This window comes from Kogia breviceps, chromosome 6 (genome assembly GCF_026419965.1).
Source record: "Kogia breviceps isolate mKogBre1 chromosome 6, mKogBre1 haplotype 1, whole genome shotgun sequence".
In the NCBI taxonomy this organism is placed as follows: Eukaryota; Metazoa; Chordata; class Mammalia; order Artiodactyla; family Physeteridae; genus Kogia; species Kogia breviceps.
The window spans coordinates 22,840,845-23,994,277 of NC_081315.1; the positions used below are offsets into that span (position 1 = coordinate 22,840,845).

The 1,153,433-nt window shown below is 38.0% G+C and overlaps 2 protein-coding genes and 4 pseudogenes across 15 annotated transcripts; 4 read left to right on the forward strand and 2 right to left on the reverse strand.

The window, feature by feature from the left end:
• Nucleotides 1-159,378: 159,378 nt before the first annotated feature.
• INPP4B (inositol polyphosphate-4-phosphatase type II B) lies at nt 159,379-896,420 on the reverse strand. 13 transcript variants are annotated; one of them, XM_067035581.1, is made up of 27 exons: nt 896,095-896,420; nt 895,694-895,805; nt 765,705-765,767; nt 541,430-541,495; nt 513,205-513,416; nt 510,721-510,765; nt 483,474-483,592; nt 481,339-481,455; nt 405,194-405,244; nt 395,442-395,521; nt 365,152-365,263; nt 354,694-354,766; nt 343,697-343,844; nt 325,923-326,053; nt 325,435-325,539; nt 312,967-313,075; nt 295,853-296,030; nt 284,985-285,188; nt 268,430-268,589; nt 249,250-249,422; nt 247,807-247,930; nt 246,624-246,741; nt 240,390-240,530; nt 239,143-239,240; nt 209,018-209,130; nt 204,671-204,825; nt 159,379-159,703 (listed from the first exon to the last, which is right to left on the reverse strand). In XM_067035581.1, exons 5-27 carry the CDS (start codon nt 513,299-513,301, stop codon nt 159,571-159,573), a joined length of 2,784 nt encoding a protein of 927 aa, XP_066891682.1. In that variant the 5' UTR covers nt 513,302-513,416; nt 541,430-541,495; nt 765,705-765,767; nt 895,694-895,805; nt 896,095-896,420; the 3' UTR covers nt 159,379-159,570. The 13 variants fall into 13 exon arrangements, with proteins under 13 accessions (XP_066891682.1, XP_058922743.1, XP_066891689.1 ...); XM_067035580.1 differs by lacking the exon at nt 159,379-159,703 and adding an exon at nt 160,373-161,141 and having other exon boundaries at nt 896,095-896,385; XM_059066758.2 differs by lacking the exon at nt 159,379-159,703 and adding an exon at nt 160,870-161,138 and having other exon boundaries at nt 896,095-896,373.
• On the reverse strand, nt 380,556-381,118 carry LOC131758551 (large ribosomal subunit protein uL18 pseudogene; annotated as a pseudogene).
• Nucleotides 896,421-912,693: 16,273 nt separating the features above from the next.
• LOC136794372 (tigger transposable element-derived protein 1-like) lies at nt 912,694-923,352 on the forward strand (annotated as a pseudogene).
• Nucleotides 923,353-1,075,328: 151,976 nt separating this feature from the next.
• Nucleotides 1,075,329-1,076,892, forward strand: LOC136794373 (uncharacterized; annotated as a pseudogene).
• Nucleotides 1,076,893-1,076,950: 58 nt separating this feature from the next.
• Nucleotides 1,076,951-1,085,481, forward strand: LOC136794374 (uncharacterized; annotated as a pseudogene).
• USP38 (ubiquitin specific peptidase 38) lies at nt 1,085,074-1,116,978 on the forward strand. 2 transcript variants are annotated; one of them, XM_059066752.2, is made up of 10 exons: nt 1,085,074-1,086,301; nt 1,087,835-1,087,970; nt 1,094,211-1,094,340; nt 1,096,060-1,096,161; nt 1,100,795-1,100,953; nt 1,103,084-1,103,277; nt 1,106,193-1,106,286; nt 1,108,855-1,108,961; nt 1,110,146-1,111,505; nt 1,115,752-1,116,978. In XM_059066752.2, the coding sequence occupies exons 1-10, from the start codon at nt 1,085,620-1,085,622 to the stop codon at nt 1,115,911-1,115,913; spliced, it is 3,126 nt and encodes a 1,041-aa protein (XP_058922735.1). In that variant the 5' UTR covers nt 1,085,074-1,085,619; the 3' UTR covers nt 1,115,914-1,116,978. The 2 variants fall into 2 exon arrangements, with proteins under 2 accessions (XP_058922735.1, XP_066891680.1); XM_067035579.1 differs by having other exon boundaries at nt 1,110,353-1,111,505.
• The last annotated feature ends 36,455 nt before the right edge of the window (nt 1,116,979-1,153,433 follow it).

Consider the following 1,153,433-nt stretch of genomic DNA (forward strand, 5'->3'; position numbering starts at 1 on the left):
GTTTTTACCTTGCTCCTTCATCTGCTGTGTGTTTCTCTGTCTTCTCATTTTGCTTAACTTACTGTGTTTGGGGTCTCCTTTTCACAGGCTTCAGGTTCGTAGTTCCCATTGTTTTTGGTGTCTGTCCCCAGTGGCTAAGGTTGGTTCAGTGAGTTGTGTAGTCTTCCTGGTAGAGGAGACTAGTGACTGTTCTGGCGGATGAGCCTGGATCTTGTCTTTCTGGTGGGTAGGTCCACATCTGGTGGTGTGTTTTGGGGTGTCTGTGGCCTTATTATTATTTTAGGCAGCCTCTCTGCTAATGGGTGGGGTTGTGTTCCTGTCTTGCTAGTTGTTTGGCATAGGGTGTCCAGCACTGTAGCTTGCTGGTCGTTGAGTGGAGCTGGATCTTGGCATTGACATGGAGATCTCTGGGAGGTGTTTTGTGGACCAATGTTCTGAACTTGGCTCTCGCACCTCACAGGCACAGCCCTGATGCCTGGCTGGAGCACCAAGAGGCTGTCATACACATGTCTCAGAATGAAAGGAAAAAAAAGAAAGCAAGAAGAAAGAAAGCAAGAAGAATATAAAATTAAATGTTATTAAAATAAAAAATAATTATTAAGAAAAATTTTGAAATGTAGTTTAAAAAAAAGCAAAAAAGAACCAAAAAAAAATGTGGAGAGCAACCAAACCAAAAAACTAATCCTCCACCAATGGTAACAAGCACTAAAAACTATACTAAAAAAAAACACCAAAAACAAATAGGCAGACAGAACCCTTGGACAAATGTTAAAGCAAAGCTATGCAGACAAAATCACACACAGAAGCATACACAACACAGTCACAAAAAGAGAAAAAGGGAAAAATACATATTTATTTGTTGCTCCCAAAGTCCTCCTCCTCAATTTAGGATGATTCATTGTGTCTTCAAGTATTCCACAGATGCAGGGTACATCAAGTTGATTGTGGAGATTTAATCCACTGCTCCTGAGGCTGCATGGAGAGATTTCCCTTTCTCTTTTTTGTCCACACAGTTCCTGGGGTTCAGCTTTGGATTTGGCCCGCCTCTGCATGTAAGTCACCTGAGGGCATCTATTCTTCGCTCAGACAGGAAAGGGTTAAAGGAGCAGCTGATTCGGGGGCTCTGGCTCACTCAAGCCGGGGGGCGAGGTAGGGGTTTGGAATATGGGGGAGCCTGTGTCCGCAGAGGCCAACGTGACATTGCAGCAGCCTGAGGTGTGCCATGTGTTCTCCCAGGGAATTTGTCCCTGGATCACCGGACCCTGGTGGTGGCGGGCTGCACAGGCTCCCGGGAGGGGAGGTGTGGATAGTGACCTGTGCTCGCACACAGTCTTCTTGGTGGCTGCAGCAGCAGCCTTAGCATCTCATGCCCGTCTCTGTTGTCCGCACTGATACCAAGGCTTGTGCCTGTCTCTGGAGCTACTTTAAGTGGCACTCTTAATCTCCTCTCCTGGTGCACCAGGAAACAAAGAGGCAAGAAAAATTCTGGTGCCTCTTCGGCATCTCCAGACTTTTTCTGGGACTCCCTCCTGGCCAGCTGTGGTGCACTAGCCCCCTTCAGGCTGTGTTCATGAAGCCAACCCTGGTCCTCTCCATGGAATCTGACCTCCGAAGCCGGAGCCTCAGCTCCCAGCCCACACCTGCCCCGGCCGGTGAGCAGACAAACCTCTCAGGCTGGTGAGTGCTGGTTGGCACCGATCCTTTGTGCAGGAATCTCTCCGCTTTGCCCTCTACACTCCTGTTGCTGCACTCTCCTCCATGGCTCTGAAGCTTCCCCCCCTCCCACCCCCCGTCTCCACCAGTGAAGGGTTCCTAGTGTGTGGAAATCTTTCCTCCTTCACAGCTCCCTTCCAGAGGTGCAGGTCCAGTCCCTATTCTTTTGTCGCTGATTTTACTTTTTTCTTTTGCCCTACCCAGGTACATGGGGAGTTTCTTGCCTCTTGGCAGGTCTGAGGTCTTCTGCCAGCGTTCAGTAAGTGTGCTGTAGGAGTTGTTCCACAGGTATCTGTATTTCTGATGTATTTGTGGGGAGGAAGGTGACCTCCACGTCTCACTCCTCTGCCATCTTGAAGCTCCCTCTGAATTTTTGTTATGCTAGGGTTCATCAAGCTGTTTCATCCTTATTGTTATAGTTAATGATATATCAAAATTCTATTTCTGGTACCAATTTATGCTGTGTTGGCAACTGGAGAATGAAACAGCAATGTAGAGAACAGGCAAAATTGATTTTTATCCATCTTCTTTGAATTCCAGTAAATGTTTGCCAAATGTGCTTTTCTGTTTCAACCAAACTAAATATTAGTGTTATTTCTCTCGACTATTAATTATTTTATTTCTATGAGTCAAGAATTTCTTAAAGCACAACAGTGCTTTTCATTTGCTAATTTTGTACACTGCAACTTTACTGAATTCATTGATTCAGTTATACTTATACATGTATCTATTCTTTTCCCCTTTAGGTTGTTACATAATATTGAACCCACAGTTTAGTTTTTGTATTTTTCAAGTTAGGATTTCAGTCTGTATTTTTTTTATTGGAGTATAACTGCTTTACAATGTTGTGTTCGTTTCTGCTGTACAATGAAGTGCATCAGCTCTATGTATACATATATCCCCTCCCCATTGGCCCTCCCTCCCATCCCCCCACCCATCACTACTATTTCCTTGTCTAAACGAGAAATGTTTTGTTCCTGCACTGTTTTCCTACTTTCATTTATTTGCCCGTCTCTAAACTTCCTTAAGAGGATTATTCTGAATTATTTGTCTGATAGTTCATAGATCTTCATTTCTTTAGAGTTTATTGGAACTTCAGTAGTTTCCTCTGGAGGTGTCATATTTACCTGATTTTTCATGGTCTTTGATTCCTTAATTTAGCATCTGTGCATTTGAGTAATCTGGCTCCTTTTCCAGATTGTACAGGTTGCTTTGGCAGAGACAGTGCTTCACCAGTCATCTCAGTTTGGATTTCTGGGTGTGTCTGCTGGTAATCTCCTTAAGCAGGTGGGATCTGTTATTATGGTCTATTTTGGGGCAAGGCAACTGAGCTTTGAGGATTGGGCTTGATGTGAGGTGCCACTGGCTGAGAGCAGTTGGATAGGACTACTCACTGGTTTCCTACCCAGGTGAGGCTGTAGGATGGACTCTGCAGTTGCCTGAATTCTCTGGTCAGTCTTACTAGAAGGTCAGGAATGGATACTATTTTCAATAATTGATGGGGCTATGAATTAGTTTCACTGCCCTAGTAGGGCAGCAGGATGGGACCCAGGGCATGTATAGCTTATTGTTTAGGGACCCAAATAAGGCCAAAATATGCACTGAATTACCTAGTCAGGTGAGGCCACTAGCTTTGCTCTGCAGATGGGGGAAGCCAACGGCTGTGCTGTCTGTTCAAGTGCCACTGTACATAGGCTACTGAATGGGCTCTGCACTTTCTTATATGCTCTGGTTAGGTTCCCTGGTAGGACAGGCTGAAGGACCATGAATTAGATTCCTTGCCAGGACACAGTGGGAGAAGCAGCTCTAAAGCTAGTAAAGCTCTTCATTTGTTGTCTTAACTCAAGCCAACCAACACCCCAAGTTTCCTGACAGAGCAGGACCAATGGCTTTGTTCTGCAAAGCCAGCTCTGCCCACCTGCCTCTTGGCTCAAGTGTCACTGGGCTGCACAATTTCCAGGAGTTGTCTCCAGCTCTTCTGGTCGGGTGGGATCAGAAGATACTATCCACAGTGGGTGGAACTATATCTCAGCTCCTTTGCCTGGGTGGGAGGGGGAGGCTATTCTCAATAAAATGAAATATTTTTAAGCTTTTATTTTATTTTTTTCCCTAGCTTTTCTATTGATGGAGAATAGAAAAATATGTCACAAAGAAAGAAAACTACAGGCCAATATCACTGATGAACATAGATGCAAAAATCCTCAACAAAATACTACCAAACAGAATCCAACAGCACATTAAAAGGATCATACACCATGATCAAGTGGGGTTTATCCCAGGAATGCAAGGATTTTTCACTATATGCAAATCAATCAACGTGATACACCATATTAACAAACTGAAGGAGAAAAACCATATGATCATCTCAATAGATGCAGAAAAAGCTTTCAACAAAATTCAACACCTATTTATGATAAAAACCTTCCAGAAAGTAGGCATAGAGGGAACTTACCTCAACATAATAAGCCCATATATGACAAACCCCCAGCCAACATCGTTCTCAATGGTGAAAAACTGAAACCATTTCCACTAAGATCAAGAACAAGACAAGATTGTCTACTCTCACCACTATTATTCAACATAGTTTTGGAAGTTTTAGCCACAGCAATCAGAGCAGAAAAAAAGTAAAAGGAATCCAAACTGGAAAAGAAGTAAAGCTGTCACTGTTTGCAGGTGGCATGATACTATACATAGAGAATTCTAAAGGTGCTACCAAAAGACTACTAGAGCTAATCAATGAATTTGGTGAAGTAGCAGGATACAAAATTAATGCACAGAAATCTCTTGCTTTCCTATACACTAATGAAAAATGCACCATTTTTAACTGGAAGTTTCCAATCCAGTCCTTAGACAACAGTTACCCTCCCAGCAGTGCTGTTGGGATGGAGGAAGAAAAAACATAATGGCTGTCACATTACCAAGAACCATAATTATCACATTATATAACCAATATTGTCACATTATCAATAACCATAATTATCACATTACATAACCAATATTATCACATTACCAAGAACAATTTATAGTGACTGGTAATCTATTCTGGTTATATAAGCACAGAGTGGGTTTAAAATTTGGTATTTTCCAATGCTCAAAATTAGAATTCCTCCCACATTAGTTACTTAATATGGATAACTTCAGCTGATCTTAAGAAACTCAAGGCATAGATGTGCATCTTCTTAAAGCATTCTTAGCTAACTTAAGAAAAAAAGTAATCACATAAAACAATCTAAATTTTATTTTTTATGCTTGTATTCTTAACAAATTAGTCTCTCATTTGTGCTTCAAAATTTTCCCATCTTGAACTGTTCTCCTTAATTAACCAGCTCAATGTTATTTGCCTAGACTGGTATGCTGTGTTTATGTCTCACCTGCCCTAAATGCTGAAGGTATTTGTCTTATATTACATATAATAAAGAAAGCACTAATTCATAGACCTAGGACCTCAAATAGTAAAAGCAAGCCTAATAAAAATCAGGTTTACAGCTCAAAGTCATATTGATGAATTATATTCTTACCTTTTCTTAATTTCAGATAAAGAAGAAGAGTTATGAGAGACTATTATTTGTACACTCTCCCTGGCAATAAGCGGAAAGGCCTAGAAGGCAGAGGACATGGAAATACGAAGAGAACCAATACATAATTTGTGAGCCCAGAGATTTTAAAACCCAATCACAAGCCTAGTTTTATAGACTCTCATTCTTTATCTTAGAACAGAGAATCAATGAGATTATTTTATTTTGCTGCTTGTTGCTGTTGTTGTGAGAAGGGCCTTATTTGTTTTGATGTGTTACTGTTTCTATCCATCAAAGTCAATGTTCCCTAAGTTCAAACTGACATATGATATACAAATCAAGGAATGTGATTGATCCCTCTCCTCCTCCCACCCACACAAATACTGATAATACATTTTTTTCTCTTTCATCTGTGTGTTATATATCAGGCTTAGTGTAAGCTCTCTGCATTCATACGTGAGCCATGATTAACGTATGCATGTCATGTATAAATATTTTGCCCAGAAGAAATACCATTTCCATAGAGATTTGGTTCAATGCTTCTGAATGTGTCTGATGACTAAAGTTCATCTTCAGTGAATAATATATTATGCAAGGTAAACTTTAGCTTTACTGAAAAGTCCCCTACTTGTATAATCTACCTGAGGCAACATAGAAGAAAAGTTAATGAATCATTAATAAGGAGTCCTGATTTTGTCCTATATTTTATTTCTTTAATCCTGGATTTCAAAGTTAGTTAACTATTAGAAAAATTAAAGAGGAAATTGTTACACAGAAGCAGAATTGAAAATTATACCTTTAGGTTTTACAAACTGTGTCAACATTCTCAGAATGTTATCATCAGAGAATCCAGGGTCACCCTCCAGCTGGCTTGTCCTCATCATCATTATCATTAGGGAATTCCCTCCATCAATCATATTGTAACCTCATTTGTTGAAAACCTACTGTGTGTGAACATTATGCCAGGTGCTGCAGTTATGGCTGTGAATAAGATCGCCATAATCTCAGCCCTCATGGAGTTTACATTCCAGCAGGAAAGTCATATTATCAAAATAATCACTTGAGTGCCTATTCAGGTATTTTCAGTTCTATGAAGGGTACCAGGCAAGCACATGAAGAGAAGAACTGATGCATTTAAGATGTCAGAGAGGGCTTCCCTGGTGGCGCAGTGGTTGAGAGTCCGCCTGCCGATGCAGGGGACACGGGTTCGTGCCCCGGTCTGGGAAGATCCCACGTGCCGCAGAGCGGCTGGGCCCGTGAGCCATGGCCGCTGAGCCTGCGCATCCAGAGCCTGTGCTCCACAACGGGAGAGGCCACAACAGTGAGAGGCTCGCGTACCACACACACACACAAAAAAAACCAAAAAAAAAAAGATGTCAGAGAGCTTCTTTGAGACAGTGATATCTGAGCTCTGCTACGAATTATAAAGAGTCAATCAGATAGATAGCCTCACAAACCTTCAGTCAGGAAGGATGACGGCAAGTTCAAAGAGCAGAAGAAAAGCCAGAGTGTCTAAAGTTGGAGAAAGCCCTGAAAGAAGTTGATAAGTATCAACTGGTCTCATAGGCTCTGATAAAGATTTTTCTTAATACTCCAAAAAAAAGAGACTCTTATTCTGATATGTGTAAAAAAAATATAGGTGGCATTGCTTCTGCCATTTAGACAAGAGTTGTAGTCAACATCTCCTTACCACTAAATGCCAGCATAATAAAATTATTTCTGATAACATCATCTTACATGGGCCTCATGATTGCAGTCATTTAATGAATTCCTTGCAACACCTAATAGAAATAAACTTTAGCAAGTAATTATTTGTTCACTGTCCAAAACAAGAAACCTGTTTGCAGTACTTATGACTTGAGAGGCCAACGTCATGAAGATTAACATATATGTCCAGAATTGGGATCTGAGGACAGTCAGAACTGACCTGTAGTCCAAATTTGAACAGCGGGAACGACTTTCTAAATCACTCTTTAATGAGAACTATTTGATAAAAGGGAGGCCATTCATTCTCATTAAGAAAAATGGGGTAGAGGAAAGCACCAGGATATAATGATAGTGCGACAGCGCACAGTGAAAACGGGAAGTGGAAATAGGCAAGATAGGCATGACCAGGTGGAGAGAGAGAAAGCTTCAAAAGCACAATTTCACTAACGTAATAAGGGACTCATGGGATCAGGCTATACAATGGCTTAGAAGAGATAAAAGCTGACTTTTTTTAAGGAGATGATAAGAAAGAAGCAACGTCTCTGAATCTTAGTGACAACTCAGAGCCTAAAGGTGAGACAAGAACATCAGTACAGTGACAAGTACCATCTTTGCAAGGATTTTAAAGATCATGGTCATCAGCCAGGTTCAGTTTCCTGAGTTGATTTAATAAAGTCAAAGCCCCCCACCCCAGTGTTTCAATGGATGCTGCTCTCTTGAGGGCACATGGAGGCTGATGCAAGTAATAAGGATCCTCTTACACATTCATGGTTCTTAAATGTTCACAAAGCACTTTTATCTATATTATTTTTTTTGATAAGCGTTTCCATCCCTCATGGGTATAGATGAAGAGAGGCAGACCTGTTTGCTTATGTTTCTGATATGTAAGAAACCAAAAAAACACAAAGAAATCAGCTAAAAATGTTGTCCACATTCAGCTGTGTATTTTTCTATGCCCTATTGTCTTTAGATTTCCTTTCAAAGAATCATGAGCATAATACTTGGGGTGGAAAATTATTTGTTGTTAAGGAAAGCAAAACAGAGTTTAAGCAGGTATTTTTATTCCATATTTTGATTATTTTTTCTTCACACAATTCTATTCTGGTGTTTTGTTTGCTTTGCCCAGATGGCAAATGTGCCATTAAGTTTATTCAGCCTGAATTGATTATCTTTTTATAGTAAAAGAAAATCCCCTCCTTTTGACAAGTAAGATGTTTGTGCGGTATTTATGAATAAATAGAGGCAGCTGTTATAAGCAGCATTATTAATAGCATTGCTTGAAACATCTCATCGGAAAAGAAATCCACTCTTCAATATAATGTAAGCTCTTGGTGTCCCAGAGTTTATTAAAGAGTGAAAACCACAGACCTGTTATCCACACCACAGCGTAATAAGAAAAATATCACACTTTCTATAAAAGAGGCACTCAATTCGAACTGCAGACATAGGGCAGTACTCTTTGAAGTGGTTATTGTCTTTGCTGGTCACTTGGGCCTGATTTTTCAGTGCTTCACAGGTTAACAGTGTGGGGCTCACCCAAGAGGCTCTCCTTGGAAACAGAAAGTTAACAGCAGCCCCAGACTTCATTTAAATGGTCACAGTGATGCTATTTCCTGCTTTTCAGTTGAATGGCTTCTTGATGGGTGATATGGTCATCGTAAAAAGGATTTTTCCCTCTACAATGACCATTTATAATTTTTCCCTTCTACTCAGTAAGACTGAGTAGGTTTGCAAAGCCTAAGAACCCTTTCTCCTCACAGGTCTTCTGAGTTCTATGCCAGAAAAGGTAAGACAAAGTATAACCCTTTATCACCACAATGAGATCATAACTCTCCAAGGCATCTGACTGGGCTTTAGAATTTCCCTATTGGAAGGAACTTGCTTTCCCAGGAAGCCATACTTTTTTCTCAGCAGAGCCAACTTGTCCCTAAGGATTCATTTCATTTCTTAGTCATCTTTGTTTTATCTTCAACAACAAACATCAACTGTGCTCAAGGGAATGAATATTTGCAAGCAGTGTACGGAGGACCAGGTATAGAAGCCCCAGGTATAGGCCTCGAGTGGGTGCATTGTCTTTAGAGAACTGAGAAACAGTAATCAAACTGAAAGTCTGTCTGCCTTTATGATCACGATGTGCAGGTGATTCTAAACAATGCCAGTGGTAGAATACCCTTCCTTGAAAAAAAAGCTTATTTGTAAGTCTATGTCTTAAACAATTGTTTAGGTTATAATTTTTAATAATATGTATGTAATCTGCAAATTAGCTCATATTTACTACTTATCCTTTAATAAGCATTGCATTGCATTTTACATGGAAGTTAGTTTGAAGACCTCAGTTCCATGGCTGGCCACCAACCCTAGTGGATTCAGTTGACCCTGACTTCTAAAGAGTTCAGCCTTTTTCACACAGTTGGTGCTTTCACTGCTCTGGCCTTGCATGATTATTCTTTAAATAGATTGAAATAAATAATGGTAACACAGTGATTGGAAAGATTAAGAAACCATACCTTAACTCAATTTTGATTTGTGTCTAACATTTAAAACTAAACAAGAGAGCAAACCATGAGATGTAATAGTTTAGCAAATTCAGATTTTAGTTCATTCATGAAACTTTACCGAATGTAGATTTAAATTAATTAAGTAGTTGTAGTTTTTTTCTCCAGACCCTTAGAGGTACTTAAACTTATTTATAATATTTTTGTGAAAATAGCAACTGGTTCATAATTATTCTGAATTTTGTAAAGAAATTTATGTGAGCAATCCATACCAACATGAAATTACCTTGACAGTGAATCCTCTTCTAGGGGCACTGGTGGTGAGTAAGAGAGAGAAAACTATTAGCAAAATTCAAAACCAACAAGGATTTTTTTTAACAGAGAAGAGAAAGGCACCAGTAAAAGCAAAGTAAGACTAGACAAAGGCACTAATAAAGACTTGGGCAAGACCAAAACTGTATTAAAGAAGAGAGGATGGATGATAAACTATTTTTATATAATTACTTGTCCAGAATTGGTTCTGCGTGACTTGAGAGTTACTCTGGTTAGGAAGGAAGTGGATCTCTTTAGAATAAAAACAAACTTTTCCTTGAAGTCCAAGGAAAAGGCAAAAAGGACAAAGGATTGAGTCAACACTTGATGAGTTTATGGCTTTAGAAATATTTACAAAATCTTGAAAAAGTATTGAGAACTTGGACAGCTTATTCAAACTAAAAAAATGATTTGTTTTCTTTTTGCTGCAGACTTACAGTTAATAAGACAAAAGCTGAAATATCCAGCTTTATAACCAGTTAGAGGATTACAAGGTTATTGAAATTAAGTTTTTGAAAACATAATTGAAATTATATCCAAAAGTCTAAGAACAAGATATCTGAACATCATTGTAGAAAAACATGTATATCAATATGGAAAATCTTGACTTTGGGACTGAAACTCCAAATAACTATGGATAAAGTTCATTGAGAAGAAATGAATAATGAGGGAAATAAGTGGAAACAAAATATCTAGGAAAATCCATTGTGTCCATGTTAAATGAGTTAAAGAAAATGTTCTGCCAATTTCTAGGAATGTGTATATGGCTCAGTTTATGTAATTATATTGTTGCTAATTGAAAGAGTAGACTTTTTTTCTTCTGCTATGGTTTTTCACTTTCAAACTCATTATACTGCTTTGATGTCTCTATTACCTTAAATGCCTCTCAAAGTCATATTTAAATTGGAGTCTACAGATAACCAGTTTGTCCCTGAGTGAGTTTCCAGTGATCTCTAACCCTCAGAAAATAAATCTAAGGTGTATCAGTGTGCAATACTGTTTTTCAGGAGCGGGTCCATAGTTTTCATCAGAATTAGTAGAGTGTTCCATGAATCAAAAGGTTTTAAGACTGCCTCTCTAGGAATCCCTTTTTCTCCCTATCAAGTCAAAGGGTCAGGCAGTGTTGTATCTTGTAAAACTTGCATTTGTACTTTAATGTACATCTCAGGATCTTGTTAAAATGCAAATTCTGACTCATTAGCTCCCAGGAGCTGTGATGCTGTTGGTTCATGGATCATACTTTGAGAAACAAGGGTTTGACATCAGAGAGCTTTTGCCTCTGAGCTGTTCCAGGAGACCACCGCCATTACTGAATGGACACCACCCAGAGAGACATGGAACCAGGTGTGGCCTCAGTCACCTGAGCCCTGACAAGCTGCCTAACCATGCTGAGTCTATTTTCTCATCTCTAAAAAGGCAATAATGATATTATTAGACTACCAGGATGGTTGTGAGTTAAATTAGATGCTGACTGCAGTTCTTGGTACAGAATATATACAAAATAACTTTCTTCTCTTCCCCCTTCCCCCCAACACTTTGTAGTTTCCTTTTACTCTAGTGAGGTGATTACTTAAGAGTTATCATCAACAAATCTGAGGATAACCGCAGGGTGAAAATAGATACAATATTACAGAATTTCCTTGAAAGAGTTCTATTTCAATGCCCCCAGTCTCAAGCAGAATTAGAATTCTAGTGTTTTCTACCTATAAAATTTCACCAGTAAACTGCCAAAACAAATTGTCTATTTGTTGTGGTTTTGGCTTAGCAACAGGTTGCCCTGGGGAATGCTGCCTTTAAGCCAGTTTGACCACTGCCTTCTCCCCCTATTCCAACTTCAGCACTATTTGCATCAGTTATATTGGTTAATTGTCACTTATTACAGCGAATACTGTAATATTCTCAAATTCTTATCATTTCTCTTGCTCATTTTCACGCTATTCTATCTGCTAGATTTCACCTATCTCACTGCTACTGAATGTAATTGCTTACATTATTTATGTTAATTATTGATTTAATGTATGACCCCGGTTACTCATCTTATTTTCTGTCCTTCTCAGGTTGTCAAGAATCAAATATATCTAAGTTGCATTGTATCACAAGTCCCAAGAGTCAGGTGAAGCTGGGGCTTAAATGCTTTGGAATAGGTCAAAGTTATTCTTTTTTGTAGTTAATTCACTACCCTCGCTAATGAATGATTTCATATTCTCATCATTAAGCTACAAAGGCAGGACAATTTGGTAACTACTTTTTTTATTAGCAAAGTAACAAGGTTGTGATGAACATGAAACACATTAATTTGACTTACTATCAAATTCCTACCATTGATAAAGTCTCTGAGATGGTAGTGAACAAAAGTGGTAGAAAACAAAGAATCTAATCTATAATTTTTCAATTCTTTAAGTTGCCACATAAAAAGAAACCACAGTATAAAAAATGGAGAGAAAGACTGTTGTGTTATTCTTGAAGACTATTAGGCTCAAGGTTACCAGCCAAGGATAATTCTTGTTAAATTCTTCCATTACCACCTAATCCTGTTTATGTCAAGAACACCTTTAATAGAATGTCACTTCAAATCACTGAAATACAGAGACAGGCACTGTAATTTAAATTAGCTACAAAATGAATACCCTTTCCACAGGGACCCCTGAGCTAGCAAGTACATAAGTGACAATGCATGTTGCCTCTGAGATCTCCCTAGAAGCCACAGCCATTAACTTGATGGATACCGTCCCCCCAAAAAGGTCCCTTCTTTTTTTCTGGGACATAGGTCGGAGGGTTCTCCTCCTTTCTGAAGGAGGTTTTGGGTACTTATCCAGGAAAATAATTGTGGTTTCTAGCACTATTGTTTAATTTTAGTCTCTATCTAAAGAGGGAGGATTTGACTTATCTATGCAATTCCTGAGTGTTAGTTCCGCGGTGCAGGTGTTTTGATGTTCACAAGGGACTTTGGCTATCTTCAGTGAATAGTGTAATTGCATGAGAGGAACTTTCCAAATTCTTGACTGCCCAGATGTAATTTAAGAGATCTGTACTAGCTTCTTTAATACTGCACTGGCCATAATATATACATGTATGGTCTTGTATGTGGTTGGCCATTGGCAGTTAGAGACAAAAAAATACAACAGAGTAAAATTCATTGATAGGTCCTCAAAGAAACAATGTGAAGAATAAATCTCTAAAAATGAAACCCCTTATGGGAAAATCATATGATTTTTCAGTAACTCAATTATCACATTGATAAAGCAAAGATGTAAACTGTTGACTATTACCTTTGATGACAAGAACAAACCCAATGATTGCTCTTAGCCGTAAATTGGGACAGTGGAATGGTCTTTGATTCTAGAAATAATTGACATTTATGGAAACCATTGTTAGGATGGCTAATAGAATTTATTTCATTGTCAACAAATTCCCATGGCAAATTTACCATCTGTTAGGTAACTTACCATTAGACGTACTTTGCAAATGCAAAACCACAACAGCATTTTCACTTGGTCTCCATCATGTGTAATACAGAACTTTGAGTGTCATAACTGAGTGTTCCACCTTCCAGAACTACCCGGACACCAAAGAGGATGAGATGGGGGGATTCCCTAGTGGTGCAGTGGTTGAGAGTCCGCCTGCAAATGCAGGGGACGCGGGTTCGTGCCCCGGTCCGGGAAGATCCCACATGCCTCGGAGCGGCTGGGCCCGTGAGCCATGGCCGCTGAGCCTGCGCGTCCGGAGCCTGTGCTCCGCAATGGGAGAGGCCACAACAGTGAGAGGCCCGTGTACCGCAAAAAAAAAAAAAAAAAAAAAAAAAGGATGAGATGGGAAATGGGGATGCAGAGTCACATTTCCACCTGTGTCTAATACAGTAGAGTACGGAATGGTAGTGCACTGTAAGATATATCTTTTTAAAAAAATTTGCTCTAATTTCTTATTTTGAAAAGTTTCAAATATAAAGAATCATTACAAGAATATTACAATGAATATTCACTTCCATCACCTAGATTCTCTAATTTTTTCACATTGTCATATTTGCTACATTCTCTTTTTATTTTTTGATTTCTCCTTTTTATTCTTTTCTGAATCTTAGTTGCTGATATATATCTCTTTACCCCTAAGTATTTCAACGTGTATCTCTTTTTTTCCCCATATTTTTAAACATCGTTATTGGAGTATAATTGCTTTACATTGTTGTGTAAGTTTCTGCTGTTTAACAAAGTGAATCAGCTATACATGCACATATATCCCCATACCACCCCCTCTTGTATCTTCCTCCCACCCTCCCTATCCCACCCCTCTAGGTGGTCACAAAGCACGAGCTGATCTCCCTGTGTTATGTGGCTGCTTCTCACTAGCTATCTACTTTATATTTGGTAGTGTGTATATGTCCGTGCCACTCTCTCACTTCCTCCCAGCTTACCCTTCCCCCTCCCCATGTCCTCAAGTCCATTCTCTATGTCTATGTCTTTATTCCTGTCCTGCCCCTAGGTTCTTCAGAACATTTTTTTTTTTTTTTAGATTCCATATATATGTGTTAGCATATGGTATTTTTCTTTCTCCTTCTGACTTACTTCACTCTGTATGACAAATTCTAGGTCCGTCCATCTCACTGCAAATAACTGAATTTCGTTTCTTTTTATGGTTTAGTGATATTCCATTGTATATATGTGCCAAATCTTCTTTATCCATTCCTTTGTCAATGGACACTTAGGTTGCTTCCATGTCCTGGCTATTGTAAATAGTGCTGCAATGAACAATGTGGTACATGACTCTTTTTGAATTATGCTTTTCTTAAGGTATATGCCCAGTAGTGGGATTGCTGGCTTGTATGGTAGTTCTATTTGTAGTTTTTAAGGAACCTCCATACTGTTCTCCATAGTGGCTGTATCAATTTACGTTGCCACCAAAAGTGCAAGAGGGTTCCCTTTTCTCCACACCCTCTCCAGCATTTATTGTTTGTAGATATTTTGATGATGGCCCTTCTGAACAGTGTGAGGTGATACCTAATTGTAGTTTCGATTTGCATTTCTCTAATGATTAGTGATGTTGAGCATCCTTTCATGTGTTTGTTGGCAATCTGTATATCTTCTTTAGAGAAGTGTCTATTTATGTCTTCTGCCCATTTTTGGATTGGGTTGTTTGTTTTTTGATATTGAGCTGCATGAGCTGCTTGTAAATTTTGGAGATTAATCCTTTGTCAGTTGCTTCATTTGCAAATATTATTTCCCATTCTAAAGGTTGTCTTTTCATCTTGTTTATGGTTTCCTTTGCTGTGCAAAAGCTTTTGAGTTTCATTAGGTCCCATTTGCTTATTTTTGTTTTTATTTGCATTTCTCTAGGAGGTGGGTCAAAAAGGATCTTGCTATTATTTATGTCATTGAGTGTACTGCCTATGTTTTCCACAAAGGGTTTTATAGTGTCTGGCCTTACATTTAGGTCTTTAATCTATTTTGAGTTTATTTTTGTGTATGGTGTCAGGGATTGTTCTAATTTCATTCTTTTACACATAGCTGTCCAGTTTTCCCAGCACCACTTATTGAAGAAGCTGTCTTTTCTCCACTGTATATTCTTGCCTCTTTATCAAATAAAAGGTGATCACATGTGCATGGGTTTATCTCTGGGGTTTCTATCCTGTTCCATTGATCCATATTTCTGTTTTTGTGACAGTACCATACTGTCTTGATTACTGTAGGTTTGTAATATAGTCTGAAGTCAGGGAGCCTGATTCCTCCAGCTTCGTTCTTCTTTCTCAATATTGCTTCGGCTATTCGGGTTCTTTTGTGTTTCCATACAAATTGTGCAATTTTTTGTTCTAATTCTGTGAAAAATGCCATTGGTGCTTTGATAAGGATTGCACTGGATCTGTAGATTGCTCTGGGTAGTATAGTCATTTTTACACTGTTGAATCTTCCAGTCTAAGAACATGGTATATCTCTCCATATGTTTGTGCCATCCTTAATTTCTTTCATCAGTGTCGTATAGCTTTCTGTATACAGGTCTTTTGTATCCTTAGGTAGGTGTATTCCTAGGTATTTTATTCTTTTAGTTGCAGTGGTAAATGGGAGTGTTTCCTTAATTTCTCTTTCAGATATTTCATAATTAGTGAACCATGCTAAAACTCACTAATGAAGCACAATTTTAAAAATTCACATATGGAAGTGGAAAAGGGTATGTGCATTTGTCTCACTGCAACTCCCTGGGTTGCCATCAGGAGGCCTGTACTAGTTACATATGTCAAAGTGCCCCTACAGATCTTGAAGGCATAGGCCATAAGGATAAGAATATGGCAGAAGGCAATGTTGGCAGACCTCATTTTGAGAAATGGAAGTCCTTTCACAGAGTTCTTCCTTTCTGTGCCAACCATGAGTTCTTGTAAATATGTTGCTGGTTGCTGAGGAGTATTGGGGATAAGCATTTTGCATCTGACCTCTACACTGGTCAAGGCAATCTCACCGCAGCTACCATTTGGTTAGATTTAATGTTGGAAGCAGGAGTCCATTTGAGAGATATTGGCAAAAAACAGCATTGAACAGATTCAGATATTCTGTATATTTTCAACCAGAACATAAAACTCTCTGTCTCCCCGGCCATTCTCTATATTTCATCAACAGACGGTGCCACAGTCGATTGCTGTGCTCTTGCACCAGCATATAAAATCTAAAGCAGCTATCCAAGGGTGCATTAAACATAAAACGCCTGAGTCATTCTGTCTTACATGGAAACGTATGGGAATCTTTGCTTCCTAATAAAGAAAACAGTGGGGGTGGAGGCAGTCACCATGGGCTTAATCTGAATCACAAAGCTTCCAGACTCGGCAAACAGCTTGAAATGTGCAACAGTTTAGGTTGTTAATTTTCAAGTAAAATGGAATTTTGGAGGGAGAGTATTCATTTTCCCCAAATTTCCAAAAGCTCAATTCCTCATTGGCCCCCAAAACCCAGATGATCTCCTCAGCTTAATATTAAGCTTCTTTAGACAATATTGTATTAATCGTGCTCAGTGCACACTTTGTTTCTCTGAAGACTAAGTCCAGTTTACTCCCAAATTTTAGCCAACCTCCCACCAAAGAAAGGTCCAGAATGAAGGTGCTTGATTTCATCTTCCCAAGTGAAACATTTTAAGAGTCAGTCTGAGGGGAATGAGGCCATTTGGCTCTATCACTGAACTAAACTGTATTTGGAATGGGGGACAGAAATGCACGAACAAAGAGCAAGTGCTTTGAAACTGGGATGATTCTTAAATTCTGGAGGTTCTTTGCTTGCTTTAGAGACAATTGAACCCGTGGCATCATGTTCATGGAACTGTATTTGAGTAGTTGCATGGTGAGCTACACTGTTTCTACTTGGAGAAGTGTGGAGAATGGAAAGAATACTTTTGCCTTCAGAGATGTAAACTTAGGGAAGTTTATCCTCTGTGAATTTATGCAAGCTCAATATTAAAACCATGGTTTAGAGAATGGAGCTGATTTGTACATGTTGACCTCTCTCCCTCCCTCTTTTTCTTCCTTCCTTTCCCCTTTTCCCCCTCCTTCCCTTCCTTCCTTCCTCCCATCCTTTCTTCCTCTCTCCCTCCCTCCCTTTTTTCCTTCCTTCCCTTTCTCCTTTCGTCTGCCCTTCCTTCTATCCTTCCTTCTGTAGTAATTAAAGACCACTAAGATGTCCTATTGCTGCTTGCTGCTGTTGGCAAATCATTGAGATCTTCAAACGGTTCCAACCTAATGGTCCAAAATTCCATTCGTCACTAAAACCAGAATAAAACTTGAGGGTTTCTAGTCCAAATCCCCTATCTTTGAAGGTCTAGACATAAATCTCATTTGATGGTATTATTTACTATGTTCTAGTTCTAAGTATTGAGAAGCAGTTTATTTTCATGTCGGTAGTCATATAATCAGTGCCCTCTAATGAAATAGAAAAATTTTATTCTTTCCTTCAATCTTCATAATAATGAGCTCCAAACAATTGGACCTCAGGAACACATTTAGTCAGAAAGAAAGTGCAATTCTAAGTTGGAGTATGGAAAATGTAGGCTGAAATTGAAAAGATTATTTCTATCATAAATATTATTTAACTATTACAAATATTATTTAACTCTTATAAATCCTTAGGAACTGACTTATAGCAGATAGTTTTATTTTTCCTGAAGGCATATACTCCTTATTCTACCCACTCGTCAACTACCTGCATTTTCTAGGTCATCCATGCCCGTCCTTGATGGCAATACCAACATTGTTCAGTTCCGTTTATGAGAATTCAGTGGATGGCAGCACAAGTTCAAGCTATAAACAATGGAAAGAAGAGAACAGAAGATAATGCAGATAATGGGCTTTCATGGCATGGCTCTGATGCACATTGTGACCCAACAAATAGTTTTCTTTCATGCATTTGAGGTTTACATTCCAATTACCAAAAGGTTGGTCTTTCTCCATTTCAGGTGGGTAAATGCCAAGGCCCCCTCTTGAGATAGGATATATAAACCATCAGTTTCTTGTGAATGACTTTAAGGGAGTGAAATGAATGTTTCACAGCTTTCTTGGGCAGGTTAACCATCAAGCGAATAAATTGATTGAACAGTTATTGGACTTTGACAAAGTGATCGGTCCATCTGCTTGATGGTCAGACATGTATGCTCTGGAATGAAGAGTATCATGATCTATATCTAAATTAATGTTATGATAAGGTACTTTCATTGTTTACAGTATAAATTCATCACAAATAAATCCTTAATGATGACATGTGCACCTCTGTTAGCATAAGAAGCTTAAAAATGGCCAAAGCATCTTGTCTCAGAGATTTTTGTTTTTCAAGGTACAGAAAATTCCAATAAATTATGAATCCCGAAGAAAGAAATAATATTCATAATTCATGATTTTCATTCACCTTTGGTCCCATATGTGTAAGTCATATTTTTTTTTTGGAAAGGAGATTGAAATAAAGAGGGACAATATGCTAATCAGTAGTTCCAAGATAGTTCTTGTGTGTTTGAATTCCTACAAAGCTGTAAATGTTTCATTTGCATTAAAAATATGCTATGTTAAAATTTTTTTAACTTCTAAATGTAGATGGCCCAATCATTGTTGAAGGATTCAAAGGACTTGTATGATACTCTAATGTTATCAATGTAAATTATGCAGATATTACTATGTGTAGGAAAGGCAGTGTTTTCTACTTAAAAATGTATGTCTCATTCAAATGTGTATTTTAAGGTCATGCTCTAATATTGCTGAGATCTTTTAAATTCCTAAGTTCTTAAGAAATTAGTCTAGGTCAAAAGGGAGACTATGAAAGTTTCAAGGTACTAGCAATGTTCTCAGGGGAAGAACTAATGTGTAAAGCTAAGCATGATATGATAAATCAGGGCAGTAACTCTAAGTAGAAGACAGAAAAGAGACCTCAGGAACAATGCAAAAGACGGCTAGTCTGTAGGAAGGATAAAATAGGAAATTATGATAACGTAACTGGAAAAGTTAGCTAGTTTGTTCAGACTGTAGATATGTAGACATGTTACATGGTAAGGATCTTTTCCTGCTTCTTACTGTGGATAAGAAAAACAAGGGAAAGTATGAATGAAGACATGTATAGAATGAGGCATGTTCCTTTTTTTTTTTTTTTTAAAGAAGAGGTTGAGGATAGGAGTTTATTTATTTATTTATTTTTGGCTGTATTGGGTCTTCATTTCTGTGCGAGGGCCTTCTCTAGTTGTGGCAAACGGGGGTCACTCTTCATTGTGGTACGCGGGCCCCTCACTATCGCAGCCTCTCTTGTTGCAGAGCACAGGCTCCAGACGCGCAGGCTCAGTAGTTGTGGCTCACGGGCCTAGTTGCTCCGCGGCATGTGGGATCCTCCCAGACCAGGGCTCGAACCCGTGTCTCCCGCATCGGCAGGCGGACTCTCAACCACTGCGCCACCAGGGAAGCCCGAGGCATGTTCCTTTTCTCTATTATATAAAAGGGTTAAAACAGATATAATGGAAAGTCCCCAATTTTTCCTTTGTCTCTTCTCTTTTTTCTTTCTTTTATCTTTTCCTTTCTTGTTTTTCGCTGCCTCCATAAACTCCACCTCATATTTTGCTCAACCAGCAAACTAAAAGGCTTGCAAAAACGGTTCTGGGAGAGGCCCACTATGACAGGTTTTGGGATGGAATCCCACACACAGTCCTGAGCACAAGTCCAAAACTCAGAAAGCTTCCAGCTGCAAGTTTCACAGCACTTAAAAGACAAAACTGGGGCTTCCCTGGTGGCGCAGTGGTTGAGAGTCCGCCTGCCGATGCAGGGGACACGGGTTCGTGCCCCGGCCCGGGAGGATCCCACGTGCCGCGGAGCGGCTGGGCCCGTGAGCCACGGCCGCTGAGCCTGCGCGTCCGGAGCCTGTGCTCCGCAACGGGAGAGGCCACAACAGTGAGAGGCCCGCGTAGCACAAAAAAAAAAAAAGACAAAACTGCCGCCAGAGCCACACCACAGGCACAGGTGTCCCCATCTTGTCCTCACCTTCTAAAGCTCCAACCTGCTTCCACTTGGGAAGTTACCCATCTTCGGGTGTTCCTCGATCCTTGTCCTCTGAATAAAGCCTTTAATCTTGGTCTGAGTCACATTTTTTTTTTTTTTTTCCTAAAGAATAGTCTATTTATGTCGCTGACAAATGGAAGTCAATGAAAACATATAAACACACTCCTTGAATGGAATTCAATACCAGGCCTGCTGTGAAGAATCAAAGAAATGCGTAAGATACCTATGCCTTAAGAAGGTTTTAGTTACAAACTAAAAGATTGAAGGAGTGTGGTTTTTCCTCAAGCCTGGGGATATAAATTGAATACATCGGCTCCCTAATTACGAATAAGCACACCCTGACCATCATGTCTGGTCTAATGCAAATAGAATTAAGCAAAAGGTTATATTTATATAAAGGAAACCATCAGGGAGTGGAAATTACAGTATTCTCCTTTACTCAGGTAAACATCCCTCGGGGTGGGGGGCTGCTAACCCAGCTAAAACAGTTCCTTTCAACATCTGCCAGATACCTCTATTTAGAGGCAACAAACCTAGCAAGAGATAGAGACTGTTATCAAACTATATAAATATTTTTCCTCACTGTTGCTTGGTTAGACCATCATTTAGCTCTCTTCATTACAAAATCCTTTAAAGTTTTAAAAAAATACATATGGTTCTTTAGATTCAAGGCACCATAATATTGGCATATTTATACCCTTGTGACCCTCATTCCAGGGCTTCATGAAGCTCACGAGTTTCTAAAGAGCTTGGAAACCTCTAGGTTGTGTTAGAAATAAATTCTTACTTCTCATAAAAACATGTGTCTGTATCCTTTAGGCATGTAGGCCTATTTCTAACCAGTTTAACTCATATTATCTAGAGAAATAAAAAGGAAGATTCCACGATACACTGAGATATACATACTTAGGAATTCATTTGGAAAGTAATTATGAGAATAAGGTTTGTCTATGCATTCTGTTGTAAGTCAGCATTGATTAAGCAATTCCACATGGCTACTTATAATTAAGGGTTCCAGTTTGGCTGTATCCTAAGAGGTCCTGGAGAGTAAGTAGGAAATGAAAGAACATTTAAATGAAATGTATTTTATTAAGGTATGGATTTTTTTTCCATTTGTAGGTTTACACTTCATTTGCTATAGAAAATTAAAGTTTTAACCTAATTTAGGTGAGATAGTGAACTACAAAGAACTAATAAAGACAGATTTCTAATTCACCTCTAATTTTGGAAAAGTATTGGTGGCATCGATTCTATATCAGACTACACCAGGACATCATGAACGAAGAAATGTTTCTCTCCTTATATTACTGTGGTGATTTTGGTCCTGGCTGACATTACGGCAACCTCCAAAGCCGTAAGAGGGGGGGAACACATATTGAGGGAGTGTTTTGTGCCACGTACAATTTAAGGGATGTTTTTCTATAATCCTTAAACAGCATTAAGAAGTAGGGGGGGCTTCCCTGGTGGCGCTAGTGGTTGAGAATCCGCCTGCCGATGCAGGGGAGGCGGGTTCGTGCCCCGGTCGGGGAAGATCCCACGTGCCACGCAGAGCGGCTGGGCCCGTGAGCCATGGCCGCTGAGCCTGCGCGTCCGGAGCCTGTGCTCCGCAGCGGGAGGGGCCCCAACAATGAGAGGCCCGCGTACCACACACACACAAAAAAAGAAGTAGGCATTATAATCTTGAAAACATGATGCTTAGAAAGGCTAAATAACTCATCCCAGGGAAGAAAACTTACAGTTATAAAAATCAACACTGTAAACTAAGTCTTTTTTATTTAGGCACTAGTTTGACAATGACAAGATTAAGTCTCTTGAAATGTGTATTCTGGATTTCCTATTGTTTTAGCTCTCATTATTTGATGCATATATGCAAAATTGTAATTATAGTAACACGTGCAGTTATAATTATACCATATAGTTATAGTAGTATGCATATTAAACTTGTAACTTCCCCTAAGTGATAGAAAATTACTTCTCATGTTAAATCCACAACGGGTAGCCCTGAGTGTCAGGTAGGTCTTCTAGTGACGATCCATCATCAGGCTTCTTCCTTCCATCTTACTGCTCGACCATCCTCAGCACTTGCCTTCCGAGATTTCCCTGTTAGCTGCTTCAAGATGGCAGGAGGGGAAGAAGCAGGAGAGGCGTTTTCTCTTTGATAAAGTTGGTCCACTTTTTTTTTTTTTTTTTTCCGGTACGCGGGCCTCTCGCTGTTGTGGCCCCTCCCATTGCGGAGCACAGGCTCCGGACGCGCAGGCGCAGCGGCCATGGCTCACGGGCCCAGCCGCCCCGCGGCACGTGGGATCTTCCCGGGCCGGGGCACGAACCCGTGTCCCCTGCATCGGCAGGCGGATTCTCAACCACTGCGCCACCAGGGAAGCCCTCTGCCGTTGTTTAAAGGTGGAGTGAGGCACGATGATTCTGCTCCCAAGGTAAGTCCCACAAATCACTGCCATTTCACCTTTAGTCCCATTAATCCTTCATTTCTGCTAAGGGTCTCTCTCCCTCTCGACCAGAGGGCTATTAAATATACCTTTGGTAACATGGACATGGACCACAGGAAGCCTCCAGAAAGGTTGTCCCCCTGATTGCTCGGACTCCAAAACAGTAGGAAGAGTTTTGGTAGCGACAGGATAGAAGCGTGTGTGCGTGTGTGTGTGTGTGTGTGCGTGTGTGTTTAGGTGGGTTTACGGGGCTAAGGTTGGCAGTCAGAGGAAGTAAGGAAACAAGTTCGTGATGTATTCTTTTTTTCTTCTTTTTTATTTTTGCGGTACGCGGGCCTCTCACTGTTGTGGCCTCTCCCATTGCGGAGCGCAGGCTCCGGACGCGCAGGCTCAGCGGCCATGGCTCACGGGCCTAGCCGCTCTGCGGCACGTGGGATCTTCCCGGACCGGGAACCCGCGTCCCCTGCATCGGCAGGCGGACTCTCAACCACTGCGCCACCAGGGAAGCCCTGGTCCACTTTTTATTAGCCATTTAAGTGTGCAATTCACTGGCATTGATTATATTTACAATGTTGTGAAATCCTCACCACTATTTCCAAATTTGTTAAAAACTATTTTTAAAGGGTTGTAAAAAAACCAGAAAGAATATGCAACAGACTATACGTTGCTCTCTATGGCTAAAATATCTACTACCCGGGGCTTTACATAAAAAGTTTGCTAATGTTTGCTCTAGACATAAGGAGCTGTCAAAAACAAATGCCCTTGTGACCAAAAGACTCCAAATATCAGATCCACCTCTCCTGTGTACCCTGGGTAGTGTTTGTTTGTTTGCTTTAGAAAAGGCTATTTTTTAAGAGCGGTTATATATTCCCAGCAGAAATGAGAGAGTGGTACAGAGGTTTCCCCTATACCCCCTCTCTCCACAAGTGCATAACCTCCTCCCTTGTTGACATCTCCCAGCAGAGGAGTACATTTGTTAGGATTGTTGAACCTACATCAACACTTTGTAATCACCCCAAATCCATAATTTACCCTAGGGTTCACTCTTGGTATTGCACATTCTATGGGTTTGGACAAACGTATAATGACATGTATTCATCATTATGTTATAGTATCACAGAGAGTATTTAAAATTAACTATATATCCAAAACCGGTAGGTGCAGCCAAAAGAGCACTCAGAGAAAGACTCATACATCTAAATGCATTCACTAGCAAATAAAACCTGGAGAACAGTACGCTTTGTTTTAGTCTCAGAACACTAGAAAAGGAGCAGAAAAATCACCATCCTTTTCTGAGTAGAATGGTACAATTAGATAATGATAAAAGCAGAGGACTTTCAGTTAAAGTAGTGGAAAACAAAGTTATTCAGACAAACCTCATACTGCTTACAGCTAAAAAAGCTGCATAAATCACTTTATGAATCTTCTTGAAAAGTATAAAATAATTGACACCCAAGTAAGAAATTATCAGAAAAAAAGTTGAAGGGAAAACAAAACAGGGATTCCAGAAATAAAGGCAGAACCCAGAAGTTTTTTTGCTTTATGAATATTTGCCATTTCTAAAAATTTAAACTTTGTGTTTAGGTCCATGAAGTTTAAAGGAGGCAAAATAGACTTCAAAGCCCAGGGTCTGCATAAGATGGGGAGTGTAATGTGTATTTTAGGGTAGACTTTCCCCATAATAAGTTGTTACACAGTAAAAAACAAGACAGACCTCTTAAGTAAGCCAACGTTTATAGTCTGGGGAGAACGGGAAACTCAAGCCTGAACTTGGTGTAAAACTGTCCTGCCTAGTAACACCTTCAGGGAACTTTGTAAAACATTTGTAAATCCTCTTCAGATAAAGCCTCCTTTTCCTAGACCTCAAATCATTTCTCCAAATAATTTTTAAGTACAATGAGCAGTACAAACTTAGAGATATCTCAGCATTTCAGAGCACAAGATTTTATGAGCAAGAACCAACTGACAAAAATAGAACGGAAAGTATTTGTAGCATACAGAACAGAAAATAGATTATGGTTCAGAATATCAGAATTTACAAATCAATATGGAAAAGATTGTTTTTTTAAAAAAGAAAAATACAAATAAGCCATTCACAAAAAAATACCAAATTGCCAATATAAGCACATGAAAAAGATATTTAACATATTTAATTACAAAAATGCAAATTGAAACACAATATTCTTTTCTTCATTAGCTTGGGGAGAGTTTTAAAATATTGATAATAGATTGGTAAAGTGTTCAGAAAATTAGCATTCTCAGACACTATTGGTGATGCTGAATATTGCTATTTTAAAAGTGCATTTGCCAATACCTATTAGAGTTTAAAATGTATATATGGCACAATTTCATTTCTGAATTTTTTTTCTCTACATATTCACACCAAAGTATGCCAAGGTGATTATATAAACATTATTTGAACTATTGTATATAAAAGACAAAACTAGAACCACCCAGATATTCATAATAAGAGAATGGTCAGATCTATCATTTTACGCCTGTTCAATAGTATTCTAAAGAAGTCATAAGAAAGAAGGAGGTAGACCTGGATGTCTTAATATGCAAGGAAACCAGAGCTTCTTTAATATGAAAAAACAAGCAAGGAGCCAGAGATTAATTATAGTATGAAACAAAAATTTGTGTACATTTTTAACCTGTAGTATATCTATTCTGTAGATGAGTACATGAAAAATGTTAACTGTGGTCACCTTTGGGGAGAAAAACTAGGAGTCTGAGTGAGAAGGACAACTTTTACTTATTGTTTTATTGTTCTGTTTGGTTTTCTTTCATATATGTGTGTGTATATATATATATATATATACATATATGTTTTATTTTAAATAATTAAAACACTTACTTTAAACAATTGTTTTAAAATTTAGTTCTTAAATTGTTTAATAACATAATTTAAAAATAAAATTTAAAATACATTTATTTATGTAAAACAATTTATTTAAAACAATTAAAACCCTAATAAGATCATGATTAAGTGAGAATGTTTCTTTCACACCATCTTCCTGACCTTTCCTCCCCTCCCCTCACTCTTTGAAGTGCTCCTCCCTTTCTCCCTGACTGCTTTCCCTGCAGCCGCTCCCATAAAGGAGGTCAGGCTCCCTGCTGCACAGCTCTGTGGAGATAAACCCAAGCAAGTGTCTCTCCATCCTTCAGGCTCTTTGAGCTCTTTGGGGACAGAAATAAAAGAGCTCGGAGTCTGTAATAGTTCTTGAAATTCCTTTTTTCACTGCAAGCCTGTGATCAGGTTTATAGTGAAATATTCACAGAAATCTCAGGTGAGCAAATGCTTAATGTTTTTCCTCAGGAAACAAGAGTAGAGCTTTTTAATTGTTCAGCCAATGGAAAGTATACAATCTGCTTATTCAAAATTTTTATATTCTCCCCAGTGACTAGGCCTTCAATCTGCTCTGTTAATTTTTATTGGCTCCTAATTTGAATTTTATCTCAGTTTTTTTAAGGTTATAGTTTTACTTCTTTTTATCAAGAAAACTATACAAATGTTCCTAGGATGAGTTAGAAATTAATTTTGTGAATTTTGAAAAATTATTAAGGTATTGTCTCCTTTTAGATTTTCTTTGTTTTTAACGTGAGGATTTTTCCCTTTAAAATCTACTTTTGCAAAACCAGGGTTTATCTCTTTTCTGTCTGAGTGAAATCATATGGTGACTATAATTTAATTCTGGTAAGCAAGAAAAAGACTACCATACACTCAAATCAGCAATCTGGTCCCGTCCTACAGCCCTCCCCCGAAATAACTCCCTTTTCAGCCTTATGCCTGTGGGTGTGGTATTCTGATTTTCACTGTTACCACTTACAGCATTGGGCTCCAGTGGTGCAAAAACAGTTTCCCAAAAGATTTCCAAACTCAATCCATCCTTCAGTAATTACATTTGTAGATAATGGAAAAGAAATCATTAACTGAGAGTGCTTTAAATCATAATTAATTGCACATGCAAATGCACTGCTAAATTTGGATGCTCAATTAGATAGCTAATTGCATTGAAAATGAAAGTGTGCCCTTAAATTGATGACTGTAGGCCCTGGTACACCTGTGTGCATCCTTGCACTTAAACAGGTCTCCTTCCTTGATACAATTGTCCTATGGAAAGGGGAAAAAAAAGTACCACCTGCAGAGAGTGGAGCATGTAACCAATCATAGCCGTCACACAATTTACATCTGTAATACAGACAGTCTATTTTAAACCAGATCCTCTGAGATGAAGCACTATTGGGATTCCAGGAGTTTTAGGGCTCTCTAAAAACATTTTACACATAAAGGAAATGTGTTTATCCAATAGTTCATTCTTTGAAAACACAGGAGACATTTGCTCATGAGCCTTTAACTCCTGTAACATTTAGTACCTTGAAGCTCTGAGATAAGAAACTAGTGGTTAAATTGGAACATTTAAATTATTACTGCTTTAATAGACATGCTGTCTTATACTTGTATAGCAATGACAATATGATATGTTACATACATTTGCTCATCCTATCATAACTGCATGAGGTAAGTAGGAAATGTACAACTATCTACATGTCATGCACAGGAAAATATGATTCAGAGAAGTGAAGTGATTTTTTTTTCCCCAGAAAGTCAATAACAGGAGAGAAACTGCTCTGTCTTAAGACAGTCTGGTGGTCTTTCATGAAAATAGTAGTGAGTGCTAAAAATACACTTGGTGAAGTAAATAAGCCTAAAATCTCTAGCACTCTGAGATAAGTTTGAAACTTTTTAGATGACTTTGTAAATTAAATCATAGGCAACCTTAAGAGCAAAAGTAGTGTGTTAGGCGGAATAATGGCCCCCCTAAAGATATGCATGTGAAACCCCTGAACCTGTGAATATGCCGGGTTGTATTGAAAAGGGGAATTAAGGTTGCTAATCAGCTGATCTTGAAACGGGACCTGAAATATAATAGGTCCTGGATTATATGATGGGCCCAATGTAATCATATGAGTCCTTAAAAATGGAAGACGGAGATGAAAGAGAAGAGTCAGAGACAGATATGACTATGGCAGAAAGGCACAGGCAGATGAAATACTGGTGGCTTTGAAGATGGAGAAGGAAACTGTGAACCAGGGAATGTAGGTGGCCTCTAGGAGAGAGAAGAGGAAAGGGCATCCTTTCTCCCCTCAAGCCACCAGAAAGCAACACAGCCCTGCTGACACCTTGATGTTAGCCCAGTGACATCTGTGCCAGACTCTGATCTCCGGAATTGTAAGATACAAATTTGTGCTGTTTTAAGCCAGTTACCTTGTGGTAATTCGTTATGGCAGCAAATAGAAAACGAATACAAACTGTGTCTAAAATGTACACAGCTAAACTGCAAATGCTTGTAGAATAAATGAAAGATGTCTCCTAAGTGTTGTGACTCTAGCAGGGTGACATAACTACACATGGCATTTGCCTCTCAACCCATCTCACTCCATTAGTTCTCAGAAAACATTCCTGACCTTTTTCTGAGCATTTACTCTCATTTACTGAAATCACCGGTTAGAGGAGATTCACAAGCTCTTGGTTTGCAAAGACAATTGTTTCTATTTTTCATTTTATCCAAATAAGCCTTGCCAGACTCTGTCAGTGGAGGTCCACGGCATGTTGAAATAAACTATTTTGATGGCTGACTCTCTAACTCTCTTTTAAACATCAAATGCAGTATTTTGGATTGATTTCTCACTTATTCTTGAGAGACACTAAACATAATGTGACATAAAATTTGCTTGACGATAAGTGGGGTAAAAGAGCTGTGATTTGGTTTTAGTTAGGTTGAATTGCACCTTGAAATTAATGGCTGTGTTCCAACAATCATTGCTGGAGTAAAACTTGGACAAAAATAGAATTTCATTGATTCTAAGACAAGTTTTCATATTTCAACATATTAGAAACCAACGTTCACCATAGAATCAATGGTATCTTACCATTATTCCCAGCCAGGTGGGTGTGCACAACTTGTTCATAACTTCTTTTTTGTCATCACTTCCATTAACTTACTGATATGTACATTGGATCCTACTGCAGGTGAAGTATAATTGGCATTGAATGGCAAGTTGGTATGTAAGCAGAAAGAGACAGAAACAGTACAGCAGGGCGTGAATTTTCTCTTAGTGACACAAATATTCATTGCTGGTGGAATAACTAAATTATAGATTTTTTTTGCAGAGCACCAACCAACGATTTAAAAAATAAAATACTGACAAATAATGAAGCTGTATTATATTTTCCAAATGAGATATGTGCAAAAGGATTGTCTATTAGATTCTAAGCAATGTAATTGAAGTTAGAAGAAATTGACAAGTCCCTCAGAAGAGATGAAAGAAATTTCAAGGCAATGAGAGTCTAGCGTGACTAATTCATGAATTGTGCAGGACATTCATTAAAGCATTTTCTCATTATTTTATCAGCAGCATTCTTTTTTCCTAGTAGTACAATCACTGATATTTCAAATTAGGTAAAAAATAACAAGTACAGAAATGAAGGAACAAGATGGGTGATTTATTTTATATTTTGCTCTTGCAGTTCGATACGGAGGCAATTTAGAATAATAGAATATGGAAAAGAAAAATGTAACTTTTCTGAGCCTTTATTTTGATCTATAAAACGAGATAGTAACATTCACTGAGAACTGTGATGCAAGGATTAAATTAGTTTTTCATCTGCTTCTCTTTCCCTATAGCCAAAGGGAATGTTTATAGGTCAATCGTGGGACAACTTCCAAGGATTTAGAGTCGAAGGATAGGAATTCAACTTCTGGCTCTGCCTCTCACAGTGTGATCTTACACTTGTAAGCTAAATTCTCACTTCCTGTGGCAGTCAGCCTCCAAGATGACTCTCCGTGAGCCCTTGTGTAATCCCCTCCCTCACTGAAGCAGGTTTCGTCTGTGTGACCAGCGGTGTCTGACAGCAATGATGTTAGATCACTTTCAAGATTAGGCTATAAAGACAGTGGCTTCTGCCTTAGGCAGTGAGTGCTGTGGGAGAAGCCTTCTTCCTTGTTTTGAGGATACTCAAGACAATTCTGTGGAGAAGCCTCCATGGCAAGAAACTTGAGACTTCCAGACAACAGCCACCAGGGATCGGAGGGCTCCAGCCAATAGCCGTTGGAGTGAGTCTTCTCCGAAGTAGAGCCCGGAATTCCAGTCAAAGCTTTACAGCACGGTGCAGCCTCGGGTGGTTGGAACCTTGTGGAAGCTCTGAGTCGGAATCATCCAGCTAAGCTGCTGTGGCATTCCTGACTCTCAGAAACAGTGAGATAATCCTTGTTTGTTGTTTCAATACAATAAGTTTTGAGGTAATTTTTTATACAGTAATAAATAACTAGCACAGTCTCTTATCTAAAAAAACAAATGAGAATAATACCCACTTCTTAAGAGTTTTGGGTGGATCAAAAGAGAGCATGTTGTAAACTATAAATTATCAATACAATGCTAATTACTGTGATTATTTCACATGTCCATTTACCACACCTTGGGGAACCTGGATGCTCTTAAGTTTCCCCCTAATTCTAAATAAGCCACTAAGAAGTATTGCGTTGGGGGTCCTGCACTACCCTCAGGTTCAGTGATTTGCTAGAAGGACTCAGAGAACTCAGATGTTGTTATACTCATAGTTATAGTTTATTATAGTGAAAGGATACAGATTAAAAAGAGCAAAGGTAGGGCTTCCCCGGTGGCGCAGTGGTTGATAATCCGCCTGCCGATGCAGGGGACATGGGTTCGTGCCCCGGTCCGGGAGGATCCCACGTGCTGCGGAGCGGCTGGGCCCGTGAGCCATGGCCGCTGAGCCTGCGCGTCCGGAGCCTGTGCTCCGCAACGGGAGAGGCCACAGCAGTGAGAGGCCCGTGTACCACACACACACAAAAAAGAGCAAAGGTGGAAGGTGTGTAAGGCAGTCTAGCAGAGCCAGCATGACTAAGCGCGAGCAACAGAGCTCAAGGGTCACAGCCAAAGGAATAAGTCCAATGTGGGGTCAGGTGTGTTCTTCTCTGTTACAATTTCCAGACCCCTCTTTCTTGGTCTGCTGACAAGCCCGCGTGCCTGATGTCTGCAAGATTCTCATTGCATATGAGTAAATGAGGATTTTGATTTGCACCAAACTATAGAGGGACCTGATCTTATATCTTGAGACAATCAACTTCGTATCTGAAGGTTTATTTCCTCTGTCTCTATTTATTTCCTCTGACCTCTCCTGTCCTTAGGCTGGTTGGTATCTGTGAAGGATTTTATATTAGGGTGAGGAAACTGGCTTACAGCCAGAGGCCCTACGTTGCCCCCACATAAAACTTATTTATAAACGGGAATCGCTTGTCCACCTTCTGGATTCCTGTTCCACAAGCATAGCCTTTATATCACACGTTTCTTCTGCCTCTAGCCACAAAAATCCCTTTCGTGAACTACACAAAGAACACAAGGTTATCCCCATAAGCCACGTTTATATGTGGATGTAGAAAGAGGTGAGGTAGAGACGGATTGGTGCAGCTCCTGTCCAGCCTGAACGAAACCTCCCAAGCAGCCGCATCACTCATAGGTCTGGAGGATGGACGGGCTGCCTGCCTGTAGGAGGAGGTCCAATGTCCATGGTGCTGCGTGCCCGTCAGAGGTCCACCTTCTGCCGACTGTTCCAGAGGGGCAATCCCTTCCAGTGTTTTTGTTCAAGAAATTTTAAAACAACTGCAGTAGTTTTGGTAGATGAGCAATAACAATACAAGGGTCTTCAGATGGCTTAAAATGAAACATACCATCTGTTGGAAAGATGTGGCCACTTTGAGTTTCTAGAGTGCCCTTGAGGATCCAATTTTAAGAGCTCAGCTCATCTTCCCTAGATGCATGCTTCATCTGAAGTTGTGCACTTAGCTACTGGGTCACTGTTTCAGACACAGGTATGCTTTCCTCTCCCTGATAATATACCCTCTCTGATACTCCCAAAGTTCTTAGGAGAACAATTCTTAAAATTCCAAGTGATTCAATGCTTGATTTGAGTTACAGCACGGAAGCAAGATACTGGGATGAATTGACTTTACTCCTCACCTTATCTTAGCAGAATGCAACGCCCAGAAATACATGGCAAAACTCAATCACCAAAGCTGTAAAGGAAAGCTCTGATACTTGAGAAGGAAGAAAACAGTTGCCAGATAGATGGTTAAGAGGCTTGGTTAGAGTCAGCACATGTCCTGGTTATAAACAGATCCTTCTGTTTATAATTATGGCCTTGGAATGATTATTAAAAGCACCTTTTTGTGTCTAAAAAGTATTCTGGTTTGGATGATAAATTATATGGTGACCTTTAGCTTAATTGGCAGGTGGTCCCTCATGGTCACCCTCAGAGAACTGGAAAGCAGGTGGAGGGCTCCAAGGAGAAGCAGAGGTGTGTGATCCAGAAGTCCCTTGAATGCCTCAGGAAGGGGTATTAGGCAAGTGCATTCAAAACTGCAGAAAGAATAAGAATTCTGACTGAGAAGACACTATTAAATGGAGTAATTAGGAGGTCACCGGTGACTTCCAGGGAGCAGCTTTTGAGCAAAGCAGAGGCAGAGGTTGCAATTTCACTGGAAAGGGAAGTGAGTCAGAGGTTCTGCACTGGCCACTTACTCTTCAGCAAAATGTGATGGTTACAAGAAGGAAAGGAATTAAAAATGGGGCAATTGCATGAATGAACTGATCCTACAAAAAGAGCAAGGGAAATGCAAAAGGCTCTTAAACACATGAAAAAATGCTTAACATAAAAAGGTAATTGAAGTTACAATTATGCTGCAATATCATTTTTTAACCGTCACATTGGCAATGGTGAAAGGAAAGAGGCATATCACTGGGGGTAGAGAATAAATTATTATAGTCTGAATGGAGGGTGGCTTGACAATATGTAGGAATATATAAAATGAATGTTCCATTTGACCTAGAAATTTCTACTTTCAGAAAAGCTCCTACAGATATTCTTGCATAAGTACAGAATGACTTTATATGAGGATACTTATTATAGAATTCTTTATAACATCAAAATATTGGAAATAACCTAATGTCTTTCAATAGGGAAAGGGATAAATATAACAGAAAAATGCTGAGTGCTTACAATCTGACACCATTTTAAGTGTTTTATTTGTATGATTTTATTTCCTCTCAATAAAGCTGTGAGCTCAGATGACTCTTATCCTCCTTTTATAGATGAAGAAACTGAGGCACAGAGAGGCAAGTAACTTGCCCAGGGCAATACAGCTAGTAAGTGGTAGATCTGGGATTTGAACTCAGAGCTTACTCTCAGAACCACTGTTATAGATGTGCCTTGGTCTATAAAAGAATGAGGTCTTTTCCCTGAGTCCTGCCAGAGTGATCTGGGATCAGACCCTGCTTGGGTCAGAGGCCAAGGCTGTCCTTGAGATTTCTGGATAAGGAAAACCAGGAGACACAAGGTCATTTGAGATATAGGTCAGTGTCCACAGAGAAAGGCATCTAAATAGTTATTTCTTCTGTTTCACACTATCCACAATCACATCTGCTGTTAACAATATAGGTGAAGGTGGCTGTGAGTGTAAGAGGCTGAAAGAATAAAGAATAGTTGCAGTATTTTTCTCATGATTCCTTATTTATAAAAGGATATGGTTCATGTCTCTGAGGACAGTTTGGAGAAATTTTTGCCTATTCTCTCATATCAAACCCGGAGCAAAGAGTGTCTATTTCAGTAGAATAAAAATGTTTCATTCAAAAAATAAAAATAAAAAAAGAATGAGGTCCTTTAATGTTGGTCTTTAACAAAATGAGATAGACCTACATGTACTTATATAAAATAAGCTCCAAAGCAAGGTTTTAAATGAAAAGAGGATGGTGCAAAACACTGTGTTTAATATGTTATCATTAGTCTGGAAAAATATATTTATGCTTGTCTATACATAGATTCCTTCCGTAAGACTGTACAAGAAACGGGGTTTTCTCTGAGAAGACAGTTGGTGGCTGAAAGACAGAGGACAGAGGCAGGAGAAGACTTAGGTTTTACTGTATACTCCTTTGTATCTTTTGGATTTTATGCCATGTGTTTCCATTACTTCTTCTAATTAATATTTAGAAGTGAAAAGTAAATAAAGGTGATACAAAAACAATAAAATAAAGTATAGGTAATAATGACAAGATGTAGGGGATAATTGATAAAACCTCGGCTGGAAGGTGGTAAAAAGGCTTAAATTGTTGTGTTTAGGAAAAGGACAAGGGCTTAAAGAAAGCGAACACGTTGGGGCAACATCAGGCTTTATAGAAATACCACTACATTTAAAAAACTGGGTAAAAAACACCTAACATGACCTCGCCCCTCTTAACAAATGTTTAAGTATACTGTATAATGTTGTTAACTACATGCACATTTTGGTACAGTAGATTTCTAGAACTTGTTCATCTTGCACGACTGAAACTCTACCCCCATTTGTATTAGTCAGTTCAGGCTTCTGTAACAAAAATACATTCGACTGGATGGCTTGACCAGCAGACATTTATTTTCTCATAGCTGTAGAGGCTGGGAGTCCAAGAACAGGGAGCAAAGCATTGTGGGTTTCTGGTGAGGACTTCACTCCTGGCTTATAGATGGCTGCCATCTTACTCTGTGCTCATATGACTTCTTTTTCTCAGGGGAAGGGCAGAGAGAGAGACAGAGACTGAGACAGAGACAGAGCAAACTCTCTGGTGTCTCTTCTTAGATGGCACTAATCTCATCGGATTAGAGCTCTACTCTAATGCCCTCATTTAACCTTAATCACCTGCTTAAAAGTCCTACCTCCCATACAGTCACATAGGGGATTAGGGCTTCACCATATGAATTTTCTTTGGGGGGGAATGAAATTCAGTCCATAGCACCACTGAACAGTAACTCTCCATTTCTCCCTCCCCTCAGCACCTGGCAACCACCATTCTACTTTCTTCTTCTATGAGTTTGACTACCATAGATAGTACCTCATATAAGTGGAATCATGCAGTATCTGTCTGTGACTGGCTTATTTCACTTAGTAAAATGTCCTCGAGTTTCACCATGTTGTATTATATGACAAGATTTCTTTCTTTCTTCTTGAGGCCAATAATACTCCAGTGTTTGTCTATGAGATATTTTGTTTGTCCATTCATCTCTCTACGGACATGTAGGTTGTTTCCATACCTTGGCTATTATGAATAATGCTGCAATGAAAATGGATGTGTTTCCTCTTGACTTGTGCATGTAAATTTCCAATTCGAGGGGTTTGCTGATTTCTTTTTCAGGAGCTCATACTCTCTTGATCCCTCTGGTGTCTGTCTGTACTGCAGTTACAAAAGTACAATATTCTGTATTTGTCGATACATTTACCTTTAATGCGGGTTTTCTGAAGCTGCTGCAAGCTGTCCAGCTTTTTGTTCTCAGTGGTCCCTAGGCTTCTACAATATGCCAGGTCCCATCAATTCTTTGAACTGGGAGAGACAGAAATTAGTCCCTTCCGCAGTCCCCCAAAAAAGTCAGAACACGTGTTCTAACTCTTTCTCTCCAGGGAGGAGCTGGGAGTTGGTTTTTTTTTTTTCCCCCGATCTTCCACAGTGAACCAGGGGCAGGAGCTATAGTGGGCGAGTCGGTGTTAGTCGATACTTTTGTTCTTAGCTTCCCAGCCTGACACCCTTTCCTTTCAGCTCTTAGATTCAGGCAAGAGAGAAACCAGCTCCTTGGGCGGCCCCCTGAAAAGTCGGCATGTTGGATGTATGTTTTAGTCTTGTTTCCTTCCCCATGGAGAAAGGAGGAGCTGAGAGTTTTTTCCCCAAAGTGCTGCGCTGAGCTTGTGGGAGGGACAATGGTAAGTGGGGGCCATGAATTTTCCTGCTGGAATTGATGTGGCTTGTTTCACACTCACCTGGGATGTAGGTGCCTCTTAACTGTTTTCTGGAGTTCTCACAAAGGGAATTGGTCTGTGTGTTGTTATTGGATCGGTGTCTCTGTGGAAGGATCTGGGGCTTCCTACTCTGCCATCTGGCTAATGTCATCCTCAAATATCTCCATATTTTGATTAACAGGTAAAAGTTGTGCTGAAATGAATCTACATCCTAATGTGTGACACAGAACTTTGAACAGCTTAGTCCAGGAGACCTGCTGCAAAAAATATAGTTTGGAAAAGTCCCAGTGTGACATCAGATGGTCACCAATGAAAGATCTTGTTTTCTGGAAAATTTTACAACTTTGCCTTACTATCTTATGAAGAGGAAAATAACTCAGCCTGGAATAAACCCTTCTATTCCAACAATAATACTGTTTGGAAGGGTCATCATTAAACGGGCCATTAACAGTGGATGCTTTTATAAAGACTGGAAATGCTGTGGTACTGTGGTGGTGATTGTCTGTAATACATGTTTTCTTTTAAATGTTGTTTGGATCTCATAATTCTTTTTTAAGTTTGCTGCCAAAAATTCTAAGAAGAAGAATGAAATAAATACAAAATGTTGAGAAGGAATGACTGTCCTAGCCCTGGCTTTTGCACAAGGAGAATCCTTAATAGTGATAAGGATATTTTAAAGTTGAAGAGAAAAGTCGTTAAGTCAAAGGAAACAAAACAAACAACTGGAAATAGCAGGTGGGACGAAGGGCCATATCCCTTAATTTTTTTGATGCATCAGAACTGAGGGTTGGGAGAATGTTCATTTCAAAAATTATTAGAAGTTAGGGGGAAATGAGTTTCCTAAATCTTTTTCAAATAAACGTGTTCCAGTAGCATAGGGGTTCCAGAGAGCAGAGGGCAAGTGGTCCTGAAGTGTACTTAAAAGAGCAAGGGATAAATTGATGTGAAAAGAAGGAAGTGGTGATAGTTAAGAATGAGATCACCAAATGTAAAAGCAAAGTGGAAAAACTAGCTACTTGGAGCTAATAACTGTGGACCGTGAATTGGTAGAGGTTAGAGGCTGGGTGAAGCTAAATAGATAGAATTGCTGAGTAGTTGAAGATTTTTTACAGCTATATGTGTGAAATTAACTAATCCCAAGGTACCCATCTGAAATATTGCTGCTCAAAGATTTACAACTCAGGTGCTCACTTCTTAGTACTTAAGACTTCTTGGGCTTTCATAATGGTGATGGTGATGGGGCAAGCTGACAGAAACTTGAATTTCTTTCTTTCTTTTTTTTTTTCCAAAAGTAGAAATAATACTGAAGAACTCTTCTGACCTGGTCTACCTGTTTTAGGATTAAACCTGGACCTCACCCTCAGCCTTCTCAATTAAGGCTGCCTCCCAGCCACCTTGATATTGAAGCTCCCTCCACGATAGCCACCTCCAAAGCTGTGAAGCCAGTTCAGAGAAGAGAGCTTTCTCTTTTCACCCTCCCAGGCTTCCAGGCCTCAAAGAATAATGATGAGGTGCTTGGTAAAATTTTTACTCATAAAAAGAATATAACTACATTATAGAACTTCTGAAAAACAGAGGAAACAATACCTCTGATTCAGCTATAATCTACCATCTTAAGAGAATCAGTGATGTAATTTTGGTATATTTTTTATGGACATTCATGATCTTAAATATTTTGATCATACAGTGAATTTAGTCTGTGCTTGGCTTTTTTATGTATTAAGTTATGGCTATCATTTTTCCACGATTGCATAAAATTTCCTTTATTTACCAGTCTTTAACAGTTCTCTAGCAATTACGCACTTTTCCGGATTTTTTACTTCTGTTAATATTACCACTGAATATCTTTGTATGAAACACTTTTCTATATGTTAGGTTATTTCTGTAGGGCAGTATCTCATATGTGGTTTATTATGCTTAAAAAAGTATAAAACAGCGTCATTTAAAAATCTTATTAGTGGGACTTCCGTGGTGGTGCAGTGGTTAAGAATCCACCTGCTAATGCAGGGGACGTGGGTTCGAGCCCTGGTCCGGGAAGATCCCACATGCCGTGGAGCAACTAAGCCCATGTGCCACAACTACTGAGCCTGCGTTCTAAAGCCCATGAGCCACAACTACTGAGCCCGCGTGCCACAATTACTGAAGCCCGCGTGCCTAGAGCCTGTGCTCTGCAACAAGAGAAGCCACTGCAATGAGAAGCCTGTGCACCACAACAAAGAGTAGTCTCCGCTCACCACAACTAGAGAAAGACGGCGTGCAGCAACAAAGACCCAATACAGCCAAAAATAAATAAATAAATAAATTTATTTTAAAAAATCTTATCGGTGACTTTGTAAACACTTTAGGCAGTTTTAAAAAAATCACTCTCTCTCTATCTGAGGTTGGCATTTTAATGCCATTTATGGATAGGGAATCTTAAGCTTAGAGAGGGGAACCAACTTACTCAAGATCATACATTGGCAGATGGATGAAACTGGGTATGAACCCAAAGCAGAGAACCAGGAATAAGGAGCTAAAATTTGCAACCCAGTAAAGAAGGTGAGCATGGAGTTTGCTGTTGAGATCTGCAGTTTCAATTCTTTGTGAAGTAAAAAAGCAGCCTTTTGACTGTAGGCCCATTCTGTTTTGTGTGGGGAACCTAATAGATTCTATATGACTCTAACAGCAAAAGAATCATATCAAAGCATTCATTTTGGGCTTCCCTGGTGGCGCAGTGGTTGAGAGTCCGCCGGCCGATGCAGGAGACGCGGGTTCGTGCCCTGGTCCGGGAGGATCCCACATGCCGCGGAGCAACTAAGCCCGTGAGCCATGGCCGCTGAGCCTGTGCGTCCGGAGCCTGTGCTCCGCAACGGGAGAGGCCACAGCGGTGAGAGGCCCGCATACCGCAAAAAAAAAAAAAAGCATTCATTTTACCATTCATTCCTTTAGACTAAGGAAAGATTGTGCGTGATATTGATAGCTGAAATAGACACTTTATGCTTTTAGGTAGCTTTCATTATTGGTTTAATGGATGACCATATATTTCCATATATTTCAAACCAAAAGCTTTAAGGACTGCATCTCAGACTTACTTAATTTGCTGATATCCTTTTTAATCATACATATCCTAGAGATGTATTTCCCTGTAGAATTAAACTTCTGCTAATAAATTGAACTAACTAATATGTATAGATTTTCACAATTGAATTCAATTAGCTTAAAAATTAAATTGTCATGGTCAAATTAAGTAAAAATGTTCAAAAATTGTGTAGCCTAAAAAATGATGTATCTACCCTTAAATGGAGGCCTCATCAAATGAATATGGATAGATAAATCAAAATTCCAGCAGTACGTTATAGATAGAGAACAAAACTACCCAAGTTTTTTTTTTTCCTATAGAAACTGTTATCTGTGCTTTAATCACAAAGCTAAGTCAACTCTTACCCAGGAATCTGTCTGATCCTTTTAATCTCTAACAAGTATTCTTTACATTAGTGATGAGTCCAAAAATATGATCTGAAACCAAGCTTATAGAGGTTCATTATTTTCTGATTTCTTAGATGGATTCACCAGAAGCAGACTGAAATTCAATCCTATGAAAAGCATTTCAGAAGTATCTGCAGTGAACTGAAATAATATGGGAGGAATGAAAAAAAAAAAATCATTCACTAGAAAAAGAAAGAAGAGGCTTTTAAAATCCTAACAGGAAAATATCCTGCTGTTACCTAAGAAATGGATCATTAAGCTGTCTCACTAGAAGGTGAAGCGATTCCTTCATCTTTCTATAACACGTGTGCCTAAGTTAGACATTTTTTTCTTTAGCAGATCTGAAGTAATCTGTTGAAATTTAGAAGAGACTAAGATTTCTCTCTTGATACTGTTTGCTAGCTTTTTTCTCAGGTGCCTCTCCTTCAGTATCCTTGCTTGAGATTTTTATAAGACTGTAAACACCGAGGAACAAAGTGGAAAGAGAAGGAATCCATAATACTTATGAATGTTTAGATTAAAATATATATCTTATATCAAATACGGTGAAAAGTCTTTGCTATCTAAAGTGGATACATAGCCAATGTCCCTTTATAAAAATCAATGTATTCTGCAAAAGAGCTTTGCCAATGCCTTGAACTCATAGTTAACAGACTTGACTGAACACAATGGGTTTGACTTTGTCATTTCAGAGCTGCGCTTGTATATTCAGAAATAGAGCTGGTGGTGTAATTGGAACAGATCACATAGGTTTGTATTGTTGGAGTGAGAGGCAAGACCTGCAGGTTCTTGAAGGAAGGGTGGGAATCAAGCTGACTATAGGCCAAGCACAAGAAGACATATCACAGCAGGAACGATAATCCAAGTGGGAAATTCTCTTCCATCTTTAGCCAGCCTAATAAATATAAGGCCAGTAATGGAGAAGGGTGAGCATGGAAAACAAAGAAGAAATGACAGCTTCTGTGCTGTCCGCTGAGTTAATGTTAACTTGTTTATTTGGAGTTGATTAGACTTGTCGGCCCAATGTTGAGTTTTAATGATTACATGCTTATATAAGAACTAGGTTTATATAATATATATTCAGGTATAAATCATGCTAAAAAAGACAAGATACTTCATCAGATTCAAAACCGAGGCCCCCTAAGCCAACCACAAGAGATAGAGAAATCATTTCTGTCACAATAAATACAGGTAAAAATCCAAGCTTAATGTCAGGAACTAACTGGGAGTGAAAGATAGATGCTGTTTCCTTTTCCTGCACTCAGTCTAATCATTGAAGAAGCTTCACCACTCACAAACAATCAGGTTGGGTAAGACGTTTACAAATCCATGGTCCTTAAGCCCAAAGCCATCCCACATTATTGGACTGTTAGTGGTGACACTGATGAAGCATTATTGCTTGAGCGCATAGTTTTGTTTGTTTCCATGAAGGTTTTGTATAGAGGAGCCTCTGTGTTAAACTATACAACAATGGATATCAATATTACTTAAATTTTAGTGAAATGGGGAAGGGAGGAAGGGAATAAATTTTACACTTAGCTACTCGGCCAAGTGTAGGGTTAATTTTTATCCCAAGTGTGTCCATTCTTGTTTTCTGAGAATAAGATGCTGTAGACAGAAGTAGAAGTGCAGGATGTCAATTGGTACAGTTCCTGTGAAGGCCGAAGGGGAGAGAGAGGAGAGAGAGAGACAGAAGTAGGCAGAGAGAGCCCTCAAATGACACTCAGGTATGATGCTTGTCAAAGGAGGAAGGAAAGGAAGGATTGGGTAAGAAGAGTCTCAGACTGCAGTGTATCTCCAAGAAAGTCTAGGCCAGGCCAATGAGGAGCCTCAGGGCAACGTTTGTTGCTTAGAAGAGTCCCATATCAAGGAGAAACGTACCCCAGCTATGATCATTCATTAGCTGGGAGAAGCCAGGTAACTCAGGACCTAAGTGAGAACACTTCAGTGAATCCCAAGGGTGTGGCCACTGGATCACTCTTGAAGGGAAATCATATACCTCCAGGATCACCATACCCCTTCCATCTACCTTGAACTATGAATCCATCCCCTTCCATCTATTTCCTTGAACTTGGTTAAGTCCAGAACAGAGATGAAAAATTTATAGTAAAGCTTTCCCTGTGTGCCATGAAAGACATCACTAATCAATCAGTGTAATCTTTCCTGATGAGCTCAGACGCAGACACATGATTCTTCTCAACACAGCTCCCCGGAAAGCCACTATAATAGATTTGACATGTGAGATAAAACTTAACTGCTACTTCCAGTTAGGTCTCTGATCTTCCTCTATACATAGAAGCAAGGATATAAGGATAGGAGCAGCATGAAATGGTACAAAATGAAATTTGGGTTTCACATGTGGATGCTCTGCTGGACATATGCACATTTTCAGTAACTCTCTTTTTAAAAATATTTACTGAAGTATAGTTGATTTACAATATTGCGTTAGTTTCAGGTGCACAGCAAAGTGATTCAATTATATATATACATATATATATATAAATATATATATGTATTCTTTTTCAGATTCTTTTCTGTTATAGGTTATTGGAAGAAAACCTATAATGATAGGGATATCATGATAATGATAGTTCCCTGTGCTACACAGTAGGTCCTTGTTAGTTACTTATTTTATGTATAGCGGTATGTATATGTTGATCCCAAACTCCTAATTTATCCACCCCCCCTTCCCCTTTAGTAACCATAAAATAAGTCTGTTTTCTATGTCTGCAAGTCTATTTCCTTTTTCAGTAACTCTCTATATGACTTCTCTCAAAAAATATACACACTACACTGAAAAATATATACATGTATATATATACGCACATATATACATGCAAATACATATATATTTTTTCGATCAAGGAAGCTAAATTAATGATTAGATTATTTCATATTTTTAGTATACCCACACACTTTTGCTAGACAAAGTCTTCAACTTCTAAACTACATTTTTTCTCACATATATAAGTGGTTTCCGTTTTTTTGTTGTTGTTGTTGTTGTTTTTGCGGTACGCGGGCCTCTCACCGTTGCAGCCCCTCCCAATGCGGAGCACAGGCTCCGGACGCGCAGGCGCAGCGGCCATGGCTCACGGGCCCAGCCGCTCCGCGGCACGTGGGATCTTCCCGGACCGGGGCACGAACCCGCGTCCCCTGCACCAGAAGGCGGACTCTCAACCACTGCGCCACCAGGGAAGCTCGGTTTCTGTATTTCTGAGGTGAGACAAAGCTGCCTACTTTTCCTACTTTTGCCAGCCCCAAAGCTTTGCTGACACTGCACTTCTTGGCGTATTTGTGTGCGTGGTTGCAAGCACAATTGGAAGCAAGTCGGCGATGACTGCCTCAGGTTTGCAGCCTTCTATAGAGTACTTGGCATAATCTTGACATTATGGATATTATTCTTTAATGCAAAAATGGTATAATACCATTACGGTGGAGATCAAATTGGATTTTGCCCATCCACTTCTAACATCTCTTTGAAATTTTTCATTTGCTCAAGCTCCCACTGGTTGGGGGGAAAAAAAAATTCCCTGGAGTGGGAGCTCTCTAAAGAGTTATGCTTATGTATTAAGTTCTTGCCACTGGGCAAATCTCCTGACCCAGAAAGATTTACTCTAAAACTTTTATAAATAATCCCCATCCCTTTTATTATACTCTCTGCATTCTAATTACATTTTTAAGAACGGAGAGCACACATTTGATTGCCAGTATTCTTATGAGATGCAGCTGGTTTAACCTGAGCTGAGAAAATCTCCCATTGCCCTGCTCAATATTTTTTCCCTAAAATCTTTATCGGTGTGTCAAGTCCAATTTATAAGTCCTGATTTGACTGGATTTTTGAAAGGAAGAGGAGTTGGCAATAGTGAATTACTCATTTATGACTCAGTGTGGGGTTATTCTGAAACACCGTGAGGTTCAAGCAGAGCCAGGGATGTGGGCTGAACACCAGTTTCAACTGGGTTATCTGAGACGGGCCGAAGCACGACTTCTTGGCACAAAGATACTGATAAAACAGAATCAGTGCAATATTTGCTCTGGTCGTTGCATGCAAACCGATTAAGTTTCTGTGTGTCACCAGCAAGTTTGCTGTAGAGGTGCCAGATTTGTGTCAAGGCTTCTTGTGTGGCATATCTAGGAGTACAGGGGAGAGTGGGGAGGCGGGAGCTGTCTGTTGAGAGGAGTTAGTGCCTGAGGTCTTCAATAATCCTGCTCTGTGGTCTGCCCCCTTCCCTGTGTATCCACTTGGCATTTGTGAATTACATAGAAGGTGGAGAGGCTCCGACGATGGGAAAAGGACAAAGATCTGGATTTTGTTTTAAACTAGGCTTGAAATATACAGACACACGTTCAATGTTGGGTTAAGTGGCTTTCTTATTCGATAGCAACCAGATTACAGAAGAGGCCTTGGAGAACTCTTAGAAAGAGATCTCCATAGTGGAGAAGGAAATTTTACACACAGAGCCAGGCCCTATGACAGACCCCAAACTGTAAAAAGATTGGTTTCAGATATGTCTCCAGATACCGTATAAACAGGGGTATGCGGTCTGTACAGACACAAAAGGACCCACCCTTAGGAGAGCCCCGCACTTGGTTTAGGGGTCTGCTGTCACTGTTTTAAAATGCTTGACACTTTTGAACAAGATGCTCTGTGTATTCATTTTGCACTGAGCCTCACAAATTATGTAGTAGTTCTGAGGGCAGCCCTTCCCCTAGGTCCCTCCCCAGTTCCCATCTATTTGAAAGAGGCCTTCACTTGCTGCCATAAGAACTTTTTCTGTCTTACACTGAGCCTAAACTTGTCAATGTCTTTGACTTTCATTTCTAAGAGGAGAAAAATGTAATAATCTGCCAACACAAAGTAAGAAAGTAGGTTCGAGAATCTTGGATTGAGCCTAAGCTTGGATAAAGTATGAAACAATCGAATCTTTAGATCCCCAGGGGGAGGCATGGCTGGTAAAAGAATGTCTAGAGAACTGGCACCTCACAAACATTTTCAACCTGAAGATTTAGCGTCTATAGATATAGTCTGATCCAGACTTAGTTCACGTCTGGTCAAAGTCTGTACATAATGCTTTAGTTTGCACTGTCACCCAGCTGTCTCTCTTGGTTCTTCAGTATTCTTTGTTTAGCTGTTCTAAAACTAGGGCTGTCTAAATCGCTTAGTTTCGTACACGCGTTTCAATGCCACGAATTAATCTGAAGTAACCAGAATCCATATTCCTCCTCCCTTCCAGCTTCACTTTTGGCATTGACAGGAACAGTTATACAATGAATAATTATATAAATCTTGAATCAAATTGAAAATACTTTTTTATTATGTCTTTGTAAAAATTAAGCCAGGTGAAAATGTTGATCTAAGATTTTTCAGTGGAATGATGTTACACATCAAGGGTACCTAGTGCAGTCACCAGCTGTGAAATATTTCTTTTGAAGGAGAGACATTATTGAGAACATGAAAGTAAGTCTAAGGGAAGCACCCACAATGGTGTCAGGATCAGAAGAAAAATTGCAGCAGCTGTGAAATGAGAAGCACCTGCGTAGTCACATGGATAACGATCCTTTGCACGAATTCCATCTTTAAAATCACCAAATAGTGTAAACATAAAATTCCTCTAACATTGTTTCATGAAAAAACACTCCTTTAATATTTTAGACTTTAGATGAGTAGATGAGCATGCAAATTTTGGATATTGTGTTAGAGCTTTGTAAAATATTGTGTTTATTTTTTTATTGCTTGAGATGAAAGACAAAGAAAGCAAGGGATGTTCAACGTAAATCAGAATCTTATTTAAAAGAGCAAGGTTAAAGTCTGTATAAAGTATTTGAGAAACTGTCTACAGATGGATGTTTTCATTTTCCCCCAAATTATCTTCTGCTTTTTTCAAAGCCTATAAGGTAGGAATGGAGATTATAAGAACAATTTGCAGAAATTCACTCTTAAATCCTTTCTCTTGCCTTCTTAGGCTCCTTAGGGAGAAGTTCTTGTGTTGGAGAGAGTATTTCCAAGAATTTAATTGTGTTTCTTAGCATAAAATCAGACCCTTCTGAAACACTTCAGGACAATTAGCAAATTGTCGTCCATTTTCTTCTTCTGCACTGGCCTCCAGGGAAAAATGGAGAACTGTCACAGTGGTAATTGCAGGCATTCTTTTGCCTTTACCTTTTCCCACTGATTCCTAATCCAAGCTTCATGCAAATACAGTTTTAGGGTTTATAGAAAAAGAGCAAAATTTAACTTCAAAGAGCCAAACTTATTTTCCGGTTCCGTGGTTTCCTCCCTCTCGGTATTTTATATGGGAACTGATTTCCACTTCATACCCCTGAGAAGGAGTATTATCATATCATCATGAAGAACTAAATTAGCTCATATTATCTCTGAGCCAAGAGTCTGTGGTTGGCCAATTGGAATTTATCCTTGCAGATCTAAGAGCTTGAGCTGCCCTGGAACAGTGAAGCCAGGCAGCAAACCAAGAGTTACCTAGTGTCTCTCCTGAGGACTGAAAAAATGACTATCATTCAGGTCCTAATAAAGAGAAGGGTGATTTCAGGCCAAATGACATTAGCACAGTGATCTGAATCTTTTATAATTAATTATTACTTCCAAGCACAAATGCACTTGAGAAAGGTCAATGTCCCTCACTTTTCAGCTGTCATCATTAGCTATAGCTCTAGCTGTAAAGGCCTTGTGAAGTGGCGGTAGCTTACTGGGGGCTCAAGCCTCTCCCTGGGGAAGTAGCACGATAATTATCACCTCCAGATGTTCCTTTGAGAAGCCTGTTTATCTTCTCCCTTCTTTCCCAACAAATTTCAGTTTCTCTGTCTAGATTCTGTTTGGGCCAGTGAGTGAAGCACAGGGGCCAGAAGTAGCATTACTTTCAAGCCAGCAAAGTGTGCAGATACAGGAAACACAGCAGGTCCGAGACTGCTATTATCTTTAAACAGGATGGCAAGTTAGACCAGCTTGCAAGGTTGACCCTTGGCACACCTGAGACCTTGGATTTGGGGAGGATACCCACCATTCCCAGAACTGTGCCTGAAATGTTTATATAAATAATGTGGATTATACTGGACACCTGCTTTGTTTTGGGGCATCTGAAATTTTGGCATGTGCTAGACAAAGGGTGCCTAGGTGACTAGCCCCCAATGAAAGCCTTGGGTACTGAGTCTCTAATGAGCTTCACTGGTAGACAGCATCTCACACATGCTGCTGGAGGAATTAAGTGAATCTTATGTGGGTCTTCTAGGAGAGGACTCTTGGAAGCTTGTGCCTTGTTTCCTCCAGATTTTGTCCCACGTGCCTTATCCTTTGCTGATTTGGCTTTGCATCCTTTCATAGTCTTCATAACCATGAACACAGCTATATGCTGAGTCCTGTGAGTCCTCCTAATGAATCATGAGACCTGGGAGTGGTCTTGGGGACCCCTCAAAACACAAGGTGTAATAAAAAGGATGCTCACCCCACTTCGAACCTAGACTTTAAAGTCTTAAGATGTATTTTTTTTATCTCTTGCTATCACTTCAGATAACCTCTAGAACAATATAAGCGCAATGTGGTTTCTGAGCTATTCCAATGTAATCTTGGAAATAAGTCACCATTGTTTATTCTATATTTAAATTAGTTATTTTCATAATAGTTACTGTACTTTAGTCAAATTGGATATTGTGGCAGCTTTTATTTTTAAAGTTATCTTATGAAACAATTATTTTCTCAGTAATCCAGTAGTTTCTGGAGTGCTATACAAAATGACTTGGGGTTTTGACTTAATTATTTCCCTGGAGAAGAACTTCGAGTTGAATTTTCTGAAAAATAGAAATAAAATATTATATCTGAGAAAATATTAGAGAAAAGAAGCTGTAACACTTCTAGGACACTTGTGTGTATGTTGTCTGATATAAAGAACAATAGCTTTAGGTGGTTGTATTAAGCATTATGTCAGATTATGTCAATATCCTTTAGAAATTCTTCAGATGTCCACAAATATTACTTAAAGTTTTAGTAAAATTTAAGTTCATAGGATGGGTGAGGGATATTAGATTAAGTTGGTTATACAGCAAGTGAGGGACAAAAGGGGGAAAATGAGATTTATCCTAAGAATAGACCACAACCCAATTTTTCTCCACCCATGGACATCTTACATTCATGGGCACAAGAATATCAATAGACTGAAGCAAAGGCAGAGGCTCCTGTGTGTATAAATGCAAATCTAGGCCATCTTGCTAACTCACAGTGCCAGAATCAAAGTCCCGTTTCTACAAGACTAACTCCTCCAGAGTGGATTATTTCTGCTACATATAAACAGTATTGTGCTTCAACCCTCTTCTAAACAGAACTCTATCCAGCTCATTAACTACAGTCAATGTGTTTATAGACTTGGGATTTGAAGCCAGATAACAAATATGCTTACTAACCATATGAAGTGACTTAGACCACACTGATTTTTTTTTTGTTGTTGTTGTTGTTGTTGTACGCGGGCCTCTCACTGTCGCGGCCTCTCCCGTTGCGGAGCACAGGCTCCGGACGCGCAGGCTCAGCGGCCATGGCTCACGGGCCCAGCCGCTCTCCAGCATGTGGGATCTTCCTGGACCGGGGCACGAACCCGTGTCCCCTGCATCGGCAGGCGGATTCTCAACCACTGCGCCACCAGGGAAGCCCCACACTGATTATTTTTTAAGTCTTGTTTTTATAATCTATAAAAAGAGAATGACACCACCTAATGCACAGGGCTATAGGAATATTCAGATGAGAAACAATATGTAAGTACAGGACCTACACACTGTTCCTGAAATATTGTGATTAGATAAATGGTAGAAATGGTAGAAATTCTATCCCTTATTGTTTGAGAGAGCTATAGCCTTTGACAGACAGATGGTCAAGGAAGCATAAATAAATAAGTAAAATACTTATCTATTCAACTCACTCTAGAGCAATGAATTAGAGTTTCCCATGTAAGGAGTAGTTTGATTGAAAAATTCATGGTTTGGAATTCAAAGCACCTCCTCTCATCACTTGTGATTTGAAGCTTGTTTTTTTCCACTGCATGTTTTATGTTAACAGCATGGCATGTTTCTCCTGTTTAATAACCACATGGGTCTCCACTCAACCTTATTTCAGTGAAAAAAAGAAAACCTACTTCTTTGTTATTCTTCCACTCCATGAGTGATGTCAAGACACCTTGTATTCTGTATTTCAAGTCAGACCAAAATGGAGAAAACCCATCCAGTCATTTTCTGGGAATGTAGTAACAAATTAATGGGTAGATGTAAACTTCTTTTCACTTACATTGGAGATAATAACGATAGACAATATATTGACAATACTTCGTGTGCTTGATGTCATTGGTACCCAAAAACAATGTGGTCCACAGTATGGATTTAAAAATTTCTTCTGAGGGCTTCCCTGGTGGCACAGTGGTTGAGAGTCTGCCTGCCGATGCAGGGGACACGGGTTCGTGCCCCAGTCCGGGAAGATCCCACATGCCTCGGAGCGGCTGGGCCCATGAGCCATGCCCGCTGAGCCTGTGCGTCCGGAGCCTGTGCTCCACAACAGGAGAGGCCACAACAGTGAGAGGCCTGCATACCGAAAAAAAAAAAAAAAAAAAAAATTTCTTCTGAAAATTCATATACCCTATAAAGATGTTTGAGGATAGAAAATTTTCAAAAGAAGGCAAGCTTTGGATAATTGAATTAGAGCAAGTAAGAGTTAAGTAATAAAGGGAAAGGTGCTGTGGGAAGGCTGGCAAGTTAATTGAAAGTCAGAATATACATTTCCTAGCACTGTCATGGGAATGTGAAAGAAAAGAACTGGAGGTACATGAAACCAAAGAGAAAAGTCCAATTTGCTCTTAAGAGAGATGCAAGGAAGTTGATCAGACACTGAGTAAACCAGACTTATCCCTTCCATAGGCCTCTTGAACCCCTGCCATGTCTAACGATGTGTGGTGCCTTGAAGCACCATGTTGACATTGCCAAGCTATTGTTGACATTGCTTCCTCAACCCTATCTGTCTGCTTAACAAGGATGTGCTCAGCGTTGAAGACTCAACTCGTATTATTCTCTCTATGTAGACTTTCTGACATCAATCCGGGTCAAACTGATCAGAAATTCCTTTGGATCTCCTCTGTACTCAATAATTATTTAGATCACAGTACCCATAACATGCTACTGCATTTGTTTTTTCATGTGGCTCTTTTCTTCTTGTAGATTATAATCTTCTTATGGGCTAAGAACCTAATTCATCTTCGTATGTGCCTGACACAAAAATATACTTTTGATTCATGGCCAATTGCATGAATAAATGCAATGAAAAAGGAAGGAGACAAGGAATGAAATGAAACAAGGAATGCAAAGGATCTCATAAATTTAATAAAATGATAGAAAAGTCGTGGTTTTTTTCACCTAAGTTTAAGTTAAGGGCCAAAGAAATTTCTCCTTTCAGACCAGTGTTCAGAATGACTGATTACAAGAAGATTCAAAACACAAAATATGAATTTTTTTTATCACTAAAGTGTTTATAGAGAAACTGCCAGCCAGGGGCCTGAGCATCACTGTGAATATAAATAACAAAAGTAAAACTCAAATCCTGGAATTCACATTTTTTTAACAGAAAAAACTTTCAAACTGAAGAAAATTCTCAGACCTTTCAGTTGAAAAGTCCAAAAATCTGATGAACACATACACTAAAGTTTGGCAGGAGGTTAGAAGACATTTTGCTTTCCTCAAGGCCACAATTAGCCCCTGGAGTGTTACCTTAGTGTACTCTACTTCTTTCACTTTTTAATTTTTTCACTCTGAAGTTATGTTCCAGGCATCAGTGATTTTCCAAGATATTAAAGTGTAGGCTTGGCAGTCATGGTTCCCAAGGCCATCAGAACTCTGCACTCCAGTATCAATCACATGAGAAGTTTATTGGCACCAAGACCCTTTCTAATAATATAATACTGAAGAGAAAATGCTTCTTAATGAATCTGAGCCAAAGCTGGCAGTTAGTTTTGAAGCAAACAATTTCAGCAGATTCATTATAAATAATTATCAATTTTGAAGCTATGGTATTAAGGCCTACCATTGGGCATACCCTAACATATGTATTTGCTAGCCATTGAGACTTTGGAAGTTTTAATAACTAGCCATCACCTGCTCTTATTAGACAGTCCTCAAGATCAGACTTGTTGTTTAACTCTTTGTGAAGCTGTCAAACTCTGGTTTTCTAAAGTAAAACTAGAACAAATATTTTAAGTTTAAAGACTGTCTCTCTCTCTCTCTCTTAGATATAGCAGAATCACACTTTAATTAAAACAACATTAAAAATGTGCATAGAAACATATGGATTATGTTGCTATCTATAAGTTTTCATATTTGTCTATAAAAAATTTGAAGTATAGTTGATTTAAAATGTGTTAGTTTCAGGTGTAAAGCATAGTGATTCATATATATATATGGATATATATATATTTTTTTCAGATTCTTTTCCCTTATAGGTTATTACAAACTATTGACTATAATTCCCAGTGCTACACAGTAGGTCCTTGTTGGTTATCTGTTTATGTATAGTAGTGTGTATATGTTAATCCCAAACTCCTAATTTATCCCTCCTCCCCTTTCCCTTTTGATAACCATAAGTATGCTTTCTATGTCTGTGGGTCTATTTCTGTTTTGTAAATAAGTTCATTTGTATCTTTTTTTTAAGATTCCACATATATGTGATATCATATGATACTTAAGACTATCTCTTTATTTACCACCCCACATGAACATTCTATGTAACTGAACTAGAAAAGATAGGGGAAATGTATATTTATTCAATTCAGATATGCCCACATTAAATAACTATTCAATGTCAGAAAGTGTGCTGCTGACAAAGTGATATAAAGATGAATATTACCCAGTTTCTGCTCTCAAGAACATGCAAATAGTGACTGAGAAAGGCAAAGATGAAACATCGAGTGAAATGTAGAGCCAAAGCAAGAAAGAAAATGGTAACTTTAGAGTTATAACTATTTTTATAGGGGTTCAAATAAACAAATTCTCATCAATTTGGAGATGAAGGAAAGGTGATGGATAGTCCATGGAAAATGTGAGACAAAAGTTGAGAGAAAAGAAAGATTTGAAAAGTCAAAAGAGACTTTCAAAAATAGAAAATAATGAGCACAGAGGCTGGGAACTATGGGGTGGAATTCACAGCAGTTCACTTTGGATGAACCATGAGAATTTGAGGGCTGAAAGAAGGAAAGACTGGAAAGATGGGCTTTATCACACTGGAGAAAACACCAAGTTGAAAGCAGAGGAAGGTGCATTTATCTGAGTAACCAAAAGGGATTTTTGATGGTTTTTGAGAAAACTAATTATAGGTAATAACATGATCAAAGTTGCATTTAGAAAGATTAATTTAAAATTGGAATCACTGGACAGTGAGAAGGCAACTGTAAAAGTCAAGAAAAAACCTAATGAAAGTCTGAACTTGGTATTTGAAAGTAAAATTGGGAAGGAGGTAATTCCCCTACACAACAGTAGACACAGCAGCAGAGGAATCTAATATTTGTAAAATTATTGGCTGTAGACATTGAGGATAAGAAAGGAATCAAAGATCATTTCAAGATTTTATTTCATTCATAATAATGGTAACATTAACAGAAGTAGGACAAGGGGAAAGTCCAGTGTGGAATAGGATAGATGTGATATTAAATTGGATTTTGGATGTGTTGATTTTGTTATCAAGTTGGGTCATTTAGGTGAGAGTCTCTAAAAGTTTATAAGATATGTGGGAAGGAATTTTTAAAGCACTCAGGGTAGAAATAAAAATCTGTGTTCATAGACCTGCCAGTAATAAAACTATGGGAATTGATAAGTTCACCAAAGGAAAAGTTTAGTGAAAGAAGAGAAGCCGCAAAAAAGGAACTTTGGACAAGTAAGCAACATGGAAGAACAGATGGGTAATATTAAGCAGAGAAATGGAAAAACTAAAAAAAGTAAAAAGGGAATGCTAGAAATCAAAAACACTGTAACAGAAATGAAAGTACCTTTGTTGAGCTCATCAGTAGACTGGACACAGCCAAGAAAAATAATCAGTGAGCTTGAAAATAGATTATTAAGAACTTAGCAAAATTAAATACAAAAAGAAAAAAAAGAATTAAAAAAAGAAACCCAAATCAAAAAAACGAAACCCAGAACAGCCAAGAACTGAGCAATTTCAAAAGGCATAAAAATCTATAATTGGGATGTAAGAAGGAGGAGAAAGAAAGAATGAAGCAACAGAAATATCTGAAGTTATATGACCAAGAATTTTCCAAAGTAAATAACAAAAAACAATCCACAGTTCCAGGAAGCTCAGATAATAACAACATGAAAAATACCCAAATATCTACATGAAGGCATATCTTATTCAGACTGCAGAAAATTAAGACAAAGAGAAAAACTTGAAAGAATTCTGGGGTGGGGAACCTTATCCACCAAGATGAAGAATAAAAATTACCATCAACATCTTATCAGAAATCACACAAATAAAAAGAGAGAGGAGTGAAATATTTGAAGTGTTGAAAAATAACCCACTAACCTAGAATCCTACACTGAGCAAAAATAAGCATCATATCTAAAGAAGAGGGCTTCCTGGTGGCTCAGTGGTTGAGAGTCTGCCTGCCGATGCACGGGACATGGGTTCGTGCCCCAGTCTGAGAAGATCCCACATGCCGCAGAGCAGCTGGGCTCATGAGCCATGGCAGCTGAGCCTCTGTGTCCGGAGCCTGTGCTCCACAACGGGAGAGGCCACAGCAGTGAGAGGCCCGCATAGCAAAAATAATAATAATAAGAAGAAGAACTACAAAAACAAACTGAAAATGGTTAACAAAGTCAATAAATACATACCTATCAATAATTAATTACTTTAAATATAAATGGGATAAGTATGACAGTTGAAAGGTTTATATGTTCCTATGTATGTTCTTACAAAAGACTCACTTGAGATCTCAAGACACAGATTGATAGTGAGGGAATAGAAAAAGGTATTTCATGCAAATGGCAATGAAAAGAAGCTGGGGTAACGATACTTATATCAGACAAAATAGATTTAGAACAAAAATGGTTATGAGACAAAGAAGGACATTATATAATGATAAAAGGATTACCCCAACAAGATGCTATAACCCAACAAAGGGGCACCTAAATACATAAAACAAATATTAACATACATAAATGGAGAAATTGACAGTAATACATAATATTGGGGAACTTTAACACCCCACTTACATCAATGAACAGATCACCCAGACAGAAAATCAATAAGAAAACACTGGATTTAGGACTTCCCTGGTGGCACAGTGGGTAAGAATCCACCTGCCAATGTAGGGGACACACGTTTGAAACCTGGTCCAGGAAGATCCCACATGCTGTGGAACAACTAAGCCCATGCACCACAACTGCTGAGCCTGTGCTCTAGAGCCCACAAGCCACAACTACTGAGCCCACATGCCACAACTACAGAAGCCCATACACCTAGAGCCTGTGCTCCACAAGAGAAGCCACTGCAATGAGAAGCCCATGCACTGCAATTAAGAGTAGCCCCTGCTTGCCACAACTAGAGAAAGCCCACATGCAGCAACGAAGACCCAACTCATCCAAAAATAAATAAATTTATATTTAAAAAAAAGAAAACAATGGACTTAAATGACTCATTAGACCAAGTGGAGATATATATATATAGAGAGAGAGAACATTGTATCCAAAACCTGCAGAACACATTCTTTTCAGGTGCACATGGAACACTCTCCAGGATAGATCACGTGCTAAGCCACAAAATAAGTCTCAGTAAATTTAAGAAGATTGAAATCATAGTAAGCATCTTTTCCTATCACAACTCTATGAGACTAGAAATCAACTACAAGGAAATAAAGCAAAAACCACAAACACATAGAGGCCAAACAACATGATACTAAACAACAAATGGGTAATTGAAGAATCAAAGAGGAAATCCAAAAATACCTGGGGACAATGAAAACAGAAACACAATGATCCAAAAGCTATGGGACACAGCAAAAGCAGCTCTAGGAGAGAACTTTATATTGATGCAAGTCTAGATTAGGAAACAAAAAATACAGCTAATGAAACTAGAAAAAGAAAAACAAAAAAACCCTAAAGTTAGTAGAGGAAAGAAATAATAAAAATCAGAGTGGAAATAAATAAAATAGAGACTAAAATAACAATAGAAATGATCCATAAAACTAAGAACCAGTTCTCTGAAAAAATAAAGTTGATAAACCTTTAGCCACATTTATCAAAAGAAAGAGACTCAAATAAATCAAACCAGAAATGAAAGAGAAGTTACAAGTGATACCACAGAAATACAAATTGATCATAAGAAATTATAATCAATTATACACCAATAAAACAGACAAACTAGAAGAAATGGATAAATTACTAGAGATGTACAATTTCCCAAGCCTGAATCAGGAAGAAATAGAAACTATGAACAGACTGATTACCAGTAATCAACTTGAATAAGTAATAAAAAATAAAATTCCTAGCAAACAAAACCCAGTACCAGAAGGCTTCACAGGTGAATTCTACCAAACATCTCAAGAAGAGTTAACACCTATCCTTCTCAAACTATTCCAAAACTTTTTGAACTCATTCCACAAAGCCAGCACCTTCCTGACACCAAACCAGACAAATTGTACCATTTAAAAAAAGAAAATTTTAAGCTAATATCACTGAGGAATTTAGATGCAAAAATCCTCAATAAAATGCTAGAAAACTGAATTCAACAATAAATTAAAAGTATTATACACCATGATCAAGTGGGATTTATTCCAGGGCTACAAGTGTTGTTCAGTACCTGAAAATCAATCAATGTGATATACCACATTAATGAATATAAAGAATTGAAAAGAATAAAAATCTTATGATTATTTCAATAGATGCAGAAAAACATTTGAAAAAATTCAACATTCATTTATGAAAAAAACTCTCAATAAAGTGGGTATAGAGGAAACATCTTAACATAATAAAAGCCATATATGACAAACTCACAGCTAACATCATATGCAATGGTGAAAAGCTGAAAGCACTTCCTCTAAGATTAGGAACAAAACAAAAATATCTACTCTCACCACTTTTATTCAACATAGTATTGGAAGTCCTAGCCACAGCAATAAGATGCAAAACAAATAAATAAAAGGAATCCAAATTAGAAAGGATGAAGTAAAATTGGCTCTGATTGCAGATGACTTGATACTATATTTAGAAAATCTGTAGACTCCACCAAAATAGTATTAGAACTCATCCATGAATTCAGTGAAGTTACAGAATACAGAAATCTGTTTTATTTCTATAAACTAATAATGATCTATTAGAGATATAAATTAAGAAAGCAATCCCTTTTATAAGTGCATCAAAAAGAAAAAAAGTACCTAGGAACAAATCAAAGTAAGGAAGGGAAATACTCATACTCTGAAAACTATAAGACGATGAAAGAAATTGAAGATGACACAAACAAATGGAAAGACATACAGTGCTTATGGATTGAAGAATTAATATTGTTAAAATGAACATACTACCCAATGCAATGTACAGATTCAATGTAATCCCTATCAAAATACTAATGGTATTTTTCACAGAACTAAAACCAATAATTCTAAAATTTGTATGGAAACACAAAAGACCCCAAATAACCAAAGCAATCTTGAGAAAGGAGAGCAGAGCTGGAAGTGTGATGCTCCCTGATTTCAAAGTATACTACAAAGTTACAGTAATCAAAATAGTATGCTACTGGCAGACAGAAAGACACATAGATCAATGGAACAGAATTTCTTTAAAATAAAGTTTATTTTAAGAAGAAAATTAACTTTGTGGCAATATCTATCTGCTTAGAGACAGAAGAGACTCCAGGCACAATTTTTGGTCAATAGAATCACCTCACTATTTAAGAAATGGATGTTTAAACAACTAAAAGAGAGAAATAAGTAGCCAATGAATCAAATGAACAACATTATTGCTGTGATATAAGTTCAAAGAAGAAGGATTCTGTCTGCTCATATGAGAAAAAAAGTTATGTAAGATAGCATCTGAATCATCTGACCTTATCAAGTTCCTGATCTCCTTTGCTTTAGTTTCCTCATCTGTAAAATGGGAATAAACAATAACATTGCTCTCATATGAGTGTTAGGAGGACTAATGAGTTAATACTGAAGAGTACTTAGAACGTTGTCTGGCAGAGACAATTCATCACCATCATTAAATTAGTTGTGAAATACAAACATGAATGTGTGAGTTATTATGTGTGGAATCTTCCCTGGTGTCTTTAAGTGAGATTGCTTCCCTAAAGACCTCGAGCTTCTGTTGGGCACTTTTGACAGCCAAGGGTTGTGTATAATCCTGTGAGGAACAAGCAAAAATGGGGGAGTTTGGGGTGTTGTGATATCCTATGTTCCTCTGTGCAGTTGCTATTATGTTTTTTGATATTTTTTTTTCTGCTTTTGCTTTGGGATCTGTTATTTCCAAGAGGAAGAAGAAAACCAAATACAATACAAATAAGCTTCAGGTTGGGTTAAACTATCAAGGGACAAAAGTATCCTTCTGACAGTAACACAAGGAGGTGTGAATTTTTTATCGAATTTTCTCTCTCTGCTCTCAGAAGGGGACAAAGCTTAAAAGGACATCTTTTATTCAGGGCATGATAGCTGTTCTCCAAAGCTGAGCTATTTGTGTAACGTCTCTTTCCAGTTGTCACTTTCCATTGTGTCAGCTTGGCATTAGCTGAAAGAATCACTTAAACCATCTAATAAAAACATTCACACATTGAATTAGGTAACTTTAAGGTGTCTTCCAATTCTAAGATTCTATGATTTTAGCTAATGAAGGTAATGTTGAGAAAAATCTATTAAGTTTTATGTTCCTGTGATAGTAACTGGGGTCATTTTTCAGACAATTACAATTACTGTCACAAATAGGAAAACAAATCCTTATATCCATTAATGCTGAGATCTAATATTCTGAGGAATCACTTAACATTTTCTTTTTGTTTGAATGCCTTTTCTTTTTTTTTAACATCTTTATTGGAGTATAATTGCTTTACAATGGTGTGCTACTTTCTGCTTTATAACAAAGTGAATCAGCTATACATATACACATATCCCCATATCTCTTCCCTCTTGCATATCCCTCCCTCCCACCCTCCATTTCCCACCCCTCTAGGTGGTCACAAAGCACTGAGCTGATCTCCCTGTGCTATGTGGCTGTTTCCCACTAGCTATCTATTTTACATTTGGTAGTGTATATATGTCAGTGCCACTCCCTCACTTTGTCCCACTTTACCTTTCCACCTCCCCTTGTCCTCAAGTCCATTCTCTAGTAGTTCTGCATCTTTCTTCCCATCCTTCCCCTAGGTTCTTCATGATCTTTTTTTTTTCAGATTCCATATATATGTGTTAGTGTACAGTATTTGTTTTTCTCTTTCTGACTTACTTCACTCTGTATGACAGACTCTAGGTCCATCCATCTCACTACAAATAACTCAAATTAGTTTCTTTTTATGGCTGAGTAATATTCCACTGTATATATGTGCCATATCTTCTTTATCCATTCATCTGTTGATGGACACTTAGGTTACTTCCATGTCCTGCATATTGTAAATACAGCTGCAATGAACATTGGGTACATGACTCTTTTTGAATTATGGTTTTCTCAGGGTATATGCCCAGTAGTGGGATTTCTGAGTCATATGGTAGTTCTATTTTTAGTTTTTTAAGGAACCTCCATAATGTTCTTCATAGTGCCTGTATCAATTTACATTGCCACCAACAGTGCAAGAGGGTTCCCTTTTCTCCACACCCTCTCCAGCATTTATTGTTTGTAGATTTTTTGATGATGGCCATTCTGAGTGGTGTGAGATATCTCATTGTAGTTTTGATTTGCATTTCTCTAATGATTAATGATGTTGAGCATTCTTTCAGATGTTTTTGGAAATCTGTATATCTTTTTTGGAGAAATGTCTATTTAGGTCTTCTGCCCATTTTTGGATTGGGTTGTTGTTTTTTGATATTGAGCTGCATGAGCCGCTTGTAAATTTTGGAGATTAATCCTTTGTCAGTTGCTTCATTTGCAAATATTTTCTCCCATTCTGAGGGTTGTCTTTCTTCTTGTTTATGTTTTCCTTTGCTGTGCAAAAGCTTTTAACTTTCATTAGGTCCCATTTGTTTATTTTTGTTTTTATTTCCATTTCTCTAGGAGATCGGTCAGAAAGGACCTTGCTGCGATTAATGTCATAGAGTGTTCTGCCTAGGTTTTCCTCTAAGCGTTTGATAGTGTCTGGCCTTACATTTAGGTCTTTAATCCATTTTCAGTTTATTTTTGTGTATGGTGTTAGGGAGTGTTCTAATTTCATTCTTTTACATGTAGCTGTCCAGTTTTCCCAGCACCACTCATTGAAGAGGCAGTCTTTTCTCCATTGTATATTCTTGCCTCTTTTATCAAAGATAAGGTGACCTTATGTGCATGGGGTTATCTCTGGCGTTTCTATCATGTTCCATTGATCTATATGGCTGTTTTTGTGTCAGTATTGTACTGTCTAGATTACTGTAGCTTTGTAGTATAGTCTGAAGTCAGGGAGCCTGTTTCCTCCAGCTCCGTTTTTCTTTCTCAAGATTGCTTTGGCTATTCAGGGTCTGTTGTGTTTCCATACAGATTGTGAAATTTTTTGTTCTAATTCTGTGAAAAGTGCCAGTGGTAGTTTGATAGAGATTGCATTGAATCTGTAGATTGCTTTGGGTTGTATAGTCATTTTCACAATGTTGATTCTTCCAATCCAAGAACATGGTATATCTCTCCATCTATTTGTATCATGTTTAATTTCTTTCATCAGTGTCTTATAGTTTTCTGCATACATGTCTTTCATCTTCTTAGGTAGGTTTATTCCTAGGTATTTTATTCTTTTTGTTGCAATGGTAAATGGGAGTGTTTCCTTAATTTCACTTTCAGATATTTCATCATTAGTGTATAGGATTGCAAGAGATTTCTGTGCATTAATTTTTTTATCCTGCTACTTTACCAAATTCATTGATTAGCTCTAGTAGTTTTCTGGTAACATCTTTCGGATTCTCTATGTATAGTCTCATGTCATCTGCAAACACTGACAGCTTTACTTCTTTTCCAGTTTGGATTCCTTTTATTTCTTTTTCTTCTCTGTTTGCTATGGCTAAAACTTCCAAAACTATAATAGTGGTGAGAGTGGGCAACCTTGTCTTGTTCCTGATCATAGTGGAAATAGTTTCAGATTTTCACCGTTGAAGATGATGTTGGCTGTGGGTTTGTCATATATGGCCTTTATTATGTTGAGATAAGTTCCCTCTATGACTATTTTATGGAGGGTTTTTTTTTATCATAAATGGGTGTTGAATTTTGTCTAAAGCTTTTTCTGCATCTATTGAGATGATCATATGATTTTTATTCTTCAGTTTGTTAATATGGTGTATCACATTGACTGATTTGCGTATATTGAAGAATCCTTGCATTCCTGGGATAAAACCCACTTGGTCATGGTGTATGATCCTTTTAATATGCTGTTGGATTCTGTTTGCTAGTATTTTGTTGAGGATTTTTACATCTATGTTCATCAGTGATATTAGCCTGTAGGTCTCTTTCTTTGTGACATCTTTGTCTGGTTTTGGTATCAGGGTGATGGTGGCTTCTTGGGAGTGTTCCTTGCTCTGCTATATTTTGGAAGAGTTTGAGAAGGATAGGTGTTAGCTCTTCTCTAAATGTTTGATAGAATTCACCTGTGAAGCCATCTGGAACTGGGCTTTTGTTTTTTGGAAGATTTTTCATCACAGTTTCAATTTCAGTGCTTGTGATTGGTCAGTTTATATTTTCTATTCTTCCTGGTTTAGTCTTGGAAGGTTGTACTTTTCTAAGGATTTTTCCATTTCTTCCAGGTTGTCCATTTTATTGGCATATAGTTGCTTGTAGTAATCTCTCATGATGCTTTGTATTTCTGCAGTGTTGGTTGATACTTCTCCTTTTTCATTTCTAATTCTATTGATTTGAGTCTTCTCACTTTTTTTCTTGATGAGTCTGGCTAATGGTTTATCAATTTTGTTTATCTTCTCAAAGAAAAAGCATTTAGTTTTATTGATCTTTGTTATTCCTTCATTTCTTTTCATTTATTTCTTATCTGATCTTTATGATCTTTCCTTCTGCTAACTTTGGGATTTTCTTGTTCTTCATTCTCTAACTGCTTTAGGTGTAAGATTAGGTTGTTTACTTGAGATGTCTCTTGTTTCTGAAGGTAGGATTGTATTGCTATAAACTTTGCTCTTAGAACTGCTTTTGCTGCATCCCATAGGTTTTGGGTCGTCGTGTTTTCATTGTCATTTGTCTCTAAGTATTTTTTGATTTCCTCTTTGATTTCTTCAGTGATCTCTTGGTTATTAAGTAGTGTATTGTTTAGCCTCCATATGTTTGTATTTTTTACAGATTTTTTTCTGTAATTCATATCTAGTCTCATAGCATTGTGGTTAGAAGAGATACTTGATACAATTTCAATTTTTTTAAATTTACCAAAGCTTGATTTGTGACCCAATATATGATCTATCCTGGAGAATGTTCCATGAGCAGTTGAGAAGAAAGTGTATTCTGCTGTTTTTGGTTGGAATGTCCTATAAATATCAATTAATTCCATCTTTTTTAATGTGTCATTTAAAGCTTGTGTTTCCTTATTTATTTTCATTTTGAATGATCTTTCCATTGGTGAAAGTAGAGTGTTAAAGTCCCCTACTATGATTGTGTTACTGTCAATTTCCCCTTTTATGGCTATTAGTATTTGCCTTATGTATTGAGGGGGTCCTATGTTGGTTGCATAAATATTTTCAATTGTTGTATCTTCTTTTTGGATTGATCTTTTGATCATTATGTAGTGTCCTTTTTTGTCTCTTGTAATAGTCTTTGTTTTAAAGTCTATTTTGTCTGATATGATAATTGCTACTCCATCTTTCTTTTGATTTCCATTTTCATGGAATATCTTTTTCCATCCCCTCACTTTCAGTCTGTATGTGTCCCTATGTCTGAAGTGGGCCTCTTGTAGACAACATATATATATGTCCTCTTTTTGTATCAATTCAGCCAGTCTATATATTTTGTTTGGATCATTTAATCCATTTACGCTTAAGGTAATTATTGATATGTATGTTCCTCTTACCATTTTCTTAATTGTTCTGTGTTTGTTATTGTAGGTCATTTCCTTCTCTTGTGTTTCCTGACTAGAGAAGTTCCTCTACCATTTGTTGTAAAGCTGGGTTCATGGTGCTGAATTCTCTTATCTTTGCTTGTTTGTAGAGGTTTTAATTTCTCCATCAATTCTGAATGAGATCCTTGCTGGGTAGAGTAATCTTGGTTGTAGGTTTTTCCCTTTCATCGCTTTAAATATGTCCTGCCACTCACTTCTGGCTTGCAGAGTTTCTGCTGAAAGATCAGCTGTTAACCTTATGGGATTCCCTTGTGTGTTATTTGTTGTTTTTCCCTTGCTGCTTTTTCTTTGTATTTACTTTTTGATAGTTTGATTAATATGTGTCTTGGCGTGTTTCTCCTTGGATTTATCCTGTATGGACTCTCTGTGCTTCCTGGAATTGATTAACTATTTCCTTTCCCATATTAGGGAAGTTTTCAACTATAATCTCTTCAAATATTTTCTCAGTCCCTTTCTTTTTCTCTTCTTCTTATGGGACACCTATAATTTGAATGTTGGTGCATTTAATGTTACCCCAGAAGTCTCTGAGACTGTCCTCAATTCTTTTCATTCTTTTTTCTTTATTCTGCTCTGCAGTAGTTATTTCCCCTATTTTATCTTCCAGGTCACTTATCCATTTTTCTGCCTCAGTTATTCTGCTATGGATCCCTTCTAGAGAATTTTAAATTTCATTTATTGTGTTGTTTTTCATTGTTTTTCAGTCTTTAGTTCTTCTAGGTCCTTCTTGAATGTTTCTTGTATTATCTCCATTCTATTGCCAAGATTTTGGATCATCTTTACAATCATTATTCTGAATTCTTTTTCAGGTAGACTGCCTATTTCCTCTTCATTTGTTAGGTCTGGTGGGTTTTTACCTTGCTCCTTCATCTGCTGTGTGTTTTTCTGTCTTCTCATTTTGCTTAACCTACTATGTTTGGGGTCTCCTTTTTGCAGACTGCAGGTTTGTAGTTCCCACTGTTTTTGGTGTCTGCCCCCAGTGGCTAAGGTTGGTTCAGTGGGTTGTGTATGCTTCCTGGTGCAGAGGACTATTGCCTGTGTTCTGGTCAATGAGGCTGGGTCTTGTCTTTTGGGTGGGCAGGTCCACATCTGGTGTTGTGTTTTGGTGTGTCTGTGACCTTATGATGATTTTAGGCAGCCTCTCTGCTAATGGGTGGTGTTGTGTTCCTATCTTGCTAGTTGTTTGGCATAGGGTGTCCAGCACTGTAGCTTGCTGGTCGTTGAGTGGAGCTGGCTCTTTGTGTTGAGATGGAGAACTCGGGGGATTTTTGCTGTTTGATATTACGTGGGGCTTGGAGGTCTCTGGTGGACCAATGTCCTGAACTCAGCTCTCCCACCTCAGAGGCACAGCCCTGATGCTCAGCTGGAGCACCAAGACCCTGTCACCCATACGGCTCAGAATAAAAGTGAGAAAAAAAGAAAGAAAGAAAAACAAATTAAAACAAAACAAAATAAAGTTATTAAAATAAAGATAATTAGTAAAAATAAAAATATATTTTAAGTAATAAAAAAAGAAAGAAAAAAGAGAGCAACCACCCCAAAAAACAAATCCACCAATGATTATAAGCACTAAAAACTATACTAAAACAAACAAACAAAAAAGAAAAGACAGAACCCTAGGACAAATGGTAAAAGCAAAGCTATACAGACAAAATCACACACAGAGTCATACACATGCACTCACAAAAAGAGAAAGAGGGAAAAAATATATATATTGTCGCTCCCAAATTCCACTGCCTCTATTTGGGATGATTAGTTTTCTATTCAGGTATTCCACAGATGCAGGGTACATCAAATTGATTGTGGAGATTTAATCTGCTGCTTCTGAGGCCGCTGGGAGAGATTTCCCTTTCTCTTCTTTGTTCGCACAGTTCCTGGGGTTCAGCATTAGATTGGCCCCGCCTCTTTGTGTAGGTCATCTGAGGGCATCTGTTCCTGCCCAGACAGGATGGGGTTAAAGGAGCAGCTGATTCGGACAATCTGGCTCACTCAGGCCGAGGGGGAGGTAGGGGTATGGATGTGGGCGAGCCTGTGGCAGCAGAGGCTGGCGTGATGTTGCACCAACCTGAGGTGTGCCGCATTCCCCCTGGGGAAGTTGTCCCTGGGTCACGGGACCCTGGCAGTGGCAGGCTGCACAGGTTCTCGGGAGGGGAGGTGTGGATAGTGACCTGTGCTTGCGCACAGGCTTCTTGGTGGCTGTAGCAGCAGCCTTAGCATCTCATGCCCTTCTCTGGGGTCCACGCTGATAGTTGTGGCTCACGCCCATCTCTGGAGCTCCTTTAAGCGGCGCTCTGAATCCCCCCGCACACCAAGAAACAAAGAGGGAAGAAAAAGTCTCTTGTCTCTTCGGCAGGTCCAGACTTTTCCCAGACTCCCTCCCAGCTAGCTGTCATGAACTCGCCCCTTTCAGGCTGTGTTCACACATCCAACCCCAGTCCTCTCCCTGGGATCTGACCTCCGAAGCCCAAGCCTCATCTCCTAGCCCCTGCCTGCCCTGGCGGGAGAGCAGACAAGCCTCTCGTGCTGGTGAGTGCTGATCGGCACTGATCCTCTGTGCGGGATCTCTCTGCTTTGCCCTCCACACCCCTGTGGCTGTGCTGTCCTCTGTGGCTCCGAAGCTTCTCCCCTCCTCCACCCACAGTCTCCGCCCGTGAAGAGGCTTCCTAGTGTGTGGAGACCTTTCCTTCTTCACAGCTCCCTCCCACTGGTGCAGGTCCCATCGCTATTCTTTTGTCATGTTTTTTCTTTTGCCCTACCCAGGTATGTGGGGAGTTTCTTGCCTTTTGGCAGGTCTGAGGTCTTCTGCCAGCGTTCAGTAGGTGTTCTGTAGGGGTTGTTCTACATGTAGGTGTATTTCTGATGTATTTGTGGGGAGGAAGATGATCTCCACGTCTTACTCTCCTGCCATCTTGAAGCTCCTCCAATGCCTTTTCTCAATGTTAGAGTACTATTTGATGCTTGGAGGAGAAAGATTTTTGCAGGGCAGTTGGTAATTTTGAGGATTTAAATACAAAATATAAATACGTATGCATATATATGTATGCATTGTATATATATTATACATATATATTAGCTGTAAGAGGAAAAATAGCAATAATACATCTATTGATCATCATTAACTCTCTTAAGATGAGAATGATGATTAATTGTTGTTCCTCCATGAGTCCAGGGCATGAGAAAATAATTATTAACAAACCATTGGAGATGTCACTTTAGTACATGAAAAAGAAATTTCCGGGAGTGTAATGACATTGAAATGAGTGCCAATGTAGAGATAATTTGCCTTAGAGATAATTTGAATTTGTAATGGATGTCCTGCTAATTGGATGTTTCCTGCATGGCCAGATGAGAATTTAGAGGATGGGCTGATTGTTCCATCAACAATTTAAGATTTATTCAAATACCTGTCAACATCCAAACTGAAACAGCTGTTATAAATCTTTTGCAAATAGACCCATATATAAATAAGATAAACATAGTTTCAGTTAAAAATAATGTCACATACAAATATGTCATAATTTTTTATGGTTTCTCATTTTTTCCAACTGTCACCATATCAGCATGGAAAATACAGATATATTTATATAAAAGCTTGTTGTCGTTTGGGCCTATGTGATTTTTTTTTTTTTTTTTTACTAATTAATTAGGTAATCCCATAAACACATCTTGATCCCCTCTGTATCCTGGGTATTTGATACTGAAAATAGAGCAATGAAGAAATCATTCAGTAGCCTTGGCTTTAGGGAGCTTACAGTTTAGCAAAGGGATGAGGCTAAGAAACAAACCCTATGTATGCAATGTTTTTTTCCTGTACATACATACCTATGATAAAGTTTAATTTATAGGCACAGTAAAAGATGAACAACAGTAAATAACAAAATAGAATAATATACTGTCATAAAAGTTGTCTGAATGTGGTCTGTCTCTCTCAAAATATCTTATTGTACAAATGTAATGCTTTTTTCATCTTAAACTATGCACTTATGCACTGATTGTAATGTTTGTGGTTTGAAGTGCTACAGCAAAACTATAACACAAATTTATTTTTCCTTCCTCACAATTTCACAGTTAGAAGGCCTCTTATTGTAGATCTTAGCAACCTCAGCATACAATTGTTTTTTCTTGCCTTGTTAAATTGAGAACTTTCATTTTTTCACTTAAAGGAAGCGCAGTTTCTCTTTGGCATATCTGAATTGCCAGCATCACTACTCTTGTGCTTTGGGGCCATTGTTAAGTAAAATAAGGGTCACTTGAACACCAGCACTGTGATAACAATGCTTTGACAGTTGATCTGATAACCAAGATGGTGACTAAAAGTGACTAATACTCTGGATACAGGGTGACTCATGTGACAGGTGGGTCAGAGCGGGAGGGCGGGAGATTTCATCACACTACTCAGAATGGTGCACAATTTACAATGAATGAATTGTTTATTTCTGGAATTTTCCATTTAATATTTTTGGACTGTGTTTGACCATGGTAACTGCAATCACAGAAAGTGAAACCGCGGAGAAAGGAAACTACTCTAACTGGAAGGCGGACACTGCCGATAACTGAGATGAGAAAGACTATAACGGGAATTCATTTAGAAGGAAGTTCTCAAGGGCAGTTTTGGACATTTTAAATTGAAGATGCCTATTCGTGGATGAAAGAAGTTCAGGGAGAGGAACAGAATTTTTGGTCCAGGATCACATTTAAAACTGTGATATTAAATGAGATGAAATTACCTAGGTGATAAGTAGAAAATAGACAGTTTCCTGGGGCACCGATGCATTAAGAGATCAGAGAGAGGAGGAAGAAGTGTGAGCCAGGGAGGTAGGACAAAAACAGATGAGGTATGCTGAGAGTGAAGAGGAGGAACTGATCGCCTGCAGCAAACGCTGCTGGCTGGTCAAGTTCGACAACGATGACAAATTAATCATTGGATTTAGCACATTGTAGGAAATTGGCGACTTTGCTAAAAACAGCTTTGGTAGAATAGTAAGGATGAAAGATTAATTGGAAAAGATTTAAAAGAGATTTTAAATTTGCAACTCTATGGTTACTATTTATTAACTCAAAATCATTTAAAAATTGTCAGAAGGTAGGCTACAAAAAATTGTAAGTGGGAAAATAATCACTATAAGTGATGCATATTAATTAATAACCATCTACCAGCTAGACATATGCTGAGAAAATAGTTGGGATAGATATGAAACTGCAGACCGGAAAAACAAGGCAAAACTGTAACTAGTAGAATTCACACTATTGATGTATGTTGGCCAAAGAGTTCTGTTTATATTGTATAGAATGAAGCAGGGTCTAATATTAGCATGGGATATGGAAGAAAATTAATCTACTGACATTGGCTTGAAGCAGCATTTCAAAATTTTCCCAGATTGAGCTGTGTTTGAAAGTTGAGATTATAACCAGCAAAGAGTTATACTGACATCTTTGCATACTTCTAGAAAACACTGAGAACACTACTATATATAAAATAGATAACTAATAAGAACCTACTGTATAGCACAGGGAACTCTACTCAATAGTCTGTAATGACCTATATGGGAAAAGAATCTAAAAAGAGTGGATATATGTATATGTATAACTGGTTCACTTTGCTGTACAGCAGAAATTAATACAACATTGTAAATCAACTATACTTCAATAAAAATAAATAAATAAATAAATAATCACTTAGGAAGAAAAACACTGAGAAAGCCAGCTTTATATTTGGAACGACATACATGCCCCACAAAAAATATTTATGAGAAATTTATACAATAATGTTCTACTTAAATATGGCAAAAATCAAAATTAACAATGTTCAAGAGACAAAATCAAATCGACAGACATTTACTGAGTATTTGCTATTATGAAAGGCAATGTGGTGATGTCTTGTGGAATACAAAAATCATATGGTATGTCCCATATTTTGCTTTTAATGACCTTAAAGTTTATTTGAAAAGAAAAAGGGGGAGAAAGGGCTAAATGCTAAATGACTCTGTGTGATTTAAAAATTAGTGAAAGAGAAAAATCCAATAGCTGTCATAAGGTAGCATATGATTAATAACATGATCGAGGAGGCCTTCGTTATTATAGAATGCTTTGAAAGGGCAGTGATTGACTCAATTTAGTAGGCTTTATAAAATAGGTCAAATTGTGTTCTCTTATTAGACACAGTTACTCTCCTGATACTCAACATCAACTAAGGGAAACATACGAACAAAAATTTCAACAGAACTGCTAACTGATCATATAAAGGTATATGATTAGAGCTAAACAGCAGATAACTTTATTAAGAAGATTCAGGATTGGTTTAATAGACCCAGAGCTTTGAACTGAGTTTTGAAAAACAGATAACATCTAGAAAGGTAAACCAGAGAACAGAGATAAAAATAGCCCCAAGTTTTTTTACAGGACTCCACACAAAAGTAAGTATTGAATATTTGTAGAGAATAAGACTTCATTGGAAAGATATGATAAAATAAATGTTGTAGTATTATTTTATGTTGTCAGTAATACACCAAAATAGTATTAAATTCTGTTGTCAGTAATACACCAAAAAGAGGAGAGACTTAGAACACCAGATTAACAGTATGTGTCTTTAATTAAATATTGCACAAATTCCAAATATATTGATAAACATTATGTTTGGCTACTTCAATAAAGATGTCTACATATTTACAAAAATTTAAAACAATCAAGTGCTATGTTTGCCATATACTAGGTGGCACCCTACTTAAATTACAAATATGATATTTAGGAACTAATAATTATGTCTGCATTGCTACCTTTCCAAACTAATATGTTATTCAAAGTATAATTTTTAAAAAGTTAAAATCATGAATGACATAAATATATAGTGAAAACATGTCAAATATACTTAACTCATTAATGAGGGAACCAGTAAAATAATGAAGCTACATCAAAAAGCATCAGAGATTTATACAGTCAACTTAGAATGGCATGTTGAAATAACTTGAAGTTAGACATAAAACTGGTTAATGTCCTACAGGGCAATAAAATAGTAACCTTTTCTATCAGATAACAATTGTTTGCATCTCTAACAGAAAACTCTCTGAGAACAAACAGACAAAATCTCTGGTTAAAACCTTGTTAGAGTAAACGTATAATTGCACAGGCCTAATCATGGGTTAAGTAGTGAATCAACTTAAGCATACCATATAGAGAAATAATTTTGGGGTGGGTCTATTAGGCAATGCTCCAGTGTGACATTGAAAAGGCATGCAATCACCCTCTTCCCTTATTTACAAATAATATTAGGGTAGGGTTTTTTTTTTGACAGACTTTCCTTGTGATCATAAATAATCATCAGAGATTATACTGTTTATCACAAAAGGCTGGTCTCATGTTTCATCTATATAGATTTGGCAAGAAGCTTTAAGTAACATATGTACATATCCTTTCTAAATGGTCTTCTAATCTAGAGTTATATAAACCTGGAAGACTACTAAATCCACAGAATTTAACTGTGTGGAGATTTCATTAAAAATGTAAGAATGAACTTTTAAAAGCTTCCAATATTTAACTTTCTTTTTCAAGTTATGAACCAAACACAAGAGGTTCATCTCCACCAAGTTTTGCTTGCAGTACAGGTAATGTTGATGAATTCTTTGCTCCTTGAGATCTTCACAATCTGCTGAGCTTCCTGAACTGTCAGGAAATGACCTTCCTTAATATCTGTAAGGCAAGGATCCTATTTTTAGACCAGTATCCTGGAGGGGCTATGTAGACATTGGTCATATGAAAGGTACAACCCCTTTTCCTTAATTGTGGGCTTTTTAATGTGTGAATAAATAAGATTTAGTCTCAAATATGACACTCTAGCCATATCCTTGATTGTACAACTGATTTGCTTAATTATACTCTGGTTAAAAAAAAAGAACACAATCTTAGTAGATCTATGTAAATTATTATATTGTCATGAAAACTAGAGATTCAGTAACTGCTCCTGTCCACTGATAGGTAGATCAGTGAGAAAAAGATAGCATTTTTTAAAAGTATTATTTCAATTTGCAAAAACATTAATAGAAATTGCTTGCTCATATAGCTATCAGAAAGTAGTTCATTGAAAAATATTACCAACAATATTCCAAAATGAATAACCACAATTAAATTTTCCTCATCAGTTCATTCAGTCCTACTTAGTCAATTATTTTTCCATTGGATCTTGGTCAGCAGTCTGGTTTCATAAAGTTGTATGATTCTTGATTAAAAAGAGCTCTTGACATTTTAAATCAGTCTCCTGTCTAAATGATGTTGGCTTAGAAGCCTTTACTCAAAATCCTTTCCCTTGAAGTATCAGTGAATAGTACAGTCTTTCTCTGATGCTCTAAGAACATGCTTCTTTATTGAGGACCACAGTTCTAGACTGTAGCTTATAAGGAGCCTTTGGGCAAACATGAGAGAAAAGTATAAACCATCTGTTGATGATAAGACTAAATGACAGTGATTAATTTATTAGAGTAGAACATTATGAGATTTAACGGGAATAATATTCTCTGTTGGGTCATAATATATAATGATATCTTAAGGATGGATTTGATCCAGGTTTCCTCTGTGGGTCAAACATACTATGAACTATAAGGGCATTGCCTCAATCCCGGAGCCTTCCAATTCTTTCTGTAATGTGGATAAGTCCTGAAACAAATTTGTATTAATTGTATTTTCCTGTATGAAAGTAACTTAGGGAAGGTATAGTTTTTCCTGATTTGACACCTATTCCCAACAGCTCTTACAATAGTGTTAAGCTAATTAAGAAATGCTGAGCACATCAAACAACTTAATTATTACTAGTATTCCTCCTTTAATAAGATGAAAGAAGAATCTTTGTAGGTACCTAGGGACCTCTGAAAAATCCCACACATTATTTATGTATTAAAGATATCTTGAAAAAAATTTTTTTCTGAATATAGGATCTGATTTTAGAAGGGCAAAATCAAAAGAATCATTAAAGGAGATGAGACACTGGGTTAAGAGAGGAACATAAGTGTCTAAAAAAATGGTTATAGCCTGGCTACCTAGTAAACACAATGTCAAAAAAATATTTTAAAACAGATAGAGCAAAAGGTAACCTAATTAACCTAATTGTAAGGTAACCTAATTAACCTATTTGTAAGATCCCTTCCCTCTTTCAGAAGTAATTTTTGTTCTTTGGTTTTTTTAAAAAAAAATAATCAAGGGCATTACAAAGACAACAGAACAAAAAATTATTCTGATGAGCTACAGAGTCTCTGCTGCCTGAAAATTATGTAAAAGCTAAAGAGTGACCTTTTATTATTTCTTAAGAGGAGCTGAATACTTCAAGATCAATTTTAGCAGAGAGAAAATCTGAATTCTGGTATTGCATTAGTATAATATTTGACAGTAAAGAACTCATAAACCTTCTCTCCTCCCTGTGAACAAACCCATCCAAACTGCCCCAACACATTGCATTGCTTCTTTTCAGACACAGCCTTTTGGGTATTATAGTCCAAGTCAAAGAAAATTCACTTTCTTTAAACAACTTGCCATAGCCACTCAAATTTTGTCATCCACTATAGTCTTTCATATTCTAGAATAAACTGACACTTTATTTTAGGACAAAACTATTCTCTAGTTCCTTTAAAAAATACAAAAATATATACCATTACCTTGTATATACAAGTTGTATTTATTTTCTGTCAGTTTTCTGCATAGATTCTCATCCATCCATGTTAATTGCCACTTTTAACCAAAGTACCAAGTTCTGCTTCACAGCAAAAATGAGAAGTACGTAATTGAGAACTCTCTTATATAAGCATTTTGGCAGATCAGAAAAGTCCATGAGCACACATTATAAAACCTCTAAAATCACATTCCTTTACACTCTTACAGTGGCAGAAAAAAAGATGTTTATTAACACATCTGAAAGGTATAGACACTATAATATTTTACAATAAACCTTATCCTTGATCAAATTTTCATTGTTCTATGTTTCTTATAATCTATGTCTATGAACAATGGTTATCTATTAAGTAATTGATATTAATCGAGGTCTTAAATTTAACTAATCTCTTAAAAATTTTGTTTAAGTTGACCAAAAAAAAAAAACCCCACAATAATTTGTTCTGTTTATTTATTTATGTCTTTTTTTTAAACTAAGGTATAGTTGATGTACAATATGTACAATATGTTTCAGGTGTGCAACAAAGTGATGCACAATTTTTCAAGGTTATATTCCATTTATAGTTATTATAAAATATTGGCTATATTCTCTGTGTTATACAATATATCTTTGTATTGTATAAACCAGGGGTCCCCAACCCCTGGGCCGTGGACAGGTACTGGTCAGCAGCCTGTTAGGAACCGGGCCGCACAGCAGGAGGTGAGCGGCAGGTGAGAGAGCAAAGCTTCATCGGCTGCTCCCCATCGCTCCGCGTTGCCCGCATTACTTCCCCCAACCCCGTCCATGGAAAAATTTTCTTCCATGAAACTGGTCCCTGGTGCCAAAAAGGTTGGGGACTGCTGGCATAAACAATCATTATTTATATTTAAAAGTTTGCCTGAATTATAATTCAATTAATTGAACACATAATTATACATATTTTATAATTTAAAAATTAATATGGAAGAATATTAGTTAATCTGGGCAATAAACTAATATAGACTTTTAGGACATTCATATTAGCAGCCTCTTCATGAGAAAACAAACCAAAACCTAAAAACAACTGTTTTTTCATTTACTTTACTCTGATTAAAGTTAGGAAAAATACATAGAGCTGTTTTTAAACCCCCAAAGAGCCAACTGTCTCATTTTCCCAAGGCTTCATTTTGAGCATATAAACTTGAACCCTTATATAAAAACACTTCTGAGCAAAGTTTTGTGTTTTTTTTTTTTTTTTTCCCCTGAGACAAGTTTTATTTTTCCCTTTGAAAGCTTGGGATTCCTCATTTGAAGCACAGGACACAGAAGATTGTTGAGTAACTGTTTTCTCAATTCTCTCAAGGATGGTGCATAGCTAATACCATTGTGGGTATAACAGAGAGAAGCTAATAAATTACATGCAGAGGATGACTTAGAGAATTAAGGTTTAATCTCTGTTGTACAGGGAGGACTCATAAGAGCACATACAAAGAAACAGAACTTTTACTTTTTTCTGGAAATTCTTGTGCTTTTAAATATTTATATAAACCTTATGTTTTATGATATTCTTTCAATGGCAGAACACAACACAATGACACTCAGATGAAAAATAGAATTCTTTGTTACTTATAGTTCCAAACAAAAGAAACCTGCCAGGGTGGGAGGGTGAAGCTGGGGTGAAGTGAGAGTAGCATCAACGTATGTACACTACTGAATGTAAAATAGTTGGCTGGTGGGAAGCAGCAGCATAGCACAGTGAGATTGGCTGGGTGCGTTGCAATGACCTAGAGGGGTGGGACAGGGTGGGTTGGAGGGAGGCTCAAGAGGGAGGGGATATGGGGACATGTGTTTGCATATGACTGATTCTCTTTGTTGTGCAACAGAAACTAACAGAGTATTGTGAAGCAATTATACTCCAATAAAGATCTATTAAAAGAAAAAGAGAGAGAGAAAGCTGCCAGGCAGGCCACACAGGAGGTTGCACCTAGGGACAGATGAAGCAAGCTGGAGCTGTATGAGGAAGCTTAAATATGGCAACCCTGGTGGAGTTACATAGGTTTCACAGACTCCCTGTGGGTTGGCTAATTTGAATAATTTTGGCAGCATTTGGTACATAGAGGTTGTCCCTAGTTGTCTGGTACCCGGCCCCAGAGTGATTAGGAATGACGTATAGTGACCTGGAGTTTGAAAGCCCCATGAGGGAAGTTGTGGCTGTGTAGACTTAACCAGCAGCTCAAAAAGGGGAACTGCCTGGCTTCTAGCCAGGACCTCAAAACTGGAATACGGTAGCATTAAAAAAATAAAATAGGGCTTCCCTGGTGGCACAGTGGTTGAGAGTCTGCCTGCCGATGCAGGGGACACAGGTTCGTGCCCCGGTCCGGGAAGACCCCACATGCCGTGGAGCGGCTGGGCCCGTGAGCCATGGCCGCTGAGCCTGCATGTCCGGAGCCTGTGCTCCGCAACGGGAAAGGCCACAACAGTGAAAGAGGCCTGCGTACTGCAAAAAATAAAATAAAATGAAATGAAATACAAATAAAAACAAATGACATTATACCTTATTTGTTTCTATAATCCAATCAGAACCAAAGATCTCTAATTTAAGATAATTTGTAATCCTGCTTATTAATACACTTTGAAAATAAGACAATATTTCAAATATTCCACACAATAAGAGGGAAAGAATTTTCTCAATTATTGGCAGATGGATACACAGGTAATGTCTTAGCTCAGGCTGCTATAGCAAAAAACATAGACTGGTGGCTTAAACAGCAGATATTTATTTCTCACAGTTCTGGACAATGGATGTCTAAGGTCAGGGCTTCAGCATGGCTGGGTTCCAGTGAGGGCTCTCTTCCTGGCTTGCAAAAGACCACCTTCTCCCTGTGTCCCCACCTGGCAGAGGAGAGCAATCTCTGTGGTGTCTCTTCTTATAAGGGCACTAATTCTATCATAAGGTCCCCACCCTCATGACCTAATCTAACTCTAATTACCTCCCAAAGCCTAATTTCCAAACACCATCACCTTGGGAGTTAGAGCTTCAACATCTGAATTTGGGGGGGAAACAATTCAGTCCATAGACAGCATGCAACTTCAGATCAACATCAGCCATAGGTCAAAAGTAAATGCAGGGCACAAAATCTCACTGGTTCTGATCCCAAAATCTCAAAAATGATGTCCTATAAGCATGACATAATCTCTTAATTGAAATAAGTTTAAATATAGACAAGTATACTATGCAGGGAAAAAATTAGCACAGTAGGCTTGATGTTGCACAATTCTAACATTTCTTTAGAAGGGCCTGCTTGTGGGGTTGACCTTGGCCTCACATGGGAATTTGGCTTTTGGAATGTTCCCTTCTTTATTACTTGATAAAGCTGTTTTGTATGCTTGGGGCCTGAATTCTGCTGTATCAGTCTGCCTAGGTTTGTAAAAATGTGGTTTATGATGAACACCTGCTTTCCTTCTTGGTGTCTGGGATTTTGGTAATTGTGGCTGGTAGTACAGGTGCGGAGTATTTGCATGACCAGCTTCCAACAAAAACTCTCAGCTCTGTCTATTATGCAGGCTTCCCTAAGCAGAAAGACTTCATACACATTGCCTCAGTTCATAGCTGAAGGAAGAAGCATGTTCTGTGCAACCCTGGCTGGGAAGAGCTTTGGAAGTTGCGTCTGGACCCTCCAAACCCCGTTGGGTGAGTCTTTTTTACTCGCTGGCTTTGCTTTGTGTCTCTTCACTGTAAGAAAACATAGCCATGAGTACAATTAAGACCCTGAGTCCCATGAGTCCTAGTGAATCGTTGAACATGTGGGTGGTCAGGGGACACTTAAAACATATAAATGGAAGGCTACAAACCAGATTTCCTGTAGTTTCTCACTTTTAAAGAATAGATGCCCAACATTTCAGTAGAGATCACAAAACTGGATTCCTAAATATTGTTGCCACTTACAGGGAATAACTTATTGACTTTTTGCAAACCAGAACCAGAACCAAAGTTATCCATGAACCAGAAATAAAAACAAAACAGCTCAGGGAAAAACAGGGTAAAATAAGTCAGTAAATGTAAGTTTCTATTGCCACTTTTGATTCACTCTGGAGGAGCAAACCAAGATATGCATAAAGTTGCTTCAAGCGTCACTTGAAGAACAAGTTCATATAATTCATAGGAAAAGTCCTGCTGAAATAAGTGTTCTGAGCAAAGCAAAACTAGTTAATGCCCTACAGGGTAATAAAATCATAATCTTTCTAGTTATCTTTTCTAACTGATAGAAATTATTTATATCTCTTCCAGACAGAAATTAACATGTAATTTGACACCATCTGGGCCTTAATCAGTGACTCAAACAAAGGTACATCCCTATAAAATGATATAATTCTTAGGTACATGGGTTAGGCAATGCTCCACCATGATGTTATAAAGAAGCACCGTCATCCTTTTGTTCTATTTTGAAGTTTTAGGTAATTTTTATCAAAGTGATAAAAACTCTATTGGTAATAAACAGTTGTATATAGTATCCTGCAGGGTATACATGGTTATAATTGGAAAACATACTTCAATCAGAAATAAAATTTACTCATGCAATCTTAATTCTAACATTGATAACTTATGACAAAAGGTCATTTGACTCATTCTACTGAATTAATTATATTTATGAAAAGATTGTGCTATACAGATACCGTAGTAACACCAGAATAAAATAATGGGTAATATATTTTTCCGTGGGGACGTATCACACTGTATTCATTTTAATTAAACCAGTGGAAGAGACGTGTGCTTCTTTGAGGTATGAAGTATCATGGAAAAGGGTTCTTCCATAGGCTGAGAATCGTAGCCTTTTAAAACTTTCAGTGAATTAATGGAGATAGTTACTATATACTATTAACAATTGATACTGTAGTCTGCAATACCTAAGTCATGCTGCCATCTGATTCCTAAAAAATGAAAGTAACTTTCTTTATTTTGTGTGGTACGCGGGCCTCTCACGATCGCGGCCTCTCCCGTTGCGGAGCACAGGCTCCGGACGCGCAGGCTCAGCGGCCATGGCTCACGGGCCCAGCCGCTCCGCGGCACGTGGGATCTTCCGGGACCGGGGCACGAACCCGCGTCCCCTGCATCGGCAGGCAGATTCTCAACCACTGCGCCACCAGGGAAGCCCTGAAAGTAACTTTCAATGAGTACACGCTGGGTAAGATCAAGTTGGATGTCCCAGAAGGAAGGAGGGGTTAATGAATAGGTTTGACAAGAAGAAGGGCAAATGCATTGTGGAAGAAAACTTGATAAAATAAATAGGCTTATCTAATATTTATGAGCCTATTTCATAACACCCCTAGAAACTGAATTGAAGTCTAATAAACTGAAAAAAATACTCTTTGCCTTTCACTGCATCAGATGACAGAGAATCATGCCTGTGAAATGAAGCGTTCATTATATTTGAGCTTGCAAGGAGATTGATATTACTCTTGTTAATTTCTACACCGATTTAAGGACTAGTCTTACCTTCCACATTTCACAGAAGAGCACTGACTATTTCTCAGAAAACCCTTGCACTGATAATGATTAGAGGCTGCTTTTCTCATAATTCCTATAAACATAATCAGGCCACCATGTTTGCAAGAGTAACACAAACAATCACAAATCCAAGTCTCAATTAATGGAAAGCTAACAGGAAAGAAATATTTGACAGAAATCCCAGAGTCAAGAGAAAAGCAGAAAACGAGAACTGGGGACAAGCAATGTAATTGTTTCTGTCTCAAAAGATGAAAAGCCTGAACCTTTAAAAACAGCTTGCAATTAGAATTATTTTTCACTCTTAAGTATTCAATAGGGAAAACAACAGTTATGCCAATGCTGTGACCTTTGAAAAGGGCTTGTAGTTTTCTGGGAGCTGCTATGGCTGGTTAATAGAAATGAGATATGGTCCAAGTTGCTAAAATGCTAAAATCACATAAAGAAAAGGAGGTATAACCTGAAAATCCTTCTTGGACTTTAAGGGACTTTCTCTCCCTCCATTCCAAGGAACAGAGGGACAGCCCATGTGCCAATATTGATAACACAAACTCTTCTTTACATGGTTCTCTGGGCCTGGCTCCTTCAGTAAGCTTCTCTGGTGGTCACCCCAGGGATGCCAGACCTGAAACTATGGGCAGTTGTTTTCTTTCTGCAAAATTTTACTTCACTGGGGGAATAGCTCCCACGTTAATTTGCCTCAAACATCACTCATGTTAGGCTGGAGTATTTAATGAAACTGTATTAAAGGCTTAATAATAATAATAATAATGATAAGAATAATAATAATGGACTCTTTACATAAAAAATTTAAAACTGGATATCAGGTAGTACTAGTTCCATAATTTTATACCAATACCCATTCCTAGAGTGTTTCTTTCTGTGGGTCTTTTTTCTCAGTTCTCAACTTGTTGGTAGTTTCCATGTCTCACTCATCTTAACTAAAAACTAGGAAGACAATAATGACAACAATGAAGTCTTTTTTTTTTTTTTTGAACAGCTCTTAATCCAAAGCCTTAAATAGTTTTATCTGGCCCCAAGCCAAGATATAAAAATATTAAAATTAAGGTCAATATTCAGTTGACACGTCCCAGGCCTATGCTATTCAACAACTCAGTTTGAAGCATAATATTTGTGTTGTTTTACTAGACTCACAACTTTTAAATATCTTGGTCTAATGCTTAGCCTTTTTGATATTTTGCCAGTACAGAGTTTTCCCAGGAAAATATTTTATCAACGTGGTTCCTTCCAATATAAAAAAGGATCTCCCCAGGGTAAATTTTTAGTTTATCCCTGAAGTGCTGAAATTGTCTGTGATCCCTAAAATGACAACCCCTATAGCTTTGCTAATTTGAATATTGAAGATCACCTCCAAAAAATCAGTGGGACATTTTGTACAAATAGGTGCTCAAGTCTTTATGATGAAAAGGGGAAAAGAGGGTTGCTCTCGAATTTTTAGTGGCCATTTTAGTAAATGACTGTTATGCAAAGATTTTTTTAAAATAAAAAGACAAGCCACAGATTGGCAGAAAATATTTGGAAATTACATATCCAACACAGGACTAATGTCTAGAATATGATATGAATATCTAGAATATGACAACTCAACAGTGAAAAGTCAAATAATTCAGTTAAAAATAGAGCAAAAGTCTTGAAGATTCATTTCATCACAGAGGACAAATAGATGGCAAAAAATCACATTAAAAAGTTGTTCACTATCATTAGCCCCTGGAGAAATGAAAAATAAAACCACAATGAGAATCTCTAAACACCTATCAGAATGGCTAAAATAGAAACAGTGAGAACACCAAATGCTGGTGAGGATGTGGAGAAACTGGATCAGTCACACGTTGGTGGGAACATAAAATGGCATAAGCTACTCTGAAAAATAATTTGGCAGTTTCTTTAAAAAAAACAAAACAAATGTACAATTACCATATAACCTAGAAATTGTACTTCAGGGCATTTATCTGAGACAAATGGAAACATATTCATGCAAAAACCTGTCCATGAATGTTTATGACAGCTTTATCTGTAATAGCTAAAAGCTGCTAACAGATGTCCTTCAACAGATAAATGGTTAAGCAAACTGTAAAATATCCAAACCATGGAATTCTATTCAGCAATAAAAGGGAATGAACTACTGATACATGTGACAATCTGTACGAATCTCCAAAGAGTTATGATGAGTGAAAAAAAAGGCCAGTCTTAAAAAGTTACATTCTGTATGATTCCACTTATCTAACATTCTTAAAATTACAAAATTATAGAAATGAAGAAAAGATTAGTAGTTACCAGGAGTTAAGGAGGGGGGTGGAGATGGGAAGGAACGGGGTATAGCTATAATATGGAACTTTGAGGGATTTTTGTAGTGATGGAAATATCTTTACTGTAATGATCTCAACTGTATCAATATCAATTTCCTAGTTGTGATATTGTCCTGTAGTCTGCAAGATGTTACCGTAAGGGGAAACTGGACAAAGGGCCCTTGGGATCTCTCTGTATTATTTCTTAACAACTGCATGTGAATATATAATCATGTCAAAATTAAAAGTTTAATTTAAAAACTATGGTGCAACATTCCTTTTTAAGATAGTTTCCAAGGTCCAGGTTCCCACTAAAATGTTGAACCAGCAAGACTGTTGGCTTTCTCCCCCAAGGTCAATCCCTGAGCAACTATGGGGGGAAACAAAGAAAAAAAAATGTATAAAGTGATTTAAAATCTCCTGGTGTGACAAGAATTAGTTTGAAGCCTTGTGTAGGTATGTGGTTTTTACCTGGGGAAAGAAATAGCCAGATGAGACTGTGGGAGGATAAAATTTCAAGGAACTCTTGGAGTTCTGCTTTTGTTTCTGTCCTGACATTGCCTAGGGACAAACAGTGCCCGTCTCTGCACCTGCTGCTACTCAAGGCTCCAGTTGAGCTGTCATCAAAAGTAAATTCATGCGAGATAAGAAGGCTTGTGCAGTGAGCATCAGATTTAAAAAAAAAAAAAAGAGGAAGAGCTAATTTTAGATAGTCACTTTCCAACACCTCCCTTTCCAAATTTTCCAAGGGCTGGTGAATTGCAATTTAAAGAGGCACTTCTTCTAATACATTTATCTGTGGGAAATAAAGGAATTATTTGGGGTGACTTAAGAGTGCTTAGTTGTTTTATTTTTCTTTAAACCCTACAGCTCATCAACCCTTCATTCCATGAGCTCATTGGGGCTCACTGGACTGGAGATGGCTTTGCCCCCACATGTACCACCTGACAGTGTAGTCAGTACCACAATGGGAAAATGAGCTCACAGGACAAAATAATAAAACTTTTGAAGACTCCAAGTATTAAGAAGAAAAGCAACATACTGCATTAAAGATTCCATTAAAGCAAAAATACAGAAACGAAAGAACCAAGACTTTAAAATTAGACTAATAAACATATGAAAAGAGGTAAGGGATGATATTAGCAATATTAAACGAGAATTAATTTTAAAAATCTAGATATTTAAGTTATAAAACATAAAATTATTAGAATAGAGTCACAGAGAAATAAACTTCAACCCCTCCCCCCAAATATGAAATCCCTCAGTCTAAAAGACCCTAAAAGGCCAAATAAAAGAATTAAGGAAAAACTCATACTTTGCCACACTAAAATGGTATGTTTGAATATCAAAGACAAAAAGAAAATTTTCAGAGCTGACAGAAGCAAAAGATCACATATAAAGGAATAAGAATTGGGTTGATAATATTTTTTTCACAAAAAAATTGATATGAGGAAACAATAAAATACTCTTTTCAAAACTATTCATGAGAAGGTTATAAAAACAAGAATGTGACATATGGCTAAACTCTTGACTAAAGACTTAAAGACATTTAATTTTATTCTGAAAATAAACATGAGGTTACTAGAGCAAAGATCAGAGTTATTACTTAAGGTAATAACTGTGCCCATTCCCCTGTGTCTCATACCCCACGGGCTGTGCCTGAGGGCCAGCTATCACCTTGCACATATGGGGGTGCAGAGGAGGAACCCTGAAATTATTAATTTGGGAGTTTATTTGGATTAGCTGATCATCAACCACCTTTTCTTCTTAGAGAGGGAGATAAACTTAATCTCCCTAATGTAAACAAAATTTTCTTGGAAGAGAAGTGGAAAGTCCCTGGGTTATTACCTTTTAGACTGTATAAAAACCTCTCTAGGGGAAAAATACAACAATCATCCCAGCTTACAACTCTTAAAATGTCTCCCTGGTGTTGTGGTTTATCCCGCTTTGAAATGTAAGCACATATCTCTAAGCAGGTAAATCTCCACAGAGTTCTTTTGCTATCTATTCAGCCATCTTTAGAATATCAAGGTTTGTCCTTTAACCAAGGACTCTGTTTTCTTCACTCAGAATCCCTAGCCATTCAGAAACATGAAAATATTTACTTCTTGACAACTGTCATTCAAATATAGGGACATGATAAAAATATTCTCTGACTTATGATTTTGGATAAATTACATCAAAAAGAGAAAAAAGCAAATCCAAGAAACACTATAAGGGATATATGAAAAAAATACAGCCAAAACCTTGTTAAAATTAATATTCTTACTAAACCCCCCAAAAGAGGAAATAAGTTTATAATAACTGAAAAATGAAAGACTAGAGAATATGAAAGAGGGATTAAAGTGGTGCATAACTACCAAAAAGTGCAAGAGTTTGCTAAAATTCTTGCCATTAAAAAAAGTACCAGTGAAAAAGAAAGAAAAATAAACTTAGATACAATAGGAAAAACTTTAAAGTGACAGAAACAGATACAAATCCATCAATGTTTACAGTAAATGTAAACAGATTACAAAACATATTGACAGAATGGATAAGGAAGCAAAAGAACATTCAAAGAATGAGAGAGAAGATAAATAACAAGACACATCAGACAAATATCCATTAAAAGAAAGCTTGTGTAGCTAAATTAATATCAGATAAAATGCATGTTAATATATGAAGTACTTGTTAAAGATTGAGTATCATTATCCAATGATAAAAATTTCCATGAAGTAAGAAGCTCCAGCAATTTAAAACATGATTCTCCTAATTTTAAAAAACCTGAAATATAATTAAGGGAGAAATGGATAAATCCATCATCATGGATTTCAACATATTGTTCTCAATTGATAGATAAACCACAGAAAATAATCAGGAACAACATGATTATCAAATTTGAACGAGTACACATATGTCCAATTTTGCAACCAACAATTAAAGAATGCATATATCTCTCAAGCATATATGGCAGGTTTCTTATGACATTTTATCATAAAGGAAATGAACACAATACATTTCAAGGATACCATAGATATTACACAGATCATGAGCTCTAAAGACAATATAATTAAGTTAGAAGTTATTTTTCAAAAGATGAAAGAAAAATATTTTCCCATATATTTGAAGTTTTTTTTTTTTTTAACATCTTTATTGGAGTATAATTGTTTTACAATAGTGTGTTAGTTTTCCCTCTACAACAAACTGAATCAGTTATACATACACACATGCTCCCACATCTCCTCCCTCTTGCATCACCCTCTCTCCCACCCTCCCTATCCCACCCCCCCAGGCGGTCACAAAGCACAGAGGTGATCTCCCTGTGCTATGCAGCAGCTTCCCACCAGCTATCTAATTTACATTTGATAGTGTATATATGTCCCTGCCACTCCCCCACTTCGTCACAGCCCCCCCCTCCCCCTCCCCATATCCTCAAGTCCATGCTCGAGTAAGTCTGTGTTTTATTCCCGTCCTACCACTAATCTCTTCATGACATTTTTTTCCCTTAGAGTCCATATATATGTGTTAGCATACGGTATTTGTTTTTCTCCTTCTGACTTACTTCACTCTGTATGACAGACTCCAGGTCCATCCACCTCATTATAAATAACTCAGTTTCATTTCTTTTTATGGCTGAGTAATATTCCATTGTATATATGTGCCACATCTTCTTTATCCATTCATCTGTTGATGGACACTTAGGTTGCTTCCATGTCCTGGCTATTGTAAATAGAGCTGCAATGAACATTTTGGTACATGAGTCTTTTTGAATTATGGTTTTCTCAGGGTATATGCCCAGTAGTGGGATTGCTGGGTCGTATGGTAGTTCTATTTGTAGTTTTTTAAGGAACCTCCATACTGTTCTCCATAGCGGCTGTATCAATTTACATTCCCACCAGCAGTGCAAGAGGGTTCCCTTTTCTCCACACCCTCTCCAGCATTTATTGTTTCTAGAGTTTTTGATGATGGCCAATCTGACCGGTGTGAGATGATATCTCATTGTAGTTTTGATTTGCATTTCTCTAATGATTAATGATGTTGAGCATTCTTTCATGTGTTTGTTAGCAATCTGTATATCTTCTTTGGAGAAATGTCTATTTAGTTCTTCTGCCCATTTTTGGATTGGGTTGTTTGTTTTTTTGTTATTGAGCTGCATGAGTTGCTTATAAATTTTGGAAATTAATCCTTTGTCAGTTGCTTCATTTGCAAATATTTTCTCCCATTCTGAGGGTTGTCTTTTGTTCTTGTTTATGGTATCCTTTGCTGTGCAAAAGCTTTTAAGTTTCATTAGGTCCCATTTGTTTATTTGTGTTTTTATTTCCATTTCTCTAGGAGATGGGTCAAAAAGGATCTTGCTGTGATTTATGTCGTATAGTGTTCTGCCTATGTTTTCCTCTAAGAGTTTGATAGTGTCTGGCCTTACATTTAGGTCTTTAACCCATGTTGAGTTTATTTTTGTGTGTGGTGTTAGGGATTGTTCTAATTTCATACTTTTACATGTAGCTGTCCAGATTTCCCAGCACCACTTATTGAAGAGGCTGTCTTTTCTCCACTGTATATCCTTCCCTCCTTTATCAAAGATAAGGTGACCATATGTGTGTGGGTTTATCTCTGGGCTCTCTATCCTGTTCCATTGATCTATATTTCTGTTTTTGTGCCAGTACCATATTGTCTTGATTACTGTAGCCTTGTAGTAGAGTCTGAAGTCAGGGAGCCTAATTCCTCCAGCTCCATTTCTCGTTCTCAAGATTGCTTTGGCTATTCGGGGTCTTTTGTGTTTCCATACAAATTGTGAAATTTTTTGTTCTAGTTCTGTAAAAAATGCCAGTGGTAATTTGATAGGGATTGCATTGAATCGGTAGATTGCTTTGGGTAGTATAGTCATTTTCACAATGTTGATTCTTCCAATCCAAGAACATGGTATATTTCTCCACCTATTTGTATCATCTTTAATTTCTTTCATCAGTGTCTTATAGTTTTCTGCATACACGTCTTTTGTCTCCTTAGGTAGGTTTATTCCTAGATATTTTATTCTTTTTGTTGCAATGGTAAATGGGAGTGTTTTCTTAATTTCACTCTCAGATTTTTCATCATTAGTGTATAAGAATGCCAGAGATTTCTGTGCATTAATTTTGTATCCTGCAACTTTACCAAATTCATTGATTAGCTCTAGTAGTTTTCTGGTAGCATCCTTAGGATTCTCTATGTATAGTATCATGTCATCTGCAAACAGTGACAGCTTTACTTCTTCTTTTCCTATTTGGATTCCTTTTATTTCTTTTTCTTCTCTGATTGCTATGGCTAGAACTTCCAAAACTATGTTGAATAAGAGTGGTGAGAGTGGGCAACCTTGTCTTGTTCCTGATCTTAGTGGAAATGGTTTCAGTTTTTCACCATTGAGAATTATACTAGCTGTGGGTTTGTCATATATGGCCTTTATTATGTTGAGGAAAGTTCCCTGTATGCCTACTTTCTGCAAGGTTTTTATCATAAATGAGTGTTGAATTTTGTCAAAAGCTTTCTCTGCATCTATTGAGATGATCATATGGTTTTTCTCCTTCAGTTTGTTGATATGGTGTATCACGTTGATTGATTTGCGTATATTGAAGAATCCTTGCATTCCTGGGATAAACCCCACTTGATCATGGTGTATGATCCTTTTACATAATAAATGAAAGCTTAAGAGAAAAAAATAATTCCTACGATTGTATGATAATAGAAGATAATTTCAGCTTATAAAGCAAACCCTATGAGTTGTGGTCAAATTGATCCTTTGAGAGGGATTTATAGTCTTAAATATTAATATTAGAAAAGATGAAATATTCAAATTCGTTGTCCTAAGGTGTATTTTAAGAATTTAGAAAATGAGTCAACCAAAGAAAAAGGAAAAAGAAAAAGATGATAAAAATGAGTTGTGATTAATGAAAACAATGGTTCTATTTTAACTAGAATTTGATTATAAAGAAAACACATCAAATAGAAGGTAACAGTGACCTAAAAGAAAGAAAGAGCTTTTCTCTCAACCTTCCTCTTATTCAGGAAAATTGATTCCATTTCTCCCTTTTCCTCAATGTTAACTCTACCCTCCACTTCTGGGGTCTTCGGCCATGCCACCCTGTGACAAAGAGTGAAATCGTGGAAGGTCAGGGGCACCCACCCACAGAACTCCTGTGGGAATCACTCCTGTGAGTGTTTAATTTGCCCATGCACTGCCTCACCTTTGCAGAGAAAAATGAAGTTTGGAGAAATCAGAAGCTATTAAACACAGGTCCTCAAAAGGCTGGGTACATGCTGGTGCTGAGCCGTTTGGCAAAGGAGTAGTGATGTACATTGTCTTACTTCAGGCTTTCCAGCAATATACTCTCACCCCATCACTGAGCAAGATTCTAAAACTCCCCAAAGAGCAGAACTTGTTTGGTGGGGACAGAAAAAAGATTTTAGCTTAGATTTCCATATCTTTAATTTGTGTTAAATCTAACCACTGGCAGACTTCCTTATTTTCCACCCTGTTATTCCATTGCATGGTTCAGTAGCTCTGACTTAACCCTGACACCCTGATTATGGTCATGTGAACGCTGGCTCCTACTGCTGTTTATAAGTGTCCTGTTCTGCGTTGGGTCCAAATGTCCGAAACAGTCTCACATTGTTGGGGTAGGGAGGAATGTATCTGTCCGTGTGTATGTATGTATATGTATATATACATATATATGCATATGTATATATTTAGGTATGTGTATATGTATATACATATATATATATATATGTCCATGCCACCAGAATTTATGCAGTTATGTTACAGAAGACATTTTATCTATGCAACAGGTGAATACAGTTAGTTATTATATGCTTTATTATAAAAAAATTCTAAGATACATTGAAAAATTAATTCCTTTTTTTTAACAACAGTAAATAAGATAAAGCGTTAGGTGTCATAGAGCTTACATTCTAGTTGTGAAGACAGGCAATCTTTCTGTCTATAAAATCATAGGCCTAAAAATAAAACTGTGCATGGGGAGTTTCTCCACCAACCTATATGCTTCAGAAATAGCCTTGTTATTTATCTAAGACATGGATTAAATCACGAGGGTGGGAAAAGGTAGTATCATATCCTCTATTTATAATTGTGAGCATGTTAATATTTTGTATTGACAAAATGCCGAGTGAAACAGAGCAGTTCTCTTTTTAATTCATTCCCTGAGCTGATGAATTATGAATATGAATTGAGGGGCTTGTCTTATGATACTAATGCTCTATCTCAAAGAAGCAAGTGAAAAAGCTTTGACCTTTGGGAACACAATGAATTCATAGAAAACCAGTCTTCCACGAGTCCACCCTGAAAAGTGCACACTTATCTACACACCACAGAGAGGAGCTACTCTTGACTCAAATAATCGCCATGTCTCTCTCATGAAAATTGTGGAACTATTCTTGGACTTTAAAAGAGTCCAGTTGTGTGAAAAGAGGCAGAGGAAGCTACAAAAGCGTTTAGATTGGACCCTTCAAGTAGAGATATTTTTTCATGAGTGCAAGTGGAACATCAAACAAGAACACTGCAAGTATATAGGATGCTGGCAGTTGCAGAATCTGATTCTGGATGCTCTTGTCCTTAAATTATATATAATTGCTTTCATAAAGTTAGTCAATTTGAATTCTCTAGGATACTTTATTCTTTCTTGCCAGTCCCTCTATGGAATATTCATTCCTGTCCCTGGATTAGAACTTTGGTAAATTCCATAGCTTTCCCAATCACTCTCAGATGATAAAAGTCTCTCTCTCTCTCTCTCTCTTTTATTTTTTTGTTTTGTTTTTAGGTACTAGAAAGTCTAATCAGGGTGAATGATCACATCCATCAAGTCTTTGCTCAAATGTTATCTTCCTTGACCATCTTAATTACCTTTTCAAATCTCCTTTCCATCTCAGCAGTCCATATTCTCCTTTGTGCTGGATTTTTCCTGCCTTTCAATAAATAATTTACTGATTTTATTTATTTTCTGTATCCTTCACTAGTAAGTTCTTTGAATGCAAGGATTTTTTTCCTTTTCTTTTCCTGTGTGTGTGTGTTTTTACTGATTTATTCTTTGAACCTAAAAATGTGGTGAGCACATTTTACGCACTCACTCGAGGCACATTTGTTAAAAGAGAGAGTGAATCAGAAATCCAAATTCTCATCTATTTTAGTGAAAGCTTTTCTCCTCTCCCAGCGTGGGCTTGCCTAAATAAAGCAGGACACACCCCCCCACTTTCCCCCACTTATCAGCTGCTAATTGTAGACGGTAGAGGCAAGATGTGGGGTAACAGAATATAATATGAACTGTGGTTGTAATTTGTCATCAGGGACAATTTCATTACAATTGCACAGTTTGCTAATACTTTCCTTTGTGGGATGGTTTTGTGGGTCCTTGCGAGATTCCACCTTGTTCAGATTCTCTCACCTCCTTAACGTAGGTGAATGCCTTATCTGGCAGGCTGCTGGTGACATTACTGAGCTTCTACAGCCAAATGTTTTATTTGCTGTATTTTAAATTAAAATGAGTGTGTATAACAAGTGAAATAGTTACATAACATAAAGGTTCATAAAAGCAAAACAAAACCACTTTCTTCATCCCCCAATTCCACCAGATAATCAATGTTAATAACCTTTTTCTGTAACTTTCTCCTTGTTCATACATATAAATATAAGCATACATACAAATATGAGATCTATTTTTTGTGTGTTTACTTTTACTTAATTAAAATCACGCTCTGCTCATTACATTGATAAATTGTACATATCATGGCTCTAGTTTTTTTTCTAATGTCTCTATTCAGATACAATCAGTAGACTGAACAAGCATGATTAAGGACATAAACACACTTTGCTGTTGGTCTCTTTTTCTCACTTTTCTTTTAACATTTATTTAGAGGGTTTAATCTTTCCTTGCCCCTGGATGAAAACTGAGGTCACTTTTAACTCTCAAATGCAGACTCAATTAGATAAATATAGTTTTCATCCGTAGATACAAATAAGATATTCAGACTTGATTTAACATTAAAATCTTCATCCCTTTCCCACTTGGATCTACCTAAATAGTTTGCTTTAATGAACGTTTTGAATCCAGATGGAATTATTGCAAATCATGTGAGAAAGAGATTCACCTTTACTTCCTTTCACAATGATACCTACCTACTTGTAGACAGCATGTATTAAACAAAGTCTTACCCTTCCTACTCAAATGAAATAACTTTTTCCTCTTTTTGTTCATGCTGCATTTTCAAATATGTAAGATTGATTTACAGATTTTTCTGCCGTTTTCCTTTGATCTATTTCTCTATCCCCATGCCAATATTAACACAATTAAAATGACTCTATCACATGGTCAAATAGCAGGTAAAGCAAAACTTTTCCCTTCTCTATTCCTCGTTGTCCTACTTTTCTTGGTTTATCTCTGGCATTTAGATTTCCTCATTAAATAATCGGATCCAATCCTTCACCTCTCTCATCCTTCTGTTGGCATTCTGATGGAAATTGCTTTACATTTATTTATTAATTTGGGGAAATTTAATATTATGATATCAAAAATTTCTATTTAATAACATGGAATGACTTTCCAATTCTTCAGATTTTGTTTTATTTTCATCAGTAGTATTTTATAGTTTTAAATTTATAGGTCTGATATGTTTCTTATTAAATTAAGCCCTAAGCCTATATGGTTTTTGTTGCTAGTGTGAATATTATTTTCATTTCTAGTTCTAGGAGTTTATACCTATAGAGAAAACTCTATTGATTTTTGTATACTTATACCAGCCATATAACATACTTCTTTGATCAATCCTGGAAGTTTTTGTATCTCTTAACTGTTACACAATTAAACTATTGTTTAAAAAAATAATAATAAAATAATTTTCTCTCTTCCAATGTTTTATACATTTTAAAAAATCTTATTTCATTTGTTAATACCTCTGAGATATCAGTAGCAAGCCTTCCTGATGACTGGTTTACAATTTTAATTGAGATAGTTTCAGTTTTGCTCTTTAGAATGACTTGATGTTAGTTTTTGGTAAAAAAAAATCTTTGCAATATTTAAGTGACATTCTGTTTTTCTCAGAATTTTCACTGAGAATGACTGCTAAATTTTATCAAATGCTTTCTCAGCATCCATTGTTCTGATCACATCATTTCTCTCCCTTAATTTGTTGATGTAATAAGTTCTCTGAAAAGATTTCATGATAATTGTACTACCTTTGCATTGTGAAATAAGCCTTTTTTACTCATTGTGCATTACTATTTTGATACACTGCTGGAGTCTCCTTGCTAATATTTACTTGGAATTCTTGCATCTATATTAAATAATAAGACCAATATGTTTTGGGGGGATCAGCTTTTGATATTAAAGTTGTTCTGGTTTTATAAAATTTCTTGGTGACATTTACATTCTTTTATTGCTTGGGAAAACTTAAATAATAATGGAAATGTATATTAATTAAAGCTTCGATGGAAGACAGGTGTGAAACTACCTAGTTTGGGGCCTCTTATATCGGTATATCTGTAATGACATTTTCGATCTTGTCTATGATAATTAATATATTTAAGTTAGATAACTTAAATTTCACTAAGAAATCATTCATTTTCTGTAGGTTTTCAAATTTGTTGTTATAGAGTTCCATGGAGAATTATCTTAATTTTACTTTAATTTCCCCTTTTTCTGTGATTATGTCTCATTTTGCTTTTCTAATCTTGTATATTTCCTAGTTTTTCCTTACTCAGGCTTATAAAGGGTGACTCAATTTTGTTTCCAGTTTTATTGAGATATAATTAATGCACAGCACTGTATAAGTTTAAGGTGTATAGCATAATAATTTGACTTACAAATGACTACCACAATAAGTTTAGCGAACATCAATCATCTCATATAGATACAAAAGAAAAGAAAACAATTTTTTTCCTTGTGACAAGAACTCTTAGGATCTACTCTCTTAACAACTTTCATATGTAACACATGTATATGCTCGTATGCAACAGCAGTGTTAATTATATTTATCATGATGTACATGACATCCCTGGCACTTATTTATCTCACACTGGACGTTTGTACCTTTTGATCGCCTTCATGCAACTCCCCCTCCCCCCCCAGCCTCACCTCCGGTAACCACAAATCTGATCTCTTTTTCTGGGTTTGTTTGTTTGTTTGTTTGAAGTATAACTGACCTACAACCCTATGTTGGTTCCTGGTGTACAACACAGTGATTCAGTGTTTCTACCCATTACAAAATGATCACCAATGTAAGTCGAATTACCATCTGAGGGTGACTTTAATTTTTAAATAATTTTCAAAGAATTGATCTGGTATTTATTATTTCTACTTTTGCTATCTTATTAATTTCAGATTTTATTTTATTATTTTCCTCTCCTTCTTTCCTTTGCATTATTATGTTGCATGTTATCTAATGAAAATACTTAAGGTAGATATCCAGAGAGGTATTTATCATCTATTTATCTGCCTAGCCCCTTTGGCACCATTCCTATATTTGAGAAGTCTCTGAATTAGAAGACACTTCAAATTAGAGTTAAAATTATAGCTTATATCCAGCCTCTCTTGCTGCAAGGGTGCAAGCAGATGACATAGATTTTACCTATTAGAATTACCTAAATGAGAATCTAATTTAGCAGATACTGATGTTAAATACATTCATGGCATGGACTCCTTCCTGGTGAGGATGACCTGAAAAGATGTTTTATAAGATTTAAAGGTCCTTTTGATGGCAGGATAAAACACAGTGACCCTCAGAGAGATGAAAGGCAGAACGCTTTGTTACGTACAGCTCCAAATGGGAGAAGGCTGCCACGCAAGCGGACCAAGTAACAGCAAACTGGAACTGTAGGAGCAGGCTTATTATGGAATGGGGTGAGGATAGATTGGTTTCCTGGACTTCCTGGGCATCAACTAATCTGAATAATTACACAGGCTCTGCGGCATTGAGGGATGTCAAGTTGTTTGATACCTGGTCCAGGGGCAATTGGTAAGTTCTGCCTCATGATCCCAGAGAATGGGAGCCCAAGAAGGGAAGTGGTGGAGTTAGGGACTTAACAAACTGCCCCAAAAAGGGAAATTGAGAGTTTTTAGTCACAACCTCAATACCGGGTCAAGACAGCCCCTGTACAATATTATATTACAACCAGAAGCATCAGGTTTCCAGCTCATCAGTGACATGGGTGGATGTGGAAGATTTCAGGTTTAAACTTGGGAGTCTCTACCCTTTGACAGAGTGAACAGGGTTTTACTGGAGAAGCCCAGTGGTGTAATTTGAGGGTCAGATTGTGTGTCCTCCAAACCTGACTCTCTGGGCCTCGTAGAGATTCTCAGAGCTATCCTTGGGAATAGTAATAGTCTGGGTAATAACATTAGTCTGGGTTCTCCATTTATAAATAAAGAGTTTTATAATAAAGAATCAGCTCCCACAGTTATACAGGCGGGCAAGTTGCAATATCTGCATGATATGTCAGAAAGCTTGGAGACCCAGGAGAGCCAATGGTTTTGTTCCAATCTGAGGCCAAAGGCCCGAGAACCAGCAGAGTCAATGGTGTAATTCCAGTCTCAATGGTGTAATTCAAGCAGGTTGGAGACCCAGAAAGAGCCAGTGTATCAGTTTGAGTCTGAAAGCAGGAAATAAACCAGTGTTCCTATTCAAAGGCAGTCAGGCAGAAAGGATTCTCTCTTACTTGTGGGAAGGTCAGCTTTTTGTTCTATTCAGGCATTCAACTGATTGGACGAGGCTCACCCACATTGGAAAGTGCAATACGCTTGACTTTGTCTACCATTTAAATGTTAATCTCATCCAAGAACACCTTTAGCAAAACACCTAGAATGATGTTTGACCAGATATCTGGGCACCCCATGGCCCAGTGAAGTTGACACATAAAACTAGCCATCACAGTGCTTTTATATATTTATTTTCTATTTACTAGAGTAGATTCTGTGAATTTTTATGATTCCCACTCAAAATCTTGACTGATAAAAGTACAGTTTTATTTTAATTTTAATCTTTCATCTTTAATAATGCAAGTATTTAGGTCTAATGTTATGTATTTTTCTATGAAAAGAGCTTTTGATAGGTCCACTAGAGTTTTGTAATAACCATTCCTCCTTTATATTTTTTGATAATTTGTCCTTTTAGGTTTAAATAATCTTTGATTCAACCACTATCTCAAAGTTAATTTTCTAATTTTTATGTAATAAAAGTTCCCCCCCTTAAATTTATACCCTCAGGATATATATAAGATTTATACTTTTCTAAATTTAAGGTTTATTGTTTTTAAGTTGGTAAACAGGATTTTTAGATGTTCAATGAACATACACAAAATACTTTTTACTCAAGTTAAAGTTCTATAAATAACTAGTAGATTTGACAGTTGAGTGTTATTACTTATTACATATAAAATCTGTTCTATTTTTTAAAAAGTATATTGACATCTATTTTTAGTAAGTCCCCTTTGTTTTTTAAATAGTTTTAATTTTATATTTGTATAGGACTATTTCAGATTTATGCTCTTTTTTTCATAAACATTGCTTTTCATAGTTACACAATTTCCCTCTTTATTCTGGTAAGTGAATATAACCTTAAACTCTTCCCTATATGATATTAATATAGCCACTCTTGCTTTTTTTGTGGTTGCAACTACATTTGAATAATATCTCTTTTACCGTCTCTAATTTCAACTCAGATTTAATACTTTGTCCTCTATAAACAGCATACTTTTTAAAAAAATTTAAATATTACTGTCTGCCCTATTAAAGGGTAATACTTTACTTGATTTTATTTATTTCACTTTACTTGTATGTATTAATACATGATATATTAATTTATTATTTTCTTTTCCCCTTATTTCTAATAATTCCATCAATTTACTTATCTCTTTTGTCCTTGTTTATGTTTTCCATTCCATCAAAATTTGTGTCTTTTCTGGTATTCATACAAATTTTTCTAGTATGACTTTAAAAAGACAAAACTAATAATTCCACCCAGGATACTTTCCCATTTCCTTCTTGCTCTGTCTCCCCACTCCCCTTCTTTTTTGGTCCTATGCACCCAATGTCACAATTTTGCTGAGTCAGCTTTGTGGTTTGAGGTTCAGACATTTAAAAAATTTCTCTTGCAGTTTCTCACATATATTTTAAGAATTCCTATTTAAGTCAGAAAGAGTTAGATCAAAAGCCTGTGATTCCCACAGAATTCACAGAATCCATGTAGACCAGAACAGGAAGCTAGGACAAGTGCAAAGGTGCAGCAGGGTGGGTTGCAATAGCTGTCCTAAAGCACTACACTTCTTATACATTTCAACCCTGCTTCTTGAGGGGAAGTGGATGGAGTTTCTGATAGATCCTGTCCGTGGAGTATAAAGGCAGGAGCATGTATCTATAGCCACAGAGATTTGCACTCAAATTACTCCTCTGCCACATCTTACGGGGTGCTATCAGGCAGTCACCAGCCTCCAGAGCTTCAGTTTCCTATTTGTGGAAGTGAAATGTGATTACCATCTCACAGGGTTGCTATGAAAACAGAGAAGACCACAGACCTCTGAGGTGGGTATTATTAGGTACTCCAGTGACATTTGAGTCTCCATCTTTCCCTTCCCCAGAACTGTGTGATGATATTTGCCTTAAGACGGTCAGACTGATTTGAAATTCAAACCTCACATCCCTCCTGCTGGGAAGACAAGCAATTGAAAAATAACACCTCTCCCTTCAGCCAAGCATGTGTGTTTCCATTTTTGTGTGGAGTTTCCGTCTTTATCCAGACACACATACAGAGTTGGAAGCACCTTGAAGTGGCAGGTTTGTGTCTTGCAAAGATCTTCTTTTGGCTTTGATAGGCAGATACTTTTTGGCTTACCTCTTCCTAATAAGCGATGTTTATAAATCTCCAGAGCTTTAGATTTGAACCCAAGATCTAGTCAACTGCAACGTAAAACAAAACTCAAGGTAGCTAAGGGAAAAGAAATTAAGTTTTGATGAATCTCGTATCTTTGAGTATCTCTAGGCAATGCTAACCTCCTTACAGAATGATTTACTGCCTAACACGTCAGCTTGGGAAATACATACATTTTCAGCTCAAAAGGACGTTTATAGAGCAAGAGGACCGCTCTGCCTCCAGAAACAGCTTTCTAACACTGTTACTACCTAAGTCTCTCTACTTCTGTCCCCCCCTTCTTGGACCTCAGGTTTTCAATTTTATTTTTCTGGACATATGTTAAATAAAAGCTCATTTCTCAAATGTAATTCATCAAACAGCCTTTGGTAAACTTCACCTAACAGGTTATTGATGGAAACACTCTTTGTTCCTCATCCAAAGGAAAGAGATGCTATATTTTGGTTAACCTTATGTTCGTTGTAATTTAGATAAATACAAAATTTTTTTAAACTTTGAAGCACACAACGTTGTATGAGAATCACCTCCTCACAGTTAACTCTGTGATCTTTATCTGGGTACAGAATTGGGATAACCCCATGTAAGGGTGCAGTTATCCTCAGAGTGGTTCCCAGACAAGCATTATCAGCATCACCTGAATCTTTTTAGAAATGCAAATTTTCAGATTCCACCAGAGACCTACTGAGTTAGAAACCCCAAAGTCTGTGTTTTCAAACCCCACCCCACCCCCGGTGATCATGATGTATCTGAAAGTTTGATTAGATTAGAGACAAATCATCACATTTCTACAGTTTAGGTTAAAATAAATGAAAAGTGCATACAAAGCAACAAACATATTGGCTGGCACATGGAAGGGGCTCAAAAATGTTAGGTAGGAGCCTTGTTAATGAAAATCATATAGAGATCCTACATGTCTCCTTTTACACATCCCGGGTTGGGACTCTGATTTAAGCCAACGCAATGGAGAATGTTAACCATTATTTCACCAATTAGTTTATTAAGTGTCGATCATACAGACGGCAAGAATCCAGGGATCCTTGACAGGAGAACAGTGTCTGCAGTAAGAATTCTAGTCACTACTCGAACTGTGTTCCCCAATTCTAGAATTAAAGTTATTTGTGCCTCTCTACCTAAGAAGTCAGCAGTTTGGGAAATCAACTGGAATTCTCTGTCAAAAGAATGGTCCTTACCGTTTGGGAAATTGTAGTTCCTTCTGAAAATGTAGCAAATAATTAAAAGGCAGTTTTGGGCATATTTCTAGGAGAAAATAAATTGCAGCCTTTTATTGAAGGGCTGAAGAAGCATTAGCTTATGAGCGGGAGATAGCTTTCTGTCACCTTGCTACTGGTGATTTACCCTCAAACCGCTGGCTTAGGGGTTTGACATGTTAACTAGTCTCTTCCAGTCTCATTAGCTTGATGATGGTATGGGAATTAGTCCTTTGAATGCTGCATTTCTTGACTTACTGGATACTGATGGTGGAGGGCCAATTAGCTCCACCTGGGTGGTTTTGAGGATATGCACCCCCCCCCCCCCCGCACACACACCAACCCCCAGCACGGGATTTAGACAACAGAAAATAGAGACTAAAATACTTCATTTGTTTTTCCATCTCTGCTTTAAATTTTGGTAGTCTTCAAACTGGATATTTCTCCCTAGGAACGTATAGAGAAAAACAAATGAATGGACAAATTGTTTTCCTAGTCATGAAGCTTTTTAAAGTCTTCATAAGAAAACAGTACTTTTCTTCTACCCATTTTTCTTCCGACACTCCCTCCATCCCCTTTCCTCATATTCTTTTTTCCTCTGAGAGCCCCTGACAGTTTTAAAGATTTTACAATAAAGGAAGAAATTATATCCTTTATGCCATTCAAACATTCCCTCCATCTACAGAAGTACAGGAGTGAGGCTTACTTCATCACAAACATGGGTAAGTAGGCAGTGTGTATATAAAATAAGAGGGGAAAAACGTAGGAGTGTCAGAAGCTTGCCTTACCTGTAATTCAGACTTGGCCATCTCTGCTTGTGAAAGAACACCTAGGGAAGAAAGAAAATGTCACTTCTAATAAAGCCTGTTATTTACAAAGAAAATCCTGTAGGGACAACCCCCCACCACCACCACCCGTGGGTCTGGCAGGAGTGAATGTGATTTCTTAATTTTCTCACTAGTTTTGAAGAGCGATCACTTGAGTCATTCCTACAAAGGGATCTTTTAGGATTAAAATGGGCACGATTTTTCAGAATCCTGCCTGCATTTTCCACATCTGTGACTAGACTTTATCTCACCGAAATCTGAGACTGTTAAAGACAGTTTGCTCCCTCACTGTCTGAGGCAACCCCTATAGCTTCAGGGGTAAAAATCTGGTTGAGTTCCACTCTGATAATAGCAAATTGTTTCTTGTAGAATCTGAAATCTTCTGGACTCCATTGTCTGTAGGGAAAGCTTAGTCGCTCTCATTTTAGCAGCTTCCCCGAGCCAACCGCTTCTGACAGGTTTCAGCTAAAAGATGGAGGACCACACCCAGCAGTGAGTAGACTCTGGAAGCAAAAGGGAAAGCGAGTAACTCTTGGATTGAATTGTTTCCTTTCTGATATCACATTTGTTACCTACATGTACCATTATAGTTGCCAAAGTACGTCAAGCAGCCCTGTAGACCTGGGTATTTACCTCCATAGGGACAAAACAATTAGTTTAGAACTCCACATCTCTCAAAAATGATGTTTTTCCAAAGTTCACTGTCACTTCCTTTACTCAGATTTCCATCATCTGTAGTTTGCTTGGCATCACAAAATGCTGTCTTAATGGATCTATAGGACTCTTTCAGTGGTTCTCAAACTCAAGTGGGAACAAAATGTCACTGCAGGAGCAGAGTCCTGGATCTTATGCCCAGAGAGTGCATTCTCAACAAACACCAAGGAAGTGCTGATATAAGATAAACTATATTTTGATAAAATTACTAACTCCATCTCCCTCGGTCTATTCTTCCTACAGTGCCTGAGCACTCACTCTATAGTGCAAACTTGAGGATGTCAGTCTCCACTAAAAATATAGTTGATAATGTCCCAATGCCTTGAAGAATAAACCCAGACCCTGAGTTAGCAATAGTACATATATTTGTACATACATTTGTCTGATAATTTTTCCAGGAAAAAAAAATCTTCATATTATAAAGCACATATACTACTACAAAATAAAGAAATGACAGATGTGGAAATCTTTACAGAGAAAAATGTAAGTAGGAAAAATAAGCTGAAGCCAAGAGTGAGAGTAATACCCATTTGAGATATACCCAGAGAAGCCCTGTACAATTGCCATGAGTGGGCCCCAAATTTGGTTCTAAATGGTCTAGCAGAAAATGCAACGAGACATACGTGATTGGCTAAATAAGTCACAGTTTTCTAGAAGGGACAAATATATCTAGTTAATGAGGAGAACCATGACTTGTCTTGATATTGAGACCAGAGAGAATTTGTTCTTGTGGGGCCTGAGAAAGTAGACACCTTGCAGTATAATGAAGAATATCCTTAGGATATATATAGTAATAGGTTTCCTAGGGCTGTTTCTTATGTTCCTATGTGTTGATCAGTGGTATTACACCTGACATGAAGCACAGTTCTATAAACACCTTAGGTGTTTGCCCTTCTGGCTTAATCAAAGGATATATTTTAAAGTATCTAGAGGAAATCTCTACAAAATTTACTAGGAGTAGGGCATGACTCAGCAATTTTTACTTAACAATCACCCTTGCTTCTTGCCAGCTCCAATTATAATTCTTGGTAAACAACTCATGTAACTAACCTTGCAATTTTTGACTTTATAAGTATCCCCCCTTTTGTAGTCTGATGGAACACAATTCAAGTGCTCCTTGAATCTGTGTCTCCTGGGCCGCAGTCCTAACAAACCCCAGATAAGCATCTTTTTAGTTCAATCAGGTCTTGATTTCTAAAATTATGGTTAACAGATGCATGTGTTTATCCAAGTTGTCTTTAATCTATACCATTTGGGTCATTAGTTAGCATCTTAAAGTGTACTCATAAATAATTGACACTATAGAGTTAGATATTTAGCACTTCATATATTGTTGTTTGAATCTATACCAGAGAGTTTGTAAATCAGCATAAAGGATGGTTGAAAAAAATTTTTTTCATGAAATCAGTGCATCTCAACATAGGTGGTGAGTTATGACAATTTCAAAAGGCCACACTGTAGTATAGGATTAAAAACCTGGCACTTCTGTTGACTAAAGTAATATAATTGGTGGAGCATTTAAATTCTAGAGACCATTGGTCTCATACCCCTCTACATTTTGGGAGCTGGCTAGTCCTGCTAACAGAAGATGTATGTTTCTACCTTCAAAGTGGAACTTTCATCCAATGTCAAGGGCAGAGAGTGGTACTTGCCTAAGCCCTAAGAACAAGCTGTATTATTCTTTTGTCCCTACTTGTCAATAAATGTTCCCACATTCAACAGAATTTAGTCTAAGATTTGTTTTCATCCTAATATGCCATCTGGTAGGATAATAGAGGGAGGGAGGAGTTATAGGCCTTACTTATCCCTAATCAACCAAAGGCTACTAGCTATTTACCCAAAGAACCAAACTTCACTGATGGGCAAAATTGACTAAGGAGAGTTTGTAACATCATCTTAGTTGGACCCTTCCTTCCCTGAGTATCCCAAATGGTGCACTCTATTTCTACTCCAATTTCTATCTTGTTTTTAATCCCATTAGATGAATAATTATAACTTGTCTTACATCACAACAATCTTTCTTGACCTTTTAACACTTATAACCTATCAATACCATGAAGATTTTGTTGAACTTACTAAAAAATAGATTTAAAAAAATTTACAAATATAATGGAATGCAACATTACGTATGCTTTTTAAAAACTCTACAAATTATTACTATTCCCAACACATTTACTTATTATGTTAGAGATCTTCAATCTAACTTTAGAATCCCAGCTAGATTTACACACACACACACACACACACACACACTCATGCATTTCCTGACAAATTCTGAGCCTCTGTGGAATATCTTACTCATGCATGTACAGCAAGTAGCTAGAAATAGGTCTTATATATACAAGATGAGCAATAAATATCTGTTCAATGAGTAACTGACAGAAATAACATGGGAGAATATATTTGTGTCATTGGACTCTTCCAGTCATTATCAAGAAACAAAGAGTTGATTCATACTGAAGACATTTTCAGAAGACTCAGTGAACCAACTTGTAGGCTGGTTCATTGAACCAACATGTCTGTGAGCCATCATTCTTTTCTTCCTTTGGTTTTCTTTGCGGCCATTGGGATCTTTGCAAAATAGTTTACATGCTTTCTTTTTCGCAAAATTTCTGGCTGGATTCACCTAAGATTTGCAGTATTTTGTGTGTTTTGTAAACCAAAATCCTAGCTAAAGCTGAGATGGACTTCCTATTACAAGTTGATCTTACCAGACTAGTAAATGCTGTATAATCAATAAGTTTGCCAAATGTGTGTTATTCAGGTGACTAGGTCTAGTGCAGGCAATCAGCAGATAAAGTAAAGCAACTGATGCCACAGCCTTTTAATTTAGAAGGTTGTCGTGAGTACGAAAAAGAAGGGGAAAGGGGGAGGAGAATAGTGGGCTGAAATTAGACTGTAGTATGTTAATTGAATGATTAGTATCTTGAAATATCTCAAATGAGCAACTGAGTGAAATCAGTTAATCAGAGCGTTGCTATACATGCGGTGGTTTTCAAGCTTAGCTACTTTGAAAAGACCTGATATTCCCACTGCATCCTAGAAAATTATAGCATAACCTCAGCAACCCAGGCACTGGTATTATTTTTTAACTCTCCAGATGATTCCAAGGTACAGCAAAGGTTTCAACCACTACTGTTATTGAAATTGACCTAAATGGCAAAACCCTGGACTTGGAGAAAAGCATATGGTGGTGGTGAGCATATACACTGAGCAACATATAGAATGGCTTTGATATCATTCCTCAAAAGGTTGAAATCTCTCATGTGTGGGTTATGACAGGAGCTGAATTTGCAAACCCTATTAATGGTAAACTGTTTATATGAGAGAGTTTATCTGGTTTAGGATGAGAAAAAGAAAATGATCTGGTTTAGGATTCAAAGAGGGAAAGCATAGAAGCTGAGTTAGATATCTCAAAGGACGCAAGAGTCCCCTTCCCCTTCCGGAGGAAGCAGAGTGACTTTTTTTCCAGACAGCCAGGTATAAGAGAAAAGACAGCAGATGTAGTTTGCATTGAATAAAGATCACACAACGTCCTTAATCACCACCTTTCCTTTTTATGGAGTTTTTAAGTTATTGTTTTTAAGTTATTTCATCATTTGTAATCAGAGCCTGAAACAGATGCTAAAGGTTTAGTTTAAGATGATATGTGTATCTTATAACAACCTCCAATATGCTCTCCAAGGACTATTTACTTTCCATATTCCATAAATTCAGTACAAGGGAATTTATTCTTAAAAGCATTTGAGGTAAATTAAACACAAATGAATGCAACTTTCTTTAGAGATAACATTTAGTGGAGTTATTACAGGGCTCACTGTGTCTGCTTTCAGTGGGCATTGGCCTTAATGACTTTGTTGAACCAGCTTCCATTTCCTTGCTTATATGATTTAAAGTGCTCTTACAACTGTTTTGTGCTTAGGAGTTTTGCTACCAATATACGGCAATCATAATTTGGCTTTCTTTCTTGCTATTTCTCTCTTTTTAAATTTTTTCAAAACAAAATTAGTATCTAAGTGAAAAATATTTATAGTTTCAATACCAAGGGTAATGGTAAAATTCTGAGATTTTTGTGTATACTAAACATTCTTTTTTTCTTTTTCTTTTTTGTTTTGTTTTTTATTTTATTTTTTGGCAGTACGCGGGCCTCTTATTGTTGTGGCCTCTCCCGTTGCGGAGCACAGGCTCCGGACGCGCAGGCTCAGCGGCCATGGCTCACGGGCCCAGCCGCTTTGTGGCATGTGGGATCTTCCCGGACCGGGGCACGAACCCGTGTCCCCTGCATTGGCAGGCAGACTCTAAACCACTGCGCCAGCAGGGAAGCCCCATTCTTTTTTTCTGAAGGTAGGAGTTAGGGATTAGAATCAGGAATCTGTAATATAAAATCCCCCCATCCACATACAAGTCGCTCAGTTTACCATGTGAGGTGTCCACATCGTAGGAGCCAGTCCTCAGGAAATGATGGTTATGTACGTGAATAAGAAGTGTACACAATGAACAGGGGGAGGGACATACACACTGCATCCTCTAGATGAATCAGAGAACAACACATATTCAGAAGGTATAACACTGTGGGTTCCTTTGGGGAAAGGGACCCAGACCCGAAATCTGCGTGGAGATTCAAAGACAATTTTAGTCTGATCTGTAATTCTTTGGATTTTTACAAAGAAATGAGGTACATGTATTTGTGTAACTAAAGATGGGTTTTACAACAAGGAGAAGACCAAAAGGAAATAACATTTAAAAAAGAAATAAAAAGAAAAATGCAACAGGGAAATTAGAATCCATCAGCAAATGACTAAATTATAGTCTTCAATAACAGGTAAGGACATGAAAACCAAAGGGATCTCAAGAATTAATCAACAAGAGGCAGAATTCAACAACTTAAACTAAAAGGAATTTTTGAAAGGACAATCTAATTTTACTTCAAAAAATAAACAAAATACTGGGTAACAGGAATTTTGATTCAAACACCAATTTTAAACTTTTTACTTAATTATTTTTATTTATTTATTTTTGTACAATGGAACAGTCAGTCTGTGACACTTCATGGGCGCTTCATTGGTCTTCTAATCAGAATCAGCTCTTGGTGCTTGAGATTTTCCCTTAAAGTTAAGACATGCTATTCAGAATATTGGTGAAATTTTCATTAGTTTTTCAAGCTCTACATACACTTTTCACACCATAAGTTATATAAGGTATATATACACTTCTGCTCTCCTTGCCTTCTGAAAAAAAATTGAATGAGCAGATTATCTCCCCAAAGTGGATAGCTTTATTATTTTATATTGAAGTCATTCTTTTACTGACATTTTATCCAAATGTATCCCAACATTAAAGAAAATAGTGACTCTGCTTTATTTAATAAAGCAACATTTACTGGATTTATAGGAAGTATGGGGTGTTATGGACTCAGATATGTCCCCCCCAAATTAATTTGTTAACACCTAAACCCTCAAAGTGACTATATTTGGAGATAGGGTATATAGAAGCTAATTAAGGTTAGATGAGTCCATAATGGTAGGGTTCTACTGATAGGATTAGTGACCTTAAAGAGGTGGAGGGGAGAGAGATCTGTGGATGCCCAAAGGAGATGTCATGTGAGCAAAAAGGGAGAAAGCAGCCACTTACAAGCCAAGAGTAGGGGTCTTATATTGAAATCTACCCTTCCAGCATCTTGATCTTGGACTTCCCAACCTCCATAACTCTGAGAAAAAAATGTCTGTTGTTTAAGGCACCCAGTGTATGGTATTTTGTACAGCAGCTCAAGGAGACTAATGCATGAAGATCCTACTCTTTTCTGTCACTAGGAAAAAGATATCTGGTCTTTGCCAAAACTCATTTCTCTCCATGGAGTGGCTTGAATAGTGACCATCCTCCCCACCTCTGCCAAGATATGTTCATACCCTAATCCTTAGAACCTATAAGTATTACCTTATATGACAAAAGAGTAAATATTACCTTATATGGTCACAGGTGTCATTAAGTTAAGGATCTTGGAGGAGATTATCTGGACCTATCTGGTTGGTGCCTAAATACCATCAGAAATGTCCTTATAGGAAAGAGGCAAGGGAGATAAGATAGACAGAAGAGGAGAAGGCAGGGTGACCATGGAGGCAGAGACGGGGGTGACATAGTCACAGGTCAAGTCCTACAGCTAGCCACCAGAAGCTGGAAGAGGCAAAGAACTACCTGGCAGCCTCCAAAGGGAGTGAGGCTTTGCCAGTTCATTGATTTTGGACTTCCCCCAAACTGTAGGAGATTAGATTTCTGATTTCAGCCACCCAATTAGTGGTAATTTGTGGTAACAGCCACAGGAAACTAGTGCACCCCACTTCAGTTTGTGGATCCATCTTCAGTGAACCTATGGTTACTCTCTAGGACTAATGCCAAATTTGGGGGGGGTACATTTAAAACTCTCAGGTTAAACAGCGTGTATGTGCATGTGTATGTGTGTGACATAAACACACATAGGTCTTAAAACATTTGTGAAGTCTTTGTCAACTTTCCTTTACATAGAAATTAGTGTTTACCATTCTAATGATGTACTGTTAGAGATATTCTCATTAAAATCAAGAATAAAACAAGGATTCTAGCTATAACCTCCATCTCTAAGATTTTTCTAAAACTCATCTGAAATACATGAAAATAAAATAAGAATAAAAAATGAGGTTACCTATTGAACAGGAGGAGGAAAATAATTGTATGCAACTGATATGACTTGTTCACTTAAAATTTTAAGTGAAAATTTTAAAAAGGAGGCAATTAAGAATATATTTAAACATATCAACTATAACCAATTAAAATCAAATTGTAAGTCACAATAAAATGTTGACAAAATTTAGAATAACCATTTTAAGAACTATATAACACACATGAAAAAGAACTACAACTTTATTGAATGTGTAGAGAGAGACACATACCATGTTTCTTGATGGCAAAACAATATTTTAAAGAAATAAATTCCTCCCAAATTAACATTTGGGTTAAATGTAATTCTAATCAAACCTAGCTAGATTTATTTAGACTTTAACACCATATCCATTTTAAAGAATAAAAAAGAAAGGCTAATATAAAAAAGAAAGACCAGTATTAGAAAGATTGAAAATCAAACCTGAATAATACTGCTAAAAATCAACATATCAATAATACAAAATAGATTACCATATAATTCATAATAATTTTGTTTGTGATAAAGGAAACATCAGCAGGAGGACTAGTCATCAAATGGTGGAAGGACTAGTCATCAAATAGTCGGTGGACAATAGATGGTTATTTATAAAATTATAACATTTGGTTTTTAGTTCATACCATATATCAAAATAAATTTTATATGTTTATATCAAAAATAATATTATAAAATTCTATACATAATTTATATGAATATTCTTCTGACCTCTGGATAGAGGAGGAATAGAATAGAGGAGGACTTCCCAAACATACAAGGTATTTTTTTTAAATAATAAAGGAAAATCTTCATATTTTACTACATAAAAATAAAAGGTTTGTTCATAATAACATCGATGAAAATGAAAAGGCAATTTTAGGACAATATTTATTATAAACATGACAGGTATAGATTTTATCCTTAATTATGTGATGGAGTTGTTATTTTTGCCCTTGTTAATTCCTATTTCCAATTAGTGGCACTGCACCTACATACTCAGCCATGAATCTTGAAGTCATAGAGAGTAAAGAGAGATATTCTATAGAGAGAGAATATGTGCACCCCTTCTGGCTCAAGGCATTATGAGAATGACAAAGAAAGTACAAGTAGAGAAGGAAGATAGACTTGTTAATGATTGATCACTTTCCCCCACCCTCTCCCCAAATCCCTTGAGTCTACTTCTTGGAGAGCTAATTTTAAACATTCAAAAAGTTAAGGAGTAGACCATATGAAGAGAGGCTCACCTCCTCATATACCACTAGGGGTCCCGTAACTGCAGTACCCCAGGAGAGGATTTACACGTGGCTGCTTCCACCATTATGCTGGAACGATGGCTCAGAACTGCCATTTGACAGTAACAAAGAGCCTCAAGAAGTGCTTCCTACACCACCCTATGCATGTCAAGCAAGGGACCCAGGGGTGCCCATATGCCTGTTGAAAGGGCAAAGAGTTACCTGGATCTGGTCAATGAGGCTATGGTAGGCAAGCATTTGGAAACCAGGAGCAAATGGCCAGAATCAGGGACTCCTGTGAAGGATGCCAACACATGAAGCTCAAACTGCTTAATGGGAACCCCACTGCACTCAGCAGGCACTGGTCCCAGGAAGAAACAGCCTCACCACTTTTAAGTGGAGACTGGAGGAAGCTGGGAAGTCAGGGCCAGTCTGAGGACTCCATCCCCTCTGATGCTGTGAGATGAAAGAAGATAGAGTTGGGAAAGAAGACAGAAGGGAAAATGACTTGTGAAGATCACAGTACTTGTAGGTAACATAAGGGGCTTATGATCTCTTTCAGTATCTGTAACGTGAACACATTTCTGGCTTAATTACATGTGCTGCCTACCTGTGTATTTCTAAAGACAAAAGCATTTCTCTCCTGGAAAGTGAGTCACTGAGGGTTTGGAGTGAGAGATAGACCCCTTGTGATTACCTTCTTTCTATTTTACTCCTCTGTCCCCTCTTTTCCTCATGTCTCTTGTCCAGAAGGGAAGATTCTTTCATCCTCTTTGTCATAGTCTCCTATGCTACAGCAACAAGCTTCCTGGATTAGCTCCCATATAAAGGACAAAGATGGGAATTCTCTCCAAAATCCATGGAATAAACATTTGGTTCTACATCCTCCAGGTGTATTTAACTGGGAAACTTGGGGGTGTGATTTGAAAAAAAAATAGGGATCTCTGAGAATGAAAATAATTTGACTTACTAGCTTCTAAATATTATCTCCATTAAAGATAGACTCAGAGAACTCACACCAATGGATAAGAATCCCCTCAAAAATCAGAAAAAGCTGAGCAAGAAAGTCTCAAAGGAAGAAGTAAACCTATTAAATAACATTTAAGTTCACAAGTAATCAAAGGTGTACACATTTAAAAGCACGAAAACATTAAATTTGCAATTAAAGGAAGATAGTTCCCAATGTGGGAGAAAATGCTCTGAAAGTTTTTTTTGTTTGTTTTGTTTTTTGTAGTACGCGGGCCTCTCACTGTTGTGGCCTCTCCCGTTGCGGAGCACAGGCTCCGGACGCTGCAGGCGCAGCGGCCATGGTTCACGGGCCCCGCCGCTCCGCGGCATGTGGGATCTTCCTGGACCGGGGCACGAACCCGTGTCCCCTGCATCGGCAGGCGGATTCTCAACCACCGCGCCACCAGGGAAGCCCCTCTGAAAGTATTTTTATGTAATACTGCTGGCAACAATAATTTGTTCATAATTTTCACAAAACGATTTAGCAGTAACTTTTGTATTCTCCATCTCCTTAGATCGTGTGTTTTTTATCTTAAGATAATAAATATGCTTTTAGACAAAGCTAAGTAACTCTGCCTGGCATCAATCGCTGTTGACGGTGGTTGCCTTTGTGGGGTTAGTGAATCTTCTACCTGGTATTTCATATTATCCTTATCTGCATCCACCAGACATTTATATCAGTAGCCAAAGACAGGCAGCCAAAGTGACAGGGGTGTTGTTCTAGGCCTTTTAAGTAGCTCTAATTTGTCTGCTTCGACTAAAATTCTGTGTAGTTTTATTTCAAATATATGTGAATTGCCAAACACAAAACAAATGAAAACACTGAGTTAAAAATAAGAATAGTAAAATTATTTTTCAAAGAAAATTTCAAGTTAGCAAGTGAATGAACGGTAACAAATGGACAAAATCTTTTCCTTAAAGATACAGCGATGTGCGGCACATATAAAAGTTCATGAAGCAACTTTGTAAAAGAACCTAACAATAACAGTGACATGAAAAATTAGCAAAATGAAGATAAAATCCCAGATTAAGGTGGCAAATGTTCAAGTGAATCACTGTCTCCTCTGACAGGTGACTTCCTAGGGACTGCATTAGCATCTCAGAAAAGCAAACAGGCCTCCCTTCTTTCTTCAATTCCATGGTGCGTTTTTCACCAGGGAATTGGTACAAAGGTATCCTCACACAAATAAAGAATAAAGGATTCAGGACTATCTTCAGACCTTTAACCTTTTCCCATAAAAGTTGAGCTCTCTCTCTCTCCATATATATATGTATAGAATAATTAAAATTAATTAAAATTCAAAAAATACGTTTTCCCTGGGCTCTGAATTGAAACTAATGAAAGGGGCCCTATAAAAAGAAGTGTTTTGTAAAATATGACCAAGAGAACTCTTGTTCCAAAGATGGATTCCTTTTATTTTAAATGAAGAAGTATTTTTAATTTTCAGTTCTGTTTTTCTATAAATCATTAAAATCTTTGCTTCTCTAGTGTAGGATTTTACTGAAGAAGAGAGTGAGACTGATAAAATATTTTCTTGTCAAACTTGAGAAATATTTGCCATGAATCTGTAATGTACAGGATTAGTAGAAGAGGATACTGGCAATCATGTCAACACCTTTATTTTACCAGTGAGAGCTCAGAGGCTCGGGAAGCACAAGCCACTCTTTGGAGGTCACACAGTTAGTCAATGCCAAGACAAGATCTGACCAGAGCTTGTGACTAACTCATTCGATTGCATCACTAGACTAGAGATATCTACTATGCAGCTAGGACAATGTCTTCTCTTTCATTTTTCAGATCATCAGGCAATGATGTGCGTATTACACATGACTTTAAGATGAGTCTACTGAAAGGGAGGTTAAAGGGCATGGGTAGTGTTCCAAGCCATATGGTCCTCTTTGGTTTCTCCAATTTTCTGTCCTAAGACCACTGATTTGTCGTGATGCCTGTTACTTGAAGAATCTGATGCTGTTTGTAACTTTATATCTTATACAAGCTTGTCATGTAATTCCACAGAATGAAAAAACATTTCAAGTAAACTCAAATCTTTCTGTGGCTTTTTCTCAGCACACATCACTTAACACCTTTACCCAAGATAATACATATAAAAGGGCTTAACTCCGTGCCCACTGAACAGATATAAATCCAGCTGATTGATGAGAATATGCATTTATTTTATAAATCTGATTCTTCTTCCAGTCGTCCTGGGACTTTGGAATCTTCCATGGTATTTATAATCCAGACCAGGAAATTCTTACAATATAACTTTTAAAATTCCAGAAGGGTGGGAAAATTATTTTATTTTTACTGACACATCCCAAGCACCTACAACAGTCCCAGGCACAGTGTGGACTCTCAAAATATAATTCCAGATGAACCAATAGATGAGTGTAAGCAGAGGAGCTATGCATGTGTAAACCATGAGTACAGCTCTGATGCTTGAAGTCCAAGTTAACAGAAGAAGCAGCTGTTCAGGATGGGGAAGATGGAACTTATTGCTTAGCAGCCAGAAGTCTGATTAAGAAACACAGTTTGGGGCTTTCCTGTTGGCACAGTGGTTGAGAGTCCACCTGCTGATGCAGCGGACACGGGTTCGTGCCCCAGTCTGGGAAGATCCCACATGCCACGGAGCGGCTGGGCCCGTGAGCCAGGGCCACTGAGCCTGTGCGTCCAGAGCCTGTGCTCCGCAATGGGAGAGGCCACTTTCAGTGTTAGGGGAATATAGGAAGATGAGAAATGTTAGGAAGGATTTCTATGATGTTGCTTCAATTATGAGAATTTTTCAGATTAATTCCTATTCCAGTCGAGATGATGTGTCAAATTTGGGGCTGAATTTTTAATGGATACTATTTTAAGAAGAATTGAATAACACTGGTCTCAAAACCAACAATACATTTGCTACAGGTTCATTGACTTGAGCTCCCATGGATCTTGGACAGTTTTTCTATCAGCTGGACCAGTTTTTTCTTTCCTTTCCTTTTTTTTTTTTTCTTTAAAGGAATTCCTTAAGGAACAGAGATATCATCTTTTTTCTTAAATGGTATTTAACTTATCAATGTGAATCAGATTATTTAGAAATTAACTTTAATGAGTAATAGTTCCAGATCCTTGCCTTAAGATAATTTTAAAAGTAATGACTATATTTACTAAACTAATGTGAATTACTTGAGTTAATTAGAAGCCTTATTAACAGATAGTATTAGGAAAAATTCCTAATTTCAATAAAGTTTTCTAAGCACTAATTTTGGTTTTGGCCAAAACTTTTGAGATTTTAATGATGAGAATACGACCTGTGTTTTGGATCTTTATAAAAGTAATGTTTGGGGGCTTCCCTGGTGGTGCAGTGGTTAAGAATCTGCTTGCCAATGCAAGGGACATGGGTTTGAGCGCTGGTCCAGGAGGATCCCACGTGCCGCGGAGCAACTAAGCCCGTGCACCACAACCACTGAGCCTGAGCTCTAGAGCCCGCGAGCCACAACTACTGAGCCCACGTGCCAGAACTACTGAAGCCTGCGCCCCTAGAGCCTGTGCTCCGCAACAAGAGATGCCACGACAATGAGAAGCACGCGCACCGCAATGAAGGGTAGCCCCCGCTCACTGCAACTAAGGAAAGCTTGTGCACAGCAACGAAGACCCAAAACAGCCAAAAATAAATAAATAAATTTATATTTTAAAAAAGTAATGTTGTATAGATCAAGGCTGCCCATGGAAATAGAATGTGGGCTATTGAAACTATTACATAATTTTATTTTATTTTATTTTTTTATTTTTATTTATTTATTTATTTATTTTTTTTGGTATACAGGCCTCACTGTTGTGGCCTCTCCCGTTTGCGGAGCACAGGCTCCGGACGCACAGGCTCCGCGGCCATGGCTCACGGGCCCAGCCGCTCCACGGCATGTGGGATCTTCCCGGACCGGGGCACGAACCCGTGTCCCCTGCATCGGCAGGCGGATTCTCAACCACTGCGCCACCAAGGAAGCCCCATTACATAATTTTAAATTTTCTAGTAGCCACTTTAAAAAAAGATGAAATGGATTTTTATAACATATTTTATTTAACCCAAATACCTAAAATATTATTATTTCAATAGGTAATCAATATAAAATCTATTTCTATTTGTCCAGGCTATTATAACAAAATACTACAGACTGGTGGCATATAAACAATAGGAATGTATTTCTCACCATTCTGGAGGCTGAACTCTGATATCAGGTTGCCAGCATGGTTGAGTGAGGGCCTTCTTCCAGGTCTTTGTATCCTCAGATGATGGAACGGGTGAGGAAGCTCTGTGGAGTCTCTTTAATAAAGGCACTAATCCCATTCTTGAGGACTCCACCCTCCGCATACCATTACATTGGGCATTAGGATTACAACATAGGAATTTGGGGAGTACACATTCAGACCATAGCTCTATTAATGAAATATTTTCTATTTTTTAGTCCTAAGTCTTTAAAATCTCCCTTTGGACAAGTCACTAAGGCCACATAAGGCTGGTGGTGACAGTTGTGGGCAGCAGTGGTCAAGAGGTTGAAAGATTTTGGAGTCTGACAGTTCTGGATATAAATCCTGGTTCAAGCATTTATTAACTATGAGTCATTGAAAACATGTAAACATTCCAAGTGCCAGTTCCAGCAACTATAAAATGGGAGTAATTTATAGCTTGACTATTTTTATGAAGATTAGAAATAATATATAAAAAACATCTACTACAGTGCTGGGAACTCAGGAGCTATTACTTCCTGAAGAACCTGAAGTTTCAATGCTTCAAACATAATTTCTACTAAATGAAGCTGCTATTACCGTCATCACTTTTTCCCTTGGAAATTGCAGAAAAATTCTCTTAGCTTAACTTTCTTCACCAAGAAGCCAATTTTGTACTGATACGTGGACTGAAGGTCCTGACTGTGGACCATCTGGAAAGTGACCTTATTAATTAGCACACAATACGAGAGATAATACTGTTGTCACTAACTGTTAAATATGCATTTATCATAAGGAAGCTCACCTGCATTACAGATCACAAGAAAAGTGGCAGGAGGTATGTTCATTTTGGGTGTGTTATCTCTATCGAAAGGCAAACAATACCTTGGTAAAATCATACAATTCATTCTGGAATATATTAAAACATTTCTATTGCTCTGAAAATTCATTTCCTCTTGTTCCAATTCACATCCATACCTCAATTGTTTCAGTCTAGATAGATAAGCCTGATTCTTCTGGCCATTACTCTTAAGGATATCCTCAAGGAGACCAATTCTGGGTTTCTTTGGAAAAAGACAGTGAACTTATATTTCTAGAAATGGTGGGAGAAGACTGGAGACAAAGAGGCTGAAGATTTAGTTTGAAAACATGGTGGCAAAAGAAAGCACATTTTCTAGTCATACTCGAACACATGTTGACTTGGTCTACATTATAGAATACTAACACAGTCAATAAAATTGAATATTTTATAATACCTTTTAAAGCTTGCAAAGTGTTCTCATGCTAATAATTAGGAACTTTCTCTTAGGAGAAAATAGAATTATAGAATCATATGATTGATTGGAAATCTGAGCTATTCTATCTTCGTCACTTTATAGGTAAGATCCAGAGAAACGGAGCGACTGATCCAGAAGCAAAGTGTTAGCTGGGGACAGAGACAGAGTGTAAACCCGAGTAGTCTGACTCTTAATCCAGGACTCCTGTTAGGGTTCAGGGCAAGTCGTCCCCAAATATGACAAAGTGGCATATTGATTATTTAGAACTAAGGTTTCTTAAGAAACGGCCAGTGCAAGAAAACTCTGACTCTCCTTTGTCCCCAGAAAGCAGGACATAAAACCTCCCATGTGAAAAATACCCTCCCTGCACCAGGAGGGTACGGAGACATCCTTATTACTAGAGACAGGGAATTCAGGGCCCAGAAGGTTGAGTAAACAAACTCTGCCTGGATTCTTCACTTATTAAGCACCCAAACCTAAGTTTCCTTGCCTTGTCAATTCCTTACAAATGTATTGTTTCTTTGTCTAAAAAAGTATAAAAGCTGCCTGCCTTGGTCACTGCTTAGGTCCTATATCTATGAGACCTCGGTATGTACAAAATTAAATTTGATTTTCTCCTGTTAATCTTTCTTGTGTCAATTTAACTATCAGACCAGCCAAAAAAAAAAACCCCAAAAGCATAGGGGGAAATTGTCCCTCCCCCCAACACCTCTAAGGAAAATGATACACAAGCTGGGGTGGGAGATAGTTGAGTAGAATAAAAAGGGTGTTTCTTGACACTTTATCTCTTTGGCTGAATGTGTTCACATATAATGAAGTAAAGAAAATAATTAAGTTACACTTTATTCTCCAGAACTAGAAAGCTTCAAACTGAGCTATGGAAAATATGGGCATTTTGAGGGGGAGGGGTGTGATATATTCAAATAATTATCTCAATTCTGTGCTTTATTTTGACTAGAGATGCCATTGTCATATTTTCAGTGTGACTTTCATTTTCAATTGTTTTGTTATTCATGGATCATGGGCGGAGAAAGACAAGTTCTTATTACTGAAGCATCTCTAGGAAATTCTTCTGGGCAATTAAGCAACCATTTCCTCCCTCGTGAATTGCTGTAAAGCCACAATGCTTAGCAAATGGATTAGATGAACACTGGTTAAGAAAATAACCAGCTGGCATTTTGGATGTCTCACAAGGAACATGTACTTCTCTATATTGTTACTTTATTCTGAGATTCACAGATTTATGAGTGACCTGTGAAGGGGTTGCAGAAGCCACTTCACACCTTGCTCTGAGATGAAGGTATTGCTTGGTCTGGCTATAGGGGTGCCCCTGTTGTCCCTCTGCCTGGGGTCCCATTGTGCTTCTTGTATACAGGGGTCATTCCAAGTTATAGGAAATTTATTTTTCCAAAGAAAATGACAAGTGACTGTAGAAGAGTTTCAGTGCCTTAAAGCTAAGAAGTGGAATACATTTAAAACAAAAATTAAGATGCATATATGCTTCATTTTATAATAACCTATAAGTGAAGAGAACCTGAAAAAGAAAAAAAAATATAGATAGATAGATAGATAGATATCTGAATCACTATGCTGTACACCTGAAATTAACATGATATTGTAAATCAACTATACTTCAATTTAAAAAATTTTTAAAAAACAGAAAAAATATTTTAAAATAAAATAAAAATAAAATGTATATATGCTAAAAAGTACAAAAGGAAAAGTTATATAGAGAAAACTCTTATTTAACTCTTAAGGCTGATAGAATGAAATGGAAGATTAAGTCTGATGTCAGTGGTGGCTTTTTATCCTGCTGGTAGCAAAATCAAGGCCGACGTGGGTAGTCAAAGTACAGTAAATGCCCATAGGTCAACCAGCATTGCATGTCCTCACTAGGAAAATTAATGAGGTGGAAAAATGTTAAGGTTTCAGAAGATATTTCTTCTTAGTTCCATAGGCATTCACCAAATTTCAATTTTCTTATATGATGGCATTGTCTCTATGAGCAGCTATTTCTTTCATTATTGTTGACAGTATCTCTCAGCCATATTCTCTATTTCATATCAATACTTCAGCAGTGCTTATTTGATCCCTTTTTGGGTTCTCTAGGTCACCTGCCAATCCTATCCTCTTGATTAGTAGAATTAGAGTGGGTCAGAATTAGATTTTGTAGATGCACTATCCCTCCACAGCATTACTTTGTCTTTTTAAGCTATAAGACTGGATCACTAAGCCTCCTTGTTGATTTAGCCCTTCCCAAGATTCTGGGGCTCCTTTTGCCTGTAGAGAAAGAGGAAACATAAGAATATCAATGTCAAGAGCCCTTTAGGGTCCGTACCAAGCCTCTCTGATTCTTTCACTAATTCTAGGTCCTGAGTGTGGCAAAGACTGGCTAACCTCTCAACAAAGCCCCATTTTCCTCCTCCCGGACCCACAGCTAGATCACATTGGCCATTATCTCTGGCTGGTGTTCTCTTTCCCAGCTGGCTTTGGCCACGCCACCGAGGTATGTGTGATTGGAGTTTTGTGTGTCCCTTACATCCCTGTCCCATGAAAGCCTCTTACTCATGGTCCCTTCATTCAATTTCTCGTCCCTTGACTGCTTATGCAGAAACGCATGACAATCTTGAAATCTTCATGATAAAACTGACGATCTTAAGACGGAAAGAGTATCTGCTTCTGAATCATTGTTTGAAGGAGAGACACTCATCAATCAGTAACATTCATTTAAAACTTAAGTGAAAAATAAAGTTCCATGATGAAAACCCACTAATATCTGGTGCTTTATATATTACAGTGGCTATAATTGCCTTATATAAAACTGTGACATCCATACTCCTGCAATAAATTCCAGTCTTAATAGCATGGTTCCTGCCTTGCCCCTGTTTACTGACCCTAAATCTCAGTTGCTCTTTGGGGCCCCGCCTTCTTTCTCAGTCCTTCCAGAGAAGCTGAGCTGTGCTCTGGAAACATTTCCATGTAACAGGTATTGGATAGCCCTGCTGGTGTTAGAATCAGCTAGAACTAGGTGTCTTCTCACCCAGACACACACTTCTGGAGTGCTCTCAGCTCATTCAGGATTCGACTGTACACTCTGCCCTCTGGGTTCTTTTTTCCACATGCCCAACTCTAGAGACTGTTATAGCATCCCCAGCTCCAGGGATGACCATCTTCTTGTGGCCATGTAAGCATTTTACATTTTTAAGGTTTTCTTGCTGTGGAAAAAAATAGATTCATGTTGTGCTTTAAAATTAAGCTGGCAGAATTACTTATTTTAACTAAAAAATAACATATACAAGTAAGTCTTTCATATAGTTTTCAAAATGGAAAAAAATTAAAATCTTTTAAGTGATGGAATAAATTATGATACATTGAATGAAATCAATAATACATTAATTCCAATAATACATTGAATTAAATAATCGGCATTAAATCACCATAAGATTAGTGAGGAGATTTCAGCTTCCTAAAACAAACGATTACAAAATTAAGTGAACGAACACAATTCTCTCTAATAAACATCGTAATAAATAAAGTTTCCTCTAACAAACATTTATGTTTCCAACATTACAGTTTGTGGCTAAGCCCCCATGTCTGTGTACAAAGGCTCCTGGAACTGGTACCCTTGCTAGTCCAGATACATTGAATCTGGACTGACCTCATAAACACTACAGAATGCAGCAGAAACGATGCTTCATAACTTCCACGTCTAGGTCATAAGAAGCCTTACAGCATCTGCCTTGTTTTCTTGAAACACATGTGCTAGGAGAGGCCAATCACAAAGTAAGAAGTCTAACTACCAGGAGACCCTCTTTTCCTCTTATGTGAGGAAGCCCTTACCTGGCCATGTGTAAGGGCCAGTGGAGCAAGACAGCTGATCTTGGATTTCAGCTGAGGTGCCAGGCTTGTTAGTATGTCATGGTGGACATCCAGCCCCAGCCATCCTCTGACTGCAACCACATGAGAGATGTGAGGCAAGAACTGCCCAACTGAGCCCAGTCAATGCAAAGAATCATGATGAATAATATAAACTGCTTCAAGTCACTGAGTTTCGAGGTGGTTTTGTTACACAGAATACAGGACAATGGTTCTTTTAAATTATGAAAGCAAACTTACACAGTTCTTTACCTTTTTCAGTACATGCTAGTGTATGTATTCCTCCTCTCTACGTGAGTTCAGAATAAATTGGAAAAAGAAAAAAATAAAGCAGCAAATGGAGGCCAGTATATCACCATTAATATTCACAAAGCCAAAGGTGGAGATTCTGTGGGAGTCAAGTGAATTTCATGACACTTAACAGCTAGTTAGAACTATGTACCCTTCCATGGGCAACTGGACCCGGGCAACTAGCTCCACCTGGAGGGGAATTCCTGGGTAAGATTCACAGCACAGAAAACAGGAGCTAACTTGTGGGTAGGTTCACTTCCAAGAAGAACAAAAGGCATTTGTTCTTCCCAAATTACCAGTCAGATAAATCACTTAGCTCATCTAGGGTGAGGTCAGTAAAAGGGCAAAGAGGGTCCAAGAGTTGCACCAATTTACTCACCTCCACATGGGAAGGTGTACTAGGAGGGGGGAAAATGTTTCCCTTGATCAGGAGACAGATTTGACAAAAACTGGCTATGAATTAAGCATAGATATAAGTGAAATTTTTGACATAAAAGTATGTGAATACTTTCTCATTGTCTCTATTTTCCCTTTAAGCAGAATAGGCGCTAAATCAGTGCTTTACACTCTCAAAATCACCTGTGACAACTTCTTCATTGAAATTTTCTAGTTAAATACCTTTGAAACTTGCGCCTATGATTTTATTTATAATTTTATCCAATGCAACACCCAAAATCTGGGGCTCATCAATTTTGCTTGGAAAATTAGATTTTCCTAGGGCAAGGAGAATGTAAAATTTAACTAGGTGGTCCCTGGAACGGCACGAGTACAGATGATTTACTAGAGTCATTTAAGAAATTGAGACTCGCTATATATTTGTTCCCTAGGTTGTAAGCTTCAAAAAATTATGTGAAAATTAAAATTTTGTGTCATTGACAACTGACCCAAATACATATTAAACACTACCCAACAGTAAGTACACATCAATCTTTGTGGAGGAAGAAAGATAAGAATGATAAAAGCTTTTCAAGGATACCCATAGCCTTGAAGATAGAACTAGGGCAGTTTCCATTTTACATATGCCCGTGATTAATATGCATTTAAAGGAAGGGTACTGTCTCTGCTCTCAAACTGTTTGTATGGCAATTTTGTCCTTGATTTTCATCCTTATCACAGCTTTGATCAGCTCTTTACATTAACTAGCAAACTTCTTTCAAGCTGTAGTTTTATTTAACACACTGTAGGTTTATTTAACTTCCCATAGCTGTCTTTTACTCAACAATAGAGTTATATTTCATCGCATAAATGACTGCTCTGATAGTTCTCTCATTCCCTTATGGAGGCAGGAAATGTAACATTACTGACATGGTCTGAAGTTAGAAAGGATAGTTAAGGACCAACTACTTACAGCTTGAGTATAACTTTTACTGCTCCCAGGCTAAGCATAAAAACGGATCAGTGAAAGCTTCTTCAGTGGTAGTTAAAAAAAAAAAAAAGACTGAGTCATGATGCCTAAACAGCTCTGGGATCTGGGAACAGGGATAAGAATGACCTTCTAGACCCTGGTACCACCATGGGCCAGATTATATGGTGATAAATGTCTTAGAAATGGTGAGATGGACAAATCAAACTACTGCCATGTGCAGACACATTGAACAGTAACCCAAGTCTTTGGGCAACGAACCCTGGAGGAGACACAGAGTTATTGTAAAAAGTCCATGAATTCTCATGTGTACTAAACACTTCCTGTGTGCTAAATAGTTAGAATGACATGCATGCATTTAACTTAAAAAAATGTAGCTCCCTACTTGATTAATAAATATATTTAAACCTTTTTACAGTTTTTAAAATGTATATTTTTTATCGTTTATATAAATATTTATATTTATTATATAAATATTTATATTATACTTTTTCTCAATCAAGGAATTCTAAAATCCAGCTGTGACAGGTTAAGAATCTAGGAAACCATTTATTGAGAGGCAGGAAAAAGTCTTCATACTTAAAAGTATTTACATTTTCTTCCTAACTTTTAGCATACTGTTTATTCCCAGCTCTTTCACATCCATAGAACAGGTTAACACTCTGTGCAAAACAAGCACATTTTTCTTCAGAGGGAGAATTGTGTGACTCAGCACCATTAAACTAGAAATGAAGGCTTTAAGGTGAAAAAGTTATCTTTACAATTTCCAGGCCAACCAGGAACCAACCTGTGTGATCTCACTTGAGTCTGCAGGAAGGAGGTGTGTCTATTTGGGACAATCTGTAGGTAGAGGGAAAAAAAAAAAATGCATCAAGACTTCCAAGAGACCCTCAAGAGCTGATTCGCACTCTTGGCTGCATCAGAACCACCAGGGGAGTTTTTACAACTGCGGACACTCAGGCTGCACATACGGTCAATTACATGGGAAGCCAGGGGTGGGGGGCTGAGAGAGGACAGAGAACCAGGCATCAGTCCTTTTTACAGCTTCTGAGTGATTTCAGTGTGCTCCCAGGGCTGGCGCTGGCAGCTCTCCGGGTCCTACGGAGATTTCATCAGCTCCTTACATTATGTGGTGCCTGACAGGCTCCTCAAACAGAAGCCAAGCGTAAAGAGTTCACAACTGCAGCCTGTTACTCAATCTATCTAGTCTCTCGAGAGACAGGATAACAGGATTTGTTGATTTGGCTTGAGGAGTTGTTACGGTCTCTGAGGAAATACTAAGCGCCTCTCACCATGTTTCCATAATCACTCTGCCTAGGCTTGATTTCAAACATGTTCCCATTATTTTACCTTGAATCAGATATGGTGCACCTGATCTAAATCAGATTTAGAGAGGTGGAGAGAAGATGGCGGAAGAGTAAGACGCGGAGATCACCTTCCTCCCCACAAAGACATCAGAAATACACCTACACGTGGAACTGCTCCTACAGAACACCCACCGAACGCTGGCAGAAGACCTCGGACCCCCCAAAACGTAAGAAACTCCCCCGCATACCTGGGTAGGGCAAAAGAAAAAAGAAAAAAACACAGACAAAGAATAGGGACGGGACCTGCGCCAGTGGGAGGGAGCTGTGAAGTTGGAAAGGTTTCCACACACTAGAAGCCCCTTCGCGGGCGGAGACTGGGGTTGGGGGGGAATGGGGAAGCTTTGGAGCCGCGGAGGAGAGCGCAGTAACAGGGTGCGGAGGGCAAAGCGGGGAGATTCCCGCACAGAGGACCGGTGCCGACCGGCACTCACCAGCCCGAGAGGCTTGTCTGCTCAGCCGCCGGGGCGGGCGGGGGCTGGGAGCTGAGGCTCGGGCTTCGGAGGTCGGATCGCAGGGAGAGGGCTGGGGCTGGCGGCGTGAACACAGCCTGAAGGGGTTAGTGCGCCACGGCTAGCCGGGAGGGAGTCCGGGAAAAGGTCTGGAGCTGCCGAAGAGACAAGAGACTTTTTCTTGCCTCTTTGTTAACTGGTGCAAGAGGAGAGGGGATTAAGCGCACCAGGTAAAGGAGCTCCAGAAACGGGCGCGAGCCGCGGCTGTCGGCGGGGACAGCAGAGACAGGTGTGGGACACTAGGGCTGCTGCTGCCGCCACCAAGAGGCCTGTGTGCGAGCACAGGTCACTCTCCACACCTCCCCTCCTGGGAGCCCGTGCAGCCCGCCACTGCCGGGGTCCCGGGATCCAGGGACAGCTTCCCCGGGAGAACGTGCGGCGCGCCTCGGGCTGGTGCAGCGGCACGCTGGCCTCTGCCACCGCAGGCTCGCCCCACATCCGTGCCCCTCCCTTCCCCCCGGCCTGTGCCAGAGCCCCCGAATCAGCTGCTCCTTTAACCCCATCCTGTCTGAGCGAAGGGCAGACGCCCTCGGACGACCTACGTGCACAGGCGGGGCCAAGTCCAAAGCTGAACCCCAGGAGCTGTGCGAACAAAGAGGAGAGGGGGATCTCTCTCCCAGCAGCCTCAGAAGCGGCGGATCAAAGCTCCACAATCAACTTGAAGTGCCCTGCATCTGTGGAAAACCTGAATAGACAGCGAAATATCCCAAGTTGAGGAGGTGGACTTTGGGAGCAAGATATATTACTATTTTCCCCTTTTTTCTTTTTGTGAGTGTGTATGTGTGTGCTGCTGTATGAGATTTTGTCTGTATAGCTTTGCTTTCACCATTTGTCCTAGGGTTCTGAACGACCCGTATTTTTTTAAATAAAATTTTTCTTCTTAATAATTATTTTTAATTTCAATAACTATATTTTGTACTACTTTATTTTGTCTTCTTTTCTTCCTTTCTTCCTTCCTTCCTCCCTTTCTTCCTCTCTTCCTTCCTTCCTTTCTTGCTTTTCCTTCCTTCTTTCCTTCCTTCCTCCCTCCCTCCCTTCCTCCCTCCTTTCCTTCCTCCTTTCCTTTCCTTTCCTTTCCTTTCCTTTCCTTTCCTTTCCTTTCCTTTCCTTTCCTTTCCTTTCCTTTCCTTTCCTTTCCTTTCCTTTCCTTTCCTTTCCTTTCCTTTCCACCTTTTATTTTGAGCCGTGTGGATTAAAGGCTCTTGGCGCTCCAGCCAGGCGTCAAGGCTGTGTCTCTGAGGCGGGAAAACCAACCTCAGGACACAGGTCCACAACAGACCTCCCAGCTCCACACAATATCAAATGGAGAAAATCTCCCAGAGATCTCCATCTCAACACCAAGACCCAGCTTCATTCAAGGACCAGCAATGTACAGTGCTGGACACACTATGCCCAACAAATAGCAAGACAGGACTACAACCCCATCCATTAGCAGAGAGGCTGCCTAAAATCATAATAAGGCTACCAACATCCCCAAACACACCACCAGACATGGACCTGCCCACCAGAAAGACATGATCCAGCCTCATCCACCAGAACATAGGCACTAGTCCCCCCAACCAGGAAACCTACTCAACCCACTGAACCAACCTTAGCCACTGGGGACAGTCACCAAAAACAATGGGAACTATGAACCTGCAGCCTGCAAAAAGGAGACCCCAAACACAGTAAGATAAGCAAAATGAGAAGACAGAAAAACACACAGCAGATGAAGGAGCAAGATAAAAACACACCAGACCTAACAAATGAAGAGGAAATAGGAAGTCTGCCTGAAAAAGGATTCAGAATAATGATAGTAAAGATGATCCAAAATCTTGGAAATAGAATAGACAAATTGCAAGAAACATTTAACAAGGACCTAGAAGAAATAAAGAGGAAGCAAGCAATGATGAGCAACACAATAAATGAAATTAAGAATACTCTAGATGGGATCAATAGCAGAATAACTGAGGCAGAAGAATGGATAAGTGACCTGGAATATAAAATAGTGGAAATAACTACTGCAGAGCAGAATAAAGAAAAAAGAATGAAAAGAACTGAGGACAGTCTCAGAGACCTCTGGGACAACATTAACTGCACCAGCATTCGAATTATAGGGGTCCCAGAAGAAGAAGAGAAGAAGAAAGGGACCGAGAAAATATTTGAAGACATTATAGTTGAAAACTTCCCTAATATAGGAAACGAAATAGTCAATCAAGTCCAGGAAGCACAGAGAGTCCCATACAGGATAATCCCAAGGATAAACACGCCGAGACACATAATAATCAAACTGTCAAAGAACTGTCAAAGAAAACATATTAAAAGCAGCAAGGGAAAAACAACAAATAATACACAAGGGAATCCCCATAAGGCTAACATATGATCTTTCAGCAGAAACTCTACAAGCCAGAAGGGAGTGGCAGGACATATTTAAAGTGATGAAGGAAAAAAAACTACAACCAAGATTACTCTACCCAGCAAGGATATCATTCAGATTTGATGGAGAAATTAAAACCTTTACAGACAAGCAAAGGCTGAGAGAGTTCAGCACCACCAAACCAGCTTTACAACAAATGCTAAAGGAACTTCTCTAGGCAAGAAACACAAGAGAAGGAAAAGACCTACAAGAACAAACCCAGAACAATTAAGTAAATAGTAATAGGAACATACATATCGATAATTACCTTAAATGTAAATGGATTAAATGCTCCCACCAAAAGACACAGACTGGCTGAATGGATACAAAAACAAGACCCATATATATACTGTCTACAAGAGACCCACTTCAGACCTAGGGACACATACACACTGAAAGTGAGGGGATGGAAAAAAATATTCCATGCAAATGGAAATCAGAAGAAAGCTGGAGTAGCAGTTCTCATGTCAGACAAAATAGACTTTAAAATAAAAACTATTACAAGAGACAAAGAAGGACACTGCATAGTGATCAAGGCATCAATCCATGAAGAAGATATAACAATTGTAAATATTTATGCCCCTAACATAGGAGCACCTCAATACATAAGGCAAATACTAACAGCCATAAAAGGGGAAATTAACTGTAACACAATCATAGTAGGGGACTTTAACACCCCACTTTTGCCAAAGGACAGATCATCCAAAATGAAAATAAATAAGGGAACACAAGCTTTAAATGATACATTACACAAGATGGACTTAATTGATATTTATAGGACATTCCATCCAAAAACAACAGAATACACATTTTTCTCAAGTGCTCATGGAACATTCTCCAGGATAGATCATATATTGGGTCACAAATCTAGCCTTGGTAAATTCAAGAAAATTGAAATTGTATCAACTATGTTTTCCAACCACAATGCTATCAGAGTAGATATCAATTACAGGAAAAGATCTGTAAAAAATACAAACACATGGAGGCTAAACAATACACTACTTAATAACGAAGTGATCACTGAAGAAATCAAAGAGGAAATCAAAAAATACTTAGAAACAAATGAAAATGGAGACACAATGACCCAAAGCCTATGGGATGCAGCAAAAGCAGTTCTAAGAGGGAATTTTATAGCAATGCAGTCCTACCTTAAGAAACAGGAAACATCTCAAATAAACAACCTAACTTTGCACCTAAAGCAATTAGAGAAAAGAACAAAAAACCCCCAAATTTAGCAGAAGGAAAGAAATCATAAAGATCAGATCAGAAATAAATGAAAAAGAAATGAAGGAAACAATAGCAAAGATCAATAAAAGTAAAAGCTGGTTCTTTGAGAAGATAAATAAAATTGATAAACCATTAGCCTGACTCATCAAGAAAAGAAGGGAGAAGACTCAAATCAATAGAATTAGAAATGAAAAAGGAGACGTAACAACTGACACTGCAGAAATACAAAAGATTATTAGAGATTACTACAAGTAACTATATGCCAATAAAATGGACAACCTGGAAGTAATGGACAAAATCTTAGAAATGCACAACCTGCCAAGACTGAACCAGGAAGAAATAGAAAATATGAACAGACCAATCACAAGCACTGAAATTGAAACTGTGATTCAAAATCTTCCAACAAAGAAAAGCCTAGGACCAAATGGCTTCACAGGCGAATTCTATCAAACATTTAGAGAAGAGCTAATACCTATCCTTCTCAAACTCTTCCAAAAGATAACAGGGAGGAACACTCCCAAACTCATTCTATGAGGCCACCATAACCCTGATACCAAAACCAGACAAAGACGTCACAAAGAAAGAAAACTATAGGCCAATATCACTGATGAACATAGATGCAAAAATCCTCAACAAAATACTAGCAAACAGAATCCAAGAGCACATTAAAAGGATCATACACCATGATCAAGTGGGGTTTATTCCAGGAATGCAAGGATTCTTCAATATACGCAAATAAATCAACGTGATACACCATATCGACAAACTGAAGAAGAAAAACCATATGATCATCTCAATAGATGCAGAGAAAGCTTTTGACAAAATTCAACACCCATTTATGATAAAAACCCTGCAGAAAGTAGGCATAGAGGGACCTTTCCTCAACATAATAAAGGCCATATATGACAAACCCACAGCCAGCATCGTATATGTATATGTATATATATGTACATATATATATGTATATATATGTATATGTATAGCTGATTCACTTTGTTGTAAAGCAGAAAATAACACACCATTGTAAAGCAATTATACTCCAATAAAGATGTTTAAAAAAAAAATCAGATTTACAGCCTGATCTAACTCTGCTGCTACATGGACTATGGTTTTATTTTTAAGGCTTCTCTAACAAACTCATTGAACTATTGCATTACCTCATTGTGTGTGTCTGGGGGGATTGTTTTTCTCCTGTTTCCAGCAATTATTTCATTGGAGTACAACCCAATTGCCTGGAAATGGTGGTAGAATCCAATTTCAATAAGTATTTAATGAGTACTCACTGTATGCAAGGCGTACTGTTATATGCACAGGAGAAAATGCATACTGTTATATGCATTGAGTTATGATGACAGGACTCTTCCTTTTAAGGTAGTCCCACTGTAATCAGGGTGACCAAAATGTATAAGTCAGATAAAGTAAAATACATTGAAATGCATTCTCATTCGTTTTTTTTTTTTTTTTTTTTTTTGGCTGCATTGGGTCTTTGTTGCTATGCGCAGGCTTTCTCTAGTTGTGGCGAGCGGAGGCTACTCTTTGTTTTGGTGCGCCGTCTTCTCATTGCAGTGGCTTCTCTTGCTGAGGTGCACGGGCTTCAGTAGTTGTGGCTCATGGGCTCTAGAGTGCAGGCTCAGTAGTTGTGGCTTACGGGCTCTAGGCACGTGGGCTTCAGTAGTTGTGGCACACGGGCTTAGTTGCTCCACAGCATGTGGGACCTTCCTGCACCAGGGCTCGAACCCATTTCCCCTGCATTGGCAGGTGGATTCTTAACCACTGTGCCACCAGGGAAGCCCCTCTTATTCGTTTAATAAAGACGTTTTGTGAAAAGAAAAGAGTAACTTCTGTGGAAAGGAGGAAGAAACAGGACACAAGTTATGGTGACAACTGAACTTAGTCATTTAAACACTGTAAGTTTTTTTCTGATTTATGAATATACATTGAAAAAAGTTGGAAATATAGAAGGTGTAAAGAAGAGAAATAAAATATTACTAGTAATCCCACAATCCAGTTAAAACAGATATATTTAATTTATATACATGAATATGTATATACATATGTGTGAGTGTACATTGTTATATATATGTTTACATATCATATATGCAGGTATACATACATTACACATTGGTATATATTTATACATATACATATGTGCATATATATAGTATATTTGAATGCATACTTTTTGTGTGTTATATATATATGTATGCTCATTTATATATGTACTTAAATATTGATGCATTGCACATTCATATACACGACAGCCGTATTTGAGAGGAGCTGAATAATGACACCCCTCTTCCTTGCCCAGGTTCTTAAATCAGTTGAGAAATAAAGAATAGAAGGTGAAGGCTATAATAATTCTGCTGATAAAGACTAAGTCAGAAAACATAGCTTTGCGTGAAAAACCAAAGGGCCAGCTAATTGAAGTCCAAAATTATGCACTTACCCACTCGACCACAGGAAATTTTGGACCTGGGGAGACCAAGTTCCACTAATGGATGCCTTTGCCCTTGAGGAGCAGAGTAGAATTTAAGTCCCTGTAAGTAGGCTGGCTCTCCAAAAGGAGAAAAGTATTAGCCAAGTTTAGTCTTTATAAATGTACAGATATATGTAATTATTATGAAATATATATGTAATGACATTACATATACTATTCTGTAACATATGTGTAATTACAAATATATATGATGGATTCAACCTAGTACAAAATACATTCTCAAGAAGTTAGCCATTATTATTCTAATTTTCAAGCCAAATTATGTCTAGCTATGTTGTCCTATACGGGTTATCAGAAGTTTTGCAATGAGATTAGATGGTAACAGTATAATACTCCAATAATAAAATGCATAAAGACTTATTCATAAAATTCCAACAATAAAGATGCCTTAACTTTACCCCTAAGCCCTCTGCCAATATTAAATTTCTAGGGAGAAATTAAAGTTCAAAGAATAAATATTCTTGCAAGTCAAATCCAAAGGAAATAAGGCTCAAAATCAAATCCCTTTGACTTAAAAAAAATAAAAAGTCCAAAAGCCAACCTTCCCAATTTGTAATTCTGTTCAGCTCTGTCAGAGGAGTTTACCACAAACGAGCAGAGCTGGTTTTTGTTTTGTTTTTCTCATCAGCTACAACCTGGGACGGGTGTGGATCTTTTAGGGCCTCAGAAATTCTTAGCTCACTGTCAAGACACATCATTCTCACTCTAATAGGACCCTTTAAAATAAGACTCAAAAAGTAACCCTAATCCTACACCCACTAAATTTACAATATAAGCCAAACCCTCACCCCTAGAGCAGTGATCCATGGTAACAATCCTGTTCCGTAAACTCAGTGCATAGTGTTGTGAAAGGCCATCCACACTGGTATCTGAGGAAGAAAGGCAGATGGTAGATGGTAACCATCTTGGCTTCAGCTTGCCTGCATTGCTGGCCAGTCTACTTTTCTGGAATCCACACCCTGTAAATGTAAGTGGTAGGAATCAGCCAGCAAATGATTAATTCTGTCACTATGAATTTACCATATGTGGGGCAGGGGACATTCCAGAAGCCTAACATCTTCTTAGGAGGGTGGCCTTGAGATGATGCTGCCATCTTTGTTTGCAATGGCAGCAGCCCTCCGCACATCCTTTCTTTCTCACCCAACATATTCAAACCCTCTTAACTTCCTTTTTATAAGCATTTCAGTCCTGAGGATGAGCCTTATTGTTAGTACTGACTCCTAGGTCTTCTGTGAGGAATTTTGTGCCTGTGTATAGTGGCACCCTTCCTTTGCCTCTCTTTTTTAAAAAAATAATAAATGTTAATCATTTATTCATTCAACAAACATTTACTGAGTACCTACTGAGTACCTTTGCCTCTTGGAATGGAGTTAATTTAGCTTAAAAAAAACCCCTGCCTCTTAGAAGAGGATTTCACCTTACAGCCACATTTGTTTCAGCTGAAAAAGCACCCTCAAAATTTCTCAACTGAAGCTGCTATTGAGGCTGTTGTGAGGCAGGTGCCCTGAGGTCCCAGTGGGGACAGATGTCCCAGCCATATGGTCCTCTGATGTCCAGACAATCTCCTTCTTTTCCATCCCATAAATCCCCTGGCTGCTGTGATACCCACATGCTCAGCTACAATAATTATTTTGAAACTTGCCCAAACGTCCTTTTCTATTTTCATTTTCTATATTGAGCTTTTGGACCAGACACACAATTAAAGGTCAAGTGCTCCACAGTCTCAACGTGTACCGTGAAGGCAGAATGGAGCACTACCTCCTGCCACTTAAGCCTCAGCCACATGATATTTGAATGTTTCCTAGCTAGAAGCTCCTTAGTGTTCTGTGTCTCACGTGTAACTTTGCTGACTGGCCATGTCTATGCAGGTAACAGTCCACTTTAGCCTGGCCAGTGATGGCAGGCCAAGCTGTGTATGTACCACTATCAACTACAGCCGCCTGCAGTCTGAGGCCTTAGCACCTGCCAAAGGCATAGCTTTTGAGGCCCTCACGTTGCACTACAAGTTTAAGGTCAAACTGCAGCAACCTGTACTCTGAGGCCATCTGTTCTGGCTAAAGGCCCATGCCTTTGGCCCTATCTCCACAGAAATTCTTTTAGAGTCAGAACACAACACGTTGCAGGCACCTGGCAAAGCCCAAAATACCTAGTGACTAATGCTTCTGGACTCTTAGCTGCTGTCAGCAGTTCAAAGCTAACTTTGCAAGGTAAAAACCTACCTTTGGCCTCGTATAAACTCTACCAACCAGCAATGTCAAAATTCCCTGCCTCCTAGACATTAAAGACTAAGGTTGCATCAGAAGTTTCTTCCACAGGAAATTTGCTTTCCAAACTCTTCTTATCTGCTTTCTCAATGTTCTCAGTCATCAAATATGGGGTTCAAATAAACATATATAAAATTTAAATATATACATATAATTAAATATATACCTATATCACAGAATACACATTTCTCACACTATGAGCTACAATTAGTAACATAAAAGAAATATCTGATATATATATATGTTTTTCTTTTATATGTCATATTTGTTTTATTAAACTTTATTAAATTGAATATATATAATACCCAATTTAGTAAAAATACATACAATACATATATGTTTAACTCAATATTTTAATAAATAAAACAAATATCTGATATATATTTAAAAGACATATATACATATCAGGTATTTATTTTATTTATTTTACAAAATTGAGATCATACTATATAGAGAATTATGTACTCTGTGTTCAGACATCTAAAGTACTTTGAAAAATGTTTCCTAATATCATTATTTCAGTGAAAAAAATCAAAATATTTTAGATCACAATACCCCATGAACGTGGTGAAAACACCAAATAATATAGTAAAGCTTGATGAAAAGGTACAGGCTTTTCCCCAGCCTCCAGTTTGGCTATATACAGACAGCCATGTTTAATTCTTTCAGCTATTTCTTTTAGTTATTTTTAATTGAGATATAATTGATACATAATATTATATTAGTTTTAGATATACATGATTGGCTATTTATATATAAATGATCACCACAATAAGTCTAGTTAACATCTGTCACCTCACATAGTTACAATTTTTTGTTTTCTTATGATAAGAAGCTTTAATTAGCAATTTAATTAAATTGCTACTCTCTTAGCAATTTTCAAATATACAATAACAGTATTATTAGTTGTAATCACCACGTTATACATTACATCCAGGACTTAATTGTTTTATAACTGGAAGTTTGTGCCTTTTGATTCTTAGCTGATTCTTTCTGCTTTTTTCCATATCTCTGAATGCTGTCTTGTATGCTATTATTCAATTATTCAATTTTAGAAATTATTTACGCTTTTGTCTCTTAAACCACCAACTTCCTAGTATAGTTAAATCACTATATTTAATTAAATCAATAAACTATGTAAATGTAGCTTACTTGAAAGCCAGATAGTTTATTCTTTGGCAGCTTTTTCATTTATCAAGAGTTTCTTATTTCCTTTTTTGTCCATTATGTCTCTTTATGCAAACAGTGTATTTAAACTGTTTAGCTTATCAGACATTCTACAGAGTGTTTGTTTTACTGACTTTCGTCTGGGACACTCTTTCCCTTACCTGTCATCTGGACAAGTCACTTTTTAGGATAGCTTTGAGGTGGTCATCATGGGATTTCATCTTGGGAAGGAGATCTTTCCTGGAACTTATCTTTGCCTTTCTTGAATTACTTAGTTGTCTTGCTAGAGCAAAGAGTGTGATGGAAGTGATATTTCTGAAAACTTGTATCTAAAAATGTGCTTATTCCAAACATTTGACTGAATATTTGTCTAGACATAGAATTCTCATCCTACATCTTCCTCTTTCAGATCTCTGAAAGTTTTGCTCCATGACTATCTTGCATCCGTGTTATTGCTGAGAAGGCTGATACCAATTTGATCACTCCCCTGTCGATGACATATCTATTTCCCTCTGGAAATTATTAGGACCTTGGCTTTTTTTCTTCCTTTGGTACCAAAATCACACAAATACTTGTCTAGAAAACAGACTTCTTCATACATTTATTTGGCATTTAGAAGGTGTTTTCAATCTGGAGACATGTCCTTCAACTCCAGCAAATTCTCTTGAATTGATTCTGTGATATTCTATAATGTTCTCTTCTTCTCTCATTAGAAATTGCTATCAATCAAATCACTATTGATTCTTTGTTATTTAATAAACAATTTAAAAAACGAGGTACAGTTGCTTGGTTTGTATTCTCAATCACCTTGGGTCTCATAGAAATAAACTCCTAACTGTTCCTTGAGGGTTGAATTTTCAGACCTTCTTTTAGGCAAGATCACAGAACCAGCAGCTAGATTTCTCTGAGAGATCATGTGGAGACCAACCTCTTTATTTCGTGGGTGTAGACATCTGGATAAATAGGTACGTTTTCCAAGATCTTACAGCCAGTTAGTGGCAGAGCCTGGATTAGATCGAATGATTCTCATTTCCTAGCTGGGTTCTTTTTCCATTGCATAATATTTTTCTTGACTGTCACAGCTCAGTGGCTTGAAGCAGAAATTCGCATATCTTAAGTTCAAACATGATGTGTATGATTTCCAAAGGAAATTCTAGGGACTGTAATAAAAACTTACAAACAAAAAGTGGAGAAGGGCTACTGAGATGTCAAAAACTGAGGATATCCCTCAGAGTAGTGAGTTTTCACCTACCCTCCTGCAATTTGGTTATGCTGACCAGACCTTCTACAACTGTTGATGAAGCCATTTGCTAAGATACACAGTGGTCATGGTATGTATTTAATATTAAAACATAACATTGCTTTCTTGGAAATGATTATCAAGAAGTATTTAAATTATGTAAAATTTTTAATGCATGTCAGAAATGTGTAGTAGAGCAAGGGCCTTAGAATAAGCATGAAGACTGAACTGTGGTGTTAAAGAAAACCCCAAATGGAGCCACAGTCTGAGTATCCAACCACCCACTGCCTTGTAACCCAAACTTAAACTGTCCTGATTTCCCTGAAATGCTGACTCTGATCTCGACCAAAACTCAAGCTTTCTCTCAAGCAGCTTCCTAGACAATCAGCTACAAACAAGCTTATGCAGTGCTACTACCCTAAAAGGAATGTAAGCTTCTAGTAACCAATCACAATAGAAAACAATGTACCTCTTCATTCACGCTTTGTAAACTGAGAGCATAGCACTTTGGGTTTTGAAGTCTCCCTGTTTGCAGTTTGTTTCTCGTTCAATAAAATATTCATATCAACTAAAGCTCTCCACATTTTCTTTTGACAGTTTCTACTCTACCTACTAGGTATTCCACTATGGACAAGTCAGTTAAACTCTGCGAGTTTCCTTGTTAGTAAAATGTGGAATTGATGATAAGATTTATTAGAATCTTCTAAACATTGGGTGAAATTATGCATAAAAATGAGCTAGCATAGTGACTGGTACATGGAACACACTCATAAAAATTTGTTAAATCAATGAATGTTAGCTTATGTTGTCATACAAACTTCCCATAAGATTTCCTGTGCATATAATTATTTGATAAATATGTCCAGTAAATGTTAAAGGGTCTGGGGAACTTTGTTGACATGCAAAGTTGCTGACAAGTAGTATGACTTCAGTTGACTTGCTTATAAGCTAGTAAGAAAAAAAAGTTGCAAATGACTAATTCAAACTGAGAGACTAATATAGGATATATGTCATTTTTGATATTGTAAGGTTAGAACATTTTGCACTAAGCTAGAGTGGTGTCTTCACTGAATAAAAATGATTTTTTTTCTCCAACTTTATATTCACAAGATTGTGGAATGTATATATACTCAAAACATACTGTAATAAATGTTCATCAGTGATAAAGACAAATGTTTAAATGTATGATGTAGGAGCTGCTCAATATTCATTCAGAAAATTCATTCAACTGATCATTCGTTCAACTCATTTTTCATTTACTGCTTGTATTTTATTGAGTTTCAAATCAGTAATACTGAGACTCTGAAGAGAAAGTCATTGCCCCGATGCTAGCAGTCTTACCTCCATTACCTAATTCATTTGGAAAAATAGGGAAGAGTACAGGAAATTAGAACAGAGGGAGGTGAATGTTCCTTGCTGTTGCTGTGTACTTAGATTAGTCCCTCTGCTTCTAAGAACTATAGCAAGGATATAAACCAGCACTGTCCAATAGAAATAAAATACAAACCATGTGTGTAATTTCAAATGCTCTAGTAGCCACATTAAAACAAGTAAAAAGAAATAGGTGAAATTAACTTTAATAATATATCTTAACCTCAGCTTTTCAAAATATTACCATTTCAACATGTAACTGATACTAAGGTTATTCATGAGATTATTTATATTCTTTTTCTTATACCAAGTCTTTGATATCTGATGTGTATTTTGCACTTACAATGTACCTCAATTTGGACTAGCCATATTTCAAGTGCTCAGCAGGCTCATGTGAGTAGTGGCTATCATATTAGTGCAGATACGGGGTTTGGGATGTGGACATATCTTCTTGGAGGTCATTATTTCTACCCACTACATTGCCTTAGAGCCTCTATAAGGAATGCAGCTCCACTAACACCTTGCTTTTAACCCAGTGATACCCATTTTGAACTTCTGACCTCCAATATTGATACTGTAAGATAATAAATTTGTCTTATTTTAAGTAAGTTTGTGATAAAGTGTGGTAATGTGATAATAGGTGTAGCCATGTGAAACTATTAGAATTTATTTCAAATCCTGTTTCCTCCAGCCAGTGGTCTTTTTTTGAAACCACTGAGTGAGAAGGACATTAATAATCTACTAGTAGGGAAGACATGAAGGTATCCTCCTGATGAATGAAATTCTGGTTTGGAGCTAGAGAACAAAGTGAGAGTTCTAAAATCAAGTAATTGATTCAGGAATGATAATAATCTCAGACACTTGCAGTAAAAGTTGCAGCATAGTCTGGACTAAAAGTCGGTTAGTCAGTATATTGTGTCTTCTGATAGACTTCTGTATCCAGCCATTATTGTGCTAAAGCAGAAAATAGCCCAAGTCTGAGACTTTCTGAAGAATGGCACCAATGAATTTGATTAATTAGGAAAATTACAAGGGAAAGAAAGGAAGGGAGGAAGGGAGGGAGGGAGGGAGGGTGGAAGGAAGGAAGAGAAACTGAATCTGTGAAAATTCAGAATTCATCAGAATAGTAACCCAAAGATCAAGTAGCTATGTCACATGACCCCAAGCCTGCTAAATAATGAGAAGCAATGTAGACCTGGGATCATATGATATCAAACTTTTAAGCCTATAAAACAGCATTAAAATAAAGAACATGTAGGTGGTGCTTTCTAGAAAGGTAAGCTAGGCCTCATTTGTAGTGTTTTTCATATCAGTATCAGATGGGTTGCTTAATTCATTTTTGTTGAAAATAGTGTAACAAAACTCCTTGGGATACACATTTTCTGTGTTGATAAATTTCCTAGTGTCAATTGCTACAGAAAGTATATTAAAATAATTGAGTTTAAGGTATAATTAAGAATTTGCAATAGGAATCTAAGACAATTAATAAGACCCTAGAACTCAAATATCTACTCTTTTTCAGATTGTGGGGAACATTAGGTTAGAGACAACAGATAAGAAGGAACTTGGTGTTCCTATTGTCACTTGGTAATTGTTGAGAGTTACCAAGCAAGAGAGCAGAAAGGACATCATCAGACGGGGCAAGCCAATTGGCCACTCTAAGGGGAGGCCAGATAAACAGAAAGAGATTCAAAGGAATTTATTGTCAATACATCTCTAATAATCCATAAAATGATAAACAAAGAAACAAAATTGTGGACAGAATTACCATTAATATATATAGTAATTGTTTTGAGGGAATACAACATTTTAAGGTAGAATAAAGTTAATTTGTACATCTTGAAAATACCGTAAAGAAATGAACGTAAGTTTTCTCTAATAAGCTTCTTTCTAAAGTGGAAAAAAAAATTGGATTAAGATTTTTACTTTATGAAATGTTTAAAGACAAAGTGTTTACATATTGATATTCATTGGCTACTCCCCAAAATACGCTTTAAAAGCTTCCTAAGATAAAGATTAGAATGTCCAACTCTGTCTTTCCTGACTTTGCTTACCAAAGATATATAAGCTTGCTATATAGCAGTGACAATTTTTTCAACCTAAGTATATTTCAATCAGAAGCACAGAGTGTAAAATGAAGAAAACTTTAGTCACATTTATTGTGATGCAAATAAACAAACCATTGGATACAAGCAAAGTTTATAAGAAGATGTTGTAATAGCACATATTTTCTGGTTTATTTTGTTGCACAAGCATCAGTATTCTTCAGATGTGATTTGGGGAGATGTTTTCAAATTTGTCAGAGCATCCTAAATTTGTGTCTTGATAAGACTGATCCAACAATAGTCTATTTCTGCCAAAACTCAGCTCTTTATTGCAAAGACAAATCCATTCAATTTATTTACGCAAGTGTCAGCATGGGCACATAGAAGGCAGAAATGGAAAATTCCATCTCTCATTCAGTGTAGCAACAAAAGCTGTGGATTATTCACCTTTCTTTTTATATCAAGGTAAATACATATTTTTCTGGTTTTTTTCTTCCAGTATTATTAGAATTTTACCACATTTTCCACTTCTAAAGCCAGAAATGTATTTTAAGTCTTGGTATTTCCCTAATTGAACTATTTATGCCAACATATGCATAGTTTCTTCATTTCTTCTATAAATATCAGTTCATTTAGTTTTCAGCTGATTGACTGAGGTGGATAGAATAATGGCTACTGACACAGGTTTAGAAAGAGATAAGTAAATGGCCTGAAATAGTAGGCAGGAATTTCAGGATTCAAATCTGTATCTGGCTAACTCCAAAGCCATCTACTTTCTATCAAATGACGATGAGTTTACCTCCATTGCAGTTTCCTTCATTTCTTATAATCATTGAAGTTTAGATGAAAATTTTTGTTTATTGAAGAAATTTACTTTCACCTCAAATATTTCAAAATTCCTGAGTGTAACATACCCTACAGTTATATTTTATAGTTCTTATAGTCTTGCATAGTGCATACGATTAAACTCAACACGTTATCTTTTTCTTCTAGCCGGTGGGAACTGAGAATGGCCATAACGTTGAGAAGAAGAGTACTTAAACTATGGTAAGAATGGACTATATTTTCATCATTTTGTAACTTTCATTAACTCAGAAATATGGAAATGCTTGCATACGATATCATGTCTGCTGAAGCCAATTATCTTGGTCTTCAAAATAAGTTATGACAATGTCAGTACTTAAGGCATTTTCAAAATTATTATTATTTGTTTAGTCATCTCCTTCCCTCTTTTTTTGACTGTCCATAAATTGTGACGGGCTGCCTTTCAACTCTTTTGATTTAAATGCTCACTAACTTATGTGGGAAAATGAAAATGTTTCCAATAAGGAAGCCAGTTTATTAGGTAAAGCATGCCATCTTGTTTTTGAAATTCCACAAAAATGGGAACACTAATTACAACTTAATCCATTTTGGCCTTAACGGAAGAGAGTATTTTCTGTCAAAGAAAACTGTTTCCCAGTCACTACAGGAATTCAGTCTTCTACCCTAAATTTGTCTCTACTATTTAACGTTTTGCCCTCTAAGCAATGTGTTGGAACAAATATCAGAAGAGATAATTTTTGTTCAAATACTTTCAGGAAAATGATGAAGCATAATTTGGAAAGGAAAGAAATGAATCTATGCTGTTGCAAAGGCCGAGGTTGCTTTTGCACAATTATATAGTCTGAGCAATTTAAATGGAGAGACCATTTGTCAAAAAGTCAACATTCGACATGCTTAAACATTTCCTATTAAGTCTGGTTAACCCTATTAGCTACTTGAATGGAAATAAAAAGCACCTATGTTCACATGAAGCCAAGAAAAGTGAGAGTCACTCTACATAAAAGGTCCTTTGAATGCATTGGTGCCTTAAACCTTTCACATAATTGAAAATAATTAGGCCTGCCTATGAAGTCATTGTCATAATACAAATTTGGCTGGGAACTAATGAAATCAGCTGTGCACTGTATAACTATTTAACTGATTTTTTGTTTGATTAATTGACAAATCAAACAAATTACAGAGATGGGAAAATTGACTTTAAAATTTTACATTGACATATGCTCTGAAGTCTTTCTGATAAGTCCATTATGGTATAAAATATATCTATTGAAATGAAAGATATTAAGTAGACAGCTTATCCTTCACAGTGGGTGCTGCTGGCCTAAGAAACAGAAAAAGAAATGTGTGACTTAGAACTGAATGTCCGATCCACAAATCCAGAGGGATTATCAGATGAGAGGCATTTCCGATTTTAAAGATGGTATTATTATAAATAAGTCACAAGCATATACTTTAGCAAATAAGTTATCTCACACACTAAATGGCAACCGCATTTAAGGTGCTGAGGATAAGGGTGAAGTCCTCTATAGCATGAGCCCTATAATGCTGCTTAATAAAAACAATCAATGAATTGGAATCGAGACCTGCTGTAATATGTGGATTGATTAAACTTGGCTGCAGGTTAATCAATGCAACTGGAAACATCCTGGGGTGATTATTTGAATATATGTACAACAAAGAAATCTGGTCGAATGTCAGTAGGTGCGTAGACAGTATGGTGCTATTTTAAGAGCAAGCAAAGTAATAGGCTGGATGTCACGGGATACAGCCCATAGGTAACTTACCTGGCTTGGGAAAGGAGTAACACAGAAGAAGGCCAACTAATAAGGTAGAAGAAATTATAGGGTTACATAATTGTCATTTTGCAACCCCTAATGATATTACTGGTCCAGGTACAGATGATCACCTAAAACAATGAGGTGAGTGGTTGATGGGGAACATGAAAAATTGCAAATATAACCCTTTTGTGAATATCTCTGGCTTGCAAAGGGGGAAAATCACTTTACAACAAAACAACCAGTCTGTCAGTCCCTCAGTCCAATGTTGAATCTGAGCAAATACCCATGGCTGCTCAACCAGAAAATGAGTTTTCGGCTGTGATACAATGTAGTATTCAGCATTGCTTATTATGTATACTTACCCCCCCAAATAGTTCTAATTTCTGGTTTATAGGAATCACAGGGGGTGGAGCAAGAAGCTAGACAATGAGAGAGCTTAGAAAACTCTCATTGTGAAAGTCTGGGCAGGATATGGCAGTGCTTTCATCTTTGCTTCTGGAAAATTTTTGGAATAAACAAACAGTGAGGTTTTGAAGATATTGACATTACGGAACCATTTAAGCTGAAGTAAAGGGTTTCTTCAAGACCTATCTTACCTCAACTCTCTCATTTTACAGATAAGCAAAGCTAAGTTCAAAAGTCACCGAAGCTAGTAATAACCAATCAGCATTAGCATTATACCTGAGCCTAGTGTTCTTTGCACAGCCTCATGTGATTCTCCAGGGGCGTGGTGGTACCTCACCAAGTACTATGTTCCCCACCACTGCAGAGGTTGCGGGGAAAGCTGAAGGGAAATTTGCAAATAATGCTACAGAGAAAATGAAACAGCAAACTTGTGCCTGCATTAGGTGAACATCTTTAAGGTCTTCTCTGAGAGTGCATAGTTTTATGAGTAGTTCACAGTTGGATCTAGCAAAGTTTAGAAGAGTAATTTAGGAATCCCATCCCCATGTATACTCTTACTCTTAGGAGTAATTTTTGCACAGGGAGTAATTTTAAGAAATGGCTGACCACCATGGACAATTTCATGAAATGGGGAACTTCTTTTAGCTCCTTGGGAATGGATAAAGAAAGCATTACTATTGTTTATTTTTCATTAGCTTCTGATAATAGTCACATAGAAAAATGCATTTCTGTTCTGCTGTCAAACTCAACTATGTAATCACTTCAGCTGTTCTTTTTTTATGAAGAAGAAGAAATATCACATTCAAAATATTTGCAATTAATCTATAACACAGCAGCTACACATTGTGCTTAGGTAAAACGGCAAAACGGATATTAGTAATCATTGCACTCACTTCTGCAATGACCTTTGGAACTGCTTTGTACTCATGCATGCTGGGTAGCTCTCGTTCCCAAATGGAGTTAAAACAAAAGGTCCCAGGTCAACATATTCCTCATCAGGCTAATGAGAATCAGTAGCAAAGCTGTGTCGTGTGTGGCTTTAAAATGTTAAAAATGGTTTTAACAGATTAGGTCTTGAGTTTCCTCATGAGAAGATTATAGCCTTTTAAAGCAAACTGTTGTAAGACATGGCCTTTTAAACCATGCTGGTAAATCAATAGCCCAACAATTTTATTCTCTGTCTTTCACTGCAAGTGTATTGAAGATCTGTCCTCAAGAAAGCACTCTGAGAAGTGGTTCTTATACCCATGGAGTAGAGGAGTATAGTATTGATCTGTTTATTAAGAGAAGGAATAGAGCCTAAGAAATTTGGATATAGGCCTACCTTTCATTTTCTGCACCCAGCAAAATGGAACAGAATAAGCTAAATAAAACCACAAACCACAACCACAATAAAAACTTATTTTCGACCTTAACTATATTCCTCTCATTTTATGTTACGCTATAACTGTGATACAGTTCCCATAGGTGAAATGCTATTAAACAATAACATCTTTCTAAGGCAACCAGGGCAGGAAAAAAGAAAACCCAAAACATGAGTATTCTACAGTCAGAGACTGAATAGATTTCTGCCCTACTTCCCTTTACAAACCCAGTAAGTAATGTGCCACACTCAGAACAAAGAACAATATTGGAGGTTAAGCCTTTGGAATTGTAGATCCTACTCTGCCACTTATTTAAAATGAGACTACTAGCAATTTGTTGTTTTTATTTTCAAAGTCATCCTGATCATACATATAATGATAATTCCTATTTAATATCTATCTCTAATGTGCCAAGAACATGTTGTTTGTTATTCCATTTAATCCTCACTACTACTCCATGACATAGAAATCATCTTCGTTTAACAGATGAGGAATCGGAGATTTTGCTTTGGCAAAGTATCCTTGTTCACACAGTGGGAAAGTGGAAAATCGGGATTTGACTTCAACACTAACTGACTCCAAAGTTTATGTTATTTTTGCCATACCACAGTCTTATTTCCTTAAGAAATTAGATGAGGAGTAGTAAATAAATGGGCTAGATTCTACTTTATTTTAACTCTTAAGAAAGTGTCAATATTGTTTACTTTTTATTTTAAGATCTTAGCATGGTATAAATTAATACCTTAGACTATACTTGAAATACAGTGAGAAAGAACTTACTAAATAGGTTGTATGGAATTTTAAATAAACAAAACATCTTCTCCAAATCTTTGATATTCATTTATACTAGAAAAATATTCTTCCATCACGGTAATGTTAGCTTAAGTCTATAGTCTAGGTGTAGTCGAGTGCGCTAATCAGTACTCACTCCAGGGAAGGTAAGCTAGTATTTCATCAAAAGGATGTATTCCAGATGTGGCCAACACAAGGTTCAGCTCTAGTTATGAATGTTCAATATCGCAATTTTCTTAAGTTGTGGAACAGGTGTTAGAGATTATGTTTCTTTGGTGAAATGAATGGTGTTGAAGAACTGTGGATAGGCTGAAACACCACAGGGGAAGGTGCGTGGATAAGATACAAGAATCTAGACTAGCCTTCATCCCTGACCCAGAGAATTGACTACCTTGATCTCACTCCTTAATGGTCCTGTGTTTAGCCAGATTTTTGATCACATGACTCAGATTAATACGATTAGCTGGAATATGGTCACATTTGCCTTGAGGTAAACTTTTTATGTCAAGTTTTTGTCAGACCCCCAAGGGACTCTTTAGGCATACAAAAGGGCTTGTGCCCGTGCCCTTGTTTCATACCTGCTGGCAACTAAATATCTGTATGTGTGACAGAAGTCAGTCTGAGAGTTGCTTTTATTTTAACGATGCAGGGGAAGGAAAGACATATTTTCTCACCCACCTCTAACTATTAGAAGTCACTAATATTTATCAAAAGGCATCTAATAGTTGTAGGTGGACAACTTGGCTTAGATCAGTTCAAGACAGATATTATTCATCTCCATGTATTATATGAGCATCAAGTGTCCCATTACCTGGAATGATCGTTATTCCTTCACCATTATCACCTTCCTACCACCAAAAGGGAATGCTAGAGGTCAGGCAGGGTGCTCTTGTATCATTTCAAAACTTGGTTTTGGGTGCACTTGGACTTTGCACAGGTCTCTGGAGAGATTGAAAAGTTACTTGGCTGCCTGAAGACATTTCCATCTACATAACATAGAACCAGGCCTCCAAATGGTCCAACTAATTCTTATTCTCTTAAAACAAGGGCTCAATCCAGAACCAAAGACCAGAATAAATAAATATCCTAAGATTCAGGAGCTACTCCTTCAAAGTATTCAAGGTTGGTAGCAATATCTCATAAAAATTGTCAGGTATGTTCTCTCAATAATCCTTGAACATGGCTTTCTAAGACAGTGTGTGGTCATTAAATCCAGAAGAAATTACCCTCCCCATTTCCTACCTCATGGTGGTAGAGAAAAGAAGAAAATCACCGTGGCCTCTTGTGATAGGAAATTTAGTTAGGTTGATAGATAGGCCTGGTATTGAGATGGGGATTCTGAGCTCCATGGAAAGAAATAATGTGAGCAGTTTTACCATAACAAAGCTTACAGCAGATGAAATCTAACATGATAGAAAATAGTATTTAGTAAGTGTGTACTTAAACCACTATTTCACAAATAGGATTCCTACCTAAAATTTCTGATCTGGATGACATTTGACAAAAGAATGAATCTAGGACACATTCTTTATTTAGAATGATATACACTTTTTATTATTTTTTATTTTCAAATCTCTAAATGTAAATGACTTCCCTCCTAAAGGCAGATATTTCCCTGGTGGTACAGGGGTGAAGACAGTGTATCAGTTCTTAAGTCACAGTGAGTTAAGCAGCTTTATGTAATGAATCCCAATTCATGTGCAGAGAGAAGGGTTGTAAAAGGCTGTTTCAATGGAAAAGCTCTGTAACTTTTCAGTTTCTCTCTCACATAGACTGTCTGAGATGGACTCCTCACTTCCGAGGCTGCTTACAGCTTGGTTACTTCCGACGTGTAAGGGAATTTGGGAGGAGGCTGTAGAGTAGTTGGGAACAAAAAGACGTTCTGGACTCAGACTTGGGGGCAACTCTCATATTTATCTCTCACTAATATAATAACAATATCTACCTCATACCCTTACCAACCAGGGTTCTTGGCCTCCTTAATCAATAGAGATGGATCAGAGGCCAGACAAGAAATTCAGGCAATGCTTTATGGGGGCCCCCGCTGCAGCAGGGTGGGGAGCGAGAACAAACAACAGGTTTCCTCACTTGCTCGCTCGCTGGGGCCGGGGGGGAAGGTTGTTCTTTATATGCGGTGAGGGTAGGGGTGTGTCCGGGGTCAGGCTGGAGGGGTGGCTTAGCTGTTTTGCCCACCTCTTAGGTGTGTTGTGTTCAGGGGTCCCACGCAGTACCCTCTGCTTTTGCTCCTGGCTCTTCAAAAGTGGTAGTTGGGTTTTTGGTCTCTTTGTATCTTTTGTCCAGAATTTGTCCGAACTGAGCATGCGGGCAGTTATTTTCAGTCCCATATAGTGTCTTTGTATTTTGTTGCTTGAGGAGAGGTGTGTCCAGGTGCTAGCACTGCAGCAGTGCAGCACTGCAGCAGTGCAGCACTGCAGCAAAGGGTCCCGGGTCCCAGCCTGTCTCAATACAGTTTGAGGACTGATAATCATCGCCATAAAGCATGTAGCTCAATGCCTGGCACGTAGTAGGCAATCGGTGTTTACGATAAACAGATATCCAGATTTCTTATTCAAATTCCTTTAAAAACAGATATCTCCTACTTTTCTATCTCATCTACTGGGATTTTCACAATTTTTTTTTTTTTTGTGTGTGTGTGTGTGGTCACTGCTAAATCACATTATGGTCGCTAACCCTCCATGGTGTGTGCTTTTGTTGAAAGCCTCAGTGAGGCAGGTGGAGTACAAAGAGCATTGGCTTGGAGTCGGAAATCCTGGTTTGAATTCTAGCTATGTGACTGACAACAGACTGCTTCACTTTTCTGAGCTGTATTGCCTCACCTTACAGTGTTGTTCAGAAAGTTAAGTGAAGTAAAGTATAACAAAGTGCCTATCACGGAGCCAGCATGTAACAGATGCTCAACCAATAAGAATTGAGTCTCCCCATCTAAGGTATATATTCTGGAGCAGTAAGAAATATGATACGGACTCTTCTCCTTCTCCATATGTAGCTCATCGGTCGGCACATCCTTGGTGTCTACCTAATTATTAAATATTCCCAGAGTTCATGAGTAAAATGTATATCCAACTATACTTCACTGTGTGATAAAAGACCTGAGTATGTGAATTTGATTGTTTTCTCACTGAAATGTCTGAAATGCTCTTCTGTACCTTAGAAGGATGCTGTTTTCTTTGTTAATGATGTCCAAACAAATACAATGTTAAAAATAAATTGCAGGGAAGCACAGTGGGAAATGAAATTTACCAGGTGGAAGATCAAGAGGAATTAAGTGCCAAAGCTCTAGCCCATATGTCTGTAAAATTGATTTGACTTAATAAGTTTAATGCAAATAGAGCTGTATTCTTTGGGATGTGTGAATACACACACACACACACACATTTTTTAACTGTATGAGCCCATCTTGCTGCTGTCCATTTGGAATTCTCATGAATAAATAAATATAAATAGGTTGTTTTCAGTTTTAAAAATCAGCTTTTTATCTGAAATTTAAAACTGAGCATAAATGAATATATGAACACATAGACTTTAAAGAACATGATAAATTGAGGCTTGCCCAAAGACAGCTCATGGCTGCCATATTCTTCTTGATAAAAGTACAGTATCTCTTATCTCATCTTCTTGATTAAACCTGTTTATTTTTTACCATTCCTGTAAATCATTTTGTTGCAACCACTGCTAGATTGAAAGCATGGAGCTGCTAGTAATCACGCCAGCTTTTCACTCCAAAGCTTTGCTGGCTGATTTGGTGTAAAATGTTTTAGTCTGTTCTCCTAGCTAACCCTGTATATATTTCAGGATTCAACTTCGGTATCCTCCAGCAAGCTTTCCTTTATTTTTTCTTCCTCTTCAGGACAAACGAAATGTCCTTCCCTTGTACTCTTAAATCACTCCATATAATTTTTAAATTGTAGCTTTCTTGTCTGTCTTATCCACTACATTGTGAAACCTTGTTTATTCTTTGGTCCAATCCCCTGCCACAATGCCCAGCACATAAGAAATTCTCATTAGATACTTGTTCAACTGAAGTGAATCGATTAATGGACCAGTTTGTGTAAATAAGTTTAATCCAAAGTGATTGCCAAGTGTCCACTAGTCTGAGAAGAATGCTTCTTCATGTACAGTTTCCTGGAGGAAGCACTGGTATTAAGAAAGTAAATTCTGACTTGTGTTGCAGTGGTAGTTTTCCATCACTCTGATATCTGGGAGAACGATACGTTTACTCAACTCACGAGGATTGTAACATGCAACTCCCAGAGGTTTGAGTTCAAGGATGAGAGCTCTTTAGGCACATGATGAGTTCCACTCCAGTGTTTCTGGTTTTCTGCTTTGCAAAATAAAAATAATGATTATGCCTTCCTTCCTCACAGAAGGGACCAGGATACTTGCCCTGCCCAATCAGACAAATAAAGATGATTTCTAAATTGATTATAGCTCATCCTCTCTGAGAGGGTCTTTTACTTACCTGATGGTCCCAATTATCAATATGGTAAATCTATAAAACAAAGGTGGAAATAACAGATGATTTTAGAACTATGATTTGGTAATAATGCATAAAACGTGGTTAAGAGGATAGAATGCTAGCACAGGTAAAAATAAAACTCCTAGTTAGTAGAAGTTCAATATACAATAGGATTTCGTTCATTTAGGATAGCAGACATCTTAAGGACATTGGTAGTTATCTTGTAGAGCTAAAATAAGAGGATATGTTTTTATTCCTTTTTAGGACACTGAAAAATCAGAAAACAATTTTACTTGGTCAAATTAACATAGATTACATCTTTTAAAAACAGCATGCAAAAAGGAATTCACAATGCAACTAATAATATCTTACCCATAAATGATACCCAAGATCCAAGGGATCTAGATCTTTTAAAATACTATATTCTTTCAAGAAAACGAATCATTCCTTTCTGTGTGTTTTGGATTTAAAAAGGAGGAAACTAAGCAAGAGAGACAGAACATTTTCTGACATAAGAACACTAGAAAGCCAATAGGAGAATTAACCTATTTCATAGTTTTACTACTTTAATATCTGAGAGTCCCTCTCTAAAATGTTTATTTAGAAATTACACTCAGAACAAAGAGCAGTTAAAGCAAGAATGGATTCCATTTTTGATGGACTATTATCTTTTCAGATACAATACACACATCATTTTAGGCAGATGGCTCTCTGTCCAAGACCAAAGAAACAAGCGGACCAAAAAACCCCCCAAAACTAGGAAAAATATTCTATCAACCCTATATTGAAAATAACTTTACAGAGAGATGCAATTCTATAAGCGGTACTCGGGAGAAAAAGATGTAGCAATGTTAAAAACAATATGACAGTCCCTAGTAGAGTCGCTTATGCTAAGCCCCACATCGCTAAACCGGGATTTAACGTAATCACAGTTTTGGCTCCCCCAGAAATGAAATCTTACACCAATTAATCAGGAATCGTCTGATCAGTCCTAGTGAGGTCATTTGCCTGATAGACTCCCGTCAACTCCGAAAGGAAAGTAACCTTGCAACAAGCAACACACTTTCTGCCTAGAGTAACTTCCTTGTTTCCGCTCCTGTCTGCCTCTAAGTCTGTCATTTTGTACAGCCCCTCAGAGCTCCTTTCTATCTGCTAGGTGGGATGCTGCCCCATTCATGAATCACTGAACAAAGCTAATAAGATCTTTAAAATTTACTCAGTTGAATTTTGTTTTTTAATAGTTTTTTTGTTGCCCTTTTCTCGTTTAAGAAGAAATATATTTTAATTGATACCTTAGCACCGACGCAGCCTTCTCAACTCATTAAGCAGTTATTGAATGCCTATAATGTATTAAAATTGATATCGAAGTCCGTGTTGAGCTTTCTAGGTAGTTAAAATTGTATTATGTAAGTGAATAACCTCTCTTTGCTAATCTCACTGACTCTGTATTTAATGGCACAGCAGCAGGTGCTTTTTAGCTTTCTTGATGGTTTAATTTATTGTCTTCCAATCTTTTTTCTAGTGCACCATCTGTGAGCAAAATCAATTGCACATTCCAGGTAGTTTTCTTTTTTTCTCTTCTTTAGGATTCATTATACGTCTTAATATATTAAAAACGTTTTTTTGGTAGTCTCTTATTGGTTTCTGGTTCCAAGGTATTAAGAGTCAGACAATGTGTTCACTTGCTTACATTTATCTCTGTGCTTTTCCAACCCTTGCCCAGAACATTTTTAGCATTTGGTCTAAGCCAATCTAAAGATTTTAAACTATTATATATGTAACATGGGAGAAATTTGAATTAATTTATACAGAAGAGCTTTTTACAGTCCTCTCAGTTGTAAATGTTAGACGCTTATATTCTTTCAAATGAAAAAAAAATCACGCTAAAAAAGATATTAGTGTAGAAACAATGTAAAGACAGAAAAACTGAATGTGTGTTTTTCTTAAACACATAGAGTTAAAGTCTAATTTCTACTGTCATCCCTCAGGTATAGAACAAAACATTTAATATCCTTTCAGTTTTCTCCCTCAGAAGAATATTCTAGGAAGTAATAATTTCAAGAAATGCCTCAAAATATTTTCTTTTATTATTTTTATGAGAAAGGTAGATTGTTCTCATAAGTCATATTTTTACATTAAGAATTTGAAAAAGCATATTTAAACTATTTGTTTTCTCTCAGGCATTTGTATCTGATCTCTTGCATCAGCCTCTCCCTAAAATATTTTGAAAATATATTTACTAAAAAGATTTACTGAAGAGAGAAATAATTCAAATAAAATACTCACACATAATCTTCTTAGATGTTCTGTTTTTAAAAACGTGAGTCATAAAGGTTGTGCTAGAAAACAAAATCACTTAATCTATTATCCATTATCACGTTACACAGTTTTAAACCAATAATTCCAATATTTTTAAGGGAGATTTTCGGGAATTAATATAGTATCTCCTTTTCCTGTCCACGTTCTGAACAAATTAGGAGGTAGACAATGAGTAAGGTGTCAGAGATAAAGAGAGAAGCACTGATTTTTTTTTTTTTTCTAAATTTTGAGGTAATGTTAGACTTACAGAAGAGTTGTCAAGATCGTACAGAGTTCCCATACAACCTCACTTAACTCCTCCTACTGTTAACATCTTACACAACCATTGGTACAATATTATTAACTAAACTTGGACTTTATTTACATTTCCCAGTTGCTGTTCCAGGATCCAATCCAGGATCCCACACTGCATTTAGTCATCATGTCTAGTCACCTCCTCTGTCACAGTCCTCAGTGTTTCTTTGTAACTCATGACTTGGGCAGTTTGAAAAGTACTGGCTAGGTATTTTGTGATTATCCATTAATTTGGGTCTACCTGATAGTTTTTCATTATTAGACTGAGTTTGTGGGTTTGGGGAGTACCAGAGAGGCAATTTGCCCATACAACAGATTGTACATGAGATTGATATATTTTATTACTAGTGACCGTGAGAGTAACTGTTAATGGTGACTTTCTACTACGCCCTTCTACATCCATCAATTGGAATTCTCTGTAAGGCTCAGTTGCCTCTTCTCCCTCATTTATTTATTGATGCAATCATTTCTTTTTATCTCATACTTATTTTATTCTGTGGCTTATAATCCAATATTATCATTATTTATTTTGTGTTTCTAATTGTTCCAACTGTGGCCATTGGGGGTTGGTTCAGGTTGGCCTTTGTGTTCTTTTGATATCTTCCCGTTGTGTTTTGTTTTGACTTTTTTTTTTTTTTAAACTTGTTTATTTTGTCTTTACTTTCTGACACCTCAAGATGATCTAGATTCAGCTGTACTTCCTCTGCCCCTACCCTGGCATAAACCATCTATTCAAGTAATCTTGGTTCCTTTTATTGGAAAATGGAATTCTGAAACCAATGTCTAGGTGCTAGGTGTGCTCATTGCTACTGGTGTGTGACTTCTTGTAGGTCCTCTTAGTGCATAGAGCTAAGAAATGTATGTATGCATACCTTTCCAGGTATATACACAAATCTGTATTTCTGTATCCACCTACCTCTGTGTGTGTATATGTGTTTATATGCATATGTGTATATGTATATACGTTGATACAGATATATACATAAAACATGAATTTATACTGATATTTCTGATTCCAATCTACCACCACAGGGGGACTTATTTTATCCTTCTTCTTTCCTTATTTGTAACTATCTTCTCAGGGAGAAACCTGGCTCTCACCATCTACAAAATAATTATTTATTTGTTCAACCACAGTTTTGTGGATACTTCGGGGATGGCTTTCTTGCCACCAGAGGGTTCCTAAATGAATCAGAACGGAATACTAAATAAGTCCAAGCTGTCTATATTTCACTCTCAATTTTATTTTCCAAGTTAGATCCATCCATATTGCCCAAAATGGCATGAGATTCTGTAATAAGAATAAAAAACAGCGTAAAAGTGAGCCAATATAAAATGGAGACAAATAAAGATGCCAACAATTACTTCCATGATTAAATTCCAGGGGAGATTTAAAATCTGCAAACTAAATCCTCTTGTAAGTTACAATACTAAGACGTCAAAATCTAGAGGAATTTTAAGGTGAAAATTCAAATTATCTTGTCCCTATGAGTTACAAATACAGGGCAATTCAGGACTTCACCAATTCATTACATGCTCAGTTTCAGCCTGAGGGGTTTTTGCATCTGGGAAGAATTGCAGTTTCTTCAGCAGCTGCAGTCTAAACTGTTCTGGCACCGGCATATTTCTTTCACAGCTCCAGAAGTCGTATTAGTTTAATGCCAAATCTCTTAGAGTCTCAATTTTAAAGCATCCAAAGAACTAGTGGCCGATACATATACAGTTGTCAGTGGCCTGCCCTTGATTGAAAAGCAAGCTAACTCCCTGGCCCAAAGTCAGAATTCAGTATTCAGTGTTGCCAAAGACCTTACAGGAACTCAAATGGCATTTAAAGAAGAAAAGATAGATGGTGAAAATCTAGATTTTAGTCCAACCAGCCTGCCCATCTGGAGTTCATGATCTACAAAGTTAAACTCAATTAGAGGTATTCTTCTTGTAAAGAGTAGTTAACCAGATCTGAATACAAAATGACTACATCTGGGCAAAAATTTACTGCTGTATCCTTTCTCCTCTCTCAGAGAATAACGTTTGAGACATTGCTCTAGTTTCACAATTGTATTTACTTTTAAATAGACTTCATGTTTTAGAGCGGTTTTAGATTCCTGGCAACATTGAGGGGTGGTTACAGAGATTTCCCAGATGCCTCCTGGCCCCCGCACATGCACAGCCTTTCCCACTGTAGACATCCTCCGCCAGAGTGGTCCATTTGGTACACTGACACATCATTAGCACTCCAAGACCATGGTTCACGTTAGAGTTTACCCTTGGTGTTGTACATTTTGAGCATTGTGACATATGTACAGTGGCCACAGAACAGTTTCAGTGCCTCCAAATCCTCTGTGCTCTCAACTTCCTCCCTAACTCCTGGCAGCCACTTATCTTTTAACTATATCCATAGTTTTACATGTTCCAGAATATCATATAGCAGAAAGCATACAGCATGTACCCTTTCCAGATTGGCTTCTTTCACTTAGTAATACGCATTACTCCAAGTTTTTATTTGGCTTGATGGCTCATTTCTCTTTAGTGTTACGTTTTCTCCATTTTATATAGATTATGGATTTTGACAAATGCATAGAGTACTCATATACTACCGCAATCAAGATGTAGTATAGTTCAATCACCTCCAAAAATTTCCTCATGCTATCTTTTGCGGTCAAGCCCTCTTCTCACATACAATTCTTGGCAACCACTGACCTGTCCTCTCTTCCTGTACTTTGCCAAAGTGCCTTGAACCATAAAGGATGCGGTCTTTTGGGTCTGACTCTTTTGTACTTAGCACAATGACTTTGAGATTCATCAATATTGCTGTGCAGGGAAATAGTGCAGTTTTTGTGTGTTGTTGAGTAGTGTTACAATGTGTGGATGTGCCACAGTGTCTTTATTGGTTCAGCGGTTGAAGGACATTTGAATTGTATCCAGGTTTTGCAGTTATAAAGTTTCTATAAACTTTGTATACAGGTTTCTTTGTGAACATACTTTTTTTTTTGGTGGTACGCGGGCCTCTCACTGCTGTGGCCTGTCCCGTTGCGGAGCACAGGTTCCGGACGCGCAGGCTCAGCGGCCACGGCTCACGGGCCCAGCCGCTCCGCGGCACGTGGGATCTTCCCGGACCGGGGCACAAACCCGCGTCCCCTGCATCGTCAGGCGGACTCTCAACCACTGCGCCACCAGGGAAGCCCGTGAACATACATTTTATTTCTCTTGGGTAAATGCCTAAGAATGAGATAGTTGGATTATGTAGTAAACTTATGTTAACCTTATAGGAAACTGTCAAACTGTTTTCCAAAGAGGTCATACCATTTTGTATTCCCACCAGCAGCAACATGAGAGTATCCCAGTACTCCACGTACTCTAGTATCTCATGGTGGTTTTAATTTGCATTTCTCTAGTGAAGAATAATGTTGAGCATCTTTTTGTGTAATTATATGCCATCAGGTAGCTCCTTGGTAAGTTGCTTATTCAAATCTTTTGCTCATGATTTTTTAAATTGAGTAGTTTGTTTTCTTATTGTTGTGTATTAAGAGTTACTTATATTTTTAGGTACCAATCCTTTGTTAGTTATATGATGTACACATATTTTCCCTCAGTCTGTGTCTAGGCTTTTCCTTCTCTTAACAATGTTAAGTGCAGTGCAAAAGTTTCTAATCAATAATATTTAATTTATCAATTCTTTTAATTTAATGATTTGTTTTTGTGGTGTAATATATGAGAATTCTTTGCCTAACCCAAAGTCAAAAATATTTTCCCCTATATTTTATCTAGAAGTTTAATAATATTATGTGTTACACTTACATTTTGAGTGAATTGTTGTATAAAGTTTAAAGTATTCATGAAAGTTTACTTTTTGTCTGCACATCCAATTGTTCCAACACCATTTGTTGAAAAAATTCTTGTATTAATTGACTTAACTTTGTACCTTTGTAAATGGTACTTTTATTGCATTTAAATTGATTGTTAGAAATACAGTTAATTTTTGTACATTGACCCTGTGTTCTGCAACCTTGGTAAAGTCATTTTTTACTTCTAGTTTTTATATAGATTCCACTGGATTTTCTACATAGTTGATCACGTTGCTTGCACATAAAGATGGTTTAACACCTTCTTTCATAATTGGGTGACTTTATTTTTCTTGCCTATTGATCTGCTAGAAACTTCAGTAAAATTTTCAGAAGTGGTGAGAGCAGACATCTTTGCCTTGTTCCTGATCTCAGAGGAAAAGAATTCAACCTTTTACCATTAAGCAATGTGCCCACTGTAGATTTTGTGTAGATGCTCTTTATCAGTTGAGGAGTTTCTCTTGTACTCCTAGTTTTCCAATAGTTTTATTTTTTAGGGATGAATTATGCATTCTGTCAAATGATATATGAGATGATCATATAGCTTTTCTCTTCTAAGTTTGTTAATGTGATGAATTATACCGGTTCATTTTCGAATGTGAAACCAGGTTATTCCTGTGATAAATCCCACTTGTTGAATTTGGTTTGCTAAAATTCTGTTTAGAACTTTTCTATCACTTTACGAGTGATATTGGTCAGCAGTTGTTTTTCTGTGTAATGTCTCGTTTTGATATCAGAATAATATTGGCCTCATGAAATGAGTTGGGAAATACTCCCTCCTATTCAATTTTCTAAAAGAAAATGTCATATCTAAAGATAGGTAAATATCAGAAAAGAAGATAGAGGCTAACCTATGCGTATCCACACACACCAATCAAAAAAGTCACTGCATGAATAACAATTTGTGCAAATGTGTAATGAAAGACCACAGATATTTTCCTAGAGGGTGTTGCTCGCTGAAAAACGTGAAACAAAAGTGAAAGGAGGTTTAGCCCTCTATTTTATTTCTCTTTAAAAGCAAATCAGCTCAAGCCCATACAAGTCAGGGACCTCTGAAATAAAAACATATCCCAGAGGCAATGGGTTCACTTTGCTTTCAGGTGGGTGTTCTCCTTGTTCATTAAGCAAACAAGGGAAAGGCATAGAGAGAGTTACGCTATCTTCTGTTTACGTGGGGGGAAATGGAAAATAGAAAATAACCATGAACTGATTCACTCAGGTTTAATGGCACATCCAGACCCCATTAGATCTCTTGCCTCTCACCTTAGTGTTATAGTTGTTTCTTCAGTTATATTTATTTCAGTGAAATTGCTTTTCATTTTTATCTTACTAGTGACCTTAGAATCTATCTCCAAAATAAAATGCAATTTTACAGTAAAGTAATTCTTATCAAAAGCAGGCTGCTTTTACTATAATCCAAACTCTTAATGTTAAGGCTCCTGAAGGCTTGGTCTCAGGCTTTTTTCTCACCACACTCACTCCCCAGATGAAATGGAGGTCCATTTTCCTCATCTCTTTCTGTGAGACATAAGCTGAAAATACCACATACGCCTGAACTGGCAGGGACTTTCTGGAAAATTAAACTAAGACAGAGGAAAGAACAGTCAAAAAAAGAAAAAAATCCATGTTTGGGGGTGGGTAGAGCAAGAGATAGAGAGATAGAGATGAGAAAGAGAGAGGGAGAGATGGAGAGAGAATTGAAATCATCACTTAAAGATTTAAACATCAGACAGCAGATGTGCCTATAACTCAACTCCTGTTCTTTTTCAGTTTGAGTCAAGAAATTGCCTTTTCGTTTAAGCTAGTTTTTTGTCACTTTCAGCCAACAAGTGCTGACTACTATTCTGAGTGTTTCTATTCATTTACTCATGCTGACAGCTTACACTGCTCTTCTGGTCCCACTTTAGACTCTTCTCTGAACCCTAGATTCACCTCCATGAATTCCATACTTGAATTTTGGCTTTGATTGGAGGATTTCAGTGGCTGAACTTACCATGTTCAAAGCCAAACAATTGGTTTCCCTCAGTCCTACTCTTGTCTCCTTCTTCTGCCTTCTTGCCTCTCAGTGTGTTACCACTCCTTTTCAGTGACTCAAGTAAGAAATGAAACTTACCTTAATTACTTGACCCCCCCACTTTCCCCCACTGGCAACCCCTCAGCAAGACCTGCCATTCTTACTCCCTAAATGCTACAGGAGTCACTCTCTCTACTTTTCGTTTTTACTCTCTCATCCCAGTCCAACACCACCTCTCAATGTATTGCAGTATCCTTCCAACTATCTCACACTTTCAGCTTTGGTTTCCTATAATCCAGCCTCTGCACAGCACCGGGAGTGAGCCTTTAAAAATATAAACTAAGTCACTTTGATCCCCTGCATGGGAACCTTGTAATTGCTTCTAATTACACATAAAATAAAATTTAAATCCTTTCTCCTGGTCTTAAAAAACTTCTGATAACTTTAATATCATCTCTCGCCAAGCCCCATACTCTGTGTTCCTGGTACTGGCTTCACACACACCGTCCCTGTTTGTCCCTTACCTTCTTTTAGTTGGATGATTATCTTCCTTTACAGCTTGACCACCTTGTCTAAATCACCATGATTCTCTGCCAAAACCCTTAGATCGTTTACTTCATACCATACCGGATAAGTAATAATTAGTTATTTGTTATTTAGTTGGCTTTATTTTTGTCTGTCTCCACAAGTAGCCTGGACTGTGAACTTCATGAATTTAAGAACAATGCCTCTTGTCTACCACTAAACACCTGGTATCTAACTGCCTGCCAGTTACACAGACACTCCAAGTATCTTTTGAATGAATCAAAGAATAAAAGAAATATACAAATGAATGAATGAATGACACAGTGTATACTACGGAAGAATTAGAATAGTGGAGACTAATTCCATTTAGAGGTATATGGGAAGATTTCTTTGGAATAAGAAGCAAATGAGTTCAACTTTGAGCAATAACTTTTGGAGTGATGGGACGAAAGGAAATAGCCTGAGAGAAAACTTGGAAGAAAATCTGGGTGTCTGAGTGTGTCTGAGTGTGTGCGTGTGTGTGTGTTTAAGGGACACACACGTATGCAAACTCCTAGTGCGTGTACGTATGGAGGATAGAACTAGAGGAGATAGAAAATAAGCCTTGAAAGAGAAGATAAGGCCAAATGGTGGATTTCATTTAGTTTAGAACCATAGTTATGAGGGTAATAAAGGATGCATGTGCATGTGAAGAAAATAGCTGTGGCAATGAAAGGGCAAAGTAACAGATCTGAGGGATATGAAGGTAATATTGACAGACCTTAGTGGCAAATAGAGTATTGTATGTCGACAGAGATAGGAGAGTTAAAGCTAATTCAAGCTTGTGAACCTGTGTGACTAGGGCATGGATTCTGTTAGCAGAGATAGGAATCCTAGGAGGGCTGTGTGTAAATTGGGAGGAGGGCAATGAAATTATGAATATCTTAAAACATATAGAGAAATAGCCAGCAGATACTTGGAAAGGTGGTGCTGGGTCCCAGCTGAAAAAAAATCAAAGATAAATAAGTTAATCAGCAACAACTACCACAAAGAAATATATTGAATATGTCCTATAGGCTGAGGGTATCAGCCAGAGTTCAGTGCAGGAAATGGAACCCAGTCATTTTTAGCAGAAAATAATTTAGTACATATAATATGGGAATTTGGTGTTCATGCAAGCATTAGAAAGGATAGAGGAACTTCGTGTCAGAAATGGACTCTTACCAGGCTTCTGACCTCAAGCTCCTCTGATCCAGTTTGCAGGAACTACTATTGCTGCCCCCAGGTTAAGAAAATGCTGCTGCTATGGCTTCCACCGTGCTGAAGTCACAGCCAGCACCACTAGCAAGCTGCAGAATTGACAATGCGCAGGGAAATCCAGCTGGTTGCTGCTTACCCTCTACTTGGATTATGCCTGTGTGCCCACCTGGGTGCACAAGGGGTAAACACTTCCTGCCCCTTGCCGTCTTCCTCCTGCCTTCCAAATATGGAGTAGGTGGGTCTCGATGGCAGAACCTAGAGGATATCCTGAACGGTCGTGGTAAGAGTGCTGAGGAAATGTAGTTTTTAGTTATCCAGCCCTTATGTGCCAGGGAGTGGGGCTTCAGGAGCCTTAACCACAGTGGGAACGGAGGCTGAGGGCCAACAGAGAAGAACCTGCATGACGAGCATGGGGCAAAGGGCCGAACATACATTTTCTCACTCACTTTTATCAAGAAATATTGTCATATCATTACCCTCGTTTTACAGATAACAATGGGAGGCCATGGAAACATTGAGTAACTTGACATATGTCCGCATCTAATGGAGTGGGCGAAACAGATTTGCACCCAGGCATTCTGACTCAAAAGCCCACATTGTTTGGCCCTGGAGTTTTCTCCTTAGAAATAACAGTTGAAGACCTCAAAAGACAGGATATTGAATGAGAAAAGTCGAATACTGAGTCTAGACTTTTGGGTAATTCCTAAATGTAAGAAGCAAGCAAAGGAAGCAGAAACAGCAGTTAAGTGCAGCACACTCAAATTCAAAAGGGGTGAACTATCACCAAGGAGGTGCTGGTTTATGGTCAGTTGGTTTGAAAACTGAGACGTCATCACCCTAGGCAAGAAGCAGATCATTATCCTCATTTCTATTGTTTAATTCTGAAAGGAAGGGCTATCGTCATAACCTCACATGGCTTAGGCTAGAAGGGAGCTTTTAGGAGCTGAGTATCACATTCTTGGTATTCTACCCAAGTGTGCTCTCCTCTCTCATTTTACCTTTTAGGTAAAAGTCATTTAAAAATCTGTTCTTGGGCCACCCTTCTTCATCAGGATCATTGAGAGAACAGAGAACTCAGTTTCCGTTGTTATAGGGAGCCACAGGATCACGCCCATGTGGTGGCTACTTGGGCTTGACATGCTCCAACTACACCCATCCACCCTCTCGATTCCCCGCTCTGGAGAGATCAAATTATAGCTCTGGAACAAATTTTCTGAGTCCCTTGTACTCTGACTTTGTGTGCGTATGTCACTTACGACACTCAAGAAACTTTTGCATGGATGTTTAAGACAGAAGAGTACTCTTACCTCACTCAGGCTGCTATACTGCTTAATAGCAGGCAGCATTTTGCTATAATTCACTATGCATTGTTTCCCCATGGGGTTACCTCCAGCATTGTTCCTGCTCAGATGTAGAAAGACACATTAGTATGAACATATACTGATAATGATGATGTTACAGAAGAATTTCTTGCTGCAGGATCAGATATGTTCTTGAAATTCTCCAGATGGCAAATCTTCTTTCTTTCTTTACGTGCAATCAAGAGACTCATTTGGTTAATTTTTTTTTCTTTTTTTTTTTTTTGCTACAAGATCAAATTAAAACTCCTTGGGATTTACCTTCTACTGTCAACTACTATAATGAATTATAATTGATCAGATCCAAAGAGCCAATAAGGAAAAGTTATCTCATGTGCTCAAATGACTAATATAATCAGGATTACAAAGATTAGTGATTTACCCAGAGTTGAAGCATTGACATCTGGTTCTTGCATCTTTTAAAATTATGGTTGATTTTGGTCCCACAGAATAGCAACCCTGAAAGATGCATTCTGCTAGTAAATATGAGACTAATCGACCATCAATGTAAAATTTGCACGGTAATTGTAGTTCATCGGAAAATTAGTCTATTCTCTGAGATATTGTTTAGGCTATCCTACTGTTATTGTAATTAATTTTTAGATATCGCTACATTGACAAAAATGAAAAAAATGTATAATTTGACATTTGAAATGAAAAAGACAGAAACATAAAAAATAAAAATCACATTTATTTAAACAAAAATATACACACAGTGTACAATGAATATGGTTTACACAGAACAGTAAAACAAAATGATATTTTATCAAATACCAATATAAAATGATCTAACCTATTTGTGCCTCATTTCCTGGGACTATACATTATTGGTTGATCTAGAATATGCATTTAACATTAAAACAAATGCCAATGTTTCAGATAAGTACCGCAAGAATCTGAAAATCAGATATTAGGTTAAATAAAATAATAAAATCTTCATATGAGTATATGTGTACAAAGGATTGCACATGTGCCATAAAATGGGAGTGTCTATACATTTACAGACACTTGGAGCCTGCCTTTTAAAAGTTTGAAAGCTCTTTGACATGAAATGGTTTTTAATATTAATAGCAATATAAAAGCATCAAAAGAACTATATAGATAATAGAGCAATTTTGCCAATATTTGAGTCAATATTGCCTGCTAGTCAATAAAACTGCACCAGGTCATCATTAAAGATGTACTGCTGAGTTGTGACCTTTTATGGCCTTGGAGTAATTTTGCTGATTTTAGGAAGATTGTGAATGTATTCATACCGTGTGTGAAAGTGCAACATCTTAAAAGAATGGTTTATCAGGCAACATCGCTCGTATTAGGTCTTCTCTCCTTGAATGTTCAGTCTCTCTGGGTACTATACTTAACTGTGAATCTTGTTTTCCTTTTCAAATTTAAAATTCTAAATATTCATGCCATCTATAAAAGGTCAAGCTCAGGAGAGTCGATGGCATGTACATTTTTAAAGTTAATATGACTTTACAATTTTTTCCTACCTCCTTGTTACTAATAGCCTGATATGATTTCTTTGACATCAGAAATGTTTTAAGACTTCCCCTTACTTGCTTAGAGATACAATTAAAAGAGTGATTAATGTACACTATGACTCAGAAAGGAAAAAATCCAAATTTCTACCTTACCTTTATACCTAATTGGCCTGCCATATTTTATCTAAAACATTAACTGTATTTTTCTGTTCTTAAAGACAGTCTTTGCTAGAGATAGCATCTGTTTGGAAAGTTCTAACTTAAATCTTCCGAAAGAAACAAAAGATCTAATACATCAGTACTTTGTTTATAAAGCAATGAAACATAAATATGGGGGGAAAAAAGCATAGCTCTTGCCGATTACAGCTGGGCTAAATGAATGTGAATCTGTGAATTCACCTGAAATTGTCAATCCACTATACAACTCTCAGCAAATCATTCTCTTCAGCAGCACATAATTTGTGAAGCCTCCAGCTATTTGGGATGTCTTGTGCTCAATATGTTTCCTTCCCTCTTGCAACTGCGGATCGGTTTTTTCTCAGACCAGTTTCTTAAATGGTGATAAAAGTTAATTTATTTCCCAAAAGATTACAAAAGGTGTATTGAACTAAACCATTGATAGACCATCCTGGTTGGAAATCAAACACCTAAAACATCTGTGTGATTCAGTATGCTGCCAGAGTTTAATCTCACAGCTTGGCTTTCAATTGAGCTATATTTATTAGAATCTGGGCATGGTAATATGTTACCGTTTTTCTTCTTTTAGCTAATGCTAAAATGATAAACTTAAAAATGGATACTGAAGCACATTTTTAGTGATACTCTAATTAGGCTAACATTTCCCTGAATTTAGTCTGAAGTTGTTATCACGTACACTAAAGCTGCATTGCTGAGGTTTCTCTTGCAGAACATCATAGAGAGAGACGTTTTTAAACCACATCGTTATGATTAAATGATTGAATTATGAATAAAATATAAACATCAAATATTACTTATAGTCTAATAGGAGTCTTTAAAGAGGGTAAAAACCAAATCAAAATTGTAGCCATCTGAAGATGAGTGATTGCATTTTATATCATTTTAGTAATTTAATACTGCTTCCCATTATTGGTTATTTTCTGGAGAAAAAGTGATGGCGGCATTCAGTTATATGCTGGTAATTGTTTGACAACTGGCTTTCCAGGAGTTAAAAGTATGGGTTGGTAGCATTTGGCAGTTTCTGTGGTGTAACTCCCACTGTGGTCAATTTCAAGCTACGGGATGTGATGTTACTAAATGTGGGGTCCGGAAGAGAGAGAGGCACAGTTAGCAGGTTATAATACTGTGTTTCCACTGGACAGATACAATTGACATAAACAACCTCAAGAGCAGAGGCCAATAGTAAAATGTACTAAAACAATTAGGAATTGGTAAGTTTTGATTATTACTTTTGTTTTTAATAAAATCTATTCAACTGTATTTTATAGTTTAGTATTTAATGATGGCTGTGTTTTCACAACCGGCTTAGAGAATTTAATGATCAGCTATCATGAGTCAGCATGAGCCACTTTTCAGCACACTACTGTTATCCTCCTCTTGGCACGTATCAAACTTGACATTGGAGGGGGTTTGATTTGCTTGGGAAGAAAAGCATGGCTCTACACAAACCTTTTTATTTTCCACCGTCTTATTCTGTGCAAAATACTATACTTAGCTGAGAGAAAAAAAAAAGGGACGTATCCTTCATTCAGATGCTAGCTTTTAAGCCTTCACGTTTCCTCAGAAGAAGAGGTGTTAGTCTTATAAAGTAAGGACTCGAGGTTAGTTACCTGGGCTCCTGCTCTAACCGGGTGGTGGGTCATGTCAGTACAATTTGTAAGCAGGATCAGATGGTTGCTCTGACTCCCTGGGTTACTGGATTGACCAAACTATTTACATCAAAGGATTGTTTGGGCAGAGTGTAGACAAAACCCAATGCAATATTTACAAGAAAGAAACAACCACACAAGAAATAAATGAATGGGTGCATCTGAAATGTGGGTCTGCTTCAATAAACTATTTCAAACTTTAATGTTCAGCTGTTTTGTAGAACATTTTCAGGCTCTGGATCTTTGGTCACTGGGTCAGACATAATTAGAATTGCACCTTCCCTTGTTTTGAAATATGTTTTCTGTAGGCCTTTGTAAATAGCAAATACAGAATTTTTATCTACATTTGAGGATATCAGAGGGCAAACATGTTTTTGAACCAAAAAAATTATCTCGTTTGGAAATGTGACTTTCTTGGTTCAGTTTCTGACTCAACGTGATCCTTTAAAATAGAATGATTGGTGCATCTTTTAAATGAAAATGAAGATAGAAAAGCATGACTGAGCCTGTGTTTGTACAAAAGAGATTTAAAAACTTTTTGTTTAATATTTCTCCTTTGACTTAGAAAGCGTTAATAATTTAAGAAATGATGAAGTCGTTTTCCAAGGATACTTGGAATACCTCTCAGGAAAGGAGTAACATTGTCAATATGAAACAAACATTTTCTGGATGAAATCCACTTTTAGAAGTGTGCACAAATATACGCTACCAATAGGGAAATGCAGATGATTATGCTAATAATAAATGAGAACTTACATGCATTTGTATTACAGTCAGCTCTACTCTTTTAGAACTTTTATATTAGTACTTAATAAAAATGAAAAAGGCCTTTGAAATGTCTTCCCCACATAGAAAACTCTACTGTTGGCTTTCTAGTTAATATTTTTTTTTCCATATTTGAGTCAAGAGGTTTCATTTTAAAAAATACAAACAAAAAACTATTGTTTATAAGAATATTTACAAGATGATAAATCATTTATCTTGGAACTCAGACTACCATCTGATATACTGAATGAGGCTTCATAGTTATTCAAGGAAACCTCTGTCATTCCCACCTCTGTACCTTAAATCCAGTGGGATAATGAAAAGAATCACAAATGCTACCATTTTCAAGTGAAATTGAACAATTCAAAGATTATATTTACTCAGTGAAATGAGGAATGAGGCATAAAGGAGAACACCAAGAAAACCTGTCCATGAATAGATCCACGGTACACGGCATCTTTTTATGAAAAAGGCTGTAAATAGTTTGACACCTGCCTCAAGTATAATGCCCACAAGTCCTTAACTAAAATAATAGATTGATAATTCTAGCATTAAAAGCCCCAAAGGGTTATCTAAAATGCAGTAATTTGAAAAACCTAATATGAGCCTAGAGATATGTTTGGAATCCTTATTTCAACAGGCAGCTTCGTGGAGGAGCTATTACATCAGCTATGGAAAGCCCCTAAGATCATCCATTGGATGTGGTCACAGCTAAGAAGTGTCAGTGTAACAGGCCTCTGGCATTTCCAAGGGAGATTTATGCTCTGGATGGCATGTTCCTCTGATGAGAAAGGAAAAAGAATAGATTCTTAAAATTTGGAGGAAAAAAATCTTGTTTGTTCAGACCCTTATACTCCAAGCTTCAATTCCAGCAATAAATGCCAATTTCTATTTAACTAACTAGCATTCTTCCCAAATTTTCATGTATATATTTAGTGTGGCAATTTAGAGAACAGACAAGCCACAAGCTAAGAAGGTAAGAAGAGATTGTAACCAGGGTTCTAAAATTATCTAGCTGGGTAATTGGGGGTATATCTTCCTTGTGCTTTAATTTAGCCATTTATAATGGTGTTATACATGATGATCTCCAAGGCAACTTCTGATTTGGAGTTTTGGAAAACTTGCAGTGTTATTTTACTAAGTAAGGGCAAATTTGAAATTCCATTTAAGAGAAATAATTGTTTTGGTGGCCTATGTTTTAAAAGGTTTATTCACGTACACTAATCTATGCTAGACAATGCATACTTACACCATCTACATTCTATACCAAGATGACTGCTAGAAAACACCTCAAAGATATTTTACAGTTCTTCATGAACTTGACTACATAAAGTTCAGGCTGATGGGGCCATCGAACCTAAGTCAGAGTTTTGAGAAGACACTACGCTTTTGAAAAGTATTTTTACTGCTTAACTAACACTGTCCATCTACGTGTTTAGGAGGACCTGTCATACCTCCACTGGATGACAAAAGTCCTTACAAGCACACATAAACTGCTTCTGTAGTCAAAATCATGAGTTAACGCTCCCTAGTTTCAAGTAACTAGAAAAATATTTTTTAAAGCCCACAGATGGGCTCTCAGGTTATTTGTGAGAAAGGCTGTGGAATAATATCTCAAAGTCTCTCTTCCCTTTCCACTCGATCATAGCTTTGGAGTGGAGAATGCCACTCTCTGAATCACCCCCAGGTCCCCTGTAGCGACCTAGGTTTTCTCAGGATGTCTTTCATTAGAATACCCCATGAATGAAGTGTACACTTTCTGAGCTGATCTCAACCAGCGAGAATCAATACAAGCTTAGAACTAGAAACGCGATATGATTTAAGGTTTGTTTAATGGATTTCTTTCGGAGTCATATGCTGATAACTACTTCAAGTAATTCCTAGATTTGGGCAAATATCCCCGATCACCTCCCTCCACAAATTCATGACAATGAAAGCGTAAAAAAGGTAGAGATTATCCAGCGGAAGCAGATTTGTGTTCCTGTTTATTTACATGTTGGTAAACTTAGGTGTCAGCTTTTCCATAAGTCCCCTCTGGAGGTCGGTAGTACTTGGGGAAAGCCATCAGCTGTAGCATGTTGAAAGCATACTTCCTGCATTTGATATTCTTCAGTACATTTTCTATGCGGCAGCCTTCTCTGGTGAAAGGGGAAAAAGGACAACTTCATGAAACACAGAATAAATAAATATGCTTTATTTGTCCAATGCAGAGTTGCAGCAACAGTCCAAGTAAAAATAACAAAGATTCAACTCTACATTTTTTTTTTTTTTCACAAATGATGATACATCTTACAAAATTAAATCCTAGGCCAGGCCCAATACCATTATTGCCCTCAGAAAAAAGATGAGTAGAGTCCCTTTGCTCTTAACATCTATTTAAGGTTTAATAAACTCTTTAAATATAATTTGCTCCACAATACAGCTTCATTTTCATCTCATAAATATATCTGCCTTTTTATAACTTTTCCACAAATGAATTTCTCAGTCTCTTTAAAACACATGAACATCTATACATAGCCCTAAGGATGTAGGTTCTAGGAATAAGGCATTTAATTTATTAAGTCTGGCCATATAGATTTTTAAAGGAAAGTTTCATCTCTATTTGACTGCATTATTTTAGCTGTGCAACGAAGAGGAAAATGGCTTTCCAGACAGCCTGATCCAAGTCTCAGCTTTACCAAGAGGAGCGCTTGTGTACAGACAGTACAAAAGTCACAGGTGCTGAAAATGGGGCATCGAGACACAAACAAGACTTTGTTAAAAAGAATAGAAAAGTACTCTGAGAGCCAAATCAACCCAAACCATGGTTACAAACGGGTTCATTTAATTACAAAACATAAATAGCCATTCTCTCCAGAAAGTTACTTGACAGAAAAGGGTTAATTGCAGGAAAGAAATCACAGAACTAACAGGTTAAGATATCAAACAGATGATTCTATCAGCTGATGGCGACAATGAGATCGGCACAGTGGAAATCAAGTCTGGAACCTCCCACATCTCTGGGACTTGTCTCAGGGTTTCAGGGTTTGTGCAAATTCAGTCTTAATTTCTTTAAATAAATTTAATGGGAAGAGGAAGTAGGAGATGCAGAACGTCAAGCTTTCAGGATTCTGTTCTTTGTCTTATGCCAAAGACAGGAATTTAAAATTTCTTCTTGAGCTAGTTAACAGAGGGAAACACTTCTCCATGAACAAAAGAGCAAAATAATTCACTTAATGCATAGTACTTCTTCTTTTTTTTTTAGATTTTAGGAAAAACACATAAAACACTTACAATTCAAACATTTGTTTGTTTTTTTTTTTTTAAATTCTGTGACTCTGAAAATGTAGAAATTACAGCATTGTCCCCATAATTTAAAGTCCATTGTCGGTTGTAGAAAAGAAAAGAGTACAACATAAAACTTATTGGTATTTGGCTAAAAGTAATGCAAGACTTAAAATAAGCCACACAACTAGCAGGTGTGAGCTGACAAGCAGCAAGGCGACGGGATAGAAGTGTCGAGAAGTTGGCTTGTTATCAGTTAGACAGCCTGTTTCAGGATCATCAGATTCATTCAGTGCTCCCTGGGTTTGTCTGCTGTTAAACGGGGGGTGGGGGGTGGGGAGTTAGGGGAGAAAAGAAAATAGTACAGCGTTCACACAGTAAAGAAACTCAACCTTAAATATCCTGAAATACAACACATTATCTTATATAATACAGCAGTTTCAGATGAAGCTTTTATGCTAAATAGCCCCAAATGCATCCTGCGTATTTTTTCGAACTGGGCTTTTGTGCAAAAAGGAAGAGAGAAATGCTATGATGATATTCACATGGGTTGAATATGTATATGCACAAGGAAGAATCAGAGAAGCATAACGGGGCCAACAGACAAGGCTACATGAATAAAACTAAAATATGGATCAGCCCATAAAAATAATCTGATAAGTACATCTTTGGAAAGTGAAATGAGAAACAGTATGTAGTGAAGGAAATGGACGTGTCTGGCACATTTAAACAAACTGTCTATTGTTACTGTACCTATATAACGTATTTAAAGTTATAAAAATGATTTATGGAAATGGCTTGGTATTGAAAATGAATGAAACATCTGACATGTCATCCTTGCCAGCCATAAGACTAGTTTAACAAAACCCGACTCAGCACCCTTTCATTGGTTCAGCTCATAAATTATGTTGTCCTGCTCATCTTCCTAAAATGAAGGTAAATCTATCTCCTATGGACTCCAGATCTGAAAAGAGATCCATATTTACAGAGTACATGTTGAAAAATGATTCTAAATTTCCAGGTTGTGTATTTTCCGTAAAAGTGAAAAATAAGCATTTGTAATTGGGCTTAAAAGCACTTCCAATTACGGCACATCTGAAATATGCCATACTGATGTAAGTTGAAAATACAAATTCTTTTCTGTGGTATAGTTCATCAGTATTCAGAGTATTCAGAATTTCAGTCACTCTCAGCTGTCAAGGAGGTTTTGATCTCTGTCAGCTCCTCTGGGTTTTGAGGCAGAAAACCAGCTGTTGCTTGGTCTATGAACAGGGCTGTATATGCAGAGGTACCTTCTACACAAGCCCCTTAGCATCCGTGACCCCCTTTCAACCAGTTGCAGCTTCTGAAAACCTCCTACGCAGAGACTTTTGACCTGGTGTCGACCACATCCAGTGGTCACATGTGGACCAACAGCAGTCGTAATTATTTCAAACAGCGATCTTAGTTTAAAACACCAAATCAATCCCACTGGGCTGGGCTCTGGTGCTTCCTTGTTGTTCGGTTAAGACCTAAGGACTATGGAGCCAGTGTCAAAGTGAAATAGAATATTATCTGGAAAATGAGTGGTTTATTGAGTGAAAGGGAGGGCTGCATAATTCCTATTGTCAGTTGTACTTGGTTACTTGTTTAACTTTCTACTGTTTACTAGGTAGGAAACATGCAGTAGATTTTAAAGTATGGATACCTTTGAATGTGACTAAGAAAAGCTTCCTCATCCAATATTATTTCTCTAATATCATCTTCACTAACACTCCCTCCTGTCCATTATTAAGATGAAGGTTATCTGTAGCAAATCTTAAGTTTGTTAAAACCTCAGTTCCTTTCCTGGTTAAGAGAGAAGTACAGAGTCTCCTATATCATTTATCTATCTATCTATCTATCTATTTATCATCTATCATAATATAACTATTACATTCTGATTACAAATTTAGGTTAAATATTAACCACAATCTATCAATAATAGTATAGAAATACTCTTTCTTTCCCAGTGCGACCACCTGTAGATAGGCTCTGGCTGAGGAACAGACAACTGGCCGACCAGTAAGTTGAAAGGATCTTGTAACCGTCCTTACTCCAAATACAGGGGACTCATTCATACCAGATGGCTTTTTTTCCCTACAACTGCCAGAGCACATTTAATATTTTCCAGGTCTGCTTGTTGAATATGCCTTCCAAGTGCAAGTGCTACATTAAAAGATTTTTTTTTGAGGGGCAGTCTTATAATTGAATTAATTTGTTGCTTACTAACTGCAATCTCTGGAGATTAGAATAATATATTAAAAATGCCTCTGACATAGTCATTCTATTATTCAGCTGAAATTTGAAAGCAACGTAGCCTACAAGCCTGCCACAGCACATAGAGCTTGAGGCCCTGACTATGTCACCGAGTGGACACAGGCGCTCTTGGGGCTGCTTCCTTGTTTCCTGCTAAGAACAGCACAAATGGTTATTTCTTCAGGGCCACAGATGAATTTTTCAGCACTCTGCTAGTGTAAATGCAAAGGATGTACTAAGTAATAATATTAGTAATTTCCTCCCTGGGAGATTATGACAAATAATTAATTAGTGGCTGTCTTGCACGGTACCCCGATAATCCAAGGTCATTAGTTTTAGCCATCACTGACTGGTAGATCACCATGGAAGCAAATCACAATGCTGTCTCCACTGAAAATGTGACATGATCTGACATTTAAGGGCAGTTACTGAATCTGCAGGATAGAAGATGATTTTTTTTTCCTTCAAAGACCTGCCAAAGCAATCACTTAAAATAGAAACAAGTAAAAGGAAACGTCTCACTCTTAAACACATCACTGCCTACACAAGGAGACATTTCCTTAAATAAAACCCAACGTGCATGACTTGATGATATTTGCTTATTTCCCCCTCTTTTCTGTCAGCAACTACTGCTGTATCCTAGATCACAAGTCCTCCATTATAGGTATCCTCTCAAATCATTCAGACCTCTAAAGATAAAAGTTAGAATCCTCCTATCTCCCTCTGCTGGGTAATTATTCATGAATAGTATTGTTATTTGATAGTTTATTCCTTTAACCACTACAGCTCTTCAAGCTCCCCCAAAGGAAAATTACCGGTTAAAACTGAATTGAAAAATCTTTCCTCCTGATGAGAAAGCTGATTTCCTTCCATGCTAAAATGAGACTGTTTCACGTTTCATTACATCCAAGTTCGGAGCTATAGGCATACCATCTTGAAATGCTGAGCCAAGATTTTAGAGCCAGTATCTTACAGAACTTTATTTGAGTCTATATTCATCTGATAAATCGATCTTAATAGAGCATCATGTTTCAGGCTCTAGAATGTTGGATTGTATCAGATTTTAAACTGGCAGATCTGTGTAAAAATGAATATAATGTAGGTCTTTATCAATAAGAGCTTTGAGAGTGGTACCTACATCATAAAATCAGAAATTCTTCAGATGTAGAGTGACTTTCAAAAGTCTTCAAGTTGAATTACACATTTCATAGATGAGAAAACAAATTTAAAGGCCTTGCCTGGGCTTCTACAACAGCAAGTTGCAAAAAAGGATCCTGAATATGTAGTTTGCTTGGTTCACAGTTTGCTTAAGTGATAAAAAATAAGGGACGAATTTTTTGTTTTCAGTTTAGATCAAGGTCCAGTGTGAAATTTAATGACTCAAAATACTCTTAGATGTCAAATTATCTACCAAAACTTTCCAAAAATTTAATTTATACTTAGAATATTGAAAGTATATTTCTAGGACTTTTGAAAAATACTGTGCAGCTGTTTAAACAGAGGGGACATTTTAATAAAAGAATATCAAGGTTGGGATAAGTTCCACTGGCTTAGAATCAAGATTATCCTTGGTCGCCACTGAATCACCAGCAACATTTAAAATGATTTCTTCATTTTAACTGAATTTCAGAATCTAATTCAAAATACATTAGGTCAACCACAGGAAAAGCCCCTAAATTAAGAAATTACTTAGAAGACATAAGACTATGTCACTGCTTGGAATGTCCAGGACATAGAGTGCTTCCAATAATCATAGACAAGTTTGCTACAAAAGAAAGAGCAGTATTATGCAAAATAGCACTCAGAAGAAGAAGTCCTCCCCCTAGGGCACTGCATGCACTTCTGGATATGACAGTCTAAGGGGAGGGCTACTGTGAACTAGAGGGTACCAGAGCATGGTCACCAGGAAAATGATAGTGGGCTTGGGAACCTGGCAAATCAGAAAAGACCGAAGGCTACGGGAATGAGAAGAATTCCAGTGGCTTAGAGAACAGGAACATTTATCGTTAAGTGGTTGTTGATTTCAGATAGTCAAAGATTCATAGTTTAAAGTCTGGGCAACTTGCAAATCCATGGAAGTGTTTGAAGGAAGGAAAGAGATCTCTCATGTATCATATCCAGTCATGTGATAGCTGCTTTACAGATATTATCTCTTCATTCCTTACAAACAGTCCAACTGGTTAGAATTATTATCTCCACAGGAGAAAAAGGATTATAAAACCCGTGCAAGTAGCAGACAGGGAATTTTTATCTTTGTCTGTCAAATGGAAAAGCCATATTCCTTCTACTTTATGATTGTGATCCTTTGAGCACAGATTTCTTGCTACCTCTCAGAAACTGGCAGGTGTGATTTCTTGCTAGTTGCTAGATTAGATTAAGCAACTTCTAAAATTACTTTCATCTCTACCTTCCTGTGATTCTTTGATTCTGTTAAAACATAACTGCGCACTCTAGAGATGCATATTTTTTCTACTAATAGAATAGGTGACAGTTCAATAAGAAATAGGGTATGGGGCAAAAATGAAAGAAGGCAAAGCATGTTGACACTGTATTTAATCTCTAAAGTGGTTCTTGCTCATTCTTAGCTATTTTCAGAATTTAAAAAAAAAAAAGTGACATATTTCATTGTTTAATTCTCCCCAGTATCATTTTTACATCCTTCTTCCAATTTTAGTCTTTTAGTTTTACAGAGTGCCTGGAAAATAGGAATATCTTCTTGTCAGAAGAAGCAAGGCTCCAAGTAGTGACACTTTCAGATAATATTTCACATTGCTTTGAAAAGAAAGTGCAGCTGCCCAGAAAAACAACTTAAGAAAAGATTGATGAAGGTGTTTTATAAAACACTTTAAAAAGGAAAAAAGAGAGAGAGAGAGAATGAATGAATCTGAAGTATAATTGCTTCCATCAGACCATTTTCAGAGAATTGATTCCAGTTTTGATCTTTGAATTTTAACAAGGAGAATACTTGGATGAGGTCCAGAAAGAAATATCATAAATGATGAAAGGGCTAAAGAAAAACGCGTATGAGGAAGTGTTTAAGGTTAACTTTGTTTCGATAAAAGAAGGCTAAATGAGATGTGACTGCTATATTTAAGTGTATGTAAGACAGTGGTAAAATAATTTTTGAGGTATTAAATTGTGTTTTGCTCTCTTATAGTTTAGGCCATAGCATAAAGCATGTGTCTCAGGGATTTTAGCAATGCTGAAAGCAAGTGCTGTCTGAACTACATAGATTTATTGTTCTTTAGTCTTACGACAGAGAATATGAGGTGTCCATTGAGGGGGCAAAAGGATCTTTGAGGGTTGAAAGAGAAAAGAGAGGGAAAGGGAGAAGGAAAGGGAGGGAGGGAGGGACAGAGAGGGAGAGAGGGAGGGAGGGAGGGAGGGAGGGAGGGAGGGAGAGAGAGAGAGAGAGAGAGAGAGAGAGAGAGAGAGAGAGAGAGAGAGAGAGAGAGAGAGAGAAACAGTGGGGAGAAGACAAAGGGACAAAAGTTGGTGCCTGGAGGGTGAATCCCTGTGCATTGTTCTGTGTCTGTGCCTGGGGGGGGGGATGGGCACGGTATGGAGGGCCACAAGATGCATCTAGGGAGGCTCTCCCTAAGTCACTGGTCCACCTTGCCAAAGGTTCCCTTGTCTTGAGCTTAGCTTGGCTGTAAGGAAATGAAGGGGCTTAAAGATACCATAATGAATAGGAAATGGTCACATCAGCAGCTGATGACAGATACCGACAAGCCTTCCAGGAGTTTCAGTGCAAGATAAGACCCGTGGCAAGAGGAAAGCTCAAAATAATAGAGACTGACTTTCCACCAGCCTGGCTGGACAGGAGCTGAAATGTGGAATGAAGTTTGTTTAAGGAAACTATTTTAAAAGTAAACAAAACCAAACCATATACCTTAGTTCGTAAACAGGTAAATAGGGTGCTTCTACAAAGCAATAAGTACTTAGATGTGGATATATACCTATAACTCATTTTCTATTTCCCATGCAGTGTTATTTGCCTTTCTTTGTACAAGAGCTCCTACAGGATGACTTAGTTTTAATGGCTTCAAAATAACAGTCAGAGAGAAGAAACCAGACTAGTCGCTAAAACATTCTGTAAATGTGTTTGTGGTTAAAGTACTTAAAAATATAAACAACCCTTGTCTCACTGCTCTAGTTTGGCACTCTCCCGGATTGGGGAGAACTTTTATACCCCAGTGAAGAGGAAAGTAACAAGCAAAAATATAAGACTTCTGATTCCATTCTTGATAAGTACCAGGCAGAGGATAATGAGGTAAATCCATCGAAAGCCAGATTTCCTGGTGGGGCTGTCCCTAGCTCCCAAATAAAAATAAAAGTCCATATATGCTTGTGTTATTATGAAAGTAGCTTGGGAAAGTAGCGGGTATCAGTAACAACAGATACCCATTTGGAACGTGTAACTGGAAAGAACATCAGCCCAGCTTCCCAACATCTATTTGATTTTCAGTCTTCCCTTTTAAAGGGAGAATGTTAAGATCTACCCAATAGGATTATTGAGAGATAATATAAAGGCACCTGCACCTACCACATTCCCAACAATAGATATAAGTAAATAGGTAAATTAAGAAGTTCCCTCTCTAGCCCTCCTTTTGTTAAATCTCAGTTTCCGTGCAGACAAGAAGTACCTTGACGAGATGTGCAGCTGCCCAGTCCCAGATCTTTCTCCTCTAGTTCTCTCTAATGCTGAAGTGCCCCCAGGATTTAGGACAGCACACTTTACCTGCCTGCACTATATATACTGCCCTTAGGCAGTATATAAGTCAACCAGCCCCACGACTTAACTATCATTGTATGATGATGAATCTTAAATTTCTCTCTCTACTGTACACCTCTTCTCTGAATTACAGACACATATATTGCATCTTCACTTGGATACCTAACAGACATTTTTAGGTAATGAAGCATGGCCGAATATGCCACCCCCAAATATGCCACGTTGGCCTGAGGATTATTTTGAGCTAAAGGCACTTGAAAAAACAGCAGGTGCAGGGAGAGTACTCTGACCTCCCCTTTTCTTCCTGAAAGCAAGAGATAAAATTCCCGCGTGAAAGATGCCCTCTCTCTACCAGCAGGAAAGAAACATTCTTATCACCAGATACGGGGAGTCAATGCTGAGAGAACTCTATACAACAGACCTAGATGAAAGAATTCTTACCTTCCTTTAGCACCACACTCCGTGTCCCCCAATATTTCAGTTATTTCTCCACAATTGCTTTTCTTTGTTCAACCTAGTATAAAAGTATTTCGGTTTTGACACTTCTTCGGGTCTTCGTTTTCTGGTGAGGATTGCCATGTATATGTAAAATGTGTATGCTTTTCTCTCATTAATCTGTCTTAGGGCAGTTTAATTCTCAGGCCCAGCCAGAGACCCTTAAGAGGGCAGAGGGAAGGTTTTACCTTCAGTCCAGTTTCAAGGTCACATCTTAACTTGAGTCCGCCTCCTCTGCCACCATTCCACATCGGCTCCTCCTTTCCTTCGCAACACAGAAAATGACACTCACCCACTCTCAGACATTCATGTTAAGCACCTCAGTTCTCCCTGATTCTTCTGCCCTCTTTACACCCCACAGCTATCCATCCATCCATCCATCCATCCATCCATCCATCCATCCATCCACCCACCAATCGGACCACTTGGCAGCATCTCTACCGCTGCGACCTGCCTGTGACCCTCCGTCATCTTGCTTGTACTAACAGAAACCGTTTTCCTGCCTTCACCACTCTTGCTCCTCTATTAAGTTTCAGTAAATCCTGATGTACCCATTTAGACAAATGGCAAAGCAACCAATGCACTCTTCTGGTCGTATCCTGAAACCATTTCCCAAAGAGCTTTCACAGCATGAAAATCCAGCTGCACCTCAGTCTCCCATAGGGAGCCAGGCTTGTCAAAATAGCAGCGGTGCTTATCCATCTGCAAGGAGATGGAGATATTTTCAACTGCTCAGCACTGAGACGAAGCTCCTGAATCCTAAAGAAGAAGTTCAGCTATATCTTCTTTCGCCACAATCTCTTGGGTTTCTCAATCCCCTCCCATCCCTGCCATTTCTATGGGATTCCAGTCAGCGAGGTAAATCCTGCCAACCTTTTTCAGTGGCGAACTCCTGTTCTGGGTTTTCCTTGTTGCATCTGAAATGGATGGAGTTGAGTACGGACCAGTATCCACATCACCACAGCAGTATCAGTATTATTACACATTCACTTCCACCCCATCTTGGAATTGGACATGCCAAAAGAATCAGTTTAGAGTTTTTGCCCCTGGAATTGTCATTATCTTCTCTAGCAGGATAGGGTCTCTCTCTTTCTCCCCCTTTCAACCTTTTCCCATTTCTATCCCCAGCTCTCCCTTTATTACCACCATCCCAAGCAAATAGCACATTGCTACAATTTATTTTATCAACTTCTGGAAGTCAAGGCTTATGAAAATCGTTGTGAAAGAGAATAAGAGACATGCAAGAATCTTAGAGTGTAGTTTTTGGATACAACAAGTGCATGGCTTAAAAACAACAGTTACACAACTGTTAAACAATGACAGACTATAACATATAAAATCCACCAAGAAGGAAGAACCCCAAGGTGTAACTCAAAGTACTTTTTACATATATTATCACTAATATCTGTTGCAGGGATTCAACGATCAGGGAAGGCTTCTTAGAGAAATAAACTTTTGTGATGGATGATGAAGGCCAAATAGAATTTCAATAGTTAGAAATTGGATGGGGTTGAGGGGATGTAAAGAACATGGAAAGGCATGGAAACAGGAAAATGTCAGATGCACTTGGGAATGACCCACAGTCTGCTTTGGTTGTAATGGGGCAGCAGGAAATAGCAAAAGCAGGAATATTAAAATTAGGATACTTTCTATTTTTGTAGCTTATCTATTTTAGACATTTTCTAAAATAAACACATATTTTGTGATAAGAAATTCAACTACACTGTTTTAAAATGATATGGGGCTATGTGGCAAATGTTTGTGTCATCGGTAAAAACTCAGAATTCTCTAAATGGTGGGTGGACAAACACTGAGGATTCGTGAGCAATGGAGTGGTGTGATTAGCTTCGTCCAGAGCCTAGTGGTGTGATTAGCTACGTCCAGCGCCTAGTGGTGTGATTAGCTACGTCCAGCGCCTAGTGGTGTGATTAGCTACGTCCAGCGCCTAGCCGCAGTAGGCAGGATGGCTTGAGCCATCCTTTTATTCCAGAGGTGGAATAAACCAGAGACATGGAGACCATTAGGAGGCTATTAAAATAGTCAAGGCAAGGAATGATCAGAGCTTGAACTTGGAGTGCAGGAGAAGGGTGAGGAAGTTACAGGTTCTAAAACAGAAATAATTTGAAAAGTAGACTATCTATTAAGAGTTTGGGTAGGCGAAGATCAGGGAGAGAAAGTAAAAAATATATATATGTTCAGGTTTTAGGGGGAAATACATTCTGGTCAAATATGCTCTTTTTAAAAAATTTATTTTTATTTTTTTATTGAATGAAAGATTCTTTAAGTTCTATAGTGCTTTACAGTTTTCAAAAGCTTCCCACACATGATTTCATATAATCCTGTAATAACCTTTTTTTCCCTCTACCCCTATATTGCCCCTCCCTCCTTCCCTCTCCCAACTGGTAACCGCTAGTGTGTTCTCCATATCTGTGAATCTGCTGTGACTCTGCTTCTTTTTTGTTTTAATCACTAGTTGGTTGTATTTTTTAGAATCCACATATAAGTGATATCACACACTATTTGTCTTCCTCTGTCTGACTTATTTCATGAAGCAAAATGCCCTCCAAGTCCATCCATGTTGTTGCAAATGGCAGAATTTCATACTGCTTTATGGTTGAGTAATATTCCATTGTGTGTATATGTATATATACATAGTACATATACACACACCACATCTTCTTTATCTATTCGTCTGTTGATGGACACTTAGGTTGCTTCCATGCCTTGGAAATTGTAAATAATGCTGCTTAAATATACTGTGTTTGATACTAGACATTTATAATAAAAGGTAGGTCTAGGCAGGATCTATACCATACATTTGGAATTTTCCGGCAAAAAGTGGGCTAATTAGATGAACTCACCCATGTAGAGAGTATATGATGAGCAGAGATGAGGGCTGAGGGTAAAACTCTGGGGAATGCCTGCATTTGTAAGGCCTTTAAGGAAGGAGCAAGACAACAGACAGCAACGTAAGAAAACAGGCACAGATTCAAAGAAAGAGGATGTAACCAATGTGTCCGCTGGAGCACAGAGGTTGCAAAGTAACTAAAGGTCACTGGACTCCATAATTATGTGACTTGTAGCCTTTGACTTTCAGTAGAATTTTAGAAACAGAAATTAGTTTATAATCAACTGATAAAGGAACAGCAAAGAATGGGAGGCAGCATATTATTCTATTTTAACTACTGTGCCCAGAGCCTTGATGGTGAAAGGAAGGAAGAAGAAAGACAGCACAGAGCCTCGAAGAGTCAAAAGGACTGATGAAACTGTTTTGGGATATGTGAAGTGAATATGCTTGGAGGGACAGAGGAAAGAGAATATGGGGGAGATTCAAGAAAATGGGATAGTTGGTCATCTCTTTGCTTTTCAGGAAAAAAATAGATATTTATGGGTTGAGGACTAGCTACAAAATAGAGAGCTTTCAATGTTTATCAAAAAGTCCCTACTAAGTAGGAATCTGCAAATCAAAGCATTTCCGGACTCATCTGAATATGGAATGGAAGGTAAACATAACCTAATTAGAAGCTTCATCTCTTTCCCCTTTGTGACACAATCAGACCTTTTCACAATATATTATCAGTGCTTTAGTAAACAAATAAAGCCAAGATTGACTTTCTGATCACCTAACCATTCATGCCACAATACCGAATGCCACAACTAGAACATCTACGCTTCTGGCAGTGTGGTTGGAGTAACATCTTTGCATACAGTTTTGAAGCCCAATGTCATGTAAGTCCCAAGAGTTTACACTTTACATTCACATACAAATTTCAGTGTATATTTCTCCTGAACTGATGCCTTTCCATATGGCTCTTTGGAATGAAGCCTTTCCATGATCATATAAACATAAAAATTAGAAGCATTTTATCAACACATATGACTATCAAATTGACTATACTAACTAGTATGCATTGTTCTGCTTCCTTTTTAATTTCTAATACTGCTAATGACCTGTAATTATCCATCACTTGATTTTGTATCCAACATGTTATTTTCTGATTATGGCCACTGGGAAGGCCTTACAACTGGCTTACCAGAACTTCAGTACCTCGCTGGAGCTAATACATGATATTAAAAGACATCCAGCTATCTTCTACTGATACAGATGGATGCTTCCTCTTGTTTTTCTGTTCAGTCTGGGTATTTCTTTTCCTTTTTAAAATTGGTTTGGTACTAATCTAAGTTATAAGCAATTGGCCATGGATCTTGATTAATTTCCCTTTGTGACCTATACCTCTCAAGCCCCTCTAAGGATATAGAATACAATGCCATGAGAATAATATTTCCTAAGATATTTGTGATGAAATGAGTTGGGAAAATGCTGAGTTAAAAACTCAAACAGGACTCTTTATTTACATATTTATCCAGGGAATATTTTTTGAGTACCAGCTTTGTGCCTTGAATAGTTTGAACTGACTACAATCTAAGAATAAAAAGAAAGAGGAAGGGGCAGTGATATAGAAAAAGTTTATGGATCCTGAAATGACCGAGGCCCCAAAATTCCTGGCTAAAGAAATTGAACATTACTCTTTACATAGTGGGTGTCACATGACTGAAGTTGAACTTCAGGAAAAACTCTTGGGGAGGAATGTGTAAAATAGATTAGAAGGTGAGGGACTAGAGAAAAGAGCAATTAAGAGCCTACTGCAGTGGTCCAGGTAAAAAGTAATAAAGGTCTGGAGTAAAGCAAAATAAATACAAATGAATGAGAGACTATATATATGATAGATGGGGAGGTGGGGTGAATCAACATCTTGAACCTGCCCTATAAGAATGATAGACAGAGGTAGCAATTATAAATCATAAGACCTAGGAGAGAGTATTTTATCTCAGATACAGTTTTTTTCCTTCTCTGTCTGCTTTTGTAACTACACTGATGCAGACAATCAAATTGAGTCTAACAGAGCCATTATTTCTGTCACTTGCAACCATTTTCTGCAATAATTCTTGAAATGGCTGTGCTGTTTGCCAAACAGATGGCTATCGAGGAGAGTACAAAATATCACTCTGAGCCAACCATAGTAATGGCTTCGAGTCAAATTTCTGATTAAAATTAAAAATGTGTCAGTAGTTTCATTCCAGTAGAACCAAAAGAATTCTAAGGGCACCAAAATTTCCTTTTCCATCCATTTGGTTTGTGCTTTCTTCCACATCCGTCAGAAATCGTATTCTGTATCAACTCCCTTCTGTTCAATTAAGACACAGAGACACAGAGCTTAGAAAAAAGGGTCTTTTCTCCTACTTTCCTCTTGTTTAGGCTCCCTCTGAATTGCTTAAAGCTTTTCTTCAACTCAGATTGTTGGAGCTAGAAGGGAACCTTAGAGATCACCTTGTCCAACCCGTTCATTTTTCAGATGAGGAAACAGAGGCCTCCAGAGGAGGACCAGGAACTCATAAGTAGTCCACAGGGTGCAGAGCTGGGCTTGTGTGCAGAACAATTAGATTAATGAGATTCTTCAGTTCTCACACAGTGAAACAGAATGTCCTCTCACACCCCATCCCTAACAGAGAGGAAGGAGCCCTTTTCTCATTCCTCAAGCTTTATACACTGTGAGGACAAGGTGTCTGGCACCTTGTTTTGGGGAAATGCCCCCGGGGCTTGGGAGGGAACAGAGCTGGAGACGGTCCATATATGACTCACTGTGATCTCACTGTTCCTCAGAAATCCCTATGGTACTTCGGTTCCTTTTTCTGGATAATTATGGCATAAAATTAGCCTTTCTGAACCTGTCACTGTGGCAGCTGCTGTTCCAACTTATAAACCACTGAGAATTCCAGGAAGGAAGAAAACTAATGGATGGGTTCCTGTAACAGTCATTCATAAAGCATCAACTAAGCTCACAGAAAGTTAATAATAAAGGTTACCACTTATTGAGTGCTGACTATTTCACGAATGCCAATCACTTAACCCTAATGATCCCCTTTAACCTTTACACCACTTCTGTGATGTAGGTACAGGGATTCATTTTGCAAATGGGACAACTTAGAGACATTAGGTGGAATATCCAAACTTACACTGGTAATAGAGGTAGAGCCAGAATTTGAATCTGGTTCCTTCTGACTCCTAAGTCTGTGCTCTTAATAACTGTGATACACTTTCCTTTTCTACATTCTGCGTTGTGCCAGAAACTATGTAGATTATAGTACTTGTGTACATGGCCTTACAGTCTACCCAGGGCAGCCCAACATACCCAGAATTATTAGAGAAAAACGTGTAGTATTGCCATACAAGAAATAAAGGTTTTTTAAAAAATTTTACCAGTGTATTATAAAGGATAATAAAATGATAACATAATATAGGATATTTCACATGCTACAATATGAATGAAATATATGATAATGAAGATGATAATCCGATGAAGAGGTAATAGGGTGAGGTCCAGAGGGTCCCCAGCACAGGAGTTTTTGTTCCTCATGGAACTGGGGTGTGTCACCTTCCCAGCATTTGGATGTGTTCACCAGTCTGGAAGTTGATCAAATCTCTTTGTTCAAGAGTTTTTATAGAGCTTAATTTCCAGCCGCTCCCCCTCCCAATCCTCTATTCTGTTGGTCTTTCTGATGACCAACCCCATCTTGATGCTATTTAGGGGCTCCAGTCTCAGAAATCTCATTAGCATAAACGCCTATGTGCTCAAAAGGGATCTCTTTTTCTCTTTTTAAACTTTTAATTTTATATTATATAGAATTTGAAAAAGAATAGATACATGTATATGTATAACTGAATCACTTTGTTGTACACCTGAAACTAATACAACGTTGTTAGTCGACTATACTCCAATATAAAATGAAATAAAGGTTTTGAATCTAAAGAGTTCTCAGTGTGGGCTTAGGCTTAGGGTGACCACACATTCCAGTGAGCCTGGGATAGCCCTAGTGTATGCCGCCTGAGTGAGATGGAGGGAAGGAGAGAGGACTTCTAGGTATTAACACAGAAAAAAAGAGAAAAAAAGATAGAGGCAAGGATTTGTGGTGTTTGTTATGTTTGTTACATGTTTGCTGAATGAGAGTGTAGGGGCATGTATTTATGTAAACACACGGTGAAAAGATGAGGGAGAGAAACATGGCATGGTCCAACGAAGAGAGGAGGAGGAGATGAAATGACACTACAAGATTATATGTTTCTACACGCTATACTTGGGTTTTAGAAAAATTAGTTTGAAAATACTATGCAGGGTAGATTGAAGTAGAGAGATTGGAAGAAGAAAAACCAAGAGAGCATATTGAAGTAATCACGGTGTGAGGCAAATACGAAAAGACCAGGGTGGCAGAGAGAACCTGTCAAAGCCAAAGACATGTTGAAGGGAAGAAATGGCAGAATTTCAGTCAACAAATAATTAATTAAGCCTTACATCACTGTTCATGATTATATTGGTCCCAACTTCTACATGCCATCCTCATGGGCAGTGAGAGAACCATGCATGATCGCCTATAGCACACTCATGATGCTATACACAGGTACTATAATCTACATAGTCTAAGGGGCAGCAAGTTGAAATAATGGCACACGCTACCCAAAGTTTTTATACTCATTAAAAAAAATAAGTGATGGGAGAATTGTATCACATAGCACAGAAAGTAGAGGCAAACTGAACTGCTTTCACATGCAATTTAACTTCAGCAAACCAGTATCATGTCATACAAAAGGAATTAGGCTAACTCAAATTTTGTTGGTTTTGTTCTGTGTAATTTGTATATTTGTTTTGGCTGTATAGTTGTGTAAGTGCTAAAGGCACAAGGAGTTCATACCTGGTTTTATGTTTGGCTGTATGTTAGTAACATACTAAAAATAGTTTATGTCAGAAAGGAAAGTATATAATAATTCTCTCTTCTTAAAGAGGTCAACACATGACTCAAGTATGAGACCTAGATCTAATACAAATATGATTGTTTTTTACATCTCTGGCTTTGACGAGGAAGGAGTTATCAGTGATGTTCAACTAACTGTTTAAGTGGCCTGATGGATGGGAGTCAAATGACAATGGGCTAGGAAGAAAATATGGGATTAAAAAGCAACAGCAGCAGTTGAGACCATATCAAGAAGTGTATATTATGTATGACAGGTTCTGAAGGAAAACCATAAACTAAAGCAATACAAGCAGTAAAACCAATTATATAAGCTATGATTGGTACTCAAGACTTAGTACAGTGTTGCACTTAGCTAAAATATGAGTTTTGTGGTTATGTGGTGAATATTAAATATATTTCTTTCCAGAAAGGTGAATATATCAATAGGCAGGAATTAATTTTATGGTCAAATTAATAAATGACAATTTGAAAGATTCATTAAAAGGTAAAGTCTTAAGAAATATGGAAGACAATCCAGGTGAAGTATCGAATTACCTCAAATCACAAATCAGTTAACAAAATGTCCATGGATCATATCCATGTGCCATTGATTTAGGAGCTGATTTTATGACTTTTAGTCAGGTTGTTGAGCTCCAGAGCCACATGGCTAAAATACTGACTTTCATTCTTTTAATTCCTTCCTCTAAATAAAAGCAAATAATTCATTGAAAGGCAGTTGCCAAGACATTGGTTAGGGGATCATGGACACCTGACTTCGTATAAATAAAATCCCAAAGTTAATCTAGGTATGAACTAAGATTCTTATAGTGAAACAAGAAGCTAAAATTTATCAGGACGCTTATCCTTCGGTTTTAGAGAATTGTATCCTAATGGATTACATTTTAGTAAAACAGGAATTAGCTGTCGCTCTCATTACTTCCCAATGGAGAAAGATTAATAAAAAGCAAACAGCTGATTGAAAGCCAGAATACAGATTATTAGCCTATGGATTCCTATTTCTATAAATTATTAGGTTTTTAAAAAAAATTCCCGGTAGATAGCACTGTACATATTATATAGTGATTCTACATTTCTTTATAGCACTCTGCTCATATACTGTTAAGACAATCCTGGGTTTGAATCTGTCTTTGCCTCTTGCTACCTGTATCACTTGGACAAGCTACTTAATTTTGCTAAACTTTAGTTCTGTCATCTTTAAGACGAAGATGATAATATTGTCACATACAGGTTAATATGAAAGTTAAGTACGCACATATACATAAACAAACACGTACACGTATAGTATATTTAGCATACCAAACATATATTATGTGCTCAATAAATGGTAGATATAATTATTGGTGTCATTATATATATTGCAAATTATTTATTGGATAAATGGCAATGAAATAATCTACAAGATCTTTTACTAATGGCTAATGAAAAACATACAATGTAACAAAGAATCATCTCTATGAAAGTTGCAGTGCACAGTAATGATTTTAAGAAAAGAGTATTTAAGAATTATTTCAAATAATACTTTGTTCTAATGATTTATACATTCTAACAATGCATATTGTATTACTCTCTCTCAATATTTTTCTAAACTTTACAAATACAAATTTGATGGGCTGTTGGACAGTTTGATTCTTTTGAACTAAAAGATATTTTATTTGTAGAATATTGCTTGCTTGCTTTTATTATTACACGTTACGGTGTTTCTCTTATGTTTCTAGTGCATGTTTAATTTAACCATATATAACAAAAGAACTGAATGAATCTTATAATGAAAAAAATGAATCTTATAATTCATTGTAGTCTACCTGAAATAACCATTTAATTCTGATGATTTTTTTTTTAACATCTTTATTGGAGTATAATTGCTTTACAATGGTGTGTTCGTTTCTGCTGCATAACAAAGTGAATCAGCTATTCGCTTTCCTCTTTCTGACTTACTTCACTCTGTATGACTAGGTCCACCTCACTACAAATAATGTTTTGCTATAATACTTTCAATCAAAAATCATTAATATATATTTGGATTTTTGTTCAAATATTTATACCTTGAATAATTATAAGTATTCAATTTAGATAATGATAATTAGAGAGGTTGGATGCATACTAAGTTATTAAAATGCATAATGGTTTCTAAAGAGAAATGATGTTGCTCTTTTATCAGTAAACTAGTTCATTTATTCCCTAGGAATTACTTATTTAAAATTTGTTTCTCCAGAAATTGCTACCTGATTACTTAAGTATAACCCATGTTCTTCCATGTTAATAAATATAAACTAAAGTAATCACATATAGGTATAAATTAAACACAGAGGTTTCTTTTTCTTCTCTCTACTTCTCCTTTAAAAGGTACATATTTATAAAATAACATTAATTCTCTGAAAACTCCTACAGTCAAAGAATACATTGAATACTTTAATTAAATATCATTTTGAAAATAATGCCTTTATCTTATCTATTGGCCAAAATTTACAGTGCTTAAATTGCCTAGTTTCTTAAGACAGAATTTCCCATAGTGTGTCCATAGGACTTCAATATATAAATGTGTTGGGGGCTTTTGGGAGCCAGAAACATGCTAGTTCTTGGACGTGAACAGGTGTTTCTCAGGAGGTCACTTCGTAATTTTTTGTTAAAGTGTGTGCAAAGGACAGAGTGCTTCAAGGACCCAGGGGTTGGGAGGAAAAGGGCTGTGGTGAAGGAAAAGGCCAGGAAATGAGTGATCACATGACAGGTCACTGACATGTTCTTAAGCACATAGAAGGGGACTGATCAGATGTGTGTTTCAACGTCAATATGAATTCTATACAGAGGATGAGTTTCTGGAAGGCATTCTGGGGAGGGAATTTTGTGAGAAATGGTAATGCCTGATCCAAAGCAGATGCTCAGTAGATGCCAACATTCTGTGTTATTAACAGAAAGGAAATCTGGGTGTTTCTAGACACTGGTGATAGCAGTGCCAACCTTGGTATCTGATTAAGAAACATGAGAGATCCTGACTCATATTCTTTGTCCCAGTGGCAGGCCACCACATTCTCACCTCAAGAAAAGTTAAAATTGTACCTGTAGTCATGGACCAGCTTCTCAAAAAATACTTTAGATATGCTTGAATGTTTAACTCAGAATCTACCCACATCTTTCAATCTCTAAGAAATCATGGAGAAGATAACCTACATGTAGAAAATGGTGGGATGATAGTGAGTTGCTAATTAGCAATCTCTCTACCAGAGAGTAAAAATGATACAATAAGAACCCCAACTCAGGTCTTTCTTGTGTCGATTTTTGTTTAGCCGGTGACATAAACTCCAGCAACCATTCCCTCATCTAGTGGAGGCTTAACTTATTCCTACTTGAATTCTGGCTTATTAAATGCATAAGTAGGCACAATCATTCATCCATGTTCCCAAAATGTAATTCACTGCTTTAGTAATAGAATACTAAATGATGCCTATGACAGCCAAAGGAATGAATGTGTCTTCCTAAAAGCCTAAATGGTGTTAGGGAACGATTTGGACACTGGGGAGATCTCTTCTTCTTTTTAAGAAATATTCTATAATTCTAATCAACGTATTGCTAAATGCACTTAGTGATATACATCATCAACCTTTGGCTTCATGTGTTTTCTTCAGATAACTTTTGCTGACATTTTATGCATTAATTTAGAAACTCCTGATGGAAATGTAGCTCTACAGGTCATTTAAAAAAATACTCTGATCATGCTATCATGCTGTTCCGTCATCCTGATATAGAAAGTAAAATACAACAAAACCTGCTGGCTGCCCTGTGGTCAGTGTAATAATCTGGGGAGCCCAACAGTCCATTTTTCATCTATTTCTGCAAAAGTGAATGCCTTCAGTGTAGTATCTGGAAACACTGCTACTGTATCTGAGCACTTTTATATGCACGTATGAGATAATCACTGCTGCAGGTTCAAGTCCATTGCAGTCTCATTTCAAGTTCCAGCTGGGAATTAAACTAAAATTGAGACTGAAATGGGTTTTGTTATCCTTATTGTGCCGCTTAGAGGAAGATGGTTCATGATGATAGAGAGAGTGATTGCCTCTGGGTCTGAGAACACAGAGTTTGACATAGTTCACTATATACACACATACAATAAACTAAAAATCAGATTATTCCACTGATAGTCCAGAGAGTCCCTTTTTTTTTTTCTTTTATTGAGAACTAACTTAATTGTGGGTGTCTGCTTGCCTGTATTAAGGATCTGCAACATTTATTTTAATATTTTTCCAATCTATTACTAAAACTAGTGCTGTGATTATAGGAGGCTGGGTAGTCACAAAGGATTCCTAAATCATGCTTAAATATATCCACAGACAGATAATGACATTGTCGAGTATTAAGTATTTGGGAAATGGAGATAACAACGTACATAAGTGACAATCTTTATTACGCACTGTCTGTAAAATAGGAATAGACGACGGTCTTTATATCTGTGTTACTTTTTTCCAGAATGATCTGCTATACTGAATTTGCATGCATGCTTCCCAATCATCTAATTTTAACTATAATCACTAGCTGAAGATTGCTTACTAAGCATTTTGTGACATAAGAGTGACCAAGTATATACATGTGTGTATAAGATCCTATTCACTAGTTTGAACTTTTTAGATTCTTGACTTGGCCTCATTATTTCAATTAATATTGTTTGTGGACCCACTCTGTGCATCTGTAATCCCAAAGTCACAGGAATCATGGAGCTAACTATTACGTATCCATTTTCAATAGCACAGTGCATTAACGTTGGATTGATAGTTAAATAGACCACTATTAATAATGACAATCACAGATTGCTAAGAAGCACCTAAAAAAAGATTTAAACTCTGCATTCCTTCTTGTCATTTATAATGATACACACAACTTTGAGGTACAAATGAACTCTGGACTTTTCATATGGAAGAGCCTATGGTAAATACAACCATCAACCCCAAATTCATAAAGTAAAGCAGGTCTTTGTCAAATAGGGAAGTTATTTTCTATCTTCCATCTGATTCTCATATATACTTTAAAGCTGATGAGATAATGCCTATTAAATTCTTGAAAATAGCACAAGCAAATAGCAGAAAGGAGGCAATTAATCTACCCACCTGTGTCCCATTCACAAACGATTTAAAAATAAACATTACTCTATCACTGGGCTATTATTTCTCAGATCGTGCTTTTAAATTTTTTTTCCTTAGAACATCTTTGAGGAAGCTATTTCAGGTCCAATTTGCTCTCTATTCCAACAGCCTACAATAGTTCAAGAGACTAGTTACCTTCTAGTCCAATATTATGTTTAATGCACTGCAGAATTCATATACCACTCTCGCCTAACAATTATGATGAGATACTCAAGAGCAAGAAGGGTTTGAGATTTTTAAAAAGAGAATAGAAAAACTAAAATGAAATTCTATTTTGCAGAAGTAATATTTTTAATAAAATTGAAAAAACTTAGTCTAGTGTTACAGCAAATGGGGAGGGTTCTTGCACAAAAATTCAATTATGATTATCTATTGCAAACTGTCTGGCTCTAACACAAGCTTCTCCTCATTCTTGGAATAAAGGATGGAGGTGAATTTGAGTAGTAATGATGTTTACAAGAATTGAAAGGAGGTCATCTAAAACTGAATCTAATAGGAGAAATTAGGTTTTGGTTTGTATCACAGATTTCTAGCCCAGATATACTGTCTTGGCTGCCTCAGTCTGATGAAGCCACTTATAAAGGGGGAAGGTGCAGGTGGGTTAAAAATCATGGAGAAAACCTATGTATTTGCAGAGGGATAGGGGCTCCTAAACCTGGATACTTATAAAACTCATATTTCTAGTTTTTCTAAGGTCATTGCTTTCTCAGAAGTCATAGCTTGATAAAATAATCTACTTTTATATTTACTGTCAATACGTGCCAATCTTAGGTCTCCAGTAAAAGATGCTGAAAATTCGACAGTAATCAATAGCTTTTTTTCTTAAGAAACGTCAATGTCTCTTGTGGGTGAAATATGTTCTTTCTTAATTACCTGTCTCATAATAATACCAAGGTCACCTTCTCTCTGAAGCCCCGACATTATCCCACACTCCCCTCCCCTCACCTCTCTGGGAATTAACTGCTCCCTTAACTGCTTTTCCAAAAGCAGTTTATACACAATATCATAAAAACTTAATCCACCATTATTTATTTGCATGTGATTCTCTCCCAAAAGGCTTTGAAGATTTTCGAGGACAAGAAACACATCCTATTCATATATATATATATATAATCTTTAACATGAAGCATTATGCTCAGTAAATAATATGCACTCAAAAATTGCTTTCTTCTTTGATAGAAGAGCGCACTCAGAAGCCTCAATTCCTTATAGTTAATGGCTTCTGCCATAGTGGAATAATGACCTGGAATAAAATGAAATCCTTTGGTAGGAACAATGAATAGGGTTCTGGTCAACCAAGAACAGCCTATGTAAGCCCTGTGCTGCAGAAAGAAACAGAGCAAAGAAGTAGGTCATCATCAGGCTGTAAATTTGCCTTTTGTGGTGGTAAACAGACCTTGAGGGAGACGTGGCGTGGCTCCAGCCCACCAACGGCACAAAATTGAGCTAGCTCAGCAGTCTGACTGTCCACTTCACTTTCCCCGCTTCGTACTTTGGGTGGGCTCTTATGAGAAAAAGGAACAATGCAGGTCCCTTGTAACTGCACCTCCTCACTGATATCCTGTTCTCCTTGACATCATTGCCCTGCTTGTTCAGTGGGGAACTGAAGTGAACTTGAACCAAGTCCAAATTGTCTATTTCACTACCTTGCAAACTTGGTTAAGACTTTGTCGTCTGGTTAGGCAAACAATCAACCACAAATTGGTTCCAGAGTCATTACATGCTATGTACACATGATAAAGTTTTGGTTTTGCACCTTGCACGATTTTTCAATGTAGGTGTTTCACTGTGCCCAAAAAGACTGTCTCTATGAAATTTCTCGTTTAAATATTCATTTGTTTACTTATTTACATAGATGTTTGGTTAAAGAGCCCTTAAATTACCTATTAATTAGATATCATTGTTTAGAAATATGTTCTGTTATAAAACTCAGCCCCATTTCTTAAATCATAGAAAATATATAATGTGGCCACCGTACTTATTTGGGCCACCATGCTTATCTCATGGGTAAGGTTAACAAGAATAAAAATATACACATTTAAATTTCATCACAAAATATCAATTATCCCAGTAGAGCTTGGGAGAAAGCTTGTTAGGCAGCAGTATATATTACTAAGGACTACATGTTTCAATTTATTACACAGTGAGACAAAATTCTTTTATAAAGGTCATGAAGTTTATGGATCCAGGAACAAAGAGCTAAATATAGATTAAGAGAGACAGCCTAGGCTCTTAGAAGCACGGGCCTGGAGTCAGATGGCCTCATACAGCATGCTAGCCTCGAGGCATTGAACAAGTCACTTAGCCCCTCTGGGGCTGTTTCCTCATTTTAAGACTTAATCCTTAGGTTTAAAATAAGGTTTGGGGAAGTTAGTATTTGTCAAGTGCTTAGAAAAGTGCCTGGTACATAGTCAGCATTATATAAAGGAAGGAAGAAAGAAGGAAGGAAGGAAGGGAAGGAGGGAGGGAGGGAGAGAGGGAGGGAGGGATATGCAGACCTTTGTCCTATTTTACTCTGTGTTCGTATTACCTTCAGAACATGGTGTTTAATGCTGTTTGTAGTTATTTATGAAGGGCATAAAGACAAAGAGTGCATTGAGAGATGGTGGCAATCTATTCTAGGAAGGAGAAGGAGTGGCATGTAATTTTACCTCTTAAAGGGATTTAAACAATTAAGCAGAACATGGCAACCATCTTCAAATACTTGAGGGTTGACAAAATGTAGGAGATACTGACTTACTCTGTGTTGATCTAGGCAGATGAGTGGATTAGTGACTGGAAGTTCTAGGGTGACAGAGTTCAGCTTAACATGAAGGTACATTTTATAAAACGTATAGCTGTCCGACTGTGGAATGGGTTGATACACAAAGTGACAACCTCCCTCCTATTGGAAATGCACAAGTAAAAGTTAGCTGATAATCTGTCAGGGATGTTGTATAAAGAATTCCTGCCTTGGTTGGCAGGGTCACTAGGTAATCTCTAAATTCCTTTCCAAATGTTTCAGTCTTAAAATATCACTAATATAAAAAGTTACAAGTGCCCAGAAATGAGGTGGTTTGAAAACTGACTTTTAGGAGAATAACAATCAAGGCTTGAAAAATAATATTTTATTCTGTACCAAAAGCTTGTGGTCCTTCACCAACCCATGAGCAAAGTAAGTACTCTGGCATATTTGGGGGAAGGTGACGTGTCAACATATGGTTAGTTTCCTTTTCTCAATTTGTCTCATTTTGACAAGATAACACGATGGAATTTTTTTTTTTTTTTTTTTTACTTAATATTAAACATAGATGTTGAAAGAGTAGTGTAAGAATGGGTATATCACAAGTCATAATGATTGGGTCATCTGAATCAAGGTATAATTTACACACAAGATCAAATTAGGTCTAAGCGAAGCAAATATTAAATAATTTATATACATATATATACACATATATTGCTCAATATCTATACCTTTGGCCTCAAAAGCAAGTCAAAGAGTAATATTAAAAAAGTTCATTGCAATTTACTTTTTTGTTTTAGTTATTTTATTCGGGTCATAAGTCTTACAAGGGTGCCAAATTCATTTTGAAAAAGAAAAAAAAGTGGCATTATTCTCTGAAGTAGATTTAGACTATTTCCTCAAACACGGGGATCTAACGTTGCCCCAGTCATTTCTGTGTAAATTCTCACTGTTGCTCAGAGAAGAGCATCTTCTCACAGTGGAATCAGTTCAGGCTCAAGAAAGGAAGGTCCTGTTCTACTCCAGCATGCCTGCTCTTGCAAACCATCACGTTACATTCAAGTACAGAACCTTCCACTGAAGAACCTTCCACTGAAAAACCTTCCACCAAACTTAATTAAAGGGCTGGTATAGACTTAAGTACAATATCTAGATTAAGAAATAATTACTTTATTAGCCTATATTCACCTACCTAAGATTTTGCCAAGTTTTGGACTAGAAGATACCTAGCTTCCCTTTCCACATGGATTCAACAGAAAAACATATTCTAGACCTCAGGTATATATCTTGATATATGGAAAAATACAATGTTGATGATACTTGTTCAGATTCTTCAATAAAATTTTTGACCTAAGTTGAAATAAGTTGCTCTTAGGTACCTTGGTACTAATAGAGATATAAGGCCACACGAGGGTAATGGCACAAAAAGTTTCTTTTTATTTTTTATTTTATTATTTTTTATTTTTTTTAATGTCTTTATTTGAGTATAACTGTTTTACAATAGTGTGTTAGTTTCTCCTTTACAACAAAGTGAATCAGTTATACATATACATATGTTCCCATATCTCTTCCCTCTTGTGTCTCCCTCCCTCCCACCCTCCCTATCCCACCCCTCTAGGTGGTCACAAAGCACAGAGGTGAACTCCCTGTGCTATGCTGCAGCTTCCCACTAGCTATCTAATTTACATTTGATAGTGTGTATAGGTCCCTGCCACTCTCTCACATCGTCACAGCTTACCCTTCCCCCTCCCCATATCCTGAAGTCCATGCTCTAGTAGGTCTGTGTTTTATTCCCATCCTACCACTAATCTCTTCATGACATTTTTTTTTTTTTTTAGATTCCATATATATGTGTTAGCATACGGTATTTGTTTTTATCCTTCTGACTTACTTCACTCTGTATGACAGACTCCAGGTCTATCCACCTCATTACAAATAACTCAGTTTCATTTCTTTTTATGGCTGAGTAATATTCCATTGTATATATGTGCCACATCTTCCTTATCCATTCATCTGTTGATGGACACTTAGGTTGCTTCCATGTCCTGGCTATCATAAATAGAGCTGCAATAAACATTTTGGTACATGACTCTTTTTGAATTATGGTTTTCTCAGGGTATATGCCCAGTAGTGGGATTGCGGGGTCATATGGTAGTTCTATTTGTAGTTTTTTAAGGAACCTCCATACTGTTCTCCATAGTGGCTGTATCAATTTACATTCCCATCAACAGTGCAAGAGTGTTCCCTTTTCTCCACACCCTCTCCAGCATTTATTGTTTGTAGAGTTTTTGATGATGGCCAATCTGACCGGTGTGAGATGATATCTCATTGTAGTTTTGATTTGCATTTCTCTAATGATTAATGATGTTGAGCATTCTTTCATGTGTTTGTTGGCTATCTGTATATCTTCTTTGGAGAAATGTCTATTTAGTTCTTCTGCCCATTTTTGGATTGGGTTGTTTGTTTTTTTGTTATTGAGCTGCATGAGTTGCTTATAAATTTTGGATATTAATCCTTTGTCAGTTGCTTCATTTGCAAATATTTTCTCCCATTCTGAGGCTTGTCTTTTGGTCTTGTTTATGGTATCCTTTGCTGTGCAAAAGCTTTTAAGTTTCATTAGATCCCATTTGTTTATTTTTGTTTTTATTTCCATTTCTCTAGGAGATGGGTCAAAAAGGATCTTGCTATGATTGATGTCATAGAGTGTTCTGCCTATGTTTTCCTCTAAGAGTTTGATAGTGTCAGGCCTTACATTTAGGTCTTTAACCCATTTTGAGTTTATTTTTGTGTATGGTGTTAGGGAGTGTTCTAATTTCATACTTCTACAGGTAGCTGTCCAGTTTTCCCAGCACCACTTATTGAAGAGGCTGTCTTTTCTCCACTGTGTATCCTTCCCTCCTTTATCAAAGATAAGGTGACCATATGTGTGTGTGTTTATCTCTGGGCTTTCTATCTTGTTCCATTGATCTATATTTCTGTTTTTGTGCCAGTACCATACTGTCTTGATTACTGTGGCCTTGTAGTATAGTCTGAAGTCAGGGAGCCTGATTCCTCCAGCTCCATTTTTCGTTCTCAAGATTGCTTTGGCTATTCGGGGTCTTTTGTGTTTCCATACAAATTGTGAAATTCTTTGTTCTAGTTCTGTAAAAAATGCCTGTGGTAATTTGATAGGGATTGCATTGAATCTGTAGATTGCTTTGGGTAATAGAGTCATTTTCACTATGTTGATTCTTCCAATCCAAGAACATGGTATATTTCTCCACCTATTTGTATCATCTTTAATTTCTTTCATCAGTGTCTTATAGTTTTCTGCATACAAGTCTTTTGTCTCCTTAGGTAGGTTTATTCCTAGATATTTTATTCTTTTTGTTGCAATGGTAAATGGGAGTGTTTTCTTAATTTCCCTCTCAGATTTTTCATCATTAGTGTATAAGAATGCCAGAGATTTCTGTGCATTAATTTTGTATCCTGCTACTTTACCAAATTCATTGATTAGTTCTAGTAGTTTTCTGGTAGCATCCTTAGTATTCTCTATGTATAGTATCATGTCATCTGCAAACAGTGACAGCTTTACTTCTTCTTTTCCTATTTGGATTCCTTTTATTTCTTTATTTTCTCTGATTGCTGTGGCTAGAACTTCCAAAACTAGGTTGAATAAGAGTGGTGAGAGTGGGCAACCTTGTCTTGTTCCTGATCTTAGTGGAAATGGTTTCAGTTTTTCACCATTGAGAACAATGCTGGCTGTGGGTTTGTCATATATGGCCTTTATTATATTGAGGAAAGTTCCCTCTATGCCTACTTTCTGCAGGGTTTTTATCATAAATGGGTGTTGAATTTTGTCAAAAGCTTTCTCTGCATCTATTGAGATGATCATATGGTTTTTCTTCTTCAGTTTGTCAATATGGTGTATCATGTTGATTTATTAGCGTATATTGAAGAATCCTTGCATTCCTGGAATAAACCCCACTTGATCATGTTGTATGATCCTTTTAATGTGCTCTTGGATTCTGTTTGCTAGTACTTTGTTGAGGATTTTTGCATCTATGTTCATCAGTGATATTGGCCTGTAGTTTTCTTTCTCTGTGACGTCTTTGTCTGGTTTTGGTATCAGGGTTATGGTGGCCTCATAGAATGAGTTTGGGAGTGTTCCTCCCTGTTATCTTTTGGAAGAGTTTGAGAAGGATAGGTATTAGCTCTTCTCTAAATGTTTGATAGAATTCGCCTGTGAAGCCATCTGGTCCTAGGCTTTTCTTTGTTGGCAGATTTTGAATCACAGTTTCAATTTCAGTGCTTGTGATTGGTCTGTTCATATTTTCTATTTCTTCCTGGTTCAGTCTCGGCAGGTTGTGCATTTCTAAGATTTTGTCCATTACTTCCAGGTTGTCCATTTTATTGGCATACAGTTACTTGTAGTAATCTCTAGTAATCTTTTGTATTTCTGCAGTGTCAGTTGTTACGTCTCCTTTTTCATTTCTAATTCTATTGATTTGAGTCTTCTCCCTTCTTTTCTTGATGAGTCAGGCTAATGGTTTATCAATTTTATTTATCTTCTCAAAGAACCAGCTTTTACTTTTATTGATCTTTGCTATTGTTTCCTTCATTTCTTTTTCATTTATTTCTGATCTGATCTTTATGATTTCTTTCCTTCTACTAAATTTGGGGGTTTTTTGTTCTTTTCTCTCATTGCTTTAGGTGCAAAGTTAGGTTGTTTATTTGAGATGTTTCCTGTTTCTTAAGGTAGGACTGCATTGCTATAAACTTCCCTCTTAGAACTGCTTTTGCTGCATCCCATAGGCTTTGGGTCATTGTGTCTCCATTTTCATTTGTTTCTAAGTATTTTTTGATTTCCTTTTTGATTTCTTCAGTGATCACTTCGTTATTAAGTAGTGTATTGTTTAGCCTCCATGTGTTTGTATTTTTTACAGATCTTTTCCTGTAATTGATATCTACTCTGATAGCATTGTGGTTGGAAAAGATAGTTGATACAATTTCAATTTTCTTGAATTTACCAAGGCTAGATTTGTGACCCAATATATGATCTATCCTGGAGAATGTTCCATGAGCACTTGAGAAAAATGTGTATTCTGTTGTTTTTGGATGGAATGTCCTATAAATATCAAGTAAATCCATCTTGTATAATGTATCATTTAAAGCTTGTGTTTCCTTACTTATTTTCATTTTGGATGATCTGTCCATTGGTGACAGTGGGGTGTTAAAGTCCCCTACTATGATTGTGTTACTGTCGATTTCCCCTTTTATGGCTGTTAGTATTTGCCTTATGTATTGAGGTGCGCCTATGTTGGGTGCATAAATATTTACAATTGTTATATCTTCTTCATGGATCGATCCCTTGATCATTATGTAGTGTCCTTCTTTGTCTCTTGTAATAGTTTTTATTTTAAAGTCTATTTTGTCTGATATGAGAATTGCTACTCCAGCTTTCTTCTGATTTCCATTTGCATGGAATATCTTTTTCCATCCCCTCACTTTCAGCCTGTAAGTGTCCCTAGGTCTGAAGTGGGTCTCTTGTAGACAGCATATATATGGGTCCTGTTTTTGTATCCATTCAGCCAGTCTGTGTCTTTTGGTGGGAGCATTTAATCCATTTACATTTAAGATAATTATTGATATGTGCATTCCTATTACCATTTACTTAATTGTTTTGGGTTGTTCTTGTAGGTCTTTTCCTTCTCTTATGTTTCTTGCTTAGAGAAGTTCCTTTAGCATTTGTTGTAAAGCTGAACTCTCTCAGCTTTTGCTTGTCTGTAAAGGTTTTAATTTCTCCATCAAATCTGAATGAGATCCTTGCTGGGTAGAGTAATCTTGGTTGTAGGTTTTTTTCCTTCATCACTTTAAATATGTCCTGCCACTCCCTTCTGGCTTGTAGAGTTTCTGCTGAAAGATCAGATGTTAGCCTTATGGGGATTCCCTTGTGTGTTATTTGTTGTTTTTCCCTTGCTGCTTTTAATATGTTTTCTTTGTATTTAATTTTTGACAGTTTGATTATTATGTGTCTCGGCGTGTTTATCCTTGGGTTTATCCTGTATGGGACTCTGTGCTTCCTGGACTTGGTTGACTATTTCCTTTCCTATATTAGGGAAGTTTTCAACTATAATCTCTTCAAATATTTTCTCAGTCCCTTTCTTTTTCTCTTCTTCTTCTGGGACCCCTATGATTCGAATGTTGGTGCGTTTAATGTTGTCCCAGAGATCTCTGAGACTGTCCTCAGTTCTTTTCATTCTTTTTTCTTTCTTCTGCTCTGCAGTAGTTATTTCCACTATTTTATCTTCCAGGTCACTTATCCGTCCTTCTGCCTCCGTTATTCTGCTACTGATCCTGTCTAGAGTATTTTTCATTTCATTTATTGTGTTGCTCATCGTTACTTGCTTCCTCTTTATCTCTTCTAGGTCCTTGTTAACTGTTTCTTGCAATTTGTCTATTCTATTTCCAAGATTTTGCATCATCTTCACCATCATTATTCTAAATTCTCTTTCAGGTAGATTGGCTATTACCTCTTCATTTGTTAGGTCTGGTGTGTTTTTATCTTGTTCCTTCATCTGCTGTGTGTTTTTCTGTCTTCTCATTTTGCTTATCTTACTGTGTTTGGGGTCTCCCTTTTGCTGGTTGCAGGTTCGTATTTCTATCTATTTTTGGTGGCTGTCCCCAGTGGCTGAGGTTGGTTCAGTGGGTTGAGCAGGTTTCCTGGTTGGGGGGACCAGTGCCCCTGTTCTGGTGGATGAGGCTGGATCCCGTCTCCCTGGTGGGCAGGTCCACGTCTGGGGGCGTGTATGGGGATGTCGGTAGCCTTACTGTGATTCTAGGCAGCCTCTCTGCTAATGGATGGGGCTGTAGACCTGTCTCGCTCTTTGTTGGGTATAGGGTGTCCAGCACTGTTCGTTGCTGGTCCTTGAGTGAATCTGGGTCTTGGTGTTGAGATGGAGATCTCAGGGAGATATTCGCTGTTTGATATTACGTGGAGCTGAGAGGTCTCTTGTGGACCAGTGTCCTGAGGTTAGTTCTCCCACCTCAGAGACACAGCCTTGACACCTGGCTGGAGTGCCAAGAGCCTTTTGGGAGGTCTGAGGTCTTCTGCCAGCGTTCGGTGGGTGTTCTATAGGAGCAGTTCCACGTGTAGATGTATTTCTGATGTCTCTGTGAGGAGGAAGGTGATCCCCCCGTCTTACTCTTCCGCCATCTTCTCCTTGTTGGCCAAAAGGTTTCTTTTATATGTGAATAAGAATGCTGCCTCAGTAGTCGTCATTTATTTATTTTTTGGAAGGGCATGGCAAGAATATCAGATTGCCAAGCATTTTCCTTTGGAGCAGAGGTCAACGTCTATGAGGAGTACAGACTATCTTCCTTGTAGCAACTTTCTCTTTTAGCTGCCGAGGAAAATACTGAGTCCAGATGATCTGAGCGAGCAGAAAGCCTGCCTCTGTAGGGGAGAGAAAGCTCTTCCTGACTGGAAGACCCCTACCATCCACCCTGGCCGAGGGGTCCATGAGACATGAAAGTTGACATATGCCTTTACTTCATCGAACCTTACATGAATCAGAAAGCTTATTTTCTCCCCTATCTTCCACCCACATAGGTCCAGATTCTTTCAAGATCTTTTAGTTTTGCTTTTTCTTGATTGTGATAAAATGAATTAAATCAAAATTTTGCTTCCATTACTAATCAAACTCCAGGAGGAAATTAGCAGAGTTCATCAACATACTAGCGAAATGTGCTAATACCATTTTAACATTTAGTTGGAGATAAGGATATTCAAAGGGCAATTACTAACTTTTAAATTACACTTAAAATTTAAAAAATACACACACATAAATTCATTTTTCATTAGCACTAATCTATCAACAGCCCCAAATTCTTAAATCTTTTTAAAATATGGGATAGTTCTCATTTTCCTTTCGTCCCAGAGTCCATACCAAGATTGTTAGTGTTTCCTTCTTTTGTTATTCAAGGGATGTGAGCGAAGGTGGCAAAAAACACACAGACACATTTATCATAAAACTATATAAAGCAGATTGCAAAAAAACCCATGACTTTCTTTTACCTTGCCGTAAATAGAAACAAAATAGTTTCCATTTTCCATTATGATCTGAAACCGTAACCTCAGTAACATAAGGTTTTAATTTATAAAGGAACATCAAGGATTGCCCTTTGGGGAGGTTATAACAGACTACATGAATATCAAATAATATTACTTTCTAAAAATAGATTTATTTAGCCCCCAAATAAAGCTTCATGATTTAGACTTAATTTCCAATTATGTAGGGCATCTATACTCTTGTTCAGGAACCACACAATTTATTAGCAACTTTAAAATTATTAACATGTGCAATAAAATCATATTTATGTAATCCAACCCCAGAGGAAAAAGATTAAACTCAGTAAATGCTTGTTGGAGTTTGGGCTTTCCACACATTTCTCACGTTGTCAAGCTGAACCCATGGCAAGTCTACACAGCTGCCGCAGTTGCCTTTTGACTTTATGACCATGTAATATTTGATCACATGGGCCTTGCATATATGTATGTGAGATTTTTGTTTTCTTATAGAAAAAATGGTTTTCCTTTTTTTATAGGGATTGGAGATCAGTAGGAGTTTTCAATAAATGTATCTATTTCAAGAGCAGCTGCTGTAAAATCTATTCATTCTTGTGAAGAGGAAGGCATTTGCCCCCTCCTTTTCTGGCAAGAATAATTTCTCTTGACAGCTCTAATATGCCTTTTTCTCACTTTTGTTCTAGTCTTTCCAAGAGAAAAAACATCTTCATCACAAAATCAAAAAAACCCTATCTGTTACAAAGATTCCATCTCTGAATTTGTTATAAAATTAAATTAGGGAACAGAAACTGAACAGCAGATGATATCTACTGTATTTCTATTTTCTAGCGCAAGACAGCAGTCAAGGTGATTTTCAAACTCTGAAGCATACAAAAATATCATGTCATTATTTTCTCAAATAGTTGAGAAGACAGACATCACTTTGAATACACGAAAATTCAGTTCTTATGTGTAAGAGACTAGATTTTTTTTTTCTGCTGTTAGAAAAAACTCCAAATCAGTATTATTCAACTTGATTTGATGAGTGCTAAGAGCAGATTTAGGAAAAGCCTTGAGCCTAGCAGGTAGGGAATGCTTTATGTGATTTTATTCTTAAGTATTCATATCCCACCTTGTTTTAAAAGGAATTTAAGACAGTCTAAATGGATACATAAAATTTAGTAAGATATCAAGAATGGATTGTGGAAAAGAGTTATATCAGGGCAAGGGTTATGTCATAAAACTGAACTAGGAATGAAGCCACTATATTAAAAAAGAAAGAGGTTATTAAAGAATGCTATACATTTGAAGTGCTGAGAACACTTACGTTACTAATTTTCAGTTGAAAATACCATAAGTCAAAAATGCGTTTAATACATCTAACCTACAGATCATTATAGCTTAGCCTAGACTACCTTAAACACACTCAGAACAATTACATTAACCTACAGTTGCACAAAAATCATCTAACACAAAGCTTATTTTATACAGCCTTGAATATCTCATATAAGTGATTAAATACTGTACTGAAAAACAGAATGGCTCTAAGTGTATCAGTGGTTTCCCCTCATGATCCTGTGGCTGAATGGCAGCTGTGGCTGCCCCGCCAGGATCACGAGAGAGTGTCTGTGCTGCATATCACTAGCCCTGGGAAAAGAGCGAAATTCCAAGTACAGTTTCTACTCAATGCGTATTCCTTTTGCACCATTGTAAAGTCCCCAAATCCTAAGACAAACCATCTGAAGCCAGGGACTGTCTGTACTTACTTCACCTGACATCCTGCTCTCCACTCAGCTGTCTCGATGGTTAGATTTTAGAGGATTCAGTGCAGTGAAATCCCCAAAACAATGCTGTGATACTTGAGAAATATCACATGTGACTTGTTACTACTAATCGGCTACCAGTTTTGTAAACGATATGTTTTATAAATGACACCCTTGATCCCTATAAAGATGTCATTCACATAAATTCTGATGGGCTCAATGAATGGAAGAGAATGTGGTGTAATTGTGCATAATATATTTTGCCCATAGAACCTGAGATCATTATCCTCGGGTATAAATGTATTACACTGGGCATTTGAACTTCTTTGTCATCTGAGATTTTCTGATCAGGAGAACAGTCTGCAGTATTTTAGCTGCTTTTCCATAAACTCTATTGCCTCTCAGCCCAGTTTTCATTAGACAGTAGCCTGTGAAGACTTTCAGTTTGTGACCCTGGGCTAGAGACTGGAGCCCTACAATCAAAATTCAGGTTAGAAGGAGGATTGAAACCCTTTTAATGACAGTGTTTACCTGAGTATAGTAAGCTCTTTGATGAAGACAGGAATTTTTACGCGGTACACTGACAATGCATTGCTTTGTAATAGCTTGGGATTTATTCTCACGTGCATTAGGACAAACATAACAATTGTATGAATTCACGAACATCCCTGCCCAGGTCACGGCTAAAACGAATGATTGTTCACGTGACACTTGTGGAAAAAACCCTTTAGGTGGTTAAATGAATGACCGAGATTGGGGAAGTACTATTGTATGGGAACAGAATGCCCTAACAAACTTGTAAACTTTAAAAGCAAACAGAATCTGAGATAGAACTACGATATTTGTTCCACATCCACATGTTCAATTCCGAGTTGTTTCTCTCCTTGAACATGCCTTTGAAGTTCAACGATATGAGGCTACAGCACCAGCTTCCTTGAGGCTTGTGTCTCACCCTTCTGGGAGCATAGATAAACTTGCTGGGTTTTGGCTTAACTGCTCTGCACACATCATTCAGGCCTGGGCTGCCTGCACCTCTGGCTTCTCTAATGAGAACAAGCCCTTTCTAGGACTAGTTCCTGCTGTACCTCATTTTCCAAGTGCAAAGGCATCAATCGTCTCCCTAATCACCTACAGGTTTTTGTTGTGTCTCAGCTGGAAGTTTCCTTCCCTTGTCTAAAGTGGAGTTCAGAAAAGTCTCATCACATCACAGGCTCCTGTCAAAACACTGCATTTCTCTTTCCAAATCCGACAGACCCTTCTGTCCTATTTCACTGTGCTTTCATTTTTAAAGAAAATAAACATAACAAATAAAATATTTTTATATATAAAAATATAAAAATATATTTTTAAAAACTACCACTGCTGAAACCCTCTTTTCTAAAACTTAAACACCATAAACCAGTGCCTTATAAAGTCACATTTTAAAAAGTCACAGTTATATGTAAACCCTCAGTATATGAAGCAATAAAGATCAGCTACCAAAGGTGGAAACCAAGATGGCCAATCAGTGTTTAGAAAGATGTCCAATATCACTTATTATTGAGAAAATACAAATTAAGCCAAAATAGCACTTTTTACCCATTAGATTGGTAAAAATTCTTATCATACAAATATTGGGGCTTGTGGAAGAATGGGAGCATGTGTGAGTGGCTTGTGGGATATAAAATAGTATAGCTATTTTGAAGGGCAATCTGGTAGCATCTAGTAAAATTGAAAATATAAATACCACCCATTCCACTTATACGCTTATGTACCCTCATACTTGTGTTCATAGTTATACATGTGACTATGTCTATTACACTGATGCTTATAGTACCAAAATATCAGAAACAACCTAAATTCAATAGGGGAATAGGTAAATTGTGGTCTATTCATACAAAGGAATACCAAACAGCTATTAAAAGGGGAGAACTAGACCTTGTATATAACCTTAGATCTCAAAAACATGATATCAGCTGAAGAATGTGAGTCATTGAAGGTGACACACACTATGAGACCATAGTTATGGAAATGAAAACACCCAACGCATATGATGAATTAATAAATAATATTCTTAGCCTTAACCACTTAGATATTCCTAGTCAAGACCTCCTAACTCTTCCTTGCTTTTTACCTAAATTGTACTCATCCTCAAGACACAGTTCAAATCCTACCTCCCTCAGGACCACCCAACCCACAATGATTCCTTTTCTCCTCTGATCCACTCTAATAATAATAGTTTTAGGCATGTGACCTCATCTATCTCATATTCTCATTGTGGGGATTAATAAAGGTTCCTCGCATAGGATGTTTCATGTAGTTCTTAGTGCATAGCAAGAACTCACTGACTCTTAGTTGCTTTTATTATTACAAGTTCATGTCTCCCTTTGCTTAGCCTAGTACATTGCCATGGTAGATATTCAATAAATGTTTACATTTGACTATGAATATGATGGTGACATGTTTCTGCTAATGATTACATTTGCCCAGGTCATTTCCTGAGGTGGGGTCCTGGCTCATTATTTACTGGATATTCAGTAAAGTCTGTGGGCATTCAAGAGTTGGACATTCCCAAGTTCCCCTGGCTGAGTGCTGAAGCACTGCTCTCTGGGGACCACAGATGAGCACTAACCTCCTATTCCAGGCTCAGCTGCTCCTAGATTCCCCTGAAGTTATTAGTTGAGCTCTAGCAAAGCTGACAGACCTTCTAGCCCAAAGTCACTGAAGGAGTTTAAGCCTTTTAGAAAACAGGTATTAATCCTGGGATTTTTCTTTTAAGATCTTGAACACCAGGAAAATTCCTCAATTTCAGGAGTCTCAGAGGAGGCACTTTTAGACAAACATGGGACAGGAAAGGTTAAGTAGGGTAGGTAAAAATGGGGAAAGCATGGAGAACAGGGTAACACTTATTAAGCATAACACCTATTATCCACCGGGCATAGAGAATTCAAATAGGTGATGTCATTTAACACAACACCTACAGGAGAGAGAGAGAGAGAGAGAGAGAGAGAGAGAGAGAGAGGGAGAGAGAGAGAGACATAGTTACTCCTGGTTTACAGATGAGGAAACTGAGGCCTAGAGATTCATTAACTTAAAAGCGGCACAGAAAATAATTGCTGGAATAAGGATTTAATCCCAGGTCTTCTTGACTTTAAAAACCCGTGTTTGTGGCAGAAGTTAAATCTATTGAAATTACATTCATTTACATTTTATTTCATTAAATTAAATGAAAAGTACATATTCCATACACTTATATGTCTAGGTCCTCAGTTAATAATTTGAGGAACTGAGAGAAGTGACTTATTTGGAAAGGTGTGTCTAAAGCTTGTACCGGCTCTGAATGATAAGCTCCATACTTATAGGGTCTCAAGTCACTAGTACTTGAAAACAAAGTTAAATACCAAACAAATTAGGGAAAAGAAACAGATCTCAAAACTACTACTTTTTAGTAGCAAAATAATCTGACACACATAAATGTATGAAGAAGATAGCCTAAAATTAGCACATACATTTTGTTCAGGAAGTTGAAAGTTTTTTTGTAGGTCATTCTTTGATTTCTCTAGTAAGAACAGTTCTTTTGTGGTGGTTCATCTGTAGATATCTTGTTAAGAGATATTTGCTGTAACATGATTTCTATAGAAGCAGACTCTCTGCAGCATCTTTCACCTTACCAGCAGCTGAAGCAACAACATCCTAAGTGGGGTAAGTTTTCACGTAATTATTAACATGCCTAAGAAGACGGTGACTTCATCAGGGCTTATTACTGTTACTTGTCACAGATGCGGACTGAAATAATGCAGCAAACACACCACTGAAACTCTCAAGGGAAGAGATAAGACTAAGTGATAATGGAGAAAATGCTCTCACTTGTGCTGTTCTACATAAACACATCCCTTTCCAACAGTCAAGAGACAACTAAAAGCTTCAGTTACTTATGTCTGCAGTGCTTCTTATTCACTTCAATATTTGAAATGGGGGATAATATGAAATAATGGGAGCTCTTCTCCGACTAGTACAATCAAAAGTAAAAAAAAAAAAAGCCAAAGTGGAAACGAGACTAAGGAAAGAAGGAAGACATGTTTCTATTTGAACACAAATGACCTTTGTGACTCAAAAACTAATCCCACAGAGGGATACTTAAAGGAGTAAGTCATGAGAAATAAAACCTATACTGACATCAGTTGATTAAGGTCACTTATTTATAAAGCAGAACATTTCATAAGTTACACTCCCGGACACATAAACTTCATGTTGAGAATATGACGTTCAGCAGGATAATAAAACTCAATAAGGCTGATGGGCCTTTTAATCCCTCTCTTGCGAATTAAATATTTACTAAAATAGAATGATTAAAGCCCTGTATCTTAAGGGTGATAAATAGGTTGTATGCTGAAGCATACCCTGATTAGTCTTACTAATGGCATACCAACTATCTTAACTTTAAAGAGCCATTATAGAATGACAGATTGAAGAATAATGTAACATAAGGAAAATAAAAGTTACAGACAGACAACTAAGCAATATGGTGTCACACTGCTACACTGTATATACACAGAATCCTAGAGTTCCGCTTAAGGGAAAATAACAGTGCACTGGTATTTTCATTTTCATTTACTTTTTAGTGGCAATTAAATTTCCTGACATAATTAGTTTTTGATAAAACATAACATTTTATAATCCAGTCAAATTTTATTATTTTTCAATCCAATCCCAATCACCTATTAATCAAATATGTTTGAAAGTCCCTACTAAATATGCTTTTGGCAAACGCATTGTGACAAGATGGCTCTTAGCATTCAATGGTGACTCCATAAGAAACAACTGAGTGCTGATACTGAATGCATTCTCCCTTTCTTTTTAAAAATAAAAATCTGCCAATTATTCAGCCACCATTTCATAAATTCCTGCCACAGATGATCAAGGGAGAATTTGGCGATACACATACACTTCAAAACTCAAAGAAAGGATAGTTATACCAGGCTTATAGACATACCACAAAGCCATTAAAATCAATTACTGAATGGTGGCTGCTTTAAATGAGGCAGACTTTAGTTAAGCAGTTCTCAACCCTGGCTCTATCCCAGAACCTAGTCTGTGGTGGGACTCCTGTGAGAATCATTGTTTTGGTCTTATAACATAGGCAACCACTAAGAGTTCCTTACAGAGCCAGACCTACCCACTCCTTGCCAACTTGCTAATCTGAAGAGGATCTTGTGCCATTTCAGTCAAACAGACTGTCACTAGCAGCATGTGTCGGAAGTGTGAAGCTATAAGTGATACTGGATATGTAAGAAAAGAGAGAGTCTGAAATTTTAAAAAACTGTACAGAGGGTATTAATGACAAGTTGAAATTATGATAGAGTAATCATGGTTCAGGCATACAAAAATGCAGTCAAGCAGCCATTGAGGACCTGGTCTCCAACAAGTCTCTACACCACTGGGAACCTGAACTTCCTTTGAGCTGTACCGGACCCAAGGACACCCCTAGCTGTGTTCAGAACAATACCTGCCAGCTGCAACCTATGGGCTAAGGTCTTCCACTGTAACTATGCAACCATTTGGGATCCCAACCAATACTCACTTAACAAGCACCCTGACTCTTGCCAGCCCCAATTATAATTCTTGATAAACAACTCATGTAACTAACTGTAACCTTGTGGGGTTTTGCCTTTATAAGCCTCCCCCATTTTGTAGTCTGGTAGAACACAATTCAAATGCTTGTTGAATCTGTGTCTCCCCGGCTGCAGCCCTAAACAAACACCTTTTAATTTCATGTCTGTTTCTAAAATTTTGGTTGACAGGTTCAGATTATGCGTTAAGGTAGATTGTTTGTGGCCTGTTTGTTTTTGAATTTGAGTTGAAACCTCTCCAAAACTTTCACTTTCATCTTCTGGAACTTTTGCTTATAAATATGTCACAACTGAGCAATAATTTCATTTGCTTATTTCCAAATGCCCATGTATGCACAAAACTTCCTTATAGGACTTGAACATTTGAGAAAACTATGTTATTCATTCACTCACTCATTGAATATTTATTGAGAACCTACTATAACTAGGCATTATTCTAGGTACTGATAATTAAAATACAGCAGTGAACAACATAACAAAAGTCCCCACTCTCATGAACCTTATTCTGGTGAGGGGACGTCTGAACAAGCAGGTAGATGAAGCTTTATTTCTTTTTATCTATAACATTTCTCTCATCCATAAATAATTTGAAAATTTAACAGATATAAGCACTATACAGTAGAAAAATTTAATATAGATAAGGAGAAAACTAAAACTACAAACACAACATTGATATTATAACCTCGGTGAACTTTTAAAAATATCCAGAGTAAATAGCCTGAAAGGTGATTAGAATAATTCAAAGATAAACTGCAACTGATGTCAAATAAAATAAAAAACTTTAATACATTTAAAAACATAAAAATCAAGCTCCTTTAAAACACTAGCTTTTATTTATTTATTTATTTTTTAATCCAGTGTGTGTCCTGGAATATTTGTAAAGTTCTTAAAAATTCTGGATCCCTGGATCCACCTCAATGATAAACTGCACAGGGTCCAAATATATGTCATTTTTTAATGTCCCAGAAACAGCCACTGTCTGGAGGCTGGGACTGTCCATCAGAGGGCAGAGCAAAGAGTTCTGCAAATCCTCTTCTTCCTCCCAAAACCATGACACTGAAAAATATTGTCAAAACCAACCATTTCCGGACCCTAATAATAAGCCAAAGACAAGCAACAAGTGGAAAAGAGTTTCTTCTTGGAAAACTGCTGACTGGCAGGTAAGAAGAGGGCGAGTCTGTGGTCTTTCTGCCTGGGGCTGCTCCCACCCTGCCCCTCTCAGTTAAACGTCTACCAGGGAGAGGCTGCCATGGAAACTGGAAACTTTGCTGCCCCAGGGTCTGAGTGCATTGGAAGTGAAGAGTAGAAAAGCCTACTCGCAGGCACTGTCTGAAGCATTAGAGTCCTTGGAGGCAAACAGATGCTGACTGCCAACCTCACAGCTGGCCTGAGCCTGTACTCTCACTTGGGCCACTCCCCACACCAGTGGACTAGCCATGAATGTAATGGGAAATGAGATCCTGGACATGAGAGAACCATGGAGGACTGATCAATTTCCATACATCCTGGGTTGACCAGTAGGATCTAATAGGGCCTGGTGTAAAGAAAAGCCAGGATGGATAAGAAAACTCCTGAATTTGAACATGTTTCCCAGTCCCTACAAAGATATATCAGCAGAGGTTGAAAGCCTTACTGGATTGAACTGTTTGAGCACAACTTCTGGCTAATCACTGACTGACCACTGACCTACAGAGACCCAAGTGCAACCCTAGGAAACAAGGCTTAGACATAAAAGTAAGAACTGAACTACTATCTCAGAACATAATTGAAAATACAATTTTAAAAACAGATGAAAATGTTGCTACACGGTTCTGAAAAACAGAAGGCAGCAGAATGAATTCCTATTTGGACTGTTCTTTGTTTATTCAACCACTATTTATATTTATTTCAATCTGGACCAGACACTGTGCTCAAATGCCCAGATACAACAGTGAACATGATAGATAAGGTAGAAATTAAAGAGTTAACATTCTAGAACTAGAGTTTGTTCTTCAAGGTCTCAGGATTAGGATTTGGGCAGACCACTCTGGTCTTGCATACAGTCTCCAATTTCTGAAAGTACATGGTTCTTATGACTCATATGACTTACATAATATTTTAACTAACAGATGTGCAGTAGTCAAATACATAACCAAATAATTATGGGATTGACATATATACACTAATATGTATAAAACAGATAGTTAATAAAAAACTGTTGTATAAAAAATAAATAAATAAAATTTATAAAAAAAACAACTAAGGGAAACAACAAGGTCCTACTGTATAGCACAGGATAAAAAATGTAACTAAGGCATCTGTGTTTTAGTGCTGGCTCTAGTATTTTCTGAGTAGTCTTTGCTGAAACACTCTGTAGAGCTCAGTTTCATTATTCATAAGGTGAAGCAGGTTTGACTAAATTTTTTTTTTAATTAATTAATTTATCTATTTTTGGCTGTGTTGGGTCTTCGTTTCTGTGCGAGGGCTTTCTCTAGTTGTGGCAAGCGGGGGCCACTCACTATCGCGGCCTCTCTTGTTGCGGAGCATAGGCTCCAGATCCGCAGGCTCAGTAGTTGTGGCTCACGGGCCTAGTTGCTCTGTGGCATGTGGGATCCTCCCAGAGCAGGGCTCTAACCCGTGTCCCCTGCATTAGTAGGCAGATTCTCAACCAGTGCGCCACCAGGGAAGCCCTTGACTAAATTTTTAAGGTGACTCCTTGATCTCAGATTCTATGATTATTTGTAAGGGCATACAATGATACACATTAACATAGAAAATACTTATAAGAAACCTATCCAGGCTTACTTTAATGAATGCAATCCATCCATAATTAACACAGCATTTGTAAACACATGCACAGTTTCAAAGTGGTATTTAAAGAGCTTATTTTCTTAAATAGATAAAAAATTGTATTTGAAAGCTTATTTACAAGATTTTAATATATGATATTGGAGTCAAACCGTATGTCATAATATATTCAAAAAAATACGAGGCTCATAATTGCCTAGACTTGATTGTTTCAGGAAGATCGTGACCTTTGATATTTGTTTTCTTAACAAATATCATAGAGTGATCACTGTGTCTCAAACATTGATCTAATCACTTTACACATATCAATTCATTTAATCCTGGAGACATTCCTAAGAAGGGCTACTATTACTAGCATGTCTATTTTTACACAAGAGAAGACTGAGGCACCAAGACTTGACTAACTTGCCTCAGGCACTAAGAGGCAGGATGAGATTAACTTCCTCTTGGCTGCTAAGTGGCATGTGGCCTGGATTCAAACTCAGGTCAGCTGGCTCAGAAGTGGCATCCTCTCATCTACTCTGCCCTGTGGCCAGAGGCTACAGGCCTATGGGCTTGTGATGTAAGACAGTACCCAAAAAGGGAAAGGACATCAGTTATTCAAGACAATAACATGTCTATTTCCCTTAAACACATGCACGCACAAACACACACACACGCATACACACACATGGACAAGCCCTCACACTCTCATGCAGCCCTCACATAGACACAAAACCAAAGGATAAATCTGGCAGATTTGAAATTTCACTAGAGTAGTGGGGATATGGAAGTTAAGATCTTTAGGGTTTTTGGATTCAATTTCTAGTGCCTTACTTTTATTTCACAATCCCAAACTAAATCCTCATAAATGTTATGTCATTAGCAAATGTGTTGTATTTATAATGTCAGGTCCATACAACCTTTATGCTATTCCAAAATACGTAGTTTTATAGTTCAACATATATATGACGGATACGCCCTTTATTTACGTATTGGAAAAAATTACCTTTCTAATTTAAGGGTCCTCTCTTGCCCCTACCTTAAATAAACAAGTAACAGTTTCACCTTTCAGATACTTTATGCTGGTTGAATCATTTTAGCCCTCTAGGGTTTCTGGCCTGTAACATCATGTGCTCTGCCCTCTTCACCTGGCATCTTTGTTCCATCCATAGTGACATTTGTACTTTTAAAATGCACATTAGAAGATTTTATACTCAGATTCTGAACCTTCCCTGTGAGTGTTGAGAGATTATTATTGAAAAAAGTCTTTTATGACAACCAAACATGTTTCGTATGGCTGAGATGCTCATGTCAGGCCTTGAAGATATCCTCATACATTTATCCAAAATTATGATAGAACTCCACCGAACAACGAAAATGCCAAGAGACATGAAATGGGGTAAAAGAGAGGACTTCAGAACCCTCTCATTAGCGGGGAAAACATACAGCATAGAAGGAACGCAGGCAAGCATCACCCTCGCCATGGAAAGACTGTAGCAGTTAAAAGAAAAGTGGAGCTAATGACATGCCAGATAAGAAGCAGCCCTCTCAGAGCATCACATGACATTCCTTTCTGGGATCAGGGAGCCTGTCTCATGTTTCCTGTTGTGCTTCTGAGTCGGTCTTTGTGGCAAAGAGACAAGTTTGCTAAAGTTTTTAATTAACGTATGTCCTTGCCGGCAGATGTTGTGAATGAGGCACTTTTTCCTTCCTATTATGGCTTAGACTTTAGATTTAATTACTGTGGAAATGAATCAAGAAACATGACTTCAGGCAGAACATTTTAAATGTCAGCAGAGTAACCGTATTAATTCTCAATCGTAAAGGATCCGTGTAATCCCATCTTTATTATGAGTGATGTGAAAATAATTTTAGGAAGGAGGTTAAAGATAGGAAGACCCTTCAAGCCATGGGAAGATCACCTGTTAGTTGCCATTTTTTGGATAGTTGCTTTGTTTTCAAAACGACTTAGTTTTATTTTGTGCACACACATAACGACTTGTATGAAAAGGGACTATGCTCTTCAAGTGTTATATGTGAAAGGACCGGAGCCCTTCAACTTAAGTCTAAATGTATTATGAAATATATCCTCCATTCAGATGATCAAAATCTGGCCACATTTTTTCTCTTGCTTAAAATGAGTATTCACTTAAAATTATGTTATCTCTCATGTCATCGGCTCTAAGCCATGGAAATGCAGTGAAGTAACTAAACATTTAGTCCTCCGGTAAAATACGTATTTGGAAACAAAAAACAAACCCAAACCTTAAAATGACCTAAAAGAAACAATGAGGTCCTATTATAGAGCACAGGGAACTATATGCAATATCCCGTGATAAATGATAATGAAAAGGAATATAAAAAAGTATATATATTTATAACGAAATCACTTTGCTGTACGGCAGAAATTAACAAATATTGTAAATCAACTCTACTTCAATAAATTTTTTTTTAAAAAAAGAAAGAAAGTTGAAGACATGGGATACCTTCTCATACAATCCAGTGCTCGGATAAAGAAGTCCTTGTGTAACTGGTGTTCATCCCTCAAGATTGAGCATTGTTCAAGCGTCACTGACATCGACGTCCTGTCTTTGGCACTTTTACAACAGGTGAAACGAATGCCATTTAGTTTGCGACAAATCTGTAACAGACATATACACAGTGTATTGTTTATTTGCAGATTACTCTAAAGTGTCAGCGTCCTCTAGACACTTCTGGTCTAAACCCACCAAATTTATGTTAATTTATGAAAGTTAACTGGTTCAATCTGCTATGGAATGGAAAAATAGTACCTTTCATTTCAAAAGCTGGTGGAATACATTTAATTTATTTAACTCTTTGTACATGAGGTGTGCGGCTGTTGAAGGCATATAAGATGGTAAATATCCAGCAGAGGCAGCAATGCTCCCTGAGAGGGGATCTAAGCTGCAGGGGATAATGATAATCACAGCTCAGAAGCAATATCTTAATAGTGAAGGGGAAAAAAAAAAAAAATCTGTATTTCCCGGATCAGCCACTCGATTTGAATCTTACATAGCTAATACCTTCTTACTATATATTTAAAATAACCTTTACTAATCTCTGCTGGATGTTACGAGATTTCAAACATCCACATGGTGCCAAGTGAAACCGATAAGGAAACCATTCAATGCAACTGATAAGGACACCCAAAATGGCCACTGTAATTGCATATCTACTGTGCACCAGGTATAATGCTAATAAATTTCATATAGATTTGCTCTTTTAATTTAACTGCACATGAACCCTGGAGGAAGGTATATTAATCTCATTTTACAGATGAGGAAATTGAGGTTGAGATAGGTAAGGTGACTTAGGCACAACAGAGCAGAGCCAGGATGCTGATATAAGTCTACCTAACAAGGACAAAGTCTTTAACTTCTGTCCTGTTCTGTTTCTCTCTATAATTCTTTCTTGTTGTTATTCTGATGTAAGCCAGGAGAAGAATCTGTAAGTAGCAATAATTTATGGTCTCACTGCTATACGGTTAACAGGTGAATCACTCCATTCTTTTCTCCTCCCTAGTCCATGTTAACGCATCAACAATGTTCGTCAATATGCACTTAAGATACATCTACTCTGATGAAATACAGGCCTGCTTTATTATCTGCCATGAGGAGGCTGCTTTGAAGAGAGGATATAATAATACAGTTTATCAAGGGTTTTTATCAGGATTTAATTGTGATTCTGATACTTAGCTTAGGATTTACAAGTCCTTATTAGCCCTTAGGTACTTTCTCACTATCTTCAATGTAAGTGACTAGAGAAATGTGAGAGCATGATTTCAATATGTAATCTATTTTTTTTCTTGTAGAAAACACTAACGCATTTAACTAAATAGTATTTCAAAAATTTTAATATAACAAAGACTTGACTATATTTATAGTAACAAAATACAGACCTCAATGGTCACTTATGAGAGGTGAATTTTTTTTTTTTTTTTGGCGGTACGCGGGCCTGTCACCACTGTGGCCTCTCCCGTTGCGGAGCACAGGCTCCGGGCGCGCAGGCTCAACGGTCACGGCTCACGGGCCCAGCCGCTCCACGGCACGTGGGATCCTCCCGGACCGGGGCACGAACCCGCGTCCCCTGCATCGGCAGGCGGACTCTCAACCACTGCGCCACCAGGGAAGCCCGAGAGGTGATTTTTAAAAAGAATGAATATTCTTTAAAATGCATTGTCACAATTGTATGCAACTATCCTACTAAGGATATTTCATGTTACAAATTTAAAATCAAGAGGAACCTGGGGTGGGCTTCCCTGGTGGTGCAGTGGTTAAGAATCCACCCACCAATGCAGGGGACATGGGTTCAATCCCTGGTCTGGGAAGATCCCACATGCTGCAGAGCAACCAAGCCTGTGTGCCACAACTACTGAGCCTGTGCTCTAGAGCCCATGAGCCACAACTGTTGAGCCCACGTGCCACAACTACTGAAGCCTACGCACCTAGAGCCTGTGCTCCGCAACAAGAGAAGTCACCACAATGAGAAGCCCGCGCACCGCAACGAAGAGTAGCCCCCACTCGCTGCAACCAGAGAAAAGCCCACGTGCAGCAATGAAGACCCAATGCAGCCAAAAAGAAAAGAAAATAATAAAATAAATAAACTTATTTTAAAAAAAGAAGCTGGGGGCTTCCCTGGTGGCGCAGTGGTTGAGAATCCGCCTGCCGATGCAGGAGACACGGGTTCGTGCCCTGGTCTGGGAGGATCCCACATGCCGCGGAGTGACTAAGCCCGTGAGCCATGGCCGCTGGGCCTGAGCGTCCGGAGCCTGTGCTCCGCAACGGGAGAGGCCACAACAGTGAGAGGCCCGCATACCGCAAAAAAAAAAAAAAAAAAAAAAAAAAAAAGAAGCTGGGGCAATTCCATCAAAGAAGACAGGTTGGGTCTTGGTTTCTGTATTTCACAACTCTTTTGAACTATATGAGCTTAATTTAACATTAGCTTACTTTGGTATTTGGTCTTTTTAAATTCTCATTTTCATTTTTTAAAATTCATTCAAGATAAAACCAAATAGCATTACATTTTTCAATTAGAATGTAAAACATTAACAAAAGCAGTATTTCATTAATCATCTTAAAGAAGAGAGGATAATAAAACAGAGACAGAAATACAAACCTTTTGGAAAATGTCAAAGGGAATTTCTATATTTCTTTAAGAGTAATACCAAGGTCCCTGGTTTACAAAGAGGATATTGAAACTCATGTATCACCCTATAGACATGCTATTAATAATAAAGTCAATATTCCTACAGAATGCCAAATTTACACACTATGGGTGCTATATATTTATCAAGGCAAGTAATCACCCCTTCAATGAATTCGATGGTAAGTTGTGAGTAAGCCATATTTGGTTGGTATATACATTTCAAAAAAAATTTCAGAAACGTAGGTTTTATGGGAATTTTAAAAATATATTCAAATGAGAAAACTACATATACTAGAGAAAACATACATTTGTGGTTCTACCTGTGCATCCTTCATTTGTCAATTTACATGACTGCACGATATGTGTATAATGACATATGTATATGTTCCTAAGTTGTCAGATGGCCTTGGGAAATGATCAAACTATGTTTGTGCTATCATGTCATTAGTAATATAGCAAAAATAACTTACGACCTGTCTTTGTGAAATTTTTGTGAGAATTAGCAACCATAGTAGTCTTTGAAGGTATATAGAGCAGACACAGGAGAAAGAACTATTAAAAACAACCTTCATGTAATGTAGTATGATGCTAAATGGGACCAGTGTAAATGAGCTGCCTGAAAGCAACGTTTCATATTGTTACCTTTGATGTTCTTCCCTGGGGCTCCAAGAGGGCATGAAGGGAAACTAAAGCAGCTTTCCTCTGCCTTGCTCTTGGTAAATTATTGTATGTAGACTCATGGTAAATTATCCATTCCTTTTTCCCAGAAGAGAGTAAGTAATATTAGATTATAATTGAAGCACTGGCAGTAGGGGGAAAGGCTTTGTTTTAAATGCTATTGATAGAGAATGAATAGCACATGTGAGAAGATCTGTTACACTCAACTCCAAATTACAAGAGCAATCCTGTTCAGTAAGTTCAAACGTGGCATTCATCAAAAAGATCTCCAATGTTTGCCTTTCCTGATGAAAAGGTCCCTTCCTAGGGAAAGGATCTCTGGGTCTGAATGTTTAACAAAACTCATATGAGCTATACCTGAACGGTTGCCAGATTAGAGCTTAAAAATTATAGGCATGATTTTCTCCCTCAACCTTGTAGAAACCTGGGGGACGGAAAGCAGGCAGATCTTCTACCCTGAGGGTGCCATTAAATGAGAAAGAAGCATACAAAATATAGCTCATTACCCTAAGAGCAATACATCAGTAATAAATTCTATGCCAATATCTAAATTGACAAATGCATTTACAAGCTCATTAACAAAACAATATGTCCAGGAGCCTTACTGAGGCTGTGAGTCAGAGATCTGATAACCACTTTCTGTTGAAACCATATGTCTCTAGACCAGCACTTCAAAACCCTGACTGACATGGGCTATAGACATTGCAACATGCAATATGAAGAAATCAAGTGAAGACACTTGATTTTAACCTCAAATACATCCCGAATTTATAAGAAAAGCCAATGAGTAAGATTCTTTCTCATTGAATACATCTTCTTCTATCTTGTGTTCTTGTTTATCGATAGACTAGATGCCTAATCTCCTGGATAATGGAGAATGACATCTGGTAGCCCAAAGTGCAGAGGTTGGACCCTACATAGCAGATACCCGATAATGCTTGCTGATCATCATGGTGACAGGAAATACCATTTGACAGGAGAGTGCCTACCGTTGCAGCCAGCCACATGATTTCTACATTCTTTCTCTTTTTGGCTTGAATATTTTGATGGAGATTTTCTAGTAATCCTTTTAAATCATTTTGTTCTTGAAAATGTGAAATGTCTGAAAAACAAAAAAGGAGGGAAAAGAAAGGAAACCTTATTAGTATTAAGCTGCCCATGGAGTTTTCCTTAATATATTTGCAAATGTAATTTCCATAACAACAAATGCCATTTGGGACAGAGAGTATCTGAGGATAATCATACTTATTAATCCTTCTGGTTTTATTCTTTACTTAGAAATATGCCTCAGTTTCCCTCATTCCTTATTGTGTGTAACTGGGTTAATGTCAATGGGTGATATAACACTCACCAAGAAGGGGACTGTTTTAATAACAAAGGCCGCCTCATTTCAACCAAAGTAGAGGATGTGGATGAAACATGAGATACAACGTTCCATTGTTGGCTACTGAGCAGCTAGTCTGAATCATGAGACTATATCAAACTGAACATCTCAGAGGTGGAATTGGAAAGTTCAACCAAAACACATGAAGTCAGTTTCTACACAGCAAGATTCCTCAAACTAGGCAATATTGACATTTTGGACTGGCTAACACTTGGTTGTAGGGAGTAGGCCTATATTCTGCATTGTGGGATGTTAAGCAGCATCCCTGACCTCTCCCATTTAGAAGCCAGTAGTATCCTTCCCATTGTGACAATCAAAAATATCTCCAGATATTGCCAAATGTTCCTTGGGGGGCAAAGTCTATCCTGTTTGAGAACAAGTGCTATTAAGGAGCACAGGTATGGCTGGAAATAGGAACAACGCAAGAGGCGATAGTTAATTAATTATATGAGATAATTGGGAAGGGAGCAAGAAGTGACTGATTGCTCAGATCTCTACACACTCATAACTAGAGCATGGGTAATCAATGGCATATGGTTTATATTAAAACCTAAGGCAATGCACACTATGACACCAGTATTCCTGAGACTCAGTGAGATAGGATTCGAGATTAGAATATAGAGATGGAAATAAAAAGTCTAAGAGAGTGGTTGGGTTAGTACCGTACAGTATGAAAATACACTCTACTGTGGAAGCCACAAACTGACGGATGAAGAACTCCTGAGAGCTTTAATTGACGCTAAAAACAGGAGAAAATACATAAGAACAACATGGACTATACGTAGGCTATCCAGTTACATTGAAGAAATAGATGATCTGTTCCTGAATCAGATCACACACACACACACACACACACACAAATGACACAAATAAGCTTTAATCATAATGAAGCTTGGCACTTTCCAAAATGGTACCAGATGTTTCATTTTATTAGAATAATATATCTGAGTAGCTCTTAACTCTAGCTCCAGAGAGTAGAGGAAATATCCTAATGAACTGTACTAGCAATCTGTATCTACTAAAGAATGGAAGTGGTTGGTAAAATGGAACTGAGCATTGAAAACAATTATATATCATCTTGAATTTCCTGTCCACAGAATAGAAGAAGGTCAGGTACAATCCAGATTCATACCTTGTTTTAGGGAGATGAGATTCAAAATATTCATGATCCTACTTTATTAGTTCCTAAATGGGAAAACTGTTAAACATCAAATTTTTACCGTGTAACTAGAGATGATTTTTTTTTTTTAAATTTTTTGGCCACACTGCGCACCATGTAGGATCTTAGTTCCCTGACCAGAGATTGAACCCATGCCCCCTCCATTGGAAGCGTGGAGCCTTGACCACTTTACTACCAGGGAAGTCCCATTGATTCTCTTAAGAAAGAGAAGCTTTCTCTAAAGACATTGCCTTGCTAGGCAGGAGACTGATACACAGAGATTTTAACAGGACACAGCCCAAGGATAAAGGGAAGGAGGCATAATGTAGAATGCCTTGAAAAGAATTGCAAAGCCAGCTCAGGACTCTATAGCTAATTGAAGAAAGTAAGGACAATAACGGTGCCTTTTAATTGATACTTTTAGCGCACAAGGAATAAGTCAGATCTGCCATCACTGCCCTTAATGTTGATAAATGGCAACCAAAACAAAACCCCAAACAATACATGACTTAGAATAATAAGCAGCAATTTAAAATTGTGTACAGGTATATCATTGACAGAGAAAGTGTCCTTGACATTGTTGAAAGGAAAAACTGGTCATATTAATAAATGAATTTATTGGTGTAACATTGGGTGTGTGTGCCTGCACTTGTGTGCATGCTTACCTCTCTCTCTATGTGAATGCAGGCAGAGCAAGACATCGGTTTAGATGCTAACAGTGCTCCTCTTCAGGTTGTGGGATTTAGGGTGATTTTTCAACTGCCTTTTAAGGAATTTTTAATTTAATATTGGAGTATAGTTGATTAACAATGTCGTGTTGGTTTCAGGTATACAGCAAAGTAATGCAGTTATACATATATGTGTATCTATTCTTTTTCAAATTCTTTTCTAATTTAGGTATTACAAAATACTGAGCAGAGTTCCCTGTGCTATACAGTAGGTCCTTGTTGGTTATCTATTTTAAATATAACAGTGTGTACATGTCAATCCCAAACTCCCAATCTATCCCTTCCTCACTGCCTTTTTATGTCATTTGAGACACAATAAATATGTTTATTTTGTTTTAAAATAATAGTTATTTTAAGAGCAAGGGAGAACAGAGTACATATGTATAAGACAAGGAAAAAAACACCCGAATTCTTATGATACAAAGACCTGACCTCCAAATTTCCATGGTCTGGTAGGGTGGGATAGATTTTTTACACCATTATTAACTGTGGTCAAGTGTACCGTGGGCTATGATACAAGACAGTAAAAATGATAATAGGGACCTAAGAAAAGGAGTGGCCAATTCAATGAAGAATAGTTGAGTATGGAAATGTTTCTAGTAAAGGTAATGCTTTGTGTCTAGAGAGAGTATTTGAGGCCAAGAGAAAAATGTCAGCAAAGGCATGGACACAGCAGGCAGTACTATGGAAACAGGAAGCTTTTAGTTCACCATGTCCTTGGAGGGCACAGTCCTAGAGGCAAGAATTATGAAGAGTCTATTCTGCTATTTTGGGATATCTAGGCTTCCTCCTAAAAATGGGAGCACCTGGTGAATTTTAATTATGGACCTAACCATATCCGAGAGGTCCCCGAGACTTTTTAAATTCACCTGGTAAAAATGACTTTCAAATATTTTTAAAAGCAATACAGAAGAAGAATTTTACTTTATACAATGTCCCGTAGCAGTTATGCACACTCATCCCTTTGTAACAAAAATTGTATGAAATATTTACCCTGAGTGTGTTCACTGCACCCTGAATATATTTTGTTCTATTCCATGTTGCTTTCTTTTGAATGTTGGCCCCAACCCACTAAATTGATTTAACACCTATGTAGGGTCAACATAAAAAACTTGCAAAGCACTGATCTAGGGCAACCCCATGTCCAAGATGCTTAGGTGACTTTTTCACAAGGTTCATAGTCAAACGGTCAAATCAAAAATCTAGTCTCCCAAGTCCTATGCCAGTAATTTCCCTCAAATCTGTATTAGTGTCTTCACATTGGTGGCTGATCCAAAAAATAATTCCAGTATTAACACAATGGACCAGCTTCTTCAGAATTCTGAGGATTCAGAACAAAGCATAATAATTTTTCAAAATAATTTAGTTTTGTAGTTGACATGGAAATTTTAAAATCAGCCATTTTAAACAGACTACAATGTTCCTAAAATAAGTCAAACAAATGGCCATCCTTTGCTCATTTTTATCTACATAAAGATAGTGCTTTCAGATACACAGAAATGATGTCCCATAGAAATTTCACCCCTTCTCCCCATGGCATGCTTTTTAGAAGGAAGTTAATTGATGTTCTTAAAATTTTCAAGCCACTGTTTCTATTTCTGTAACGAGAAAACTTCATTTTATTCAGTCCATCACTATGATTGCTGCCATTTCTTTTCAGCCCGACAAAAATCCTGTAGGCCACAGAAATTCTGTGGTTCTGGAAAGTCTGGTTCTGGAAAGAAGTAGCATTAGTAACGACTAAATAGGTGAGATTTCAAGATATAATGATAGATCCTGATATAGCAACTGTAAATCATGGTATACACAGAACATGGATTGGTTTTGTTACTGAACTAAACTTAGGTCTGCCCACCCATGAGCAGTAAAGCGAATCTACTGACACTGGCTTGTAGTGAAGGAAAGTGCAGTGTTTACTGCAGGGCAACAAGCAAGGAGTCCTGGTTACCTAGTGCTCAAACTCCCTGATGGACTTCAGCAAAGCATTTTTAAAGACAAGGTGAGGAAGTGGAGTCCCAGGGTATGTGATCAGCTCACGCACAATTCTCTGATTGGCTGATGGTGATGTAACAGGGCAGTGTCACAGGGGTTAATATGATCAACCCTTAGGTGCTGGTAGGTCTGGGGGCTACATGCTCATGGTCATCAAGTAGGTAACTTCTTCTGTTTGGTGGTGGTTTTAGCATCTGCAAAACAGCTCCGGAAATGTGCATCAGAGACTGTTATCTGTGTACTTCAGAGAGGAGCTAAAGCAGAGGATATGGGGGAGGGGTCTCTTGGGAAGGCCCCGTAGGGTTCTGCTCAGTAACCGGTTTAGATTTAGAATGAGTTTCTTCAAATGAAAATATGGCCAATAAGTCTTGCTTCTGGTACTCACTCCTGCATTACTCTAGGACCGAACTTAGAGAGCGCAATTGAATCTCTATGCTTATCTCCATAAACGTATTCTTGTTTTCCAGTGGGGTTCATGAAAGTAATCAGAAGGTAAAAGGTATAAGAATATACACTGCATTATTGCTTATGATATTAAACAGCAGCAAAAATCTAAATGATGATAATCTGTCATACATATGTATATATATTTATGACATGGAATATTATATAATAGGTAAAATGAATAAACATGCTAGATGTATGAGCATGGATTCTTACTAAAAACTATGTTGAGCAAAAAAAAAATGATTCATACAAGATAACAGCAATAATATAAAGTTAAATGTGCAAACCTGTACCATATTTTTTATGGATACACACATACAAAGGAAAAATATGTATGAGAACATAAAATACCAAATTCAGGATACTGATTTTTTTCTCAGAGAAGGGAAGGTGAGGGGTGGGAACCAAAAAGGGTATGAAGGGAGTTTCCACTATGTCTACAAATATTTGTTTCTCACAAAATTTCTGAGACTGGGTGATGGGTTCCAAAGTGCTTGTATTTTATGACCTGTTCTTTCTCTGTTTGGAACTTTCATAATTCTTTGTAAAGAAAGCACTGAGCCAAGATTCCAGGAAAATGATTACTAATGCCAAATCCGTCCCTGCTTCGACGTGTGATCATAGCAAGCCACTTAACCCTCTGTCCCTATTTTCTCAACACCAAAGTGAGGACTTGCAGTGGAAAACAATGAATAAAAGTCTTGGCAGAAGAGTCTACATTATTCAGTTCTGTGTCAACTCTGAAAAACAGAGGAAGACATTCACAGTTCTTAAGAAGAGTTCATAGCCTCAGATAGAAAGCCTACTTTCTCAGGGAAAAGTCCCAATTTATCCAAAGTAAGAGATATTCTCTCACACAGGCACAGGTGCACACACATGATCCCAAACATTCAGAAAGCCAGTGACTGTTCTCCCACCACACCTTGCTGGAAGAGAACAGCCAAGTTCAGAGTCACTTTGTAGTAGCTGTTTTTTCCTTGTTTTGTCAAATGGTATTTCTTTAACAACGGCAGCTCTAAGTATGACATTGGCCTGACTCAAAGGCAGGGTGCTGACCAGTGAACAGGAATGGGACCATGAACTCTCGGCTCATTGAAGTATGATGCTAATGAGGCCAAGGCAATAGCTCCATCACCTCATGGTCAAATGATTTTATATTGTCAGAGATGTTCCAAGATGAAATAGAAATTACAGCCGCCTTCCCATCACCTATTCCACCTATTTCCCAGTGGGGAACGGGCACAACAATTACAGGGATCAATTACACCCCCATTATGAAGTCAAGCGGCATAATTCCATCCCCTTTGAAATCAGGACTAGTTCAGGGATGAGCATCTAAATCTAAGCCAATCAGAACTTGACTTTGACCTCAGAAATTGTTTCAGGGTTATGTAAGTGACCTATGCTGTTCCAGCTGAGTGAGGCTCAGGACTCTGTAAAGTAGAAGGGGAGGAAAGCTCTTTTTATCTCTTTGCTTGAGCATGCAGTTGAGCATGGGAATAACTGCTCAGGCCAGCAAGACTTTCTTCATGAAGGAACTAGATATAGGATAAAGTCAACACTAAGAGTCATGACATAAGGCAGAGAAGTGTCTTCTCAGTACTGGGAAGCCATAGACCAACCCTCTCTTAACTGGTTGCCTGCCTTACTGCTGAAATTTTCAATTTTGTTAATTGATGCCAGTTTGAGTCAGGGTTTCTGTCACTTGCAACCAAAAGCATTCTAAGGTAAACATCTGATTATATAGGCATTTTAAACACTGATCAGCCATATTGCAAATGTGTACTGTTGCTTTAGAGGTGAGGAATCACAAATAAGGAAGAGTACTTATGGAAAGCATCCCATTAATCACTTCTTTTTTTATTATTTTTTTACACCTTTATTAGATTATAATTGTTTTACAATGCTGTTAGCTTCTGCTGTACACAGAGTGAATCAACTATATGTATACATATATCCCCTCCCTCCAGAGCCTCCCTCCCACCCTCCCCATCCCACGCCTCTAGGTTGTCACAAAGCACAGAGCTGATCTCTCTGTGCTATACAGTGGCTTCCCACTAGCTATCTATTTTCCACATGGTAGTGTAGATATGTCAAGGCTACTCTCTCAATTTGTCCCAGCCTCCCCTTCCCCCGCTCCGTGTCTACAAGTCCATTCTACAGTGATGGTTTTAAAACATAGCCCCATGTTCTTTGACACTCCTTCTATAAAGAAGGTGGAGTCTTTGTACCTTCATCTGGAAGCTAGGTGGGCTTGTGACCATGTTGATTAATGGCAGACATGATGCTACATGACTTTGGATGCCAGGTCATAAATGACTATGAAGCTTTTGCCTTATTCTCTTGGAACTTTGCTGTCTGTATGATCTCTTTTGGGATATTCCCTATAAGAACCCATGTACTATGCTCGGAGAAGCCCAAGTCACATGGAAGGTCCTATTTAGGTACTCTGGTCAACAGTTTTAGCTGAGCCTAGCCTTTGAGTTATCCTAGCCCAGTGGTCAGAATGTGAGTGCAGAGGCCAGAAGATGACTCCAGTTCCCAGTCACTTAAGGGATACCAGCCATTCTTCTTTCCAACTGAGGTCCCAGATATCCTGGAGTGGAGACAAACTTCCCTACCCTTCCTGTCTGAATAACTAACCCACAGAATCTGTAAGCATATATAAAATGATTCTAATTTTATATCAGTAAACATGGGATAATTTGTTATCTAGCAATAAATTACCAGAACAACTACAGTTAAAAAAAAAAACAAACAAAAAAACAAACAAACATGAAGGGCCTGTTCTTCTAAGTATGATAAAATGAACATATGAAGAACAAAGTTTTCACAGTCCACTCTGGTTAGTACTACATTCTGTAATATCAAATCTTTTCTTTAATTAATTCTGAAACAATTATACTTAAATGCACTAACAAACAAATGCAATTAGGTGAAAGCCATTGAGATGTCTTAAAATTGGATATTATGCTCTTTTAGAGGCTGTAAAATCTCGAAAATTATAAAACAAAAAGCCCCAATGACACCAGCTTTACTTAAATTTGATTTACAATTTACAAAAAAGGCAGTATCAGAAATCAAATATCAAATTCCCAATCTGAGCAGAGCTGAAAAATATTTTTGGCCTGTACATTTTCACTGTTTCCTCTTAAATACATTTCAAAGTTGCATCACCCATAGCAAAGGAAAGGATGAACTTCAAAACTAATTGTTAAAATATATTCAAAATAATGTGTTAACAATTTGTTTAGAATTTCCTCACTATTGCACTTTGAAGGCCATGGGACTTGGTGTGTAGGGAGAAGAGTAGAATTATAACCCATTAATATTTTTTCCTATTTTCATTTTTTCAAATAAATCATTCATTATTTAATTTCAGAATCTCCAAACAATTTAGAGTCATGTCAAAGGTTGGGAGATGGATTGTAGGCAGATGACTCTCAAAAATTTAAGTTCTACTCTCAAGATATTGAGATATTTTTATTAACAGAAAATAGAAAATTTGAGTAGGGGCTTTATACAAATCCCCAGGTCAGTCTTTCTGTTAGCCTGGTTGCACTGCTTGGATTATTTTTTGCCTGCTTTTAAGTGGCCTGGATCCTTAGCACTGAGGAGAGTTGGATGTTCCCCTTTCTTCCTTCCAGCTCAATTTCTAAGTCCTTGCATTTTAGGGCAATAGCAAGAAAATACCTGTTGAGAGCACATACTACACACAAAAGTCTGAGGACCAAAGAAAGCATAGATTTCTCAAAGCTTAGGACTGAGAGAGAAGCAGCTTTTGGGATAATTCCAGCACCTCACCTCCCTGCCCATGTAAGAGCCAGGCAGCCTGTGAAATATACCAAGGTCAAATGGCAGGCCAGAGAAGTAGACCCATAATAAGGCCTTCTCCAAAGAAGGGTTCACCTCTTCCATGGCCCTCCATTTTTGATAATGCAGAAGGAACTGACTCCAAAACTGCCAGAATAATGGCCAAAGAAAAGGGGAGACAGTTGAGAAGAATGGGTTTTTCTCCAATGGTCTCTGGATTACCTCTTTAGGCTCTTGGAGGCAAGTAAGAATGAGATCTTGAAACAGACTCACAGACTTAGAGAAAGAACTTATGGCTACAGGGGACTTCCCTGGCAGTCCAGTGGTTAAGACTTTGCCTTCCAGTGCAGGGGGTGCGGGTTCAATCCCTGGTTGGGGAGCTAAGACCCCACATGCCTCGCGGCCAAAAAACCGAAACATAAAACAGAAGCAATATTATAAAAAATTCAATAAAAGACTGAAAAACAATGGTCCACATCAAAAGACAAATCTTAAAAAAAAAAGAACTTATGGTTACCAGCGGGGAAGGCTTGGGGGTTGGGACAGATTGGGAGTTTGGGACTGATATGTACATACTGCTGTATTTAAAACAGATAACCAACATGTTGCTCAATATTCTGTAATAACCTAAATGGGAAAAGAATTTGAAAAATAATAGATACATGTATATGTATAACTGAATCACTTTGCCGTACATTAACACAACTTTGTTAATCAACTATGCTCCAATACAAAATAAAAATTAAAAAAAAGAATGAGATCTTTAATGCTTCATACTATATAGAATAAAATAAATAACTCCTGAGGTATTTAAAAAGTTATAAATGAGGTAAAATAGAGGAAGATGATATGGAACTAAAGATGCTTTAGAAGACTCCAAAATGAAGAGAAAAGGAGTATTAAGATTATATGTCCTACCTTTTTTTTCATTCATATAGCTCCTTTTATTGGCTTTAAGTGACCTCCAGTTTGATAGTCTAGGATTCTCATACATTTATAATTTGTTGATAGCAACAAAATGTATTAATCTATGTGTGTTGCCATATTTCCCTTTTCTGATGTGTCTGATAAAGATAATTTTATCTTTGAGTCTTCAATATTTCCCCCTTACCTGACTTCAGAGAAGAGTTGTGCTTTATCTGGAGTTTTGTTCTGCAGAAGCGGAATCGTGAAGAAAGAAAGGTGGACGGGGACGTGGACTGGAATGAAACAGAAGGCCTTGCACTCATGGTTTTGGGAAAGGCGGAATGGTAAGTAAATAGTGAGATTGTGTCTGGGAGAGTGATGTGCTCAATCAATGAGTGACTTAAACATTTGGAAAAAAGGATTTAAAAAGTAAAATAATGAGTTGTCACTTGTCTCCTCTTTGATGTTTAATTGAAAGTTGGAACTAATTTTTAGTTACTTTTAATTGTTGGGCTGTTTACTGGATGCGGTACTATCCTGAAACTGAATTCATAGGAGACTGGTATTAATTCAGGTCAAATTTAGATATTTATTTCCAAAAGGGAAGAAGAGTCCTAAGATTTCTAATATCCACCTCATTCCTCACTGTGCGGCCAGTTCCAAAGAGTGATGACTTTGTTAGGCAGGAGGTAGATGGGCTCCAGGCTGGGCATTTACAACTAGCTTCCTGTTTACATTTCCTGAGGAAGGAGGCAGGTGGGCTCTAGGCTAGATATTTACAACCTGCCTCCTGCTTCCACTTTGAGATGGAAATTACAACAGGAACAGCGTAAATAGCTGGACTGTGTTTCCTGTGGACACTTTAAGATAACAGTCATGGCAGGGACAGAGAGGGGCTAAACCCTGTTTGAGTAAAAGATGAAGAGGTCATGTGTTTCCCATACTTGGAGCAAAGGGAGACACTGCACCTTGGGAGCTTCTTGGGGGTCAGAAAGGAGGGGGCACCGCCCCAAAATACGTGATGCCAAGGCCCCCCATAGGCCTGTGGGCTGGAATCCATCTGTGAAAAAAGTTGTGCACACGTGCTGGGGAGGTCCTAGGGCAGGTCAGGTGTGGAAAAAGAAACCAGATAATTGGCCAAAGGTGAACAAAGACCCGGAAGAACTGCCCTGTAGAAATGATTTAACCACCTCTTTACTGCATTCCTCCTCATTAGGGGGATGCCCTCAGCTTTTCTCTCCTGGTGTGTATCTCTGCCTCGCTTCTCTCTTAACTAAACAAACTGTTCCTCTGTGTGCTCTCCCACTGTTGTACCATGTCTCTAATAATAAACTTTGTACCTGTTTCTACAGTTTTTGCCTCCTTGAGAAATGCATTTCTCAATGGGGGTAAGAGCCAGGGGAACCTTGTTCCTAGCCTCTAGCCCCTGGTGGACTTGCGGCTAGGATTCCTCGTTTCCATCCAGGCTACCCAGGTCCAATTCCTGGGCAGGAAACTAAGATCTCGCTTCATGCCACCACTCTATGCTGCCTATCCAAGATCAATTTCAGGAGCTCATCTCTATGTGGGTGTTCCAAAAAGAAAACTGTGCTTTTTTTGAAAGATTATCAGAGAAGCAGTGACTATATTAAAAAAATCATTAAGAGTAATATAGGTAGGTATTTGAAGGGTTACAGACAAGACTGAGAAGGAAAGAGGCTGTTGACTGGAGAAGAGAGGCAGGTTAGTTCAAACCACAGAAAGAGCTTTATAGGACTTCCCTGGTGGTCCAGTGGTTAAAACTTCCCTTTCCAATGCAGGGGGTGCAGGTGTGATCCCTGGTTGGGGAGCTAAGATCCCACATGCCTCGCGGGCAAAAAACCAAAACATAAAGCAGAAGTAATATTGTAACAAATTCAATAAAGACTTAAAAAACAAAAAGAAAGAGCTTTACAATCAAATTTAACTGGATCAATGTGTGTATACAAGAGAAATAGAACTCCCTTGAGAAGCTCAAAGCACATACAACCATCTCACTAATGTTCTTATCTTATCCATCTCACTAATGTTCATAAGTGTGGTGTGACAACTTATCAGGAAACTGACACTGGAAATATTAACTTCCTTTCTCCAGTGAGATAAGGGTAGATGAAGTACAGGTACATATGTATTAATTATTGCCATTTAGCTGATAATGAAATGGAGGCACTCAGAGCATCAAATGATTCACCTAAGTGAACTTTCAATTGAATTCATATCTTTTGTTTTCATGCTATTCTGTCCATACTAACTAGACGGGTTTACTGGAAGTCCAGCCAATCTTCAGTGAGTGATGAGGTCTAAAGAAAGGAGAGCCCCAGTGAGAAGGAAAGAACATAGAAAAATGGAAGGATGACTAAAAGGCTGGAAATCTGAGTTTTTACCCACATAAACTTGAGAATAGGGTTGATACATCTAATTTGTGAGGGCCATGAAGTAACATAGAAGATGCAGAGATAAATGCTGAGTTGAACAGGGAGTTGGCCATTTGTATGTGTGTATGAGAGTATATGTGTCTATCTTTGTTACTTGTAGTGTTGTTTGTATTTGTTGCTGCGATTCAGAGTATAAGTTAATGGACACTAAAAGTCTATGTATGTGGTTTAATGTGCACATAGAAAATTAAGATTTAGTATTGTCTAGTATCACTTTTCTTTTCAAACAGACACAGGAGTGCTTCAAAAGACATATCAAATTTAAAAATTATCTTAATCTTTATCAACATTAAAAATTTCAACAGGTAAGTACGTCGGAGTTTCTCTGCAATGAGTTGAAAATAAATTTTAAATTTAGAAGATCAGAGTCCTTAGACAGCAATGGAAGAGTTGTGGCATAAAAGTGAAAAGCACACTTAACTGGGAGTCAGCAAATATAGAATTTATCCCTGTTCTCCCACTAGCTGCATGTGTGAATTTAACAAAATCTATCCTGGATCCCAAACCCCTCATAACAAATTATAGGGTTAAACTAGATCAGTGTTTCTTAAACTATGTCCTGAGGAACACTTATTTAACAAGATGCTAATGAATATTTTATGGGGTTTTTTTTGGTGGTTCTATAATGTAATAAAAATGCTATTTTAAACAAAATTAATGTATAGGCAGTGTAGATTAGGGTTGGGAAACTATGGCTTGCAAACTAAACCCAGTCAATTCTGTGTTTTTATAAATACAGTTTCATTAGAATTCAGCCAAGTTCATTAATTTACATATTGTTAATGGCTTATTTTGCACTTCAGTAGCAGAGTCCAGAAGTTGTGACAGATCACATGGCCTTCGAAATCTGAATTATTTACTTTCTGATCCTTTACATAAAATGATTGCTGGCTATGCTATAGATCTTCTCAAAACTTTCAGTGTGATAACGTGAATTCCAAAATCATTTGACTATAGAATTCTTTCATTGCCCAACAATTATTAGCAGAAAGAGTGTTCTTTGGAATTCTTTAGATTAGATTATTTCCAAGATCCAATTGTTCTCTGATTCTTCAAAACATCGAACTAAACAAATGACCCAATCTATCCCATTCATTCAACAAATATTTATGGAGTATAAGCTATTTGCCAGACAATGTTTTTGTTTATTGGTAAATAAAGTCAACAAATAGACAGGAGACTTGTTCTCATGAAGCTTATGTTCTGATCAGGAGTTATAACCAAGCAAGGTGCGTGATAGGTGTTGTGGAGAAAAATAAAGCAAGAAGGGGACCAGGGCACCGGAGATTGCAATTTTAAAGGGGGTGGTCAAGAAAGGCCTTACTGAGAAAGTGACATTTGGAGAAAGACTTAAAGGAGGTAAGTGATCCTTATGGGGGGAAGCATTTACGGCAGAGGAAACAGCCAATGAAAAAGTCCTAAGAAACAGCAAGAGGTCATTGTGGGACAGAGTGAAGCAAGGGAGGAAGGGAAGGACATGGAGAGGGAGAGACACACAGAGAGAGACAGAAGAGAGTGGAGTCAAAAGATCCGATTTTTTTTGCCAGATTATGGGGACCCTTAGAGACCATTGTAACAATTTAGATTATTATTCTGCAATAAAAATAGGGGGTTATTGGAAGATTTTGAAGAGTGACATGATTCGATTTTCATTTTTAAAGGTCACTTTGGCTGTTGTGATCAAAAAAGCCTACTGAATGAGGTTGAGAGAGGAAACAAAGAGACGGGGAGAAGGTTTTGCCATAATCTGGAAGCAAGAATAACAAGGATTTGCACAGAGTGGTAGCAATACAGGTGGACAGAGCTGATCATACATTTCGAAAATACAGCCAATGAAATCTTCTGATGGACTGAAAATGGGGTGTGAAAAAAAGAGAAGAGTCAAGGGTGACTCCCATTTTTTTCTGAAACTAAAAATTAGAAATGATAAAAACTGAAATGGGGAAGATAGTGGGAAGAATAAATTTTTAGGGGCACATCAGGAAGAGAGTTTGAGGTGTTGAGCAGGATATATAAATTTAGGGAAGAGAGATGGGCTGGTGACGCAGGTATGGAGGTGGATAATTAAAGGATGGTGTTTAAAGCAATGAGGCGTTCAACAAGGGAGCGGAATAGACATCCATGGACTAAATCCTGGTACCCTCAGCATTTGGAGGTCAGAAAGATAATGTGAAATCAGTAATGGAGGTTGAAACGCAGCAGCCAGGGGGCCAGGAGTAATCCCAGAAGAGTAGGGTGATGGCCTGGAAGACCAGTGATGAAAGAGGGAAAAAATAACCATCTCAAACCTATTACTAGATCAAGTAGGATGAGGACAGAGAACTGAGCATTGGCTTTAACAGGTAGAAAACCTGATAAAACCAGTTCCACTGAAGTTATGTGGACCAAAGGCTTACTAGAGCATCTGACTAGAAAAATGCAGGGAGAAAAATTGAAGACAGTGACCTTCGAATTCCACTTTTGTCTGCTTTTTGGGGGAACATTTCCAACTTTCAGGAAGTCCTACATGATAACATATTTTTCCTGTGTACTGACAATCCCCTTTACTCATCTTTTTATATGTCTACGCAATGTCAAACATATGGATAACATGTGAAAAATTCCTCAGCCATCGGAATGTTTCCAAATACACATAGTTTGAAACAAAATAAGCAAAATATTTGGATGAATAACAGGATTTTTCATTTGTCTATCTGGATGTCTACATAGTATCAAAGTTGAGATGTCTGTAAAACAGAAATTATTACCAAATAAATTATGTAATAGTAATTTATAGTTCCTATTGGAAGGATTGGCACATGTTAAGAAAATTCTTATATCTTCTGTCATTTTATATCCTTAAGATTGTTAAAAATACCAAAATAATCTATAGTATTCAGATTATTCTTTGTGTTTAGGAAACTTAGACACATGGATTTAGCTTGACATAATAAATCAAGGTAATCTCACATTGAACAGAATCATGATTACAGCTAGTTGCTTTATATATACATTTCACTCAGGTCTCCAAATGTTTGTTAAACAACAAATAAAAGATAGTACAGTTTTACTATTCTGAAAAATTTTCACTTCCTTTTACATTCATGTCTAGAGTACTAATGAAATGCAAAACACAGATTTACAATTTGATAGCTAAATCTATAACATTGTACAAATTAAGCTAGTGGTTCTCAAATCTTATCATGCAGCGAACTCCCTGGGAGGGGGCTTGTCAAAACACAAACTGCTGACCCCACAACCACATACGGATTTCTCTGAAATGACTCGTATGGATAAAAAATGAGGAGAGGTGCTGAGTGGCAAAGGGGTAAATTGTGCTGGTCAACGCGGATTTGCTCTCATATCTACCAGAACCCTTCCCCATTCCGCTCTTGATCGCAGGTAGCCTCATTTCCCAGGCTACTGGCTGCCCTCTGATTTACAATTAAGTTTGGGCAATGAGGATTAAGAGGGAGATTAAATGCAAGGAAGAAACCAGTAGCTAGTATATTTCTCTCTCAGTCTCTCTGTTTCTTCCACTGTCTCTGGAATTGGTTGTAGGGCAACTTCTCTGTCCATGGTCCCAGCTTCTGCTGGACAGTCCCCACCAAGAACCTAGATGGGGGTGGGGGAAGGACAGCTTTTGTGCTCTGGTGCCAGGACATCCAACTCAGGTCTCTTCCGGACCTGGGTTAGCTACTGCTAGTTTCCTGCTATTTATTGCTAAACGCTGGGTGGCTACATCACCCTGGTTAATTTCTCCCAAATTTCTTCATGTTTATCTCCAATACTCTGCAGGAATTTCCTAGAATGCTCATTTGCATGACTGGGTTCTGACTACTGTGGCTGCTAAGAATTTGGCATTATTTTTCAATTCACCACAGGACAGTCTAGGCTAGCATATCCTTTCTAATTCAGACACCCTGTCTCTACCCGATTCTGTTGCAGGTTAATCATAGCCTGACTTCACCCCCAAAATTTATAGACAGTAGAAAGGCAGCAGAGATAAAAGAGATATCGGGAAGAGGGAGACAAGTAATGGGGGAAGGGTCTAACAGTGCTTTTTGGCACCCACAGCTGAACCTCAGTTGACAGAATAAAACCGTAGCCTCTGATGTCACTGTTCTGTGAATGTTGAGAGGCTGGCCTCATGTTAAGAAAGGGTCTCTCTATATAAATGTGTACCTTTCAGAGGAAATCTAGTATTAGCACGTGTGGGTAGAAAGGTAATAATTTAGAAATTTACTTTGAAACCTGGGAAACAGTTAACCTGTATCAGAAAGTCCCTTTGCTAATCAGAAACACTCAGATCGTTGACTTTTAGTAAGTTGTGCCTGTGCGCGTGCGCACGTGTGTGTGTGCGCGCGCGTGCAGTCATATGTCTGCGCATGTGTTTGTTTATGTCTTTTGAGATATTTGCCTTACCTCATTTCCTTACTTTATAAATTCAAGTCATTTCCAGAGCCTACTAAGGACTGGGGAGCCAGGCTCAGTTTAGGTGGTAGTCTAAGGACAGAGGGCTCTGAAAAGCAGGGACAAGAAACACCCACCATACATAGCTTAGCTTATTCTACGAAGTGAAAGCAACATGTCCAAACTCATGGTGGCAGCAAGCCACGCTGTGAGTGTCAACACACGTGGGCTCCAACTGTAGGTAAATAAGCAGTAAGTGATTGAATATTCGGAGGCAGCGTTCTTTGTTTATGGAGCATTGCCCGTCTATGCGGCACATGGAGCTGATGCTGTCAGTACTGATTTTATCGCACACTTTCTGGTCTGCAACAGAGCTCATAAAATTACCACTAACTGAAGCGAATATCCATTTAAGTAGTCTTAATTTTCATTGATAAACAGAGCAAATGTGGTGCAATTCTTTTCTCTGATATATGCTCAATATTCCAAGAACTGATTTACATGCCGCTCCTTGGTGATTTTATCCATTTGTAACACAAGATACCTGTTAGCATGTGACAGTGACTGCACTCCCACGCTCCCTGGCATCGAACAGTGTGGAAAGTCCAACGGTGTGATAGGTTAAAGACGTTTGCCAAGACCTAGGGCTGATTTCTTCCAGAGCACAATATGTGTTATAAACGTTGTAACTAGTTCTTTCTCAGCAATAGTCTGATGTGTATCAATTTGTAAATTCATTTCATATGAAGTACAATTATGAATGATATCTTGGTAGTTCCAGTCTTTTCATTCCTTCTAGAAATAAAATCCAATAACCTCATTCAAGGAAGTATTACCACATACTTGTTCTAGAAAGATTATCTTGATTTACTAGAGAGCTGTCTTAAGGTTGAAAAACTGGTTAAATTTTCAACGGCAATATTTTTAAAAGACCAAGTATTAGATATAAGGAATGAGTTGATCTATTCTCTGATCTAACAAAAGCCCATTTTAGATATTCAACATTGTATTCATAGTCAAGCTTTTCTTTTTCATCTATTTCTGGGAAATCCTCTCATCTGAAGGTTTTCCTTTTCCCAGTGGAGTCCTGTTAACTTTTTTTATATTTCACATTATTTTGAGTTTTAATATTTATTATAATTTTCTTTCTAATTTTATCTTCAACTACACCAGCTTTGCTCCTTTGGTCTATTTTTCAATGAGAGATCAGATAAATCAAAATACTAAAAATAAAAAATGTTAACTGAAAATCTAAATTCAAAGGGCACAAAATTAAATTGCACCCTGTTAACTAAATCTTAGCTCAGCAAAAGTGTGCATCAGACAGTAGGGCATGCATGCAAAGCTGTTATGAATTATAGTTAAATAATTATGTTAAAAGAACTTGATAAGATATCAAGGAAAACCATGATTGATCTGATTTTGAAAGTTAGTACGGTGGATGTGAACAAAATCTTTCTTCAAGGCTTTTTCCTCTGAAGCCATCAAAGGACCATGGGAGACCTGACGACATTGGTGGACCAGAAGGGGTATATGAAGATCAAGCCAGAACTACTCTTTGGACTCTTTTCAAACTCTTTATGCTCAGAACATCAATCTTAAAGAACTAACTGTGACCTTTGGTTGGAATTCTTCAGGTGTTAAAGGGCTTCAGCTAGGCAGGGCAGATTTCTTTTTCTAAAAGCCAGAATACTACCCTTTCCCTTTCAGCTAAGGTTCTGGCTCTGCATCATATGGGAGGCCTGTCCTCTGCTCTCTCTCGGGGCCTCTCACAGGCTTTCTGGTTAGTTCCAGGGGCCTCATCATTGTACTCGTCTCCAGAACCTCTTGGCAGGGTCAAGGGTATGTGCTTAGCCCCTAGCCACCATCTGGCAATTTCAACCAGTCTTTATAATTTCGCTCTCTCTTTGGAAACGAAACCAAAGAAAAACAAAGGGGAAAAACCTCACCTGATACTTGCTTTTAGCTTACTTTCTCATTTCTCTGTCTGTATTCACTTTAACTTTCCTAAGGGGTGGCTTTCACTCTGTTTCTCTACTTGTACAACACGAGTTCTCTCCTTGAATGCCTTTGATGTGGTTTCATCCCATGCTTTTATTAAAACTACTCCATCAAATGTCATCAAAGACTCTTAAACACCAAATCCAACAGCTTCTCTTTAATTCTCATGCTTCTTTCTTCATCAACACATTTGTTATTCTTGCTCACCTTCTCCTGGTTGATCTTCTTCTTATTTAGCTATAGTGATGTTCGACGACCCTCAAACTCTAATCATTTCTCCAGTTTTTTGTGGGTTCCTTAGTCCTCCTTTCCCCATACTTATGGATAATCTCCCCCTATGATGTATTTTTTCTCATTTCCTATGTGGAATACATGGAAAATTATTTAAACAATTCCTCTAAAATTAATTATCGATAAAATATTAGCTTCTTATCCTAGTCTCTTATTTCTAAGAATGGAAAGAATGCATAGAAACTTTTCTTTTTCTCATTGCAGAAGTGAAATCTGTGGCAATGCATCACCACACAATGAATGTCAAAAACGATCAAGGAGAAACTAACACTTTTTGAACAACAAAAGCAACAGAAACAAGACCAAATTATTCACAGAAAGGATCAATACTACAGAATAGCAACCAGTATTCTGGAAAGAGATTTAGAGTTAAGGTAGATTATTCCTTGATCACACTGAGTCATTAAAGTGTAAGCTATTAGAAGCAGAGACTGTATCCTATTCATCTTTCATCATCCATAGCAATGGGCACAGAGTTTTGCACATAATACGATCTCTACCAATGTCTGCTAAATTGAATGGGAAACTTCCAGCAACAATGGCCAAAAAAAAAAAAAAAAAAGCAGGATGATATATGACAACTATATTTTACTTACCCTCATCACAAACCTAAGATATTTTCTAAAAAATATTTTGTGTGCGATCGTTATGCTACAGTTGATGAAATATTATATGTAAGACAGGGATATCAAATATTGTGGAGATAGTTGATAACAGCTCACAAAATGTTGCCTGATTTTCCTTCATAGCTTACACGCTAGACAGCCCACCCTTATAGTACTCACATAGGAGCCAATAAACGGTAGCATTCCAATAGAACCGTATGAAAATATCTTTCTCCTTTGTTTTGGAAAAAGGACAAGAGAAGGGCATTATTATCACAAAGAGAAATGAGAGATTGGAGATTATAAATTGACACTTCGTCAGCTAAAGGGGAAAGAAAGAAGCATTTCATCCACCAAAGTCAGGAGCCCCGAATTATGTATGAGATGCGATAGTGACTCTAAACCGTGGAGCAGTTTGCACTAGTGATTTACAGCAGTACTTTATTTGATTTTACTTTGCTAACCCAACATTGAAGTGTCTTAATGCTTTAGGTGGGTACAAAAGGGGCCTTGAAAGGTTTCTGAGATCATCAAACCCATCTGGAAGATCAGAGCCAGAAGAGAGAGAAACACTCATACCTGCCCCACGGGAGTTTCGCCCGTTGATCAAAGGGGCCAGTGAATATCACTGGCAGGGCCTGAGGGGAAGCAGCTCCTGATGATTTACTGTGCCTTACAGTCAGGGCAGTGAGATAACTACTGTCTGAAAGCTGCATCACTAAGCCAAGAAAATGTGAAGGGAGAAATCCACAACACACAGTACTCAGAGCAAACAGACGTCCCAGTCATCAATAGCTCTGTTTGATACCAATTTCAGACATTATATATTTCTTGCTTCAGAAGACGTTTCAGCAAAGATTTACAGGAAAGGGATCACCCGTTCTTGGGTTCCTCCTCTGTAACAGGTACTTCTCAGCTCTAGATCCCATGAATCCTCCAAAAAAGGGAGAGAGGGAGAGAGAGAGGGAGAGAGAGAGAGGCCATCTCAACCTACCAAGCCTCCCACTAATGACCTTTCTGCAGATACAAGGAATATGGGGTTGGAGGATAGTAATACTTGAATTTGATTGAATATTTCTTCCAAATGAACTTGAGATTTTCAAAAACATTAGTCTACAAATCACCAGACTATGTTGAACACACTGAAAGGAAATGAGGTACTGTTATTTGGCAACTTTAATTTTACTCCCCTCCCCATTACTAACTCCTAAGGGGTAAGTGCCCAGTAAAGCCTACAGAGGTATTAGATAAAAGGAGTCCATGTGTGTAGACTGCTGAATTGAGACTATCAATTGAATCTACTACATATTTAACAGAATTAGAGAATCTTTGGGGAAGAATTAATGTTTTAGACCATAAAAGCTATGTATAAGAAGAATAAACAGAAAGATGATACCTATTTGATTGGGAGTGAATATATAGGCTAAAATGATTTATTCATTAAATCCTGGTATTGCAAAAGTAGGGGACATCCCTAAGTTTAAAAAAAAATCTTTTGGGAAGAAAGGAAAATTTTTTATTTAAAACATGTAGAATTTGACTAGGTCATAAATCATTAAAAAAAGGGTGAGTAAATTAATGGACAGGACATCAAAAATGGATGAATAAGTGAAAGTAATATATTTAGAGGGTTAACTTAGCCTTTTAACACTGCTACAAATTATCCCTTGATTTCACTGTGAAAGAAAAATAGTAGATTATATGGATTATATGTATGATTCCACATAGTAGTTTTTCCCTCCTTAACAAATAGCCTAACCCTTATTCCCACTCTTAATAAAGCTTTTAGGTACCTCCTTGAATGGAGTGCAACCCAGTGATGCTTTAGGTTACAATATTTCTGCATGAGGAAAAACCCTACATATGTTGGTATAATTTCATAGATATGGTTTGGACTTTTGTTATGGAAAATAACCACAGTCATATCATACCTTCATTCTGTGCCAAATCTATGATAGTGTTGTCTCAAAAATATGTTGACATAACAGGAAACAAAATATCAGGAAGAATTCAGTCTGTTAAGAAAACTCATTTCAACTAATGAAATAAAATTGATTTGATGCAAAAGTACATCCTGTTTTCAAGCATGAGATATATTTATATATTTCTAAAACAGCTATATTTAATTAGCAATAATTTATATGAGGTCTCATGTTCTTCCAATTTTTAAAACTTACACTCCCATGAAGAGTTTCAATGACTTGAATGTAGGGATTACTTTGTATTTCATATATCAGAAATACTTCAACAATTACTTATACATATTTCTTTTTAGGTGTATAATTGTTTATGTGTAGTATTGAAATCTTTCATAGACTTTGCCAACAAACTACTTTTTAATATAATGTATGTTTTGATTAAGGATGGCACAGCATTGGCTCTCAAACACTAGTATGGATCAGAAATCACCTGGAAGGCTTACTAAAACAGATTACAGGGCAAGTTCAATAGACCTGTGGAGGGCCCTGAGAATGTCCATTGCTAACAGATTTCCAGGTGTCACGGATGCTGCTGGTCCAGGGACCTCACTTTGAAAGGACCCATATGAAGAGAAATCAAGTTGTTTATAAAAATTATGGGAATTACTTCCAAATTACAAGTAACTGTAAGAAAATTATCCACCAACAAGTCACTGGGAGAGCCTTTTCCAGAAGCATGGAGTGACACTTTGTCTTCAGGAACAAGTGTTATTTTATTTTATTTTGTGGTGGCATGTGGGATCATAGTTCTCTGACCAGGGATCGATGCTGTGCCCTTGGTAGTGAAAGCTTGGAGTCCTAACCACTGGACCACCAGGATATTTCCAGGAAAAGGATGGTGGGAAGCCTGGGTGAAGAAAAGAAGATGAACACAAGAACCAGATTCAAATTACCTGTACTCTTTGAACCCTATTAGGTGAAGCCAGAGTGAGGCCTTCACATAATGACATTGAACTGCCTGTTTTCTAAAAGGAAGACCAATAGAAAGATTAAAGAAAAATTCCTGTTTTCTACAGGGTCTTGGTGCTCTGGTCAGGTGTAAGGCGTGTGCCTCTGAGGTGGGAGAGCTGAGTTCAGGACATTGGTCCACCAGAGACCTCCTGACTCCATGTAATATAAAACAGCAAAAGCTCTCCCAGAGATCTCCATCTCAACACTAAGACCCAGCTCCACTCAACGACCAGCAAGCTACAGTGCTGGACAACCCTATGCCAAACAAGTAGCAAGACAGGAACACAACCCCACCCATTATCAGAGAGGCCGCCTAAAATCATAATAAGGTCACAGACACCCCAAAACACACCACCGGATGCGGTACTGCCCACCAGAAAGAAAAGAATCAGCCTCATCCACCAGAATACAAGCACCAGTCCCCTCTACCAGGAAACTTAAACAACACACTGAACCAACCTTAGCCACTGGGGGCAGACACCAAAAGCAACTGGAACTACGAACCTGCAGCCTGCAAAATGGAGACCCCAAACACAGTAAGTTAAGCAAAATGAGAAGACAGAGAAACACAGCAGGTGTAGGAGCAAAGTAAAAACCCACCAGACCAAACAAATGAAGAGGAAATAGGCAGTCTACCTGAAAAAGAATTCAGAATAATGATAGTAAAGATGATCCAAAATCTTGGAAATAGAATGGAGAAAATACAAGATTCGTTTGACAAGGACCTAGAAGAACTGAACAGCAAAAAACAATGATGAACAACACAATAAATGAAATTAAAAATTCTCTAGAAGGAATCAATAGCAGAATAACTGACGCAGAAGAATGGTAAAGTGACCTGGAAGATAAAATAGTGGAAACAACTGCAGCAGAGCAGAATAAAGAAGAAAGAATGAAAAGAATCGAGGACAGCCTCAGAGCCCTCTGGGACAACATTAAATGCACCAACATTTGAATTATAGGGGTCCCAGAAGAAGAAGAGAAAAAGAAAGGGACTGAGAAAATATTTAAAGAGATTATACTTGAAAATTTCCTTAATATGGGAAAGGAAATAATCAAGTCCAGGAAGCGCAGAGTCCCATACAGGATAAATCCAAGGAGAAACACACCAAGACATATTAATCAAACTATCAAAAATTAAGTACAAAGAAAAAATATGAAAAGCAGCAAGGGAAAAACAACAATTAAAATACAAGGGAATCCCCATAAGGTTAATAGCTGATCTTTCAGCAGAAACTCTGCAAGCCAGAAGGGAGTGGCAGGACATATTTAAAGTGATGAAAGTGAAAACTCTACAACCAAGATTATTCTGCCCAGCAAGGATCTCATTCAGATTCAATGGAGAAATTAAAATCTTTACAGACAAACAAAAGTTAAGAGAATTCAGCACCATGAAACCAGCTTTACAAGAAATGCTAAAGAAACTTCTCTAGGCAGGAAACACAAGAGGAGGAAAAGACCTACAATAACAATCCCCAAACAATTAAGAAAATGGTAATAGGAACATACATATCGATAATTACCCTAAATGTAAATGGATTAAATGCTCCAACCAACAGACAGAGACTGGCTGAATGGATACAAAAACAAAACCCGTATATATACTGTCTACAAGAGACCCACTTCAGACCCAGGGACACATACAGACTGAAAGTGAGGGGATGGATAAAGATATTCCATACAAATGGAAATCAAAAGAAAGCTGGAGTAGCAATTCTCATATCAGACAAAATCGACCTAAAAGTAAAGACTATTACAAGAAGCAAAGAATTACACTACATAACGATCAAGGGATCAATCCAAGAAGAAGATATAACAATTGTAAATATTTATCCACCCAACATAGGAGCACCTCAATACATAAGGCAAATGCTACCAGTCATAAAAGGGGAAATTGACAGCAACACAATCATAGTAGGGGACTTTAACACTCCACTTTCACCAATGGACAGATCATCCAAAATGAAAATAAATAAGGAAACACAAGCTTTAAATGACACATTAAACAAGATGGACTTAATTGATATTTATAGGATGTTCCATCCAAAAACAACAGAATTCATTTTCTTCTCAAGTGCTCAAAGAACATTCTCCAGGATAGATCATATCTTGGGTCACAAATCAAGCCTTGGTAAATTTAAGGAAATTGAAATCATATCAAGTATCTTTTCTAACCACAATGCTATGAGACTAGATATCAATTACAGGAAAAAACTTGTAGAAAATAAAAATACATGGAGGCTAAACAATCCACTACTTAATAACCAAGAGATTACTGAAGAAATCAAAGGGGAAATAAAAAAATAACTAGAAACAAATGACAATGAAAACACAACAGCCCAAAACCAATGGGATGCAGCAAAAGCAGTTCTAAGAGGGAAGTTTATAGCAATACAATGCTACCTCAAGAAACAAGAAACATCGCAAATAAACAACCTAACCTTACACCTAAAGCAATTAGAGAAAGAAGGAAAAAAAAAAAACCCAAAGTTGGGCAGAAGGAAAGAAATCATAAAGATCAGATCAGAAATAAATGAAAAAGAAATGAAGGAAACAATAGCAAAGATCAATAAAAGTAAAAGCTGGTTCTTTGAGAAGATAAATAAAATTGATAAACCATAAGCCAGACTCATCAAGAAAAAAAGGGAGAAGACTCAAATCAATAGAATTAGAAATGAAAGAGGAGATGTAACAACTGACTCTGCAGAAATACAAAAGATTATTAGAGATTACTACAAGCAACTCTATGCCAATAAACTGGACAACCTGGAAGAAATGGACAAATTCTTAGAAATGCACAACCTGCCAAGACTGAACCAGGAAGAAATAGAAAATATGAACAGACCAATCACAAGCACTGAAATTGAAACTGTGATTCAAAATCTTCCAACAAACAAAAGCCCAGGACCAGATGGCTTCACAGGCGAATTCTATCAAACATTTAGAGAAGAGCTAACACCTATCCTTCTCAAACTCTTCCAAAAGATAGCAGAGGGAGGAACACTCCCAAACTCATTCTATGAGGCCACCATCACCCTGATACCAAAACCAGACAAAGACGTCACAAAGAAAGAAAACTACAGGCCAATATCACTGATGAACATAGATGCAAAAATCCTCAACAAAATACTAGCAAACAGAATCCAACAGCACATTAAAAGGATCATACACCATGATCAAGTGGGGTTTATGCCAGGAATGCAAGGATTCTTCAATATACGCAAATCAATCAACGTGATACACCATATCAACAAACTGAAGGAGAAAAACCATATCATCATCTCAATAGATGCAGAGAAAGCTTTTGACAAAATTCAACACCCATTTATGATAAAAACCCTGCAGAAAGTAGGCATAGAGGGAACTTTCCTCAATATAATAAAGGCCATATATGACAAACCCACAGCCAGCATTGTTCTCAATGGTGAAAAACTGAAACCATTTCCACTAAGATCAGGAACAAGACAAGGTTGCCCACTCTCACCACTCTTATTCAACCTAGTTTTGGAAGTTCTAGCCACAGCAATTAGAGAAAATAAAGAAATAAAAGGAATCCAAATCGGAAAAGAAGAAGTAAAGCTGTCACTGTTTGCAGATGACATGATACTATACATAGAGAATACTAAGGATGCTACCATAAAACTACTAGAACTAATCAATGAATTTGGTAAAGTAGCAGGATACAAAATGAATGCACAGAAATCTCTGGCATTCTTATACACTAATGATGAAAAATCTGAGAGGGAAATTAAGAAAACACTCCCATTTACCATTGCAACAAAAAGAATAAAATATCTAGGAATAAACCTACCTAAGGAGACAAAAGACTTGTATGCAGAAAACTATAAGACACTGATGAAAGAAATTAAAGATGATACAAATAGGTGGAGAAATATACCATGTTCTTGGATTGGAAGAATCAATATTGTGAAAATGACTCTATTACCCAAAGCAATCTACAGATTCAATGCAATCCCTATCAAATTACCACTGGCATTTTTTACAGAACTAGAACAAAGAATTTCACAATTTGTATGGAAACACAAAAAACCCCGAATAGCCAAAGCAATCTTGAGAACGAAAAATGGAGCTGGAGGAATCAGGCTCCCTGACTTCAGACTATACTACAAGGCCACAGTAATCAAGACAGTATGGTACTGGCACAAAAAAAGAAATATTGATCAATGGAACAGGATAGAAAGCCCAGAGATAAACCCACACACATATGGTCACCTTATCTTTGATAAAGGAGGGAAGGATACACAGTGGAGAAAAGACAGCCTCTTCAATAAGTGGTGCTGGGAAAACTAGACAGCTACCTGTAGAAGTATGAAATTAGAACACTCCCTAACACCATACACAAAAATAAACTCAACATGGGTTAAAGACCTAAATGTAAGGCCAGACACTATCAAACTCTTAGAGGAAAACATAGGCAGAACACTCTATGACATAAATCACAGCAAGATCCTTTTTGACCCATCTCCTAGAGAAATGGAAATAAAAACAAAAATAAACAAATGGGATCTAATGAAACTTAAAAGCTTTTGCACAGCAAAGGATACCATAAACAAGACCAAAAGACAACCCTCAGAATGGGAAAAAATATTTGCAAATGAAGCAACTGACAAAGGATTAATATCCAAAATTTATAAGCAACTCATGCAGCTCAATAACAAAAAAACAAACAACCCAATCCAAAAATGGGCAGAACTAAATAGACATTTCTCCAAAGAAGATATACAGATTGCCAACAAACACATGAAAGAATGCTCAACATCATTAATCATTAGAGAAATGCAAATCAAAACTACAATGAGATATCATCTCACACTGGTCAGATTGGCCATCATCAAAAACTCTAGAAACAATAAATGCTGGAGAGGGTGTGGAGAAAAGGGAACACTCTTGCACTGCTGGTGGGAATGTAAAGTGATACAGCCACTATGGAGAACAGTATGGAGGTTCCTTAAAAAACTACAAATAGAACTACCATACGACCCAGCAATCCCACTACTGGGCATATACCCTGAGAAAACCATAATTCAAAAAGAGTCATGTACCAAAATGTTTATTGCTGCTCTATTTACGATAGCTAGGACATGGAAGCAACCTAAGTGTCCATCAACAGATGAATGGATAAAGAAGATGTGGCACATATGTACAATGGAATATTACTCAGCCATAAAAAGAAATGAAACTGAGTTATTTGTAATGAGGTGGATAGACCTGGAGTCTGTCATACAGAGTGAAGTAAGTCAGAAGGATAAAAACAAATACCGTATGCTAACACATATATATGGAATCTAAAAAAAAAAAAATGTCATGAAGAGATTAGTGGTAGGATGGGAATAAAACACAGACCTACTAGAGCATGGACTTGAGGATATGGGGAGGGGGAAGGGTAAGCTGTGACGAAGTGAGAGAGTGGCAGGGACACATATACACTACCAAATGTAAATTAGATAGCTAGTGGGAAGCTGCAGCATAGCACAGGGAGTTCACCTCTGTGCTTTGTGACCACCTAGAGGGGTGGGATAGGGAGGGTGGGAGGGAGGGTGACACAAGAGGGAAGAGATATGGGAACATATGTATATGTATAACTGATTCACTTTGTTGTAAAGGAGAAACTAACACACTATTGTAAAACAGTTATACTCAAATAAAGATGTTAAAAAAAAAAAAAAACCCTTTTGCACAGAAAAGGAAACCATAAACAAGACAAAAAGATGACCCTCAGAATGGGAGAAAATATTTGCAAATGAAGCAACTGACAAAGGATTAATCTCCAAAATTTACAAACAGCTCATGCAGCTCAATATGAAAAAAACAAACAACCCAATCCAAAAATGGGCAGAAGACCTAAAAAGACACTTCTCCAAAGAAGATATACACATTACCAACAAACACATGAAAGGATGCTCAACATCACCAATCATTAGAGAAATGCAAATCAAAAGTACAATGAGGTATCACCTCACAATCAGTCAGAATGGCCATCATTCAATATCTACAAACGATAAATGGTGGAGAGGGTGTGGAGAAAAGGGAACCAACCCTCTTGCACTGTTGGTGGGAATGTAAATTGATACAGCCACTATGGAGTATGGAGTTTCCTTAAAAAAACTAAAAATAGAACTACCATATGACCCAGCAATCTCACTATTGGGCATATACCCTTAGAAAACCATATTTCAAAAAGAGTCATGTACCCCAATGTTCATTGCAGCTCTATTTACAATAGCCAGGACATGGAAGCAACCTAAGTGTCCATCAACAGATGAATGGATAAAGAAGATATGGCACATATACACAGTGGAGTATTACTCAGCCATATACAGAAATGAAACTTGAGTTATTTGCAGTGAGGTGGATGGACCTAGAATCTGTCATACAGAGTGAAGTAAGTCAGAAAGAGAAAAACAAATATCGTATGCTAACACATATATATGGAATCTAAAAAAAAAAAAAACTGGTTATGAAGAACCTAGGGGCAGGACACGAATAAAGATACAGACGTAGAGAATGGACTTGATGACACAGGGAGGGGGAAGGGTAAGCTGGGACGATGTGAGAGAGTGGCATGGACATATATACACTGCTGAATGTAAAGTAGATAGCTAGTGGGAAGCAGCCACAAAGCACAAGGAAATCAGCTCCATGTTTTGTGACCACCTAGGGGGGTGGGATAGTGAGGGTGGGAGGGAGATGCAAGAGGGAGGAGATATGGGGATATATGTATATGAATAGCTGATTCACTTTGTTATAAAGCAGAAACTAACACAACATTGTAAAGCAATTATACTCCAATAAAGATGTTTAAAATAATAATAAAAAATGATCCACCAACGTCCACGTTATAATAAACTTTTCCCATAATTACTAACGCAAAGTAGTTTTTTTTAATATTATTAACCTTCCGAGTAATTAACAAATTTAAAATTCATAAGTACGCTGGCTGCCAAAGAATCTCTCTGTACTTAATTTCATTTTGGCTTTAAAAGTATTTTATTTGAAATAAAATATAAAAGTGGCAGTAAAATTTTCTAACTATAAAAACACACGGACGTGTGCTTATGCCACTGTAATATTTTGAAGCAAGGTAACTGTGTTATAAAAAGACCTAAGTACTCTGCTACCTAAGATATTTCAAACTAAGTATCAGAATACAGATCAGTGAACAAATTGCTAATGAATAGATGACAGGTAGAGTTTTATTACAGCTTTTGGTAACAAATATTAAGATATTTCGTACCTTATTCAAACCTAGTTTCTTATTGTGAATATCTAAGTATCTCAACTTATTTCTTTATAGTACTTACGGATGAGCTCCAAATACATTCTTGATTCTCTAATTTTGCACTGCTCAAATATGTGCTTAATTTTGTGGGAAAAAGGAGGGCAGAACTGAACAATGGCACAAAACAAAACAAAAAACCAAAATCTAAAACAGAGTTCTATAGGCTTATGCCCCAACATTTTCACATAAATATTGCAATAAGTATATTCAATAATTTGTTCCTTAATTTATCACTTTTTATTACCTGTAAAATTTATATTCTATCGGACATATATATGCATAAATAGCAAATATATAAACCTATACACACACACATATATATGTGAGAGAGATATCTGATGTAGCTTATAAATCAGAAAACTAAATCCTTATTAAAGTTTTTTACATGGTTAAGAATTCTAAAAAAATTTCTGTTGGACTCAATTGAGATTGCTAATTATAAGTTCCTTATTTTTGACTTCTGGCATTTTCTAGTGGCACTGAAATTAACATCCTGGCATGAGCAGCAGGACACACTTGAGTGTAATCAGGGCAGCAAGGCAGGTGTCGGCCAGGCCGCCTTGGCAATCAGTCTTGGCGCAGACAATCTCAAAATCACTCTCACATTCCCACACCATGCTTTATTCCTCCATTGACCTCTATGTCTGACCTCTCCCGAAGAATTATAATCAAGAAATTATTATTGTTGCTTTTGTTGGAACTTGTATACTTACAATCAGGAGGCATCTTTTCCATAAATACCGTGTAATATTCTTTTAGAAGTTCAAAATTTTCCTGATTAATACTTTCTTGCAAAGAGACATCTCCAAACCTAAACATAGAAAAAAGAGAATAGTTATGGGTTAGAAAATAGCACCCGAAAGTTACTTTTTAAAATCTTTCTTTTTTTAATAGGTGGCAATAGTTTTGTAAGGAAGGAGTCTCTATTTTCTAAGCAACATTGTGCAAAAGTCATTTCAACTATGTTCCAGTCTCCACTGGCCCTGACTCCACCAATCCCTATGGACACACCAAAATATTCTCAGTCATCAAATGTGAACCTGAATGAAATATGCAATCTAAAACACCAACCCCGTGCCTCTGCATAATTGATACTCGGTTAATGTTAGTCTCCCTGCCTCTGCAGGGCTATATCTCTAAAGACCTAAAAACTCTTCCTTCTCTCTTTTTATCCCTCCTATATTCCTCTTCACCAATGACAGCTTGAGGAGAGGTTCAGAAGACCGGGATTGAACATTGGGCTGCATACAGTTTTAAACACACTGTCAACTGCTGTAGGCACATGTAGAGTATGTAGGGAATCATGTAAGATGCAAAAGTAATTCCTTTGTCTGCTCAAAGCATTTTTGACAGTTGCTTATGCGATCACATATAATCATCTGTCATTTAACTGAGAAAATTATTATGAAAAGATGTGTTGTCATCCTCCAATAACAATTATTTTAGTAAATAAATTTTAAAAATTATTTAAATAAATAAATTTTAAAAAGTATTTAAATAAATAAATTTTAAAAATTAAAAGTTTTTTGAATAAATTAAATAAATTATTTTAGCAAATAAAACAAAAGGAAAAAATAGCGTGTTTTATTAGGTCCAGAAAATTTGGACACAATTAGCAGAGTTTACAATGTTGAAATACATTTAAGCACAAAAAATTCTAAAATTTGATACACACATGTAGGTATTTGGAGACATGAAGAAAGTTAATCCATGTGAATATTTTGGTATTGATACCAATAATTTCCTTGTTATTTTGCCATATTTAAATTTGATGTGGGCCAGGAATCCTTAAATATGAATAATTCTGCTTGCCAGATCAAATAACTTTGTACTGATAAAAAGGAAAATGCTTCCCATGAATCTAATTTCTATGTGCAGGAACACGTGGAATTATTCAGCATATCCATAACAATTAAACAAACAAAAAAAATCAAGTACCAACCTTATATCTGAAGCTTACCTCTCAGCAAGAGTTTGCTGTTCATTGATTCCAACATTAAAAAGTACTGGATACACATGAAGCAATTGTCCTTCTTTAATCTGCAGAGGCAGCGACTCAAACATTCTGCCTGGAAGCTTCACCTCCACCACATAGTGTTCACTGGGGAAACAGGAGGGCAAAGAGAAGCAGCATTGCTTTATTTCATTCAATTTTATGTTACTTTAGATTCATAGGAACGAAACAATAAAACAGTTGGAATATAGCAGTGATTTAGGTTTTGGGCTTCTATCTGCTTATTTTCTTTTATTAATTCATTTGATAATCATTTCATTCACTTCACTATTAAATTACTTGGCATAGAGTCATTTACATTTATCTCCATTACTCTGAGGTTTTTTAGGAAAGGAAGAATATTTTAGTGCATCTTCGTATAAAAGGGCCATGTGCATAAGAGCTTCAATATTTGTTTTCTTGATTTAATTATTTAAAAACCCAGTCTCAAGAATAAGAAAAGCAATTTAATGATGGATTTTTTAATATAGTGAAACTAATGAACCAAATCATTTATACATTTTTTAGCATGGCCTAATTGTTATTATTGATGAACCTCCATTTGTGATGACCTGATGGAAATGTAATGGTTTCATTATTTAACATGTAACCTTTCGGCTTTCCTGATCATTTTGCAACATTAACGTATCACCAGAGCATTTTTTCTTTGGAGATTTCCATTAAAAATTACCCCTAATGTTTAGTGTTGAAAATTTAAATTAGGATTCACAAAATAGGGTCAATAAGAATAGCTGCTTGTAGATTCTGAAACTTGATATCTTCTGATCCAGTGTGAATTGATTAAAGAAATGTCAAGTTTCACCTGGAATTTAGGAAAATCCATGTGTTTCCTGAACTATATAGAGTGCTGGTGTTGTAATATGTGTATGGGGTAACGAAGAACAGGTCAATTAGAGAGTCTCTGTGAAAATCTTTTCAGTTTCTCTAGTATAATAATATCGATACGTACTCTGGATACTTGACAGTGAGACTTGTTTCTTACTTCAGCTTTGAACTACAGAATCTGGAAATACCATCAATACAGCAAGTAGGGATGTTAGCACTACCTTCAGAGGATGGACACTTTATTTTTCTTCTTAAAATTGCTCTAAGTGCCCTTTACAATAGCCTGGCTAACAGAAGGCTGATGTTTATTTCAAAATTTTCAGGAATATGAGAAGATTCAATGAGCCAAGCCTGCATTTAAAGATTTCTCTGAAGGTAAAATATTATACACATTCTCTATGATAACTTTTTTTTAAAATTGAAGTATAGCTGATATACAATGTTGTGTTTCAGGTGTACAGCAAAGTGATTATTCTTTTTCAGACTTTTTCCATTATAGGTTATTACAAGATACTGAATAGTTCCCTGTGCTATACAGTAGGTCAATGTTATTTATTTTTTATATAGTAGTGTGTATCTGTTAATTCCATCCTTCCAGTTTACAAATAGCATTATTTCATTCTTTTTTACAGCTAATATTCCATTGTATATATGTACCGCATCTTCCTTATTCATTCATCTGTCAGTGGGCTTTTAGGTTGCTTCCATGTCTTGGTTGTTGTAAATAGTGCTGCTATGAACACTGGGGTGCATGTATCTTTTTGAATTAGAGGTTTCATTTTTTTCCAGAGATATGCTCAGGAGTAGGCTTGCTGGATCATATGATAACTCCTACTTTTAGTTTTTTAAGGAACCTCCATACTGTTCTCCATAGTGGCTGCACCAATTTATATTCCCACCAACAGTGTAGGAGGGTTCCCTTTTCTCCACACCCTCTCTAGCATTTATTATTTGTAGACTTCTTTTTTTTTTTTTAACATCTTTATTTGAGTATAACTGTTTCACAATAGTGTGTTAGTTTCTCCTTTACAACAAAGTGAATCAGTTATACATATACATATGTTCCCATAACTCTTCCCTCTTGTGTCACCCTCCCTCCCACCCTCCCTGTAGACTTCTTGATGATGGCCATTCTGACTGGTTGTGAGGTGATACCTCATTGCAGTTTTGATCTACATCTCTCTAATAATTAGCAAGGCTGAGCATCTTTTCATGTACCTGTTGGCCATCTGTATGTCTTCTCTGGAGAAATGTCTATTTAGGTCTATTGCCCATTTTTTGATTGTTTTTCTTTTTTGATATTGAGCTGTATGAACTGTTAGTATATTTTGGAAATTAATCCCTTCTCAGTTGCACCGTTTGCAAATATTTTCTCCCATTCTGTTTGTTGTCTTTTTGTTTTGTTTATGGTTTCCTTTGCTGTGCAAAAGCCTTTAAGTTTAATTAGGTCCCATTTGTTTATTTTTGCTTTTGTTTTCATTACTCTAGGGGACAGATCCAAAAAAATATTGCAATTTATGTCAAGAGTGTTCTGCCCGGGCTTCCCTGGTGGCGCAGTGGTTGGGAGTCCGCCTGCCGATGCAGGGGACACGGGTTCGTGCCCCGGTCCGGGAGGATCCCACGTGCCGCGGAGCGGCTGGGCCCGTGAGCCATGGCCGCTGAGCCTGCGCGTCCGGAGTCTGTGCTCCGCAACGGGAAAGGCCACAACAGTGAGAGGCCTGTGTACCGCAAAAAAAAAAAAAAAAAAAAAAAAAAAAAAAAAAAAAAAAAAAAAAAGAGTGTTCTGCCCTATGTTTTCCTCTAGGAGTTTTATAGTATCCAGTCTTACATTTAGGTCTTTAATCCATTTTGAGTTTATTTTTGTAAACTCAACGAATGTTCTAATTTCATTCTTTTATATGCAGCTGCCCAGTTTTCCCAGCACCCCTTATTAATCAGACTATCTTTTCTCCATTCTATATTCTTGCCTCCTTTGTGGTAGGTTTAATGACCATAAGTGTGTAGGTTTATTTCTGGACTTTCTATATGATAACATTTTGTCATCTCTTTTAAAATATAATTGACATAGACTCATCGTTTGAAGTGTATAATTCAGAGTTTCAGCAAATGTATAGAGTTGTGCAATCATGACCATAATGCAGTTTCAGGACATTTCCATCGCCTTAAAAAAATCCCTCATGCCTGTTTGATTCAAACCCCCACCCCACTGCCAGCCCCAGGAAGCCACTGATCTGTTTCTCTCTCTACAGGTTTTACTTTTCTACATATTTAATATAAGTGAAATCATACAATATGCAGTCTTTTGTGTCTAGCTTTCTTCATTTAGCGTGACTTTGAAGTCACATATGTTGTAGCATGCTGAATAGTGTTCTATTGTATAGATATACCACATTTTGTCTATGCATTCAAGTTGATGAACACTCAGATTACTTTATGATTTTGGATGTTCTGAATAACGCTGCTAGTTTTATGTGGACATATGGTTTTTGTGTGGACATATGGTTTTATTTCCTCTTGGGTATGTACTGAAGAGTCGTATAGCAATTTTTAAGTTAAACTTTTTAAGCAGCTGCCCAACTGTTTCCAAAGTGGCGGCACCACAAGTAATGAAGGAGGATTCCACATTTTCCATATCCTTGCCAACACTTGTTACTGCCTGACTTTTTGATTATGGTGATTCTACTGTGAGTGAAGTGGTGTCTAATTCTGGTTTTAATTTGCAGTCTCCTAATGACTAATTATTTGAGTATGTTTTCATGTGCGTATAAGCCATTCATATATCTTATTTGGTAAAATATCTATTCAAATTCTCTGCCCATTTTTAAATTATATATATTTTTTTCATTATTGAGTTGTAAGATGTCTTTTTATACTCTGAATACAAGTCTTTTATCAGATATATGATTTGCATATAGTTTCTCCCAATCTGTGGCTTGTCTATTCATTACTTAATGGTATTTTTGATGCTTAAAAGTTTATAATTTTTATTAAATCCTATTTATCAAATCATTTATTTTATGAATCTAGATTTTTGAGTCATATCTAAGAGCTCTTTACCTAAATTAACTTACAAAAATTTTCTCCTAGAAGTTTCATAATTTTAGCTCTTATATTTAGACCTATGATCCATTGTGAGTTAATGTTTGTGTATGATCTAAATTGATGTTCTAAATTCTTTCTTCATATAGATAATCTATTGTCAAAGCAACATTTTTTGAAGAGACTCTCCACTCTCCATTGAATTGCTTTGGCACCTTTGTTGAAAAGCCATTGAACTTAAAGATAATAGTTTATATCTGGACTTTAAATTTTGTTCCATTGATCTCCATATATACATATGTGTGTATATACATATATATATATATATACTTATATATAAGTAGATATAAATATATATATACTTATGCCAGTACTATGCAGTCTTGATTATTGTAGTTTTCTATTAACTTTTTAAATCAATAAGTAAAATTCTCCAACTTTGTTCTCCTTACATAGAATTGTTTTTTGGTATTCTGGATCCTTTGCAGTTTCATATAAATTTTAGGTTTAGCTTGCCAATTTCTGCCAAGCTTTAGACGGTGATTGCATTGAATCTATAGATCAATTCGTGGAGAATTGCCATCTAAACAATATTGAGCATTCTAATCTGTGAACATGTACTGTCTTTCCATTTACTGGATCTTATTAATTTCTCTAAGCTTATTTTATGTGTTCTGTGTACAACTGTTAGAAAGCTTTGCTAAATTTAGTCTGATGTAGTTATTACTTTTGATGCTATTGTGAATGGAATTGTTATCCAATCACCACTGTTTCTAACAAGTTTTCAGGAGTGTGCTTTTTTCTCTTCTCTGGTGCAAATCAAGTCAACCCCCTCTGGTAGCAGACTTGGTTTTCATGGCCTGCTCCACCCTAGTGAAACTGTGCTGACAGAGCTGGGGGTGATAGGAGCAACTTTTGGCAAAAACACCACACACTCCAACTGACTTATCCAATATTCAGTAATTTTTCATGAATAATTACTTCTAAATTTGTGTGTGTGCAAATTAAGTCCTTAGTCGTAAGCTGGTTGTTTTAGAAAATTATATCCAATGGTAATGTTGCTTTCTGGAAAGAGGATTTTCCAAGTTGCTCACTTGGCTACTCCAGAAGTCTCACTCCCAACTGTATGATAGCTTTTGAATTTAGATACAGCCTAAAGAACTCCCTCAGAAAAAGCATCTGTACTCTGTCTATATCAAATGGCCTGGTAAGCTTCCCTTATAAATTGTGATAAAAGTATCAGTTTTCCACTTTTTGTAATAATCTTCACAGTAATACAAAGTGGTACTATTTTCTAGGTGTGTGTATGAGCAATTTTATTCCTCTTTCTTCCAATGAATGGCAAATTAAGCATTAGTCTACAGATGAAATATTTAGTTTTACGAGGATGTATTTTTTTCTTTATGTATAAGAAACAGTTACCTTTCATTCAATCATGTGTTTCTAGGCATCCTTCACACAAAATGTTAAGTAATTATATGTTTACTATAGATAAGAAAACAAGTTTAGTGTGAACTTTTATACTTAAGTCTCTTCTCCATCTCCCTCTAGCATGAAAAGGGCTCTCTCTTTAGTAAATTCATGTTTTTTCACTGTGATCTGAGACTGTTTCAAATTTCAAATATCCTCATGCAGCACTTTAAAGTGTTAATGCCAGAATGGTTAAAATTTGGAGGACTTCTGATTAAAATAATTTGCCTATAGGATGTAATTCTTCTATTAGAGGTCTATTCTACATACCATCATTTTTCTTAATTATTTCTAATATTTTGCCCATTATACACTGACCTTCAAAACTATTTATTTAAAACCATTCTCAGAAATCTTAGTCTGGCAGTGAATTGTCAAAAATAATTAAGAAAAATGGTGGTATGTGCCCCTGACATAGGAACATACCTTTTCTAAAATGTTGCTGCTTTTAATACCAATAATTTAATACCAAGTCATCTCAAGAATTATGACACTATTAACCAAATGATTCCAGCAAAAGTAAAAACATCCAGAGCTTTAGATTAGATAGTAATAAGGATAAAAATGTTTTTCTCATGCCTGCTATTATTTTGAATTTCTCATATTTCATAGGGGAGCCTTACCCTACTTACCTCACTATAGTACGATTTACAAATATTCATGAGACTTTTATGAGTTTTTCAAGATCTTCCCCTGTCATGTCACCTACATTTATTTTTCACCCAAAAGGAAAAGAGAACAAAAGAAACATTTCCAAACCAAACCTTAATTCTCCTTGGCTCCTTTGTCAGCGGTTAATTAAAAGTATCAAACAAAGCTTGGTCTTAGGAAATGAACACCACTTACCGCCTTCCTGTTATAACTGGCAAGACATCATTGGATGTGGCTTCAGTTATTTTAAAAGCGACTTTCTTCAAATCTGAAATACCAACGGCCATGTCCTCCAGCATTCCAATTTCCTCACCTAAACAAGGGCAAAGGAGCCTAGTTACAAACATACTATTTGAAGAAAGTCACTTTGTATTCCACCTCCCTGCTGGAATTTGTTCTAACAGTTTGGTGAATGAGTTTCTGGAGGCAGTGAATCCATTCTCAATACGTTTTCCTGAGTCTGAAGGTTTTCATCAGTGAAACAAGAACCATTTAGACTCCAGCTGTCCACATACCCTTTGAGGGAAGGAAAGAGGAATGCCTTTGCTGGAAGGTTAGAGAGAAGTTTTAATTCTTTTATGGCACGAAGTATCATGCAGATCTCTTTCCCTTGGCAGGACTGACATTTGATTTCTAGAAATAATAGAGATGGCTGAATTGAAGGTCACTGAACCAAGCTCATGCCAGTTTTATATCTTAATACACTGACAAATAAAACCTCAGAAGGAGGTAAATAAATAAGATTCTAGATCAGTCCTGCACAACAGAAATATAACGTGAGCCACATATATAATTTTAAATTTCCTGGTAATCATCTTTGTAAAGAGTAAAATTTTTAAAGGTGAAATTAACTTTAATAATCTGTTTTCCTTGAGCCTGATAGTTCCAAAATAACATTTCAGCTGTAAATCAATATACTATGATTATTCATTAATTATTAATATAAAACTCTTTTTTCACTAGTCTTTGAAACCTGGTGTGCACGTTGAGTAGTTATTGATTTGGACTAGATACATTTCACGTGCTTAATTGCCACACCAACCTATGTATTGAACAGGGCAGCTCTAGACATTACAGAGTTGGGACTTGAAAAATCCAGTCATTGAAACTAGGTTGGCAAAAGCCTTTATTTAAAAAGCCAGATGGCTGCTCAGGACTCCTCTGTGAAATAATCTATAATTCCATTTTCAAAACATAATGAGAGTAAAAGCACAGTGACAAGGAAAATGAATACAAAGAACTAAAAATTATATTCTTTCTCTAATGCTTGATGCAAGAAAGGTTTACTACTCATTTTTATATTTAACTGAAGAATCTATGGATCACATATCTTTATGAATAGGAATGTTATTTTAACATGGACTAAAGCAATACTTACTATATGTACTTAGAAGTCCTTCATATTGTACTATCAATCCCACCGTGTGAAGCTGCTCAAGAAAGCCAGGGTCATACAAACTTGTGTGCAATTTGATGATAAAACCACAGACCAATCCAGCAAGCTAAAAATAAAAAAATAAAAAAATTGAAGAAATTACTGGGTCAGCAAACTTTAATTTAAAAATATATGTCTTTGAGACATCACAGACATAATTAGAAATTTTCAAGCATATGTAACAAAATTATAGCTATTTATACATCCATTTTGAACTCCGTTGACTGCGTTTACTCTAGTATGGCTTGGGGAAGGCAGCATTGTGAAATGGGAAAGACCATGGACTCGGAATCTGCAAATCCTGTCCCCCCCATTTCTAAGCAGTAAAACCATAAAAAGTTATTTAAGACTTCCAAATCTTTCTGTTCTTATCTTTTACACACGGAAAATAGAGATAATAGTTCTCATTTTGCAGAGTCATTGAAAGGACACAATGGAGAAATGTGTATAAGGCAGAGTATAATGCCTGACACTTAGCTCCGTTTGCTACTGGGTCATGCATGAAATGGGGGGACAAGAGATATTTTGGGTAAAACATTCCCTTTGTCTGGAAGGTTTAGAAGGAGAGGTTTCTGTCTCTGTCCTTCCACGTGTCTGTCTATACAACTCAATCATGGTGGTGGAGGCAGGAGGGGAGAAGGAGCACAGCCATTGTGATGGAGGCCAACCTTGATGTCATGGGCTGGGGTTGGGTGCAGGCAAAGGAGGTGGTCCTGTCAAACCTCCCATTCAAGACTATGGCCTGGTGAACTTATTTTATAAACACCAAAAACGAGATCATTATGAAGTCCTGTCCTGGGATTCATGAGAGAGCTGTATAAATAAGGGGTTGCAAACAGATCCCTTTTGCCAGTCCTGGCTGCCATCTGCACTGTGCACGGTGTGGAGAGCCCTGGGCATAATATGAGGACAGGATGGGGGACCCTTTCCTTCACAGACTCTTTGCCCTGTGAAACAGCACGGACATTTCAGAGACTTGGCCACCTCTTTGCTGAAATAAATACTTCAGGTCTCAGACACTGTTTCCATTCGGCTTGTATTTATTATGAGTAAGAAAAACTGGGTACTAAACTTTAAGAAAAGAATCCCTTTAAAAAGAAAATTGCCAAAGGACCTATGGTATAGCACAGGAAACTCTGCTCAAAATTATGTAACAACCTCAATGGGAAAAGAATTTGCAAAAGAATAGATATATATGTACATATAACTGAATCACTTTGCTGTACACCTGAAACTATCACAACATTGTTAATCAACTATATGCCAATATAAAATAAAAAGATTAAAAAAAAAGAAAACTGTCAAAAAAAGACGTCTATCTTCACCCAAGGATACTATTTGACAACCCATCACTGTGCTGGGCTCACAAGATCAAGAGGCACCTACTGCTTGGCTGAAGACGACGTCTCTTCTTAGCGTCAGCATCAAACACTGGGGAAGGCTGTAGGCAAGCTCCTGAAGGAGCACGAACGTCAGGGACTGCTTGGCTCGATTCACCACTTCTCCCATGCAGTCCTTCAGGGTCAGGATGAGGGGATACAACTGTTCATACCAGTCCTCTGCGGGGTGGATGGGGCATAAGAACAGCAGGATAGATGAAGGAAGGTCTTGGAAGATAGAACCAATTTATTTATTTTTTCAGTGAAGTTCTACACATTATTAAGGAGTCACAAAGATTAGATTTAAAGATCTCTGATTCCAATCTCTCCTCTGAACTCCAGGTGTCTATTACCAGCCACCCACTTGGGTGTATGTAACTCATCTATAGTAGAAGACTTCTCTTCTCTACTCATCTCTAATCTGTGCATTGCCTGTATCTTAGTGGATGGTGCCACCAAACTCTTCCTATGCGGGAAACAATTTCCTGGACTTCTTCTACAGTCTCCACATTTACTGGGTCATTAAATCAGTTCTACCACCATAGTAAGCCATCAAACACTCATCTTCCCCCTTGCCCTCTCCCACCATCATTTATCTATCTCCTTCGGACCACTTTCTATTCCGCTCCATAACTGACCCCTCTTCCTCCAGTCATACTCTACTCGAATCCTTTCTCAACAGAGTTGATAGAGGGGGCTTTCTAATCAGTTTGAATCCCATCACTCACTCTTTCACTTCCTTAACTTAAACTATTTTAAACACACCAAAACATTCAGAACAAAGTCCCAAAGCATGACAGACCCTGCATTATCTGACCTCTGCCTATGTGTTCAGTCTCATCTCTCAGAACTTTTTCACTTGCAGCCTTGAGTCCTAGGTGAGCTGAACAACACGGATTTCCCCAAACCTGTTCTCTCTCATCTCAGTGTCTTTGCAAATCCTATCTCCAATCCTGGAGCACCTTCCCCCTACATATCTTCCTGACAAACACTGTATCTTCTCTGCAGACTCAACTCAGGGTTTCTCTCTTCCAGTAAGTCTTCTTGATTTTCCCCTTAATCCCCTCCTCCCCCCATCCCTGTTTACTAAAAGTTTGCATTACAGCTCCTTGCTCTTACTGTTCTAGAGCAATCCATGCTGTTCTGCAAGAAAGGGAGCTCACTGAGGATGAGAAATTTCTGCTTTAAAAACTGAATTTCCAGAAGCTAGCATAGCAGATATTCAGTTTTTAATTGAATGAGTAAAGTTATAATAAATATAACAAAAGTCTTTTAAGATATAGACATGTAAGAGAAAATCAAGTTTTTGACAATATTTGGAATTCGAATAGCTTTCCTTCAAATCAGGATACAAAATTGAAACCATCTGTGCTTTTTGTATGTCTAGAAATTTAACATGTTTCAATTATATAATTATGACTTTGGTGTGTGAAATAGAAACAAGTTATATTCTATTTCAGTTTATTTGGAAATCAAACCCCTGACAAATGTCAAACATTATAAATTCCAGACTGTATGCTATTCCATTAATATATAAATAAATTAACTGTAGTGGGAAAAATATAAATATGATTTAAAAGAAATGAGTGAATGTTGAAAAATTAATTATGAATCAAGACCTAAAATGGTATGACCTTCTCAGTTTACAAAAGTGAATGATGTGAAAGGTCAATAATCAGTTAAAACCTTGAAAGAGTTATAGGTAGTGATGAAAAGAACTGTAATCACTATTGTACCATATCTATTGTCACTTACTTATTTTATGTTGTGGTGAAATAGATTAGATGAAATAAACCAAAATGAGTGAAAGGACAATTAATGGTCCCAACTCAATAAAAAGACATGCTCCTGTTAATATTCCATATAAATGCTTATGTGATGCTATAATGCAAAATACATTAGGAATATTAGGAGTTCTTATTTTAAAATATTGTAGAATTAAGTGTTATGATAGGAATAAAAAAAAACACTAGAGAAAGGGGAATTCAATGAAGGCCTATTAAATCTGTAATCATTTAATAAAAGGAATCACTGTGGGCAGCCTAGGATGAGATTTGAACCATGGTTCAAGTGAAACACGCATTCGGTGACTATTGATTTTTATGTCATTAGTAGCTGTAAAAAGGGCAAACGGAGGTACATTAGACTTATTTTCAGAATAAAAGACACGTCAGTAGACACGAAGAAGGAATATTCGATATTCCTATTGTTTTCATATTTACATTCTTTTATCTCCCATTCTCTCCTACTCTCTTATTTAATTATTGTTCTCAATATGAATGTGCACACACGCACACACACACACACACAGAAAATAAATATCTCAATAAATTGACCCAGATGTAGATCTTAAAAGATAACAGACTGAAAACCTATTTTGTTTTGTGCTGAGGTCTGCAGAGATGAATTTCTACTGAAGAATTCTCCAACATAAAATAAAGCCTGGGTGCAGTAGGTGGCGCTGTTTTATCAGGCTGAAGTAGAACTACTTGGTCACTTACTCCATTCAGATAACTGATTTATATACTCTTTTATATATTTACATAGTTCCCAAACAGCAGGTACGTGTTGTATGGGCACTTTGCATCCTACTCTCCTGTGTCAAGTGGTCAATAACCTGGCCAAAAGTGTAATAGGCTCTTTCTATTAGGAAATGAAAAATTAACTTAATTTTTTTCCTTGGAAGATACTAAGTGACAGCTCAAATTAAATATAGCTGATGGTTTTCTTGAAGATCTTTAAAAGAGGAATCTTCACAGATTTCTTCATTAGCATCAGGATAATTTCTTTACTCACTTCTAAACCTATCTTCACACTTATTTAACCATTTGACTCAATCAGAAATTACAATATTAAAAAAGAGACAGAGAGATCACCTGATTTCTAGTCCTTCTAGAATAAAACTGAGGACCTGGAAAAATAAATACACTGAAATTCTAAATCTAGGAGTGCTGTTAGGTATTTGTCTGACACTAGCAATATTCCAGTGTCTCTTTATTATAATTATATATACTTTTTATGGCTAAAAGTTAAGGAAAATGACAACATAAGAAAACATTAATGATGAATGAGAAAATTACAAGTTGGTGAGCAAGGTAGAATGGCTTAAAGATAGTAATAAGCTTCCTATAAAGAAGCATACTTGAGGGTGGGATAGGGAGGGTGGGAGGGAGGGTGACACAAGAGGGAAGAGATATGGGAACATATGTATATGTATAACTGATTCACTTTGTTGTAAAGGAGAAACTAACACACTATTGTAAAACAGTTATACTCAAAGATGTTTAAAAAAAAAAGAAGCATACTTGAGAAAGCTAAAAATACATTTTTTTTTTCCTAGAAAAAAAGCAATTTAAGTTCAGCAGATAAAGGAAAACCTCACTGGCAAATAAATGCAAATTGTGATGGCTTCAGGTTTTGTTCCCTGTTAATATTCACTCAGTAGGGGCTTCCCTGGTGGCGCAGTGGTTGAGAGTCCGCCTGTCGATGCAGGGGACGCGGGTTCGTGCCCCGGTCCGGGAGGATCCCACATCCCACATGCCACATGCCACATGCCGCGGAGCCCAAATAAAATATTCACTCAGTGTAAATCTCAGGTTCTGAAATAAACACAATGGAGTGTGACAGGCCAAAGTAGTCAGTTCATAAACAGCCTTTTTGCTCCAATGAGCATTCCAAATCACTCTCACAAAGGCAAAAGAAATGCTTTAGTTTTCTCTTTACAAATACTTTTGGGGACAACAAAAAAAGCTGTAGCCCCTGACCGTCCTGAGACCACTGTCATATCCCTCTCAGCTTCCTGTCTCTCCATACTTACAATGTACATGGGGTTTATTTTGTCCTGATGGGAAAACCATTTCCTGGGAGGGATAAAGATGGTGTTCGTTCTGCATTTTCTAGTCCAAGGAAGAAATCTTGAAATGCACACATCCACTCTTCTGAGTTTAGTTTCCTCACGTTTCAACTGAGATTTTACACGCACGCACGCACGCACACACACACACACACACACACACACACACACTACCGATATAGCCACCGCACCTACACCTCTCACAAAAGCTAACTGGCCCAGCAGGCACTGAAGTGCCCACATCGTTGATTCTATCCCCTGGGCTCCTTTTAGTGACAGGGGAAAATATGAAGAGAATGTTTTAGTGTCTCTATAAAAACTTGCTGAAACTCCTTAACCCTGAGACCAAGAAGCAGAGTCTTTCCTCAGGAAAGCATAAAATGCATGTGGCTTTGCTGAGCTTTTCCTGAGCTTTGTGAAGTGTGCTGGAAGGCATCCAAGCACAGCCTGTTTTCCAGCCCTTTACTCGTTTCTCTAACGTATTCGAGTGAATTCACTGAAGGATTCAAAGAACGACTGCCGGGCACCCCCCCACCTCCTCCACACACCATCTATTTCCTGCACAGGGTGTTCACGTCCTCTGAGCTCAATGGCTCTTAGGTTGCCCGGGAGAAAAATAAAAGAGCCAAATACCAACCAATGGTAGCAGAGCATAATGCTTTCTTTCCAATTTCTGAGCCATTTTCTTCTCAGGTGCTTGGTCTCGTTCTCTCATTTAAGATAATGAACTTCACGGAAGCTTGTAGCCATTGTTATTTTTGTTATCACCACTTTTTAGACATGGGGGTGGCGGGAAGAAAAACTCACAGCTTGCATGCTCATTAAACTTTACGCAAGGAGATAAGAGAAGAAATGAGCCTGGCTCTTAGGATTCGCCTAAGTTAAGAAGATGATGAACTGTGAAGTCAAGCAATTAGAATGGCCTTTAAGGAGGGTGATAAAATTTCCAAGGTTCTGAGAGGAACAGAGACCCATCCCACAGCTGACAGGGTTTTTATAGGATGCCCAAACCTCAGGTAGCATAGAACTGGAAGTGAGTTCAAGGTGGGGGGCTGGGAGCGGGTATATCATATCCCTGCCCATAGAGTCCTTGTTGGTTTTGAAGAGCCTATGTCCTCCGTCAACCTAGAGATGGCTACCTATGTGCCCCTCTGTCTTTTGGGTACAGTTTTACAATGTGAACATCAGCGCTCGGAGGGGTTAACTATTAATAAGTCTTCCTCTCCAGATACCTTCTAGCTGGACTCCTTTGTATACTACACATGGCCAACTTTGGTCATAGACTCTAGACACCGGCCACAGGAGGCCTCCAAATATCAGCCGTATCCCTGAGATAGAGGACACAGAAATGAGGCTAATCCAGACAACAGATGAGTAATCAGGGAAAGAAAAGCACCCGCTGAGGCTGGGCTGCCTAGAATGACTTCCTTGGCCTCTCATAATGACCGCCTCCAAGTCTTCCTAACTCCTTGCCCATCTTTACAATCTGGTCTAGGAATTTAAAAAACAAACAAACAAACCTGTATTTATCTTTCTTTAAAAAATGCTAACCTGTCTTCCTTATATCAATTTCCCCTCTTTTTTCACTGCCATCATGAGAAATACATTCGTCCTTCAGTATCCATGGAGGATTGGTTCCAGGAACTCTTGCAAATACCAAAAACCAAGGATGCTCAAGTCCCTTCTATAAAATGGCATAGCACCATCACCCCTCCGTATCCACGGGTTCCACCATCACCCCTCCATATCCACGGGTTCCACCATCATCCCTCCGCATCCACGGTTTCCACCATCACCCCTCCATATCCACGGGTTCCACCATCACCCCTCCATATCCACGGGTTCCACCATCACCCCTCCATATCCACGGGTTCCACCATCACCCCTCCATATCCACGGGTTCCACCATCACCCCTCCGTATCCACGGGTTCCACCATCACCCCTCCGTATCCACGGGTTCCACCATCACCCCTCCGTATCCACGGGCTCCACCATCACCCCTCCGCATCCACGGGTTCCACCATCACCCCTCCGCATCCACGGGTTCCACATCTGGGATTCAACCAACTGTGGATGAGGAACCTGCAGATACAGAGGGCCAACTGTATCCTTATTCGTTAAACAAATAGAGCCTCGTCAATGTGAGGTCCTATGGTTGATCCTAATATTAAAACTCATGGCCCCTACCATCAAGGAGCTTAAAATACAGAACCCATAAGCTAACTGGAGGAGGTTAGAAGTGGGACTGGAGGGGAGAGGGGAAGGGACTGAGATGACTTTAAGGACTTAGAAAAGGCGGGAATAAAGGGGAAGTAAGTGTCGAGACTGAAGCCATAGGAAAAACCAATGGAAGACCAGGTGGGCAGTCACCATGGTAGGCATAGGGAGATAAGTAGGGGTGGGGAGAGAAAAAGGAAGGTGCAGAGTTTGGGTGAGCAGAGAGTCAAAAGCTAAGAAGCAAGGCCAAATCTGGAAATAATGGGTATCAGGTAGGGCAAGGTTAATGATAAGCGTGGGAGGAAGATCACATATAAATGTTGTACCTTCCTTTGCATCTATTAGGAGCAGTCTTAAAGGCTCCAAGGGTATTCACACAAAAGACAAACGTGTATCTTCAAATGTTATCCTCGCAGTGTCCAGTGAACTATGATCCAAGGTAAGTGACTGATCTTGGCACCTTCCAGTTGTATGAGAAATGAGTCGACTGCTCAACTCGACAAACTGCTAGGAGAACAAAGGCAACTTTTCTCATGTCAAGGGAACCTTATTTGTTTAAGTCCTGCCAGTCTGAGAACAATGTCATAAAACTTTCCAGTCTTGCTCTTAGAAAAACAGCAAAGGAAATGCATCAACTGATATCCTGCTTAAACTTCTCATTTCATAGCACAACGTTGAAAGCCTTAAGTAAATTCTGCTAAGACAGTTTCCAGGAACTAAATCCATTAATCAAACAAGTTCTGCATTGGTTGCAGCACAAAAGTTTTGAATCAGAGTTTACATTGGACCGGGAAGAGTCACATATTCACATTCCTTGAGCTTCTTTTGCCTTTTGGTCTAAAAAAATCTGTAACCTCAGGACTCTGACCTACAAACACGCTGAGCTTTTAAGAATAAGTGCGTAGGTCATAGGTCATCGAGCAACCTAAAATCACCAATACATCTACATCAGTCAGCTCTTGTCATTTAACTTTTGTCCAGTATCTAAGATTGAGAAAAGAGGGGTGGTGGGTATTGAGTTGATGAAAGCCTGATTAGAGCACAGGCACCAAGAGGGGAAAGGGAGATACATATCTACCCTGCAGCAAACTAGGTGAGTGTAGTAGTTCAAGGCCAGTAAAGTTCAAGGCCAGTGGAATACAGTGCATCCTTTTAAAAATTATTTCTACAAATCCAACAAAGCCTCATGTAAACAGATTCAACTTATAAGTGCTGAGTAAGTAGGCAAGTAACCAAACATAACATAAACAGTACCATTTCTCACTCTATTCCATAATTATATGCCCCACAGTTCCCACATGGGATATATGAATCTTTTTTCTTTGCCTATCCCAGTTTCTCTGTGGGAGTGAGTATCATCAGATTTATAAGAACACTAAATAATATTTCAATTGTAATTATGAATACTTGGCAATTCTTAATTTCTGCATAAGGTACAATTCCATAGTAAACTTTTTTTTTTTTTTTTTTTTTTTTTGCGGTACGCGGGCCTCTCACTGTTGTGGCCTCTTCCGTTGTGGACTGCAGGCTCAGCGGCCATGGCTCACGGGCCCAGCCGCTCCGCAACATATGGGATCCTCCCAGACCGGGGCACGAACCCATGTCCCTTGCATCGGCAGGCGGACTCACAACCATTGCGCCACCAGGGAAGCCCTCCATAGTAAACTTTTAAGAGATACCGATGGGATTGATTTTCATGAAGTTATCTCATCATACTGCTAATTTGTGTCTGATAAAAGTTAACATTTTGTTCAAAGGGTGATAGCAAAAAATTATCTGTACAGAGTTAAGATTAGAGATGCTTCTTCCTGGAAAGAACAGAAGCAGTGCAGCATCGTGGTTGAGGGGACAGGCTCTCAACTCAGACCACCAGGGTTGGAATCCAGGCGCTGCCACTAGACTTGGCATGAAAGTGCACAGGTAACTTCAACTCTCTACTTTTTCATCCAGTCAATGTGTGGAATTACTCCTATGAGTGTTGCAAGAGTGAAATAATAAAGGCAGTATCTTAAAAACAAGTTTTAGCACATATTAAGTCACCCCAAATTGTTAGCTATATCTTTAGAAAAATGGAAGCAAATATAAAGTCATTTCGACATGTGACCCAATGTCTGTCCACTCATCAGCACTTATTTCTTATGCTCTTCCTTCTCTCCTATTTCTGAGGATGACTATTTGTTCTACAGGTAAGACCAGCTCCTCTATCTGTACACCGGGTCTCACCCCCTCACTGCTGAAGAGTATCACTCAAGCAATCCTCTCCCCTGCTTCTGACATCATCAATATTTCCTTTGTTACTGGATCATTCTCGTTAGCACACACACGGTTATCTCCCCATCTTTAAAAAATAACCCTCTCTTGACCCTACTTCACGCTATAGCTTCCACCCTATTTTTTCTGCTTCCTTTCACAGTGTAAGTCCTCAAAGAGTTGTCCATACATGCTGTCTCCAGTTCCTTTTCTTCCTTTTCCTCTTAATTCTCTTCACTGGGGCTTTAATCCCTATCTATTCAAGTAAAGCTACTCTCATCAGTGTCACCAGTGGCTTCCATGCTGCTAAACCAGTCACTTCTCAGTCGTCATTTCACTTGACCTCCCAGCAGCATTGGGCATGTTGGTCACTCCTTCATGGAACACTTTCTAACCCTGGATTTCAGGATATCATGCTTGGTGGTCACTTCTAAACCAGTGGCCACTCCTTATCCAACTTTGATGCTGGCTCCTGACTTGTTAACATTGAGCTGTCCCCATTTGTAATCTGTAGGTCATTTCCCTGTTCTCTGAACACTCAATTCTTTGCTGACATTATTCAGTTTCATGGCTTTAAGTACCATCTATATGGTGGCAATTCCCAAATTTAGATCATTTATCTAAACCTCTCTCCTGAAGTTCAGATTTTTATATCTAACTGCATACTTGATATTTCCGTGTAAACTTAACATGTTCAAAGTGAACATGTTTCTGTTCCTGACCACAAAACTGGTTCTATCCAGAGTCCTCCCCAACCAGTCCATGGCCACCCATCCTTCCAGTTGCACAGGCCAAAAATTGTCCAGTGATTCTGGACTCCTCCCTTTTTTTCTCAATCTCCCATCCAAACTATCAGAAAACTCTGTTGGCACCACCTTCAAAGTAAGTACAGAGCCCAGCTACCTTTCATCATCTCCACTGTGCTTTCTTATTAGTCCAGGCCACCATCATGTCTCACCTAGAGAATTATGTTCTAGGATTGGATTCTATTGGATTCTAACTATTGGATTCTAACTGGTCTATACCTGGTTCTACTCTTTCCATCTACAGTCTAATCTCAACATAACAGCCTGGATGTTAAAATCTAAGTCAAATCAGGTTAATCCTCTGCTCAAAACCCTCCAATTACCTCTTGATTTTCTCAGAGTAATAGCCAAAGTCAATACAAAGAGCCTGCATAATCCTTCCCCCACAAGTTACCTCTAAATTCATCTTCTACTCTTTCCTCTTCACTTTCTCTGTTCAAACCAAACCAGCTTCTTTGCTGTTTCCTGATCACGGAAGGCATAGTTATGCCTCAAGGTTTTTGCATTAGTTGTTTTTTTTTTTTCAATGCCTCAAATATCCTTACCCCAGGTATCCACATGGCTCACTTTCTTACCTCCTTGTGTCTTTGTTCAAACATCAACTTCTCAGTGAAGCTTGCACTGACTACTAAACTTCAACAATATTCCAAAACGTTTTTACTTCGCTCTATATTATTCCAAAGCATTTGCCACTGTTAACATATTAGGTGATGCCCTTATTTCTTATGTTACTTTTTTATGTCGAGAGACGTAAAAAGAATACAAACTTCAGGATGTCAGGTGTTTTGTATGTTTTGTTCATTATTGTATCCCAGTGTCTAGAATAGTGCCTGTACAGTAGATGCTCAACTAAAATATGTTGAATGACTGAAAGGAAAGAAAAAAAAAGTCACTGTAGGGGCTTCCCTGGTGGCGCAGTGGTTGAGAATCCGCCTGCCGATGCAGGGGACACGGGTTCGTGCCCCGGTCCGGGAAGATCCCACATGCCACGGAGCAGCTGGGCCCATGAGCCATGGCCGCTGAGCCTAGGCGTCCAGAGCCTGTGCTCCACAACGGGAGAGGCCACAACAGTGAGAGGCCTGCATACCACCAAAAAAAAAAAAAAAAAAAAAAAAAAAAAATCACTTTAAAAATAATGTAACATCTTTATTATCTTAAAACTTCAGAACTGGAAGAGACCTTAAAAATTTGCAGATGATCTGTATTTTACCCACAAAGAAAGTGAGGTCCAGATAATTTAAGCAATGTGCCAAAGGTCATGCAGCCAAATTAGTAAACTGTGGACTTGCCAAGTATCTTGGCTCTGGGTCAAGTGTTGTTTTGTTACATCATAATTCACAGCACAATTTTTAAGGGAAACAACATTCATTTTCTGATAAGACTAAATGTTCAACAATGTCATAGGGTACAATTATTATTGGAATTCTAAGTTTATAATAAAACTCTGTCAACTTTTATTTTTTACAAAGTTTTAATTTTAACTTGTAAGTGTATTTTAAAAGTTGTCTCACCTGCTGACCTGTGAGTTTAAAAAAGCCTCATTCATTGATGTTTCTTTCCCAATGGAATTCTAAACATTCAGGTGTAGAAATTCATGGACTCCAGGAATATTAAGGAATGTTAAGGAAGTTCCGAGGATATAATGATTTTCAAGCATGTATGCATAAATATGCACGTACACTGAAGATAGTCAATAATACCAAGAAAACCTAAGCATTTCTTGTCTGGTAGCAGTTATAGATCAAGGTGACTACGCATTGGACTCTACTTGCCAAGAATCATGTTAGGCTCTGGAGATTCAAGAGCAAATAAAAAATACTTGGCATATTTTCTCACAGAGCCAAGACTAGTAGGGGAGATAACATTTAAAACAGCATTACCAATAAATCAGAGATACAGAGGCTGCAAACTAGTGGCCCATGAACAGCTCCATTTGGCCCTCAAGTGTATTTTATTTGGCCTTCCTCACATTGTAATAATTTTAAAAAATCTATTATCAACCTTTAAAAAATTGGGATATTTTATATAAAAATTCAGAGTCACCTGAAAAATCAGAAGATGTGGTAAATAACTTTAGGTCCAGATTCCCCCATGGGAATGACTGGCTAGAGCTGTAGTGGTGGCCCTCTTTGTAGGGACATTTTCTTCCTAGTTTGCTCCAGTGTCCATCCGTTTCACCTGACTCATTCATGTTAACCTGCACGATGACCGTAGGCCTTTGTACTTACAACCTTTGTAGAAAGCATGATTCCATCATGTGAGGAAGCCAGTGAAAAATAAAATTGTGAGACTTTTGTTCAAAAAGCAGTAAACAAGCTTTTTTTTCTTTCTTCCTCAGTGGTATCTCTCTCGGCCCGTCACGGTGATTTCTATTTACTCTTTCATGTCATAGTCCTTTGGGTATGGGGATGCTTGTGTGCAGAGCTTCAAAGGCACCCAGACTGACCCTGACTCTCCAGCACTCACGCCCTGGTCCCTCAGCAGGTGAGGGTGGGAATGGGAGATGGTCACTGGACGGGACAAGGATGGGGAAGCTAGGCAGGCACTGGAGAACCAGGGAGACAGAACTGGAGATGAACCAAGTCTCCAAGTCCCAGGCATAGCCTTCTTTGCCCATTATTTATTTACAACACAAAGCTAACACTATTAAAAAAGGCAAGATGGTGACCATAGAGCATTAAACCCAGAGCAAAAGGTCCTGCTGACTGAGGAATTCTGCGCACTTGCAAGTGGTCCTCCACTTGTAACACCAGCTCCGGTCTGAAAGATCAGAAAAGGTGCCCCAGAAGATGTGGAGACTGAGCCTGTGGACAGTAGAGATGGGCAAACCTTTGAAAGCCTGGCATTGAAAAGCACAAGGTGAGCTCTTCAAAGAATCCAGTGTGGCTGGATCAGGAAGGTTGAGGTAGGGTGACATGAAAAAGATGGCAAAGCACTTGAAGAGGCAAGTGGGAGTCTGGGAATTTAGGGCCTTGTAAGATAAGGAGAAAATGTAACCAACAAGTGAAGCATTAGCTATGACTACCTGGGAAATCATTCATCAAGATATTAAGAGCAAACATAAAGGCAAGTAAACACACATGCAAAACTGCTCTTAAAATTTAAGCATTCCTTGTCCAACAGTTATTCTGCAGACCCAGTTCTTTTTGACAAATTCAATCAGGGATCACTTTGCCTGGAAGGGAGGCAGGGATGGAAAGCTTAGCAAAGTGCATGTCACAGAAATGCGAGTGCAGCCAGTTTTAACTATTAAGGTGACTATTTCCTCTCTTTTCCCTCGTTTGGTCTCCAAGGTGCATTTGATTTTCGTCCCTTGGTGCTTCCTACTCCTCAGCTGAGGGCAATCTCCACACCCCAAGGCTCTGTATTAGGGATTGTGCTCATTTTTTCCCATTCTTTCTCTTTTCATTTTATCCAGTTTCATCTATCTATCTGCTGAAGACTCCCAAATGGATACTTCCTCTTCCACTTTCTTTATCTTGTAGATGCTGTCTTTGGAAAAATCTCTGTGTATCTCCTTTCAAATACAAGTTGCTCACCCACCAGACTGCAAGAATACGACAATGACTAAATGTGTTTCTAGATACAGTGCCTGGCATAGAATAGATGCTCAAATAATATCTATCAATTAAATGAAAGGATCTTCCTCTTTGTCTTCCAACTAACATGTATTTGGTATGTCTCTTCCATAAGACTTAATGCCATGAACTGTTTTAGATATATTTAGATATAATTGTGTTAACTGAATAATTGTTCTATTCATTAATTATTTCAGGTGTATTAGGAAGATAGCTACTCTGGCCAACCAAAAATAAAGATAGAAAAAAGATTTGCTAAAATATGTGATTTGCTAAAACCTTGGATTTGTCCCTATTTGGAGTATGGGGGGTGTTTTTTCAGACGACTGATCTTTGGCATTCACTAGTCATGGATAATTGGTGATAAATTACTGATAACTTCTTGGTAGTTACCGGACAATTGTGTTAACTGGAGGCAGGCAGTGATAAAGTAAAAGATGTGGGGGGAAAATAAATTCTCAGATCCCAAGGCATGTGCCTGCAAGTTAGAAGAAAATTATGAATTGGGGAAGAATGTGAAAATCAAGGAACATGAAACTAACCAGTGGTACGTGAACTAATTCTGTGATCTCCAGGGATGTTTATCTCCTTTGTATGAGGAAGTAGTGATGACTTGAAGCCAGCATGGGCTCATTTGGGAAACTTATGGCATAGGAACTTCATCTCATTTTTGATAGGGCTTACAGCTGGGTAGATTAGAAAAACATATTCAATGACATAGGGTATTTGGCCTTTCACAGGGCATTTCATGACACCTGTGAGAAAAACAGAGAAATACAGGCCATGCAATAACACAAATGGGTCAATACATAGCCGAGTCAACACACATCCCCAAAGAGTAGTGATTAACAAGTGTATTTCAATGCATACAATTCTTTTTAGTAATATGCCTCAAGGACATATATTTAATCTCTGTTTTCCCATCATTTTTATCTGTTACTTCTGTGAGTGGACAGGAAGTGTTTCCAAGATGTGAATAAAATAAACCTGAGTAGGGCAGTAGATATGATGGATGAAAGAAACAGGTATTTATTAGCATGTACTCAAAAGTGTACTATATTACTGTTGTGGGTTTAGACACCAATCTCTTCAGGAGAATTGAGATAGACTGTGTATTAATCTCCTCGTGCTCCTAATATTTCACAATGTCTAGCACAGAGTGGTGCTTAAATATTACTTGAATTTTGAGAAGCCTGAAGGATAGGTCCAATTTAGCACGGTTTATGGATTTCAGTGAAGTTAATAGTAAGATATGACTGTCAAAATAGCAAATGTAAACTTAGATATCAATAATAGAATAGTATCTAAAAGTAGAGAAGTGGTCCTCCTGTGTTACTCTGCACTTGATGCTAAACCTTTGAAAAATGACCAAAACAGTGGCAATTCAAAAAAATAACATGATGGTTGCTTTCAGATATGTTAGGCTATAATGTGCAAAAAGGAAAGTAAATTTGTTCTGTTTGTTGCAAATGATTAGATCTGGGCTAGTGGGTAAAATTAAAGAAAACATATTTAGATCAACATCTGGAGTATGCCATTTTAGGACATAAAAAAAGGTTTTCTATCAGTGGAGATGTGTATCACAGGCTAGGGGAAAATTGGCAGATACTACAGATAAGCGTCTTAACATAATTTAGGAGGTTTAATTACATAATCCTTAAGGGCACATTAAAATCTAAGATTCTAAATTCACTGGTTTTATCGTTGGGTTCTCAATTTATTATGAAAGTGAAAGCATGTGGTACTGCACATACAGAAGATGCTTATAAGTATGTTTAAGTGTTCAAAAAAATAAAAGGACAATCTTGTTTATTAAGAAAATATATGAATATATAAAGCCATGGGAGTTTGGAACAGTTAATCTATTATTTGTGCTCAGAACAGTAGAGAAAGTTTTACTTCTCTCAGCACTATTTGTAGTAAGTCCAAAATTTATGAGGTAAGATACACTGCCAAATCCTGGATCTAAAACAAACAAAAAAACCTTCAAAACTACAGGTTTAAAACATTATTAAATTGATACAGTGTAAAAAGAAAAATCTGCAACTTGAAAAGAGAAATATCTGCAGGTTATAGAAGAACATAAAAAAGTGAATAAATGTAGCAACAATTCAGAAGACCATCTGTTTAACCAACAAAGAAACACCAATTATGGTTATAATGTAAAAATAAAATGATGGTAAAGAAAGAAAAAGTGACTGTCTAAAGGTTAATTATGAGATTTCAAAATGCATACCGGGGTTTCCCTGGTGACGCAGTGGTTGAGAATCCACTACCAATTCAGGGCACATGGGTTCGAGCCCTGGTCCAGGAAGATCCCACATGCCATGGAGCAACTAAGCCCGTGCACCACAGTTACTGAGCCTGCGTTCTAGAGCCCGTGAGCCACAGCTACTGAGCCTGTGTGCCACAACTACTGAAGCCCCCGCACCTAGAGCCCATGCCCCGCAACAAGAGAAGCCACTACAATGAGAAGCCCGCACGCTGCAACAAAGAGTAGCCCCCACTAGCTGCAACTAGAGAAAGCCCGCGCGCAGCAGCAGAGACCCAATGCAGCAAAAAATAAATAAATAAAATTAAAAAAAAAATGTACCCCAATATAAAACACAATAGTCAAAAGCATATGAACAAAATTTGACTAAATCCACTGATTAATTGATCAGAAATTAATCAAAATTAGTGTATTGACTAAAATTGATTAAAAATATCAGCAGAACTTAATTATAAGGAAAAACGAATCAAATGTGAGGAAAAGAATCATTAATAAATGCTGTGACAACAAATCTCTATCAGAATTTAGCATCTTATATAGAACAATGAACTCTAGATGACTCAAATCACTCACTGAGTCAATTTATTAATTAACTATAAAAGGAAAAGAATGTAATGATTTTCCACCCCAGCTATGGACTGGGGATAAATCTGGTGCTATTGAAGAAATGGATTTAATTACCAAAATACATTTTTGAAATATAGTATTAAGTTATATAATGTCAAGTCACAAATAATCAGAAATTACAATATGTTTTTTTCACCCCAAATGGCATGAAATCTGTGAAAATATTTAAGGCTGGGAAGTTAAAAGAGTGTTTACAGGTACTGCTGGTAAGAGTACCTATTGTTGTTACACAGAACCATCAAAATGTCCCTACCCACCCAAATGTTGGTTTCTAAACGCTATTCTCCAGTAAAAGAAACCAGGGTTCCTTGGACAATAGCTGGACCTAGAGTTGGGGCAAATACAGATCAGACTAGAGTAAGTCTCTCATGATACCAGAGAATAAGGGAGTGAATCAAAAAGTAAGAAAGTAAGTAAGAAAGTATGTAGCCTGTAGCAGAAGAAGCTGTCAAAAGGCCACTGAGAGCTCCCAAGAGCTAACTCTAGAACAATTGGAGCCCAAAATAAATAATAACACTATTGATTTATAAACCAAAGAATAAAATTATTCACAAGTCCACACTGCTATAAGCAAGTAATTGTATAAATACCTACATTGGAGAGAAGGGGTAACTCTTCCTTACAAGATAATTCCACTTGTAGCAATCTAACTTTGGGGACAATTTCTGAGATGTAGTTAAAGATTTACATATTCAAAGATGCTTAAATGTTAATTGCAGCATTATTATAATAATTAAATATCTAAAATAATGGTTTCTCTTCTGACGAATTAGTTTATAGTCATTATAATCTCATTATTTCCAGAGAATATTTATCAGGAAATACTCATAATATAATGACATGCAGGATATCAAGAAGTATATCTATATTTATATTGTGCACTCCAGTTTGGTTACTCTGTGTGTGTGTGTGTATGTGTGTGTGTGTATGTGTGTGTGTGTGTGTGTGTGAGTGTGTGTGTGTGTGTGTAAACACAAGATATGCTCAAATGTCTGATGGAAATAAAATAAAAATCGTATGCAATCCTATTTGTTTTCCTTCTAAAATTTTTAAAATTAATATTTCTAATAAAATTTTAAAATACAGGTAAATTGAGGCACATATCATCAGTGAATGTATATCTCAAATATCTTTGTCTGAAATAGTTTGGGGGGAGTAGTATAGGTAAATACGTGACTTTAGGTTGTTTGCTTTATATTAGTTCAGAAAGCCACTATGTATTAATCTCTTTACTGCATTATTTTATAGGTAGAAACTGAAAGTGATTTTTCCCTAACTTGAGGAAGATTAAAATAAGAATAATAAGCATTATTATTTTTATTATTTAATATAAAGGTTTTATTAAATAACTGACTGAGCTAATCAATCCCACTCCAAATATGCAGTAACCTCCATGATATATTTTAAGTATACCTGACCACACACTCATTTGTAAGATGTCTATTTATCTTTGGTAAGTATCCTCTATTATGTACCACTATCCTTGCCAAAACATGCGTACTATACACAATCGTCTAACACATAACATGTTAACAAAAGATTTAACTTAGAATTATTTGATAATATTATATTGAATAATTTTCAGACCAAAGTATAGATCTTATTTTGTACATTTAAATAGTGTCTTGTCTCCTAAAAATGTTTCTAACACAAAAAAGAATGGATGAAATAATCATGGATAATAAAATAGAAATAATAAAATCAGTTACAGGGCATTGTGTTGTAATTTGACTCTAACCATCTACAAAGCTGATCAAGTTGTGAATTCTACTTTGGGAGCAAATTCCACCTGGTTTTAGACTATATCCAAACAATGCTTTACATTCAAATGAAGGTGATTCATCTAATTTTACAGATGATTTATCTACCAAATGTTTTAACCTTTTAACTGGAAACTTTGATCTCACAGATACAATCTTCTGGTAAAATATAAGATATGAATAAACACATAATTTCAAATACTTTGGAACTCCTTTCTTATCAATGAGAAGTTTTTGGGAACATGAAAACAAAAAGATGTGGCAAAATTCAGTATCCCTTAATCTCTTAATCTTACTCGCTAAAAATTATTATGCCTTGAACACCCATCAATGGACAAAACAAGTCACTAATATGGATTCTGCTTCTTTACCTCATTTTCCAGAGCACAGCACAGTGTCTGGCTCACCACTGATGGTCAATAAATATTCAATTTAAGAAAATTGAAGTATACTAGTTCCTTTTGACATAAGTTATGACAGCCTTTCATTTTGATTCATGTAAAGTTATGGACCTGGACTAGTTTCATTAATAAAACTGATATTATTTTTAAAACATTACAGAAAATCAGAAAAAAAACGGATACTATTTTTTTTTAAAACCCCATATACAGTTAGATCAAGTAGAACATAAAGAAAACCACTGTAAACTTTCCACCTACGTAAACGTACTCTAGAGGATTAGGACCATCTACAGTAAGCGAACTTTAGGAAGCCATTGTTTACAAAAGTGATTTGGAAATGGTTCTACTGTTAATCAGGTGATGAAAGATTGATGTTTCCCATAATTAAACTCCTGATGAAAATGTAAGTAATGAAAAATCAGGAAAACAAATTGAGAAAACAAATTTAATTTGATAAGCATCCATATTTTATTATGACTCATTTTCCTTAAGGAAAAGGAAAAGCAGATTTTGGAAGAAGAGGGTACTTTTTCTTTTCAAACACTTAAGCATCTAGCTGGGACCGCTCTAAGAGCAGTTCTTACTATCATAGAGAAATGCAGGTATCTGTCTTAGTTTTTGTTGTCAAAATTAATTAAATTAATGAAAAATTTTAACAAAAAGCCATTTATAGGGATGCAACTGTAGTGAAAATTTTAATTATCATGTTTGCTCATCAATAAGCCATACATTTGAAAGTATTCCCCTCTGTGTGTGTGTGTGTGTGTGTGTGTGTGTGTGTGTGTGTATGTCTATCTACAGAGACATAGACACCCACATGAGTATACATATGTATGCATCTGTGTGTGTGTGTGTGTGTACATGTACATATATCCATGAAAGTCTAGACCCTGTGAAAATATGTCTTTGGAATAACACATAAAAACATTCTTCTTATACAGAATTAAAACTTCTTATATGTTTTTGAAATAATTCACAAAATGACTCCTCAGAATAAGGCAAGGAACATTTTTATCATACTGACTTCTTTTCAGGAACCATTCTGAGATACTGTGTCCTGAGATCCCTCAAAGTTTCTAAGCGTTTTCAGATGCTTGTTTTTCTTCCTAATACAATTTTGGAGGAATGTGTAAAAGTAGATTAAACTATGTCAGACTCTTTAAAAGAAAACACTGTTCTCCTTTCCAGAGGGCTTTTATGTAGCAAAAACAAAACAAAAACGAGCATTACAAGCAGTTCCGAAAACACAACTGAGATGCAATTTGATAAATAGCCTTCCACCACCCCAGCCAGAGCGGTAGAAAAGCACACTATCAGCCCTTTCATCTAAGGCACTGTTGACTCCTCTTTTTCGATCTCATTGTATCTTGGCTTCCTCATTTTGGTAACTCGTCAATGACTGGAAAAAAAATGATTCCTTACCCTGTGGATGAGTTATGACGGAGTCCCCGAGAGAATGGCCCTTTTCTCCATCTTTGCCGCTGCCATCGTCTCCTTCACCGCTGCCGTCTCTTTCAATCAGTCTATCCACCATAGCAATAATGCAGTTCAGGCTCTTGCCCACGTGGGCCCACACCCTATCCTGAAAAGAGCGTGAATATCACTACACGTTTTTATTGCAAAACCGAGATCAGGCAAAATCAGATGAATCCATCTGAGAACAGCAGGTAGAGGAACAAAGCATAACAAAGCAGACTGAGCAGCTCTAATACCCCCATGAATGTGGCCAAATTATGGATAGACAAGAAATCTACTTTCTCCGAATAAAGAATAATTTAAGTGTTGTGAATCTTTTAATTTAGTCCATTATTTTTCCGCTGTCATAAGCAATGATGAACTACTGTATGGCATGAATCAATAATTGAGCATCAATTATGACATTTCACACTGGAGATGTCTATTTTCTTTATCAATACTTAGTAAGAAAGCAGAGATACACCAATATTTTTAAAAAATAACCGCCGCTTGCATTCAAACTTCTTATTTTTATTTTTTAAAGTTTTAAAATATTTATTTGGCTGCTCTGGCTGTTAGTTGCAGCATGTGGGATCTAGTTCCCTGACCAGGGCTCGAACCCAGGCCCCCTGCATTGGGAGCGCAGAGTCTTAACCACTGGACCAACAGGGAAGTCCCCCTATTTCTCTTTTTATTGTGATAATATATGCATAATGGTAAACTTGACCATTTTAACCATTTTTAAGGGTACAGTTCAGCGGCATTAAGTACATTCACATCGTTGTACAGCCATCACCACCATCCATCTCCAGGAATTTTTCATCTTCCCAAACTGAAATTTTGTACCGTGAAAACATGAACTTCCCATTCTTCCTTCTCCCGGTCCCTGGCAACCACCATTCTACTTTCTGTCTCTAAGGATTTGACTGTTCTAGGTATTAGAAGTTCTCAAACTGTGATCTTCAGATCACTTCTAACAGAATGACCTAGAGAATTAACATGCAGATCCCTGGGTGCCACAAGCCAATCAGAACAGTTTGGGATTAACATATACACACTACTATATATAAAATAGATAATCAACAAGGACCTACTGTATAGCACAGGGAACTCTATTCAATATTCTCTAATAACCTATATGGGAAAAGAATCTGAAAAAGAACAGATATATGTATAACTGAACCACTTTGCTGTACACCTGAAACTAACAACATTGTAAAGCAAGTATACTCCAATAGAAAATAAAAATTAAATTTTAAAAAAAAGAACCATTGAGAACTCTAAATTGAAATTTCGAGAAGCTCTTCAGGTGCTTCTGACCACACTAAGTATGAGAATTTCTACTCAATATTATGGGCTTCATCTACATAATAAGTCACTTTGGCTGATGTACGCCTAAGCAGCAGCCCCTACCACTAGGGAGCCTCTAGGTCACCGGTCACTAACCTTCCTAGTTCTGATTAGCAACCATTTCTGTCAAGGACAACACATAACACTGAATTTTTTTTTTTTTAAAGATGTTGGGGGTAGGAGTTTATTAATTAATTAATTTATTTCTGCTGTGTTGGCTCTTCGTTTCTGTGCGAGGGCTTTCTCTAGTTGCGGCCAGCAGGGCCCACTCTTCATCGCGGTACGCGGGCCTCTCACTATCGCGGCCTCTCCCGTTGCGGAGCACGGGCTCCAGACGCGCAGGCTCAGTAGTTGTGGCCCACGGGCCTAGTTGCTCCGCGGCACGTGGGATCTTCCAAGGCCAGGGCTCGAACCCGTGTCCCCTGCATGAGCAGGCAGATTCTCAAACACTGCGCCACCAGGGAAGCCCCAACACTGAATTTTTTGTCATAAGAATTTCCATTTTTAAGAATAAAAATTTGGGGGCTTCCCTGGTGGCGCCGTGGTTGGGAGTCCGCCTGCCGATGCAGGGGACACGGGTTCGTGCCGCGGTCCGGGAAGATCCCACATGCCAAGGAGTGGCTGGGCCCGTGAGCCATGGCCGCTGAGCCTGCGCGTCCGGAGCCTGTGCTCCGCAATGCGAGAGGACACAACAGTGAGAGGCCTGCGTACCGCAAAAAAAATTAAAAAAAAAAAAAAGTAAAAATTTTAATACAGTTATCATCGTGGTAGCCAATCATTCCTGGCTTCCCTTCTTGCTTCTCTTTCCACATCTTTCAGATGGAGGCACTGACTCCCTATCTGTGACGTTAATGTTGTGAATCCACCTGATTGGGTCACAGGATACCCAGATATTTGGCCAAACGGGTGTGTCTGTGAGAGCATTTCCGGATAAAATTAGCATTTGAATTGGTGGACTCAATAAAGCCTTTTGCCCCCTTCCCCCGAATAAGGGTGGGCATCGTCGAATCCACTGACAACCAGAAGGGAACAAAAAGGTAGAGGAAAGAGAAATTTGACCCTTTCTGCTTAATTGTTTGATCTGGGACATCAATCTTCTGCCCTCCGTGCTCTTGATTCTCAGGCTTTTAAGCCCGGACTGGAATCTACACCATTGGCTCCCCTGGTTCTCAGGACCTCAGATTCAGACTGAACTACACCTTCAGCTTTCCTGGGTCTCCAGCTTGCAGATGGCAGATCGTGGGACTTCTCAGTCTCCAAAATTGTGTGAGTTAATTCCTTATAATAAATCGTAATAAAACTCTTCATATATATAAATAATTTCCTATTGGTTCTGTTTTTTTCTGGAGAACCCTCTCTAATACATCACTGCATATGAACCAAATGGAGTCTTAGTGCTTTTCCTGAATCTTGCCATAAAGGAATCTTTCAGTAGGTGTTTTCTCTGTAACAGAGCTATTTCAGGCATTTAGAATAGCGCTTAGTGCAAAGATAATATGCAATTATACTACTTTCTTAGAGGTTTATATTTTTTTTTACTGAAACGTATATCTTTAGCTAAATTAATTGTGTTAGTTTATAAACATATAAACTACTTTTGGGTAGGAGTAATCTAGGAAGAAAGAACTACATTTGAATTTAAATTATGTGGTGGTTGTCTTGTAAAGACTGAGTTAAGTTGAATAATTCAACCATATTAAACCAAATATGGGAGTGTACAGATATGCATACTAAAGCTGAGGCGGAAAGAGGGTTTAGTAGAAAAACAGCACATCCAAAGTTACAAAAGGTAAGTTTGAGGTCCGCCTATGTGACATGCTACCTATGATACCTTGGGAAAACCACTTCATTTCGGAGGACCTACAGTTGGTAAATCTACAGTTTAGAATGATAATTCTTGCCCTGCTTACCTCACCATGCTGCAGTGAGAGCCAAATGACATGGTATCTATGAAAGTGCTTGGTAAAATTATTGCAGTTTGGCAAAATCACGTCCTATCCTTGCTGGCTTTCCTAAATGAATCAAGCTTGCTTTTTATAACCCTGTAATCTTGAGTATAAAGTATGCTATTAATCACAAGTAATCATAACAATTTTCCCCTAAAGGAAGATCTCCTTTCCGCCAAAGAATTAAAAGCACTTTTCCTCTGCTATTAATTAAAGCAATCATATCCATAAATTACATCATTCTCTGCCTATTGTCTGAGAAAATGAGGTAGAAACCTCTGACACCTAAAATGCTCATTACTTCCAGGAGGAAATGCTGGAGAATGGCAAGCAAGCTGAGGACGTGACATCACTCATTGGAATTTGGTGAGGAGCTTAGAATCCAGACCATATAACCAAACTAACTGGCTCCCATTCTGAATATGCCTTAATCACCACCATCACCTGCATCTTTCAGGTTCCTAAATTGAAAAAATGAAGCAACTCTCTAGCTAATACCGGGAATAAACTCTACTACTGAGGGGAAAAAGGGGAGAAGTTTTCTCTTAATTTTCCAGATTAGCTTTGTATAGGAGATAGGTTTTCAACTCTCTTCCTGTTGCCCACGTTGAAAGGAACTTATTTTGATCAAAGACGAGTAGTGTTGCACACTGTCTTTCTCGTGTAAAGGCCTATAAGGGATGGCTCAACTGCTTTTAATCACATCTTTGAAGAAAGTGAACATAAGGGTATATAAGAGGATGATTTTACATTCTACTCCTATACATTGTTCTTCTTCCTTCATAGATACCTCGGGTTACAGGATTCCACTGGGAGAAAAAGTAACCTTTGCAGTCAGTAGACGGATCTTCATTGGCATGAGGAGCAAAGTCAAGCATGTTCACTGACCAAAACCAGCAATCATATAGTAAAGGGTTATGTGGTAAATGGTAGCAAAACATTTAAGTCATGAAAATGCTTGCAGGACACATGAGCTGGGAGTATGTTTGTTGGGGGTGAGAAACAGAGCAGTTTCTCATGCAACACTAATACATGATTCATGCATAATCAAAGACTCTATTGGAGGCACAGTCAGCAGCAGACCCCCAGCAGACTCATTCTGTTCTTTATCTTCTGGAGATCAGATCCTGCCGAGCTAGTGGTGAGAGAACACTGAACTTTGCCAGACACTGCTTCCTTCTCTTTTATGGCATCAACAAAGTAAAGTCACTGATTTACTTTTCTGTCTCTCACATTAGACAATGACTTATTTGAGAGCTGTGCCCTCACTACACTGCAGAAGGCCTGGAAGAAAGGCAGAGAGAGAGAGAGAAAGAGGGAGCAAAGGATGCAGGGGGAGAGAGAGGACTCCAACCCAAAGGCAGATTGAGGGTTGCTATTTATATTCAACTGGTTTATGACCATTAGCTAACTTAACTCTCAAAAACGATCACATAAGGTCAATATTATTGACTTAGTTTTTTAGAGATGAGGAAACTTCAGGTAAGAGATGTTGAATAACATTCAATATCAAAATGGTAGACTAGAAATTCCATTTTGATTCCAAAGGCTTGATTCTTCCCCTATAGTTTCCCACAGCATTCTGGTACCCAGTAGGAATTGCTCTTCATGAAATTACTAGAACTTTGGGGCAAAGCCAGACAGAGGAAGGTTGGGGAGAGGGAGCCCAGGAAGGGCCAGGTGTAGGTGTGTGTCACCTCACAGGAGTAAGATTAGGTTTTGGTTATCTGACATTTGAAAATTATCCCGATGGCAAATTCTGAACTAAGAGATTACTCCAGAAAAAGGACAGACTCACCCCATGTACCCTTAACTCTGAAAACAACAGTATCATGTAATCACGGATGGAGCAATCACTTGGCTAACGGATCAATCAGCTTGGGTCAAAGGACGTAAGTGGCCAGTATTAATAGAGGACAGCGTTAGCATCAAGGCCCCAGATCCATTCATCAGCCTGGGATATAAAACAGGGAGTGCGTTACAGGGAGGAAAGGTGATAATTCACTTTGTAGGAGATAATTATGAATTATTTTTAATTCCAAGCAAGATATTTTGGAGTTAGGATGCTAAAAATGGGTAGGCAAAGATTCTTGAAGATGTACCTCAAATATCTGATTTCTATCCTAAACAAGCCACTTTCTGTAGTATCTCTGTGAAAACATATGCACAGAGGAAACTAACCAGCAAAACTCCATTCTCATTCTGATGATTTTTTATTCATGAGGTCAGTGCATTTAGGAGATACTCAACTTTCTTCCCTACTAAAATCACGAAGAGGAAAGGCTGCTTAGTGGGGGGGAGAAGACAATCAAAGCATAAGAATGTGGCTACACTACATGGTGCATCCAACCCCTCCCTCCCCTTTTCAGGCCAGGGAAGAATGATCAGTCTCCAGATTCTGTTTAGCCCCTCAGCCACATGAAAGGTTTAGAAACAAAAACAAAACAACCACCAAATAAAACAACACAACAACAACCTATCAGAAAAGAAGACTGCTGGGCTGTCTCCCTGCTCCCCATCCCCCCCAAATAGCAGTCATTAGCTTGCTATTGAAGGAAGTATTGGAAAATTGGTGGGTTAAAGTCGAACCTTTATTAAATGGAGCTTAATGTTGTCCTTGACCTTAATACAAGACAACTTCTTGAAGGTAAAGTGACTATCAACTTTTGCTCAGCAATGAGGGCAAAAGTCAGTGGGAAATGAGCAATATTTATTCCATTCTGAGTCAGGTGCTGATCTTGGTTCTTATTTACTTCTGGGTTAGGGACCTAGCTAACATGCAGGTCAAACCCAGTGGCAATAGATGCACACGTTTGATGGATGTAGCCAGGAGTAGCCGGGGGGCCATTACACCTGGCAGAGTGAGCCGTGAGGGCAGGGAATATGGTGCTTACTCAGCAGTTCACACATTTATGAGCTTGGTGGCATCAAGAGACATCCTGACTGCTTTGGATCAGCAGTTAACTTAAAAAAAAAAAAAAAAAAAGGTTCAGCAATGCTTAGCTGATCAACTTTTCTAGGGACAACTTTTGATCAGCAAGCATGTAAAGGCTAAACCAGAGCTGATGTGAGGGCCCTGTTGTATCTTTATCTCCATGCACAATTTGTCACTTGTCATTCCCAATTTCTGAACACTTTGATTAGAGCCAGTTAGTAAATTAACAAGGCCAATCTCATCTTTAAAAAGAAGCTTCAGTCTATCTTTGAGTTGACTGAGAGCAATTTGCACTATACTGGCCTGGTTCCTCCACACTGCAAACCTTTGCTCTTTCCATAGCTTGAGAGCTCTGCTCTCTGAATCCTAACGTTACCCAGACTTTTAGGTGAAAGGAGTTGTACATAAAATACTTTACAGTACAAATGGGCACACGTATGGCCCAAGCTGCATAAGACACACATACCTGCACACACACATATAAACATACACATATATCATGTCCACTAAAAATAGCCAGATATGTGACATCCATCAGAAGTAAGTGAGATTCCCCAACCTTTGCTTCTTATTGGTCCTCCTGCTTAATTTCATCCACCTGCTCATGTAAAAGTCCCTGAGCTTGGTTTCCCAAAGAACACACTGCTGTCCTCACTCTGAAATTCAGTTCCTAGTTACACGAGTGGGCTCAGATGGTCAGCCACTGTTTCTCCAGCAGTGACCGCTCCACGGTCCCCGGTTTGGATCTTGCCCAGACCTATACGATTAGCTCTCACATGATCAGGTCTACACTTCATCTTCATCATCACACTCATGCCATCACTCCTCTGATCAAAAGCAGGCTTAGTACTGCAGCAAGTATTCACTCTCTCTCAGCCTAGAGGCACCTCGGTACTTGGGTCGACCTAGATAATTCTACCTATTTCTCCTGAGTCTTCAAAATGAAAGCTTCACCCAGGTCAGTCTCTTTGCTGTCCTAGAAACATGCTGCTGATTAGCTCAACATATATTCTCTGGGCATCTGCTCCTTGCCTGCTGAGTGCTGAACATCAAAGATATGAAGGAAACCTTGGAGGAACTAATATTTCTAACTTGAAATATACTGCTTTATAGGCTTCAAGTGCCCTTCTCCCCTACCTTCCATCAATCCAAATTCTCACCCTTTCAAGTCTCACCATTTCCAAGAACTATTCATGCTACTCTCTCTTTGCTTAACTTTTATTTTCTTTCTAATAGACAGTGGGCTCTATGAGGGAAATGCCTATTATTTATTAATCCTTTTATCCTCAGGTCATAGTACTTACCAGGTGATAGTAAATAAAAGAATGAATAAAGGAAGGAAGGAAGGAAGAAGGAAGGAAGGAAGGAAGGAAGGAAGAAAAATAAAGGAAGGAAGAAATGGTTTTGTCATCTTCTTCAAACTTCATGTAACTTCTCTCATTTCTTTTGACACTGTTAATGTGTATCACATAACCACCTCTGCTCTGGGAATACCTTTCAATAGTATCTCTGTTTGTTTTATGAGTGCAGGCCATTCACTTGAATTAGATGATATGGCTGTTGAGGTCAGGATCCATTTTTGATGCTTAATTTGTTTTCCCCCAAGTACCTATAGCACTGCTTCACATTATTGATGCTTAATTAACATTTGTTGATTGACTTAATAGCCTGCTACTTAGGAGTAAAAATAAATTAAGATACAACTATAAGAAGTATTAGCACATGTATGTTCAAATTGAAGTTAGAATTAAGCTCATATTCTGAATGGTTGAGTTCACCCTAATATGTGTCACATCAAGCTAAAGCTTTCAATTCAGTGAAAATATGAAATAAAGCTTTTGTTTAATAAGTAAAAGTAAATCACTGATTGACTAAAGCTTTTAATTTTAAATTGCTAATTGCATGTCAGCCACATACCATCAAATAGTCGTACAACTGGTTGAATTATATGACGTTAGTGAGCATGCTGCATGCAACCAATTTCCAGGCTTGATTTTTGTTTTCACTGAATGTACCCTGATATAGCAAGACAACAGTCTGCCTGTATAGACCTCGGCATTTCTTTTAACTATTCATTAAATTCGGTGTATTCAAAAATTTCTACTTAGAAATAATATCTCACTATTCACATCAAAATGTATTAAAGTTTAAGGGCATTTGATTTAAATGTAATCATAAATTTCTAAAGTGTGTGTATGCAAGTTTGCATAATCATTATATACAGGCATATCAAACTATCTGACACTGAACCAGGCATTGTAACAATCAGCAAAGTATCCAAGGGATGATGGGATCCATTATAAAACCACAGGAAAATCACCATTACATGAATAAGAAGAAAATATCTCTGTTAAAAACACTAATTTGTGTTGGAAGATGAATTGCTGATTCAGCAAATCCATCTGTTCACTTATTCTGACTAATTATGAAAAACACATTGAACTGGTATGTATAAAACACTGTATTGGGTGCCATAAAACAGGGGGCTGAAGGTGAATGTATTAATTACATGTGGGAAAAATCTAGAAATTGGTAGGATTTCATGAATACGCATGCCCATAAAGGTCTCCTTTGGGGTTGCTTTTTTTTATTTATTAAAAAAAAATTTTAACATCTTTATTGGAATAGAACATTTGTGCATTTTGACAGTTGTGAACTTTGCCTAATCACCTTTTGTGGACTTTAATATCAGATAAGTATTCGGAGCACATTTCTCCTGGGTGAAATGGACTGGAGAAGGTCAGGAGGGTTTCCCATCCATCAGGAAAACAGATGCCAGAACACTTGCCATTGCCATACAGGGAACAACTGGCCTAATTCTCCCTGTCCTTTCTGATGGGGAAAGTGGATGCTTTCAATGTCCCCTCCTCATAGCAAGATTAACAAAACCAGGCAACCCTATTAGGCGTGACGTAGGAAGGAAAAGGAAAGAGCTGGGACAAGGGGAAAATAGTTGCTTCCAATTCATATCTGCCGGTAAACATCTGAAATTATTTCTGTGTAACCAGGCCCTTTGTAATCGGCACATGAATAATCAAATAAAATGAAAATCACCACCACTAGGTTTCTGGAAGCTGCTGGAGGCCTTAACTCAACATGTTCTTAACTTTGGTCATCTCTGATGATGTTCTGTGTCCATCCTGAATTTTCACCACTTTCTATGTTTGAACAGAATTGTGAAGATGACTTGAACACTCACCTCAGAGTTGATTATGACTCTGGGAAATATCCACTAAGGAGAGAGGGATTTAACTGGGTACTTTTGATTGGAAGAGAGAAAGAAAATCCTCCAAAAAATTCATGAATTCTAATGGAGGAAAAGGTACCTGACATGGTGCAGAGTTATATTAAATTTAATTAATCCATGTTTCCAGCCAAATAAGAAGGTAGACAAGAATAATAACTTGAGGGCTTCCCTGGTGGCGCAGTGGTTGAGAGTCCGCCTGCCGATGCAGGGGACACGGGTTCATGCCCCGGTCCGGGAAGATCCCACATGCCGCGGAGCAACTGAGCCCGTGAGCCATGGCCGCTGGGCCTGCACGTCCGGAGCCTGTGCTCCGCAACGGGAGAGGCCACAACAGTGAGACGCCCGCGTACCACAAAAAAAAAAAAAAAAAAAAAGAATAATAACTTGAGGGGAAATTTCAAAGTCATTAATTTATTCTACAGATGAGTATTGGGTACCTTGTATGTGAAAGTGCTCTGCACATACACACAAAAGTGAGCACGACATTGTCTTTGCCCTTTAGGAGTTTATAAAGTTGACGAGCATATGGAAGAAACAGACATATAAACAACTGATTATAATTCAGCGTTCACGAGGCTGTGTGATCATGGGATGCAAGAATAATGCTTTACTATACAAAATGTTTTGGAGTTGAATGCATCCATACATCTCTATCTGTGTATCAATAACAGAAAATTTGAAAATAAATGGCCATATTTTAGTGGACGTTTTACCGATTCACGTAACTAAGTCATAAGGTATTGCTTTAGAAAACATAAATCACCGATTAGTATCTAGTTGTCTATAAGAATTCATTACTTTAAAAAAATGAGAATGATTTATTTCCTTCTTATTAAGCTAAGGTCAATGGTTTCACATAGCATAATTCTAGCCAGTCAGAGAACTGAACAGAATTGCTTTGGAATATAAATTTGCATAGGTACCTCTGCATTATGCATGACCTTAACTATTTTCCCTAGAGGTAAGGTCTAAGATGGAGACGATCTGGCAAGAGAAGTTGAGAATACAGATCACTGCAGATTGTTTGTGGAGGAGGAAACTGGCTAGATAAGTTTTGTCCTTAACAGTTAGTAATATTTTGCAGACATGTAGGCTCACTGCTACCAATGTTGACAATATAAATAGCTCTATCAATACGCCTGTCAAACTGAAACATTCATATTTGTTCTATACATCATTAGAGAAAGGTGTAGTAGAAAATGAACCGTGAGAATTTGGTAAAGAACATACCAGAAAGATGTAAGTCTTATTCCAAAATTCAATCTTTGGGAATACTGAGTTACAGAGGAACCACAGTTTTTTTCAGGTTGTACAGAGACTTTATTCAAAGGATGTCTGACATAAGTATTACTGAATTTGTGCTATTGTTTCTATAAGCTATGAAATTACTGAAAATGTATATGGATTCATGTGAACCCTCTATTGTGCTTATGTGACATAAACACACTTTGCCATAATAATACATAGCAAATGTTCTCCTAGCTTAAGAATGGAAACTAATTTTAAATCTGATTTACATTTACAACATGAAGAAGGGAAATTAAGTGGCTAATCTGGATGCTGAATCGTTGCCTGATATACAAATGTAGCTCAACTAAAAAATGGGTTCGGGATATGGCTAAATAATAACAACAGTTTTCTTAGTCCTGCACCTTGCTGGAATGGATCAGAATATAAAAGATCACAAGTGTATCTTTTTTCTTTAACAATTACTGAATGAGGGTAGGCAGATTTAGCCCCAAACCCGTCAGTGTAGTAATGTTGAAGTTAAATCATAGTGTTCTAGAGAACAGCATAATTACTGGAAGCCACAAAAACTGGGTCAATTTAATACTTTGGTTGGATGACATGCCTTCACATTTTGGACAAACTAATCTTGGAATCCCAGCTGTTGGAAGCATCTGTTGTAGAGATGTAGCGACAGAAAAGCAGTATGTCATCTTTACCAGCTAAAAGATGAAGAATGCGATATTAGTCTATTTCTTTGCACAGATTGTCATAAAATCCCAATATTCCCCTGGGGTTTAGATGTTTACTAACTTTTCACGAAAATAAACCTTTAAAGCTCTCAATTACTTACTAAGTAAAATTCAGCAAATAACAGACTTTTTTTGGGTCAGTGATCATTTTAGTTTCAATCTCTTCCTTATTGACTAGATAATTATTGTCCAGATTCACATGTCATCAATTTGGCCAACAAACAAGCTGAACAGAGAAAGAACCTTCTCACACTGATAGAGAGTTAAGAGAGATTCTCCTGACCTCCAAAAGAAAGGTGTTTTATAGGCATCAGCTCAGTAGAACTCAAGAGTAATTTACTAACATGAACTTACTTTCCAAATATTCATTATTAGAAGCTAAATGCAGTTGTTCAGGTTAGGTAGTTGTTAAACCTACAGTCCCTACCAGAAATTAAATAAAACAGATTTTGTAAAATGGAACTACTTTAACCCTATGTGCAAACCTAAATCAACCTACGTGATCAGAGAATATTTTTGTATGTCACAGAAACCCAATTAAATTACCTGTTATTATTTCAGGAAGTTGACAAGACTTGTAATCAGTGCTGAAACTTTTCTAACACTTAATTAACTAAGAAAAGTGGTACACAAAATTATGTTTCCAATTCATTTAATAGCACAGTCTCTAAAGGCATTTCTAATTGGCTACATTTTCTTTGGATTTACTCAACTTTTCAAAGTTAGATAAAGATTTGAAAATAATGTTAAATGGTTATGACTTTGGTGAATTTTTTTAAATAAGGGCTTTCCATTTCTTAACAAAGGGATATTTGTAATAGAAAGTGGTTGCTAAGGAATGTCAATTTTAAAATGTTATATGACAATCAAACTTGGTTATTGTTTGCAAATAGAGTAAAATTATATTAGGAGAAGAGAGTTAGAAGTAACTTTTCTGAGTGGGAAAGATTTTCCTTGTAATTGTGATAAATTTATAAGAGCATTTATATGCTTTCTAGAAATAGTGGGTTCTGGAAGAAATTCAGAAATTGTATGAAAGGAGATAAAGAGGAAGATGTGGATCATTATTACCCTACCCTAACCAAAAATCCCTGGGAAACTGAGAAGGCACTCGTGCATCAACTGGAAAAAAAAATCAGGCAGACTTTTTCCTACCAAGGTGTTCCCAAGTGAATGACTGAAGGTGAGCCAGCATCCATGCAGACTCCTACTGGAATACTGGCTGGCCCTCACAAGCACTGGAATTTCTTATTTTTTTCAAATGTTGATAATAAGCAACTCCACCCACTTTCTTTGGTGCCTATTTGAAACTTTCACCACTCTCCTCAGCCTGTCCTCTCTGCCCTCTTCTGAACATGGTTCTGCTTTAATGATAAAAGAAGTCATGCAGGTTAGTATCTAAAATACAAAAAGAACTCATATAACTCAATAGCCAAAACCAAAACAAAACACATAATTAAAAAATAGGCAGAGGAACTTAACAGACATTTTTCCAAAGAAGATACAAAAAAGGTGCTCGACATCACTAATCATCAAGGAAATGCAAATCAAAACCACAATGAGAGACACCCCACACCTGTTAGAACAGCTGTCATCAAACACATAGTAAGTAGATAACAAGTGCTGGCGAGGATGTGGAGAAAAGGGAACCCATGTGCACCGTTGGTAGGAATGTAAATTGGTGCAGCCATTATGGAAAACAGTATGAGGGTTCCTGCAAAAATTAAAAATAGAACCACCTTATAATCCAGCAATTCCATTTCTGGGTAGATATTGGAAAGAAACAAAATCACTGTCTCAGAGATATCTGCACCACCATGTTCATTGCAGCATTATTTATAATAGTTAAGATATGGAAACAACCTAAGTGTCCATCGACAAATGCATGAATAAAGAAAATGTGATGTGTATATATATACATATATATGTGTGTGTGTATATATATATATATATATATTATTCAGCCACAAAAAAGAAGGAAATTCTGCTGTTTGCACCAACATGGATGGGTCTTGAGGGCATTATGCTAAGTGAAATAAGTCAGACAAAGAAAGACAGATACCATGATCTCACTTACACACAGAATTTAAAAAATACAAACTCATAGAAACAGAGAGTACATTGGTTGTTGCCAGAGGTGAGGAGGGGGAGACAAAATGGGTGAAGTTGGTCAAAAGGTACAAACTTCCAGTTACGAGATAAATAAGCCCTAGGGATGTAACGTACAATATGGTAACTATAGTCAACAACACTGGACTGTATATTTGAAAGTTGCTAAGAGAATGGGTCTCAGAGTTTTCATCCTAAGAAAAGAAAATTGTAATCCTATGAGGTGATGGATGTTTAAATATATTGTGGGGATTATATATATGTATAAAATCATTTTGTTGTACACCTTACACTAATGCAGTGTTATATGTCAGTTACAGCTCAATAAACCTGGAGAAAAATATTTCAAACAAAGAAGCCATCCAGGCCCACGCGCCCTCACAAAAGTAAAATCCATTTTTACACCTTCCCTGCAGTCTCAGCTGAGGAACACACTTCTGCCCAGGACTTGTCCTCCACCTGCCTGCTTGAATTGATCATCTTCTCTTCTTTGCAAGGACCTTGTTCTATCAGCAATAGCCTCTCAGTCTCTTAGCCTCTTACATGGCTCTTGGAGTAATAAACACAGTCAATTTCATGACCTTTAAACCAAAACAAGTAAGCAACTAACACACACACACACACACACACACACACACACACACACACACACACACACACAAAACCTATGTCAGCTAAAGTGTTCCTGTCTAAAGGGTCACCTCATCTTCTTTCTCACATTTAAATCTCAGGAATTACTTCTGGAGATCCCACCCTGACCACCAGACTCCCACTTCATCCTGTGTATAATCCTAAATTGCACTGTCATTGTCATTGGTGTCTCTAGAGCTCTGAATAGGTCATGGAGCCCTCACAGCTGTGGGCGAGTCACCTGTTTCCCCAGCATGCGGCACTGTGACCCAGGCAGAACCAGGGCTCAGTAACACCCACCGCACCAAATGCTTCACCACAGACCTCAACTCACCATGTCTCCTACTTCCTCCCTCTTTTCCCATCACAAAAAGTTTCTGTATTTAAAATGTTAATCTGAAGTCACATTAGCAGAGCCAACCTTTTTCCACCTGTCTCTCTCCACCCCTATCACAACATTTTAACTATTTATTAACATATATTTATCTACCACTAGACTCTGAGCTCTAAAACCTAATGATCTAACTTATCTTCCCTTTTGGAGCATCTGTGGATACAGAAGTTCTCAAAAGTTATCTAAAAGGAGGGAGGGAAGGAGAGGGGTGACTGGAGCCACAGGAGGAGGGTGAGGTGTGGGAGTGTGTTTGCATAACACAATAGGGTGAAAATTATGAAAACAAAAGATACCCAGTTCCAAAACTCTCCCTGGACTTAATAGAAAAATGGCAATCATTAGTCCAAAAGTTTACCGTATGCTTATTTAAATGAAATACAAGTTCTCTATCTACCCTAACTCTTTCAAATTCACATTCTGAATTTATGATCTACCCCATTTCCCCATTTATCTCAAGGAGTAGTATTGATCCTCATAATAAGATTATATAATTTACATATCTTAAACAAGAAAACATACAGCGATAATATTAAAGTAATACAAGGCATTGGCCTGGGCTTTTCCAGGTCATGGGCATTATCACACTGGCAAAGCATTTATCTTAGGACCACACTAAGAGCTAAACAGAAGAGGTGCTGTTATTTTCACTTTACAGTTGAAAAAAATTGAACTTCAGAGAGGTTAAGAGGTATGCATGCCTTGGAGCTATGAATAAATTGAAGGAGAAGGTGACGGTAAAAGGAAGAAATATTAGATTTGCTCTTTTGAAAATGATGCAGTGGGAGAAAGGCAATCTTAATCAGCAACAACAAATACTTATTCAGCATTTACCTCACGGAGCCCAGCTCTGTCTTTCCTGTGATAGAAATTTTATCAAAAGAAAGAGCAGGTATCACTTCACAGCGCTTCAGACAGCAATTTTTTTGAGAGGCCTGAGCCTTTCAAATAATTTACTACCCAAACACTTTTAAATTTAGGGTGGCAGGAAAAGTAATCGTTAACTATTTAACATCTAATACAGCTAGCATACTACATCATTTTCTTGGTTTAACATATGATACAGTAAAGCATTTCCTTCTCTCTGTGTGTGTGTGTGTGTGTGTGAGGTGCATATATTTCAAAAGGTTCTTGGATAATGAATATGCATTGATTCAGGAAAAACACACTGTTCCCTCTCACCCAGAGAGAGAAACCTTGATTTTCTCCTGTCTTATTTTGCCCACCTATAGTTCCTATCACCATGTTGGCTTCTTTGGTTTATGTGTCTTTACTAGTTATTTTTTCAGATGCTTTTATGTGGCCATTCTCCTGCCAATTTTAGAGCCACCTGGAGCAACATCTTTTTTAAAAAAAATACTAGAACCCATGAACAAGAAGGATTTAAGAGATCTTTGTGTCCACTGCCATATAAATGTTAACACTTTTTCAAGTGTGTCCAGAATTTACACGCTGGATTGCATCAATGAAAATACTTGTTACATCTAAGTAGTAGATTATGGATGATTATTGACTCATTTTCTAAAAAACAATTTTAATGGTTCATATTACCTTGGCAATAACTAAGGAAAAGTATTGATATTATAGAGTCTTGCAATTGTGGCATCCTTGCTTTGATGACATTTCTTGGAGATATTTATTCTTTGACTGCATTACATGTATATAAAATATATATAATGTATATGTTATATATAGAAGCTATTTGATAGCAAATAGGTTTTCACGTCAAGTAAATGTGATCAGGAATAAAACTTTCCTTTTATCATTTGCCCCTGAGGAAAAAGGTAACCTATTTATTCACAATCTGTATTATGACTGCTTTCCGACTTGTTTTCATGAAAAGCAGAGATTTTTTTTTTTCTTCACATTCTTGCTTTACTTTTCCGGACTAGACACAGAGAGGCAGGCTTTGTAAAACAAAATTAAAAAACTTACCCACTCTTCCTCATCGTACTCCGAATGATGCGGTATGGAGTCCTGCCTTCTCATCGGCGGGGGTGCGTCCTGGGAGCTGCTCTCCTCTGTGCTGTTCTTAGGAGAGGGTGGCTTCTTAAGGACACCTCCTGGCCTGGCAGTGTAAAGTGCTAAAAGGGCACTTCTGACCAGCTGATCCTTGAAGGCATGTACGAAAAGCTCTGTCTGGAAAGAAATTGACAGGGATTCAGCACAGAGCTTTGAAAAGGTCAGTGGCAGATTTGCTAGCACTGAAGTGGTGTGGATGGTGGAAAAAGTGCAGGCAACAGAGAGAGAAAATGATTCATACGTATCAATGGAACATAGTTTGGTTTGGGTTTCCGCCAAGGCCTTGAGTCCTATTCTAAAGTTAATGCTGAGGTTCTATATGCATTATAAACTCCATCTGTCTCCTCAGCTCACTCTCTTTTAGTTCCAGATCCTGTCTTTGGAGATGTATTTCACTGGGGACTATCATTTGAACACCATTTCCCTGCTGGGCCTTTCAAGTAATTCCAAATACACCTTTAAAGAAAATGTGATCAGACTATGTTTATTTTGTATTTTAAACAGAGTTAAAGGCTAAAGAATGACATATCTCTTAAAAAAAAAAATAGAGGCAGGAGACCTTTTTTTCTTTTTAGCATCATGGACAGATTTCAGCAGTAGAGATGACATAGGCAGTCTTCCCCATGAAAACATTTGGCTTTTATTCCCCATTACTACCCTCTAAACTGTCTCCTCCACCAAATGGTTTCAGTAACGTTCAGCGTTAACGAGGTTACTATGAAACTTGCCATGTAGGTTTTACAAGCTGGTGGTAAACACCTCGTAAGTACTATCATAATGATGGCTTTCCAACAATAAAGAACTTTACAGCTGTACTCTGCAATTTCCTGATGAAATGTTTAATGGCTTCACCGTGTTATACACTGCAGGGTGCAGTAATTGATTTTCTGTATTATAGTACACTTCACATACACATGGTCTACCAATCTGTTCAAAGAGTAGAGAAGTAACTCAAGCACTGACCCACATTGTTAACATATTTATGCTTTGTAACCTGTTGGGAAGGGGCCCTTTAACCCATAGCATTCTTTTGAATCACAGATCACTGACTGAGACACTCCTGGATATAATGCTGTCTTCACCAATGCTGTAACTCAAGGTAATCATTTATTGGCGCTCTCTCAATATGGAGTCAGCAGTGCCATGCTCAATAATTGTTACTAAATTGTCTCTGAATCTCCCTGTGGTGAGTGTGGACAATTACAGAAAACCAGTTAAACCAAGTGCAAAACAAGCACCTAATTAATAAGACCCTGTCATATCTGCATAGTTATATCTTTGCAATGGATCGTGAAATTCTAGAGCTAGCGGGAGTTGAGTGCACCTCTTCACTAACCAGATAAAAAACTACGAGAAAAGTGTGATGATCTGTTCTAGGGCAGACTGCTGATTGGCAGCACGAAGGGAACAGAGTCAAAGTTTTCTAACAAATTCAGTAGTGTTTCCCCTTACTCCACACCGTCCACCATGACCCTCAGCCTCAATCCTTCTTCCTCCCCTTCTTCTCTAACTCTGGCTGCCCATGTATTCTGAACATCTACCAGCTCTCATAGTTAATTGTGTCCGCAATTGCTGATGTTAACTCTCTGCCCTGTGAAATTTTAATGGATGTTTTAAACACTCTTTTAATCTGTTAGTCATATTGAAGGCACTTTGAAGGTAAGCAGACAAGAAATATGGTAAAAAGAGGATATATTAGAATAAGAGGTTGGAAAATATTTTTATAATAACTAAGAAAATAAAAATAAGGCAGAGCTTTTTAAATTAAAAGAATGGATGAGGGCTTCCCTGGTGGCGCAGTGGTTGAGAGTCCGCCTGCCGATGTGGGGGACACGGGTTCGTGCCCCGGTCCGGGAGGATCCCACATGCCGTGGAGCGGCTGGGCCCGTGAGCCGTGGCCGCTGGGCCTGGGCGTCCGGAGCCTGTGCTCCGCAACGGGAGAGGCCACAACAGTGAGGCCCGCATACCACAAAAAAAAAAAAAAAAAGAATGGATGAAAAAGTTGGCTAGACAGTACAAGTCAGTATAGTTATAGCAAAATGGGGGAACATGCTGTTTACATAGTTTTCCAGAGAGCATGGATGTGTCTGTCAATGTGAATTTACTTCCACTCAGCTTAACCTAACTCTTTCTTTCTTGATAGTTTCAATAAATTCTTTTGATTTATTTTTGGAGCAAAACAGCTTGACTTCTTTGACTTCCTGCTACTACAGCTCCAGTCTCCGTAACACTCACTAATTACTATGTAGCTGAATACGATTCATACCCAATGAAATTTCCTATGGTTCCTGTAATCACCACTATTTCTTCCCATAGCACGCACACATAGAGTTTCCTCTTAATTTACTCAAATCTCATTTGGGTTGCTTTAGCACCAAAGACATGGGAGATAATACAGTAGATTCTTGCAGTTTTACAACCTAGAATTTTGGGGGAGGGTACCTGAATATAAAGCACAAAGTCTTAAACAAGCACAATAAAAGCTGATCTTCTACTTTGTGTGTATACTTAAACATGTACCTGACTCCTTGGAAACTCTCTGGATCACCCAGATCCTGTACATAGAATCGTATTCTCTTAGAAAATAGCAAAATATTCCATTGCAATTTCCATCTGACTTGGAAAAAAAATCTTAATTTTCTTGACCGGTATTACTTGGTAAATGTAGACCAATATAGACCCAGGTGATTTACCATCAAAATAAATCAGCTTGAAGAGATTAATGTAGTCACACAATCCCAACACATCTGTATGTTGCTGTCCTTACAGCTGAGATAACACCAGGGAAGTTAAGCATCAGGGAAGGAGATGACCATGTCTCTTTGAGCTGCCTACTGACGCAGAGTTCTGAAAGCCTTTTTCCTTTTCTTACTTAGCTCCAACTATAATACACGAAAGAAGAAAAGCTAACGAAATATTATTGTAAGCGTAGGCAAAGCAATTAATTTAAAATATCAGTGTAAGATTATAATAAAAAAGCATAAACTCTGAACCCAAGGCAGATCTATTTCATTTGTTCTATATTTTAAAAAGAAAAAGAAAATGTTTTCTTGCCTTTCTGCCATTTGTCCAATTCATATGCTCATACAAGTATCCTTCAAAGTAACACACAGAATTATCTGCAAGTACAAAACTACTAAAAATTACTTCTCCTGGGGATACATTTCCTCGTATCCTGAATACTAATGCCAGAGGGATAGTTAGAATATGTTCACTTAAAAACACTCTTTTAAACTAGAGAACTCAACAAATTAAGCAAAGTCCCATTCTATTTAGAATTTCCTTAGAGTCACTGAAAAAATGCAAGGCCATGCCTAATCTCACCTGCAACACAAAATACCATAAACAAGTAATTATCATTTTAGTAGTCATGTATATGACCAAAAAAGATTCCTGCTTATTTTAAAATTTGATATGCTTTCATCATTTCATAGTGTTATACTTGACATTATACATTGATATGTGTTTAACATTCCCTAAAGCAAAGAACATTGAACTTTCAGCCAGGAGAGTTACCTGACATCTGGGCAGCTTATATAAATTATCCACTTGACCTTGGCTAAATCACATAACAACTGTTCCCCAGTATGTACAAAATTACAATGCCTATCTGTGAAACCCTTATGGGAGTTCACTGAAAACTGTAAAGTGTACACTTCTATTTATGCTTCTCTTTCTTGACTGACCTTTTCAGCTTCTGCTGTTGACTCATAATCCCCTGCTCACTCAAAATGTGGTAAGTGGACCCCAAGGGACTGTAAACCACATTCTTAAAAGCATTTTTCCATTGGTGATGTAACCCCTTCTTCCATAACTTCAAGTATCATTTTTTATTATGCCAATGTCTTCAAAATCCATTTCTGCTTACCTCCTGAATCAGCATGGTCAAGGGTTTCCATCTGCAAGCTTTCTGAGAAGTCCCAGCCCGATCTCAAGTTTTTCAAATAAATGTTTTCTTCCCTGTTTTCCATCTGAGTGGTATCATTACTACTCAGCAACTCTGAGTCCAAACGTCTGGATCATTTTCAGTAATACTTATTTTCTGGGTTAGTGATCAATTTCTAGTAGTTAGATATTTTCAATAATTTCAAAGATTGACCCTTATGTTATATCCCCACAGCTAATCCTAGTTAATATCCTTTCTGCATTCCATGTTGATATTTCTGTAGTCTTCTTACTGGTTGATTTACTTTTCTTTAACTCTTCTTTTTTCAGGATGTTATCCAAGGTCACCAACACTAAAATGTTGACTTCTTGGTCCCATCTCAGAACTACTGAATCAGAATTTGTATTTCCTCAAGCTCCCCGAAAGCATTACTGATATTGTGATGCCCAATAGTTCAAATCTCTCTGTCCTTACTCAGCCTAGTTATGGCTCTGAGGATGGTCTTCACAAAGGAAGCCTCCAGGCCTTCCGTCCTCAACAACCTTCTCAGTACCTACAGAACAGACCTTCTCTTGGGTAAATAACTAGGAGTGAGATGGATAGCTCATATATATATCTTTTAACTTTATAAGACACCGATGAACTGTTTTTCAAGCTGTCAACAATTGTGTACCCATTAGTGATAGATGAAAGTTCCACTTATTCCATATCCTTCCTAACTTTTCCTATGCTCAGCCCTTTCGATTTTTAGCTATTCCAGTGGGCGGTTAGTGGCACCTCATTTTAGTTTAAATTTGCATTTCCCTAATAACAAATAATGATGAGTATCTTTTCATGTGCTTATTTGCCATCTGTCTTTTTTGGTAAAATGTCTTTTCAATTCTTTTGCTCATTTTTAATTGTTTTATCGTTCAGTTGTAAGAATATACATTCTGACACAAGTCCTTTGTCAGGTACCTATTTTACGCATATTTTCTCCTAGTCTATGACTTGCCTTTTCAATTTCTTAATAGTGTCTTCTGAAAACTTTAATGAAAGTTTTTAATTTTGAAAGTTTTTAATTTTGAAGAAGTCTTACATATCATTTTTGTTTGTTTGTTTCATGCTTTTGGTGTTCTAAGAAATTTTTGCCTAACCCAAGATGACAAAAATTTTCTCCTATGTTGTATTCTAGATGTTTATTTATTTATCTGTTTGTTTTTTTCTTTTAGCTTGTATATTAAGGTCTATGATCCATTTTTAATCCATTTTTATATAAGTGTGAGGTAAACATAAGGAAAGGTTTATTCTGCATATGGATATCCAATTGTTCCTGCACTGTATGTTAAAAAGATATCCTTTCCCCAATGATTTCCTTTGCACTTTTGTCTAAATTTATTAAACACATATGTATGGGTCTATTTCTAGATTCTGTATTCTATTCTGTTGCTCTATATATCTGTGCTTACACTAATATGTTACAAACCATGCAATGAATATTATTTTTGTTTTAAAAGAGTAAATAAGTTTAAGTAAATTAAACTTTTGATTTTTAAAATTCTGCCCACATACATACCATTTCTGGCACTCTTTATTCTTTTGTGTAGATCCAAAATTTCCATGGTATCATTTCCTTCTGTATGAAGGATCATTTCCTTTAAAATGTGTCATAGCACAAGTCTGGTATGAAATCTCACAGTTTTTGTCTAAAATGGTCTTTATTTTACCTTTATTTTTGAGGGACATCTTCTCTAGATATGGAAAGTAACTTTTTATGTATGTCAGTATTTGGAAGATGTTACTCAATTATCTTATGGTTTGCATAGTGTCTAATAAGAAGCCTTTTACAATTCTCATTTGTGTTCCTCTGCACATAATGTGCCTTTTTTTAATTCTTTATTTTTCTGGTTGTTCACAATTTTCTCTTTACCTCTGTTTTTCAGCAATTTAATATCTGTTTCTTTCTTTTTTTAAATATTTACTCTGCTGGAGTACATTTTGCTTCTTGGATCTGTAGTTTCATTGTTTCATCAAATTTTGAAAATTTTGGTCATCATTTCTGCAAATATTTTTCTGTCCCCCTCTTCTTTTATTCTAGGACTCTAATTATATGTATGTTAGATTTCTTGGTAGTGTTCTGTAAGTCATTCATGCTCTGTTTTATCATTTTCAGTTATTTTTCTCTTTGTGCTTCATTTAATTATTTTCTAATACTATGTTTGCAAGTTCACTATGTATTCTTTGGAAGTGACCAATCTGCTAATTCCACCCAGTGCATATTTTTATTTCAGAAATTATATTTCACTTTTCTTTGAGTTCTATGTGATTCTTTTTTAAATTTTCCTTTTTTCCTCCTCATCCTTTTTATATGTTTCTTTGCTTTCATAAGTATGTGAGCATATTTATAAGTGCCATGTTAAGGTTCTTATCTACTAACTGCATCATCTCTGTCATTTCTGGGTCTGTTTCTATTGCTTAATTCTTCTTCTAGTTACGGGTTATATTTTCCTGCTTCATTGCATGCTTGGTATATGCTTGTTGAATGCCGGGAGCATTTTGAGTTTACATTCGTATTGCTATATTTTATTGTATTCTTTTAAAAAATGTTGGGTTTTGTTTTGGTATGAAGTTAAGTTACTTCACACCAGAAGGACTCAGTAAGATCATTTCAAACCTTATTTTTAAGCCTTGTTAGAGTGAATCAAGAGCAGCCTTTAATCTAGGACTAAGTTAACCCCACTACTAGGGCCATGCCCTTCTGAGGGCTCTATGTATGACAAAGTCTTCTCACTTTGCTGGTCAGGAGATAAATCATTCTGAGTCCTGTATGACCACTGGGACTTATTTTGTATGCTTATTTCTCGTACTTATTTCTCTGGATTTTGATAGTTTATTCACAGGCATATGCAAATCAGTACTCAGGTAAAGATTTCAAAGCACCCATTTACAGATGTCCAAGGCTCTTTCTGTATGCAGCTCAATCCTTTTTGGTACTCTGCTCTGCAAATTTTAGCCATCTTGGCTTTTCCTGAACTCCACTTTCTGTCTCCTCAACTTGAGAAGTTGCTATTTGGCTTCTCCCTCCTTGTGGTACAGCCTGGAAACTGCCTCCAGGAAGAAACTAGGCAATTATAAGGTCACATAGTTTGTCATCTTCCTATGCTGCCTATTTTCCAATGCCTAAAAAACATTATTTTATACATTTTGTCTAGCTGTCTTTTTGTCATTTGAGAGGATTCATATTAACCTATCATGGCCAGAAACAGAAGTTCTAATTCCATGTATTTTATGTATAAGTATCGTTCTTAATATTATTTTACTTTCTTACCTTCATTTTCCTTGTTTTTAATATTCTAATAAACACAGTTTTGTTTTTAGATAACAGTACTTATTTTACCAATTAAATATTTACCATATGAGGGAGACTAAGAAAAGAAGAAACATAAGTTCTAATCCTGAAATTTCACCTTCATTTACCCTAGTTACTTTCAAGTTCCCTTAGAATTTAGTATGTATGTATGTATGTGTGTATATGTAGACATACACTTTCACCAACTATAAAAAACAAACGAAAACTCATTGAATTCTTCTACTCAGTTTGGGATTGAGAGAGTAGTGGAAGTGAATAAACAATAAGAAATTCCTTCTCAGTACCTAAGTAATCAACATAACCAACGTTCTGTATATATCTTCAACTTCTTAGCATACTGACTTTCTGGTATTGTTATTAAGGAAAATGGAACATTTCTTAAGAAAATCCTGAGTTAAGTTTTAGAATGGAATGCTTGTTTCTTTCTTTGAATACAGCAGAATGCTTTGGTATACTATGTTAAGGTTGAAAAGATACTAGGAATTGGAAGGTATTGGGTTTTCTCAAATATATTGTGAGCAAAGCCTCTAATATTTGCGACCAAATCCTTTTCTGTTGTTGTTTACCATTTCACAATTGCCGTATTGTGAAATAGTCCATGCTTTTAATTTCTTAGACTGTAAAATTAAGGACCATGTCTGTGTAGTATCATACAGCATTGAGTACAATACCACACACAATTAGGTGCTCAATACTGCTTTGTGATGAGCATACTAATAATGACTTTCTAAACAAGGTCTATCAATTTCTATGGAGTGGAGGCTATGATGGGCATTTGAAACTAATGTCACACATATATCTGAGTAATGAGATACATGCCTACATTTGTGTCCTTACGTTTTCATTTTGAATTTCTTTACGTTACTTTTCTTTCTCTCTCTCTCTCCTTTTTTTTTGGTCACAGTATTGTATAATTTTAGTCTAGAAAACAGGAAAATGCATTTTTTTAATGTTAAAAATTTGGCTTATGCTTTGTTTTCTCTGTTGGGATTAGTTATGTAAAGTCGGAGTTTGTCTTTTGCTATAAACCTACATCATAACATTAAATAATTCTTTAAATATTTTCATAAACTAATATGCAGCAAACAAATCCAGTTATCCTTCAGAAGATTCTTTAAGAACTATTAAAAAAAATAGAACAACTTAATTGAGGTTGTGCACATTAAGATATGAAAAATTTATAGTAAATTTTATTGTAAAATTTCAGTTATGTCCTATGCATGAGTTCCTAAGAAAACAACTCAAGAACTTATTTTCCAAACATGTCAGTTCAGATTCATGAAAAGAAACAAGGCGACTATCAATGAAGAAAAGACCTATTCTGTAATCCACAGTGTGCAAGTCCCTGATCTTAAACATGAAATGCTTTTAAGTTAAATCTTGCTAATATTAAATTACACTAAAATTTAAACTGCCACTAAAATTATTTATCTTTTATGCTAGATTCATGGATCATAGTTTATTTTAAACCATGAGCTAGTAACTATCTTCATACACTATACAAAACTCTGTTAACTTAGATAGTTCTTTGAAATTCTGGGCATGAACTCTTAAAGAAATGCATGGCTTGCAAATTTAACTTTTAAAAATCCTTGTGATTTCAACTGTTGACAGATTTCTTGGTAGACGAAGCTTGTCTACTCAGTAACAAACAAACAAAAAAAAAAAATAGGGAAAAAAGTTGGAGCAATGCTGAATTAAAGGAAGAGAAAATACATGCCCTGTCGTGCCCGCAAATCACTGCAGCAAGATGTGAAGGATGTATGAAATGACAAATCCCTGTCCAATGCACAGGCAGAATATAAATACTGCTCTGAAATCACCACAGTGATGTTCTATTTGCTAGAATTTTCTGTTTAGGTGAACCCAGGAAAACTTCACCTCACCTACAAATTCAAAAAAGAAATGAACCAAAAAGAAATTCTATTATTTTACTGTATGCGACACCCTCCTCTTTTTTTTCCTTTTTCTTAGCCATAACATATTCATTGACTATTAGACGTATTCATTGACTATTAGAATACTTAAGTATTGTTGAGAAGTTTGTGTAACAATTTTTTTTTAATTTTTAAAAAAGGAAATATCAAAACATATATTGCATGGAGGATACCAGAAAGGGTTTCCATTCTGGAGTCAACCAGACCTGGGTCTGAGCCCTAGTTTTGGTTGAATCCTGGGTTTGACTTTAGTTGCATGACTTTGCACATTTCTTAAACTTCTCTGAGCTTCAATCTTTTGCTTTGTGAAATGGAGATAACATGAACCCACAGTTTGAAGGTTAAATGAAATAACCTAAGTCAGTGAAGTCACTAGCAAAATATTTGACAACGTACGTAGTTGTAAAATTTGGGTCCATTTTTTCCTCCCTTTTCTTGATGGAGGTACCTGTTCTGGCATGGAAGGAAGGTTGCATTTTGAACTGGAAGTCTTGGGTTTTGATTTTTCACTTTTTAATTTATTAGACAATTCACTTGACCTTTCTGAATACATATTAGCTATTTTTTCTGAAAATATATACTGGTTATATCCTATGAGAAAAATATGTGAAAATGTAGACTTTAAAATGTCAAATAAGGGCAAGGCATTATTATTATTATAAATTAACATATCTGAGTCAAAAATATATACAGATACAGTATTCAGGTTTCTATGAATCTGTTCTTCAGGGACGCAAAGAACCACACTGTTATCTTGTTCTAAAATGTTACCGTGAAAATTGTCTTTGGTCAGTTTCTTCAAGGGCATATTCATTGGAAGCGTCTCATAATAACTTTCAAGATGTCCTCAGAACGCAGAGGTTACGAATGAGTGTACTGGAATTGGACTCCAGGATACTTGACTTTGCATTTCTATTCAAGCTGCAATTTGACTTTTTCTATCTTGGTTCTCTCCATATCATTCAGATGCCTTAATTCATTATTGAAATTGATGCTGAGTATTTACCCCATGCCAGACTACCATTCCTCTTTACATATACAAATGTAAGTAACCTTTGGAAAAATTAAGACCTAGGTCCTACTACATTTCAAACAATAACTAATACTTTCGGAAATTTTTAGAACCTTCTCCCAGTTGATAAGGTTACAGAAAGTAAACTGAGGCACAGGAATTACCCCATGTCTCTGATAGGATCCACATCAAAGTTCTGCTCTCAAATGAAGTGACATTCTGACTCAAAGGTATAGCTTCGTATGCATAAAAATTAGGTGATCACCAGAGAAAATCATGTTCAAAATCTAATTTAATTCACTTAATACAACCAGGAGCCAAAGAAAATGAAGGATGTCAAGGAAAAGAGAAAATATACCTCAACCAGTAATAGGTTTCGTTTCCTACCAGGAAAAAAAAAAAATTAATGTTCAGTAAAATTTGAAAAGAGAATGAGGCCAATTCATTTTGATCCTGTGGCAATACTTTGAAGCTTACTTTTTAACCTAGTCTATTTTACATTTCCAGATGTTATGAAAGGCAATGTATGCAGAAAGCAGTACCAACGGGGATATGGGTATTTCATTTTCCCCACTGCAGTGATGATTTGGATCTTACTTTTTCTGAAAGCATCTTTAAAGAATTCTTCAAGCTGTCTGGAGAATGCTGGCGGGCGGAATTAAGCAGTAGGTCTGCATGGGTTGCTATAAGAGGTTGTAGTTGATTGATGTTGCTGAGCACTTCTTTTGCTTTGGCTGTGTTTTCAGGTGAATAGTAAATAAACTGGTATCCAGTACTGCAACAACAAACAGAAAGGCAAGTTACACAACGAGCAGAAAGACTTTTCAGCACTTAGTACCAGATGGCAAATGCTAAACAGAACTCCAAAGAGCATTACTTCCTATTGAACAGATAAGAACTATTCTAAGAGATTTTTATGATAGCCGAAGAGTGTTTAAAATCAAATGACCAAGATATTTTGTAAGACGAGGTGAAATAAATCCAGTCCTTGCTCAATCACTAGGAAGATTCTTCATGATTACATATGTCAAGTATTGGTATTCAAAACAAATTAGTGTTGATATTATTAATAATTATTAGTGAACTTGAGGTCACACAGTACATAGAGAAAAGTCTGAGTCTTTATATTTAGGCCAATATGCATATAGATCCTGGCTGTACCACTTACTAGCTGGGTGATCTTGGGCAGCCTTTAGCTTCCTCATCAGGAAAGTGGGAATAATTATGCAAACAGTTCGAAGAGGTGGGTAAGATTGGTCATCATTCATGTGACTTGCCTGACACAGAGCAAGCATTTAATAATTACTGTGTATATTTTTCCGCAAGATACTCAGGGCAGGGGGCATAAATTTTAACAGCTGAGAAATGGGGAGAATATAAATTAATGCCAAGTGGGCATATGGAGAATTTTATTGGATAGAAAAGGGACATGACGGCATAAAAATTCCATTATGCTACCTTTTTTATCACCTTTTTTGTTCCCCTTGTGGTCTCTCATTTGACTTGTAAAAATACCTAAAACTGATTACAAATGAAAGAATGACTGACTTTTATAGTCATCATTTAGGAGTTGGTCAAGCATGTTATGGATGTAAGGATTCCATGGAATGAAGGAGTCTTTGGCCAGGTTTATTAGGAAAAACAAAAGAGGCATTCCAGCAGGGAAAGAAGTAAAACAGCAAAACATCACTCAAAGAAAAAGAAGAGAGTGGCCATGGATGGTGCATTTACATAGTGGGTGCAACACTTGGTTATATCCCTTTATATCCAATCATCAATGCTTTTTTCATAGTATCTTTGAAACCAAGTCCCCCCAGAACAAAGTTCCCTTACTGAGAACTTTGCTGATGATTAATTATGATTAATTATTAATCAATTATAATTTATGATTAATGTCTCTGTCCAGAACTTTATTCCCTTTCTTGTCTCCTCTGACCTCAATCTTGTGCTCATCGACCAGTCAGATGACTAAAATTGCTGTTGTCGATATCATTAACTTACAAACTCAGGTTGTTTCTCCAGGGCAGGATGAGCTAACAGGACCCCAAGCCATGGCCACCTAGTCTGAGAATCATAAACCAGTTATCCTGACTCCCCAAACTATGATTAAGGATTAAGGACTATCACAAGGGGTTGATTAATCCCGGCCCCCTTTTTTTCCCCTTTAAAAAAATCTCCAACTCAAAGACCAAGACGGATTGGACCTGAGGCTTGCCTCCCCCTCCCTTGCTTGGTGCCCTGCAATAAATCTTCACTTTGCTGTCAGAGTTTGGCTTTCTGACCCGTGGGCACATGAGCCCTTTGCTGGGTTTCACCTTGCAACCTGTGATGAGTATTTACTGACTCTTTTCTTTACATTTACCAGCTAAGTGATTAACATTCCCATAATTCCATTTCTTATTTTGAAATATTAGCATCCAATAAGACACATTAACATCCGGAAAGCACTCTCCCCTTGACACATTAACATCCGGAAAGCACTCTCCCCTTGACACATTAACATCCGGAAAGCACTCTCCCCTTGCCTTGACACGAATGATTTTCAGCGCAAAGTATCGGTTTCTTCAGGGAGACAATATAATAAATATTTCTATTATCTTATTTATTTTTTCACAATTATTTTTTTAAATGACCTTGGTGCTTGGACTATTCAGGAGATAGGACAAGAAGTTGATGAATGAGGGATACAGGTGTCTAAAAGCTAAGAAACACATTGCTCTCCTGTGACACTGATGACAAGTCACTCTTAATTCTGTACTTGTAGATTTTTTTAAATTTCAGAAGCAGGAGCTTAAAAATAAAACATACCACTTATTTTAATGCAAACTGAAGCAAATGACAAGTAACAATGGCGAGGAGGAGAACGAAAACAATAGTCCAGGCCAATTATCTCTGTCTCTTCCTGGATCATCTGATCTCCTGTGGGACTGTGCTGAGGCCTTTAACAAAAATCATGAACTGGGATGTCCCCCTAATCATCTGTACTCAGACTGGATACAAAATTCAATCCACTGCAGTCTTTAGTAAATCAAACAACTCCATGTTATTTCCACAAAGAAAATGATTATCTAAAGATACTGACATATCCACACTACTATATACAAAATAGGTAATCAACAAGGACCTACTGTATAGCACAGGGAACTATACTCAGTATTTTGTAATAACCTACAAGGGAAAAGAATATGTGTATGTGTGTGTGTGTGTGTGTGTGTGTGTGTGTGTGTGTGTAACTGAATCACTTTGCTGTACACCTGAAACTAACACATTGTAAATTAATTATACTTCAATAAAAAATAAAATGAATAAAAATATTGATGTGTCACCAGGGTGGAGATGAGGTTTAATACCCAGCACTTTTTACAGCTGAGAATATGACTTACTAAGGACTAGACACAGAAAGCAGCCTGTGAGGGCTGCTCTGTGGCCCCTTTTCACTGCTCTGCTCTTCTGTTGTTATAATTTGCTTTCTGGTTTCATCTTATGGGGATGCATAGGCCTCCCATGGCTTAGCTCTGGGAAAGCTAGAGCTCTCAAGGCCAGCGCGATCTTCCCTCCTTCTCTCCACAGATCTGTCCTCTTTCTGAGTGTGTCATTCCTGGCCTCTCACATTTTCACTCCTATGCCCTTTTTTTTGACTCCTCTTTTTCACCTTCCTTCTGGATTCACATCGTACTTCCCTGGCAGTTCAGTGTTACTTTATTCCTGACAATTATCTACTTTCATTAATTCTTCATACATATTTCCTACTCTGCAAATTCCCTGAGTCTCCTCTCCTTTGGGGGAAATACACTGCCAAGATTTATTTCTTACACCTTCTTTCCTTACACCCTAATTCAGTGGTGCTCAAATTTTAATAGGCATAAGACTCACTCGGGAATGAGGTCGGGGCCTGGGTATTTTTAACAACGACTGCAGGTGCCCTGGCAACACCCAGAGATTCCCGCTGTAGTAGGTTGTAGTCTTCGTAACAAGCATCTCAGGAAATCCTGATGCAGGTGGACAGCTGAGCACTTTTAGAAATATCCTCTGCCACTGTTTTGACTGTGAGTTGCCCTCTACACCTCTGACCACACTACACAATGACTCCGATAAAAGTTCTTTATTCTAAGTTTCTTATTCTTACCTCATTCTCATTTTCATAATGCCTTCTATAAGGCTACTTTTGCACTCCATCTTTTTTTTTTTTTTTTACAATTCTCTGCATTATTAGTCATCTATTTATTTATTTATTTAAATTGAAGTATAGTTGATTTACAATGTGTTAATTTCTGCTGTACAGCAAAGTGATTCAGTTACACATATGGATATTCTTTTTCATACTCTTTTCCATTATGGTTTATTACAGGATATTGAATATAGTTCCTGTGCTATACAGTAGGACCTTGTTGTTTACCCATCCTATATATACTAGTTTGCATCTGCTAACCCCAAACTCCCACTCCATCCCTCCCCCACCCCACTTCTGCCTTGGCAACTACAAGTCTGTTCTCTAGGTCTATGAGTCTCTTTCTGTTGTACCTCATCTTTATATTCAGCACAAATTGCTTTGGTTCACTTCTCATTACCAGTATCGCCCCCATCATCCTTTCATCTTTTTCCTCCCAACATACTCTCCACCCTCTTCTTCTTCTTCCCCAATACATTCTTCAAGCACCATCATGGGACCTAACCATAACTCCTGCCCCCCTGTTCCTGAGTCAGTTTCTATTTGAGAAGAGTTATGTAGCAGGCATTGGTTCTCCTGGTTAAGCCTTTTAATGATGAGCATCTTACCTAGGGAGGCTGAAAGATTCATTTTCCACAATAAGAGCCAATGTTGGTGTCCAGGATGAAACAGTACGGTATGGTATGGTACCACCCACAAAATAATTTTAAGTATACATAAATTTCATCTATGTATTCAGTGCCTTACTCTTTAAACATGTCATATATATGGACAGTTAGAGCTTTTTAAATAGAAAGTTATGAGTATAATTTAATTATTGAGATAAAAAGAATATTGTTAAACTCTGTTTTATAGTGGTCTGAAATTTAAACTGAATCCAAACACTTGAATCAACTATCAATCAGGCAAAAGCAGAAGAAAGACAAAATATTTGCTTGGACAAAGAATATTTTATAGGAGATAAATAATATAGCAAATCACAGACAATAAAAATTGAAATTAGTGTCATAATATTTTTATATTGATGAAACAGTGAATGAAAGTATATATGTATGTAGGTCTATTTATACACTTTAATATATATTTATTTAAATTATTTAATATCCAGTTAATTAGCATATACACATACCCATACTCATATGTTCATGTGCATATTGTTACTACCAGAGGTATCGTTTTTGAGATATTTCACATAGTGAAATAATATTCATAAACTCTAATTGATATCCAAACTATGATTAAAACAATGATATATGTTCTTGTGTGTATATCCCACCTCAGTCACTTCTTGCTGGTCCTCCCTCCTTATTTCTCCTCTAGTGTTCCTTTCTTTTATCTACATGTCCTTCCTAAGTACTCTCATTTAATCTTGTGGTTTAAAAACCTCAGTTATGCTAATGATTTTCGAATTTCTTCATCTCCAGCCTAGACTTTTCCCTGAACTCCATTAAAAGCAAAAGCTCTCCTCTTGACAGTTCCAACTTATCATGTTCCAAACTGAGCTCCTGATCTGCTCCCCATTTTCTACTACCAGCTCCTTCTATCCTCTTCCCCATCATAGTTCCCACCAAGCTCATTAGATGTGGCCAATGCCTCTTCTCTTCCTCTCCTAATTTTTGCCCAATTTTTCAGAAAATTCTGCCTTTTTTTTCCCAAACATATGCAGAATCCAACCACGTATTTCCACACTCACGGAACCATGCTGGTGCAAGCCACCATCGTCTACTGCCAGGATTATTACAGTAGCTTCAACCTGGCCTCCCACCTCTGTCCATACTCTGAGACATTGAAATCCTTGACTTGTGCTTAGTTGGATGGGGGCGGGAAGCAGGCAAGGAGAGAGAAATAAAGCAGTTCTTTCTTAGTCCCCTGCCCACACCCCAAATCCAAGGACTTGCTCCATTTATCTGTGCCTTCCTTCTCCCAGGCCACTCCTTAACCCATTTGCTCAACCAAGCTACTATTTTGGCAAATGGAGTCATGGAAGAATACAGATGAGAGATGATGGGGAGGAAGGATGGAAAAGAGAAGGAAAACAGAGGGAGATGGGGCATGGGCAGACTAGGGTTGATGAGCTCAGGATAAACATGCTGTGGAGTGATGTGCGTCACTCCACAGCAGAAATAAATCTCCAGAGAAAAATCTAAGGACTATTTCCTCTTCTTTTTTTTCCCCCCTACTCGAGCACTACTTGTAAAAAAAAAAGGATTTCTTGAATCCAGAGGGAGGGACAGGTGTGCTTTCAGTTCTGAGAAGAAAACCATGTGGATAATAAATGAAAATTTACAGCTTAGTGCACTTGAATATACCCTTCTGGCTTCACAGGGTTTAACAATGTGCTTCATGAAATTGTAGAAGGTAAAAAAAAACATACAGTTCTGCTTTCCCCCATGCGTCCTCTCTTTTTGTTTTTTGTTTTTTGTTTTTTTGCTTAGAAGTGTGGCTTAGAAAAAAAAAACTTAAAGGAAACCAATATTTGTTTTGTTTACCTCCTATGGATTTCACTTGTATAAATTGAGTTAATTAATTAGTTAATTAATCTAAACTTAAATTGAGGTTTGTCTCAGAAACTACTCTTTCTAAAAATATTGGTTTCTTGGAAATTTTAGAATCAGCATTTTGAACAAAGCTTGACTCTCTTGTTTATTAGCTCTGTGACAGGTAATGCTAATTAAAGGGGAAAAACCTAAAATTCATTTCATTTCGGCTCAACTTGCCCTCAAAGAAAATTTCCCTATTGGTTCTGGTCACACTGTCTCCTATGATCATCCCACTTTTCAGTTTGAAAGTTCTTATCTGCGATTTTTTGACCATTAGAACGTATATATATATATATATATATGTATGTATATGTATATATATAATCCTTTCCTTCGTCCTATTCTTGCTCTAACAAAAGGTTCCCAGACACTATTATATGACAAAGTCCAATTAGTTTTCACTTCCTTCCGTGGCCTATTCCCATTTATCCATGGTTTCACTTGCCCTGATTTCCTCTGCCAACTTCCAAGAGTCTGGTAGATCTATTTCTGCCTAGTTTGGCTTCTGGTATTTTCATGCTCACTTCTCTGTGCAGATGTGATGGAGTAACACCCAAACCAGGTCCCCTGATTCCCTCCCATCCAAAAAATTTCTCAACTCCATCCTGGACCTCATTCATTCACACATCTAATTAAAGTACAGAGTAATATAAGGTCTAAGAATAGAAACAATTCCCAAATAAAACTGCAAGGTAAATATTCCCCTGACTGCAAATGGGCCTGAGGGATATTTTTAGAGGTGATGGAAGTGTCCTAAAATTGGCTTGTGATGAGGATCACATAACTCTATAAATTAACTAACATTCACTGAACCATACACTCAAAAAAATAGGTCAGTTGCACATTATTCTATACAAGTAGAGTAGAATGCTGGTTCCCAGCGTCTGGGGGCATGGGAAATGGGGAGATATTGGTCAAGAGGTACAAAGTTTCATTTGCCCAAGATGTATATGTTCTGGAGATCTAATGTACAGCCTGGTGACTAACAATGACGTATTAATGGTAACTATGTGAGATGATGGATAGGCTGATTAGCTTGATTGTGATGCTTATTTCATAATGTATACATATATCAAAACATCAAGTTATACACCTTGAATATATACAACTTTCATTTGTCAATTATACCTCAATAAAGCTGCAGGAAACAAGCAAGTGTTCCCAGCATATGATATTGTAGTGCTGGTGATTATGATTCTGGGATAAGAATACAAGGAAACAGAAGGTATATTTAGGACCCATTTTATTTTTTTCCCTGTTAAATCTGATACTTTTATGGAGGGTCTCTAAAAAAGCCAATAATTTATACTGTAGATTATTATTACACTAATAATCCAAGTCTCTCTCATTTTAATAGTTAATAATTATTAGATGTATAATATGGGCCTAGAATTACACTAATTTCTTTTCAGAGATTATTTTATTTAGTCATGAGAACAACTCTCTGAACAAAAAATATTATTCCATTACATAGATTTAGGAATTGAAGACTCAGTAGGTTAAGTAACTTGATCTAGAACATACAACTACTACAACTGGTAGAACCAAGATTCAAATGCAGGTCTTTATTAATACACAGTTTGAACTCTTAACTGTGTTTTACTATTTTATGAACATGATATTGATCCATTAGAGATTTGAAAAAATTACAATCCCATAACTAACACAGGAAACATCTTTAATTTAGTAAAATAATGGTAGGTACAGCATATAAATATTAAAACAAAATATAATTGAAGAAGTTCTCATCTTCTAATTAAAACAAAGCTCATTAGAGAAGATGTATGATTCTGTTTTATAACACAGATTAGACATAAGAAAGAATTTGAAAATCATCTCACCATAAACTGCTTGCAACAAATATTTAACGACTGCTATTCAGTCAATGCACTGAGAAAAGCAAAAGGCTGGAGTTAGCCAGCAAGATGATCACGGGATGAGTGTGATGATGCTTGTTCTCTAAATGCTACAGCCAGGGCTGGTAGCAGAGAAGAAGAAAAAGGGGGACAAATAGCTGCTTCCCACAAGTCCTTGCGAATCTAAGGCTCTATATTGTTAATATATGCAAAAATCGCCCAGGTAGCCATAGTTTCAGAGTTTGTTTACTAACCACTCAGTACTATAGCTCTTTACATTCCCGAGAGCTCAGACCTTCATTTAAGAGCAATGTAAAAGGATGTCACATTGCATCCAAATTTCCTAGGCATTTTGTTGTTGGAGATTTTTTTTCATGATACGTAGTTTTCCATATTTGCTGGAAGTAGAAGGGGCAAAAGGGCTTTACAAAGACATTTTTCTTATTCTACAACTAGGAGACATAGAAAACAAAAAGGAAAGTCCTAAAGAAAATAGAACTCTGTATCTATCTCTACCACTCTAAGTTAACTCGTTATCCTTTCCAAAACATTCACCAATACCTGTCCTCTGTGTATACATAATTTCTTGTTTTATTACAAGTACCTCTTTATCTATACCTCTAGATACCTCATAATCCACATACTAATTAAAGTGACTACATAGTGTTCCACTGTAGTGATGCAGAATAAGCTTGCTTAATCATTCATTCAAGATGTTTCTAAAATTTTACCATTATGAATAGAATCTCTGAATACCTGAAATATTTTTTAAAATTATTTTTATTATATATAATTCCTAAATAAGTGGTTTTCCTGGGGTGTATTTAGGAAAGCTGTAGATAGAGAATCAATAAGGCCAGAGTCTTAAAAATGTTTTACTATTTTCTTTAGCAGATTAAAATAGTAACTGATCTAGTGAAAATTACCACATCAATTCATTCATTCTTTTTTGTAGTACAGATAAAGTAATTTACTTTGAAAATTATATTCTCATAAAGGCCCAGAAAGGGTCAAATGCATCAACTTAAAAAAAATTTCTATCTGGTGGGTAGCAAAAATCAATTCTTAGAAAGGTTATCCATAAACTAACATCATTCATTCATTAACAGCATACACATTTCGTGTTGAAAATCTATTGATTGTATGAGGATGAATACATATAGAAGACCTTGAGACTGGGCACCGAAGTCTGATTTTCCAGCTCTGTTATTAGCTGTATGAGCGATTCAGTCTTTGAAACTCATTATTCTCATTGATAAAATAAATAGGGGAATTTGTAATCTGAGATTCCCTGTAAGTTCTAAGATCTAAGATTCTTGAATGCAAAAAAAGGCAGACTCAGATAGCTTTCTTGTTTCCCAAAACTTCTTTTCATATTGAATATAGACAACTGATCTTATTAAGTAAACATGGTAAACACAGGGTGTATTTCCTGTGTTCCCTTTCCTCGTGAATTTTCCACTTACCCAGTTATATTAACCAGAAACCTGAGTCCTTCAACCTTGCTCAGTCCCTCAAGTCCTCATCCAATTGGATTTAAATCCTGTAAAAAATGTCCTTAAATCTTCTTGAACTCCATACTCACCCATCTCCTCTCACCAGCACTATTATAATAGCCTAATTGTATGCCCTTTGTGCTCTCCACATAGTAACTCAAAAGGCGCCTCTGATCATGTTAATACCCAGATAAGAACCTGTCAATGAGTCCTCTTAGCCTAGCCTAGCCTATAGGATGAGAAGCCAGGACTTGACACAGCAAACAAGGGTCCTTCAGATTTGGTTCCCATCCTTTAACCCTTCTCTCTCTCCCTCTCATTCTCTCTGTCTATCTATCTGTCCCTTCTGTCTCTCTGTCTCTGTCTCTCTGCCTCTCTCTCTTTCTCCCAGCTGCTCTATGTTGCTTGAGTTCCTAAGCCAAGGTGCAATAAATGGCACCACCCTGCCCACGTGTGCTGCCTGGGAGTCTTCCTAGACAGCTCTGGATTTTTACCTCCTACTCCAAACAGACACACAAAGTCCAAACAATTGCCAAGTCCTTTAAAATATCTCTGTAACTGATCCCCTTCCCTACATCTGTGCTTAAACCATCCTAAGCCAACCCACCTTTCTTCAGCAGAAGCACTGCAATAACTACTTACTTACGCAAGCCTCTTCTATAGTTTGCTATAGATTCTACATTTTAACTCCTAATATTCCTATTGATTAACTTTTTCTTCTGAGCTAAAACCAGAAGTCACATCTTAATAATTGTGTGAAATTAAAACATTTAATTGTAAAGTCCAATTATCCAAATTATCTTCCTGAGAGTGATGATACACTTAATATGTCTTTCCTCAAAAATCTCAAGATTATAACCATTCTTTCTAACAATCTAATGATTTCAACAGAAGTCAGCCACGTCCACAGTGCAGATAAGGAAACTAAAGGGTAAAAGCTCAGTGGTTTTCTGACATCACACAGTTAAGATTATGTATTTTATCATTTTCAGACAATGTTCTCTACCGAATTTATTATCACTCTAAATTCTAGGATCATTTAGCAAACTTGTTTTCATTTACAATTAAAGTCATTTTCTTTAAAGGAAAGATTCAATTTTTAAGCAGTTTGAACTGTTACACTTGACACAGTGCTTCTTGCTGCAGATTATACTTTGCTTCACAAGCTTTTGGGTAGGTGATTGGAAGAATGTTGCTAACTTTTAAACGTTAAAGTCACCACTGCATTAGTAATATTGAACTGGATTTTAGGTTGGCTATTCTTATAAAAATCATCAGCTTTCCTCTATCAGAACACATAAAGGTATATTTTCACTTCCTAGTGCGGCGCAAGCAAACACAAACATTCTAATAGCTGACAAATGGCTGTCTGAAAGCCTACAAGACATTTTCCATAAATGCCCCTATGTTTCTGTCACCTAATTCCAACACAATGATCTCTTTAGGCTGAGCAATTTGTTCATCCTTTCACTCCTCTGACAGACAATGCTTTCACTTCTTTTATTTACTTCTTCATATACTTAGTCATTCAAGGAACACTTATCAAGTTAGTTCCTGGGGATACAGACACAGTCCATGCCCCCAGAGTACACAGTCTAGAGGAGAAGAGAGGCAATTAGGTATGTTTGTACACGGGAGGCTAAAAGCAGATGTGGCTTTGCAAAGGAGTTGGAGAAGACTTCAGGGAAAAAAAAAAAAAAAAGACTTCAAGGCAGACCTGAAACTGAAGAACTTTGGTCTGGTTCACCGTGGAGGGTGGTATGTGAGGAGAAGATGATGGTGTGAGTAGAGAAATATGAAGCTGGAGAAAAAGTCAGGGTCAGATGACACATGAATATCTCATGCACCTCGTGCTTTATTCTCCAGGCAAGAGGCAGCTACGAACTGTTTAACATGATGAAATCACAAGATTGTACTTGCCTCTTAGAGATATTATTCCAGCTAAGGTGAGGAAAACGGATGAGATGAGAGCCAGCCTGGAGGATGAAGAGTGATTAAGAGATTTGGCAGTAGCCCATTTAAAAAATGGTGATTCTATGGGTTAGGATTATCCTAAACCACAATTGATTATTGAAATGAACGAATTCCTGAGACATAAGAAGGTAGAAGTGACGGAACTGATTTTTTTTTTCCCTGGGAAGTGGTAGCAAGGGAAGAAAAGTAGTCAAGGATTTGCAAGCTTCAAAGTCGAACATCTAGATGGTTGTGGTGTCTTAATTAAGAAAAACAATCCCCAAGAGAAGTTTGAGGATAAGGGGATGAGAGATGACTGAATATGTCGACTTTGAGGTGTTTGGATGATACCATTAGCGTGGAGCTGTCTACTAAATGGTGGTAAATACATGTCTGAATCTCAAGAGCCATGCCTGGGCTTAGCACAGAGATGGTGTACGAAGCCTAGTACTTAAGAATATGCAGGCTCAAGGACTTCCTGTGTAGCACAGGGAACTATATTCAATATCTTGTAATAACCTATAATGGAAAAGAATCTGAGAAAGAATATATATGTTTATATATACATATATATGCATATATATGTATAACTGAATCACTTTGCTGTATACCTGAAACACTGTAAATCAGCTATACTTCAATAAAAAATGTTAAAAAGAATATGTGGGCAATTAGGCATATTATGCACATTAATACAACTTTTTTGGAAGGCAGTATGACAGCATCTCTAAAGTATAACCGGGCTTCCCTGGTGGCGCAGTGGTTGAGAATCTGCCTGCCGATACAGGGGACACGGGTTCGTGCCCCGGTCCGGGAAGATCCCACATGCCGCGGAGCGGCTGGGCCCGTGAGCCATGGCCGCTCAGCCTGCGCGTCCGGAGCCTGTGCTCCGCAATGGGAGAGGCCACAACAGTGAGAGGCCCGTGTACCGCAAAGAAAAAATAAAAAAATTAAAAAAAAAAATAAAGTATAACCACTTCAACTAAGAAATTCCACTTTTAGGAATTTTATCAAAAAGAAACACACATTTGCAAAAACATAAGAATAAGAATAAGGGTTTACCTTGCAAACACAGAGTTATTACAAATAATAGGAATTAACTAAATGCCCATCAATATTGTATTGGTTAGATAATTCTGCTACATTCAATCAATGAAACCCTACTTAGCTTTTAGAAAAAAATTGAGATCTAAATGTATTGAAATTAAATGTTGTCAGAACATTTTTTTGAGTAAAAAAATACTTGTTTACATATTTCATATAAATAATAGCTGATATCTATTAAGCCCTCATTATGTGCCAGGTACCATTATGAATGTTTGGTGTACATGAAGTCATAAAATCTTCGGAACAATCCTATGAGGTAACGCAATATTATTTCTGTGTCACGAGTGAGGAAACTACAGTACAGAGGGGTGAGGTAATTTGACTAATGTCACAATGCCAGTAAGTGCCCAAACCAGGATTCAAATCCATACAAGGTGTAGAGTCTACGAATTATCTGAGATGAGAGTTTCTGCCTTGCCCCAGAATGGAGGCCAGAAAAAGTAAACTGAATTATAGGAAAGTCAAGAACATGACATTCTCATGACCTGAGTTTGTGTGGACAGAGTCCTGATCACTGAAAACTCAAAGAGTTGGATAGCTAGAAAAAATTGCATAGGGAAATGCATTAAGCTGTTTAGATTGGTTTACTCTGGGGAAGGAGAATGGAAAAGGCAGACTTTTCACTTTAAGTGCTTCTTTATTCTTTGAATTTGTGTGCTAGAAGCAAATATTTTGTTTTGTATAGTTAAAAAGAGAAGGAAGTAGGAGAAAAACTGCATTACGAATTCATTTAGGATGATATGCGACTTAGCAAGAATCCTTTCATTCCCTTATATTACATTTAGTTTAATGCTTTGCAAGTGTCATCATTTAGTTTGTAAAGTATGTCCAAGACTCAGCCGGGCTATTTAATTGAAGTATTTTATTCTCTCCTGACTCCACGCTATAGAGGTTGTAAGAGGTAAAACCCACCTATTCTTGAAAATTTGTTGTTGTGCACAGGGGGCTGCACAGAGAAAAGTGCACATTGATGAGAAAAGCCTGGTACACAGTTTTGGCAGACCTAGTGTTGTATTTGCTCAAACATGAACTGAGCTGAAATCTAAGAGTGGCCAAGGAGAAACTGACTCACCGGAAGAAGAAAATATACCTCCAAGGAATCAAGTTATAATCAACACAAAAATTAAATTGCTATCTCCTTGGAAATGATATGTTGTCAACTACTGGACACAGTTCAAAAGAAAAAAAAAGGAATGAACAGGGCTTTTATTCACACTTCTTATTTCTATAGCGTCTGTATGATTTTATTATACTTTTAAAATTTCTTTATTTTTTGGTGTTATAAAGTGTTTTATTCCAAAAAGGAAAAATGTATTTGAAAGTGAACAGGAGATGAATTTTAGCTATAACTTGTAAGACTGATATTATTAAATATAGTAGCTTTGTTGTATTGGGTATGACTTCCAAAAACCAAAAACACATAAGGATTTTTAAATGGAGAGCACTCAATTTATATACTTTGAAGAATTAGTCATTTTAAGCCATTTTGAATTTTTAAATTTATAATAGAAAAAAAACATAAGATGTAGATTACATGTGGAAAAACAAACTGGAAGCAACTGTACCAATATGATCCCAGTAACTGTCTTGTTGAGGAGGGAGGTTATGGGTGATTTTAACCTCCTACTTTTGACTTTTCTACATTTGCCAATAAACATTTACAAAATTGGAAAACTGTCAATAGAAAGCAATATATTAAAAATATATATCACTAAAAGATAGAAAGTATTTCTATTTAAAAGATATATGACATGAGACATGGATTTATACAGAGTTATGATCTCAGATTCTAAACTGCTCTACCAGTGAGTGACAAGCTAAATTTCTGAGAAAAACCCAGAGATCAAGGTAGAGACATGGAAAGACCTCCAAGTAGGGGGAAAAAAAAATTGGCTCTCAAAAATCAAATCATGGATGCAGTCTTATTGCTTTCAATGAATACATTTGAATCACTCATTCCCTTTCATAAAAGAAATGAAAATCTTTGTCTTAAGCATGAAAGTGAAGGGTTTGAAAACAAATATACTTGTAACCGCTGCCTAGTCTGCTAATATGTTACTGGAGAAAGTACATAAAAAGAACAGTTGGAAAACTCTGACCGTTTTGCTTAGATATCTCAGCTTTATACCACTAATGAAAAATATTAATTTATGTTTTAAACCCCGCCCCCCCAATTAAGCAGTGGTTAGTGATACTGTCTGATGAATATATTTCAGAGGTAGTGGTATGATTTTGCATCCAGTTCTCCCATTTGTGGTTTATTGGATTCTTGCTACACTATAGGCTACAGAGAACTTCCTTCCCTGACGTGGTATTTCTCCTTTTACTCAAGAAACTTCCTATTTATAATAGAGAATTGGGAAACTTCTATTCATATTTCTCCTTACAATAATAAGGAAATTTTCCTTAGAAATTGTATAACCATTGTGACTGTATAACCCTTGATCTCATTAAAAAGTAAGGCTGGTTTGTTTAACTCTTTGTGTTGTTTTACTTTTCTTCGGAAAATTCCCCCCAATTCTAGTACGACTCAAGTGTTGTAAGCTCAAGGACCGCCTATAACACTTCTATTGGTAAATTTTAGTTTGTTTTCCTTATGATTTTTCCAAATGATTTTTTTCTCTCTTCCATTTGAAATTTCGGGGTAGTCAATCTTGATTATGGGACCAGATTGAGGGGGTGGTAGGTGTGGAGGGAAAACCATTGTAGATACTCAAGGCAGGCATTTGACACTAGGATCTCTTGCAGGGAGTCAGCTCTGAGTTCGTCCCTAATGAACAGCTAGATCATAAGGAATTACTGTTCTCCAGGAGTGAACACTGCCCCTCATTGGCTTTTTTTCTTCTTTACAAAGGCTCTTGGTTTTCATGAGGTGCCTCTCCATCTCAGCGAAAGGGCTGTGCTTTCAGGTCATGATCTTACTCAGTGAAAGTTCTGGCTGAATCTGAGGTTCCTGCTGAAATCACAAATGATCAAAGCCGGCAAAGTATGTGTTGTTGTGGTAGATTTTCCCTTTCTTTTACGAAATACTGGAAGTAAAGAATTGATTCATATTTTGAGGGAGGAGTCCACAAGCTTTCAAATAGTGCCTAGGTGAATCACTGAATCCAGAAACACATAACTGTTTGATGAACAAGTATACATGGGAAAAAGTACATATATTTATATATATATATATGTGTATGTAAAACTGAATCACTTTGCTGTACACCTGAAACTAATACAACATTGTAAATCAACTATACTCCAATAAAAATTTTTAAATGATTAAAATGGTAAATTTATATGTTACCTATATTTTACTACAACAAAAAAAGCTTAAAAAAATTTAAAAAACAAACAAAAAAACCCCAAATAATATATTAGTAATTAGAGTTTTGGTTCGCCTAGAAAAGTCTCATGTCTAAAGCATGAAAAGCTCGATAATATGCTCGGTTTTATTCAACCACGTTACCCAGGCCCAAGTTTTCCCAAATCAAAACGCTTACAGCTTTATCCCCATCTTTGGTTCCATTTTGTAACAATTTAATGAGTTGGGGATTCTTTAAAGAAAAATTTCCAATAAGCAAGATGTAATGCTTTTCCTCTGTATTGCAACAAATATTCCTTTATGTAGATTTTCTTTCCTCCTGATAGATACTAATTGAGGTTCTATACATTTTTCAAGTTTAGCTCATCTGAGTCACTATTCCTGTTTCTAGACTCCACACCTTTCACCTGTCTTCTCCCAGCATTATTCACTTACATCTATATCAGTGGTTCTCAACCCTGGCCACACATCAGTCTCACCTGGGAAGCTTTTAAAACTTACCAATGCCTGGGCTCCATTCCCAGAACAGACTTTATAAGTCTGGGGTGATATCCTGGCATAGATAAAATATTTTAAAGCTCCAAAGGTGATTCTAATGTGCAGCCAAGGTTGAGCCTGTATTCCACTCTTATTCTCATTTCAGTAAAGGTATAGCATCCCTTTCCCCATGCGGTCTGTCACTGAACTGATTTCCAACCTCCATGAATTACATACAAGGTGCCTCTCCCCTCAGAGCCCCTAGCTGGAACTCTGACATCCACTCCCTGTTGAAATAATAAGGCAAAAGAACCACTTTCTGCAGCCAAAGGGTCTGGGGGAAGGATGTGACAATTAAAGGATAACCTGAGAGAGTTTCTATGTGGTAATGGGACAGTTATTTATGATGATTATGGTGATGCTTACTCTAATCTACACCTGTGATACAACCCCATAGAACTATATACCCTGCCCACCAAGAAACCAAAACCAAAACTAAAAACAAAAAAAAACTAAAGAAATCTTAATAAGGAGGTAGCTGAGTTAATAATATTGTATCAGTACATAGACAATTTCTTTAAAACAAGAAAGACAAATATATATATATGCATTGCTAGTTTATACGTTTATATAACAGTATATCAGTTACACAATTCTAACTTATTTTTAATACTTTCTTCCTGAATAGGCTGGAGATGTCAAGAACTATTCATTGTGATGGACCAAGCTTCTTTATCCTAACCTGGTATACGAACTTCCCCAAAGAGAAGATAAATATCATTAATGCATCCTGTCATCACTTACTTTCTTCTTTCCGTTTCAAATCTATGGAGTAGTTTCCGAAGACCACCATTCTTAAATCCCTGAAAATGCGCAGCTGGGGCTCCCACGGTGATGACATCGTAGAGAGCATCTGGAACAGGAATGGACGAGGAGATGAACACTTTGCAAACATTTATCTCCAACATGCTGTTTGCATTGAAGCCTACACACTGTGGGAAGTTTGAGAAATTATTCTGTTTGGTTTTGCAGGAATAAAACTGAACTTACAACTCAAGGCGGCAAGAGGAGCTAATCAATCTTTCTAAAAGCCACCTGTGCACCTAAACAAGTTATAATATTTCCCTGATTTGTGACTACATCTTAATTATATGGTACTGTGTAGAACAGTATGTTCTCTCATTCTTCTATACACTTACTGAGATAACATGTTAATTGGTCTTTTGTGTATTTGACTTTATTGAGTTTTGCATTATTTAATTTGTAATCATATTGAAATTCAACAATAATGAACAATCTTTCAACCAAAAGTTGTCGAGAAAAGAACCAAAATATTAATGCATTTTGACTCAAGGGCAGAACAGTAATAGTGCATTTTAAAAATCTATACATAGTAGTTTCCTGCCTGTATATACTAAATCTTACACAATTTTAAATGCATGCAATTGAATTTTGCAATTTCCTTAGGTGACATAGAAAGAATATACAAAATGTCTCTTGATCTATTTTCCAGTGAGATACTTTGATTTTTTTAAATAAAAAATCCATACATTTAAATTGAAACTCAATCCTTTGATCTTCAAAGCCATCAAGTTTGATACATATTAAATTTACCACTTCAAAACAAGCCATCATTTTTATATTCTAATGAAAAGTATCCCCATAAGAAGGAAGACAAAGTGAATGCCCTCTTGTTAAACTACATTTTATTTGAGAAACCTAATTTCATAGTAGATCCTCTTCAAACTGATTTTGGTATAGACACCTTGGTTGTTATTCTGATCTCATTTACAGGGAAAACATAAATTATTTTATTAGCTTCAGGTAAAAACCATAACTTCTTCACAGTGGTTCAATCCAAATGCACCTGAAATAGTTTTTCTTTTTTTTTTTTTTAATAAAATGTCTTAAATTGAAAAGACTTCAGCTGCACTCAGAGAACTCAAGGTCACAAAAAAACAGAAATACAACCCAAACCAAATGGTTAGTAAGGCAGATACTGAACAATCACTTAATGGATTGCTGGAGTGGTGAGCTCTTGTTCTTTTAAAAAGTCACTAACCAACTAGAAGTCATCTTTTCCTAAAATAGCAACACATTAGACTGGTGTGAAATTTTCAGATTTTGTAGTCCAGGGAATTTTAGCCCAGGGCTAAGAAGAGGGTTTTAAGGTGTCCAGGGATGGATGGTGAATTGTATTGGTGCATCTGTTCTACTTCATGGAAAGGGGTCACAGCTTTCTTGAACAGTCATGAGATCACCCAAAAGGGGCCAACTAAAGACTTGTCTACCTGCGTTTATCTGACGAGAAACCTGAGGATCTTGTGAAGTTACCTGCTTTGTCTTAAGTCCCAAAGACGTTATACCCAGGGCCTTCTAACTTCTAACCCAGGGATGGAGAACCAGTGATTTAAGTTATTGACTGGACCCTGAGTCCCTGGCTCTGGATCCCAGCTCTGCCATGTATAAGTTGTGCAGCATTGGGAAAACTACTAACCCTTTCTATGTCTCAGCTCCTCAGCTAGAAAATGGAGTGGAAAGTAGTAAAAAGAGGTTAGCATTCAGTAAGTATTGTCTATGATTATTTTCCCTATAAATTGGAAATATAAATATTTATATAAATATTTTATTTATTATTTTATTTATTATTATATTTTAATTTATTTTTATTAATTTTAAAATTTATTATTATATTTTTATTATATTTATTCATTATAAATAAATTTTTATTTATTATTTTATTTAAATTTTTATTTCTATAAATAAATATAAATATTTTCCCTATAAATTCCCTATTAATTGGAAGTAATCCTACCAATTAAGCAAAGAAAGCTAATATTTTAACTTTTGCTTATTTCTCCATAAAAATAAACTTTTCAGTCTGAAAAGGAAAGTGATTCTGAGGCTCAGTCTTCTGAATAAGATCATTCCTGTGTTAATCTAAACTAAATACAAAAAAAAATCATCATGATGTTGTAATTAAATACTTTGCATTTCTGCTAAAACCTGGGTGACCAGCAATACCAACAATATACCAAAGTGACTATAAACTGTATCCACATGTCCCATCAAGCCCAAATTAAATGCATTCCTAACTCAATTTTCAAAAAAAGCTGTCTATGGACTTTCGTTGGATCCAAAAAACCTTGTAGCCTCTCCAACACCACCCAGCAAGAGGGGAAGGATGAGGGAAGTGGAAACCTGAGTGAAGAAAGCAGTCTTAATTGATGGAGATTAAAATGACTTGATTATGCAAAATTTGCAAAACCATTTGTCTTTCTCTGTCTGGCTTAGTTCACTTAGTATGATAATCTCTAGGTCTGTCTATATTGCTGCAAATGGCATTATTTCATTCTTTTTTATGGCTGGATAATATTCTATTGTTCTGACTTTTCTTGCTCTTCTTCTCTGGTTCCCTGTGACCCATGTAGATACTTCATTCCTTTAAGTCTTCCAGTAAAGTCCTCAAGACCTGAAGATCATTCCCAGTTTCTGTCTTTCCCTCAACATTATATCTGATCAGTTCTAAAAACTCCGCTACCAAAATTTTATTCTCTCTCATACATGTTAAACATCTTTACCTTAATTTTGATCTTCCTCATGTCTTGTCAAGATTCCTACTACCTCTTCAGTCCTAGCCTCTCTGCATTCACAATGCAGTGGATTGCTTCTCCTATATGGGTGGCCATTCAATCACTCTGCCCAAAACACAGGCTTTGAGACTTACACCTCTCCTCATATCTTTCAAATATAAATAGAAGAACATTCAAATGTCTCAGCATCATGCATGTTTTAAGTGCTCAGTAAATGTCAACAAATAGATAAACAAATATTTTGAGGGAAAGTTCAGTTTGTCATGTTTGTCTTCAGATCATACATGGAATTACTATTCTTAGCTGAAGAATAAAAATTTTAGATACACTATTCAGAAACAAATACATTAGAACCTGGAATATATGTATATATATTCTCCAGGGTATGGGAATGAATATATATCCATTCATGAATCACATTCTGTAGAATAACAGAGAGCTTACGATTATCACATGCAAAAGAATGAAATTAGACCCTTATAGCAAGCACAAAAAATCAACTCAAAAAGGATTGAAGATTTAAACATAAGATGTAAAGTTGTAAAAGTCCTAGGAAAAAAACATAGGGAAAAGGTTTCATGAAATTGGTCTTAACAATTATTTCATAGAAATGACACAAAAAGCACAAGCAATGAAAACAGAAATAAACAAGTGGGACAACATCAAACTAAAAAGCTTCTGCATGGCCAAGGAAACAATCAGTAGAGTGAAATGGAAATACACAGAATTAGGAGAAAATATTTTCGAATCATATGTCTGATGAGAGATTAATTTCCAAAATATGTAAGGAACTCCTACAACTCAATAGTAAAAAAAAATTAATAACCTGCTTAAAAAATGGGCTAATGACTTGAATAGACATTTTGCCAAGAAGACATAAAAATGGCGAACAGGTAAATAAAAAAATGGTAAATGTCATTAATCATCAGGAAAACACAAATCAAAACCACAATGACATATCACCTCACATTTATAAAATAGCTCTTATAAAAAAAAAAAAAAAGACAAGTGTTGGCCATGATGTGGAGAAATTGGAACCCTTGCACACTGTTGTTGGTGGGATGCAAAATGATGCAGCTGCTATGGAAAACAGTATGGAGGTTCCTCAAAAAATTAAAAATACAACTATTATATGATCCAGCAGCCCCACTTCTGGGTATTTATACAAAAGAATTAAAATCAAGATCTTGAAGAGATATTAGCACTCCTGTGTTCATTGCAGCACTAATTATAATAGCCAAGACATGGAAATAGCTTAAATGTCCGTTAACAGGTACATGAATAAAGGAAATGTGCTGTATACATACAATGGAATACTATTCAGCCTTAAAAAAGAAGGAAATTCTGCAATATATGACAGCATATATAAACCTTGAGGATATTATGCTAAGAGAAATAAGCCAGGCACAGAAAGACAAATACTGCATGACTGCACTTATATGAGGTATCTAAAATAGTCAGTGCATGGTATCAGAAAGTATGTTAAGTTAATATGTATTACTTGATGTTAACTGCAATTCATTGGTCAAGGTGATATCTGCCACTTCCTAGAGTTGATTCTTCACTGTAAAGTTACTAAATATTTGAAGGGACATACTTTAAGATTATGCAAATCTCCTGTTTCTGTTTAAACTGGTACCCATTAATTTTAGCAACCACTGATGAACTTTGCCTGTGACAATTATTACTGTTCAAAAGGTAACCTTCCACTTCCCTCATTCTTGCCAAATTTATTAATTGGAATTCTTCTGGAAGGAATAGATGACCTTCTTCTTAATTCATTTGTTTATTCAGTTATTTATTAACATCAGTATGAGTATTTTATTCTTTGATTCATAATCCAACCCTAGCTTTATGTTTAAATCATTCCATCTTTGTCCACTGGGAGCTCCTTCAGAATGGCTCCTGTATCACTTATTTTCCCCTTCTGTTTTTTGTTTTGTCTTATTTTATTTTATTTTGCTTTTTTGGTTTTTGGACACTTCCTTACTTTCTAGAGCCACAAGATACTCCAGACTCATATTTTCCCTGCTGCAGCCTTGGAATCAACTAGCTTTCCAAGGAACCCTAGTTCTTTTTATTGGAGAATGGTATTCAGAAATCAATTACTATGAGCAATTACACTCATTGCTACTGCTTTCAATCCCTTTCAGTAGCTAGAGCTAGAAAATATATGTATGTGTACTAACCTGTGCACACACATCTATATTTATCCATCTAACTATTGCTCTATCTATACTGTACTAACAACAACAAAAACCATGAGTCAATGCTGTTACCTTTGACTTCAATTCAGCCCCACAAGATTCCTTCTAGCCTTCCTTCCTTATTTCTACCCTCTCTCCCTGACATTGAGAAACTTGACTCTCCCTATCCACATATTTAAATATATGGTCAATCCTAGTGAAAAATCAAACAGCTTCGGAATTGTTAACCCTACCTCTGTCAGAAAAAAAAAAATTTAACGAATATACAGTGTTTGTAGTGTTTTTAAATTTAGCATTACAATATCTAGTCCTTTCCAAAGTTTACATAGGCCAGGTCCTTTCTTTCCCAATCTTTTCAGTAAATTATCATTTTTATAATTATCTTTACCATTAATTATCATTTTAAACAAGATAACAAAAGTAAGTTAATAGAAGCAGGTTGGAAATATGAAATTCTATGGAAAACTTACACAAGAATTAGTAGTACAACAATCACAATTTGAAAAAAATAAGACTAGAAAGGGAGCCAATGTGCAGGTACCAAGAAGTAAAATATAGAAGCATTCCCCAAATATTCTTCACTTTTGGACTTCATAGAACACATTTCAAATAAGCAAGTAGAAAATAGTACTACTGTGGTTCAGCAGAGCTAGAAGTGCAGCATCTTATCTATATTCCAGAAGCCATGTCTCCCCTTTCCCAAGCCATAATATCCTCCCAAGCCAACCATAATATCCCATTAAGTATCAAGAGGTCTTCTCTGCAGGGACACTAGAGTTTCTGTCTGGATACTGAAAGAGCAAATAAGGTCTCTCTTTTGCCTCTCTCACTTTTCTCTGTTGTCTTTTGATTTTACCCATCTTGATTAGAACCATTTCTCAAAAAGCTGGGATCTTTATGTCCACATTTTACAGAGGTTCAAAGAGCTTAGGCTTAAATAGTGTTCGCACATTTGAGGTTCAAAGAGTTACTCTGAAGTATTAACTTTTAAATATTGATTACTGTGATATTGTGATTTATAATATGAAATAAATATTTGGTCTTCATCCCCTTTTCTGGCACAGAGTTCCCCAAACCCCGGGAATTTCCAAAGTGTTGAGAGCCACAAAGGTGTCTTCTGTTAGGTTAATGAGGTGACTTTTGGACTGAACCTAAGGATGGGGGCTGGTGGCCAGTGAAACCAACCATGAGATTAGAGGGTTGAAACTTTCAGTCCTTTCTCCCTTGACTCCCCCGCCTACAGAAGAGGGGCTGAAGATGAGTTCAATCCCAATGGCCAATTATTTTATCAATATTGCCTGTGTAATGAAGCCTCCATAAAAACCCAAGAGGACAGGGTTTGGAAAGCTTCCAGGTTGGTGAACACGTGGAGGTGCTGGGGGAACTCAGAGAGCATGAAAGCTCCACGCCCTTTCTCCATACCTTGCCCTATGCATCTGTTGCATCTGACTTTTCCTGAGTTCTCTCCTTTTATAATAAACAGTAATCTAGCAAGTAAAATGTTTTTTCTGAGTTTTGTGAGTCTCTCTAGCGAATTAATCAAATCCAAGGAAGGGGGTGTGGGAACCTCTGATTTATAGCCAGTTGGTCAGAAGTATGGGTAACTACTTGGAATTTCAATTGGCATCCGAAGTTGAGGGCAGTCTTGTGGGGCTGAGCCTTTAACCTGTGGAATCTGATGCTGTCTCTGGGAAAATAATGTTAGAATTGAGTTGAATTGTAGGACACCTAGTTTGTGGCTCTGGAGATTTGGACAAATGAGGGTGGGGGAAATCACCTCCCCACAATCATAAATAACTAAAGAGTGGTTCTGATGAAAACAGTTAGAAAGTAGCTGCTGAACTCTATTCTCAGAATTTATATGATTTTAAGCAAATGAAAACAGCTTTGTTCTTCAGCTATTAGGTATTTTTGGTTTATCATATAATCTGAAATAAGAACATACTGTGTACACCTGTATAATACCTAATTTTAATTGAGACAGTTTCTGTCACAATTAACATTGATCACCAATATTTTTAAGTATCAGCATTCTTTATGGAAATCACAAAAATCACAAGACTCCAGGGAGTCTTAAAAGTTTGCAACTGTTATTTGATAATTATCTGTTACCAATACCATAGTACTGGAACAGCTAGGTTTATCTCTTTTGGCCCCTTCATCCTTGAATTTCCCTTGCAATTACTATATAAATAGTAGATAGATCTATGTACACCAAGGGAATTATTTTTTGGTCTCTTAGTTTAGTTAATGAAGAATGGTATACATTTACCATACCATACTCATTCTTGGCTACAGCAGTCGTACTCCTTAAAATCTAGTTAGAATTAACTGTAATTGACTGTTTTCCTCTAGAAGAAGTCAGATATACCAAAAAAAATCAATAAAAAATTAAAATTCTAAGACAACAATCTGATCAGTGATATTTGTCTCATTTTAAAATTTCTTCATTTTATCCTGCTGTTTAAATTATGTATCTTTGTGACATGAATAGCCCTTAACTTTCAGATTTTTGGTACTCAGACAATTATAAAAATCTAAGTGGGCATTTTATTTTAAAGAAAAGTCAAGCAAAATAAGTGTAAAGTCTTTTTCTCTTTTTTTAAAAAAATATAATATGCCTCTCTTCTTTCTTTGATATTTTATACTTCAAAAATTCCTTGGCTTTGTGAAAATGGCATCATATACACCACATGAGGAAAGTGGAGTTCAAACTGTTGAGTCTTGTCAAACTAAAGATACCAGGTTGGTTTGAAATCTAATAGTAGGGCTGCCTCATAGCCTTTTAAAAGCCATTTAATAATAGAAATGAGATAGTCTATTTTTTCTCAGAAGATCTCTTTAAAATTCCTACAACTATAAAAAGAGTGCTGATGAAAACAAAATGTAGACATGCTGATCTCATTTCAAGGAAAAATTTAAGCATAAGCCCTGACTTTAAAATGACTCAAAAAATGACTTCGACGTGAATCTCAAGACAACAGGGAATTCTAAGGGAAATCTGTTTCAAAATAGTCCAAGCAGGTTGGCATGATGATTAAACCCATCTAAAAGGTAATTGCGCTTCACTGATGAGGTGATACACCTGAACTCTTGAGACACAGAAATCAGGGAGATCTCAAGAGCTCCTCTTGTTTCCCCCTTCCTTCTGTGTAGAGATTAGAAGACGAAGGGGCAGAGAGGTTAGCTGACTCATCCATATTAAACAGTAAATCCTGGCCGATCTTGCACTTGATTACAGCCACAGCTTTATGATATAATATAGTAGGTTCTTTCTTTTTTTTTCCCTTTCTTTCCTTCCCTTTCCTTCTTCCCTCCCTCCTTCCTTCCCTTTTCTCTCTTTTCTATGTACTATATGCTATAATATATATATATGTATAAAACATACAAACTAACTTAAACATAGAATAACATCACAAGAATCCATACTGTATAATATTCACAACTGTTTTTCTATGAAAGTAAAATATACTGGAGAGGGAAACTGTCTTCTTAATTTCAGAGATTTGTGTTTTTGTTGTCACTGCTTCTAAGATCTCTATTGCGGTAGGGATTCTATTTGTTGCATTTAAGTAATGGACAAGGATGAAAAATTAACTTAATGGGTCTGGGGGCACCTGAAGTTAAATGAAGGTTATTTCATTTGTCAGTATGAGACATGACATCATAGTTCTGCTGTTACTTGTTTCAAGAGCTGGACATTAGCCTTGTCTTTGGTGAATCTGCCTGCTACTGTTTGCAAAGCTACCTCTCCATGTATAAGAGACATATTAATCAAATGTGGATAGATGCAATTTACTAATGGTAAGAATGAAAATAGATGTAGACTACATCCAAATAACTCACCAGTGAAAAACCAAGGCTTGGCCAATCTTACTTGCATCATTACCCGGAAGAATGTTGTCTGTAATTCAGCTAAACATTCAATTCAGTAACCATGGATCTTAAATACATTTAACTTGATTCATTTAATCTGCTAAATATATGGTATATAAGCAAGTAGAAAATCAGATTGACTACCATCTAACTTTTTTTTTTTTTTTTTGCGATACGCGGGCCTCTCACTGTTGTGGCCTCTCCCATTGTGGAGCACAGGCTCCGGATGCGCAGGCCCAGCGGCCATGGCTCACGGGCCCAGCCGCTCCCCGGCATGTGGGATCCTCCTGGACCGGGGCACGAACCCGTATTCCCTGCATGTGCAGGCGGACTCTCAACCACTGCGCCACCAGGGAAGCCCTACCATCTAACTTTTAACCATTTTATTTTTCAAGTAAAGAAAATCAAAGCTCAGAAAGGTTATCAACTTGGTCAAAGCTCAGAAAGGTTATCAAGTTGGTCAAAATTTTTTTTAAAAAAGTAAGGGGTAGAGTCCCCCAAATTCAGTCAAGATTTTATTTTCTATTATAATACATAGTTGGTGATATAGTCTATAAACACCTACTTTAACTGAATTTCAATTTAAAATAACAGTTAAACTTCTAAAAGCTTAAATATTTTAAAAACATATATTTAATATTATACATAGGACATGCATATCATGCATGTATATATATATATATATATATATATATATATATATATATATATATATATAAATATGTGAGTAGCCTTGGGGAAAGAAACCAGCATGTAATAGAATTCAGTACTTTCGAATTAATTCTTGGCTGTTAGACTCTCTAGTCCTTTCCCCCATTTACTCCTTAAGCCTTCAAAGAAAGGAATCAGTCTTTCCAAAAACTATGTCAAAAACCCTCTAGTTGATGAGTTGTACCCTAGTTCTGTAACTTCAAGATATTGCTTTTCTCTCTACTGTGTGATATTTGTCATCACAAATAAGAAATTCTTTTATATATCCCATTATGGGTTGAATGTGCCCCCACTCAACAAAGATATCTTAGAATATGACCTTATTGGGAAATAAGGCTTTTACAGATGCGATCAAGTTGCAATAAGGTCATTAGTGCTGGTCCTAATCCAACATGACCTAATCCAAAATGTCCTTAATGGGGAAATTTGGACACAGAAACAGACACAGAGAAGATGGTGTAAAGGCATAAAGGGGAACGACATGCAAAGACGGAGGACCTGTGGGATGCACCAACCAACCAAAGAAAACTAAAGTTGCAGAAAAACCGTAAGAAGCTAGGTATGGAAGGAGACAAGGAAGGAATCCCCTATCAGTTTCAGAGGATGCACTCCTCTGCCAACACCTCGATTTTAGACTTCTAGCCTCCAGACTGTGAAGCATTGCATTTCTGTTGCTTATGACTCCCACTTGGTGATACTAGGAATTATGGTGGCTCTAGGAAACTGATACATATCCCACTAAACTAATTAGAAGAAATTTTGTTTGCTTTTCTAAATATCTTTCTTTTAGTTGCCAGTTTCTTCCTTTTACATTGGAGAAACAAAAACTAAATGCTTTGTATCATCCCAGTTCACTCTAGTCTATTTTCAGAAATTGCCTTAGAAAAAAGAGCATAATGTAAACGGTTCTTTTGTTTTCAAGAAATAAGTATAAAGTAAAAGGCCACATAGAAAATAATTTCTCTTTGTGTGGTGGATGTATTTTAAGGATCATCACCAGATATTTCAATGTACATTTAAAATATAAATTCCTATCAATTTGGCTTCAACAAACTATCTGGTTTGATGATACTGCTACCCATCCATGGCTGTAACCTGATTAGTCACAATAGTTGCATGTGATGATTTTTCCAAAATGCCTCTCTAACTCATCTTTTCTCTAAATCCAGCTATTTCTTTAGTTCAAGATTTCAGTGTCTCTTAATAGGCTCTTAACTGATTACTTTCCTCCAATTTTAACAGTCCTGATAAAACTGACAGATCTGTTTTGTTCCCGTGATGGCAAATGCCACATGTATCAAAACAACTATTATTGTTCATTCTATGTGTTTTACATGGTCTAGTTCACTTAATCAGGAAGGAAAAGACAGTGCTTAGAAAGATTAAATAACAGGCTTAAGGTCATATATAAAGTAGTAAAGCTGAAATTCTGTTCTACTCCAAAATATATAAACTTTTTACTATATCATAAAAGTCTCTTCATATAGGCCATTAGGAAAAAAAAAAAGTTACGCTGGTTGTCAGATAGCTTTTGAATGTTGCAGCTTCTTTATGACCTTGGTTTTGATGATTTTTTAAAACCATTAGATATTGTTATGTTCAAACTATTAACAGACACAGTGTTCAGGGAAGAATTCCTGAAAGCCTTAGGCCAATCCATCTCATTTTTAATTCAGTTGACATAATTTTTGGTGAACAGGATGCAAGTGAAAATTTCAGATAGTTGATAAGGGTTACCAAAGATAATACAATTATAAATCAGAATGATTTTAACTACACTGGAACTTATACGTTCGCTAGTTGTGTATACACAATCAGTATGCACCAACTTGAAAAATTTACTTTTTCTGATTATAACACTTCAGATAATTTTAAAACAGAGATTTTATTTTAATTTTCTAAAACCTCTAACCCCTAACCTGTAGCCTCATCATGACAATGGCTACAAAATTGGGTGTTAGAATGCTTCTTTAGATTTATCTGTGTATGTTTGTATGTATATGTTGATAGACTCAGCATACAGGATTTGATGATCTAAAGTAACTTTTAGCTTCCTAGGAAGATGAGTATGCATAGAATGACCATAACATTTATGATTCAGAGAGACCTTTGTGATGGAAAGGATGTGGAGGGCATCATTAACAAAGACGCTGGACAAACAGGCATAGTATGGGACTTTTGCTGATAAATAGGGCAGGTGGTCACCCTAAATATGCACAAAATTGATACAGCAATAAGTTAAAGAAAAGGGAGATGAGAAGAGTATTTAAAATATATTTTACTGAGAAATGGCAAGGAATTACTTGAGTGGCAATGAATTCAACTCCATATCATTCACTCTAGAACTATTCAGGTATGTTATGAAAATCTATCCGTATTTTCTTGAAAAATGCCTCTCACAACCAAGTACATCAAAATACTGTAGCACCTTCTATCTGATAAACCCGCTTCTCATAGGGAAGTGGGTGATTCTGGTGATAGCCACCACCAAGTCAGAGAAACAGCACACGAGTCCATCTTTGGACTTTGGTTTCTCAGGATAGGCACAAAATGAACCGGTCTTGTTTTTCTTTTTCTCTAATTCAAACAGTAGCACAATGGGGAGATATTAGGCACCGCTGCTGATACTTAATAAAGCTAATACTCATTTTGCATAGTCACCCGTAACTCAATTCAGGGGCCATATTTACAAAGCACTGCCCAGAAACACAGCAACAAAAATGTAATGGTTTCTTTTGTAGTATCTAGGGTCATTATCAGCTTCAATTGTTTCATCTTCATCTTTATATAACTGCTAAAATTTCTAATTCTACCAATAGTCAAGCCTTTTAAAGAAGTACACACTAACATAATTTGCCCATTTGAAAAAGAATACTATATACTACCTTTCAAGTGAGGGCTGTGTACGTGCATTCTTTGCAGATGTAGATTTATCGGAACAAATTCTAAAGTTTTCTCTCCTTTGCTGCTGCTTGATTTGAAAGAGGACCCTAGGTGGAAAAAAAAAAATTAAACATCATTAGTAAATAAATAGTGTGTGTGTGTGTGTGTGTTGAAAAGTACATTTGACATAGAAAAATGTTGTAAGAATTTCAGAAAGAAAAACATATTCTGTATGAGTTGCTTTTCTTCTCAGAAATTTAATTTTAAAAAATTCTCAGTTATCCCTATAATGATACCATGAGGTAAAATAGTGCAATTTTTTCTTCTTTGTTTTTCATGCCAAGATGCTAGAGTTGTAAATAAAAGCTTTCTGCTTTTTTAAAATTAAATCTTGACTTTTCTATGTCTACAACAACAGTATTTATTATTGTTTTCACATAACATACATGAAATTCATTTCAGTTTGAATATGTAGTCATTGATTTCACACCTGTTTCCTTGCTGAGTTCGGTCAGAATGTCTTGGTACATATTCACCATTTGATCACAGTGAGTAAGGACATTGTTTCGTAGATTGTCCCAGTGTGGAGAAAGCTCACCAAGTTCTTTTAGCTCCTGGTTTCTGTTAAGAATGAAAAAGAAGAGAAAATACTTATTTTGGTCTTAAACCCACAGACACAAAATGCTTAATCAGGGTTGCCAAACTAATTGATTCATCACCCCTTTCAGGAAAGCTCTGTGCTTATTAGGAAAAAAAAAATCATTTTGACACAAAGGAAGAAGTGACTAGGTTAGGCCACACAAACATTATAAGTCCTGTATGTCAAAGAGCAAAAAAAAAAAGTTTAAATTTATTGATAAAAATTTCACAAAGATGGCAAAGACTTATTATCCTTGATATAAATAGAGGCCATTCAGTTAAAACAAAACAAAACGCTAAACCTCAATAGAGAGATAGCTAAGTTCTAGGCTTTGCCTATCCCAAATGAAATAATTTGGAAAGGGTTATCTGACTGTGAAGGAAACACAAGCTAATCACGTAATCTAGTTTATATATAATATAGCTGTAATCTTTCTAAAGCCCATAAATAGTAATGATCAGGTATGATTTTATTGGTCTCAATTTCTCCTGAGGACAATTGAAGTAAATACTGTATGCCTATATTTTGTCCCCTCTTTATCAAAAGAAGAGCTAATCAAGATCTAGGTTTTAATTATTAACTTTAATTCTCTACCCTTTAGCCATGTTAATTTAAGTCATCAGAATGCCTTTTTAAATTATAATGATAAATGGTTTGATATGCTTCTTGGTTAGATTTCTCATTCATTTCTATAACCTTTTACCAACAACATTTTCATGAGGCAGTTTAACCAGCAATAATGAAACTTCTTTGCTATTTTGGCTGTGAAACATGCTAAATATCAAGCTAATAAATTCAGAATATGTAGAATCTTTAACATCCTGTTAAATTCAAGAATAATGGATGGTGTGCAACAATGTGACTTGCTTTCAAGTGCTTGTAGCTGCCTCTGTTTGGTTTCAACGGGAATGTGATACAGTATTGCCGTATCTTCCATCTGAGGTCTTCACAATTTTTGTGAACATTAATCTCATTCTCAACTTTTCCATAGATTAACTTTCATCAGACAACATTCATGGAAGAAATTAATCAATGGACAATGGGAGTAAAGGAAATTCATGACCAAAGGGGGGTTAGGAGAGAAACTTGAAGAGTTGGGAAGTCAAGTTCTCTGTGTGGACTCAGATGGCAGGGTATTCAAATTCAGGACGAAACAACAACCACCAAAACAAACAGATAATTCCAAAATCTGGACATATCAAGTCTAGAAGAATCTGGGCAATTAGGTCAAATCTGAGGTAGAGAGCAAATGTGATATGTCAACTTAATATGTAAGATTTTGGGTTTTACTTTCAATATACGGTTATAATAGAAATCTTAACTAGGTATTACTGTTTCACACTAATAAACGCACCATGGGTTTACAATTCATGTTGTCTCTGAATTCCTATCAGAAATAATAATTACAAGGGAGGTGGTGATGGAGGGGACGGTAAGAGTGAAGGCCCTGACTACAGTGTGGAATACTGGGGTGGAGTACACCTCCCCGCCCGAGAGGAGTCCGACAAAGTGTGATCAGAAAATCTTAGTGTTCTGTAGCGAGTGACTTGAAGGAAGCCAGGAGGAATCTATAAACTGGGGTTTAAAATTCATTACACTCCTCCAATATGTCAAAACTTAAATACAGGGGCTTCCCTGGTGGCGAAGTCGTTGAGAGTCCGCCTGCCGATGCAGGGGACGCGGGTTCGTGCCCCGGTCCGGGAAGATCCCACGTACCGCGGAGCGGCTGGACCCGTGAGCCATGGCCGCTGAGCCTGCGCGTCCGGAGCCTGTGCTCCGCAACGGGAGAGGCCACGACAGTGAGGGGCCCGCGTACAGCAAAAAAAAAAAAAAAAAAAAAAAACTTAAATACAGGAAAAACTAGACGAAACCTGGCATTCACTGCTTTTTTGTTCTAAGAGAGGACATTAAACAGATACACATTCTGAAAGGGACAAACAGCATAAGGTTCCTCCGCATTAAAAAAGTTCAGGGACTTCCCTGGTGGTTCAGTGGTTAAGACTTTGCCTTCCAATGCAGGGGGTGCGGGTTCGATCCCTAGTCGGGGAGCTATGATCCCACATGCCTTGCGGCCAAAAAACCAAAGCATACAACGGAAGGAATATTGTAACAAATTCAATAAAGACTTTAAAAATGGTCCACGTCAAAAAAAGTCTTTTTTTAAAAAAAGTTCAAATATAGGAGAACTATAGAATAAAGGTATAATAAACTAGAGTAGTGAAAAAGGTGTGAAACAAAATGGGGCAGAGTAAGAAAGTAACTTTTTAGAAAACGAAAGAAATTAATTACATTAATACATTAAAATAGAGAAGATAATTGGCTGCATCAAAATCAGTAAACTTTTCAATCAGGAAGGCTAGGGCTGTTTGTATTATATTTTGATTTGTCACTCAGTAAACAAAAACTTTAGCATCTAAGAGCCTTGTTTTATATCTCCATCCAGGTTCTCTGGAAGGCAGGGCCTGAGATCAAGCAATCCCAGGTCAGTCAGAGGAAGGTAAGAAGGGAAGTGCTGAAGGGAAAAAGCGAAAACAGGCGTAACGTGGTTCGTTATCAAGTGGGGCAGAACCTCACAAGAAAACACAGCTGGTTAGGTGGCCATGTGGAATGACTCCAGAGAAGTCACACGGAATCTCTGCACCTTGGAACAGATTGTTAGATGGAGGAAAATGCATTTATATGCCAGTTCCTTACCATCCACTCTATTTCACTGGTAAAGATTCATCCGATGGGACTTTAGCTCCTCTGTACTTCTAGTTATGCAATCTGTCTCCTCCAGGCAGCCACTGGGGTGGGGGGGTCAATATTCCAGTGGGGACAGAACTTTCCTGGGTCTGGTAAAATATAGGTGCCAAATCCACTTTGGATATTTCCGTGGCAGATGCCACTAGGTGCATGATAATGGCTGGTCTTCAACTTGAGGGAGACTGATAAGCTGGTGGCATCAGGAGATAAGGTGACAATGGTGGCACCAGTTGGGCTTCTCCATTGAGCCAAGTGGTCAAAACTTGAAGACACATTCCAGTTAAGCCAGCACAGAAAAGCACATAAACTGAGCCCAGGAGGGGCTCTCCATTGAGCAGGTGGTCAAAACCTGAAGACGTGTTGGGGGTGAGCGGGCATAGGAAAGCACAAAAACGGGGCCCAGGACAGGCACTTCTTGCACAATTCCGATCCATTTATGAAATCCAGATAGCATATAAGACAACATTCTTCATCTTCTGCAAGAGGGAAGTTCAAGTACAGTCCTTCAATTGCAACTTCCCAAAGATTTAAAGAGAAGTAGAGAACCAAGCACAATAGTCAATACTCCAGCTGATTCTGGGGGCCGTAACTGGTGATATTCATCATTCTACCACTCATTTCAAATTTGCTTCCTACTCCACTGGCATTTCTGGAGTGCTGCCTTGTGAGGTCACCTAGACCTTAATCTGAAGACATTAGGCTCTTAGTTTCCTTGCTTTTATGGAATTTTAGTTGTAGCAATTTCCCATGCACTTCTGGCCATGGAACACCTCTGAGTTGTAGATATATTTCTCTTTGCTCAGCAGCCCTACTTCTCCATGGTGATGAGCACAGTATCTCTTACTATATTTGCTGGTCCATTTAGTCAGGAATGTATGGTAGTCAGATCACACATGAAGTCAACCACAACTTCCAGTTAAGTGGGACTCTTAATGGGTCCCCTGACAGAACGCCTCTCCCCATACTCCAAGAACCAGGATTCTAACTGGCAAAGTCTAAGGCTGTAGGGAAAGAAAGCGCAGATCCCCAAAAGTGGGGCACTGTGATTGATTATAAAGGCTAACCCTTTCTTCTAGAGGTGGTTATTTTAGCTATAGCGGGCACAACATCCTATACCAGCTGTTGGTTTAGCATATAAACTTCATCCTGAAGGATAGTAGCCCAAACCTAAGTTTTTTTACCCAAGCTGGTACCTTAGCTGAGTCTTCCTTCCATGGTTAATATTATTCCACTGTTCTATCAGGTCTGTGGCTTTTGGGTGGAGGGGCATGTGGTGGTTACAAACTCATGTCGCACCTCGTTTTACGTAGCACTTGTCCTTTGGTTGGAGCAATGTTATGTGGGACACCAGATCATTCTGTAAGCCATCAGATGGGGGTGCCAGCAGTGGCACTGTGAGCAGAAAAGGGAAACACATATTCAGACTATGTTTCATGTCCCCAGGATAAATTGCTGCCCTTTCCAAGGTCAAAGGGATGCAATGTAATTGATCTGCCACCAAATAGCTGCTGGGTCTCCCTCAAGGAATGGTACCATATTCGTGTCCATTGCCAATCTATTTCTGGCATTTAACATTTAGCAGTGACAGTAGCTATATCAGCCTTGGAGAGGGAGGCCATGCCTTTAGGTCCATGTATAACCCCTGTTTCTGCCACCAAGGCCATTCTCTTCATGGGTCTATTTCACAAACTCTGGAGTGTCCAAGAAAGGAGTCTGGCTAATCTATGGGCAGGTGATAATGTTCTCTGGTCATAACGAGTATTTGCTTTCTGATGGGCATGGCTCAGGCACACTTGTGCTCACTAAGCCCACCTACATACCCTTGCCCATACTCCTTGAATCCAATCTTCTAGTCTTATTTCTTCCAGGTCCGTGAAGCCATTCACTTTGCTAAACTTGATATATATCCATACCTCGGGCCATCTCTCCCTCTAAATGATTAACAATCATACTGTTTCTCAGATCTCCCCACTGGATGGATTTTCTTCATTATTGCCCTTAAGGTCCACCCAACACATCAGGCTGACCCATCTTTTTAAGAGTTTGTGTGTTTTCTTCTTCCATGAGTTAATCAGAATGTGAGAGAAGCACCATAAGATAGAGGTACTAACATGAGGTCAGTGATATGAGACTCTGGGACAGCTCTTTACGAAATAAGCTCATACCTCCTGGATCTGCTTAAGTCTAGTTCCGAATGTCTCACTCCCACCACACAGAACATTGCTCCTACATCCTACAATGGGAGCACAGGTAGTACCCAGTTCACAAGGGGCAGATCTAGGCCCAGAGTCATTCTGTGTCTCATCATCAGGGGTTTAGTCTCTAACTAGGGCCCAGTATCACACTGGGATGATGCAGGAGCCACCAGTACATTTCAGAACCCTAAAGGTCTGCACTGAAACAATCCTACCTGAATTTGCTGAAGCCTCCACAGGGCAGCATTGTTTCTCACCATGGATACGTACAGGCCCATTGTTTAATCTCATGTACCCAAGGGCTGGCAACACAGGAACTTTGGAAATGTTCCTCTTCCTTGGGCTCTATTTGACACACTCTGCTTCTCCATTAATGGTTACATATACACACACACACACACACACACACACACACACATATATATATATATACACGATATTTTTGATAAATATGATATATGACTTTCATATATATTTATGACATATATATGACTTTTATATACATAAAGTCTGAATGGTATATGCATCAGAAATATAGTTCAAATCACAGCAATTATTTATGTACATAGATGAAGAAGGTCTTGTTTGTGTATGTATATGTATGTGCTATATTCCTGATTTCCCCCATTATTTGTCATTGAACCAACATATGTTAAAGGTGGGGCAACCATATGTGCCAGTTTACACCTGTTACTCCATTGTAATTATCAGCACCTCTTTCATTTGCAAAATATCCCTTTAAATGACCCAAGTTTTAGGATATCAGAATTAACATATCCTTTTTGATATAGTAAAAGAAAACAACAACTACAAACTCAGAATGTCACGGCTGGAAGGAAATTTAGGAAACAATTTGAAATCTCTTGCTTCACAGATGGAGGCATCTAAATAAAACTGCTTGTTAATCTCAGAGTCACTAGAAAACCATAAGCCTTTTAGACTATAATTCTATACCAACTCTTTCCTCACCCCATAAGATTCTCCACTGTAAGAATAAAGAAATAAAAAACAAATGAACAAAATTACAAACAATAAACACAGTGCCTTGTTTATGAAGGTACTCAATGAACATATAGGGAGTGAAGGGGTGTAGAACCTGGAGCTATTGACTTCTAGAATCACATTTATAAACCTTCATGTACTTTTAACTTTAAACCTGAACAAAGGGTAAGTTATAAGTTGAGATTTTTTACTTCTGTATCTTTCAGTTCAAATGGCATGGCTACTACGCATGCAGTAATAATCTCTAAAATATGTTCAAGTGCATAGTGGTGTCTAGTATTCTGAGACACATAGATAATGGCCCCTGTGGTCCAGTCTGCATGTTGCCACTTTGATCTAAACAGAAATCTGGCATCAACATTATAATTAAACAGTTACACATCTTTACTAAATCTTTGGTGTGAATGGAAAAAGTGATGAGCTGTGTAAATGCATTTTTAATCCATAGAAAAATATTTTTTAAAACATTCCGCTATCTATTAACATTATCATTTTACTCACAGTAACAACAGCTTCTGCTTTCAAAAGCTGTCTCCTTCAATTGCTACCTTATAACAATGACAATGAATATTTCTCTCTGGAAAATCCACTGCCCTGCTAAACACACACAATCTCTTATGAATTCCCTACCTTACTCTCACTAAAGTTCTATTTTTAAAACAGATTTTCTAGCTTGTCTCTAACTCTTTCTCATTCTCCAAGACTCCAATAGGTAGGCACAGGAAGTTGAAAAGAAAAGACTGAATATTCAAATACTAATAAGCTTAGGCCGCTTACACATTAAAGTTCTTTTGGCACTTACAGCCATCCATCCACTTGCACTTTGCTACCTACAAAAATAAAAGGCAAATCATATAAAATATGTCTCCAAAGGAGACAGGTGATTGCTAAGGCCTACTTGAGAAGTATCTAATGCTCTATGGTTCTTGACATTTCAACTGTAAAGACTGACATTCTTGATACTTGATGAAATATTCATACAGATCTCTGGAAATAACCTGATAGTGTACTTTTTGCCTTTATGGTTTGTTTCATCTTACCTTGTTTAAATATTTCAAAAATACATGCTTTTTCTCTTTAGGAAAATTGCAAGTTCCTGGAGGTTATTATGACCCTCTGAACCTTCCATAATGTGAAACACACTACTAAGTATAACATGTTTGAAACACAGACTATTAAATAACATGAAGAGAAAATGAGACTGAAAAAAAAAAAAAAAAACCCAAATGACTCTTGAAGAGTAAAAAGAAATAACTGAACACGAAATGAGTCATAGAGAAACTGAAAGGGAAATAGCCAAAGCTGCTTTACAGCTTTCACATATAATGCATGAAACACTAGAAAGATTATTAAATAGGTAAATGTTTTTTAAACTTCATTACTTACACCCCTGGGGCTGTCATGGCTAGAAGGACAGCGAGGGTGCTGGGCAACAGGGAAACCAAGTAAGCAAACTGGCATCGGACCCTTTTCCTTATTCTAGCCATCCATCCACCTGCTCTAACTGAATCTCCCTAATTAATACTGGAATTCTCAGTACAGAGCTGTAAACAGTTTCTACTGCTAAAAAATAAAGCTAGGTTTAAGACTACCAAAATAGAACCTAGTTCAAAGAGGAAAAAGTTTAGCATCTACTTAAAGCCTCTATTTAAAAGTAGTTTCAAAGCCTGATGACGATGTATTCAAGGGGGGGAATTCCAACATGGGGAAAACTTTGCTCTGAGTCTGTGAGTTACAGAGACTTGTCTTGTTTATCGTCTTGTCCTACCACAGTCCTTTGTCCATAGAAAGGGTTCCATGTAGGCCTGTTAACTGAATGAAAGATTTGCTTGAAGACTGCAATTCTTAGATTTTCCTGAAATTCGAGATAAAGTCAAAATATAAGCTAACCCCAAAGTAGAATGCTGAGCTCTGCCCCAGTTAAAATGGATACGTGCAATACATAAATGAGTCACTGTTGAGTCTTCTAACCTTATATGGTTGAGATCTGTAGCCCTAGTTTGGTTATGTCTTCCTCAAGGATAGAGAAAGATTTGAAATGTATCTTCATATGGCATCTCTTACTGTGATGGTTAATATTACGTGTCAACTTAGCTAGACCACAGGGTGTCAGATATTTGGTGCAATGTGATTGCTGGTGTTTCTATAAGGGTGTTTTGGATGAGATTAACATTTAAATCTATTGACTGAGTAAAGCAGACTGTCCTCCCTACATTGCGTGGGCTTCATCCAATCAGTTGAAGGCTTGAATAGAGCAAAAAGGCTGACCATCCCCTGACCAAAAGAGAACTCCTCCTGCCAGGCTGACTTTGAGCTGGGACACCGGCTTTTCCTGGGTCTCAAGCCTGCTGGCCTTCGGACTAAAACTACACCATAGTCTTTCCTAGGTCTCCAGCTTGCTGACTCACCCTGAAGATCTGAGGATGAGTACACACACACATACACACCTTACTAGTTCTGTTTCTCTAGAGAATCCTGAGTAATACACTAACTATGTAGAGATTCCATCAGAAAGCTTTCTTTCTGCTTGGTGCAAAAGAAGTTGGGGGTGGTGGTGAGATGGAAACATCTAGAATATAGTTTAGGCTCTTCCATGAACTTTTATCTCTCCCACTACCTTTTACAAATACTCTGACTTCTTCAAAAGAAAAATAACCATAGAAATGCTCAGCTTGTCTAAGGGACATACACAAGAAATCTCTCGTCCTGAGGCCAAAGCGCCACATGTGAGCACCTAACTTATTAGAAGTGTAAACCCAGAATAATCAACTTTTAAAAATCTGGTTATGTGAATTCAAAAATTCCTGAAATTACGAAAAGTAATTATTGTAAGAAAGAGTGCCCAAGAGTAACAGTTAATTCATTTACAAGAATAGTAAGACCAAATAGCCTGATAAAAATTTATCTACCAAAGGATACATACCAATAAGAAAGACATTAAAATGTTATTTGAAATTGTTATTATCTAAGCAAATAGAAGTATTTTCCTACAATGAGCTGTACAATACCATTTTGTAGAATAAAAATGGCTACACAATTTAAATAGAGTCTTTTCGTAGTTATCACACTCTAAAACTACATGTGGGTGTACTCGCGTGGCAAGTTTAAGAGCCAAATGGCTTTCATTCGTTAAGCTAAATTAGACCTTAAGACAAACCTGAAAGAAGCCATAAAAATTTATCCATTAGGAAAAACAATTAAATATGAAATAGTCAATGAAGTGTAGACTCCATAAATGACCGGTGGGTGGCTTCATTTCATAAAGTGGCTGGGTGACACCATAAAACTGAACAAAATTCAACTACATGTCAAGTTTCACAGTATTTGCAACCCACAATTCAAACTGTCTGTGCTTTAACCCGTAGAGGGATAAAAACTGCAACGCATAAATCACAGGCTTTTTTAAAAATGCATTTTTGTAAATGACAACGTGGGTAATGTTGCAAATCCATGAGCCACTATTTCACTGGAGAAAGTGACTGGATATTCTGAGTGGTCATTGACTCTGATTTTCATGTGACATTAAAATAAGCAGCTGTTGTACTATGCACTCAAGGTTTCAAGTTTATATGCAAAGACTAAGCATTGGAACACGGTAACTACAGGGATTAGTTGTAATCACAGAATCTGTGTGTATCTGATAGACAGCCAGATTCTATCATTTAAATTTAGGTAGCTGCGTTAGAAAAACAATGAGGAATGATAAGTATGTCTTATTCCATCCTGAGAGTCTATTTGCTGCTCCTGATAAAGGTGATTTGGTGTTTATTTACTTCCACATAACATCTTCTTTACCCTTCAAAGTTTGTCAAACATGGTCATTTATTATTTTAATATGTTGAAGCTCCGTGTTCCATTTATGCTTAAAATGGTGGCGTGTTTATATGAAGTTTCTCCTAAATCCACGTATACTAATATATGTCTTTTTATTTTGGGTAGCCATGAAAATTACTCACTGTACCAGAAAGGCTACTAAGGCAAGAACATATGCTCACACTGTTACCCTTTTTCATTATTCATGCCCATACTTTTAGAAAGTGCAAACGTTTGTGAGTATCACCCCTTTGAATTCTCACTACTGCATCTGGAGTGCAGATGTCACCCAGTTCAGTTTCATAGGCCGACAGAATTCAAGAAGCTCTCAAAGTTCTGGCAGTAGTGCTCTTTGGGGAACACCGTAAGGCTTTCCAGGTATTCAAGGTTACTTTTGTATAGAATGGGTCTCTTTTCTTATTCGTAAAACACTCCTCAGATATAATTGTCCCAGAGCCCGACTAAACAAAATTAAAAATTCAGTCTCACTAGGCACATTTCAAGTGCTCGATAGCTACATGGCTGTCAGAGTAGTCAGTGCAGTACAGAACATTTCCATCATCGTGGAAAGTTCTAGTGAACAACATCGCTCTGGACAAATGGGAAGAAAATCAGTGAGAAGTAAAGTGACTTATTTGATGCCATATTGTTAGGAAGTGGCAGAATCAAGACATGTGCCGAGGTCTTGTGAATGCAAATCTTATTCTCTTTTTTAGTTTAATTTCTGGTGAGTATGATTTCTCTTAAGCAAGTATCCTTCAATAGGAGGACAAGATCGGAATCTCCCATCTGAGGGACTCATCTGTATGTAAATTCCACCCAGGTCAACAAAGAGCCAGTGCAAATATTTTGCTCAAGTGTGCACTTACCGGACAGCCTTGGCTACCATAATTGCTGGAATCTCAAACAACAAAACAAAATTCTTACGTATTTTCTATTCCTTTAACAAGTATTTAGCAGTGCTGATTATCCTTATTCATGCCAGGCACTATAATAAGAACTTTATAAATATTCACTCATTCTATATGCATAACAGCCCAAGGAAGTTGGTATTATTATGACCATCCTTATTTTTTAAATGAGGAAACTGAGACTCAGGGAAGATAAGTAATTTACCCAAAGTTATCCAGGTAGTGAGTAGCAGAGTTGGTACGAAGCCCAGGAGGTGCCCATGCTTTAAACTACTATGCTAGATAGACTCTCCATTAGGAACACAGCACAATCTCACTCTCACTAGAAATCACATCAAGAACATATATCTTGATACTATCAGCCTGAGGAAAAAAACAAAATAAAACCCTTCTGCTTTTGCAGACAAGGGTAAAGCTTGATGTCAGCCCTCTTATTCTTTACATTAAATTCCAACGAGCAGGAAGAAAGGGGGATTGTATGTTACTAGACCTCTTTAAAATTAGAGACGCTACTGCTAGTTATCCTAGATCAGTGCTGTCCAATAGACTCTCTGTGTCATGGTGATGTTCCAAAGCTGTGCTATTTAATTACAATGGTTACTAGCCATGTGTGACTACTGCACACTTAAAACGTGACTAAGGTGATGGAGAAACGAAATTTTAACTTTCAGTTCATTTTAACAAATTTTAACTTAAGTTTCAATGGCCACATGGAGCCAGCAGCGTCTGTATTTAATAGCAAAGACCTCGATGGTTCAATTAAGAGCCAAAGAGGGCCCCTTTTCTTCTTCTAAACCTTGTGCTTGCCTACTATGCCCTACATCAAAGAACGATAACGTATCTATTCAGTCATGCAGGTCAGAATGCTGAAGTTAATTCTGCATGCCTTACCTCCAGAGATAATCCATCACCAAACTCTGCTCGTCCTAAAACATCCCAAATGTTTGTACATTTCCCCATTTCCCCCCAACCACCATGGTCTAAGTCACCATCATTGTTAGCCCAGACAAACGCAACATCCCCTAAATTGTCTTCTCCCTCCACGCTTGCTTCCCTTTTTCGAAGTGTAATCATCTCATTCTCTTCATGCAATTTCAGTTGTTCTTGGGAAAAGACTACATTCCTGAGAGCTTGTTATATGCCAGGTATTATGCTAGATTCCAGGAATAGTACAATAAGAACATTGACAAGTTCCTCCTTTTCTGTGTCCCAGAAGGTCCTAACTAATCTGAAGTCTGAAGCCTGACTATCATTCCAAAATCACTGTCTCAGCTCTAAATACACCAGCTTTGTGAGAGAAGTCCATTTTTCTGTCCACTGGGAATTTGTAGTACCATATAATAAACGTATCTATGAGGTATGCTAGGTTAGAAAACTAAAGGAGATTACAAATAAATTATAGGCTCGGTTTTCTGACTGAAACACTATCAACATTCAGCTAAGATGAAAAATAACAACAATAATAGTTTTGATATAATGGGTGTCTACTGTGTATATGATTCTTTACATAAGTGGTAAGAGTGGTTTCCACACATTAAAGGCCTATGTACATATGCACCAGGCATTTTTCAATAGCTCATTTTAAACCTCACAATAACCTTGTGCATTTATTATTTAATCCCTTCTTTACAGTTGAGGAAACTGAATTATGGCAGTTAGTTAAATTGTGCCATGCCCATAGCTATTAAGTAGACTTGGGAGAGCCAGGTTTCAAACCCAGAGCTGCACTTACATACACACACACCCCAAATCCCATAGCCATAAGTGCTAGAGTCTCCTGATTGTTCACTTAATGACTACAGTAGCCCTGTAGGACAAATGATAATATTATTATCTAAAAAGTAGAAAAAAATTGAAAATTGAGAAATTGTGTAATTTTCTAAAAATCATAAGTACGTATCAAATGGCAGATAAAGAGGTTTTGGACTCAGGTTGATAATTATTCCAATTCCGTGTTTTTATCATCACAGCATGCACTCTCTCCTACTCAATCCACGTGAAATAAAGAATCCTGGCACAATGGAGAAATATGCTTCTGAATGAGCTTTGCCTTATGTGTTCCTGTGGGGCTATTGTAATAACCAAACAGCAAAATAAAACACATATTTCTATCGCCAGCTTGGTGATACTAAGCGCTCTACAGGACATCTCATTAAATGATACCAAGAATCTATAATGATGAACTTAATGGCACACAGCATCTGCCCTCAATACTAGGAGTTGGTAGGGCCAATGCACTCTTTCCATGATAAATAATATACAGCATGGTATTCCAACTGTCCATCAATGTTACATGAAGAAAAATGAACAGAAGAAATAACACTCATCAGGTTTGAGTCAACAGTGGAGTCCCAATGGGATATTTTTTTATGCATCACTTTTGGATCGTTAGGACTTAAGATTTTCCTCAGAGAAAGCAAACGAGAGATAGAAAGAAACACAAAGAGAAACAAAATGGAAGAGATAGAACAGTATAAAAAAATCTACAAAATTCATCATTTTGAGGTTTATTCAGTATCTACGAGACCTAAACAGGATAGCTGACTCCCTATTACTTTTCCCACTAATCAATGTTTCTTTAAGGTCATTGAAGATTTTCAGTGCGCCTTTATCTAAGAATGCAAATGTCAGTAGAAATCTCAAAAGTCATGTGCTTCAGCCAGGCCAAAATAAACAAGGAGTAAGATGAGGCTGGAGATGTTGGTAGACAGGAGCCCTTACTTGAGTTGTAGGCCATGTGAAGGGGAAACCTCGTCTGGTGATAAATTTTGAAAAAAGATCTCACCACATTCAACGGACAGGTTGGCTCACTGTGTGGTAAAATCCTACTGAACAGCTTTTTGTACAGTGAGGATATTTTTGAAATAGAATTTATATGAATATATTCTAGTTCTAGTTCATAATTCCTAGTATATACTTTTAACATTTTTTAAGTGGCACTCCTGTAGCATTATTGGTTTGAAATAATATGAACCTTTTTGAATGTAATAGTCACAAAACGCTTTAAGATAAGGTGCAAGGTCAGAAAATTAAGTATCTTCCTCATTTCTTTCAAACTAGGTATATTGCTTAGAAAACCCATTTAACAGTATATGGTAATATTTAAGTCAGGATGTAGAACATGTCTCTGAAATGTAACTCTGTGCAGCAACTAGGCTTTCAACCTGGGATTTCAAAGTATCTTACTATTTTTTTGCATATATAAGAATATACTGCATTCAAGAAATAGATTTAAGACTAGATAGATAGACAGATAGACAGATAGATACACTTATCATAGGTCTGTAATATAGCTCTAAAAATGAAGAATATAGAATATTTGAAATATATAGTACTGAACAAAACAGTGTCTTCACTGACATAAAATATTTTATCATCATGAATTTAGTATATGTACGATATTTACAAACACTAATATCTAAGAGAAAGCATTCACATTCTCTAAAAGAAGTGCTAGCAAGACTTTTATTTAAACTTTCTATGTCCCAAATTCTATTACATTTTCCCTACTAAAGGGCTTGGTTCATATGTTTATATTTTCTTTACAAGATTGTTCCTCTGCCTGGTACACACAAATATTTATGTCTTATATAAAACCTAAGGACATCTTAAAGTTAATTGTTATAAATTATTCTTATCCTTTCTTTTAGACTCCCAAAATTATATTCAAGGAAGTTTCTCTACTTCCTCACCCCTGGGACCAATGAAGAAAAATATATAGAGAGAAATGAAGCAGGAGGAAAAGAGAAAAATACATGATATAAATCAAACTAATTTTGTCCTGGGGAGTTTTATGGACCATGAGGTTCATTGTCACTGAAATACTTCATTTCTTTAAAACTTTTGTACCATAATAAGTTTTCAAACATCATACTATAATGTAGAAAAGTATATGTTTTGATAAAACCAAACACCCTAGGGCCACCCAAGCCTCCCATCTAAACATATATGTGTGCACACCATCATATAATATGGTATGTGTAGCTGCCATGGAGCTTCAACGCCACAAGTTCCATCATTTCTTCTATTAACTAATATATTTCAATGTTGACTAAGCAAAGCAACCTTTTTTTTTTAAACATCTTTATTGGAGTATAATTGCTTTACAATGGTGTGTTAGTTTCTGCTTTATAACAAAGTGAATCAGTTATACATATACATATATCCCCATATCTCTTCCCTCTTGCATCTCCCTCCCTCCCACCCTCCCTATTCCACTCCTCTAGGTGGTCACAACGCACTGAGCTGATCTCCCTGTGCTATGCAGCTGCTTCCCACTAGCTATCTATTTTACATTTGGTAGTGTATATATGTCCATGACACTCTCTCACTTTGTCCCAGCTTACCCTTCCCCCTCCCCATATCCTCAAGTCGATGCTCTAGTAGGTCTGCATCTTTATTCCTGTCTTGCCCCTAGGTTCTTCATGACCATTTTTTGTTTGTTTTTTAGATTCCATATATATGTGTTAGCATACGGTATTTGTTTTTCTCTTTCTGACTTACTTCACTCTGTATGACAGACTCTAGGTCCATCCACCTCACTACAAATCACTCAATTTCGTTTCTTTTTATGGCTGAGTAATATTCCATTGTACATATGTGCCACATCTTCTTTATCCATTCATCTGTTGATGGACACTTAGGTTGCCTCCATGTCCTGGCTATTGTAAATAGAGCTGCAATGAACATTGTGGTGCATGACTCTTTTTGAATTATGTTTTTCTCAGGGTATATGCCCAGTAGTGGGATTGCTGGGTCATATGGTAGTTCTATTTTTAGTTTTTTAAAGAACCTCCATACTCTTCTCCATAGTAGCTGTATCAGTTTGCATTCCCACCAACAGTGCAAGAGGGTTCCCTTTTCTCCTCACCTTCTCCAGCATTTATTGTTTGTAAATTTTTTGATCATGGCCATTCTGACCAGTGTGAGGTGATACCTCAGAATGGGAGAAAATATTTGCAAATGAAGCAACTGACAAAGGATTAATCTCCAAAATTTACAAGCAGTTCATGCAGCTCAATATCAAAAAAACAAACAACCCAATCCAAAAATGGGCAGAAGACGTAAATACACATTTCTCCAAAGAAGATATACAGATTGCCAACAAACACATGAAAGAATGCTCAACATCATTAATCATTAGAGAAATGCAAATCAAAACTACAAAGCAAACTTTTGAAGTAGTACAAAATCTGAAGAAAATACTCAATGTAAACAAAATACGTGGCAACACTAAAACAAGCTATAAAAATTTTATAAGTGGTAGTTTAGCAAGACCTACATAACTTGCCTGCATGCAACCCAAGGTGAAGGACTGTAAAGCCTATGGCATTATAAACACAGGCAAAAATACACATAAACACACACACACACAGACACACACACACACAGACACACACACACACACCCCTTCTATGTATTTAGGATCTCTGAGCTGTCTTCAACATGTACTCTTCCTTTTCTCTCCATTGCACTAACTCTACCAGTTGTCTTTTCCTCCCCATCCTTCAAGGAGGCTAGATCAAAGAACTGGGCTAGGGCTTCCCCGGTGGCGCAGTGGTTGAGAGTCCGCCTGCCGATGCAGGGGACACGGGTTCGTGCCCCGGTCCGGGAAGATCCCACATGCCACGGAGCGGCTGGGCCTGTGAGCCATGGCCGCTAAGCCTGTGTGTCCGGAGCCTGTGCTCCGCAACAGGAGAGGCCACAACAGTGAGAGTCCCGCATACCACAAAAAAAAAAAAAAAAAGAACTGGGCTACTTTATAATGCCACTAGGTATCACGATTATAGAATCATTTAGTAATCTTCTCAGAAGCGAGGTGTTATACTGATACTTGGTAAGCAGGACCTCCCCCTCTTCCCTTCCCAACACGGACCTCCCCCTCTTCCCTTCCCAACACATAATTCCAGCATAGCACTCAAGGGGTTATACATTAACGTTGTCTCCTTGATACTCCTGCTGGAAATCTGCACATTTATAACATTTTTAATCAGATTATGTGAGTCTGCAATGTGAACCATGGATCTTTTTCTTTTTTATTTATATTTTAATTGAAGAATTGTTAATTTATAATGTGTTAATTTCTCGTGTACAGGAAAGTGATGTAGTTATACATATACGTATATATTCTTTTTCAGATTCTTTTCCATTATAGGTTATTACAAGATATTGAGTATATTTCCCTGAGCTATACAGTAGGTCATTGTTGTTTACCTGTTTTATATATAGTAGTGTGTAGCAGTCATATGTAAAAAGTAAAAAGTTATCATATTTTAGATTCCACATGATATCACTGATATGTGGAACCTAAAATATAACACAAATGAACCTACCTTTGAAACAGAGTCATGGACATAGAGAACAGTCTGGTGGTTGCCAAGGGGGAGGGGTTTGAGGAAGGGATGGAGTGGGAGTTTGGGGTTAGCAGATGTAAGCTTTTATATATAGAATGGATAAACAACAAGGTCCTACTGTATAGCACAGGGAACTATATTCAATATCCTGTGATAAACCATAATGAAAAAGAATATAAAAAATGCATATAATATCTATAACTGAATCACTCTGCTGTATAGCAGAAATTAACAAGACATTGTAAATCAGCTATACTTCAATAAAAAATAAAATTAAAAAAAGTAAAAGTAAAAATAGAAGCACATAAAATTAATAACATATTGTATTCAACCCCAGTATAGCCAAAATGTTAACATTTCATTATGAAATCAGTCTTTTTTTGTTTGTGTGCTACGAATTCAAAATCTGGTATTTATACTACACTTGGCAGAACATCTCAAAGTGGAGTAATCACATTTCAAGGGATTAATAGTCATACAGGACTAGGAGCCATCATACTGCACGATGCAGATCTAGATTTTTATGTTATCATCATACTTTAAGAAAAACTGTTTTATAAAAAAAAAATTAATGTAAGAGACAATCATAAATCACTTTCTCTTACCTACACAAATCTTCTTTGATTTGAAGAGAGATCAATTCCTTAGGAATATGAAAAGAAAGTATGCTCTCTGACATTTGCTCCCGGATTCGCATCCACTTATTGTCAGATGTGGGAAATCTATATAATTTACACACTGGGTTCTTTAACACTGGAAAAGAGAAAAAAATAAAGTTAATAGTTAAATGATAAAGACATGCACTTTAGATAAAGATCAATGAACAAAATCATTAATCAGGCTACCATTCTAATATCTGATCAAAATTCGTTATCATAATCCATAGTGTAACTGAGTTTCTAAGAATTTTCTCCTTATATCTTATTTTTTTCAGTAGCTTCTGGGATATAGTCTTTATTAAATTAAAAAGTGATACATCAAATTCCAATTCATAAATGTGGCTACTATGGTTCTCTGACATACCACCTATTAATTCTTTTTCCTTCTAAAGATTTTCTTAAAGTATATGTATTTATAAATATAGATGAAAATATATGGATTTATACACCATACATGCTTTGAAAAGAATACATTTCTGGATTTCTTCCAATCACTCTCAGTCAACTTTACCCACTTATATAGTAGGTGACAACTGATATGTTATATTAGAGGTTTTAAATGACCCTACTACCAAAAGTGACTTTTTTCTTAAATGTCAGACAGGTTCATTCCTTGGCTTAAGATCTATTACAATTCAAATATTATTCATACTTTAGTGTCAGTAAGTCAATAACACTTTCTTAAAACCATATATTATCAGAAGCAGGACAGGGAGACTATGAACAAGCTGAATATTTGGGATGGGTGACAGTGATTAGGGGAGAAATAACATGGTCATGTCATCAAGGATTTTAAAAGATTTAAAGAAAAAGTGTAAGGCTAGCTATTAAGATAATACTTGATACATTTTTTGTGAGGCCAGCATTCCTACCACACTACCAAGCCCTATATTTCAGGGCAGGATTTTATTTCCATTGGATAATGAATATAAGAGACACATATCAAAGCTTAATGGATAATAAAATATCAGGTCAATCACCAGTCCAGTATCTATGATTATTTGGCTCCAGTTTACCAATGAAGCTGATTAAAAAGAGAATTTGATATTGAAGTGGATGTAAGACTTTAAATAACGCCCAGCCTGGTATGTGGTCCAAGTCTCTTCAACGTATGGAATAAAATACCTTCCTCATTTTAGGGTTCTATAAGGCTGTGTCTCATTCATTACTTGGAAAATATAAATATAAATATATTTCTGAGCATTAAAATGAGGAACTATTCATCCATTCTGCAACTATCATTCTCAGAGGTCCAGTCTGACAATTATCATTATCAGAATTGATACTAAATAGGAAAACATTATTTCAAACATCTCATTCTTTAACAACCTGATTCAAAGCTCCCGGCACACTTATCTACCCCTTACAAGAATTAGCTAGAATGTTCACTTTTTGAAAGCATCAATAGAAGCAAGAAGACGATAGAATATTTTCAGGATGTTGAGAGACAATATTTTTAATCTAAAGTCGTATGTCTAAAGGATTATGTTTTTGCCATAAACATGACCTTTAAGTTTTATCAATTAGATTTTATCACAGATCCATATATAAGGCTAATTATACTTATTTTCTTTCTCTTTCTAATGAGGTATAAAGGTATAATTGACATATAACATTATATTAGCTCCAGGTATAGAATGTAATGATTCACTATTTGTATATATTGTGAAATGATTATCATAATAAGTCTTGTTAACTTATGTCACCATACATTGTCACAAATTTTTTCTTGTGATGAGAACTTTAAAAATCTCTCTTAGGAACTTTCAAATATGCAATACATTATTATTAACTACAGTCACCAACGTGTACATTACATCCCCATTGCTTATTTATTTTATAATTGAAAATTTATACCTTTTGACACCCCTCACCTGTTCCACCCACCCCCATCCCCTGTCTCAGGCAACCACGAATTAGTTCTCTATATCTATGAGTTCTTTTTTTATTTGTTATGTTTTATTTTGTTTCTGCCTTTAGATTCTACATATAAGTGAGTTCATACAGTATCTGTCTTTCTCTGTCTGATATTTCACTTATCATAATGCCCTCAAGGTCCCTCCATGTTGTCACAAATGGCAAGATTTCATTCTTTTTTATGGCTGAATAATATTCCGTGTGTGTGTGTGTGTGTGTGTGTGTGTGTGTGTGTGTGTGTGTATCACATTTTCTTTATCCATTTGTCAGTGGAAACTTAGGGTGTTTCCACATCTTGGCTATTGAAAATAATACCGCAATGAACAATGGGATGCATATATCTTTCTGAATTAGTGTTTTCATTTTCTTTGGATAAATACCCAAAAGTGGAATTGCTGGATCATATGGTAGTTCTAGTTTTAGTTTTTGGAGGAATCTCCATATTGTTTTCCATAGTGGCTGCACCAATTTACATTCCCACCAACTGTGCACGAGGGTTCCCTTTTCTCCACTTCCTTGCCAATAACACTTGGTATTTCTTGTATTTTTGATATCCATTCTAACAGATGTGAGGTGATATCTCATTGTGGTTTTGATTTGCATTTCCCTCATGATTAGTGATGTTGAGTAACTTTTCATGTACCTGTTGGACATCTGTGTGTCTTCTTTGGAAAAATGTCTATTCAGATCCTCTTCCCATTTTTAATCAGAATGTTTTTTTTTTGCTGTTACTGAGTTGTATGAGTTCTTTATATATTTTGGATATTAGCCCTTAACAGATGTATTTTCTTTTATATGAAATATAGAAACTTACAGCCAGTGAAAGAAACTATGATATTTCATTCATCTTTAAAGTGACAATGTTTTATAGATATAAGAATTTTACTATAACCTCTGTTGCCCTATCTCTAGAGGTGGAGAAGAAAAACAATGTATGTATAGAATTCAATATATTGTAAGTCAGGTTAAACCATTTATGGGATCTCAGGAATTCTAATATAGCTAACATGATCAGAAATATAAATGCATCCTTTTATAGTAAGACAGAAACAGTCTCTGTTTCTTTTTTTTCTGTGAAATGTCTACATTTTTCCTTAGTAACCTAAGTAAATATTCAATTGCTTGGGTTATCTATACTTAGTATATGCACTGCTTTTTAACCTCTGCTTTTTTTTTTTTTTCAGGATTACACAGAATCTTTGTATCTCCCAAACCACTGTTAAAAACCCTTAGATTTTTCTTGCCTTTAATAAAACAATAATATTTTAGAAAATTTGTATTTTTAATTAAGTTGAAAAATATGATATTCTTTATTTTATCTGTTATCACAAAACTAGTCTTTCAACTTTTGATTTTACTGTTTTCATTTTACTGCTTTTCAGTGTATTCTAAATATAAATCTTTGTTGAAATAGAGTGGTAGAAATCAAGGACAGTGTGATTAATGAGCTCCAGAACTATCCTCTGACCACGAGAAACACAACATCCAGGACCCTGTGGGAATGCTGCTGTCTTTTTAAGGAAAGCACTTGGGGCAAATAATAAACAAAAAAATCAGGCCACATGATCTAACTGCCTCGAAAATTCCCAATAATGTCTCCTATCCAACTTTCATGCTATAGGTTCTAATCTTTTGAAACTCACGGATCTCTAAACATTAGTATTTAACTGTACACAGTTATTAGGATCTCAATGTAGACATAGTGGAATCCACTTTACAACCAAGTCTGATGCAGTAGCATTGCTTATTGAACACTTACTACGTATAAAGCAAGAACACTTACTGTTTCTCAAAATGCCATATAATGGATTATGACTTAGAAAATAAAAAATATATATATGGCCTGACTTTTAATTACCATGAAATTTGTTCCAATGGCTACAAACAGACCAGATAAGATTTTCTCAACTCAAAATTTTGCTGGGTTCATAGTGAGGAGATTTCTGCCATCCTCATATAAAAGAAAGGCAAGGTATCCATGTATCAAATATTGAACAGTGGGCCATAAATGATGAATGCTTTTGTCGTTTTATAAATGCTTCTCCCCTATAGCAGAGATAGAGTTTCAACAATTCTGCACACATACTCCACCTGTGTAAATCAGCCCACCACTTTCAGCTCTGGCTTTCCACTGATGTCAAGTATTTCTTCATGTAGGAGATGCATTTCTGACCATACAATACGCTCAACTCTGCAAAAGCAACTATCTAACTTATCTATTATAAGTTCTTTTTAAAGAGAGCCTTGTGTGTATTATCTTCATTTTTTTCCCACTGGTTTTGCCAAAACAATTGCTAAAAATATCATGTGACAGATTCTACCAAGGGAAAAGTAGTGAAGAGATTTTGGACACCACCACAGTCTTAATAATGACTTAATAAGGATAAAGTTCTAAGATGGTCCAGATATGAATACATTCCCACTGAGATGCACCCTCTAAGGTGAACACAGGGACAGAAAGTAAATGACAGATTCTTTTTCTCCTAAATTTGCAACACAACTCATATTTCCATATCATTTATTCCAGACACTGTAAAAGGCCTTTTTGATACGGCAGCACACCACCTGCCTTTCCAGCAATTGTGAAAGCCAAGTGCTCCAGTTCTGAATTATCAAAGTAAAGATGCCAAGGAAATGTTCAACAAAGCCAAAACATAGACAACACATTAAAAAAGGATGGCTGTTCAAGCAACCTGGGGCAGAAAAGATAAACCAGAGTGATATTATAGGGATGATCTTCTCTTTTCTGTGTCTGTGTTGGGGACATCAGTGGATTAGACAAGGAATTTTGGAAATCTGTATTCAGGGTTGAGGGGGTCATCAAAATGCCAAAACACTTAAGATTGTCTTTAATACAGTTCTCCAGAATAAGCTCATCTGTGATTATCTTCATGCAATTTCTTGCTTTCAGGAAGTGGTAGATGTCACATATTTAAATGGAATCTGACTTCATTGGCTTCAAGCTTTGCAAAATCATTATTTTAATGTACTGTAGATTCTTGTAGAGAATCTATTTGTTCTATAGTTTTTAATTATGCAGTTGTTTAATAGTTTCATCATTCAGCCGAATGTACATGCATTGCCTATTCTCCAAATGCTACATTACACTTAGTAAAGATAAGTCTGTGTAAGCCAATTAGATAATGACATTCTCTCATTTGTAGTTGAAAATATCTTAGATTTAGATACATTCATCTTAAATGTAGATTGGCTCTTTTTAAGATTAGATGAGAACTAAAAATCCTAAATAGAAATCACTAAAGACTATCCTAAGCAAGGCTTAGAAAAGAGAAAGTAAGAAAGCATGACAGGAGCTCAGAAAACACAGCAGAGAAAGATCTCTTTTAAAATAATAAAGATGAAACAAACTATTAAAAAAATAAATTCCCCCAGAATTTTAAATTACTTTTCTTTCGGTGTGTTACAAAATCTAAATTATGCTATTGTTTGTGCTGTTTTTAAAGGAACAAAAAATAAGAAGAGAAATAGGATGTAAGCTGAGTCAGACAAAGTGCTGCTTTCCTAGTCTAGCCAAACTCACAAGCTCTTGGCCTTCCTCTTCAATTCAAGGCCAAGAACAAGAAAAACTATTACAGATGTAAAATAAAACATAAAGATAATATTTGTGGGGATTTAGTCTCCAACTGGTGAAAACTGGTGAGTTCAATGTGTAGAATTCGGAGTTTTGGTTTGGCGTCTTCAGAAAAGAGATTTGCTTCATTCACTCTAGTTTGAATGATTTTCCCTGTTCATTCTAATTCAGTCATTAAAGGACACATCTACAAAAGTGTCCTTTTCTGGTTCATATTTCATGCTGAGCAGTCTGGAACGACCTGCAGTTCATGGAACTCAAGTCGTTTCTTGCCAATTTGCCTCTGTTCAAGGTATTCCCTGCACCTCAAAGGAACGCTTCTTTTTCCTGGCTACACATAATCATCCTATAAACTCAGCTCAGTAAGCACCTCTTCCAGGAAGCCCTTCTTGACTTCCCCCTGCTCCCTCCCTACAGCCGCCTCTCTTTTGTACTCCGCATCCCCATCTCTATCATGGTTCCTACCAGTTGTGCTATAATTGTCTGTTTACTGCTCTGTGTCACCCATTAGAAGGTAAACTTGTGAAGGCCATGACTGTGCTGTTTTCTTTGTCCTCGTTTTCTCTCCTGCACCTAGCACAGTGCCCAGTGTAAGCAAACATTCCACAGAAATGAGCTTAAACCTTACACCTCAGATGTTTTTCGTCATTACTTTCCCTAATAGATGAACAGTTAGGGCCCTGACAACTGTGTAAATTGAGAGGGGAAAATGCAAGAGGTAAGGACATAACTAAAAACCTCACTTCAAGAGAAAGCACAGGCATCAGAATGAAAGAAGGAAAACCACAGCCGAGAGAAAGCGCTCCTCACATTTGTCCACAAGATGTTAACCCGTTGACTATATCCTCTTCTTGCCTTTATTTTTCTTCTAGTTTATCTAAGGTGGGCAGTGCAGGGGGTAATAAACTTACAACAGGAAGACAGCTGAAGTATTTAAAGGTGTCTAAGAGATGATTTCTTTGATTACTAGGCAGTGAAATTCACTCTTCCACTGAAGCTACTTAACACCATGAACATGTTAATACACAGTAATGAAAACATATGAAAATTCCAAAAGAGCAAGGTTAATGGTGTGAACTAAGAATGCCACCTTCCATATTAGTAAACAAAGGATGCTGCGGCCATCCAGTCATCACATTACAGCCTCCCAGAGGGAGATCCCTGAGGGAACGTGGGATGGAAGCAAAGAACGCCTGCCATCTAGCTGTCAACTGCTATAGCCACCCTGCTGGCACACCCTGAAGACACTCAGGGTAAGAAAATGCAGGATACTGGCCCCAGATAGCTGAGGTGCACATCAAAGTTACGATCTCAACGAGCCCAGACTTTGCATCTTCCCATACATAGAAAAGCGCTAATTTCATTAACTTGAGATGTCTGGTTTTCTTTAATGACCAATAATCTGTGGATGTTCCGACTACCTGCCCTTTGTTGCAAAAACTCTTATGTATCTTGGCTTCTGCCTCGCCTCTTTGGAGCAGTTCCTCAGAGTGATCTGAGACTCCTAGCTCCGGGGGCTTGAAGTCCTAAGAATATCCGCCAAATAAAACATAACTCAACTTTTAGGTTGTGTGTGTGCGTTTGGTTTTTTTTTTTTTTTTCAGTAGACAATGGACTCCATTGGATTTGTTAAAACAGCAAAGGGCAAAGAAATCTGGTAAGTAAGTATAAAGGACAAAGGGCTAATGTTATAAGCCAAGATGGTCCCATATTTTACACATCATAGAGTTATAAATACAAGGGCAAAATCTATTTAAACTAGTATGGAGAAAATACAACAGAGATATCTTTGTTAGCATAAACTGATATGATCTAAAATTTGACTAGGTGGTTGATTTAGTACCTCATGAATGAAAAGAAAAAACGGGGAAAATGGGATTTGTTTTTTGGCTGGAAATCCTCAGGACTCCAAATGACTATAGAGGGAAATATTTTTCAATGTCTCTCAGAATATCTCCTAAAATACTGTCATGCCTTGCTTTACATGAGGTGGTAGTGAGGAGAATGTCACCCAATATTCAGTTCAGCTGTGTGGTATTGTGAAAGGCAGTTAAAATCTATGGTGCCGGTCTTCCCTGGTGGCGCAGTGGTTGAGAGTCCACCTGCCGATGCAGGGGACGCGGGTTCGTGCCCCGGTCCGGGAGGATCCCACATGCCGCGCAATGGCTGGGCCCGTGAGCCATGGCCGCTGAGCCTGCGTGTCCGGAGCCTGTGGTCCCCAACGGGAGAGGCCACAACAATGAGAGGCCCGCGTACCGCAAAAAAAAAAAAAAATCTATGGTGCCATATGAGGCAGGAAAAAACTTAAAATGAGAATTTCATAGTAATTTTTAGGGAGAGTAATAAATTCTTTTATTTCAAGAGTGCTTGATATTAAGACCACCAGAGCACATTTGTTCTTGTTCCGTTGTAGGCAAGGCACCTCTCAGTTGATGAGACTTAGTAGGACACCCAACTCTGTGACCAGAGAAGAGACTCTGCTGTCTACACTTCCATCTGTTCAAAATAACTTCCCCTACCCCCATGCCCCAAACAATACCTCAACAACAAACAGTGCTAAGTGTTTTCACTACCATTTGCTTACATGAATAAACCAATAATTAAACGGGTAAGTCTATTATTTTAACAACTTTATTTGATGAACTACAGAATTATAAAATTAAGCAAAATGAGAACCTCACAATTCTAATATTGTACCTTCTAGTGCTTTCCTGTTTCAGAGAATATAAAAGCCAACAGCGGAAAGGGATTTGTTTTCTCCTGTAACTAAGGTATTTATATATCCTTTTTATGGAATTGTAAATTCTGCCCCCTCTCCTCCTCCTCATCTCTTTTCTCTTCCTGCCCTCATCTCCCCAGGCTCCCAACATATACATTCAACTTGAGAGGCAAACAGGGCATGAAAAAGGTGAGGCCCGAGGGGGAAGAGCTTTTTCTTTGTAGTCTCACAATAGATAAGTGAATTTCCCAAGTCATGCATTAAACCTCTAGAGATATAAATAGAATAATCAGGAGCAGCTATGAGCTATGACATCCTCTTGCACTCACTCAGTAAGAACTTCATCACTCACTTGATACTGGCAAGTTCCACATAATACATGAATACAGAGACTTGAGAAGAATGTCAATAACTCCCTTCACCTAAAGATTTTGAAAAAATACCAGATGGGAATATAGTGGATTAATTCCAAGGTTGCTGAGTTTAGACAGATAAATAAATAGAACAAAAGACCAAGGTACACACAGACCAAAGTCATAGGCACATAGTCTAGCTACATATGCTATACGTGCACAACACACTTAGAACAGAAACATTTCATATATAGCACTTAGTTGTACTTTAAAATAACTTTTTTAAAAAAAAACTAGCTTTTATAACATTTGCCTGTCGTTTAGCCTTGTCTCTGCCTGATATAAGGCTCATAGAAAGTATTTGTGGCAAATATATTCTAGGCGCTTCCGGATTGCCTGGACTAAGGATATTGAGAAATATCATCGGAGCTAAGTGGAGAATCACCACCGAAACTGTCACCTCCAGGAAAAGGGAAAAGCAGTAATCAATCATCTTTCACTCCACTGAGTATATTTAAATTGCAGAATGCAGCTGCTTCCATCACTTCCAGGTCACTTTTTGTCATATTACAGTTCATATGTTAGGAATTGTACCGTAGTAACTTGGAAGAGTTAGTACGCTTCCAAGATTCATGCCTTGCAGATTTTATGGCACAAGAATTAGGAGGTGCAGATTTACTTTTCACTATGTTCCCTTTGTCTCTTCTTCCTTAGGTGATATATTTTCTGACTCCGGAAGCCATTTTTCTCTTTCTCTTTGAAATTTATATTAAACCAATCAGTTTTTTTAAATGGCATTTCTCTTTGTGGGCATAAAAAATTACAAGGTTCACATGAGTGAGTCACTTAAAAAGTGTCTTATAATTACAGTGTAGATGATTCTGATGATAATTTGATTCATTCAAACTGCATTTAACATGAATGTAGTATCTCCAACATTCACTTTTATTTCTCAAAATTGACATCTGGTAAATAGATTATCTGGATATATTGAAATAAAGGACTAAAGGTTTGGTCAACTTTCAGGTGAAAAAAATATATGTGAGGAAGACCCTTTGAGGATACATTAGTTATTTTATCCACATGGATAACTTATAAAGTACTTTATGGTACATGGCTGGTCTAGCTGTCCAGGTCGCCCATTCACTGTTTAATGAATGTCCCTCCTGGTATTACATCCTTAATAAAAATTTTAAAAAATCATGTCACTTGGTCATAGGTTGAGAAGCAGCTGCTCTTCTTTGGTTTAATCCTTCATTCTAATAAGTACATTTAATGGTTTTTTTATTGCTATATTTTATTTTGAGTTCTTTGAGTCAAAAGGTTGCCTGTCTTTCTCCATCCCGTGGCTTCCTGCAGGGGAAAATTGCTAATAGTTTAGGGGTAATGTATTAGTAAGCCTTTGAAGTTTGTATCACTCATTAATCTGATTATCATGCTATCCATGTCACTGTTGAAATGTACAACATAGAAGGCTAGAAAAATATTAAGGTTTATTCTATCGTTACACCAACTTTTTAATTAATGGCTTTTTAGTAATAGCATGACCTGTTAATGAAGAGCAAAGTCCTTGTGATTAAAACTGGATTTAAATTCTGGACCTGCTATTCACTAGGTAGTGACCTTGAGCAATTTCCTCATCTGTAAAATGGAGATAATAATACTGCCTTCTTCACAGCACACATAGCACACATCAGAAAGCAAGGTAAGGCAAGGCATATGAGTGGCATCTTGCCTGCCACTTATTTGCCATTATTATCACTACTGGTAACATAATTTATGTTATCAGTCAAAAATCAGTTCCATAATTTATAGATAAATATTCTCGCATATTTTGTAATTTTACCAGATGTCTCAAAGTCATCATTTATCACATTGTTTAGTTCCTTGTTGAAATTCAAATATATTACTATAAGTAACACTATACACACACACACACACACACACACACACATATGTGTACACACACACTCAGGAATGTACAAATGTGTATACGAATTTTTCCTACTGAATCCATATACATACTGTTTCAACAACTTCATTAAAAGTAATAAACTAAAACTCAAACTAATTAAGAGCTTGACATTTCTAATACTCTCTCTTCTAATATCCCATTTCAGATGATACAAAATCCAATAGCTAAAAGGAATTTGTTTTGCCATACAGCCAGATATATACATGTATTTATATATATTATATATCTTTCTTACAGAATTGTCAAGTCTAACACCACTCCGCTGACTCCCATGATTACCAATATGGTTCTGTAAGAATGCTGCTCAGATTCAGTATTGAGTTCACAGAAGAATAAAATGTATGTTCATATGAAATGAATGTAAGTTTCCAAACCTGAGGTACATACCTGCGTTCAAAAAAGGTAGGTTATCTTTTCTGCTCACACTTTCTGGGGCTGTACATTCACACACCAGTGCACACTAAGAAGGAATAAAAGAGAAAAGAAAACATATTTGAAAATGATCAAATAAGAAATGAGATTCTTTTTTTTATTTGCAAAACATGAGGCCATGCACACAGTTTCAAAAAGTTCTGAACAAACATTTTTGTAAAACTATTTTTAGCTTTATCTTTACAATGAACCTTGTTTAACTTGTGATTATTTACTTACATTTATATATAATATGATTATATTATACAATTATAGACTACATTTCAGTTCCAGTTAAAGACTACTTAGGAAACAAAGTTTGTACTTTCTTTGTGGAAAAGGATTATCCGCATGCTAGAGATAGGCTCCTCCTATAGCAAATCACCTATGACAAGCTGAATGGCTTTGTATTTCTGTTGCCTGGGTTGATTTTCGATCAGTAAAAAGCAAATTATCTTCTGGCATTTAAGTAAAGCAACTTTAAATAAAAAATAAAATATGTTACAGCAACTAATTTCATAAGGCAAAAAGAGATGCTTGTTTCTGGCGAAATGATGCAAACACTTGCTCATAAAGTATGAGGATACTTTATAAATAAGCTGATGTCTGATTTATGAAAAAGCAATTTATAAATAAGTGGATCCAGAGATCATGGATCTATTAATCCATGATAAATAGATTCAGCTCACGATCCTTTACAGCACCGACACTTCTCTGGACAGAAGGAGAGAAGAGAGACACAGACAGCACCTTGCCATGTTCCTAATGAGTAAACCATAGGTGGGAGATACTATCTCAGATAAGCCATCCCTAAGCATGGGACTCTGCTTCAACCTCCTATGCAACTGTAACTAACAGAGGAAGCAAAACTTTTCTGGCCCCAGAGAGACTGACAAGAAACCTATATTCACATAGACAGAGACCAGTAATTATTTCTTCAGATGACTTTCCTTTTACCTCTAGCAACCGCCCACCGCCCGGCCCCAGAGAAGAAAAAGGAGGCCTGGGAGAAAGAGGAAAGTAAATTTTTAGAGCAAATACATCAGACATAAACAAACAAATGCAAACAAAAACAAAACAAACAGACAAAACCCCAGAAAGTTCTCTGGGTGAAGAGTTCTAAGGGAAACAGCCATCCTTCTCTAGCAAGCATGGTGTTGTCAAGAGTCTCCAAGGGCCCAGACTGCCCTCCCTAGTAGGATGTATCAGAATTGCCTGCGCTAGTTCCCAACTGTTCTAACTATCTGTGACCCACCTCCGTTCCTTCTCCGGGGAGTGCCCCCCTCCTTGAGATTCACCACCACCGAGGTCACTGTTCATGATAGAATGTATTATGTTCCTGAAGCATTTTGAGAAGGAAGACAAATGACTTAAAACATTGATTTAAATGTTACTTTCTGTAATCTTTTTTTTTGCGGTACGCAGGCCTTTCACTGCTGTGGCCTCTCTCCCGTCGCGGAGCACGTGCTCCGGACGCGCAGGCTCAGCGGCCATGGCTCACGGGCCCAGCCGCTCCGCCGCATGTGGGATCTTCCTGGATCGGGACACGAACCCGTGTCTCCTGCATCGGCAGGTGGACTCTCAACCACTGCGTCACCAGGGGAAGCCCTTTCTGTATTCTTAAAGCCCACTACTCATTCCTCTATCATGACATTCATCACATTACTCAGGAAATTTCTTGATGGAGAAAAATGTGCTTTCATACTTTCTTTAGTGCTTATATTGAGATCCTAGTTTACCGAAAAAATGAATAACTGCAAACAGCTCTTACAACTTTATGTTCTCTAAATCATTTTCCCCACCAACCAAAAGTCAGAGGTGATCCCTTCTTTTAATCCACAGCTATTTTGGAGATGTACTTCCCAAATCACTGCAGCAATGTGCAAGGATGCTTGGACATACTTAAAATTCTTTATTTCTCTTACTTGCAACGTTTTCTCGACTTCTTTCAGCCTACATAGGGATGTTAAAGTAATCTTTTGTAAACATCATGTTCGTCATATCAATGTTCTGTTCTAGAATGTATATAATGGTTATTTACGGTCCAATCAAATCCAATATTCTCAGACTGGTCCTCAAATCCTTTCATGCTTTGTCCCTGACATCCTTCCACATAATAACTTGGTATACAGCTCTAAGTCATCTTCCTTGCCCAAAGAAGATCATCATCTACAATATAACTTATAGGAATGGTTTAGACTAAAGCTTTTTAGTGAAGAAGTCCATAATTCACAGAGATCAGGCTATTACCCTGAGAAACTGCTTCCCTTTATGGAGGCAACCCTGCCTCTTTGAAATCAAAGATAACTTTCTGTTTCCTAACAAAAGGCCCGTTTTATTCCACCAAATGAATAGAGACATATGACTTTTATATATTCATATCTTCCATTCACACTGGAAGGCTGATATTTAGGACAATTTTAAACTAATATTCTTACATTGTATTTTACAACTCTACTATTCAGAATGCTCTCAAGATTTAAATCCATGGAACATAAACAGAAAATATCCAATAAATATTTACTAAATTAATAAATATTTTCATATTTGGACTCAGCAATTATTTTCTTCAATTGTTTCCTGAGTGTACCTTTTCTGTCTCTTTATTTAGACTGAAAGTTTTCAAAGCCAAGAACCTTATTTCTTATTTCCTTAGGTCGTTTTTATTTTACTGTTTAAAGTTTTTTTTTTTACATTGACCTTAGAATCTTTTTTTTTTTTTTTTTTTTTTTTTTTTTTGCGGTACGCGGGCCCTTCACTGCTGTGGCCTCTCCCGTTGCGGAGCACAGGCTCCGGATGCGCAGGCCCAGCGGCCATGGCTCACGGGCCCAGCCGCTCCGCGGCATGTGGGATCCTCCCAGACCAGGGCACGAACCCATGACCCCTGCATCGGCAGACGGACTCTCAACCACTGCGCTACCAGGAAGCCCACACTAGAATCTTTTTGCACTGTGCTGATTGCTACAGAGAATGCAAAGATGGACATGATGTGGAATCTGTGCTTAAGAAGCTTCAGCTATTTCTGTTCATTGCTATTATTGTGATGGATATTTGCAGCATTACACACTTACATGGTGTGTGCTCTCAATGTAATAACTTTACATTTGTGATTCTGAGCAGGAATAACAAACATCACATGCTTTTTGTACCAGATGTAGCGCCATAAGCCTATTGATTTTGATTAATAGTTTAAAAAGTGTCATTTGATGGTACGTGTGGCCAAGCAGACGAAACATATGATATGTAAAATTCTTGGAGCTAAATGATTTTGACTCTCAGCTAACATATCAATTTGCCATGCACTGATCTAGAAAATTAGCAATATTGTATGAACAATAATCATAAAGCTCTGTATGAATCCATCAAGACCAACACTTCATAGCCAAGTACTTTCACATCTGTTGATTTATTCCATCAATCACGCTTTGCAAAGTTTGGCCTGAAGTCTCCTGTCCCTGATAACTTTTGTCTTTGCGCCCTTTGAAGCATCTAGCACAGGGCGAAGACAACTTTATTTTCATATTAATACTAAAATATTATTTGTCTGTTTCCTTCTCTTTTTCTTTGGGGGGGCGTGTGGCTTGGGGGATTTTAGGTCCCCGACCAGGGATTGAACCCAAGCCCTTGGAAGTGAAAGCATAGAGTCCTAACCACTGGATCGCCAGGGAATTCCTGTCTGTTTCCCTCTCTCTTATAAGCATACGGTAGAATTTTCTAGAAGCTACATGACACAATCATTTGACAGTTAATGGTATGTGTGCTTATGTACTCTTCTGTTTTAAACGTTTCTTGTTTGAGTTTCTAATATGATAAATGTCTACAGATATAATCCAAATAAGCAAAATCTCTAATACAGTAAATATCAATAGATAACATCCACATAAATATAAATTTGAAGAGTGTAAAATATGAGAATTGCTATGCTTTTGTGATCTCATTCAGTCTCATGGTTTAAATACCATCCAAATATCATTTGATGACTCACAAATATATAATTCTAGCTTGGACATCTCACCTGAATTCTGACTTGAACCTCCAACTGCTTAGATATATCCATACTTGGATGTCTAAGAGGAATGTCAAATGTAATATCTCAAAATCTCCTGTCTTCCTCCAACTGCTACTCTCAGTGTTGTTTTTTTTAATATATGTATATATATCTTCATTGGAGTATAACTGCTTTACAATGTTGTGTTAGTTTCTGCTGCACAACAAAGTGAATCAGCTATATGTGTACATATATCCCCATATCCCCTCCCTCTTGCATCTCCCTCCCACCCTCCCTATCCCACCCATCTAGGTGGTCACAAAGCACCGAGCTGATCTCCCTGTGTTATGCTGCTGCTTCCCACTAGCTATCTATTTTACACTTGGTAGTGTACATATGTCCATGCCACTCTCTCACTTCGTCCCAGCTTACCCTTCCCCCTCCCTGTGTCCTCAAGTCCATTCTCTATGCCTGCATCTTTATTCCTGCCCTGCTACTAGGTTCATCAGTGTCGTTTCTTTAGATTCCATATATGTCCATTAGCATATGGTATTTGTTTTTCTCTTTCTGACTTACTTCACTCTGTATGACAGACTCTAGGTCCATCCAGCTTATTACAAATAACTCAGTTTCATTTCTTTTTATGGCTGAGTAATATTCCATTGTATATATGTGCCACATCTTCTTTATCCATTCATCTGCTGATGGACACTTAAGTTGCTTCCACGTTCTGGCTATTTTAAATAGAGCTGCAATGAACATTGTGGTACATGACTCTTTTTGAATTATGGTTTTCTCAGGGTATATACCCAGCAATGGGATTGCTGGGTCATATGGTAGTTCTATTTTTAGTTTTTTAAGGAACCTCCATACTGTTCTGCATAGGACTGTATCAATTTACATTCCCACCAACAGTGCAAGAGGGTTCCCTTTTCTCCACACCTTCTCCAGCATTTATTGTTTGTAGATTTTTTGATGATGGCCATTCTGAGAAGTGTGAGGTGATGCCTCATTGTGGTTTTGATTTGCGTGTTTCTAATGGTTAGTGATTGAGTATCTTTTCATGTGTTCGTTGGCCATCTGTATGTCTACTTTGGAGAAGTGTCCATTTGTTTCTGTGAAAATGGTAGTTCTATTTTTTGCTAGCCTTTCACCCTGGAGTCTGGCCACGTCTCCACTTTCTCCATCAGTCACACCCTGATCCAGCTCATCTGCACTTCTCCCCTGAAACTTCATAATAATCAGACTCCATTCTTCTGTCCTTGCCTCCTTTCATGCCCTAGTCGACACAGCAGCCGTAACAGTCCTCTTAAACATGAATCAGATTTCATACCTATACTCACAGCTCCTCAACTGTCTTTACACATAGCCCAGAGTCTAACACCTTCATGGGAGTCGGTCTTCCCTGCCCCATGAACCTCTGTCCTCAACTCCTACCACTCTGCTCCTTGACCCCTCAGTTCCAACCACACTGGCCTCCTTGCTGCTCCTTCAACACCGCAAGCATCTTGTCTCCTCAAGACCTTTGCTCTTGCTATTCACTCTGTCTACAATTCCTATTCCTTTCAGATATCCACGTCTTGTTCCCTTCTTTCTTGCATGTTTCAGCTCAAATATCACATTACCAGTGAATCTATCCTTGACCATCCAGTTTAAAAAGGCCATAGCCCAGCACTCTCTAGTCCTTGCACTCTGTCTTATTTTTCCTATAGAACACAGCACCATCGGATCAACAGTATATTACTTTCTTTTATACTGTTACTTCCCCAGAAGGTGGCATCCGTGTCTATTTGGTTCATTGCTGAATACCCAGAAACTAGTCCAATGCCTAGAACATAGAAGGTAGTGTTGTTTGATGAACAAATGATGAGTATTATATGCCTTTTAATATTCTATGAAGATAAGTAGGGCCTGTTATATAATTTTCAACTTTTATATTTAGGGTAGATAAAGGGAGGAAACCTTTGGAGGCTGGTCCTTAGCTACACAAGGACTCTAGTTTTTCCCTGATTAAGTCTGATGAAAGTCCACTTAAAACACCTCTTCAAAGTATGGGGTCAAAATAACCTAAGGGCAGCAGGTCATCAAAAGACTAGCTGGGTTAGGTTCACAGTCAAAGGGAGACATATTATTACTCCACTTATACCATTTTTGCCATGGTCATAAGTAAGGCATTTTCCTTCTTTTTGAAAAAAATCACTACCACTTTGATCATTAGAACTCTGCAACGTTAAAATATAATATAGACATTAAACAAAAGGGGAAGACAAGGCAGGAGCTGGGTTTAATCAGCCTCACCAGAGGATTGTTAACCCCCCTGCCCTAACAAGAAGGCCGGGCATCTCTGGGGCAGGCAAAGTGGTGAACTAGGCTCTCTCAGTTGATCCTGTTGGCTTTTACTTACATGAGTTTTCTCATCTGTCACCTGACTTGATGATTTTGTTTCCTGGTTCTCCTTTCCTTGGTAGCATTTTTTCTTGACTACTTATTTCAAAGGTTTTTTAAAATTTAATTTCTTCCTCTTTCCTTCATAATCCTACACTCTTCACTACATCTTTATTACATGCTTTATTTATTGACTGGTCAGTTTGTACAGTGCTATATGTAGCCAAGTATTTTCCCTTCTTGGAGACAATTTTGGATTTAATTCCTTCAAAGTAAAATTGACTTCATTTATTCACTCATTCATTTTTCTCATGTCAGACTCTGCTCTGGGAGCTGAGGGTTAAAGAGAGGACAAAATAGACAAATATCTTGCCCTTAGGAAGTTTAATTCTAATGAGGGAAATAAACAATATATGAGATAAACTAAAAAGATATATAATGTTGGACAGTGATAAGTACTAAGGACAAAAATAATGCAGAAAAGAGAGACAGTTTTGGGTAGGCATTGCAATTTTAGATATTGTGGCAGAGAAGTCTTCGGTGAGAAAGTGATTTTGTATAAAGATCAGAGGAAGTGAAGGAGTGAAGCACAGCTGCTGGGAAAAATGTTTCACGGGTAGACTGAATAACAAAGTTGAAGAACCCAATTTGGAAATATACATGGACTGTTCAAGGAGCATCAAAGAAGATAATCTGACTGGACTGAAATGAACAAAAATGAAGAGTAGAGGAGGAGGTGAAGGACATGAAGGGGGCCAACACTTAGAGGACTTTAAGTGAGAATTTGGGTTTATAGTTTCAGGAAGATGAGAGGCCATTGGAGGAATGACAACTTCCACATTACATTTTACTAAGTGCTGTGCTGAAAACGGACTATGACGGTGTTGGGGGGAGGTCAGGGAAGGAGGATGGAGGGAGGCAGGGAGACGTTTAAGCGACTACTGCAAAAATCTAGGTGATAGACAATGTTGGTTATAGTGAAGGGCTCACGAGTTACTGGGTTCTAGATTATTCAGAAGTCAAAATCAACAGGATTTGCTGACATACTGACTGTAGGTATGAGAGGAAGAAAGGAGTCAAAGATGACCCCAAAATTTAAAAAATAGAAGTTTGGTATACCTAACGTGATATTTCACCTATTATGTTAGCTTTGTAAAAGGACCATGTTCGTAGGCCTTTTGTGAATTTTTCTTTCTACTGCTATGTGATTTTAACATGCCTGTGTTCTATTTCTATGTATGTATATATGAAATAGAAGTTTGAACCAGTATAATATGGTGAATGACCCTCTGTACAATCTTCCCTTGATAAAAAATGCATAATAATACGGTTTTAGGAAACAAGTAAGTAAATGTATGTGAGAGGAAAGAGTTTGGCTTTTCATTTATATTTTATTCCATGCTCTGGAGGTAATGTAAGAGTCAAGATTAAAGTGTAATATTTTGTATCGGGGTATTGTTATGAACTGAACTGTGTTCCTCAGAATCATATGTTGAAGTCCCAATGTCCCATGTAACTGTATTTGGAGACAAGACGTTAACGGAGGTAATTAAGGTTAAATGAGGTCATAAGAGTAGGACCCTAATGCTAGGGCTGGTGTCCTTTACAAGAAGAGGAGAAGACACCAGAGTTCACTCTCTCTCTCCCTCTCTCTCTCTGCGCATCTGTGCCAAGGAAAAGCCTTGTGAAGACACAGCAAGAAATCTGGAAGCCAGGAAGAGAACATTCACCAGGAACTGAATCATCTGACACCATGATCTGGGACTTCGTAGCCTTTCAGAACTGTGAGAAAATAAATTTCCATTGTTTAAGTCTATGGTATTTTATTATGACATCCCAAGCTGATAAACATAGGTATGACTCTTTTAGCTGCTCCTTATAAATGAGAGATAGCATGTGTCACTCAATACATGACTATGGTTTTAAGAGTAGTTCCATTTCTTTCTCCCCCATTCACACAAAGCAGTGAGAGGGATGTTGTTTTAGGGATAACCTCCATTTCAGTTACTTTGTCTTTTCATATATTTCAGCCATTGACTAACTTCAGGACTTAAATCGCTATTAGTAACAGACTGTGTTAATACACTTCACAGAGATTCTAATTTAGCAGATCTGCAAAAGGGTCCCCACATTTGAATTTCTAACAAACACCTCTGACGATTCTGACTAAACTTTGAAAAACACCAAGATAAAGTTATTTCCACATAACTCTTCGAAATATCATGCATAGTGGACCTTATTACATGTCCTTCATGACTGTTCCTAGGGATTGCTAGTAGGGTTTATAGTAACTCTATAAAAGACTTCACAAGAGGTCAAGGTTTACTAAGAATCCAAATAGGACAGAGCTAAAACCAACACTGCTTGATGGGTTTACCATTTTAGTACACTTATGACTCCTACAAGGTACTTGCTGACACTACCACCGCCTATTTCAAGAACGGCTCAGTTAAGTCTTTATTTTTAAGTTCACATTACTAAGTCAGAAACATTATGTACGACTTTGATGGGGCATATTCCTGGGTGTCAAGTTCTCCATTTATGAAAAGAATATGATTCAATTTGTGCTACCCCATAATAGCAACGTTATAAAGGAGTCAAGGGGTGAGCCAGCTTTGAGAAAAATAAAGAGGTGGTTGGTAATAGACTGGGAACAGGGAAAGCAGGCCTGCTTTGAGATGGGAAGTGTTTTAGCTCCTGGTCTCCTAGCGCATGCCCTTAGTTCATTCTATCCCCATCTCCCACACCCTCCCCACCTTCTTAGCTTACAAATCCTCCCTCCTTAATCTTAGTACGTATAAGCATCTATGTGGTGGTAACTAATAGGTGTCTTACGTAGAATTCCAAAACTAACAAGGGTTGAATGACAGAACCTAGCCACAAGACAATAATCTTAAATACACACATCCTAAGACGATCTGCTGCATGACATCACCATGGCCCTGACATTTGCAAGCAACCTGATTCAAACATTGGACCTCACTGGAATGTGTTCGTGGCCTGGAATATATTCTGAGGGATAGTAGGGAACAGAGAAGAATGAGGCTTGGGGAAGCGGTAAGACCCTAGCCTATGCTGGGCAAGAACAATATTTTTTTGAAAGGCAGTTTAGATTTTATTTTACTTTTTTTGGTAAAGTTAATGATTTGTTAAGTGTTAGATAAGCACTGCACCGTCTCCCATGTAGATGTACCAGAAATTAAAATACGCTCCCAGATAAGCGACACTAAGCCAGAAAATAGGTCACAATAGACCTTGTCATTAAAAAAATGCTCATTTATGAAAAGGTAGGCATTCTAGTACACAAACAAATTCATTTCCCTGGGGAAAAAAAAACTATTAGCAGTTTGTAAATCTGTCCCCTGTGTCTCAGTAAAACAGGCAATCACATTCCTAAGACAGAACTTTAGACTAATATTTATATCAAGTCTCTCTCTTAAAGAAAAGAAAGTAGAAAACAAGTAAAAGCCCTGGATATTGATAATATTGGGGTTTTATCCTGGCCTTCAAGGAAGCTGCTTCGCTTCCAGCTGGCATCGCTCCTCAAGCAGAGCTCCCCCTCCACCGTTTACTACTTCCTGCTTCTCTCTCTGCAATTTCATAAGGCACCGAGTTGTTAAATCTGTCCTCCTTCACGTAAAAACGAAATCCAAATTCAAATTGCATCTCTTTCCAAAGAGAATTTCGAGAGCGGAGAAGTGGTTACTTTTGGCAATAGGCCTTCCAGAATCTTCCGTGCATCTCACATAGGGTTAATTACGGCAGGATGCAACAGTGATCAATACTTTTTTTCGAACTGAGAAGAGGCTGTGTCCACATGGGAGCCAGCTATGAAGAGAATGATGTTTTGAATGGTGCATGGCTTTGCACAGTTCCATACAAATAGGCTGTCGGGTTACGAGGATGAGATACACTTACGGTACTCCCATTCCAAAGCTGATTTCTCATTTAGCTTTGGAATAATGAGATTTCATACCCCACAGAGGTAGTGGCAATCCAGGCAGCTGGCAAAGCTGATCGTTTCTAATTTAATCTGTGCAGTGAGCTGACTGGGACCCTACCTTTTGTCCCTGCACATCTGTCGTGATGTGGTCGGCTTCCCCATCCTCAATCTCCCCCATCTTCACGACACTGACTTGTATGGTGCCAACAACCTTGCCACCATCTGAAGTTCTGCAATCAAAAATAAAGGAAGCGGAAAGGTAAGAATCGTCTTTTCCCTGAAAGTATGTCCAAACATGTTTGTTTCTGAAAACCACTAACACCGCTCTTTACCTGCGTTGGTTGTAATAAACAAATCTGCTTAAAATACATTGAAACCTGTTACTAGAATCACGAATTGGTGTGGGAAGTGCACGAAGCTACCTCATGAAGGTTAAACCATCTCACGGCTCTCGTGAGTAGCCGCCAAGATCATGGATCCATGCCCTGTTTGGTAACCCCATGTCCCTACAACGGCATCAGCCATGGCTCCTCTGTACCAATCGCATGGGGTACTGTGCTCATCTATTACAGAAACTACAGCTGAATAAAACAGAAGAGAGTACAAATAACCCTACATTCCTCTATGACCCGGCCATCAGCTCTTACATCCGATTTTGTGCCTTTTCATTTTTCTTTCTCAGAGACCAGGTAAAGAAGATTCTCTCCCAGCAAACATCAGAAAATCACAGTACATGAAGACAGAAATTAACCACTGAGATCATTTAGGATGACCCATTACTTTTTCAGATAAAGAAACTGAGATTCAAGAAGATAGAAAGACTCATCCATGGAAACAAACTGGCAAAGCCAGAAACCCAGGTTTTTATCTTCTTTAAGTCTGTTGGTCATTGAACAACTCTCCTCAACTTAATGATGATGAAAATTTTATTATTAAGATTTTCATCATCATCACTGTCATCAACCTACAAATTTTATGGCTGACAATAATAATGAAAACCCAAAATAAAATTAACCACCACCATCCTTTAAGATTCTCAAATTTTCTTTTCTGGGCAAGAAAATATACAGAATAAATGTTGGCATCATGTCATGGGAACACTGTAATACATAATGATATTCTTCCCTTGCACCTTTTTTTAAAGATAGGTAGCAAGTCACCCATTGGTATGGGGTGTTGCTGTAACCTATATCTAAGCCTAATTGACCAAGCAACACTTCATCTTCTTTATTTCGTCATTTCTTTTTCTTTTTGAAAAAAAAATCTTTTTATTATGGAAATTTCCAAAAACACATCAAATTAGAGGTGAGTACAGTGAATCTCCACATACCCATCACCACCCACCTTCAACAATCCCCAGCATTCTGCCTTTCTTGTTTCATCCATCCACTGGCCCTTCCCCAACTTTTTTTTTTTAACATTATTGGAGTATAATTGCTTTACAATGTTGTATTCGTTTCTGCTTTATAACAAAGTGAATCAGCTATACATATATATATGTCCCCATATTCCCTCCCTCTTGCGTCTCCCTCCCACCCTCCCTATCCCACCCCTCTAGATGGACACAAAGCACCACGGTGATCTCCCTGTGCTATGCGGCTGCTTCCCACTAGCTATCTATTTTACATTTGGTAGTGTATATATGTCCTGCCACTCTCTCACTTCGTTCCAGCTTACCCTTCCCCCTCCCCATATCCTTAAGTCCATTCTCCATGTCTGCATCTTTATTCCTGTGCTGCCCCTAGGTTCTTTATAACCATTTTTTTCTTTTTTCTTTTTTTTTTAGATTCCATATATATGTGTTAGCATATGGTATTTGTTTTTATCTTTCTGACTTACTTCACTCTGTATGACAGACTGTAGGTCCATCCACCTCACTACAAATAACTCAATTTCATTTCTTTTTATGACGGAGTAATATTCCATTATATATATGTGCCACATCTTCTTTATCCATTCATCTGTTGATGGACACTTAGGTTGTTTCCATATCCTGGTTATTGTAAATAGTGCTGCAATGAACATTGTGGTACTTGGCTCTTCTTGAATTATGGTTTTCTCAGGGTATATGCCCAGTAGTGGGATTGCTGGGTCATATGGTAGTTCTATTTTTAGTTTTTTAAGGAAACTCCATACTGTTCTCCATAGTGGCTGTACCAATTTACATTCCTACCAACAGTGCAAGAGGGTTCCCTTTTCTCCACACTCTCTCCAGCATTTATTGTTTGTAGATTTTTTGGTGATGGCCATTCTGATTGGTATGGGGTGATACCTCATTGTAGTTTTGATTTGCATTTCTCTAATGATTAGTGATATTGAGCATTCTTTCAAGTTTTTGTTGGCAATCTGTATATCTTCTTTGGAGAAATGTCTATTTAGGTCTTCTCCATTTTTGGATTGGGTTGTCTTTTTGATATTGAGCTGCATGAGCTGCTTGTAAATTTTGGAGATTAATCCTTTGTCAGTTGCTTCATTTTTTAAATTTGTGTTTAACTTTAATCTGAATATGACCGGTGTCTTTCAACCAATTCCTTCAAAATGTCACTATTTTATTACTGGAGGTGTCAGAAAACAGGAATAGGAAAATTAGTATAAGTAGTTTACTAAAATGCTAATTAAAACAATGAATAAGTTAGGTGAAAAGGAAAGCCAATTGTTACCAGATCATAGGAAGCTTTTTCTCAAAATATATAAAGTACAAATTTAAATATATCTTTTGAATTATGCTTTTTTTTTTTTTTTTTTTTTTTTTTTTTGCGGTATGCGGGCCTCTCACTGCTGTGGCCTCTCCCGTTGCAGAGCACAGGCTCCGGACGCGCAGGCCCAGCGGCCATGGCCCACGGGCCCAGCCGCTCCGCAGCACGTGGGATCCTCCCGGACCAGGGCACGAACCCGTGTCCCCTGCATCGGCAGGCGGACTCCCAACCACTGCGCCACCAGGGAAGCCCTTGAATTATGCTTTTAAGAAAACCGAAATAGAAAAACCCTGGTGACATATACATAGCTAATGTCATAATGTAATAAAATAAAGATTACGTACATAGAAAAATACAAGTGGTTTACCTAAATAGTATATTAAGGTTCTTACTAAAATATAAAATAAAATGCTTCTTGGTGATTTTTAAGTCAGTGTAAATCATAATATTGACTCAATTATTTTAAATTGACATAGAAAACTTAAGCATTCATTACAAAGAAGATGTGTATACAGATGACAGTATAATCTATGATTTTGTAAAAGACTACATTAGTTTCAATTCTGGGATGATTTTAATAATTATACCATTTTCCTACTTGAAAATGATGTAATAACTTGTCATAAGTCATGATTTGACATATCTCTGTACAATTCTTTAGTACCTGATAGTGAAATAGATATTTTAATAAAAGCCCTGGTTCTACTCACAGGTTTTTCTAGAAGTTTGCAGACTTCTTTTTCCCCCAGACTGATACTCAATAACAAAGACACCTTTTTCTTCTCATAGGCATTGTTTAAAATTTTTGCTGGAGCAAACTGAGCTTAATTTCTAGGTATACAAAGCTTAGGTATAACGTTTCAAATTTTTTCATTGACTAAACCAAATAATCTGATAATGATTTGAATGAGAGGATAGATTTCTCACACCCTCTCCCAGGACTGGGTAATAAACCAAGACATGAAATAATAGTTAAAAGTGTGAACTCAGGAGTTTGAGTTATCTGCTAGTTTCATGACCTTGGACAAGGAACTTAACCAGGTGAAACTTTGTAAAATGGAGATGATAATTTTGTTGTAAGGATTGCATTGTGACACGATTTATGTAAAGTTCTCAGCACAATGACTTACACAAAATAAGTGCTTCTTCCTACCCCTGCTTCATCCCATTAGTAGTAGTAGCAGTATCAACAGAATTGCTATTGTCATTAATGTATTATATTTCATTCAATTCTCTTTAGAAATTTTACTAAAATGGGCATCTAAGACTATAGCAAAAGATTATAGGATTTCAGGACACATGCATTTCAAGAGTGATTAAGTGCTCATTAGAGGTACAAAGACTTAGTAATGACCGATGATGTTATAAAGCTTACATTCCTATAAGTGCAAAGAATACAAGTTTATAACCCGTTACAATACAAAGTGAACCTTTCAAAGTGCCAAAGGTAGATGAAGAAGCAATGCACCATGGGAGTATGCGAGTAAGCTTCCGAACTATGGCTTTATTTTTTCCCTTTAAAAAAGCTTCTGGTTGCTTTTTAAATACAGGCATATCTTGTTTTATTGTGCTTTGCTTTTTTGGAGCTTCACAGATATTGTCTTTGTTTTTCGCAAAATTGAACGTTCGTGGGAACCCTACGTTGAGCAAGTCTATCAGTGCCATCCTTTCCAAAAGCATTTGCTCACTGTGTCTCTGTCACATGAGATATAGGTACACTAGAGAGATTCTAAAACCTTTTTTTTTTTTTTTTTCACAAACCATTTTGGATGAGAATCTCTGAGTACCCTAAATCATGCTTCTTCACCTGAGATTTGTGGGAGACAGAATGGGGAATTCAGGTTATAAACTTAAGAACTAAATACAAGACACCCAAGATCATGGGTCATCCTGTCAGTGAACTGCAATGTGGAATGTAGAAGCCATTTCCTATTTATTCTGTAACAATTTACAACCCACAGAGCATGGATATTCAACACTTCTCTTCAATCAGGACAGTCACAACGGAAATACCTATTTCATGTTTCCAAAGGCTGTTTTCAAAGGTGATTTCAAAGAATTTTAGAAAAAAATCATTCTTAAGTGATGAACGATGCTTTCAATTAATCACCCATCAAGTTCAGGAGACTACTACTAATTGCTTAACCATTATTCATCACCAAAATTCGACTAACGTTTATTTAATAGAAATTCATCCTCTCTGCATGGGAGATACATTGAAGAGACTTCTAGGCTAGGAATCAAAAAAGCAACACTCCATCCAGCTCAGCTGCTCACTAGCTATGTGAGCAACAACATACTGCTTCAGTTCCCTGCATGTCAGTTTCTGTTACCACAAAACAAAGAGTTGGTCTTTGACAGTTATCATATTAGCACTCAAGCTTCATGCTCTGACATGGTTGGAATCCATCAGGTGATCTCATCATAGGCTATCATGGGCTGATACAGCCTTGGGGAAAATCTTGGGCACACCCTAGCCTCTTCTCCTCACTCCCCACCTTCCCCTCCAACCTTTCCCCCAAACAAATGAAGCAAACAAAATGCATGCCAAACCTAGAAAGTAACTTTAACACTTACAGTCAAATACAAGGGCTAGTTTTCCTTATAGTATCCACAGTATACGTACATATTTTACTGCCATTACGGCACTGCATCTTGGCACTTTCACAAGGATACAAATTTGACTGAACTAAGAAACAAAAGAGGTCTTCGTACACTTTCCTAGCAATTTATATGGCGGTAAGAACAGGCTGCAGTAATAAATAACTATCTCAATCTATAGGAAGAACAACAACAAAAAAAACTATGTCATTTCACTCTCTTGCCAGGTCATTACCATTGCTTAATGCAGAGAGCTATAAGAGAAGTAAAAGATGAACAGTTCATGGCAGCCACATTATTTCAATCACAACATCAAGTTCCTATTTCCCTCAGTAGATACACTTAAATATTTAACCATGCCAACAAGATGGAAGGCAGAGAAAGGGAAAATTTCAGCAACGCAAATCTACACTTCCTTATCACTTAGTTTTTCGGCATGCATAATACATTAGTGATTAAGTTTCTTTAAAATCTTCCTTTAAAATAACTCCCCTGGGACTTCCCTGGTGATCCAGTGGTTAAGACTTCGCCTTCCAATGCAGGGGATGAGGTTCGATCCCTGGTCGGGGAGCTAAGATCCCACATGCCTTGCAGCCAAAACACCAAAAACATAAAACAGAAGCAATATTGTAACAAATTCAATAAAGACTTTTAAAATGGTCCACATCAAAAAAAATCTTAAAAAAATAAATTAATTAAATAAAATAACTCCTCTAACGCTTCGTAATGAAATATTCAATTTCACATGCTAAAACATACAAACATTTTAGAAGACTGAAGGAAAAGGGATGTGAAACAGTCTTCTAACAAAAGACAACTTAATGACACTTTTCCTCTAAACTTCTTCATCACCTACTCTACCATCCTTAGTAGAGCAAAAAGAAAAAAAAAAAAAATCCTATGGAAATGTTAAAGAGCAACATGTAAATACCTCCTCTATTTTTGGAAATACCACAGAGATACAAACGACTCTGTAAACATCCAGGAGAAAATCATCATTAGCACTGTCAGTCTTTGTGAATATAAAGTAGTCTTGGGGCTAAGCACAGGGATCATCATATGGGAGACATGCCTGGCATTAAACCCATCTAGACATGTAACTGGGAAATGAAAATCTCACCTGGACAGAAATATAAGCAAAGGCCATAAGTAAATGAGTGCCACTAACTAACTAACTAAGTGCATTCTGACTCTTTCTGGTGAATACATTTACCTGGCAGTGCTAGATTTACTTTGGCCTCAGAGAAGTGAGAGTTCTACTTGAGTATGTATGCCTGAACACACCTCTATTGTGGCTTAACTTCACAAATTTCAGAAGCCATATGATACTTTCAAACTAATATTCAAATAAAACTTTTCAGTAGTTCTTAATATTATACCTTACACACTCGAAGCTTTAGTCTTTTGTTTTCTCCTCTTTTCTCATTATAAACTTGTCTTCAGAAATTCTATCCATTATTATGGGATTCAATTATCCCATCTTTGAGGATCTACCACAAACCTATATTTCCTACTCTGACCTGATTTCCTATTCCAGAACTCCAAATTCCTTTCCTCCTGATATAATTTTACATTCTATAAGCTTGAAACCTAACTCGTCCTTTTCCCTAACCCCAGCTCACATCAGTAGCATATCATTCTCCAAAGACCAAAACCACAGAATATTCCATCTCTACCAGTGCCTTGTCCCTACCATCCAATAAGTCATCAAGCGCTACTGATACTTCCTGTATAATGCCCCTTACAAGTGTCCCTTCCCAATGGTAACATCCCAATTAGTTTCACCAACTTTCTTTCATTACACTTGAAGAACCTACTTCCCATCTTCCAGAATATTTCTCTTCCATCCCGTCCATGTCAAGTTTTCTTCTTAAGACCTGCTATCACTATTTTATTTTATTTTCTCTGTCAAAATTCCTTAGACATTGCCTGATGCCTACCAAGAGAGTTTGAAGTGTAGACTGTCTTTTAAGACTTGTCCGGGGTTATGGACAACTCAGTATTTTTGGTTCAAACCAGATCCATGTCATCACACACCGGTAAATAATGGAGCATGGTTTAGTGGAAAGCACAGTGAACTTTGAGTGACAAAAGTCCTTGGTTACAGTGTTCGCTCTTCATAATAAACAACTATGTGATCATGAGAGGGCAATTCAGCCTCTATTAAGATCTATGAGCTATAAAATATGAAGGTAGTAAACCATTCTACTTATCTCACAAGATTTATGTATCCAAAATTAAAATATCTTAAAGTTTAAATATAAAAATGCTTTTGTGGGCACTGCCTGGCAGTCCAGTGGTTAGGACTCTCACTGCCGCACTCTCGCTGCCACGGCCGGGTTCAATCCCTGCTCAGGGAACTAAGATCCTGCAAGCGTGGCAAGAAAAAAAAAAAAAAAAAAAAAGCTTTTGTGTATGGTAATGAGTACAACTGTTATACCATCCTGGACACAAAGTTCCAAGAGCACATCATAGATACGTTGACTACCAGTTTTTCAGACTAACTGGCTTGTAGATTCCTCTTTACTGCTGAAAACAGTACTATCAAAATATGAGTAACTGCCTCAATACAAATAAGCTAAAGAAATTTTTCCCTCCTCATGACTCTATTAAATATACATATATATGTAGTGAGTTGTATTTGGAAACGATTCAATGCTAAATGTAAAATATAAACTATCTCTTTGTTATTCAAATATACATTTTTACTGAAATATAATTGCCATATAGCAGTATATTAGTTTTGGGTATACAGCACAGTGATTCTATAATGGTGTGCATTACGAAATGATCATCACAATAAGTCTAGTTAACATCTATCACCATACACAGTTACAAAAAACTTTTTTCTTGTGATGATAACTTTTTTTTTTTTTTTTGCTTTACGCGGGCCTCTCACTGCTGTGACGGCTCACGGGCCCAGCCGCTCCGCGGCACGTGGGATCTTCCCGGACCGGGGCACGAACCCGCGTCCCCTGCATCGGCAGGCGGACTCTCAACCACTGCGCCACCAGGGAAGCCCTGATGATAACTTTTAAGATCTACTTTCTTAGCAACTTTCAAATTAACTATAGTTATAAATGTAGGTCATCTATTCAGTGATCTGAGGAACCAGGGTGATGAAGGCTCTGCCATATTCACCTTGTGGCATCTAAGGTCTCCAAACAGCGGAAGGGGGTAATAGCAGGGAGGAACTCTTATTGGACAGACCCAGAACCGGTGTGCTTTCCTCTCTTTACAATCCAGTGGCCAGAGCTCGGTTATATGGCCACCCCTATCGAATTTGGCGGGTCGGGGGGTGGGGGAATAGACATTTAAAATAGGGCAAAGACTGCAAATCTTAGTCCCCCTCCTCTTCTTGGGCACACGGCTAGATGACATTTCCAGCTCCCTAAACAATTAAAACTATCTCTTGAAATGTAAGAAATATCCATCTCTTTAAATGTTAAGATATACCTCAACAGCAAGGTGGGAAAACATCTTGGCATCTTGTAAATGTCCTTGTCAGGATTCACAGGCCAAAATCACATTCAAGTTAACAGGTCACCATCATCTGCCCTTTGGTAGATAAGATCCTGCAAGTAAGACAGAGGAAGCATACTCTACCCTCTTGCACCCACTGGTTGAAGCTATAATACCTGGACAGAATGCACACAGCAGCTCTTTGAGGACTCAAAGTAAACACTGCTGGGCATACTGCGGAAGAAGATTAGAATTTTAAATGCCACTGAACCAGCAATTAGTTTACCATTTTGTTCTCCTCTCGTATCTCATTATCTAGACTCAAAACAGCCCCAAGCCCAGAGACGGTCATGGCATAGACAAAGATAGCTCCAGGAGAAACTCTCTGGTTCTGGCTCAAAGAACAGAAAAGAGGTCTCCTAATACTCAGAAGAATGATGAAATCACTTTTCTGTTTCCCACTCTTGTGTCTCAGCCCCCAAGCAATCCAGCGGTGGCAGCAACAAAAGTGACAGCTCAGAGGAAGTGCAGTAGCCTAAAATTATGAGGAAGGGAAAGTTTCCTCTGATTGGACCTGTGATCCCAAGGGCATGGGATGAATGCCCTTTACTTCTCTCTTTTTCTCTCTCTCTTCTCCTACCTCTTGGCCCCAGAAGAGGGTGCAGTTGCATGGCAGAGAAGGGAAAATCAAACCCCAGCTTTCTGAATGAAGGGTCTTTTGTTCTTTTCCTTCCAGGAAAGCCACAGGAAATGGGAATATGCCAGAGAGAGTGTAGTGAGGAAGGAGCTCAGGAAGGGACTTCTCAATGTCGTTCATGGACTTCTGGGCTTACCTCAAGCTGTGCATGCAAGGATCTAAACCACATATCAGATACTCTGAGAAATAATCTATGGACTACACCATCCCCCAGGTCCCAGACTGTCACCTGGGTGACAAACTCGAAGGACAGATAAGAATAACACTACAAAAGTTTTGAAAACAGAAGTGATATTGAAACTACAAAGTTTCACAAGACACATGGTTAGCATACAAATAGGTAGCAATTAGAAACTGAAATTTAAAAAATATATATATTTATCATTTATAGTAAGTCCAAAACAAAGTACTTAGCTATAGATCTAACAAAAATGTGCAAGATCTATATGCTGAAAACTGTTAAGTGTTAATGGAAGAAATCAAAAAAGGTCTAAATAAATGGTGAGATATACTGTGCTCATATACTGGAAGCCTCAAGTTTATAAAGATGTCGCTTTTTCCTAAATTGATCTACAGATTTAAGGCAATACCAATTAAAATCCCAGCAAGATTTTTTGTAGATAATGACAAGTTGATTCAAAAAGTTATAAAGAAAGGCAGAGTAAACGCAATGGCCCAAGTACTATTCAGAAAGAAGAACAAGAGTGGAGAAATGGCATCTACTGATTTTTAAGACTTGCTGTAAATCTATAGTAATCAAAACTGTGGTATTGACAAAGGGACAGCTATATTGATAAATGAAACAGAATACAGAGACAATATGGCCAACTGCTCAGGACACAGTTACAGTCAATGAAATGGAAAAAGAGTAGTCCTTTCAGCAAGTGGTACTGCAACAATTAGACAGCCATTTGGGGAAAAAATGAAATTTTACTTAAACTTCACAACTGAAACAAAAGTTAAAATGGTTCATAGACCTAAATGTAAAACATAAAAATATAAAAATTTTAAAGGAAGCCACAGGAGAAAAGTTCTTCATGAACTGGCCTTCGTCAAATTGTTCTTAAATATGATACCAAAAGCATGATCTGAAGAAGAAAAAAAATTGATAAATTGAACTTCATCAAAATTGACAACTTTTGCTTTGTTAAAGACACAATGAGTGAAAAGACAGGCTACTGACTGGAAGAAAACATTTACAAATCATGTTTCTGACAAAGAACTTGCACCCCAAATACATAAAGAGCCCTCAAAACTCAACTGCAAGAAAATGAACAACATAATAAATAAAAGGGCAAAGTCGAAGAGATGTGTCTCAGAAGAGGATATGCAGATAACAAAGAGACCATGGAAAATTGTTCAACATCACTGTCCATTAGGGAAATGAAAATTAAAAGCATTATGAGATGTCACGCTATATTTGACAATGTCTGGTGAGAATGCAGGGCCATTGAAACTCTCAGACACTGCTGGTGGGGAAAACAGCACAGCAGTTTTGTAGGGCCTCAACTATACTTACACCCCTACTTCCCTATCGATACTTTTGAGCTTTAAGCTTTTTCGCTGGCAATAAGATAATGGAATGTCCCCGCCCTGGGCAGAAACCGCTCCGAGCAAACAAGTATGGCGGGGGATGAAACCTCAGCAAACCAGTATGGCGGGTGATAAGAATGATTAAGCCAGAGTTTAAAGGTCGCCCTAGCCAACCATAACTCATGTGACTCAACCCCCACTCCGGTAAATGTAAAGTAGGCATCCAACAGCTAACCAATCAAGGAACTAGAGCCAAGACCCCCACTCCGGTAAATGTAAAGCAGGCATCCAACAGCTAACCAATCAAGGAACTAGAGCCAAGTCCCCACTCCGGTCCAGGAACAAACAAACCAATGAGGAAAAAACCCTTGATATATCCACACTTTGCATAATGAAAACTATAAAATGTATGTAATTCCGCTTGGGGGGGTTCCTCTTCGGCCTCCTGCGTGAGGACCAAGGAACCCCGGTGCACCGGCTCCTAATAAACCTCTTGCGTGTTGCAGCGACTCTCGACTCTTGGCGGTTCTTGGGCGAGCTGGGACCCCTCAGAGACCGTTCAGGTATAACAGTTTCTGATAGATTTCAACACACACTTACCATATGACTCAGAGATTCCAATCCTAGGTATTTACCCTAAAGAAATGAAAACTTAGGATCACAGAAAAACCTACACAGGAATATTTTAGCAGCTCCATTCATAATCACTCTAAACTGGAAACAACCAAAATATACTTTCATAGGAATGGTTCAACAAACTGTTTGTTGTGGTACAGTAGCACAGAGTGCAACGCAGCAATTGAAAAACAAAACCTGTTATTGATATGCACAAACCTTGATGAAGTTCAAAGGCATTAGACTGAATAAATGAAGCCAGTCTCAGGAGGATCTGCAACTGATGAGTCAATGACTTTCTCAAAAAGCATTTCTCTGTGGTGATGGAGAACTCACATCTTGGGTGTCAGAGGTCGGTGTGGGTGGAGGCATACATCAAAGGGGCAGCAGGTGGGAATTTCTCTGTGGAGATGCAAGAGCTCTGTATCCTGACTGCAGTGGTGGTTACAAGAATCTATACATGTGTTAAAAGTCACAGAACTGCACAGCAATAAAAAGTCACTGTTTACTGAATGTAATTTCCAAAATAGAATAAATGAGAAAAGATACAGACATTTTCGATGATAATGAATGGATAACAAACTATTAGCTATTTAATCTGAGAAAACAAAACCAAATGACTGAAAGGTTATTGGCTTCCATGTGAACAGAACCTTCTAACTGCTGGCAACATTGATTTGTAATGGTAGAGTCAAAGTGTCAATTTATCCCATGCTTTATGCTTTCAAAATATCTGCTGACATAGAAATGCCATATGCGAGAGGAAAATGTTCCACCTGAACAAGGTGGGGGAGGGTATTTCATCAGCGATTGGAGAGAAAAATGCTCTTGCAGGAGGGGCAATGAATTTCCCAAGCCCATGACTCATTCATGGGATAAAACAACTAGCCACCCATGTCTGAACTGACTCACGTTTAGACCTACAAGAGAAACTATTGCTAAGGCTTTTTGTTAATTTATTCTATTCTATTTTATTGTTTGAATTTTAAGAGAAAGAAAAATGTTGAAAGGAAAAGAGCACTGTATACATTAAGCAGAGACCATTGGAAGAGGAAGAGAATAGTAGCAAGAAAGGAATTATAGGAGGTTATACATAAATGGCCGGGGAAACATGACTTAATGCTGACATTTTTTAAAAGCAAAAAATATGGACATTTTTAAGACCAAGTATAAACAGTCTTGATAGACAGCTAAGTGAACATTTTTTTCTTACTAAAAATGGACATGCTCCGACAGCAGAAACTCTTTACGAGAATAGTTTGCAAATGTCAAAAAATAAATCAAAATATTCTAGGCTACTATGAAAACATTCTACTAAAGATAACAGGCATGGAGGATTAGAGGATTTAATTATTAAATTATTAATATCAAATACTAGTCTATATTTACTATTGAAGTTTTGAATTATTTTTATTTTTGCTGGATTTTTGTGCTGTTCAGTTCTATGTAAATTTCTTAATAGTAGGAAATAATGCAAAGGGATTTTTTTAAAGCTAGCATTAAAAGATGAAAGTTAAAAAAAAAAAATCAAAGTTATCCAGTGTATGAACATAACCTTAGAGTATAATGTATTTCAAACCTGTGTGATAAGAAATTCACTAAGTTTTAAATTGCACAGTGAGGCATGTACTCTGAAACCAAACAGTTATTAAGTGCCTCTATTTTTCTGCTTAATTGCGTTTAGATTTGTTTTAAATTCTTCAGGTATTGAGTTATAAAATCTTGTGGTTTTTCAAATATTTTTTTCTCCATTCTCCTTTAATATGACAACATTTTTCATGAAAAAAGTCTCCAAAATTATAAATTTCCATAGAACTATAACAAGGTCAAAATAACGGAAAATGTTAATTCACTTACAAACATGTATTAAGCACCTACCATGTTGGAAGCACTGCTCCATGTACCAGAATACAACAGAGAACAACACAAAAATCCCTGTCCTCATGGAGCTTGAATTCTCACGGTAAACAAATAAATGATACAGATACGATAAGTTCCATGGAGAAAACTTAAGCAAGGTAGGTGAGTGCTGGGTGGGGCTTCTACTTTATAGTCTCTCTCTATATAATGACTACCTATATATGTATATGTATTAGGAAAGGCTTCTCTAATATGATGCCATTTGAACTAATACCTAAAGGAAGGAAAAAGGTGAGCCATATATCTTTCTTAGGGGAAGGTCTTTTCAGGCAGAAGAAGCAGATGGTCCAAAGGTCTTGCAGAGGAACATGGTCCCCATATTCAAGGAAGAGCAAAGACCCCATTGTGGCTAAAGCTGGGTAGGTGGGGAGAAAAGACTAGAAGACTAAGTCAGAGAGGCATGTATTAATTTTATATTGCTGCATAATGAAGGACCACAGACCCAGTAACTTACAAAACCACCCATTTACTATCTCACAGTTTCTACAGATCAGAAGCCAGGCCAGGTCCTCTACTCAGGACTGGAGCCAAGATGTAGGCTGAGCCACACTCCCACATGGAAACTCTAGGGAAGAACCTACTTCCTAGCTCATTCAGGTTGTTAGTGGCATTGATTGCCTTGCGGCTGTCTGACGAAGGTCTCCGTTGTCTTGTTCATCGCACAGCAGGTATGAAGAGTAACCACTTGACAGGGCTGCAGGGGAGACAGCCAGCTTCCCGTTAAACAAAGAGAAATGACTGAGGATAGGGGACGGGGCTGAGGAGGAAGCTCAAGGATCAGAATGGAGTCAGGGAGCGGAAGGCAGCAGGGCCACAGTAGGGAGGGGACAAACAGGTAAAATGATGGGCGGCCATGCGGATGAAAGATGACCTAGGAATCCAGGCTTCCTGCGTGGTCACCAATCACCGGAAAATGAGTCACAGTTATTGCTACAATAAGGAAACTCAGTTTAGGTAGGCAAAATATGCCGGGCAGACAGGGCAGCGGTAATTTTAAAATACTCTAAAGACCTGAAAGTTCCCATTTTCAGATTTTAACTTGTTCTGCTAACAGTCTTAACAATGCGTTACTAAATCATCTGGTAATTATTTTTGAGGTCAAAATGGGACTGATTCACTGTTAAAGGAGTCTAGATAGAACAATAAAGATTTCTACAGACCTTTTCTTTTGTTAAAAGGAAGAAAAGTAATTAACGCAAAGTTCAAGACACCTGCTATATGGAAACAGTATACTGCTTGTATTCATGTTAAATAGATTCTGAAGATCAGCGGGAATAAATCAGATGTCCTATACCAGCTTTGCATAAAGTACATGAGAAAGCAATTACTTGTTCTCTGAATATCGCCCTTTTAAAACATTAAGATTTCATTATAAGAAGAAAGTATATCTATTAGTAATTAAAGGTCTTTATTGCATCATTTTTTTAAAAATCCATATAAGAAAACAAACGTATTTTGGTATTTGGCAGGCTGATGTGCTAACGGGAAGGAGAAAGACGGTAAAAATTAAAAGTCATGGGATTAAAATTTTCAGTTCAGGAGTGATTGCTATATATCCTTTTGTAAATATTTGAGAACTGAATTGAAGTTTGTATATACCAAATAAAAATTTCACCAGCTTTCAATAACCTTGGATGCAGCTATTTTCTCTTTTATTCTACGATAAATTCCTCAGATCTCAATATTAGGAATGAATAAAATCAGAGAATGCTTAGAACGGAAAGTAAGGTTAAGTATCAGCCAATTCATTCTGTAGAAACTGAAGCCCAGAGAGGTCAAGTGAAAGGCTTACAGCCGCCTCATAGGTCAACAGCAGTGCTGATATTTGTCAGAGAACAGTAGAAACCAGAAGTCCACACCTGATTTTTTATAAAATTTATTTCTGAAAACCAAAAGATGAAATTGTGGTAACTTTTAAATGTATTTATTTTTAGCTTCTTCGCCAATAAGTTGATTGTCCTTATCTGAAAAATCTTCATAGGAATGCGGTGTTTCGGCTCAACCCTCACTAGCCCACTCTAAAGCTTGGAGGAATCTTGCTTTCTGAGCTGCCTGATCTTCTGAGCAAGAGACATTTGCAATAGTTCCACCTCTTCTTTTTAACTTTTTTCTTAGGTGTCTTCTCATAGATTGGATTCTCTCATACAGCAGCATGAACTTTCTTGCACATCTCTTCGGTGTCTGGAGTTACCTTCATTGTGTGCGGAGTGAATTTTTTCCTGTAAGCATCACCATCTCCTTCCATATATAATCTGCAATGTTTTGATCCCTGATGTTCTTCCAAAGTACTTATGCCTTGAATTCCTTGTTTTCTGAACCATAACCAGGGAATCGTTTGGTTCTGTGAGGGATGGAAAAGCTTCTTTCCACAGCTCTCTTCAGGGCCCCCGAAACTTTATTTCCAGTGGTAGTTCAGGTGTGAACTGAATCCAAATACAAAGTACCTTCACACTATATTTTGTAAGTTCATGAGTATAAGCTGCATTGACTATCATAGCCTCTTCAACACAGGCATAAGCAATCTGGCAAATGATCTCTCTGCTGGTTACATGAACTATCATCCCATATTTGAGTGTGCCGTATTTATTTTTATCCTGGATTGCTAAGCATTTCCAAGCATACCAATCGGTTTTACCCTCTCTCCTCCTTCTAAAGTTCACTTGCCATCTTTTGAAGTAGGCCTTATTCTTGACAACTTTAACTCCATCCCGTGAAGCAGAGACGCATACCTGTGGCTCACCACAGACGTACAGCAATGGTGGTAACTTTTATAATTTAATTCTTACTGCTAACAATGAGAAAACACAGTCAATGTAAGAGGAATGTGATTTTAAAGTGTAATCAAAAACTCTATCAGAATCTAATAACTCTTTGCTCAGGCTGTTATAAAATACCATAGTCTGAGTGGCTTAAACAACAGAAACTTAATTTCTCACAGATCTGGAGGTTAGAAGCCCATGATCAGGGTGCCAGCAAGGTCAGATTCTGGTGAGAAACCTCCTCCTGAATTGCAGACAGCTGCCTTCTCCCTGTGTCCTCAGATGGCAAGGAGAGAGCAAGCTCTCTGGTGGCTCTTCTTATAAGGGCACTAATCCCATCATGAGGGCCCCACTCTCATGACCTCGTCTAACTCCAATTAATTCCCAAAGTCCCCATCTTCAAATAACATCACAGTGGCGTTTAGGGCCTCAACAGATACATTTGGGGGATACAAATATTCAGTCCGTAACCCTCCTAAAACCTCAAACTTTAAAAATTAGCATAGTATTTGTTTCAAGAACCAGTGGAGATTCAAGGAAAGAAGAGATGGCATGAAAGAAAGAGGGAGAAAATATTTTTTCCCACTAAAGTATAAAGAGATTCTTAAAATCTGCCTCATGAATTCATAATTTAAGCTCATCTCAGTGGCATTATTATCATTAGTAGTCAGATGAAGAAATTTAAGGAAAGTAATTACCTTCTGGTGACAGTAATGGAACTCAAACTTCCTCCAGTGTTACAATCACAGGCCAATCCTTAAAGTACTTGAAAGGCATATCACTTGGTCAGAGAAGCAATTCACGCTTCCTAGTACTAGAAGTAAGTTTCCATAGCCAAGAAATTTATTGTTATTTGGTGGTCTGCCCAACAAACAAGCAAACCTCAAAACTGTTAGAGTCTCTCTCTCCTACTTACTGTGTAGGTCCCTGGAAAATCCTCAATTTGATTCTAGATAAGAGAAAAATAATCTCCACTAGACACCATTTCTAAGTTTAGGATTGAACCTTAAACCTGCTTTGAATTCGAGAGACTGCATTGATGATGGGGAAGATTAAAATAAAATAAAATTCAAGTTATCTGCTCTGGTCTTAGATGGATGGATGAGGATTAGACCAAGTTTATTATGGCAACCTAAGTTTGTTTTCAGCAATCAATTTTTATATTAAGTTCTAAAGGAATGTGTTTACTTTCCAATTTATATGTGTGAACATCAGAAAGAAGCAACATACAGCATGTATCTACAAGCAAAACTGGTCATTTCATCTGCTTGTCATAAGGTAATATATGCCAAGTAGCACTTAGATCAAGTCTAATTAAACCTGCATTCAATGATTTCAATTGATTTTTAAATCTACTTTCCCTGTAAGATGGTAAACTGTCCCATAATGTAATAAATTCATCAGTGCCACACAATGTATAAAGACTAATCTTTAATTACCTAACATTTTCTGTCAAACTCGAATAAGCTTGAGTACATTGATCAAGGGACCCAATGGGTCACCAACAGGCTGAGCCCATTGCTAGAAGCAACCAGCCCCTATTGTGGCACAGCACTGAGAAAAACAATGTGGTTATATTGGTATTTAAAGTAAGTATTTTAAGTAAGTAAAGCAAAATAAACGTGTCTGTTCTCTTCTCCGTCTTATTCTACATCTTTTTATCTTTGATCTGACCCTTCTCTTCTGCCTTCTTAAAATCTTTCATGATATGACTTTGTATATTTTCTAGTTTTCCTACCTTCCATTATACAATTGCACTTGTCTTCCTTTTCCTGACTCAGTTCTTTATCTTCCTGAAGTCTTATTGCAAACAATTTCATTCAACCACACTTTTACTATGAGGCACCATGCTACACCACAGAACAACAGACATCAGTGAATTTCACTTAATGGAGTAGGGTGGAAAAATCCTAGGCTAGAGCATGCTATTAGGGGAATACATTGTTTAGGGGCAGGTAACTTTCTACAGTTCCTCAAGGATGGTACCTCCAACACAGCTCACTCATATATATTAAGTAGAACTGACAACGTGTAAATGAAAAAGCAAAGCCAAACCTCACTAGGAACACAGTTAAGAATAGTGACCTTCTGGTGACGATTAAGCCTGTGTTAGCTGCAGCAGGAATAATGAGTCCTGACCTGCTTCTTCAAAAGCTTGATGATAGGAAAATGGTCAATTTGGTCTTAGGAAATTGAGGAGCCTGGGTAGGGGATAGTGATCAGCCCTTTTCACTGACATGCCTGGAGACTATCGCCTCTCAGTTCCTAATGAGAATAAGTATGGAGAATACTAGGGACTTCAGATGGGTGAGACCATCCCAGGCAAGGGATAACAAAAGATGAAGGGAAAATAATCGGACTTCAGTGTGGGGAAGAATCTTAGGAGCACCATCTACACCTACGGACACTGTTCTCTTGCTGGTTGAGGTTGAAACTGAGCTCAAAACCCTGAGAAGAGGGGTTTCCAAAGAACTACAGAGACTCTGACTCCACCTCTAGAAAGCGTTATGTGCACATAAGCCACTATAAATGACACAGGAAGTGATGATCAACGTCAAGGGTTACGTGTGTGGTTGCAGATGAAGCTGAGAAAGCAGACTTACTATCTTGTATCTCTTGGCTGAGGTTTTTGCACCCTTATTTTCATGTGAATGTTCATTTGGGTGCAGGGACAGGAAGACATATAAATTTAAAGCAGAAAAAGAGCTTTAGATGAGATCAGATGAGAACTGTAGAAAACATGAGCTGGAAATGGATGCTGCGATTTCTAACTTGGGCTATAGTTAGGGCACCTAATGCTTCTGAATTTAACCAAGAAAGGACAAGCACCAAAGGGCAGAACCTTCAGGAGAAGATCTAAATTCAGTTCAGGGTGGTTATAATATTAAGTGATTGTGAAAATAAGTGTGTGTCCACTTATGCAATCTGTCAATGACTATAAAAAAATAAAGCATGTATTTTGTCACTCCTTTCCCCTTTCCACATATTCTGTACAAATCTCACAAATGGGTGTCTATACAGTCCGTGGCATGGCTGTAAAATGCCACACGGTTGGCAATGCCTGTGGACAGGGAGCGGGGGGTGGGAGAAACAGGGCTGGGTAACGGCATGTGGATGGGGCAGAATGTGTGCAGGTGCAGGGTGTGTGTATAGGATGAGGGTTCATTTGGATGAAGACCACAGGCCTGCCTACAGAGGTGTCTGTTCGAGAAAATGCTCGTGGTGGGGAAAAGTGGATGAACACATATAGAGAGTGTCTCATACATTTCTCTGGAAAATACTTGGTTGTTTATATTGTTCAAAATCAGCATTTTCTCAACTATGCAGCTGCTTTTCTTGGAACACAGTGTCTGCCTGATAAGCTGTTAAAGAAAGCTTTCCAGAAAGAAAGCTCCTTGGGTTCAAATTAGTTAGGGAAAAGCTGTAGGCGACATTGCCTCTGAGAGTCCTAGAAGGACTTGAGGACTTAATGAAGGCTCTGAGAAATCCTACAATAAGGTCACCCTCTTCACTTTTTTTTTTTTTTTTGCAGTACTTGGGCCTCTCACTGTTGCGGCCTCTCCCGCTGCGGAGCACAGGCCCCGGACGCGCAGGCCCAGCAGCCACGGCTCACGGGCCCAGCCGCTCCGCAGCACGTGGGATCCTCCCGGACCGGGGCACGAACCTGCGTCGCCCGCATCGGCAGGCGGACTCTCAACCGCTGCGCCACCAGGGAAGCCCCTCTTCACTTTTTTGAATATAACATTTTCAAACTTACTGGACATAAAACTCCTTCACTCAAAGAACACATACTAATAGCTGAAGGGATACCAGCGTTCCAAATAACATTCTTCGGACAAAGCTGATATAAATGTGTCCAGAGCAGCAGAAATACAGGGTGATAATGAAGAAAGCGACTTTGGTAAATATGGGCAAATCCTATACAACATTTTCAGGGCAAATATAATTCCTTGCAGGCCTAATCATTCCTGCAAATTATCTTCAAAGCTAAATTAGCTCTCAAACTTCTTAAGCAGGTAGGTCTGTGTAGCGATATTAACTTTATGTGATCTGCATTTTAAAAGAGGGAAGAGCTCAGGCTTTTCTCTACAAATTGAGGAGCTACTGAAGTGTACTCTAAGTGTGCGCTGTCCCTTCAGTGACTGAAAACTCTAATTTGCAATCTGACAAATATGACATATTTTGAATAATGCAAACTAAGGAAGTGCTAATCGGTTTCCATGGTCACACCTCCCGCCCCATGAAAATGGATTAGGAACATAAAGAAAAATGCAGACTACACCACTGTAGAGCCATTTAAATTATAAATGAAAGGCGGTCTAGTTGGATGAAATGGGGAATCATGAAACTGATGAGGATGATAATTTTAAAAACACATGACGAGCATGATGGGCACATGCTTTGCATCAGGTACTGTTTCAGATGGGTTGGGTACCATTTGTCTAATTCTCACCTGGGAACAACAAAAACAACATCAAAATACCATCGGCTGGGCTTCCCTGGTGGTACAGTGGTTGAGAGTCTGCCTGCCGATGCAGGGGACGGGGGTTCGTGCCCTGGTCCGGGAGGATCCCACATGCCGCGGAGCAACTAAGCCCGTGAGCCATGGCCGCTGGGCCTGCGCGTCCGGAGCCTGTGCTCCGCCACGGGAGAGGCCACGACAGTGAGAGGCCCGCGTACCGCAAAAACAAACAAACAAACAAAAATCTAAGGCTAGAGAAGCTAATCAAAAAAGGAAAAGAATAATAAAAATTACAGCCAACATTTATTGAGCACTTACTATGTGTCAGGAACTGTTAAAAACATTTCACGTTAGTAATTCATGTGAGCTGAGGCTGTGAGATGGGCGCCACTGTCATCCCCTTTTCACAGCTAAGAAAACTGAGTCTCAGAGTAATCAATCATCCTGCTGGATAATAAAAAAGCCAGTATTTGGGTTCAGGCATGTCTCTAAATCCCATACACTTTCTATTTCTCTACTGTCCTAAGCCCATGATATGTGTATGCTTTGCATTCTCTGATTTTATAATAAATTAATGTCATTTTAGTAGCTATTACAAAGTGGCTCACGTTAGAGCCTTTGATAATTTTAGACGGTCTTGTTCCTAAATGACACTGACATAGTTATATATAAGAACAGAATCAAGGGCTTCCCTGGTGGCGCAGTGATTGAGAATCTGCCTGCCGATGCAGGGGACACGGGTTCGTGCCCCGGTCCGTGAAGATCCTACATGCCGCGGAGCGGCTGGGCCCGTGAGCCATGGCCGCTGAGCCTGCGCATCCGGAGCCTGTGCTCCGCAACGGGAGAGGCCACAGCAGTGAGAGGCCCGCGTACCGCAAAAAAAAAAAAAAAAAAAAAAAAAAAAAAAAAAAAAAAAAAAAAAAGAACAGAATCAGTTTTAGAAGCAAAGAGTTCTGCTTTTGATGTTTCCCTGCCTTTTCACAGACCAGTCCTGAGAAACATCACTTGAATTTATTTCTGTAGACAGTTTATTACAGATTCGGCAAGAACATGCATCTGTAAACCCTAAAAGCAATTGACACTCTGTGTCACTTTTACGAATATCTGTCCTGATTTCAATGCTATGTTGCTAAAATTTCAAGTCAAAGCAAATTAGAGATTTTTCCCAACTCTACCAGAATGCTGCCTGTTTCAACCAAACAAATGCTTTCCCTATGTCTCATGCTGGTATCTGCCATTTGATAAGAAGCCAAATCTGGTGTCAGTGTGATTAAAGCCAGAACTTGGGTTTCAAGGAAGCATCCGTTCCTCAGATAATAAAAATGTTATGTCCAGATCAAAGGTTAAATCAACCTCTCTGCCATTGCCCAATTTAGAGAATTGTGGATGTCACATTTTAAGAAAGACCTACAACAAACTCAGCAAACTAAACAAAACATTAAGTGACGGGTGAAGGAATTAGTAAGTTTAATGCAAGAAGCAATCTTTATAGAGTGTTTTTCTCTAATGCATGGCAATGCATGGAACTTCACTGCATTTATTAATTGCCCAGAATCACCCTGGGAGGGAGGTCATTACTATTTCCGTTAACAGATTTTAGAGAATAGACAACATGCCTGGGGTGACACAGCTGGGACTTGAACCCGAATCTGGTAGAAAAGTCTGGTGCTCTTTCTACTACATTACATTCCTTGCTGAATAAAAAAAGGAGAGAAGATTTAAAGTTGGGCAAGAAAGCTGCTTTTGGGACTTCCCTGGTGGAGCAGTGGTTGGGAATCTACCTGCCAGTGCAGGGGACACGGGTTCGAGCCCTGGTCTGGGAGGATCCCACATGCCGCGGAGCGGCTGGGCCCGTGAGCCATGGCCGCTGAGCCTGCGCGTTCAGAGCCTGTGCTCTGCAACGGGAGAGGCCAAGACAGTGAGAGGCCCGCGCACCGCGATGAAGAGTGGCCCCTGCTCGCCGCAACTAGAGAAAGCCCTCGCACAGAAACGAAGACCCAACACAGCCAAAAAAAAAAATCTGCTTTCAACTGCGATCATAAAGAAAAGGTATGAGACTTATTCTACTTAACACTGTGAAGGAGAGCTGGGAATGTGGCAAGAAGATAAAGTATGGGATAAAATAGGAACACTTTGCTAACACTGACCTGTTGGAAAATGGGAAAGACGTATGGCCTCCTAAGTTTGATTTCCAGGTCACTAAAGGGGTCCAAGAAGAAGCTAAAGTGTCAAGATCTCTTCTGGTCTGTAAACTTATTTAATCCTAAAATTCTAAACAAAATATATATTCTCTAAGAACGCTTCTTCTCTTCTAGTTTCCATCCTGTCCCAGCGGTGTGACCTTAGAAAGTTATACTGCTACTTTTTCTAGGCAAGGGTGTTAGAAGATTCAGTAAGGTAAGACATTTGAAACATTTAATCCATCATAAACCTCAAATCGTGTTAGTTACCTCTTCCTATGTGTCTATGAGGTCCGAGTCAGTGTCAGGAGGAGCTTCCTGTTTTAGTTTTGAATTATGCCAAAAGCATGGTGAATAGAGCATTCCAGAGATTCGAGGCTTTCCCCATATGTGTGCATCTGGATCAAGCATGAGTGAGCATTGACGTGCATGTTTTCTTGCTGTTCACTCCCAAAGGAAAAGAATGCAGTGTTCTTTTTCATTGTTTTCAGCAGTTAGGATGGGCATTTTTAGAAAATTCTAGGCAAAAGCATCAAGTTAGCTTTTACATGACATCCTTATCCTCGAACTTTTCCACGAGTGCATTTAATAAAGTTTAGTACTATTCTGTGTGTGTTTGTTTTTCTTTTTTTCTTTTTTTTTTTTTTGTGGTACGCGGGCCTCTCCCTGCCGTGGCCTCTCCCGTTGCGGAGCGCAGGCTCCAGATGCGCAGGCTCAGCGGCCATGGCTCACGGGCCCAGCCGCTCCGCGGCATGTGGGATCTTCCCAGACCGGGGCACGAACCCGTGTCCCCTGCATCGGCAGGCGGACTCTCAACCACTGTGCCACCAGGAAAGCCCCACTATTCTGTTTTATAATTAATCACTGATATGCTATTTTCTCTTAAAGCAGGTTTTTTGGCCACCAGTCAATGTCTACTGCCCTTATGTAATATAGAAAATGTTTTAGACATGTATAAAACTTAGTGTGGTGGAACCAGCAGAACTTTCTGCTGTAATCCTACTTTCTGATACCTAGAAAAACTAACTGGAAGTGACTTTTAAAGGAGAATAAAACATATTCAAAACATATTCAAGATGCTTGGATGTGATTTTTTAAAAGCATCTCTGAAGTCCAAGTAAATATAAGAAAATATGTTGTTGTCACACATACAATTTTAAAGACGGTATCTGGTGCTTAAAGTAAGCATTATTTGCATGCAGGAAAAGAGTTGCGGTAGGAAACGAAAAAACAAAGTTTAATTCCATTTTAAGTGAAAAATAAATTTATCAGTTAAAACTGTTATTGTCAATCTACGGCCAAGTTCGGTCTTGGGTTACTGTGGGGATTCACATGCATTTGAGCATTCCAGGAACAAACATTCTGGTCCACTGACCTATGGCCTACAGAATGGGCCTTTGCTCCCAACCTGTGAAATGCTAGTGACAATTTCATTTTTTTTTTTTTTATTGCTCTGAGTATGCTGGTGTAGAAAACTGTGTGTCAGAGCCTAAGGAACCTCTCCTTAATATTGCTCCCAGCTCTTAAATTAAGAACATGCCTTTGGGAGATTCAGTTAAAAATATGTGGGATTTTTTTTTTTTGTCTTTCTTCTGTTTTTAGAAATAAAATGGAAGTGCGTGTTTGTGCCTGTGTGTGTGTGTGTGTGTGTGTGTGTGTGTGTGTGTGTGTGTGTGTGTGTAAGGAGGTTAAATTAAGCAAAACACCAAAAAACAAAATCAAACAAACCTTAAGACTCCATAATTTGGATCTTACCTTCTCTAAACACACACATTTGACAATAATGGAAAATAAATAGTCAAGTTTGGAAAAAAGCAAAATAATCGTAAAGGAATATAAATGTACAAACATACCTATCCATACAATCCATGAGGTATTTGCATGAATATGTACACATATAAAATATTACATAAAATAGGACAAATTTAAAAACAGTAGAAATTCATTGTTTGTTTCTTGCAGAGCCCCTCCCATACATCTGTATATTATAAAACATAACATCATATGTCTGTCTAGGATCATTGGAGTCTTATGTTGTACGTTTCACGACAGCACTACTATAAATGTGGCAGATGTAATAAATGAAAAGGAAACATAAATTCTCTTTTTATGGATAAATTCTTATACATCTGCATTCAAGAAAATTTGGTCACATCCACTATGATAAAATTATATAAATGCTTGCTTAATTTGGGGGGGATTACATGTGGAAGGTTACAAAAGAAATAACAGAGCAGTTGCTAAGATTAGCTGAATGTTTCTGTGGCAAGGCAATGTGACCTACACTGAAATAAATGTGAATTCTAAGTAAGGTTTTCAGCCTTTCAAGCAAATCACAATCTATCACTCACTATTACTCTGAAAGTTACTTGTCTCAGATATATTCTAAAGCTTAGACTGCATTATATTCACTAATTTAGGTGGATTCCACTCGGAAATAAATGGTACCAGGTTCATATTTAGCATCCATAAAAATATAAGTCATCATCATGAATCAAAATATCAACAAATAATTATTGAACCTCTCTACTATGTCACAGGCATATAAAATTGAATTTTAAGATTAAAACATTAATAAAAAGTAATTGGGCTTCCCTGGTGGCGCAGTGGTTGAGAATCCGCCTGCCGATGCAGGAGACACGGGTTCGTGCCCTGGTCCGGGAAGATCCCACATGCCGCGGAGTAACTAAGCCCGTGAGCCATGGCCGCTGGGCCTGTGCGTCCGGAGCCTGTGCTCCGCAGCGGGAGAGGTCACAACAGTGAGAGGCCCGCATACCGCAAAAAAAAAAAAAAAAAAAAAAAAAAAAAAAAAAAAAAAAAGTAATTGAGGCCCCTAAAACTCTCCAAAAGATAGACTATAAATGGAGAAGAAAGCAAAGATGCTATGAGATCATTAGCTTCCTATCAGGCAGGAAAATAAAAGCAGAAGCAGCTCTGGAGTCAGACTCAACTGAATTCTAATCCTGCTTGTACAGTTAGTACCTGTGGAATCTTAGACAAGTTGCTATAAAACTGGGATGATAAAGCTGCAGGCATTAAATGATATAGTGCAGGAGAAGCACCCAACATACCCCTTGCATGCTAGTAGATGATCAATAAATAACAAGATTTTTCATTAACAGTGTTATTAGTAATATCAACTGCAAAATGTTAACTCTGTTACTATTTTAAAAATTTGGTAAAGAACCTATTACTACAGTTAGCATATGAAAAATTCGTGATAAATGCTTGCTGAATGAACAGTCGCTGAATGAAGTCCGAACTGTGTGGAGATAGGCAACAAAGGTCAGACAAGGTCAAAGCACTTCTATCTGTCTCAGTTCTTCTGAGAAGGATTTCCAGAAAAAGAATTTTTTTTTTTTTTTTTTTTTTTGGTGGTACATGGGCCTCTCACTGCTGTGGCCTCTCCCTTTGCGGGGCACAGGCTCCGGACGCGCAGGCTCAGCGGCCACGGCTCACAGGCCCAGCCGCTCCGCGGTATGTGGGATCTTCCCAGACCGGGGCACGAACCCGTGTCCCCTGCATCCGCAGACGGATTCTCAAGCACTGCGCCACCAGGGAAGCCCCAGCGAAAGAATTTTTATCCCTGCCTCTTTTTCTGCCTTTGTGATTGTTTGACTACTTAAGAGTACCGTAATTTTTCCCCTGATCTCTAGCGCCATTGCCAGAGAAAGATCTGCTTCTCCCTTCTGTAATGAAATAAGACAGTATTATATTGTTCTAAATTTCTGCTTGTTATGATTCCAAGAGACTCAGGTCAGGTTGGTAGAACAAATAATTGTTAGGTGCTTGGGCAGTAAACCAGGCTCAGGGCCATGGTTCTGGGGTGAGAAGAGATTCCCTTTTTTTTTTTTTTCCTTAGTCTCCATTTCCCCTTAACCTAGCAGGCAGGTTCTCACTTTCTGCCATGATGGCTAATATTTCTGAGTTCTCCATGGCCATTAACACTCATTAGGTCTTCATTCGCTATAAATCCAGGCACTGTGGTGAAATCAATGTGGAAGACGCCTTGAACGAGCGGTCCTGGACCTCAGCCCTTGCTTTGTTCTGCCATTACCAAGTCACGTGACACAGGACATGTTTTAACTAGATCTCGGTTTTCCCCTTGGTCAATGGGGACAAAAAGTGAGTCATGAAGAGCGCCGGATTTGTAGTCAGAAACGTGTGGCTTCACGCCCTGGCTTTCTTATGTTAAGAGCATTGTAACTTTGTGCCAATTACTTAACTGCTCTCTATACCTCAGTTCCTTAGTTTATAAAATGACAAAAGTAATAACAGCATATGCTGATAAGGGTCAGTGAAACAACATCTCTAACATACTCATCAGAGCATAAAACACGTAGTGTCTCATAGTATCTTCCTCCTTTCTCCACCTCCTCCTTCCTTCTCTTCTCATTATTGTTACTATTATGGTACTATTAACCAGTATCTTCCATGTCTGCAATTGTCATCTGCTATACAAGAACCTTAGCTTGTTTACAGTACAGTATGGAAGTCAGGAATAGATAGTCATGAGCTAGAAAATGAAACAGAAAGTATGATTCAGATCTAAAGGAAGTCAGAGTAGACAGGAACTACCAAATGTAAACTAGCAAAACAAAGCAGATGTCACATAAAGGTACAAGGGTGAATACTAAATAAAGACACCGATTGGGATACTAGAACACTTGGACAGAAATGTAGTGGCTCTGCATTTAAATGGAGATGAGTTACGTAAGCGGGAACCACTTTCTATACCGGAGGCATTCTCCCCAATACATGCAAACCAATTTTAGCCTACAATTTCAAAAATGCACTGTACCATATTTCATGAAATTTGAGTCTAAGTCTATAAATAAGACACACACTTCTTGCCCTTTTAAGTGTTTTGTGGAAAGTGAAGATTCAACTCAAACTCAAAAATTCCAGTCCACAGCACACATAGGACAGGCCACATTAAACTATGGTACTCCATGGAACTAGTTTGAGAGTTTGAAATCTGACTTATCTGATAAGAAGCAACGCAAAGGGACGGTGAACACAAACAAAACTAGACAGATTCTGGGAAGGCTCACCATCCAAGAACGGTGCCGACAAATACACCCTTACCCTTATTTCTGTGAATTTGTTTTACAGAAATCTGAGCTTTCTATTCTTTAAAAATTATGACCTGAATATAAAAGGAATAAAAGTCAGCTATTGTCAGTGCAAAGGAATAGTAAGAACAAAACTAATCACAAAAAAAATGCTTCTTATCCCTGATCTAACGTTTTTCTGACTCAGTACCTCAGAGGTTGCCGAGTCAGTGGAAACAAGGTAAATTACAACAGACGGAAAAACACGAAGCATCAGAAATCAGCAGGTTATGATAAACCTATAATGTGTCTTGTTCATAGGGAGAGAAATCTACCAACTTGGCAAAGCACAAAAAGGGAAACAAATATTAACCTTGCCATTGCAAAATTGGCTTTCAAAAATTATTTTTTCTAGAAAAGGCCATGCTTTGTTTTTAAATTCGGTTTCCTTTTATACAATCAAAATCAAATAAATAAGAATCAGGAGTATTAAAATCAAAAGTGGAAATGTGTCTTGATTTCCTCTAAATCTGGAATTCTTATATTCCTTTTGCCTTCTAAGTGTAGTACTCTAAACTAGATCTTTCTGTTCCTATACTTCCTCTAATTGTGTGTGTTCATGTATTTTCATTTCGCTAAGGATTTCTGGGTCCCTTATATCTGTTTCAAAGCCAGTGTCTAAATGTTGTGCAGAGGGCACGTTAACATAATTGTTAATGACAGTTATGATACAATCAATACTGCAGTTTGTGATCAGCAAGGTGAGAAATAAAGTACCATGCAACTTATATAGAAAACATGCGACCTGCTGGTGGTTCTCAGCAAGCTCAAAGTCTGACATCTTATATCATGAATCCAGGGGCACTTGGGTCAAATCTAACTGCCATGCTAGGTGGGTAATAGATATCTTCTAGGATACCAGTGACAGATAGACATTTTAGCTGGCACTTACACACTTCCAACAGAAAATAAACAGCAACATTTTATTGAGAATAACACTACAAAACTATAAAGATTTTTAAATGCCGTCCCAAATGAAATGCAACAACAAAAAAATTGACAGCCCAAAGGAAGCCAAAACGATGACAGCCTCAGTAGAACCCTTCAACACTTATTTTTCGGCATGAACATGTGTTACTTTAAATTATTTTATACCATCTCTTAAGTCAAAATGCGAAACTGTAAGGATCAGGAAAAGATCAGACAGGAGACAGCCAGCAGTACAGATTCCACCATAAACCATGACATCTACCCTGAAATAAATTGGTTATAATGGGTCCTTAGGGGCTGGGCAGAGGGCAAACAAACTTGACACACTGTCTGTTCCCTGACAATGGTCTCTCTACATTTCATCAAAAGAAGAGCATCTTAAGGTTTACAAACAACGTTCTCTACAATTTTTATATTCATTTATACTATATAAATATTGTAAGTCAGTGTTTTCCATGTATCCATAATTTTAAAGTTATTATACAGTTAGAAAATAACATACTATTTTTCTAATCTATAATGAAGTTAAAAAGAAATGATTATTCTATTTAATACTCTTTTTAGTGTGAAAACATGGTGCAGTTCCTAAAGACTGTTGTGTCATCTGTATCAAAACAGATTGTACTCATACAAAAGCATCCCTGATCTGCTGTCTGTTGCAATGGGTCTGTTTTAACTTATACTTTATTTTTTAAACTTACACTTTATATTTAATAGTATAGCAGCTAAATAAACTTTAAAAAAAAGAGGATAATCAGCTTACCCTTTATTATCATAAATCTGCAAGTTGCCTCTAACAAACATATTTCAAACCTAGAAACTCACTTGATTTAAAAAGTAACATTTTGATAAGTAACAGAAATATTATTTAGTAACATGCCCATCATTTCTATTTACTTTCTTACTCTTCAAGAATTTTATCACCTTATTTCTTGAAGTTTCATGTCAAGTTTCAGCACTTACTTTTTATTTTATATTGAAGTATAGTTGCTTACAATATTATATTGGCTTCAGGTGTACAATACTGTGATTTGATATTTTTACAGATTATGCACCATACAAAGCTATTATATTATTATTGGCTATATTCCCCTGCTGTACATTACATCCCTGTGACTTATATATTACATAACTAGTAGTTTGTACTGCTTAATCTCCTTTACCTTTTTGTCCATTCCCCATCCCTAACCCTCTGGCCACCACTAGTTTGTTAATAATGTCATTTTTTCCCCTACAAGAGCTGATTAACTTTTGACCATGTGAAACACAGACTTGAATATGAGCCTGAATAATTGCTGTTTCCCTGTAACTTGTTGCAGAGGAGAACATAAGCTGTTTGAGAGTTGACATCCAAACATCTGCAAGAATTGTGACTTTCAAACGCAACCAGCCTTCAATAAATATCACAGGCTGTGAAATTTGACAGCATTGAGACCCACCTCAGGCTCAGGCTCAGCACTTGCTCCTTGGACTTCAGTAGATCCCCGACTTTAAAACTGGCATAGCCCAGAAAGCTTCGCTGAAAATAAGAAAGAATGGTTTCCATTAACTTCTGAGGCTCTCCGTATTTTGTGCCACAGCAATCACACAAAATTAGTCTTCAGAAGAGTGAAATGTTAAATCTATTAGCCTGACAAATATTTCATTGACAGAAATACAACCATCAGTAATAGATATCCACTTCATGGGGCGAGGTTGAGGGATGCAAATGCATCCTTCTCATTACAAACAGAGATGAATAGCTAGGAAAATAACAAAATGTCTAACACAGAAGCCAGGACTTTTCCATGAACACATTTTCTCCCCATATGAAAACTGGGATAAAAGAAAAGATGACAGACTTTTAATATTTACCAACGCCGTCCTTGTTCTTGTTAGAATTCCTCAAGTCATGGGCAGCAACAACTTTGTATTCCAGATATGAGCAAATCGTTAGTTGGAGCTATTTTTATGTGGGATTCTGTGCAAGTTATAAATAGAAATGCTACATTTCTCCCCCATCACAGCAATGTTTAAAAGTATTTGTTTCCTTTGTTATTTCTACACTAGCATGGAACAATTTCACTCCAACACACAAAAAAGAATGGTACTTATTCAATTACATTTTCTAAAATTACTTTTTTAACCTATCATACTGGCTGTTGACTATCTATGAATATATATCTATCTTCTACACTCTCTGACTCATAATATAAAAGAATAAAACACTAAATTGGTTTTTCTTTTCCAGGATAAATATCTTTCATCTCTTTTTAATATTCCTGGCTGCTTGTGATTTTAAAGTCACAATATTATGGGATACCATAAATAAGATTTCTCATTCTCTTTTCAAGGTCAAGACGTAAACATGAAAATATCAGTATCAAACCCATATTATTACCTATACCATTGCTGCCTAACACACTGTAATACTTTACAAGACGTTTACACTACATCTTCCAGAACATTCTCTCTTCATAGGTCTGTTGCCAGCCTGCCCTAGAATGAGATGCTGGACTTAAGTCAACTGGTTCTTTTCAGAGGAAAGTGTGCAGTGATTCCATACATAAGAGGCTGCATCTACACAGAGTGATCCTTGGGCATAGAGAAGACAAGCTTCAGGTCAGAATTCTTCTCCTTCTTTTCAAAGTTCTAACTTAGAAGAACTGGTTCAAAAGTCTTAAAGGCAAACATTTGAAATACAACTCGGTTGTAAGTTGGAGATGCCTATATGTTAGTAATGATAAAACCTAATTAATTCACTTGAAACTCGAAGAAGTGGTTTAGATACCAAGTCACCAAATTGGGGATCATAGAAGATTAAATTATTAGGTGAAGAATGTTATGTGAAAACAGAAGATTTGTGGAAACAAAACTGTGATGACATGAGTGCTGAGAGTGAATCAAGGCAGAGAAGAATTCCAAGAGCTGTATGAACAAAGCTAAAATTACTGACTTTTCAGTAAGGGGTAGAGAGTGTCTAGGAGAGACCCAGCTGAACAAAAGCACTTATGAAACCTCAGCAGATAACCTACTAGGACGTCCCTGTATAAAAGGGCTCCCCTTCTCCACACTGCTCGTCTCCATTCCTTATCCTATTGTATTTTTTCTATTGTCACTTAAATATTATGTATTTAATTGCTTATTCTGTCCTCCCCTCAAAATAAAAATTGAGATTGGAAGATCCACAACGAGCTTTGTTTTCTGGTAACCTCCCACTGTCTGACACATATTAGGTGTGTGAGAAATAGTAACTGACAATAAATGAATGAATGAATGGCATAGACACTAGCTTTCAAGTAATTTATTCTATGAGATATAAAAGAAACACTCCTGCAGATATTTATAAACCATTATAATTCACTGAACTGTGGGAAATCAAAACAATTTTTTAGCTTGCAGCTTGTATACCATGGTAGTGAATTTCACTTTAGCGTTTTGTATTTTAAAGAGATGTCTTGCTTGTTACTCTTTCACCAGTAATTAGGGTTATTAATTTAAATTCTACCCCTCACTCATTATCCTCACTTGAAGAAAATGCTCAACCCATCAGAAATGTCATGGTGCCCCCAAATTTCAAGTTATTTCTTCTCTTTGCCTTTTGAGCTTTGTGAAGGAAGGGATGGTTTTAGAATTAAGAAAACAAACTGCACATGCCATGAATGTTAGTGTGGTCTTTTCAGCAATAGAAGCAGCAGATGTCCCAGACGGGAATGTAGCAACCAGAGACAGGTGGAGGGGCTATTTTCAGACATGCGCCCCAGACACACCAGCAGGCACAGCTGCCAGTAGTCTGTGAGCACAAGTCATTGAATGTCTCTCCTGCCCACCGGGCCGGGAGCTCCTGTGGAAGCAGGACCTTGGCTCGTCCGTCTTCTGGCTCAGCCCATTGTCCGGAACAGAGAGGCTGCATGCTACGCCCACTGCTGCACTGTGAGTGTTTGCAGTGTGCCAAAAAAGGCTGCCTGTGAGTCAACCTTTTCCATCACAACTGTCAGCCACGTGCTTAATCTCCAAGGATATTATCCTTTGAGAGAGAGCTTACAGAAATCATACAATCCATTATCAATCAACTTAGGTAATGGCATTATGAAAGGGTGTCAAACCAGAGGAAGTTTTATTTATTCTAAAGATACTTTTTAAATTTATTCTAAAAATAACTGTACGTGAGGACTACATGTTGCATAAAATGCATTTAATAAAATCCCTCAGTTTAAAGACATTGCCTCATTGTTTCACAGTGCAATACCAAACAATGGACTTGCCTATACTCTTACTTTCTAGCAGGTTTTTATGTGTTTGCTTCACCTCAAGTATAAATAAAACTAGCACACCCCTGAAAGTGGAAAACATGTCATTCATTTAGATGAAGATTCACTGGACTCCTGGTCAAAGAATGAATGAGAGAGAAAACAGTCTTCTCTATTATGAAACGTGAATTCCCATGGAGGGAAAAGAGCACACGATGCTAGTGCACAAGAATAACTTAATATAGAGTTATTTTATCTTTACTGTCACTTTAATCATAATCATAGAATTTAAGAAAATTATTTCAAAAACTCTGTTTATATTCCAAATGTAACTCAGGGAATAATGTTTTCATCTCTCCTTCGGTATTGTTTCTAAAATTCTCATCTTCAAGGTTTTAAACTGGGAGCTCCAGTATCAGGGGAAAATTTTAAAACAAAGAAGAAAAAAAAAATTAAAGTGTCACTAGAGTTGCAGGTCTGAAGTGTAGTTCTAAATCCATGATTATGTCCCAAAATGGAAATCTGGGCAATTAAATCACTTCTCCCAGCCCTAGGCTGGCTGTCCACTGATGGCCACTGTCTAGCTCTGTTTGTCTGTCTTCTCTCTCACAAAGCTGGGACTTGGACAAATTACTCCACCATACTGGGCCTTAGTTTCTGGATGAAAAAGTTGCATATGATAACTGTATCTTTCTCATAGTTATTGTTATGAGAATTAAAGTAATCCAGGCCAAGCACTTAGTACATTGCTGGGAAAATAGGAAGCACTGTATAAATATTAGCTTGCATAGTACTTAAGGAAAATATGCCCAGAAGTCAGATGATTTAAACATAAGTCCACTTCAAATACTTTTTGGAAAAGGCAGAGTATTTTAAAAAAACAAAAAAAAGTCTATGAGAAATTCCTATTATAAAAAAGAAAAATTATGTTTAAAAATAAAAGTAGGATTCAGGGAAATAGAAACTAAAATAAATTCTAGTGAAAAAAAAAGATATGAAAGTTATGTGGTCCTTTACAGTTCTTAGTGTTGAGCACATGTTACCTATGATTCCTTATAGCTCAAATTTTTATTAGATCATGTGGAATGTTTATCAGTGGGCAAGAAATGTCTGAATGAAATAACAAACATCAAAACTTGTTAAGACATGGCCAGTCTGTAGATGAAGAGACAGGAACCCATGGGAGTTAACTGGCTTACACCTGGTCACAGAACTAGTTAATATGCAGAAGCCAAGCTAGAATCCAGGTTTCTTGCTTTGCAGTCCAGAATTCTTTCATGTCCCTCACGCTGTGCCTCATTTTCAGGACAGGTGGCAATTCCCTTTCCTTCTGACGGGCTCTCTGCCTGCACTCTGTGCGGCTCTGACCTTTCTTGCCTGCTCATGACAATGCAACCCTCAGCATTATCATTCGGGTGCAGGCACCCAAAGCAGGTGATCATTAAATTGCTAGATGCACAATTTCAATCACTCACCTGGCTGGAGAGTGATATCAGGCAGGGTGGCGAATGCAGGGCACCTGTCTCAATCCCTGGCTCTGCTCTATGGGGAGCGTACAAATAAACCGCTGCCCTGGCGGGGGCTCAGCACAAGTCACAGACATCCAGAATGCTCAGCAGGGTTGCATATCTGCCTGAAGCAGGTCCTCAATGGTCTCGTTCCCCTGGTACTACACAAGGATCCAGAGGAAGTACTCCCCCATACACATACCTCCATCACCTATGTTTACCTCACAAAGCCTTTATTCAAAGTTTAGGTTTCCTTTTTACTACAATTTTCATGGATCTCCCAAGTTTTTCCAAGTACTGTCCAGAGCTGCATTATCCAGCATGAGCCCTAGTTTGTGGCTATTGTGAGTTGAGTTGTGTTCTAAGTGTAAACACAAATCAGATTTATAAGATGTGATATGAAAAATGGAGTGTGAAATATATCATTACTGATTTCTGAATTGATTACATTTTGAAATAATTTTACATATATTGAGTTAATAAGATATTACAACAAATTTCACCTGTTTTCTTGTTACTCTTTTAAAAGCATGGGCTGCTAGACAATTTTAAATTACATATGTGGCATGCATTACATTTCTAGTAGTCGGTGTTTTTTTTTTATTTTTAATTTTTATTGGAGTATAGTTGCTTTACAATGTTAGTTTCTGCCATACAGCAAAGTGAACCAGTCATACGTATACATATATCCCCTCTTTTTTAGATTTCCTTCCAATTTAGGTCACCACAGAGCGCTCAGTAGAGTTCCCTGTGCTATACAGTAGGTTCTCATGAGTTATCTATTTTATACATAGCAGTGTATATACGTCAACCCCAATTTCCCAATTCATCCTCCCTCCCCACTTGGTATCCATAAGTTTGTTCTCTACATCTGTGTCTCTATTTCTGCTTTACAAATAAGTTCATCTGTACGATTTTTCTAGATTCCACATATAAGCGATATTATACAATATTTGTTTTTCTCTTTTTGACTTACTTCACTCTGTATGACAGTTTCTAGAAGACAGTGCTGGTTTTTGAGAGTAAATGAAGATATCCATAATACTCTGACCTATTCTCATAAAACTATATACTGGAACTGTGGTGTAGGTTTTAAAAGGTCTTTGAAGACCAGAAGTTTATGTTGTGAGGCAGGCTGATACACAGCATCTCCTGCACATAACTTACAGGATGGGCCCTTTTTCATATTTTTGTACAGGTACTTTTTCCTCCCTCTCTACCCTAACAGACATGGTTGTGTGGTTTCTCACTCTATAGGAAGGGACAGAGGGTACATGAACTATATGCGCTGAAAAAATACATCACAAAGAAAAAAGAACTGAGAGAATATCTATTACAACTTGATGAACAGTCCAAAGAACACATTAAAATGCAATTTAGGGCAAAGTCATATATTATAATATTACATCTTTACTATGAATATACCTCACAAGGTCTCAGAGCACAGATTGGTATCTGCTTGACTAAGTCATCAACAAAGGTGTGGTTTCATCTAATAGATGCTGCTGAAGAATGCAAAGAAATGTATGGAACATATTTGAAAGATTTATAATAAAAAATTTTAGCTCATTTTTAAAATTGGAGTACTTAGTGGCTAGAGTCCTTGGCACATTGCAATGGCAGAGCCATTACCTGCTCTGTGTTCTTGGCCAAGCACTTCAATTCTCTAGAAATCTTTTCAGTGCCCAAAAAAATATTTTGGAGGAGTGATGAGATGTATATTAACCAGTGGTACTTCACAGCTGCTCAAGGCGTGACAATTTTTCTCTATCCAGAATATCATGTACTCTGAGGGTGTTAGAAAAGCCAAGGCATGCTGACTTGTTCTTATTTAGACTCATTCTTATCATGCTTGAGATTTAGTTTGGTGATATAATTGCCATTTTGTTGATTTCTGATGTGTCGTGAAATGTACTCGATTCTTACCATGTTATTGCAATTATTTTTAGACACCCCCTCCCTTTTTATTCTGGTGGTTCTAAAAAAATATAAGATGGTTGGCAAACCAAAATCATGGTATGCCTCCTAAAGCATTCAATACATATATCATGATTTGCTAATTTCCGGGCACAGAGCTAGGGCTATTAAAGTAAACAGAATATACATGATCTTTGCAATCATGGAGTTAAACATCTAGTAGGAGAGTGGAGACACTACTAACATCTAATACCCATTCTGCCCAGTTTGCATTAGTAATAGCATCTTGATTTTGTTTAAATGGGAATTGTATCCCGATTCCCTTCTACCCAGGGACTCTGATCTTCTCAGTGATTATGTAAGTGGTGGGACAGTGGGCCCTCTGTACCATGGGATGCAGAACCACTCATATAAAACCCGCAGATATGCAAAGCCAACTGTAAGAGACTTGAGCATCCATGGATTTGGGTATCCGAGGAGGATCCTGAAACCAATCCCCTGAGGATATTGAGGAATGACTGTATACCAATTGAGTTTTCCTTTCCAGAATTGAAGGAACAGGATGAGCTGCTCAGAACCTTTTCAATTTGGAATGTGATACCTGGAGGTGTAATGGTCAGACTGTACAACACTTTAAGAAAGGAGAAGCAGGACAATGGACAGAGCCTGGTTGCTTTAAGTCATTTTGAGTAGCCGGAGCCTTGGGCAATTTCCCCATGACTTTTTTTAACAAGAAGAACAAGCCTCTTACCTACTCTTCATCCAGTTACTTGCTTCTGAATGCGTTCCTAACTGATACAATAGGCATGTCGGAGAATGCCCATTGAGAAGTTTCTTTGGGTCCAGGAATTATAGATGAGTCTTTGTCAAAGATGAGGACACAAGATAACAAATGTTCCACATTATAAGTTCAGAAAACCTCATCACAGTGCCTCAAAGGAGCCAGTTTAGAGAAACTGGCCTATTAGTAACCACAACACAGCCAGTTCATATAAAGGTAGTGCTGGAAGAGAGAGGTCAGAATTTGGGAAGGATACAATTTAGGAAATGAAGCAGATCTCTCTCTTCATTAGCCTCAGGAAGACATCTCTATCTCCAATGCCAAAACCAAAGCCATGGGAGTATGGACCCAAAACATGACTTATGAAGCTTGAAGGTGTCCAAACCATCTCTACCTCTGCTGTGTTGGGAACTGGTGATTGTGTCTCCTTTGAGAATCATTGGTTATCTAGTACCCGATGCTGCTGGGGCTCATAGAAACGGTCAGAAGAGACTTAGTTCAGCCAGAACCAGATCCCCCATGATGGAAAAGTATACAATGGGAAGGGGCTTCAAGGCCACCAGCAATACCTATATTTGTGCTCAGAGGAGAGCCAGCATTTCACTCTTCCAAAAAGAGAACTCAGGCAGCATTATGCTGAGAAGCATCAAAACCAGCATAAAGGGCACCACACCTCATGGTGGGCAAACACAGAAGGAACCTACCCTTTCCTTTCTCCTGAGCAGCTGAGCAATGAGAGGAGGAAAGGGGAGAATGTGTGAGAATGGACCATTCCCCCTCCCCCCACCACAAGTTGCTAGAAGCACAGAGATGTCTACAGCCTGTAGCGGGAAATGGTGGAGGAGACGGTGGAAGAGAATATTTTAAAACCAGAGAAGAGACACAAGTTTTAAAATGAATAAGATGCATTCCATTCCAAGAACTTGAATGAGAGAAAAACTAGGGGCGCAATTCAGACAATTAGGCCAAGATGTCATTAAAATCTCAAGCAAGGGGGATTGAACACAGAGAAATTGTGGGAGTCAGCAGTTGGAGGAAAATAATTAAACCAGCTCATCTTTCTTGAACCTCAAAAAATAAATGGGAATTTTTTTTAAAACAATGATTAACTTATTAAGAGTTATAAATTTCATTCTTTTTTTTTTTTTTTTTGCCATTTGCAGCAACATGGATGGACTCGGAGGGCATTATGCTAAGTGAAATAAGTCAGACAAAGAAAGACAAATACTGTATGATATCACTTATATGTGAAATGTAAAAAACACAACAAACTAGTGAATAAATCAAAAAAGAAGCAGACTCACGGATACACTGAACAAACTACTGGGCATTAGTGGGGAGAGGGAAGGGGGAGGAGCAAAATAGGGGTGGGGGCAAAAGGGTTATTATGGGATTATATGAAATCATGTGTGTGAAACGTTTGAAAATTGTAAAGCATTATAGATTTTTTATTTTTTAATTTAAAAAAAGAGTTACAAATTTCAGAAGGCCTTACATGATATGAAGGCACTGTCAAGGGTGTGAGGACGGCTTGCACTGGTGGCTCTAGTTTGAAGGAGGACGCCTGAGTGGTCGTAGGCCAAAGGCCTGTGACCCGAGTCCTGAGCTGGGAGAGAGCACCAGTGGGCAGCCAGGCAAGGAGACTGCATGTGTCCTGCAGGGAGAGAGGCCTGAGGCTGGAAGGACTCGCTGGTTCCTTGGGAGAAACTCTAGAAGCCCAGGTAGTCTTGGCACCAAGATTGGCGGTGGAAGTGAGAGCAGCACAAGAGGCTGAGGGGACTGGCAGGAAACAAAGCATGAAGACTCATTTAAGTCAAAGAGAGTTATTCAGCCTGTTCCAGGAAGAAACGAGAAGGCTGCGTTCGGCATGAGAGAGCACGAAGTACCTTTTTCCTTCCCCTACGCTGAGAGATGCAGAGATCGCTGACTCACTTCTCAGTCAATGCATGGCATGCTTTCTGGACGGCTCCCTTGGCCGGTCGGGATGGCAGCTGTTGCCAAAGAGGAAATGAATGCTACCTAGTACAGGGCTCCCCACAGCCACCGGAAGAAGGTTGCCAACTGCCTGTAGGATTTCAGGGAATTTCAAATAGGCCTTTCAGTTGGCAGGGCCTCTTAGACTCAACTTACTTCTGGACTTTTTCCACCTTTCTGAATGCAAGATCCCAGGGCCCAGCCTGCTGGGCTATTCTTCAGGAACCTCCATTGCCTTCTCTAAACTTGTCTAAGCAAAATTGCCTGTTACCCTCTTGCTCTCCCAACTTTTAAAAGCTTGAGATGCAGCAGGAAAACCTCAGCTGGATTTCCCGGCACTGGGCTGCACTTCGGCGGCAGCTTCTGTTTCAACCTGCCCTACAGTGTTGAAGCGGCTGAATGCAGAAAACGTCACAGTCCCACGGCTAGTGAGCCTTCTGCGTCCTTGCGGAAGGGGTCGAGCTCACACCTGCAATTTCCCAGCCTCCTTTTGGTCCAGGAATGTTGGCTCCGGATCACATCTCAGTTACCTGCAGGGCAATTTCTAGACTCCTCTCTAGCCAGCTGAACTAAATAAGAATTCACTTGAGGATGATTTTCAGGAGATAAGGAATGAAGTCCATGCAATTCCGCAAATATGTGACCGTGTCTCCTTGCATGGTCACACCCTATTAGTTTAACTCAATTTTATTTGTCAGCTAGAAGGCAGGAGGCCAGAGAAAACCCAAATGATTAGCTTAGAAGTGATGTGTGTGCCTTTTGGAAACAAAAGAAACACTTACCCCAACCTCTGGCGGGGGATCCTTATGTTCAGGGAGGACACTGGTTCTAACCTGAGGAGAAAAACAAACATTTTCTGTATGACTTTGGAGTAGAAACCAATGCAGAAGCTTCACACAGGTGCTGTTTGCAATTTCCCTCATCTGGCGTCAATTCAGACTCTGTGGTTAATCATTACTTAAGGTACCTGTGTATGACATCCACTGTGGGCAACGACGACGCTATCCTTTTCTAGTTCCTGAACTTCCTGAGGTTCTTAAGTAGACAGCTCATCCCATCACTTCTTGTGAAATACAGAGATATCTGGGCTTTATGTGAATCACTTTTAATCCCCTTGAAAAGCAAAGCTCATTCAACATTCCAGGGAAAGGACAGAGTTGGCATAGAAAATGTCATTCCATGAATGCTTATAAATATTTATTCTCTTTTAGGATATCTCACTCTCTTGAGAATTCTGGGTCATATTGTGATATACCATCATCTAGATTCCTTTGAAAATTAATTCTCAGTTGTGGGAGAGGATAATAGTGTAAAATAATTAGTCATTTGGGGAAGCTTTTCATATGTTTAAAAAGCATTCCAGGTGAAAAATCAACTCCTTAGATGATAAGTAGACATATTTCTTCTAGTGGGCAGTGATCCTCACCCCTGGCTGTACATTAGAATTACCTGGGGGCCTTTCAGACTACCTGTGCTCTTTCCTGTCCATGGATATTGACCCTAATGTATAGTTACGAGTCTATGACTCTCTATTTAAGAAAAAAGATATTTCTGATAAAAAGTCACAATTATCTTTCTCACTTAAGAAAAAGCCAGTAAAAGCAGGAAGAAAACATAAAACCTAAATCTAGTATATCTAAATTTGAAGTAAGGATGACATAAACAAGTTAAATGAATACACAGCAACAAACAAGAACACTGTGTTTAACTGGAGAGCAGAGGGCCACGGGGAGGGATGGGAGAGAGGAACCCAGGAACATATAATGCATCAACATTTTAGGGGGTCATTTTAACAAAATCCCTTTGGAGATGCAGCAAGGGCGATCATACTTCGTTTCTTTATGACAGATCCAGCATTATCACTTGCACAATTTGTCAGTCCTTATGACTCAAAATTGTTCACCATTATTTTGTCACACAAAATGATGACAGGAGAGATCCCAACAGAGTAAACAAAACAATTTACAGAACATGCTCAGCTCAGGATTTCATGACAAAGAGTTCACTGTTTAAGAGCATTTCCAGGTTGGTAGCTGCATGAATGTTCTTTGGTCCAGAATGTTCAGAGGTACCCTTCAGTCTCATAATCTGGAAATCATTAGCTGGCCTCAAAGGATGAGGAAGCTTGGAAACTATATATTAATACATAGTACACTGTAATGGACCATATAGTGTGTGTGTGTGTGTGTGTGTACACACATAGACTATATAAATACAATGTGTGTGTGTGTGGTGTGTGTATAGACTATACACATAGCATGTGTATATACACACACACTATATACATATATACACATGTATACTAGAATAAATTATATACATAGTGAATAAATTATATATATAGTGAATAAATATTCACATACATGCAACTCATACACACGTATATATGTGTATATTTATACATCATTTTAAGAAAATATTTGATATCTAAATAATATTACCCAAAAGGATATATATAGTATATGTATATATACATATATAGACTATATACATAGTGTGTGTATATACACACACTATATACGTATATACATATATATCAGAATGAACTACATATATAGGTAATATTCACATACATGCAAATTATACACACATGTATATATGTGTATATTTATATATCATCTTAAGAAAATATTTGACATCCAAATAATAGCATCCAAAAGGATATATAAATACAGTATGTGTGCATATATATACATATATGTATATATTTATATAGACTATACACAGTGTGTGTATATACATAACACTATATACATATATACCAGAATGAACTATATATACAGTGAATAAATATTCACATACATGCAACTCATACACTAATGTATATGTGTGTATTTATATATCATTTTAAGAAAATATTTGACATCCAAATAACACTATCCAAAGGGATATGCTTGAATTTATAAATAAAGTGAAAGAAGTCCGAAACTGTTAAACATATGTAGGACTGCATATAGTGTGTGTAGACTATGCAATCTAATGTTGGACAAAGGTAGAATAATAGTGACAATTCCTGCAATACAGTCATTTAAACTCCTAAATTTAAATTGATTTTATCAGTATAACATTTATTTCTTAAATGTTAAATAAATATGAATAAACTGTATAGAAAAAAAGATTTTTAACACAAAGGGTGTATACTATGAACAAGTTTAAAGATATTCACAGACTGCTTTGCCGTATCCAGTGTGTGCATGTGTGTGTGTTTGTGTGTGAAGGAGAGAGAGAGAATGAATTTCACTTTACATAATAAAAGTATTTTTGAAAAGTACGTGTACATCACATTTTATTAAATCATGACATGTTTAAATCACTAGCAGAGCTCTTGATTTAGAGGAACTGAAAGACAAAATTATAAATCAATTTTAAATTGTAGAAAGTCAAATTTTTATAGGAAGTATTTGTTTAAATCAGCATGTATGTACAGTTCTAAAACCTTTATATTTAAGCATCGATGATGCTTTTCTTGCGTATCATACAACCCTCTTCACAGTGAACACAAACTAGGTGGCAAACACTAGGTTTGCCAGTGAATAAGGTCCCATTCCTTCTCTTCGGGACTTCAGAGTCTGGTGGGCAGGACAAATGTATGAATAATCCAGGACAATGTCGTAAATTCTATAATGGAAATGTGAGCATTCTCCTGTCTGCATTCAGAGTGAAGAGTAACTAGTTCAGCGTGTAAGTGTCCGGAAAGGCTTCACAAAAGAGGTGGTCTGGGTTTTGAACAATGCGTAAGAGTTCTAGGTAAAGAAGGACGCGACAAAGCAAGCAAGGTGTTATGTATCAGGCGCGCAGCATGGAGTCGTAAAAGGCCATCTGTGTTTGGAAAAGAGTGAGTATTCTGATGATGCTATAACATGGGGGCCTCTAGGGAGGTGACAAAAGCTGACTGTGTTTGGGGAGAGAGGTTGGGGGCCGTCTGTTGTAGAGGTCCATCTATCATGTTATGGAATCGGAGCTGTACGCAATTTCTAGGAAATCTAGCGAGGCGTTCAAGTAGAGGAGTGACGTGATCGGAGCCCCTTGAACCATCCCAACTCTGGCCAGAATCTCATGTCGGGAGAATTACTTAACCTCTTTATGCCAGTTGCCCTTTGCCTTTATGTCAGCTATCCTTAACAGGGGGTTAATAAGAGACCCCATAAGTTGTCACGAGTATGACATCTTTTCAGCACTTAGAACAGTACTTAACACAGAGAGGGAAGGAGGGGGGAAGTGAGAGAGAAAGGGAAGGAGGAAGAGAGGAAGTGTGTGGGGGGAAACAAGAAAGAAGACAAGAGAGAGAGAGCCAAGAGATGACAGAGGAAAGGTGGGAAGAAGCAGAGAGACAGGGAGACAAGACCAGAGGGAGGAATACATCACTGAAAAAAAAAAAAAAAACACATAAATAAACCCTGGATAGATTTAGCTGAGACCTCTTGGTGAGAAAGGGATGAAGCAATGGCTGTCACTTTAGCATCTGGAATATTCCAGTTCATCGGCAATGTCACGCCTCTTGAGATTTACTGGTCTTCCTTAGGAATTCATTTTCCCTTTTTTGGTCTTATTAGCAGTTCTTCTCCCTGTTTTTCTTCACCACACCCCTCCCTGTCCCCTGTCCCTTCCTGGAAGATAAGAATGTCTGCCTGACTACACATTTAGAGTTCTTATAACTTCCTTTTGTCTGGATTTTATGATATCAAATAAAGCAAGAAAGATCAATTACTAGAAGAGGTCATGTAGAAAATTATATATTCCGTCTTGAATATTTCTTAAGGCTCCTGTAAAACAAATTCATTTCCTTCTCTATCGACTTCATAAGCTCAACATTCCATGCACTAAATTTACCCTGAAGAAAAAGAAAAAGAAAAAAACCAAAGGAAAAGCAGGTAGCATATAATGAGTGACACTCTTTCATCAAATCCTTATAGATTCGTTCATAAACTTCGTTTCCAAGCAAGAGGCTACTTGGGCTACCACTGCAGTGGCTGAACACAGCACTCCAGTCCATGGGGGACAACTTATTAAAAGAGTCACCCTTGCTACAAAGAGCCTGGGCACAGCTACCCAGAGCCGGGGAGGAGGGTGATTGCTGTATTTTTCATAGGTGAGTGTTGCTAGGATACCGTTGGGTAAGCAGATCCACAGAAGGGGAGGCCGTGCCGCCATGATGCTGTGCACCAGGGTGTCCAGGCCTGGACCTCACTGGTAGGTGAGGAAGGAGCAACCTTCCCCTGAAAGGCGGAGTGGAAGATTTTGGCAATAGTGAAGGAATACCTTGGCGGCAGGGAGAAAGCCCAGATTCTTTCCTCAGACTACTGTCATATCTGGTAAGATCTCTGATAAAGAATGTGTCATTGAAACACATCCCTTTTTTCTAATAAATGCGTTACTCTTATTCTTTGTGTATCTCAAATTAAAATATACAATATCATCACATTTACTTGCTCCACTTAGAATGAGATATAGAATTGCCTTAATATTCAGACACATGGAAATCTGACTGCAACAGAAATGTTTAGCCCTCTTGCGCAACATGAATTTTTGCAGAGGAAGCTGCTCAGTCAGGAGTACATTTCCTAGGATGCCTTGTATTGACAGATAACCAGGTAACTAGTTCCTATCGATGAAATATACGTATGAGTGATGTTTGCCGCATCTGGATTTTTCAGAAGTGGATCTAGAATGCCCTCTCCATTGTCTCTGTAGGTGACTGCAGAGCTGCACCTGGGTCCCAGAATGACCACATAAAAGAAAGCCATCCACCATCCATCACTACCAGTATTGGGCTATCAAATGATTGGTTAGCTATCTAGTGCTGTGTATAAAATAGCAACAAACTTAGCTGTTTAAAACAACATTCACTTATTAGTTCCCAGGCTGTATGTCAGAGGTCCACGCCTGGTATGGCCGGGCTCTCCCATCCAGTCCTACATGCAAGGCTCAAATCAAGGTGGAAGCTGGCCACATCCTCATCTGAAAACTTGTCTAAGGAAAGGTCAGCTGCCAGCTCCCGCAGGCTGTTAGCAGAACTCAGTTCCTTGCAGCTCTAGCACTGAGGTCCCTATTATCTTGATGGCTGTCAGCTGGAGGCTGCTATAAACTGTTGGAGGTGGCCCTCGTTCCTTGCCGTGTGGCCTCCTCCATCTTCAAATCCAGCAATAAAGAATCTCATTTGCATCAAACCTTCTTGCACTTCAGATCTTCAGATTATGCAAAACATGTACAACATGGGGTGGTACCTTGGGGCCATCTCAGAAGTCTGTCCACCACAATGATAAGAGCTAAACGTCCATTGTGCTAAGACATTGAATTTGGATGTTTACATTTGTTTCAGTGGCCAGCATAACTTAGACCTCCCATTGGTTGTATATGAAATTTTGAATTCAATTTATGGCTATGAAGAAATGAAGCAAAATAGGTCATATTAAATCCTAATTCAGTATTTTAATGTCAACAAACATGCATTAACTACTTATTATGACCCAGTCACTATTATAAACACTGGCAATCTCAGAGATTAAGAAGACATCGTATTCCTATAGGCAATACTAACAACATGGTTAAGAGTCAAAATATGCAATAATAATTGTTAAGCATTTTCAACTGTCTAAAACCTATCAGCCACTCAGATATTGATTTTCCAACTGTGGATGGAAAAAATGATCCATGCGCAAATGCCAACAATTTAGACCACAGAATATTACAGATGGAAGGGGTCTTAGAGCTAACCTAGAAAACTACCTACGCAATGTGAAATTTTTACCTGAAATATGCCTGAGAAGTACATTTAAAATTTCTCCTTGAACATGTTTAATCTCTAATTTACTATCTCACTAATTAGTATGGTAGAGATAGTGTTACAAACTCACATACCCAAAGGCTCCAAGCAGGTTAAATTAATGAAAGAAGTGAACTGTGTGTAAGAGACAACAGGGATTGTAGAAAACTCTGGCAAAGTAGAAATCACATTCCCAGTCTATAAGGAGCAGCAACTATCTAGCTCCAGATGATAAAAAAATTCCCGAGAAAAATTTCTTCAACTATCAACTGTGGGTAAATCCTACTTCCTTTGCAGGTGGGCTGTGATCAGCATTTACTTACTTTTACCAGAAATGGGCCTGGTAAATGAGGTGGGTGGTCAAAGCAGGTCCAGTACTATTTTACTAAAAATAAATAAACAAATAAAAGTGCTACCCTAAAACAGTTGTTCTTCATTTTGACAACACATTGGAATCATCCGGCATAATTTTAATGCCAATTTCCAGGTCACGTTCTAGAATAATTACATCAGAATCTCTGAGGGAAGGGTCTGTTCCAGCATCCGTGTTTTTTAATGCTCACTCCCCACTTGATTCCAATGTGTAGCCAAAGTTCAGAACTACTGCTCTAAAATAAATGAGCTTTTTTGAGTGTGGGCCTCATAAACTAACTCCAAATCCTATACAAGTTCACAAAAATGCACTGTGCAATGGTCAAGTGATAGAATAAGTCTTCCTTTGGAAAAGAGGTTTTTTTTTTAAAGTTAACAGAATGTCAGAGCTGGAAGTGATCTTAAACTTTATTTATTGGGCAATTTTTCTTAAACTCCAGTGTACACACTCATCACCTACTGGTCTATAGCTGGTCAGGAGGATGGTCTGAGGACTGTCCCCTAGAAGCTTCTTATAGAAATGCAGAATCTCAGGCTCATTCCAGACATACTGAATCAAGAGTCTTCATTTCATCAAGGTTCCCATGTAATTCATACGCTTGTTTATGGTCTGGTCTAGAGTACTTACGAGTGAAACAGGTCACAGATGAGAATGGTAGATATTCATTTGCACCTAAACACGCTTAAGTAAGGAATGGGATTTATTCTTCTGGTTATGAAGGTAATTAGTAATTTTTTTAATGTCAAACATCTGTAGAGCTCCAGATCATATTTTCTTTCAGACATGTCTTTCCTTTGTTATGCTTTGTTACATCATGTTATGGGGAAGGGGTTGTCATCAAGTCAGGGATTGATTTGGGACCGAGCTAGTCTGGAATTCTAGTAAGACTCGGTGTTGTAGGCTGAATCTCCACTTCCCCAATCCCTCTACCCCCAATCTCACACTCCCCCAGTCCCAAATTCATATGTTGAAGCCCTAAGCACCAGTACCTCAGAATGTGACTATCATTGGAGACAGGGTGATTAATTTAAAATGAGGCCACTAGGATGCGGCACTCATGCAATAGGACCTATAACTTGACGAGAAAAGGAAGAGACACCAGGGGTGCAAACACAAAGGGAGGACCATGTGAAGAGGCAGCAGGAGGGTGGCCATCTGCAAGCCAAGGAGAGAAGCTTCAGAAGACCTCATCCCTGCCAACACCTTGATCTTGGACTTCCAGAGTCCAGAAATGTGAGAAAATAAATTTCCGTTGTTAAAGCCGCTCAGTCTGTGGCACTTTTTCTTAGCAGCCTTAGCAAACTAAGACACTCAGTCTACCTGCGTTGTAGGGTGTGGCCTTCTGTAACTTTCAGCTGAGAGCCTAACTGGTCTTTGCTTCTCAATCCTTGAAAGGATGCTGGAGATCCTTAGATGTCTCAGTGTACCGCTTTTGTACTGGGCCTCAGCTTCAACATCTGGCAAATGTCTTTAGAGACAGACCAGCCATGAGTTTGAGTCCCTTCTGTTCTCTAAGTTTGTCACTTCAGCTACACATGAAAACCAAAATCTCTGCTGAGTTCTGGGCCTGGCAGCTGTCACCTTGCGTTTAGCAAAGACAGATACTCGGACTTCTAGCTACAGAGAGAATCTGTAATCGCCCCCAGGTGAGAAATGGCTTTTTAGTCCCTCATTGTCAATTCAACACTCCCTCTAGGGCTGTGGAACATGCCTGGTTTGGGTTCCTTTCCCTGGTTTGCTAAACGCTGTGAAACCGTGGGAGGTTTCACTCTGTTTTATATAAGCTTTTGGCCTGGTTCTTTCACCTCCTGTCAAGGTCAGGATTCAGCGATTCTCTTCTGAGAAAAAGGGCCCATTGATTTGAGGTCCCTGAAGTCTCAGTTTCTCAGTCCATCCAACACAACGGCTGAAAGCTCTGCTACTTTCTCTTCTTCTGAGGAACAGCAGCCCCGTGTCCAGGTAAATGCCTGTTCTTCAACCTACCTTCAGAATCACCAAATGCCCGAAGAGGAAAACTCCACAGGCTCCTGATGGCTCCACTCTGAAACGCCCTCCTTTCTCTGGAATTTTAATTTCTCGTGTTGTTATTACTGTCACAGCTTGATGATGTTTTCAATCGTGATTTTGATAACACGTTCGGCTTGTTTCTAGGTGGCATCAGAGGTAGCATGGCTCGTTTCAACTGCCACATCCTACCCCAACCAACCTCTGTAATATCTGAAAGTTATCGTGAAGCTGAGGGATCTTCCAAACGCGATTAAGAGACAAACAATGATGCTCAGCAGAATGTAGTAGTTAAATATGACTGGAGAGGGGAAAAGGTGTCATCACATGTTGGGCTGTCTGTTAAGTCTTCGATACACCAGTTACAAATGGATAACTACAGGTAGTTCTCTTCATAAAAGCAGAGTTAACCCCGAAGCCTGAGCACTATCTAAAAATAATCCAATAATTAATTGAGTGTGATGTGCTATCTTGATCTTTACTAGGTAAATGTGATCACCTTTCACATGTCAAAATATATCATGCAAATGATATACACAAGAACATTCTAGAGATTCCCAAGCCAAATGAGATCACATTAAGAAAAGTGTAAGCACTCTTAGTTTGGATGCATCTAACCGTAGGAGTTTTCCATTTCTCTAAGGCAATGATGTTCACACCACAGCCCTCTGGTCACATCGGTCCCTTTATGTTTAATTGGTGGCCCTTTAAGACTACTAATTTCACTATATGAATGCACCATTATACTAAATTCTACCAGTCATATAGGAGTCATGTGGTTCTTTAAGTTAATGGTGACAGCAAATGTGGCTCCAGAGTCACATAACTCTGGATATCCCTGCCGTTACCCACATTTTATTCCATTTCCCTTTCCAACTCTTACAGAGATCAATTACAGGCAGGTGAAAAAATACTGAAGAGCAAAAATATCTTTAGACATTCCCTTCCTTTGTCAGAGAGTCACTGAAAGATACAGGCGCTACTGAAAATAAGAGATGCTAAAACTGAGGTCTAGTTTTCATGAAGTCAAAGAGGTCTCTCTATCTCTGTTCTGAGCATAAACTCTTCTGTCTTTCATACTCTTTACTTCTGGATCCTCCCGAAAGGGACACTAGACTGGGAAAAGCAGCACTGGTCAGACCCCATCAGGTATCTTACACCACATCTCAGAGTCAAGTCTTGTCCTGGGCACTTACCTAAAACAAATAGGACAAACGTCCAAAGAGCTGTACAATTTAAAACCAAATTTTTTTTTCAGTGTTAAGAGATATTTAGCTATTTTTAAAACTGAGGTAAAGAATAAAGGAACTCTCCGCACTGCAGAAACAGAATCTAAAAAATGTGTTTTAGAGGCACTGAAGACTTTAACTAATAATTTGCTAAACAGCTGCTCATTATAAGTTGAGAATTCTATTCCTGCTGACTTCCAAAGCCTCACATGAGAATATTATTAACATTTCAATACACAGAGCATTCGACTCAAATAGCATGTATCCATGTTAATATATTTGGGTCAGGTTAAACCTCCGTTACTGCTTTCATTCCCCTTCCTCTATTTCTCCACAACTCCAATATACAAAAGTAACTGCACCATCATTCTGAAAAATGGAAAGAGTCAATGGGAACTGATCTCTTGATCCCAGCACTAGACCTGGGTTGAATATGTGCTACCCTAGAAAGAAATAATACAAACTTATAGTTGATAAATAAGGATAATGGAATCAAAGGAAATAACTATACTTCCTTCACCTATGGGTTAATTATTTCATAGGCACATGCATTAATTTTTTTACTTGTATTATCTCACTCAATTCCTATAGTTCTGTGTTGTATTATTCTTGTTTGGCCCATTTTACAGATGAGAGAGAACTCAGTTTCAGAAAACTGGAGTAATTTGCTCACTTCAATATCAAGTTACAGATCAGACATGAAATGGTCTGCTTTCAAAGTCTGCACCCCTTCCACGGTTGTGTGCCTTTCTGAGCCCACGCTGGTGGTGACTTTAATTGTCTTCCCTAGGGCTGCTTAATGAGTTTTAAAAACCAAAAATCTACTGGCCTCAGGGAATAGAAACAGACACAATTTATCACATTGCCAGACGCAAAGACACCATCCTTAACGTATTAACAGTCTCCAATTAACACAACAGTCATGAGTTAATGAACGAGCCTTTAGACAGAGAACAGTAATATCAACACAAGCACATGTCTATTACTCTGTTGCTCAGTGAAAGTCATTAGTCCCAGTACTGTAAGGCTAAATAATTTCTAGGTAGCTTTAAAACAAAATTATTGTGATATCACTTAGTATTTTAAGAGATCGTTTACAACCCAGGCTTTTGTAACCCTAGGCAAAAGAAGATCACCAAGCCCTGGGTAAAGATCAATTGATTTATATAATCAACCCACAAAGCATTTTTTTTTGACAAATTGGAATATAACAGTGTATACCAGTGCAGAGGGAATGCACTTTTGATGCAGCTATCGGATGAAGTGCTGTGTTCGTCTTCAGGCAAAACTGGGATAATTCAACAGCTCTATTCTATCATCACCCTAGGTTCTTTCTCTATGGAATTCCACCAAAGCATCTAATAATTTATTCCATCATTGGGTCTGAGCACTGGCTGCACTTGAGAACCACCTGGAGAAGCTTTAAAAATTCTGAGGCATTATTTACACTCCTTTAAATAACGCATTTCTAATCACTCAGAGTTTTCGCTGCTCTCTCTTCTCATTTACTCTTCAAAGCAACCTTATGAGAAAACTGAGGCTCACACTTTCAGTACCTTTCAACCTGCTTGAAAACAAAACGTCAAGATAAGTAACTTTCTTCCCAGGTTACGTGGCTAGTATGTCAAAGAGCCAACGTCTCGACCGGAATCTTCTGTATTCCCAAACAAATGCTTCCAACACCACCGTTCGCGTTGCCTGCAGCTCGGGCTGAAAGGATAGCACACTTCCACTACAGTGGACTGAAGACAATGTGGGCAAATTGAAACAAAGCTCGCAGTTTCCCCGCGGGGGGGAAATGTGACTGTGGCATCTCAAACAGGAACCAAGGATGGCGCTTCTCAAAGAAACGTTATCATGCAGCGGTCAGGGTCTACTGCAGGACGCTCTCAGGGTTGTCTTAAAAGAGCAAAGGCGTTAAACTGAATGCTGCGAGCTCTTCCTAGGAAGGTAATACTGATGAAGAACCCTGCCTACGTAGAAAAATGTATGTAACGTTTCTGAAGATTGATTTCCAAAATTGGGGACACGATCTCATTAAGTTGAGGGCACCTCGTACTTTAACAGACCAGGTGCATACTGAATCCTGTGACATGTGAGTAGCAGCTGGGACACGAAATGCCTGCAGTTTAGGTCTTACACAAACCCCAGATCAGCAGTTCTCTAATGGGGTCCAGTCAAGGGATCTGCAAGGTCAACACCATTTTCATAATATTCTAAGACAGTACTTTACTTTTTACTCTCATTCTTTCACAAATGTACAGTTGAGTTCTCCAGATGCTACAAGAATTGTGATTTGCCTACAGACTGAGGCATGACAGTGCAGTTCTCCCCTATTAATCGCACATTAAAGAGACTTACACACATGTAAAACAACGCCACTGCCTCAGTATATTTTTTTTTAGTTTTCCAAAATACAATTTATTTTCAAAAGCATGTAGTATATACGTTAACATACAATGGGTTTATTATTTGCTACTGTAAGTGAATTAATAAATAGTTTTAAATTTTCTGAGTTTTCATTTCTAATGTAAACATCCATGGTCATTAAAACCTACATAAAAGCCCTTTGGGATTTGAGACAGCATTTAAGAATGCAAAAGAATCCTGAGACCAAAGGTTTGAGAAATACTGCTTCTTCCTCAACATCTGAGACTTGTGTTTCACACTATTTCACAATCTTACCATTGTTAACAAGATTTTTGCTGTAGAATCGCTTTCAGAGATGGATGTGATGTTTACTACATGAACCTACTAATCCAGCCGATCTGAATCCCTATGGTTGCTTTAATTTGCATTTCTCCCATCTCCCTGATGCCTTTGCCTATATTGATCTTCTGTCATTCTAAGTATGAGGGACATGGTTGTGGACAAAGAATAATCACTTCATAGACTTACATTCTCGCAACAAGAAGAGATGGAAAAATATCAAAATGGGTAAATTAGTAAGTATGCATGGAAGTAAAATAAGGTAATGGAATAAAGTGTTAATCGGATGGGGGTATTTTACATATAATGGTGAGGGTGAATTTCTCTGAGCAGGTGACTTTGATTAAGACCTGCTAAAGAAGAGAAGCCAGTTCAGAGGAAGATAAGGGGGAACAGTGTTGCGGGCCAAAGCAACGTCAAGTGCAAAGGCCCTGAGGTCACAGTGTCTGAAAAAAGTAGCTGAAGGAGGAAGAAAGAAGAGGGAGGTAGATTCAAAGGGAGGGCTCTGGGAGACTAGAGTCCTCATTCTAATTACAATGGGAAAGTCATTGAGGGTTTCGAGCCAAGAAGTGATGTGATCTTTTTCATGCTTTAAAAATACTACTCTGATTTTATATGGAGGACAGACTGCAGAAGGTCAAGAGTGGAAAGGGTGAACAATTAGGAGTCATTTGCAAATTAGAGTTTTATTACCATCACTTTACTTTTCTAGTGTCAGGCTCAAGCTAAGTATTTAGAATTTAGAAGGATAATCATTAGGTTGCCTTGAGTCATTTAATTCATTTCTGAATATTTACAGGAAGCACATTGATACTGACAGAGAAATAAAGTTAGTATATAAATTCCCTGTATATGTAATTACATTAATCTTTGAGGATAATAATGCTCAACTATCATAAGAATATTTGTGGATGGGGGCTTCCCTGGTGGCGCAGTGGTTGAGAGCCCGCCTGCCTATGCAGGGGACACGGGTTCATGCCCCGGTCCGGGAAGATCCCACATGCCGCGGAGCGGCTGGGCCCGTGAGCCATGGCTGCTGAGCCTGCGCGTCCGGAGCCTGTGCTCCGCAACAGGAGAGGCCACGACAGTGAGAGGCCCGCGGACCACAAAAAAAAAAAAAGAATATTTGTGGATGAATAATTATTGAAATACATTTAGTACTAAATAAAAAATGTACTATTTACATCCTATTTACATTATGGACATTAAAGAACAGCACAGCTCTTGAAATAGAAGAATCTTCAGAAGAAGCATGCTACCTTAAAAGCGTGAAGGACCTCAGTTCCCTGATAATAAAATTATAAACTAACTGAGTGATAACATAATTATAATTACTAAAGAAACCCCTATGAATAGGATTGTTTATTAATGGATTCAGCGCTTCTGGCAGGTACCTGTGACAGTAGAATTTAGAAAATATCTTTATTGTTTCATCTTTGCATTTGAACCATATCAGCAAGCAGTGATTCAAAGGCCCATGAACAGCAAATAATGATGGATGGACAGAAGCTCATAAAAGGGAAGAACAGCACCTTTAATTTTGAAACCAAACCCCTTCTTTCCAGCACAAGATACCTATTAACAGGACTTCTGAAAAGCATCTTTCCACATACACATGATTTTGCACATCATAGGGCCTGACTTAAAATATACCTTGGAGGAGTTTAGGATTAATATATATACACTACTATATATAAAACAGATAATCAACAAGGACCTACTGCATAGCACAGGGAACTCTACTCAATATTTTGTAATAACCTAAATGGGAAAAACATCTGAAAAAGAATAGATATATGTATCTGTATAACTGAATCACTTTGCTGCACACCTGAAGCTAACACAACATTGTAAATCAACTATACTTTAATATAAGGTAAAATTTAAAAAAAATATACCTTGGAACTCCAGCTCTGGATTTTTTAAGTTAAAGCTGTGGAACCTTCTTCATCTGCACTGGAGCTGCCTGTGAAATGGCTCTTTCATTTTCTAATCAAAGTTTTTCTGTCTGTTTTAACCAAAGACATACACATCCGTATGCACGCATACTTGCATTCAGTAAAGCAATTTGATTAAAACTATAACTGTTCAACAAAGGTCAAAGTATTCCTATTCCTTCAAACCATTCAGAGCTTTAAAAATATATCTTCGCAGACGTCTAAGGAATTTACTGTCTCAAGGAGACATTTAAAACCTAGAATCTTAACGCTGAAAACTCTTAAACAGTTGGAGTGTTTCCGCCATTTATAATGCACGTTTGTGCTTAAAATGAGTTCACACTTGGTAGTTTTGCTGCCTCAGCGCGTAGAGAGGCAGGCTAATTGAAGCTAATGAGTTCAGGCACTTAAGAAAGAACCGTTTAAAACTAACAGCACTAAGGTAAGTCCACTCACAGGGACAACAGGGGCATTTCCATAAATTCTTTTTATCAAAAGTTGTGCTTTCACCTTTCCTACTTCTTAAAGTGAATTTTCCTTTGATACTGTCAGGAAGAAACTTGCAAACATTCTCAGATAAGGGTGCTCCTTCTTGGCACTGGACGAGACCACAGGTGAGGAAATCCAGGGACTTTAGTCATACTGGATAGCATTCTGCCTTTAAGAGCAGCGGGGTGCCACTGAAGGTCTAACAACTGGTTCTCAGAGGTTGAGGATGGGAGGAGAAGCTACGACTTATAGAGGGTGCCAAGTTCGGTGGTGAACATACTCTCACCCTGGCCCGCTAAAAGCTACCACTTGGGATAACTGATCCTGTAGTTGGGAAGAGGTGTGGGCGATCAGCTCTCTGGGGCTGACGGAAGCAGGCTCTGGCACCCCACCGTGGGGTCATGGCAGAGAAGTCGGCACAGCAGAGGTTCTTGGGACACAGGTCAACTGAGACCTCAGTGTGCCGTGAGCCTGACTACAGCCAGCTCGGGCAACTATTCCAGGAAGAGCTGAGTGTAATAACCACTATATTACCATTAATAATTTGAAAGTAAAATCATTCTTAGTCTCATATCACAGGGAATAAAACCATATCTCAGAAGCCAACGATTTTTTTTCTTTTTTTTTTTAATTGAAGTAGAGTTGATTTACAATGTCGTGTTAGTTTCAGGTGTACAGCACAGTGATTCAGTCCTCTCTCTCTCTCTCTTTCTCTCTCTCTCTCTCTCTCTCTCTCTCTCTCTCTCTCTATATATATATATATATATATATATGTTTTCAGATTATTTTCTTCTAGGCTATTACAAAAATACTGAGTACATTTCCCTGCGTGATACCATAGGTCCTTGTTGTTTCATATTTTTTATGTAGTAGTGTGTATCTGTTAATCCCAAGCTCCTAATTTATCCCTCCCCCTCCTTTCCCCTTTGGTTACCATAAATTTGTTTTCTATGTCTGAGAAACCAATGATTTTAATCAAGTTTAAACTCAGGGGAACGCAAATATCCGTCTAAGAGGTGACCAGTTCTATCTATTCAATCAGATTCCCAGTAGCTGCTGAGAAATTCTTTTAAAATCAGTGGAAACTTTGGCCATGGGAAAGATGCAGAAACACACAAAGAATCTGGCTGACCAGAATTGGTCTCATGACATATCTGGGCTCCAGGGTCAGTTTTAAGTGCCCTGGTAGCTAGTATTGGGATGCTACAAAATGTTCTCTATCTTTAGAACCTCTGATTGTAAACTTTACAGGCCACAGACCATGTTATGTATTAGTATTCAGGAAAGTATTTTTACTGAAATGTACCACAAAGTTGGGAAAAAACCCTAAGGTTGTCAGTATGTGTCCTAGTCCATAAACAGGCTTATTCAAATCTAGGACTTTTATTAGAGTCTAAACTCTTAGGAAAATCTTCCATTAAGGAATTTTTTAACAGTTGTTTCAATTAAGCAAGCAAAAATTTCTTTAAGGGAATTAACCATGCCAATAGTTTTGCCTCCTTAAGATAATCTAAATTTTAGAACAGCTGTCTTGTACAAGTTTTATTTCACAGCTTATTCCAAACCAAGGTATACAATATGACAGTTTGTACTTATATTATCATGTTTCAGGGACTTCAGACAATTTTATATTTAAAAAAAAAAGAAATTTACAGCACCATGAGACTTTGTTTTTGGCTTTTTTTCACTTTCTTTAAAATAAAAAGGCAGGTAAATATGGCTGGACACTTAGTGCAGGTTTTGTAATAACAGATTAGTAGCCTTCACAGGCATATCAATATTCATAAAAAGACCTCGGAACAGAAGAGTATTAAATGCTATTCTTAAAGCAAAAGAGAAATATTTCTCAACGTCCTTGAGAAATGAATAGGAAATCTTATTAAAGGCGAAAAAGAACACTTATAGTAAGGAAATTTAAGAAATAGAAAAAAAGGCAGATCATATTTGTCATCACAAACACCCACTTCAGAGTGTTCTATCATTTATGAGCTAAGGGGCCTTGGGGCTAGAAAAGACATTAAAAATAATTTAATCCAGCAACTTGAAAATTTGCAAAATAAAACAAAATTTAATTTTTCCAGCTTTACTGAGGTATAACTGACCAATAAAAATTATACATATTTAAAGTATACACTGTGATGATTTGATATATATTGTGAAATGATTACTGCACTCGGGCTAATTAACACATCCATCACCTCATTTTGGTTACTTTTTTTTTTGAGTGTGGTGAGAGCACTTATGATGAACTCTTGGTAACTTTCAAGTATGCTAGAGGGTAGTGTTAATTACAGCCACCATGCTGTGCATTACATCCCCGGAACTTCATCTTATAACTGGAAGTGGGTCCCCTTTGATCAACATCTCCCCGGTCTCACAATCAGCTCAGAACAAAATTAGGCCTAAGCCCAATGTTTCATGTTTCCTTTAAAAACGTATAAAATCGCAGACAAGTAGCCACAATGAAAACTTTGAAACACGGAGACAGATTATGGGGACCATCTCAGGTGCCTCCTGAGTATCCTGTCTGGTTGGATCAGCTGGGGCCATACCTTTGTCCTCTGTGTTCCTGCTCCTCAAAGCCAGGTTGTTGGACGAGCAGCATTGGGGTCCTTTAGGAGCTTGTTAGAAATGCAGAATCTTAGGTCCTGCCCCAGACTGTAAATTAGAATCTGCATTTCACAAGGTCCTCAGGTGATCCCTGAGTGCATTAAGGTTTGACAAACCGAGACCGAAATAATGCATTCTTCCAAAATGGAGGAGAGGTTGTTAAATGACCAAATCTTTCCTCTCCATCTTTTAGTTTTCAAATTTTTTTGTAGAAATCAAGAAGGCTGGAAAATCATAGTACATTTAGCTGAAATATATAAAGATATATGATGTTACATTACAATAAAGTTCTCATATATAAGAGAAAAGGATTTGTACATATACACTCTAAAATTCAACAGCATAACTGCATGATCTTGTGGTTATTACAGGTACTAAATTCACCTGTTTTTTGTTTGGTTTTGTTCTGTGTTTTAATGCATACTGCATTGAGGCAGTTGGTGAGCTGCCTTTAAATACAGAACGGATAAATTCTCTAGGGAGCAACCACACCTATGGCAACCGCTCCCCTGAAATCCCACTACAAGTTTGGCCTCCTAAGACCTCCCAAGGATGATGCCTGTAACAGTCTGATTAATGCTCTGTCTGCTGCTTCCTGGGAAAAAATGCAGGAAAAAAAAAGTCTCTCTAAGGATCCAAGAATTCCCAAAGCAGCTGGAGGAGTTATAAAAAGAATGGCATCCGACCATTTCCATGGGAGCTTCTTCCCTTCTCCCATTTTCTTTATTAATAGTAACTCAGATTAAACCTTTCAGCAGCAAAACCAAAAAATTCTAGTGAACTGGTTCCTAATGTTTGCTTGGGGTACAGGATGCTTCTCTTCTCCAGCTTCAGCTCTGGTCCTGTTCATTATTTTTAGTCCAAAATACCTTGTGTTAACTCCTCACCTCATCTATCTTACTCTTTAGAATTCAGCTGTTAACAGCAGCACTGATTTTCTTCCTCACAACACCAGGTTTCTCACAAATACCTTAAAAATGACTTTGCTTTCATATGCCAGAAGTGAAGAAATATGCAAATCTAATGGACATTTACTATATATTCAAATTTTTTGTTATGCTAGTCATGTTAACTTCTCAGCCCCTAAAATAGTGCCTTCAGGGAGATCAGGGCTCAGTGCTTTGTGACCACCTAGAGGGCTGGGATGGGGGGGTGGGAGGGAGCCACAAGAGGGAGGAGTTATGGGGATATATGTATACGTATAGCTGATTCACTTAGTTATACAGCAGCAACTAACACAACATAGTAAAGCAATTATACTCCAATAAAGATGTTAAATAAATAAATAAAAATAATGCATTTAAATACCCTTGAGAGACAGGCAGGATCAATCATCATACTGTAGAACATGGAGAATGGAGAGTCAATTGACTTTTTAAAAGTCATTAATCTATTCTTAGCAGAAAGAAAACTGCATAATCTTATGTGTATAGTTTAATATGTACAGATTAACACCTGTGTAACCACCACCTGTGGAAGAAATGCAACTTAGCTGGTAGAAAACCTCCTTTTTGAGCCTCTTCCTCAATACACCCACTACCTTTTCCACCAAAGATAACCATTGTCCGTTTGTAATGATTTCCTTTTTCTTCCTTAAGAGTATTACCACTAGAGAATGCATGCCTAAACAAAAAAATGTGGGTTTTCTTTTTACCTACATTTTCACTTAATATAAAATACATAAATACTTTATAAATCCCTTTGTGTTGCTTTGTTTACTCAACCATTTTTTTGAGATTTATCCAAACTGTTGCATACAGCTAAGGTTCATTTATTTTCATTGCCAGATAGCAATTTATTGTATGACTATACTACAATTTATTTACCCCTATTACTCTTGATGAATATTTGGATTATTTCCAGGTATTGGCTGGGATGAACTGCTGCTGTGAAATTCTTCACGCATATTCTGGAACACACGTGCAAATCACCTTCTAGGATAATTACTCGGCAGAATTGCTGGGTCTTTCGAGATCACACCTTTCACTGAACTAGAATGCTAAATTGTGTTTCAAAATGGTTATAGCATTTACCTCCAACTGTATGAAAATCTCACATCTTTATCGATAATTGAAATGATTCGATCTTTAAATTTTTGGCCAACAGCTAATACGTAATTATATCTCATCATAGTTTTAATTAACATTTCTCTGTTTAGTGAGGCTGAATCCCAAATGTTTATTGGTCATTGGAATTTTCTCTTTGGTGAAGTGCTGGTCCAAATCTTTTGCCTTTTTTCCCTATAATTATTTGCCTTATTTTTATTGATTTGTAGGTGTCCTTTATAGATTTTATATATACAATGGATCTTAATCCTTTGTAATTTATAAGTGTTGCAAACGTTTCCTCCCCTCTATAACTTGTCTTTTCATGGCATCTGTTCCACCTGACTCTTTTAAATGTTCATTTTTGAAAGCATTATGACAAGGTGAGGAAAAAGGAATATATAAACATACACGTCTAAAAGACATCTCAAGGATGTATCTAATAGCATTATCTCCAATTTTGCATTCTGGAAGCAATGTGTCAGCACTTATGTACCTGCTTTCAACTCTGTCATCCTAAAGTTGCCTATGTGTCACTTTGCAAATGCCTTCAGGACTCTCCATATGTGTCTGAAACCTTCCCTGCCATAGAGCCCAACACCTAGATACTGACCCATATATAACAAACACTCTAATTTAAAAAAATCCAGTTGATTAAGTGCCACATGACAGACTAGCCATCCAATTGTCCGAGGAGTTTATAATTAAAGGCAATTTTGCAAGAAAATAACTGCCCTGCATATAGAAATCTGCTCCTTTGCCTTGACGTAGGCCCTACTTATGAGTGAGTTGTTATTTTTCCTGCCTTTCAAATTCAAAAAAGTAAGGCTGTCAAAGCCTTAATGCCTCATAAGTACTAAGTATTTGCTATTAATTTATTATGATTATCACAAGCCATTAAAAAAAAAAACAAAAACCTTGCATTTCAAGATCCTAGTTTCCATATGTTGGAATTTGTGTCAACTGTGCCAGATATTATTTGTTCCTCCACCCTTTCCCCCTTGGTCATCTGCACCTGGGGGCTGGGCTCTGTGGAAGACATGAAGGGACTTCCTTGTCCTCTGGCTTTTAGCTGGGTTCTCATGGTGGGGACCCTGGCGGCAGGCTGGAGGGCCCAGAGGGGGAAAGGGAGGTTAGGAAATGACCTTGGCTTCCTTCCTGTGAGGTAGCTTCTGGTGGCTGTGTCCCTTGACCAAACTGGCTGTGAATGAAAAACACTGCCTACCATATCCATAAACAAAGGCTGTTGCAGCCATCAAGCCATCACATTACAGCTGCCTGGAGGGTGAGCCCCGAGGGAGCTCAGGATGGAGACAAATGGGTTGCAGGACTGCCACTGCTAAGCCCTCCACCAAAGCGGCCACCCCCGACTGTGTACCCTGAGGGGATTCCGGATGGGGAAAAGCAAGATTCTGGCCCCAGACAGTGAGGTGTCTACCCGAGGAATGATTTCAGCGAGCCCAGACTCTTGCACCTTCCCATACATAGAAAAGGTTACATTCCTTAACTTGAGCTACCTGTTTTTCTTTAATTAACACTAAGCTTTTGATTCCGACTCCTGGTCTTTGCTGCAAAAGCTCCTATATATCCTGGCTCCCCGCTTGCCTCTTTAGAACAGTCTCTCAGAGGTATCTGAGATGCTGTGTCCTGGGCTTGACCTCCTCAGAATGTCCGCCGAATAAAACATAATTCGCAACTTTTAGGCTGTACAATTTTCTTCCAGTCGACCTGACCTTCTCTACTCAAGTCTCTCTTTCTGTTTTTCGGAAACCCTTTCCCGCCTTGTTTCTTTCAGGCCTAGGAATGGTAACTGCTCGACCATTATTAAACTAGTTTACTGCACTACTCTTTGTGGTTCCACTTTGCAAATAGTCTCTTTGTAAATAAACCCTCCTGGAATTATCTTAATTTGCGAGTGCCATATGTGTTTCCTATTGCGACTATGACTGACACAGACTTAATAGTCATGCTCGTGTGCAAAAAGAGAAGCAAAACAAAGCATTAAGGTATAGTCCTGTAAGTGCTGCTTTCCTGGGCTCCTGTCTAAAGCACATAGAAACACAAATACGCTTTCCTTTCTTTCTTTCTTTCTTTTTTTTGAGTACTCTTTTCTATGGAGCTAACGGAAGACTCAAGGAACACAAAAATTATGTTGGGCCTTGGGAATATAATAAATAATGAAGGACAACAATTATTCTCCCCCTTGGAAGGATGGGTTTTTTTAAACAGGACTAGGTTGTAGACCCCAATCATTATCTGCTAGCTGGATAGCGTTCAGGGGTTTGGTGAAAAGCACTTCCCTCACACAACAACTCTTTACACCCTCTTGCTTACCGCATTCATTCTCACCTCCACATTTAGTGAAGGGAAGTGAATTATGCTTCAAGTGACCCCCATACATCCTGGATTTGAACTTCATTCAGAGTTTGTTTGTTTTCCTTACTGTTTTTTTCTCTTTCCCTAAAGAAAAAAGGCAGTTCCATTGAGGCTTATTTATCTATTCCCCATTGCACAGATTTCTTACTTTCTCATGCTTTGATATAATATTAAATAACAAAAATTTCTCCTCTTATCCGTAGTTCATGCAAAACGAAAAAGCAATTACTAAACTGGAAAGAAAGGAACAAGTTATAATTAGCTACACGAATAAATACCTCAGGATGCTACAAAGAAATACTTTTATTTCTCAGCTACAAGGCTGTCTTCTTAAGGAAAAGCCTTATTATTTATGTACTTTAGAAATGAAAGTCTCTCCATATACACACTACTACATAGAAAATAGATAACGAATAAGGACCAACTGTATAGCATAGGGAACCCTACTCAATACTCTGTAATGACCTACGTGGGAAAAGAAACTAAAAGAGTGGATATATGTATATGTATAACTGATTCACTTTGTTGTACAGCAGAAACTAACACAACACTGTAAATCAATAATACTTCAATAAAAATTAATAAAAAAAGAAATGAAAGTCTCTCAAACGAGGGTATATTTAATAACACAAAAAGCACATCAGGGCTTCCCTGGTGGCGCAGTGGTTGAGAATCTGCCTGCTAATGCAGGGGACACGGGTTCGAGCCCTGGTCTGGGAGGATCCCACATGCCGCGGAGCAACTAGGCCCGTGAGCCACAACTGCTAAGCCTGCGCGCCTGGAGCCTGTGCTCCGCAACAAGAGAGGATACAACAGTGAGAGGCCAGCGTACCACCAAAAAAAAAAAAAAAAAAAGCACATCAAACGGAGGAGAGATTTTCTTAACTGAAATTACTAACTGTAAATTCATAAGGTGTAGTAGCTGGTAAAGAGAGGAGCAGAGGGGGGCCTTTTCCTACCTGTTAACCTATAGGAAAGGCTTGAAAAAGACAGGAAGGCTTAGTTTGAGGATCCCTTATTTCCCAACTTCCTAGATGCTGTAGCACGTAGCAGAGGCAACAGTAGATAGGAGAGGGAGCCACTACATGAGTAAGAATCTTGCCCTTCCTTAAAAACACGACCCCACGTGGGGTCCTTCCCTCTATCCTGCCAGTGCGGAGGGGCCTTGGGAGCTATGCTTCCTGTCTGTTAGCCATCAGTGCGACTAAACAGGAAGCGATCTGAAGGTTCCCTAAAGCAGGCATCAAATCATGGAGGAATTTTTTTCTAATAGGTCTTTACATACCACCTGGAGAGGAAAAGAGAACTGCAGCTCTTTTGTTCTCTCATCTCCAGTCCTAAAAAATACCAGGACAGCTAAAAATTCACAGTCACAACCTCACACTCCAGGAACTTAAAGTGCAGTTCATAATGCATTTGCCATTATTTTACTGGAGCTTCTGATGATAAAATTTAAGTTACACTTTTTAAACAGGAAAACACTCTACAGGTTCTACTGTGCTTACTAGTGAATATATAAATACACTTATTTGACTGGAAAAGCCACTTTCATCTCTCCCTTGACCTCACTGATTACTTTTTGAAAGCAACAATTGCTCTCTTTAAGTCAATGCTATTTGGTACCTAATTCAACACTACATTTATTATTTCTAAACAGGTATGATAAAACATACACATTTTATTTTAAGGAGTAGATCGGGATTAAGAATGTCCCCAAATGTAGAAATTACATCACTTAAGTTATACTTTATGCAAGTAATCAAAGTATATGCAGACAATAATTTTATACAGTTGTGTTTTATTTCTTTTGGATCCTATGTAGATGGGAAAATATGGTAGTAATGCATGGACATTTAAGTCGATAACATCTAGCTCTGAATCCCAGTAGCTGTGTGACCTTGGTTAATTTACTTAATGTGGCAGACAGACCTCACGGTGCCTCTCATGATACCCGCTCCCTGGTGTTTTTGTCCTTTACAATCCCCTTACCTTGAGAGGAGACAAGACCTGTGACTTGCTTTTAATCTAGAATATGGCAAAGGTGAAAGAATGTCACTGTTAAGATTGTTATATTACATGGCAGAGGTGATGTCACCCTGTGATTATATTACATTACACACAACACTTTTTTATCAGACTGTAAGATAATAAATATGTATCATTTGAAGGTGCTAAATTTGCGATAATTTGTCATACACTTTTCTAATCCTCAGATTCCTTCCATGTAAAATACAAATGACAGAACCTCTCAGAGTAGCTGTGAGCATTAAACACAATTCTGTTTTCAACACATACTCCCAGGATCTGGCTCACGGAAAGCTCTTCAAAATCAGTAGTAACATTATTACTCCTAGTATCCTAGAAAATTAAATCTCACAAGAGTGAATATAAAAAAAGGCCTTAGGAAGAGGTGAGTTCTACTAATGTTAATAGTGAAGATGCAATCAAATAGAGTACTGATTAACCAAGAACTTGACAAATTTAATTTTATTGCATCCAATGTCTGGAACTGTGCTAAATAAAATTGAGAAATGGAAGAAATTGGTCTTGAGTACCCTCCCTTTATCCTTTCAGCCCTCCCTACCTTCTTCCCACCTCTCTCAGTTCTTAGGTACTTGATTTCTCTTAGTAGTTGTGTATGCTGAGAATCAAGGAATCTAGTTTAAGGTAGGGATGCTTATAATAGCTGCACGAAAAACACAATTGCCTCTTCTGCAAAATATAATAATTGATGCATATTTGCAAAAGGAGTTTTGCCAACTCCTTTTCCAAATCAAAATTACAGGGACATGTTTATAAGAATATGAATATTTTCATAATATAGAACAATTTCAAAACAGACTCCATGCATTTTATATAGAAAAATTTTGCTGAAAAAGCATTTATGTTTCTTAATAGCAGTCTGAAGTATCTTGCTTACTGCCTTGATCTCTGACGCTAAGCTTTATTTATTACTCTCATTTTGACTTCAGATCATTTTAATTACCAATAAAAAGCAAGCACCAACACGGAATGGACTGTTACTTATGCAGATGCTTTTAAAGCTGGAATAGTTGGTGGCCTCATTCCAAAGGTTCTAGAAACGATTTTATAAGTGAACACTGTCATAAAAAATTTGGATAAAAACCCATTGTGGGCTTCCCTGGTGGCGCAGTGGTTGAGAATCCGCCTGCCGATGCAGGAGACACGGGTTCGTGCCCTGGTCCGGGAAGATCCCACATGCCGCGGAGCAACTAAGCCCGTGAGCCATGGCCGCTGAGCCTGTGCGTCCGGAGCCTGTGCTCCGCAACGGGAGAGGCCACAACAGTGAGAGGCCCGCATACCGCAAAAAAAAAAAAAAAAAAAAAAAAAAAAAAAAAAAAAAAAAACCCATTGTTAGTGGAGAAATGTGAAGCAACGAGTAACTAGAGCTTTAAATGTGTCAAGTACAAACCAACATCATTACCTTAAAAGTTTAAAATTTCATTCATCCCTCAGTTTCATTAGAAGAAAAACCAACTGTAAGAACATGACAGATTTAATTTCTATGGTGTCAGCTGAAACATCTGAATTAGAAGAAATTTCAATATTAGCAGCATAAAAGCCTATAGGGAATAATTCTGTGATCTCAGTTTATTCCTATTGAATAAACAGGATGTTTGCCAATATAACCAAACAGGTGCCACCGAAATTGATATCCTAACTAGTAAATTAACCAGGGATCTCAAGAACTGAGTAGACTATACAGCCCATTCTAAGGGATGTATTTCATACTATGTAGTGACAAGCATATCGATATTCCAGAGATGAAGGGATAGACAGATATAGGACATTTACTTAATGGATTATATGAATATCCTTTGCTTCTGAGTTCACATAAATCCCTATACCTGTGAGGGCTTAAAAGATACCTAGAAGTTTATAATAAATCAAACTAATATTGGCCTTTGACTGAACTGGGGAATTGGGACTTTGCCTGTTTTTTTAAAATATGAATTCCACGATCAGAGTTCCTAGACGATTGGACATAATAATGACTAACAGCTCCAAACCACCCCAAATGCCTTTTATTTACCCTATATTCTGATTTATTTATCTCCTCATCAACTGGAATGCTGATGAAGTTCAATAGTTAGTTATTAGTGACAACTTAGCCACAAATTAATTGTGAATTTGGTCAAACCACTTAACCTCTTTGACCCTTTGTTTGTCTCTAGTAAAAGAGAGGAACCATTTCCTTTACCCTTTTCCTTTGCTTAGGGCTCAGAAGCAATAATACATATGAAAACACACTGAAAACAGTAAGGCACTAGACAAATTTAACACAAAATTACTATAAATATTTTTTTTTTTTTTTTTTTTTTTTTTTTTTTTTTTTTTTTTTTGTGGTATGCGGGCCTCACCGTTGTGGCCTCTCCCGTTGCGGAGCACAGGCTCCGGACGCTCAGGCTCAGCGGCCATGGCTCACGGGCCCAGCGGCTCCGCGGCATGTGGGATCTTCCCGGACCAGGGCACGAACCCGTGTCCCCTGCATCAGCAGGCGGATTCTCAACCACTGCGCCACCAGGGAAGCCCTATAAATATTAATATTACATTTCTGGCCCTAGATAGCTCATTGAGTATCACTTTTGCTAAGTAATAAGCTACAACTTAATAACATTTGTTAACAGTGAGATTTCCTGTACTTCCAAGATGTCACCATTTAGCCATTTTTAATATTGAGTGTACTCTGCTTATCTTTCTAATAGTGCCTATCAATTAGTTTTAATCCATTCACATTCTCTAAAATAACCCCTTATTTGTGAAGAACAGCATTCTTTTAAAGAGAAATAACCACAGAAATAAGAAAAAAAAACTTTGCAGGTGGAAAAAAGAACATTATTCTCCTTAACAGTGAGATACTCTAGCCAGATCCAGACTGCAAAAAAGGGAAGCTAAAGGGGAGGGAAAGAATATATATATATATATATATTTACAAAATTTTATATAATGTATATTTTATATAAACAGCTTTATAGGCCCATTAGCCAAGCTACAAGGTTTATTAGCAACTCAAAGGATAGCATCATAATGGGAAATGTAGATGTAGCAAGTTTTAGTAGCTCAAGTAGCTCTGCACAATCATACAACTTCTACAAGGTATAAATTTACATGAATGGAAAAAAATATCAGAGCAAGAACATCTACTACTTTTCTAGCAACACACTTATTGTCATCCAAGAAACAAGGACATAGCTTTGTTTGGCAATATGATAAATGCTCATATCACTTAAGATGTTGATAGTTTTTCTTTAAAATATAAAGATGTAAAATAATCCTCAGTTTCCACTTTTTTGGCATTTTGTGTCATTCAGTGAGTATGTGACAATATTTTCTCTAGGTGGAGTATTTAAAATTAAACATTGTTCTCTTGTTGTCTATTATGTCATTTGATTTGTATATAAGTGCTTTATAAGCATTCCTTAAATTATTCTAAGCTAAATGCTTGGTCCCGCTTATTTCTATGAGGTCTTAAATTCATAACTTAGTAACATTTAAGTGCACCTAACTCACTTATATTTGGGGAAATATGCACAGTAAAAAAAAATCTTTATGGAGGCATCTATGCATTGCAGAGTCATAACATTATTCTTTAATAGACGAAGAGATGCTCTATAGCAGCAGATGTATTATACTTATAACTAATTAGAGTCTATTACAAGACACACTGTGGGTGACAGATGTCTAGAAAAAGAAGCCATTTTTTTATAAGAAGGATCAAAATTCACTGTCATAGAATTATTTCCTGATTAAAAAAAAAAGCCAGAGTGGGGGGAAATATTGTTGAAAAATAAAGCATCTGCAAAACAGGGACAAGAAGAAAGATTTAGAGAACAATGTACACCATACATTCATAGAGGTGTGATAGGAGCCTTCCAAATGCCAGGAGGGAATAAAGGGATGTGGTTACATCACTCAATGTGCATGGCCTTTTGGACCAGGAACGGCACACGTGCTTACTTGGTGGGACATTGAAATATAAATCACAGCCATATCTGAGCAGAGGTAGATAATTCATTTAATTCAAGTCTCACTTAAATGGTCTGGTTCCCATGAATTCCGGTGGTCTTCGTAGGAAAACAGAGTCACAGTGATTCACGCTTGACTTAATATAACGATGACCAAAAGAACCAGAATAATCAAAGGAAATGGCTTATGTTGCCATAGATTTAGGGCTTATAATTGTCCATTCTCCCTACAATTGCTAATATTTCACCTTCTTAGTGTATACCCAGTTTAGGAAAGGGACCTTTGAATAAGTGGCTTCTAGATCTTTCTTTTTCTATTGGGCAAAGTGGTTATCGTGTCAGTTGTCCACCTCAGTTTGCTAATGTAAACATACAGTTGCGACTAAGTCATGCAGATACCGTCACAACAAGGAGGAAATGGGATTGTAGAAATGAACAGACAGCAGTAGCTCTAATTTATCATACAACATTATCATCATCTTATGTGGTGCTGAGCTGCGCACGTAATTTAAATAGACATGGTCTCTGCAGCTTAGGAATTTATGAACTAAAACATAAATAGCACACTCTTGTTCCTTTCCAACAAGCTAACGTAGATCTGCCCTGTGGGCTTCCTAATTAAATCCAATCACTAGAACTCTAAGACAAACTGGTCGTTTGCTTTATTCCATTTCACTTTTCTTCTTTTTGACTCTTGCCCTGTATTACTCCATAATTTAAGAAGGCTTTGGGAACAAGAAGGCTTATAGAAGGAATCAAAAAGGCAAATATCCTCAAACATTAAATAGCATGAAACAGTAGAAGCCAAAATGAGACTAGAAAAAAGTGACATATTGATGACGTGGAAAAGGATAAAAGTCTCTTTCATAAGCCAAATTAGCACCCAAATAAACAAAGGAGGTAAGAGATAGTATCTGGATGAACAATGATAATCAAAAAGTGTAAATTAAGGCCAAGAACAGAAAAGGACTCAAGAATATACAAAATAACAATAAATAATAAAACAATAAAAGAGGGCTTGGGAGCTCTTTAGCAAAATAAATTTCCCTAAATGGAATTATAGCTCTAGCAACTCAGCAAAAAATACCAAATTAAGACAAACAGTAAGTAATTCAAGCCTACACTAACTAAATGATTGAAACGTTTGGTTTAAATTGGAATCTTTCAATACTTTTAAACATAAAGGTGCAATGTTGAGTAGCAGTAGCATAAAAGTGCCGAATAATGACATTTTAAGAGGCAGGGCAAATTCCACAAATGGAGACCTCTCTACTTGAAGGGACACAAAAGGTGGCGCCTGGTAGGGCCAAACACACAGTCATGGACCAGGTTCAGTTTCATGACCGATCCAGATGGAAGAGGTAAAGATACCAGGCTTAATTAAATTCTATAGTTGCTTTAATTTTCATTTCTCTTTGTGGAGCTATAGCCCCAGTCCTCCCTTATAAGAATGTTGAAGCAACCTCTCTGTAAACGAGTGTGTGATCTTGAAATGCCTAGATCCTTAAAATGGGAAGAAAAAATGAGTTACGATTTTTTTTATTTCATAACGTTTAATGCCATTTCATTGTAAGCTCATATGGTAAATAATGTATTTTTCAAATTAAGTCGATGGGTACTTAAATTTAAATAAAATGACTGATGTCACTTTAATTTCAACTTCAAAAGATATTCAGCAAATATCTATTGAATATTTATCATGTGCCAGCCACCGGGACAAATATTCTTCACCTCACAGCTTACTAGGGATGACATAAGGAGAGTCTTAGAGAGTCAGGGCTAGTGTGTATTAGTTTTTCAGATGAAAGTGCTACATACATTCCAATTGCCTGATTATTATTTGGCCAGTGGTCTGAGGGGAAAGTACAGCCCGCATCATTGGGAAGCACTAGCAGTATTGTATCGTGGCTGACACACAGAATGAAGGTTGAAGCCAAATCAATATTGGTTTGAGCACGAGCCTCAGGGGTCAAAAAATCTCACAGTGAAATTAATGTATTCATCCTTAGCTGAATTAGCAACGATGCTATTAGTTTCATTTAATTTTCAAATGGAAATATCAAAATGAAAAATATTAGCATTCAATAAAAACATTATTAAAAATAATCCATTAATTAAAATATCTGAGCAAATCATTTCTATGTGACATTTCTCCTGAGACCTCGAAATATGAAAGCATTTATGAGATGGGGAGAGAGTGCACTAGGAGAATTTTTTTTTTTCTAGATTTAAGTCCATGTATGAGAGCAGAGGTGGTTCAGAAAAGGGGACAATCTCCTATAAAGAGTAGCAAGGGTCACCGTACTCCCACTAGGAAGTTAAATATTCCCATCCTAAGTCACAACAAAATTTCCTGATACCATGAAGGAAAGAGAAGAGGAATCAGGGAACTATAATTGTCCAAAACATGACAGAACATCTCAATCTGACAATCTGCTGTATGATTATAAAACAAAATCATAGCTTCATTATGTGGCTGCATACATACCCACACATTTTGACAAAGTGCACGTCAATTACAAAGATAAACTATGAGCTCCATCTTATGAATAATATTCTTCCATCTTGAAGCCCTTGCCTATGATATAGGGGTGGGACAGGGCAAGGGCATTAGGTCTGAGGAGGGGGCATGGTAAAAAGCCCCATCCCGACCCTGCTCCTGCAAACAAGTCACTGAGGAGTCTCTGTTTCCATTAGCTTCTAAGTCAATTGTTCCATCATTACCTTGATAGGCAATAAGAAATGGGTTGACTTTTGCCATTTTAATGAAGTTAAGGCATTCGCTATACAGTCACTTCTGTGTTTGCAATTGCTTAAGGAGAATCTTTTATTTCTGGACTATTTTACCTTAGAGGAAGAATCACTCACCAATCATTTGTGGACACAAATCCAGTTAATTCTGGAGCCCCAGTAACAGCCAGCTGCCCTGCCTTCTAATTCTATTTCAACATAGATGATCAAGGAAGCCCTCGAAATCATCAGCATGTGGGAAGCCTTTTCCCTCTTCTCTTTTTTTCATCCTTACAGTTGACAAGTGCAAGTCTGGGACATAAGGAAATAAAAGAACCTCTTTCTTAATATGAGTTTGGCAACACACTAATCTCAAAGAACATAGCTCCAGGATGGCAAACTAGAAGTGGGCAATGATTGTCTAAAATATCCCTAGTGAATGATTTGAAGGATGAGTCCCTCCTTCTATACCAACAGAAGGTTAGCAAAGCAAAGCCTTATCTGTCTTAAGAATTCCCCATGTCAGTTTCAGTGACTGCCTACCCCCAAAGGCTGCTCTGCGCAGGAAAAAGAGTGATTTCATGCACTTTGCAGCCAGCTCAGTGCAGGGAGCTGGAGGGCGCTGCTCTTGGGAAGCTGATGTTACAGCTCAGCCTTGCCAGCACCAATGAGGAACACAGAGCACATGTCATTTTCCTTGTGTTTTTAACACTCCTTTGGATTTTTTGTTTCTCTTCCAAATTTCCACCATATTTGGCTCTTTATTAACTATTGCTACATACACTGTCTGGTAGCCAAGACCCTTATGGCGATAGCCCTTTATTTATAATCTGAGTTAAACTAACTTGGGTCAATTGCCAGTATTATATCTTAATTTAGATAGAAACTTTGACATCACAGAAGATAGCCCCTTCTCAACATACCTCTTTTTATTTCCCCTCAGAGAATAAGAGCATCTTGTATACAGTGATGAAAGAAACATTTGTGGATCACTTTCCAAATGAGGGGAAAAAGGAAAGACGACATAAAAGGGATGCTATTTTTCTTATTGCCTGTTGAACTGTCTTTGTAAGTTATGTTCTTAGGAAGAAAGATCTACTTTCTTACAGTAGCTTAGCACTAAATGGTCCTCTAAGAGAATGAAAGTCAAACTACTCTCTTAGCAAATAACTTAAAACCAGAGAATGATTTAGACACAAGGAGAATCTCATGGATCAGCTTTTCCATCTTCTTGTAAAGACATAAGAATATTACATTTTGTTGAAAATATAAAATATAGGGGTTTTTTCAACATCAATAATTCATAACAATAAAATATTGTATAAAGATTTATTATGTAGCCACAAAACACTCTTTGAAGTGGAACATTTTATGAGACAAAAAGGAAAAATAGTAATTACTCTACCTGAATGTAATATCAAGAATTGTCCTCTATAAAATTCACATCTTTAGATCCCCTACCCTCACCTCCAAGGAATGACACATTGCTTCTTTATTTTTTAGCTATAGTTTTAAAATAGACAAACCAAGAATTTTATGCTCGAATAATTTCAGATCTTCCTGAAACCAATATTGTCAGAGAAGTTGTAAAAAAAAAAAAAGCCATCATTATTACTATCTGACCAGAATATCTGTTTATTCTCTTCAATGTAAGACAGAAATAAAAGTTATTCTTTGGTTAAGATACTCAATGCACTCTAAAAAAATTCTTGCTCTAGGACACAGACTGTTATCACCACAATCAATCCTATTTTTTATGCTCTTAGATACAACAAGCCATAGAAAGAAAATTATCTTGAAATGTGAGCCTGAAGAACTTGGGTCGTAAGTTGCTTTCCACTGTTGAACAGCCTACTCTTGGTGCAAAGAAAAGGGAACCCCCTACACTGTTGACGGGAATGTAAAGTGGTGTAGCCACTATGGAAAACAGTATTGCGGTTCCTTAAAAAAATAAAAATAGTTACCATATGATCCTGCAATCCCACTCTTGGACATATATCTGAAGAAAACTCTAATTCAAAAAGATACATGCACCCCAATGTTCAAAGCAGCACTATTTACTATAGCCAAGACATGGAAGCAGTCTAAATGTTCATCAATAGATGAACAGATAAAGAAGATATGGTAAATATATACAATGGAATATTACTCAGCCATAAAAAAGAATGAAATAATGCCATTTGCAACAATGTGGATGGATCCAGAGATTACCGTCTTAAGTGAATTAAGTCAGAAACAGAAAGACAAATACCATGTGATATCACTTATATGTGGAACCTAAAGTATGATGCAAATAAACTTATTTACAAAACAGAAACAAACTCAAAGACATAGAATATAAATTTTTGGTTACCAAAGGGGAAATGGCGTAGAGGAGAGGTAAATTAGGAGTTTGGGATTAGCAGATACAAACTACTGTATATAAAATAGGAAAACAACAAGGTCCCACTGTATAGCACAGGGAACTATATTTAATATCCTATAATAAACCATAATGGAAAAGAATATGAAAAAATATATATATGTATAACTGAATCACTTTGTTGTACACCAGAAATTAACACAACATTGTAGATCAACTATATGTCAATTTAAAAATTAAAGAAAACAAACAAACAATAAAAACAGCTTACTTTCTTAGCCTTTCTCTAAGTGTTTAGGGATATGTTATGTCAAGTACATAAGGTATGCCCTTGCTTTATTTAAGCCAAATAATAAAAGTGGAATCATCATTGTCACATTCTGTGTTCCATAACTGCTGTCCCTGTTTCAATTGCCTTTTCCCTAAGATAATGTGAAGATAAATCAGAGCACATAATGAACAACATTCAACATCGTCCTTGGTGACCACTCTTCCGAGTGTTTTTTTTTTTTTGGCAAAACAAACAAAATACCAAAACCTAAATCAGTTTCTCTTACGTATCATCAATACTAACGTAATTCAAATTCTTACCCCACTTCCCCTTACCCTAGATTTACCTCATTCTGTATTAATTTTCTAATTCTTACTTTATTTTTTATTTATTTTTTTTTTGTGGTACGCGGGCCTCTCACCGCCGCGGCCCCTCCCATTGCGGAGCGCAGGCTCCGGACGCGCAGGCCCAGCGGCCATGGCTCACGGGCCCAGCCGCTCCGCGGCACGTGGGATCCTCCCGGACCGGGGCACGAACCCGCGTCCCCCGCATCGGCAGGTGGACTCTCAACCACTGCGCCACCAGGGAAGCCCTAATTCTTACTTTATTATAGCAGAATAAGCTTATTATTCATAGGCCATTGAGCCTCAAACATAAGAGGCCCACATGTGGTATAAATATAGATATTAAGTACCCTATTATTGGTAAGATATTTGAACAATATGGAAGTCATTTAAGAACATCTAAGGCACTATTATTTTTCAAGATTTAAAAGAGCTGAAATGTAAATGATTATAAAATTCTACCTTTACATTGTGAAATTATAATCCATATCTGTACCTTAATTTTCAAGGCAGTTTTACATAAAACAACTGTGCCATGATTAACTCTCAGCTCCAAATCCACTGTCAACACTCTGCCTTCTGATGCTGAGGCTGAGACTCTCAAAAGCCTGTTTCTGCTTTCCCAGTTGGCTCTCTGTTAGCCTTTACTACCCGGGGGTACTAGACGGAGTCTGAGAAAACTAGAGGAGGGAGACACATATTCCCTCCTGTGGACTGGCTTTCTTTCTGCTACTCCTAAAAGCATCAACCTAGCTATACATCTGCACCCCAGGCCCAGCTGTTCCTTGCTCTAGAGCAAGCCAAAACCAGTTTGCAATACTTCCCACATCTGCAGCCCAATTACCCCTCTCAGAGATACCCCACCAGCCTGCCCTCTGCAGAGCAGGGCTCAGGCTACAAGGCTTTTTGCCCAAGCTCAACCACATCGATAAGTTTTAGCTCGACTGGTCCTTTCCTCCAAGGTTCTAAGTTTGTACCATTTCAAACTCTTCCCTTTGTTCCTCCAGCTCTACAGGTGCAGGCTGCCTCTTGGAGTTGCCATCTTTGTGATAATCTTATCTCGGTACAAATATTATGCCTACTTATATTCAGTATCTGTGTTCAAGTAACTGGTGTGGTTTCTGTCTCCTGAGTGAGCCCTGATCCATTCAACAGCCCTGTGCGGGCAGTTAGAGCTGGCCTTACTGTCCCCATTTCACAAATGTCCACAGAATAACATTTTAACCCTGGGAAAAGAATACCTGGGATTTGAGCTCCAATCTTGGCACTATTTGCACAGAAACTGCTTCTATGTGTAAACTGAATAAAGTACTTCTCCTAGGTACTCCACATGTGCAATAAAATACATAGGTAAAAATATCTAAGGTGGCCCAGATGAACATGGCTATTTAAAGTCAGATCTTTCGGACAAGGCCCCAAGTTAATTTTTACATGAAAGTTCTTCAATTTCAATCCATTCCAATAGTTTTGAGAGTTTGAGTTAAGATGTATTCTTATTCCTGTAGTGTAATAAACAGTCAAGATCCATGACATTTGAGGCCACTGAAGAATGTCAAATCATACCTGTGAGCTCATTCTTTCCTATACAGTTTTAAAAGCGGGATTTAAAAAGCAAAAGCAAGGTATGAAATAAAACGTAGCTTTCGGGATTACATTTGCTTGCTGCCAGGTATTCTATAAATATGAAAATGGATCTTGGAAGCTGCTGTTTAAAATGAAAAGTAATGAATATTTCCTGATGGGATGTTCAGCAAGCTTTTCTTGACCTGGACTTCCTTACTTTTTTTAGCCAAATAGTGTGTTTTTTTCCTCCTGTCTGCTCCTGGATGTGTTTCCAAAGGCTGCTTTGTGTTCCTGTAAATTACAGGAATTCCTTTACCATACAACTGGAGGCCCTGGCAGCAAAAGCTAATCAAGTTGAAGAAAGCACCACAAACGCTTCCCAAATGGCCTTCTTCCAAAATTGGCAGCATTGGGATAACAAAAAAAAAGTGAAAACAGAAGCTACAAAAACAAATACACCTAAAGACTAAAGACGCAGACGTAGAGAATGGACTTGAGGACACAGGGAGGGGGAAGGGTAAGCTGGGATGAAGTGAGAGAGTGGTATGTACTTATAAATACTACCAAATGTAAAATGGATGGCTAGTGGGAACAGCCGCATAGCACAGGGAGATCAGCTCGGTGGTTTGTGACCACCTAGAGGGGTGGGATAGGGAGGGTGGGAGGGAGACGCAAGAGGGAGGGGATATGGGGACATATGTATACGTATAGCTGATTCACTTTGTTATAAAGCAGAAACTAACACAACATTGTAAAGCAATTATACTCCAATAAAGATGTTAAAAAAAATTAAATTAAATTAAAAAAAAATACACCAACATTTATTCTTCCTCCCTCATTTTTTCTAGATCCTCAGGACTGAAACACAGGAAAAAAAAAAAACAGATTAAAAGTACAATCACATCTGCAGTACCTATACTATATAAAAAATACATATCCTGTATGATATGAAAATGAAATTTTTACTCATAAAGTATGTATATAGAGATAGATGTGTATAGATATTATTTTTCGACACTAGAAAATATTCCCAAGCCATATGTTCCTATGTTTCACCAGGAAGTTAACAAATTCACCTGTTAATTTAATAGGATAGACCCTTTTGGTGGCTTGTGACAGATCACTCACAGAGAACATAGTAAGAAATGAGAAAACGAAAGAGACTTTCCCACCTCTCTTAATGACTGTCTATTAATCGAACACCTATGAAAGAGCAGCCCCCCATTTTTAGAGCCCCAGCACGATCAGGATTGGCCATGGAGAAACTAATATTGAATGGCAGCATCTGTTTGCCTCTGCTTGTTGCTGGATACAGCCTGCTGCACGACAGGCAGCATCCTATCACCGAGATGTGCCAAATGGTCCCTGGGGACTTTAGTTGATGACAAGTGGCCTATTCAGTTATGAAGAGAGTAGCTTTGCAGTAGAGGGTGGCATTTCCCAGCTCACTACTCAGATAACTATGCCCCTATTCAACTTGACTTTGGAGATTATCTGATACTTTGGATCACAGAACCCGATTGCGCTACCACCCAGCACATGTTAAAAGGGGAGGTCATCTAATGTATTTTTTTTAGATGTCCATCATAAAAGAAATCATGTCTATGACTCCAACCTTTAATTCATGAGATACACCCATGGATATTCTACCTTCGCTCTGTTAACATCTGTTAAGGTAATGAATAGAGATCATGCTGATATATTCATTAGGGAATTGTTAAGACTGAAAACACAGGTATCCCTACAATACAGTGCTTTTAAAGTTGCATGTATAAATGTTAGCCTCTAGGGGGAACTCCAGGCTCCACGCCTTAATTTTCCTAAAGGCTGAGTTAGGAAGAAAGGAGAAATCTCCATTTCACTAAGAGAGAATGATCTGGCTGGTCAGAGTCCAGGACATTCATTGCACCATGTCTTGTAGGACTGGAGCTTTCAGAGGGTTAAAAGTCAGCATAAAGGATTACTTCACTCTTAATGCTATTTATTTCTTCTACGTGGAAAACAAGCTAAATCACTGCCTTGACAAACTCCTCTCTTTCTGTGTCTATATAGATAGTAATGTATCTAAATATCGACACACAAACACGCCCACAATGTATACACACATATGCATATCCAAATACACCCAGGATTCTCTGATTACCACCTTTGTTCAGCCAACCATGTCCATGTTTGGGGGGACAAATATTGTGCAAGGTATATTTGGCATTGCTGATGCACTGGTCATAATATCACAACACCCTAGATCTTCCTCTGATTTCTAATAGTATGCAGCAATAGTATAGAGCGTTTATTTATTTATTTTATTTTTTATTTATTTTATTTATTTATTTTTTTTGTGGTACGCGGGCCTCTCACTGTTGTGGCCTCTCCCACTGCGGAGCACAGGCTCCGGACGCGCAGGCCCAACAGCCGCGGCCCATGAGCCCAGCCGCTCCGCGGCATGTGGGATCCTCCCAGACCGGGGCACGAACCCGCGTCCCCTGCATCGGCAGGCGGACTCCCAACCACTGCGCCACCAGGGAAGCCCTAGAGCGTTTATTTTTAAACTGCATGGAATGCCGTTAACTAGTTTTGTGACTCTGGGCATGTCCCTTTGTTCTATGAGTTCCACTTTCCTCACTAAACGGTTTCTAAAGTGCCTCTGGCTCCAATATGCTATGCATTTTATATCTTCATCCATTTCCTTCCAATGCTAAGAGCAATTATGTTCAATGACTATTGGCATTCTAAGTCACTTCTCCACTGGGTGATTTCATTCACATAATGCCACTCGGGGTCATGGAGCAAAACCCAATACATCCAGTGAGCACAAAGAACTCACGTCAACTGTCTATGACCAGTGGGCTGAAGAGACCTGGGACACAGCAGCCCAGCTGAAACCAACCTAAACAGACAAATCCCAACAGCAAACTCACAATCTGCCTTTAGTCAAGCATTCTGGGTATCGTGTGTGGCGAAATTTTCTTAGAGCCTTGGGTCATGGGCTCAGCAAATGTGTACACTGACTCCCAACTCTTACACCTAAAAATTCAATGAAATGCACAGACACCTTGCATAAATCACCTTCCAGCAGCTTTTTCTTCCTGTAACTATGCAGCAGTTCAGCAGAGCTTTGGATGAGCACAGCTTATCTATATGAAGAAGGCACAAGGTTTTCACAGGAAAAGCATAGTAGAAGGATTCCTGCCCTTCCACGTACTTGGAGCTCTCACCCATTTCTATTTTGTAGCTTTTATCTGTCATGGACGCTGAAGGAAAAAATTGGCCAGAACAATTTAGGTAGAGAACAAAGAAGAACATTAGAATCATGAATTCTAATTCTTCCGGAGAATTGAACTATCAAAATGAGCTGGTATTTCGGAAAATAGAGCAAAAAGATCTTAGATACATTTAATGCAATGCTCTCACTTTACATTTAGGACACTGTAACTCAGAGAGGTCCAATCCTTCATTGGGATGAACTTTATTCGGGGTTTACCTTAGATGCTATTACGTGAATAGGAAATTTTGTTTGTGCACACTCCAGAGTCAGAGAATCAAGCTAAATACACCGAATTCACATAAGTTTATTGTATCACTCACCTATTTCTGCATAGCACGCACCCAGCTCAATACTTAGTGACTTTACACAAGTGATGTATCATTCCATGTGATTCTGTTAGTGGACTAGGCAGTTTTGTTCGCCTCATCTGGCCTCACTCAGGGTGGGTGACCCAGTCAGCCAGGGGCTTGGCTGGGGTTGGATGCTGTAAATGACCCCAAGGCCTGGGGCCTTGGCTAGAATGGCTGGAAAAGCTGTAACATCCGTGACTCTCTCTCTATGAAACCTTTCATCTAGATTTTTTACTTGCTGCTGGAAGTATCCCAAGAGGGCAAAAGTAGAAGTCGTAAGGCTGATAGAAAGAGAGGTTCAGAAGTCCCATTTTGCCATTTCTGTTGAATTGTACAGGTCAAAGTAAATCACAAAGACAGGCCAGATTCAAAGGGTGGGAAAATAGACTTCGCCTCTTTTTGGAGGGGCTGCAAAGAATCTGTGTGGGGGGGGGTGTACGTGTGTACATATAATCTACCACACCCAGATAGAGAAAGAAATCAGGAGGTTAAATAAGAGGCAGATATGATTTCCTTTGTGTTCAACAGAGTATCTCCTTAGGGACAAAGGTGATGCGAGAGGTCACTGATTTATGCTTTCACGTCATCCATTATTTTGAATTCTAACAAATAGATACTATGCCATTGCTATGCTTTTATACAATGTCTACATCATAACTGTCACCCACTAAACACCCAGTCATTACAATGGGGACGGACAGGCAGGTTTGAGAGAAACTAAACTAGATTTTGTCAGTTTATTTATTAAGTACACATTCTTATCTACTATGAAAAGTCATGACCTTTTCAGCTGAGGAAAGCAATTACTTTTTTGCACAGAGATTCTTTATATCACAACACAAAGGAGATTCACAAGTTACCAGTTTCTGGCAAGACTAAGACATCCAAGGCAGGCAGTGTGTATCAAGCAAACTTTGAGAAGCAGTTCACTATATCAGAACATGGGGCTAATGAAATCAAAGCTTTGATCCTCAGACAGGCCAACTAATCCCACAGAGAGAAACCTTTCTTTTCATATGTAAGGACAGCCTTGATCACTCTTCTTCCCATGGAGTTCTTTCCTAACCTCAGGAGAAATGGACAGTATGATTTAATAAGATGCATATTTTGTCTAAATGCCACATATTTGGAGAGATGCTATAGGGCTACAAAAATAAAAACTATGTAATTTTATTCTTCCAGAATTTTAAAGATTGTTACCAAAACAAATAAGACTATTCAAACAATGAGTTTACAGTGTACAAAATGATAAAGTGATGAAGAGGAGGTACAAAATTACAATCCAAATTCAAAAGAGGAAGGTATGTTAGGGGATCTTTAAAAATGTACAAAGGTGGTGATATTTGCACTATACTTTTTTTTTTTCTTTTTCTTTTTTGCGGTACTCGGGCCTCGCACTGTTGTGGCCTCTCCTGTTGCGGAGCACAGGCTCCGGACGCGCAGGCTCAGCGGCCACAGCTCACGGGCCCAGCCGCTCTGCGGCATGTGGGATCTTCCAGAAACCGGGGCACGAACCCGCGTCCCCTGCATCGGCAGGCGGATTCTCAACCACTGCGCCACCAGGGAAGCCCTGCACTATACTTTTACAGACACAGAGAGGAAGGCATTCTAGATAGAAGAGAGAGGGGAGTATTCATTAAACAAAAGTGAATGATCTACCTCTGTAAGAATGTAGGGTGTAAAAAGAGAAAATTCATGGGACAAGAGTATATATATATAGCTCAGAGTCACATTAGAAAGAATTTACCTTGCTTTAGAAGGTAATGAAGAGCTACCAGAATAAAATAACCAGAGTGGTATTTTGAGGAAGATTATTCTGGCAGCAATGAATGTAGCTGATTACAGAGGAAATGAGCGGTCAGGGAGAGAGGTTAGGTACTACTACAGTAAACTACATGAGAATACTACAGTCCAGGACCTCGAGGAAATAAAGATTAAAAGCACCAAAGCACAGTTTACATTGGTAAGGAGGTGGCTGATCGACGGTTTTTAGAGACAGAGGTCAAGTAAGGAAGGAATATACATCTTTTTTTTTTAACATCTTTATTGGAGTATAATTGCTTTACAATGGTGTGTGAGTTTCTGCTTCATAACCTATAAATCTTACATAAATGTTTGAAATGAAGAGGAGAAAATGTGAGCAACCCATGGATAAGCTCCGTATTTTCAGTTATCTAGATTCTAGCTCCTAGAGAATGGTGTTTTGCTTTGTCAGGGCATTTGATGGGTCTGGAAACTTCACCGTGATCATTGCATTGGGGCACCAACAAGGCAGGAGAACTAAAGCAAACAGCAGTGAAGGAGCGGCGAAGATGCGGTACATGACTCTGTAGGAGAATCAACTCAGCATGATTCTGCAAATTTCTCCAGCCATACTCAGTAGTCCAGGGAGATGAAAGGAATTGAACAATGGGAATCATCCAAGCTGGGAACCAGGATGAATCAAGTGAAGATGGTGAGAGAATCTAGGGTGCTCTAGATGCGTTGCTGAGGACACTTTTGAAAACTCATTTTATGGTTCCAGCTGAGAAAGGAGACAGGAGAAGGCAGATGGAGAGGGGCAGACAGACAAAGAGAGTGGGATGGAAGCGCTGTGGATCCTGCTGAGCAGGAGGCAAAGACCAGGCTCTCTAGGTCCCATGAGGAGCCGGGAGGACAAAGGGTGCTTCAGGGTTACTGGAGCTCCACACAATCCACCAAGGGACAGGGGCAAGGGACAGGGGCACACCCAGGCACTCCAGCCTCTTCTTTCTCTCCAGACAAACCTCAAAAACAATGTGACTTGTGGTAATGGAGAAAAGACCTCACCTTCCTCCAGGAAAGCCCTTGGACTCATGAACGTAATAAGGGTAATGACTAAGATGATTTTGTGGTCCGTTCTGGCATTAGCCTTTTATGATTTTGTGCTTTGGACTATAGTAATTCTCATCCCCTGACCTCTGAACCAATTTGTAATTAATTTCAAACACATAGACAACCACTGAGAACAATGATATAAGAAATATCCATATACGTACCATTAATCTAATCATAACATTTTGCCATATTCACTTTAGGTCTACTTTTAAAGAAAGATGTAGATAAAGAAACACATTAAGCATTTTGTCTGTCTTTTCTTGACCTTGTTTCTCTTTCTCCAATTCCAAAAATAATACCTGTCCTGAATTTAGTTGTTATTGTTCTCGTTTGTGTTTTACATTTTTCATAAACATATATGCACCGTAACTTTTTATTTTTTATAACTTTTTTTTGCAAATTATATTCCATTATAGGTTATAACAAGATATTGGGTATAATTTTCTGTGCTATACAATAAATCCTCCTGCTTATCTATTTTACGTATAGTAGTTTGTTAACCCCATGCTCCTAATTTGTCCCATTTGGTAACCATAAGTTTGCTTTCTATGTCTGTGAGTCTGTTTCTGTTTTGTATATAGATTCATTTGTATCACTTTTTCAGATTCCACATATAGCTGATATGATATAGTATTTGTCTTTCTCTGTCTGACTTATTTTACTAAGCATAGTATTCTCTAGGTCCATCCATGTTGCTGCCAGTGGCAATATTTCATTTTGTTTTATAGCTGAGTAATATTCCATTGTGTATATATATCACATCTTCTTAAGCCAATCATCTACTGATGGGCACTTGGATAGTAATTTTTATTTTAAAATGTCTTGTTTTTTTTTACAATGCACATAAAGAGTTCATTCATTTTTACCTGCTCTAATAGTGTGAATATACAATTTATTCATTTTACGTGAATGGGCATTTAGATCTCTTGCAATTTTATAGTAATACAAAAAAAATATATTGCAAAGAAATTTTAGGAGACTGGATGGTAACCCTGTCTGAACACTGTAATTATCTGAAGAGTTCTGTTTTGCTTCCTTTTGTTTTAAATCCAGATGCCCTATCCTATGGCTATGCATGCTATTCTCTTTTACATCATGACAGACAAGTGGTAATATTTATAGGGTGCGTCGCAGTAAAGGGAAAATGTGACTCAGAGAAAGTTCAAGTAGACCAGTGATTTTACCTCACCAAACACATGCAGCCACCCCAAAGGCTAAAAAGAATCAAATCTCTAGAGATTGCAAATCTTTCCCAATTTCCAGCACAGTGATGTGCAGGTAACCCTGGCTAAGCAACTCTGTTCTAGAGCAAGGATTCTCAAATTTGGCTGCACATTTAAATCTGCTGGGGAGCTTTTAAAAATCTACTCATGCCCAAGCGGCACCCCAGACCAATTAAATTAGAATTTAGTAGGATCAAGACCTCAGTTATTTTTAAATCTCTCAGGTGATGTCCTGATTATGAGAAGCACCTAAAGTACTTGTTACTAATGCATATCTCCAGGACCCATACTCTTTTTTTTTTTTTTTTTTTTTTTTTTGCGGTATGCGGGCCTCTCACTGCCGTGGCCTCTCCCATTGCGGAGCACAGGCTCCGGACGCGCAGGCCCAGTGGCCACGGCTCACGGGCCCAGCCGCTCCGCGGCATGTGGGATCTTCCCGGACCAGGGCACGAACCCGTGTCTCCTGCATCGGCAGGCGGACTCTCAACCGCTGCGCCACCAGGGAAGCCCGAGGACCCATACTCTTTAGTGGCCTGCCTGAGAAGCTATATGCTTAAAAATGTCTGAGGTATACACCTAGAAACAGAAGTGCTGTGTCTCAACTGAGCAGTGGTGAGAAGAGCACTTATTTATTTATTTTTTTTGCCACTCACAAGATTTTTATTTTCAGAGTCTTCTCAGACTCGGGGCCATTCTTGAAACCTCGTCTTTCATCAAACCAACATTTGACCAATTTCGAATGTCGCCAAAGCGTATGAAGTCATTATTATCTTTCTTCCTTTAGTACGACCAATAAATAGCACAGCCCATTCTTCCAGGTACCCTAACTGATTGTCCTCCATCCACTAGTGCCCCCTTCCGATAATTCTCCACTCTGCAGTCGGAATAAACTGAAAATTTAGAACATGAATTATTCACCAAAACCAAAAGCTCCTTTAAGAGCTTCTACCGTACTTAGAACAGAGTCCTAAATCCTTATCTTAGCCTTCAAGGTTCAGCACGGTCAGCCTTTATCCACCACTCCAGCACCAACTCACACCATTTCTCTCCCATTTGGTCTCCAGTCCAGCCAAATTTGCAGCGTTTTAAGTTCCTGCACTTCACTTAGACAGAGAAGACCACCTTAGAGCCACCTGAGAGACCCGACTGGTTGGAGCAATCACTCCAAGCAAGTAAATCTTGCCTTTCTAGATAACATCTGTATCCAAGTGGCCATTCTGACCTCTGGATTGCAATGATTGGTTTAGCTGGAGTTGAAAAAATCAGACCCCCCCCCCCCCAGGAAAAGATTCCAATTGGATGTCATTAGCTTTCCGAGGGGCTTCACATAGTAGCTGTAGCTGGCATTGTCACACCACTACACATTCATGTATCATATTGTCCACTGTTCCAGGACATAACCTTTGAGACTCCAGCCACAGGACTCTTGCTTGCCTTTCTTGACGAGGCAGTAAGGAACGCTGGGAAAGAACAGGTTGAGGAACCAGACTGCTTAGGTAAGTCCCAGCTCCACTAGCAATCAGCTGTGCAAAGTGGGCTACACACTTAATCTAACCACGCTTTGCTTCCCTCAACTGTAAAAACAGTCATGATAATAGTACCTACTCTCATGTTGTTGCTGTGAAGATCAAATAAGATAAATAATTATATGGGGGAGGGATGGATTGGGAGTTTGGGGTTAGCAGATGCAAACTATTATATATAGGATGGATAAACAACAAGGTCCTACTGTGTAGCACAGGGAACTATATTCAATATCCTGTGATAAACCTTAATGGAAAAGAATATAAAAAATGTATATATATGTATAACTGAGTCACTTTGCTGTACAGCAGAAATTAACACAACATTGTAAATCAACTACACTTTAATAAAAAAAATTATAAATGCCTGGAACTTAAGTGCCTAATATAAGTTTTATTATTATTACTCTCACTAGTTTACATTTTTCAGTTCTCCTTTCATACAGGTATTCTTCCATGTTTATCATTTAGAATTCTTCCCATTTCCACCACCCAAATTCTTTTATTCTTATTTATTGTAGCAAAGGAAAAAAAAGTAGTAAAAATACCTAAATGATTAAACCTTCTATCAAATAACAAATTCTGTATATTTTCCAAAATATATTAAATATCGTTCTCTCCTTTTGTCATCATCATCAGCAAATAATGTCGAGAGACATGAATTCAAAAATAATACCTTGGGCTTCCCTGGTGGCGCAGTGGTTGAAAGCCCGCCTGCCCACGTGCCTTGGAGCGGCTGGGCCCGTGAGCCATGGCCGCTGAGCCTGCGCGTCCGGAGCCTGCGCTCCGCAACGGGAGAGGCCACAACAGTGAGAGGCCCGTGTACCGCAAAAGGAAAAAAATAATAATAATAATAATAATACCTTGGTTGTGTCTACTTGAATAACACTTTGTGCTATTCTGATTCAATTTTTTCAAGGCTCTCTGGGTCTTGGAATCCCATAACCCACTTTAATAACTTGTTGTATTGTTAAAATAACCCTTTTGGGCAGGAAATTCTTTTTCATGTCAAAGTTTATTCAGTCATGCTGAGCTTTAATCCCATTTTCTCTATAGGTTTGGCTTTTGTGCCCGTTTTATAAAATGGGACTTGTGATAACTATTATCACTTAGTATTTATTGTAAAGGGAACTTCAAATCTTTAAAAATTATAATAGAATATCACAATATGTTTCTTTTTGAGTTCAATTTCATACATAAGAGGAGCTTTTAAAGAAACACCACAGGAGGGCTTCCCTGGTGGCACAGTGGTTAAGAATCTGCATGCCAATTCAGGGGACGCGGGTTTGAGCCCTGGTCCGGGAAGATCTCACATGCTGCGGAGCAACTAAGCCCGTGTGCCACAACTACTGAGCCCGTGTGCCACAACTACTGAGTCCTGCGTGCCTAGAGCCCGTGCTCCGCAACAAGAGAAGCCACTGTAATGAGGAGTCCACGCACGGCAACAAAGAGTAGCCCCCACTCACCGCAACCAGAGAAAGCCCGCGTGCAGCAACGAAGACCCAACACAGCCAAAAATTAATAAATTAATTTTAAAAAAAGGATTAAAAAATAAAAGGAAACACCACAGGAAATGTTATTTGAGGTAATTTTAACCATAAAATGGACCCCATCACAGACCCTGAGATCAGGATTTGGGTAACATGTGTATGAATTCTGACCCTAATGTTAATATAAACATGTTATACACATGCCAGAAATAAAGATGAATAATTCCAAAGGCCACTTCTAGAAGGGCAAATGAGCAGCCAACCCAGCAGACATAAAAACAGGGTCAAATTGTAAAATTTGTTCAATGATGCTTTTTAACAATATTCAGTACTTTGTCTTGTCCCTGAGAAGCAGCTGGTCAACTAAAACCATCCACTCTTTTGTGCTGGATAGAAACATGTCAACAGTCAAGGTGTTAAAAAGTCATCACCACAAAAGTATACATGTTGGGAACCAGAGAAATTCACTGAAAGGTACCCTGAAAATACATCTCAGATACTTTTACTTTTAAGGACTACTTCATATTACAAAGCCAAATGTAGTTACAGATACACTGCAAATAATTAATGCTAAAATCCCTCTGTAGGCTGAGAAGAATTTAGGTCATTTCAGGGTTGGGATAATGTCTCTATTAAATCTGCAAATCCCCTGGAATCCAGGTCAGAGGTCTACACACTGCAGGAAAGAAAAAAATCATTTTAGATAACGGTTGAAGGTGATGATTATGGTGACTATGAAAATGGAATGCCTTTTAATTATGTCAGCTCACAAAAAATGATTATCATTTATAAAACATTACGTAGAAAAAGTGAATTCCAGTAGCCATGCAAATAGTTTGAAAAAGCTACCAAAGTGACTCAGAATCTGTATTGGTTCTTTCCTTGTAGCAGTTGAGCTGGCACCAACGGTAAATATTTAAATAGAAATGTAGTTGTTACTTTATGTAGTTTGTGTGTGTGCCATATTTTGTGTACATCATTTGGGCATCATCCTTGATGCTTTCTTTTTACCTCAACCACTTTATTCTATTGTTCACTAAGTCTAGTTGCTTTTGTCTCCTAAGTATGTCTAAAATCCAACCACTTCTCTCCAGTTCACTGCCAGTATGATGGTCCAGCCACTGTACTGTTTACTCCTAACCCCCTTAAGTCCACGTTCCACCTAGTAGCTGGTGTAACCATTTAAAAATACGAAGAGAATTATCTCTTCTCTACTTAAAGCCAATCAGTGGTTGCCTAGATCAGATAAAATTAAATTAAAATACCTTTAAGACTGACCATGACCTGACCCTACCCCTATCCCCAGCCTAATCTCTAATAAAGGATATAAATAGTTTTGGTAGGTGGGACAGGCACCTACCTATTTGGTCCACCTCTTGTTAATTTGTCACTTCTTCCTTATTGCCAGAACCCCAATTTTGTTAGAATTGGCAATTTTCCCAACTTTCCTTGCAGTTAGATTTTTTTTTTTTTTTTTTTTTTTTTTTTTTTTTTTTTTGCGGTATGCGGGCCTCTCACTGCTGTGGCCTCTCCCGTTGCGGAGCACAGGCTCCGGACGCGCAGGCCTAGCGGCCATGGCTCACGGGCTTACTTGCTCCGCGGCATGTGGGATCTTCCCGGACCAGGGCACGAACCCGTGACCCCTGCATCGGCAGGCGGATTCTCAACCACTGCGCCACCAGGGAAGCCCAGATTTTTTTTTAAAGACTTCTTTTTTTTGATGTAGACCAGTTTTAAAGTCTTTATTGAATTTGTTACAATATTGCTTCTGTTTCAGGTTTTGATTTTTTGGTCGTGAAGCATGTGGGATCTTAGTTCCCCAACCAGGGATCGAACCGACACCCCCTGCATTGGAAGGCGAAGTCTTAACCCCTGGACCACCAGGGAAATCTCAGACCTTGTAGTCAGATTCGGCATCAAATTTCAGTCCATGAGATGTAAGGAGATATATATGCTGAGGGACTTCCTTCAAGTTTCCAACTGAATATCTCCTACTCAGACACTTTCCCTAATTATACTTTATAAAATTAAATTCCCTCCTCTTAATCTCTCAAAATCCTGTTTCTTCTTAGCATTGATTACAATTTGTTATTATATTATGTATCTGTTGGTTTGTTTGTGTCTCTCCGACTTCTCTGCAAGCTCTGTGACAGTAATGAACATTTATGCCTTATTTACAGCTGTATATTGTCACCTCTCACAGTAGGAGATAAATATTCGTGGACAAGAGAATGAATAAAGTAATTACTTTTATGAGTATCAACATTATGAACTATATCATAAATCCACTATGTCAACAGATGTTTGTCTTATATTTTTTTGTTTAAGGTATTATACTTGGTGGTGTGAGAAATACAAAAGTAAATACAACATGCTCTTAAGAAAGACACAGACTTAGTGCAAAAGAAAAACATGTACACAAATAACCACAAAGGGCAGCAGGTACTATAAACATGGCACAGATGCTATGGAAATTAGGAGAACAGATAAATCCCTAATGACTGGAGCGTTAGGAAGAAATTCTGGGAGAATGTCTAAGCTGACCATGAAGTTGAGTATTATTTCAATGGAGGTAGTAGATGAGGGTGAGAGGGTGGGAGAAAAACAGAGAAAAATCCATAGGCACTTCCAGAAAGCACAGTGTATGTGAGGAACAAGGTGCAGCCCATCCAAAAAAAAAAAAAAGATGAAAAGAAATATATTATCCCTATTTGTTTGCTTCTTATAACACCTTACCTTGAGGCAACACCCAATGATGACTCAGTTTGGCCTAAGGAATAAGGGTAACTGTGCTTTCATAAGGCCGACTTAAGGAAACACAACATGGAGATGGAAGAAGAGAGCCAGAAGACACAGGATATGGTATCCTGCACAAATTCTATCAAAATCTTCAGTGGGGGCTGGAGTGGGGTGAGGTGGGGAGCTGCAGTAATTAACACAATTAAAAATTATGTACATCTAATAAAAACTGTGCTGCCCCAACTTACAGCTTGACAACCCTTAATAAAGAAGGGACCTTGACAAGAGACAAAAACTTATGTACATAAAAATTGGGCATTAGTAAAGACATAAAAGAAAGAAATCAATTATGAGGGTAAGAACACAGATGATTAGATGTTTCACAGAAAGCTAAAATGAGAAAAATGAAGAAAGCATAGCTTACAGAATGTGTGAGGGGTTGAAGTAATTCATCTATAAATGCAGATAAGTCTATGAACTCTCTATAGTTCTTTTGTCCTCTAAATGCCTTTTGACTATGTTGTAGCTCAAGTGCCATAACCAGAGGAGAGGGGAGGTATAGAGAAAGACAGAGTTTTGAATCAATTTTGGAACGTGGGAGAGAGTCTAGTATTACACATGTGTGCACACATGTAGACACACACACATGCACACACATGAATGCACAACAAATTTTTAATTATTATAAAAAATGAGTTGCAGTCTATATCATTTGTATATATCAACTTAAGAAACTTCAAGGCAAGTTTCTTAATTCTGTCATGTCATTGACATAAATGGAAGGGATATACGTGACACATATGTGTGTCTATGGAAAAGTATAAGGATATATTATGTCTAATTATATCCAGCTATATTATATATATTCATACAAAGACACTCAGATATATTTCAAATATGTTATGTGTCTCACTCTTACCTCCTGGTGTATTTGACTCTCATAGTGTCTCCGAGGGGTAAATAATACCATTGTCTGCTGCACATTTTTTTAGATATTGAAGTAAACGTAAAGAGATGGCACAACTGACCTAAAGAAATAGTCTGTTAGTGCTCAAAGCCAAGCAGAACCATGATGTTAAAGCCCGTTGACTCCGGGGATCTTTCTATTACGTTTAGAACAGCACAAAGACATCTCGTCCGATAGTGGATGCAAGAAAGTTGAGGGTGGTGTCTCATGTATAATGCCACCTAGATTTATACATCACATTTCTTCCAAAGGGTTTTCAGATATTATATTGTTTGTCTTCCAACAACCCTGAAAGGTAAGTAGGGGCAGTAGTTCCAATTGCATTCGCCAAGATGGATTATCTGAGGCAGGGACGGATGAAGTCCCAGCGAGCTGCTGAGCTCTGCCCAGATCAGACTAGACTCCAGATGCCTGTCTCCTTCCCAGGGCTCCTTCTACAGAGCTGGGTAACAGAATCTCCTGAGGTCAGCCTGGCGGGGGATGGGGAGTGAGGTTGGAGAGATTCCAGAAAAGGGATGTAGCTCTAACATCTCTCTCTGGTGCCTCTGCCGACAGGAATATGAGACCAGGTAACAAGATCTTAAATGGGACTTTGCCTGTTGCTCCAAATTGGTGATTAATTCTAAGAATGGAAAGAATATAAGTATCTCATATTCTAAAGAGAACTACAAATAAGAGCTTCTCATCTTCAGAGCTTTCTAAGACAGCTGAAGTAGTCCTACCATCCCCAAACCTCACTCTAGCCTCCTGAATCCACTCACTTGTCTACTAAAAAAAAAAAAAATGGGAAGGGAGAAAGGGACAAGGTCATCCAGAGTCATAGATTCTTGACCTAATGGGAAGTAAAATCTGCTCCCGTCAAACAAGCTAAATAAGAGGGATTGGAGAGCATCTGTACTAGACATTGGGATTCTAGCACCTCACTGTTTTCCCTTACTTCAGCTATCTTGCTCTTCCCTGCACCTACCTAAGCAGAGGAAAAGGGAATTGACAAAAGACCAAGGACAGAAGGAGATGATTTTTGTGTCGTAGCTTGTACTTCCAGTACTTGGTTCCTAAGGTCAAGTGGGCCTCGTGGAAAAGAACTAGACTGGAACCACCATACCAGCAACCCACAGAAAAGGACTGCAAGCCAGGAGCCAGCCCCAAGCAGCAAGAGGGTATGGGGTACATGAACAGGATCAGGTTCAGGAACCTGTGCATAAGGGACACCCCCACAGAGAATTTCAACAAACTCATGCATTCCCCCTACCCACACCCCCAGGAGAAAGCCAGCTATGCAGTAACGAGACAGCCGTAGCCTGAGAAGCAGCAGTAACAGACCAAGAGAAAATTACAACAGGTCCAGTCAGGTGAGGGACAACTGTTCTTTTCCCTTTTTACTTGCTCCCCACCTGAGCACGCAAGGAAAATGAGAGGAAGAAAGTGTCCAAAGGCTGGCCAACCAATCCTGCCCTGGGCTCACAGGCGAAGAAGGGGTAGGAGGAGAGGACAAGCAAGCCATGCCCCTCCCACATGTGTCAAGGGGGCTGGAGCCTGGCCCAGGATGTTGGAAGGGAAAGTTTTGTACAAGAAATGAGACTGGAATTTTCCAGCGGACAGAATTTGAGTAATGGGAAATGACTTGAGAGTTATGGCATATGCCTAGGATGTCGTTAAGGAATCTGCTACCCAGCTGGGAAGGGGAATTTGACATAACACAATAAGGGAGCAAAGACTGGTGAAAAATAAAACCATTTCATGTGCGTTCCCCACTGAGCCGGGCCTTCTCCATAAACTGGACACACACAGATGCAAAAATCAACAGAGACCATGGAGGCTTTAGCAGCGAAAGGAGAATGTTACTTATGCTTCTCTACAGAGATGATTTACTGGAATAAAAACAACACATAAGTAATAGGCAGAAGAAGAAATAAAAAGAAGTGAACATCCATAGGCCTCTCTTTCAGCAGTACCTGCAGTTTTCAGATTCCTACTTTTATACTCAGACATGGGCAGTGAACATTGAAGAATCTAGAGATGTTTACACTCGGCGCTACAAGGAGCATTTATTTCAGACATGTGGCTCCATCAATTAAATGTAATGTGTGTTCACAACATTAGTCATTTCACACAGCAGCTCATTATAATGCAAGTGCCTTGCTAAAGCAGCCAAGATTCAGTGAAGCATAAAACCACAAAGCATCATTATAGATCATACATCACTATTTTTAAAAAACATGAAATTTTTACAATAGTTTCCTTCTCCAAATTACTAATAATGGTCCAAATAATCAAATATTTTCTTCACTTACTCCATCTGACCCTGCATTCTGATTATATAGATTGACCCTATCACTACCTTAATTCAAGAATAATTTTGAAGTGTTTTCCCACATTATAAAATGATAACCATAATTTTGCATAAAATCCTAAAGAATAAATGGTTCTAATAAAATATTATCACAGGCAGCTATTTCTAATTTAAAAGACTCATTCATTAAGCTTCTGCATGAGAATAACTAAGGTAAATCACATACACAGAAAAGGAGAAATAAAGCGCAACATGATTATAACAAATGACTCTTTTAGGTTAAGTAGGCAAACGGTCCCTCAAAAATCTATGTTCGGGCTTCCCTGGTGGCGCAGTGGTTGAGAGTCCGCCTGCCGATGCAGGAGACACGGGTTCGTGCCCTGGTCCGGGAAGATCCCACATGCCGCGGAGCAACTGAGCCCGTGAGCCATGGCCGCTGGGCCTGTGCGTCCGGAGCCTGTGCTCCGCAACGGGAGAGGCCACAACAGTGAGAGGCCCGCATACCGCAAAAAAAAAAAAAAAAAAAAAAAAAAAAAAAAAAAAAAATCTATGTTCGGTTCAGCATCACCACTCATGGTGTCCAATGCAATGAAAATAAGAGAATTCAGTGTGAATTCACGCCAGTTCAATTGACCAAAGACTTCCGTAAAGCATCCTAGGAGGGATACAGTGTGCTGTGAGTGGATACAGACTTAGAAAGGCAAAGATAAATAGGACGTAGTCAATACGGAGAAAAGAGTGGAACGGATGTAAATGTCCTGAAGTTTGAAGATTTCGCCATCAGCAAAAGACTAGGTAATAAACAAGGTATTTCCTGTCTAAAGCAAGTCATATTTGCTGCATCAATCAGGGCCTAGGAAGAAACAGATGGCACACTCAAAATGGTTTAACTGAAGGAGATTAAAGATAAGGACTGTTATAGAGTCATAGGAGGGTCAGGGACCGAAGAAGGGTCGCTATTGGCCCTCAACACCGCTGGTGGGAAGGGAGAAGGGAGGGACCACGTTTGCTGGGGACCTGCTGAGAGATGGAGCCAGGAGTGCTTCTGCAGGACTGGACAGGAACAGTGGCAGGAGGGGCAAGCAGACAATTCTAGAACCCGAGCAAGGGTTAGGAATGGGATTGAGGGCCGTATATTGTCTGATTCTCTCCCCCGCTCATGCCCTGATCTTCAGCAGGGCCTCGCGGTGGCTGGACTCTGCGTAGGGCTGAAAAGCAAGAAATCTCAAGTCCTGAGATTGGGGAGACCAGAGCAGCATGGAGAAGCATGGAGAAGAATGGCTGTGGGGTGGAAGAGGCAGAGGCACAGTAAATAAAATAACCCGCTCCTCCGCTAATATGGAATTTAGAACAGAGTAAACCAGACTTAACGGATAGTTTGAGGTTTCAAAAACATATTTTGACAATGAAATGAGACACAACACTGAATAGAGAAACTTAAGATATTTCAAAGAATGTATTAAAACTGCAGTTCTCCAAGCATCTGACAGCCCAACATTGAGTGTTCACATGATAATAGTAAATTAAAGAAGAGAGTGCCAAACAAGGTAAGTTTCCTTCTGCCTGGAGCCATTGATATTTGGAACAGGATACAAAGATCTAAACTTTTTTGATACAAGAGGTATGTTGTTTTTCCTAATTCAGCACTGAGATCCTTACCTCCATCTTTCCTTGTTTTAAGAGAACAAATTTGTCCCACCTTAGGCACCTAACTGACAAATTATTCTACACACCTTTGGTAATTCAGGAAACATAGGGAAGAAAATATAGAGAGCTAGAAAATGTAATGTATAATTCAGGTTCAATGAAATACTTATATTAAGGACACATAAGGATTAAATGGATCTAGGAATAGGGAAATAAAGAGTGAACCATGAGAGATGCACTTTTGAGGCATGGAGGGATTTACCCCATTTATATCATCACAGCTCCGTTAATGAAGATTTGGTGGAGAGGATGAAATGTCAAGAGCTGTTTCACTGAAGACTTGAGAGATGTTCCCAATTATTAACATTTGGCGATGAATAGACCCTTCTCAATAATTCTTGGATTTTGTGATATCATTGAATTCCTTGGAATTGATAACCATAATTCGCTTCATTAGTTAGACTTTTGTTCTCCTCATTTTTCATGACTGCATTCAAGACAGGGACTGTGGGCTTCCCTGGTGGTGCAGTGGTTGAGAGTCCGCCTGCCGATACAGGGGACACAGGTTCGTGCCCCGGTCCGGGAGGATCCCACATGCCGCGGAGCGGCTGGGCCCGTGAGCCATGGCCACTGAGCCTGCGCATCCGGAGTCTGTGCTCCGCAACGGGAGAGGCCACTGCAGTGAGAGGCCCGCTTACCGTTAAAAAAAAAAAAAAAAGAGAGACAGGTTCTGTGTTTTTAATTGTAAAGGGAAACGGTGAAGGTTTCTGCCAATGGGAAATGAGCAAGGCCATGGTTCTTCTCGTGAATAATAAAGAGCATGTTATAGGACTATCCTCTGAGTACACTACTTGCACCGCTATCTCACAGAAACAAGGAATGCAGGATATCCTCCCAGGAATCTTGTGAGGATTCTGGTCATGCTGGCTGTTTGGCTGTATCAACTTATGTCATGAGGTTTGGTTCTCTAGTGATAATGTGTGTATGTCAAAGGATATAAAAGGGAGCTGCAAAAACATAATTACTCTGATACCTTAGTATTGGTTACAAATAGTAGCTCTTAATTTTAATCTAGGTGCATGAAAATAAGACAAATTTCTATCTTTTAGACCATTCAATCTAAATAGAAATCATCAGAGAAATACAAAATCCAAATACTAACTGGCCAATTATATTGGAAGTCTTCATAATTAACAAAGTTTAATAATTAGTTCAGTACAATTTCATAAAGAGCTGTGAAAAAGCCAATAATTTACAGTGGTAATAGATACCATATAAGCATATTTAGAAACAAAAAGAATATCCCCTGGGATCAGTTAATAAGGTTGGGGGTTAAAAAAAGATGTCTTTCGTTGATTTTTCACCAATGGATAGATAGCACCCTCAATCATTATAGCATCCCTGTGCTATGGGAGGTGGTCATTCAAAACCATGTTATCTGAAAGGTATTGATGGACAAGCTGCAGTTCTTAATTCAGAGAAGTACAATGGTATGGATTCAGCAACTGTGCATTAAATTTAAAAAAAAAAAACAACACTTTGGAAATATCCTTAAACTAAGCACATACTTCTTAGCACGAGGATTCTTATTTTTATGTTTTCTCCCAGGGAAAATGCTGATTGGATAACTAATAGCTTTCCTCAACCAATGTTTTCTTTTGAACCTTTTGAATTTTGGGAGAAAATTCTGTTTGTACCATGTTTTTTACCAAGCTCCCTGGTCTCAGCTTCAACAAATGCTATTAATTTATTCTTGCATCACATGAGAGCCCATGAAGGGATACAATGTTTTTATTAAAAATAGAATTATCTATGTTTGGAATGTTTCTAATTTACTTCTCTAGGATAAATGTACTATATCTTTTCATTGATTAACATTTTAGATTAGTTCATTCATATATATGTATATATGTGTTTATGTAGTCATGAAGGGAAGTCTAATTTGACTCCATTATACCCTTTTTTCCTCCTAATTATTTCCATCTCCATCCAGAAATGAGAGCTCAATAGTTCTTGTCTGATTAATAATTGCATGATTTTTCCTACCTTGATTCAAGTAGATTAAAGATGGAGGAGTGAACTTTCTTTAGCACACTTACAAACTTACCTGGAACTTACAAATACAAAATAATCCATTAAAACAAAGGTCATTGTCCCTGCTTCTGAAATTAAAACACCTAATTTCTCATATATCTTCCAAGTAACACTGTAACATAAGAGTCACAAATAATAATAAATGGTTTCGTGTCAAGTGAGGATTCTTCTCTGTATCTTATTCCACACGTTGAGTTAAAATCTGGTACTTTTAGTAGTACCATTACCAACTTAAATTCAGTGTCTCCAAAACCAAATAATAATTTCCTTCTTTTCCAATATTCAAAATTTGGGACAATGGCATCCCTATTCCCTCAATCATGTAATATTAGAAAATAATATATTTTTCCTTTATGTTCTGTATAATAATAACTACTGCCTGTATAGCACATAACCATTAATGAAAAAAAAGTTACTTATTTGTTCGTTCCAAAACCACATAATCTGAGAGACACTGGGGCTACAGAATGGTGAAAGATACTACTGTAAGTCAAAAGGCATATGTTCTGGGCATTCAAAGAAACAAAATGCTCAAACCACCCAAGTGATTGCTCGAATATATGTTTGTACAAACTTATGGGCTCAGAGAAAATAATGACCTAAATTAATGGAAAAAGACATCAAGGAATGCTTTCCAAAGGAGTTACACAGGACATAATAGGCAGCTGAGTGTAAGAGGAGAATTGGTGAAAGGGAAAAGAGTAACTGCCAAGGAATAGAGACATGATGGGATGTCCAATAACCCAAGAAAATAAGCCTTTGGGGGAAATACAGGACTCCAGGTATGTGTAGAAGAATAAAAGAAGACACTTGCTGAGATAATATGCCTGGGTCACTTCAAGAAGAGACGTGTATGCCAGGTTAAGGAGCTTGGATGTTTCTTACAGGTGATGGTGAGAGAGGAGGAGGCGCCAACAGGAAGGAAGGAAGGAATGAAGGAAGGAAGGGAGGGAGGGAGGGAGGAAGGGGAAAGAAAAGTAGGGGATGTTGGAATTTGTCAGCTCCCCTAAATATACAGTGGTGATTCTTGTTCAGGCACACCTAAATCCTGGTGTTAATATCCGAACTCTTGGGGTTCTGATTTTTCCCTCTTGTTCTCAAACAGATTCTTCCCAAGAAACAACAAAACTGTTGAGAACTTCATTTCATATCCTGAGAAGAGGGCTTCTTCCTCCAGAATTTCCAGGCAAAACAAAATCCTGATAGATCAGGTAATGTCTCATTGGCCTGGCTTAGGCCACATGCCTACAAAACTTCTGACAGAACACATTGATATGCCAATAGAAATAAACATATTGACTACCTAGACAATATCGCAGCTTTTATTCATACCTCTCTTTAGAAATGAGAAAACTCGATACCCAGGGTTAAATGCTCCAAGTCTTCATAATCAGCCAATATTCAAACCCAAGTCTGTTCCTCCCCAATGTCCATGTTCTAGATATAAATAAATGCCTTCACAATATTCAATTACCAGCCTGGGACGATGGTACATTGAAAAATCACCCAGTCTCACGAAGCACACCAACCTCTGCCCAATGAGTCCCCATGGAGTTTGTGTAGCGTTCTAAATCTCTTTTAGATTTTCCTTAAAAATAAATCACCTTGATAAAAGTAGTTCGGATTCTGACTAGATACGCAAGCCTTATATTTACAGTAGTTCAGACTCTGACTAGATACTCAAGCCTTATATTTACGTAACATGATCTACACTGAAGAAAAGTAAAAATTAAAAAAAAAAAAAAAAAAAAAAAACAAGCAGCAAATATCACTTGGATTTGGTTCCCCAATGGAAAAGGGAGGAGAGGCTTGGCAGGCCTTTCAATGATGCGCAATTTTCCCTTCACAAGTCCTTACTTTGTTTCCAGTCTGGCTTCTGACAGTTGGTAGGGATGTGTACCTCTGACCAAGCAGCTTGACACATTCTCAGGAACAAATAAATAAGGTTGATGACATCCTTCCCATCCCTACCTTCAGCAAAAGTGTTTCCTCTCCGGGAAGGTATTTTAGCTGCCTTCTCATATTGGAAGTGAATACCTGAGCACCTTTACTCCTGCTGCCTTGGAATCACCACAGATAGTTTCTCACATGATGGCTTAAGTAGATTTTACCTCAATGTCAGCCCTGATACCAAGGACTTACCCTCTGTATCTGCCTACAGGTAAATAAATAAATACAAGGGCATACAGTGCACTTCTCTCCTGGACTTGAAATATAGAGGGTTTTAAACAGAATCATTTCTTTTCTTTGCTAGAACAGAGATTGGTCTCAAGTAGCTGCAGGCTCTCACAATTACTATTTTGAGAATCTGACTCGACTCTACGTAATGTAGCATAGTGGAAAGAACTCAGATTGAAGAGTCAAGACCTGTATGTGTCATAAATTCTACTTTTGCATCTATATTGAATAGACGGGTGCCCTTTCATAAAGCAGAAAGTGTTTGAGAAGATGAATAGAGTAAGAACGTTTGACCTTTTAAGGTGCTGAAATCCTAAGATCAGAAATCTCAACACTTAGAGAAAAATATATTTTAGTGAAATTGCTAAAATTTCTCCTTTTGAGACATAAACTATACAACTAAAAAACACTCCCGTGGTAAAATATAATAGATATCCAGACAGTAAGTATTATTTACCATGTTACTTATCGTCATTTAAAATGTAGTGATTAATTAGAGCACAGACTCTAAATGTGTTGGTTTATATCTGAACACTTCTACTTAAGAGCTTTGTACCTGTGTCTCAATTTTTTCTTCTGGAAAATGGAGGTCATACTAATAGTATCTAACTCTTAGTAGATTGTGAAGCTTAAATGAGCAAATAGGGAAAGCCTAGAGAACAGTGCGTGATATAGAATAGTGCTATAAAGGTATTGTTGTTATTAGCATAAGGATAATGATGATCGTACATTCAAAATATAATGAGACCTTTCTGTATGTTCACTCACACTCCTTTAAATATGGAAAGTAAACAGCCATTTAGGAAATACTAGGTTTTATCACATTCCCAGTTGAGAGTCTTTCTGCTATCATTGTTAAAGCAAACAAACAAACAAACAAAAATTTTTCCAAAGTTAATTGTGGTGCTAAAATATAAATATCACCACCATATTAAGACCCCCAGCAGTAGCAGCTAGCCTGCACTGAGCAGCCACTGCATGCCAGTTGCTATACGAGAAGATTTACACCCATCGTTTCACTCTGTCCTTATAACCACCCTGTGTAATATTTACTCCTATTATCATTTCATTGCTGAATGAACGGAGGGCCAGAAAAATTAAGTAACTGGCCCCCGCTTACAGAATTAGTGTCAGAACCTGGAAATAAACCCTGGTTCAGATGAGCACAGCTCACGGTCTAAGACATAATCTCAGAGACTATAGTTCCAAACAAAGATGCATTTTTCATGCTAACATTTTCCTTATAATTTTTTTCCAATGACCTGGATTTCTTAGCAAAACCCATTTGGGTAAACATTTTGGAAGATGCAGAAAAAAGAAGGATCTCCCCCAAAAGACAGGAGGGCTTTCCGTCTTGCACTATTGTTGAGATGCTATGGGAAAAGAATATATAAGCCATAACTGAATGTAATTTCAAATACATTCTTTCTCTCATTCTTCCACATATTTTCTTTTATCATAAATATTTTGGATTCCTGGGGCTTGTCAAATAGTTAAAATAAATTTTTATTGAGAAATATTAGGCAACACTCATCTTATGTTCCTTAAGGAAGTCATATTACTGGTGACCTTCACATAACATGATTTCTTTCCCATCAGAATCTTCAAACACATAATAAAAATACTTGTCAGTTCCTCTTGTTACCCAAACGAAATAGGTTCAAGCCAAGTACTTCATTATTTTTCATTTGGTAAACTGACCCAAGGAAGAGACTGTAACATAAATACTGCTGCAGAAGAAACTTTGAAATTAAAAAAAATAATAATAAATCAGGAATTTCAAGTAAAGGCAAGATTAATTATCAAGAAATTTCCAGGTGGGGTAGGGGAAAAAAAAAGAAAAAAAGAAATTTCCAGCTCTGTATTCTGGAACCCCTAATTCCCACTACCCCAGAATCTCTGGGGACTCCTGCAGTTTGCTTCGGTGGCCTAGTTCTTTTCTATAAATGTGTTCAAACTTACCCTAAACTAAAAGCTTTCTGTGAGTTCACTCACATTTCCTTCTTCTTTCTCCTTTTTGCTACCCAGTATTTACAATCTTAGCACCTCACTTATTCCTTGATCCCTTGGATTCTAACTGTTTTCTGAAAGGCTACTGACCTCCTAATCACTAAATTCAGTCATCTTTTTTCACCTTCCTTGGTATCTCTGTAGCACTAGGCGACACTAACCTTTATCTCTATCTTAAAATTTTCCCCTAATTTGGTTTCTAAGGCACTGCACAATCTGGTTCTCTTTGTTTCCTTTTTTTTCTTACTGTTTTTAAAATCTTTTTTTCCCTATCTTTTTTTATTCAACAAAAATTTATTCAGGAACAAATAGTGGGTTAAAACCTGAGCATGTAAAGACAACCTAGATGGTACCTGTTCTAAGAGTTCACAGTCTGAAGGAGAGCTAGACTATAAACAGAGGATTATGGGATTGAGTGATAAGTCTTACGTCAGAGCAGTGATTCCCAAAGTATGACCAGTGGACCAGTGGACCAGCGGTAGCAGCAGTACCTTGGAACTTGTTAGAAATTCGACTTTTTGGGCCCCAGCCCAAACTAACCAAAGTAGAAAGCTGAAGTAGGTTTGTTTTTTTTTTTAAACTGTGGGGAAAAAACATATAACCTATAATTTATCATCTTAACTATTTTTAAGTAGACAGTTCAGTAGTGTTAAGTATATTCATATTGTTATAAAACAGATCTCCAAAACTTTCTCATCTTGCAAAACTGAAACTCATTAAATAACAACTTCCCTTTCCCTCTCTCCCCAGCCCTTGTTAACCAACATTCTACTTTCTGTTTGTATGAATTTAACAATTTTAGATACCTCATATATATGATGTCATACAGTATTTGTCTTTTTGTAATCAGCTTATTTCACACAGCACAATGTCAACAAGATCCATCTGGTTGTGGCATATGCCAGGATTTCCTTCTTTTTTCAAGGCTGAATAATATTTTGTTGTATGTATATACCACATTTTTTTTTTAATCTATTCAACCATTGATAGACATTTGAGTTGCTTTCACCTCTTGGCTACTGTGAATAGTGCTGTTGTGAACATGGGTGTACAAGTATCTCTGAGATCCTGATTTCAATTTTTTGGATATACACCCAGAAGTGGGATTGCTGGATCGCATGGCAATTCTATTTTTAATTTTTTGAGGAACCTCCATACTGTTTTCAGTAGTAGTTTCACCATTTTGCATTTCTACCGACAGTGCACAAAGGTTCTAGTCCCTCCACACCCTAGCCATGGAGGAAAAGAACTTGTTATTTTCTGGTGTTTTGACAATAGCCATCCTAATGGCCGTGAGGTTGCTTCTTATTTTTGTACTGAAACCTGGTCATCTCTCATTCTCCATAGTCACTATTTGCCAAGGTTCTCACTTTGATCATTTTCTCCTATTTCTCTTCCCTGATTCTCTCATTTTCAAAAATCACTTCTGTAAAGGTGCCTTCCAAATCTTTATTCCAAATACTATGGTTGCTTCATATTTCAAAAGTCATTTCCAACTTGCTTCTTTTTTTACACATTCCAACAAAGAAAGTTTGAAAGAACAGATACTTGTTTTCTCAACTTCCCTTGCTATTACTGGTGAGTATGGGACACAATTCTAGCCAATGAAATGCAAGAAGAAGTCTGGGACAAGTTTGCTTTCCTGAGGAAACAGAAGAGAATGAGATAATACTCCCCCTTCCCCTTTGCTGTGCGAGAAAAAATACAAAATAATTTTTAAGCGACTGTTAGGTGTTTCCAGACAATATAAATCTGTCACTTTCCCCTAATTCCATGCACCTACTTCCAAATGATTGCTTAGATATTTCTACATGGATATCTCATCTGTATGTCAATCTTATGGTAGCAAAAATCAAATTAATATAAAGAAGCCTGTGCATTTGTCATATCTTTGTGTTTTCTTAAAATAGCCAATATTAATATTTCTTATTTCACAGAATAAGTATAAAAATACTTAAGTGAATTAATAAATTGTGACATGACTAAACAGGGTAGAGCAAATAATCTCTAGGAACTGCCAATTGGAGGAAACAGCATTAAGATATACAGCTTTTTTCCTCATTTGACTATTTTTATCATGACATTGTCAGCATCCTAGAATAAGATCTCATGATCACTTGGCAACGTGGCTTAGCTCCTCCAGGATGTCTGTTCACTGACACTGAAGTCTTACACGCTATAACTTAGCTAACCTGAGACAGGCACCAAATAACACTAGCGTAGCTATAGCTACTACATGGGAACCCAAGGTAGGTGTAACCAAATTGAAATGAACAATGGGAAGGTCATCAAGGCATTTCAGCACCTGAAAGCAGATACGCTGACCCAGGAGAAAGATGCATTATCTAAGGCAGTTACTCCAGATATTGAGAGAGCCTTCAAAACGTAAATTCTCCCTCTTCCCTTTCCTGGAGGTCAATTTAAAGAGGAAGTTCTTAACCACATTTACAAGGGTGGTCACCTTCAGCAGCAGATTGACTGAAAGTCATCATCAACTTCAAATTATTAATAGAGTTAGGAAACTCACTGTTCCTGAAAAACCTCCCACACTCCAATAGATTCAACATCAGAAAATTGAGATTCTGGTTGACATTTCAATATGACCTTGAACAAATTATTTAAATTTACTTCCTAGCTCCCTGACTCAACAGGGTCTCTATGAGGTTCAACTGTAATACTACATGTACCAGCATAGGCTCAGCACCCAGCCACAAATCATTTCACGAGAACACAGACAAGATATCCAGACTGATCAACTCATTGGAAACATGGGTCAACCTTGAGGAGTCTGATACCAGGAAACCACTAACCCTTCCCTTGGAAATATACTAGTGTCACTCTGGAAAGAATGCCCTCAGTACAAGAATAATATCTGCAGTAAACAATGATGATACCTGCATTTCTACTGTATTTTTAGTTTTCAAAGCACTTTTACATGTGTTAGCCTCTTTTCCTTTCAGCAGTAGACAGAGCAAATATTATGGTTTCCATTTCAGAGCTGGGGAAGCTGAGACCCGAAAAAGATAACTTGTCTAAAGCCACACAACTAAGTAGCAGATTTTAGATTAGAGCTTCTGATTCTAAACTTGATGTTCTTTATTCTCCATGTGGCATCACGATTGGGAAAGGATCCTTGAGGGGACAGAGAATTGTATCCTTGATCCCAAATTTGAAAATGTCCTTGCTTCGCTTGTTTCCAACACTATGTGAACCTGATTTTCCCATAATGGCATTCAGAAACCTTGCTGTTGCACCCACTGGTGTGGTTTTCAAATGCCTCTCATGGTCTCTTATAACAATTCAATAATTCATCTCCAGTTTGGTATTGTCTTTTTTCAGATACTTGTTTAGATTGCAAGTTCAAAGTCGAAGACGCTAATGCCAAGGGGAAGCGACGATTGACGATTCTGTATGTGTGCTGGGGAAAACAGAATGGGGAAGGCAATAAAACAGAATTTGAAAGACATCCTTCTGCCTTTAAGCCTACACTAACTGAAAAGGTTCTCTTTACAAACAGAAGGACATTTCTCTGAATATTAACATCGCCCTAAGCATACTTTTGGCCTTGCATGGCAACAAATGAACTTGATCCTGGAATTTCAACTTCAAAGCCTCACCTGATGTACATAAATACAAATTTGTGAATTCTACTCTGTGTACATACTCATATTTAAAAATGTTATATATGTAGGTATGAAGACACAAGCACGCGTCCAGAGTTTCTAATATGAGCCCTCTTTGTTGCTTGGAGGCCCCAGCAAGCTGCTATGCACATTTCACTGTGCCTCAATTTAAACTTAGGAATGAAAAGCAAATGTTGTAGCCATAACACATGCTCCAAATTCCCTGAATGTGGGCAGGCGGGAGGAAGGTGGGTGAGCTCTTGTTTACGCTTAAATCCTATCCAATTAAAATTTTCTTGGGAAACTGCTTTCCCACATCCCAACATGCTAAGGTGACTATCAGTGCCCTTTTCAAAACGAACAAAAAACAAAACGGCAGTTTAAAAAATTATCAGTATATTATTTAAAAGTTTAAATATCCTTAGAGATCCCTTCTGATTAAACAAATCTTGATAATGTCTTCCAAGAGCTGCTCTCTCTCTCCTGGTTAAAAACTATTACCCAGGTTTGCCTGAAAGACCAGTATCTCTGTGAACTCACACACTGAATTCCTTAGGACATCTGCCCCCTCAGCATTTAGCTCCATCCTCAAGGGGCATATCTTAAAAGATAGCTTGACTTACTGCCATGAAACCTGAGTAACCTGGCTCATGGCAAGTTGAGAGAAAATCTTTGTGATGTGGAACCAGATGTCCATCAACTTTTTTCAGAATGTGGCCTTACCTTCTGCCTTGGCAGGTACACGTGACTTTTCCCCCATGTTTAAAAATACTTTTCACGTGAACTTAAATAGCAGCTGGAAGCTAGCTGTAATTATCGTTCCATTCAAATGACTCTAAAGAAAGCCTAGGTTTCTTTAGAATTTCCCTTTGTTCCCACTGTGCTGCATATATAAACTTAAGGTAATTAAAAGCTATTCTGAGCTGTACAGCACACTGACCTTTTAAATCACTAGTTTCTGCTCCTTTCTAATCAGAAGAAATGTTTTGGCAACATATCACATTTCAGCTTTGCAAAACCAAGCAGGAACGGGAAGCCAATGCAAGACACATGTCCTCTGTGCCCACGTCGGACTGTTCAGGGATCGGCCCCATCAGATACAATGTTCCCTAAGCTTCCACCTGCCCTCACAGCTGTGCCAAGAAGGCTGCTGCATGAATGAGACAGAGCTGGCCAGCCAGGCACTCACAGCCTAAGCCACTGGAAAAATGGTAACAACCTGCAAATGCTCCAAAACTATCAGATTGAGGTCAATATCTCAGAGGGACATAAGGGGAAGCAGAAATAAACTCTCTCTCAGTTCAGGGTCCAAGTTAGACTCACAAATCCCAGTGGGCAGTTATCAGATCATTTGATTGGTGTTAGCAGGTAAAAAATAATAATAATAAATGCTCCTAAATCTACTTGGAAGCATGAATTCATTATCCAGTTTACTGACTACAACAGCACCAGAACACAGAGCTCCAACCTGTGATCTCAGATCCTTGAGTCCCCTACAAGTTCCCCTAGTTATTTCAGGGAGTTCCCAGGGCTTCATCAAGTAATGCAAATGATGACCATCTACTTCCTCTTCTACTCTGACTGGCCTCGGTGAGGTTTTCAGCTACTGCCTTCATTCCCTACAGATGATGCCCCCAACGGTAGGTATCTCAGGTCTGCCGTCTCCCCAGGCACTGCCCCACACCTGGCAGCTTTCCTATAGGTGGCCGCGTGTTTGTAGCAGTTCCCTCCCATCCAGGCTACTGACAGCCCTTCTGCTTTGAATCTTGAGGATGCAAAAGTGACATTTCTCTGAGGACAATGTAGTTTGCATGGAAGTAATATAAATGACGCTTACCTTTTAAAGTTACATTTATTTTATTTTATTTTCAGAAAATCCACTAGCAGGATTGTCTGATCATACTATTATTTTATTTCATGCTCTCCTGTTTCCTTTCTTTCTTTTTCTTTCATTATCTACTCCTCTTCTCCCCCATTCCATTCACTGCATTTATTCTCTTATATTTTCTACATACTCAACAGTCATTTACAATTATATATTGCTTAACTATAAACCCAACACACATACATATATAAAAGCATTTTTTATTATTCGTTTTCAAAAAATGGTATTCTATTATACATTATTTTCTGTATCGTGCTTTTCCCAAGTATGCAATACCTTGTGGATCTTCTTCCAAGTCTACTTTTAGAGCTCCAATTAATTAATCGTTCTTTTCTAAGGCTTCATAATATCCGTAATTAGGATACACCAGAATTTATTCACACTTTCCCTTTAATTTTTCACAGTAATGCTCAAACATTCTTCTCCATATATCCTTAAGTACTGGTGGCTTTACGTCTAAGAGGTTGACAGCTAACAGTAACATTGCTAAATCAAAGCGTACACTTGCCTTTCATTTGACTAGATGCTGGCAGATTTTTTTTTTTTTAAGTTGTAAAATTTTACATTCAATCAGCACTGTACGAAAAGGCACTTTTCCCACATTCCTGCCAGCAATGGTCTTTAAATTTTTTGCCAGTTTATTAGCAAAAACCGATGATCACATTGCTCTTTTAATTTGTGTTTCCAAGAAAATACAGTTAGAACACTTTTTATGTTTCTTGGTCATTTGAGTTTTTTTTTTTTTTTCCTGAGGACTGGCTCATCAAATACTTTGCTCAGTTTTTTGACCCTACTTCTAAACTTGATAGAACTCTTTAAATATTACAAGGATCACTAATCTCCACCAATCTCAGTATTCCATTAGGGAATACAGGGTAGACTAAGCTTCTCTATGTTTTTTTTTTTTTTTTTTTTTTGCGGTACGCGGGCCTCTCACTGTTGGGGCCCCTCCCGTTGCGGAGCACAGGCTCCGGACGCGCAGGCTCAGCGGCCATGGCTCACGGGCCCAGCCGCTCTGCGGCACGTGGGATCTTCCCGGACCGGGGCACGAACCCGTGTCCCAAGCATCGGCAGGCGGACTCTCATCCACTGCGCCACCAGGGAAGCCCGCTTCTCTATGTTTTTGATGAACATGAATACAGTTACCTTGTTTTGGAAAGAGAATGGGAAATGGTCTTAACTAACCATTTCTACTTTAATTGTAAAAAAGCAAATTAATTTTTCTTTTATTAATTAATGTTTTATTTAGTTTTTTTTTTTTTCCTTTTTAAGCTAGGTTAAACAATGTTTCCATAACTCACACATCTGAAGACAGTCAAGGGTGAAAACACTGAAACTACAGTTCTGCTGATCTCCATAAAATAAGGATGTGGCTACCTCACGGTCAAGCAGCCACTCTGCTATGGCCCCCAGAAATTGGTAAGAAGCTTGTTTTGCTTCATGAGTAAATTCATTTTCTTATGTTATTGTCTAAGAGCCAGTCTTTTTCCACGCAAACAACATTTTCTTCTGGAAAGTGAGGAGGTATTGATGAATATCCTTTTCTCTATTGTGGGAATCCAAACAAAAACAAAAAACAAAAATCTCTGAACAGATGATATAGAGCACGTACTGTGCCCATGCAGAGGATAGTGGCACAAAGAAAGAACTGGAATATGTGAGAAAAGGGAAAACAATGTAAAGAGCAGGGTAGAAAGGAATGCACTTGATATGTAACTACAGAGAAGAGGAAATTAAAGGAAGAGATGGAAATCTGCTCTCTGCAGATATACAGAGAGCAGCATAAATGCTAAAGGGAAGATGTTAAATAAGTAGCACTTCTGCTTCTGGTTAAGATGTAAAAAGTTGCAAGAGACTGTCACTCCCATTGTTACATTGAGAAGATGTCATATAAGCCACCAAATCATACCTTTTGTTAAAACTATCAGAAAACTGAGGGTATAAATAAACCAAAAGGAAATGAAATCCAGATGGTGACAGACCCTTAGTAGCAGAAGAAATGCCCCGGGCTGGTGTCATCCTTGGCTGAGCAGCAGGAAGTAGAGGATCTTCCATAGAAACCAACTGAACTAGTAATGAATTTCTATAATGAGCCCATGTGACCTGGCACGAGAAATCTGAATCCCTAGGAGCCCTAGCCACAGCCTGAGTCTCACCCATCCACCTACTTTTTCCCATGGGATGTCACATCACGCAGGAGGGTATTCCAATGAAGGATGGGGGGCAAAAGAGCAGTGAGGTTCACTGCTAAGGTGCACAGGGCTTTCTCTAAGGCGAGGGCTGAGGAGCAGAGGTTGATTTCCCCACATACTAGGCTGAAGCTTGGCAAAGATGCGGAAGAGCAGTGAATTAAAGAAAAAAAATTGCTCCAGGAATCTAAGGTTGGTTTAACATACAAAACTAAAGTAATTCATTACACTAACAGAATAAATGAGAAAAACATTTCAGCATCTCAACACATACCAGAAAAATACAGTTTGACTCAATCCAACACCATTCATGATAAAAAAAAAATACACAGAAAATTATAGATAGAAGGGAAATTCCTCAATCTGATAAAAAGGCATCTATGAAAAACCTACGGTTAAGATTATACTTAATGGTGATAATATTAACACTTTCCCCTTAAGTTTGGGAACAAAACCAGAATTTCCACTGTTACCACTTCTATCAATACTGTATTAAATGTCCTTGCTAGCCAGTGCAATAAGGAAAGATAAAATGCACAATGATTGGAAAGGGAAACATAAATATTTCATTATTCGCAGATAACATAATTGTGTATTTTACAAAACTCTATGGAATCCATGAAAAAATCCTTTAGAACTACAAAGTCAATATAAAGAAATGATTATATCTCTACCTATTAGCAAACAACAATTAAAAACTGTATTTTTAAAACAATCCCTTGTATACTAGCATAAAAAATCATCTAACTAGAAATAAGTCTAAAAAATATTATGACTTTTATACTGAGCACGAATACATTGCTCAAAAAAGTTTAAAGACCTAAATAAATGGAATGATATCCATACCATATTTATAGATCACGAGACTCAATGTCATTAAGATGTCCATCTCTCCAAATTGATCTATAGATTCAGTACAATTCCAGGCAAAATCCCAACAGGTATTTTAACTGACAAGTTGTTCTAAAATGTATATGGAAAGAAAAAGGGCTTTCAAATTGGCAAAAACAAAAACAACAACCTCGATAAAAAGAACAAGCGGGTAAAGATAAAGGATTTAAACCACCAGATTTCAGGACTTATTATGAAGCAACAAAAATCATGTTATTGTCACGAAGCTAGACAAACAGATCAATGGAACAGAACAGAGCATCCAGAAACAGACCCACATGTATCAGTAGACACTGATTTTCCAGTCAAGGTACCAACTAAATTCAGTGAAGAAAAAAGTATTTTTAACAAATGATGCTGAAATAACTAGATATCTACATAAGAGAAAATAACTTTAATCCCTACCTTATTCCTATTACAAAAAATAATTTGAGATGGAGCTTAAGCCTAACTGTAAAGGCTAGAACTATAAAATATTTTGGAGGAAAACACTGGAGGATATTCTCCTGGCCTGAGGCTAGGGAGATTTCTTAGGGCACAAAAGCACTTACTATGCATGAAAAATGGACTTAATCAGGATTTAAAATTTCTGATCAACAAAATACATCATTAAGGAAATTATTAGGCAAGCCAAAGACTCACAGAAAACCGTAACACATATATCTAACAAAAGCACCCGTATCCACAAAATATGAAGAATTCTTAGAAATAACAATAAGAAGAAAACCAATTTTTTTACATAGGGAAAGGACTTGAACAGACAGTTCATTAGGAAAAAAAAAAAAAAAAAGATGAGTGGCCAATAAGCACAGGAAAACCTGCTCAACATAACTAGTCACCAGGAAAATGCAAATTAAAGCCACATTGAGATACCTCTTCATATCTACTAGAATGCTAAGTGAAAAAGATTGACAGTATCTTCATTTGTTCAGTAACTAGAACTCCCATGAATTACTAAGAGAGGAGAATAAAGTTGCAAATAATTCTGAAGAATAGTTTCTAGAAAAGTTAAACAGGTATCTGACCTATGATGTAACTATTATACTCCTCGGTATTTACCCCTCAGAATAAAAGAACAATTTCAAACAAATACTTGCACTCAAATGTTCATAGGGACTTAGTCATTGCTGCTAAAAGCTGAAAGCAATTAAATATCCATCAGTATGAGAATGAATATGTAAATTGTGGTATATGACTACAACAGAATACCATTCAGTAATCAAGTCACCGAGCAACATGAATGAATCTCAAAAACATTATGTTGAACAGAAAACACCAGATACAAGAGAGTGCACACTATGTGATATCATTCACATAAATTTTAATAAGCAAAACAAATATATGTCGGTAGATATGGGAAAGTGATTGCCTTACAGTGTGTGTGGGGGGGTGGCAACTGATTGCGAAGGGATACAAGGGAACCTTCTGGAAGGACAAAAACGTTTTACATCTTGTCTTGGGTAAAGGCCACATGGTCATATGCACTGTCAAACTCATCGAAGTGAACGCTTAAGATCTGTCCCTTTTATTGTATGTAAATTATGCTTCAATAAAATATAAATTTGCTCTTCGTAAATATATACCACTTATCAACAGGTAGAAAGGAAGAGAAGTTATTTATGAAGGGCCGCAACATGTTAGAACTCTGAACTACTTCCGTATGGAATTGGCAACTCCCCTTGCAAACTATGTCAAAACATAAAGGCGAGCATTCCAAAAGGCCAAGGCTGAGTGAATGAAGAGGCTGAGGGGACCATGCAGCACACATAAAATAAAAAGGAAAAATAAGGCCAGGGGGACAAAAGCAAAAGTATGAGACATAAATCTAGCCATTTCACAACAGGCAGTAACAGCTATGTTTTCATGAATAGTAGCTGGTCACTTCATTACGAACATTTTTCAGACATCTGCAGTTAGTTATACATACTGAATTTTTAAGTGCTTAAAATGTCTGGATATGAGTTTTTTTCCTATATTTGATTATTGACATTTTTTTCTCAATTAACCAATTTTTAGGCTCCAAATGGAGAATGCTTTTAAAGTATCGGTTGAAGTAAAAAATATCATATTCTGGGAATGAAAAATGAGAGAAATCCTATCAACTATGTACGTACCATAGTGTAGCATGGAAAAAATAAAGGACCTTTGACTTGACCTACTTAAGTTTTCAGAATCTCAATTGCTTCATCTTTAAAATGGGCATAATGATACTTCCTCCCTCAAAGAAGTTTTACGGAGATTAAAGAAGGAACTAAAAATTAAACATAGTGCTTGGTATATACTTAGTGATCAGTAATCTTAATTTCCTTTTCCTTACCCAGTTCACCATATCTTCCAGGTAGAGTGGAAGGCCAGCCACAGAATTTGCCTCAACAAGTATAATTAGACTTAAATTTGTAAGAAGTCAATGGAGAAAATCAAGCCAAGCCAAAGTATACTAAATAGAAAATGATTTTATTTTCCATTGAAAAACATAAAAACTGAACTGGATAATTCTTCTTAGGGAATTGTACTAGTACTAAACTTCCTTGGACATATAACACACAAAATACAATGCATTTACATCCAGGGGACTTCCCTGGAGGTCCAGTGGTTAAGACTCTGCACTCCCACTGCAGGGGGCAGGGATTCAGTCCCTGGTCAGAGTACTACGATCCCATGTGCTGCACGGTGTGGCCCCCCAAAATAAAAATAAATTTAAAAACATAAATTTACATCCAATCTAGATAAGGTCACTTTTTCTGAAAGGTACAGATGGGGAGTTGTTACTTATTGGTGGTAAAAAATGTCTTAGGACATAGATTCTCACCTGAGAAACGTTCAGTGTCTACTAGACATGGGACTCTGTCCTATGAGCTAAACATCTAACTATCTGGGGAGACAGCGAACATTTCTTTAACCCTAGAGCAAAAGGACCGAAGTCAATCTGCAGTCCTGAAAATACATCAGAAATTTAAATTTCTACCATGGGCAAAAACAGTTCGGCGACATAATCATGTGTTTCTAGATTGATGGTGGTCCTCAGCTGGGTGTGGAAAGAACTTATTCAGTACCTTCCAAAACACCGTGTTGCTTGGGAGGAAGGGGAAAAAGAGAAAGGTTTGATGGTGATGTTCTTTTCATTCATAAATTTCTCCTTCCTCTGAGTTTTTGCTATAACATATGAAAGACACAGATTCCCAGCTTACTTCCCTAGGGCTGAACATTGTAAATTATGTGCTAAAAACACTTTTGTCTATGTTGTTTCAGTTTGCAAAAGTATTGAAAAAGAGTCTACATCCAGTATATATCCAGAAGACATCAACTTCCCTGGTAGAACCTGGGCTCTCATATTCTAGCCATGGGCTTCAATTTCACTCTTTAAAGTCTCCACCAAACAGCTGGGTGTTAGAACAGCCCATTCTGAGAAAATAGATAATTTCCTTATGGTAAGGAAAATAACAAAAAGGTCACTGTAATTTTTTTTTTTTTTTGCGGTACACGGGCCTCTCTCTCTGTTGTGGCCTCTCTCGTTGCGGAGCGGAGCACAGGCTCCGGACGCGCAGGCTCAGCGGCCATGGTTCACGGGCCCAGCTGCTCCGCGGCACGTGGGATCTTCCTGGACCGGGGCACGAACCCGTGTCCCCTGCAGCCGCAGGCGGACCCTCAACCACTGCGCCACCAGGGAAGCCCTAATTCTAATAATGACCCTATCTCCCTCGACTCCAGCCTCCCTACCTGCCAAGCATTACCCATCCATCTGCTGCAGAGGGAGGCGCATTGCAATGAATGCAAAGGATGAAGGATGTGGTAGGGGGAAACAAGAGTCAGTCTGAATCAGCAGTTAGACTCTTTTCATTCTTTACAATGACTGATTGCATTTCTGCTGAAGTTATTAAGAAAGACAATCTCGGCTTCAGTTGTTTAGAGGAGTACGAAAACAAGTTAGATAATCTCCGCGTCAAGGGTGCTGATGGAAGGTTATCTTATCCCTCTCAAAACTTCCAATTTTAATATGTATGTAAACAAACGTGAGATGGCAAAGTAACGCATTTATCTGACTGGCTAATTCCAAGTAATAATAAACTCAATAGAAAAAGACAAGGAACTTAGTCAGCTGACTCCATTAATTAGTATTCAGCCAGTAGAGAGTATCTCATTGTCCTGTTCTAATATGATCAATGGTTTACTAGGATCAAATATTTAAACTCCTTTTAAATACATGCACGCAATTTGTTGATTTTCCAAAACACGTAAATATTCATAATTTCATTCCTTAATCCTTAAAAGTATCATGATCTTAAAATAATTAGGCTTAAATGCCCATAATCTAAACTGTACTTTAAAACCACTTGCCACCTCCTTCACTTCTGCGTCCACCTCCACACCAAAAAAAAAAAAACAAACCTTAAAAAATAAGAGGAATGGTGCCAGCCATAAAAAAGAACAAAATGTCATTTGCAGCAACATGGATGAACCTAGAGATTGTCATACTGAGTGAAGTAAGTCAGAGAAAGACAAATGTCATATGATATCGCTTGTATGTGGAACCTAAAAAAGTAATACAAATGAACCTATTTACAAAACAGAAACAGAGTCACAGATATAGAAAACAAACCTAAGGTTACTGGGGGAGGAAAGGCGGGGAGGGATAAATTGGGAGATTGTGATTGACATATATACACTACTATATATAACATAGATAACTAATAAGAACCCACTGTAGAGCACAGGGAGCTCTTCTCAATACTCTGTAATGACCTATATGGGAAAAGAATCTAAAAAAGAGTGGCTATATGTATAACTGATTCACTTTGCTATACAGCAGAAATTAACACAACGTTTTAAATCAACTATACCCCAATAAAAATTAAGACAAAAAAAGGAGAACAGGTGCCAGGATAAAGACTACATGTCCATGGAGACTATTAGCATATTAATGAACTGTGTTTCTAGTTACACTTCCATCACCAGCACTGTTAGGTATTTTAAGGAAGAAGTTATGCTTTAATTAACAGCACTTGGTAAATGAAAGCTGGTTGCACTTCTTAAGTATGTTCAAATTTCACAAGTCTTCTTTCACAGCAGGGATTCCAGTTTGTTCAATACTTTTATGTGATAAAACCTCTGGATCAAGGAAGAAAGTCTTTAAAAGACCCTAATTAATGAGTTTTCAGAATAGAAGCCCATAAAAGGCATAATTAATGAGTAAGCTAACTATTTATACCTAGAGCATTAACATACATAACATTTTAAATGAGGCAGATTGAAGGGGATAGAAACACCTTTGGTATTTAATATTTCTAACTCTGATATCTCTAAGGACTTAAGCAACCCAAAAGCTCAACATTTTCATCTCTGTTATAGAAGCACAGTGTTTCTATAACTCTGGCCCTTCCATATTCTCCATCCTGTCTATACCTTGGGACCTTTGGGAGCACTGAATTTGACCATGTGCTTGGAAAAACCATAAAATCCCATAGTTTTGGGCTTCCCTGGTGGCGCAGTGGTTGAGAATCCGCCTGCCGATGCAGGGGACGTGGGTTCGTGCCCCGGTCCGGGAAGATCCCACATGCCGCGGAGCGGCTGGGCCCGTGAGCCGTGGCCGCTGAGCCTGCGCGTCCGGAGCCTGCGCTCCGCAATGGGAGAGGCCACAACAGTGAGAGGCCCGCGTACCACAAAAAAAAAAAAAAAAAAAAAAAAAAAAATCCCATAGTTTCTGCTTTGCTTTCCCTGTCACCCTGATCACTTCCCTGCTTATTACTTCTCTGCATAGTTGAGTCACCTCTTCCCACCATCCATTTGGACCATATCTCCCTTGTTCCTAATTTTATGATTTTTTCCCCCATTTCCCTCTCTTCTTGTCAGAAGGAAAAAAAAAAAAAGTCATGCTGTAAGTTTTGTGCATAATCTTTGGTCCAGATATCCCAATCACAGTCCACTCCTTTTCCTTGTTACCTCAAAAATCAAGGAAAAGGAATAGAAAGGGTAAAAACAAAACTCCCTGGCAAATATTAATATTTTTTTTAGTTGCTAGCTTTAACCCCAATGTTTGTCTCTTAAAATATTTTTATCGTATACATATATCCCCATATCCACTCCCTCTTGCATTGTATACGTATAGCTGATTCACTTTGTTATACATCAGAAACTGACAAAACAATGTAAAGCAATTATACTCCAATAAAGATGTTATAAAAAATATATTTTTTTATCTTCCACTTTTCTTCAAAGAAGTCAGAAATAATAAGTGTAGGACTACTTAAGAAAAAACAAAGTTAGCAAATACGGGAAAAGCCTTTGGTTAATATTCTTTTATTTGATTTTTACTATTTATGAGAGACCACAAGGCAGTAGCCAAAACAATAACTACAGCAATAATAAACTTGCACTTATGAATCTGTAGCTGTTAAGTCTTCTAAATATGTTTCATGTATTAGCTTATTTAATCCTTACAACACCCCCTTTGCCCCCACAAATATAAATGAGGATCAATTCTCCCAGAGTCACAAACTGGAATGGGAACCAGACAACAGCTCTACCTGACTGCCCTCACTGTTTCTATACCACATATGTGCTGTGCATTTCATTGGGCATTTCTTCTGCAGTTTTGAAGACATGAACTTTTCTGGGGCTGAGTAGAAATGCCTTCGATGCAGAAGATTTTTTTCTCTGTTACATATACCCACCATCTACCTATGTTACACGTTCGGGGTAAAGAATGAAAAGGAAAGAGAGACTCATGAGCGAGACAGAAATGCCTAGCGAGGGCAGAGCTGAAAGGTGCATTTCCCCTCAATCAGGTGTGTGTGACTCTCCGAGCCGGGCAGCACCCCATAGCCTCAAGCAGAATTCTCCCAGAACCTACTGGTCTACTTCAAAGTGTTTCCTGGCTTATACTTCATTGTAGACCATCAATACTCCCATAGCTCACCCAGCCTTGAAAACAGACAAAAATTCATGCTGATGGGAGAGATTTAAAGAAGAGGGCTAAACCATCCCCTTCTCAACGCCTATCAATTACATTCTCTCCTGTCCAGGGATTTTCAGAGTGGGCTCCAGAGGCAGTGCCTGGGAACCTAACGGTCTCACTTGAACCCACTGATTCAAGCAGAGGAAAAGTCAGACCCAGTAGGAACAGCCTAGGACAAAAGACCATCAGGACTTGACATGATCTTCCTGTTCGCTGTAACTAGGCCAGTGAAAGCTTCTGCCTCATGCTGACGGTTACTTCCTCCTCTGTTTGCTTTGGTCCCACAGACAACATTAGAAGAACAGAGGGAGTTTCTCTTATTCAGTATATAAAAGAATAAATTGTGAAAGCAGAACACTTTATCAATCCCATTTTAGGATAATGACAATATCTAGAAAGTTTTGAAACATTATTTAATTTCTTCCACTTGCTTTCTGTTCACGGAGCTACTCCTTCAACGACTCCTAAAGCATAACAACAAAAATGTAGGGCTTCCCTGGCGGCACAGTCGTTGAGAGTCCACCTACCGATTCAGGGGACGCGGGTTCGTGCCCCGGTCCGGGAAGATCCCACATGCCGCGGAGCGGCTGGGCCCGTGAGCCATGGCCGCTGAGCCTGCGCGTCCGGAGCCTGTGCTCCGCGACGGGAGAGGCCACAACGGTGAGAGGCCCGCGTACCGCAAAAAAAACAAAACAAACAAACAAAAATGTAAACCAAGACATCCAGCCAGCCTCCCTGAAAAAGAGGAAAAACTGTTCTGAAAGCTTTTGCTCCTAACCAGTTGCCAGTATGGCACTAAGCCAAATGAATTTGAAAGAAATCCCAGCAAACTGTAAACATAAGACAACCATAAACACAGTACAAAGCCCCTCTTCGAAAAATGCCCGTTCCATCAAAAAGCCAATGGTTTGGAAAAGCCTACTGCTTTTCCCAAAGAAAGAAATAAGTACAAGTACTTACAGTGTCATAAGACTTATCCTTGACATCATAGACTGTTAGTTTTATTTTGGTCTCCTCATAGATGGGATACTCAGATGGGAATGTGACACCAGTCAAGAACAGTGGGTCTCTTGTTCCCTGTAACAGCACAAGCAGACAACTTTGAGTCAATAAGGCAGCAGTCAGCAGCATGCAGTGACACATGAGAATGCAGAAAGTGTCTGGGTCTGTTTTTCTAGGAAGTGGTTCTATTAGAAGAGATATCTGAATTGCCAAATGATGCCCACGGAGAACAACACAGCCCAGGACCCCAAAGTACTGATAGAGCTGTTGATAGTAAATGCCCTGCATCACTGTCAGAGCTGCTAAGAATCTTGAAAAACAATTTATTTTCATTACATGCAGCACCCTTCTTTAGGGTCAGTTGTCAGTCCATTTAGAATACATGTAATGGACATAACCTGTGATGTATGCAAATAACCGGAGATATTGGCTGATCAAAATTTAAATGAAGCTCTTTTCTCATCAAGAACCATTTGGCAACCTTACGCTGTCCCTTTATTTCCTTTCTGTAATGATTCAATTGAAAGTTATGCTCTGATAGCGTCCATTTGTTTTTAGATGTTCAGCTGTATTTTTTTTCTCAGACTGATTTGAAAACTAATGAAAGAAACTAAATATGATGCATTCGGGGCTATGAAATTACTAGCTCAGGATGCAGTGCACAGGGTTTTTCCATGCGTCAGAAGTCATTTTTAGAGAGCTGACATCCAACATTAAATTTTATATCTATATTTAAATATGCATAACGCTGAATATCATGGAGATGTTTGCTAGCTTTCTGTAAGCTAGTTGTTTATGGAAGTTTCTGGAAGCTGAAGTTATTCATTTATTCATTCTTTCTTTCTTCCTTTTATTCAACAAATACTGCTTTTTGTTTGGCACGGTGTTAGATGCTCTGGAACACACAGTGAATGAAATAGTCAACAACAGCTATGTATGTTCAAATAAATGTGTCAAAATAGATAATTTTTTTAAGTTTTGACAATATTTTTAAAATAATCAAGTCGAAATAATGCTTGAAAATAGTTTTCATATAAATGAACAATTTTCCAATTTTAGTTTTCCTTGAATGAATAAGACTATTTTTGTTTATTCAACCACAGCATTAACTACAAATGATACCAGCATTGGAACCTAAAGTTTCCCAAGGACAGAGTCAGGGCTACATGTAGGATCTGGGTTATTCCCATTAGAGAAATGAATGGAGTTTCATCTGAATCATTTATTCCACCAACGGCACTGAGCAAGCCAGGTCTGGGGTAGGCAACTTAGACTCTTGCAGAGCAACTCCTCGTTCAAAACAGAAAGGGCTCCCAAGTCGAAGAAAAGCAAAGCTTAAGGAGTGTAGAGAACATTTTCTTTAGTCCCAGAGAATAAGTATCTCTCATTCACTAAGGCTGTGAAATATGTGATGAGAACAAAATAATCAAAAGAGAAACACTTCCTCTTTTGAATCTGGTCCAACACAATAACAAGTTTCCTCCCAACACATTTTGAATGTTATATTAGCAACAATAAATGTAAATAGGAAATCTCTCAACGGATGAATAATATTTACACCTTTTGCCTAGAAACATTACAGTGTCTCAAATTAATTATCCACCTTTCTTTGAAAAACATCATACTTTAAAAAGACACACACGAAAGGCAGACAATCTGAAGAATACAGGAAAAAATGAAAAGGGCAAAAACACTTAGGTTTAAAACACCTCTAGGTAATTTACAACTTTCTTTTTTGCCCCTCAAAGAAATATTCATTCCATTTAATTATATATATATATATATATATATATATACACACATATATTTTTTTCCTATTTAGTACTCTATTCAAAGATCCAGAGTGGGGATTTTCCTTCTACTTACTAAAGAAAAATAGGTCTTTTATAAAAAAAGGCAAGTTCTTTCCCCATTTGTTTATTCTGGTAAGTTACAAATGTATGCTTAGTAACCTCAGGTATGCTTTCCTAAATGAGGGAGGACTGCAACCTAGCATAGCTGCAGGCCATAATCTAAAGTATTTCAGCTTTTTGCTCAAATCCAGAGAGAGACTGAGAGACAGCGAGAGTAAATCAGGCACACAGCACGCTCACCTCCACAATTTCCGTGCTGGAGTATCTTGTCAGACCCTGCTCCGCTGGGTGGATTACTGAGATCTGCACCAGTGTATTCAGCTTCCGATCACGCACAGGAGCCACAAGATCCTTGCATGCTGGCAATGGCAAAGAAAAGAGAAAGAAGAGAAACTAACATCGTATCTCAGGGAAAACTTTTGTCCCGGGTTGGAAGGAAACTCAGCGCCGGCGCTGAATGAAATCTTCTGGGACTCTGGCTGATTTTACAGAGGAAGTGCCTTGGAAGTACCTTACAGAAATAGGAAGTCACGTGCTGCGGTGCGGAATTGAGAATTCATTTCCACTGGCCACATGTGCAGCTCATGCGTGTCTCCACTGCCCTCGGATCCCAGCTCTCATGTGTGACCCTGCACACACAGCTCAGGGGCTTTGAGCGACTTTAATTAGTCATTAAACCCCGGGCTTTAATTCACACCCCTAGACTAAGTAAACTGACTTGGGCCACATCCGGGGAACTTTACGCTTCTCCTTATTGACGCTGGCTGGATTAGTTCAAGTGTTGGAACGCACACTTGGTCCTTACCTATCTATTCACTAGAGCTGGCCTCCTACAGTCCTACATAGGATAGGGACAGATACGGGGAAGGGAGGCTACCCCATCACAGCAACACACAAGCCCCGGGCAAGGAGCAGAGGAGGAGGTGGAGGGGTTAAAAGCGCCCACTGTCCAGGATTCCAGCCAAGTCTGGGAGGCAGAAACGTGGGGAAAAAAAAAAAAAAAATGATGGGTTAATTCTTGCCCAGGGGCCACAAAAGTAAGACCTTTCCCTTGAGACACCAGGCTCATATTACAGACGCTCTGCACCATACCATATTTACTTGAATATTTTCTCCTCCCACATATCATTCCCACAATTTGGGGAAGAAAAGTCCAAAAACAAATTCCTTTTCAGCAAGTCCAATAGCTGCTCAGGTGTTTTCCCACCTGGCTTTGAAATAGTAATTTTACTACCTGCATTTGGATCTCGAAGTATCATGCAAAGTGTCCTCACTACAGGGAAGAGGTTCACATTAAGCTGAGCTGGGGGCTGGGGTCAGGCTGGAGCTGGGACTAGGGACTAGCAGTAACCCCGGGTCATGGATTCATGGTGAGAGTATATCCACATCTCCCTCCTCTGACCAGTGCAGAAGGAGAGGGAAGGACCCAAGTATTTAAGCTACATTCTGGCTCTGCAACAGTGTACACCTACTAGGAAAGAGGTATTACAGCTTAAACCTGAAACTTGAAAGCAAAGCAAATTATAAATGTAATTATCACCTTTCCTTTGCGTACAGATCAGCTCATTTATAGAAGCAGAATGGGACAGAGGAAAAAGCAGGAGCTTTGGAATGAAACTGGCCTGGTTTTCGGCCAGTTCTACTAGCTAAGCAATGCTGAGCAAATTCTTCAACTTCTTAATTTCTTCATGACAGACTTTGAGATCCTTTTACTCCTGTATGGTATTTTGTTATAATTTTCCTTATTTAAACCATATGCCTCTGACCATACAGGAAAGCATGCTTGGAACAAATTAATAGCAACAGTTTATTTAGCCATCATTATTTTTGAGGCCTTTTGCCAATGATCTCTTTATTTCTCCAAATAGTGCTTTGAACTATTATTTCATTTTTACATACTAAGAACTAGAGGCTTTGAAATAGTAAGTGCTCACATTTACATGACTAGAACTCTCTGGTAGTTTTCTTACATCATACCCCAGCAGTTCCATTTCTTTTCTTGGCATCCTGAATTCCTCTCTCAGACAATGACACCTCTCTTTGGAAGACCAACTGCTATAATTCTTTACTGTCTAACCCAAGAGATCTAGTTTTAGAAAATACTGAGGCAAGGTTTCAATAACGTCAACATATCACCGGAAGGAAAAAAAAAAAGACAGATTTAGACTTTACCATTCTTTGGTGGTTATTTTGATCATTTCCTCCACTTGCCTAATGAATGTTTAATTTTATCACTCATTCTCTTGGCTTTTTGCTCATAGTGTACAGCTCTCTCTCCATTTACTGATATTGACATATATCTCTCCTTAGATTTTGAAGCTGGAGTCAATTTGTTTCCAACACATGCATTTTGTCCACTTTCTGCTGGTAGCTTCATCTCTACCTTATGAACTTATGACACATTTGCTCAAAGTAAGTTACTTCTTTTCTGATTTCTTATCAGGGTTGATTGTGGGCTGTGGTTAGTTCTCAGAAGTGAGCAGCTGTTCTCCATTTTATCAGCGAACCTCTCAGACTCACTCCTAATAAAAATAGAGATAATCTCCACTAAACTCAAATGTTCAGTCCAACCCAATTCGCAGATTCCCCCAATACTGATGAAGTAAAAACAACCGTAATGGCACTTTGTATTTCTTTATATTTTAGATCTAAAATATGGCCTAGAAAACAACAACAACTAAAGTCACATCTTGGCTGTCCATATCTTTTCCTTCGTGACAGCCCAGAGATTTTACTGTTCCCTACTTTTATGTGGCAAGATGTTAGGGAAAGACCCTGACATCAGTCAGACTTCCTGAGCTATAGTCCCAGATTCCTCATTTTCTACTTATGTGCCTTTAAGTCACAAACTCTTAGATGCTCAGTTTCCTTATCTATTTCCCAGGATGGAGGCAAGGAAGAAATTAGGTCCCTTTTTATGAATAGACTTTTCTATGCAAAATAAAGCTTACTAATATTTACCAATATCAATACCAACATTTACTAATAGTTAGTGTTTAATTCTTCTGTACAATGGTTTTTATTGGTTCAGCCATATTCAGACAGCTCCTTAAAAACTATCACTAGGTCCAATATTTCTTTGTAAATATCAAACCAGTACATGAGTCATTGCATTTAGTAAAGTGAAACCCATACACACTATGGATCTACACATACTGAAACTGTCCCACTGGAGGGGCGATAAATGATGAGTGATTGAATTGCTTCACAGAGATATTACTCATTGGGTCACTATAAAGTATAACCTGCATAGGAACTTTTTAGTAACCACTAAAGAAGCCTGAAAAATGTTTTCAGAAATCAAAAAAAAAAAATGTCGTATCAATTTTCCAGCCATACTTAGCACTACCCATTACCCACAGAAAATTCTACTCTATGAGGGAGTGACCTGCATAAATGGCCTTCAACTCACAGGACTAAAAGAATACTTCAGGGTTTTGCTTTGGTTCTTTCGTTTTATTTGAGAATTCTTGAATCAAATGGGCAGTAACAAGTAAATACCTCTCTGCCATCATTCACTCACCAGCAGATTTTTTACTTTTATTTCTGCCTTTTTATTGGCTTTGTTTTGGACTGAGCTATTTAAAAGCATTCTCAGAGCCCAAGAGAGTTTAAATATACAAGATGTTGATAGGTTGGGATTCAAATGTGCTTGTGTCCACCGAATTGTTTATTTTTTAATAAAAAGGGGAAAAATCACAATGTAAAAGTAATGAATATTTTTTTTAAAAAACTACAATTTGAAGCTTTCCTTTAGAAAAAAACAAAAGAGCTACGAGTGACTGTTTTTCCTGTCACCTTTGCCATAGTAACCGGTAACGTGAGAATTCACTTTCCATCGTCAGTGCTGGTGAATGAGATGCTCGCAGGCATTCCCAGCTCAGATTTGTACAGGATCCAGACAGCTCTCTACTGGAAGGGAATCCTCAATAGAAGTGTAGTGATAAAAACAAACAGAGCTTCAATATCTCAGGAGAGGGCTAGGCACTGAGCGAACTGGAAACCGATGCTGTACCAAAAGAGGGTTCCTCCATTCAAATTCATTGCCTGAAGCAATAAAAGCCCACGTGGCTTGATTTGAGGATTTGTCCAAAGCTTGAAATCCCAGTCACTGTATAAGTTAAATTGATATATCTGTGACAAAATTTGGCCTAAGGACCAGAAGATGCCAACCTCGGATCTAGATGCTTAAAGCTACTACTTGGATTCTTAGGGAGAAGTGCAGATCATCTGTTGCTCCTATAATTCCTCTAATATCTGAGAATCTAGAAGCTAAAGGGCAGGGGTTTCTGGGTTCTTGTTGAATTAATATTCTGCCCACCCCAAAATACCATTTTTATAAAAGATCTGTTTATGTTTCATTCAGCCATCATTTCTAAAGCATGTCAAGTCTTTTGAGTCCATTCCATCCTTCTAGCCAACACTGGCTGGAAGCCTAAAAATGTCTCCAGACTCTTCTACCAGAGAGCTCAGCCCCAGCAATAATCAATTTGAACACAACTGTCGGTTCAGGTGCCTTTGCATTCAGCGGCACTGGCCAAATCCTAGTTGTTCTAAGACCTGCCCTGGCTATGGAGTGTGCAAATAAGCAGAGGTGCCTGCCACAGGCTTTCACAAGGGCAGTGGCCTGAGCCACTGGTGTAGTGTGAGTTCAAGGCTGACTCCAAGCAACTGTCTCTTTCCTCTTAAGAACTCTTTCTTCTATGAAGTCAGGCCATTTTTCTTGCCCCACTCCATCTCATCTCTCTTCTTGCCATTCAGTGTTAGTAGCATTGAACAAAGTTTATCCTCAGTCCTCTAGAAAAATCAATGGCCACAAGAGGGGGCGGGTGGAGGGAGACTTTGACATGAATTCCCATATCTCTACAATTCTGCTCTTAAATTAGCCAGAGGAAAGTTAGGCTTAAAGGAGAAACCACACGGGAGAGCAAAGAGAGAAAAAAGAAATGTTTGCTTGTTTGTTTTTCAACTCGGGATAAAATTATATTTGAAACCAGGATCTAGCCTAAGGAATTATGTGACTTTGGATACATTACTCTTATCTCTTTCAGTGTCTATTGTCTTATCTGTAAAGTGGAAGTCAAAGGACAGATTTCATAGATTTGCTATCAAGATTATATGAAGTAATATATGTTGAATGCTAGGCACATAATAGGTCCTTTTATTATACTTAAGATTGATATGAATAGAATTATACATTGGCACAAAAATGGATTTTATCTATTCAATATTCTTATACTAATTAAATGCTCAAGATATCCCAGGTTGGTCCTGATTTTATGTACCCTTATTAAGTATTTTATTTAAAGTATTTTAAAGTATTTTATTAAATATATACCTGTGATTTCTTGGTACCTTCTTGTTTTCAATACAAAGAAATTTTAAACCCCTTACTGGATTATTGTTAGTTTCAGAAATCATAGTTATCATTAATATATTGCTTTCTGTGAAACCAGATGTGCACATTTATACTTGTTAATTTCATCTCTGACTAGGCACTTCCAAATGAGAAGCCAAAAATAGCAGAAAGCTTTATTTATTTTCTGTCTGTCCTCAGATGTACTACATGTAAATGGTAAACTCACCCTCTATGCAGGGATTTATCTGGGAGGTTAGTGTTCCTTTACTTAGAGAGGGACTTCCCTGGCGGTCCAGAGTTAGGACTCTGCGCTTCCACCGCAGGGGGCAAGGGTTCGATCCCTGGTCGGGGAACTAAGATCCTGCAGGCCACATGGCCAAAAAAATAAATAAAAAATACTTAGAGAAAGTCGGGCCACAAACAGTCATTGTCTTAACAACTGACATGTCCCAAGGGGTAATGGGAAGACTTGCTCCTCTGTTCTGTACATTCCTTCATCAAAAACAAGAAGGCTGTGAATGCTTATAAAGCTTCTTTTTCTTGCAATTAAAAAAAAAATGTTACAACTCAAACCCAATATAGCCTGATGGAAACAAACCTCCCCTGATGAAAGTTCATTTCTTTCCCCCTTCTTCCCCCACCCCAGACTCTTCACAGGGAAAACAGAAGAGGTAAATCCATGCCCCACAAGGGTAAAAAGGGCCAGGGTACAGAGAATAGGGGGCATCTTGAACGGGAAAGTGGCCTTATCCAAACAGGGATTTAGGGAAATAACCATCTAGCTCCAGGCTCCCCCAATAGCACTATTCTTATTTTACCTAAGAGAATCAGCCATTTTCCTAAGGCTGTGGGTAAGCCTCTTGCTGCCTATAATGCAGTTTTCTATTTACTTCTCAAATTCTTAATGTTTAGTTAGGTTTCTCAAAAATGTGACATATATATCCTTGCTCCCTGTACTCCAGAAAAGTAGATGCCACTTATCAACTGATATGCCAATTTGGGTTATGTTCCCAATCCAATAAATTACTGGATTCCTTTGCATGGTTTCACAGCTACCATTCTAGATCAGTGATTACATCTAGACTAAATGAACTGACATCATACATTAAGAGATATATAAATACAAATGTAAAGACAATGTAAATATATGTTACATTTAAAAAGCCTAATAGCCCCGCTAATTGCCAGTACAATACGCTTTCCTACGTTTAGTTTCTTCTGCCTTTCTGTTCTTTATTCTTCCTTCCTCTCAGGAATTCTAAGACAGCAATTTTCTGAAGCCTAGGACGTGAACCTCTACAATTCAGATCTACTGAGTGGATTCAGAAGACAACACTGCCTCGTTCCCAGGGCACCACATTCCATGATAATTCCATTTTCTACAGTAAAATGGCAGAATGTACAGTGTCCTGGACTCATACTAATATCCACACAAGGAGCATTTCATAAGTAATCAGGAACACGCTATTCACGTTTGAATATGTTCTTAAGGCTACTTCTTAGAAAAATGTGGCTCTATATCATGTTGAGCTGATTTATGCCTATTAATAATATTCTTCCATGTTCATTCTGTATTCTCTGTAGAATCTTTGAGTCTCTGATTCATTGAGCTTAGCATCACATCTTACCCTCCCTGTTCATTTTAGCTTACTTTCAACTGATAGAGTCTACTTTCTGTAATTTTCTCATTTGGTGTTACTTTTCTCATTTGTGTTCTCTTCTGCTTTCTCAAATGTCTTTGCTATCTGTTCTCTACTATTTCAAATGTCCTCACTAACATGTTCCTCTCATCACTCGGAAAGATGAGGTTATCAGAATCATCACTTGTATATTTACAAGACTTGGGGCTACTGGGGTCAGGAATACATCTCTCTTAACAAACTACAGCTTCTCCATCCAGTTAAGTAACCATTTTTTCAGTCTTCATAGAAGTAAAACAAAAATGTGCTATTTTCCCCTTAACTGTTGTGTGGGAAATTTTAATTTACACATACTTCCCTACAGAGTATGTGAACCATGCATAGCTGCCAACATAAGCAATATTTGTTGGGAAAACTGAAGAACTGTAGGTAGAAGAGTTGGTGTGAAAAATGTGATTAGAAAATTTGGACTTGTTTTTCTTTCTTTTCTTTTTTCTTTCACTTTTTGTTTGTCTTCTTTTGTTTTCTTTTGTCTTTTAAGACACTGAGTTCAAAATATTAATGTTCTAAATACAAAATTGGAATCTTACTTTTCAGGGAGGGTAAGTATACCCACATAACTTGAACAAACAGTATTAATTTTAGGTTTCTAGAAAGTTAGAGGGCAAAAAGCAACTCAGTGTTTAAGGCTGAAAAATAAGAAATCAATCCAGGGAATCAATACACACACACACACACACACACACACACACACACACACACACGACTAAATAAATGAATAAATAAATTAAGTCATCCTAATGAAAGAATTCCTTAGATATACTGAAAGAATCCTAGGTTACTACAACAATAAAATGCTAATATAGGGAATTCCCTGGCAGTTCAGTGGTTAGGACTCTGCAGTTCCAGTGCACAGGGCATGGGTTCGAACCCTGGTCGGAGAACTAAGATCCCGCAAGCTATGCGGTGCAACAAAAAAAAAAAAAAAGAAAAGAAAAGAAGAAAAAAAGAAAAAAATGCTAATATAACACAAATTTTAAGGTTGTTCTCAATTAAGATAATAAAGGAAGCATGCAGAGAAGATGGGGGTGAGGGGTAGGAAGCACAATTTATTGCATACTTATTATGCATCAGGTGGCATTAGGCTTAAACTTTGCTTGTGTTAGCTCAAATTCCAAACAATAATGTGTCTAAGCGGCCTCATCATTCTATTAGTTCCATATTCATATTTTTGACTAATCAGTCAGATCTGTAGGTCATGAAGACTATTTATTTATTTATTACCAATAGCTCAGTAGCCCAGTTAATTTTTTTGTCAATAACATCATTCTGTTCCGTCTGGTCCGCTGCACGTTCATTGGTGATTTAGCTTTGTAAGGAGAATTTTAAGACTCTCAACACTCTGAAAACAGAATCCAAATAAAACTTGAGGAAAGGATGAGACTAATGCCATAGAGAGAAAGCAGATGACAGAGTTATTGAGGAATATACGTAATGATTTGTGTGAGGGAATTGAAGAGATTGTTATAGAAATATTGCTTCAGAATTCTTGCTACACTGAGATTTGAGCACCACTGCTAAATTTTGTTACAACTGACTCACTTATAAATTAAACTAATTTCCTTGATGTAAAAAGCCAGATTCAGATTGTTGAGAAATAGGTCCGGAAATAAAATGTGTTACTTTCTTCCCCCATAACAAAACAACATAAAAATATGCCACCATATTTTATGTGTATCTGTGTGTGTTTAAAAAAAAAAAAAAAAATGTTGGCTTTAACAACAAATAGCCAAGAAGATGGAATTCACTTCTACAGTTGGGAACCTTATACTAAAATAAACTAACCACTCAGTACTGGTTCTCAATTTAAGTATCATTGAACAATCTATAGAGAGAGAGAAGAGGAGCCTCTGCCTGGAACAATGGTGCTCTTGGGAAATGCTCTTTGATCCTGCTCTGAAGCAGTGAAGATGCCAGCTGTACAGAAGACAGCGTATTTGCATATGAAAAGAGCAAATTTGGTTCAAATCACTGTTGTCTGTATCAGAAGACTCCCATTCTCCAGCCTGTCCCCTGCTCCCCCCAGCTTCTCTCATTTCAATCCTCAGAAAGTTCTATTTTGTCCTGTTTTCATGAATATTACCTAGATGGCTGAGACTCCATTCTCAAGCAATTGAATTAAAAACAAGCCTGTGCTCGTGTCTCTTCCGGTTTTGACCTCCCACGCTATATGATGTAAACCCCAAACTGGCCTGGCATCATCGCCAAATAGTTTGTTCAGACTTGGCTCTCTGTGCGCATGCTCCAAATCCACGTTCCGCTTCAGAAACGCGTGCGTGCAGCTTTCTGCTGCTCTTTTCAGCAGGAACCTCTGTGCTGCTTAAGAAAGGATGAAAATGTTTTTCCAAGAATGGAAGCTGTTCTCAACCCTTCATTCTTCTCTATTTCTTATTAAAGCAGTAACCTAACTTCTCACACAATTTCAATTACCATTTGAATAAAGGGTCTTCCAAGATATGAGTCTCAGGATTCCCTGGTGGCGCAGTGGTTGAGAGTCCGCCTGCCGATGCAGGGGACGCGGGTTCGTGCCCCGGTCCGGGAAGATCCCACGTGCCGCGGAGCGGCTGGGCCCGTGAGCCATGGCCGCTGAGCCTGCGCGTCCGGAGCCTGTGCTCCGCAACGGGAGAGACCACGGCAGTGAGAGGCCCGCGTACCGCAAAAACAAAACAAAAAGATGTAAGTCTCCTGTGTTGCCTTCCCACCTACCCTCTCTTGTTTTCAATATCCTTCAGTCACAGGCATTTCTTCTCAGGTATATTATTGATAACTAACACTAAATGTATCCAAAACTAAGCTAAGTAGTAATCTGTGTATTTAAGCTCTGAAATACAAATAAAATAAATTAAAAGTAAAAAAAAAAAGAATGGAAGCTGGTCCCTCTGAATACTAAAAGAAATGTTGTGAGTCAGTGAATGGAAATCTGTAGTGTTAGAACTAGGGTTGCAGAAGAGGAAGAAACACAGGCAACAACCTTACATCTTATACCCGACCAGGGACCGAGATGACAATATTTTTCCAGAACTGCCAGTCTGACATAGGAGCCAATAGGGTTCCCGTTCAGGACAAGCATAGAGACCATCAGTGGATCCAGCCGGGCACGTGGTTAGTGGGAAGGGGTTGCTTCCTTGATTTACCTCTGAACCACAAGATGAGGCTAGCGTGGCTGGTGGAGACAGTTAGTTACAGGAGTGGTGGCAGGAAAGTCAGAGCCCGAGTCGCCGAGTGCGGATGGCTTAAGAGAAGTGCGCTCAAAGTTGATGAACTCTAACTGAGGACACAAAATGATGTCCAGAAGGTATGTGGGAGTCTGAGGCAGAAAAAAAGAAGTTGGGACCTTAGAACATTACCTTCAGGGGTTGACAGTCTCCTGAGGGAATCTGAGGTCCATTTGTTTGGGCAGGAAGTAGGAAGCGCTCTGGAAGGCAGTGGTTTAACCTGGATGATTTCACACACAAAGCACTGACTCATGGTCTGGGTTTCACCAAATCCTGCACGAGGCAATTTTCAGACACGCTTTCCTCAACCAAAATGTTTCAGAAAAATTGTACTGTATATATTGCACCCAAGAGCTAAGTTTTGGAAGGCGGTATTTAAATTAAGGTAATTTTTAAAATTTCAGTCATTTTTTTCCCATAAATGTATTGGACTTGGTAGTTATATGTGGAATTAATAGTCTTTTATGAAATTCCCACCCCTCTAGTGTCAAATATTTTACAAGTAGATTTAAAGTATTAAATCAAAGCCATACATGGACAGATTAGGAAACAAGTGGTGGGAAGGGAAGCATGGGAGGAATAGGTGGTTCTGGAGGGATAACTAACCTCTCATTTCATTGTCTCTATCTAGAACATTCTTTGTGGAGGGCCAAGTTATCTCTCCCTATTTCTCCTGAGTCCCTTGAGTCAATCGTACATGTGATTTTTTTTTGTAGACAAAAGAAAATCTCAATATTCATGTTGAATATGGAGGTTTAAGGGTGCCAATTCTCCCCTCATAAGACAGTTGAGTCACAGGAAATAAAACAAGGTTAGTATAGATAAGCTAAAGCTAGAAATGACTAGCGAACCAGGAGACATGACACAAGAGGAGAAAGATAGTGAGTCTGTGGGTGAGAAATCAAATGTGGACTAGCTTGAGGGCAGAAGGGGTCTAATTATTCAGAGCAAAATCCACAAGTTCAACACCATGTGGAAATAGCGCAGCTTGAGAGTGGGAGAGCGTGACTCTAAGAGAAACCAAGTTTGAAGGAAACAAAGAGCACGCTTCTCAGAATATCGGGGATCTCCAAGGAGAGCCTCAAGCTCAGCAGAGTACCTGTGAGCTGAATGTAGAATGCTTCAGAGCCCTAGCTACACAGGAAGTTTCAGAACAAAGGAGCAGTTGTTTACACTGCCCAAACTAAACTAGGTAAGAACCACCTTCGCAGCAATTCCAAGACATGTGGGAGACTAGGTAAGATAAGAATATCAGACACCTGTTTGAAGGTCTCCCTGGCAGTTCTTTCTTGCTCTGTGTAGTAAACAGTCAAAGGCTCAGGGTCGTAGATTCCTGTCCTGACCAAGTAACTTTGGATTTGTTATGGAATCTCAGTATCCTCCTCAGGAAATGAGGATGATAATTACATTTATTCTCACTGAGTGCTTGTGACTATATGTGGGGAAAAAAGATTTGTTAATTTCCTAATGTATTACTAATGTATTAATATTGTGCTTCTCCCTTTCATGTATATTGGCTCAAACACTCTGTGAAATAAGAATTATTATCTACAACTTACAGACAAGGAATCAGATTTTCAGAGAGGGTAAGGGATTAACCCAGAACAGTAATTTTAAAATAATCATTAAGCAATCATTTATACACCTAGCACCATTCTTAGTGCTTTAAGTACACTACCTTATTTAAGCTGCAAAACAACCCAGTCAACATGAAAATTGTTCAGAATCACACAGGTAGCCAGTAGCAGGATCAGGATTCAAATGCTCTCATAATGGCAGCCCAGCCCATGCTCTCAAACACTGCCCTTGTACTGCCTTCTCTCAGGGTTACACGTGGTAGGCTGAAATCTAGTCTTAAAAATCTGGACTTCAGTCCATTTCTCCTATTTTAGTTCTGTTATGCTTCTTGTTATTTGTGTATATGTGTTCTTAACAGCATCTCTATAGGAAGACAGCTTGCTTCCTGCTGCTATCATAGTACAGGAATCTTGAAGTTACTTTGTGAAGAATTGGGGGCGTAAAGTTCTACACAGATAAGCAATTGTCAGCGATCTAGTCTAGTTACAGAACCCACTTGTTCAGCTTGGCCCATGACTGATTCTTCCTGTCAGCTCTCTCTAGATGAACCCCAAGGGCAGTCAGGCTCTGACCTTCCTGATATAATTTGCTAACAACAAAATATCAACAGTTAAATAATTGTCTTCACTGAGAATACTAAAATGAATTGCTTTTTACAAACAATTGTGTTAGCGACCATTCCAAAAAATTCCAAGGGCATTGCTAAACCTATAAATTTATTTTATGAAGAAATGTGAGTCAAAAAGCAATGGCATTCATGCCTGCATTCAGTTCGTGGATATTTACTCAATGTCTAAATACGCCCAGCATGATTCTAGGTGACAGTTTCATAGTAGTGAAGAGGAAAGCAAGTTCTCTGTTTTATGGAGTTTACAGTCTAGCAAGACATAAAGGTAAAAAATAATAATAATTTAGTGAGCATTTTAAACAGGGTGATTAAATTGAGTGTGTTGGGAGGAGCAAGAATCACGAAAAGGGGGCTTCCCTGGTGGCGCAGTGGTTGAGAATCCGCCTGCCGATGCGGGGGGCGCGGGTTCGTGTCCCGGTCCGGGAAGATCCCACGTGCCGCGGAGCGGCTGGGCCCGTGAGCCATGGCCGCTGAGCCTGCGCGTCCGGAGCCTGTGCTCCGCAACCTTAGAGGCCACAGCAGTGAGAGGCCCGCGTACCGCAAAAAAAAAAAAAAAAAAAAAAAGAATCACGAAAAGCTTCTCTGATGAGGTGACATCTGAGTTGTGATCTAAAACTTACCAAGGGGCCAGCGGAGGGGCAGGGAGGGGGGAAGAACAAATGCCAAGACCCAAATGTTTGGCTTGTTTGAGAAGCAAAAAGAAGACGAATGAGGTTGAGAGTAAGGCTGCAGAGTGCGCTGGACGATCAGCACAGGTAAGGTGAGAAGGGCCTGCTGCCCAAGATCCTTATAGAGTGTGGTAAGATATTTCAATTTTATTCTTTTTTTCAAGTTTTACTGGAGTCTAGTTGATGGACAATGTTGCGTTAGTTTCAGGAGTACAGCACAGTGATTCAGTTATACATACATATGTATTCATTCTTTTTCAGATTCTTTTCCCATATAGGTTATTATAGACTGTTGGGTAGAGCGCCCTGTGCTACACAGTAGGTTCTTGTTTATATCATATATAGTAGTGTGTGCATGTTAATCCCAAGCTCCTAATTTATTCCTCCCCTACATCCTCCTTTGGTAGCCATAAGTGTGTTTTCAAAATCTGTGAATCTGTTTCTGTTTTGTAAATCAGTTCATTTATATCATTTTTTTAAAAATTAGATTCCACACCTGTGTGATATCATATGATATTTGTCTACCTCTGTCGTTTTTATTCTAAGTGAAATGGAAGCCATGGAAGGATTTTAACTAGGGAAGTAAAGAAATCCCATTTATATCTTTAAATTATTTATTCTGGCTCTCCCATCAGGAAGGGGGTGTGAAGGGGTAACAGCAGCTGCCAGCAGACCTAGGAGGCCTCCCTTAACCGGCTCAGGTGAGAGCTGACAGCGGCTGAGAATTGAACGATATCGGCGGCAACGGATAGAGGTGATCAAATTCAGAATACACTTTCTACATAGAAAGTATAGGACTTGGGCTTCCCTGGTGGCGCAGTGGTTGAGAATCCGCCTGGCGATGCAGGGGACATGGGTTCGTGCCCCGGTCCGGGAAGATCCCACATGCCGCGGAGTGGCTGGCCTGTGAGCCATGGTCGCTGAGCCTGCACGTCCGGAGCCTGTGCTCCGCAACAGGAGAGGCCGCGACAGTGAGAGGCCCGCGTATGGCAAAAAAAAAAAAAAAAAAAAAAGAAAGTATAGGACTTGAAGACGGATTTGACATGAGGTTAGGGAAAAAGAAGAATCAAGAAAGAGTTTGAGGATTTGCATAACAGAATGGACGGTGATGTATTTTAAGGAGATGTATATCATTGGGGAAATAAAATGTTTGGGAGGGACAGGAAATGGGAATCAAGAAATCAGGTTTTAACTACCTTGAGATTAAAACCCCTCCTAGGAAGTCAAGTGTCTTGAGCAAATGACACCGTAGAGTTCAGAGAAGAGCAAGGATCAACATTCCAGCTGAAGGGAGCGCTCCAAGGACCTGATCCTAAGATCTGATGGTTTACCTCTCAGACACAGAATTAAAGATACAATGAGAAATATAAAAATGAGGGAGAATTCCACTTAAAAGCCTTGGTCTTAAAGGTGTGTTCCCTTCTCATGCATCTTCCTTGATTTACTTTTAAGTCCAGGATATTTCTTCCCCCTTAACAACAAAATAACCTTTGGGGTCTGAAATAGCCAAAAGTGCATTTTTCTTCTTTCATTCTTGGATGTCGAACGATCCACAGTGTCAAAGAGAATGGGCTCTAGAGTGAGCCTGTGAGATTCAAATCTCAACTCCTCAGCCTCTCCATAATTCAGTTTCCAAGATGTAGATAATAACAGTGCCTAATCAGAGTTATTGTGAGGATTAGATGAGATAAAATTGGTAAGGTACTTATTTAAGAGCCTGGAACATAATAAATATACAATAAATGTTTGTTATCCTTAAAAAAAAAAAAAAAAAAAGACCTCCTAGATAAGCAAGTGGAGATATTTACTAGCCAGCTGAAAAAGGGAGGAGGGAGATTATCATACTAACTGGTAGGTCAGACAGAAAAAGACAAGTATCATATGATATTGCTTACATGGGGAATCTAAAAAAATGATACAAACAAACGTATTTACAAAACAAAAACAGACTCACAGACATAGAAAACAAACGTATGGTTACCAAATCAGAAAGGGGTGGGGAAGGATAAATTAAGAGTTTGGGATTAACAGATACATACCACTATATATAAAATAGATAACCAACAAGGCTCTAATGTATAGCACACAGAACTATACTCAATATCTTGTAATAACCTATAATGCAAAAGAATCTGAAAAAAGAATATATATATATATTTTTCAGATTCTTTTCCATATATATATACATATATATATATATATGTATATATATATATATATATAAACTGAATCACTTTGCTGTACACCTGAACCTAACACAAAATTGTAAATCAATTACACTTCAAGAAAAAAAAAGCAAAAAAAAACCAAGAAAAGTGAAGGCAAGGGTTACAAATTTTGGAGACAAGGACCCGTAAATATTCTTTAAAGCCATAGACTTTGAAACTGCTTAGAGCAAGAGGGTGTTTAAGTTTCGTGAGTATTAGGATAAAACGGATATTCTGAATTTGAACAAGTTTTGACCTGGGATTAACCTCTTGTGTTCAGACTGACTTCTGCCACCTCACCCCTGTAGATGACAGCCAAGAGCCATGTCCTTGTCATGGTCAAGTAGAGGGGATGGAGGAGTAAGGGGCAGAGCACCTGAAAAGTTTGGGGCTTTGCTATACCAGAAACATGAGCGCGGGCAAGTCACTCAACCTATCTGACAGTCAGTTTCGGCTGTTGTAAAATGGGGAGAGCACCACCATTGCCAACTGTGAAAGGTCCAAGCTCAAGTAAGAAGCATTTGGGAAAAGACTGCTCTGTACAGTGGACGTGGGAAGGGACTTTTCGTTAATCCCACGTTCTACTCTACTAGGTTTCTTCCCCCTGGCTTGGTTCCCAGGTAGCCTTAGATACATTTACATGCCGTCTGCTTGACAAAAAGCCCCACTGGCAAATTTCAGCCAGACAGACAACAGCATCAGGGGACCTGGCTCCCTCAGAACCTCGGTGGCTTCCGAATGAACAAAGCTGCTAGGCAGTCCTGATTCCTCAATTACCCACAAGTAGCAACAGATGCTGCAAAGGTAGACCTGTTCCAGTGACCAGCACTCTCAGTGATTAGACGATGGAGGAAAGAAAGTAATTAAGTAAATCACACGCAAAGAGAAATAAACTGGATGGGGCATGTTGATCGTTGATGAAAGACAGATAAACAAGGTAGATGTGAACATTAAAAAAAAAAAACCTCTAATTTAACAAGTAATTAGCTAAACCCATGTGGCATAATCAATTTAGGCCTCCCTTAACTAAATGTTCCTGTGGTATATTATTCAGAAAGAAATGGGAACAGAAGAATAGATATAATTTATTGCAACAAAATTCAGTTAAATGGTACACTCCCAGCAAATAGGAAGTGAGGCAAAAAGAGACGTTTGTTCTCTTATATACTTTTCACTTATTAACTGATGTCATGTATCTCTACCTCCTGAAGAATGCCAAGCTAGAATTTAGACCATTAGCAATAAGAACAGCTATGTTCCAGAGGGAGCACACATTAAATCTTGAGTCCCCAGAAAACACTACCCACAGGACAGAACCCTTAAGAAGCTCTAATTGGTTCACTTTCTCTTCCTTCAATTAAATCTCTATCTCAGCAGTACAAAAACGTGACGCAGGTCTTAGATAACCTTTTATTGTCTACCCCCCTACAATCCTGTACTTTTAATAATCAGCCACAAGGAACATGGCCTTTGGAGTTAAAATTCTATATTTCTCCACTCCCGGCCTTATGCCCTTGGGCAAGTGACTACACCTGTGAAACAGGAATAGTGAGAAGCACCTAGCTGGTCTGTTCTAAGATCAGAGATAAAATGTGAAAAGACACATTGGGAAGATTCTTGTGTCTGCAAACTCTGCATAGGTAGGCAATTGTCAGGGGCACAGCACAGCTACAGATTTTGCTGTGTCCCACTCAGCATGGTCTGAGCCTTCTCTGAGTTTCATCCAGTTTAGCCCCAAAGCCAGTAGGACTCAATACCTGGCACTTAGGAGTTCAATAAGCGATAGCAATTATCATGCACAAAACTTCAGTGCCAAGACCCCTTTCCGAAAAAGTACTCACTGAGTATGACAAAGTGACTTCCCCAAGGTTAAATCCCAAACAGCAAAGGCTAACCAATCGTTAGGTATATGTCAGGCACCAGTTTAAAGGCTTTCTGTATATTAATTCATTTAATCCTAACAAAAACCATATAAGGTAGATATTGATCCCCTTCCTGTTTTACAAAGAAGAAAATAGGGAGTCAGAGACTTGTGTCATTTTTCCAAGGCTGCCTGTCCAGGTAGCAACAAAGACATTGTTAAAATTCTAGAGTAGTCTTCACACTCCCATCTCTTAGCCATATTGCCTCCTCACTCAAATTGTAGACTGAAATTTGAGCCTGAAATGCAAAACTACTGTCTATTATTTTGGTTGTAGTGATAAACTGTTGTTCTGAAAAACATCTCTTCAAAAGTACTGCTAGTTACCCGATGCTGTCAAAATTGAGATAGCTCCGAGAAAGACGTGTCGGGCAGATTCTTGTGTCTGCAAGCTCTGCATAGGTAGGCAATTGTCAGGGACACAGCATGGCTACAGAATCTGCCGTGTCTAGCTTAGCATGGCCTGAGCCTTCCCTGAGTTTCATCTATTGACAGCTTAGCGCCAAAGCCAGTAAGACTCAATTCTTCCTGATACCCAAATACAATTTGCAAGCACTAGAAAAATGTTGAAAGACTTGTGTTTATTTAGAATTTTAAAACAAGTTTTTCATGTATGTGCAACAACTAAAATAATGCAAGAAGATTTCTAGAGCCTTAATTTATTTTTAGAGTGGGATTATAAGTAATAAAGAGGAAAATGTAAATGAGCATTAAACTCATCACCTTAGGAAATGAGCTGTAGGATTTTCTTTCATGTAGTTTGCTACTCCCTTTGCCTGAATTGTCTCGTGTTCCTTCTAAACCAGCTGAAATCCTGCTCATCCTTCCAAACCTTGTCCAAATGCCACTTCCTCTGAGATGTTTTTTCTGATGCCACAGTTATATTTAACCACTGCTTGCTCAATACTTCCGTAGTTCTTGGCTTATGTCTTTATTTTGCCCTTATCACAATCTACGTGGCCTGATAGTTTGTCTCTACCATGTCCTGGAAATTCTTGAAAAGCAGGAATCAAGAAGGAGGGAGGACAACCTGATGGTTAAAAGCAGGAGTTCAGATCAGAAAAAACTCAGCTTGGATCTTGACTCTGTCACTCAACTTCCGTAAGATCTTTGGAAAGTGGATCAATGGGAATCTTAGATTTTTTCATCTTTCCATTGAAAATAATATGGGTGTGTTTGTTCTGTACTCAGATTCCTGGGTTCAAATCTTAGGTTCATAACTTTACTTGTTTATGTCTAAGTACCCTTTCCTATAAGACAAAGATGATAACAGAGAATTTATCTCATAATGAAATTCTGAGAATTAAAGTAATTCGTTTATGTAAATTATTTAGAACAACGTCTGGTGAACAAACAAGCACTCAGTAAATGTTAGTTATTTTAATATTATCCTGTAGAATTGTGGTAAGGAAAACATGGTATCCTGTTTGTAAAGAGATAAGCACATAGTAGATGCTCAAAAAATGGTAGCTATTATTGTGATTTCCCAGTACTTTATACTGTAAGAATAAAGAAAATGACAATCAACATATAATGAGCAAAAAAGCAGAGCAAGCACATTCTTAGCAGTTGTTTCTCTTGTTGCTTGAAAATCATCTTGCAGCTTATATGAAGAAGTATTTCATATAGTATTTTTATCAATAGATTAAATACAAAAATATACCTCTGTGCTCAGTATTCCCTTTAGTTTGCCTATGATACCATGTAGAGGGTAAAAATACTAAAGAAGATATAATAAAATCTTCCATTCTCCCATTGGAGCGTTAAAAAAGTGAGAGCTTTATGATCACTTATGAACACAGATCAGCAGGAGAGTAGAAGTGTGAACACAGGAGAAAATTGGCAAGTTTAGCCTCTTCAGATTTTGCTTTCTTTTCCAGAAACATAAAACAATGGCTGATTTATAGCAATTCATAAAGTATGAATGGATGTGACATGCAGGTTAATGAAGGCCTTAGCAATCTATAAAAGCAGTGTCTATAAAGAGATGAGACAGGTTTTTGTGCAGCTTGTCAGGTTGAGCGTATTTTATACACATTTTCAAATTCTGAACACAGAAAACTGATCACATGATTTACATGACTTTTTTTTTCCTAGCTGGGTTATTAGAAATATTGTGGCTGTATATATAAAAATCTCAAATCAGTACACAAAATCACATATATGCTCCAACAGAACAAAGAACAAAGCATTTAGAATCAGCATTCTTCTTGTCCTTATTGAAAGTCACTCTAATATTTGGAGTAACCTACCCAAGGATGTCTTGTCATTATACCATAACGTAATGTTGTGATAGAACTGAATTTTAATCACTGAAGTCTAGGCTGGTACACATCATTTACCTGGTACAGGTATATAGTGAGTTGCATGCCCACAGACTTTTTAAAGTCTCTATTTCCACAGAGAAAACAGAGTTTCTACAAGGGTGTACTTCAATTTGTTTATTTAGTCACATTATGTATGGCAGAACTGACATGGCTTACAGAGTGAATGTGAAGTCATTTCCTATAAAGCACTTGGAATCACTGATTTTTCAGTATATACGATTCCAAAGGACCAGGAAGTAGATGAATCAAGAATCCTACTTAAGAGCACAGTTTTTATTTTCTCTTCTAGGGAGACAAGATGGCTGGCTTTTTATACGTAACTTGGTGTAATAAAAATAAGTATTTATTGCATGCCTTGTTGTGTCTGTGTTTTCTGAATTTGGAGTATTTATCTTGTTCCAAGCACCAAGCGTCTGCTTCTGCAGCTCTCCTGGTCTAAAATGTGATTCCTCCTTTCCTCTATCTGTTCTAATGCTGCTTTCCTCCTTCAAAACCTCGCTTTAGTTAGTTTTTAGTTTTCTTCCTTGGAAAGCCTTTCCTGACCACTCCTCCTCACACTAGTTTGACCCTTTACACCATCTCTCATATTCTTAGAGACCCTGAAAAATAGCTTAGCGTTTAAGGATCTTTTTAATCACTTCAGGAGTCTTAGTTTGATCTCTCTACTTATACTATGAGTTAACTGAAGGCAAAGAGCAAAATTTTACTCCTTCAAATATGCCCCCTTTCTTGTTCAGCTTTTTAAGGTATTTATTTAAACAAACACTTGATCATGACATTTATATGGGCACGTTGCAGAGCTTTTAAAAGATATAACAAAATATCTTTATGCTTTCCAAAGGAAAGCATAACAAAGGAAATAAAAACTGTACCAAGTTGTGAGAACCATGATTAAAGACCCTCATGCCTAGTCTTCCAATCTTGTTATTTTGTACACAAACGCTGTTAACACAGTTAAATAAGGGTTATGTTGTACAAGTAGTTTGTTATCCTGCTTTGACAACTCTTATATTCCCCTGTTTGATGAAATATCCTTTTGAAAGATGATTTTTTAATGACTGAATAGTTTTGCATCTTAAGAATCTATGTTTCACTATAAAAATTAAACAACATGTGCTGATTGACTCTGAGTTGGGGATGAAATACAGTGGCTTAAACTTCCCCTTTATCTATCCTGACTTTGAAGCATTAGGAAAAAAAGTCAAGAAATGAGATGGGAAAACAGAAATCAGGAGAAATAACTATCTGAAAATGTATGACCACTTTACAGAGATAACTGCGATATATTTCTGCATTGCTTATTATTGATTGTTATCTGATATCATTTTCACTATATTACTAAGAAAATTATACCAGTTAATATAGATTTATTGATTTTAGAGAGAACTGAAAGAAAAAGTAAGGATCTGTTCAATAATTTGAACCTCAGATTAGTCTTATTTTATGTACTAATAAAACCTATAGGGGAGGAATTAGAAGATGCCATGGGAGTAGGGATATCACTGGCTCAGCCCATCTTCTATCCTACTATTGTCCTAATCTGACCTTGGCATTCCAGTAGCCCAGCAAATGGTCCTTCACTATTTGCCATGTCCCCTTTTACTACGAGCCCAGATCAGCTCATAGCTTGGTTTCATGCCTGGTCAAACCAGCAACCTGATTGACTATCCTTGAACCCCAGTATTTCCATTCTTAAGACCCTATTACCTACTGCACAAGCATCTACTATAGCCTGCTCCCTCCTGCTGGGAAAGTCAACTGGGTTTTTTTTTTTTTAATCTTTCTTTTAAATTGAAGTATAGTTAATTTACAATGTTGTGTTAGTTTCAGATGTACAGCAAAGTGATTCAGTTCTATATATCTATAACTATATCCATTCTTTTTCAAATTCTTTTCCATTATGGGTTACTATAAGATATTGAATATAGTTCCCCATGCTATACAGTAGGTCCTTACTATTTATCTATTTTATTTATATTAGTGCGTATATATTAATCCCAAATTCTGAATTTATCTCCCCCGCTTTGGTAACCATAAGTTTTTCGATGTTTGTGAGTCAATTTCTGTTTTGTAAATAAGTTCATTTGTATCATTTTTTAAGATTCCACATGTAAGTGATACATGACATTTGTCTTTGTCTGACTTACTTCACTTAATATGAATCTCTAGGTACATCCAAGTTGCTGCAAATGGCATTATTTCATTCTTTTTTATGCCTGAGTATATTCCACTGTATACATATATACCACATCTTCTTTATCCATTCGTCTGTCAATGGACATTTAGGTTGCTTCCATGTCTTGGCTATTGTAAGTAGTGCTGCGATGAATATTGGGGTACACGTGTCTTTTTGAATTAGAGTTTTCTCCAGATATATGCCCAGGAGTGGGATTGCAGGATCATATGGCAACTCTACTTTTAGTTTTTAAAGGAAACTCCATACTGTTCTCCATAGTGATTGCACCAATTTACATTCTCAGCAACAGTGTAGGATGGTTCCCTTTTCTCCACACCCTCGCCAGCATTTATTATTTGTAGACATTTTGATAATGGCCAATCTGACTGGTGTGAGGTGATACCTCATGGTAGTTTTGATTTGCATTTGTCTAATAATTAGCAATATTGAGCATCTTTTCCTGTGCCTGTTGGCCATCTGTATGTCTTCTGTGAAATGTCTACTCAGGTCTTCTGCCAATTTTTTGATTGGGTTGTTTGTTGGTTTTTTTTTTTGATATTAAGTTGAATGAGCTACTTGTATATTTTGGAAATTAATCCCTTGTCAGTCGCATCATTTGCAAATATTTTCTCCCATTCTGTAGGTTGTCTTCTTGTTCACCTGGATCTTACATTTAGTATGGATACTTTCCAAATCAGCATCTTCAACATGCATAAGTCCCTTTGGACAGAAAGAGGCCTTCCTTGACCCTCTATATTGAAAATAGTCTCTCTGAAATGCAAACTTTTTTGGATATTTGATTATATTAAGGAATTTTATCAACATTTTTAGGACTAATAAAGGTATTGTGGTTATGTTTTGAAAAAAAATTGAACAAAAACAAAAACAAAAATAGTCCTTCTGTTCCGCAAGTCAACTACCTCTCCCCCAGGCACGTTCTAGATAGTCACTCTGTTTCTGTCTACATAGAACTTAACACTACCTGAAATTACTTTATTTATAAGTTTTCTATGCTCCTAATACACTTTAGATGAGTGAATTACTTGCATTTGTCAAGGATTTCACTCCAGCCTCCATGTCCCTACATTCCTACCGTAATTGACACCGAGGCTGTTGACACGTATAAAATGTGTGTTTTGATATACCCTGTGTCTGGCTTCCAGTAGGTATCAGTCATCAACGTTTAAGTTATTTAAAGAATGTGACTTCACAGTTTCAAATAAAAAACACAAGAACCACATGTACACATACATGCCATTCCCTCCTGTGCATTAACATGCATTAGTGACTATCGCCTTGGATTTATGGTATGTGTGGTGTCCATATAAAAATATGAAAACATATTCTTCTAAGTATTCTATTGACTTTGGAGATAGTAAATGGAGGCATGACAATAAACATTATAAGCATCATCAGGGGACTAAACTTAAGAAATAGTTCATAGGAATTTCTTTTCTTTCAGATCTTTGTCAAATGACTCACCTCTATACATTTTCCACAGTGTTCAAGAAAGAAATGTTACCAGATTGTAAGAAATGATTCCTCTTCTTAAATGCTAGCTTTGTTGAAATGAAAACAATTTTATTAGACTGTAAACAAAATCTGTGTTCTTTTGGGTTTTTAATTATTTTTCTCTTTGTGAAAATAAAAAGGGTATCAAAGTACTCAAGTGAAACAATGAAAGACATGTGGAAGCAGAATTGTAGGTGTAAGGGTGAATTATAGAATTTAAATGCAGTCAACCACTAGAAATACAGTTGACAAGGGGCATGAGATACTCATTTTATCAGTACATGCTTATCTTGTACTATTTTTAGCTGATTAGCTTGCTCAATTGACTAAGCATTTCCTAACTCGTTTACTTAGATAAAGATGTAGCAGAGGTAATTCAGCAAGATATAATGATTTTATAGTGGCATATAGACAAGGCAGAGACAAATCCTTGATGGAATATAACACATACAAAGCAATATGACACCTACAAATTAGTGTGGCTGTTTTCCCAATTTAAAAAGTAAGGCCATTGAAACTCTCAATTTGTTTGAATACTTTGGAACAGAACTGATAATCAAATATAAAAAAAATAATTAGTTGGATGGAGAAACAACAAGGTCCTACTGTATAGCACAGAGAACTATATTCAATATCCTGAGATAAACCATAATGGAAAATAATATATAAAAAATGTATATATATGTATAACTGAATCACTTTGCCGTACAGCAGAAATTAACACAACATTGTAAATCAACTATACTTCAATTAAAAAAATCCCCCCCCCCCAAAGAATTTAGTTGGAAAATTAGGTGGCAAAAAGTCTCTTACCTTGTTTGTTCCATTTTTTCCTAGAGTTTTTTTTTTGTATTAAGATGCTTTGCTTTCTTTCTGATTAAATAAACATGCACATTCTTAAATGATGACAAAAATATTTAAGAAACTATTATTCTCTCATTTTTAATTACGAAGTGAAGTCAGCTATATAATAGGTGAAATCTTGAATAATTTGTGAGAGTTAAAAAAACTCAAAGGAAAAAAAGAGACAAAAATATACTGTAAAACCTACACAGGTTTAGCTGTAATCTCATTGAAAGAGTAGTTTTTTCAAAAAATTCTTCAAGAGATGGTACAGTTAAGGATCTTAAAGTGCTAAGAAACAACAAACAGTTTGGGAACTACATCTACAACGATCAAGAACACAGTTCCCTGAAGATTCTAAATAACTTTCTTTTGTTTACTCGTCAGGCATTTCCTGCCATATGATAAGATAAAATTGCCTGTTGTTAAGAATTCTACTATATTTTTTGAATAGATATGAAAAAAGAAAATTAAGGTTTGTTTTTTTAAATGGGAGGAATATTATTATGAATAAATTCCCAGAGCTGCTCATCTCTGAGATTATGATTCAAAGCCGGAAATGTAAGTGACGACAGCATTGTTCCCAAACTTGACTGTGCTTTCAAAAGAGTTAGTATAGTTAGCTCTTTGAACAAGATAAATAACTTTAATTGAAATAGAAGACAGGGGGAGGGGGAAGGGTAAGCTGTGACGAAGTGAGAGAGTGGCATGGACATATATACACTACCAAATGTAAAATAGATAGCTAGTGGGAAGCAGCTGCATAGCACAGGGAGATCAGCTGGGTGCTTTGTGACCACCTAGAGGGGTGAGATAGGGAGGGTGGGAGGGAGACTCAAGAGGGAGGGGATATGGGGATATATGTATACGTACGTATAGCTGATTCACTTTGTTATAAAGCAGAAACTAACACACCATTGTAAAGCAGTTATACTCCAATAAAGATGTTTAAAAAAAGAAAGAATAAATATAAGTATTAAAAAAAAGGAAAACGTATATATTAATTGTTTGGTGAGAGTTATGGGGTCTTTAAGGATCCCCAAAGGGCAATTTAACTGGGAAAATAAAAAAGAAAAAGAAGACAGGTATTTGGCCCAGTCATTCTGTCTCCATGTTTGACTAACAGCCTCCACTCCAATTGCTTCTGACTAGTTCAGATTTCCCCTCTTCTCAGGATGCAAGTAACAAAGCTTTATCTGTGTTTTGAAATACACCAAATTAGTCTTACAAATCTTCATTTTTCAGAAGTCCTGCTAAAAAGGTAAAAAATGAATTTCTTCTCTTAAAAATAAAAGATGAGTAAAGGCAGGCTCAAGTAGCAAGAGTCAAGGTGTCAGTGAGTCAAGAGGTGCCTAGGTCTTCTTTGCTACTTGGCTCCCTTCCTGAAAAATGAATTCTTTCTATATCTGACAACATCTGAGAACTCTCTAGAAAAATAAATAAATAAAGTATAGCTTTATCAGTGGTTGTCAGGGATTACAGGAGAGAGGGGGATGAATAGTTAGAAGTCAGAGAGCTTTTAGGACAGTGAAGATAATAAGTGTGATACTATAATTATGAATACATGTCTATACATTGTCCAAATCCATAGAACGTATCACACCAAGAATGAATACTAATGTAAACTATAGACTTAGGGTAATAATAACCTGTCACTGTAAGTTTATCAATTGTAACAACTGTACCACTCTGGCAGGGGATGTACTTTCTGTTCACATTTGATGTGAGCTTAAAACTGCTCTAAAAATAAAATCTATTAGAAAGAGAAAGAAAACAAAAAATTATGATTATTTCTTTTCATTAAGTTATGCTCCAAAATGTCATATTTTGAGCAAAGGATGTAAACTTGAAATCTATTTCATTATATAATGAAAAAGTATATTCCTAAAATAATTGGGACATCAAACAACTAAAAACTACTGCAGATAGTGGATGTATATATTTCAATTTTCCCATAACTTTATAAAATATGTATATCAATATTTAAAGATTTGGATACTAAAATGTATCTGGTGTCTGTATATGAAATTGAATACATGAATTTACAATTCTATAAAACTTCATACAAATAAAATGTAAAGATATTGGGGACCTTTTAAAATATTTCAGAACAGTGAGAGAGGGGGGAAAAAAAACCCTCTCTGAATAGTTCATAGGAACCATATTTTTACCCCCTTTAAATACCATTTTGCAGCTAATTCCCTAATAGCACTTTGTAGTCATATCTGATTCAAACACAAAGCAGCTCCCACTCACTAGCTAAGTAGTGGACCAGCCTCAGGGTACACATTTTTTTTAAAACCACTGATGTTTAAGCAAAAACAAATTGTATTGAAGTATAGTTGGTTTACAATATTGTAGGGGTTCACATTTTTAATAATTCACCCTTGACAAAGTTACAAATTTCTACATGTGCCAGATCTTTAAAGTTGCTTAAGCAAGTTAAAGCTTTGAATTAAAATTAAACTCTCAAAGTGAAGGATCTGTCCACAACATCAAGATGGAAGAGTAAGGGGATTGGGGCTTCCCTGGTGGCGCAGTGGTTAAGAATCCTCCTGCCAGTGCAGGGAACACAGGCTTGAGCCCTGGTCCAGAAAGATCCCACACGCTGCGGAGCAACTAAGCCCGTGCGCCACAACTACTGAGCCTGCGTTCTAGAGCCCACAAGCCACAACTACTGGAGCCTACACACCACAACTACTGAAGCCCATGTGCCTAGATCCCGTGCTCTGCAACAAGAGAAGCCACTGCAATGAGAAGCCCACACACTGCAATGAAGAGTAGCCCCCGTTCAACGCAACTAGAGAAAGCCCGTGCCCAGCAACAAAGACCCAATGCAGCCAATAATTAATTAATTAATTAATTAATTTTTAAAAAGAGTAAGGGAATATTTTTGAGTGAGTGAGACCGAAAGGGGATATGAACCTTGTAAGTGGCATAAAGGAGGATAAAGGAAAACTCTACATGAGCCCAGTCTCTAGCCCAAGGAGTAGATAATTAGACACATAGATTTTGAGAAATGTTGATTAGCAACAAAATCGGGTCACTGTATTAGAATGAGTTCTGGGCACCAGATTTGCAGAGAGCAGACCTGATTGAGAGGCACAAACCCACCACCACTGAGCCCTCAATCCTTGGGTCATGAGCTGACCTGCTCCACAGCTCAGATTCTTTACTAATAAATTGGGGAAAATAACACTTAACCTTATAGAATGAAACTTTTTCACAGAACGATATTCATGAAAGTTTATAAAATATATAATGATATAAGTAACGTATCTAAAGTTGTAAATTACATGTACAAGTGGCTTAATACATTTATAGCTATAAATAAATAAGATGGAATTTCTTACCAAGGATGAATTCCAGCTGAGGTTCATTTGGAGTCTTCTGAATACCTATGAATAATAGGAACAAATTCAGATTGAAGATAATTAACTCATTATGAAAATTATGTCAACATATATTACTTTCAGCCTGCCCAGTATGTATAAATGCATTACTTGGCAGAACAAATAAACTCAGTTAATTGTCCAGACATATAGATAAGGAGTCAGTTCTCAGGGCAGGACATAATATTTGTAGCAGAACCAGATATGACTACAGATTTGATTGATCTATTTAGCACCATGGCCATAAAAACTCAAAAACATTACTTTTGTAAGCCGCATGACAAATATAAAACATATTTTCAACTGTTTCTTTTGGATACATGTAGACAGAGATAGGACCTTCACAAAGGATGAGTGACCTCACCAAAGTCCTCTTTAACAGATTTCTCTTTTACGCCACTCCAACCTGGTGTTAATAGTAAATTATTAATTAAAGAGCTACCTCTGGTTAGGTTACTCAGGACATGATGATGGTGGTTTATTCAGCCAACTTACTGTTAGCTCAAATCAGCATTCTGTTAATGTTTCTATTCCTTTTTTGGCAATTAAAAGAAATCTATTAACATGGCTAAATGATTGAAGATGAAGTGGGAGGGAAAGTGAGTCTGAGAAAAAGGTAAGGAAATGGGAATGTCTAATGGTTAGAAGGTAGAAAGGTAAGGCTGGGGCAAGTGATAATGTCATAGGTGGACCCTCTAAGACCACACACGGTGCAGGGCTTCCTAAACAAGAGGGGCTGAGGACTGGGATGTCATTTGTAACCACTCATGGTGACTGAGAAATGTAAGAATATTGTAAAAATCTTTTCCTCATTTATTTTTACTGGTGCACCCATCAGATACAATTTACATTTATTAGCATTTGGTCATGAATATACTGTGTTAACTACAGACTGGCACTTGCCATCTGCCTCTACAAGGATGAAATCATGTGCTGCAGCTGCTGACCTTCAAAGGAGTTCAGGGTGGAGAGCAGAAATGAGGCACTCTGTGATCCGGGAAAAACTGGCAGAACCGGTCTTCAGATGGTTAGATATTTTCAGATGATGATTTTATGAGCCCAATTATTGCATCTCCTCATATCTAGAAAACCACTAAAACCCTTCATGGTGACGTCTGCTCCTGGTGACTAGCAGAAACCTTCTGCAAAAAATATGTGCTTGATTGCATGTACTCCCCCTTCACAAAAATCACATATATACTGACCTTCCCCCTACCTCTGTGAAGCTGTTTCTCAGAACTATCTGAAATGCTGTTCTCAGGCTATACTCCTCATTTTGTTCCAAATAAAACTTAACTCACAACTCTCAAATTGTGCTTTTTTTTTCAGTCGACAACTGTTAGAACCACCTCTTAGTATAAAAATCATCCATTTTTAATTTACAGAGTTCACAGTTTTATGCAGAGTAACCATTTATTTTTATTTCCTGCTGACATTTAACATTGCTATGGTTAACAATTTTAGACTTTCCAAGAGAGGTTAAAGTGACAATCATTAGGTAGCTCTTTGTTAATTTCAAATACTGTGGGTTTTTTTAAAGGTTATTAACAATCTGCTGTAAGCTCTGACAATCAAATTTCTCAAAAAAACTCATCCAAGCAGTACCATTTCCTAAAGATTGTGTGTGTGTGTGTGTGTGTGTGTGTGTGGTACAGGGGCCTCTCACTGTTGTGGCCTCACCCGTTGTGGAGCACAGGCTCTGGACACACAGGCTCAGCAGCCATGGCTCATGGGCCCAGCCGCTCCGTGGCACGTGGGATCTTCCCGGGGCACGAACCCATATCCCCTGCATAGGCAGCAGGACTCTCAACCACTGTACCACCAGGGAAGCCCCTCAAGATTATTTTTATAATATAAATGAAATGAGAAGCTAGGCATATGTTTGCCAGGGTTAAATAACTGGGCAACAAGAATCTTCTGAAAAGAAAAAGACACAATTTATGCTAAACAATCAAACCCAAACTCTAAGATGTCAAGCATGAGAGAAAACGTACAATTCTTCCAATGATTTTAATTACTTAAGTAGCACAAAGACCAGTGTTAATGTTCAACTGCAAATTTTGGCCAAATAGCAAAGCTTGCCCTATTTATGTGACTTAGTGCTCTCAGGTATGGCAGCGACAGGCTAAGCATCTAGTGTAACTATTGTGCCCGAATGCTTTCAACTGAAATGTCTTGGGTTTTAAAGAGAAAATTTCTATCTTCCAAAAAATAATTCCACATGAGATTATAAAAATGTTTAATAGAAAGTGTACTTAAAAAGTATTTATTAATGTTTTAATACACATTCAAGAATGATGATTCTATTTGCTATTGAACCATTTCATAGACGATCATCTACCTCACCCAAGATAGAAGATGAGAGGCATGTCATAGATTCAGAACACTGAAACAAACAGTGCAAAGGAAGAGAGTTACTTAATTTGGGGGTGCATGCATACTCACTTGTGAACTGAAAGTCCCCAGTATCATTTGCCTGGGGTGCGGGCAGAAAGTTCTGGCCTTCTTCTGATGCTCCTTCCTCTTTGATTTCCATGATCATCCTTCACAGTTCTTTAAATCTTCCAAATATTTGTGCCCAAATGTCACTGCCAATGATTCCTGATTTAATATAGATGTATCTTCACACTAAAGTCCTGAAATCCCACTCTGAAATTCTGCATTTAGGAAACAGCAACAGCAAAAATCTCAGTTACTTCAGAGTTCAGTATAAAGCTAAGAATTAAAGGTATGTAGAGCCTACAGCTACCTTCATATAAACTTCTTTCCTGCCTATCCCACTTTTACTTTCAGAAACAATCCACCCAGTTAATGTACCATAAACTCTGGGTTAAACGGGTAATCTCTATGCAATCACTTTATAGTCATATGAGGGACTTCTAAATTCTGAAAGGTATATTTTTTCTCTTCTAGTGCATTTTGTAAAATAGCAGAGAGCTATATGTACCTAATTTAGCAGCAAGAGCAGATAGCATCCTGTACAGGCATTAGCATGTTTTGCTAAGGCGAATCTTGCTATCATTCCTTCCATTAGAACTGCCCTCTATGCTAATTTCTCCATCCACCCTTGTTAGAACATTGTTCATGAGCACATAAAGATAATTTGGCATGATGCTGTTCTTCCAAGGTGAGCCAAGAGGTTGTTCAGGGGAGTTTCCAAACTCATCATTATCCATAAAGTCTCTTGCTGCTCTGTCTGACAAAGGTTTAATTGTTTAATGATTGGGGTATATGGGGAAAAGAATGAATAATAACTCTAAAAAGCTAACGCTCCAAGGGAAATGAAAATAACAGCAAAATGATGAAAATTAGCATGGGGAAAGAAGCCTCCAAGAATTTAATACCCTGTTGCACAGACAGCTTCAAATAGTATCAAATTCATTTTGATATTTAGTATGTTATGCATGACCAAGAACGATTAGGAAAAAAATCAATGTTGTTTTAAATCAAGTTACCAGCTGGATTAAAATGTATAAAAATCTTTAAATGTCTACCCAATGCTGTTTAATGAGATAGCAGCAGTAGAGTTTGGTTTGGAATACTGATTTGGTTTCCAGCTCCACAAGTCCACAAACACACTCTTTGTTGTTCTTAACAAAAGCAGCTTCATTTATAATTCAGCTCTAGTTTTTAAATAGCATCTAGCAAAAATTAAATCCACAAAGCATCTTGAATCTTTAGAAATGATTACAATAAGGTTGCAGATAAATACACATTAGCTTCTAAGGATACAACTAGGAATACTTGCTGGGGTAAAGGGACATAGAACTATGAATAAGACCAAAACCATCAATTTGATAATTATATTTTATTTATCTTTTTATTGAGTTATAATTGATGTACATTATTATATAAGTCACAGGTGTACAATATTGTGATTCACAATTTTTAAAGTTATAGTGCATTTATAGTTACTATAAAATATTGGCTATATTCCCTATGAGGAACAATATACCCTTGTAGCTTATTTTACACATAATAATTTGTATCTCTTAATCCCCTACCACTATATTGGAAATAAAAGCAAAAATAAACAAATGGGACGTAATTAAATGTAAAAGCTTTTGCACAGCAAAGGAAACCATTGACAAAATGAAAAGACAACATACTGAGTGGGAGAAAAATATTTGCAAATGATCAATAAGGGGTTAGAATAGAATTTGATGTTGAATAGAATTCAACATCAAAAAACAAACAACCTAGACACAGACGGCTGAATGGATACAAAAACAAGAGCCATATATAAGCTGTCTATAAGACACCAACTTCAGACCTAGGGACAGATACAGACTGAAAGTTGAGGAGATGGAAAAAGATATTCCATGCAAATGGAAAACAAAAGAAAGCTGGAGTAGCAATTCTCATATCAGACAAAATAGTCTTTAAAGTAAAGACTATTACAAGAGACAAAAAGGACACTACATAATGGTCAAGAGATCAATACAAGAAGAAGATATAACAATTGTAAATATTTATGCACCCAACATAGGAGCACCTCAACACATAAGGCAAATGCTAACAGCCATAAAAGGAAATTGACCGTAACACAATCACAGTAGGGGTATTTAACACCCCACTTTCACTTTCACCAATGGACAGATCATACAAAATGAAAATAAATAAGGAAACACAAGCCTTAAATGTTACATTAAAAAAGGACTTAATTGATATTTACAGGACATTCCATCCCAAAACAACAGAATACACATTCTTCTCAAGTGCTCATGGAACATTCTCCAAGACAGATCATATCTTGGGTCACAAATCAAGCATTGATAAATTTAAGAAAATTAAAATCGTATCAATGCTCTTTTCCGACCACAAAGCTATGAGACTAGATATCAATTACAGGAAAGAATCCATAAAAAATACACACACATGGAGGCTAAACAATACACTACTTAATAACCAAGAGATCACTGAAGAAATCAAAGAGGAAATCAAAAACTATGTAGAAACAAATGACAATGAAAACACGATGACCAAAAACCTATAGGACGCAGCAAAAGCAGTTCTAAGAGGGAAGTTTATAGCAATACAATCCTACCTCAAGAAACAAGAAAAATCTCAAATAAACAACCTAACCTTACACCTAAAGCAATTAGAGAAAGAAGAACAAAATACCACCAGGTTAGCAGAAGGAAATAAATCATAAAGATCAGATCAGAAATAAATGGAAAAAAAAATGAAGGAAATAATAGCAAAGATCAATAAAACTAAAAGCTGGTTCTTTGAGAAGATAAACAAAATTGATAAACGATTTGCGAGACTCATCAAGAAAAATAGAGAGAAGACTCAAATCAACAGAATTAGAAATCAAAAAGGAGAAGTAACTGACACTGCAGAAATACAAAGAATCATGAGAGATTACTACAAGCAACTCTTTGCCAATAAAAAGGAAACCTGGAAGAAATGGACAAATTCTTAGAAAAGCACAACTTTCTGAGACTGAAACAGGAAGAAATAGAAAATATAAACAGAACAATCACAAACACTGAAACTATGATTTAAAATCTTCCAACAAACAAAAGCCCAGGACCAGACGGCTTCATAGGGGAATTCTATCAAATATTTAGAGAAGAGCTAACACCCATCCTTCTCAAACTCTTCCAAAATGTAGCAGAGGGAGGAACATTCCCAAACTCATTCTACGAGGCCAACATCACCATGACACCAAAAACAGACAGATGTCACAAGGAAAGAAACCTACAGGTCAATGTCCCTGATGAACATATATGCAAAAATCGTCAACAAAATACTGGCAAACAGAATCCAACAGCGCATTAAAAAGATCATATACCATGATCAAGTGGGGTTTATCCCAGTAATGCAAGGATTCTTCAATATACATAAATCAATCAATGTGATATACCATATTAAAAAACTGAAAAATATAAACCATATGATGATCTCAATAGATTCAGAAAAAGCTTGTGACAAAATTCAACAACAATATGTGATAAAAAGCATCCAGAAAGTAGGCATAGAGAGAACTTATCTCAACACAATAAAGGCCATAAATAACAAACCCACAGCCAACATCGTTCTCAGTGGTGAAAAACTGCAAACATTTCCACTAAGATCAGGAACAAGACAAGGTTGTCCCCTCTCACCACTATTAATCAACATAGTTTTAGAAGTTTTATCCACAGCAATCAGAGAAGAAAAAGAAATAAAAAGGATAGAAATCGGAAGAGAGGAAGTAAAGCTGTCACTGTTTGCAGATGACATGATACTATATATACAGAACCCTAAAGATGCTACCAGAAAACTACTAGAGCTAATCAATGAATTTGGTAAAGTAGCAGGATACAAAATGAATGCACAGAAATCTCTGGCATTCCTATATACTAATGATGAGAAATCTGAAAGAGAAATTAAGGAAACACTCCCATTTACCACTGCAACAAAAAGAATAAAATATCTAGGAATAAACCTACCTAAGGAGACAAAAGATCTGTATGCAGGAAACTATAAGACACTGATGAAAGAAATTAAAGATGATAAAAACAGATGGAGAGATACATAATGTTCTTGGGTTGGAAGAATCAACATTGTGAAAATGACTCTACTACCCAAAGCAATCTACAGATTCAATGCAATTCCTATCAAACTACCAATGGCATTTTTCACAGAACTAGAACAAAAATTTTCACAATTTGTATGGAAACACAAAAGACCCTGAATAGCCAAAGCAATCTTGAGAAAGAAAAATGGAGCTGGAGGAATCAGGCTACTGGACTTCAGACTATACTACTAAGCTACAGTAATCAAGAAAATATGGTACTGGCACAAAAACAGACATATAGATCAATGGAACAGGATAGGAAAGCCAAAGATAAACCCGAGCACATATGGTCTCCTTATCTTTGATAAAGGAGGCAGGAATATACAATGGCGAAAAGACAGCCTCTTCAATAAGTGGTGCTGGGAAAACTGGACAGCTACATGCAAAAGAATGAAATTAGAACACTCCCTAACACCATACACAAAAATAAACTCAAAATGGATTAAAGACCTAAATGTAAGACCAGACACTATAAAACTCTTAGAGGAAAACATAGGCAGAACACTCTATGACATAAATCACAGCAAGATCCTTTTTGACCCATCTACTAGAGAAATGAAAATAAAAACAAAAATAAACAAATGGGATCTAATGAAACTTAAAAGCTTTTGCACAGCAAAGGATACCATAAACAAGACCAAAAGACAACCCTCAGAATGGGAGAAAATATTTGCAAATGAAGCAACGGACAAAGGATAAATATCCAAAATTTATAAGCGACTCAGGCAGCTCAATAACAAAAAAACAAACAACCCAATCCAAAAATGGGCAGAAGAACTAAATAGACATTTCTCCAAAGAAGATATACAGATTGCCAACAAACACATGAAAGAATGCTCAACATCATTAATCATTAGAGAAATGCAAATCAAAACTACAATGAGATATCATGTCACACCGGTCAGATTGGCCATCATCAAAAACTAGAAACAATAAATGCTGGAGAGGGTGTGGAGAAAAGGGAACACTCTTGCACTGCTGGTGGGAATGTAAATTGATACAGCCACTATGGAGAACAGTATGGAGATTCCTTAAAAAACTACAAATAGAACTACCATATGACCCCACAATCCCGCTACTAGGCATATACCCTGAGAAAACCAAAAAGAGTCATGTACCAAAATGTTTATTGCAGCTCTATTTACAATAGCCAGGGCATGGAAGCAACCTAAGTGTCCATCAACAGATGAATGGATAAAGAAGATGTGGCACATATATACAATGGAATATTACTCAGCCATTAAAAGAAATGAAACTGACTTATTTGTAATGAGCTAGATGGACCTAGAGTCTGTCATACAGAGTGAAGTAAGTCAGAAACAGAAAAACAAATACTGTATGCTAACACATATATATGGAATCTAAGAAAAAAAAATGTCATGAAGAGATTAGTGGTTAGTGGTAGGACGGGAATAAAACACAGACCTACTAGAGCATGGACTTGAGGATATGGGGAGGGGGAAGGGTAAGCTGTGATGATGTGAGAGAGTGGCAGGGACATATACACACTACCAAATGTAAATTAGATAGCTAGTGGGAAGCTGCTGCATAGCACAGGGAGTTCACCTCTGTGCTTTGTGACCACCTAGAGGGGTGGGATAGGGAGGGTGGGAGGGAGGGTGACGCAAGAGGGAAGAGATATGGGAACATATGTATATGTATAACTGATTCACTTTGTTGTAAAGGAGAAACTAACACACTATTGTAAAACAGTAATACTCAAATAAAGATGTTAAAAAATAGATAACTAATAAGAAACTGCTGTATAAAAAAATAATAAAATTTAATTTAATTTAAAAAAATAAAATATTGTAAAAAAAAAAAAAAAAAAAAAACTACCAATGGCATTTTTCACAGAGCTAGAACAAAAAAATTCACAATTTGTATGGAAACACAGAAGACCCCGAATGGCCAAAGCAATCTTCAGAAAAAAAAAACGGAGTTGGAGGAATCAGGCTACTGGACTTCAGACTATACTACAAAGCTACAGTAATCAAGACAGTATGGTACTGGCACAAAAACAGAAATATAGATCAGTGGAACAGGATAGAAAGCCCAGAGATAAACCCACACACATATGGTCTCCTTATCTTTGATTAAGGAGGCAAGAATATACAGTGGAGAAAAGAAAGACTCTTCAATAAGTGGTGCTGGGAAAACTGGACAGCTACATGTAAAAGAATGAAATTAGAACACTCCTTAACACCCTACACAAAAATAAACTCAAAATGGATTAAAGACCTAAATGTAAGGCCAGACTCCATCAAACTCTTAGAGGAAAACACAGGCAGAACACTCTATGACATAAATCACAGCAAGATCCTTTTTGACCCATCTCTTAGAAAAATGGAAATTAAAACAAAAGTAAACAAATGAGACCTAAGTAAACTTAAAAGCTTTTGCACAGCAAAGGAAACCATAAACAAGACGAAAAGACAATCCTCAGATTGGGAAAAAATATTTGCAAATAAAGCAATGGACAAAGGACTGATCTCCAAAATTTACAAGCAGCTCATGCAGGTCAATATCCAAAAAACAAAAAACCCAATCCAAAAATAGGAAGAAGGCGTAAATAGACATTTCTCCAATGAAGATATACAGATTGCCAACAAACACATGAAAGAATGCTCAACATCATTAATCATTAGAGAATTGCAAATAAAAACTACAATGAGGTATCACCTCACACTGGTCAGAATGGCCATCATCAAAAAATCTAGAAACAATAAATGGTGGAGAGGGTGTGGAGAAAAGGGAACCCTCTTGCACTGTTGGTGGGAACGTAAATTGATACAGCCACTATGGAGAACAGTATGGAGGTTCCTTAAAAAACTAAAAAGAGAACTACCATATGACCCAGCAATCCCACTACTGGGCATATACCCTGAGAAAACCTTAATTCAAAAGGATTCATGTACCAAAATGTTCATCGCAGGTCTATTTACAATAGCCTGGACATGGAAGCAACCTAAGTGTTCATCAACAGATGAATGGATTAAAGAAGATGTGGCACATATATACAATGGAATATTACTCAGGCATAAAAAGAAACAAAATTGAGTTATTTGTAGTGAGGTGGATGGAGCTAGAGTCTGTCATACAGTGTGAACTAAGTCAAAGAGAGAAAAACAACTATTGTATGCTAACACATATATATGGGATCTAAAAAAAAAAACACAATAATATAACAGCCATGTAAATGTAAGAACTTAATATGTGACAAAGCTGGGATTCCAGAGGGAAAATAGTTGATTCTTTGGTATAATAAATGATGCCAATGTAAAGAAAAAAAGTATTACCTAGTCTTAGTGATGGAATTAGATGTGATATTAGTGTTGAGATAATGAAGGACAGAAATTTCAGTTCGAACCCAGTAAATTATGGACCATTAAGCTATCTGGAGAATAAAGAAGAAGGAGCTGTATAGTCAAGGATGATGAGTTTAACTTTAACCATGTTGTTTCTGAGATGCCTTAAGATATTCAGAAAGCAGTGGAACACATGGGTCTAGATCTTGGGAGAGATATTAAGGTTGGAAAAATGTATTTTTGGAAATCGTTGGCTAGTGGTTGAAGTCAAAGGAATGCATGGAGTCACTGAAAGCAAGTGCATGTAGTGCGATAAAGGATGACTGAGGACTCAAACTTAAGGCACAAAACTATTTCAGGGATCAAGAAGAGAAGTTAGCTGGTAAGGGAGAGCAGCATAGAGGGGCAACTGAGGGAACATCATCATTACTCCACATAACTAGGGTTTCTCAAGTCCACAATACTATTGAGTTAAGAGATGGCTTTATTTTTTTTAAGAATGGGGACACTTGTGCATATTTAAATACTGAAAGCACATAGCCAAAAGAAAAAAAGAGGAATTACATATAATGGAGAAAGGGAGACGACTGATGGGACAAGGAAAAATCCAAATGCTTCTATCTGCTGTAATGAAAAGAAGGGGATAAGCAGAAAATGAGGTATGATCTGAAAAGTAAGTGACAGAAACTTGAGGATAGTCTCCCTAACAATCTCAGTTGTTGTTTTTTTTTTTCTTTCAAGGGCATATTTGGGAACTATGAATAAGGAAATATTTCTTGACTTCAAAAGCATAGTTCACACGGTCATACTGACTGAAGTAAGTCAGACAGAGAAAGACCAATATCACATGATATTGCTTATATGTGGAATCTAAAAAAATGGTACAAATGAACTTATTTACAGAACAGAAATAGAGTCACAGACATAGAAAACAAACTTATAATTACCGGGTGGGAGGGGGGAGGTATAAATTGGGAGATTGGAATTGACATATACACACTACTATATATAAAGTGGATAATTAATAAGGACCTACTGTATAGCACAGGGAACTCATCTCAGTACTCTGTAATGGACTACATGGAAAAAGAATCTAAAAAAGAGTAGCTATATTTATATGTAAAACTGATTCACTTTGCTGTACAGCAGAAACTAACAACAATGTAAATCAACTATACTCCAATAGAAAATTTATAAAAACTAATAAAAATTTTTTAAAAAACAAAAGCCTAGTTCATAAAGGAAAATATGAATAAATCTGATTACATTAAAATAAAATATTCTATAAGCAAAAGATACAATAAAGCATGCGATAACAAATTACATACTGGGAAAATATGTTTGTAACACAGTAGTTTTCAGCTTCTGTTTAGACAAAGATGTAAAGAATATTATTCCTACTGTAAACTCAAGTAAAAGCTGAATAATATATAAAATTGTAACTTTTCCTTAACTAATCAGAGAGCTTAGGTCTCAGAGCAACCAACCAGGCCAAAATCTAAGGAAAGACAAAGGCTTCCATAGAGCAGAGCTTTCAGGCACAGGAGGAAGGGGTGTCAGTCTCCAAAGAAGCTGGTAATAAGAATTCAATTGAAATATTTAATGACTTACTCAAGGTCAGGAGTAGGCCAGCATGAGTGTATAGAGTTTCTGATAGCCACAAACTCAAAGGTAGCTTGTCCCCACTAACAGACTTTCATGGACCTCATCACATACTCATAAGAAAGACTGGGAGCACAGTAGGATATGAAGAAGGCAATCCTTGGTGATACAGGCCTGTGAGAGCAGAGCAGCAGTCACTGCAGAGAAAACATAGCACAACACTTGCATCCTTATCCCTATAGAACAAAAATGGCAGACCCTGTTGCCATCAGCACACAGGTGAAAACTCATTGCAATTAGGGGATGGAACAAGAGAGGGGAAGGAAAGTTTCCTGGGATCAGATCACTAGAGATCTTCTGATACTCTAATACTAAGACAGGGAGAGGGTCATTGAGAAAGCCCCATCCCTAAGACCCAAGAACACAGATTTTGCCTAAGATCAACGATGAAATAGAACAACAGAGAATGTTTCTGCTCCCAAACACCAGGCCAGCAAACACTAAGAAATAAGTTAACAGTAGGTTACCACCAGGGGAGACATAGAAGCATAAATAGTGGACCTCTCTGATGTAGAAGTTCCCAGGAAAAGTCTAAACTGGAGGGTGGAGAACAAATTCTCCAGCCACCCAAATCCCACCCTAAACACAAGTGAACATAGGAGCAAATCTGAAGCTACAGGTGCATTGAGGGTGGGCATGGCAACAACCAAACTCTAAACCAACTCAGTTACTGACTAGATTGATTCAACTCCCCCAACACACAAAGGCTTAACAGAAAAAGAGGAAAGCCCACTTCTAGGCCTAAGTACTAATTCTTTCATACCCTACTATCCTACACACAACACAAAATAGACGAAGATAAAGATGAAGATAAAGAAGAACAAAAATACACTCAAGAGAAAAAGCAAATACACAATCAAGAGATCCAGACTCAGAAAATACCCAAATTTGGAACTATGAGAAAGAGAATATAGTAAAGACTGTAATGGGAAAGGTAGACAACCTGCATGACCACATGGAGATTTTTAGCAAAGACAGAAACTAGTGGAAAAAGTCAAATGGATATGCTGGGAATGTAAAACACCAGCATCAAAGATGAAGAATGCCTTTGATGGACTCATCAGTAGTTGTGACACCATCAAGGAAATAATCTGTGAAATTGAAGACAAGCCAATAGAAATAACCCAAACTGAAATACAGAGGAAAAAAAGTGAAAATGCATGAGAGCATTCAAAAACTGTGAGACAGTACCAACCACAATGCATTATTTGAATCTCAGAAAATAGAAAAAGACAGAATAGATATTTGAAAAGACAATGGCCTAGGATTTTCCAAAAATATTTAACGCATAAAAACACCAATTTAAGAAGCTCAGGAAACACCAAGCAGAGTAGTGTACACACACACACACACACACACACACACACACACACACACACACCAATAATCAAATAAGCAAATCAAACAAAAATTAAAAAAAAACAAAACCTCTACATATATTCAACCTACTGAAAACCAAAGATAAGAGAAAATTTTTGAGGTAAAAAAATTTTGACCTCAAAAAAGGCAAAGTACACGTAGAGTAACAAAAGAAGAAAATACCTTCGACTTCTTGTTAGAAACTATGTAAGTGACATCTTTAAAAATCTGAAAGAATAAAAACTGTCAGCCCCAAATTCTACACAAAGTAAAAATAACTTGTAAAAATTAGGAGAGATAAAGACTTTTAGCCAGACAAATAATTGACAAATTCATTATAAGCAGACCTGCACAGAAAGCAATATTAAAGGAAGTTCTTCAAGCAGGACATTACAGAAAGATACTTGGATCTACAAAAGAAATGAAGAACACTATAACTGGTATGAAGAAAAATATATGTTAATTTCATCTTTTCTTACTTTGACTGACTATAACAGATAATTGCCCAAAGCAGGGCTTGGCATAATTTTCCTGTTAAGGCCAGATAGTAAATATCTTAGGCCTTTTGGGCTACACACTCTTTGTTACAACCACTCAGTGCTGCTGCTACAATGTGAAAACAACCACTGACAATACATAAACGAATAGGCATGCCCATGTTACAATAATATCTTATGCAAAACTAATTGTTATTTAGGATTTGGCCTGCAGGCTAGTATTTGCCAAGCACTGGTCTAGAGCACAATTAGTAGCAATGTATTGTATGCTTATAGCATGTGTAAAAATATAACATATAACATCAATAGCAAAAATGATGGGAGGAAAGAATAGGAAGTTATTGTTTTTACACTAAAATTACAGTATACAATTATATCACTAAAATATATGAAAGTAGACTGTGATTAATTAAAATGTATATGGTACTTCCTAGGGTGACCATTCATATTTTTTTAAAAATAAGTATAAATAATAGGCCAATAGTGGAGGTAAAATGGAATAACAAAAAATACACAATAATCCAAAGGCAGGGAGGAAAGAACAAAAAAAGATGGAATAAATAGACAACAACTAGCCAAGTGTTTGTTTTTAATCCAACCCCATCAATAATTACATTAAATGTAAACAATCTACATACACACACACGCACAGCAATTAAAAAGAGAGATTATCAGCTTGGACGAAAAACAAAGACTAACTCTATGTTTCATAGTTATATTTAAATATAATGACATATATAGGTTAAAGTAAAAGGATCAAAAAATTTAAACCATGCAGACACTAATCAAAAGAAAACTGAAGTGGCTATATTAATGTCAAGTAAAATAGATTTCACATCAAGGAATAATATAATGACAAATGGTTAATTTACCAAAAAGACGTAACAATCCTAAAGGTACCTGCACCTAACAGCAGAGCTTCATAATACATGAAGCAAAAACTTAAAAAACTAAAAGGATAAATAGACAAATCCACAATGATATGCTTGGAGACCTCAACATCCCTCTCTCAGTAATGGCTAGAACAAGTAAACAGAAATCAGTGAGGATATAGAAGACAACAACGGTACCCAAAACTTGACCTGACATTTATAACACAACGAATTCAACAACAACAGAATATACATATTTTTTTCAAAGTATACATGGAATATTCACTAAGATCATAGCCTAAGTCCTAAAACAAACCTTAACAAATTTAAGAGAATTGCAATAAAAATAAGTGTGTGCATATATAAAACACACTAATACTCATTAGAATCAGAATGAAATCACTACACTACATATCAAACTACGCTTTCAGGGAAATTTATAGTATTAAGTGCTTATAATAGGAAAAAAGAGGTCTCAAATCAATGATCTACGTTGACACCTTATAACTAGAAAAGGAGCAAATCAAACCTAAAACAAGCAGAAAAAGGAAATACTGTGTGTAATAAAGATAACTGATAAAGATTTACTTTCCAGAATATCTTAAGAATGGTAGCAAAACAACCCAACAGAAAAAACTAGCAAAATATGTAAACAGGTAATTCAAAATTATTAAACACAAATTGTCAAGAAACTTATTAAGAGATTCTGAACTTCGCTAGTTATCATGGAAATGCAAATGAAAGCCAAATGAGATATCATTTTATGACCAGCAATAAGTAAAAATTTTAAAGTCTCAAAACCTCAAGTATTGATGAGGATTTAGAGCAATAGAAACTTTTATGTACTGCTGGTGCTCCAGTCACAATGGAAAATAATTTGGTAATATCTAGTAAAGTTGAGAAGCAATTCTACTTCCAACCATACATTCTAGAAAAATTCTTGCAAATGCATACCAGAAGACAGTTAAAAGAATGTTTATAATGAATCAACTTCTAATAATAAAATACTGAAACAGGCTAAATGTCCATCAATAAGAAAGTAGATAAATATAATGTGATCTATTCATTCTGCATAGACTGGATTTTCCTTTCACATACCAACATTGAGTCACTTCACAAAGTATGGAGAAAAAGGGGAGAAAGAGTGAAGAGGAGCATAAGATGGGGGCCGGGGGGGTGGGGAAGAAAGAGGATGGCATTTATAGAAAATGTTAAAACATGTAAAATAATATTCCAGTTCTGTATTGCATAGGGGTACACACACGTGAGGTACAGTCACAGAGAAATGCAGGATAAACACTAAAATCCGAAGAGTTATGATATCTGGGAGGAAGGGTGTAGGAGATGTGATCAGGAAGGGGAACACAGGGGTTTTCAACTGTATTGGGAAAGTTTGATTTATTAAACTAGGTAACAGGTACAAAACATCTACTATATATTTCTTTATGACTTTGGTAGGTCGTAAATACTCATGACTTTAACAAACGAAATTACCTTAACGTGTTGAGGGGAGACGGGAGGAACTAAGAAGCTTTGAGAAGACACAGGGGGAGCTTCGTGCTGGCCTTTATGAGCACTGGATGTGGAACAAATGGGGCAGTTGTATGTGTCCGTCTGGGCCTGGAGACACAGGTTTGTGGAGGCCTCAGTCTGACTAGCTGTGTGGCTTTCTTCAGCGGGGCCCAGCAGCCTGGTGGAGAAGGACAGCTTAGCTGACATAGTGCTGGGGTTTTGTCTGTGGATGCGGCGAGAGGAGGGTGAAGCTGAGAATGTAATACTACTAAATGCGTGACGGAAAAGTTTCTAGGCTGGATTGGGAAGTCATTAATGGGGAAAGATGTGACAGACTGGGGGCTAAGAGAAGCATTCAGTCCTAAGTGATAACTTAGGGTATTGTCATGGGATACATGACAGGCCGAATCCTAAATAACAATTAGTTTTGCATAAAATGTGATTGTAACACGGGCACGCCTATTCGTTTATGTGTTGCCAGTGGTTGCTTTCACATTGTAGCAGCAGCACTGAGTGGTTGTAACTTAGGGTATGGTCATGGGATAAATGAGTGGATGAAATTTATGGTGTTGTGGTGTTGATGGTCACTAGAGCATAAAAAGACAAAGAAACTGTACCGGCAAAGGATGATAGATGGGTTATTCCCATGGGAATTGCAATTGCCCCAAAAGTCTAAAGAGAACAGGAGTTTGGTCAATGAGCATGATAAATAGGTCCAGAGGTGTGGCATAGCCAGACGTAACACCCGAGGAGGCCTCTTGTGGCGCCAGGAAAACAGTAACCCTGTCTCCAGGCTCTGTATATGTGGCCGATCTACATTACAGTAGGCAGCAGAGTAGCAGAAAACTCCAGAAAAGCAGGTTTCCATTAAGACAAACGGAAAAAGAAAACATTTTCTCAGGCGGTAGAAGGCAGATGAGACTATTTTTTGTAGAAACAGAAGACCCCCAAGGACCTTATATAATTATTTCAGAAGTGAGAGGATCCGAGGAAGACTGAGTCATAGCCAACTAAGCCCATGGCAAAATGGGGACGAAATAATGGGCCAGGATACACGACAGGAGGCACTTGTGGTTTAGGACGTATCCCAGGATGACTTGGGTGTGACGCATCATACAATGGGCCATTCTTGGGTTCTAAGTGGGCCTCTGGTTAAAGATGCTTCCTGGTCTGTTCCAGCTGAGGTCCAGGCAGGAAGTATTGGAGGCTTGATGACACTGTATACCTATGAGTTTCATTTAGGTTTCCAAGCATTGCTCTGATATGAAGTGTTGAATTAATTATTATTTCCTAGCCATTTCAAGAAGAAACATAAAGTCTCCACTACGTTGATGGTATAGCCTTTCAGTAGCTACGCTACTAAAACTGCTCCTTCATGTCAGTGTTTCAAAACTTCTGGAGCCAGGAAGTTTATTCTGATAAACCGGATATAATTCACAATGCCAAATCACTTTAAAACCTTCTAAACATCTGCAATTTGCAACATGGCGTGTGGTTGGGCTGATCTTCTAAGGATCAGCCCAACGCTATATGATGCTAGGAAGAGGTCAAGTCAGGAATGTGATCCAGATGGGATTTACCTCTGACGTCTCAGCTCCTTTCCCCTCGCGGGAAATGTCAAGTACTCTGAAGACGACCATCACTGCAGGAAAATTATATTCACAGTTTTTCAAGCAGGTCTCTATTCTCAGTAACAGCGCTTCATTCTTACGTTATATCATTCAAAAGTAAGAGCAGAATTAAAAATAAGATTTCAGGAAAAAATGTTTCCTTGGAAAAAAATGGCATAAATTGGCAAATATTTTACCTAAAAAATTCAGGCACACGTATTTAAGGTCAAAGTCCCTCCTGGCTTCTCATGAGCGCCCTGACCAGACAGAGGATATGAACCAGCAATGGATGAACGTTCAGGGGCATTGATTCCGTCCAGCAAAACCAATTGTGTCAGGAGACAATCGAGTGCTTCAGGCCATCAGTATGGTTTTACTACTAATATTCAATTTGGTGAGGACACGCTTTGTCACAAGTAGAATAAAGATGAGAGTTGTCAGAGCCCCACTTTGATCAGAAGCCCAGCTTTGGGGGCTCGGTCAGCTACGTCCTCCTCAATTTTACCACGAGGAAGCAGCACGGATATGAAATGGAAGACATGTGGATTAAGCAAAACCAAACAGCCACATTCTGTTAAGGCTTTGCCACTCAAAATGTGGTTCCTGGACCAGCGGTACCTGCATCACCTGGACTTGTTAGAAACACAGAACCTTAAGCCAGACCCCAGATCTATGAAAGTGAATTCACATTGTGGCATAGATGATTCCTATGCACACTCAAGCTTGAAAAGCACCACTTGAAGGCAAAGAAGACCACCCAGATTCCAGGCTCATAAACTGGGAGAGGTCAATAGGGAGTTCCGTCAGATGAAAAGCCAATAGGGGCTAAAGTCCTATGTCACTTAACCAGACTTACTAGACTGATGCCAGGAGCTGTCATGGATCCTGACGTGGGCTTCACTCTCTCCAGCGATTGCTCATGTCCTCCCTCCAGTGCTTCCATTCTCTCCAGGATTTTACAATCTGGGTTATCTGCCTAGGACCCTTGAGACCCACTTACCCTCCCACCCACACCTATTATTAGCTGGCCTCTTTGAGATGGAGTCTTGTTAATGACGAGGTGTGACCCACCCTAGATTCAGTACCGACGTGCACTCCCTTTTCTCTTTGCTCCCTCCAGCCTCCACTCTGCTGCCTTACTCTTGGCAGTCCACTCGGTTCTTGGCAGGGTCAGACCAGGGTACCTCTGGGCCTAAACAGAACCAGGCCACTGCATGCCACACTTCGGAAAGTGTTGGAGTTTGGCGAGGACAGTAAGATGGCAGCTCACATTAAGAACTACTGTCGGGCTTCCCTGGTGGCGCAGTGGTTGAGAGTCCGCCTGCCGATGCAGGGGATGAGGGTTCTTGCCCCGGTCCGGGAAGATCCCACGTGCCGCGGAGCGGCTGGGCCCGTGAGCCATGGCCGCTGAGCCTGCGCGTCCGGAGCCTGTGCTCCGCAACGGGAGAGGCCACAACAGTGAGAGGCCCGCGTACCACAAAAAAAAAAAAAAAAAAAAAAAAAAAAAAAAGAACTAGTGTCATAATGTCATCAAAAGCATGATCACCTAGAGTTCAACAATTCACTGAAAATGTCTGGAGACTGGGGGTTTTAGGGCACACAGTGGTTGCTTGTGACACATGGAAACAGGAAGAGAGAGGGTAGAAACAAGAGAACCATTTCAATAAAATACAATTGACCAGCATATTACACTTTCCTTTTCTCCTTGTGAACATCAAATCAACGGATAATCTGCTAATATCCACCCGCATTCTTCAAAGGCTTCTATCTTCATCACTGCTTTAGAAATTCACTTTAGTCAATAGCAGCTATGATTTTCTACTTATGTAGCTATGTGCCCTTTCTGAATACATATTATGTGCCACGCTCTGTGGCATCACTGTATATGCATTATATTAATTTTCATAACAAATTTAAGACTAACTCCAGGTTTACTGATGAAGAATTGAAGCTTAAGAATAATTTATTCCAGGGGCCATTTAATAATTGGAGAAACAAGGATACGAACTTGAGTTTCTGATTCTAGAGCCCTATTCTACCTGCTACTGCTTTTTAATTTTACCATGCAAAAATTTTCAACCTTTTATTATCCCTTAAGAAAAGAATTAGGGCAGAAAGGTAGAAAGGAAGGAGGGAGTCTAGGAGACATTCATTTTACTTATACTGTCTTTTGTTTAGATTATTCTCTTTCTTAAACATAAAAACCTTTGGAAAACCTATAGCCTATCAATATAGCCTCTAATGGCTAAGTACCAGAAGCCCCAGGAAAGAGAAAACCAGGTCATGATGTTTTCATAATTCTATTCATAACATCCTGTCTGATTGAAACATACTCATCTCTGGTTCTTTCACTTGATCCTGATGTAAATATACTTTCAGTGGTCAAGTCATCATGAAAAATAATCAAGACCAAAAATTAAAATTAATTGAAATTTTAAAATAGACCCAAATGATTGAATACATCCAACTCTCCGGATCCATCATTCTGGTTACTTAACAAAGGGGTAATATTTTCTTCATTTGTTTTTTTTTTTTAAATTGCAGAGCTGTCTTTCAGAGATCACAATCCCAGTCAAGAAATAATCCCAAATTACAATGAGTATTAAATGATCGCTGAAACTAGCAAAATCCTGATGTTCAGGACAGAACACAAAGCAGCAATACACAGAACTCAGTTCAGCAAGCATAGTCAAAAGGACCATGTCTTTGGCTCATTGTCAAGCAGAGGTCAGTCTGTCGCTCATTTGTTTCAAATTAGTATAAGAACAACGTGGGTCTCCACTGTATATCAAGTCAGAAAGAGAGGCTCTGTCAATCCCTGTGACAAGGCACCTTTAATCCCGAGAACTCAGCACACTTCAGCACTGCAGCAAATCTGCACCAGAATTTAAAGTTTCCAACAATGATCAGATGTCCGAAGGGGGAGCAGTTGGACCAGCTTTGGGAATACAGCTGGTCAGCCGTCTGACTTGTTAGACTGGGTTCCGTGTCAGTTATAAAAATGACAGCAACCTGAAGAATTACAAAGTAAAGATGCGAAAACATGTTTGATTTCATCTCAGTCATCTCTTCACAAGAGGTGTGTTACCTATGTCTACCAATCATCACTCTTTAAACACTGAGGTAAAATGTTCTAACAGAATATAGAATTGAAGAGACTTAAGGAAACTAGGGGTCATTTCATTCAAGAGACGTGCACACTGAGACCCAGAGATGGGACAGAAAAACTCCATGGGCTACATGGCCACACTGGGATCAGCGAGAAGGTCTTTTGTTCTAAGGTGGGCTTTTACCCTTTTGTTCACAGTGTGACACTCCTGGTTGCTTCTCACATGTCACCCAAAGGATAGGAACTTTCATTGAATGTTCCAGAAGAGGTGGTAACTTCATGGAAAGTTTTTTCTATAAATACTTCATGTGACGCATTGCATTTTTGCTAACTTAACAAAAACTTGTAAAACTGGTCTCGAGCCCCAAATGCACTGTTTGTTTTTTTTGTTTTAATTGCTATCACACAGCAGAGGTTTAAAGAATGGTACAAGAGGGTTTTATGGCAATTCACTAGATGCTTGGGTATTTTTAAATGGCCTTCTCTTCATCTGAAAACTAACTAAAGGACAGGAGTCTACTGTCTACACTTAAGATAACAGGGCTTTTTTCCTGATACTTTTATTTGGCAGCTGCCTATTCTAAATGTAATGGCTCCTAGCAGCCCATCTCAAGCCTATCTCAAGAAGCAGAGATGTATAGAGAGAATCTTAATTTGATGGAGGTTGATTCTTTCCTCACCTGTACTAAAGAGTACTCCAAGGAAACGCTGCTGTGGCAACGGCGTTTCCTCTTACAAAATGATGCAATAACATTTTTCACCAGCTTTCTTGAGGTATAATTGACAAATGTAATTGTGTATATTTAAAGGGTGCAAAGTGATGATTTGATAAAGTGATGCAATAACGTTTAAGGAACACCCTAACTAGGCAACAAAGTGATCTCAAATATTTTAATGAGTGTGAGGCCCTCTCCCTGTGTCAGGGGACAACAAATTAATGAGTTGTGCAAAGTATGTATAATTAAAAAATAACATGAAAGGAAGGTACACACATGATTTATCACATGCTCTGACCAGGGTATATAAGCATCCCTCTACACATGCTGATATTCATACTCAGGATCTTGTCTTGAACATCAAACCAAAGTCACCACCCCTGACACCATGAGCCATTACAGGAACTATTACGGTGGCCTGGGCTTTGGTAATGGCTTTGGATGTGGCAGCTTCTGCAGACTGGGCTATGGATGTGACTTCAGAGGCTACGGGTATGGCTCTGGTTATGGAAGTTTCGAATATGTCTGCCATGGCCACCCATCCTTCTACGGAAGATATGGATTTTCTAGCTTCTGCTGAAATCCTACCACAGGAGCCCAACAGCTGAAATTATAGGGAGCTTTCCAAACTGTGATCTCAAAAACTGGACAACAAAGATCATGCTGGAGTTATTGCACAAAAATATCTAGCTTCTCAGAATTTTGGACAATTTTTCAGTAGACTCCTGTAGCTCCATCACAATCCTAGAATCCTCTAATTTTGCTTTTATAACTGACTGGGATTATCCATTCACCTTCCAATAACACATTAAATTTGAAACAAACAAACAAACAAATAACAAATAAGAAAGTTTCAAAATCCTTATGAACGCTGTCACACATGTACACGGAAGGCCAGTTAAATACCACCTGCTCAAGCAAAACTAAAACTGAAGTGTTGGCTATATCCGCAGGCCATTTCTAATATAGACATCAGAAGTTATTCACTCACAGAACTGACTGAATTCCTTATGGGGATACATTTCAGGTTCAAGTTAGTATTGACTGAATTAGCTATAGTTTCTGATGAATAATTGCTCGTTTTCTTTTGAAATCTGAAGTTTCAAAGTAAGACAAATAATGAATTTAATTTAAATTTTATCTTCTGCTTTTTATTATGACAGGCAAGAATAAATGTGTATTCGTGATGATTGTAATTTCACTTTAACTCTCCAGAGACATTCATAGAGTGCCTGAGGTTATCTGCAAAGAATATAATATGACATAACTAAGTTTTCTCATTCTTACTGCACATGATGAGTCTGAATTATTTCACTGCAAGCAGTTTCTTTACACACAGATGTGTACACAATCACACATTCTACCTAAAATATTTACTCAATAAAACTGCACCACAATAAGAGCAAACATAGGTACTCAAAAATATTTTAAAAAGGAAAAGAAAATTTAATTGATAAACTTGAATTGGGAAGAATACATATGAAAAGAACAAGACTGAGTAGAGAAGTTCCAAGCCATTGTTCCACCTGCAAATTCATTTAGAGTTTCTCTGGTGCCTCTCATGCAACTAAAAAAAATCATGGATTAATTTAATGAATTCCTCTATAACATGGGCTAATCTTCTGTGATCAGCTGGAGTAAATGAAGGATTATTACTGAGGCAGTATGGTATTTAAGCTCAGATTTTATGTGATAAGTATGTCATTAATTTATGCCTGAATACTGAATAAAACTTTTTCCTTCCCCAACTTTACAATCTCAGGATGAAGCTCTCCAAACCTTAGGATTGTTTTGATTCCACATGTAAGGAAAAGTAAGGAAAGGAAATACCATAGTCATTAGCTCATGTTACATGTATTTATTGAGCATATACTATACAGAATATAATGTTATAAATAGAAAATTTTCCTTTTATATTCTGTCTTTGCTAAAGGACTAATTTTCAATCCTTAAATAACATAACCAACATAACATCCACCTCTGCATGCTTCTCTCCCTCTTTCTCCACCCCTCTACTCCCCACACCCCTCTATCTCCCACCCCATAAGATTTTAGCACTTAATACTCCCTGGCTCTTTTCCCTTTAGTGAACTACTCTGGGAATTTCTTCACCCGTTGTTTTTCCTTTCTCTGGCAAGTTAGTAAGTTTGTCTTTGACTATTTCTTGCTGTTGTGTTCTGGAATCTTTTATAATTTAACTCTATTTTAGTCTAGCATGCATATCTGAATCCCTATTACAGTAATTTAGCATGAATGACATTGTAGCAAAGTGGTGAAGAGAGCTATTATGGGCCTAGACTACCTAGGCTCTGCCACTTTGAGACCTTGGGCAATTAACTCAACCGTATTATTCCTTAGTTACCTCATCATAAGCTGGTAAAATGGTAATACCTGTCTAACAAATTGTGGAGAGAAGTAAATAAACTAACATATGCAAAACTTTTAGGTATTCCATTTCTAGCAGAAATGGACAAAGCAACTGAATACTGTCTGTCCTGCTGATCAGAAGTAGATACAAAAAGCAAGGTACCTGAGCATTTTGATAAATAAACAAAAGCAGGAAAATTGTAAGAAGGAGCTAAAACTTGGAAGAATTAAGTCATATGAGGGTGAAGTTTTCATTTCCCCTCTGTTTTCTTATAGTGTTGACCTGAAGGCAGTCCTTATTCTTTGACATGGGCCATAAAACTGTGACTGGTTTAAAAGAATTTAAATCATATAAGCATGTTTTCAGAACATAACAGTATTAAACTAGAATTTAATTACAGAAAAAAATCTGAAAATACAAATATTTGGGAAATAGGCAACATATTCCTATATAACCACGGGCCAAAGAGGACATAACAAAAGTAATTAGAAAATAATTTGAATTATGAAAGTAAAATATAATATCAAAATTTGTCAAATACAACAATTAAAATAGTGCTTACAGAAATTTAGTAGGCAACTGTTAGAAAAGTCTCAAATCTATGATTTAAGCTGCTATCTTAGAAAACTAGAAAGAGTACATTAAACTCAAAGCAAGCAGAACGAAGAGAATAATATAATAAAAGCAAAATCAATGGGATTGAAAATTAAAACAATTGAGAAAATCAATAAATCCAAAAGCTGTTTCTTCGCAAAGATAAATAAAATTGATATACTTCTAGCCAGACTGACCAAGAAAAAAGAGAGAAGCTATAAATTACCAATAAACTACATTTCAATTTTTTAAAAAGGTAACTTAGACAAAATTGAACACTTTCTTGAACAAAAACTACCAAATCTCACTCAAGCAGAAATGTATAACCCGAATAGCTCTGTACCTATTACAAAATTGAGCTTATATTTAAAAACTACAAATAAAACTCCAGGCTAGATCACTTTCCTGATGAATGGTACTAAAAATTTGAAGAACAAATAACAAAAATCTACACAAACTCTTTGAGAAAACCAAAAGTGGGGAATAATTTCCAACTCATTTAATGAGGCCAGCATTAACCTAATGCAAAATCAAAGACACTGTAAGGAAAAAAAAAGACCAATATCTCTCATGAACTTAGACTCACAAAAAAATTATCAACAAAACCTTAGCTATAGCAAATCTAATTAAAAAGTATACAAGGGGTTTATTCTAGAATAAACCAGTATACAGAGGGGTTTATCTAGGAATGAAAAACTAGTTCAACATTCAAAAATCTCTCAATGTAATCACTGTATCAACAGAATAAAAAACAAAAACATATGATCATCTCAAAGATGCAGAAAAAGTAACTGACAAAATTCAATGTACAGAAAATAAAAACTTTCATCCAGAAAATTAAAAACAAACAAAAATCCTCTCAATTTAGGAATAGAATGGAAGTACTTTAGCTTGATAATGGCCATCTACAAAAATACCACAGCTATCATCATAACCGGATAATAAAAGACTCAGTACTTTGCTGCTAAGGTCAGGAATAAGGTAAGAATTTCCACTCTCATCTTTCCTCTTCAATATCATACTGGAGGTCATGACCAATGCAACAAGTCAAGAAAAACATACAAGACATACAGATTGGAAAGGAACAACTAATGTTGTCTCTTTGCAGACAACATGATTATCTATGTAGGAAATAACCAAAAATATCTACCAAAAAAGCTAGAAATAATCAGTTCATCAAAGTTGCACAATATAAGGGCAATATACAAAAATCAGTTGTCTATAAATTGCCAATGAAAAATGGAAAAATAAAGATTTTTAAGGTACCATTTATTATAGTACCAAAAAACACAAAAACATTTAGAAATAAATCAAACAAAATATGTACAGAATCTGTATGCTATAAATCTATAAAACATTGATAAAAGAAAATAAGATAAAATAAAATGAAGATATATACAATGTTCATGGATTGAAAGGCTCATTATTGTTAAGATATCGATATTTTCTAAACTGATCTATATATTAGGAAAATACAAATTAAAACTGTAATGAGCTATTATTACGTGCCTACTAGAATGGTATAATTAAACATTTTTAAAATTGTCAGTATCAATCTCTGACAAGGATGTGGACCAACTGGAATTTCTGTACATCGCTGGTGGGAAGGCAAAATAGAACAACCACTTTGGAAAAAAGTCTGGCAGTTTCTTATAAAGTTAAACATAACCTGGGTTATACCATATGACCCAGCAATCCTGCTCCTAATTATTTACTTAAGAGAAATAAAACATGATCACAGAAAAACATGTTTTTTTTAAACTAAAAACTCAAAATCAAAATAAATGGATAATCACACCAAAGCAAATCCATACAATAGAATATTACTCAGCAATAAAAAGGAATAAATCACTGATACCCACAAAACTTGGTGAATCTTAAGCACATTATTGTGAGTGAAGGAAGCCAGACTCAGAGTGCTCCATTCTGTATGATTCAACTTACATGGCATTCTGAAAAAGGCAAATTATAGAAACAGAAAACAGATCAGTGGTTTCTAATGGTTAGAAGTGAGCAGGAGAGGTTGACCATAAAGGTATAGAAAAGAGAAGATTATAGGTGATGTAACTGTTCTGTATCTTGATTGTGGAGTGAGTATATGACTGCTTACATTGTCAAAAATTCTAGAACTGTACACCAAGAAGTATGAATTTTGCTGTGTGCACATTTTAAAACAGTGAAACAAAAGAAGATATTAGAAAATATAGCATGTGGTCAATAAATATTACTAGCATTATCAATTTTAATAATATTTACTATTAACATGGCTAGACAAGTGGAAGATGGCCTTAGAGAGGTACAATTGGAATGCTTTGATAATAACCATTCAATCAGGAGGAATGCAGAGACATAAATGGAAGCAAAAAGAAATCCATTCCAAAGGAGTAAGAAGAATAAACTGGGAAACGAATATTGACTTATAGGAGCCAAGAGTCCAAAGTATCAAGACTTAAGTGATAAACTTAAGTTTGATATGAATGGGCCTCAATAAATAGGGGCACCCTTGAGTTTGGGGTGGGGGATAAGGAAGCAGTAGAAAGGGCTTCTGTGGAGGGGCAACTCTCAGCATCACATGTGTATCCAGGTCATATATCAAGGAAGGATACACAGTAAGGTAAGGACAGAGGGAAATAGATGTAGGCAGGTGTCCTGGGAACCAGGGCACCTAGACCACTGGGTGCAGAGCCAGGCTCCTGACTGCAAGGTACACAGCAGCCAAAAATAAGGATAGATTCAGGAAGCCAACCAGACTCAGACAACTGATGTGACTGCAGCCTGGTGCTCAATGGCAAAAATTCATAACACCAGTAACCCAGACACCAGTGTGTAAGCAAGCAGCAAACATTGCCAGTGGTCTACTCCTTTGAAGAGATTCTTGGTAAAAGGTAACAAAATGGAGTGGAGGATGGAAGTAAAGAGCCATTAACATACTATGTGGCTGGGATCTCATTGGCTCTGTGTTCAGGGTCACTTTCTAGACAGGGAACAAGGAACAGTGCTTGAACACAAAACAAAACAAAAATCAAAGGAGGTAAGAGAATTATCTCAGCAGATACCTGTGACTGCTTCATGGGGGAGGTGATATTTGGTCAGACTTTAAGAGATATGTACATCAAAAAGATGGGTATAGACAAAAGGAAGGGGGGGAAGAAGGGAGGGAGAATGAAAGAAAACAAGGAAGAAAATATTGAAAATGGAGGCAGTGCAAGCAAAGACCTAAAGCCACAAATGTACAATATGCATAAATAACAGGAAATTAGCGAGTCTGATGGGAGTAGAGTGCATGGCATAGCAGGAAGTGGGTACACTATCTTTGAATGAAATCATTCACAGGGAGGCATAACCACTTCTGCTTCAGATGTTACACATGGTGTTTGTCAACCAGAAGATAGGACAATCTGGGTTACCTACTTCCTGCCCTGTTAGTTCACAGCCTCACTCAAATTAAACAAATATGAATTGAGCAACTATCATGCCTAACCAGCATGCAAAGCACTGTAATTCAGAAATAATATATGTCACTAATACCTTTAAGTGGGATTTACAATTGGGACAACAGAATTCTAAATAGCCACCAGAAAGAAAAATAGCTTAAGTAAAAGGATTAATGAATCTGCCTTCCAATCTTTGCCTCCAAGGCACAGAATCAACAAGCACTTTCTGAATGTATGGTATTGGTATTGTGTGCTAGACATTATATATATTCTCAAATTTAGCTTTGTTTCCTTTTGACTTTTTCTCTTCTTTCCTTTCTTTCTAGAACTGAATATATCTATCAGTGTACAAGTCAAGAGACAAATAAGAAAGAAACCACATTGCAAAATAGGATTTTAAAATTTCACTTTAAAGATGGGTAAACGGAGATTGAGAACAGTTGGAAAATGTGTCCAGGGTCAAACAGGGAAAAAGTTAGGGAGCTGGGATTTAACTTCAGCTTCAAAACTTTAAAACTATTGTTTTTACACTGAGCAAAATCTAGTCCCTGAAAATTACAATTTATAGAAATTAAAAGACTTGTCATTTGGTTGAGAAAATTCCTGCTGAAAGAGGAAACAGTAAAGTTCCATTTCATACCACAAAATATACTCCCCCGGCACCAACTCATTTTAAGATAGGTGATTATTCAATCTGGCTGTAATATTACCATTTCTATTTTCCTCCCCACTTTTATGTTTTCATGTTGATCATTTTACTTTCTTTTCCTTTTTTTTAAGCCATTTTCAGTTAAGATTTCTAATTAGCTTCCGAATTTGAGACACATCTCTAGTACAAAGTAAATGGCAGGAGTAGTAATTAAGGGACAGCTGTCTCTTGTCTTTCTGGGGATGAAACAAGGCTTTTTTTCTTTCTAAGTTATGAAATACTAGGGAATTTTTCATGATTTTTTCTTATGTTGAATAATAGTTAACTGAACTGAAAGATACTGAATTGATCTAAAAAAAGTCAACGTCCTTTCCAACACAGATGCCGAGAACCTCTCTTCTGGGATAACCTTAGTTTAACTCTCACGCTCTGAGTCCATGAAACTTTTATTGCTGCAAATACAAAATCTCCACATTTTATATGAAATCAAATCATTTCTTTAGGTGCTGAAGTAGGCATTACCCCAAGTCATCTTCCTCACTTTCAGACTTTTAAAACTTAGGTGAATTTTACAAATCAAGAAGAATAAGCATAAGATTCAGAGCAGCTAAGAGGCAGACAGTACTTTTGGTGGTTTTCCTTTGTTTGACTTAAAACAAATATTACTAACACTAACACTGAAAATTACTTAGTAAGCTCTTACTCCAGTGCTCCTTGCTGGTACTTAAGGCAGTATTTTCACATGCAAAGTATAATCAGGATTTAAAGCAGTTAACCATATAATTCAGGTCAATAAAAATCTTGTGCCTTAAAAAGCTAAACCACTGGGCTTCCCTGGTGGCGCAGTGGTTGAGAATCCGCCTGCCGATGCAGGGGATGTGGGTTCGTGCCCTGGTCCGGGAAGATCCCACATGCCGTGGAGCGGCTGGGCCCGTGAGCCATGGCCGCTGAGCCTGCGCGTCCGGAGCCTGTGCCCCGCAATGGGAGAAGCCACAACAGTAAGAGGCCCGCGTACCGCAAAAAAAAAAAAAAAAAAAAAAAAAAAAAAAAAAAAAAAAAAGCTAAACCACTGAAGCAAACATTTATTTATTTATTTTTTCTTCTGGCTTAAATTATCCAGATTCTAGAAAATTATCAAACATAATTTAATGTGCATAGCCATAAAATAGGCCAAGTGACCTAAATGCAGGTCAGCCTCAGGAGTATAAGGAACCCCTTAAAATACATATTTCTAAGAGAGAAAATTTTGAAACATTTTCTAATGTAAACCTGGAAACACTGGTTAAATATTAAGTTCAATAACGATACACACACACACAAAACACATACACGTGTGTTTGTACCACAGAATTCCCAGAAACTATAACATGTTAATGTGTATTTAAAGCTCCTGAGAGTGGTACAGTATTCAGAAATTTTCAAACCTTTTTGACCCCAAACCATTTTATGCAGAACATATTATGGCACTAGTATTTGGACACATTGAGAACCTCTTTGCACAGTCATAAGCCCTTTACACTGTACTTTGGCAGGAGATGTAGAAGGGTGGGGTTGGGTGGCAGATTTGAAAGCTTCTATATTCAGGGGACCAGCAGAAAACACCAAATGACATAGCACGGAAATGCCAAGGGCAGAAAGTGGTCAAGCAGAGCTGGTCTCAAGACACTTTACCTGCGCCATTAAAGCCCTATGGGACTGGGCCGGTTACCATTTTCAACCCAGCTTCATCTTATACTTGTCTCCAACTCTGTGACTTTGCTACAGCCACTGTATCCTCTTTTACAGTTATGTACTTTATTCACTGCTGTTCCATCTGCCTGGGACTCTTTTCCTGACACTTCAGCTCTTAGTTGAAACATCATCTTCCAAAGAAACACCTCTGTCTAGTTCATCTACAGTAGAGTCCTCCCTTATTTCCCAATATTTTCTCCTACAGAACTCTGCAATTTCTCTTCATAGCATTTGTCACAATTTTTATTCACATATTGATATTGCTTATTTATTTCATGTCACTTTCACGGGCCTGTAAGCACCATGAGGGTGGGAATGGACCACGCCTGTTTTGTCCAAGTCTATAACATCACCAAATACCTCACAGATGAGTGTCTGCCATATAGCAGGCCTTTAATGAATATGTGTTGATTTAATAATAAATAAGAATAATGAGTTAATTCCTTTACATGTCTACCTAGGCCTGGCCTAACTGAAACCTTCAGAATTGATTTAATGTATACATAGAAATCAGTTCCTCTTTAGGATATGGTCAGCCATCTGCAATATGGAGTCACACACATTCTAAGACACCAAACTGGCTTTTCTGTAAAATATTTTTAATAATAGGGCCTATAAGTTTGACTGAATCATCAATATAAATGAATATTATGGGTTAATTACTGAGAACCACTCTTGTACCTGCTTTCTTGTTGTATTCCTCAAACAGTTCTGCTCTTTGATTAGTGCCTTGCCGACTTCAGAGCTCTGTAAAGAACAAAAAGACAAAACGTGAGGATTTGGTGTTTCACTGGGAACTCCTCTTTTTTAAAACACTGCTCGCTAAAATATTTAATTTGCTCGTAATGTCCATTATTCCAAACTTGAGGACTTATGTTATGATCACAAGATCCACGGAATATAGCTATTTCTTGTTTGTATTCCAAACTAATCTGCTTCGTTCGGCTCACAGAGGTCCACAAGAAGGAACTCTAGCTGACCATTATTTATTTGCTTACATGAGCAAGGCACTATTCTGAGTTAATTGATTAACTCATTTATTCCTCATAACCACTGGGCAGGCAAGGGTTAGCTCAGCAGGCATAAGTTCCTCAAATGTCACACATTCCAAAGAAAGGCCCTCCTTCAGAACTGGCCTTAGGTCACTTCCTGGAAGATAACCTCTGAGCTCTCCCAACAGTCTGACAGATAAGAGAGTTTGTGTATATGCTAGAGGCTTCAGCTGTTCCAAGTGGATCAGATACACTTATGGTGAACACCTGTTTTTGCCTGGGGGAGGGGAGGCTGAGATCTGAATAGCGGAGGTCAGTCATCTGGTGCTGCAGGCTTCTGTGACTGACACCTAATCAAACTCTAGGGACGAGAGCTCAGTTGAGCTTCTCTGGTTGACCACACTCCACACATGTTGTCACATACAGTTGCTGAGAGAATTAAGGGCACCCCCATGTGACTCCACTGGGAAGGGACATCTGGAAGTTGGCAGCTGGACTTTGCCTCATGTGTCCTTTTCCTCTGCTGATTCTAATCTGTATCCTTTCACTGTAAGAATTCATGACTGTGAGTGTAACAGCTTTTCTGAATCTTGGGAACCCTTCTAGCAAATCGTTGAGACTCAGGGTGGCCTCGGTGACCCCCAACAAAACCACCCTATGAGGTAGGTACTATTATTACCCATATTTATAGACAGAGGGATTGGCAAAGAAAGGTGAGGCAACTCAGAATTCCACAGCTAGTTTGTGTCACTATTTAAATTTGAACCCAGTGATCTGGTTTGAGCATTTTACAACTATGACATGTGGCTTATCAAAATATTTATTATGTATCATTCAACAGATGTATCCAAAAGTGCCACCTGGTTCTTTTTCCTATTTTATTATCAGGAATGATAATTTTCAAATTGTAAATATACGATCAATTACCAAGATTTCATTTTATCTGTCAAAAAGAGAGCAATAACTTTTATTGAGTTCAACTTGTTCTTTAACTGCTGTACTTAATTCAAAACTTTCTTCCAGTCATGTCAACAATGCAGATGTGACGTAAGATTTTCTCACTCACATCCTCATATATTTCTTCCCAATCTACATGGCAGGAGGATGAAAACTACAGAGTCAGCTTTAAATCAAACACCAGGTTTTATTTAATTTGGAGAAAACAAACACCTTATCACAATTTTTCTGAAGACTTATAATTTTTGAGTCTGATAGATCCAGAGTTGCCTTTAAGTGTTGGAAAAAGTAGTTTCATAATAGGAGAAAGCATGAGACTAATCAGCTGCTACTAAAGAAAATGTAAACCATCCACTGATTTCTAAACACAACAGATAAAAATAATATGCCAGTTATGTAGAAAAGTCACAAGTTTGCTATATTAAGCTTTTTTCAGGTAGACTCTGCAAAAAACACTTTGGTCTAGTTCATTAGGTGTCTGAAGTAGCTTTATTCACTAGGCTTATTCTAACACTTGAACAAAACTGTAATTCATTATCTTATCTTTTTTAATCCACCCCAAACTAAGCATTGGACTCTGTTGTACTCATAGTGGATTACAGTGTCTTGTTCCTATCACCAAAACAGACTGCACATCTCTTGATATTTTGAGGTGTCATTACATCTGCAAAAGTAATGAGTCTATCTTGCAATGTGGATGTCCAGAGGCCAATGTAGTCTCAGAGAGACCAAACAAGCCCTTAAAATAACTTCCAAAAATACAAGTAAATCATGTAGAGGAAGGTCAACCCATGATACAGTGATGATGAAATACATGGAATGTAAACTGGATAACTGTGCTAGTCTAAAGAATAAAATTTTATGATGAAGAAGGATTATTGGTGTTATGCGAGCCTGGGTCTTTCATACTTGTATTGTCCCCATTGTGTTATTATTGGTCAGCTCCCATCACGTAGCAAGAACCAATATTTACCCAAACCCACCAAAGTGTTGATAGCGTTAAATAAATATCCCACAGAGTTAATGCAAACAAAAGCCTTATTTAACACTTATCATTACCTTCACAATAAATGATCAAATAAAATATTTGCCTTAATTGGGACACAAAAGTTTTCTTTAGAAAATAGAAAATTCTTAGACAACTTCTAGATGTTCAACTAAATTGAACACTATTGATTAGGAATAAAATATACAATATTTAAAAAATGGAATATACTCTATTGGGCTCCACATTATGCTTCTTTTGTTTCCTATATCCATTCTCTTGTGGCCTTAAATGGGGCTCTCATAACTCACATTTTCCCTCTACCCCAGGAATCCTGGTGTGATGGGGACATAGCCAAAGTCAGAGATGGATATTTGCCTTTTCCATGTTGCCGCATGAAAGACAGCTGGGCTTGAGATGCCTTGTTGTTGATCCCAGACAGCCTGCTGATTCCAGGTCAAGAGCCCCCATCCATGAGAGGTTTGGGGATATTATGCCAAAGGCAGGAGCTAAGTGGGGTGGAGTTTAGAAAAGACCAGGAAGAGATAATAACATGTATGTCAGGAAATTGTACAAAGAGGTCCTCCATTGGTTCTGAAAAACTCAAATATTTGTCTCTTGAAAGATCCAGCAGTTAAAACCTGTTTCCCAGATTATATATATATATAAATAATCACCAGAATCTATTATAATATCTGTCTCTAAAATAGATGTAAAAATTTAATCCTATCTCCAAAAGCTGGTTTTTTAAATCTTACTTTTGTTCAATTTCCATCCCTTGAAGAACAAAAGTAAGATTTAAAAAACAAAATAGAACTTAGCTGACAATGAGATTATTCTCAAGTATTGAAGATCTTCACATCAACTAAAAAAGTACAAAAATTTTTCTGTAAGATTTAATAAAATGGTTCAAGAAAAGTTTCAGGATGCAAGATAAATTTGTAACAATAACTTTTCTATATAATAGTAATAAACAAAAAGTAAACTTTTTAAAATAAATAAATGCAGCTCCCAATAGCATCAATAATCCTGACTCACTACAGCAGTAACAACAAAATCAATAAAGTACTTATGAATAACTCTGTAAAGAAAATTATAAAAAGCTATTAAGGAAATAAGGAACTATAACACATGCATGAGTGGGAAAATATTTACAACATAAACTTTGTTTCTTCCCAAATTAATTTATATTTTTAGCATAATTCCAATCAAAATTCGAGTAGGGATAATTTTAGATTCTGTTAAAACTCTCTAAAGTTAACGTGAAGAAAGAGTCATGGGACTTCCCTGGTGATGCAGTGGTTAAGAATCCGCCTGCCAACGCAGGGAACACAGGTTCGAGCCCTGGTCCAGGAAGATCCCACATGCCGCGGAGCAACTAAGTCTGTGTGCCACAACTACTGAGCCTGTGCTCTAGAGCCCGCGAGCCACAACTTCTGAACCCGCGTTCCACAATTACTGAAGGCAATGCAGCCAGAGCCCATGCTCTGCAAGAAGCGAAGCCACTGCAATGAGAAGCCCATGCACCGCGACAAAGAGTAACCCCCGCTCGCTGCAGCTAGAGAAAGCCCGCGTGCAGCAACAAAGACCCAACACAGACAAAAATAAATAAAATAAATACATTTAAAAAAACAAAAAAAGAGTATACATCATAAAGAAAATTCTGAATATAAATATTAATGAGATGCTTTGTTCTACCTAATGATAAAATATATTGTTGTGGCACAACATTTAACGTAGAGCAGAACTGGCATAGAAACTGACATACAGAATAGTGGGAAAATACAGGTATCCCAGAAACATCCTATTTTATGCATTCATTCAACATATATATAATGCCTGTCATATGCCAAGCACTATGCTAGTTATTAAAGGGAAAACACAACTCCTGCCCTCAGAAAGATTGATGGGGAAAAAAACAGCTATTTTCATTATGATCAAAATGGAGACAAATGGGCAAAGGCCTTTATGAATTCGTATAGAAAGGGAATCTAAATTCAGTATATGACAAAATGAGCATCACCAATTAATGAGAAAGAAACTGTTCAATAAATAATGTTGAGATAATTGCCTATCTTTTTAGAATAAAACCTAATATATCCCATTAGAAATAGATATAAATTGTAGCTATATTATGGAATTAAATACAAATGAAATGCAACATAAAGAAATGAATAAAAGTGGAACTGATTATTTACATGCCTCTTTGGAGAGGGCAAGTCTACTTCTGAAGTATATAAGTGCCAAAAGAAATTAGAAAGAAAATGCCAGGTAGATTGGACCATGTACAAAAATTTCCCTAAGTTTAAAAAAAGTTAAAAAGCAAAGCAGATATGAAATTATTCACAAGAAATGCAATGCACCAAAATCTGCTTTATATAAATACTAAATACCAAAGGGTACTTCAAAATGAAGAAACAACTCATTAACGAACACATGGAGAAAATGTTCAACCTCATTAGTACTCATGGAAATAACCATTAAAACAATGATCGATAATATTTCATCTAACAAATTGGCAAAGAAGAGAAAATGTTCATCCTTGATGCCATTTTGAAATTGCTTTGAATGCCACTTTCCTGTAACCCCTAGGAACTCTAAAAGTATTCCTACCTTGTCACAGAAAATCTAGGAAGTATTCTTACCATATATAATTCATACAAGATGCTCATTTCAGACATACTCTATTTTAACACCCACTGAACCATAATACCCTTTAGGTAAGGCCATCAAATATTCATCATGGTATTACAGGTACCATGCCCAGTACAAAGGAGGCATGCAATAAACGCTCTGCATGTTGAACAGATGAACTAACAGGCTTGTTTTTTCACCATTAAAATAAATAAAAGTGTGGCTGGTGTCTCAAAAACATGTTTTCATACTCTTTGACCTAGTAATTCTAATTCTGAGTTTTTATCTAGGAAAGTAAACCCAAATGGAGAAAAAAAAAAAGTGTAGATAAATAAAGAATTACCACAATAGGAAACATCTAGAAATAGCCTAAATGTTCAAATATAGAGGAGTCTTTGAAAATATTGTGTTACATTAATTTGGTGCAATACTATGTCACTATTAAAAATAATTTAGAGTCCAGGTTTACAAAAGCTTATGCCAAAATATTAAAAGTAAAAAGCAGGTTTTAAGTTGTATATCTCATATAACAGGTGTAGTATAGCAGGTATGACTCAGCATAAAATCCCACCTTCATTAACTGTAGCTCCACGGACAACTTACTTAGCCTCTTCAAGTCTCAGTTTCCTCATTTAGAAAATGGAAGAGTAATAACAGTATTCCCTATTTAAAAGGCTGTTCTTTTTAATTAAAATCAAATTAGATAATTCAAATAGTTTTAATAGCACCTATTACATAATACATATTCAGTAATCACAGACTTAGCTTTTCTTTGAACTATTAAACAAAAATAAAGCATACGCACACCAGAAAGTACAGATGCTAATATTTCAATGCATTGGCAGCAATTATCATGTGGTAGATTTGGCTGTTCACTACCTTTGGAACACCTCTCCTACATTTGGGAAATTTCCACATTCCATGTTTACACATCACAACGACGGATGCCAAAATCCACTTCTCAGTCTTCCTTACTTGTTAAGAATCTAAATTATCCATGAATGGATAGATACATGGTGAGAATGCTAGAGTGAAAGCCTGTGACCAAGGCTTTTCTGATAACATACCCTTGTACAGGCTTCAATCAATTTATTCATTTATTTATTTTTAATTGAAGTATAGTTAATTTACAATGTTGTGTTAGTTTCTGGTATACAGCAGAGTTATTCAACTATATACTATATTTTTTTATATTCTTTTATATTACAGTTTATTACAAGATATTGAATATAGTTTCCTGAGCTATAACAGTAGGTCCTTTTTTTATCTATTTTATATATAGCAGTGGGTATCTGTTAATCCAAAACCCCCAGTCCATCCCTTCCCCTTGACAACTGCAAGTCTGTTCTCTATGCCTGTGAGTCTGTTTCTGTTTTGTAAATAAGTTTGTTTGTATCATATTTTAGTTTCCACACATAAATGATATCATATGATATTTGTCTTTCTCTGTCTGGCTTACTTCACTTAGTATGATGATCTCTACATCCATCCATGCTGCTGTAAATGGCCTTCATTCATTCCTTTTTATGGCTGAGTAATATTCCATTGTATATATGTACCACATCTTCTTTATCCACTTGTCTATTGATGAACACTTAGGTTGCTTCCATGTCTTGGCTACTGTACATAGTGCTGCAATAAGGAACATGGAGCTCACGTACCTTTTTGAATTAGAGTTATCGACTATACTTTGGGCACATGAAGGGCTTCACTTTAGAAGCATGTGCCTCACTGAATCCATCTGGGAGCTGACATCTCTGCCAGCCTTCAGAGGCAGTGGGGGCAGAGGATCTACCAACAGGCTCACGTGAGGGCAGTGGAGCCTGTGCCAGGGGCAGGAATCAGGGGTTTGTCCTGGAGCAGTCAGTGCTCATGTGTATTCGATTGGGCTTAGAGCTCCTGAGTGGGCAGCCTCTAAGCCCGAGCCAATGTTCTTTAAGACTACAATGGGTCCTGTGCACTTGTGCCTTCATCTGCCTTTCCCTCCATCACACACACACACACACACACACACACACACACACACACACACACACCCCTCTATATATGTATATGTATATATAATCATAGTTTATGACTATGTTGGTATAAAGATAGATACAGTATCATATAATAAAAATTCCTCCAACCTAAAAATTCTTCTTTTTCCTTCAGATTGTAAAAGAAATTAAGACATGTTCATGGGCCCACAAAAGCATTGTAGGTCACTGGCACTGTGCCTACTGGGTCCCTGATAGAAAAGTCAGCCCTACCTAATGCTTTCAGATTAACTCCTTTTCTCTTAAACTAGCCAGCGTCTATTCGGTGTTTGCAGCTACGAAACCGGATTATATGGATGACAAAACTACAGTGAAACTTTACTTTTTTTCAACTTTGTAGGAATCCTCAAATTTTTGGAAAAGCATGTATTACTTATTAAAGGGAAGATGGTGGGTTAAGAAAAAGAAGAAAATCTGACCAATTAACATATCATCTATCATCGGCAGTTAGCAGCTTTAAATGACAGATTTTACGTGCATATCTCAGAATCTCAAGCTAGAAAGGGACTGCGAGGATCACTGTGGAGAAAATGTCATGTAGTCCTAGCACCCATCTGTCATCTGAATCACCTCTACCCCACCCACCCTGACCAAGTTATCCCAATCAGTGATACTGAGTTTAGTAGTTCCCTGTCTCAGGAAGAAAATCAGACATTCTATCTCTTGATATCTTTGACTATTAGAAAGTTCTTCTTTAATACTGAGTCAAAATATATTTATTCCAGGGCTTCCCTGGTGGCGCAGTGGTTGAGAGTCCGCCTGCCGATGCAGGAGACACGGGTTCGTGCCCCGGTCCGGGAAGATCCCACGTGCCGCGGAGCGGCTGGGCCGCGTGAGCCGTGGCCGCTGAGCCTGCGCGTCCGGAGCCTGTGCTCCGCGACGGGAGAGGCCACAACAGTGAGAGGCCCGCATACCGCAAAAAAATAAATAAATAAATAAATTAAAATATATTTATTCCGGAAACTTTCTTTTTTTCCCCTGAATGCATCTTCAACATCTGAGAATTCCTTATGGTCCCACCTTCGATATGCAATATCAATGCCTTGGAATCTTTGCATAGCAACCCAACTCAAAAGATTTTTCTATCTACTGCACACACTTGATACTTTGATTCTGTATCAGTCTATCATGCCCTTGGGGAACCCGTTGCTCCAAAGCAGAGATGTGAATTGCTAGATCAGAGAGACTGTCTCTTTTTCTTTCTGTTCGGATCACAAACTCATCATTTCTTTGACTCCCATCAGAGGAAAGCAAAGTTGTACTGGGTCATTGTTTTAAGAGAAATTTGGAACCCAATACAAAGTTCATATGTTAGTGTTGTGGAAAGGAAAACCCTTCTACTTTGTTTTTCTTGAAGCAGCTAGCTGAAATGAAATAGTGAAAACTGTACAAAACTAGGAATCTGGCAAAATAGATTCTAGGTCCTGGTTCTGCTAATATATACTATGTACTTTATAAAATCCAGGTTCCTCCATCCCTTGAGGGATAATTTAGATTCTTAACATTTGATGACTGGATTTCTAATAAAGAATTAGATCCCTAAGTCATTATCTGATTAAGTAAATTTAAAACAAAACTATTGAGCAATGTCCTTGCATTCGTATTTAAGATTTCCTTTTAACCAACGAAGTATTAAGCGCGACTGAAATCAAAAGTGCACCATCATTAGTTATCCATCTAATCACCATCAGGTAGGCTTTTTTTTTTTTTTTTTTGCGGTATGCGGGCCTCTTACTGCTGTGGCCTCTCCCGTTGCGGAGCACAGGCTCCGGACGCGCAGGCTCAGCGGCCGTGGCTCACGGGCCCAGCCGCCCCGAGGCATGCGGGATCCTCCCAGACCGGGGCACGAACCCGCGTCCCCTGCATCGGCAGGCGGACTCTCAACCACTGCACCGCCAGGGAAGCCCAGGTATGCTTTTTTTGTGTTCTTTGACACCATCAACAGATGATTGGATTAAGAAGATATGATATATATTACCATATTATTCAGCCGTAACTAATGGAATGTTACTCAGCCTTAAAAAAATAATGAAATACTGCCACTCTGCAGCAACGTGGATGGACCTAGAGAATATTGTGCTTAGTGAAATAAGTCAGACAGAGAACGACAAATACTATACGATATCACTTACATATGCAATCTAAAAAATAATACAAATGAATGTATATACAAAACAAACAGACTCATAGATATAGAAAACAAACTTGTGGTTACCAAAGGGGAGAGGGAACGGGGTGGGTGGGGAGGGATAAATTAGGGCTATGGGATTAACAGATACAAACTACTACATATAAAACAGATAAGAAACAAGGATACACTGCATAGCAAAGGGAATCATACCTGTTATCTTGTAATAACCTAAAATGGAATATAATTTGCAAAGATACTGAATCACTATGCTATACACCTGAAACTAAGACAATATTATAAATCAACTAGATGTCAATTTTTTAAAAAGTTACTGACTCATTGATCCAATTTTTGGCTGAGGGGGACAGTTAAGGAGTTCTGTTTTATAAAGTCCTTCAGGAACCCAGGCTAAGGGAGACCTCACCATCTTTCAGGCAAGTGGCTTAGTCACCCTGACTATGGAATTCCAGCAGGGAGACTAGGGCAAAGAGAGAATGAGGATCACATGTGAGCCCTTTATGAGCAGGTCTGGACTGTCACATAATACACCTTAGGGCAAGGTGGCCTGAGCAGCCATAATTCTACACCTTGCAAGGGAACCAGGATCTCTGATGGACAGCTGGCCATCTCCATCACAGTCGAGTAGAATTAAAAATTTTGTGAGTCTCAATTAGTCCAAGGCAGTTTGCATACATTTGTCTATACCAATGCCAGAGCCTAAATAATGCAGTATTGAGAGATAAGATGAATGATTTGGTATTAAGGGCTTTGGTAAAATTGGCATCACAGATAGATGAAGGTAAGGATAATCAGAATATGGTCATTATAAGCTGGAAGCACATCTGAAAGGATAGACAACAGGGTTCCAGGAGAAATGTAGTTCTGGATGAGAAGTGTCAGAAATATCTTCAAGGCAAAAATCATATCAGAAAAGAGAATTTTTAGGATTGTTATTTTCAGAGTCATATAATAGATGTATTAAATGGTATAATGAAATAACAATGCTCCTCAGGTTGCTATTCAGAACATTTTATGATTAGCCCCTTTCCAGCCTTCTTTACTAGTTCTCTACATGAGTTTTTGTCTCAGCCATTTCCACAGTGGCTTTTGTTCTGTGGTCTCTGCAAATTTCCTGTCTGAAGGCAGCTTTCATCAGGTTGCTACCCACTGGGACTTCACCAACCCAAAAAAGCCTGCTCCTATGTATGCTATATACATGCCAGGAAAAATGTTATCCCTCCCTTGGAATTCCCATATTATTTATGTAATGGTGGCTTATTACGTGGTTGTTTATTTGCATGTTGTTATATGAATCTACTTTTTTTTAGCTGTAAATGTTTTCTTTTAGTTATTTATTTTAATTGAAGTACAGTTGATTTACAATATAGTGTTAGTTTCAGGAGCACAGCACAGCAATTCAGTTATATACATATACATATATATATTTATATATATACACACATACATACAAACACACACACATATAACTGAACCGCCATCTTTTAGACTAGTACTTTATACTATGGTACAGAGATAAAGATGTCAGGGATTTCGGGGGCAGATAGGGGGGGTACAGTCCCTTACTCTGTCAGTGTAAAGCAATCACCCCATTTTCCTTAAAGCAGGGTCAGCCAGATTAAGACCCTTAAAGGTCCTGAACTTCAAAAACATTACTGTTCCCATCCCCCACCTTACATCATTTAAAGTAAAAGCAATACTAAACTGTAAAATAAGTGTAACAAAGTCTGATAAAGTTTTTATTTTTTTCTCTAAGAAGTACATATACATATATTTCTTTAGATTCTCTTCCCTTGTAGGTTATTGCAAAATATTGAGTAGAGTTCCCTGTGCTATACAGTAGATCCTTGTTGGTTATCTATTTTATGTAAGCAGTGTGTGTATGTTAATCCCAACCTCCTAGTTTATCCCTCCCCCATGCCCCCCTTTCCCCTTCGGTAACCATAAGTTAGTTTGTTTTCAATGTCTGCGAGTCTCTTTCTGTCTTGGAAATAACTTAATTTGTATCTCTTAAAATTTTTTTAGATTCTACATATAAGCGATATTATATGATATTTATCTTTCTCTGTCTGACTTCACTTAGTATGATGATGTATAGGTCCATCCATGTTGCTACAAATGGCATTATTTCATTCTTTTTATGGCTGAATCTACGATTTTTTTTTACTCTTTACACTATCATATTTCCTTATATGTAGTAAGAAATTAAACTGTTATTGAGTGAATGACTGAAAAAGTCAACAGATTTACACATTAAACAAGTGGTATTTAAGCATGTTGCATATCAGAATTACTTGGGGATTCAAGAGTCTCAGTCAATATAATTGGGGTATTTTGCATTTTGAAAAAGCTACCAGATGATTTGATTTCATCAGCTTTCAGAAAAATAGATGACTGATTCTGTTAAATCCATGGTAAAACTGTTAAATCAAATTTCAGCAAAAACACAATGAGGTCATCGGTTTTAATTACCCTAACATCAACTGATAGGCCTATGATTTAGCACTGGAAAGTTTAGAGAGGATATGGATCTATTTCTTAGAACAAGTAGTTAAAACTTTTCAAGAAAGGAGCATTTATTCTATTTTGTGTGGCCTAGTGTGTAGGAAGTAGTAAAAACCATGACTGAGTGAGCCCCAAAGTAATAATCATCACAATAACATTACCTTTAGTACCCTCATGAGAGTGAGGAAACAAAAGAAACAGTTAAATATTAGAGAAAAAGACATATGGTGGCAATATGTCGGTATTAGTTGAGAAATCATTTTAAATTAAAATAGAGAAAGTCAATAGCCTACAAGAATCCCCATGACTGCGTACCAAATCCCTTACTATAAGCCCAGGAAAAAAATGCATGCTGTGGTTCAAAACTATAGTCATGGTTAATAAAGGGAAACAATGATACTATTGTAAGGGAAAAGGTAAACATTTTTATTTGTTTAAAGTTCAACCAGCTCTATCAATTTGGAGATAACACAACTTTGAAATTTTGCTCTTTCAAATAGCTTTGCGCACAAGTGGTAAATACTACCAGTCAAATGCCATAAACTGTCCCTATTAAAGATCATCTTTCAAAATGTGGACAGACAGGCAAAGAATGAGGATGACAGGGAGGCCCTCAAAATAGCCTACAGATGGAGTATTATCTAGGAATAAAACATTTTTCCCAAAAAACAACTTTCAAGATTACCTTTCAAGGAATGTCAAAGCAAATAAAAACATTTTTTCAATATATCAAGGGCAAGGAGCCAGCTAGAGACTCAGTGAACCCATGATTATGGTCTGTCAAAGACAACTTAGGACTTAGGGTCTTAAAAAAAAAAAACAGACTAAATCTGATAGGCTGCTTTCTTTAAAAGGATGGATGTTAGGAGATACCACATATTGTCCCCTAAAATGGTAGATTAGAAGTGCAGGATAAAATAATTATACAAAAATCTTACCATAGCAGTTAACATTTTTGAGGATTTATTACATTCAAGGCCAGTGCCTAAAATTACTATCTCATTATCATTCTTACTTTAGTTGTTTCCATATTGGAAGGACTGATTGAGACCCAAAATACTGAGGCCAAAAGAAGAGGGTCAAGAACTAAAAATAGACCAGAATGACTTCTCCTAAGGGAGATGGGATCTAGAAAGCTACTGAGATACATGCTCTTGCAGAGTTCATAATATGAGCAATAGGCAAATCACAACTTGAAAATCCCAATGGTTCTATCTTTCTAGAGCCAGAAACCCTGATTTCATAAATCAGGGTTATGTTTGAGCAGCAAAGACACAAACATCAGTGTCAAAAACTCAGAATGTTACTGGGTTAGTTTCAATGTGGTTCCATAATTGTAGATGGAAGGCTGGTATTGTGTTTCCCTAAAGTAGTGCTATGCTGGAGCAGCTGCTCCAGCCCATGTGAGCCACATCTCCCCCAAATCTGCATTTAGTAATATCACAATAGTGGGTTGAAATCAGTCATGGGAGTATCTATATCTGGAAAATGGGCAAATACTAAAAATCAGGACTTTTTGTTTAGTTTTGTTTTTTAGAAAGCCAGTTTACCAGCACATTACTGTCCTAAAGGGATAAGTTCAAGACACTAATGAACTATGACTCCAAAAGAGGAAACAATTTAGAGGAGACATACTAAGGAAAATACAAGGTGGATGATGCTAGAGCTCATCTTGGTCTATATTGGATGTTGTCTAATGAGATGACAAAATACCTCAGAAATAATGTTATGCCATTCAGGGAGGTGAAGATAAATAAAATTTGTGTGAATATTAGATGCTTTTGGTACATCTAGAAATGGATGGCTTTATAGCTCTCACAACAGAAGCTCCTCTATTAAAAAATTCAGAGGAATATGAGAGAAAAACAAATGCATGGACCGAAATCAAAAAGAAAGAAGATACTCAGATGCAGCAAACCCTACCTGTGCTACATGAAGTAGAAAACAAAAGGGTCCAATGTAAGAAGCAGATCTGAAAACTGTAAGAAATTGAAAAAAGAAACTGAAAATGACACCGATAAATTGAAAGATAAATAATGCTCATTAATTGGAAGAATTAATATTGTTAAAATGCCTGTATTACTCAAAGCAATGTACAGGTTCAATGCAATCTTTATCAAAATACCCATGGCATTTTTCACAGAATTAGAACAAATAATCTCAAAACTTGTATAGAACCACAAAAAAAACCCTAAATAGCCAAAGCAATTTCAGAAAGAAGAACAAAGTTGGAGGTATCACACTCCTTGATTTCAAACCATACAGCAAAAGTAGAGTAATAAAAACAGCATGGTATTGGAACAAAAACACACACATAGATCAATGGAACAGAATAGTCCAGAAATAAACCCACACTTATATGATAGCTAATCTATGAAAATGGAGGCAAGAATATACAATGGGGAAAAGACAGTCTCCTCAATAAACGGTTTTGGGAAAACTGTACAGCTACATGAAAAAGAATGAAACTAGGCCATTTTCTTACACCACATACAAAAATAAACTCAAAATGGATTAAAGACTTAAATGTAAGACCTGAAACCATAACACTCCTAGCAGAAAACATAGGAAGTATGCTTTTAACACTGATCTTAGCAATATTTTTTGGATATGTCTCCTCAGGCAAGGGAAACAAAACCAAAAACAAACAAATGGGACTACACCAAACTAAAAATCGTTTGCACCATGAAGGAAACTATAGACAAAATGAAAAGGAAACCTACTGAATGAGAGAAGATCTTTGTAAATGATATTTCTGATAAGGGGTTAATATCCAAAATATATAAACAACTCAACACCAAAAAAACAAACAACTGAATTTAATAAATGGGCAGAGGACCTGAATAGACATTTTTCCAATGAACACATACAGATGGCCAACAGGCACATGAAAAGGTGCTCAACATCATTAATCTTGAGTGAAATGCAAATCAAAACCACAGTGAGATATCACCTCACACTGGTCAGAATGGCTGTGGTGAAAAAGACAACAAATAATATCAAATGTTGGCAAGAATGTGGAGAAAAAGTAAACTTAATGAACTGTTGATGCAATGTAAATCGACACAGGCACTACAGAAACTATAGAAAATATTTTGGAGGTTCCAATAAGGAAAGGAAGGAAGGAAGGAAGGAAGGAAGGAAGGAAGGAAGGAAGAAAGAAAGAAAGAAAAGGACTACCATATGATCCAGCAATTCCACTTCTGGGTATTTTCTAAAGGGAAAAAAAAGAACACTAATTCAAAAAGATATAAGCATACCAAGGTTCATTGGTAGATGAACGGATAAAGAAGATGTGGTATACATACACACACACACACACACACACACACACACACACACACACACATACTGGAATATTACTCAGCCATAAAAAAGAATAAAATCTTGCCTCTTGCAACAACATGGATGGAACTAGCGGGATTATGCTTAGTGAAATAAGTCAGACAAAGACAAATATCACTTATATGTGGAATCTAAAAAAAAAAAAACAGCAAATAGGGAATATAACAACAAAAAAAGCAGACTCAGAGAAATAGAGAACAAACTAGTGGTTACCAGTGGGGAGAGGGAAGGGGAGAGGCCACCAGAGGGGTAGGGGAGTGGAATGTACAAGCTATCGGGTATAGGATAAGTTACAAGGATCTTTGTACAACACAGGGAATATAGCCAATGTTTTATAATAAGTATAATTGGAGTAAAACCTTTAAAAATTGTGAATCATTATACTGTACAGCTGTAACATATAATATTGTACAGTAACAATACTTTAAAAAAATAAAATAAAATAGTCAAAACAAAGTGAGTATATTTTTGTCTTAGGGTAAAGCAAAGTCCTACAGTTCCCTAATGCACTGCCCTACCCCATTTCAGTGCAATCTAGAGGAGTGTTATCCAATAGATGGTTCTTTGATGATGCAAATATGTTCTAATCTGTCTGTCCTAGAGTGTATCCAGCAGCTACATCTGGCTATTGAGCACATGAAATGTGCCTAGTGTTACTGAGAAACTTAATTTTTTAAATCTGATTTTAGTTCATTTGAACTTAAATAAGCCATATGTGCCTAGTGGCTACTATATTAGGCAATGCAGCTTTAGAAGTAAAAACTAAGTTTCCCACCAGATACACAAAGGAGCAGTATCATTCTCAACTTTATAAGTAAAGAGTGGGACTTCCTGGGAACCAACAACATCCTCCTCCATAGGGCCCAGACTTAACTCTGGTGAGCCATAGGGTTGATTGTTAAACCGCATGGATTAAGGGAACAAAAAGAACCTGGTTGTGGTATGGTATGGCTTCCATTCCTCAGGACTCTTTTGGGGATAGACTTGCACTAGAGTAACACTCCTGCCCTTCTCCTCCCCCCTCACTCACCTCGGCTTCTCACTCTGTTTTCAATCAGAGGAAACTGCATTCTTTCTGCTTCCTATTTTGTGCTAAGCCTATAAGAGTGGGCTCTGCCCCAAGCGAGACATGCTCTATTTGCATTTGTCCAGCTCTATCTGACTGGGTGGCTAACTTTGATTTCAGAGTGAAATGCCAGATGCTCCATCTGGCATCAGTATGTCACATCATCTAATCAAGCTTTTATTAGTAATAAAACTGTTATTTAAAGCTCCATTTGTCTGATTTCTGTGTCTACTAATAAGTTCCTTCCAAAACATTCGGGGAAAAGAAAAATAATTTATTGACCATCTCCCCTCTCCCCCTCAGAACTTCAACACTCAATATTTCTGGCATTTAACGGCTTCAAAAGTAAAATGTTGAATGTGTCTTTGTGCTGGACTTTCCTTGCTCTGAAACTACTTGAATGATAATTAGGCATATATACAAGCTCTGTATGTATCAGTGTGTATTAAGGCATCCATGAGCCAGAGGAGTAAATCATATGAAAGTGCTTTGTACAGAGATCAAAGCCTTTGCTGACCTTCTTGAGCTGGTCCATTCCTGCATTATTTGCTCTCATAGTATCTAGTACTTCTCCTTTGTGACACATTGTGTCTGAAGAGCTTACAATTTCCATTATATTGTAAACTCCATAAGCTTCATAAGGAAAGAGCCTACGTGCATCTTTTAATCATTTTATTTCTAGCATTTGGAATAATGACCAGCACATAGACGACACGCTCCATAAATAAATAATGCAATATTACATTTAATGACATAAAAGATTAGCTTCAGTATGAGCAGAGACTATGATGCAAATTTAATTTTTGGCTTCTTTTATCCATAGTCCTCAGAAATAAGGGTCTTGCAAGAGGAGAACTCTTGTTTGAAGGAGTGTAATAATCTCCAGGAATACAAAACTAATCATGGTCATACAGTAGGAACCAATAATAATCACCGAACTCATGCTATGTGTTTGCTTCCATTTCACAGGTCAAGAATCTGACAATAGAGTTAGCTAAACAATTCAAAGTACATAATCATGGTGCTCAGGCAGCAAAACCAGCCTCCACTTGCGAGTGTTATTATGTTCAAGGCACTCTAGAAAACTTAATAGACTGAGGATAGAAAGAGTTTTTTGAGCCAGTTTTTGTTTGTTTACCACTTTCCCAAAATACCTCCTACTTGTGGCATTCTTTGGGTTCATAGAGCAAAGGCGAATAAGAATTCTCTGTGAGTGGACAGTATTAATGGACCTAAGAAGCAGTGATACCTGATATTCAGTCTTAAGTTTCCATTTTTGCATCATAGTTTCCCTAGATCTTAGTCAAAGTTGTAAACTTGAAATTCTATGCTTTATGAACTACTGTATAGCCTGTGTGTATGTTTCGATCAAACTGGAAAGCAAGGAGCTAAGACAGGATTAATGCAATTATATGATTAAACGCAGTGGGATGGTCTAAAGAGATAAACAGCACCCAGAACAGATTTGTGGAATTCAAGAACGCTCGCTAGAGATTCTCAGAAATTCTTGGGGAGAAACCTAGATTTCTTGCCATTGTATAGAATGAGGACTCAAGGAGTATTACTACTTGGATATTAAAGGAAAACATGACACTGAAAAGATGACCTACCCATAGAATCCAGGGCTCAAAATTAATTAGAAAGGGTTGGAATGGTGTCTAGAAATCTTTAGACCACTGCTTGAGAACATGAATCTTAGTGATGGAGCAGCTGATAAGAACTGGAGAATGTCGTACATCACAAGAGGGTTATTGTAAATATATCAGAACAAATTTCCCACCCTAGAACACCATGTACTGTGCTTATTACTACTTTTAAGAATTAAACTTAAGAAGACCCAGAAAATAGCACCTAAAGCTATCAGGTGAATGAAGTATGATGGCTGCCCTATACGGTTAGATTAAAATGGAACAGTTTGCTAACTTGGAAACAGAAGCTGAGGAATAACATCAACATAAAAACAAGCATCTTAAAAATCAATATAACTTACAAATTTAATATAGATTTGTTCAACAAATTTCAAAGTATTTGGACAAATGAATATGCTTTGAGGAAATAAAGTTATCAGTGTTTTAATAACACCAATATACATATATCTGGAAATATACATACATATGATAAGAATTTGTCAAATTTATGAAAAACTTAGAAATAGACAGTTATTAAAGGAAACCTCGGATATAGCCTATCTTTAGGTTTTAAAGCCACAGCTTCCAGTAAACCATACCTTAAAGCATCCAAACACTAGAATTAGAAGGGCCTCAGTACATAATCAATTAAGGTCCAGAATATTTTGAAAAAAGCAATTTAAACAATAGTTGACATCTAATTTTCTGAAAGAAAACATCTGTACACTAAGGAATTCCTCAGGAAAAAAGTCTCTTTGTTCAGATACTATGAAAACAATTACAATTAGGGGTCTCATATTTAGTTTTTGGTTAATAATGATTTCTATGTTTAAAATATCTATGCAGTCAGGAGGGGCACTAAAATTAGAGTGTTAACTTGTTATTTGGGGACTAAAGCAGAGATACCTCACTACTCATCAGAGAATCCTTGTTCTGTGTGGGCTTTTAGGAGATTAGCTTTCTCTTTTCTGGGGAATGTAAATAGCTTTCAGAGAAGGCATGCATAGATACATTTTTTTTTAACATGACACTAAGGGAGATATAAAGTTACTTTGATAGAGGAGAATTTGATCTCAAGCCAGAAAACTGAGAGAAGAGAACAAAGCAATCAGAAACCAGGCATAATCTCAACCTTCATCTACACGTTTTTAGAAACATCTCATTGGAGTGGAAATTTTCTCATTAAGACAAAACAAACAAGAAAACCTTAGGTATTTAACTTTTAGACTGAGAGTCTGTATCTCTGAGCCACAGAAACCAGTAAATAATGATACTCATTCAAAAAAGGCTCTCTTTTCCAAAATCTGAGTTTATGTGACCATCATATAGATCAATGTTTCTTTGCCAGCTAAGGAGAATAACGTATTTTTCATAACATAGTTCAGATAATTCAGAGACACTATCTCATTTGACCCTCAGGACATTCCTAGAATGAATAGGAACAGGTATCATGATTTCTCTTTTACAAAAGTAAAAACTCAGTCTTTAAGAACTAGTAAGTGTATCAATGGCTACCTATTTTATAATATCCACGGCATGAACTGGTTAATTAGGGGGTCAACTAGGTTAAGAAATTGGCATTTCAATGAATCTGTCTGATTCTAATCCCATTCCCTTAACCCCCCGACATTTTAAATTTCTTGTCCAAGGTAACATGCATTTACTGCTGGAACTAACAAACTCCCAAACTAGTGTTTTCCTTATCAGACAAATTGCTGCCCACATCCGTCACAGCAATGTGAGTAAGGCTGACACTGGCTAGACATTCACCAGACCCTTTTCCCTTTGCTCTTAAGCACACACCTAGATCAGTGGCCCTCAACCTTTTTGGAACCAGGGACCGGTTTCATGCAAGACAATTTTTCCATGGATGGGGGAGGGGTGGGATGGTTTCAGTATGATTCAAGAGCATTACGTTTATTGTGCACTTTATTTCCATTATTACATTGTAATATATAATGAGATACTTATACAACTCACCATCATGCAGAATCAGTGGGAGTCCTGAGCTTGTTTTCACTTGCCACTCACTGATAGGGTTTTGATGTGAGTCTGCAAGCAATTGATTTATTGTGGTCTCTGTGCAGTCAGACCTCTGTGCTGATGATCATCTGTATTTGCAGCCGTTCCCCAGCGCTAGCATCACCCCCTCAGCTCCACCTCAGCTCATCAGGCACTAGATTCTCATGAGGAGCGCGCAGTCTACATCATGTGCGGTTCACAGTAGGGTTCACGCTTCTATGAGAATCTAATGCAGCTGCTGATCTGACAGGAGGCGGACCTCAGGCGGTAACGAGAGTGATGGGGAGCGGCTGTAAAAACAGAGGAAGCTTCGCTCTCTCACCTGCCCACCACTTACCTCCTGCCGTGTGGCCCAGTTCCTAACAGGCCATGGACAGGCACCAGTTGCTGGAGGGGGTTGTGGACCCCTGACCTAGACTATACTTCCAAGCCATCTGTGCAACTGGGTGCAGCCATGTGACTGAGATCTGGCTGATGGAGTGTAGACAAATGTTCTGTACACATATTCCAGACCTGACCTATAAAATCCTCTTCCACAATCCACTATGTTCTCCTTCCCTCTCTACTAGCTGAATGAGGAAGACACCAAGAAGTGCAGATCCGTAAAAGGAAGGATCCTGGATCCCTATATCATGATGCTATACTTCTACTTACCAGGAATGACCAAATTTAAATTTAACAAGAATTTAATAAAAATTTAAATTTAATAAACTTTTATTTCCATAAGCTACTAAGATTGTGGAATTTCCAAGGTGGTTGTACCATTTCATATTGCAAAACATGAGAATTCCATTTGCTTTGCATTGTCACCAAAATTTGGTGTGTAGTCTTAGACATTCAGTCCACAGGTAGTGATAATTGTGGCTTTAACCTGCATTTTACTGATGACCTGTAATTTTAAGCATTTTCTATATATCTATCACTCATTTGTTACATGTTCATTTGAGACTATTCCAATCTTTTTCCCAATTTTGTCTTTTTTTCTTCATGCAAAGCCATTTTTATTTTAAATATAGCAGTGTGTACATGTCAGTCCCAAACTCCCAATCTGTCCCTCTCCCTCCCCTTCCCCCCCTCCGGTAACCATAAATTCATTCTCTAAGTTTGTGAGTCTGTTTCTGCTTTGTAAATAAGTTCATATGTATCATTTTTTTAAAGATTCCATATATAAGCAATATCATATGAAATTTGTCTTTCTCTGTCTGACTTAGTTCACTTAGTATGATAATCTCCAGGTCTACCCATGTTGCTACAAATGGCATTATTTCATTCATTTTAATGGCTGAGTAATATTCCATTGTATATATATATATATATATATATATATATATATATATATATATATACCACGTCTTCTTTATCCATTCTTCTGTCTATGGGCATTTAGGTTGCTTCCATATCTTGGCTATTGTAAACAGTGCTGCAATGAACATTGGGGTGCATGTATCCTTTTTTTTTTTTTTTTTTTTTTTGCGGTATGCGGGCCTCTCACTGTTGTGGCCTCTCCCGTTGCGGAGCACAGGCTCCGGACGCACAGGCTCAGCGGCCATGGCTCACGGGCTTAGTTGCTCCGCGGCATGTGGGATCTTCCCGGACCAGGGCACGAACCCGTGTCTCCTGCATCGGCAGGCGGATTCTCAACCACTGCGCCACCAGGGAAGCCCCTATGTATCCTTTTGAACCATGTTTTTTTCCAGATATATACCCAAGAGTGGGATTGCCGGATCATATGGTAGCTCTATTTTTATTTTTTATTTATTTATTTATATTTTTTTTATTGTGCAATAGCAATGTTTAAATTCTGTATATAATCTTTGGTCAAATACATTTTTGATGGGAATACTTTTCGGTCGGGAGTATTTTTTTTTTTTTTTTTTTTTCCTAACCCTGGCTTGCCACTTCACTTTCCTATTGGTATCTTTCAAAAAGAAGTTTTACATAATTATAAACTCCAATTATCAGTTTTTCTTTTTATGGTTTGTGCTTCTTTTTTTTTAGCTATATATTACAAATCATTTCCTGCACAAGTTCTTGAGAATAGTCTATTCTGTTGGCTTTTAGATAGTTTATATTTTAGCACTTGCAATTTGGAATATAGCTCATTAGTGACAGTAAGAGCTGGTGTTCATTTTGTTACATAGATTCATCCAGTTCCAGCAACATTTATTGCAAAGAATTTCCTCAAGGACTGCCTTGGTGTCTATATCAAAAAATCAATTGACCAAAAAAAAGAAAAAAAATCAATTCACCATTATAAGCAGGTCTATTTCTGGACACACTATTTTAATCCACTGACCTATTTGTCTTTCTTTACACCAATACCACACTGTCTGGATTACAATAGTGTTACAGTAACCCTTGAAATTAGGAAATATAAATTCCCTAACTTTATTATTTTTTTAAGATGTTGTCTATTCTAGGTTTTGTCCATTTCCATATAATTTTAGGATTAGTTTGTCAGTTTCTACCCGCCCCCCCCAAAAAAAAAAATATGCTGGGATTTTGACTGGAATTGCATTGAATTTATAGATCAATTTTGGGAGAATTAATATCTTAATAAAATTGAGACATTTAACCCATAAACATGAATTAAAGATCTTCTTTAAATTCTCTAAGCAAAATTTTATAATTTTTATTGTAGAAGACTTGCACATATTTTATTAAATCTCCCTGATTATTTTATATTTAGGGGTTGCTTCTATAAATAATGTACCTAAAATGAATTTTCTAAATGTTTCTCTATGTGCATAGAAATAGATTTGTGTAAAATTGGCCTTTCACCCTATGACCTTTTCATGTTCATTTATAATTTCTAGTAGCTGAATTTTAGACCTGTTAAAATTTCCTACATACATATATCTTCTGTGAATAAAGACAGTTTTAACTGCTCCCTTGAATTGTTATGACTTTTATGTCTTTTTCTTGTCTATTCATATTGACCAGGACCTCCAGTACAATTAGAATAAATCAGACACTTTGCTTATTCTTGATCTTAGCTGGAAAGCATTCAGAATCTCACCATTAAATAAGAACGATGTAAAATAAATAAATAAATAAATAAATAAATAAATAAATAAATAAGAACTATGTTTGCTGCAGCGTTTTTACCATGAATGAGTGTTGAAATTTTCAAAGGTTTATTCTGTATCCATTGAGTTGGTCATATAATTTCTTTCTTTCTTCTGTTAATGTGGTACAATATAAGATTAATTCTTGAATGTTAAACCAATCTTGCATTCCTGGGATAAACTCCAAATGCTCATAATAAATTATCCTTTTTATATGTAATGGAATTGCTTTGCCAATATTTTGTTAAGGATTTTTCATCTCTGTTCAAGAGGAATAATGGAATGTACTTTCTTCTAACGTCTCTAGGTTTAGAATCATGATTTCATAAAATGGATTGTGGGGCTTCCCTGGTGGCGCAGTGGTTGAGAGTCCACCTGCCGATGCAGGGGACACGGGTTCATGCCCCGGTCCGGGAAGATCCCACATGATGCGGAACGGCTGGGCCCGTGAGCCATGGCTGCTGAGCCTGCGCATCTGGAGCCTGTGCTCTGCAACGGGAGAGGCCACAAAAGTGTTCATTTGTTTCCAAACATTGCTCTAGCTGCATCTCACAAATTTAATGTGTTGTGTTTTTATTTCTATTTAAATTAAAGCATTTTCTAATTTTCCCTGGAAATTCTTCTTTGACCCATGAGTAACTTAACTCATGTGTTACTTAGCTCCCAAATATTTGGCCAGTTTCCAGGTAAATTTTTTTTTTCTACTTTAATTCTACTTTACATACTGAGATCAGAGAAACTATAAAGTGTTGATCTTTTGAAAGCTGTTGAAACTTCTTTGTGGTTCAGCACATGGTCTATTTTGGCAAGTGCTCCATGTGTTCTAAAGATGTTGAGAAAGGTATTCTACAAATATAACTTAGATCAATTTGATAGATGGTGTTTTCAAGTTTTTAATATACTTACTGATTTTGTGTGTGTGTGTTGTGTGTGTGTGTGTGTGTGTGTGTGTGGTATGCAGGTCTCTCACTGTTGTGGCCTCTTCCGTTGCAGAGCACAGGCTCCGGACGCGCAGGCTCAGCGGCCATGGCTCACCGGCCCAGCCGCTCCGCAGCATGTGGGACCCCCCCCGGACCAGGGCACGAACCCGTGTCCCCTGCATCGGCAGGCGGACTCAACCACTGCGCCACCAGGGAAGCCCACTTACTGATTTTTTTAATTTTTTTTTTGTCTATCAGTTGCTGAGGCGGGGACCTGCTAAAAATACTAACTATGAGCGTCTGTGTATTCTCCCTTTAGTTCTGCCAATTTGTGCTTCGGGTATTTTAAACACTGTTATGGGTATGTGTATGTATATATATATATATATATATATATATATATATATATATATTAGGATAGTTGTGTCATCTGACATATTGACACTTTTATCATTATGAAATATCTCTCTTTTTCAAGTAACAACCCTGTTCTTGATGTTTACTTTGATCTAAATATAGCTATATCAGCTTTCTAATTTCAGGTTATTGTTTGCATGTTACACATTTTCCCATCTTTTACCGCAACATATGCTGGTTGAATAAGGGTTCATCTCTTGTAGATACCATTTATTTTATTTCTTCTCTGGCCTTTTTATTAATTTTATACCTCTTGGTATAATGTTTTACTGATATCTCTCAATATTGCATTTTACATCCTTACTTTATCATACTCTACTTCTACTTATTGTTGTATCACTTCAGATAAAAAGTAAGAATCTTAACAACAGCATGATCTCATCTACCCTTCTTTCTTTGGGCTATTGTTGTCATATCTTATAAACTCCACAGATAATATTCTTTTTGTTCTAAATAGTCAGTTTTCAGTTAAAGAAAATAATAAAAATATAACAGGCTTTCATTTCATTTACTGACACATTTATGATTTCTAGCGCCCTTCATTCTTTCCTGTTGATTCAAGTCCCTACCTGGTATCACTTCCCTTCAGCTGGCAGAACCTACTTTAACTTTTCTTATAGTGCAATTCTGCAGACCAAGAATCCTCTTAAATTGGAAAATGTTATTTCATCCTCAGTTTCTTGCATATATTCATCAGATTTGACTTTTTGTTTTCTTTGTAGAACTTTAAAGATACTGTTCCATTGTTTTCTAGCTGCCATTGTTTCTGATTAAAAAGATCATCCATAATTTGTGTCATGTTTCTCCTATGAGTGATGTGTACTTTTTCTCTGAATTCTCTTAATCGTTTTTTTTCTTTTTTTTTGTCCGCACCGTGTGGCATGTGGGATCTTAGTTCCCTGACCAGGGATCGAACCTGCACCCCCTACATTGGAAGCACGGAGTCTTAACCACTGGACCACCAAGCAAGTCCCAGCAATCTTCTTTCTTTATCTTTGTTTTTCAGCAGTTTAACTATGATATGACTAAGGGTGATTTATTTTGCATTCATCCCACTTGTGGTTTTCTGGGGTTCTTGATTTTGTAGGTTAGTTGTGTTATTTTCAGCAAATTTCGAAGTTTTTGGCCATTATTTATTCAGACATTTATTGCCCCATCCCTTTCTCCGGGACTCTATTTTCACATACTAGACCTTTCATATCACTTCACATGTAACTGAGACTGTGATTATTTAAAACAACAAAAATCTTGTTTCTTTGTTCTTCCAATTGGGTAATTTCTGTTGGTCTCCCTCATCCTTTCTTCCGCAGTTTCCACCTACCGTTCATCCCACCCAGTAATGTTTTTAAAGCTCAGATTTTGTACTTTTCAGTCCTAGAATTTCAATACTATTGTTTCTTTTAGCTTCCCGTTTGCTGTTGAGAATCTCTGTCCTTTCACTGATTTTTTCCTATGATTGCTTTAAACTCTTGAACATATTTATGATAGTTATTTTACGTAGTTATTATAAAGAGACTGCTGTAACACCTAATTTTAGTATTTTATTTTCAACATCTTGGCCATTTAGGTTTCTGTGTCTGTTGACTACTTTTTCTTTTGGTCCTGGGCCACAATTTCTTCCTTCTCCACATGACCAGCAATGCTCATTTTGTTTTACTTTATGCTCGACATTATACATCTTACAATGAATGGAGTCTTGAGTAAGGTGTTTTCCTTTAAATAATATTGAGTTGTTTTGATGGGGAGATAAATTACTGGATGATCTTCTCAATCCCATGAAACTTGTTCTTTATTCTTTGTTAGGGAAGATTTACTGTAATTTTGTCTTTAGCCCTAGGGTGTGGCCCTGCCTCTATGGTATGGTCCTTACTTGCAAAGCATGACCTTTCTGGGATTTCACCTGGTTCAGTGTTATTCTGCTCTGGGCGACTGGATAGTCATTTCCTCTAACATTGTACAATTTCTGGCATCTCCAGTCAACTCTTAGGCCCCCAGGAAATCTCTATCTCTGAATCAGATAATTCAGCCCCCAGCTCAATCTTAGCCTTCTTTTCTCTATTAGATCGCCACTCTCTGCTCAGGATTACTTCCCTCCTCCAAGTCAGAAATGTCGAAACAATGTGAGGCTCACCTCACATTCATTTCCTTTTAACAAGGATCAAATTCTTGGACCGTTGCCCAATGACAGTAGACAGTTGTTTACTGTATTTTGTCCAGGTTGACAGTTGTTTACATCAGGAAGGTAAGTTGAAAACCAGTTGATCTGTTATGGATGGAAGAACTCTCATATCATAAGCATCTTAATGACTAATATTCTACAGAGTTCTAATGCAGTACTTTAAATTAAAAATCATGTATTAATCAATATATGTTAGTTAAATACCTTTGTCTATTATAGATAAAGTTATAAATGTGTTTCTTAAAAACTTTAGTAATGTCTCCTTGACATTGATCCCCAGAAATTGGTCAAGGGGTAGGAAAATATTCCTTGTTCTTGAAAATACTGAAAAAGTAGTATCCTCAACTCTGTTTTGAGAACAAAAAGAGGGTAAAATTATAAAACCATATATATATATATACACATGTGTATATAAATATGTGTGTGTATGTGTGTATGTACATAAATATATAATTATTTCTATAACAATTACATCAATGTATAATGCCATTAGTAACACAATAGAATACCAGTTTCTCTACATATTTATACACACAGCATATTTCATTTTGTTTCATAATGGTGCACGTTAGGGATAATATAAACTCAGTATTAATCTTTGAAAAGGCAGAATACCGAGTTCTGCTAAACTTGGCCAAAATAAGCAAAAGCTTCCCCCGGTTTCTCTGCCCTCCAGGAGCAGCCCTCTGCCTGTGGCCATCCTGGATTCTCAGCCTCCACTTACCCCAGAACACTTAGAAAAAAGGTGCTTCTTCACTGTCAAGTCCCCATTATCATTTTACCACTAGGATTTTCAACTCTTTCGACTCATGATTTTGAGGTGACAGTAATTTCACTCTGCCTATCCAAGGCTTTTGGTCTAGTTGCTTTGGTTTTCATGCAAAGCTTCAAAATATACCGCATAATAAACCAGCTGTGTGTGAAGTCCCTAATTTCTCTAATTTTGTTACTTTGATGCTGAATGACCACTATGACTTTGTGGGAGGGGTGCTCTTCTTGGGTCAATCTCTGCTCCTCAGCCTCCAGACCAAGTAGTTTCGAAATGCCACAGGGGAAGCGCTGCTGTCTTCAGCTCACATCGGAAATGGTTTCCTCTCTCTGGACTTTCGGTGCATCCAGTACCCATTGATTCCACAGCTTTAAGGTATCTTTGAATATGTGATTCTTGTAATTTATCTAGCTTTTCTAATTCTGTCAGCAGTTTTGTGGGCCACATGTGGCTTACTACATTCCTACTTTGAAGCAGCAGTCCAGTTTTGCCAGTTTTGAACTTGATATGAATTATATAATACATATTATTTATTTTGGTCTAGCTAATTTAACTCAATATTATCCTTTTTAGATTTTCATCATTTCCTTGCATGTTACTCTCATTGCTGTAGATTATTCCATTTCATGATTACAACAAAATTTATTGCATTCTATTGTTAATGGGTATTTGAGAAATTTCCACTTTCTGGCTATAATGAATAGTGTTGCTTTGAAAATTCTTGTAAATGTCTGTTTTTAAATATATAAATACATGTAATAGAATTGGGTCATGGGTACACATGTGTTCATTTTTAGTACCTATTACTAAACAGATTTCCAAAGTGGCTGTTCCTATTTATGTTTCCATCATTAGTGTATAAGAGTTTCCATTTATATTTTTAATTGTCTGTAGTTTCTCTAAGACCTCTTACCATGTTTTTATCAGGGCATTGCTTTTCCTATTGTTTTAGATAAATATTTTATATAATAAAAATATTAACCATCATATGTGCAGCAAATATATTCCCATATATTCTGTTCTTCCTGTTTTAATTTCAACTATGCCAAACATAATGTGTAAATTCCTTTGGATTACTCATATTATGAATTATTCATATATCTGCTTCAGTTCATTAGAGTAGATAATTAAACCTTAACTTTATCACAACAATAAACTCCCTATCAACAGATTTACCTGTCAGTATTCAATACTGACATATTGAAATATCTTATATTTATAAAACAAATTAGGAATAATCTAGATTCACTGCTGTTACTTGGGAAGATAGAATTACAAAATGGTAAATAGCACAAAAAAGAAAAAGAAAGAACAAAGGATGCCTGTATTTTCTAATGTTTATGGCTATATAATCAGAATAAAATTGATCTATAATTAATAAGATGAGGCTGGTTTGTTTTGGGGTTTTTTTTGGTTTTAGTTTAATTTTTTTTGTTTTGTTTTTGCCTTACTTTGGATTTCCACAAAATCCTGCCCATAACTATTTCTCCAGAATGCCCGTCTAAAAGAGGCCTTTTAAACTGATACTTTATTAACCACGTCACATTCCATTACCTCAGTTGTGACTACTATCAGGTGATAAATAAACAATGTTGAGCTACTGTTCAGGAGCCAGCTCTCCTATCCTAACTGTAACGGTTAGAATCACATAATGCCAAACTAACAAGCAATGCAACATGCCCAAATAATTTATTTATTTATCTTGATATCAGTAAAATAATATATTTTTGTAACACTATCTTCTGGAGAATTTACACTTAAAAAAATACAACAGAGAATCAAGGCTATATCTGTTAATGATAAAAATCTCAAATTTATACAGAAGAGACTGACAAGTTCCAACACTTTTAAATTGGCTTTAAACCACAAAATGTGTCACAGTGTTTAATCTCTGCCTCATTTAAAGTATATTTCAAGCAAATGCCTTATTGGCTAAACACAGAATAAATAAAGCAAAGAGTCAGAGTTATAAATAATTATATCCACAAACACTGCTACACTAACCGAAGTAAAACCATGTCTAAATTCTTAGTTTGCTTCCAATTTCATTGAGTTTTCCAACATTACCTTGAAACAACAGTGTTTTCCAACAATAGACTTTATCTTCTCCCACCAGTATATCACTGGCTTGCCATTGCACTAAAAGCCTACAGCATACTTTGTTCTGGATAGAAGGATGCAAATGCTTACCTCTACTCATACGTGTCCACTCACTACCCACAGGAAACATGCAGACAAAATGAAAAAACATTTCAAAATGAGCTGAAGTAGATGACTACTTGGAGTTATGTGCCACCTAAGGCGCCGATCACATTTACTGGCACAGAAAATGATAAAGGTATTTACAAATGAAAAGAGAAAACTGCAGTCAAAGGACATCTTATGCATATATATGTTAATTCTTTTTATGAGCTTTGAAGGGACTCGAAATCATGATATAACCATTTTATTTCTATCTTGCAATTCATTCTTTTATATTAACTTTTCTTGGGTGATTTCATCAGGGGAGTAAGTCAGTATCCAGAAATGCCAACCCAAGCAATGAATGACCAGAACTTTACCAATCAGATTATTCTTATAATGGGTAACCCACTTCCTGCAAAGCAATGTTGACAAAGAAATTAACTGAGAATTATAACTACCTTAAAAGTTGAAGATGGCTGTGACTTTTTGAGAAAGCCAACTGTCATTACAATGAGTCTACCTATTTAAAAAGTCTTATTTAAAGAAATATTCATTTGAAACGAACGCTCTGGTTTAGATTAGAAGATAATCATCACAATGTATTACTAGAAAACAAAACTATGAGTTAAAATTGTCAAATATAGAAAGAGCGACCTAAAGACAAACCTGTGTGTCTTTGTAAATATCTAGTCTCAGGTTTTAAGAGAATAAAGCAATTTTCCAAAATGTACAAAGCATTTTGAAAAGTTATTCAGAAGACTTTTCTCCCTGTAAGGACTGGTTATCAGCATCTTTGTAGTTGCATAATGCAGAAGCTGTTCCTTTATTCCTGTGCATCTGACTTCGATCTTTGAGGATAAAGAAAAAATGTCTATTCCATAAAAACCATTCAACCTATATAAGGAGCTAGAACTGAGGTTTAATACCACTGAGAAAACCTCTGGTTGTTTACTTGACTTATCAAGAAGTCAAAAACCCAGCATTCAGAGAGAGAAAATAATATCTGATAGAGGACTCAATCATGCTAAATAACAATAACCAAATACCTGAGAACAAGAAGATACTGTTAGCATCTGCCACTTGATTAAAAGGAGGTTTAATCAGGAAACAAAATGGTTTAAAGTAATGCAAAATAAAATTCAGAACACGTTTTAATTGTGTTTAGCTAAATGTATCTATACCTATAATCTGCTTTATTGGACAGACACACTGAAGCCAACTAAGATTGCATTATGTTACTCAGGTTATAAGATAATTTTGCTTTTTTTAGTGATTTTATTTACAAACTATCTTTTGTCTGAGATTTACTGCACAGGCATAGGAATTGCTTTCACCAGAAAACTGAATGTATAACTGTTCAAGCAGCCCATGGAATCAACTCTCTGAAGAATATTGTTACCCATAACCCCTCAGGGGTCATAATTGCTGAAAGATACCACTTACCAATTCAATAATCCTCCAAGTATTCTTCCCTTTAACCAATAAAAAAAAAGACCAAACCTATGGGCTATTAAGAAATTATTTAAATCCTATTATACCCTGAAAGAGTAACACCCCATACATTTACTTCTTTCCCCCTACTCCAACCCTGCAATCTAACAAGAACCCCATCATCACTAATGTGAGTCAAAAGGCCAAGTCCCCTACCAGTCCCCAGACTTCCCCCAGCGTGCCTCTCTGCAGCCTTAGAAAATATTATTTCTTTGAGAAGCAGACTGGATTCTGGAAATTAGAAAAATAAATTCAGCAGCTCCCTTTCCCTCCACATCAAGCTCTAAGGTTTTTGCCAATTCTGAGTCAAACCAATAGCTAGCACACTCAGAAGCTAGGGAGGCCATGCATGGGAAAATATGCATGAGGTTTTGCAAGATTCTGAGAATTTCACTGAAGCCTAAGAGCAGGACCTAATAAATTGTGTTTTTGGAGGCAAACTTGGTGCTTAAAACTATACGTACTCCTGAGAAGGTTGACTTCAATAAACTTTGGTGTCTCCCACATTTTGGGGTGGAGAAACTACATCAGGCAGATTGAGTCTCCCTAAGATTACAGAGAGAATTGAGAACTGAATAGCTTTTTAAGGAGCAATAATAATTGTAAATTCTTGCAGTTGTAAATTCTTTCTCTATTTCTTTGATATGTAAATCTTCTCCCAGCCTCTGGCCAATTTTACAACCCCAAAAATGTCTTCTTCAAGGATCCAGGAGTCTTCCCTTTGAAATGTAGGCATCAAGAAAGATAGTGCCAAAAAGAAATAGCCCATCTGAATTCAAATCTATATCTATTAAAGACATTGAATCATAATTAAAACTTTCTAAAACAGAAAGCAAAAAAAAAAAAAAAAAAAAAAAAAAAAGGGTTCAGTAGTGAATTCTACCAAACACTTAAGGGAGAAATTATACCAATTTCCTACAATCTCTTTTAAAGAACAGAAGCAGAGGGAATACTTCTTCACTCTTTCTATGAGGCCAGCATTACTCTAATACCAAAAATAGACAAAGACATTACAAAAAAAGAAAACTAGACCAATCTTTCTCATGAAAATAGATGCAAAAATCCTCAACAACAAAATATTAGCAAATTGAATTCATATCCCAGATATGCAAGACTGGTTCAACACTCAAAAATCAATTAATGTAATCTATCACAGCAACAGGCTAAAGAAGAAAAATTACATCATCATATCAATTGATGCAGAAAAACCATTTGACAAAATTCAACTTTCATTCATGAGAAAAACTCTCAGAAAATTAGAATAGAGGGAAGCTTTCTCAACTTGATAAAAACATGTACAAAAAGCCTACAGCTAACACCATACATAATGGTAAGAAATGTGAAACTTCCCACTAAGATCATGTGCATAGTAAGGATGTCCCTTCTCACCACTCTGTTCCAACATTGTACTGAAAGTTCTTGCCAATACAATAAGACAAAAAAGAAAAGAAAAGAAAAGGTATGTAGACAGGAATAAAAGACATAAACGGTCTTTGTTTATAGATAACGTGATCGTCTGTGTAGAAAATCTGAAAAAACTGACCAAAAAACTCCTGGAACAAATAAGCGATTATAGCAAGGTTGCAGGATACGAGGTTACTATACAAAAGCCAAATGCTTTCCTATATACCAACAATGTACAAGTGGAATTTGAAACTAAAACCATAATACTATTTATATTAACACCTACAAAAATAAAATACTAAGGTAAAAATCTAATAAAGTATGTACAAGATCTATATGAGGAAAACTATAAAACTCTGATGAACAAACTCAAAGAAGTACTAAATAAAGGTAGAGATATTCCATCTTCATGAATAGAAGACTCAATATTGTCAAGATGTCAGTTCTTCCCAACTTGATATATAGATTCAATGCAATCCTAAGAAAAAATCTCAGCAAGTTATTTTATGGATACTAACAAACTGATTACAATCATTATATGAAGAGGCAAAAGACCCAGAATAGCAAACACAATATTGAAGGAGAAGAATAAATTTTGAAGACTGACACTATCCAACTTCAATACTTACTGTAATACTATAGTAACCAAGACAGTGTAGTATTGGAAAAATAATAGAAAAATAAATTAATGGAACAGATTAGAGAACTCAGAAATAGACTCTCATAAACAGAGTTGACTGATCTTTGACAAAAGAGCAAAGGCAATACAACGAGCAAAAACAGACTCTTCAAAAAACAGTGCTGGAGAAACTGGACATCCTTAAGCAAAAAATATTAGTGTAGACACAGACCTTTCTCTCTTCACAAAAATTAATTCAAAACAGGTGATAAACCTAAATGTAAAACTGAAAACTATAAAACTCCTAGAAGATAACACAGGGGAAAACCTAGATGACCCTGGGTGTGGCAATGACTTTTTATATACAAAAAACACATGATACATGAAACAAATAATTGATAAACTGGACTTCCTCAAAATTTAAAACCTCTGCTCTGTGAAAGATAATATCAAGAATTAGAAGACAAGCCACCAGGAGAACATATTTGCAAAACTCATATCTGATAAAGGACTGTTACCCATAAAGAACTCTTAAAATTCAATAATAAAAGTCAACTTAATTTAAAAATGGGCAAAAGATCTGAACAGACACCTCACCAAAGAAGATCTACAGATGGCAAATAATCATATGAAAAGATTCGCCACATTTTATGTCACTGGGGAAATGCAAAGTAAAACAGCAATAAGATACCACTACACACCTATTAGAATGGCCAAAATATGGAATATTGACAACACCAAATGCTGACAAGAATGTGGAGCAACAGGAAATCCCTCACACATTGCTAGCAGGAATGCAAAATGGTACTCCACTTTGGAAAACAGTTTGGCATTTTCTTAACAAAACTAAACCTACTCTTACCACATGATCCAGATACTCCTTGGTTTTACCCAAAGGAACTGAGAATGTAAGTCCACACAAAAACCTGTACACAAACATTTATAGCAGCTACACAAACATTTATAGCAGCTTTATTCATAATTGCCAAAACTTGGAAGCAACCAACATGTCTTTAAGTAGGTGAAAGGATAAATAAACTGGTACATCCACACAATGGAATATTATTCAATGCTAAATAAAAGGAGTTATCAAGCCATGAAAAGACATGAATGAATTTTAAATACATATTACTTAGTGAAAGAACTCAATCTAGAAATGCCTATATACTGGAGTATTCTAACCATACCACATTCCGTAAAAGGCAAAACAATGGAGACAATCAAAACATTAGTGGTCATCGCTGGAGGTGGAGGGAGCAAGAGATGAATAGGCAGAGCTCAGAAGATTTTTAGGGCACTGAAACTATTCTATATAATATTATCATGATGAACATGTATCATAATACATCTGTGCAAACCCATAAAATGTACAGTATCAAGAGTGTACTCTAAGGTAAACTATGGATTTGGGGAGATTGTAACGTGTCATTGTCGATTCATCCTTGGTAACAAATGTACCATTATGGTGAGGGATGTTGACAATGGGGGAGGCCATGCATGTGAGGAGGTAGAGAATATATGGGAAATCTCTGTACCTTCTTCTCAGTTATGTTATGAACCTAAAATTGCTCTAAAAAATAAAGTTGTAAAAAAAAAAAGAAATACAGTGCATTCTTTTTTAAGGCTGAATAATATTCCACTGTCTATATATACCACATCTTCTTTATCCCTTTCATCCACGCATGGACATTTATGTTGCTTCCACACCTTGGTTTTTGTGAAATGTACTGCAATGAACATGAGTGTGCAAATATCTCTTAAAAAAAGATTCTTAAAAAAGAAGGAAATCATGTCATAAGTGACAACATAGATGAACCTTGAGAACATGATGTTAAGTGAAATAAGCCAGTCATTGAAGGACAAATACCACATGATTCCATTCCATGTGTATGAGGTCTTTTAAGCAGTCAAACTCATAGAAGCAGTAAGTAGAATCATGGTTGCCAGAGGCTGGAGGGAGGAAAAAAATGGGGCGTTACTGTTCAGTGGGTATTAAGCTTCAGTTATGCAAAGTAAAAATGTCTAGAGATATGTTATACAATATTGTAGTTACTGTACTGTACACTTAAAATTCTCCTAAGAGGGTAGGTTTCATGATCTTATGCTATGTTTTTAGAGGTTTTTTTCCCACAATGAAATATATATAGTGCTCCTATCTCCTGGTATCTGTAAGGGGTAACTTAGATAAGCACCAATTAATAAATACAAATGCCCTAATCACATTGACCAACCTGCCTGCTAAATTCAAATAGCTCATCTGGGTAGTGATAACCTTTGGCTCCTATGTCGCAGACCCAAAGATGAAGAAACTGCAATGCCTTTCACCTTCTGTAGAACATCCCAATAATAAAACCTAAGCCACAATGATGTAACGAAGGAAACTTACACGCCACTTTAGGAAATAGAAAGCCAGAGACAATAGGAAAATTAGAGTAATCAGAAAACCTGTTCAGAAAATTAGAACTTCTGGAAAAGACAAATGGATATTTGAATAAAATTTAGTTCAGCTCAGACATGTCTGTACGAGCACACGTGCATACACACACACACAAACACACACACACACTGTTAATAAACTTGATTTCCAAACTAAAAAGTCATTAAACAAAAAAGTGCATTATCAACACCAGGAACCAAAACTGTAGCTTGGAAGATGAAGAATTGCATTACAAAATTCAGAGCAAAAAAAAAAAAAAAACAAAATTGAGATGGAAAATATGACGGAAAAGATAAGAGATAAGAGATTTGGAGGATAGACACAACCTAATATTCAAATAATAGAAATTTCAGAAAAAGAATAGATGAAGGCAAAGTGATAACTGACCTATAGAAGAGAATTTTTCTGAGGTGAAGAATAATTTAAATGGACATTTCAAATGATTCATCAAGTTCCAAACTTCATTGCTAAAAAGGAATTCTCGACCTACGAATTAAAATTTCAGAAATCTGAAAACAAATAAAATAAGGTATGAGTTTTAAAATCACAATGGGAACAAGTTACCTAAGGGAAAAGAAAACCAGACCAGTATGAGATTTCTCACAGGAACCCCTGGTAGCTATTAGACTGTGGAATAAAATTTAGAATCAATTGAAAGACAAGCCTGGAAATACTAGAATCCTATCACCAGCCATGATATCTATCACCCATCAGGGTGAAAAAACAGTATTTGAAGATAGACAATAATACAGAGAGTATTACCCATATACTATATGTGAAGAAAATACTTATAAAAATACTCTAACCAAACAACCAGGTCAGAATTCGAGATGAGGGAAGATTAAGTCAAGCAAAGAGTAGAGAGTGGGATGAAATAGTTATGTCTTATGCACCTGATTATGGGTGCTGGGAAAGTGAAGGTCATTGTTAAAGATAATGGAGAGTAGTTTGAAACAATATTAAAAAAAAAATAGCCTTTGGTCTTTATCTTCTCCAGCAATAACAAACTTGAAAATAAAATGGAAAAGTATACCATTTATAATACATATAAACATTATAAAATACAAAGCAAATTAATAAAAATGGCATAAGACATATGATATATGAAGAAAAACATACAATTGGATTAAAAGTTATTAAAAAGATCTGAACCAAATAGGAAGGTCCTTGGGTGGGAAGACATAATATCATAAAAATGACAATTTTCCCCTAAATTAGCACATACATTTAATGGAATTACAAAAAGAATCTCAACAGGAATTTAAGTAGAATTGAATAAAATAATTTGGGAATTATGGGAGGAATAGGTATCCAAAAACAGCTAATTAAATCATGTAATAGAAGAACAGTGAGCAGGTTCTTAAGAACTTATGATAAAGCCAATGTATTATTACCATATTCAGTATGTACTGGTATAGAAATAAACTAGATCAATGGAATGAAAGAGAGTCTAGAAATGGATCTTGTTATATATAATCAGTAGAGGAAGAACAGATTACTAAATAAATGTTGGCACAATTAGCTATCTAAAAAATGTAATGATTTATCCCTATTTTGTATCATTGCAAAAAAAAATTCCTGATTAATTATAAACTTAATTGTAAAAACAGGTGACAGCATATATGGTCAAGGGACAAAAAAACTAGACAAAATTGGAATCCCAGGTCTCCCCTGGTGGTGCAGTGGTTGGGAGTCCGCCTGCCAATGCAGGGGACATGGGTTCATGCCCCGGTTTGGGAAGATCCCACATGCCGCGGAGCAACTGGGCCCGTGAGCCATGGCTGCTGGGCCTGCGCGTCCGGAGCCTGTACTCCGCAACGGGAAAGGCCACAGCAGTGAGAGGCCCACGTACCGCAACAACAACAAATTGGAATCCCACAAATTATGTATGTCTGATTATATGAAACCTTTTCTGAGGCAAACAAGTCAATAGAAAAATGCCAAGCAAATGGTAGGCCAAAGGATTATCTATTAATTAGTATCTACAAATGTATTAAAAAGTATTAAAATTAATAGAAAAAAACAGCTGAATAGAATAAGGGCAAAGGACTGTGAAAGGGCAGTTCACAAAGGAAAAATGTTTAAATCTACCAATAGTTGGGGAATGCAAATAAAGCACAATGAAATATCGCTTTACACCTAACAGACTTCCAAAGATTAGAAAAAATAGGTCTAACACCAATTAATGGCAAGGATGTGGGAGAAAAAGGCCCTCTACTATATTTCTGGGAGTGCAAAGTGTTATAGCCTTTTTGGAAAGTGATATAGCAACATCTATTAGAATTATAAATGCATTTACTTTTACCACTCCTGGGAATATGCTCCATAGAATAAAAGCCCCAACTCATTAACACTTATGTACGGGATGATTACTGCTCTTCTGTTCATTTTGACCAAAAATAAACACAGAAACAAAAACAAAGCCTTGTTAAGTGAATGTCCATATATAGGGAAATGGTTGAATGGATGATGACATATCACACAATGGAATATTATTCAGCTATTAAAGAGAGTGAATTAGAGGTTTACCAGTTGACCTGGAAGCATTTCCACTGAAGGGTAGCAGAACATGCCACCCCATAATATGCCACTTTGCATACAGATTATCTTGAGCTCAAGGCCAAGAGAAGCTCTCTGCCTTCTCCTTATCTACCTAAAGGCAGAACATGTACTCCTCTTGTGAAGATGACCACTCTCTACTTCTCACACCAGGAACAGAATAATAATTTTATCACTGGAGACAAGATGGCATTGAGAAAGGGTCTACACAAAGAAACCTTACTAACTGGCCTTATTTACCACTAGTTTCCCCTAAAATTTGTCTTCCCTCAATTTGCCACCCCTAGAAGTTCGAAGTCCTTTTCCTTTGTCTTCTCCCTTTTCTACAAAATTAATGTTCTTTGATAGGATGCCATCTAAATCCAAATTCTAACAACCCCTTTGAGTTACTCATCACTAAGTTTTCTCCCACGTGAAGTGTGCAGGATGTGTTAATAAACTGTTTTACTGTCGTTGTGTTTTTGTTTGTTTTATTTCTTTTACATCTTTATTGGAGTATAATTGCTTTACAATGGCGTGTTAGCTTTTGCTTTATAACAAAGTGAATCAGCGATACATACACATATATCCCTATATCTCCTCCCTCTTGCGTCTCCCTCCTACCCTCCCTATCCCACCCCTCTAGGTGGTCACAAAGCTCCGAGCTGATCTCCCTGTGCCATGTGGCTGCTTCCCACTAGCTATCTATTTTACATTTGGTAGTGTATATATGTCCATGCCACTCTCTCACTTCGTCCCAGCTTACCCTTCCCCCTCCCCATGTTCTCAAGTCCATTCTCTACGTCTGCATCTTTATTCCTGTCCTGCCCCTAGGTTCTTCAGAACCATTTTTGTTTTGTCTTGTTTTGTTTTTCTGTTGTTAATATGTTGTTTTGTCAGTCTAATTTAGAGAAGCTCAGACAATGAACCTACGATGAGCGAAGTAAAATGTTTTTTCTCCCCTACACCATACTGTATTGTTGAATCAGAAAAGGAAGGGACAGGAAAATGTGTAAAACATAATTATTTGCAATATAAGTGATTACAAATATACATATAAATGATTACAGATCATATAAACATATTTATATCATTATAGTATCATATGAAACAGAAACTTGGAAGGATAAATATTAGGACACCACCAAGAATTACCATGCTTTTGGAAGTAGTTAGTATGGTGATTTGTGTTGAAGATGGAGAAGAGCAAAAAGATCAGGCCCCCCACCAAAAAAAAAAGAATAGAATAAAAGAGTATTAAAAATTGAAAACTATTTAAATATGAAAAATTACATATGTGAATAGAATGTTTAAAAATTAAACAACGGTGATCACTCTCTTGTCTTTAAAGCTCTTTCCTCAGTGACTAGGAAAGGTTTTGTGGGTATGTCTAGGAAATGGCAGGGAGGCAGCAGGCCCACAGGCTTTGGTGTTGGACTGCAGAGTTCATGTCCCAGCCCCACCACTGACTGGAGGTGAGACCTCCATTGCATTGCATTGTTCACTTTTCCCAGCTCAAAATTTCCTCATCCATGGAATAACATTGTGAAAACAAAATGCAACAATGTCATTAAACTGCTTAGCACAGTGCCTGATACAAATAAATATTGGCTATTAATATTAACATTCTTATAGCTACTGCAAATCGGCCAGTTGTAGGTCCTTGTTAGAGAAAAGGAGAAGTGGACAGCAAGATGGATTTGAGGTTCAAGCATGAGTGACTTGGAGTCATGGTGCTATATTTTAAATTCTCCTTCCTAAGTTTTGATTGGGTAGCAAAGAAAGTCGAAACCTTTTAATATGATCTTCAAGATCCTCAAAATCAGTCTTGCACCCAAGTGCAATAATTCTCTTGTGTCCAGACATTCTATTTGTTTCCCAAACAATTCTTGCAATACCTACTCAGAGTTGCTATTATGATCAAATAGGGAAGATGTTGACTCGCATTTTTTTTTGGAGGGGGATATCCTACTGCCTGCCAGGCACTGTGCTGCATGCAGTAATACTGAAAAGTGCATTCTATCTCCCCCATTTTGCAGATAAAGGAACTAATATTCCCGTAATTTAAATGAATGTCAAAGTTTGTTTTGATGTTAGATGCGTCTAGTTCCAAATCCCAGGCTTGTCTAATGCAGCTTGTTGCCATCAATGTATACATGTTCTATAAACAGTAAATATTCTACGAATTTAAAAGTAGCAGGATATTTAATGGGAGATTTGAGTTGTCTTAGAGTCTTGGCTGAGGTTCTAAAATTGAGGACAGCAGGTGATAAATGTTCACACATTCTAAACAGAGGTGCCAGACACTCCTACCCAGACATGCTGAGATAAATCTAAACATGGCCTTACCTTCTTTGTCACCTGTCACCAGGCTGTGTAAAGTTAATTAGGTAATGGTGCTCTTAAGGAACTTGTTAGCAGAGGACAGGGTTGGGATTTGCACCTCCCCACTTTCAGACTATATTCAAGAAGCATCCCATTACAGAAAGAGCTGGCGATTGGGCATCTGAAATACAGGGCACTGTGCCGGATTATAAGAGCCCCAGACAGGAGATAACTTGCTCCTTTACTTCTATTTCCTACTCCCATCCCAATCCTGGAGGACCTATAGACTGAAGAGCTTTGGGGAAAAAAAATAGTATAAGAACAAAATGGAGGAAGAGAGAAAAAAAAATAGATAATTCGTCCATCCCTCCTTCCCCACTGTTGGTCTGGGGAATTTTTGTGTCAGGACTGAGCTGGAAAGATAGAGCGATGCCTTAAATTGGATTGGAGGTGAAAGTTATGATACGTGATTGTACTATAATTTTAATATCAGAGAATGACAGTTCTAATAGCCAATGATTGTTCTAATATTATTTCTGGAAAGATCTGAAATCTTCCTGAGGTACTCCCCAGTGGCAGAGAAGGGAGATCCAACAAAGTCTGTTGGAGGTCAGTGGTGGGGGAAGGAATAAGACCATTTATCCCTTATTGACTAGTGACATAAGAAACCACTGCTTCTCCCCTCTGCTTTGGCTGACATTGTTCATATACGTTGTTCTCTTGAAATTCTGGCCAGCATTCTAATCTCACTTTCCATGATCCTGCTTCTGTAATGTCTTTCATAATGCCTCCAGATAAATTAATTTTTTTCTATGTTCCCCATAGCCTTACACCCAATCAGTTATACACTTGTAGCCATGAGTATAGTCAGACTCCTCTGAAACAGTGAGCTCCTTCAGGATGGCTATGGAGTTTTGTCTTTTTCTTCCCAGTCCTTGGCACAGTATCTTTCTGATGCTAAATGCTCAGTGCTAGCTGATTAAGTTGCTGTGGAATGAATTGCTCATTGAAACCAGTCACGGAAACCCAGACCACGCTGTATCTGCTCTGCCCCAATACCTCTCGAGGATAAATCCAGGAATCATCCCCCAGGTAGCAGAACACTGTGTCTGCTTTCCTGTGAACTTCCTAGCTAAGAGTCAAGATAACTCTGACACAGCTGAACATTCATGAAAGTAGGGACCCAGAAGCCACTGGTGAACTAAGCAAACAACTATTAGATGCCTACTATTTGTCAAGCCTTAGGAATGAACCGTAAAGAAGATAGCACCCGCCCTGTTCTTTTAATCTATGTTTAGAGCTATTTAAAATAGATCTCAGTTTGGAAAATGTATGATCATCATTTGCTGAGAGCACTGGCAGCTTAAATTCAGAGCTGATGGAGCTCTGGCTGTGAGTTATCAGTTCTATAAGATGAAGATACGGAAACTGCAGTAGGAATAGGCTGAGGGCAATGAAGCAGGCCGTGGCACCAACACCAGAGCCTTCCACAGACATCCTTTACTGGGAGTGTGTGATGGGTGCACAAATCCCAACCCAACCGCTGACAATAATGTCACACCCTAGATGCACACTACGTATACAAGCTTATCGTAACCCTGACCAAGAAGGCCTTAACGTTGTCCTCAGCTTGACTAAACTTCAGATGGTTTCTTTCTGATGATAGGCCCCTGACCTCTTTTTCCTTAGAGTATTTACTTTAGAAAACGTGTAATTGTAAATTCTTTCTCTACCTCTCTGATGTGTAATAAATCTTCTCCCAGGTTCTTGCCAGTTTTACAACCCAGGAATGTCTTTTTCAAGGACCTGGGGATCATCCTTTTGAAACGCAACTGAGAAAGCACCCCCATCACTCAGTCTCTGTGGGAAGGTAGGAGCCTAACTTCCATAAGCATCAATTAGTAAACCCAGATGGCTTCATCAATTGCACATGGACCACCTGCCCCCTAACGTCCTCCAGTACTTTTCCACTAGCTCACCACAGGGCTGAAAAGCTCTCCAGCCTTTTGTTTCAATGGAATTGAGTTCAATTTCTCTTCCCTGTTGCCTTAGTCTTTATTAAATTCTTTCTTGCCTGTTTAATTTCACCCAGTACAAGTGTTCTTTGACAACCACTGTAAAGCACTTCAGCCATAACATAGTGATGGTCAGAGTTGTGATTAGTAAAATATTTAATAATATTTCTTCACCCTATCAACCAGTAGTTTTTAACCAAGAGCAATCTTGCCAAACGGGGGACATTTGGTAAAGTCTAGAGACATCCTTGGTTGTCCCAATTAAGGAGGAGGGAAGAATGAAGTTTGCCTTTGGCATCTAAATGGGTAGAAGTCAGGGATGCTGCTAATCATTTTACAATGGACAAGGCAGCCCCTCAAAGCAAAGACTAATTTGGTGCAAATGTTAATAATGCATGGTTGAGAAACGCTGCTATAAATAATCAAGACCCTAAGGGCACTCCTTCCTAAGTCTCAGCATGGTCTCAGCGAGATTAGCTTGTGCCACAAAGCCTCCACCAGAATCTGTTTATAGCTCCTAAAAACAATAAAAGCAGGCAACGGAAAAATAACTATAAATACAGTCATCCCTCAGTATTCAGGGGATTGGCTCCAGGCACCCCGACAGATACCAAAATCTGTGGGTGCTCAAGTCCCTTACATAAAACGGCAGAGTACAGTCGGTCCTACAAGATGCAGAACTCACAGATGGGGATGGCCAACTGCAGCTCTGGAAAAGGATCTCACTGAGAAATACTTTGAGACCAAGCTAACTCTTCAAACCCCATTATTTTTTATGAGAATTTAAGATCCAGATAATCCAATTTGTGGGCTCATGGAATCACTATGGACTCATAATCACACCAAGGTATTTCCTAGTAAGAATCTAATCAGATGTTTAATTAGTCTGTATAGGCTGATGAACTGCCACTCTGCCTTATCTCCTTTAGATCAATCAATTTGGGTACACAATAATAACCATGATTAATCCAATACAGATTGCCCCACCTATCACTAGCTCACTGACAAAAGAATGGCTCTTCATTAGCCCATGGCCCCTTTACAAGAATTACTAAATTTGCAAATGCTCTCTTAGTAGCTGGCAGGTTAACTTAAATAGGTTACCTGATTTCTATTTCACTTACTCAAAAAGCAGTTACTGTAGCAATAATAAAGAACAAACACACACTTAATTCACACGTTGATCTCATTTTATTTGGTAAGCACACACTAAAAAAAATTAAACACCCTCCCTCCTCCACTTTTGCCCACAGCTAGAAAACCTGTATAAGGACAAACTAACTTAAAGTGATTCTATGTACTTCAGATGTAAATGAGTTGGGCTTATTTTGTAATGTAAAACTCTAGTGAATTCTCACCAACTCCACATTGAGTAACAGACTTTCGAAATTATGCCTTATTTTTATTTATCCCACGTTTAGAGCTTCTATTATTTACATGTGTCTTGTGCTTTCTTGGCAATATGTTAAAAGATTATCTGAGTTTCCTCAAGAGCTATATTTTAAATTTAAAAATGCATTAGTCTATGAGCAGTGAAAGCATGAAATCCCTTAAGTCTCCACTCAATAATTCACTACTAAATAAATATCCAAAGAATGTTTTTAAGCCATCAAACTAAAGGAAACTTACAATTGAAAACAATGGATATCTTCCCCGCCCCCCCGAATTTTCTAAACTAATTATTACTTCAGATAGACTTGTCAATTCCAAATTGAACCTGACTTGGGTTTCTGAGATCCTGGGAAATGAGAGAGATCTTATTTCATTTTCTATTCCTACATAAAGCAGAGCTGTATGAAAATTTTCAAATTTCTTCTCTCTTTATGAGCTCCAGAGGGTACATTTTGGTTAGTTCAATATGATATTCCTACTTTAACTCGTAAGTTCATTTTTCAATTTTATCCTAAAATTTGAGTCAAAGAATAAAATCTTCAAAGTACTAGCTCTCTCTAATGTACTTCTAAAAAGGGGAACATTAAGGGTAACCTCAATGAGGTACAGATCAGGACAAAATGCTAAGAAGAACTTAAAAAAAAAAGAATTATTAAGAGCGGGAATCCATAGAACCACCCTTTACAATAACCCTAACACGAAAGCAAATGATCTGTGTGACAGTCCACCTAAAAGGGAAAACTTTTTATCATCTAGAAATATTCTATAGACATTGATTGGAAGGAGCTTTCCTGTGGACCACTTAGTACCAGCTATAGATTCTGAGCTAACAAAAGTCAGTTTGTTAGTTTGTTTGGAAAATAATACCATAGTTTAAGTAGATAAGGTTGTTAACAGTTTACTCAGTGGATCTCAACCTTGGTTGCATATTAAAAACACCTTTGAAGCTTTTAAATACTTGAATGCCCATTCTGCCCCCAGATCAATTAAATCAGAATGTATAGTCTGGGAACCAGGCAACAGTAATTTTTTTTTAATGCTTCTCCAGGTGATATTAATACGCAGCTCAAGTTGAGAACAAATGCTTTTAAAAAATGGAAAGTTTATAACAATTGCCACTATAGCATAGATTTAAAAGGAATATTTGGATATATTTTCATAACTGGAAATAGAATTGGTCAGAGTAAAAGAATTTCCTTTCCATCCCCTACCTATAATATTTAGAATGAGGTTTAAAGCCACTACTGAAATAGATTTTTAAATTTTTGTACTTTTAAAAATAATACTCTAGCGAAACATTGAGATCATTTCCATATGTGTACATTCAAGTTGATGCAACTTGATATGACATAGCCATTTATAAGACCCTAACCCATTCAATTGACTCCAGGTGAAACAGAAGATTCAGTCACCGGTTAGGCAACTTTTTCCTCAAAAACAGAACAGTAATATGAACTTTGGCAGAAGAATATCATAATATAACAGAAGAAATAACGCTTGGTTCCATATATTTAACATTATTTTTAAAATACCATAACTAGCATATTAACTTACTAAAAAAACAGTTGAGGACCTTTTAGGTACCTGGCACCCCACTAAGCCCTGGGATACAAGGTGTCTACAAAGACACATCTCCTGCCCGCATTGACATACAGTCCAGCTGGCTGACTTGTAAGTCAGGCCAAAGATTTTGATGCCATCTGTACACCCACTGTGAACTCAAGATACTATTAAACTTCAGTAATATATCAAGTCACAGATTACTTGCCATTTGTCCATATAACACATTTTCAGATCATCTTGGTTGACATTCTATGCCTTTCTCTATACCCCACCTTCTAAAAGATCAAAACCAGACTGATAATATGAACATTACTAGTCGAGCCTGCACAGGTTTATGCAAAAACAAAAAAATGGTAAATGATTCTCATATCTCTACTTCCCCCAAATTTTCTGTTCCATTCTTGCTTTCTTAATGTCTCATCACCATAATAATCATCATTACCATCATTGTTACTGTCACAACTCTCTAGGCAGAGTCTCTAATATGTAACTGGAAAATATGTCTGAAAGTAAAACTATGGCATTGGAAACAATAATTGGAAAATTATTGTTGATCTACTTAGATTTTTTTCAGTCCTTTATTATTCTATATTTCCTTATAAAATTTTTGTGCTCATTATACTGTTACATAAATACAAGAAAATAATTCATAATCTGCCACTATAGCAACCATATGTAATATTTGACATCTTTACAAGCTTTTCTCTATCAAGCTTTTACAAAGTCACACTGAATTTAAAATTATATATGAAGCTCTTTAATTTTATTCATATTTTAAGAATTTTAAATTCTCATTAATAACTCTATAAGCCTGATTTGAAATGGTATATGGCTGAAATTCTTAAGATTACAGAGTACTTCAAGAACTTCAGAATATTAATTTAATGAGCAAATATTTATACACTGCCTTCTATGTACCGGGTACTGGTCTAGATTCTGAAGATACAGAAGGGGCCAAAGACAAGATTCTTGCTCTGTGGAGTTTATATTCTAGCTGGGAGAAGTAGACAAGGAAAAATTAAAGATAATTTTATTCAAAAATGAAAGAGAGAATTTTAGGCAGTAATTTTTATTTTAATAGTCATGGGATTGTGACTCTGGAGATGAGGCTGGTTAGCAAGGGGAGGTGCATAGGAAAATATCCATCTCCAAGTAGACAATGTTTGATCTGAGATTTGAATCATAAGCAGGAATCAGCCAAGTGAAACTCTCAAGCATATGAAAATGTAAGAGGAGTGGAATAATGCTACCTTCCTGGAAATTCTTCATTGCCTGGAATAGATCTTCATGAAGGTACAGGCAAGAATGAGCAAGCCTGGAAAATGTCCCTTCATTGCCAGCTCTCATATGGTTTCTCCTAAGCAAGATCTCATCAATCTTCCTTTATCCTTTCCCCAGAAGGCACTTAGAGGCCAATTCCTTGGTCACATAGCAAGAGAATAGACATGACCAAATTCTTCCCTAAACTTCTAACCAAAGACGTAGTTAGAATTTATAATAATCAGATTAAAATGTGTGCTGTCCTTTCTTTTTACCATAAATTTACCATGATTCTTGGTATTTCAAGTGTCATTCTTGTTAGTGTCATTAGTTAGTGTCATTCTTGTCAATTTAGTGTCATTCTTGTCAATTTTGGAGCTGAACTGTGTCAAGCTTGTACAAATGATTTAGTATGGCAGTTAAGAGCATGGGCTACAGGCAGATTCTAAGACATGACCTAAACTACTTAAGCCAGCCACAGTTTCCTTCTCACAGTCATAATAATGTGAGTTTTAAAAGAAATGGTACAGGGACTTCCCTGGTGGCGCAATGGATAAGACTCCGCGCTCCCAATACAGGGGGCCCAGTTTTGATCCTTGGTCAGGGAACTAGATCCCACATGCATGGTACAACTAAGAGTTCGCATGCCACAACTAAGGAGCTGTGGAACTGCAACTAAGGAGCCCGAGAGCCACAACTAAGGAGCCCGTCTGCCACAACTAAGACCTGGTGCAACCAAATAAATAAATACATTTTTTTTAATTAAAGAAAGAAATAAAAGAAATGGTACAGAGAACTCAGAGGCTGACACACAAGCCTTTAATAAATAGGTAGGGTAGGTAGAGAGAGAGAGAAACAGCAAAAATGTGCACGCACACACACACACACACACACACACACCCCTTGAGATTATTTAAAATACTGTATGGATAAAGATCTTACTACATGGTAGTAAAAACAAGAATTAGTTATGCCATATTACTCTTTGGCATCTTGAAACTTTATAGCTTAGGAGACTGCATGTGGTCTGCTGACTAAGAAGGGCTATCTACCCATTTTCACTTGGATGAATTATATAAGGTGGGATTGGGGGAACTTGAAATCCCAAACTCCACTAACTCTTGGTCATAGACGTTACGTTAAGTTTCAGACACAATCACGATGGGGCATAAAAACAAGATGCGAAGGGTCCTCTTGATGCTCGTCAGTGTCTCCTTGTGTTCTCAAAGCCCTCATTAAGTGGCTCCCTCCACACTGTCAGGGAAGACTGTCTTGAGGTCCAGCACTCTGCATTTGGAATAGAACCCCAAAATGCAGTGGGATGACTGAGCCCTGTACCCAAGGAAGGGAGGGAATCCAGAAAGAGACTAATAAAGTAGCTTTCACACTGTCCTCCACTATCGATGTTATCTCAGAGTGGGGAAAAGAGGGTTGCCCAGAAAGCTCCATTTTCATGTGCTCGAGATTGCATGATGTTCAAAGGGTTCCACGGCTAAAACAAAGCTAGAAAACCACGGAGCCAGTCAATGTGACGGCCCTTTGTAAACTGTAGTGTGATTTACAAATGCTAGTTTTTAATATTATCACTGCTGTTTCTTGTTTCCTGAGAAAATTTAAATGCCTGTTTTATTGGGAAATTGCTTAATTCGATAATAAATCTCAAGAAAAGGCACGGTTCCAAGTCAAATATTCATTTTCATCGCTAGCATGCTGTGCAGTAAACACATTGAAAATGCTTTTTAAAGGAATTCCTAATGGAATTCATTTATTGGGGGAAGCAGGAACAGTTGACTGAACTTTTCCATCACAAATTTAATTCACAAGGGATCAACCCAGTCTTTCATCATCTGCAGTAAAGAAATTCACCACAGTTCCTGGTTCTCACAAGGATATTAAGGGAAATGTTCCCTGCCTCCTTTGGTTGGAAGTGGGGTTCCTAAGGATCTACATTCAATTACTGCAACCTGCAGGGTTAATCCCAGGTTAAAGCCAAACACCAAGGAATATTGAAAAATAATAACAACAGGAATCCAGCTTAACTCAATGCACATTATGTGTCCTAAAAAAGAGCAACACAACTACTCAATACTACATGGGATGCAAGTAAATAATAGTAGCAAAGACATATCATACTTACTATGTGCCAGGCACTGGTCAAAGTGTACTGCATATATTATTTATCCCTCACAACAACCTGATGGGCTCAGAACCACGACTAGCTCTTTGACAGAGAAGTCCAGAAAGTTATTGTTGGAGCTAGGATTCAAACCCAGGCAATCAGGCTCTAGAGATGACCACACGATGTTTTAGTGGTTTAGTTTCAGTACAGTCAGGAATAAGAGTATATATTTTGTTCTGATTTCTGCCAAGTACAGGCATGCCCTTGTGCTTGATATCTTCCTTTGGTGCCTCCGGTTCCACACCCAACACCTTTCTATCTCGCTCTATGCTCTAGAGTCGGGCCTGTACGAACAGCATCAATGGGTTTCCAGTCAGGTCTGGCACTAGCAAGAGATTAGAGGTCAACGGGAGAGCAAGGTCAGGGCATTTATTTTCCTGGGTCCCTCAGTCAGGTCACTACTGGTCTGCTGTATCCCTCTGTTGACACCACAGTTTCTGTCAAATGACTTACTTCACTCTGGATTCCCTACCTCTCCCTTCCTCTGCCCCTAAAGGCCTACTGCTACAATTGCCATAGCACGGAACCATATTCCTTTATTTTCCCTAAACCCTAACCACATCTTTGTAAATGGTCCTTTATTAAACTTTCCTCAAATCACCATTCCAGGAATCTGAGCAGAGAATTCCATTCTCCAGCTAGTTTACATATGACTGGACCCCCCAAAATGCAGCATAACCCTCACTATCCCCACCATCCACCCTCTGCACAACAGGCCCTAGACATAAATTCTACAGCTGTCAAAAAAAAGCTCCATTCCTCCTACTACAAGCCTATATGAAAATTATTTTTCAATTTTCTTGGTTTTTGTAAGAGGCCAGAAACTGAGGTCTACAAATAGAACAGCATTTTTTTAAAGATTTTCAAGTTTATTGGTATTTTGAAAGTTTATAGTTTTGTTTCTATTGTGTCTACATTTATTTTGCCTTGTCATTTGTATTTTGTATAGGAGTTAAAATGAAAGAACTAGAATTACAAGATTAAACATGGATAAATCTCAAAAATCTAATATGGAAATGAACAAAACTAATTCAAGAAAAAATACAATGGTATAAATAGATTTATATAAAAAATTTAAACATGCAAAGCAATGCTATATACTGTAGAACAGCATTTTTATTCTAACAATAGTCATTGGGTCTATCAAATCATCCTGAGTGTCAGGCAGCCGACACTAACAGACTATTCACGTTGGGTGTCAGTCTCTTTGGGTTGAACGACCTTACTGACCTTATGATTCAGGTGTCATAAATCAGACACTTAGCCTAATTAAATACAAAAATATCTGATCTACGCAGCTGATAACACTAGACGGTTGGCTTCTTGGAACCAGTTAGTAATATACCAGGAAATGTGATGCCATGGTGCAGAAAGATACCAGATGCATCCTTGTTTTTCTTTCAATCTAATTAGTCATTCATCAGAAACAATGCATGTTTATAAAAATGTCTTGGCCTCAAAGACAGTGAGCATGTGAACGGACCTTAACATCTCTTCTTCAAAACATCTCAAGTTGATCTTGTCATTTAATTTAGAAAGTAGAGGTTGTTTCCATTGAAAAGGATGTGAGAACAACACCCTGGGCCATAATTCAAAAAAAAATATGGTTCCCCACCCACTCCTCTCTCCTAATCCACCTTAATAGTGCTGATAACTCTTCACTGTTCTATCCTGGTTTCCATGTTGAAAGTCAAGCTTTCGACTTGTGATTTTGAAGGTTAGTTCATAAAAGCTATTTGTATTACTCACTCTAGGAGAAAACATTTGCAATGTGAAGAGGACACTTGAGAAGCTTAATGGAATAGACCACATGATGAGGAACTAAGATGCCCTACCAAGAGCCAGCAACAACTGCCAGTCATGTGATTAAGCCATCTTAGAAGTAGATCTTTACACACCACTCAAGCTTTCAAACGAATGTAACTCCAACTGACATCTTGACTGTAACCTCATGAGATCCCAAGCCAGAATCATTCAGCTAAGCTGCTCCTAAATTCTAGATCCATAGGAACTGTATGAGACAATAAATGTTTGCTGGTATAAGCCACAAAGACTTTGGGGGGTGGAAGGGTAATTTACTATATAGAAATATATAACTAAAATACTATTTATTCTGATTTTCTATTCTATACAAGGTTTACCTTGACTGTATACATAATCTTTCTCCTAACCTGACATACATACACCCATTTTTTCAAGCAAGCCCTTTATTCAAGAGTATGGCAAAATGTCTCGGAACAACAGGAGGGTGTGGACACTTTGATAATGACACAATTTTAAAGAATTAATGCTCCAAGATATACATGTCCATAGTTACACCTGTACAAATAATGAAGGTCTATGTGAAAAAATGTCCTCATCCAAGAAATTGTTTACAAAAATAAATACCACATGTTTGATCTTCATAATGTATATAACCCTATTTATAACATGGTTGATTATTTCATTGTTTTATAGCAGCATAACTGGAATACTGGTGATATTTTAATACCCAGACAGTTATAAGTAGTGAGTTAATGTCCTGCCATTAACTCTTGTTAACTGCAGGAACTGAGTCATATTATGCAAGCTGATAGTGAAACAAATGAGTTACACGGTTAAGAGGAACATCTTGCTGAAATACTGCGAAGGTCTAGCAGTGCATGTAAACTAAGTATGAGTTTCTTCAGCTGCAGAGAAATTTCAAACAATTATTAACTGTAACTTTGCTATGAGTCATGATTACATTATACAAAGAGTGCTAAAGAACTAATACTACCAGAAGCACCCAAAGCAGATAATACATCACTCTTCCCCACCTGCCTTCATATAAAATCAGTTTATCATTAACATTTCAGATCAATATTAAAATGTAATAAAATTAGAGAAGATACACATTTACTGTTTATATCACTATATTTCCAAGACTGAAATAACAAAAAAGATGAAAAATCCATCTCTAAAAACTTTGGGGTACCTGTAGAATTTTTTAGTAAAACCACTTAACAACTGTTCACAGTATTAGATTCCAATATAGTATTAGACCTGAAAACACAGATTACTTTGGTAGTATTGATATGAATTTCTCTTAAGAAAATCAGAATTCTAAATCAAACTAAATAATATTAATACTGAATTATATTTCAAATGAGGTTTTATTGTACACAAATTTAGTTTCTGCAAAGGGCAGAAATTTTCTTTTATACCAGTCCATAAAATAATCTTTTAAAGCTGTAAGAATTATACCAAAATGAAAAATTCTAAAAGAATGAGATTCAATGTTTTATCTTCAAACAATAGCAGCAGAATTTTGCTAACTAGAAAATGGTATAAAGGGTAATGGTTATGGAATAAGAATTACAAAATGCTTTTCTGAAACACTCCAGTGAGTTTTAACTCCTTAGGTCTTTGTACTAGATCTTAGGTATCTACAGGCATACCTCATTTTACTGTGCTTTATTGCATTTTTTACAAATTGCATGCTTGGGGCAACCCTGCATCAAGCAAGTCCATCAGCGCCATTTTTACAACAACATTTGTTCACTTCATGTCTCTGTGTCACATTTTGGTAATTCTCAGAATATTTCAAACTTTTTCATTATGATTATAACTGTTATGGTGCTCTGTGATCAGTGATCTTTGATGTTACTATTATAATTATTTTGGGGCACTACAAACCACACCCAATAAGACAGTGAATTTAATCAGTAAGTGTGTATCTTCTGACTATTCTACTGACCAGCCATTCCCCTAGTTGGGTAGATGAAACAGTCAGAAATACACATTTATCTCTCTCTCTCTCTCTCTCTTTCTTGGGGCCTCTCTATTCCTTCAGACACAAAAATATTGAAATTAGGCCAATTAATAATCTTACAATGGCCTTTAAGTGTTCAAGTGAAAGAGTCACACACCTTTCACTTTGAATCATAAGCTAGAAATGATTAAGCATAGTGGGAAAGGCATACTGAAAGCCAAGACAGGCTGAAAGGTAAGCCTCTTGCACCAAATTATAATTTGCCAAGTTATAAATGCAAAGGAAAAGTTCTTGAAGGAAATTGAAAGTGCTACTCTGGTGAACACACAGTGATAAGAAAGCAAAACAGCTTTATTGCTGATATGAAGAAAGTTTTAGTCATCTGGATAAAAAAATCAAACCAGTCACAACATTCCCTTAAGCCAAAGCCTAATCCATAGCAAGTCCCTAACTCTTTTCAATTTTTGAAGGTTGAGAGAGGTGAGGAAGCTGTAGAAGAAAAGTCTGAAGCTAGCAGAGCTTGTTTCGTGAGGTTTGAGGAAAGAAGCCATCTCCATAACATCCAAGTGCAAAATGAAGCAGCAAGTGCTGATGTAGAAGCTGCAGCAGGTTACCCAGAAGATCTAGCTGAAATAATTAATGAAGGTGGCTACAGGAAATAACAGATTTCAATGCAGGCAAACAGCCTTCTATGGGGAAAAGATGCCATCTAAGACTTTCATAGCTAGAGAGGAGAAGTCAATGCCTAGCTTCAAAGCTTCAAAAGAGAGGCTTACTCTCTTGTGAGGGACAGAAGTATTAGTCAATGAATTTGTGCTTAATCAATTTTATTGATTGTTGTGTTAAAATTATATCCTTGTGAATCAAGGAATTTAAGACATACCTAGTATTTACAAATCTTTAAATTAATTAATTATTTAATAAAATTGTGAGTGGATTTATGCTCAATATAAATTCAAAAGGATTGAGTTATTTTACCCTGAAAAATCACGGATGATTTAATTCTGAAAATTCCTATGCATTGGATTGTATCTATTTTTTTATATATTCAAAGCTATCATTTCTCTTCAGATAATTTTATAATATCTGTTGAATGAGATAAAAAATAAAGGAAGAAAAGTTTCAGAAATCAATTCTGGCAATGTTTTGGGATCAATATTCTCCATTTGTTTGAAAAGTACTGTTATCTTTATGTTGATCTTTGTGTTCTTGAGTTGTGTTTTTATTTCCATGTAAAATTGTATGCAAGGAATACTTTAACTATTTCCTCCCCTCCAAAACTTACATTGAGTATAATGACCTGCACAATAATCGCTCAGAAAAGTCAAACAAGCCATCAAAGTATTACTTGTATGTCCATTTTATGTCTAGCTAAAAGGAATAAGACTTAGGCTCTGACATTAAGGAGATGGAAATATAACCATAGAAATCAAGTTAAATTACGTGAAACAATTAGGAAAAATCAAGTGCTATGATATGTAACAGTGTTTCCCAAAAGATTCATGAGATGTTAATAGATGTTTTATTTATTTTTTTTTTAAAAAAGGCTTCCATGGTCAAATACATTTGGGAAATATTTCATAAAACATTATCGCGTTGGCAATTCACAATGTCTATTAGCATATTAATGACTGAAAAGTTTTGCAGCAAATAAAACGATTGTACTTTGATTAAACCAGAATATTCAAAAATTTTTCAACCATAAATGCCTTTGTTAAAATGTTCTTTTGATTATGAAATTTTCATAAATGAAAAGAAAAAAACACAAGTGTTTGCCACATTAATTTAACAAGCATTAGCATTTGCTATATTTGGTTCAGACATTTTTATCTAAATAATAATAAAAGGTTACTTATACAATTAAGGCCACCCCCATCCCTCTTTTCCTTCTTCCTTCCCCATAGGTTACCATCATCCTGAAACTGGTGTATATTCTAGTCCATATATTTACTTTAACTCAGATGTTTGTATCCATGAGTAATACATAGGATTTCTGTATGTTTTAAATTTACAAAAATAGTATCATTTTTGTACATGCTGTGAGGTACTAATTTTATTTGATGTTACGTTTATGAGACAGACCCAAGATATCGCATACAGGTTAACCTCGTATATGTTAACCAAGGAATTATGTTCTTTGTATAGACCACAAAAATTAATTATCCAATAACCTATTAAGGACATGTGGCTTGTTCCCAATGTTTTCCTAGCATAACCAACATTGTGGTGAACATTCTTGTACATATATCCTTGTGTTTCTGTTGAAGAGATGTTCTAGAGGATATGCCTAGAAATAGAATTAATAAGTCATAGGTACCTACATTATTAACTTCAGTCAATATTTCAAACTTCTCTCCAAAGTAAATGAACTAAGTTACACACCAACCAGTGCACTGCAGGAATTCCCAGGGACTCATCTGCAGACATTCAGACATTACTTTATATTAATCTGATGTGTATGAACTTACAATGTGCTGATATACAATGTTAATTTCCCTTATTATTTCTGAAATCTGAACATATTTTCATAACGACCTTGGCCATCTGTCTTTCCTCTTTTGTGAAGTGGGAAGATTTGACAGAGTTGATTATATATTTCCTAAACTAATACTTCATTGTTCAAATTCACCATGAATAAGTTCCCTGATTTATGGTTTTTCATTTTGCTTATTATTTCGTTGGTTGTATTCTGACAAGTTTTTATGCTTATCAATTTTATAAAGTTTGTACTTTGATGTCATGTTTTCTTCCAAAATTTTCAGTTTTATTTTTCTCATTGAGGATTGTGTTCCATGGCTATTTATTTGTGTGTTGTGTCATACAGGCATTTAATTGTCCCAGTGACATCTCTTGATAAATCTTTCTCTTCCGTACTGATTTTTGATGCCACCTCATCATATAGCAAGTCTTTGTAACACAGAGGAGATCATTAGTAGTTGAGAGAAGGGAAAGGATTCACTACCACAACTGACAGTTATACACGAGGGACTGCATGAAGGAAGTAGTCTTCAGGCAAGCGCCAAATACTGGATGGACATAAAGGTTTTGGTGTCAGACAGACGTTCATTTTTATCCCTTCTGTAATACTACAAGTTAATCTTTCTGCAAAGGAATTTCTTCACTTGCAAATGGGGATAATACAAATTATCTAATAGTATTATTTAATGAGATAATATATTTTAAAGTGGTTAGCATATTTTCTTGAATATAGTAGGTATTCAAAGAAGTTAACAGTAGTAATTGTAGTTCTGTCGTTGCTAGTAATAGCAGGAGTGGTAGCAGTATCTGATTAGGTTAGTAGCTATAAGACAGAAAAGATAAACAAATCCGAAAGAAATCTCTAGGACAGGAAAGACAGAACTGCAGTATTGTCTGACTATAAAGGTGAGACTCGGACATGACTCTAAGCTGAGGCTTGGAGGGAAAGATATAAGAGGAATTGAAGATACTAGTTTAGGACAGAGGTTCTCAAAGTGTGGTTCCAGCAGCAGCAGTGGTTCTGAGAATTTATGAGAAATGCAAATTCAAGACCCCAAACCTACTGATTCAGCTACTCTGACTGACACGTGGCCACGTGACCCGCATTTTAACAATCCCCTCGGCCCCTCTGGTGATTCTGATGCTCCCTCAAGTTTGAGACCCACTGGTTTAGAACCTGATGAGCCAGAGGTGATGCTGAGAAACCAGGTGAACAAGGTGTACAAGAAAATGTCAGAGCTGAAGATGTAGATTTCTGACTTAAAAGGCTGAAATTCTCCTTTCCTGATGCCTTTGCTTGCTTCCAGTTATTGGCTTGATTTCACTTAATGGCTTCCCAATCTCAAAATCATTTCTCAGCTTTCAAGTTCTCCTGGCAGTCCACCTACTCGGCAAAGCCACGTCAAGTCTGCAACCCTTAATCACTCTCCAACCTGCATTGTTCTTCTCCTGCTTTTGGCTTGGAGGACGCAATGTGTCTGGCACAATTTCATCTCACATTAAATGCCATGTACATTTACAGAGCTTTATATATAATAAATGAAGATAGTAGTAGCCTAGAACATGGCTTTTAATAGTAGGAATCCCTGGCCATTAAATATAAAACAGTTATCAATATACGTATATCTAGTGACCCTTCTCTGGCCCCCGAAACACAGACGCCTGCAAAGAACGTGCTGGGTCTATACTATTTCAGAGCACTTTTATTTTAAAAACTAATTTCATCTTGAATCCAATAGGTGTAAGTGTGAAAAAAGGTAAGCAGTAGCCAGCCACAGAAAACATTTACCAATTTTCAGATTTCTCCATTGTGTCTTTTTTTTTAAACGTCTTTATTGGAGTATAATTGCTTTACAATGGTGTGTTAGTTTCTGCTGCATAACAAAGCGAATCAGTTATACATATACATATGTTCCCATATCTCTTCCCTCTTGCGTCTCCCTCCCACCCTCCTTATCCCACCCCTCTAGGTGGTCACAAACCACCGAGCTGATCTCCCTGTGCTATGTGGCTGCTTCCCACTAGCTATCTATTTTACATTTGGTAGTGTATATATGTCCATGCCACTCTCTCACTTTGTCACAGCTTACCCTTCCCCCTCCCCATATCCTCAAGTCCATGCTCTAGTAGGTCTGTGTTTTATTCCCGTCCTACCCCTATCTCCATTGTGTCTTTCAGGGAGTTTTATTGATTCTTTGATAGAGACAGAGGTAATAAATAATAAGAGAGCTCATTACAATAGCTTATCAGAGACCTGACCAGTATATTAATTTTGGCCATAAAATGTGTCAATCCCAGCTGCAAGGATCAGCTCAACCATGGTGACAAGGATCAGCTGTGTAGACATTTGAGACAGGTAAATCTACCGTGGCATTCTCTGGAGCAGGATGCACATGGGAATACCACCTGCATTTTAAACTAGTGCTGACTGCCTTGTAATATCTGGGAATCCACATTTAGTACAACGAAATCAATCTTCAAGGACTTGAAACATGTCACTCCTATTATTTATAAATACAAGGTAATTCCTGTGTATTTCTTTATGTGTTTTTCCTTTTACTTTATAATTTGTATATTGCATGCAAACATAACATGTGAACTTAAAATCTATAAAATATATGGGATAGTATGTAAAAACTAGACCAATAAAAATATATTTTATTAACACTCTATATAGCATATTTAACAACAGAAGCAAAATTAACCTACCCTGAACAATAAAATTAACCTACATTTTTCAGTATTTTGGATAGCTGAATACTGCTTCCTTTGGATGTGCCTTTCTTCACAATAAAATTAATTACTTGGGTGTTTATCTAGAACCACAACTAGAATTTTGAAAGCAAGTTATAGGGTTGAAATTGCTCATTAATATTGTATTTCCTAAATTGCCCACATATTTCCTAAATTCCCTATCATAAGGAAATAAATATTATTCATTACAGTATCAATGTTAGTAATAATGACACAAATGAAGTAGGTACGTAGAAATATCTGTAAATCTTATTCAAACTTGTACCAGATTCCTGTTTATAGAATTCATACAAAAGCAAAAACACACACACCCACAAATGAACACACAAAAACATATGGACAATGGCTTTCTTGATAGTTAAGAAATAAGATAACAATATCAACAGCAGCAAGTAACAGTGAGAGTCAAAACTATTTTCCTGTTATGTTATGTCATAATCTGGGACTCGGATAGTGAACAATGAAGTGAGGCAATGTTTCAGCAGCCCTGAAATGATACGCAAAGGCAACCACGTGCACATACGCCACGAAGGAGTTCAAAACTTAATGAAAACCACTGTTCTTATTTAAATGAAGAGAACTGTTCTTTGCCTTTCTTTTGGGCAACAATACTATGCTGCAAAATATTGACTAGGGATAGTAATTAACAATTCATCTGATGTAACAATAGGGATAGTCTATATCAGCTGTCCTGAAAGCATAATCCACAGATCCCTAGAAGTCCCAGGAAACATTTCAAGAGTTCTGTGGAGTCAAAGCAATTCTCACTCTATTATTTATCATTTTCATTTTTTGTCTTTTTCATTGTGTTGGTCTGTGCTAGGTTGGCATTTGCACTGATGGTACAAATACAATGGTGGGTAAAACTACTTGTGCTTAGAACAAATCAAGGCAGTAGAAACAACCTGGACTAGTGCATATTTCATGCACCACCATTCACCAAAATGTCAGTTTTACTTTAGAAAATCATTGATGAAGTAGTAAAAAACTGTAATTCTGTTAAGTCTTGGCACTTAAGTACAGATCTTAATATACTATATGACAAAAACTGAAGATACATATAAAGCATTTCTACTATGTAATGAAATAGATAGTTGTATTCATTACCTGCTGCTGTATAACAAATTACCCTAAAATTTAGCAGCTTAAAATGATATACACTTATTATCTTAGTTTCTGTGGGTCAGGAACTCATGCACTGCTTCGCCAGGTCCTCTAGCCCAGGTTTCTTACCAGGCTGTAATTAAGGTGCCAACTGGGGCCACAGGCATCTCAAGCTCTAACTGGGGAGGGATCCACTTCCAACCTCACTCATGGTTGTTGCGAGGATTCAGCTTCTTGAGGGATTTTGGACTGAGGACCTCGGTTCCCTACTGGTTATAGTCTGGAGGCCACTCTCCTTTCCTTGCCAGGTTGCCCTCTCCATGAGGGCAAGCCCTGGAGAAGAAACAGAGAGAAAAGCCCAGCAAGATGGAAATCACAGTCTTTCATGATCCAAAAACAGAAGAGTCATCTTCTCACTTTTGCCATATTCCATTTGTTATAAGCAAATTACTTAGCCCATCCCACACTTGAGGGAAGGGAATTGCACAAGAGTATGAATCCCCAGGGGCTGGGATCAAGAGCTAAATCAGAAGCTGCTGTCCACATGGTCATCTGGGAAAAGCACTTGCGTGACACTTTGCACTACAAGGTGAACTAGCTTCTCTTTTCATTACAGACCATTTTTACTTGGAAGAATCATTAACAAACAAACTTTAATGATTCGGGCTTGGGTATTTTTTTAGATATTTGCAGAATTGAGTATTTCTAGAAAATGAACGAAGTCAGTTTTGTCAATTCAAGGAAAACAGTGTTGATACTCAATATGCCCTAGAACTCAAATATTTAAATGAACACTAGAATTTTGGAAAACTTGTATCTGGTAACAGTGTCTTACCAGTTTCTCAATATATATAAAACCTTTGCTAAAGATTTTGGCAGCAATATTAAAGAATGTTGGGTTTGATATTGTGTACAGAAATGTGTTAACATTCAAAAGAGCTGTGAAACTCAGGGAGCCAATGTTTTTCAAATGACCAATTGATGCTTTTAAGAATCATGGATGTAACCATTTAAAGTGCAGGATAAACCAATGAGGTTCACGGAACAGTATAAAAAGTTCATTAATCCGGTTTCAGTTCTACCTTGCGATCAACTTTTAAGAAACTACTACTTACAGAGTTCTAATGTAGTGTAAAAGGAGAATATCCACAGCTGTCTGAAAAGGGTGTTAACATACTTCTTCATTTTCAACTGTGTAACTATGTGAGGCTGGATCTTCTCCATGTACTTCAACCACAACCACAAATGGCAACAGTCTTACTGCTGTGGAAGCAGATATGAGAATCCAGCCAATTTCTATTAAGCCAAACATTGAAAATATTTACAAATATGTATAAAGGCATATCTCATCTCATGAAATTATTTTTATTTGAAAACTACAGTTTTCATTAAAAACATTTACTTCGTTACTTCTAAATGAATTATTTAAGAATGTCTCTTTAATTCCCAGCATGATATATATTGAAAGATATAATCCACATAAACAAAATTTTCTGAGTTCCTCAATACATTTTAAGAGTGCTGAAGGATCCTAAGACCAAAACATTTGAGAACCACTGAGCTAGATTTTGCTGTTTTACCAGTAATCCCAGAATCTCAGCAGCTTGAACAAAATGATTTATTTCTTATTCACACTACAAGTCCACTGGTGTAGGCTGAGGGAATGTGCTCATTGTTTCCTCAGGAAACCAGGCTCACAGAGTGTATATCTCATCAAGATTCTACACTCACAATAACAAGAGAAATAGGGGTATGGCAAAATTTGCAAAGGCTTATAAAGTTTACCTGGAAATTACATATGCAACTCCTACTTGCTAGTCATCTTCCTAAGAAAGCCACAGGGCCACACCTAATTCAGAGACACATAATTCTGCCATATACCTAAAAGGAAATCCAGAAATATGCAGTAAACAATACTAATGACCACCAGATATGCCAAGTCCTCTCCATAGACAGCAGGGGCACTGAGTTGAAAAGGATTATGAGGCTGCATCTTAGTTCATGAGGCTCACTAATTTCCTACTGCCATTGAAACAAACTACCACAAAGGTAGTGTCTAAAAACAATGCAAATATATTTTATTAGAGTCCTGGAAATCAGAAGTCCTAAAAACAGAGTGTTAGCAGGAATGTGTTCCTTGCACAGTCTAGAGGAGATAATCAGTTCTTTACCTTTTCCAGTTTGTAGAAAACATGGATTATAACAATATTTATACCTTAAACCAAATATGACTGAGCAGCGGCTGGTATGAGGCACTATTATAATAGGGGTGCTGAGCTGAACAAAAGGCACAGTCCCGATTCTGAGAGTTTACATTCCAGTGGAAGGAGAAATAGAATAAACAAGTAAACAAATATGCACATATATGTTAGGAGAAGGATACACACAACAAAGAAAAGGCAGGAGAAAGTAACTGAGAGTGATTAAGAGGTGCTGTTTTAGATAATGTGGTCAGCAAAGGCCTCTCTGATCAGACAATTGATTGAGTTGATCCATGAATCAAGGGAAGGAAGAAATCATGACACTTGGAAGAAGAACATTCAGGCATGAAAAGAGCAACTGAAGAGGCCTTTGTGTGGGAGGATGATTGGAATGTCTGAGAGACAGCAAGGGGGCCAGTGTGTGGCTGGGAAGGAGGAGAGGAGATGAGGTCAGAGAGAGAGCTAAAGTGCAGATAAGGTAGTGTCCCAAAGACTGTGAAAAGGACATAGCCCTTGATCTGAGATGGAGAGCCACAGGGACATTTGCTTATAGGAGTGTTATAATATGGGTTACATTTAAGGGGTCACTGACTAATGTGGGGAGAATATAACCCCAGGGTCAAGGCTAAAAGCCTCAAGAGTAGTCAGGAAGTCATTGAAATAACATAGGAAGGAGATGATGCTGATTTGGATTAGAACTGTAATGGTGGAGGTACTGAGAACTGTCTGGATTCTAGATATAATTTGAAAATAAAGCCAATAGATACACTGATGGATTCGATGATTTGGATGTGAAAGGATCACTACCAAGAAAAGTGATTACTCTTCAAAACCGGAAGGGAGGGAGAGATGGAGGAAAGGAAGGAAGGAAGGGAGGGAGGGAGGGAAGGAGGAAGGGAGGGAGGGAGGGAGGGAGGGAGGGAGGGAGGAAGGAAGGAAGGAAGGAAGGAAGGAAGGAAGGAAGGAAGGAAGGAAGGAAGGAAGGATTTTTGTACCAGAATGAATAGGTCTTCTTGGAAAATTAATTCCATGACTTAGGGAGGTCTTTGGATATTAGTTAGAAGAAAGATGAATCTTAAACAGCAAAACATGCTTACCTAGCATCAAAACCTTGAATGGTGTTAGGCAAGTCTGGCCTATGTAGCTGCTTCTGTACATTTGTGTAGTCTATGAGAAGTAATTTCCCTTTTATGAGTCCAAGTTGATGATGCCGCTTTCAACATTATTACAGTGTGATTTATTGTTATCTAATCCACACTTGAGTAAAATGGCCCTGTCCTTCTCTGAACAGAATAAAATTTCTCTTGAGTAGATTTTTTAACAAGCCTATGTGAAGGTCACACTTGCTGTCAATTCCACAGTCTCAGGCTACCAGGTAAGCATTCTACCAAATAAACCAAGACACTAATCAGAGGTGGACTGTTTCTCCACAAAGGAGCCATAATTTGCTAGTGCCATCTACAAAGCCCTGTTCTTCAGTTTCTTTTCAAAATATTGATATTAAAGCATTGATTAAGCTGAATAGAATTATTAAGCACATATATTATTCATCAACTTTTTAATGCGTGAGAACATTTTAAGTAAGTAATATTTTTGTTTTAATTTACTTTTGTTTCCACAGTCAGACATTAAATCCTGAGTCAGGCTGCACTGAGAAAAGATATCAGAAAACTGTGTTATAGATGTCCAATTTCTATTTTCAATTTATCACCGTGTTAATTTTCTAATTATCATTAGATACATCCACTTGTCTCCACTGGCACCACCATCACCATCCTGGTCCAAGCTAGAGTCACCTGCAGCCTGGGAGTAACAATGTTCTCCCACCTGATCCCAGCTCTGATCCTTCTCTGCAGAGCAGTTAGATTGATCTTCTCCAAAACTCAAATCACATAATATTTTCCCTTGACTTAAAAACGTATAAAGACTTCCAAAGGTTCATAGGATAATGAAACACCACTGGGGACCTGTAGATGCCTGTGATTAGCTTCTCCATCCTCTTCAGCCAGGGAGACCCCTTCTGCTTTCATTGCTTTGGCTCTGTCCTTCCCTGGACTAGCTCTGCTCCAGGCTGTTCCAAGATCTTTGCACAGGCTGTCCCCCATCGTGACACTCTTTATTCCCATACTCTCTTAGCTCCTCTTTATCCTTCAGGTCTCTAGCCATTCTGCTTTACTTTTTATGGGAACATTTCCCTGACCACCCTGCTTCACCCCATCGAGGTAAAATCTCCCCGTTTTATGCTCTAATCACCCCATGTTCCTCTAGCTCCTAGCACTTATGAAGACAGCAACTTTACACTAAGCTGGGCAGTTATTTGATTAATGCCCATCTCCCTTACCAGATGGCACCTTCGAGAAAGAGGGACCCTCACCAGCCTGCTCTAGAGTAAGATGGGCACTCAGTAACTATTTGGTGAATAACAAGTACATATAAATTATTCACAAAAGAAATGTTTGCCAAAAATTAGAAAAGTAAGAGTTAAAATGGAAGATATCAAAATACTTGAGTAAAACTGATATATTTAGACGTCTAAATATTTAAATAACCACCTGTGATTATGAAATGGATATTTGGAGGAAAAGAGGCGTGGTAAATTCAGATCTTTTGATTTTACTCAAAGGCCACTTTTCTGTTGACCTACTGCCTCGAGGGCTTTGAAAACCTTACAGTTTTGTTTTGCTGTACCTCAGCAGCTGTAAACTCTAATGGTAAGCATTAAGGTTTTGTTTTTGTTTTTTTATAGCAGTGCTAAAAAAGAGATCCAGATGTTACTAACTAACTGGCTTAGAAAGCAAATGAAACACATGTCAAAAACACGGGCCCAAGAAATAAGTGAATCAGAAAATCATTTCAGTGCTACAGTTTCCAAAATTCTAGGGCTATTCACCTTTTTATCTTTGGAGGTCCATGTTCAACACGTATTGTAAATATATCGTCAGTCTCACAATTTGAATGAGCTCAATTTTGGTTGTAAGAATATATATACAAGACAAATGTTCTCACTGCTCTGCAGCAATCATAAGGCTCTACTCAAAAGACAGCCTGCTCTCAAATCAGTGTAGGACAAACTGACACATCCTTGTAGAGGGACTGTACAGTGGCTTTCTGTCTGATCTTTATCTGGGCTACAGACTCAAAGCAATAAGCTTACAACCATTTGTCTTGATTTTTAATAAATAGAAACCAAGGCTTCCCTGGATTCTAAAATGTATGAAAATTCTTCTGAAAAAAAACAAATAATAAAAACAATATCGAGCTTTAGTCCAGGCTGACCCAACAACTTCCCATGAACATAGTAAGAATTGTTTTCGACATTTTTAAGAAGGAGGAAATCCATTTCCAATCACCCTCCTCAATTCCCATATTGCACTTTTCAAAAGACTAGACTTAGATAATCAGTCTGATTTTCAGGAGCAAAGTGAGGTGAAGCGGGGCTAAAAATGTAATAAAAATTTCACCTGACCTCATTAGCAAAATGTTTGAACAGATGAAATAATGTGTTCATAGGAATCAGCAGGAATATGACCCACCTTTAAAAGCTGTGACAACTCATGAACTTCTGAATCCCACATGTGCCTCTTTGAACCCACAACTAGAAGCAGAGCTAGTGTGGTAATCGTCAGTGCCAGTCATCAAATATTTTCACTGTTTTTTTTTTTTTTCCTTTCTGTGCACCCGGTAGGATGGCATTTATTATCATGGCATGACCATGAACTTGCTTTGGCCAATGAAATGTCAGAAGCTGTGGGTATCACTTTGGTATAGAAGCTCTAACAGCTAGTGCACAATTTGCAGTGTTTCTTTCCCACTGCTGTTGCACTTGTGTTGTTGCAGATGGTAGAAACACCTTCATTCTGGGCCTCTAATTGTAAAGACATGGATGAGAGCCCCAGTCAACCCCTTGTGGACACACATCTTGAGTGAGAAGTATGCCATTGCTCTTTTAAGCATTTACAAGTTGAAGTTGTTCATTTCTCCAGCATAACCGAGTCCATGTTGAGTGATAAACATTTGTAAATACAAGTAATCAAAAATAATTTCAAATTTTATATTATGATTATATATACATGCAGATATATATATATATATACATTTATTTCTATTTATATATGGATATCATGGGATGAAAGAGACCAAAGGATGCAAAAACTGTAGCATGTTATCAGATTTCAATTCATGAAAATTCCTTACTCTACAGCTCTCTTAAATTTCCTTTTAGGCTTTTTAACCTGAGACAGGAAACCTATATGCATTTCTAGAATTATTGAAGGGTAAGTACAGCATCTGCTGTACTCTCTTTCATAAGTACAGCACAATTTATTGGTTACCAAAAACAATACCATTTGTTCTTCAAATGCATTCCCTGGGGAAGTCAGAGTTCATTCTCTAGTGTTTTCCAGTCTTACGTTCATATTAAAATATCTGAAAGAACATCAATTTTCATGCATTATCAAAAGGAACTCATATCACCTTAAGAGATGGTACAGTTGACTATATTTATGCACAATTTGCTGAGGAATGCCAAACACTGGAAACATCATAAATCAGTTGATGATTCAACAGAAGTCGCTGAGCACCTAGAATCGCATCTTTTGTCTGCTTTCTAATGACGTACCTTGAATTAAGTAACAACTCAGAGACTGAGAAAAGCTGAGGGAGAGTTTAGTTCATCCACCTACACAGAGCATGGTAAATCTGTTTTTCTTGCTTCCAGATAAATGTCAACAATTTCATCATTTAAGCAAAAACAAAATTCCGGGAAAGGACTTCCTGTATTTCAGGCAAACCGCTACCTATTCTGTGCCCACGCAGATCTCTTGCCTCTTCTTAGGAGAATCTGGACATAATTGAGAGCAAGTTGTATAGCAGTGTAACAAAAGTGAGCAGTTTGCTTTGCCATGGCTGGTTTTCTTGATTTATGAAGAAGAAATGCAAGAAAAGGAATTGAGCTCTAACAACAATTCCCTTATCTCTAACACAGGGCTAATAATATCATTTACAACTTAGGGCTCTGAGGATAAAATGAGCTAATGCACACAAATTGCCTGGCACATAGTAGTGGCTCCATAAACTGTAATTGTTATAATAATAATAAGAAGAGGGGGGAACTTCAAGATGGCGGAGAAGTGAGACGAGGAGATCACCTTCCTCCCCACAAATACATCAGAAATACATCTATGTGAAGCAACTCCTACAGGACACCTACTGAATGCGGCAGAAGACCTCAGACTTCCCCAAAGGCAAGAAACTCCACACGTACCTGGGTACGGTAAAAGAAAAAAGAAAAACCAGAGACAAAAGAATAGGGATAGGACCTGTGCCAGTGGGAGGGAGCTGTGAAGGAGGAAAGGTCTCCAAACACTAGGAAGTCCCTTCATGGGCAGAGACAGTGGGTGGCCGAGGGGGTGGGGGAGCTTTGGAGCCATGGAGGAGAGCGCAGCAACAGGGGTGCGGAGGGCAAAGTGGAGAGATTCCCGCAGGAGGATCAGTGCCGACCGGCACTCACCAGCCCAGGAGGCTTCTCTGCTCACCCGCTGGGGCGGGCAGAGGCTGGGAGCTGAGGCTTGGTCTTCGGAGGTCAAACCCCAGGGAGAGGACTGGGGTTGGCTGCGTAAACACAGCCTGAAGGGGGCTAGTGCACCACAGCTAGCTGGGAGGGAGTCCAGGAAAAAGTCTGGAGCTGCCGAAGAGGCAAGAGACAATTGTTTCAGGGTGCACGATGAGAGGGGATTCAGAGCACTGCCTAAACAAGCTCCAGAGACGGGTGTGAGCTGAGGCTATGAGCGCGAACCCCAGAGACGGGCATGAGATGCTAGGGCTGCTGCTGCAGCCACCAAGAAGCCTGTGTGCAAGCACAGGTCACTGTCCACACCTCCCCTCCCAGGAGCCTGTGCAGCCCGCCACTGCCAGGGTCCCATGATCCAGGGACAACTTAACGGGAGAATGCACAGCGCAACTCAGGCTGGTGCAACGTCACGCTGGCCTCTGCCGCTGCAGGGTTGCCCTGCATCCGTACCCCTTCCTCTCCCCGGCCTGAGTGAGCCAGAGACCCCGAATCAGCTGCTACTTTAACCCGGTCCTGTGTGAGTGAAGAAGAGACGCCTTCAGGTAACCTACACGCAGAGGCAGGTCCATATCCAAAGCTGAACCCCAGGAGCTATGCAAACAAAGAAGAGAAAGGGAATTCTCTCCCAGCAGCCTCAGGGGCAGTGGATTAAATCTCCACAATCAACTTGATTTACCTTGCATCTGTGGAATACCTGAATAGAAAATGAATCAGCCCAAAATTGAGGCGGTGGACTTTGGGAGCAACTGTAGACTTGGTGTTTGCTTTCTGCATCTCATTTGTTTCTGGTTTTATGTTTATCTTAGTTTAGAGTTTATTATCATTGGTAGATTTGTTTACTGATTTGGTTGCGCTCTTCCTTTTTTGTTTTAATATATAGATATATATATCTTTCTCCCCTTTCTCTTTTTGTGAGTGTGTATGTGTATGCATCTTTGTGTGATTTGTCTGTATAGTTCTGCTTTTACAGTTTGTGCTAGGGTTCTGCCCGTTTTGGGGTTTTTTGGGGATAGTTTTTATAACTTGCTATCAGTGGTGGACTTCTTTTCTGGTTTGGTTGCTTTCTTCTTCCTTTCTTTCTTTTTTTTAATTACTTTTCAACTTTCTAATTTTTATTTTCTTTTAAGAACTTTTGCTTTTCTTTCTTTCTTCCTTCCTTCCTCCCTTCCTTTCTTTTTTCTTTTTTTCTCCCATTTCTTCTGAGCGGTGTGGCTGACAAGGTCTTGGAGCTCCAGCCAGGTGTCAGGCCTGTGTCTCTGAGGTGGGAGAGCTGACTTCAGGACACTGGTCCTCAAGACACCTCCAAGCTCCATGTAATATCTAATGGCGAAAGCTCTACCAGAGATCTCCATTTCAATGCTAAGACCCACCTCCATTCAACAACCAGCAAGCTACAGTGCTGGACACCGTGTACTAAAAAACTAGCAAGACAGGAACACAACCCCACTCATTAGCAGAGAGGCTGCCTAAAATCATAATAAGGTCACAGGCACAAAACACACCACCGGACATGGTCCTGCCCACCAGAAGACAAGATCCAGCCCCATCCACGAGAACAAAGGCACTGTCAACTCCACCAGGAAGCCTACAAACCCCACTGAACCAACCTAAGCCACTAGGGGCAGACACCAAAAACAACGGGAACTATGAACCTGCAGCCTGTGAAAGGAGACGCCAGACACAGTAAGTTAGGCAAAATGAGAAGACAGAGAAAAGCACAACAGATGAAGGAGCAAGGTAAAAACAAATCAGACCAAACAAATGAAGAGGAAATAGGCAGTCTACCTGAAAAACAATTCAGAGTAATGATAGTAAAGAGATCCCAAATCTTGGAAATAGAATGTAGAAAATTCAAGAAACGTTTAACAAGGACCTACAAGAACTAAAGAGCAAACAAACAATTATGAACAACATGATAAATGAAAGTAAAAATTCTCTTGATGGAATCAATAGCAGAATAACTGAGGCAGAAGAAGAGATAAATGACCTGGAAGATAAAAGAATGAAAATAACTAACGCAGAGAAAAATAAAGAATGGAAAGAACTGAGAATAGTCTCAGAGATCTCTGGACAATATTAAATGCACCAACATTCGAATAACAGGGGTCCCTGAAGAAGAAGAGAAAAAGAAAGGTACTGAGAAAATATTTGAAGAGATTATAGTAGAAAACTTCCATAATATGGGAAAGGAAATAGTCACTCAAGCCCAGGAAGTGCAGAGAGTCCTATACAGGATAAATCCAAGGAGAAACACACCAAGACACATATTAATCAAACGATCAAAAATTAAATACAGAGAAAAAATATTAAAAGCAGCAAGGGAGGGCTTCCCCGGTGGCGCAGCGGTTGGGAGTCCGCCTGCCAATGCGGGGGACGCGGGTTCGTGCCCCGGTCCGGGAGGATCCCACGTGCCGCGGAGCGGCTGGGCCCGTGGGCCATGGCCGCTGGGCCTGCGCGTCCGGAGCCCGTGCTCCGCAACAGGAGAGGCCGCGACAGTGAGAGGCCCGCGTACCACAAAAAAAAAAAAAAAAAAAAAAAAAGCAGCAAGGGAAAATCAACAAATAACATACAAAGGAATCCCTAAAAGTTTAACAGCTGATCTTTCAGCAGAACCTCTGCAAGCCAGAAGGGAGTGGCAGGACATATTTAAAGTGATGAAAGGGAAAAACCTATAACCAAGATTACTGTACCCAGCAAGAATCTCATTCAGATACAATGGAGAAATTAAAACCTTTACAGACAAGCAAAAGCTAAGAGAATTCAGCATCACCAAACCAGTTTTATAACAAATGCTAAAGGAACTTCTCTAGGCAGGAAACACGAGAGGAGCAAAAGACCAACAATAACAAACCCAAAACAATTAAGAAAATCTAATAGGAACATACCTATTGATAACTACCTTAAATGTAAGTGGATTAAATGCTCCAACCAAAAGACACAGACTGGCTGAACAGATACAAAAACAACACCCATATATATGCTGTCTACAAGAGACCCACTTCAGACCTAGGGACACATACAAACTGAAAGTGAGAGGATGGAAAAAGATATTCCATTCAAATTGAAATCAAAAGAAAGTTGGAGTAGCGATTCTCATATCAGACAAAATAGACTTTAAAATAAAGACTACTTCAAGAGGCAAAGAAGGACACTACATAATGATCAAGGGATCAATCCAAGAAGAAGATATAACAATTGTAAATATTTATGCACCCCAAATAGGAGCACTGCAATACGTCAGGAAAAAGCTAACAACCATAAAAGGGGAAATCGACAGTAACACAATCATAGTAGGGGACTTTAATACCCCACTTTCACCAATGGACAGATAAACCAATATGGAAATAAATAAGTAAATACAAGCTTTAAATGATACATTAGGCAGGATGGACTTAATTGATATTTATAGGACATTCTATCGAAAAACAACAGAATACACTTTGTTCTCAAGTGCTCATGAACACTTTTCAGGATAGATCATATCTTGGGTCACAAATCAAGCCTTGGTAAATTTTAAAAAATTGAAATCGGATAAAGTATCTTTTCCAACCACAACACTATGAGACTAGATATCAATTACAGGAAAAAATCCGTAAAAAATACACACACGGAGGCTAAACAATACACTACTAAATAACCAAGAGATCACTGAAGATATCAAAGAGGAAATAAAAAAATACTGAGAAACAAATGACAATGAAAACACGACGACCCAAAACCTATGGGACACAGCAAAAGCAGTTCTAATAGGGAAGTTTATAGCTATACAATCATACCTCAGGAAAAAAGAATATCTCAAATAAATAAACTAACCTTACACCTAAAGCAATTAGAGAAAGAAGAACAAAAAACCCCCAAAGTTAGCAGAAGGAAAGAAATCATAAATATCAGATCAGAAATAAATGAAAAAGGAAAGAAGGAAACAACAGCAAAGATCAATAAAACTAAAAGCTGGTTCTTTGAGAAGATAAACAAAATTGATAACCCATTAGCCAGACTCATCAAGAAAAAAAGGGAGAAGACTCAAAGCAGTAGAAACAGAAATGAAAAAGGAGAAGTAACAATGGACACCGAAGAAATACAAAGGATCATGAGAGATTACTACAAGCAACTCTATGCCAACAAAATGGACCACCTGCAAGAAATGAGCAAATTCTTAGAAAAGCACAACCTTAAGAGACTGAACCAGGAAGAAATAGAAAATATAACCAGACCAATCAGAAGCACTGAAATTGAGACTGTGATTAAAAATCTTCCAAAAAACAAAAGCCCGGGACCAGATGGCTTCACAGGCAAATTCTCTCAAACATTCAGAGAAGAGCTAATACCTATCCTTCTCAAACTCTTCCAAAATATAGCAGAGGGCGGAACACTCCCAAACTCATTCTATGAGGCCACCATCACCTTGAAACCAAAACCAGACAACGATGTCACAAAGAAAGAAAACTAAAGGCCAATATCACTGATGAACATAGATGCAAAAATCCTCAACAAAATACTAGCAAACAGAATCCAACAGCACATTAAAAGGATCATACATCATGATCAAGTGGGGTTTATTCCAGGAATGCAAGGATTCTTCAATATATGCAAATCAATCAATGGGATAAACCATTTAAACAAACTAAAGGAGAAAAACCATATGATCAACTCGATAGATGAAGAAAATGCTTTCAACAAAATTCAACACTCATTTATGATAAAAACTCTCCAGAAAGTAGGCATAGAGGGGACTTACCTCAACATAATAAAGGCCATATATGATAAACCTACAACCAAGATTGTTCTCAATGGTGAAATCCTGAAACCATTTCCTCTAAGATCAGGAACAAGACGAGGTTGTCCCCTCTCACCACTATTATTCAACATAGTTTTGGAAGCTTTATCCACAGCAATCAGAGAAGAAAAAGAAATAAAAATAATCCAAATCAAAAAGGAAGTAAAGCTGTCACTGTTTGCAGATGACATGATACCATACATAGAGAAGCCTAAAGATGTTACCAGAAAACTAGTAGAGCTAATCAATGAATTTGGTAAAGTAGCAGGATACAAAATTAATGCACAGAAATCTCTTGCATTCCTATACGCTAATGATGAAAAATCGAAAAGAGAAATTAAGGAAACACTCCCATTTACCACTGCAAAATAAAGAATAAAATACCTAGGAATAAACCTACCTAAGGAGACAAAAGACCTGTATGTAGAAAACTATAAGACACTGATGAAAAAGTTAAAGATGATACAAACAGATGGAGAGATATACCATGTCCTTGGATTAGAAGAATCAACATTGTGAAAATGACTATACTACTCAAAGTAATCTACAGATTCAGTGCAATCGCTATCGAACTACCAATGGCATTTTTCACAGAACTAGAACAAAAAAATTCACAATTTGTATGGAAACACAAAAGAACCTGAGTAGCCAAACCAATCTTTTTTTTTTTTTTTTTTTTCCCGTACACCCGCTGTGGCCTCTCCCACTGCGGAGCGCAGGCTCCGGACGCGCAGGCTCAGTGGCCATGGCTCACGGACCCAGCCGCTCTGCGGCATGTGGGATCTTCCCGGACCGGGGCACGAACCCGTGTGCCCTGCATCGACAGGCAGACTCCCAACCACTGCGCCACCAGGGAAGCCCCCAAAGCAATCTTGAGAAAGACAAACGGAGCTGGAGGAATCAGGCTCCCTGACTTCAGACTACGCTACAAAGCTCCAGTAATCAGACAGTATGGTCCTGGCACAAAAACAGACATATAGATCAATGGAACAGGATAGAAAGCCCAGAGATAAATCCACGCACATATGGTCATGTTATATTTGATAAAGGAGGCAAGAATTTACAACGGACAAAAGACAGCCTCTTCAATAAGTGGTGCTGGAAAAACTGGACAGCTACATGCAAAAGAATGAAATTAGAACTCTCCCTAATACCATACACAAAAATAAACTCAAAATGGATTAAAGACCTAAATGTAAGGCCAGACACTATAAAACTCTTAGAGGAAAACATAGGGAGAACACTCTATGACATAAATCATAGCAAGACCCTTTTTGACCCACCACCTAGAGAAATGGAAATAAAAACAAAAATAAACAAATGGGACCTAATGAAACTTAAAAGCTTTTGCACAGCTTAGTAAACCATAAACAAGATGAAAAGACAACCCTCAGAATGGAAGAAAATATTTGCAAATGAAGCAACTGGCAAGGGATTAACCTCCAAAATTTACAAGCAGCTTATGCAGCTCAATATCAAAAAACAAACAACCCCACCCAAAATGGGCAGAAGATCTAAACAGATATTTCTCCAAAGAACATATCCATACTGACGACAAACACATGAAAGAATGCTCAACATCAGTAATCATTAGAGAAATGAAAATCAAAACTACAATGAGGTATCACCTCACACTATTCAAAATGGCCATCATCAGAAAATCTACAAACAGTAAATGCTGGAGAGGCTGTGGAGAAAAGGGAACCCTCTTGCACTGTTAGTGGGAATGTAAATTGATAAAGCCACTATGGAGAACAGTATGGAGGTTCTTTAAAAAACTAAAAATAGAACTACCATATGACCCAGCAATCCCACTACTGGGCATATACCCTGAGAAAACTGTAATTCAAAAAGAGTCATGTACCACAATGTTCATTGCAGCTCTATTTACAATAGCCAGGACATGGAAGCAACCTAAGTGTCCATCAACAGATGAATGGTTAAAGAAGATGTGGCACATATATACAATGGAATATTACTCAGCCATAAAAAGAAACGAATTTGAGTTATTTGTAGTGAGGTGTATGGACCTAGAGTGTGTCCTACAGAATGAAGTAAGTCAGAAAGAGAAAAACAAATACCGTATGCTAGCACATATATATGGAATCTAACAACAACAAAACAAATGGTTCTGAAGAACCTAGGGGCAGGACAGAAATAAAGATGCAGATGTAGAGTATGGACTTGAGGATATGGGGAGGGGGAAGGGTAAGCTGTGACAAAGTGAGAGAGTGGCATGGACATATATACACTACCAAATGTAAGACAGATAGCTAGTGGGAAGCACCCGCATAGCACAGGGAGATCAGCTCAGTGCTTTGTGACCACCTAGAGGGGTGGGATAGGGAGGGTGGGAGGGAGATGCAAGAGGGAGGAGATATGGGGATATATGTGTATGTATCGTTGATTCACTTTGTTATAAAGCAGAAACTAACACACCATTGTAAAACAATTATACTCCAATAAAGATGTTTTTAAAATAAATAAAAAAGAAAAGAAAAGAAGAATGTTTAAATCCATAAATTGTGTGTAGACATATCCCAAGTTCAATTTACAATCATCCTCTTTTTTTCCACTCCATACTCTATTTTCATGGAAATCTCATCTAATCTGCATACTTCAACTATCAACCCAAAAGTAAGATTCCTAAGTTTAATTACTCACCCCTTCCCTGATTTCCAGGCTTATATTTGCAATTCCTTCTGGAACACTGTCTAGTGGATTTCCCATTGTTTTCTCAAACTCTTTATGTCTACAGCGTACATCATGTCCCCAATCCAGTACTGACCTTAGACATAGGTGAGAATGGCCCCTGTCTTAAAGTCTGATTTGGAGGTGTCTACTCTGACCACACCCATCCCCACAGAGTAAGGATTCATCAGAACCAAGAGGTCTCATCATTATATAGTTATATCACAATTGCCCTATTTTTTCAAGGGCAAGTAAAATTATTGACAGATTAATAGTATAGAAGTAAATTTCCCAGTTATCTGTATAAGAATTAAAATAGGCATTCAATCCTTGGTTCATTTAATCTAACAAAGTTGTATATTTACTATTTCTATAAACAATGCTAGCTGATTTGCTAAATCTCTTTTCTGTGTATGTCTTGGTAATTAACTGCCCTCCTTTTCTCCACTTTCCACTTCAGAATGCATTTCTGATTTTAACTTCTAAAAATCAGAACTCAACGATTTCTAAGCAGGGAAAAGATAAATGACCATTAATTCAACTGATAATTAACCACCTGAAAATTAACAAAAGACTATATTATCATCATTTTCTGCCTTTCTACAACTTAGGATTTTATTTCCCTCTAAGTAGAAAAATCGTTATTTTTTTTCAAATCAGAAGAAGTGGCAGCTGCACGTAGAGTATTGCACCCTGGCATTTCTAGAGCTGAAGACGCCTCTTCCTGCACTTCACCAAACAGCTTCTATCAGTACATAAGGAATCTAGGCAATGCTATGTATGATGGGAACTGGCTGTCTCAGCACCTGGAAGGCACCTGGAAGGCTAGTTTCCCGATGACCCCATCCCTCTATTATCAATGAATTCACTGTAAACAAGCAAAATAACCAGGGTTGGGGGGGATGATATTGATTTTCTTTTCTGCCTCCGGCAAGGTGCTGCCAGGTCAATTGGGCAGATTGCTAAAACTTTTTCCAACTTCACTTTCCTCATCTCTAATGTGCATTGCCGTCTCACATCTAAAACTCTGCTCTATGTGTGTGACCTATTACTGTGTTGGAACCTGAAACACACTACAAATCACTTTTAAACGAATAAGTGGTTTAACATGCTTCTCCTCCTTCACATGTGTGCTATGATTCATAAGACCACTTGATTTTGGAAAACATGATAGAGAAAGACAAAACAAAAACAGCAGGTAAAATCACTTGAATGAGGAAGTGAAATCTATGGTACCATTGATCCGCTGGTTATACAGTAATGTCTTATCAAGGAAGTAGATACACATGGCATACCAGGCATTGGTGACCTCCAATTACTGTCTGTAAAAGTCTACTTTTCATCTGATAAGTGTGGAGTTTCCAGGGTACCTCATGTTCTTTCTCATCTATAATGTTTCGAATATTCTCTTTCTCTTAGAGTTGCCCCATTTGGCTAGAAGATCCCAATACCTACCTGAAGATGCCATTCACTTCCTTCTAAGACCCCACCCTGATCACTCCAAGGATTAAGTATATATGAATTAATGATAAAATGCATTGTTTTGGTCATTGTTTATATGCCTGCCTCTTCTGCTAGACTATAGGAATCTCTGCATTCTCAGACCTAACGCAGTATTGGGCATAAAGACAGAATTAAATGCAATTTAACAAATAATATAAAATTACTTAGTGAAAATATTTTTTAAACCTCTGCTTTTTCTTTTTCTTGTAGCTTGGCATTTCATTGCTATTTCATGAAATTTCTAAACGTTAAGTTTGCATCTCACTTGTGCTCTTGTCTGTCATTATGATCTTAAAAATGTGTTGCTGCCACAACAAGTAGGCCGAGCATTATTTCTGTCTAATGTATTCGAAATAAGCTGTAGATTTTTACCTCATGTGTTTCCTGTGTTGGCCCAAGCACCCAGTGTAAGCTCTAGCCACACTTGACGTTTTACAAAAAACTTGCATCTTCCCTCAACTCTTCTACAGATTAAAAACCAAATTCTGGTTCCCAAATGTAATTCTTCGTCAGAATAGAAATTGATGTTTATAGTGAGCACTCTTGTGGATCACGCTAGTCAATAAGTAACATCTATAAGATAAACTTTTCAGATCAAGTTAGAGGTATCTGAAAAGAATTCACAATCTAGAAAACATATCGTGACTTTTTTTTAGTGATTAATTTCGGAAGCATTATTTCGGCTTTATGCACACTACCGTGTTGTAAATGTCAACCACCCTCATCATCTACCTAAAGATATGGGTTTTTTTTTTTTTTTGTGGTACGCGGGCCTCTCACTGTTGTGGCCTCTCCCGTTGAGGAGCACAGGCTCCGGACGCGCAGGCTCAGCGGCCATGGCTCACGGGCCCAGCCGCTCCGCGGCACGTGGGATCTTCCCGGACCGGGGCACGAACCCGTGTCCCCTGCATCGGCAGGCGGTCTCTCAACCACTGCGCCACCAGGGAAGCCCTAAAGATATGTTTTGATTGACCTCAAATATACTGCTTTAATGAAAGGTTTAAGGTGAAGGTCATGAGCCATTTCCTCAACACTGAAATGAATCCTTAAAAATACTCCACTGGAATTCCTCTACCGCTCCCTGAGCCTGGTTATGCTGAACACTCCAGAGAGAGGAGAGAGAAGACATGAAATAGCCTATGTCGCTCACGCGTGCTACATTCATCTAGGGCTTCAGCATACGTAGTCAGATCCCAGCACACCTCCATCTGAGGCTTGAATGGGGCCAACCTTGGATGAGTGTGGTGATTGAAATTTGACCCTTTATTTACTTATTTATTTATACTGTAGTACGCGGGCCTCTCACCGTTGTGGCCTCTCCCGTTGCGGGGCACAGGCTCCGGACGCGCAGGCTCAATGGCCATGGCTCACGGGCCCAGCCACTCCGCGCGCGGCACGTGGGATCTTCCCGGACCGGGGCACGAAGCCGTGTCCCCTGCATCGGCAGGCGGATTCTCAACCACAGCGCCACCAGGGAAGCCCGACCCTTTTTTAAGGGCTCCTGCTTCCCACTCTCCATCCAACACCACTCCAGCCGATCCCAAATAATTTTCAAAGAGTTTACCAGGCATAGGCTCCAGGAAAGAGGGAACGGTTAATTGTGCTTAATTTAACAGGACAATCAATCGATTCATAACTAGCAGAGGAAAACTTTCAGAGTAAGCACAGTGGTATATATTCGAACTGACGGCTGCTGAGTCCTGGATGATCAGTAGATATAGATTTCTCGAGATGGGAATGGGGGAATGGAGGAAAGAGGACCTAGGTGGGAAAGTGGGCAGGCCAGTTTCTTAAAGAGAAACCAAGGAATATACCTTAGATGGAGGCTGTGTACATATATCTAAAATGTTGCCTAAACGAACAAAATAGAAGGTAAACAAGTTCTCAGAGAGCAGAGGTTACACACACACACACACACACACACGAAAGATGAAAAATACCTTACTACATGAACCCTAGAAATATTGAATAATTATTCCAAAATTTACTTAGAATTGTTCAAATCTTAGGTTCAGAGGGGATGCAAAGGAAAACCAAAATAAGCTAGAGTTCAAGATGTATAAATTCTTATTTCAGGAAAATGTACTATTCCCAATCCTTTCTTCAAAACATTTTGTACCTTAAAAAACAGCAACAAAACCCTCACCTAAACTTGAGGATTCTGGAAAATGATCATCACAAAGGACCTTTTTAAGAGAGGCGCCAAAAAGCACAGCTTGCTTTTGATTGATCATCCCCTAAATCCTTATGTAAGTGGCTTCCCATACCCCTTTGTAAGCATTATTATTATTTTTTTTTTTTTGCGGTACGCGGGCCTCTCACTGTTGTGGCCTCTCCCGCTGCGGAGCACAGGCTCCGGACGCGCAGGCTCAGCGGCCATGGCTCACGGGGCCCAGCCGCTCCGCGGCACGTGGGATCTTCCTGGACCGGGGCACGAACCCGTATCCCCTGCATCAGCAGGCGGACTCTCAACCACTGCGCCACCAGGGAAGCCCTGTAAGCATTATTTTTTAAACATGAACACGTTCAACACTGACTGCTAAATTGGTTAAATCCACATGGCAAGGAGGGCAGCCAACAATCTGGAGTGTGTTAAAAATGGTAATAAATGAAAGATAATGTCTTGTGACAGGGTAGAAATTTATAAAAATAATTTCAAACTATGATCTAGCAAATTCATCAAGATTATATGTATGTGTATATATATATGTATATATATATACTTAGATAGAAAAAATTTACATAACCATGAAGCTAAACACTTGTGCTATAATCTTTCAAGCAAACTCACATTTTGTTTTGCCTAAATGTAACACTAGGTAACATAATTCTTTGTGATATTATAAAAGGATTCCTTGAATGAACATGCCAGTTTACGAAAATGTGACTCATGCTAAGCATAACCTTAAAGAATTTGAAGGGTTCTCTTTTTATAAACACTGAGAAGCATATACATTGCACTGTCCTTGGTGAACAAGCCACTTTGAAATTCTATTTTCAAGATGAATAGTATCCATTCACATACCCATATTGAAGGCATGGGCATGAAGGTTAAGGAAGGTAAAAATACTTTCCCCAGAATTATTTCAACAAAATAACTTCCCTATTTAAATAAGACTTCCTTCCCAGAAGCGTTTGGGTAACAGCAAAGAGGTTACCCATATTTACATTTATGTGAGGTACCAACTGACCACGTAAAGATGGTCTTTTTAAAATAAGATGTGCACTCGATGAAATTTTGCTTAAAGAATAACAGACCAGACAAACCCCTTTGCTCTATTCATGTTTTAATTATATATCCACTAGCTCATTTGCTGCCCACAACCACCATGAGATATACAGCACACAGCACTATAATTTATCATCATCATTTCCTTTTTGCATGCAAGAGAACTGAGGACCAAAGATATTAAGAGATTTGCTAAGGGTAGTTAATAGAGTTGGAATTACTTCTGTAATTCAGTTCAGTTCAGTTGAACTTCTGACTTTACAGCCTAAGTATTATGGTGAAGCAATACAGGACAATAGTTCAAAGCACGCGCTTCTTACTCTGCTCTCTGTATCTACGTGTTTGTTTTTGTTTGGTTTATTCATTTATTTTGTTTTTGCTTGTTTATTAGTTTTTTATATACCAGAAGGGATGGGGCAGGGGATAGGGCAAAACTGGTAAAAGGGATCAACTGTATGGTGACAGATGGAAAATAAATGTTTGGTGGTGAGCACACTATAGGGTATACAGAAGTAGAAATATAATAGGGTAAACATGAAAATTATATAATGTTATAAACCAACACTACCTCAATAAAAAAGGAAAACAAAAGCTCAGGTTAAAAAAAAAAAAAAAAAAACCTTATAAATACCTGGGGCGGGGGTAAGAAATAAAACTTCTTTCAACTTAGATACTGCAGAAGAACATTTATAGTTACAAACTGCACATTCTTTTACCAAAAAACACAAAAAGAACCATTTTTTTTAAAAAAAGGTGTTTGAGAGGGATACACACTGTAGTTAGAAATTATATGAAATTATATGAACTTGATCCTAGCTCTCTTCAGGTCCCTTTTTGTGTATATTAAAAAAAAAAAAGGTACAAGCCCTCCCCACCAACACACACATTGACACACACACAGTCACACACTCACACGCACAAACCTCACGCTGAGGAGACGGTCATTTGTGAGTCACGGCTCAAAGATGGCAGATGTAGACCTGTTCCTTCATTCTCAAACCAGGAAGTTTGCATGATCTCCAGGTTGAGAATACAAGACCGCCATCAGGCCGGTCACCCCACCTACTAGCTGGTTACCATACTTGGCTCCCAGATACCTGAGAGTCTGGGGAAGTCATAAAGCAGCCAGATGACATTTCTCTTGCACATCTACAGGACAATATAACGGCAACAAAAAAAATGTTTCCCTACTGATGAAGAACATGATTCAAAGTATATTTGAATGAAGAATGCTATCAGGCAAAATAATTCTGCTTTTAAAGATTTATCTGTAATAAGTCAACCAATCAGTCAATTAGGTAAATTCTAAGAGCTGATACTCGATGGAGGTCAGAGTAGCTCAGCTCAGCTGTGCTGACGTATGGAACCAACCAATAGCATCGAAAGACTCGATCGGGGCTTCCCTGGTGGCGCAGTGGTTGAGAATCCGCCTGCCGATGCAGGAGACACGGGTTCGTGCCCCGGTCCGGGAAGATCCCACGTGCCGCGGAGCGGCTGGGCCCGTGAGCCATGGCCGCTGAGCCTGCGCGTCCGGAGCCTGTGCTCCGCAACGGGAGAGACCACAGCAGTGAGAGGCAAAAAAAAAAGACTGGATCGGTAATCTAGTAAAGAACACAAATTACTGCAGCCTCCTTCCCCTGGCCTCAATTTAGTCTTTCTCACACTGTGTCTTGCCGATGTGAGAACAAAACCTATATTATTTTATATAGACCAGTGAGCCTCAGAGTTTCTTCCCTGGCTCCCACTGTAAGGGTACCTGTGAGAGCCTGGTGAAGAAGAGATTGGCCAAACTGAATAAACTTCCACATCATTCCCCCACTCCAGTGTTAAATTAACATTGCCCTTTTGAATCTGTTGTATGTTTTGTGCTTCTGTTTGGGATATTTGATTAAAGAGTTTCTTGGGAAAAAGGGGGACTAACAGGGAGAAGGGGGCTAGGCGTTCATGATAAAGTGAACTAAGACATTTTAGATAACTTCTAGAAATACTAACAATATCGAGAAGGAAAAAAATATTACTAAGCTTTAATAAAATGACTGATTCCAGGGGAAAAAAAAAATAGCACCGACTATGAAAATAAAAACATCTGTGCTGATACTGGATCCCCTTTCATCCCCTGCCCATGTTCTGCTTCTTGTCAGAATTACTGACCAGGGAAGGCAAAAATCTCACTTTCTCAACTCCCTTGCCCTGATGTTCTGGGATGCGATTTCGTTTCCGCCCTAAGATTTGGAGAATGCAAGGGAGACGATGACACTGTGAGGGCCAGATGGGCTCCTACACACGTGGGTGTCAGCAGCCGCTCAACTCCAAGTTCTTCCCTTGCTTGGTGGCTGTGGAGAGGCTATGAATTTGGCAGCAGTCTGGCTGTGGTTGCAGCAGTTCCTGACCTCTGGAGCCTGAGATGGTGTGAAAGCTTTGATGCCAGACTTCGGATTCGTGGGGTGGCTCCTCCATCCGTTAAAGATTTTGTAAGCACTTAATCCTTGTGCCAAATCTCTTTTGCCTGAAGAACCCAGAGTTGTTTCTGTTTCTTGCACTGAACCCTAATGATAAAATGCCGTTATACAGGAAAAAGAATGTGTACTCTGGATGACATTGAAATTCTGTTTACAGAGTGTAATGCTAAATGCTGATGCCTCTGTTCCATTGCTTTTGTCTTGTATCATCTCTATTTTTATATTTTGCCAAACACAGATCTAAGCATTGCTTCAAATTCTCCAAAAAAATCTCTCTCTTGCGCTTGCTCTCATTCCCTCCACCTCCAACCCCACGGCAACTCCACTAGCCCAAGACTTTGCTAATTTCCAAAGGCTTCCTGCAGTTGGGCCCTCCCTGGTGTTCTTCTTCCTGGTCCTACCTTCAATCGTTATCAGTCTTCCTCATTCCTCTAATACTTAAAGATCTTTTTGGAATGTCAGTCTTCTCTCTTCTTCTCTATCAATCAGAATAATTCAGCTGTCCCAGCTTCTACACCCAAGCTGAATAAGCAAATTCATCTCAATAGTCAGCAAAACAGAAGGATGTTGTTAGAATTCTGACGGGTTTTTTTGGTTTCTGATTTTTTGTTTCTGTTTTTAGTATGTGCCTGACATCTTACTCTTTGCCTCAAATAGCTTATCCAAATTTTTCTTCTAAGTAAGTATTGATATAATTCTCTTCCTAGTCAGAGTTCTGTTACAAAAATAGCAACCAAAAAAACCCTCTTCTTCACTAGAGCATAAATGACTAGCTGACTATCCCAAATGTGTTCTTTTTTTAACTTGTTTTTCTTTTTTCACTTTTTAGAGATTGGTCATTTTATTTATTTATTTTGGTAGTGCCGCGTGGCATGCAGGATCTTAGTTCCCCGACCAGGGATCGAACCTGCACCCCCTACAGTGGAAGGGCAGAGTCTTAACCACTGGACTGCAGGGAAGTCCCCCAAATGTGTTCTTTCCTTTCATTGTGTAAAGTTGGAGGGGTGATATTTCTTGGTCTTTTATTCAGGTCAGCTTTATGACAAGTTTTGACCAAGAGGACGTAGGAGGAAGTGATCTGTGGTCTAAGGTGGTTATGTACCTAGTGGGCCAGAATTCTCCATATTCCCATCTCCTTCTGACATGACCTTCAAGGCCATGTGGTGGGGATGCGGGCATTCACATTGAAGGTGACAGTTTCCCTGAATGACTATGTGGGAGAGTCCTCACCATCCACACCTGCCTCCTGCATTAGACCGTGACACCAGCAAGCAATAAACTTTTACTGCTTTAAGACACAAGGATTTGGGGAAATTCCCTGGCAGTCTGGTGATTAGGACTCCACGCTTCCGCTGCCGAGGGCCCAGGTTCAGTCCCTCCCTGGTCGGGGAACTAAGATCTCACAAGCCCTGGGGTGAGGATGGAAAAAAAAAAAAAAGACACAAGGATTCGAGAGGTTATTTGCTAAAGCATTTAGCCTCACCATAACTAGTTGAAGCACAGGTTTTAATTTCAGTACCTAATTAACATGAGTATGTGCTTCTAGCCTTGACTAGATAGGCCACATCAGCACTAATCAAAACTAGGGAGAGAAAGAGATTACTGAACAAGGGGAGACTTGCTGAGGAAAATAATAGCCCTTGTCAAAATACACTTATTTTCTTCATAAATAAAATTTTACATATTTTGTTTACTACTGTATGCCTCCAATTTTTAAATGTTAATATGTTATGTGAATCTACAATAAAGCAAATTATCATGAAATTCTTACTTCTCAGAGCAACAAAGAGTATCTTTTGAATTAAACACAATTTGGGAAGTAATGAGCTTCTAGCATTCATGCAACACCTGGACTGGTCCTGTTTCATCATTTGAATACAAACATAGAGGATAAGTTTCTTAAATTTACAGGTAACATGAAATTATATGAATAAGAAAATGTACTAAATGACTGAGTCACGTTTTCCAGAGAGTTTAAAAGCTATTGTGGTGGGCAACTTAATTAATATTCTAATCTATGCTTAGGTTCTAACATTCAATGGCATATGTATGAGCAATTTATATGGAAAAAATGTACAGGTGTTAGTTCTCCAAAATTTTAATGAGCCAATATTTGAGTCAGCTGCTGACATTAACGTGGTATTTGGCTATATTAATAAACGTGCACTCTCCAATTCATGGGCTGTTAGTCTCATTTAATTCTCCCCAACTATATCTGGACTATTTGGCTTGCTTCAGTGGGGTAGATTTTAGAGGAATGCTGAAAAATTAGAATTTGTGAGCAAGGAGAAGTATTAAGAATGAGAGGGATATAGGGATTATAATATATTTAATAGGTTGGCTTAGAGACTTCACCTGTTTCGGGAAAAGTTGCTAGGACAAAACCAAAAAAAAAAAAAGGTATAAAATGCTTGAATTTATGTTTTTTTTAAAAAAATTACTGACCTGAGAATTAAAAAGAAAAAAACAGAACAAAAAAACAAAAACAAAGAGTTGGGAAAACAAGCAAGATAAGGTTTCAGGGGAAAAATAACAGCCCTTGACTCTGTCTAATCTTTTGCTCCAGATATGTTGAGGAAACTGAATATAGAGGAAATCTGTGCCCAGAATCTTACCTGAAATCCTTGGTGTTATCAGGGCATGGAGACACCCCATTACATTGGCATAGGCCTCTATAGGGTGGAGGGGATTCTTAGGAATATCAGGAACAAAGTCATCTGGGAATGTCTCATCACAAAACTTCCCACAGCAGAGAATGGTTTAGAAGAATAGCCAAATATTTCTGTGCCCCAAGAATTATGTAGATCTTGGGAGGGAGGAAGAGAAAAAGGATGGAAGGGAGGGAGGGAGACACAGAGTGCTATTGAATCTAAAAAGGGGTTTTAGACCATGACAACTGATATTACAGCAGGAAGTGACATTGGTCACATGGTCTTCATCGAGCAGCAAAATACCAGGAGACACCATAACGAAGCTTACGACAGAGGGTCAGATAATTTTGTACATGGTCAGGTCAGAGGGAACAGGTCTACGTGGCCCCCACTTTTTGTTCCAGAATGTGATAAAAGCTCTCTGGGACATAAGTGCTGCCTAGAGTAGAAAAATAAAGTTACCTTTTTACACCCATAAATTTCATGACCGGTAGAATTTAGATCCTCCACTTGAAAGCGAGGAGAGCTCTGCCCTCTACTTTTAATTGGTCCCTTGTACTTATATCCATTGAGTAGCTAAGAACAGATTTCCGGATAATCCTGCGATCAAAGCACATCCAGCTGGGTTTCAACCTTCTCTAGACTATTTGCAGGCATTTTCTTTAGTATTAAAATAACATAACCTGGCACATATGCCTATAAAAGTGTTATTATTAATAGAATTGTGAACATTTTGAACACATTTTTTGCAACATTGCAACTTTCGTGTTCCTTATTCTCTGTTCCTCTTCAGGTGAATTTTTAAGGAAGAATACTTTTTCATCAAGCTCCCGTATTAGTACTATTACCAGATGAGCTCCAGTTCTTATTTGAAGACAAGTAGGATGGCATAAAAAATCTACATGACTATTTAATGAGTTCAGGATCAGAAAAGACACTGTATGATCACATCACCTTTTGTCCTGAATGTCTCAGGCAGAAATGGAAGTGGAGATCCTAAAAATGAAAACCAGAGCAAAAAAGAAAAAAAAAAAAAAGACATTTCCTTTCATTTTCTGAGCCTAGCCTATTTAATTTCCAAAGAGTAGGGTCAAATTTGTGTGACCCAATAAAACCTTCATGTGGAGACCTGACAGAGTGGTCCTGAGAATACCTCTCAGTGGCTATAGCATCACAGGTGTGAAGATTCTGAACTTGAGTTGAAAAACCCAGCAATGCTGCTTCTAGACTTTCTAATTTCCAAACTTGAGCCCCCGCTCCTTTGTCTGCCTTCTCCAACTGTCCTTGCTCAGCAGCAATCTGGACATAAAAATACTCTTCTGTCATCCAGGTGAAGCCTGAGGCAGTCTGTGTCTACAGGAAGCTTTACTTGATAATAAAAGTAACTGACACATGTTGAATATCTTTGTTATGCTAGGAATGATGTTTAGTGCTTTAGACACATCATCGTATTTAATGTACTATAAGGTATGTATATGTGTGTGTGGATGTGTGTGGATGACGATGCACGTTCCTCCTTACACACACACACACGTGCGTATATGTGTGTAAGTGCGCATGTCTGTAAAGGAGGAACATGCATCGTCATACACACTGGCTTTGTGGTCAGATCATCTCAATTTTCTCCTCCTTAAAAAAATATATAAATATATATATATATACACACATATATATGAAGTATATAAATACGTATAAAGTATATATATAAAGCATATAAATTTATGTAAATATATATATATAACACATACATAAAGTCATGTATAAAAATACATATATATGTATAAATTCACTTTAGGAGGAGAGAGTTGAGGTTAAATAATTTGACAAAGATTAATAGGTGGAGTGTCTGGTTTGCTTCAGTGGAACAGATTTCAGAGGAATGCTGAAAAATTAGAATCTGTGCTCAAGGAGAAGAATTAAGAAGGAAAGGGGTATAGGGATTGTAATATAGTTAATAGGTTGGCCTAGAGACTTCTCTTCCCTGGGGAGGAGTTGCCATAACAACTGTGTGCAGCTCCTGAAGATTCCCAAGGCCAACAGCACTGGCTCCGCAGCAGATTCCCTGGCAGTCCCCTCAGGTGGTTTTGTAGCAGGGCGCGTCTGGGGATACACCTCCCTGCAAACAGAGGGTAGATTTCCACAAGTGCCAGGGGGCACATGTCCTGCGGGTTCCGCCAGCAACTTCTCTACCATTCTGTGACCATGGCTTTGCCCTCCCCAAGCAGATCTGGATCTCAAGTTTGGAGGCAGAAGGGAGGAAACCCTATCGCAGCCCTCGGGGAAGTGATGGCCCCTTAGGTCCACTATCACTATTTTTATATCCTTAGTTATTCCAATCCTCCCTTAGAGTTGATCTTTCTTTATATGAAACTTTTTCCATCCAAATTAATGTGTGGCTCCCATCTCCCGATTAGACCCCGACTGAAGGAATACTCAAAACCTTCCTTCTCCATTAGAGGAAAATACAGCACTATTTATCAGAAAGCAAAAAAAAAATCACCTGATTTTTTGCATATGAAAACTAACAAGAAAAACTAGCAGATTCTGATCTGATCTCTGATATAAAATTTATATGTCTCTGATATAAATCTCATCTCTGATATAAAATTTAAATGTCTGCCAATCTTTAAATAATCTCTTGACTTTAATTAATACACATGAAGCAATTGCTTAGGATGGTATCTGAAACGTAATTCGGGACTATGGAGTCAAAGATTAAAGAGTTAATTTTATGAAATACTTTTCCCTTCTTGGGATACAAATGAATCTTGGCTTCCAGGGCCACAGCTCTTGGTACTTGTTTTTTTAAAAATAACCAATTTCATATGAAACTCATTTCCTCCTCAAATTGGAATACTGTAAACCAATAAAGCCATTTTGCCAGATCAATAATAACTAGATTGTATTCTTCTAATACACATAACTCATTAAGATGAAATAAGATGCTGTGTATCCCAATGAAAACTCACTGAATGAATGAGTCTTTTATGCAGGGTAAACACTATAAATTTTCCTTATTCAAAATGAGCATCAATTGGTTTGGTTGTGTCATAAAACAAAGGTTCGGAGAGAGGAAAAAAATGCATATGTACATGCCCCAAACAGTATGTTTTCCACTATCCTGAGTAATAAACCCCTCTGGAAATATCATACTTCTTGGGTCTAAAAATTACATTCATGGGAACTGGAAGCCCATTTCTCAAAGTACTGACGTCTGTGCACAATTTCAAGTACCTCCTGTTTACACTTACAAATTAAAGTATAATATTCTTACATTTAAATGCACTAATCCCAACAAAAAACATTACGGTTGTCCACATTTTCAATCTTTCTATTTCTATCACTACATAAATGCTGTTTCCAATTAAGTTTAGTGGTGCACTTTGTTCTATGATTTAACTGTGCTGGTACCATACCACTTCTTTTTGGTTTTTTTTGTTGTTGTTGTTTTTTGTGGTACGCGGGCCTCTCACTGTTGTGGCCTCTCCCGTGGCGGAGCACAGGCTCCGGACACGCAGGCTCAGCGTCCATGGCTCACGGGCCCAGCCGCTCCGCGGCACGTGGGATCCTCCCGGACCGGGGCACGAACCCGTGTCCCCTGCATCGGCAGGCGGACCCTCAAGCACTGCGCCACCAGGGAAGCCCCCCATACCACTTCTTTAGGGATCTGCAAATCTGGTAAATATGAGTGCTTCTATTTTCAAGTAAATGAATTTTCTGCAAACTCATTTCCACTGTCACATGATTAATTCCCCTTTACAATTATTACCTATTATACTTGTGGATAATAAGCAGAAAATGAAATGGAACTTTTCTTTTCTGATGGAGCTAAATCCATTAGCGAAACTTCAAGCTGTGTAGCTAAAAGGTCACTTAACTTCATTGTTATATAAGTGTTCTTTTTTCTTAATTTTAGAATTCAATTGTAGAGTCAGCATTAAAAAAAAAAATAAAACCTCCCAATGATGCTCAGTAATGTTTGCTCTCTTTCACTGCAGGGCATTATTTCCTCTTTAGATTTTCAACTGTTGCCCAAAGTTTAAAATGCATAGGTGTTTCTGTGGCCTTAGTTATTTTTTTTTAAGTTTTGTTTTCTTATTTAGTTATTTATGCATTTTATTTTTGGCTGTGTTGGGGTCTTCGTTGCTGTGTGCGGGCTTCCTCTAGTTGTGGCGAGCGGGGGCTTCTCTTGTTGCGGAGCACGGGCTCCAGGCACGTGGGCTTCAGTACTTGTGACTCTCGGGCTCTAGAGTGCAGGCTCAGTAGCTGTGGTGCACGGGCTTAGTTGCTCCACAGCATGTGGGATCTTCGGACCAGGGCTCAAACCCACATCTCCTGCATTGGCAGGCGGATTCTTAACCACTGTGCCACCAGGGAAGCCCATGGCCTTAGTTACCGTTAACTTGAAATCTTGACAGCTTATATGTTGGATAAAATGACTGAAACATTTCTGAAATATTTTAAAACTATATGAAAAAGTCCTACCTGTTCCATAAAAATGGAGCTTAAACCTGACGCTGCAAATGCGACGCCAAATGCTCGAGATTAAAAGGCATCAATGTAAGTGCAGAAGTGTCCACCAGGGGGAGCCTCAGAAAAGACCCCAAGAGCCAGCTGCATGGGCGTGGAAGCCCCTATTCTACATGAAGGTCTAAAACCTGGAAGAAGAAAAAAAGTGCAGAGAAGCCTTGCGAAGAAAGGTCTGTGCGGAAGTTTTCTTTGGAGAAAGTTGCACCCTGTAACTAAAACCTAGAGAGGGCTTCCAATTCCCATGAAAGTAATTTTTAGACCCTAGTGAGGGTCGCTTCAAGGGGGCTACTCCGAAAGTGTAATGTGTGACTACTGCAGGGTATGTGTGTGGGGCGTGGCGGGGGCGGTGCATAGCGGACCGGGTTTGACTTCTTGAAAATTCTGCGGAGAGATGGAATGAGTAACTGCTCTAGGAGCATAACCAGGTCATTACTAATATATTGGAATCCCCCTGGTTCTCTGGGTTCATCAGAACAAATTTGTGACTGTCTTCGGTGGATCAGATGTGGGAGAGCGGCCGAGAGGGGCTGTTACTTCTCCTCAAGGGCAAAAAGGACAGGAAAGAGAATGGAAAGAGGCCATGTAGAAGGGCCCACCACAAAAGCCACAGGCAGAGTGGGCTGTCCCAGCTGGATGGATGGAAACCTTTCCCCAAGTCGTGGACATTTTGCTATCAGAGGGAACCTTCTAAAGAACCTACGGAAGCGTCCATGCAAGGAAAAAATCTTTTAACCACCCCTGCCAGGGCAAGAAAGAACAAAGCAAGTTGTGATGTTATCACTCAAGAAAGAATGATCTCCATGACCTTATACTCCCTCTCCCTTGCCCTGCTTTGACTTTGGTAGGGTTGGAAGCAAGAGCCGCAGAGAGGTACAGAGGGAGGGGCCAGTGTGAAGATTTAGGGGGCTGATCAATTCCTGCAGGCAAGTGACCCACCAAAACTGTGCCTCAGCTGGAGGAGGGGATCAAATAAAGATTGAGTGTGGACTAATATATTGGACTAGACAGACTATTTTCTAAATCGAGACTGTATTTTTTGTGTAAAGTGACCCTATGACTTCCTGTTATCCAAGAATAATGAACTTGTTGAAAGTTTCATCCAGTAATAGAGGAAAAACTTCTCCTACTGAATATATTTTACATGGACAGTGGAAAACAAAATCAAATATATTTTATGGTTACATTCTGGGAGTTGTAGTTTTTCAGTTATGTATATTATTTATGGAATTCTACAATTTGTATCTGAGGGACCCTGATTATAGGTGTGTAGAAGAAAATTGGTTTATAGAAATGTTTCTATATTAATGCCCAAAGAGTTATGGGTTTGCAGTCTTAGAATACAATATATCAAGGAAGCAGCACCTGTAAGGTGAAGATTCGATGTATTTACAGCACAACAGTTTTACAGTTAATGACAATAATAATAATGATAAGAGCTAATAATAATAGCTAATAGCTAAGCACTTCTTTGGTGCCAAACAACATCCTGAAAACTTTATAGTGGGGGTGTGCATGAATGCTCTTGTCAACCCTATGAGGTAGGTAATGCTATTATCCCCATTACTCTTCTCTAAAGATAAGGTAACCAAGGTACAAAGGAGGTAATTGAGTAACTCACTCAAGGTCACTGAGTAAGTACTAAGTGACAGAGATGAAACTCTCAACCAACCTCAATGATAACCAGAGACACAGGAGTAAAGAAGATACCACATGTCCACTGCAGAACCCACGCTCTAGCTTTAAGGCAAGCTCGTACGCGGACAACTTTGTATCCAGCTCTAGTTCTCAAAAGCCTCCCTTACCCTGAATTACATTCATCGTCACCTATTATTTTATCTTGCCTGTGCAAGAGCAAGCGATGTTAGATCTAATACAGATACAAAAATGGCTTGCAGTTCAGATAATCGGGGATGTGAATTTCAGAAACAGTGACTGAGACATTCATTTCAGACTCAGTTTGTTTCATTGCATCTAGAAATGTTTATTGGATAGAGTAAAATACTACTGATGGAGTTTTTTGACCAGAGTTTATGTCCCAAAATGAGAAACCTAGGAACCTCAGGTGACACAGTGAAGGTTCTCCCCCGTAACAAGCCACTTACCAGTTGGGGGAATTATAATACAAGTTGAAGGAAATATAATACGAGTTGGGGAAATTATAATGCCATGTTGCCACAGAGGTGTTAAAAGAGTCCAAATGGATAGTGAAAGTGTAAGTGCTTAAAAGCTGTTCAGTGATATATTTACAATCTATTAAAGTCAAAATATAAGAATCCTCAATGTTTCAAAGTAAGTTTTTATATAGTTTTGTTAATCCCCACTCCATCCCCCCTCCCAAAAAGAGGCCACACCATTCAACAGTAATGCAACTTGGACAAAATACACCCTTAAGCACATAAAAAAACCATCTAAGGGAATACTCAATTCCCAATACATTTAATTTTCCAGTTTATAAAAGTTATACATGCTTTTTGAAAAATATGAAAATACTTAAGATTAAAGAATATAGAAATCATCTGTAATTTTACCATTTGTATGCAAACACTATTAATATTTTATTGCTCTTTTTAAAAATTAAGATATTATTGCTTATATGTGGAATCTAAAAAAAGGCTACAAATGAACTTATCTACAAAACAGAAATAGAGTTACAGATGTAAAAAATAAACTATGGTTACCAGGGGGGTAAGGGAGGGGAGGGATAAATTGGAAGATTGGGACTGACACACACACACACTACTATATATAAAATAGATAACTAATAAGTACCTACGGTATAGCACAGGGAACTCTACTCAATACTCTAATCACCTATATGGGAAAAGAATCTTAAAAAGAATAGATATATGTATATGAATAACAGATTCACTTTGCTGTACACGTGAAACTAACACAACATTGTAACTCAACTATACCCCAATAAATAATTTAAAATAAATAAATAAATAAAATTAAGATCATATTATAAATCATTTTGTCTGGAGCATTTTGGTTAACTTACCAGTTTGAGCATTTGTTTCTTCCAATATTCTTTCAAATCATACTTTTGACTATATATTTCCTATTGTACAGCAATACATATGTTCTTTATTCCCCTTTTCCTGATTCCATTTTATTTACACTTTTTGTACAGTTTTACCAAGGCAACCAGGACAGCAGATAAGCCCTAAAAAAGCTGAGCAGTTACTCCCTACAAAGTCAGAGAGAGAACTTACCCTCAAATCAATATTTTATGTACAAATAGATTTTGCAGTCTCAGGACACTTTGAGAATGCTAGCCAGACCCTTTTAAAAATAAACTTTCTGGGACTTCCCTGGTGGTGCAGTGGTTGAGAATCCGCTTGCCAATGCGGGGAACACGGGTTCGAGCCCTGGTCCAGGAAGATCCCACACGCCGCGGAGCAACTAAGCCCGTGCGCCACAACTACTGAAGCTCGCTCTCAGAGCCTGTGCTCCACAACTAGAGAAGCCACCGCAATGAGAAGCCCGCGCACTACAACGAAGAGTAGCCCCCGCTCGCCGCAACTAGAGAAAGCCTGTGTGCAGCAATGAAGACCCAACACAGGCAAAAATTAATTAATTAATTAATTAAAATAAACCTTCTGACTAAATAGTGCATATACTCTAACCCACCCACTGGGCTCTGGGGATCTTTCAGATGGACTGATGGACCCTTCAGCTTCTGAACCCCCATGTCCTTGCAGGACTGTCCAGGCAATAGTTAAATATTAACTACTTATGAGTACCTCCAAAACTGCACTGATTTTCTGCTACCAAATTAGCCACAGTTGGCAAAAGAAAAGTGACCTTCATCTTGTGGCTCACTAGCGATTCAGACAGTAAAAGAGCCAAATGGGCCATTGGAGGTCACTGAGTTTACACCCCATTTCATATCTCAGGAAAACGAAAGACCACGAAGGTTAAGTGACTTAGCTGAAGTGACACAGAGCTGCGAAAGAAACCAAACCCTTGCTGGCAGAACAATGCTGCTTTTACCTTTCCCGAAAGGAAGATGCCGTCTCCAATTATTTTCACTGAAAGATCTCCTCGCTTTCTATTGTATTATATTTCCCTATCTGTGGGGAACAAATCTGGAGAGCAATTTACAATCTGATATATTACATCTGGTCTCTTCTTGAGACCAAAATGTTATGGGAACCCATAAGAAATCCTGGTTCTGTAATATTCAGGTAGCAACAACACAACTTCATGTGTTAATCACCACTGTACTTTATTTGACAGACTGCATTCTTAAAGATTGAGAATAAAAGCTAAAACATCCTTCAATGTTTTTGGAAAGAGATATAAGCTAAGGATCGCTATTAACACAGGTCACAGTTGAAGCGGAAACAGGCTGTGACTCTGGTCAGTGTTAAGTTTGCAGAGAAGCCCAAAGGTACAGCTTTGAAAGATATATCTCAAATGCCTCTCCAGTGGCTGCAAAACTCTCTCCCTGGAACACTGAAATAGTGGAAGAACCAAGTCATTCATACCGGTCACTACAGAGCAATATTTCCAGCAATGAGAGACTCATGGACTTGATGGCAAACGAGTGAAAATTTTAAGTAGTGGTCTCAGCATTTTAAGCTTCTCTGTCAGCAACGGAACGATAGCCAAAGCACTTTGAATATCAACATCCAAACAGAAAATCAAAGAAGTCATCAAAGGAAAATCTCCTTCCTGAAATACAAGCGATAAGATCAATGTATAAATTAGTCGGAGAAAAGGCCAACCCAGAAGGTCCTGTCTTGTGGAAGAAATGCAATATGACATGAGATTAGTGTGTCAAAACTTAAAATACGTATTAATGGTAAAGCAAATCTGATTGCCTCCATAACAATCCATCTAAATTGTTTAATTTGGAAAATTTCTGTTATTGGTAAGCACTTCAGTATGAAGCAGTTATCTTGATCAAATGTTTTATATAGATATATCATGCTGCACTCTACAGAATCCTAAAAAATGCTGTCATTCTAGACTGCACCAATTTTCAGCGTAACAGGGGGGTTACCTTTCTAGGAGCGAATATTGTATATGCTTTTTCCACTTAACATTCGGACAGAAAATCATTCTAAAATGTATTAAACTATACGAGGCCTTCCTTAATAGTACATTGGGCATAATGTCATTTTCCTTGATGACCCGGAGTCATTATTGTGAATATTAATTATCACACTGGCCTGTAATAAAATCATGTCTGTGAGGCCCTCAGAAATGCATTCTTTCTGTGTCCCTTAGAATGACAGAATGTCAGCATTAAACAGGACTTGAGAGCTTGTCTAGATTTTTCAATTACAGATGAGGATGCTAATGACGAGGGAGGAGCGAGATGATGTAATGAAGGAGACGTAAACAGTGACCTACCCCAGGTCTCCCACCTTCTCCAGAGCCCTTTCAATTACCCCACGTTGTACACCACAACCTGTGCTTTTCACTAGTTTCTCTGTTTTTCTTTTTTTTAAAAATTTATTTATTTTTCTTATTTTTGGCTGTGTTGGGTCTTCGTTGTTGCACGCAGGCTTTCTCTAGTTGCAGCGAGCGGGGGCGACACTTCGTTGTGGTGCACGGGCTTTCTCATTGCGGTGGCTTCTCTTGTTGCAGAGCATGGGCCCTAGGCGCAAGGGCTTCAGTGCTCGCGGGCTTGGTTGCTCCGCCGCATGTGGGATCTTCCCGGACCGGGGCACGAACCCATGTCCCCTGCATCGGCAGGCGGATTCCCAACCACTACGCCACCAGGGAAGCCCTGTCTGTTTTTTTTTTAATAGCTTTTCTCTGCCCTTCCTGTTAGGTTCTATGCTCACCCTCCTCACCATTGCTGCTGATTTAATCTCCTCCAGCACCAGGCCCTCTGATGGTGATTAGTGCGGTTCCGGCACAGAGGGAGGGCATGAGGGGCCCGTGGTCACCAAAGGTGATGGCCGGAAGTCAGGATCTGGGGAGAACTCAGGTAAAATTTAGGAGAGTGATCGAAAACGTAGAGGGTAAACTAACCTGAACCACAATGAAGAGATCTAACCAAATGCTGGAGTCTAAGGTCCAGAGTCAAGGGGAGAGGAGAGGCAGGAACCAAAATTGCCAAGAAAGAGGGAGGTCCAGGAAGGAGCAAGCTTTGGGAGGCAGAGCAGGGCAATACGAACGACAGGGATGTCTGCGCTGTCTTTTATCCCCCTTCCAGCGTGATTACATTTTGAAAGTAAATACCGTGGGAGGGAGGGAGGGTGCCTGCTTCTCCTCACAGCCCCTCAATCAATCCCAATTTGAACCTGGCTTAAAAGACAACTCATGCCTTGGATGGTGAGACATGTGTGTCACAGAGATCTGGCTGAGTAACCTGATGGTCTTAACCCAGGAGAACAGGCATTGGGTCTAAGGCATCGGACTGTGACGGTTCACAAGTCTTATTTGTTTGATTCCTGGGAACAGCTTTTCCTGCCCTTGTCCCAGAGCCTCTGAGGTTTCAGAGCAACTAAATTCCAGGTAGGTGAGGTGCTCTGCTTTGGTTTCCACGTCAATAAACAGATAAGGCAACAGCCCAGTGTAATAAATAGAGGGGGAAATAACAGTTTAAAAGCCAGCTGCATTGGAGCCTGTTCTAGCAGAAGGGTGAATTCTCACTTTCTGGAAGAATTGCCCTTTTGTCTTACATGAGATGCCTGAGGCTCCCAGGGGGGCAAACGACTTGTCCGGGTGGATACAATGGCAAGGCCATTGCCTGTGATTAAAACCATCAAGTATTAGAGCCCTGTGCACCCAGTGGTGGTCACAGGTCAGGTTATTATCACCTCAGAGAGGAAACGCTCCCCGATTGGTGGGCACAGGAGCGTCTGTGGTACTTTCCTCCTCGCTTTTTCCTGTAGTGGCCAAAGGAAGGTGTGCTTTGCTGTACTGTCTGGAAGACAAATTGGTATTCTCTGTAGGAACAGATAGGATGATTCATGCTGTGTGCTACATAATTAAGGTCTGTGAACTCAAAATGAGAAAACCAGGATGTTAGTAATCTTGGTAGAAGAGTAGCTCACGGGGGCAGCCATACATCATTTCTTTATTTGAATCCCTTTGAGGTGGAAGAGTTAAACTTCTCTGAGATAAGGGAACTTACCCAGAATAGAGTTCTTTTCCAGATTTTTCTCCCTTACCTATTGATCTCTCATCTTTATCATGAAAAAAAAAAAAAAAAATGTGTGTGTGTGCATGAATTTTTTATTTTACAGCCAAGAAACTAGGTTTTCCTCTCACCTCTTGTGCTTTAAAATATTTATTCAACCCAAACAATGATTGAGGCCCTACAACAAACTAGAGGACCAAGCACTTCAAAGCCACATATGAAGACAAGGTGGATTTTGCTTTCCCATAAGCCCACAGTCTAGCTGTAGAGACAGATGGAAGTCAGTTACATAGCTACTTACTTACCTGGCTGTGTCACTACGGCTAAAACACCTAAATTCCATAATCCCGGTCTCTTCGAGTGTAAAATGACAATACTAATACTTATCTTGCCAACGGTTTTATATTTTTTAAGTCAATTGTATATAAATCACTGAGGAGTGGGCTTGGTACCTATAGGGTACCTAATACCCATCAGTAAGTGACAACACAAACTAATGGGTATTCTAACCAAGGAATGACCATAATAAGTCAGAACCACAAGGTAACAGGACGCTACTCCTCCCACAAGCAGACATTTCTTACTGTATGGCTGCTCAACAAGCACACAGCCTTTCTTTGGCAACAACGTCCAATTTCCTTGGACAAGCCCCCTGTCCCCTGTGCTCAGCCCACGTGTTTCTGATTGCGTGACATGGCAAGTAGGCTTTTCAAAGCCTCAGCAGAGTCTGTTACAAAGGGAGCCCAAATACTAAATTATAGTGCACTAAAAAATGGAAAGAATTAGTGGCGCATTTTTTTTCTGTCATTTCCTTTCTGAGATTGCACGGAAGCAAGAGGGAGGAGAGAGGGAAGGGTGGAAAGACAGGGCAGGAGGCTGGATCCGAGCTGTAAAAATGTCCAAGGGGCATTTTAAGGCAAGGATTGGCTAATATTCTGCTATTAAATTGTTTGCATTTAAATGATGTTAAGTCTTTTCCATCTCCCCAAACCTGTTATTATTGGTCCTACACCCAGAAGGTCTTGCGTGAGCGTCTCTGTTTGTTTTTCTGGAAAGCGAGGGAACGGGTGAGCTCTGTATCTGTGTTGACACAGAGTGGAAGGGTAGCACGCAAGGATGGACACACTGATCTGCAAACTAAACCAACCCAGCTAAAGCAGAAGCTGAGAATGGCAGATGGCCAAGAGAATGTCAATTACACGGAGCAAACTTCAAAAAGCTGGATGGCAAGAGGGCATAGGCTAGGACATGGAGTCGTGATTTGAGCCCATTTTATCTACTTTTGAGGGAAGGATACCCAAGCTGATGCTGGGGTTTTATTTTCAGTCCTAATCAGGTTCATCTGAACTCTGATGCAATAGACAGTTTGAGTTCCTCGTTTAAATCCCTGCCCTGGTTCTGTACCAGGAGCATATGGCGGCCAAACCGTGGGGTGCCTATTTCAGAGGAGGAGCAAAAACTCAGCATCAACCAATCAGGTCAGGGGATTTCTACCACAGTCACAAAAAAAGCTGTGCAAAGTACTCTAAAATCACTCTTAGAGAATCTGGGTAAGGAGGCTATTTGCGATTGCATGCTTATGGCAGAAAACCAAGCACATGCAATGTACTATGGGCTCTCAAGAGCATGCTCCTTACCTTCTGATGTGTACGTGAACCACCAGGAAATGGTCTCAAAATGCAGATTCTGATAGTTAGGTCTGAGGGAGACCTAGTCAACTCATGACTGACAGGAGAGAAACTGGGGCATAAATACTGCAGCTCCCTCTCCCTTCAGGTGGGTAACCCTGAGGCACTCGTTCCGTGCTGACTTCTACAGCTCCCCAGCAGGCAAAAGCTCCTGAACTCCAGAGTGGTACCTCGCAACCTGGCTCCACCCAGTCTGGACTTTAAACCGGAATTTTTGTACTTGCAACCTCACTGATGGATTTTAGTGAGGTGTGAAAACAATTTAGTTGGTCAAGATGAGCATTTTATTTTAATGAAATGGGAGAAGAAAAATACATCGGAGTGTTATTTTGTCAGACCTTTTTTTCAATGGGATGTGTACTGCATCATGATGAAAAACCTACTTATAACCAAATATCACAGCGAAAAGAAGTTTGCAGAATGATGCCTTAAGCACACCATGTCCTCTCCTGCTTTTGAGCCTCAGCAGATGCTGCTTCCTCTGCCTGGGGAGCTTTGCCCCAACCCCTTTGCTTAGGAATCCCTATGCACCCTCCTGGAATCCACAGCATGCTGTGGTCCTAAGGGCCCGGTGGGGCTGTCAGCCTCTAAACATTGTCCTCGGGCTTCCCTGGTGGCGCAGTGGTTGAGAGTCCGCCTGCCGACGCAGGGGATACGGGTTCGTGCCCCGGTCCGGGAAGATCCCACATGCCGCGGAGCGGCTGGGCCCGTGAGCCATGGCCGCTGAGCCTGCGCATCCGGAGCCTGTGCTCCGCAACGGGAGAGGCCACGGCAGAGAGAGGCCCGCGTACCACAAAATAAATAAATAAATAAATAAACATTGTCCTCCAGGTCGTACCAGGTGTAGCTGAAAAGAATTCAACATATGCACGTGGGGAGGACTGAAAAAGAAGCTATAAACAATCGAAACACCTGGCTGTAGGATGGCTACCCACCATATCAAGCCAAAGAGGGGGGGGGTTGGGAGAGAAGGTAAGAGGTTGAACCTGCACAAGTTCCTTCAGCCACCAGAGTGCAGCCACCAGGACTTTTCCGGGACACTCGGGCACACTGGGAAGGACAGATTGGAGGCTGACAAAATAGGGCAAAGATACCGTATTTAGAAAGCTAGTTCAGCAGCCCAAGTGCGACCCGTAAGCACATTTGTAAAGATAGCAGCTGTCAGGTGGGGAGCAAGGGCATCCATGAAAGACTTTCCGGAGGGAGACCCTGAAAGGCTTGGTCACAATGCAGTGTACCTCACGTATTTATTAGACACGAACTAGTTGTAAACGGGTCTCTTACAGTTGACTTACATATAGTTTCCAGAGCCAACTTTAATAGGGCGAAGACCTTGAGGCTGGTTGAAAAACACGTTCCTGTGTTTCCGCCTACTGGCAGAAAGGACATCTATTTAGTTTTTTCCTATTCGGTGAGAGAAGAGAGTTCTTAGCTGTGGGTGACCTGTGTGGGACACGGAGGCAGGATTGTTAAGATGGCATGAATTTCAACCTCTGGTAGGTAAAGAAACTGATGCTTAGAGTTGCCTTGTCTTACAAGCAAAGTGCCACAGCTACAACCAGAACCCAGGACCCCAGCCAGCCAGGGGAGGGCTTTGTCCACAAAGGCACACGGGGTCAAAGTGCAGTTCCTGAACAGGACCCACGAGAACCTCCTCTTTACTTCCCTAGCCCTGCAGACTCTGTTGCTTATGCCACCGACCAAGCAGGAGTGGTACCGCATCACCTCTCAGTCGTTAAGGCAGGTCGCTGATGGGGTCCCTGACTCCAGCACGTATATGACTGGAGAAAAATAGTTATTGCTTTTTAAATGAAGATGTAGCTGAGATTTATGGTAACTGAAATAGAACAAAAAAACGGCAAATATCAGAGACAATTGGGGGAAAAGGTGAAAGAACTGACTAGGTGTGAGGGATAAAGAGGAAAAAAGTATTAAAAAAAAAAAAAAAAAGAACCCAAGACTTGGAGACTGGGAAGAAAGCTGGTACCAACCAAACTGGGGTCACAGGGGAAGAAAAGGCTTCCAGGGTCACAGGGAGAAACACCATTAGCTCAGTCTGGGATGAATTAACTTTGACAAGAAGGCAGGATAGGCATGTGGAGATTTCCCGCTGACGTGTTATCTGGGGAAAAGATGTTTTCTATCACCTAAGACAGTTTTATTTCCACTCTGAGTCACAAGGATGAGCTGAGCAGTTAGAGCAAGAAGCAAAAGGCCTGAAGAGGTGCAGAAATTGCAGGGGAAAGTATCGATTGCAGTTGTGATCATCTAAGCTGATACCTGGGAAATCTGTGCTCTCTCCCCATCTAGTCAGGGAGGAGAAGAGAGAAGACGGAGGGCTGGAAGGCGCTCTTTCTTCTCTTTCTGCGATGCATCAAAACCGATACCACGCAAAGCTGATCACCGGGGGCCCAGCAACCCGCCTGCTGCATCACAGCCCATGTCAGGCTTCTACACAGCTGCCCAGCCCGGGAGAGGCTTTCAAAAGAGGCTGCCTGGGAGGTTCGCCTGTGCCGGGGGAGCATTTTCTTAAGCACTCAGAGCCCTGACACAGCTGGAGGGAGGCTGGCAGTTTGCCGGGGGAGGGCTGCTGACGGGAAACATGGAGAAAGAGTCGTGGAGAGGAGAAAATCAAGAAGGGATAGGAGTCGGAGCTGAATTGAGGTTCGCATGTTAAGGTCAACGCAGAGAAGAGGCGAAGGAGGGGAGCATGTCGCGTTCCTTTAGTTCCCAGAAATGGAACTTCCGTGAAAGGCAGACTCACCACAGAGAAGGACCGCAGAGAACTGAAGAGACACAAAGGCCTTGATGCTCATCAAAGGCCACCCACGCCTACCGCCTCCCACAAACACACAGACCCACTGCCTCCGCAGAGGAAGAAACAGCCAGGGAGGTCACGGGACCCACTGGTGTCACATGGGCAGCTGTCAGTGGCAGAACAGGGTAGGCACTCAGGATGACAGACACACGCTCCAAGGGACCTTCTTAACCTGCCGCATGGCATCATAAACTCTGTGATAGATGTGGTCACAGTAAATATAAACCCCCAAATGCGGAGAGTCCTCGTAGGTATCTGCAAATTGGGAAAACAAACTATACAGGTAGTAACTAGGGGCTGTCTGTGATGAAATATAAGAATGGAATTGATATAACTTAAGTTCCATACAAAATAAAAAATGGGGGCTTCCCTGGTGGCGCAGTGGTTGAGAATCCGCCTGCCAATGCAGGGGACACGGGTTTGTGCCCCGGTCCGGGAAGATCCCACATGCTGCAGAGCGGCTGGGCCCGTGACCCATGGCCGCTGAGCCTGTGCGTCCGGAGCCTGTGCTCCGCAATGGGACAGGCCACAACAGTGAGAGGCCCGCGTACAATCAATCAATCAATCAATCAATCAATCAATCAATCAATCAATAAATAAATAAATAAAATAAAATAAAATAAAATAAAATAAAAAATAAAAAATGGAACTGAGCGCCCCAAAACAGGTCCATCAGAAATGGTAGGGGTCCCCACTATGGTGATCTCTAATGTCTGTTCTTGCAGAGATTCTTGTCTCATCTGTGGGTTCAACACCCTCCTTCCCCTTCTAGGGTCTGGCCCTGGCCCCAGAGCCACCAGGAACACCAAACAAGCAATTTGGAGACAAAAAGTCAACCTTGTCTCTAAGCCCTGTATTTGAGGCACGGTTGTCCAGGGCTGGGTTTGGCCTCACTGTGCAGTTCCTCTGCCTCTGAGGCTCTGCTTCCTTGGCAGGTCCTGGACTCACATCCACGGTACCAACCAAGACAGCCATATTTGCCCTTTTCAATGCTAAGCACTGGTCACAGCCTTTCATTCTGAATTCTCCAGCCTCCCTGTCATCTCAAGACTCTGGACGAGCCCACAGCATGGCCTCATTCCTCTCTCTGAGCCTTCTTCACAACATTGACCCCCAAATTCCGAGCCCAGCCTGTATATTCCGGTCACTTGTTACCCCTTTTGCTTGTTGTGGCTTGATAGTTAGACTGACTCTGCTCCGTCCTCTGGATTCATGGTATTTATCTGTCCTGCCCTCTTTTCTTTACACCCTCACTATCTTCCAGATTTCATCATCCTGGCCCAAATAAGACACTGACCACAATTTGCTTTTGGCAGCAGAAAATAAGGAAAGGAGAAAGATGAAAACTGAAAGTTAAGGAGGAAATAGGGCTTCTTTTAGAATCAGTTATTACTAATATACCTAACTATGAAGCCTAAAGTTAAGGAAATTATTCTACCTGTAGGAACTATTTAGGGTAGGCTAGGCTGTGCTCCTGTTAACAAATTTCCCTGGGAATCTCAGTGGCTTAACATAAGAAAGGTTTATTTCCTCCCTCTCCTATATATTCAATGGGTGTTGGGAAGTGGGAAAGAATTTCTCTAGGTAGGAACCAGGGACCTGGGCTAAAGGAGGTCTCAGCTCCTTAAAGCTTCATCAGGACCAAGTCTCCTTCTTGACTTCCTGGCAGGTGAAGACAGACTAGAGGATCACAAAGGAGTTCTCACAGCCTCAGGCTGGAACTGACACTATCAATTCTCATAGCTCTTTATCCAGAGGTGCACATCTGCAAGGAGCTGAGAAGTCCAGCTTTTCCACATGGCCCGAAGGCCAGGAGACCTGGAGGCTGAGAATGCTAGTAACATCCAGACCACAATGATTCCGGGTGATGTGGCTCTGGAATTCTCCCAATTGTTATGTTAGCTGAAGGGCTAAGGCACCTGAAGTTGTGACAATGCTTCTCATTTTTAGTTGACAATAGCAAAGCCATCTGCAGTAAGTGTGATAAAAGGGAATGAATATGGACTAATGGAATGATTCAATGACAGCGCGTGTGTTAAAAGCTGAGAACCTAAAGTATCTGAGAATGGTTGTGAGGCTACAATTTTATTTCACTCTTGGGTGTTTTTGCTTCATTTTTGTGGCTTGAGGGGAATACTTTTTTAAATGTTAGTTTTGAATGTCTGCTTTGTATTTAATGAACCAAGATTAAAGTGGAGGGTTTACCTCTCATTTTTATGGATAATTGCGTAGAATATTCAAAAGCATAAAACAGCAAGGATGTCTTGTTAAAAGCAACTTTTAATGCTTCAGTACAGCAGTAGACTTGCAAACAGTAAAATCATATGTGTCTTGTCAATATTGTGATTTAATTCTAGAGTATTGCCTGCACTTCTACACATATTTAATCTTAAAATCATAGTCCTTTACAGACAAACCCGTGACAACTCAATACTCATATATTAATTATGGCACTAGTTTACCTAGACGTGGCATTGAGATGCTTTAAACTCTTAGCACATACACTGAACATTTTGCCAAGAGGACACTAAAAATAATGAGGAAAGAAAGCTACTGAATGACCCTTTATTATTGCTTGCTCTTCTTCCTCTTATTGCGTGTTTAAAAACCTTTGAGTTATTTGTTTACATTTAATCCACAGACAAGGCTTTTATACACTTGAAAACCCTACAGTAGGATTAGCGCGGCTGTAATTCTGTCCATCAGATGTGCCTGGTCTGGATAGTGTTCTGGGTATGGACTCTGTAGAGCCTCCTCCACTCACATCAGATAAGCAGCAAGAAGTTCAAGTAATCAAATAGGTCTCCTATAATTTCCCCAAATGGGGCTTTATCAAGCAATGTTGTCTCTACCGAGATCACCACAGAAGTGAAGTGTTTCGGCAAGATCTAATCCTCAACACCAGGAGCCTGTCCATTGAAAGACGTCTTCCGAAACCCTCCCCTGCTCCAGCCACGTGTCTCTTCCAAGCACACCTGGCCCCCCACGAGAATGATAGCTCTGACCTGGTCCTCCCTTCTTCTGCTAGGCAAGCAGCCTGTCTATGGAATTTAAGATACTTCTTTTTTTTTTTTTTTTTCGGTATGCGGGCCTCTCACTGTTGTGGCCTCTCCCGTTGCGGAGCACAGGCTCCGGATGCACAGGCTCAGCGGCCATGGCTCACGGGCTCAGTCGCTCCGCGGCATGTGGGATCTTCCCGGACCAGGGCACGAACCCGTGTCTCCTGCATTGGCAGGCGGATTCTCAACCACTGCGCCACCAGGGAAGCCCTAAGATACTTCTTAATCCTGAAAACTCATAAACGCCAGTATTGATTTTAAAAAATCATTCTCACCCCAGTTGATAAAACCTTTACTTTAGGTGCTGTCATTTTGGTAAAAACTACCTTTTTAATATCACCTGTTGTTCTCCAGGGAACAGTTGCCGAACCAGCATTATAAATTCCAGAGAAAAATATTTCACGAGACTATACTTAAATTTACAGAGCTAAGCTCACTAATGATATAACTCACAAATATACAGGAGATGAGAACTTAAAATATTTTTTTATCAGATCTGCCAGAAGACCAAAAATTTAAAATTAAAAGAATTCTCTACTCACTAATTTTTCTAGATATATTTTCTGGTGGGGAAGAATATAGTAGAGTACTGCTCAGAAAAGAGAACTGATGAAAATATACTTCTGAAACAGAAATCAATTCACAAAATTATTTCACTTGAATAGATACCATTTTATAAACAGAAAAACTGAAGGAGAAAAACTGTATGACTTGTTCAAGTTTCTAAAGTTGATTTGTGAATGGAGCAAGTAAGAGAATGCTTTTCTCCTAACTTTAATTCAAATATCTAATTTGAGATTCTTATGGTACTGATCTTCTAAAGAGCTGAAAGACTGACATGTTTTTTTTATGCACACACTGTATGAAAGATTCTAACTAAAGGATAAAAAGTATTATTTTTTTCAAAAAAGTTTCTATGCACATTTCAAGTCTCCAGCATCCTGTGTAGATTTGTTTTTTCTCTCTCTTTTCTCTCTTTCTTGCTCTCTCTTTTTTTTCTCCTTGAGATTCTCATGGGGGGGAAAAAGAGGAAAATAAGATTTCATGAGAGGACAGTTCTGACCTAGAAAGAAAAAAAAGATCTTTAACTCAGAGAAAAACTGAGACAGATCTTTAAAGGGGTTGGGGGTTGGGGGGGAGGAATTTTACTGCATTGTTTTGCTTTATGTGGATGTAAAGAAAAAGGTACCAAGTTTTTTGTTGCTTGAACAAGGAGAGGGATTTTCTTATGAGGCCCTGAAAGGTTTTATAGTTGAAAAGTAATATGAAAAATAATAACTTCTGCCACTGAATGATTGTTATAAGGCTCAGCACCTTCAATAAAAAGATGCTTCTGTTCAATTTCCAGTCACATCAAATTCTCATTACAAGCAGCTAAATCCTATCTCTCCATGAACCAGACTGTATCAAAAGTAGCAGCTTTATGCATTAAGTTTTATAACACACACTTACATCCCATATATCCCAGGTCACAAAGCAAATTCTAGGACCTTTTCCCCTCAGTGAATGATAGGCTTGGATGCTAAGCTTCGATGAGACCAAGAGCCGGGCAACTCTGGTGACCAAGGTGCCCTCAAAAATAAGAAAGAAATTCTGTTGCTTTTTGGAAACAGAATTGTCCAGTTCCCAAGTGCTTGCATAAAATCCGTTTTTGTGCTGAAGAATAAAATATCAAGGATTGTTGAGAGTTTAATTCAGAATCCATGAGGAGGAAAATTAGAGAGGCATTAAGGCCAAAAAAAAAAAAAAAAAGTTCCTATGGTAGAAAACTGAAAAGCCTGCTTAATAATTTCCATGCTGTTCCCTCTTATGTTATCTGGAAATGTTCGATATTGCTACATTTCCTTCTAAGGTCTGGGGAGAGAATAAAATGCCAAGGAGGTTAAAGTTCCCAGACAAACCATGGAAATCGGGAAAGGAGGGTGCAGACTCGAATGATGAATGCTAGGGTTCAGAGCACGAGCTCTAATTCAAAGCGTAACTCTCCTTACCAGTACACAGGCCAACAGACTTGACCTTAGATGACTTTGCCCTTTAAAGAAAGCTCTTTTCAGCAGTGAAGGGAACCTCCAGTAGGCAGAAAGATGAATATCACTTTCAAAACAGAAAATATGTCAACTGATATGGCAGAACGAAAGCTGGCTATTGTCAATTTTTTAAGGCAGTAAAGCTGAAAATGAAAGGATTCAGGATACATTCAAGGATACGGGAATGGTATGTTTTCTTATTGGCAGCCATGTCCATTTTCATACTTAGAGTCTGTTTGCTGTGCTGGGGAATGTTGGCTTCATTTTAAGACTTAAACCAAATCCAAATAATTAACTAAATGGTACATGCTTATTTATATTGTTCATGAATAGATGCATATGGTACTCCACAAGAGGCTAATTGAAGAAGAACTAGGTGACAGAACTGGAAAAGAAACATCAACATTTGGCTATAAAATGGTTTGAAGATTAAAGAAATAAGGGTATTTAAAAGGCAAGAGCAGTGACAGTGATAGAAAATTATAATTCAGTTTATAGTTACATTGTAAAAGATATTTATCAATTCATATACATAGACCCATGGAATAGATTGTAAAAATGGCCATAATACTTTGCAGTGCCTCCAATCAATAAATGTAGTCTATTTGCTCATCCTCAAATTTGACCTGGTGTTTAACTTGCTTTGGCTAATAGAAAGTGGCAGAAATGATATTTTCCAAGTTCTGAGAATAAACCTCTCTCTATCTCTCCCTCAGAACCTGCCACCTCCATTTGAACAAGCCCCAAGCCTGGCTGATCTAGCCATCTACCCACTGAGGAAATCATTGTACAGCAATTGCCATTGCTCCAGCCAACCAAAAGCCAATCCTAGCGGCAGAGCCACCTAGCTGACGAGCAGCTCCCTGCAGACGCAGGAGTAACCCCAGTTAAATACCTAGATGATTGCAGACCAAACTGCCACCCCACGGACTTATGAGTTAAATAAGCAGTGGTGATTTTAAGCCACAGAATTTTGTGGTGATCTGTCACACGACAAAAGATAGTGGATAGAATCCATATACTCTAAGGAGCTTCACAGAAATCTATTATTAACTTAATTTGCCAAACCATCGTTAAGGATGGACTATGCACCAGGCACAATGACAAAGCCCAGTAAGAGTGCATTGAGGAGACAGCTCTCTGGTGCACAGTCCATCCTGGAGATGCCAGGAAGACGTGCAGCACAGATACCCAAGTGAGGACTTGAAATTTACTTATGAGTGGACCAGGAGAAGTAAGGGAAAAGAGGTATTTCAGTCACAAGGAATGGTAAATGTATACAGAAGTTGAACAGTAAGGTATAAGCAGGAAGATACAGGAATTTACATTAGTAGAATGTGAAGTTTTAGTTAGGAAATGGCAAAAAATAAGACTAGAGAAGTTAATAGGAACCAGACCATGAAGGCCTTGGACCGTCTCATAAACACCTTGGATAGAAGTGTCTTGATATAGGCCTAGGACAGTAGTAGTTCTCAGACATGAAAGCACATAAAAATCATCTGGTGGTGGTGTTAAGAACAGAAATTTCTAGGGCTCGATCACCTATAAATTCTGATCCAGTAACTTGGTAATGGACCCCAGACTTCGGGCTTTAATTTTTTTTTTAATTTGCCTTTTTAATATATAACCCAGGAGGGTCTGATGTAGGTTGTACATGGTCCACACTTTAAAAAAATGTCACTAGGCAATCGGAGGTCTCCTGAAGTGATTTAAGAAAGAGAGTGACTCAGGCACTCTATATTATTTTCAGGTTGGCATTTAAGACTGATTTTTCTGGCTGAGGTTTGGTAGGTAACTGAAGGCATTCAGTGAAAGAGGCAAGGATAAGAAAATCTGAATTAGGACAGTAATAGTAAAAACTGAAGACCAATGTGTGAAATATTTAGGAGGTTAAATTGCCAGGGATTTTTGTTGATTGAAGAAATACAAGTGGAGGGGAAAGGAAGAGTCAAGGATGGCACCGGATTAAATTAGATTTGAAATATCTTAAAAATGTCCAGAAAGCACAGGTTTGGAAGTTAAAGGTACACATTTAGGAGGTATCAGTGTATAGATGTAAACCAAACTATGGGAGTTGGGAGAGTTCTGGGGAGTTCCAGGGAGATTGATTGGAGTAAGAAGAGACCAGGCTAGTGGCAGAACCCAGAGGTACCGAAACACTTAAAGGACACATAAAAGATGAATAGCAGCTTAAGAGGCTGGGAAGAACTACAACAGAGTTAAGAGAAAAATGTGGCTAAAATGACACTATAGTACCAGTAGCCATAAAACAGCACTGTTCCAGGCAAACTACAGTGAGTGGTGGCCTTACTTAAAAATTAAGTGTCATTCAAACTCTCTTGTGATCACTGTGATCTCACTTCACGAGAATTTTGGGTGCAGAAGACTGAAGAGTGTGGTCTGAGTCGTTATCTTGAAGTAAAAATGAGAAAACAGAATTCATACAACCCTTTTAAGAAAGCACAAAGTATACATAAAATTATAAATAAAAATGTACAAAAAAAGGACCTACTTATGAACTTTGGTGAACAACCTTGCAGTCTCTTTGTCCATAACTAATTTTAAATTAATAGGATTCTTGATTTAAATTATATATATACAGAAGAGCAATCAAGATGGCCAGAATAGGAGGATGTGAAACTCACTCCCCACACACAAATATATTAAATATACATCTACATGTGGAATAATTCTTACTGAAAACGAACTGGAAATTGGCTGAAAGACTCCTGTAAATTCAAGGCTGTAGGAAAGATGCACATGGAATCAGGTAGGAGGGGAAGAACAACAAAAACAAAAAATTCCATTTAAAATTACATCAAAAAGAATAAATTCCTAGGTACTTTCAAGGAATAAACTTAGCCAAGGAGGTGAAAGACCCATAATCTGAAAACTATAAAACACTGATGAAGGAAACTGAAGTTGACACAAAGAAATGGAAAGATATCCCATATTTTTGGATTGGAAGAATTAATATTGTTAAAATGTCCATATTATCCAAAGCAATCTACAGATGTAAACAATCCTTACCAAAATACTCAGGATATTTTTCACAGAACTTGAACAAATAATCCTAAAATTTATATGGAACCACAGAAGACCCTGAATTGCCCAACAATCTTGAGAAATATAAAAAAGCTGTAAGTACCATGTGCCCAACTTTAGACTATACTACAAAGCTGTAATAATCAAAACAACATGGTACTGCACAAAAACAGACACATAGATCAATGGAACAGAATAGAGAGCCCAGAAATAAACCAATATACCTATGGTCAATTAATCTACAACAAAAGAGGCAAGAATGTACCATAGAGAAAATACAGTCTCTTCAATAAATAGTGCTGGAAAAACTGAACAGCTCCACATAAAAGAATGAGATTAGAACATTTTCTCACAGCATGTACAAAAATAAACCCCAAATGAACTAAAGATCTAAATGTAAGACTGAAACCATAAAACTCCAATAAGAGAACATTGGTAGAACACTCTTTGACATAAATCATGCAATATTTCTTTGGATCTGTCATCCAAGGCAAAAGAGATAAAAGCAAAAATAAACAAATGGGAACTAATTAAACTTAAAAGCTTCTGCACAGCAAAGGAAACCATCGACAAAACAAATAGACAACCTAATGAATGGGAGAAAATATTTGCAAATGATATGACCATCAAGGGGTTAATATCTAAAATATATAAACAGCTCATACAACTTGGTATTAAAAAAAAAACAACCCAGTTAAAAATGGGCAGAAGACCTAAATAGATATCTTTCCAAGGAAGACATACAGATAACAGGCACTTGAAAAGATGCTCACCATCACTAATTATTAGAGAAATGCAAATCAAAATAACAATGAGTTATCACCTCATACTTATTCAGAATGGCTATAAGCAAAAAGTCTCCAAATAACAAATATTGGAGAGGATGTGGAGAAAAGGCAACCCTTGTACACTGTTAGTGGGAATGTCAATTGGTGTAGCCACTATGTGAAGAGTATGGAGGTTCCTCAAAAAACTAAAAATTGAACTACCATATGATCCAGCAATTCCATTCCTTGGTATATATCCAAAGAAAATGAAAACACTAACTCAAAAAGATACACACACCCCAATGTTCATAGCAGCACTATTTACAACAGCCAAGATATTGAAGTAACTCAAGTGTCCGTCAACAGACAAATGGATAAAGAAGATGCGAGTGAGCGTGCACATGTGTGTGTATAGTGCACTACTACTCTGCCATAAAAAAGAATGAAATTATGCTATTTGCTGAGGGTGGTTGGACCTACAGAGTATTATGCTCAGTGAAATAAGTCAGACACAGAAAGACGAATACTGTATGTTATAACTCATATGTGAAATCTAAAAAACTTAAAAAAGGAATGTGTATAGCAAAATAGAAACAGACTTACAGATACAGAAAACAGACTAGTGGATACCAGTGGAGAGAGGGAAGGGGGGAGGGCAAGATAGGGGTATGAGATTAAGGGATACAAACTACTATGTATAAAAGAAATAAGCAACAAGGTTATATCGTACAGCACAGGGAATTATAGCCATTATTCTGTAACAACCTGATGCAAGAGGGAGGAGATATGGGGATATATGTATATGTATAGCTGATTCACTTTGTTATAAAGCAGAAACTCACACACCACTGTAAAGCAATTATTATACTCCAATAAAGATGTTAAAAAAAATACTGAATCACTATATTGTACACCTGAAACAAATATAATATTGTAAATCAACTATACTTCAATTTTTAAAAACTGAAAAAAATATATATATACAGATCTATAATAATATATGTAATAAAAATGTGTCTTTTTCACAGAATATTGTCATTCTGCATGTAATAATCCATATCAGGGTTGGGAAACTTCTGCTGTAAAGGACCAATAGTAAATATTTTGGGCTTTGTGAGCCATGTGGTCCCTGTTGCAGTTACTCAACTCTGTCCTTGCTCTGTAGCATGCAAGTAGCCTTAGACAATATGTAAATGAATAAGCAAGGATGATCTGGCCCATAAGCTATAGTTTGCTGCTCTATATCATAATTTTTAATGACTTCATATTGCTTATGGATGTACCATAAATTATTCAACCAACCTTCAAGAAATGTATACCAAGGAGATTTTCAAATGTTTGAAAATGTATGTAGAAATATGTTAATACAGCCTTACACATCAGCTGGGGAAATTTGGAACCATGTAAACGTTCATCAGGGATTCCCTGGTGGCGCAGTGGTTGAGAGTCCGCCTGCCGATGCAGGGGACGCGGGTTCGTGCCCCGGTCCGGGAAGATCCCACGTGCCGCGAAGCAGCTAAGCCCGTGAGCCATGGCCGCTGAGCCTGCGCGTCCGGAGCCTGTGCTCCGCAACGGGAGAGGCCACAACAGTGAGAGGCCCAAGTACCAAAGGAAAAAAAAAAAAAAAAAAGTTCCTCAAAGGGAGATTAATTAGATAATTTGTGGTATACATGATCATTTCTTTCAAAAATCCTAAATGATATAGTTAGAACACCAAGTATAATTTTATTTCTCTTCTGAATATCCTGCCCCTAATTTAGATCAGTTTCTTCAACTGCAGATATCTGAATTATTCTTTTTTAACAACTTTATTGGAGTATAATCGCTTTATAATAGTTTGTTAGTTTCTGCTTTATAACAAACTGAATCAGCTATACATATACATATTTTTAAAATCAATAATAACGTGAATGGTCATGTTATTTGGAGTTGACCATTATAGAAAGATGAATACGTATAAGACTATAATACAATATACAGTATTATTTAATCTACAGAACTTACTCAAATTTCTCCAGTTGCCCCCCTTACGTTCTTTTTGGTTCAGGATCCAACCCCAAATCACACTTTGCCTTTAGTTGTCATGTTTCCCTTAGTCTCCTTTTATCTGGAACAGGTCCTCAGTCTTTCTTTGTTTTTTACAACCTTGACAATTTTCAAGAGTGTTGGTCAGGTACTGTGATACCCCACTACTAATGAGCCCATTCACTGCCCCAATCTTGGTTTCTAAACACCATGCTCCAATAAAAGCAAACTACTAGTCCTTGGAGAAACAGCTGATTGCAGGAATGGGACAGGAAAAGTGCAAGATAAGCCTAAAATATCTTGCGGTGCCAGAAAATATCAAAGTGTTTTAAAGAGAAATTCTAAAAAGATACAGAAGCCAACTTGAAGAGGACTCCCAAAGGCCAAATCTGGGAAAACTGAACAACAACAAAAATGATTGTGACACATTATAAGCCATGGAATAAAATGAGTTCATTTGCCCATATTAATATAAATAATGAGTGAACGGATGAATGGATGAATAAATGAATAGAGTAAAATTTTCCTTACTATAAATTTCCAACTAGTATTTGGCAAACCCCACAGTAATAACTGTCTCAGGCAAGAATCTTCAAAGGATTCTAAAATTAGTGCTAACAGTGTTTTAAATAACAAGCTAACTAGATACTCTCCAATTGTTTCTCCATAAGATCTTTATTAAATACAAAGAAATACAGTAACTTTGCAGTGGAGAAACCTGACAGACATCACCTTCACCAAGCGATCAAAGTTACCATTTTCAGTAACAGAACAAGCCGACATCAAATCCCTTCTGATTTGTTGTGCTGAGAAGGTCACAACCTCACTTTGTGGCATCTTTGCCAAAAATGTAAAACCTGAACTTAAATATGAGGAAACCTCAGAGAAAATGTATCGATTGCCAGAGCCTCGTCGACCTAGTATTAGACACACGAGGGTACACTCACGTGTTACAGGTACTTTCAGTTTGGCCTTGATTCAGTTCACAGAGATGCACTGAAAGACTTTTAAGAAGAAAATGACAGGATGACAGCTGTGTCTCAAGCAGAGAGTAAGATATAAAATGAAGGGGGTGGAAATGAAAGCTGGGGAAGGCATCTATGCCCGATAGGAATGTTACATTATTTCAGGCACATGGTCATGATAATCTCAACTAGCGTACTGGTATTAGAAATGGAGAAGAGGAGAGCAAGCCAAGAAATCATGGGAAGAAAAATCAAAATTAATTTTCCACTCACTGAATGTGAAGGGATTGCAGAAGGAGCGAAAAGAAGGTCCCTTTTACTAGACTGAGCACCTGGGTGTCTAGGCAGCAGGTAGGTCAATGGAAGGAGAGGTAAGGGAATTCCACTTGGGACAGATGTTTGAGGCATCACCAGGATATCCGAAAGGGGATGTCTAGCAGGTAGTAGGCAAGATCAGTCTGCAGTCCAGGAAGGAGATATAGCATGTACGAATGGGTGCATTTTCCATTAAGAAACTGAGTTTGAAGAGCACATGTACCTTGTGCGGTGTCACGATGTCAGTAAGGGGCAGAACCAGTTTTTAAACCCAGGTCTTCCAGGTTCAGAAGTTTCTGTGGCCTATAGGAATGTTTGTGTATATCAAGACTCTCCAAAGGACTCAAAAGAACTGCAGACATCAGCAACTGTCAATCTCTAAGTGCACAATCAGGCTATGTGCAAAATCATAAGCCACTCATTAAAAAATGTAAAGGAATAAGGGAAGCTCCCTTTTTGTCTGTGAGTCCCGTTGGGCTTTACACAAAAGTAAAGACCATATTCAGAGCCTCCCAGGACTTTTCAAAGATCAGTTGATTGTCAGAGCCTAGTCAACCTCAGACATCACCCACTCAAATGCTGTTACAACTCAGGTTATCTAGTCCTGCACATTCGAATATTTATACACAGGTTAGATGGGAAAGTTCCTGGTATATGCAATTGAATTCTTACCAGCTCTCCCCATCTGTTTTCTGTTTGTTTTTAATTTTTATTGGAGTATAACTGATTTACAATGTTGTGTTAGTTTTAGGTGTACAGCACGGTGAATCAGTTATACATATACATGTATCCACTCTTTTTTTTTTTTTTAGATTCTTTTCCCATATAGGCCATTACAGAGTCCCCACCTGTTTTAAGAGCAGACAGAAGCTAGAGTTTTAGGTTTCAATGCTCTGTATTAGTTGGCAGAAGTGTTGTATCCTGAATATCTACATTGAAGAAGAGTCTCATTCCCTGAACATATTTGAATCCACAGGGAGCAACGTAACCGAGGTCAGCTCTGAGGGTGGGCAGGAGACCCGCCACTCAACCCGCTGGAGTCTAGGGCATCACGCAGCCTTGACAGAAATGAGGACCCAGGCAGAGGTTGCTAATCACTCACTACAACTGTTCCGGCAGCTCCCTCCCGGTGGTGGGAAAGGTGCTGTTTAGCTCAGAATCCCACCCTCCCACTACTCACCCCTCACTGCCCTCCCCACCCCCCACCCATCACCCTTCCGTTAAAGGCAGGTGATGAGACGAAAAGAAGCAGAGTGCCTCCCTTCCTCTTTGCAGAAAGGGTAGCATGACCGAGAAAAAGCTTTCATTATAACTAATACTTTATAAGGTTGAATGACTATATTGCTGAAATCAGTGTTTATTTTCATTAAATACTTTTTTCTTATTCTAATACCTGTAATAACAATGAAATAAATATAAACACATGAGAAAAGTACACACAGAAAGGCATATCCCCTATAAACACAGCTCTTCTCTTAAATTGCCACAGCCAAAGTAATCACATTCTTAAATCCTTCTCCAACCACAGTTCATTACATACTCTAAGAAAGGTTTTTCATTATTGCTGTTTATTTATTTATGTACTTGAAAAGGAATAAAAACCATTTCTAATCTGGGTACTCTCAAATCATACTCTACTTTCTTGCAATTAAAACACAAATTTACTTAAGGCACTAGTTGCCTAAACCAACCCTGCTTCCAAAATAGACACTCCATGAAATTTGTTAATAACAGTTAAACGCTCAGGAGCAGAGCAAAGCTTCAATTAAAGGATTACACTTCCGGAGCTAAAATGGGAGAGACTGGAAGCTCAGGACCGAACCTTTCTGCTTTCATTGTCTCTGTCTTTCGTTTGGTTGTGATTATTCTTTTCCCTTTTCCTTCTCTATTTTTCTTTTTGCTGTTGGGTAGAATTGGAAATGATAGGGAGAAGGGCAGTCTGATCTTACCAAGGAAGTTGTTTTGCACAAGTCGTTTCTTTCATTTTCAAGTTGGCTCTCAGCCCTGCCTTTGTGCGATCTGAACCTTCATCGCTTCTCGTGAGTCACCAAGGTCCAAAGTCTGCCCCACAGCATTACCTGAACGCTTGAATCACCCAGAAACTGGCTTGCTTGCAGGAACTCTGTTTTGCCTCGTATAAAAATGGGCTTCAGAAATGTTTAGACAGTAACTAAATGAAGAAATAAAGGACCCGGACATTGGATTTCACTGCTATCAATCATCATGTCCTTTCTCTCTCTCTGTAATATCATGTACATTTCTAAGCATCCCAAAGAAGTTAATGAAAATTGGGCATTTAACGGATTAAACGGAGTGTTTCCAGAAACACTCGAAAGTGACAGCTCTCCAAAACCAATGGTGTCTTTCCCATGACTGATGTATTAAAAGCAGAAGGGGTACGTCAACAATCTTGCTAGATAATCATAGATATACTTAATTGCTACTGAAGATGGTATTATTTGAAAAGACATACTTCAGTATAGAATTCAGTGCTATTTGGGATTGAGGCAGAATTGCTTCTCAGCTGGAAAAAATACCAAATAGATATTTTTGAACTTCTCAGTAGGTGATAATCCAGCAACTCTGAGAAACCATTCATAGGCAAATGGAACAAATTACTATGGTAATTGCAGAAGGATTATGAATACTGTTAGGTCAGAAGGCTTGACCTTTTCAAAGCTAACCATTCTGCTGAAACTAGAACTTAAACATAAACTAAATGGTTGCGATATTTACCTAATTTTTTTACATGAATGAAAGAGCAACTTAATGAATTATTTAAATATGCCACCTACATTTTTAATCTGTATTTGGGCATGAATAAGAAAGAATATTTTTGTACTACATGGGACTGAGCACACACACACATTCTGTCCCTCTGTCTTACAAATTCTAGATGGCTACTGGAAGCAAGAAGGAAAGAGAAAACTACACAACCTTCCTTCATTTATGTTAATTTTGACCTTACATTTGGAAAAGGTGAAGGATAATTCTGACCAGTGTTTGTTCAATTCTATAGCCTTCTGGAACAGACAATATCAAGTTCATAGGAATGCCATAACCATTTATTCCCATCACAGCAGGGATGTTTGCCTGATGAAAACATAATTGGAAAAACATCTTCTTATGTGGCATTGTAAACCATCTGCCATATTCAGGTTTTACAATAGGTAGCAAACTCAAAAGAGAAAAAGTAGAAATAGAAGTTTCTGGAACAACATCAGCATCTAAGAACTCCAAATTATCACATTATTAGGGAAAGATACACAAAAATAAACAGCACATTAACCTGCAAAATACCTACCACTGCAAATAATAATGGATTTTTATTGCTTTATACACATCCCTATGTATGCTTTAATATATTCCCAACCCCTCAAGGAGTGATTTATTTGCTTTTGTTTATTGACAACCGCATAGTGCTGCATACCAAATCTAAGTACTTTATAAATATTAAATCACTCAATTTGGGCTTCCCTGGTGGCGCAGTTGTTGAGAATCCGCCTGCCGATGCAGGGGACACGGGTTCGTGCCCCGGTCCGGGAAGATCCCACATGCCGCGGAGCGGCTGGGCCCGTGAGCCATGGCCGCTGCGCCTGCGCGTCCGGAGCCTGTGCTCCGCAACGGGAGAGGCCACAACAGTGAGAGGCCCGCGTACCAAAAAAAAAAAAAAAAAAGCGAGCACTGTCATCATGCCCATTTTACAAATGGGAAAAGTGAGCAAAAGAGCCAGGTTCGAAACAGTTTATAGGAGGATCTTTACCACTACGCTGTGCTAGTGATTGCTTCCTTTCTCTCCTATATAGTTATAAAAATTTCTCTAAAATATAGGTAATTCTTAAAAACAGAGGATTATATTCTAAGATTAATTTCAAAGCTAGCACCAACATCCAACTTCACATTCTGGTACTCTGTAGTTCATGGAATATGTGCTTTCTTTCCAGAAAAGCTTTCCTATAAAACATAGGTCGACATAAAAGGTGAAAGATGCTTTCATTCCACCACTGATGATGCAGAATACAGCAACTAGAGACAGTGGATTAGACCAACTGTGTGTGTATGTATATGTGTGTGTGTGTGTGTGTGTGTGTGTGTGTGTGTGTGTATAAAACAAATGCCACCTCTCATATAAAAATGTTCTACATATATTGGAAATATATAGGTAAGAAAATAAAATCAACATTTATTGTTCTGAGTGAGTAGCTAGGTATAAGAATCAATAAGACCCTTCTATGCAAAAAAAAAAAAAAAGTAGGAAAAAGTAGGGAATACATAAAACTAAGAAAAAATTAATTTGTGTCTCCCTGCAGAGAACTACAATATATACTGAAGAAGTCACAACATTTTTCAGTGTCTGTGAAAGAACAGAAAAAAACCAAATGTGTTTCTTTATGTATTTCATTTCATACCAAATCACGAACTAGTTTCCAATGACATCAATATGTTCTCTTGCTAAACAACCACAACCACATCCCAGGAGCCCCAGACTTTTCTCTCTCTGTCTCTTTTTTTTAATCCCTGAATACTCATTTGAAAATTAACTTAGAGTCCTCTTACACTCATTCCTTTACCTGCTGAAAATTCTCAATGCATGGTGAAAATTAAGTAAGTAATATTTTACTGCAAAGCTTTTTTTCATTAAAAAGGAATAGAAGGCTTCCCTGGCAGAGCAGTGGTTAAGAATCTGCCTGCCAATGCAGGGGACACAGGTTCGACCCCTGGTCCGGGAAGATCCCACATGTTGCGGAGCAACTAAGCCCATACGCCACAGCCACTGAGCCTGCGCTCTAGAGTCCGGGAACCACAACTACTGAGCCTGCGCACCACAACTACTGAAGCCCATGCGCCTAGAGCCCGTGCTCGGCAACAAGAGAGTCCACCGCAATGAGAAGCCCGTGCATCGCAACGAAGAGTAGCCCACGCTCACCGCAACTAGAGAAAGCCTGAGTGCAGCAACGAAGACCCAAAGCAGCCAAAAATAAATAAAATAAAATAAAATATATAATTTTTTAAAAAGTAATAAAGCTAACATTTCTTAAAGTGTTATAATTTGGCAGGGGGGATAAAATACAAACTGAAAGTTTGGCAGAAGTAATTTGGAGCTCCTTTGAGATGACGGGGAGACTCAGTACCCTGCAATTGACTATAAGCTCCAAGAAGGCAGGATCTAAGTTGATTCTAAACTTGGTAGGAAACTCGGAAGATACTCTAGGATTAAGCCATTTTAAACTCTACTTAAAGAAAAAGAAACGTATTAGCCATTTTTAAACAATATAAGTCACTTCAACATTTCTGCATATAAATAAATGCTTTGAAAGACCTCAAGTGAACTCTTAATGATAGATTTCACCACCTGTAGCATATATGCAGCACATGTGATCTGATTGTTAATGAATTGTACTTCCTTCTCTTTTCATTTCAGGCCTCATTTCTCTTTTCTACATCTCATCACACACATCACCACCCCTGAAGGAAGACATATCCTCTTCCAACCTATAACAACCAAAAGTCCCTCATCAGATCTCTCTTATTCGCAAGTTACACCTTGTAATTACTCCCTCTGTTTTTCTACTTGGCTCCCATTAAATTTTCTACTTTTCACTAGCCCGCCCCACCTAACCAAAAATTTCTGGGAGGCCTCATTCAGTCCTACATTGTCTCCCAGAAAAGGAAGAATGCAAAGTGAGGCAGGAGGGGGAGGGGAGAAGATGGAGAGGACCTTGACATCCCCAGTTGGAAACCTACTATGCGTTCAGAAAAGCTTCAAATCCACCCAGCTCCCATCTTCCTCATCTTTTTCTCTTTCTCTTCCTGCCTCTGATTTTTCATTTTGACCCCATACCTTTACAACTTGGTTAACCTGAGCAAAGCCTGATGTGATTATGTAAAGGAAGATAGCTAACCACCATTCACATATACTGATTAACATTTATGTTTACAGTAGGCCAATAATGGTTATATATAATCATAAGTGCCTAAGAATCGTTGTTGTGAGTTTTATTTAATGACAACACTCCATTCTTATCACATGTGCTCATTTTTCATAAATGTTTTGCATAAGTAGCATAATTATCTCCTTGCAATTAAAAAAAATCAAAGAAATATTGTTTCACACCTTTCTAGAGATTGAAAATATTGGCCTGGCAAGTGGAAAAGTAAGTTTTATTAACAGCCATGGAAGTAAATAAAGTGATACTCTGAGGATTTTGGCAAAGGGATGGCAAAAAGTTAATTCAAATCACATTATTACAGAAGTAAAGAGAACACCAATTAGGTAAAGAAAACATAGATGTATGTTTTAGCCAAGTGGTACTTTTAAAGGCTATGTTGATAAATAGTGCTTAATAGTGTCTGATAAATAGAAAACATTCAGTAATCATTTACTAATTGAATAAATGAGTGAATGAATAAATGAATTGCTTTCTGGTTTATACCAGGATGGTTAAATTGGAAAATAAATTTGGAAGTATTTAGGCATTTTCTACATGCTTCAGTTATATATTACTGCTTCATAGTTATCAAAACTGACGATTTCGTTTTCTTAGGTTGTCAGTAACAGGTTCCATTAATTGTACCTTCCCTTTCCAAAGCCCTTCCTGTCTTTGAAGATGGGCTGTCACACTGCCCTGTTGTTGAATTCAATAGATTTTAAAAGATCTATATCACTGGCACATAAAACTATGAAATTCTGCTCAACAGCTGGATTGTAAGGAAATGATGCCATCTCCAACCTCCTGAGAAGTGCTGGGCACGGGCATACATGTGGCGCCCGGGGAGGCCTGAGAGCAATGTGTACCTGTGCAGACAAGCTCTGGAGTATCTCCCATCGGGAAGCTTCCTCCAGGAATAAGTGAGAAGTTACACTGATGCTGGTGTAACAATGGGATGCAAATCTCTTAGCAATGCTGAGGAGTTGGTGGGAAGTTGGAAAGACATCAAAATACAACATTGCTTCTCACGACCACAACACTACATTCTGGCAAAAGCCAGTTTTCTGGCTTTCTCAGTTTTCTTCTTTCTCACAAGTAGGTGAGAAATTTGCATGTGATTATTATTTATAGAGAAGGACCCTCTCTGCTCCTCAGCTTGTGGGATTAGTATAAATATAGACAAATAAGCGAGGATTTAGTGATTTGAGATTTTTTTTTAAGTATGGAATTTTTTATCTGGGTGAGAATTTTCCAATTCCCCCTCTTATTAGCCCTTTGACCTTAGACCAGATTCTTACACTCCCTGTACCTTTCTTTTCTATATTGTAAAATTGAACGAGATAATATGCACTTACCTTTCACATTTGTGAGTCTCATAGTTGGCACTTAGTAAATTTTCAATGAATGGCTGACAAGCATTAAATAGGTACTCAATAAATGTAAATATATGTATACACACATATTTATATTATATATATAATATATATTATATTATATATATTATATTATAATATAATTATATAGTGTTTATTATATTATATAGTGTTTATTATACAAGTATATATTACATATATATTATATTTATTATCTATTATGATACAATATACTACATAATATGATATATATTTGAATTATATATTATATTAATATTATATAATATATGTACATACTATATGTTTTATATATATATATGCTTACATGTATTTTAAAGCGTTAGAGTGGCAGGGATGGCACCTTGCCTAGTTTGGGTGGGTTACACAAGATGTGGCCCTCAACCCCCCACAACTGTCTCTACCTATTGCAATCCTTACCCCAAAACTCCTGGTTACAGCAGGAGGAAGGGAAATAGAAATACCAACCTCAGTACTAAGCTCTTTATCACATAAAAAAGGGTCAGTAAAGCCAAACAAAACAAAACAAAACAAAAACATTCTTCCGTCAGCTGGTTCATTTGCCCCTTTAACTGCTCTCTGTACCCTCTTACTTTCCACACTGGAGAACTACGTATTTATGTACCAGTGACTAGAAGTGGGGAGAGGGCCGCCCCATGGAACGGTTGGCCAAGCACACATGTGGAAACCTGAAGAAGAATTAACTGTCACATCAGAGTAAAGTGTTATACGCCAATCCACAAAGAGCCCTCGAGGGGATGGGGATTCAGAAGTGGCCTCTTCCGTCTATCTGGCCTGCCCTTCTGAGTAGTTCAGCATGGCCTGGGCCCTCAGGACACACACATGGCCACCATCTTCCTTGACAGAAAACACTCCTTTTTCTATTTTCTAGCTTGAATCTTGTGCTACCCAGTTCCTTTGTTCTTTTAACAAACCCTTCCCTCTCTTCCATGCCTAAGACCCCACATCTATTCGTGGCTTGCTTCCGACGTAGGTGAGCAGAAATTCTTTGTTCTTCAAGAGAATATAGTGGAGAACTTTGTTGTAAGGCAGGCTATCAGGGTTCTGGCCTGAGGATGAAAATTCTAGAAATCAATCATACACCTGACTAGAGACAGGTTATATCCCCCAGCCTGTTTCTAAACTTTACTGTGCTGAAAAAAATATGTCACATTCTCACTCTCAGGATCCATCTTTTAAAAACCCCCATCTATTAAATTTGGCTTGAGCCATATTAGTTTGGTAAGAAAGATGGGGGGGGGGGCAGGATTTAGCATACCATTATAGACTCCTGGTGCTAAATCATGGTTTGACCCAGTTTAGCTTGAGAATGGTCACAAATGACTTCTGAACAGAGGCCCTCATATTGGACCACAGCCATTGCCACCTGCTGTCTTGACTTTAATCTCCTCCTCATCAAATCCATCTTGAATTCCACTGACAATTTACATTCTCCACTGTCTCACGTCTCTCTACTTGTAACTTCTTGACTATGCATATATCTATTTCTTTGCATAGAATTCTATAATTTACAAAATACTTTTATATATATATTCTTTTAGTTGAATGCTTTAAACATCCTGATAGGAAAAATGGTATTATCCCCTTCTTATAGGTGTAAACTTCAGAGAAACTTGGAGACATGATTGAGATCACACAACTAAAAAGTGCCAGAGCTAAAATTCTAACCTAAATCACTTAACTCTCAGACTGGCATTTTCATCAATATCAAATGCCTTAATGTGACACTTAAGATATTACAAAATCTGAACTCATCTATTTCCAACATTATATGCAGCTGTTTACAGCTAACCTTTCTACTCTAGCAAAGCCAGTCTTCGCACTGTCGCCCAACTTCATCTGGAGAGTTGCTTCCTTCCTTTGTATTCTGTATTTCCCAACCTGGAACATTCTTCAGCCTTCTTATTTGCTGTGTTTCCTGACCTGGAATCTCTGCTAGCCTTTTATCTGCATATGGTCCAGTTCAAATACCACTCCTCCTCCAATCTTTCCCACATTGCCACAGCCTAGCACCATCTCTCTTCTTTCAAAATTCTGTGCAGTTATTTTCTACCCGTCATGTGGACATCATGAGCGGGCCCTCTGGATATTGAATGCCGTTTCTACGGTAACCCTCAGCCTTACGTTGGCTGGACAAAGTTACACGAAGCTTAGGGAATGAGAGTCTCCCCTGAGATATCATGTTCTCATGTCACCTTCTGCTACACTGTCACTGGAGACAGAAAATCACCAATTATCAACAGAGTACTTTTCAAAATTGTCAGGGCTAAACTCGAATATCCTTCTCTCAGTATTGGCTTCCCCATCTCTTTTACTCAGAATATAGCAAGCTTTCTCCTGTCCTCATGTTAACGAGTGTGTGCTTCTTATAAAGCACTTACTACAACATACTGAATATTGTGTTTATTTATACAGCAGTCTCCTGCCTTCAGTTCCACAGCTCCCTGGTTGCATGGAAAGTGACACTCATTGTGACCCACTATGGCACTGGCTCCAGACAGACAGCCTTCACTAAATGTTACATGGCTGGATGAATGAATGAATGAATGAAAATATAGATTTCGTGGAAGCCAGAGCAGTTTCCCTAAATGACATTTAGCTAGTTCTGAGAGCCTCAGGCTATCCAACTAAAGCCTTGTTAATCCTTAATTTGGCTGAAATAACTTTCAACTCTGATAAGGGTCAAAAGAAGAGAAATTTACTGTGGAATACGGTTTCCCTTAGGAAGTGTTAGCCACGTTATTTTTGGTTCTCAGTTCAGCCCCAAATCCCATTCGACCCATCATGCAGCAGAATCACGATGAGAGGCCAAATGAAAGGAAAAAGAAATAGAAAAAGAGAAAAGGGAATACAAGAAGAGTTTCCATTGGACAGAACAGTAGGCAGGTTCACTCAAGGAGAAAATCAAAGCAAGAATTAAAGCAACTTAAAAAAAAAAAACACTGCAGATTTTGATGACCTACTCGAATTTAACAGATGTTACTACTGTGCGTTGTGAGGTGACCAAGATTAATTAATGGAATCAAGATTTTCTACCAACCATCTACTTTCTCCACTGTACCTCACTGCCTTTCTAATATATTTCTATTGTTGCTATATTATAAATTTAAAAGTCCTATAGTAAAAAAATAACACAAATATTTATAATAATAATATAATAATAATATGTATACACCTCTGAGTCCTATTTCCTCATCAATAAGGTGGAATGATCATAATAGCTAAGAGAGTATTCACAGAGGCTTCATCTGTATTAAATAAAATAGTATAAAGTGCTTAGGACAGAGATGGCATATTGAAAATATTCAATAAATATTACTATTATTAGCAACTATAACCTGCCTCAAACTCATGCCTGTCTCAATGAAGATCTTCTTGGAAAAGCTGGCATGAAAATAGAAGTACAAACATAACATATTTGATGCCATGTCACATGTAAGAAAACTTACAATAACTACGCTCTACCATTACACCCTTGACCTTGTTGTTCCTACTATGTATGTCACCTACCTATCGCTCAAATAATTCAAGGTACTGTATGCAAAATTATATATTGTGTGTGCTCAGGTTGCATTTAAGAGATTGAATCCCTGCCTGTGCCCTTTCACAGCTGGTTACAAAACCACTGAGTTGTAGGACGGGAGCTCTTAGCTTTTAAGCTAGCCTGGATATCATTCGTGACCTCCCCATAGCCCACATGTAACACAGCTACATTCCCACTCAATATCCAGCTGGGGCTAATTCGTTTGTTTAACAAATATTTACTGAGCTTCTAATATGCACCAGGCATTTACTTGGTGCTGGGAATATAGCAGTGAACAAAGTTGATAAAAAATCCCTGACCTATTAGAACTACATTCTAGTGGGAGAATGATCCAGAATAGTAAAGGGCAGAAATGAAAGTGTCTAGTCTTTGGAAATGCCATCTCATCAGCCCAAAGATAAGTTGTCCTTACATTTGAAATAAAGGGATTTTTTTTCTTTTTTCTTTCTTTCTTTTTTTTTTTTTTTTTATAAAAAGTGGTCTTTTACCTTGACATTATACAATAGTAAGATTTGGAGTATGACTTTCTACGTTATGACCAATTGTTTTTCCTAATATGCCTTTAACTTCCTTATTTGAACAAGGGATATCAAATGAGAATAATATACCAAAAGATATAATATGAGAAATAGCTATCTATCGGCAACAAGGATAGTAATTACAGATACCTTAAAGCAGAAATACCAAAGCTTTAAAAAGAGTGCATAAATCATGGCTCCAAGGGAAAGAAAGGCACAAAAGTCACTTTTGGGGTCCATTCACCCCATCTCTACTATTCCCACCTTCCTCCCTCATTCTGGCATCTTAAATGTGTTAAATCAAAAGCAGCACCTGTGGTTCGTGATCTCACCCAAGGGTCTTCACTGCTACATATCACCTCCCCCCTCCACACCCGATACGATAGAAATATCAAATCCAAATCCAGAATTTTTAAATACAAGGAACAATTTCAAGATAACACAAAGAACGGTCTGATCATTGGCAGAATGTGCTACATTTTCCGTTGTAAGGCTCATGCTATTTGTAAATATTTTATGTAAAAAGATATAAAGAAACTGGTGATGTGCAATTAGAGGAATAGTGAAGAAGGCCAACACTTATCAAGTTCAACGCACTATTCTACACTACACAGGAAAGCAAACTTGGTTCTAGAAATGGAGATAGACATCATGCCCATTCTACAGATAAGAAAAGCTAGCACTGAAGACTAAACTAATTTGCCCCAGTTTTCAAGACTGGTAGCTGACAGAGCTGCAGCTCACCCTCTGACAGCCTACTGCTGACTTCCACATGCTAAACCGTCTTTCTCAATATGGTCAGCTCCGTCTTAACCCCATGATTCCATGAATTCCTTTCTGCTCTCTCTTCCCATTTCTGTTTCTTATAGGAGACAGAAAAACTCTTATATGACAAAAATTATGTCATGTGATTTTACATTGTCCATAGAGATTGAAACAACCTTCAAAAACACAAATCAAACCTGAAAATCCCCCAATTCTGCTTTGTTCAGGTGTAAAAGGGGTTTATAATCCTGGCTCTTTTAATATAATGGATATTCATGAGATCAATGTGAATGTATGCATGAAAGTGTTTTATGAACCAAACACTAAATTGTAGAAGAAATGTTGTCTAAAGGGTAGTGATAATTTTCATTTTTCTCTTGAATCCCCTATCCAGAATTAACTTCTCCCTCTCTGGGCTTTCCAAGTGCAATTTCTGAATGTTTCCTATAACATTTATATCTCACTTGCCCTCAATGTGAGCCAGCTCACAAGAGTTGATTGGAACATTTTCAGAAATTTTGTAAGCCAGCTATTAAACATAGCTACTATTTTTTAAAGTATATTATGTAAACTTATCATTTAACAAATTATATTAGGGACAAAGGTAGGCTACCCAAAACTCATTATTCCTAACTATCGTACAACTCTTAGTATTACCTAAGCTCATATATATCTACTGTATTTGCATGATAGGAAAACCATATAATAGTGAGCTATTGAGCACCCTTTCCCAACTTTGTGTTCAGGGATCTCATTCTGGTAGCTTGACACTGACCATGATAGAAATATTTTTACCACAGATATCAGCAGACTCTACAAATCAAGGCTTAGTTTGTTGGTTTGTTCATTATCTAGACTTAAGAAAGCGATCGACAATGTGTTCATCATGCAGATTCAGCTAAAAACAGTTAAATAGCATTAAAAATGGTCACATCATAGGTGAATTGTAATCATAGGTTGGTACGGGTACAAGAATTGGGCAAAAATGAATGAAAGCATTATCTGAGAATCAACGACTATATGGAATTTAATAGTGTATTCCATATCATATCATTTGTAAATTGCGTGCCACCTTTATATCTGTAAGATTTATAATAAATGTATGCATTTGCATATATCTATGCATATATGTGTGTACACATTACAGTAAGTCCCCTACATTTGAACCTTCAAGTTGTGAGCTTTTAAAGACACAAACGTGTGTTCGCATGTCCAATCACATAAGTTAGTTCATGTGTCTGGTGTACACTGTCACATGGATGCATCACAAGTGGTTGTGCTTTTGTGTGCTTTACTGTACAGCACTGTGTACAGTAGTACAGTATCTTTAATTCAAGCCCAGGATGTCAGGAAGCGAGCGAAAAATCAGCAGTGATGTGGCTGGTACTGTAGTATACTTTTCAAGGTACTGTACTGTAAGATTAAAAATGTTTCCCTCATTTTTTGTGTTTGTTTGTTATGTTTTAGTTGTGTGAAAAGTATTATGAACCTATTACCGTACAGCACTATACAGCCGATTGTGTTCGTTGGGGACCTAGCCTAACTTTGTTGGACTTACAAACAAATTGGACTTCCTACTAATGCGATCTCAGAACGGAACTTGTTCGTATGCAGGGGACTTACTGTATATACTATTTATATACACAGATATACATGTGTGGGGGGTGGGGAGGGTAAGCAGCCATTAGTTAACCTTTTACCAGGACCCTACTGTTACGAAGAGAGTAAAGGATGCTAATGCAGGAATTGGGAGAGAAGGAAAGAAAAGGGGAAACTGCAATGGCACATACTAAGTGGTGTGACGATGGCTTGCCATCCCTTGGTGATTAAGGACAGGCAGTTGAACACCAAATCCAGCCTGAGACACAAGAGTGGTCAGGAAAGACATCCCCAACTCCCCCAGGGAAGGCTACTGGAGCTAGTTTTCGCGATGAACTGAAGCTAGCCAAGAGAATGTCTTGGGAAAAGACAAGACACAGATGAGATAAGAGGATGTGTGGTCGTGTACAAACTATGAGTTGTTCAGAACACGTCTAGGAGCGCATGTGCATGAGGCATAGTAAGAAATGTGTCCTCTTTTATTTCCCTTCACTGTGACCAGGGGCCGCACTTCATGTATCTAGTGTGCCCCAGAGTACAGGTCGCAGTGCCCTATACATCACAGACGTTCAATAAACGCTCTAAGAATTAAATAGCATATATTCAGTAACACTTGGTCAAGTCATAGTAAAACCCAGTCATAAAAAGCGCACTTAATACTTAGTTTTTAAATTTTCTCACACTCTAATTTCTCACTGAAAACAGAGTGCATAGGAAAAACATGTTGCATATTTCTTAGCCCCGTTTCTCATTAACTAGAAAGTCCTGCTAAATTTTGAAGGTCCAAGTAATAACCTTACAAAAGTGACTTGGATCACCTAATAGTCCTGCTTTGGATCATTTTAGTTTAATTGCCCAAATTATAGTCAAGGATAGCCAACATTAATATTCCCATAAAGACTTGTTTTTTTCCCTGCAGGTTGAAACACAAGGGATATAGAAGCACTTCGATTTAAGGATGCTGAACATGTAAATATAAATAGAGACATCTTAACATAAAAAGGCTCTATTGGTACTTGGCAGTACCAATAGAAGGCCCATTCAGAAGGCAGTACTCTTTCCTAAGAAGTCTCTCATTTGGATGAATCCATGTCTTGTCATTTCACAAAGGAAAGGTCTACCTCTGAGAAGCAGACTCATAACGACTAAGCTTGTGAGTCTGGTGAAAACCAAAATAACAGTGTATTAATCTATAACAAGAACCAGAGTGGACATGAACTGGAATAATAATGAAAATAGGACTAACCCAATTTTTTTCCAGTAAACAAACATGCATGTAAGCTAAATAATATTCAGAATGTTTATTTATTCATTTACATGGAGAAATCACCACCATATGAACTAGAGTCCATAACTTTGGTTTAAGCATGAATTATTTCCTATAGAGAGGCCTATTGGGAAACCAAGCATGTTAGCTATCTATTGCTATGTAACAATACTACCACAAACTTAGTGACTTTAAAAAAAATACATTTATTATCTCACTGTTTCTATGGGCCAGGAATCCTAGTACATCTTAGCTGGGTCTTTTGTTTAGGGTCTGGTCTCACAAGGTTGCCACCAAGGTGTTGGCCAGAACCATGGTCTCATCTAAGGCTTCACTGGGAAGATTTCCCTCCCAGGCTCACTTAGATTGTTGGCAGAATTCAGTTGCTTGTGAAATTGAGTGCTTCAATTGAGCAGTGAGGGCTTTGCTGTCTTGTTGGGGGTCGGCCAGAAGCTGCCCTCAGCTCCCAGAGGTCACTACAGGTCCTTGTCGTACAGGATTCCTCAACATGACTGCTTAATTCCTCAAAGCCAGCAAAGAAGACTCCAGCAAGCTGGGTGCTACAGTCTCATGTAACAAAAACATATAAGGTTACATAGCATATTCCACACATGTAATCTTGTATATCCTGTCACCTCTGCCATGTTCTATTGGTTAGAAACAAGCCACAGGTTGTACCCAAACTCTAGGGAAGGAGCTCTCACAAGGGTGTGAAACCAACAGTTGGGGGTCATGAGGGCCACCCTAAAAGTCTGTTTGCTACACCACATAATAAGGTTTGTTTTGTGAATGATGCAAGAATCAAATATGGCCAAGACAGACTGATGAATCTATCTCATTGCCATCATAGAAAGTCTTGCCCACAAGATGAGAACGCACAAAATCTATGGGCTCTTCTTCCTTGAGTGATACTTAAACAGCTAATGACAAGGTTTGCCTTTGTGACTATCTTATCTCTGCCACTGGACGTCTAACTTTCCTCTGATTCTCAGATGCTGTATTAGACTGCCACGGCTGCCTCACAAAATATCACAGACTAAGAGACTTAACAGAATTTATTTTCCCACAGTTCTGGAGGCTAAAAGTCAAATAGCAAAGCACTGGTAGGTTTGGTTTCTCCTACAATGGCCTCTCTCCTTGGCTTGCAGACGGCCACCTTCTCCTTGTCCCCCCACGTGGTCTTTCCTCCGTGCATATGCATTCTTGGTGTTTCTTTGTGTCTAAATTTCCTCTTTTTATAAGGACAATGGTCAGATTGGATTAGGGCCTCATTTTAACTTAATCACCTCTTTAATGGCCTTATCTCCAAATACAGTCACGTTCGGAGGCGCCGGGGTTAGGGCTTTTAACATTTGGATTTTACGGAGCATAATTCAGTCAATAACCAATCCTGTCTTTTCTAAATGTTGCAACATCAGTCAACTTACAATCGGGTGTCACTTGTCTGCAATCTTTAAAGTGATTGACTGTGACCCATCCCATTCCATTTTCATGTGAAACTTTAACTCTCAGAGAGAAAATATGTTCCTCTTAACTTTAAGTTTCCCGGGGACTCATGACTGTGGTGGACTCCTACAACTGAAAATAAACACGCCTTAGTTTTGTAATCTATCCCTACCAAAAAGATAAACACAGGGCTTCCCTGGTGGCGCAGTGGTTGGGAGTCCACCTGCCGATGCAGGGAACGCGGGTTCGTGCCCCGGGAGCGGCTGGGCCCGTGGGCCATGGCCGCTGGGCCTGCGCGTCTGGAGCCTGTGCTCCACAACGGGAGAGGCCACAGCGGTGAGAGGCCCGAGTAATGGGGAAAAAATAAAAATAAAATAAAATAAACACACACAAACAAAAGCTGCAATTTTGCTAAACCCAATGTATTAGACTTTGTATGGAACATCTGCCTTAGTTCATCTAACACAATTTACTGAGTCCCTAAAACAAAGCTACATGGTCTGTTCATTCATGGAGCCAACATCTAAGAGGGGAACACTGGGCTTGGGCAGAGGCAGGTAATAAACAAGCAAGCACATAAGCATATATTACATTCATAATGTGAATTACGGAAAGCTACAAATTCCAGGAAGAGGTTGCGAATGTGAATGCCAGTGAAATAAGAATGCCAGTGGGTTGGGGGGGCGGTGGAGAAGAAACCTACTTGATGTTGGGTGGTGAAGGATGGCCTCCCGGAGTTGGAGACATCTCACCCAAGGCCATAAGCATAAGAAAGAGTCAATCACATACAGAGGGAGGGAAGAGTGCCTCCAAATCAGGCATTGCAAGTACAAAGACCCTCAAGGCAAGACAGATTTTGGGGTGTTTGAGGACCTGAGGTTAGAATACAGAAAGCAGTGGGTCATGGAATGAAGACTTCAACCCTTGTTTACATTACCTAGTAGATGACCCATACAAGCATTAAACAATATAGCACTGTGGTCAAGAAAGCAGGCCCAGGCACAAAGGGTTTAGGTAGGGATGAGATGCTTGGGTTCCAATCCCATCTCTACCACGTACTAGCTGTGTTAACCCAGATTCAACTTTCCAACTTCTAAAGCATCAAGGAGTTGTTGTATTTTCAGGTCAACAATGCACAGCACTTAGCATTTGGGCACGTAGTCTGAGTTCTGCAAATATTAGCTATCTTAATGTGAAACAAGCCCAGCATACAATTTTCTCTCTTTATGTTACTTCTTGTATTAAACTTGCATCTGAATATAATTCTAAGAGTTAGAAAGGTTTTTTTTTAATGGATGATCTCTAATTAAGAGATAGAGTTAATTTGGGGAAGACTGAGACTTGAAGATTTCATGTGATAGCTGTGGTTAAAATACAGGTGTGAATTTCTGCCAAGAAACAATATCACAGTGCAGGTTACAAAGAATGTATTTATATAATCTGTTTTTATATTCAAATATTAAAAGAAGACAGAAAACATGTATTAAATATTCAATTTTCTCTCTTTAGTTTTTTTTTTTCTTCCCCCCCCCACCAAAAATATGCCTGAAACATTCTGGCAGACTCAAGAAGGCAGAATCTGTTCCATTGTATGAGATAAAGTTAAACCAGAGAGAGAGAGCGCGAGAGAGCGAGAGAGAGACATTAAATAAATTGGGTCAAAATCATTTAATCCACCTCTCACACAATTTCAACTTCTGGGGCAGATTAGAAGTTTCATAATTCAGCAGGCCTGAGTTCATTCATTGTTATATGGGATTTTATGTTATTATATGACATCTGGTCCAGGGTCAGGACATTTCTTTTTTTTTTTTTTTTCTCTTTTTTTTTGTTTTTTTTTATTTTTAACATCTTTATTTGAGTATAACTGTTTTACAATAGTGTGTTAGTTTCTCCTTTACAACAAAGTGAATCAGTTATACATATACATATGTTCCCATATCTCTTCCCCAGGACATTTCTTAATTGCACATTATGTACAGGATTCATCCTTAGATCAAAGAGTAATTCAGGACTCTTTCCTCTCACTTCATCACTGTGAGATTTCTGGAAGAAATATGTCTGGAATAAGTGTAGAACACCGGCTAGACGGGGCAGAGAGTGGCATGTCTTGTCATTATCTGGGGTGTAAAGAACGAGACTAAAGAAAAGAGAGCTGAGAAAAATCCATCAGGTTTAGAAAAATATACTTTTGTTTACTTTTTGAAGAAAGGATAGGAAATCTTGGAGGACAAAAATAAGGACACATTCTATATTCCTCAAAGAGTTTTAGGGACTTTTTCTCCAAGGTTTGTAATGCACAAAGAAAAGCACTCAAGTATTTCTCCAGAGCGCTTATCTTATCAGATCCAGCCTCCCAAGTCCTATTGGAAATTAAGTGCAAGCAAACAGACTACCCAAGTTACTGTTAGATCAACAGGTTACTGATCGATATCCTATCTTTCAAATCATCTTAAGGTCAGCAGACAACAATTCTCCATGAACTTTCGGTTACAAAGAAATAGCAAGGAGTTCCGTTTTTCCCCTAATATTTATTTCCAATAATTCATCTTCCTTCAGATTACTTGGAAAACAGACCATTACAATTATTCTCAATTGGGCATCAGTGCAGGCACATTGTTCTTCGTATGAGATGATCCCAGAATCCTGCAAGGATATGACTTCTGTACCAGCTGATCCTGAATCTACATGAATTGAGGACGGGACAGTGGATGCTACTTAAATATTACTAGGGTTGGGGTGGAGGAATAAATTAGGAGGTTGGGATTAATATATACACACTGCTATATATAAAATAGATAACCAACAAGAAACTACAAGTATAGCACAGGGCACTATATTCAATATCCTGTGATAAACCATAATGGAAAAGAATATAAAAAAGAATGTATACATATGTGTAACTGAATCCCTTTGCTGTACAGCAGAAACTAACACAACACTGTAAATCAACTGTACTTCAATTTAATAAATTAATTAATTTTTAAAAATTACTAGAGGTAACGGCTGGCATGAGTGAGGCTCGCCATCTTCTGCAATGGTGTTAAAATAAAAGAATGTTAATCATACCAAGGAAAAGCCTACTTTAAAAAACATAAAAAGATATGCCATCGCTGTGCATTGTGGGAGCCGGCAATTTGGCAAGCACATGCTGTACACGCTGCTTCTTTTCCCAGACACTTTACACCTGCTGCTGCCGATTTGTTCTTACTGTAAAGGCCCTGGTGGCCTTGAACACCTTCTCCACTCACTCCCCTAATCTGCTAAAAAACACAACCTTCAGAGGGTTAAGAAAATGCATCTACTCCTGGATGGCTACCGGTTGTGAAAAAAGAAGATGCTACAAAATTATAGTTTTTAAACGCCCAAGTCTGGACCTAGAATCTGTACCTTACATTTATTAAAGCCGACAAGTGAAACCACAAAAATATATAAAAGAGCATATGCCCTTACATTTGCTATACCTCTGTCTGTTCAAATGGGTGGAAAGGAACCCAGGCAACCAGAGGTCTGTGAAACTTTAAGTAGATTGCTCAAACAATACTTTGCCATGTGTGTAGGAGAAGCTGGGCAGAGAAGATGCAAATTAAAAATTTTGTCACCTGGAACTAGAGAGTTTCCAAAAAGAACATCAATGACTCATAAAGGGAGATAGCAATAGTTATTAATAGTAGCAGAATCAATCTAGAAAGAAGATGATCTAACCAAAGAGAAAAGGAGTTCTTTTGAAAAAGCCTTTTCGATGGAGAGAATGGTGAGTATAAAATAAACCTCTTCATCAAATGGGCGTGGGCCAAGGCACTTGTGCGAGGCACAGTGCAGCTTTCCTCTCTGGCATTTTTCACACTTGTTAATCTGTGACAGCTAAGTAAAAATCAGGAAAAAATCAACTTCCCCCATAGTTGCCTATAAAACCAAAATGAATAATACAGTCCTCATGATCGTGTCATAACACATGAAGAGCCTGGCAGTTTACTGTACATTTTGCTATTGGTGTTTAATGTACAACTTCTCCTAACCAGAGACTAATTACCATTTATATTGGGTTATACATCTATAATACAGAGAATAAGCCACTAAGATTCAGTCTCACTTTTACTAGTTTATGAGCTGTGTGACCTTCATCTGAACTTATCTAAGTCTCATTTTCTTTACCTGAACACAGATATAAGAATAATAGCATGCCTCTTACCTCCAAGGATCAAATTAAATATATGTGTATTCCAGCTAGCCCTTCCATTTATTTTTATTTTTTTAATTTTTTGCTCTGAATGAGGTCATATTTATTTTTAGGCCAAAATTACCATGATTCTGAGACCCTACCTGCCTAAGTGAGAAGTCAGCACCTCTCAAAGATAACATCAATTATTTCTGAGAGTCTAGAAAAGGGCCTTTCTCAACTGCAGTCATTCTCCCTCTCCTCTGCTGCTCTCACTTACCATCCCGCTGCCCAAGTCCTGCTGGGACAAGGGACACTTACCGCTGCAGAACGACGCAGTTGTGAGAACACTTTTGTTCTGGGCCAAGTCAGCTGCCTACTGGTGCTTGTGAAGCTGCTAGTCTTCAACTTGCTAAAGCAGGGCCTGGGGCTTCCCTGGTGGCGCAGTGGTTGAGAGTCCGCCTGCCGATGCAGGAGACACGGGTTCGTGCCCTGGTCCGGGAAGATCCCACATGCCGCGGAGCAACTAAGCCCGTGAGCCATGGCCGCTAGGCCTGTGCGTCCGGAGCCTGTGCTCCGCAACGGGAGAGGCCACAGCAGTGAGAGGCCCGCATACCGCAAAAAAAAAAAAAAAAAAAAGCAGGGCCTGATTCCCCGCAGAGCCAGGAAACATGGTCTTCTTCCTAACTCTGTGATACACTTTACACCCAGGCCATAAGCAGCCCCACCAGCTAGAGGGCCACCTCTTCCTGGAATCTCAGAGTCTCCCAAACTTGCCCTCTCCTTCCATATGGGATCTCTCAGTCCGTGGTAGAACTCCAAAGAGAAGACATCCCTTCCATCCAACCATCTGTCTCCTCCCATATCTCACCTCAAACAAAACCTCTATAACGTTTTTCCAGTTTCCAGACACAAAGCCCCAAGCAAATAAATGAATGCAAACAAACACTAGTGATCATTGCAAGGTGGGTGGGATATACAAACAGCACGTGAGACACAGCTCAGTCAACCAAAATTCCTGTTTGCGTGCATCCATTTATCCAACAAATATTACATTGAACCAGTATATTGAACTAGCTGGATTTGTAGTGAGAAATCAAAAAACAATACTATTTGTTTCATAAAATAGCTTTCCGATCCACTCTTTTAGATAACCCTTTCTTCCCCTGAATAATACCTCAGAAAGGCCCCTTAGTCTTTTCTGGTTGTGTTCAGGTATTGACAGCTGTATTATTAAATATTAAACAATTCTATCCCAATAAAAGTTAAAATTGTAATCTCTCGGTCAGGTTAAAGCTTCTCTTATCCCCCAGCTGTTCTCTCAGCCTTAGAAAGCTGCTGTGTGCTCTGTCTTTCACCCTTCTTGTTCGATATTCTCTGTACTCTCTTCTGACAGGGAGAAAGGATGAACAAAAAGAAAATAAGAGCCTTGTTTTGTTTCTAAAGAGTTTTTTAAAGATAAGCTACTTATTTTTTTTTTAACAGTTTTACATATATATAGACAAATTGCTAAGATAGTAGAGTTCCCATGTACCCCCTCTCCAGTTTCCACTCTCATTAACATCTTACATTCATGTATCACATTTGTTACAATTCATGAACCAATATTGATGGATTGTTATTATCTCAAGTGTATACTTGATTCAGACTTCCTTAGATTTTCCCTAATGTCTTCCTTAGTTCTTAACCAGAATCCCATCCAAGATACTTTATTCCATTTAGGCATCCCATCTCCTTAGGCTCCTCTGGCCTAAGACACTGTCTCAGACTTTCCCAGTTTTGGGTGACCAGTTTCAGGGAAGACTGGTCAGCTGTTTTGTAGAGTGGCTCTCAATTGGGATTTGTCCCATTTTTTTTCCACACGATTAGACTGGGATTGGGAGGAAGTCCATAAAGGTGAAGTGCCATTTTCATCATGTCACATCATGGATACATAGTATCAGCATGACATATGACTGGTGATGTTGACCTTCATCACCTGGATAAGGTACCTTTTTGTTCATTTTCTCTACTGTAAAGTTACTCTTCTTTTCCCCTTTCCATACTGTAGTTTTTGGAAGAAAGTCACTACGTGCAGACCACACTAAAGAAATGAGAGTTATCCTTCAGCTCCTTGAAGGCAGAGTATCTACATAAATTATTTGCAATTCTTCTATGTGAGAGATTTATCGATCCTCCCCCATTTATTTATTTATTCAATTATTTTTTTGTATCTGTGTGAACTCATGGGTATTTATTTTATACTTTGAGTTACAATCCAATGCTACTTTATTTTGTCATTCAAATTATTCCAGCTTCAGCCAGAAGGAAAGAGAGTTCTTTCAGTTGGCCCCTGAGTCCCTCTGATATATTCCCAGCATCCTGTGTGTGTTTGGGCAGGGCCATGGGGGGGGGGGTTGTTTTTGTTATTGTTGTGTGTTATTATTGTTGTGTGTTGTTATTGTTAGCACTTTCTTACTTTCTGGCAGAATGAGAAATTCCAGGCCTGTTTTATGTATTCACTCTCCTAGCCCTAGACTCAAACGTTTCTCCAAAGAGCCTTGGTTTCTTTTACTGAAGAATGGTATTAGAAACCAAGATCTTCAGTTTTGTTCTTCCTCATTCTTTTAAATAACTACACATCATCTGCTTTATGGATATACCATACTAATAAATTTAACTAGTCACTGGTGGGTGTACATTTAGGATTTCCCCAATCAGAGTATGCACCTTAGTTCTAACCTGTAACAAAAGGAGAAAAATATTAATATTCCCACGCACTTCAAGCATTGTAAACAATGTTGGAAAGTAAAGCAATCACTATTGTTTGCAGAAGTAACCCTGCACTGGATGATTCCCAGGAGTACAGATCTTTTTCCTCCTGTTGGATTATTTCATGAGGTAAATATTTAGACCTGTGTTCACTGGGACGAAGTGAAGAACATTTTTATAGTGTTTGATATGCATTGCCATTTTGCATTTTAAAAGGTTGGTATCAATGTCCAGTGCTAACAGCAATAAAACACTAGCTAATGTTTTTCAAATGTTTATTTTGCACCTGTTACTATTATAAGTACCTTATTTCTATCAACTCATTTGTCTCACAAAAACCCTATAAGGTGGATATTATTATTATCATCATTTAGCCAGATGAAAAAACTGAGACACGGAGAAAAATTTGCCCAAAGTTACATGATGAGTAAGAAGCAGAGCTGGATTTGAATCCAGTCAGTCTGACTTCAGAACTGGAGCACTTAATTATTGCCTCACACTGACTAATTCCATATGTTATATCACTCAGACATTAGAATTCTGGCAGGAAAAAAAAAGGGACGCATTCATAGCATAAAATACTACCTTAAGATTGCTTTGTTTTGATTTCTTTGACTCTTAGCTACAATGACTTTCCCATGTTTTTGTTGCTGTTGGCATTATTTTGCTTTATTTGTATTTCCCTTTAAGTAAAATGCCTATTTAGGTATATTTTTGCAGTTATTAGTGGAACTTACATTTTAAGTTAGAGTGTGTGAGGTTTGTCACAATACCTAAGTTTTAGTGATAGAGAGATAGATATTGAGTCTTTACTCTCTTGATGTTTCTCCTCTCTCTGCCTATTTTTTTCTGATTCTTGCTCTTAGATGCAGCTGGCCCTTGGGGAGCTCCAACAAAGAGTCTTGCTCAATAGGCACCTTCTTGCTAACAGGTTCTATCGCTACAAACTAATGTATCAGGGACAGAAGTCCTTGAGGTGGTGAACTTTTTCTAATCTCCCTTCTTCAGATACACTCCCTCCTCCAAAGTGTCCACTGTGGGGCAGAAATGTCAGAGGTTAGTCAAAGTGATTTTTTACTGTGGCATGATGGCATCTCAAGGTACAAAATGTATATAGTCAAACTATACTTAATGTCATTGTGAAATGTATTAACCAAATTTGGATATTTTGAGAGGGAAAAGGGGACCTCTAGGACGGCAGACATAAACAAAACTGTCTTCAATAAATCTGGACATACAGTCATCCTAGCCATGGTAAACAATCAACCTGGCAATGTACAAGTTATTTGACAGTCATTTGAGGGAGCTCTTTCCTTTCACTCTTCACATTAGCAGATTCTCTCCTCTATTGGTCATGTAGCATCACTTTCCTTGTTGTAAATCCACCTTCCTCCTTATGAAATGCTGAGATAGAGTCTTTTTTTTTTTTTTTTTTTTTCCCCCCCAAAAAACGGCCACAAGAATTACTCCCATGATCACAGGCCATGTGACTCTGCCACTTATTCCACTAAGAAGTAGAATTTATTTTCCCTCCCCTCGAATTTGAACTGGTCTTGTGATTTACCCTGACCAGTAATAACATGTGGAGGAAGTGATGCTATGTGATGAAGAGGGCCTAGACCTCAAGAGACTTGGCAGCGTAAGCAGCTTTTTGCAGGCAGCTCATTGCAGGCAGCAGCTCTCTGCAGGAGACCCCTTTTGTCTTGTCACTTTAAGCAAAGCTATATCGTAACTAACTTTTAAATCAGGAACCCTCGTGTTCGACTCATCTCCAGCCCAAGCACACCTTTCAAATCTTTTGATCATACAATACCTTGCCTAACCTGTTGATTCTTTCCTTAGATCAAAGAAGTAGAAATAAAGAGTAAGTAGTTAACAGATGACCGGGTCTTTTCCCCAGCTTCCCTTTCAGTAATCTTGTGAACAGGCTGGGTGAATGAGACAGCATCTGAAGAAAGATCACAAGAAGTTGACAAGTCTGCACACAAAGCCCGCACACAGCTGGGGGCAATGACTCTGACCCCCTGTCTCAATGATTAACTGAGATTACTTCCCCTTTTTCTCTCTAAAAACTTTCATGGCTGAGCAGAATCTTTGGAGCTGGTTGTGGGACCTGAGTCCGCCTTCTCCCCAGGTCGCCGCTTCCTGAACAAAGCAACCTTTCCATTCCTACCAGCATATGTCTCTGGAGTATTGAGTTTTCGAGTGGCAAGCAGCCGAACCTGAGTTCAGTAACAGCAGCTTTTTCCTTTGCCCTTTTAGAATCACGCACTGAAACCACATTCATGTGAGGAAGCTTAGAATGAAAGCTCCAGCAGCAGGGTTAATCCCCCGCTGGCAGAGGCCAGCCCCCTCAATCTACACCCTGAATGACTGCGCCCAGGAAAGACCAGCAGAAATACCATCTGGAAAACCCAAAGAATTGTGACGAATAACGAATCACCTTTTGTTTTAAGCCAGTAAATTTGGGGTTGGTTTCTTATATAAGGAAGGAAAACTGTAACAAATGCTTAAAATAAATTGTTTTTCTCTCTACAGTTCTTTAGACACTTGTAGTTGAATAACTACAATGAAGCCAATTGGGATTTATCCAAGGCCCCAAGTTTTAAAGACTGTGCAGGTTTTTAAACCACTGCAATCTGGCCTCTCTGCTACCAGCTGAAGCAGCCAGCTTGCCCCTGTCAGCTCTTAGGTGTAAAGTGGAAACCAGTAAAGCAGGGACTTAGTTTGTACCAAGTCAGGGACCACTCTCATATCTCTAGAGGTTTCACACTGCCCAGATTAAAGGGCATTACTTTTTGCTTTTGGTTCTGTCCTCCAAAATTAATGTCACCTCAGTTACCCTCAAACAAGCAACACCTTTTACTGCCTGGGTTCCAGAGGCACTGTTCATTCATTAAAAGCTTCTATTATGATGAACCGAGTATTGAGCTGGATGAATTACATCATGTCATCCAACCCTCACAGCATCAACATGTACTTGACACCAGGGAGAAAAAAATTCCTTGCTCTGGTTTCCCCAGATAGATCAGGACTCCAATTAAAGGACTATCTTATACCAAAACGTGTGGAATTTCCTGCTTATGTATGTCTACCTTAATGCCCAAATTAAGAGGGTTGCAATTTCTGGAAAGGGCCTTTCTATATACCCTGCAGATCCCATGGTTCCATACATGGAGAACTATGTAAGTCAATGGTGACAACATTTACTGGCTTAGATGAGGCTAATGTCAGTTCTTAAACATTTCACAATAACTTTTACAGGCTTTTCAGATAATGTCAGATGAAAAAATAATTGAGATAAATGTGCAAATTTAGATGACGTGGATCTGGGCAATTTTCACGTGAATGACTCCTTGAGCCACTCAGAACTCCCCTTTATCCTAAAAACTAAATAGTCCCCTCTGAGATAGGATTAAATTCTGGAGGGTGACTGTCCGCAGGTTTCAAACGCAGACTTGCTGCTATATAAATCCCTTTATCTGTAAGCATCTTTCCTTTGGGGAAACTCAATGAATATCATGATAAGTGTCATTTAAGAATCATTAACAATGCGTGTTCCCTGTGGTAAAATATCTATCTATATCTAAGGCTACTGTGCTTTTTTCTAGAACACCGAGAGCTGCAACAGGCACTAGTAACTAAAGTACCACCAAGCTAGGAGCTTACTTCCTTTTATAGAATCTATAGTTTGAAAAACAAATGCCCCTAACTCCACAATAAAATTGTTCTGGAAATCACCACTATTCTTACAATAAAATTTTTTTTTTAAGTAAAAAGAGAGAGACTGAGACAAACTTCCTGCATCAAGAAGAGCTAAAAAATTTTAAAATGTCAGATTACAACACAGCTGTTCAAAGACATTTTTTCAAATATTTCGGACCTTAAGGCTGTTTGCCTAAAGGAATTTTACAATCTTTTCACATGCAACATTCTGGCCTTGAAAGTGCTAAAATTCCACAAGGAAGCTGCTAGCAATATTTCCATTTCATTAGAGAAAGAATACTGAAATAAATTTACTCTGAACTCAGATCAAATTATAAAATGAGAAGTACTGAAAATGACAATTTCAACTATCAGTAGTAAATGGAAAAGATTTTTAAGTGAAAGTCAGCGGCAAATTCTTTAAAATACAAAGAAAAAAATGACTAAAAATGCTTTTAAATTCTAGTTTTGCTGTTTTTTCTTATTAGAAGAGATTGTATACTCAGTGTAGAAGAATTGGAACATCTAAAAATATAAACAAATAAATATAAAAAATAAAATCTATAGAACATATTAACAAGATTATTAACTCATTGTATTTTTTTATATTATTTTTCTTCTTACACACGTGGTATTATAATGAAAATATAATATTATATAGCGTTTTTCTTTTAGTTGATATTTTGGCGTGAGTGTATCCCCATGACTTTCAATAAAAATAAAGCATAGGCTTCCCTGGTGGCGCAGTGGTTGAGAGACCGACTGCCAATGCAGGGGACACGGGTTCGTGCCCCGGTCCGGGAAGATCCCACATACCGCGGAGCGGCTGGGCCCGTGAGCCGTGGCCGCTGAGCCTGCGCATCCGGAGCCTGTGCTCCGCAACGGGAGAGGCCGCAACAGTGAGAGGCCCATGTAGCGCAAAAAAAAAAAAAAAGTATGAAAAACAACAACAAAAGGGAAATGCACAAACTTTAATGCTGTGTAAATTCCACCTTATAGATATCCAACAATTCATTTAATCATTCCTTTTTTGTTGAATATTGTGGAAATATACAAAAAGCAGATAAGCGTTTTCTTTAAACATAAAATAGCCACAAAATTGAGTATATGTGAACATATAAATAAACTATACTAAAGGCTATAGTGGTAGCTTTTTTTGTTACTACACACTCTGAGCACTCTCTTTGGAAAAATTAATACAAAGCTTTTATAAATTGTCATGTGTGTGCTTATATGTGTGTGATGTAGCTTCACAAAAAGTGTTTCAGTCCTGGTGGATACAAAGCTTGACACCAACATTGGTCTGGCCTTGAAATCTCTCGGTCTCTAGAGAATGTACATTGCATTCTGGTCTGTCAATCTGATCCAAAATAAAAACTAGAAAACTCTGAAGTTGTTTTTTTCAGATGTCTATATTCAAAACAAGTTAAAAACTAATATTATGTTAAGCCTCTGTGTACAGACTTACTTTTTTTTGGCACCTGATATCAGCTTTCTTCTACAGAATAATTATAGAGAAGACAGACAAATTTATAAAGAAGCTATACATTTTTTTTTTTTTTAAGAAAACGTATTAGCTTTCAGGATCAGATTTCAAGTCATATACCCTGCTAGGGATGAAGGGAAGAAAAGAACTTTTATTACTGCCCTCAGTTATTTGATCATCCGCTTTTCAACATGGGTGGTTATGTTTCTACTCTAGGGTGCAAATGTCCAGCCCCCTCTATGGACAAGGACACCATGAAACATTCCCAGGCATCAGCATGGAACTGGGTTCTATGCACTCCAGGCACTCCTCCACAACCACTTCCCATTACCTATTTACTGTTGCATCTTCAGGGCACAGGTAAGCATTTAGGAGGCTTTGTGGGGTTTGTTTTGTTTTGTTTTGGGATGAATGAATGAATCGCCCAGGGCCTGATGCTTTCTAATTATAAACAACTGTAGTGACTGCTGCCCTTCCCCATTAGATTTCCTTTAAAAAAAAAAAAAAAAAAAGGCAGAGATCTCCTTTTGGAGTTTCCTGACAGAATTACCAGGACTTCTTCCCTTCATTGACTGACTTGCATAAGGTGAAAGCCAATAAAAGGCCAGTTATTCCTCTCACCACCATGGAAATACCACACCTTCAACATTATAATGAATTTGGAGAAAACAGGTATCACAAACAAACAGGATAATATAAATGGTCGAAAACACAAAAGCATCTCTCTTTGTGATGTCAGCATTCTGGTCTTATACCTTGGAACTACTCTTTACTTTCTTACTACCTTATAATCTTCTGCCCATTGCTCTAAAAATCAGTCTCTGGCTTGTCTCTATTGTATCCCCAGTGCCTAGAACAATGCTTGGAAGATAGGAGGTGCTCAAGAAATATTAGGGGACTTCCTAGGTTACAGCAGCACCCTCTGGTTTCCACCACTGCTCCCCATCTGATCCACCTTGAACAACACTCTTCAAGGCTCACTGTCTTGAAAGAACAGTCTGGTCACATCCCTCTCCAATTAAGAATCAGCCAAAGCTGCCTTTGATAGCAGCATCCGTAGCCAACACACTTGCTTTCAAGTTCCTCTCTATCCATGCTGTATTCTACCTCTCTAGCCAATGCTGTCATCACTAACCAAATGCCCACTTTCTGATCCCATCAGGCTTTCCCAAGGTCTGTTCCTAACCTCCACCCTTGCCAAAATGCAAGCACATTCACATACATCTTCAGGACTTATCATCACTGATTCAGGGCAGCCTTTCTTTCTCCCTCTCAAAATCCCATGTGCTTCAAAGGAAATTCAAATCTTTCTTTGTGAAATATCTTTTCTCACTCTACATTGAGGTTTACTTACTCTGAATTCATACTTACTTACTACTTTAGTTCTTTATTTTTTTTCCCCTGTGGTTTGCCTCTCAACTGGACTCCCTCCTGAATGCTCCCAACAATTTTCCAGTGTCTTAATGTAATTCACATTAAGGCTGTGAGGCTGCATGGAGAGTCAGAAATCACAGAAGCCACCTAATAATTGGTGCGAGGCTAGTTTAATTCACCATCCAAGTTCTGTGAGATGCACAATATTGCCATGTAAAAGTCACAGAAATGAATCTGAAGGTTTCAGCTCAATCAGAATGAAGGCCTATGAGTATATGATTATGTGTGCATAAGTAAATGTGTGTTTTTATCCTAAAAGACAGAACTCAGCTTTCTCTCTTATTCTTCTCTAGGTACTTCTCTTTTCCCCTTTTCTGAAAGATTATCATGCTCAACTTTACATTTTGCGGTAGGATATTAACTCAAAGTGTTTAAAACTTCACTGACAGGGACCTGAAATGAACACTGTCCTCAAAATACTCTATCATAAAGAATATGATCCAAAAAAAGCTTATCTCGGGTACCATCTATAAATATCTATTGTGCTGATGACTTCCTAAAAACCATTTATCTGCTTAGTTGCACTTATTATCCTAATTTTACACATACTCATTTTCTCTTGAATAGGAAAAATATTTCAAGAGTCAACTATTTTCTAAACCATTTGATACTGCTAGTTTGTTTGCTGTTCCTGCCACCCCAATGCACCAGCTGAAACACAAGAATGTAATCATAATTCACCTAGCAGTAATGAATATGATAGCCTTCTAACAGAGCTCTGTCTAATAGAACTTTCTATGATGGTGGAAATGCTATATATTGGCACTGTTAGAGACAGAAGCCACTAGCCATTTCTGGCTATTGAGCACTTGAAGTGTGGCCAGTGGGACTGAGGGAGTGTTGTCATTTTAGTTAACTGAAACAGCTAGCTAGTGACTACCATTTTAGACAGTGTAATCCCAATATAATCAACACTGTTAAGATTATGCATTTACTGAAATTACACAGGATTAGTAAATAACATTCAGGATACAATGACATGTGTTTTAACAGTAAATACGTCTCACACTTGGAGTTCATATCTCTGGGTAAATAAAAATTAATATTTGGAAAGAATATTTCCAGATAAGGCCTTGAATATGGTACTAGATGTATATTGGAATTGGAATTAGAAGCTATAGCTAGATAAGGAAGTAGATAAAACATATTCTTCAGATATAAACATTTTTACATAAATATTTATGAATGAAAAGATATGCTATCTGGGATTTGCTTTAAAATAATACAATAAAAATGAATGTCATTAAACACAATAACATTTAACTGATTATTCCTAGCCTACCATTAACAAGCATACATTAAAAATTTTTTTCTTGGCATTCTGGGTTAAAAAAAAAAGATGACCTGGATTTGTAAAGAGTACCAATCTCTCAATTTAAATACTAAATATTGTAAAGAAGTGTTTACCAAGTCTTTTGTTACATTTTCTAGATTAAAAAAAAGTCCCTGATGGGTATTTTGGCCAAAAAGAATATTTCCCAGGAGTCAGAAGATGTATGTTTTCAGCTATATTCCTAAGTAGTTGTGTGGCACTGGGAAAACTGCTTTATGTCTCAGGGACTTAAAAATTTAGAACACGTGATCACCTACTTTGAAATTATTTGATTCTATAAATACATCAGTCTCATACTGTTCAAACTACTTTAAGGATATTTTTGAGGCTCAATTGAGAAAAAAAAAATGTCTGAACACTTTGCAAACTGGAAAGTGACACACCAATGCAAGCCTACTTAAAGAAAAATATGATTCAGGATCACCAATTCTCAAATTTACTAGGATCTTAATGCTGCTACCCTAGTTCATAAGTTTTTCTGGACCACCCCAGAATATATGTTGGGATGTGCAAACAAGAATCTAGCATATTTCAGATCTTGTTTTGTTTTCTTTGCTCCAAGGAAAAGCAAGTAATGGCAAGCATATAACACACAATAACTGGACTTAAACACTTTATCTGGCCTGGGTATTTATAAATATCTTTTATTTCTTCATTTGTGTGCCAAAACGAAACTAAGTCCTCAAATGCTTCAGTTCTCCTCTGGGAGGTCCCTCTTGAAGGACTGGTTTCAGCAGCCCACTCTATAGCACACGCAGGATTGTACACACTATTTGCACACACAGGTGTACTGTCAACAGTTCTACCCAACTAGCCACCTTCAGGAGGATGAGAGGTGGGAGGAGGATGCTGTCTTCCAGTTGTGGCTCTCTTGAGAATGGCCAGCGTGTTGGAGAGCAAGGCTCACTATCCCTGTTGTTTCTGCCTCCCGTGTGATGGGGTCCACCCTGGTAGGCGCTTAAGATGGTACATGTGTATACAGAAAGAAAATATGAAAACTTCTTATATTTAGTGTTTATATAAAAAACTAAAAGAAAAATTATGCTTCACAACATTTAATATACACTGGCTAGAGATTGCTGAGTGCCTACTGCAATATCCATCCTTTCTCACTCGGTAACAAAATCCCAACTTTTAGCTCGATATGTCAGAATAAATGTTGTCATTTTCTGGGCTTCCTGGCAGCTAACTTTTGGGCATTGTGATGTAATCACAGTACTGCTGCTTAGAACATGAATGTCACAGTTAGAGATCAGCAACTACCTTATACCATGAAGAAGAAAATCCATGTGAGGAAAAAAAGTTCAGGAATAAGAAAGTTTTTTACTTGATGACCTCTGGGAGCTACCAAATAGTTTTCAACTGTCAACTTCCAGATTTCATATGAAAGAAAAATAAAATGTCATCTAGTGTAAGACTCTATCTTTTTAAAATAATTTTTCTATTGCATGCAGTTGAACCTAAGCTTAACTGACATATGTACAGATTTTTAGTACTGCATCTTTATATTATGCAAGTTAATATACACATAATACGTACAAAAAAAGAAAACTACAGACCAATATCTCTCATGAGTATGGATGCAAAAATCCTCAACAAAATGTTAGCAATTCAAATCTAATAATATATAAAAAGAATTATACATCATAATCAAGCAGATTTATCCCAGATATGCAAGGCTGGTTCAACATTCAAAATCAATTAATGTAATCCATCATACCAATAAGTTATGAAAAGTTTTATGACCATATTAAGAGATCAGAAAAAACATTTGATAAAATGCAACTTCCAACGTGACAGAAACTCTTAGCAAACTAGAAATAGAGGGGAATGTCCTCAACCTGATGAAAAGCATCTATAAAAACAAAACAAAACACCAACATCATACTTAATGATGAGAAACTGCTGAAAAAATGTTTTCTGACTGGGAACATAGCAAACATGTTCCTTCTCACCTATGCTTTTCAACGTTGTACTGGATCTACTAGCTAATGCAATCAGGTAAGAAGAGGAAATAAAAGGTAGACAGAGTGGGAGGGAAGAAATAAAACTATCTTTTTTCTCTGATGATGTGATCCTCTACATGGAAAATCCTAAATAATCAGAAAAACTCCTAGAACTCATAAGCAATTATGGCAAGGTGGAAGGGTACAAGGTTAATATATAAAGTCAATCACTTTCCTACAACTCAGCAATGAACAAGTGTAATTTGAAATTAAAAACACGTTACCATTGTATTAACAATCAAAACAATGAAATACTAGTATAAATCTCTCACAGTATATACAAGATTTATATGCAGAAAATGGCAAAACTGTGATTAAAGAGATCAAAGAAAAACTAAATAAATGGAAAGACATTCCATGTAATTGGATAGAAAAACTCAATATTGTTAAGAAGTTAGTTTCCTCCCAACTCAATCTATAGATTCAAGGCAATTCCAATCAAAATCCCAGCAACTTGCTTTTTGGAAAAACTGATTCTACAATTTATATGGTGATGCAGAAGACCCAGAATTACCAACTCAATATTGAAGGAGAAAAACCAAGTGGAGAACTGACATTACCTTACTTCAAGACTTACTATAAAGGTATGGTAATCAAGATGGTGTAATGAAAGAAAATGAAAGAAAAGACAGATAGACCAATGAAAGGGAAGACAGACCAGAAACAGACCCCAGTAAATATAGTGAACGGATCTTTGACAAAGGAACAAAGGCATACAATAATGCAAAGATGACCTCTTCAACAAATGGTGCTGTAACAACCAGACATTCACATTCACAAAAAAATGAATCTAGATACAAATCTTATAGCCTTCACAAAAATTAACTCAAAATGGATCATACACTTAAATGTAAATAAGCCATGAAACAATCTAAATTTGGAGTTTTGGTTATGGATCTTATTTTTCTAATAATGATAAGATTATACATGTGTCAGTTTGGGTAACTTTCACTTTTTAAGTAATTTGCATTTCTTCAAAGTAATCAGATTTATTTACATAAAAATATTTCTAATATCCTCTTTTTATCTTTTCATGTCCTCAAGGTCTTTAGTGCTGCTTCTTTTTCAGTTCATCTATTTTATTTATCTTATTTTATCATTCTCTCCAGCTTTTTATCAATTTTGTGTCATTTTACCTTTTTGATCCTCTTTAATGTGTGTTAACTCCATTTGTTTTCCTCTTTAAGTACATGCAATTGTTGTTAGGTATTAATTCTTCATATATATTTAAGCTAATAAAGATATTTTTTATCTCATAGAATCAATATCCAATTATATCCACATATTTCTTAATTTTCTTTGCTTTTTATCTCTTCCTATATTTCTAAACTTCCATTTTCATTGATCTATATCAAATACGTCATTTAGTATTTCCTTTTTTATGGGTCTGCTATTCATGCATTCTTTTAGTTTTTATTTGCCTGAAATATCTCTATTTCACCTTCATTCTTGAAGAATATATTGTTTTGATACAGAACTCTAGGTTGGCATGTATTTTTAAAGCACATTAAAATATCATTTTATTTTTTCCAGCTTCCTTTTTTTCTGTAGAAAAGTTAGCTGTTAAAATAATTGTTGCTACTTTGAAGTTAATCCTTTCTTTTCTACCTCCTCTTTTAATATATTTTCTTTATGTTTAATTCTTTGCCAGTTTACTATGATGTGTTTAGCTGTAGGTGACATTTTATTTTGTGTTATTTCGAGTTTGTAAAGGCTTTTGAATCTGTGGCTTACTGTCTTCAATCAATTTTGGAAGGTTCTTACTTGGTATTCTTTCAAATAATGTAGTTACGCTTTCTTCTCTTTTTGTTTTGCTCACATTTTCCAAATTATAGATCCTCACCCTCTGTATTCCTAGTCTCTTACTCTTTTTGTGACATTTTTCTACTTTTTTTCTCTCTATGCTTCATTAAACATAGCTTCTTCCAACTCATTTTCCAGTTTACTAAGTACTTTTGCCGCTGTTGCTATTTTGCTTTTAAAATTGTGCATTGAGTTTTTAGTTTTCATATTCACATTTTCTAGAATTTTTATGTTATTATTCTTCATGGCTTCTACTTCTCTGCCAAAATGTCTAAGCTCTCTTTGTTATCTCTCTGAGGATACGAGCCTAGTCACTTGAAAGTCTATTCTGATATTTGGAGGTCACATTAATCCGTTTCTGTTGTTTGTTGTATCTGGAGGGTTTCATACCTACTGACTTGTTGCCTTGTACCCTTATTTTGGATTATGTGGTGAAATCGTATTTTTAAATTAGAGAAATAACTTGAGTCCTGGCATGATATTACTTTCCTCCACAGACGATTTATGTTAGCTACTTCCAGGCAACTGATGGCATTGGTAATACAGGAGTGCTGTGATTCAATTGCAGTTGTTGTGATAACTTGGAGCCAAGCTGCAGTTACAGTGAGGGGGTGTTCACTTCTGGTTCACTGTTACTTCTAACATTAAACCTTTTCGTGTCTGAACCCAAAGAGATGGATTTCCCTATCTCCCCACCTTAGTAGGACCTGGACTCCAACCTCATTCTTCCATATGCTGATAAGCTATATAGATTGATTTTTTAAAATATTTTATTTATTTTATTATTTTTTTTTATTTCATTTTTGGCTGCATTGGGTCTTCGTTGCTGTGCACGGGCTTTCTCTAGTTGCAGTGAGCAGGGGCTTCTAATTGTGGTGGCTTCTCTTGTTGTGAAGCATGGGCTCCAGGCACGTGGGCTTCAGTAGTTATGGTGCATGGGCTCAGTAGTTGTGGCACGTGGGCTCAGTAGTTGTGGCTCGCAGGCTCTAGAGCGCAGGCTCAGTAGTTGTGGCACACAGGCTTAGTTGCTCCACAGCATGTGGGATCTTCCCAGACCAGGGCTCGAACCCATGTCCCCTGCATTGGCAGGTGGATTCTTAACCACTGTGCCACCAGGGAAGCCCTGACTGATTCTTAAATGACCCTTCAGATTCCTCAAAAAAGTGGCCCCAAAGTCAGCTTATCTTCCTGGAACTCTGTCCTCCTCTGTATCCTGGCCTTGCAATTTTTTCCTCTCCTGTTAGCTCTGCACATTCTCTTTTATAACACTTGATTCACATTTTCTAGTTGCCCTCAGTAGCACTACTAATTTGTATGAATCAGTCTGTGATGAACAGAAATAGAAGCCTTAGTAGAGTATATTTAGTTTACTTGTTAAAAAACTGAATACTGCCCCACCCCCCAAAAGCATAAAATATCACTAATGTTTTTAAAAATCAAAAATAGAGTACCTGCAATTTTAAAAGCATTTAATTTGGCCAAAAATAAAAGATTCAAAATAAAATGTAAAATTATTGGTTTAGTTTAAACAGAAATATGATTTTAATTAGCTTGGATATAAAAGTATTGGCTTATCTAACCAAATTATTGAAAAGGGCTCTATGAAGCTTGCCCTTAGGAATGATTATATTTATAAAGCCAAACGCTGTTTGCATGACACTTTCCTCGGTTCTGTGCCTCTTATGCTCTTTAGATGTTGATTTTACCCTATTGCAGAAAAGCTTAGTTATCATGGCAGGGAACACAACTTGTGATAGTGTTAAGTTTATAGCCTTAAATCTTGCCACCAGAAGGAAAAAAGAGGCTTTTCCTGGCTACTATTCCTCCTTTCCACCAATATCCAATAAGAAGAATCCTAGGAAATGCCCAGCTTAGGTCCTATTGGACCTATTAGGTTCTGTCTTTGGATCATCACTGTGGTCCATTTCTCCAGCTTGGCTTAGATCCTATGTCCATCCTGGATCCATCATTGTGGTCAGTTTCTTTAGAAGGGGTTATTCTTATTGGCTATAACAGATGCCAGCCATCAGATTAGGGTCTCTCTGAGGGAGAAGAATGGGGAAGAAGGACAATTGGGGATAGGAAAACAATTACCCCTTTGTTATGCCACACAAAACCTTTTACAAGTAAGTCCCATCTGGCTTCCAACTTCACATTTTACTATTGCTTCTTTTATACATTTATCCTTAACACAGTAAACTTCTTGGCCTTTTCTCCAAATGTGCTGTGTCTTTTCATGAATTCATGTTGTCTTGCCTAGAAATACCTTCTGTTACACAACCTGTCATTGCCTACACATTTTTAAAGACACAGCTCAAGGATCACCTCTGTGCATTCTCTCTCTTTCTCCTTCCCCCTTCACACACACGCACGCACACGCACACTCACACTCACGCATACACTCACCCACTCTGGATTTTCCTTCAACTCCTCAGGAGAGAAATAGTCTCTCCCTGCTAAAGCAGTCCCTCCGTATCCTATTGAAATCAATCTCATTATGTGTACTTTGTTATTGAAATCAATCAATTGATTGATTTCAATAACAAAGTCCCTCCGTATCCATCCTATTGAAATCAATCTCGTTATGTGTACTTTGTTACATCAAACTCTGATCATCTCCAGTTAGTTGTCGTTTCTTATATTTATATACTCATACTTCACCACATCAAAAACAGCCCATAAACAGTTGTTGAATCAGTAAATGAAAATCAATGTCCTCCAAGGTTTAGCACTCAACTCACTAATCAGTCAGTATTGAATAACTGTCTATTCTCCCGGGAAGCAGTTCTAATATATGGCTAAGAATCTCCTCACTTTTCCATCAGTCTAGGGTTGAGAGAAGAACCACTGGGCATGCTCTTTAGCCACTAATTACCTTTGTTTATTTCCTTAACCCTGGAAGAGAACAGCATGTTCTCATCTGTGTAGTAGTATATTTTGTTTGTTGGGTTATTAATCGAAGGAACGTTGGTTAAATCCTGCTTCCATAAAAAAAAAAAATAGGTGAAAAGAAAGTAATAAATGAAATGTGAGAGAGGTAGATTTTTTTTTTATTGCCTCTTATGGACATATTGTGATCAAACTATAGTAGATTATTGCTCAAGAAAGAAATGTTTTGTGTCATCCCTTGAATGTCTCATTTGTGCTCCCCCCCATCTGCCCCCACAGTACGCCTTCCCTGTTGTGCAGCCTGGGCACTTATTTGTGTTTATTATGTGTTTGGGGAACTCCTTGGGATGAATCAACCTGTCATAGAGAATGAATATGCCCTCTCTGAAAAGAAAAAAAAAACATTAGGAATTCCATAATATAGTGGGGCCATATCTTATGAAATGCCCAGCGAATAGATGAATCAAAGAAAAACATAAGCAACTGAGCACACAGAGAATAATCACAGCAAGAAAATAGTGCTCTAGTTACTGACAGATTCAAAGATTATGTCCTGAGAGTGGTGAGTTGGCTGAAGTGCCCTGATATTCCACAAAGGTGCAAAGATGGAAGAGGGTCATTTAGATCATGCTCTAGTGAAGGGCTCTTGTACCAGGAAACTGTGTATCAAAAGCTTCAGTGAGAGCAGACAGAGCCACTTGCAAACGTCTCTCAAGCAGAGTCCTTTAATCATACGTTAGTTATGTGAGGCTTTCATTTGGATGAGTGATGCATTCAGAAAACATAGTTTTACGGGTGTTATCGGATGGAGATATATACCACAGAATGGAAGAAATATTCATCCTAGAGCATCAAATAATATTTATTTATTTGACGATATTTCACCAAGTGTTAGGAACAGCTAACTTTTTTTTCTGCCACTTGGGGGAGATAGATTTTTCAAATGCGAAAAGACAGGATGGATGCATTGATATTTTTTAATTATTGTGTAAAAAATTCCTACAAACTCAGTGTCTTAAAGCAATGTCCATTTATTTGTTCATGGTTTTTTTAGGGCAGAATTCTGGATATGGTATAACTGGGTTCTCCACTCAAGGTCTCACAAGGCTGAAGTCAAAGTGTAAGTTAGGCTGAAATCCTACCTGGAGCCTGAGGGTCCTCTTCGGAGCTCACGTGGCTGTTGGCAGAATCTGGTTATTTGTGGCTGTAAAACAGAGGTCCCTGCTTTCTTGCTGACTGTCAGGTGGGAGTTGATCTCAGCTTCTAGAGAATGCTCTCAAGTCCTTGCCAGATGGCTCTCTGCATCTTCAGAGCCTGAGTCAGAGAATCTCCCTCATGTCAAATCTCTCTGACTTTAGGAAGGGCCATATTCCTTTAAAGGATTTACCTGGTTAGGTCACTCCCTTTTGAATAATTCGAAGCCAACTGATAGTTAACATAATCACGGAGATGACAGTCCATCCTATGCACAGTTTCACCACATTCAAAAGGAGGGAAATATATAAGGCATGAATGCTAGGGGTGGGACTTAGGATTGGAGGCCATCTTAGGTTCTGCCACCATAGAGGATCTCTGTTTTAGGAAGGTGCCTCTGGCGGAGTATGAGTGATAGATCAGAAGGGTAAGAAGACACAGCCAATAAGTGTCATCTTGTGTGTCGATTCCAGTTACATGGCAGGAGGTTCCTAGAGCACAGTGCTGATTCACCAAGACACAAAGAGCCTCGTAGTTAAGCAAAGGATGGGAGAGTAGCAGCAGATAACTTTGAGAGGGTATCCAGGTAGTCCTGGAAATGGACAATGTCAACCGGAATCAGAGCAGGTACAGTAAGAAGGGAGAAAATGCAGGAGATATACATACCATGAAGCTGTGACAGATGCTGGACAAGGAAACTGGAGAGAGAAATGAAGATGATTCTGCTCTGGAGCATTATATGTAGGCAATTCTCACAGGTTGCCTCAGGCAGTCAGCAGTGTACGAGTGTCTGGGATAAGAGGGCACTTAGGAGTCTCACGGGCCAAAGCATCCTTCTTGGCAAAAGTCAGTTCCTATGGCCTTAGCCATATCCTCTGGTAGCTTATATTTTTTATAGGGGCCATGATTGGCTATGCCGATCTTTTTCCTTTTCTTGGATCATCACTGACCTTCACTGATGTTTCTCTTCTAACTAACCTTTTCTATCCTCTTCTCTTGGTCCAGGGAGTTTTCCTGATGACTTCCTTTCTCCTTCTTCACTCAGGCGATCTCATGGGCTCTTTTCTCAAAGTAAGGCAACTCATTTGCCAGGACTGAACTGCAAAAACTTCCATTTTTTCTTCATTTTATGTTCCATCTCTTTATCTACCACAATTCCCTATTGTTCTAACCATTGTGAACAGGTACGCCATGCCCATGGAGATGTTTGGGAGCAGCTGAGTATCTAGGTCCAGAGCTTGGGAGAGAGATTAAGGGTTGGAAACTTAAAAAAAAAAAAATGTAAACCTTCACTTTTGATTAACATCAGCATGAAAACCAAATCTCTGAATTGGCTGCGTTGGAGAAGGGAAAGTGTAATGAAAACTATCACAGTGTTAGCAAAATGGTTTTATTTACATCATTCACATTGGTAGCCCTGTCCCACTTTGCGCTTCCAGGAGCCCAGTGAGATTAGCTTGCCATAAAAATAAAAAGTTATGGTTAAAGCAGCAACCATTAGTTGAGCATCTACTCTGTGCCAAGTCATTTATACATGAGGCAATAATGGTGACGTGGTCTAAGCAAATGGGCTCTGGAACCAGAATGTTTGGGTCCAAATATCAGTTTCCAACATAACTGTATGATCGCCAGTAAGTTACTCACTTAATCTTCTATGTCTGCTTTGTTATCTGTATGATTAGAATAATAACAACAGTTGTCTCTAGACTTTTTCTGCAGGCAAATAAATTATACTACTTAGCACTTAGAATAGTGTCTTATACATGACAAACACTAAATAAATATCAACTGTTATTATTTTTATGCATGATGATATATTGTCCACACAATTATCTATCGAGGAAGGGAGGATTTTTCCATTTATCAGTGAGAAAACTGAGATTCAAAGATGTTTTTAAAAAACTGTCAAATATCTCAGAGTGAGAAAGGGCATGAAGTTGCAGTTTGAATCCACTGTGTGACTGGTGATCATGTCCTTTTCACTGTGCGTGAAAAGGACATGATCACCAGTCACACAGTGGGGTTCAAATTGCATTAAATACAGATGATTGACATTAACAAATACTTTTTTCTCTTGGATGATTGTTCTGGACTAGATATAATTGACTTCTGTCTAGCACACTTTCTAGTGCACAGGGACTGCATAAATGGCAAGTAGCTGTAATCATTATCTATTTCACCATGAACTATTTAAAACTGACCTAAATGGATATAATTCTCTAAATTTTGGGTAGAACCATATAGCTTACCTCTGCACTCAGTTTCTCACACAAAATATTCTCTCTCTCTCTCTTAATCTCTCTCTCTCCCTCTCTCAGATTTGGCCCATGGTAGGAAGAAGGATTTACACTTCATTATTATTTCATAATTTTACATTTATATTTGATGACAGAGAAATTGCATACAGTAAAATAGTAGGTCATCAAATACAATAGAATTGGTGAATAATGGACAAAGAAGTTAAAATGTCCTGATTTTACTCTTGGTTTTCTATTGAAAACAAATAAGAAATTATAATATGAAAAATTCATATACACTAGATACAAACCAGCTTCTTCAATAACATTGACAGTTATTTTTTAGATGTTTCTAATTTACTTTTTGTGGTGTGCAGTTCTACGAATTTTAATATATATATATAGACTTATGTAAGTACCAGTACAATCAGGATACAGAGTAATTCCATCATCTCTGAAAGCTCCCTTAAAGGTAAGGCTTTATGTGAGTCTTGGGAAAATAATAAATAAAAAGGTTAAACTCAAAGATACAAAAAAGAATGAGAAGAAAATGGAAAAAAAAAAAGATTTAAAATTTGAATAAAATTTAGTTTCTTCCCCTGACTCTGCTGCTTATTACCTGTGTAATTTTGTGAACATCTTTAATTTTTCAAGCTCCAGTTTCTTCATTTTTAAAATAAGAAGGTTAGGCCAAATGAGTCCCTACTACTCTTACTTGGTTTCAAATTCTGGAATTATGATTCTATGTAAATCACATGAACCCAAACATTTCAGAAAGAATCCTTACTTTTCTTGCTAAATAAATACATTTCTTCTATTCCTTATTTATGATCTACTCCTGAGATGTAATCTTTAATCTCATGTTTATATTCATTTCTTAAACTACCCATTGGAAAAATGACTACAGCACATAAAGTATATAGCATCACATTTTCCTCAATTCCCTCTAGAATGTATGATTTGAATTATGGTTTCAACATTGTGATGACATTTTGCTATATTGCTACTTTAACGTGATATTTTGATTGATAAATTGTAATAATTTTTAGTAGCTTATCTTCAACAAAAGAAGATGAAACCTGAGGAATGACAAGTGACTTGAGAAACTCCAACTTTCGTGCTGTTCTCTTTATTGCATTTTCTGGAAGTTGTGTTCATGTGATCCCCCTTGGCAAGACAAGGTTAAGGAAAATATGTGTGTCCTCCACCCAGGGTTTTCTATAGCATTTCTGTGGTGGCTGACGAGTTTAACAGATGATTTAATCAGTGCAATTTCCCCATTTCATCTGTGCCATTTTCTCTGAACTCCAGGAGACACTGTGCTTGTAAATGAGACACTTGGCGCCTGAAATAGCGCCAGCTTTTGTTTATTGCTTCACAGGCTCAATTTTATGAGATTAGTGGCAGAGTGTTCCTTCATTAAGTCACTAAATCTCATTTCCCCTGATGGCCACTGAGCGCCTCCCTGGGTGTAAAGATCTGGCTGGAAGGTGGCTCCCCGTGGTTAACTACCTATTGATGTTGGGCCAGTCTTTTTGCAGGGAGAGGGGAGGACACCGGCAAGTGAGCGGTGGTCCCTGTCTGTAGGTGTTCCCTCTCCCAGCTGCCTCTTTGAGAGGATATAACCCAGAGGGAAGGTGATGCAGGTCAGCTATGAATGTGTGCAAGTTGGAGTGAGCGTATGTCAGCTACATTCATGTCTCTGCAGCCAGGGAAAGGGTGGAATCTACTTTTAGTATCAATTTGTCATTATCGACAGTGGCTGTAGGCATAGAGCTTTCTCACAGACTAGAAACTCCTGGTACTCAAGGAAAGCCACTGAGTAGAATGAAAGGTCATTATAAGGGCTCTTGATTTGAACATGCTTTGGTCAATTGAGAGTTTATTTTAACCACTGAGTTTAAGTGTGAGTTTCTATTAACCAAGAATCTTTCTGTAGCCTGGAGGGATGCAGAACAGACTGGCTATTTAATACAACAAACCCATGATATTTATGGATTCAACCTTGGAGGACTCAAATCATTTACAAGCAACCCTAATGTGCACTGTGAGACTGATTTCATGGGACTAAGCCATTAACTGATGGGTGAATCTAGCCAACCACCAGCAGCTAAGTATTGATACTTTTTTGCATTCTCCATTTGTTACTGTATAGCTTTCTGTGTAGTGATTTAAGCATATTTCTTTGTAATATGTGATGGACAGATATATTCAGAGACCATGAGATTCTGGACAGAAAGTTTATTTGTGAAAAATTAAGGGGTCTTTCAAGATCTATATGTTGTGAACTTTTTATTTCCCAAGGACCTTTAGCTATAGTTCCCCTAAATATTGAGTCTGATGTAGTATAATTTGTGTCTGAACTATGGTAACCCTTTAACTTCTATTAATTCAGAGTAGAGATGACCTTGGTAGTAGCATGTAACAGTCCTTGAGCCCTGTAATCTTGATACTATTCTACTGTACATCCTATCAGAGAAAAAGCTTATGCATATACAGTAAGTCCCCTACATACAAACCTTCAAGTTGTGAACTTTCAAAGACACGAACATGCATTTGCAAGTCCAATCATGTAAGTTAGTTCACATGTCTGGCGTACATTGCCATGTGTGCATCCTCTACAAGTGGCTGTGTTTTGTGTACTTTACTGTACAGTACTATACAGAGTACAGTAGTATGGTATCTTTATTTCAAACCCAGTATGTCAGGAAGCAAGCGCAAAAGCAGCAGTGATGTAGCTGGTACTGCTAAGAAGTGGCAAGAGATAACGATGGAACTTGCTGTGCAACATGAGGAGCTTACTAATGAAGACCTGATGGAATTGGAGGCCCAGAGAAAGGACAGAGAGAGATGAGAGGAAGAAGAAAGTAACTGAAGAACCGAAGAGATTCACGACACAGGAAATGGCAAGGGGATTTTCTTTACTTGAGGAAGGACTGTTAGTTTTTGAAGCACAGGACCTGAATGTAGAAGAGTACATGAAGGTTGCAGCAGCTGTTCAGAATGCAATGCACTGCTACCATGTCATCTATGATAAGGAAAAAAGAGCTACTACCCAGGCATCACTGGATCATTTTTTTCAAGAGGGTAGATAGAATTGAATCCAGCAAGGAACCAGAACCTGTGCCATCAATGTCAGGCGTGAGTGAAATCGCAGCTTGCCTTCCGTCTCCTGTTGCTGACGATCCTTCAGCTCTACTATCTCCCACCTCCTCCCCCTCCTCCAGTCAGTAACTCTTCTTGCCTGTTCACTCGATGCCAGCCCCTGATGCCAGCTGTGGTACTGTACTTTTCAAAGTACTGTACTGTAAGATTTAAAATGTTTATTTTTTGTGCTTGTTTTTCATGTATTATTTGTGCAAAAAGTTTTATAAACCTATTACCGTACAGTACTGTATAGCTGATCGTGTTAGTTGGGTACCTAGGCTAACTTTGCTGGACTTAACAAACGCACTCTCAGAACAGAACTCATTCATATGTAGGAGACTTACTGCAATGTCTTTGTCTGGTTTGCATTAGAGAAATACTGACCTCATAGAATGACTTAGGATATTTTCACTCAGCTTATACCTTCTGGAAGAGACTGTAGAGAATTGGTGTAATTTCTTCCTTTAATGTTTGGTAGAATTCACCCATGAACCCATTTGGGCCTGGTGCCTCCTGTTTTGAAGGGTAGTCATTATTAATTCAATTTCTTTAATAGATAATAGGCCTATTTAGATTTTCCATTTCTTCTTGAGTGAGTTTTGTCAAATTGTGTCTTTCAAGGAACTGGTCCATTTCATCTAGGTTATCAAATTTGTGGGCATAGAGTTGTTAATGTTAAAATACCTCCTCCCGAATATTTTCACAGGTATTGACTCTGCCTCATCTCAAAGCACTGTTTTTTAACAAATATTTTTATAAGGTATAATTTTTCAAATATACCATAGGCACAGCTGGTGATGGACAGACAAAAAAGTCAAATACTATAGTTTTTCCACCACTACTCCAGATCAGAATGCATCAGCTATCTCTAGGTCTTCATGTTTGAATTCACCTCATTTTATCAGTGAGCACTCTGCTTGTTGTCTTTGAATGGGAGATACTAACAACACTGTAATAGGAATTAGTTGAGAAAAGAGAGATGGATCATTTATTTCCAGATATAACCACAAGTAAAAGTGAGAATTCTTATCACCATACATGTGTCTCATCCACTTCTAGATGAGACCGTGCAAGAACTAAAATTAAAAAGTAGAGGTCTAGGGCTTCCCTGGTGGTGCAGTGGTTGAGAATACGCCGGCCAATGCAGGGGACACGGGTTCGAGCCCTGGTCCGGGAAGATCCCACATGCAGCGGAGCAACTAGGCCCGTGAGCCACAGCTACCGTGCCTGCGTGTCTGGAGCCTGTGCTCCACAACAAGAGAGACCGCGATAGTGAGAGGCCCGCACACCGTGGTGAAGAGTGGCCCCGGCTCGCCGCAACTAGAGAAAGCCCTCGCATAGAAACGAAGACCCAATACAGCCAAAAATAAAAATTAACTAATTAATTTTTTTAAAAAAGCTACAGTAATTAAGATTATGCACTATTGGTACAAGGATGAACTAATAGATAAATGGAATGAAACAGAGAGCTCAGACATAGAATTATTAATGTATGAATAGCTGAATTATGAGAAAGTTGATACTGCACAGCTTTGGGATAAAGATAATTTTTAATATCTTATGCTAGAACAATTATATATCTACATTTTTAAAAATGGTCTAAATATGGAAGCTAAAACAGCAAAGCTTCTAAAAGAGAGTATATGGTAATATGACATCAACAACTCAGCAGAGGGAAACACTTCTTAAAAGGATTTAAACAGCACTAAACAAAAAATAAATGAGGGATAAATTGGACTACATCAACATTCAAAACTTCTGTTCCTCAAAATTGAGAGTAAAGAGGCAAGCCAGAAGGCTGGAGATTTTTGAAACACCATCAAGAATTCCAAGCAATTAAAAAACTAAAGACAATCAACACAATAGAAAAAGGGTTAAGGGCCTTTAAATAGCATTTGCAAAAAGAAGATAGCCAAATTGTCAATAGGCAAATGAAAAAGTCCATGCTCTCACAGGCGAATTCTATCAAACATTTAGAGAAGAGCTAACACCTATCCTTCTCAAACTCTTCCAACAGATAGCAGAGGGAGGAACACTCCCAAACTCATTCTATGAGGCCAACATCACCCTGATACCAAAACCAGACAAAGACGTCACAAAGAAAGAAAACTACAGGCCAATATCACTGATGAACATAGATGCAAAAATCCTCAACAAAATATTAGCAAACAGAATCCAACAGCACATTAAAAGGATCATACACCATGATCAAGTGGGGTTTATCCCAGGAATGCAAGGATTCTTCAATATACGCAAATCAATCAATGTGATACACCATATCAACAAACTGAAGGAGAAAAACCATATGATCATCTCAATAGATGCAGAGAAAGCTTTTGACAAAATTCAACACTCATTTATGATAAAAACCTTGCAGAAAGTAGGCATACAGGGAACTTTCCTCAACATAATAAAGGTCATATATGACAAACCCACAGCTAGCATCATTCTCAATGGTGAAAAACTGAAACCATTTCCACTAAGATCAGGAACAAGACAAGGTTGCCCACTCTCACCACTCTTATTCAACATAGTTTTGGAAGTTCTAGCCACAGCAATCAGAGAAGAAAAAGAAATAAAAGGAATCCAAATAGGAAAAGAAGAAGTAAAGCTGTCACTGTTTGCAGATGACATGATACTATACATAGAGAATCCTAAGGATGCTACCAGAAAACTACTAGAGCTAATCAATGAATTTGGTAAAGTTGCAGGATACAAAATTAATGCACAGAAATCTCTGGCATTCTTATACACTAATGATGAAAAATCTGAGAGTGAAATTAAGAAAACACTCCCATTTACCATTGCAACAAAAAGAATAAAATATCTAGGAATAAACCTACCTAAGGAGACAAAAGACTTGTATGCAGAAAACTATAAGACACTGATGAAAGAAATTAAAGATGATACAAATAGGTGGAGAAATATACCATGTTCTTGGATTGGAAGAATCAACATAGTGAAAATGACTATACTACCCAAAGCAATCTACCGATTCAATGCAATCCCTATCAAATTACCACTGGCATTTTTTACAGAACTAGAACAAAAAATTTCACAATTTGTATGGAAACACAAAAGACCCCGAATAGCCAAAGCAATCTTGAGAACGAGAAATGGAGCTGGAGGAATTAGGCTCCCTGACTTCAGACTCTACTACAAGGCTACAGTAATCAAGACAATATGGTACTGGCACAAAAACAGAAATATAGATCAATGGAACAGGATAGAGAGCCCAGAGATAAACCCACACACATATGGTCACCTTATCTTTGATAAAGGAGGGAAGGATATACAGTGGAGAAAAGACAGCCTCTTCAATAAGTGGTGCTGGGAAAACTGGACAGCTACATGTAAAAGTATGAAATTAGAACAATCCCTAACACCACACACAAAAATAAACTCAAAATGGTTAAAGACCTAAATGTAAGGCCAGACACTATCAAACTCTTAGAGGAAAACATAGGCAGAACACTATACGACATAAATCACAGCAAGATCCTTTTTGACCCATCTCCTAGAGAAATGGAAATAAAAACACAAATAAACAAATGGGACCTAATGAAACTTAAAAGCTTTTGCACAGCAAAGGATACCATAAACAAGACCAAAAGACAACCCTCAGAATGGGAGAAAATATTTGCAAATGAAGCAAATGACAAAGGATTAATTTCCAAAATTTATAAGCAACTCATGCAGCTCAATAACAAAAAAACAAACAACCCAATCCAAAAATGGGCAGAAGAACTAAATAGACATTTCTCCAAAGAAGATATACAGATTGCTAACAAACACATGAAAGAATGCTCAACCTCATTAATCATTAGAGAAATGCAAATCAAAACTACAATGAGATATCATCTCACACCGGTCAGATTGGCCATCATCAAAAACTCTAGAAACAATAAATGCTGGAGAGGGTGTGGACAAAAGGGAACCCTCTTGCACTGCTGGTGGGAATGTAAATTGATACAGCCGCTATGGAGAACAGTATGGAGGTTCCTTAAAAAACTACAAATAGAACTACCATACGACCCAGCAATCCCACTACTGGGAATATACCCTGAGAAAACCATAATTCAGAAAGACTCATGTACCAAAATGTTCATTGCAGCTCTATTTACAATAGCCGGGACATGGAAGCAACCTAAGTGTCCATCAACAGATGAATGGATAAAGAAGATGTGGCACATATATACAATGGAATATTACTCAGCCATAAAAAGAAATGAAACTGAGTTATTTATAATGAGGTGGATGGACCTGGAGTCTGTCATACAGAGTGAAGTAAGTCAGAAGGAGAAAAACAAATACCGTATGCTAACACATATATATGGACTCTAAGGGAAAAAAATGTCATGAAGAGATTAGTGGTAGGACGGGAATAAAACACAGACTTACTCGAGCATGGACTTGAGGATATAGGGAGGGGGAGGGGTGGGCTGTGACGAAGTGGGGGAGTGGCAGGGACATATATACACTATCAAATGTAAATTAGATAGCTGGTGGGAAGCTGCTGCATAGCACAGGGAGATCACCTCTGTGCTGTGTGACCGCCTGGGGGGGTGGGATAGGGAGGGTGGGAGAGAGGGTGATGCAAGAGGGAGGAGATGTGGGAGCATGTGTGTATGTATAACTGATTTAGTTTGTTGTAGAGGGAAAACTAACACACTATTGTAAAACAATTATATTCCAATAAAGATGTTAAAAAAAAAAAAAAAGTCCATGCTCATTAGTCTTCAGGGAAATGCTAATTAAAATCACGAGATATCACTATACACCCAGTTAACTGGCTAAAATTGAAATGATTACCAATCACCAATACTGGAGAGGCTGTGAAGCGGTGGGAGCTCTCTTTTACTGCTGATGGGAATATGAATTGGTACCACCTTGGAAAACTATTTTGACAATATCTACTAATGTTGCAGAAAGATGTAACCTAAGATGCAATAATTGCATTCCTAGGTATTTTTCCATCAGGAATATATGCACATGTGCCCCCAAGAGACACGCAGAGAACATTTTTAAAGCAGTATCATCTGTGATTTTCCCAACAGTAGACTAAACAGCTAAAACGTGACATGTCATACAATAAAATGAACCAAAAATGTTAAAAGCTACAGCTTTTCACAATAACATGACGAATGCCATAAACTAGCAAAAGGAGGTAGAAAAGGACAGTGTAGGCATCACAGTATTTACATAATAAATAAAGTTCAAAAACAGGAGAGGTTATACAAAGTGATTGGTAAGGATACATACTTTGGAGGTAAAACTACAAAGAAAAACAGGAAGTAATTAAATCAAAGTAATCCTAGTGATTATATTTAAGGGAACAGGGGTGGACAATTCAATGGAGACACAAAGAGGGTGGCAATGCTTTATCCTTGACCTGATGATGGTTACAAGGGCGCTCACTTTGATAAATCATTAAGGACTTTGTTGTGTGTGCATATGTGCATATATGTGCATGCAATTTTCTGTATTTTTTCTATATTTCAATTTTTTTTAAAAAGATAAAACCTACTGTAACAACTGTTCACTCAATCCTCATCTCACCTCATTATTTGGAGTATATTAAGCTCAGCTTCATTTGCCTGAACTATTTTCAATGCTTACCATGAAAATACTTAACAGCCAGTTGGGTGGAGGTTTAAGTGAGGGATTTCATAAAACGTCAAGTTAAGACTGAGAGCAACAAACAGTAAGTGTTGTGTTGCCTAAACCCTGCCCAGGTGTGTGTGCAGAAATAAATGTCCTCAGGGATGGTTTCTCTCTTTTATGGACTTTGGTGCATGCAGCTCAAACAAAGTCCTGCTGATAACCCTGCATGATTTCAGTGAATCCTCAAATACTTTTTCGTAGCTGTGAAGGGAGCGCAGTATAGTTGAAGGAGCATGGACTTCAGAGAGAACAGATCTGAATTCTACTCCTCTCTCTTGCCCTTATCACCATAGCTACCTTAAGCAAGTTGCTTCACCAAGCCCCAATTTCCTCGTAAATGATGTGGAGGTGACAGTATCTTCCACACTGGATGGATGTGAGAATCAAGTAAGATAGAAAGCACAGCATTGAACTATGCTTGAGCAAACTATGCTTTGAGCAAACTAGGGCCTTGCTCAAAGCAGATGCTGATATACGGTACTTATTTCTTGTCCTTCACTGTTTTATTGTTTTCCACCATGTGTAACAAGTGATTAATTGGCTAGAAAGTCCTAAATAAATGTCTATTGATTGTGTGCATGCAAATGCATTCCCTCTCTTTTTCTCCCTCTCCCCCGCCACATCCCAGTTAGATTCTACTCTGAACTTCCAAACACCTCAGAATTTGAAACAAGGTAAAAGACATTTCTTATAAAGGAACTCACTACTTCTCAGCATCATCCCCTCTACAAAAAAAAGAAGGTGTTTTCTTGGTTAGTTTGCCTACTACACTACTAAATTGTAACATACACCTTTACTCAAAGCTATGAAACTAAACTGGATCAAATTGGCAGCAAAATACATAAAATGACTTAGTAAATTGAGACCATAAAAGGCAATGTTCCCTTCCCTCTAGATGTTCTCTTACCTCTCTGCTCTACAGAGTTCCTTGCAAATACAATAAAAATGAATAAATCTTAAGGAAATTCACACACTCAAAACTTTGGTAGAATTGTATCATTTCAAGGGAGTGTCAAGGGCTTGCTTGATTAATATTTTCTTGTTTCCTATTCCACATCCTTTTGGATTTTCTAAAGTCCTTGTTTTCAAAGCCAGACTTCCCTCCTTCCCTGAACAGCCTCTCCTACCTAATATTACAAGGAGAAAACAAAGTCAGAGCTACAATTTCATTTTCATTTGAAACCCAATTACTCAATTAAGTTCAGTAAATATTTCTGAGGACATTTTGGAAGAATTGTGGTCAGCAATGAGGTGGATAACATAGTGAGTAAGGAGAAGACCCTGTCCTCAAAATAATGTTCCAAAGCGCAAAGTGACACAAATATCCACATAGGCACAATTCACTGCAGTTCAATCCCAATGCCATCATCAGGGAATACAATCCTCTATAGCTTCCAAAAATAAAAGAGAGAGAGAGAGAGAGAGAGAGAGAGAGAGAGAGAGAGAGAGAGAGAGAAAACATGTAATTGAAAGGGTTCCTGAATCTAGTATCTGCATGAATCACTCTCAGATCTCTCTTATTCAATTCTCACAGCAACTACCAGTAGGATGAGAGAATTCAGGTTTTCTGTCTTCCGATGCTTTGCATTTCAGCATGGTTTCAGAACTCTTAAAACAATAACAACAACAGCAACAATAAAGAAAAACCTTCTGTGCATCCTTTTATCATGGCTGTATGGCGTCAATTTTCCTGGTTAAAATGATATTTATCAAAGTCATCTCTCCTGGTGGTCCAGCTCAGCAGGTGAGCTCCATTATCTCCACACTTGGGCAGTTCTTGTCATTTTATTTTCTAAACTTTCATTTACAGGGAGCAGTAGATTAACATTTTCTAACCTCAGTGAATTCTCATTTTGTTACTTACGGGGCACACCATGGTTCCAATGAACCACACTCTTTCAAAATCGGCCCAAATCTAAATGAGAGGCTCATCCACATGCTCATTTTTAATATCTGGCTTGAAAATTATCTGACAAGTGCAGCTGGTTTTGTGCACCCTGAATATTTAGGGCCCCTGAATGAGTTATAATTCTTAAACAAAACACCTTTGCCTTACATTTTCCATAATTAACTAGCATGAGGCTGTGGTTAAGTAACAAGACTTAAAAGGATTCTGTAAAGTTAATGAGTGGCACAGTTAATTAAACAAGTATAAAAATTGGAATCTGTGACAACATACTATAGGTTATAAATTTAATTTAATTCGGTTTTTAGCATTTACATGTGTTATTCCATTGAAAGTCCACATGAAGGGCACGGAGCTTCCCACTATTCTAATCTATCTGGTATTTTCACTTGTACTTTTACTGGCTCCCTGCATTTTTGTCGGTTTTCAAAAGCAAGACTTACTGTCAGAAAGCTAATATTATTCCTTAAATATTGACAGTGATATAATGTAAGAATATTTGTTGGATTAATTCTGAAATGCAAGCTACCAGTAAAATCAATACTTGAATACTGAAGATTGAGGGGAAAATTAAATTATAATCCTGGGGAAGATTTTAAAATTATCTTATCCAAAGGGAACCCTCCTACACTGCCAGTAGGAATGTAAATTGGTACAGCCACTATGGAGAACAGTATGGAGGTTCCTCAAAAAAACTAAAAATAGAATTACCGTATGATCCAGGAATCCCACTCCTGGACATATATGCAGACAAAACTATAATTTGAAAAGATACATGCACCCCTATGTTCATAGCAGCACTATTCACAATAGCCAAGACATGGAAACAACCTAAATGTCCATTGACTGATGAATGGATAAAGAAGATGTGGTATATATATATATATGCAGACAAACACACATACACACACACACACACACACACACACACACACAATGGAATACTACAGCCATAAAAAGGAAATAATGCCATTTGAAGCAACGTAGATGCACCTAGAGTATCGTACTAAGCGAATTAACTCAGAGAAAGACAAATATCATATGGTATCGCTTACATGTGGAATCTAATATGATACAAATGAACTTACCTACAAAACAGAAACAGACTGACAAAGAGAACACACTTGTGGTTGCCAAGGGGATGGCAGGACAAGGGAGGGCTGGATTGGGAGTTTGGGACTAGCAGATGCAAACTATTATATATAGAATGGATAAACAACAAGGTCGTACTGTATAGCACAGAGAACTATAGTCAATATCCTGTGATAAACCATAATGGAAAAGAAAAATATTTTAATAAATAAAATAAAATTATCTTATCCGTAAAAGAATAAGACCATGTCTGATGATAAAATAAATTTCAATGGGCCAAATATCCTAACCAGCAATTGTCTCTATCCTGTGGAAGAATAACACAAGAGAAAATGAGCTGAATTATGTCATAAAAAATTTCAGTCAGATTCCTGACATTCAGTCCTTAAAATGGATATCAATAAGATGTGGTAGAATTTGAAAAATAGGCTGCAATCTCAATACTAGGTAATGTTTGAGAGGTTTTCCGGTTGCAATATCATATATTTTTGTGATAGCCAAAACATGGGGGCTTCTTAATTTAGCAATTCTTTCAGAGCTGAAAAATCTTTTAAAAACACAACTAGATCTTTGTTCATTCTCTGTCAGATCTTAAGTATGGTTATTTAAAATATGAATCTTTCAACACCATTCACCTATAGTGCACCCGCCGCTGACTAGGAAACAGTGAGGCTGTTACTTCCATCTGAAGTAAGAGATGCTAAGGGAATTCCCTGGTGGTCCAGTGGTTAGGACTCAGTGCTTTCACTGCAGTGGCCTAGGTTCAAACCCTGGGTGCAGAACTAAGATCCCTCAAGCTGCATGGTACAGCCAAAAATAAAATAAAATAAATAAAAAGTTAAGTAAGAGATGTTGGAAGTCTCTCCATCAAAGCAGGAGACAGTCCAACTGAAGCTATTGGTAGATGCTTAGTTGGGGACGAGATGTTAGTAAATGCGGCCCACGAACTGCTGCCTTGAGCTCAAGTCTTCTAGATGATCAGATGAGGATTGAGGTAGACAGGATTCCGAAACAGAACAAATCAGAAGAGTGGGAGATGTTGAACACAGTTTGATCCTTTGCACACATGTGGTCTCTTAAAAACTTCCCTGCAAAATCCTGAATTTCACTGTTATTGCCTCATTATTAAATAGCATCACATGTGTGATCTTTGGAGTATTCATAGTGTTAATCTTCGATCGCACTGATGGCTGTCCCCCAAAAGTCTGCCCTCTCTATTTCACAGCCCGGTGTTGACTCCGGGAGATACTGGCCCAGTCAGAGATGCATTGCATGTTTGTCCATGTGACTAGTTCCCACCCAAGGAAGATGAGAAGGATTGTGTCATCTCCATCCTGAAGCTTTTAAGAAGCAAATGGATCTGGAGGAAGAGAACTCAGAGGCCCTGGGAGATGGTAGAATGAAAAGGTGGAAAGATATTGAGTTCCCTGAGTAACCTCATGGAGGAAAACTCTCCCCTAATCAGGAATACCCACACTGGACTCTTACAGAAGTGAGAAGGAAAGAAAATTTGGTGTTTATTAATCAGACCACCTAGAGTAACCCTACAACTCCAAACCCTAGGACAAAGTAAAAGAAAAATACAGATATGGAGATTTTTATTTGAATTCCTCGCTGGGGAAATGTCATCTTTTTATTAAGGATTAAAAAATTATTGGCACAGGTTAGGATCCCTTGTTGAGATAGATTATCAGTTTGGTAACTGAGAAACTGAAAGAGATTAAAAACGTGATTGAGAATAAGAGTGTGAGGGAGGAACAAAAGACATTCAGTGTTTTTCTGGTCCAGAAATACTCAAACAAGTTATTCCTTCTCAAATTTATCCTCCTTGATATGGCTAATATCCTTCTTGTTTATTTGCTAAAATATCAAGTCAGATTAAAGATGTGACAACACTTGAAAACTGTCAAGTACTAACAAATGTAAAGCAATATCGTTGCTAATAAATTAAGGTAATCAGAACAGGTCTGTAGATAGAAGGATAATGAAATTATATTAATTTCATTTATCTTTCAGATTAAATTGAGAAGTTCGTGGAAATTTGCAAGTACACTTTAAAATAGGAGATAGAAGTCTAGAATTAAAATGAGAGTGAGAAATAAGTGGGTGATATATTTAAGAATGGGCCAAGTTAACATTTCAATGCAAAGAATATGTCTTCTTTTAGAGAATAAAAATATTTGGACAATTAGACAGGAAGCAGGTTGTCGTAAGACATAGCCATTTAATTGTGTATTTTTTTAAAAATCTGTCCAATTTGCTGAATAATTATATTTCATATTTTTAAATAGACCACATACTATTCCATAAAGAAAAACTAACAGATTTGAGATTTGTATTTATTTACAAGTTGAAAGACTATTTTAATTGTTTTGATCTGTTTCTGAGAAATTCTATGGCAACTGTCACCAAAGTTTTTAGATTTTCAGATAAAGCCATTAAAAAAATTAGAAACCTTTCAGTCCGTGAATTTTTTTGTAACTCCAATAAAATTTAAGAGTATGGAATATGAGAAGAAAGTTTAAAAAAAAAAAAAGAGAGAATTTTTTTTTTTAATCTTTGCTTATGTGAGCTAATTATCTTGGGAAAATATTTCCAGATATTCCTAAAGGGTGACAAAGGACTAAAATGTATCAGAGAAATGGCTCAGGAATGTCAAGTACCTAACTGTCAGAGCTGAGGATTCTAATTGTTCACCTGAGGGATCCACCAGGTTCACTCAGCAGCTTCAGTTATTTACCTGGACAGGAAGGCATGCGAGTCCTCCCCTGCCTTGGAAGGCATTACCACAGCATCTTGTTGACTTTCCCTATACACCACGATCCATGCCATCCCTGCCAGGACTTTGATGGTGGCGGGCTAAGTCATGCCCCATAAAAATATGTTCATCAAGGCTCTCAAAGCCTGGCCTGTGACTCATCTACTTAGTTCCACTGTGCTTGAGGACCATTCTGTTCCTTAGCCCAACCTAGGTCTCCCTACTTCCACCCCAAGCTATATGCCTGCTTGCTGGCCCCTGGATCTCTTTGCCACCTCTGCTACCCACTGCGGCCATGTCACCTATGTCACTTTTCAGCTTTCTGTCTAATATTTCACCAAGGTCTCACCTAGTCCTGGGGCCATTCTTTCTGGACCTAGATGAGGTTGCTGCCACCCAAAACGTGGTACTGCAACATATACAAACTGGGGAATGTGAGGGTCTAACGTGGGATATTCCAACATTTCAGAATACCAAAATCAAGTTAATCTCCTTTTATTCAAAAACATGAAACAGACAACAAATACAGTAAAATATAATAAACGGTTTCATATTTATATATATTTAATACTTATAATTAGAAAAATTAAGTTTTAAGAATTTCTTTAATTTAAAGGAAAATACTAAAGAAATCAATGTAAATATTTTAATTCACTAAGAGAAAAGAAAAACTAGAGACACAGGGCAAACAAAATTACAAGAAAGCATGGAAAATAGAAAATATGAACACGATAACTGAAGTAAGAAATTAAATCTTACTTTTTTTGAACCCAAATCCTATATTTCATATAGCTTTTTTTCTCAGAAATTTCTTTTCTAGGATTTTATTCTAAAGAAAGAATGATTGATGTGTCAAAGACAGCTACAAGGTTATTCACTGCAGTTTTGTTTCCTAATGCAAAAATGGAAATAATGTAAATGGACAAAGAACTTATTTTAAAATTATGATACAGTGAGATGCAATCTGCCATTAAAAATATTTTCATTAACTATATGAAGTGATATAAAAATTTCAGAATATTTTATTAAGTAATAAAGAGCACTAAAAACAATGGGATCTTGTCTTTAGAATACTTATTTTGCTTGCTAAATAAGTATATATGTTTGTATATGTATATATAAAAAAATTAAAAGTATACATCAAAATATCAACAGTTGGGGGAGGAGATTGTTGATTTACATATAACTGATCCATAATCCCAAATTATCCTGCAAGAAACACACTTTCACTTCTGCAATAAAATAAAAATGTATATATAAACTCAGATTAGGCTAAAAAAATTTTTAAAACCTATTTACAAGAGATACACCTAAAGAAAATAATAGGAGAGTTTAAAAACACAAAGATGAGGAAGAGTTTAGAAGTAAATAAAGTTAAAAAGCAATTGAAGATAAAGCCATTAGTTGTACCAAAGAAAAGTTAAATGAATTAAGAAAAACTTATTTAATGACATTATACAGCCATTAAAATCATGGCTCACTCAGTATTTATTAATTAATATCTTATGATACAGTATTAAGTTAAAAAAGACACCAAAATGTTTGTATATAACAAGCCCTATTAATAAAACATGCAATAGATATGACATATTATATTAAACTACTGTATTAAATACACATATAAAAAAGTTTAATATGACTATATTACGTACAACACATATTATGACATATGCATTATAAAAACAGACTGGAAGAAATAAAGTAAAACATTCATAATGATTTTCCTGGGTGACTCATTGTAAGTGATTTTTTTCAATGTTCATAGCATGTTTTTCATATTTCTATATAAATATATTGTTCTTTATAATCTGAGAAAACATTTAAAATATAAATTAGGCATTAGCTATTAAAACCAGTCATTTCATGTGATATAAAGATAAGAAGAGGTAAATAAATGAAAAAGTAACAAAAAGTTAAGCTTTTCTTGTGTTTTTAAAAATAAATTCACTGGCGTCATTGCACAGAATCTAGAAACACAGAGAATGGTATTTTTAACAACAACAGCAAAAAATCAATCACATGAATTTCCTTTTTTTAACATTTTTGAAGTAGTTCTAAGATTCAGACCTTGGAAATGAAAATTTTTAACATGCGATTGCTATTCTCTGTGTATGCAGGTGCTTACTTTCCTGCAATTCATTAATGTCCAATGACATCACCAGCACTGGCAGGGGGAACAAAAGGGTACAGAGAAGCGCTATCTATCAACCTTTTAATTTGCTAAAATCCCTTAATGAGGACTAATAACCCTTAATATTCATTTGCTTGATAAACAAGCCATTTGATTGGAATGGAAGGTCAACACAGCCTGAGGCTATTTTCCTGCTGTTCTGTCAGATTTTAATGGCTACTGGAGTGCAGTTGCTACAAATACACACATGAAATGCCCACCCATATATTTAAGCATGGACTTTAGAAATAAAGGAAATCACTGAACATGATGTATTTGTCCACACCTATCCTCCTGATCCCGGGTCAGTCTTTGGGGTCGGACACTTAACTCTGAAGTTCTGGGGCAACGCTGACCTTATTGACCTCATAATGGGCTCAAGAACCACCACCAGATGAGGGTCATCAGTAGGACTTGTTGCCTAAATGGCATAAGTACTCAGAATCTGTGTGCCTAACTGTAGCCCTCTTTCTCCATCCCTGCTATGCTTGTCCAATCTTCGTGTTTTGCCATTTTCTTGTTTCCTGAGCTGTCCTCCAGTTTCTTTCCCCAGAGTCCTGACCCCACTTGGCCAGGACTTTGATATTGGGTTGGCCAAAAAGTTCGTTCGGTATTTTTCCATAAGACGTTGCAGAAAAACCCAAACGAACTTCTTGGCCAACCCAATATCTCTATATTGGAAGCTACTTTCACCATCGGGTACACTGATCATGATGTTGAGAGCATCTCGCTCCACAAAGTACCGACCAACCAAGCCCATAACCGTAACGCGTGTACTGACCTGTTTGAATATAGTCTCTACCTGGACGTTAGAGAGTCCAGGAGTGCAGGTTCTGGAGTCAGACCACTGAGTTCCAGTCCTGTGTCAGTTGCTTACTAACTGCCTGAATGGGAATGAGCCATTTAATTTCCCTCAGCCTGTGTGTATCTCCTTCTGAGAAAATATCTCCAAGGGGTTATTTGGGAAATTAAATGAGATTCTATATAAGAAGCCAAGCATATGGGCAGCACTTAGGAAGTCTAGGAGTAGGCTACCTGGGGATAGCAAAAAATATATATAAGATCTTCAAGAGCAAGAAGAATTATGAGAACCTGCAGAGCCTTCTGCCCAGGATGGAAGACTTAGAGAAGATGATTAGGTAGGGATAACTGGGTGCAGGAACTAACTGCTGGGATTATGATTCAAGGTTAAATCTTTGTCCTATGAAAATCTAGAAAGTCTAGATATCTAGGTATAAGATTAGTGCCAGGAAAAAAGCAAGACTATCTTAATATAAATTTACCTGAAAAGCTATGATAAACCTTAAATTTCATTCAACAAGAAAGATAATTAGCTCTAGAGCAATAGATGGGGATGAAAATGTAGATGTAGGTGAAAACATAGATGCTTTGAGGTTTGGAAGCATGTCTAATTGAAAGTGAGAGGGTCATTACAATCACCTTTACTCCTGAGCCATATAACTCCATCTTAAGGACTGCTGACCCAGCAATCTTGCTAAAGTGCTGCAACGACCATCAGCCAATTCATCTCTCAAAGCCCTTGAATGGATTATAGAATTACATATGATCTCTTCTGCACGACATCATCATATTGTCCAACTTTCCTTTGCAGCCTTTACCCCAATATGTTCCTACCTATTCTTAGTGCTCCAATGAAACACACTCTGAAACAAACTATGCATTTCCTGCCTTCATGGTTTTGCTCTTACAATTTCTTCTTCCCAGAAATCCCTCCAACTTCGTAAATTCCTTGCAACTCTACCCATCTTTCAAGACCTGTCTCAAATACAATCTCACTGTATGATGCTGCAACTCGAATTGTGTATAGAATATGTGGGTCCAGAAACGAAGGGATGAAAGTAGGTGTGGTCCTGCTTACTGTCATTGCCAGTGACGAACTTGAGAAATTTGTGCTTATCGTCCTCATAACTTTAGGCTTTCAGGGCACAGAAGTCTTAGTTGCCAGAGAGTAACACTTTCACCAGGGGATACAATAAAAGTTTCGTTGAACCAATCAAAATTTTAATTTTACTGAGGTATAATTTACCCTTTTTAGTGCACAATTCTGAGTTTTGTTAAGTGCATATGATCAAGGTACCACCACCAAATCAACATATAGAATAATTCCATCACTTCAAAATATATCCTCATGCACCTCTATAGTCAAATCCTACCCCATCCTCCATGCCTCATGCCTCAATGTTTTCTACCCTTATAGGTATGCTTTTTCCTGAATGGAATCATACAGTATATAACCTTTTGAGTCTGGCTTCTTTCACTTAGTGTAATGTATGTCATTGCATGTATCAGTAGTTCATTCCTTTTTATTGCTGAGTAGTATTCCATTGTATGAATGTACCACATTTTATTTAATAATTAACCAGTTGCAGGACATCTGCATACTTTCCATTTTTGCCTATTATGAATAAAGCTGTTATAAACATTCACATACAGGTTTTATCGTACTTATGTGTGAATCTAAATTTTCATTTTTCTTGAGCAAATACCTAGAAGGACTGCTGGGTCATATGGTAAGTGTATGTTTACCTTTACCAAAAAATTCCAAACTTTTTGCAAGTGGCTGTTCTGTTTTGCCTACCAGCATCATTTGAGACGTCCAGATATTCTGGATCCTTGCCAGCCCTCGGTATAGGTATAGTCCTTTATATTACATTTTATTTAAAAAAACACAAAAAACTAGACATTCTAATAGAGGTATAGTAGTATCTCATTGTGGCTTTAATTTGCTTTTCGTTAATGACTAATGATATGAGCATATTTTCATGTATTTATTTTACATCGGTGTATCTCTTTTGGCAATGTGTCTCTTCAATTATTTTGCTTTTTATTGGGTTATTTTGTTTTCTTATAGAGTTTCGAGAATTTTTTGTATGTTCTAGATAACAAGCCCAATACTAGATATGTGTTTTGCAAATATTTTCTTTCCATCCGTGGCCTGGCTTGTCTTTTCATTTTCTTAATAGTGTATTTGAAGAGCAGATGATTCTAATTTTGATAGTCTAATTTATAATTTTTCTATAGATCATGGTTTGGGAATATTTACATAACAAAAGGTCACAAATCCTTTCTCCAGTTATTTTTATAGAAGTTTTATAGTTTAGATCTTACATTTAGGTCCATGATTCATATAAAGTTAATTTTTATATACGGTATATGGTATGAGTTGAAGTTCATATTTTTTGCATACGGATATTCAATTTTTCCAGTATCATTTGTTGAAATGACTACCTTTCTACAGTGAATTCATTTTGTTCCTTTGTCAGAATCACTTGACTATGTATGTGTAAGCCTATTTCTGAAATTCCCAATCTTTTTCATCAGTCTATATATCTATCCTTTTTCTACTACCACACTCTCTAGATTTCTGTAGTCCTATACTAAGTCTTGAAATTAAATAGTGTGAGTATTTCATCTTTGTCCATCTTTTTAAAAAATGAGTTCAGTGATTTTAGTTTCTTTGCCTTTTCAAATTTTAAAATCAGCTTTCCAATTTCTATAAAAATTTTTTTTATATTGAGTTTTTTTATATAAGACTAGTTTTATTTTTCTTCATATTAGCATCCAGCTTTCTAGCATTTTAAATGTTTGTAAGTATTTCCAGCATCTACTTGTATATTTTTCCATTGTGGGCTTTTTTTCTGTTTTCAATCTAGTAGCCTTACAATATTTTTTGCAACATGTTATTATAAAATTTTTCAAATATACAGAAAAGTTGAAATAATTTTAGTGAATATGCAAATACCCACCACCTAGATTCTCTGATTAGATTTTACTCTCCTACTCTGGTTCTAAAGGGAAGATACCAGTGCAATTTATAAAATTTATATAATTTACAAAATTGCACTGATAATATTTGGAAAGAGTCCTGTTGAATATTAACCGATGAATGCTGACAGTCACTCTAGGCTCTTCATGTCAAACACCAGTAAACATGAAAGGAGTCACACACTTGACTCTGATTGTCATGAGGAGGTAGGGATACTGTTACTCAGCGGGGGAAGAGAGTAATACATTTGCAACCTGATGATAACGGGCATTTCTCTACCCTTTCCTACCCAGTGTTGATGGTAAATTGGCAAACGCAATGGTGTACATTGGCCTGTGAAGGGTATGGAAATCGAGGGCTCTGACCCTTCAGGGATTTGGATCAGCCCACCAGGTAAGCCATCTAGACCAGCAGAGGTTCCAGCCAGTGGGTAAATGTACTCTGGAATGAGTACACGTTGTTGGAGACCATGAGTCTCAGTTGCAGCTACACGTCCTGCTGCAGAGGCAGGACTGAAGTTGATCAGACTAACCTTCTTCTTTCACATTTCCCCAGGAAAAGAAGCCAACCATAATACAGGAAGAGCTGTTCCTAGATGAGCTAAGTTACTACTGAAAGCAAGTGAATCTGGGTGTCGCCAGCACCCAGATAGCCTGTCAGGCCCAGGTACTCATCTCCCTAGATGCCAGGAGTGTTGGCTGTTAACAGCTCATGGCCCAGAAGGCAGACAGGAGCTGTCTCATCCTAGGTTACACTTCCACCCAGGGAAAGTCTGCTTCCAATGACTGGGCCCTACACCCTTCCCTAATCTGGGGCTATGTCCAAATCTCCCCATAGAATTGTCTGGGGCCTCCTGTTAATGTATTTCTTTTCAATTTCTCCCTCTGCCAACACTGCTCCTCCCAATTTCTTACAGGAGTTGTTTCTACGAGTACTTTCCAGTAAAGCCCCTGAGTATAAACCTACTCAGCATCTGGTCCCTGGGTAATCTGTCCTAAGGTACACTTGCATGTACTGCATCTTTAGTGTTTCTCTTTCTGTGTATCTGAGGTGCAATCTAGCCCTACCTGGTCTTACAGCTTCGTCAGGTGTTCATGATGTGCACTCCTGATTGGGTACCAATGGCATTAAGGACTGAGTTTTGGCAGTGTTTTGACCCAATTCTGGTACTTAATTTTTAAGAAAAAATAAATATATGCCTGTCAAAGGAAAGACTTTTGCCATGTTGAGATCAATGAGTGGTGACAATATAAATTTACCTTTACAGGAGAAATATAAATATGAAGGCAGATCATCATGACATTATTTATGAGAAGATTATGGTGATGGAGTCCTGATTTAAACCTACAAGGCCAGCTGACTGGCCATGAGGCATATAAGAAGTGAGTCACCCAGAGAGGTCAACCATATCAAACGTCCTCTAGTCCTGCAACATTTCTGGTTCCTGCTAGTTAATAAAACCAATCTTATTTTGTTAGAAGAAATATTTACTTCTAAGTAAATATTTTACTAAGTATCTGATAATGTCCAAACTAGTAACAAAGACTTAAGTTCCTCTAGGAAAGTGATTTTTTTCTAGATGGTATAGACTCTACGGCCAGCATGTATTTCTCATTAGACAGCTGACTTTGTGTGTGAGTTTGGGCAAATCAATTTACATCGCTGGCTTCATTTCCTTATTTTCAAAATGTTCATGTTGAGATAAGTACTCCTTAGGTTTCTTCTGACTCTACAAGATGTTGATTCTATAATGTGCTTCTCCAAAAGGAAGACCAAGTATAAAAGAGATCTGACACTCAGTGTAAGAATGGTTAGTGAAAGCAAAGTTGTATTTGTCTTATATCCATTCATGAGATAAATTTTTAATCTGTATTTTGAGCTGGAATAAATGTTAGACAGGCTGTCCTCAAATGGCTTTATTTTAAACATGAGTAACTGACCTGAAGTTAGAGCAGCATTTTTAGCAAGTTGAGTATCTCATCCACTCAGATATTTATTTCCTTTAGCTGTGCAATCAAGAATTGTATAAAACATTCCTGAGACATCTTCCCAAGAGACTTTCATTTATCTTCTCTGATCCTTAAAAATTTCTTTTAATAGTAAGGCTGAGAGAATGGTTCTATTGTTTTTATTTTAAAAAGTTTAAGGAAGAAGTCACTTCCTTACTAGTAAAAACAGATTTCCTTTCATCTGCTTCAACTTATTTTTAGCTCTCAAGGTATCACTGAAACAATCAGATACCCAGACCCCTGGACCAGTGATGCTTCAGATACAGCCACTATGGTAGATAGGAAGTAGAGAAGAGCTTTTATCTGCTTTATATATACTATTTATATATTATTCCTCTGAATATGATTTCTTTGGAAGACAGGGTCCTGCTGCTTTAGCAAGTGAGAAAAACATCTATCTTGTCAATCCAAAGGGTTGACAAGACACTTAATATCCTTTCTTTAAAAAGCAGAGAATCCTAATGGGATCACCATGGTCCCCTCTGGGTTTCTTGGAAACTAAATGGCATTGGAAACTGTGGAGCTATTTTTTTGTCCTCTGGTAAAGTTCTGCATGAGTAGTTACCTATCGTCAGACATATTATTTTATTATAAGTTGCTTTTCTTTTTATTTCTCCATTTTTGGCATTAGATTGATTTTTTTAATTATGTACATAGGTAGGTTGCATTATTTCTGAATTTTATTTCAGAATAATAAAGCCAGTATTACAAAATAGTTGTTATAGAGAGGTTGAGAAGCACTAATCAAAAGAAATGTCATTAGAGGGTCGTGCGTGGTTGGCCTGTGTTCAAGCATAGGCAGTCTCTTCCTTGACACCATCAGCACTCAAACCCATACAGAGGTTTGAGGTCTAGTCCTCATCTAGCAGAAAACACTATTCTATAGAAAAATCCTTTCGGGTATCTCTATAGGATTCATCTTTACCCAGAAAACACCAATGATCACACTCACCGTACCAAGAGAACATTCTCCTTAAGTCAGTCAAGTGGGAAATAAGAGTTGTACATCCTTCAACTGTATTCCCGATGTCAATACATTTTTTAAAAATTGATACACTATGATTTTAAGGTTGTAATGATGATCTGTGACCTATTTCTAAAATGTTGTGATTTTTAGAACATTTTGAAAGTGTTTATCTTAATATGCTCAATTCTGAATTATCTATACTTATGGGAGTCTGATAATGAATTGATATCTGAAAATTGACTCAGGCAAGGCCAAATCTTTACCAATGCTATGAAAAGATAGCATACAGTAACTGTCTTGTCACTGCTTATTCTGGGGATATAAATGAGAATTAAAATTATGAGAAGGTAGGTAGCAGTAAGTGTGTGGGATGATCTGAATTAGAAACAATCAACTGAATTATTTTAGAAAAAGGTAAGCATTTTCTATATGATTGTATAAACTTTTCTGATTATTCAATACAAAAATACAATTCTTCAATCAATTATAAAAATAAACCCAACTTCTACTCAGTGAAAAAGCAGATGTACCATGGTCTTTTCTAGACATAGAGACTTGAACGACTGAATCTGGAAGTAGATGGCAACTCTCAGGGAAGACATAGCTTCTCTTCTAGCTGCTCTATTTTCTTTTCAGCAATGGACTGACTGGCTGGTTTCAGCGAGCCTTATCCTTCATCCACTTTGAGTTCTGGTTTGGAGCCATAACATCACAATGCACAATTCTAATTACAGGTCTTGGCTGGTGAATTCAAACTAGGCTTGATTATATTTAGACTAATTTTAAAATGGCATTTTGACATAAAATACTAAAACTTCACATATTCCTATTAATCTGATTTCCACACTTTGTGCCAGGAACCCCAGCCAAGAAACCAACAGGGAAGCAAATCAAAATATTTCTTAGCTAAAGTGCATTCCAAAATTACCTACTTCATGCCAAATCTGATTGCCCATTCTTTCCTATCATACCCCCCCAAGGCAAGCACTTCAGCCAACATGACCATTTGTTTTCGGTTTGCTTCCAAATTAAAAAGGCATTTAGTTCTCCCTGTAAAGTAGCTATTGCCAAACAACCTGAATCTTTATTTATAGCTGGTTATTCATCTCTAAATAACCATGAAAAATAAAAAACACGGAAAATTGTAGAACCAAAGACTCTTGCTTGATATGAAATGGTTTCCCACAAGTACATAATGTAAGCCTCTTTTTAAAAAATAAGATACTTGCAAGCTATTTAAGAATTGGAGTCACTAAAAAAAAACAGGCATTTTTTTGGACTAATTATTTTTACTAGAAATGTGCTAGTTTCACGAAGCACAGTCCTAGAATTGGGCTGCCAATCCTAGAAATGTCTTCTCAACCATCTTCCTATTTCCATTCCTCAAGCATCTCATTTGAGTTTTAGGCTTAGGACTTTGGAGAAGTTTTTGAATTACCAGGACAAAGTAGAGTGGACTAAAGTGGTTCTCTTCCCTTCCTCCTGGTCTACTCCATGGCTCTCATGTTATGAGATGTATTTGGACATATACCCACAACCCAAAGGTAAGGCAGACATTCTTCCCAGCCATTCACAACAGTCAGAAAATCCAAGTATCATTTAGTAAATTCTCTTGAGCAAATCCCTTCTCAGGGGACAAGGGAATAATCCTATCCAGGCCCAAGGTTATACATTTATATGGAAAGACTGCTGGCCTGAGTTTTTACTCAAATCTATATACAGTGTATGTGATTATATTGTTATAGCAGGTTGCATGCAGAAAACCTCACTTTTCCATAGTTTTACTTAGTATATACTCCTATAGACTGTAATTACAAGGCCCTTGAAACAGTCTAAAACACACCTTTATGCTAGCGTCATTTTTTCTACTCTGTATGGTCTTTCAATGAGCCATGGATCTGAAGTCAATACCCTTTCCTAACACAGGCATTATACCCCTATCACACTGTAAAGAAGAGAAACATTCTGTTCAGAGAGACTGATTCCACTTGACCTGGGGACGCCAGAACCACGTGTTTTACTTAACAAACATGGAAGAGCCCACTGAGCCAAATTAGACTTTACAAAATTCTAAATGCAATTCAATAGTGAGATAAGGCATTTCAAGCAAGTGCAAATCTCCCTCCTCCTCTGCTGTGGATGCTAATTAATGAGCTGCCCTCGACGACTGGGTAAAGATTTTTTTAGAAAGAGAAATGGGCAGGAAAGGTCAGGTGTCTAAGGCTTAAAATTAAAGAGTAAATTTTAAAGTGTCATTAATTTTGGCATTAAAGCCAACATCTGGGTAATAGATGGCCAAGAAAGAAAGAAAGGAGAGAGAAGAAGAGACAAAAATGAAAGGCTTTTCAAGGAGGTGGATATCTGCAAATGCCAAAGAAATGAAAATGGTTAATGATGAGAGGAAAAAAAAAAATGAGAAGATTTATAGCAGAAGGCAAAGACAGTTGATTTGTTCTAATGTCAAGTTTTAATCTGCCTTGAAATTTCTTAAAATTCAACATAACAAATTGTATGGCATTTTAATGCTCCATGTGCATTCAGTCTTAATAAATATGGCTGGCAGATATTGCTGTCTGTTCTTTACAATATTTCATCATGTATAATTATCCCAAATCCATGCAGAAACAACTCAAAAGTTCAGTCATAAAGAGTAACATTCTCTCTGCTCAGTGAGCATTCTCATCTTGCTATACACCTTGGGGAAGTTCTGTATCCTCCATTATTCTAGTGCTCTGTGAGTTTCAGTCTCCTCCTTGAAGCAATATCTGTAGCAAAATTATTTCATATGTTTCTGACATTTGAAAACAAATATTCTAATGATGTGGAAAATTATTTTACAAGAAGTGAATTTAATCTTTCCATTTCCACCACTTCTCAAGTTTCTGGACATTTTTTTTTTTCCCCCAGAGAGAATATTTAATGTAATTACTTAGCAAGAATCTGCCTCTCTCTCTCCCCCTCTCCCTCTCTCCCTTCCAGTTTTTAAAACGATACCTACCCAATGTAACTTGTGCAGGGAATGTAAAATAAAAATGACGTCTTAAAAAATCTGAAGTGTTATCACATTATTTTTTGAAGACTTTGGCATTAATGTCAAAAAATAAATAAACACTGGAAAAGGAGTCATATTTCTACAATATGTAGCGAATACAATAATGATCCTTAAAAGTCAATAAATTATGTCACTGATAAAATAATTACAATATTCTATTTTTCATTAAAATAGCACCACCAATTTCCCCATAATAATCTTTAACTAAAACAGACAGTGTCACTTTAATACAAACATATAACTGAGATGGTTTGCAGAGCAAGCCTCACAGGAAGAACTTGGGCACCTAGATAACTGGATTATTACCCTGACACCTTCATGTACCTCACTGCTATCGAATAACTTCCTTATCTAACTGACAAGGATTCGATGATAGATGAAAATCATACTTAGCAATAATTTACAAGACAAAATCAGCAACTTATTTTATTGAAAAAGATGAAGTTAAAGTTATATTAACCAAGATAAATATTACAGTTAAATTACAAAAATGAACACTAATTTTACCTTACGTGAGAAGGTCACATCAGTATGACAGATTCAGTATTTTTAATTATCCTAATGAATAAATGTAGAAAAATCATTTTCATTTACTCTGTCACAACCTTATCCAGACAACCAACTAGCCTTAACATGGAGTAACTATTTTGATTACGTAGACAAAAAACATTTGAGAGATGAAATGAGTCCTTAAACATTTAGAAGTATTATACCAATGCATACTAAAATACTCTTTTCATGCCATGCATGAAATATGAGGAAGTACAAGTTGATGATAATTTTATACTTTTTTTTTTTTTTTTTTGCGGTATGCAGGCCTTTCACTGTTGTGGCCTCTCCCGTTGCGGAGCACAGGCTCCGGACGCGCAGGCTTAGCGGCCGTGGCTCACGGGCCCAGCCGCTCGGCGGCATGTGGGATCTTCCCGGACCGGGGCACGAACCCGTGTCCCCTGCATCGGCAGGCAGACTCTCAACCACGGCGCCACCAGGGAAGCCCTGATTTTATACTTTTAGTTGGAGAGGAAATAATAAGACTGACAACATAGAAGATAGCCTCAGAGTTTTGCGTACATTTAAAATATGTAAAATTTGTTTGGGAACAAAATGTATTGCCTTGCTTCTATATGAAAGTGAACATCTTTAGAGTCTACCCTGATAAGCACCAATCTTTTGTGTATATTTATCCAATACAATATTGATTTTTCCTCCCAGTAGCACCTATTATTTGCCGTGCACAGAAATGGAAATAAGAGAGTTGTTGGATGAATTAAATTGTATGCAGAGGTAGCTTTGTTAGGAAAATGTCAATAACCTGCATTTCCTATGCCTGCTCCAATCTCACCAAGGTTCGTCATCAGTAAAGAGAGGTTAAACTCTAGCTATTCCCCAATCCAAGGTAGAAGTTTCAAGATAAACTCAGGTTCATCAACATTGAATCAATAATTCATTGCTCAATATGTCTACCCGTCTCAGGGATAAAGAAGTAGTGTGACTATTAATATTTTTTCCTGCTTCTCCTCTCATTTTTCTTAAAATGATGTTGAAGTTGATTTAAGACAAAAAAAATGTTAATTTTCTACTTTTACCATTATTACTAAAGACATTTGCAAAGGTTTCTAATGAAAATACCAAACAATGAACAATGAATGTGTGAATTATGCAGAAAATAATTCTTCTATAAAATTAAATCCCGAGCATTAGCAGGTAAGGAGCTCTTGACGTTCAGCACAGTGTAATCCAAATGAATAACTTCTTACTAATTTATCAGCACTGCTCTACATCTGATTTGATAAAACATAGATAACTTCTATAAAAAGAGAGATGGTTCATTCACTGACAATCTGACTTTTATATCAGGGCACTGGCCCGTACTCAATGTGAAGCCGGTCCTGCTGTTCTAACAGATACTGCACAGTTGAACATCTTTAGAGTAGCCATGCTGATGCTTCCCTCCAGTTTTAAGAAAGCTGGCAATGCCCCTTCCCATGTGCAGGAGACAGAGATTCTTTTTCTTTTTTTATTGAAGTGTAGTTGATTTACAATGTTTCAGGTGTACAGCAAAGTGATTCAGTTTTACGTGTGTGTGTGTGTGTGCGTGTGTCTGTGCGCATGCGCATGCGTGCATGTGTTCTTTTTTAGATTCTTTTCCATTACAAGTTATTACAAGATATTGAATATAGTTTCCTGTGCTATACAGTAGGTCCTTGTTGTTTATCTATTTTATATACAATAGTGTTATATGTTAATCCCAAATTCCTAATTTGTCCCTCCCCCACTTCCCCTTTGGTAACCATACGTTTGTTTTCTATGTCTGTGAGTCTGTTTCTGTTTGTAAATAAGTTCATTTGTATCATTTTTTTTCAATTCCACATACAAGTGATATCATATGATAGTTGTCTTTCTCCATCTGACTTACTTCATTTAGTATGCTAATCTCTAGGTCCATCCATGTTGCTGCAAATGGCATTATTTCATTCTTTCTTATAGCTTCTTTAAGAGAGAAGTTACATGCTGCTGTGTAAACAAAATGTGTGCATCAATCAATGAGAAGAGCTTATCCCATTGACTTCCTGTACGCAGGCAAATCCTCCACAGGATGGGGGACAGAGTACAGAGTGGGGACAGGACGGGGACAGGTCAGTTTCACTACAGCATGCTCTGGAGCACAAAAACAAAAAGAGGACTCTCCACATCCCCACTTTAAAACACAATTTGCTCCCTTACGTGCCATCTTCTTCGGTATCTTTTGTTTGATAGTGAAACCTGGAAATACAAGAGGACCAGGTGCTGACACGTATTTAAACATGCTGCATGACAATGACTCTTGAAGTATTTCTATGTGTGATTGCTGAAAATAACTTAGTTACTTCATTTTTTTTTAATCTTCACTTCATCCTTATGTTGTGATCCATTTCATGGAGATGAGAAATTTAAGATCATTTTAAGCTCATTAGAAGAATTTTTAGCAGATGAGACTGGGACAGGTAGGAAATTTAAAAGCCAAGGTAAGGGAGGAATCCAAAAAATGATACATGCTGCTTTAACCATTTTATTTTAACTGAAAATATAGATATATTGCCAATCTTCTGAGGTTGAAACAAGACCTTTTCTTTGAGTACACCTACTCTAATTGGTGGACCATGACCTGTCTTTCTTAAACAAAATGCAACTGTATGCATCATTTCAACTTGGGTGTCTCCAAAGAGAAGTCTGCAATAAAGGGTTGACTTAGTAGGCTTGGTTGTGTGTTCAAAGAAACAATTGGTTCCTGGGAGATAATCTCTAAGCCCTTAGAATATCCTACCTGGTAAGACTGTATACCTGGGGCCTTGGGCCATGGCAAATAGTTTATGCTAACAGTGCAATGTGATTAATGCCTGTACTTTTATCACCTAGGGCCCGGACCACCACTCAGTTTGACATCTGGGAGAGCTGGAGACTGAGTAGGTCAGTCTCCTGCCTACGTGTCTGGCCCCAGTAGGAACCCTGGACACAGGGTCCAGTGAGTTTCCCTGGTTGGCAATACTTTCTATACATCACATATCATTGCAGGGAGAATTAAGTGGTGTCCATACATCTCTGCTGTGGGAAGCAAACTGAAACTCTTGCCTGGTCTCTCCCAGACACTAGCTTACACACTTTTCACCTTTACTGATTTTAATCTGTATCCCTTTGCTGTAATAAACTATAACTATAAGTATGAGTATAACAGCTTTTCTGAGTTCTGTGAGTCCGTGGAGTGGATTATCAAATCTGAGGCTGGTCTTGGGGATCCCCTGTACCAAAGTGAGAATTTAAAAATACTTACAAAACAACTGGTATAAAATAAATATAAATTCGTAAACTCTTCCTTTATCTATTAAAGTTGTCTTCCAACACCACCTTTGGCAGCTTTTGTGAACTCTTTTCAAACATGAAAATGAATTTAAATTAATTCGATTAATTTATAAAAAGACCAAGTCTCTTTCTTCTTGCATCCATATTTTACCAAGTTGCAAAAGGCTTAATTTGGTTATTTAATGAGTGTAACAAACAATTTCTGAACAAAGAATGTAATTCTTTGAAAAACTGAAACAAAGTGCTTTCCCTATTACAAGGGAGTAGAAAATATTCCCACAGAGTATCGGTGTGTGAAGTTAAAAATATCCTCCTCCCAGGGACTCTGATCATGGGATTCTGAGAGACTGACAAGGAAGTGATACCTGGCATTTCATCATCAAAAGGAATAGATTTCTGTTTCAAAAGTTCAGTGTTATAAAAATACTTAATAGAAAATAACTTTGGTACCTATAAGATATCCATCAGTAGGGTTGGAAAGAAGCCGAAAACAAGAGTATTTTACCAATTGGGGGTGGCAAGGAAGAAAGTATTGTACAATAAAAGCATTGCAATAATCATGTATTATGTATATATGTACACACACACACACACACGATAAATGGAAAGCCTCTCAGAAGAATTTAATTCTTGGGTTTTGAGATAGATGACTATTGTAGATAAGTGAAGGTTAACTTAGCCAAAATTGGTATTTACTTCTTGGTTCTCTAGCAATATGGCACTTGAACTCCGAAGTTATTTTTAATAGAGTACATGCATGTTACATATACAATCAGCTTCTTACCCTTAAATGTGTAGCCCTGGAAGAAAAGGACTTATTTTCCCAGTGTGTTTTGTTTGTGTATCTGTGGAAGAGGAGGGGCACTGGAAGAGTTATTTTATAAAAATTTCTGTAAGGCACTGAGAGCACAAAATGGGATTCATGGTGACAGCGGGATAAACCACAGGACTAGAGGGAGGGAACAGAATTTCCCCATCAGGGAGGCTTTGGCAGGACACTGGTGCACAGAACAAGCACGGTGATTTAAACAGAACACCAGACCAGTCTCCACGTGGAAGAGAAACGGAAAAGCCAAGGGTATTGGGCTTTGGTGGCTTCCGAGAGGCATCAGGGAACAGGCTGTAGAAGAGAGGAGTGCTACCTACCACTTGGAGGATAAAAGGACTCCTCGTACCTATCATCTTTTGGGAAAGAAGCCATACAAATGCCTTTTTGTCAAGTTATCGTGACCCTATGTTTTATACTCTGGGCTGGAACACCTGGAGATACAGGAATCACACATGTAAACAAACCAGCAGATCTGAATACAATCTATTAAGTATTACAACAGGTATAAGCATACAGTGATCTAAAAAAGGGAGTACCAGAGCCAATGTGTGTTGGGGAAAGGGAGGGAAATTTGGGAAAGCTTCACAGAGGAACTGGTGCTTGAATTAAGTCAGGAAAAGTGAGTATACATTTACCAGGCAGCAACGGGCTTGGTGGGCATTCCAGGAAAACATCTAGAGGCGAAAGAGAGCATGGTATGTTCCAGGACTAGTCATTATTTGAGTAGGCTAAAGCATAGGGTATACGTGCAGATGGAGTGACAGGAAGTAAGTCTGGAATTTGTCCATTGCAAAGCTCCTTCAATTTATATGCATCATAAAACTTTCTTTGGGATCTTTGTGGTCAGCATGCTTGCAAGTGGGGGAGTTGCTACCAGTTGACAAGGCTGCCCAATGGATACGTCTGCCAAGATTTTCTTGGATTTTGTGAAAATAACACAAAACAGGAAATTGTTAGAAGGCAATCTGGACCTTTACAAGTGGCTATACCAACAAGGACTGCACATATATGATCCCTTTGTGGGAACTCAAGATATTACTACCAAAAGGTTTCATATAACTTGTCCAAGAGCATATGATTGGTTATTTACATAGCTACGAGTATGACAATATTCTCAGATTCGAGATAAGTCTAAGTTAAACATTGGAGTCTACTATAAACATTCCTCCCCTCTGCTCCTATTTCGGCAAAAGATCTCCACTACCACTAATTCCCAAATAGCTCAAGAGTCACAAAACTTAGAAAGGGCTGAGAAATTAGAAGAGAGGCAGAAAGGGATTTTGGTAATTTAAAAATTAAAAAGCTGATCAGTTAATATGATTTCATATATGCCATTAATATTTCATGGCATTTCCCTGAGTGTTCAGAAACATTATTTTGAAAAGGCATCCTTGATATTCAGCCACAACCATTTCAGCTTGAAATGAAGAGCCAAAATGCATTTAACTAAATATACCTTGGTTGCATTATTCCTATATGAGAAAAGACACTTCTCTATTTCTAATTATTTGGAAAGATTATAACTGGACTAAATTAGCATAAGACTACAAAAAAATTACCCAGAGTGATAATCCAAACCTCAAAAGGTCAGTCTGAACACTGCATGCTGGTTTTATATTGATAAAAGCGAATAAATCAAAGAACACGCCTGTGACTTTGAACATTTCTAAAATTTAATATATTTTAAACTGCTGCCCAAAAAAGTGGATATTTATTTTCTCTAACATTATTCCCTGATTCAGACTTAAGTATGCCTTCCATAATTCTGAAAGGCATAACAGTGAGTGATATATCAAAGGAACACTGCAGCTTCAGATACACTTCTTCCCAATTTTACAAGCCATGGCAATATTACTTAATAAGCAGAAGCTGACTTCTGCCAACATAGACCTCTACTTGCTTGAGACAGGGAAATATATAGTAGTTTACAAGAAGAACATTTGAATATTTACCATTTTATAGATCCTCCTTGACTGCAGAGAAGAGAAAGAAAGCCAGTTGTACTTTAGAACAATCCTTCATTGGGGAGACGTTTTTAGTGAGTAATATTTCAAAGACTGTTCAAGGGTGAAAAAAATGTTTTATAAACAATAAATATTTTAGTGACTCCATGGTGAAAATTTCATAGTATGGGTTTTTTATATGGTATATTTTCATTCCACTGAAATTCCACTAACTGCAATCATTTCTAAAAATACAAATGGTCAAGAGTTTCCCTACCAAGTTAAAGTCATCTGTATATTTCCATACCAATTACACTTTCTAGAGAATTGAATAGGTTTCTACATGTAAATGTGTCCATAGTATTTAAAAAATATTTATCAAGACAACTCAAATAGGTAAGTCTATGAAAATTATCTACTGCTATATAATAACAAGAGATTACTGCACATAATATATGAGCCATAAATAGATTTGATTTAAAAATGAGATTATTGAACTTAGTAAAACAAATGACAAGGTACAGATTTACAAATCTCAGAAGGCTTATTTTCAACATTGAATGCAACTGAACCCCTATGCTGTTGATCCGATTTTCCAAACTCTAGAATCAGGTGGGAATTGAGACCAGAAATACTTCCAAGACACTAAGACTGTAGCTTCTACTCCCTAGATAGCTCATAAGGATTTATTAAATCCTCTAGATTGCTAGAGTTTAAATGCTTACATGGTATAAGTGAATATTCCAGTTCTCAACTAACAGAAAGTGAAAGTCAAGACAAGCTTAGGGAGGAAATGACAAAGTCACCAACTGTAGGTTAAGAATGCTTAGTAGGGGAAATGCTGATTCTGATACCTTGGCTGCCAACTTGAAAAACAATATATAGTTGTACCTTGGGTCAAAGCCAAGAATGAAGTCCAAGTTGAGAACCAATCCGAGTCCAGTTGGCCCTCTGTGGGAGCTGCCCTGATTGTATAACATGCCCCACAAACAACTTCAATTATAAATGATCATCTTCATTTATTCCTGGGTTCCATGTGCAATTTAAAATTTGGAAAAGAGAAAACCTTTGTTAAGAGAAAATAGCTCCAACAAAGAGAAGATTATGTGTCTCCTTTACTTCCACTCTCTAGAAATTAGAAAGCAGGCCATCCAACCCAAGAAAAACTGAAGAGCAGAAAATATTCATTATATAGGAGATACGGGATGATGACTAAAACTCGCTATTAAGAATAAAGTAGGGCTTCCCTGGTGGCGCAGTGGTTGAGAGTCCGCCTGCCGATGCAGGGGACACGGGCTCGTGCCCTGGTCCGGGAAAATCCCACGTGCCTAGAGCGGCTGGGCCCGTGAGCCATGGCCGCTGAGCCTGTGCGTCCGGAGCCTGTGCTCCGCGACGGGAGAGGCCACGACAGTGAGAGGCCCGTGTACCGCAAAAAAAAAAAAAAAATAAATAAAGTAGATTTGGAGAAGCAAATCCGTTGTATGGAAAGGTTTTATTTCCTGATCGCTCGAAACAGTGATGATTTCAGGAGGAAAAAAAATCAGGATTCTTCAGAAAAGTGGAAAGAAACAAAGAGTTTTGCAACTAGTAAGATGGGGGATTTTTTTAAATTGAAAGCTGTAAGTGTTGAGAGTTACTAAGAAAGAAGATCAGAGAGAAGAAGAAGTGAAATTGACCCAGTGACAAAGAACATGCTCCAAGGAAGAGGGGATCTGAGAGGATTATGCCAAAGGATGCATGAGATTAGAAGGAGTATTTGATTACTTTTTCTTATTAATTTTCAATTCATTTCAAATGGGCCTCAAAGGACTTTCTAAAATAGCTATAAATACCAAAGCATAAAATTAATCAATGAATAACCACTGAAAATTCAGTAAAGCTCTGATTGGGGTCTGGACACAGAAATACAGAGTATAAGGTCTTCTAGAGTTGCATGAGCTGGGAAACAAATTCAGCTTTAATTTTTCCAGGATTCAAAGCAAAAAGGGATACGGGAAAAGTGAAGTTGCTAATTCTTTCTCTTTAGCAAATCGTCCTTCCTCAGGAAAACCCTTGAAGGAAAAACGAAAGCCTTGGGCTGGTCCAGGTTGCATGAGCTGTGAGGGTTCTGCAGGGCAAAGCCAGGCAGGGAGAGGATAACCAGAAATAGCAAGAAAGTGGGAGGCATGGAGAACACCAGAGCCTCTTGGTCGCCATATTTAAATTTCGAGGAATAGATGACACAGTCCCGGTGACTATGAATGATACGGATATTTACTGAGATGTTCCAAACAGTGTGGGATGTTGTAGGACTCTCTCTATATATAACCCAGGTCCCACATTTCTCATCCCTGCCAGGCTCGGGGAATACCTACCCTGCCAGGATGACATTGTCCTTGTCCCCGTACCAATCTGTGCCCTGCCCTCCCCTTCTTTATTTGTTTCCCTCTCCACCCAGTTCTTCTTGCCTCATCCTATGGAACTGCTGTCCCAGTGTGGCACACCTGACTAAGCTTCACTCTGTGCCTCTTTGCCTCATAGAAACACAGCTCCAGCCTGACTGCACATCTGCCCTATTCATTTTCCCAGGACCCACAGTCCGTGGATGGACACCAAAGCTGCACTCAGCCGTCTCTTACAGGAACCTGTCTTTTCCAGGCCATCATTTTTCCTTATGTTACAGTATTGTAGTTTAGATAATTCTGTCTTCAATACATTTTCCTAATTCATTTTATCACCCAAACAAGCTGTGTAATCAATACTAAGTCATCCTCTTTAGTAAATAACTGAAGGTCATTTCTTTATCATGTATCTCACAACTGCTGCAGGCAATATACTCTATTTTCTTTATGAATATTGAAACAAGAGAAAGATTCTAGCAGGAAACACTACAGGACTATATACACGTCCCTAAATATACTACGATATTTCTTGACTCCATGACTTTGTATATGTTATTTTCTTTTTCTGGGATGTTTTCCCATAACATTTTTATCTGGCCAATATTACTCCTCCAAGAGTCCCCTCTTTTCTGGTACATGTCCTGAGCCATCTCAGGAAGCCAACAGTCGTCTTTTGTGTCACTGCTGCACTCTGTATATACACTAATGGAAAAATTTACATGTTTATTTGGTATATACTCTACTGAGAAGAAGGACTAGTACTTCAAGTGAAGGTCCCAGTACATTGGCAGACAATAAATATTTGTGAAATAAATGAAATTTTCTCAAATTGTAATCTCTTACTCAAAAAATATGTTAGAACTGCTTTCAATAGGCATAGCCAAGCTGCCAATGATAATCTATTTGGTTAGGTTTAAACCAAGAAATTATGATTCCTTCGAAAGACTTACCCACACTCTGTTTCAAGGCCATTTTAGAAGAAAAAGGCCACAAAATATTTGAAGAGCTAGTGATATTTCTCTATTCAGTAGTATCAAGTCTCAAGATCTGTGATACTAAACTTCTTAAAGGAGTAGCCCTAGCTGATGGTATAGCGTGGGACACAATACAGTTCACATTAGAGCATTAAAAAGTCTCAAGGTTGAGCTTCCCTGGTGGCGCAGTGGTTGAGAGTCCGCCTGCAGATGCAGGAAACACCGGTTCAGGCCTCGGTCCGGGAAGATCCCACATGCCACGGAGCGGCTAGGCCCATGAGCCATAGCCGCTGAGCCTGTGCTCCGCAACGGGAGAGGTCGCAACAATGAGAGGCCCGCGTACCGAAAAAAAAAAAAAAAAAAAAAAAAGGCCTGAAGGTTGTTAGAGATAAACATTTGTGAGTAAACAAATTCAGCTTCACATTAACACATATGTTCATATACGGCTGAGTAGTTCTTTGGAAAATAATATTTATCCGCCTCCTTTCCCGTAAGTTCTGATTTCACACAATTTTAAAAGTCAAACAAACTTTCTTTATCTTGCAAAATAGAAAGGAAAGTAGGAGGGAAGGAAGGAAGGAGGGAGGGAGAGAGGGACAGAGAGAGAGAGAAAGGGAAAGAAAGAAAGAAAGAGGGAGGGAGGGAGGGAGGAAGAAAGAAAGATGGGAACTACCATCTGTATGACAAAGTGAATTGACATCTATACATTTAATAATCTTTTCCACGATGCACTATCTTGTATTTTGCTTTGGAGGTTTAGCAAGAAAGTGAGTGACATGTTTAGCTATATTTTGCTGATAAGAGATCTGGTCACCATCAGCACCATGCTTTTTCAGGTCAGCATCCAGTTCTTAATATCCTTTTAAGACACAATGGGCCATCTTTTATTGATCCATTAATACATGACTCAGGTGTGCTGCAAAGCACAAAGACACTGCCTAAGAGCTTGAGCCAACAAAGTGCCCTGCAAGCAGGGTAAAGGCTGATCTGGAGGGTCTTGGCCTAAATGCAACATGGAGAAAAATGTTTCAAAGGTCATTTTTGTTCTTTTACACTAGAGAAAATATTCACCATATGAAACAAATAATATAAGAGGTGCAGTGAGGAAAAGACATACAAGGAGAGAAAGACATATTTTGAAAAAATCGCAAAGCCTTCTAATTTTGACTTCCCACTCCCCAACTTCTATGGTGGTTTCACCTGCTGTCTACTGCCTCTGCAACAGCTCCCCACAGGGGACCTGGCTCCTTCAAAATGTCCTTCCCTTAAAAAGATTAGGTTGGGGCTTACTGCCCTCTTGATTTAGTGTAAATTTAACATTGAAACAATCTTGAAAGAAACTCGGCTCCCCTGCAGAGAACTGCTGGAAAATTAGCAAAAAGGACCAGAGAAGGCATTGTATATGGTCACCTACCATCCCTCCAACAGCCTCCCTGGCGCCTTCAACTTCATTAAAAAAGCCAATTTAGACCTTTAAAATGGCTCTCAATACTGACTTTTCTATCTCAGTGAAGAGTGAATTGGACCTCTTTGTAAAGCACAGCAAAGGGGTAGAAATTAGTTTGGAGGGCCCCCAGCACCTGTCCCCTCATCCACCTCCAGAGACCAAGAATCACAGGTCCAGGACCTTTTCCCTGGCATCTGTTTTCTGGAAAAGCATTCTCAGAAGCTGTTTACAGCCAACAACTGGTCTCCTTTTTCCACCGCTGTTTCAATTTCTGAATATAATTCTCAGTTATCATAAAGCCTACGATTCAGTCTGTGATGACCAGCTGACCTGCGGGACTTGACAGGACGAAGAATTCGGCAGGAACCATCAGTTTAAATCCAACACCACAAGACTATGATGCTGTAAGTGCATCTCAGCCCTCCAATGTGTCTCATTTCCTTCATCTTTTTTTTAACATCTTCATTGGAGTATAATTGATTTACAATGGTGTTAGTCTCTGCTTTATAGCTAAGTGATCAGCTATACATATACATATGTTCCCATATCTCTTCCCTCTTGCGTCTCCCTCCCTCCCACCCCTCTAGGTGGTCACAAAGCACCGAGATGATCTCCCTGTGCTATGCGGCTGCTTCCCACTAGCTATCTATTTTACGTTTGGTAGTGTATATATGTCCATGCCACTCTCTCACTTTTTCACAGCTTACCCTTCCCCCTCCCCAAATCCTCAAGTCCATTCTCTAGTAGGTCTATGTCTTTATTCCTGTCTTACCCCTAGGTTCTTCATGACCTTTTTTTTTTCTTAGATTCCATATATATGTGTTAGCATACAGTATTTGTTTTTCTCTTTCTGACTTATTTCACTCTGTATGACAGACTCTAGGTCCATCCACCTCACTACAAATAACTCAATTTTGTTTCTTTTTATGGCTGAGTAATATTCCCTTCTCATCTTAACATTATCTTCAGCTGTAACTGTCACCACATTTTCTAGTAAACTCTAAAAACCCAGTGAAAAAACTCAGAGGGGAATGACAGCCCTTCTGACATCAAGACTTGCATGTGATTTAGAAGCATTTTGAAACAAAGAAAAAGAGAAGTGGGTCCAAAATGCTTACAAGAGCAGGCTTTTTGCTGTTGTTTTTTGTTAATTTTACTTTCCAGGATCCATATCATAATACAACATACATCACAAGATCCATGTTTGGAAAACAGATGCTACTAGAAAAATGTCTCTTGATTAATATTGTAATACTCGGGTTGAACATTTAATAAGGTCAAATAATGATATACATTTATTAGAATCAGGAAGAGGTAGGAAACCACTAAAGAAAATGTCAGAGCAGGTACCACATGTCTCAAAATCATTAATAAGATCATACCTACGTACCATCAACAATCCAGACTTAGAAACACAATCTCAGCATCATAGTTATCCTGACCCGGACAGCCTCAATTTATCTTCTGGCTGCTGAGTACTCTGCTTGCCTTCTCTCTTCTCTATACTTCCTCAGTCTAACTCAGGAGAGGGAGAATGTGGGGTGGACACATCTTAATGACAAAATCCCTAAACTACTGACCCTGGGTTTCAAAAACCCCTTTGTTTATGCTTTCCCTTTGAGAAACTAAGTGGAGCTCCAAGTTAAGACATGTAGGGGAGAACCAGAAGGCTTGAGTTTCACGTCTGACTCTGCCACTGACCAGTTCAACAGGCCCATCACTTTCCTGGGCCTCACTGTCTCCTCTGGAATGAAGCAGATGGATTAGATAACCTGAGAGCCCCCTTTCAACTTAAAATTGATGAATTACCCAGTGTTCTCAAACCAGATTAATACTGGATCTTCACACGGAACAGAAACCCTATGGGCCATGTGAAATGCTATCTCTTCCCACTAAAAGACCTCTTATTCAGAAAACACAGATGGAACAAAGCCAGTTGGGTTCTCAAATACCTTACTGTTACTTTAAATAGATTACCACGACTTCACTGATGGCACAGTGGTTAAGAATCCACCTGCCAATGCAGGGGACATGGGTTTGAGCCCTGGTCCGGGAAGACCCCAAATGCCGCAGAGCAACTAAGCCCATGTGCCACAACTACTGAGCCTGTGCTCTAGAGCCCTCGAGCCACAACTACTGAGCCTGCATGCCACAACTACTGAAGCCCGTGGGCCTAGATCCCGTGCTCCGTGAGAAGAGAAGCCACCGCAATGAGAAGCCCATGCACCACAACAAAGAGTAGCCCCCGCTCACCACAACTAGAGAAAGCCCGTGCGAAGCAGTGAAGACCCAATGCAGCCAAAAATAAATAAATAAATACATTTATTTTTAAAAATAAAATAAAATAAAAAGATTACTAAAAACAAATAAACAAACAATACTCGATGAGGAATATTGAAGGCAAAAATAATACAGAATATTAACAGGAAGTATCCTCTTCATCATTTTGTAATTCACTTCCTTCTGTTTGCTAACAGATTTACAGTGAACCTAAAAATGTTCTCGGATTTAACTTACCAAAATGTTGTCTGATTAAATTACTTAACATTCTTAATAAATGTATTGCCTTTACAGAGTTCAACTCTGTTAGCACATGCTGCTCTTGTTCACTCTGACTTCCCTGTCTTCTCCAGCCTACCTTCACTGACCTTCCTGGATCTAATGTCTTATTAGCCTAGATGTGAATCATCAGCAAGCAACTACTACCAAGGAGAAAAACTCTCAAACCCCACCTAAACCCAAGTTGTGCTCCACCATCATCTGCCACAGCACCTGAGATGAACTTCTCCTTTGAGATCTTGTAAAACTGTTTGGGTTCAAAGCACTGTAATCCTGAATTTCAAGTAGATTCAATATAATCTACTTGAATGACTGTATGGATGGAGGACCTTCGAGATGGCAGAGGAGTAAGACGTGGCGATCACCTTCTTCCCCACAGATACACAAAAAATACATCTACATGTGGAACAACTCCTACAGAACACCTACTAAACGCTGGCAGAAGACCTCAGACTTCCCAAAAGCCATGTGGCTGACAAGGTCTTGGTTCTCCAGCTGGGTGTCAGGCCTAAGCCTCTGAGATGGGAGAGCCGAGTTCAAGACATTGGACCACCAGAGACCTCCTGGCCCCATGTAATATCAACTGGCAAGAGCTCTCCCAGAGATCTCCATCTCAACACTAAGACCCAGCTCCACTCAATGACCAGCAAGCTCCAGGGCTGGACACGCCATGGCAAACAACTAGCAAGACAGGAACACAACCCCACCCATTAGCAGAGAGGCTGCCTAATATCACAATAAGTTCAGAGACACCCCCAAAACCACCACTGGACACAGTCCTGCCCACCAGAAAGACAAGATCCAGCTTCATCCACTAGAACAGAGGCACCAGTCCCCTCCACCAGGAAACCTACACAGCACACTGAACCAACCTTAGCCACTGGGGGCAGACACCAAAAACAATGGGAACTGCGAACCTGAAGCCTGGAAAAAAGGAGACCCCAAACACAGTAAGTTAAGCAAAATGAGAAGACAGAGAAATACACAGCAGATAAAGGAGCAAGGTAGAAACCCACCAGACCAAATAAATGAAGAGGAAATACACAGTCTACCTGAAAAAGAATTCAGAGTAATGGTAGTAAAGATGATCCAAAATCTTAGAAATAAAATGGAGAAAATACAAGAATCGTTTAACAAGGACCTAGAAGAACTAAAGAGTAAACAAAGAATGATGAAAAACACAATAAATGAAATGAAAAATTCTCTAGACGGGATCAATAGCAGAATAACTGAGGCAGAAGAATGGATAAGTGACCTGGAAGATAACATAGTGGCAATAACTACTGCAGGGCAGAATAAAGAAAAAAGAAGGAAAAGAATTGAGGACAGTCTCAGAGACCTCTGGGACAACATTAAATGCACCAATAACATTAAATGCAGTCAAAGTATAGGGGTCACAGAAGAAGAAGAGAAAAAAAAAAAGGGACTGAGAAAATTTTTGAAGAGATTATAGTAGAAAAATTCCCTAATATGGGAAAGGAAATAGTCAAGCCCAGGAATTGCAGAGAGTCCTATACGGGATAAATCCAAGGAGAAACACACCAAGACACATATTAATCAAACTATCAAAAATTAAATACAAAGAAAAAATATTAGAAGCAGCAAGGGAAAGACAGCAAATAACATACAAGGATATCCCCGTAACATAACAGCTGATCATTCAGCAGAACCTCTGGAAGCCAGAAGGGAGTGGCAGGACATATTTAAAGTGATGAAAGGGAAAAACCTACAAGCAAGATTACTCTACTGAGCAAGGCTCTCATTCACATACGACAGAGAAATTAAAACTTTTACAGACAAGCAAAAGCTAAGAAAATTCAGCACGACCAAACCAGCTTTAAAATAAATGTTAAAGGAACTTCTCTAGGCAGGAAACAAAAGAGAAGGAAAAGACCTACAAAAAAAAAAAAAAAAAAACCCAAAACACTTAAGAAAATGGTAATAGGAATATACATATCAATAATTACCTTAAATATAAATGGATTAAATGCTCCAACCAAAAGACGTACACAGGATGAATGGATATAAAAACAAGACCCATACATATGCTGTCTACAAGGACCTAGGGACACATAAAAAATTGAAAGTGAGAGGATGGAAAAAGATATTCCATGCAAATGGAAATCAAAAGAAAGCTGGAGTAGCAATTCTCATATTAGACAAAATAGACTTTAAAATAAAGACTACTACAAGAGACTACTACAAGGACACTACATAATGATCAAGGGATCAATCCAAGAAGAAGATATAACAACTATAAATATTTATGCACCCAACATAGGAGCACCTCAATACATAAGGCAAATGCTAACAGCCATAAGAGGGGAAATCAACAGTAACACAATCGTAGTAGGGAACTTTAACACCCCACTTTCACCAACGGACAGATCATCCAAAACGAAAATAAATAAGGAAACACAAGCTTGAAATGACACATTAAACAAGATGGACTTGATTGATATTTACAGGATATTCCATCCAAAACCAACAGAGTACATTTTCTTCTCAAGTGCTCATGGAACATTCTCTAGAATAGATCATATCTTGGGTCACAAATAAAGCCTTGGAATATTTAAAAGTGAAATCATATCCAGTATATTTTCCGACCAAAACACTATGAGACTAAATAAATATCAATTACAGGAAAAAATACTGTAAAAAAAACAAACAAATGGAGGCTAAACAATATGCTACTAAATAACCAAGAGATCACTGAAGAAATCAAAGAGAAAATCAAAAATTACCTAGAAACAAATGACAATAAAAACACGACAGCCCAAAACCTATGACATGCAGCAAGAGCCGTTCTAAGAGGGAAGTTTAAAGCAATACAATCCTACCTTAAGAAACAGGAAACAACTCAAATAAACAACCTAAACTTACACCTAAAGCAATTAGAGAAAGAAAACCAAAAAAACCCCTAAGTTAGCAGAAGGAAAAAAAATCATAAAGATCAAATTATAAATAAATGAAAAAGAAATGAAGGAAATGATAGCAAAGATCAATAAAACTAAAAGGTGGTCCTTTGAGAAAATAAACAAAACTAATAAACCATCAGCCAGACTCATCAAGAGAAAAGGGAGAAGACACAAATCAATAGAATTATAAATGAAAAAGAAATAACAACTGACACTGCAGAAATACAAAGGTTCATTAGAGATTACTACAAGCAACTATATGCCAATAAAATGGACAACCTGGAAGAAATGGACAAATTCTTAGAAAGCACAACCTTCTGAGACTGAACCAGGAAGAAATAGAAAATATGAACAGCAATCACAAGCACTGAAATTTATACTGTGATTAAAAATCTTCCAACAAACAAAAGCCCAGAACCAGATGGCTACACAGGCGAATTCTATCAAATATTTAGAGAAGAGCTAACACCTATCCTTCTCAAACTCTTCCAAAAGATAGCAGAGGGAGGAACACTCCCAAACTCATTCTACGAGGCCACCATTACCCTGATACCAAAACCAGACAAAACTGTTACAAAAAAAGAAAACTACAGGCCAATATTACTGATGAATACAAATGCAAAAATCCTCAACAAAACACTAGCAAACAGAATCCAGAAGCACATTAAAAGGATCATACACCGTAATCAACTGAGGTTTATCCCAGGAATGCAAGGATTCTTCAACATACACAAATCAATCAATGTGATACACCATGTTAACAAACTGAAGGATAAAAACCAAATGATAATCTCAATAGATGCAGAAAAAGCTTTCAACAAAATTCAATCCCCATTTATCAGAAAATCTCTCCAGAAAGTAGGCATAGAGGGAACTTACCTCAACACAATAAAGGCCATAAATGACAGACCCACAGCCAACATCATTCTCAATGGCGAAAAACTGAAACCATTTCCACTGAGATCAGGAACAAGACAAGGTTGTCCACTCTCACCAATATTATTCAACATAGTTTTGGAAGTTTTAGCCACAGCAAGCAGAGAAGAAAAACAAACAAAAGGAATCCAAATCAGTAAAGAAGAAGTAAAACTGTCACTCTTTGCAGATGACATGATACTATATATAGAGACTCCTAAAGATGCTACCAGAAAACTACTATAGCTAATCAATGAATTTGGTAAAGTAGCAGGATACAAAATGAATGCACAGAAATCTCTTGCATTCCTATGTACTAATGATGAGGAATCTGAAAGAGAAATTAAGGAAACACTCCCATTTACCATTGCAACAAAAAGAATAAAATACCTAGGAATAAACCTACCTAAGGAGACAAAAGGCCTGTATGCAGAAAATTATAAGACACTGATGAAAGAAATTAAAGATGATACAAATAGATGGAGAGATATACCCTGTTCTTGGATAGGAAGAATCAGTATTGTGAAAATGACTTTACTACCCAAAGCAATCTCTAGATTCAGTGCAATCTCTATCAAACTACCAATGGCACTGTTCACAGAACTAGAACAAAAAATTTCACAATTTGTATGGAAACACAAAAGACCCTGAATAGCCAAAGCAATCTTCAGAAAGAAAAACAGAGCTGGAGGAATCAGGCTCCCTGACTTCAGACTATATCACAAAGCTACAGTAATCAAGACAATATGGTACTGGCACAAAAACTGAAATATAGACCAATGGAACAGGATAGAAAGCCCAGAGATAAACCCACGCACATATGGTTACCTTATCTTTGATAAAGGACTCATGAATATAACCTGGAGAAAAGACAGCTTCTTCACTAAGTGGTGCTGGGAAAACTGGACAGCTACAAGTAAAAGAATGAAATTAGAACATTCGCTAACACCATATACAAAAATAAACTCACAATGGATTAAAGACCTAAATGTAAGGCCAGGCACTATAAAAATCTTAGAGGGAAACATAGGAAAAACACTCTTTGACATAAATCACAGCAAGATCTTTTTTGAACCACCACCTAGAGTAATGAAAATAAAAACAAAAATAAGCAAATGGGACCTGTTTAAACTCAAAATCTTTTGCACAGCAAAGGAAACCATAAACAAGATGAAAAGACAATCCTCAGAATGGGAGAAAATATTTGCAAATGAAGCAACTAACAAAGGATTAATCTCTAAAATATACAAACAGGACATGCAGCTCAACATTTAAAAAAACAAACAACCCAATCCAAAAATGGGCAGAAGACCTAAACAGACATTTCTCCAAAGAAGATAAACAGATTGCCAACAAACACATGAAAGTATGCTCAACATCACTAATCATTAAAGAAATGCAAATCAAAATTACAATGAGGTATCACCTCACACCGGTCAGAACAGCCAGCATCGAAAAATCTACAAACAATAAATGCTGGAGAGGGTGTGGAGAAAAGGGAACCCTCTTGCACTGTTGGTGAGAATGTAAATTGATACAGCCACTATGGAGAACAGTATGGAGGTTCCTTAAAAAACTACAAATAGAACTACCATACGACCCAGCAATCCTACTACTGGGCATATATACTGAGAAAACCACAATTCAAAGAGTCATGTGCCACATTGTTCATTACAGCTCTATTTACAATAGCCAGGACATGGAATCAACCTAAGTGTCCATCGACAGATGAATGGACAAAGAATATGTGGCACATATAGCTTGGTGCTTGGTGCTTTGTGACCACCTAGAGGGGTGGGATAAGGAGAGTGGGAGGGATACGCAAGAGGAATGTGATAATGGGAGTATATGTATACGTATAGGTGATTCACTTTGTTATACAGCAGCAACTAACACAACAATATAAAGCAATTATACTCTAATAAAGATGTTAAAAAAACCTTTAGCAAAAAAAATATACATATATATATATATTTGCTTTTACTATATATATAGGGATACCAGCTGAAGTCCTTCAGGGAATCTTTTTCTCTAGTAAGAGCAAAATCTTAAGAAACAACCACTTTCAGATACAAATTTATACAGCCACTATGGAGAACAGTATGGATGTCCCTTAAAAAACTAAAAATAGAACTACCATATGACCAAGCAATCCCACTCCTGGGCATATACACTGAGAAAACCATAATTCAAAAAGATACATGCAGCTCAATGTTCACTGCAACACTATTTACAATAGCCAGGACATGGAAGCAACCTAAATGTCCATCAACAGAGGAATGGATAAAGAAGGTGTGGTACATATATACAATGGAATATTACTCAGCCATAAAAAGGAATGAAATTGGGTCATTTGTAGAGACATGGATGGACCTAGAGTCTGTCATACAGAGTGAAGTAAGTCAGAAAGAGAAAAACAAATGTCGTATGATATCGCTTATATGTGGAATCTAGAAAAATGATAGAGATGAACTTATTTGCAAAGCAGAAATAGAGACTCAGAGGTAGAGAACAAACATATGGCTACCAAGGTGGAAAGGAGGGGTGGGATGAACTGGGAGATGGGGATTGACATATCTACACTATGTATAAAATAGGTAACTAATGAGAACTTACTGTATAGCACAGGAAATTCTACTCATTGCTCTGTGGTGACCAAAATAGGAAGAAAATCCAAAAAAGATGGCATATATGTATACATGTATATGTATAGCTGATTTACCTGATGTACAGCAGAAACTAATACAACATTGTAAAGCAACTATACCCCAATAAATATTTAAAAAAAAAAAAAAAAAGAAACAACCACCCTCTTGTTTAAAAACTCACTACATTTTACCATTGGTCCAGTAATAAAATAGGGTCTTGGGGAAGTGAGTAGGGGGTGACTAATTTTATAATACCTAGAATATCTTTTAAATCTTTTTTTTTTTTTTTTTTTTTTTTTTTTAGTTTTAACATCAATGCCTGCATGGTAAAAAATATCTATAAATTGTACAGAGCATTACTTGACAAAATAATCTATATTATGGAGACATCAAAATCACTGACACTATTTCAGGATTATACAAAGATATAAAATTCTAAAATTGAAGTCCAACAATGAGACAGGAAACTGAAGAGTCCCAAATATGGAGCTAGTTCTCAAATAGCCCTGCCAAAGTTGAAGCCTGCATTCTGTTAGCCAGAAGGCCCAAAACAAATGATTCTGCCAAACTGAACAGCTATTTTGTTTAAACTTAAAAAAATAATAATACATTGAAAGAAGTTTTAGTAATGCTGAACACATTCTTTCCCATGCAAAAGATCTGAATGTCCCAGTCCTTAATGTGTTTTTTAAGCAAAGGATCATGTATAATGGGGCTGTCACATTCCTCATGCAATTTTCTGTAAATTAGTAGCTTATTTTTAAAATACTATGCACAAGTCTATGGTCGGAAATAACTGGTTGAAGGAAAAATAAGATGCTGTATCACGTTGTTAGCAGCATGCTTCAAATGCAGGAACCTATCCAACACGTATGATTTAATAAACTGTGTAAGAGAATTTAAATCAGTTATATAATGCTCATTAAGACAGCTTCAGTGCTCCATTCAGCAGAGTACTAAGTTATCCGTCCATAGTGCCAACGGCAACCAAACCTTAATTGTCCAACAGAGGCCTCAGTGGTTATATGCATGGCATTCACACACATGAAGGCAGTATTTATCAGGTTGTTAGTTTGAAAGTGATGGGACGGGCCAGGAAAAACTGAAACCTAGATACTGTCACTCAGGTCAGAAGTTCCAGGAGCACAAGCTGGGACTATGGGAACTGGACAGGTGTCCTGGATCAAGCAGGGAAATGTTGCATGTAAGAGGAGTCCTTAGAAGATGAAAAGAATAGAAAGATACTAGGAGTCTAGAAAGACAGGGTTTAGGGTCAAGGAAGGCAGATGGCGACACTAGCCTAATGAATGAACCAAAGTGCAATCTGACCCTAAACAGGTCGTTTCCTCTCTGCCCTGTTCCATGTCTTCTAAGAGAGATGGTGGCCCTGGGCTTACTAGCACTTATTGTAGTCCTCAAGAGGTCGAAAATCCATAGGAGAGCTTCACAAGAGAGCCTCATGAAACAAGCAATCTCATTTCATAACTGCCCAGCAGCTCGAGGAGACAATTTTAAAACAAGGCTGCCACCCTCAAAGAGAATAAAATCTTGCTGAAGGGACAAAATAACCACCCATATCAGTGCAAGGCAGTAATTGATCCAGTGCCTAACTTTGTGGCACAAACGCTCACTTTCCCATCCTAGCTGCAAGATCTGCCTCCCACATAAACACACCATCAGTGTCTACACAACTTCGTTACTTACTTCACCACTTACACCCACTGAAGCTGTCTCATCTTGGCATCCGCAGGGGCCACTCAACCCCTGCCTCTCTCTGTCCTACCATCAGCTACTACCTATGTCGCTCTCTGACATTTCAAAACGAGGCACTAGACAGTCATCCACCTTGGGCCTCTCAGTTCACCAGTGCCTTTGCCAGCCCGCCCATTGAGGGTCCTAGTAAGTGGGCAAATTGGGTAACACCAAGGATATCTAAGCAAAAGTAGATTTATAGTTCCACTCTTTTATTGTAAAATTACTTATTCTATTACCTCTCTTTGTATGTTTTACTTGTTTCTATAACAGCACTTTCCTCCAGCAGGGAAGTGGATAAAACCACAGTGTACAGCCCAGCACACTCCCTCCTATGCATTTATTCTTAAAACGGTAAATCGGAGAGAGTGAAACACAATAGAAAAGTTGGCAAGCTTTCACTTTCTTTTAGTTTAAAAGTATGTCAGTTATAGTTTATTATCTCAATGATGATTTTTTTTAAATCTTATTGGAATCACATCTTATGCATGTGATGTTGTTGTCAGCTGTAAGCAGCCTAAGTTATGTTGTTATTAAATTATTTGTTTTACAATGCTTCGTAATTTCCATGAAAAGGAGACATTTCAATGATAGACTTCTAATGAAAAGACATTTGTGATGGAACATAGGGCAAGCAACCCCAATATCACCCTTCCCTCTGATACTGTTAATTTTTCCTTAAGCCACACCAATGCCATCAACCTCACTCCTAGAAAAACTGCCTAAACTTATGGAGTCGTCATTAATAAAAAAGAGAGACTGGAGTCAACTGTGAAAGTGAATTATATATATTAGCGTATAAATCAAAATAGGTAAGCCAAGCTTATTGTTTCTGGCAGTAGGTTTTAATCACATGATAGTGTTTTGTTTATCTTCTAAAATTCCCACCCCATTAGATAAAATTGTTAATCGATCTCAACTGAAAAAGGTTTGGACAGCATATTCTTAGTAGGCTTTTCTATAGGATTAAATAACAAAAGTGTATTGCTTTTCATTAATTTACGTGGTCAACTTATACTAGGAACCTACAAGAAAAACAGGAGACAAACGTCAGAGATGTATGAAGTGTGGAAGGAATACAGCCATCAGATTTCTCAGTATCATGAATTAAACATATTCAGATCCCCAAACTGGAGACCACGTGTAAATCTCAAACCACGAGGCATGGGTAAAAGTTCTTATATAGGGATAAGACATTACAAATCACTTTCTAGGCATTGACTTACTTAACCCCCCACCCCTTTTTCTTCTCCATTCATACACTACTACTACTGCTGCTAAGAATAATTCAGATAAACTCAGAATTCTGAAGATTTTTATTTGGGAATTTCAAATTCCCAGAAAATAAAGGGCCGTATATGTTAAGACTAGGTTCTCAGAATGTGACACATGCTTGAATTTACGAAGAGAGTAGTGCATGATGATCAGTTATTAAAATTCTGATCTATTTATAAAACACTGGGCTAGGGCTTCCCTGGTGGCGCAGTGGTTGGGAGTCCGCCTGCCAATGCAGGGGACACGGGTTCGAGCCCTGGTCTGGGAAGATCCCACATGCCGCGGAGCAACTAGGCCCGTGAGCCACAACTACTGAGCCTGCGCGTCTGGAGCCTGTGCTCCGCAACAAGAGAGGCCACGATGGTGAGAGGCCAGCGTACCGCAATGAAGAGTGGTCCCCGCTCTCCGCAACTGGAGAAAAGGCCTCGCACAGCAAATTAGACCCAACACAGCCAAAAATAAATACATAAATTTAAAACACTGGGCTAACCTGCAGAATGGGAGATAATATTTACAAATCATTTTTCTGATAAGAGGTTAATACCCAAGATTGATAAATAATTTACACAACTCAATAGCAGAAAAGCAAATAATCCAAGTTTAAAATGGGCAAAGGACCTGAATAGATATTTTTTTCCAAAGAAGACATACAAATGGCCAATAGGTAGATGAAAATGTACTCATTATCACTTATGATTAGGGTAAAGCAAACCAAAACCACAATGAGCTAACACCTGACACCTGTTGGGATGATCACGATCAAAAAGACAGGATATAACAAATGTTGACCAAGATGTAGAGAAAAGGGAATCCTTATACACTGTTGGTAGGAAAGTAAATGGCTGTTGGTACAGCCATTATGGAAATAGTTTGACAGTTCTTCAAAAGATTAAATATAGAACTAACATATGATCGAGCAATCCCATGTCTGGGTATACATACAATGGAAATGCAATCAGTATCTCGAAGATAAATCTGTACTTCCATGTTCGTTGCAGCATTACTCATAATAACCAAGAAAAGAAGACAACCTAAATGTCTTTCAATGAGTGAATGGATTTTAAAAAATATAGTATGTATATATATATGCAATGAAATCTTATTCAGCCATAGAAAAGAAGGATATCCTACAATTCGGGACAATATGGATAAATCTGGAGGGCATTACACTAAGTGAAATAAGCCAGACAGAGAAAGACAAATATGTATGACATCATTTATATGTGGCACCTAAAACAAAAAAGGCGATTTCATAGAAATAGAGATGCTGGTTGCCAGGGGGCTGAAGGGAAAGGAAAATGGGGAGATACAGGTCAAAGGGTACAATAAGTTCTGAGGATCGAATGTACAGCATGATGACTAGGGTTAACAATACAGTGTTGTATATTTGAAAGTTGCTGAGAGTAAATCTTAAGCATCTTCACCAGAGGACAAAAAAAAGGAGCTACCTATGTGAAGTGATAGATGTGTTAATTATCTTGATCTTGGTAATTATTCCACGGTGTATATGTACATCAAAACATCACATTGTACACTTTAAACATATACTTTGCCAAATATGTGTCAATTATTCCTCAGTAAAGGTGGAAAAAAAGAAAACACTCAGGATAAAATGATCCTTGGTATAAATCAAGATAAACAACCACAGCCATCTTATAAGGTCAACTGCTAGCAGGAACACACCCTATAACTAAAGAAAAAAAGACAGTTACAGATCTCACAGCTTGAAAAATAAAATCCTGATACAAACATGTTATTTTGATCAATTTCAAATCAATAAATTATTCATAAAATATTTTTCATAGAAAAAAAGACACAGATGAGCTAATTTTTGACTTAGCACTGACAGAAGAGGTCATCATTTTTCTTTCCAGCATTACTCCGGTCATAACTCTCTCGGATTTCAGTTTCCACAAAGATGACTCTGCCTCTCCTCACTCATATGATTTTTTCCTACCTTCTCCAGACCACTCATTTCCATCACCAGACTCTAGATCTCATCATTACCAATATCCTGAATCTCAGATCTCACTTGCAAGCATCTCATTTCCTAATTGTCCTCACTCATTCTCTGTCACCAACAATCTGTAGACCCAATCAGGATCTACTGATCGGTCCAGCTCCTGGCAAAAATTCTATCTGTGATCTTTCAGGCCTGACCCTAGGCAGTTGCAAAGGCTTTACCAGGCAGGCCTCATGGGAGAAGGCTGCCCTCCCCACTCCAGACTTGGTGCACAGCTGATGCATCACAGGACCTGAGGGGAGGTGCAGTCAAGCGCTCAGGCCCTCAAGGTTTGACACACGCTCTTCAGCATGCGGCCCTCTTAGCGCAGCACCTTCAACCAGATGCCTCTTTACTAGGATCTTGGGCCAAAACTTTCCTCAGGAGCTTCTGCCTAGACCTTCTTACTGGAAGGAGAGGAAACTTTTTTTTTTTTTTAATGGTTTTCTTTTGTTTTAACTGAAGCATAGTTAATTTACAATGTTGTGTTACAGGGGAACATTCATCATCTCATAAAGATAAAACATTAAAGAAATAGAAAAAACCTTTTTTCTTTTGATGAGATCTCTTAAGGTTTACTCTCATTAGAGTAGAGTAGATCATTTTAAAGCTGGCCCCATTCAATAAGAATTACATGAACTACATACATGAGATAAACTCTACCCAACACCTATTGGAAGTCTCTCATGTCTAATGGTAACAGACACTTGGAAGTTAAAAGGATAATTTAATAAAAAACTAAAGCTTAAAGAGGCCGAGGCTACAGAAGCACAGAAAAGATGACAAGTGACATGTGTGATATTAACAAGTCAGGAAAATCTTGAATGGGTAGGACTGTTAACAGGTCTCTCAAACTCCTGACTTAGGCTTGACTTGGGTGAGCTTTTGGTGTAAGTAGCAGCCTCTTTCCAAGAACCTGATTTGGTATAGGTTCATTTTATGTTGAGCCATCATAATATTCTAGATATTCCTTGTATTTACTCATGTTTGAGAAACTGAGGTAGTTCACTGTCAACCTACCCATGTTATTTATTATGATAGACGTTTAGAAGGACTTATCTTTCACCATGCCAGATTTTCAGTCTCTCCATAGTTGACACTGTTTTCTGTATATCAGGGTGGAGGTACCAGCCCCTGATTTTTTTTTTTCCAGCCCCTGATGTTTGAAAGCTTTGAATATAAGCAGTGATGCATGAAGGCATCTGGCAGGAGAAGTGGTCACTTTCCAGCTAGTGTTCAAAACATGATCCATTATTTCATATATTTCACTGACTTTCTATGCTTTCATTTAATGCACAAGGTCTTGTCACAGGGCTGACAAAGAGTTAGGTACTCAGTATGTATTAGATAGTATTTCCAGGCTGCCAGCCTTACCCCTTGGTATATATTTTCCACAAAATGAGTGATCTTCCTAAATAGAAGTCTTATAACGTCACTACTCAAATTCAAACCATTTGGTGTCTCCTGTTGCACGTGGCATAAAATCGAAATCCACTAAGATGTTTTACCAGATTGTTCAAGACATGGCCTCTGTCACTTTCTCAGCCTTACCTCTCAAGTTTCATTCCTGCCCTCTATGTATAGTCACAGGTAATTTCCATCAGTTCCCCCCACATCTCATGCTCCCACATCTCCAGACTTTGCAAATGCAATTCTCTTCATTTGAACACCTTTTCCCATTCCTCTTTGCCTGGCACTCGCAGCCATTGCCTTGGCTACGAATACCCACAGCATCTTGGAATACCAAGTGCATGGTGTTGTTGTGATTGCTAAATTGTCTGTCTCCTGCTCTGGGTTTTAAGCTCTGTGAGGGACAGAAGCATATCTATCTATCTATCTATATATGTTTATCTTTGTAAGTCCACAAACTAGCAGACTTCTTGACTCCTGGTAGGTACTCAGTAACAATTTTGGGAGAGTATCAGTAAATGAATAAATAATTTAGACTGCTGCATGGCCTTACACACAGGAAAGGGGTGCTCTGTTCATCATCTAGTCTGGTCAGGAGTACATGTTTATTGGTAAATCTCTCATGTGTTTTATTGACATGAATCAATCCCCAGAGCTCAGTCATCAGAGTTGGTAACCGGACCTTAAAAACCATTAATCCACTGAGCTGCAACCACCTTAGCCTGACTAGGCTGAGGTTAACAAGTAAGCCTGCCTTTACTACTTTTTTCAAAGACAAATCCCATAGGTTTAAAGCAGGGATTCCACACTCATATGCCTATAGGGCCAGACAAGCATCCTAAGTGAGCGGCATGGATAAATGCACATCGTGTAATTGTGGGGGGTGGAGAGAGGTGGGGGGAGGGCATAGATACTGAATGAAAGAAGAATGCGGGCCTTTACTAAAGGGAGTAGACATTGCTCAGCTCCAGTGAATTATCCCCAGATCTTCTAGCCATTTTTTTTTTTTTTTACACCTGAAAAACTAAAACTTGCAAGTGAAGCTACTCATTTAAAACTCTGACTTATTAAAATAATGGGGAACAAACAAAACAAATCTATGGGTCCTATCCAGCTTCTGGGAATTATCAATTCATGATCTTGGCTCTAAACCAATGGGAAAGAAGATATAGAATTTGAGAGTGCAGACAGGTCTGCACTCATCCATCACATCCACCAATGTCCTGACCTTGGATCAGCTCCTTCTACCCAATGACAACTCTAAAACCTCAATGTTATCCTCAAGCACCCTCCTAACGCAGACCCTCTCACTCTCAACAGAAGATCTTGATTCCTAATTCATAAAGAAAATCACAGACATTAGGAAACAACTGCCTCATCTTCCCATTCTCAATCTACACACTTAACTAACATTGAAACCATCCAGACTCAAAGGAGAGGTGATCCTTCTCCTCTTTAAGTGGAATCCTCCCACCACGCCCCTAATACATCACCTCCGTTAATTATCCTCTTCTCTCAAAGATCTTCAACTTCATCCTTCTGTTCAACTTAGCAACAATTTCATCTTTGGGGGGACAAAGCTCCTTTGACTGCCTACTGCCTTCTCCCCTTATTTCCTTTAAGTTAAAGCTTATTTTTCATACTGTTCAATAACCTTTACTATTATATTAGCATAGATTTATAGAACAGGAAACAACCATTATTTTTATGGATGTATGCTAAGTTTTCTGACTCCCCAAAATTATATTACTTAATGCCATCTATTTATCTGATAAATATTTATTCTCCTAGTTAAATACCAAGCACTGCTCACAAGTGGCTCATTGTAAATCCCAACTGAGTTCAAAGATCCTCAACACAGTTGACTCACTCTGCCATGGATCATGGATCTCCCGCTTAAATGTCATAAAGACAGAATAAAATCAAAGTCAGGAAAAGGGACCAAATTGTTTAGTTGGCAGGAAATGCTTATCTATGAGCACAGCCAATGTCTTTACTATACATGAGTCTTAATGATATTAAAATAAGTTTGGATTAGCTATTCTATTAATATTCAGTTTGTGACTATAGATGGAAGTATAAAAATTCCATGTGTACAAAAGAGATTGTGTTTCTGAAAGTTTCAACACAAAAGCCAAAATATGAGACAGACAGGCATGTAGGTAATGTGGGCAATGGTTCTAATGGGTAATCTTTTATCCCGATTATGATCATGTTTTCCAAATCAAGAGTTAGACCCTAGAGTGGGCTATAAAATCAATTTAGTAGATTGCAGCAAACATTTTTTAAAAGAAATTACATAGAAGAGAATAGAAAATAGAGTGCATGGCACATATAAAAAGTAGTCATTATGTCATGAAAATTATGCAAATTGGTATGTGTGTACATGTGCAGTGGTCCACAATATAACATATATTTCTTACTGTGGATTGGGGAGATATATATACAAGCACTGGTCATAAATGGGTAACCTATATTCTCTGTCTATACCTTTTCACTTCCTGATCTCAATCTGTTGTTGCTGCTCTAGCAAATCCACTAAAATTGCTCTTGATAATGTCACTGACAACCTTCTACGTGTCATATTTGAAGGACCACCTTCAGACACAGTCATAGTTGAATTCTCTACAGTGCTGAACATTGCTCATACCTCCTTCTTACTTGTGTTGCCTTTCGTTCTGTGACATCACTTTCTAATGATTCTCCTGCTATCTCCCTGGTGTATCTCTCTAGATTTTGTTCCCTGGTTCCCCTCCCTCAATCTTCTCCAGAAATCCCGGTATTTCTGAAGAACAGAGCATGGGCCTCAAAGATGCCACACACACTAAGATTGAACTTTACCTATGCCACTTATCACCTCCAATACTACCTCCCTAGCCCCATCCACTACCTTCTCTCACCTGGATTATTGCAGTAGCCCAATGACTCATCTCCCTTTGTGTCTATTCTCAAAGGGTAGCCAGAGTGATCCTGGTAAGAAGAAAGTCAGATCAACTCATTCCATTGATCAGAACCACTCACCGGCTCCATGACCTCCTTCAGGTCTTTGCTCAAATAGCATCTTCCTAGTAAGGATTTCCAAGCCTCTCTCTTTAAATATGTCATTCTAATGCCACTACAAGATGCCCTGCCCCTCTTTCCTGCTTTATTTTTCTCCATAGCCCTTGTCTTAAATACAGTACAATTATTTATTTTGCTTACTGTCTGTCTCCTCTTACTGGGACATAAGATCCAGCAGAGCAAGGATTTCTGACTATTTTGTAGACTACTATATCCCCTGCATCAAGAATTAGTGGTCCATGGTAGGAGGCCATTAAAATTTATTGAAAGAAGGAATGACTACCATCAATCATGTATTCTTTTGATGGTGGTAGGCCTGAGTACACATGGCCCTGTAACTCTCCTACACTATTCTATGCACTATTATATGTGTAATATGATTTTTAATAGGGCTTTTAGCTATTAAGCAAAACATAAGGGACACTTATAGGAAATTGTCTGAAATTCATAACCAGGGTTTAATCTTGTGTTAGCAGTGTTCCTGCTGGCTGACCCTACAAGATGCAGGTATCTTCACATTGGCCTGGTTGTACAGATAATACAAATGTCCTAGAGATGCTACTCTGGGGTCCTTTTTTATCTACTTCATCATACAATCAATTCTGTTGGCCTAATGGGTGGTAAAGATAATTAGATTCCTTTCCTTTATTTTTCTGACAATAGCCCATAACTGTGTCATGAGAGGAGAAAAATATTAGTAACTTATTTTTCCCTGAATTCCAACCAAATCACAACCTTAGTTTGTTTATTTACTACTAGAGCATTTTAAGAGACATTTGCTCCTGTAAAAACACTAACTAACCCATTAAGAATTTTTCCCTATTAATAAATAAGTACTTTTTCCCTCCATTAGGGAGACAAAAAAAAGTAAATGTAATCAACTTAATCTTCTCTCTACTCCCCTAATTTGTCTCCATTTAATTTTCACAAGCTCACAATAACTCACTTAGGCATTACTATTATCCCCATCAATAAATGAGAAATTGAGGCATAAGAGACTAGAAAGCTTGTTCAGTATCACTCAGATGTCAGGTAGAAGTGCTATGATTTGACTCTGGAGCCTAAGGCATGGAAGAAGATGTGGATGACAAGATAGAGGAGATTATCTTGAGAACTGTGATTGATTGGGGTAAGGGTAAGAGCAACTCCTACATGGCTAGGGTGACCAGGTAAATAATGGTTCTTCCAATGATCTATAGGAGAAAGAGGTTTAGCGTACAAGTTTATAAGATCAATTTTGGATGTAAGTATGAGATGCCTGTGGGATGAATTTTGAAGCTCAGAATGGTGCCCTGGGCTGGAGATATAAATGTGGAGCTTAAAAGTAGTTAGGTAGAATCCAAAATCCTAGAGGGAAATACGTTCACCCACAAAGAGTTCCCTATGTTTGGCAAATAGAAAAAAAAAAAAAAACAACAACTGGTTATCTGTGAAAGAGGAGTTTTATTGGAATGAGAGATTGAATGAAAGATTGTTACAGGTCAATGAGTGAATGGTTAGTGAGAAAGCAGATACGGTGATAGTGATCTACTCTTCTGAGAAATGGTTATTTGCACAGGAGGAGGAAGTGACTGAACACTAACTGGAAGTCACAGGAGCTATTAAAGGTTTCTTTGCTAATCATCTACTTTTGATGCCTTCTAAAATTGACCTTCCTAGAAACATAGCTCTGAAAGTCTCATGTCCCAGGAAAGACATTCTTGGAGATGGTTAGCCATCTTTCGACTTCCCAGGAACCCTCCTGAAACAGCCCTCCTTAGAAAACATTCCATGTTATGGCCTCTCCCACACCATCAGGGTCCTAGGATCCTGCTCATTGAGGAAAGTTAATCTGTATTGGATGGCTGCTAATGGCTACAGTGTTATTAGGTAACTTTTGTGTTATAAAGCAAGCCCTCTTGGGAATTCATGTTTTATTCTAAAGCAACATTTCACAAACTTCGCTTTCTTGAAACCTAGCCTCTGGATGCAGTGAGTATTACATTAAAATATGCTCAAGTAGGAAAGGTTCCATGGTCCACGAATTTTAGGAAATGCTGGGTTAAACAAAGTTAAACAGGTTTCTTTACAGCAGGATTTTCAGAGACTAATATTCTAATGTGCGTCATAAAACTACAGGAGGGAGATATAAAATTCAGCATTTTCCAAAATTACCTGATTATAAGACTTTTTAAAAGTGTTATCACATGGATCAGAAATTTGAGAAGATGCCTTCCCATAGGACCAATGCTAGTGGAGGTTATTTCACGCAATGTGACTGACTGATCAGAGATCAAAATCAACACCATTTTAATTGTACCAAGTACCATCCCATTGAGCAGACATATTTGCTTCGGTTCACCCACTTTTAGTACTCTCTTCACATGATGACATTAATTCGGGCACAGTCCCTTTTATAATGGGGAAGGACTCTTGCTTGAAGGTTTAAATATTTGCTTTCCCTTTTGATGAACTAAATTCTACGGACTCCATAAAAAAAACCGGGATTAGGGCATATAGTACATTTCATTTCACAGCCCTGTGTGACTGACTACACGTGAGATAAATCTGGTGAATAAACTTGTTGATCGTTGATATTATTTCCCTGCCTTCATTTTTTTTTTCTTTTATAGCTTGTAAGCTCAGTTGTTACCAGGAAAATCAATAAGCAAGCTTTCAAGAAAATTTACACCTAGGGAGAAGAAAGGCCCTTTTGCCTGGAAGTTATTCTTTTCCTTTTCTAAGGGAGTAATATCCACTCCACAGCCAGAGTTCACTTTCAAGTCAACAGAAGCCCGGTGTGCTCATGAGGACTCTCCGCTGGGAGAATGGGGTCCCCAAGTACTTTCAGAGGGATAGCATTTGTAACTGGGATAACTTCTGTGAATTGAATTTTTCTGAAAGTCAGGCAGGACTAAAGAAAGGGAACTCATGTAGCCAAGAAAATAAACCATTATCCACATGTCCAGGGCCTAGAAAAGAATGCAGGAAAGGCTACAAAAGACGGCCTTTTCATGTGAATGTAAATGAAACATACCCCTATTAACTAGAGCAGAGATTCTCATCTCTGTCCTCTCCTGGAGCTCATACCTAGGAGATAGGGACCACATCCTTTCGAGTTCTGCTCTGGGTCAAAAGATTTTTGTCATTGCATGCCAGTGTTTAAAGGAGTTAGCCTTGGACCACATGTGGCAAATCAGAGCAACACCATTCAAAAGAACATAGTAAGATGGTGGAAATGTTCTACAACTTTGCACTGTTCAGTATGATGGCCAGTAACGTATAAATACCGAGCACTTGAAATGTAGCTAGTGTTGTTAAAGAACTGAATTGCCAATTTTATTTAATTTTAATGAATTCAAATATAAATAAGCGCATACGCTTCGTGGCCACCAAATTTAACAGCATAGGGCTAGAAAATGGAAGTGTGAATTCATCAAGTCAGGATTCCCAGCCTTTTAATAGGGGCATAGAGCAATATGCATATCCCAACCCATGTTCCCCAGCCATTTCCATCCCTGCAAAGTTACATCACAAAGCCAATGGGGGTCGGGGGGAGGAGTGGGGAACAAGCGTTGAAAAAAAATGTCCACAACTACTTGGCAAATTGAAGTAAGTTTAAGTAAAGGCACGGGTCAAAGCGGAATAGCAGTCACTGGGTGGGAGCAGGGTCTGACATATGTTTTAGTAAGTAGAGGGAGTCCTGAGGAGGAGCTACAGGGTAAGAATGTAATGATAGTGTTGCAGTTGTCTACGGCTGTGTAACAAACTACCCCAAAATTTAGTCACTTAAATCTATGACATTTGTTTTGCTCATGAATCTGCAACAACTTGGGCAGGACCCATGGAGGGAAGAGTGCATCTCTGTTCCACTCATCTTCACCTGAATTGTTCCAAGGCTGGGAGCTGGGATCATCTAGACTAGTTTACTTGGATGATGCTGGCCTTTGGCTGTTAGGCTATCGGCCAAAACACCTTACAAATGGCTACTCCATGAGGCTCCAAGGGAAAGTGTCTAGAAAGAAAGAAAGTCAGGAGGATTCTGTAAACTCTTTATGACCTCACTTTGAAAGTCCCATAGCATCACTTTGGCAGTACTGCTCTGCTCATTAGAACAGACACGAATCCACTCAGGTTCAAAGGAAGTGAAAATACTCTTCACTTCTTGGTGTGGAGTGCCAAGGAGGTTCGGGAGGAGCACGTGGATTAGAAATATTGCTGTAGCCATTCTTGCAAAATAATCCATCACCATTAGATATAGGCTTCCAATGATAGAAACCTTAGTCAAACCAAACTAATAACAAAATAGAAATTTATTGTTTTAAGAAACCAGTAAGCTTAAAGTTTCAAGTATGGCTGGATCCAGTGGCTCAAATGATATAATTGCAACTTTCTCATACTTGTTCATTCATTCTATGTTTCTTGTCTCTTTCTTGTGTCTGTCTGTCTGTTGGTCTCTCTCTCTTTCCCCACCCCCAACTGTCCCATTATCCTCTCCAACTGGCAGAACAAAAGATTACTAGCAACTCTAGTCAATATCCTGATAATTTTTGATCCTAAAAGAAGAATCTTTCTCTTGTATAACAAGTTCATGGAAGAACAGTGATTAATTTTGTTCAGGTCACAAACCCACCCCCTGTCCAATCACTAGGTCCTGGGAAATAACGTTCCATAATAGGTCAGGTGAAGGTCCCTAGTCCACCCTAGCAATAAGTTATTTAGCCTCAATGCATTTCAGTTTTCTCACATGTAGAATAAAGATTCTGGTAGATTGATTGTAAAAATGACCCTAAGTCTCCACTCTTCTGTATCCAACCAATTGCAGTGTGATTTTGTAGCTCCTTTAATCCAATAGCAGAGTCTATTTTCCCATCCCTTTATTCCAAGCTAGACTTGAGATTTGCTTGGCCAACAGAATGTGGTTGAAATGGCCCTGTGCTAGTTCTGACTCTTTAGCATTTCTGCTCTTTTTCTCTCTGAACTCTGATACCACCATGAGGACAAGCTCAGTTTATCTGTTGGGGGAACAGAGATTCCACAGAGCAAAGCCAAATCAGCCTAGTTGTCCCAGCCAAAATCACAGACACATGAGAGAATTCAGCCAAGATCACCAAGACAAACCCACAGCTGACTTTCCAGCTGACTGCAGAGACATGAGCAAACCCGCTAAGACCAGGGTAAACCACCCATATAATCTGCAGACTTGTGCCAATCAGTTTTGTTCATTGGGTGTTTGTTCCACCGTATTAACGACAAAACTGAAACAGAGATAACAGTAGGCCCTAATGCTTTGTACCGTGTTTAGAACGGTGCCTGGCATCAAATAAGCAGTCAATATATATTTGTTATTATTATTATCCATGACGGCGCCACACAGAATGTGTTTCCCAGCTTCCTGAAGAAAATGAGATGTCTACCACAAGTGTCGTGAGAGCTAATATGGAATACTGATCTATCAAATTTTTTGCGATTTTAATAAATTAGTAAGAAAAGTATCAAAAGCTAAGCATATTCTAATAATGGAAAGTAAGATATTTATTGCCAATGTAGTAAAAGTACATGATCTCCAAAGCCCTTCACATGTCCTGTACAAACATCTAATATCTGACCTATGCACAGCTAACATATCACCAATTAGATCAAATATCAAACTTCTCCCAGGAAAAAATGGACAGTAACATTTTTATTACATGATTACCTTGTTAATGATATTTATATTGCGTCAAAATTGGGACAAGAGTAATTTTATCTGCCCTAGTATTTTCAGACATAATAGTTTTATGTGTGATACTATTTTCAGCTGCAGACTTTAAAAGAATACATGCACTGGTTCCAAGAAAACATTATTATACACCTTACCTTTACAAAAACTGGAGAAGCACATGACTGAGGTTCAACTCCCTGATCACTGTGCGCATATGGTGTGTGTGTGTAGGGAGCTGGGGTTTGCTTCACGGCTACTCTTCTCTGTCTACCCTCTCTCTCAGATAAGTCATTCACCCACTTAAACAGCTTCAGGCAAATTCCATAAGTTTCCAAACTCATGCTGTATCTTCTCTTTTGAACTCAACTCCACATTTCCATTTCGCTTGACTTTTGTATTTGGATGTTCTGCCATCTCCTCATGCTCAAAAAATGTGAATTCACTGTGTCTCTGGCCATCACCCACCAAACACGTGTATGGTGTTATGTGATCACACAAGGGAAGGAAATCTCCTAATTCAGTTCCTTACACATAACAAAAGGAGGATGAGTGATAATTCTCACTAATCCTGTTATTACTCCTGTTCTCCAGTTTTGTCTTCATACCTTAGGTATGGCTATGGCAAGTATTATTATCCTACTTTATTGAAGAGGAAAATAATACACCCAGTTGTATAGATCGTCCAAAATAAAAGTTTTGGTGGGTGGGCAGGTAGAGCTGCAAATACACACTGATGAGATTAATAATCACTGTATGAAGAAGGATAAGAGTTGAGGCTAAATTTTATGGAAGTGAATTTTGAGACTGACTTGATAGAATTAATAGTAGCTAACATATATTAAGCACTTACTATGTGCCAGTAACTACTACAAGTTAATATTAATATGCTAAGTTAATATTAACATTAACTCAATTATTTATGTATCTTTCTTTAACAGTTTTGTACAATAAACCAATATGAGATCCCCTGGGTTAAATAGCCTGCATTAGGTCAGGCAGCAGTAAGCTAATAAATCAGCAATCTGGAATTTGAATGCAGACCATCTGGCTCCTGAGAAATGTCCCTACCACACTCTGCTTTCTGAAATGAAGAAAAAGAAGCTGGGGAGGGGAGAAAAAAGTAACAGCAAATGCAAAGTCAACAAGGTAGAAATAAGTCAATCATACACAGGCGTGGGCCTCAACTAGGTTGTACGGGCTACAGAGCCACACGTGGGTGAGGAATTGGGTGGAAACGAGGTTGGGAGGATTTGAGATGCGGCAGCAGAGAAGTGGTCATTGAACGTCAGGCTGAGTTGTTTGGACTGCTGGAACCACCCAAAGGGTACCTGACCCTCTGTCTGCTTTAACTTAATCCGCGTCAACACGCAGGCAAAAGAACAGGTTGAAGAGAAGGCACTGGTGCATATGGAAGTGGGAGTTAGTTTCTTAATGTGGAGCCAAAACACTTTGAAACTGGCAGCATCTCTCACTCAAAAGACTTCACATACATCTGTGTCATTAAACTATCTGCAAATGATGAAGAGAGGGACAGACTGAAGACAGATGCCCTGGTCCCATCCCAGTCCTGAGCCCCTTCTGGAGGGTTAAGTTCTAGAAGCACAGGAGGGGCTGTAATAGCTCGAGCAAGCTGTGTGCTTCCGCTCCAGGTTCAATGCTGAGAGTGCCTTAACTGAACATCTGGCTAATAATGTACCTTCCATGTATTAATGGCACTTACTCACTGCACCTGCTCCATCTGAGGAAATTACACGGGTCAAGTAACGGTAGCATGATTTCAAGTGTTTGCCTCATCACCTACAAACATAATCAAAGAATAACAACCACAGTCTTGGGGAAAATCTTGGTAAGTCTTTTTCCCTAGCAGTTCTAAAACAGAAAGGCAGAAAATAAGAAACTTGCTGATAATCTCGTAAACCAATAATTCTCAAATATAACAAGTTCAATGTGAAAGGAATTATTTCCTTCGCCCCCCTCCCCAAACCAACTAAAACAATTTTTCGAAAATCTTAAAAGTGATAAGGGTGTAACATCTACAATTAGTATATTCCTTGGTAAAACTGGTTTCAGGAAAGGAAATGTTGCCACAGTTCTCTTTTCCAACTTTTGCTAAGGTATTTTTTTTTAATGCATTGAAAGCAGAATTTTTCCAGAAGAGTTGTTCCAAATGGGAACCTTTTTTCATACCTTTTTCATAACCATTTAAAAATCTGCTTGCGGGCTTCCCTGGTGGCGCAGTGGTTGAGAGTCCGCCTGCCGATGCAGGGGACGCGGGTTCGTGCCCTGGTCCGGGAAGATCCCACATGCCGCGGAGCAACCAAGCCCGTGAGCCATGGCCGCTAGGCCTGCGCGTCCGGAGCCTGTGCTCCGCAACGGGAGAGGCCACAACAGTGAGAGGCCCGCATAGCGCAAAAAAAAAAAAAAAAAAAAAAAAAAAAAAATCTGCTTGCTGCTTAGTCAGCTCATAACTAATCACCTAAGAATGAGTTTCAACTGATAACTAAAATCCAGCAGATTAGTCTGAATCTTCCTGGCAATGTGAGTCAGATATGACCAAATACTAACTGCATTATTTAAAATAACATTACTAGTATCTATTGAACATTGACCAATACTACGAATTTTTATTAATTTCTGGAAAAAAAAAAGGCATTTGCTATACTTTTACCTGCCATTTTAAGGACTCGACAATTACATGTATTATATTTCATGAAAAATCACATTCTTTTCTTATTTCTAGATTGTGCTCTTTGTCAACTGGTGAGCAAACAGCAATAATACTCCTTAGCATCTATCAAAATGTTCTGAGTATCTTGTGACAAGAGAGCACAGATCCAGGAAAGTTTAGACATTACTAAGGAAACAGTGTACAGATGTGGATGCTGAAAAATTAATGCCACACCATCTTCTGATAGGCTGTAGCTCCAAAAATGCTTCTACAGAAACAGAATGAAAGAAGCCCAAAGCACAAATATTTGTGCCATCGCAGCATAAATGAATCATAAAGCATTAAAACAGAAATTTCAAGCTTTGGCATCAGGTCCAATTTCTGAGCAATTCCTCAGCCTCACACATATTCTTCATGTCATCTCATTGGTAGAGAGAATACTGGAAGTAAAAGTAACCTGTCACATGTGAACAAAAACAAATTGAAAAAATATTTAAATATTTTATGATGTTTGTGGTCTTCCTCCTCATATCTCAAAAAATATTTTTTTAACCTGCAAAACAGGTACTTAGTATCCTCAGGTAAGATGTTCTAATGAAGTACCAATTTTGTTACTAATTAAGGCCACAGGAACCCTAGGAGGCTGCTGCTGACATCTAGTGGCATAATTTTTTAAACGTTATATGCATTAAAAACATAAATCTAGAGAGGGAAGGGGACAGACATGCATACATATGTGCCTGCAAAGTCTAGTGGACAGCTCATGTTACAAATTATTTGCCTCTGTTCACATCACTCTGCCTCCAGTGACGTGCTTCCCTTTCCAAAGTAAGGCTACTACCACAAAACTGAAGTAAGGAAAACCAACACACCTGCTAAAGCCTTAAAGGAACCGTTTACCCTCACAGTCCTGTCTTTTACTGGGAATTGCCAGTTCCCTGGAAGCCCCAATTCCCAAAAGCCCTGTCCCAACCCTAACAGTCCTAATTTTATCTCAACTTCCCAAATAACGATAGTCTGTCCCCAATTTCCACACCTATTAGCATTTAGGTACTTTTAGGGTACCAGCCTAAAGAGATTTGACTGTAGAGCTGAGCATATGTTATTTCAGACTGCATGACCACAAACATACCTGCACGTTCAAAATGGCCATGAAATCCCTATGTGTGAGATTCAATAATTATTGAAAACTTAAAAATAGCTCTCAGGGACTGCTTTAACGTCTCCAACCATCCACATGAATGATGAAATTGATAATGATGTGAAAAATGGTAAGGAGTACAGAGAAAACTTCTACAATCAAGTAAAAAGATTTATTCTGTAGCCTCTGTATGTCTGTATGTATGTGTGTATAAGGGGTGCATATGTGTGTGTGTAAAACAAGAGTAAGACTCAAGTTCTACACATACCCCACTCCCCCTAAAGCAGTTGTGAGTACAGTAGGTAAACACTGAATTGATGAATGAGGTGGCAAATTACAATATAACATTTTTCCCCTATTGATTCTAATGTAAGATATGAAATAGGTTAGTGTTTTACTCTTAGGCAAGAGTGTCTTTGTGGAGTAGCTCAGGTTAGATTTTCCACCCATCACATGTGCAAAGTGGTACAAAGCCAATGGGTGATCGAATTAGGCAATGTCCCTTTGGTGAAGGGGGTGTACTTTTTTTTTTTAATTAATTAATTTTGGGGGGGCTGCATTGGGTCTTCGTTGCTGGGCCCGGGCTTTCTCTAGCTGCGGTGAGTGGGGGCTATTCTTCAATGTAATGCGCGGGCTTCTCATTGCGGTGGCTTCTCTTGTTGCGGAGCACAGGCTCTAGGCGCGCGGTCTTCAGTAGTTGTGGCTCACGGGCTCCAGAGCGCAGGCACAGCAGCTGTGGCGAAATGGGCCTAGTTGCTCCGCAGCATGTGGGATCTTCCCAGACCAGGGATCGAACCGTGTCCCCTGCATTGGCAGGCGGACTCCCAACCACTGCGCCACCAGAGAAGTCCGGGAGTGTATCTCAAGAGTTGAAAACTATTTGCCTTATAAATTAGTATATTTGAATTTAGATTTTACTCACATTGAAAAGATATGATAACGGGAAAGAAGGTTCTCAAGTTAGTCCTAATTAATACAAAACATTGCTAAATTATAATTCTCATAGTACAGAGGAATCTTCTAGCCTTTTAAATATTCCTTCGGTGGAAATCTTAGAGATGCAGGGACCTCATTCATTCAAAGTCTATTTCACTCACAAGTGGGAGTAAAAGTAGATCTTCCTTACAGTCACACTGAAGGAAAAAAAGTCCCATGTCTGTGTGTGTATCTTTACACATAATAAAGTTCTATATGTACATATACATACATATTTAAACACACGCACACAAAAGAGCTACTACAGAGCAATATATGCAAATCAGTGACAGTGTGACAGATAGTGTCTAGGTTACTTTACGGACTAAATATGGGTCAAGGAAGAGAAATAATTGTAGCATGATGAAGAACTCAGAAAGCCCCCTAAAGAACAGTTTTAAGGTTATGTAGGCTTCAGAATAAGGAAAAAGAAGACTGGGCATTCCAAGTGGAGTTATCAGCACAAGGAAAGACAAGAATGTTTACGGTATACAGTGTAGTAAGAGAGAAACCAATATGGTAAGAAACATATGTGGGGAGTCGATGCAAGAACTTGAACATTAGCAGGAGACAATTCTAGACAATGCTATGGCTTCTACATGACTATTCCATTAAGACTATTCTTGGGAGTTTTCTTTAAGTTTTAAAAAGATGGAGTATCCCACAGAATCTAATACTAAGAAGAGTAAAGTAAATATTACCAAGAACTTTGGCAAATGATGAAAATCATAAAAAAACAAAAAAGGCAAATTCATAAAAATGATCATAATAATTCTTCCTCATATAAAGTCCTCTTTAAGAATTACTTTTTAACCACTTCTCAATGAAAGTGTTCAATGATTTGTTCTCTTTCAGTTTAAATTCTCTTTGGGAGCATATATGCCTGATGTTATAGCTCTATTTCTGTAAAGCATTGTGTCTATCCTATGTGAATTAGTCCAAGCATCGTGACAATTACATCATCCCTTTCATCACATGTGCAGAGGTATTTGTAACTCTCATTGTAATTCATGGTCATTAACTTATTAATCAACCTGAAAATGTGATGCTTTACTTTCCATTGTTACTTTATAGTAGTTTATAAAAAATAATATAAAATATAATTTGTAATAAGCTCTTAAAATATCAGAAGAATTTTATCTTTTAAAAAAATTTTCAACTTGTGCTACATCTACAAAATATTCTACAGGCAATAATAATAAACCACTTTGAAACCCATCTCTAAACAATATATTTATACCTTATTTCTTAGTGCCCTAGAACATAAAGAACACTATATACTAGCCTTACGACAGTTTATTTTCAATTCTCAAAAATGTATTTAGAGTACATCAAACAACTGCTGAACCCTTAATATCCCATTTCACTTTCCTACAGGGAAGTTAAATATATTTGAGAATAATACTTAATATTCCTACATAATACAAATAAATTACAAACATGAAATTTCCTTAATTGAAATTCAACTTATTTCCACGACATATAAACCTGTGTAAAAATAGAACAGAATAATGGTCTCTATTTTTGTGCATAATCTTACTAGGTACAGAGAAGGATATTTTAACCCAACTAGGTAAAGTTGCCTCTATTTTGGGGTGACAAAATTAAGAATATTGTGACCAACAGACATCAATAACTTTACATAATGAAACACTACATGAAAACTTATTGTAGACCCTTTTCGAAAAGGTCAAATGTAGAACTTTCAGGTATCTGCACACACAAAAGTACCTGTTAACCCAAAAGCTTGCTCTCCGAGCCCCATTGCCAGAGTTAATGGTACACAAAATGAGTGTGTTAGTCATCACGTGCAACTGAGAAAGGCCGAATGGTCCCATTTGTCCAAAAATAGCACCTTCACTAATATGCCTTGAACTTCTACTATTTAAACACTGAAATTTAAATGCATATATCCCATTTAGGATACTAGAGACAGAGCATCAGAACATTAGCACTCTTTGCCTTATTAACAAGAATATTTTATAAAGTTGCAAACACCCCTATTTCAATGAGTCCAAAGGACCAACCTAGAGAGGTGATGACGTGAACACCATTTCTCCCACCCCAGTTACTCCTTCTCACCCAACTCCCAACCTCCGCACAAAAGCCAGCATCCTAGAGTATAATCTCTTTGGGAGTGTCATCAGACCAAGGCGCTTGGACTGCCAATAAACAGAACTGGTTCTTTATTGGCACATCGGGGAGAAGCAAACTTTGTTACTCCGGGTACATGATGCCGGAAATTCTGCCACATTAATGGGAATTTCCCTCCTACACCCCAACTCTTTCTTTGCTACATTCAGTTCAAAGTAAGTTTATCCCTATCTTAAATAAATGAAATAAAAGCCTAATAAAATTGAATGTATTAGTATACACATACCTCTGAAAAAAGAAAAATTTCACACGAATGCCTCCTGGGTAGTCTGTGCTTCCTCTCTTCATCCTTATTTTCATTCTAAAGGGCATGGATCCTAGACCCTCTTCATTAGCTCCATCTCACTCAGTGTGTTTCCTTCTCTGTCTTTACTGGGTCATCTTCTACTGATTCCGCCTCAGCCAGCATTTTTCTACCATACATCTCCCTATGCTTGTATCACAGCACTCAGCTTCAACCCCTTCAACATACTGTCTAGGTATTAGTTCTCATTATAATGCCTCTCTTTAGGGAGTCACAGTTAATAGTTCTAAGCTAAAGGAAACCCTCCACTGATTTCATTAACCACTTAAAAATGCCTTATAGTTTGACTTAACATTTTAGTATAGTGTGCCTACAACTGAAAATCACCATTACAAGAGAGAAGCTACTTCCTCAAGGGGTTTACGCTTCCCTTGAAACATTAACTAAAAGCCAAAAATAAGTAGAAACACCACAGTTTGTAATTCAACCTAACAATTTATTTTTGTTCCACTGCAAATTAAAGTTCATAAACCAGTTTTCTGCTGATGTCTATTAAATTCAAATGCTTCCTTTGTTTCAACACTCATTTGTTTTATAGGAATTCGACAATTTGTCAAAAATAGAACCCAGTTAGTTCCAATTAGTATGTGACCTAGTACACATTTCAACAAATCCAGTTTGTGCGTTGATATATACAAAGCAACATCATATCTTCATAGCTATATAAGCAGATAGTACTGATAGATGGGTTTGGTTCCCACCACAATTCTAACTTTTCAGAAACTTTTCCATTAAAAACTCTTTTGAGACATCACCTTTATTCGTAAATCATACACACATTTTATATCTGCATCTATGCTCCACTTTGCTTACACCTATATGTCATTAGAATATTTGCATGATTGTTCATATTCTTAGGGTAACATATATAAACAAATCACATAGCAACTGGAAAATTTAGCAACTAAATATGCAATCGTTGAGTACAGTCAGGCATGCTATTCAACAACTGTATGATATAATTCAATCTTTCCAAAGAAAATATATGTTTTGTGTAAGAGTGTCTTCGTCAAACTCAATGAAGTTTTTCTAGGAATTTGTACTGAACTTTTTTGTCTATTAAAAAAATAATATGTAAAGCCATCTGACTGATGCTTAAATAAGACAAAAATTTTGATTAAAAGAATCTGATTCTCTTATTGTCTACCATTTGTAAATGTAATACACTAATTGGACCTATTTCCAAACAAAGAGAGTACAGTCTTCTAGTCAAGAGCCTAACCACACATTAACATAAATGCAAGAGTAGTGTCAGAAAATTAATCATTAACCACAGTGCTTCAAGCTAATATATATTTTAAAATTTACTGATCACTTCCTAAATATGATGGTCAAAAATCATTCCTTTTACTTTTCAGATAATGATTTACTTTTTTGATAGATTATTCAATAGTTAAAACCAGTAATCAAGAAAAACCAACCAGTTGAATGTATCAGAGTTAAACAGACTAATATATATATTAAAATAAGCATTACCTTGGTCTGATTTTTCATAAAGGATAGCAGATCTCTTGCCAGGTGACACCATTTCTTTGGGTTCTGTGGGTAAAAAGAAAAGCGATTAATAAAAACAACCTTTCTTTTCACCCTTTAAATGCTTCTTTAAAAAGATTTATTAGTAATAAAGGTCAGAGAAGAAAATCATTTGACAAAATATTCAGCTCCATTCAGCACATGCCTTGGGAACCACTTGCTTTAAATGACAAATAACTTCCCCAAAGGTCCCCTCTCCCCTGCAGCTGAAAACAAGGGTGACTGCCACAGCTCCTCACCCCTGTTTTCTTTGCTTCTGTCTCTTTTCTCACATGGGAACAAAACTAGCACTCGAGCAAGGAAAAAAATTAGCTTCAATCATTTCAAAAGATAAAATGTAATCCATGTTGGGACAGAACATTTACTTGGAATGCAACAGACTGAAATGGAATTTGCAATTATCTAACTTAGTTTCCTCCCTCCCCCAGTGGGTATGGCTTTAAAAATGTTCGTGCAACTTTGGGTGTTTTTCTATTCTGTCTTTCCACAAAAATGATAAAATGAGATATTGTGGATTGACTTGGTAAATAATTGCAGATTACCCTCCTTAGGACCTGCAATTTTAGAGCTTTTCTATGCTGCACTGAGGAGAAAAGTACTTTATAGGAGTCAAAAGTTATGAAAATATATCTATTCCTTCCCTTAGCATATAACCATCTTGAGGAGTGTTCCATAAAAGATTTTACTGCATCATTATCAGAATGTGCAGACTGCAGGGTAAGAAATTCAAGTCTAAGCCATAGCTCTCCAGGAAGGACTATCACATAGATAGGTAAGAATTTTAAATTCACTGCTTAAGAAAGTTATTTGACTGAAGAAATGTTAACAGCTAAAAGCAACGTTGATTATTTGACTATAACAGTCATTATAAGAACAGTCATATAACTGCAATCACCAAAACATCTTACTAGCTGTGTGAACTTAGGCAAGGAAATTAAACTTTGTAAACATTCCTTTCTCATCTGTCATATCAGAATGCTAATTCTTTCTACTTCATAGAACTGACAGGATAAATAGGTGAGATAAATACACAAAAAGGATACAGAATTAATGAATGTTAGCCAATATAATTATGAACATCACTATTACTATTATTATCATTGTTCTCCTTTAAAAAAAAAAAAATCTTGCAACCCCTTTGAAAATCACTGCCCTGATGAGCCACGTGGTGGAACGATTAAAATCCTACCATACTGGATGTTACTTAATTTGCTGATTTATTAGTCATAATCTGATGGCAAAGGAAATAAAGAGTTGTTTTAGGTCTCTGGGCAGGTAAGGGAAAAAGATTAAACAGCATTTCAGGAGAATGAGTAACCTGTCACTCCACTGTAGTAGCTTCCTTTGACTTTGCTGGGAATCTTAATTTAAAGATGTCCTCCAAGAAATTGGGTTACTTCAAGATTCACTTAAAGCAAGTGACCCCTGTCTGCTCTTGTAAATACTCAATCCAATTCAGAAAAAAATCTACTGAGCTCCGAATGCAAGGAAGGGTATACCACAGACTTTAGAGAAACCATTATAAATAGAAAGGACTCAAGAAATACAGTTTAGTGGAAGAAAGGTTTGTAAGTAATTCATGAAAAAAACATCATTAAACAACATACATGGGGCTTCCCTGGTGGCGCAGTGGTTGAGAGTCTGCCTGCTGATGCAGGGAACACGGGTTCGTGCCCTGGTACGGGAAGATTCCACATGCCGTGGAGCGGCTGGCCTGTGAGCCATGGCCACTGAGCCTGCGTGTCCAGAGCCTGTGCTCTGCAATGGGAGAGGCCACAGCAGTGAGAGGCCCACATACCACAAAAAATAAAAATAAAAAACAACAACATACAACAAGACCCGTATATATGCTGTCTACAAGAAACCCACTTCAGAACTAGGGACACATACAGACTGAAAGTGAGGGGATGGAAAAAGATATTCCATGCAAATGGAAATCAAAAGAAAGTTGGAGAAACAATACTCATATCAGACAAAATCGACTTTAAAACAAAGACTATTACAAGACACAAAGAATGACACTACATAATGATCAAGGGATCAATCCAAGAAGAAGATATAACAATTGTAAATATTTATGCACCCAACATAGGAGCGCTTCAATACATAAGGCAAATACTAACAGCCATAAAAGGGGAAATTGACAGTAACACAATCATAGTAGCAGACTTTAACACCCCACTTTCACCAATGGACAGATCATCCGACATGAAAATAAATAAGGAAAGACAAGCTTTAAATGATAAATTAAACAAGATGGACTCAATTGATATTTATAAGACATTCCATCCAAAAACAACAGAATACACATTCTTCTCAAGTGCCCATGGAACATTCTCCAGGATAGATCATATCTCGGGTCACAAATCAAGCCTTGGTAAATTTAAGTAAATTGAAAAAGTATCAAGTATCTTCTCTAACCACAATGCTATGAGACTAGATATCAATTACAGGGAAAACTCTGTAAGAAATATAAACACATAGAGGCTAAACAACACACTACTTAATAACCAAGAGATCACTGAAGAAATCAAAGAGGAAATCAAAAAATACCTAGAAACAAATGACAATGAAAACACAATGGTCCAAAACCTATGGCATTCCACAAAAGCAGTTCTAACAGGGAAGTTTATAGCAATACAATACTACCTAAAGAAACAAGAAACATCTCAACTAAACAACCTAACCTTACACCTAAAGCAATTAGAGAAAGAAGAACAAAAAAAACCCCAACGTTAGCAGAAGGAAAGAAATCATAAAGATCAGATCACAAATAAATGAAAAAGAAGGAAATGATAGCAAAGATCAATAAAACTAAAAGCTGTTTCTTTGAGAAGATAAACAAAATTGATAAACCATTAGCCAGACTTATCAAGAAAAATGGGAGAAGACTCAAATCAATAGAATTAGAAATGAAAAAGGAGAAGTAACAACTGACACTGCAGAAATACAAAGGATCATGAGAGATTACTACAAGCAACTACATGCCAATAAAATAGACAACCTGGAAGAAATGGACAAATTCTTAGAAATGCAAAACATTCCAAGACTGAACCAGGAAGAAATAGAAAATATAAACAGACCAATCACAAGCACTGAAATTGAAACGGTGATTAAAAATCTTCCAACAAACAACAGCCCAGAACCAGATGGCTTCACAGGTGAATTCTATCAAACATTTACAGAAGAGCTAACGCCTATCCTTTTCAAACTCTTCCAAAATATAGCAGAGGGAGGAACACCCACAAATTCATTCTATGAGGCCACCATCACTCTGATACCAAAACTAGACAAAGATGTCACAAAGAAAGAAAATTAAATGCCAGTATCACTGATGAACATAGATGCAAAGATCCTCAAAAAACTACTAGCAAACAGAATCCAACAGCACATTAAAAGGATCATACACTATGATCAAGTGGGGTTTATCCCAGGAATGCAAGGATTCTTCAATGTATGCAAATCAATCAACGTGATACACCATATTAATAAATTGAAGGAGAAAAACCATATGATCATCTCAATAGATGCAGGGAATGCTTTCAACAAAATTCAACACCCATTTATGATAAAAACTCTCCAGAAAGTAGGCATAGAGGGAACTTTCCTCAACATAATAAAGGCCATATATGACAAACCCACAACCAACATCGTCCTCAATGGTGAAAAACTGAAACCATTTCCACTGAGATCAGGAATAAGACAAGGTTGCCCACTCTCACCACTATTATTCAACATAGTTTTGGAAGTTTTAGCCACAGCAAGCAGAGAAGAAAAAGAAATAAAAGGAATCCAAATCAGAAAAGAAGAAGTAAATCTGTCACTATTTGCAGATGACATGATACTATACATAGAGACTCCTAAAGATGCTACCAGAAAACTACTAGAGCTAATTAATGAATTTGGTAAAGTAGCAGGATACAAAATTAATGTACAGAAATCTCTTGCATTCCTATACACTAATGATAAAAATCTGAAAGTAAAATTAAGAAAACACTCCCATTTACCATTGCAACAAAAAGAATAAAATAGCTAGGAATAAACCTACCTATGGAGACCAAAGACCTGTATGCAGAAAATTATAAGACATTGATTTAAGAAATTAAAGATGATACAAATAGATGGAGAGATATACCATGTTCTTGGATTGGAAGAATCAACATTGTGAAAATGACTCTACTACTCAAAGCAATCTACAGATTCAATGTAATTCCTATCAAACTACCAATGGCATTTTTCACAGAACTAGAACAAAAAATTTCACAATTTGTATGGAAACACAAAAGACCCCGAATAGCCAAAGCAATCTTCAGAAAGAAAAATGGAGCTGGAGGAATCAGGCTCCCTGACTTCAGACTAGACTACAAGGCTACAGTAATGAAGACAATATGGTACTGGCACAGAAACAGAAATATACATCAATGGAACAGGATAGAAAGCTCAGAGATAAACCCATGCACCTATGGTCCACTAATCTATGACAAAGGAGGAAAGGATATACAATGGACAAAAGACAGTCTCTTCAATAAGTGGTGCTGGGAAAACTGGACAGTTACATGTAAAATAATGAAATTAGAACACTCCCTAACACCATACACAAAAATAAACTCAAAATGGATTAAAGACCTAAATGTAAGGCCAGACACCATCAAACTCTTAGAGGAAAACATAGGCAGAACACTATGACATAAATCACAGCAAGATCCTTTTTGACCCACCTCCTAGAGAAATGGAAATAAAAACAAAAATAAACAAATGGGACCTAATGAAACTTTAAAACTTTTGCACAACAAAGGAAACCATAAACAAGATGAAAAGGCAACCCTCAAAGTAGGAGAAAATATTTGCAAATGAAGCAACTGAAAAAGGATTAATCTCCAAAACATACAAGCAACTCATGCAGCTCAATACCAAAAAAACAATCAACCCAATCCAAAAATGGGCAGAAGACATAAATAGACATTTCTCCAAAGAAGATATATAGATTGCCAACAAACATATGAAAGAATGCTCAACATCATTAATCATTAGAGAAATGCAAATCAAAACTGCAATGAGATATCATCTCACACCACTCAGAATGGCCATCATCAAAATATGTACAAACAATAAATGCTGGAGAGGGTGTAGAGAAAAGGGAACCCTTTTGCACCGTTGGTGGAAATGTAAATTGATACAGCTACTATGGAGAACAGTATGGAGGTTCCTTAAAAATCTAAAAATAGAACTACCATACAACCCAGCAATCCCACTACTGGGCATATACCCTGAGAAAACCATAATTCAAAAAGAGTTATGTAGCCAAATGTTCACTGCTGCTCTATTTACAATAGTCAGGACATGGAAGCAACCTAAGTGTCCATCAACAGATGAATGGATAAAGAAGATGTGGCACATATATACAATGGAATATTACTCAGCCATAAAAAGGAATGAAACTGAGTTATTTGTAGTGAGGTGGTTAGACCTAGAGACTGTCATACAGAGTGAAGTAAGTCAGAAAGAGAAAAACAAATACCATATGATAACACATATATATGGAATCTTAAAAAAAAAGAAAAAAAATTGGTCACAAGAACCTAGGGGCAAGACGGGAATAAAGATGCAGACCTACTAGAGAATGGACTTGAGGATACGGAGAGGAGGAAGGGTAAGCTGGGACAAAGTGAGAGAGTGGCATGGACATATATACACTATCAAGTGTAAAATAGATAGCTAGTGGGAAGCAGCCGCATAGCACAGGGAGATCAGCTTGGTGCTTTGTGACCACCTAGAGGGGTGGGATAGGGAGGGTGGCAGGGAGGGAGATGCAAGAGGGATGAGATATGGGGACATATGTATATGTATGACTGATTCACTTTGTTATAAAGCAGAAACTAACACACCATTGTAAAGCAATTATACTCCAATAAAGATGTTAAAAAAATAACATACAATGTGTTGAAGCAACAGAAAAAATTGAAAGAATATTCTGCAGTTAGAAAAGGTTCATTTAAAAAATAATCATATGACATCACTTGTCTGTGGAATCTAAAAAATGATACAAATGAACTTATGTACAAAACATAAACAGACTCACAGACATAGAAAACAAACTTACGGTTACCAAAGGGGAAAGGGGGATGGGGAGAGGGGTAAATTAGAAGTTTGGGATTAACATACACACACTACTGTATATAAAATAGATAACCAACAAGGACTTACTGTATAGCACTGGGAACTCTACTCACTGCTCTGTAATAAGCTATATGGGAAAAGAATCTGAAAAAGAATAGACATGTGTATATGCATAACTGAATCACTTTGGTGCTGTACACCTGAGACTAACACAACATTGTAAATCAATTATGCTCCAATATAAAATAAAACTTTTTAAAATAATAATAAATAAATAATCTTAAAAAAAATTCAATCAGAATAACTGAACTGATGTACACTCACTGACTAAGAAAATTTCACAGGAGGAAAGGACTTGGAAAGACTAAGTCTGTCAGGCAGGTAAGTAGGGATGGAACTTAAGATGACATTACGTGGAGTAGGGGGTAGACCCTTAATCTAATATGACTGGTGTCCTCATAAGGTGAGACACAAATACAAACATATACGCAGACAGGAGAATACCACGTGAAGAAAAAGACACAGAGGGAGATGTCCATGTAACTAGGGAGGCAGAGATGTGCTTACAAGCCAAGGAATGCAAGGATTGCCGGCAACACCAGAAGCTAAGAAAGTCATGATCCCCTAGCGCTGTCAGAGAGAACATGGCCCTGTTGACATCTTGACTTTGGACTTCTTGCCTCCAGAACTGTGAGAGAATAAATCTCTCCTGTTCTAAGCTACCCAGGTTGTGGTAGTTTGTTATAGCAGCCCGAGGAAACTAATGCAACATCTTTTGAGCCAATAGAATTAGGCCTTTACCCATACCCTGAACACTTGAGGCTTAAAAAAAAACCAAAACTTATAGTTACATTGATTCACCATAGTCTCAATTTAGAAATTAGAATACCCAGCTACATATAAAAAGCTGACTTGAACTCCAAATTGTCTACCCTCCATAGCTAGGATCTGCTGCAGTGGAAACCAGCAGCCAGGGAAGAAGGTCCCATTTTGTTTCTCCAGGTCCTTCCTCCCCAGCCAGTTAACCTTGGTTCCAATGCCTCTGGAATTTGGGAGTGGAGTGAAGGAGGGGAGGTGGGGACAGAAGTGGTCAATGGAGAAGGAAAGGTGACTTTCTGGTCACTGATCTAAGTGGGCTGCTATATATTTAACGCTGATTCTTAACCAATGGATGCTTTTCCAGGTTCTTCAGTGATTGCTCCCTCTTCTCCAATCACTGGGGACCTTTCATCTATACAACCCTTGATGGGAGTCATACATCTCACTTTATCACTTACTACATCCTCAGCTCCAAGTGACACCTTCAGCTTCTATCTGCTGAGACCAGCTCAGCCTCAGGGTAGCCTGTGGGGACAGGACCTAGACAGCCTCATGATGATGTTCACGTTCACTGCACATCTGCTCCACAGGGAACTCTCCAGCAAACCCTGGGAAAATGGGCTAATCCCAATTCAGCCTCTTTCCTTTGTTCTACCATGAGCTGCTCACTAGCTCATCTCCTGGCCTTTACATTCATTAGAAACCAGCACTGTCTCTACTGCCACCTCCAAGACTTCAAGGAATACATATTAAACTCTCAGAGTCTCCTTGATGCACCTCTTTCTAGCACTTAGAGGGGAAAAGTGGAAGTGGTACACAACCTACCTCCTTGTGGACATGACTAGTGAAGCCTCAGTTCCCTAAAAAGAAATCTGCCTTTAATGTCCAGATCCCCCACCCCTTTTGTATTGGGAATGTAGCGGTCATCCAACTAGTTCTCATGTTCCTACTAGGGAATTTCTACAAGGTAATGTGTCTCATATATCACTTTGGTGTCTGATAGCTATTGCCTTAAGAGGTCAAAATTTTCCAACTTTACAGCCTGTGATATTAGTTTTCATAATTTGAGCTTTAAAAGACCCATGGGGGGAGCAGCTACAAATTGTAAAATATGTCTACAGGATTTTTTTTTGTTTCCTGAACATTCCATGAATTTTACATTGTTCTTCAATATAACTTCTCCTTGTCAGTCAGGAAGGTGCTCAATGGCTCCCATGTTCTTCTATCCCAGTTCCTTTTCTCCATGTCTATTCCTTCTGCTTGTGGTTCAATTCCTACTTTTCAGCACCTTCAAATTTACTGCCTTATTAAAGCTTTAATGCCAACTTCTCCAGAAAGTGATCCCCATGTACTTTGGACTCTGTTGATTTTATCATTCTCTGACCTTGTACACCAATTATAATCAATGCCTATAATTTATATTGCCTTTTTGGGTTGTCTTGTGCTGTCACATCTTCCCAACTATATTTTAAGTTCCTAAAAGACCATTATTGTGTCTTGTGCTTCTCACCTATCCCCGTCAGTGCTTAATTCAATACTCAGCACGTGGGAAGGAGAGTCCTGATAAGAACATAGCCACTTGCTATGTATTAAATATCTATTAACCAATATAAGACAGAGCTAGCTAACAAGCAGCATAAATATCTCACCATGTTCTGTGGTAGAAATTGCATAACAAATCCCTACTGTTGCGCAAAATTTAAAGAACAATTGAACAAATATGTCAGATAGGAAGGAGGCAGAGGGAAGTGATAAATGAGAGAGAAGATAGGCCATCATATAACAAGGATGCTATTATTTGGAAATATATCTACATTTAATACTTTTGCATTTTTCTATGTCTGATCTCACCTGTCTGCCAGGGGTAGCACTTGCCTCAAGAAGGATTAGGATTGTTACAAGATAAATAAAATAAGAAAGGTGTTTAGAGTTTGACATCTAGCAAGAATTCTTGGTCCAGGGCAAAGACTATAGTCTTGTAGATCAAGCATTCCTTAGAGAAAACAGGATTTTAAAGAACACAATCTTTGCTGTCATTAACATATTGGAAGTCGGAGCTAGAGAACCAGATCACAGAGTTCTGCAATGTCAAGAGCACAAAAAATGTAGGGTATGATGGAAAGGATATGGAAAACTACCCTGGGCTCAAGAGTTGTATGGAGAAGATAGAAGAGGAAAGGGTCAAACATCGACTCATTATTTTCCTTCTGTAAGTTTAAACCCCACGTGAACATGGTAATAGGAGCATTAGGACTAACAGACTACCTTCCAGGGCACAGACTGGAGAGAACTCAGAAAAGCAGCATTCAGCATTTAACATGACATAGAAGCAATTAGGGGGCATTAGAGGAGGGAGGGAAGCTTCTACAGACATGAACCTGAGACAGAATCCCATTATCCCATAGCCAATGTGTGGCATCTCAAGGAGACACAAGTTCCCAAGGGCCCTGAGTAGGGGACACAAGAGTTCTGGGTGGGCATGCCCCCCCTACTCCCCTCCCCCAAAATGAGATCATGAGAGGCCCATTGTCCCCACTCCAAGTCACAGTGCCATAGGGGAAGAGTAGAAGAAAGGAAAAAAATCTGAAAGCACAACCATTCACCCAAAAGTTGTCTGAGTCATCCACCCCTAAAAGGAACTAAAAAGGTAAAAAGGTACTAAAAGGTATCTAGTCCAGTGTCATCATTTTTCAGATGAGAAAACTAAAGGCCAGACTCATTTACTCAAGAGTGTGATGCAAGTAGGACAGAGCAGAGGCAATAATTCCAATTTTACTAGCACCTACTGAAATGCTAGCAAGCCTTCCTACTCTCTCACCTAGAGTCCAGCTTTTCTTTTTATTATGAATATCAGTTAATGCTACCATTCAGTTAATATTTTAAAACAAAAATTCCAATAGTATTTTTAAATAAAAATAATAATGGAGACAATAATTTTAAATCCCTTTCTTTTAATGAGTAATGAAATAGATCTAAAATTAAACTAACAAATATTGAGTCTGCAGAAAAATTATTAGTTTTATTTAATTAGTAAATTTAGCAAGGTTACTGAATTTGGGTCATTGTACAAAAATCAATTGTGCTATCATATAACAACAAACAAAATACAGAAATTATACATTATTAAAATAGAATTAAAAACCTCAAATACCCTGGAATAAACCTAAGAAAAGATGTTTATGACTTTACGAAAAAACCATAAAACATTACTTAGAGAAAATAAAGCAGACAAAAAGAGATACGTCATGCTCATAGATTGAAAGGCTCAGTATAATAAGGGTATCTATTCTCCCCAAATTAATCCATGTATTCAATGTACTCACAATCAAAATCACAGTAGTTTTTTTTGCTTTAATTTTACAAGCTAAAATTTATACAGGAATGCAAAGGGCCAAGATTAGTCAAGGTGATATTAAAGAAAAATAAAACTAGAGGTCTTCAATGACCAGATATCAAACTTACTGGAAAGCTCTTGTCATTAACACGTGTGTAATTGGTACAAAAGCAGACAAACAGATATATGGAAATAAAGAGAGTCCAGAAACAAACCTACACGAATTATGACAACTAATTATACAAGTAAATTATGGCAAGTGTGACAATGTCAAGCAGTGAGAAGAGGGCAACCTCTCTACTAAATCATACCGACTGAATTATACATCCATTTGTGATAAAAAGTGAATCTTAATTCCTACACAAACAAAAATATGTTTCAGAAGGTTGTATATCTAAATGTGGATGATAAAACAACAAAGCTTTTAGAAGAGAGTATCTTTTCCCTTTGGGGTAGACAATGATTTCTTAAAGAAAACAGAAGTGATAACCATAAATGGAAAACACAGTAAGTTTCACTACATTTAAATTAAGAACTTTTGTACAGAAATATCGAATCATTATGTTATGTAACAGAAACTAACTTAGTGCTACAGGTCAACTATACTTCAAAAACAAAGAAACAAACAAACTCATAGAAAAAGAGATCAGATTTGTGGTTACCAGAGGTGGAGCATGGAAGGGGGGATTGGATGTAGCTGGTTGAAAGGTACAAATGTCCAAGTATGAGATAAATAGATACTAGAATGTGATGCACATGATAGATGTAATTAACACTGCTGTATGTTATGTGTGAGAGTTGTTGAGAGTAAAACCTAAGAGTTCTCATTACAAGGAAAAAATATTTTTAAAAAAATTTTGTATCTATGTGAGAGAATGGATGTTCACTAAACTTACTGTGGTCATTATTTCATAATGTATGTAAGCCAGATCATTAGGCTGTACACTTTAAACTTATACAGTGCTGTGTGCCAATTATATCTCAGTAAAACTAGGAGAAAAATAAAGTTTCATTCTCACCCAGAAAACAGGTTTAAAAAAAAAAAACACTAATGCTCATCAAATGATGCCAAGTAGACAATGAAATGATAAGCCACAGAGTGCAAGAAACTTTGAAATACATATATCAGATAATGACTCATATTCATGATATTTAAATAAACTCCTATAAATCAATAAGAACAAGGCAGACAACTCAATGGAAAAGTGGACAAAAGACATAAACAGAAATTTCACAAAAGAGAACATTCAAATTTTCAGTAAACATATTAAAATTTCCTCAACTCTAGTCCTTTGTAAATGCAAATTAAAAATCACAATGAGATACCGCTACACACAAACAAATGTGACTAAAATTAAAAGGACAGAAAATATCAAGAGTGGACAAGAATATGGAACAATGATACTGTCACATCCGCTTGATGTGGGCAGAGAGTAGAAACTGGAGTAATTTTAGAAAACAGTTTGGTAGTATCTACTAAAGGTGGACATATACAATACCTTATGGCTGGGCAAATTCCACTACTGGGTTTATAACCACTCTAAAGGCATACTATGGTTGCCAAAAATTATGTACAAGAATGCTCATAGTAGGACTCTTTACAGTAGGAAAAAAACTGGAAACAGCCCAAATCTCCATTAACAGTAGAACAGGTGAACAAAATAAGATCTATTCATACAATGAAATGCTATACACTAATGAGAATGAACAAACCACAGTTACATGAGCAACATGGATGAATGTCACAAACAACGTTTAGGGTAAGAAGTCATATGCAAAAAAGTACATACAACATGACAGCATTTATATAAAATGTGGGAGGGACCTCTTGTGGATTATATAGTGACTGGGAAGAGGACATAAGGGGAGCTTTTGAGGTACTGATATTAGTCTCTTTCTTGACCTGCCTTTTGGATCTTCAGCTGTGTTCACTGTGCAAAAATTTATCAAGTTGTACACTTAAGATTTGCCCACTTTTCCATATGCATGTTATACTTCAATAAGTTTTTTAAAGTAGCATTGGAATCTCTACCCATCTGTCTGAACCACTTGGAAAAAAGGCACAAATTAATTTTAAGATGATCCCTGATTTTAAAGATGATTGAGAAGAAATAAAAGAGCAGATTTCAATCTGTAAATGTTTTTCTTCACCATCTACAAGTTCAATGACTCAGGACAGCAGCTGGAGACAGAACATTCATGTTTTCCCAGGAACACAAGCCATTTTTCATATTTTTAACATATAACGTTTCTCCCAAATTGAACAACTTAGTGATTTTGTTTAATAAAAGGGAATCTAGCATAAAATGTATGTATATGCCATTTTAAAGCGTATTTGCATATTTAACAGTACATATGTTTGAGAATTATTTTTAATTTGGGCTACATTAGCCAGGAATTACCTAGAGACAGATTTTAAGTATTATACCTGAACTTTGCCATTATTTCCTTTTGCAAATACTAAAATTGCTGCCAACTGGATACCTTTCTAATTTCCCCTCGCTTATTATTTTATGAAACAATTATTTCAGGGATGAAAAACACAAACAAAACAAAGGTTTAGAATTGTAGGTTTTTAGAAGTGTCTGCATTTAAACTTTGGAAAGAAAACACACATATAAAAGAAGAAACACAATTAACATTCATCTCTGTCTGCAAGCAGTAAGATACAAAAAACTTTTTCATCTCTTTATTATAATTATACCTAGATTAAGCATCAATAATGGATAAACCACAAAGGTAATTATCAGGCCCAGGCATTTCCTGCCAGAGGAAAGGCAGAAATAAAATAGCAACAAAAAAGCCACATTCTATGTTTAAAACATACAAAAAACTGAATACTGGGAATAATTAAAACCTATCCTTTTGTTTTTTAATATTTAGACCTTTTCTCAGACTGAAAACAGTCTTCTCTAAATGATATACTCTAATTTCACTGATAATTTTATTTATTTAATCTTAAATTTTTCACTTTCTATTGTTTATTCAAATAAATAATGCAAATATTTTCCCACAGGCAATTTTTTTTTTTTTTTTTTTTTTTTTGTGATACGCGGGCCTCTCACTGTTGTGGCCTCTCCCGTTGTGAAGCACATGCTCCGGACGCGCAGGCTCAGCGGCCATGGCTCACTGGCCCACCCGCTCCGCGGCATGTGGGATCTTCCCGGACCGGGGCACGAACCCGTGTCCCCTGCATCGGCAGGAGGATTCTCAACCACTGCGCCACCAGGGAAGCCCCCCACAGGCAATTTAGCAAGAAAATGGACCCAAGAAAACTTCTACTTTTTTAACACTATTTTTAAAATTCTAGGTCTGAATTAGAAGTACCTTATTATTATTATTGTGATAATAAAAAATAAACATTTAGTGCTGTAAAATATAAACCAGACATTGTTCTGAGTTGCTGTCTTATATATTTAACACTCATAATAATCTTAACTGCTGTGTATGCTATTAACCCATTTTATAGATGAGGAAAGTGAAGGGCAGGTTGATTACGGGAAGTTACCTGAGCCACAGAGCTAGTGAGCAAAGGCAGGAGGATCTGAAGGCAGGTAGCTATCACCAATCTCATTCCCTTAACTCTTCCACTGATACTGTACCTCTGCTATTTCCATGTGAGTTCCCATTACTATGGTACATATTCTGTCCTATGGTCTTATTATTTAAATATATTATTAATTCTTACTGCAAAGCTTCCCATTGTACTCTAAATGTACATTGTATAAAAATTTTCTATTCTATGTATATCTTTGCTATTTTTTATATTTTTCATGTATTCATTAGAAATGCTAACACACTATACTTTGAATTTAGAGGGGGTACTATCTCCTAAGATTTTAAAGCAATTTACATATATCATGCCACTTAAATTTAAACACACATATACATTCAGTACTTGTCTCTGAATTGATTTTTATACATTTTATTGTATATTTTCTCACCTTTTATCTCATGCTATTGCCAAAGTCAAATTCTCAGACTCCAGGCCCTTTATTCTCAAAGGGTGGTTCATAAACAAGCAGCCTCACCATGTCCTCAGAGCTTGTTAGAAATACAGAATTCCAGGCACCACCCTAGACCGATGGGAGACCAGCAAGTGATCTCTAGGAATATTAAAGTTTAAGAAACTTGCTTTAGATAATATATTCCTCTAAACTAAAGGTTTTCTTAATCCTTGCTTCAGCTAATTTATTTCTGTAGGTTTTGTGAAAGGTATTCTTATCAATTTTACCACTAAGTGTTTTGGTCTGTTAAAATTATTACTGAGGGCTTCACTGTCTCTATCAGCTTTACTGCCTGCAGTGTTAGTGAATTTTACTGAATTAACTCTTGAGGATGTAAAACAGAAGCTTCCTTTCTAGGGCTGTCTGTAAAGCTATTTGTTTGCAACGTGCTGTATCCCCCCCCAGATGACTACAAATGCCATCAATTGGAAAGAGACAGGCAGAGCTGACGTGCTTTAGCTCTGGTGTATAGCCTTGTAAATGTCTAAGAGAGCTCCTAAATTAAACGATCAATAGCAGAGTAGCTACTGTTTTCTCTAAATCCTGGGAGATTTTATGCTATATTATAGCACAATGTTGATCTCAGTTCCTTTGTGAATTCTTCTCAGATTTCCTTAGTTTTCAGGTATTCACTTATAAACTGCCCTAGGGTTTCCTGTTTTTGTATATAAGTTGTCCTGAAAAGGTTCCAGAAAAATATCTTAGTAGCAATACAGGATTCTGCTTCTGGCTGAAACAACCACCATCAACACAACCGAAATCAAAAGTAATAATTAATAAAACCCTCAAAGAGAAATATCCATATGAAAAACCATCAAAATAAGTTTAAAAAACAGTAAATTAATGCAAAAAACATAAACCTTAAAATAAGACAAATTTTGTAATATAAAATTCTGGGCTAGTAAGTGCTTTTTTACTATTTTAATGAAGTACCAGCACCCATATCGTGAAAAAAATTATCAAATTTATTTACCACCTTATCTCTTGCTGTTGGTTCTTGAACGGATTTCCAACATATGAGCTAGTTGAGGCAAGAAGGTTAATTTGCTTGACTATATAGCATCAAGGAAGATCATTCTTTAAAATTCTGCCAATAGGAAAATAAAGAATGAGTATGACCTGCTTATTAGATAGTAAAAAGGAAATAATTTTAATTACATCAGCTGTGATAACCATAAATTGGTTACATAAGATAAATATCCTTATCTTTCAGAAATGTACACTGAAGTAAATTGGGTTGTTTGGAAAACATGCTTGATATGATTACAATTTTCTTAACTTTGCCAAGGCTACATCTGTGGCCCAAAATGTGATCTATCCTGGAGATTGTTCCGTGTTCCCCTGAGAAGAAAGTGTAATCTGCTGTTTGGGGATGGAATGTCCTATAAATATCAAGTAAATCTACCTGGTCTGTTGTGTCATGTAAAGCTTCTGTTTCCTTATTAATTTTCTGCCTGGATGATCTGCCCATTGGCATAAGTGAGGTGTTAAAGTCCCCCACTCTTATTGTGTTACTGTCGATTTCCTCTTTTATAGCTGTTAGCATTTCACTTATGTTTCAAGGTGCTCCTATGTTGGGAGCATATACATTTATAACTGTTATATCTTCTTCTTGGATTGATCCCTTGATCATTATGTACTGTCCTTCCTTGTCTCTTGTACCATTCTTTACTTTAAAGTCTATCTTATCTGACTTTTGCTACTCTAGCTTTCTTTTGATTTCCAATTTCATGGAATATCTTTTCCCATCCCCTCACTTTCAGTCTGTCTGTGTCCCTAGGTCTGAAGTGGGTCTCTTGTAGACAGCATATATATGTGTTCTGGTCTTCTTTCTGTATACATTCAGCGAGCCTGTGTCTTATGGTTGGAGCATTTAATCCATTCACATTTATGGTAGTTATTGATATGTGTGTTCTTATTACCATTTTCTTAATTGTTCTGGGTTTGTTCCTGTAGGTCTTTTTCTTCTCTTGTGTTTCCCACTTGGTGAAGTTCCTTTAGCATTTGTTGTTAATATGGTTCAGTGGTACTGAATTGTCTCAACTTTTGCTTGTCTGTAAAGCTTTTGATTTCTCTGTTGAATCTGAATGAGATCCTTGCCAGGTAGAGTAGCCTTCGTGTAGGGTCTTCCCTTTCATCACTTTAAATATATTGTGCCACTCCCATCTGGCTTGTAAAGTTTCTGCTGAGAAATCAGTCGTTAACCTTATGGGAGTTCCCTTGTACGTTTTTGTCACTTTTCCCTCGTTGCTTGTAATAATTTTTCGTTCTCTTTATCAATTTGCTTACCATATGTCTTGGCATGTTTCTCCTAGGGTTTATCCTCCCTGGGACTCTCTGTGCTTCCTGGACTTGGGTGGCTATTTCCTTTCCCATGTTAGGGAAGTGTTTGACTATAATCTCTTCAAATATTCTCTCAGGTCCTTTCTCTCTTCTCCTTCTGGGACCCCTACAATGCAAATGTTGGTGTGTTTAATATTGTCCCAGAGTTCTCTTAAGCTTTCTTCATTTATTTTCATTCCTTTTTCTTTATTCTGTTCCAAGGCAGTGAATTCCACCATTCTGTCTTCCAAGTCACTTATCCATTCTTCTGCCTCAGTTATTCTGCTATTGATTCCTTTAGTGTATTTTTCATTTCAGTTATTGTATTGTTCATCTCTGTTTGTTTTTCTTTAATTCTTCTAGGTGTTTGTCCTTTAATTCTTCTAGGTGTTTGCTAAACATTTCTTGCATCTTCTTGATCTTTGCCTCCATTCTTTTTCCGAGGTCCTGGATCATTTTCACTATCATTATACTGAATTCTTTTTCTGGAAGGTTGCCTATCTTCTCTTCATTTAGTCGTTTTTCTGGGATTTTATCTTATTCCTTCATCTGGTACATAGGTCTCAGCTTTTTCATTTTTTCTATCTTTCTGTGGGTGTGGTTTTACTTCCACAGGCTACAGGAATGTACTTCTTCTGGCTTCTGCCATCAGCCCTTTGGTGGATGAGGCTATCTAAGAGGCTTGTGCAAGCTTCCTGATGGGAGGGACTGGTGGTGGGTAGAGCTGGGTGTTGCTCTGGTGGGCAGAGCTCAGTAAAACTTAAGCTGCTTGCCTGCTGATGGGTTGGGCTGAGTTCCCTCCCTGTTGGTTGTTTGGCCTGAGGCAACCCATCACTGGAGGCTACAGGCTCTTTGGTGGGGGCTAATGAGGACTCTAGGAGGGCTCAAACCAAGGAGTACTTCCCAGAACTTCTGCTGCCGCTGTTCTTGTCCCCGCAGTGAGCCAGAGCTGCCCCTGCCTCTGCAGGACACCCTCCCACACTAGCAGGTAGGTCTGGTTCAGTCTCCTATGGGGTCATTGTTCCTTCCCCCGGGTCCTGTTGCGCACAATACTTTGTGTGTGCCCTCCAAGAGTGGAGTCTCTGTTTCCCCCCGTCCTGTCAAAGTCCTGCAATCAAATACTGCTAGCCTTCAAAGTCTGATTCTCTGGAAATTCCCCCTCTCATTGCTGATCTCCAGATTGGGAAGCCTGATCTGGGGCTCAGAACCTTCATTCCAGTGGTGGGATTTCTGTGGTATAATTGTTCTCCAGTCTGTGAGTCACCCACCCAGCAGTTATGGGATTTGATTTTACTGTTACTTGGCCCCTCCTACCATCTCATTGCCACTTCTCCTTTGTCTCTGGATGTGGGGTATGTTTTTTGGTGAGTTCCAGTGTCTTCCTGGAGATGATTGTTCAGCAGTTACCTGTGATTCCAGTGCTCTCACAATACAGAGTGAGCGCACGTCCTTCTATGCCACCATCTTACACCAATCTCTATCCATTTACATATTGTCTGTCGTTGCTTTTGTGCTACAATGGCAGGGTTCAGTAGTTGCAACAGAGACTATATGACTTGCAAAGCCTAAAATGTTTACTGTCTGGCCCCTAACAGAAAATGTTTGCCAAACCTTGGACTAAAAACACTTGAATTATACAGCAGATTTTACAAGACTAAATTAAAAAGCCAGATCCAACTATATGCTGCCAACAAAAAACTCGGTTTAAATTTTAAAAAGACAAATAAGTTGAAAGTGAAAGAATGGGGAAAAAATCTACAATGTAAACAGGAAGCATAAGAAAGCTGGTGTCATTATATTAGTACAAGACAAAGTAGATTTTAAGACAAAAATATATTCCAATACATAAAGGTGGATATTTCACAATGATAAAAGGGTCAGTCCATTAAGAAAATAGATTATCTTAAATATGTACTCTCCTTATAATAAAGGTTCAAAGTTCATGAAGCAAAAACTGATAGAACTAGAGGGAGAAATAAGCAAATCCATAATCATTGTTGACTTTTAATATCCTTCTCTAAATAACTGATATATATAATAAGAAGACAAACAAGTCAATAAAGAAAAAGATAATCTTAACAACACAACCCAATCATCTTGACCTAGTTGACAATTACAGAATCCTATATCCAACAGCCACAGTACAGACATTCTTTTAAAGAATATATGGAATAATCACCATGATAGAATCTACGCCAGCCAGAAAATAAACCTCAATATATTTTAAAAGATGGAAATCTCACAGTGTACATTCTCTTTTCAAAATGGAATTAAATTAAAAATATATAACAGTTATTTAGTATAGAAAAAGAAACAATTAAAAATTAAATAACCCATGTCTAAATAACACATGGGCCAAAGAAAAAAATTGTAAAGAAAATTAGAAAATGTCCACACTGTATGACGAGAATACAACATAGCAATATTTATGGAACATAACTAAAAGAAGTAATTAGAAAGAGATTTATAGCTTTAAGTGCCCATATTTGAAAATAAGATCTAAATTTCGGACTTAAGAACCTAAAAACAGAAGAACAAACTAAACTCAAAGGAAGGAGAAGGAAAGAAATATTAAAAATCAAAGATTAAACCAAAGAAATATTAAAGAGAAATAGAGAACATTAAAGAGACAAAACCAAAGAAAGAAAGAAACCAAAGACACATTAAATAGACAAATAGAGAAAAATTTTTAAAAATACAAGTTGATTTTTTGAAAATCTTTAATGAAACTAATAAACCCCTAGCAAACTAATCAGGAATAAAAGAGGGGAAACAAATTAAGAAAATTAGTGACAAAATAATAAATATTGCTAGAGGTCCTACAGACATTGAAGCAAAAAAGGAAATATGAACAACTTTATGCCTATTAAATAAATAACTTAGAGGAAATTCACATATTCTCTTAAAAACTCAACTTACCAAAACTGAATCAAGGAGAAATAGAAAACTGAATGGTATTCCTCCTTCTATTAAATAATTTGAATTCATAATCAGAAACTTTCCCACAAAGAGAGAAGACATAAAAATAGAAGAAAAAAAAAAGTAGAAGTGTAAGAGGAAAAAAATGACAAATAAGAAGCACAAAATAATAGCGGTAGGAATTTCAAATATGTTAGGAAAGTCAATACATAAAAATAAACTAAATGAGTAAAATGAATAAAAGTGGTATAGTTATATTACTACAAAATATCAGACAAAATACATTTTAAGCCAAAAAACAACATTGGGGATAATGAGATTTCTACTTAATGATAAAATATCCAATTCACCTGAAAATATAACAATGAAAAATTCTAAAATTGTGTTCAACTTGCTATATAAAATAAAAATTGATAGAATTACAAGGACAAAATGAGATATTTATCATCTCATCATCATAATGGGAGACTTGAACACACTTAACATTTTTAAATGTCTTTGAGTACTTACTGTAACAAGGAAAGAAAAATTAATAAATATGCCAAATATTTGAACACAAATGATATATATTTTATACATTTAATAATACATGAATGATGGAAATAATAAAATTCTGTACCTATCAAAAGATAAAACATAGTCTTCTCAAGTATACATAGAATATTTACCCAAACTGACTAAATATTAAGTTCTCTTTAGACTCTTGCTCTGATCACAATAAAAAAATTAGAGATCAATCACAAAAACATCCAAGCAATTAAGAAAAGTCTCCAAAACAGTTTCTGATTTTTGTACCATCATTTAAAAATGCATCCTTTGATCATGTGGTTTAATACTGATCTCTTCTAGGCATCATACTAAAATGTTCTGCATGTACTAAAAATAATAATAATAAAAGGATGATATAGCAATAAAGAATGAGAAGATAGGACGAAGGCCAAGAAGACAGGAACATTAAGCCTAGAATGTGATTCTGAACTTGATCTTGTTTCACAAAAGGAAAAAATGTTTTAAATAACATTATTGGGACAATTAATGGAATTGGAATAAGAACTGCAGATTAAAGAAAAATACTGTATTGATACTAAATTTCCTGGATTTGAAAACTACACTATAGATTTGTAACAGAATATTCTTGTTCTTAGGAAATATTCATGGAATCATTGTTAAGGGAAAGGCCATGATGTAGGCAACCTACTTTCAAACAGTTCAGAAAATAAGACATGTTGTGTGTGTGCACATACATGCACATGCACAACTCTGTGTGTGTGTGTGTAATAATTAAGCAATGTAGCAAAATGTTTAAAAAACTTAAATTAAAAATGAAATGTTTAGAAAAATGATTCTAAATAAAAGAGCATAGTCGTATGCATATTTTTTACTTTTGGGGGCAACTCTTCTATAAATATGAAATTATTTCAAAATAAAACATTTTTAAAGACAGAACCAGATAAATTAGCTTTCTTCCCCACCACTTCAACTTAACACATTACATGAAAGTGAGTGACATTAATTCAATAAAAAAATATTGTGTCATTTAAAAATGCAGAGGAAATTTAAATTCATAAATTTTATACATAGACTACATAGATATTATCCTCTAATTGTAACTGAGTTCAGAAGAGTTGTAATATATGAGATAAAGCAGAACTATCAACAGGACTTCTAAGAGAGACAGTGTAAGGAATTTATCTTTGGAGGAACACAGACATGGACTTGAATACCAGATCCTGTGTTGACCACTCATGTGTCCTTAAGTAATCTTCTTAATCTCTGAGCTTTAGTGGCTTCATCTATATCTTGGCAACAATGGGCCTACCTTGCAGCACTGTTGTGAGGATTACAGATAATGTAAAGCACTTAACATAAACACTTCAGATATAGCAGCTGCCATTATCATAAAGTAGTGACACAGCTAGAAATGTACAATAAAAAATGATTCCACTTACAACAACAATATATTCAAGCTATGGCTGTTAATTCTGTTCATAATATAAAAGTTACTGAAATAGAAGGAAAAATCACAACAAGAAAATGTAGGAAGACAGAAATAAATGTAAAGACTACCATTGTCCTGGTTAAGAGGATTAACTTAAAATGTACATTAATCCCTAAGCAAACATTTAATGTCATACCTCAGACAATCCCACAAAGACAGTGGTGATACAACACATTTGGAAGAACATGGAAGATGAAATTATATAAGGATAGAATTAAAGCCCTGATACACTTACCTGATGGAATGCTAACCTATGCTACAAAGTAAAAATTACTGAAACCACAAAGTATCTAACACAGAAAAATAAATTAATAGAATAGAAAAGATAATAAAGAAAAGGAATCAATCATTATCAACCTTAATAAATGTCAAATTAAAGTAACAAAATAATGAAGAAAAGAATCATTATAATAACTATTAATGAAGATAGTGTGGAAAAGAGTTGAATAAATCCATAATTTAAAACTTCATGGCCATACATTTCAAAATGGTCAAATAATTTAAAACCATTTTAATATAAAACATAGTTTTTTTTCCCATCTGAGAATGAGATTAAAACTTTTGACTATTAAGAGATGAAGAGAGATAGCATCATCCACCACAGGGCAGACAGCAGAAGCAAGAAGAACTACAGTCCTACAACAGCCAGTGGAACAAAAACCACATTCACAGAAGATAGACAAGATGAAAAGGCAGAGGGCTATGTATCAGATGGAGGAAAAAGATAAAACCCAAGAAAAACAACTAAATGAGGTGGAGAGAGGCAACCTTCAAGAAAAACAATTCAGAATAATGATAGTGAACATAATTCAGGACCTCGGAAAAAGAATGGAGGCAAAGGTCGAGAAGATGCAAGAAATGTTTAACAAACACCTAGAAGAATTAAAGGACAAACACCTAGAAGAATTAAAGAAAAACAAACAGAGATGAACAATACAATAACTGAAATGAAAAATACACTAAAGGAATCAATAGCAGAATAACTGAGGCAGAAGAATGGATAAGTGACTTGGAAGACAGAATGGTGGAATTCACTGCCTTGGAACAGAATAAAGAAAAAGGAATGAAAATAAATGAAGAAAGCTTAAGAGAACTCTGGGACAACATTAAACACACCAACGTTTGCATTGTAGGGGTCCCAGAAGGAGAAGAGAGAAAGGACCTGAGAGAATATTTGAAGAGATTATAGTCAAACACTTCCCTAACATGGGAAAGGAAATAGCCACCCAAGTCCAGGAAGCACAGAGAGTCCCAGGGAGGATAAACCCTAGGAGAAACATGCCAAGACATATGGTAAGCAAATTGATAAAAATTAAAGAGAACGAAAAATTATTACAAGCAACGAGGGAAAAGTGACAAAAACGTACAAGGGAACTCCCATAAGGTTAACGACTGATTTCTCAGCAGAAACTTTACAAGCCAGATGGGAGTGGCACAATATATTTAAAGTGATGAAAGGGAAGACCCTACACGAAGGCTACTCTACCTGGCAAGGATCTCATTCAGATTCAACAGAGAAATCAAAAGCTTTACAGACAAGCAAAAGTTGAGACAATTCAGCACCACCGAACCAGATTAACAGCAAATGCTAAAAGAACTTCGCCAAGTGGGAAACACAACAGAAGAAAAAGCCCTACAAAAACAAACCCAAAACAATTAAGAAAACGGTAATAAGAACATACATATCAATAATTACCATAAATGTGAATGGATTAAATGCTCCAACCATAAGACACAGGCTCGCTGAATGGATACAGAAACATGACCAGCATACATATATATGCTGTCTACAAGAGACCCACTTCAGACCTAGGGACACATACAGACTGAAAGTGAGGGGATGGGAAAAGATATTCCATGCAAATGGAAATCAAAAGAAAGGTGGAGTAGCAAAAGTCAGATAAGATAAGATAGAGTTTAAAATAAACAATGGTACAAGAGACAAGGAAGGACACTACATAATGATCAATCCAAGAGGGATTGATCCAAGGGATCAATCCAAGAGGAAGATATAACAATTATAAATATATATGCACACAACATAGGAGCACCTCAATACATAAGGCAACTGCTAACAACTAAAAAAGGAGAAATTGACAGTACTGGGGGATTTTAACACCTCACTTAACACCGATGGACAGATCATCCAAACAGGAAATTAATAAGGAAACACAAGTTTTAAATGACACAACAGACCAGATAGATTTACTTGATATTTATAGGACATTCCATCCCAAAACAGCAGATTATACTTTCTCTCAAGTGCGCATGGAACATTCTCCAGGATAGATCACATCTTGGGTCACAATCAAGCCTCAGTAAATTTAAGAAAATTGAAATCATATGAAGCATCTTTTCCAACCTCAATGCTGTGAGATAAAAGTCAATTACAGGGAAAAAAACGGACAAAAACACAGACACATGGAGGCTAAACAATACGTTACTAAATAAGCAAGAGATCACTGAAGAAATCAATGGGAAAATCAAAAAATACCGAAAGACAAATGACAATGAAAACACGACAATCCAAAACCTATTTGATGCAGCAAAAGCAGTTCTAAGACGGAAATTTATAGTAATACAAGCCTACCTCAAGACACAAGAAAAATCTCAAACGATCTAACCTTACACTTAAAGGAACTAGGGAAAGAAGAACAAACAAAACCTAAAGTTAGCAGAAGGAAAGAAATCATAAAGATCAGAGCAGAAATAAATGAAATAGAAACGAAAACAATAGCAGAGATCAGTAAAACTAACAGCTGGTTCTTTGAGAAGATAAACAAAATTGACAAACCATTAGCCAGACTCTTCAAGAAAAAGAGGGACAGGCCTCAAATCAAGAAAATTAGAAATGAAAAACGAGAAGTTACAACAGACACCACAGAAATACAAAGCATCCTAGGAGAGTACTACAAGAAACTCTATGCCAATAAAATAGAAAACCACGAAGAAATGGACAAATTCTTAGAAACCTATAACCTTCCAAGACTGAACCAGGAAGAAATAGAAAATATGAACAGACCAATCACAAGTGATGAAATTGAAACTGTGATTAAAAACCTTCCAACAAACAAAAATCCAGGACCAGATGGCTTCACAGGTGAATTCTATCAAACATTTAAAGAGGAGCTAAAACCATCCTTCTCAAACTCTTCCAAAAAATTGAATGGAAGGAACACTCCCAAATTCATTCTACGAGGCCACCATCACCCTGATACCAAAATCAGACAAAGAAACTACAAAAAAAGAAAATTACAGACCAATATCACTGATGAATATACATGCAAAAATCCTCAACAAAATACTAGCAAACAGAATCCAACAACACATTAAAAGGATCATACACCATGATCAAGTGAGATGTATCCCAGGGATACAAGGATTCTTCAATATACGCAAATCAATCAACATGAAACACCATATTAACAAGTTGAAGAAGAAAAACCATATGATCATCTCAGTAGATGCAGAAAAAGCTTTTGACAAAATTCAACACCCATTTATGATAAAAACTCTCCAAAAGTGGGCACAGAGGGAACTTACCTCAACATAATAAAGACCATATATGACAAACCCACAGCAAACATCATTCTCAATGGAGAAAATCTGAAAGCATTTCCTCTAAGATCAGGAAAAAGATAAGGATGTCCACTCTCACCACTATTATTCATCATAGTTTTGGAACTCCTAGCCATGGCAATCAGAGAAGAAAAAGAAATAAAAGGAATACATATTGGAAAAGAAGAAGTAAAACTGTCACTGTTTTCAGATGACATGATACTATACATAGAGAATCCTAAAGATGTCACCAGAAAACTACTAGAGCTAATCAATGAATTTGGTCAAGTTGCAGGATACAAAATTAATGCACAGAAATCTCTTGCATTCCTATACACTAATGATGAAAAATCTGAAAGAGAAATTAAGGAAACACTCCCATTTACCATTGCAACAAAAAGAATAAAATACCTAGGAATAACCCTACCTAGGAAGACAAAAGACCTGTATGATGAAAACTATAAGACACTGATGAGAGAAATTAAAGATGATGCCAACAGATGGGGAGATATACCATGTTCTTGGATTGGAAGAAGCAATATTGTGAAAATGACTACACTACCCAAAGCAATCTACAGATTCAATGAAATCCCTATCAAATTACCAATGGCATGTTTTACAGAATTAGAACAAAAAATCTTAAAATTTGTATGGAGACACAAAAGACCCCAAAGAGCCAAAGCAGTCTTGAGGGAACAAAATGGAGCTGGAGGAATCAGACTCCCTGGCTTCAGCCTATACTACAAAGCTACAGTAATCAAGATAATATGTTACTGGCACAAAAACAGAAATATAGATCAATGGAACAAGATAGAAAGCCCAAAGATAAACCCATGCACCTATGGTTCACTAATCTATGAGAAAGGAGGCAAGGATATACAATGGACAAAAGACAGTCTCTTCAATAAGTGGTGCTGGGAAAACTGGACTGCTACATGTTAAAGAATGAAATTGGAACACTCTCTAACACCATACACAAAAATAAACTCAAAATGGATTAGAGACCTAAATGTGAGACTGGACACTATAAAACTCTTAGAGGAAAACTAGGAAGAACACTCTGACATAAATCACAGCAAGATCTTTTTTTAATCCACCTCCTAGAGTAATGGAAATAAAAGCAAAAATAAATGGGACCTAATGAAACTTAAAAGCTTTGCAAAGCAAAGGAAACTACAAATAAGACGAAAAGACAACCTTCAGAATTGGAGAAAATATTTGCAAGCGAATCAACGGATAAAGGATTAATCTCCAAAATATATAAATAGCTCAAGCAGCCCAATATTATAAAAACAAACAACCCAATCAAAAAATAGGCAGAGGACCTAAATAGACATTTCTCCAAAGAAGATATACAGATGGCCAAGAAGCACATGAAAAGCTGCTCAACATCACTAATTATTAGAGAAATGCAATTCAGAACTATCATGAGGTATCACCTCACACCAGTTAGAATGGGCATCATCAGAAAATCTACAAACAACAAATCCTGTAGAGGTGTGGAAAAAAGGGAACACTCTTGCACTGTTGGTGGGAATGTAAATTGATACAGCCACCATGGAAAACAGTATGGAGGTTCCTTAAAAAACTAAAAATAGAATTATCATATGACCCAGCAATCCCACTACTGGGCATATACCCAGAGAAAACTGTAATTCAAAAAGGCACATGCACCCCAATGTTCATTGCAGCACGATTTACAATAGCCAGGTCATGGAAGCAACGTAAATGCCCATTGAGAGACGAATGGATAAAGAAGATGTGGTACATATACACAATGGAATATTACTCAGCCATAAAAAGGAAGGAAATTGGGTCATTTATAGAGACGTGGATGGACCTAGAGACTGTCATACAGAGTGAAGTAAGTCAGAAAGAGAAAAACAAATATCATATATTAATGCATATATGTGGAACTTAGAAAAATGGTACACATGAACTGGTTTGCAGGACCGAAATATAGACACAGATGTAGAGAACAAAGGTATGGACACCAAAGGGGGGAAGCAGGGGCAGGGGTGTGGGATGGGATGAACTGGGAGATTGCAATTGACATTATATACACTAATAGGTATAAAATAGATAACTAATAAGAACCTTCTATATAAAAAATTAAATTAAATAGAATTCAAAAAAAAGATGAAGAAAAATTATTAGACACAGATAGATTAATTAAATACACGTTAAAAGTGCATACTAGAATGATATAAAGCTGTAACAAATAGAATGCCAAGACACAAGTGGAAAAAATCATGTTGCAAAATATTTAGGGAATTTGTAAGTGACCAATGGCCAGATTTCTCCAGAAAAGTGACAAATCAGATAAACTAGTAGTAAACAGTCTGAAAAATACACAAAAGAAATCACCTCACAGGCTGTAAATCATGTATGTAACCCCATTAAAATTGAAAGTATTCAGAAACAACCCAGCTGCCCAATGAATGGGGAATGATTAAGGAAGCGGTCATTCATCTATTTGATGGAATAGAGCTGGTACTCTGTTTCCTCTGGTTCTGAGTCCTGGTGGTGAGTCTGCAGGTGTGGAACCCACAGATACTGAGCTGATTGTACTCCTCTATTTTATATATAGGACTTGAGCATCCACGGTTTTCATAACCACCGGGCATCCTGGAACCAATCTCCCCGAGGGTCGACTATATTGTTTTTGAAAATGATGAGTGTCAGGAACAATGCATCTGTCTTCTTAGCACTTATACCCATCATTAACTCTCACTCTCATTTGCCAATGAAGTTACAACCAAAGTGTATTTGTGTGCTGCCTAAATAAACGTGTCTTAAAGAGTACCCTCTATCTCTTTTCTTGCTTCAGCTTTTTCCCATGCTTACTTTTTAAACATTTTCTTTCCCTTTGTTTCCTCAAAATAAATGTCTTTTCTTCACATGAAATTATACAGTCTACTTCTTTCTTAAAATCTTTCTGCTCTGACTCCCAGAATGAATCGTCTTCCTGTTTATTAAATACTAGGGTTTATCCATGTCACAGCATTGTGACAGGGCTGAGAGAGAGAGAGAGGAAATCAGGCAGAAGTCCTATGCTTTTTGTGACCCAGCTTCAGAAGGCACAGAGTATCACTTCAGTCACAGTCTATTAGTTGGAACAGTCATAAGCCCCTACTCACAGATTCAAGGGAAATGACAGATCCCATGTGCAGTGGGAGGCATGTTAGTCATACGAGAAAAACATGTGTGATGAGATATCTATATATTGATGTGGTCAAAATACAATCTGTCATGAACCCTGAACAAAGGAATGGCAAATACCTAATCCTGTAGTTGACATTAAATTAAGAGGGATTACTAATGCCCTCAAAAATGAAAAAAGAAAAAGATTAAAGCTCTCTTTTTCATGATTATTGAAAGGAGTATAACGGTTAGGAGCTTCAGCTTTGGAGTCAGACAGACCTGGGTAAGTTTCAAATAAATTACTCGTCATGCAAAATGGGGACAGTAATACCTACTCTATATGGTCGTTGCCACATAGTAAGGTTCTGTTGTTATTGCTGTAAATATTAACTGCAATATTTTTTAGTAAAGACTATTTGGAAAATACAAGAGCGTACAGAGAAGAAAATCAGTCACTCAGTTGCACCCCACAGGAAAAAGGAAACTCATTTTAAAATGACCTTGACAAAACAACATGAGTCCTATTTTTTAATAAAGAATACGTTTCAGTAGGAAAATGATGAAAAGAGGCAAAAATCTTGCTCTGCACCACTTTATGATACCTACGAAATGACTACGGCAATGTAGGGCAGATGCAGAGCTGGGAGAGGCAGGAGTCTCCTACACGAGGCGACAGGGTTAGGATGAAGGCCCTGAGGGGAGTCACAGGAGATAAGCTGGGCCAAAGTCAGGGTGGGCTTCAGATCACTGGGAAGCAATGGGAAGGGGTCTGAGAGCAGTGGTGAGAGTGGCACAGACACACAGGGCAGCCGGAGGGATCGTTTATGAGGGGCCCTGGGCAGATGGGTCTGACCACACTGTCGGGTTCCTTAGAGGAATGAGTGAATGAGGGAGGAGTCTCTTAGGTCATCTGATGAGCATGGATGCCACAATAGGGAATTTAAACGTTATCCTAGGGACTTCCTGGTGGTCCAGTGGTTAAGACTTGGCCCTCCAATGCAGGGGATGCAGGTTCAATCCCTGGTCGGGGAGCTAAGATCCCACATGCCTCGTGGCCAAAAAACCAAAACATAATACAGAAGCGATATTGTAACAAATTCAATAAAGACTTTAAGAATGGACCAGGGCTTCCCTGGTGGCGCAGTGGTTGAGAATCCACCTGCCGATGCAGAGTACACGGGTTCGTGCCCTGGTCCGGGAAGATCCCACATGCCGCGGAGCGGCTGGGCCCATGAGCCATGGCCGCTGAGCCTGCGCGTCTGGAGCCTGTGCTTCGCAACGGGAGAGGCCACAACAGTGAGAGGCCCGCATATCACAAAAAAGAAAAAAAAAAAGAAAAAAAAAAGAATGGTCCACATCAAAAAAAAAAAAAATCTTAAAAAGAAAAAAACAAAAAACATGATCCTTATAAGTAGTGGGAAGCTTTGGAGGTTCCTGAGGAGGGAAGGGTTATGACCTATGTTACTGCCTTTTAGAAATTTAATTTGTGAAACCCATGGGAGAGTCTAGAAACAGGGAGATAAAATGCAAAATATCAGAGGAGAGAACTTAATGAGGAAAAGTGTTTAAAAAATAGAAGAGTCAGGAATGAATACAGTATGCAAAAGACTAAGTGCTAATACTGTAGAAAAAACTAGATACCCTGTAGACACATGCCATATTTGGAGTACAACTGTAAAAATAACATGATGTTGAGAAATATCAAAAAGGAATGTGATTAAAAAAAAGAGCCAGTAAATGCTATATAATCAGAACTTTGTGGGGTAGTTTCATTCACCAAGTGTTAAAAGGGACATTCAGGAATAGCATAAAAACAGGGTAAAAATAGAAGTTTTGTTGTTGTTGTTCTTGTAATTTTTACAGTACTGGGGGCTAACAGACTCAAAAAATAAGCCCAATAATGACAATGGCCTTCTAGTATATAGAGGGAGCTAAGGAGCAAGATGCTGATTAGTTGATCTCTGCAATAAATCTGTAGAGCACAGTGCAATTTTTAAAAATTGGCTTAGGGCTTCCCTGGTGGCGCAGTGGTTGAGAGTCCACCTGCCGATGCAGGGGACGTGGGTTCGTGCCCCAGTCTGGGAAGATCCCACTTGCCGCGGAGCAGCTGGGCCCGTGGGCCATGGCCGCTGAGCCTGCGCGTCCGGAGCCTGTGCTCCGCAACGGGAGAAGCCACAACAGTGAGGCCCACATACCAGAAAAAAAAAAAGTATTAAATATGAAAACAATATGTATTTCCCCTGGAAGTAATAAAGCATGTCTCAACACATACCTTCTGTTCCTTCTCTCTCTTTCACCACAATCCCATGAACACCTTTAAGAATCAGTATCACCCTAAGTCATTTATAAAGTTACATTCTTCAAAGGCCTCCTCAAGATGCTTCTAATCCCATGATTCTGTGACTATCCTGCCCTATCCAGTAAGTTTCTAAGCACATGGCTTCTGCCTGTGGTACATGAATCTGGGAGGAGAGAGAACTCCTTGAAGCCAGCTTAAACATAATGAACCAGTGATCAGTAGTTAAAGGTGTGATAGATAGTATGGGCTCATCACTTATTCCATATTTGACTCCAATTTTTAAAAATCATTAAACAGTTGACCTCATTTTTACAGAAGTGTCCTAAGGCCTGGAGGGTTAGGTACACAAAAAAGACTATTAGAACCTGGAGTTGTCTCATTCCTTTACTAGGCACCACTTCACTGAGCATGTTTTCTATTTTCTATTGTTTTCGCTTTAATACTTTTCCATGTACTTCAGGAGTTATTTATTTCGCTCTCCCCAAACCATGTCATATCCCGCATACATCCTGTTTTGGGCTGAGTGTTTGTTTCCTTCCAAAATTCAGTGTTGAAATCTAATCCCCAGCATGATGGTATTAGGAGGTGGGGCTTTGGGGAGGTGATTATGTCATAATGGCAGAGCCCTCATGAATGGGATTAGTGCCCTTATAAGAAGAGGCCAGAGAGCTAACTCACTCTCTTTCTCCCACATGAAGATGCAATGAGAAGTCAGTTGTAGGAGACCTGGAACCCAGAACCCAACCATGCTGGCACCCTGATCTCAGACTTCTAGCCTCCAGAAGTGTGAGAAATAAATTTCTGTGGTTTTTTGTTTGTTTGTTTGTTCATTTGTTTGTTTTCTTTTTTTTGCGGTACACAGGCCTCTCACTGTTGTGGCCTCTCCCGTTGCGGAGCACAGGCTCCGGACGCGCAGGCTCAGCGGCCATGGCTCATGGGCCTAGTGGCTCCACAGCACATAAGATCTTCCCGGACCGGGGCACAAACCCGTGTCCCCTGCATCGGCAGGCGGACTCTCAACCACTGTGCCACCAGGGAAGCCCAAATTTCTGTTGTTTATAAACCACCCAGTCCACGGTACTTTGTTATAGCAACCCAAACTGACGAAGGCACAGCTAAGACACATCTTAAAAAAAGAAAATTTCCACTTTAAGCAACTTAAAGTTTTTAGGATATGGAATTCTATTCTATTCCTATCTGGCGGCCTGCCTTATAACATATAAGGCTAAGACACAAACACCGCAAACCTTGAGACATCCAAGTTGAGGTTTATTGTAAGACCTGCTCAAGGAAATAGACATTTTTCAGAGCTGTAGAATGGAAGCCAGCCATGTAAGGTAAAGATCAGTGAATCACATCACATGCGGCTGAAAAAGAACATTAAATTGTTCCATGCGGAGAGCTGAGATTTAGGAGGCCAAAGCTGCCTTCTTGTCAGAGGGATGCAGGCCTGGGAAAAGAAATTCTGGTCCAGGAGCAGGCTGTCCTGGTAGTCTTCTCCTGAAGATCAGCATTAAATCTCACGTGTAGAGAGAGTCCAGGGGCCAGGAGAGTCCTCAGTTTCCCCATCTATAGATCTTTCCCAGCTGTAGCTTATCTAGGGTCAAGAATCACAGCCTGAATTTCTGTCCAAGCCCCTATCCCTAAGGCTTGGAACTCTCTGTCTTTAAATGTGTCAGAGTGAAATTCCCTGCTGGTTGCTGGAGGAGAAAGAGGCTTTGTCCTTTCTTAGGTTCACTGTTTGATTCTAAGCAAGTAGATGGGGAAATACTGGACTTAATGAGCCCTTCTTCTGTCCTTGGAAGAGTCACAGAATGCAGCTGTCAGGCAGCAAGAGTTGTACAGGAATCTTAGAGATCCTCTGTAATTCTTCAGATAACATCATATTTTACATTATCATTTCCTGATGGCCAGACGGCTAAGAGTCTACCTCCTGTAAATTCCCCAACAAAGGAGGCCCAGGTGTGTCTTCTTTATTGGCCACATTCTCCTGCATATTCTGAGAGTCTTTGAAGAAACGCAAATTTTCTTTTTTCTTCTATGAAAAAGGGAAGGAACAACATGTAATAACGTTAAGTTACTAGAATTCAGTGATCCAAGAAGCGTTTCCTAAGTATCTCCTTTAGGCCAGGCACTGAGTTAGGATTCATAGATCTGGTTCCGAATAATGTAAATAATTCCTGGCATGCCCTGCCCAGGTGGAAACAGCTCTGTGCAGAGGAGAGCCCTAAGCCTCAAGACATGTGATAAAGCCTGTATTCTGACAGACCTATAAATGTCTAAATCAGGAATTTATTAGTCAGAATAAACATTCTACTAAGAGGTAATAGTTCCAAAATACTCTCAGCACTAGTTTTATAAGGCCATGCTTACAACAATCAGAGTTGGCCTAACATCTGGTTTTAAAATTGGTCATGCCTTGTGTTCATAGTGACGTAAATTGTCTTTCAAATCTACTTTTCTCAAGATTAAACTTTTAACTGTACATGGGAGGGCAACAATGATGATGTAGTATATCTTTGTTGTTCTTGTTGTCATAATATATTTCAGCGTATTCAGCACTACTTGGCCACCTTGAGGTTGTTAGATTATTTGTGAAGCTTCACTTTACAGTGAAGCCAAATCGATTTGTTGCCAACTTGTTGGTTATCATCTTGACATCAGCAGTTGAGCTGGCATGATACAGACCGGGTCAGCCCAGGAGAACCTCTCAAAACAGATTTACATACTGATTCTTCTCTCTCCCTAACCCTTTCTGACTCTTTGAGGCTTGCTGTGATCTAGGGACACTTGGGAGTAGATATCTTTTCAAAGAGAGAAAAGCTCAAATCTTTCACACATTTGTTTTCCCAGTGAATTTTACTGTTGAAAGCTCTTCTAGGGTAGAATATGTTTCTCAGGGAGGAAATCAAAAATTTTTCAATAAATTGTTTCCCCCATGGAAAAAAAGAGATGAGCTTTAGGTCAGTATATTTATGACCAAGAAAATATTTAAGAACTATATCAGTATGATTTTCTCTTTGTGCAAATTTCCACCAAAAAAAAAAAAAAAAAAAAAAAATCTAGGCTGCTTTTTGTGTGTAATGTTACTGAAAAACTTCCCAGTCCAGGTCTTACTGATTCCTAAGAAAACCCTAGAAGGCACTACCTTGGTAACTGCTTTCCACCTTCGGCAACTAAAAAATAAGAAGAATAGCAATGGTACAAGTCCAAGTAAGGTCATAGTTAATGGCTTATGGGGAAATTGTGCTTATTTCCAAAATAGCTGATCTGGAATGAAGACTGGTGTGAGTTTCTCATTGGGAATTCCCCTTCATACCTCTAATCATTCCCCTATATCTCTTCTTTTCTCAAGAATAACTCCAAAATATTATTAGCTAGGGGTTTCTTTTGCATGCGAGTTCTCAAGTAAATGAGTCATGCTGTTCTCTGGGACCTCTTTTACTAATGAGCTTCTTTATTGGGGCTGAAGCAGTGGTGACCCTGAGGGCTGACAAGCAGCGAAAATCATTTCTTGGAACCCAAATACCACGTTTGTTTGTGAACAGGACAAGTGCACTTTGAAATATATAACTGCTTTTTCTCTCCTTCTTTATCCATTCCCCCAATCCACACCAATATTTACTATGAGTTGTGTCTTTTTTCACAGTTATGCCACATCCAGGCTTAAGTACACTTGGGGCAGGTATTTTAAATGCTGCTCTATGCTAATCAGCAAGATGTAATCCTTTCCCAAAACCAAAAAAGAATTTTTAAATACTTCAAAAATATTGAAGTTATCTTTGGGGTTCATCTACTACTTGCCAATTTAAAAAGATATGTCTGTCTGCAATATGAAAGGATTCAGTCTCAAGGTGTGGTGTGGCTTGTGAATTTGATTTTGTAACTCATTCCTGCCATACTGGATTTATTCAGTACAATGACATTTTGAGGCTATGTATTGGGTAAAATTGCATAATGACTCTCATATAGCTAAACTCTGACCCATGCATAGGCTTTTGTGCATTCACCTTAGAATGGAGGAGAGTCAGTTAGCCCAACAGTAGACTGACATGGGTGCAGGAAAACATGGACTAAAAATATCTTGCATTTGTATGGCGCATTACAATTTAAAATTACATAATTCTTCATAATTGTACCTGTCTCATATTGCACCTGCCTCAAAGGGTTGAGAAGATTCAATGAAACAATGTAAGTAAGTTCTTGACAGGTACTAGGTCACAGTCAATGGAAACTCTTGTTCCTGTTACTTATTTCATTTTCTTCTGTGGATGACACATGTTTCTATTCTATCTCTTCTCATAAATCTATGAATCTTTCCTTCAAGTTAGCATTGAAATCAAGTAATAGCCCCAGACTTTCACTCACCTAGGGTTTTCTTTCTGAATGGCATTGAGTAATTCATAGTACATGAATTCTTCAGACTATAAGTCTACACCAATTTCTCCGTTTCCTGACTCTAGATTTCACTAGGATCAATTAGAAGTAATATTACATTGGCTTTTTGTAAACTTTTTGAAATGAATTTTTAATTTACATTTAATTACCCAGCTCTTTGATGATTATATTTTTCTCTCCCAGATTCTTTTCCTCTGTCAGGGATCTCAATTAGTCCTTTTTTTCCATTACTTCCCAATTGGAAAGCTACAATTTTTAACTCCTTTTAAAAGAGTTGTTCTAGGGCTTCCCTGGTGGCGCAGTGGTTGAGAGTCCACCTGCCGATGCGGGGGACGCGGGTTCGTGCCCCGGTCCGGGAAGATCCCACGTGCCGCAGAGCGGCTGGGCCCGTGAGCCATGGCCGCTGAGCCTGCGCGTCCGGAGCCTGTGCTCCGCAACGGGAGAGGCCACAGCGGTGAGAGGCCCGCGTACCGCAAAAAAAAAAAAAAAAAAAAAAAGAGTTGTTCTAAGGCTGTCAGACTGAAGGAAAAAATAAAAAATAGAGGAGCTGTTGCTTCTAAGAGCTGAGGTCCTCACTTCTCAGCAAGGATGGAGCACATGTACATAGGACTGACAATCACAAATACAGGATTAATCTGGAGTCGTGCACAAATTATTTTTTTAATTAGGCTTTAATCAATTTGCTTTAGGGAAAAAGAAAAAGTTACCATGTGGTCAGCAGAATGATTTGTCCTGTTACCTTTGCCCTGTAAAATGGTCTCTTGATCTTTAGCAACAAGCCAACACTCACAGCATCTCACTATTTTAATAACATTTTCAGTGCCACAATAACAATATCTACTCTATGAAGAAAGAAAATGCTGTTGAACTTGGGGAGTATAATAGACACTAGTATTTGCTCACCCAGAAATCATTTTCCACACCCACCTTCTTCCTCACTCACAGAATACCAATTTTGTTCAGGTCCTGCTTATTAAATCTCAATTTTTACCTGGTCTCAAACCTTCCATCAGCTTCAGGAGAGGTGACCCCCTTTCTGGATCCAGTCCCAGCCCTAGACCTGGGGGTGAATCACAATTCATCCAGTTCCCTTTGCCAACGTCTGTTTTACCCTGGGACAGGTGATAGAGTTCAGGAATGTGAGACAGAAGCGGATGTATGATGAGAGGATTCCAAAAAGACATGATGGGGCTTCCCTGGTGGTGCAGTGTGTCCCACCTGCCAATTCAGGGGACACGGGTTCGTGCCCCGGTCCGGGAAGATCCCACATGCAGCAGAGCGGCTGGGCCCGTGAGCCATGGCCGCTGAGCCTGCGCTCCGCAACGGGAGAGGCCACAACAGTGAGAGGCCCGCGTACCACCAAAAAAAAAAAAAAAAAAAAGACATGATGGAGAAGAAAGGGCTCCTCTCTGCTCCTGGATACTGTCATGTCTCCATATTGTTATAAAACTGCAGCTCCCATCTTGGGACCATGAAGAAAGTTAGCCTGAAAGGAAATGCTGAGGATGGCAGAGTACAAAGATTAAAGTCGAATTTTGATGACATTAGAAAACTGCTGAATTAACTAACCTTGGGACTGTCCTGCCTCTGGAGTTCTTGCTATGTAAGATAATGAATGCCCTCATTCGTTTAGACATTTTAAGTTGGGGTTCCTGATACTTGCAGCCAAAATCAACCTAACGAAGCTAAAGTAATAATATTTTATGAGATGCTTGCCAAGGGCTAAAAGATGTCCATCACTTTAGTGCTAGGCTGGGGGTTGTGCCCTGAATTTATAGCATTCCAAGACCTATTTTCCATCAGCTTTCAACTCTATAGGCATGTGTTATCATTATTTAGAAAGGAAAGGTGACTCAAAGCATTAGGCAAAGTAATAAATACGTCAAATATGAAAAAGTGAGAGCAATACATAACACTCACCAGAGAAGAGTAGTGATAAATAAGGACAGACCCAAATCTGTAGCTTTTGTTATATTTATCATTCTGCAGTGCCTACCCAGAGCAAATGAATCCTTAACGGTTATCTGAATAAGGCATGTGAGATTGAAAACAATATGCATAAACAGAATGATGGGTAGAAATGCCCAAGATGAGGTGTAGCAGGAATAAATGTAAAGTCTTAGATCTAGGGCCTAGAAAAGGCAGTGTACACATCTAGGAAAGAGCTAAAAAGAAGCCCTCACGGTTTTAGCTGTTCCCAAGCTCGGCACACACAAATAATGCTATGTGGCCACCATAAACATCATGCAATCTTCCTTCTAGACACCATTGAGTATGGTGTCTAGACAGGTGATTTGTAGCCCCAGCTAGATATCAAAATTATCTGTCTTTTTAAAAATGCAAATATCTGGGCCCAACTCCAGATCTAGTGAATCAGAATATTTTGGAGTTGGCTCTGGCTTTGTGCATTTTGTAAAATTCCATAAGCAACAGTCGATGAACTAGTCTAGACTCCAGATCAAGCAAGATCTGCTGAACTGATCTCTATACAGGTCTCATCAGTGAGACTTTATATAGTTCTGGAACCACAGTTTCAAAGAGACATTTAAAAGTTGGAATGCACACAGAGAAAGCCAACCAAGAGGGTAAGGAGTCTTGTAACTATGTCATATGATGAGTAGATGAAAGACCCAAGGATATTTAATCTAGAAGTAGAAGTACTCAGAAGAAACCCACTAAAGGAAACTACATACACATGTTGGATATTTCAGATTTGACCTATGGAAGAGGTTCACTGTTTGATAGCTCTGAAATAAAGGATTAGAGAACTAATACATGAAGTTAGAAAATCACAGATTCCAGATCAATATAAAGAAAACTTTTCAAGCCATTAAATGGTCAACAATGGAAAGGACTGCTTTAAAAAATAACAATTTTCTCATAATTGTAAATTCCCTCAAGAGGTCAGATGACTGACATTGTGGAACACAATTAGGAAGGCTACAGTGGAGACACCTACCCTCAATAGGAAATGGACTAGAACACCTTTGAGGTTACCTTTGACTCCAAGATTCTATGATACTCAGAGCAAATATATCACATAAACATCACAGAAACACAGCACAAAAAGCAAACTTAGAATTCACTTAGAACTTAGAATGTTGAAGGTCCTTCATTCTATGTATAACAATTGCTAACAACTACTATATACTCATTATCCCCAATTCTTAGAAAACCAGAAAGATCATCTTGGTAGTCTCATTGATATTTTACAGGTAAGGAAGCCAACTTTCTGAGAAATTATGTAACTTAAATATTTAAACAGGAAGTGCAAGAGTTAGGACTTAAAACCAAGTCTTGACAAAGTCTCTCCTTTTCTCTTTACAACCCCCAATGATGTCACAAGATCTATAAAATGAATACTAAACTCCCTGTTTCGTATTCAAGAACTTCTATGATCTTTTGCCAGCCTATATTTTCAACATTGTTTTTCCTCATTACCCTTAATTCACCTTATGATCCTGTTAAATTGAACTACTTGTTTGCTTCTAAGCACAAGTTCTCCAGACTCTCAGCCTTACAGTAAAGCTGTTCCTTCATTTCCAACACCATTTCTAATACCATTTCTTCTATTCTCCACATCTCTAAACTCAAGTTCAAGGACCAGTTCAAATACGGCCTCTTTTGAGTCTCCTTCCTCCTCGGTTTGAAGTAAGTTTTCCATCCCTAGAAGCCCCACTGCATTCTACACTAGCTCTCTTGCAGTATTAACACTTTCTGCTTTGCATTTATTAAGCATGTATGTGTGCATGTGGTTTACGTTATAACAATTTTTGTATTTGTCTATATTTTCCTACTAATTTCTAAATTTCCCCCAGAACTGAATGTATCACCCTGCACATGGTAAACGGTCAATACCTTTCCATTAAATAAATGAATGGAAAGGAAAAAAAACTCCAGCCACAAAGAATTTAAGTGATTTGCCCAGGATCCCAAAAGTAATTTCTACCAAAACCTGAGCCAACATGTTCTACAGGGTTTTATTATTATTAGTTTAAGTATTATTTTTCTTATTAATTATTGTTAATAATTACTTATTTTTAAAATTTAATTATACCATGAAGCAATTCTGCTACAAACTTAGTTAACTAACAACTAGAAAAGAACACATACACTCTTGATCCAGCTTTCCAAGGGGCAGAAAAAATAATGCAGGCAAAAATTTTTAGGAAAAGTCCTCTTTTCTTTTCCAGAAAAAAAAAAAACAGAAAATCTGTTTGTTTTCATGTTTTTGAATGATATTTCAACTTAAATAATGAAAGCCAAGCTCAGGTACCTCGAATGGACATCTGTCAGTGCTGTCACTAAATATTCAACTGCCAAAATTCACAAATATCCAGAAACCTACATTTCTAATTAAGTAGATAGTATCATGGATTTGAGAACACAGTCCCTGAACAAATAAATCTTGAAAATTCTCTTCTTATGCCATCATATTAAGGAATGGCAATAAATCATTTTAACAGCTTCTCTGCCATGTCACACATGGAAAAGACAAAATGTCTTTCAACTCACAAAAGAGTTATACAGAAAAGAATGTAAAATAAGAGAACTCGGTAGAAAAACATAGCAAAATATGTAAATTATTATGAAAGATTATTGTTTTAAACAAATTGGCAATTTACATGAATGACCAGCAGTATACTCTAAGTTAGTGTCAACATTTATAAAGGCCCTTACAGCTGATTCCAGAGAGGAAACCAATTATGGTTGAAGAGCCAAGATACTCTTAAGAAGCAGTAAATTATGCTGAAAATATTGTCAATGATTGACTTAAAAAAATGAAATAGTTGTGTTATAAAGAAGCCCAATATATAAAAACAGACAATTGTAAAAAATAAAAGTTTGTGATTTTAATTATTCCAACTGTTCTTATAATAAATTTGGTGTAAAAACCACTGAAAATACGTGTTTTGAAGGAAAGTGTTTCTTGAACAAACCATGCTCACTCTTTTGCCTTTGGCCCAGCAATGGTGTTGCCACAACTCAGAACATCATTGTCAATTACCACTCTCCACTCCCATTTCTTCTCCTCTGCCTGAATTGCACTCATTCTTTAAGTTTCAGATGACAAGTTCTTCAAAGATTCTTCCCTGAACATCCTTCCCAAAGCCGGGTTGTGTGTCCCTGCTAAAGTAATCACTAGCCCTAGCACTCTGTACTGTCCCCTAACATAGCACAAAGCACACTGTCTTGACATTTCTTATTTTATTTTGTACTGCCCTCCATCTTGTGCACATGCATGTGCTCACGCACACGTGCACGTGCACACAAACACAGACAATAAGAGCCTTCTAAGCCAGGACATAGCATCTAGTTATCTTTGCAAGAACACAGTATGAACCTAAAATTTTTCATGAATAAAGACATTGTTGTAAAAAATTATTTTTTGCTGTGAGCTACAAAGCATACACATCTTCTCAAACGTTTTTAACTGCATTCTGCAACATTCTCCATTTCATCTCAGGGCCATGGTAGCAGAAGACCTCAGTCCTTCAACAAGCTGGAAAACCAGTTGAAGTTTGGTGCATGGATCCTTTTTGATATTTTTGCATATTGATTTACGACTTTGAAAACAGAGAAAATGTATAACATCATATAATTTATTTAAAATCATTACCATGAATGCCTTTTTACACAAATATATCACAATGGCATGTGGTCAAGATTGAGAAATGTGTCCATTTGAGCATTCATAACAGTATTTTCAGATGACTGGGTTCTATATTTTTAATTAATTTTGTTTTGTTTTTAATGTTCACAGTGTATCTCATCATAGTCACTGCAGTGAGTGATTTTTAAAGTTCATTCTATATTAGGAAAATTCACTTGAAAGTCACTGTCAAGCTGACCCCACACGTGTGATATTTGATTGTTTCTGTTTTCTACACACTGACAGAGGTAGGCAGATTGCACAGTCCTTTTTGTCAGATATTATATTAAGTGAATTTTGTTATGGGTGGCCTGCTAAAATGGAACACTGGGGAAGCTCTGACTTTGTGTCCATTCAAATATAAATCAGTCACACATAGGGACAGTTAAGACAAGGTAACACAGTCTTAGCCAATGGTGGAACATAAACCATTTCAAAATTTTTCAGAACACATGGCCAACTGTGTAGACATGGAACCTAGCCAGATTCAGCTTGCTCACCAAAAATGATCATTTCTGATTTCGACTTCCAATGAGAAACGCTGACCCAATTGAATTTAAAACACAAATGTGTTACATAACTTGAGCCCTTGACTTAGGGGTCAATGCCCTTAATTGTCTCCAGCAGAGAGAGTTCACTGTAACATACGCAAAGCACACACAAACATGCCCGCACTTTTTTCACTTGTTCATTCCGATGTACTCTATATTTCTGTGCTGGTCCTCATTCTGCAGCCCCCTGGCAATCTGGAATTATGTTAGAGCCTGTGGGGCTCTTGGAAACACTCTGGCTGATATCAGATTGGAGTGAAAGAAATCCACGCGCACACTCACATCAGTTCTCCAACTGCATTCCCCCAAATACCCAGGCACAAACACAGATGCATGAGGTTTGTTAAAGTTCAGAAGAAAAATCTTGGCAAGATAGATCACCGTAGTGATTTAAATTCTCAGTGTAACTCTGGAATCCACAATAATCCTGTGAGGTGAGTTTATTCAAGAGTTAAAAATAGCTGCCCTGAGCTAACACTCCTCTGGTTAAAGCTGGCTTATGGCACATCACCAGTAGTAACGCAATCTTGCAGAAGCTCTTTGCAGCAAGCCAGCCCAAATTTTTCCATGAATTTCCCTGCCTGGTTAGAGTAGGTCCAATCCACTGTGGCATACTGTTCTACGAGACAGGGAGAAGAACTATGTTATCTTTCATCACTGCAGTAGAATGCAATTTATATGGGGGGAAGGTGAGGGTGGGTGTCATACATTTCAAGAGATTGTGTAGCAAGAGGCAAGAACATCTGACCAAGAATGAAATCATAGTGTCTCACTGTGTCATCTTGGAGAAGTCATTTAAATTCACTAATTTTTACCAGCTTGCAACTACATTCTTACTTGAAACCTACATAAATACTGTGAACACTGGTTAACAGTTTATCATTAAATATACTCAAGGTCATTTCCCTAAGTATAATAACTTGTCAGCACTAATGGAAGCCTTACAAAGAGACTGGTTCAAGACGGCAGAGTAGAAGGATGTACTCTCACTCCCTCTTGCAAGAGCACCAGAATCACAACTAACTGCTGAACAATCATCAACAAGAAGACACTGGAACTCACCAAAAAAGATACCCCACATCCAAAGACAAAGGAGAAACCACAGTGACACGGTAGAGGGGTACAATAACAATAAAATCAAATCCCATAACTGCTGAGTGGGTGACTCACAAACTGGAAAACACTTATACCACAGAAGTCCACCCACTGGAGTGAAGGTTCTGAGCCCCACGTCAGGCTTCCCAACCTAGGGGTCTGGAAATGAGAGGAGGAATTCCTAGAGAATCAGACTTTGAAGCTTAGCGGGATGTGATTGTAGGACTTCGACAGGACGGGGGAAACAGAGACTCCACTCTTGGAGGGCACACACAAAGTAGTGTGCGTACTGGGACGCAGGGGAAGGAGCAGTGACCCCATAGGAGACTGAACTAGACCTAACTACTAGTGTTGGAGGGTCTCCTGAGAAGGCAGGGGGTGGCTATATCTCACCATGAGGACAAGGACACTGGCAGCAGAAGTTCTGGGAAGTACTCCTTGGTGTGAGCCCTCCCAGAGTCTGACATTAGCCACACCAAAGACCCTGGGTAGGCTCCAATGTTGGGTCACCTCAAGTCAAAAAATGAATATGAAGGGAACCCAGTCCCACCCATCAGCAGACAAGTGGATTAAAGTTTTACTAAGCTCTGCCCGCCAATCAACAGCCAGCTCTACCCACCACCAGTCCCTACCATCAGGAAACTTGCACAAGCCTCTTAGATAGCCTCATCCACCAAAGGGCAGACAGCGGAAGCAAGAAAAACTACAATCCTGTAGCCTGTAGAACAAAAACCACATTCACAGAAAGACAGACAAGATGAAAAGGCAGAGGGCTATGTACCAGATGAAAGAACAAGATAAAACCCCAGAAAAAAAACTAAATGAAGTGCAGATAGGCAACCTTCCAGAAAAAGAATTCAGAATAATGATACTGAAGATGATCCAAGACCTCGGAAATAGAATGGAGGCAAAGATCGAGAAGATGCAAGAAATGTTTAACAAAGACCTAGAAGAATTAAAGAACAAACAAACAGAGACGAACAATAAAAAAATTGAAATGAAAAATACACTACAAGGAATCAATAGCACAATAACTGAGGCAAAAGAATGGTTAAGTGACCTGGAAGACAAAATGGTGGAATTCAATGCTGCAGAACAGAATAAAAAAAAAAAAAAAAAGAATGAAAAGAAATGAAGACAACTTAAGGGGCCTCTGGGACAACATTAAACGCAACAACATTCGCATTATAGGGGTCCCAGAAGGAGAAGAGAGAGAGAAAGGACCCGAGAAAATATTTGAAGAGATTATGGTAGAAAATTTCCCTAACAGGAGGAAAGGAAACAGCCACTCAAGTCCAGGAAGTCCAGAGAGTCCCATACACGATAAACCCAAAGCGAAACATGCTGAGACACATAGTAATCAAATTGGCAAAAATTAAAGTCAAACAAAAATTATTGAAAGCAACAAGGAAAAAACGAAAAATAACATACAAGGGAACTCCCATAAGGTTAACAGCTGATTTCTCAGCAGAAACTCTACAAGCCAGATGGGGGTGGCATGACATTTTTAAGGGATGAAAGGGAAGAAGCTACAACCAAGATTACTCTACCCAGTAAGGATCTCATTCAGATTCGAAGGAGAAATCAAAAGCTTTATAGACAAGCAAAAGCTAAGAGAATTCAGCACCACCAAACCAGCTCTACAACAAATGCTAAAGGAAATTCTCTATGTGGGAAACACAAGAGAATAAATGAACCTACAAAAACAAACCCAAAACAATTAATAAAATGGTAATAGGAACATACATATCAATAATTACCTTAAAAGTGAATGGATTAAATACTCCAACCAAAAGACACAAGCTCGCTGAATGGATACAAAAACAAGACCGATATATATGTTGTCTACAGGAGATCCACTTCAGCCCTAGGGACACATACAGACGGAAAGTCAGAGGATGGAAAAAGGTATTCTATGCAAATGGAAATCAAAAGAAAGCTGGAGTACCAAAATTCATATCAGATAAGATAGAGTTTAAAATAAAGAATGTTGCAAGAATCAAGGAAGGACACTACATAATGATCAAGGGATCAATCCAAGAAGAAGATATAACAATTATAAATATATATGCACCCAACATAGGAGAACCTCAATACATAAGGCAACTGCTAACCGCTATAAAAGAGGAAATCGACAGTAACACAGTAATAGTGGGGAATTTTAACACCTCACTTACACCAATGGACAGATCATCCAAACAGAAAATTAATAAGGAAACACAAGCTTTAAAAGACACAAGAGATCAGATAAATTTACTTGATATTTATAGGACATTCCATCCCAAAACAGCAGATTACACTTTCTTCTCAAGTGCACATGGAACATTCTCCAGGATAGATCACACCTTGGGTCACAAATCAAGCCTCAGTAAATTTAAGAAAATTGAAATCATATCAAACATCTTTTCTGACCACAATGCTATGAGATCAGAAATCAATTACAGGGAAAAAAACACAAAAAAACCCACAAACACATGGAGGCTAAACAATACATTACTAAATAAGCAAGAGATCACTGAAGAAATCAAGGAGGAAATCAAAAAATACCTAGAGACAAATGACAATGAAAACACGACAATCCAAAGCCTATTTGATGCAGCAAAAGCAGTTCTAAGATGGAAATTTATAGCAATACAAGCCTACCTCAAGACACAAGAAAAGTCTCAAATAAACAATCTAACCTTACACCTAAAGGAACTAGAGAAAAGAACAAACAAAACCCAAAGTTAGCAGAAGGAAAGAAATCATAAAGATAGTAGCAGAAATAAATGAAATAGAAACAAAGAAAACAATAGCAGAGATCAATAAAACTAAAAGCTGGTTCTTTGAGAAGATAAATAAAATTGACAAACCATTAGCCAGACTCTTCAAGAAAAAGAGGGACAGGCCTCAAATCAAGAAAATTAGAAATGAAAAAGGAGAAGTTACAACAGACACCACAGAAATACAAAGCATCCTAGGAGAGTACTACAAGAAACTCTATGCCAATAAAATAGAAAACCACGAAGAAATGGACAAATTCTTAGAAACCTATAACCTTCCAAGACTGAACCAGGAAGAAATAGAAAATATGAACAGACCAATCACAAGTGATGAAATTGAAACTATGATTAAAATCCTTCCAACAAACAAAAGTCCAGGACCAGATGGCTTCACAGCTGAATTCTATCAAACATTTAAAGAAGGGCTAACACCTATCTTTCTCAAACTCTTCCAAAAAATTGCAGAGGAAGGAACACTCCCAAACTCATTCTATGAGGCCATCATCACCCTGATACCAAAAGGAGACAAAGAAACTACAAAAAAAGAAAATTACAGACCAATATCACTGATGAATATACATGCAAAAATCCTCAACAAAATACTAGCAAACAGAATCCAGCAACACATTAAAGGATCATACACCATGATCAAGTGGGATTTTCTCAGGGATGCAAGGATTCTTCAATATATGCAAATCAATCAATGTGATATACCATATTAACAAATTGAAGAAGAAAAACCATATGATCATCTCAATAGATGCATTAAAATCTTCTGACAAAATTCAACACACATGATAAAAACGCTCCAGAAACTGGACATAGAGGGAACCTACCTCAACATAATAAAGGTCATATACGACAAACCCACAGCAAACATCATTCTCTATGGTAAAAAACTGAAAGCATTTCCTCTAAGATCAGGAACAAGACAAGGTTGCCCACTCTCACCACTATTATTCAACATAGTTTTGGAAGTCCTAGTGATGGCAATCAGAAGAAAAAAAAAGAAATAAAAGGAATACAAATTGCAAAAGAAGAAGTGAAACTGTCACTGTTTGCAGATGACATGATACTATACATAGAGTATCCTAAAGATGCCACCAGAAAAATACCACAGCTAATCAATGAATTTGGTAAAGTAGCAGAATACAAAATTAATGCACAGAAATCTCTTGCATTCCTATACACTAATGATGAAAATCTGAAAGAGAAATTAAGGAAACACTACCATTTACCATTGCAACAAAAAGAATAAAATACATAGGAATAAACCTACCTAGGGAGACAAAAGACTGGTATGCATAAGACTATAAGACACTGATAAAAGAAATTAAAGATGATACCAACAGATGGAGAGATATACCATGTTCTTGGATTGGAAGCAATATTGTGAAAGTGACTATACTACCCAAAGCAATCTACAGATTCAATGTAATACCTATCAAATTACCAATGGCATGTTTTACAGAACTAGAACAAAAAATTTTTAAATTTGTATGGAGACAAAATGACCCCGAATAGCCAAAGTGGTCTTGAGGGAAAAAAACAGAGCTGTAGGAATCAGACTCTCTGATTTCAGACTACACTACAAAGCTACAGTAATAAAGACAATATGGTACTGCACAAAAACAGAAACACAGATCAATGGAATGGGATTGAAAGCCCAGAGATAAACCCACACACCTATAGTCAACTAATTTATAACAAAGGAGGCAAGGATATACAATGGAGAAAATACAGTCTCTTCAATAAGTGGTGATGGGAAAACTGGACTGTACATGTAAAAGAATGAAATTAGAACACTCCCTAACACCATACACAAAAATAAAATCAAAATGGATTAGAGACCTAAATGTAAGACTGAATACTATAAAACTCTTAGAGGAAAACATAGGAAGAACACTCTTTGACATAAATCACAGCAAGATCTTTTTTGATCCGCCTCCTAGAGTAATGGAAATAAAAACAAAAATAAACAAATGAGACCTAATGAAACTTAAACTTTTGCAAAGCAAAGGAAACTACAAACAAGACAAAAATACAACCCTCAGAATGGGAGAAAATATTTGCAATTCAATCAACGGACAAAGGATTAATCTCCAAAACATATAAACAGCTCATGCAGGCAAAATTAAAAAAACAAACAACCCAATCCAAAAATGGGCAGAAGACCTATACAGATATGTCTCCAAAGACATACAGATGGCCAAGAAGCACATGAAAAGCTGCTCAACATCACTAATTATTAGAGAAATGCAAATCAAAACTATCATGAGGTATCACCTCACACCAGTTAGAATGGGCATCATCAGAAAATCTACAAACAACAAGTGCTGGAGAGTGTGTGAGAAAAGGGAACCCTCTTGCCCTGTTGGTGGGAATGTAAATTGATACAGCCACCATGGAGGACAGTATGGAGGTTCCTTAAAAAACTAAAAATAGAATTACCATAAGACCCAGGAATCCCACTACTGGGCATACACCCAGAGAAAACCATAATTCAAAAAGACACAGGCACCCCAATGTTCACTGCAGCACTATTTACAATAGCCCAGTCATGGAAGCAACGTAAATGCCCATTGAGAGACGAATGGATAAAGAAGATGTGGTACATATACACAATGGAATATTACTCAGCCATAAAAAGGAACGAAATTGGGTCATTTGTAGAGACGTGGATGAATCTAGAGACTGTCATACAGAGTGAAGTAAGTCAGAAAGAGAAAAACAAATACCATATATTAACACATATATGTGGAACCTAGAAAAATGGTACAGATGAACCGGTTTGCAGGGCGGAAATTGAGACACACATGTAGAGAACAAACGTATGGACACCAAGGGGGGAAAGCGGCAGTGGGCAGGGGTGGTGGTGTGATGAATTGGGAGATTGGGATTGACATATATACACTAAAGTATAAAATGGATAAGTGATAAGAACCTGCTGTATAAAAAAATAAATGAAATAAAAATTTTTTTAAAATGGAAGCCTTACATAATTTTGTTAAACTCATTAATGCCTTTTACTTACAAAATAAAACGGATAGATTTAAGAGAAATACTATTTCAGTATATATTAATTAATTTTTTCCTTGTTTGGATTTAACCCTCAGTAACAAGGTGTAACACCAAAAAATAACCAACAGAACACACTGTAGAGAACCCAGATATTGCCCTTGCAGACACAGAATGGAAGTTTCACCAGAGAAATTGACACATGATTGAGAAGGGAAACTGAGCTTGAGAATTACAATACAATATTATATATTAAGGAAGAATTCTGAGACCATAAACATATTCAACTTGGACTTATTGCTCTTCTAAAGGAGAAATAAAGACTATCATGACAAAATAGGAAACTTGTAATGATAAATCTGCATACTGGCTATGTCACCAGAGTGAAAAATCATGCCAAAACCAATTTTAACTAAGGTTCAATTGTTATGCTTATACCTCTCTGCAGCTAGGACATTTTCCAAATACAATACCATGAATTTTGCTTAGTAAAAAGGAATTTTAAATGAAACAAATCAACAAAAAAGCAATATAAATCATCCACAGATGAATTTATTCCAACTCTTATAGAAAAGAAACAAAAAGAAAGTTCTGTAGGAAATTAATGATTAAACATATTCATGGACAGCTTCTTAAAAGCTCTAATCTGCTGTTTAAAATTCTTTGAGCTATTCAGTTTTAAAATGCTTTATTTCAAGTTCAAAAAGTTATGACAAAATTACTTAATTTCTTAGACCATAAATTTCTCTTTCCTAAAAACAAGTTTTATCACATTCTTTATATTTCCCATCTCCCTTTTTCATGTGTCAGACAAAATTACTCATGTCTACAATAAAAAATAAAGAATTTACATCCAAAATATAAACTGCATTTATTTGTAAGTAAAAACTTACAAATAAACCAAAGACCACAATAAAACTTTTCTGACCAAAATCGTTGTGCTCATTTCTTGACCCTTTTAAAACAGTTGTTGAAAAAGTATATGAATGAACACATACATCAAACAAATGCTGAAAATCCCCAAAGGTCACTTCTTGCTTTATATAGTCATGAAAAATTCAAGGCAACTGTCGAAAAATAGCTGGCACAGCACCATACTGTGCTGACATCAAAGAAGCTGTTGATATTACAGTTACTTTCAAACAACAAAAAAAAACTTAGTTGGGTCTCTGATGACCCTGGGATCCCACCCTCTGAACATAACCATCTTATTTTGACAAGAATAAAGAGGAACCAGCTGTTCACCCCAGAGCATATTAGAATTCAGAGAGCCATTATTCCTCAAGAGATGTTCTTGAGAGATACCCTAGATCTCCAAAGGTTTCTTTATTATTCAACACCCAAAGAGTCAATACCCATCCTCTCTATTCCCCTCCTTTTATCAATGATCATCAGAATGTCCTCAGAACAAGAGATCCTTCAGGAAACTTAAGAAACTGGAGACCCTCAGATAAACACACAAGAGCATGGAGGTTGGGGCCAGAGTATGCAGGGTCTTGAATATGTGGCCAAGAAGTTGGACTTGGTGAGAAAGGCCACAGGCGACTGCTAACTCATTAAAACAGGGGACATACGTGATCTCAAAGTAGACTAAGTCATCTATGCTGGGAGCGGTGAGTAATCAAGTGTTTGAAAAATAGTGAAAAAGATTTGGTGCAATTGCTCTCAGAAATATTCTAGAAAGTCTGTAAGAAATAAATAGGAGGTTAAGACACACTGAAGACATAGCTAAGAGGAGAGACTGTGACTTGCCATGGCTTTCTGCAACAAAGCTTGGTTACCTAGCAGTGGAAAAAGTAGATAATGGGGTGATCCAACATTAGAGATTAGCAAGGCAATGGAAATGTTGAAATGATGAACCATGGATCCTGGGGGACAAGCAAGGCAAGTGAAATCTATAAGGTGCTTATGAGCCAAACTGATGTAGGAGGGAGAGGGCTGAAGGACTAGATTTGAATACTGTGAAATAAAACACAAGAGTCATGGTCACCTAAGTATGTCCTGAGTCCTAAGCCACACTGAGTGGTGGATTGCACAAAAACAATCTCACCAAATACGATGCAGAAAACCAGTGGACCAATACCGTTGATTGTATTTGGAGGAAGAGTTGTAATGGAGCATCTATAGACGGATGAAAGGTGATCCCTGTGGTTGGAATAGATGGGTCTCCCCACCCTTCTCCAATCAATCACCTGCAAGCCAGTTTGATGCCAAACAAAACTAACAAAATAGAATTCGTTTTGGTTAGATTCAGAAAAGGGTACAGGATTTTCACTGTTAACATAATCATAATTCCTATCAGTCTGAAGAGAAACATTAACTAAACCAGTACAATAGCGTACTATGCCATCTTTCTTTTATTTATGCAACCTGAAATAAAATTGAGCATTGTTTTACTGATCAGCATTATCTCTCTTTTATAAGCTAAGATTTCAGCTCATAAAAAGGGTATAGGAAACTGTCAGCAAACGTTACTAGTTTTATGAAAACACAGGACGAATACAATGTAAATCAAAGCTACCATTCGTTTCCAGCTAATGAGGTGTTCTATTTTTTTTCAGTAAATATATTTTTCATCAAGGTTGGTCTGTTAGTTTTTTCCAGACCATTAGATTCTCACTTAATGAGATTTTTCTCCCTAAAGAAAATAGAGATATTGAATCAATATAGTCCCCTATAGAAAAGTACAGAGCAATTTAACATTGCATGAACATCCTAATTTTAGATACTAGATGGGTGATAGAACTATATGGAAATACCTTTTTGTTTATTCAATCATCTTAAAACTTTTAAAATTATATTGTATAGCAAATATTACTTGTAGGTTATAGCCCATCAGTCAATCATTTACATATTCCATTGCCATGGTTTAAAAAGATATCCAAACATAGAATAATAACAGAATAAGATATAAGTAAAATATGTTTGCTTCTTCTCACTAACGTCTACTTAAAAATCACCTGGACTTTTATTAATAAGTGATCCATTCATGGTGAGTCTGGTAGTTAGCAAAAGGCATAAATTCTTTTCTCATAGAAAAATCTTAAGCAGGATGAATTCAGAGTGCTTCCTTACCTAAGATCATAGGAGGCTAGAGTTGAAATGGAACTTAGAGGTCATGTCTATTGGTCCTTAAACACCAAAGGCCCACAGATGATGCCAGCCCCTGAAATTACATGGGGGTATCATGCTTGCACTTGTGCGCATGCATTTGGAGTCGAGGAAGAGACAGTGGGGAAGAAAGACAGAGACTGAAGCAGATTCTTAAGTGATTCCATGGCTCCAAAAGAATATAAGCCACTTTCTCTTTATTCTGCACATGAGGTTTATTTTCTACAACCTACACATATAGAATAAACTCTTTATTCTTATTCTACACCTTAGGAAATCAAGACCCGGGTTAGGGAATAGAGTCACCCAAGGTCATGGAACTACTTAGTGGTTCAGATGAGCTGGCCTCCCAGAGGATGATCTAAATGCCCTCTCTGCTTTTGCCACCACTATTCAGAGGCCTCCACAATGAAATATTAAAAATGGAGCTTTTAACTCCCCTGCTGATCCTAATGTCAGTCAGGGTTAACAACACTGCTCTAAAGGGGTAAAGGAATCAAGAGAAAGTGAAAATAATAATATGAAAGAGTCAAAAATTAATGAAAAGTATAAAGAGTAATTTTACCTATATTTTCCAGAAATTTCATACGTACAACATATGTTTCTATAAACCCATTTATGCTTGTTTTCAGTGGGATTACTGACAATACTGTTGAAAGAGAATGTGACAAAACAATAGCTATGTCTGGGTAACTGCATATAGACCAAATATTTCTCTGTTCCTTTATATTTTTCCCTCCTCTCAAAAACAGATTTATAATTGCTAATTTTGTAATCAGGAGAAATAAATTTCAAAGACACAAGGAAAAAATGGAATTTTTAAGAATGGTAAGTTATAATACTTTAATGTCCCCTCTGTCACTCTTCTGTACGCTTCTTTCTCTGGAACAATCTGGAACTTAATGAGCTCTGCAGAGAGACTGAGTTCAAACCCAGTCACTCTCACTTTCCAGCTGTAAGGCCTTAGGCAAGATATTTAGCCTTCCTGTGTCTCTGTTTCCAATACAATGAGGATAATAGTAGTACTCGTCTAAATTTGGGTCTCCCCCAAATAGAACCTGATGAGATCTTGTGTGTAAGCAGTTTACTTGAGAGATGCTTCCAGAAGGAGTGAAGAATACCAAGAGTGAGACAGAGCTATGTAAGAGCAAATTATCAAAGCTGCTTCCATAAGCAATGGAAGCTTGATTCAGCTGAGACATCTGAGAGCATACAAAATGCCTCTTAGAATTGTTGACCCAAAGGAGGGGAAGCTGGAGCATTTACCCACCAGCTCTTTAGCACCTTTCGTTGAGGGTTGCCCTGAGGATGTTAAATCCCCTTCACTTTTGTGTGAGGCTCACAAACAGATCAAGTGGCTTCCTGCAGCTTTGGAGAAGGCCTGAGACAGAAAGCAGATGGGCACACACAGCACGTGAGGTGAGACACTCAGCACAAGTCTGAGCCCACACAAAACTACCTGCCACAGTGAGGACTGAGATCAGAGATGAGTCAAAAAACACTGACACAAGGCACTGAAAGCACTGGCTATATTATTTACCTCAAAGCATTGTCATAAGGATTTAATAAGTAATTCATGTTAAAGTGGTCAGAACCACATAATAAGAAATCAGGTCATGTTAGCTGTGGTGATTAGTCTTTTAATATTTGTGAAGTGCCTACCAGATGCCAGGTACACTGTACCAGGTGATACAAAAATAATAATAAAAAATAAACAAATATCACAGACACTGCTCTTGTTACTGAAGCAAACTTGGGTCCACTCATCCAGGCACAGTAAAGCCAATCTACTGACCCCAGGTTCTTGTGAAGGGAAGTGCAGTGCTTATTGAAGGTGCCAAACAAGGAGTGTGGGCAGCTGGTGTTCAAAAATCCCAAACTCTCCCATGGGTTTCAGGTAAGAGTTTTTAAGGGCAAGGTGAGGGAGGGGAGTCACAGGATGTGTGATCAGCTCATGCAAAATTCTCTGCCTGGTTGATGGTGAGGTACCAGGTTGGTGTCACAGGGGTTAACATTATCAATTCTCAGGCTCCCGTGGTCTGGGGGCTACATGCTCATGGTCATCATGCAGTTAGCTTCTTCCATCTGATGGCGGTTTTAGTATCTGTAAAGCAACTCAGGAAAATTCATCAGGTACTATTATCTATGTACTTCAGGGAGGAAAAAAAAGATTCTGTGACTGCTATATGGCAGATTTACTGTTTAAATTGTTACCAGTTCTCCTGGCCCCTCTGCTACTTTGGTCACTACATGTTCACATCCTTTCAATCATTAATTTTTGAGCCAGGTTTTTGTGACTCAGGGAAGGCCTGGGAGACTCCAGTTTTTCTACAAACAAGAGGCAGGCAGAGGACTAGAGGCAGCAAATAATCAAGCATTTGTCACCCAAAGCAGTACATTTTATGATAAAGGCATACGTTGAGTCTAGTTGCTACACAATATAGGGAGAAACACACTCTGCCCAGAAATCAGAGCAATCAGAAAGGTTTCACAGAGGATGTTGTGTCTTCACAGAATCTAGACAGATAAGTAGAAATGGCCCCAAGAATTTCACATAGTGAGAGCATCAAACACAGAAGCATGTCACGGGGCAAGGAAGAACACAGAGCTTTTAAAGAACAGCAAGGGCTCAAGGGTCTGGAACATACACTTCCATGGACAAATGTCAGGAAACAAAGCTATGGCGTGAAGAGGCAAAGCATGATCATGAAGGATCAAGGATAGCTTTTGCCTTAGTTTGGTGTTAATTCCATAGGCAATAGGGAACAAGGGGAGGATTCATGTTTTAGAAGCATGTTAGTAGTGTGGAGGATGGACTGGTGGACAACAATACTGAATGCAGAAAGAATCTAAATGGCTATTGCAATAGCCCAAGGTCAATGTGAGGAAGGGCAACACTAATCTAGAAGAGTGACAATGAGGATAAGAGGTAGAATTCATAAGTTTTAGTGACTAGATATATATATAGAAGTTGAGAAAGAATAATTTTTATAAGATGACCTGCAGGTTTCTGGCTTAAGTAGTTGATTGTTTAGTAATGTTTTCAACAAACACGGGAAATAAAGAAAAGACTATGTCTCAGAGAAAGGAAGAAAGAAACAATGAGTTCATTTTGCACATGCAGACTTTGAGGGCTCTAACAAGCTCATGAGGCCCACAGCTGCTGTGCTTGTTTCCACAGTTAACTCAGCCAGAGGGACCACGATGATGTGAGAAGGGCACAGAGAGTTTCCCATGATGCACTGCAGGGCACTTTTGGGTACTTTTCTGGGCACCAAACTGAAACTAGACCTTAATAAGTCTAGTGATAAACCTATGATATTTTAATAAACCATAGCTAAGCTACATACAACCATTTTTTTTAACTCCACTAATTTACTCTATCCTCATTAGAGCAGACGTTAGGTGCATGCTGGGCATTTTAAAACATGATATGGATTAATGTAGTGTCTAAAATTCTACCACTGATAATTTATTAATCTTAAAATATTGTTCTCCCCAGGAATTTTCATTTTAAAAGTGCAAATACCTTTGGATCTACACATGGAGGTGTTATTACTCATTGACAAATCTATGTTTTTCTTCATTAATCTAGTTGGAAGAAAGACACTAAGGAAACAGGAGCTTTGACAAGGGGCCAGAGGAATGAGGTCCCCTCGTTCCTTGAAGCACAAAAGGGAGGACAGCTTGGAAAGAGTTTCTAATTTTCCTTTGGGCTCAGAAGTCATTATCACAAGGCTCAGAACCTGTCTGGAGGGAAGGTGGACTTGGGTGGGAGTGGGACTGAAAGGAAATGGGAACTAATTAAAGACCAACTCCATTGTTTTAGCTCCTTGGGCTAAACTTTCAAAATCTGGTACTGTGTGTGGTGTAAGAAAACTATATTGGAGGGACTTCCCTGGTGGTCCAGTGGTTGAGACTTCACCTTCCAATGCAGGGGGTATGGGTTCTATCCCTGGTCGGGAAGCTAAGATCCCACATGCCTCGGGGCCAAAAAACCAAAACATAAAATGGAAGAAATATTGTAACAAATTCAATAAAGACTTAAAAAAAAAAGAAAAGAAAGCTATATTGGAAACATTAAAAACAAACTGGGTTATGCTTGCAGAATATTGATAACAGTTTGTTTGCTTGTTTTACAAAATCGGATCGTTTCTTGGTCATGAGAGTTTGCCAAGGAACCCGAACCATCCCCTTGGTTGGGAGTAAAGCCAGTGACATAGGTACAATGTCATTGTACAATTTAAAATATCAAGTTATATAATGTAAAATTTTATAATAAAGATAAATCTTTATTTAACCATGTTCATATAAATGTAAAAGGGCTACAATTTGTGAAAAGACCTAAGCCAGTCTCTCAGGTTGTAGAGCTGATGAACTCTTCTGACAGATCATTTTTTCAGTGAACTAATAGCATTGGTTTTCCTGCCTAATAAACTGCTACCATGAGCATCAAATCTTCATCTCCTCTATTAAGCAAAACAATTCCCACATTCTTTCATTAGGCAAGTTCCTCAGGTCAGAGTTTCTTTTCCCAATTACAGGCCTCATCAATTCTCCAATCTCAGTTTTAAAAGGCTCTAATAGGAATTTAAGTTTCCTATAACTAACAAGCAATTCCATTAGAAAAAGAATGAGGGAGGAAACAGTGATTACAGGATTAAAAGGAAAACACATGTGTTCATCTATTTCAGTACTACTCCATGCCCAGTTCTCTGAGAAGCAGTGGTGAGACAAATATGGCCTCTACTTCTAAGGGGTTCACAGTCAAGCACAGGAAACAGCTGTGAGGTGCATGGATCATCACAAGACAGGGCAAAAATCCTTAACCACAAAAAAGGAACCAACTACCTAGAGATGCAAGACCGGCTGCTGAAGAGATGGCATTAGTCTATCAGTCAATAAATACGTCTTAAGGCAGGTGCTATTTTAGATTCTAGCGATCACACCCTAGTTGGGAAGTGCCCTGCACCTAGTAAGTTCTAGAAAGACATGAAATCATGGAAGAGGACAACTGATGGTGCTTATTAGCCAAGGTGGTCAGGATATGGTCATGCGAAGCTCTGAGCTGAAACTACAGCAGAAACAAAATTCCTGGGCAGGAACAAACTAGCTTGCCATGTCTGGGGACAGGAAGGGGGTCAATGCCATTGCAGCACAGTGAACAGAGGGGAGAGAGAAAGAAGGAAAGTCAGAGGTACTCAGGGGTCAGATTATGAAGGCCTTTAGATGATATAGTTAGAAATCTTCATTTCATTCTAAGTAGAAGCCACCAGGGAGCTTTAAAATGGGAATGCTATGATCTGATGTATGCCGTAGAGAGTTTTATCTGGCTACTGTGTGGAGAACCCATTTTGGGGGAGCAATAATGGAGGCCAGGACACTGATTAGGATCTCATGTAGTTCAGGTAAGATTATGATAGCACTAACCCAGGGGGTGAGATCACAGTGGCTTGGACAAGATATATTTTGGTAATGAACTGAAAAAACCTATTAATGAATTTGATATGCAATATGAGGAAAAGGGAAATCAAGGCTTACTGTCAGGTATGGCCTGAACGGCGCTATAAATGGTACTTGCTTTTACTGAGATGAGGAAGGCTTAGTAAGGAAAAAGATCAGGTGTCTCCTGGACATGTTAAGTTTGAGATTCTAATTAGAAAGCCAATCGGAGATAAGTAGATAATGGTAGACATGAGTACAAGAGAGGCAAAGGGGAGGTCCAGGCCAGGGATATAATTTTTTGAGCCATTAGAGAATAAACAGTTATTAACAAGACCTCGAGTTATGTCGTAAAACTCACATCTATGAGGCATCTGCAATATGTAAAGCAGATACTAGTCCTCGTGCTGGGATACATAGGATGGCCGTCTGTAAATAGCTTCCAACAGAGTGTATGCATGCATGTGTTTCTGGGGTGGGTGTGTGACATAAATACGTAAAATACACAGCAGAAGGAAATAACTTTATAAAAGAGACCGAAGCAAAGTGGAGTGGGAATACAGTGAAAGATGTGATTAATTCCAACTGAACAAGCTGTTTCTCAGAGGCTATGACATTTCAGGTGACTCTTAAATAATGTGTGAATATTAGTAGGTGCGTGAAGAGGGAAAGGGTTGAAGGGACAGGGTGGGCAATAGCAGGGAGGCACAAAAATGAATACAAAACACCATCGTGGAGCCAGAAGGAATGAACAAATATACACAATACTGTCCCCAACAGTGAAAGAGCTTAAAGTCAATATAAGGAGACCTACATGTACACAAAAAATGAAAGTGATGATCCAAAGGGATCAGGGAAGGGTGTGGATGAAGTATGAAAGCCTGCTGATACCATGTGAGCCGATGCTTTAAAAATCCATTCTAGTGGTACCATTGCTCTTGGGGCCTGAATCCAAGAAATGGATACTCTTAGAAACTGATGCTGGAGACAAAAATCAAGAACCTCCTCCTAGACTAGAGATAAGAAAGAGATAGGTCAGAGAGACCAGGCTGTCATGCCTGCAAACTCTCAATAAAAAACAGATCTGGGCAGTCTTTTGCACTTTGTCATACACCATAGCATTAATTTGACTATAATTAATATCAGCAAAGAAATTAGAACACTACTGTGGTATGAGAGTAGACATAAAATCCAAAGGTCAGTGTCTTCTCCTAAAAGCTTACCTTATTTACATTTACTATTGCAGGCAAACCACTGCCAAGAGATACAGAACCTACAAATGACAGATTATTTACTATGAACTTATGTACTTACATTTCAATGTGGTGAAACTCTCTAACTGGACATTTTTATCATTAAAAATCACACAGGCTATACACACACACACCAATTTACATATGCACATATTACTCTACAGCAGCTATACTGAGATATTTCTTGATCTGAGGTCTACTGGCTAAAGTATTTTTTACTGGAAGGCCTACACTTTGCCTGAGCTTCAAAGTATACATTTGTTAGAGAGCAGACATGATAGAAGTTGCTGCAGTTTCTGTATCCCTGAAGTTCCTTACTTTTAGAGCATGAATCACAAAGTAGAGATGTGTGAAGAAGAAATGCATGAGCATGGAAACATGTAAGCAAGAAAATACTCTTTTGTCAGGAGTAGCAGAAGGGCAGTGACTAAAATTTCTGCTGGTGCTGTTCATTTCAGAAGAGGATGAAATTGATCTGGATTTCCAGGGGGCAAGAGGCATCTGGCCCTATGGATAACAGTAGTGGATGCCTGTCCTCCAAAAGTTACCCCTATTCACTGGAGTTGGCCTCAAGCGTCATTATTACCAGTAGTATTAAAAACGGAGATGATAATATTCAGTATAAACCACTGTGGGGTTTGTTTCATGTCTCCATTTATTCTTTTAATTTTGTTTGTGTTATTTTTAAGACTCCATATCCATAAATATAATCTCGGAGGCTTTTCTTAAACCCATTTCTCACAGTGCTCAACAAGCACTTCTCCCTTCCTATCTAAAGTGTATAATTCCAAGAGGATCAGAGAAAAACTTGCCACCTGGTCTTCCTAAGAAAATAAGTAGGTTCGGAGGCCTGCCTGCAGCCACTTCACCTGTGCGGTCACACTGGTGCTGGATAGCACCCAGCCAACCACTGCATCTGAGACGAAGACGCCTTCGGGCTCCTTCTCCTCCAGCTGTTCTTCACCATGACGTGCCTTTAGCCTCAGCTTGACGATCAGTCCAAGGAAGGGCTCTGCCACCTTCCAAAGGCAGATTAGTCATATTTGGACGGCTCGAATGATCCGAAAATTCTTCCAATCTGAGTTGAAATCGGCTTCCGTGTCACTTTGATCAATTTGTTCATGGTCAGCCACTGGAGACTATACTGAGCACGATGCCTTTACATTCAACGTCTGAAATATCTGAAGGCAGGAACGACCAGCCCTCCAATTACAACTACTGCCTAAACATGTATTCACTCATAAGTACCTCATACGTATTCTCTCTCTGTGTTTTCAATTCAGCCATTCCACCTCTAACCTGGGTGTCAGAGTCACTCATTGACTTTGTCTTCTGCACTTTCTGTTTGTCTTTTTTTTTAACTGAAATCTTTGTCTTAAACGTATTTTAGATTTTCAGGAAAAAAATTGCAAAGGTAGGGGAGAGATTTTCCGTACATCATGCACACCCAGTTTCCTCTATTATTAATACCTTACATTAGTATGGGACATAGGTCACAATTCATGGACCTGTAGGGATACATCATTATTAACTAAAATCCAGACTTTATTCAGATTTCCTTAGTTTTTTCCCAAAGTCCAGGATCCCATCTAGAGATAACATTACCTTAGGCCCCTCTTGACTGTGACGGTTTCTCAGATTTTCCTTGTTTTTTAATGACCTTGCTACTTTTGAGGAATACAGGTCAAGTATTTTGTAGACTGTCTTGTCCTTCAATCAGGATTGTCTGATGATTTTTTCATGATTAGACTGGGATTATGGGCTCAGGGAGAAAGACCACGGAGGTAAAGTGACATTTTCAACACATCAGGTCAAAAGTACATACTATGAACATGACATGACTGCTGATGCTGACCTTGATTACCTGGTGAGGTAGTGTTTATAAGGTCTCTCCACTGTAAAGTTACTCTCCCTCCACCCGTCTTTCCATACTGCACTCTTTGGAATAACACCACAGTCCAGTGCATGTATGCCCATATTTAAAGACTGGGAGGTTAAGCCTCATTTCCTTAAGGATGGAATATCAATATACATTATTTGGGATTCATTTGCATGGGATATTTGTCTATGACCCCCACTTACTTATTTATTAAATCATTTATTTATATCTTTATGGACCCATGGATATTTTTTTTATACTTTGGTTATACTCCAGTACTGCTTTATTTTCTTCCTGGAATTGTTCCAGTTTTGGCTACTGGGAGCTCTTTCAGTTGGCTGTTGTATTTCTTTGAAATATCCTCATCATTGGGAGGTTTTATTAATTTATTTGCTTTATTTATCTGTTTGTTTAAGTACTTCCTTACTTTCAGGCACTATAACATTCTCTGGGCTCATTCAGTATATTTCCTACTGTATATCTAAAATCAATCATTTCCCCTAAATGCCCTGTTTTATATTTATATATATGTGTATATATATATTTATATTTATATATTAAATAATGATATTAGAAACCAGGAACTGAAAGTTAAGTATATGCTTATTGCTATTGGGATGAAGTTGCTTCTAGGTCCTCTAAGCTCACAGAAAAAATGTGTGTATACACTTAACCATGTTATATGCATATCTAAAAATATCTCTGTATGTAACTACTATACCTATATTAAGCTAAACAGGAGTTCATATTGATGGTTCCAATCCTAATCCATTACGTGAATAATTCTAATCTTCTCCCTTGCTTATCTAAAAATAAGTTGGAGTGGAGTAAACTTCCACTCCAACTTTGAGAAATCTGGCTCCCATCATCCCTCCCCCATTTACTTAACTGTTCAATTCCAATACACTTGTAAAGCAATACCTGAATTGTAACCTGTCCCCAGGTAAGAAATGACTTTATGTAGTGCTTATGTATGGTATCTTTTGACTTTATTCTCATGGATTCAACTCATTTCCAGAGTTACTTAATCAGTAACTTTTCCCCCTTAACCCCATTCAGTGAGGCTATTTCATATACTTTTGTAATACAGTTACATGTTTTGTTAAACTGCATTCTATTCTGGAAATCTTCCCAATGTACTAATGTTTTTTTAAATTTGCATACATTAAGGTTCACTTATTGTGTTGGAAAGTTCTATGGGTTTTGAAAAATGCAGTGTCATGTATCCACCATTATAATTTAATACAAAATTGTTTAACCACACTCCAATAAAGATGTATAAAAATAAATAAATAATCAGCAAGTCAAGGCCAAGAACAAAGCTTGCAGCTGTTTTAGCTTTGAAATGTATCAACTCAGCTAAACGGGAACTATGTTTCCCAGAATTCCTTTCCCTCAAGGTTCTGAGCTAAGATTGGCCTCAGGAGAAGTTTAGGTGAGATCAGGAGGCAAAAGTGATGCAGCCACCATATTTGAGCTTGGAAGCCTGGCGTTGGGCCAGGTGCTTTTGCAGTTCCTACAGATGGGTTATGAATCAGCTGGCTGAGCTCACTGGATGCAGCAGCTGCCAGGGCCACAGTTCCTTCAGCCTCTCCCACTCCCAGGCCAGGTGCAAGTTTGGACCTCAGCTTCTCCTGCCAGATACCTGCATCATAGAAATTGGAAACCTGGAGGCTGAAGCAGGATCCAGACCATCCTCCTCACACATTCCTGTTTGTCCTTGCTCTCCCCAACTTCTCAATTATCTTTTCTTCCTGATTTCCTGCTTTCCTGCCGAGCTGACTTCAGACACAGCAAAAGTACATAAACACTTTAACCAGTTCCCACAATTGTGTAGAGTCAAATTCCTATAATCAGTGCCTTATTTCGTATCATTCCTAGGAGTTCTATAGTTGAACCCTGATTGATACAGAGACCTACGATCCACTCCTTTCCTCATATTTGTAATTTAACTTAGAGCAGATAATCATTCAATCATTCATGAATTTATTTGGCTGTGCTATTATCTGTACCACATTTCTACATATAGTCTATAAAGATATCATTAGAAGATTTGTAAATACCTATCTAAAATCATATTTGTATGGGATCTCCCACTCTTAGAAACACATTATAAGAAAGACAAATGAAGTTAATTTGGCATAATTCCTGGTAATCACCATGTCTATTTCTAAGCACTGACAAGTTATCTGTTTAATAATTCCTTCCAGAATTTTGTAGGCAGTTGCTGTCAGACTCACTACCCGGTAATTTTCAGAATTCATCTTTTCATTTCTTTGAAAAAAATAGGCGCCTCTCTGGTTCCCTGTGATTCTTCAAAGATTACTGATGGTGTTTCTCTAATCACAGCTATAATTTTTTTTCTGTACCCCAAGGATGTAATTTGTCTGACCCTGGAAATGTGTATTAATTTAAAGCAGTGTGACGTGCTCTTACTATTTCTTTTCAAGATTGTTACCAGCTGTGGACTAAGGTCTATTACCCACTTGCTCCCGCCAAGAAAAAAAAGTTGGATGCAGCCCATGGAGGAAGCAATGCTGCTCAGCATGTGGTATATTGTGGTGCTTCTCAAACACTAATGTGCATATAAATTACCCAGGATCTTGCTAAAATGCAGGGTTTTCTTTAGCAAGTGTGGATGAGGTCTGAGATTCTGGATTTTAACAAGCTCCCAGAGGTGGCAACACTGCTGGTACATGAATCACTTGTTGAATAGGGAGGATATAGTGAGAAGCAAAGACACATTTCCTAGAAAGCTAATGAAGCTTCAAGGCCCGTCATTTGTACTATGTCCCCTGGGTATAGTAAGTTGCCAGTTACCCCTAGAATTTCTATATGGGAATGGGAGGAAACCAGGCTGCAATTAGGAAGCATCTCTAGTTAAGTATTCCTAGCAAAGTACTTAGAGATCTCAGAAAAGAAGAAAAAAAAAAGACCTGAATCTCCAAGTTTTCAGTAATTTTTTTGTGATTTCTTCTCTCATTCAAATTGTAAATTTGAATTTAATCTTGTAAATTATTGTTTTGTATTTTCTTACTCAAAGTGGGCTCCCCCAGATCTGAACATTTCAGACCCCAGAATACCTGGATCTATCCCAGGGAAGCATATGAAATTCGGAGTCACACAAACCTGGGATTAAACCCCAAATCTGCCAGTTACTAGTGAGTGAGTGCAGACACAGATTCTGGCCTGGATTTGAGGTTGATCATGAATAACAACTGGAACTCAGTTCAAGGTTGCTTTTAATCTTATTCCTGAAGCAGCAAAGCAATGAAAAAGAAAATACAGGATATAAGTACAGATGGGGAGTAAATATTCACACTGCCTTCTTGATATCTCCAGGGTGTATATCCAAAGTTTTATGTTCTCAGCAATTGCGTGAAGGGAAAGGTCCACCTAGGCAGAGTGTTCTACATCTCTGGACTTTTATATGTGGTGGACTGACCCTAGGGTGACCCCCAATACTCTCACCTCCTGTTGTTAAGGTCTTTGTGTAAACCCCTCCCCTTGTGACTTTCTTCTAATCAACAGAATATGGCAAAGGTAATAAAATGTCACTCTAATGATTACATGACAGCAGAATGGAGAGGCAGACAGACAGACAGACATTGACTCTCCAACTAGCCTTAAAGAAGTGTGAACATGTATGAACTGCCAGTGAAGAGAACCATACATCAGGGAACTGTGGGTGACTTCTAGGAGGCTTAATCTAGTCTGGGCTAGTCTCTAGGGCCTCAGTCCTACAACCCCAAGGAACTGAATTCTGCCAACAACTACATGAGCTTGGAAGAGGACCCTGAGCTCCAGAAAGGAACACAGGCTGGCCACACCTTGATCATACCCCGGTGACACTCTGAGCAGAGGACCCAGCTAACCTGTGCCCAGACTCCTGACCCACAGAAACTGTGGGATAATAAATATTTGCTGATTTAAGCCACTAAGTATGTGGTAATCTGTCATACTGCAATAGAAAATTAATATAAGGCATCCTGGGTGCTACACTGGCACCCAGGAACCACTTACACTATCGTATGCAGCATTGATTCTTCTGAGGAAGGTACATCCCCAAGCCTAATATCCTCATTCCAGAACACAAAGTTCTTGCTGTGCAAGCCCTGCAGCTACCTCTCCTTCTCTTACTCTGCCTTACAGGGCTGAGGAGTTTTCAGTATACATCTTTAGGGACCTCCACAGAAGACCTCAGCAAAGCCTACCAGAAAGACTGGCTATGTAATTTGTAAGGCCCAGTGCAAAATGAAAATATGGGACCTCTTGTTAAATTTTGTTAAGAATTTTGGGATGGTGACAGCAGAACATTAAACTAAGCATGCGGCCCATCTAAGGACAGGGCCAGGTGCAGCTGGTCATGAAGCTGGATCTTACTACCATATTAGATGTGCCTTGAGCAAATTATTCAAACTGAGCCTCCATGTACTCTGCAGAAAATGCAGGCATGCAGCAACTGGCAGCACATAACATTGTGAGATGTGCATCTGTGGAAGTTCTTGGTCTACTGTAGGTATGCAATAGACGTTTGCTTTTTTTATCTTCCTTTCTCTCTGCTTATTATTGAACTATCAACCTCAAACACACACATGCTTCCTTATTCTTTTTTTCATTTTTCCCAAACACACATAATATAGCAACTTTATTTGTCCAAAGACACACTGGTGACAGGTAAAGCCAAAAGGTGATGATTTCTTTTGAGACTTGTTTTTAGATTCTTCTGCCTGCTTTAACAGTTTAAAAAATTGGCAAGTTACATAAAGATTTACAGCACAGATTCAGGAATATCTCAAGGTTTCCCAACATAGATCTCTGTCATCTTATGACCCTACTTGTATAAGCCGGTAGTTAGAGAGCTCTCTCCCACTCAGTAGTCCCAAGCAATGTGACATGCTCGCATCAGTATCAATGACACCACAACAGAGGCTCATGGCTGGGTAAGTGTGAGGGTTGGAAGGAGGAGCTATAAGAAAGAAGGTAGGTGGGCACATGGAAGAAGACTCTGCCTAGTGATTCTGACAAGGCAGGCATATGACTCACCACTATTACTTCGTTGGGAATCATTATTTTAGAAAGATTTCCATACAGTTTGCCTTCCAGGGATGTACAAAGTTATGTTTGTTTTCTATATCATTTTCTTCTGAGTCTGCAGCTTTTTACAAATTGCTACTCTAAAACCTCTCTATCATGTAAGTTTTTGTGCAGGCAACATATGACTCTTAATGTTGGGTGAGAAAGGGATTCTAACTGAAAAAGATGGCTGAGGATCTAAATTCAGAGCATTTATACTTGTCCAACCCCATGAGTGTAAGAACCATTGTAGCTTCTGGAGAGTTAGCAGAATTACCAACTTATTTTCTTTTATGTAAATAGGAAAGGTAGCTTTCTATATGGGTAAGTAGAGTTAATATGCCCCTGATTTTTAAGTGATCCACTGTTACAGCCCATTCCAACTCAGTCACTTGTTAGTGACAGCCAATTGTCCCTGGCACACTAAGATAAAATTTAGATTTATTTTTCTGAGACAATTTCATAAATGCCAGTTACAAACACTGAAATTATTAAAATTAGGGCTTAGATTCATTATAATGCATTGAATGGTGTTTGGGGAACTAACCTAAGACCCTAAACATTGGTAACAATGTTTTAATTATAGAAGGTCCCAAGTAAGTCATTTATGAACAAACTTTTGGAATTCAAACTTCATGTAATTTGGGGTCCACATGAACCTATAATACTTAAAACTATCAGTAGTACAGACCAAAGGAGATTACAAAAAAAGACAATGATACATTAGTGATATATGTTTACTATCCTATCAGAAAATTTTTCTTTCTTTCTATAAATCTATGACTCCCAGCTATTATTGTTACTAATTATTTTGTACCAATGTGGTACACTGAGGTCAATATCGGTGTGGCATCCTTCCCCTCTGTTCCTATATTCCATGTTCATAGAATAAAAGGTATTAGTTGAAACCATGAGAGGTTGGTCCATGCTCCATAATCTCATGTTCTAAGAAATCAGTAGGCTCTATTTGGCTTTTTTAGGTAAAACTGGTATATAATATTACATAAATTTCAGGTGTACATCATTATAATTCAATACTTGTATATATTACAAAGTCATGACCATCATGTCTAGTTACCATCCATCACCCCTTCTTTTAAAGAACAGGAAAGTAGATTACAATAAGATAAAAATGAACAAAGGGAGGAAAAGAATGAAAGCCAGCAAACAGGAAGGATAAAAAGAAAGCTAGAGGATTGGTATTTTTGTTTGTTTGTTTGTTTTTATTTTTTTTAATGGTACATGGGCCTCTCACTGTTGTGGCCCCTCCCGTTGCGGAGCACAGGCTCCGGACGCGCAGGCTCAGCGGCCATGGCTCACGGGCCCAGTCGCTCCACAGCATGTGGGATCTTCCCAGACCGGGGCACGAACCCGTGTCCCCTGCATCGGCAGGCGGACTCTCAGCCACTGCGCCACCAGGGAAGCCCTAGAGGACTGTTTAAAGTCATGTGGTGACGTAAGGTCACAGTGGCAGAGAGCACAAAAGGGAGCAAAGCAGAAGAAGAGACCAGACTTGGGAAGGTTAAGCCAGAAACTCAGAAACTAAGGCAGGTCTGAGAAATGTCTGCAGCTCGCAGTGTCTTCAAGAGAAATGAGCTCATATGTATTAAATAAATACCATTACTTTTATATTCACACAAAGAAAGAAAGAAGAGGGCAATTTGTGGCACCTTAATGACAGCTTAAATAAGTTCAGGGTTATTTAGAGAGAATTACATTTGTTCTTTAAAGTGAACATGATTTTCACAGTTTATTAATGTCAATTTCATAAAGTATCTGAATCTTCACATATGATACAGTCAAGTAGAGCTTCTCATCTCTGACCTTCAACAAAATTCCAAAAGTGTGGTAAATGAGCGATTCAACTAAGGCTGAATATCAGAGAGAATGGAGAGAAGGGGGTAAATTCAAATAAATTTTCAGGAGTAGAATCAACAGGACTTGTTCAAAATACAAAATGGTGAGGGAAGCAGGACAGAAAAGCAAAGTTATGTTTGATTTGATACATGCTGAGGACACATCCATTCAGCACTAAGGAATTAAGCCATTAATAAATTCTAGGAAAGCAATTTTCAGTTTAAACCAAAATTCGATCCTGTCTAGACTGAATCTGATCTTAGTGTACTTCTCTCATAAAGGTGTCAGAAGCTGTGTGATTGTTTCTTTTTCGGTTGCGAATATGAAATTAATGAGAATAGAGACAGAGAGTCTATGAGCTCATTTATCTCAAGACCTTAGAGGCTTTGGAGAAATCAATCTCATAATGCTCACTGAATTTGTGAGCTAAAAACAAGCTACAACAAAGCATGGTATTACTGCCGTGGTTCTTTACATGCATGTGAGATATTCTTAAAACTTAACAGATTTAAGACCGTTGTGGGGTTGAATGTTGGCATACGAATGGTTGTCAGGGAAACAGGCATGGGGTGAGGTCGTTCATTTAGAGATGACTAGGGGGGCACTTCTTCCCATCTCCAAATCACACACACACAAAAAAACCCAAAAGACCTTGCACTCTGCCTATCGCTCCCAAGCAAGTTCTCCTCTGCTGATGAGTCTTCTTCCTAATGTTGATCCTATTCCGATAGTCAGGGTTCACTTCCTCCCCACTCACTGGCTGTTCTGTTGTGAACACTCACTACTCACTCTATGTTGAGAGAAACAGGAGGGAACAGCTTTCAGTCATTATATGAAGGAACCTCAGTGTGTAATGGGTCACCTTATAAGGAGGTGATTCTCCTGACATCAGAAACGCCCAGGCCCTTCAGTGGCCTGGGTGCAAATATGAAGTGGATAATTGGTTGGATTAGATGAACATTTCCCATCTATGATTAATGAAATTTGAGAAGTGTTTTAAAAAATCAAAGACGAAAAATCAGGTCGGATGGAAGACTTAGCAAGGGAGAAAAGAATCAGTGAGATTCAGTGAGAGCAAATCTTTATAAATTAGGATGTAAGTCTTCATCTAAGTTGTGTACCATTGGCTGGAAATGTAAATTGGTGCAGCCACTTTGGAAAACAGTAGGGAGGGTCCTCAGGAAGCTAGAAATGGAACTACCATATGATCCAGCAATTCCACTCCTGGGTATATATCTGGAAAAAACCAAAACACTAATTCAAAAAGTTAATAGTCAAGACATGAAAACAACCTAAATGTCCATCGACAGATGAATGGATAAAGAAGATATGGTATATGTATACACGCACACAATGGAATATTAGCCATAAAAAAGAATGAAATAATGCCATTTGCAGCAACATGGATGGACATAGAGAATATTATGTTTAGTGAAATAAGTCAGACAGAGAAAGATAAATACTGTATGATGTCACATGTGGAATCTAAAAAGTAATACAATTGAATGTATATACAAACAGAAACAGACTCACAAATAGAGAAAACAAACTTGTGGTCACCAAAGGGGAGAAGGAAGAGTAGAGGGCCAAATTAGGGGTATGGGGTTAACAGATGTAAACTACTATATATAAAATTGGTAAGCAACAAGGATACGCTGTACAGCACATGGAATTATACCCATTATCTTGTAATAACATATAATATAATCTTCAATAATACTAAATCACTATGTTCTACACCTGAAACTAACATAATATTGTAAATCAACTATACTTCAACAAAAAATACATATAAAAACATAAAAGTATATAAAATATATATAAGGTATGTACCATTGGCATTACAGTATTAAACATACAGGATATAACAGTAAAACAAAACATAACCTCATGAAAGTGGACTTACCATGAGAAAACAAGCACTAACAGTAAGAATTTAATTACTGCCCTTTAGAGAATTACTACAGAAAGGCCATTGCTTACTTGCTAGCCAGTGGTTCAGCTGGACTGACTTACTCCCTCTTTTTGTTTTGCTAACGTTTTTCTAAAGCAACCTTATTTTAAATGAAGTTAGGCATCTTTCATATTAGAAATATTTATGTTAAAGGAAGGACTAAAGCACCACACAGAGACCATTTTTATTGACCTGGCTTCTTTTTCCCCTCTCCTGAGTTTTTAGTTCCCAGTTTTATTTTTATGCATCCCTTGTGGAAGATTTTTTTTTTTTAAACACCACATTTTGCTACATTGGGATTATGATAAACAGAATTTTAGAATCCTCTGTGTACTCTGCAAAGAATTAAAATGACAGAAAATATGCATTCAAAAAAAGAGAGCATAATAACCCTTCATGTAGCATGGCATTACCTGCTTTCTCCCAAATCTCCCCACCTCTTTCTTGCCAATTACTGAGGTGGGCTCAGCACCTATAAAGTACTAGGTCTGGGTGGCAAATAGTTAATGTAGAATGGAGGGGGAGGCATGGCAATGTGGTTGAGAGCAAGTATAGGTGCATCAATGAACAGTAAAGAGTAAGAGATTTTAAGACTTTTAAGGTTAAGAGAAAAGCCAGAGACTTTTGGTTTCTGCATGTAAAGAGCTTAGAAGTCATGGTTTCCATGCTTACAGAAAGAAAAAACTGAAAAAAAAACCCTAAAAATCAATAACTATTCTTAGGCCAATCACAACTGAGGTCACAGGTCACCAACCCCAAATCTGTAAAGACAAGCAAATACAGAGAATCACAGCCGAGAACAGCTTACCTAGAGCAAAAGTTGCTGGAGCCAGAAACTGCTAGAAACATCTTAAGTGCATATCGCTAAGTTTAAGAAGCTAGCCTGAGAAGGCTACATACTGTACAATGCCAATTATATGATATTCTGGAAAAGGCAAAATACAAAGACTTTTTTAATTTAGTGGTTGCCAGGGCTTCAGAAGGGGACAAGTAGGGATGACTAGGTGAAGCACAGAGGATTTTTAGGGTGATTAAACTATTCTGTATGATACTGTAATGGTGGATTCATGACATCATGCATTTTTCAAAACCCATATAACAAACAGATGTGAGTAACGTTATGAGCTTCAGTTAATAATAATGTACCAATATTGGTTATTAATTATATCAAACATGCCACATTACTCTAAAATGTTAATAATAGGGTCAGTTGTATGTAGGAGTATATAGGAACTCTCTGTACTATCTTCTCAATTCTGATGTAACTCTAAAACAGTTCTAAAAATGAAATCTATTAAAATAAATGTCAGGTTCAGGATGACTAGAAGTCTTATATTCTGGGTTCCATTCTTATCCATGTTACCAGCTTATTTTATGCCATCGAACTATCAGTTGTGCCTCAGTTTATGCAACAGTAGTTGGGGATTACAATAGTCAATGACAAATCTATCTCCAAATCCTACTTTGAGAAAAATACTATATCGGTGCTTAAATACTATAAGAGATAGTAACTGGTCTCAAAAACATACATCTACTGTCAAGATGAGGGATAGAGGGAGAGACATACACATAAAAAGGCAAATAGGAATATAAGAGAAAACACAGTAAAAATGAAGTAAATATAAGTGCTATGTAAATTCAGAAAGATTGGTCTAAGCTTGAGCAATTAGAGAATGTGCCACAGAGAAACCAGTACAAGATTCATAGAGGTGGAAGGGAGAGAGGGCAGAGATGTGACCAGTACCGAGAACAGAGAAATTTGGACGGAGTGGAGGAAAGTCCTTAAATTCAGATGGGACCAGCTGAAGCACTTGAGATCACAGAAGGTCTTAAAGTCAGCGTAAGAAATATAAACATTATCCTCACTTGCAATGTCCCCAAGAACACTGACCCATGGGGCAGAAAGCATAACAAGTATGATACACTAGCCAATAAACACTTGGTAAGTTCAAGGCAAATATTAATAACTTTAATAATGTATCTTTATTCCACAGAGCTCAAGATAGTTTTCAAATATAATTTCACTTAACTTTTCACAGTTCTTGAAAGTAGTAAAAGAAGGAGCTCCAAAATGCCAATATAAGAGAACAGAAAATAGACTTTCTAAGATCAACCCGAGACTAAAATTTGAGTTCCCAGAGTCTTATACAAGAGGGATTTTTTTCTTGGTTCTGCTGCATCTTTTAGTAGGTAATCCCTGAGTGTTCTTTACAAGGTTAAAAGAATTGAAACACTTCTAATAGACATAAAGCCAGTGGGCCTGTACGGGGAAAAGAAACACAAACTGGGACAGAAGACTGATATAATTAATTTGACTGAATATTAAACTATTGATATGTTATATTTTAACATTTATACAAATGTCTATTTCTATATGGTGCAGAATAGAATATTGTTTTCGAATGAGATCATTTTTTCCTCTCATATTACAAATAAAGCAGGTTTAGGGGCTGGCCTGTTTTCCTTTCTCCTTTAAAAGCTTGAAAGGGGAAGGTACAGCATGCAAGTGGGCATACTGGTTGGTTAATAATGAACTCCACGTTTTGCCTCAGTTCCACTTCCCAACACCGAACACTAACTCCATCACAATCTTTTGGAAACCTGCCCACATTTCAGAATGTTCTACATTAAATAAAAATAATACTAATAATACTTGACATTTGTATAAATGTCACCATGTGTTTTCACATACATTACTGTCGTTGACTTTGGACTTCACAGCCCAGGTAAAACATATCACGCTTTTATAGAAAGGAAAATAGAAACTTGGAATAGTGATGTGATCTGTCCAAGATCAGAAGCCTAAGAAATGCCATGACTTACTAGTTTTATCACCGAAGCTTAATTTCGTATCATCAAAGACTTCATCTCAGAACTGTACTGCTGTATGGAGTGGGACTTTTAAATATTGCTGCTCTATAAGGGCTTTTGTTTCATTTCACTTCATTTCAGAGATTCAGCAAATACCCTTTTCTATGGACAATTCACCAGGGGAAGGGAATGGTGTCAAACTAGAAGGTCGGAGATTATAACAGCATCAATTAAAGTGGGATTCCGCCTACAGCATTAACACACTGCCCACTCAGACTCCAGAATGGATACTACCATGGGTGTGTGTAGAGGGAGGCCAGCAAGGGGCAGATCCACTGGGGAGGAATTAGAATGAAGAAGTCTGTCATGTGTAGCTGAGGATCAAGAAAGACTTCCAACCAGTAGGCTTATACCATGCCCCAACCAGAAGTATGGCCCCTCACTTCTTGATGACTAAGCTCTAATTTAGCGATTGGTTCAATATCTTGCCCACAGGTTCCTACGCAAGAACTCACTACTACCTCGGGTCCCTACATCCCCAGAGATTAAGAATGGCCTTCTTTTGCCTTCCTTCCCAGCTAGAATCATTTTCAGAACCACGATCCCCCAGTACAGTTTGGACCCTGAGACTTGGGCTCTGCTACTTACCCACCCAGTGACTGTTTCCTAAACCCACCACCATCAATGTGATTCTCCAAAAAACTGACCACACCCAGATGTCCTCATATTGGCTCACACTGCCTTCTTGCATTCATTAGCCCACCTCTAACAACCCTAGTACTCAAGTATGGTTAACAGAAACTCTAAAATAAATTTCAAATAGCAGTGACCAAGAGAGACTTGCTTAAAGTTAATATCAAAAATTGTTTTAAGTTCTAAAGTAAATAACCCTATAACGTCTCATATGTAATCCCACTGGTTATATTTGTGTATGTGCGATGGGTTTTTAAAATAAATTTTATTAATTTTGTTAGAAAATGTCCCTCCAATTGTCAAAACAATACATACAAATTAAAGGACTTGGTTGGAGAGGGAACAGAAAAATACCAAGACTCACTCGTTTCTCACTTAGTACTTTATCATAAACATTTTCACCTGACATTAAAAATTCTTGACACATGATTTTCCATTAAATGAAAGTATGATTATTGATTTAATCATGTCCCCAAGACTTTTTTTCCTTTTAGTTTAAGGAAACTGTTTTCAGGTGAGGTGACACAGAGACACTGCTTAAGAAATGACTATGGGCTCGGAGAAGGTGACAGATTTTTTGGCCAAATTCTCATTGACATTAGAGTGCTAGATGTCTTGAGAGACATCCCGGATGGAAAGTCACTCCACACCTGAGCACAGCAGCCTTTCCGAGCCACAGAGCACAAGACAAAGAAGATACTCTGGTAAAGCGTGGACTGACAACAGTACCAAACTCAATTCAAACATGGCTCTGACTTTCAAAACTGAAAATGAACTGTCCAAGATATTGTTAGAAACGCAAGATTAAAAATTGCCAAAGATAATCTCAAAATGGATTGGGCTATGCAAGCTTTCTCCATACCCCAACCTTCATTCCCAAGTTCCCATAACCAGATGATGTCTGTGACCAAATCCAGGAGCTGGAAGGTCCAAATTCTTTTCTGACAAAATACTGATCTTCCAACTTTTTCCAGTGTCCCAAGATGCCACATGAAATGAAGAGTGAATGGCAAAAAAGCTACAGAACCAGAAATGGGTCAATACCACCCAATTTATTTGTTTAAATGGGAAAATTAAAAAAACATGTAACATCCACATAGAGCGTTTTGCTTCCAGTAACTGCCCATCAGAAATGGAGCTCCCTGAAGAAAATAAGTTACCCTTTGCAGCACAGAAGAATTAATCAGGAGGAAATCTGCCCAAAAGTCCACCAGTCCCTCAGTTACTGGGAAGATAGGGACTGACTTGACCATTCTTGTATCCTCAGCACCCAGCTCACTCTCTGGATCAGCCATGTAGCCACAATAGAAACTCAGTAAATGTTTTTTTTTTTTTTTTTTTAACCTGTTTATTGGAGTATAATTGCTTTAAAATGGTGTGTTAGTTTCTGCTTTATAACAAAGTGAATCAGTTATACATATGTTCCCATATCTCTTCCCTCTTGTGTCTCCCTCCCTCCCACCCTCCCTATCCCACCCCTCTAGGGGGTCACCAAGCACCGGGCTCATCTCCCTGTGCTATGCGGCTGCTTCCCACTAGCTATCTATTTTACATTTGGTAGCTGTTAAACTGAACAAGGACGCAGAACTGTGAGCAGGGCACACATTTCAATGTAATTACCAACTGAACAAAAAGCATTAAGGACAAAACAAAGCAAATGACATATTTGTTGCAGCAGCTAAGGTTCAGACCTTGCAAGTAACAAAATGCATCTGTAAGGATTTCCTCAGAGGCCTCAAAGTCCTAGAATGACAGCAATCCTAAACGTTCTCATCCACTGTGCTTAGAAAACTGTGATTCCAGAAGTCAAACAAAAGGCAAAAATAAATAAATGAAGTGCAGTGCTAAGCACATTGTATTTGTTACTAAGATTAACAAAACATTTTAGCAAGGTTGCTGAAAACAAAATCAATATACAAAAATCAATTGCATTTCTAAACACTAGCGACAAGGAGTTATAAAATGTAATAAAGATTGCATAAAAACACAAAGTACTTAGGAATAAATTTAACAAAATATATGCAATATTTTTATGAAAAAAATTAAAACTTTATTCAAAAAATTAAAGAAAACTAAATGGAAGAGAAGAAATTAAAGACCACTATTATGGAAAATTCACATGACTATCTCAATAGGTACAAAAAAAGTATTTCTTAAGTTCAACAACCTATCTTTGATAGAACCAAAGAAAATAAAAATAATAAAGTATTTCCTTGCTAATATGCTTAATGGCCAAACACAACAGTAAATACCATACTTGACACAGAAATTTTTGACACAGTCTTTAAATTCAGGATTAAGACAAAGATAACTGTTATCATTGTCATTTAACATAAAAATGAGGTATAAGAATTGGAAAGCAAGAAGAAAAACTGTCTTATGCATAAGAGAGATGATCATCTACATGGAAAATCATTAGAATCAATAGGAAAACTGAATTAATAAAGAGCTTAGCAAGGTTTCCAAATACAGATTAACTTACAAAATCAAGAAATGTTTCTAAACCACTAATAATCAGCTAGAAAATTTCAAGAAATTAACAGCACAAATTATACAAAACCTACTGAGAGAAAACTTTAAAACTTTCTTATGTGGACAAAAAAAAAATGTTGCCTGACATTTCAGTGAACAAAGGATGTTGCCTGCCATTCTGTTAAGCAATGAATCTTACCCACCACTGAGCCTTTAAGCCATTAGCCCTGATGGTGCACCCTGAGGGGAATTTAGGATGGAGAAAAACAGGATACTGGCCCTACGTAGTTAAGATGCATATCAAAGGAATAATTTCAATGAGCCCAGACTCTTGCATCTTCCCATACATGAAAAGCACTAAAATTATTAACTTGAGATGTCTGGTTTTTGTGATTAGCAGGAATCTTTTGATGTTCGACTACACGGTTTTGTGTTTTGTGGGTTTTTTTTTTTTTTTTTCCCCAGCAGAATCTCCTATATAGCCTGGCTCTGCCCTTACCATTTTAGAATAGTCCCTCAGAGCTATCTGTGAAGCTGCCATCCTGGGCTACAGTCCTCAATAAGGCCACCAAGTAAAACATAATTCTCAACTTTAAGTTGTGTATTTTTTTCAGTCAACACCTGAAAGAGAAAACTTTTAAAACCTTTCAAAAACTTTTAAAAAGAAAGATTTCAATAAATGGGTAACATATTTAAGGATGGAGCAAATTAAAATTAAAATACTCCTAAAACCAATACTCCCAAAATTAAACAAAATATTCCATCTGTATTTTTAAAAACTTATTAACTTATTTCATGATATGTATGTGTGTGGGTGATATCCCTGAATAGATACATCAAGTTAGAAAATAAAAGAAGGGACTCTCTCCCTACCACTTTTTTAACACATAACAAAAAGACCACAGTAGTAAAAACTATATGCAATTATGAAGAAAAAAAATTAAACAAGGGAACAAAAGTTCCACCTGAGAGATCTGAAAATAGAGCTGATGAGTGAGGAAAGGACAGATTGTATAGCCGTTGATGTTAAGAAATCTGGCTCATTATATAGTGAAAGTTAATACTAAATATCAATCCTACATTATCTACAAATGTTAAAGACCTAAGTATGAAATAGAAAAATATGAAACTAATAAATATGAGAGGATATTTTTTGAACTTAAGTGGATGAGGACTTCTTAAATAAGACACCAAACCATTAGGTGAAAATTGATAGATTTAACATTAAAGCATTAAAGACTTCTATTATTTTAATGATATAACTGAGAAATTCAGTAGAGTGATATCAAATAAGGAGAAGTAATGAAGTAATGAATATCTAGCATGTAAAGAATTGGATGCAAAGAATTTCTGCAAATATAGACAACCAACCAGAAATCAAGTGAAGGTATAGACAAGAACTTCATAGAAAGCAAAACCTTAATGACTAATAAATATATGCAGATATGCTCATGCATATTAATAATTAGAAAAAATCAAAGCAGCCATTCAATTGGTGATGGTGGGAGGGGTCCTGAATCAGGATGAATAGGAAAACAAAAAGAAGACTAAATGAATGGATACCATGTTCATGCACTGCAAGACTGTATATTGTATAGACATCAATTCTCCCCAAATCAATCTATAGAATCAATGCAATTACAAGTAAAGAATCTAGGGGTTGGTTTTGGTGGTTGTAATTCTATCTATCCATCCATCCTTCTACCACAAGCTAATTCTAAAATGTGTCTATGGAAGAGCAAAAGACCAAGAAGAGTGAAAGAAAAATAAAAGCAAGGTAGGAGAACCTGTTTTACCAGATATCAAAAACTAACTATATTTAAGTTATAAATAAAGTATTAAGTTTATCAAGCTGTAGTTTAAGATGGTGTGGATTGGGGACAGACAAATAGAACAGCATCAGTATAAAGGATCCAGAATCAAAGCTATATGGAAGCTTGATTTATTACAGACCTGAACTAAAAGTCAGTAAAAAAAAAAAAAAAAGAATGAACCTTTCCACAAAAGGGGCTGAGGCAAAATGGGAAAAAAATATAACATTAACTCTGTACTGATACCATACACAAAAAATTCTGTGTATTTAAGAACTAAATATAAAAGACCAAGCAATAAAATTTTAAGAAGATAAGATAGAATATCTTTAGTACTCTAGGGCAAAAAATGATTTCTTAAACATAAAAAACCCAAGTCATAAAGGAACATATTGATATGCTAGATTATTTTAAAATAATCTGTTCTGTTCATTGAAAGATATCATTAAAAGAAAGTGAAAATTCAAGCCACATACTCAGAGATAATATGTATATTTTAAAATGTTAGCATAAAAATATACAAAGCACGTATGCAAATCAATCAGAAAGACAAACAATTTATAAGAAAAATGGCAGCACTTACCAAAAGAGGCAACAAAAAATAACCTAAAAATTTGGAGGATGTAATTTGGAAAACAATTTGGCATTAAGTAGTAGGATTTAAGTATGTGCATACACTGTAAGCTAAGAATTCAACTCCTGGTTTTATATATACACTTATAAACATATAAAGATACATAAAGATATAAGTATATATAAAACCAGGAGTTGAATTCTTAGCTAGATAGACAGACATGTACGTATACATATATATATACACACACACACACACACACACACACACACACACATATATATATGTCTTAAAAAACATTTCACAAGATATTCATTTAACATTCTTTGTAGTGGCAAAATGTAATCCAAGAGTGAAATGGGTTAAATAAATAAATTGTGGGATATTCATACTGTGGAACACTATGTAGCATCAAAAATGAATAAACTACAACTGCCTGCAACACCATGAATATGGAATATAATGTTCAGTGAAAAAGCAAGTTACAGAAGAAGCCAAGCACGATTTCATTTCTATAACTCCAAATGCATGAAAAACTGAACAATATAGGTTTAGGGATAGAGACATAAACGATAAAACTATGATGAAAAAGCAAGAGAATTGTAACAAAAAATCCAGGGTAATAAATATTTACCTCTTAGGAAGCATAGATAGGGATAGCAACGGGACATGCACAAGAGCCCCACGTTGGGTACCACAAAGTATGTTACCGACCTGGGTTCTTGTCCTTCCCCAATCAATAGAAACTGACTAGAGGCCAGACAAGAAATTCAGGCAAGGCTTTATGGGGGCCCCTACTGCAGCAGGGGGGAGCAAGAAGAGACAACAGGTTCCCTTGCTCACTCGCTCGCTGGGAGGGGGGGGGGCAAGCTTGCTCCTTATATGGGATGAAGATAGAGGTGTGTCTAGGGGTCAGGCCGGAGGGGTGGCTTAGGTGTTTTGCCCACCCCTCTGGTGGTGATGAGTGCAGGGGGCGTGCTCAGTAGGCTGCTTTAGCTCCGAACACCCTGTTTTTGCTCTGGGCTTTTCGAAAGTGGCAGTAGGGATTTTTTTTTATCTTTTCATATCTTTTGTCCAGACTTTGCCCCAATTGCGCATGCACACAGTTATTTTTAGTCCCATATAGTTTCTTTGTACTTCATTGCTCCAGGAGAGGTTTGTCCAGGTGCTAGCACTGCAGCAAAGGGTCCCAGGTCCCAGCCTGTCTCGGTAGGTATGCAAGAAATTGCTGTGTTGTCATTCTCTACAACATGTGCGTACTTTATAAATAGTTTTGGTTTTGTGCGGTAGGTAACAAAATAAAATATAAAAGAGAATGCCGCCTAAAGGTCCTCTTAATGTCCTTGGGGTGATAACTGGCCCTTTTAAAATCTGTTTCCTCAGTTCAAAGAACAAGTTTTAACAATACCTACCTTAACAAGGCTGTGTGAAAATAGAGCAGATCTTAGAATAGTATCTGGTATATAGTAGGTGCTTAATGATCGTTAATTATCATTGTTATTATCATTAATATCATCATATCTACTGTTACCAGTGCAACTATCAATGTGGCCAAAACAATCTATGGCCTCTCTGCTTACCTAATGTTTTAATCCTTTCTACAACCAAAAAAAAGAACTCAGTTGATGAATTATGCCTTTATTCAACTACCTTTTTAATCTTATATATCCTCTTATTCTCACTACAAACCCTCTTTCTAAAACTTCCGTAATTGCTGCCTCTATTCAACATGGCTTATATGCTTTCACCTAATTTAGGTCATCATTTTTAATTTAAGAATATTATCTAATATGAGAGAAATGTACAATGCTCCACATTCATTCCATTTTTATATCCATTCCTCCCAAAGAAAGGCCCCTCATCTCTGAATTTGATTTCAATATTCATGTGCCATGAATGTGAGCATCTCGAAGATGAGGGTCACATCTCATCATTGTTCTATCCCCATCCTCTTGCTCTACGTGACAAGCGCATTTATGTGTTCAAAAATGTTTGAAGAATGAATGACGTATTTTAAAACGAATGAACTAAGGAGGAAACACACACGGAGGATTCTTGTTTAAGTTAAAGGAGAAGGCAGATACGTTTGCCTCTCTCATTTTGTTCTAACAGTGCCATTAAAGTGATAAAAATCAACACAAAAGGGACTAAAACTTTCGCAGGAATCAGGGGTTCAGCAGTCAAAAGATTTCACCAAAATCCTAAGAGGCGGAAAGTAGCTGAGAAACGTGCTATGAATGAAAGAGAATGCAAGATTCCATTTCTAGCCCGAACACGCTCTGGGCTAGAACTCAGCAGGCACGGATGGTAGGAAAAAGGACGCTGAACGCGGAAGGTAAGTGAAAGTCTGACTAAGGAGAACTCCACCTCCGGCCAAGGCAGAGAGGCAGAGAGAGCTTCCAGCAGCTTAACATTTACAGTCAGGCCAAAAAAATAAAAAATAAATAAAATCTGAAAGAGTTCTTTCTGCCCATTTGAATAAGTGCTGCAGAGACTACTGGTGTTGAAGCAGGCACTTAACCCACTCTCGCATTTATGAGTTCTTGACCTAAAAGGAAGCTTTCTTTTCAATTCATCCTTGAACAGAGACTGTCGGTTTACAAGACCCATCCCTGTACAGAGAGTTTACAATAAGACTCTCTCTGTAGGAGAGACCAATGTGGAGGAAAAAAAAAAAAAAGTTTCCACAAATGTAAATATGATTACCAGGAGAAAAACTGGAAAATAAAGTCAAGGAAATTTCCCAGAGCAGAGAGAAAACAAAAGATCTACAGAAAAGGGTTGGGGGGTGGGAGAAGGGGAGCTCTACATTTACGTGACCAAAGTTCTACAGGGTGAAGACAAAAAAGTCATGTGTTTTCACAGGATAAGGAGTCACCAAATTTTCCAGCCCAAGAACTAACAAGAGAAAAAAAAAAAAAAATCTAGACATACTTTCATGGCATTTTATACTCCCTAGCGTAAAAAGATCCTAAATGTTTCCAAAGTGAAAAAAATGATAAAAGTTCACTGAAAAAAATGTATGACAGTCATTCTGCTATTGTCATCATTAAATTCTAGGAAATAAATTTAGAGCAACGTTTTCAAAGTTTAAGGGAAATTTTTTGGTACATAGATTATCTATTTTCAAATGTGAGGTTAAATAAACATATTTTCAGATAGTCATAAATTCAGAACATGTATCTCACTTCCACCTCTCAGAGGAAATCACTTGAGGCTGCCTCACCAAAACAAGAATGGAAATCAAGAAAGAGAAAGGTGTAAGAAATAACAACAACAGCAAAGCAGAGCACAGTGAAAGGGACATCCTAAGATATCAGCTATGCAGCAAGCCTGGAAAGCAACTGGTGTCAGGACGAGAAGACATAGGGCCACCAGCAGAAAATCTCAAAGAAGAAAAATGAGGTAGACTCCAATCAATATAAAAATTAGTCAAACAAGATTACTGCTATCATGCAAGGTTGCTTACCATTACCAAAGGGAAGGAAGAAGGAGAGGGAGGAACAGAAACATCAGAAAATATAGAAAACTCTGCAAGAAAGCTCTTTTTACATATATAAAGCAAACCAAAATGTGCCATGATTTTGAGCAGTTAGTGGAGTATGGGATCACAACAGAACTCATTTGACTTGATGCTAGGTTGATTCAAGAGGTATGAGGGGGCTTCCCTGGTGGCGCAGTGATTGAGAGTCCGCCTGCCGATGCAGGGAACACGGGTTCGTGCCCCGGTCGGGGAAGATCCCACATGCCGCGGAGCGGCTGGGCCCGTGAGCCATGGCCGCTGAGCCTGCAAGTCCAGAGCCTGTGCTCCGCAACGGGAGAGGCCACAACAGTGCAAGGCCCGCGTACCAAAAAAAAAAAAAAAAAACCCTCTTGATTCTCTTTTCCTTATATGTATATTGCAGAATTACTGTCTATGCACTGTTATCTGAATCTCATTGGTTCCAATATATTTTAAATAGTTGTGTGCATTTTTTGCTGACTTTAAATAATACATATAAAAGGTGTACATTTTGTGGGAAAATCTGGCAATTCTGAAAAAAATATGTAGAACAAACAATCATAATCCACTCTTCAGAAGTCACCGCTTGTGATACTTTGGCAATCATCTTCATTGTTTACTAAAACCATAGCACAACTAATATTTTGCATTCTACTTACAAAAATTAATATTAAAAATTCCATGTTATTAAAAGGACTATTCAAATATAATTTTGAAAATATATGTTTAGGGATTATAAAAATAATAACAAATGTAGGAAAGTCAGAAAAGAGAGAAAAGTATAGAAGAGAAAAATAACAATCCTTTACAATTCTATATCTATTCCGTTTTAACATTTTCATATATCTACTCCCATCTCTGCATATACAGTATGTTTTAATGGTTGATCTACGTCAGTCTTTGTTTCTCGCTTTTTTTTTTACTGAATATTGTAACAAAAAGTATTCCCCCATGCATAAGCCTCTTCGTAAATATCTTTTACATGTTTTATCAACTTTTAACTAATTATTATCCTAATATCAAATACTTAGTGTTCTTCCAATTTTTAAAATTTTTCAAAATATAAATAATGATGCAAAGAATACATCTGTGCATGAAAATCTTTGCCTCTTTTGGATTGTTTTCATAGCTTAAATTTCCAGAGGTATGAAACGAATACTGGCTCTAAGAGAAATAAAATAAACTGCATAAAGATCATTCTGAGTACAACTGGAAAAGCATGTAATTTAGATAAAGGCAGGGTAATTCTTTGACTTGTGTAAAATGGTACTGCGTAAATTAAAAACAGAAGATAGGTGTGGGTTCTTTTCAAGTGCTTTGAGAATCGGTAAGAAAATATGATCCCTTTTGGGTTGAATATACACACAGCAAACTTAGAAACAGCAATCTCCTTTCTCCCAAAAGTGAGCAATGATTTATACCAGGGAAACGAATACTGCTGGTTTCATTCTTTTTATGGCCAATGTATCTGTGCGGAAGCAGTAGAGCAGGTAAAGATTCAAAGATAAAGAGTCAATGATAAAGTACCAGTGCTTATTTACAAGTAGTTAAAAGGGTTGCTTTAACCAATCATGCTTCCTCTTTGTTCCTAAATGATTCTTAGAGGGCATAAAGTTAAGGTAACGGTGTGTATATCTGATTAAATGGAAACTGAATCTCCAGATGTATTACAGAATCATTTTTTTCATGAGTTATTAAAGAACTGAGGTTTATATGCAGATCTCCGAAAGAAGAGATCCAATGACTTCCAAAGATCTCTTAGTGTTTTAAGTTCTAAAGGAAAAACACTAACTAACCTTATATTAATTAGCTTACCACCCTTAAAACACCACAGGATGCTGGTAGTGTGACGCTTACTTTTGTTTCAGGGATTTCTGCTAATTACTTGAGTGTTCAATGTTAGGGGTCTCTTTTAGTATTTCCACCTTGGTACTACTATGCTTGGAACTGCTTAAATTCCCATTAAGTGATTCAAGGTGTTTGGAGAGTAGTGATAACTCAAAATGGTGGAAGGAGTAAGAAACAGGACATTATTCTACATTGGGAGTTAAGTTACAAACAAAGAGGGTGCTTAAGGGCCCAGAGTCTGTAGAGCAGGCCACTTAGGAAATCTGAAAATAGATCCACATGGTGCGAAAATGGATTTGATGAGGAGAAACTGTCCAGAGATAAAGATGGAGAAGTTGACCAGAGATAGATCACAAACAGCTTTGTATACCAGGTTAAAGTCGTAAAAAAAAAACATTGAAGGCATTTAAACACAGAGTGTCATGATGATAAAGAACAGGCTAGCTGAAGAATAAGGGAAAAAATGGGGGGAAAGAGGTGGTTTTAGTTAGTAATCTAGACAAGAGATGATGATGGCCAAAGTTAAGAAAGTAGAACTAGGATGGTGTCATGGGCTAAACTGTGTTCCCCCAAACGCACATGTTGAAGCCCTTTAACCCCTCGTACCTCAGGATGTGACGGCATTTAGAGACAGGGGATGTAAAGAGGTGATTAGGTTAAATGAGGCTGTTAGTGTGGGTCCTAATTCAGTCTGACTGGTGTTCTTCTAAGAAGAGGAAATACGGACACACAGGGAGACACCAGGGATGTGTGTGCACAGAGAAAAGATTATATGAAGACAGGAAGGAGGCAGCCATTTGCAAGCCAAGGGGCGAGGCCTCCACTCTGATGCACCTTGATAGTGGGCTTCAAGCCTCCAGAGCTGTGACAAAATAAATCTGTTTTTAAGCCACTCAGTCTGTGGTATTTTGTTTTCAGTCCTAGCAAACTAATACTGATGGCTATAAGTGAGTGGACCTGACAGATATTTAGAAGTCATGAATCACAAAACTCAGGGACTGGATACGAGTTTTAACAGAGAGAGCAGAGTCCAGGTGACTGCAGAGAATGGAGCCATTTTCTGAGGTAGGGACTCCAAGAGGAGGAGGAGGATAGACTAAAACTTAACAAATTCAGTTGTGGACATGTTGAGTTTTTGTAATCATGACACACCTAAGTTAGAAAATCTAATTACAAATTAGAGAATTTGATGAATACATGGATCTGGAGCTCAGGACGGAGAGCTTGGCTGGAGAAATGGGCCCAGGGCCATCAACGTACAGATTAATGAAGACGCTGCTGGGTAGCAGAATGATTGCTTAAACTTGGTGACCTATGGATAAGAGCATATGGAAAGGCGACAGTGACAGAGAATGCCATCTTCCCCGTGTAAAGGTCACTAAGGGTTTGGCTCTTAGCTACTGAGGCAGCCACTTGAATGTCCACTCAGAAGATGTTTCTCTTTGTGAGTTCCCTTTAATAGGAGCCTACTTTGGTTCAGGTTTTGGGCAGTAGCATGTCAAGCCCCAGAGAACAAATCATGATTGATGCATGGAAATCATAGTTTCTTTTGCCAGGGAATGTTGAGCAGGCATGTGACCTATCCATCTCCAATGGAGATGTATCTGAAAAGATTTTCTTCTTGATTAAAAGAGGGAAAAAAATGTGTGACGAAACATTCACCTCCTTCTTCTGGAACTTAAGGACTGGTGAGACGATGTCATGCTTGGTACTGTGGCAGCCACACTGTGAGAATGAGGGAAGGTTAAGAGAACTGAAGGGAAGCCTCCCCAGAGGTCTGGACTTGTGGAGTTGCTGAACCAATCCTGGAGTCACCTACCTCGCGTCACTTGTCATGGGAGAAAAACAATGCCACACTGTTTATTCCACTTTGGTCAATAATCCTATTTTGAGGAGCTGAAAGCATTCCAGTAGGTACCAGGATTTTCCTCAAATAGCTCACCTACTAAATGATAGGGAAGGTAATTTTCCCCCAGTTTTATTGAGATGTAGTTGACACGTAACATTGTATAAGTTTAAGGTATACAATGTGATGCCTTAATACACTATACATTGCACAATAAAGTTAGTTAACACCTCTGTCACCTCATATAATTACCTTTTTTTTGGTGATAACATTTAAGATCTCTCTTAGCAACATCCAGGTATACTATACAGTATCGTTAACTAAAGTCGCCACGTTGTACATTAGATTCCCAGAACTTATTCATCTTATAACTGAAAGTGGCTACCCTTTGACCAACATTTCCCCATTGCCCCCAGCCCCAGCCCCCAGCAACTGCCAATCTCTTCTCTTTGTCTATGAGCCCAACTTTTTTTTTTTTTTTCTTTCCATTTTTGGCTGCACCACACTGCCTGTGGGATATTAGTTCCCCGACCAGGGATTGAACCCAGACCCTTGGAAGTGAGAGCGTGAGTCCTAACCATTGGACCACCAGGGAACTCCTGAGCTCAACTTGTTAAGATTCCACATGTTAGTGAGATCATACAGTATTTGTTATCCCGTGTCTGGCTTATTTCATTTAGCACAGTATCCTCCAGGTTCATCCATGTTGTCACAAAAGGCAGGATTTCCTTCTTTTTTTATAGCTGAATAACATTACTTTGGTTGTTTCCATGTGTTGGCTATTGTTAAGAATGCTGCACTAAACACGAGGGTGCAGATATCTTTCCAAGATAGTGATTTCGTTTTATGGAAGGTATTTTGAAAGTGCCCACCAAGATGTCAGCTCGTTCTGCGTACTACAGCTATGAGCCTCCAGCTTTTAGTCTGGGGGTTCCTTTCTCCTCTTTCAGTTTCTTTTTCTCTGGCTTTTAGTCTGGGGGTTTCTTTCTCCTCTTTCAGTTTCTATGCAGAAAAGAATAATAATTCAAAGATAGCACTGACCACCCTCTCTGTGCAAAAATAATAAAATGGAATGAAGTAACTGGTAGGATGTAAGATAGAAAACATCAAGAATTAGTTCTTTACAGCACCTTATACAATATCCAAGTTTTAAAATGGATTTTTGCAACAGTCATCAATTAGCCAAGGTACAATATAATTTCAAGTCTGTATTCATTTAATACTCAGACAGTAGATGCTCAACAAAGACTTTCTATTAATTGAATTTGACATGAGAATCACTGAAAAATTATCAGCAAAATCATTTTCAGTTTCCTTGCTGTAGAAGAAAAAACCTCACAGATTGTCATTGCATTTTTTCATAAAAGGAAAGTTTTTAAAACCCAACGATTTTTACCACTTTACTTTTCAATTTTATGACATAGAACCCTACAAAGTGAATTCGCTTCTGTGGTCTAAGGCAGGAATAGAGATAAGAAATGTGTCTCCGGCTTCCCAGGGGAATTCCAAGAAAACTTTTTAAAAAGGGGAGGGGGCTTTCCTGGTGGTGCAGTGGTTAAGAATCTGCCTGCCAGTGCAGGGGACACAGGTTCGAGCCCTGGTACGGGAAGATCCCACATGCCACGGAGCAACTAAGCCCGTGCGCCACAACCACTGAGCCTGTGCTCTAGAGCCTGCGAGCCACAACTACGGAGCCTGTGTGCCACAACTACTGAAGCCTGCGTGCCTAGAGCCCGTGCTCTGCAACAAGAGAAGCCACTGCAATGAAAAGCCCGCACACAGTAACCAAGAGCAGCCCCCGCTCGCCGCAACTAGAGAAAGCCCATGCGCAGCAACGAAGACCCAATGCAGCCAAAAATAAATAAATAATTTTTTTTTTAAGTATTTGCATCAACATCTTTAAAAAAATAATAACCGTTGCCCCTGTCTCTTACCCTCTCCACTCAGTCACACAGCTCCAGCCACACTGGACACTCTGCTGTTCCTCAAACAACCCAGGGATGTTCCTGCCTTAACAGCCTTGCACTGCTACACCCTCTGTCTGGAACACTTTACACAAGTATCTGTGGGGTTAAATCCCTCACTACCTTCAATTTTTTGCTTAAATGTCACCTTCACCATAAGGCTTATGCTGCCCCCTCTGCTTAAATTTGCAACTGTTCTACCTCCACCCCTGATGCTTCTGATTTTATATGCTGCTCTGTTTTCCTTTTTCTATAGCATTTCTGTATCACCTAGAACTGATGCAATGTATTTATACATCATGATTTTTATTTACTGTCTCTCTCTCTCTCCTGCCACAATACAAACTCTAAAAGAGCCAGGACTCTGTTTTGTTCACCACTGTACTCCACATGCCTACAATAGTACCTGACACATAGTTAGCATTCAATTGATTTTTTTAATAAATTACGGAATGATTATTTAGTATATCTGAAGAAAAGTCACATGGTATTCTTTATCGAAACTAAAAAACCATTTGACAAATAAATATACATTCTTGCTAAATACTCAGCGAAACAGAAATTAATGGCTAAATCCTTAAGATTTACCTCAAGAATATTCTCAGTGGGAAAACGCTGGATGCACTCCACTACCATCAGGTAAAAGGGTGCTCACTATTACCACCAATACTTAACACTGTATGGGATGTATTAGCTGATTCAGTTAGAAATAGAAAGAAATTATCAATATAAAAGAAATAGGCAGAATAAACTATCACTATCTGGAGATGAGAGAATTATATAGCTAGAGTAAAAAATCAAATAAAAAACTACCAAAATCAACATAAGATTTAGTGAGGTATCAGAACATAAAATTAGTACATAGAAATCAATAATCTGCATAGGTACAAACAATGACGAGTTATTATATCTATAATGGAACAGAATGTCAAATTTACAACAGAAACAATAACACAAAATAATAGGTAAAGTACTTAGGGATTATTTTTCAAATAAATGTGCAAAACTGTATTAGGAAAACCTAAACATGATTAGAAATGGCAATTGAAAAAAAATACATGTTATAAAAATGTCAATTCTCCCTAAATTAATTTATACATTTAAAACTATACCAATAAAATATCAGCAGATATTTTTTCTGGAAATAAGCTGATTCTACAGCTAATATGGAAAATACTAGTAAGTACAAGAGGAAAGCTCTATAAATTAAAAACAGTGAGAGAAGACTAGATTGTTCAGATTTTAAAACATACTATATAAAACCTCAGTAATCAAAATAATAAGTATTGGGCACATGATTTAGCCAACCAAAGGAGCAAAATAGAAGTCCAGTGAATTCAGAAAAAGAAATACAAATGGCTCTCAAATATGTTAAACAATATTCAATCTCACTTATAAAAAAATTCAAACAAAACTATACCAGCTTTATAACAAAGTGAATCAGCAGAAACTAACACACAATTGTGAAGCAATTACACTCCAATAAAGATGTTAAAAAAATTAAGTTAAATTAAATCTTAAAATTTAAAAAAACTATACCAGGATACCATTTACACCTCACAAATCTGTTAAGTTCCAGCGGGTTTGATAACACATTGTATTGGTAAGCATAAAAAAAACACACTCGCATATGCTGCTGGTGTCAACTGGAGGGCAACTTAACAATATCAATCAACATTACAAATACATGTATCTTTGATTCAGTAATTCTACTACTCAGAATTTACCCTAAAGAGGTGCTCATGCTTCCGAAATGATGCCTTTCAGGACTGTTGTAATAAGATTAAAAACAAGCTAATGTCTATTAATAAGAAAGTAGTTAAATAAATTATGGCGCATCCATTCAGTGGAATGCAGTGCAGCTGTAAAAATGATACTGATTGGAGCAGACTGGGTTACCATTCACCAGTTAGTCAAAACTCCCCTACTCTGATGTATTCTCCCTGCAGGAGGATTTATATTTGCTGACACGTCATTCTATGTAAGTATTATCGATTCAAAAACTTAAATACATTCTTACAGAAAGAAACACCTGTCTCTAAAACATATGTTGGCATAAAATCTTAAGAAAACAAGTAGGAGAGAGGACAATGACCAAATTATCAAACGCCTTAGCAGCTTATTCCCACAGTTTGGGTTTCGTCCTTGGAAGATGTGGAGCCAGAAGAGCTTTCAGCAGGGAGAACACAGGACCAGATTCATGTGACCACCAGGCAAGCAATGTGGAAGATGAATTAGAAGGGGGAAAACTGAAAAGTGAGATATGACGAGAATGATATTTCCTTCAGGTTATCTCAGTGTCCTACTCAACAACATGCACAGTAAATGTCCTAGGGTGACACCCAATAGCCACTAACTGTCTGCAACATCATTCAACTTTTCCCTGACAATACCTAAGCTTGAAGAATAAAATAGTGTAGGTATCAATACACCTTCAGCTGCTCTAGCATATTGGAACAACATTTTATCTAAATATGTCAACATTCATACTAGAATTACATGAAAATCAAGATTTATCTTATATGTTATTCAAGATTCATTTCACTCTGGCTTCTGTGAATACCAGAGATGGTGTTTTGATTTTTCAATTTTGTTATAAATACTTAAGTTGCCAAGTTCCATCATCTCTCATTACCACCTAAAATAAAAGACTCTACTGGAACCTTACGGTTTCCCCCCCCCCCCCCCCCCACACACACACCAGAAAACAAGCCAACCACCTACCAACTAGATTCTTCCTTCAGGGGGAGTAGTTTTTCTTTTTTTTGTTTTATTCTACTGAATAACAAATGCTGAAAAGAATTACCAAATAGGGTTTCACAACAGGTGAAACTTCCTAGGACTCTTGCTTGAAGGTTTCTAAATGGAAACTATTAATAAAAATGCAAAGAAATCACGACTTCCCAAATTGAAAGTCAGATGAAGATACTTAAGAAAATGACATACAAAAAGTCTTTCAGAGGATTTATAATATACCTGTTTTAAGAGTCAAAGGATTATCCAATCGGGAAGAAAAATTATACCACCTTTAATTAGAAATAGAACCTAATCTCAACTGTACTCATCTTTCTTCAGTGTAACAAGACTACTTTAGATGAATAATATGCATAAGTAATTAATAAAAATATAAACGGAATACATTAACAGATAGTCATGGAGGAGCTAAAACTTAAAAGAGATTTTTTACTTGGAAATAGCCCTTGACAATGCAAACATAAATCCCTATCATTCTGTATATTTATCCAACTATTCATGATCAGGACACCAACAGAAATTGCCACATAAGATTTTTTTTCAGAATGCTTTCTTTTTTAATGCTGTTAGAATATTTATTTATACAACTCACTATTGAAAATAATGAAGATTTTGATGAGCCAAAGAACTCCAGAATGAAAACCTTCAATATCTTTTATTGATAATATGAGACCACAATGCATAAGCAGCTAACGTTGTTATCCTAAATATTTGTGGATTTGTTAATATTAGAATAGAGTTTTCAAAAATTGTTATCCTAAATATTTGTGGATTTGTTAATATTAGAATACAGTTTTCAAAAATTAAGACTCAAATATTCAGATTGGTTAGGGAAAAGGACACAAGGAATTTTTAACTTTCTATTTTCAAAAATATTGGCATAAGAAGTGACTTTATCAGTAGTCCTGGATAAAAACCTTATTACTAAAGAAAAGTTTAATCTTATCAGTAAATAGATTTTTATCAATGAACTGTGTTCTGAAATCGGTGCATGTTGAAAGAATTTCAAGGTCAAAAAAATAAATAAATAAAAAGGAAAATGGCCAACATTTTCATTTTGAGAAAAAGATATAAAAGTTTTCAGATTCTAGAACATAAACATATTCCTTCACATTTAATTTCCACTTACATAGTACAAGAAAAGATATTTAATAGGACTAAATAGCAGTGCCAAATTTTAATCATGACTTTGCATATTGCCTTAATACCTATAAGTAATGTTCATTTCACTCTGAAAAAACAAAGGTCTTCTAGAAACCCAGCTGTTCTAAGAAGTGCTCCAGAACTCCATTAATCTTTAACACCTACAACATTATATTCAGGACAAATGTTTGATCCTTTAACACATTTCTTACCCATCTCCATGTATCTCTACAGTAATAGGCAGCAGGCATTGCCCACTTGATATTTATGTAGATTACTGAGGATGGATTCATAGACTGAATTTCCATTTGTAAACTATTAGTAATAACCTGTCATCATGTGAAGAAACTATTGACACAGATGCAAAGAAAAAAAATGTACAAACATCCTAGAATATAAACTAGAATTTATTACGAAGTAGTGACGTTTGCACCAAATGATCTCTATTCATCTTGGGTATACTCCTTATATCTGATGTTCCTGCATCAGCAAGGTTCAGTCAAGCCGCAGTCCACTGCAGTCCACTTTTCGCAGTGATTCGAAAAGACTTGGTTTCCCCATATTAAAAAAAAAAAACCCTATAGGATATAATATGACCTTGCTCGTAATAAGACTTTATCATCAAATTGTACAACAATGTAAATGAACTTAATGCCACAGAATTGTACACTTAAAAATGGTTAAAATGGTAAACTTTATGTTATGTATATGTTCCACAAATTAAAAAAAGAATTTAACATCAAAACACTTATTAATAATGCTATCATATGGCATTTAATTATAAAATAATATAATTCACATTTTTCTACTACACATCCTCACATAAAGTTTTGTTCCTATTGTATTAGCTTCTTTTACTCATAACCCTGAACTACATCTTGATCCATCAGCATTATTTATTCATTGATTCAGAATATGAATATTTTATTGCCATAAATATGAGCAGTAATCTATTGAGATTAACATTTCAGTTATGGGACCACATCTAGTATATACAATCATATTTTCAGTGCTGTACCAGTGGCTTCATAAAATCAGCTCAACCAACATCTACTGAATTCCTATACAGCACAAAGGTCTCTCTCAGACATTTTTATTGTCATCTCAATATATGGTTGGCTAACTTGTAAGCTTTACACTCATACTATAGATATACTCGTATGTAAGGCTGCTATTAACCCTACACTGTGATCCCAAAGTCACTAAGGAAATTTTCTAAGACCAAATCTTGATGTTACCATATGTATCCTATACTTATCCTTATATGAGACTTCTACTCCTCTTGTCTACCCTCCCCAAAACTGTCTTGCATACTAATTGTCATTCAACAAAGATACATTAGCTTAACAGTATTTCTTCCTGATTTTACTAATTATACATGTCCAGACAGAAAAGAGCTGTTTTCTAGCAATTTAAAAATTAAAGATATTGTACAGGTACCAGTATATAATGCTGACATTTTTTCTGCACTGGTTGTTAAAATATTAATCTACTGTGAATCCAGTGGTGGAGTTCTACATTTTGCGGTATCAGGAGTTACCTAAGGACACTGCCATGGAGCAGTGGCAGTACAGGCTGGGAATGGGGCCAGGTGCAGTGTTGGTGACTATGTGGTCCCTACCTCCACCCATACATCTGCCTAGTACACCAAGGGTGACCACGGCAGTGGAATCGTGGGCAATAGCTGTCACTGCCTCAGAGTAGCACAGTGCAGGCAGGGCAGGTGTGTGGATAGCAGGGCAAGCAGCGCTGGTGGACGTGCTGTTGCCAGAGCCAAGCCAGCATGGCCCCGAGTCTGGGTCATAAGGAAATGGCTTGATATCCAGCTGTGTATCCTGCTTTGACCCAAGGACATCATGTCAGCTGCCCTCCAACTGCATGGATGTGCTGGCTAGGGGAAACCTAATGAGGAAGTCATTGGAAAAGTTTGATGTGATTTATTATGTTACTACTCTCTGAAAATCAACCAATGATTTGGAGATTGTTGGAATGATTTGTTAAATTTAAAAGAATTTAAAGTATAACTTGTAACACTTGGGAAACTGGCTTAGGATACATGTCAGTTAAGTTAGAAAATAAAATAATTAAATTTTTTCTTGTGCCTTGATTTATAGATTGATTCATCTGACCATCTGGTTAGTAATATTTTGAATATTAATTTTTTCATTTAACTCTCACCTCCCCACCCCCGCTTCATAAGGATGAGGGCCTATATCGACATTTGCTTACCAATATATCCCCAAAGGAAAACTTGGTGCTGGCACATTAAAAGGCCTCAAAATATTATCCAATGAATGATTAGATAATTGAATAAGTATATACTTAACCAGCAATTATCATTTCCCAAGCCCCCCCAAAAGCAAAGTCAACAATTCCATTTCACACACACACACACACACGCACACAAATTACTGAGAACCTACTAGCGTAAGGCACTCTAGGAATTCTATGGAGGGTATGAAGATGAAGAATTACCCGGTCCCTACTCTCAAACAAACTTAAAATCTAATGAGAGACAGAGTTTCTTGATAAAAATTAAAACCCCAAATATTTATAGCACACTTCTCTGCTGAACTCCACATTCTAACGACAGCAGACTCTTCAAAAAATGATGTACCTAACAGCATGCATGTGGCCACACACCTGCGGTGATTTGGCCTTGACAGTGGATAAAGGGTTTGGCATTTCAGGACTGTGCCTGTCCTACATTGCCCGGAAGTACTGCTCCCCTCAGCGGTGGTTTCAATGGAGAAGATATTGCACTTTCTGATTCTCTAAGCCGTGAGAGTTGCTTCATCACCAAATGTCTTGGCTTTGCTTTGTTTTCCCTCCTTTAAAGTTAGAAAATAATGTTATGCATTTTTAATAAATACAGATGTTTTATTAATTCCACGAAAGTCTGTTTGATCCCATTCTTGCAAACATGTGGCTTTTCTTGCCTAATGTGTGGAAATGGACATGAGCACATGCTGTTCATTTTGAGAAGCAAACAACATGGATGCTTAAAGGATTTAATCAATAACTAGGCTACCACAGAAGGAAAACCAACAATTTTTTTACCTCGTTAGTGCCTTATTTATACATATTCATAAGAAAATAAGGGAAAAAAGACATCAGAACACTTGATTTTAGTAAAATATATTTGAGCAGTAAAGACTTCTAGAATTCACAGACTATTCCCAACATCTGCAGCTATATGGATTTGACAGGTTTTATATATGTAAAAGCACGACAATCCTTTATAATGATTAGAAGAACACCCTTCTGGAACATCACAACAGATTCTCATCTATCATTTAGATGCCAAAAAATGAAAGGCTTTACTATGAGCAACATGAAACTTATCTCCATAACATAAGGTACATCCACATATTTAATGCCGTACACCCTGCCTCAGTTTCTCCTCGTGTGCTTGTGATCTCACTCCTAAAAATGTTGAAAGTGAAATTTCAAAACAGCCTCACTGTAGAGGGAGTTTCTTGCACTCCACTCTAGTGCCTAAGACCTTTTTCTTAAACCCAGCAAGGAGACTTATTCATGCACTATTTGTGTCCCAAGCTAATAGTAAGTAAAAATAACACTACCTTGAAACCTTATAAAGCTTCCATAAACATTATGTCATTTCAGAATAGAAATTAACATCATTTTCTGAACATTCCTTTTTTTTTTTTTTTTTTTTTTTTTTTTGCGGTTCGCGGGCCTCTCACTGTTATGGCCTCTCCCGTTGAGGAGCACAGGCTCCGGACGCGCAGGCTCAGCGGCCATGGCTCACGGGCCCAGCCGCTCCGCGGCACGTGGGATCTTCCCGGACCGGGGCACGAACCCGCGTCCCCTGCACCAGAAGGCGGACTCTCAACCACTGCGCCCCCAGGGAAGCCCCTGAACATTCTTACAGTAACCTGCTCTGTCATTCCTCACCTTTCATTTGACAAAAGGTAAAGAAATGTTCATGGGTCTCTTAGGAAAAACCTCTCCTGACAAATCATCACATGGAGCTAAAAGTCTGTTGAACCCAGACTTGTAGGAACCAGTTGGGTTAATGCAGTACCTATAACACAGAGTTTCTCTAATATCATTTTCTCCATGTCTTTCCATCACCCCCGTGTTACTGAGCGATGTAATGGTGTTTTGTGCTATTCTGTGGAGCTTTGCTCTGTGCCTTGTCACTGCCAATAAAAGGATAAATAAATAAACAATAACACATACAAGAAGTTGGAAATGCTTTCCAGTGACACATATTATAGATCCAAGCTAATAAAAAGTTTCACTTTCAAAGATCATAGTGCCAACAACAAAATAAATGAATACTAAATCAATGATTTACACTATATGTGTCCTATATACCCCAAAACAACAAAGTAAGGGAAGAACTCCATCTCTTATCTCTCACTTCCTTTGGTATGTTGCATTTTGTGTCTTTGGGCAGTATTTATATTCTGAACTGAAATTTTAATACTGCATAAAACATGGTGGTAACTACTTTAAAAATCATACCAATTTCTCTATAAACCCTAAAAACACAAAAAGGTATGGACCTTTGCCCCAGGTGTGGCCAGATTGCCAAGCGCTTTCATCTGCAGACTGAGGAGGGACAGCAAACGGGCAGTGGCTGGAAAACAGGACATAATCTCTGCTCTAACAGGGTGTTTCCCCATCACTGTGCAAAAAACAAAAGGGGAGGAACGTCAACAAAGTAGGTGAGGGCAATAGAGGAGGACCATGCATTTTCTTTCTCTATGGAAGAGATCATATTTTAAGTACAATATCTTCAAGCAAAAGCAAAATGTCAGTGGAAGACAAGAGGGAATTGCAGTGGGGTTGGAGGTCCTTCACTATCTACATCACCAGCTTTTTTCCCAACACCCAAGAGGTTAAAAAAACTAACTAGTGTGTGAATTAATTGACAAACATATATTAAAATAAATTGCAAAATGTAAGTCTATTTTTCTTAGATGGTTTAAAATGCTAAGATAAAAATAAAAACAAAGATGGAAAATAGATATTACTATCTGGTCAAGTTACCTACTAATACCATGGCCAAACAATCTGTCCTCCTCTCCAAAATTATTTTATAGAGTTATTGTATAAAGAGAGAAAGAAATGTCATGGACTATTAAAACTCAACTTGGCCTGCCTAAAACTACACATAAGACAAAGGAACCAAGTGAAAGAGTTCCCATTGGCCAAAGCTGGAACAATTTGAGCAAATAAATTCATAACGTACTACTGGATTATAATCCAAAGCATAAAATAAATATCCACAAGTCCACACTAATATAAATAAATGATTGAATAAGTCAATATATAGAGGTGAAGAGATAGTTCTCCTGTACAGAAGGAGATAACATAAGTAGATACTCCACCCTCAAGGAGAAGAGCATAACCGCTGCCCCCCAGGACTCCTTAAGTGTGAGCTATGTGTAGTAACTCCCTTCCAAAGAATACAATATGTAAAGGGAGGGAAGGAGTAACTTTACAGAGGAGAAATCTGACAAACACCACCTCACCAAATGATCACAGTTAACTCAACAGTGCCGAGACATGTGAATTGTATGATACGATGAGAATGGCGTTTTACTTCTATGGTCTTTCTCCCAAGAACCCATAAGCCAAGTGAAATCATGAGAAAGTATCAAATTCCATTAGAGGGGCAACTTAACAATATACCCAACTAAAACTCCTCAAAATGGTTAAGGTCAGCAAAAACATGTGAAGTCTGAGAAAACTGTCACAGCCAAGTGGAGCCTCAGGAGACATTACAACTAAAATGTAACGTGATATGCTGGATGGGATCTTGGAACAGAAAGAGAACATTAGATAAAGACTAAGGAAATCTGCATGAAGAATGGACTTTGGTTAATAGTAATGAATCAATGCTGGTTCATTAACTTGAGCAAATGTACCATAATGATGTAAGATGTTATTAATAGGAAAAACAGTATGGGGTCCCTGGGAATTCAGTATTATCTCGTAATTTTTCCGTAAATCCAAAACTGCTCTAAAATAGAAAGTTTATTTTAATGAAAGCCATATAAATATAAATTTATTGTGCCACTCATGTTTCAGTTTAACAAAGCAATTCTTTTTCATGCTACTCATTCTATTAAACATAAGCCGTGATGAGAAAAACAAACCTGGCATCCCAATCGAACTATGTCTTTCTACGGGGATTTAGTTGTTGTTAGATTTTTAACATTATGAAGACAAATTAGGTAAGCCTGACAAAACATTAACTTAATTCTACAAATATTTTTATATGCATTAGCTTTATTCTCTGTGTATGTTTACTTATTACAAATCATGTGTATTGTCTGGAGACATAATTCAAAAATTAAGATATCATGCTTTAAAGATAGGTAAAATCCAACTACAGAAAATCCCATTTTTTTCCCATAGGTAGTTATCAATTTTGTCTCCACTTTTCTAAATTTCCAGCTTTCTACTCAAAGAAGATACTTTTTCCCCTCACAGTAGATCTTGTCCACATACCGTGTAAAGAAAGTAAAGTTGCACTTTCTGTTGTGAAGTCACCATAATTATTTCTGTGGCAACAGGCTGATGTGAGAAAAGTGATCAGAACCACTCCGGTGCAAAATAGAAATGTGTCTTCTGCTTCTCTCCTGGGTAGGCCCTCTTGGGGAAATACCTCCACCTTTGTACCCATGACAGAGTCTTTAGGCATAGGTATCTTATTGGAGCAATGCTTTACCACTCTCCATTCATAGGGTTGTAACTTCCGAGGACATAATTCTCAGACAGATTAAAGCAGGTTAAACTCCAAGTAGCCAATTTCCATTTCATACGAAATTTCTTATCAAGAACATTACAATGGCACTCTTTAAATATTTAATTGAGTATGTGTTCATACTTTCCATACCCTTAAGTTAAATATGCTGTTATAGGAAAAGTTAAGAATTAGTGTAAAAAAGGAAAAGGATCCACTTACTATTTCCTTCAAGCTTAAACTATTTTCCATCTTAAAAAAATAGTAAAAATAGTAATATTCTGTAGTGCCTAACATCTTTAAAAAATCATACATAGGGGTTTCCCTGGTGGCACATCATACATAGGGGTTTCCCTGGTGGCACAGTGGTTGAGACTCTGCCTGCCAATGCAGACACGGGTTCGTGCACCGGTCCGGGAAGATCCCACATGCCGCGAAGCACCTGGGCCCGTGAGCCATGGCCACTGAGCCATGGCCGCTAAGCCTGCGCGTCCGGAGCCTGTGCTCCACGACGGGAGAGGCCACAACAGTGAGAGGCCCGCGTACCGCAAAAAAAAAAAAATATATATATATATATATATATATACACACACACATATGTAATCTGTATATACATATATGCGTGTGTGTGTATTACACATAGAGAAATGTTCTTGGGTACCATTTGAATCTCTGGTTATTTTTTCTTTATGGTACATTTGAATGTTCAATGCAAATCTGTTATTTTATTTAACAACCATTTATTTAGCATCTACTGACTTTCAAGTGCCACTGTAGACATACCTAAAAAATTCAAGGTATAGATTAGGCCTGTCTTTCAAAAAGGTTTATAATCTAGTGGGATGGGGGTTACTGGTTGAATAATGTCCCCTCAAAGTTCATGTCTACCTGAATCTCACAATGTGATCTTATTTGGAAATAGGGTCTTTGCAGATTTAATAGATGAAATTAAGATGAAGTCATACTAGCTCAAGGTGGGCCCTACTCCGTGACTGCTGTCCTTATAAGAAGAGAAAACACACAGGGAGAATGCCATGAGAATGACAACAGGGGCAGCGATTACAGTGATGCATCTACAAACCAAGGACACCAAGGATTGCCAGCAACGACCGGAAGCAATGAGGGCAAGGAAGGGCTCTCCTACACAGCCTTCAGAGAGAGCATCGCCCTGCCAACACCCTGATTTCAGACTTCTGGCCTCCAGAACTGTGAGAGACTAAATTTCTATTGTCCAAAGCATCAAATCTGTGGTACTTTGTTACCGTATCCCTAGAAAACGAATATGGTGGGTCAGATAGATATATACACAAATAAGAATTTCTATAAGAATGGATTCAGTTTAGTTTTTTCCGAAACTTTATTGAAGTCTAGGTGATTTACAACGTTGTGTTAATTTCTGCTGTACAGCAAAGTGATTCAGTTATACATATAGGTACATTCTTTTTTGTATTCTTTTCCATGATGGTTTTGTCACAGGATATTGAATATATTCCCTGTGCTGTGCAGTAGGACCTTGTTGTTTATCCATCCTGTATATGCTAGTTTTCATGGACTCGGTTTAAATAGCACCCTTGGAAATGCTCACACACACCAGGCCTCCCGTATCAAAATGGTTGTCCTCGATGTAAAATTATAAAGCACAGACAATGCAGATGAGGATCTGGGAGGCAATGGAATATCAGTATTTTTTCGGTTGTTCATGGGCCTCTTCCTATACTTTGCCTTTGCACTCGTGCATTCAACAAGGTGGTTGATCATTCAGATTACAGGATAAAAGATTTTTCGCGAGCTTTCCGGCCAGGGCTAAAAAAACGCATCAAACTAAAGACGTGTGAAATGAAATTACCAGTCACAGACCTGATAGGTTTCCCAAACACAAGCAAGCTGCCTGCAATAAGCCTCTTCATTCCCCCTTACTTTCCCCTTGATTATCCAGTCCTTTCAAAGTCAAACAGCATACGAAGTACTTTCATCGTTGACTATGCAGCTGCTTCTGATGTCCCCTGGCCCTTACACACCTTTCCTGCGACCAACTCCTCCCCATTCCAAGGGGCGTATCCAGGGAGGCGACAGCCCGACTACAATAATTCTTGGGCCACAACAAGCCCTCGGTAGAGCAATGACTAACTGACTAAATACTTAGCATGCCGACGCACAGAAACCATGGAGCCAGGGATTAAGACGCGCCGCAGCACATCACCCAGGAAGTCAGCTTTCAAGTAGAGCTAAATCCGTTTTAAATAACTTAACATTAACATTTCCTGGGTCTCTTCCATCATCATATTTGTGCCATATTTATACTCCGGATGTATTTGAACTTAAAAAAAAAATTAAAACATCTAAACCCGCTTTAAGACTGCTATATGCTGATATAAAAAGGAAACCAAAATAACAGCAAAAGACACCAGGAAATTAGAACTTCTTAGATAAACTTATCCTGGTGGTTTTTTGGTTTCATTAGAGTTAGAAAAAATAAACAACAAGCTTCCCAGAAAGAGAAAGGAAAAGGGAGAGAGAGAGAAAAAAGCGAGAGAGAGCACTTAAATAATGAGAAAGCAACATGATAGAAAAAAAAAAAAATGTAAGAAAATGAAACTTCAATAATGTTAAAGAATGAAAAGCAGCTCCTCCTGGCATTACATGTGAAAGTGGTGAGAAGCCCCTAGAACTGCATGCGGCCCGGGAGTCTGCTCTAATCCCCTTTCCTTGCCAGCATTTCACTTCCCCTCGGACATCACACAAGTTTCAAAGGCCGTCATTCTTTCACTGAGCAACGCCTGCTTTGCCAGAAACAACAGGAGGCCAGCTTTTGATTCCATTATTGGCATTTCTGCCAAAGTAAAATTTCCATGGCTTTTTCTACAGAACAAGGAAAGCAACTTAAATACACATATGTGTGTATGTATTACCAATGATATCTATGTTTCAGTAGAATTACCACTGCTGTAAGAACCAAAATTTAAGTCAATTGTATGCCTCAAAGTCTTGACTGTAAAAATGGCATGATGGTATTAAAATAAAAATCAAGATGACATTAGAAATAGAAGAGACTTTGGGTGGGAATTCCCTGGTGGTCCAGTGGTTAGGACTTGGTGCTTTCACTGCTGAGGGCCTGGGTTCAATCCCTGGTCAGGTAACTAAGATCCCACAAGACACAAGCCGTGCTACGTGGCCAAAGAAAAAGGCTTTGAGGCTGGCTGAGCTCCTGGGCGCTGCCCCAGCCCCATCCTACCCTGGCAGCGCAGTTACTCTCCCAGGAAGGGGTATCTCCGTACTTGCGCGTGCTGTGCCCAGTGCTTGGAACTCTCTCCTCCCTATACCCTTGTAGCTCTGTTGGTGGCCCCTCAATTGTTCCTATACTGGAGAACTCCTTCCCCCTCACTAGTCTATACAAAATCTCAACCACCCAACTTTCCTTAACTCTTCATCCGATTTTATTTTTATCCACACTGTGTCTCTCCCTCTGATATGTTTGCTTATGAGTTTTTGGTCCGCTAGCATGTGAATACCATGAGAACAGGGACTTTGCCACATACTCAGCTCCTAGAAGAGCACCTGGCTCTCACAGGCTCTCGACGAATCTTTCTTTTTTAAAAATTTATTTATTTTTGGCTGCATTGGGTCTTTGTTGGTGCATGTGGGCTTTCTCTAGTTGTGGCAAGCAGGGGCTACCCTTCGTTAAGGTGCACAGGCATCTCATTGTGGTGGCTTCTCTTGTTGTGGAGCACAGGCTCCAGGTGCACGGGCTTCAGTAGCTGTGGCTCACGGGCTCTAGAGCGCAGGCTCAGTAGTTGTGGTGCACGGGCTTAGTTGCTCTGCAGCATGTAGGATCTTCCCAGACCAGGACTCGAACCCATGTCCCCTGCATTGGCAGGCGGATTCTTAACCACTGTGCCACCAGGGAAATTCCTCTCGAGGAATCTTTCTCAAGGAAGGAGTGCCTCTCAGCTCTGCGCTGTGTGCTGGGACTACCTTTGCAGTATTTACTCTAGAAGGAAGAGGGACTCAGACACTTGTGCTCCCTGCCTTCCTAGACTCAAATGCTTTGGAGCAGAAGAAAGATCAGGAATTGAGAAGGGAGTATATATTGACGAAGGTAAACAGATTTAGCAGTTTGAATAAACAACTTCACTTTCAAACACCAAGAGGCCTAAGGAGCTGCATCCAGGGCTCACCTCATCTTATCACATGGCCTGGGGAAAATGTGCTGAGATGTTTGATTCATTTCTTGCAAATCAACGTGTAAAGGTTTACACCCCACTGAGGCAGAACATAGAGTCTGGTTAGCATTTGAGTCCCTCACCAAGCAACGGGGAAAGAAACTAAGCCTACATAGGGGGATGTTTTAAAATGGCAATAGAAAATTCTAGGTGAGTCTCAGGGAATTATCAAACAATGCTAAATAAAGACTTCGCACTACATCCAACTTTTAGGCTGCAAATTCTAGGTGCTTTCCTTCTCCCTCCAGCAAGATATATGGAAAAGGTATTTCTGTAGACCATCTCAAGTTGGTAAAACTAAAATTCAAATGTATATGTGGTAAAGGCTATGCTGATGCCCTATATGCATATCTGCCCCTTTACTGGGCAAGTGTAGACAAGAGCCACCTTATCAGGGAAGCTGCCACATGCCTTTCCCCCAACACCCTACAGGTACACACACACACACACACACACACACACACACACACACACACACACACACACAGAGCCCACAGCCAATGACCGACTGGCATCCTTGGATGACCATTCAAGGTGTGGTGTGGTTTATGCCTGCACCATCTCTCCTTTCACCCTCACTGTGAGTCTACACCTAGCCAAAGGTAGAATTTACCCCACATGGAGCCAAGACTAAAATTTACCTGAAACCACCTCTTTGCTCAATTCTTCTCCCTTCCCTCACCTGCATCACCTCCTCCCTTAGAGACTCTTCCAGAAGAGCATCTGCTAAATAAATCATGGCACCTGAATCCATGTCTCAGGCTCTGCATCTGAAAACCCAACATAACAGTATATGGCCAGGTCAGCTACTGACTTCAAATCCAAAATTCTAATTTATTAGAATTTATTTATTTAAAATGTATTCTAAATTAGAATAAATTGGAGTAAATAAATTGGAGTAAATCCTACCTCATTTGAAGGTCACTTGAATTTATCAGATTCTGAGTAAGTTCAGAGAACTATGATGATACTGTATGCAGAGGAGGAACTTTCCCTATTGCAACTGACCAGTTCACTGCCCATTTATGCTGAAACAGTATTGGGTAGGAAGTTAAGCATGCCCAACTGCAGGGAATGCCTTCAGTGTACTATATCACGGTTTCCTTTTGTTCCTTTTCTGCACGTACAGTTGGTTGGTTGGTTTTTCTTTGCACATTTGTTTCACTTTTTTTTTTTTTTTGGCATTTAAAAAAAATTTTAATTAAAAAAAGTTTTTAGTTTAAGTATAGTTGACTTACAATGCTGTGTTTGTTTCTGGTGTATAGCAAAGTGATACAGTTATACATATATATACCTATTCTTTTTCATGTTATTTTCCATTATGGTTTTTTACAGGTGCATTATTTTTTTTTAATTCCTCTTTCTTAATTTTTTTAATTTTAATTTTTTAATGAATTTTTATTGGACTATAGTTGATCTACAATGTTGTGTTAGTTTCTGCTGTAAGCAAAGTGAACCAGTTATACATATACATATTTCCACTCTTTTTTAGATTCTTTTCCCATATAGGTCATTACAGAGTACTGAGTAGAGTTCCCTATGCTATACAGTAGGTCCTTATTAGTTATCTTATACATAGCAGTGTGCATTTGTTTTTAATCTTTTAGTGTAGAAAAGTTGCCTCTGAAATAACTTAGCCAACTCTGAGTCCCCTGATTCTAATTTAAATTTTTTTTGTTTGTTTTATGAAGTATTTGATGGATTTTAAGAGGACTCTATCTCATGGTTTCTATTATAACTTTATATTGGTTACAGTCAGTTAAGAATTTAATCTGTCTCCTGCATTTTATGAGCAAACCGTGTGAATTATCTTCACAATATGCAGGCTTGCTTCTTTCTGGTCAGTTATTTCTCATAGGAATTATGATGCCTCTTGAGAACTTGGTGAACCGCTTTTTTATTTTTAGCTCACATTTTTAGTAATAACATCATTAAAAAGCTTCAATGAAGATATAGCATTTATTACATTCTCTTGAGCCTACATTCTCTTGAGTGCATTTATTTATTTGATTTATGCACTACTTGCTCATGGAACATTTAGATTTATATTCCAGTCAGTTTTCTATTTTCACACATTATGTTAGAAACACACCCTGCCTTAATTAAAATGACACCACAAGGTGGCTATACCTTTTTTTTTGGCAGAGAATGTTCTTTCTTTGTTGCTTAGACTAATCCAAGAAGTTACCAATCTGCCTAAATAATAACACACATTTCTTACATTACACTATTGGTTTATCTGATTAATATTAATATACGGTTATTTTCATATTTTCTTTTTCAAATTGCCATCAACTAGGTAGTCTTAACGTATTTTTTATTTTTATAGTTTATTCTGTGAGTTGCCAGTTATAACTATATATACAGTCTCCTATGTAGTCAACAGTCTTAAGAACAGGTAGAATGATGTATTTTTACTTTTCTCAGTTTCTTAAATATAAGAGGGAGATAATAATAAAAAGGACCTCATAGAATTGTGGGGAGGACACAGCCTGGCAGGTAGTAAGCACTCACTCAATGCTAGCTCGGCTAATTATGGGACAGGGGTGTCACTGGTTCAGCTGTCCTATGTGTAGGTCTGGACCCGCAGCATAAACGGGTCGCTGCCCCATGCATCAAAGTGCATCTGAAAAAGTGAAGGCATCTGGAAGGCTCATCACCTAAAGATTGACTAAAGGAACTGCCACTATTCTGTGGAAGGAAGATTAGATTTTGCCCTGAGTGTCCCTAAGGGCCACGATGAGAACCAAGATGTAGACGCTATGGGAAGCTAGCCTTTGTTTCCAGCCTTTCCAGGAGAGGTTTCTGCTTGCTTCGGAAGGCAGCGAGTTCCCTGTTACTAGAGACTTCAAGTAAAAGCAGGACAACTGCCTGAGATATTATAAAAGTGATTTTTTTTCACCTCAAATGGTGAAAAAATTTGACCAGAGGAATTTGGATTCTTTACAACTGAAACAATAAAAAACAATAAAAACTAAAGCTCACTGCATATTTATTATGTGGCACTGTGTGAGGTTCTTCAAGCGCATTGTTATTTAATCTTCACAACCACCTGAGGGGGTGAGTACTAAGATAATCACTCCCATTTCCTAGATGGGGAAATAGTGACTCAGCCTCTGCCTTAGGGGACTTGGCAGCCCTTACCTGCCTTCCGTGACAGGAGAAACCTGACTCAGGTCCCCTCAATTATACCAGTGTAGTTGGACATCCCATCTTTTTTTTTTTTTTTTACATAGTCTCCTAACCTGGTCCTACGGTTTAGAATTCCGTCCGCATCAGTCAAAATATGAAAGGTTGTGCTCTATGAACAAACAACCCCTAAGTCTTCCCATCTTCTTATAAAGGTTTCTTTCTCATTCACTACACATGCTCATCATGGGTCAGCATGGGGACCTGCCTGCCTCACATTTCCTAATACTGGATCTGGGTTGATGGAGCAGCCACCATCTCAAAATATGTTGGTGGCCATAGCCAAGGGAGAAAGAGCTCTGAAGGGGGCAGAGCTGGCAGTTCATTGCTCAGGTAAAGAAGTGACACAAGGGCCATTTTTACTCATAGGTCACTGGTCAGACTAATCACTTGGCCTCCCAAACACAAGGGATCCGGAAGTGTTAATCCTGTGCTAGCTTAGCAGGGAGCCAGGGGTATTTAGTGAAGGAAACTAATGATTACCATATCTTCACTACGAAAGTTTTCAAGTATTCTCTCATTCAAACGCTGATGACTTATGGCCACCAAAGGGAAAGGGGGAGTAGGGGGATAAACTGGGAGTATGGGATTAACAGATGCACACTATCATATATAAAACAGATGAACAACAAAGCTTTGCTGTACCGCATAGGGGACTATATTCAATATCTTGCAATAAACTATAATGGAAAATAATTTTTTTTAAGAATCTAGATATATACACATATATATGTGCAAGTGAATCACATTGCTCTACTCCTGAGACTAACACAATATTGTAAATCAACTATACTTCAGTAAAAAATTAAAATTAAAAAAATTTTTAAATTTTTTTAAAAGCTGATAACTCACAGCTTCTCAAAATATTTTTCCCAAGTAATTAATGAGAGAGGAAACTTTCTTTGGTAGCACAATATCATGATGGTATTGCCCCTTCATTTCTCTTTCACAGTATTCATATCTCTTCCGAAAGTGTAGTGTTTCTTCTAACATGAATAAAAAAACAATTAAGACGTAAAATACTACGAGAACATGATAGTATCTACCCACTGCTGAAACAATCCACTGGAGTAGAGCTAAGGACACAGTTTTAATACATAGGCTTTTGAAACACATTGACTGCATTTCTATCAACTTGATCATTTTAAATGAATATCATTTTTAATTAAAGCGCTTTATTGCTGCTTGCAGCTCATCTAAATCACTAAATAGTTCCTCTTCCAAATGACCTCTGCCTTCAGTACTAATTCACAAATGTCTATTCTGCCTTGGGGGCACAATAGACTTTGGGTTGTTTCATTGGGACTGACAGTGCTTTAGGATAAAAGCTGTCCCCTTCTCTGAAAGTCTCCAATGAGAAAGCAAAAGTTGCATCAGGCAGGAGCAGTCAGTCCTCTGGGCTCTTACCCTAAACCACGTTTTCCTTCCTCTAAACCCTCTTGGCTTTAAAACACCCTAGAACAGGCTAAAGCAGCTGGTTGTTAAGTGTTGTCTTGAACCTACTCAATTAAATAAGTGGTTACTTTGAAATTCAGAATTAACCCTAACTCCAAATCCAAGAGCTATATAGTTTTTCTGGTGTGAATCACCCCCTCCAAAGACACAATCCAAAAGCTTTTTCTACACAATATCAGAAGAGTAAATTTCTTTGGTTATGAACTGTCATGGCAATCTCACACTCGTTCATTTTCCCCAGTCCTTTATTCAGATATAGAGTTTCAATGCCTGCCTCTCAAAAAGATAGTTTGATCACCTCAACATTATTCAACTAAATACTGCCAACAAAAAATTGTCACTCGTCTGGTTCTTTAAGAATGAAGACACTAGCCACTGCAGCCGCTGACCTTCAACACCCCCTGAAAGGAGTTCAGGGCAGAGATCAGAAATGAGGCACTCTGTGTTCTGGGAAAAACAGGCCTTCAGATAGTTATTTTCAGGAGAAGAGTTTATGAGCCCAATTCCTTGCATAGTCTCATATCTAGAAAAGCACTAAAATCATTAACAGAGACATCTGCTCCTCGTGGCTAGCAGCCACCTTCTTGTGACCAGCAGTAACCTTCTGCCAAAATGTGTGCTTGATTACGCGTATCCCTTCACCAAAATCGCATATATACTGACCTGCCCCCCACCTCCTCCAAGCAGTTCCTCAGAGCTATCTGAGAGGCTGTCTCCTGGGCTACAGTCCTCATTTCGCCCCCAATAAAACTGAATGCACAACTTTCACTTTGTGCATTTTTTTCAGTTGACAATGCAAACAATTTGTTTTAAGTAGGATCCTTTCTTTGTTTATAGAAAAAAGTTCAGAACTAAAAAAAAAAAAAAAAAAAGAAATTATACCTTAATTTTAATGACATAAATTAGAAAGAGTTCAAAATGGATAGCTTTGTGTTTTAGGTTTGGAGACAGATTTCTTGACAAAGTATTGACGACTTTCTTAAGTCATCTCCATTTCATTTCAGAGAATTTAAAGCTAGAAAATATACCAGAGGGGGGAAAAATAATGGCAATTTTGTGTAATAGCACTGCAACCTTGGATTTGTGCGCTAGTCTATTTGATGAGCTAAAGTTCGTGTCAGACTTTCCTGGGAACCATGTTCCTTTTGACATATTTTAAAGGGCAAGTTATTTGCATTTTGTGAATGTGAGACCTTATTTTCTTTCTTCTGACTTCTAGAAGCCTTAGCACTTTTCCAAGAGGGGATATGGTTACTAGAATTACTTTTTTTTTTTTTTTTTTTTTTTTTTGTGGTACGCGGGCCTCTCACTGTTGTGGCCTCTCCCGTTGCGGAGCACAGGCTCCGGACGCGCAGGCTCAGCGGCCATGGCTCACGGGCCCAGCCGCTCCGCGGCACGCGGGATCCTCCCGGACCGGGGCACGAACCCGTGTCCCCTGCATCGGCAGGCGGACTCTCAACCACAGCGCCACCAGGGAAGCCCTAGAATTACTTTAATGTGAGTACTGATAATCCCACTTCTCACCTGGAAATAGAGATGTCAAAAAGAAGTTCCCATTTACTTGTTTTAGACTCTAGATCATAAAATTTGATTATTTCACTAAATGCATTACGTAAGATTTTACTGTAACTTTATCTAGTTGATTTTAACCCACCAGCAAACTGTTTTCTTTACTCAACTTTCAATGTATAAAGAGAAAATGCCTATTATGTGCAAAGCACGATGCTATACAATATTGAGAATCTAACAACGGAATCCCTGACCTCAAGAAGTTTATAATCTAGTCGATGGGCATGTAAACAAATAAGCATAATACAAAGAAGTATGTGAAAAGTATGATAGCAGAACCACAAGTGCCGTGGGGTACAGCGCCTAGAGGTCACTTTCAGCTAGAAAACCAGGGGACAGCTTTGTGGAAGAGTGACAAATGACCTGGGTTGGACCTTAACATCTGAGTAGAATTTTGAGAGACAGAATTGGGAAGGGAGAGCACTCTGAAAGGAGGAAGGAGGACCAAGCAGGGGGTATGTTTGGGAAAGATCAAGTTGTCTTGTTTGCCTGTAGTGTAGGGCACAGCAAAGAAGAAACAGGAAATAAAATGCACACCGTAGGGCTTCCCTGGGGGCGCAGTGGTTGAGAGTCCGCCTGCTGATGCAGGAGACACGGGTTCGTGCCCCGGTCCGAGAGGGTCCCACGTGCCACGGAGCGGCTGGGCCCGTGAGCCATGGTCGCTGAGCCTGCGCGTCCGGAGCCTGTGCTCCGCAACGGGAGAGGCCACAACAGTGAGAGGCCCGCAAAAAAAAAAAAAAAAAAAAAAATGCACACCGTAGATTCTCAGAGCTATATAATGCTCAAGCTGGAAGAGAGCTCAGTGACCCTTTGTTCAAACTCTTGTTTTTACACATGTGGAAAATAACAGCCTCTTTTCACATGTTTCTTTGCTCATGTACCCTGTTCTAGCCACTAAAAATCCTTTTTAATTTGATTATGTGGCCTATTTTCCATTAACAGGCTCAAATATCATTTCAATCCAAGTAGCTGGAATGAAAGTTAACAAATTCATCTGTGCAATCTACATATGTATGAGAAACAATTACCACACTTCTTTTTTCTCTTTCCAGGTCTCCCAGCCAAAATTTCAGGATGGTAAAATTCTTTCCCTAAATTTAGTTGATTAAGTTCACAAATGTATTTGGCTGCAGGGGAATGAGGCTCATAGGCCCTTGAATTTCATAAAATGAATTCTTCATTTTGAATATTCTTATACAGCAGGACAAGGCCACAAGAGAATGAATAGTACAACCTCCAGCATTTTACCTGAGAAGTTGATGTCCTCCGGGTTTGCTCCTGCCTGTTCCCAAGGCCCTCTCTCCTAGTCCAGCCGGACCCCCCTCCCCCTTTCCATTCTCCTAATGCTCAATTGTTTCCTGAAGCTGAAACACAAACAAAACAAACGGAAAACCTTCCCCACTCTCATCTCTTAAAATTGCCTAGTGTCTGTGCTCCTGAACAGGCTCTAACTCTGTGATATTTGGTTTGCAGTGTCCTCATCTTTAATACTGTTCTTTTCAAATGTTGTTTCTCTGGGGAAACTCTCAGCCAGCCAAGCCTGTGTTTCTATCCAGTTTGCCAAGAGCTCTTTCCACTAGTCTTCACGAACTCAACTCTCTAGCTTCTGACATACAGGAAAAATGAATAACCCAGCAAGCTCTCCAAAACAGCCAAGGTAAAGTACAATGACCATTTTCATCTTTAAAAACTCCTGGAAGCTTGTCACTCTTGTTGAAATAGCTTTACCTTTGCAGCTCCTGAAATCTGTAGCAGCATCTCTTTGTCCACAGACTATGGGTAACTTCCTGTAGAATCTATGACTCCCAAAGTCAGCAGCCCCACCATTGTTTGCAAGGCTGGCTATAGAACACAAATCGGGTCCTGTGTGACTGCTTCTAATAGTCACTTGGTTTCAAGGTCAGTCACCACTTGTTTGGAAAAACCAGTTCTTTAGGTCAAGGGTCAGTCTTTGGTTTGCCTCTACCAGGCAGGAGCTTGTTCTCCATACTTTTCTCTGTGGGGAGGATCTTACAGACACAACCCAGTCCCGTGCTGTTAGCATAAAAGCCGTACAACACTGATAAAGACAGATTTCACCCTAGCCTGCTACCTCTCTGCACTTAAAGTGCTTTTCCATATATTCAGGTGTTGTCTGCTCTGAATATCAGCAGAAGTTAAGGCCATTTTATCTGCTCCACATGAAGAGAAGTCTTCAAGCCCAATCATCAAATGTAATAAAGTCACAGGCAAACCAGAAGGTCCTCACAGTAATTGGAAAAAAGGCCAATAATAATTTGTTACTATTCATTAGATGTAATAACATCCCCCTCAGCAGATGGAAAAAGCCCATTACTGACTAAAGCTGTTTAGAATTCTACATGTCCACGTATATTAGGGACAAATATATTTAAGGGAGGGGTAAAAATACTCAACATTGCCGGCAGCACGAAGGTAGAGACAAATCCAAAGGCAAGATATATTTCCTCAAGAGAAGTGCAAACTTCAAGAAACTGAAGCAAAATGAAGGTATTTATCCATTATAGTACCATTACTTTTCCAACCCCTCCCACCAACAGTACAACAAACTAATCATCCTCTAGTGAGACCATATTAATGGTGCTTCCATTCACTCATTCATTCAACAAATATGAACCCGGACACTTACTACTGTGCTACATATTATGCTAAACACTAGGGAGATACTGGTGAAAAATATCTACACAATCCCTGCCCACACAGAGATTACAATAGCTTGTGAATTAAAGTCATAATTGATTCATAAATGTAAGCTGATATGGGAAGAGAGGATAAGACAGAACTCTGAAGTACCTCGAGTTTAAAGGACAGGCAAGGAAATGACATCGGGAAGGATGACAAGGCAAGACAAGAAGTAAAAAAAAAAAAAAAAAAAACCCAGGAGAACTGAAAATCTCCTTTCACACCAAAGTCCTAGATGTCAGATAAACTGCAATGATATTTACAATACTGAGTCCACAAGAAATTAAAGGAAAGCCCTCAATGGCAAATGAAAACAAACAATAAACCAAGAAGGAATAGGACAAATGTTAACACCAGGAAACTAGACCTTGGAAAATCCAAGGTCCCGGTATAGGAAACAGGTGTTAAGGCCTTGGACCTGCATCCTAGGTGGAGGATGACCCAGAGCCCCACACAGAACTGCAATTCTCAAAAGTGAAGTACCATCTGTAAATCACGGGCTGGAAAACTTCCACACATCAGCAAAGGGAAGAGATGAGCAAATCTGCCTCCATCCTAGCTCTGAGCAGAAAAAAAAAAAAAAAAAAAGATATTCTTCTCGGAAAAACTGTATTTATAATTATTCTTTCACAAGAGTCTGAGGTTTAAATGACATGCTCATGCAGAGTAGGTTTTGGAGGTCCATGGTATCTTGCAGAAATAAATGCAACTCCTCTTTGGAGAAAAGATCCTCTACTCGGGTTCCGTAAGAATCACAAAGATCTTTATCCAAAATGTGCTCACTTTAAAAATGAACATAAACTAAAGAAAAGAGAGTCAGCAAGAGTCAGCAGAAATACCAAAAACTATAGAACCTCAAGGTATCAGACCTAACAGATCTAATATCAACAACTATGCATGAGATGCCTAAAGAAATAAAGATGGGATTGAAATTTGAGAAAGCAACAAAAATGGTCGAAAATGACTAGACAGATTTGAAGAGAAAAACACAATGGGTTAAATATCTCATGTTGAACCCTCCAGATCCACACTCTCCACCCTTTTCCACCAAGCTCTCTGCCCCCTATATTTAACTGACCTGTATTTATCATGTTAATCATATCAGGGCCCTTGGCTTCTTCTTGGGTTTAGTTAATGTAGAGCACAGGCAGGAGATCAGAGGGAGAAAAGGGAATGAGTACAAGTGTTCTTGGCCTTGGCTCTTTCCCTGGGAGGCCCCCAAAAGTGTCTGTACCTCTTGACAGAGGGTTAGCGCTCCTGTACTACACAACCCTCTCTTCTTCCAGTTTCCAGTAACCTCTCCCTCTCCAACAGCCCTGTTGCTGTTATTCCTGAGCTTCTACATTCTTCCTGTGGCTCCCCCCTTATCTTAATCAGAAAGGAAAGCTAGATCACTACAAAGAAATGGCAGTTAGACTGACAGCAAGATTCTCGATCGTAACAATAGAAGCCAGATAACTGTGGAACAATATCTTCAAAGTGCTGAGAGGAAAACTGTCAGCTTGGAATTATATAGTGCTATTATTTAATAGCAAGCCCCAAATAAAGGCAATTTAAGATTAACAGCAACCAAGGGCGTTTACTAGCAATGGACTCTCATTGCAATAAATATACTCAGAAAAGAGCAAAGCTGCAGAAAATGTCAGAATAAGAGAGTTTAGTAAAGTGGCTGATTATAAGATCAATACATTAAAATCAATAATATTTCTATACACCATTAACAAATAGTTAGAAAATGTAATTTCAAAAGAGATACCACTTTAAATAACTACAATAAAAATGAGGTACCTAAAAATAAAACTAACACAGGCTGTAGAGGACATTTATGGAGCAAATGTTTAAACTGTATTAAAAGACTCTTAAGAAGAGAGAGATACATTGTGTTCATGGATACAAAGATTGTAATCAATATTATGAGGTCAAATCTACCCAAGTTGACCTAAGGATTTAATGCAGTTTCAATCAAAGAGAGGGATATAGTTGGGAGAGAGGGGTACAGCATGCTGATTATCTTTTTCTTATAATATACAGACTTTTTTTTAAGTACTATTTATTTTATTTTATTTTTATTTTTGGCTGCATTGGGTCTTTGTTGCTATGCGCAGGCTTTCTCTAGTTGCGGCGCACAGGCTTTCCCTAGTTGTGGCGAGCGGGGGCTACTCTTCGTTGCTGCATGGGCTTCTCCTTGTGGTGGCTTCTCTTTGTTGCGGAGCACGGGTTCCAGGTGCGCGGGCTCAGTAGCTGTGGTGCACAGGCTTCGTTGCTCCACGGCATGTGGGATCTTCCCAGACCAGGGCTCGAACCTGTGTCCCTCACACTGGCAGTCAGATTCTTAAACACTGCACCACCAGGGGAGTCCCAGACATTTTATACATACATATAATCAAAGATATTTTATATTCAAGAATAAAATTAAAGGAGAATTCAGTATCAAGAAAAACAGAAGGAATCTTTTAAAGGAATAGATCTGATATTGCCAAGTGGTCAAGGACAGAGAACCACTTGTGAAATATAACAGAGTCTCTAAGTGACCTTGGCCAAAGCAGTTTCACTGGAGCTATGGGGATGAAGTCCAGACTACAATGAAATTGGAAAGTATAGGAAACGTTAAATATCTCCTCCAAGACACTTGGCTCTCTCCTGGAAGAGAAATGAGCGTAGCTGGAGTGGGTATGCAGTAGAGAGGGGAGAAACATGAAAACCTTGCGTGTGTTCACTGCTCATTGGAAGGTAGCAGAGAAGTGAAGATACAGGAGACAAGAAACGATGGCCATGTAGAGAGCCCTGAGATTTCAGAAGGAAACAGGATTGACTGCAGAGGTGCAGGGTTTAGGTTAGCCAGGCAGGAAGGAGGAAAGGATAGTGATAAGATGCATGAGTGCAGTAGGTGGGTGGTGGGTTATTAAAGGTCATGCTTTTGTTGGCTTTGACTTTTACTGGAAATTAGTCGTAAAAGAGCCCCAAAACACACTCTTCCCTAACACCATTTTCCAGTGCCTAACTTTGATGCTGGGAAATCAAGTAGGTAATAAATTCAAGTGGATGAGCAGGAAAATCTCAATACCTTCACCTAGACATTTATTCCGCCAGAGTGAGGTCACAAATGGCTTGGTGGTGCCACGTAGCAGAGTCCTCAAGTCTAGACCAAGGATATGACTTGGGATTAGTGGCTCTATTTGACTCTACAGGAGTTTTTAGGCAGCCAAGCTATATGGGGAAAATTAAGCAATAAAATTGTGTAGCTCGGAGTGCCAGGGCGCAAAGGAATTGTGGGTTGTCTGCTTTTGCATATTAAAACATTAATCACCCCATGGGGGAGAAGCTCCAGTAATTTCTCTGCAAATGTCTTCTGAAAGGATTCACAAGGGTGAAGAAAGACTTCTCGCTCCCCATTAATCTAAAGAACATGGTTCACACAGATCCCCTCATGCTTTCAGTGAATTATGATCAAGCTGAAAACACCAATTCCTCTAGTGTTTTTCAAAAAGCATATTTTTCTTCTTCCCAAGATTAAACCTCTATGTGGGGTGATGTGCAAATGAGCCGCCCCATAGAGACCAGCAAACAAATCTGCAGTGGTCATGCAACGCTAGCTCGCAATACCACCTTCCATTAAGACACAGAAGATTCTTCATAGACTGAGTTTTACAGCGTGCTTATCTTAATGAAGAGCTGTCACCCAAGGTGTGCTCATTTTCTTCCAATATATTGTTCTTACAGTGTCGATAAGTACCCGTGGCACAAATAAACCTTAGCAGCATTGGCACCATACGGTGTAAACAAATCCTTCCTAAAAATAAAATATACTTTGTGCTCAAGATATATCTTCTAAGACAGCAGGAGGGAAAAACAATCCAGCCCGTACAGTGGTTTTTATACCTTGAGCTGCCAACGTCTATAGATGGCTTTTACCAGTGGATTTTACAGAGGTTAACATTTATTTCTACGCATAGGGAATGTTCTCAGTTGAAAATTCAGGGACAAGTAAAATTCTTAAGTATGCCCAATGCATGTAAAATGACTGTGTAAATGAAGCAGATTGCATTCCACAGCTCTCATGAAACACACAGCAGATGTTTCCTTCCACCTATGATGTTTCTTAGGCCACAAAAATTTTGGCTAGAATGTTCAAAGTGTGTGATTAAACGTTTCCAATCGCTGGGCAATTTTATGCTCATAAGCATCATAGCATCTCTAGATATTAAGTATATATATATATATATATGCTCAACAGATGAATCCAACTAGAACTAAATAACCATGTTTCCCAACTAGAGGAAACAAATGGCCAAGGGAAGGATCCTACAGATAGCTACATTGTTTTTAGCCAGCCTCCCTCCTCTGGGACTAGAACAATCACATTCACCTTTCCTGACCCAACAAAGAGAGAGCACACTTTGCCCCTGGCGCCATGGCTGCAAGCTACCCTCAAGGGCACATTTTCCTTTCCCATCAACTGAAGCTCAAGTGAAGAACCCCAACATGGAACTGACAAGAACATCAGGCTTCCTCTTAACTTCTGCAGCTGATATTCAAAGAGTCAGATTGCAAGAGTATGGTCCGGAGTGGTGGGTGCTTGAGGAATTTGCTCAGAATCCTGGATCTACCATTTCCTGAATACGAGACTGCAGCACGTTACATTTCCTCTCTGTCCTCACGGTTCTCAGCTGTAAAATGGGGGTAACGGCAGTGCCTAGCTCAGATAATTGTGGGGAGCCAAAGAGTTAATGTAAGTAAAACATTCATGGTGTTCAATAAACGCCAGCTATTGTTATTTTTATCAGGATAGAGGAACTATGTGAGTTCCCATGAGGATTTATTTTTTTCTGATTTACTTAGACCTTTCCTTGCTGGTTCTCATGGATAAGACAAGGGTGATAAAGAACTCTACAAATTACTCAGCCTCAAAAAGACAGAGAACAGTTGACCCCACAGTTCTACAAATAGTTTGTAATTGTTTCCCCGAGTCCACCTGCCAAAGCGTGATAAACATTTCACTGTGTGCATTTCAGCAGGCCCTGATGCAGCAAAAATCCCCAAGAAGAACAGACCGTATTCAAAGCAACACACTTGGCAAGTGCCTGACACATGGCAGGTCCTGCACAAGTGTTCATTACCTTCCAATGTCCTCCACTCTGTCCCTCACTCACTCTCACAAAACCACATGCATGAAGGAGCACACATATGCATGCACGTACACACACACACACACACACACACAGACTTTTCAAAGACCAGAATCCTCCCTGGTGTAGCAAGAGCTTTACTAATAGATTAAAGTTCTTCTAGACCTTCATCAAGAAGGCATTATTTTTAGATCAGTCAGTTTATTAATTGATATTTCATTTCCTGTCCTTTTCATACCCTTATTACACCTTTAAAAACACAACAGGGCTTCCCTGGTGGCACAGTGGTTGAGAGTCCGCCTGCTGATGCAGGGAACACGGGTTCGTGCCCCGGTCCGGGAGGATCCCACATACCGCGGGAGCAGCTGGGCCCGTGAGCCATGGCCGCTGAGCCTGCACGTCCAGAGCCTGTGCTCCGCAGCGGGCCAGGCCACAACAGTGAGAGGCCTGCGTACCGCAAAAAAAAAAAAAAAAAAAAAAACACGATAATTTTTCTCAAGTAGAGTAAGCCTCACTGTGCTGATTATTCATTCATCCACAAAATGTTTTTGAGGCCTACCATGTCCCATGCATTCCACTGGGCATCGGGTCCAAAAGATAAAACTGAAGATGCTCCTGATCCTTAAGAAATCTGCAATCTAATAAATGCTGGAGAGGGTGTGGAGAAAAGGGAACACTCTTACGCTGTCAGTGGTAATGTAAATTGATACAGCCCCTATGGAGAACAGTATGGAGGTTCCTTAAGAAACTAAAAATAGAAGTACCATATGATCCTGCAATCCCACTCCTGGGCATATATCCAGAGAAAACCATAATTCAAAAAGACACATGTACCCCAATGTTCATTGCAGCACCATTTACAATAGCCAGGACATGGAAGCAACCTAAATGCCCATCAACAGAGGAATGGATAAAGAAGATGTGGTACATATATACACTGTAATATTACTCAGCCATAAAAAGGAACAAAACTGTGTCATTTGCAGAGATGTGGGTGGCCTGTCATACAGAGTGAAGCAAGTCAGAAAGAGAAAAACAAATGTCGTATGATATCACTTGTATGTGGAATCTAGAAAAATGATACAGATGAACTTATTTGCAAAGCAGAAATAGACACACAAAGGTAGAGAACAAGCATATGGATACCAAAGGAGGAAGGAGGGGTGGGATGAATTGGGAGATGGGGATTGACGTATATACACTACTATATATAAAATAGATAACTAATGAGAACCTACTGTAGAGCACAGGGAACTCTACTCAATGCTCTGTGGTGACCTAAATGGGAAGAAAATCTAAAAAAGAGGGGATATACGTATACATGTATACATATAGCTGATTCACTTTGCTGTATAGCAGAAACTAACACAACATAGTAAAGCAACTATGCTCCAATAAAAATTAATTTTAAAAATAAATATTTTAAAATCATATATATAAATACAAAAAAAAAGAAATTTGCAATCTAGAGGAAGGAACTACATAAACCAAACAAAGGCACAAAATAAAAATACCAAATAAACCAAAATCAAATAAAGACACCAAATTTTAAAAAGGAAAGAAAACAAATAAAGCAAGTAAAAAATATATTTCATGATGGAGCAGATGTAATTGCTCAAATATTATCTATCAGCACAAAGTTTGCGTATTTGTGTTCAGCAAAGGAACCTCCTTGTTTTCATTGACTGATCTTATGAATAAGCATATTTTTAAAATGTGAACTTACAAAATGCATCTATGCTAATAAAATATTGTTTGTATGTCTACTTTCTACACTTTTAGATTTCAATTAAAATTCTACTGTTGAAAGTTTAGAAAATACAGTATCAGATAACTCTAATATCTCAATTCCTCTTTCATTCATATAAAATAAAAACTATTAATCACAGTAATAAAATAGCGTGAAGACTTACTACTCATTGAAGACTTACTATGGCCTGACACTGTGTGCTTTACATCCCTTATTGTATTTAATCCTCATAACATCTTTGCCAGGTTGGTGTTCATGAACCAGTTTACAGATTAGGAGGCTATGGCTTAAAATTCATCAGAGTGGACACTGAATCTATATAGTTTTCTTGGTTACATGTCAAGCTGTAACTGAGTCCCAAATAATCATTCTGAGTATAGGATATAACAGAATAATAATCATATTAGTGGTTGTCAATATATTTAATACCATGCTTTTATAGTATATTTTATAAATTGTAATTTATAGTTTTGCATACAGTCCCACTTAATTCTCACTTCAAATCTGAGATAGTTATTATTATCTGTACTTAACAGATGAGAAAACAGGCTCAGGTAGATTACAATGACTTTCCCAAAATCACTACAGTCTAGATTTGGAGGAACAAAGTCGTATAGTAGGTCTTTTTAATAAATGCAACAGTCTTTTCAATGCAACACAAATGTGTCTAAAGCTAGAATGTACGGAGACAGAATCAAAAACATGCCTGTGAAAGAAAGCCGCCAGTCCTGTATGGATGGGCTCAGAATTCTTGTCTATTGGGCCCTCCCCACAATAGCTCACCCAGACTGTCTGGTGGGAACCTTATAACATCAAATCATTGCTCAAAAAATTGCTACATTTTTATCCAAAATCATGGGATTTGGGTAGTAATTTTTAAATGTCCCCATATGTGTTTCTACCTAGAGTACCTCAGATCTAGTACTGGTTAGTATTCATATTATCAAATTTCATTTTTAAGGCATGGTACTTTTAGTCAAGCTCCAAAATATATATATATATATATATATATATATATATATATATATTTTTTTTTTTTTTTTTTTTTTTTTTTTTTTTTTTTTTTTGCGGTACGCGGGCCTCTCACTGTCGTGGCCTCTCCCGTTGCGGAGCACAGGCTCCGGACATGCAGGCTCAGTGGCCTAGCCACTCCGTGGCATGTGGGATCTTCCCAGACCGGGGCACAAACCCGTGTCCCCTGCATCGGCAGGCGGACTCTCAACCACTGCGCCACCAGGGAAGCCCTAAAATATATCTTTTGCATTAGTATTGAACTGCTGTTAAAAACTCAGTATCTTTATACATTGTTTTACTGTAAACCATCTCAAATCATTTTTGGAAGTGTGCCGGGAGTAAATTATGAATAAATAAGTACATAAATAAAAAATATCCAGTTTCTGCCAGAAAAGAACAACCTGAGTCCAGATTTTGTATCATCCTGGGGTGATTATTATTCGTAGAATGTTCAAGTAGCACTTTCACATACCAAAAACTATCTCTCCTTTCTACTGAGCACAATAGATTTGAAAACTTCTACCTGTTGATCACTCTGTACTTTTCAAACATGTTTGTGATGATAAGTTAACCAACCCGCCCATTTGCCCAGGTCTCTCTAGGTTTCAGCACTGAAACCCACCAGCCCTGAGCATATCAAAACATTGGTCACCCTCCCAGAGAACAGGTTGCCAAGGGGGAGGGCGTTGGGGGAGAGACGGAGTGGGAGATTAGGGTTAGCAGATGTAAGCTATCATATATAGAATGGATAAACAACAAGGTCCTACAGTATAGCACAGGGAACTATATCCAAAACTCTATGATAAACCATAATGGAAAAGAATATTTTAAAAATATATATATGTATATCTGAGTCACTTACTGTACAGCAGAAACTAACACAACATTGTAAATCAACTCTACTTCAATCAAATAAATAAAATCTTGGTCATCCTAAAATGGTGCAGGGAAGTAGTTAAACTAGAGGTGTCTTCTTGAACTAAGACAGTATTTTCCAGTGATTTTTTAAAATCATTTTTAAAATTACAATTAGTGTTTATGTGCTGGATGCAGAAAACACTATGGAGATACAGGTCTGTATGGGTTAGAATCCCAAGATGTGTCATGATTTACGACCCCATTGCAATGTCTTTGCCCTGCCCTGTCTACAATGGTCGACTTCTTCTCTCTCACACACTCTTTCTCAGTATCACATTACCTGAGAAATTCTGACAGGGAAATTTAAACCAGTGGGAGAAAAACTCTCCTGAGGCTTTGAGAGGATTTTCATCACTGCTAGTGCATTCTTGCTTCAAGCGTTCAACTGAAAAGAAATACAGAAACCTAAGCATGGAAATTAGAAAGTCTTAACAGAAGCAAATTATAAGCTTTTCACTTGCTTTCACTTGTTGTTGAGCTCCATGATCTAGTCTATGAAATGGAAAGTGAATGTTAGTGGAATCTGACTTAGTGACCTGTCCATGGGGAAGTCCTCACAGTTTTAAACAGAGAGATGAGCGTGGTTCTTACCACAATCTGACGTTTGTAACTTGAATGTAACTTACATGCAAAGTTCCACTATGCAGAAGAACTGCCATTGAAAATAATATAACTGAATTGGGGGTATGGATGAGCAGGCCTGAAGACACCTCCACACACACAGTATTTCTCCCACTTGTCTATCTGCAGCTTCCTGAGACAGGGCACCAGCAGATGCGGGGTCCATTAGCCTGAGATAAACCAGTCTCAGCTTCAAGAAAACCTGGAGGACTCAGGTTCATAAAAGCAAGGCTTTCTCTTCTGCATGATTCCAATAAGCAAATTGTTTTATACACCAGGGTCAATGGAAGAGAGCTAGAGTATATAGCTATGTAGCATTTTTAAAAGACATCAACAAATTGTACAAAAATCTTTCTGGATATTCATTTTTTTAAAAATCTCTATAACTGGAGCACAGACCCAAATAAATGAGCTATAGCTTCAGGCTAGTTACCCAACCCTGTCGCTCCATTGTAATGGGCCCAAACTGATGATCTTCGAGGTTTGACAGCTGGAAACCAAATATCAAACTGAGCAATGTTTACTGGATTATATTTTTTTGATTTACAGGTATTACACATTTTTGGACAATTTTATACTTCCTTGGTGACCTGTTGAAGAAGTAGAACTCACATTTTGATATTTTAAATATTTATACTGAATGTATCTTCTTAGGCTAATTTAAGTAAAATAATTTAAAATAAACATGTTTAGAACAAGGCCATGGCCCCATAAAGGGAAAGAGAAGCTTTCAAGCCTCGTGTGCCCCTCCCTTTCCTGGACAATGAGATGCCATTAAGCCAAACACATGAACAGGAATGAGCAAAGCTAAGGTGGGCCCATGGTGCATGGGGCATGCTGCCTAATTCCCTGGTCAGTTTGAAGAAAGAATCCTGAAAAAGGAAAACACTTAGACAGAATGATTGATGTCTAATACAGGCTCTTACATATAGCATGAAAAACCCTCCAAATCAAAACTGTACTGAGAGGCATACCAGGTTGCTTCCAAGAAGACTAAATCCAATTAAGTTGCCAATTCTCCTCAATTCCATTTATACACTCAAATTTCAATTAAAATCTAAAAATATGTGGGGGTAACTTTTCCAAGTTATTCTAGAAAGAGTCCAGAAGAAATATCAGTGAGAATGTCTTAAAAGCTACAGAAAAATAAACAAAGAAGAGAGTATCAATACTACCAGGTATTAAGTAAATAACAACATCTAAACCTGTGCAATATTAATTAAAAAAATACTGACAGAACACTAGAATGAAGTATACCAAAACCAGAAACCCACTATGTGGGAGTGTGTGTGTGTGTGTCTGTGTGTTTACCTCTAGAATTAGATAACATGATGTGATAGAATCACAAATAAGTGGGAAATGGATGCATTATTCAAAAACTGCTGCAGAAAAATGTTATTAGGAGGGAAATCAATTTAATTCTTATCTCACACCATACACCAAAACAATGTTGGGTAGAAAAGTGATTTTAAAAAATCATTAAAGAATTAGATGTAAATTGTTTTAGGGGAAGAATAATTTAGGTAAATGTTCATCTGTTTTATAAATGAGAAAGTATTATCTAAGCAAAAAAAAAAAAAACAGTGGGAGAAATATGACATTCAACTTAACAACCCACACATTTTCAACTTTCATATGCTAAAAGAAAGAAAAGCAATACAGATAACATAAATGACAAAAAGACAATATCATAAAGGACACTAAAACTGATAAAAAGAAAACCAAGGCCAAAATACGCAAAAAAGCTAAAAATATAAATTAATATTTAAAATAAAGTACAAATGAAAATAAGCATTTCAAAAATGTTCAGCCTCAAATGTCAAGGACCTAGTCAACAGCACAGGAAACATTATTCAATATCTTGTAATAACCTATAATGGAAAAGAATCTGAAAAAGAATATATATATATGTATAACTGAAGCACTTTGCCATAACCTGAAACTAACACACTGTAAATCAACTATAATTCAATTAAAATAAATATATATAAAAAAACAGATTTAAAAATTTAGAGCTTTGAAACAACAGCAAAATGTTCAGCCTCACTTAATAAAACAATAGTAGAAGAATGCAGTACTTTAAAGCCTAGACTTTACAGTAAAATCAGTCTTGGTCCAAGACCCAATTGGACCACTTACCAACTGTGTGACTTCGGGGTAGCCACTTAACCTCTCAAAATATAACTTTCCTAACCTTTCAAATGGGATGGTAACATTGTCCTCCTCCTACAGTTGTTGCAAAGATTAAATGAAATAATATAGATAAAGGTCTTGTTTGATGAATGGGCTACAATAAGTTTTCTTGTTGTGGTTGATGTTGTTAAAATCATCTTCCTCATTCCAATTAAGAAACTTAATAAAAAATAATCATATCCCTCAGTGCTGGTGAGGATGGAGATTTGACTTATGTACTTCCAGGGAGAATTAAAATGGGTGCAGTCTTTCTAAAAAGCAGTTTCGCAATATGTATAAGGAATTTTTTAAAGGTCTATACTTTTTATCCAGAATACTATCTCTAGAAATCATTCCTAAGAAAACAGTAAAAATGATAGACAAGGGATATTAGAAAATGAGGTCATACAGAAAAGATTCATCACAGTGTGTTAACAGGGAAAAAAATGCCCAAAAAAAGCCAAAAAAATGCCAAAAAGTCAAAGTTGCAAGGATGGCTATACAAATGATAGTGATTTGTACACCTAACTACCAGATGGCAATTTAAAAAAAAAAAAGAAAGAAAAGGTTAGAACAGTGTTTACAGGCACAGGAAAAGTGATTTTCTTTTTTATTCATTGCTGTAAACCAGAAAAGAGCTTAGCATAGGACCTGGCACGTAGTAGGTGCTCAATCAAATTCTAAACTGAATTGAACAACAGAATTCTAAGTGGAAAAAAAAATCAAGACATTTTCATACACACACACACACACACACACACACGCATGCACGTACTATCATCTCAACTTTTGTAGAAGAATCACAAAATCTAGAAAGAATCACAGGATTCTAGAAAGAAATATGATAAAACACTAAAAATATGTCCTTGGATGATTTTTTTCTGCCTCTTTAGACTTTTCTCTACTTGCCAAAATTTTTTCAATGGAGATCTATTACATTTATAATCTGGAAAAAAAAATGAGTAGAAAAAAAAATCAACTGGAAGCCAACTGGCTCAATTATTTCTTGTTACACTATTCTGAGTATGTACCATTCATCACTCCCACCCAAAATATAAAGTGAGAAATCGGAATATGAATAGCATGAATAAATTGGGAGGCAGTCTTTAAAACACAGCCCAGGAAAGAAAACATTATAGTAAATTTTGAAAAAGTCAAAAAAATTATGTGTCTAGTATTAAGAAAATTATACAGGGCCATTGTTCCCTATATAATTTTTACATATGAAAAGTATGGCATGGCTTAAACCCTTTAGATACAAAATACTTGTTTTCTCTACCATGGAATTATATTTTCTCTTAGACACATAATATCATAATGATTTATACATAATGGTTACTGTCAATTTTTTGAAATCTGAAAAAAATCCTACTCATTTAAAATTTCAACTCAACACAAAATCTAACAGGTATTTTTTAGGAGATTCGTGACATTTTCAAAGGGGAGGACCAAACGATTTTTCAGATTGGCAAACTCTCAAACACACTCACCAGGGATAACTAGCTCTAGAAAGTGAAGTGCCATGTTACCTAGAACATAAAGTCACCTGGAGGTATGACCACTGGGCCACTGGCTGGGCTCATTCACTGAAAGGCCAGTTTCCAGGACTGTGTGATTTAAATTCACACTTCAGCAAAATTATAGATTACTACGTGTAAGTAATTTAAGACAGCTGGTAAAATCTTGACTCATGCAAACTAAATTCTCACATACCAAGGGCCTGCTGTTGTCTACAAAGTCTGCCTCTTTAGAAGTAAAATGTTACATAAGAGAACTGTGACAAGGTATGCAGACAGTAGTTGTTTTACTAAGAAGCCTAATGCAGTCATTGGTTTATCAAGCATACACTAACTACCTACCGTGTTCAAGGAACATTACTGCACACTTTTGTTGATTAAAAAAATACGACATAGAACCTAAGTTGAAATCGATTCCTTAATTATATAGTCTGCCATATTTTCCAGAAACAAATTCATAATTTGCACATAATTTAACTAATGCTAAGATTCCTGATTTTTTAGTTGAAATATGTAGTGTTCTTACTTTAGTAATTTTTTTAAATTGCCCTTTACATGATAGCTATTTTTGTAAATAACTGCTTCACAAGTATATTTCCTTTGATATAATTTCTCGGATGTGCTTCCCAAAACTGCAGAAAGGGGAAGAGTGAGTGAGATTGTGGATGAAACAAGAATGGCCATGATTTGACAATTACTGAAGTTGGCTGGTTGAGAACACGAGAGTTCATTGTACTATTTTTAATTATGTTTAAAATTTTACATAGTACTAAAAAGTCTTTTAAAAGAAATCTATTTCTTAATTATGCCAATTTATGTTGATTACTTTTTCCCTTTGTTTCCATTCCCACAACTGCCCCATCCATCCAGTGAACATGGTTTGAAACACCTACCATGTTGATCTTGAGGAGCTTCCAATCAGGTGGCTACACAATGCATGGGACCCATTCTCGGTGCACGGAGGATGGAATAAATTTTAATTCTGCCATGGCCCATGATTTAGTCGTTCAGCCAAAGAAAGGGATGCTGACATCCAGATAAACCAAGAAGAAATGGTTTGCATAAATCTCAGCTGTCCCAATAAAGTAAATTACAGTGCTACGTGGCTAATCCAATTTGGTCACTGAGATGGCCAGGCCATCACTATTACAGAGGACACATTAGGGAACTGCTGAAGTGTCAGGGAGACGATCTGCACTTTTCTTTTTTGCACTGTCCCAAGGGCAATAAGATAGAGGAAAAATTAAGAATTGGAGCCTTCAAGACCTAGAAAAAAGAATTTGCTCAGCCTGTGGAATGAGAGGATTAGGATGAAAATGCAAATGGTTAATACAATGTCTGTTTTAGAATGACCACACTGGGTGGGGAGGAGTTCTACCGCGTGCCCTTAATTTTGTCTTTACCTTTTTCTTGCCCAGTCATAAGCAGAATTCTGGCACGTTTAGTTCAATTAATTGCTAAGAATTCCTCACATGAGCAGACCCCACATAAAAGCAGAGTATGGTAAATATTACGATCAAATCTTTAAAGTATTACAAACAATAGATCTTCTACATATACTGCTAAGGATTTAGCTGCCTGTTGATTTTAATTTCATTAGCTTGCCCGTGATATAAATACATTCTGTGTAAAAGAACAGCTTTAATAATGAATATACTGCAATTTAAAAGACCCAAGGCTACTAAGCATTGTACACTGCCACCTAGTGCTGTCTCTTTCACTCCAAATGCACAATGGACGCCTTCAGGAAAGTGGAAATGCTCTATTTAAAAGCAAATTTATCCAAAAAGATAGCTCTGGAACATATTTGTTCATAACTGCTTCAAGAGAAGAAAGCTATTAGGGAGAAATGAAATTACACATACCATAAAATCATCCCTGTCTCATAAATTTAGGTTAAAAAGATCTGATTAGATTAGTAAATATAAAAAGTTATGGGTTTTGTTAATGAAGACATGAAATTTTTTTTAAGGGTGATTTTTTTTTTTTTTTTTTTTTTTTTTTTTTGCGGTACGCGGGCCTCTCACTGCTGTGGCCTCTCCCGTCGCGGAGCACAGGCTCCGGACGCGCAGGCTCAGCGGCCACGGCTCACGGGCCCAGCCGCTCTGCAGCACGTGGGATCTTCCCGGACCGGGGCACGAACCCGCGTGCCCTGCATCGGCAGGCGGACTCTCAACAACTGCGCCACCGGGGAAGCCCCAAAGGGGTGATTTTTTTTTTTTTTTTTTAATACTGTGCAGCAAGTATGTAGCATATTCTATTATGAATGTGATATATGCCAATGCTCCAAGTGGAATATGTGGTTATCTAGCAAGTTTGGTATATGAAAATGTTCAAAAGGGCTTTGTAGGATGTTAAATAATCACTAATGATACTTTCAAGCTTTCTTAAGGACATAGCTATCATCTCCCCTCATCTACAGGTTATTACTTCAATTTCAGATGTCACTGGTTTTTAGTTCTACTTTATTTTCCCAGCGGTGAGTAATTTTTGTGGTTTGGTTGCGCTAATTGCTCAGGTTCACCTCTGATCTTTTGGCTAGAAGAATAAAGCCGCAAGAAAATGAAATGAGAAATGTTTGAAAGACTGGATTAAAGAAAGGGTTGCTATAGAGAACTTTGCTATGGGTAAGGGAGTGCATTTTATTTGCTTCATTGGATTCTACAATGGGAGTCCGCAGTTTGGTCTTCTTAATGCACTGTAGCTACCTATTTTAAGAACTAAGGTGAAAGGTGAAAGACTCATATTTCTGTCAATTAAGTTTGTTATAATGAAAAATGCTCAGAGGACTCCCTTTAAATCACTGCTGCTTAACTTTTAAAAAAATCACATTCCGTTTAGAGACACATAAAAATCTGTTTCTCCTTTTAAAGTACTTACAATTTATAAATACATGATATAGTAATACAACGCATATATGGAAATTTTAAAGAACTATATTTTATGTTGATCTTGGAAGACATTTTTCATTGTTGTCGTTACTCCGATAATTCAAATTCAGAGTGAGTATTAAGGCCGCCTGTATATCCCACAGACTTCTCTCCATCCTTGGCAATGTGGAAAATAGAGCACATAGCTCAGTAATTTCAACATCAAACCTGTTGCAGTGCTTCATTTTAACAACCAGAAAGGCAGGTAGAAAAAGAAAGATAGGTAAGATTCAAATCGGTGGAAGGAAAGGAATGAAGGAAGGAAGGAAGGAAGGGAAGGAGGGAGGGAGAAGTTCACCTTGGAGGGAAATGTTGCCTCCATCCCCTTGAAATCATTAATTTAGATAATTCCCAAAGGAATCTCTGATCACAGCCCCATGATCTAGACAACTTCTCACTACTTCCTTTAATCAGCTTAACCGAATGAATACTGCCAAGTCTATTCCACTTAGCTCTGCACAGAGCTATTTTGAGGCCTCTCCACACAATTAGGACACCTACTTGGCATGGCTGCCAATGCAGAAGACAGAACTTACTCAAAATATTGCAATGTAAGAAACTCAGTTTGGAAAACATGATTTAAGAACACATATTACATTGAAATCCAATTCTTCACGCTATGTTGGGATTACATCTATCCGTGTTCAATAAAATTACAAAGTCAATTGGAAAAAAAAAAGCCTGAAGTTGCAGCTCTTAGATATTCCACTGGCCTAATGGTATACCATGTATTAACAAGATACTTCTAGGACATAAGATAGTGGTTACAACTGTCCCTTATGTAAGAAAAATCCCACAGCAGTTACAGGTATACAAATGAGATAATTATAATAATTATACTTCATAAGCTTTTTCAAATGCTCCTACTGGTCGACAAGGTCACGAAAACGTGTAACGTAAGTGAACTAACAAGTCTTGATTCAAATGATGAGAATGCCTGGGACTCTCAAGATTCCTTAAAATTTTCTCCCATATCTTCATGCGTTTCTAGGTATCAATACATAACTGCATTTAAAGTTTTGGAAAACAAAAGCTATGTGCATCTTGCACACAAAAATGCAATCATGACATTATCATTCGGATTTATCTAAAAATAAATGTTTAAACTGAAATTATATGTCTAATAATCTCATTTCTTAGCCTGAATATGAAAGTATGTATATTTGTGTATCCTAAAGAACTTTATAATCAAAGATTTCTAACTCAATATTAAAAAGTAGTAACTAAGTGGCTATGAAGCACATTCCCTAGGGCTTTAGAAAGATAGATAGAACACGTTGAAAAATTAAGGTACAGAATACAGAAGAGACAGATACAGCTTTCAAATGAACAGTAACATTAAACTTGAGATTATCTAAAACAGCACATTTCTAGCTATTAAAATCCCCATGGGTATGAAAGACAAGAATTTATTCCACAGATTACAAAAATTATGATATTTGTATCTCTAATATTAGTACTGGCTGGGGATTGTGCACTATGAAATAAGAAAATGTAACAGATATTCAGTAAGCATTTTGCTAATTGTTTCATAACTTTTTTAACTTTGTCTTCTCAGACGTCAGGTAATTACCTGACAGCTGACATCTATTCAGTTGCTAAGAGATATGAGATCAGTTGGCACTTTTTTCTTTGTCTTTAGGAGAACTGCCCTCTTGGGTTTTGCCTCAAAGCAGTGAAAGTAGCCTCTGTCACCCATGTGTGAATTAATATTACTTGTACTAGAAGAAACTCCCAAGTCTCAGAAAGGAAATGAATTGCTTTCAATCTGCACAATTTAGAACAAATATCTGGCTGTTCCCTAAGCTTAATGAGTTTTCCAATTCACACCACTCAAATATAATAGCATTATTTTATAATCAAATTTAACTGATGAGTCTGTGTTATGAGTATTTTGACAAAAATTTTACGAGGAATGAAGTCATTCAGTCGATTTGCACCCCCAAAGTGAAGCTCAAACCCAACATTTGGAAAGTGCTTTCTGCCTATAACTTTGACCATGTGCTTCTTTAAACAGCTGGAGGAACAAGACTAAATGTGGTCTATCTGGTTTTTCTTATACTTTATCAACGGATCAAAAACAAAACAGTTATAAATATGTACATCCTAACTGATCATTAATTTATCACCAATAAATATTGATTTGCCTAATCACAGAGAATATTCTTCAAAAATAAGGGCAGTATATCAAGCAGCACATGCTTCTGAAAGACACTGAGGATCTAGACTCTCATAACCTTTCAAGGACAATGTTCTAAATCACATTTTAGAGAAATACATTGGAAAAGCATTCCATTGCAGTCGCATTTTACATTACTACAAATCCAAGAGGTTCAATTCTTAACGCTCACGTACGTATTACAAAGCCATTGATCATTTACTCTGATTTCACATCAATGCTCTGCTGGGGTATATCACAAAGGAACACAAGATGACGCATTTCTTTGTCTATTAAGTGATACAGTGCCCACTTACCCAGTCCTCTTTTTACTCAACTTCTTGCACTAGCCAGCTGCCCTGTCGGTGGTTCCTTGCACCTTATATGCTGCTTTAGCATCGTCAGATTACTACTACTGCTGGTCCAGAACCCATTAAGAAAACTCCTATGACAAGCCAAGGTCTTGGAAATATAGTCCTACACCTACAAACGGGCTATCTAGTGCCCATCTCGAGGGAAAGAAGACGATCTACCGCGTCTTCCAGGCTTTCACTTATTTTATAGAGCCACACCTTTACAAACACGTTCTGTCACACTGAGAGGAAGGAGATATGTAAAATGTAACACCTGGAGTCATAAACTGTAATGACCTCAAATAACACACCTCGGAAGAGGGAGGAAACCTAGTTCTGGGCGGAGGGGGTTGGGTGGAGACAGGCAAAGTTAATCTGCATGATTAAAACAAGAGTAATAGAAACAACCCTCTCAGGTTTTTCCAGTAAGTTTGGGGCCGCAGCAGCAGCAGGAACCTAATCAATATGCACATCCTCACCCTTCTAAACCTCTTGTCCCCAAACAGAAACTGCCGGTGTCTCTCCACCGTGTAGGGGCAGACACCACCCCCCAAAAGAGAGGAGAGTTCAGAGGCATAGAGAGGGGCAAAAGCAGATACGTGGGGCTCCAGCATGCCGATCTTAGTCCCAGCTACACGCCTGAAAATCCACTCAGGAGCCAGCCCCTGGCTCCTAACAGCCCCGGCCTGGGCCCTCCCTGCCGAAGGTGCCAGAGAGCTCGCAGACCCTGCAGCGCAGCTGTCGGACGCCAAACAATGACTTCCCCACGCCAGCCCCAAGACCACGGCCCCCCACCGCCCTCCAGCCACGGCCCCTCGCTGTCGAACCCCTTTAAAAATAAGATCTCTCTGGGCAGGACACGAGGTGCTCGGTGGCCAAGAAGAGACGCACCGGGCTTCTCTGCCGGAATGAGTTGCCGGGAGTGCGCTGGGGGTGGCATGGAGACGGGGCTCCTTAGCAAACACCGAACCATGGGGCATCGGAGACCCCAGTATCAATCTCCCTTACTCCCACCCCACCCCCACCCGCTCGCCTCGAAGACGACTTCTCCCGAGGCGGGCGGCGGCGGCAGGTTAGCGGCCGGGAGGCGGTGGAGAGCGAGTCTCCCGGGGCACCGCAGCCTCTCCAAAAGGACCGCGAGGGTGGGCGGGCGCCGCCTTGGAAGGTCAGTGAGGCCAGAGCTCAGAGTTACGCGGGGCCCACAGAGTGAGCGTGAGGGGGCGAGGGTGACGGTGAACCTGAACCTGCGCGCGGCCCGGCCAAGGGGTGTCCGGCCAGAGGGTCCACGGGTGTCAGGGGAACCCCGGCAGCCCGGGAGAGACAGCACACCACACCGCTCAGGAGCGAGGGCTGCATGGGGCTATCGGGGCCGCCAGGCTGAGAAACTTGACGCCAAACAGACCGGCTCCCCGCCCCCCCGCCCGCCCCCGCGCTCTCAGACCCGCTCGAACCCCTCGCGAGTCCCCCACCGTCCCCCAGCCCACCCTGCCGAAGCCCCCGCCGAGCCCTCGGAGCCCCGGCGGGTAATTACCTCTCCCGGAGGCGGAGTAGGGGGCGGCAGCAGCAGCAGCAGCAGACACTTCGAGCTTGACTTTCCAGCGTTCGCGGGAGAGCTTGTGCGCGCCAGCGGGAGCTGTAACCTGCTATTTATAGACCGGAGCCTCAGCACCCGGGGCTGGGAACCCGGAGGAAGCGAGCCGGCGGCGCAGGGCGCGGGGCGCTGGAGGCGGCTCCCCGAGGCTCCCGCGCCTCCCTCCGGCTCCCGGCGCCTGCCGCGCTCCCCGCTCGCTCCCCGCCCCTCCGCGCGCGCCCCGGAGAACTTGTCACCAGCGCGGCCGCCTCTCCGGCTGCTCACACGCCCCCTGGCACAATCGCTACTTTCTGTCCCCCCACCCCACCCTTCCCTGCTCCTATTCCTCCTCCGCTCGTTACCAGCGGTCTCCTCCCAATGTCACCGGCGGCCGAATACAGGCAGCGACGGCAGCGACAGTCGCGCAACTGGCGCAGCTCGCTTTCCGCCACCGATGGAGTGGAGTTGGTGACCCAGCCGCCCAATCCGAAATGACCCCAACACGCTTGCTCCGGGTGCGGACACCCCGCACCCCGACCTTCTGCAGGGCCCCTCTGCCAGCGGGGACGGTCCCCAGCCTGGGCTGCTGGGAGCGCCCCTGCGGAGCGGTGGGGAGAGGTGACCCGAGGCCGCCACGCTGCGGCCGGGGCCGCGGAAACCACAGGGTTTTTAACCGGCGGGAGGAGGCGCCCTGGACCCGGGCACAGACCCGGGAGGTGGGGGGAAGAGGGGGAGGCGGTGTCCCGCGTCACCGGACTTCTGCCTGCCACCGCCCTGGGTGCCGTCTCTCGTGCCACTCCTCCGCCTTGGCCCGGGATGAGGTCGGGCGGAGGAGACCTGGGCACTGGCGGGGCTTCCAACTCAGCGCAGCCCACGGCCACCCACCTCCAGCCCCCAAGTCGCGGCGCGGTGACTGAGGCCGAGCCGCTCCCAACAAGCGCATGACGCGCCTTTGGCAGCCCGGGCGCGTGGGGACAGGTCTACACTCTGCGTGTTTGGGGTGTGGGGAAAACAGGGTACGTAATCGCGCGGTCTGAACCGAGGCTAACACTCACCCTCTGCCTCGCCAACAAGCCCACTGGCGAAGGCGCACAGCCCGGCTATTATAGGTTGGCTGGGGTGTGGGGAGAATGACTCTCCCTATCTGCGCCTGACAGGTGCCACCTGGCGGTTCTCTTGGGGAGGTTTCCACTGCGCGGCTCAAAGGTCATGGGGATGCTGGGAAGGCCGGGCGAGCGCCAGTCCAGGCAGACACCCTCAGCCTTTCCCCTCCCTACGGGCACTTTAAATTTACAGTTTAAGTAAGAGTGAGAATGCTAGTACACGCGGGTTACAGTTTGCTCCGCGGAGACGGGACTCCCAAAGTTGGGAAGATGAAGTCGATTTGGGTAAGTCAGTACTTACAGTTACACAGAGTGGGCAATTGGAGCTGCCCCCAGCTCTCCCCCCTGCTGTCGCTCCCTGCATCTAGGCATTCCTTCACTCTGCAAGCATTTAACTGCCACTAGGTTATAAGCTTTATCGATGAGAGCAGAGACTTCGGTGTTTGGGTGTTTTGTTTCTCCCATCACTCTTCCTCAGAACTTGGAACAACGCCTAGCATGCTGTAGCTTCCATAAATGTTTACAGAATGAATTAATAAGCACTATGGGCCAGAAGCTGTGCTTGGCCCATTCTCTCCCTGCAGCCCTTCCCTTTCCTTCTCTTCAAGCTCTTTCTGCTACACTCAGCCACCATCACAGGTGAGCTGCATGGAGGAACAAAATGGACAAGCAGTCCATGCAGGCCCTGCAAGGATATGGGTCACACCTGAGCCCATTACACAATTAAATTTCTCCTCCATGGGGTAGTGCTGAACACACCCATTTTTTGGAAACAAAACAAAACACCTGTGTCATACTTGGGGCTTGAAGCAATGGATAAATCCTGTTTGCAGAGGTCTGCTGGCGAGATGAAACAACTTTCTCATTGGGCAAGAGTTTCAGCCTTTCCTTAAAATACAGAAAGAGGGAAAGAATATCAGAACATCAGGGTGCCAGAGCTTTGCCACTAAAGTGAAAAGATGTTTGATATATCTGTCGTCTAACTTTAAACAGAGATTTGGTGTGTGTGTGTGTGCGTGTGGTGTGTGTTTATGAAGGTTGCCACAGTGCCAGAAGCATTAAACCATTCCTTCTAAAACACAGGGTTATAAAACAGATGCAGCAACTGTCTTTGTGGAAAAAAACACTTAAAGCAAGATACCCAGAAAGCCCTCTTAAAATTAAAACCCAGACATTCATCATGCTGACCAAGACCTTTTACAGACCATGTACAGGGCTGCTGGGGACAGCCCTGTGACATACCCATGCATATCATCTAGGAAGTTTTAATTCTGGAGAGGGAGAGAATGAATCAAATACACGTACCACATGACATTTTAAAAACCCATCAATCAGCCTGATATGTACCTTTTTAAGTTTTTTGGCGGTGTTTTCCTTGAATAAACCTAGCAGGTTCAGATTCTTCTATGGCTTATTAAACTCATTCAGCACCCACTTTTACAAACCTTGAACTTTTAGCCACTTGTGCCCCCAAAACATAACTCCATTTGCCAATGAACGACAAAATATTTTTCATTTCCTTTTGATATATTTTTATAGGGCTAGAGACCAAAGGTGATTCCCAGTAGTTACCTTGCTGTCTAAAACAATAAAATCAAGCCAGAATCTGCAAGGCTGGCACTGCACCCCCCTTTTTCAGTGAAGTAGCTCATACTTTTTCTTTGTATAGATTCATTATTCCTGACGATTTTTATTTCAGGTGAGATTGGTATGGCACAAGGAGGATTCTCCATTTTTGTGAGCCTTCACTGTGCAAAATCTCTTCTAAAATATAGCACCAAGTATGGCATAGTGGTTTTTTGTTTACCAAATTTGTTCATTTATATTAATGATAACTTTGTAGATCAAGTCAGTTTTCTCCCAGTTTTTTTAAATGAATTTGTTTGTATTTATTTATTTTTCGCTGCGTTGGGTCTTCGTTGTTGCGCGCGGGCTTTCTCTAGTTGTGGCGAGCGGGGGCTACTCTTTGTTGCAGTGCGTGCGCTTCTCACTGCGGTGGCTTCTCTTGTTGCAGGGCACAGCCTCTAGGCACGCGGGCCTCAGTAGTTGTGGCACGAGGGCTCCAGAGCACAGGCTCAGTAGTTGTGGTGCACGGGCTTAGTTGCTCCACAGCATGTGGGATCCTCCCGGACCAGGGATCGAACCCATGTCCCCTGACATCGGGAGAGTTAAGTTTTGATATTCCTACACTAAGATCATCTCTTGTGTGTGCATATGTGTATGTGTGTGTGTGTGTGTGTGTGTGTGTAATGAAACTCATGGGAGATGTTGTTAGAAATAGGAATTGTACCCAACTTAAGTTAAAGGGGGGAACTAGTGTAAAGATACCTGGCTATCCATGGAACTCGAGGACAGGAATGCAGCTGGGCATCAGTGACAACCTGGAAACAGGGACATGCGTTAAGGACTTTCTCTCTCCTTTTTCTCCCACTACCCTACCTGCTCCATCCTTTCTCTCTCTCCTCCTTCCCTTTCTCTCCGCATACACGACTTTCTCTGCTTCTCTGGTGTGCCCTGAGTTACATGGTTCCTCACAGATCTTGAACTTCATGACCTATGGGCCAGTTCCAAATTCTCAAGGAAGTACCACGATTGGCTGTCAAACTCCAGTCCAGACAACCATGGCGAGGGGATCACGGTCAAGTTGCATTCCCATAGCAGCTACTGTAGCAATCAGATGGATAATAGTGGTGGGCTGAGGCAGGAAGGGAAGGAAAAATTCCCAGAACATGGGGTCGGAGTTCCTGATCCTCTCCCCTGACCGCCAGCATCTCTGAATCCTTGTTGTTCCGTGAATAATGGCACAAAATGCAGAGGAGGTGGGAAGGAGAAATATAACGTGCCATGACATCTGTGTGTGCGAATGCATATGTATGTTTAAATCCTGGGTGACGGAGAATGCCTCTTGCTGATGGTGGTGCCCTAAAATGCTGGTCCCAGTAAAAGTAACAGGATGATTTTATGATCTCTTGACCTGGGACTAGATGAGCATGAGGGTGAAATCAAGTATTTCAAAGACAGTTTACTTTAGCTCCTTTTTTCATGGCAAATTAAATAAGAGATTTTTTTAACTGAAGGAAATGAGTGTGATATCATTTACATTTATCAAAGATAAACATTCTGCTCTCTCATTTACATAATAGTTATTTCTAAAATGTATATAAATCATGTACTTGAAATTGAATCACATTTCAAATATAATCAGATGGTGACTCTTAACATTTTTCTGGTCAGAAATGCTTTTGAGAATTTGAAGAGAGTTGTGGACTTTCCCCAGAAAAAAACTTGAGCAGATGCACACATATTTTTTAAAATTTTATTGACGTATAGTTGATTTACAATGTTCTGTTAATTTCAGCTGTACAGCAAAGTGACTCAGTTATACATATATATTCTTCTTCATATTCTTTTCCATTATGGTTTGTCACAGGATATTGAATATAGTTCCCTGTGCTATGCAGTAGGACGTTGTTGTTTATCCATCCTATATATACTAGTTTGGATGCACACATATTTATAGTGGGATGATATATGACATATTTATTTGAGATCTGGAACTTCAAACATGTTTCTTTTGGCTTCCTCCAATCAACCCCATTTGAACAAGTGAAACAAAGACTCCAGATTCATCAACAAACGATTCAAAATGCCCAGTTAAGTCAAAACATTGGTTAGGGGTGGGGAGTGCCGGAGCCTATGCGAACTTGGGGAAAGAGTTCCCCTCCCCGCCACTCCTAACCCTGAATGAGATACAAATGAGGCAGAGGTAAGGAAAGAAGACAGAGCTGTTAGAAGTTGCAGTGTGGAGAAGGATGTTATATTCATTTGCTAGGACTATCACAACAAAATACTACAGACCAGCTGACATAAACAACAGAAATTTATTTCTCACAGTTGGAAGCCCAAGATCAAGATGCTAGGGGAACTGGTTTCTCCTGAGGCCTCTCTCCTTAATTTGGTGATGACCACCTACCTCTGTGTCCTCACATGGCCTTTTCTCTGTGTGCCAGCACTTCTGGCGTCTCTTTTTGTGTCTAAAATTCCTCCTCTTAGAAGGACACCTCCACTCTGGGTTAGAGCCCATCCTAACGGCTTCCTTTTAAAGCTGATCACCTTTGTAAAGACCCTATCTCCAAATAGACAGTCACATTCGGAGGCACCGTTAGGGCTTCAACATATGAATTTGCAGGGCAAGGGGGACACCATACACCCCCTAACAGACATGCACTGCATCAAACTCCAGAAAGAGTCTCGGGGTGGTGAGATAGAGATTTCCCCTTTATGTTAAGAGAGCTGTAGAGTAAAGAAATTTGTATCCAGTTTTCCCATTGACGTATTTGGAAAATCTCAGTCTTGAGAAGAACCCAGAACACAAGGATGTAAAGTGGGAATGTAAATGGTAGTCTGCCTTATCTAGATCCTAAAGGGCTGAGGGTTACAGCCTTTCCAGCCCCCTGGACTTTCTCATGGTGACTGAATGGTGACGAATGGGTGCGTGTGAGCTGCAGGAGGCCTGGAAGTTAGTGGGAAAGAGAGCCAACGGGACATGGAAAAGGCCACCAAGGAGGGTAAATAGACACAGGACTAAGGAACAGAGTGTCCTGTTGACCGGTATGCAGAGACATGGCTACTATTCTGTGGCATTGCACAGAGCAGACGTGGGACCAAAGCAATGACCTCAGAATAGTCAGTGGCTGTGCCCTAGAGCAATGTCGTGTGTCACTCACACCTGGAGAACAGAGTCCAAGTCATCTCTGCAGAAAATGAGGAGATCATCAACACCCAGACATGTCCCCCAATATCATGATGCTTCATAAGTCTCCCCTGGACTAACAAGCTGCCCCAGAGGTGAGAGAGAAGGAAAAGAGGGAGCAGCAATATCTTAAACTGGGTACGATTTTTTTTTTTTTGCGGTACGCGGGCCTCTCACTGTTGTGGCCTCTCCCGTTGCGGAGCACAGGCTCCGGACGCGCAGGCTCAGCGGCCATGGCTCACGGGTCCAGCCGCTCCGCAGCATGTGGGATCTTCCCGGAATGGGGCACGAACCAGCTTCCCCTGCATCGGCAGACGGACTCTCAACCACTGCGCCACCAGGGAAGCCCCAAACTGGGTAAGTTTTAAACCAGGATAGACTTGGTTTAGGTGACTGGATAGGACTAAGAAAACTAACTGAAGTTTTCTGAGTACAAATGGGTGCTTCTAAGTTAATTTTACTGTAGGAAAATTATGTTCCACTTTTTGTACCTGAGATTTGAAGACTCTATTGACTTTTTTTTTTTTTTTTTTTTTTGTGGTACGCGGGCCTCTCACTGCTGCGGCCTCCCCCGTTGCGGGGCACAGGCTCCCCGGACGCGCAGGCCCAGCGGCCATGGCCCACGGGGCCAGCCACTCCGCGGCACGTGGGATCCTCCCGGACCGGGGCACGAACCCGTATCCCCTGCATCGGCAGGCGGACTCCCAACCACTGCGCCACCAGGGAAGCCTCTATTGACTTTTTTATATATAAATTTATTTATTTTTTGGCTGTGTTGGGTCTTCGTTGTTGCGTACGGGCTTTCTCTAGATGCGGCGAGTGGGGGCTACTATTCATTTCAGTGCGCAGGCTTCTCATTGCAGTGGCTTCTCTCATCGTGGAGCACGGGCTGTAGGCACACAGGCTTCAGTAGTTGTGGCACGAGGGCTCAGTAGTTGTGGCTTGTGGGCTGTAGAGCACAGGCTCAGTAGTTGTGGCGCACGGGCTTAGTTGCTCTGCAGCATGTGGGATCTTCCCGGACCAGGGATCAAACCCATGTCCCCTGCATTGGCAGGAGGATTCTTAACCACTATGCCACCAGGGAAGTCCCTCTATTGACTTTTAAAAATACATCCTTTACACTTCACATTTTTAATGCATTTTCAAGAAGTATGTAGATCTCCTGGAATAGCATTTATGAATCCAGATTGGGAATACATGCCCTAGGGGATATGTTTATTTTTTTAATACATCTTTATTGGAGTATAATTGCTTTACAATGTTGTATTAGTTTCTGCTGTACAACAAAGTGAATCAGCTATATTTATACATGTATCCCCATATCCCCTCCCTCTTACATCTCCCTCCCACCCTCCCCATCCCACCCCTCTAGGTGGTCACAAAGCACCGAGCTGATCTCCCTGTGCTATGCAGCTGCTTCCCACTAGTTATCTATTTTACATTTGGGAGTGTATATATGGCAAGGCTACCCTCTCACTTAGTCCCAGCCTCCCCTTCCCCGCACTGTGTCCTCAAATACATTCTCTACATCTGCGTCTTGGTTTTTTTAAATCTGGTTGTATGAAGAATCTTTTTAACTGAAAATAAAAATACCTGCTAATATATATAATTTTCCACTAACATATTATTTGAAATTCTGTTTTCTTAAAGAATAGTATCTGTAAGTTACAGACAATAGCTCACATGATTGTGTTTAGTAAATGCCAGAGAAAGGATAGAATTGTAAATGGAGAAATTATAGACAATCACTGGGTAAGGATAGCTATATTCAAGTAGAGGTGACAGTATTATGCTGCTTCACTTTGAGAAATATAAAGCTTTTTATTTTAACAGAAGTCTTCAAAATGAAAACATCTGAGTTAATTGTTTTTCTTTCTCCCCATTTTCAAGCAAATTCTTCTTTATTACCTAATTATGTCACTAGTGGCATAAAATGAAGGAGGAACTTACACCTCAGACATATTTGTAGGGAATGTTTGTGTTGATGAGGGCTATTGACTGTAGCAATATTCCTGAATCTTTTTTTACATCTTGTTCATCAGTGTCTCTCTCTTGCATTCCACTCTTAAACATGCAAATAGATCCTTCTCACCCTATTTTCAAAGATTTCTCTACATCCAATATTCCTGTCAATTTACCATCCTGGGTCCCTTCATCCTTGGTATAATCAAGCTCTATCATCTCCTTCTGACCTGATTGAGGCTAGAATAGACCAATTTTGATCACCAGAGTAAGTCAGAAGAATTGGACCCAGCTGTGTCTCCCAATTAAACCTGTATCTCCAGAGACCTGTCTCCATCAAGACTTAATTTGTTCATCAAGACGAGATGTGTGCTTTGGTATCAGACAAATTAGGGCTCAATCATGGTCCTCCCATTCACCAGCTGTGTGACCTTTGATGAGTGCCTTAAAATTTCTGGGTCTCTTTCTTTATCTGAAAAACGGGGACAATAGTACCTACTTCATAGACAGATTGTGAGAACCCCCTGTGACACTACAAGCACAGTAAGTCCCCTACATACGAACGAGTTCTGTTCTGAGAGCACAAAATTAGCCTACATATCCAACTAACACAATCGGCTATATAGTAGTGTACTGTAATAGGTTTATAATACTTTTCACACAAATAATACATAAAAAACAAACACAAAAAATAAACATTTTTAACCTTACACTGCAGTCCCTTGAAAAGTACAGTAGTACAGTACCAGAGCTGGCATACAGGGCTTGGCATGGAGTGAACAGGCAAGAAGAGGTATGACTGGAGGAGGAGAGGAGGTGGAGATGGTAGAGCTGAAGGATCGTCAGCAACAGGAGACGGGGGGCAAGCTGCCATTTCACTCACGCCTGACGTTGATGGCACAGGTTCTGGGCTTAAAGAAAGATACTGTACTACTGTACTCTATAAAGTACACAAAAGCACAACCACTTGTAGAGGATGCAGGCACGTGACAGTGTACACCAGACACGTGAACTAACTTACGTGCTTGGACATGAGAACACACGTTCGCATCTTTGAAAGTTCACAACTTGAAGGTTCGTAGGCAGGGCACTTACTGTACACGAGATGAGCTGGCCTCCATCTTGCACCATGTATGTATCCAACGTCCCCTTGCCAAGACTGAAGAAGATGGACAGGGAAGGGGCAAAATCAGAGTTTCAACATTAAACCTTCCAATTCATATGTTCTAGTCTCGCTATTTCACTATTACCTACAACCTGACATTTTTCACAGAGATATTGGTCAGCACCTGTGAAGAGTAACAGAGTTCTAAAGACTCTGACTAAAGTCTATGGCATCTGAAAGGAGAATTTTCCAGAAAGCTTCAAATAGAAACCTTCTGCAGAACCACTTCTAACTCCCAGTTTATCTTTACAACTTTCCTATTCAGTTCTAACAAGCATTCACTGAGCACCTACTGTTTGCCAGGAATTGTGCTAAATTATGGCAATAAAAAGGTGAAGAAGGCATAAACTTTGTCTTCAGAGAGTACATCACTTAGTAGGTTTAGACTTGATTTTTTCTAAACCTAGCCTCTCCATTTATTTATTGACTGCTCAATTCACTGGAACGTTACATTTACTGAGTGTCTAGTACACGGGTACAGGGATGTGGCAACGCAGGGCTGAGCATAAAGTGTAGTTGACACGACAAGGTAAGTACACAAACGGGTATAAAACAAGGAGAGATTAAGCAGACATGCCATGAAAATCAAGAGACAAGAGAAATCAAATCTAGTTGGAAGGATCAGAAAAATCTTCATGAAGGAGATGACGTTTGATATGCGAGAGATTTCAGGGAACGTTAACTGGCACAAAATTCCACAGGGAGGCCTGTTAGTACATGGTGGGTGCTGAAACCTCTCACCCATCAGAGCAGGTCTCCTCACCCACTCTGAGGAGACCGTCCATTTAGTCCTCGTCCATACTTCCCCATCACCGTGAACCTGCCTCCATTGTATCACTTACTGCATTGGATTTGTTTACCCATGTATCTCCTTCACTGGGTCATAAGCTCCTCCTGAGAGGAAAAGCCATGTTTTATTTCGTTTTATAATGGATGCGAAGGTTCCAGAAAATGCTGAGAACTTGGAACCTAGGGAATTTTACATTCATTTACTTTTCAAGTTTCTATCCAGCTTGAACCTCTCACCACACTTGCTGAAAAATCTATCAGATTTTAGGGTCCGCTTCACCTCTTTTGGATCTTCTGCTTGCAAGGCGGTTTACCTAGTCCCTGGGCATCTCTGACCCACGGTTCTCTCAGTACTTCTGCATTCCTCACAAGGTCATCAGGAACTGTAGACCTCCACATGGCACATAAACGTCATGGGAAGCCAGGGCCGATCCATGTAGACCCTTCTGCTGTCACGGCTCTCTAATATGCTCCCCTAGGCTGCGTGTGGAACTTCTCCGAGACGTGCCATGTTTGGTGTTCTTCAGAAAGTATCTCAGTGTATCTGCTCTCCAACCCTTGAAGATTAAGCGCTAAGGGGGAAGGACAATCACATCTGTATTTCTGCCCTTTTTTCATTTCCTGCCCTTTCTCTCCACACTTTCTACTTCCCCACCCTGTTTACCAAGGCTCCTACATCATAGCCTCCTCTTTTTCTGGCAGCAATTGTACTTATTTTCTTGTAGCAATACTGCCAGAGAAGATACAGAGAAAGAATCTGAGTTATCTTGAGGAGAAAATTCATCTGGGTTACTTCAAAAACCTCATCCCATGTTACACAAATTGATGAATGAGTGTGTACATGCATGTGTGTGTGTGAGTGTGTGATCATTTTGGGAACACTTTAGAAATTCCTGAGTAGTTCATGTACACTCGAGTATTGTTTTCTATAACATTCAAGCAAAGCATAAACTTACAGATCTTTTTCTTTGTAAACAGAATATAAGCTTCTCACGCAGAATGCATTGCAACATTCCGTAAGGTAAAAATTGAGAAATCATTATAGATAGCTTAGAAGTGTTCTTCCTTTGATACATAGCACTTGTGGGCAAATAGGATCGTTTGAAACCTTAGGAAAAGGTTGAGGAAATTCATCAGTGTGAAAAGACAACTGTTTTATTTGGTCTAAAACGAAGTAACATTTTATAGGACTGAATTTCAGTTTCCTGAAAGTTATAATGAAAACAAATGATTGACTCATTTTATGCTTTCTATAATATAAAAGTAAAAACCTCCCTAGCTGAGTTAGCCTTTTCTGGTTTTGTAACCGAAAGCTCTAGCTGAGAGTAGACTTAAGTGTTTTCTTTAAAAAAAACAAAACAAACAAACAAACAAAAACCAGGCTTCCCTGGTGGCACAGTGGTTGAGAATCTGCCTGCTAATGCAGGGGACACGGGTTTGAACCCTAATCTGGGAGGATCCCACATGCCGCGGAGCAACTAGGCCCGTGAGCCACAACTACTGAGCCTGCGCGTCTGGAGCCTGTGCTCCGCAACGAGAGAGGCCGCGATAGTGAGAGGCCCGCGCACCGCGATGTAGAGTGGCCCCCACTCGCCGCAACTAGAGAAAGCCCTCGCACAGAAACGAAGACCCAACACAGCAAAAATAAATAAATTAATTAATAAACTCCTACCCCCAACATTAAAAAAAAAAACAAAAACCTTGAAAGACCGGGTACTCAGAGGTGATTGGGAGCGGGGGGGGTGGGGTGGGGTGCGTAGGGAAACACTATTTTAATACTGTGAACATTCTATCAAGTTCTCCAAATGGAAGATTAACTTGAACCACGTGGTCAGATTGCTTTTGATTTGGGGGGAAAAAAAGGACTTTGGTGGGGTTTTTGTGATGGTAAAACCAAAAAGAATATGATTCTACAATGGGATATTCAAAGTAGTGAGGAAGCAAACAGCTGTACATAACAATGTAAAAGTTTGTCCTCATTCTAGGCCCTACTATATCTCTGAAGATGATTATGTTTCCTGAAGGCAGGCTTTGAACTGGAGGTTAGGAGTGGTGGATGAGAGAGAAAATAGATCTGTCTCTCACTGGACTCAGAAGACTTTGGGGCAACTAAACTCCAGGCGGGAAGCACAAGAGCAAAGGCACTTTTTGTTCAAGGATGCCAAGTGTTCCCTGCGCCATGTTGGCAGACCATGTAACATCCCCGTTCCACCCTATTCTGTCCCTATCGTCACAACCCAGGTGCCCTCATAGAAGGACGTGGGCCTTACACTTTAGAAGAAGCCCTAAGAAGTCGCCTGTTCTTTGCTTGTTCTTCCTCTGTTGTCATTCCTTTCTGTGTCCATCATTTGTCTGTGAAGTGTCGTTAAACACAATAGCGGGATCTTAGCTGAGCCTTGGTGACTTTGTCCTGTCAGGGTGAATCAGAAGGCAGCCACAGTGTGGAGAAGCCAGAAGATACAGAGAAAGAACTTGAGTTACCATGAGGAGAACCAGAAGATGATTGGTTGAAGGGACTCTCTAAACTGGAATAAACTGGTAGAAGCATTCTTTGGATCAAAAGAATACTGCACTTCCAAAAATCAAATAGGATACCAGCTCCAACTATTCTTTTTTTTTTAATAATACTATTCTTATTGCTAAAACTATTCTTTTTTCTTTTAAATTTTTTATCAAAGTATAATTGGTGTATAATATTATATGTTACAGGTATACATTACAGTGATTCACAATTTTTAAAAGTTATATTCCAGTTATAGTTATTATAAAATATTGAGTATATTCCCTGTGCTGTACAATATATCCTTGTAGCTTATTTTATACATAATGGTTTGTACCTCAATCCCTTATCTCTATATTGCCCCTCCCCCTTCCCTCTCCCCACTAGTAACAACTAGTGTGTTCTCTAAATCTGTGAGTCTGTTTCTCTTTTGTCATATTCACTTGTTTGTTGTATTTTTTTTAGATTCTATATATCTTAATTGCAGAGAGGTGTGATTCCCCAGAGGTTGGAGAAGCCACACATTTGGGTAAAAGTTACAAGGAACAGAGGTACACCGGGAAGACATGAAATACTAGGAATCTGTGGTGTTGGCCTAATGGGTCCCCTCTCTGTACCTCTCATTCTTCTCTGCCAGAGAAGCCACTGGTATCACTGCTACCGGGATCCTGGTCACCTTATACTGAACAGCTAGAAGTGGAAGGATGAAGAAAACTTGGGGGATACCGCCATTCAGAAGCACAGCTTTGCTCTCTTCTGATCTGAATCCTTCCCTTTGAACATTAATACGTCTCATCAACTTTCATTGTCTATACTTCGTTTTGGAGGTTCCTCTTTGTCCTCCTACCACTACTTGAATGATCTGCATTCTCCTCAGTCCAAATTGCAAAGGATAACATCAGATTGAGGCAATCAATCTCTTTCCTAGTAAGAAGAGAGAGCAACGGCCTACGTCCTATCTTGCTGATGTATGGTTAGGCTATTCTTCTATCAGGTGTGCATGCTTCTCTGGAGAGTATAAAGGGCAACCTAGCATCGTTTCCAAGAGCAGGGAATCGTGAATTAGGGATATTGGGCACCAGGCTAGTAAAATCCTTAATGAAACAAATGCACATTCAAATACATAAGAAAATGGCTTTGGTGAAAACATACACATATGCAGTGAAATATGTTTCTGCTAAAGGTCATGAAATCAAAGAAAGAGGTTCAAATACCTGTCACCACTACCGACCACGCTTACAGATGGGGTTAAGCCAGCGTGGCAGCAAGAAAGTCAAATCTCTTACTGTTCAGGTCAGATTCCTAATGTGTGATTCATTGATGAGCTTTGTCTTTCTGAAATAAGGAAAACACTGCCCCGTTTTTGTTCTGCTTTTTATAATAAGAAGCATGCAGTTGTGGCTTTTATTAGTTCTGAAAGGGAAAAGCATATACTGCGTGAAATAGTACGTCACAGTATAATCGTCCCTTGCTGAGCTGTGTTCCAGGGAGGCTGCAGTTTATTTATCCAAGTGTTGATGAAAAGCTAAATTTTTATTATGCACAAACCAATTTAAACTGTGCTTAAAATGAATAAAGAAGAAAAGTCACCTCTGCTTGCACAACTACACAATTATATGGTTCTCAGCAATCTCTGAATGTTTCTTTCTTTCAAATTCCCTTGGAACATAGCTATTTTTATATTATGTATAGGTAGATTTTGTTTTTCCCTGGGAATCTAAGGAATAAAATTAAAGTCAAGTTTTGACTTTTTTCCATCCCAATAGTCAGACAATACCCTCAATAAAAATGGCTTACTGGTGAAAGAGGCTCAAAATCAATATTGCAGGGACCTATTTCATCAAGCCCCTGGTTCCTGGCCACGGCACTTCTCTTCTCCTTGCACTTGGAGCCATTTTACACCCTTGCATAGACTCAGCCGTTTCTCAGTTCCAAAGGCCCTTGGTGGGAAGGGTTTGAGAACAGCTACACCACACTGGAGGGGCCGGCTTCAAGACACACTCACTGTTCATCCGTCTCAGAGCTTGGGCCCGGTGCTCCTGACGGGTTTTCCTGGTTTCTGGAAACTAGAATTAAAAACAACTTTCTGGAAATTAGCTCTGTGACTTGGAAACAGGTCCCCGAACTTTCAAAGGATACCTCCTCCATTTTTGACATCAGTATGTCTTCCTAGGACATCCAGGACTCCTTTCTGTTTCCTGGGTTCGTAATTACAGCATGATCAATGTAATGGAGCAGCGTGATATCCTGTGGGCTGGTGAGATGGCTAAGGAGCCCATGAGCCAAATCAGGAGCCAGCAAACTATGGCCTGCAGGTCAAATCTGCCCTGCAGCCTGTTTTCGTAAAGCTTGCGCCCTAAGAGTGGTGTTTACTTTGTCGAGTTGTTAAAAAAAAAAAAAAAAAAAAAAAAGAGGAAGAAGAACATGCAACAGAGATTATATGTGGCCCACAAAGCCTAAACAATTTACTCTTTGGCCCTTTACAGGAAAAGTTAGCCAGTCCCTGAACTAAATTATCGCACAGAGTCAGAGAGTTGATGTAGCCGGTGGTCCACTGCTGCCCCCTGCTACTTAAAAGGAAAGTGCATCTGTGGTCTCTTGGTGTATTTAATTTCAAGCAAAAATTTGCCAACTTGACAATTGTACATCAGGCGTCAGGATCTGTGTGCCCTGGCTTCAGAAAATAAACTACGTATGGAACAGCTTCTGTTGGAATCACCCTCTCATTATGGATTATCTGATAATCCATTGATACTGTTCGCAAGATCCATCAATCTTCTCACTGATCAAACAGGAGAGCTTAATGAGGATGGGGGAGGGGGGGGAATTTGAGAATGTAATAGGAATTATTATCCCTGCCTTTCTCAAGGGTTTGATATTAACACTCATCTCTACAACCCCTCTAGGTATGTGGCATGGCTTAAGTTAACTATTATGGCAGCACCTTAGCACAGAAGCTTTCTCTTGCCCATCCGGAGCCTTCATGCTATGCGTCAGGAAGCCAGTACGCACGTGCTGATGAGTAAGTCTATTCCAACTACCATATACATATGGAAACTGGCAAAGTAATCACAGAACGAATCAGCAGGAGACCCACGTTGACCCACTGTGAGGTAAACGCAAACCAGATTTCCATTTATACTCCCTAACCTCAATAAGTCCCCTCTGAGTAGAATCACACTGGCATTTCTGGGTGCCCTGGAATGAATATTAGCTACAGCTCATGTCAATAATCCCACAAAGATCTTGGTGGTTCCTTTCTCCTGGCCGTAGCCATTTTCCTGACAGATGAATGCAGGTCCTTTTCAGGAGACTACAAAGAAGATGAACAGTGCTTGTGGCACTATCGTAGGGTACAGTCACTTATGGGCTGTGGGTCTATGAACCGGTAAAGGGCTGTCACTCATAATTATAGTTACTCAGGTCACCTAGAGCTTTTGTTTTGGTGTCAGTTTATGCAGATCAAGGAGGATGATAATAGGTCTGCATATTTCTTTCAGTCCTAGGCAGCTCTTGTACAGTTAACCACTGTCAAACATCCCTAACATTCAAAACCTGTGATCACGGGTCCAGCCCTGCTGCCTGTTATGGTAACCACACCCATTTCACCTCTGTCTTGGGTCCTATCATTGTGCTGTCCCTTGAACTTTGCCACCTGGCACCCCATCACCCCCAGAGAAATCATGGAGCCCTTTTCTTTGACAGTAGCTCCTACCGTCAGAGGACAGCCACTCTGACACTTTTCAAGGTACTTTTAAAAAAAATTTATTGAGGTATAGTTGATTTACAACGTTGTGTTAATTTCTTCTGTACAGCAAAGTGACTCAGTTATACATATATATATTCTTTTTCATATTCTTTTCCATTATGGTTTATCACGAGATATTGAATATAGTTCCCTGTGCTATATAGCAGGACCTTGTTGTTTATCCATCCTTTGCAGCAACATGGATGGAGCTAGAGATTATCATACGAAGCAAAGTATGTCAGAAAGAGAAAGACAAATACTATATGCTATCACTGATTTGTGGAATCTAAAATACGATATAAATCAACATATCTACGAAACAAAAACACACTCACAGATATAGAGAACAGACTTGTGGCTGCCAAGGGGGAGGGGGAGGGAAGGGAAGGAATGGGAGTTTGGGATTAGCAGAGTCAAACTATTATATATAGTATCAAGGTATTTCTTGATGAAGGTAGTACCTCACTGAAGGAAGGTCCTTTAGTCTCTCTTGGGAGACATGACTAGGTGTAGATGAGTGATTTTTCACATCGCAAAGAAACCCCAATATTTCCTTATCTTTACATCCATTTCTCTACATTATCCCATGAAATTTCTGGCATCATTGCATAAGCATTGGCTATGGCTGTTGGTATGGCTATGGGTATGATAGCTATTGGCTACCATACCCACATTTCTACCAAACATTCTGAGCTGCTCAAGTGAGCATATTAAACTCAGAATCTCTGGCAAGTGCACCCAGTGCAAAATAATCAACCGGCTCTAAAATTAAACTTCTCCCTTCTTGGTCTGACACCCTTGGAATCTATTCCCACACATATTGCAGGTTTTTGCCATCGCAAATGAGCAAAATCTTGTGGTTCTTTCTGTTGTATAAACCTTTCCCTCCAGCTTTGACTGTGTTTGCCACCACACCAGCAGGCTGAGCTTTGATTCTGGCTATGGATCTGAAGGTGATGCTGGGGTGTAGGGCTCGGGGAGGGCTGGCATTCCTGCTGACTGAACTCCCTCAGGTGAAGACAGCACAGAGCCTTCTGGCAAGAAAGGAGCAGCCTCATGAAACAGGAAGCAAGTTTGCTTCTGCTTTCAAGGAATACTTGGTGGAATGTGAGCTTTTAAGGTACTTGGAGACATAAGAACCTACCAAACTCCCTATTTGTTTTCTGGTCCCATTCTTTCCCCCAAATACCCTCTTGTCCACATGAGAGATGCGAAGTTTATGAATTCACCCTACATTGTGGTTCAGAAACTCAAAGGATCTGCCTCTGTTTCTATCTTGTGGCTCTGTCAGTTCAACAGCTACAAGACAGAGGAGAATCCTACAGGCAGCCATGGAAGTTCTCTGATTCTCTGACCATACCTTAATCAGAACACTTTAAATCTCATTTTATCATTTTTCCTTTACATTCTATGGAACAGATAGAAAAATCCACACCACATTCCCACAAAAGTCCTTACATCCTTTTTCCTCCCGTAATGACCAGCATAACTGAAGCCACCAAAATCTTGTCATGGATAGGCCTCTTATTCTATACAACCCCAGGTGATGATTTAAGTTAATACATCACCAGTATGCACCCGTGTCTATCTTATGATACTAACGGAATCTTAGCTGCCTTTATTTCAAACTGGTGAGCTAACCAATCTTAGAGTCTCATTTCTTTGAGAGTCTGTTGCTTACAATCACAATAGCCAGTAAATACCCTGTGAGGGTTCAATTATAGAGAACAAAACCTACTCCAGATTGTGTCAGCAGAAAGGAATTTGTTTTACAGGATATTACATGGCTTATAAAGCTGTTTATAAACTGAAGAGAATTTAGTATGATCTTCCAGATAAAAAACTCTTAAGTCATGATGCAGAACTGCTATTGCCCTGGCCATAATCAGGAAGCTGCCTGATGAAGCAAGAAGTCATGATGACAGCTGCTAGCTCAGGATCAAATCACTTCCACTTCAACCTGCACCGGCAAAAATAGGAGCCTCATGTCACATTCCCTCCACTCTTATTTCAGTTCTGGATTCTGGTCTTATGTAAAGGCATCTGGTTGGCAGAACATAAATCACATCCAGAAATGTGGGAAATGTGGATTTTAGCTCACCAGCCTCTGCAGTATAGGAAGCCACACTAGAAAGAGGTGGGAATTGGTTTTGAACAAGCCAGTCTGCAGTATCCATCATAGTACTTTTCTGGCGGGGGCGGGAGTGTGTAGGGGGCAGGGGTCCCATGATTGGAGCTCTGCTACCTGCCGATGGGATCTCCTGATGCCCACCTGCCTGTCTCTCTACATTCCGTATATTGACTGCTCCTAGATTGTTCATGTCCATCTATTAGATACCCTCCCCCCAGCTATTTACTATTAAAACTCCTCCTCTATATGAACTACTTTCCTGGACTATTATTATCTGCTTCTCCTTGTCATACTCTTTCCACACAATTTTTTGCTTACCTGGTTGACCTTTCCTTCCCTTATTGCTGCCTTCTTCATTACACCCACTGCACAGAAGGACCCAAGACTCTAACATACCCAATGCAGACAACTTGGACACGTTGCAGCCAATCTCATGATATATTGAGAAAGACTTTTTAATGGCATCACTCTGGATTACTATTCCAAATTCTCAAAGAGGTCCATATCATCTCTTAGGAACAGCCTAACAGCAATATTAACATTTATCAAGTTCATATCTAGAAACCAAATAATATCTTACATCTTCCTTTTAAAGCAGGTACATGTACAAGACAGTATACTTTTTCTGATTCAAATATTTCCTCTTGGGCTTCCCTGGTGGCGCAGTGGTTGAGAGTCCGCCTGCCAATGCAGGGGACACAGGTTCGTGCCCCGGTCCAGGAAGATCCCACATGCCGTGGAGTGGCTAGGCCTGTGAGTCATGGCCACTGAGCCTGTGCGTCTGGAGCCTGCGCTCCGCAAGGGGTGAGGCCACAACAGTGAGAGAACCACATACCACAAAAAAAAAAAAAAAAAAAAAAAAAAAAATTTCCTCTTATTCCCCAAAGAACATTAATTATGCTGATCAGTCATCTGCTGCTAACCAGATTTACCTTAATGAGTTCATCTCATTTCTTCTAAACCCCTTGACTCTGGAGGCTTTATGTTTGAACTTATAGTTTTTGTGAAGAATCTAGTACAAAATGAATTATGTAGCTTCTTTCTGCACATAATCAGATTTCGTAAAGTTTTTTTTCTATCAGTGAATCACACAAAGATCACTTTTACCGTCACTACCCAACGACCTTTCTATACTGGTCACAACAGAATTTAAAAGGAGCTCAGTGAAATGGTACCTTTGTCCAACTATGTTGAATCTTCCTAATTACTGGTCCATTACAGAACCTTGATCTTGTTTATAGCTTATATCACGTTGAATATAGTTTGAGGAGAGAGCCCTGTTTTATTTCTATTTGAGATTTTTGTTGAATTATTACTTGTACCACCAATAAAAAATAGACATTTGGTTCTAAAACAGTCATTATATATTTCTTGGAGATTACATATCCAGCGTGTAGTTCCAAGGCTTCTATCTTTGATGAGTTAGGAAATTGGTTTTGTGTAAATGTGTCTGACACGTCTGATTCTAAAAATAAATTGTGGATTGCTCCCAGGGTAGCCTTCAGAAATTACATAATTTTCACAAGTTATTATTATCACTCAGAATTTCTCTTTCCATGCTGTTTGAGAAATCAACACGTTGTCTCCCCCAACTATCACCACCATACCTAAGTCATTCTTTTTTCTTTTAAGGGAGGCGTTAATTGACTCTGTCTTTCTGACCAGGAGTAATAGATGCCCAAGCCCGCCCCATGTACTTTCAAACCTTTAAAAACAGACATTTCTATTTGTTCTGAATTTTTTAAAATTGTTGCCACACTCTTTTTCAAAGCAAAAGCAAACCACGTAACAAATATTTTTCCAACCAGGTCCACACACACGTGATTACCGAGGTGTGCCACAGAGGGCAAAATCGATGGCTTCAGTTCTCTGCAGCTTGTCTCTGTGATCCATGGATTATTGCAGCTGGGCTAATTATGCAGCAATTTATATCAATTGTTTAGAGCGGCAGTGGTGAATCCTAGTAACCAAACTCGATGTACTAAGATTTTCTTGTTCTCGGGCTGTACAGACTAAAGATACACCTTGTGAACTTTCATATTTTTTAGGTGTCCACAATTGCATGTGGTTTCAACAAACCAGAGAGGGAACTTAGCTTTCTTAGCGCTTACAGCTTTAAAATGGGACTTATAGACTAAGGTGGAAGTGTCCAAAACTTTTCTTATCACTTTTCAATTATTATTCTAAATTTTCTTCTTAAAATAAAAGTCAGTGCAGAGATTATCCATGCCGTTAATTTTATATATGAGCAAGCTGGGTCAGTCGATATCATTGTGCTTATAGAGTTGATTGAATATCAAAGAGACCTTAAGCCTTTTTTTTTTTTTCACATTAAAACATTGAACTAGATGGAGCCTCCAGGCTCTAATTAGCTCACATTTAAGAGTCAATTTTTGAGTGATTTCTCGGTTTTGAAGAATAAGTCTTTTCAGCTGGAAGAGGAGGAAAATTTTCACACACGAGGGTAGTGTTCTTTATAACTATATAGCTCACCAGTGACTGGACTGTTGTCATATAGGGGTGTGTGTGTGTGTGTGTGTGTGTGTGTGTGTGTGTGTGTGTGTGTGTGTGTGTGTGTGTGTTCAAATTGCTAGGGAAGAGCCACTGATGTTTTAAAGACAAGTACAGGGCTTCCCTGGTGGCGCAGTGGTTGAGAGTCCGCCTGCTGATGCAGGGGACACGGGTTCGTGCCCCGGTCCGGGAAGATCCCACATGCCTCGGAGCGGCTGGGCCCGTGAGCCATGGCCGCTGAGCCTGCGCTCCGCAACGGGAGAGGCCACAACAGTGAGAGGCCAGCGTACTAAAAAAATTTAAAAAAAAATAAAGGCAAGCACAATAGTTTTCTAAAAGGAAAACATTGCAAAAAACTATTGACTGGCAAGTTGTAGGTGACTTCAGCTGCTCTTGAATTACTGAAAATAAGCAATTCTCCATTTGCTCTTTACCTAAAATAAATGAAGTTCTTCCGACTCATGAATGCTGCAATAAAAGGTCAAAATCTTTTATACCCATCTCAGGAGCAATGTCTCTAAAAGACACTGTGCCCTATGCCTTTGCTAAGTAAAACAGCTAAAGGAATAGCGATTTTTAATTATAGGATACAAGGCTTTTCTAAAGACCTTATTATGACTTTGGGACATTAAAAACCAGTTCACTAACAAGACACAAAAACAGGAGAGACATGAGTGAAAATATCAATTTAAATGTTACATAGGAATTCATTTAACAGTACATAAATGAAAGAAAATGAGTTGTATGTCTTTTTCAGAAAAATTTAATAAATACCTGAATTTTGTTTGCTTTCCTTATTTGTGTTTTATTTGTTTAAATACATGAATGTGCACTTCTTTTTGTTACACTACAGAAATTGCTACTGGAATAGCCCGTGGTTTGGGTAAAGTAATACAAGATTTAAGTGTGAAATTCTGATTACAGTTATAGATTAGGTATTTCACAGAGAAAGAAAGATATGTGTTACCACTGGTGACTGTGAATTTCAGGATGATATAACAGATAAGAAAAAGTATTCCGCAGGATAGAGTCCACTACTGAATTTTTTTATGGTACTTTCAAATATTTATATTTACAGAAGTATTAACATTCATCTAGAAAATTCCAAAAAGTATTTTAATTAAAAATATCTACTCAGAGATATTTAGTATTAATATTTTGGTGGATTTTATTGCAATACTCAGTGGTTAAGAGCATGGAATCTAGTGCCAGTTCAAATTACTACTTGGCATTTATTAGCCTTGAGACTTTGGGCAAGTACCTTAGCTGCTTTTTGACTCAGTTTCCATATCAATAAAATGGGCATAATAGAGATCATTCATGAAGTCATTGAGACAATTAAATGAGGTAATACATGTAAAGAGCTTAGGAAAAATTCCTCATATATAGTAAGAGTGTAATATATAATAGCTTTATTATGGTTAAGGATTTCCCTTTCATGTTTCCTTTTATATATTGATGATTTATTACGTTTGGGGGCATCACTAACTTTAAACAAAAATATTCATGAAACTTCTGGAAATTTTGGAAAATATGGACAAAAATTTTAAAATAAAACTATACTTGTTATTACATTATCAGACGTAACCACTGTTAATATCTGGGTATACAGTCAAAAACCATCTCTGCTCATGATAGATCCCAAATACTCCAGTGAGATTTAAAAACTTATATAATACATAGAAATAAATTTAATAACAGTAGTGGAAGACTTGTACACTAAAAATTATAAATATTGCTGAGGGAATTTCTAAATGATTGGAAAGACGTTCCATCTACATTAACTGAAATACTCATTAGTCATAAGATGACAATTGTCCCCAGATTGGCCTATAGATTCAAGATACTATCTATTAAAATTCCAGTAGGTCTTTTTTTTTTGGTGGAAATTGATGAGATGAAACTAATACAATGTTGTAAATCAACTCTATTTCAATTAAAAAATCATAGGATTGTATGCTTTAAACAGGTGAATTATATGATATGTAATATATGCCTCAGTAAAGTTACATTGAAAAATATTCTAACTGATCCCATCCTCAGCAATGTATCTCTGTGTCTCAAAAACAGTACATGGTCTACATATTACATACACAGAAGCATCATTGGAGCTCATTAAAATTACTTATTTCTAAGTCACCCACTAGAAGTTCTATAGGTAAGACATAGAAATCTACATTTTTAGCAAGGTCCCATATAATTAGTATTTAATAAATTCTTAATCACACTATATCAGAGAATTACTGTGCTAAAAGTAATGTAACAAATGGCATCACTGGCCAGAACAAAGCAAAAATCTAAACAACAGATGGTCAGTGAAACAAAAGGATTAGTTTATGAATGTGAAGGCAGGCCAGGGTGAATAATCAAGAAGATAGAACTCCTTGAGGATGTATGGTTTGAGGTGAGATCTGAAATATGAATAGGACAAAACAAGGAGAATAGAGCATTTCAGGCCCACCAACAGTTGGAACATGATAATCAGTTATGTTTTAGAAAAGATCTATACAGCTTTTGGCTTCAGAGGGTATAACCTGCCCTGGGCCCACAGCTGTAGCCTGTAAATAAAGAGCTAGTTTGTTGGTGAGGAGAGATGCATTCTGATGGAGGGTGGGGTACCATCAGGACCTGTAGGAATATTATGATTACATGAAAGTTCTAACAATAATAAAGCCACATGGATATCAAGATGACAGATACACCTAGATTTTAATTGTTTTAATCATTCACATCATTTTCCAAAAATATCTGAAGGTATGATTTACACACTATATAATTCACCCATTTTAAGTGTGCAATTCAATAATTTTTAAATAAATCTACCAAGTTGTGCAACAATCATTATCTAATTTAAGAATATTTTCATCACACCAGTAATATGTGTGTGCTTATTATTTTGTATCATCACACATTTAGGAGTATGACTTCTCTCACTTAGCATAATGTTTATGAGATTCATTCATGTCATATCACATAACAGTACTTCATTTCTTTTTATTGCTAAATAGTACTCCATTGTATGAATATACCACATTTTCTTTATTCACTAGTTGAAGAACATCTGCATTGTTTCCACTTTCTGGCTGTTGTGAATAATGATGCTATGAACATTTACATGCACATTTAAAAACATGGATATATGCTTTCACTTACCCAGGATAGCTATCTAGGCATGAAATTGCTGAACTGTATGGTAAATTTATGTTTAACTTTATTTTAAAAAACCTGCCAAACTGTTTTTAAATTAGTCATATCATTTTACATTTTCACCAGGAATGTAGGTTTTCTAACTCCCTACATCCTTGAGAACATTTGTTGTCCGTCTTTTTGATTATAGCCATTCTAGTGGGTATGGAATGGTACTCACTATGGTTTTAATTTGCATTTCTCTACTGATTAATGATGTTAAGAATCTTTTCATGTGCTGTTGGCCATTCAGATATCTCCTTTGGTGGAATGTCTATCCAAATATTTTGTCTATTTTTAGTTGGGCTGTTTTGTAAAATTATTATTGAAGTATAAGAATTATTTGTATTTTCTGAATACATATCCTTTATCAGATATATGATTTATAAACATTTTCTCCCCACCTCTGGCTTGTCTTTTCATTTTCATAACGGTGTCTTTTGAAATACAAAAGTTTTGGAACTTGATGGGGTCCAATTTATTATTCTTTACTTTTATGGATCATGCTTTTGGTATCATACCCAAGAAACCTTTGCCCAACCCAAGTTATCAAGATTTTCTCCTATATTTTCTTCTAAAAGATTTTTTTCAGCTCTTACATTTATGACCCTGATCCATTTTGAGTAAATTTTTGTGTATGGTGTGAGGTAAGGGTCTAATTCCATCTTTTTCATGTATATCCAATTGTGCCAGCATAATGTGTTGACAAGATTATCCTTTTCCCCAATGAATTGCCTTAGCACCTCTGTGGAATATGAGTTTAACCACAAACAGAAGGGTTTATTTGGAAACTCTTAATTCTCTTCCATTTTTCTACAGTCTGTTCTTATGCCAGTACCACATTATCTTGATATCTGTATCTTTATAGTAAATTTTCAAATTAGGAATAAACTTCCTTCAATTTAATTTTTTTAATTATTTGGCTATTCAGGATCTTTTCACTTATCACTGACATTTAGTTATTAACCAGATAAGTGCTTTTAAAGTTTCATTTATCTGTCAGTTTTTTAAGTCACCAGAATGCTGTGTTGTTCACATAACAGCAAAGATGAGAAAACGCAAACTTTATTTTTGAGGCACAGTGATAGACTGGCAACTATAGGGGTATGGCAATGTACATGAAAGACCATATGTGAGCATGATATATTTTATTTTGTAAAATTGTATATATTTAGTACCATGTCATTGAGAAAACAGTGTAAAAATACTTCTGATAAACACACGGATATGAAATGCTATGGCAGAATTAATCTCAATTCAGTCATTTTGTTGTTGATTCCTAATCTTTCTCATAGCATAAAGATGTTTTCCATATATTGTAGATGATAACATTACAAAAGATGGGCATATATCATTTTATTGTGCTTTGCTTTATTGCTCTTCACAGATATTGTGGTTATTTTTTTTTTTTTTTTGACAAATTGAAGGTTTGTGGAAACCCTGCATCAAACAAGTCTATTGGTTGCCATTTTCCAACAGTATTCGCTCACTTCATGTTTCTGTGTCACATTATGGCAATTCTTATAATATTTTAAAACTTTTTCATTATTATTATATTTGTTGCAGTGATCTGTGATCAATGACCTTTTATATTACCATAATAATTATTTGTTTTGTATTTTTAAATTAAGGTAGGTACATTTTTTAGGCATAATGCTATTGCACAGTTAATATACTACACTATAGCATAAATATAACTTTTATATGCACTGTGAACCACAAAACTTTGTGTGACTCATTGTATTGTAATATTCACTTTATTGCCATGATCTGGAACCAAACCCACAATATCTCCAAGGTCTGCCTCTATTGTAATTGTTTTGGGGCACCACAAACCATGCTCATGTAAGATGGCGAACTTAACAAATGTTGTATGCCTTCTGACTGCTCCACTGAAGGGCCATTTCCCCATCTCTCTCTCTCTCTCTCTCTCTCTCTCTCTCTCTCTCTCTCTCTCTCTCTCTCTCTCTCTCTCATTGGGCCTCCCTATTCCCTGAGACACAACAACATTGAAGTTAGACCATTAACCAAATGGCCCCAACGGTTCAATTGAAAGGAAGAGTCACACATTTCTCACTTTAAAACAAAAGCTAGAAATTATTAAGCTTAGTGAGGAAGGCATGTCAAAAGTTGAGATAGGCTGAAAGCTAGGCCTCTTGTGTCAGTTAGCCAAGTTGTGAATGCAAAGGAAAAGTTCTTGAAGGAAATTAAAAATGCTCCTCCAATGGACACATGAATGATAAGAAAGTGAAATAGCCTTATTGCTGATATGGAGAAAGTTTCAGTGGTCTGGATAGAAGATCAAACAAGCCACAACATTCACTTAAGCCAAAGCCTCATCCAGAGCAAAAACCTAACTCTCTTTAATTCTGTGAAGGCTGAGAGAGGTGAGGAAGATGCAGAAGAAAAGTCTGAAGCTGGCAGAATTTGGTTCATGAGGTTTAAAGAAAGAAGCCATCTCCATAACATAAAGGTGCAAGCTGAAGCAGCAAGTGCTGATATAGAAGCTGCAGCAAGTTATCCAGAAGTTCTAGCTAAGATAATTAGTAAGAGTGGCTACACTAAAAAGCAAATTTTCAATGTAGACAAAACAGCCTTCTATTGGAAGAAGATGCTATCTAGGACTTTCATAGCTAGAGAGGAGAAGTCAATGCCTGGCTTCAGAACTTCAAAGGATAAGCTGACTCTCTTGTTAGAGGCTAATGCAGCTGGTGACTTTAAGTTGAAGCCAATGCTTGTTGACCATTCTCAAAATCCTAGGGCCCTTAAGAATTATGCTAAATCTACTCTGCCTGTGCTTTATTAATGGAACAATAAAGCCTGGATGACAGCATATCTGTTTACATCATGATTTACTGAATAAGCCCACTGTTGAGACCTACTGCTCAGAAAAAAAAGATTCTTTTCAAAATATTACTGTTCATTGACAATGCACCTGGTCACCCAAGAGCTCTCTGATGGAGGTGTATAAGGAGATTAATGTTTTTGTGCCTGCTGACACAACATCCATTCTGCAAGCCATGGATCAAGGAGCCATTTCTACTTCCAAGTCTTATGATTTAAGAAATACATTTTGCATAGCTATAGCTGCCATAGATAGTGTTTCCTCTGATGGATCTGGACAAAGTAAATTGCAAATCTTCTGGAAAGGGTTCACCATTCTAGATGCATGTAGAACATTCATTATTCATGGGAAGAGGTCAAAACAATAACATTAGCAGGAGTTTGGAAGAAGTTAATTCCAACCCTCATGGATGACTTTGAGGGGTTCAGGACTTCACTGGAGGAAGTAACTGCAGAACTAGAATTAGAAGTGGAGCCTGAAGATGCGATGAATTGCTGCAAGCTCATGATAAAACTTTAATGGACAAAGAGTTGCTTCTTATGGATGAGCAAGGAAAGTGGTTTCTTGAGATGGAATCCAATCCAATGCTGTGAATATTGTTGAAAAGACAAAGAATTTAGAATATTACATAAACTTAGTTGATAAAGCAGCAGCAGGGTTTTAGAGGACTGACTCCAATTCTGAAAGAAGTTCTACTGTAGGTAACATGCTATCAAACAGCACCACATGCTACAGAGAAATTGTTCATGAAAGGAAGAATTGATCAATGCGGCAAACTTCACTGTTGTCTGATTTTAAGAAATTCTCACAGCCACACCAACTTCAGCAGTCACCACCCAGATCAGTCGACTAGCAGCCATCGATATCAAGGCAAACCCTCCATCAGCAAAAGGATTAACACTTGCTGAAGGCTCAGATGATGGTTAGCATTTTTTAGCAATGAAGTATTTTTAATAAAGGTATGTACATTTTTTAGACATAATGCTATTGCACACTTAATAGATTACAGTATAGTGTAAACATAACTTTTATATGCACTGGGAAAGCAAAAAATTCACGCAGTGCACCTTACTGAGATATTCACTTCATTGCAGTGGTATGGAATGGAACCCATGATATCTCCAAGGTAAGCCTGTAATCAGCTATGCAAGAAATCTCTGTCATAAGTACCAATTAATCCATCAAAACAAGTTAAAATAGCTGTGCAAACTGTTTGTTATGATTGCTAAAAAGATGCAGCAGTGTCTCTTGGCAAATATGTTTCTTTTATGTTTGATACTTTTTTTAGGAAATATGCTAAGGAGGCAACAAAAATGTGATAAAAAATGGCATGTGTTTCTTTATGAGATAGATAATATCAAATGTTTACCACTTATTTATGAATATAATATCCAATAAATCTTTAATGACTTTTTATCTGTGAGAAAAACAAAATGAGCATAGCAATCTCAGTAGGCTGGAAATATACAAATACTAAGAACAAGATAGAAATTCTTAGAATCAAACCCAGCCTGATGATTCTTGGGCAGAGTCGGCTATTAAAAAGCTATGGAGGACTTCCCTGGTGGTCCACTGGTGAAGACTCGACGCTTCCAATGCAAGGAGCATGGGTTCGATCCCTGGCTGGGGAAATAAGATCCCACATGCCGTGTGGCACAGCCAAAAAAATTAAAAACCAAACAAAACAACTATGGACCAGGACTTACCTGGCGGTCCAGTGGTTCAGACTCCATGCTCGCAAGGCAGGGGGCACAGATTCGATCCCTGAACAGGGAACTCAGATCTCACATCCCACATGCCACATGGTATGGCCAAAAAATAAATAAAGTCTGTAACCTACAAAGTTCCTCTTGCCATTTACATAACATATTCACAGGTTCCAGAGATGAGAGCGTGGACATCTTCGGGGAAAAAAAAAAAAAACAACTATGGACCACATTTATATGCAATCATATCAGTATACTGCACTAGCTCCTTTAATCAAATGCATTCTGAAGTTGTGGGAAATATTCTGGCTATTTTTCACATAGGAAGAAAATTTTCCCCATATAACCCTGCACTAATGTTGACTGTGCTGAAAGATATTACTCATTATGAATGATGATAGAAGATTTCCTTCTACACGGAGATTCAACAGGTCACAAAATAGTAAAATTCGTCATTGGATGGTTCCTGAAATAAAAACTTTTAAGCAGCACTGGTCACTCCTTGACTAGATTCTATCGGCTTCCCAATTGTTCCTCACTCACGTGTGAACCAAGTGTGGCATGCCCCTTGTCTGCCTTGAATCATGGCGTACATCAAGCATCACTCCAAACTGCTTACATCAGGAAATAGACTTTGTGATTACTTTTTTAGAATGTTTTTAAGGTCTTCACCTAGGAAAGCAATGACTGCCCAGTTTATGGACATATAGGGAGCCCAGCTGCCTGATCTCTTTCTCAACTAGCACAGAACCTATAGAAAGTCTTCTACACTGTTGAGATCAGCTAATTTACAAAGAAATAGCTCAACTTTACATGTCATGAAACCATCTGGCAAAAGCACCTGTTTCTTCCATAACTTCAAAAATCCAGAAATCTCTCAGATATGCTTTGTATGTTCAGTGACAAATAATAAATCAATTGACACTAAATAATAATTGACTGACAAACCCCTCAACTTCCTGAACAAAGCATTTCTTTTCTTTAATTTTATTTTGTATATATCCATAAAAAACAAAAACACTAATTTGATAAGATACACGCACCCCAGTGTTCACAGCAGTATTATTTACAATTGCCAGGGTATGGAAGCAACCTAAGTGTCCATAAACAGATGAACTCACAAAGAAGATGTGGTATATATATATACAATGAAATACTACTCAGCCACAAAGCATTTCTAAATCCATCATTTCCCCAGTACTAAACACAGTCTGCTAATATTGGATCATTTAGAAACAAGTTCTTTTCTTCAGTAATAAGTCAGAATGAACAAAGTCGACCCAAAACAACTTTAGGGTAGCTGCATTCTCTCAGTCACCTTTCTCAACCATATGCATGAGGGGCCCAGAAGCTTGTTCTGATACCTTGAGTAAATGCTTTAGAACAGTGCTTCTCAAATGTTAATGTGCATATGAATCACCCGGAATCTTGTTAAAATGCAAATTCTGATTTGGTAATTCTGGGGTGGGGTCTGGCATTCTATATTTAACAAGTTCCCGGGTGACACCAGGCTGCTAGTCTGTGAACCACACCAGGGGGCAAAGTAGTTGAGTTCTTGAGGAAGAAAACGTATCTGTAAGCATGACAATATCCAGGTCAAGAATGCTTCCATTCTGTCAATAGATTATCTACAAGCAGTTTAGGAGCAAGAATATCATCACAGAGTAGGACTATAGGAAAAAAAAAGACAGGAGGTACTTGTAAGCCCAAACATTATGAATCCCCAGTGCAGAGCTTTGAAACCACAAACTGAGTCCTTGGTTCACTTACTCATTCAAGCATGTGAAATATATTGAGAACCTCCTCTGGTGCTAGATCCTAGAGCACAATGTTGAGCGGGCAAAAATCCTAGTTTTAAGGAACTCACAACCTCATCTAAAAATAATAAATTATGAGATGAAGGCAACCATCTATGACTGCACACAGGAAGAGTAAAAACACAAAGGAGAACATGTTTCACTCTGCAAGATGGGCTGAGGCAGACAGCTCAAGGAAGAGTTCATAGTACAAACCAATAATAATTTTGATAACTTGTGCTAAGTTCTAGGTACTGTTCTAAGCACTTTTACCCTCATCATGACGTTTTTACGATAGGTGATCTTATTAGCCTTATCTTATAGTTGAGGAAACAAAGACAGGGGTAAATTATGTAATTTTCTCAGTAAATAACAATGATATAGTGAGAGTAGCAAAATTTCCTCTAGTGTCTCCACAAATACCATTTACTTACATGTCCCACAGGTAAACGTTACTGATAATCACTAAGATTTCTGGTTCTCCTTTCCTTAGGGCACTTTTCTCTTTGAATATATGCATGGATACATGTAATTGAAATGCGATCAGAAATGACATGTGTCACTTCCAGGAGCATTTAAGAGGCAGTTCACAATTCTCCATCCTGTCTTTACCTCTCCCAATGGTCACAGAAGCACTTGCTGATGTGGAGTTGCTATAAGATGGAAAGATCCTGGGGGAAGCTGAACCTCCATAAAAAAGACATCATCCCAAGATCATCTCCCAGATGCATGCACAATCTTGCAAGCATAAGAAATAAACTTTTGTCATAAGTCACATAGATTTTGATGATGTTTGTTACTGTAGCCTACCTTGGCCTATCTGGATAATACATTACAGTCGAAGCAATGTATAAATTATCTTGCAAAATAAGTGTGAGTTTAAGTCACCAGAGGAGGGGAGGATGTGCTGGGAAGGAGACTCAAGGTGGGCATAGGAGATGTTCAGAGGCTTTAAACAGGATGGCAGATTTAGGAAACTTCGGGTAGTTGGACTCCGCTGGAGAATAAGGCTGTGACGAAGTTGTGGAGGAGGAAAGAGGAATGGTACAAGCCTTGGGCTCCTCTGAAAGGAAGAGAAGACATGAAAGTCTGGGCAGTGGTCGTCAGGGCTGCACATGGAGGAAGTTAATTAGATTCAACTCAAGGTTAAATCAATGAAATGAGTTTCTGTGGAGGAAATCGAAGAAAGCTCCATGCTGGGAAGAGAGGTCAGCCACGAATACGGAGGCAAAACAGAGAGAACAGAGGAAACGAAGCAAAACAAACCAAGAATAAAAAACCTAGACTAGAGCTGGAGGAAATGGGAAATACAAGAGTGGGAGGATGGGTTCAAACCAAAGAAAGGAACATGCGTTTATTTCCAGGATATGGCTCCTCTCACCCACACACCTAGCACGGGCTGCTCTGGGCTTTGCCTTTCCTACATGTCCTCACCTGCATGATGCCCACTAACCAGGCTCAAAGATGTGGCCTCTGAGACATCGTCACCTCCGGACACCCCCTCTGCCCTAACCCCCCGCTCGCCCGGCACACCTCCTGCCTCTTCACAGAGTTCCTTCACTGTTATCACTATATTAAACCAAGGGCATTTTCATTGTCCATTCATTTGTTTGCCTCCCCAGCTCTGATGGACATTTTTAGGACACTGATTGCATCTAATTTATTTTTGCAGTTCCAAGGCCAAGCTCAGAGTTTGGTCCATATTCACATAAGTCTAGGGTAAACCTGGTAAATCCAAGGAAAGAATTCCCCCTGAATGTTTTTTCTTTTGTTTTGTTTGTTTTTTTAATAAATTTATTTGTTTTATTTATTTATTTTTGGCTGCGTTGGGTCTTCGTTGCTGTGCGCAGGCTTTCTCTAGTTGCGGCGAGCGGGGCCTACTCTTCTTTGCAGTGCACGGGCTTCTCACTGCGGTGGCTTCTCTTGTTGAGGAGCACGGGCTCTAGGCACGCAGGCTTCAGTAGTTGTGGCATGGGGGCTCAGTAGTTGTGATGCACAGGCTTAGTTACTCTGAGGCATGTGGGATCTTCTGGGACCAGGAATCGAACCCATGTCCCCTGCATTGACAGGCAGATTCTTAACCACTGCGCCACCAGGAAAGTACCCCCCCCACACACACGATTGTTTAATATATGACATAGGAGCTCAGAAGTAGGTCGCAGAAAAAGATTAAAATGTGGCCATCTTTAGTGCAATCACTCATTCAACAAATATTTACAAGCGCTTATTATGCTAAATTATAGGTATTCTGGTGACCAAATAAGATACAGTGTTTTGGTGATACTTGGATACTTATGGAAGAAAAGATGCTAACTAAATGAAAACATACACATTCATTATAAAGGGCTCTTCTCAAGATCTCCAAGGACCTCTACATTGCTAACTCTAAATGCTCAATATCCAGTGCCGGTATTACTTGACCCATCAGTAAGATTTGACACAGTTGATCACTCTTTCCTTCTTGAAGCAGGATCTCACATTCCCCTAGTTTTCCTTTTGACTTGATCCATCTCATTAAATGGTTCCTCCCTGCCTTTCAAACTCTGAAAATGGGTGTGCCCAAGGATTTCTTCTGTTTCCTTACACATTCACTCCCTGGCTGTGATCTCATTCAAACTCATGGCTTTAAATGCCATCTATAAGCTGAAGGCACCAGAAATACATTTTCAGTCCAAACCTCTCCATTGAAATCTAGATCCTTATGTCCCACTGGCTTTTCAACATTTCTACTTGGATGTCTAATAAACATCTCAGCGAAATATGTCCAGAAGTGAGTTCTTGTTATTTTCCACATGACCAGCTCCTCCTAAAATCTCCCCATCTCAGGTCATTGTAAATCCACTCTTGCAGTTGCTCAGGACAAAAATTTTGTTCTCATCCTTACCTCCCATCTTTCCTACACTCCACATCTTGTCCATCAGCAAATCTTACCTCAAAATATACTCCTAACTGTACTACTTCTTACCACTTTTACATCTACCACCCTGGTCCAAGTCAGCATTATTTCACACCTGAATTATTTCAGTAGCATTCTAATTGATCTTACAGTTTTTATACTTGCTATCTTTTCTCCACCCAGGGACCATAGTGACCTTGTTAGGTCATATCATGTCACTCCTCAAAACCCTACAGGTATTTCTTATTTCACACAGATTAAACACCAAAGCCCTTCCAATGGCCCGTAACCCTCCAAGTGATTAGGATGAAATATGGTCTATTCTGGAAAGCATCCTATGATTTTAGTATTTAAAGTACTTTTCTAAAATTCATCTCACATAAAAAAGAAGACCAAAAGACAAAACTATTCAGCAAAGATCCATGATATCTTCTTTTTATCTATATTTTCTGAATGGCAGTATCAGAGCAATTGAATGGAAAAGGATCTATCCTCTTTTAGAAATACCTTTTAAAATTCATAGTTCATTGTCCTTCAAACGATATTGTGAGTCCATTTATATAGGCTCCCAGAATCTCTTCCTTATTTAGACAACATCAGAGTTTCAAAGTAATCAGCTGGAACAGAGATTTAAAGAAAGGGAAAAAGCCTACTTCAGCTGATAGAGTTCAAAAAGCATTACTTAAGTCAAATCTCAGCAAAAATTTTTTGTGCTACTTATTTCCTCTAATTCTGTTTCACCACCAAATCACAGAGTTCTTCATTGCTAACCTACAAGTATATACTACTTACCTTATACTAAATAAGAAACTGATTTCTATTCTGATCTTAAATGGAATGAGTGTATATGTTTGAGCCTATGTATATATGTTAGAGACAGAAAGAAAGAGACAGAGCAACAGGAAAAAGATGAATCCAGAAGAAGAAAAGGTAGTAGGCTGCCCTAGACTTTGTACAAAATGGACAGTCAGTCACTTAAAGACCAACTTGGTGGAGGAGGGGGCAAGACAGAGCTAAAACAGAAATATAAAAGGTATTTCTCCCACCGTTCCACTCACTGATACCTAGAGACAACAACAAAGATTAAAAACAGAAAGAAGGAAAAAAGAATACTGATACTAGAAAAGACCACAGCCTCAACCCAGAATCTATTTAAAATAGCCACCAAATTTAAGACCAAGCCAAGAAAGGATATTAAGAGGGAACATATTTCCATGCAGATCTCAGGCACCCTAAGGAGCTCTCCAAAAGTAAGTGGCAAACCAAGAGGAAGCAAGCCAATGACCCTTGCTTGGAGCTTGGAATGTGAGAAGACTAGGCGAGCATCCCTGACTCCGCTCCAACAGCTCAGGGTGGCAGAAGAGGCACCGCTGAACCAGTAGCCAGACAGACATGCCCCCTTTGCAGGAAGCAGGTGTGGAAGGAGTGGGGAGGAGGCAGGAATGTAGCTGCTGACCCAGATCTGCTGAAGGAGAGCTAATGTCAAATCATGATGCAAAAGAGCTGGGGATTCAGGCTTCTCTTTGAGTTCTAGGAATCCCTGCCTGAAGCAGCCAGTGATCTCTATTCACCCAGCAGATTCTCTGCCCTTGCTCTGAGCTACCAGCACAAAGAATTTCTCTTCCCAAAGCTTCTTTGTGTATCTTAGAGGCAATGGCACATGTACAGCCAACTGGTACACCAAATGGCCAGCAGAGGCAGTAGCAAAGAGGATTTCACCACCACCACCAAATACCAATGGTGTAGCATGTATCAGAAGTTCATTCCTTTTTATTGTCAAATCATATTCCATTGTTTGAATAGACTGCATTTTGTTTTTTCATTTGTCAGTTGATGAAAATTTGGGCTGTTTCCACTTTTTTGGCTACTTTGAATAATGCTACTATGAACATTAGTGGCAAGTTTTGGGGTGGACATGTTTTCAGTGCTCTTGAATATATAACTAGGAGTAGAATTGCTGGGTCATATGGTAAGTCTACATTGAACATTTTGAAGAACTGCCAGACTATTTTCCAAAGCACTATGCCATTTTACATTCATACCAAAATGTAAGATTCCAGTTTCTCTACAATCTCACCAACACTTGTTATTGTCTTTCATTTTTATTATAGCCATCCTAGTGAACATAAAATATTTCTCTATATTTTTAAAAGTTCTTTATGTATTCGAGATTTAGTTCTTTTTCTAAATGTTTTACTATTATCTTCCTAGTTATCACTTTTTTAAAAAAATTAATGGTGTATTTTTTACCAGGCCAAAGTTACCTACTTTTATGTAATTGAATTTATCAATCCTTTCTCTATTGCATCTAGATTTTAAGCCATAGTCAGAAAGCCTTTACCTGTTCTCAGAGTATAGAGGAAGTCACCCACTCATACTTGTATGGTTCATTTTTTACACTTAGATCTCCCATCCATTTGGAGCTGTTCCTGGTGTGACACATGGAACAAACTTTATCTTCTCCCAGCTGTCTATACTACTGTCCCATCAGCATTTATTAAAAAGTCCATCTTTGTTCCAGTGTCATCTCCAGATATGAGATGACACTTTTGTCATCTCCTATATTTCCTGTGTATTTGGGTCTATCTGAACTGTCCATTTGATTCTGCTGGGCTATTTATTAATTTGCTATTTTAATTACAGAAGGTTTTTTTTATATTTTAACATCTGGAGGGCTAGTACCACACCTTCCATAACTTTTCTATTTCAGTATTTTCTTAACACTTCTCTTCTGTTTGTTTTTGCACATGAACTTTAGTATTAACTTGTCTCATTTCAGAAAAAAAGCTGGTTGGTTGGGTTTTTATTGGAATTTCATTAAATTAATAAATTAACTTATGGAGAAATAACATCTTTATGATGCTAAGTAATCCTACCCCAAAACAAGAAATGTCTTTCATTTATTCTAGTCAAATTTTGTGTCTTTTAAATGTTTTAGAGTATTTTTCATATAAATTTTACATATTCTTGTAAGGTTTATCTTAACTATTTTTATCTTCTTTTATTGTGAATGGGGTATCTCAACCATTATATCTTATCCTGGCTATAATTTATGTATGGGAAGATTATTGATTTCTGTATGCTCATTTTATATCTTGCTTCATATACAAATTATTTTATTGTTTGAGTTATCACTGATCATCATTATAAAAGCTGAATTTATCATTGATTCTGTAGAATTTTCAGGTGTTGCCACATAATGTGCAAATAGAAATAAAATAGTTTTACTTATGTTCTAATTTTTATGCTATTAATAGATCTCTCTTGTCTAACTGCGTTGGCTAATATGTCCAGTATGGTGTTAAATAATAACATTCTTTTCTTCATATTTTTAGTGGAAATGCCTCTAGTGTTTCACCATTAGGTAAAATACTGGCTTTAGGACTAAGAAATATAGAGATAGGTAGATAGATATAAAATTATATATGTACATAATTTATGTATCAGATAAATTAATATATAATTATACATAAATTCATGTTAAGTAAGTATACATTAATTCCTATTTTTTATGCTTTTTTTTTTTTTTTTTTTTTTTTTTTTTTGCGGTATGCGGGCCTCTCACTGTTGTGGCCTCTCCCGTTGCGGAGCACAGGCTCCGGACGCGCAGGCCCAGCGGCCATGGCTCACGGGCTTAGTTGCTCCGCGGCATGTGGGATCTTCCCGGACCAGGGCACGAACCCGTGTCTCCTGCATCGGCAGGCGGATTCTCAACCACTGCGCCACCAGGGAAGCCCCCTATTTTTTATGCTTTATGTTTTTATCTGAATGGGGGTTGAGATTTGTCAAAGGCTTTCAACATTTATGGAGATAATCATATGATCTGTCTTCTTAGAACTTTATATGGTATTGTCTGTGACAGTTCAAGTAAAAAATATATTTATTAAAATGTTCTTGAAAAAGTATTTGAAACTTTCATTTGCCAGGAAAAATATTTCTTAAACATTTCTCTATTCAACAATCATTTTTGAATTGAAATTGATGGTGGAAATGATTTAACTTGGATATCTTAGACCACCAAATACATAGTTTCAATGGGTTTTTGTGTGTGTGTGTGTTGTTGTTCTGTTTGGTTTCTTTTGTTTTCTAAAGAGATACACTCAATAACTTTCAAAATCAGATTCTTTGGTTACCCAAGATAACCATTATTTAAATCGTGATTGAGTGGTGATCCCTTAAGAAGTACTCCTGAGATGATGCTGTTCACATTGTCTCATTATTCAAGAGGCACACAGCATGAGGAAGATGATATACACATAGTTAGATTGTATTGCTTTAAAATACTGAACTGGGGCTTCCCTGGTTGGCTCAGTGGTTAAGAATCCACTTGTCAATGCAGGGGACACGGGTTCGAGCCCCGGTCCAGGAAGATCCCACATGGCGCAGAGCAACTAAGCCGGTGCGCCACAACTACTGAGCCTGCGCTCTAGAGCCCACAAGCCACAACTACTGAGCCCACGTGCCACAACTACTGAAGCCCACGTGCCTAGAGCCTGTGCTCCAAAACAAGAGAAGCAACCGCAGTGAGAAGTCGGTTCACCGCAACGAAGACAGTCCCCGCTTGCCTGTGCACAGCAACGAAGACCCAACACAGCCATAAATAAATAAATAAATAAATAAATAAATAAATAAAATACAAGTTAAAAGTAACAAAAACAAGTTGCATGGAAGTGATTCTATATTTGAAGAATTCTATATTTTTCTGGCCCAACCTGTATGTTCCTTGTTTTTCCTCCCAGTGTTTACTTGATAGCTGAGCATGTTTTGAAGTTTTCCTCAAAGCACGGCTGGTCCAAGCAGCCCTGGCATTATATATGAATTCATTAGAAAGGCAGAATCTGCATTTTAACAAGATCCCTAAGTGATTTGTATGCCTGTAGAACTATCAGAGAAGAGACACTTGGGGTTCTCCAAGAGCCATAGCCTTCTACCAGCACTGACATCATCTAGGAACTTAGAAATGCACATCCTTAGCCCTACCACAGAAATACTGAATCAGGAACTCTGGAGTGGGGCCCAGGGACCTGTGTGTTAACAGGCCTTCTGGTTTCTGCTGATGCTCACCAACGTTTGAAAACGGCCTGCCATCCAGGCAGATTGCCAGTAATCAGTGTGGGGGCTGTGAGTACACGGTGCAATCAGAGGCCAGGGCCACGGCAGTGGAGGGATGAGGAAGCTGGAGCTCTTGCCAGTTGCAATCAATTAGCTGTGTGACCTCGGGGCAGGAACTTGGCTAATTACCTGGATCTAGTTTCCTTAGTCTCAAAGAGAAAAATGTATAAATCCCGTGGAGTAAAAGTCCTCAAAATGTGGTTTGTAGGGGTCCGGGTTGTTCATTGAAGGCCCAGTAGGCAATTAGTTATTGTGGAGATAAATATAACAGCACATATAATAGACAAAAATGTATTTTGCTTAAATGTAAGATATGAATGCCACAGAACTATGATTTTGAACAATGATTTGGAAATGTAAGAGATGAATGCTACACAGCCGTGATTCAACATCACTACACATGTGCTCTGAGGTCTGGGCTGAACAAAACTGATCAATTCATCTCAGCTAACTTTTAGTTAACAAGGTATAGCTATTTTCTCTAATGTGTTTTCACAGCATTTACTTCTTACCATTTACATTTGTTAATCTCCCATCTTCGTTGCAATTACACTATATTATAATTACAATTTATAAAAATGGTAAAAAAAATTAAAGAATAATCATAAAAACAAGTTGTAAAATGTAGAGTTAGGGAAAATTTTAAAGATCATTGAATCCAACTTTTCCACTTTATAGAAACTGAGGTCCAGAAGATGTGTACAGTGTATCTAAGGCTACACAAGTAAGCCAGTTTCATTTGATTCCAAATCCAGACTTCTTTGTATTCTCTATAGTGAAGTTGTGCTTTGTATTGTAGGCTCTTGTTCACTGTCTGGATGCTAATCTCCTAGGAATGAGAGTCCACACCTAAATGTAGACTCAATCCAGCACTGGGACATGCTAACTAAGCTTTCTCCCTAAGAAGCAACTGGTGCACGCCAAGCCCAGCTAAGGAATCTGGAGGTAGAGTTTTCTATTCCTCATTGTGTATTTGTAGCCATATGCATTTCTGATATGACTTTACACATCTGAAGAGTGCAAACTCACATTTTTCTTTATGTAATCTAATTACAATATTCCCCATTCATTGGTAGAGTCAACTGTCCAATAATTAACCTTGGCATCTGCTATACAATCTGCTCACTATTATGGGCAGATTATGGTTGCTCACTATTTCATTATCAAAAATAAGATTAAGTGGAATAAATAAGTCAGCTTATCAAAGCTCCAGGAAGCAAGATAACATGAAAGCTATATTTCAGTAGTTGATAGAAGATATTTATCTTTCAGTTTGAATCTTTTAAGTTTAAAGTAAGTACTTATCATAGTGAGTGATGAGGTAGAAGGACGATATGAAGGTTTGACTGTCATAACAGATCTTCAATGCTTGAGCAGAGCCTTTGTTAAATATCTACTGTTAAAAACAACCATCAATGGAGCAAAATATGATACATTTTCTGTCTGTGCTTCATTTTAGTCTAGATCTATAATAAAGTCAAGTGGAATGTTGAACATCAAGATACAATTCTATCATGAGAATAAAAGAAGACTTGGGAGATTGAATTTTCTGCACGGATTTAGATTTTCAACACAAACTATATAATTTCCTGGCCTTCCATTGTGAAGATGTAGGCAGTGAAATAATCTGCTTGACTTTCTGATGGCACATCTCTCTAAAGCCCAAATCTAAGGGTGCTAAGCCCTTTCCTTTCAGTGTCTTCCTACTCTAGTCTCTGGAATCAGTATAATTCCTATTGGGGGAACTACTAAAGCATCTCTATATTAGATCATTAGCCTAAAATCAAGGTAAACTTTCCTTAGCCATTCATTAGAATATAAAGTTTGAAAAAAGGGAATTTTTCTGTCTTGCTTAACCCTGTGTGTATTCTGCCCTAATTTTTGCCACATAGTGTGTGTGCCCTATAAATATGTACTGAAAGAGGGAAAATTAAAGAACAAGCAAATGAATGAAGTAGTGGCTTCTCTGGTGTCCTCGCTGAGCTCCAAGCACCACGCCCTTCTTGTAACTGAAATCAAATTAGTGAATCGATGTATTGCCTGATATTTCTGAGGTCTTGCCTTGCTTGGCAGTGGTCTTAGGAATATGAGCACTGCTCCTAAACTATGGTCCCATGCTTGAGTTCTTCCCCCAACTGCTTCCTCATCTCCCTTGTGCCAAACAAATTTTGATTTCCCACCTACTGCTTCTTTCAGACTTCATGACTCCATGCTCCTCGCATCTACTAGGATAGTCACACATGAATTTTTCTGTGCATCTCTCACCCAGACCTTCTTTCTGCTTCTGCAATCACCATATTCTTCTCATGATCGTTTTTGGTAGTGGGAAAAAAAAAAAGAGTTGTCAACCTCGTATGTGATTATGAACAATTTTGTGCTGGAATATTTGAAAAGCCAGCGTGTTTTTCTTAAAGCAATACCTACACCTCACTGAATGTTACAAATGATTAGTAGTTTGGTGTTTATCCTTCTGCTTTTTCTGTTCTATAAATATCATAAAAGGCAGAAAGAAGAATGATGATGACCAATTTGTAATTAGGAAAGCTCAACCAAGGGTCAGGTGGGGATGGTATAAGAACAGGGTTACTCTCAGCCGATCTGTTGCAACCCTATATTTATTATCTCCAGACATGCTCTGAGTCATGGTCAAACTTGAATGAAATGTACAGATTAGTGATGAGTATAGTGCTGAGCTAGGGTCCAAGACAGACCAGGAATGTACCAGCTTATCAGCACTGGTTATAAAAAACATACAGGGACTTCCCAGGTGGTGCAGTGGTTAAAAATCTGCCTGGGACCAGGGTTTGAGCCCTGGTCTGGGAAGATCCCACATGCCACGGAGCAACAAAGCCCTTGCGCCACAACTACAGAGCCTGTGCTCTAGAGCCTGCAAGCCACAACCACTGAGCCCGTGTGCCACAACTACTGAAGGCTGCGTGCCTAGAGCCCGTGCTCCACAACAAGAAAAGCCACCACAATGAGAAGCCTGCGCACTGCAACAGAGTAGCCCCTGCTCACGGCAACTAGAGAAAGCCCACGTGCAGCAACGAAGACCAAACACAACCAAAAATAATTTAATTAATTAATTTTTTAAAAAAGTTACAGTAAGATGTGGAGGTCACCTTCCTCCCCACAAATACATCATAAATACATCTACATGTGGAACAACTCCTACAGAACACCTACTGAACGTAGCAGAAGATCTCAGACCTCCCAAAATGCAAGAAACTCCCCACGTACCTGGGTAGGGCAAAAGAACAAAGAAAAAAAAGAGACAAAAGAATAGGGACGGGACCTGCACGAGTGGGAGGGAGCTGTGAAGGATGAAAAGTTTCCACACACTAGGAAGCCCCTTCTCAGGCGGAGATGGGGCCGGGGTGGAGGAGCTTCGGAGCCACGGAGGAGAGCACAGCAACAGGGGTGCGGAAGAGCAGAGAGATTCCCGCACAGATGATCAGTGCCGACCGGCACTCACCAGCCCGAGAGGCTTGTCTGCTCACCCGCCGGGACGGGCAGTGGCTGGGAGCTGAGGCTCGGGCTTCGGAGGTCTTCGGATCCCAGGGAGAGGACTGGGGTTGGCGGCGTGAACACACCCTGAAGGGGGTTAGTGCACCACGGCTAGCCGGGAGGGAGTCCAGGAAAAGTCTGGAACTGCCTAAGAGGCAAGAGACTATTGTTTCGGGGTGTGTGAGAAGAGGAAATTCCTTCCCTGTCTGCCCACAGAAGGCAGAGGCACCACCTAAAGGAGCTCCAGAGACAGACGAGAGCCGCGGTGAGCAGCGCGGACCCCAGAGACGGGCATGAGACGCTAAGGCTGCTGCTGCCACCAAGAAGCCTGTGTGCAAGCACAGGTCACTATCCACACCTCCCCTCCCGGGAGCCTGTGCAGCCCGCCACTGCCAGGGTCCCGTGATCCAGGGACACCTTCCCCGGGAGAATGCACGGCATGCCTCAGGCTGGTGCAACATCATGTTGGCCTCTGCCGCCACAGGCTCGCACCACATTCCAATTATAACTACTGTACCCCTCCCTCCCCCAAGCCTGAGTGAGCCAGAGCTCCCTAATCAGCCGCTGCTTTAACCCGGTAATCTCTGGGTGGGAAGAGAAGCCTGAGGGCAACCTACATGCAGAGGCGGGGCCAAAACCAAAGCTGAACCCAGGGAGCTGTGTGAACAAAGAAGAGAAAGGAAAATTACTCTGAGCAGCCTCAAGAGCAGTGGATTAAAGCTCCACAATCAACCTGATGTACCCTGCATCTGTGGAATACCTGAATAGACAACGAATCATCCCAAATTGAGGCGATGGACTTTGGAAGCCACCGTACACCTGTGGTTTGTTGTCTGCCACTGACTTGTTTCTGACTTTTATGTTTATCTTAGTATAGTCTTTAACGCTTGTTATAACTGGTGGATTTGTTTACTGTTTTGGTTCCTCTCTTCTTTTTTTATTACTTTTTTATTTTAATAATTTTTAAAAATTGTTTTATTCTAATTATTTATTTAAAAAAATTTTCTTTCTTTCTTTTTTTCCTCCCAAATCTCTGAGCCTTGTGGCTGACAGGGTCTTAGTGCTCCAGCCTGGTGTCAGGCCTAAGCCTCTGAGGTGGGAGAGCCAAGTTCAGGACACTGGACCACCAGAGACCTCCCAGCCCCACGTAATGTCACTCAGTGTGACATCTCCCAGATATCACCATTGCAACCCTAAGACCCAGATCCACCCAACAGCCAGCAAGCTCCAGTGCTGGACACCCCATGCTAAACAACTAGCAAGACAGGAACACAACCCCACCCATTAGCAGAGAGGCTGCCTAAAATCATACTAAGTTCACAGACACCCCAAAACTCACCACCAGATGCAGCCCTGCACACCAGAAAGACAAGATCCAGCCCCACCCACCAGAATACTGTCAACAGTCCCCTCTACCAGGAAGCCTACAAAATCCACTGAACCAACCTTAGCCACTGGGGACAGACACCAAAAATGACAGGAACTACGAACCTGCAGCCTGGGAGATGGAGACCCAAAACACAATAAGTTAAGCAAAATGGGAAGACAGAGAAATATACATCAGATGAAGGAGCAATGTAAAAACCCACCGGACCAAACAAATGAAGAGGAAAGAGGCAGTCTACCTGAAAAAGAATTCAAAGTAATGATAGTAAAGATGACCAAAACTCTTGGAAATAGAATGGAGAAAATACAAGAAACATTTAACAAGGATCTAGAAGAACTAAAGAGTAAACAAACAATGATCAACAACACAATAAATGAATTAAAAATTCTCTAGAAGGAATCAATAGCAGAATAACTGAGGCAGAAGAACGGATTAGTGACCTGGAAGATAAAATAGTGGAAATAACTATCACAGAGCAGAATAAAGAAAAAAGAATGAAAAGAATTAAGGACAGTCTCAGAGATCTCTGGGACAACATTAAACACACCAACATTCCAATTATAGGGGTCCTAGAAGAAGAGAAAAAGAAAGGGTCTGAGAAACTATTTGAAGAGATTATAGTTGAAAACTTCCCTAATATGGGAAAGGAAATAGCCACCCAAGTTCAGGAAGTGCAGAGAGTCCCATACAGGATAAATCCAAGGAGAAACATGCCAAGACACATATTAATCAAACTATCAAAAATTATTTACAAAGAAAAAATATTAAAAGCAGCAAGGGAGAAACAACACATAACATACAAGGGAATACCAATATGGTTAACAGCTGATCTTTCAGCAGAACTCTGCAAGCCAGAAGGGAGTGGCAGGATATATTTAAACTGATGAAAGGGAAAAACCTACAACCAAGATTACTCTACCCAGCAAGGATCTCATTCAGATTTGATGGAGAAATTAAAACCTTTACAGGAAAGAAAAGCTAAGAGAATTCAGTACCACCAAACCAGCTTTACAACAAATGCTAAAGGAATTTCTCTGGGCAGGAAACACAAGAGAAGGAAAAGTCCTACAATAAAAATCAAAAACAATTAAGAAAATGGTAATAGGAACATACATATCGATAATTACCTTAAATGTAAATGGATTAAATACTCCAACCCAAAGACACAGACTGGCTGAATGGAAACAAAAACAAGACCCATATATATATATATATATATATATATATATATATATATATATATATATATATATATATATATATATATATGCTGTCTACAAGAGACCAAATTCGACGGAGGGACACATACAGACTGAAAGTGAGGGGATGGAAAAAGATATTCCATGCAAATGGAAATCAGAAGAAAGCTGGAGTAGCGATTCTCATATCAGACAAAACAGACTTTAAAATAAAGACTATTACAAGACACAAAGAAGGACACTACATAATGATCAAGGGATCAATCCAAGAAGAAGATATAACAATTGTAAATATTTATGCACCCAACATAGGAGCACCTCAATACATAAGGCAAATGTTAACAGCCATAAAATGGGACATCGACAGTAACACAATCATAGTAGGGAACTTTAACACCTCACTTTCACCAATGGACAGATCATCCAAAATGAAAATAAATAAGGAAACACAAGCTTTAAATGACACATTAAACAAGATGGACTTAATTGATATTTATAGGACATTCCATCCAAAAACAACAGAATACACTTTCTTCTCAAGTGCTCATGGAATATTCTCCAGGATAGCTCATATCTTGGGTCACAAATCAAGCCTTAGTAAATTTAAAATTGAAATTGTATCAAGTATGTTTTCCAACCACAACGCTATGAGACTAGATATCAATTACATTTAAAAAACTAAAAAATACAAACACAGGGAGGCTGAACAATAAACTACTAAATAACCAAGAGATCACAGAAGAAATCAAAGAAGAAATCAAAAAATATCCAGAAACAAATGACAATGAAAACACAATGACCCAAAACATATGGGATGCAGCAAAAGCAGTTCTAAGAGGGAAGTTTATAGAAATACAATCCTACCTCAAGAAACAACATAAACTTAAGAGTAAAGCAATTAGAGAAAGAAGAACAAAAAAACCCCAAAGTTAGAAGAGGAAAGACATCATAAAGATCAGATCAGAAATAAATGAAAAAGAAATGAAGGAAACAATAGCAAAGATCAATAAAACTAAAAGGTAGTTTTTTGAGAAGATAAACAACATTGATAAACCACTACCCAGACTCCACAAGAAAAAAGGGAGGGGCTTCCCTGGTGGCGCAGTGGTTGAGATTCTGCCTGCTGATGCAGGGGACACAGGTTTGTGCCCTGGTCCGGGAGGATCCCACGTGCCATGGAGCTGCTGGGCCCGTGAGCCATGGTCGCTGAGCCTGTGCGTCCAGAGCCTGTGCTCCGCAACAGGTGAGGCCACAGCAGTGAGAGGCCCGTGTACGGCCAAAAAAAAAAAAGGGAGAAGACTCAAATCAACAGAATTAGAATGAAAAATGAAAAAGGAGAAGTAACAACTGACCCTGCAGGAATACAAAGAATCATGAGGGATTACTACAAGCAACTATATGCCAATAAAATGGACAAACTGGAAGAAAAGTACACATTCTTAGAAAAGCACAACTTTCCAAAACTGAACCAGGAAGAAACAGAAAATATAAACAGACCAATCACAAGCACTGAAATTGAGACTGTGATTAAAAATCTTCCAACAAACAAACGCCCAGGACCAGAGGGCTTAACAGGAGAATTCTATCAAACATTTAGAGAACAGCTAACACCTATCCTTCTCAAACTCTTCCAAAATATAGCAGAGGGAGGAACACTCCCAAACTCATTCTACAAGGCCACTATCACCATGAAACCAAAAACAAAGATGTCACAAAAAAAGAAAACTACAGACCAATATCACTGATGAACATAAATGCAAAAACTCCTCAACAAAATACTAGCAAACAGAATCCAACAGCACATTAAAAGGATCATACACCATGATCTAACAGGTTTTATCCCAGGAATGCAAAGATTCTTCAGTATACGCAAATCAATCAATGTGATAAACCATATTAACAAATCGACAGATAAAAATCATACGATCATCTCAATAGATGCAGAAAAAGCTTTTGACAAGATTCAACACCGATTTATGATAAAAACTCTCCAGAAAATAGGCATAGAGGGAAGTTACCTCAACATAAAAAAGGCCATATATGACAAACGCACATCTAACATTGTTCTTGATGGGGAATAACTGAAACCATTTCCTCTAAAATCAGGAAGAAGACAAGGTTGCCTACTCTCACTACTATTCTTCAACATAGTTTTGGAAGTTTTAGCCACAGCCAACAGAGAAGAAAACGAATTTAAAAGAATCCAAATCAGAAAAGAAGAAGTAAAGCTATCACTGTTTTGCATATGACATGATACTATACATAGAGAATCCTAAGGATGCTACCAGAAAACTACTAGAGCTAATCAATGAATTTGGTAAAGTAGCAGGATACAAAATTAATGCACAGAAATCTCTGGCATTCCTATACACTCATGATGAAAAATCTGAAAGAGAAATTCAAGAAACAATCCCATTTACCATTGCAACAAAGAATCAAATATCTAGGTATAAACCTACTAAGGGGACAAAAACCTGTGTGCTGAAAACTATAAGACACTGATGAAAGAAATTAAAGATGATATAAACAGATGGAAAGATATACCATGTTCTTGGATTGGAAGAATCAACACTGTGAAAATGACTATACTACCCAAATCAATCTACAGATTCAATGCAATCCCTATCAAACTACCAAGGGCATTTTTCACAGAACTAGAACAAGAAATTTCACAATTTGTATGGAAACACAAAAGACCCCGAATAACCAAAGCAATCTTGAAAAAGAAAAATGGAGCTGGAGGAATCAGGCTCTCTGACCTCAGACTATACTACAGAGCTATAGTAATCAAGACAGCATGGTACTGGCACAAAAACAGAAATATAGATCAATGGAACAGGATAGAAAGCCCAGAGATAAACCCACGCACATATGGTCACCTTATCTTTGACAAAGGAGGCAAGAATTTACAGTGGAGAAAAGACAGCCTCTTTAATAAGTGGTGCTGGAAAAACTGGACAGCTACATGCAAAAGAATGAAATTAGAACACTTCCTACCACTATATACAAAAATAAACCCAAAATAGATTAAGGACCTAAATGTAAGGCCAGACACTATAAACCTCTTAGAGGAAAATATAGGAAGAACTCTCTTAGACATATATCACAGCAAGATCCTTTTTGACCCACCTCCTAGAGAAATGGAAGTAAAAACAAAAATAAACAAATGGGACCTAATGAAACGTAAAAACTTTTGCACAGCAAAGGAAACCATAAACAAGACAAAAAGACAGCCCTCAGAATGGGAGAAAATATTTGCAAACGAGGCAACTGACAATGGATTATTCTCCAATATATACAAGTAGCTCATGCAGCTCAATATCAAAAATACAAACAACCCAATTCAAAAATGGGCAGAAGACCTAAATAGACATTTCTCCAAAGAAGATACACAGATTGCTAACAAACAGATTACACAGATTGCTCAACGTCACTAATCATTAGAGAAATGCAAAATAAAACTACAATGAGGTATCACCTCACACCAGTCAGAATAGCAATCACCAAAAAATGTACAAACAATAAATGCTGGAGAGGGTGTGAAGAAAAGGGAACCCTCTTGCACTGTTGGTGGGAATGTAAATTGATACAGCCACTATGCAGAACAGTATGGAAGTTCCTTAAAAAACTACAAATAGAACTACTATATGACCCAGCAATCCCACTACTGGGCATATACCCTGAGAAAACCATAATTCAAAAAGATTCATGTACCACAATGTTCATTGCAGCTCTATTTACAATAACCAGGACATGGAAGCAACCTAGGTGTCCATCGACAGATGCATGGATAAAGAAGATGTGGCACAAATAGACAATGGAATATTACTCAGCCATAAAAAGAAAAGAAACGAGTTATTTGTAGTGAAGTGGATAGACCTAGAGTCTTTCATACAGAGTGAAGTAAGTCAGAAAGAGAAAAACAAATACCATATGCAACACATACATATGGAATCTAACGAAAAAAAAAAAAAAGGTTTTTATGAACCTAGTGCCAGGACAGGAATAAAGACGCAGACATAGAGAATGGACTTGAGGACATGGAAGGGGGAACGGTTAAGCTGGGATGAAGTGAGAGAGAGAGTGGCATGGACACATATACACTACCAAATGTAAAATAGATAGCTAGTGGGAAGCAGCCACATAGCACAGGGAGTTCAGCTCAGTGCCCTGTGACCACCTAGATGGGTGGGAGGGAGACACAAGAGGGTGGAGGTATGGGGATATATGTATATATATAGCTGATTCACTTTGTTATACAGCAGAAGCTAACACAACATTGTAAAGTAATTATACTCCAATAAAGATGATAAAAAATAAATAAAATGACCAACAGGCTTAAAAAAAAGAAAGAATAATAACAATAGACAATTGGCAATTCTTAGTGACTGACTAGATTTGAAGGGTGACTAAAAGTATGTCAAGGATTTCTGGTTTGATCAAATACCTCTGGAATGAAAGCCTCTTTATATATTTTTAAAGGTAAAAAATAAATTTATGTTTGTGTGGGGAAATTGCCCGCAATGTGTCAATAAAATGAGCAACTAGGGACGTCCCTTGTGGCGCAGTGGTAAAGAATCGGCCTTGCAATGCAGGGGATTTGGGTTCCATCCCTGGTTGGGGAACTAAGATCCCACGTGCCACGGGGCAACTAAGCCTCTGCACCACAAGTGCTGAGCTTGTGGGCCTCAACTAGAGCTAGTGTGTGCAAACTACAGAGCCCACGCGCCCTGGAGCCTGTGCACCACAACCACAACTAGAGAAGAGAAAACCCGCATGCCACAACTAGAGAGAAGCCTGCATGCCACAACGAACAGCCCGCATGCCTCAACGAAAAGATCCCACATGCCTCAGCGAAGATCCTGCATGTCGCAGCTAAGATCTGACACAGCCAAAAAAATAAATAAATAATAAATAAATCTTTGGAAAAAATATGTTAAAAGAAAAAGAAACATACAGATCGATGGTTTGCACTTGGTTTCTGTGTGTTCTCTTGGCTTCCATTACTGAGGCTTGTCATAAAGCCTGGTTTGAGGGACATGGCCAGAAGGGTATAAAAGACATCTCCTCACATGGGATTCTGATTTCCCTGATATCAAGGCAACTTGTCTTTTGTGACTAAGAATGGAACCTGGGAGCTGGCCAGAAAGTCTTATACCTCTCTGATAGTTGTGCTTTTTTTTTCCTCCTGCTACACTATATCCTTCACCTTTATTTAAGCTTAAGTGAATATACCATGGAGAATCTTGTAGGTCCTTTTAATTATCCAACTCTGTGAAAATTAATGCAGTTGACATAAATCAAAGGTTTTTGTGTGTTACTTCTCTTGACATATTTATTTGTGATGGTGATCTCAATAGCAGATCATGTTGACCAAGTTTTCAGGTCAAACATGATGCATCTTGGTGGAATAAGTGGCCTGGATGTCAAACTAATCTGGCTTTCTGTTTCTTTGTGGGGTAGATTTACAATCATAAATAGCTTCAGTATCTTAATAAGTTGGAAATTTCCTTTGTTAAAAAATTTGACAACTCTTTGTCCCTCCACTCATCAAGCTATACTTTTTTTAACTTTAAAAATAGATCTAACTATTCAGCCATAAAAAAGAATGAAGTAATGCCATTTTTAACACCATGGATGAACCTAGAGATTATCATACTAAGTGAAGTAAGTCAGACAGAGAAAGACAAATACCATATGATATCACTTATATGTGGAATCTAAATTATGACACAAATAAATTTATCTATGAAACAGAAACAGACTCACAGACATAAAGAACAGACTTGTGGTTGCCAAGGGGGAGAGGGTGAGGGAGGGATAAATTAGGAGTTTAGGACTAGCAGATACAAACTATTATATATACAATGGATAAACAACAAGGTCCTGGTGTACAACACAAGGAACTATATTCAATATCCTGTAATAAACCACAATGGAAAAGAATATGAAAATAATATGTATAACTTTATATACATATAAAGTTATACACATATATGTATATATATACATATATATGTATATAAAGCTATACATATATACATATATGTATATATATGTATAACTTTGCTTTACACTTGGAATTAACACAATTGTAAATCAACTATATTTTAATAATAAAAATAATAGATCTAGAAAGGCAGAGTCACAATGGAAAGACCCAGGGACTTTGGATTCTTAGAATTTGTCCCTTAGTAATTGTGTAGCCTTCAAACCCTCTGGACAAACATTTTATCTGTAAATGGGAATAAAATTTCCAAATTCATAAAGTTGTTTAAGGATCAAAAATAAGAGGATATTTTGAAAATTCCTAACACTAGTTAAGTGCTTGATAAACTCTAGTAGCTATTACTATCTTATGCTGAAATCATCTAAACATATTCTTCTGTCTGTCTGTTCTGAGTCTGTCATCTGAGGTCAAGATAGAACATGTGAGTCAAAATTTACCTGTATTTGGTTCTAGGTGCTAGTGAGAAATCTACCAGCAAATGTCCCTTGGAAATGCTTCTTCCAGCCAAATGATGGATGGAGCATGCCAAGCTGCTTTAACAAGAAAACACAAAATACAGTGGCTCAAATAAAATAGAAGTCTACTTATCTTTTACATGACAGGATGGCTCTGCTATCTTCAACAAGTAATTTCCATCACTGACTCCAGACTGGATGCTCTGGTGTTGCCATTTGTAATTCAGTGCGAAGGGGAATGAAGAAGTGGAGTGCAAAGAGGCCTCCTTTATAAGTCCATGACCTGGATGTTGCACACGACTTCTACTCACACACCAATGGCCAGACCATATTCTTGTGGCCACACATTGTTGCAAGATGGGTGGAAAATGCAGTTTCTAGCCGCATGGACCACAAGTCCAGCAAAAAGTCATTCTAGTTTCTATTAATGAAAATAAGGGAAGATAAGCAATTGATATCAACTTTTCTCTCCAACAATTTGCTTATGAATTGGCTGTTAAGAACAGCTACTTCCCAGGCCTAAATGGATCCCATGATGCAGCAGTCTACAGATAAAGGAAGTGGTCTCCAAAATGAGTGCGTAGACATTCCAAGGAGTGTGCAAAATGATACATAGTAGTGTGGGAAGAAAATATTAGAATCACTGCTCTGTTTATTTTTAAAAGAAAAATGAAAAAAACTAAGTTTCCCTGGTAGTTAACATGTGGCTTGACACTAATTCTGTATTGCATGACCTCCTGAGATAAGCACTGAGGGAATGTCCATGGTGTTTCACTCATGTTTTCTATGTATTCCGATATATCACTATACATTGCCATTTATGAGTGGCTAGTTAAATGAACTCACAGATTATATAATTCTAACAAGCTAATTTTCACAAAATAAAGTGTCATAAAAAGACTCTTGCAAAGAAGCCATAGATTAAAGGTAAGACTATTATAGAAAGTACAGATAAATATCAAGAAAGCAGGTTTCTTTTTTAACATCTTTATTGGAGTATAATTGCTTTACAATGTTGTGTTAGTTTCTGCTGTATAACAAAGTGAATCAGCCACACATATACATATATCCCCATATCTCCTCCCTCTAGCATCTCCCTCCCATCCTCCCTATCTCATCCCTCTAGGTGGTCACAAAGCACCGAGCTGATCTCCCTGTGCTATGAGGCTGCCTCCCACGAGCTATCTATTTTACTTTTGGTAGTGTATATATGTCAGTGTTACTCTCTCACTTCATCCCAGCTTACCCTTCCCCCTCCCCGTGTCCTCAAGTACATTCTCTACATCTGCATCTTTATTCTTGTCCTTCCCCTATGTTCATCAAAACCTTTTGTCTTTTTAAAGATTCCATATACATGTGTTAGCACACGGTACTTGTTTTTCTCTTTCTGACTTACTTCATTCTGTATGACACACTCTAGGTCCACCCACCTCACTACAAGTAACTCAATTCCATTTCTTTTTATGGCTGAGTAATATTCCATTGTATATTTGGGTCACATCTTCTTTATCCATTCATCTGTTGATGGACACTTAGGTTGATTCCATGTCCTGACTATTGTAAACAGAGTTGCAATGAACATTGTGGTACATGACTCTTTTTGAATTATGTTTTTCTCAGGGTATTTGCCCAGTAGTGGGATTGCTGGGTCATATGGTAGTTCTATTTTTAGTTTTTTAAGGAACCTCTATACTGTTCTCCATAGTGGCTGTATCAATTTACATTCCCACCAACAGTGCAAGAGGGTTCCCTTTTCTCCACACCCTCTCCAACATTTACTGTTTGTACATATTTTGATGATGGCCATTCTGACTGGTGTGAGATGATATCTCATTGTAGTTTTGATCTGCATTTCTCTAATGATTAATGATGTTGAGCATTCTTTCATGTGTTTGTTGGCAATCTATATATCTTCTTTGGAGAAATGTTTATTTATGTATGCTGCCCATTTTTGGATTGGGTTGTTTGTTTTTTTGATATTGAGCTGCATGAGATGCTTGTATATTTTGGAAATTAAACCCTTGTCAGTTGCTTCATATGCAAATATATTCTCCCATTCTGAGGGTTGTCTTTTTGTCTTTATTGTTTCCCTTGTTGCACAAAAGATTTTAAGTTTCATTTGGTCCCATTTGTTTATTTTTGTTTTTATTTCCATTCCTCTAGGAGGTGGGTCAAAAAGGACCTTGCTGTGATTTAAGAAAGCAGTTTTTCTTATACCACATTTGTGTAATTGCCCAGTAGACATGAAAAAAAATTTTATCAAAAATTTTAAATATAGCCAAAGATGTGCTTCCTCCTTTAGGATCTGTATATCTTCATGATGAATCATTTCTATAGAGTTAGAACAATCCATTAAAACCAAGTATCAAAATAAACTGAAATTAGAACCAATCCTTTTAATCACTGTATCACAATGTGTTGACCATGGTTTTAAAAATAACAGAGTACATTTAACAAGACAGAGCCTAGTAAAATCCTATACCTAAGGATAAATATTTAAAAGTACATTTTTGTGTCATTAATATAAAGTATTTTTATTATTTTATTTTATTTTTTGCGGTACGTGGGCCTCTCACTGTTGTGGCCTTTCCCATTGCGGAGCACAGGGTCCGGATGTGCAGGCTCAGTGGCCATGGCTCATGGCCCCAGCCGCTCCATGGCATGTGGGATCTTCCCAGACCAGGGCAAGAACCCATGTCCCCTGCACCTGCAGGCAGACTCTCCACCACTGCTCCACCAAGGAAGCCCTAAAGTATTTTTAAAACATAATTTACTTTGTTTTTATTTTGTAATTTTGTATGTGTTTTATTTATTTATTTTTATTTTTAAATTTTTTTGCGGTACGTGGGCCTCTCACTGTTGTTGCCTCTTCCATTGCAGAGCACAGGCTCCGGACGCGCAGGCTCAGCGGCCATGGCTCATGGGCCCAGCTGCTCCACGGCATGTGGGATTTTCCCGGACCGGGGCACGAACCCGTGTTCCCTGCACTGGCAGGTGGACTCTCAACCACTGTGCCACCAAGGAAGCCCTATATGTTTTAAATGTACATAACATTTTAGAAGGAAATGTATATAATTTATCATTAATAAACATTTATAGTTAAGATTTTATTGGAAATGGTGTATGGTTAAAAGAGTATGGAAACCACTGTTCTAATCCAAAGTTTCTCAAAGTGCGTTCTTCAAAATGCCTCTGTGAATTACCAAATGATCTACAGGTGATTTGGGTGATTTCAAAGGAAAAATCATGTTTACTGCCATCCATTTCACAAAGATTAGATGCAATATTACCTATGAATTCCAAGAGAATTCAAGTTCTTACTTGTTGACAAAAATTCTCTAAAGTTCTTATCAATCATTACAGCATTAAGTGTACATATATCCTGCAAAGATTAGGCTGATTAGTCACCAGAACTAACATCCAGTTAACAGATTACAATTCATCTCAACTAACATGTTTTCACATCAACTGTATGCTTATTACTTACATTTGCTATTATTGGGTTTTTATTGTTTCTGTTGCATTTTACCTTTATTATTGTCTAATGTCAAGTTGCTAAGCCCCAAGAGCAGAGAATATTGTTTAGAGTTAGTTTATTGAAGCATAATAGTACTAAAGAAAATATTAATCTAAATATTGTAACAGAATAATATCATAAACATATATAATGAATATGACTGCCGAGCAACACAAAATAGGCTGGGACAATTGTGTTTTCAGTAATGGTTATTTTACATAAGCCTTGATATTGAATTTTACTGGACCTGTGATCCAGTTCCTTCTGGTCTCCATGGCAGTTTGAATGACAAAACATTGTCAAGGCTTCTGCTTCATTTCCAAACAAAGCACAATGGTCTCTTTGGTAAACCAATTGTGGTTTTTTTCAGAAAAATTATAAAATAATGTTCCTGAGGAAGATATTTGGTGGTAACTATTACTAAAGAAGGAGAAGAGACAAAAATACAGAAGCGTTATATTTTATTGCACACCTTCTTGCAAAAATATAGAAATCATATTGTTGATGAGAAGTGTCTAAAGTTAATGAAAAATATTGTGCTAAAAAGAAATCAGAACACATCTGTCTTAATCAGTTCAGACCACTGTAACTGAAAAACCATAAACTGTATGGCTCAGACGACATTTATGACTCACAGTTCTGAAGCCTGGAGGTTCAAGATCAGAGTTCCAGCAACGTCAGGTTTTTGGTGAAGGTCATCTTCCTGGGTTATATGTAACAGCTGTCTTCTCATTGTATCTGCATATGGCAGAGACAGAGAGCTGGGGTTCCTTACTCTTCTTATGAGGACACTAATCCTATCATTGGGGCTCCACCCTGATGACCTCATCTAAGTCTAACCACCTCACAAAGGCCCTACATCCAAATACCATCACATTGGGCGTTAAGGTTTCAACACATGAACTTGGGGTGACAAAAATATGCAGTCCATAACAACATCACTGGCAAAATTCCTTTAATCAAATGAACTTGTTGTATGTCACCAAATATTAATGGTACAAAATATAGAATTACAAATATATATGTATCCTACCAGATATTTCACCTTGCATTTGGAAGAAAGCATTGATGTACAGTGTGAATCAGTTCTTGTAATATGCATGGTGGAGACATGAAGGGAAAGTAATGATTTCTTGTCACATTTCACACTAAAATTTCATACTACAGGAGAAAAGGCCTTTTTAAAAATTTTAGCTCCAAGTTTTTGAGGCACGACGTAGCTAGAAACAGTGTGGTGGACAACGTACTTAAGTAGGACTGACTAGCTGTGTAGCCAGAAAGGCTGTTACTAAGTAAGTTTTTGCACCAAAATATCAAACACCTTGTTTTATCAATACAAAAAGATAATTTGGGGGTGATTCTGTGTTGCAGGAAATGGCAATAAGTTTTAGTATAATCAGGTCTAAGTTCTTTTGTTACAGTCAACCAAACCAATTTCTGGCTGATTTAAATAAAATTAAGCTTATTGGAATGGTAAGGGAAGCTCAAAGAATTGATGGAAGGCCAGAGAAATAGGCTTGGGAATGGGCAGGACTGAAATCAGCCCCAGAGGCTAAGGATCAGGAAGCCCAACAATTGTGGTTTATCAGAGCCAGGCTGGTAGAAGCCGGCCATTGGTGTGGCTCTGGAGGCCAACTGTTTATTATTTTCTTTGCACAGGATTCAAATACTCCAACTTGAACTGTAGAGGAGAAGACCCCTGATAAGAATCCCACCAGATTATAACAGGAAGACAAAGGATAACCAATGTTCCATACTCAGAGTCTCTGAAAAGTTTATTTTTAGCGTGCTATATAAAGAAATGGTCAGGTAGGACAGGAGACCTTCTCCACATGAAGTGCACCCCATGAGAAGGAAGAGGTCACATTTTAAATGAGGGAATCAGTTATGTAAAAGAGACCATTTCTATTATTTCAAACTATTTCCTCAACTGACATATTTTAGGGATATACCCAGTAGAGTTGACCCTTGAATGACACAAGTTTGAACTGCACAGGTCCATTTATATGTGGATGTTTTTCAATAGTAAATACTACAGTATACACAATACACAGTTGGTTGAATCTACAGCTGGGAACCTCGGACACGGAGGATCTGCATACATAAATGGTCTCCGATATATTATACATAGATTTTCCAGCTGAGCAGAGGGTCAACACTCCTAACCCCCTCATTGCTCAAGGGTCAGCTGTATTTTGAAACAGTTGAACCTTTCACATCAGGACTGAAATATTGCTATTGTTAAAGACAAGATACCAGGGCTTCTTAAGAAACCAAACTGTGATACAAATGGCTTACCTTCAAGAGTTTAAATTTATAACAATTGATTTTCCTCACATCTACAGACAGAAATTGATGACATATTTTATATGCTATAAAGCAAATTTAATTACCATGTGTAAATTCTGAAATGAAACAAAGTTAAATGAAACTCCAGAATGAATTTAGAGGGCTACTGGTCTCTGTCTCTCAAAATGAAACCTTCACCAGCTCTTCCAGCTTCTGTGTATGATCTGTTTCTCACTTTACATCTGATGGAGTGCTAACTGCTGTCTTCAGTATGAAGAATCTGTAATATTACTAGAGGTATATTTGGTCTGAACATCCAGAACTACTGGCCAATTCACCAGGTCCCTGCAGGTTGGGATTTTCTAGGTAAATAAAAGAGCAAGACTAGAAAGTGGAATTTGACCAGTGACTCAAACTATCCATCACCAAATGGAACCAGGTGTTTTTATTCTGGGGAAAGTTAAAGCAATACGGTCTCACTGAGATTAAATAACTATAATTTTAGGAATTCTATCTTGTATGTTTAATTTGTCTAATGTTTAATATTTTAATTTAGCTTTTTACATATTTTTTAACTTCTGGGAAGTTCATGAGCTTCACCTTCTCATGCTGAATGCTCCCTAAGTCTACACAGATGCCAGAAGTTGAGAAATATCCCACCAGTAGCTGTTCAACTGCACTTGTACCTCTGGAGCATATTAATCTTTGCCCCAAGTTCAAATCAGGAGATACAATGGGTAGCACTTAAAATGGATCATGAACATGAACACATTAAATGACAATTATAGAAAGCTAAATCCAAGAACTTAGGCATTCCAAGCTCTCTTTTTGGAAACCTACCGTAGAAAATTGATAAAAATAGATAAGCAACAAAGATTTATTGTATAGCACAGGGAATTATACACACAATACCCGTTAATAACCTATAATGGAATATAATCTGAAAAGAAAGTGATAAATTGAGTGATTGGCCAAATAATAGGTAGCTTTTCAAAATATGAATTATCATGGTTGTTTGTCTACTATAATGAGAGGCAGTGTGGTATAGTAGAAAGTATACAGGATTTGGAGACAGAAGTTGCTTTATTCTTGACTTTTCTACCAAGTGAATGTGTCTTGCTGAATGAGTTACTGTCCCTAATATCTCTAAACCTCAGTTAATTCCTCTGAAAAATGGAAGAAGTAATAATACTCTTATGATACCACATGAAAAGTAAATAAGGTACATGTACATGGTAAAGTAATCTAAAAATATTGCTGACTTTTCTACATAATTTCTCAAGTCTTCACTCTACTTAGCCCAGAGAAATAAGATTAAACATGTGTTTTAATCTTCTGAAAAAGACTAACCTTTTCTCTTGCCCTCCATGGTTAAAATTAAGGGAGACAAGCATCATCAGAAATGATAATGTCAAGTAGATATAATGCATCATTCTTATAATATCTCAAGTGTCAAAAATATGCTCTTTTTGGCACCAATCCTAACATCAGCCAGAACTAGTAGAAAGTATCTGTCAGGGTTTCCCTGGTGGCGCAGTGGTTGAGAATCTGCCTGCCGATGCAGGGGACACAGGTTCATGCCCTGGTTCGGGAGGATCCCACATGCCGCGGAGCGGCTGGGCCCGTGAGCCATGGCCACTGGGCCTGGGCGTCCGGAGCCTGTGCTCCACAACGGGAGGGGCCACAACAGTGAGAGGCCTGTGTACCGCAAAAAAAAAACAAAAACAGAGTATCTATAAATTCATTTTACGCTTTAATTTTTGAGACAAGGTAATTTCAAAGAATAATTCTATTAACTAGAAGTACTAAGATGTTATGAATATTTCTGTATTAATCCTTACTTCAGTATCATGATTTTTATTACCAATAAAAATTAAATGTATAGATTAAATATCTAACATACAATTATGATCTAAAGAGACTACAAAATTTTTATTAGCATGTTATAAATTCAACTAAAAATCTATAAAATAGTTTGAATAGTTAAACACAGACCTAAGGACAATATTTGTTTCCTTTTATAATATGCCATTTTTAGCAAATAAGTTAAACTATCTGTAAGGAAAAAGACCACATCTCAGATATCTTTTTTAGAACACTCTCAATAAATCTCAGAGCAAGAAGATCTGGGAGGAGAGAGAAAACTGGGATGTGTGGGTATCCTGGCAGTAACTGACTGAGATCACCTGACAGGACAAGAGAGCTAGAAGGAGGATAGAACCCTGAGCCATCAACATTTGAAAGACGGGAATTGGAGGGAGGCAGGGAGTCCATGAAACAGACTGATGAGAAGTATTCAGAGCTTTATGGGGAACACCAAGAGAAAATGGTGCCATAAGGAAGTGAAAATGGCTGAGGAAAAAGGGGCAAGGACATCTTGTGGGATGAGTGAGAAGGATCCTTATGGCGTTTAAAAGACAGAGTGGGCAGGGCGTGGGCCTGCATGCCCCACACGCATGGGTGGCTAAGAGAGAAGCTCTGTTTGGCCTGTGCTGTGGTGACTGTTGTTGTGCAATTAGCATAGATTAGCATAGTGGGTGGTGCTTGGCCTAGGATGTACCAGCAGAGCAGGTCAGCAGGTGCTAACAGCAATAGTACTAATGCACATGACTTCCACCCCTGTTATCCCTCAAACATCTGTGCTCACTCAGGAGCGGGTTCTGTGGCACCTGGTCAGTGAGCCTCCTCTGAGGCCACTCTGCTGGGCCCCACAAGCCACCACTGGGGTCGGCTGTTGTCACAACTATCCTCTTACACTTAGGGGATAAGAATTTCCACTCCTTCTCCACAGCACAGCTCAGTCAAGCTGTAAGTTCTCACAAGGCTCCACAGAGAGTATGGAGATGACCAAGAGCCCAATCCAAAGATTAATGTGTAACTGACTTCCTGATGTGACTCCACCTAGGGTCCTCAAAACCATCTTGTTTATAGAATCTCTTTCAGGATTTCTCACTGTCTGCATGTAGCAGGGACACCTTGTGTGTCCAGGCTGTGGAATCCAGGCCCAACCTTCACAGTCGCAGAATTAGGAAGGATCATACCCGCCCTCTAGTCCATGGTTCACCTTCCCAGCAAAATCTCTGCAGTCCCTTGCAAAGATGGCTGTCCTTCTCCAGTAGCCTTTTCCTAGAATATAGGAACCTAGTCTTCTATCCAAAGTTCCTGTGCACTCAGGGCAGGGCCCCCCAGAATGGTATTTCACAGGCAAACCAGCCCAAAGTGTATAGGGGAGCATTTCTTCCTGGCACCGCATGCAGAATGCATATGGATCTAGACAGACAGAAGTCTCTCAGTCCTTGCATCTCTCTGGGGACAGTCTTCACTGACCTTCTTCTGGCCTTGGTTTGGGACCAGGATGTGGAGAGTGGCATCCTCTGTCAAACCTTGTTTAGGAGGCACGGGCACAGCTAGCCCTTCCCCTTCCCTTCCACAATCACCTGGTCCCTGCTGACACCTGCAACCTTTTCCCAGGGACTCATCCACCTTGATCTACTCAACAGGTCACAGTGACTTATCTCAATAGTCCCCATGGAGTTTTCTAAACCCTCTGAGGAAACGGCGGTTTCTTTATAGCCAAGATCAAACAGGGGATGTTTCCATCTCATGAGTTCCTAAGAAGAACCTGAGGTCTTTCCATGTTGAGCACTGCCCGTTCCAGACGGATGAACATTGAGGGCCCGCCCTGAGCAATGCCGAGCTGTAATCGGTGGCTAAAGTTCTGCTAGGAGTCTTATGGAGCTTCTCACTCTTGCTATCAAGCATGGTCTGAATTATTCTTTTAAGCTATTTGACTGGTCTTGTTAGGGTGAGGGTACTTGAAGTCAATGTATGGGTTGGAAAGAACTTAGAATCTGGCTTCTGAATGCCCAGGTGCAAGCGCTGGCTTTCTTTGAATTAAATGGCTGTGAGCAAGTCATTTAGTCCTTTTGAGTCTCAGTCCTCACATCTGAAAATTGAGAGTATTAGCATAAACTATCTTGAATGTTCTTTCAAATGATAAAATTCTAAATGTCTGTAATTATTCTCTGCAGTATCTGGAGACCTAAAATGAAGATAAAATAATTATCCAAAGACTTCTGCCATGTGAATAGCTATGCAAGATAGCTAGGGAAAAAATTAGTCCAATCCTACTTGGGGTTAAGAATAGCTTACACCTTAAATTAGTCACTTTAAAAAAGTAGAATAGGAAGAAATTCTTTCACTAAGCTCTCCGTTAAAAATTATGCATTTTGGGTAAACAGAATTCATTGTGTAAGTCTGGCAGAAATATATGATGATGGAGTTAAGGATGTAAAGGAACTAGAAACATCTTGCAGCATTACAACTCATTAGTTACTAGATCATAGAGTACAGCATCTGAGAAGCAAATAGGGCCCCCAACATTGTTTTCTTAATTAAAATTCTCTATTTAATCCACTTGAAATATACAGTAAAAAAAGAAATAAACAAAAAGAAAATTCAAAGCAGAACCACTGTTGGGTAATACCACCCTAAGTCCTGGCTATTTGTTTTTCAACTAGCAGAGGAGTTCAAGTTGTATAATCATTATGTAGTTTAAAATATAAAGAGGAATTGGCACTGAGAGTTTTATAGGGTTTGAAGACTGGTTTTCATGCACCACGCTTTTTTGTTATTTAAACTTTGTTACTGTCATCATTTTTCTAGCTGTTGAGTTTAACCTTTGCAGGCCCATCAAGTGTGCTCACAAACAAATGAAAAACATTACTGGGCCCAGTGATCCAGAGGGTGTATCATTCCAAGGGGAAATTTGCATGAAATGAGGCCACTTTATTTGTTCATGCGTTCTTAAGCCAGGCATAAACCGTCCAATTTATAAACCACAGTCTATGATTTCGGTTATAGGACTCCTAAACTCCCCCCCCCAAAATCATTTAAAGAATGAATCTACATCCAGATACAGCAGAGAATTAAATTATTTGAATAACCATAGAATCTGAGGACTGGACCATACCTCAAGGTCTTCTAGATAATGATTCCCAAATGTGGCTGAAAACAAAAATCAGCTGGGATCTTTTTTTTAAATTGAAGTATAGTTGACTTACAATATTAGTTTCAGGTGTACAACAAACAGTGATTTGATATTTTTATAGATTATACTTCACATAAAGTAGTAAAATATTGGCTATATTCCCTGTGCTGTATATTACATACTGTATCTTATTTATTTTATACCTAGTAGTTTGTTCCTCTAATCCCTTTTACCTATCTTGCCTCTCCCTTCACCCTTTTCCCCACTGGTAAACGTTAGCTTGTTCTCTGTATCTCTGAGTCTGTTTCTGTTTTGTTATATTCATTCATTTGTTTTATTTTTTAGATTCAACATATAAGTGAAAACATACAGTATATGTCTTTCTCTGTCTGACTTATTTCACTTAGCATAATACCCTCCAGGTCCATCCATGTTGTTGCAAATGGCAAAATTCCATTCTTTTTCATGTCTGAGTAATATTATATTATATATATAGATGTATATAAATATATACACATCTTCTTCATTCATCTGTTGATGGACACAGGTGGCTTCTATATCTTGGCTACTGTAAATAATGCCACTATGAACACTGGGGTGAATATATCTTTTCAAATTAGTGTTTTCATTTTCTTTGGCTATATACCTGATTATAAAATGAGCAGAGTACCTTTTGGCACTTTTCCAAATAAGACATACTGATGGCCGACAGGCATATGGAAAGATGCTCAACATCACTAATCATCAGTGAAATGCAAATCAAAACCATGAAATATCACTTCACACATGTTAAAATGGCTATCATCAAAAAGACAACAAATAATAAGTGATGTCGAGGATGTGGAGAAAAGGGAAACCTAGGACTGGGAATATAAACTGATAGAGCCTCTACAGAAAACAGTATGAAGTTTCCTCAAAAAATTAAAAGTAGAGCTACCATATGATCCAAGAACCACCCGGAATCTTATTAAAATTTTTTTAAATTAAAAACTGGAAAAAGATTATAGGTCCCAACCCTGCACAACTGAAATAGAATTCCCAGTGAGAAAAAAAGCCTTGACCAAATAATGCTCAGGCAATACTTGAGAAAGGCTGATCTGCTCCAACTTTCTATCTGAAATTTGAATCCCAGCCTTACACGGTTCCTAATACTTTACGTACATGAGAATCACCTGACGAGTTGTCTTGTTTTCAATATGGAATTCAGTGTTTCCACAGATGTACCTCCAGAATGGGGACTTGCAGCCTGTTTGTTTGTTCTCGGTATTTGTTTATTTGTTTTTGAGGAGTTGTTTGTTATTTATTAATGCTCTCAGATGAGGCTGCTGTCCAGGCTGGTTTAGGAACAACTCCAAACCAACAGCCCAAACCATTTCCACCTAAAGTAACTGCAAACATTCTGTTTTCTCTACCTAGGAAAACTCATGTTTTTCCACCTCCTTTTACACACAGACACACCCAGTCTATAAAAGGAAGTAGATCATTTGATTCCTCTTATCAATGTATTGACAGTGAGTTGGAGGTAACATTTGTGCAGTGACAACATCCTCTCCAGGGCAAGAAGGGAGGAGAGAAACTTAGTCAAAACCTGTTATTTTGCAGCATGAGCACAAAACAATGAGTTTACTAGCTAAATTGTTAATGCTAACTGATAAACCCATCAGAAATATGGCATTACACATTTTGGATACTGGAAAACTCAGCCATTTAGGAATCAATTTGAAGAAAATTACTGTTCAATTAAGGAGCACATTTCTTATTCTAAATTGATGTTTTGAGCCTTGCCAATAGTATGGGAAATCACCAGAAATATACTCGACTGAATTTTTACATTCTTTACAGCAAACATATATCTTGAGGGTTTACTATGTACGGGCACTGTTCTTGACTCTGGGTAGATAGCAGGAAACAAGACCATTCAAAAGCCATACCCCCCTGTAACTTCTATATAGTAGAGGCTAAGAAGGAAATGATCTATAAAGAAATAAATATATAATAAAATATCTGGCAAAAATTAGGCTGCGAAGAAAATAAATCAGGATAAGCAGATAGAAAATGACTTTAAGACTTCCATGGAATACAGTGTTCAGCACAACACCATTAGCTGGCGTTCATTAGCATGACTTATGGACGTGCATCTTCTTCCTTCATATATGATGATAATGATGCTGGCAATGTTACTTTCCATATTTATGGATGTAGCTTTAAAAAAAAACCCCTGCAAATTGCTCTAAACAGAGAGGCTTAGCTGGTCAAACCCTGCCTTCTGACTCCAGGCACCAATGCAGGGCCTGTCACTGTTTGTGGATATTCCCAGCTTCACAGGCTGCTCAATACCTTGAATCAAAATGATGCCCCTCTGTCACACTGCCGTGTGCCATGTCTGTACCCCTCATTCATCACTGATGGCAGCTCCCTCGGTGTCACACCAATAAGTCCGATGGGCTTCTCAGTGAGTGCCCGGATGGAGGTTCCTTCCCACGAGTCTTGCTGTAGAGCAACTGCTCCAGATCCGGCCACCATCCATCCTCAGCCAGGGCGCAGCCAAGCAGAGTGATGCACACGGCTTCCGGGCTTGCAGACTGGCTGCTTTCCAGGGCAGCTGGGAAAGGCTAGTAGGACGCTGTGTTGCTATGCATTTACATAGCGATTATCATCCTTATGGCACGGTCACAGGCTGATCAAACAGTATATCCAAACTAAATGGAACAAATTCTCTACCTCGCTCCACCTCTTTTTGAAGAGGGAAATGGGGAAAAGTGAGCCACACACAGGCATTAGAAATGACTAGCTTATAAAAACAAAGAATTAGGAGGCCTAAATTGTCTTTTACAGCATTACTGTGGGTACAGACAAACATGGGGATGCAAAGAGGTTGGCCCAGTACACTCCATATTTTCACCAGATGGATGAGGAATAGCCAACCACATGCTACACATACAAACCACATCTTTTATTTTCATAGTTTGTTTAGGTCAAAAGTTCTTTTGCATACATTATATCATTTATGTTCTGAGTTTTTATTGTAAATATCTTTCAAATGTACCATACAAATAAAATTTTCATAAAACGATATTTTAAAATATGTTTAGAGGGCTTCCCTGGTGGCGCAGTGGTTGACAGTCCTCCTGCCGATGCAGGGGACACGGGTTCGTGCCCCGGTCCGGGAAGATCCCACATGCCGCAGAGCGGCTGGGCTCATGAGTCATGGCCGCTGAGCCTGCGTGTCTGGAGCCTGTGCTCCACAACAGGAGAGGACACAGCGGTGAGAGGCCCGCGTACCATAAAAAAAAAAAACAAAAAAAACTTCTCATAAAAAGACAGAATATAATGTTGCTTCTAATATCTCAAACTAAGCAAGAATCAACATGCAGAGAAAAATTAAATTCTCTCCCTAAGTTATCCTCAAGTTAGCCAACTCTAGAAGTCTATACGAAATGACAGAAATAAATACAACTATTTCGATTAGAAATGTCAGAAACAATGAGAAGTGGTTCCAAAAACAATGGGGAAATAAATTATGGATTAAAATAGTTGTTTCCCAATGTTTTTCCCTTAAAATACTTACACTTCAGAATTTAAGTGTTTTATAGGGGAAACAAACTGCTTCATTATCCAAAAAGTTTGGAAGAAATCTAGGCTAAGCACAAACATGTTTCATAACTTCCAAACTTCTTGAAGCCCTTAACATATGTTCATGCAGGTGGTGCATCTCTAACATAGAGAGAGATGATCCAATGCATCCCACATTGATTTGTTCCCCAATCCTTTTTTTCCACGATAGCTGTTAACAGCTCATGTTGTGCAAAATGCTTATCAACATGTCAAGGATGTTGCTAAATTTAAAATACTTAGTTCCGAAAATAGAAATTATAAATTGTACCCCTGATTCCTTAGTTAATCAAATAAATCTAGACCATAGATAGACTGCACCATGTGTTTCCTTAGCGTAAATGGCAGCAGAACATTTTGATAAATTCTTGAGGAAAAATAGCCTATCTATCCATCCTAACCTGTTCTCCCGATATTTGGATTCACATTTTATTTACCTCGGCTGTATCTGGGCTTGGGGAGTCCTTCCCCCATTCCTATTAATCCTCTTTTATGATCGGTTATTAAAACATCTCTAGGGCTTCCCGGGCTTCCCTGGTGGCGCAGTGGTTGAGAGTCCGCCTGCCGATGCAGGGGACGCGGGTTCGTGCCCCGGTCCGGGAAGATCCCACGTGCCGCGGAGCGGCTGGGCCCGTGAGCCATGGCCGCTGAGCCTGCGCGTCCGGAGCCTGCGCTCCGCAACGGGAGAGGCCACAGCGGTGGGAGGCCCACGTACCGCGAAAAACAGACAAAAAACCCACATCTCTAATGTTTTAAATGATTAATAAAGTTGTCCTCTTTATGTTTAAAAGCTTCAGATCAATAACTTTCAAGTTCAGAACTTTGTATCATCTGGATGTAATTATACTAAAACACTGCACACCAAAAAAATGTGCAGCAACATTCCCATAATTCAAATTATTTATGCTGATGAATAGTGTTTATATTCACAAATAAGTCAAATTAAATATAATAGATACATTCTAGAGTTATATTCAAAGAGAAGAATTAGCTCTCCATGCGTTTACATAAATGAAATAAAAGTACGTGTAATATGTAGGATAATTTTTTGTATATTAATGCAAGTACAAACATACGCATACACATACATTTACATATGAATATGCATATACATTAGGGATCTGATTTTCCTTTCCCTCCTCATTAAGGAGTCATTGAAAATCCTTAGTGCAATATGGTCAAGAAATCATCCTCTGTTCTTTCTGGGATTTCTTTCTCCTTTAGACTAGTCTGCAAACGCTATGAGGTCAGGAAGCAGCTTGCCCCTTTGGGCAGAGACATAGATGTTTTCATAATTCTTAAATTACATTAAACATCCTTCCTTGTTGCAATGACTCAGAGGCTTGCCATTTAACCATTCCATATCCATAATTCAATGAGCTACATGTATATTTCAGTAATTTCTAACCAATGCCCTAGAACAGGCTAGCAAAATATAGCCCTTGGGCACAATCCAGGCAACACCTGTTTTGTAAGTAAACTTTTATTGGAACATAGCCATGTCTATGACCGTTTTCATGCCATGAAGGCAGAGTTGAGTACTTTTAAGAAAATGTCCTTTATGACCAATAAAGCCTAAAATATTTACTATCTGGCCCTTTACAAACAAAACTTTTGTCAACCCCTGGTACAGACTTCTAAAAAGCAGGTTAATTCTCTTGTTGTCAGTGTAATTGCTGTTAGATTTGGTTTTGGAATTGAGTTTCTCCATATATTTGAATATTGGGGTCTCTAATTTTCTGATCATTCAGAACTTTTATTAATGAAATTGTATTTTAAATCTCTGATTGAGGAATTTAGGGAAGCTATGTCTTTTCTCAGTCCTGCCTCTTGGTTCAAAAATGCTTGATCTGGGACTTCCCTGGTGGTCCAGTGGGTAAGACTCCGTGCTCTCAATGCAGGGGGCCCGGGTTCGATCCCTGGTCCAGGGAACTAGATCCCACATGCCGCTGCAACTGAAAGATCCTGCAGGCTGTAACTAAGACCCAGTGCAGCCTAAATAAATATATAAATATTTTTTTTAAAAATGCTTGCTCTTCTGCGATTAATGAAAAGCTCCAACCATATAGAGAACTACTGGTTCCCTTCCTAGAGAAATAAACCTAATGAAAGACATGCAATACTCTATACAGAAATCTATAAAATGGTACTAAGATAATTTTTAAAAGACAGAGTGAGAGAGACAGAGATTCCATTAATTGAAAGGCTCAATTTTTAAACATATCAATTCCATCCAGATTGATTCATAAATTTAATGACATACCAACAAAATTCCCACTAGAGATTTTGGTAGAAACTGACAAGCCGATTCTATGATTTATATGGGAATACAAAAAACAAAGAATAGCTAAGACAAATAAGGAACAAATTTGGAGGATTTACACTTACTCAGATATCAAGATATTATAAACCAAAGTATTAATAAAAAGTATGGTTTGTGCACAGTAGTGATAAATAGGCCAATGAACAGAAACAAAGAGTCTAGAAAAATAAGCAAACATATTCGTTTGATGTATGACAAATAAATTATACTGGGTCTTTTGTTTATCCACATAAAATAATAATAAATCTTAACCCTTACCTCACATAAAAATCAATTCCAAGTAGAACGTGAAACTAAATATGAAATGTAAAATAGTAAAACTTCTAGAAGATAACATTAAGAAAGTCTTCCAGACTGTTGGACAGATCCTAGGTTAGCTCCCATTTCATCCCCTTTGAGGGTAGATGGGACCTGTGAGTTGCTTCTAACTGATGGAATATGGCCAAAGTGCAAGGTATTCCAATGTGATTAAAGTCTCAAATAATTTGATTTAAAGTTATTATCAGGCTTTCCTGGTGGCGAGTGGTTGAGAGTCCGTCTGCCGATGCAGGGGACATGGGTTCGTGCCCTGGTCTGGGAGGATCCCACATACTGTGGAGCGGCTGGGCCCGTGAGCTGTGGCTGCTGAGCCTGTGCATCCAGAGCCTGTGCTCCGCAGGCGGAGAGGCCGCAACAGTGAGAGGCCCGTGTACCACAAAAAAAAAAAAAAAAAAAAAGTTATTATCAAAAGAGGGATTATCCTATATGGATTTGACTTAATCAGGTGAAATCCTTTAATAGAGGGACTGTCCTTGGGTCCCTGGTGAAGTCAGCAGCCACGTGAAGAAGCTCACAAGACAATGAACTTGCAGGCAGCCTCCATGAACTACAAGTGGCCTCTGTGACCTGAGGGTGGCCGCCAGCCAACAGCCACTGGAAGGTGGTAACAGATGCCGACAAGGACAATCGATGGCTGAGGAATGGATGTCCTGCCCCTCTGGTGCTGGGTGCTGGAGAAAGCCCCTCAGAATATATATACACTCTCTCAGGGAGAATTGAAAGGTGAAAATCTTGAATGGGTTGAGAAATTATTGAATTGACTAAAGTGACAATGGTTAAATTTGTGCCACTAGGCAGAATGGGATAGGGTGGAAATTAATTTCAGCTGTAGAAAAATAAAATTATATTTTGGAACTCCTAAATTTGTGGGAAATTAAATTAATACATATATAATTACTTTAAGCTTTCATTCTTATTGATTTGATCATTTTAATTATTCATACACCACTATTCAGGAATAGCTAACTCTGATGAGTAATTTTTCTGTCTACTATTTCATTTTTCCAGAAATTTTATATTCTTCTTAGAATCTCGTAGCAAAGAATGAACTACCTTATTATTTGCTTCAATTCCACAGTCTTGATGACTTTTAAAATCCAATTTGTCTTAGACATAAAATATTTACTATTTTAAACACTTAGTTAATTTCTATTGCCGCAGACTCTTCTAAATATTACACTCCTGAGATTGTCTAGTCCATTACTCCTGGAGGAGTCCCTGACATAATACTTTCCCAGGTTCATTATTATTTGTTTTGGGGAAGCTTTTGTCCTTGAGTAGAGTTATAATATTTTTCAGAGCCAGTTGGGCAAATATTCACTGAGATAAGCCACCATGTATAACTGATGCAAGAAGTACTTCTGAAGTACAGACAGAACTGAAAAGAACAGAATTTCAAGGGGCAAAGATAATTCGCAATTGCAGATTTAGTCACCATAAGCATACAAAAAGCTTACAGACTCAGCAAACACCACCAACAACCAAGGCAGACACAAACACACCATAGCCTTTTCACAAAGAAATGCTCAGTTATCTTTTCAATTGTAGTTTCCCTATTGGCTCACTCTATTTGTACTACACTCAAAATTCTTGTACCTTCCAGTCACAGAGAAGGTTCTACTCATGCTAAAATTATATCCCCACTTACGTGCTTGCCCGCCTTCAATTTATTCCCAACCAAGAGACAGAGGGATCCATTTGGACATGTCCAATCATGTCACTCCTCTGACAGAATAAATAGCTCACTGAGGATAAATTCCAAAGTCCTTATAACAGCGGACAAGACACCTGTAGGACCTGGACCTCCACTGCCTTTCTGCTCTCCTTTACTACCTGTATTCCATTCGCCTCACTTCAGCCTCATTGGTCTCCAAGTTGTTCCTATAAGCACATGTCTCTCTGCCTGTGACAATCTTACTCCAGATTTCCACATGGTTTACTATTCCCTTATGTTTTTCAAATCTTTGCTCAAATGCTCTCTTCATAATGAGGCCATCCCTTTAATATTTCACCAACCACATACATTATTTTTCTCCATAGCACTTAACACCTCATAACATATTAAATAATTATTGATTTATTTTCTGTTTCCACCCATCAAAATGTAAGCTTTATGTGGGAGTTTGTTTTCTGTTTTGTTCACTGACGTACCACTAACCCCAAAAACACTGCCTGGCACATAGTACACCATCAGTAAATACTTGTTGAATGAATAAATGATTAACATAGATTGTAGGTATTGCTACAAAAAGGTAGGTATTTGTTACACTGCTTTTCTTTGATATATTTCATTTTTAACTAGCAACATCCAGGAGAATCTCAGCTCCCACCAAGTCTGATTAGAGAAACCCCTCTGGATCACTGAACCTTGTGATTAATGAATCTTGTTAGGATGGATGAGCCTGAAGACAGACTTCCTGGCCAGGACCTCCAGCAGCTTCTTTCCCATCTCTGATGACTTGTTTAAGAGTTGAACTCAAGTCTTGGTCATAGGAACCCTAGCATCCAACTTTGACTAGAAATATACTTTCTAAATAGATCTTTAGACTCACTGGCCTTGTGATCACAAAATTTTAACTCACATTTACAAATGTTTAGGTATAACAAGAAACAATGATTTCATCCCCACTGCCATTTTATCTTTTTGTTCTCCTTGTAAAAAATACACTGAAATTTACTGCAAGGACCTTATAAAAGTAATAAAATAATGTAAAATGATCATAAAACCAATCACATATTTTATAGAAAATAGCAGAATAAAATCACTTTTTTTGTGAGATGTCAAATCCAAAGAAACGTATGACTTAAGACAACTTTCTGCTGTCTTTAAGCATTTAATGTGTTCAGCTTCTTGTGTCCCTGCAGGCCTGGGAAGGCATTTATTACTGTCAATTTGAAAAAACTCTACTGACCATTGTCCATGCTTATAGGCATCTTCAGTGAGAATGCTGTTAACTGAAAAACCTTTTTAATAATAGTCTCTGTCTTGTCTCTTCCATTATGTTTACTCAGACTGTATCCATCCACACCAGTCAAAAGAACAAAACAAGCAAACAAAACACTCAGGCTTCCCATAACCATATCCTTTGAAACCAGCTGCTATTATGGCGGACTAATTAATGTCTACTAACTTTTGTCTATGCAAAAATGTAAACAAAAGAAATCCAGAAATTACCAGGCAATACAGGTTGAATATGACCAGGAATTCAACATACTTCTAAATAAACAAGTGCTGTCTAGGAATGAATTAATAAAAGCATAATCAAATGAAGCACTAACTCAATTTAGTGCAACTCAAGATAAAGATTCAATAAAGACTTTAGAGAAATTCAAAAGACTAGAACACACTTCTGAGAAGGCTCACAAAATAATACTTAAAAGAATGGAACTTAATGGAAAACAGTGAAAAAAACAGTAGACAAGAAAAGTGAGAAAGATGGTGACCATCTGCCCTCCAGCTTCATTGAAACAGAATAAGATGGAATGATAGACAGCGATAGGTTAAAGATGATAGAGGACTCACTCAGTGGCCCGTCTTCAGTCTTCAGTGAACTTATTCTTTCTGACACATTGTACACTGTTGGTTGCTCCCTCTCTTATGAAGAGTCTCCTCTCCTTGCTAAAGTACAACTCTACTCTTCTCTTACCTTGATAGTCACTTTTGGTATCCATGGTCTCCAAGGTTTCAAGGTCATAAAAAGAAGGCAAGAGTTTGGAAATGGACAGCGTTAGTCTTCACATAATTTTTTACTTTTACTGTGTTCTTTTGCTTTTCCTTTTTGTGGCTCTGCTTCTGACTGCTCTAAAATGTGGATGTTATTTAAAACTACATCCTTTTTTGACCCTTTTCTCTTTTTATTCTCTTTCTCCTTCCTGTGTAATCTCACCCACACATGCTGGTGACTCTTAAAATTATATTCCAACTTTAAGCTCTTTCCTAAATTCCACTGAATTTTCCTCTCCTCAGGTATCTTGCGGGTTCATAAAACTTCATCATGTTGAAAACCAAACTTACCATTTCTGCCTAAAACCTCCCTTCCTTGTATTTTCTATTAATGACATTCTTATCAAACCAATCCTCCAAATGAGCAACCATGAAATGACCTTAAGTTCCTCCACCTCCCTCTCAACCTCCCACTCACACTGTGAGTTTGTTTTGTTTTGTTTTGTTTTTTTTATCTCCCCTTTCTAAGTGAAGCTTCTTGAAAGTAAGGACCTGTTGTATTCATCCTCCTTATCTCAGTGCTTAGAAGAGTAGCGAGTACATATCAGGTGTACAAGGTAAGATGGAAAAAAGGAGAGAAGAAAGGAAAGGAGGGAGAAAGAGAAGAAAGGAATAATAAAAGGAAAATGAAAGGAGAAGAGAGAGATGTAAGGAGGAAAGCAATTAATAAAATGACTGAGCTATTACTCATCATAGGATAAAGTTTATAACAGCTGACAGCTGAGGCTGTAATTCTTTTGTGGCAGACAGCTCTTTTTTGCTGGAAAGACTTATGAAAGGTTTTTGGAGTAAAAGTTAAGCCCCTCAGGGCCTACTTATCAATCAATGAAAGCTTGGAGGGAATATGGAATACTCTACATAATAAAAAAGAGTCTGGAGAATTCCAAGGCAAAATAAGAGTGAGACACAGAGAGAAAAAATGAGACAAACAGGACCAGGACAATGCACTCACCACCATGACTTCCAAATCTTCAATCAATTCTAGGAAATGCATTAAAATCGTGGCGTGAGTGGATATTTTCATTCTTACAATGCAGTGAAATGATGGAATTTAGAATCTAGGATTGCATGGGATAAAAATGAGACAAAACTCATGGACACAAAAGCCAGAGCGTTAGGGAACTGTTGACCAAAACTGCCCACCTTAGCCAGGCGGGGTGATAACCACTTGCATGCCAGCCCCTAATACGTCCTACCAACCTCCCAGAATCCTTCACGCTGGAATCCATCTTGGCTGAGAGATGCATGAACCACCAGGAAGGACCCTGAGTCAGACCAAATATGGGCCAAGTGAGATGACTGACCAGAGACAACCCAGAAACTCACCCCATCACCATAAAACCTGAGACTGTGAGTCATGTGGCAGAGCAGTTCTCCTGGTTGCCCTTACCCCACTGCTCTCCGCCCTGGGAACCCCTTTCCAATTAAGTCTTTTGCTTTGTCAGCACAGGTGTCTCCTCGGACAATTCATTTCCAAGGGTTAGACAAGAGCCCACTCTGAAGGGGGTTTCCCTTCCCGCAACAAGAGGACAGGGCAACAAGCAGATCTGGGGTTACGTTCACAGTCACACGTTACAGTGAAAGTAATTAGACTTGCCATAAAGGAAAGTGGCAGCTGGAGTGTGACCTCAGCCTCTTCCAGGGAATCTGATACAAATAATCAGATCACATGGAAAATGATTCTATCCAAAAGATCAAACCAAAGTTATAAAACTAAATGCTCAAGATAGTACATGATATTACTCTATTCCAAATTCAGAGATAAGGCTAAATAAACCAGGTTAAAATCCTAATAGGAACTCAAGAAATTCACCTTTGATCTTGGGCAACCAATTCTTCCTATACCCATCTAGAATAGTAGTATAACCCCTAAAGAGGTTTAAATACTTGAAGCTAACACAGCCTTGAAAATAGGCACTGGCCCCTATTGCTTGAATTGAAGGAAATCTGTATAAACTAACAGGCACTTGGGCAGTAGGCCAACATTGTCAATATACTCCTTTTTTTTTTGTTTTTAACTTTTCAAGGGGTTCAGTGTTTATCAGTCCACTGTTGTGTTCTTATAGCTGAGTGAGATGGGGAGTAGAAGAAGGAAATGGGAATGTCTGATGGTTTGAGGTAGAAATATTTATGTCTGCCAATATCAGGTTAAAATATATAAAATTTCTTACTATGGGACCACTACACCCTTCATACTCATTGTGATGCTATATAGGCTAGCTTATTTTCTTTATACATTGTAGTCTGAGCTTTATAACTTGTAAATATATGTGTTGTTATATAAAAAATGAATGTACTCATTTTGACAGGCTAATGAGGTACAGGAGTGCAGAATGGTAGAAAATTCTACTATCATACTTGTTTTGTAATAAACCAAATTGCAGGCCTCTGAAACATGCTGCTGTCTTATAATAAAACCATTCGCAGCCATAGCTAAGAGAAGAGACTTCTTACTTTTCAATCAGTTAACAGTCAAGTCACCTCTGCTATAAAAGAAAATGTTCTCAGTGGTTTTTGAAGCAGAAAAATGAGTAAACATCCAAGGAACACTTCAGAAACTGTTAGTCATCAAAATAAATTAGAAAAGCCTCAGAGTCATTAGAAAATATCAAATCTTGTAGAGGTTATAACAATCTTAAAAAGTGCCTACTCTACCATCAGTATTTATAGAACATTTTTTCACTTCAGTAATGTTCTTGGTTATTGGTATTGTTCTCAGCTAGCATCTCCTCCTCACTCTAAGATGCTCTCTGACACTTATACTTTACATTAAAAACACTGTCCAGATACTTTACATTGCATTTTTCAAATGTACATTTCCTTCCAAAGTACCAATTTTCCACATACGATAAACACCTTTTTCCTTGACCAAGAGAGGATCTTTTTTTCTTTAAATCAGTCATGTTTGGAAACTAACTTTTATATTATAGCACCAAAGGAAAACACTGGTGACATTCTCTAGACTTTTTTTTTCCTTCCTTTGAAACCTTCCCTCTGACATCCTGGTGACATGAAGGGTCAGTATGTGAAATAGCAGTCTCACATGGATTACAGATCAAGAGCCAGCAAATTATTCGGTCAATTTGAAAAAGAGAATGAATGGGCTTCTAATTACAGTGATGTCAATGTAGAAGAGAAGAAACACTTGATTTCACCTCTGAATCCCTGCTTTATAACTGGCTTACTTTGCACTGTATGGAATAAGCTCTCTCACTGCTTTCTGGCACAACTGCCCAAACTACAGTTGCCATATTACCGCACCTTTTTGGAACTTGTCTACCTTTCAATTCCATCTGCATGTAATAGAGCAAGGAGAGAATGTCCTAGTGACCAAAAATGTTATTTTTACAGGAGTACCTTTCATCTGCTTTCAGAATCGATTTCTTCTTAGTTTGAATAGAATTTGAAGAAGCCTGAAGGCAGCACAGTGTAATTATTAGGAGCACAGACGCTGGAGTCAGACAGTCTGAGCTGAATCCTGGTTCTGCTGTTTATTAACTCTGTGACCTTAAGTTACTTAAGCTCAGTGCTCTGTTGGATCACCGAGAAGATGAGGAAAACAGTACTTTCTACAGAGTTGTTATAGGATGAAATTAATTAAAGTATATAAAACACCTAGAACTCTGCCAGGCATAGTTTTTGTTTGATTTCTAAGCCCATAAACTATTATAAACAGCCAGAAAGAAGAGAGACAAGGGCTTCTGAGGGCATTTGCACTGACACCATTAAGCATTATCAACTTAAAGTCTAGTAGCAAAGGGAAGGGGTGGGGTTTTGCTTAAAAATAGACGTAAGAATTGGGGACATGGAGTAAAAGCCTAGTGAGTATCCAAGGGCAGCACATCGCAACAGAGTAGTGAATGTTTATGAAGAGGAGCCTGGACCATCATGTCTGAGGACCTCTATTTCAGCTCAGTAAAATAGTTAATGTTTATAAAGATAACCCTGAATATTTAAGAAATGGTTAAAATAGGCTCAATAATTTCACTGAAGCGGTAATACAAAAGATTTCTGCTCAGAAAAAGTCAAATAAAAAATTTTAGTGCCATAATAGATACATACTTAGCTAGCTAAAATACTTGGTTATTCCGAATGATTTAATCTAAGTGATCTTGTTATAAGAAGATACAGAGAGAATAAAATCAAAATATAATGTAGCAAATGATTTCATGAGGAGGTGTGGCAAAGACAGCTAATTATCCCCGAAACTTTCCTTCTCCGAGTCCTCTTTCAGACATAGAAAGATCCTGAGTATGTGGGGACACGACTCTCCACCCCTCTAGAGGCTACATGTCCTCATCTCCCTTGCAGCTCCGTGTGACCATGTGACTAACCTCTTCTCACTGGAATGTTAATGGAATCTATTGTATCACTTATGTGGTGCTTCCTTATAGGAAAACTGCTTGCTTTCCACTTTCTCCTCCTCACCCCACAAGCTGTATTGAAAACATGAGGCAGGTAAGCTAGCTTCTACCATGCAGATGAGGTGGCAACCAAGGAGGTGGAACAAAAAGACAGAGGAAACTGGCTCCCCACGTCAATTCATGGAGGGAGCAGGGTGCCCTACCTCTCCTGGACCCCATGCCTCACCTCAAGGCAATTAACTTCTATCTCATTCCAGCTAGAGCAACTGGGAGTCTTTTTGTTGTAGCAGCCTAGTATTATCTTAATAAATTTAGAGAAAGATAATATAAATTAAATTCAAACCTATATTGAGGGCAAGTGTTGGACAAATTACTATGTCAGGCTTTCTGAAGATGCAGAATTAATTAGATGCGAGTTCTGCCCTCAGAGACTTTATAATCCAGAAAAGATGAGCCAAGTACCCAGACAATTACATTACCACATAGTCTATATGTTGCTTGTCACCTGAGAGTTATAAACAAGGTGTCACGGGGTTATAGTAAGAAACAAGTCTATCAGCTTGGACCAGGAAATCTCAAATCAGGAAAATGGCCTTTGAGAGGACCTAAAATTGAAAGGATCTCCAAAGCAGAGATAAATAATGTTAAGGAAGAAAAACAGTATGAATAAAAGCACTACAGCAGAAAAGTGGATATATGTTCATGTGTCCTATTAGAATGGAGGGTGAGGCTGAGGGGCTTTGGAACACGTAAGCTAGAAGAGTAAGTTTAGAACCACATTGTGAAGAGCACTGAATTATTATAAAATATGTATTAGGCTCTTTCCCTACACAAACATTGCTCTATAAGCGCTTTGTGTACTTTCTCAGCTGATCATCAAAACAAACTCTAACCTTTTATATATCACTTCCAGTGTGAGGAGTTTGTACCTCATTCAGCAAGCAATGGAAATTTTGAAGAACTATTAGAAGGTGGATGACACTCTCTAGCTGGGCTTCAGGAGGGCTACTCACCATGTAGCAGAGTGCAGCACGGGATGCCAAGGGGAGCTGTGAGAATATACATGTAATATATATATATTTGTAAAGACGACGCAAGAGATGAAGGCTTGAATTAGTGTGGCAACACTGAACCTGGAAAAGAGGGGCTGGACTCAAGACACTATGAAGAACTTGGCAAGAAATTATGTGATGTGAAGAGTCCTATGAAAACGGGAATGGGGGAATAACACTCAGCTTTAGAATCTCAGCCCTGAAATTAACAAAATACGGAGTTAGGTATTGTTATTAACAACAGCAGAGAAAAGGAGGCAAGGATGTTCCCCGGGCTTATTGAGATGTTGATAGAGTTTGTGCAGAGAACGTTTGCTTTCTCTGTTCCATGACTTACTATGTGCCTTTTCAAGAAAATCGTTTAATATGTCCAAATTTTTTGTCTGAAAAAGAGGAATAAAAACATCCCTCATAGACTTTTTAGGAGAATTAAATAATTTTTTTTTAGAAAGGAAAGAAATAGCACCTGGCACCATAGCATTGTAGATAGCACACAGTAGGCACTCACTAAATTGTAGCTAATATTCTTGTTGCTACTGCTGCTGCGTTTTCTCCCGACATTATGAAAAACTGAGAGCAAAGGGTATAGGTGTGAAAGGCTTCTGTGTGTGTGTGTGAGTGTGTGTGTATGATATATATATATGTATATATATGGAAGATGTAAGAGCTGATGAAATCATCAACAACAACAACAACAAAAAAGGGCTTCCCTGGTGGCGCAGTGATTGAGAATCCGCCTGCCGATGCGGGGGACGCGGGTTCGTGCCCCGGTCCGGGAGGATCCCACGTGCCGCGGAGCGGCTGGGCCCGTGAGCCATGGCCGCTGAGCCTGCGCGTCCGGAGCCTGTGCTCCGCAATGGGAGAGGCCACAACAGTGAGAGGCCCGCGTACCGCAAAAAAAAAAAAAAAAAAAAAAAGAAAAAGTTTTAATAGGAGAAACTTGGGAAATACCTCCATTCTAAGACACTGTAGGACAGAAGGGGGCCAGTGAAGGACACGAAGGAGGAAATAAGAGTGAGGTAAGAAGAAATGAGAGGTGGGGAAAAGAAAACTCTGAGAGAGGATGGTCAACATGTCAAAGGCTGCTTAGAGGACAAAAAGAATTGCGATCTGAGAAAAACAGTATTGATTTGAGTGTCAGAGCAAAAAAAAAAAAAAAAAAAAAAAAAAAAAAAATGAAGCTTATCAGGAGATTGAGACTGAAATGTGTTTATCAACAAGTGGGAAAGAGCCGGTAGAGAGAAAGATTAAATTGACAAAGAAAGAAAAATCGAAAGAATGAAATCTCAGAGGAAGGAAAAGAGGTTAGATCAAGAGCCCAGGTGCAAAGATCAGGGTCTGCCAGGAAGAGAGATGCACTTTCCTCATGGAGGGAAGTGAGAAAATAGGTGGGTGGGATGGTGAAGAAATGAAGACGTGGAGGCAACACTGCCTGTGACAGGGCTCCTTTACGCTGGCTTTTTAGTAAAGTAGTAGATTAAGTCAACTACTGAGGGGCAGTGAAATGGGTAAAATTAAAGATTTCACAGTTTATTTTTTCTTTCACAGGTAAGGGGAATTTATCCAGTAAAAGGCGTTATTTATTAATGTTTCCACCTTAATAATATTTTATCAAATCCACTTTTCTCCTCAAAGCATTCATTCTTCTAACATTTGGTGAAAAGTATCTTGAATGACGGAAATGAGTCACTTCCAGACATTTCCACTCCTTAGTATCAACTCTGCTTAGAAAAGGAATAAATGCTGGTAGTGGTGGAAAGGATACCAAATTGCACAGCACCATTCTGAAACACTCACCTTCCAAAGGAATGATCATAATGTAATTTTCACAGATTTATTCTACATCCACTGTACTGGCATGAATGATGTCTGCTAAAACTTCATGTCCACCCAGAACCTCAGAAGGTGACCTTGTTTGGAAATAAGGTCTTTGCAGCTGTACTTAGTTGAGCTAGGTTGTGAACTGGATTAGGGTGGACCCTAGTCAATATGACTTGTGCCCCCTAAGAAGAGGGAAATTTGGACACAGACACAGACACTGAAAGAAGACATATGAAGACAGAGGCAGAGTTTGGAGTTATGCTGCCTCAAGCCAAGGAATGTCTGGGGCTCCCAGAAGCTGGAAGAAGCAAGAAAGGATCATCCCTTATGGGCTTCAGAGGAAGCAGGGGCCTGCTAACACCTTGATTTTGAACTTCCAGCCTACAGAACCATGGGGGATTAAATTTCTGTTGTTTTAGGCCACCTAGTTTGTGGTGCTTTTTTATGGCAGTCCTAGAAAACTAATAATACCCACCAAAAAGAAATAAGGTGCTAAGTCCCGTGACTAATAGGTACTTCCTCTATTAGACCTCGTAAGGATCATTTAAAAATCAAAAGTACCGTTTTCTACCAGAACTTAGCTTTGTTGAGCCTGCATCTCTCTCCAGAAACATCAAGAAAAAAATATCAGTTCTTAAATTGTCATTGTAAACAGAGTACGGTTTATCTGAAAGCCCTGAAAATGTGATGGGGAATAGATATGAGAAAAAAGCACTTTACAATCTATTACATATGGGCTTCCCTGGTGGCGCAGTGGTTGAGAATCCGCCTGCCGATGCAGGGGTCACGGGTTCGTGCCCTGGTCCGGGAAGATCCCACATGCCGCGGAGCAACTAAGCCCGTGAGCCATGGCCGCTGGGCCTGCGCGTCCGGAGCCTGTGCTCCGCGACGGGAGAGGCCACAGCAGTGAGAGGCCCGCATACAGCAAAAAAAAAAAAAAAAAAAAAAAAAATCTATTACATAAAAATTACCCAAGCGCCATTAGTCCCAAAGTTCTACAGAAGAGGTCAGTCAAATAAGAATGAGAACTAATCACTCAGAATAACCAATCAGTAGAGAAAAAATAATAGCCTAAGGCCCTAATACATGTCCCTTTAAAAGGAAAGACACTCAATGAGAAAACTGAGCCTGGAGCAAGGTACAGTGGTGTAAGCAAAAAAAAAAAAAAAAAAAAAAGTGTTAGGGTTCCATCTGGAATTCCTTGATAACACATCAAAAAGAATCACACGGGCGTGGCCTGCCACAGGGACCAGGCAGGACAAGGCCCTCTCTGTGTTTGAAGACTGTTTTTGAATCTTACCACACATTTGGATAAAAAAACAATCTGACTCTCTATGCTTTGAGCCTATAAGATATCACAGGAGGAAAGAAAACAAAATTTAGAGATCAAGGTCTAGGATTGTGGTGCAGTTACTCTGGAGAGGTGGTGGAAAGGTACTATAAAGAGCCAAAGAACACCAAAAGAGAAACGTTAGACCTAAACTCCTTTTTCATGAGACAATGAAATCAGTGGGAGATAAAGGGAGAAAACTTCCTTTTTCACTTAAAGAACTGCTGGGAAATACGCTGTGTTCATATGGGCAAAATGAAACAAATAATAATAATGGAGTAGAAAGGGCCACAGTAAGATGTTATGGGGATATTACCTTTAAGAACATCTACTTTTGATTTTAAAATGGCCTGGAGTTATTATAGACTTATAAGGATTTGAACAGCAAGATCAAAATGACTCTTAGAAAGATGTTTCTTCCTGTAAGCAGCTTAGTTTACAGAACAGAGAAGGCGATAAAAAAAATTCGAACATGAGGCAAGGGACTACCCAGATTGGGTAATGTATGTAAAAAGACCAACACACAAAATTCAAAGTGAATTAGATGAAACGGACCTGCACTTAGATCTGCTTTCCTTCCATAAGCACTTGAACCAAAACCTGTGATCTTTTATTCTCCTGCCGTCAAGTAAACATTCCATCAATCCTTTGCTTATAATCCATTGATCCCAATAACCTTTTCGTTGTCCCTTATCTCCATGCTGTTCTCGCCTCCCTGCCTACACAATTTTTTTTTTACATTTTTTAACATCTTTATTAGAGTATAATTGCTTTACAATAGTGTGTTAGTTTCTGCTTTATAACAAAGTGAATTCGTTATACATATACATATGTCCCCATATCTCTTCCCTCTTGTGTCTCCCTCCCTCCCATCCTCCCTATCCCACCCCTCTAGCTGGTCACAAAGCACTGAGCTGATCTCTCTGTGCTATGCGGCTGCTTCCCACTAGGCTATCTATTTTACGTGCCCATCAACAGTTGAATGGATAAAGAAGATGTGGCACATATATACAATGGAATATTACTCAGCCATAAAAAGAAATGAAATTGAATTATTTGTAGTGAGGTGGATGGACCTAGAGTCTGTCATACAGAGTGAAGTAAGTCAGAAGGAGAAAAACAAATACCGTATGCTAACACATATATATGGAATCTAAGAAAAAAAAAAGGTCATGAAGAACCTAGGGGCAAGATGGAAATAAAGACACAGACCTATTAGAGAATGGACTTGAGGATATGGGGAGGGGGAAGGGTAAGCTGTGACAAAGTGAGAGAGTGGCATGGACATATATACACTACTTACACAATTTAAGTAAAGTTGTTCATAATTACAATCACTCCCTTTCACTCCCAACTCCCTACCCGACCCTTTCCATGATACTCAACTGGCTAAATTCCAGTGCTTATTAAGCCTGGTTCCCCACCCTCCTCACCCTTGCACCTGGACATCTGAATGGAGCTGAAAAAAAGACACAACCATGCTCAACCTTCTCCCTTCTATTCCATAATCACTAACCTAAAGAGGACCCTTGCCCAGCAATCTGTCTTTCTGGTCCATTCACTCTTCTACACACTTAGATAATTACTCCATGCCTTCTCTCTGTCCTCAAATCTCCAACACCATCTTCTCTCAGCTGATGATCTTGTTTCTATTTCTCTGAAAAGGCAGATGATATCACAAGAGAAAATTTTCAAGCTCTTATCACCATATCTGCTTTTACATCATCTTTTTCTTGATGCTAGAAATGAACAACCCATGCTCTTCTCCAACCCCTCCTCTTGTCTCTAGGGCCAATCTCCTCTTACCTGCTTAAAGACATCACTCCAACATTTATCCCTCCTCCCTCTTTTCCATGATCATTTTTCTTCACTTCACCACTGGCATACAAACATAACATCTTCAAAAAATTGTCTCCATACTCTTCTTCAGTTATTGCCCCATTTCTCTACTCCGGACTGTTCAGAAACTTCATTTTCTGTCCTGAATTTCATTCTTTCTTTAATCTAGTTCCCACTGTCTTTTGCTTTCATCACTTAAATTGGACCCCTATTTAATACCACTCACAAAAATTAACTTGAAATAGATTACAGACATAAATGTAAGACCTGAAACTATAAAATTCCTAGAATAAAACATAGCAAAAAAGCTCCTTGACATTAGTCTTGGCAACAACTTTTCAATATGACATCAAAAGCATAAGCATCAAAAGCAAAAATCAACAGGTGGACTACATCAAACTAAAAAGTTGCTGCACAGTAGAAGAAACAATTGACAAAATAAAGAAGAAACCTATAGAATGGAAGAATATATTTGCAAACCATACGGCAAATAAGGAGTTAATATCCAAAATATATAAGGAACTTATACAACACAATAGCAAAAAAGAAAAAAAAAAATACCTCTAATGATCCAATTTAAAAATGGACAAAGGACCTTAATAGACATTTTTCCAAAGAAGACATACAGATAACCAACAGGTACCTGAAAAGATACTCAACATGATGAATCATCAGGAAAATGCAAATCAAAACCGCAATGAGATATTACCTCACATCTGTTAGAATGACTTTTATCAAAAAGATAAGTGATAAGTATTGGTGAGGACGAGGAAAAACGGAACATTTGTGTACTGTTGCTGGTAATGTAAATCGGTGCAGCCACTATAGGAAACAGTATGGAAGCTCCTCAAAAAAATTAAAATAGAGCCACCATATGATCCATCAAATTACACTTCTCAGTACATACCTGAAAGGAAATCACTATCTTGAAAAGATGTCTGCACTCCCATACTTATTGCAGCATTATTCACAATAGCCAAGATATGGAAACAACTTGTGTCCATCAACAGATGAATGGATAAAAAAGTTGTGGTATATACAGATATACAATGGAATATTAGCCATAAGAAAAAGAAATCTTGCCATTTGCAACAAAATGGATGTATCTAGAGGGTATTATGCTAAGTGAAATAAGTCAGACAAAGAAAGACAAATACCCTATGCTCTCATTTATATGTGAAATCAAAAAAAAAAAAACAAAAAGAACTCATAGAAACAAAGACAGTGGGAGTTCTATGGGAACTCATAGAAACAGAGAGTAGAATGGTGGTTGCCAAGGACTGGGAGGTCGTCTAAATGGGGAGATGACTGTCAAAGGGCACAAACTTGTAGCCAAAAGATAAGTTCTGGGGATCTAATATACAGTATGGTGACTCTAATTACTTAACTGTATTATATACTTTAAAGCTGCTATGAGTGTAGATCTTAAGTATTCTCATCATACACACAAAAATAACTATAGTCATGTGAGGGGATAGATGTGTTAATTAACCTAATTGTGGTAATCATTTCACAGTATTACCTATATCAAATTACCACATTTATACCTTAAACTTATATGATGTTATATGTCAGTTATATCTCAATAAAGGTGGGGGGAAATAAACAATTTTAAATGAAATAAACGTAACAACCAAAATAAATTTTTTAGTTCCTTTCCATCTCTACCTCAAGATTTCTGCAGTGTTTCCCATCTATTCTTCCTGTTTCTCTGATCAAGAACTTTGGACTCATCCCTGGCATTTTGCTCTCTCTCAGACTCTTCATCCAATTCCTTATCAAATACTATTGTTTAACATTCTATTTATCAATACATCACTACTTCTACCCCCTGGTCCAAGCCACCATTATTTCTCTCCAAGACTATTGCAAGAACCTGCTACCAGTCTCCCTGCTTCTATTGTTGGTCTCCTACACTCCATTTTCCACACAGTGGCCAGAATTGTGCTTTCAAATGTAAGTCAGATCACATCACAGCCAGGACAGGAACTATGAGGATTTTTTTAGTTCTTACCTACTAGCAAGCTAATAAAGTAACCTGCTACAGTTTCATAGATACTGACAGAAAACACAAGACTACTGGATCAGAGACAAAAGACAATTCATTACCTACAGTAATAACACTACTTAATGCAACATTGTTGTATAAGCCCCAGTTCTCACAGGATGTTAAGAGGAGGACAAGTTATTGCCAGTATATGCAGTGGGTTGGGTTATAGGAGTCTGGAAGCTTTGATGTTATATACCTGGCTCCTGTAAACCTGCCTATCCTCCTCTCCAGAGAGTGATATCTCTACCTTTATTATTCTGCAATATAAACAAAACTTTACAAGAAAGGAAACAACTCTATCTTCCAAGGCTGCTTGCTATGCAAACATCCTTAAAAAGACAGTTCAGAGCAAATTATCTGTTAATACATTTGAAGGTATGCAGAGATGTGAGGGACCCATGGTGATAATCACTTCTCTGCTTAAAACTCTCTAAAAGGTTGGCATCTCATTTAGACTAAAAGCCAAATTCCCTATAACAGCCTACAGGGCCCTATGTGATATGACCCTGCTCTCTCTTAGACCTCATTCTTACCACTCTCCCTCTGGCTCACTCAGCTCCAGCCATGCTGTAATCCTTGCTGTTCTTTAAAGACACCAAGTACTCTCCCAACTAAACTTACTCTTGGAATAAGCTTCTTCTAGATATCTATAGTGCTCACTCTCTTTAGTTGTATCTTTGGTCTAATGTCACCTTATCCAAGACACTCCCAGACCATCCTATATAAAATACATAATTATAAGATAACCACCTCAGCACTCTCTATTCCCCTTTACCCTGCTTTATATTCCTTCATTGACTAGCACCACCTGACACCTTACTATTTGCTTGTTCACTGGTTTATTGTCAAACTCACTCCACTAATATGAAAGCTCCTTTAGGCACATAGTATGTGAGAGGAAGGAGGGAAGAAAATGAGGTAGAAGGGAGAGAAGAAGAGAAAGCAGAAGAGAGAGGAGGAGGGAGGGAAGAAAGATGAAAGGAGAAGGAGGGGGGAGAGAAAGGAGAAAAGAAATATCAAAAATTTTCTAAGGAATGGCCATCACCAAAAAATCTACAAACAATAAATGCTGGAGAGGGTGTGGAGAAAAGGAAACCTTCTTGCACTGTTGGTGGGAGTGTAAATTGATACAGCCACTATGGAGAACAGTATGGAGGTTCCTTAAAAAACTAAAAAGAGAACTACCATATGACCCAGCAATCCCACTACTGGGCAGATACCCTGAGAAAACAGTAATTCAAAAAGAGTCATGTATCACAGTGTTCATTGCAGCTCTGCTTACAATAGCCAGGACATGAAGCAACCTAAGTGTCCATCAACAGATGAATGGATAAAGAAGATGTGGCACATATATACAATGGAATATTCCTCAGCCATAAAAAGAAACAAAATTGAGTTATTTGTAGTGAGGTGGATGGACCTAGAGTCTGTCATACAGAGTGAAGTAAGGCAGAAAGAGAAAAACAAATACCGTATGCTAACACATATATATGGAATCTAAAAAAAAAATATGGTTCTGAAGAACCTAGGGGCAGGACAGGAATAAAGACGCAGACGTAGAGAATGGACTTGAGGATATGGGGAAGGGGAAGGGGAAGCTGGAACAAAGTGAGAGAGTGGCATGGACATATATACTACCAAATGTAAAATAGATAGCTAGTGGGAAGCAGCTACATAGCACAGGGAGATCAGCTCGGTGCTTTGTGACCACCTAGAGGGGTGGGATAGGGAGGGTGGGAGGGAGATGCAAGAGGGAGGAGATATGGGAATATATGTTTATGCATAGCTGATTCACTTTGTTATAAAGCAGAAACTGACACACCATTGTAAAGCAATTATACTCCAATAAAGATGTTTTAAAAAAATTTTTTTTCTAAGGTAGCACATTTGAGGAAGTGTGGGGAGAGTAGCACGATGGACAGTGAACTTAGTTCTAACTCATTTTTCATAGAGAAAGATAATTTAAAAAATTTTTTCTATGTCAAATGTCACTTGTTACAAGTTTATCCAAGCATTCTATTATATTTTATATCACTATTTCTCAAATGGGAGTCCACAGACACCAGAGGATAAATGATTATATTCCAATGAATCTAATGATTTTCCAAGAGAAACTTAAACTTTTAGATTTTCATTTTGATAAAATTTAAATATACATATACTCAGCTAATAAATATACTCCTAATAATTTAAGCCAACATTAAGGGTCCAAGAGTATTTTTACTTTAAAAAAATCTATTACTTCTCAAATATGAGACATATGGGTATTTCTTATTTATTTTATATTCCATTGTCTTCCCCCATTTTTGTTCATTGGTTTTTGGATCACAATATGCCCGCATTTTTGAACCTCTAACTTAACTAAATTTGAAAGCTCTAAACCTTAAAACTCCTATAATTATTAAACTTTTCAGGATCTGAAGTGTTAATTGCACTATCAAAAGAGCAATTGAAATGTATTCAGAAGCATTCTGTTATCTCATTACTGTCTTTTAATAAGCAGTGGTTACCTACTGCTCACTGAGAGGCCAGTTTAGACTTCAGCTTTAAGAGGGTGAATTGTGAATTTGTATCAGGAGATGAGGGAGGTCCATTCCAGAGTAGAACCCCGGAAGTCAACCCTTGTTTTAGTCTAGTAATGTTGTCGTAACAAAATACCATAGACTGAGTGGCTTAAACAACAAAAAATTATTTTCTCACAGTTCTTCTGAAGGCAGGAAGTCTGAGATCAGAGTGCCAGCATGGTCAGGTTCTGGTGAGAGTTCTCTTCCTAGATTGCGGAGAAGTTACATGGAAGAAAGAAGGAGAGGACAAGCTCTCTGGTGTCTCTTCTTATACTAATCCCGTTATGAGGGCCCCACCCTCATGACCTCATCTAACCCTAGTTACTTCCCAAAGGCCCTATCTCCAAATACCACAACATTGGGAATTAAGGCTTCAACATATAAAGGTAGCGGGGACATAATTCAGTCCATAGCAACCCTTAATATGAAAGACATAAAGGAGATAAGAGTTCTTTCTCAGGTCATTTTCCAGGCAGACACAGGTGACTTCAGTTCCTCATTTCCTACCTTCTAACCTGGCTCAATTTATTGTCCCTTTAGTCCTCTAGACTGCAGTGACCAGGAGTATTTTGATTCAGTCTCTCAGAAACCTCTGAAACCAAAATGGACTCCCTAAGATTTTCACCTAAAATGAGTAATCCCAAACTCAACAGGGATGTGTTTTCACTCTTAAGATATAAATACAGGGATTCAGCACAATCTCCTTTCTCCCTGAATTTTCTTTCAGGCTATCGAGCAGAATATGAGCAAGGGGCTTTCTTTCCATGCTGGAAGTCTGTGGGTGTGTAGGTCTGGAGCACACCCCACCTGCCAATGATCAGAATTGTACTACATGCTGTCTATCTCTATGAGATATTGTTGGGGAAGGAGATGGTGAAAATGATTAAAATTTGAAACCCAATCTGCTTTATTTTTGTCACCAATGTCCTGTAAATATAATTCTGACTGAAATTTTCTAGAACTACATTTCTTCTTGCTATTCTTGTATTTTCCATTACATTGCAACATATAGGGATTATCCAGTGAAGAAAAGTGATGTGACTAAAAATTGCAAACCAGAACTGGCTTTAACATACTTACTGATGTGATAAACAACTTTAATCATTTAGTGATCCCAAAATAATTACAATTTTTCCTCTAACACTTTACTCAAGAACTGTCTCCCTCAAAAAGATGCCCTTAGAAATATATAAGGCAAAGATATTTGTAAAAAGATGTTTAGTCTCACTAGCAATTTGGAAAATTAACATTGAAGTGAGTCACTATTTGGGGACATCAAATTAACATAGACTTTTATAAATCACGATATCTAGCATTGGTGAAGCCATGGTGAGAGTATAAATTGGAGTAATATTTCTGCATGGGGAATGAATGAATAAGTAAATATCAAAGGCTCTTTTTAAAAAGGCACTCTTGATTCATCAATTCTAGTTATTCAATGTATCTGAACAAAATAAAGATGCATACAAACATTTAGCACCATTGTTAATCATCTTGAACATTTAGAAGCCATTCAAAATTCCAACAATATGAAAATGGTATAGCTTGGTAGAGCTATATCAAATGTTAAGTACGGTATAGCTCTAAGGTAGAACACCACAAATGTTTTAGATGAACACGCAATGACATGACAGATGTCCCTAGTCTATTGTTAAGTGAATAAAGGTTACCAAACAATATGTATAATGTGTAATTTGAGTCAGAGAAAGGAAAGAAATGCTACATGCTCAAAGTGGATCTCTCAGGTGTGCTGTTAAGTTTTTATCTTTTTTTGCTTATCTGTTTCCTAAACTTTCAACTATGATAAATGTTTTTGTAAAAAGAGTAATTTTTGCTCTTTAATCTACTTTCCACTTTAAAAAACTCACTGACCTCTACACATTTATAAACACAATTTTCAATGATTTAGCTGATGCATATCCTTACAAATACTTTCTTGGTTTTACACATACGTATTTTCTTGATTCATCAATTCTCACATGAACTTGCAAGTTTCAAAAGGTCAAGGACGACTGCATTTAATTCTTTAAATTTCCTGGTGCCTAACAAACTAACGTACATAGAAATTACACATATTATTTATTGGATACATGAATCAGGAGTATGTGATGGAAAGAGACTTTAAACTTAAATGTGTCTGAGTTGCTGTTGTCCACACTCTAAATATGTTTGCTTATCTTTTCTGATCCATTTCCTAGAGTAATGGAAATAAAAATAAACAAATGGGACCTAATTAAACTTAAAAGCTTTTGCACAGCAAAGGAAACCATAAACGAAACAAGAAGACAACCTACAGAATTGGAGAAAACAATGCAACCAACAAGGGATTAATTTCCAAAATATACAAGCAGCTCATACAACTCAATACCAAAAAAACAAACAACCCAAACAAAAGATCTAAACAGACATTACTCCAAATAAGACATATAGATGGCCAACAGCACATGAAAAGATGTTCAACATCGCTAATGATTAGAGAAATGCAAGTCAAAATTATAAGGAAGTATCACCTCACTCCAGTTAGAATGGCCATCATCAAAAAGTCTACAAAATATAAATGCTGGAGAGGGTGTGGAGAAAAAGGAACCCTCCTACGCTGTTGATAGGAATGTAAATTGGTACAACTACTATGGAAAACAGTATGGAGATTCCTTTAAAAATTAAAAATAGAGCTACCATATGATCCTGCAATCCCACTCCTGGGCATATATCTGGGGAAAACTATAATTTGAAAAGATACATGTCCCCAACGTTCACTGTAGCACTATTTACAATAGCCAAGACATGGAAGCAACCTAAGTGTCCATCGACAGATGAATGGATAAAGAAGATGTGGTATATATATATACAATGGAATATTACTCAGCAAAAAAAAAGAATGAAATAATGTCATTTGCAGCAATATGGATGGACCTAGAGATTATCATACTAAGTGAAGTAAGCCAAACAAAGACAAATCTATGATACTGCTTATATGTGGAACCTAAATGAACTTATTTACAAACTAGAAAGAGACTCACAGACATAGAAAACAAACTATGGTTACCAAAGGGGAAAGGATGGGGGAGGGCTAAATTAGGAGCTTGGGATTAACATATACACACTACTGTATATAAAATAGACAACAAGAACCTACTGTATAGCACAGGGGACTATACTCAATATTTTGCAATAACCTACAAGGGAAAAGAATCTGAAAAAGAATATATATCTGAATCACTGTGCTATATACCTGAAACTAACAGGATACTGTAAATCAACTATACTTTAACAAAAAAATAAATTTAAAAAATATATATGTTTCCCAGAGCTATTTTCCCACAAATAAGTCCCTGCTTCAGAGCTATTACTATTTGAGACTCTGTCTCAGCTTCAGTGTCAGAGTTCAAACCTTTGCTCATAAAAGCATTGCCACTGCTCTGAGTCCTGCACACTAGGTTTACCTGCCTGCTGACCATATCATTGCTGGAAATCACGGTTCAATGCACCTTTAAATTTCTCTTTCTGTCCTATTGACTGTCTCACAAGTTTAAGTTATTCTTTTTTAGGTCACAAGAAACAGAAATTCACTCATGTCATCTAAAGTGACAGGTGGCTTACTTACGATTACAGACATATGTGCAGTGGGATACACGGTGTTAGTCTCAGAGTCTCTGAGTGGGAAAAGACTTTCTAAATAGAACACAAAATTTAGAAGCCATGAAAATACAGATTGATAAATTTAATTATCCTGAAAGCAAAGCTCCCTGTGTCCTCCCCAAACAGTTAAAGACAAATAAAGATGCAAAAATATTTGTTGTTATTCATATTACAAAAAAAATATTAATTTCTTTAATAGTATATGTGTAAGAGAGAGAGAGAGATCCTGAACTCCAACAGCAGATGACCAATAACTTCATGGAAAACTGGACAAAGGCTGTGAACAGACAGTAAAAAACAGAACAGAAAAGGAAATAGAAATGAGTCTTAAACATATGTGAAAATACTCAACCTCACTTGTACTAAGTGAAACATAAATAAATACTATAATTAGATTTCATTTTTCACCAAAGAGTTAGTAAAGATTAAAAAAACTATTAACATACAGGGTCAGGAAAGACGTGGTAGAACGAGCACTGTCACATACAATGTGTGTGAGTGTAAATTACTTCAACAACTATGGAGAAGGATTTTGCAATATGTATACAAAATTGCAAATCACAATTATTAATTATTCTCTCTGGCCCAACTGGAAGTTTGTTCTGTAGAAATGTTAAACACACTGTGCTAAATGATGTATTTAAAAGATACACATTCCAGCATTGTTTATAATAGCAAAAGATTGGCAAACTAAATGTTTATTAATAGAAATATGACTAAATAAATCATACTGCATGCATATGATAGAATATATGCCACTCAAAGTATAGAATTATATGTATAGGATGGTAGCTTGTGTTTATGTATATGTATATAGTATCGTTAAAGAATATACACACCTCTAGAAAGAGGAACTAGATGATCAGGAAACAGGACGAGACAAAAATTTGCTTTTCAAAATAAACCCTTTGGGACCTTTTGAATTTTGAATCCAGTGCATGGATTTCCTTTTTAATAAATACGTAAACTTGGAGCGTATCTTTTTCATTGAGTGGATTTCTTAGTAATGTAGATGCAAGGCAAGTGGGTACACCATGCCTTGGGGGAAGGGTGCAGCATTACATTTAGGTGAACAGACAAACGCCACCCTTACTAATACCCTTTGGTGTGGAAAGCTGTTCTCCACAGAGGAAGTGCGGCCAGAATTGCATAGGAGCTAAGATTAAAGAGCCCGCCGGAAACACGGACATTGAGTTCATGACCTCATCTCTTTTGAGGTTATTATTGCTTTAAAACTTTCTTATTGATCAATGTAGCCCCACTAATGAGAATAGTAATGTGACCACAGATAGGTTTAACACTGTGGGGAGAGACCTCTAGAACATCCCCCTCCTTATACTGAAAAGGTACCAGCAGGTCTGCAGTGGTAGCATTGCAACAGTGAGGTAAATGCAGAGAAAATTGCAAGACCTTCCAATTTTAGCAACAACATGTGGCAGTGACCGAAAACAGAAAACAGCAACCTTCTCTTTCTCCATGAGAGTTTGGAAGTATGACTATCCTTTTGAACTAAGTAAGTCCCCCAAAGTTTTGAGTAATTTTTGATATGATGGAAGAAACAATGCTGGAATGTGTATCTTTTAAATATATCATTTATCTCATGAATAAGATACTGAGAATCTTATTTTAAGAATTACTAAGGGGCTTCCCTGATGGCGCAGTGGTTGAGAGTCCGCCTGCCGATGCAGGGGACACGGGCTCGTGCCCCGGTCCGGGAAGATCCCACATGCCGGGGAGAGGCTGGACCCGTGAGCCGTGGTCACGGAGCCTGTGCTCCGCAACGGGAGAGGCCACCACAGTGAGAGGCCCGGAATTACTAAGAATCTGGGTGCAGGAATGCTCAAGCCAGTATTAATTTGAAAAATAAAATAAATACAAATTTCTTTGTACACAAGGTGGTGAAGTGGGCCGTACCAGCAACATAAGAAAGAAAACTATGTCCATTGCCAGCTTCAGGAGTACCCAGGAAAAGCCAAAGCATCTAGCTTGGCTTTAAGAAGAACAGGACTGGAGCAGAGCTGGCCTCTTGGAGCCTGGAACTGGGAGGTGGTTCAGAGTGTAAGGCTGCTGGGAAGCTGAGCAAAAGCAAGTTGATCTCCCCCAAGTGTCCCGTCACTAATGCAACAGCTCTTCCCTGAGTACTTCCTTCTCTCTTCACTGGCTACCACCTAACCCCTTCAACCTCTGCGTATCTTTGTTTCCTTCTCATAGCTTCTGTTTACACGTGACTTTGGCTCCATTGTGGCCATAGCGGTTTACCGTTGCCACTGCTAACTGCCTCTGACCTTCCTAACTGACATAACCCACAGCAAGAAGTAATCAGCACAGGTGACTTCACATGGACCAAACTCGCCACAAGGGACCATCTTCTAGTCATCTGTCAGCCTACTGATTGACCACCCTTGGCTTAGATGTCCATCAGGTCCGACCATATTGGCGCTAAACCACATGTGGAAAGATCACAGGTGGGAGTGGAGAGAAGAGCAGAGGAGACCTGGTGGAAAGGCAGGCTGCCCAGGACTCTCCATCAGCAGTTTTCTTTAGAAGAGGCTGTGGACCTTTGCAGAATCCCCTGCCAAGTCTTCCTGCTAGAAAACTCTATGAGAACTTGGAAACTGTATGGGAATGAATTCTATAGGAACTAAGTAGAGATTCTGTTTAAACACTGGTTTTTAACAAGGACTAAATCTGGCCCAGGAGTGGAATGTTAGACTAAACTTGCTATAACTCTCTGTTGCTCAACAGAGTTTACTTAGAATTTAGGAAACTAATGAATCAGAACTTTGCCAAAAGGAAAATACTCCCTAACTTAATAAAATTAAAGGTTCTGTGCACCTCTTCTAGCTCACGAAAGCACTTAATATGTCCAACCCCTTACTACACGTATTACAGTGTATTATGATTAAACCAGAGTTTAATGCAGGCTCCACAAAACACCCATGTTGTATTCACAGCCCTGAATGAGACTATGAGTTGGATACATTAAATATAAAACCATTATGTTGAGGACAGATGTTTTTTTAAATCGTTTGTTAGTATGCTAATGTGATGATCTTTCTGAACTGAGCTAGTTGCCGGACCAGCCTCCATTACTAGACAATGATTACACCTTTATTTAATGGTTTCCTCTTTCCACACACCCAAGGACACAGTAAAAAAAAAAAAAAAAAAAACTCTATGGGGTTACTAGGCAAAGATAATGAGAGAGAATCAAGAAATTTCACACAGTAGGAGGAGTTCCAAAACATTTTTTTTAAATCTTGGATTTAAAATCACAAGGGCTTCAGCTGCTTAAGGAGGGTGGATATTGTAGCCAAAGTGCTTGGCGACAGCTTGGCTATATGTTTAAAGGTGTGGGTTTATTTTGTGACTGTATTTGCTCTCTCAGGAGACTACTGAGACTGCAGCCATGTATAGATACCTTAATTCAATTCTAGAACTAAACACTGAGTTAATTTTTTCAAACAAATTATAAATAGCAATATAAATTTAGATCATTTAGGTTGTGTCTGATCCTGTTGTATGTTGAAGAACATCTTTAGGATCTTAATATGTATTCGATCTCATTTTATGTTTCTTACTCCTTATTGATTTACTTGGCTCAGTAAAACATTTTACTGTACATAGAAGCAAGCTTGGAAGCTTTTCTGTAGATCAAATATTTATGTTCCCCTGCTAGCTACCCCCTGGGGTTTTGAGCTATAATGATTTTTCTTTTGACTACCCTATTAATTGGTGAGGAAATATATGAGATTATAAATATATTTTCCTATGCTTATCAATACATACTGACATATAATTTGAAGGGATTAGAAGGTACCACATTTTTTTAGCCTTTTAATTTTATTTATCTATTCTTTTTTTAAATAAATTTATTTATTTATTTTATTTATTATTTTTGGCTGCGTTGGGTCTTTGTTGCTGCACGCGGGCTTTCTCTAGTTGTGGCGAGAGGGGGCTACTCTTAGTTGCAGTGTGAAGACTTCTCATTGCGGTGGCTTCTCTTGTTGCAGAGCACAGGCTCTAGACAACGTGATCAGTAGTTGTGGCGCGCAAGCTCTAGAGCACAGGCTCAGTAGTTGTGGCACACCGGCTTAGTTGCTCCTCAGCATGTGGGATCTTTCCCGGACCAGGGCTCGAACCTGGGTCCCCTGCATTGGCAGGAGGGTGCTTAACCACTGCACCACCAGGGAGGCACTATTCTTTTTCTTTTGAATTTTATTTTATTTATTTTTCATATAGCAGGTTCTTATTAGTCATCCATTTTATACACATCAGTGTATACATGTCAATCCCAATCTCCCGATTCATCCCAACACCCCACCCCCCACCACTTTCCCCCCTTGGTGTCCATACATTTTTTTCTCTACATCTGTGTCTCAATTTCTGCCCTGCAAACTGGTTCATCTGTACCATTTTTCTAGGTTCCACATATGTTATAATATACGATATTTGTTTTTCTCCTTCTGACTCACTTCACTCTATGACAGTCTCTAGTTCCATCCACGTCTCTACAAATGATAACAAGCTAATACTAGCCTCAATGTGCTTGTCACCGCAGCGTGAGGTGGGTATGGCGGCTTCATCACAATCGCTCTCCCCTCCATTTGTTAGGAACGTCATAGCGATTTTGGTATAACAGGTACTGTGAAAACATCGTATCCTAACTGAGAAAGCTCCACCCCTAGCAGTGACCCATCTTATTCATAGTCAACAATCGTGTAAAGCACATGGTGCGTCTCTGGCACTACATTAATAATGAATGACAGAAAAAAAAGTTGTGAGATCGGGGCTTCCCTGGTGGCACAGTGGTTGAGAGTCCACCTGCCGATGCAGGGGACACGGGTTCGTGCCCCTGTCCAGGAAGATCCCACATGCCGCGGAGCGGCTGGGCCCGTGAGCCATGGCCGCTGAGCCTGCGCGTCCGGAGCCTGTGCTCCGCAATAGGAGAGGCCACAACAGTGAGAGGCCCGCGTAACGCAAAAAAAAAAAAAAAAAAAAAAAAAAAAAAGTTGTGAGATCAATGATAAATCAACTGATTAAAATCTTGATAACTGAGACAACATGGAGTATTGAAAAGTAAAAGGACAAATTAAGCAAAAGCCAAATGAAAAACATCCTGTAGCAAAAAAATGATAAATTTATAATGTAAATAGCTAAAAGTTGATCCAACAGAAAGTAGCTAACTTATGAAAATATTAACACCAAGGAGTTTCAAACATGAGACCAGGAAGGATAATATTTCTGCCAAAATTAGAAGTGTTTAAATTCACACAAAGAAAGGAAGATTTTTGAATGTTATTTAAAACAAAATACAGAAAAATACTTAGAAATTCTCCTATAAATATGTTAAGATTTATTTAAATTAAAATCACAGTGACAGTTACCTTTTATAACAGACTCATCATTAGCTAGTAGTCACTCTTTCTCTTCCCTGGGTTAAGGTTTTCTACTCCATTTTTTCCCTTATATATTTGTAATAAGTTCTGACTATTGAAGATGAAGGTCATCAGTTATTAAATGACAGGCCCCTGCACCTTCATGACTCATTTTCTCCCTAGAATATATTATCAACGTTCCAAAAAAGAAACATACAAGGACAAGATGATTTTTGTGTACTTTTTACGGGAGTGAAAAATGTTATGAGGATAGGCATTATTAGTAAGTTATCTAAAAAGAATCCTGTCCTCAAGTCACCAGAGACCATCTAAGCTGAGATAATGCCCTTATCTTAAAAAGGGGGGGAAATAGGTTTATCAAAGTAAGAATTGAATTTCTTTAATACATCAGTTTCCCAATAATAAATATAATACCTTCCAATCCTCTTCTTTCCTACCCCCTTTTCCTCTACCTGATGATACTTTTTATTTGGTAGTTTTATTACTTCTCAGGCAGTGGGGGGTGTAATATAACAAGGATGAAATATTCTTAAATAACCCCTAACTTGAGGAAGGAGATGCATGACCATGTGGTCTTGTTTTAGATCCTGAGGCAACCCAGGCAGCTGGAAATGCAGAGTCTTCTATTTCTGTAATACTGATGTTTTTAAAGAATTTAGAGTTTGGGGAAGTCATAAAAAGGAGGGCATGATGGAAAAGTACATCTGTATTTGGGGTTTTAAAAAAATGTGAATAGTTGTTATTTTTTGGACACAATTTAGGATATTTTGTAATATCTACATTTTGTTAAATTGTGTTATAATCACACACACACGTATATTAAATATGAATTTGCCAATGGTTTTTTATTCCAAGACTTTCCACAGTTGAGACCACAGAGTTAAGAGTGGAACCAAATTCAGATAACCAAAGGTACAGCTTGGACAAAATTTAGAGGTCAGGTACTTGAAAAGGCCAGAAATTGATAACCAACTTGGAACTAGAGATCAAAATAAGGATTGGAGAGAACACAGTTGCCAAAGATTAGAACAAGTCATTGCATCAAGAACAAGGACCTATGAGAGTATGAAAGATCAAGATGGGGAAGAGAGAACTAGAAGCAGATCAATGAGGGAAGTTCTGCTAGAATAAAAGCCAGTGCCACAATGTGACAGTCCAGGGCCTAAAAACAGAAGGTAATTCACATTTGAAAAATGCTAAATGGATTAATCTGATGAGATGAAGAATATGGTTAGGAGGCATTCAAAGCCAGGTGAACAGACCCTCTCAATTCCTGGGAATCTTCTGCAAAGCCTGTAAGAAGTTCTGCAAAGCCTATAGGTGCTTTTGTGAGAGAAGCATTTAAAAGTTTGAGGAAGAGAGTGGATATGCACTATGATTAAGCTGCTTGCTAGAAATGTTTGTATTTGTCATAAGCTTCTAATGCAATTTTGCCTTTGTAAGACTATTTCTATAAAGACACTCTAAGTGACCATTTCCACACATTACTTACTTCTGGGGAGACCTAAAAAAACAGTCCCACTACCCAGAGTGAGATGCAAAATTGACTTCTATAAATTTTCATGAACATTCAGAGGATTTTCATACAAAACAAATCTTTCCCACAGGCAATTATGCACCTTTGGGAAGGCCAACGACAGTTCTGCACAGTTTTGAGCTTGAAGTTTACATCTATTCATGTTTTGTTTAGTTCAAAAATAAGAACTTTTCTCCCCAAAGCATAAAGAGGCTTCAAACAACACTGAGGTGAAATATTACAACATTTAGGTCATGATGATGCTGACTAATGGAAACTGACACACAGTTCCTTATCTTCCCATAAATGAAAAAGAAGTGATGAGAGTGGTAAGAGCAAAAGAAACATGTAAAAAAATCAATTATTGATTAATGATTTACGCCTAATTATAGCTTCAATAGATTGTAAAATAATCATTGACAAGACCTCTGAAACAGTTATTCAGTTTTACAGGAATGGATTGGAAAAGGTCCTCACATACCAGTTTACTTAACACTGCAGATCTCCCAGCATGCTTTTCTTTACCTCTCTCTACATCCATTCAGGAAGCATCAATGTCTCGTGCCAAACCCTTAGTGAATGATGGAGGGCAGTGTTTTCCCTTTGGTGACAAATGAAGGTTTCAGTTAGAGCAGAGTGAAGAATGTCCTCCAGAGATCATACCCGTCATGTATTATCTATAACAAATTAACCAAATTCAAAATATTTTTAATTCCCGAAGTAAATTTACTTCCTCACAATTTCAGAATCAAAAACTAAGAGCAGAAGAAATTTCTCAGCCTCTCAAACAAAGCCATCCTAAGTGAACGTCTGCTCTACACCAGAAACTTGCTGGAGGTTATGTTCATGACGTTAGTTGTCAGCTTAAGAGCTGATGGGGAATTCTAGCAATAAAGGTGTGGATAATATATAAACTCAAAGGGAATGAAACTATCACATTACTTGACAAATACCAGGCCCAGAGAAGTAATTCCTCATTCAAATTTTAAAAATTCAGAAAGAAATGGGAAACAGGGGAGCTTTAAAATAAAAACCCTCTGTGATCTATAAGAACTTTAGCTATTACCTTAAAAATATATACAGATGTCTACCTCTAAATAATATTCATCCAAGAAATAAAAGGAAAATTTATATTATTTCTTTTTTAATCTCAATGAAATACAAGAAATCATGGACTCAGTGAAATGAGATATGACACAAATGAATATTGAGCTGGCAGAGAAAAATTAAAATGTAAAGAAGTCCTCAAGAGAGCACAATAAAATATGAAATAATTAAAATATGTACTGGAACACGTAAAGTACAGAATTAAGACTGCATAAAATTTAAGCAGTAACAACCTAGAGAAATTCTCTAAGAAAATGACAGCTACAGTGAAAGAGAAAATTCAACATTTAAATAGTCACCACCACTGGGAAAAGGAACAGAAGTAATTGTCAAGATTTATTAAAAGGAAAAAATAGTAATATCCTGAAGTCGAAAAAAAAAGCATAGACATTGATAGGTCAAAAAGTCAAAAAGTTTGACACTGATAGGTCAAATTCCAAGCAAAATTGATATAAAATAGGCTAAATATAAACTAAACAAAATTTTAAATTCCAAAATAAGCCTTTTTAAAAACTTCAGGCAGAAACAGATTACTTTTGTAGAATCAAAAAAAGTCAGGCCTGTCTCCCCATTGAACCCAGAAAACTAGAACTGTCTTCAGAATTTGGGGAGAAAAATGATGTGGCAATTATTTTATACCCAGCCAAGATAACATGATGAAATGGTTTAAGAAATATACTGTCAATCTATATCTACTTGAAAAATTAAACACAAAAGTGTGTTCATTGTATTAAGAGAAAAATTAAAAAGTAAGCATGAGAAACTAGAAATATAAAAGGACTATGTCAAGCAATTTAAAATATGAAAACCTGAAAATATGATGTATTAGTTAGGGAAGAGTTTAAGAAACTAAAACAAAAGACTTCCAAAACGCAGTGGCTCACATAAGACTGCAGTTTACTTCTCTCTCTTATAAGAGTACAAATGGGAAATGCAGGCCCTGGTAGGCAGGAAAACAGTCTATTATGTCATATTCAGACCCAGATCCCTTCTATCTTCTTCTGCCATCTCCTAGAGTGTTGTCCTCATGTACATGGTTAAAGCTGCCGAGGACAATCATGTGCGTGTTCTAGGCAATGGAAAATGGGAAACAGAAGATGTGGAAAGCAAGTCATTTCCTTACACAAAATTATTCTGGCATTTGCACACATAACTTTGCATACATCCAATTGAGCAAAACTTAGTGATGTGGCCTCACTTAGCTACAGGGAGATTAGGAACTAAAATCTCTAGTTGAGTGTGTATGTGACCAATTAAAATTTGTTTGGCTTTCTTCTAAATCGCACCTCAATAAAAAGTCATGCGATTCCTAACACATCCTTATCCAGCAACTTAGCAGGCTTTTCCACTGTGCTAAAGTTTTCTCTCACCTAATAGCCATTTTACACAAAGAAGCAGACATTTCATCACTTACAGAGTTACTGTTGACAAGTAGAGAACAACAAAGCCACACAGAGATATCAGTGCTGCACTCAGACCCAGGCTGGCTCAGTCCTCATTCTTATTTCAGCAAAATTCAAGATTCTTATATCATGGCTCTTAGGGGCCAACTGTGAACAACTGAAACCAAAATATATTAAATTTACTAAATAATTATGGAACATGCTATAAAACAAAAAAACCCAGAAGATATATGATTTTATAAGAAAATTATTGTTTTTAAAAATTAAATCAAGAAACAGAAAACTTAAACAGGTTTTTGAATTAGACTTTTCTATGGTCTAAGAATATTGGATAAATATTCAAAGAAACTTCACTTTAAAGAGAACACCCAGGAGCTGCCAAACATCCACTCTGGGGCTTATTAAAAGAAATCAAAATCAGAGCTGATTCCTTCACCCCCATATATCCACCTCAAGCTGATTTAAAGGGAAGCAATGCTAAAGAAAGTTGTTGTACTAGAGAATTATCTGAGATGTGAGCTGTCAGCCTAGAGAGAAGAGTATTGTGGTTTTTCCCCACTATTCCCCTAATTCGATCTACCTGAGAGTCTCCAAGAGAACCAGTCATAGAGATCAGGAGTGCCTGGAAGAAGAGGAAACTGGCATCCTCACCTCTGTGGAATATATAGACCCTGGTACAGCCAGTGCTGGGGGGGTTAAAGAAAGGGAGCTCTTGGGAGATCCTGACACATATCCCCTTTAGCTAACGTGAGTAGATGGTAAGAGTGGGACAAGGAGAGAGAACAGCAAAGGAGAGCCTTCACTTGCACCGTTAACAGTAGGTACTGTGGTCTTAAAGATGTCCTGCAAGAGGGCAACCTGAGGACTTCGGGTGTGCTGGTAGAGTGGCAAAGAAGTCCCTACAGTGTCCCAAAGAATGAATCCCTGCATCCTTAAGTCCACAAAGACATCAATGACAATAACAGTTAAATCATTAAGACTTTTGCCACCTCCTCTAATCCCCCTACATCCCATCCCAACCCTGTGGGAGCCAAGAGCAGCAGAAAGGGGGAAAGGAGAGGGGAAAACAGGAGGCAGCATGAAATCAGATGTTGCCTTGGCTCTCACCACTAGTCTCCAGACACAGGCCATGCCTGGGATTGGGCTCAAGGCAGTGGTCAGAGGGGAAAGAGCTTTGACTTTGAGATACAGTTAGACTGAACAGTATATTTCAAAAATGAACTTGTTCTTGTATCTGTGAATAACTAGGAAGCCATGGGACCTGACAGAGATGTCTTCAAAGGGGAGGAATGGAGATTGTCAGAATCTCATAGAAGTCCTTGTCCAAACCACTATCATCTTCTTCGTGAATCTTTGCAATCAGTTTTTTAACAGTCTCCCTGCTTTTGTCTTTGCCCTCCTCCAGTCAATTCTCAACACAGAAACCCGACTGACGTTGTAAGAGTTGTATTAATCAGCTTTTGCTAAAATAATAGTGAGGAGAGACGATGTGGAAGTTTGATTCTAAAATAAAGGAGTAAATAAAATGACCATTTGATATAACGCTACTGTATATTTCTCAGTGTCTGGGTGACTTTATTGGTATATGTGGTAGCTAGTCTACACATACAGTCCCACAGTGAACCATGCCTCCCGATATCTATGTCCTTCTCTAGTTCTGCCCCCATATTGAATTTATTGTTGGTGGTCATAAATGTTAACTGAGACCAGTCAATATGTTTGTGAGTGTGTGTGTGTGTGTGTGTGTGTGTATCTTTTTTGGCAACTGTATCTTCAGCTCCTAGAATAGTGCCTTGAGCATACTAGAATAGAAATAGTTAGGTAAATAAAATAAACATTTGATATAATACCACTGCACGCTTTTTAATGTTGCTATTAACAGAGATGGTATACCTAGTAGATAATGTCTAAGTACAGCCATTCTGTACCATACGAATCCCTTTTAGACAAGTCTAATGTCCTTCTACATTGAATATGGGCTGGCTGTTGTAACCAGTAGGCTGTGGTGCAAGAAATTCTGTGTGATTTCTGCGGTTAGGTCAGAAAAAAACCTGCCATTTCTCCCTTGGCTTTAGAACACTTATTTTGGTGGAAGCCAGCCACCACAGCAAAATGCTTGACAATTCTGAGATCCACATGCTATGAGGAAGCTCGATCTAGCATCGTAGAGAGACTACATGAAGAAAGAGATAGATGGCAGGCTGGTCCCAAGCTTCTCCAGCCTTCCCAGCTGAGGTGCCAGACATATGAGTGAAGAGGCCATCTTGTACATCTATTCCCATGCAAGCCTTCAAGGATTCCAGCTGGAGCACCACCTAACTGCAACCTCATGAGACTCCCTAAGGAATAAGTGCCCAGATGAGTCGAGTCAACCCACAAAATTTTGAGAGATAACAACAAATTGTGGCTTTAAGCCACTAAGCTTTAGGGTGGTTTGTTTCACAGCATTAGATACCAGAACAGTTTAACTATGAGAATAAGAAAAAGAGAGAATGTTATATCAAAGATTTAAAATTCTAAGGAATAACACCAACATAGTAATTTTTAAGTATAATTACCCACCAAAAGGAATAGAGATCTTTGAAGAAATGGCTGATCCCATGGCTAGGGAAGAAATGTACAAGATGAGTTTGAAACATCTTATCCGTAAGACAAGAAATTATCAAAGACTACTATTAGGGTTGTATCATACGGATTCAAGGGCCAACTTGAAAGGGTACCAATGTTCACACATGGAATAAATTGAGCATCAATAGGAATATTAACTATAACAGTTTGAAACATGTTCCAATCCTCAGTGCTTTATAAAACACAAGGAAAAGGAACTAACTGGTCACTGCTTGAAGATGAAGAAACAAATCATTATTCTGAAAACAAAGAAAGAAAGAAAGAAAATCAGAATTACAAGAACAAAACACCTATGGCAGCCTGTATAATGAAACTTAACTTCAGAATCTCCAGAGTTTAGACTCCCAACATGCAGAAGCAAATTAATAAATGTTGTTAAAATTAAGGCAAAGAGGAATGATGTCAAGAAGAAGACAGAGTAAGAAGCCTCTACTCTCCTTCCTGCCAGGGACACAATGATTCAACACATGGCCCAATTCTCTATGAGACATCCAGAAACCAACTGAGAAGCTCCCAGCAAGTGTGAAATAGCCTTATTGAAGCCAGTAGGAAAATCTGAGATTCCCTGTCACCATAACACATGGTATACGTGGGAGCTAGTCTACACATATAGTCCCACAGTGAACCATGCCTCCCAGTATGTATGTCCTTCTCTGACAGAGCATCACACAATCAGGAGGAAACCCGCAACTCCCAGGTTCAGCCTGGGGAAGGAAAGAAAGGACTGGACCATACACCCAAAGTTCTGATATTTCTGCAGGCAGCCTGAGGAACTTGTTTCTGCCTTGCCTGAATCTGAGCACTGAAAGGTTCACAGGTTGGGAGCTGCTGAGAACAGCAGCAGGTTAGAATAGCATGCACACACTCATGTAACTTAGCCGTGAGCAAATGGGTGAAAACCCCCAAATTCCAGCTTCTCCCTGGGAAAGGAAAGAGTTGGACTGTGCAGCCAACATCCCAACTTTTCTGGCAGCTGCCCAAGGGACTGACTTCTGTCTTGCCTGTCACTGAGTACTGCCAGTACCCAGCATATTCTAGATGGTTGAGAGGTGCAGAGAATAGAAGTAAAAAGTTTGGTTACAGAAGGAATGTATCTCAACATAATAAAGGCTATACATGACAAGCCCTCAGTTAATATCATACTCAGTGGTGAAAACTTGAAAGCTTTTCCTCTAAGATAAGGAACGAGGTAAAGATGCTCACTCTCACTCACCACTCCTATTCAATATAATACTGGAAGTTCTAGTCAGAGCAATAAGGCAAGAAAAAGAAATAAAAGGCATCCAAATAGGAAAGGAAGAAGTAAAACTGTCTGTCTGCAGATGACATGATCTTATATATAGAAAACCTCAGACTCCACCAAAAGACTGTTAGAAATGATAAACAAATTCAGTAAAGTTGTAGGATACAAAAGTCAATATACAAAACCTAGTTGTGTTTCTATATACTGACAACAAACAGTCTGTAAAAGAAATTAATAAAATAATCCCATTTACAATAGTATGAAAAATAATAAAATAATTATAATGTTAACCAAGGAAATGAAAGATTTGCACACTGAAAACTGCAAAACATTGCTGAAAGAAATTGAAGAAAAAAAAATTACATGGAAAGACATCCTGTGTTCATGGATTGTAAGATTTAATATTTTTAAATGTCCATAGTACAATCTACAGAGTCAGTACAATCCCTATCAAAATCTCAATGGCATTTCCTTCAGAAATAGAAAAAAAAAAAAAGTTCATATGGAACCACAAAGAACTCTGAATAGATAAAACAATCTTCTTAATTTTTTTGAAATATTCTTTTTCTATTTATTTATTTATTTGGCTGCATCAGGTCTTAGTTGCGGCGCGTGGGATCTTTGTTGAGGCATGTGGGATCTTCCACTGCAGTGAGTGGTCTCTTCGTTGCGTGGCATGGGCTCTTTGTTGCTGCACGCGGACTTCTCTCTAGTTGTGGCCTGTGGGTTTTTCTCTACCTAGTTGTGGCATATGGCTCCAGGGCGTGTGGGCTCTGTAGTTGTGGTGCATGGGCTTAGTTGCCCCACGGCATGTGGGATCTTAGTTCCCCAACCAGGGATCGAAACTCTGTCCCCTGCATTGGTAGGCAGATTCTTTACCACTGGACCACCAAGGAAGTCCCCAAAACAATCTTGAGAAAGAAGAATAGAGGCATTTACAGTCAAATGATCTTCGACAAGCATGCCATATGGGGGGTTACTGTTCAATGGGTATAAATGTTCAGTTATGCAAGATGAATAAGTTCTAGAGATGTCCTCTACACTATGCTTATAGTTAATATTATCTCATTGTATATGTGAAAGTTTGTTAAGAGGGTAGATCTCATGTTGTGCTCCTAATGTTCTTTTGCCACAATAAGAAAAAAAAAAAGCATGAAGTGAAAAATAAAGAGATGATTTTAAAATCTAAGAAAAAATATAGGTAAAGAAAGAGAGAACTCCTTTCTCCCCCCAAAAACTGAACATTGTTGACACATATACACTATTGATACTATGTATAAAATAGACAACTAATGAGAACCTACTGTATAGCACAGGCCACTCTACTTAAGGCACTGTGGTGACCTAAATGGGAAGGAAATCCAAAAAAGAGGGCATATATGTATATGTACAGCTGATTCATTTTGCTGTACAGTAGAAATGAACACAACATTGTAAAGCAACTAGAGTCCAATAAAAATTAATTAAAAACAACACTGAACATTGGACACATGCTCCAACTCTTTCCCTCCCCAGGGAGAAGCCAGGAGTAGGGGGTTTTCTCTATACTGAGCTAGAGGGAAGGACTAGTCCAAATCATCACCTAATTCTCAGCTGCCCTGGACCCGGCACCATTTCTTGTCAGCACTTAGCTTCAGGTATGACAGAAAACAGTCCCTCAGGCTGACCCCCCCCAAAACAGTCTGAACAGTTGGATGCATGTTTCATTTTCCTCTTTCCCTCCCCAGAGAGAAGCCAAGAGCTGGAAGTTTTCTCCAGAGCCAGCCTGGCAGAGTGGGTGCCATAAATTTTCCTACTGATTTTGATGCTGGCCGGTTTCACTGCTCCCCTGGGGAGCAGATGCCTCTTAACTGGTTCTGAATTTCTTACAAAGGGAAGTGGTCCATGTACGGCTGAGTGGATGTCTGTGTTGACAGGGTCTGGGGCTTCCTATTCTGCCATCTTGCTGATATCATTCTGAAACTTACATTTAACTACAAATTAAGAAGGCTTGCAGTCCCTGGAAACCTTTGAAAAGTATTTTTACATAACTGTTTCCATTAGAATTTTCTAAAGAAAGAAGGAAAGTAGTTAGTATGGCTGCTTAAATTTCTGTGACCTATGAAGAAAATGAGGATTCACAGTAAAATGAAATGTTTTTGCTTTAATTTATATGCACTTTTTAAATGTGGGTTAAAACTTTCTTTGACTAATCTTTATGAGAGTAAATGGGGAAAATTAAATAAATGCTTTAACAAAGATCAAGTCTTTTATTTATATATATATATATATATATATATATATACACACACAAAACTTTATGTATGTGAGTATATATGCATTATAGATAATACACCTATATATACTTATATACCTATATACATACACATGTGTATATGTGCAGACACACACACACACACACACACACACATCCAAAAGCAATAAAGCTAACTTTTTTCCCTTGAGAAAAGATAGCCAAAATATAAAGAAAACCAAAAGGAAAATATGATCCAATATATGAATATGGTCTTTGAGGCATAAATAAAATATGTAAAGTGTTTGTTACAGAATAAAGTAAAATTATCTTTGATATTGCAGCAAAATACTGATATATCATCACCGAGATGACACTCAGTTATGAAATTCCAAGAGTTTGGGGCTGTTTGATATCATCTAAGAAGGACCATAGCCCAGAAACCTTTCCTTTATTGCCTGATAGAAGTGAGAGATCGTGTTTTTATGTTTTGTTTTTATATTACGATTTGTTTTGCAATAACACAGAGAAGTATAGACAATCTAAGGTAAAATGTCTTGGGTCTTGAGAAATATATTTCTTAGAATGCTTTTGTTAACAAGTAAGAAAACCCAAACCAGGGCAGCATAAATTTTTAAAAGGGGACTTTGTCATAAGACCATAAGAGTATCTCAAAGACAGATGCAGCTGGGCCCAGTACAAATGGCAACCAGCAGTTTAAATTCCTTCATGATTTTCTCCCTCTTTCACCACTGCCATTCGTTAAAATCAGCTCCAGCCTTCTTTTTAATCTTGGCAAGTCAGGCATTCTCTGCCTTTTGGCAAACATGGCCAATTAAAAAAAAAAAAAAAAGGATTTCCCTGGAGGCACAGTGGTTAAGAATCTGACTGCAAATGCAGGGGACACGGGTTCAAGCCCTGGTCCAGGAAGATCTCACATGCCGCGGAGCAACTAAGCCCATGTGCCACAACTACTGAGTCTGCGCTCTAGAGCCCGCGAGCCACAACTACTGAGCCCACGTGCCACAACTACTGAAGCCCACGCGCCTAGAGCCTGTGCTCCGCAACAAGAAGCCACCGCAATGAGAAGCCTGCACACCTCAACGAAGAGTAGCCCCTGCTCACCACAACTAGAGGAAGCCTGCGTGGAGCAACAAAGACTCAACAACAACAACAACAACAAAAATCTAGTGTTGAAAATTCAGAAGACGAGGGCTTCCCTGGTGGCACAGTGGTTGAGAGTCTGCCTGCCGATGCAGGAGATACGGTTTCGTGCCCCGGTCCGGGAAGATCCCACATGCTGCGGCCCGTGGGCCACCGCCGCTGAGCCTGCGCATCTGTAGCCTGTGCTCCGCAGCGGGAGAGGCCACAGCAGTGAGAGGTCGGCGTACCGCAAAAAAAAAAAAAAAAAAAATTCAAAATACGAGTCAGAGTAAGACCTAAACTTAATAGCTTAATTTCAGAGAGGTTATGATTGGACTAGCGTGGTGCACAGGTATAACCAGGAGGCCAGTCCTGTTGTATTAACGTGGCTTTTCTCTCTATGACTGTGTAGGTTGAATTAGCGTGTGTGAGTGTGTGTGTGTGTGTGTGTGTGTGTGTGTGTGTGTGTGTGTGTGTGTGTGTGTTGCAGCGGGGGCGGGGGCAGGTATGAACGCTCCAAGGTCACTCAGTGAGGCAAGCAACCCCACGAGTAAAAAAATTATTTAGTATTGAGATAGCTCGAAATGTTCCAAGCATGAAAATATGCCATGTGATTTGACAACTTCGAGATTTTGTTGCTGTTAAGTAAATGTTGTATTTGTTGTTGGCGAAATAGAAAGAGAAGATAATAGAACCCATAGTAAATGTTTAGACTAATGGTCTGTTCTATTTGCCAGTGCCCCTTGTAAAGTAAAATAATTAGTCCAGAAACAAGAAATCAAGCTAGCAAATAAGTGCTAAATGGGACAACCATCTAGCACAGCGAACAGGGAAAAGATGTGACTATTACTGTGGCAGAAACCACCGAAACAATCAGCCCATGCAAAAGAGCAATAAAGGAAAGAAAATGAGGTAGTGGGATATTCTTAGCTGAAGAAACAAATGCAAAAACAAAAAAGGGGCAGAATGTTCTCCAATAAGGTGTCTGTTTGTTCCCATTTGGAGAAATGAGTGGAGAACTGATCACCAGAATGCAAAAAGCCATAGACTCAATAAAGTTTATATATTTTCCAGTCCAAGCACAAATTTGGATAAAAGGAACTTAATATTTCTTAGTCACCTGATATTTCTTATAACAAATGAACAAATAGAGTTTTAACAGTGGCATTATGTTTATCAACAAGAAAGCATCGAAAATTCATCAACTATCAGCAGGTAAGTGTTGCAACCAGCAATATTATAAAGTATAATATATTGAAAGGATTACTGTGGAAGAGCAAGTGGGAAAGAAATATCCTATGTGTCCACATTAGTTAGGGGTTGTTATGGCAGACTAAAGTCATTTCTTTGAAAACCTATCCAGTACTTCCTAGAAGTAGCAGTCAGCAGTGAGACTCAGATAGTCATGTAAACATTCATTTATGGAATGAAATGACTTTATTCCCCTATACTTAATAATGTAATATTACTTGCCTTTGCTAAATAAAAAGAAACAAAAAACAAATTCAAATATCTTTCTCAGGCTTCAGATTCTAAGTCCTTTGCTACTTCAAGAAGCAGGAGTCATTACCGTTAACTGTAATTTTCTCATAATTCCTGTTAAATTAATATGCATACAGGAATGCTTAATCTGCTCACTATAAATGTACATGTAGTTAAGCCATTATGTTCTATCCATTATTTTGTATTTCATTATCTAGGAGTCTATATGAGATATTTACTAAGACACAGAAATTTCTATGCCACTTGCTCTATGAAACCAATCACTGCACTTAAAATGATGACACCATTTCAAAACTTTCAGCAGAACACCTACATTTTTATTTTTTAAATATTTAAGACCGATGTCCATTTCTGTCGAGGGTAAGTTACCTTAACAAACAAGATATTAATCAGTATTCAGATATTTTTGTAATGTCATTGATGTTAAATTTATCACAAGTAGTTCTTTGGGGACATAATATTTTCCAGGTCAGGTTTTGGGGAACTGTGCTCTAACTGGGCTTCACATTGCAAGCTTTCTTTATTTGAGGTTCTTTGAAACAACACTGACTCTAATACTAGTAAACTGAAATCACATGGATTCCCTACCTCTGCCATCTTGATGTGATGTGAAGAAAAAAAATGTTCTTTTCTTTCTGTTATATTTCACCTATGAACCTTTATGTCAGTGCAAGGGGTTTTTCATTGTTTTATGATTTAAATAAAGTTCACTCTTTGTGTGAGATTTTATTAGTATCTTGTCATCTCTAATGATTTTACTTTTGTTTTGAACTGAGAGATCTTATAATTATAAAAAGACACAAACAATGTATATCTTGGTGATCATTACTGGTATGTATGTTCTATTTGCAAAAGATTATAAATAAACTCAAGATACAAGCAGGCAATGAAATCATTAATTCTTTCTACAAAATGTTAAGTACAATCATCATGAAATGAAATCTAATTTGATAATTGTAGTATATTGGGTATACTCCAGGGTACTTTGATCAAAAACCTACCTGTAAAGATAGCATTTTACAAACCATTGAGCTGCTTGAAAAGAATCCTACTGTATATAAGAACACCAAAAAATAGTTCTTTTTTTCATTAATAACAGTACCAGGCAATACCTAGAGTACACACATATCACCATGTATACGTTCGATAGCAATTAAAATGTTTCTTATTATTAATTTCCACCAACTCAGAAATATGAATGGCACTGGATTTCCAAATAGAGAATGGGATGCTAATAAAATGGAGCAATGGAGCACAATTAACAAGAAAAATGAAGTCTCTGAAAAATTTAACTTCCCAGGTACCCTTCTGTAAGAAGCTACTGAAGGATATATTACAATAAAATTAAATAAATAGGCAAAAACAAGATATGGATTCCAGTACAAGGATCCAACAGAGGAAAGAGATGAAAGGAATTTGTATGAACTTGTCAAAAGGAAGTCCCAAGATGAGAGCCATGCAGGTAGCCTAAACCACACACCACCATGGAACAGAAAATGGAAGGTTCCAGAAAGGATGCTTTTAGCAAAATATAAGTAAAAGATGATGGTGAAGTTACTGGCAGATTTTCTTAGAAGTTTGACTACTTAGAATATTATATTCATAAATATTTTACAGAACTGTTAGAGTATAGAAAGACAGCTTTTACTTTAAAGAAAACTAAGTAAATGGGAAAAAAATAAGGCAATTATCAACTTCAGATGGAAGTCTAACAACAAACTGTTTTCATGTTATAATAGTTGACTTCAGCAGCAAATACACATACACACACACACACGCACACACACAATGAAAACACCAAAAATGGATTTAACCAAATGTTGTGATTTTATATTAGGAAGTAGGAAAAGGATAAGAAGAGAGAAAAATCCTCATCTACTGTAACAGGAAGTCAATCTATAATGTTTTAAAGGTTAAGAATCAAGAGAACAGTTTGCACATATTTAAAAATATAGAAATAAATGCCCAAGACGTTGAGAAATGCAAAGTAATTGCCCCAAGGATAGGAAATTGGAAAATGAAGGATGTAGGCAAATGATACAAGGAAGTTTTGGAGATTCTGGGATTATAAGTAAGGTGACCATATATTCTGGTTTGCCCATGATAGTCCTAGTTTATGGGGCTTTTTTTCCACAGCATCCTGTCCAATTTAGCAATTTTTTCTTGATTATTCACTTTTAATGAAGTTTTATTTTTAACGGTTGCATAAAATAAGATGCCTGCATTTAGCAGACCTCCACTTTGACCTTTCCACTTCTGTCGTGGTTTTAACTAATACTACTACAAGACTCATGTGCACTAAATGGAGTTCTCACCTTAATGTGTAGTTAAATCTGAAGGACAATCAGCGATAACCTGCCTTTCTTCACTGGGCATTTCCAGACTTAGCAAACACCACTCTTCCAGACAGCTCTTGCTTATGAAACAGACTGTCTTTCGATGTAAATGATTAGGACAACCATCTCCTTCAAGTCTCAGGTAGACATCAGAAAAAATATTCTGTGCTGCTATCCTGTGTGTCATTTGGTATAACTGCTAGCTGTGCATGACCCATGTCCTGGTCCATAAGATGCATGAGACCATCAGACCACCAGTCAGGGTCAGAGGAATAGATCAGTGTGAAACATGGGAACTTACTGGCTATGTACACATGAAATATATGCAAGAAATAGCAGAGCAGTTCTTCTGTAGAGTATATAGAGAATAGCCTGAATACTATTGGTACAGTGGCTTAGCCATTTATTATATGATGTAAGTATACAACTATCTAGCTTATTTGGCAACACTTATTTTACACACTCTCTCAGCAGCTATGACCTCAAAACTGTATTTATTTATTTATTTAATGAAAAGTCATGTACTAAATTTCTGTCTCTCAAAAAGGTGATGATAAATATATACCTTATTTAAAATATTACTATCTACCATGCCATGAGGATTGTAGAGACACCAGTAGCTATATAAAAAACAGTAGTCAGAAATCTAAAGAAATTCCAGCATCTATTTTACTTTTGATATTTATTTTAACATCTCTGTATCCAGAGATGACAATAGAAAATGCAGCTACAGAGGTGCAATTACTTATCATTCTGTGAACATGACTTTTCATTTAGACCAAATGACACTGCTTTTATATTAATGTAGCTAATTTTCTGTTCCATATTTTCTTGTATGTAAATAAAAAGTGAAGTAATAGGTGTTAATTTGTTGGCTGCATTAGCAAATCACAAATGATTAATTATGCCAGTTTCATATCTATGTCATCAGATGCTTCAAACAGAAAGAAATTGAAAACATATGATAAAGAAATATACTTAGAACTAATTGCACTGCACACATAATTCATAACCAAATTCAAATATGACATGATAGTCCAACAGTTAAAAAATAAACAAAGGTCTTAAAAATTTACAAATATTTTATATATACACTACAACGGACTACAAAGTTTTGCAACAAAACTAATGTGAAAATAAAATAACAGAAAAAAAGAAAGAAAAAGAGCTTCCAAATGGCAGTATAAAATTTTTCTTTGCTACCTCTTTTCAAATATTTAAGCCTTTGAAAAAAAATTGTAAAACAAATTAGTGTCTTGAAAAAACATGAAGCTTTTCGTTAGAAAGTCCTTTACATTTAAATTGCATCTTGTTCAGGTGACTAGGAGATTAAATAATTAACAGGCTAAAAATCTTCAGATTTTGGCGCTTTTACTGAATTGCAACGGTTATAAAGAAAGTTTGCAAACAAGAAGGTGCTGAAATGTATCACTATGAATTAAAGTAAGGGAAAATATATGTGACCTTGAATTTTGTGATAAGTTTTTAAGATACAACACCAAAAGCACATTCCATGAAAGAAAAACTTGATAAGTTGGATTTTATTAAATGTAAAGTTTTTTATCCTGAGAAAGAAACTTTAAAGAGAATAGAAAGACAAGCTACAGACTAGGATAAACTATTTGAAAAACACATATCTAATAAAGGTCTTGTATCCAAAATATAGAAAGAAATTTTAAAACTCAACAATAAAAAATTTAATGGGCAAAATACTTGGACACCTCACCAAAGACCACATACAGATGACAAATAAACAAATGAAAATGTTCATGAAATCATTTGTCATTAAGGAATTGCAAATTAAAACAACAAAGAGATACCATTACACAAACCATAGAATAGCTAAAATCCAAAAATTAAACAATACCAATTGTTGACATGGATGCAAAACAACTCTCATTTCATTCATTGATGGTGAGAATGCAAAACGGTTCAGCCACTTTGGAAGAGTCTGGCAATTTCTTATAAAGGTAAACATACTCTTACCATAAAATCCAACAGTCATGCTCCTAGGTATTTACCCAACTTATTTGAAAACTTATATTCACCAAAAAGCCTGCAGACTTCAGGTTTCTAGTTCTTTGTGTAAGGAGCTTGGAAGTCACCATTGCATCCTAACAACAAGTAAAATGCTGAACAGAATGAAAAATCAACAACTCTTCTAGAATTCATAAGAGAGGGGAAAACACAGGGCAAACCTCTGTGTCCCCAAGACTGGAGAGTCAGGCAGGAGAATACAAGGAGTCATGGCTTACCTGAGCAGAGACTCACAGCAGAAACTTCCAAGAGAACCAGTGCTGTAGTAGAAGACCTACACTGTAATTGGTTAATTGCTGGAGGCTCAGGGCGGAAAACTCTGACAATTAAAAACTCTGGGGGGACCCAGTCATGGGGGGAGTCACTTTTGTGAGTTTTGCCTTCAGTTCAACCAGATTCTCACAGTAAATATCAGAGAAAAATCCCCTCCTGCTTCCAGCACCAGGAGGGGAAAGGGAACCGTTTTGAAATACACCAGAGCACTCCGTTCTTCTTAAGGCCTGCACTCAAGGGAAACGAATTAACCTGAGCCTAATTGGCTGGGGTATTATCAGAACCTAACTCACCTGAGAGTTACCTGAGAAATACTCAACTCCAGTCAGCTGAGTCAGCTGTAGCTTTCCAAGAGGGAGAAGGGAAATACTCAACTCTAGCCCACTCGAGCCTTCCTTATCCACCCAAGGGAAGAGAAAAACCGAGAAACATTTGTGAAGTCCACAGTCCAGAGCTCGCTAAGACACTCGAGTTTAATCACGGGGCTATGGAACGCTTCTCCCTGCCCCTCCCCCCACATTACTAAAGGCCTATGTACAGCAGTTCCTTGTTCATGTCTGGCTATCAAAGAAAAAATTACAAGTCATACTAAAAAGGTAAAAAACACAATTTGAAGACACAGAGGAAGCAACAGAACCAGACATGGCAGGGATGTAGGAATTATCAGGTCAGCATTTTGAAAGAACTATGATTAATATGCTAAGGACTCTGATGGATAGGGTAGACAGGAAGCAGAAACGGATGGACAGTGTAAGCAGAGAGGTGGAAATCCTGAGACGTAACCAAAGAGAAATGCCAGATGTCAAAACAGTGTGGCAGAAGTGACTAATGCCTTTGATGAGCTTATTAGTAGACTGTTCATGGCTGAGGAAAGAATCCGTTTTTTTGTTTTTAATTAATTAATTAATTAATTTTGGGCTGCGATGGGTCTTCATTGCTGCACGCGGGCTTACTCTAGTTGCGGCAAGTGGGGGCTACACTTTTTTTTTTTTTTTTTTTTTTGCGGTACGCGGGCCTCTCACTGTCGTGGCCTCTCCCGTTGCGGAGCACAGGCTCCGGACGCGCAGGCTCAGCGGCCATGGCTCACGGGCCCAGCCGCTCCGCAGCACGTGGGATCCTCCCGGACCGGGGCACGAACCTGCGTCCCCTGCCTCGGCAGGCGGACTCTCAACCACGGCGCCACCAGGGAAGCCCCACCATCCCACAATGGAATGCAGAATGTGACAAAACAACCTAACAGCAATAAAAAAGCATGAAACAACCTCACTTAAGAGGTTGGGGAAGAAAAGGTGTTAACCTAAGTAACTTTGGGAACAAGTGGAGGCTATAAAGTAAAAGCCAGAATAAATCTACATAAGCACTATACTCTAGTCGATAATGTTGTTTGCCACAGAAGTACAGATTAACAATTCTGATACTGCTACACATGAATACTAAAATTAAGCAATTAAGTAAAGAGATAGCATCTGGTGGAAGCCAGATTTCTCATTGTTAAAGTGGAAGTTTATACGTAAGCAAGGGGAGGAGGCTAGAAGGATCCACATGGTAATGAACCAGGGTTGGAGACATAAGTATGAACTGATGTTAGTTTAACATGACACAGATGGCTACATATAGAAAGAGTCATATTTCTTGACATTTCCATATTTGTATATAAATTTGTGGGTATTTATAGACATGCCTATATACACAGGTTAATACACACCCATATATTTCCTTGCTTTGCCAGCTGAGAGAGCCAAGAAGTAACATCAGCCTCACACCAAAGAGCATGTCTAGTGCTTAGTTCTTAGTTCTAATACTATTCCCCAATAAAGGGAATCAGGGCTCCTTAGAGGAATGAGATGGTACAGGAAATATACAAAATAGGCAAGTAGTACCTTGTACTTCCAGAAAGTAAGAAATTTCTCAAAAAAAAAGAAAAAAACATAGACATTGATTGAGGGATATGTCAAAGTGATGTATTTTAAATTTTAAAATATTATATATTATATTGCTATCACTCCATAATTAAAATATGAAGATAAACAATAAGTAATCCATTTTTAAATAAATAATATCTTGATTTCTGTGTAATGCTAGTTTCTGAGTTTTGTCAAGGATTTCATTGGCATTATTTATTAATTTTAATGACCCCCTTTAAGGAAGACAGAAATGCTATCATCTTTGAAATCAAGATATTGATAGAAAGAGTGATTCAGTTTTCTGGAACACAGGACTAATAGCCAAATTTTACAATTACCAATTGTTTGACATTGTAATGATATTTGAAATTGATAGTCATTACATTTCAATTCTATTCCCATCAAACTTTGTGTTCTTAGAAAACACAGAAAGAGAGGCACTCTCCTACTCAATGCAAAATAGTATTTAAATTTATGCAAGTTTAGAACAATTGGTTAAGATTCCTTTAGTTAAAAGAAGAAAGGAAAGAGATCTTGGATATATTCCAAAATGTTTTAAAAGAAAACAAAAGCCAATTCTTTAGCAAATAGTGAGTAAGGGATGTGCACTACACTGTCTTTATTTTCAGTTATCAGAAATTATACAGGCTGGACCAATTTCACCAACAGATTTAAGGACTGGAAATGGGAAAATCTTTCTACTAAAGATCTCTCCTTAGCTCACTGATACAAAATGTAATAGAGGATTACATTATCTGGTGGCCTGAAGTATCTTAAATAGCTAATTGGGATCATTAGACATTTCCTCAATTATTTAGGTAATTAAGGCAAAAACTATTTTTGCCCAAATAATCTGTAAGTGTGATCATAACTCTCATTAAGATTTTCACAGCGATACAAATCATAAAAGATCCTACTCAGACATTTTTTTTTTCTGCCCAGCACATTTAGATAAGATTATTTAAGCATCTTCCTTTCTAAACCCTAATCCTCTATTCATCTCCACGCCTCCTTCTACTTCATAGCTTTCTCTTTGTTTTATTTGACACCAACTTACCCAACAAACCAGACTTCAGAGCTCCTCCAACCCTGGATGCCACTGGAGTTCACACGTTTTATTTTAAAAATGCCTCTCCCTTCTATTGGTATTTCTACCATGAAGGATATACCACCACGTGCAGTTACAGAAACCTAATATGAAATGACTACAAGTATCTACTGAGCTCTGGAAACACTCCAGGAACAAACGCTAATTCAGTCACATTGTTGTAGTCCTCATACTTCACCCACCATGGTTGCCTACTTCTCTAAGTTTGACAGCAGAATACATTCTTTGCTCTATAGTCACAGATTTGGAGACCTCTGTGGGAATCATTGGACAAGGAGCGCCACTCACTTCTTTGCTTCTCAGCTAAATCTCCCTTGGATTGGAAAACCAGGACTCTGACCCCACTAAAGTCTCAGACCTCTTCCTCCTTAGAATTTTACTTGCTCTGCCTCTAGCACACCATAACTGAATTTATGAACTTCCCCACGCGGAGTTACGATCCAAATGAGATATATCTACAAGTCAACTAGGAAGAAAATTGGCCACAAATCTTCGAAGCCCATTCAGCAATGGTTCTCAAAATTTTTAGTTTGTAGCACTTTAGAATCAGAAGTTTGGGCAGTTCAGCGATTTTAAAAGATTAAAAGACTCTACTCAATTCTAACACCTCAGCAATAACATAATCACTCCTATAGCTGGCATCTCTACTCTCTAGGATTTCCGTCCTGGTAATAGGCGGGTGAACATTCTGGCCGACCACACCAGCAAGAAAGATGACAGACGCCATACCCAGGATACTCTTGGCAGACTCAGTCAGCCTCTTATGTACTACCTGAACTTCTCCTTCCCCGAAGTACTCACTCTTTATCCTCCGTTTAAAACCCTCCCAAGTTCCCCAGCGATCTCTTCTCCTTCGACGTGAAGCTCTGAAGACCATATGTTGCTCTGCGTTTAGCTACATTTTTCTGTACTTGCATATTGCTTTATTTATTACGGGTTGATAAATGGGGTGGAGATGGAGGCTTCCCACAACCAGGTGGCAGGGCAGTGATGTCAGCACAGTTTAGTTTTAGACAGTTTACTTTGTTCCACTTGGAAGAATCCCAAATGTTTTCCTGACTCACCTAAAATTTATGATCACAAGAATGTCAACTCGAGAGTTCTTCCCTTTGTCTCCTGTATCTTTATATACTTTATTGACCAAGACATGGTCTCTTAAATTCACCAATGAGATGCCTTCCATTCTATTGTATTTCCATTATATGCTGATTATTTCCAAGTATAAATAACAAACCTCTTGGATAAATGTTTATTACTCTCACAACAGATTTACTTTCTAATTATAACTGTCATATAATGTCACATGGATCTTTAACCATCTTCAATTAGTTATCTCACTACACAGTTGTCATTTGAGGGGACTATTTTGTACCCTGACCACACTTGCTTAGATACTCAAGAGGGAGAATTCTCACACATCACAGTATACTCACTATCTTTATTAGGCAGTATTTGGTCTTAAAATATGCTTCTTATTTACATAAGAGCTTTTAACACATTCTAGATGGTCTCAAGAAACCCACTCAATCGATTTTACATATGACATATAATATTCACAGTAACTGTTAACAAAAAATTTTTTTGCTATTGATGGAAAAATTAAAGAATTCACTATCACCTGTTACGAACAACTGACTTAGAGTTTATTAACTGGGTATCAATAAAAGCTTATACAATTTATTCACAGTAAAGCACTAAGCACTAACAGGTAATGCCTTTCTCCTCTTATCTAATCCTTCTCACCACTCCAGGAGTGTTTAGTTACTACTTCAAACATATATAGGTTAAGTTCAGATATACATTTTGAACAGGGCTTCTTCTAAATGAAATCACTTCTTCTGAATGAATATATGTATTTCTGGTATATCCATTCCAAAGTAATACCATAGGGTTCTTCCTTTATAGCCTCGAATCCATAATTTTATCACCCTTCTTCTACAGTGAGAACTCTGATTCCTAACAATATCAACATTTATTCATTTACTCAATTTATAATAAACACAAAATAATTTTGGAACTACTACAGTACCACCATCATAATGAATCTACTAAGTAAAATGTAAGGTTTTCCTGTAGCTCAATTTGCCCTTATAATATGGCCCCTTTTAATACAGTCCTTATAAGATGTTGCAGATCACTCCATTTTCTCAGTTCTTTCCAAACAAGGTCCTCTCAAATTATAACAATATTTATACAATCTCATATTCCAAGGGACTTATACATATGACCATATTAGGTATGTATCTGACAATGGCCCCTAGAACATATGTCTTCATGGTTATTCAGAAATTCATGTCGACAGGTATAGGGGAGAGCCTCATTCATCTTCTTTATCAAGTTTGTGCCTAGGGAACCAAGGTAATGAACCACCAGAACCTAAAACTGCAATCTCTTTGCTTACACCTCATTGGGGTTTATTCAGGCCCATCAGGATAAAGGCCAGGCTTATTGGTAATTCAGTTGGATATTCTGTGCTTTGGTTATCAAATAATTGGAAGCTAAATGACTCGGAAGCAAATTTTTAAAAAACATGTCCAAGCAGAGTGCTGAGAGTTACACAAAGAAGCAAATCACATGTCATGTCCAAGGTCAAGTGCAAGAAAAGGAACAGGGCATAAATCCAAAAGTTCAGGAATCAGATAAGTGCAAAACTGAGCAAGATGCAGAAAAGGAGCAAAAGTCCAGACTTTTGCTGTGTATTGTGTACATGGTGTATGGATGCATCGCCCAAGCTAAAGGCACAGCAGGGGAATAATTGTTCATTTCTCCAGACATTGGCAATGTTTCTATGAACATCACACAAACAATGTTATGATTCTCAAAGAACCTACCTACAGAAAAAAAAAGAATCAAGAACATACACAACATAGGAAAAATTACAAGGTCCAGTTTTCTAATATTATAGGTTATCTTTGATTTCTGAATAGAAGTTATTATACACACACACTTCAGTTAAGCTCTTGCTTTAATAAAAAAAGGAGGCTGCCAGAGATGTGGAGCATGAACTTGAGGACATGGGGAGGGAGAGGGGTGGGCTGGGACGAGGTGAGAGAGTGGCATGGACATATATACACATATATACATATGCCAAATGTAGAACGGATGGCTGGTGGAAAGCAGCTGCATAGCACAGGGAGATGAGCTCGGTGCTTTGTGACCACCTAGAGGGGTGGGATAGGGAAGGTGGGAGGGAGACTCAAGAGGGAGGGGATATGGGGATATATGTATACGTATAGCTGATTCACTTTTTTATACAGCAGAAGCTAACGCACCATTGTAGAGCAATTATACTCCAATAAAGATGTTGAAAAAGAAAAAAAAAGGTGGCTGCCAGGAGATGATCTGTCTTTTCAGCTTTATTATTAGTGTAAGCTTATGTTTTGACCATTGATGTAAACATTTAGCTATTTTTATGTTTGTCACATGCCTAGTATTAATATTTCCACTGCTGAAAATGACAGAGGCTCTACTCCTGAAAGCTACTTGATAGTTTTAATTTCCAATTCCTAATTCAACTGAGAAATGAAAATCCATTGAACATTTAGAGAAAATAATTTTTTGCTTTTTAAAAAATGTTCTTATAGATAACCAGCAAATATTGATAAAAGTTTCTTATACAATCTGTTGCTCGTCACATACCTTTAACAGAACACTGGCATGCTCTATTTTCTGTATTAATTTTTCTAAAGTAAATGGATTTTTATGTAAGTGAAGAATCAAATTAATATCTTTGATATGTTATTTAATTAGTATAATTTAGAGGATATGGAGTATGCATGACCCAAGGTGCAAATCTTAAGGCAGAAAATTTTTGCCTGAAATTAGCATTTAAGTAAGGATAGAAAGATAATAAGACAAAGACTCATTATGTACATCTAATAATTTTGCAGTTTCATTCTTTTTATCATTTAAGTAACCCTGACTTCCTTTGGTCATCACTTTTTTCTGTTTTCCAACTAAATAAATATTGATTAAAAAATATTCTGCCTCATACTTCTGTGGCTGCTTTTGTAATTCCAAATGAAGCCTTCTACAAAATTTAATCAATATCTTTACCAAAAAAATAGAAATTTGGGTAATACCCTTTTTCTTCTGATTTTAAATCCATCAATTTTAACAGCATTCACTTAGTTCAAAGTCAGGAAATTCCAATGACTACTGTGCAGTTTCCAGAATCAGGAAGTTGAATGCTACTCAGTTGGAATGGGAAAAGGCAAAAAATGCTGGCTATCCCATTGGCCTGCTGACATAATTGAGGAAAGGAATAGTCTAGCTGCTCCAAGGTAGCTCAGGATACATGTCACAATTTTAGAACTCATGAATGAAGAAGTACCAGGTTATGGGCTGGACCCAACTTTAGACCCAACATATCCAGTTTTCAAGGTAATAATACTGCGCTGGGTACTGCCAAGGAATCCCAGGCCATATATAGTCCTATGTCTCAGTAATAATGAACTTCTAAGACCCGGATGGAAAATGGGTGTAATTTTGCATGTGAACTCTGATTGATGGCTTCCTAGAGTAACTTCTTTAGAACATTCTAAGGCCACTTAGAGGAACAGTGCCAAGATAGATTAGCAATGTCTACAATGGATTCAGAAAGGAGGAAATAGCAACTTAAATATCCCATATTTTCTGATCCTGATCCATAGATTTCAGGGCAAAAATAGTTGAAATACCTAGCTCAGAAGTTCAAGTAAAATATAAAATGTGATAACAATAGTTTATCTCTACCAATCTGCACTCCCTCTCCCTAACAGAGGAATTCCCAATCTCTATCAATGTTTCCTTTTAGGTGTTTCTCCCTCTCCTCATTTATTTCCTAATTCCTCCTTTCCTCTACCATAAAATGGAATTATGAACTTATTTAATAAAACAAATTTTCTTTCTTCTAAAAATGTCATATAATGAACTTTTATATAGTGTACTCTCCCAACTACAACAAAAGTTTCCAATCAAATTTAATATGTTTTTACTTGTGTGTGACAAAAGTAGATCAATTCACCTTTAAGAGAAAAATGAGGGACTTCCCTGGTGGCACAGTGGTTAAGAATCCCCCTGTCAATGCAGGGGACACGGGTTCGGTCCCTGGTCCGGGAATATCCCACATGCCACGGAGAAGCTAAGTCCTTGAGCCACAACTACTGAGCCCACGTGACACAACTACTGAAGCCCACGCACCTAGAGCCCGTGCTCTGAAACCAGAGAAGCCACCGCAATAAGAAGCCCGCTCACCGCAACTAGAGAAAGTCCACGGGCAGCAACAAAGACCCAATGCAGCCCCAAAATAAATAAATTAATTAATTGATTTTTTAAAAAGAGAGAGAAAAAAGAATACAAAGCATTCCATTTCCTGTTGAAGGGTCATAGATTAGAAGTCACCTTATCCACATGGACACGGGTGTGTAGGCTGGACATTGCCTTGGGGTCTGTCTGCCCAACAACCAAGGCTCTGCTTCCTTCACCCCAGCTCATCCCCAATTCTGATAATAGCATCTTGATTTTTCTTTGAAGACCACAGTCCACCATGCTCAGTCCACATGGTTAGGGAAAAAGGTAGGAGTGGCCTAATCCTCAACATCCAGCAGTATAACATGTCACAGTTCTGGCCAGTCCCAGTGGTTCAAGGATGGACATATGAACCAATTTTGTCCAACTGAGCTCAAACCTGGGACTTCTGTGAAAATTACTGGGATGTAGAAAAACTCTTTCTGCTGAAGTCATTGAATTTAAAGGATGAAACCCTGGCACAGCGGGTAGGGGGTGGAAACCATAAAAACAGAATTGTGTAGAGAAAGTAGAATAGGCGTTACCAAGCGCTGTTGGGGAGAGGAGAAAAAGTGCTGTTGTTTAATGGATACAGAGTTTTGTTTGAGATGATGAAAAAGTTCTGGATATAGATAATGTTGATGGTCACACAACATGGTGAATATACTTAATGCCACCGAGTCGTAAACTGAAAAATGGTTAAAATGGTAAATTTTATGTTATTTCTATTTTACCAGAATAAAATAATACAATTAAATATATCCAAGATAAATCAACTCATAGAATCTTATAAAAATCGTCTGAGGCAAGTAGTAGTATTCCCAAATAACAGATTTAACATTTAACAGGTAAAATGACTTGCCCTGGTCACACAGTTGGTCAGCAGCAGATCTAGGTGCCAAACGGTCTCTGGTAAAGGAACAACTCTGTAAAATTCCCAACTGTCACACACTGATGCTTTGAAAAATGCACTAAAAATAAATAACCTACATGAATGAAATTTTAAAATAAGACCACTAAAAACAAATATAAATAAACAAACAAAAACAGAGCCTGCCTGTGAGTGAAGCAGTCCTAGGGAAAGTAAAGACAAATCAGAGAAAGATCTAGTCCTGATGAGGCCATAAGAGTTCCTGGATCGAACTCTGCCTGAGCCAGTGTTACTTAGACTTTTCAGGATTATAAGCCAATAAGTTCTCATTTTTGTCTTCTATCAAAGTCAACTGAAGGACCCCTGACTAACAGAGGAATTTACAGAATGCTATAATTGCCCCCAGTTTGGAGAAGGCTGGGAAAATCGCTGGCCTGTTGAGGCTGCTCCTTACAAGAGCAGCTGAAGTAGGAGGTTGAACTCCTTTCCCTTTGGGGTGAGGACGTGTAGAAGAACATAAGGTATCGAGCCCTGGGCTAGCAAGAGGATAAAAAGCTGTATCCGGGGCTCTATGGGCCCTAAAACATTTGGTAAACATAGTTGAATTCATAAAACATTTCATTGGATTTTTCCAAAGAATAGTGAAGAATTGGGCTTCATCTTTAAATGGACATTTAAAAGAAAAAGAGGAGCAGGCATCAACTCAAGAGCAAAGAAGCAGAGAGAGGCATGAAGAATGTTGGTCAATGAATACAAACTCAGTTATAAGATTAATAAATTCTGGGGGTCTAATGAATAGCATGGGGATGATAGCTAATAACATTGTATTGTATACTTCAAATTTGCTAAGAAACGAGGTCTTAAATATTCTTATTACTGTAAAATATGGTAACTATATTTTAGTTTAATGGTATGTGGTAATTAACTTGATTGTGATAATCATTTCACAATGTACACACATATGAAGCCGTCACATTGTACACCTTTCAATAATCTTGGATAAGCTAATTTTTTTAAAGAGAAGTCACAGAAAGCAGAGGAGGGTTCTCACAAACTATAAAACTGGGGGTCCAGGAGATGTTCAGCCAGATCTTTGAAAGGTAAGGGCTCCAGATAACATCTATATCATAGGATTTTGTGAGACATATTTACTATCATGATTACCCAGTCCAGACCCGAAATCCCCCAATTTAGTGGCTTGATTCATATCCAAACTTGCTGTTTCTAGCCTTTCAGAGGACATCAGTATTCCAGGGGTCAACATCCTGTTTTCTGATTGTGAGCTGTGACCCAAAGGTTAGGCTGGATTAAAAGAGAAAGTGAAAGGATGGGTGGAGTAAAGAAGAAAGTTTCACCAATCTCAAACACCTTTCAAAACAGGGTCCTTGAAATGTACCCACACTTTACTGGATGTTCATTGTTTTCTTAAAGGAGAAGTGAATCCCAAATCCAAAAACTTCATTCAGTTTTAGACAGAATTTACTTAGCAGTTTTCCCACAAGCTTGAGGAGAAACCCAACCAATTAACACTAGTGAAGTGAAAATATAAGAATCATAGTATTTGATGACATCCCTGAATAACTGAACTTACACAGACAACTGCCTCTGGATTTCTTATTATATGACCCAAATGAACCCATACTTTCTTCAGTGGCTCTTGTCCAGATTTTTTGTGTCTAGCAATCAAAAGAAATCCTCAATAAGAGACATGGAAAAGATGAAAAATTGAAGAGTGAAACAAAGACTTTTTTGAGTTTAGAAAATCTTGGAGATAAAACCTACATGTGAATGTTGTGAATTGTGTCCCCATAAGAAGACAAGTGTGCTGTGTATCATGATCAAGGTACCAAGAGGAATCAAGGGCAAAAGGAATACTAAAGTCAATGAAGATCTCACTCAGTGAAATGCCATTTTTACAAAGAGTACTTGACTTTCATAATCCAATGTTATCAAAATTTTTAAGAGTTTGTAAACCACTCAGATAAACTCCCTTTCAAAGGAAACAGTTCTTACATTGGAAGAGCTCATTCACGAAACAGGATAGAAAGAGCACTTCAGTGCAGACTTGAAGAATGAAAAAGCCACAAGTATGTCTTTGGATGGGCTAGAGATTACAACGGCAATTTTTTAAATAGCAAGAAGAAAATGATACAAAATACCCATGTTAAAATAACTGATAATGAAATCCCCCTAGAGTTTAAAAAAAGAAAGAAGGGGGCTTCCCTGGTGGCGCAGGGGTTGAGAATCCGCCTGCCGATGCAGGGGACACGGGTTCGTGCACTGGTCCGGGAAGATCCACATGCCGCAGAGCGGCTGGGCCCATGAGCCATGGCCGCTGAGCCTGTGCGTCCGGAGCCTGCGCTCCGCAATGGGAGAGGCCACAACAGTGAGAGGCCCGCGTACCACAAAAAAAAAAAGAAGGAAAGAAAATGCTTTTACAGGACCTAAAGATTTCTCATTCACTCAAGAATTGTTCAAACTCCACCTTTATATTTTTTTAAACTATTGAATTGTATACTGAATTAAATTAAATTAATTTATTTATTTTTGGTTGCGTTGGATCTTTGTTGCTGTGCACGGGGCTTTCTCTAGTTGCAGCGAGCGGGGGCTACTCTTCGTTGTGGTGCATGGGCTTCTCATCGTGGTGGCTTCTCTTGTTGAGGACCACAGGCTCTAGGCACATGGGCTTCAGTAGTTGCAGTGCGTGGGCTCAGTAGTTGTGGCTCATGGGCTCTAGAGAGCAGGCTCAGTAGTTGTGGTGCACGGACTTAGTTGCTCTGTGGCATGTGGGATCTTCCCAGACCAGGGATCGAACCCATGTCCCCTGCATTGGCAGGTGGATTCTTAACAACTGTGCCACCAGGGAATTCCAAACTCCTCCTTTATTTAAAAAAAAATTCTCAAGAAAATCTCCAATCAGACAGCAAGAAAGTGCAATGTAATAATTAAATATATTTGTAGAAAGTATGTAAGCAAAAATCTTTAGCAAAGTACTAACTAGTACCGTTACACATTCCAACGAGATGAACAATTACCCTCAGTAGACCTCAGTGTACTCATCTGTAAAAGAGGAAAAAGAGTTTGAACTAGATAATATCTAAGACCAACTACAATCCTAAAATTCTAAAATAATATATATTCCTATTACATAAGTAATATAACACTCATTAGAGAAAACTTATAAATAGAAATTAGCAAAAAACAAGACAACATGGTTTTTGCCAAAATCAAGGCTGTCTTATTTGACTATTTCTTTTCAAGACAATGGTCAGACGTTTAAGGATACAAAGAGACAGAGGTCAATCAGAGATTTATTCATCTATTTTGTACCCAAGGCTATGTTACGTGTAGGTCAGATATTTGATTCAGATTTACCTAAAGTGCTACTCAACCATCTACTGGTAAGACTCTCTCTTTCAAATATGCAAACCATCTTGACGCTTCTCAAGACAAATATTTGGGCAGAAAATAAGAGGTATTTCTTATAGTCAAGCTTTGTGGACATGACCTGGAAATTGCTTCAACGAGGCGTGATATTCCTAACCAATGACTTTTTTCTTGGCTCCATTGAAGCACTGAGAGGCAGTTTTTGTTGTTGTTGTTCCCTTATAAAATCTTTAAAAAAACTATAAACCATAATTTCAGAAGAGAGAATGCAAATACAGATCTTTTGGACACTGTATGTTTTCTTACATTTCTGTATACTGAATTTAAGAAAGATAATGTCAATTTATTGGTCCCATTTTTTTCCCAGGAGAAGAAAGATTTTTACATGTCCAGTATCAAAAATGTCCCCAGACTCTAGCCAGGATATTATGAGGGCCTTCTGAGATAGTTGTATTATAACAGATTTCTTGTTACTTAACATATTATAAACATCTTTCCATATCATTAAATACATTTCTACATTATTATTTTTCTTAAGGGGAATTAATTTTCTTTTATTTTCTAATTATAAATTTAATATGTCCTCTACTATTTATTAGCTGTTTTATCTTGGATAATTTACTTAAAATCAAAGCTTCAATTTCCTCATCAGTAAAATAAGAATAATACAATTCCTGTCTTTTGTTGTGAAAACTAAAAGAAAAAATTAATGTTTGTTGTTTATCACCATGCCAGATACACAACACTATATATAAGTATCAGGTTTTTAAAAATTCAAATAGTAGAAAAAATTATTTTTAAAACATGAAAATAATGTACAATTCTACCACACATGTTAACTCCTTTAGACATTTTCTTTCAATCTTACTAGACTTTTCTCTAGGCATACAGACACAGGTACATAAGTGCTTACAGACACAAATTCATGTGTTATTTTGGTTTTACACTGTTCTATCCCTAGTGCTTCACAGAGTGTTAAATAAATAGCTGTGTAATGTTTAAAGCATTAAGGAATTAATTAGCAAAAAATGTGATTTTGTGAAAAATCTCTATAGTATTTACCCTCAGCCAATGGAGCATTTATTTCATATGATGATGGACATATAAAGAAGTCAGTACAAAAAAATAATTTTAATATTCTTTCACAATATAACATGATTTAACTTTTAATTTTAAAAATATGTGTGAGCTTATATCAGTTAAAATGGTTTGCCTGCAAGTAATAGAAAATGTAATTCAATTAAGTTTAACATTGAAGACATTTATATCTTCACATAACTAAAAATCCAGAAGGAAAGTGTTCTTCAAGTTTGGCTTAATGAAGTATATTGGGCTCAGTTTCTTTTGGCCTTGACCTCTTCCAGGTTTTAGATTCATTTCCATGCGGGCAACAAGATGCAGAGGTTCCTTGTACCACATTCACATCTGAGAATGGCACAAGGGAAAATAATGGTTGACTTCCAAAAATTCTCTGGAAGTTCAGCCGTAATGAGGTAGTAGGTATCAGATTTACCCTCCTGCAGTCAATAACAATAAAGCAGGACAAATATATGCAGTAAAAGTTTTCAAACATTAAACAAAAGAAAGCATGGATCTGTGATATTAGACACAAGGAAAACACGTAAGGCAAGTTTTACTTTCACCCTGGCTTTTGTTATCGGTACACTTTCAAACTGACTTACAGAGAAGTAGAGTTTATTATCCACTTTACTGGGTATAGAATATAAATATTAGAGTTAGGGGTTGCTGAGACAGTATGTAGTTGCTCAACTGAGTGCCAGAGAGGAGAGAGCTATGTAGAGAAATAAACATATAAATTTATGTAGAAGTTCTCTTGACTTTTTGTCTAGATCCTTAGCTGTGTATCTGCAAGCCTGGGAGAGGTCAATTGCTGGGAGTCTGTAAGCTGAGTGGGAAATCCAGAGATCACACAATGCTGGGACTCTGACCTCCTGTATATCTTACACAACTCTCTAAGTATTCAACATCCTTTCAACGGTTTCCCTGTGTGACCTCAGAAAGGCCACATCTTAGGAGTAAGGCATATCTAGCCATGCTGTAGTAGCTATTATGGATCTTGCAAAAAAAGCTAAAATGAATGCCTCAAAAGAATCAAACTGAATCATATGTAAATTAACTTCCTACCAAAACAAAAATCAACACTTTATAAAGAAAGATAATATAAGTTAGACTCTCAACATGACATCAACAATGTCCAGCATACAGTAAAGAATTACTAGATATATAAAGCAAAAGGAAAATTTGACTTTTAATCAGGAGGGAAAAAACAGTAGAAATGGTCCCAGATATGACAAAGACATTGAAATTAACAGGAAAGAAATTTAAAATATCTATGATAATCCCACTACATCACAAGAATTTTTGAATGCTTGTCACTTTGTCTATTTTAGAGTAGAAAAGAAGTTCATCTCCTAATTTTCCAAATGTGAAAACAAGTGTTGTAATTTAATGTCATCACTGTCAATTGCCCTAGGTATAAAAGGAGGAGGCAGGTTTCCTTAGAAAAGAAGAACTAGGAATCAAATCATATTCATAAATCTTGACTATAGATAAACCTCATTTGTCTGCTTTATACTAATATGGTGATGTTGGAGGCCACAGGTTGGGGATAGAGGGTGGGTGTTGGCAGGCACTGTTATTTAAAACAGAACTTGAGAGAATATGATGATGCATGCATGAATCTTCCTTCTACTGCTGAAGTAGCAAGAGGACAGATGCTTCTCTTCAATCTTCCAAATCACATACAGGTGCTTCTCCTTGACAGAATCTAACCCAGAACCTTTCCAGCTTGGATTCTGTGAAATTTAGTTTCCAGGCTTCCAATTTTCATAATATAGGGAATATCCTAGAAGAAAAAGAATGGAACCGAGTTGCCAATGTGCCATGAGAAACACCTCCCATCACACCTGTTGGGCAATTCTTATAATAATGCCTTTATTTTCAAAATATTTTCACACACATTTTCTTTCTTTCTTCCTTTCTTTCGTCCTTCCTTCTTTCCTTCCTTCCAGCTTCACCAGGTCTTAGCTGCAGCACACTGGATCTTTTTTAGTTGAGGCATGTGGACTCTTAGTTGTGGCATGTATGCCAGATCTAGTTCCCTGACCAGGGATCAAACCTGTGCCCCCTGCATTGGGAGCACAGAGTCTTACCCTCTGGACCACCAGGGAAGTCCTCACACACATTTTCTTATTTGAGCTTCACAATAACATTATGTGCTGATATAGCTGATATTATTACCCTCATTTTACAATGGAAAGAATTGACAGGCAGAGTAGTAGTGGATTTTCTTTTCTTTATTCATTCTACAATACGCTCGTTGCCCAAAAGACATTGAGCTGTATTCCAGCAGATGCATTCTAAGCAAGGAAATAATTTGACTCCAGGATAGAAGTTTAAGTTCCACACCAAATGGTGTCTAATAGTAAAGGTTGCTAAGAATGGTCCCCAATTGAACTTACAGATTTACTTCCTTAAATTGTCCTTTTTATATTATCTTTAAATGTGATGATTATTAATATAAATATTTCTAACTCTAACTATATTAATGAAGAATAATTGTGTATTCTTCTCTACAAGAAGAATTTAAAAGTTATACAGTCATATTTTAACCACCTTCGGGTAATCTTCATTTGTAAGAGCAAGTTGAGCAGAATGAAGAAATTTCTTGAACTTTTAATCAACAAACCTAAGTACATAAAGTAGCAATCAGAAATGTCACAATTATTATTAACATATGTTCAAAAATGTTCCTTGTTTATTTTGGGACATTGAGAAAACAATGAGAACTAATCAGTGGAACCTACAAATCACTCACCATGGAGTTCCATGGTGATCTATATGATCCATATATTATATCACCAACAATTCCAGCAATATAAATTTCAACTTACTCTTTTAATAATTTAATTAATTTCTATTTATCAATATACTAACACATTTAAACCATAGCTTTTCTAAATTTTCTAGCAGAAAACAGTTGATACATAGATATTTCTATGTGATTACATAAATGCCACTATAATAAAAAAGATTTAGATTTTAATAAAATAGGTAGCAGTAAAGATAATACTACTTGTAAGTTACTTCTGGTAACAAGTTAGCAACTACTCAGTCAATGGAAATTACTGTAGACGTAAAAGCTGTCATGAAAATTTTATGTTACAAAGAGAAAGGATTGTATCTGATTAGTTCATTGACTGAAAAAAAAAAGAACATTTTTGTGATCTAGACACATAACTAAAAGTGACTCATGATATTTCTCTTCCTCCTCCTTGTTCCCCTTCATTCAATCCTCTTCTTCCTCTACCCCCTCCTCCAGTTCCCCTTTTCCATTTTCTCCTCCTACTACTTCTCCTCTATCTCCCTTACTCCTCCTCTTCTCAGATCCAAAGGTTTCCTACCAAGTAAAATGAGCTACACAGTAGAATGACTCTCGTCACTGGAAAGTGGTTCAGCAGAACAATGACATAAAAATAATTACTTTAAGTGCTGTGCTCCTTAAAATAACTTCTTAAAAACTTGTTTTTAAAAACATTGGTGGAGTGCCTTGAACGCATCAAACACTGCCCTAGATATCTGAGAAACTTTTCATTCTGCCAGATTGCACATGATGTAGTAAGCTAAATCAAGATTCCAACCCAGCTCAGCCCGAAGCAGAGCATGCTGCTTCTTGTTTTCTCATCATGAAGACTTGCGTACGCACTGGTCTACGTAGTGATGCCTTTGAATTCCCATTCAAGCGAATTAAAGAGACAACCTCAGCTTGCCTTCAGATAACCTTATCAGCTTTATTCCTATATCTATTGTTTCTTTTGACAGTATTATATCCTCATTATTTACGACCTCTCTTCCCAAAGCAGAGAGGGGAAAATTACTGCTGTGTGGGCACCTCCTCACCCCATTTAAGAATCTTTTTATCTTATTGGTCAAATGTTTCCAGGCTACTCTAAAAGGAAAGAGAACTCTCCCCCTCCTCCCAGTATTTTACCTTCAGAAGAACTAGACAGAAGAGGAGGATGCACGTGGAAAAAAGCATAAGAAGACAGGAAGCATCTCAAATTGTAGTCACAGTGATTCCTTATTAAGCAGCTAAGATAGCCTAGCAACCTGCAACTCTAATAAAACGTTCCTATGGTACAAAAAAATTATAACTTGCTCAGAAATCTAAATAGACATCTTAACAATATATATTTGAAGAGGTTTGTCATAATAAAACTTCTCATATATATTTAGCACTATCTCCTAAGAATTTTTACAACTATTACATTAATTGAGCCTTGCACCAAGCCTGTAAAAAAGTCTGAACAGATTTTTTCTTTTTCTTTTTTTATTTATAAAAATCCTACATACATTTTTATTGTTAAAAGTTCAAATAATAAAGTACATAGAGAAAAATGTGATGGACCCCCTTGTTAAAGCCCAGTATCCTTTCAACCATTTCCCTATGCATTTGTGCACAGGCACATGCAAACAGAGTTTGGGGTGGCAGGTATTCATAAGTGGGATATTATACATACTATTTTGTGAAATGCTTTTCACACTTAACAGCATAGCCTGGAAGTGTTTTTATGACAGTACCAAAAATCTCCCCAATTCTTTTAACGGGCCATATAGCAGTCCATAATATGGAAGTACCAAAAGTTATTAATTCATTCCCTTAGATGTATATCAGATTTTATTAATTAGATAGGCTAAGAGCTATAACAAACAACACTGAAACTTCAACAGTTTAACTTACTAAAGGTTATGGCTGAACTCAGGTCACAGTCCAATGGATCAGTAAGGGATATTCTCTTTCACATGGTCCTACAAGAATCAGGTTCCTTTCTTCTTCAAGGTCACCCAGCAGACAGGAGGAAGAGAAAGTGTGAAGGCACAACACTCTTCACAGCCATGGATAGAAGTGCTTTATTTCTCCTACTCATGTTCTACTGGCAAGAACTAGTCATGTAGTCCACCAAGAAGGCTGGAAAATTTGTTTGAATTTGTGAGCAGGAAGTGGAAGAAGTCTTGATGAGCATCTAGCCAGTCTCTCCCACGTAGATTAATTTCATTTTTTTCATTATTCAAAGCAATGCTATAATAAACACCTTCTACATACATCTTTGCACACTTATGTCAGTATTTCTGTAGGACAGATATCTAGGCCATGAATTGCTAGGCAAAAGATATGTAAAAGATATTTTCTAAAATTCTGTTTTAAAAATGACTTAAAGACTTAAATATAAGAGATGACACCATAAAACTCCTAGAAGAGAACATAGGCAAGACAATCGCTGACATAAATCATAGCAATGTTTTCTTAGGTCAGTCTCCCAAGGCAATAGAAAAAAAAGTAAAAGTAGACAAATGGGATCTAATCAAACTCATAAGTTTTTACACAGCCAAGGGAGCCATAAACATAGGCAAGGTTAAAGGATTGTGGAAGCAGATTTTTCCATTTAATAGAGCTATTTGAGAAAGAACTATTTTAAAAGAAGAATGAAGGAAGGGAAGCAAGGCAGGAAGGAAGGATGGGGAGAGATGAAAGAGGAAAGAAAGGAATCTTTCAAAGACTAGAAAAGTGGTTCATTATTTACAAAATAGAAACAGACTCACAGACATAGAAAACAAACTTATGGTTACCAAAGGGGTAAGGTGAGGGGAGGGATAAATTGGGAGTTTGGAATTGACATATATAAATTACCATGTGTAAAATATATAACCAACAAGACCCTACTGTATAGCACAGGGAACTCTGCTCAATATTCTGTAATAACCTAAATGGGAAAAGAATTTGAAAAAGAATAGATACATATGTATGTATAACTGAATTTGCTGGACACCTGAAACTAACACAACACTGTTAATCAACTATGGTCCAATATAAAACTTAAAAAAAATTTTTTTTAAAGTGGTTCAGCTAAAGAGAGAAGGGAAACTCAGGAAGGATGCCAGGCCAGGAACAAACCGGAAATGAGACAGATCAAACGAGAATTACATGGAACTTTTGAAGAACGTCCAAAACCATGAGCAGAACTGAAAACAAATTGAAGAACTGGTAACACAGGCTCTGGTTCCATAGGAACAAAGAACTGGTACTGAGTAGCTTCAGCCGCTCTAGACAGAAATATATCCAGACTCCATTTAGTCTCTGTCCTGCCCGATTCACCAGTAATGTTATCTGACAGCCCCATTCAAGATGGAAATTTGTCCCCCTGCAAGCTTTCCTAATCCTTCCTGTGCGGAGTTTCTTCTTTTCTTTTCCCTAGAGAAGTATTTTCTTCTTACATTTCCATAAGCTGTAACTTTAGTACACTTTAAATATTTAACTGAAAAAATAGAAACTTTTAGTCTTCTCATTATTTCATAATATGCTTTTAAATTAGTCCTTGACTAAGATAAAAATATCTTTTGCATGTATCCAAAAATAAATAAATAAAGCCATTTCACTCTTGCTTTATTGCTCTTTCAAAGCCAGTACAAGTGATAAGGTTTGACAGTGTTATAGCAATGAAAAGAGCATAAATATTTTAATATATGTAAGCTGCTCTTTGACAACCATGAATACAGAAGTGCTGTCTATTTGCTTTTTTAAATAATAATTGCTAGTCTATGTTTCTGTTCCCAGAGAAAAAAAGATCACTCTAGTGTTTTTATACTCACTGTGAACACAAATGTAGGCTTCCTAAATGTGTTAATGAGGAGCCTCCCAGTGAACTCTCTGCCTAGGTGTTTTATCATACCTGTTTCCTGATCTGCTCAGCCTCACCTGCAATGTTATACCACCTCCCCTACCACTGAGCCATGGCTTCATCACTAATAGACTCCTCATTTACATATTATTTGCATATTTGAAATTTCTTCACATAATTCTAATAACCGTGCATCCTTCTGGGCATATGTAACATAGTGATCCTGCCAGTCTTCTGAAGATGTCAGGTGAGACTCATTGCTAGAATTTTATTAATTTAGTTAACAAATATTAATGGAGGGCCTGCTTGGCCCCAGGTATTGCTCTAGGTGCTGAGGACGCAACATGGAATATGATACAGTCTCGACATTCCAAGAGCTTATAGTGAAGTGAAGGGGAGCAGGCATGAAAAGAGGCAATTAAAATATAGTGAATAGGATTTCTAATAAATGGCCTTTCTTTATTGCTTCCACAGTAATAAAGTGGTTGAGCAAACCCCCAAGGTGTCAGCAAGGCCATATCCCCTCCAGAGGCTCTAGGAGAGAATCCCTTCTTTGTTTCTTTCAGATTCTGGTGGCTGTCAGCATTCCTTGGTGTTCCTTGTCCTGTGGCTCCGTTACTCCCTATTCTGGCTCCATTACTCCCTATTCTGACTCCATCTTCACATCAGTGTCTCCTCTGTGTACCTCTCTAATCTGCCTCTCTCATGTAAGGACACTTGTAAAGCATTTAGGACCTACCTGGATAATCTCAGATGATCTCCTCATCTAAAATCCTTAATTTAGTTACATCTTACCTTTTCCCAAAGTAACATTTATATGTTCCAGGGATTGGGATATGGACATATCTTTGGGAAACTGTTTTCAATCTACCATATCAATAAGGGAATATCATTAAAAATGTGGTGTCAAAAAAATTAACAACTAAACAAAATGGACAAATTTCTTGAAAGATACAAACTACAAATAAGACACACAAAAAAATAGACAACATAAATAACCTTACATCAACTAAGGAAATTGCATTTTTAATTAAAGATCTCGCCACAAAGAACATTTGAGGTCCAAATGGCCTCACTGATAAATTACAGTCAACATCTAATAAGAAATAAGACCAATCTTACACAAATTCTTTCAGAAAATAGAGACTACAGACACACATCCTGTGCAGGAAAGGGCTAATGCAGCAGACCTGGGTTCTTCAAAACCTGCACATTCTCAAGAGTGTCCTTCCTCTCGTACTGCCCTTGGCCACCTCCTGGGATATGATCTCTAAGCCCTTGGGATATTCTGACTGATAAGAATGTGTTTGTATCCCTGAAGCCTTGGACCACATGATACCAGCTTGATCAGATAGTTCATGTGAATGTGATTTATGATGAACACCTGTTTTTGCTCTGAAGCTCTGCAGTCTCAAACCAATACTCAGGTGAACACCCTAGTTGGTAACACACGTGTTGTCACACATCATTAGGAGAAGAATAAAGGACATCATGTGACTCCACTAAGAGAGGATACCTGGAAGCTTAAGCTTGCTTTCTCCTGAACTTCAACCCATGTACCTTTTCCTTTGCTGAATTTAATGTGTATCCTTTCACTGTAATAAACTGTAATCATGAGTATAATAGTTTTCTGAGTCCTGTGAGCCTTCTAGTAAGTCATCAAGCCTGAAGGTGGTCTTGGGGATCCCCAGGACACTTCCCAACTCATTTAATACTATGAGGTCAGTAGTATTTTGATGCCAAAAGCAAAGGAATAACAAGAAAATTATAGACCTATATTTCTCTTGAATATAGATGTAAAATTTCTTTTAAAATATTAACAAAAAGAACCCAGCAATAGAGAAAAAGGATAATGCATCATGAGCATGTGGGTTTTATTTTAGAAACACAAGGTTGATTTAATATTTATAGATCAATCAATGTAATTTTCCACATTAACATAATAAAAGAGAAAAGCCACATGATTCATCTCAACAGATGCAGAAAATGCATTTGACAAAAATTCACCAACCATTTGTGATGAGTTTTCAACAAATTAAGAATTAAAGGAAACTTCATCAACCTGACAAAGGACATCAGTGAAAAATTTATAGCTAAAATCTCACTTAATGGTAAAAACTGAATGCTTTCCCTCTAATTTTGAAGGTAAATCAAGGATGTTCACTATCACTTCTTTCAACATTGTACTGGAGTTCCTAGCCAGTGCAATAAGATGAAAGTAAATGAGCTGAAGTGATAATGACTAAAATAAACAAGCAAAACTGTCTTTATTCATAGGTGACAAGTTAGTCTACATCGAAAATTCTAAGGAATCTAAAAGAAAACTGTTAGAACTAATAAGTATATTTAGTCAGATATAAGAATAAACAATCAATATGAAAAATTAATTTCAGTATACTAGAACAATCAGAAAGTACAATTTAATTTACAATATCATCCAAAAACATAAAATACTTAAATATAAATTTGAAAAATACATGCGAGACCTTTATACTGGAAACTATAAAACATTGCTGAGAAAAATTAAAGAATGTCTCAAATAGATGGATAGATACTCCATATCCATGGATCAGAAGGCCCAATATTATTAAGATGTCAATTTTCTACAAAATTGTCAATGGATTCTGTGTAGTAACAGTCAAATCATTCCAGGACACATTTTCGACAAGCCAACTTTTAAATTTATATCAAAAGGCAAAGACCTAGACTAGCCCCCCAAAAGGACAAATTTGGAGGGCTTACGCTCTCTGATTTCAGGCGAAACTGTAAAGCTATCATAAGCAATAAATTGTGGTACTGGTGCAAGATTAGACATATACAACATTGGAATAAGATAGTGTCCAGAAACATACATACATAGAGTCAAGCAATTCTCTACAGCAATCCAAATCTAATTCAAGGGGCATAAAATACTCCTTTGCATAAATAGTGCTGGAACAGTTAAATATCCATATTCATATGGACAAAAATCAGCCTCATCCCTTGCCTCATACCACACAGAAATTAACAGAAAATAGTTTATAGCTTTAAATGTAATAGCACAAAATATAAAATTTCTAGAAGAAAACATAGGAGTAAATCATTGTGACCTTACAGTAGACAGAGATTTCTTACATAGGTCCCCAAAAATACAAATTAGAAAAGAAAATAATGGATAAACTAGACTTCATTGAAATTTAAAACTTTTGCTTTTTCAAAAACGCTTTTAGAAAAGTAGAAAGTCAAGCCACATACAGGGGAAACGATTTGCAAAACATTCATCTGATAAAGGACTCATATCCAGAATATATATGGAACTCACATTAACTGAATAAGAGGAAAACTAACAACCCAACATAAATATGTTAACTAACAATTCACCAAAGAAAATACATGAGTGGCAAAGAAGCACTTGAAAAGATGGTCAATAGTATTAAGTATCAGTAAAAGCAAATTAGCACCACAGTGAAATACACTACATCTCTATTAAAATGACTAACATTTAAAAGCCTGACAATACTAAGTGCTGATAACTGCAAACGACTATGAAGTAGCTTTTGGGGGTGATGAAAATGTTCTGTGTCTTGGCTGTGGCGGTGGTGAGTACATGCATTTATCAAAACACAGTGGACAATACTTTAAATGGCTACATTTTATTATCTGCAAACCATACCACAATAAAGTCTATTTATTTTTAAAATTACAGTGAACACTAAATAAAAGTGTTCGTACTACTGTAATTAAAGGAATGAACATGCCCATGGTACTCATTCTATTTCAATAAATGTAATTACACCATATTCTTCTAAGCTTCTTTCTAAAGTATTTAGAACTTTCTCCAAAAATCCTGCATTTACTTTCCAGCACCCATTGAAAAGATCTATGCTTATTCTTGTTCTTTTTATAGACAGGGGACCCAAGATAACTGGAAGTTTCCCTCAATATCCCTAATATCCAAAAGAGCTAATGCAACAGCAGGTCCAAATTTCTTGATGTATATTTATATAATTCCTCTTTCCCAAGATAAGATGCCTATTTTGATTTGTTTTCCCTTAAGGGCCTTAGTTTGTTTTTCCTTCCTCCATTTGTACTCATACAGCTCATCCAAATATCTATCTTTCATTAAACTCAGGAATGACTTCATGCTCAGGCCAGAAGAAGAAAACAACTGTGTTGTTTATCTGTTCAGACGTTAACTTCTTGCGGTACAGAGCTTCTCTTTATGTTAATGAACTTGGGTGTTTGTGCAACTTGGGCCTCTTATTCTTATATTTAATTTTTTTTCCTTTTTTTTAAAAATAATACCACTTTACTTCTTTCCCCTCATCTCTCCACAAACTGGGGTAAAAGACTTCCAAACAAAGTATTGCAAAATAGACTCCACAGGAAATGCAGAGACAGTAATTACAGGCCCCCTGACATTCCTACCTGTTTAAGTAGGTATTTCACACAGATTTGGCACAGCTTCACTTGCCATAGTCCCTATTTTTGTTTAAAAAAAAAAAAGTTTTATTTGTCATGTTTTTTTCAGTCATAACACTTTTTAAAATTGTTACATTTCTACCACTTTGGAGGTAGTTTCTTGTCACATTCATTATTAACTTCTTTGAATAAGTATTGTTCATCATTTAAATCTGAGGCCCAGGCAGGATATTTTTAAAGTCTATTGCTAACTGACATTCTTCTCCTTTGGGCTCTTGGAAAAGTCTTGGATGTCTGGATTTCAATCGCTAACAAAACTTGTCATGTCACCATTTTTCTTACAGTTGTAAAGGAAGCTCCCTTGTAGACCCCTTTTAATCCACTTCCTACTTCCAATTCTCTCATTGACACTAATTACCTTGGTCAACTGCAGTCAGTACAGAAACTTTCTCTGTTGTAGGCTAGTCATATTTTGTTTTTATTTCCTGAAGCTTAGATAAAATATCCCCCCCATCACCCCACATATTGACTGTGCTCCTGTTCTGATTCCAGGTACACAAGCTACAGTCCAGTTTTTCACTTTCCTCAGTACTTAGGAAGGAGGGCTCCCTGACACCATGGTGACCGTCCCAGTTACTACAACAGGTATACACTCGACCGTAAATTAGTAAGATCACGTTCTGGCTTATCTACCTACATCTGGGGAATTGAGGCAACACGAGTCAGCAATGCAGCAGCTGAATATACTGAAAAATTCCCATTTCTAGAATTATGAGGTCAAAGATTCATCCCTGGCAGTAGTGAAATGCTGAGAAGCCCTGTCTCTCACCAGCCAGCACTTCCACAAGCACCCACCACCGGCAAAATGGCGCCAGTACCAAGTAAGTGCCAAGCACCACATGAAACTCTATGGTGGGTACAGTATGTAGCTCTGCAGCGTTTTCAATCAACTTTCACCACTCTCCTCCAGTGCCTGGTCTGTGCTGAAGGGAATTACAGAAGGGGACGTGTTGTAATGTAATTCAAATAGGAGAAAAGAGAGACTCCGTTAGCAGAATAACAGCGCTTAGAAGCACTACCGACAAGCAATCACTTTTGGCAGGGTCAGACTTTATTTGTATTACACGTGTCTTCACCACAAGGCTGGACTGATGAGGGCCATTTCCCGTACTGCACATACATGGATTAGAAGCACACCTAGGCAGCCTCACTCAAAAAACAACTGAACAGAATTATTAACTACGTAAGACCCAAGAGAGGGATGAGGAAAACTCCATAATGAGAAGAGCCTCCCAAGCAACATGGACGTCACCGATTTGGGGAAAGGACTGCTATCTGGATCTGACTACACAGCCGCTCCTGTTTCTCCCCACCCTTGGCGGGGAGAGGAGGTAAAAAGCCTTTCCCCCAACTTTCCCACTGGAGTCAACAAACAGTGAGAGCTTGCTGCCTCTCACAGAATGGGACCAGGCTGTACTACCCCACCTTTCTGAGGTATGCCACATAATAAAGGGTTTTAAACAGACCAAGAAACAAAAAAAAAAAGGCCCACTGTCAGGAAGCTAACACTGTAAAGCCACATGTGCCAAATTGTATAATGTCACGTGTATTTTTAAAATTTATTTAAGACACACCATCAGTTCAACAATGGCTTTACTAGGTGTGTGTGTGTGTGTTCAGTTGTAAGACATATCCTTATTTCAGAAATATTCCCTAGAGGGATGGTTAAATGGAATATTAACAATGGAAGTGCAAATATTCATGTTGATGGTGCAAATTAAACCTGTGTCTAATTTCTACCATTTGTAAAAATGTAATAAGTAACTAAGTGACAAACTCGATTAATACACATAGGATAAAAACACAATGAGATGAATCTTTTCTTGACCAAGCTAGTTCTTTTCAAAGAATTTCTCAGTGGGGGAAAAAAAGGCCTGGAAAAGAAAAATACCCCATACTTGAGCTGAGGCAGAACTCTGGGGTGTGATGTCGTTAGCAGCACCTTCTGGCAAATAGCTGCTATTCGTGATAAAATGCCGGAGCAATTTTCTGATAGATGATAAGGAGATTCAAACTCCTTTTGAGAAGTCGAGTCACATCACTCAGCTTACAGTCATCTTGCAATAAGCCTAATGATCTTTAAGTAGACATGCTTTTTTTTTTCTTTTTTTAAGAAAGCTAATTTAATAATGATTACTTAACCACTTATTTCCCCAAAAGATGTCTCTACCAAGAGCAAATCTTTGAATTGCCTTTCTTAGGAGCCTTCTCCCTCTGGCAAGTTTGAAATAAAACTTTGACACATGCTTACCATCTGAGAAGTTGTAACACAAGCATTAAATCACAAGTGATAGTGATAAATTAGATACACCTCTGCTTTCCCCAAGGAAGGCCATGGGCTTTGAGAGGCAATAATGTGACTGAAGGAAAGCCCAGGCCAAAAGAAAACGAAAAACAGCAAGGAAAAAGAGAGAGAGAGAGGCGGACAGGGAGTGGAGAGGCAGAGGGTGGGAGAGAGAGGGAGGGAGGTAGGGAGGGAGGAAGGAAGGAAGGAAAGAAGGAAGGAAGGAAGGAAGGGAGAAGGGGAGAAAGAAAGAAAAAGTTTTGATTCTGAATGAAGGCTGGAAACCAGAGGACAGATTCTCCTTTAACTGAGGAAGAAAGAAGCTCAACTTGAGATGAAGAAAAACAGTTTGAAACTCAAGACACACAGACTTCTTTCCCCCCTTGGTGTCTCTACGTTTGTTCTCTACACAAACCTTTTCGGACAGAACCACAAACCAAAATTTGTATTATGCCTCCTTCTTTGATAAAAATGTAGAAAAGAAAAATATAGCTAAACCAATGAACTCCTAATTGGAGCGCCTAAGTAAATGGAATTAAATATTAACTGCTCCTATAAATTAAGACTTTTACATTTCTTTTTTGAATTTGGCGAGTTAGACACATTTATAAAGTGTTCTCCTAAAGAGCTTCTTAGTAACTAAAGCAGATTCCAAACCTCTGTGGAAATAATTCTCATTTATGGAAAATATACATTTTTTCTAGACGATCACTATTATTTTAAATTTATGTATTACCTTTCACAAAATGTGTTTTATCATGTTTCTTTCTAACAACAATTATTCTTTAAGGAAGTGATCGGTGTTACACAACCTTGCCGAATCAGAAGAATCACCTGGGCAGTTTATTACTGGGAAAATACAGGTTCCCAGGACCCTCCTTTGGAGAGTCTGATTCAGTTGGTCTAGAATGTGGCAAAGGAATCTGCAGTTTTAACAACTATCCTAGGCGATTCTAATGACTAGGCAAGTTGGGGAAACCCTGAGCGTGATTATCTGTGTCATAAACTATGTCTCAGTTTCACAGGAAGCAGCTGCTCCATTAGCTGAAACGTTTCTGTGTACCAGGACAAGTATTGCAAATTGTCTTCCTGCTCTTCTGCACGGCCAAACTTTTCAAAAGGGTTGCCTACAAATGTCATCTCTATTTCTTCATTCCCCAGTCTTTTTTTTTTTTCAAAGAAACAAAATATATTAATACATGTTGTGTGAATTTTTTTTTTCCTTTACCCTGTATCTCAATTTATATTGGCTAATCTGGGTCCCTTACCTTTCCACAGAATTTATGGTCAGTTTATCAAAATCCACCAAAAGAAAAAAGAAATGCACTTAATGTAAAGTAAATTTGAGGAGAATCGTCGTCTTTTCACTCACCCATACTGAGTTCCAGTGCCATGGTTTGTTCATTAACTCATTGTATGTCCTTCAAGAAAGTTTCAGAATTCTCTCCATAAAAGTTATGCCTGGGGGCTTCCCTGGTGGCGCAGTGGTTGAGGGTCCGCCTGCCGATGCAGGGGACACGGGTTCGTGCCCCGGTCCGGGAGGATCCCACATGCCGCGGAGCAGCTGGGCCCGTGAGCCATGGCCGCTAGGCCTGTGCGTCCGGAGCCTGTGCTCCGCAACGGGAGAGGCCGCAACAGTGAGAGGCCCGCGTACCGCAAAAAAAAAAAAAAAAAAAAAAAAAAAAGTTATGCCTGGGCTTCCCTGGTGGCGCAGTGGTTGAGAGTCCGCCTGCAAATGCAGGGAACACAGGTTCGTGCCCCGGTCCGGGAGGATCCCACATGCCGCGGAGTGGCTGGGCCCGTGAGCCATGGCCGCTGAGCCTGCGCGTCCGGAGCCTGGGCTCCGCAAAGGGAGAGGCCACAACAGTGAGAGGCCCGCATACCACCACCAAAAAAAAAAAAGTTATGCCTGCTTTTGTAGATAGATTCCTAAGTAATTTTTAGTTTTTATTGCTAACCTGAATGGAATTTCTTGAGTGTGGGTGTGGCTATGAAAGAAACAGAGGACGAAATATACAAAGAGAAGATGTATGAAATATTGTAGATGTTGAACACTGTAAAAACAGCAATATAAAAAAATCATCTGCTTCCTTCCCCACAAAAAGTAGGACTAACCAGAATCTCATGTGGAATCTTACCTCCATGATCTTATTCCTCCCTTCCTCTTTCATTGGTATAACCTCTACTGTAAATTTTGTATTAGATATTCCAGGGCTTTTCTTTATAATGCTATCACCTATGTATGTATCTATGAACAATACACTGATCAGGGTTTGATGGTTTTCAACTCTATAGATAGAATCATTCTGTATTTATTCTCTATACTTCTTTCAGTCAAAATCACATTTTTCAACTGAACCATACTGATACATGTGATGGTTATTCAATCACTGTCACTGCTGTGGAGCGTTTTCAATTGTAAACATGCTAAATTTTGTTTATGCTACTGTAGATGGCCATTTTGGTTGCTTTCAGTTTGGGACTATTACAAAAAATGCTGGTATGAACAATGCGGTATATGTATCTTCAGGCACTGTACTAGTTTTTCTAAAGTCTATGCCTGGGAGTGGAAATGCTGAATCATTGTGTCTACTTCTGTTCAAATGTAAAACTAGTTTCCTAAGCAGTGTACCATTTTACACTCCAACATTGTCTAAGAGTTTCTGTTGCTCCATATTGATGACAACACCTGGCACAAGGCTTTTTAATTTCTGCCCAATTTGGGGGTATGGACTGGTATCTGATTGTGGTTTTCATTTGTATTTCTCTAATTCTAATGAGGTAAGCACCTTTTTATAAGTCTATTGGCCATTTGGATCTCCTCTTTTTTTGTGTGTGGTTTTTGTGGTATGCGGGCCTCTCACTGTTGTGGCCTCTCCCGTTGTGGGGCACAGGCTCCGGACGCGCAGACCCAGCGGCCATGGCTCACGGGCCCAGCTGCTCCGCGGCACGTGGGATCTTCCCGGACCGGGGCACGAACCCGTATCCCCTGCATCGTCAGGCAGATTCTCAACCACTGCGCCACCAGGGAAGCCCTGGATCTCCTCTTTTGTGAAATGCCTGTTTAAATCTTTTGCCTATTTTTTGATTGGGTGTCTCTCTTTTATGTTGATTTCTAGAAGATCACTATGTATTCTGAATATTAATCTCTTTTCAATTACATCTGATATTGAAAATTATCTTCCAACTGTGACTTGCCTTTATGCTCCCTTTATGTGTCTTTTGATCGAGAAGTTCATCATATAAAGTGAACAAGTTTAGTCTTCTTTATGGGTTGCATTTTTTTGTATCCTATTTATGAACTCCTTCCCTGCTCCAGTGTTATAAAGTTAATTTCTCATATTACCTTTGAAACGTTTCATAGTTTTGCCTTAAATATTTATCCTGAATCTACCTGGAATTCATATTTGTGTATGACATGAAGTTGGGATTGAATGAAATTTTAAAATTACATCTTGCATGTTCTATTTGCTTGCTGCTGATATATAGAAACAAGAGTAAATTCGTCGTGTATCCAGCAACCTTGCAGATTTTCTCATTAGTTCTAATATTTATCTGTAGACTCTCTTTGGTTTTCTCTGGGAGAAATTTCTTTGTTGAGAAATGTTTTCTTTTATTCTGTCTAGTGCTTTACCAGTTATTTCTTTATTTTATCTATTGCATTGGTTAAGACCTCCAGCACAACACTGAGCAGAAGCAATGAGAATTCTTGCATAGTTCCTGACCTTAAAAGAAAATGTTCCTGGGCTTCCCTGGTGGCGCAGTGGTTGAGAGTCCGCCTGCCGATGCAGGGGACGCAGGTTCGTGCCCCGGTCTGGGAAGATCCCACATGCCACGGAGCGGCTGGGCCCGTGAGCCACGGCTGCTGAGCCTGCGCGTCTGGAGCCTGTGCTCCGCAACGGGAGAGGCCACAACAGTGAGAGGTCCGCGTACTGAAAAAAAAAAAAAAAAAGAAAATGTTCCTAAAGATACCGTTCATAGGCTAAGGGAGTTTCTTTCCATTGCTATTGCTAAGAGCTTTGTTATCATTGTGGTTGTTTATTTTTAAATCATGAACACATGTTAAATTGTATCAAATTATTTTTCTAAAATGTAGCAGGCTGAATTATAGCCCCCAAAGATAGCTGCATTCTAAACCCCAGATCCTGTGAATGTTTTGTTTTATATAACAAAAGAGACTTTGCAGATGTAATTAAGAATTTTGAGATGGGGAAAATGTCCTAGAATGTCTGAGTGCATTCGATGTAATCACACTGATCCCTATAAGAAGGAGTAAAAAGCATCAGAGTGAGAGAGAGAAAGAGATTGGAAGAGGTTACACTACTGGCTTTGAAGACAGAAGATGAGACCCTAAAACTATAAGAATGTGATCAGCCCCCAGAAGCTGGAAAAAGCAAGGGAATGAATTTTCCCCTAAAGCCTCCAGAAGGAGGTGTTGCCCTGTCAACACCTTGATTTTAGTCCACTGAGACTGATTTTGGACTTCTGACCTCCAGAACTGTAAGATAATAAATTTGTGTTGTTTTAAGCCAGTAAATTTGTGGTGATTTCTTTACAGCAGCAGTACAGGATACAGGGGCCATTGTATGGGTTTTAACCTTGCTTTGCCTGTGATTATGGTAAATTACTTTATAAAATTTCAGTTAGTAAATCATTCATACATTCTGGAGATGATTCTTGCTTGGTTAAGATGTTTCTCTTTTTAATTCAATGGTAGATTTAGTTTGCAAAATTTTTTTTTTTTTTTTTTTTCTTCGATACGCGGGCCTCTCACTGCTGTGGCCTCTCGCGTTGCAGAGCACAGGCTCCGGACGCGCAGGCTCAGCGGCCATGGCTCACGGGCCCAGCTGCTCCGCGGCATGTGGGATCTTCCCGGACCGGGGCACGAACCCGTGTCCCCTGCATCGGCAGGCGGACTCTCAACCACTGTGCCACCAGGGAAGCCCGCAAATATTTTTTTTAAGAGTATTATAACTATGTTCATAAATAAGACTGGCCTTTAATTTTCCTTTCTCGTACTATCTTTTTTAGGGTATCAAAGTTTCCTGGACTCATGAAAGGAGCTGAGGTGTACACCTTTTTTTACTATTGTATAAACATGTCTTATAAGATTGGAATTATATTTTTCCTTAAAAGCTTCATGAAACTCAGCTTAAAAAGGTTCTGAGGAGGATGCCATCGTTGTGTGTCAATATTTGAATGTTCCTTCAGTTTTTTAGTGTGTATAAGTCTTTTTAAATTTTATAATTCCTTTTGAATCCATTTTCTAGAAAAGTATTTGTTTCAGCTTTTTTTCAATCATGAACATAAGTCTGTTTATAGTATTCTCTTCTTTCTAAGTTTTTACTTTACATATGTGATGCCTGTTATTTATGTAAAAGTTTTTACTTTACATATAGTGACGCCTTTGATCTCATGTTTAAATCTCTAGTCCAGATCTCTCCTCTGAACTCCAGACTAGTTTATCTAGTTTGTTCACTTTCCTGTTTGATATCTCCACTGGGATGTACCACAAACATTTCAAGCTTAAAATTTCTCACATTGAATTCTTATGTTATCTTCAAAATCTCTTCCACCAAAAGTCTTTTTCCTGATCCCTAAATGCCACCACTACGTATCTAGCCTCTCAGAGCAGATTTCTTGCCATCATTCACCATATTCAACCCATCACTAAAACCTGTTGATCCTATTTGCAAATATACATCTCAAATCCATGTGATTCTCTCCATTTCTATTGCCATGACTCTAATCTAGGAGTCATGACCTTGACCTCCTGTGTAGTCTATTGTAATAGCTTCCTAACTAGTCTGTCTGCTTTGACTAGGGCCACCCTCCAAGCCATTCTCCAAACCGGTTCCATGTGATCCCTTTAAAATGTACATTAGATCATGACTCTCCCACTTTGAAAATACTTCAATAGCATCTCATTGTACCTAGAATAAAATTTAAAATTCTTCACCTGGTTTAAGGCAAACTGAGCCTGTACAACTTGTCTGCCCTCCCTAACTCTCCTCCAAACACACATACACTGCTATTACATTCTACATCACTCACCAGGCTCCAGAACACAGCATGCATGAGAGTCCTCAAGAACTGCAATCGATTTGTTGCCTCAGGATCTATGCAATTGTTATTTCTTCTTCACTGGATGCTCCTCCTACCGCCTAGGATCCTCTTCCTAATAGTTTCCCCTTGGCTAGTTCCTTTCCATACATCACATTCAGAGCTCAGATTAAATGGCACCTTTTAGAAGTTTTTCTTTTATAGCACTTAGGATAATTTTTCATTATAACTCGATTTGTCACTTACTTGGTTTCTGTCTCCCACTAGACTTCAAGCTCATTGAGAGCTGGAATCAGGTCTGTTTTGTCCACCTTTACATACCAGTACCTAGCTTATGCCCTACAAGTACGTGAAAACAACTACTTTCTGAGCAGCAAGCTAATTTTGTTTTGTGATGATGTTCTCTGTAGGCTAGAAATGAGGAGTTATTTCCATACCTAAACAGGTGCAGAAGAGGTATCTTCTTCCATAATGTAATTCAGCACTCCGGTTGGCAGTCATTCTGTGATTTAACGTGAAGTGAATAGCTTGGCCTCATATGCTGGCTGGACACTCCTCTCCCCACCAATTCTCTTCTGGAACTGTAGTCTGCAATGCATTGGGAAGGGCACACTGGGCCTCTCCTTGTATGTCAGAAACATGCACAAAAATGTAACGATTTCCAAGCCTCAGAAATATGCTGTTGAGAAGATCCAAATTATGAAGCAAAATTGGCACTTCTTGTATTTGGGTCAGAAAATTCTGGGTATGGAGTTGCAATGGAAACGTTCTTATATAACATTCTGAAGTTTGGAAAAATGAGATTCATGAAAGCTGGCTTTAGAATAACTGGCCTTTGAAAGTTTTGTTGGGAATGTATAAGTTCCAGAAGTAAAATAAGAAGAAATGAGAAGGGAGATTTCACTTAAAGGACTTTAATTTCACCATGGAAACTTGATACTAGAAACAGAAAGTATTTAGATGTCAAGCTTTTCATCTTACTGCCACTGTATCAATAGGATTACTGGCATCTGTACATAATCCTCTTTAGTTAACTGAGTTGCATAATCCAAGAAGAACTGAAACAGGGAGTGAATGTTTTCAGAAAGTGTGACCTAAGAACTAACAAAAGCAATATGATGTGGACTCATTTCAGAATCTCTTCTGATCATTTCTTGATCTTTTCTTTTCCCCCATGGGAGACACCTTTGACCTTAGATTTGGCTTTTAAACCCAATGGATCAACAAGATAAGTAGTGAGGACAGTAGAAGAGAACACAGGCAAAATACTCTGTGACATAAATTGTACCAATGTTTTCTTATGTCAATCTCCCAAGGCAATAGAAATAAAAGCAAAAATAAACAAATGGGACCTAATCAAATGTATAAGCTTTTGCATGGCAGAGGAAACTATAAACAAAACAAAAAGATAACCTATGGACTGGGAGAAAATATTTACAAATGATGCAACTGACAAGGACTTAATTTCCAAAATATACAAACAGCTCACACAACTCAATAACAAAAAAACGAACAACCCAATCGAAAAATGGGCAGAAGACCTAAATAGACATTTCTCCAAAGAGGACGTACAGATGGTCAATAGGCACATGAACAGAAGCACATCATTGCTAACTATTAGAGAAACGCAAATCAAAACTGCAATGAAATACCACTTCACACTGGTCAGAATGGCCATCATTAAAAAGTCTACAAATAACAAATGTTGGGGAGGGTGTGGAGAAAAGGGAACCCTCCTACACTGTTGGCAGTAATGTAAGTTAGTGTAGCCACTATGGAAACAGTATGGAGGTTCCTCCAAACACTACAAATAGAGTTGCCATATGATTCAGCAATCCCACTCCTGGGCATATACCCAGACAAAAGTATAATTCGAAAAGATACATGCACCTCTATGCTCATAGCAGCACTATTTACAATAGCCAAGACATGGAAGCAACCTAAATGTCCATTGACAGATGAATGGATAAAGAAGGTATGGTATATATATACAATGGAATATTACTCAGCCAGAAAAAAGAATGAAATAATGCCATTTGCAGTGACATGGATGGACCTAAAGATAATCATACTAAGTGAAGTAAGTCAGAAAGAGAAAGACAAATACCATATTATATCACATATAAGTTCAGAATCCAAAATATGACACAAATGAACATATCTTCCAAACAGAAACAGACTCACAGACATAGAGAACAGAATTGTGATTGCCAAGGGGGAGTGGGGGTGGGGGGAGGGAAGGATTGAGAGTTTGGGATTAGCAGATGCAAACCAGTATATATAGGATGGATAAACAACAAGGTCTTACTGTATAGCACAGGAAACTGTATTCAGCATCCTGTGATAAAACATAATGGAAAGAATATGAAAAAGAATACATATACATAAAACTGAGTCACTTTGCTGTACAGTAGAAATTAACACAACATTGTAAATCAACTATACCTTAAGAAAATTTTTTTTTAAAAAAAGGAGAAGTTAGCAATGCCCCCCAACCAGAAAAAAACAGTGAGGTCAGGGGACAAAGGCATTATGGGAGGGAAAATAACATATTTTAATCGGGACTCTTTTAGTTGTAAGAAACAAACTCAAAACAAACTAGACTAAGAAAAAGGGAGATTTATTAGAAACAAACGTCGGTAACTCATAGAATCAAAGAGGAACCAAAGCCACTTTGAAGACCTCAAAGAATAAAATCAAGGAGTAACTTACCAGAATCATCTCTTCCTGTCCTCATCAGTCTATTGGTTTCTCCAAGGGGTGAAAGGCATAGAACCAGCAGCTCTGAATCATATGCTTTTAGCTTTCTTGCAGCAAGGAAAGAAAGAGTAATGTCCCCCCATGGAGCCACTTATAAAAAAAATCTCAAGGCAGTATTCTGATTGGCCCAGTTTGGGTTAAATGCCTGCTACTGAACCAATCACAATGTCTAGGTGGATAAGATAATCAAATTGGATGGGGGGCCCTGAGGCGAAGAGGTAGAGGAGTACTATGATTGGAAACCCTACCAAAATATCAGGATTAGAGTGGATGAAAAGAACACTCACTTCCCCTACCAAAGGCTTGTGACAATAGAAGAGAAGCTGAGTAGACAAAAGCACAGTATTCATCTCACTTTCTTTCCATATCTGTCCCCAAAAGAAGAAAACTGGAGGGGAAGCAAGGAGAGGGAAGAGGTAAGAAGAGGAGAGGACAGGAGAGGAGAGTTTTAACTGAAAACAGCAGGATTTCTATACAGTGAATTTATAGGAGTTACATGTATATGTCTCCCATTGCTTTTTTTTTTTTTTTTTTTAAGAAAAAGGTGTGGTAGCAAAATAATGGCCCCAAAGATGTCTGCATCTTCATCCACGGAACCTCAGAATACGTTACCATACATGGCAAAAGGGACTTTGACAATGTGGGTGGTTATGGGTATGGCCTCTGAGAAGGGGAGATTTCCTGGATTATCCAGGCAGACCCCATCTAATCACATGAGCAGTTAAAAGCAGAAAAACTTTTCTAATTGTGGTTAGAGAGGGACCAGATGATGAAAGAAAAGTCAGAGATATGTGAAATGGTTGGCCTTGGAGTTGGAGGAAAGAGACCAAGAGGTAGGCAGAGCAGGTAGCTTCTAGAAGCTGGAAAGGGCCAGGAAACATGCTCCTCTAGGGCCTCTAGAAAGGAACCTAGCCCTGCCAACACCTGGACTTTAGCCCAGTGAGACCCATTGTCAGACTTCTGGCCTACAGAAACATCCGATAATAACTGTATCTTGCTTTACACCACTAAGTTTGTAGTAATTTGCGATTGTAAATAGAAGTTTGCAAATAGAATACTTATTATAAGGTGCTATAAAACTTCATATAAGGTGCTATGAAGCTTAAGTATAGGCCATATACATAGTCTGTTATCTCACTTGCTTTCAATGACAAAGAAAAATTGTAAAGAACTGTGCTTGGTGGGGGAGGGGGAGCAGGTGGGGTTTCAGGTTCTATCTAGAGGATTTTCCTATGAATTAGTGGATGTTAGGGCAGAAATGACACCATGTTCACAAGTGATATTGCCCCTTGTGTCAAAAGGTCAGTGTGTGAATGTAGTTTGTTTTTTCTTTTCTGAATTTTTCTTCTACATAGCCTAAATTATGGAAAAATTTCTAAAACAGCTATTGAGTCTATAACAATTAGACTCCACTGGGTTTTAGATTTCAGTCATTGAGGGATAAGTTTCTGCTTCTCCTACTGTAGACTTAAGGGACACGAATCATGAAGAAATAACCTGACCTGATGGAGGGAAGCTAGGTAGGGAGTAAGGGGGCACCATGTAAGTCTGGATCTGCATTAGAGACCAGGATGGTACAAATAAGCCATTATAACTGTCGGGTTTCCGATGTCAGCAGTAATGCTCTGAATCTTTGTAGGCAGGAATAAATGCACCACATCTATCCTCAGGAAAATTCCCACCATTAAAGGAGCCCAACTGGGATTGGGACAGGAAATGGAAATCCTGACAGTCAGTGCCATTTCCTTTTTCGTTCAACTACCCAATAAGTGAAAGAGTTCTAAACTTAATCAAACACTGGCTGGACTAAAGAGAATTGAAGTAAACCATGTGTAGTTACATAAACCATGATGTCATCAAATACAAGCTCCTTGAGGGAAGGGACTTTTGTTCTGTTCACTGCATTATACTCTATGCCCAGCAGTAGATACTTAATGTATACATATTGACTACATGAAAAGCATTCCAATCCCATTGTGGCTTCAGCAGGTGCCAGGAGGTCCTGTTTGGCTTGGAGTCATCCTAATAGAATATAACCTTGACCTTCCTTAGCTAAAGAACAGTCAATTCCAGAAGAGTTCCTTCTTCCTGGTAGTGATTGTCAGTCCCTTAAAATAAGCAACAATCCCTTGGTTGTTGCAAAGATACACACCAGTGTCTGCTTATCTTCAAGGGAAGCCAGGACAGTAGATGTCTAACATCAACTGTGTCAAGGCGTAAGAGTGATACTAGATGAATCTTTTAGTGCCACACAGGTTGTCTTCTTTCCAGACTGAGGTCAATCACCTCCCTAACTCAGCCTTTGTACTGGCTGTTCTTTCTGCTTGGAAAACTTTTCCCCAGAATTACAAAAACCTGGCTCCTTCTTATCATCCCTGGCTTAGCATCAATGTCACCTCCTCAAAGAGGCCATCCAACCTACAGTAGAACCTCAGTCACTCTATCGAATCACCATGCTTTGTCAAGCAAGCTCACATTCTCTTGTTTCTTTGATGTTGTTTTTGCTTTTGTTTTTGTTTGATTTGTATCTGTCTTTCTTCTAAAATGTACCTCTAGTTATTAGCTGGCTGACTTTGGCCAGCCTCAGACTCTCAGAGCCTCAGTTTCCTCATCTAGTTAATAAGTGTCAAATGAGATAAGGATGGAGACTGTCCTGGCATACAGTCAATTTTCAAGAAGCATTCGTTTAGAAAAAAAGGGCTACTCAATTTAGTAAGCTTAATCTGTTGAATGAAAAAGAAAGTGAAGAACACCTTTTTGAATTCTAAGAAGAAATGTAATTTATTATTCCATAAATAGGAAGACATTTCAATTTTATAGAGAGGAATATATGGAATGAGTGATAAAGATAAAACCTTTTTTTCAAACCCACAAGAGGGAATGATAATTAAATAACACTACAACTTTCCTTTAATAAAATTCTTTAGATGAATAAAGAAATGACTAAATGTTGCCAGGATTTGCCACTAAAAGCATTTTAATTCTTCTTTAAGAATCAAAAACATGTATGAAATCTTCCTAACTTTTTGCAGAAAATCGTTAATTTCATGATTCAGGAGTGTTTTACAAACTTCTACAGTGTAATGAGCCCATCTTGTGGCCTTTTATAATATTGCCACTTTTAAAGTGAAACACATTTGTTAAGCTATAGGTTTAAATGGTGTCATTTATTCAACAAATAACTTTTGAACACTCGCTGTATGCCAGGTGTTACACTCACTGACCGCTGGAGAAGCAGTGATAGGAGATGTAAGAAAAACAAGGTCTTTGCTCGAATTCATACAGATCTAAAGGAGAGAGAGACTTTTAGTCTGAGATAATTACAGGCAAGTTAAGTGCTATTATACAGAAGTATAAATTTACTATACCAGCGTTAAGGGAAGTGTCCGCAGAACTCAGAATGATAACGGTATAGCTCCATTTCCAGGAATTACTCTGATCACTAAAGAAATCATGTATCATTAGAGGTTGGGTTAAATATTAATTTCCAGTCTTCCATTCCACAAGGAAGTACTACGGATTTTTTTAACCTAGTGAACCCACAGAAAGCTCAGTATATCTGCCTCTAATCTAAATCACCCATTCTCAGAGTGCAGCAAGTATAATATTTTTAAAATATCTTCCTATGTATGTTGCCTATTGGTAAGCAGGTTTTCTATCTCCCTACACCCACTCACAATCACAGCTTTAAAGAAATGGAGACACAAAGATCTTTGGGCAAGTGAAGGATATGACACGGAGTATTTTATTATTATTATTATTTTGTGTGTGTGTGTGTGTGTGTGTGTGTGTGTGTGTGTGTGTGTGTGTGTGTGTGTGGTATGCGGGCGTCTCACTGTTATGGCCTCTCCCGTTGCGGAGCACAGGCTCCGGACGCGCAGGCTCAGCGGCCCTGGCTCACGGGCCCAGCCGCTCCGCGGCATGTGGGATCTTCCCGGACCGGGGCACGATCCCGTGTCCCCTGCAACGGCAGGAGGATTCTCAACCACTGTGCCACTAGGGAAGCCCAACACAGAGTATTTTAATCAGCCAGGAAGAGAAGGGGAAAGTCTGTCCTTTCCAATATGATGGTTTGGGAGAGAAAATGTGAACAGATGTAGGGGAGATAAGCAATTAGATGTGTGCCCAACCTCCCGGCTTCAAGGCTCTGCAGGAGGAGGAAGAGGTGATAGACTGGGAGGAGCATTCCATATTCAGGACTCTGGGAGATGATCATTATGCAGAGTGGCCCCTGACCCTGTGTGGGCGAGACAATGGATAGGCTGGTCAGCCAGAGACAGGATCAACCTCTGTTCCTATGTAACAAGGCTCCTGGGATGAGAATGCACAGGCCCCCGTTGAGGGGGAAAGCTGAGCAACAGCCTCTGCTGCAGGGTGGACATCCTTGGACAAGGTCAGATGGAGAATACAGCAGAGACCCAACAGGCCTCTGAACTACCAAGAGCTAAAGAGAGGCCATGTCAGCAGAAACAGGCAATCAGAATCAGTACTGGACCAAGTTGAGAAAAAGTAAAGCACAAGTTTACCAGGGAGACAAGTCAACAGTGCACGCAGGCGGAACACAAGGATTATAACAACAAACATTATAAAAGCCTCAACGCATACCCAGGAAGGAAGACTTTCAACCCCAAAGCCAGGATGTCATGTGGGCAACATCCATATACCCTGATGTCTGGGTCTCTCCACCCCTCTGTTCAGAATACAGTCTTCACTTGCTTCTACATCTTACATCCACATATCATCTCATTCAGCAAAACAAAGGTTCTTCCTAAGAGTCCATCCTCCTTAAAAAGCATAAAAGACACAATTGGAAAAAGTTAATTATTTCAATATATATTTTTTCCTAATATTTACATGATCGTAAGATTGGACATGGGGTTTCATGGCAAAAGCACATTAAAAATTAATATTGAAGGTAATAGAGAATAGAAGATGTTAAGCTTGATAGAGGTTCTCTGGAAAGATCTCTTTGATAGAAGTGTGCAAGAGAGCTGAAATTTTCTCTCCCTTCTTTCCTCTTTGGTCATTCAGTTTCTTCAACAAATATTTTTGAGCACCCACTTTACACCAGATGCTATGTGGATAATTAGTACAAATATGATTTTAGAGAGGGGGCATTTTTTCCTTCCTCCAAAGTTTTCAGATCTGGAGATTAGATGAATTCTTCAACAATCCATCCAACAAATTTGTTTTAAGTATTTTCTAAGCATACTGTGCTGGGCTCTAGACAGTAAAAGTTGTATTAGAAATTAAGAATAGGGCTTCCCTGGTGGCGCAGTGGTTGAGAATCCGCTTGCAGATGCAGGGGACACGGGTTCGTGCCCCGGTCCGGGAAGATCCCACATGCCGCAGAGCGGCTGGGCCCATGAGCCGTGGCCGCTGAGCCTGTGAGTCCGGAGCCTGCGCGCCGCAACGGGAGAGGCCACAACAGTGAGAGGCCCGCAAACAAGAAAAAAAAAAACAAAAAGAAATTAAGAATATAAGAAATGAAACAACTTGTAAAAGGATTAGATCAAGTAAGCTGTCATAGTTTATCAAGATGACTGACAGTCCATGGATTCTGAAGCCATGTGGATTTTCCAAGGATTTAAGGTTTTTATGGACTTTTTTTCAGATCACTTGCTTGTAGATATGCTTTCCTTAAAGTAAGATTAATTTTCCAGTTAAGTGTTTTATGTCAAGTGTCAACATGACAGTTTCCTTCAAAAATTTCAAAAATCGTTTTAAATAAATAAAAACTCAATTTCCTCCCTGTTTTCCCATTCTTCATTCATTCAATTTATTTACCAAATATTTATTATCTGCTTCCATGTGCCAGTAAACTGTACTAGATACTTGGGGTACAATCATAAACAAGACTTTCTTTCAGTTCTATAAAATGTTTTTCTCCATTGACCCTCTCTACCTAAAGGGATCTGAAATTCTAAACTAGTCTAGACTTTAGACTAGGAGGTCTGGACTAGTCTAAGTAGGGAGGGTCAACCCTTCCCTGTATCAAGCCATTCACTGGGTCACCTGTATCAGCATTGCTATCAACCTGTGTGCCAGGTTGCTCCAGCGCCATGCTACACTCAGGGCCCCTTCTCTAAGAGGCTCTCACCTTCCCTGAGTCATGGAAAGGGAAGCAGGGCACAAGTCTTCCTCTGGATTTCTCAACCCCGTCTTGGGGCTTCTGTTGCCCCCCAAAGACCTACACTCTAGGGGAAAGAGACAGGAAAGTGTGAAGGCTTCTCACTTGGAACTTATACTCCTTTCCCTCATTCCAGGCTTCTCTGCCCAGCCCCCAAAGAGCTTTTATCTTCTCCCTGTGTGACATATCCTGTAGCCTTTCTACTCTGGAGCTTATAGTAAAATTCTTCCTTAGCCCCCCAGTCTTTTGTTCTTGATTTTTAAAGGATAGCTTTCGGAATTTGGGAAACACTTTTTTTCTCTTTGGGGGTGACTAGTTTTTGCAGTTGAAAGTCTGGCCTTCAAAACTATTGTCTCCCTATGGACTATGAACTTCAAAACTGATCGTGACCTCATTAATCTAGCCTGACTTTGCCTTCTTCCTAAATCAATGAATGGGTGAAGAACCATAAGATAATAAGAATAATTTCAGTAAAGAGGGTCAGAGAACCTCAGTTTAAAAAAGAAGCAGTAGTAGTAGGATACTGCTACTTATATTTCAGTAATACGTGATAAGTATCTGTTTCTCTCACTATGCTGCAGTGTCTGTACAACAGAGACTATGTCTGTTTTCCCCTCTGATGCCTCCCAGTTAATAAAGACATGGTTCTTACCCTCCGCATTACAGTGTTGACACAGACAATTAAACAAACAATTACAGTGCAATGTGTTCTGCTCTATAACAAGAAACTGTAAAGGGCCTTAGGAGAACATTTGAGGATGACTTACACCAGACTTGGGTACCAGAGAAGGATCCCAGAGGAAATGATAGATAAGCTGGGGCTTGGAGGCTAAAGAGAAGTTCGTCAAATAAAGGCCACTTGTGAAGGACTCAAAAATTATGCTCTTGCGTTTGGATTTATTTCTAAAAGCAATAGAAAACCAATTGAAGGGTATAAATAGGGACGGACGCCTTTTAAAAGGTCATTGTGTAGGACAGAGATTGAATATAAAAGAATGTCTGGTGGTGGGAGAGGCTGTTAGGAAATGCTTGCCTACTCCAGGCAAGTTTGCAGAATTCCAGGTCGCCTGGCCCAGGGTGACAGTACGAATGGAGAGAAGGACTGAGTTGGTGATGAAGCAGAGAAGGAATGAAGAGGACACTGGCTAGATTTCTGCCTTGAGTAACTGGGTGGTGCCATTGGCTGATATAAAAAACAGGAGTATAAATGGTTTTGTGAGCAATCTACAAAGCCATTTGGAATGTTTGTGCATAAAGGTCCCCATACTCATTTATTCTTAATAGATATTTTAATTGCCAGAGGTTCATTTTTACAAATTTCTCCTCACTAGCAATAATCATGTTACCTTTCTAAGATTTAGGGAAAGTTAGAGACCTTCTTCTCTGGGCCTGTCATACATCTCACATAAGCAGGAGTAACAAAGTTTTTCTGTAAAGAGGCAAATAACTACTTAACTATGCTATTGTAGAAAGAAAAATAAAAGTCATTAGAAAACAAGTAAATGGATAGGTTTGACTGTCTTCCAATAGAACTTTACTCACAAAATTAGGCAGTGGGCAGAATTTGGTTCATTGGTTGAAGTGTGCCAAGCCCTTGATCTAGAGCTGTGTTTCCCAACATACTCCAGCAATGTGTAACCTTTAAACACTTCTGAACATACTTCCACTTAGAGATTTTTTAAAAATCACTTCTTCATTTTTGGGTACTATCTTAGCTTGGGCTGATATAACAAATTAGCAAAGACTGGTGGCTCAAACAATAGACATTTATTTCTCACAGTTCTGGAGGCTGGGAAGCCCAAGATCAAAGTGCCAGCATATTTATTTTTTGGTGAGGGTCCTCTGCTTGGTTTGCAGACAGCTGTCTTCTTGTACCTCACATGGCAGAGAGCAGAGAGAAAGGAAGCAAGCTCTCTTGTGTCTTTTCTTATAAGGGCACTAATCCCATTATGAGGGCTCCACCCTCATGACCTAATAACCTCCCAAAAGTCCCATCTCCAAATACCATCACACTAGGGATTAGGGTTTCAATATATGAGTTTTGGGGGGACACAACCACTCAGTCCATAACAGGTAGTATATGACAAAGAAGTAATTTTAGATCATCATATCGTTAAAGAACATTATGTTAACTTTATAACCACAGCATCATTATTTAAAATATTCATAATATATGAAACTAGACATTTACTTTCTCCCCATGAACAAGTAACATATATTTTATTTATTATCCTTTGGGCCAAGCATTATTTTCTAAATGACAAGATAATAGAAAAAGCTTCAATTTCTTATTTGCAGGTTAGATAATACTTATTGCTACTAAATAAAAATGTAATTCGGATAGAACCATCACTATGTATTTTTCCTTTTCAAATACCTAGGTATTTAAAATACTATAGATTGTTCAACATATAATATGACAAAGTTAAATAATGCAACTTTCTTATCTGTTGAAAATCAAATTGAGATAAAATTGGAAAATTATTGTCATCTCCCACTTGTCAGCTCAAAACTCCCCACCCACCAACTAGATCACATTCTCTTGCTACATATTCTCATGATCATCTAAACTTTTTATTTGGGAGGATGACATAGGAGCTGACAACTGAAATCAGGTTTGAGCTGAGATTCTGCATAAGTCAGATCACGCCAATCCTCTGCTCACAACCCTCCGTGGCTTGCCATCTCAGTTGAAGCAAAAAATCAAAGTCCTTCCATTGGCTTGCTTACAAGTCCCTGACCTCCATTTACACCTTCCTCCCCCTTGTTCATTCCATTTCAGCTTCCTTGCTGTTCTCAAACACACCAATCCCTTTCCTATTTCAAGGCCTTTGCCCTTAACCTGCCCTCTGTCTGGAGCACATTTCCCCCAGATTGGTATATAGCTTATCTTCTCATCTGTTTCCTTCAGGTCTCTGCAGAAATGTTACCTCCTCAGTGATGTTGACTCTGGAGGGCATCCATGTAAAATACCACCAACTCCATCCTGTTCCCTTTCTCTCTCTTTATTTGCCTCTATAATTCTTATCATCATTTTATTTAGTATATGTATTTGTTTATTTACTCTCTGATATTGTATGAGGGCAGGAACTTTGTTTATTTCACTGCTCTATACCCACCTCTTAGAGCAATACCTGGCAGGATATATGTGCTCAGTAACTATCTGTTAAATATGAATGAATAGCATGTACTTCAGCTTGTACTTGTGTGATAATTTAATTGATCTTTGTATTACTGTAAACTCTATTAAGACAAAGTCTGTATCTGTTTTCACTCATTCTATTTATTCAGCATATTTGTTGAGTGCCTACCTCATGTCAGCAATGTTCTAAGTACTGGACGAAGTTTTGTTTTCATAGAGCCTACATTCTAAAAGTCACCAATTTATCACCTATACATAAGCCAGTGACTGCTATTTAGTACAATGTGGCAGATTATATTTTCCAAAGACCATACAACATTTGTCATCTGTCACAGGTTGAATTGTGTCCCCAGAAAGATATGTTGCAGTCCCAATTACCAGTACCTCAGAATGTGCCCTTATTTGGAAATTGGGTTGTTGTAGATGTAATTAGTTAAAACAAGGCCATACTAGAGTAGAGTGGGCCCCTAATTCAATATGACTGGTGTTCTTATAAGAAAAGGAGAGAGAGAGACAGATAGGGAGAGAATGATCACATGTGATGACAGAGGCAGAGATTGGAGTTATGCATCTGCAAGCCAAGGAACGCCAAGGATTAACAGCCATACCAGAAGCTGAAAGGGAGGCATGGCAGAGTTTCTCCCATAGAGCCTCTGAGAGGACATGACCCTGGCGAAAAGTTGCTTTAGGATTTCCAGCCTCCAGACCATGACTTCTACAAAATTTTTATTCTTTCAAGCCACCCAGTGCGTGGTACTTTGTTACAGAAGCCCTGATACAACATAGATACCCCCTCCCCTTGAACCTGAGTGAGCCTTTACGGCTACCTCAGCCAATAAAGAGGAAATGACACCATGTGACTTCAGAAGCTAGTTGATAAAAATGTCATCATTTCTGCCTTTTCTCTCGGGATCTCGCTCTTGAAATCCACCCACTATACCTTGTGGAAGCCCAAGCAGTCCATGGAGGAGCCATGTGGAGAGGTACCAAAGTCCCTGGAGCAGAGGCTGGTTGAGCTCCCAGGTATATGGGTGAGCATCTTGAAAGAGGATTCTCCAGCTCCCAACAAAGCCACCCCAGATAGAAACGTGGAACAAAGATGAGCTATCCTTACTGAGCCCTGATTCATGAAATTACTGATTCATGAACAATGTAAGTCACTTTTTGTTTTAAGCCACTAAATTTGGAAGTGGTTTGTTACACAGCAATAGAAAATTGACACATACATGCTTATTAAATATTTCTTGTGTGAATAAATAAATGAACTGATACTTCATACTGCTACTGTGGCCTAGTGACTAGGTTGATCCTTCAACATGGTCTAGTTTAAACCTGGTAGGTATTTATTTTTTATTGTCTGAAGAGTCAGATACCATACCAAAAGTACACACTGGTATAAACAATAGACCAAGGTTCTGGAAGAAGTGTGAAGGGATGGAATCCAGTGAAAATGTAAAGGCTTACTCTGGAGAAACTGAAAAAATTCATTTTCTGAGATAGAGTGATAAAGGTAAGAATTTTCCCACAGACTAGCTTCTGGCCCCATACATTTTAATCCTTGCTTCTCATCCACTAACCACTTACTTTTGCTCCTGGCCCCACAGGACACATTCATATCACAATAAGACTTTCAGTCCCGTACCTTCATATCATAACAGTTGGTTAATTGACACAGCAAGTGGTAGTGAGGCAGACGATAGATGGGCCCCAGGCTGAGCAGCTGGAGTTTGTCCCCTGTGGACAGAGACTCCAAGACAGAGAAAATGGTGGGAGCGAAGAGGAGCTGAGCCTGAGATAGAAGATAAAGAGACCACATATTTCTCATTCTTGAGGTCAAGGAGACCTTCCCAACTACACATGCTCAGAACGGTTCCCGGGGAGCCAAAAAGGGAGGGAACGCCACCACATAGTAGGTGATGTCAACCTACCCATAGGCCTCTTCACTAGAATCCATCTTGGCTAAGAGATGCCTGCGCACACAGGGGAGGACCCTGACATAAACCAAATATGAACTCAGGGCCAGGCAAAGTAAGACGATTGGCCAGAGGAAACCCAGAAGGAATTCTGCATATAAGTGATTCAAACTACCACGAGGGTGCGACTCTTTCTCTGTGTCTGCCAGTGTGAGTCACATACTCTTCCTCCTAATAAACACTTACTTGTTTCACTACTTTCTGTCTCTTTGTGGAAATTCATTTCTACAAAGCCTTTGGGCCAGGGCCTTGTCATTGGCCACTGGCCTTTGTGGTCTAGTGGCTAGGATACAGTGCTCACTGCCACGGCCTGACTTCAGTCTCTGGCTAGGGAACCAAAATGCTGCTTCAAGGCACTGCAGGCCGAGGCCACCCTAGATTAGTAGGCATATTCTTAGAATTCATTCCTACAATGTTATAGCTAGTAATATAGAAATGACTACAAACCATGCAAATACTAGGCACTAAAAGCCAAACGAATTATATTTCCTATTCTACTCTCAATTAGCTTCATGTCATATCACCTGGAGACCAGAGGAGGCCAATGATGGCACTTGAAGATGCCAGCACCTCCCCACCTTGATAAGGATGTTTTAGCCCCACCCATCCTCCTCCTCATCGTCATCCCTTTCCCCATAGACACTGACACTGTCTTAGGAAGAAGGCAGGGAAGAGGAGAAAGTTGTATGAAAGGCTCCACATTTTTATCCAAGAGGTAATAAACACTGCTTAAATAGCCAGTTTTAAATTATTGAGCCAGATAAGCTTTACATTGGATATTAAGTTGGTTTTTCTCCCTTCCAATTAGTTGATGGAGTTTATATGGAAAGGACGAATTAGTTGTAGACTACACTCAGTAACTATAATTTTTCTGCACACCCAAGTTATAATGTAGGTTGAATTTTTTACCTCACTAAATTAATATTTATCGAATTGCAACAATGTGTCTGATATTGTGTCCCTCCTTCCTACAAAGAAACTTAGAGATAGAATCATGGGATTTTGAAATATTAGCATCTGAATAGAAATGCAGAAGAAATCTAGTCCTTCCTAAAAGGGTAAATGACCTGTCCAAAGTTATTAATGGGTCAGTGGCAGAGTCAGGACTTAACCTTGGCTTCCTACCTCTGGGCCTGCTCCATTTTCTCTAGAACAACTAAGAAGGGGGGAAATAGAATTTAACGACTCTAGTAGGCAGATTTCTAAGCTGACCCTTAAAATTTCCATCCCCTGATACAGAAGTACAGTCTTGTATAACCCCCTCCTCTTGAGTGTGGACACGATGGGATTTCACTCCCATGACTAGGTAACATTAGATGACAAAAGCGAAAAAGAGAAGGGTTGTTATCCAGGCGAGTTTAAGTTAATCAAGTGAAAGCCTTTACAAGAGGGAATGGGCCCTTCCTAAAGAGAGAACCTTTCCCCTGCTGGCTTTGAGACAGGAGGGAAAGGGAGAGGGCATAACCATTAAAAGAATGACACAGCTGTTGAGGATACAACAAAAACCAATTAGAACCAATTAGGCCCAAGATGGTGAAAGATTTGACTTCCAGCAGACCTTGAGCCTCATTATATGTTCATTGTAACACATTAGCATATGCTAAACGACACACCCACAGGTGCCATGACAGTTCCAAGGCCCACCATAAAAGGCCAAAAAGTGGGTAGTGGCCCCATTCCTGGAAATCCCCACCCCTTCCCCCAAATAGTTAGAATAATCCTCCCACTCATTAGCATATGAAATTACCCAGTCCATAAAAACTAAATACCCCATATTCCAGAGCCATTACCCTAACTTGGAGTAGCTTTGAGGAATCATCCTACCTTTAGAAGTCTCTGTAGGGACAAGGGAGTCTTCCGTTAAGACTGCATCACAGCTTGAGTTTTCCCCTGGCCCAGTCCTACTCTTATCTTCCCTTTAACAAGTATTGATCCAAAGAATACTACCTAGTTAACCTCCTGCACACTAATATCCATCAAGGAGTGCATTTCCTAAGAAAGTCAACTTAATGGCAGACAGGACAAAATCGGAGAATGCTACTGGGCTGCAAACACCAGTCATTTCTTATGGACAGTATTCCATTTCAACAAACTGCATGTACTTCAGTACAATTCAGGCACAAACCATCCCGAGTTAGTGCAGACCCCTCGTTAAGGGCTCAGTCCTCTACTAGATTGCCCTGACCTCAGATGCCAGATGCAAGTTCAAGGGGTGCCCAGGACACCCACACTTCTGACCAACTAGCTGCAAATCCAACAGTTCTCATGACCCCCTCAGGTTCTATAACTCACTAGCATGACTCAGAACTCAGGAAAGCATTATACTTACAATTATAGTTTTATAATAAAGGATACAACTCTGACTCCTCTAAAACTTATAAAATAGAGAGTCAAAACCACATATCACTCATTATTTTATATTCTAAAATGTCATTGTGCTTCCTAATATTCTGTTACATTGTGTTTCCCTTTCAGTTCCAGAAAATAACTTGGCAAGTATAGACTTCTTAGAAATTAATTTCAACTTTCATAACAAAATCTAAAGGTTGTATTTCCATTTGTTTATTTTGTTTATACACTCCAAGACTAAATAAATTGTCCTTCCCAGTCTCACATTAGGCATGATCATATCTTTTTGAAACATTAAAATTTTTGATGTTAGATTCTTCATCTGTCTTTCAAAGTTATTGACATCAATGGAAATGGGTATAAAAACTTCTCCACCTTTCCTGATCTGTGTTTTAAAATATTCTTGGTGAGGTCAACTATGATACTTCCTTCAGGAAGTATCCTTCACTTTCATTTATTCCTTCGAGGACATTTTCAATTATTCATTTAACATGCACTTGTTGGACATACATAATATATACTAGGTATTTGTTGGGCATTGTGAATGAAGAGATCATAAATTTTCTCTAGTTTGGAAAACCTACAATTATAAAGTTCTAAGAGCCCCACGATGACTTCTTGCATTTAAAGAAATAAAGGTTTAGCATTATAAACAACTTACAACTTATTCATTCTAACTATTAAATTTCAAACCAATGCCTTTTTCCCTTTCATTACCTAGGGTAATGTCCCCCTAACATTATTTTGTAATAACAATTTCCATCTAACAAGCTGAGCTTCTTTTGGTATCAGTTAGGGTTGTGTTTACCCCTAAATAACTAAAAATTTGACTAACAGTTATTTAAAACATGGGAATTTATATCATGCAACAAGAGGTCTAAGTGTTGGCAGTTGAAAGCCTCAGTAATGTTATCAAGCAAACAGACTCCTTTTGTCTCCTGTGCCAGCATTCTTGGCAGGGAGTCCATGTGTGCAAGATGGTGCTGCACCTGCAGGAACCTGCTAGGAACCATCTCATCCAGAAAGAAAGGGGAAAAGAAACACTTCTGTTTCATTTACCACATCTCTATCACATGGCTCATCCTAGCTTCAAGAAAGTCCATTTATATATAACCACATATATATACCACATGTGGTATATATAAATGTGGTTATTTATTTAACCACATTTTTAGTCAAACACACTTACTTAATAATATTGCTAGTATTTTGTTGAGGATTTTTGCATCTATGTTCATCAGTGATATTGGACTGTAGTTTTCCTTCTTTTTGACATCTTTGTCTAGTTTTGGTATCAAGGTGATGGTGGACTCGTAGAATGAGTTTGGGAGTGTTCCTCCTTCTGCTATACTTTAGAAGAGTTTGAGAAGGATAGGTGTTAGCTCTTCTCTAAATATGTGATAAAATTCACCTGTGAAGCCATCTCATCCTGGGCTTTTATTTGCTGGAAGATTTTTAACCACAGTCTCAATTTCAGTGCTTGTCATTTGTCTGTTTATATTTTCTATTTCTTCCTGGTTCAGTCTCGGAAGGTTGTGCTTTTCTAAGAATGTGTCCATTTCTTACAGGTTGTCCATTTTATTGGCATATAGTTGCCTGCAGTAATCTCTTATTGATCCTTTGTATTGCTGCAGAGTCAGTTGTTACTTCACCTTTTTCATTTCTAATTCTATTGATTTGTCTTCTCCCTTTTTTTCCTCATGATTCTGGCTAATGGTTCATCAATTTTGTTTATGTTCTCACAGAACCAGCTTTTAGTTTTATTGATCTTTGCTATTGTTTCCTCCATTTCTTTTTCATTTATTTCTGATGTGATCTTTATGATTTCTTTCCTTCTGCTAACTTTGGGATTTTTTTTTGTTATTCTTTCTCTAATTGCTTTAGTTGTAAGGTTAGGTTGTTTATTTGAGATGTTTCTTGTTTCTAGACGTAGGATTGTATTGCTGTAAACTTCCCTCTTAGAACTGCTTTTGCTGCATCCCATAGGTTTTGGGTCAACGTGTTTTCATTGTCATTTGTTTCTTGGTATTTTTTGATTTCCTCTTTGATTTCTTCAGTGATCTCTTGGTTATTTAGTATTGTTTACCTTCCATGTGTTTGTATTTTTTACAGATTTTTTTCCTGTAATTCATATCTAGTCTCACAGCACTGTGGTTGGAAAAGATACTTGATAGGATTTCAATTTTCTTAAATTTACCAAGTCTTGATTTGTGACCCAAGATATGATCTATCCTGGAGAATGTTCTATGAGCACTTGAGAAGAAAGTGTATTCTGTTGTTTTTGGATGGAATGTCCTATAAATGTCAATTAAGTCCATCTTGTTTAATGTATCATTTAAAGCTTGTGTTTCCTTATTTATTTTCATTTCTGTCCATTGGTGAAAGTGGGGTGTTAAAGTCCCCTACTATGGGAGGGGGAAGGGAAAGCTGTGACAAAGTGAGAGTGGCATGGACATATATACACTACCAAACGTAAAATAGCTAGTGGGAAGCAGCTGCATAGCACAGGGAGATCAGCTCGGTGGTTTGTGACCACCTAGAGGGGTGGGATAGGGAGGGTGGGAGGGAGGGAGATGCAAGAGGGAAGAGATATGGGAACATATGTATATGTATAACTGATTCACTCTGTTATAAAGCAGAAACTAACACACCATTGTAAAGCAATTATACTCCAATAAAGATGGTTAAAAAAAAAAAGTTTAAGTAAAGTCCCCTACTATGACTGTGTTAATGTCAACTTACCCTTTTATGGCTGTTAGCATTTGCCTTATGTATTGAGGTGTTCCTTTGTTGGGTCCATAAATATTTACAATTTTTATATCTTTTTTTGCAGAGTGATCCCTTGATCATTATGTATGTCCTTCTTTGTCTCTAGTAATAGTCTTTATTTTAAAGTCTTCTGATATGAGAATTGCTACTCCAGCTCTCTTTTGAATTCCATTTGCATGGAATATCTTTTTCCATCCCCTCTGTTTCGGTCTGTATGTGTCCCTAGGTCTGAAGTGGGTCTCTTGTAGACAGCATATATATATATGTAGGTCTTGTTTTTGTATCCATTCAGCCAGCCTATGTCTTTTGGTGGGAACATTTAATCCATTTACATTTAAGGTAGTTATCGATATGTACGTTCTCATTACCATTTTCTTAATTGTTTTAGGTTATTGTAGGTCTTTTCCTTCTCTTGTGTTTCCTGCCTAGAGAAGTTCCTTTAGCATTTGTTGTAAAGCTGGTATGGTGGTACTGAATTCTCTTAGCTTTTGCTTGTCTATAAAGGTTTTAACTTCTCCATCGAATCTGAATGAGATCCTTGCTGGGTAGAGTAATCTTGGTTGTAGGTTTTTCCCTTTCATCACTTTAAATCTGTCCTGCCATTCCCTTCTGGTTTGCAGAGTTTCTCTGAAAGAGCAGCTGTTAACCTTATGGGAATTCCTTTGTATGCTATTAGTTGCATTTCCCTTGCTGCTTTTAATATTTTTTCTTTGCATTTAATTTTTTATAGTTTCATTAATATGTGGCTTGGCGTGTTTCTCCTTGGATTTATCTTGTATGGGACTCTCTGTGCTTCATGGACTTGATTGGCTATTTCCTTTCCCCTTTTAAAGAAGTTTTCAACTATAATCTCGTCAAATATTTTCTCAGTCCCTTTCTCATTCTCTTCTTCTTCTGGGACCCCTATAATTTGAATGTTCATGTGTATAATGTTGTCCCAGATGTCTCTGAGACTGTCTTCAATTCTTTTCATTCTTTTTTCTTTATTCTGCTCTGCAGTATTTATTTCCACTATTTTATATTCCAGGTCACTTATCCGTTCTTCTGCCTCAGTTATTCTGCTACTGATTCCTTCTAGAGAATTTTAAATTTCATTTATTGTATTGTTCATCATTGTTTGTTTGTTCTTTAGTTCTTCTTTTCCTTGTTAAACATTTCTTGTATTTTCTCCATTCTATTTCCAAGATTTTGGATCATCTTTACTATCATTACTCTGAATTCTTTTTCAGGTAGACTGCCTATTTCCTCTTCATTTGTTTGGTCTGGTGGGTTTTTTACCTTGCTCCTTCTTCTCTGTGTATTTCTCTGTATTATCACTTTGCTTAACTTACTGTGTTTGGCGTCTCTTTTTCACAGGCTGCAGGTTCGTAGTTTCTGTTGTTTTTGGTGTCAGGCACAGGCCTGACACCCGCCCAGAGCACTAAGACCCTGTCAGCCACACAGCTCAGAGAAAGGGAGAAGGAAAATAAAGAAATAACAAAATAAAATAAAGTTATTAAAATAAAAATACTTAAAAATTATTAATAAAAAATTAAAAAGTAATTTTAAAAAAGAAGGAAAGAAAGAAGAGAGCAACCAAACCAAAAAACAAATCCACCCATGATAACAAGCACTAAAAACTATCCACACACAAAAAAGAAAGAACCCTAGGCAAATAGTAAAAGCAAACCTACACAGACAAAATCACACAAAGAAACATACACACTCACAAAAAAAGGAAATATATATATATATTAAAAGAAAAAGGAAGAGAGCAACCATATCAATAAACAAATCTACCAATAATAATAAACTCTAAGTACTAAACTAAGATAAACATAAAACCAGAAATAAATTAGATACAGAAAGAAAAACCCCAAGTCTACAGTTGCTCCCAAAGCCCACCACCTTGACTTTGGGATGATTCATTGTCTATTCAGGTATTCCACAGACGCAGAGTACATCAAGGTGATTGTGGAGATTTAATCCACTGCTCCTGAGGCTGCTGGGAGAGATTTCCCTTTCTCTTCTTTGTTCGCATAGCTCCTGTGGTTCAGCTTTGGATTTGGCCCCGCCTCTGCGTGTAGGTCACCTGAGGGCATCTATTCTTTGCTCAGACAGGACACAGTTAGAGTAGCAGCTGATTAGTGGGCTCTGGCTCACTCAGACGGGGGGGGGAGGGGTACGGATGCAGAATGCGGGGCTAGCCTGTGACCGGCGTGACGTTGCACCAGCCTGAGGCACGCCGTGCATTCTTCCGGGGAAGTTATCCCTGGATCACGGAAACCTGGCAGTTGCGGGCTGCACAGGTTCCTGGGAGGGGAGGTTTGGATAGTGACCTGTGCTTGCACACAGGTTTCTTGGTGACTGCAGCAGCAGCCTTAGTGTTTCATGCCCGTCTCTGGTGTCTGTGCTGATAGCCACACGTCACGCCCATCTCTGGAGTTCGTTTAGGTGGTGCTCTGAATCCCCTCTCCTCACGCACCCTGAAACAATGGTCTCTTGCTTCTTAGGCCGGTCCAGACTTTTTCCCAGACTCCCTCCTGGCTACCTGTGGCGCACTAGCCCCCTTCAGGCTGTCTTCACACAGCCAACCCCAGTCCTCTCCCTGGGGTCTGACCTCCAAAGCTGGAGCCTCAGCTCCCAGCCCCAACTCGCCCTGGCAGGTGAGCAGACAAGCCTCTCAGGCTGGTGAGTGCTGGTCAGCAGCGATCCTCTGTGTGGGAATCTCTCCGCTTTGCCCTCTGTGCCACTGTTGCTGCACTCTCCTCCGTGGCTCCGAAGCTTCGCCTCCCCCCAGCCCCACCAGTGAAGGGCCTTCCTAGTGTGTGGAAACTTTTTCTCCTTCACAGCTGCCTCCCAGAGGTGCAGGTCCTGTCCCTATTCTTTTGTCTCTGTTTTTTCTTTTTTCTTTCACCCTACCCAGGTATATGGGGAGTTTCTTGCCTCTTGGGAAGTCTGAGGTGTTCTGCCAGCGTTCAGTAGGTGTTCTGTAGGAGTTGTTCCACATGTAGATGTATTTCTGATGTATTTGTGGGGAGGAAGGTGATCTCCACATCTTACTCCTCCACCATCTTGAAGGTCTCCCTGTGTCTTCTTCGATTTCTTTGGTCAATGTCTTATAGTTTTCAGTGTATAGATCTTTCACTTCCCTGATTAAATTTATTCCTAAGTATGTTATTGTTTTTGCTGCTGTTATAAATGGGATTTTCTTTTTCAGATATTGCATTGTTAGAGTATAGAAGCACAACTAAGTTTTGTATTTTGATTTTGTATTTTGCAACTTTACTGAATTCATTTATTAGTTCTAAAAGATTTTTAGTGGAGTCTTTAGGATTTTCTATACACAAGATGATGTCACCAGCAAACAGAGACAATTTTATTTCTTCCTTCCCAATATGGATACCTTTTAGTTCTTTTTTCGCCTAATTGCTCTGGCTAGTATTTCCAGTACTATGTTGAATAGGAATGGTGACACTGGTCATCCTTGTTCTGTTCCTAATCTTATAGGGAAATTTTTTTATCTCTCACCATTGAGCATGGTGTTAGCTATGGCTTGTCATGTACAGCCTTTATTGATATATGTTCCTTCTTTTTTTTTCTTTTGACTGAGCTGCATGGCTTGTGGGATCTTAGCTACCCTATGAGGGATTGAACCTGGGCCCTCAGCAGTGAAAGCACAGAGTCCTAATCACTGGACCACCAGGGAATTCCCCAGATATGTTCCTTCTATACTGTTTTTTGAGAGTTTTTATCATGAAAGAAATGAATTTTGTCAAATGCTTTTTCTGCATCTGAGGTGATCATATGACTTTTGTCTTTCATTCTATTAATGTGATGTATTACATTTATTAATTTGTGTATATTGAGCCATACTTCCATCCCAGGGATAAAAATCACTTGATCACTGTGCATGATCCCTTTATGGTGCTGTTACACTTGGTTTGTTCTGATTTTGTTGAGAATTTTTGTACCCACAGTCATCAGAGATATTGTCCTGTAGTTTTCTTTTCTTGGCTTTGGCATCAGGGTAACGATGGCCTCATAAAATAAATTTTGGGAGTGTTCTCTCCTCTTAAATTTTTTGGGAAGAGTTTGAGAAGGATTGGCATTAGTTATTCTTTAAATGGTTGAATTCACCACTGAAGCCATCTTGTCCTGGGCTTTGACTGGGAAGTGTTTGATTACTGATTCAATCTCCTTACTTGTCTGTTCAAATTTTCTATGTCTTCATGTTTCAGACTTGGTAGGTTGTACATCTGTCATATTGCTCCATTTTCTATGTCTTACAGCTTTTTTTGTCCCACATTTCCTGTATTACTGTCTTCTTTTGTGATTTTTATTTTGTAGTGAAGTGCTTAAATTCCTTTCTCATTTCCTTTTGTGTATATTCTCTACCTATTTTGTGGTTATCATAGGGATTACATTTAACATCCTAAAGTTACAACATTCTAATTTGATTTTGTATCAGCTTAACTTCAATAACATATAAAACTGTCCTCCTTTACACCTCCATCCTCACCCCTTTTGGTTGTCACACAATTACTTCTTCATACATCATGTGCCCCCAAACATAAATTAATAATTCTTTTAAATACATTAGTCTTTGAAATTATGTAGAAAATATATGGAATTACAAACCAAAGTTACAATAATACTAGCTCTTTTAATGTATTAGTCTCTTAAATCATGTAGAAAACACACACAAAAAGGATTTACAAACTGTTGTTAAAATACTAAATTTTCTAATTGCCCATATTTTTACCTTTATTGAAATCACTATTTCTTCATATGGTTTTGAGTTACTATCTTGTATCCTTTATTTGACCCTGCAGGACTCACTTGTGCATTTCTTGCAGGTAGGTCTGGTGGTGATAAACTCTCTCAGTGTTTGTTTTATTTATCTGAGAAAGTCTTAAATTATCCTCACTTCTGAGGAAGTTTTGCCAGATATAGGCTTCGTGGTTGAAAGGTTTTTTTTTTTTTTTCTTTTAGCACTCTGGATATATCAGCCCACTGCCTTCTGGTCCCCCAAGTTTCTGATGAAAAATAATCTTATTGTGGATGCTTGTGACATGTTGCTCCTCTCTAGCTGCTTTCAAGGTTCTCTCATTGTCTTTGGCTTTTGAAAGTTTGATTATAATATGTCTCAGCATAGGTCTCTTGAGTTCATCTTAAGTTCATGAATTCAAGTAAGTTCATCTTAGCTCAAGTTCACTGAGCTTCTTAGATGTTTATATTCATGTCTTTCATCAAATTTGGGAAGTTTTCAGCCATTATTTCTTCAAATGTTCTCTCTGCCTCTTTCTTCTCCATCTGGATTCCCACAATGCATATGTTGATCCACTTGATCATGTCACACAGGTTCCTTAGGTTCTGCTCACTTTTAATGTTTTTCCTTCTATTCCTCAGTCTCATTAATTTCCATTGTCCTATCTTCAGGTTTGATGATTCTTCTTCCTGCTCAAATCTGCCTTTGAATCCCTCTATTGAATTTTCATTTCAATAATTGTACTCTTCAGGTCCAGAATTTTTCTTTAGGTTTTCTATATTTTCATTGATTTTTCCACTTTGTTCATATGTCATTTTCTTGAGTTGAGCATCTTTAGGACAGTTTTATGTTGTTGTTTTTGCTATCAGGTGTTTTTCAGGCAAATTTCTGTTCTTTTTTTTTTTTTCCCTTTGAATGGGTCATATTTTCCTGTTTCTTTGTATGCCTTGTGATTCTTTTGGTTATTGTTGAAAACTAAATATTTTAATCTAATAATGTGGCAACTCTAAAAATCCAATTCTCCCCATTCCCCAGGGTTTGCTGTTTTGTTTTTGTGATTTTTGTTTATTGTTTTTGTTTTCTTGATTGTTGTAGGTTGTCTCTATGCCAAGAATCAGTCTGAGGTGTAAACTTAAGGTCTTCCCAGGTCTTTTCTGAGCCTGCCCCTTAGCATGCATAGTCATTTTCTAACTTTCCCCATATATACAGTTGTTTTTGAATGTCCTACTTATTAATGTCTGGCTTCCAAAAGTGTAAAAAGAGAGAAATGGATGGGAGAGAAAAAGGGCATCAGTCCTTTAAATCTTCTGGAAGTCACTTGAGGGGGAGGGGCTTACAACAACAACAATGACCACCCACCTCTTTTTCTGCATTTCTGCAATCAGATCTCAAAATTTGGAGGACAGAGTCTTTTTGTTAACCCACTTTGGCTCCCGCAAGCTGTGTACAAGGTTCTCCAGGAGCATGTGCACATCTGCCTGCCATGTGGCTGGGGGTGGGGAATAGGTATTTGCTCCTGTGCTAAGAGTTGAAATTGACCAAGTTAACTGCATTTACCATGCAACATTTCCCCTGGAAATTGCAAGACTTCAATAGACTCCAGAGTTCCAAAATAGTTACATCAGACAGATTCTGCCAGTGCAATTGTTGTCTAGATGGAGAGACAAGTTCCTGGCACTTCCTATTCCACCATCTTCCCAGAATTCTCTATAATGTGTTTTCAACATTTAGTAACTTTATAGATTTTTTTCCCACAAAATACCTCAAACAACAATATAAATTGCATTGCAAATCTAACATTCATGTTAGATTTCAGGTATTTCATTTGAATTTTATTACTATGTATCTTTTGTACATTTATTTCTCTAACTCTTGAAAGTATACATTTAGGTATAAATATATTTACTATCTGGTTCTATATAATGATGCTGTTCTCATACATCAACAAATGGCCTTTGGTAATAATGCTTTGCTGATTGTATTAGTGATGTATTTTAATCATAACAGTTCTATTAAACAAACATAATCTCATGAGACAGATACTTGTGCCATGTAATGAAAAGATAGTTATTTGGCTATTTCATTATGGCACCATGGTATTTAAAAGTGATGTGAACAATTTGAGGGTTTTTGAAAAAACTGTTTTTCAAAAGGTTATATTGCTTTTCTTTCTAGCTTTGGTAGGGTAGGGTTGGCCTTTATTAGTTCCTGGGATAGCAAATTATTTCAGTAGATGTATAACTGAAAAATAGTCACTGAAATAATGAGAGTGATTTTTCAGGGTAGAATATTATAAACCCATAAAGATATAAAAGTACCCAAGAAGAGGTAATTCTCCCAGCAAGAATAATGATATCCAAATTTTCCTGAACAATATCATCTTTGTAAAATCTGATTAAAATTTGAATATAGGAAAATAATTTTGATGTTCAATTACTAAAATTAGATCATACTTTTGATCATATAAGTAATTAATAAAACCTTTTTATAACAATTTAAAAGAATATATGCCAAAGTGAACCACACAGTTAAGGCTAGCTTAGCTAGTAATTCTCACTGACGCTAACTAAGGCAGGACTCCTGAGTTACGAGAGTCAAATGAACATTCTTTTACATAGTTTAAATAGTGTAAGGCATCTATTTTATGAAGTGTTATTAAAATATTGTGAGTTACTTAAGGGCAAATAGATAAGATGATAAGATTGAGGAAAGGAACATGTCTGTCTTTTGAGGTAAAGCAATTGATTGATAATGTAAGGATGTAATAGATGAAGTAAAATATCACAAAAGGTGAGAAAGGATGAAAGGAAGAGCATCAAAATTAAAAAGGAGAAAGACATTTTCTTCTCTGAGATTAGAAGGAAGATGGAAAATGTGTGTTAATATACAAAAACTTTTTTTTTTCCAGTGAAGAGAGAAATTAAGAGAGTTGATGTGATAGTCCTCAATCTTCCTAGTGGAGTTAGAATGAACAATGTTACCAAGGAGAGGCAGGGATAGGATGCTTGGGTTCTGGAGGGATATGAAATATTTAGAGATGAATATGAAACTTGTTTAACAGCAGTAATGGCACCACTGAGGGTGGATAACATGAATTAGCAGTAAAATCAATTAGTCTGGTTTCCTGACTTACTCTTAATAATATTTCAGCAATTGGGGAACTGGAGTAAGAGAATTGAATTATAGGGCTGACCCAGCACTAGAATCCAACTATAAAAATTTAACTGAATTAGGTAATGCCTGTGGCCTGTTACTACTGATTAGTTGAAACTCTTTCCTTTCTGTAAGGAAGATCTTTTATTAATCTTACAAAAATCTACAGAGTTCAAGCTACTGTGGAACATATCATTGGTAAGAATAAAGAAACCTTAGAGTTGAACAAATGAATCATTTAAGTAACTAGAATTTGCATCTGCTATAAGCTAAGCTAGATAGATTGGTAATTTATCCTGGTCATCCATCACTCCCAGATGATTTGACCAGAATCATAATGTGGGACCTAATTATGAGATACATTAAGACAGAAAAATTTGGAGTTAGACAAATACAGTAGCACTGACTTTACCCTCTAAATGCCATTAAAAGGGAAAAGGTTTTCTTTAGCTTTGGGACAATAGACTTGTGGATTACATTCAGTTACCATTAAAAGCTTAGAAAAAAATACCTTGTTATCCTTTCATTTCAAACAAGCCAATAAACAGCCAAAAAACAATTTCTAGCTTTCCTACCAATACCACCCTTCTCTTTTCATGGGCCCCTCTGTAATACAAAAACTCTGTAAATAGTACTTACATCTATATTATGAAGTCAAGAATAATAAATATATTTTAAAATCCTTCACCTGCTTTCTTAAGTGCTTTTATTAGACATTTTCTTCCCAATAAACTTACACACTCCCCAGTTTTCTGAGTTTTCTAACCCAATCCAAGATCCAGACATGGAGAGTTGAGAAAGTATATACCCTCCATTCTCCTCATCCACTAAAAAACTTTATCATATTTACAAATGACAATCCAAACTACAACCTTTTCCTTTTCTAATGAAAAAAACAAACAAAAAAAAAAGGAAAGAAGAAAAACAGGAAGGGAGGGAAGGAGGGGGCTGGTTTGAAGTGTCAGTGAATATGTTAAAAGATAAAAGTTTTTAGGCTGCTTTTTCTCAGCCTAAAAACTGTTAAAAAACAAAAATTCAACCAAATAAATTTGAAGATCTAATTGGCTTTATTAGGTAAGTCATGAATCAGGTAGCATCCCATCTAGCAACTAGAAGGGCCCTTCAAGGGGTTGTATAAAATGGAAGGTTTTTACAGGAAGAAGGGTGGGGCAAAGGAGCTATTAGCAAAAGAAAGGAGGGGATTATTTTAGGCTGGAGGACATCTTTGGGGGGAAAGGGAACTACAAGGGTTTTATCATGCAGATTGCCTCTCTTCCTCTGGGGGATGGAGAAGGCCCACAGTGGCAGATTACCTCTGGTCAGACTGGCGCTGACCAGAAAATTCGAGACTGGTTGATTAAGATTAAGCACAAAACTCTTATGAGGTTAGATATTAAATCTAGGTTTGGTATCATAAATGTTAGCACAAGTGACACCATTTTGGGCCTGTGATTCTTCTCTTTTAACACCACCGATGAGGGGAAAGAAGTATTTGTTGTGTGCCATTATTTGCGAGACATCTGATATACACTATATTATTTAATCCATAGAACATCCCTGGCAATAAGGTGATAGTCTCATTTTGCAGATGGGAAAGCTGAGGTCCAAGTATGTATCTCACCCAAGGGCACAACATAAATGAGGGAGGTACAGTCAAGCTACTTAGGTCTGTTTTGAAAATCAGTTAATATTTCTTCTTCACTAATCTGCAACTGAAAATAAAAAGCATACAACATATGAAAAACCAGAAAGATTATTTGGCCTGCTTTGTTACCAATTCTCTGGTTCTTTGTTTGCTACCACAACAGTCTACTTTTTAGAGCTAAAAGGGCCACTTCAAATAAACATTCTAGATTGTTCTTCATGTGAAAATGCTTTATAACTAAAGCTGACTTAAACACTATCTTCCTAAAATACAATTTCTTCTACATTGATGCCTATAAAAGACACATCTTGTTTCATCTAAGAAATAAAATTCCCTGGTGATACATCTTTGAGAAAGAGTATGTACAAAGCCTCAGAAGTAAGGCAATAAAACATTATTTGAAACATTTAATAACCTACATGTTGGCAATGTCCACATCATCTTAAGAAAACTCTTCAACATATATATATAATAATATATATAACATTTTATATATATATATTTTTTCCAGTTACAGTAGAGGAAGCTAACATGCATAATCCCTAAAGATTTATAATACCACTAAAGAACTTATTTCCTGTCAAATTTCTCTTTAAAAATATTGAAATATGCCAAATGAGCATATCCCCAAGAGGATTTTTACTAAAACCAAGATTCACTAATAATTATTAATAATTTATTAATAATTATTGAGTGCAGAGTACTGGGAGACACTGTGCTGGGAAAGGAACAGGAAGAAAGATAAACATGATGCCTAGCCTCAAAGAACTTAATTCCTCAGGTAGAAGACAGATGTTCAAAAATAACAGAAAAAATAATTATAATTGTGATAGGTGTTAGAGAGTAAAATATTTTTTATATATATATATATATATTTTATAGAATACCTGATCTATTTTGTGAAGTTAGGTAAAATGTCCCCTGAAGATAGGTCATTTAAACTGAGATCTGAAAGAATGAGTTAGTGATACTTGAGGAAAGGGACCACAGCAGGGAAGATCTACTATGATTAAATACACACACACACACACACACACACACACACACACGTATGTGTACATCTAGCACAAGGTTAAAGAGCTTATCTAAATAACTACAGAGGATTTTTGCAACCAGAAGTTGTTATTTTATTTCTGTAAAACATTCCAAAACTAATGAGATAATTTCCAGAAAACTTTTAAGAAAGGAGATGCAACGTAAGCCAAGCACTGGGCTCTGTACCTTGCATACTTCATTTAATTTACTCTTTCAACAAAATTATGAGGTAGCTATTTGTAGGCCCTGGTTTTATTCCTTCTACAATTTGCCAAGCCAAACTGTGTCTTGCACACTGTCACAGCAGAAAGTTTAAAAAGAACCTAAACAGTAAATGATAAAGTTCTCTGTCCTGCCTTCCATCTAAATCTTAAACCTGTACACAAACACTGCATAATTATCCATTCCAGCCCTCTCCCCTTCTTAGCAAACTTGAGTTTTCAGACTCTGTAAACACCCCAATCACATAACAAGTAAAAATGCAGCCATGCCATAGCCATCTACTTTCTTGCTCTCCACCTCATTCCTACTTACATCACCCTGTGATTACATGGCCCTCTCTGAGCCAGTCAAAGCCTTGGTTGTCCCTGACCAGAAAATTTTTCACCTCTCAACGTTCAAAAGTAGCAATGATAGTTGTGAGTTCTTGTTATAAATAAGTGAAGAAGAGACACACAGATCTAGTCTTAGGGAGAAGATAAGTGAGTTGACCAAAATAAGAATTAGATAAAAATTAATAATCCCACCCAGTGTTTTTTTCCTGTAGCACATGTTGATTATTTTAGGCAGAATAGGAAAAACTGTTACAGTTTTTAATATGCCTATAAATATTTATGTCCATTTTCTATGTTTGGAATCTTCCCACCATTTCTTTATTTTGAATTCATGTTCAGTCGGTTATGCTTGTTTTGATCTTTTGGGATTTTTAAAACATCAAATTTCAAGTTTCAAATTTTGTTTGAATGTAACAATGGGTAAAATGTCTATAAATCAACAAGATGATACTGATATTCCAACTCCCCTCAGGCAAGAGGGCAGAAACTTACTGCCTAGATTTTGAGAAAGATCCCCTTATGATGATGAAAGTCTTTGAGATAGCAGCAATAATTGCTGTATGATGTAAATTGAAGGTAATGAATAGTAAACCCTGATTATCTCCAAGATCTTCAGATTCCTTCATAACCCCAAAAACCACCCTGCACCCTTTACAAGGCAGACATTTGGCCAACAGGCATTTCACTCATGACAAATCCAAGCCCAAGATTGTCCTTGAATAGGCACTGAGGTTGCACATTTGTTTCATTATAGTTTCCATTCTGAACTTAAAGCTTTTTTCAAAGACTTTCATCAAGATGAATCTCACTATGCACCTCATGCCTGTTGATTTTAGTTGCCACAAAAAGCCAAAGTTAACTCTCATCTTCAGGACTCTAATTCCTATAAGGCTCTGAACATCTTTTCTGACCCATTTCTTATCCCTGTCGGACACCTGAAAACCTTCCACTGGGCCCTCTGAGACTCAGTCATCAGCAAAATCGCCTTCTCTAAACATTTCCTTCACTTTTTGCTTTAAAACCTGATCAACCCTCTCCTCTGCAGCCCAAACTCTCAAACTCCACCACTACAAAGCCTGGAGGTGGAGAGGATGACATTCCTGCTCCCTGTAGCTCCTTCCAGACCACTCTTCTTCCCTCCTCCATAAAGCTTCCCATTTAAATTTTATGACATCAAACGACAGCACTAACTCCCTTTCCCTGTGGTGGTTCTCAAACAATCCCCAGGCTAGTCTCCCTCCACCCCATTCCTTGGAGATTTTAGTTCTTAACTCCCTGACACTGTCTTAAACTGCATTCCTGTCATAATTCTCAGTGGACTTCAGTGTCCACATAGATGATTTATCCAATACATTGTCACTCAGTGCCTTGACCTCCTCTTCTCCACTGATTTTTATTCTCCACCTTACCTCCGCTACTTACTCACATGGCCATACCTCAATCCTCGTCTTTCCCAATAACTACCGTCAGCCCTCCATATCTGTGGGTTCCATATCCTCTAATTCAACCAATTGTGGATTAAAAATATTCAGGAAAAAAAAATCCAGAAAGTTTCAAAAGGCAAAACTTGAATTTGCTGTGCACTGGCAACTATTTACACAGCATTTACATTGTATTTACATAGCATTTACAGTTGACCCTTGAACAACATGGACAGTGCAGGTCCTTACACATGGGTTTTTTTCACTAAATACTACAGTACTGCATGATCCACGGTTGGTTGAATCTGTGAATGTGGAACCAAGGATACAGAGGGCTGACTGTAAAGTTAAACATGGATTTTTCTACTGCATAAAGGGTCAGCGCCCCTAACTCCCACACTGCTCAAGGGTCAGCTGTACATTGTATTAGATATTATAAGCAATCTAGAGATGACTTAAAGTATATGGGAGGATGTGCATAGGATATATGCAAATCCAATATCATTTTATATAAGGGTTTGAGCATCCACGGATTTGGTATCCATGAGGGCACTGGGAAACAACCTCCTCAGATACCAAAGGACGACTGTATTGCCTCTTGATCATCTCAATTTGAGTTTATCTCACTTTGACTATCATCTCCTATTTTTCCAGCTCATCACTTCTACTTGGAATCTGGAAAATTCCAACAATCCTCTGACCCCACCAGAACCTACAGTTCATTGATTCTAAAGTCTTTTTCTCATCTCCCACCCCTCATATCTTAACTTCTGTCCTTGCCCAGCTTAAATTGCACGGTCAATCATAATCACTCCCTTGCATACACTCTTCACTTTCCTGCCCTTTTCTTGTCTCCCTGTACATGGCTAAACCACAACACTGGTAATGTCCAACTCTCTGCCTATTCCATGGTTGTACTTGTGCATGTAAACATGGCTGGAGGAAACAAATAAACAAACTGACTGGTTTCACTTATATTCATGACCTCTAACTTCAATGGGCCCTTAATGCTGCCTGGAATCATACTGTATTTCCATTCTCCTCAACACTGAACAACTATTACATGGCTTTACCTCTCTCCTAAAATCTCCAACTCCTCTTTCAGTCTCACTATCAACTGACGACCTTGCTTTCTATTTTACTGATAAAATAGAAACAATCAGATGAGAATTTCTGCAGACTCCCACAACCACATTCACCCACCTATCTGCAGCTGCTGTCTCTCCCGTTACTGAGTGAACTCGTTCATGCTCCTAGCAAAGGGAAACCCTTCCATTTGTGCACTAGATCCTTTCCCATCTACTCAAAGGCATTGTCTTGGCAATTCTTCCTTCTCTCTCCAGTATCAATAATTTCCTCTCCTTCCCTAGATTTTTTTGCCATTAATGAACAAACATGCTTTTTCTCTTTTCTTAAAATGTTGCTTTACCCTGCTCTGTGTTATAGCTACCACCCCATTTTTTCCCTTCGTGTTAGCAAACCTCCTTGAAAGAGTTGTTTATTCTTGCTGTCATCAATTTCTTTCCCATTTTCTCTTCAGTCTCCTACAGGCTTTAACACTCACCACACCACTCCATCCAACTGCTTATCTTTACATTGTTAATTCCAGTAGCAATCCTCATCTTATTACAATATTTAGCAATATATAATGTAGCTAATTGTTTTCTTCATGCAGGATACCAGGATACTTGGTTTTCTCTCCACCATGCTTGTAGCTTCTTCATAGCCCCTTCTGTTGTTTCTTCATAGTCTTCCAAATATCTTAATATTATAGAGCCCAACTTAGAGCTATTTCTCTTCTCCCATCTACACTAATTCCCTTAGTGATGTCAATCAAACACCAGTGGGCAAATTAGAAATGCTAGACCTGCCTCGGTTTAATATGGAGGAAGGGATTCAAAGGCTTAAGGAGATTGGAATGTTAGAGTGGATTTGTCATTTAAGACCTATGTATCCATATCGGAAGGGTCCAGAAAACATATCTTTCACCACTACCATGAGAAATAAACTTGTCAGAGGAGCCCCAACATCTTTGAAGAACTCTGTGATCGCTCTTCTTTATAGGCCAGGCCTTACAGCAGGGACTGCAGTCACTGAATTAGAAAACCTAAATGCAATGGGAGTGATTGAATCTCAGAGAGCAGGGATCAAGTGGCAGCCCTTAACTGCCAAAGGCAAGGTGCTCTGGTTACCATAATGGAGAGCAGAGAGGTAGCAATCAGAAAAAGTCTGACTTGCATAGACCTAAGGCATTGGCTAGTGGATCATGGTGCTCCTAGAAATGAAATAGATAGGAAGCCTACTAAATTCTTACTTGATCTGTATAAGCAGGAAAGTTCTAGGCCAAGTGAAGACAAGTCTAACCTGAATCATGAAAAGAAAGAGTCATGGTCCTTCATTTAGTTCCCAGACTTGAGCCAGTTTGTAGACCCAGAGCCCCCTGGATGAACTGCCAAAAACTTATACAGTTAATCTTTCTCCCAGCCTTCCCCAAAGTAACCTACAGCTTTTTGCCAGGGTAACTGTGATTGGGCAAAAGGAAATACTCAGAGATTTGGGGGACTATTGGACTCTTGACTCAGAACTGACACTAATTCCAGGAGATCAAAAACATCATTGTGATCTACCAGTTAGAGTAGGAATGTATGGAGGTCAAGTGATCAATGGAATTTTAGCTCAAGTCTGTCTCACAGTGAGTGAGCCCAGTGGGTCCCCTAACCCATTCTGTGGTTATTTCCTCAATACCAGAATTAGTAATTGGAACAGATATACTCAGAAACTAGCAGAATCCCCACAAAGTCCTTGACCTGTGTAGTGAGGGCTATTCAAGTGGAAAAGGCCAAGTGGAATCCATTAGAACTGCCTCTACCTAGGAAAACAGTAAACCAAAAGCACTACTATATTCCTGGAAAGACTGCAGAGATTAGTGTCACAATCAAGGACTTGAAAGATGCAGGAGTGGTGATTCCCACCACATCCCCATTCAACTCACCTATTTAAACTGTTCAGAAGACAGATGGATCTTGGAGAATGACCGTGGACTATCGTAAGCTTAACCAGGTGGAGACTCCAACTACAGTTATTCCACCAGATGTGGTTTCATTGCTTGAGCAAATTAACACATTCCCTGGTACCTGGTATGCAGCTACTGATCTGACAAATGTTTTTTTCTGTATACCTATTGGTAGGAACACCAGAAGCAATTTGTTTCCAGCTAGCAAGGCCAGCAGCAATACACCTTCACTTTCCTGTCTCAGGGGACTAAACTCTCTAGTCCTAACTTAGGGGATCATAATTTAATTCACAAGTATCTTGATTGCCTTTCTCTTCCACAAGACATCACACTGCTCCATTACATTGATGACAGCATACGGATTGGACCTGGTGAGCAAAAGATGGACCTGGAACAGGAACTACTCTAGACTTAATGGTAAGACATTTGCATGCCACAGTGAGAAACAAATCTGCATCTGTGGTCTCATGGGGAGTTCCCTAAATCAGCTGACAGAGGAAGAGAAGACTCTGGCCTGGTTTACAGATGATTTTGGACAATATGCAAGCACCACCCAAAAGTGGATGGCTATAGCACTACAGCCCCTTGTTCTGGGACATCCCTAAAGGACAGTAGTGAAGGAACTCCTCCCAGCAGGTGAACTTCAAGCAGTGAACCTGGTTGTTCACTTTCATTGGAAGGAGAAATGGCCAGACATATGATTACATGCTGAATCAGTTCTTCCCCAGCCACCCCTGTATTCACCCAATGTTCTCATGTTCAAAGTGGTCATGGTGACAGGGATGGAGGTTATGCATGGGCTCAGCAACATGGACTTCCACCTACCAAGGCCTGGCTATGGCCACTGCTGAGTGCCCAACCTGTCAACAGCAGAGACCAATACCATGGCACCAGTTCCTTGGGTGGTAGCCAGCTACCTGGTGGCAGGTTGATTACATTGGACTCCTTCCATCACGGAAGAGGGAATATTTTGTTCTACTGGAATAAACATTTACTCTGGATATAAATTTGTCTTCCCTGCACACAATGCTTTTGCCAAAACTACCATCCATGAACTTACAGAATACTTTATCCACCATCATAGTATTCTACACAGCATTGCTTCTGATCAAGGAACTCACTTCACAGCAAATGAAGTGAGGTAATGGACCCATGCTCATGAAATTCACTGACCTTACAATGTATCCCACCATTCTGAAGCAGATGGCTTGACAGAATGGTGGAATAGCCTTTTGAAGACTCAGTTACAGTGCCACTAGGTGACTAGAACTTGCAGGACTGTAGCAAAGTTCTCCAGAATGCTGTATATGCTCTGAATCAGCATCCAATACATGGTGCTATTTCTCTCATAGCCAGGATTCACAGGTCCAGAAACCAAGGGATAGAAATGGGTGGGGTACCACTCACTATTTCTCCTAGTGACCTTTTTTGCAAAATGTTTGCTCCCTGTTCCTGTGACATTATGAACTGCTGGTTTAGAAGTCTTAGTTTCAAAGAGAAGAATGCTTCCACCAGGAAACACAACAATGATTCCATCCCACTCATAAAAAAAAAAAAAAAATGAGATGGCAAAAAAATGTCACAGATGAAGGAGCAAGGTAAAAACCTACAAGACCAAATAAATGAAGAGGAAATAGGCAATCTACCCAAAAAGGAATTCAGATAATGACAGTAAAGATGATCCAGAATCTTGTAAATAGAATGGTGGCATGGATTGAGAAAATACAAGAAACGTTTAACAAAGATCTAGAAGAACTAAAGAACAAACAGAGATGAACAACACAATAACTGAAATGAAACATACACTAGAAGGAATCAATAACAGGATAACTGAGGCAGAAGAACGAATACGTGACAAAATGGTGGAAATAACTGCTGATGAGTAGAATAAAGAAAAAGGAATGAAAAAAATTGAAGACCACCTCAGAGACCTCTGGGACAACACTAAACGCATCAACAATCAAACTATAGGGGTTCCAGAAGAAGAAGAGAAAAAGAAATGGTCTGAGAAAATATCTGAAGAGATTATAGTTGAAAACTTCCCTAACATGGGAAAGGAAACAGTCACCCAAGTCCAGGAAGCAAAGAGAGTCCCAAACAGGATAAACCCTAGGAAAAACACACCAAGACACATATTAAGCAAACTAACAAAAACTAAATTCAAAGAAAAAATATTAAAAGCAGCAAGGGAAAAACAAAAAATAAACATACAAAGAAATCCTCATAAGGTTACCAGCTGATTTTTCAACGGAAACTCTGAAGGCCAGAAGGGAGTGGCAGGATATACTTATAGTGATAAAAGAGAAAAACCTACAACCAATATTACTCTACCCAGCAAGGATCTCTTTCAGATTCAGTGGGAAGTTAAAAGCTTTTCAGACAAGCAAAAGCTAAGAGAATTCAGCACCACCAAACCAGCTTCACAACACTTGCTAAAGAAACTTTTCTAAGCAGGAAACACAAGAGAAGGAAAAGATCCACAGAAACAAACCAAAAACAATTAAGAAAATGGTAATAAGAACATACATATTGAATTTAATAACCTTGAATATAAATAGATTAAATGTCCAAACCAAAAGACACAGACTGGTTGAATGGATACAAAAACAAGATCCATATATATGCTGTTTACAAGAGACCCACTTCAGACCTAGGGACACATAAGGACTGAAAGCGAAGGGATGGAAAAGATATTACATGCAAAGGGAAATCAAAAGAAAGTTGGAGTAGCAATACTCATATCACATAAAATAGACTTTAAAATAAAGACTGTTACAAGAGATAAGGAGGGACATTACACAGTGATCAAAGGATCAATCCAAGAAGAAGATATAACAATTATAAATGTCTATGCACCCAACACAGGAGCACCTCAATACGTATGGCAAATGCTAACAACCATGAAAGGAGAAATTGACAGTAACACAATAATAGTAGTGGACTTTAACACTCCACTTACACCAATGGACAAATCATCCAAACAGAAAATTAATAAGGAAACACAAGCTTTAAATAACACAATAGACCAGGTAGATCTAATTGATATTTATCAAACATTCCACCCAAAAGTGGCAGAATACACTTTCTTCTCAAGTGCACATGGAACATTCTCCAGGATAGATCACATCTTGGGTCACAAATCAAGCCTAAATATATTTAAGAAAATTGAAATCATATCAAGCATCTTTCCTGACCACAATGCTATGAGAATGGAAACCAATTACAGGAAAAAATACTGTAAAAAACACAAATACATGGAGGCTAAACAGTGCACTATTAAATAACCAAGAGATTACTGAAGAAATCAAAGAAGAAATAAAAAATACATTGAAACAAATGACAACAAAAACACAATGACCCAAAACCTATGGGACACAGCAAAAGCAGTTCTAAGATGGAAGTTCATAGCAATTCAATCTCACCTCAATAAACAAGAAAAATCTCAAATAAACAATCTAACCCTACACTTAAAACAACTAGAGAAAGAAGAATAAAGAAAACCTAAAGTCAGTATAAGGAAAGAAAGCATAAAGATCAGAGCAGAAATAAATAAAATAGAAACGAAGAAAACAATAGCGAAGATCAATAAAACTAAAAGCTGGTTCTTTGAAAAGATAAACAAAATTGATAAACCCTTAGCCAGACTCATCAAGAAAAAAAAGGAGAGGACGCAAATCAATAAAATTAGAAATGAAAAAGGGAAAATCACAACTGACACTGCAGAAATACAAAGGATTATAAGAGATTACCACAAATAACTATATGCCAATAAAATGGACAACCATGAAGAAATGGACAAATTCTTGGAAAGGTACAACTTTCCAAGACTGAACCAGGAAGAATTAGAAAATATAAACAGACTTATCACAAGTAATGAAATTGAAACTGTAATTTAAAATCTTCCAACAAACAAAACTCCAGGACCAGATGGCTTCACTGGTGAATTCTATCAAACATTTAGAGAATAGCTACCACTGATCCTTCTCAAACTCTTCCAGAAAATTGCAGAGGGAGAAACACCCCCAAATTCATTCTACAAAGCCACCATCACCCTGATAACAAAACCAGAAAAAGATATCACAAAAAAAGAAAATTATAGGCCAATATTACTGACAAACATAAATACAAAAATTCTGAAGAAAATGGTAGCAAACAGAATCCAACAGCACATTAAAAGGATCATACACCATGATCAAGTGGGATTTATCCCAGGGATGCAAGGATTCTTCAATATACACAAATCAATCAATGTGATACATCATATTAACAAATTAAGGAATAAAAACCATATGATCCTCTCAGTAGATGCATAAAAAGCTTCTGACAAAATTCAACACTGATTTATGATAAAAACTCTCCAGAAAATGGGCATAGAGGGAACCTACCTCAACATAATAAAGGCCATATATGACAAACCCACAGCAATCATCATACTCAATGGTGAAAAACTGAAAGCATTTCCACAAATATCAGGAACAAAACAAGGATATCCACCCTCACCACTCTTATTCAACATAGTTTTGGAAGTCCTAGCAACAGCAATCAGAGAAGAAAAAGAAATTAAAGGAATAAATACTGGAAAAAAAGAAGTAAAACTGTCACCTTCAGCCAATGACATGATAATATACATAGAAAATCCTAAAGATGCCATCAGAAAACTACTAGAACTAATCATTGAATTTGGTAAGGTTGCAAAATTAATGCACAGAAATCTCTGGCATTCATATACACCAACAATGAAAAATCAGAAAGAGAAATTAAGGAAATACTCTCATTTACCATTGCAACAAAAAGAATAAAATACCTAGGAATAAACCTGCCTAAGGAGGTGAAAGACCTGTACTCATAAAACTATAAAATACTGATGAAAGCAATCAACGATGATATAAACAGACAGAGAAATATATCATGTTCTTGGATTGCTAGAATCAATATTGTGAAAATGACTATACTACCCAAAGCCATCTACAGATTCAATGCAATCCCTATCAAACTACCAATGGTATTCTTCAGAGAATTAGAACAAAAAATTTTACAATTCGTATGGAAACACAAAAGACCCCGCATAGCCAAAGCAATTTTCAAAAAGAAAAACAGAGTTGGAGGAATCAGCCTCCTTGACTTCAAACTATACCACAAAGCTACAGTAATCAAGAGAGTATGGTACTGGCACAAAACCAGAAATATAGATCAATGGTACAAGACATAATGCCCAGAGATAAACCCATGCACATAAGGGTACTTAATTTATGACAAAGGAGGCAAGAACATACAATGGAGAAAAGACAGCCTCTTCAATAAGTGGTGCTGGGAAAACTGGACAGCTACATGTAACAGAATGAAATTAGGACACTACCTAACACCATACACAAAAATAAACTCCAAATCATTAAAGACTTAAATGTAAGACCAGACACTATTAAACTCTTAGAGGAAAACATAGGACAAACACTCTTTGACATAAACCACAGCGAGATCTTTTATGACCTACCTCCTAGAGTAATGGAAATAAAAATAAAAATAAACAAATGGGACCTAATGAAACTTAAAAGCTTTTGCACAGCAAAGGAAACCATAAATAAGACAAAAAGACAACCCTCAGAATGGGAGAAAATATTTGCAAATGAAACAACTGACAAAGGATTAACCTCCAAAATATACAAACAGCTCATGGAGCTCAATATCCAAAAAACAAACAATCCAGTTACAAAATGGGTGGAAGACCTAAATAGACATTTCACCAAGGAAGACATACAGATGGTCAAGAGGCATATGAAAAGATGCTCAATATCACTAATCATTAGAGAAATGCAAATCAAAACTACAATGAGGTATCACCTCACACCAGTCAGAATGGCTATCATCAAAAAATCTACAAACAATAAATGCTGGAGAGGGTGTGGAGAAAACGGAACCCTCCTGCACTGTTGGTGGGAATGTAAATTGATACAGCCACTATGGAGAACAGTATGGAGGTTCCTTAAAAAACTAAAAAGAGAACTACCATATGACCCAGCAATCCCACTACTGGGCAGATACCCTGAGAAAACCATAATTCAAAAAGAGTCATGTACCACAATGTTCATTGCAGCTCTATTTACAATAGCCAGGACATGGAAGCAACCTAAGTGTCCATCAACAGATGAATGGATAAAGAAGACGTGGCACATATATACAATGGAATATTACTCAGCCATAAAAAGAAACGAAATTGAGTTATTTGTAGTGAGGTGAATGGACCTAGAGTCTATTATACAGAGTGAAGTAAGTCAAAAAGAGAAAAACAAATACTGTATGCTAATGCATATATATATATGGAATCTAAAAAAACAGTACTGATGAACCTAGTTGCAGGGCAGGAATAAAGAGGTAGACATAGAAAATGAACTTGAGGACATGGGCTAGGAGGGTGAAGCTGGGGCAAAGTGAGAGTAGCATCAACATATATACACTACAGAATGGGAAGCAGCAGCATAGCACAGGGAAATTGGCTTGGTGCTTTATGATGACTTAGAGGAGTGGAATAGGGAGGATGGGGGGGAGGCTCAAGAGGGAGGGGATATGGGGACATGTGTATGCATATGGCTGATTCGCTTTGTTGTGCAACAGAAACTAACACAGTATTGTGAAGCAATTATACGCCAATAAAGATCTATCAAAAAAAAAAACATGCAAAGAAGGGAATTAGTGTGCTGGCTGGGGTGATTAATCCTCACTATCAAGAGGAAATTGGACATCAACTCTACTATTAATACAATGGAGATAAGGAATGCATTGTCTGGAATACAAGAGATCCCTTAGGGCATCTCTTAGTATTACCATGCTGTGATTAAAATCAATGGAAATCTACAACAATCCAATCCAGGTAGGACTAGTAATGGCCCAGATTCTTCAGGAATGAAGGTTTGGGTCACTCCACCAAACAAAGAACTACAACCAGCTGAGGTACTTGCTGAAGGCAAAGGAAATACAAAATAGTAGTGGGAAAAGGCTGTTATAAATATCTACTATAACCACATGACCATTTACAGACTTGTCAGAAGTATTTCCTCCTTTTTTCATTATGAATGTGTAATATATTTGCTTAGTATATATAAAAAATATTTGCTTAGACTATATATTAATATATATAACAAATATTGTTTTCTTTCCTCTGTTATTCCCTTGTCACATAACATAGGATGTAACAGATAGTTATTAAGTATTGTTAATTTTACATCTCAGCATTTAAGTTACAGGATATTAGCAAATCCACAATCCTACCACTCAGTCCTCTTAATGCTCTACATTCTACCTTATTTTTGTCATCCAACGTGGCACCATTCCCAGTAAAGGCGAACTTTTCTCTGTAGTTTTACTTCCATCTATTGGAAAAGGAAAAGTTCCAAAGCTATTCCTGTGTTCTAGCATGACTGTCTTAGATCCATCAATTACTTCATTTCTCTTTTATCTTCAATCTCTTCCTGCAAACTAACTCGGTCTCAAGTTTCCTCTACCCAGCTCCTAAACTGCCATTCTTTTCAAGATTATCCTTACTGATGTGTTAAATATATTGGTGTAACCATTTTGTAAATTGGTAAAAACCAAAACACTATTAAGCAAACAACTTACAATTTTGTTCCTTTTTCTACTGGACATTTCAACTAAACCTTTTAAAATTTCGTCTGTATTACAGGCCGTTAACGTCTGATTTCACAATCATATTAGTCAAGTCTTATAATTAGGAAATATTTTCCAATTAAAGCCTAAATTCTTATGGTGAATCTTTGGAATTTAACTTGAAAGAGTACAAGCATGATGACTCCATCTTTTCTTCTTTATTGTAAACCATCTTCAGTGTCAGCCTACACGTAAATACTGTGAAAATTTCACCTTTTTTATTTTCAAACTACTCTTTCATTCTTTCTCACCTGTCATTTTCCTTACTCTCCCCCCATTTTTCGACAACATAAATTTTCGACATGCCACAAAAGCTCATTAAAAAGATCTTTGCTAAAGATAACAGTTCGTCTCTAAATGTATACGGCCACCAGTACAGCCCTTACTTTAATAACCACACGCACGAGAAAGGCAATCTCATTTAGGAACCCTAGCTCATTTCTTGATGAATGAGCCACGACCTCAAACGATTTCCCTTCAATCCGGATTTTGAGTTGTTTTCCTTACTTTCTCCCCAAATGCTCTTCTCGCGTTTCCAAAACTTTCCCATTCACAAAATTTTACCTAAATTTACCTAAAACTTTCTCGGCCTTTTACAAGTAACCTGACTCGGACAGAACGGATAGAGATGGGAAGGTGGAACTCGTAGAGTCGTAGTCACCTCCAACGCGTCCGGTCCCGGCCGCTTCTCCCGGGAAGCCTCTTGTGACTTACACAGGGATGCCCAGTGACGCTACGGTATCCGCCCCACTCTGCCACAGGCAGCCGCGCCTGCGCAGCAGCTAAGTTGCGGGTCAGCGAGGGGGTACCAGCGCGGCCCGGGAGGGAGGAGGCGATTGTGGGCGGAGGACGATGAGAGGGGAGGGAGGAAAGGAGTGGGCGGGGCGAAGGGGCGGAGGGGCGGGCCTTTCCGGAGGTTCCGAAGTCCTCCACTTCCTGTTTGCCGGACCTTCTGAATCCGGGTCAAGGGTGTCCACATCCTCTTCTCCCCGGCTGATCCAGCACCGTCCGTGACAGCGGCTCCTGGCTCAACCCGGGGCGGGTTTCATCCCACGACCTGCCGGAGCTCGGACGCCCACAACTGCCGCAGAACGCGGAGGCGCGCTTCCTCACCCACCGGCTCGCAGCCCCGGCCCCTGAGCACCCGCAGCCGCCGGGGGACCCCGCTGGCCCCTCCGAGCTGATGCTGAGAGGGACCGCGGGCCCGGGGAGGCGGCGGAGTGCGGGCCTCTGGCTTCTTAGGCCCATCGCGGGCGGTGCCGGTTCTTACGCGACCCAGGCTTGCCAACTCCCGCCCGGGCTTGGATGGGCCCCCCTGCCCGATAAATGTGGCTACTGAGGCGGCGGTGGCGGTGGTCGGTCCCGCTGCTGCTGCTGCGCTCCGAGTTCACCTCCGCCCCGGGGCTCTCCTGGCCCACCTCGGGGCCGTGGCCGCCCGCTCCTTCCCCCCTGGGCCGGGCCTTGCAGCGTGGCGACAATGGACAAGATCCTGGAGGGCCTGGTGAGTTCTTCGCACCCGCTGCCCCTCAAGCGGGTGATCGTGCGGAAGGTGGTGGAGTCGGCGGAGCATTGGCTGGACGAGGCGCAGTGCGAGGCCATGTTTGCCCTGACGACGCGACTCATCCTGGAGGGCCAGGACCCCTTTCAGCGGCAGGTGGGCCACCAAGTGCTGGAGGCCTACGCGCGCTACCACCGGCCGGAGTTCGAGTCCTTCTTCAACAAGACGTTCGTGCTGGGCCTCCTCCAGCAGGGCTACCACTCGCTGGACAGGAAGGACGTAGCCATCCTGGACTACATTCACAACGGCCTGAAGCTGATCATGAGCTGCCCGTCGGTGCTGGACCTCTTCAGTCTGCTGCAGGTGGAGGTGCTGCGGATGGTGTGTGAGAGGCCGGAGCCGCATCTTTGCGCCCGCCTGAGCGACCTCCTGACTGACTTCGTGCAGTGTATCCCCAAGGGGAAATTGTCCATCACCTTCTGCCAACAGCTGGTTCGAACGATAGGCCACTTCCAGTGCGTGTCCACCCAGGAGAAAGAGCTGCGGGAATATGTCTCGCAGGTGACAAAAGTGAGTAACTTGCTCCAGAACATCTGGAAGGCCGAGCCGTCCACCTTGCTGCCTTCCCTGCAAGAAGTTTTTGCAAGCATTTCTTCCACAGGTAAGGGTCATTGCATTCCGAGAAAATCTCTCTTGGAAATTTAGTGTGTGTCTCTTACGTACACACCGTGTTTGTTTCCCTGCTCTGAAAACATCTTAATGGGAGAGGAGATCTGAACACCTTCATCCAAATTCTTATCCACTGCCCTATTCAGGCTGTCACTTTGGACATTAAAACACGGGCAGTGTTTCCAGTTTAGAGGTTGAGAACGTCGAGGTCTAAGACCTTTGGCAGCAAACAAGTTGCTTAACTACCCAGTGTCTGCTCAAGTTTTGGAATGCGTTGAAGATGACAGCTACTATGTAAAAGCTTCTATTCATTAGTGACTAATGGCCGCATAATAATATTTACCGTATCATTGTTGGGTGATTCTGTCATCTTGCCGTCATGAGTTTTTCCTTAGTTTCTGAATTTTTCCATTTTTTAATTCATGGACTATGTGCCATTTATTATTAGATTATCCTAGTTAACTGTGTCGTTGTTGACTGTTGTCGTCATTTTATGTCTGCAGTAGTTTGTGAGAGTAGATACAGGGGGATGAGTGAAGGGAAAGAGTATGAAGACTTAAATAGGTGTTTTTGCGCTCCAGGTGTCAATAGCCCACGGACCATGTCCTTAGAAATCCGGGAGGGATCAGGTGATACTTAGCAGGAAAATGCTTTCTCACCCGGGAATTTTACCTCTATGTTTGCATTCCTTGTTCGGACATGGAGCTTCCAGCTCTGTAAGTTTTGAAACAATAGATCCAAAACTGTGTTCACTGCCTCTCTGCTTGGTACAGTCGTTCTCTGGCTGTTGTTCGAAATTGAATTTGTGAAGGAGGTATCCTCTTTTTATGTTGAGAATCAGAAATGAGTAGAGTTTTAACAGGCTCCGTGCTTTCCTGATGAATTAAGTACATTTATGAAAGAATTACCAACTATATATTTGCATTATCTGAGTTTTGGTTTATTTTTTAATTGTAATTTTTCATGTATTGCCTGTGTTGCTAGAACAGTTCGATTTCCCCAGAACTTTTTCAACTGTAGCAGTAAAGGTGCTCATCTTGGATTTGCTTAATTTTTATGTAGTTTAAGCAAAGTCCCCCCCAAATTCATCTTAGTTTCTACTTCTTTAAGTGATTTAAAAAATTTTCCTTAGAACAATGTGATGACTGCTATAATTAATAGGGGTAAGTTACTTTGGAGGATCTAAAGTGGGAATTTAAATGATACCTTGCATTTCTTTTCTGACTACTGCTTTACAAATGAATATTTTAGCACGACAATAACAATATTAATGAATGCAAGAAAATAAAGTAATTTACGGACTAAATATGGCCATAGTGAAGAATAGTTTTTATGTTGCAGTAGTTCTGTCGAACTACTACTCTTAATCTCGTTTCTGCAGTTTAACATTCCTTGTATGTTAGAGTCTACCCATGAGATGGAGTGTAACAGCTGCTTGGTGGAGGGGTAGTAAATTGTTGTTCTCTCTAAAGACTTCCCTTGAACCTTCTTGCCATGTTCCTTTCTCTTTTCAATTAAAAAATAGATGCATCCTTTGAACCTTCTGTGGCATTGGCAAGCCTTGTGCAGCACATTCCTCTTCAGATGATCACAGTTCTCATCAGGAGCCTTACTACAGATCCAAATGTAAAAGATGCAAGTATGACCCAAGCTCTTTGCAGGTACTTCTTCATAACACCATAGATGGTAAATGTAGATTTAGGAGGGGGAGATATTTTGCTGTATTTTGTGGGTAATGAAAAACTTAGGGAAATGTTTAAAACTGAAATTGTGGAATCAAATATATAAAGACTCTCCAAATTAATTGAAATGAATTGTTTACCTTACTATAGGCTTGACAGGCATCCAGTAACTCACAAATCTGTTTTCAATTCAGCTTTTTTAAATTCCAAAAATATAGCACACATATACACTTACTGTACAGTCAGAAGTTGGTTGGATTACCAATATATTTTACTAATTTCTTTGCTCAGTATTGTTGCCTGCAACCTATTTCCTCTCTCTGGGATCTTTTTTTTTCTGGCTAAGTATTTACTTTTACTTAGTACATACTTTTACTTTCTCTTTCAACCAGGACCTCTGGGTAAGACTTTCTTAGCCTTTGTTTGAAATGTGGTTTTTTTCTTGCTTATTCCCAAGTAGATGATTTGGCAAGATACAGAATTCTAATTTGATAGTCATTTTCTCTTAGCATTTTGAAAATAATACTGCATTGTCTTCTGGCATCTATTGTTGCTGATGTGGAGTCTGCAGTCAATTTGATTATCGTTCCTTTGTGAGTAGTTAGGGTCTTCTGGTAATGTTTATGCTTTTCTCTTTATCCTTGATGTTTTGCAGTTTTATTCTTATATTTCTAGGTGTAAACTTAATGTTAGTTTTACTTCTCAGAACTCTTGTGCTTTTATTAATTCAATCATTCATTCTTTCAACTATTCAAATCACATTTATTGGGCACTTACCATGAGTGCCAAGCAGTGTTTAAAAACCTCATTGAGGGCTTCCCTGGTGGCGCAGTGGTTGGGAGTCCTCCTGCCGATGCAGGGGACACGGGTTCGTGCCCCGGTCTGGGAGGATCCCACATACCGCGGAGCGGCTGGGCCCGTGAGCCATGGCCGCTGAGCCTGCACGTCCGGAGTCTGTGCTCCTCAACGGGAGAAGCCACAACAGTGAGAGGCCCGCGTACCTCAAAACAAACAAAAAAACAAAACAAAACAAAAAAGAACACACCTCATTGAACAAATGGGTAGCAATATCTATCCTAACAGGCTTCTAGCTGGGGAGGCAGGCAGGCAATATCAGTAACATATTTGAAGAGATGCATCCTGATCTCAGAGATGCTAAAATGTGGAAAGGTACAGTCATTGGTGTTTTAGTTTAGATTGCAGGACTTTTCTTGCCTTAGTGGTATATAAACTAAGTTTTACATCCTAAAACTGATTTTGTTTTAGACTTCATTAAGTATGGTAAGTAAAATAATTTCGTGTGTTGGATAGTGATGAGCATTTTTGGACAAAAGTAGATAGGAAAGCAAGAAAGCATGGGGAATGGTTTGCAGTTTTAAATAAGATAGATGAGGAAGGCCTCACTGAGAAGGTGACCATGAAGTAAAGATATGAGGGAAATGAGGGTGCAGACCTTGTGGGGATCTAAGGGGAAGAGCATCAATACTGTCTTATAATTTACTAGTTTTTCCTTCAAAGGTACCCATTTATAGAGATTATTCCAGTTATTGAGTTTCTTTATTTCAGTGACTGTATTTTTCTAATTGAGCTTTTCCTATCTTCCTGTTCTTGATTCATATCTGTCTGGGTTTTTTATTATTTTTTTCCTGTGTGCACATATATGTGTGTATGCATAGCACGTTTAAATAAAATGTAAGGATTTATTTATTTATTTTTGGCTGTGTCAGGTCTTAGGTGTGGTGCATGGGCTTCTCTCCAGTTGTGGTGTGTGGGGTTCCTCTTCTCTAGTTGTGTCACACGGGCTCTGTAGTTGTGGCACACGGGCTCTCTAGTTGAGGCGCATGAGCTCAGTAGTTGTGGTATGCAGGCTTAGTTGCCCTGTGGCATGTGGGATCTTAGTTCAAGAAGACAGAAACCTGCGTCCCCTGCATTGTAAGGCAGATTCTTTACCACTGGACCACCAGGGAAGTCCCCTAAAATGTAAGGATTTAGAACAGTGGTTTCTGTGCACCTGTTATAAATTACAGTCATAAAGTAGCCTGTAAACTTAAGTATTTATTTTGGGTTCTCAGAAAGCTACATGTATACAATTCTTGCTCTCTAGCATTTAGTCTTTTTTTGTCTCTTTTTTTTTTCTTATAGTTGATTTATAATGTTCTGTATGGCACTCCTAGTCTTAATTTTTTAACCTCTTCAAAACAACCATAGTGTCCAATTTATGAATTTATTTATTTATTTATTTATTTATTTATTTTTTTTGTGGTACGCGGGCCTCTCACTGTTGTGGCCTCTCCCATTGCGGGGCACAGGCTCCGGACGCGCAGGCTCAGCGGCCATGGCTCACGGGCCCAGCCGCTCCGCGGCATGTGGGATCTTCCCGGACCGGGGCACGAACCCGTATCCCCTGCATCGGCAGGCGGATTCTCAACCACTGCGCCACCAGGGAAGCCCATGAATTTATTTTTAAGATATATTTGGAAATTAATTTTTACCTATGTTTCTATGGAACGTTGTGATCCAGTTTCCATTGCATTTCCAATTTATCTGACATGATCCTATTTAACTTATAATATACCTGGAGTAATTATTCTTGTATTGCAAATGTAATTGAAAAGAATAGTAATGTTTACTTTTATCACACTCCCACCTTCTACTCCCCCATACTCTACACTTCTCCACACATAGCACTTGTCATGCTTTACTGTCATTTTCTGTAATCCAAAGAAATGCAAATACAGATATTGTACAAGAACCAGATAGTAACATTAAAGTATGAAATAGGCTGGGGTAACTGAAATAATAGGGAATGGGGCACACAAGCATTTTCTAAAAGAGAAAGCTGATCCTCAACTCCAGTTGTCTTGTTATCACAGGGAAATTTGAGTTCAGTGTTGCTAATCTGATTTTTCAAAAGGAGACTGAAATCCAGTTTTTATGTGGAGTTCTCTAATTTTTAAAACATTGGAACAAATAAAACTGAAGGCTGGATCTAGCCCTTAAGCTGCTACCTACAATAAAGAGAAAATTGGCTTTATTCTCTACGAATTAAGATTAAATCTATTTTGTGGCCTTTCATAATATTGCCAATTTTAAGATTTTCAAGTTGCATGTACTATTTTTGGCTATAGAGAGAAATGGTTTCATTTATTCAACAAACTTGAGCTCCATTTTAATGCAAATCAAAGATTAAAGATTAAAAACAAAACAAGATCGCTGTTCTTAAGCCTACAATCTAATGGAGGAAACAAGATTTATTACAACTACAGCTAACTGTTCTTTAAATAGTAAGAAATTAAATCAGCCTATCAGAGTTAAGTGTCCTTAAAAATCATATTGTAACCAGTACATGGTGGATAAGATTACTGTAGTTAACCATAAAAATAACTGATTCTATGGTGCCTTTGTCTTAGAGGATTTGAGCGTATGTAAGTCCAATCAAATTGAAGCAAGACTAGAATATAATTAAAGTGTAGCCAAAGGTGTTGCATTATACACCAGCAGAGCTTAGTTCAGATACCAGTACTACTACTTATTAATTGTGTGACTGTTGAAAATTTCCTAACTTTCCTTATCAGTTTGAGGGCAGAAACCATATTTTACTATTATATTCTTAGCACTTAACACAGTGCCTATTATATAATAGATACTCAAATATTTTTTAAATGAGTGGCTTCTAATTTGTGTTACTTCTGACTTGAAGTATCTTTAGGGTGGTTAGGAGATTGGGTACACATAAATTGGGTTAAGATAAAGACTAGAGGCTTATGAGATGGGAAGCTAGAAATGGAGAGGATGGAGGAAAAGGCTGATTGGGTGATTAGAGATAATGAAAAGCCATGGCCAAGTGGAATTTTCTACTCTGCCCCCTCACTCTTTACTAGTACTCCCCTTAGACCTGAGCTAAAGGGAGTTCTGGCCTTGGGCCCTGTGTGCTAGGGAGCCCAACCTGGTTCTACTCTGGAACTTTGCTCCCCACGGGGAAGAGTCCATACTGCCAAAGAGATGTGCTCAAATATACTCCTTCTCTAAACCACATGTTTTTTTGTGTATGTATTTACGCTAAAAATATATATACAATATATACTCATATGTTTTCTTTTAAACAAACAAAAAACAGTTTTAAAAAGATTTACTGGCATTTGTTTCTTTTTTAATTCAACAATATCTCAGATCTTTCTGTGTTAGATCCCTGTGGGTAGATTCATATTGATCTAGCTCATCTTTTAAAATTCAACATAATGTTTCATAGTATCAATACCATAGTATATTTAGCCATTTACTTATGATGGACATTTAGATAATTTGCATTTTTTCTGTATCATAAGCAGTGCTGCAGTGAATATACTCTTTGTACACAAATGCAAGTGTCTCTACTTGCTACTTCATGTACTTAGAGTGTCCACAGGCTTGTGAAAACCAGGCTAACAATAGTTGAGAGATGTGGAACAGCTGTTAGGGACTACTTTAATGACTTACAACCATCATTGTTGGCCAGAAAAACAAGAAGGGAGATAAAGTGTGTGCAGGGAGCAGAGGGAACATACAGAAAACTTGTAGTAAAATGAGTTTGAACTTTGGAGCCACTCTTTGCGGAGCACAGGCTCCGGACGCACAGGCCCAGCGGCCATAGCTCACGGGCCCAGCCGCTCCTCGGCACGTGGGATCTTCCCGGACCAGGGCACGAACCTGCGTCCCCTGCATTGGCAAGCGGACTCTCAACCACTGCGCCACCAGGGAAGCCCTGGAGCCACTCTTAATGTCTGATGGAATATTTTAATCCTAAGAGCAAAAACCTTAATAAAGATAACACTCCAGTGTTAATGTATTGATAGATAGTTTATAACATATCAATATGAAAGTCAGTCCTTTTGACATGTTAATTTCTCTTTTGGTCACGTGTTTATGTACTTAGTATTTATATTTTACATTTTGTACAATCAAAATACTTATTGCCATGTGTAAATATTTGGAAGAAAGACATTCACAGTAGTTCCAGTGTATTAACTCATTTAACCTTCACATCGGTCCTGTAAAATTTATCCATAATCTACAGATAAGGAACTGAGACACAAAGAAGTTAAATAACTTACATAAGTATTTAGGGTTCCCCAGCTAATAAATGGTGAATTGAGATTTTTAAACCATATCATTCTGACTTTAAAAACCTGGTTTGTTTTACTATTTTTTTTATTATATAGTCCTCCCAATTGGATTACTGGATCAAATAATATGAACATTTGGCCCAGTTGCTTTCCAAAAGAGTCATAGCAGTCTTTTTCATTGTGGTTGATGTTTAACATTAAGGATAGTCTCCATCATACCCCATATTACTTTATTTCCATTAAACGGGATTGGCACTCAAAAAGAAAAACACTCATTATTACAAAATGAGGCCATTTCAGTATTTACACACTTGGTGCCCTTTTATCTATTTGAAGATTTTTTTTGTTGTCTTTGTATGGTAAGATTTTGAAAGGGATGAAGAGACCTGTTTCACAATTCAAAATATAGTCTTTTTAAACACTATATTTCATATTTAGACTGTAATCACCAGAAAGGAGAAATTTTGATTCATATCCATATGTCTCAGTTCAGATAGCCATATTTTTGGTTTTTTAATATTTATTTATTTATTTATTGGCTGCATCTGGTCTTAGTTGCGGCACGTGGGCTCTTCGTTGCAGTGCACGGGCTTCTCTCTAGTTGTGGTGCAGGCTTGGTAGCTGTGGCGTGTGGGCCCAGTAGTTGCAGCACTCGGGCCTAGTTGCCCCACGGCATGTAGGATCTTAGTTCCCTAACCAGGGATTGAACCAGTGTCCCCTGCGTTGAAAGATGGATTCTTAACCACTGTACCAGCAGGAAAGTCCCAGATAGCCGTATTTTAACTGTTCTCCTTAGAGTAAATTTGCCTAATAAATTATTGATACCACTATATAGCATGTTTAAAACTTTGCATTTATGCAAAATGATTGTTTATCAGAAATTCTTTTTATGCAAATATGTTATATAAGAAACTGTCAGCTCACAAGATTGGAAACTTCTTGAGTTCTAGCACCCATTATAGTCATTTCTACATCTTGAATAGCACTTTTCACAAGCAAGCTCAGTTTACTTGAGTCACAAAGTGAGTGATTATCTAGTATAACTCCTGTTATTCCTAACTAAATAATGTTAAAGATATTTTCAGTGCTGATAGTTTTCTTTTCCTTCAATTTTCAGAATGATTGACTGGCTGTCCTGGCCGTTGGCTCAGCATGTAGACACATGGGTGATTGCACTCCTGAAAGGACTGGCAGCTGTCCAGAAGTTTACTATTTTGATAGATGTTACTTTACTGAAGATAGAACTGGTAAGTGAGAGTGTATAAATCTATTGGAATATATGGACCCATATAATAAGTCTTTTTATCTTTGGGTTGTCCCCTTTAAAGTGTCTAATTTTGAATATGGTCTTGTTTTTGGTTTTCTTTTGAATGGGCTTTAGAAATTTAAAATGCTACTTAAGATTAGGTAATTAAAATTATTTTGCTGTTTACAAATATTTATTATGAAAACACATTCCTCCCATTATCTCTTGAATCCCAACTAAGCAAACTTTTACCACCATTATTCTGCCAAAGCTATCTTTGACACCAGTGCTTTCCAGTGTTGCTTAACTCAGGAGTTATTTCTCAAGCCTTCTCTCGTTGACCTGTTAGTCATTTGACGTAGTTGATCACTCCCTCTTGAAACACTTTCCTGCCTTAGTTTCCAGGACATTGGGTACTCTCCTGATTTTTGTCCTAGTTCACTGGCTTCTCAGTCTCCTGTAGTGGATCTTTCTAACTTTGGAGTGCCTTAGAATCACATCTCTGGTTCACTTTCTTCTCAGTCCATACTTATAGAGACCCATGGCTTTAAATAATGTCTCTAAGTTAATGACTGCCAGGTTTATATTTCTAGTCCATTATTCTCCCATGAACTCCATATTCACTTATCCAACTTAGACAGTTGGATCTCAGGTTCAACTTATCCACAATCTAACCCCTGAGTTTTCCCTCCCAGACTTGGTCTTCCCCATCTTAAATGACTGCTTCATCCTTCTAGATGCTCAGGCCCAAACCCTTGAAGCTATTCTTGTCTCTTTTCATTCTCTCTCAGCCCGTATCTTGCGAATTCTGTTGACTCCACCTTTAAAATATATCCCGAATTCTACCTCTTTTAACCAGCTACATCACTACCACCCTGGTCCAAAGTAATCATCACCCCTTGCTATATTGATTGCAGTAGCCTTGCAGCTCCTGCCCTTGGTCCTCTTCAGGTGTCACACAAGATCCTACCTGATCTGGCCACTGCTACTTCTCTCATCTGGTCTCCCACTAGTATTGCCTCAGTCTCTGTGCTTTACTTACACTGCCCTCATTGTTATATCTCTAGTCCACCAGGGTGGAGGCCTCAGGGCCTTTGCTTTGCTTATTACGCTCTTCTCCCAGTTATCTGTCAGACTTACTCTCATTCCCTTCAGTTTTTTGAAGTCAGGTATCACCTTTATCACGATGCATTTTTAAAATTCTATATATAAAATAGCAGATCTTTTTGCCACTTAGCACTCCCTCTTCACTGTACCCTGCTTTCATAGCATTTCTCTCCCATGTTACTTTTGATTGTCTCTACTTACCCTCTAGATAGTAAGCCCTGTAAGATCAGAGATTTCTTTTTTTTTTTAATCTACCATTGTATCTCCAGTACATAGAATAGTGCCAAGCAGCAGTAGGTGGTCAATAAGTATTTGCTGAATGAATTGAATGAATAAAGGACCAGGGAGCTATCACTTTGTAAACATGGTTTGACAGATTTTTATTTGATCAGGGAGTTTTCAGAGTTAGTTAGGTCATTTTATTCTCTTGATCTCTGTCATATTATTTCCCAACTTTCTCCCTTTCCCAGAATTTAATAACATATGTTATGACAGAACTTCTCAGGAAAGGGGATATTCACACAAATAAGTTTTGGCCCTAGGAAAATAATCACTGATTGGATTAATTATTTCCCTACCAACTCTTAAAGTGGATGTCTTGTCTTTTCTGCAGGTTTTTAATCGGCTTTGGTTTCCTCTTGTGAGACCTGGTGCTCTCACGGTTCTTTCTCACATGCTGCTTAGTTTTCAGCATTCTCCAGAGGCGTTCCATTTGGTAAGTTATGACACAAACTTTCTACACTGAAAAGACATGTTTTAAAATTTCAATTTAATATTGAGTCACATTTGTATTTGTGAAAAGATTGTAGGTTGGTCCTAAATCTAACTATTTTCATGTAGCTTTATGATTCCTTTTAAAATTGAGATTGTGGGATTTCCTTCCAAAGAATATGTTTTTAGAATGTTTTGGGTCTCACCAAAATTGCTGCACTTGCAATCACAACCAGCAATTGAAAGTTAAAAGTTACTCTTGTACATGAGAGATGTCACATGTCAGTGTCACTGTTGGTTGTGTGTTGCACAGGTGAACAGTGTAGGAGAAAAATGGTTTAAAACCACTGACTGCTTTAGAATTTCAGAAGCATGAAACCATAAGTCTTTGTTTTGTTGCCCCAGAATTAGGGCTTTTCATTCTCTTTCAGCCCATATCCTACAAATTCTGTTGATTCCACCTTTCAAATATATCCAGAATCCTATCACTTTTAACCAGCTACATCACTGCTTTTGATTTGATTTGATTTTGATTACTTGATTATCAGTTATTGCAGGTGAAAAATGACAAAATGTTATTTTGGGAACCTGTCCATTTTTCTGTCCAGGGGATCACAGGAAAGCAGTGGTGTATGTGGTTACTTGCTTCCTCCAAGGTCTGATCCTCAGTTTTACAGGACTAGAAACTCATTATCAACACACCCACAATGTTAAAATCTTAGGAATACTGACCCACCACAAACGAATTCAAAGGAGACTGATAAAGTGCAGAATTTCAGTTGTTGATTGTCAGCTAGAAATGTCACTAGCCTCAGAGAATTATATACTCACATAGGCTACTTGGTGCCTCATTTCCAAAATCTTCAGGCTTAATAGAAGTAAACCTTACTAACAAGTAATCACATTATACATTTCTTAGGGAGAGTGATTTCTGCAGTTCATTGCCCTAATTGGTGAGCTTGATCATCAGTTAATAACTTTATATCCATTACACAAACAAAACTCAAACTTGAGCTAATACAGCAGCTATACTAGCAAAATCTTACAAGGGAAAAAAACCAACTATTTTTCCCTGTCTTCAGGCATGATCATATATAGGCCATTTGAGAAAAGGTTTATTTTCAGAATTTCTGGGAAGGAAATCATCCATTCTAATATTTATTGCTCTCCATACATTCCTTAATCTCTCTGAAAAGTCACTTTTGCTGTACTTTAAATCTATTTCTTTGCTCAGTTTTTTAAAAGATAGAAGATATCTCCTTACCATGTATTGCTTTTTTTTTTTTCCCGGAAAAAAGTAATTGAGGGGCTTCCCTGGTGGCGCAGTGGTTGAGAGTCCGCCTGCCGATGCAGGGAACACGGGTTCGTGCCCCGGTCCGGGAAGATCCTACATGCCGCGGAGCGGCTGGGCCCGTGAGCCATGGCCACAGAGCCTGCGCGTCCGGAGCCTGTGCTCCGCAACGGGAGAGGCCACAACAGTGAGAGGCCCCGCGTACCACAAAAAAAAAAAAAAAAAAAAAAAAAGTAATTGAAATGGCAAATGGTTGACTTTGAAATATTTGGCTACTGAAATAAGTAAATATTAAATCATTTATTTAAAGAACAGTTAGATCTAAAGTAGAAAATTGTGATCTGGCCTAATAAAGTCTAAAAACAAAGACCTACTAACTCTACATTCTGTGTGTAGCTTGACCTGCTACTCAGCTAAAGTTAACTTGGGCATCTAGTAGTGGATCATGTGGTAGTTAAATCACCTATAACTCTAAATAACTCAGCGAAGGACTCAGGTTTAGGGGTTGCTAAGAATGAACAATAATCTGGAATCACCAGCATCATTATACATTTAGAATATTTTAGAGCAAACTGAGATTGAAATTATAGTGTGTGTTATTATGGACCAAGTTGCTTTTTGTATGCTTTTTATAAGTGGAAAAAAATTTTTAAAACAAAAAATTTTTAAACAAAAGAGAAAATATCAAAGCTTCTAATTAAATAAGTTGTACACATTTTTTTCAAATAGTAACTTAAGTTTAATGAGTATCACAATAATGTCTGTAAATATTTAGATTTGCTCATTTAGAAAAAAAATCAACTTTCAGATATTTAGAAGGTAATAACCTGCTTGGATGTCTATCTATATGCTTGTGAAGAACTTAGTCTTATTTCCACGTCAGTGATCATTTTGACCATATAGGATGTAGTAGTAGACAATTATGTATATTATCTGACTGCAGAGATCCAATCTACACTAGGAAGATTGTATGCTAGCTTTTAGAAGATTCGGTATTTGTAAATTGAACAATCATTTTAAAAATGCTTTCCTCTTCTCTTCCATCTCTATCTCTCCTGTCACCTCTGAGGAAACAATAATTTGGATTTCTGACTATTTTAGCAAGAGAGTATCTGATAGATATGGCTTTATGGAGCAAAATTATAATTCAGATTTGCTTTGAAATGTAGAGATGATAGCAGTAGAGTGAACCATTAGGAACTGGTAGTTTTATGGTCAGATTAATACCTTTGTTGGAGGTAAGATTAAAGAAAGTGGTGCAAAAGCTAAAGTGTGATTTAAGACCTCAAAGTGTAAGAGTAAAACCAGAGACAGCAGAATGAGAATAGCAATGTTAATTTAAGAATATGATTTTCTTTCTACAGGAAGGAAGGGAGTTGGTTGGGATATAACTATAATTGTTGTCACTGCTGTTTGATGATAAAAGTCCATAGAGCTATAACTTCACTTTTATCACGAGTTAGCAACCAAAAAAGTGTTCTACACTGCTTTTTATTTGTTTCGTTTGGCTACTTTGAAAATAGTCTGAAGAAGGGCAAAGGTGGAAACAGGGAGACCAGTTGGGAGGTTTTGCATGAATTGAGGCAAGAGGCGATTGTCAGTTGAAATAAGAAAAGTTCTAGAAGGTATATATGGTGTATGCCATGACATGTTATATGTTATATGAAGTGATATACAGCAAGCAGTGTCTTTCACTGAACAGTGGGACAGAGACTTTTTCTTTTACTTCATACAAGTTTGTATTGTTAGATTTTTTTTTTTTACAATAAGTGTATAATTCATTTACAACAAAATTAAACTTTTACAGAAAGATAATATAACAATATAGGAAGTTAGTGAAATTACCCGCAATCTCAATACACTACAATTTTTATGTTTTCCATCACAGTGTTTTTTCCCCTATACATTTTAACAAGGTTGTATTTATATTTGTAATCTATATGCAGTTTTTGTATCCTTCTTTTAAAATTTAACATTACATAATAAATATTTTCCCATGTTGCTACACAGAGAAGTTCTACAAGTAGAAAATAAGAAGATGCTTTTTACATGTGAACTGTAAATATGTAGTATCAGATTATAATTAATAATTAGTTGAGACAAGTATAGCACCGTACTAATGGAATGAGCCATTACTGCAAAATAGAATTTATTTTATTTTGTTAATAACCTCTTAAATATGTGATTGGCTCTGTATTGACTTTTTATTCTAATTTTATAATGAAAGGACATTGTTGTGCTTATTATCAGTATTAATAGTTTTCTACATATTTATGAGCAATGAGCATTTTAGATTTCGCTTTCATTTTTAACCCCAGTTCCTTAAAAATAAGAGAAATTTCTAATTCACTTTAATTTTAGAACTGTCTCTTCTTTTTAGAGGTGGGGCTTGGGGATTGTTAGCAAGGATAACCATGCTTACATAAGACACTGTCCCTAAAATAGAGGTAGTCCCTTATCTTAAAGAGAGGTACTGCTGTAACCTGAGCTGTAATTTTATTTTTATTTATTTATTTATAAATTTATTTATTTATTTATTATGGCTGTGTCGGGTCTTTGCGCGCAGGCTTCCTCTAGTTGCGGCAAGCGGGGGCTACTCTTCGTTGTGGTGCATGGGCTTCTCATTGCGGTGCCTTCTCTTATTGCAGAGCATGGGCTCTAGGCACGTGAGCTTCAGTAGTTGTGGCTTATGGGCTCTAGAAAGCAGGCTCAGTAGTTGTGGCACCCGGCCTTAATTGCTCCGCAACATGCAGGATTTTCCTGGACCAGGGCTTGAACCTGTGTCCCCTGCGTTGGCAGGAGGATTCTTATCCACTGCGCCACCGGGAAAGTCTGATCCTGTAATTTTAGTTACATGCATAAATTATCTTGAAGGTTTTTTGAAGTAGACTTTAATGTGCACACTCCTGTATAATTCTTTCAAGTGAAAAATCTAAAATTCACACTAGGTGGAGCTCTTAAGCTAATTCTGGGTTTACCTTTTAAAACTTTCTCCCTATTGAACAGTCTGGTAAATAAAATAGCCCTAACATTTTTCACCGTAAGCCATTTTTTAGAATGGTGGCAGTGACTAAGCGTCCTATTTTGTACCTTAATGTACCTTAGTTTTAGATGGAGTATAAGAATGAGGAGAGGGGTCTTATGTAGAATTACAATTATATGTGATTTAAACCTAGATTTACCTTGATATTCTAGAAATGTTTAGCTTCACAACTTTTTTTAGAAAAAGGCAGTGACTTAAACATACAGAAAAGTATTTGCTGATCGTGTAACATTTGCATTCCATTTGTAGGATTTGTTGACAATTTGTATAAATAGAGGAATGTTTGTCTTCTTTTCTGTTCAGATTGTTCCTCATGTAGTTAATTTGGTTCACTCCTTCAAAAGTGATGGTCTGCCTTCCAGTACAACCTTCCTAGTGCAATTAACAGAACTGATACACTGTATGATGTATCATTATTCTGGATTTCCAGATCTCTACGAACCTATCCTGGAAGCAATAAAGGTATGATAATAGTTGCACCAGTATTTGCGGAGCTGCAGCCCATGATGTGATAGATGAATGCGGTGAAACATTCCTATAAGCAGCTATTCATTTTATTATTTTATGGAAATATGCCTTTTATATGTAATAAAATATGCAAATGGAATCAAGGTTCATTAATTTTGGGGGAGTAAACTCTTATTTACTATTAACTAATCTAAATTAATAACCATATTTCTTCAGTTCTACAATGCCAACAATGATAAGGTGTCCCTGTAAATTTGTAATACCTTTGGGGGAGATTTGATTTTAAAAATGCTACATTAAGTTAATACATACATCAGAGTTGCATCCCAATATCAGAAATGTTAAAATGTGTAAGATACATCTTAGAATCAAGGAGAGACAGTTTAATAAAATATTTGACTTATGTTTCCTCTGTTTTTTATTTCATTTTTGCTATGGATTATTCATGAATGTCCATATTTCATAGAATCTTTACTTAAATTATTTGTAAACTTACTGGTTTTCAACTTTGTATAGATAACTGGATCTAAAAAGCGTTGATTCTGTTTGTCTTGAAAAATGGGTCACAATAAGCACACTTTCCTCTTAGTAGATTAATTGCATGATCAGGGTAGAGCAAAAGAATTGAAGAACTTGCCTCAGCTAGGTGTATTCAGAAGTTATTAGAAATCATTTCTATTAACAGTGTTCCTTTTTGAGATCTGAAATAAAATATAAGGTCTTATTATCTTTACTTCTTACGTATCTGAAGTGAATTCAGAACATGCTCTTTTTACCGCAGAGTTAGCTAAATCAAACTGAGCCCAGAACAAGACTGTTCAGCGATTATTGTGTACTACTGGTATGGCAGTTTGACACTTCAGAAGTAAATGTCTTTAGGTATAAAAGGGTATTTTTGTTTGTTTTTTTTTTTCTTTTTTTACTTTTTTTTTGAATTTTAGAATTTTATTTTTTTACACAGCAGGTTCTTATTAGTTATCCATTTCATACATATTAGTGTATACATGTCAATCCCAATCTCCCGGTTCATACCACCACCACCACTCGCCGCCACTTTCCCCTCTTGGTGTCCATACATTTGTTCTCTACATCTGTGTCTCTATTTCTGCCCTGCAAACTGGTTTTTGTCATGGATTTGATAGTAATGTTAATCTCTTTCTGCAGTGTTGCTGTGTCCATAGATGAAAGCTATTGCTGTTGTTAAATGTCATTATTCACTGCTGAATGTTGAAAATTCTGATAACTGAAATAGGCACAGAAGAATCAAGGATCTCCCTCTTAAACCAAGGGAAGCACTTTCCATTAGCTGTCAACAACAACAACAGCAGCAAAATCAAATCCAAAGATTAAAATTCCTTCAGAAAATGTTTTCTGAGGTCTAAGTACCTTCGATGGTAATAGTCCAAAAAAGCCTGAATGATTTTACCAACTTTCCTTATTCTCCAGTGCTCTACGCATGCTTGAAACCACTTACACTTAAAATTTTATCTCATATGTCACAAAGCAGGGAAGAAACTGTATCCTGTAATAATTTTTCTATATGGTTAAACATGAGATTAAGTTTTATTTCTTAAAGTCAGAGGTCATTGTGCTTAGATGCTTTCATTTTTCATTCCTTGTTTACTTTGAGCTTTTATTTCTAAGGGTTAATACTGGGTAAATATTAGTATTGAATGAAAAGGAGTTATTATTTTCACCACAAAATTTGAAAGCAAATTGTTTGTTAAGCTTATTCAATTGTGTACTAATTTAAGTCCTCATTCTGCTGCCTTTGAATAGCACTACAATATACTCTCTGATGTCAGAGGTTTATTTTGAAAACATTTTGCTGGCAAATAGGAAATATAAATCGTTCAAGTGTGACTTGAATTCCTGGTTCTTTAGTATTACTCAGCTTGATAAACTCTACCTTAGGAGATACTTATTCATTTTAGGAGACAATTAGTTTTGCCATGTAGTATAATTTGATTTTTTGATGACTACTCAAGTATTATCAGTGATTTCCAAACTAAGTGGGAGAAAACAAAGGTTAAATGTCAGTGGAAGAATCTTCTTTATGGTGTTAACTTAATAACAAAAAATAGTTTATATTTTTACACTACGTTTCCTCTTTATGATCTACAGGATTTTCCTAAGCCCAGTGAAGAGAAGATTAAACTGATTCTCAGTCAAAGTGCCTGGACTTCTCAATCCAATTCTTTGGCATCTTGCTTGTCTAGACTTTCTGGAAAATCTGAAACTGGGAAAACTGGTCTTATTAATCTAGGGAATACATGTTATATGAACAGTGTTATACAAGCATTGTTTATGGCCACAGAGTAAGTTTAAATTTGAGCTTTTTTGTTTGTTTGTTTTCATTTTAACTGTAGAAATTGATGCATGTTGATGAAATGTTAATGGTGGGATTGTCTTCACATTATTTCCTATATATGGCAGAAGTATTCATATTTTCATATAATTACCTTATTCAGAAATGAATTGCTTTTACTGCTCAGGAACTTTTAAAATGTTAACTTATATAAATTCTACTTCATGTATGTATTATATATGGCATTTAGAGTCTTTTGAATTACTCTGAGTTGATATTTATTAATGCAACAGAGGGATTGATTGAGCTTATTTCAGAATTTAAGGGTCCTCAAGTACTAATTTGTTATTATCCTGGTTTTTTTAACCTGTGTATCTTTTAAGGTGGTCATGTTTTTTCTGCTTATAGATATTTTACTGTTTTATCAGATCAATAACTCCTTTGTTGCTGTTAAGGAAATTCAAGCTCTGCTTCCCACCCCAAGTTGAGTGATACTGAACAACTGTATAAACAGACATGTTTCTTTGCCATCTTACAGATTTACTTTCAAATTCATTTTCTTTTGCAGCCAAGTAAATAGGAAATCAGAAGTTGTTAGCTATGTGAATACAATCTGTAAAGGTACAAAATAACGATAAACTTTTCCTGAAGGCAAAAGCATGGTTGAGTTTTTCTCTTTTGTACCAATAGATTATTCATGGGACTTGACCAAAGATGTTTACAAATTGAGTTCTAAGCCTTTGTAAGTTTTTATGCCTACCTAGAGGAATCATAAACTGAAAGATAAAGAGTTTAGCTTTATTTTCTTTCCTGGCCTCAGAATATACTGTCAGCACTAAGGTGTTTTTCATTTGGTCTAGTGTTTTCTTTTGTCTTTTGGTTTGTTTGTATTTGGGAATTTTTTTTTTTTTTTTTTTTTTTTTTACAGAAAATGTATACTCTTAGACACAAGTGATACTAGGCATAAAGCTAAAGTAATCCATGTCTCACCACCAGAGGTCATCTAATCCAGCCATCTCATTTTACAGATGATAGAGAAAACAGAGATCCAAAGCAGTTACAACTGGCAACCACAATTCAAAGAGCACATCTTACTATACAGTGGCCAATACTATCTCAGAATGAGCAGACAGGATTTTTTTCTTTTTTTTTTTTTTTTTTTCCAATACGCGGGCCTCTCACTGCTGTGGCCTCTCCCGTTGCGGAGCACAGGCTCTGGACGCATAGGCTCAACAGCCATGGCTCACAAGCCTCGCCGCTCCGCGGCATGTGGGATCTTCCCGGACCGGGGCACGAACCGTGTCCCCTGCATCGGCAGGCGAACCCTCAACCACTGCGCCACCAGGGAAGCCCCAGACAGGATATTTTATTTCTTTGGTAATATGTAAATTCTTTGTGGTTTTAAAAAAATAAATCTAGAAGTACATAAAATAAGAATCAGACATTCCCATCCCCAGGGTAATTTGTTAACAGTTTTGCTTGTATTGTTCCAAACCTGTTTTTTGTACAGAGATAAGATTTATCTAGTACAAGAACAAATGAATTGTTTTTTTAAAAATATGTTCATAAAGGATCCTATTTATATATTCTTTTCCAGCCACTTGTTTTTTTTTCTTTTAATGATTTGTGTTGGAAAGAGTCCCACGTTAGTGCAAATGACAGAACTGTGTCATTCTGAGTAAATAGGTGTACATGATTTATTTAATCATATTACTACTGATGAATATTAGATTGTTTTGCTTATAATTAATATCTTTCTGCCCATATGCAGTTATAGAGGATATTCTTTGAATAGGGTGTGCCAGATTGCTTCCAGAAAGGCTATAGCATTTGAACTTGCATACTAATACATGATTGTACCTATGACCCCATGCCTTTAGCAGTACTTGATATAATCAGTCTTTAAAAATTTTTCCAATCTGGAGGAAAATGTGTATTGCTGACCATTACAGAGTTTTTCCCTCTCTAGTTTTCTTTGTTCATTTGTGTTTCTTTTTTTTTTTAACATCTTTATTGGAGTATAATTGCTTTACAATGGTGTGTTAGTTTCTGCTTTACAACAAAGTGAATCAGTTATACATATACATATGTTCCCATATCTCTTCCCTCTTGCATCTGCCTCCCACCCTCCCTATCCCACCCCTCTAGGTGGTCACAAACCACCTAGCTGATCTCCCTGTGCTATGCAGCTGCTTCCCACTAGCTATCCACCCTACGTTTGGTAGTGTATATATGTCCATGCCACTCTCTCACTTCGTCACATCTTTGCAATTTTTTTATTTTATGTAGTCAAATCTGCTATTTATCATTTATAGTGTCTGAATTTTAGGAAGCCTTCCCCTCTAAACTCCTTCCCCACCTTTTTTTTCTTTTAAATACTTCAGTAGTTTTGTATTTTACGTTTAGCTCATTACTCCTCTGTGGCATTTGTGATGACGTGAAATCTTAATCTAATTCCATTTGTTTCCAAGTGGATACCCATTTGTTCCTATACTGTTTTTTGTATAGCTTCTTCTTTTCCCATCTGGCACTAGTACCACACTCTTTAAAGCACTCTAACTTCATAGTAGTTTTGATGACGGCATATTTTTTTTTATTTCATGCAGATTTGAAAGAATTCATAAGTTGTTTACTTAAGTTATTAGTTAATAGTTTATTCTATTTCTATTTGCTAATCCAGAAGATAGGAATAATATGTGACTGCACATGGCCATTGCCAGGCCACGTAGTAAGAGTTCAATTACCGTCATTCTCTTCCTCTTCACTACATTGTAGGCAGTGACTTTGCCAGGTAAAGGGCCTTCAGGTAAGTGAAATTTTACTTTGAGGATAATAAGTTCTTGAACTAACTTCCCTTTAGCTTTTAAAAAAATGCATAGTGTGTATACATGTATACAAAAATCATTATATTTTATTATCTTTCAGTTTCAGGAGACAAGTATTATCTTTAAATCTAAATGGGTGCAATTCATTAATGAAAAAATTACAGCATCTTTTTGCCTTTTTGGCTCATACACAGGTGAGTGTGTGTGTAGTGTGTATATGTTAATTGCATTGAAAATCTTCTTTAAACTTCACATTATACCAAACTTGGTGAACCTTTTTAACTGATGAAATAATATATATCCTCCCAGCACAACAAATCCACATAGAAATCTAAAAAGATACTGCCTAAAATCAGGATATGCTCTAAGTTTTTATTTCTCCCTTCTGCTTTACATTCTTGTAGATGAATATTTTAGTGACTCATTATACTGATTATTATAGATCTGATTTTCTGTCCCAAAATTAAGCTCCTTCATGAAGAAATCGTTAAAAATGAATCTTTAATATTAAGTTTATAGATACTAATTGGTAGATCTTCACAGTAATGAACAATTAAAATAATTTTTTGGCATCTTGGGTTCTTTTTTATCCCATTTCTAACATATGTACCCTTTAATTATGACTAAACTTCTATTAATGGATAAACTGTTAAGTTCTAGAGCTTAAAATTTTGTGATGATCATTTATGTCCACAGATTAATCCAAGGAAATGAGTTTATGCTAATGGTAAGAACATCACATAGTAAACAGACATTTATTGAGAGACACAATATGCAGTCTGATAAGCATTCAAAAAGGAATACTTATGCTCAAGGAACTTTAAGTTTTGAGTAATACATATGAATAATATATATCATTTATAAATAATACATATGATTTTCTGATTATATTCTGATTGTCTCAGTTTCACAGAGGTCTAAAGGAGTAGGTAATTACAGCCAGAAGAGAAGATAGATTCAGAATCGGTGGAATTGAGTTGATAAGAATGGTTTGCTTCCTGTCTACAAGCTGAGAAATATCTCAAGTATAACTTCTTAAATGGAAAGAATCAAGACAAGATTGACATATGAGATGATTAGTGATGCCTATGAGATACTCAAAGGATCATTTATACTATTCTCTGTCTGGGGGAAATATGTTCATAAATTAAATTTAACATCTCAGGACCAAGGGAGATGAAATCTCCTCCCTGCAACTCCCAAACATTGTTTTCTAGTAAATGGATTTATACACTTGCTTTATCACTAGTCTGTATTTACTGTATACTGTATAGAGTCGGCCCTTGAACATCACAGGTCTGAACTGCAGGGGTCCACTTACACATGGATTTTTTCAATAAATATGTACTATATTACTACATAATCCATGGTGGTTTGAGTCAGCAGATACGTGAACAGATACACAGTATATCTTTACAGTATAAATTTTCAGTATACTGTAAAGTTTTTGACTAAGCAGAGGATCGGCACCCCAACCCCTATGTTGTTCAGTGGTCAGCTGTATAATATATATGTATGTGTGTATCTCTGCATATACATGTAGATATAAATACATTATATATACTATATTAACTTATTAAGTCAGAGCTATTGGGAAAAAATTTTAGGAGGCTTCCGAACTCCCAACAAAAGACGAAAGGAATTAACAAGGGAACCTAATTAAAGTTCTGTCATAGTTGAGAGCCTATCTGATAGCAGCCTGACAAGGACTGTTTTAGGTAGATTTTCCCTATATAATTAAAAAGGCTTTTCTTCTTATAATTAATAAAACTAACATTTATTGAGCATTTAAATTTGTCTAGCTCCTGTGCTAAGTGGTTTATATATATTATCTCTTAATCCTCAAAATCAATCTATGAGGTAATAAGGTAGCATACCATTTTACAGGTGAAGAAATGGGACTTAACATTACTTGCTTTCATGGTCATGCAAACAAACAGCAAGATTGGAATGTAAACCAAATGATCCTGGAACCCATGTTCAACCAGTCCACCAAATTCCTTTCCTTCAAAATGCCATAAACACTCCTATTTTGATAAAAAATTTCCTTAACTGAGAACTCTTCCATATACCACAAATAAATTACAAATTTTCAAGTTATAATCACAACTCTTCAGATGCCTTTTTCAGTTTTTTTTTTTTGTCATGTGGCAAAATCTAGGATTTCAACCTAGCTTGCTCTAAAGTCCACTAGCAACCACTTCACTAAACTGCCTCTGTACTAAAAAAAAAGAAAGTCAGCAACCAGTGAAAAGTCCCTAACCAGTGTGTTCATATTCTGTACATTTATGACATGTGTACCCAGTCAAGGAAATTTTCACCTAAAATAAGTACGCATGGCTCTGTAGAGTATGCCCCTTATTACTTTAGCCAGGATATATATTCACTAACATTTTTTTCAGATTTGATTTTTTTTTAAATTGTGGACTCAAGCACATAGAGGGTAATGCCAGGAGCATTATATTAATTTAAAGAGACTTGGGTTCTGATATAATCCCCTCTGCCATTAATTCAGCTATATGACCTTGGGCAAGTCACATAGTTTCTCTAGATCTTAATTCTCTTCTGCAGAATAAGAAGTTATGACTAAAAGTTACCTAAATTTATTTCTAACTAATTTTATGTGCCCCCATGTTTGGCACTTTGTGATAAAGGTTAAGCCAGTGTAATTTTAGTAATCTTTATTAAGCATTATATATTAAGATTTCAGTTATTTGGTTCATGGTGTGAGAATCACTCCCTTGTGTTTTCTCTATCAAAAGAGAGAAGCATATGCACCTCGGATATTCTTTGAGGCTTCCAGACCTCCGTGGTTTACCCCCAGATCACAACAAGACTGTTCTGAATACCTCAGGTTTCTACTAGACAGGTAAAAAGTATTTCTAAAGCTATGATTTGAATTATGTTCTTACATAACATTATTTCTACAAAACATTGTTTTTACCTTTAAAGACATATTTCAACTGTTAATCCCTAAAATACCTTGCATTTATTGTATTTTTTAAAGTGTTCTTTTGTTTTCAATTTGGTTTCTTTTTTTAATTTTCTTACTTTAGACCAGCTGTTCTCCAAGTGTGGTACAAGGACCCCTAGGGGTTCCCAAAACACTTTCAGGGCTCTTCCCGTTTTGAACTGCATGTCTGTGTATATGTAGTTGAGGCCAGATTTTCTTCATATACTTCATCCAGAGCAACATATCACGATAGATTGAGTGTAGGGCAGATATGAGGATCCAGCCTGTCTTCTATTAAGCCAGATACTTGAAGTATTGGCAAAATGTAAAACAGTGCCATTCTTCTAAGTTTTTTGGGGTTTAGAAAATATAACTATTTTTTATTTTAAAAATGTTATTTATATTAACATGTAATGAGTTTATTATTGTTTTTAAATGTATTATTACTTTTATTCTCAAGTTTTGAATACAGTAAATATTAATAGGTATAACCACATAAATGAAAGCTCTTGGGTTCCTCAATTTTTTTTAAAGAGTATAAAGGCATCCTGAGACAAAAAAAAGTTAATAACTGCTCTTTAAACCAATTCATAATTCAGTGGGTTTGGTAAATTTTATTGTCTTCTTACCACTTAGTTAATAAAACCTATTATCTTCCTGTATTTCCCTGTCTTTGCCTCCCTTCTGTTATGTGAATGACTAGTAAAGTTAGTTGAACTCAACCTTCCTTCCATTCAGCAAGGATATGTTGAGTGGTTTCTTTGTGCCAGGCTTTCTGTGAGGTGTCAGGCAAACAAAGATATATTAGACAGTTAGTGGACATATATAATTAACTATAATAAGTGCTATAAAATAGCAGTATGAAGAAGGTGTAATGAGAATATGGGGTAGGAACTGTTCCTAACTTCTCTTCTGATCTACCTTCTCAAACTGTTCAATATCCCTCTTGATTAAAGGAGGAGAAACTTGATTTTTTTTTTAGTTAAGCATTATATTTGATAAGAATAATTTGGCTATTTATATAGGCAACCAATATTTTAAAGTAGAAATGACATTTAAATTTAAGCAAAGTAGCTATATAATGATATACTCTTCTACAGGCTCCATGAAGAAGAAAAGATCTTGAAAGTTCAGTCCTCACACAAGCTTTCTGAAAGTCTGGGGTGCAGTGAAACTTCTTTACAAGAAGTAGCCAATAAGGCAGTTGTACTAACAGAGACCCCTTGCACAAGTGATAGTGAGAAGACATTAATCGAAAAAATGTTTGGAGGAAAACTACAAACTCACATATGTTGTTTGAACTGCAGGAGTACCTCACAAAAAGTGGAAGCCTTTACAGATCTTTCACTTGCCTTTTGTCCTTCCTCTTCTATGGAAAACTTGTCTTTTCAAGATCCAACGTCATCACCCAGTACACAAGATGGTGGTCTAATGCAGGCTGCTGTACCTGGTCCTTCAAAAGAACCACAAGTCTGTAATCCATCAACAGCTGCCTTTGCGTGTTACTCAGCTGTGAATGAAAGAATGGTGGACACTCCTGATGAGTTTCGTTGTATTGAAGACACTTCTGTCCCTAATGACTCTAGCAAGATGCTTGTTAATAAAGATGTACCTCAGAAACCAGGAGGTGAAACCACATCTTCAGTAACTGACTTACTAAATTATTTTTTGGCTCCAGAGATTCTTACTGGTGACAACCAATATTATTGTGAAAACTGTGCCTCTCTGCAGAATGCCGAGAAAACTATGCAAATCACGGAGGAACCTGAATACCTTATTCTTACTCTCCTGAGATTTTCATATGATCAGAAGTATCATGTGAGAAGAAAAATCCTAGACAATGTGTCACTGCCACTGGTTTTGGAGTTGCCAGTTAAAAGAACTACTTCTTTCTCTTCGTTGTCAGAAAGTTGGTCTCTAGATGTTGACTTCACTGATATTAGTGAGAATCTAGCTAAAAAATTAAAGCCTTCTGGGACTGAAGAATCTTGCTCCCCCAAATTGGTGCCCTATCTATTGAGTTCTGTTGTCGTTCACTCTGGTGTATCCTCTGAAAGCGGGCATTACTATTCTTATGCCAGAAACATCACAGGTACAGAGTCCTCATACCAGATGTGCCATCAACCCGAAACTCTGGCATTGGCCTCCTCCCAGAGTCATTTACTAGGGAGAGATAGTCCCAGTGCAGTTATTGAACAGGATTTGGAAAATAAGGAAATGTCAAAAGAATGGTTTTTATTTAATGACAGCAGAGTGACGTTTACTTCATTTCAGTCAGTCCAGAAAATTACGAGTAGGTTTCCCAAGGACACAGCTTATGTGCTGTTGTATAAAAAACAGAATAGCACTAATGGTTTAAGTGGGAATAATTCAACCACTGGACTCTGGGTAAATGGAGATCCACCTCTACAGAAAGAACTAATGGATGCTATAACAAAAGACAATAAACTATATTTACAGGTAAGTTGGAAATATAAGCTTCATCATTTGTGGAAAATATTTAAACAATTGACAGGGGGTTAAATGAGTGCCTTAATTTTGAAATCCAACTTCTGCATTTTCAAGGAATTTACAAAGTGGTGATTTTGAAATTTGAATCTGGGTTTATATGAAATGGGTTCAACCTATATAGCTAAATTTTCTTTCTAATGTTACAAATTAGTTATGAAAAGTCACAAGTAGATGCAGTATAGAAGCCCTTGTTTGTTTTTTTGTTTGTTTTAACATCTTTATTGCAGTATAATTGCTTTACAATAGTGTGTTAGTTTCTGCTTTCTAACAGAGGGAATCAGTTATACATATACATATGTTCCCATATCTCTTCCTCTTGTGTCTCCCTCCCTGCCACCCGCCTTATCCCACCACTCTAGGTCACAGACCACCAAGCTGATCTCCCTGTGCTATGCGGCGGCTTCCCACTAGCTATCTATTTTACATTTGGTAGTGTATATGTGTCCATGCCACTCTCTCACTTTGTCACAGCTTACCCTTCCCCCTCCCCATATCCTCAAGTCCATTCTCTAGTAGGTCTGTGTCTTTATTCCCGTCTTGCCCCTAGGTTCTTCATGACCTTTTTTTTTTTTCTTAGATTCCATATATATGTTTTAGCATATGGTATTTGTTTTTCTCTTTCTAACTTACTTCAGTCTATATGATAGACTCTAGGTCCATCCACCTCACTACCAATAACTCAATTTCATTTCTTTTTATGGCTGAGTAATATTCCATTGTCTATATGTGCCACATCTTCTTTATCCATTCATCTGTCAGTGGACACTTAGGTTGCTTCCATGTCCTGGCTATTGTAAATAGAACTGCAATGAACATTTTGGTACATGACTCTTTTTGAATTATGGTTTTCTCAGGGTATATGCCCAGTAGTGGTATTGCTGGGTCATATGGTAGTTCTATTTTTAGTTTTTTAAGGAACGTCCATACTGTTCTCCATAGTGACTGTATCATTTTACATTCCCACCAACAGTGCAAGAGGGTTCCCTTTTCTCCACACCCTCTCCAACATTTACTGTTTGTACATATTTTGATGATGGCCATTCTGACTGGTGTGAGATGATATCTCATTGTAGTTTTGATTTGCATTTCTCTAATGATTAATGATGTTGAGCATTCTTTCATGTGTTTGTTGGCAATCTGTATATCTTCTTTGGAGAAATGTCTATTTAGGTCTTCTGCCCATTTTTGGATTGGGTTGTTTGTTTTTTTGATATTGAGCTGCATGAGCTGCTTGTAAATTTTGGAGATTAATCCTCTGTCAGTTGTTTCATTTGCAAATATTTTCTCCCATTCTGAGAGTTGTCTTTTGGTCTTGTTTATGGTTTCCTTTGCTGTGCAAAAACTTTTAAGTTTCATTAGGTCCCATTTGTTTATTTTTGTTTTTATTTCCATTTCTCTAGGAGGTGGGTCAAAAAGGATCTTGCTGTGATTTATGTCATAAAGTTCTGCCTATGTTTTCCTCTAAAAGTTTGATAGTGTCTGGCCTTACATTTAGGTCTTTAATCCATTTTGAGTTTATTTTTGTGTATGGTGTTAGAGAGTGTTCTAATTTCATCTTTTACATGTACCTGTCCAGTTTTCCCAGCACCACTTAAACTGAAGAGGCTGTCTTTTCTCCACTGTATATTCTCGCCTCATTTATCAAAGATAAGGTGGCCATATGTGCGTGGGTTTATCTCTGGGCTTTCTAGCCTGTTCCATTGATGTATATTTCTGTTTTTGTGCCAGTACCATACTCTCTTGATTACTGTAGCTTTGTGGTATAGTTTGAAGTCAGGGAGGCTGATTCCTCCAACTCTATTTCTCTTTTTGAAAATTGCTTTGGCTATGCGGGGTCTTTTGTGTTTCCATACAAATTGTGAAATTTTTTGTTCTAGTTCTGTGAAAAATGCCATTGGTAGTTTGATAGGGATTGCATTGAATCTGTAGATTGCTCTGTGTAGTAGAGTCATTTTCACTATGTTGATTCTTCCAATCCAAGAACATGGTATATCTCTCCACCTATTTGTATCATCTTTAATTTCTTTCATCAGTGTCTTATAATTTTCTGCATACAGGTCTTTTGTCTCCTTAGGTAAGTTTATTCCTAGATATTTTATTCTTTTTGTTGCAATGGTAAATGGGAGTGTTTTCTTAATTTCACTTTCAGATTTTTCATCTTCCCCCTCCCCATGTCCTCAAGTCCATTCTCTACGTCTGTGTCTTTATTCCTATCCTGCCCCTAGGTTCTTCAGAACCTTTTATTTTTCTTTTTTTTAGATTCGAGCCATGTATTTATATAAATAGCTAAGAAAGTAAAAAAGGAATATTTCTTTTTTGGGAAGCTCTCTATCTTAAAATATAATATAGGTTTCAGGTGTCTCAGAGGCAGTGGAGTTACTAAGTTTTGTATTTTGTAGGTCCTTCAACATAGTTTCTGGTGAGAAGTCACTTTTTAACAAAGTCCAGGCAAAATTTGCCATATCTTTTGGGAGCAGAACTTCTTGAACTCTGCCTTGCATATTTACTCAGTTTTATTTATTTCATTGGGGAACATGATCTGTATCCTAAACCAGATATTGTTTCTTAGATTCAGAGTCATATTTTCATTGCTTGTTTAGATAGCTTAATATGTAGATTACAGAGCCAGAATAGAGGATTTTTGTTTCTTATTTTTGTGTCTATTTCTGATATATCCATTGCAGCTTTTATTTTCCTCTGTAAAATGTATGTAATTCTTACTTTAATTTTACAAATTGAAGAATAAATTACTATATCTCCTGAAAAATTTTGTGTGGTTAGACATGATACAGAGGAGCCAGCAGTTATAAATGTTGTAAATGATAGAGTTAATGAAAAAAATGTTTTTGAGAAATATCCTGCAAATTAAGTTTTAAAAGCCTCTCTAAGTCCTGTCAGAGGCTGGTTAATTAGGCCATTCTGCTATAAGGATTTCTTATCTTAGGTCACAATCAGCCCTAAAAATATGTGGTTCTTGATAATTTTGTGTATTGGGAATCACACAGCAGTCGCTGTATGCATAGTGAGAAACAGAGTATCCATAATATGAGGGATAGATGTCAGGGTAAGCCTAGGGGTTTTTTCTCCATAATAAAAATTGGGCATCTCATGAAGGGGGTAGAATAGTCAACCAAGAAAATTTAGCTAGAAATTGTAAAATAAAATTACCTTGCCAGGAGGAGCAAAGTAATTGGGCTTTTAGTTGAAAAATTGAAAGTAGTAAAGTTTTTGTTATTAAATAGTTGACTGTACTATGAAAGTTCTTCAGGATGATTATACCTAACCATTTAAGGGTTGTGCTGTTGCCAGTGGCTTTTAGACCTTGTTGACACCGATGACCTCACTTGAAAGTTACAGACTCTTTCCCAGGAACACGGACATATATCAGAATATTTTCTTCCTAGGAGTTTGTGCCAGTTTTAGAATCCGGTTCTACACCTTGCCAAATGAATTTGCAGTTTCTTTATAAATAAATAAATAAGTGCTTATTCACATTTGTTCCTTTCGTGGCCAAGTACCTAATAGTGTTCTAGTCTGAAATCATTAATATTTACTGAGCACCTAATATGTGTCAGGCACATAGATGAATATGGTTCCTTATAAAAGTTCTAATAATCTGGTAGGAGAAAGTTTTAAGTAATACTGTAAGGAGACAGGCTCCATTTTCCTTAGCAGTGTTTTTGAGCTCTGTTATTTACTGAGAAATATTCTGAGGAAAGGGTAGGAAAAAAATTCAGCCTTCTTTCATTATTTATACCTTTTACTGTAATCACCCACTACCAAAACAGCTCCACTTGACAGAAAGTGTAACCTTTGAATTCTATGTTCTGTGTATTAGAAAAGAAATCCATTCTTGTATATGGTGATGAGTGTTACAAGAACTGTGATATTTCTGTAGAGAAATTTTAAGACTGTGGAGCTTCTGTAAAGGGGGGTAGTGAAAGAGAATGACCTTTAGGATCTGTCATTCTGTAGAGTTATACTAGGATTTTGCTCTCTACGTTGTTCGCTCCATCTGTGATTAGGTACTCGACTTCAGTAAGATTTGGTAAAGATTAGTGTAATCAATATTTTTAAAGTTACTGAGATTTGAAGGATGCTTATTAAGGATTAAGGCAATTTAAAAGTACTTGTGTAGGTGATACCCATCCACTGTATTTAGAATTTTAATTTCATAAAACCTTTTTAATTTTAGGAACAAGAGTTGAATGCTCGAGCCCGGGCCCTACAAGCTGCATCTGCATCCTGTTCATTTCGGCCCAATGGATTTGATGACAATGATCCACCAGGAAGCTGTGGACCAACTGGTGGTGGGGGTGGAGGAGGGTTTAATACAGTTGGCAGACTCGTATTTTGATGCTGAGAGAGTCCAAAATGCACTGGTCACAAAACATCCAATACTATGACTGTTTAAATGTCAGACTGTAACAAATATCTATCTTTTATTTTTCTTTTCATTAGACCGTTATACAAGAAAACACACTCAGTGCTTGTTTTTATTTTCTTGACATTTATTAACAAAATGCATCATTGGGAAAAAATCTACCTCTTAAAATTTCATTTTCTTCTATGGTTAGACATGCTTGACCAAAAATTTTCAGAGGCAAATATGTACCTGGTCCCTAATTAAGCTGCATTAAATTTAGTAGAGGCAATTAAATGGTCCTGTCCTCAGTTTTACTGAACAAAAAATAGATTTCATTTAGCATCCTTTATAAAAGAATTGGTGTTAGAGGTGAAGGAAATATTGTTAGTAAGGAAAGAAAGAAAATCTTTTATTTCCTGTGTAGTTACCCCATTATTAAATTCAAGTCTTTGAGAATACTAGAGATGATATAGTCTCTCATGAAGGCAATAACATAAAATTTATCGAGCTGTAGTACTTTTCAGGTTTGTTCAGTGCTGTCTTCAGCATCACTGTATCTACATTTCAAGTACAAATGTTTTAAAAAAGGATTATTTATACATATGTGCTGAATTGATTTTAAGAGAGGTGCATGATCCTGTAGGAGCCACATTTTTACCTAAAAATTGCTAACTTTGTAGTGTTTCTAATTGTTTGAGGATTTTAAAAATTCTATTTCAGGGAGTATATTCTTCTGTGTGTTTTGAAGGAGGTGAGTTCTGTATGTGCCTTGCAGTACTGTAATTCAAAAATAGGAATCTTTGGCTGCGGAAAAGTTTTTTACAAACGAAATGTTAGGAAGTAATTTTTTGTGCTAACATTAAAATTATAACTTTTTGAAAGGTATTAGATTTTCCTGAAGTAAAATCTGATGGTTCTAAATCAATAAGTGTAATAGTTTGTTTTTAACTCTTAGAAGAATTCAGAGGAAATCAACCTAGTGAAGTAAAAAAATTTTTTCAATTTTGTTACTTAATCCTCAGAATATTAAACATTGATCACATATTTTTAGAGTTATACATTTGTGGGGTTTTTTGTTTTTTCTCGTTTGAGTCATGTGTTTTGCACAGTTGTTTCTGTTTCACAGTTTCAGATAAAATATCGAAATATCAGCCCCTATGGTCCCACATTTTCTTTTGCCAGGAAACTGGAAACAAGTCACTTCTCCTGGGTCTTGATTATACAGTATTTAGGAGTTATCCCAATTGTCCCCATTCCTAAAAGTTTTAACTTATCCATGGTGTACATTGTTCTGAAGATTGGTCACATATTTATTTTGAAAACATTTTAAGGAAAGAATGTTCTTTGCTGATTTGGGGTTTATCTTTTTCCCAAGCTTTTAATGGCAGTGGTTAAAAACAGAACTCCCCATCTTCATTCTACTTCCCACTCCTAACCTGTTTCTAGTCACCAGGAAGATTAGGAAAACTGATTGGATTAGTTAAAAACTGGAAATTCTTTTGCAGAATTGATTGAGATTTCTCTTCCCTACAAATCACTGAACCAGAAAGTTTTTTTTATTAACTTTTGTTCCTCTGGACTTCCTATTGTTCTAATAATGAATGTCTAAGCTCTGCGTTCAGTTATCCACTGGCTAGATAATGATTTATAGTCAAATTATATCAGTCTTAGCATCTATTGAAATTGGTAAAGTCATTTAATAGTTGGTGGGTTGATAGTGGGCTCAGCTGCTTCTACTAGGAACTTCCATAAAGACAATTACACCTACGCAAAGTTTTATCTATGAATAGCAAGTCATTCAAAGATTTTTGTGTCAAGGTAATACATATTGAATTTTCAAAATGATAAGAGAAAGATGAAACTCTAGTTATATAATAATACTGAGCATATTTAGATAACTTCATACCACTACTGAAGACTGGAAATTAAAGATTTCCTTTTAAGATTAAAAATATAGTAACATTAATTATTTGCTGAGCTTTTATTTATTTATTTATTTTAGAGAAAATTGTTAATTTTTTTCCATTTTTTTTAACATCTTTATTGGAGTATAACTGCTTTACAATAGTGTGTTAGTTTCTGCTGTATATCAGAGTGAATCAACTATACATATACATATATCCCCATATCTCCTCCTTCTTGGTCTCCCTCCCACCCCTCTAGGTGGACACAAAGCATGGAGCTGATCTCCCTGTGCTATGCGGCTGCTTCCCACTAGCTAGCTATTTTACATTTGGTAGTGTATATACGTCCATGCCACTCTCTCACTTTGTCCCAGCTTACCCTTCCCCTTCCCCATGTCCTCAAGTCCATTCTCTACGTCTGTGTCTTTATTCCTGTCCTGCCCCTAGGTTCGTGAACCATTTCTTTTTAGATTCCATATATGTGTTAGCATACGGTATTAGTTTTTCTCTTACTTCACTCTGTATGTGAATTTTTTTAATTGAAGTATAGTTGATTTACAATGCTGTGCTAATTTCTGTTGTACAGCAAAGTGATTCAGTTATACATATATATACATTCTTTGTTATATTCTTTTCCATTTTGGCTTAGCTCAGAATATTGAATATAGTTCCATGCTATACAGTAAGACCTTGTTGTTTATCCCTTCTATATATTATAGTTTGTATCTGCTCACTCCAAACTCCCAGTCCATCCCTCCCACGCCCCTCCTCCCCCTTTGCAACCACAAATCTGTTCTCTATGTGTCTGTTTCTGTTTTGTAGATATGTTCCTTTGTGTCATATTTTAGATTCCATGTATAAGTGATATCATATTGTCTTTCTCTTTCTGACTTATTTCTTAGTATGGTAATCTATAGTTCCATCCATGTTGCTGCAAATGACATTATTCCATTCTTTTTTATGGCTGAGTAGTATTCCATTGTGTATATGTACCACATCTTCTTTATCCATTCATTTGTTGATGGACATTTACATTGTTTCCATGTCTTGGCTGTTGTGAATAGTGCTGCTATGAACATAGGGATGCATGTATCTTTTTGAATTATACTTTTATCTGGATATATGCCCAGGAGTGGGATTGCTAGATCATATGGTAATTCTATTTTTAGCTTTTTGAGGAACATCCATACTGTTTTCCATAGCGGCTGCACCAACTTACATTCCACCAACAGTGTAAGAGGGTTCTCTTTTCTCCACACTCTCTCCAGCATCTGTTATTTGTAGTTTTTAGTGATGGCCGTTCTGACTGGTGTGAGTTGGTACCTCATTGTAGTTTTGATTTGCATTTGTCTAAGAATTAGTGATGTTGAGCCTCTTTTCATGTGCCTGTTGGTTATCTGTGTGTCTTTGAAGAAATGTCTATTTAGGTCTTCTGGCCATTTTTCTATTGGGTTTTTTTTTTGTTATTGAGTTGTATGAGCTGTTTGTATATTTTGGAAATTAAGCCCTTGTCGGTCACATTGTTTGCAAATATTTTCTTCCATTCCATAGATTGTCTTTTCATTTTGTTTATGGTTTCCTTTGTAAGTTTGATTAGGTCTCATTTGTTTATTTTCATTTTTATTTCTATTGCCTTGGGAGTCTGACCTAAGAAAACATTGGTACAATTTCTGTCAGAGAATGTTTTGCTTATTATCTCTTCTGGGAGTTTTATGGTGTCATGTCTTATGTTTAAGTCTTTAAGCCATTTGAGTCTATTTTTATGCATAGTGTCGGGGTGTGTTCTAACTTCACTGATTTACATGTGGCTGTCCAGCTTTCCCAGCACTCCTTGCTGAAGAGACTGTCTTTTTTCCTATTGTATATTCTTGCCTCCTTTGTCTAAGATTAATTGTCCATAGGTGTGTGGGTTTATTTTTGAGCTCGCTATTCTGTCCCATGTATCTGTATGTCTGTTTTTGTGCCAATACCATGCTGCTGTATGGTACTGGCACAAAAACAGACTTATAGATCAATGGAACAGGATAGAAAGCCCAGAAACAAACCCACACACCTACAACAAAGGAGGCAAGAACATACAATGGAGAAAAGACAGTCTCTTCAATAAGTGGTGCTGGGAAAACTGGATAGCTACATGTAAAGAATGAAATTAGAAAATTCTCTAACACCATAAACAAAAATAAACTCAAAATGGATTAAAGACCTAAATGTAAGGCCAGATACTATAAAATTCTTAGAGGATAACATAGGCAGAACACTCTTTGACACAAATCACAGCAATATCTTTTTGGATCCATCTCCTAGAGTAATGGAAATAAAAACAAAAATAAACAGATGTGACCTAATTAAACTTAAGTGTTTGCACAGCCAAGGAAACCATAAACAAAATGAAAAAGACAACCTACAGAATGCGAGAAAATATGTGCAAACAGTGTGACTGACAAGGGATTACTCTCCAAAATATACAGACAGCTCATACAGCTCAATATCAAAAAAAACCCAAAACAACCCAATCAAAAAATGGGCAGAAGACCTAAATAGACATTTCTCCAAAGAAGACACACAGATGGTCAATCACATGAAAAGATGCTCAATACTGCTAATTATTAGAGAAATGCAAGTCAAAACCACAATGGGGTATCATTTCACACCAGTCAGAATGTCTATCATCAAAAAGTCTACAAATAATAAATGCTGGAGAGGGTGTGGAGAAAAGGGAACACTACACTGTTGGTGGGAATGTAAATTAGTAGAGCCACTATGGAAAATGGTGTGGAGGTTCCTTTAAAAACTAAAAATGGAGCTACCATATGACCCTGCAATCCCACTCCTGGGCATATATCTGGAGAAAACCATAATTCGAAAATATGCATGCACCCCAATGTTCACAGCAGCACTATTTGCAATAGCCATGACATGGAAGCAACCTAAGTGTGCATCGACAGATGAATGGATAAAGAAGATGTGGTATATATATATATATATCGATACAATGGAATATCACTCCATTGTATAAAAAAGACATAAAAAAGAATGAAATATTGCTATTTGCAACAACGTGGATGGACCCAGAGTTTATCATACTAAGTGAAATAAGTCAGAGAAAGACAAATATCATGATATCGCTTGTATGCAGAATCTAAAAAACTGATACAAATGAACTTATTTACAAAACAGAAAGAGACTTGCAGACAAAGGAAACAAACTTATGGTAACCAAAGTGGAAAGGAAGAGGGAGGGATAAATTAGGAGTTTGGGAGTAACATATACACACTACTGTATATATATAAAATAGATTACCAACAAGGACCTACTGTATAGCATAAGAAACTATACTCAGTATTTTATAATAACATATATTGGAAAAGAATCTGAAAAACTGAATCACTTTGCTGTACACCTGAAACTAACAACATTGTAAATCAACTATACTTCAATTTTTAAAAAAAGAAAATTTAAAAATAAAGAAAAAGATAAGCCAAAAAAATTTAACCCAATGAAGCTTAAAAAAGAACTCTAAAATATAAGTTCTTCCATAAATATATATTCTTAAGCATTTACCAAACTGTCATATCATTATAATGTTAGCCTTATTTTTTGTTTTACTAAGTTAATTTTCTTACAGAGTCCTTTTTGGAAGTGAATGAACCTCAAAATGAATGAGGGATTTAAAAAAGCAAGGATTCAAAGTAAACAGTTCTTTAAAAAAAATAAATAAAAAGGAAAAAGCTTATAAAGAAACTGCAAGTTTCCTGTATGAAAAGAAATTTTGCTATAGAAAAAATTTTAAAGAAATAAAGAGTTTTATTCAACAGATTAACTATCTGGGTTTTACAAAATCAAAGAGATTTGTTATGTAAAACCGTTAGCCACAGTGTTACATAACCAATGTGGATTAAAATTAAAAATAGAATCTAAGAAGTCAGCCAAGTGTGTAGCCAGCTCTCATCAGTGTCAGTTATGGCCTGCAGTCATTTTTCTTTTAATAAATCTCATGTTTTCAAGTTTTGCTTTGTATGCTAGACACACACACACACACACACACACACACACACACACACACACACATCTTGATTTCAGAGGGATAAAAAGGTTAGCCTTTCCTGGCTAGATCAGCTGTTTTCAAACTTGTATTATGTTAGAAACACTTGGGAAGCTTTTAAAAAATAATACCATGCCTGGCCCTGGCCCTGGCCCTGCCCTAGGCCTATTAAATTACATGGGGACTAGACACCAATATTTTTTGAAGTTCCTCACATGATTTAAATGTACAACCTTGTTTGAGAACTTCTGGGTTAGAAAAGGAGTTGTTTTCTCTAGGGCTTTTATCCAAGGACACTAACATGTTGAGTGTCTATCATGTGCTGGATACTGATAGATATTTATATGTCTTTTTAACTTATATCAGCCCTGTAAGTGAGTTCATGCCTTTACCCTCCCTTACTCTTTTATGGATAAAGAAAGTGAAGACTCAGATTAAGGAACTTGCTCAAAATTTTGCAGCTAAAAAATCAGAAATTGAGATTTTTAAAAATCATAATTGAGATTTTAATCCAGGTCTTCAGAACTCCAAAGTCAATGCTCTGACAGAGGGACAGTAACAAGTAGGAGAAAAATGTGAGCAAAAGACTTAAGAAAATTATGTATTAATAAGGGTTTGAGGGCTTCCCTGGTGGTGCAGTGGTTGAGAGTCCACCTGCCAATGCAGGGGACACGGGTTCGTGCCCCGGTCCGGGAGGATCCCACATGCCGCGGAGCGGCTGGGCCCGTGAGCCATGGCTGCTGAGCTTGCGCGTCCGGAGCCTGTGCTCCACAACAGGAGAGGCCACAGCAGTGAGAGGCCCACGTACCGCAAGGAAAAAAAAAGGGTTTGCAATAAACTTAATGAAATAAAATTTCTATAATCTGTATCAATTATCAATTATTCTTTTGCACTCCAAACATTATTCAAAAAAAAAAAGTGAGACCTGCTTTGTTAAAACTTGTATGGTTGAGAAACACAGTTCTGAGCAAACTCATTTGCTACACCTGTTTAATCTCTGTTTACTAGCCTTATTTCTTCCATTCTTCCTTTTCTGTCCTCCCAAGTCATATTTGACCTTGCATAGTTCTTATTCAGACAACTTTATATACTTGCCATCTCTAGGCTTTTGCACATGCAAGTCTCAGTATAGCACACCATTCCCCTCACCCCACTTTTCCCTCCCTGTTTTCATTTGACTTAATTCCTGCTCACCTGTCAATATGCTCATGTCTTCTCATAAAAACCTCCCAAACTGACTAGTCTCCCCTTTTGTCCTGGGTTGTGTCTTGTTCTTCTCCTTGAAAAGACCATGGCTTTGTAATGGAGCTAAATTAGTCTTAAAGGCTGATCCTCTATAGCAACAAAGATTAAAAGCAGGTCTTAACACAAACAGGCTATTTTAGTTAACATAAAATTCAAGTTAACTCATGTATAAGCCAGAATGACTTCCTTATATCTCAATATGTGAAATTTTCTTTTATCATTTCCCTGTTACAATTACAAGATGTTCTTTCCAATCTCCTTCTTCTACTCTTCCTGCGAAAGACCCTGCACCCCACTAAATCATGTTACACAAACATATAACTATAATCCAGGTACAAACATTTCCCCAAAGACCCTATTTTTCTATAAAACAATAGGTCGATGTTTATATTTAACTCTTAATAAACACTTAAATTTGGGGGGAGAAAAAAAATCTGACTTTCAAAGGATCAAACTCATCTGTAAGTAATTTCACTGCATGCAGAACAAAATCCAACACTCTTTAAAGTAATATGACAAACCCAGTACTTAAGAAAATAAAATTTACAATATTCAGGATCTGATAAAAAAAATTATTAGGCATTCAAAGGAGGAAAATATGACTCCAAGAAGAAAAACCAATCAATAGAAACAGACTAAGAAATTATGGAAAGGAAGGAATTGACAAACTAGGAGCTTAAAAGAATGTAAAGAAAAATATGAACAAAAAATATGAATAAAGAAATGGGAAATCCGAGAAGCTCAACAAACCGTCAGCAGAATAAACATAAAATAAACTACACTGGGCTTCCCTGGTGGCTCAGTGGTTAGGAATCTGCCTGCCAATGCAGAGGACATGGTTTGAACCCTGGTCCGGGAAGATCCCACATGCCGTGGAGCAACTAAGCCCATGCACCACAACTACTGAGCCTGCATGCCACAACTACTGAAGCCCATGTACCTAGAGCCCATGCTCCACAACAAGAAAAGCCACCGCAATGAGAAGCCCGTACACCACAACAAAGAGTAGCCCCCGATCGCTGAAACTAGAGAAAGCCCATGCACAGCAACAAAGACTCAATGCAGCCAAAAAAAAAAGAATCATTAAAAAAAGAAAAAAAGAAGGCTTCCCTGGTGGCACAGTGGTTGAGAATCCACCTTCCGATGCAGGGGACGTGGGTTCGTGCCCCAGTCCAGGAAGATCCCACATGCCGCGGAGCGGCTGGGCCCGTGAGCCATGGCCGCTGAGCCTGCACATCTGGAGCCTGTGCTTCTCAACGGGAGAGGCCACAACAGTGAGAGGCCTACGTACCACAAAAAAAAAAAAAAAAAGAAAAGAAAAGAAACTACACTAAGGCACACCATAATCAAATTTGTTAAAAACAGTGATAAAGAGAAATTCTTAAAAGCAACTGGAGAAAAAGAACACATTATATATGGAACAGAGGTTTGCACACTGTATACAGCCCTCAAGCCAAATCTATCATGCCTCCTGTTTTTCATTAAAAAAAATTTATTGGAACACTGACACACCTATTTGTTTACCTATTGTCTACGGCAGTTTTTACACTACAATAGCAGAGTTGAGTAGTTGTGACAGAGATCATTTATCTTGGAAAGCCAAAAATAGTTATTAAAGTACTTTACAGAAGAAGTCTGTGATCCCTGATATAGAAAAACAGCAGAAAGACAGCAGTCTTCTTACTAGAAAACATGCAAGCTGGAAGGCAATGGAATCATCTAAAAAGTGCAGAAAGAAAAACTGCCTAGTGAATATTTGCTATATTATACCAGTGAAAATGGCATTCAAAATGAAGGTAAAATAGACGTTTTTAAACAAAAGCTGAGAATTTTTTTTTTAGTATTTGCATTACATGATATGTTAAAGAAAATTCTTGGCTTCCCTGGTGGTGCAGTGGTTGAGAATCTGCCTGCCAATGCAGGGGGCACGGGTTCAATCCCTAGTCTGGGAAGATCCCACATGCCACGGAGCAACTAAGCCCATGCACCACAATTACTGAGTCTGTGCTCTAGAGCCCGAGAGCCACAATTACTGAACCCGCGTGCTGCAACTACTGAAGCCTGCGTGCCTAGAGCCCATGCTCTGCAACAAGAAGCCACTGCAATGAGAAGCCCACACACCACAATGAAGAGTAACCCCCGCTTGCCACAACTAGAGAAAGCCCGCATAGCAACAAAGACCCAATGCAGCCAAAAAAATTAATTTATTAAAAAAAAAAAAAAAAAGAAAGAAAATTCTTCAGGCTGAAGGAAAATGATACTAGATGGAATCTTGGATTTACACAAAGAAATAAAGAGTGCTGAAATAGATTTGGCACAATTGACTCAATATCCAGGAAAGGAGGGACAGCTTTGGAAAGCTCAAGACTCACCCTGTGCCCATGAGCAGCAATTTGGACCTCCTGCTGCATCCACCATGCATCCAACATACCATACAGACAGACGAGACTCCCTTCCAGGAAAAGAAGTATAAACATGGACTAAAGCACAATTTGGCAAACTACAGCCTATGAGCCAGCCATCTGTTTATGTAGAAAATCCAAATTAATTAAGAATGTTTAACTTACATATAAAATTTTAAAATTAATAAGTGAGTTTAGCAAGTTACCTGAATATAAAGCCAATATACCAAATTCAAACGTATATTTATATATCAGGAATAAGTATTAGAATATGAAATCAAATAATGATACATACAACAATATAAAAAATCAGATTTTTAAACACTTAACAGTAGATACACAAGACCTTCACACAGAATGCTAAAAAACATTACTTAGGAAATTAAGGAAGACCTAAACAATTCATGGCTTTGGAAAACTCAATTTTATAAATACCTAATTTTCATCACATTGACCTATAGAATCAATGCACTCCCAATCTTGGAATTTTTATTTATATTAATTGAAAAGCTGATTCTAAAATAGAAATGAAAAAATTCTAAAATTAGCCAAGACTCTCTTGGAAATGAACAAGATAGGATAACTTTCTTTATAAGATAACAAGGTTTATTATAAAACTAATTAAGACAGAATGGGCTTATTATTCTGTTCAGAAAAGAGAATCCAGAAATAGACCCATACTTATGCACGCATGATTTATGACAATAGTAAGATAACCATCCATCCTAGTTTGCCTGAGCCTGAGGCTGTTCCCAGGATATAGAACTTTCAGAGCTAAAACAAGGAAAAACAGTGTAAGTTGGTCACCACAGACAAAGGTGGCACTTCAGAGCAGTGAGGAAAGGATGGCCTTTTCAATAAATTATAGTGGGGCAATTGGATAATCATATAAAACAAAAGAGACTTAACCCTTACCTCACACTATATACAAAAATATATTTCAGATGGATTTTAAATCTAAACTGAAGGGCAAAATAACACTACTTAAAGATTACTTAGTAGAATATCTTCAAAACCTAGGAATATGGAAAGATTTCTTTAAAAGGACCCAAAAAGCTCTTGTCATGAAGAAAAACAATGATAAAATGGATAACATAAAATGAAAAACTTCTGATCCTCAAAGACACCATTCAGGATGAAAAAGCGGTGGAGTGGAAGATATTTACAACTCATAAGTGAATATATAAAGAGTTACAAATTTTAAAAAAAAAACACAATCCACGGAAAAATGAGGAAAAGAGAAACAGGAACTTCAAAAGACAACAAATTTCTAAGAAACATACAAAAAGATACTGATCTTGTTGTTTTGTTTTGTTTTTGTGGTACGTGGGCCTCTCACTGCAGTGGCCTCTCCCGTTGCGGAGCGCAGGCTCAGCGGCCATGGCTCACGGGCCCAGCCGCTCTGCGGCACGTGGGATCTTCCCGGATCAGGGCACGAACCCGCGTCCCCTGCATCGGCAGGCGGACTCTCAACCACTGCGCCACCAGGCAAGCCCCAAAGATACTGATCTTCATTAATCATCATAAAATGTAAATAAAACCACAATGGTACACCATTAAACGCTCATAAAATGAATCAACTTAAAGAGATTGACAATATCAAATATTGATGAGGATGTAGAATGTAAAGTCTCATACTTACGAGAGTATGGATTGATAAAACCATTTTGGAAAACCAGCAGTATCTTCAAAAACTGAACCTATGAGTACTCTATTACCCAGAAACTCACTGCTAGGAATAGATTCTACAGAAATGTGTTCGCAAAACACATTTGAAAAGGTTTAATGTAATATAAATCATAATGGCCTAAAACTTGAACTAATCAAAGTGTTTATGAAGAGTAGAATAGATAAATAAATTGTGGTATATGTATGTTAGATACTTATACAGCAGTGAAAATGAATGAACTCCAGATACACATTACAACGTGGATGAATTCCACAAGCATAATTTAAGGAAAACAAACCACTCATATAAAGCAGGCAGTCTGTGGATGTAAGAAGTATGGATGTTACCTTTGGAGAAGGGGAGGGGGAAGTGATCACAAAGAATCATGAATGGGGACTTCTGCGGTATAATTCATGTTCTATGTCTTACCTAGTTGTTCATTTATCAGTTGTGTTCACTTTATGATAACATATCAAACTGCATACTTATAATTTTTTACTTTTCTGTATGTCTTTTATACTTAAAAAAAAAAAAAAAAAAAAAAAAAACATTGAGGGGCTTCCCTGGTGGCGCAGTGGTTGAGAGTCCGCCTGCCGATGCAGGGGACACAGGTTCGAGCTCCGGTCCGGGAGGATCCCACGTGCCGCGGAGCGGCTGGGCCCGTGAGCCGTGGCCGCTGAGCCTGCGCGTCCGGAGCCTGCGCTCCGCAACGGGAGAGGCCACAACAGTGAGAGACCCGCGTACCACAAAAAAAAAAAAAAAAAAAAAAAATTGAAAAATTTCATTATAACTGGCATTTTTTTGAGACTGGCCTAGCAGAGTGTAAAACTAAAGGCCAGAAAGCAGTTAAGAGGCTACTCTGAGAGCCCCAAGGATGGATGATGGACTTAAGAGAGTTGAAGAAAACTGGAGAGGATGAGAATGAACTGTTTGCATACATCTAAATCGAGTATCTATTTTAAATTTTAAATTAAATTAAAATGTCAGTTCCTCGGGTACACTAACCACATTTTACATGGTCAGTGGCTACCATAATGAACAGTACAACCCTAAAAAATAGTGATGAACCATACTGGTGGTAAACTACCTCTTACAATTGTATGCTTCTTTCCCATCCTAACTAACCATCATCTGGATACCCTTATAAAAAATTAAATACATGTCTATTCTCCATGAAATAAATGAAAATGTTTAAGAAAAAACTTCTGGGCATCCATCTTCCTGGCAATTTCAGGCTCAATTCTGACTTCTGAAAGGGGAACTTGTAACAATATTAAAGACTTCCTCATTATTAAGGCAACAGGACAATAGACTTATTTTAATGCTGCTCCTGTTGACCACTTATTAACTAGTCTGTCCATGGCTATAAGAAAGGAAATAACTCATAATGTTTACTTGCCCTTTTAGAACAACTTGTCTTCTTTCTAAGTTTATTTTTACTCCTTGGGTCTTGGGTTATCTTCTGTCCTCTACTTCCTAGCACTGACCCTAGTTTCTTTAAACAGACAATAATAGAAGTGAATATTTTTCAGGATGTCTGCCTTGTGATATGTGACCCAGCTACCTCACAATATTCCAGTCGGGCGCACTGCTGCCATTCAGTTTCTCCAGGATCATCTATACTTGGCTAATTCCCAGGCACATGTTTATAAATACTATTCAGGCTGTAATTTTGACAGCTTATATTTCCTGAGAACTTCATCATTTTCAGGTGTGAAGGACAGGTTTGACCTTAATTTGGTGCTGTCTGGAGCAGTTTGTTCTTAAACATGGCCCAGAGTTAATGAGGAAAATATTAAAATCTAGGTTCAAAACATGGAGAAGTAATTTGTTGTTGTAATTGATGGTACACTCCTGTATGTCTCTGCTGAATAGTTTCTTTCCTTGTATAATTTCTACGCTCTCAGCTTTCAGTAATAATAGAAGCAACTGCATAATCAAACCAACCAATGGTCAGAGACAAGTTTATTATTTTCTTCACCCATGGCTAAGATGAACACAAAAGAAAATAAAAGTAATAATGATGGTAATAATACAAAACTGGCCTCTCAATCTCTACTGCCCTCCCCTGAATCCCGACAAAATAGTATTAGGGAAAAATTCCAAGCTAAACTAAGAATCTTGCTTTGGGAACTGACTGCCCAGAATATTCTACTGTGTCTTCAGCCAGGACAGTGGCTGCTGATATAGACAGGTCAGCAATTGTCTGGTACGGTTTTTGAATATTCTACTATCCCTTGTTGGAACGTCATGGGTAGACACTTATAAGTATGCAAAGGGCTGAGTTTGTGTTAAATACTAGAGACAAAAATCATAGATTGGCTGCCATCTGGCAAGTAAAATCCCTTCCCAGATCTACTATTGACTCAGAGTAAGTGCCTTAAACAATCCACATCTCTATTTTCTAGGCAACGCAGTGTCAGTTAACAACACCTAGTACCCTGGAGGCGTGGTTTTGAAGACGAACAGTGAGAGAAATAGTATTTTTATAGAGAGGATCTTCATTTAAAAATATATATATATATGATTACAGTTGCCAAGACTTCAGTGATTACCCCAAGCCTCACATTATTCAATTATTTTACTCTCTCCATAGAAATTTAAGAGAGCTGCTAACAAGGAGCCACATGACTGTTCTCTGATACACCATTTCTAAGTGGAGAGGTGGTTTTAATTTTCATACTTTAAATAAATTGATTGATGTAATTTTTTGCCATTTCAGTTTCCAACAAAAAGGTATGTTTAACACAATCTTGGTTAAAGTGTCGAGTACACGAAGACGGCCTACTGTTAATTTTGTATACTTGGGGATATGACTGTCTGCAAATCGATTGAATTCCCTCTAAAAGAATGCCTTCACCTTTGCGTCCCAATGTCTACCGTATCACCTGACATTTAGTAGGCAGTAAATAGATGCACATGAAACTGAACACAAGGTCATGTTAGGCAGGATCATTTTCTGAGAGCTGAGAATTATGAATCTTGAAGAAGCTGATAGACCTAATTGGTCAAGAAGTGTCTGGATGGTATGTCAAGAAGAAAGCGTGCATGAGGATAAGTGGATGGAAGTACTTCATGCTTTGGGGGATGTACGCCCGCCCAACCAAGAGCCTGGGCATAACTGGGCCAAGAATTGGCCTCCCACCCAAGGTGAACAAATTAGATTTCCTTCCTAGAAATTTGGAATTAGGACTTATAGATAATAGTAATTCTATACTAATGTATATCTATTATATTATATTGTAGTATATTGTATCCTATTAGAATTTGTAAGGCTATATATAGCACTTCAAATGACAGAGTAAGATAATGTGTAAAAATTTCCATTTGGGTAGAGTAGGCACTAGATTTTTTATTAAACGGGGAAAAAGTATTTGGCTCAGTTGTGCCTTAATCTGTTTAATTACAAGGCAGAGTCAAAATCCATAGGGAAAGAGTAGTAATTTTTTAGCAATTTTAGTTATCTTTAAACTCGTGTGGCTTCTGTTTGGCACTTATTTGATTCTTGGACTCTTTGACTTTTAGAATCATGCATTGTTGTAGCCCCTATTTAATTTGCTTAGATGTTCTGCCCATGAATTTTCTGAGTAGGTGCAACTACTTTCTTTAGTAAGTGTAACCTGGTCTTCCACATAGAAAGAGACAAGGTGGAGGCCGGGCCTGAGGCCAGTTTTAGATCTTCCCTGTGCTTGAGGATGGAGTGACAATTTCTTAGGGACTAGCTGAACTGCTGAGAAGAAAGAAAAAGGGGGTGGGGAGAGGAAAAGGAAATAAGGAAGGAACAAGAGATTGGGGTGGCAGGCTTGAGAATTGCTGCTGGATTTTTATGATTTTACTTCATACATTAAGGTGCAGTTTTATGCAAAATATTATTTAATAGTTTTAATGATAATTGAGAATTGATCTAATGATATACATAATTATTGGTTGATATAAATATCTTGTATTATGCAGGTGGTAGGAACCTAAATGGACCAACTCGAAAACTTGAACAATTAGTCTTTCTTTAAGCAGCTGCCACTGCTGAGGGCACTGCTGCAGCTACGACCTCAAAGGGCTGTCGTGAGGCAGGGCGGTGGGCAGTATCGTCCTGTCTCCAAGGACAGATGTTAAGAAGAGAAGCTAGAATCCAGGATCCGAGAAGGATAGGCTTGCAGAGGGAGTGACGCCCTCCTTTGCCATTCTCTCTTTCCTACCTATTCTCCCAATCTCTGGCCTTCCCCATCTTGCAGCGGTGGATCTAACACACTGTCACTTAAGTCACGATACCTTTTATTAAAAATCCCCACGGTTTCGGTCTTCCTAAGAACTCACAATTCTGAAACTAGGGAGACAAGAGGCAAAAGCAGGATTGTCTAGTTTTATCACTGGTTTTAACTGTCAATTTTACGACACTGCTAGAACCCAAAGCAAAATGTTCACGGAAATCCACCGGTGGATTCAGGCATATGCTAGTTTTAATTCTTATTTACACTGGCCTGTGATTATTTATCTGGAAAAAATGAAATGCTCCAGGTGTCAAGATCAAGAAAGAATTTTTCAAAACCAAAGAAAAATATAAACGTGAGGCAAAGGTCTTTTCAGAATTGTCTGTGCTGACTGTGTCAATGATAGTCCAGAAGTAAAAAGGAGCCCTGAAAAATCACAGATTAGGGAAAGTTAAGGATTACTCAATAAGTGTATTTAATTTACTACCATTTGTGATATATAATTACATTTTCTGCAAATATATTTACAATATTGCTGGAGGAATACACAATAAACTGTTAGCATTAATGTTTCCAGGGAGAGAACTGGGCAGGGGAGTGGATAGAGATAGAAGGAAGACTTGTTTTTTACAGTATTTGGGGGGTATTTTTTTGAATTTTGTATCATGTAATTGTCTTTTTTCAATTTTTTCTAAAGAAATAACCATTTATCTAACCAGACAATAAGGGTAAATACATTCTGATCACTGGTGTAAAGTGTTTTTAATCAATAGTGCCTCTCCATTCTGTGACTTTTTGGTTAGACCTTTTAAAAACGTCAATGTTTAGGGAGGTCTTAAGTGTGTTTACAATGGAGATAATTCTGTTCGATTAGCCTTATGCTAAAGGAAGAAATAATAAGGTAGTTACTAGAATAGCCTTGGCATGAATTGGCAAAACAATGGTATCAGGCTGAATTGGAACTGGCTACAGAAAAAAGGAAATAAAAGAGGAAAATGAGTATTGAGGTCAGTTTTAAAATCATCTGGGCCTTGATACTCTGAATTCTGACATCCTTAAAGACATTGTAATTCTCTTGTGGCCTGAAAGGGTACATTATCTTTACAGGTTTGAATCTCACAGGAGTCACAGATACTCTAAGAAAAAGCCCCAATTGTGTGAAGAATACCCTACTAATATAACTTGCTAATGAGAATTTTCTCTCTCCTGCTGCCCTGTATGAAACTTATTTTTTAGACTGGAAAATTTCAAAGATACAAAAAGATAAGATGTATGATGAATCTCCGTATACCTGTCACTCACTTTCCCTCCACCTTGGGATTATTTTGAAGAAATCCCAGGTATCGTTTCATCCTTAAATATATCCATTTGTACCACTAAATCCTAAGAATCTTTTTAAAATAAACTTAACCAGAATGAAATGGTCACACCTAAAAAATTAACAATAGTTTCTTAACATCATGAAATTTCAGTCAGCATCCAGATTTCCGGAATTGTCTCAGCATGTCTTGTTTTTTACATTACTTAGAACAATTTCTGTTAGAATGTTTTAATCAGAATCCAAATATGGTCCATACATTTCAGTTGACTTAGATGTGCCTCCTCAGACTTTTTAAGTCGATGGGTTTCCCTCTCATCTCTTCCCCTTACCTTCCTTGCAAATTTTGTTGTTTTCATTGTTGAATAAACCAACAGCCTTGTTCTATAATTTCTCATAGAGAATGTCCTTCTAGGGGCTACAATCAAATTACCATTTTAAAGGCACTTAGAAGAGTTACTGTATGGTTATGCCTCTAACTTCACAGAGTTAAGTTCATGTGTCATTTTTTTTAATTTCTAGTTTTAGGAATTGTTTTTCAATTTAATTTTGTATTTTATAATTATGTAAAGTATATACATGATTTCAAAATCAAAAAACTACAAAACAAGGTGTACACAAAGAAGATCAACTTCTATCCCTTTCCCCATCCTACTACTTCCCCCCTTAGTAACCATTTTGTTTAATTTCATAGTTTATCCTCCTGTTGTTGATTTTTAAAGCTGTCTATATATTTGTATCCATTCCTTAGATAAATGATAGCACACTGTTCCTGATTTTATTCACCTAATTTTTTTTAAAAGTACCTATATCCCGGAGATCACTCTGCAGTGGTAGAGAGAACTAGTTCTTCCTCCTTTTTAGACCTAGAATCATCCCATTTTGTGGACGGACAATGGCTCATGAGTCCTCACTGGCGGACACTGAGTCGCTTGCCCGCTGCCCTGTTGTGAAGTGTTAACCTGCTCATGGTCATGCGCACTGCGGAGGGTGTCGGGTTCCACTGTCTTTCCACCAACACCAGAGGTACTGGCAGGGCTTCCGACTCCTGTCATCCCTTCTCAGCTGCCCTCTATTTCTCAGCTTTCTCCTTCCTCTGTGGAAGCCTTTCTCTTCCTCTCTGTTCTCCTACCCTCTCTTGTTCTGTATCGTCCTCACTTCACTCTGGGGGGTGGGGGGGAACCATTCTCTGCGATGTCTTCAAGGACCTTATGTCTCCTCCTTTCCCTCTTGGTAGAAGGTTGAAGGAACTCTTTATGTTCCTTCAGAAACCTTATTATTTTGATAAAATGAGTGGGCATTCAGGCAGTGTGATCGTGGAGAAAACCTCCTCACAAAACAAAACCCTTGGTTCCAGCACTTCCTGGTTTCTGAGAACATAAATCACTAAGCATTCTCATTTCAAACTTTTCTAGCCGCAGCCCTCCAATAAGTACCAAAGGCACCACCACGCCTCAAAGGTGCCACTGTGGAAAGGACGGGAGGCACTTGCATCTTGTGGGTCCTCCTCTGAAATTCACTTACAACCAGGAGGATTCCTACAACAATCCACTAACAATTCAATGTGACTGTGTTTGCAGAGAGACTGGCCTTGCTGAGAGCTAGAGCAGGACTCTGAGCACCGGCACTGAAGGGCATGGTTAGGAAAACAAATTGAAGGGCTTGCCTGGTGGCGCAGCGGTTGAGAGTCCGCCTGCCGATGCAGGGGACGCGGGTTCGTGCCCCGGTCCGGGCAGATCCCACGTGCCGCGGAGCGGCTGGGCCCGTGAGCCGTGGCCGCTGAGCCTGCACGTCCGGAGCCTGTGCTCCGCGACGGGAGAGGCCGCGACAGTGAGGCCCGTGTACCGCGAAGAAGAGTGGCCCTCGCTCGCCACAACTAGAGAAAGCCCTCGCACAGAAACGAAGACCCAACACAGCCAAAACTAATAATTAATTACTAAAATACCGTCACCGTACTGAAAATTTAAGAAAACAAAAAACAAATGAAGAACTAAGAACCAGACAAGGGTCACGGTGGGAGGGAGGCTACACAAGTCATGACTACTTCAGAGTCTCTCCCTATTAACCTTGACCTCCCTGATGGCCCAAACACACATTCTAGGCAGATCTGGACCTGCGCCCTCATTCATACATTCGTTCATGCGTCCCCTCCTTCTTTACACGAGTATTAGCACACCCTGCACATTGTTCTATCATTGGTTTTTTAACTCAGATTTTTTAAATATTAAAATGAAAAATGCTTTCTTATTTTTATAGCTCCCTAGTATTCTATTGTAAGCATATAGCGTAATTTATTTAACTAGACCTCTATTCATTAACATTTAGGTTATTTTCAATAGTCTGCTAGCACAAACAATGACGATACCCTGAACAGGCACCATTTTGCCTGTCAAAAGTATATCTGCCGTCTAAATTCCTAAAATTGGAACTGCAGGCTCAAAGGGCATATGCATTTGTCATTATGATAGGTACTAGTCAACGACCCTCTATGAAAGCTAGAAGATTTGCCCTCCCAACCACTGTATGGCAGGGCCTGTTTCCCCCAGGCTTGCCAGCATCACGTGGTATCTAACTTTTTTATTCTATCCTGTCTGATAGCTTGTAAAATGGTGTCTTGGTGTAATTTCCATTTTCATTTCTCTTATTGTGAGTGAGGTTAAGCATCTGTTCAGGTGCTTGGTGTCTTATGTATTATGGAATGTTCTGTTCACATTTTTTGTCCACTTTTCTATTGGGTTCTTTATAAACTGGTTGGAACTCTTCTATCAGGGACACAGTCCTTTGTGATTTGAGTTGCGATCATTTTTCCCATATTAATCTTTTCATCCGTATTTTTATCTTACTCATGGTGTTTTTGTCATGCACATGTTGATTTTTTTAAAGGCAGCAAAAGGTAACAATATTTTTCTATGGCTTGTAGATTTTGTGTCTTGGTTAAGAAGAGCTGGTGAAGAAGAAAACTGACTGTGCCTTGAAAACGTTCAGTAAGTCTTGAGGCAAAGAAATATTTAAAAGACTGAGAAACACTGGCAGATTATGGGGAGTTCAGAAAGCCCCACCTTCCAAGTGTTGCCATAATAAAAGTCTAGGGGAAGGGCCACGCCTGTTCTTGTGCCAGTTTTGGGCAGGGGTAGAAACTGTCAAGGAACTGAAGACTAGGGTTTTTTTCCAGTTGATCTATAACACACGTATAGTAAATTGGATAAAGTGCACCAGCCTTAAGTATACAGTTCAATATATTCTCACACACATATATTTCCTGTATAACTACCACCCAGGTCAAGATACCATGAATGCCAAGTTCTCGATCACCTGGCTAATGGACAAAGAAGAGATGCTTAGTTCTGAGGGTGAGAGAAATGTGTCCTTAGCGCAACAGAGTGGGAGGAGGAAACAGGATGAAGGTGGATGGACAAGAGTCAAACAAGTATACGTGGGAATAGCCCACCTCAGTCTGATCTCAGGGCCTAAGGGTTCTCCCTGAATTCTCATCGTGTTAGAATGTATTCAGCTGGAAGAAAAGAAAAGGCTATTGTGCATCCCCAAAGCAGGAGAAGGTGGCTGAGATGTCATCTCAGGCCCACGTCTTAGTGAACAAAATAAAAGTAACTCAACGGAAGTAGATTGAAGCGTGGCTTCCATGTTAGAGAGGATGAGGGTTGAAGATAAACATTCAGGAGAACTGACTTGCGGTACTGAGCCAGCATTTGCTCCTTTCTTCTTTAACTTTGTCATCCTCGACTCTGCTCAGGTGGTCCAACCAAAATCTCCAGGGGGATGAAGGGAGGGCAAGGTAGCAACCAAAATAGGCCAAAGTGAAGGCAAGGCACAGACCAAACCCTCATTCACCTCCCACTTTCCACTGCTATTCTTCCCATACAACGACAAGCACAATTCTTCTCCAGTCTACCCTACGCTCAATACACATTCAACTCCCTAGAGGCAACTGTTCAGGGGGAAACTCCCTCATCCTGAAGTTTCCTTCCATATGTGCTAGTCCTGGCCTCTCTCCATTCTACCATGGAATTCACTTAAAGAATGGCTTAATCTGAGTGGGAAATTTGAGAAAGATAAACTGTCCATGCCTGGCTCAGCTCCTTCCTTTCTTTCTCCTGGGGTTGGAGCTTCAGTGGGAAAGGCATTCCCATGCTGCTTTTCCAGGTGTGGGCTCTTCCTGCAATGTGGGAAGGGCTGCCCTGGTCCAGAACTTTTATAACTGATGGAGAAAGTTCGTCTTCCTGGAGTGCATTAAACAAGCCTTTCAGCTCTCAGAGCAAGCCATCTACTCCAAGTTGGCCTTTACTACTAATAAGTAACCTTTGAATCTCCCACCAGCCTTACTTCTTGCCTTACTCCCAGATTCGTTCAGAAACTAGATGGTAAAGAGGGGTTCCACTGATTGGTAGTCCGACATCACCTTCTTTTGAGGGCGATTAGTTCCAAACAATGTACCTACACTTCTGTTTCCTGATGTGTTAGTTTTCCGAGTAGCTGTTGATCTTATTTCATAAATAATGAGGGATCTAGCTCCTAACTTAGCTCCTTTCCCTCCAAGAACTTGTTAACCTTTTTTTATGTTAACTCTACTACTGGTGATTTGTGTAACTTTAAAGAACTGTGTCTTCTGTTCCTTAATCCAACTACTTCAGATTGCACTGCTCAACTCTCTGATTTATACAATGAGGAATTAACTACCTCCATTTTGTTCCAACTCTCCTCCTCTACCACCTTCCAGCTTACCAGCTCTACCTTTAATTTTTACACTTTGTGTGTGTGTGTGTGTGTGTGTGGTAAGTGTGCCTCTCACCGCTGTGGCCTCTCCCGTTGCGGAGCACAGGCTCAGGACGTGCAGGCTCAGTGGCCATGGCTCACGGGTCCAGCCGCTCCATGGCATGTGGGACCTTGCCGGACCGGGGCACGAACCCATGTCCCCTCCATCGGCAGGTGGACTCTCAACAACTGCGCCACTAGGGAAGCCCAATTTTTACACTTTTATAATTTATAATATTTTTATTTTATGTAATTTACATACATGTGCATACATGCAATTATTATAATTAAACGTACTAAGATTTGTCTAAAGGCTGAATCTTGAAAACTGAAAAACGGAAAACTTGAATATATAAAATATTACGGTAAAGGAAATGCAGTTCTCAGCAGAACAAAGGGGGTCTTTGGACCGACAACAAGTGAACAATAATCCTATGTTGATAAGCTGTGCTGCTGGAAGGAACTTTTTCCAATGTCAAGGTCAAATGGCTATTCTTTTCTTACATTCCATCAGTTGCTCAATATCATGCCACATTTTTTGTTGGCTTTATTTTTAGACAATGAGTTTTATACAGAGGATTGTTTTATCCCACTGTATTAGTCTGCTTGGGCTTCCATAACAAAACACCACAGACTGGGTGGCTTAAACAATAGACACTGATTTTCTTACGGTTCTGGAGGCTGGAAATCCAAGATCAAGGTGTCAGCAGCGTTGACTTTTGGTAAGATCTTTCTTCCTGGCTTATAGACAGCCACCTTCTCACGGTGTCCTCACATGGCCTCTCCTCTGCATGGGTGGAGAGAGAAAGACCGCTGGTGAGATCTTGCTCTTCTTAGGAGGATACCAGTCCTATAGGACTAGAGCCCCACCTTTAGGACCTCATTTAATCTTAATTACCTTCGTAAAGACTCCATTTCCAAATACAACCACATTGGGGGTTAGGGTTTCAACATGAATTTTGAAAGGACACAAATTCAGCTCTCGACACCCATGTTTATTCAAAATCTATTTAGTAAATACTACAATAAGTACTCCCCTATGTCTATAGACAGAGAAAAGTATCCTTTACCAAGTGTCTAGACACTCACCTGAGGATGCTCTAAAACTAAAACATGGGCTTATCTGCTCTAGAAAATATGCATAAAATTATAAAATTCCAAATTATGCTTGTCCTTAGAGAAAGCCCAGCTACTTATCTAAGGCCTAGAGCTGCGCAGTAGACGATCTAAGATGGGGTAATTGTTCCTAAAGACACTGAGGACTATGCCGTCGCCCCAGCTTCCTCCCTCCATCACTCCTGCGTCCTAGGGAAAGTGAGTGATAGATACTCTGACCTACATCAAGGAATGAAGAGGTGATGGCTCAGGTGAGCCCCTCAGAGTGAAAGGCATCTTCAATACCCATCTGTCCAGAGTTCCTCATTTCACAGCTGAGAAAACTAAAACCCAGAAAATTCGGATGATGTTGTAAGCCCAAATTATACAGCAAGGTATACTTTAGAGCCCAAGACTTCCGGCGTTTCATTCTGTGTCCTGTCCATGAAACCATGATGCTTTTCAATTCCCCTCAAGGGGCTGACGGACTCTGGAGTTCAGGGAAGATGCCTGACTGTTCTGGATAAATATCCATTCAACCCTGAGTAAGAACTGTAAATTGTGTCTCTATTCCCAAATTTGATATCTAATTACTGTCAGGAGCTGAACGGGAGAAAGCTGAGCTGCCAGGTGTTCAGGCGGTCAATTAAGACCACAAGCCAAACAGAGAGTAACAATTAAGCCTTTATTCACTTAGCAATAGTATAATCAAAAGGCAAAACAGGAAAAAGCACGGGCTCCCAGTGTTCCATTTTCCCTCCCAAGAGCAGCTCCAGGCAAGGGTCAGATGGATTAGCACACATTGGGGGACTGTCTCCCTGCCAGGGAAGCCCTGGGGTGGGGATGGGGGTGGGGAGAGGGCAAGGAGTGGAAAAGTACTGTGTCAGAGGGTAGAAAAGTGACTGGAAGGCCCCTTGATAAGGAGGCCTCTGAACGGAGGTATTTGGACTAGGAATGCAGTTGTATGTGAGCCGGGCCGCCCTGTGGGGAAGCGAGTCTGAGTATAACTACCCCCAGACTGTGCACCAAGTGCGGCGAGTGCAGCTTTCCCACAAAAGCCTGCTAGTTAAAGGCTTTACAATTGCCTATGGTCGGGCTTGAGAGATCACACGTGGGATTTTGGCCTTCAGCCAGACTCCTCAATTACATATGGTAACAGCACCTTTGCATATCCCTAGAAGTGTTTACAAATAGTCTATAACTCTCTAGACATGACTTCTGCTTAAGGCATATTTTGATTATTACAGTTAACCGTAGTCAGAATAAAGCTGCTCATCACCAAATTTTCTCCAGGGTGAAGACACCAAAGATGCTACCATTGGACATCATGATGCATTATTATGAGTGCTTTTCTGTGTTCAAATCCAGAGCTGGGCAAATTGCAAGAACTGACTCCATAAATATAGGCTTATTTTTCCTCTTTTGTTTTGGTTATGCAAAGATTCAAATATAAATTAAAGGTCCATTATGGGGTGGGGTTTTTTTGCCTGCATATATGACTTTTAAATTTACTTCCTAATCTTGTTACCCTGTTCATTGTATATGTTTTTTTTTGTTGTTTATTTTTTGTTTTTTGTGCTAGGCGGGCCTCTCACTGCCGTGGTCTCTCCCATTGCGGAGCACAGGCTCCGGACGCGCAGGCTCAGCGGCCATGGCTCAAGGGCCCAGCCGTTCCACGGCACGTGGGATCTTCCCGGACCGGGGCACGAACCCGTGTCCCCTGCATCGGCAGGCGGACTCTCAACCACTGCGCCACCAGGGAAGCCCGTGTATATGGTTTTACTTGTAATCTCCTCAAATCTTTCTTGGTAGAAGTAATCTTGGTAGAAATAAAGAAGGTAATTCTGATAAGATACTAAAGCTATGTCAACAGGTATGTATTGAGTAAAAAGTTGTGGCTGCTCCCTGATGAGATTTCATCCTAAAAAAAAAAAGATATTCCTTATAGTATATATGGACCCCCTTTCCTCTTCCTGCCACCAGACCCCACCTTCTTCCCTGACCCTACACATTCCCTAAACTAGGACAGGAGGACCTGGAGAAAAAAGAAAGGGAAAAGAGAAGAAATTCCCAGCCTGTTTCCAGTCATTTGGTAGAACTTTTCAAAGCATGCTAAAATCAATTTAGCTCTGGAAATGTGTCTTTTAAAAGGTTGGATATTGAACGTGGAAGGGAAATTGAACTGCAGAGCAACATTTGAAGTGTTGTGTGAAATTTCAGTAATTGTGCCCATTAACTGAAAAAATATTTGCTTAGGCTGTCTTTGCAGGACAGCCCGTGGGTTAGCCAACAGAGCTGGAATGGGCCAGGGCGCTCCACGGCCATTTCCCCCACCACATTTCCTATATTTAGTGTATTTACATACTATCTTCCATTTAAATAAATAACATGTAGAATGTTAACAGGCTGGATTAAAGTAGAAATACACTGCAAGGGAGATGACGACCATTAAGCATCATCTTTCTGCTTCACCCCAGCTGTGCCTCAGGCTTGGAACAATTTTTTCCTCTAGGTTTTAAAAATATATATTTTTTAAAAAATTTGACATACAGTAAAATGAACATTTTTTGGGGGGTACTGCCCTATGAGCTTTGTTTGTTGGTTTGGGTTTTTCAGAACACTTTAAGTAGGCTTGGGTGGAAAAGATGTTAAAATTAGTTCTTAATTTCCTAGTTGTTTTTGTTGATTTAAGGAAAACTCATAGGCATTATTTAAAAGGAGGGATCCAGTATTTCCTTTACCTCATATTTTTTTGATAACTGATCTGAAAGTCTTCCCCACTCATTTTTTTCTCTGCCCACTCCCTGCGCAATTTTTTCTTTCTTCAGTCCAGCTCAGTCTGCTTCTGTATGCAGGCAGCCAACAAGATACACACTGTAAAATCTCTTGGCCTGACTGGCTGTTTTCTATCTTCATGTTTGGACATAGAGAATAAAAATCTGGAAGCATAGGTTTTCCATCTTCTGAAAAAAATAATCCATGTTGTACTGATTGTCCTAAATCTTAAAAATGTGAGTTCCGCTGGCCTATGCTACGAGGTTAATCACAGGTTCTCGTGTGTGTGTGTGTGTGTGTGTGTGTGTGTGTGTGTGTGTGTGTGTGTGTGTGTGTGTGTGTGTGAGTAGGTATATTCCCAATTTTATTCATAGTTAAAGAGATGGAGATTAAAACAATAAAATCCCATTTTCACTTAGTGGTGAATACTGGGCGTGGGCCAAGCTGAATCACAGGTTCTTTTGATTAGAGCCAAATCCCAGCTGCCCAAATGCCTTTTGGGCTGGAAATAGGCAGTGCTGTTGCCTGGATCCTCATTGCTTTTCTAGCCCCCAGTCAGGAGATCTGACCACACCCACTCCCAACCCTGCCCTTCTCAGCATCGGTCAGGGTACCACCCTTTCAGTGTAAGGCAAGAAATAGAGCTTGAATGAAGTTCAAAGTCATGTCTCAATGGCCTGAGACTCTCCGTCAACCAGAACCACTAGTGGTCCCTGGTTTCCTTCTGGCCACTCTTTGAGACCACCATGAATACAGTGAAGGCTTTTGCCTCCTTTATTTGAGAATAGAAGTAAAATTACCCTCAGTGATATCTGGGTGAATTCTCTCTCCCCATTTACTAAGAAGGACAAAATATATACATGAAGTCATACATTTCCATCATTTACCCACAAGTATATTACTTAATATTTCAGAATATTTATATAATGTAGTAGAATTATGCTTTGTAAAGTAAATTGCTACCAAACTTAGTCATAAGCAATGAGTCAGTCTCATCCCAGAAATCATTCAGAGGTAACATATGAGCAAAGATAATGTGGACTTCTTCATGGAAATATGCGAAAAACAACAGAGAATAAGAAACCTCTCCAGACTATTTTATGTCTAAATCTAAACAGTAAGAGAAATATGATAAACCATTGGCAAGAAGGGACTTGAATGAGAGTGCTACTAAATGTTATCAATCCCAGTAAAACAACAACTTGCTACTAATAAAGAGGGGGAAGTCTGGATGTTCACACAGGAAGAAAGTGTATCCACATATGCGTGTGACACCAATTAGCAAGGAAGACAGAGAGTGTCATCCCTATATTAAGGGTCCCAGGAAGATGAGGTTCCCAGACAGGACCTTGGACTCTATGCTCTTTCCTAATATGGAGAATCAGGTTTCTGTTTGGATCTGCCATCAGGACACTTATTATCCCACCAAGAATAATTGCCTTAGGCACAATGAGACACTTAACACAAAGAAACAAAGGAAAGAGCATCCAGTCTCAGATTTCAAGATCAAATCAAAGCAGTGAGATGAATAGGGCAGAGATTTCTGCTTGTTTTGTTTCCTGATGTGTCCCAGTACTTAAAATGATTCTTGACATGTAGTAGGTGATCAATAAATATTTACTGAGTAAATGACTCTATGCGAGAATGAATAGGCAATGATTCAGCATTACACACACTGAGGGATAAACTATTCCTTGGTGTATGTAATCATTAAACATTTTGCAGAATGTTTTAGAAGTATAGTAGCCTCCTTTATTTGCCATTTAGCTACAAATTATTGTATCTAAGATGAATGTAAAGCAAGGGCATAAGTATAGTTCATTTTGTTTTTAATTCAACAAATAAATATTGTAGACCTACTGTGTGCAGACTGTTGTAACATATAAGAGTAAGAGCTCTTTCATGGAAAGCAAATCACAATACGAGACAAAACAGGAATGAAACACACAAAAGAGGATGAGCAGTGTTTGGACAGCATGAGAAAAAAAAATGACTCCTGTTTTAATCATCTGAGCCTTGATGAACAGTAACTAAAATCTCATATCAAAGATCCAACGGGAGAGGCCCACATACCGTAATTGATTATATAGATGGTATCAGGCAGAGTCGGGTCAATAAAACAGAAACCACTATAGGTATTTCAAGCAGGAAGGGATTTAATACAGAGAATGAGAGCCCTTATACAAAACCACTGTAATGGGGAGGAGAATAAAGGTCTGGGCAGCTCCTCATAGTATTCAGAAAATCAGGAAGCTCGAGGATCAGAACAAACCTGAGCCAGTGATCTCAGCTTCCTATAGCACCAAAGTGGGTGATTCTCAAAAGAATACTGTATCTAGAAACTTCTGGCAAAACCTCACGTCTGTGCTTTGCCAAAGCTTACATGCTTGCCCACAACTGCTGAGTCAATAATAGCTTCTCTTTTTATTCTGTTCTAAATCTCAAGGGGGGCTCCCATTCCTGGAACCTAAACTAGACACCTGATGACAAAGCAGTTTGGAAAATGTAGTTTCCAGGCTTCCAGACCCTATAATAGCTGGGGGGAAATAGACGGGAATTGGATGGTTGCTACAATCCCAACAGAAAAGCCAGAGCACAAAGATTTAGTCAAATGTAAATGGTTTTCATGTAGACTAAGTTCTTCTTTCAAAGAGCTGTTGTTGCCATTGTCATCTTCCTAAAAATCTCAAGTTCAAGAATCCCTCTAGATACCGTCACAGAAAGATATGTGGATGAGATAGACCTTACTGCCTATTTGTTCTGTCGCAGAAGGGACAAAGCCTCGTGAGCAGCTTGCCTGTGGACTGCTTAGAGAATGATGTTTTAATAAAGCTTCATTTCCACCAGGTTGTGTTACTTGATGCAGTGAGAGGGCATAAAAGCTAGGGAGGAAAGGGAGGATGCTTTCAGGGAAGGCTTTGCCCAGGAGGGTTGAACATTTAGTGGCATTTCTCTCAACAGAAGAGAAAGCAGTGGGCATTCAAGGCAACAGAAACAGCTTGTGATAAGCCTCTACTAGAATTTAACAGAAGGGGGGGGAAATGCGTCTCTCCTGACTGCGTTGCATGTTTTCTTGTATCCACTCAAGAGACTTTCACTTCAAACCCTTTTTAAGTGAGTGATATCTGTTGAGAAAAATGGCATACTCAAGAAGTAGGGCTAAAGTGAAGATCAAGAGTGGGATAATATAATCAGATTCCTCTTATTTAAAACAACACAAAACAGAAAATTGTTTCCATCAGCCCTCCCAACTGGAGCTCCCGACTGAGGCCTCCTGGGTGGCATAAGGAAGGATGAGCCCAAATTGCTCACCTGCCCTCATGCTCTGGCCACCCCTTGCTCTCACTGCATCTCTCCAGGAGGAAGCTTCCCTGGCCACCCAGGCTGTGAGCAATGTTCTGCTCTAGAAGGAATGCCTCTGGGACCAGGATTATGGCCTCCTAAGTGGAGAGAAACACCCTGCCCTCCCTCTTCTGACTGGTTTCCTTGGGTTAGGGAGTGCTGAAAAATAAGACCAAGTATCAGGTTCCCATTTTGATCTGGAAACAAAGAAAAACACTCTTTTATCTTTTTCCCTCCAGTCCCTAGAGAGTTTTTCTTCTATAAGTGCAGTGGAAGTTCAGGCGCCAAAAAGCCACCTAGGAAGATGACCCATGGCCAACCCAAGATCATACCCCTTCTCTCCTGTGACTTAGCAGTAACTGTTCCGGGACCTCGGCTAAAATCAACGTGGCACAAGTTGTTCAAGGAGAGAAGAGAAGGGGTGAGAAAGCATATTAAGATTTTAAAGTTACTTCTTCTTTGCTGGGTTCCATTACTCAAGATGGGTAAAGATAAAGCACTCAGAGAACAAAAGTACATAGAGAACCAGCCAAAGCACTAGAATCCTTTTTACAGGGAGGGAGACAAAAGCGGGGGTGGGGGGGGATTTTCATTTTTTTTTTAAGGGAAACTAAAATCTCTAATGTGAGAAAGACGAGGTTTAGGGTTGCAAACACTTTCAGATACATTAGTAGCATATAGAAAAGACCAAAAAAAAATTGATAGTATTTCTCTTTTCAGTGTGTTCACTTGTCCTCAGCTTGATGGGTGGTGGGCTTCAATTTATGCTTTTCCCCGTTATATAGAATGCAATTAAGGAAGGCTCACTACTAGACGAATCCTTTCTTTATATTAATCCTTTATAATAATGAATAACCAGCCATAAGGAAACGGATATTAAAATTAAAAGGCTTAGTTAAACCCTAAAACTACAGGTTAACCAAACATAACTGCAGTTGTATGACTGCAGGAAGACCTTTGCGTGAAGCTAATAGACGAATGTGTTACAGAGACTTCCTATGCTCAATCAGCTCATCATGTGATAGTTTTAATTAAAAGTCTATCATGCTGCACGGCTAAACATATTGGCACAAACTGAACTATCCCCAGATTAGAAAAAATATATATGAGGCCAAAAAACTATTGGATTATTTTCAGTAAGAGTTAGGCTCAAAATGAAAGATGTAAATAAAAATATTTTTTCTTTATCTCATGGACGAATATTCTGTCATCAGATTTTCCATCCCAGAAGCCTAGATGAAATTATAAAACCTAGAAGAATGATAAAGGTTGGTAAAAATTCCAGCAGGTAGGTATATTTTCAAAGCCTGATTTTTAAGTTTCTCTCTCAAATAAATCTCTCAATGTCACCACCTTCATAAAGCATCTAACTGGAGAATTGCAAAGCAGCTGGTTTTTCCTGGGACAATGATGTATAAGGCTATCCAATAAAGCCTTTCCTAATATACCAGATGCATTCCTGAATCGCTGAATCATTACCAGCAAAACAAAACTCAACACTCAGAGAAATATGCTTTTCTTCTATAGGTCCCCTACTCTTTCCATTTTTGATGATAACTTCACGATTCTTCCCAGTTTTAAATTTCTAGTGTTTTCCTACAGAAGCATTACTGAAATTGTATGGAGGATGATTCTTCAGTGTTCAAGACAGTCCACAACACTGTAGGAGATGAGTATTCCCCGCCCTCGCTCACTCACTGAGTAATATCTCCCAGTTGTTCTGACATCACACATTCTCCCTCACATTTCCAAACACCAAGAACCACTATACCTCAGACATATGTTTCTATATGGACTCTGCTCCGCCTCACAGCCCCCAAAGGCAATTTACTTTCTTGTGGCTGCGACGCCAGACTTCTTACTCATAAGAGCAAGGTTTCCCTCCAGGGTTGTAGTAATCTCTGCTGAAGGCATGGTTCCTTCTAACAGGGGTCCTTTCTTACCACCGAACATGGCTGTTGTTATGGAGTGTTTTCTTATCTTATTTAGAGACACAGATAAATATGGAAGGAGAATTTAATGTGTTAACTCCCAGGTCATCTCAGCCCAGCCCTGCCCTGCCCACACTCATTATATGTCAATACTTCCTATCAGAAAGGACACACGAAACTATTTTCTAGGTGTTGCTGTTATACCAATTACATTCTTTTCAAGAAAAGGCTCATTAAATTCTGGTAGGAGGAACGATTTAAATTCTAGTAGGAGGAACTATTTTATTGAGATCTTTTCCAGGCAATATATGTGGTATGCCCTTGACAAAAACCTCAGCCACATGAATGGACTTCAGAAGGCCTAGGAGAGAACTTCTTAGGCTCAGGAAACTTGCCAAGGATAAGAGATCAATAGCCACCCAGTAGTCCACAGGGAGAAATTATGGATCAGGAAGAATGTAGGCCACTCTGATACCCCTTAGACCAGACATCATCAATCCCGCTAAGGCCTTGGAGAACTTTTTCTGAACACTCATGTCCCTTGTGATGGTGGTCCTGTCAGTTCTCAGCTATAGACTCCTCAAGAGTTTTCCATCGCTCAGATTATTCAGCATAAGAATATAAAACAAGCACATTTTTAAGTCCACATGAGGTTTGGAGTGAGGGAAAACTTTTTTTCTATGCACAGGTGATGATCTTGGCATGACACAATGCTTGGCATGAAGGATAAAACACCTTGGAATAACATTGAAACAATGAAAGAAATTACTCTCAATTCCACCTAACTCCAAAAACTATTTTTAAATTTTTTTCATATACCTTCCAGATCTTAGCTATAATTACAATCACAGTTTACATATCACTAGGTATTATGCTTTTAAAAAAATGACAAACATCTTCTATATTCTTACCTTGCTTACATCATTATTATATCTAATGGTCGGATTGTAGGCCCTCTAGTTGATATATTGTAATTAACTACATTATCTTCTTATTGTTGAATATTTAATGCTTTTCTTTTTTAGTGTTTTTTTTCATATTACAGATAGAAATATCTGCCCTACATCTGTCAAAATATTTGCGTAGGAAAAATTCTCTAGCGTAGAATTACTTGGTCAAAGGACATGAATATCTTTGCAGCTTTCACTAAATGTTATCTCATCTCTTTAAAAAGGAGATATGCCAGTTTGAAATGCTCTTCGCTACATATTTTTATCTAAACTTTACTCTCACCTCAGGTGACATAAAATGCTAAGTTCGAATTACATTCCCTAGGTTACCAGCAAGAGCATCTACCTTTGATTAAGCTATGCTCGAATTCTCTCATCTCTCTTTTGCAATTCTCTCTCAAAGCTAAGAGTATAATAGCAACAGCAGTTTTTGAGTTGATTGTTGCTTTCATCCAGAGTTAAGTCAAAATGCAGAGGAAAATACTCAAGGAAGCAGAGGAAACAAATACTCTCTACATTTGTATGATCATTTTTCCTGATTTCCTCCTATGATATAAAAAAAAAAACCCTCAGATATTTTGTGAAAAGCCTACGTAATAAGTTAATTAGCCAACATAAGAAGTTAATGCTTCTTTGGTTGCACAAAATAGAAATTTACTCTGGTTACCCAAAGGGGGAAAAGAATCTATAGGAAGTATACTAGTGAATCTAATGAAATTCAAGGAAGATCTGGGTCAGATGGTCTAACTTTAGGATACGTTTTATTGCAAATAACCAAAATCTGACTGAGTGGCTTTAGAAAAAAAGACATGTAATTCTCTGACAAAATAACATTCCAGATATTCCAGGGCTAGTTCTGCCACTTAACAATGTCATCAAGGAGCCAGATCCTTTCCATCCTTTCATTTTACCAGCCTCTGTGTGACAGTCATTCTTGTACTTGCTTGCCTCATGGTCACAAGATAGCTGCCTTAACACCAGGCTCTCTGTTTAAAGGCAGGAAGCAGGGGGTGAGGATGGTGGCAAGGGCAGAGAGAAACTTATTATTCTTTCTCTTTTTCTCAAGTAGCAATAAGTATTTTATAGAAGACCCTTAGCAGACTTCCTACTATGTCTCATTAGACAGAACTGAGTTTATGATTATCATTGGATAGAACAGCATTAATAGGTTTATGATCATCGTTAGACTGGAATCTCATTTTTCATGAGCTCGAGGAATCGTCAGCTGACACTGGAGGGAAACTGTGGTGTTTGATCGTGGATAAGAATGGAAACATGCCTCTTGATGAACGGCCAGAGTGTGTCCCTCATACAGGGACCAGGGAGTTTGTGGACCTTGCTTTCTTCTGATAATGGGTTTCCATTGGCAGGAAACTCTAATGTCTTTTTCCTCCTTCTCTCAAATGCCAAAGGTCTAAGAGAAAGACTCATTGGCTCTGCTTGGCCTATCAGGGAGAATCTCAAAGTGAAGGCACAGCTCTGGTGCCACTTTTGATGACTCCTAGGTGCAAAAGAGGAGAACATCAGTCCTCAAAAAGAATGGGAATTGTCTTGACCTGGAGATAAACACGATGGACATCCCTTACATCTACGTTAAATGAAATACCATCAAAAGGTATTTACTGACTTCCAAACTTGTAGAAGGAATTGTACAGAACCCTGCAGGGATACAATCTATAAACTTTGGTCCTCGCTCCCAAAGAGACTATAATCTATTTGAGGAGAAGCCCGTGCAAGTAGCACGATGGGGAGAAGATGAGAGCTAATTGTGAGGTAGAGACAATAAATGTTTTGACCCCAATAAGCTTTGTTGAAGATAATGGGATATAAACTACTTCACGTAGAGGAAGGAAAGGCCTGGAAATGTTTAATTCATCCAGCCAAACTTCATGTAGTCAGCTCTGCCACAGCTCTTTCTTGGCCACCCCTGACCCCAGGGTCACAGCCTCTTCCGATGTTTATATCCCACCATTCTGGGGCCAATCGTGTGGCCTTAGAGATTGCATCCAGAAATCCTGCTTTCCTCAGACAGCCTTCAACTTCAACTTCTCCACCTTCTCCTGCCTTCCTCAAGGTGTTCATTTTTTTTCCGTTTTGTTTTTGGTTTGTGCCACAAGGCATGTGGGCTTAGTTTCGAACCCATGCCCCCTGCACTTGAAGCACAGAATCTCAACCACTGGACTGCCAGGGAAGTCCTCAAGATGTTCATTTTTAACTCCTTCATTCCTAGTCCCACACCCTCATTTTCTGAGTCGTTAGTGAACACCCTAACTATTATTAGGGGCAAAGGTTTTAAAATCTTTTTTCTAGACATAAAATAAGCACATCATACAAGATACAGTCAGCGACTCTGCTCCTGGTCTGCTGTGTGATAAACAGCAAGTCACCTAACCTTTCTGGGTTGAAGAAATCATTTAAAGAAAAGCAATATGATTTGCCTCTTTCCCACCTTTTCAATCAAGTTCCTGGTGAAAAATCAGTGAGGCAGCCCCAAAACACTTGGTGATATTTTAGCAAAATATTTTATGAAAATGTGCAGTCTTTTTATAAGAAAATAACAGAGTTGAATTGGATTTGTTATATATTCTCTCTTCTTGAAAGAGTTAATAGCCCTTCGGTTGGAAAATCCAATTACCAAAGTTTATAAAATTTCTCTTGGTCATCGGAGAAGTCAGTAATGCTATGAATCCAATTAAGGAAAAAAAAAAAAATGTTCACACCCTTAAATGAATTACAGGCAGCAGGACTAAGACCTAATTAGAAGTGCTGTTACCATCTGAGATTACTTATGAGCCAAAACCAAACTGCTTAAACCAAAACAAAGTGACTCCCAACGGCCCTGGAATTTGGTTAATATTTTCCCTCCAGACTTAGCACCCAGATCTGGATCTACTATTATCCCACAGAGGTTCTTTTTAAATCATTGAATGCTATTCAGGACTTTCCGCAGGAAGTAGACCCTTAGTAACAGGAAGACTTTGTGAAATTTTCTCCTTTGAGGAAAAAGAATAGAAGTCAGGAAAAGGGGGATGTACTCTGGAGAAGGAATTTACATCTACCAGACTGCATTATTTCCAGATGAGCTGAAAACCACTTCCTGTGTAAAGCCTTCCTTGATCCCATAAATTAGTAATTAACTTCCCTGTGACGGTGACTGCCAGGGCTGATCATTTTAATCTCTTCCTAGCAGTTATTTGAATGACTTATACCACCGTTAGTTATTTCCCCATGAATCTTCCTCACCAAAGTTCTAAGTTCTTGGCGAAACAAACAGTTCTTCCACATTTTGGACTCCTTCTCACCCCTACCAGTGTCTGGAATAGTCAACTATTATTATTTTTTTACTTTTTAATTATTTATTTACTTTTTAAAATTGAAGTTTAGTTGATGTGTAATACTATGTTATAGGTGTACAATATAGTGATTCACAATTTTTAAAGGTTATACTCCATTTAAGGGTCTTATAAAATATTTGCTATATTCCCTGTGCTGTACAATACATCATTGTAGCTTATTTTATACCTAATAGTTTGTTTGTTTATGGCCTATCTTTCCCACTAGAAAGTAAGCTTCGTAAGAGAAGGAACTTAGTTTACTCACTATTAGAAGAGTACACCGTAGAGAACCCACAGTGGAATAGTTAATTATTAAATAAGAACACCCACTGTGTGTCAGGCATTGTGTTAGCTACTGGAGAGAAAATGGATAGCAAAATTAGCACAGTTCTCTTCACCCACTGCTTAGAGTCTAGATGGATATGAGATATGATTGAATAAGCAATACCAGCAAAATGCCATGCATCCTGTGATTGGACTTGAGGTGTCCAGAGAGGGTTCATTTCAATGCCTGCATCATGAATGCCCCAAGGGTGGTATTCCACAGGTAAAATGAAGTGTGGTTTGTTCAGTAGCATTCCATTGGGGGTTGAATATGAATTCTTGGGGAGCTGAGTAAGTTCCTAGTCATTGAGAAGAATCATGTGAGCCTCGCATCCAGACTATACATGCACTAAACTGAAGGGGCCCCTGAAGACATCTCAAGGCTTTTGGGTGAGGAGGAGGGAACTCTAGCTCCCCAACTCCCCACCTTTGCTGATTGTTCCTTTTAATGAATGTCTTTCTACATATTCCTAAAGTCAATTATTTGCTTATGTGGACACAAGTATAAGCTCCAACATTCATGAGGAGCTCGATGAACCGGGCCAGAAGATATCTCTTGCATGAAGGGAAGTGCAGGAAACTATGGAAACACAGAACCAGAGCATTCAACCTAGTTTCAAGACCCATTCAATCAAATTATGAATAAATGATTATCTTAAGAAAAATGGGGATTCAGATGAGAATCTAAGAAAAATGTAAATTGAAATTATGAATCATTCATTCAGCTGATAGTTATTGGATGACCTATTACATGTATATTATCTTATAACTATGAGATCTGTAGTTACTTGAGAGTTTGGGGACAGTTAAATCTGGTAAGTACTGAGGTTGCTGTTGCATCCTAGAAACTTTGTCTGCAGCTTGGATAAAGGTAAAGTTGGACAAGACAGAAAGGCAAACTCTCACTGCTCAGCACATCCTGTAGTTTTCTAGGATATTGTGAGCAGAAAGAGTATGCTGACAGTTGTACAAACCTAGGCAAGGATAAGAAAAAGCTTGCTTGGGGAAAATAATGTTTTGAGGCAAATGAAGGGACAATCTTCAGGAAATAAATTTATAAGAATTATTCAATTCTAAGCCAATGAGAAGTAACTCTTCCCTTACTTTAATTAACGTGTGTTTGCTGCATCAAACAGCTTTCTTCCCTCCATACCCCAGCCTAACATCTTGAAGGAAGACAACAGAACTCATAAAACACACATACACGGACTTCCAGTCTGGACCAAATGGCATAGAGTTATTTTTTTCCTGGTCTACTATACACTCTGAAAAATGGCATGCAAGGCATCCAGAGGAGAACTCTGAGGAGTGGTGAGAAGAAGGCGAGCTGGTCTGGGACCCCAAGAGGAGAGGAATGGCACAGTGGTAGGGCATCTTGCACCAGCCATCTACCCGACAGAAGGTCACCAGACATGTTTCCCATCTCCCCACCTAGGAAAGGAAGGCAGCACAGATGGGTTCACTCTTCTCCCATATTGGACAGGAGTCCCTCTGACAGCATCAGGCAAACCCAACTCCACAGGCAAGGGGGACGAATTGGGATCCCTGAGCTAGGGGACTCACTTTCCTTCCTGCAGGGCCTGAGACATCTTTTCTGCCAAGAGAAACTGAGGTGAGTGGGCAGAAATAGGAGAAAAGACCCGGCGACAGCAAGCTGCCTGGTCCAAGAAGCCTCTTTGTTCCCATGGGCCCCAAACTCTCCTTTGCCCAGAAGCAGCCAGGGCACACTGACAGGGGCATCCTACCACACCTCTCCTCACCAAGTCTCGCCCAAGCACCCAGGCCTGGGGACCAGCCTCCACCCGCTTAGCCAGCACCAGCACAGGGGGCCGCAGGCACTGATAAACCAAACCCACTAACATAACACCACAAAGGCTCTAGGAACTAAACTGCCATTGGAATCACAGCCACAAAAGTGGGTCAGGAGCTGCCTGCCAAACCTGAAGAGGGTGAATGCCTGCTAAAATAAAAGCTTTAAATGGGACCCAGAGTATTGCCAACATAATTGGCAAAATGTCCAGAATACAGTTGAGAATCACCATCATACCAAGACCAAAGAAAGTTACGACTCGAATAAGAAAAGCCAATCAGCTGATGCCAACACCAAGACAAATCAAAGGTAGGAATTATCTGACAAGGATTTAAAACAGAATCATAAAAGTGCTTCATCAATAACAAATTCTCTTGAAATAAATGAAAAA

Coding starts and splice junctions, on each gene's coding strand:
- USP38 (XM_059066752.2), top strand. CDS start 1,085,620: ATGGACAAGATCCTGGAGGGCCTGGTGAGTTCTTCGCACCCGCTGCCC. Junction 1,096,162..1,100,794: donor CTCCAGAGGCGTTCCATTTG/GTAAGTTATGAC, acceptor TTTTCTGTTCAG/ATTGTTCCTCATGTAGTTAA. Junction 1,100,954..1,103,083: donor CTATCCTGGAAGCAATAAAG/GTATGATAATAG, acceptor TATGATCTACAG/GATTTTCCTAAGCCCAGTGA.
- INPP4B (XM_067035580.1), bottom strand. CDS start 513,301: ATGATCATGGAAATCAAAGAGGAAGGAGCATCAGAAGAAGGCCAGAAC. Junction 510,766..513,204: donor TGGGGACTTTCAGTTCACAA/GTGAGTATGCAT, acceptor TATTATTCATAG/GTATTCAGAAGACTCCAAAT. Junction 365,264..395,441: donor GTGCTGAGCCTGAGCCTGAG/GTGGGTCTCAAT, acceptor TTTTGATTGCAG/AACTTCAGATGGTGGCAAGG.